The sequence below is a fragment of the Alligator mississippiensis genome, chromosome 5 (assembly GCF_030867095.1).
Source record: "Alligator mississippiensis isolate rAllMis1 chromosome 5, rAllMis1, whole genome shotgun sequence".
Lineage (NCBI taxonomy): Eukaryota > Metazoa > Chordata > Crocodylia > Alligatoridae > Alligator > Alligator mississippiensis.
Window position 1 is genome coordinate 19,807,660 of NC_081828.1, and position 1,153,433 is coordinate 20,961,092.

The 1,153,433-nt window shown below is 41.7% G+C and overlaps 3 protein-coding genes across 4 annotated transcripts; all 3 read right to left on the reverse strand.

The window, feature by feature from the left end:
- Positions 1 to 112,209: 112,209 nt before the first annotated feature.
- On the reverse strand, positions 112,210 to 131,636 carry PTGER3 (prostaglandin E receptor 3). Its single transcript, XM_006269931.4, has 2 exons — positions 130,621 to 131,636; positions 112,210 to 116,369 (listed from the first exon to the last, which is right to left on the reverse strand). The coding sequence occupies exons 1-2, from the start codon at positions 131,473 to 131,475 to the stop codon at positions 116,082 to 116,084; spliced, it is 1,143 nt and encodes a 380-aa protein (XP_006269993.3). The 5' UTR covers positions 131,476 to 131,636; the 3' UTR covers positions 112,210 to 116,081.
- Positions 131,637 to 146,068: 14,432 nt separating this feature from the next.
- Positions 146,069 to 166,286, reverse strand: ZRANB2 (zinc finger RANBP2-type containing 2). 2 transcript variants are annotated; one of them, XM_006269929.4, is made up of 10 exons: positions 166,177 to 166,285; positions 163,326 to 163,378; positions 163,110 to 163,218; positions 160,160 to 160,242; positions 157,201 to 157,277; positions 156,096 to 156,233; positions 153,551 to 153,723; positions 150,732 to 150,818; positions 148,577 to 148,741; positions 146,069 to 148,043 (listed from the first exon to the last, which is right to left on the reverse strand). In XM_006269929.4, the coding sequence occupies exons 1-10, from the start codon at positions 166,230 to 166,232 to the stop codon at positions 147,980 to 147,982; spliced, it is 1,005 nt and encodes a 334-aa protein (XP_006269991.1). In that variant the 5' UTR covers positions 166,233 to 166,285; the 3' UTR covers positions 146,069 to 147,979. The 2 variants fall into 2 exon arrangements, with proteins under 2 accessions (XP_006269991.1, XP_006269992.1); XM_006269930.4 differs by lacking the exon at positions 150,732 to 150,818 and having other exon boundaries at positions 166,177 to 166,286.
- Positions 166,287 to 300,069: 133,783 nt separating this feature from the next.
- Positions 300,070 to 954,976, reverse strand: NEGR1 (neuronal growth regulator 1). The gene is made up of 7 exons (XM_019489191.2): positions 954,592 to 954,976; positions 665,954 to 666,186; positions 537,665 to 537,790; positions 511,233 to 511,364; positions 452,450 to 452,570; positions 439,906 to 440,057; positions 300,070 to 302,929 (listed from the first exon to the last, which is right to left on the reverse strand). Exons 1-7 carry the CDS (start codon positions 954,765 to 954,767, stop codon positions 302,808 to 302,810), a joined length of 1,062 nt encoding a protein of 353 aa, XP_019344736.2. The 5' UTR covers positions 954,768 to 954,976; the 3' UTR covers positions 300,070 to 302,807.
- Between the last annotated feature and the right edge of the window lie 198,457 nt (positions 954,977 to 1,153,433).

Below are 1,153,433 nucleotides of genomic sequence, written 5' to 3' on the forward strand. Positions count from 1 at the left end.
ATGTCTTTTCAAAAACATTTTGAAAACTCAGTTTTCCTGGAAAGCAGGTTTTTTGTTTTTGTTTTATTTTTTTCCAATGACAACCTTTGGGGTTTTTTGACAGCTGTGTACATTACAGATGGTATTAACTTTGAATGTACCACTTCTTCCAGCCTGGGCTAACTTTAACAATGACCTCACGCTCCTTAAAGTTAGCAGGTGCTAAATGTAATATGTAAGGATGCCCTAAGTCTGCCTTAAAACCATTTCAATGTAATTTTTTTTTACCTGCCCTACCAATGTGTAATATAATATTAGTTCTCACTTGGATAGGCTGAACCCCAAACAGTTGCCTGTGAGCAGAAAAAACATGTGACTTGTAAGGAAAATTTGGCATCAAGACTGCAACATGTCTTGTTAAAATAAACTGAAATGAACTCAGAAAGCTTATGTGACCATGGTGTTACTTTTGACAAGTAAACACACCACATTTCTTGATGTTTAAAGACTAGATTGTCTTCTCAGCTCCAGTGCACACAATAACTCTGTCCATTTAAATGGAGGTATTTGGATTTATGCTGGTGTAACAGATCCCATTATGACCCTAAATTAATTTAGAAAATCTTTGTCCATAGAAGCTCTCAAAAAAGTAGTGTAAATTCAGAGTCATATTAGTTATATTGTAGTCATTTCAGTCTTACCCGGATAGAATGCAGATCTGTACTTGGCCCGTTGATAGCTTGTATTATGTATTTCCATAGCTGAATTATGGAATGAGGCCAACTGAAGCTCTTTTCCCACTTCGGTTAGGATTGATACAAGGATGGTTTCCGAGGTGAATGATGTTAGAAAGCACACAGAGATTAGGGGTTGTCAGCTTCAGTTATTCTTATCTATTTTGGAGTGAGGAGAAGATAACTTCTGCTTAGATTGATGTTTGGCAAAGTCTGATGTTGCATAAAGTCTAAGTCTTAATACAACTGAAGTACTATGATTGCAAGGAAATAAAGAAAAATAATTCACTATTATACTCTACAAGAAGAACCAGACAACTCACTGTCATATTCTCTGCCTCTCTTCCTCTGTGAGCAGCTCTGGTTTTTGGACCTTCCTTCCTAGGATGAATGCCGATACTGCATGCTCTACCCTTAGCTGACACTGCTTGCTCCTCCTGTCTTTTGGATCCTTCTTTTTGAAAGAATAGCTTAGAACTAGACAAAGTGGGGAAAAGTGCATAGGAGGACCAGCAGGAGAGGCATAGGAGAAATAGAGAAAGGGAAAAGAGGCATAGGAGTTGGAATTATGTCTAGCAAGAGTCCTAAGGCCCAGTAGCCAGAAAACCTCTCGCTATTCCCTAACACATCGCTTTGCCCTGGAAATTGACTTTGGAAGTGAGCCAATTATTAGGTGAGACCCATCTAGAAATTAGGAATAAAGTTTTCCAGAGGGGTCATGCAAAGCACATGCTATAGGGGAGCATAAGGTAGGTCAAGCAGTACTGGGGAGAGTGAGAATTCAGAAGCATCAGAAATTGCAGTGGAATATGGACTACCTGAAGATTTCCTCCTGCCTAGGTAAACTTACTAGATAATTAAAACAGGATGTGCAGTGTTTCACTTCAAGAACAAGAAACCAGAGAGTTAATAACTATTGCAGTGACTCTTACATGCATAGGGTCTGATTGATTATTTTTTCTTTAAAAAATGTGCTCTTTGCCTTCATCCATGACTGGTTGTTGGTATCCAAGCTTCTAGCATGTAAACAAGCCTGTGGGATACTATCTGGCTTTTTGATCCTAAGGGCTACCAGAAAGACCAATTCTTTCCTTTGCATCACACTAGGTATGTAAAGTATTTAGGCTGCAGTGGATTTGGAGACTGCAGTGTATTCCAAATTTCTGGAAGCTTAGATTATTATATACTGTATATCTTGGCAGGACACTTATGAGAACATAACCTGGCTTTCCACCAGTGTGAAAAAAACTGAGTTTTTTTAAACAGCTCTTCACTGTTTTCTATCACCAACATTATGCACAGTTCCTGTTGACCAATATTTTGTTGTTATAACTTGTTAAACCTGCTCTGTTGGTGTGTAAAGGAACCTGAATCTTATTAGAGCACTGTTCTGGGTGCTGGCATATCTTTGAAGCTATTTTGGCATCAATTGGTTTCCCGTCTTCCAGCTGAAACTAGGGAATGAGGGAAAGAAAGATCAGGTGAATTTTGAAAGAGATTCATAGATTCATAGATGCTAGGGTTGGAAGGGACCTCAGTAGGTCATGGAGTCTGACCCTCTGCCTTGGGCAGGAAAGAGCACTGGGGTCAGACAACCCCAGCTAGTTGTTTGTCCAGTCTCCTCTTGAAGACCCCCAAGAGCACCACCTCCCATGGAAGCCCATTCCAGATTCTGGCAACCCTTACTGTGAAGAAGTTCTTTTTAATGTCCAACCTACATCTGCTGTCCGTCAGTTTGTGGCCATTGTTCCTAGTTACTCCAGGGGGTGCCCTAGTAAATAAAGCATCTCTTATTCCCTGCTGCCCTACCTGATGAATTTATAGGCAGCCACAAGATCACCTCTTAGCCTTCGTTTGTGAAGACTGAGGAGATCTAGGTCCCTCAGTTTCTCCTCATAGGGCCTTGCCTGCAGGCCTCTGACCATACAAGTGGCCTCTTCTGGACCCTCTCAAGATTCCCCGCATCCCTTTTGAAGTGCGGCGCCCAAAACTGGATACAGTACTCAGATTGTGGCCCACCCAGTGCCACATAGAGGGGAAGCCTCACCTCCCTGGACATGTTCATCATGCATCTGTTAATGCACGATAAAGTGCGGTTAGCCTTGTTGATCACTTTGTCACATCGATTCATCATGTTCATCTTCGAGTCAACTATGACTCCAAGATCCCTTTCCACTGCTGTGCTGCTGAGAAGGTCCTCCCCTAGCCTGTAAGTGTGTTGGTGGTTCTTTTTGCCAGGTGCAGCACTTTGCACTTGTCTTTGTTGAACTGCATCGTATTTTGTTCTGCCCATTTTTCCAACCTGTCCAGATTCACCTAGATCCATTCCCTATCCTCTGGGGTGTTAACTTTGCCCCATAATTTGGAATAATCTGAAAACTTGGACAGAATGCTCTCCACGCTCTTGTCCAAGTCACTGATGAAGACACTGAATAGCACTGGTCCAAGGACCAAGCCTTGTGAGACTCCACTGCCCACATCTTTCCAGGTCAATATTGACTCATACTCCACCACTCTCTGGGTGCGATCCCTAAGCCAATTTGCCACCCACCTGACCGTGTAATCATGTACATCACAGCCTGTCAGTTTATTTACAAGGACAGAATGAGATACCATATCAAAAGCCTTCTTAAAGTCTAGGTAGATGACATCTACCTCGACTCCTGCGTCTAAACATTTTGTGACCTGGACATAAAAAGAAACAAGGTTAGTCAGGCAGGATCTACCTGCAATGAATCCATGCTGATTTCCTTTCAGCATTATTTCCCCTGCTGGGCTCCCACAAATGTGATCCTTAATGATTTTGTCCAGAGTTTTCCCAAGGATAGAGGTGAGACTAATTGGCCTAAAGTTTCCCAGTTCCTCCCTCCTCCCCTTCTTGAAAATAGGGATCACATTGTCCCTTTTCCAGTCTTCTGGGACCTGACTGGAGCACCATGATTGTTCAAACAGCTGTGCCAGCAGCTGTGCTATGACACTGGCCAATTCCTTCAGCACCCTTGGATGAAGTTCATCCAGGTCTGCTGATTTGAACACATCCAGCTGCTACAAGTGCCCCTTCCCCTTGCCTGTGCTAACAGTTGGTAGGCTGGTGTCCCTCATGTGTCTATCTATGATCCAAATGGGAGATTTGTCTTGGTCTGTGTCTAGGAATACAGATGCAAAGAATTCATTGAAGAGCTCAGCTTTGTGCCCCCTCTCTATCACCAATTGCCCTAGTTTGTCCTGTAGAGGTCCTATGCTACCCTGCACCTTCCTTTTTCTCCTTATGTAGCTGAAGAAGGACTTTTTGTTGTCTTTAATTTTTGTCACCGGCCTAAGTTCTAATCCTGGTTTGGCCTTCCTAACTGATTCCCTGCAAGTGCCAGCCAGGGCAGTATACTCCTCCATGGTAGCTACCCCCTGTTTCCACAGCCTGTATACCTCTTTCTTTGTCCTTAGGCTTTTCTGGACTTCCATGTTCAGCCAAGAGGGCTTCTTGGCCCCTTCATCCCCTTTTATGTACAATGGGATTGTCTCTTGCACCCGTAGGATTGCTCCCTTGAGGAACGACCACCCTTTCTGGACCCCCATTTCACCAATGCTCTTGAGCTTTAATGCCTCAATAACTATTCTCCTGAGCACACTGAAGTTAGCCTTTCTGAAGTCTAGCACTTCAGCCCTGCTGGTCAGTTTACCCACCCTTTGCCGGATAGTGAATTCAATCAATCGATGGTCACTATCCCCTAGGTTACCTTGTACCTGCAGATTCCCCACCAGGTCGTCCCCTGTAGCTAACACCAAGTCCAGCAAAGCGTTTCCCCTAGTGAGACTGTATACCTCCTGCATTAGGTGGAGGTCCTATATGCAGGTTAATAACCTATGTGAGCAGTTGGACCTGGCTGACTGCTCTTCCCAGCAGATGCCAGGGTAGTTTAGGTCACCCATGACAACCATGTCCCTTGGCTGTACGGCCTCTGAGAGCTGTCTGGAGAATTGCAGGTCTAGCTCATCCTCCTGGTGTGGCGGTCTGTAGTAGACCCCCACTACCAAGTCCCTTTCCCCCCGACCCCCTGACCCATAGTACCTTGGTTTGGCCCTCCTCTGATCCCGTCTTCATTATAGAGGATGTATATTGTTCCTTAACACAGAGAGCAACCCCCCACCTTTTTTCCCCACTCTGTCCCATCTGTACAACCTGTAACTCTCAATGCCTAGCGCCTAGTTAATTGCTGAAGACCGAGTAAATCTCTTATAGATCTGGGCTTTTAAAAGCCATTCTGGGAGCTACTTCTATTCCACGTGGCTGAAGTTCCACTATTTTCTCCTGCTCTTCCTACTGCTTTCAAATGAAGAAGGATATACACCCATCTCCCCTATTTCAGAAGTGGGTGGCTGTGCTTTGCAGTAGATGAGACTTCTTGAAGGGTAACCCTAACCTCCCAGAAGGTTAGTGCGCTCTGTAAAAGCTGTTCAAGCTACACAAGATGTACTGTATGATTTTTGCTTACTGTTTGAAATTAGGCCTGAGTACACTCATGTCAGGTTTTTGATCTCTCCAGCTTCCATGGAATCCAACCTGAAGTAAAAAAGTTATGGATAACCTAGCAAAGGTAGAGTCACCATCTCCAGTCCTTCAGCAAAAGGCAAAAGGAAACTGGAAAAATGAGCAGCTTGAAAGAGACATTGGTGCATTATTGATGCAATGTGGTTGCATCCCCATTAACTCCTATATATGTTTCCCTGACCCTCCAGCATCATTTTCATTTAGTGTTCACTGCATCTAAGATAACTTTCATCCTAGATGCTGCCTCACTCAAGCACTGGGAAGGAAAAGAAGTTGCAGATTTGAAATAGGAAAATGAATTGTACAGCTGACTGTCATCTATGTACTAATGGCAGAATATCTATTCTAAACCACTTTATGGTCTTTGATAAGAAGCCCACATATATGATAAACAAGAAAAGGTATTTCTCTGAAAACTCATGGGAAAAATTCAGGAAGAATGGACTGTTCATTGTCTAGCCTTATCAAGTTGCAGTTTAGGCTCCTGTTCTCACTTATGTCCTGGGCTTTGCTTACATCCTATAATGCAATGTATGCTTCCCTCAGACCAAGGAACATGGGAAATGTAATCTGGGAGGGAAATTGGTCCTTTGGTAGGATTTTGCAGATTTTTTGTATCTTACATTTAGAAGTTTCAGCCTTGTATTATATTCTGATTTTGACTAAGTGCAAAGGGTTTGGTTTAAAAATATGTTTTTCTAGGTGTTCTATTTTTTTACGGGAAGGCTGTTGTCTGTGGAAAAGAAAATTCTTTCATTAAAAACTCAGGTTTCTGTTGAAAGATTGTAAGTGTTTTGACTAGTCCTAGCATAATAGGTATTTCAGAACTTAACAAGAGAGTGTGTTTGCTTGCAAGTTGTCAGCATTTAGTATCCCAGCAACTGACCTTAATCTATATGTAGAGTATGGGGATAAACACATGGCCCTTCTATGTGACTTGTTTCTGCTTCAGCTGCTTTTATTATTTTTAAGTGCCTTGGTAGAAAGTGATACAGCTGTATAAAAATGAGGACAGATATTTAACATGAAAGGGAGTTGTAAATTCTAGTTAATGTGTTTATATTTCCATGTCTACATAAACCAAACAAATGAATAATTGGTTATATATTGACAGGAGTTATTGTAAAATAGTATAACCAAAACTATGTCGATTTGCAGTCAGTCTGCTTTGAATGACAACCCTGCAGAGTATTTATCATTTGGAATTGTATACATGTATGCAAAAACTTAGTGAGATTGAATGGTTTATATTAAGTCTAGAACTCTTAAATGTATAAAACAAACCAGTAGTCCAGGTCAGCAGGAAACTCCTTTTATTGTTTCCTACAAGGAGATTTTATACAATACTTGGCACAGTGTGTTCCTGATCTTAGTTGTGGCTTGTGGGCACCATGGCAATACAAATAAATAATGATAATAAAGAGAGACATTTAAAATGGTTGTGGCCATCACATAACTTTTAAGGTAGCTCATTAAAGTAATTCATGTGCAACCAAAAATATAGCAATATGTAACATGTTTTTCACTTGTAGGAAGTGCAACTCCATTTTCAAAGTGAAAAATAGGACCTGAAAAACCACTGTGGAAATGTAACTTGCCCTTATTTTTCTCAGTTTACTCTTCTTTGCATTTTTGCTGAATGAGAATGGAAATGGAAACGGGCATAATCTCACACCTTGAAAGATATTGACTCCTAGGTGAGGGCTGAAGCACGTTAATGAGAGGGAAAAGACATTTCAACTTTTCCACCCGGTCTGTGGCTGTTCTGTAGATAGAGGATTTGTCTGGGAAGTTTTAGATATGGATGTTCCTGCCTTGTGCAGTGAGGTTGGACTAGATGACCTCCTGAGGTTACTTTGTAGTTTGATTTTTTGAGTCTAAGATTGTTTTCTAGTACCATTAGTCTGGCAAATGCCAAGATAAATAATTTTCTTTTTTCTTTGGAGGGAGGGAAGCAATGAGGTTCAAAGTATGGAAAAAAGAAGGTGGTGTCAGTAGGATATGAGAAACCTGTATTCTAATTCATAGATTCATAGATGTTAGGGTCGGAAGGGACCTCAATAGATCATCGAGTCTGACCCCCTGCATAGGCAAGAAAGAGTGTGGGGTTTAGATGACCCTGGCTAGATGCCCATCTAACCTCCTCTTGAAGACCCCAGGGTAGGGGAGAGCACCACCTCCCTTGGGAGTCCGTTCCAGACCTTGGCCACTCGAACTGTGAAGAAGTTCTTTTTAATGTCTAGTCTAAATTTGCTCTCTGCTAGCTTATGGCCATTATTTCTTGTAACTCCCAGGGGTGCCTTGGTGAGTAAAGCCTCAACAATTCCCTTCTGTGCCCCCATGATGAACTTATAGGCAGCCACAAGGTCGCCTTTCAACCTTCTCTTGCAGAGGCTGAAGAAGTCCAGGTGCCCTAGTCTCTCCTCATAGGGCTTGGCCTGCAAGCCCTTAACCATATGAGTGGCCCTTCTCTGGACCCCCTCCAGGTTATCCACATCCCTCTTGAAGTGCAGCGCCCAGAATTGCACGCAGTACTCCAACTGCGGTCTGACCAGCGCCTGATAGAGGGGAAGTATCACCTCCTTTGACCTACAAGTTGTTCTTTTTTAGCCATAGTGATTTTTTGTTCTTGTTTTGTTTCTCACACTGGGGCAACCTCATTGATTAAAGCGGAGTTATTTCTGATTGATACTATCATAAGTGTAAGAATAATCTGATCACATGATTATAAAAAACTTAATATCTAAGGCAGTTTGACCTAAATTATTATTAAAAATTGAGCTCAATTTTATCTTGGAGAGACCCTAGTTAAATATTTGGACAGATACTATATTTGCTGAAAAATGGAATTTCAGGTCAGCCAAAACTAATCTGTGTAGTTTATATTAAATATGCATATTCATTGCATATCCCAGTGCATCCTTGCACAGACTCTCTCTGTATAAAACTGTTTAAATGTTTTCCCCATGGATAATGTCTTTTCAAAAATCCAAATATCTGGACATTTTCAACCAACATTTTTCACTTTTTAGATTAAAAAGACCCATTTTATTGTACAGCTAGTCTAAATTTAACAATACCCCTTGCCTATAATTAAAAAGCAATTACAATGAAACGGTACATTTTAGGGTGAAGGGATGTTTTCGTCAACCCGCAGTGGGTTTTGTTTGTATCCTTAGGTGTTTGTTTCAGCTGTGAATCAAAATTAATTATTTGCACAGCTCTTTGTCTTTCTTTTTGTTTTATCTCTATCAATGAGTAGTACTCATTCCCTCTTCTCTAATTACGGTTGATTATGGGCATACATCTGACTATTTCCCTTTATTTGGTTTTCATGCGGAGTTAATTTCCAGGGAGGATTAATTTGCATCAGTTTCTGGATAGACCTTTGTGTTAATATTCTGAGAAACATTTATAAGATATTAGACATAAGGGTACAGAAGATACAGTACATTTCAATTCAAATACTGTCTATGGCTGTTAAGGTACCTGCTGAAATGCTAGAAACATTTCTAATCTAATGTTAACTGCTTTTTGCATGGATGGGAAACCTACAGCTTTAATTCAGTTTTCATAATATCAATTAAATAAAGCATGTGATTTTTGAGGGTCCGTTGGTACAGTAGTATAATCCAGCATCTTTAGAACTGTGTGGACTTTAATTTATGTGCATGATCTGTCTTCTAATCTCAGAGTGTTAACTAAATGACTTAGCTTCCCTTGACGTTACTGGCTGACACTGAATATTGATTTATCAATTTGCTTTCTGGAGTACTTTGTTTCCTTTGTCACTTTGGACTGTCTATTACTGGCTTGGGCTAGTGAGCAGTCAGAATAGGCTTTCCTAACACAGCATGGAAAAATGGATGGTGTTAAATGCAGGTAGGGCCAAATGTCTGGGAAAGATCATAGGTTAAAGTACATACTAAGACTTCTTATGCTTTTAATATGATTACAGTGCTACAGAACTGTAATGTCTTTATTTACAAAAATACATTTGCAGTAATATCACAGTCATAAGACACAAATATGATAAATTATACGAGCATAAATATAAGAAAAGCCCAATGTAATTATTCTTGTGAATTTAATATCCAGCACTTAATTTTAATACTAGATAAAATAACCTTTGCAAAATAGTTGCTTTGCATTGAAAATATAAATAAAAATAAGATGTCAATAATTCAGTACTTTAGTATTGATAAGGTAATGTTTCATAGGGTATTTGTACATGACACAGGGGTTTAATTCTCCCTGCATTGAAGTGGTGTTTTTTTAAAAACACTGCTTCAATTTAGGTGAAGTAAACCCCTATGCTGTGTACATCCATGTACACACAGCCTGATCCTTACCTGCCTCTCCAGTGGTAGGGAGGGGAGAGCGAGCAGCTGGTGGGCAGAGCAGTCCTGGAAGTGGGGGGGCTGGTGCTTCCCTCCGTGGCAGCGGTGCCTACTGGCCCACAACTCTGGCAGTCCCACGGGGAACCACAGCTGTGGAGGGAAGCACTGGGCCCCCATGCAGCTCAGGCAGGTCGGGGTGGGGGAAAGATCAGGCTCACTGCTTTTTTTTTTCCCCTTCTGTGGAAACTACCTTCCCGGGCTGTGTTACATCTCAGCTCTGTGTTCTTGGGGAAAACTGGCACAGGACGCAGCCTGTCTGACTCACAAAGAATCCCCCCCCCTCCCCCTCCTCTACCTAAACAAAACTGATTAAGATGCAGTGGGAGATACACCGAAGACCCTCCAGATAAGGGTGACAAGAGTGAAACAACTGCCCTAGGTCTCATTTGCATCCGAGATGGAACCAGATGACCATTCATTTACATGAGAGATGGAGAACAGAAAGCCTGAAGCAGAGACTGCAGTGAATTCTGGGATCAGAGAAACAGGGGAGCACTGCATGATGGGGAATCTGTGCTCCAAATGCTAATCAACCCATATTCACACACACCCACCTCAGCATTTATCAGACCAGTTCTAATCTGGATTTACAAAGGACTTTTCCCCTCCCAGACACACACACACCTCTAAGTTTACTCAGCATCTTGGGCTGTACATTCCCCGGTCCCACTATGGGAGGCCTATTTAAACTTGATTGACTAAAACTCGGTTGCCAGATTAGAGAATGCTGAGGCAAGAGACCGAGTCAGAGGGAGTATGGGCAACATTTGAACAATGGTAAAGGGTTCATCACAGCGTCCAGCCCGTTGGAGCCCTGACCACAGGTGTTGTCATACTTTTCCCAGGATGACTGGTGGAAGTCCTCCTGCCCAAAGGTTATGAACACTCCAGTAATTGCCTTAAGTTTGTTAAAAGACTATAGTAAGACCTGGAAAAGTCATGCTAAGCTGAGGCTTGTTCACAACAAGTAAAAATCCAAAATCCTGATGCTGCAAGCTATCTATTGTTTCTGAAGAAACCATGAGATATCCCTTCAGTATATCTGCTATCCATAGGAATTTCAAGCTGGCTCCCAAGTATCTGGTTACTCCCTAACCTTATGTGTTTCCTGATTATCAATCAGTTTCTTGAGATGTTCCAAACCAGATAACCCCTTGTCAAGGGAAAAGACAATGATTTACACTATTGAGAATGCTTCGAATCAGCTGAACTGAGGGTATAAAAATCTGTAAAAAAAAGCAGCAGCGTGTGTGCTGACACCACCCACTGTTGTTCTCGGGACGCTGGAAAAACATATCATCTCCCTTCAAGGATTGTGCTAGGAACTTTACCTGTCAGCTTTAAGACCCAAGTGCCTTGGACTGGTGAGATCTCAGCGCTCTCTGTCTCTTGCTTTCTCTCTCTCTCTAGGCTTAAATTTCTGAACCTGAACTGTACTAGTTAAGGTTGAGCTAAGTTTCCCCAAATAGTTAGTGAAACCAGGGTAGTACTGTAATTGTTTGTGTCCGTTTTTCCTTTGCATGTCTATTACTATTAGTACTATTATGTATATATTTCATATACTTAGCAATAAATAACTTTTATAGTCAAACTGGTAGCAACTGGGTACATTTTTCCTTCTCTACTTCTTCTTCCTCACATGCTCTGCAGCAACACTTTTTTTACCTGAGCTAAAGATCCCTGAGAGGCCCAAAAATACTGTGGGGTCTGCTCATCAAGAGGCCAAAGACTGGGACGTGCTGAGTTTGAAACACATAAGGGGATCAGCTTGTACAGGCTGATTGACACAGTTTGACTCAGACGTGCCCTTATGAACTGAAAGCTGGCCCATGAGGGTGTCAGCTGGACACCCAGCTGGATTCAGAGAGATTCTGTTTACTGGTGTGTTTGTGTCTGACTGCAGTTTATTGTTGCTCTGATGAACTGATTCTTGGCATATGAGGGTGTCAGCCTGTCCATGCTGATCAACCCAGCCGGGTCAGGCGTGTCATGTTACTCTGTGTGTGTTTGTGTTTATGACTGATTTGGTGACTGGAGGAACCCAGCCCCATTGAAACTGAGTCCTGCAAGATAGTTCCATTGGGGGTGAGGACTTGCAGAAGAGAGATAGACAGCTCCGTATAGAAACACAAGTAACACAAGCAGCACATTGGCAGAATTACCAAGACCTCAGGAACATATCCCTAATAAATGAGCACACCCCAAAGTAATGGGCAAATCTAGTAACAGCTGCTGCCGGGCTGCTTGCACAGTCTGCCTGCAGAGCCCCTGAGCTGCACAGAGCCTAGTGCTTCCCTCCCTGGCTGCAGGGTAGGAAACTAAAACTCCTCGGAAGTGTTTTACTTTGCAGTACCCCAAAGTCATTTGCTGTGTCCTAAATTCATTTAAGGCGCATTACGCAGTTGAATGTGCTACAGTGGCTGGAATTAACATGCAATACACCACCGAATGGGTGAACAGCAATGCCATTAACGTGGTGCAAAAGGCAATTAACCTGCTTTAAACCCACTTTAAAGTGTTGTCTACAAATGCCATATATTTTAAGAAATGTGTAGAGAAAACTGAGAAGAATTAAGCAAGTAGAGTTTCAACACATGCTAATGATCATGATAATAGCTCTTCACTTATTTTTAGTTTGATTTTCACATTTTTCAGTTTCATTCTCCAACACAGCTCTATATATTAAGCTTTAAATCACTAGGTGATGTGAATCTACTTATTGTAATAGTCCAAAGCCTTTGTACAGTAAATTGTGATAAATTCACTGCTCCAAGAGAATGTAAGTAAATATGAATTTTCCAGTAGCAACCAATTTCTCAGAAATTGATAATCAGGGTAGGGATAGGACTGCCAGGGAATTGGAACAGCAGCAAATTAAAATATAGTGCTGAATTATCTCTGAGGCAGATTAACCAGGTGCTGACCTTGGAGGAGCGCGCAAAAATAGCAGCAGCTGCACTGAAGGGCCAGCCACCCCCATATCACTGGCATTGCAGCCACTGATGCTGCCCCGTGTGCAGCTGTTACCCAGAGTGTCAAGCATCCAGTTGATCCTCTGTGAAGAGCTTTGTGACTGTTATTTCATGGCTAGGAGAAACATACTTTGGAGAGGGGAGAGGGGGTTGTGGGGTTATATAAGTTTTCAAAACAAATAACCACATATGAAATAATAGGGATGTAATGATCTTGTAGCCATGATGGTCAATTTTGTGCTTGAAAGCTTGTCTAACATCTCTCCTAACTATTTGAGCGGGTCAACAAAAGGTACTGTAAAACAAACTTTGCATATAACATATAAAATTAACATATAAGCTAAAAGACCTCAGCTTTTACCTTCAAACAATTCAGGTTTCCTTCCAGAGACATAGGGAAATGATGACCTTTCATGCTTCTCCTCTGTCAGCAAAAGAGTTAAACACCGAGTCTGAGAGAAATCATAACACTGACATGGAAAAAACCTGGAAACTGCTTGGCTTATCACATCTGTATGTGTAAACTCTCTTTGAAGCTGTTGTGTTAAGTGTCTTGTATTATTACACATCAGAGTTTTATAGTGCTTTAAATAATTTTAATAGCTAACTAAGAGCTAAAAGCTGAGCCATATTCATTCTGGGGAAAGTAGAAAACAGGAAAAAATATTTGAATTGCATCCTCCGTTCTAAGGTCTCAGTCCTGGCTGTTTCATGGAGGAGCTGGAAGAGAAAAAGGCAGTCTGGCAGTGCGCTACCTTATGAGGTGGGGAAAGGATCCTGTGGCTATATTTGTTTTAAAGATGCTGCCAGTACTTTTTACTGTATAACCAATATCATTTACAAACAGTAATAAATCATGGTCTCTTTATGGTAGCTAGACCAGAATATTTTTTTCTAGGAAAAATATACTCAAAGTGGATTTTCTTTCCAGGTTCCATCAAAATGTTTTAGGCTTCCAACAAAATGTATCTGATTTTGTTGCCAAAGCTAAGCATCTTACAGTATTACGTTTTTCAATGGAAACCTACATTTTTTAAAAGATTTTTGTGAAAAGGTACTTTTGTATCAAAAAGGTTTTGACCAAAATCTCTTGTTTTCCTTCCTATATGGATAAGATGGTTCAGATAGGGATAATTCTGCCTTGAGCAGGGTTTTGGACAAGTTGACCTCTCGAGATCCCTTCCAGCCCTATTATTCAATTATGATATATGAAATTGTCCTAATCACTTCCTTCTCTCCCCACACGCATGTCTCTCATAGTTGATCCTTTTTGTGTCCATATCTGGACTTGTCCATTTCTCTCTCTCTCTCTCTCTCTAAATATAGATGTGAGGATTAGAACTGAACACGTTTTACCAGGTCAGGATGTTCCTTTGATTTTATCAAACATCATTCTGATTGTTCAGTATTGATTGCTTTACATATCTAATATCTTATTTGATTATTTATTTGCAAGATTTTCACTGCACTGTCTGCAAAGGTATCCAGGTCCCATTTCTTGTGTGCTTTTAATGAATCTAGAACCCAACAAGGCGTATGATTCATTCAAATTATTTCTTTTAATATTTATTGCTTTACATCTGTCAGCACATTGCCAGGGAAACGAGAGAAAGCACTCTGGAGTTTTCCACATTCTAGTCTAGTGTGGATTAACGTAAATGATCTTCTGTCATCTGCACATGTGATTTGTCATAAGAACACTGTAACCTTCTTTAAACCCTTGCATATCAGCCTTTCCCTTTCCTATTGTTCCTCTCCAGTTCATATATTGGGAAAACTACTGAACTATGCAGCTGAATTCTTTTTTCCTGGTGAATTCCAATGGGGAGTTGCATTAGGTTTAACTATTTTCTCCTGGTCTAGCTGATGTTCTACCCTTCCTTTGAAAAGACTTTATATCCCTACAATATTCATAATAATGTTGTGGTAGAAGCTTCTTAATTTTTGTTATTTAATGTGTTAGCTGATGACAATAAAACGTTACTTGTCATTTTATGCAGTATCAGGTCACTGATCATTATTCATAACTCAAAACAGGCATTTGGCTTCAAATCTGGGGCCACAATGCAGCCATCATTATTTAGGACATCAGTAAACACTCAAGCAAGTTGTAATAACTGATTGAACACAACAATTTTCTCATATTTTCATGGTCTGATTTTGTAGTCCCCCTTCCAGTCCCCCCCAAATGGCCTAACAAGCAAGGGGCAATATGTAAGCAAAGGGTGGTATAATGTGTTAGGGGACAACATGATCCAATTCATTTGGGAAAACTGGCTGTCTGCCTTGCCATTACAAGTACTACTGCAGTTTTTCAAAGTGCATTATGTTTATGTCATTAGGCTTATTCACATGGGAGGAAAGAAAATTAAATTATGAGATGAAAGATTATGGAATATAATTACTGTTCTGTCTAAGGATGACTCAGTAGCATACACGTATTTGATGATCATAAATGCAAGAAATTCAGAAGACAGACAAGTGTTAGTCATCTGATATTCTACTGCATACCTGAGAACTTAATTTTCATTTATACTTTATATTAGACCCACTTTAATTCCTTTCTATGCTGCCAGAATGATCTAGAAAAAGGAGAAAAAATGAAAATTATACCCCGAATATGTTCCACATATGTTTTTATGCATAATATGTTATGAAGGGGTCAACAAATTACAGCTTGTATACCATCTTTCACTAACACATAACCAAGCTTTTAATTTTGAAATAAATCCTGTAGCAATGTTTTTCTATTGAAGCTTCTTTGTAGGAACAAGTTACACTTAACAATAGTCCCAGGCTCCATCTCCCTGATTTCTCCTACAATAACAAACTCATTTCCAAATCCCTAACCATTGGTACTGGTTGGCAGAACCAAGGAAACTGTTGTTCCTAGTGCATACTACGATTGTCAAGTTTTACACTAGAAGTAAGAATTCGGTTATGTTCTGAAGATTATAGCACACCCTCTCCAGATTACAAGTACTTATTCTGAATATAGTAGAAATTTCTGAGAATGCTTGAATAAATTTCATAATTAGTTTGAGTTTCGTTTGTGAAAGGAAGAGGGTGGGCCATTTTGCATCTTAGCCCCTCTCATGAACAAATAACTTTAAAAAAAAGTACTTGCCTAGAAAACTCACCAAATAGCCTAACTGTTATCCCCTCTGGTAAACTAAAACTGATTTTTCCCAGAGACTTATTGGACTGCATTTCCTAGTATCTAAACTTTTCTCTGTTTTAACAACCTTGAATAGCTGAGAGGACAGCTTTAAGCTGGTGTTACCAGTACTTTGAATAGAGAAAAGGAGCTAAGGATTATTTTGTGTTATGTTTTTTTCTTGTTGCTTGCTTCTTGTCTTGTTTGCCATTCATGGTTGCTATGTCTGTGTTTTCTCTCCTGTAGCAAGATAGTAGAATTTGATTTTTACAGTGTGCATAGCTTTTAGCTTTAAAGTAAACACATTTTTCTTTTCCTTAAAAAGCTGCTTTTTATCACAATGTTGCTATTAGCCTGCATCATATTTAGGTATAACATATTCCTGAAGTTACTGAACTGTTGAGGTATATCTTAATATAATTACACATGCCTGCTATATATATTTTACATATATTTTAGTGTAATTAATATCTTAAAATATTTCTCTTGCAATTTAGTGGCCAAAATTATTTGATTTAAGAAAGGTGACTTTTTTTTTTTCTAAAGAAACAGTAGGTTTCAAATACCTTTTGATTGTAACTCTGGTGCCTCTCAATTCCCAAACAGGATGAAACAAATCTGAAAATACAGAAATATAATAGTAAAGCCATTAAATAGCACACAACATCTGCATCTTACCAGGATAGAGGTAGAATAAAAATCTAAATTAAAAGGTAACTAGCTACCCACATGGAAAATTACGGACCTTCTACCAATTAAATTCTTCAGGAAAAACAAACCCGGGTGTATAAACTCTAAACTTGTTACCTGTAAGCATATGGGGAAAAAAACTTTGGAGGAACGATAGCAAGTCAGATAATTCTCTTGCTGACAAAAGCCACAACTACTTAAATCTTTCCAACTTCCTTGTTATCTGGATCTTCTACAAGTGGGAAGACCTGACCCTTTCCTGTTCCCAGTAATAAGGACAGGAAAGTAGCAGGAGCTGTGACTTTTCCAGCTGTCAGAACTTCTTATGACCTTGAATGTTTGCAAAAGCAGATTTGGCACATTGATTTTAGCTGCATATTCTTGATAATTAGACCCTGTAGATAGCTGTGGTGGAATAAAGCTGGGATGAAGTCAATAAAATATCTGATGGGCTATTCAGGTTATGTCTAAGGATGTATCACAGAAATCTTTATCTGGAGCCAAGACTGCTTGAATTCCCTGATCATATATGTGGGTATCAAAAGAGATTTAAATCCCTCCTTGTCACATTACATTAATTGTGGTGGCATCTGTGCATTTAGCCCTTCTGAAATATCTGGCAACTTTTATTTGAATATATACATTTTTATTATTAAAATTCTAGTTCCAATTAATGCCTCTAACAGTAGCCTACACACAAGGGATTTATTTTCAATATACACAAAAAAGATAATAAAAAAGAAACAGGTGGAATGTGTTCTGATGTGCTGAAACTTCAAATGACATTGAATTGTAAAGCCCACTGCTTCAAACAGTGATCTTATTGCATCTGACATTGAAAAGTGACTGCTTCTTTCACCTGTATGCTGGCCAGAAAATTGAAGTTGTACATAACTTGTAAACATTGCTTTTGACTATTCATTTTGCTGTTGGAAGCCTCCTGTGTAGACATACATCTATTTTACAGGCAAGATGCCAAAACCATTGAAAAATTAATTAGTGACCAAACATAATACTGCTATTAGAAATGGTGATACTATATTATTGTTCATTTTCTTGCTAGGCGCTTTCTGGAATATAGACTTAGTATTGCCTTGCTTAGGTTTATGTAGTGATTTAATTGATTGCTGTGGCCAGTAGAAGAAAAGTTCTCCAGCACAGTAAATTTTCTGTATCCTCATTAGTGGAGATATCATCAGTCCAAAGGAAGGAAGGAAGAGTGAATTTAAACTAGGGTCTTTCCTCTGGGGAGATAAGAATGCAGATAGGCTTTGTGTGTTTGTGTGTATGCGCATTTGGTCTGAAATGTTTCCTTGCATTAACTTCAGCCATATAAGGTCAGAGAGAGTGAACTTGGTTCAGAAAAAAAGCTTGTGCTCTCTATATACCTTATTTAGTTAGTCTATAATAGTGGGTTTTAGCCTGTGGTCTGCAGACCCCTGGGGGTCCACGAACTACGTCTAAGGGGTCTGCAAATGATGTCCATCATCAATCAAAAGTATGTGTATACCCACACACAATTCAAAGGGATCTATACCTCCATTTGAATTTTTTTAGGGGTCTGTAAATGAGAAAATGTTAAAAACCCCTGGTCTATAAGGTCCGTATATATCCTTCCTTCCATATAAGACCAGGTCGTAACATTTCAGGCGGCTGTGCTGGGGGTGAGGAGCAGAAATTCTAATTCTGTTTGGGAATAAATCTTTGGAGTCAGATCTGGGGTAATACTACTTGGGGTTGTTTTGTACATCACCTTTCATGCACTGCATAGAATGTACCTAGCTGTAGAAACACATTTGGTTTTCATCTTAAAGAAAGGGATGTAAGAGCATTGTGCACAATGAGCAGTACTGTACACACAGTCATTTCGTTTCTGAACTATATTTGCTGAAGTTTGAACGTTATTGGCCTAATCACTGGGAAGAATGGTCCAGGAATGCACATCCTATCATTGTTTGAAATGATTAATTGAGCAGAATGGGCTACCTTTTAACTTTAGTCAAACATCACAATATCTTAAGAGACTTCAGTGCAAGATACTATAGAAATACATTTGATTTATTGAACTGAATGCATCGATCTCTGTCTGTCCCTAGAAAGGGACACCGGAGCCCTCCCCAATATCCCTAATGCCGGATATTTTCTACTAGCCTGCATAGTGTGTTTTTCAGGGAATTGCACAGACAAAACAAATCTGAACAGTTGAAATGTCTGCTTTATTTGACCTTTTTTTTTTTACAAAGGAGATATGTGCGCGGTTTATGAAACCTGGACTTAACGTACCAAGGAGCCACAAAACCTTCAGGCAATAAATCAACAATCTTTTTCTATATCTTTTTTCTTTATTTACTTTGTACTAACTGAAAATCTTTTCCATCAGTGCAAGACAATGGAAAAAAAAAATCCGGTCCCAGCTTATTTGAGCTGAATCCTGTAGAACTTTTCACTGAAAACACTGCCAAAGCATAAATACATTTGTAGCACCGGACCAACCAGGTGGGGGTGTTTTTGAGGGTAGAGTGTTCAGACTTATATATATATATATATATATATATATATATATATATATCAATTTTCTTGATTATCCAATTTGCTTTCAAGTCAATGCCTGCAGACACTCAGTTACACAAGTCTTGAAGGACCAGCAAATGTTCCTGGAAATGAATGCACCTTATTGATTAAGGCTGATTGTTCAGTGCTCTCATAGCACTCTTAGCTTAAAGACCTTGTTTCCTCAGCAGCCACACTGAGACTGTGACCCTGTCTGTTCTCACTAGCTTAACACAATTAGATTAGTACAGTGCTTTGTAAGGAACCCTTCAAGTGCTGGTCAAAGAGATGCATGTCAGTATTAAAACAGAACCCCAACATGGTGTTAAGGGTTACTGGACTGGCAGAGAGGATGGTCTTTCAATTAGAATTTATTTTGACAAGCATGAGAAGTTCTCATATCCAGAACTTCTGCTATTAGGGGTGACAAAGGGGCAAAAAGACTATGCATGTTGGATATTCTGGAAGTAGTGGGAGTTTGGGGGATGGGAAGCTTTCTATTAGTTTTATGATTTTTCATTTTTCTTAGATGTTGTCAGTATTTCTCTGGATATTCTTTTCCTTCTATGGGATGGACACATCTTGTCATCTCCTCTTGAAAGAGAGAAGCTGCTAGAAGGGGAGAAATCTATGGAATAGTAGAAGGGCCCTATAAAGACTGCAGACACCCTTGTATCTCTGGAATTTCCTAGAGAATCTCAGCCTAGCCGTATAATTGGACCCTCAAGGCCCCATAATGTTTCTGGAATGTCAGATTGCATCCCTTGCATCTGTGAGACTCAGCTCAGAGTTTCCTTGTAGCTTTGGCTCCCTTGTGAGTTTTTTGGCAGAAGGAGTCTCTTACTGCTAATTGATATAAAATAGCATTTGGAAAATAGCATCGCATTAGAGATATGTAATACACCTTCTCTCTTCATCTACTCTCATAAGAACAACTTACTCTCCCAAACAAAAAAAATCATGTCATTAACATGATATTTGCAAAACATGACATTATTTATTGCACTTAGAAAAATAAAACACATTACCAAGCACAGCCCTCACCCTGCAAACCCCTCCATTTTGTACTCTCTGGCAGGTATAGTTAGCCTACAATATCAACTATATCCACCTTATCAAAAGGTTCAATCCCTTTGCCTTTCTGTTAGTTTGGACAGTCCAATTTGCTGTAATCCCCAAATCTGTATATCAATCATGAATACTGGTGATAAATGAGCTTATGAGAACAATGATGATTGATGCCATTCAAAAGTCAAGAGGAATTATAAAACGTAATGAAAAAACAAACCGGATCTTGGGCCTAGGACATTGAACAACTACAAAATTTCCAGCAAATGCAAAGCAAGTTTTATGCTCAGAGTATGGTGTGTTTGGAATATCTGGAGAAAGTTGTATCAGTGATTTGGCAGTGAACTCTTCTAGATTTTGATTAACTAACGTGTTTCCAAGGATTTAGATACAAAATGGACACAATTAGTTTTTATCTGAATTTTTGATCATGGTATGTTGGTTATACTTCGCTCTGGTTTATTCTTTTAGATGTGATACAGTCACCAAATGTATCACCAAAAGAGTGTCATCAGCTAGAATTCTCTCACAAAAAAGGGAACTTTATTGGCAGGTGAATTACAGTGAGGAAGGTATAATGAGATGTCAGGGTGTGGTGAACCCTGTCAGTTATGAGCTGAAACTCTTGTCTTTCTAGTCACCTAAAGTGAATAATATAGTCTTATTTTATGGCCTTAATGGAAATTCCATAATCATAATAACATTTCAGTGTTAATGTGTTTTATTTAAATACATTTTAGACTCTGCTAGACTAGACTTTTTTTTTCATTTACTATTGAGAAAATTTTTAAAAAATCAGTTTTGTTTGAAATTAATAGAACTTAAACATATGCTTTAAATTTAAAAATTGTGCCTTGGCATTTTTCTGATTAAAGCTAGACCTGTGTAAGCATTTAAATGCTTACCTTAGCTGACTCCTTTCTTCTTTTAATGTCTTCTTCCTAAATTAATTCAAAGGATAGAAACTAGAAAAATGATTAATTTTCCCAGTGTAAAGTATATAAATTTATCATCAAAAAGGAAATGGTCTCAAGTGAAATGTTTCTTACTCGCAATATGTTAGTAATTGAGAACAGTAGAATAATAATAACACATGAGAAAAGTCAGTTTTCAGACTCTAGGAAATAATGTTACCTAAAGGGGTTATGAAGAAATGTCATCTAATGCCCACACCTAAGTGCCGTCTGGGGAGACGTGCAGTTTTTCTTTTCTTTGATATTTCTGGTGTTCTTTATGACAATATACTAGACTAGAGAGACCACGGCCTGTTCTGCTGTGGTAGCTCTAACATTTCAACAGTGAAACAATGGCCCGTGCAATGCAATTTTTGTTGTACAGTTACTAAACAGTATCAGCTAGCCCAGAATTAAAAAAAAAAAAAGAAATCTTCATAAGAGCATTGACCAAAGCTGATATAAAAAAAAAAAAAAAGACTTCACTGAACATTTTCAGAGATAACACTGATTTTGCAACCCCAACTTAGAGCCAGCACATTTAATTTGAACTCATACCTCTTAGGCTAGGGACAGATATTCAAAAAGCCTGAGTCTGAATTGTTTAAATCTTTTCACGTTAGTCTAACATGGTTAGGCTAAATCAGTTTTCTAACTGGACAGATATCCCAGAAATGCGGGCACATGCCTGCAGTGGTTCAGGCTAGAAGCCAGGGGATGCTAGAGGAGCCCTCCATTCTTTTTGACAGTGCTGAGCTGATGGGGGGGGGGAGAGGAGCATGGCCAGGCCCCAGCAGGATGCTCTGATTAGCCCAGCAGGGAATTGGTAACAGTAGGATCCAGTTAAGAAAACAGAGAGACATTGCCAGCTACTTGTTGATTCGACCTGTTGATTCAGCAGGGACTGTAGCCAGCATGTGGTCTGCTAGCTAATACACAAACACCTCCTCAGCAAGGCAGAGGGGAGTGGGGAATTCCTGCTTAGCAGGGAGTGGTGAGAGGGAGGGAGGAAGCAGCCTGCAGTCTCTGGAGCTGCAGCCAGGGAGAATGAGTAAGCTGTTGGGGCTTCCTTTTATGCTTGCTGAATGTTGGCTAGCAGAATGTTATCTCCTAATCTGCTGTCCAAATTTTTACTGTAGTTTTGGTGACATTTTTTCCACTGGGGATTAATCAGACAGACATTCAACTGCAAATGTTTAGTACTCTAGACGTAGCATTTGATTTGTTTGGCTTATTTTGATTGGTCATATAAGTTCACGTGATATTGTTTCAGTTCCTTGATTGGGTTAATGCAACTGATATAATTAGGAAAAAAAGCTGGAAGAATATGCAGTTTCTTGAAAAATAGCCACTAAGAAAGATGAAAGAATTTTTGCATAACGTTTAGCATTTTTCTTCCTTGGAGAGACGGTTCTCCCCTGAAATATCACTGCTAAGAAAATCAGGCTATTGTAAGATTGGTGGGTTTTAGAGACAAGAACAACCTTTTGCCAGTTCTTATTTTATTGCACAGTATGAGATACAAATCAAAAAATATAGGAAACTTTGGTCACTTTAAGCTGAAAAGAGCTGGAAAGGGGTGAATTCATTCTACTTTCAATTTTAAGAGGTAGGTTTAGGTTTAACATTCCATCATCATTCACAAAAGTAATTTTATGTACAAGCCCAGCCTTAGCTATGAAGCATGCTGTTAGATCATTCTCTGGCTTTGTTTTATTACCTATGTGCCAAGGTTCTGGGAAAAGTTTTGGGAAATGTATTATTTTAAGCAGAACTTAAGTTGTCATGCCATGCTAGCTGATGATGGCCATGATTTATAAAGATGCTACAGAATATGTTTTGCGATCTGTTAAGAGAATTTTTTTAAACTCTGTTTAGTTCCAAGGAACTGTGGGTTCTTCACTGCAACATGAATTGCAGTCGACAGTATGTATTTACTTAAAGATGACCATCAATGCAATAAAATAATTCAAAAACCTGAAAAATAACTGTTTAAAATGATAGTTGGTACTCTTTTTTTAACCAAATGATTTTTCTAAGAGCCTGAGATATTTGAAATCATTGTTTTCTTTTGCCAGAATAAATGTCAACCTAGCTCTGTGAATACAAAGAAAGATGGTAGGGATTTAGAATGGACTACTACTGGTACTTTTCAAGTTCAGGTAATGGTACATACTGTGTCACTGACTTTGGCAGGAAACTGGGGGTTGGTGTTTAGGTGCTAAAGTTCTTAAGTACCACAGATAGATAAGCAGCTTGCCAACATGCACCAAATTGTACTTCAAGACCTTACAGAAGTCTCTTGGGGAGCGAACTAGTATTTGCTGCACCCAGTCTGTATATAGGTGACTTATTTTTATTGACTTGACATGCTCCAGATCAACACTTGGGATCCCAATATTGTGCTGTTAGACAGGAGGGAGTGATACACAACTATATACACACACACAAACTACACAAACATCACTATGAGTTCACACACACATGTACACATACACAAACATGCACTTTTGTGGCTGTGTGTTAACACTAGAGGGTGTATCGGCTGCTGCGGGAAGATTTAAAAACCCCGGCAGAGCAGGGAGAGAGGGGGAGCCGGAGAGAAAGAGCATGGGCTGGCAGCTCGTGAGGCGAGCTCCGACACAGGAAGGAGATGACCCAGGCTGCAAGGCTCCAGCAGGCAGCCCAGGGAAGGGCTTTAAGCCTTCTGTGGGAGGCAGAGGAGGAGGCAGACAAGGAGGGCAAGAGAGGCACTCTTTCAGCCACCTGGAGGGGCTTACCCTCAGGAGGCAAGGGAGCTCCCTGCTTGTGGTAAGGGAGAGGAAACAGCTGAGAATCTGAGAGGGAGCTGGAATAAGGGGGATAACCCTGCAGCTCCTCCTGACTCAGAGGAATATTTTCTATAAAAAAAGAAATCTTCCCCAAGAAGGGAGGGAGAGTGACCAGAACCCTGGGAACCGGTCTGAGACCATCATACGAGGCCAGGAAACATCTGTAATGTATCATCCATCAGCTGGCGTGTGCACGGGGTGTAGGGGAGGGGGAGCCCCGTGGAACACCGCGTCGGATGACCGTGAGTATACCACTGTCTATCGGGAGGCCCATCTGAGCTAAGATCTCTACTGTAGACCCCTCTTAAAGTGTGTTTAACATCCAAGTCGTGGCAGGTGAGTTGAGTGGAGGGGCAACACCCTGATAGACTGGGCAGCGAAAGGGGCGCAAGCTCCACAGGTGGGATCAGGGGAGAGGCTGATGGGTTGTGGGGGGGCATTGGTGGGACCAGGAAATGTTGGTGGGTCTGGGGGATTGGGGGTCTATGGAGAAGGGGTGTGTATCCAGGCATGAGGGATCAGGGGGCTAAAATAGCCCAGTCAGGGTCAGGGGGGTGGGAATAGTGCAGCCCCTGGGCCTGGGTGAGTGACTAGGTTTTCCTAGCCCCAGGGTCACTGTGACCATGTACAGGTGTTCAGGAGATTGGGTTAACCTTTGAAATGGATAACCCGATCTCGATCTAAGTTAGTGCACTTACTGAGGTGAATTAACTTAAATCGGGCGTGCCATTTTTCTGGGTGATTTAAGCCATCTGTATGCTAGTATGATTTTAGATAGACCTAGTTAGGTCGAACTAAATGTAATGTCTGTACGTGCCCTCATATTTCAATGCTCAGTCAAATGGAATTTCACAGAAGAACTCTTGGCAGTCTTAAAGAAAATCTGTCATTCTCTTTAAGACAATTTTGGGGGGAAAAATAGATATCAATAGTTTCAAGAATAGAATTCCTAATACCACCTGAAATAAATTGCAAGTTTCTAGTCCCAAGATAATGGCATAATATGAATCATCCTCAAACAATGTTATAAACTTGAGTATTAACTGCTAACAAACATTGCTTAGTTTCCTGAGATCATTCCTTCCAGCTCTTCTGTTAAACTTCAAGTGACAAAGTTTATTAAGTTATGGTTGCCTGCTCTTTGACTTGTTTTGCAAACTGTACAATATTATGAGAATTGGCAAAACATTAATTTTATCTTTGTTTAGAATGCTGTGAAGTGTAGAGGCTGGTGACAAAAGACCTTTTACTAAAAGATGAGAGAGTTTTAGGAATAACTAGTTTGCTTAGATGAACCTACAGGATGATGCACTGATAAGATTCTAAATTCTAAATACAATAAAATAAATATAAATATAAATTCTAAATATACTGCATGTTGGCAGTTTACAAAGCAATGTGCTATGCATATGCAATTGCACTCAAGTCTCCTATTCACTCAAAGCCAGCCTTGTATATTATTAAAAATATGCAAAGAATTGCCTTCAAGTTAACACATTCAAGTGTTGAATGATATGTTGTTCAGTATCTTCAATATGTCATAGAAAATGCCCATGAAAAAGAACAATGATATCTCATTAGCCGTGTCTCTGTAAGAAAGTTAAAAATGAAGAGACTCTCCCCCTGCAATAGTATGCAGTGGTCGTGAATTAATTGTTGAAGTCAGGACAGAATTTCCACTTGTTAACATTAAAAGAGCTGACCTTTCACAATCTCTTCTTAGTGTTAATGAGATGCACTTCTATTAAACCTTGAGTTTGATTGCTCTATAAATTGCTTTGGGATGTTTCTGAAGGAAAGGTGCTGTATAACTGTAAATCATTATTACTCAAATTATTTTGTGATGGATTAATTTAAAAATGCATAAGGGGGTTCTCTCCCTGCCTAAGACAGAGGGTGGGGTGCAAATGGAAGAATTTAACTAAGGGGAGAAAACAAAAAGTTATGCAGGAACTTTCTAATTTAAAAGAGAAGTGAATTCCTAAAGAGACTGCAACAGAGAAATGGGAAGGGGAGAGAAGCTGGGTCCCTAGATTGCATGGCAGGAAAGCAAATGATGTGGGCCTGAAAAAAATGTAGAAGTGTAGTAATAAACATGCAAAACCAAAGAATACTAGTGATGGGGGTGCTCTATACTATCCAGATAAGGCAACTTGTTTGTGTGTGTTTAATGTATATATTTTTTCATCCCACAGGTTGCAAAACAGTCGGCACAAGAACATGCTCATTGCCTCCTAGAAACAACCACAGCTCTGTTTCTATAATTAGAAATGTGTGAAACTACAGGAGAGTGAACGGTCAGGTGACACTTCTAACCTCCTCCCCCCATTTCATATATCATGCTCTCCCATTTTGATCATGGGTATTTAGAAATGAGCAGGTCAGTTCACTCATCCTCTTTGCCAGAGCAGACAATTTCCAATGGGGCACGTCTACATGGCGCCGTTGTTACTGCTCCGTTATTTAGTCCTTCCTTCTGAAGGTACTAATGACGGTGTAGTAACAGCCTATACTGCACCGTGCATGGTTATTTTTAGCTGCTACGTCACCATAGTGACGCACTATACTGAGGGAGTGCATCGCAACGGCGAAGTGGCTCTGTCGTCACGGCTTTTGCCCACAAACGCTACATCACTGTACCGTGTTGCTACAGTGATGCAGCATCATCTGTAGATGCACCCACGGTATACTTTTTGCTCTTATTAAAACAGGGTTGGGACTCTTACCGTGGACCCAAGCACTGTGGGGCTCCTCCCCAGGTCAGATCTGTGGGACCAGCGGCTGCAATGGCAGCGGGTCCCGCAGCAACCACAGTGGGTCAGTGCCAGGGGTCTGGCACAACCCCCCTAGCATAGCCCCTGAACTTCTGGTAACCCAATGGGACAGATGGAGTGGCTCCATGGGCCACGGATGACCTGCTAGCTATGTTTCTGACACCCTTGCAATAAAGGAATGTAGTTACTGCTAATTTTCTCAAAAGCCTCAATGCAAGGAATCTTCCCTGACTCTCAGCTTCAGTTTTCCCTTCCTACGTTCTTCCCCTTACTCCTTAGCTGTTTACCCTTTTCACAAGCCTAATTCATATCTGCCTCTTTGAGCCCAAATGGTGGTATTTAGTCACTGCCTACAGTAAAGAGTAGGACAGACACCTATGACCGGAGACAGAACTCAGAGCAATGGGGAAAGACCTTTTTGTGGACCTCAGTGTCTGCTTCTGCTCAACCTCCATATGCTCTGCAATTAAAAATGGCACAATCCACACATGCCTTATAAAGCAGAATTTCAGTGCTAGCCAGAAGAAAGCAAACAACTGTCCATGTGTATTTAGTGTAATGGGAACTGGTCATACAGCTTTTATTATACACTTTAAAATAGCAGCAGAAACTGTGTGCCTCCCAGAGAGCCAGATGGTCTGTTTCTCACGAAATGTGGACACAGAAGTAATAAAAAACCATCAAACAAACAAACAAAACCCCAAGGAGCTTAATACTTTTTTAGCAGCTTCACTAACCAGAGGAAAAGGAAGAATGAGTGGGTGTCTTAAAATGGGGATCGATTTTCCATTAGGAACTCTGTCTCAAGTTTCATTCCCATTGATATTACTATTATACATGCTGTGGATTATGCACAACAGGTTAACTCCCGCTGTCATTAACACTGTTGTGAGGCCTGCTGATTTTGATAGGAAGCTTCAGTGTATAGTAAAAAGCAGAGTTTAGAAGCTGAAACTTCTACCCCCACAATACTCACTACAGTGATTCATCCCACAGGATGTAGGTGGGAGGATATGATAAAGGAAAACTGCAACTTCACTGCCCAGCACCATAAGCCATCTCTTACACAGTGAGGGGACAAAGCCATGGTTCTATCTTGGATGTTTAAAAGCACAAGGTGTAAGACAGAGAAGAGAATTTATAATCTCAACAGACCGAGTCCTTGAGATCAAAAGTTTTGTGTGTTTTTTTAGGGATAATTTTTTCACATTTTCTCTTTTCCACATCAGACTGTCTTCAAGGTTTCAACTTTTTGCCAGACATTATCCTTCAAAAGATCCCCTCTGGAATCCTCCTCCCACCTCCACCTTCCACTTCCTGGCCATGCCCCAGGGGACGGGGCAGCGTGGCATGGTGCCAGGGGAGTTGGTGGACCAGAGAACCCCTGCGGCATGGCACAGCTGGGGATGGGGGAGGGAACAGCTGCTGCTGGTGCCCAGTAAGACCATCGTTTATGTAGTGAAAGCTGATTTTACTCTTTTTACAATTTAGAGTAGTAGCTCAGGCTTTGTGATTTTGAATTTGATTAGTTGAAATAAAGTGTATTCTTCTTTATGGTTAGCTGCATCCACTTTCTTCATACTTTGATAATTTAGGCTTCATTCTAACATTCTTTACCTCTCAAAACAGTATTAAAATATAAGTGTTGTACTTTTTATTTTGAAGCACTTGTTAGGTTCTGCCACCCCTGTGGGGCGAATCAGACTGAATGTCCTTTTGTTTTCAAGTGGTGTTAAATGATCCACAATATATTCGCTTCAAAAAAGGATCAAGAAACTTGGGTGCTTGTCCAAGCTATGCAGTTATTTTTAAAACTCTCTTCTTTTTTCCCTACTGCCAGTCTACTAGTTCTCTCCTAGAGTGATACTAATTCCTTAGGTTTTTTATGATCAAACAAGTTAATGAACAGAGTTCAGCTGGGAATAATGATTTGCCTCTATGGTAATTAAAATTTGGACTGACATGTCACAGAGGCTCAACCTTTTAGGGGGTTTAGACAGTTTTTTACTGCCTTGTCCCATGTCACTGATGATTCCATGCTATGCCCTCTTCCTTGCTTTTGGCAGCTTGATGGAGGTTGCTGGCCCCTTCAAAGTAGTGCAGCTTACTGGTGGTAGAGCAGTTACAGCTAGCTGGATCTGGTTTGGAAGGTGGCCTGAAGCAGGAGGGAAGTTGGATTTTTCAGGGGGGAGGCAGATGCCTGGGTTCTTGTAAGAAGTCCCCTTGAGATTTACAGGATTTCCCTAGAGAAACAAGGATGGATAGGAGAGCAGCCATAGGGCTTACCTGTGACCCTGCTTGAGCCAGGAGAAGGCTGAAGCTAGAGAGTGAAACAGGAAGGATGGGTGGCCAACTTCTCCATCCTGGCAAACTGCAGTTGGAAAATTGGAGAAGGCTAGGAAGAGGAGAGAAGCAAAAGTCTTTGCTTGCCAGTTTCTCCAAGGCCAGACAGCTCCATTCAGAGAGGGCTGAAACTTAGGGTGGTCTGCTGGGGGCTGCCCCACTGACTGCTCTGAGCTGGGATCAGAAGAGCAACAAGTACAACTGCCAAGCTGAGGTTCAAAATCAGACAACTCCCAGATGGGGAGCCTGGAGAGTTCTGCCTGGCAAGAGCCGTGAACGACTCCTTCTGAAAAGACTGGGATGGCTTGCGGACAAAGGGGACTGAGGAAGAGCTTTGCCCATGGTAGATGATGCTGGAACTGGATGTGCAGTGTTTAGGACTTTAAAAGACTCTGTACACAATGCAGTTGCATCCTAGCAATGTTACAACAGCACTAAAATGGCAATATTGTGAGTTTTGTTTGAAAAAATTGTGACATTGTGTTAGGGTGGTCACTGATACATCTCCAGAATACAGGACAGCCCCTTGGGGGTGGGGGATGGGGGGCAAGTTCCCTCGGCCAATAAACGGTGTGAGGTGGGACTACCAGGTCCCTTGTCCAATCAGCAGCAAGGGGTGGGGACACCACCTCCCTTCCTCCCTCCCTAGCTGGCTCAGGACTCTGTCTGTGCACCATCCTACCTCTAGGCACAGCCAATAGAATCACAAGGACAAATGACTGCCATATATTTCTACCAATGCACTGAAAAATGGGACTTTTTTCAGTCTGTTTCTCATTCAGAAAGAGACAGGGGACAAAGGTTTTAAAAACAGGATAGTCTGGTGTAAAACAGGACCAATGGCCACCCTATACTGTGTAACATTGGCAGTAAGAGATAGGACTGGTCTGTAGGCCATCTTAAACTTAATTCAGTACATCCTGGATTTATTTAAACTATTGTAACATCAATAAACCAAAGCTGATGAGGCTTAATATGACCGTTTTGGTCATAGATCTTGATCAAGAACATGTGTGCTGGGCTGTTGTGGGCAGGGATGATTCTAGTCATAAACAGACTTGTGTAACACTCAACCACTGACACGTGTTACTGCCTAACTAACTCCTGAAGCTCTCTATATGTGGCCTCTAGTAAGTCCTCAGTTTTATATGAGAGATGAATGGAAAAAAATAACCTTAAATAATACGTTCTCTCTGTCATTAGTGAATTAAATGTTCTTGATGAATGGGAGACTGTCTCTAGCTGTCCAGCTATTTGGTTATGATTATGCACTTTGCGGTGAAATTAAAAACATACTTGTGTTTCTTTATGAGGAACAGAACATAAATTCTCTCTTTTAGCTCTTAGGAGGTTGCGTAAATGCATAATGGAAGCTTTCTCACCTACCCCCGTTTTTAGAATATGGCAATGGCAGGAAGCACTGGGCTAGAAAAATGCTTTGGAAAAGATGCAGTTCTAATCCAGGGACTGGCAACCTTTTAGTAATGCAGGCCACAGCTTGCATCCTGGCCTGTGCTGCAGCCCACCATTCCCTGTTGGCTGCTCCGGTGATGGTGAGCAGAAGCTGCAGTGAGGAAGAGCAGCCCTCTACAGAGGCCAAAGCAGTTGGTTGAAGCAGCTGGAAATGATCAGTGTGCCATTAGCAAAAGGTGGACTGGTTCAACCAGGTGGGGATCAGCATGCCCTTAGTAAAATGCAGACCATATCAGATCTCTGTGAGCTAGATCCAGTCCCTTTGTAGGCCAGATCTGGGCTGTGGACTGTAGATTGCCAACCCCTGCTCTAATCCATGAGAAAGGAGTGTACTCATCTTCTCCAGTAACCCCATTTTATTCACAGCTCTACCTGGATGAACTTTACCATAATGAATTATTTGACAGTTATCCCTTTCTTTTCTATTGGCAAATTCTCTATAAAAAGCAGTCAGCCAGAATTTTCAAATGTTCCCCGCTGCTGCTCTTGCCACCCTGTGGGCTCCCTGGGGCCATCATTCTGGTGCTCCCTGTAATTTGGCATTTATGGTTGGTGCCCTGCTTACACCACTCTGGTTATGCTGCAGGTGTTTTACTACACAAGGGAAATGTCTGAAACTACAGACCAAGTGCTACACTTACAGATCCATTATTCTTGTTAAAGTCTGTATTATAGTAGCACTTGAAGGCCCCACCTAAGATAAATGTACAGGCAGTCCTCAGACTTATGAAACAATTGGTTCCTGAAAACTACGTCTTAAGTTGAAACATCATAAATCGGAACCAATTTTCCCATAGGAACAATGTTATAAATAGGGGGGTGGTTCCTTTATGATGCTCAACAGAGCTGTGTTCAGCTGGTAAGTCTGTTGTTGTGGGGGGAGGGAAGGGGCATGGGGGTGGCAGATCAATGCCCCCACAGTGAAGGAGGGATTGGGGCTGGGGCTGGGACAGGGACTGGGGCAAGTGTTGCCCAGGTGGGGCAAGGGAGGTGTGGGGAGGGGGTGGGGTGTCTCCCACTGCTGCATACTGCGGGTCCAGGAGCTGCTTGTCTGGTGGCTGGTCCAGCAGCTTTCATCGTTGGTCCCACCACCAGTCCAGGAGAGCATTGCGGGAAGGCATGTGTCCCCAGATCTGTGTGGGGCAGGCAGGGCTGTGGCTGCATTGGTCTGTGCTCTGGGCAGGCAGTGGAAGTCACTGGGAGTGGGGCTATACTCTCCTGCTGTTTGCCCAGCCAGAGCAGGGTGGGCACTGGACAGAGCCACTGCACTGCCTCTGGACAAGCGGTGTGCAGAGGTGGGAGCCACCCCAGCCTCCCTGCACCTCCCGGATGAGCGATGGCTTCATCCCTCCCCCCCCACCCTGGCTGGGCAAGTAGTGGCAGTGGCAAGGCATGGGTGTATGTGTGCCCCTGAATCAGGGTGGGGCAGGCAGGGCCAGGGCTGCACCAGGCTGTGCTCCAGGCAGGCAGTGAGGGCTATAGGGAGCTACAGAGATTTTTAGGGTGGCTGCAGCCCCCCCCCCATAGCTCCTGCTCTGCTGCCCACTCTGCCCAAATATGGGGGGCACACCCCGACCATGCCCTGCCACTGCCATCCCTTGCCAAGTCAAGGTGGGGGTGGGGAGCACAGGACAAAGCCCTGGCTCATCCAGGACGTGTAGAGAGGCCGGGGCAGCTTATGTTAGTGCATGCTGCTTGTCAACAGGCAGCACAGCAGGTCCATCCAGCACCCACCCCACCCCAGCTGGGCAAGCAGCGGGAGGGCATAGCCCCCACTCCTAGTGCCTTCTGCTGCCTGCCCAGAGTGCAGCCCAGCACAGCCCCAGTCCTGCCTCCCCTGTGAAGATCCAGGGCCACATGTGGTCCCCCCATGCCCTCCTGGACCAGTGGCAGGAGCAGTGGCGAGAGCCACCAGATGAGCTCCTAGACAAGCACCTGTACCCATGGCACGCAGTGGTGGGAGCTGCCTCACCCCTTCCCCACAGCCACCATCGCAGATCACGGGGCCAGCAGTGAAGCAGAGGCTATGGGCGGGCTGCAGCCACCCTAAAATTTACCATAGCCCCCCCGTAACCCTCACCGCCCGGCTGGAGGCAGCTGTGCTGAGTGTCACAAAGTCAAAATCCATGTTGGAATCTCGAAACAGGGGTACATTTATAAAGGACATAAGTACCATTTATCATAAATCAAAAAGTCATAAGTCGAGGACTGTCTGTACATAGAACTAGATTTGAAGCTCACTTACTCATGTTGGGAGGTACCCTACCCTCAGATAATTCAACTGAAATGAGCATGTATCAGCTAAGCCAATAAGCCAATTTGCTACATGGTTTTAAATGGGTGGGCTCCATTCTGAAATCAGTGAAACGATTCAAGGTTTTAAGATACTGTTCTACGTGAATCAGAGTTATAGAATCATCCCTTAAGGAGCAAGGAGATTTGATAGAACCTTGTAGATACAGAATGTGTAGGAGTAAAGAGTTAATAAACTGTTGCTAAACTTGGCAGAAAGGACCCTTTTTCATTTCAGTTCCTCAACACATAACTTGATTTTTGAGGCTTTTTCAACTTTCGCAACTTCCAATTAATTGAATGAGATCATACGGTTTCCCAACCCCATAGTCTAAATAAGGGTCTGTACAACATATGTAGCCTTAGTGCCATTCACATAAGTCTCTTTTTTTGGTTACTGAGGTACTGAGGTACAGCTGTGCTCTACCCCCCATTTGTGTCCAGTGCTGTATAAAATACTGCCTGTCAGGACAGCCTAATGTTTTACAGATGCCCTTCTTTCAAGTGAGTTGCTGGTCTCCTGTCTTCTGATAGTAACCAATCCAGTATCCTACTTTGAGATGATCCCATCCTACATCTTGACTACATCCATTTTTCTCTGGGTGGAAGTGCTACATGGAATCATGGAAAAGTCATGGAAAAGACCTACTTTTGAGATATGAGCATGTGCAGTTTGACATGATTATGTAACCACAGGAGCAGAAAATTATGGTAATGAGCTGTGTGGTGATGACAGGTATGAGTGGTTCATTTGAAAGATACCATCGATGAACAGCGTAATGCAAGTGATGATTGGACCAGGCTATGGTTGACAGGTGGTGTGAGGTAGCCACAATAAAACCTGTACAAGGCATTATCTCAGTGCGCGATTGGATCTTGAGTGCATGAGTGTGACAGTCTGCACGAGTGGGGGTGTGACTGGGGGTGATTGTGCATGATTGGGTTTGTGAATGGAATCTGTTAGAAAGCATGACTGAGAGTTGGGTAGTTTGGTCTGCTTTGCCTGTGAGAGTGGACAGCGTCGATTGAGAGTTCAGGGTGCTTGAATGATCAATGGATTACTTACCTGAGGAACGTTGTTTGTCACCTATGGATTCACCTGGATATTGTACCTGTCCTATCCTCACCTGGAAGGGTAAGGTATCACCCACCCTTTCTTCTGAGGTGCCTAGTATCCCTTGTGAGAGAGAACAGCATAGAAATCCTCACCGTGACAGAGGCTGAGTAGCAGGCCTTCCTGCATACAAGGCCTTAGTGCTCTGGGTTGCTACCGAAGGGTGACATGTTGGTGTTGCTTGATTCCATGTTGTAAATAGTGTACACATTGGCTTGTTCTGATTTGGATTTGTTGTTGGTATGTTATGACACTTGTTTAAGATACACTCATTGAATTTGATCTTGTGTTGTATATTCATTGGTATATTTGTCCTTTGCATGCCTCCGGATGGGACCAATGTCCGAGTAGAATTCATTTAGGGCCCACGTATATAAAAGATATCTGAAAGGCTATAGAGGCCTAACAACTCTCTGTGTCCATTAATCTAAGTCGCCCTGCCTGCCTGTCTTCAATTTGGTCCAGCCCCGCACATAAGACAGAATCATCCTTATCTAAACCACCCCAAACAAATACTTGCCAAACCTATTACTAAAACTACCCTGTCACAAAATTACAGAGCATATCATCCTAACCTGCTGCAAGTAAAGCAGGGGGGTAATAGTGGGACAATGTCCTGCTGCTGGGTTGTTAAAATGTGCTTTAGAGATCCAAGGGAGAGGTCCATGCCCCTTGCTATAGAGGAAGGCAAAATCTCCCACAGTCTGACCATGGAGTAAAAATCCTTCCTGACCCCCAAATGTGGTAATCAGTCTAACCCTGAGTGAGAGGCAACACTCTTTAGAAGGAACTTTGGGGTTCTAGTCCCAGCAGGAGCATTTGCACAATCCAGTCAAAATTCCCAGCCTTGACTGCAGCCAACATGAAATGCTTCTGAGAAAAATGGGGGGGGGGGGGAAACAACCCCTGATACCTATTGCAATAGGAGGGGGAAAATCCTTCCCAATCCTAAACTGCAATCAGCAAAGCCCAGAAGCATGGGAAATACCCATATTATAGCATAAGCATGCTGACTCCCTTCCCTTGCACAGAATTGAGCTGAGGGGGACATGGCCAGGCTCTGGCAGGACCTCTGATTAAGGAGGTCTGCCTGGACCATTCCACGCTTTTCCCTGCTCATTGCTTAAGGGGCAGGAGTGTTGCCAGACCCCAACCCCCTGCTAGCACTCAGAGGCAAGTGGGGTGGGTGTGTGTGTGTGTGTGTGTGCAGTGCATGCATCTATTGATGATATGGAACTTTTCAATCTCTCTCCCTGCTTCTTTATACTGTCTGCAGCAAACTGAGGTGAGCAAGCCAGCAGAGGGCTGATAACAGTGGTTATCACTTGCTCAGCAAAACAATAGCCTTTCTCCATTACTTCAAACTCTTCCTAAACAGCTTACCAGCTTACCTGTTGATTAGCTCCAAACAGCCTTAAGCAGCCACTGTTCTGTCTGCCTGTTCCAGTGAATTGGAGACACACACACACGTACATTAGCTAGAATACCACATGCCTAGGGTCCATGGGGCTGGGGTCTTTTCTGTGGGAGATAGGAGGGAGGGAGCAGGGGGTTTCCTGCTTGAGCAGTGATCAGTGAGTAGTGGGGGAGAGGGGAGGGGGAAGCCAGGCAGACCCTACTGCACCTGCAAGTCTCTGCCGGAGCTGCAGCCAGGGAGCGGGGGGAGGGCTAGTCCTGCTGTGGAGCAGAGAGCCCTGTCCAGCCCAAAGAGAATGCCAGGATTCTGGGGGTTTCTGTTTTATTTTAAACTAGCAAAGGGGTCTGGGACAGACATTGCATAAACCAGCTTCACCCAAATCAGTTAAGTCTAATACTACATTCAACTAGGTTTATCACAAATCAGGTTCAGCCGTTTTCAAACTGGTTTATGTGCGCTGAACATCTGGGCTAAGGACAGACATTCAAAAAGCCTGATCCTGAATTGATTCAATCTTTGCAGGTTAGTCTAACTTGGCTAGGCTAAATCAGTTTTGTAACCAGACAGACATCCCAGAAATTCAGGCACATGCCTGCAGTGGCTCAGGCTAGAAGTTGGGGGGTGGTAGAACAGCCTCCCCTTCTCTTCCACAGAACTGAGCTGAGGGGGGTGGAGGTATGCCCAGGCTCCAGCAGGACACTCTGATTAGCCCAACAGGAAATTGATAACAGAGTTTATCACCCCTACCTCAGTGTTTGCCACCCCATTACAAAAACAACGGTGACATTACCAGCTACCTGTTGATTCTGCCTGTTGATTCTACCTGTTGATTCAGCATGGACCGTAGCCAGCATGTGGTCTACTAGCTAATACACAGACACCTCCTCAGAAAGGAAGAGGGGAGGGGGGAAATTCCTGCTTAGCATGGAGTAGTGAGGGATAGGGGGAGGAGTACCTTGCAGTCCCTGCCAGAGCTGCAGCCAGGGAGCAGAGGGGAAGGGCCAGCCCTGCTGGAGAGCAGAGGGCCCTGCCCAGCCCAGAGAGCATGCTGGGATGCTGGAGGAGTCTGATTTATCTTAAAACAGCAAGGGATCTGGGACAGACATTGCATACACCAGTTTGACCCAAATCAGTTAAGTCTAATACCACATTCAACCAGGTTTACCTCAAACTGGTTTCAGCCATTTTCAAACTGACTTACGTGCCCTGAACATCTGTTCTGTTACATGTTTAAACCAGTTTCTGATCACGTAAACTGGTTTATGTGTAATGTCTGTCCTTAGCCATGGTGACAAAGCTTTTCCTGATGTCCAGTCTAAACTTACTTTGCAACTTCAAATCATTGGTCCATGTCCTGGTGTGCTGGTAGAAAGAAAAGGTATTCTCTCTCATCTTTATGGCAGCACTTCAGATACTCAGAGACTGCTATTATGTCTCCTCATAAGCACCTTTTCCACAAGTTGAACATGCTTATTTTCTTCAACCTATCCTCGTATGGCTTGCCTTCCAAGCCCTTTGTCATTTTTATCATCTGCCTCTGGACCCTCTCTAACTTCTCCATGTCCTTTTTTTTTTAAATATGGAGCCCAAAATTGTACACAAGACTATAGATGAGACCTAATCAGTGCAGAGTAAAAAGGCACTATCACCTTTTGTGTCTCGCACCTAATGCTCTTTTCTCATGCCTATATTCAAGGCAATCATCCTGACATGTCTTTGTAATCTTTCAAAGGCACTGGCAATTAAACATTTCCAAAAGCTTTTTATCCCTCTTTTTCAGCCTCTTTCTTTCTTCTACAAGAGGGAGCTGATGACTGCCTAGTTGTATGTCATTTTTGTTCTCATTCTCATTATCAAAGCTTCAGATCCTAATAAAGTTTAATAAATCACCTTCATAGTTCTTCATGTACTTCACCCAGGCACATGCCCTCTTTACTAGCATAACCATGTAATCAATGAAATGTAAAAAGATGTGCCTTCAGATATAAGTACAATTTGATATATGACCCTGTATTTTATCTTTTTTCCATGTATCCTTCCAGCTAAGTATATTCTGCAAAGTGAATGAAATGCTGCAGAACTTTGTAAATCATAGTATTTTTAACATTACATAAGTTGCCAGTAGTATATAGGCTCACCACCCTTCAATGCAAATGTGACAGGTGGGTGGGACCAGAAGTCCCTCCCCCTTGCCCCCACCCCTTTCCCCTTGTATGGTGCATGACATCACCAGCCTCGCCCCCTGACCCCAGTCACGTGGTGCATGACATCAGCAACTCTGCCCCCGTCTCAGTCACGTGGTGCTTGACATCAGCAACTCCGCCCCCAACCCCAGTCATGTGGTATGTGACACAAACACCACATGGTCCATGACATCAGAAGGACAGCCCATGCAGACTCCCAAAGCCCAACCCCTCATGCTGCAAGAACTGCCCTAGATCACATGGTACATTTATGACCTATCAGGTCCCAGACTGCTCTTGCCCCCACCAGAGCACAGGCGTGGCTTATGGGGTGGCAGGGTGGTGGTGTGACCCCTCTAACAACCCACCCCACCACCCCCGACCAATTGGCAGGGGTTTCAGAGGCCTCAGACCTCCCAAGAATGATGCTGAACCAATTGGAATGAGTAGAGGGGGGTGGGATTTAGGCTGCAAGCCCCACCAGGTCTATCTGCTGTCCCAAATGACCCCTCTGTTTATCTGAGACCATGCTAAGGCAAGCAGGGGTGGATATGGATTCTTTCACAATGCCTGTAGGCCCACTCGCTACAACCCCAAGACGGCCTCATAGAAAGCGTTACCGTAGAAATAGTTTTGAGGAGGAGACCCGGCTCCTTGCCCAAAGACTCTTTGAGACACCTGACACTGTTCGAGAAGACCCAATGAAAAGGCAAATGGAGGAGGCCCAGGCCCTTGAAACAGATGTTGAGAATTTGGAAGATGGTATCTTTGTGCCAGAGCCTGCATGCGAAGTAGAGGTATTGCAGAGGAGAGACTGGTAAGAGACTTGGAGCATGGTTGTGGGGGCACTTGGGTTTTGAGGGTAGTGGTGTGGGTTCACTTCATGGCATGTGTGTGTTTGGAAGTAGCTAAGGACTGATTAAACAGCAGCTAAGTCCTTTATTTGAACTCCTTTGCAGTTAGATGAAGCCTTTTTAATGACTCCAGAAAGCCTACTCACCAGTACACAGGAAGGAAGTGTATGCTTCTACAGAGAACAAAGACCAGATGAGGCTGAAGAGTTCAGAAGACAACTAGGCACTGAATCAACAGAAGCTGTTACAACTCATGAACATAAAGTCTTCATGAAGTCTCTTGTTCGCGTTTCCTTTTATGGCATAATGAAATACTGCTTGAGGAAGAGACTTTTTGTCCTATGCTGGGGGTGCATATTTGACCTAGGGGTCAAGCAGCCCATGAATGTATTACTTGGTTAGATGAAGACATAAATCAAATAATTCAGGAACCTTGCCAGGAAATATGTCTTGGTAGCATTTTCAATGCTGTTATAGCCATTGGATTTGCCAGGAACATTCTCAAAATTACTGAGAAACATTTAATTGAGGTTAGAGAGCTTCTAAATACTGTATTCTACAGAAGATCCTAATGCTGCCCTTCATGTTTTGATCACTGAGGAAGATAAAACACTCACCCCATATTGAACGTTTAATTGGTACTAGAGATTGTAAAACCCTCCTTAAGAGAAGGGCTTAGCAAAAACAGGTTAAAATGGGGGGGGCTTATATCTTTGCTGATTTTGGTGGGAGGCTGGGGGATGTAAGGTTGTAAAGCACATCAGCAGTTTTCTACATCTAATGTAGATTAGCATTTGCTTTAGTGTCTTGGATCTCTAATCACATACATATAGGGTTTTTTGTAAAGATAAAACCAATGCAACGTAATGGTCACTAGAAATGATAAAAAACCCTTCTTAGGAGAAGGGGTAACAAAATAAACTAGTAAGTATTGTAAAAGTTTTTGATGGAAATAAAGACTGAATTTAAAACTATATAGTCTCACAGCTTTTGTATGATATGGGGGTGGTGGGGGTGTGTGTTATAAAGATAAACCAGACCACAAAAAAAAAAAAAAAAGAATTGACCATTGTGTTCAGAGCTCTTCCTGTTTTAAGACTAAAGGAGTTATCTTTTACCAAAAGGCCTGCTGTAAAGATAAGGCCAACAAGGCATAATGGTCACAGGAAATGATAAAAAAGCACTTCTTAGAAGAAGGTTTGACAAAATAAATCAGTAAATATTCTAAAAGTTTTTGATGGAAATAAAGACTGAATTTAAAAATATATATTCTCACAGATTGTGTATGGGAGGGGGTGGCAGGTGTGTATCATAAAGATAAACCAGATAAAAAATAAAGCTGTCTGGTGTGTCCTGATCTCCACATATTTTAAGACTAAAGGGGTGGAGTTGTCTTTTAGTGGTGACTATTTTAAAACAGTTATATTTTACTTTATACATACACTATTTTCCTTAATCTATTTTTTTTTTAATACATAGGACTTACTTATTGTATCTTTTCATTTATATTACAGACAGCTTATCAGGAGGGGAGCCCCATGCAATTTTATCACAGCAAGGTAAAAATTATTTTAAAATGGTGGGTTATTTGTGGCTGTGTTAATATAATCACACTCAGTTATAATAACTGTTTGTTTTCAAACAGAACCTCTTCTTCTAAAATAGAAAAGCAGAACAAGCACATACAATCATGTTTTTATCCAGTAGTAAAAGGTAATTTTTCTGAAATCAGCTTCTGAAACTTTATGTGTTTCTTGTGGGAGGAGAAGCTGTGTAGGGGTTTTTAAATTTTAAATTTGTAGTGTGTGAGGAAAGTGATTTCTCAATGCTGAGATGTAAATTTTATATTTTCTAAGTGATCACACGCACCACTCCCAAAGAAGAGCAGGGGCCTGAGCAGAGACCTCTAAAAGCACAAGCAAAAACCCCCAGAAATGTTCAGCCTGCATAACATAACACCCAAGGATCAGAAGACCACCGAGACAGAACAGAAGGGTATGATTCCTCAGAGGAAAACGAACCACATACCTCTGAGAAAACCATATGTAAAAAGACAAGGATTCACACCCCCAAAACAGGTGATCTGGACCTCGTGAATAAGAAACCCAGGAACATGCTTCAGTAGTTTCTCTCTATATAGAGAAATTTCACGGGGCTGTTGCTTTGAGAGCTTCTCTGGACCCAACAACTCAGAATAAAGAAGAAAATACTGGATTTTTAGACTATATTCAGAATTCTCTTGTTCTGGTTTAAACAGAGGGGTTTTTGTGGTGTTAGTACTAAAATATCAATGATCTTCAACCTTTGCTATGAACTTGAGTGCCAAAAGGGAACCAACTTCAGTCAGCTAATGGAATTTCCAAAGTGCACCCAAAATTATTGGACAGTGCTAAAAAATGCCTCAGGCCAAATCCAGTATGTCTAAAATCACAAAAGAAGTCATCCTGTTGAAGCTAGAAGATTATTTGTGTACTGAAAGAGTCTCATGGAAAAGAAAAATGGTGAAACCAGTGAAAGAAAGATGGCTTCCAAATGACACAGGCCTGAATCTCATCATAAAGCTTTTGCTTTAGTGCATGCCTATTTAGATGCTAGGGTATCATTAACAGTAATGCAAAGAGTGCATAATTCACGTTCAAGGTTTGCCTCAAAATGATACCCCAATAGGCTCAATGAAAAGGTAAAGGATTGCTTTGATCAGTGACAGATCTGATTGGGTTTGATTAGGAGGCCATGATTAGGCCACTGTTTATTTATCCAGGTTAGATTATGAACTGTTTAAGAACTTCAGGAAAGATCGCTTTGAAGACTGCAGCCAGTGTAACATTCTTCCTGACGGTCCAAGAAAAACAGAGTTGCAGACCAAAAGAAGAGGAGTTTAAAAAGATTGAGATTTCAGCAACATCCCGGAAAATGTCAATGATTTATGTCTTCTGAGGTTTTCTAATAGTGCTTTTTCTAATCTTACAGAGAATGTTTCCCAGTGGTTTGCCCATGTCAGCTAAGGTCCAAGCAAAAGAAATGGACACTATTTATTTGAAATTAAAAAAGCAATGAAGTATGCTTTTTAAAAGCTCTTGCCCAACTACTTTAAAAGGCTTTTTGGGAGTTGTCACCTTGACTTTTTCTCTTACTAACTGGGAACTGATGGGCAAAGCAGCTGCTATATACAGCAGGTGGCAGTTTACTATGGAAAGGAAAAATCTGAAATTACAAACCAGTTCTTGCAAATACAGATCGTTCATTCCTGTTAACTTCTGTATTATCATAGCACTTAAAGGCCCCAGCTAAGATAAAGGTATAGATTTGAGATTCACTTGCTTGTGTTGGGAGGTACCAAAGCATGCAAGTCATTTCATTGTAATATCTGTATGTCAACTAAAGTCATTTATTTGGTTACTGGTTTTAAAGGGGTGGGGTCAGATCTGACGTCAGTGGAACTATTCAAGGTGTTAAGATACTATACCACAGAGTTGTAGAATTAATGATGTAACTGGATTTGATAGATTCTTATAGATTTAAAAGGTACAGGAAAAGAGTTGGTAAATTGTGCTTTTTTGAAAAAAGGAACCTTTTTCATTTGTCACAGGCTCTGAACAAGCGGCCTTATGAGTGCCATGAATGAAGACATGGACTGAACAAGCTCTCTTTCTCTCCCAGCCTTATTTGACAGAAAAAGGGAATATCTTGCTCCCTATCCACATTTAAATACAGTAAAATCTCTGTTATTCAGCACCCCCAGTGTAAGAGGATTGCCACTTCTGTAAACATTCTGGTTATCTGAAACCCCCTGGCAGGGGGTTGTGTGTGTGTGTGTGTGTGTGTGTGTCGGGGGGGGGGGTGAGTGGCAGCCACCACCGCATGCGAACTTTCTCCTGTCCCCCCCTGCATTGCTGGAGAGAAAAAGCTAAAATCTTATTTTTTGTTTTGAAACCCTCTTTTTGGTCCTGTGGAATTGCCATAGAAGATAAAATGACATGCCCTTCCCCTTGGAAACCCAGCTCTTGCAGCCCCACAGTCCTCTACTGTCACAATCATAGGTGGATACAGGAGAGGAATAAGGCGGGGTACTGAAAGGGAAGGGAGAAGTCACCCTGGTCAAAGTTATTGACCGGGTCATAATTATTGCATGAGATTTCAGCCACTCTTTTAGTATGGAACCTATTATGCATTCTGTAAGGGAAGCAAGGAACACAGAATTTATTGGGTTAAATGTTCCACTCAAATAGGCCTTTATTGGTCCTTCACTACAGGAAATCTAGTTGTTGAATTTGCCAAATTCTCTTTTTTGGACTAATACATTTTTATTTTTTGCAAATTGTCTCCTTGTTGAAGAAGCTAGAAGTAGATGATGCTAAGCATTTAGTCGCTGAGTTCACCTAAAGTTAGCACATAAAAATCAGAAAATATGAGCTTGAAAAGAAAAAGGGGTATCAGTAGGCTGTAATATTTCTAGATATTTATATTGTCAGTAAAAATCAACTGATTCTCCATCGGGTCCATAATTCCCATGAAAGACTTTCAAGTCTTGGTCTCTGTTGGCTTTTTTATTATATGTTTACTGTTAGATATGCTGTTTATCAGGTCATCATGGTGAAGAAAGATTGTTTACAGCTCTTGGACTTTGTACTTTGCCCTGTCTATTGCAATGGCAAAATGATTGTAAAATGCTGCCAGTCCACTTGCACAAATATAAATGGCTATGCAAAGTGTATGACCATGCAGAGTTAGCTCCCTGAATCTTGCTGGTAAATATGAAATGTCTTGCCCACTGGATACACATATACTCTAGGCTTCAGAAAATGAGTATGTTACCAAAACTCAGGACTTAAATGCACTCCATAATGAATTGGATTCTCAGTTTTGGTCAACTGTCTTAATTCATGTTCTCTATTTCAGTGGAGTCCTGCCAATTCAGATCAATTGGAGATAGGGTCGTTGAACTGAAGCTTGACATGTCTGTGCTGGAGAGCTCTAAAAATAATCCTCAACTGCCTTGTTTTTGGGGTTGATGCCTGTGGAGTGGGAGTGGGTGGGTGGAGCTTATTGCCTCTGTGGTAAGACTGAGCTGTCTATTGACATTGCGTAGACATACTCATGAGAGCAGGAGGTGGGCAAATGAACTTACAAATATCTATTTAATTCTGTTTTTGTTTCAAGGTGGTTTTGAACTGGAACAGTGTATGAGAAATGGCTTTTTCCACCCAGTGTACAGCTTTGGATGCACACTTCACTGTAGGAGTTCTTAATGTACCAGGCTGAACTATCAGGTTTATTCAGTGGTATAAGTGATGGTACCATTCCTGTTTTTGATAATATTTTGTCATTCTCTTTCCTGAAAACTGTGTAGGATGGCATTAAATAAATATACAAGTCATACATATGAGTGAAATTAATTGTTTCAAGTGTCTTTTCTTCTAAAAAACCTTTTGCAATTTAAACTATTTTCCTCTTCATCCTATAGCAAAACATTTGCCTAACAGTGGGTGCATCTACACATGCAATTAATGACAAACAATGAACTCTGATGTATGTTGTGCTGGAGTTTATTGCTCCCAGGTGCTGAGTTTGTGTGTGCACCTGGGACTGCAGCATGTTGAGCGAGGTCGATGCAGCCCATACTGGGAGGTGGTCCAGGGAGCTGGGGGGGGAGAGAGGCGTCACCCTGCCAGCCTGGGACCACTCCAACCTGGCTCAACATGCTATGGAGGGGATGGCACTGGGGCACAAGGGGGCATAAGGGTGCTTCAGTGCAGGTTAGCTGGCAGGCAGCCACACACTGAAGCACCCTAGCCAGCCCTGTCAGTGTCTACATGTGTGTTGCTGCAAACTAAAGACCACTGCCATAGGATAGTACTTACGTTTACAAGTACTAACCTATGGAGGAGTTAGTTTACTGTGGCCTAATAGGGCTGCACGTGTAGACACTGAGACTTTACTGCGGAGCTAATTAGGCAGCTCCGCAATAAAAGTCTCATGTAGATGCACCCTCAGGCTAAGTCCAGACAGTTAAAAAGCCTGAGGCTGAATCGAATCCAACTTTGCAGGTTTTTGTAAACTGTGTAGATTGAACTGATAAGCAAGTGAACTGATGTTTACTTTACAAACTGGAAAGGGAGCCAGACCCCTGCAATGGCACATACCAGTACCTGGCGTCTGCTAGAGCAGGCCCCCCAGCCTGCTGCCCACTGCAGAGAGCTTGGAGCCCTGTGATTCCCCAAGGCACTCCTCCTCCTCAGCCCCGGACAGGCAGAGAAACAAGTGTGGGGGGAATCTGCCCCCAGCCTAGCACTGGACCCCCAGCCAGTGTCTCCCTGGTATGGGGCAGAAGGGGGGGGGGTAAGGAAGTGCCCAGCAGGTCATTTCTTCCTCTATCCCTCCACACCTGGATCCAGGAACCAAGAGCCAGGCAAGTCCCTTAGCCATGCCCTCTCCTCAACCCTGAGCAGGCATAGGGGGTGACCCTGGCTGGAGGTCTGGTGCTAAGGGGGTTCCCTCCATGCTCCCTCCTTAGCCTGCCTGGGGCTGAGGAGGGGGCATGGCTAATGGACTTGTCTGGCTCCAGGTTGGGGGGTCAAGAGAGAGAGAGAAATGCCCTGCTGGGGGCTCCCTTCTCCCTCCACACCAGGGAGCATTGGCGATGCATGGCAGGTGCACGCAGGTGCATGTGCACCCCTAAGATCAGCTGTACACCCCCTGGAAGCACCAGCCATGAAACCAGAAGTGCACTTCAGGTCTCACCGCTGGCTTGGTGATCAGCTGCTGGGAGACTGTGCCCCCCCAGCTGGTGATCAGCCGTTTCCCTGCCAGCCAGTGATGGGACAATCTGGTCCCCCCCCCAGACTCAGAAGGCACCAGTTGCCCATGCCAGGGAGATCCCAGATGGTGGTCTGGTGCCAGGCAGGGAAGGGTTTCCTCCCATGTTCCCTCTTGAGCTAGCCCAGGACTGAGGAGGGGGCATGGCTAAGGGAATTGCCTAGCTTCTGGTTCTGGGTGGGCAGGAGGAAGGAAGAAAGGCATGTCTGCAGGCTTCCCCCCACAGCCCATGAGGAAGCACCCAGCTGGGGGTCTGGTGCTGGGTAGACAAATGAGTATAAATTGTTGATGAATAAATTTAGGCTGAAAATTAGAAGATTTCTAACTATGAGTAATTGAGGCTCTTAAACAGCATTCCAGTAGGAATAATGGGGACAAAGAAACTGGCCTGCTTTTAAGATGGAGCTTGGTAGCTTCCGGAAAGGGAGTTTGTGACCTGGGGGCCTGCAGTAATAGGAGATAAGGGGTGATGACCCATGAAGTCCTTTCTACGTGTAACGTTACAAATAATCCAGTGGAGTTCCACCAACCTGAAATTTAATCCATTAAATATATCAATAATTTATTATATGCAAGTGCTTTCAGGTGTAAGCTAAATACATTTTTTCATAAAAAGAATACATGACACACATCACAAGCAAATCCCATTTAGTAATCTGTTTCCGTGGAAGTATTGTGAGCCAAATTTTTAAGAACTGGAACTCTTGACTTAAGTTCAAAAGTAGTTCTGCAATCTTGTATACACCTTAAACCCGATCTTTGTTGAAAATTTACCCCTGTAGGTTTACAGATTTTAAAGCTCCTATTCAATTGGGTAGAAAGCTAACAAGTCTTATACATGTAGTACTCATAAATACAGTAGCATAGTTGCATTTTACATGCTGATTTACAGTGAATGTAAGTGGCTGTAAATGACGGATTAATCTGTTGTTTTACGTTGTGGCTGAAAACTATGACTTTTAATCGCTGTGAATTAAAAGCAATGAAAAATGCTTTGTCTTTCTTTAGCTGTATACATTGTATGTAGCAAACAAGGGACGTGTAGCTGGTGTATTACAAAGATGGAAGGAGCAAGAAAACACTTTTTAAATTTTGTTGGTCTTACCCTTGTGATATTTTTAGCTATTTTAGAAAGGTTGTTGTATGAAATCCTAAGTGTTTTGTTTAATCCTGTTACTGACAGCTGCATCTGCTATCTGCTGGGAAAATACTGAACCCATCCACAGCATAGGATGAGACATCACTTTTGGATGAACTTTGGAGGGCGCAAGCTGTTTTGTGTTAATATTTTGAGGAGTTATAGCTTTTATTACCTCTTCTCTCAACCCATCCCAACACAGCATTGACAGTCTTACTTTGCTATGTGCAGATAATGTGAGAGTTGTTGTGAGACTTTGAAAACATTGGCCAGTCCTACTATGTTTCATATAATCCTTGGCCATTGTCTTTGGAAATGGCTTATAAATTCACTGGCCTCTTATGCAAAGTCCTTGTTTACAGCTAGCATGCTTCGTGCCTGTTTATATAAGTGAATATGGCAAAGCCATATTGGAGGAAGTACCCAAAAATTTATTTCAGGCAGACAACATGAGCAATGAAGCAAAAATGCCTTTTTCTTACAGGAAATGTTTTCAAAGGTACAAGCGGGAGTTAGAGATTGTCACTAAAGCTCTTCGTTAAAATAACATTTACCTCGTGGACAAACTGATTTCAGAGAACTCTCAGAGAACAACCCCAATCTCCATTTTAATTTTCACTAGTTACTGCATAAGAAATGTAATAGGCCAAAAGAGATTTCTGGAAGTTTGGCAGCACTCATGGAAGAAATATGTGAATACCTCAGGCAGTGATCATCTTTTTGTCTATTTCTGATGCTGGACAAACATCAAAATGAAATTAGTCTCCATTGTAATCCCAATGTCACGTAGAAGAATTTCTTCTGTGCCTCCATGCAGTTGAACTCAGCCAGAAGCAAAAGACAGAAGAGAAGAAACAGGCCCCGCATTCAACACAGAGTTTTCACTGTGACAGATACACAAGGGAAGTTCTTGGTATGAAACAGAAACTATGTCAGACTTCTCAAATCGCCATACATACATTTCCCTGAATGCTCTAATATCCGCTCCTTGTCCCCTCAGTTCTACCAGGTGCAATCATATAATGCCTCCAAAGTAATAACATGGGAATTTGTGAATGAAAAGTGGACTATTTTTTACAGATAACCACAATGCCTTAAACATTAAAGATGGAAACCCCCATATCCATTATTAAATGTTTTTCTTTCATGTGTCTCCAAAGCCCATCTATAGAAATCAAAAAGATCTTGCCTTGCCTGGAAAAAGGTCAGATTTATTTGTCATTGGAAAAAAATGTGGTTTGTAGTTATCACCAGAAATCCTTGTTGAAATTAAAAAAGTTTCATAAGAAGTTATCGGGGGCGGGGGGAGGGAGGGGGGAGGGTTTCCAGTTATTGATTTGGATGATGAAAGATCTGGCAGCTCATCTTCCAGAAATTACTGAACAACACTCATCACCATCACCACTGCTTTTATTTTAAACAAAGCTCCACATTACAGTAAAGCAGGTATATTTAGCTGTGCTAGGAGAGAGAAACATTTCAGAACTGTTTCACATCCCAGCAGGATCATTGGGAGAAGCAACTGCCAAAATGCTGGCAGATCTTCTTTTTCAATGTGCCTTCTGTATCAGAATCACATTCAGCTTGGGAGCAGAGTTGGCAGCCGTCAAAAACTGCTCATAATTTAGTAAAACTTGCCCTTTCACTTCATAATAAACCAAACTGAGGTATACAGACTTGGCACTGTCATAAAGTAGGTGCAGTAAATGGTTTGCAGAAAGATGTTTTGCTGCTCTCCTACGAATTCTGTTGATGTGACTCCCACAAGAATTAGCTTCAGATTAAGGCCTCATGTCCAATAGGAGAACATGTTCGTGAGTGATCCCTTTCATTTACATTGCAGTTGTGTCTGGAATTTTTGCCTGCATCACGATGGCAGTAAACAGGCACTGATGCCAAATTCAGTTTAAAGTCACAAAACACTGGCAAAAAACCTTCTTTTCTCATCTGGTAGAATCTCATGCTACTGGTGGAAGAAGCGCTCAGAGCCAATGGGTATATAGAAACTGCAACAGATGTATAGCAATTGCCTCTCATGCAGCTGGATGATTTTTAATTTACAATCTCCAGACCATTAAGATTCCTACTTTTATTTGATCTGTTCAGTTAAAAGACCTGTGTGAATGTACATAATAACTAATACAATAGCAATTTAGGCACCTAGGTCTACCGTTTAGGTGTCACTGGCATTCAAAAAATCTGATAGGTGCCTGAACCTAGATGCCTAACTAGATGCCTTGTGTGCTTCAGCACCCACATTTCTGCTGATGAAAGGACTAGGTGGCTAGGTGACTAGTTTTCCACTGCAGAGAACGTATTAAATTCCCTTAGTCCTGACAGACTAGAGCAGCTAGGCACCTCAGTCATACATAATCACCAAAATGAGTCTCAGAAACATGTCTTCCTGCTCCTCTCATCTGTGGGGGGCCTGATAACTTCTGGGAATGGTCAAAGTACATATCACCCCATGCAAAGGGTGGCTTGCCCATTAGCCAGCAGCTCACTGGTCACGCATATGAGACACGTGAGATCCTGGTTCAAAATCTCTTCTTTGGTTGAGGGATATTTGTGTCCATTTCTCCATCCTCTCAGGTAAATATTTACCCACGAGTGTGATATGATGGTCTCAGTGTCTCCTTTTGAAGCTGTTCTACATTGTATAAAATGAACTGGACCAGGGAATGGCACTCTTTCCTGCCCCCAACTCCCAGGGGAGGAACAGCACTATTAGGCTTGAGGACCATTTCTGTTCTCTCTGGTCCAGTGAGTAATTACTGAATGCAAAGTGAAACAGCTTCAACAGGATGGACTGAGATCTGCAGCCCAGGCTATAATTGGATGGTTAGAATATTTACATGGGAGGTGGGAGATTTGAAACAATTTGAACCTGGATCTTCCAGATCTGAAGTGAATGGTCTAACCACTAGCAAATTAGAAAAAAAGAGGTCCCATTACCGCTTCCTCCTGTACTTTAAAAGAAAGGTCTACATCCCCCCTTGGTGTTTGAAAATGTTTAGGTGTCTATCCAGCAGGAGGTTTACAGCTGTGAATCCCAAATATACATAGGCATCTCCCTCCAGTCTGAAGTTAGGTACTTAACACCTTCAGCAGTAAAGACAAATGATCGGTGTTACCATGAGTGTAATGCATCATTTACTACTTGACCCAGCCAATACAGAGTGCCTGATTGCTTTCAGTCAGAATTCCACATATCTGGCAGGGGCTTTCATGACTGGAAAAGACTAAACAGCATGGCACCTGACAAAGTAAGGCTGGGTGTTAAAAGCAAAAGTCTCTCATCAGCCATTTTAGAGGAAATTTGGACAGGAGAGGATAAAGGCATGAAATGTAGAGATCAAAGATGGAGAGAGAGGGGCTCCATGATGAGAAGGAGAAGCCATGAGTAAGAGAGAAGGGATCATAGCCACTTGAAAAGAATCTGACTTAAGCCAAGGAGTGCTCAAGTGATGAGGAAACTGAGCAAGGAAAGGGTATATAGAAGGTTATTGTTCTGTCCAGACCAGCACATTTCTTACATTAAACCCTCTAAAGTTAAGGGTACATACAGACATTTGGGGAGGTTAGGGGGAGGTTAGATCAAGTTCAAAATGACCACCCAATCTAAGGTAAATTGGGATTGTGGGGGTTAGTTGGGGGGGTGGGGCTTGAGGAGATTGGAGGGGCAAGCAAGCTCTGGCAGGAGATTGGGGGTGGGGCTACCAGGGTCTGTGGGGGGGAGTGGAGAAGCTAGAGGGGGTGGGGGGGGCAGAGCTACCTGGGTCCTACCGGCTTCCCCTGGGTCCTACTGCCCCTGGCTCCTGTCATCTTTGACTGGAAGCTAGGAGCAGATAAATATTAATTTTCTAAACTTTTAGATACCTTGTGGGCCAATAGAATATCTTGGCAGGCCGGATCTGGCCCACAGGCTATATTTTGCCCTGCCCTGCAGTATGCCCACAAAATTGGAGCCCTGGGAAATGACATGCATTGGCTTCCTAGAAAGTGAGCCTTAGTCCTGGGGACCTAGAGCTGCTGAACTCTGCAATCTTACTTTCACAAAGGCAGACAGATGGACCCTGTCTCTAGGAAAATTGCCAGCTAAAAAGACAGAGCTGGCACCTAGCCTGTCCAGGAGATGCTTAAGAGTACATGTATCTAGTATGTTAGGGCCCAGAGCTTCCTAGCAAGTGTCTGGCAGAGACCACTTTACGAGGGCCAATTAACTTAGTGCCTCAATGCTAAATTTCATCAAGTCACCAAGAAGGTCAAATTACACATGGGCCATATACAGAGGGGAACATCTGCATTACCTATCAAAGACACTTTAGCATATAACTGCAACTCTGTCAATAAAGTGGCAATAAAAAAAATATCATATTTCTAATAACACTAAGCTTTTAAAACAAGGCTTATTTTTTAATACAGCCTTCTTTTTTCTAGTGCAATAAGAAAATATATAGCATATGGATCTACATTTAGTTTGGTAATAGATATGCAGTGTCATAACATCACTTTAAATTATGACAACATGTAAGTACAAAAAATATAGAATGATCGTGGATTAGCTTTTTAAGGATTTCTACAAAGACATAAGAATAGCTCTTCTGGATTTCCAAAAAGTGATAAGAAATAGAGTCAAAATATTGAAAAAAAAGAAAGCCAAGTTTGACCTTGTAATTCACCTTGAAATGGTGTAGCAAAAAGAATTATGTAACTACCACTAGCCTTAAGTATTAAAATAAACAATAAAGAGCAACGACTGAGTAACTTGATAAAATATCAAGTGAATTATTAACTTGTATGTTATGCTGCTGTAATCCAACAAGCACATTGACATAGATGTGATACTAGTTTATTTTCTATAAGCAGGGCAGGCTACCTAAAAGAGGGTAAGGAGAGCAAGATCCAAAACCTGCTACATCTAAGTATTTGTTTAGTCTTCTTTTAGAAGTCTCTGAAACAGAGAGAAGACAGACCTAGCGCAGCACTTTGGTTATAAGTGTTTTGTTTGTTCTTCAAGAACAAATGGGCATATGCTGGCTATGAATAAATGTAATGTGGAAATCAGGAGAAGTTTCTGACCTCAAAAGGAATGAGGGTTTGGGGCTGCCTTTGAACATGAGAAATGGAGGCAAAAACCCCTAACCCGGTCTAAGATGTGTCCTGTTCAGTTTACAGGAGGAATTGCACAGCGCTATTGCCTGCGATGACAGGGGACTGGACTCGGTGACTGAGGAGGTAATATTCTGTCATGTCCTTTGTTTCCCAAAGGAAAAACAAAAACATGGGAGACCCGCACACCCTTTTTTCAGAATTGAAATTTGGACAAATATAATAAAGCTTTGACATTTCCTTAGCTGTGGTGAGTGACCATACGCTGGTTCCTTCTTTCTTTTGAATCTTACCAGCGTAGTGTCTCACAGGAACACAGAAACACTAAATGCTGAGCCCATAGGCAATGAGACAGCCCTGCATTTCCTAGAAGATTTACACAATAGCATACCTTTCCATTTTCATGTACTGTCCTAAATGCCCTACTAAACTAAACTAACAAACTACAAATAAAATAACAAGTTACTAACCCCTCAGATGCAATGCAACCTCAATTTATCTCTGTCCCTTTGTGAACCATATCTGATATATAGCAAATCCTCTTTAGCTAAGCCCTCAGCAATAATAGGCTGCTCAGTCTCATAGGGCACGTCTACATGAGATGCTTACTGCGCAGTAGCCTAGTAACACTGTGCAGTAGTGTGCCGGTCAAAAACCATGCTGATACGCTACTGTGCAGTGTTATCAGGCTGCTGCTCAGTAAGCATCGCAAAAGACCATGCTCCAGTGCTACTGCACAGTAACTGTAATTACTGCTCATTTAGTTAGTATTTCATTAAGCAAGTATTAAACTAGTTAGTTTAAACTAGTATTAAACTAGTAGTTACTGTGCATTAATGAACGTGTAGACATGTCAATAAAAGGATCACAAGTTTGTCTGACAAATGCCCATTTGGCAAATTCTCAAAAAAAATTATTTTTTGAACTGTAGCAGTAGCCTTGTTCCTTTAAAACAGTGATTCTCAATACAGTTCTGCAGCACCCTAGGGTGCTATGAGATCCTTTTAAAGGTATCCCAGGGTACAATATAATATTAGCACTGTTAGGTGTGCAAACACCTACACGTATTTCACAAGATAAACCCAGTGATTTCAAACAGGAATCCATAGTTTCAAAACCATTCTGACATGTTGTGGGTTATCTGAGTTTTTTGCAACAGAAGAATTGCTCAATTATTTTTCCACAGTCAAAAAACTAGTGAAAGCTAAACGCTGGCATTTTCTGAGAGATGCCTTGAATCTAATGAAGGGTGCCTTGAGTTCTAACCCTTGCTTTAATATGTTGTCTGCTTTTACTCTCAGTTTTTTCTTACTGTCACAGACTATTAAGTCATCATTTGTTCCTATCACATGTCTGGTAACTGGGCATTAATACACAGTAAAAGAGGAGTTCAGCAGGCAATTTTCCATGTTGCAGGAGGTGGCTCTATTGCTGTGTAGTCTAAATATGCACCTTCCTTGCACTGATTGCTTTTGAAAAAAAAAAATCCTTAATGTATCTCCTATGCATTCAGCGAATCCATTAGTTTAAGACTATCTGAGATTAGTCTCGAGATGAAAGTTGAACGTTTTAACAAAGTCCAGGAATCAACTCTTATGGAATAAGACCGTTTGCCAGTTTTCACTTTTCTCGGAATTCTGTGATGTGCAAATACAGATTAAATGTGTCTGACAACTGCAGCAGTGATACTGTCAAGTGTGAACACCAGCAGGACATTGGTGCAGTACTCCAGCGTTAATAAGATAATCATATTTTTCTAGGCTGAATGTATTTGTTCTGACCTTGTTCCCTACAATTTTGGGGCAGCTTCTTTTGTACTTCTGACATGTCTGTATTTGCTCATCACTTCTTTCATATCACTATCTTTCTGTGGCCAGAATAAGAGTTCTCTAGCTCTCCTTTGTGATTTGGTCATTCCAAAGTTTTCTTCAATGATTTTCCATGATTTATTCTTCTTCTCATCACTGTAGAAACAATCATTTATACATCCTTCAACAGTATTCCCAAGAACATGGAAAGCTCATGTTATAGTGGAAAGATGTGGATGGGAATTTGGTTTTATGAGGTGTTGGCTTCCCATCTATCCCTTAGTGACAGCTTGTATCACTTTTTGTAGCATTTCAGTTTAACACGATACAGCTCAAATTTCTAGACTTCAACTTAACTGCCACCTTTTGTGATACATCGTTCAGTCTGATTTTCCAGCTCATAGAAAACATTTTCCAGTTGCTGCTGAGTGATTTAATGAATTGCATTTGTGATCCTCACCCTATGCATAGCTTACACTATGCTAAAAAACTTAATTATGCTTTCAATTGCCATTTACAGTTTGCTTCTGTCATGTGTATATCCAAAGTTATTAAAGTTTAAATTTGCAGAAGGAGTTTATAAATACCCCGTAGATATTTCCTGCTTGTTCTAGATCATCAGGCTGCATATTGACAGAGGGAACTGGTGTTCTCAAATATGTATTTTCAGAAGCAGTCTTTGGTTTTTGGCAGTCTATTTTTTGTGTACTGCATTCTGTGGTTTGTGGTCAGTTTGAAGCAGATAAAGACAAAGTCAGGAAATCTTGCATATCCATATGCCAGACCAAATTCATCACTATTCAATAAATTTACCGTGCTTCACAATCACACCCTCAAGCAAGCTACCCTGTTCTGCACGGACTGCTTCTTAAACCAGAAGCAGAATAGCTGTGTTTGTGTGGCACCTCATCCCAGTACCACTGAGTGACAGGGCCCATTAAACCACCTTATGCTGTATATTCCTTGCATGATGCTGTATGGATGTAGCTAGACTGCATTCAATTTAATAGGCAGCTCATACAATGCAGCCTTGGCTCTAGTGTTTTCTCAAATTGAGTATAATCTTTTGGGCTTCATAGATTTCATAGATTTCATAGACATTAGGGCTGGAAGGGACCTCGGAAGATCATCGAGTCCAGCCCCCCGCCCAAAGGGCAGGACGTCAGCTGGGGTCATAGGATCAGATAGGCTTCATAGAGTCCTTGGTGCATATGATAAGAACAGTAACTAATTTCCAAGACACATGAATATTGTTGCTCCCATGCTTCCTTTCAAGGCATGTGTGGAATATCTGATGTCTTTCAATGGGTCAAGAAACTGTAGTACTGCAGCTGATGTAAGAATGTGTTTTAAATCACTGTGCTGGAACCATGCCCTGGATCCATGCCCAATTGTGACCTCCTGCAGGAGCTGTGAGAGGCTATAGTTGCCAACATAATTTAATGGGTCTGACAGCCTTTGAATTCTTTTATTTATCTTCAGGTCTTGGCATGCTTAGTATTGCCCAGATCTTTGATTCAATGGGCAAGATTCCCTTTGAGGTCAGCCTGTTTCCCCAGCGTGTCGTTTCTGTTTTTTGAAATTGACATTAATTCTTTCTTGAATTTACAGTTATTAGCTCGTGCAGCTTCCAGTAATCCCCTCAGCCATTCTCTGGACTCCACAGTGGGGCTAATTCTTCTGCCTCTCAACAGGATAAATTAGGCTATGTGAAATACCATGTTGCCATCACTATGCTGGCTGGTGCCTACGCTAGCTCTCCGTGCTACGCTGGAGTCGGCAGTGTGGCCATGTCCTCTCTAGTACCACACTGTGCCAGAGGACCTTCAGTGCCTGCCACTTCAAGGGCTGGGAGCAGGCAGCCGGCAGGTGCTTGATGAGGGTGATCATTTTAAAGCCCAGCTCTGAAGGCTGAAGCAGCAGTTTGTTGCCAGCCACTGAGGGAGCAACATCACCTAGCTCAGCTATTGCTCCTGGAACATGTTGAAAGTAAGGGCAGGAGCTATGGGGATGGCTGGAGGCTTTTGGTCCAGGGCATGACCCGAAACTGCACCCTGCTGGGGAAGGGTGGCCTGCTGGGGCTGTTCATGGTGGACCAGCCCCCAGAAATGCCAGGCCAGTGACCTCCCCAGTCAAAGGCACATACCTTAACCCCAGCCCCCACCATGTGATGGGTAGAGTAGAGAGTTGTGGTGGGGGACAGGCATGGCTGTGGCCACCTGAGCCCCCCAGGGGTGGACGACCCTGGAGGCCCCAGTGTGAAGGGGCAGTAGTGTGGCCTGCACAGAGTAGGGGGTGCCTTTGCAACCTGAAGGTCTGTGCATGATGGGATGTAGAGTAGGGCCTGCCCAGGGGGTGTACCTGAAGGGCTGTACAAAGGGGTGTGCAGAATAAGGTTTCCTGGGGGGCAATCCGAAGGACTGCATGAGGGCCAGCCCTGCAAGATCAATGAAGTGTTGAGAGTGAGCCCTAGGGTGAGGGCATGAGTGAAACTCCCTAGTAGGAGGGCATGAGTGTGAGCCCTGGTGAGAGGGTGACTATAGGAGGCCAAGGAAAGTCTCTGGATGTCTGTGGCTGAATTTGGGCCAGAGGCAGAGTGCTACAGCTCAGTAAGGGAGCCAGGGAGGAAGTTTTATGATTTCAGATGCCATCTGTGAGGCATAGGCCACTGTGTAGAGGTGGTACGGAGCCAAGGATAGCGCCCTTGGGGCATTATAATGGGCAGCCTCCCATTCAAAACACCAGTTTATTTAACCAGCAAGTCATGGAAGGCAACACTAGGCAGGATGTCTCATGTAGACAGGTGCGCAGGTCAAAGTTGTAACCCAGCCCTGAGCTTGTTCTCAGTCACACACACATTCTGGTTTCACCACTTTTCCTTATATGTAAGTGTTAGCATGTTCTGTCTCAAGAAAAGCCTCTCAGAGACATTTCAGACTCTTCCACTTCTTTTTGTTCCTTAGAATGCCGCATTTTAATTTTTGTTATTGAATTGACTTGTGTCCATGTTTCTCTTGTATGGTATGTGGGGTATTTGTGCACTTTAATGAGCCAAGCTTTTGCATTACTGTACTTTAATTTCCTTTAGGGTAGTATTGTGCTTAAGAACAGTTTTTTTTCTCTTAATTTGAGGAAACATTTTTTTTTTTTTTTGGTATTTAATGCAATTCCCTACTTTTCTGCTTGCTTCAGCATGGATTGGGTTTAGTATACATTTTTTCAAATGCTGGGTATTTCCTACTTCAAATACATATGCCAGGCATTATTTCCTGCCTTCATGCTTCTGTCCTTGATGACTTCGATTTCTGTTAAGTCTACTGACTTAGCATGGTCCTTGGTCATATGCTCTGTGCCTATCCCCAGCGCTTCTCTTTGTGTTTTGCTACCTGACAAATTTGTATTGCCTTTTCTAAAGTCAAATCCATCTCTCTAAGCATTCTCTTACTTTGTTTTAATCCCAGTATTAAATCAGCTTGTGCCCGCCTCGATTCGAATATCCGCTCCCATGCTGCTCTGGCATGTGTGCCAGATGTTGGGTGCAGTAAGGCTTCGTGTGCCTTCTGAAGGAGCCCTTGATTACCTTGGGGAGGACCCCAAAACTCTCTTGCCACGACTTTGGATGGATCTTCAGTGGTGGGGTCCCCTGTTGAGGGTCCCTTGGGAATGGTCATGCCTCCTGGCGGATATATGTGGGGCTCCACCTCCCCTACACTCCATCCATGTGCCAGCCCTTGAGACGAGACTCTTCATGTTATGCAGCTTGCCTTTCTGTTACCTCAATTCCTGATCTTTGCACTCTTTTTTTGAGTCATTGGTCTTACTTTCCTGGGTTGGACTTTGGGTGACTGGATACCCAACTCTCCGATGTACCTCTCTCTGGAGGCTGGATGGTTGCTTGGTGGCTTGGTGCACCACTGTCATCTTAGAAATACTGCCATCTCTTGCTGCTGAAGGATCATGGACAACAACAAACAAACGAAAAAAGGGAAGAACTCTATATAACAACCTGCACCAAAAGGAAATGAAGAAGTAAGCAGTAAGGAGGAGAAGAAAAGAAAGGAAAAGGCAAATAGGATAAAAAAAAAAACAAAGAAAGGGGAGGGATCATTGGGCTAACCAGCCCCTCTACCCTCCAGCCCTAGCCTGTGCCTCAGTGTGCCCTGCTGCATTACTCTGGGCTCTTGCCTCTGCTGAGGTTCTCTTTGGCTCTTCCTTGAGCCGGCTCCACTTTTATGCCCTGGTGCCATCTGCAGCCGGTGTGAGGAGACTTTGCAGCCTCCACTGCCTCCAGGACCTCCCCCTTCACAGGACCTTCCCTTGCCTGTTGGTGCTGGCTTTAACCGGTGTGGGGAATCTTTGCAGCCTCGGCTACCTCTAGCATTCCCCCCGGCTCCCTCTTGGTGCTGGCTTTTATCTCTCCCGCTGGGCGGCGTTCCCCACTGATGTCACATGCCCATGCCAGCTCCAGCTGCAGATAAGCGCAGCTGATGAACCACATGGGTCTTTCTTCCTGGCATGGCTCGTTTTGTGTTCAGCATCCTGAAACAGGTAAGTGGTTCTTCCTTTCGGGGTTTTCTCTCTGGGGTTGGGTTACCACTGTCCTGGATTCCCCCGCGGGCAGGGCTTCTCGCTCACCCGTGCTCATACCCCTGGGACACAGCTAATCTGTTTGTTTTTTTTATAATGTAGAAGAAATGGGGGCCCTAAATTAAAGTGGTGGGTTTTTAAAAATACCACTTCAATTTAGGACCAAGTAAACCCCAGTGTCATGCACACACCCTTGCACTTACCTACCTCTCTGGCAGTGGGGAGGGGTGGGTGAGCTGCTGGCGGATGAACTGCCAGCAGTCCCTGGACTGCAGGGGGGGCTGATGATTCCCTCCGCAGCAGTGGCAGCCCCCCCCCCCCATTGCTCCCACCTGCAGGCACCCAACTCAGGCAGTCCTGGGGGGCACTGCAGCAGTGGAGGGAAGCACCAGGTCCCCACACAGCTCAGGCAGGCAGGTAGGCTCCTGGGGAAAAAAAAAGATTGCCATTTTTCTGTTTTATTAGGTGGAGCCTGCCTTCCCGGGCTGCTGCCAGGCTGCCTTCATGGGCTTGCTGCAGAACCCCTGGGCTGCATGGAGCCCGGTGCTTTGCTCTACGGCTATAGGGCATCAAACTAAAACTCCTCAGAGGAGTTTTGTTTGCTGCACCCCAAGTCATTTAAGGCGCATTACGCTGCCATATTTGCTACAGCAGCTGGAATTACTTTGCAATACACCACTGACATGTGCAAACACTGACACCATTAAAGTGGTGCAAAAGCATTTACCTATTTTAAAGTGTCATGCACACATGCCCCTTGTTTCATCTACACATGACCAAAGTCTCTTATATTCTCTATTTGTGGGATTAACTTTAATTTTATGACAAACTTGTCTGTTTTCCCCTTCATTTCATTTTCTCATCCTAAACACACACATTTCCAGAGTACTTAATACTCATGTGCATGTGGGTACATCATGTATAACACAACACACATTTTTTCTAGTTAGAAACTAGAAGCTTTACTAGTAATCGAGGGACCTAGAGCTATATTATTCAATGTGATTGCAGCCAAACAAAAACAAAAAACCAAACCCACAAAATGTATTGTAACGTCCATTCATTTGCTATATCATACCAAATATATATAAAGCCACAATGAACTAGGCAAAAAATAATCAAAAATTGCTATTTCATTCCTCTAATGACTACAGGACTAAAATGTACATCTGTAGCAGATGCATAGAACAAAATCCAGCCTTCTTGAGCATTTTGGCAGTGCATCTCATACTTCACTGAAAGTTATTTCCATCTGAACTAATGTTTACCTAACTTAACATTTCCACACCTAATTTAATGTTTCCACCTAGAGTTAAAAACCAGTCAGCAGGGTTCTGAAATGGGAACTACATTATTAGTAGCAGCTAACAGACAGCAGAATCACAGAAGTAAGGATAGCATGAGTACTGGAACCACTAAAGACTATTAAAAGGAGAGAGTATTGTTAACCCCTGTGGAATTAAGAGTTTAGAAGGAATCAAGTAAATAATAATGACCCATGAAGTCAATTACTCCCTCACTGCTGTCTGAATAGAAACGGTGCTGCCCCTGCTGAGCAATTGGCTTTAAACTTTGGCTGGAGCAGCAAAGAAAGGGAGGGGGTACAACTGCACCACTGTAATCCTCCCAGACCTCCCAGATTGGCTCTGTTCTCCCACTACTAAACCTTCAGTGGGAATAAACCATTTAATAGAGCAGGGGCAGGCAATTATTTCAGCTGGAGGGCTGAAGTCCTCGTGGCCAAGTCCTCGGAGCTGCACAGGGTAGCAGGGAGCAGGGCCAGGCCAATCCGGCTCCATCATACTGTGCTGTAGGTAAGTCTGTTGGTAGCTAGATGTGTCATCTCAAAATAATGCAACATCATATCACCAGCAGCTGGGCAACAAAGATGTGGAGTTTATTACAACAATGACAGGTAGCTGTTAACAAGTGATAATGAAGCACAGGCAGCTTGAGTATAGGTGCTAGATTTAAATACAAGAATAAGACTTAAATTTGCACTATTATGCAATTATCTCTATATACACTATGCAAACGCACATAAATCAAGACAAAAATATTTCAGCTGGAGGGCTGTTTAATGAGTTTTGGTGAGTTGTCAAGGGCTGCAAGAGTAGCCCTGCCCCTTGACAGATGCCTCAACCCTGGTTGCCATCTGGGGACCAGAAGTCCTGACCCTAACTCCTGATCTTTGCTGCTTGAAGTCCCTCCCCTTGTCCCCAGAAGTACTTCTTTTGGGAGGAGGGTTTGCCATCTTGAAACTGGAAAAAAATCCAAATCATATACTAAAAATCAAACTTCTACAATAACATATTTTATTTTTAAATGTGGTGTATACGTCAGACCAGACAGAAGCTCAGGCACCTGGCAGAGCTGGTGTGCAACTCCTTGAGCATCTAAGTATCCATTTCTAATCCAAAAATTAAACAGCTTTTTTTATTCCAATAAAAAACCTAAAAATTAAAGACCATTACAAAGATGAATAATAATGAAAAGAGTTGGCTCAATGCAACAAAAGAATATACTAGCAAATCTTTAAAATATCAAAATGCTGTAAATAATAATACTGCTGTTCTTGTTAAAGTACTTTACAAGCAACAGGACATTGTCTATCCTGATAGCAACCCTGATGTATTCAAAATGGCCATTCAGTTCCAGGCTTTGAATAGTAAAAATAAAATGTGGCTCAGAGAAAAAAGGAAAAATGTAGTTCCCTAACTAGTGCCTCATGCTTTATCTGACTTGTTTATAATGTATGTTATACACTTGTCTTGTCATGGACCTGATCAAAGAAGTTGGTACTCCAGTTAGTCTCTTAAATAAGACTATTTCCCCAAGTCAGGATTTGTAGGATAAGTTCTTAACTCTCCATCGTGAGTCAAGGTAAATTGCATTCTGCCAGCATGCCAGGTGACTTAGTGGGCTCCTCTGCTCTTCCTCCCCTACCCCCATCATACAGGGGCACGCTGGAGCTCAGTATACTTGGCTTCTTGGCCACAGGCAGGGAGGTGGAGAAAGGGAGTGTCTGTATTGCTATATTTTTCTAGCATTAGATAATGTCCCTAGGCAGAGAGGGGGCACTCCACAGTTGGAAGGACTGGGCCCCTTGGTAGGTGTCAACAGCAAGGTAGGGCAGGAAGAGCAAGTGAGCGATGGTTGTGATCTGCTGTGCCCTGTGTGCACGGGGCTGGCAGGACCATAGCGTGGCACTGCTGCTGCTGCTAGTTCTCTGTGGGGAGTGAGGCTTCCTGTCACTGACAGCAGCAAGGAAAGGCAGACTGCTCCCTTGCACCAGGCAGCCAACCAGGAATGGCTCGCCCATTTGGTTGTGCATGGGACTCTCTGGCAGACCGGGCAGCCTGGAGGGCATGCTGGGATGTGTGTGAGCGCACCCCCAGGCTGCTGGCCTCAGCTAATGCAGGCAGGCTCTGAACTCCCCCTACCAAATAGTGCATGTCTGTTCTGTTTGGTCCCGACCTAATCTAAAGCACTTTGAGTAAAGCACAATACTTGGAACACTTCTGCCTTGGACTTTTTGAATGTCTGTACTTAGCGCTTGTGGCATGAAGCAAGTTATTAGAACTGGAAGAAGCATCAAGAATTGGAAATGACTCTGGGATGTTTTGCTCCTTCACATGTAGATCCAAACATGCCCTTGCAGGTTCCATGACAACTCCTACATATTGCTTTTGGTTTCCTTAATGGATACGTTGTGTTAGGGCTTGTTTTTTCTAGTGTTTCTTAAACTTAATCTCATATTTAGTTTAATAGAAGCTATGTACCTATTGTTACAGAGGGCAAGTCCTTGTACTCCTTTGATATTTATTGAACTGAGCTCTGGGTAATCCTTCTAACAGAAGCAAATGAAGGCTAACTTCAGCATCCATCAATATTGTGTAGAGGAGTGTGTGTGAAGCCTATGGATGCTGGGAGTGAAGACTGTATTAACTTAAGCTCATATTCAAAGTTAAGACTGTTGTTTGGAAAAAAGGGTCTTAGTTCTTCAGAAATAAGTCTTCAGGGAGGACTGAGTTGAATATTGTTTAGTTTGAGTAGGGAATACTAAAAAGGTGTTTATCTATGCCTTTCTGCCTACTGCTACACGGATGTGATACATTATTTAAACCAATTATTTAAAATTCTATAGACTTTTCTCATATATTGAAACAGATTATATCAGGCTTAGTTATTTATTTAACAAGAAAAAATTCTTCCTTGAAGCCATCAGTCCCATGATGGGGAATGAAAGTCTCTGAACTACTTGGGCAGTCACAGTAGGTTTGACACAGCTTCTAAGAAAATGGTGCAAAAAATTAATTGGAAACAGAGAGCATAGACAGAGAGCAGCTACACTTGCTGCTTATTATTTCCTGGTGCAAGTGCCTTGTCTTGGTTTACTTTGGTAAACTCCAGATCTATTCATCATGTCATTGTAGTGCCTATGGATGCATACTGATGGAACTGGGAGTAATTTGATCCATAGTTACTTTGTTTGACCTTGATTTGCACTGCAGAGGGTAAAGAAAGTATTTTCTCTAAGTAGTTGTATGAGTCAGTCACATGCAACATGATTAGAATGTAGAGATATTAAATTAAATGCATGTTTTAATTATGTGGTAGAAGCCAAATATGTATCTATAGCCTTGGTTCAAGCATGTGTTTGGTAAGAATATTCATAAAATGTTATCTGGTCAGCTTCTTGAGAGGGCTGCAGTGTTATCTTGATTAAACTGCTGAAAAGCTGAAGATTGCTTGGGCAAAATAAAAAAAAATTGGAGAAAGATGCATATCACTGGTGGTTGGATCATAAACAGGAAGAAGCATCTTGTCTTGCTCTTTGTCTTTGACACTTGTTTTACTGATAGACAGCATCAGGGATGTCATAGAGCTATTGATGTCAGTGGAACTATGACAAATTACACCCACTGAGAAGCTGCCCATTATGCCATCTTGTAATTTCTTTTTCCTTATACTGGGAGCATCTACACAAGACATATACTGCAGAGTAGACTAATTAGCTCTGCAGTAAATGTTGTGCATCTACATGAGCTCCCCTATTATCCTGGAGTAAACTAATTAACTCTTCAGCAAGATAATACTCATAAATAGTACTTCCAGCCAGGGATGCTCCAACCCAGCTCAAGGTGCTACAGTTCTGGGTGCACATTCAAGCGAGCCACTTTTCAGAAAAGCCTCTCTTTTGAAGCTTCCTCCAAATGTAGTAATCAAAAAGAATTTCTGTTGCTTTTGAGGCAGTTCTGAGCCTGTTGTGAGAAGGAATGGAGGGCAGGGTTATGTGCTGATAGGTGAGTATCTGCAGAATTAAAGAGTGTGGTAGTTATCAAGGGCAGATCTGGGGAGGTGCAGTGATGCATTTGCACCCCCTCTTTGAATCGTGTTCCATTCAAAGTTTAAAACCAACTGTCTGGCAGTGGCAGCAGCATTCAGGCAGCAGTGAGGGAGTCACTTGACTTCATGGCTCATTATTATCTACCTGATTCCTTCTAAACTCATCATTCCACAGGTGCTAATGACCCTCTCTCTTTTTTTTTTAATGGTCTTTATGTTCTACTAATCAAGCTAGCCTTCCTTTTGCAATTCTGCTGTCTGTTAGCTGGTACTGTAGCTCCTATTTCACAGCCCTGAAGACTGTTTTTATCTCTAACTAAACACATTCACTCAAGTGTAGAAATAACTTTCAGTGACTGTCACTTGGGCATCTTGGATGCCCTGTCAAGATGCCCAAGAAGGCTAGATTTTGTTTAAGAAATCTGAAAAAATTGATGTGCACTTAATACTAATGACTAGTGGACTAATGAAACACATCTTTTGATTACTTTTACCTAGTTTGCTTTGTTTTTTATACATAATATATGGTATAGTATAGTATAGTAATGCACATTTCAATAAGGTTATTTTTAATTCAATTTTAAACTGAATAATATAGCCCTGGGTTCCTAGGTCATTATAAAGCTTCTAGTTTCTTGTTAACTGGATAAAATTGTGTTGTATGTGATAAGGCATCACACCATGCCTCTTTTCAAAAACCTAGGTCTGCCCATGGTGGTGCCACAATTCTTGGCCCCAATTTATAGTGCTTGAACTTGACAACAGACCTGCAGAAAGACTTCTGCATAATATGGCAAAGAGAATACATGTATGCTTAATGAGGCACTTACTCCATTCAGTGTCACCTGGTTTCCATTAGGTTTGATTGACTTTCAGTCAGATCAACCAGAAGGAAAATATGACTCATTGTGTGTGTTTTAGGGAAGAAACTGTGTGCAACAGACATCTTCTAAAGGTAGAATTCAGAAGAGCCTTTACGAAGAAATGCCTCACTCATAGAACTTTGGTTTCAGTTCTGCTATTTTTTTTTAATTCCTAAAATTCTGCTCAGTTAACAACTAAGGATTTATTTCTCTTTTCTGATAATGTTAAGAGATCCTTCCCCACTACTGGTGGACTAGTGTGAAGTATTACTGTTGCCCTGAGGAAGTAACTTCTATAGAAAGAAGAGGGTCTGACCAAGACTGAATTGCCTAGAAGAATTTAATGTGCTTACCCCTGCTTTTCCTTCAGTCTTTATCCATATTGCAGGCCCACGTTTACTTTGCTGCCCATATGCATGAGGTGTGATCGTCCTCACTATTGGTCCACCCAGTACAGACGCAGCGTTCATGGCACCAAAGAGCTCCAGTTCTTGTGGCCTTGCTGTTGTGTAATATTCTCAGTCAAAGCTACTAAGGTGTTTACTGCAGTGAGATGGCAGCATGTCAGCTTAATTTTGAACAGTTCACGCAATATTTGTGCAGGACACAATATTCTTGACAGAGGACAAAAAGATAATGAAAGGATTGTACCTTGTATAATACAATTTTGGCAGTTAGACCCTCAGGGCTATTTTATCAGCCATCAGAGTATTATCACAATGTCCAATTTACATTCCTAACAATACCAATTGTTCTCAATCAGCAGTGACTCGGTACCAGAAGGACGTACTTTCACAAAGAAGCGATTTTGACTTCCTGAATAAAACTTTCTTTTTAAGGCTCTAATTCTGGTCAAGATTTGTTTCTGGTTTTAAGCAACCAGATAAATTTTCTGCCCATTCAATTAATTAATAACTTTAGGAGTATTAAAAAGATGGAAATATTCTGTTTCTTCCCTGGAAGAGTGTCTCATTTACGGCAGCTTTTGCCTATTGCCATTATCAAATAACCTTGAAAGAAGGAGACCAAGAACAATAGCTGTGAGGGGGGAAAAAAAGAGACTTGAAGTTTGTTCTAAGACTATAATCATTCTCATTGTTTAAAAAAAAGCATGCTTTATTTCTCATTTGAAACAGCCATCCTATTGATTTTTGTTATGTTAAAAAGCCCACAGATAAATGACATTTTCTTCCCTACCAAGTACTTCTACATTATGACTTACATAAAAGATTCAGTCAGAGTTAATCCAGTACTACGTTAAAAGATCTAACAGAACAAAAGGCATTTTTTATAATACTAACCTTGCTTTGGGGGAACATGGATCACAGAAGTAGGGTACCAATGACTTCTTTATTTCACAGTAGCACAGTCTCAGTGAAGTTTGGTACACAGTTGTTTGAAGTTCTGCAAACCATGTAGTCCTGCATTAAAGAGCTTCCAGACTATAAGATGTACCAAAGATAAGAAAAGAGTCAGTGATGTGATGTGACTTCCCTGTTATGATAACGCAGTAGCATGATTGAGTTCAGGGACCTGAGGACAGGAAGGATGGAGAGCAGCACAATGAGGACCTGGACTTCAGAAAAGCAGACTTCAATTCACTCGGGGAACTCCTGGGCAGGATCCCCTGGGAAGCCAGACTTAGGGGAAGAGGAGTCCAGGAGAGCTGGCTGTACTTCAAAGTTCCTGAGAGTGCAGGAACAAACCACTCTAATGCTCAGCAAGACTTGCAAGTATGGCAGAAGACCAGCTTGGCTCAGCAGGGAACTTTTCAGTAAACTAAATCACAGAAAGGAAGCTTATAAGTGGAAACTTGGACAAATAACCAGGGAAGAATCTAAAAGCATTGCTCAGGCATGCAGGGATGAAGTCAGGAAGGTCAAAGTGCAAGTGGAGTTGCAGCTAGCAAGGGATGTGAAGGGTAACAAGAAGGGTTTCTACAAGTATGTCAGTAGCAAAAAGGAGGATCAGGGAAAGTGTGGGTCCCTTATTGAATGGGGGAGGCAACTTTGTAACAGAGGATGCAGAAAAGGCTGAAGTGCTCAATGCCTTTTTTGCTTCTGTCTTCACAGGCAAGGTCAGCTCCCAGACTATTGCACCGGGCAGCACAGTTCGGGGAGGAGGGGAGCAGCCCTCAGTGCTGAAAGAACAGGTTAGGGACTACTTAGAAAAGCTGAAGTGTACAAGTCCATAGGGCTGGAAGGGATTTGCCTGAGGGTGCTGAGGGAGTTGGCTGATGTGATTGCAGAGCCATTGGCCATCATCTTTGAAAAATTATGGTGCTCAGGAGAGGCCCCAGATGATTGGAAAAGGGAAAATATAGTGCCCATATTTAAGAAAGGGAAGAAGGAGGATCCAGGTTTACTGGACCTGGTATGGGCAACGGGGGATGACATTGTTAGGAGACCTACAGATTGGTGGTCACCTGGGGGACAGTGATCACCAAATAATAGGATTCACCATAAGACGTCGAGTGGGTAAGGTAACTAGTAGGTTGAAAGTGCTAGACTTTAGGAAAGCTGATTTCAATGAACTCAGGCGTTTAGTCAAGGACGCACTGCAGAGTAAGAGTTTTGAAGAGATGGGAGCCCAGGAAGGGTGGCTGTGCCTTAAAGAAATGATCCTTTGGGCACAGAGGGAGATGATCCCAATGCGGGGAAAAAGGGGGAAGGGGGCAAGAGGCTTCCTTGGCTGACCAGACAAATCCAGAGCAGTCTAAGGGCTAAAAGGGGGGCATATAAAAAGTGGAAACAGGGAGAGATTACTAAAGAGGAGTATACCTCCTCTGCTCGTGCTTGTAGGGAGGCAGTTAGACAGGCCAAAGCTACCATGGAGCTGAGGATGGCATCCCAAGTTAAGGATAACAAAAAATTGTTCTTTAGATATATAGGGAGTAAAAGGAAGGCCCAGGGTGGAATAGGACCTCTACTAAATGGGCATAAGCAATTGGTGACGGACAGGGGGTACAAGGCTGAACTCCTCAATGAGTTCTTTGCCTCAGTCTTCCTAAGCGAGGGGCAAGACAAGGCTCTCACTGGGATTGTAGAGAGGCAGCAGCAGGCCACCAGACTACCAAGCGTAGACCCTGAGATGGTGCAGAGGCACTTGGAGGAACTGGATGCGTTTAAGTCGGCAGGCCCGGATGAGCTCCATCCGAGGGTACTGAAGGCACTGGCTGACGTCACTGCGCAGCCACTGGCGGGAATATTTGAACACTCGTGGCGCACGGGCCAGGTCCTGGAGGACTGGAAAAGGGCCCAATGTAGTCCCTATTTTCAAGAAGGGGAGGAAGGAGGACCCAGGCAACTACAGGCCAGTCAGTCTCACCTCCATCCTAGGCAAAGTCTTTGAAAAAATGATCAAGGCTCACATTTGTGAGAGCCCGGCAGGAAAAATTATGCTGAGGGGAAACCAGCACGGGTTTGTAGCAGGTAGATCATGCCTGACTAATCTAGTCTCTTTTTATGATCAGGTTACAAAACACCTGGACGCAGGAGTAGGGGTTGATGTTGTATACTTAGACTTCAGGAAGGCCTTCGATACAGTATCCCACCCCATACTGGTGAACAAGTTAAGAGGCTGTGACTTGGATAACTACACGGTCTGGTGGGTGGCGAATTGGCTAGAGGGTCACACCCAGAGAGTCGTAGTGGATGGGTCGGTATCGACCTGGAAGGATGTGGACAATGGGGTCCCACAGGGCTCGATCCTTGGACCAGTACTCTTCAATGTCTTCATCAGCGACTTGGACGAGGGAGTGAAGTGTACTCTGTCCAAGTTTGCAGATGACACAAAACTGTGGGGAGAAGTGGACACGCTGGGGGGCAGGGAACAACTACAAGCAGACCTGGACAGATTGGACATATAGGCGGAAAACAACAGAATGCAATTCAACAAGGAGAAATGCAAAGTGCTGCACCTAGGGAGGAAAAATGTCCAGCATACCTCCTGCCTAGGAAATGACCTGCTTGGTGGAACGGAAGCAGAAAGGGATCTTGGAGTCCTAGTGGACGCCAAGATGAACATGGGTCGTCAGTGTGATGAAGCCATCAGAAAAGCTAATGGCACTTTATTGTGCATCAGCAGATGCATGACCAACAGATCCAAGGAGGTGATACTTCCCCTCCATTGGGCGCTGGTCAGACCGCAGTTGGAATACTGCGTGCAATTTTGGGTGCCACACTTCAAGAGGGATGTGGATAACCTGGAGAGGGTCCAGAGAAGGGCCACACATATAGTTAAGGGCTTGCAGGCCAAGCCCTGTGAGGAGAGACTGAGGCACCTGGACCTCTTCAGCCTCCGCAAGAGAAGGTTGAGAGGCGACCTTGTGGCTGCCTATAAGTTAATCATGGGGGCACAGAAGGGAATTGTTGAGGCTTTACTCACCAAGGCACCCCTGGGGGTCACAAGAAATAATGGCCATAAGCTAGCAGAGAGCAGAATTAGACTGGACATTAGGAAGAACTTCTTCACAGTTAGAGTGGCCAAAGTCTGGAATGGGCTCCCAAGGGAGGTGGTGCTCTCCCCTACCCTGGGGGTCTTCAACAGGAGGTTAGATGGGCATCTAGCTGGGGTCAGCTAAACCCAGCACTCTTTCCCGACTATGCAGGGGGTCGGACTCAATGATCTATTGAGGTCCCTTCCGACCCTAACATCTATGAATCTATGAATCTATAGATCACTCAGCCTTATCTCAGTCCCTGGAAAAATCATGGAGCAGATCCTCAAGGAATCCATTTGTAAGCACTTGGAGGAGAAGGTGATTAGGAACAGTGAGCATGGCTTCACCAAGGACAAGTTATGCCTGACCAACCTGATTGCCTTCTCTGATGAGTTGACTGACTCTGTGAATGCAGGGACACCGATGGATGTGATATACCTTGATTTTAGCAAGGTTTTTGTTACGGTCTCCCACAGAATTCTTGCAGACAAGCTAAGAAAGTATGGGCTGGATGAATGGACTGAAAATGGATAGAAAATTGGCTGAAGCATCGGACTCAGAGAATAGTAATCAATGGCTCGATGTCTAGTTGGCTGCTGGTATCAAGTGGAGTGCCCCAGGGGTCTGTCCTGGGGTTGGTTTTGTTCAATGTCCTCAATGACCTGGTAGATGGCATAGAGTACACCCTTAGTTTACAGATGACACCAAGCTGGGGGGAGTAATAGATATGCTGAAGGTTAGGGCTAGGATTCAGAATGACCTGAAGGACATGATTTATGAGGAAAGACAGGGAACTGGGCTTATTTAGGGACAGGGAACTGGGCTTATTTACTCTAGACAAGAGAAGACTAAGTGGGATTTAATAGCAGTCTTCAACTACCTGAAGGGGGGCTTGAAAGAAGATGGAGCTGGACTGTTCTCAGTGGAGGCTTCCAGATGTGCAAGAGGTGCACATGCCTCTTGCAGCATCTCAAAGCCCTGTGCTGCCTGGGGGAGGGACTGTGCCAGGAGGCCCTAGAGCCCCCACAGCCCCTGCTCCTGCAGTGAATAGAGGCTTTTTTTTTTAAGTGCCAGAGGCTGGGGGGGCAGTCATCGTGGGGCTGGGGTGCAAGCAGAGAATGGGGTTGGGCAGAACAGCCATTGGGGGGGGTCTAAGGGAGCGAGCAGGGGGTGGGGCTGGGTTGGGCAGTCATCGGGCAGGGGGGGAGCTGCAGGAGCCAGCAGGGGATAGGGCCAGATGGGGCATCAATCCGGGGGGCTGGGGGAGCAAGCGGGGGTGGGACATATAGAGACACTGGTAGACCTCCAAATTGCTTTAACACTGTAGATAAATCAATAAAACATTGCCCAACTGATCTGTGTCTCTGTGTCTATATATAGATATATAGATATCTGTAAAATACCCCGCGACCCATGTTCCTCCACAATTAAAACAAAAGACTACTATCTATCTATCTATCTATCTATCTAGTACTCATTTACAGAGTGACTTCAGGATATTTTTTATCAGGGATTTCTCAGTTTTAAAATAGGGAACACCACAATTCCTGTTAGGGAGGCCAGTGGCAGGACCCTGCCCGCTCAGATCTGGCACCTTGGACTCAGCTAGAGGTGGCTGACCTCCTGGCTAATTCTGGCCAGGAGGACATGCTTTGACAGTTCAGGCCATCACACCCGGAACATCTTCTGGGCAATAGCTGCCCAGATGGCCGGGCAGGGGGCACACATGGCAGTAATGCCATGCAAAGGCCAAATCTGCAACCACAGCCCACTGGCAGCTGGCCAGAGGGGTAGATGCCTCATCCCGGTCTGGCAGGCGTGCAGCAGGTCGCAGCCAGGCAGCAGCCCCCACTCCCAAACTGCTCCAGTGGGTAAAGGGTGCAGGGAACTCTCAGGGCTGCTTCAGCAATCCAGCTGGCACAAGGGGGTAATGTCACCAGGTACCAATTGTCTGGGCCCCAGAAGCTCCTGAGAGTGAGTGGCCCTGAGCTACTTGCCAGGGCAGCTTCTTGTACTGATAGGGCCAGGATAGGGCAGCTTTTTATACTGCTGGGAACAGCACAGGTGCTGGCCCTGGGATCTAGCTCCCTCTGGCTGTAGATCCAGGAGGAGCCAGGCAGGGTTATTTTGCCCCAAGTGGCACAATTTGCTTCACAATGAAGTGTGTGTCTGGGCACATGTGCTGAGGCAAAAAGCCCCAGCTCAAATTTGCACCGCTTCTATTTGAGCTGCTGCAAGTGCACGTGCTTGCATGTGTGGACATGCCCAGTGGTGGCAGATGACAGAGCAAGGAGCAATGGTCTCAAGTTGCAGCACGGGAAGTTTAGGTTAGATAGTAAGAAGAATTTTCTCACTAGGAGGGTAGTAAAACACTGGAACAGGTTACCCAGAGAGGTGGTGGATTCTTCACCCTTGGATGTTTTCTAAACCTGGCTAGACAAAGCTTTGGCTGGGATGATCTAGTTGGAGATGGTCCTGATTTGAGCAGGGGGTTGGACTAGATGATCTCCTGAGGTCCTTTCCAACCCACACTTTCTATGATTCTATGACCGAGAGTTGATACAGATTTCTGGTCGAATTAAAACTAATTTTATCCATTATATTGTACAATGCTTTATAACATATTGGGGCACAGGAGTCTTTTTCCCCTTGAAGTCTAAAGGATTTCACATGCAGTTTAAGTGCTCACTTGTGCAAGTTGGGGGTCACACTATCTCATTTTAATGGCAGAATTTTAGTTACTTATGAACAATAAGGTGTTGTGTAAATTTTACTCCAGGTTTTGATTGATTTTTTTTTTTCTAATGACAAGTATATCATTTCTAACCAGCAAAGACAAGGTGTCTTTAAATTACTGGCAGAACACATTAGAAATGAGAATTCTGTGGAGACATCCAAAGCGTTTAAGAAAAAAATCTGAATGAGTCCACCCCCCTGATCATTCTCTACAGACCAGGTATACCAAAATTCTTCTCTGACATCTTGAAACTTATCCAAGGCTTTTCAAGCTCCCTACCAGTTTACCAGTCAAGAACTAGGACCCTGGAGGCCTACCCTGGATTGTAGGATCCTGGAAAGCAGAGGAATTGCAACCCTGAAAGTCCAGGCTGTTGAGTAGCTAGTGGGTGAACTGGAAGGAGTCCAGGTGAGTTTTGAACTCTGCCTGCTTTCCATCAGAATGTCATTAAAATCAATAAGATGCTTCCATAGAATTCGTTTATTGTCAGGAATTGGCATTTTCTTAGGTTTGGCCACAATGTCCAGAGCTGCAACTTTGGAATGTGCACAGATTCAGAAAGAGACTAACAATCTTGTGCACTTTCACTTTTGACCTGAGCTCAGATCTGAGGCATATTTTTCCAAATTCTTCCATGACAAAGGGAATGTCAGCTCCCAGTGCCTGCAAATGGGAGTAGCGTGCACCAATTACTCAACTTTGTTGTAAAGGGACAGGCCGTTTTTCCTAGTATGCAACAGCGATGCTCTTTGGCTAAGCAATTCAATGCTGGATGGTGCAATTCTATAAATTTAATGATCCTTTGCATGAACAGAGATCAAAGATTCAAGTAAATAAAAGTACATTAAGCAATGCATTTTGTTCTCTGCAGCTCCCATGCTTCCTAGTTTTAATAAAACTTCAATAAAAAATTAAAGGAAGCAGCCCATTAATTTGTAAACTTGTGATACTTAATGCAAATCAAATGGCCGCAGATGAATAAAGCATGTATTACGCTGTATAAGGAGCAGGGACTCAACCATTGCAATAAATGCTAAGGTATTAGTTCCAAATAACTACATCTTGAATTGTACTCTCTTGGATTAATTATGATTTGCAAGTCTTATCTGGTTAATACCTTTGCACTTCTCTAGCTTGTGGCAGTTTGAAGAAGATCACTGGACACACAATTTCTGAGGGCACCTGATGCTGGCTATGGGTTTCAATGAATTAATTCAAGGATAGGACCTAATTTGGTTATCGTTATTGGCAACTTACTGAGGGGCATTTCAGGACAGCGGGTCCAAGGGGGGAATCCCTTTATCTCTGTAGTGGGGTCTAAGCTGTTATCTTTTATGCATGGCCACTAATGGCCTTTTCCCTTTGCCCTGTCACTAGGAATTCTTGGGTGCCTATACACATGCAGGGAGGCTGCTCTGATCTGCTGCAATTACAGCGTGTTGAAGCAGATGCAATTAATTGAGGCTGCTGGAGTGTGGTAATTGCTGCACAATACACAACTATCATGTGTATTAGTGTCCCCACACTGAAAAATGGCAATGGGAGAGCTTTAACAGAAGCTCATTTGATGAGCTTTAGTTAAAGTGCCCCTGCGGCCATTTTTCAGTGTGGGGATGCTGATACACATGATGCTCTGGGTGCTTTAATTAGAGCGACTCTCAGAGCCTCTCTAATTAAAGCGCCTCCCCCCACCACACATACTCCCAGAGCGCATGTACAAACACCCCTTATGGAGCAGCTGCTTCAGCTGCTGATTTTGTAACTTTCATGTTAGTGTCATGGGAAGTCCTTGCTAGGCTTACTGGAGCTATTTCATTGCACCTTGGAGCTCATGCCTGTGATTTAACCTTTAAATTCTGGCTGAGTTTAGGGTTACTGTTTGTGTGGAACAAGCCTAATCTATTGACCACAGATAAGTGTGGGGTTGAACACAGATAATCAGATTTCTAAACATAAAGTAAATGGACATTAATAGCTATTGGTACCAGCCAGATTCAGATTGTGTGTGTTCTTGGAAATCTAGCTGCGTCAAAATAATAGAATCATAGAAAATTACAGTTGGAAAGGGACCTCCAGAGATCATCTAGTTCTAGTCCAAGCCCCTGCTCAAAGCAGGAGCACCCCCAACTATATCATCCAAGCTAAGGCTTTGTCTAGCTGGGTCTTAAAAACCTCCAAGGATGGAGATTCCACAACCTCTCTGAGTAGCCTTTACTACTACAGTGCTTTACTATCCCCCTAGTGAGAGTTTTCCTAATATCTAACCTAAATATTAGGTTAACATTTGCTGCAACTTCATTGCTCCTTGTTCTGTTATCTATCAGCATTGAGAACAGTCTAGCTCCATTCTTTTTGTAACTGCCCTTCAGGTAATTACTGCAATTATATCCCCCCTCAGTCTTCTCTTCTCCAGACTAACTAAGCCTAGTTCCCTCTGGCTTTCCTTATAAGTCATGTGCCTCAGCCCCCTAACCATTTTTGCTTCCTTCCACTGGACTCTGCATCACTCTACTCTACAGTTTATCTACATTATTTCTGTAGTGGGGTAGAAGGAGGAGGTGGGGGTTCAAAACTGGACACAGTACTCCAGATGTGGCTGCACCAGAGCTAAATACAAGGGAATAATCACTTCTCTCAATCTGCTGGCAACACTCCTACTAAAGCAGCCCAGTATGCTGTTAGCTTTCTTCACAACAAGGGCACACTGTTGGCTTGTATTCAGCTTATTGTCCACTGTAACTCTCAGGTCATTTTCTGCAGAGCTGCTACTTAGTCAGTCAGCCCCCAGGCTGTACTGGTGCATGGGATTGTTCCGTCCTAAATGCAGGACTTTGCACTTGTCCTTATTGAACTTCATGAGATTTCTTTTGGTCCAGTTTGTTTAGGTCTTTCCGAATCCTAGCCCTACCCTCTGGCATATCCGCTACTCCCCCCAGCTTGGTGTCATCTGCAAACTTGCTAAGGGTGCAGTCCATCCCATCTTCCAGGTCACTGTTGAGATGATGTAAAAAGTCTCGAGTAAAGTGTTCACAAGTGACTTAGGAGCCAAAGTCCTATTTTCAGAAGTGATTTAGGCACTTGAAAGCCTAAATCCAATTGAAAGTTAACTTAAGCTTATGCATGCCTCAGGCCAGTCTCTGGCACCCCCACTGTGCCTAGGACTTTTACCCAGAAACAAATCCTACCCATTCACTCCTGTTCTGTACATGCCCATGATCCACAATTAGGGAATACAGACTAATTAGAGGGGTTCTGAGCAGGGGCTCTCAGCTTTCTGTTTTCAAATATTGTCCCTCATGCATCGTATCTTTATTGAGTTTCTGGCTCCTCTGAATCCATCAGCTGTCACTTTTCCTACTGTTCTTTGAGAACATAGCTGACAGTCTTTGTAGTTGGGGTCTCATTTCCCCACCTTGAAAATCTCTGAATTTTGTTATTTTTTTTCAGCCAGTTCTTTAGAACTGAGGTCAAATTCTAGTTTTTCCATTTAGTTTTTAAGTTAGCCTCTTGCCAAATGTCTATCTCTTTGAATCAGTGGAACTTTTGCCCTTTATACTGGAAGGGGAGCTACGTCACTGCTGCTTATTTCAGAAAATCTCTACCCTGAGCTGCATCTGATATGTAACTTGTGCAATGGTTTAGAACAGCGCACACAACATACTTGATATAGATATCATTGCCAAAATCTTAAGTTGCAGTCACTTCTCTCTATAGTAAGTCATAAAAAACCACATTGCTAGCAGCTGCTTAAAGGAGCCTCATGGAGAAACTACATGTAGGGGTCTACTCAACTCAAGAAGACTGCTGGCCAATTTCATGGACCAATGCCTGGGCTGGCAGCCATTTTCAAAGGCTGAGCATGGTGGTGCACCCCATGCCTCTGAGGGGCCCTATTGGCTTCACCCCTCACTGTTGATTGGCTGTGAGGACTGTTTGTTATACGGCCCTGCCCCTTGCCGCTGATTGGCTGGAGGGCTGTTTGTCATGCAGCCCCACCCTCACCACTGCTTGGTGCAGAGGGACATGGCCATATGACGGACAACCCTTACAGCCAATCAGCAGTGAGGGGTGGGGGTGGCAGCCATCTTGCCATGCTGGCATCCCCTCACTCTTCCCTGTACCCCTCCAGCAGGCCAGGTGGCTGTGCTGCAGCATCCATGAGGACTGCTAGCTCCCTAGAGGGAGTCAGCATTTTATTTTTGACAGGCTCCCTGAAAAATAAACTTGCCAAAAATGTGGAGACGGTGCTTTTTTGTAGTGCATGCCCGAAATCAGTTTCCTCAAATTGCAAAAGTTTTAATTCCTGTAGATCCTAAACCAGATATAAAGAGTTCTGCCAAATTATAATCACTCTCACATTGGTGCAGACCTTGAATGTTGCTGTCCATTTTGGTCTGACTTACACTATCACAAATTCAAAGCAAGTACTAACTAAGCTGCTTCAAATTTGTGGGTGTCAGGGGGAAAGCTGTCACGCTATAGGCAAAGGAATCAAGACTGCAGCACTGTAAAGTCAGGATTTAGCCCAGCATCTTCCATTTATTCTCTCTTGCATTTACTCACTTGTTTATATTTTCACCCCAGTAAAAGAGGGTTTGATTCTGCTTCGATACTAATTTTATGTCTGCATAGCTCTATCTGTTTATGATTTTATTTCTGATTTGCTATGCTTTCAAGTCACAGTCAAGTACTTTTAGCTTTATGCTTGCAACCCTTACTAATGTTAGGTGGTACAAGCAATTCCATTGAAGCAAGCACAGCTGCCTGCCCAGTAATGGTTGTAATCTTGGAATAATATCCTGTAACAAAGATGGGCTTGTTAATCTTGTAAAAGTTTGGTCACACCTAAAGTACAGCAGGAGCAGAGGTGCAAATCTCAAAAGTTTATGGTTTGCAAAGTTATTCGGTTTCGTGTTCCTACTAGTTCCAGGAACAGATGTTCTTGGAAACCAACTTTAGCCACTTAGAGGAAATGTGGCTTTTAGAAACAGAAAAGAAGCAGACTGCTTTTAGACCATGGAAACCACTGCCCACCCAGGCTTACTAATACGAGAGTTATTGCCCTATTTTTTTGCTCTTATCTTGCACTGTCAGATTTGTGTTGTAGGCACTATCTTTTTTGTTTGTAAAATGGGGATTACTGATTTTCCAGTTCCAAAAAAGATGACACCCATCACACACTCAGAGGGGGAGAGGGGTATATGATTGTGAGGGGTAATGATATGCCAGTGCCCTGGGGGCCCATTCCATTGCCCCTCACTCCCAAGTCACAGCCCCCCCCATCCCTGCTGGTGCCCTCACTCCTGACCCACAGACCCCCCACCCTTCACTTCCAAGCCACAGCCCTCTGCTCCCTCCATCTCCCAGCTACTTTGCCCCTGCAGGCTTTTTCTCAGTGGGATAATGCTTACAACCCAGCCCCCTCCATAAGTGGCAGTCCTACACCCCCTGGTGATCAGATGCTGCTGCAAGAAGAACAGATACAAAAAGGCAAGTGGTATGAACCTGGGGGTGCCTTCTCTACTGTGGCAGAGAAACTAAACTGAATTTGGTAGATGCTAGGACACTGGGGACATCTCCTCTGTGGGGCGGTGGAGGGAGGGAGCTCCCTGATGCCCCTGAAGGCCCCCCCACCCCCTTCCTCACCTCCTTCCCTGCCTCTCCTGCCCTGCTGTAGCCCCAGGACCTGGTCAGCTTCTACCACCAGCAGGCATCCGCCCCCCTCACACAGCTGATCTGACCAAAATCCTGCACATTTGATCATATTTAAAAAATCTGTCTGGATGGAGATTGGGGGACCCCACAAGAAAACATGTTGGGGAAAACCTGGATGCATGGTAACTGTAGCAAAATATCAATGGCTTGTATGGCAGTTCTGGTCCCTGTCTAGAGCTCCTGAGCAATAGCTTAATATTACTAATAAATAATAAAATAAAAACAATAGAGTAAGCAGAGCCACTGAATACATTGGATTTCAATGTCAGTTAATATAAGTAAACTTGTACACCTCCAACCAATCCTGATATTTCAGTATGTTCTTTAAAATCTGAACCAGCTTTCTTCCCCCAGGCATCCTGCACATTAGATGTTCATAGATTCATAGATTCATAGATGTTAGGGTCGGAAGGGACCTCAATAGATCGAGTCTGACCCTTTGCATAGGCAGGAAAGAGTGCTGGGTCTAGATGACCCCAGCTAGATGGTTATCTAACCTCCACTTGAAGACCCCCAGGGTAGGGGAGAGCACCACCTCCCTTGGGAGCCCGTTCCAGACCTTGGCCACTCGAACTGTGAAGAAGTTCCTCCTAATGTCCAATCTAAATCTGCTCTCTGCTAGCTTGTGGCCATTATTTCTTGTAACCCCCGGGGGCGCCTTGGTGAATAAATCCTCACCAATTCCCTTCTGTGCCCCCGTGATGAACTTATAGGCAGCCACAAGGTCTCCTCTCAACCTTCTCTTGCGGAGGCTGAAAAGGTCCAGTTTCTCTAGTCTCTCCTCGTAGGGCTTGGTCTGCAGGCCCTTAACCATACGAGTGGCCCTTCTCTGGACCCTCTCCAGGTTATCCGCATCCCTCTTGAATTGCGGCACCCAGAATTGCACGCAGTACTCCAACTGCGGTCTGACCAGCGCCCGATAGAGGGGAAGTATCACCTCCTTGGATCTATTCGTCATGCATCTGCTGATGCACGATAAAGTGCCATTTGCTTTTTTGATGGCTTCGTCACACTGCCGACTCATGTTCATCTTGGAGTCCACTAGGACTCCAAGATCCCTTTCCACTTCCGTGCCACCCAGCAGGTCATTCCCTAGGCTGTAGGTGTGCTGGACATTTTTCCTCCCTAGGTGCAGCACTTTGCATTTCTCCTTGTTGAACTGCATCCTGTTGTTTTCTGCCCACTTGTCCAACCTGTCCAGGTCTGCCTGCAGCTGTTCCCTGCCCTCTGGTGTGTCCACTTCTCCCCACAGTTTTGTGTCATCTGCAAACTTGGACAGAGTACATTTCACTCCCTCGTCTAAGTCGCTGATGAAGATATTAAAGAGTATCAGTCCAAGGACCGAGCCCTGTGGGACCCCACTGCCCACACCCTTCCAGGTCGAAGCCGACCCATCCACCATGACTCTCTGGGTGCGACCCTCTAGCCAATTTGCCACCCACTGGACTGTGTAGTCATCCAAGTCACAGCCTCTTAACTTGTTCACCAGTATGGGGTGGGATACCGTATCGAAGGCTTTCCTGAAGTCTAAGTTTACAACATCCACCCCTCCTCCTGTGTCCAGGAGTTTCGTAACCTGGTCATAAAAAGAGACTAGATTGGTCAGGCACGATCTGCCTGCCACGAACCCGTGCTGGTTTCCCCTCAGCATAATTTTTCCTGCCGGGCTCTCATAAATGTGATCCTTGATAATTTTTTCAAAGACTTTGCCAAGGATGGAGGTGAGACTAATTGGCCTATAGTTGCCCAGGTCCTCCTTCCTCCCCTTCTTGAAAATGGGGACCACACTGGCCCTTTTCCACTCCTCTGGGACTTGGCCCGTGCGCCACGAGCGTTCAAATATTCCCACCAGTGGCTCTGCTATGATGTCGGCCAGTGCCTTCAGCACCCTCAGATGGAGCTCATCCAGGCCTGCCGACTTAAAGGCATCCAGTTCTTCCAAGTGACTCTGCACCACCTCAGGGTCTACGCATGGTAGTCTGGCGCCTTGCTGCTGCCTCTCTACAACCCCAGTGAGAGACTTGTCGTGCCCCTCGCTTAAGAACACTGAGGCAAAGAACTCATTGAGGAGTTCAGCCTTGTCCCCCCTGTCCATCACCAATTGTTTCTGCCCATTTAGCAGGGGTCCTATTCCTCCCTGGGCCTTCCTTTTACTCCCTATACATCTAAAAAACAATTTCTTGTTGTCCTTTACTTGGGATGCCATCCTCAGCTCCATGGTAGCTTTGGCCCGTCTGTTCTGTTAGGTGATAGGACAAACTCCATGTGAACAGACATCTAACATTAGTGTATGCAACAGTAAAATCATACCCCCAAGGGGGGTACATTACTCATAAGAGGCACCATTCAAGGAGGCTGATTTTGGGGGAATTGGAGGAAGGGAGAAGGGGGAAAACCTAAGTACAATGGAAAGCACCAGCAGTGCTGCAAAAGTGAAGCGAGGGTCTTCTCAGATTGCTCCACAGGCAAATCACCAAATAGCAGTTTGGTATATTTATCATTCTCAGATTAGCAGCATAGGTCTGTCCCCTGACTAGCCACTTCAAGCCTTGTCCCTTAAACAGTGCCCAGAATCTGTGTAGAATCTGTACACTTTTGATCTACTGTTTATTTAAAAGCCAAACCTTCTGCAGTCAAATTTGAAATTTCCCCCCTGGCTTACTGGACTGATATATCAGAATAATTCCAGAAGTATTGTGCATTGTGGTCAATATTTGAATGTCTTATTGAACACTAAATCAATTCTGAAAAGAAAGCTGATCAAAAACTGGCTGAACCGTTGAGCAATGCCACAGTATATGAAGTAGCGTGGTTCTTTGGGAGTTATCTGAGATTTTAAACCTTGTTTTAATCAAGTATATCCTGTAAAAATGCTTCAGTTAGCTTGTCCTGGTGCTTTTCTGTTTTTAAAATATTTAAAAACATTTAAAATATTGCTTAGCGTGGTATTCTTGTCAAATATTAAAGCTGAATTTGACCTCTCCTTGGATTAACTGCTTTAGCACACAAGTTATCTTTGGAGAATGCTATTTCTCTCTAGCTCCACCTGTGGTAGGGGTTAAATTACAGTACATGTCAGTAAATGGGCTGCTACTGCTTACCAGTGGCTTTGGGTCAAGCCCTTAAAGACAAACAGTATCACTTCCTATCTGTCAGAGAACCTGGTTTTCTCTGTTTAAAAATCCAAAATTCCAACAATCCAAAATTAAAACCCCCCCAAATCCACTTTTTTCTGGATTTGAAATGAAATGCTATTAAATATAGGTATCAATTGAATACAATGTTTTATTGATATATTCATATTTTTAAAGCAATTTGGAAGTCTACCAGTGCCTCAATCATGAAAATAAAATAAATTCTAAATACCTATATATTTTGGCATTTGATTTGGGCTTTTTATCATGGAAAATCAGAGCTCCCCCTGCCCCCTTCACTCATCAGGATACCCCTGTGGCTTTGTGGGATTGAACAACCCTGATATGCCAGTGCCCCTCACTCCCAAGCCTCCCAGCCCTGCTGGTGCCCCTCACTCCTGACCCGCAGCCTCCTGTCCTCACTGATGCCCTGCTGGTGCCCCTTATTCTCAATCTGCTGCTCCTCATCCGCAGGCTCCAGCCCCCCCAGTGTGTGATGCTGAAGGTGGGTGCATGGGGCAGAAGGGGGTGTGTGGGGCAGGGGGGTGCCTGATGTGTTGTGGGGCATGGAGAGACATGTGGCCCCCCAGATTTGTGCAGCCACAGCAGAGCACAGGGCTGCAGCCTGACTAGACCAGACCAGACTGGGCAGGAGCCACTTCTGAAGCCCAGTGGGCAGGACCTGGGTTTGGAGGGCAGAGCAGGGCAGCCATTTGTTGTTGCCACTGCAGCTGGGAACCTCTGCACCAGCCGTGCTCCTAGCAGCATGAGTAACAGATGTGGGGGGGAGGGAGAGGGGGAGGACACTGCCCTCACCTCCTCCCACCACCAGTTGCTTGCTTGTCAGGCCACAGCTCTACCCTACCACCATGGCTTGGCCATCACTGCTGCTGCTCCCCTCAGGCCACCCACACTGCTCCCTACCCTATTTCCCTTCTGGGATAGAGCCACAGCCTGAAGTGAGCCGTGGAGGTAGCAGTGGTTGGGCCATGGTGCTGGGTTAGACCCCAGTGCACGAGTGGCTGGTGGTGGTAGGAGGTGAGGGCAGTGTGGCCCACCCAGTCCATTACTCCTTGTGCTGCTGACAGCACAGCTGGTGCATGGGTCCTGGTGGCAGTGGCGGCAATGCTAAGTCTCACCCTGCTCTGCCCTCCTGCATTGGGTCCTGCGCACTGGGCCGCAGAGGTGGCTCCTGCCCAGTGCCGGTCTGGTCCCATGTTTGCTGTGCTCCCCCATGTCTCCCCTGACATATCACCTATGGCCCCCTGCCCGCCCCAAGCATCACCTATGTTCCTCCACCCCCCATGTATCATCTGTGCCCACATTGCCTATGCCCTCTGGTCTTGTCTATGCCCCCACCACCCCCCACCCCATAGACTTACCTGTAGGGAGCTGCAGGAGCTGCTCTCCATCATGTTGTCTGGCTGCTACGTGTATGTGTATGTGCACACGTGCACGTGGTACCCTCTGCCTATGATTGTCCTCCTCCCACTCTCTCCAGCCCCAAGGAGCTCCCTGCAGACTGGAACTGTGACAGCTGTGAGGGGAAACCTGTGGTTTCCCATGTTTTTCTCATTTAAAGGAGAAAACCTGAATTTTTTCACATTTTTCCGTGGCATATGGGAAACCCAGATCCCTGCTTATTAGATACCTGAAAATCTTCTTACAGTTGAGCCTTTCCTGTGCATTCCTTTGGTATTGTTTTTATTTCTACCTTTGTTCCCTTTAATGTTGTTCTAGGGATGCTTCATTTGTATTTTGATTTTTCAAAAGCTCTTTTTTGAAGATGTTCCAGGAGCCACTTCTTTACTTAGGTATGCTGATTATGTGTCTAGTAATAATGTGTCATTAATATATACATATATCTGAATTTAAATTCGACTATATATGTTTTTGTGTGTGTGTGTGTAGATGTGTATATACACACCCTTTATCTGTATATATACAGGGTGAATAGTTTCATAGTTTCATAGTTGGTTAGGTCGGAAGAGACCTGAGCAGATCATCAAGTCTGACCCCCTGCCATGGGAAGGAAAAAGTATTGGGGTCAAACAACCCCAGCAGGGTGTTCGTCTAAACTCCTCTTAAAAAAACCCAGGGTAGGAGCCAGCACCACTTCTCTCAGAAGTTGGTTCCAGATCCTAGCCACCCTGACAGTAAAGTAGCGCCTCCTGATGTCTAGTCTGAATCTACCTTCTGCCAGCTTGTGACCCTTATTTCTTGTGACTCCTGGTAGTGCTCGGGGGAACAGGGACTCCCCCAATGCCTGCTGGTCCCCTCTGACAAGTTTGTAGCAGGCCACTAGACCCCCCTCAGCCTTCTCTTGTGGAGGCTGAACAGGTTCAGGTCTCTTAGCCTCTCCTCATAGGGCCTGCCTTGCTGCCCCTTGATCATGTGGGTGGTCCTCCTCTGGACCCTCTCCATGTTGTCCACATCCCTCCTGAAGTGCAGCGCCCAGAACTGGATGCAGTACTCCAAATGCGGCCTGACCAGTGCCACATAGAGGGGGAGGATCACCTCCTTGGACCTGCTTGAGATGCATCTGTGGATGCATGACAAGATGTGGTTGGCCTTCCTGACCGCGTTCCCACACTGTCGGCCCATGTTCATTTTGGCATCAATAATGATTCCAAGACCCTTTTCTGCCTCTGCACTGATGAGAAGGGAGTTCCCCAGCCTGTAGGTATGCTGCTGGTTCTTCCTCCCCAGGTGCAGCACCTTGCACTTGTCAGTGTTGAAACCCATCTTGTTCTCATCTGCCCACCCCTGTAACCTGTCTACATCCAGTTGCAGCCTATTTCTCCCTTGTAGCGTGCCCACTTCCCCCCACATCTTAGTGTGGTCAGCAAATTTGAACAGGGTGCTTTTTACCCCCTCATCCAAGTCGCTGATGAAGATGTTGAACAGAGAGGGCCCGAGGACTGAGCCCTGGGGGACCCCACTGCCCACATCCCTCCAGGTCGAAAATGACCTGTCCACCACCACTCTCTGGGTGCAGCCCTCCAGCCAGTTAGCAACCCATTTGACTGTGTAGGTGTTGATGCCACAGGCCCCAAGTTTTTTAATGAGAATGGGGTGACAGACAGTGTCGAAGGCCTTCTTGAAGTCCAGAAAGACTACATCCACTGCTACCTCTGCGTCTAAGGATTTTGTGACCTGGTTGTAGAAGGCCACCAGGTTGGTCTGACGGTACCTGCCTCTAATGAACCCATGTTGGTTGCCACTAAGCATAACCTCCCCTGCTGGCCCCTCGCAGACATGCGCCAGGATAATTCTCTCAAAAAATGAACCATTGTAGGTTCTCATCACCTCTTTCTTTGTATCATTCATAATAGTTTTTTGTTCTTGGGTAGTGTTTTCAAGTCAAGATTTGAAAACAAGAAGTAACGGGTGGAAGGCCTGTCTCTCTACCCCAGAAGTTCTGCTGTTGTCATCCATCTCCATAGTGAAATACTATGGAAAACAGCCAGTGGAATTATTTCAACAGGAAATACCAGGATCATTTCCTTTCTGCATGCCTTTGCCATTACTACTTTATATGAATCTCAGAGAGATCTTGATTGGTGAGGAACATTTACATTTTGAGGGGTCTTTAATCCTGGTCCTGGTATACTTTCATATTTTAATGCCATTGCATTTCCCAACTTTGAATTTTCTTCCTCAGCAATCCCCATAATTCTTCCATGAACAATTGCAGTTTGCTTTTCTGTTCAGCAAAGATGTAATAAATCATGTTGAATTCTGCCAAATGCTGCAACTCAAGAGGTCTGTTCAGAATCTCTCCCTTGCATGCTTATTTTTTGGAGGAAACCCTCAGGGCACATGCATGACTAAGCAAAGAAAAGACCTAGATTAATTTCTCCTGGTCCCACTAAACTCAATGTGAAAATTCCCACTGACTTCAACTGGGGCTACATTTTCATCCTAAAGCTTAAGTGTTGTGTGGCTTATGTCTTTCCTTGGGACATTAAACTGGTGAATTGTATCATGGTATCTTTTACCACACTGACTTTCTATATATTGCTTATTGGAAAACATGTCCTGGATTAATCCTGGCTGAATGGGGAATGTGTCCTAGTATGGAAAAGGATAAGAACCACTGGATGAGTACTTTTACCATTGCTGATCTAAATCTATTTCTGTTGATCTGTGGCAAAGATCCTTTTGATTTCAAGGAAACTGTGTAAAGTCATACTCGCAGTAAAGGGTAGCATGATCAGACCTTCAGATCATAAGATTTTGGGGTTAAGTTCACCCTCCAACAGAACACTATTGAGGCATGGATTTATTAATCTAAACAGTTATACTGCCATGACGAGTAACTCGGAAACTTATAAATAAATAATGAAAAGGTAAATACTAATATTGTATAAATAATGCATGGCAATTAATATTGTTTGTTGTAGTAATATACTGTGCTATTCAAAGGTCATTACTTTTACAAAGTTTTATGACACAGTTTTCTATGAGGTATGGAAATGCAGGAATGTGAGCTTTGAGGAAGAAGCTGCTTGTCACATATTAGCCCTCTCAGTCACTGTGTACTGCCATTCCTAACATATGCCAGTGCTGTCATGGTCCACTTCATATGATGATGATGAAGATGATAATAAATTAGAAAAAACTAGGCTACAGAACTCAAGCAAATGAACCTGCAAAACCTGTAGGTTGTATTCTTATTCCTTTTCAAATTGTATCTTCATGTGCATTAATTTTGCAAATTAATCAAACGTCAATGGACCACAAGTCCTTCATGTAAGGTTTTATGGGAATAAATACATCAAGTTGTACATAAATGTTTGGTGAGAAGTGGTTGCTTCCTGAACTAAAAGTGCTACTACTGCTTTTATGCAGTGCTGTAGATGGACTTATCCCACTCAGTGACAATACCTGTTACCTTGCTCCTGTTTCATCTAGCCCACTTGAAATGGCATGTGGAATAGAAGTGTGCTTAGAGGAAAATGTGGTGAGGCCTGTGATAGTCATGCCACACTCCTGGGTAAGTGAGTGCTCCCACACAGATACATTTTAACCTTTTTGGTGTGGGGTTCTGATGTGCCTGAAGAACAAAGTTTCCCCATAAAGCCATCACCCTAGAGTTGAACTTGTTTGATATTCTGTGGGAAGTCAGTGTAGAAGGCAGAGGATAAATTTGTGGTAGCCAAACTCTTTTATTGGTTCTGTATGATGTATACATTTTACTTTTAGGCCAGCTGCGATCCAAGTAATGATTTATTTTTTATTATTTTATAATTTTTTGAGATTTGCAATTGTCTTTTATTATTTGTGACTTTGATTTAAAAAAAAACACACCCTATATACTATGCTATAGCTTCTGCATCTTCAGTGTTTGTTTCCCCTAAATCTCTTATTTTTTGATAGTATGGAGACCATATTTTGAATATGTACCACATTTAATCATTATTTTGCATGTAGAATTGCTATTCATGTTTGGAAGAACTTCCTATGACGATCAGTTCGATAAAGCCATAAGAGAATGTTGCAAAGGGTGAATCACTGCCTATTTTGCATTCTGCTGGAGCTTGCTTATTGGCAACTTTCTCAAAATGTAAAATGGGGAAATTATATTTGAGTATAACACACAGGCAGTAGTTAAGTCAGCCACTGTCTAAGGGTAAACCTCACGCTTGTGTCAAGTTTCCAGTTTTTACCACTAGTAAGCTAGAAGGACAAAAACTTGTTCAGTTAACGTGAGTACTTGGGGGAGGGGAATCACGACACTCCCAATTTCCAAGTCAAATGAACTCTGACCTCATGAACTTTGGATAGAGACCTCAAATCTCAGGATTTTTTCTTCTAGTGCACATAGAGCAGTGACATGCCAGTAAGTCTGTGGAGGGGAAGGGATGGGGGGCAGATCGAGGCCCCCATGGTGAGGGAGGGAGTGGGGCAGGGGCTGGGGTGAGTCCTGACAAATGCTACAACTACAACCATGAGGTGGATGGGCCTGGAGGCATCGCACGACTCCTGGGACAAAGGCAGCAAGGCACAGAGCTCCAACCCACAGCTTGCTTCTGCCCCACACACAAATCTAGGGGGGAACATGCCCCCCATGCTAACCCTGGGGTGTGCGCAGCACCAGGGAGCTGCCCACGGCTCTGTCACATGACCCGCCCCAGCCTGTCTGCATGTGTTTGTGTGTGTTTGCCCTTCACTCCCAAGCCACTGCCCCCCAACCCCAGCCCTGCTGCTGACCCACAGTATCCCATATCCAGCCAGGGTGTGCAGGGACCCCACCTCCCCAGGCTCCAACCCCTCCCCCCCCACACACACAACCTCCCACACACACACACACACACAGAGCCTCCCACACACAAATAACCTTCCTCACACACACACTCCAAAAATAGCATCTCATGATTTACATTCCAAATCCCATGATTTTTGACACAGGGGGTTGGCAGTATTGTAGCAATAAGCTACTAATGATTTGGGGAGTTACATACGTGCAATTTATTCTTGCCAGAAACTTTTTTTGGTGATGTCTGGTATTGGACCAACTACCAAAAAACCCCTCACTGTATATAGATGGCCCAGTATAAAATAGCACCAAAAAAGCCTTTACATTTTAATTTAAAAAAAAATTTTTTTTGGACCATTGCAGCTATAAACACTGCAGCCCTACTACAACTCATTTTTGTTAATATTATAAAATCATTACTATGTAAATTCCTGCAACAGGAAATGCCTCTGCGTATCTACCTTTGCTGATGGAGAATACTTAAACATAACAGCTGTACTTAGACCAGACTATTGATAAGCTAAATTGGCTGGGGTGGGAAGAACTTTCTTTATTTGTTTTCAGGGGTGAAATCTGGAGACTGAAAATTCCTGAGACAAGACAAAGGGATAGAGGTAATAAAGGAATTGCAGGGGGAAACCCCACAGAGTCATGTAAAAAAGCTTTGAGCAAGATAAAGGGTGCTATTATAAGAAGACGGGTTTTAGCTGCAAGAGCAACCAAGATCAAAGAAGACAAGCTTGCCTGGAAAGACCTTCTGGCTAAGGAGGCAAGCCAGGAGTTTCAGGAAGAGGATACTGGGCCACCATGGAAGGCTTGAGTAGAGCCCAAGGAATGTACCAGCATGAGGAGGACATATATGATATTTGTTTATAGCCACACACTTCTCCTGCTGCTAAGCAAAGAGCAACACTGTTTTAGAACCCCCTGCAAAGTCGGTGTAATTTGGTCACTTACACCTATTTTATGAAGCCACAAAATCAGGATGTTTGATATCTGTCTTCCTGATGTAATTATGTGCACCCAGCGTGAACCAAAAAACACTGTAGTAAAACTGATAGGGTTCATATAAGACAGAAAATTGTACTCAGACTTCCTGACAGCGAATTTTATGGCAGAGCTGATAGTTTTTTCCTCTCTGTACTGGTGATTATTGCATTTTGCAGTTGCAGTAAAACATTAATTTTTTTTTCATGCAGAAGTAGCAAATTGACCAATGTGCCAATGTTGTTACTGTCCACTTTTCAGGCTGCAATTTGAGAATGGAAATTGCTGAAACAGGAATTTGATCAAACACAAACATTATTATTACCAGAACAAAAATATTTGCCTACCAGTAAGTGCAGAACTAGATATACCCTATTTAGTTATATAAAACTGCACCCTAATAAAACTGTTACAAAAATTATGAATGATTTTGTTTGCCTGCATAATAAAATGAACTGTAGGGATGATTTTTCATTGGCTTTTAAATATTAAAGACACATAAAAACAGAACACAGAAAGATGCAAAAACTAATGGAAAACCAGATAGAAAACAAAAGGAAGAATCAATTTAAATGATCAGGTCAAACTTCTGCTCTCTTACCAGTATAAAACAGATAAGACACCATTGGTTCCAGTGATGTTGCTTCTTTATAAGGGTTGTGTAATCAAGCTCAGAAATAGTTTTATTGTGACTCTAGTCTCTAGTCCCTTTATTTTTGGTCTTAGTGGGCATGTCTACATGTATGCTTTAATGCAGTAGCCTATTTTACTGTCCATTAAAGCAGCGTGTAAAAAAACAAGATATCATGCTAATGCATAGTAAACTAGGCTGCTGCATATTTAGTGTCACCTAAAAAGTGTGTGCTTGTGCTACTGTGCATTAGGGTAGTCTGATATGAATGAATTTAGTACCTCATATTGAAGGTACTAAATTTAATGCACATTAGGAAAAGTGCATTAATACACATGTAGATGCTCCCAGGATTGTTGCTTTTCTGGTGTTCTAAGAATTTCTGAAAGGCATCTTTCTTCACCCCCTTGCTGATATATGAGTACAGGTGATATTTGGTTTTTGGAAGGAAAATTATGTTTACATCTCTCACCAGTCATATTACATACTGTGATACAGTGAAAATTCAAGGAACAACTCTTACCAGAATGACAACGTAAATAGTTGTCCTGATGTAACATTTTAATTGCATTCATACTCATGGAAGAATCTGATGTGCTAAGCCATTTGCATTAAGCAGGAGCTATTATCATATTACAAAGCAACAGAAGCTATGACTTTAGCTGTTTCAAAAATAAATCAGAGCCAGAAACTCTATTTTGTCTAAGCAGTACCACCTACTTCCCCACCTAATTACTTGGCAGGTTTCAGAACACTTGTCGCCACCATCAAATGAACAGGTGTGTGACTGTGTTAAACTATGTAAAACTTAAACTTAAAATGTAAAACATTTTATCTTAATGTGACCTCATTCATAGGCAAACAAGTTTCTGAGAAGAATCAAATTACAGAAATTTAAATTGCAAAGAGTTTTCCCGGGCTTCTTTAGACATACATTTCTGTATGACTTTAAACCAAACTTTTTAAAGATTTAGGTCAAGTGGTGCAGTCAGTCTTCTAGTGTGGACACAAGCATAGTGTAAAGGTGATACACTAGTATAGTTTTATATGGTAACATTATAGAGCAATGTAATGTTTCCAGTTAAAATCTGTGACGTGATTCCCTTTGTCATTCTCTCCCCGGGGAGAGAATTGGGTATATGTGCAGTATGGGGCTTTTGTTTGGTTTCTATTTATTTTTTCCCAATGTATATTCTTCCCATTGTTTATATTGGAGAAGAGTTAAAGAAATGTACCTGGTATTTGGAGTGAGAGGTGCTGAGATCTGTTGTAGTCATTACCTTTTATGAGAGCTAATTCCAGAGTCTGCGCAAGCTCCCAGAAAGCTGTCTTTTGCTGAGATGAGCTTCACTGACTGTAGCATCCTATTCTGTGGATCTAACGCTAACTCACTTAGGATGGTCAATCTTGCTGACATTTGGATGGACTGCTATTGAATTGTTTTTATCACCTATCACCTTACTATCGATATTGGGTAGAATTTCCAAGACAGCTTGTGCAACGTGGGAGCATAAATCTAACTGAAAATCATTTTAGCATTTTTGAAAAGCCCACCCAATTTAATGCTTGGATGACAGCAGATGAAAGCAAGAGCCTGGGAAATATTTTCTCTAGCACCTGAGTGCACTCTGTCTGACTTAGGAACTGATGTGCCCAAATCCATTATGGAAATGAAATGTTGTCTCCTAAGGCACTAAAGGCATGGGCACGTGTTTGTGGGACCTGATTTTTGAGCATGAAGCTTATTTTAAGTCTTACTTCCCATACTGGGAACCCAATCTAAGTCAGGGTGGGGGGTAGGGCAGGATTAAGGGGGAAGCAGTGAGTCTGCTGTAGGGTTTGGCAGGTCTGGGAAGGTTGGTTGAATTGAGGAGGGTTGGTAGGTAGGGGGGCGGGGGGGTTCTCCATGTGGGTTTGGGTGGGTCAGGGGGCTAAAAATAACCTTGTTAGGGAGTGAGGCGGGATGGAAAAAGAACAGGCTAAGAACAGCTGGGCTTGCTCAGCCTCTGAACATGTACATATATTGTTAGATTGGGCTAACCTGTTCCCAATCTAACTTCATGCTCCACCTCAGGTAAACTAAATTAGATTAGGCCAGCCATGTTTTTGCTTGATCTAACCTCCTCAAGATCAGCACTTAGATTGACCTAACCCCACAAAGTGTAATATCTGCACATACTGTAAGGTACTTTTCAAAATTTTTGACCAACTAAGGATGTGGTCTGTGTTAGAACTGTGGTCCACCTAGTCCTGTATCCTATTTTTGGTGGTGGCTAGAAGATGCCTCAGAGGAAGGGTGATGGAATCTCAGAATAGGCAATTATGGGATAACGTGGCCAAGTGAAATTTCCCCTCTGGGTACCAAAAATTGGAGTTACCTTATGTTCTGAAACGACGTGACGGTTAGATTCCTTCCAAGCCACTTGTTCAAATAGAGAAATGTTATGATTTTCCAAAATTATAACAATAACTAAGTGACAAGTTCTTATTTGACTCCTGACAAGCTTCTAGGGCTAGATCCTATAAAAAAAAATGGGTGCCTAGAAGCATGGTACTATAACACTGAACTTTTAGATGCTTGGCCCCCAAGGTGGAAATCAGCCCTGTGTGAGGCACATGGCAACACAGGGATAGTTAGATAATTTGGAATGGGGTCTGAAGCAGCCAGCACACAGTGAATAGCTTGTGAGAGATAGCCAATAGAAAATGCTCTAGACAGGAATACATCTTAAAACCTGCTCCAAAGGCATCTTGCTCAGGACTGCAGGGGGCTGTCTGTCCACTCTTGTTCTACAACACTGCACCCTTTCCCGAAGATAGATGCATAACCATGTCTTTCAAAGAAAGGAGGTGTCCTTTTAGCCTACTGGCTAGAGCCATGGCCAAAGAAGTAGAGGGCCCAAATTCACTTTCCCCATCTCCCTGATGGGATATAACTTTATAGATTTGTTTTGGGCCATTCATATAGGAGGGCCAAGACCTGCATTCCTGTCCTAGCTTGTCCATGTTCTCCAAAAATTCTTCCCATTGTACTATGGACAAACATTCATGCCAGGTCAAAGGTTTTTTAGAAAAACTGTATATCTGAGAGAGGACTAAGTCTAAAGTTTTAACAGTGGATTTTCTTCTATTTTATGTTATACTCGCACTGCACTATATGTCACCAAAAAGGGAGAAATTAAGCCTGAGCCATCAGTAATGCAGTCATTTGGGACATATGGAATGTGAAAAGGTACTGGAAATCTCATTTCAGTACTGTAGTAAAGTTTCAAGACGTGTATTAGGTTATCCCCCGTTTTGTTGGACCTGGATTCAATTAGCATCTAAGTGGCACTGCCCAATTAATGGCTGATCCAATAGTCTGGTTCCAAGTGGGGTGATTTTTGGCCCCCCACACTGGCTAATGAATTGACTAAGCATATCTATCACCACCTTATCAATCTAGCAAATGCCTGTACTATGACTCTGTAAGGAAACTCACATACTGGTGTGTAACTGAAACAAATTAATTGGTTTATTGATGACAGGTCAATATAAATAACTTAGACAACAGGTACAACAAGTAATAACACTAACTAGGAACCAAGGAACCATACCCAATAAAACTATTCCTATCACTCTTAAAAACCTATACCTAACTAATCTAATACCTATTTTACAATCCAATCCCTATAAAGACCCAGTAAAACACTATAACCTCAGAAGCAATATTGACTCAGGAATGGGTATGAACTTTATTATATGAGAGAAAAACTTTATTAAACACTGGATCTCTGCTTTTCTGGATCACAGTGAGTGTAGATCGCACCAAAAAATTATTGTCTGGTGGTGGCTTACCTTCTGCTTTGGGGGAAGGGAGGAGAAAGGAACAAGGGAGGAGAGGGAGAGAGTGGGTGATACACCAGAGGGTGCAGGGCTGCTATTTAAGTGCTGTGCGCACCTGGGGAGAGAGAGAGAGAATTCAGGGAACCAACCCTGACCACTGTCACTGGGCGATCACGACCAGGAGACCAGCAGCAGTGAGGACAGCTGGAGTCTCAGGAGTAGAGGTTGCTGGGGATGATGGCCAACTCTATGGTGGCTTCGCTGTCAAGGGTGTGCTCAGCGCTTTGGACTTCCACAGTTGTGGCATAGCCCAAGGCACAACACCACACAACGATCACCCACACCAATGCACCAAGAGCCGCGCAATGCCATGTGCCTGCTGCTGCCAGGTAGGCAGGGGACAGACACACGCACACAAAGAGGCAGAAAGACACAGATACACGTGGGTGCAGACACACAGATGCAGACACATGCAGATGCAGAAACACACACAGACATAGACGCCCCCCAGCAGGTAACTGTGTGTGGGGGGAAGGGGTGGGGCAGGGGAGAGGGAAGGGGCTGGGGGAGGGCAGATCAAGAATAGGGGTGGGGGAGTGTGTCTCTGTGCCTGCTCCCAGGAGCAGGGCTGGGGGTGGGCAAGGGCAGTGGTGCCCCTCTGCGGGCTGCACACACACCGCCCGCCTAGTTGGACATTGTGGGCTCATATGTGGCGGCCGCCACTGCCACCCACCGCCTTGCACTGCCATTGTGCCCCACATCACTTTCCCACAGCCGGTCACACATGCATCTTCATGGGCTGAGGATGGGCTTTGCGCTCGGCCAATCATGCACCACCCATCAGCAGCCTGTGAAACCTCACATGTGACCGGCTGTGGGAAAGCAATGTGGGGTGCGGCAGCAGTGCAAGGTGGTGGGTGGCAGTGGTGGTGGTGGCTGCTGCATGTGAGTCCCTGCATCCACCCAGCCAGGTGGTGCGTGTGCGGCCCACAGAGGGGCACCATTGCCCTCGCCTCCCCCCCCCCCCACCCTGCTCCTGAGAGCGAGCACAGAAAGCAGGCTGAGGTGGGGGCTGGAAGGCACTGTGGTGTGCCACATGGGGCCAGCAGTAACCGACATGCTCCTTCCCTTTCCCCTCCCCTGGGTAAGAAGCAAAGTATGGGAACGCGCCAAGGGAGACACCACTGCCACGGCCTGGGGCACGCTCTGTCCCCACCCTCCTGCCTGCCTGTGCGTACCCCCTACGGCCTTTCTAAGTACCCCTAGGGGTATGCATACCCCCCCGGTTGACAACCGCTGGTTTAGATAATAATGAATGTAGTTGCCAAACTATTGCTTATACCTCAATCGTGTGTTGTACCAGATAACTTTGGTTCAGAAAATATATAGAAAATACCAGTGCCCCTGTTTTGGTATATTATTTTGCTAAATATGTGTAAATAAATTAAGAAGGTATATTTGCTCCATGCAGTTATATAGTTAATCCAAACTGATCAAAAATATCCTGTTCAATTCTAAGTAGAAAACTTCCTAGTAGCAGTCAAATAACAGTCTAATGCAGTTTTGTATTGCCTATAATGCCAAAAGCAGCTCATGAAAGATCAGTTATGTAGAATTTGGGAGTTAATTGTGTTTTCTGTAGCCTGTCTAATGAGGTTATATTTTATGGGTCATTGCTGTCATAATGAAGCATCGTATGCGTAGCTTATTGCAAAGCCGTATGAGAGAGCCCTACAGAACTTAATAAAGATGAAACCAGAACTGTTTTGTAGAAATTACTCTAATAACTTATCAACCCCCTGACTTGGTCTGTGCTATATTTGCAAATTGTCCCATGCCTGGGAGTGATTCCAGACAATCTCTAGATTGGGGTCTTCATAAAATTTTACTTGTTCCTAACCCCCACCTACCTGTTGCAGGTATTTCTGTAGGAGGCTGTATAGATAAGGGGTCAGATCCTTTGTTGTTGCTCAGTAGGCAGCATAGGTGCCATTTGTTATGTTCAGGGATCCTGTTTTTTTCGGTTTAAAAACTGCAAATTCTCTGATAAAAACAGAAATTCTCTGCTGAAACTCAAAATCTGTTATTAAAATGAAATGCCACTATATATATAAAAGTATCAATTGAACACAATGTTTTATTGATACATTCACAATTTTAAAGCAATTTGGAAGCCTACCAGTGCCTCAATCACTATAATAATAAAATAAATTGTAATTACTTATAAATTTTGGTGCGTGGGTTTTGGGTGTTTTATCATGGAACATCAGAGCTCCACCTGCCCACTTAGCTCACCAGGACATGGGTCCAGGCCCCTCACTCCCAAGCCACAGCTCCCCATCCCTTCTGGTTCCCCTCACTCCCCACCCACAGCCTCCCTGCCCGCTCCAGCCCTGCCAGAGCAGGGCCCCCAGCTGCCAGGACTAAGGGGCCAGGGACCTGGGTCTGTAACCCCCTGCCCTCCAATCAGTGCCTGAGCTTCAGCTGCCACCCACAGGAGGCAGCTCCTGCTACAACGGAGCAGGGCATGGAACCTGGTTCCCCCTTCCCTGTGGGAAGCTCAGGCTTCCCACCCTGCTGCCCTCCCCAGGGGCCTCTACAGCCCAGCAGGTGGGACCCGGCATGGCAGGGCAGACTGGGACTGGGTAGAGAAACTTGTTGCCACTGCTGGAAGCTCCAAGCCACCTGCTCCATGCCACCTGGGCTCCACACCAGGCAGACAGGGGGCACTTTGCCAGCGCAGTGCAGGACTTGCAGCAGCAAGGAGCTTTCCCGCCTGGCCCTGCTCTGCCCTGCTGTGCTGGGTCCCACCTGCTGGGCTGTGGAGTCCGCAGGGGAGGGCAGCAGGGTGGGCAGCTTGCACCCAGTCTGGGGGCACACACACCCCAGGCCCCCCAATGAGTGTGTGCAGTGGCAGGGAGCTAGCCCCCACCCTACCTCCCAGACAAACCATGCAAGATATTGCACAAGATACTTACTGTAAGTCCATCTAGTTCGGTCTCCCTTCTCGCTGGGGTCCTGTGGCTGTGCATTTTGGTCCTGGGCCCCAAGCCCAATGCACCGCCCCAGCTGGGAAGCTGCCCCAGCCATCCCTCCTTCCCTCCCTATGGGGACTTCAGTCCTGCACCCCCCACCCAGACTTACCTGTGGGAGCTACTCTCCAGGCTGCCTGGTGGCCATGTGCATGTGTGACCGAGCACATGCACATGACGTCCCTGCCTGACCATCCTCCTTCCACTCCCCACAGCCCCTTGCAGGCTGGAACTCCGCCAGAAGTGGAAAATCCTCATGTTTCTCCATTAAAATGTTCTTCTCACTTAAGAGGGAAAATCCAAGTTTTTTTTCCATTTTTCTGTGGGAAATGGAAAACCCAGATCCTTGGTTATGTCTCATGATTTACTATTTGTACAGCAACCTGAAGACAGCGATGTCTATGCCACCTGCCAACAGACCCAAGCAGACATTAGAGGAGCTCCAGTGTGCCTCGACATTGTCAGCTGGCTGACAATACCATGGTATGGTGTAGGAGATACAGTAGAGATTTCCTAGCAGCATAGGGCTGCTTGTGTCACTGGCCCAGCATGAAATGAGTAGTGTCACCTGGGACCAGAACTAGCACTTGGATATTTATTATTGAATTCAAAGCCTTCTGAACTGAGATCAGTGACACTATCATTTTGTTAATAAAGCAAGTATTTAGCACCACAGCTAACCGAAAAAGGAAGCTCTTCTATTTCTCTGAAGAAATTTTCTGTCTAGTTGCTCACCTCTCTTTCATATTGCACAAGATACTTACTGTAAGTCTATCTAGTGCAGGAAAACACATTGACCATGTTTTCATGCTAATGTTTTCCACACTGTCAGCTGGCCTTTACAGGTGAATGCTATTGACATGGGTAATCCTTGTCAATTAATTTTGCTTCTTCATTTTTTCAAACATACAATGAAAAATTAAATTGATAGCATCTACATCTCATTTTGTAATTTAAAAAACCCCTGAAAAATACGATACAAACCTACAACTGTCATCTCTACTCTAGTTGGACACCACTAATGGGAAGTCTTTTGTCCAGCCCTCATGGTTGCTTCTAAGGTTTTAGGCTGAAATTTATTTCCACGCCTGTGGGAAGCACATGGCAGTTCAGAGCCCCATTTAGAACTAAAGTGGTCCATAAAAAGTCTCTCACTGAGGTTGTAGAGAGACAGCAGCAAGGCGCCAGACTTCCATGCGTAGATCCTGAGGTGGTGCAGAGTCACTTGGAGGAACTGGATGCCTTTAAGTCGGCAGGCCCAGATGAGCTCCATCCGAGGGTGCTGAAGGCACTGGCCAACATCATTGCAGAGCCACTGGAGGGAATATTCGAACGCTCATGGCGCACGGGCCAAGTCCCGGAGGACAGGAAAAGGGCTAATGTGGTCCCCATTTTCAAAAAGGGGAGGAAGGAGGACCCAGGCAACTATAGGCCAGTCAGTCTCACCTCCATCCTTGGTAAAGTCTTTGAAAAAATTATCAAGGCTCACATTTGTGAGAGCCCGGCAGGACAAATTATGCTGAGGGGAAACCAGCACGGGTTTGTGGCAGGCAGATCGTGCCTGACCAATCTAGTCTCTTTCTATGACCAGGTTACGAAACACCTGGACACAGGAGGAGGGGTGGATGTCGTATACTTAGACTTCAGGAAGGCCTTCGATACGGTATCCCACCCCATACTGGTGAACAAGTTAAAAGGCTGTGATGTGGATGACTACACAGTCCGGTGGGTGGCGAATTGGTTAGAGGGTCACACCCAGAGAGTCGTGGTGGATGGGTCGGTCTCGACCTGGAAGGGTGTGGGCAGTGGGGTCCCGCAGGGTTCGGTCCTTGGACCGATACTCTTTAATGTCTTCATCAGCAACTTGGACGTGGGAGTGAAATGTACTCTGTCCAAGTTTGCAGATGACACAAAGCTATGGGGAGATGTGGACATGCCAGAGGGCAGGGAACAGCTGCAAGCAGATCTGGATAGGTTGGACAAGTGGGCAGAAAACAACAGGATGCAGTTCAACAAGGAGAAATGCAAAGTGCTGCACCTAGGGAGGAAAAATGTCCAGCACACCTACAGCCTAGGGAATGACATGCTGGGTGGCATGGAAGTGGAAAGGGATCTTGGAGTCCTAGTGGACTCCAAGATTAACATGAGTCATCAGTGTGACGAAGCCATCAGAAAAGCCAATGGCACTTTATCGTGCATCAGCAGATGCATGACGAATAGATCCAAGGAGGTGATACTTCCCCTCTATCGGGCGCTGGTCAGACCGCAGTTGGAGTACTGCATGCAATTCTGGGCGCTGCAATTCAAGAGGGATGCGGATAACCTGGAGAGGGTCTAGAGAAAGGCCACTCATATGGTTAAGGGCCTGCAGACCAAGCCCTACGAGGAGAGACTAGAGAAACTGGATCTTTTCAGCCTCCGCAAGAGAAGGTTGAGAGGCGACCTTGTGGCTGCCTATAAGTTCATCACGGGGGCACAGAAGGGAATTGATGAGTTTTTATTCACCAAGGTGCCCCCCGGGGGTTAAAAGAAATAATGGCCACAAGCTAGCAGAGAGCAGATTTAGACTGGACATTAGGAAGAACTTCTTCACAGTTCGAGTGGCCAAGGTCTGGAACGGGCTCCCAAGGGAGGTGGTGCTCTCCCCTACCCTGGAGGTCTTCAAGAGGAGGTTAGATGAGCATCTAGCTGGGGTCATCTAGACCCAGCACTCTTTCCTGCCTATGCAGGGGGTCGGACTCGATGATCTATTGAGGTCCCTTCCGACCCTAACGTCTATGAATCTATGAATCTATAAGCTTGGGTTGGCCCTGTGCCTAGGGGTGAACTTTAATTCATATGTTTAGTCTTCAGAGCAATATTTCATTTATTTAAAGGTAGATATTTCTAAAATGGAATAACTGAGCCTTGAAGCAGCTCTGGTGCAGGGCCAGGGCTGGGACCAGCAATCAGCTGGTGCAAGCTGCAGGACCCCCTGTGGTAGCAAGCACCCAGCTTTCAACTTAAACCCTGGAGGAACCTGACAAGTGAAAGATCCAGGATCCTTCCTCCTGATCTACAATATGTGGCTTTCCTAATCCCACCTGGAGGCTTCATACAGCAGAGGAGTTCCCGGCTGATGTCACCTGTGGGCAATAAGGGCAAATTCCTTATATTATCTCTGTGGAGTAGTCTAATGATAGGTGAACACATGTTGCTTAATACAATCTGGACATGTTCCTCCTGCGAAAAGTCACAACTTCGCTAGGATATCAACACACTTAATGCATGTTTTACTTCTTGAATGCATGATCCCTTGCATTTTAAGTGTATTTAACATGCCAAGTATAATGTGTGACACGACTCTTAAGTCTAGTGCTTACAGATACCTCCTCCAGGCTTGTCAGACTGTCTGTTTTACAAACAACTCTCTTTACAATGTCTTTAAATAGAGGCCAAAGTTTGCTCAATCTCCTCTTAGTGTGGAAGTTTTTCCTTCTATTTGGGGCTGCCCGTGGCTAATTCTCCTGCAATGATAAGATTTCAAGAGAATAAACTATGTATTAAAATTGTCTCCTGGCTGTCTATGGGATTTTATGGCCCTTTTATGATCCCTTTGTTGTGCTGAAGTGAGATACAGAGGCCGGAGTAGTCTCTTTATATTTGTCCTTTGCTGCCTTGATATTTTCCGTCATCTGAAACAACAGCCAGTGAGACTGAGAAACAAAGGCTTTGATCATTGCGTCTAGCTGTAAATTTGTATCATAACTAGTTCAAGTGGCTCCTGCTCCTAATTGGTAATTAATAAGAACATTTATGAGTGTAAGGGAACAAGCAAGACCTTTAAAACGAGTGGGATTGAATTCATTATTTGTTGTTTCCTTATTTCCTTTTAACCCAAAAGTAATGTATGGTAATATTTCTCTGAATTATCAATAACGCATATTGATTCTGGTCAGACTTTGCCTTTGTTATGGCCTTACAATTGTTCACATGTTAGTGGACTTTTTTTGGCCAAATTTGTTTCTCAGAACAAATTTAAATGAATTCAGCACAAAAGGGCTACGTTAACAATACAAAATACGGCTTTATAGAAGACTTTTGAGTAAGCAAACATCGTTTTCCATATTGGTGTTCAAAGGTTCCCAGTCAACTCAAAATTAAATTTCACTGGACCTGATCCTGATCTCCTATACATTTTCTTGGCACCAATGCTTTTTTATTGACACTCATAGTTTACCCTGGTATAGGTGAGATCTGGATTAATCCCTTTAACTTTTGGTACGGTTAATACAGCCAACCTCTGATTATATATAGCATGAACTGAATTCCTGAGAGAGAGGAATTCAGTCCTAAAGCTATCAAATGTGATAAGAATTCCCAAAGATGATAAATTTGACATTCATTGTTCAAATTCTGCCTTTCTCTGATGTGCTATAAGCAAGATATCATGAGAATTTCAGAATTTATTCATCAAAAGTGTTGTGCACAACATTTCTATAATCTTTTGCAACTTTTTTTGTAATTGGTTCTGTATTCTGAAGCTCCCTATTATGTTCTCTAGCTCAAGAAGCTCCCTATTTTTAAATATTTTTTACAATCATTCTGGTAGGTCCAAATAAGAAGAAATTAGGAATATGTAGAAGTCCAGACCTTCTATCTGACCCCTGTAAATTGTTTTCATTTGCTTTTTTTTAAACTTTCCCTCTGTCATAAAGTAAGTGAGATGTTGTAATGATAGTGTCAGTGCATGCCATTTATTGCCCTTTGTTTTTATTTCTGAAATAAAAATTCTTTCAGCCTTGAGAGGCTGAAAAAAAATTAATCTGCAGTGTTCCTAAGATGAAACTATACATGTCTGTCTAGTTACTTTTTAAAAATTAGACATGAACCCAATGTTTGAGCAGTCAGAAACGGAAAATAGAAGCAGGTTCTAAATACAGTGGGCGTGTCTACATAAAACACTACATTGCCATAGCTCACCACTACAAAGACATAGTGTCAGCAGGCACAAACCGTGACATCAATGCTATGTTGCCATAGTGACGAGCTACCTCATTACAGTGTGTTGCTACAGCTGTTAAAAATAACCACGCACCACCAGGATGGCACCGTAACAGCTGTTACTTCCTAAAGCAAGTACTAAACGACGGCACAGTAACAACTGCACCATGGGGGCACGTGTAGACGTGTCCAATGATATCTAGTCCTGGAAAAGACCCTATTTACACTGTACTTCTAAATATTAAAGCATGTGTAAGATTGACTTAAACTTCCTTGCTGTGCTTTACTATGGCAGCCTGAACCATCAAACTCAACTATGCTTGTCTATCAGTCAGAGGGCCAGGTTGTTTCTTGCTTTTTCTTTTAAGGAGGCAGGGGTTAGTATAGCATTCCCTCCTTTTCCCAGACCTCTGTATTTGCAGATGAAGACAGGGAGGCAGTAGCATAACAAAGTGGAGGTGGAGGGGATGACTGGAGAGCCCTGGGCATTGACCCTGGGGAGGGATGCAAGTGCTGTTGGTCTGGCACAGATGGTGGTTCCCTATGTACCCAGGCATTCAAGTGTCCAGTTGCATCTCTGGTGTGAGGAGTTGGAAGGCGAGTGGTTGGGCACTCCTCTGTGCCTTCAAGAGATATAGTTGGAAAATGTAATACCAGGAGCAGCATTATATTTCCTACGGTTCCCCTGGCAGTAAACCTGTAATCCTCTGCTTCAGAGCTGCTGCTGATTGCACAAGGATGAGAGAGAAATTTATGAAGACATTATTTGACATCTGGATTTTTTTCCTTCCAATTTCCTCTGAGGCACCGCACATTGACCGCAGTATTCAGAAATGTCTTAGCTATGTGGCGGAAGGGTGGTGTTAATGTCAAGTCAGCTACCATATTTGGGCTCAGGAAGGAACGTTTTCCCCAGGTCAGCTTTGCAAGGACAGACAGCCGTTGTCTTCCTCTGTAGTTCGGGTTGTGCTCCTTTTCCTGGGATTACACAAACAGATGTTAGCCTAACAAATTCTCTGACATTGCACTGAGCAAATCATTGGGAGCACCCTTGCGACTCCTGCAGTTAGTTGTGGCATAATTTAAGCTTCTTGTTTCTGTTTGTTTCTTCATAGGGTGATTTGTGGCTTTGGTCTGTTGGAGGTGTTGGAACAGACAAGCTCATGGGCTTTTTGGACAAGTGATTGCTCACCAACGCAGTAGACTAGGCTCGATGGCCTGGGAGCCCCCTGGGAGACCTATGATCTTACATTTCAAATCTAATCCCACCCAGAAGGACACCTTTGCCACTGGGGACTGGGTTAGTCCTTTGAAATATAGCATCAGCGTTGATGCAGTGGCTCTGCCTGGGGGCTTGTGGGAATGTTCTGCAGCAGTGTCATGAAGAGACGGGCAGGGAGAGCCAACTGCTCCAGAGCAGAACAAATAGGGAGAAGCTGAGTTTGCCAACTCTTACAGGGGACTTCACTGCAAATAAGGGCAGCAGTTCACCAAGAGTTGCTGATTTGTTTCCAGAGCTCGGTCAGGGGTTTTGGCAGAAGTTTTTAAGCATGTTTTTCAGTGTTTTAGTTTACTATTTAAGGTGTGGATGATTTTGCATTCTCAGAGCTCAGTGGACCACAACTAAAGGAAAGTATGTCCTCTAGCATGCTCCATCTTTCTGGAGGTTGCTTGGCTCAAAACTTTTTCTCTTCTATTCCCCCTACATTTCCAAGCTTTTCATCTGCATCGGCACTTGGGACTTTCTATAGTGCTGGGCAAAATGTTCCGAAGGCTGGTAACTGCTCTATAAATCAGTCTTGGAGGAAGAGCTGGTACAAAAGGTTGCACTGTACACTGTGTGCCGAGGGGAAGTTGATGGATAAATAAATGTCAGATATGCCCTATGCTATTTTTCCCTAGCAACGGTATAAGATACTCTGGAGCTGCATCCAGGGCATTTACGGTATTTCTCTCTTGCTTTTAAATGTGTGAAATTGAGCTCTGTTCCCTAATGATCATCTATAACAAAGTTCAGAAATTAGGTAACCTATGGCTGTACAAAAGACAAGCCTAATGATTTTTAGCACTAACAGCACACAGGCTCCCCTCTAGCCACTGGCATAATCACATCCCCTGTCTGAACAGTAGGAAAAGCTCTTATTGTTTGTTAGCTTTTCATATCAGAATTGCTTGTTATTTACTTTTGCAGGCCTAATGAAAACCACAGGGAGAGCTGATAGAAATGTCACCATGCCACTATAATCTCTAACTTGATGTGTTCTGCCTGAAGTCACAGATAGACTTGTGTGACTGCTCCTTCATTTTTACCAATCATGCAGTTACACATGAGATGTCCTCAGCATCCTTAGGAGACAAAGGGGGAGGGACAGGAACCACAGCCTGCAAAAACCCTATTTTTCTTAGTTCCGTAGGCAAACAGGTGGGTGAAAGTGGCAAAAGTTTCTTTCAGAAAGTAGGCCCCTTACTGTAGTTGTATGAAAGAGTGGAAAATTTACTAAACATTTGCTGGTACAGGGAATCGAAACAAGGTCTTCCAAGAGAGTACCCAAATTAGCAGGCTACAGTGTCATTCTTATGCCATCACTCAGCTAAGAACCTAGCACTCAGCTAATGAATGGTTAAGCATTTTATGCAAAAAGCAACAGCTTTAAAAGGGGGGTTACACTCAAATATATCCTTTAGTTTAGAGGTTGGGGCAGTCATGTGAGCAGCTGGAAACTCAGATTGCTTCAAACCAGGAAGATGATGGACTTGAACCCTACCCCCAGGTGAGGGCTTTTGCCACAGATTGCCCCCCTGTCATGTCCTCTGGGAGGAGTCCTCTGGTGCTGAGAGCACCCAATGGTAGGGGCATCCACACAACTTACCTACGGGGAAGAGGCTTTACCATGCATTGTCTGCTCCATGGTAGGAGTTCATGTGAATGTACTGACCCCGTAACAAGTAGAAACAAACCCGCTCTTCTTTTATTGGGAGTTATGCTGCTGGAGTTTAGATTCCACTTACTACAAGGGAAGGGCATACATTTGAGCAGTTACTACAGAGCTGCTGGTGCGTGGTAAAGCCTCACCACCTTTTTACCTCGTGGTAAATTGTTTGTATGCTCATACTCTAATGGCCCAGGCCCTGCTCAAGGCAATATGTGGGAGGGATGCCTACCACGTGAATCTGCCAGGGCTTAGATTCAGACCGACTCAGCAGTGTTTGCAAGTTGATGGTTTCACATGTGTAACCATTCTGCCAGGCACTGGATGGCAGGAACAGGGGTTCAGTTCAAATTCAGGGGTTTAACACCAATTTGTCAAATCTGGCTCAAGCCCCCCACCCACTGACCTGGGGAGAAAATTGTAACTGGGTGTTCGAGTGAACTAGCTTCTCCACTTGCCAGCAACATTGAAGCAAAACAGGGTTTGTAACAGGGAAAAAGGGATACAATCACACAACTTTAAAGAAAACCTGAATGATTAAACAGTGGCTGAATCCTGAAACTGATAACAGTTTCAGTCACTGCAAAACAGTCCACGGGAGCTATCGCCAAATAAACTCAGTTGGGAAGGGAACTTACCCAGGGCTACCGTTCAAGGCCTCTACTGTCTACACCAGCCAATAGTGACAGGTGCTGAGTAGCATGGCCCAACTGGGAGGACCTGCTGTTCCTTGCTGCTGGGGGATGCTACTCTACTCCAGGCACCTTGCTACCTACTTCAGCAGAAGTAGCAAGCGCTGCATAGGGAGGCCCACACTGGAGTTGCTGTCACTCCACTACTGGGGGCCGCTGCTAGGGTTTGCTGCCGTGGATTGCTGCTCCTTTGCTGCTACCAGGGGTTGCTTCTGCTCCTACACCAGGGATCACTATCTGTTCCTCTGTTGGTCCTCCTGAGGTTGCCTATGCAATCCCAGGTCTTTTGGACCCTGACCTGTTTAGCAGGTGCAGGGATTATCAGCTTTTTTAGCTATACTGAATATCAGGCTTCAACATGAACCCACTACAGGGACTTGTACTCACATTTTTCCTTTGAGGAGCTTGTGAACCACAAGGCCATCCATGAAGTAACTGTTTTCCAGAATGTCTCCTGCTTCTCACATACACCATCTCTGTGCTAAAACTGAGGACCACCCTACTGCAGATCTCTGCACAGCTCTTGTGAATGCTGACTTTTCAGTGATCCTTGCATAATTTCGCATTACCAGCATTTATGAGCCTAAGAACTTCACAGTTTGGAAGAAGGCATCGGGGTCAGAGGAAATCAAATCTGATGCGCCTGCCCTTTACAATTTCACTCTTTAACCCCAAAATGTAAAACCCATGCTGAGAAACAGGAAAAATAGGTGTGAGTAACCTCAAACCTTAAAACACGTATACTAATGAGGGTATACAGAGAAAGAATACACAAAGTTACCATTATAGAACATAACAGTACCATAGAACACGCAGAATAAGCAGGATTACATGTGTATCCAGCAAGACACATTTTTGCAGGCCTCAGGGAAAGTATGAAAATCACAATGAGAATAAATGTTTTATACCACTTAATCTCTACCTTTAGTAGTAGAACCGTGGGTGTCTACAGAGTGGCAGCTACATGGGTATTTGGAAGCTGCCAGTGATGCCCTAATGCTAGACTGTATTGCTTAAAGGGGCAGTAAGGTGCCTAGTTTCTTGACTGAGGACCCAGAGCTAAATCCACAATCTCTGCCTCATTACCTGATAGCTTAAACATATTACTACTTGGTCTGCCTTCCTTAACTCATAAGAGTAATTGCTTTCTCACAGATAATGTAAATGGTCTTGTTTTTGTATACCCCAGACTCCTCACAAGTGCAGTAACATAAATACTAACCAAACATAAATATTCCCTTTAGGAATATAGTACAAACTATTATATAATATTTTCAGCCAAAGAAGACCATTCATATTATGAGGTCTTATCTAACCTCAGTCAGTATAAACTAAACACTCTTATGATTTACTCTGGTATATCTCTCCTTTTCTTCAGTTGGTGTTGCTAAAATGAGAACAGAGAGCTAATGCAGACAGGCATTATAATAACTAAAACATATATTGAATTGGCACATCTAGAACTTTGTGTACACATATAGTAGTATGTATATGCTTGCATATATTGTCAGCCATAGGTATTAGTGTTGTGTTTTTCATTTATCTATCAACATCATATTAAAAGGAAAAGTATTCTAACATGCATGTGGTATTATAATACTGTATATTATAATACTGTAAAGTAATGGCATCTCACAAGGGGCAGACCATTTATGTCGCACCCTGTAACATAACTGTGTATTATTGTGTGCCATATGATTCATACATTAACATGTATACCAAATGGGTGGTAGTGATTGTTACAGCCCTGGCTGACTCCTCTTTGTAGAAGTCAGCTACAAGTGGACCCACATTTTGATTCCACGTGTGTCCAAGCCAGCTGTGTCTGGTAGTGACCGATCATTCCTCCAGCGCTCTGGGCATCTCCAACACAATTCCACTTAGACGTTCTGTATCTGCACCCTTCTTTGGCAATGGGTCCCTTCGTCCAGCCAGATAGGCCTTGGAACAAGTGCTTCAGGCCTCCTGAGCCCTTTCATTGAACACCTCTCTTCCATATGGGCACTCTGGTGATAGTTTAACCACGCAGGGATTATGTAACAATGAGAAAAAGGAACAGGGCCTTCTTTCTTACGAACATCACGCTTTACTCCTTGACAGTACAAGAGAGTTACAGGTGTAGGTAAAACAAACTCCTGCATAGAAACCACTCTTAGTCTGGTCTTATTACCCCTTTTAAGGGTTTGTTTCAAGCCCTTCCAGGTGGCTGTGTTCCTGCTGCCTGCACTCTTCCCACTGAGTAGTCTGGTGATGAGGAGGCTGTGCTTGCCAGAGAACATGGCACTTGTAAGACAGCTTTTCTTGTTTTTCTTTTTATGCTGGGCGTTGCCATGCTCCGTCCTCTGAGTAGGATTGCTGTCAGGGAGCTATTAGAAGTCAAGGGCTTTTCTTCTTCCAAAGCCATTGTTCAGCGAGGGTAGAGTTATCAATGTTGATGACTCCTTGATGAACAAAATTTCACAAGACTGCCAGCCCATTTTCTGCTATGAAAAAGTTGTTCTAACCCAAACTGAAGGTTACAATCATAAATGCTAGTAAAGAAACCCAAAAAAACCAACCAAAAAAACCCACCTTTACTTATACGGGTTCCCCAGATACAATGATATTTACCTAGGCTTCCATGTATACATATATCCACTGTATGAATTACTACTGTGCCAAAGTACACCGCTGATTTAGGGCCTATATTTGTTAATTCCATCAAAGTCTTGTCCACCTCAGTGGAAACTCTGGTTAAGCAAAGAATACAGGACTGTGTTCTAGAACAGTGTTTGATACAAAGGGTTCCCCCCTCTTTTAAGTGGGAATACTGGTTTAGCTCCGTGCAAGAGATTTATCTAGAGCCTGATGTTGCTTTCCTTGCACATCCAAATATCCCACATAAATGAATCGGAACAGAAGGCTTGTCCAGAATCAGGATCAGCCTTGAACTGTAGCAGCACATACTGATGCAGTAACATGTATGAATAATCTTCCTGGAGCAATAAAGCAAACAGCATTACTTAGAGGGTGTAATGTTCTGTGGTCTAGATTAAAATAGAATGCAAATGTCAATATTTGCAATTTGTAAACAGTAGGCATTATTGTTAAGTGGCAGTGAGGCTGGACTTGATGATCTCATGAGGCCCCTAATGTCTATGAAGTCTATGAAATTATTCACTGGAAGACTTATATCAAAGTACTTTGCATTTTTTTAAGGTTATAACACCATACGTTATATCAGTCTTGGTTCTCTGAATACAAAAAGGGTGGTGCAGTGGTATCTGCCTTAAATCATTCAACATGGAAAAGCAAATAAAAATGTGTAGCTACCCCACTGGAATGAATAATATTCTGGCGAGCAAAAATTTAAAGTTTTTAAGTGAACATTTTAAGTCATATTGCAATTCAGTTTCTATGAGCTAGATCCAAAGAAGGATTTTGACACCTGAGGTCAAATCCTGTTTCACCCACTAGATATCTAATGTTGCTGTCAGCAAGGTCTTAATGTAGGCACCCAGAATCAGGGAGGCATTCTATTCACCTCATCAGTCCATATGCTGTCAATGGGCATAAGTATGCAAGACATGTTCCCAGAGGCACATAGCTCTCCCATTCATTTCAGTTGGTAATACTTAGGATCCCTCTCCTGAGGTGGGTCTCTTATACAAGAGAAACGTCGCTCTCCATTCATTCCAATGATGCAGGGGTGTAGGTTGTAGCCATGTTGGTCTAAAGACATAGGCAGACAAGGTTCCTTGGGTGACTCTGATATCTTGGTCTAATAAAAGATATCAGATTCACCCAAGGAACCGTGTCAGCCTTCATTCCAATGAAGAATTTTAACTTGTGCTACAATATGCATCTGGCTACTCAGAGGCTACTGCCCTCTGACTGCATAAAGCATATGCATGTAACATGGCATGTTTTTGTATTGGCAACATAAGAATGATCTTTCTCTTCTCCTTCCTAAGTATCCTAGTGGTAGAAATACTTGCCCAAGCTATGGGAGACCTGAATTCTTAGCCTCCTCTGAGACAGACATGGCTGGGAGAACTTTCAACTCTTCCCCTTCTCCCCCCTTCCCCCTTGAAACCCATTAGGCTGCAAAGAGGAAAAGCATCATGGGCCAGGAGAGCAGACAGGAGGGAGTCTGACTGTGGGTTCCAGCTCTGGCTCCCAAAACCCAATGACCCCAAATGGATACCCAACCCTGACTATGCTGCATAAGCTGGATGTGTGGTGAGAGGTGTGGCAGGAGAAGTGTGACTACAGCAGTGATGTGACCATGGAGATTCAGCCAGCATCCCACAAAATGTGGAGGGCTAGCAACAGAGGGCTATTGTATACCCATAGGCTTTCTTATTTTCTGAAAGGAACATAAGCAGCTTTGAAGCTTGCTGTTACCAGTCCACCAAATTTGCTTGTCTCCTCTCCAAACGTAGGCACATCCTTTCCTGTTAGAGATTCTGGATCTCAGCTCCCAAGAGGACTCTCCTACATGAAGAAGTACTGCTTGCTTGATTGTCTTCTATCCCCAGGGTGCCTTTTCTCCTGGCTGCCTAGAAGTGTATTTCGACCGAAAGGTGCTCTCAGTCTTGCCTATTCTGTGGCCTGGTGGTTTTTAAGGTTGCCTGTGATATGGTCAGTATTCAAATTCCCTCAAGGGAGATGATTGCAGAATCTGGGGAAGTGCTTGAACTGCTGGGCAAGACACACACAGCAGCAGCTGCAGATGGTTGCTATGTGTGATTTTTGTCCTCATCTACAGTTCTGGGGTTTGCACTGCACTCCAATGTGCCCCTGGCAGAACTGAGTTACACGGCAATGAGCATGAGATTAGGTGCTTCTGGCACAGCACTGAATCATTTCTGAACATGCACAGCAGTCACATAAAATTATAGCCGTACATGCTATTAAGCCATTATATAAGACAAAACAGTTTGATATTCAGTGACTTAGATGCTTAAGGACAGTGTACTTCTTTGAATAATAATTCAGCCTCTGACACTTAAGTGCCTGTCCCCTGGAGTGGACTTTAGATCATAGTATTAGACACCCAAGCTCCCTACACAATTCATGCAGGTGCCTCAGGCAAGGCTCTCGAATTATTGCAGGGGGAAAAAGGATGTAGTCAGGTCAGGAATTCAGATCCAAAATTATAACTGTCTTCAAACTTTAGAACTTGGATGATGTTTGGGGATTTTTTTTTCTACTGACTTCACAGCAGGACTCCATGAAGGCTTGCAGCTGACAGTGCAGGGACCAGAAATTCAAATCCACAAAAGGTTAGGACAAGGGCAGGAGTGTTTTGTCGGAACACTTCCCCAACATGCTGATAGCCTGCGCTGCCAGGATCCCAACTCAATGTTTGAGAGAGAAGCTCAGGAAAAAGCCTAATTTCTTTTAACAGGGCTTAGGATGACATATAAATCAAATATGTAAAAGCACCTTGCAAATAAAGTTCACTCCTGTTGTAGAGAACCATCCTAAAACCTGTGCTAAGCCTTTTTCCGGGCTTCTGCACATGGGTGGATTTTTCCCTGTAAGCACAGTCCTGCATTAGGTACATTATACCACAGTGACAGCTCTGGGGCCTTGTGATTGAAGACAGGAGTAGCAGAACTACTGCTTTTGCAGCCTGTAGAAAGTTATAATACTCCTCCCTCTAGCCCAGCATCTCTACTCAATCACAGCTCTGTATTGCTTACCCCTGCACTTCAACTGTACTCCATCCCTGCTTAAGAGCACAAAGTGGCAGGAAGGCTCTCTGTGATTTAAATGAAGCTGTTGCATGTAGGAAAATCTACAGGTAAGCTAAATTAAGGACGGGGGGAGCAGGGTGTTATATTATAAATTGTCACCTAGATAATGAAGCAGGGTCTTTTCTTATGCTCCTACAAGGAACTTCTACATGATACTGAAAATACAGGGAGTATTTCATGGGAGGCAGAAAGGCAACTGTTTTCTGCCTGCTAGCTCAGGAGTGGACAAAATGTGGCCTCTGGGCCACATCTGGCTCACCAAGCACTTTCATCCAGCCTGAGGGCTCCCCCCCCCCCCCCCCCCCAAAAAAAAATTGTGCCCTGTCCAGCCTTTCCGTCCCCAAGGGTGGAAGCAAGATGCCCAAGTGTACACACAGCCCTAAAAACCGTACCTTATTGCCTGGCTCCCACCCTCTTGGGCGAAAGGGCCTGGCTGGCCAGCGTGCAACTTCTATGTGGGGCTGCTGCTGCCACTGCTGCAACCCCCAGGGACCAGCTCTGCTTCCCCAGTCTCCTGCTTGCAGCAGGTAGGGAAGCAGCAGGAGCGGGGCAGCAACTGGATGGGAGCGTGGGGCTGGGGCTCGTGGCAGCGCAGAGCTGGTGCCCAGGGGGACAGGGCAGCGACAGTGTGGAGCTGGGATGGGCAGTGTGTGGGTGTGAGGGAGTGTGTGGGGGGGTGTAGGGACCCCCCAGCCTCCCCCACACACACCCCTATGGTGTGCAGCCCTGGCAGGTGGTGGCAGCAGCATCAGGCGGGGTGCTCAATGTGCAGGCACCCCATGGGACATGGCTCCAGCCAGTGCTGCACATTGCAGCAAGGGGCAGAGTCTCCACCAGGCTGCCTGTATCACCAGCACTCCTCACCACTCACACGCAGCCCCTGCACTTGCACGGCAGGGAAGGAAGCCACACGTGCCGGAGCCGGCTGCCTTCCCTGCTGGGGCTGTGCAGCACTAGAGAGAAGCCTCAGGCACTGGAGCCAGCTGCCTTCCCCGCAGGAGCTGCACTGCAGGGGAAGGAAGTCCCAGGCGCCTTCCCCTGCAGGATGAGGAAGGCAGCTGGCTCCAGCACTTGGGGCTTCTCTCCAGTGCTGCACATCTCTGGCAGGGAAGGCAGCCGGCTCTGGCACATGGGGCTTCCTTCCTGCTGTGCCAGTGCAGGGGCTTCATGTGAGTGGTGGGCAGTGCTGGCAATACAAGCGGCCCAGCAGAGGCTGTGCCCCTTGCTGCAATGTGCAGCGCTGGCCAGAGCCGTGCCCTGCTGGGCATCTACGTCCTGAGTGACCTGCCTGCTGCTGCACCATGAGCGGGTGCGGGGGGGGTCCCCATACCCCCCAACCTCCCTCACATGCACACCCTGCCCCCATAACCTCCACATATACACAACCCCCCAACCCCCTACACACAGACACACCCCCACATCTTACCACACACACACCCATCCACACCCCACCGTACACACCTACACTACCCACCTACACCACACCCACACTACATGTACACACACACTATACACACACACCCCCATACCCACCCCCCACAACATACAAGACTAAGAATTTATTTTTGAGTTATTATGCAATCACCTCTATCTACACTACGCAAACACAAGTCATGACAAAAATATTTTTTGTAATAAAATTAAAATATGTTATAGGTGTTTAACTTTTAGTGTATGATTTGGTTTTTTTTCTGGTTTAAGATGGCAAAAGTTTTTCCGGGGGGCAACGGGGGAGGGGACTTCCGGTGGCTAAGGTCAGGGGTTAGGGCTGAGACTTCTGGTCCTAAGATGGTGACAAGGGGGTGGGCCAACTGTCAAGGGGCGGGACTACCCATGCTTACCAAAGCAGCTTACCAAAACTCATTAAGTGGCCCTCCACCCAAAATAACTGCCCGCGCCTGTGCTAGCTGCTCACAAAGTCCAGACTGAATCTCTGCCTAATTGGAAGTCTGGGATTTTTTGAGTGATTTTGTGGGTGATATCTCTTGAATAATTCCTGGACCATCATGGCTACATCATTCTAATAGTACCATAACTAGAAGTCTCACATTCACTACTTATCCACTCTTTACGGTTCATTTGTTTGTGGGCTATATATGCTGCTCTGTTGCTGCTGCTGCTTTTCACTTTTAGCAAGGAAGTGCATGCAAGTGTAGAGTGGAACAGACAGTGTTACCTGCAGGATAAAAGCACTACACAAGATAAAACTTCTTTAGTTTGACTAACAAAAGTATGCATGAGCAGTTATGCCATTCAACATGCAAACATGTGTCAACCTGCCAGCCCAGGGCTGCTCCACCTGGGCTCAGTGTGCTACAGAGGGGCTGGCTGAGGCACGAGTGTGCTTTAGTGTGGACATGAACAACGCATGCCCCTGGAGGCTGGAGGGGCACAGCGGCACTGGCGGCAGCATGGCGGCGGTAAGCAGGGAGCTTCCACAGATGCCACCGGTGCTGTCAGCAGCAGGGGGAGGGGAGGTGGCGAACACCGAAGAGGTGGTGGTGGCGGCAAGCAGCAACCACCCGCAGGCACCACACTGACACTGTCAAGGTGCTTTTGTGTAGGAGGTGTTCAGGGGGTGCATGTGTACCTACATGCACCCCTACACATCGCCAATGAGTGTAGAGCTAGCCAGCAGGCAGACCCTGAACTGAAACACTCTCATGCCCCAACAGCTGAGTCAGAATCTACACGTGCGCTGGTTTGCATGAAAAAACTCTGCAGCAAGGTAGTACTTGTATTTACAACTAGTACCCTGCTGCAGAGTTTATGAGTTTCCTGCACGCTAACAGTAGTGCACGTGTAGATGCTGAGATGTTTACTGCGGAGCTAAGCATCTTTTGTAGATGCACCCTGGGAGTACTTGTGGAACATGTAACAGTACTACTCTATGCAATAAGCGTCGCATAATACGGGCCATAAAAAAGTGCCCACCATCAGTCCCTCACTTCCACTGAAGTCAGCGCAGGATTTAGCCATAAATGTTTAGTGCATGATTGTACTTGCATTGAAGTCAATTACAAAAGATTGTAAGAAATGGTTGTATTAACATATTGCAGGCAAGTTTTGGCATCAAGAAATAAAAACCAGGTGTTCTGCTGAACTTTGAATTTTTATTTTACATTGACAAATACAGTACACACATGGATTCAATACACACACATAATCTGTGTTTTGAATGCCAACAAAACCACGCCAAAAGAATTTCTCCCTACAATAGTCTTTCTGACAAGTCTCTGTAAGAAGTCCAGGATATCAAAGCTGATTTTAGAAACACAACTTTTACGGAACAGAAATACATTTTAGGCAAATAACATTGAAGGCATCTTTAAAGAGGTGCAACAAAATATATCTTCCCACTCAACCAGATCAATGGGAAACAGAACTTTTCATTTCTAATAAGGAGCTTTGAATTCATTTAAGAAAGTGCTTCTGTTTCCAGTGATGTCATGTCAGACACACCTGGCAAATAGTGCTTCAGTTTCTTTGCTGTAAACAAACAGGATGCAAATCATCTCTTACATTTTCCCATTTTATAAATAAAACTCTTCCTCTCATTACTGCCCCCAAAGAAAGACATTGCTTCTTTCCTCTAAATTTAAAAAAAAGGGTTTATTTTAACAAGAGGAATGAAAAAGAACAAGTAAGTTTTAACTGAGCTGAGTCACCAGCACCTGAGCTGAGGGGTAACAATCTTGGGAATGTGCTTTAATGCACATTAGCCTATTTTAATGTGCATTAAAGCATCACTAAAAATACTATTCAGTTAATGCACATTAAAATGGCTAATGTGCATTAAGCATCACTTAAAAGCTATGAGCTCCTATACACATGCAAGGAAGCTGCTCCTATGTGATGTAATTACAGCATGTCAGAGCAGACTCAATTAATCGATTCAGCTGGAGCGTGGTAATTACCGCGCTCCAGCAGACTCCTGGATCACCTGTATCAGTGTCTCTGCTCTGAAAAATGGCAACAGGGCATTTTAAATTAAAGCTCGTTCAATGCACCCCACCACCATTTTTCAGCGTGTGGACACTGATAAACATGAATTTCCAGGTGCTTGTAATTAGTGCGGCTCTCAGAGCTATGCTAATTTAAGTAGTCCCCCCACCCTCCACCCCTGTGCTCTTTAGTTAATGCACATTAAGATAAGCTAATGCACATTTTCCTAGTACCTCACAGTGGAGGTACTAGATTTAATGTGCATTAACTTAAACACTTTAAGGCACATGCAGATGTGCCCTTGATATTTGCTACGTCTTGCACTCTGGTCCCCTGCAAAAATCAGGTAATGTTAACTTTACAGTTATTTTAACACCATATCATATACCATTGTTATATATAAGAAAAGTGAAAGCTTTCCTAATGGTTGCTATAGTAGAAATGGTATTAAAAGAAGTGAAAATAGTGCATGCTTTCTCTCTGTCTCTCAGACTTTCTCTTCCCTTGCTACAGTGAGGATCCTAGAGAAAAAATTATTTAATTAGCTATTGTTGGTATTCAGCTACTGAGTGACAAAGAAACCCATGAGACCAGAATTCACTCCACTATTTAAGGTCACTTGGACCTACATTACGAGGGGTGGATTTTTGAATAAATGCTAACATGCTAACAAACTACACGTTGCTTCTTGAACAGAAAAGTAGGCTTTTTAAGTAAGTAAAAAATAATTGGCATGAAATCATGCCTGGAACTTTTTCAGAGTAAGAAATACTCTGATTTTGTACAGCCATTTTTTCACTCAGTGTTTCCCCAAATACTTATTACTGAATTAGACATGGGTAGTGCAGTCAGTGCATAGGCACTTGTGGTCATTGTACTCAATAATGGTTCCTAATGGGTCCATGGGACAGCAGTGGGACAGACTGAAAAAAAACTGCCAGTAGTTTGAGATTCTGATACTCTATACTGGTCTGTTATCTGGAAGGCTCTGAAGGCCAAATTCTGATCAGGTCCACTGGTGTAACTCAACTGTAGCTGAAGTGTGCATTTCATATTTTCTGCATAAAACATGTTGCTCTTTGTAGTACCAGGGCATATTAGAGCAGAATTAAGCACCATGTCTTCAATAGAAGGAAACTTAAAAATTGTTAAGTCAGGTCTATTCTGCAAGCTACCTCTAAGTGTGGATAAATTATCAGGTTCTTTTAGCTTGCACAGACCCTTGTGCTGCTGTAGTTAGATTACTTTTGGTACAAATTAATGCATTTGGCTCTAGCTTGGTGTCTCTGCTGTGTAGCACAGCATACTGAAGCTCCTGTTGACTTCAGGAAGCTCAAGTCCATTCTTGTGCGTTCAGGTAGAGATTGAACAAAGCCATTTATTTTTTGCCATCATTAAATGAAAGTAGGAGATTTAAAGAAAAAATGATCAATAACAAAATGCCAAAGTTCCTTGATGTGATATTTATGCTATTTTTTTAATTATAAAATGTCAGAATATTGATGTCACATTAGATGTAATTGCACTGGAGACTCTGACATGCAATGTGATCTGCCAATCTAACTTCAATTACTTTTCTTTCTTAGCTGTCATAATCGTGAAGATCAGTCACAAGACAGGAAAAGTGATGAGCCAAATGGTTTCAAACTGGTACATGGGATTTTCACATTTCAAGCTATTCTGTCTTGTCTCTTCATCCATGGGAAGATAAATATAACATTTAAGTTAACTAACCAAGAAGACTATTTAAAGTAGCACACATTTAATATTGCCCATTACCAAGTGACAAATTAACATGAGAAAATGTAAGTAAACTCAAGAGTCTTTATGAAAGTAGAAACTGCTGATATCTCACAAATGGATCAGAAACTAGATAATCAAATCTGAATATTACCTAAGGAAAGACTTGACTAATGAGTTGCCTCAGTCCAAACTTCCCTGCTATGATGACTTCTAATTTTAAAAGTTACAAGCTGCCATGTGTTTGACAGCTATCAATCAATAGTTTCTTAAATAACAGATTGGATTGTGACACAATCCAGACATGTGCTTGTATAATGAAGTGGTGCTGTGCAGGTGGTGTACATGCCACCTGACTGTCATGGAAAATGGACTATTTGAACATGGTGATTTGGTTTTTGCTATAATGACTAGGAAGGGGATACTTACTGTTAATACAAAAAGTAGCATCTCTTGTCTCTCCTGGTCTGTCACTGTTTCAGTCTGCCAAAGGTAGACCATTGTGTGAAAAAGCTTTGCTAAGTTATTCTTGTTAATATCTAGGTATTTCACAGGTATTACTTGCAAAAATGTTCACAGATTGTCTCTCAAAAAAGAGCAGCTTACACATTTATGTTATTCCCCAAAGCCCCCTCACCTATGTAGAAGGTGAATTTATTCTAACATTCATGAAAAATTAATAATTAACATGTATCACATGAGATTCCTGCTGCCTTTCGGCATTTCAAAGAAAATGTCATCATCAAAATACATGTCATTTTCACTTCTTGCAACAAAACATTGAACTTGGGAGAAATTAAAGGCTTCCTATTATTTTCTTCCTTAAAGCTCTTGTACTTTTCCCTCAAAAAGGAGAAAGAATTGGAGGAAGAAATAATATCTGGATGTAGTAGATAATCCTAGAGTCAAAATTTAGTAGAGTTGCAGTTGAATCGGTGTCTCCCTTACAAAACAATGGCTGATTCCTCTGTCTTGATGCAAGAAGAATCCTTAGAAATCATGATGTATTTAGCTTGACTACATTCTGGAGGTTGAATGCTCTCAGCCAAAGACACCAGAATTAGAGGTTACTGTTAAGAACAGAACACATCCCTTTGTTTATATTTAAGCATTGTTGGCACACATGATATGCAATTATCTGGCCCTCTATGTCCATTCATACCACTTACACTGCAGCTATTTATGCAGGAACACTGTCATGCCACAGATGCCCAAATTCACAGTAAAATTTAAAACTACTTGTGAAAAGTAGTTTGCATGCAAGTTGAATCAACATTTTTTCATGCTGTTGTCTGTCTCATGTCATCTGAGAAAGTGACCTGTCGCTCTTTCCATCTGGTGTTAGAGCAGCCGGAGACAGCACTTGCTGCCTGACAGAATTTTTGGAGGAGGATCTTTCTTAACAGCAGATAAACCCAGGGATCCAGAATCTGGTTTAGTGAGGCCAAACGGACAGCGGTCAGGAAGAAATTGCATTCTTCCTGCAGTTCTGAGTTTTCGTCCACGTAGCTGGTTGCGTTGCAGTGTTCAATAGATGTATGATTGAAGATCATTTTCAACATCATAATCTAAGGAGAGGTGAGAAAACTAATTTAATTTTTTTTCTAAGAAATATGCATCTTTGTTGCTTTCTGCGGAAACATCTTACAGAAAAGAGATCAACAGAACAGAAGTTTCCCTCCCCCCATTGCAGATTCCCCCAAATCAAACCATAATCATGGCAAATAGAGGGTATACTTATGAACTTCATATTCTATGTTGAGGGGGGGACACACAGCTTCAATTCACAGCAGTAAAAGGAGATGATAACATTTTAACCTATACCTATCCCTTACTTGGATCTATACATCTGGTATTTAATCAAGGGGGCATCTGCCGTTTCCCCTCCTTGGGACATGGCAGAAGTGGCATTAGGTCCATGTGATGGATGGGTGACATATTTAGAATAACAAGTTGCTGAAGCTAGGAAACAAATCAATTTACAATTACTCACTTTTAAATTCTTCCTTGGGACTTTTGTTGGGCATAGCCATTTTTTAAATTTCAGATAAAGCAATGGAGATATTATTCATTTCTAAAGAAGAGCTTGGGGTCAGGTGGCATTAACTGAACCCTATGTTACTCAGGAAAACTGTTCTTTTGGGCAGTCTTATTGTTCAAAGTGGGTGTATCTACATGTGCATTAATGTGCTTTTACAAATGCAAATTAAATGCAGTACCTCCAATATAAGGTACTAAATAAATGTGCATTAGGTACACTAATGCACAGTAGTGTAAGAGCATGGTTTTTAGGTGATGCTAATGCGCAGTAGTTTAGTCTACTGTGCATTAGTGTACTGGCATGGTTTTTGATGTGCTGCTTTAAAGCACAGTAGAAAAGGCTACTGAACATTGAAGCACAGGTGTAGACACACCCTGTATCACCTCCTGAGGTACAGCAAAAACATAACCAGGTGTTACTGCTCCCCTCTGAAAAAGTCTTCTGGATGTCAGATTAGATCTGTGCAATATTTTATATTGTTTATTAAAATAGATGGTTCAGATGAACATCTGAATGTAGCAACTCAGTTCTCCGTGTTGGTTTATGCATTGCCAGCAGGCTTGTGGCTTTTAAAGGGCTTATCAGTTTAACATAATATAGTGTAACGTAACTATTCAAGCAATTAAAACAATCTGCACTTCAACAGTACTTTTCATCTAAGAAGCTCGAAGTGCTTTACAAACATGAATGAAATGAGCCTTGTAAGAAAGCAACAGGACAGGAAAGATGTGAAGGCTGATGATAGCTTGACCCAATTCAAAAGGAGATTGGACACATTCTTGGAGGAAAAGCCCATCAGTAGGTATTAAGCATGGCAGATAGGAGTGCCACCTCAAAAACACAAGCTGCAATTGTAGAGGAGCAGGGAAGACATTCTGAACATGTCCTGTTCACCTTCCCCCTCAGCATTCACACTCTGCCAGTGTGTGACACAGGACACTGGGCCAGATGGACCAAAGGTGTCACCCAGTAAATGGCATTTCTTAAGTTCTTTGAAACTAAGGCAACCAAGTGTTTAATTGACTTTCCCAAGCTCACATGAGAAGCCTTGAAAGAGCTAGAGCTAAAACCCAAAGCTTTGCATGTTAAGCTGAGTTACAAGATCCCCATTTTTCTGTTGTCATATCTATTGCTTGTCTGGGTAATAGCAATGACAAGTAAGCTGGTAAAGTGGTTCTGCGTACTGTGATATTTTCATATCTTAATATAATGCTGGGAAATATGAGGCCCGTTTTTAAGGATGTTAAATACTTATGTATTTTTCCAAGGATTAGTTGGTATCTGCCCTCAAATTCTGACCCGGCTCACCGCCACCAAGCTTTCTGTATATAAAGTGCAGTTGTTTTTAAATTTAGTACTATTTTGGACAAACTCACGATCTCCAGTACATACAAGGTTTAGCAAGCTTCATATTACAGCCTCTTTTCTGAAGTCTATAAATACAGACTCAAAAACCTTCTCAGTGGAAATTAGGTGTAGAACTTTGTCAGGGTATTTGAATTTCAGCTACATACTGGGGCAATATCTAAGAGCAAAACTAATAGATATTTTAAAGGGGGTACAGAGAAATTACTTCTTCTGTTACCCTGGAACTCTCTCACATGAACATCTGCAAGTTTTGTTTTCAACGGGAAGAGACGATTAGTGTTTGTCACAGAATTTCCAGATGCTCCAAATGACATCAGAGGCCCCCTTTTTGGATGATGTGCTAGAGAAAATCTGTCATGAATTCTCATTCTAAATAAGAAAAACAGAGGTTAAGGTGGGCAACAGAGACGCAGATGCAATACAAGCTCTATGAGGCAGGTCCTGGGTTATGTATTTGCATAGCACCTAGTTCTGAGTGGGCGAAGGCCATTATTGGAACTTATGGACCCAAATGCTAAATCGTTAAAATTAATGTGAAATGACCTGCTAAGGCTGACCTTCTTGACAGGGCTTTTAACCGAGACTGCTGGGGGATTGGCAGTCTACTAACAGTTCTAGCCCAGGTCATGTCAGCTGCACTACCAATAACTTGGGCAATGCAAGGGAGACAAGACAGCCCAAGGAAAGGTCCTGCTAAACCTCTCAGGGAAGCATTGGGCTTTTCATGGCAGACTTACCTGCCTGTACACAAATGCCAGGAGCTTGGGAAATAAGCATGAGGAACTGGCCCTTCTCCTATGTGAAAATGATTATGACCTGGTAGGAATTACGGAGACCTGGTGGGACTCCACCTATGACTGGTCAGTGGCAATAGAGGGCTATAACCTGTATAGGAGAGACTGTGTTGGGAAGAGGGGTGGGGGTGTAGCTCTCTACATCGAGGATCAGCTCACTCCCTGCAGATCGAGTTTCCAAACCAGGAAGGGCATCTTGAGACCCTCTGGGTCAAGATACGAGGAGAACATGGGGAGGGTGACTTACTCATAGGAGTCTACTATAGACCTCCCCACCAAGAGGATGACCTAGATTAAGAATTCAATAGGGAACTGTTCAAGGCCACGCGCTCCCAACCCATGATCGTCATGGGGGACTTCAACTTCGCTTCCCTGACATCTCTTGGGACGAGCACATGGCCAAATCTGACAGGTCACGTAGCTTCCTCACATGCATCGATGACCTCTACCTAACCCAGAGGTCTATGGCCAATGGGGTGGACCTAGTGAGCAATCTGTGGATCGAGAAGAAGCTTGGTGACAGCGACCACAAACTGGTCACCTTCTTAGTTCACCAAAGAGCAGGCAAACCCAGCAGTAAAGCAAAAGTTCTTAAATTGGGAAGGCTGACTTCTGCAAACTGAGAGAATTGGTCAGTTAGGCAATTAGAGGCCATACCCCACCAGAAAAGGGAGCACACGAGGATTGGTCATTTCTTAAAAACATAATCCTTGAAGTACAGGGCAAAGCCATACCATCTCACGAGAAATGCAGTCAACAGGCAAGAAAGCCCCCATGGATGAATAAGGAGCCCCTGAGTGATCCAATGGGGCAACTAACTTCATAGAATCATAGAAGTAGGGTCGGAAGGGACCTTGTAGATCTTCAAGTCCGACCCCCTGTCTGGGCAGGAGAGAAACTGGGCTCAAGTGACCCCAGCCAGGTAGGCATCGAGCCGCTTCTTAAAGACCCCCAGGGTAGGAGCCAGCACCACTTCCCTTGGAAGTTGGTTCCAGATCCTAGCAGCCCTGACTGTGAAGTAGTTCCTACAGATGTCTAATCTGAACCTACTCTCCAACAACTTGTGGCTGTTATTTCTTGTTATCCCGGGGGGCGCTGGGGGAAACAAGGTCTCCACCAAACCCTTCTGGTTCCCCCTAGTGAGTTTATAGATGGTCACCAGGTCCCCCCTCAGCCTTCTCTTGTGAAGGCTGAACAGGTTCAGGTCCCGTAGCCTCTCGTTGTAGGGTCTGCCCTGCTGTCCCTGGATCATGCGGGTGGCCCTCCTCTGGACCCTCTTAATGTTGTCCACATCCCTCTTGAAGTGGGGCACCCAGAACTGGACACAGTATTCCAGCTGCGGCCTGACCAACTTATGATGCCCAAGAAAGGGCCAATCTCTTAAATTACTTTTTTGCATTGTTATTTCACCCTCCCAGGAGGATCACACTGTCAGGAATGGCACAAGCCAATCTGAGAGCGGGTGATGGGCCTAAAATCGATGCGGATCAGGTGAGGGAACACTTTGAGTAACTGGACATTCACAAGTCTGCAGGTCCAGACACAATGGACCCAAGGGTCTTGAAGGAGCTGACAGACATCATTGCATTCCCCTTGGCAGAAATATTTGAAAAATTGTGGCACTCAGGCAAGGTCCCAGATGACTGGAAAAGAGCCAACATGGTCCCTATCTACAAGAAAGGGAGGAGGGATGACCCGGGGAACTATGGACCAATCAGTCTTATGTCTGTCCCTGGAAAAATCCTCAAGGAAAATCCCCTCAAGGGATCCATCAATGCCAGACTGACGAAAGGCAAGTTTCTGAATGCCAGCCAGAAGCGACTGGCAGGTCATGCCTGACCAACCTCATCGCCTTCTATGTCCAGGTGACATGTGCCCTGGACAAGGGCGATGATGTGGACACCATATACCTGGACTTCAAGCTTTGACCTAGTTCCCCAAGATGTCCTCATGGTTAAGCTGGGAACTTAATGATCTCTTGGGTCCCTTCCAGACCCTAATGTCTATGAAATCTATGAAATTTTTGGATTGCTGCTATTGCTTAAAAACAGGAATTTTGCCATTATCAAATTTTTCTGCCTTCAGTTAACTCCTGCTCTTTATTTAAAGCCACCTCCATTGTAGACTATGAACTTGCTGTTGTGTTTGTATTCTATGCCCATTCTCAATGGGGTCTAGCACTATGGGGTAACACCTTGAATGGGCTGTTAGGATTTACCAAAATACAAGCATGAAATGTAAACAAGCCCACGTGCATACATTACATCAAATAAAAGCCAAGTATTATTATGATTTTCTTTTGGTTCAGCACCCAGGCATGTTTTAAGAACTCAATGATAGCTCATTCATTGCAATCTCTTGTCTTGTTTGATTGTCCCTATGTTAACGGAACTGTAACAGCAACAGACGGATAAAAGACAGTACTTTTAAAAGAGTCTGTTTTCATATACCATGTCCTGTTTATTTTGTTTCATACTATATAATGCTCCACTTTTTATAGACTATTAAATTGTTTTACTGGAAACTTCACTTTAGTTTGATAGACATGTAAAGGTATAATTGTATGAAGCTGGCACTGGCCATTTAAAATATTTTAAATTGAAGATTATAAATGTTACAGGCTAGCAGAATCAGGTAGTTTAAATCAATAAAGTCAGTAGAACTACAGTGAAATGTATAAATAGGGCGTCTGGCTTATAATTTGTAATGTAATGAATGTATGTAATGTAATGTAATGAATCGCCTTCTTCTATGAAACTGTAATACATACAGCAATGTGGCAATTAAACCAGAATTATGAATATTAGAGATACTAAAAACCTACTAAATCACTGAGTTTATCTTTCCAGTAAACAGGCTTACTCTCTATTGTACATTTGCCTGTGATCTGCCCAGACTAATTTTAAATGTATCTCAACATATTCAATGCATATATGTAAAAGCTCAGACACTCCCAGAGCTTATAAAATAAAGCATTTTGAAAGAACATCCATTATACTGAAAAATAAACACACAAATGTGTCTTAAGTCTAATGTTCCAGCTTGCAACTTCTGCAGTTTGTGAAGAGTGGCACGAGTACATTCCTGGGTTGCAGGCGTTCTCCATCTCCATTCAGTGGCCAATTCTACTATAATCTAGAATTGTAGTTTGTCATGACACTTTGTGCCAAACTATACCATTGCTCTTAGTAGCCATGTTGGGTTTGGGGAGAATAAGATGGTGATTGTATCTAAAGGATTGGCTGTTGATCAACATGAGTAACTGGTCAAGAAGATAGTGGCTGAGGAAAAGAATCTTGTTTCCCATGCTTTGATATGTCTTTCATAGAGGGACCTGCATCAACCCCTTGTATGGCTCCCTTGCCCAATGGGAAGAAAACAAGGGAGACTCCATTTAGCAGCATATTTTCCAGCTTGTTCTTTTCTTCTCTCCTCTCTACCTCACCCTCTGATGCTGAGGAGACCCTGAAGAGCTTTGTGAGGACCAGAGGATTCTCTCTCTAAATGTCCCTACAATATGTACTTTCACATCTTCTGTAGGGGAATCAGTTCTGCTACAACTTGGAAGATGTATGGTGGTGTTGCAACCTAGAAGGAGGAAAGCAAAGCCTGAATAGAATAGGGCTCACTGATTTATACCAAGGAATTTAGCAGCTTTTCTTGCAGGTCATTTACTGAATTATGACCTCCCCAAAGCAAAGGGCTTAGGACTGTATTTCACAAGTCTGAAAGTGATACATGACAGTGTTCCATAATATTTCATATTATATATGAAACTATCATGTGGATTGGGATGTAATGACTTCATTCTGATTGGGGGAAAGAGTTTCTTTTTTTTAACAAGTAAAGCAAAGGACCATGCAAGCCTTTCTGGATAATCCAAAATTATTTGAAATCGCCCAGTCTGTCATCTGGAACTGTGTTTTGGTAAAGTTGTTATGGAACTATTTGCTCATTTTACACCTGTTTCTCGGAACAAATATGACTTCCTCTCGTTTTTATCTCTAACTGGTTTGACTCAGCCTGATTTTAGACTGATGTTGATTTACCATGATTGCTATTCAATAGCTAGCCACCAAAATAAATAAAAGATTAACACAAACTGGGAACATTTATGATAAATAAAAAGTTTGATTGAGAAGTTTATTTGCAGAATTTTGTGTGCTCATGAAAGGGAGAATTAAATATAGATCCCCTCTTTCCCTCAATTAGTTTATACTGTAAGAGATTGGAAAGAGGGGAACCATATTCCTGATTGTAGGATTGCACCCTAGTTTCGTTATCATGTATGCTGTATTTAACTACCTTACTTAAGTCAATCATTTCCACCCTCATTAGACCAGCCTAAAAAATATAGTAGCTTGTGCAAGGGGTTATTACTCAGCTAATAATAAGAGTGTAATAACTCATTAGCACAGATGACTTGCACAAGAAAAAAATCAGCCACAGAATGCAATTTTCATTATTTTATATTGTAGATACTTTTGTAAAATAATAAGAATAATAAAAATCAGTGATAGGCTGAGGAGAGGGTGAATAGAAGAGTATTTATTTTTTTCTAAGCTGTAAAAATGCTTAGCAAAATGTTTGGAATAATTGTTTGAATTCAATTATAAACAGAACTGAATAGTGCAACAGGGAAGTTAATGAAAGCCTCTCCCTCTGACCTGTATTTCTGCAAAAGTGTTTTGGAGATTTGCATTAGATATTTTAAAGTACTAAGAATGGTCAGTTCTCCAACTGCACTTTTCCTATGTGCACCACTAGGTTTAAGACACCGGTATCAATGAGAAACATAAACTGCAGCTGTCTTAACATTGGGACATAGTGGACCTCATCTGCAGTAATTAATGCTAATCTTTGTAATTATTTTAGATGATATGTTAGACTGGACAAGAGAAAAGAAATAAAAACTTGTTCTTTAATGATCACTCCACATTTTAAAACTAGAAAAGCCAGGGGAGTATTTGGTTGTACAGAGACAACCCTTGGAGGGAGGTATTACAGAACTGGTTCCCTTGAAAGCACAAAATGAAACACTTTTAAGTGTTGTTATTTCATAATGAAATAATACAACTAAAGAATTCACTTTGGCTTTCAGCATAGTCCAAGAGAAGCTGAGGAAATTAACAAGATAAAAGCACAGGGTTGAAAACCACTGTTTCCAACAGGCACTGCTTTTTATTAGTAAAGGCCAGGCTTGTTGTCAGTTGTCACCTACCACTCATCTTGTAGCAAAATGCCAGAGCATCTCTCTGTCTTCTCTCTCCATCTCCCTGTATAATTTCTATTATATCAATGAAGTGTAAAAGCCTCAGCCTGTTTGTCCAACTTGTGCTGTGAGTGTTCCATGAAATCCTCTCCCCTCCTGCATGTCTGTGCCTCGCTTTCTCTCTATACAGATGCAGTAAATTAAAGAACTGGAGAACAGGGTTTCAGTAGAAGTTGGGAATTTTTTTCTTTTACTTCTTACTATGCATAAGAGTTTTTGGAAGTCAGCAGGCAGCACTGCTACATAATAATAGGGTTCTTTGTTTGTTTTTTGAGTGCGAGAGCTACAGACCCTTGAAGCTTAAACATTTATATGGTTACATGAAACCATTATGTATGGCAGATTCCTAAGTCCCTACCAAGTATTAAAGAGGTTTATGTTTTTGGAAAGGACCTAGTACAGTTTAGAAACTACACTTATTTAACTATACTAAAACAACATAGTAAAAATTATAGTTGGAACAACAGGTTATAAACAGAATAGAAATTGTTTGAAATTATGTGAGCTCTCTATTCAATGTACTACATGAGATAAGATTAAAAAGTCATTAACTGCAGTCTTTTACTTCTTTTGCCAGTTTTAAGCACCATACAGTTGCTCTGTTTCAAAGGAACAGAGCTTTAGTAACAGATGTTTGATGCATTTTTAAACACATTTTGGACACAACTCCCTCTAGTAGATACATTTCACTAGAGTAACACATTATATTCTGTGAAATATGATTTTTTACCTGTTTGGCTAGACCTGATCATCTGATATGTATTGTTTACAGATGGAGTTACAGGTGTGGGGCAGAGGGCGGTGGGATAATTTCCAAGAGTAGAAAGTACATGAAAGAATCTATTATCACACTTGTCTACCATTCAGTTTCTGTCTTTTCTGTGCAACCGGCTGTGACATACCCAATTATAAGCAGGTAATTTTATTATCTGTAGCAAAAGAGGAGCTAACTTGCTGTAAAATAATGATCCGGTAGTTTCAAACGCTTGTTTGTTTGTTATATATAATTTTACTTATGTTCTTTTTGTGGTTCATTTTCTTTTTCTGGTTTTCAGAAACACATTGCTGTCTCTAATTTATACCACAGAAGAATGGAAAAAAATGCATAAGAACAGTAGTGATAAAATCCCACTCATTCTTGATTTCAGAGGGTGAAAGGGCCACAGTGGCAGGGTCCTGGAAAATTCAAGAGGTTCTTGGGTGGACAAGGGCAGAAGCACAAGAGCTACATTCAGATTTTATGGAAGCCCTGTATGTGCAGGATGGGTCTAAGATCTAGTCAGCCATAGGCTGGGATAGAAGCAAGTCATAAGCAGTTCACAAGATTCCCTTGAGGCCAATTGGCAGAAATGGCTGATCTTTCAGGTGGTGCCTCCTCCCTCTCTGCATTCGACCTATGTCACCGACAATGCAATTATTCATGTAAACAAGGATTTTCTTGTTGCATAAAGGGTGTATCTGCCCTACAGTAAGGGACCGCTTCTTGATATCATAACCCCACCTGGCAACTGAAGTAAAAAATACATATTATCCTATTTTTGCTGGCCTATGGGCACATCCACACGTTGCCCTACGGTGACATTGTTACTGCATTGTGCTTTAGTTCTTCCTTTTGGACGCACCCTATTTTACTGAATTTATAACCATCCCAACCATTCAATAAAAAAACACAAAACAACCCAAAAACCATCTTCTGTTGAAACAACATCTGTCTCGCTCTTCATACTCTAGCCCGGATAATTGAGATTTGTTTAGTTATGTGACAATAAGGGAGCATTTCCCAGGATGTTTGACATTGTAGGACAGCTGTTCATCACAGAGGTTTGTACTCATCTGTGGATTAAAACACCCCAAAAGTATCCTGTATTTCTTTTCAATTCCCTCAGCACTTTTTTGAAAATCTGTCTTTCCGAGGAAGAATGTCACAGCCTAGATTTAGACAGCTCTTTGGTGATGTCTGACCGAATTTTTAACTTTTAAACTCAAAGGGTGCCTATACATGAGCAGGGAGGGAAGCTGCTCCGACACGCTGTAATTCCAGCGCATTGGAGCAATCGAGTCTGCTGGAGCGTGGCAATTATCGCACTCCAGCAGCCTCCCGTGTCTTGTGTATCAGCATCCCTGCACTTCAAAATGGCAGTGGGGGCACTTTATACCAGCAGACTTCCACTGATACCAGTGCCAGTGAGATCAAACTTGGCCTTAACTGTGTGATTTTTATTGTAAAACTAGTGTCTATAGTAAAGTTTGCATTCTTGCTGACAAAGGGTTGAATTTTTAAAAAGCTCAATAATGGGGATTCAACCATTTGCTTGAGTATCACATCAGGTGCTTTAGTAACTGTACATGCCACCCTGTACCGGAGGGGGGAGAAAATATCCCCACTCTCAGGATGCTGAGCCACTCTTTGAAGACTATTTGTGTCCAATGGATAGAATGGTCTCCACGAACCTTGCAGAGACTTCTCACTGGGTAAACTGAATGCTGCGTCTAGGCCTGCTAATGCTTCTACAAGAGAAGTGCATCAGTTGAGGCTGAATACTTCTTACTAAGGTAGCAGTAGCAAAACCTAGGTCCCTGGTTAAGTCTAGTTATTGTTAATCAACTCTACCGCTTTAACATGGTTTGTTATATACTAGTGATGTGGTGCAATAAATTTTGCAAAAAAAAAAAAGACATTGTAGTGCTTTGCAAATGACTCTGTTGGGACTTACACACACAGCTGAGAGTGGCTGCACAAGGTGATGTATCTTACCAAGCAGCTGATTCAATGCAATGGAAGTGGTTAACCAATATCAGCTAGACCACACAAAGTGCCATACTCTGAAATGTGACTCATCATTCTTCCTGCATGAATGGTCAAACTTGGGCTCCCTTATGGTTTTAGTAGTACTGTCAAGCAAACCATTAATATGACAGGGGGTACATCTACACCAGATGCTCATTGTGCAGGAGCTGAAAAATATCGCATAGTAGCGTGTCACAGCACAGCCAGTGCTAATATGCTACAGCACAGAATTATTAGGCTACTGCACAGTAGTGTCACCAAAAAGACGTTTGCAGGTGCTACTATGCAGTAACTCTGGTAGTATGCATTAAGTCTATGCAGTAATTGCTAAGAAAAGTACTATATAAATGAGCATAGTACCTCGTGTAAGCATGCCCAGTATTCTCCAGATTTGCACTAGTTTCAGGCTCTGTCACAAGCCACTGGTGATCTCCATACAGGTAATATGCAATAATATAAAGCTTTGGGATGGATAGATTTTTTGGAGGGTTGATAAAATTGTATTAATTCATAAAGAAAGTGATCAAGTGGGACTAATTCACTGCTAATGTTATAGATACTTTTTAAGACAGTAGCCCAGAAGCCATTCCTTCCATGAGAGCTCCATTAATCATCATTAAGGGGAAGACTACCAGGGGGCTGGGAGACCCAAGTTCTAGGCACCTTTTACCAATAAGGAATTTGAACCTGCATCGCAGTAATATACTCTAGCCACTCTACTGTGGGCTGGTCATTAGCCAAAAACACTCTCCAGCCTTGACTTTGACCCCTAGTTAGCTAGGCGGGAAAGATATGTGGGGCCAGGTGAAGCAGTACAAGCCAGATGTAGTGTAGCTCAGTGAGAGGAACTGGCATGAAACTATCCAACTATCTGTTTTATGCAAAGTACAACAAAAAAAGCCGGTGAGGTAGAGGCCAGAACCCAAGGCTCCATCTCTTCCAAGGCAGCATTCCCCTCTTTAAGTCACTTCACTTTCAGCTTACTTCAGACCTCCTGTTCCTAATCCAGGGTGTCAGGACCTAAACTGAGCCCTGGTCTGAGGGCTGCACCAGGGCTCACCTCCTACAGAGCACCCACAGTGCTGGATCCTGTATGCATGCTGCACACGCCAGTCTCTGAGATTGTCACAGGGTGTGTGCTGCCCATGGCACATGGACTGGACCAGGCAGCACAGGGGGCCAGTCCAGGATACCACATTCAGCCTGTGCCCTGGACCCCTGTGCTACATGCAACACCACGTCTAGTCCACATGTGGTGGGAAGCACACGTCCCATGCCAGCCCCAGGGGCAACATGCATACTGAGTCCTGTCCCCAGCTGGTCCAGCATGCAGCACATAGGGCTGAATGAACCAACACACACTGCACAAGACACAGGAAGACAGCATGGGGTGCGTGGTCTGTGCAACACCCTGTTGACTGGCCCTGCACATGGACTCTGGGTCTGGCAGGGTGAGTGCACTCCACATGCCAGCCCCTGTGGCACTTGTAGTGTGCAAGGGCTGCATGCAGCCCCCCCAGACCAACCCCTTGTGCTGTCTGTAGTATGCACAGCGCTGGGTCCACCTTATGCACCGGCTGGGGCTGGTTCAGCGACCCATGGGCCAGATCATACATCTCCACGGGCCAGATGTTTGATCCCCCCTGTCCTAATCAATGACCCACTGGCCTAAAAGATGGGAGGTCTTCCTCTTTCTCCCCTCATTCTCACGTAGGTGCATGGGAAAAGATTTCAAACTTTGTATGAAAGTCAGGAATTGCACTTATACAGGTACAATAAAAAAGGATTTAGCCCATTCTGGATGTGGCCCAAGGTACCATTATACCCTGCACAAGGTTACCCTCCCTTCCTTCTGAAGCACCCACATGCAGAAACATTTACTCAGTTAATCCACACATCATATCCTCCTGCACTGGTCACCACCCCGTCCTCTAGGTAGAAATACTATGCTGTGTACTGACATGCCGCCATCCCATGCAACTGAAAGTGACTCGGCACCCTGCCCCTCAGAAGGGATTTTCTCCAGGTCAATGAGCAAGAAAAAAATAAATTAAGGAGACTAAGGGGGAGTTGTGTGAATGATTCTAAGCTGATGTGTTCTCATCATCTCAGAAAACACAGCCAAAATTAGTGTACAATCTTCCAGTAAAACAATTAACAAACAGAAGACCGCTGTAAAATCCTAGGTCAGATCATTTCCCCCCATGCAAATGAGAAGCTGGAACAGCGAAAAGACCCCCTAGTATTGGGCCCTGTCACAATGAGGGTCTGGGCATACATCTTCTCTGAAATTCTCAGCACTAGCTGCCCAGCTGTTACCACTGTTAAGCCCTCTCTCTGCTCTTTGGTGAGATCCCTGTGTGTCTGGGATCGCGGCTGTGCTTGGCAGTACTGTGCACAGACCTGCTCGTTCTGCTGTCTCTCTCTCATTCAACAGAAGCTGATCTGTGCTCCAGCCCCTCGGCGCCCTTTGCTAACACCATTCTTTGGGTGATGCTTTTCACCTGCACTTCCCCACCCGTGTGTCCGTTCTCTCCCTTCACTCTGACCACCCCCGTCAAATGTTCTGCTACCTGCCTTCTCTTCTCCACAGAGCCACTGTCTTCCTTCATGCTCCCAGTTTTTCCTCTTTGCCACAATTTCTCCTGAATGCCCCAGCCCCTTGTCCCAAGCCCTTCACGCTGCCGGCCCTTTTGAAGGCTCCCAGCGACCCCCTTTTCCCCATCCCTGTACTCTGCCCAGATTCTCTCAAGATCCTCCACCGCTGCCACCCCGCCCTGCCCCTCCCCAAGCAGCCTGCCTAGCTTTCTTCCCCCTCGGGCCCCTCACTTTTCCCAACCCTCCTCCTCTTGCCCACATCTTCTCCTCATGTGCAGCTCTTCATCCTAAAGTCCTCCCATATATGGTGTGCCCCTACCCCACCTGTACTAGTGCATTGCCCTGGTGTGCCCCCACCCCACCCTGTATACCAGTGCTTGAGCCGTGTGGGGGCACACCACCCCACACCGGTGCCTGCCCCGGGTGTGCCCCTACCCTATACTGGTGCCTGTCCCTGGTTGGAGGGTTGATAAAACTGTATTAATTCATAAAGAAAGTGATCAAGTGGGACTAATTCACTGCTAACGTTGCATATACTTTCTACGCCAGTAGCCCATTCCTTCCATGAGAGCTCCACTAACCAACGCTAAGGGGAAGACCTACTCCACCCCATACTGGTGCCTGGCCCGGGTGTGCCTCTACCCTATATCGGTGCCCTATCCTGGTGCCTGTCCCCAGTGTGCCCCTACCTATACCTGTCCCCGGTGTACCCCTACCCCATACCGGTGCCCTATCCTGGTGCCTGTCCCTGGTGTGTCTCTACCCTATCCCTGGTGTGCCCCTACCTATATATGTCCCCGGTGTGCCCCTACCCTATACCGGTGCCCAATCCTGGTGCCTGTCCCTGGTGTGTCCCTACCTATACCTGTCCCCGGTGCGCCCCCACACCGCCCCGTAGAGATGCCCGCTACCTCTCCGGATGCGGGCGCCCGACGTGCCCCTCGCTGCCCGCACCTACCAGCAGCGGCGACCAGCAGGCCAGGAGCACGCACATGATGCCCAGCAGCTGGATGAGCGTCTCGGTGGTGATGCGGCCCCACTGCTTGCCGGCCCGCGACGCCGTCACCTTGGCGCGGCAGCGCGACACCAGCGCCGCGATGGTGGCCACGTTGCAGGCGGCGGTGACCAGCAGCGAGGCCAGCCCCAGGAAGGCGAAGGCGGCGGCGAAGGTGGCGCCGCTCGACGCCTCGATGAAGCACCACGTGCCGGGCCACTGCAGCGCGTAGCGGCCCACGCCTGCCAGCGGCAGCAGCGCGAAGGCCAGCCCGGCCAGCCAGATGCCCAGCAGCGCCGCCTTGGTGACGCTGGGCCGCATGTGGCTCGAGTACCAGTGCGGGGCCCGCGTGGCCAGCGCGCGCTCGGCCGCCATGGCGCTGGCGATGAAGAGCGGGCAGAGGCCGAAGGCCGTCATGCTGAGGCCGAAGAAGGCGCAGAGGCCGCCCGACGGGTCCACGCTGTCCCAGCGCCGGCCGGCCACGTACACGGCGATGACCACGGGGCTGGTGAGCAACTGCCCCGTCAGGTCGGTGAGCGCCAGCGAGCCGATGCACAGCAGGAAGGAGCGCTTGCGCCGGTTGGCCTTGGCGCGGTAGGCGCGGGACACGAGCAGCATGGCCAGCGCGTTGCCCGCCAGCCCCGTCACCATCATGCTGAGCGGGATGAGCACGGACACGGCGCCGCACTCCTCCCCCCGCGCCGCCTCAGCCGCCGCCGTGCTGTTGCAGCCCCGCCGCGGGGCTCCCGCCTCCCCGCCGGGCACCCACATGGCCGTGCTGTTCCAGCCGCCGCCGCCGCACAGCCGCGCCGGCTTCATGCCATAGCTGGGCAGCGCAGCCGGCCCCGCTCCTCCACCTGCCTGCCGGGCCTGCCGGCTGGGCTGGGCTGGGCTGGGCTGGGCGGCCGGGAGCCACCTCGGCGCGGGCTGCGCGGGGAGGAGCGACCGGCCCCTCAGCGCCACCTGCCGCTGCCGCTGCCCCGCACGTGGCCGCTCCCCGCGCCCGGCCCGGCCCGGCCCGGCCCGCGCCTCTGCCAGATGCTCCCGACAGCCGGCCTCCGGGAAGCGGCAGAGAAGAAGAAATCGATGCCGCCTGGTTTGGGCGTTTTATAGGTGCAGGCTGCGAGCCCGGCGGCAAACGAGAGCGGGACGAGCCGGAGTCCAGCGGGGAAGGCGAGGCGGTGCACCCCTGGTTCAGTTTAGCAAACGCTCCCGGCCCTGCAAGTCTCGGGAGAAAGGGGCCTGGGGGCAGCTAGTGCCCGTGTTAGGGACGTTTTCTTCTTCTGCACGATGGGAAGGGCTGCTGGGGTGCAGGGGGTGCATCAGAGGAGCATCTGAAGTGACAGAACCGCTGGATTGTGGCGGCCTTACTACCAGACGCAGTGGTTTCATCTCGGGCAAGCAGTGGGCTGTGTCGCTTAGTGATTTAGGAAAAGATTTAGAAAAAGAAATATCATTCAAATATTTTATTAATGTATTTGCTGATCACCTAAACACTAGTGGATCTGGATCTTGTTCCTTAACAGCGGCAACAGGACAAAGGAGGAGCCCTCTCCACTTCCTTTTGCCCAGTATCTTAAGAGCTACTCAGCCCCCAAGGTGTGGGCGCCGCATGCTCAAACTCCTGTGCCGAGGATCCGGGAGCACGGCCCGGGGTGTGCGGAGGTGAGGATCTCAGCCCCTCCTGTTACAGCAGCACTTGGACCAGTAACCACAGCATTTGTAGATCCACAGAGAATGACCGACTACAGCTCGGTGTAAGGTTCGCCACCTCTCGCCACTCATTTCCACTGCTGGTCCGTGACAGGGCAGCAGCGAAACCACCGAAGTCCTGCCAACTTCCAGCTGCACCTGCTGGCAGCAAATTTCATGTTGGAAACCATCGGTTGGTGCTTCCTAAAAATGAAATATGACAGGACTTTAGTTCCAAGGAAGTTTTGGAGTTTGGGCTTTTTCTCCTAATTTGGGATGAAAAGTTTCCAGAGCTCAAAAATTAGCTTGGAATAGAAATACGCTTTTGCTAGCTTGCTGGAAAAAGGTAGCAGCATGCAATGGGATATGCTAGATGGGAAAGACTGTGGGACGATTCACTTATTCGGGGGGGTGATCGAATGATCAGTCTAATCTCCTGCATAACACTGGTCACAATGACCCCAAATCTCCTTTCCCAAGCCCTCCACTCCAGCAATTTCCATTTAAATTGGGAAGCTGAAATGCTCTTTACTTTCTTTTATCCTGGTGCCGAAATTATATTTTCATGAAGCAATAGCACCACCCAGTGATCTTTTGTACAAATAACTTGTCATGTTTCACACCTATGAGTTAAATCAGAGGCAATTTAAGCCAAGTACCTTATTGAAAAGGACCAGACAGTGTTCATCCGGAAGTGATATTATCTGACTTGGAAATACACGAATTAGAAAAACACCAATTTTGATATCCGCTATATGCATTTAATACGCGTTCTGTCAGTGTGAAGCAGATGCCAGCCCTAAGCCATCAGAGCATTTACACTCCGATGTACTTCAACAGCACTGCACATCCTCACTTGCAACAGCTGAGCCGGTAGCAGGCTGGCCTTTGCTTTACTTGCAAGGCTACAATTTGTAGAATTGCCCTAGGCCTCCTGAAAGGAGCTTGTGGGCATCAATTCCACCAACAATACTTTCCCTCAGCCCCCCTTGACTAGTTTGTTTCAGAGCCTACCGCTTTTGAATGCTTTAATTCAGCTGCAGTCACCTTCCCCACGCCATCCAAGTATGGATTGTGACTGGTTCTCTACTGTGTTTGAGACACAAATCATGCACGTCTCTGCAGCTGCTGAGTGTGGGACAGTCCCCGGCATCTGCCAACCAGGAACCACCTGCTCATGGAGGTACATACAGATGAGCAGAGAGATGGTCCTGGGTGTGGGAGACATGGTAAAGCACTTATCCAAACAGGTTCTGCAATAAACAACCAACTACTACCGAGTTACAGAAGAAACCAGAATGCCCCTAACAATCTACATTTAATCTAAGGCTATCTGACTCAATTTACCTACAGCAAAATGCAAGTTAGCTTTATTTATTCAACTATGCAGTCAAGCATATGATACTGCTAGGTAGGAATCATCTACAGCTTCTTCTGGGAGTTTTTTTTTTTAATTTTTGTTAAGTGAATTTCACATTCTCAAGAAGGGCTTGGGGGCTAATTGTCCAGAGACTAAAGCCCCCTGGATCTGGAATAGATATAAGCACACAATGACCCAAGGCAGTACAGCCTTACCCCTGCTTTGGGTGGATCACAGAATCAGAAAAGTAGGGCTGGAATGGACCTCAGGAGGTCTTTTAGCCAGGCCAGCTTGCCAACATGATATCTTTGGGATATTTGTCCTTTAGCAACTGGAACGCAGCATCCAATACCAATTACTTTGATATACTCCTACCCTGCAAAATTCAAGAGTATTTTTCCTAGAAGTATAAGGGTCCGTCCCACTGCCTGGAAATAACAGCCCAATGATTAATTCAAAAACTTCCCTAGTAGGACTTGGTTACAATAGTCTTTTCTCCTAGGCTGCCTCAGTAGCATGACATAAAACTTATCTAAACACCCTTAAGCTCAGTCCCTTCATCTCCCTCATTCTTCTCCTGCCTTGGCTTCTCTGTTGTTCCCACTTCTAGCTAATCCTAGAAACCTGGAGGTACTTCCCTGAAGAAAGGCCAAGAGCACGAAGTGTAGCAGACTGTCTAAAGGAGCACATTTTGCATTTCTTCCCAATCTGATTTTTTTCTGTTACAGCAACAAGATCATGTGAAAATTCTCTAGCCACCGAGGCTTCTGCAGGATCTAGATGCAAACTTCACGATAAGATTGATCAAATTTGAAAATAAAACTGAAGAAAATTTCCTACTTTTGTCTCATGTAGGCAATGCTCAATCCACTTTTTGTTCTCCTGCCCTGCAGTAATCCAGAAGACCGGAGGTGAAGGAATGACTGCAATCTAGGCCTCAGGGGAATATGTAAAAAACAGAGAAGCTACTGGGATTTTTGCTTAAATTTGTTTGGAATCAGTCATTATTAAACGTGATTCGAAAGGAAGAGGGTGAAATAGACTTTTGTTGGAAGGCTTTTATGACAAAATGGTGATCTGAAAAAAGGATTTAAGTGTTTTACTAAAGCAGGGTTTTGTTCATCAGGAATCTCAAGTCCTATTTTACTGTAGTTTTATGGGAACAACTAGGAATGCGGCTTTGGTCTGTTAACAGGAAAAAAGTGAGACCATGTCTTTTGACTTTACAATTTAAGAGAAGTATTAAACAACCCGCAAGTCCATAATACTTTGACAAAAATACTTCCTTACACAGTTTTATTTGCTTTGTATCCATACTGCTTGGTTGCACACCTTGTTTCAGGAAATGACAGAAAGATAGGTCTTTTCAATCCTATCATACAAAAGCAAGCAGATAGTTCATGGTAGCTAGGGTCAGGAGGGACCTGAACAGATCATCTAGCCTGACCCCCTGCCACAGGCAGGAATGAATGCTGGGTTCACAAGACCCCAGACAGGTGATCGACCAACCTCTTTTTTAATTTGCCCAAGGTAGGGGCGAGGATCACTTCCCCGGGAAGTTGGTTCCAGATCCTGGCCACCTTAACTGTAAAATATTGCCTTCTGATCTCTAACTCAGACCTATTCTCCATCAGCTTATGACCATTGTTCCTTGTCACCCCAGGTGGTGCTGGGGAGAAAAGGGCTCTACCTATTTGCTATTGATCTCCCCTGATGAGTTTATAGGCAGCCACCAAGTCCCCCCTCAGCCTCCTCTTGCTGAGGCTGAACAGGTTCAGATCCTTCAGTCTCCCCTCGTAGGGCCTGTCCTGCTGCCCTCTCACCAAGCGGGTGGCCCTCCTCTGAACCCTCTCCAGGCTGGCCACATCCTTTTTAAAGTGCAGCGCCCAGTACTGGATGCAGTACTCCAACTGCAGCCTGACCAAAGTCACATAGAGGGGGAGTATCACCTCTCTGGACCGGTGAAGACAAGTTACAGACATTTTGCATTATTCCTTGTTGCTTCCATACTTTCTAGGAGACTTGAAACATCATTAACCTCCAAGGAAGTGTAGAGCACAAATCAATTCAGTTAAGCAGCAGGCTCATGTCAAGATGGCTTGTAAAGGACACTTCCAATCAACACCAGGGCCTGTTATGACCACAAACAGGAATCAAGTGTAAGGGGCTTAAAATAACACACAATGAAAATTTTAAATGGACTCTTATTTCTCTTAGTTCTGCCCCTGTCTCTGACTGGCATGCAGCTATCCTGAACAGGGGGCAGCAACCTCTTCCTGACGCAGCCTCTGCTTGCAGCCTGGCCCCTGCTGCAGGGCGCTAACCTCTACCTGCTCCTCAGCAATAGAAAGGGGTGCATTTGGGGCACCATAGGAACAAAGCTGGGGGTGGGGGGTCAGCAGATGCTGCAAGGGCAGTAGCTTGAACATGGCAAATGATAGACACTATAATTTTCCATTTATAGAATCTCATTATTGGATGGTCATCTTAAACTCATGGCCCTCTCCCCTCCACTGTTGTGGTGGGGCAGGACACCTTTCCACTTATCTCCTTGGCCCCTTCCACTTATCCCCCGCCCAACTCCCCCCCCCCACACGCTGCTTACCCACCCATAGTCCATGCACCCCCAGGCACCTGGCTGCCATCACTGGCTCCCCCTGCCACTAGCACAGCCACCATGCTTGTTCCAGCCTCTGCTTGGCTGGCAGCGCTGGTTGTGGTTGCGGCAGCTCAAGCTCTGGATGCCATAATTGCTGTGTGACTGAAGTAACCATGGGCTCCACACCCCAGGCAGTAATGCAAGCTGTCATGAAAACATTGTGAGATTTGGGATCTCTAAGTCCAAATAACTGACTCGTGATCTCCCGATCGAACCGTCAAATCTCTGGATTTTATCAGCTGGTAAGTCTGTGGAGGGGAAGGGGTGCAGGGAGAGGGAAGGGGCACTGGGGGGAGATCGAGGTCCCCATGGTGAGGGAGGGAGTGAGGCAGGAGCAGGGGCTGGAGCAGGCATGTGGGGGGGGGGGAGGGGAGCACGCCCCAGGGGTGGTACGTGTCCACTGCAGGCTTAGGGATCAGCCACGTGACACCAGTGTGCTCCCTGCTGCTGGGTGGGCATGGGACATGCTGCGTGGCCAGCACACCCCTCATCCCCTGCCCACCCAGCGGGCAGCAGTGGCATTGCACTGCTGAGCTCCCAGAACAAAAGCAGCAGGGCTCAGAGCCCCAAACCTGCAGCCCACCTCTGCCCCACAGGGGGCACATGCCCCCCATGAGTGTGCACAGCTGCAGGGAGCTGCACCCTGTGCTTCTGGACCATCTGTCCCAGCCCCAGGGCCCTATTCATGCCAGCCCTTGGCTCCTGCCCTACTACCCCCCCACCCCTTCCCTGCTAGGTGTTGTGTCCCTGTTTGCCCCTCACTCCCAAGCCACAGCCCCCCCCCCCAGCCCTATGGCTGCCCCTCACTCCTGACCCACAGTACCCCACATCCCACCAGTGTGTGGGGACCCTCTCCACCCCGGCTCCAAACAGTGCACACATGCACCCAGTCCCCTACACTTTCACTAATAACACCCCACTCCCACACACACACTTAAAAAATAGCATCTCATGATTTACATGCCAATTTCTTGATTTTTTAAGAGTTTTGTCTCATGATTTTTGACTCAGTGGGGTTAACAATACTGCCCAGGTCAGAGTAGAGGTGAAGCTGGAGCCATGGAGAGGTGGCAGGTGGAGGTGGTTGCAAACAGCTGCTGTAGCTGCAACTCTGACTTTGGGTCAGAGCCCAAGTCTGCCCCCCCTACCCTAGCTTGTACTCAAATCCAAAACTAGCCCCCCCCCCCAGTTAAATGTGTGAAAAAGAACCTCATTTTGGATTCAAGTAAATAAGTTATTACTTTTACAAAGGCACAACTGTTTTCCCAATCTCAGCTCTAGGAGGCCAGAAGTCTATGCTGCATGTAGTATCTGCTTTCTGAACACCCCCTACTTCGTAGAAAAACTTGTATCGTCTAATATTGACCTTACACTTGTGGCTCCTTAGTTTTACAATGGAAATGTTCCTAGCTAGCTTAGCTGTCATTTATTCCTGGTCAGTGTACAGTGACTGTACAAGGAAGTCTCAGAGTACAGTTTCCAATAACCAGGGGGTCTTTGAAAGCCGAGTAAACAATGTACACAGTTTTTCTATTAAGCCTGAATCTTTTAAGTTGTACAGACCCATGGGTAACGTCTTCCTATTACATACCTTCTGGTGTCAATAAGAGGCTACGCTACGTTTTCTAAAATGTATTTAATAGAATTGCACTGTTTTATTCCTACAGTATTGAAATGTGCCATTAAAAGTCTGTAAAGGAGTAAAAGGGAGAATATTCTTTCTGTAGCCTGTGACCATGGTAGACTGGCTGCACGTGTCTTTGAGCATTTTTACAGGTGTAAGCACCGCAGCGCTGTGTGCTTTGGAAAGTGCCTGGTGCTGCAATGCTTGCAGTTGTACACGTGGTGAAATGCACATCAGAGCTGAGAAAATGGCAGTGGTGCGCTTTTGAACTAAAACACACTGGAGGTGCTTTAGTTCAAAAGTGCACTGCCGCCATTTTCTGTGCACTGATACATTTCGTTACTTATACAACTGTGTGCAGCGCAGTTGAATATTAATCAAGTCTGCTCTGAAGCAGTGGATCTTCAGTGCGTCGCAGGACGAAAAAGTAGGTGTATAAAGGCCCTGTGATCCCAGAAGCCAAGCAGTTGTGTGCCTAGCCAACATTCATGTGGGAAATGATGTTCTGCTGAACATAAAAACCAAGCAGTTTTTGTTGACCACAGAAAATAGACAGATGAAAAGACTTCATTCAGTAACTTTTTTTTTTAATTAATCCATTCTGGAAAATTCTGAAGCAAGGACAGAGTTAGCTATCAAATCCTGCAGAATGGTTAAAGAAAGAGAAAAGCTTTTCATAAGGGTATTTTCAGTACCGCAAAACCATGCAAATTAAACCTAAAGTTGTAAAGAGAGAACTACTTTGACTTCTAGATCGCACACATCTCTCTCACAGTACAGATGGGATCTACACCAAGTCCATTTTCTGATCATGTGTTTCCACTCTTAATTTTTATGACTAATTTTGAAGCAACAAAACAGTTCACAGATCCTTAAGACATTTAAGTTTTCTTCTTTTGTTCTGCACTGCTATCCTGGGCAGTAACAGCATACATAGTTCAGAGATGTCACGTTAAACACCCCAGAGTCCTTAAATGGCGGAATACAGCAGACTCACTTAATTGTATTTTCTGCTTAAATTATCAACCAACCAAAAAATATCCCACAGTCCCTTCCCTCTCCCCTCCCATTAAATGTTTCGTTTTTTTAAAAATGTATCTAATAAATCTGCACATGGCCAACAGGCTATGGTGAGCTAATTCTAATGACATAAACTGCCCTTTTTAAATAAAGCTCTCAAGAAGTTATTTTATTTAAAATACAGATGGGATAAAAATACAAGTGCAGAGAATCTTATGACATGGATTGTGAAAAATGATAACACGAGGCTAATGCAAGGTTATCATCTGCTGATGACACTGAAATGGATGGCCTTGCCCAAATGATATTCTGACAAAGAATGATGCACTACATCCTGTAACCACCAGACCACAGATTTTAAAATGCTGAACATGTGACAGGATTTGTTCCTGCTTATTCTGGGGGAAAGAAAGAAGATAGTGGGACTGGAAAGAAACATTTCTGCCCATGTTAGGAGAAAATGAAAGTGTTTTTATAAAATTTCACACATACCAAACACTTTCATAGTATGTGCCACGTAGAAACAAGTATTGTTACCTGTCAGCTCTGTGTTCCTATGGGAGCCCTGGCACCCAGCTTGCTGGACTTACAAATGACTTCTTCCATCTTCCCCCCCCCCTCCCCCCCCCCATCTAACCAGAACTAAGCAGAAGAAAAGTTTAATAGGCATCTCGGGCCATACATTTCCGGTATGGCAGGCCTATTTAAAACATGATTGACTAAAACTCAGTTGCCGGGTTAGGGAATGCTGAAGCAAGAGACCGAGTCAGAGGAGGTACAGGCAACATTTGAACAATGGTTAGGGGTTCATCACAATGTCCAGCCCATTGGAGCCCTGACCACAAATGCTGTCATACTTTTCCTGGGATGACTGGTGGAAGTCCTCCCCTCAAAGTTTATGAACACTCCAAGTAATCAATCAACTTGCATTAAATGACTACAGTAAGATCTGAAAGTCATGCTGACAGTAAGATCTGAAAGTCATGCTGACAGTAAGATCTGAAAGTCATGCTGTGAAGCAAGCATAGCTAGGCCATCTGAGAAGCCCTTCCAGTATATCTTCTATCTTCATAGTAATTTCAAGATGGCTCCTAGGTGCCTGGTTACTCCTTAAAACTTGATGTTTTTCCTGGTTGTTAATCAGTTCCTTGAGATGTTCCAAACCAGATAACCCCTTGTCACTGGAAAAGGTAATTCATTCAAATTGAAACTGTTTATATAATAGGATTTTCCCTGTCAATTACAGCTTGGGACCCTCTTGATTCACACAATTTAATCCAGCCTCTTCAAAGCATTCTTTTAAGCTACAAGAAAGCTGTAAAACAGCAAACAATGTGCTTCAAGAGGGAGAAATCTCCCTGACACCATCCACTGTTGTTCTCGAGAAGCTGGGATAAACAGATAGTCTCTTCTGGTCGCCTGTTTAACCTTCAATGATTGTGCTAGGAACTTTGCCTGTCAACAAACCACCCTACTACCTTGGAATGGTGAGATCCCAGCTTTTGCTCTCTTTTTCTCCCTATGCATAGCTTTCTGAACCTGAATTTTATTAGTTAAGCTTAAGCTAGGTTTCCCTAAATACTCAACTGAACCAGGGTAACGTTGTAATTGTTTTTCTGTTTTCCCTCGCAAGTCTATTACTACTAGTACCATCATAAATTTCATAAAGTTAGCAATCAATAACTTTTACAGTCAAACTGGTGGTAACCAGGTGTATTTTTCCTTCTCTACTTCCCCTTCCCCACTTGCTCTGCAACAACACTTTTTTTATCTAAGCCAAAGATCTCTGTAAAGGCCAAAAATACTGTGGGGCCTGCTCATCAAGAGGTTACCACTAGTAGCACAGTTAGGGCAAAAGATTGGGACGTGCCGAGTTTGAGACACATAAGGGGATCAACAGCCTATATAGGCTAATTGACCCAATTTGGCTCAAACTGCCCTAATTAACTGAATGCTGGCCCATGAGGATGTCAGCTGGACACCCAGCCAGATTCAGAGGTATTCTGTTCACCTGTGTGCTTGTGTCTGACTGCATTTTATTGTTACCTTAATGAGCTGCTTCCTGACATATGAGGGTGTCAGCCTGTACGTGCTGACCAACCTGGCCGGGTCAGTTGTGTCATGTGTGCATGTGATATTCAGTGGTTGGAGGAACCCACCTCCATTGAACCCAAGTCCTGCAAGATAGCTCTAATGGGGGTGAGGACTTAGAGGGAAGAGATACAGCTCCATATAGAAACACAAGTAACACACGCAGCACATTGATCGAATTACAAAGACCCTATAAATGTACCCCTAATAAATGAGCATACCCTAAAGTGATGGGCAAATCTGGTAACAATTTGCACATTGAAAATGAGCCTACCCCTTTACCTATATTTAATCTTTGAAAACAAAGCAAATAAAATGTCAGAAGCAGGTACAGCTGTACTGAAAATTGTGCCCAACTTTTCTCCATCACAAAAATCTTCCACAGCAACTGCTGACTTTCTTTTAAAAAAAATGAAAGCCTTTTGAATAGTTCTGTATTCACATATACATTTCACACAGCTTTTGCACTAGCTTTTGAACTATGCATGAACATAGTTAAAAAATGAGAGAGCTTTGCTGAAATCAGATTTTGTGCTCAATCCACAGGGGATGGGTCTATTACTGGCCCCAACTCTTCTGCTTAAGTTATATATGCTGTAGTTTACCAGTTTGCCAGGGTCAGCAAATATAATGATCACACAATTGAGGCCTCTCATCTAGAATATGAAATCTAGTGAGTTTCCAAACTGTTGTAGAAAAAGAGGGACAGAAAGAGCACAGCCACTGTGTAAACATCAAGTTAAGGAGATGCATAAATAATGTCCTGAGTCTCTGCCATACCAAAAAGGTTACTCTAGGAATGATGGACAAACTTAGCTCCTTCTAAAAATACCACCTGTTTTACAAAAGCATTTCTAATACCCTCGAAGATCAATCACTTTTTGTCTGGGATCAAAGGGAACAATTCTGGGACGAGAGCTGTTACTGCTTTTAGTGCAAAGGCACATATCAACATGTAACATAATTACCGCTACTAGCTATTTGAGCCTCAAAGTGACAGCCCACACTATAAGCCAACTCTCATAATTAACTGGGCTCCATGTGAGGACACAATGACTATATTAGAGGTGATGCAATGGAAAGTATTAAAGATTTGTTTCTTGCATTTTACACAGGAAATACCAGTAATAGTATATGGGTCACTTTAGATGCCTGCCACTAAAATCACAAATGGTGCTTTACTTTGTCAAATTCCATTGGTTTCAATATTAAAATGCAGTTTAAGACAAATTAAACATGAACTAATTTGCATAGGAACAACCTGCTCCAGTGGCAACACGCAGGGGGTGTACATGCACCCCGATTGGCCGAACTCACCACTTAGGCGATGGGCAGGAGGGGCAGGCAAGAGCTTCAGGGAGTGGCTGCAGCGATTGGCCAGTGCTTGCTCCCATAAAAGGCTGCAGGCACTCCCCCCGCCCTCCTGGGTCTGCAGGATCGCCCACAGTCGGTGGGACTGGTCACGGGGAGGTAGAGAGGGGGGCATGTGCCCCCCTTAAGATGGCACCAGTCGCCCATGACCTGCTCTCCAAGTGCTTGGCACCTCATTAAAGCTGGTTGCTAGGGTTGTGCAAAGCTTCAGAAGCTGATTCTATTCGGAGATCTGGCCCGATTCAGGGACAAATCTCTGAATTCGAATTGACCAAGTAAAAGCTCTGAATCTATTTCATAGTAGCTAGGGTCGGAGGGACCTGAACAGATCATCTAGCCTGACCCCCTGCCACAGGCAGGAATGAATGCTGGGTTCACAAGACCCCAGACAGGTGATCATCCAACCTCTTTTTGAATTTACCCAAGGTAGGGGCAAGGACTTCACTAGAAAGTTGGTTCCAGATTCTGGCTACCTTAACTGTAAAACATTGCCTCCTGATCTCTAACCTAAACCTATTTGAAGCATCTGAATTGATTCAGAAAAGCTTTGGAAAAAGATTCAGCCACAGACTAAACAGGCAACTGACAGCTGCCTTCAGCTGTTGGGGTCCGGGAAGGGAAGGGGCATGGGGAAAGGAGGGACTGGGCTGGGACAAGCTGCCCATCTGGGGCAGGGGGTGCGTTACTTGAGGAGGAGGGCAGAGGTGTGTAGGATGGGGGCGTGGCAGTGCTGGGGGCAGGGGCTCTGCCCTGCTGTTGCTTGCCCAGCCAGGGCAGGGGGAGAGGGATGTGGGCATGGCTCACTCCAGGCAGAAGGGGGCAAGCAGCAGCAAGGCATAATCCGCATCCCACATCAACTGGCAAATGGTGGCAGGGCAGAGCCCCTGCTGCAGGATGATGCAGGTGCGGCAGCGCTGGGAGTGGGGGCTCTGGCCTGCCGCCACCCGGAATTCCTGCATTGCACACCACCTCCCCGCATCGGCTGGGCAAGCAGCAATAGGATATAGCCCCTGCGACTCCCCCCACCAGGGCAGAGGCAGGCACAGCCAGAGGAGCCATGGGAGAAGCCCCCATGGCTGCCCTGCCCAACCCCATATCCCACCTGGCCCCAGCCTCCCGGCACTTAAAAGGAACCCTGCATTCGCTGGGGAAATCAAGCCGGTTCAATTCCGCAGTTCCCTTTTTCGATTCGCCTGGGAGCTGGGGCGGCTCCATTCATCAGCTCAGCCACAGTGGCCCCAGCTCCCAGACAGCACAGTGCCCTGCCAAGCCGCACTGCACTCATGCCATGAGGCAGCTGCCACATGGGTGCCAGGCAGGAGTGGCATCCTCACGGCCCCATGCTGCATGGGGGGGCTCTGCCACCAGTGCCCAGAGGCCTTGATTGCCACTCCTGCAGCTAGTGAGTGTAGGGCGCTTTTTTTTTTTTTTTAAGTGCCCGGGGGGGGCAGGGGCTGGGGCCAGGCAGGGCAGTCATAGGGGCTTCTCCTGTGGCTCCCCCTACCCGGGGAGAGGCAGGCACAGTTGGAGGAGCTATAGAACTCGCAGCCGCCCGACTGTGCCTGCCTCTCCCCAGGTGATCCGAATCACCGAATCTCTCTGGATTGGTGCCGAATCTTCCAAAGCTGATTCGGCCGAATCGATTCAGGACAGTAATCCAAATCTCTGAATTGAATCACTGTCCTCCCAATCAGCCAAATCTGAATCAAATACTTCCCTATTTGCACAGGCCTACTGGTTACCTTGTTACTAATAGTATTTGCCTAGAATGCAGCACTGAAATAGAGGAGACAGTTTCAGAATGCTACTATCACACATTACAGGGGATAGCAGAGATATATTAGAAGCAACAACTGCTCACCTAAATTTGGATAAGTTCCTGATTACTGACCAAACACACTAGTTTGTATCTTATAATGTATACATTATTATGCACACACTATTTCAGCTTTACAAATTTTCAATTGTCAAGATTATGCAGATTTGCATCCAGAGAAACTCATATTTATTTGACAGAAAACAGTCTCGTTACTATTATGAGTATGGGAACCCCTTAATAAGTACAGATTCTTTCCAGCTAGAAAGATGAAAGAGATATTGATTAACTTAGTTGTGTCAACAGTGCTGCATGCCAAATATTACTTTATTTGGTATAAGTGGGTAAAAAAGTACCTTTAAAATATATTCTCCTCAAAATCAATTTTATTTTCATATAGAGCTGAACTTGTTGAGTGATAAATGAGCACTATACTTACTCCAGGGTATATACCACATTCTGAATTACCATTTCATTTATGAAGATCTCAAGATGCTTTGCTAATGGTAACTCTGCCTAACAATATCTCTGACAGGTATTGAAGTTGAAGAAGATTAATTAACCTCCAAAAATCACACAGAAAGTCTATGGCAAACCTAGGAAAGGAACTCTTATCTACTTCAGTAAAGAATTTCTATTTAAAGCATAGCATTATCCACTGCATGCAGAAAAACTCCAGGGAAACATTGACTTTAGCGTGCTACTCAGTTTTGCATGTAAGCACTTGACATATAAATATCTGCTTAATGATTTCCTGAAGAGGGATGGTGTGAAATTGAGGCCTTAGCCAGAAGACATAAGACAGTCAGCAGCTAAATCAGACCACTGAGAATTAGAAGATGAAGTTTCAACTCCCAGCTTTCTTATTGAATTGCCATGCAACTTGAATACATATAAAATACCGTGTCTTTGTTTTGTATACCTGTAACATCGTTTCCTTACTTATGTAAAAACATTTTAATAAACAGCTGAGATGCACAAGTATAAAGCATTCGTTACCTTTAATGTTTAGGTATTTTTCATATTATCTTGTCAAACATGTTTTGAATTTGCATAAAGACACTTCTGCTGTACTGTACTTAATTTGTTTCAAGGTATTACTTTTAAAATCAGTGAAGACAATTATTTAAAGCAAGCTGCTTTATGAAGGTAAACTGAAATACTGCATTTAAAAGTAGTCTTATTGAATTTAAGTTGTGCATCTGTTAGTCTGTAAATCATACAGCATGGCACAGTGTAACAGACCTTTGAAACATACTAAGAAACAGAAAACTATGATAATATAGTTTAAGCTTCATATAAAAAGCTGCAGTGAAAACAGATCATCCTGGTGCCATGTACTCCAAAACGTGCAAGTTTTTATGCACTTCTTTTCCTTGAAGACAAGATGCAGCTAAAATAGCAACACTTTTTCTTGGGTTTTTTTCCATCCTTACATAATTTAGATTTGGGGCAAGGCTTTATTCTACTAATGATTTCAACCCCTTCCTCCAACTGTTTGTTTCAAACAGCATGTCAGTTCATATTTTACACCATTTATACCTATTTTCCTTTCAGTCAACTTTGATTTGTTCAACATATACTGAAATTTACACTTCAAAATACTTGAAGCATTTCTGGAGTCAAAATATTTAAAATGGATAATGTTGCATATAATCAGTGACTGGAAGCAAGGCCTTCATTTTTCTGTTGCTACAGTATAGAAAAACAGTGTTTTGACTATTAGTATATGCCTTGAAGAAAGATGTTTTACGTATTTTAAACAGAAAACACTCACTGTTTACTTGACTCACAGGCTTTTATTTACATTGTCTACAGATAATTCTTTTCATGAAATGAACTGGTACATTTCATCTAAGCCAAATGAAACCATAATTTTCTTCAGCTGCCTGTTGCCTATCATTTGCTAAATTTAAAAACTTTCATCTGTTAAGTACAGCAACATTTTAATACAGAGCACGAGAATAAACCAAAAAGGTCACACATAGCATCTACTAGATGTGATTTTTACAATTCAGTAGGTGGACTTTTAAGAAGTCAGAGGCACAGATACAAGAGTAACTTGTTCTTGTGCAATTTACACTACATTTAGCAAGGAAATTAGAAAAAAAAAAGCAATAAAGTTGCAGGGTGATTTTTTCCTGCAAAAGGATTATCAAAATATTTCTACGCCAAAAACATTTCGCTCCTCCATCAGTCCCCCAAAAGCCTGTTAAAACAAACAACCCCCCCCAACAAAAGGAAAAACATGGACATTTTGCTCCGTTTGTCTTTGCGCAGTTCATTTTTACAAAAACAAATATCAAAGACTGAACGTTTCAAATAATTCAACTATTCAAATAATTGCAGATATATTGCTGTTTTGGTAAGAATGTGTTATTGTCTCTCAATATACTTACCTTGGGATGGCACCGAAGATACTGTTAACACAAACCTTTCTTAACCAAACGGAGCTCAAGAGTGACCAGGTTTTAATGCAATATTGCTAGTAAAACAAAATTTGGAAAGCACTTTAAGCCATAAAGTGTGTACAAGTTTAGAGGGAGAAGAACAATGTCTTCTTAGAAGAACACACTTATATCTCAGAATTGTATATGCAGTTTATTTACTATATGCAAAATTTAGACAGCTCAAAAATTAGCTCTTTTTGGCCCAGATTCATCTCTGATTTCTGGCTTAGAGGTATCATTCTATAATTGAAAGAAGTCTATTTGATAACCCCCTACCTTCAAAAGTAGCTTTTATCACTGTATGTCCATACAAGTCTGCCCCCTTTCTAAGAGGGGATGACAACCTTCTAACACAGGAAAGTAGTGCACCTAATACCTATTACAATAAGATAAGGCATTAGCTAAGATTCAGGAGCAGAGCTAAATATTTCCAGATTTTCTGACAGCTTTGAGACTTCAGCTGTGGAGAAAAGAGTGCATAAAAAACCTTCAAGTGGGGGGAAAGAAACCTTATTCACCCACTGTAATATCTAGCATAAGGCTGCATGTAAAGAAGCATCAAAATCCTCAGCCCTACATAGAGGTGAAAAAAAATGACACCAATTATTAACTAAACACCAAAAGAAAACCACAGCTAAGAACTCTCCTCCTACTTGCTTGGGAGGGTACTTCTAACTCTACAGCTGCACTAACTTTCCATGGTCCCAAGAGGGGTGCATCAATCAATTAGGAGCATATTGCCATGTATAATATGTTCAAATAAATAAATTAATTATCTTCCACATTCTGAAATGCTCCTTCCCATTTGTGGCAGGTAGGATTGTTTTTGGGAGAATAAACCCACACAACGAAGTAACCTGCCTCCATTACAGTTCAGGAAGCTATAAGAAATTTAACTGGACCCCCGAACACTAGAAGAAAAAAAGTCAGATAGATATTCTTAAAATAAACAAAGTATCCCCCCCCTAAACACTGCTGAATAATACTGATACATAATATCTGAAATGATAACTGGAATAATGAAACTGCATATTCACTTTGGGGGTTTATGGCTTAAAACGCTCTCCCTCTTTTGTACTGGTTTCATGAATGAACAAAGCTGCAGTTTCCCAGAAAGCAAGGACAGACATGCACCTCTACTAGCAGATTTAGCACTTCTGACCAAATAAGACACCAACTTCTTAAAAATATGCCTCATGCACTGGACTGGAATTTTGTTTTAAATGTGAACTTTAATATGCTATTTCTTTTTAGAACTTGTACGGGAACCAGAGTGGGAAGATCCAGATGATGACCTGCGGCGTCTGAAAGATACAAATGGAGAAAGCATGCAAACAAGTAAGTTTGAATTAATTTCATCATTCAGACCCACTATACTTTATTCTACAATAGTTGGAAGACAAATTTGATAGGGGCAGCATGAAAAACTGAACAAATAACCTGACACCTTTCTAGGCTCATTGAAGTTTAATACTAAAAATGTAGCAAATTTAAGGCAGAAAATATAATTCAATCCCTTAATGCAACAGTATTCACTTATAAAGTGAGCAATCAATGTATTACCCATTAAGACTTTCAAATATTGACACACTTTCAAATACCCAGTCCTTTTCTACAGGATATGCTCCTAACAGGAGGAAATTTTACCAGGAAAGATGGAAACAAAAGTTAAGAAAAAAAAAAAAGGAACATGGTAGAATGGGGAAAAAATAGGAAATCTATTTTGAAATTATGAAAAACCAACAGGTAAAATTCAACCCTTTCCCACTTCATCTCAATTCTTCAGAAATTGCATCACATTTAAATACACCCATTCTTATTCTACATAAACCCAAACCTTTCGGGTGACCGTGATCTCGATCGTCTTTTTTTGCGATCACCAGACGACGAAGATCTAGAACGACTTCGCTTCCTGCCTCTCTCAGGAGAAGACGATGAACGAGAGCTTGAGTAAGATCTTTTTCTTGGGGTTGAAGACCCCCTGTAGGACCTGGAGCTGGATCTTTATTGATTAAGAAATAAATCAGATTTAATTCTTGTATAATATACAGAGAAAAACAAACAAAACAACAAAAAAACCCAAAAAGTCTATAACAGAGATCAAATCCATGTAGTACGTGCTGTAGCAGCTAACAAATATGGGTCTATTTTGATACTTACTCCTCCTTAACTAATAATGAATAAGACCTTTTAATCTCAATGGAACTTGTCTGTAGTTTTATTAGTTGTGCTTTTCAAAATATGGGGCTGTAGACTAGTGGTTTGGGAGTCTTATTTCAGTTATTCAGAATTAAGATTTGTTAAATAAAAGATACAATGGGAGACCAACTATAAGAGGACCTTACTCTTGCTAAATACTTCAGTTTACAGAATGAAAGAGATTAGGAAAAAAACAAATCAAGTGCAAGCAATTTAGAAACCTGTTTCACTTTACCATTTTATATATTATTTTATGAATCAAGGCTATTCCAAAAATAAAGCGACTAAAACTGCAAGAGTTTGAAGACCTGAAAAATACTTGTGTCTACCCACCAAAATTTGCCTGCTTGATTGTAACTGAGCAGAAATGTTAATAAAATGGCATGCATGACACTGCTATCCAGGTATTGACAAAAACAAAAAAGTTCCTCCCCACAGACACACACACAACACGCACACTTGTGGATTTAAAAAAAGGTTGTCAGACATGATGATAAAAAGGTAATTTAGAACTTCCTGGCTGTAAGCCTAATGTTAAATCCACCACACCAACAGGACTTAGTGCATACTTTTCTGCAGAAATGTTTTCAGTGTATATAGAAGTGTTTCCCACATTTCAAGCAGTTGAATGTACCAGGAAATATTAATTCCAGTTTTTAAACAACTGCTACAAACTAAACATTACAATACTTCTGCAGTGAACATGTCAAATACTGTCAAACATTTAGTTTTCTCTGTTTCTACTTCACTTTATATTACCTGTTCAAATGATGCTATGCTGAAATTCAGAGCTCAACATTTGGGCAAATGCAGCCAATACAGATGGTAGTACAGAACTACCAAGCAGACAAACCAGAACTGAAAGGCCATTTCGCAGAGGCTTTATGCACACTTCCGCCATTTTCCATTCAAGAGAAAAGAGAGTTCCTGGTGATACTCCATGCTACAGGAGGATCGCGTTAGCAAAAGTTTGTGCCATGCAATGATTGCATGCTAGGCTGCCCACCCTGATCCAAATTTCCCTTTCTGCAATCAAACCCAACTTCTTTCAGAGCACATGGATACTCCACTTGCATGGAAAAGGGATGAATTTGCCATCTACTGCAAAATAATTCTGCCTACAAGGAAGCCTCAGTGAAGAAGGATCACAAAGAATACCAACTGATGTTGCCTCCTATGCATGGTTCAGTACTTGCCATATTTTAAAGAAAGGCTAACTCAGATTTCATTGTGCCTATATGGACAATACTGGGCCAAATCTGCTTGCCTGAAGCACATGAATTGCTTCAGTGACTTCAGTGAGGCAATTCACCTAAGAAGTTGAGCAGTAATTTCATATATCCTTCATGTTTGCAAATGCAATTTCAACAGTTTTGTCTAACAGGAGTTTAGCGATATTACCATGAAACCCTAAAATAAAAAGAGTGTGTATTACTCTTTTTTTGCATTTAGTAGCCAAAGAGGAAACAGTAAATAAAAGTACAAGAATTATTTTAAGCATAAACAGTCAGATTTAACTTGCTTTGAAGTATTGCAGAACTGTTATCAACTTGCATATCTTTAGACCAGAGGAATCCTCACAGAGGGGCAAACTTGCATACTGAAGAATAATTGTTTATTTAATAGTGGTTACTTCTTGGACTTCTGACACTGGCAATATCCGACTTCCAAGGTGAAACTGAGTTAAATGCTCTTCCAGTGTCAAAGTAATTTTCTAATGAAATAAACAAGCAGTTTCTTCTGTTGCTTTTTAATTTCTCTCTGCAAAGCAGAGAGAATGCTACCTCATTCACCTTGATTTCGACCCACGAGATCTAGAATGTTCTCTGGAACTGGAACGAGATCTTGATCTGGAACTGGAAGAGCTTCTTGAATGGGACCTGAAACAACATGGAAGATTTTTTTCCAGTACTTGAACACGCTTATAAAGCACGAAGACTGTTGTAAAATGACATTTAGAATAAAACTAGTTCTTAATGCTAGTTCATTTTTGAAGTTACATTAACTTTCTTTCATTATTTATGGAGAGCCAGCACTCTCTCTTACCTTATATTACAGCATATGGGCCAAGATGCATGAAAGAAGTTCTAGGTCCTTTGGTTTTTGCTAATGCGTTATCTGGCTATCTTTTCAAACTTATTTTTAAATGCTGACTAATTTTAAAATCTATTTAAATACTAGGTCTAGTCAGAATTTCATGGTATTATAAAGTGGTGTAAGTTAAGGCTTTTATGCAAGTTAAAGTTTTTATCAGGTTTTCTATCAGAGTACTAAAAGTTTCTTAGAACTATTAAATTGTGAAGTAGAACTTATTTGGTAAAAATCAATAAAACAATTGCACAACCATTATTTCATGAATTCAACTCCAAACCCTGTCATTTGAGCCTCACTGGGACACTGCAAGCTTGAAGTGTTGAAGTATATTAAACTAAGAGTTATAGGGCATCTCTACAGGTGACAGACCTCTGCTCCAACAATTGCTAATTCACGTACATCAGAGCAGATTCGATTAACAGAGCAGACTTTATTAATGCTCATTAGTACACTCCAGCAGCTTCTGCGTCACGTGTATTCAGGGTCCCCATGTCTCAACATGGTGGCGGGGAGCTTTGCATCGAACAAACTTTAACTAAAGTGCTCCCGCTGCCATTTTGAAGTGTGGGATGCTGAATATATGCGATGCTGTGGGTGCTTTAATTACAGCAGATCTCGGAGCAGCTCTAATTAAAGCACAGCCCCCATCGCCACCCCACCCCAGAACACGTGTATAGGAGCCCCTAGAGCCTGATATATTTTTCTCTAGGTAGATTTAAAGGATTTATTTTCAAGTGTATTTGTGTGATGGAATTATTTTGCTAAAATATTGAAATCAGATATTACCTATAACCTAAATAGGTACAATATTTTCCAAACTGGTGTCTCTTTAAAATGCAAAACACAAGAGGCACATAACAATGATATCATGCTTGAAGTAATGATTTTGAACAGAAGGCATGATGATTTTTTCAAACACCATTTGAAAAATTCATTCTGCACCTCTCAATGTTACTTTTACCTACATCCTCTTCATCATGCTACACACAAACAGGAGTCTGTAATTTTATTTCTGGCCAGAAAAATATGTACATTAAAAAAAGAATCCTTTGAAGAGCACTAAAATTCCTTCCAGACACACAATGTATGTTCATTTTTATGAAATATAAATCTAAGGTGGTGCATATGGAGTGAAGTATCTAACAAGGCTACAACCAAAGAGACTCCAGAAAATTCCAGATAAATTAAGCTTTCCCTCAGTGTTGAGGTTTGCAAATTAGCAAATGAGTTCATATTTTCATTTGATTTGAAGTTCAGGTTTTTTGTAGTATGCTAGACAAGATTTGTATTCTAGTATTGCCCACATATGCAGCGTACTGTCCAAACATAGGACAACACAGGCCTTTTGTCTGAGCTCACAATATCTTGCTTTACCTTCGAGAAAACATGTAATCAAAAAGCTATATATTTTTGAAAAAAACTGCCAAGAGTCGATTATTTTAGTTATCTTTATTTGCTTAGCTCCTTGTAGGCATTATGGCAGATGTGAATAAAAGGTATTTGAAGGAAAGGAAAGGTCTACAGCATGAAAGGAGGTCTGAAAATGATTGGGAAAGAAGCAGACAAAACAGGAGACAGCTGTTAGCATAGCTAGTAAAAATAAATTGGCCAAAAAACGTAAGGCAGCAAGCAGAGCACTTAAGGTAGACAAGGAATATTGCAAAGTGCCATGAAGAGAGGAGAAACTTGAACTTTATGCAGTAGAATGGGGAAATTCAAAACATAAATTATGACTTGCATATAAATAAGCAGCAGAATGACTAAGCTTAAAGTGATGTCTTATGTCTGAATTAATCTTGCTTTGTTACTTCCAAGGCACTTAAAATAGCTTAGCTCAGAGTAACTAAACAGTTCAATGATGTGCCCAGAGCTGGCATATTTATTTACAACATGACATATCCATATTCTTTATATGTGATAAGAGCTTTTATCTGTCCTCCTCAAAATCCATACATGCCCACATTCAAATCTCAGCCAAGATCATCACCTGGACCTGCTGCTCTGACATTACTGTCCTCTTATTCCCTCCCTCAACTTCCATTTCTCACCAAATTAAGTTCAAGTTTCTTGTCTTTATGTTAAAGGAATTTTCCAACCCTGCCCTTTCATGTTTTGAATGCTTTACCTTCAGCTTTGCTGTTTAACAGCCCGTTTACTGCAATTGTGAACCTCAGTACCCTGATAAAGCATGCATTTCCTATACTCACCAATAAGCCAACAGGCCTTCAATTACCTGAGCAAACACATCAGGTTTCATTTTTCATAAACTCTGGTGACTTAGCTGTCTCATAAAAATTAATTCACTAAAATAAAGTGACAAACTAAAGGAAGTTCCCAGATTTAGAACTGGTAAATAGAAGGCTGCTAGGACATGTTATCTACCTGTGTAAACTGAACATGTAAAACAGTTATATTATTTTACTGAAATTGTAAGTCAATCAAGAATAAAAGATGTAAAAATAAAGAAGTTAGATACTGACATTTTGCCTGGCGTTACCCTTGACCTGTACCCGTTTACCTGGACCTAGACCTTGAGCTTGAATGGGAGGATGAGCGTGATGAAGATCGTGAATGGGAAGATCGAGACTTAGAACGACTGCGCCTGTCGGATTTCTTTTTTTTATTAGCGTCTTCCTCCTCACTGGCATCAAGGTTGTATTTTGAGAGATCAGCATCATCTTCGTCTTCATCCTACAAAATACAGAACCTTAATTTTGTTTGAAGATTTAAATAGGAAGAAAATGTACAGAAAATAGTTTTTGTATTTCAACCGTTGTCTTCATTTGAAAGCACGATGTTCACTAGCTTTTATTCTATAGCAGTAACCACTACATAAGCTAGTTCTTAAAAAACTCTTGATAGCCAAATAAGCACTGACTGCGCGCTGTTGAAAAGCAAACTGTTACCGAACACGTGGCCTTAAGAAAGATCCTCAAAAACCTCCCTTATTAGTATATAACATAGCCAACCATAATGGTAGCATTTGTTACTGAGGTCCAGTAATTGTCTTAAGAGTTTTAAAAACAGAAACAAGACTTTATATTTGGTAAATGCCTAGTAGCAGTCCCAGATTGGGCTGAAGGCTACCACACTGCAGAACTAGGGCCTAAATGTGCCAAAGACCTCCTCTTATTCTAAGAATCACCTTGTGAGGTGTCAAATTCACTCTGCCCCTTGGCCAGATCTTTACTGTGGGGCTTCTTGCAGTCTACATATGTACGTGGTATAGGGGTCAGTGCAGCCTTCACTTGGCCATAAAAAAGACATGTTACCAACCAGGTTCTATTCCCCCATTTTTGTGGCATGCCCTGCCCTGCCCTGTTCTAGGCCACATTACATAGCTCTGGAAGATTTAAATTGACACCCTTATTCTAAGATGGGGCAGAGGCAGGCAAAGTCTGGCCCATGGGCCATACTGGGCCTGTGGCAGACTCCATTTCCCAGAAACCCCTGCCTGCGCTGCTGCAGCTGGTTTTCATGGGGACCTGAGGAGCAGCTGGGTAGTGACAGCCCAGAGCCAGGGATTCCATGGAGACTGGCCCTAGCAGCACTGGCAAGGTGCATGGCTGGTAGGGGAGCTGCTCTGGGGCTGGGATCCTGCGGCAGTAACAGCATGATCTGGAGCTGGGGCAAAGCTGCAATCCACTTCCACTGCCCTGCTGCTCCTGGGGTATCCACAGAAACTGGCTTCAGTGACATGGGCGGGGCTGCTGGGAAACAGTGGATCCAGCCAGCAGCCAGACTCCATGCTGCCCACCCCCATTATAAGACATTCCACTGGCTTGGATGATCACTGTATAATACTAACTCCATGCATATGTCCTTGCAGGATAATGGCCTGAAGGAACAACTATTATGGATTAAAAGGAAAATAATTGCAGTTTAGAACCATTTTTTGCAACTTTTTAGCAAAAATAAAGCTAGCATCATTTAACAATAATCTCACGCATGTAGTACTAATTGCCACATGGCCTGAAACTGCAGCTGAATTATCCTGCTTAAGCATGGGGAAGCCATCAATCCACACACTGTGTGTGGATTAACTGGTTTCCCAGGCTTAATCAGGGTAATTAAGTCACAATTTCAGGCTATCCTCAAGCAGTGGGCTAAACGATTTTGGCAGGCTTACTTAAATAAAAAAACCCCAAACAAACCCAGAAAACAAAATAACTTACCAGTAAACAGAGAAAAGGGCAGGAAACCCTGAAGTCTTGGAACATGATTGGGGGGGGGGGGGGGGGTGGTCAGGGCTGCTCACAGCAGGAGTTGCGGAGGCTGCAGGCAATACTGTGGTTCTGAGCCACTGGTGGCAGGCAGCTGGGTGGCTGCACCCTGCCCAGAGCCCTGGACCAGCTGCATGTGCACAAGCCAGGGCAGGGCAGCGCTCCACAGACTACAGTGCAGCCCCCTGACTGCCTGCCACAGCTGATCTGGGACCACAGTGCAGCTGCCTGCAGCCTTCATGTTTCCTGCTGTGAGCAGCACCCCCTCGCCCGACCCGTTCTATGCTTCAAGACTGCAAGGCTTCCTGCCCTTTTCTCAGCTTGCCAGCAAGATTTTTTTTTGGTTCTGTTTTTTGTGGTGAGGTCACCAAAATCACGGAGCCTGCCATTTTTCACAGAGCCCATCTGATTTTGTGTTTCCTGCAAAAAACATGGAACTGTGATTTGGTAGATCCCCACTAAAAGATAACTGAAGGACATTTTAGTGTACATTTTTTACATATTGTACTGGATTACAGAGATTAAAACAACTATTTTGCCACCTCAGAAAAATTCAATATGTTTTTTTTTAAACTACAAAGGAATTACAGTTTAAGTGATAAGATTCCAACAGTAGCTATTCAAAGCAAAGCAGCAGATGTCAGGCTGACTTGTCTTCAATTAATCTTTTTTTAACCCCAACTCTATCAAGATGCACATGTGTTTGGAGTGAATAATTTAGCAATTGCTTATATAATGTGCAACAATACTGAGATAAGAACAGCAAAGAATAAGGCCTTCTACTTATAAACTACATTACAGTAACTACTCAAGGCATGTTGGTAGCAAAAGGAATTTTACCTCGTCTAATTTGTATTTGGAAAGATCCTCATCCTCATCTTCATCCTCTTCTGCTTCAGATTCTTTATCTTCTACTTCCTTCAGGATAGATGCAGGACCAACTGGTTTCCCTCGGTATTTTTTCTTTTTGCGACCAAACTGATCACAAAGAAAATTTATTTAATAAGAATGTGGTTTTCCAATACTTAGTTTAAACCATCCTAACAAAAGTAACACTTGTAATAATAAGTATCCTCCTAAAAGCTGATAGTTCATAAGACATATATGCTATATTTAAGATTTTCCCAATCTTAACTTCAAATACAATCAAAATACACTGATGAAGGCAACTGGTACCATGAAACATTAGTTGAATGCACTGAATAAATGCTCAAATAATCTATCTCGGATGCAAATTGAAAAATTACATGCATATCTACGGATAGTCTTACAAAGTCACCAAAAATATGGATGCGAGAAAGCCACATTTACAGATGAGCTTTGTAACTAGCTTCACTTGATTTGCGAAGCAATACTGAATATGTCTGTTTAAGGTGTGTAGGAAATCTGAAACTTATTGTGAAAGCAGTTAAATAAATTATTTTTGGAGTTAATTTCCATCATGGTAGAAAACAAAACAGCTGCTCACTCCATCAACTTGATATTAATTCTAGGGCGCAAATCATTCAACAGAATGTGCAGCTTAGAAGACATGTACAACAAGCTTCTCTCTAACCAGAACCAGGGATGCCAAGTTAGTTTTACAAGCAGATTTCCCAGGCACATGCAAATGTCATTATCTACATTCCTCTATTATATATAACCTTACCTCAGGGTGGCCAACTTATAGTATGTGTGCCATAAGTAGCATAGGCAGCCTCTGCATAGCACATGGCAGACTGGGGAGGGGTCGGGCAACACAGAGGCAGATAGGGCAGGGAGCAGAAAACAGTAGCAAATCAGGCAGGGAACACAGGGCAGGGAGCAGAAAGCAGAGCAGCGGACTAGGCAGGGAACAGAAAGCAAAGTAGCCAATCAGGTAGCGAAAGGGGATTGGAGTGGCACTCAGAGAGTGTGTGGGCTAACTTGTAGCATGCAGGCCAAAAGGTTGGCCCCACTGTCTTACCTCATCATATTCCCCATCCGATTCTTCACGTTCTATGTACTCAACATTCTCTCGTTCATTAAAACCTCCTCCATATCCTGCAAAAAGGTAGTAAGATAAATTACAAAATAATGTCTTAGACTGTGTTAACTCAAAGTCTTTAGTAAATATTTATGCTTATGCTAAATATATTTAAGTCAACAGTAAAAGTTTCTTACTACACAAATCATAAAGAAACCTATATAAGGAACATAATGCAATTTCATTATTTCCATTCAAACTGTTTTCACTCCCCTGTGTCAAAAACAGTTCCTTACATATCAAATTGCAAAAACGAAATAACTGTTGAAAGAGACAGCCCACTGCTGTTGTTTTGATGATTATAGCCCTACAGCCACCAATTACACAAAAGGGCTATGATGAAGCTACAAATGTATAACAAATCCCCACAGTGCAGAGTAACACCGTGCTGAGCGCTGACTTCACAACTAGGCCATGCATCTCTGTTTCTCCTGGCTTAAGGCAGAAAGGAAATCTGCCCCACTATAACAATACTTCTGCCATCAAAAACTCTAATCCAGCAGGGGAATTTAATATTTTGTAGTAGCCACTTTAAGATGCAGTGGTGTTAAAAACAACCCTGAGGAAGATTGCACGCGACAGCTGCTGCTGCTCCATGTCTGGCCACTCGTTACCCACACACCCGCTCGGCAGCACGCTGCTCTGTGTCCGGTCACTGTGGCTACAATGATGCAAAATGATTGAAAATCCCTGCCCTAACCTAATTTTGCTAAGCAAAGCTTGGCATAGGGCATAATCTAGCCCTAAAATAAGCAAATGGGAAGGGAAGGCCACTGTCTTCTTAAGACTGGGCATTAGTTGAAATAATTGTGCTTAAGCAAAAATGTCATTGATTTGTCCAGGTTGCCTGGTAAAAATTCCATGTCCAATTTTTTTTTTTTAAAAAAGCAAAGCCTTATGTCAATTCATAAAATAGAGTTGGAAGGGACCTCGAGTTTATTTATTCCAGCTTCCTGCACAGAAGTAGGAGACACTATCCCTAACCATCCAAGACAGATATCCATCAAACTTTTTTCTAAAAATCTCCACTGCAGGAGATTTTACAATTTTCCCAAGAAACATGTTCTACTATTCTTTGAGTTAGGAAGTTTTCTCAAGATTTTATCTAAACCTGCTTTGCCGTCATTTAAACCTTGTTTATACCTTGTTTCATCCTTTGCATGGCAAGGAAGAAGTTGTTCTCTGTGTTTTTTATGGCACCCTTTGGAATATTTGAAAACTGTTATATTGTTCTGCCATAATTTGATGTGTTTACTTGGGATAAAAAGAGTTTTAACTCTACTTCTCATATTTTGCATTGTAACCCCTTCATCATCTTTTCTGCTCACCTTAGAGTGACCTACCATATTCCTTTATTACTGGCAATATAAAATCACAGGGTTGCAAGAGGACTGCCTTAAGAGATGCCCTGATGAAGGCAGGATTTTCTCTGCCTATACCACTGCAGCCCAGCGTCAGTCTTACCAACACTTACAAATAGCCAGTTACAGATTCTGTTCTCATTATGTTGCACAGACAATATTGCCTAACTTTTGTCGGTAAGTCTCAAAGCACTCTGCAAAGGGGACAAACTGCCACTAAATTGTATCTACCCAAATTTAGCTTCCCTATAAAAAAATAAGTCTCTTCCTTCCATATCATTAGTGCCATTTGCAAAAAAAACCCTCCTGGAATCTTATCACGGGTATTTTGATGTACCAAATGTCACTAGTGCAGCCAAATACTGGCCACAAAGAGAACAATGATTCAAGAGAAGAATTAACATAAGCAGGCAAATTTTAAACAAAGATACTCTTTATGTAAATAAGCTAAGTAAAAGTAAATGGACTGAACTTTTTGTCCTACAACTGAATGATAAGCAATTAAAACGGGTTCTAAATTATCTTTTTCCACAACTAAGGAGCCCTTGGAATACAAATCCCTCAGAAATTTTGCACATTGCTTGTTGTTCCCATTGTTTTCTGATGCACTCAGAAAGAGTGCTCTGAACTGCTCATTTTAATTTTCAACTTAAATTTCTGCTACAATTTATTGTGGTTTATAAAGTATGTATGAAGTTGCATGCATTTTCAATGCTTACTAGGAAAAAAATGTGAATCCAATTTAGTTTCCAGAACTATAAGTTTTGAAAGAAACTGAAGAGGATAAATTGTACTTTTTCTTCTAAGGAATAAATTCACCATTCTATCCTCTTCTCAATACCCTAAACTTCCTAAATAACAGTGCATATATTTTAGTCACTAAGTCACCTAGTCAGGTGCACTATACCACACATGGGTGTCTGGTGCCTTTTGAGTTGGGGGCGGGGGTCCCCCAGCGGCCAATGTTGCTTATCATAAAAGCAGCCACACCCCTGCGGCCACTTCTGGAAGCGGCATGGCCAATTTTGCTGGCCGATGCTTGCAGGGGAGGCACTGGTGTTCTCACCTGCCCCCCTGCTAAACAGGGAACGAGGCCAGACAGGGGATGCATGTTCACCCCCATGCACCCTCTTAAGTGTCACCCCTGGTACCACAATTACAACGTAGTCAGAGAATCCCTTTAGACCATGGCTGTGACCCTCACGCCATTAAAACAGGTTCCATTGCATAATGCAGTTATGAGTTTAAATGTATTAGAATGGGACCAAAGCCTTAGTCTGTTCATGAATGTTCTAGTCCAGTCCACACATCACACTAGAAATCTGTTGTAACCTATTCCTGATTGTTATAATTCTAGATTGGATGGACCCTATAGTTCACTGCTGTTCAACCTTTCTGGACTCAAGGCACCTCAGAAAATGCCAGTGCTTAGCTTTCACTTGTGCTTTGCTTACAGAAAAAGAATAGATCTATTCTTCTGTTGAACAAATTCTTTATAAAAGCTCATTCAAGTATTTTAAAACACAAATAACTCTTACCTGTCCGTTCCTCCAACTTTGCATACTTCGGGGTATTACACATATTACATTCTGATCTTCTGGCCCAATTCACATTACCACAACTTCAGAGCGGAAAAAAAAGAGAACGTAAGTATAGAATACCATATTCCTATTACAAATTTAAGGGGTTGAAAACTAAGCAACATTGCAGGATAAAAAAATAAAACAAGCAAACATGAAACTTAAAAGTGAATTAAAATAAGTTTCCCATGTTTTTAGTTCACTACATTAAATGGAGCTCCATATAAGTAATGTTTAATGTTGCAGCACTTCAGCACATAAAGATGTCTTTGGGAATTCTGCCAGCATGCGGACACAGTAGCGAATCCAAAGTGCCCCAAGGGAGGCATAGGTATAAAATGCACAAAAGTCTAAAAAGCAAGTCATTTAATAGTAGTAACATTGGTCTCATATGATTAAGTAATGTTATTTTACCTGTAACAACCTCCAGGATCCCTTATATATAAAGAAAGAGTGCTTAGATAACAAAATGGCCATCGAGGTCAAAGAGTAAACAAAGGCACAAAAAGCAGCACAACATGGAGAAGGAGAAATAGAAGAGTATGGGTGATATCTGATAGGCACAAAGGGGCAAATGTAACTTGTAAAGCTCACATTTACTTAAAACAAACTAAAATTCAACATTTTCTAGAGATGGAAAAAATGTCTACTAGTTATATGAATAAACTGAAGAAAAAACAAATGCCTACATAAACAGCCATCCCTTGAGGACAGAATGAGTGCAGAACTCAATTCGTTTCAAATGCTCTCTGGATATAGCCTTTTGTATAAGGGAGGAGTAAAAAAATCCCTTTAAAGACAGGGCAACGTAGCATTTAATATTTTTTCAAAGAAACTTGAGTAAAATTTGATAGTTACTGAATTTCCCTTTCTACTACTTTGCAAGTGGCATGTACAGAACTGAAGAGGAAGACTAATGGTCACGGAGCAAATCCACAGCTTTCAAGTTTTGGAAAATACTCTACAGTCACTACATTTCTAATATCTGGAGTAAAGTAAGAGAGCTCAAAAACATTTATGCCAGTGATTCTGACCTATGCTTGAACACATACACACAAAAATATCAGTTTGTGCTCTCACCAGCAAATAAACCTATCTGCCTCAAGGTGCAGGAGATTGAAGACAAAAAGCTAGCAAAATGAATGCTTTAAAAGGTTAAAAAAAACAAAAGGCAACTGGAGACTGTCCTATTTTCTTGAGTACATACCACACAACTCTTATCAGCTCTACTTGGAGCCCAAATTCTTAGATTAGAAACATTTTGCATATGCAATTATTCCAAGTCTACCAAATACTTGGACTGGTCTACATTTCAATTTTATGACATATGCAGGTTCCTGTAATTGCATACAGCATGTTTTTGTTTACTTATTGTAATTAACTTTCACTGGGTTAATACTTCTTTGGGTTACATACAGCAAATGGGTGGACTCAGGAAACCTAGGCTCAGGAAATGGGCGGACAAGAACCTGATGGTGTTAACGCCAAAAAATGCAAGGTTCTCTGCCTTAGGAGGAAAAACCTGCAGCATCCTTATAGGCTCGGCAGTGCTACGCTGGTTAGCACTACAGACAAAAGGGACTTTGGGGTCATGATTGACCACAAGATGAACATGAGCCTGCAATGTGATGCTGCAGCTAGTAAAGCAAGCAAAACGCTAGCTTGCATCCACGGGTGCTTCTCAAGCAAATCCCAGGACATCATTCTCCCGTTGTACTCGACCTTGGTGAAACCGCAGCTGGAGTACTGCGTCTGGTTTTGGGCTCCACAATTCAAAAAGGATGTGGAAAACCTTGAGAGAGTCCAGAGAAGAGCCATGCGCATGATCAGAGGTCAGGAAAACAGACCTTATGATAAGAGGCTGAGAGCCATGGGACTCTTCAGCCTGGAAAAGCACAGGCCCAGGGGTGATCTGGTAGCCACCTATAACTTTACTGGGGTGCTCACCAGGATCTGGGGGAACATCTGTTCACCAGAGCACCCCAAGGGATGATGAAGCTGAACAGTCACAAACTCCTCCATGACCATTTCAGGCTGGACATAAGGAAGAACTTCTTTACTGTCCGAGCCCCCAAGGTTTGGAATAGGCTGCTGCCGGAGGTGGTTCAAGCACCTACTTTGAATGCCTTTAAGAGACATTTGGATGTTTATCTTGCTGGGATCCTATGATCCCTGCTGACTTCCTGCCCCTCGGGCAGGGGGCTGGACTCAATCTTCCAAGGTCCCTCCCAGCCCTAATATCTATGAATCTATGAAATGGGAATCAAAAGTAGTAACCAGGTTTCACAGGCTGTAAAAATCATCTACACTGTAAAAACTGAACAATCAAAATTAAGTGTGGTCCAACGGACCTTTGTAAAAACACTTTCAGAAAAAATTAAATTGTTGAAATTTTAAACATGAATATTTTGGGGGAGAAATAGCTCTGAATTTATTTGTATTCAACACTTATTTTTCCACACCTTCCAAATATTTAATAATGCTTCAGAAAACTATAATAAAGTATGTTTTATTCCTATCTCTTAGTCAGAAAAAAATTCATTCACATATGGCAGACTTTAGCAGTGAACTAAGTGTCCTGCAGTTAAATGGACAGTTTAAGGCAGGCTGGCAAGAAAAACTTTGAATCTTATGCTTAACTACAAACTCATGCTGTCTTTAGAAAGAGGTATTTATTAAATATTGGTTGATCTGCAGACAAATTTAAAATGAATGCTAATCTAATGATAAACCATACAAAACACTTAAAAAAATCACTTATAATTTAGGGCTCCAATTTCTCTTTCCTAATCAGTAAAGACCACAGCTATTTGATTCCATCAGCACCATAATGCAAGATACTATTATCTTTAATCCAGTTAATCATATGCACACTACAGATTATTTTACTATTTCAAATTGGGCTTACGTTTTACACTGCCAGTCATTTGCACTGAAAAGGCCACGGCTTTTCTCAGCAAGTGTCTTCCCTATTTCAGTCCCACCAGCTTTCATCATCTTGGCTTCAGTTGTTTTTTCTGAAAGTAGATTTAAAAACAGTTTTCAATAAATCATTTTCTTATAGATGTAGTATTTCATTCATGTTAGGGGGAAGAGGAGGAGTCTATTCAGGAAAGATAGTCACCTCGACCACATCTGTTACAGCTTGTTCTTCTAGCAAAGTTAACATTTCCACACCTGAAACAAAGGAAATATATTTGCATGAAACATATCTCAACACATCTGGTTGGTTTTTTTTTTAAACAGAGGGAACAGAGGAAAAGGATGGAAGTAGTAATCAATGTTGGGAAAACATTTAAGAATATAGTATTATAGAGTTTTCTTTTTCTTGCAACCTGAGTGTGCTGTGCCTGGCTTCCTCTGATCAAAGAATGTCAGCTTGTCTGACTTTATCCCAATTACATAGGTGGTCCAATAAAAGATACCACTCTAAGAGATCCTTGCCTTCTACAATCCGAATAATTTCATTCTGTACTAGCATGCAAGTTTCCCTAACTTGATAGATTTTAATATTAACTACAAGAATTAAGTTTATTAAAGTAGAATTACTGCACAAACTATCTGAGAACACTTTTATCTTGGCAAGCTATCTTTAAGAGGCCGAATGTTATTTTCTAAAGTGCTGGAAAACTAGCTTAAATAGTGTATTTAGGGTTTTTTTGTTGCAAAAAAAAATAGAGGAAAACAGAAAAAAATCCCAAAGCATTAACACTTTCAGTTTTTGCCCACTTTCACAGTAGTAACACTGAATAACTGTAAACATCTAGCACGAGTCAGTATTTTTCTTTATTATGTTGATTTAGATACCTATATAACTCTTTAAATATAAATCTCAAACACAGAGCAACTCTCAAGTACTATAAAAAGGACTGAAGACCTTCCATGTTTCATAGTAGAAGTTTACTTCCATATAGGGGTGCACCAATATAGATTTTGGGAACCAATACCAATAGCCGATTTTTAAGAAGGCATATTGGCCGATAGAGCTGCACGCAGCTGGTAAGTCCATTGTGGTGGAAGGGGAGGGGGGAGGGAAGGGGCATTGGGGGGGGAATCAATGCCTTCTGTGGTGAGGGAGGGAGTGGGGGAGGGGCAGACGCTGCCCAGGTAGGGCAGGGCAGAGCCTTGGCTTGTCTGGGGCCTGCTGCTGCTTGCACTCTGCGGGGGCGGGGATGACACAGACTGCAGCTGGGGCACTTCTCGTCACCCCGGGCCCAGCCCCCGCAGAGAAGAGCCTGGTGGCACCCTCCACTGCAGCCTGCTCCACACAGATCCAGGGGCACCCCCCCCGTGCCCTCCTGGGGTACAAGCAGCAGAGGGAGCTGCCCCCCTTCCCCGTGCCCCCGGAACAAGCCATGCCTCTGTTCTGCCCTACTGCAGCTGGGTAGTGTCTGCCCCTGTCCCCCTTCCTCCCTCACCATGGGGGGGGGCATTGATCTGCCCTCCCATGCCCCTTCCTTCCCCCCCCCTCCCCTTTCACCACAACAGACTTACCAGCTGCATGCAGCTCTCCACGCTGCCGGGGTGTGCTCCTCACCTCTTATGTGCTGCGCTGTGGCTGCACACATGGGAATTTATCAGCCAAATTATCAGCCGCATCGGGCCAATTTCTGGTACAGACAATTTTCTTCATATTGGTGCTGATACAATGTATTGGTGCACCTCTACTTCCATACGTACTTAACTATATAATTTGTGACCTAGCTCCTGGGATTTATTTCATATGAAGTCTCACTGACGTTAACCTGAACTTCAAAAAGGCCCAGGGAGTTCACATGCAAAGAACAAGCTGTGGGATCAGGACTTACTTGCTCTTCTTACAATCTAGTTTGACACCTCAACCAACATTTTGTCACTTAGGAAAGACACAGTCAGTTGTGCTAATCTGAAGTCAGGAAGAAAGCAGAGCAAGGTAACACCTTAGGGCTCATATAGGCATATGAGGAGCCTGCTCCGATGCGCTGAAAATCTGGCGTGTCGGAGCAGATTTGATTAACCGTGCTCTGGGGTGGGGGCAACCTTCTGTGTCCCGTGTATCAGTGTCCCTGCACTGAAAAAATGGCAGTGGGGTGCTCAGAAATGAAACACGTTCAATGAGTTTCAGTCCAAAGTGCCCCGCTGCCATTTTTTCAGTGTGGGGACACTGACACATGTGATGTGCGAGAGCCTGTAATTAGCCTGGCTTGCCAATTAAAGTGTCTGGCGCCGTCCCAGAGCACATATAAAAATGCCTGTAGAGCAGCAGTTCTCAACGGTTTTAGATTCAAATCATTCTCAGGAAATGCCAACTCTTCCTGTTTTTACTCGTTTTGTTTAATTACAGAAAAACAGTAGAGCAATTCGTCTGCTGCAAAGCCCAGAGCAGGACAAAACAGTTTGGACACTATGGATTTGGATGCAAAGTCCCTGGCTTCATCTCCTGAATCGTGCCGGTGCTACCACCGGGGCTAACGTGGCGCCGCGGCACCCTGCTGGAGAGGTGAGTCAGCCTCTCGGGGACGCCGTATTAGGAGAGGGGTGATTCTTAGCAGGCGACAGCCTCCCGGCTCAGGGGCTACGTTAGCTGCTCTTCATCCAATCAGGTAGATCCTAATTTATTTATTTTTTTTGAGAGTCAAAACCTTTGCAAAAATAGATTTTCTTTTTCTCCAAGCAGGAGCTCGATTTCTGCCACGGGAAACTCTCTGGGGAAAACCCTTCTGGTAACCCAAACTTGGGGGGAAACTCAGGCCGGCCCGGGGGGAAGTAACTGATCATTTCAGCGCCCCAATTCCCCCGGGCGATGGCCCCGCTCCTCAACCCCTCCCCCGGCCCGGAGGGCAGGGAAATAACGGGGCAAGAGCAGAGCAGGCCCGGGCTGGGGGAGGTCGGCCCGGCCGGGCCGCTCCGGGCTCCCCCCGCAAACCCCAGGTTGAGGTGGCGGATCCCGCCCAGCCGTAGGAGCGGGCCCAGCCGCAACCCCGACCCCTCCTCACTTCTTGTCCGGGCAGATCCAGTCCCCGTCGCTGACTCGGAAATTCTTGGTCGACATCTTGGGCCGCCGCGTCACGAGCCAGGCCGCGGGGGCGGGGCGGGGCGGGGCCGGGGGCTTGCGTGCGCCGGGGCTGCCCCTCGGCGCCTGACTCGCGAGGGCGGACGCTCCCCTGCCGCACAGCGCGTGCGGACCTGCGCCAGGAAACGCGCCCAAGGGCAGAGCGCGGCCGCCGGGCGGGCAGGCATTGGACTAGACACCTGGCTGCGAGGGGAGGGACGGGGAAGAGCGCCCCAGCGCGGCCGGAGGACCCCGCGGGAGAGGGGCGGTCACGTGGGCGGGGGGGGTGGGGGCTCCGCTGATGTCAGTGTCTGCAGGAGCCTTGCGACCTGCGTTCGTGCGGCAGCGGCGCGAGTGCGGGGGTGGCGAGGGGCGCGGAGACGCCTCATTGCTGCAGCAAAACCCAAGTCATGCTCAGGGAGTCTTAACTGAGTTTGGGGCTTGCTGATGAGTCATAAGAAACCAGGATCTTGTTTTTCTGCGATTAAAAAAAAATCAGTTAAAAAAAGTCACCCCAAGTCCACTTTTTTCTGTAATTTAAATGAAACACCACTAATATATAAGTATAGATATAGTGGTGTCTCATTTAAATCACGGGAAAAGATGGATTTGGGGTTACTTTTTTTCAACTGAAAACTGGGGAGTCTTTTACGTCGGAGAAAACCAGGATCCCTGCTTATGACTGCTTGCCTCCAAATATATAATTTTTCACGTTCCAAGCCAAATCAATTTGAAATCTGTTGAGTCATTCAAGAACTGCATGTGGCCCTGCTACCGGCAAACATCCTGCACCCCTGCCTGGGGCTTCAGCTGTTTCCAAATCCTTTGGCAGGCATCCTACATGCCGGCCCACGCCCGGAGACTTGGGGTTTGGACGCCACCGAGTTTTGCTTGTCTTCAGCCGTACGGCCGCAGGATCGAGCTAGGGAGGAACCTCCCGTTTCCATCAAGTGGGCGTAAAACTAAGATCTTCCCACGGGAAAAGGAAGTGGAAGGTTAACTATACATTACCTCCGTGGGTACTGCCCCATGCCAGAAATAGGTTATTCCCAGCAACTAAGAAAACCACCTTAATGGTCACAGTATTTCCCTTGTGTTTCAACTTTGATGATCTGGTTCTCGCTCAGTCACAGTGAGCAAAATAAAGTAAATAAGATTAATTTACATGCTTATTTGCATATAAATGTACAATAGCTTTTCAGAAAAGATGATAATTTTGAGTTTCCAATACAATAATTTCATATTTAAGATCCGGCAATGCTGCTCTACAGTAGGGCTCTCAGCTGTCGGAGCCACAGGGGAGCAGGTGACAGCAGATGTATCTGTTTGGCGGGGCCCAACTGTGGCTCGAGGTGGGTGTATGGAGCAGCTCTTTAGCAGCTGTGAGCCATTTCCAGGGGCCTCAGAGCCTCTTTGCTTGGTGCTTCCCTGCTCTGTTGCTTTTCCAGGTGGTTCCCAGCCCTCTCCAGCCAAACAATCCCAGCTACGTAGCAGGCGACTCACCTGTCCCAACCCTGGCAGTCAGAAAGCCCTGCTTCCCAGCAGCTAGTCATCTCGGGAGAGCTCTGCTTGGGACACCCCACAGGGGCTGGCAGTCTCCTCGGTTTCTAGTTTTCTTTTTTTTGAATGCATGGATGAAAGTAAATGTGGGAAATAAACCAACCTCCGAAAAGAGCCTTGCCTGAGTATCCGGCTGCAGGCACCTCTGCCCCCTCTGGGGTGGTCAGCCTGAGACAATTCTGCTGCAGATGCGGTTGCTCTTTTTGCTCAAGGGGTAGGGGTTGATGCCTCCCACAGGGAAGTCCAAACTGCTGCACCAGGCCTGCATGGCAGAGACCCTCTGGGATGAGGAATGGAAAGGTCAACATTAGTACCAAACAAGTGCCTTGTCACAGATCCTACAGTCTGCCCACCTGGCTTCAACATGCCACACTATCAGTGGGCCTTGCTGAATAGGTGCCAGACAGGGCAAGGTCTGTGTGCAGCCAACCTCCACCGCTGCGGTCTTCGTGACAATCCAGACTAGCTGTGGCCAAACACACCGTGTCACGTATTTTTGATGATGACTGCCAGCCTCGGCATGCAGGCAGGGGCATGCAGACAGCAGATCGTGGGTCTGCCCCAGCTCCGGACCATACTGTCACCACTGCAAGATCCCAGCCCCGGAGCAGCTCCCTGCCCAGCCACGCACCCAATCTGTGCTGCTGGGGCCGATCTCCATGGAAACCCTGGCCCCACACTGTCGTGGCTCTGGCACTGCTGGGGTCTCCATGGAAACCGTCCACAGTGATGTGGGCAGGGGCTGCTGGGAACTATCTGGGGCTGGAGTGTCGTGGGGTATGGGGCATGAGAAAACCATCCCCAACAAAGGACTTCATTTAAATTAGAGACGGGCAATCAATCCTAATCAAATATGTCACAACAAAATAAATTCTAGCTGCAATGTATTATTTTAAAATGCTACTTGATTCCTACGTCTTTCATACAACCATCAAACTTCAAGCTTCAGGGTTCTGTCATTGCTTTGACAGGACTTCCACTGGGCATCAGAGCCAGCCTTAGGGGTGGGCAACATGGACAACTGCCCAGGGCACCGTGGTCAAGGGGACACCACAGCCACCCATGATCGAACATGTGTGAGCAGCCCATGCTCACAGCAGTGCTCTTTACCCGCTGCCCCTGGCTGATCCCCACCCCAGGCAGGAGGAGTGGTGCCCAGCCCAGCCTGCCCCCATCTTCTAGCCACTGCTCAGGGGGAACCAGGCCAGGCAGTGTGGGTGGCAGCAGCAGTGCCTGCCCACTGGCCTGCTTGGCACACCATGCTCCTCTGCCTCCCCCTGGACTGCACCCTGCCTGCCTGCAGCATTGACATGAGGGGGGAGGGGATGCAGGAGTGGGGTCCTAGGGACCCCCCCCCCCCCCATTCAAGTTCACCCAGGGCACCATTTTCACTAAGGCTGGCTTTGCTGAGCTTCATTTTAAAATGGAGCTCTGTCACATGACTTGGATTGTTCAGAAAGATACATTTCAAATCTGTTATGAGATGAATGAAGGTTGCTACTTGGGACAGACAATAAAATATATTTAGCATGTGTAAAATAATTCTCTTGTGCAATTTACTCATTTTAATATAGAGGAACCATAATCAGTGGGAGAGAAGAGAAGCTTTTTATTTTATCAGTGCTGAAAATGTGGAAATCCATTCTCAGCTTGGTATATTTATTTCTGACAATTTCTTTTCCTCCAGGCAAAATGAACTTCATCTTCTATGTCTCCTAGTGCTGCAATTTCATTACATTTAAAATTACTGGAACAGATCTGTTCTTGTTCTTTATAAGTAAAATAAACAAAAAATTGATTACTGATCTATATTGAAACAAATTAAATATGGCCTTATTCAGCTGTCATAAAAAGAATGTAGATAAATGGATCAGATATTTTTTTTTCTGTGTGATGGCACTAACTAAATTTCCCCTAAGAATATGGATGCTTTCAATATGAATATAACTGTGTATTACTATAAATATTCATGTTAATTAATGAAAGAAAGAGATTATTTTAAAATACATGCCAGGATGTAAGTTTTTGCACTTATTACTGCATGTGCACATGCAATCTGGTAATCAGGCATGCCTGATTAATGCCTGATTACACTATACTCCATATACCCTTGCATAGCTGAAAGTATGCACATCCACATCATTACATGTGCACAATACACAGGTAGGCCTGCATTTTGAATATCCGGCTTTCTGTAATAAAGGCTGGAACTTGGTTCCTATATCTTAATAGCCTTGTAACTTTATCGTTCAGAGTGGTATGAGACCCACTCATTCTACTATCTTTCCTCAGTTTTGCACAAACAGAAAAAAATGCAACAGAAGAATTTAGACAAATTAAAAGTTGCAGTCTCCCTAATGAAACCAAGCTAGAACATGTTTTTTAAAAGTAATATGGAATAAACTATATGGTTCAAACTCTGTACTACAGCCTAGCTCACAGATAAGAGAATTGTGTGTGTTTGTTCCCTCCCTATCAGAGGGAACAAGAACAACAGGACATCCCAAGTTTTGCTACAAAGACATGTGCAAGCGAGATATGAAGGCATTTGGAATGGATCCTGACCAATTGGAAACCTTGGCAAGCAATCAGAACAAGTGGCGTCACCGTCTCCACCAGGGCATTAAAGTCCTTGACAGGAATTGGCTCCAACAGCTTGAAGAGAAAAGAGTCTGCAAGAAGCAAGCAGCTCCCCAACTACCCAAGCATGACACACATAGTTGCAACCACTGCCACAGATCATACAAATCTCTGATTGGACTATTCAGTCACTTGAGACACTGCAAACCATCTCCACCATAGGATGCAATATCCACCATCTCTCGCAGATGAAAGGATGCCAATTAGTATTCCCTAAATCCTGAGGTCACAGCATCTCTGGTGTAATGTAGAACAGTTTCTGTATTGCTCTATTTCCTCCTGGCTCATCCCTGTACCAGCAGCAACAGAATGCAGAAAAGAGCAATGCCAAACCATCTCTTCCTGGCAAAAACTTGGTGAATCTACACAAGATGTTTACTGCAGTTGACTAATTAGCTGCACAGTAAATGTCTTGCATCTACACGAGCAATGCTATTAGGCAGGAGTAAACTAATAACTACACAGCAGGCTAGTACTTGTATTTACTAAATGAGTTTACTTGTAAATACAAGTACTCTCCAGCTGTGGAGTTTTTTACTCTGCAGCAATGTACATGTAGATGCTGGAGGGGCTCGCTGGGGCACAAAGCTGCCCCACCGGCTAGCCCCACACTGGAGCACCTTAGTACTCCAGCCAGCCCCCCTGCAACATACTGAGCTGGGTCAGAGCAGCCCTGGGCTGGCAGGCACTCGTGTAAATGTGGCACCCAGGAAGCAATAAATGCTGGAGTTATAAGCACTGGAGCTTATTACTGCAACTTAATTGCATGTGTAGATGCACCCACTGGGCACATCTACATGTGTGCTTTAATGCGCATTAGCCTGTTTTAATGCACATTAAAGCATCACAAAAAATGTGTTCTTTAGCTAATGCACATTAAAATAGGTTATTGCGCCTTTTTAAGTACTTCACAATGGAGGTACTAAATTTAATGTGCGTTACCTAAAGTGCATTAATGAATGTGTAGATGCACCCACTGGGCGCATCCAGATAAGTGTGGCCGTATGGTATGTGGCACCACAAACATGTCTGCAGCGCCACATACCACACACTGAAGTGTTCTCCACGCTGCAAGGGTATGCTGCCCATGTGTACGTTGCTTTGGTTTTTTATTTCCACAGCTTTTTTGACCCCTAAAACCCATGGAAAAAAAACTGAAGTAGTGTATGCACAGGCAGCGCACACTGCTGAAATTGAAGCTGGGCCACCCAGACCCATGCCGTGGCTGCTAGCCAGGCTCTGCCCAGCAGAAGCTCCATAGCTGCAGCCCCAGGAGGCCCCCAGGACCGCAGATAAGGCTGCTGGGGCAGCACAGTACTGGCCCCTGCCTTCCCTACCACCCCCGGGGTAACTTGCCAAAGCGTGCATGGCATGGGCGTTCCCCGGGGACAAGTAGCTGCAGCACAAGGTCTGCCACTGGTACTTGTCCCCAGGGAACCAAATTTGCATGCTCATCTGGACATGGCCCCTGTCAGAAACTGGGCCCAGAAGCAAATGGTAGGATGACAAGTACTACAAGCCACTCAAGGATTCTCCTCTGCTGGGATCATCTTTCAATAATTTTTATGGATGCTTTATCCCACCAAATAGTAAAAGCAGGATGGATTGATTTAAATGAAGCTGATTTAAATCAATTTAAATAATCAAACCAAAAGCCTGATTTAATTCATTGATTTTTATCAACTTTCCCATTGCATGGTTAAAAAAAATCATCAATCTCTATCCACTCTGAGTAAAAACAAATAATTTGCAACAGTCTGTATTTCTCAACAGAAATGGTATCAAACACAGCTTGATTCTGCAATCCTAGGCAAAAGCAGAAGTCTTACTGAAGTCAGTAGGAGTTCTGATTGCAGGATTTGGCTTGTAGTTAGCAGAACACAGGAAAAATGAGAAACGAATTCCATTCAGTATAAGCTCTTCTCGAACTTCAAAAACAGCTAGGAAGCGTTCAGAAATTGTCTTTCCCTGAGATTGCAGAAATAAACTTTCTACAGAGCAATACTCAGTCTGCCTGATATTCTAGAGAGATGAACATGGCTGTCTTTACTAGCCTTTAAGTGCTTTTCCCCCTCAGTTTGAGTAAAACTGAGCAGGACATCCTGCAAGGTGGCAATTGGGATGGGCAAATGACAAAATAAATTAGAAATATAGAATCACAACCATTTAGAAGCATGCAGAGATGTGGGTGGCTGTGATAATGATAGGAAGTTCTTTTCTAATTGAAGAGGGTGTGCCATCCTTTTTCTGCTTTTCTTTCTTTTTTGCTTTCTTGCTTTCTCTCTCTTTCTGAAGGAGTAATACTTTCCTCAAGAGACCAAGACTCTGAATTGTCCAAAGTCAATATTCCCTGTATGCATTTAATCCTTTTATTTATAGCTTACTTTACCGTCCCTGTAATTTTTATTCACTTGCACGCTATAACCAGGTTTTGTAATAAAATCACATAAGTACCAAGTGTCTGGCTGCAGGACTTATTTACCAACTTCCACTCCCCACTACACAAGACAATGTGACAGCATTATTGTTATTTATTAATAAAAACTTGAACTAGTAAGAGATTGCTCGAAAAGGTGTGTTATGAATGGCACAGCTGGACTTGTCTGCCACAGGACATGCTGTACAATTTCCCAGCTATGAAATAGTTCTGAAAATCAGAAAAGGCTGATGCTGTCTACTACTACAGCTATGGAGCATCACAGATAAAGGGTGATCAGTTCAGTTCCACTGTACTGGGGTAGATAATGGCTACAGGAGTCCACTGATCATTGCCCCAGTAAAATAGCAAAGGGTTACTGGATTGCAGACGGTGGCTGTGAAGCAGCAGGACTCCTGCATTGCGATTTGGGGTGCTTATGAATTGCTCCCCCTTGTTTCATTGGTTTAGAAGGTTGTATTGGTTTAGTCTTGATTCAGGGCGAAAAAATAAAGGAAAAGAAAACAAGTGAGAAACTATGATACTGTCTTATATACAGCCTCTTTTAATGAGCTATACTTCAGAGACAGGCAGCATAGCCGCAAAGTTTAAAACCTCGATTAACAAACTCTGGTCTCCAACTGACATGCCTCCATGGCACTGAATAATCAATCTAAGTTTAAAAGAGATGTCAGAGACTTTGATGGCACTATAATGGATAGAAACAGATCTTCTTTGGTCACTTTGTCAGCATAGATCTTTAGAGCAAGGTAAAGAAAAATAAGGGCTGGAAACATGCTAGAGAACACAGTTGCTTCCCAAATGGGCTAGAGAAATTCACTTCTGCAGTGTCATTATGCATCACTTTAGCAGTACAGTAGGTGGCACTTTAGTAACATACAATTTGCATGTATTATTCCAAGAAATTAATTGCCTGTTATCTATTAAATGCAGAGAAATATTTTAAAAATATACCTATAGTCAAATCTATTTGCAAAAAAGACAAAATTTACTGTTTCCCAGGCATGACCCAGGCTGGGGTTTGAAAACCAAAATGATCTTAAACACACACATGATATGAAACATAAGATGAGCCAGATACATTAAAGTCATGCAGTATATGCTTCCTGATATTTTTGCTTCTAAACAACATCCATTTTGATACAGGTATCATTGTTTTGATTTCTGATAAGATGGAGAGTACACCAAAATAACACAATCAGAGAAACAATAAACAATGGATGCCTCAGCAGAGTATTTAAATATAATATATTTCTTCATATCATACATGCTTTCTACAATAAAATATTTTAAAACTCCTGCGAGAGGAATTCATTCAGTTATTTTTGCTGGCAAAAGTGCTAAGAAAACTCAAATTAGACTTCTTGACATTTGTTATATTTCAAAGTATTCATAATCCTATGTGGCACTGAGCACCTGGTAGTTACTATCAAATCAATCAAAGCCTGTTAAGAGGTGATCAGGATTTCCCCCTTTTGCTCTGCACTACCTTTTGACTCTGTGTGATGGGCACTATACATGGTTCCCCACCCTTCAGCGCTGCGCATGACACTGTAACGTATAAAAGGACAAAATGATTACACTGGTAAAGCTCCTTTAAATATAGGGAGGGAGGGTAGAGAGGGGACGGGAGGAGGTTACCTCTCTAACCAAGATTTTACCTCTGAAGTTTTATTGATGTCTATTAGGGGTGTGTGAAACAGGCTGTATTTGATTTAGATTCAGATTCGGCCCGATTTGTTGATTCTGATCACTGTCCTGATTTGATTTGGTCGAATCTGAATCTGAAGATTCGATGTTGATTCAGAGAATCAGTGATTTGGCCATAGACACAGCTTTAAATGTTTTTTCTACATACCTCGAGGTACCAGGTGTGGCTCATGAATGCTGCGATGTTGGGGCAGACGGAACGTCCCCCCTGTGTGCTTGGTGGCAAATCTGGAAGTGAACTGGAAGTACTTCCAGTCTACTTCCGGGTCCACCGCCGAACGTGCAGGGGGGGCCCCCACGCGCCCCCATCTTGGTGATCAGCCACAGGGGGACCCTGGGTGCCTCCCCAGACCCAGGAGGCACCAGTCACCGAGCTGGGGGGTGCAGGGGGTCTCCCCGCATGCTCCCTGGTGGACCTGGAAGTAGACCAGAAGTACTTCTGGTCCACTTCTGGGTCTGCGACTGAAAGCACTGGGGATTCCCCTGCGCTTCTGTGGGACGCTCCATCCAACCCACCATCTTAGCATTCATGAGTTGTCTGGTACCTTGAGGTATGTAGCAAAAACATTTAAAGTTGTGTCTATGGTCAAATTGTTGAGTCTTTCCGAATCTCTCCAAATCAATTTGGAGGTTTCCGAATCGATTTGGAGAGATTAAAGGGTCTCCTGGTTCAATTCAGATTCGAATTGGGTCAAATTTCCACCAAATCAAATCAGTGACTGAAACTTTGAACAGCCCTAATGCTTGTGTACTATAAAGGAATTTTCATGTACAAATAGCAGCAGCTGTATGTTATATCACTTATTTTCAGGGGCTAGAAAAGAACCTAAAGCTGAAAATTTACTTTAAATGTGGTATTATGTCTCTTAACTCTTGCTGAAGAAGAAATTTAGCTTTTGCTGAAGAAGAAAACAGGTGTCTGTCCTTGGAACAAGCTCCCAAGCCACCAAGAAAGGCAGGGCCAAGGAATCTCTGCATACTGAAATCATTCCTGCTATGACAGAAACCCTTAGAATATAACCCCCTATTTTGCTAGGTGCTATATGAACTTAAATGAAGAGAGAGGCCCTGCCTTTTTAGGCCCTTTGGCTTTGTGCTGATGTATTAAGACCATATTTAAAGAGCCATTGGCAGAAAATCTCTCTTTGATATGGTGAAATCCAGGTCCCGTTGCTTCAGGTAAATCAGGTAGGATAAAAACTCCATGTTTTAAATAAACAAGTGAATGGATTAAAGATACGCATAATGCTTTTTAAAAAATCCATGTCTTTTATTAATTTATTTAGATTATGTACTTTATTCTACCCTAATTTGCCTGAAGGGAAATCTAGCAATTATGGGTGAAATTCTGTCCCAATTGAAGTTAGTAAGGGTTTTGCCATTGACTTGAAGAGGACCAAGGTTTAAAAATAAATTAAATCAGACTCTTTAATTTAAATAAAATACATCCTCATTTTTAAAAAAAATAGCTATTTTTTAAAAAAAGTTTGCTTTTTAAAGTTTGTTTAAAACAGGGTCTGAGTGAATGAGATTTACTAGTTCTAATACCCTGAAGGAGAGGGATACTGGGAAGAATTAGTTTAATTCACTGAATACATATATTACTTCCTATGTTAAATAAATCAGTTGGCTTTACATGCAAAACATGTCTTTTTCTTCTGTGTCCAGCATATTTAATATAACTTCATTTAATAAAAAGGAGCCTTAATCTTAAAGTGCTATTTTTGTGCATTTTTAATTCAATTTGAAATGCAGTTATTCTCAAATCACAAGTAAAAAAGAGAAAAGTACCTAGTTAATGAGAAATTCATTATCGACCATTTTCCAAAGTAATAAAAATTGTAAAAATTAAGGATCTGAAGAAATGTGAATTAAGCTAATGGTTTATATAAATATTTATTAGCGTGCATCTCCTGGGTACAAAAAAAGAAATACCAAATTATACCAACCATTGAGAATTAATCTTTGTTTAGGAAACTAATTAAACAGAACAAATGCAAAATAGGATTACACTTGTTGATTTAAATCAAAATTTCCTGTTAACCGATTCCAAAATTTTGGAACTAATAATACAGAATCATAAGACATAGGGCTGGAAGAGACCTCCAAAGGTCATCTAGTCTAACCTCCTGCCCGAGGCTGGATAATCATATAGGTATCTTGCTTCCTTTCTTTCATTTTATTTTATTGCTTTCCTTGCCTGTTATAGTATTTCCATTAAGTTCTTCTAGGCAGTTTATTTTTAACATCTCTTTAAATCACTTATCAGAGTCTAGAACTTTGAAATTAAATTATAATAGTTTTTGTGATATCAAACTATCACAAAAACTATTGACATAACTGAATATGCATTACTGTGGAAATAGTTATTTGCTCCCCCCCCCCCTTTAAAAACAATGGGGCTTAATAACGTAATGTAAGTAAATACTGGTAGATAAAGGGGTCAGGAGCTCTGGACACTAAATGGGGTACCAGAACAGAGGTAGGGAGACTCCGGAACAGGCAAAGGGGCTCAAGATATCAGCAATTATAACCCCCTGCAGCGCAGAGAAAGCAGAAGTGGCCAGGAACCGGCCAGAAGAAAGGATCAAGGCTTTGAAGTTGACGGGAAAGGAAGGGGAACTTGCAGCAAGGGGGTTAATCTGGCTGCTGAATTTGGTATATTATATCTTAGCTTTCCCTGGCACGCTCAGATCCCAATACCTGTTAAAAATACTGGTTATGTCTCTGCTTGACAGCATTCTTGCCAACACAAGGAACAGACAATTGCAGAACCAATATGAAAATGTGCAAATGTTGTAAATCATTTACAAATGCCTATTTGTATATAATTTACTAAAAATATAAGGATCGTCTGTGGCTATGGTGGAAAGCAATTTTAGAAATGTATCATAACATTTTAACCAAGTTGGTCTTGCAATGTTTGTTCCAATTTTCAAGTGTGACAGACATTCAGTAATAGAATTTCTCTAACAGATGCTTTGTGATGGGTGCTCACATATCAATCAAGCTGGTACAGTTTTGAAGAAAAGATATTTCTTCTTTAAAATGATCATTATAAAAGATTAACAATTGCATATCAGTTTTTAATTATATTAAAATAATTGTTCAAATATTCAGGGAATTCATACAAACACAGCTACAGTGGTACACTTAATAGTTTAAATATCTATATAGTTTGACAACAATAGAGTGAGGAAATAATCACAGAATCTTAGAAATTATTTACAGGACCATTTAGTCTATTTGTGCCTCTGAAACAAGATCAAATATTCCCAGACTACCCTTGCCACACATTAGTTTGTTTTTAAAACCTCTGAAAATGGAGATTCCACATCCTCATTACATAACTCCCTAGCCAACATATTTACACTCTATTTAAATCCCATATGGAATTATTTTCTGAAATATCAGAAGTGAAAGTGCCCAGTGTAAACCTGCATGCTTTCGTCTCAGGGTAGCTGTTTGCTTAATGCAGAGCTGTCTAACTTGTAAGCGGTCAGGAGATACATGCCCCCTGGTCTGCACTAGCAGGGGCAGCACACCCTGCAAGCTGCACCACTGGGGGTCATGGGCCCTTGGGCTGTAGATCATTGTACTGTGCCAGCACCCCCCTCCCCAAAGCATGCTCCTTTGTGGGTACTCTCCTCCCCGCACTGGTTTTAATGACTTGCATGGACATTTCCCCCCTCCTTCACTGGACATTGTTCCACATGGCCCTAGCCTCCCCCTGAGAGCCCTACAGCTAGACTCCTGTCCCTTACCCCCTCCCCCCAGTGCCTGTGCCAGTCCCCTGCCACCTATCCCCACTGCCACTTGCTCCACCTGGTGCCTACGCTCCCAGCCCCTTGACTCCCTGTACCTGCCCCTCACAGCTGCCTGCCCCCCGCTCCTCTACCATTTGCCCCATACCTGTGCCTGCCCCACTGCCACCTGCTGCCACCTCCCCCCACTCTCTGCCCCCCGCAAGTCAACAGACCGTTATTATGTTTCATCCTATGTTTTCCAAAGCCAGTGACATTTTTTATCCTTAAAAGGAACAGCTTCCCCACTTTCATTTCATAAATATCTTGTTGGCATGGTTTGTGTGTTACACTCTCATTCCACTACTCCCTTTGCACACACTGCTTACACATAAGATACAAAATACAGGGAGCTTCATCAGAGATCATGGGTGGCATCTGAAGATGGTCTGCATTTCATCGTTATCTTTCATTTTTCTCGAGGACAATAGCTTCATATTCTGTAACTGAGCTTTCTGCTGCTTTGACTGACAACAGCCTCTCATCCAATCAGAATGGTGATACACAGGCATCATTTTCTCCAGCAAATTTCATCTGTCAAACAGCTGTCTTAGCTGCAGTACTCCTGCTAAAAAATAAATAAGGCCTCATGATGCACTTGAGCCTAACCTTCTGCCAGGAAAATCCACACATTTATTTGCTCACAATTTAGCTGACATTTACAAAACAGATTAGGATTTTCTTTCACTACCACTGGAGACTGGTCTTGCTTTTTAAATATCTCTCCCCCGCCCCCCCTCCACCAAAAAAAAAAAAAAAAAAAAGAAAAGACTTGAGAAAAAATAACATTTTATCGTAAGAGACAAACATCACATCTTACAAAGTATTTCCAGCTATGCTGGAGAACACAGAAAAAAATGACAATCATTCAGCAAGAACTGCACTAATCAGAACCCTCCAAAACATGACGCCAGTTCTCTTTAATTGCATCAGGTTTATTTAATTAAAAAGATGTGACTAATTAGATGAACTTGCTAGTTGACAAGATTCAGGGAAACAGATTTTTTTATGCTTTAAAATAATTTCTCTGTACATTAAAATTGTTATCATTTTAAAAGGTGTTTTTTTAATATAAGGAACTCTTTTGACAAACCATCACCTCTGCCACTTAGATAAAGCATAACCCTGCATTGTATCCACTGGCTTCGGACCTACAGCAGTGAAAACCCGACTTACCGAATAAGCAATACTAGGTACAATAAAGTGTGGCTTCAGGAGCTGGGGTCAACTGGGCTCGATCCTAAGTAATACTCAGCATCTTAAAGCAGTGGACTCAGTCTGTATCTAAAAATGAATAAAAAAAGAGAACTAGCAACAAATACCCTAACAAGATTGAAACTCTGTCAGTTTGAGCAGGCCATCTAGATCTGCTAGTTCCTATCAGATTACCTGTGCAGAAGCAAATCTAACCTTATTTCCCTTTGCCCTTTGAAATGACATGACACATGGCAGCACATTTGGTACAAACATACAGTATTTGCTTTTCTTTCCTGCCCTGGAGCAAGGGGGCTAGGCCCGATGATCTCACAAGGTCCCTTCCAGCCCTAAACTTCTGTGAATCTGGGCCATTTAGCTATTCTGCCATTTTGCTTCTAATGGGCTTATTTTTCACCTCTCAGTAGCCTATCTACAAGTAAAACATTCCCAGAACCTGGCAAATATTGCAGCAACGCATTTTTGTATGTGTATACATCATATGCAAAACTTTGTGGCTTTTCAGTAACTTTGTCAACACATATCATTTGCATATATTTAGTTTAGAGCAATTAAGAAGCTTTGGTCCAGGGACCACAACATTTATGTTGCCATCCTTCCTCTCCATTTTTTAATTACACGTACTATTTAAAAGTGATTGCCTTTATTATGTGTTTCATTTACACCAGTCTCATCAAGCTTTTCTATAGCTACTTGTGACTAGCTTCCTTCTCTTCTACTTTATTTCCTTTGTCCCTCTTCTTTTTTCCTGACCCTTACACCTCACAGGGACGGACTTCTCAGGGGAAGAGAATTCTGTCAGAAAAAAACAAAGACTTGTCATTTGTTCCTTTTTTAGCAAGTTGCAGATGCGCCATGAACTCTGCAAATCATTATATGGGGATACTTAGTCCTCCTTGCTCTTGGTAGCTCAGTGTCTCCAGAAAAGACAAAAGGCCTTTCTAGTATTCAAACCTGACAGTTTAGGTGAGCAGGTGGCAGTAGTTATAACGATGACATGTCTGAGATTTCAGAGGAGCATAAGGCCTGATAGGTCGTATGGAAGTAGCTGTTCTGTGCTCTCATGTCACTGAAAGAATAATAAGGCTCCCAATAGGAAAAGCAGAAGACAGATACTTTAAATCTCTGAAAGATGATGTGCTGAAGAGCTGCAATATTTTTTTTAATGTGCCAGTATTTTTGTTTTTCAAACGGTAATTTTCAAACAGCTTCTCATGCCAGGGATCTGTGCAAAAAGAAAGGTTCTTTACCAGCTCAGTAAAATCATGAAAGAGTTACCTCAGGAATAAATTTGCCATATGAAAAGCATTTAATGTTCAAGTGTAGCCAATTTGGAAAAACAAAAGGCATTTTGTAACTGGTTTTAGAATGCCAGGTTGGAAAATAGTTACCACTTTAAATGGTTCTGGGAAATGAGAAACAATTGCTTTTTTTCATGTTAGCCTTCCAGAGCATTTGGTGTGCAAGACAGTACCATCATCAGCTAACGTGCTGTTGAAATCAATGCAATGAAATCAATGCCAGGACATGTTATGTAATGGTATATTTGTATTTTTTCCCTCTAGGTATGTTTATCACCACTGTATCTGGGTGCTGAATTTAGGTCCACAGATAGCTAGGTTTAACCTTGAGATTGCCCTATACCTCCTGACCTCTACATTCAGCCCCCCCGTGAAAACCCAACCCAAACATGGACGTTCTGTTGAACTGGGCGACATTGCCACCACTTGTCCCTTCGTTCAGCGTGCTTGGAATATAATCATATCCTGCAGGGCTGAGGCCCAGGAAATCCTCAGCAGCAATACCACAGCTCCTTGTTTCTGTATCCTGGCCCTTCTGCACTCTTCTCTGTCTACTGGTAAGAATCTGTCTTGCATTGTTAATCCTCTGTTCACAACTGAACCTTTCATTTTCCTTAAGGCCCACCCAGGGGCATTTCAGAGAGCTTATAGCAACTGTCAGAATAAACATTGCTTCCCAGCTTGCTATTAGATGGTCGGAAGGATACAGCTGCATCCTGATGAACGTCTGAAAAGAGTACATCAAGATTCATGATTTCAGCTACAGCAAAAAACTAGCAGAGTCAGATATCTGGTGGTCTGGATTCACTGTGGTGTTCATATCAATGACTTCAACATCCAAGTACAGCTTATAGCAGTGATAGTCAGCCTGGTAAAGGATACCATCTCTGAGGTGTCTGACAAAGTGACCACCAGTATGGTGTCCAAACCCACAGAGCAGATCCTTCAGGATCCCATGCCTGCTGATATCTTGGGGGAGTTCTCTGAAGACTACTTTACTAGTCTGACTGTGGACAGTTTCACAGTGCAGGATGCCCTGGCACCTCAGTTCAGTAAATATATCCTGCAATTTTTATTATTCTTTTGAGGGGAGGGAGGAAGGAAGGGCAGAAGAGATTTCTTGGAAAGAGTTGGAGAAGCTGAACCAGGAGGGTTTGAAATATGGGAATGCCAGTTCTAGGAGGTGAAGGCTACAGAAAAGGAGATGGTTTGGAACACCCCACAGCTGTTGTTTTTAGTGACATGAGCGCTTGCCTGTATAGTCTTTGGCTCACGAGTGTGGATGATTAGAGGATAGACCCAAAACTCATCCACAGACCTAAGCATTAGTCTTGGTGTCTGTGCAGGAATATAATCTTCCATGTGTCCCTCACTGCACTATAGCAGGTCACCAGTAAAACAAGTTGTATAATCCCTGTTCTCCCATTTGCATGCTATGGTGAACTACCGGAGCTGGAGGTCATGGAAATCCAGTGGGCAGAACAAGTCCTCCCCTTTCCCTCTATCTCTGTTATATACAAGCCAGGAGAAGCAAGACAGGAACCAAACCAAACCAAACCAACCAACCAAACAAGCAAGGTATGGGGAATGCAGGCAGCAGATGTAATTACAACTCATGCTGCCTATATCCTTTCCTTTTACCTTCAGATGTGGCCCGATGTTGTGTTGTACTTTGTATGTATAGTTAAATAGTTCGGGGGGAAGGGGTTGAGAGTTGTATTTTGTATATAGTTCAGTAATCTTTTATTCAGTTGTTCCTGTGCACTTTTGATCATTGCATGCTTTTATTATTCATCTGACTTTTTTTTTTGGTTTAGATATTGTATAGTTGACACAGCACTACTAAGTTTTGATGTATCATGCTGTATTTTGTCCTAGATTTGGTTTGGTCAGGTTTAGGTTTCTGTTTGCTTTTAGGTTTTATTTTAGTTAAGTAATTTCTCTTTCTGGCAATATTTATTGTTTGCAGTAGGCTGCTTCAGCTGCACCCTTTGGTTATTCATGCTTTGCATTCAATAAAGTTCTCTGCCTGTTGAACCATTAACTCTGTGTGTTTACTGCCCGATTCTAATGAGAGGGGAAACTGTGGCTTTCCAAAAAGATTTTATTGCAAGTACTATAAAAGAGAAAACAGTACACATGAATCGATGCCCCATTAGCCCAAAGTAGCTAGCAAAAATGCACAATTAAAAATTTAACTCGCCTACTAAAACCTACAAAATTCATCGAGGGCCAAGTAGGTCACAGTAAGCTGCACTCAAAGAATTTAAACTGACCACGGAAGTCCAGCAGAAGCTAAATGGCTGTGAACCTACCACACAAAGGCATACAATGAGCATGTCTATACCATAGTGGCAGTACTTTAGGCTGATACATCCCCAAGCACTCGCTCCCAAATGCATGCTCCAAACCTGCAAGAATGCTGGTGAGGCTGCCCAGAGACATCCCTTTGCAGTTGCTCTAGAGACATCAGTTTTTGACATTATTGAGATGATCGTAGAACAGCCTGACTGGTGCACTTCCAGGTTTGGAGAATACCAGTGGAAATAAGTGGACATGAGTTGTGACTGTGAGCTATCCCAGCCTGGATGTGCCTTACTGTGGTACAGACATGCCTAATGAGAAGATTCACTAATCCAATGCAATTGATAAGTCATCAGGGACCACTGGCTCAAAGACACACAACCAAAAGCTTTACCTGCTTGCCCAACTGCCCAAAAGTATTCAGGGGCCAAATGGCATGATTTAAGGGGAAAATGCTTTTAATAAACAGGTTGGCTAAGAAGAGTCTTATCCATCCAGCCACTCTAATGGGATCATTATACACATTGGCAGTGCGTGGCAAGTGGCTCACAAAATGGTTAGGAAGGTAGTTCCCAGTCTTAGAAGAATTCTGAACCCAGCAAAAATAAAATTCTGTGGGCCAGCAATACAAGCCATATGGCATTTTTTAAGTTCCTTGGCTTTCCTTAAGCAGGACCTAGATTGGGTGCTTTCCAGCTGTGTGAATCAGTTACTGTGTGCAGCTGCGCATAGGTTCCATCTACGTAAAAAGATTCACTTCTAGCTTCACAACTGTTGTGCAGGTACAGGAAGGCCTGCTCGTCTTGTGAAAGTTCTTGCAGCCAATCCTAGTTATCTGCTACAGAATTTGATGCCAGCATTTGAGGCTAGTTTTGCACAGCTGAGGCTAGGTTACCAAAGACTATTTGTATCTGGTTGGCTAATCCTGCTATTTGTGTTTCCACTTCCATAACCTCTGACTCTGTTACTTCAAGCCTTACTGGACACCTTGAAGAATGCCTTCATATGCACCAAAATTCTCGCCTTAAATCTGAGAAGACTTCCAGCATTTCTCTGCATGGCTGTCCAGAGACACAACTACTTGGCTGGAGATCATGAAAAGCTGCCACATCAAATCCTCAGTTGCTTCACTCTTACGTCTGTGCTGAACTGAGTGGCAGGCTGGGCAGCAGCAATTTGTTCTACCCCACAAGAATGCACTGCAGTGTATCACAATGACTTCCAGCCCTCAAGGCTGCTGAGGAAAGAAATCAGTCTATGGACTCTGCTTCTCATCACAAAGGGAATCTCAGATGCATCTAACTGCCATGCTCAGGATACAGGATGCTAAGTGGATGTGGCTTTAATACAGGCTACAAGTTATAATGGAGATGGGGGAGAGCAGATCACATAATGCAAGCTGACTGATTTACAGAGTCAAGATTGACTCTAAATATCAATGTAGATATAATCCTAGATCCCATGGAAGCTCACATATTTAGCTGTACGGAATGTGCATCCTACTTGGATATTTACCAGGAAGATTTGAGCAGCGTACAAGCTTTTATGGGTACTTTTGCTTCCTCACTCAAGGTCTGTGTCTTATTAAGTCACTGAAAACAATGGTATTTCATGGATGTAACACAAGGCATTAATCCCAGAGCAGGAGGGTTGTTGCAATATGCAATTTATTTATTGAGTTAGTTAACCCTTCTCTATGTGAATGATTGCTCTTTTTTTCCTATTATGTCTGCTTACATATGCATACACTTTCTGTCTAGAAAAATAAATGAGGACAACACATTCACCCCCATCTCAGCAAGACAAAACATGTACATTATACTTTAAAAAGAAATACAACAATTTCAAAGGGAACAGAGCCCTAAAACTTTCTTTATCAATCTTATATCAGTCTTATTTAGATGGCCACACATTTACAAGAAGTGTAATACCCTGAGCCTGATTCTCATCTCACTCACACCAGCATAAATCAGGAGTAATTTTATAGAAATAGTTGAGTTCTACTCGTGCACAACACTGTGAAGCCAGAAATAGGTTTTTTTACATTTCAAGGGCAGGTCCAATACTGCACACAGGAGTCATTTGCCAAAATCTTGGTGCAGATGAAAACAGATGAATGGGTTCTTTCTCCTATGTTATCAGTGCCTGGATATGTAAGCCAAGAATAATAATGGAGCTCTGAAAAAGAATGGTTGGTTTTCAACCCTCCATAGGGTCACTTGTCTTTTTGACACACCTCTTTTATTCCCACCGTGGAAAACTGCTTAGTAAATACAGCCTGCTGTTTTTACAATTAACTTACTCTCCCTCTGAGGTGCAGTATCTCACTGCACAGTCCTGCCCTCAAGGCAAGGCAGCAGAGATGACAGTCAATGAGGAGAAAGCAAGTAATGTGGGGAAGTCATGTCCACCCATGTTTTATTGCCCACTCAGGGAGTAGGGTGATTTTTCTTTAGCAGTTGGCCTGAAATAGTTTTTTCAGGGTTAGAGTCACAAAGCCAGTGGGAAAGTTATCTTTCACTTTTTTCCCCAATTTTAAAAAGATATATGCACTCACTGAGGATGTGGTAGATCCAGGGCTAAATCTTTCCTCTGTATGAAGTAACTCAATTCTCCATTTCCCTGGAGAACGTTCTCATTATCAGGTTACAGCTTACTTCAAAAAAGTCTCCTAGTCTCTCCTGTTGATGCTGTTCTACTTTGCTCAAAATAGTTAAGCACTTATTTGGCCAGAGAGAGATAGAGAGAAAGAGAGAAGGAGAGAGAGAAAGAATGACTCTACGCCTGGAGCTCAGGACAACCACTTAGGTGAGACCCTCTAGGTTGCCATCCTAGTATCAATGAGTGCTAAAGCAAGCAACACCACAAAAGACACTGAGAATAATCCACTCCAGATGCCATACAGCATGGTAGTTAAGGCACTGCCTTTGGAGATGCAGGTTAAGTCCCACAGACAAAGAATTTTAAATCCTAGTCCCTCATATCCTAGTTGCAAGCGCTAACCACTGGGGAATAAAAAGAGTATGCTAGCATTTGGGCCGTTAAGTATTCAGCTTAGGAATGGTACCCTAAATGTCACTCGTTTTCCGTTCCTACTTTGCTTTTGTTAAAAATGTCCACAATGGAAACGGAACATTTTATTTGCCCCCCAAAATGATTTTTCTTTTATTTATTTTTGGTCCGGGGAGAAAATAATAATAATAATTGATGTTCAGAAGCTAAGCTAAAAAAATCAGTTATTTGCACAGTCCTACACAGTAAGGCTTGCACTGCCATTTCTCAGAGCCCAAGGCAGGTATGCTGAGTACCAAGGAGGTTTATTATAACCTTTATGCTGCCTACCAGCCAAAATGTAAGCAAATTTGTGCTTCCCTTTTGCAGTCAACCACTGCTGTAATGTATGCATCTCAGTGAAAATGTGGTTCTTCTTTCATTACACTCAATTATTCTACCATCACACACACAGAAACTCATTTTGACAGGTGTCTTATTTATGAAGAAATGTATAGCCACAAAGGAAAAGAATTCATCTTCTTCATTTTCTCATCACTATTTTGTTGAAGAAGAAAACTCTTGAGTAAACTTTGTTGGTTTTTCATTAAATTGTAATTAAACAAAAAGCCTGAAGAGTTCAAATAAAGTAAAACCTCTGTGCAGTTTGCACTCAGTACGCACAGTGGTAACAAGAGGCAGACCCAGCACTGACTCTTGGAAGGTGATGAGTTCACCTGCCTGTCACTGATGTCAATGGGAGATCAATGAGCTCAACCCCTTGCTCTGCAGTGCCCAAGATTGCGGCTTTCCATATTCCACCCAAATGGCTTGTTTTCCCAAAAGTTCTCTGAAGCTTATTATTTTTTCTCTTGCACCTAGACCACTTTTGAATGGATCTGGGCTATAGTTCACACCAGCAGAAAATGTAGTCCAACAAGAAGCCAGGTGATATTTAGTGTTTTCCTTGGAACCCTGGTCAATCCCTGAATTCAAGGTGAAATATTGATGCTTGGGGTGATAAACCAGCCATAGGAGTGGTCTCTTGGGAAGTGAAGGTCTCTTGGGAAGTGAAGCCTCTCAGCTTCAAGGTCAGATTTAGGCAGAACATACTGTAGCTGTCAAGACTTGGAAGAAGGTTGGCATCTGAGAGAGCTGGTCACAGTCATCCAAGTCTGGAAATGAATGATGGTTTTCCTCACCAGTGCTGCTAAGTACAGACGTTCAAAAAGCCTGTGGCAGAATCGATCCAATCTACATGGGTTTCTCTAAGCTATGTAGATTGGATCAGGAGCAAATGGAACTCACATTTGCTTTTCAGTGTGGGGGGGCATGCATATGTCTGCACTGGCCGAGGACAGAAGGGGTGGGGGGCGGTCCTGCATGCCTCCCAGCATGCTGGAGATTCCCGAGGGCAGCTGATTGAAGGTGAGCAGGGATCATCCCTGATTGGCTGTCAGGCATGTGCCCCCAACTCCCTGCTGTCACCGCGGACCCTCGCCTGCCCAGCCCTAGGCTTCCAGATTGGGTTGCCATGGCACACCTGGCAGCCTGACCGGTGCCAGTGGCAGGGGGGAGCAGGGGAAGGGGTATGGCAGCAACAGACACAGCGCGATTCCTGAAATTGTGGCAGACCATTTGCTGGAGCTCTGAGGGCTGGGAAATCATAGCTACCATGGTCTCCCAGTTTCAGGGGTGCATGAAACCCCTGGGGCCAGGAGACTGTAGTAGCTGTGATCTCCCATCCCCTGGTGTTTCACGTATCCTGGGGCTAGGAAATTTCATCCATGCCTGCAGCTGCTGGGACTCAGCTGGGTCCTGGCACTGGGAGACATACTTTTGGGACCCAGTGCCCACAGCTGTGGGACTCTGGGTTCTGGCAGCTGCAGGGTGCTGCTCGGACAGAGAGCTGGCAGCTACTGGGGCTGAGAGTCCCCTTAGCTGGGAGACACAGCTTCTGCAAACTCCCAGCCTTGGGCATGCATGAAACCCCCAGGGCGGGAGATTGCAGCTACTGTAGTCTCCCAGCCCCAGGAGTTTCACACAGCCCTAAGACTGGGAGACTGTGGCAGCTGGAACCTCCCAGTCCTCAGAGATCCAGTGACTGGCCCAACATGATTGCAGGAATCATGCCAGGCACCTGCTGCTAGGGACTTACCATTCCCTGGATCTCTGAGTGAGCAGCATGCCCGTTCCCTGCCTAGGGACATTATATATAGAAAATTCCTAAGCTACACATGCTACCTCCCCTCCCCTTGTCCTCCGCCACCTGCAGCTGAAAGCTCGGATCAGCCGAGCAAGGCCAAGGCTAGTCAGCTTCCCCGTGAGGGGGTCTCAAAGGCTGCTGGGGGACTGCAACCAAATGTGAACCAGGAGGAGATCTGCTACTGAAGTTTGATAGACCAGTCTAACCTAGATCAAGCAAGTCTGATACTACATAGATCCAGGTCTATCTTAGACCAAGATTCACCATTTTTAAAGTAGTTCATGTGCCCCAAATTTCTGTTCTGTTATGGGTATAGACAAGTTATCAACCACCTAAACCAGAAACAGTGTAATGTCTGCACCTGGCCTGGAAGTCCAGGAGCTGTGGTGGTGTAATAGGATCCTGAGAAGATGAATTACTTTGATGATAGCTGAACAGACATATTCCCTTGACAGGTAAACATGAATCTATGGCCAGCTCTTTGGAGTGCTTCCCTATTCCTACCAGAATCACTTCTTTGTTAGTGTATTTCATCTATGTCTGTATTTCATCTATGTCCGTATCTCTACCATCTCTGAAAGAAAGAATGATAGAATCATAGAAAATTAGGGTTGGAAGGGACCATCTAGTCCAAGCCCCTGCTCAAACAAGGACCATCCCCACCTACGTCATCCCAGCCAAGGCTTGGTCTATCCAGATCTTAAAAACCTCCAAGGATGGAGATTCTACCACCTCTCTGGGGAACCTATTTTGGTGCTTTATCACCATCCTAGAGAATTTTTTTTTCTAATATCTAACCTAAACTTCCCTTGTTGCAATGTGGGACCATTGCTCCTTGTTCTGTCATCTGCCACCACTAAGAACAGTCCAGCTCTATCCTCTTTGTAACCCCACTTCAGGTAGTTGAAGGCTGTCATTTGTTTCATAGTTTCATATTTGGTAGGATTGGAAGGGACCTAAGCAGAGCATCTAGTCTGACCCCCTGCCATGGGCAGGATAGGATGCTGGGGTCAAATGACCCCAGCTAGGTGACTGTGTAGCCTCCTTTTGAAGACCCCCAGGGTAGGGGCAAGCACCACTTCCCTTGGAAGTTGGTTCCAGCTCCTAGCTACCCTGACAGTGAAGTAGTGCCTCCTGATGTCTAGCCTGAATCTATTCTCAGTCAACTTATGGCCATTGTTCCTTGTTACTCCCAGTAGTGCTCGGGGGAACAGGGACTCTCCCTTTACCTGCTGGTCCCCCTTGGCAAGTTTATAGGTGGCTGCCTGATCCCCTCTCAGCCTTCTCTTGTGGAGGCTGAAGAGGTTCAGGTCCCAGAGCCTCTCCTCATAGGGCCTGCCCTGCTGCCCCCTAATCATGCAAGTGGCCCTCCTCTGGACCCTCTCGATGCTGTCCAAATCACTCCTGAAGTGCGGTGCCCAGAACTGGATGCAGTACTCCAACTGTGGCCTGACCAGTGCTGCATAGAGGGGGAGGATCACCTCCTTGGGCCTGCTCGTGATGCATCTGTGGATGCATGACAAGGTGCGGTTAGCCTTCCTGACTGTGTCCCCACATTGGTGGCCCATGTTTATTTTGGAATCAATAATGACTCCAAGATCCTTTTCTGCCTCTGTGCTGATGAGAAGGGAGTTCCCCAGCCTGTAGGTATGCTGCTGGTTCTTCTTCCCCAGGTGCAACACCTTGCACTTGTCCGTATTGAAACCCATCCTATTCTCATCTGCCCACCTCTGTAACCTTTCGAGATCTAGTTGTAGCTTGTCCCTCTCTTCTAGCGTGCTCACTTCTCCCCACATCTTAGTCTCATCTGTGAATTTGAAGAAGGTGCTTTTCACCCCCTCATCCAAATCGCCGAGGAAGATGTTGAACAGTACAGGCCCGAGGACCAAGCCCTGGGGAACCCCACTGCCCACATCCCTCCAGCTCAAAAATGACCTGTCCAGCACCACTCTCTGGGTGCATCCCTCCAGCCAATTGGCTACCCATCTGACTGTGTAGGCGTTGACACCACAGACGCCTAATTTTTTAATGAGGATGGGGTGAGAGACAGTGTTGAAGGCCTTCCTAAAGTCCAGGAAGACTATGCCCACCATGACACCTGCCTCCAAGGCTTTTTGTGACCTGGTCATAGAAGGCCACCAGGTTGGTCTGACAGGACCTGCCTCTAATGAACTCGTGTTGATTGTCCTTAAGCATAATCTCCCCTGCTGGTCCCTCACAGATGTGCTCCTGGATAATTTTCTCAAAGAGCTTCCCCAGGACCAAGGTAAGACTAATGGGCCTATAGTTTCCTGGGTCCTCCTTCCTCCCTTTTTTGAAAATGGGGACCACATTGCTCCTTTTCCAGTTGTCAGGCACCTCACCAGAGCACCATGAGTGCTCGTAAAGCTGTGCCGTTAAATCTCAGTCTTTTCTTCCGAAGACTAAATAAGTCCAGTTACCTCAGCCATTCCTCATAAGTCATGTGCCCCAGCCCCCTAAACATTTTTGTTGCCCTTCGCTGGACTCTCTCCAATTTGTTCATATTCTTTGTGTAGTGGGGGGCCAGGGCTGGGGCTGGGATTGCAGGGTGCTGGCAGCGTGGGGCCAGGGGCATCAATTACTACCATTGGAGCCTGACGATCCACCCACTCTTCTATCCACCTTACAGGTCATTCATCCAATCCATACTTCCTTAACTTGCTTGCAAGAACGTTATGGGAGACTGTATCAAAAGCCTTGCTAAAGTCAAGGTATATCATGTCCACTGCTCTTCCTGCATCCATACAGCCAGTCTTCTCACTATAAAAGTCAGTCAGGTTGGTCAGGCATGACTTGCCCCTGGTGAATCTATGCTGACTGCTCCTAATCACCTTCTCCTCCAAGTACTTAGAAATGGATTCCTTGAGGACCTGCTCCATGATTGTTCCTGGGACTGAGGTGAGACTGACCAGTCTATAGCTCCCTGGATCCTCCTTTTTTCTTTCTTAAAGATGGGCACTATATTTGCCTTTATCCAATCTTCTAGAACCTCTTCCAATCACCTCGAGTTTTTAAAGTAATGGCCAATGGCTCTGCAATCACATCAGATAACTCCTTCAGCACCCTCGGGTGCATCCTGTCTGGCCCTATGGACATACCCAGCTTTTCTAAACAGCCCCTAACCTGTTCTTTCACCACTGTCAGATACTCACCTCCTCACTAAACTGTGCTGTCAGGTTCAGTAGCATGGAAGCTGATCTTGCCTGTGAAGACTGAGGTAAAAAGGCATTGAGTACTTCAGCCTTTTCTGCATTATAGATTCATAGATTCATAGATGTTAGGGTCGGAAGGGACCTCAATAGATCATCAAGTCCGACCCCCTGCATAAGCAGGAAAGAGTGCTGGGTCTAAATGACCCCAGCTAGATACTCGTCTAACCTCCTCTTGAAGACCCCCAGGGTAGGGGAGAGCACCACCTCCCTTGGGAGCCCGTTCCAGACCTTGGCCACTCGAACTGTGAAGAAGTTCTTCCTAATGTCCAGTCTAAATCTGCTCTCTGCTAGCTTGTGGCCATTGTTTCTTGTAACCCCCGGGGGCGCCTTGGTGAATAAATCCTCACCAATTCCCTTCTGTGCCCCCGTGATGAACTTATAGGCAGCCACAAGGTCGCCTCTCAACCTTCTCTTGCGGAGGCTGAAAAGGTCCAGTTTCTCTAGTCTCTCCTCGTAGGGCTTGGTCTGCAGGCCCTTGACCATACGAGTTGCCCTTCGCTGTACCCTCTCCAGGTTATCCGCATCCTTCTTGAAGTGTGGCGCCCAGAATTGCACGCAGTACTCCAACTGCGGTCTGACCAACGCCCTATAGAGGGGAAGTATCACCTCCCTGGACCTATTTGTCATGCATCTGCTGATGCACGATAAAGTGCCATTGGCTTTTCTGATGGCTTCGTCACACTGCCGGCTCATGTTCAATTTGGAGTCCACTAGGACTCCAAGATCCCTTTCCACCTCCGTGCCACCCAGCAGGTCATTCCCTAGGCTGTAGGTGTGCTGGACATTTTTCCTCCCTAGGTGCAGCACTTTGCATTTCTCCTTGTTGAACTGCATCCTGTTGTTTTCTGCCCACTTGTCCAGCCTATCCAGGTCTGCCTGCAGCTGTTCCCTGCCCTCCGGCGTGTCCACTTCTCCCCATAGCTTTGTGTCATCTGCAAACTTGGACAGAGTACATTTCACTCCCACGTCCAAGTCGCTGATGAAGACATTAAAGAGTATCGGTCCAAGGACCGAACCCTGCGGGACCCCACTGCCCACACCCTTCCAGGTCGAGACCGACCCATCTACCACGACTCTTTGGGTGCGACCCTCTAGCCAATTCGCCACCCACTGGACTGTGCAGTCATCCACATCACAGCCTCTTAATTTGTTCACCAGTATGGGGTGGGATACCGTATCGAAGGCCTTCCTGAAGTCCAGGTATACGACATCCACCCCTCCTCCTGTGTCCAGGCGTTTCGTAACCTGGTCATAGAAAGAGACTAGGTTGGTCAGGCACGATCTGCCCGCCACAAACCCATGCTGGTTTCCCCTCAGCATAATTTGTCCTGCCGGGCTCTCACAAATGTGAGCCTTGATAATTTTTTCAAATACTTTACCAAGGATGGAGGTGAGACTGACCGGCCTATAGTGGAGGTGAGACTGACCGGCCTATAGTGGAGGTGAGACTGACCGGCCTATTATCTGTCACTTGTTTGCCTCCCCCATTCAGTAAGGGACCCACACTTTCCCTGACCTTCCTTTTGTTGGTGACATACTTATAGAAACCCTTTTTTTTACCCCTCACATCCCTTTCTAGCTGCAACTCCAGTTGTGCTTTGGCCTTCCTGATTTCATCCCTGCATGCCCGAGCAATACTTTTATACTCCTTCCTAGTTGTTTGTCCACATTTCCAGTTCTTGTAAGCTTCCTTTTTGCATTTTAATTCACTGAAGATTTCCGTGCTAAGCCAAGCTGGTCTTCTGTCATACTTGCTAGTCTTTCTGCGCATGGGGATGATTCATTCCTGCACCCTCAATAAGGTTTCTTTAAAGTACAGTCAGTTCTCCTGGACTCCTTTCCCCGGCAGATTGGCTAGGGTCAGAGCTGGGGAGTGGGGCAGGTCTGCCCTGGCCCTGGCTCCACGCTGTCACTGCCCTGCAATCCTGGCCCCAGCCCTGCCCCTACCCCCACCCCCACCTCTACTGATGTCTAGTTGGAGAATGGGGCCAGGGCAGAGCCATAATCTGCTCCACAAATTGCAGGGATCACAGCTCTGCTCTGGTCCAGATCCCGTGCTGTCAGTGCTCCACAATCCTAGCCCTGACCTCAACCCATCCCACTCCTGGATGCCGCCTCCCACAGCCCCATCCCATCTGCCCAGCATCCTGTGGTGGGTGCGGCACCCCCGGTGGTGGGTGCAGAGCGGACTGGCCTGGGCCTAACGAGATCAATTCTACAACCCCACAGCCCCTGGACTGGGTCAGTACCCCCAAGTTGTGCCAGGTCAGATCAGCACCCCTATGCACTGTGCTGGGCTGAGTCAACACCCCACAACCCCGGCCTGCAAAAGCTCACCAAAATTCCTAAAGGGGCCCTCCAGCCAAAATAATTACCTACCTGATTTACAGGCTATGGAAATGGATGCCAGTTTTGTCTTTAAATGTGTATTATTTCATGATTAGGGACCTACTGAATTCATGGCACAAGTGGGGTGCACTGTAGCTCCTTTAATCTTGCAGGTTCCCGCCCCCCCCCCGCCACCGCAGCTCGCTCCTGATCAGCAGGGAGGTGAAAACTGCAGTTTTAAATATGGCATGGTTTTTGCCTCCCGCCACTGATTTGCTGATGGCCCTGCTGGTTGCTACTGACTGGCGGGGAGGCTAAAACAGTGCTATGTTTAATGCTGTGGCTTTAGCTTCCTTGCTGATCAGGAGGGAAAGGCGGGGTCCTCTGTTAATCAGCAGCGGGGTGGAGGTGAGGTGCACATTGGGGAACACGTAAGATTAAAGGAGCGGCCGCACACTCTACTTCCACCATGAATTCAGTAGGTCCCTATTCGTTATGGCAGCTTTGTCCACATTGTACAGTAACTTCACAAGGCTCTGCTTATGCTAGAGCCTCTCCTACATTTCCATTCAGGTAGCCAGAAACAAGAAAACTTCAAACAGTTGTTGTATTATTCAGTCACTTCATTGCACCAGCTTGGAGTGGTGTAGCAGTTTGAAACAAATGTAGCCTGAAATCAGTTTTCTCTGATGTCAGGGAAGTTTCAGGGGAGTACAGAAGGGAGAGTGCCTTGTATATGCAACTTTTTAAAGGGCCCTAGCAAACTGGGTTAGCATCAGTCATCTTAATCCTAAATAATTTAGAGCTGGTGCTCTTTCAACTTAAATGATTTCCTAAGATTTCAACTTAAAGTTTGCACTCATTTCTAAAAATGTATGTGTATTTAAAAACATTTTTTTCAACATTTAACTGCCCAGTTACTTTCTGAATTACCTTATTTCCTTTACTATATATTTTTAACCAGCATGCACACAGCCTTACCTAGCATTTCTCCTGCTGTGAGCGCAAAACATCCATCTGTTTCCAGGATCATCATTACCAACCAACCTTTAAACAGTTCTTCTGCACCGGGCTGCTAAGTTACTCCCTCACTACCTGAGGCTAAGTATATCATATCCACAGGGTTCCACCTCTCTCTCCATGTTCCTGTGGATAGGAGCCTGAATCCTTTGGCCAGGCACCACAGGCCACCAAAACAGATAATTGCTTGTGCAAGGTAATGGTGACTGACAATTTCATCTTTAAGCTATTTATCAGTTTGCGCTCTGCACGTCAGGTGTCACTAGAACATGACAACTCTTGTCAGTGAAACAAAAGAGTCTTGTGACAGCCTTTCAATTGGATTCCTTCGCCCAGCATTCACTGCATTAACACTATGTTAAAACAACTTCATTCATTATATAAAAAAAAAAAAATCCTAATGAAATCCTGACAAAGTATATGGCTTTTTTTATTGTGAACCCTAAAACACACACCTAATCCCACTTCGTCAGCATCTTCTGAATAACCTGTCTTGATTCATTAGAACCATTTTATTTGTTGCAGACAAATAAGCTAACCATGGGTCATTCTGTCAACATGCGTGAGTCATCCTTTAGCTATAAATGATTCATAACTCAGAAAGTTTTTAAATAAAATTCTCAACTTAATATTACACATATGCTCTGAATGAGGAAGGCAAAACTGCTTGCTACCTTTTTTATTATAATATATAATCAATAGCAGTGCACAGATGTGCTCACACACCTGTCCCTGTTCACAGGTGAGACATCTTAGCTGTCCATAGGGACTTCATTTAGCAGTCCGCCAATCCCAAAATGATTCTGTGACATTGCTTCCCTAGAATCAACAACTAAATAGCTTCAGTTAAGATTTATTTTTTATTTAAAAACACTATATTGGAAGGAACAAGTTTTGCGACTTCAGGCATAAGTGCCAAGAATAGCAGTGACATGGCTGGGTACCTGCCATTTGGGTGGATAAAGTGAAGTAGGATACTGCTCCATATTCCCTGGATTAGAAATGAGATCTTTGTCACATTCCTTTCTGTGAACCTTTTCAGGGGGCCCAATTACCTTCCAGTTCCCAAGTTCATGTGTATCTAATGTACCTACCTATGTACAACCAGGGATAGATGGTCTATGCAAATTAAATTCTTTGAAGCATTGTTTTTTGACTAGTTAAAGAGAACAGGGCACTATTTCCTCTTTTCAATAAAGGGAGTAGAAAGCTATGGGCATTTATAGATGACACATTAAAGCGGGTTAAATGTCCTTTTGCACTGCTTTAACGGTGTTGCTGTTTGCATGAGTTTGCAAATTCAGCAGTGTATTGAGCATTAATTCCAGCCGCTGTAGCAAATTCAGTGGTGTAATGTGCCTTAAATGACTTTGGGGCACAGCAAATTACTTTGGGGTGTAGCAAACTGAAACACCTCCAAGGAGTTTTAATTTGCTACCTTACAGCCATGGAGGGAATCACCGAGTTCTGTGAGGCTCAGGAGCTGTGCAGACAGCCCCAGCAGGCAGCCTGGCAGCAGCCCAGGAAGGCAGGCTGCACTGAAGGAAAAAAAAGCAGTGAGCCTGATCGTTTTTTTCTTTTCATCCCTGGAGCCTGCTTGTCTGTCTGAGCTGAGGGTCTGTTGCTTCCCTCCGCAGCTGCTGTGCCCCCCCAGGACCACCTGAGCCAGGCGCCTGGGGGCGGGTGCCGCTGGGGGCGGGGGGAGAAGGGCCGCGGCGGGAAGCACCAGCCCCCCCCATGCAGCTCAGGGACTGCTCGGCTTGCCGGCAGCTCGCTCTTCCCTCCCCGCTGCCGGAGAGGCAGGTAAGGACATGAGTGTACACGACACAGGGGTTTACTTCACCCTAAATTGAAGTGGTGTTTTTAAAAAAACACTTCAATTTAAACCCCCTACAAATGCCCTATGTTCCCTTTGACGCTAACCATTCATCAGACTATCTCAAGATCCACCTTCTTGTGTGGTGCTAAAGAGTGTCATGCTGATCTTGTGTACATCACACGAAACTGGCTTATGATAGCTGAAATTTGCAGTCTTCCTGGAAGAATGTAATATAAATTGTTAGTGCATCCCGAATGAATCTTTTATAAAACAAAGCATGCAGTGCTTGAACCTGTCCATTTAAGTCCTGATTAACAACACTGGTAACGGCTTCTCTCTTTCTCCTCACAGCTGCTGAATGAAGTCATAGAGATCACTCTGAGCTATATAATAGGAGTGTATATCAGCTACAACGGGGAGTTTAATGTCCTGCAGTTTGCCCTTTGATCTTTGCTAAGGCATAAACAGGATTTTTTTTTTCCTTTTTGCTTTTCCTTTTTAGCTGTTAAGAATGTATTTTTCTGTGGTTCATATTTTGCTTATGGAAACTTCCATTTTGTCTCTAGTAAGGTTTGATATTATTAAAGATGGTTCAATCCCCTGAACTAAAACACCCCAAAGGGAGGAAGGGGATAGACTTAATAGATTTTTAAAGCCAGAAAACACAACTATGATAATCTAGCATAAGCCCTTGAATATTATTGACCATAGAATTTCACAAGGGATTTCTGCATGATATCTAACAAATTAGAGCATTTCTGTTAGATACACATCCAGTTTGCTGGAAAATTGATAGAAAAGTTATATGAATTTTACCTTGGTAATCAGTTTCAACAGTTAATCATCCATGTGTTAAAAATGTGAGTCTTTCTTCAGGTTCTAATTTTCAATTATTGGACTTTGCTCTTTGTCTGTCTTATCAAATCAATACCATGTATCCAAACACCTGTGATCTTTGGATATCTTTGAATCTAATTTGCATCTGTGACTAACTTTTGGTTTACGTAGATACTTCTGAGAAAGAAAACCAATCTACTAAAGTAAGACTAAAGAATACTACCTAATCACTGGTGATGCGTAAGGGGTGCATGCGGGTGCACATGCGCCACCCGAGCGTGGTGTGGTGCACCCTGACAGTGGCACCAGCAGTGTCTGTGGGAGCTCCATGCTTACCGCCGCCATGCTCCTGCTCCCGTGCTCCCACCACTGCCATGCTGTCCCAGCTGCCGGGGGCATGCATCATTCATGTCCCTAATATTGGCCCTTAATACCAGACTAACTTCAACAGGGTTGCTCAGGTGGAAGTGGCAGCAGAATTTTACTACAAAAGTAATTTGCAACATATTATGGCTCTCTTGTTTAGTGGACAGAGAGCAAAGTGCACAGCAGAATACAAGCGGATGGACTCAGGGATCACTGAAGCTTTTGTACCAGGAAACATGATCTAGTGAAGTAGGAGTTTTGTGCCAGTCACTGCAGGAGAGCTGGCAACTCTACCTTTCATGGCAAGCCCACCTAAGATCACAAAGTTATTGGTACATATATTGGAGAACATTATTATTTACCTATTGCATGTGGAGCTCCAGAGTGGAGCTCCAACGTTCATCATGGGAAATGAGTTGGGAGCAGTGCAGAGAAGGTGATCAAAGAAACACTGTTTTGGGGTAAAATGGGATGGAAAACCAGAAAACTTGAATTTTTCGAAAACTGAAAGGAAAAAAATGTTACTCAGGATGCTTACTGGAGTTATCAATAAGGCTGTAACTTTAAGTGCTTTACAAGTTGCAGCATCATCGAAAATCAACAGACGTTTGGTGTTTAATGGTGGGGGCTCTGAGCCTCCATGCATTGGCTGAGGCCAGGAGGCAGAGGGTGCTGTAACCTGCCCTGGAAGCTGGCAGCCAGCCACATAGTGTCTCTGGGCTTGCTCCCCCACCCCATGCCAGCAGCTGGCCAGGCTGCCAGGGACTCCCCCATGTGGGGGGCTCTCTTGGGGGTGTGGACCCCTGAGCAGTGCCATTGGGCACTGGGGACCCTCTTCCTGGGGGTGGGGGTGCTAGCCAGAGCGCCTCTACCCCCAGTAGCTGCGCTCTCCCTGTCCTTCCTTGGCTACACAAGGAGAAGACTCTCTGCCTCTTCTCTGTGGCAGACAAGGGGCATGACAGGTAACCTTCTTAGGGAACTGTATACAAGTTCCCTAAGGCAATCTAATTTAGAGCACCTTAATTTATTACCTGATTGAATGAGGGTTACTTTTTCACATGATCAGCCATTTAAAAAACACTCTGCAGCCGTGCACATGTGTTATGACATGGCTGCAAAGTGCTTTCAGAGACCAGATAGCGTGAAAAATGTCACTTCTCTTTACACCCACAGTTCACACTAATCCCTCTTCAAATTCCTACGGCCCTTATAATCTGCTGTTTTACTCCTTTCTTATCTGCTCCATGTCATCCACTTGATCAACTCCCTCAAATCTCCAAGTGCTCTTTCTGATTTTCTTTCTTAGCTGCTTTTCTATTCCTAGCATCTGGTGCCTATTTTTCCTCCTAACTGTTTGAAATTCTGGAAAACAGGTCTTCAAATCATTCCTCACTGAAATGAAATCTCAGTGCACTGGACCTACACTGTAAGCCAGAATGCTGATTGCAGCCATGCTAATGATTTATAGCTCTAAGACACTTTTGCTACTGCATCCTGAACTACTCAGGCTTAGAAGAGGGAGACAACATGAGACACCAGAAATGACCCTCACAAACTTTCATGGAGCAGTTTTGGAGCCACAAAGGACTCTGGTATCCAAGGCACTGGTGATTCTCGCAGTCATAGGCACTACTTTGTCTTCTGAAGGTTACTCATGGATAAAAAGCTGCACAAAATGTAAGTACAGAGAAAAAAGTGACTGGAAGTCAACTATTTATTTTATTTTGGTCACAGGATCCATGGTTTATCGATCAGCTCTCACTTTGTTCACTGTCGTTCGTCATGGAAACATCTGGCAATCTGTGGTGTGATTCAGGAAATCCAGCAGGGAGAGGTTCATATCAACTACTGTCTGAGGGAATTAATTAGAAGCCTTATCAAATGACAGTTTCCAAATAGGAACTGCTGAGCTGTCCCTGTCCATAGACCACATAGGGCTGCGCTGCAGATCATTTTGTTACTATTTATCTGTACAAATACATGCTATTGACCAAGGGAAATTTTAAAAAGTTGAAATTTGCAGCAAGATCCCCGGGTGCAGACAAAGCTGATTGGTATTAGCAGCACGGAGTCACTAAACCAGCTTAACTGGATACATGAGAAGGGGAGGTTCTGGGTGACAGGCCTGGCCACCTTGAGAGCTGCAGTGGTCCAGGACTGAAGACAATGTATGCTGCTGCAGCATGAATCAGCACAGATTTTCTAGAGCCATTGCAATGAGTCTCGTGGTAGAAGCTGAATAACCTAGGGCTCTATGGAGCTCCTTGGCTATCAGAGCATGTTTCCAAGTTCCTTGGGAGGATTTTGTGCATATTTGGTACAAAATCAAAGCACCTTTTGATTGTTTAGTAAGTGAATAAAGAAAAACCTGTTAAGATGTTTATATATATCTGCAATATGCCATTTTATGCCTGCTATTCCTCACACGTGGTAAAGTGTTCTTTGTTTTGCATAATTTAGATAGTGCGAAGTGCTGAATGTTGTTAACTCTGTCCAGTAGGTGTCATCATTGTGTTATTAAAATCCATTTTTAGAGACAGTCTACATTTCATTTTGAATGGACCATAAATATTCAGTTTGAAATATACTGAAATGTAAAATAGCAGGTGCAGCAAATCTGTGGTGAGGATACATTTAATGGGTGAAGGATTCAATATTCTATCTACTGAGCAAACAACTGTATATAAAAACTCCATCTGTAGCCTTTTATGTATTGGAGGCTTTTTTATTTAAAAACACAATTTATTTAAAAATACTGGTCTCCTCATTGCAGAAGATGGCTTTATACAATTAAATGGCAAAATGGATTTAAAAAATGTAAATATTTGAGTAATTTTAGGTTCTGTCTCTATAAATTCAGAACAGGATAAACTTACTCCATGTAATTCTCCATATTCTGGTCCCTAAAGTAAAATCCCAGCTGATAATTATGGTTTTATTTTAGGATGAGCCCATTTTCACCATTTTATTTCCCTGAGTGCCTTCACATTTTTTTAAGCCAAGAGCAGAGCACATCTACTTCATATGAAATATTGCCACTCATCACTGAGCAGATCATCACCCTGCGGCTATGTGATTCTATATGTCGGCCCCAACAGTTCAATGTACCACAGTTCAACGTACCACATTCCTTCAGTGGCCTGCTTATCAATATTCCCCGGACCTGTATTGTCTTAACTATGATTTTCAGATTTATCTCATGAATTTCTAAAATGCAGATTATTAAGGAGTAGGTCCAAATCCAACTGAAGTCAAAGGACTGCTCAGCAGCTATAAAAAACTTTCATGTTGGCTTGTCCAGATTCTCCTCTCTCTACAAATACAGCTTACCTTAACCCTTCCACATATGTGATCTCAGAACTCCAAAAAGGAACATAGCTCATCAAAAAGTAGTAGTAGTAGGATGTAGTTACATTCACATACTATCATCTGAAGCAAGTGGATCTGAAACCAGTATACTGGGCCAAACATATAGCTAGCATAAGCAGGCAATGTTGTTGCAATTAATGGTTAATTCGTGCCCTTTATTGTAAAGTAACGACAATGTGATATGGAATAAGCTGTGCATGTAAGGCAGTGTAAGCATGAAGCCAAAAGACAGCTGTCTAGACGTAATGTTTGGTAAGTCCGTAGGCCATCACCTTCCCAGAGGAGTGAATGTCTGCATTGTTTGATGTGGTAATTACTCTGAAATTTGCAGCTTTTCTAAGTCTTTGTGACTTGAAAAAAGCAGATGATGGGTCATTTTTGCTGCAGAACCTTATGATGAACCTGAATTGTTCAAAACTCCTCTCAAAATGTGATATACAATAAGTTCACAAAGTTTAGAGTAACATTTTTGTTTTCTGTACAGAGGTAAAAATGTATTCTGCAGCTTAACCTGAGGATTGGTTAACATCCATGCATTGGTAAGATCTCTAGGGACTACTGTGATTAGGAGGAAGAAAAGCCTATTGTTGCTGGGTTGCAGTTCTCTCCCACTGATGGGAAACTCCATAAATTCCTTGGCTAGCTGTCTCCTTGAACCTAACCCAGTTTCACTGAAGTCCCTGAGAAATTTTCTGTTGACATCCATGAGTATTAGATTACAACAACATATCCCACTGACAGCTATCTCCCACTGCTGCCAGGTCCTGTATTTTCATTTGACCAGAAAATGATAGATGTGAGCAAAAGAGTCCTTCAGTTCAAGTAGCAAGTTGGTGTATGCTGTTCTGTAAAAAGAGTGGATCATGTTATAGAAAAGAAGGAACCTTTTGGAAGCCACAGGCAGATTATTCTAATATTGCATTTCAAAGAATGGAGAGAAGTTGAAGAAAGATTGTGAGCTGAAGGGGGAGAGTGGAAGGACTGAAATGGACAAAACAAGGAAGCTTTTGTACAACTTACTCAGATCCCATCTTTGGAGTTCTGCAGGAAACCCTAATCAGTGCTGAGATCTTCCTCTCTAGATAATAATGATCAGAAGAACGAATGAGCTTTAGATGCCACAGTTCCTTGAATGAAGCAGATCTGTGTCAGACTTTTAAACTTTGAATAATTTCTGAAAAATGATCTACTCCATGCTTTGATGGGTGACATACACTCATCCATCAAACCTCTTCATCTATCAAGTATCAACCTGGAAAGATGTTGGTATCGACCTGGAAAGATGTAGGCAGTAGAGTCCCACAAGGCTCGGTCCTTGGACTGGTGCTGTTTAATGTCTTCATCAGTGACTTGGATGAGGGTGTGGAAAGCATTCTGTCCAAATTCACAGATGATACCAAATTATGGGGTAAGTTAACACACCAGAGGGTAGGGAATTAATCCAGGTGGATCTGGACAGGTTGGAAAAATAGGCAGAAGAGAATAGGATGCAGATCAATAAGGAGAAATGCAAGGTGCTACACCTAGGAAAAAGGAATCACCAGCACACTGACAGGCTGGGAGAGGACCTTCTCAGCAGCACAATAGCAGAAAGGATCTTGGAGTCACTGTTGACTCCAAGATGAACATGAGTCATCAATGTGACAAAGTGATCAACAAGGCTAACCACACTTTATCTTGAATTAGGGGGGGACATGACAAACAGGTACAATACTTCCCCTTTACGCAGCATTGGTCAGGCTGCAGTTGGAGTACTGCATCCAGTTTTGGGCACCATATTTCAAGAGGGATGTGGACAACCTTGAGAGGGTTCAGAGAAGGTCCACTTGTATGGCTAGGGGCCTGCAGGCAAAACCCTACGAGGAGAGATTGAGGGCCCTGGATCTCTTTAGCCTCCTCAAGAGAAGGCTGAGAGGTGATCTTGTGGCTGCCTACAAATTCATCGGGGGTGGGGGACACAGCAAGGAATATAGGAGATGCTCTATTTACCTGGGCACCCCTTGGAGTAACTAGGAAAATTGGCCACAAACTGATGGAGACCAGATTTAAGTTAGATATCAGGAAGAACTTCTTTACGGTAAGGGTTGCCAGAACCTGGAATGGGCTTCCAAGGGAGGTAAAAGGAGGCTAGACATGCACCTGGCTGGGGTCGTCTGACCCCAGCACTCTTTCTTGCCCAGGGCAGGGGGTTGGACTTGATGATCTGCTAAGGTCCCTTCCGACCCAAGCAGCTATGAATCTATGAAGTCAATTTTCTATTCTACTTTATTTTTAAATGCATTTGGGAATTATTTTACTATCATAACATGTTAACTTAACATGGCTCCACTTGGATATGACTATATTTTGCTTATTTTCCTTGAGTAAAGAATTAGCTAGGTATCCTACCAGGTGGTTAGAAGTCAAAATGAGGCACATTGCAAGGAAGAGATTTATACAGATAGATGGATGCCTTACTGGGGATATATATGGATTAAGCACTGATCATATGTCTGGTGGAAGTATAGACATGATTAGCCCTCAGGGAGCTAGATATGCACATGAAAATCAAAAGGCAAAATTGAGAGGAACTTTTGCTATTATCATCATAAAATAACACCATCTGTCTTTATGTATTTACAGGTATACATTTTCAAAAGGCTAGAATTGCAGTTCAGGAGACACGAAGGCTCTTCCCACATCCCTTAGGAATCAGCTTCAACCTCAGAACACCAAAAAGAATTTTATGGAATATAAATCTAAGTTTTCTCAGTTAGAATATATGAGCTTCTGTGTAACTGGAATTCCAACTCCTTTCCCTATATAGCTACTACGATGATCACCATTTGGGCAGGGGAACTGAACCTAAGGAGGTGCCCTAAACTATTATACATTCAATAGTTACTGCAAAGTGCCAACAATAATAGTTACTGGAAATGTGAATCCTTACATTTTGCCACTCTGAGGTCTAGCTTTTTGCCTTAGCATGTGACCTGATTTCTGGACATCCAAGAAGTAAGATACTCAAATCCACTTTCACAACAGCATCTCTTTCCTGTTTAGGACTTCTGCAAAGCTGCTGGAGTCCCTCAAAATATCTTTTATATTCACTGCTAGGTATTGTGTTCTTGTTGTTTGACTTTGGTTTTATTTATCATTAAAATGAGAGTAATCTGCATACCTTTTAATCCAGGATTAGCCCTTTTTACTTTATTTTCCCTGCAGACTGACTGTCAGTGCTTCAAAAACATCAACTACTGATGGATTTCTATACAGCTGCCTAGGCATCTGTGGTAATAAAATGTGAATGTGCTTTAACAATATCTGAAGATTTCTGCTTGGGGTTTTAAGCAATAAGAACAGCTTTTTCAGAAACTGTTTGCATAGTCTTCAAATGTAGCTTCAAAATTATGAAACTTAAAATGATTTATCACTGGGAGCCTATTTTAGATATAGCTGTGCTTTTAGTTTTGGCAATGCTACAAAATCCTCCCATTAAAAACTTTATTTTTAAGCTTCATTATCACAGAAGTCAGAAGATAACAATTCTCAAAGACAGTGGAGTAATAAGGAACAAGAAGTTACCCTCACAGTAATGAGACACAGTGCTGTTACAGAGATGTGAATTGGGAGAAAAGAGAGAAGGCAAGAAAAGAGATTTCAGTGTACATTCTGTGCAAAGAAGCTTATGATTCACTTCTGACTATGTTAGAGGTAGATACCTGGAGGTGATAGAGTGTGTGTTAGTATTTCTAGAGATTAATTTCCACATCAGCCTAATATGGGCATGAGAAGCTATTTCTTTTTACCTAGAAGAGATAGAGGTTGTATATAAATCTTGTGGGAACACAGTACATAATCTTTTTCTCAAACAAATAGTGGGGAGAAAAAAATATCTTGCAATCCAAGGTGAATTAAGTGTCTAGAGGTACAAAAATGAACAGACTGACCCTGTACCAAACCAACAGGCAGCTCTGTACCTGTAGAGCTAACAGACCCTGGCCAAAAAACAAGTCAGAGACCTAAATGTCACTGCTGCAAAAGCACAACATATTCCAAAGTTGGTCATCTGGGTACCGCAGCTGCCAAGAACATTCCATCAGTGACTGTCTGTTGGCGCTCACAGCACTACAGCATAGAGAAGGGTGAAGGGAAGCAAACTCAACGCCACAGGCAACAGAAGGAGATCATTAGTATTGAAATTGTATACAAATTCAAATTGCTGTTACTGTGGAGGCCACTTCCACAAATATCCCTTAAAGAGAAAAAAACACTTAAAGATAAATTCTTCTTCACACATGAAGAAATACAGTGGAGCCATTTTAAGTTAACACATGAGAATAGTAAAATAAATTCCCAGTGCATTTAAAAGTAAAGTGCAATAGAAAACTGAGTTGGTAGACAAAGAGGTGTGATGGGTGAATTTATGTCACCCATCAAAGCATGAGGTAGATCATTACTCAGAAATTATTCAGAGTTTAAACCTAAGTACAGACAAAAAAACTGAGCCTGAATTGATTCAGTCTTTGCGGGTTAGTCTAAGCTGCAAAGATCAAGCCAATAAACAAATGAACAGACATTCACTTTTGATTCAGGAAATGCAGCCACATGCCTGCAGTGGCTCAAGCCAGAAGCCGGAGGGTGCTAGAGCAAGGCTCTCTGGCACGTAGCGAGCATAGGCTGTGTGTTCACTTCCTCTTCCTACTGCCCATGAGGTCTCTGGGATTTACAGTCCAGAATCAGAGCAGCAGGACTCACAGGTTTGTTCATCACTCCATCTTCCTGCTTCCAGGTGTCTCTGTAGTCCACAGTTGTAGTCAGCTCTAAGTAAGCAAGACAGCTCTGTACTCAGGGGAAGGGAAGTTTAACCCCCCCTCCCTGGCCCCAAACTCCAGTGGAGCAGACAGCACAGCCCAGCTCAGGGCCACCCAGCATGCTGGGATGCTGGAGGACTCTGATTTAACTTGACTGAGGAAGGAGTCTGAGACAGAAGTTTCATAAACCGGTTTGACCTAAATCAGTTAAGTCTGATACTACATTCAACCAGGTTTATCTTAAACCAGTTTCAGCCACTTTGAAACTGGTTTATGTGCATTGAACTTCTGTTACAGGTTTAAACCAGTTTATGATCACTTAAACCAGTTTATGTCTCTGAATATTGCCCAACACCAAAACTAGTTTCAACTGGCTCTTGAAATAACCCCTCCACATAATTCCTCCCACTGCAATGGTGTTGCACTTCCAGGGATCAGGGAAAGGATGAGGTATGCAGAATCAGCATGACCTCTCTGCAGTTGGTCCTGGCCTGCTGCTGATCTAAAAGAAATTGAGAAAGCCCAAGGGATTCTGAAATCTATTGGCAATCCCTGAGCCTCTGACACAGAGGAGACATACCCTCTCCCAACAAAACAATGTGGGGGACTTGCTGTTGTGGGCAATCCCTCCTTCTGAACTTGTCTTGAGGGGTTTACTATGGAAACAGTGAGGAAGCTGCAAAACATGAAGCACCCAGGGTGGGAAGAAGCGCCCAGGGTGGAGGAATGGTAGTCAGGAGGCCAGAGCTCTAGCTATTGCCAGACAATAGCTATGTGGCCTGGGATGAATTGTTTCACCACTCTGTGCCTCACTTTCCCCCTCCGTGCCTCACTTTCCCCCTCCCCTTTGTAAAGTGGTTGATTCATCTTTGTAGACAGACTGCTGTATAACTGAAAGACATAATTATTCTGCAAGATTCTTTCATTAAACAGGAGAGTCCTCTTAAATGGGGATATATTAAAAGAATACAACTGCCACACTGAAAAAGTACATCCTGTACTGTCACTTTCAACTTTGATGTCCAACAACAGCATCTAAACTAATCACGTGTCTTTTAGGTAGCTAGTGAAGAGGGTCAAAGCTATGGCTCACTGGGAGCTGATGTTTCTTAGCTGTGCACTGCAATCCCCCCCTCATGCACAATGGTTTTTTAATCTTCAACTTGTTTTTCAACAAGTGGGATTATGATGAATTATGTTGCTATTTAGTGTAACCGGACAAGATACAACAAACTGAGCTCACACAGCATTTTCATGGAAATGATAATATGAGCACTTGAACGGCATTTTCAACTGGAGAGCTACAAGGTGATTTGTGGAGTACAGTTAGTTCAAGTACCTCCATTTTACAGGTGAGAAAACGGGACAAAGAGATCACGGCACTTATTTAACACTGCTTGGGAAATTGGTGGCAGAACTAAGAGCAGAAACTAAGGGGGTGATTTTCCCTCCTGGGAGGACCCCCATAAGCTGCTATGACAGTTTATATGGCCAGTGAAATCTCCAGTCACTCAGTGGAAAATTCCCTTCACACAAACTTTAAGAGAGTTAAGATATGCAATGAGACCCTCAAAAAGTCCCACAGTGAGGAGGTGTGCTATGGTGGGAGGGGGCAGGTAATATTATTGACATTCTGAGAAGTGCTTGGTGAGCCTGCCAAACTTTGGGGCAATCTTCTGGGCTACCTACATTATTCTGCCTGTGCCTGTCCAGAAATGGGAAGGCAACAGCCACAGACATAGTTGGCATTTGTTGGCATTGTAGGCAGGACCGTGGAGGTGGTGAGCTGCTGCCTGGTCTCCTGGGAACTGTCATTCTAGCACCCTTTCTGAATTGGCACCGGGGCTTGTACCTTGCTCACCCACCCCTAGTTACACCCCTGGGATAAAGTGACTTAAAGCTACTGTTGGCCTCCTTCCTTCAAGATAGTAAATTCTGCACTGTGTAAAACATATGCTCAGGTTTCTTGTCTGTAAAGAAGTTGCTAATATCTTAAAGCTATTCCTAAGGCTCCCTCATTTGCAACGCTGGCAATCCCATTTATTTTAATAGCATTGCATGAAGTATGTTAGGATGCCCCATCACACCATGCTTTTTAACAGTGCAATGAAGGTTTGAAGGACCACAGCCTTCCAGACTGCTGACACGCAGCAGGAAGAGACCCTGACCCCAACACTTTCTAGAATTTCCTGCAGAGAGCCTCCGAGTTGGCATTGTTAGATGACACCTGCTTTGTTGCAAACCACTTCCAAATTCATCATTCATTCTACAATAAAGATATCAGCGAGCAGCTGTTTTTAATGTTGAATGAAAGATATTTATAAATTGCTATAATAACATTGTTTACTGTTTGCATTACCTCTCTCAGCCTGGTTCATTATCTGTCATTAGAAGCTTCTCACAACATGTATTCTGCATATAGAAATGTCATGTAATAATTCAAATTCACTCCCAAATGAACTCCTCCCCATCAAAGGGTCCAAAAAGTACAATGTGAACCTAAGTAAAAATGATTAAAGAGTAATTGCCCCTCTTAGTGTCCTTGACACTTAATTATGCCAATATTCTCTACCTTCCTCTATGTAAAAGACTTATTGATTTTATTAGGGCCTACAGAAAGTCCTATAAAAAATTCATATAGGACTTAAAAATGTATGGCACTTAATAGAGAATGACCTCTTCTGTCATTAAATAGCCTATAGATTTCTGTAGCAGGGATATCATTTTCTACTGAACTCAATAGCACAGTGGTTCTCCATCATATCCATACTCTGATTCCTTTTGCCACACTGGGAACAAATCAGGAACCTCCTCCACCTAGGAAACAGATGAATCCCTGCCCCATTTGGCAAGCGCAGAAGGGCAGCATGGTCATGTTATGTCCCAAGCCTGAGGAGGCCAGCTAGAAACAGACAATCAGAGCTGCTCAGGCAGTAGACAGTAGGAATGGTCTACTCAAAGTTGCTCAGGCAGTAAGGAAGAGGGGCATAAAGAACCGGATCCTTCTCTCCATTCCTCTTCTATGAGGCACGGGGAAGCCCTACTTTGCCTCCTCCAACTTGCATGCCCAAAAGCAAATGCTAGATGTTAGCCTGAGGCTGATGTGGAACAGCAGTAGGTTGGGTGGAGGGGGTGGACAGAGGAGTGTTTTCATAGTGCCTTTTCCTATCATTGCCTGATGTGGCACAGACCTACCCTAAATGCCATGCTACAAGGAATGGACAGGGGAGTTAACAAATTAAGAGACTAAATATTAACTTCACCATCTTAGAATCATAGAAAGTGAGGGCTGGAAGGGACCACAGGAGATCATCTAGTCCAACCTGCTGCTCAAAGCAGGATCAGTCCTAACTAGATCATCCCAGCCAAAGCTTTGTCTAGCTGGGTTTTGAAAACTCCCAAGGTTGGAGCTTCCACCACCTCTCTGGGTAGCCTGTTCCAGTGTTTTACTACCCTCATAGTGAGAAAATTCTTCCTAATATCTAACCTAAGCTTCCCTTGCTGCAACTTGAGACCATTGCTCCTTGTTCTGTCATCTGTCACCACTGAGAATAGCCTAGCTCCATCCTCTTTTGAACCCCCCATCAGGTAGTTGAAGATTGCTATTAAATCTCCTCTCAGTCTCATCTTCTTTAAACTAAATAAGCCCAGTTCCCTCAGTCTTTCTGCATAAGTCACATGCCCCAGCCCCCTCACCATTGTTGTCACCCTCCACTGGACTCTGTCCAATTTGTCCACATCTTTTTTGTAATGGGGGGCCCCAAACTGAACACAGTACTCCAGATGTGGCCTCACCAGTGCTGAATAGAGGGGAATAAGGACTTCCCTTGACCTACTGGCAACATACCTACCAATGCAGCCCAGTATGCCATTGCCCTTCTTGGCAATAAGGGCACATTGCTGGCACATATTCAGCTTATTGTTCACTGTGACCCCCAGGTCCTCTTCTGCAGAGATGCTGCCCAGCCAGCTAGCCAGCCAGTATCAGTGCATGGGATTGTCCTGTCCTAAGTACAGGACTTAACACGTCCTTGTTGAACCTCATGAGATTCCTTTTGGCCCAATCCTCCAATTTGTCTAGGTCACTCTGAATCCTAGCCCTACCCTCCAGTGTATCTCTTACTCCCCCCAGCTTGGTGTCATTCACAAACTTGCTGAAGGTGCACTCTGTGCCATCTTCCTGGTTACTGATGAAGACATTGAACAAAACCGTCCCCAGGACTGACCCCTGCAGCACTCTACTTGATACTGGCTGCCAACTAGACATCGAGCCATTTATTACTACTCTCTGAGCCTGATGCTCCAGCCAATTTTCTATCCACCTTACAATCCATTCATCCAGCCCATACTTCCTTAGCTCAACCTGAGAGAATGCTGTGGGAGATCATATCAAAAGCCTTGCTAAAATCAAGGCACATCACAGCCACTGGTCTCCCCACATCCACAGAGCCAGTCCCCTTGTCATAGAAGGCAATCAGGTTGGTCAGGCAGGACTTGCTCCTGGTGAATCCATGCTGACTGTTCCTAATCACCTTCTCCTCCAAGTGCTTAGAAATGGATTCCTTAAGTATCTGCTCCATGATTTCTCCATGGATTGAGGTGAGGCTGACTGGTCTGTACTTCCCTGGATCTTCCTTTTTCCCTTTCTTAAATATGGGCACTATGTTTGCCCTTTTTCAATCATCTGGGACCTCTCCTGATCACCATGAGCTTTCAAAGATGTCAGCCAATGGTTCCGCAATCACATCAGCCAACTCCCTCAGCACCCTCCGGTGCATCCCACCTGGCCCCATGGACTTGTACACATCCAGCTTTTCTAAGTAGTCCCTAACCTGTTCTTTCAGCCCTAAGGACTTCTCCCCTCCTCACCAAACTGCGCTGCCCGATGAAGCAGTCTGGGACCTGCCCTTGCCTGTGAAGACAGAAGCAAAAAAGGCATTGAACACTTCAGCCTTTTCTGGATCCTCTGTCACAAGGTTGCCCCCTCCCCCCTCCATTCAGTAAGGGACCCACAGTTTCCCTGATCCTCCTCTTGCTACCAACACACTTGTAGAAACCCTTCTTGTTACCCTTCACATCCCTTGCTAGCTGCAACTCCACTTGCACTTTGGCCTTCCTGACTTCATCCCTTCATCCCTGCATCTTCTAAAGATGCCCCCTCCCCCCCCCCAACTCATGAGATTTGGGGCCAAATTCACAATGGTTTTGGGCTTGACTCATGATTTTAGATCTTTTGAGTTGCTAACAAAGTAGGAGAGCGGTTATTGGGAAGTGACAAAGGATTCAGCTGGTAGAATCTAGTGTATGCTACAGCCTACAGTGCTTGGGTCTGTAGTCTCTGCCACAAACCTCAAGCAGTGCTATTCACACTCTGGTTCCTGAGCTACCATTAACTTTTTAGCTTATCCATCTAGCTCTTTGCAGAAAGTGTTAACAAGTGGTGAGTTTTTTCCCCACACATAGAATATGTCTTTCCTGCAGTCATGAATAACATAACACATGCAATAACACTAAGAAGCACATGCAATTATGTACTGAAATTTTTTCTTTTGAACTGGAGTAAGTTTGCAACAATTCACTGAATGGTTCATGGACTATGATGTTGTGGCTTTTTGGTTAACACCTGTAGCCCAGGTACCCCCAGGGGTGCGCCCTGTCCTCAAGTGGAAGGGATGGGGTGGTCAGGCAAGAGTGCTGTGGGAGGGATCTGCCACCTGGGAGCAGTTCCCCCTCTTCTCTATAGAGCCAGGCCAAGGCAAAGTGCTTAACTATATACACATTTATTGCTATACAAAATGAATATAGACACTAAATATTTACAGTAGAATTAGCATGTGACACCTTACACAATGACCTGCCATCAACACATTGCACCACTTCAAGGGACTGCAAAACAGAACAGGTGATTCACAGCGTAGGCAATAATTAACCCGCTTCCCACAATGGAGGAGGGTGGAAGCTGCAGACCCTCCGCTCTCAAGCTCACCTCCCCTGTGGGACTTGCTTCCTCAGCAACTCATGTTCCTGCTCTGAAGCAGGCAAGGCTTGTCCCCTGGTGGCCAGTCCCACAAGGGCCACTCTCCAGTGGTGCCTCCGGCTCGTCTCGACAACCTGGTGCCCCGCACTGGGCACGCAGGGTGCTCCTATGGGAGCTGAGATCTTGCTGGCTCTGGTTCCTCAACCTCACACCGGGAGTCCTTCCCTTTTCCTGGGCCCTGCTCTGGGCACCAGGGCTCTTTTAGTGTAATGCTGAACCACACTGTGGGACTCCGGTTACCCAACCTAGAGCCATGGCTAACTTGAGCAGCCTCGAGCTGCTTACATGGTCGATTCTCCCTGTACCAACCTGTGAACTGTGTGGGGCCTGAGCAGCCTTGAGCTGCTTCCAGGGCCAGCTTGCCACGCACTGACTTGTGCACTGTGTGGGGCCCGAGCAGCCTCAGACTGCTTCGAGGGCTGGTTCTCCATGCGCCGATCCATGCACTGCTTGGCCAGCCACTTGCTGGGTTCTCAGGCTTAGGCCGCCTCAACTGGCTCCTACAGCCTAAGTGCTGTGCACCCATCTGCACACCAACAAGGCTCAGATGGGGTCCCGAGGACGGTCTTCTCCAGAGCTCCTCTCTCCTCGCTATCCCTCACCGTGTCTGCACCCAGCCTGCCGAGCATGCTCTCCTTTTATACGCTTTGGGGGTTCTGCCCCTGAAGTCTGGCAGACCTGCCGTGCTGCAGTCCACAGTCTGGTCGGGGAGCTCCTCTCCCCCACCCTTCAGGAAAGGGGCAGTGCCCATTTCCCCCCAGCTTGTTTCTGATTGGTGGATTGGCTCCACCAATCAGAACTGAGGATTCTTGAGCCCCTGGACACGTTGGAGCTCAATTGGGTAAGTCTGTCACACACTCATGTGACTCCTGAACTAGTAGGAATGGAGTGTCACTGATCCAAAAAATTGGGAATATTACACTTAACATAGATATGTTGTCCAATGCTGAAATTTATGATGGATAATGATATGCTTCTATGTCCTATAGTTCATCAGAGGGATACCAAAGCACTTTACTGACTCTCCCCCTACAGCACAAAAGAGATGAGGCCCAGAGGAAGAAATGTTTAAGGTTAACAATGCATGACACAAAAGGCTGGGGTTTAATGCAAGGAACATGCCTAATTATAATCACTCTTCTGTGATCCCTGTATCCAGTAGGTGCAATCCTTGGCCTTTTTTGGCATGAGGAAGGGCAGCAACCAGAAGGAATTCAACACTCAGGAAGCTGCTTGATCAGGAACTGGTTTATATGTTAATCTAACACACAGTTTATTTTGAAACATATAGTGTATGTGTAAATGATGTCAAGCAAGCAAACGTTTCTTGGCAAGAACCAAAATATGCAGTTCCAAGTAACACACAGAAAGAAATATTTCAGGTTATGTGTCTCACTTCTCAAAGATGCATTAAAAACATAATCATAGCTTAGTGAGAAGCTTATTTCTCATAGCTTATTTCTCATGTCTACTCAAAATGGCCAGGGACTAACATCTCAACTTAATATCCCACCTATCAGTTTTCAAGAAAGCCAAACTTGTATCTCCCTGTTAGTCCAGCTGAGTGTGGTGCTGCTTCCTGCTCTGCTACCAGAATATTTAGCATTCAGATCAGCATTTTCATTCTCATTGCTTTGTGCTTGTTGCCAACACTGCCAACAAGAGCCTGATGTGCAGGGTTCTGAGCACACAATTTGACACTTTAGAAAAAAAACTAGAGACCATTCTCTTTACTTTCTTATTTTCTTCTCCTCTATTTCAACAGTGGTAACCATTCTAATGATATTCCTAAACCAATTATGTTATGCCCTGTTTAGCTGCCAAGGTGATAGACATTGCATAACTACCAAAACTATATAACTCTCATTATAAATGATGTAAACAGAGCCAGCACTGTGTGGATTGGTCCTTCTTCACACAGTCTTCCATCTTCCTTGTATGTACACCATTACAGTGAAAATGCATTTTTAAGAAACCAGGATAGTTCACAGTTGGTAATGCTAACTCTGGCCTACAAGTCAAAAGACCTGGAATCAGATCCCATAGTCTCGTTTAGGTTGGCCACATTCAAGGCCAAAATTTCAGTACAGTTCTAAATGCTAAAGGCATTGGGCCAGATTTGTATCTCTCTCACCAGTGCAATGGATATTGGACCAGGTTTGGCATCTTTCCTTCGAGGACACATTAAGCAGAAGTCAGACTGTCTCATGGCAACTCTAAAGTCTGACCCCATAAACTTGCTTACATAGGTAACAATGACTTGTAGAAGAACTGATCCAGGAGCAAAATCACCAGCACATGTCAAGTGATTTCTCTTTTTACTATAAAAAGGTTTAACTGTGTTGTTGTTGTTTTTATGCAAGATAGCCAACCCTGTGTGTGAGCTGTAGCTGACTGCACAGTGACTCTTAATGTTTGCCCACACAATCACAGCACTACCAGCATCTGACTTACTATACTGAAGCACTGTACTTGGGGACAACTTGAGTATGAAAGGCACTATATAAATCCAAATTCTATTAGATATTTCATGCTATACATGTTCATTGTACAGTACTTCACCAGCTCTTTATCTTGAAAAAAGAACAGAACACAAGACTTATAAAAATGGTTTGCTTACAATCACTAAAGAATTATTATTCCACTGCAGCACTAATACATTGTCATACAAATGCCGAGGCAGGCAGATAAGACTTTTGCTGTTTAAGTTGAAGAGCTCCACTCTGTCTTTAGATATTTGGGCTAAATTGTTACTCTTAAATCACTGCTATTTCTAATGTGGAGTATGCATTTACAAAGAAGGCTATTTTTTTTTGGTCTGTTCAATCCTAAGCACTCACGGACACCCCAGAATTATTTAATTAATTAATTTATTTTGAATGCTTGGCATTTTGTAGTATCCAAATCCAATGTTTCAGTGGGTTTCAGTAAATCATCCCTGAAAGCTTTTCCTTTCTTATATACTGTTCTATGCACAGCATCAATCATTCTACAGTTTCACAGGAATAAAAAAAAAATGTTTTCTAAATCTGTCTTCCTTTATCATCCACCATTACATAAACAAGATGATTTATGGAGCAAGAAAAAGAAACAGAGGAGGAGGAGGAAGAGCCGTCTGATTTTTTTCTAAAGAATTCTACCCCATCCTTTTATTGCACAGTGCTTTCTGGAGTCACTCTTGCACCAAGGTGGCATTTTTACCTTTTAAGGTGCTCTTTGCTCTTCACACCATGCCCCTAAGATGGTTAAAATGCTTGAACACTACTTTGTGCTGGGCTAGATTATGCATAGAATCTGAACAACCCTCATCAGCCTAAATGGTATTATGGCACCTCATTTGCCTGGGAACCCTAGAGTCCAGTCACTACAATGCAAGCAGAAACATGGTGTGCCACTTCCCATTTCTGTAAGATGCTGTGACTTCACCATGGAAACGAGGGTATCTAACATACACGCACACATGTACAAATCACAATGGTTTGGTTGCTATGGTGATACAAGCCTAGCGATCTTGTTTTCGCAGGTTCATTGGTGGCACAATGTCGGGTAATCAAGTGCCATGGGGCTATAACAATTCTTTGGTAGGTTCTACTTGCAGTTCCCTATAGTTATAACTGATGCAAAGATAGCAAGAAAACATCACCTCAAGCTATATCTTGGTTTTAAACTACCTCCCTCCCTCAGGAGAAAAGTGTGAGTGGATGGCACTTTGGTGGCAGCTTCTGGAGACATTGCCTTTGAGGCAGACATGTTTCCAGGTGAGCGAGTGACAACTGCTGCTACAGTTAATGGATGGCAGAGCATGATACCCTTGTTCTGTTTGGTGCAGAAATGTGTGGGAGGTGAGGTCTGGTCATGCCCTTGTGGAATGCCTCCCTCTTAGGGTTTCTGCCGTGCCAGTTATGAGATAGAGACAGGCATTTCCCTGGGTCCAACACAAGGATGAGAGGAAAGAATCTTTACACTGTCTAACTTCCATCCCATGTACGTATGCCAGGATACTACATACAAGCTATCCACAAAATCTTGGACTGGTTTTGCCCAAACATTGTAGGAAATAAAACCATTATGGGACAAATCCAGCTGTCACTTATACAAGCACATTTAGGATGTTAACCCCTTCCCCAATTACATTGTATTCACCTAGTCTGAGTTCAAGAACATGTTCATAATGTTGCCAAGTTATATAGTCTTTTAGTAAGGCTAAAAAATAATAATAGTTTGAAGAGGTTTCCTCATGAATGCAAGGAGGGAGATGTTGTGAGTGAGACAATAAGGTACTAAAACTACAAAATTCTAATTCTACACGGTTACAAAAGTGCAGCTGTAGACAGATGTTGGCCAAGTGCAACTGAGGAAGAGATTCTCTCTCCCTTTACGTTAAGGTTTTTTTTTCCCTTTCTTTGTATAGATATATTTTGCATTAACCATCAAGGTCCTTACATCTTTGCAAATTAAAATAATATCTACAGAAACATTTCAAACTACTAGCAGCATCTTCCAGGAAAACTCATTTAGAAAATAAACTTGGCTAAACAAAAGCCTTAGAAATAATGTAATCGGCCTTGGTACATCATTCTTCTGGGGCAAGCAGGGCTAGGGAAGAGCAATTTGTCAAAGATACACACTTATAATGTTCAAAGAAACAATTTTCCAGTACTGTGTTATCTCTTGCTTCTCCTTTATATATTTATTGTTTACTATAAGTTTTAGTTGAAGAGAAAAATTAGGTGTACTCTTGAAAGTCTGGATGCCTAGCTACTCCATATGTGCCAGGCTCCAATAAGTTATGATGCCCCTGTTTTTAAGGAACTGACTTCCAAACAACAGTCTCTATTGTCCTTGCTACAGTATAGTGAATCTGTTGCTGCCACACATCTCTACATACATGTTCTATAACACAAGAAATTGGAATTCAATATAGATATGCGAGAGAGGTAAGAAAGCTAAACCTCTCACCACAGAATGAAAACAGAAGCCTGATCGAGATGCAAGGAACTGCCTCTTTTGACCTTTATGTCATTGTGGTTTTGAAATAAAGTGCAGTATTAGTAGGAGGCATAGTCAAAGATGTTTTTATTCACGCTGTGTGTCATTTAGCCTGATGAGAGTCCCCGGGGCCTGAAGGTTCAACAGTCTTTTCTTGGAGTGTGGCAGTGGTATCTAAAGGCTGGATCCTGTAACCCCCAATCTGTTTGTTCACAAGGACTCAGGATTCTTCTTGTACAACCTTCTAGGGTCAAGGATTGTCTCTTACTACCTGATTGTACAAGCTAGTGGTCATTTAGGCACAAATTCAAAAGAATGGACTTGGTTTTGGCTTGTGACAGAGAATCAAGGATACACTGGTAGTTTATATTTTATATCAAGGGGAAACAATGGTCCCAAGAAATCAACGTGCTTGAGGAGATTACTTTGAAATTTGGTGCACCTTATGGCATTTCAGGACAGAGTTACTGAAAGAAGTTTGGGGTCATTTGAGCCAAGGGTCCCCTGAGATGCATCATTCACATATCCCCAAAACAACATTTCTTAAGATTATATTTCTCCCAAATTTACTTTTTTCTCCACATGGCTGGGGATTCAATCCCCAGCTCTAACCAGGCCCCAGATGGTCTCATTACCTTGATGTTGGTTTGTCATACCTTTTTCCCTTTAGAGGAAGTAAATATTGAATAGAAAATTTAAAAGGTTAAACCAAGGCTCTGGGGGTGCCTCCCCCTGCATCCAACCCCTTCTTCCTCCTCCTTCTAATCTAGTTTAGGAGGGGCTAAGGTTCATCTCTCTGCCCTCCAAGTAGGAACCTGCATTCCTTTATCTACCCCTCACATATGTGCCAGAATATATGGACTTGCCGTTCTTCATGACCCCATGTGACTCAGGATTTGGGACACACACATACATTGAAGGCTCTGAAACCTAGGTAATACAAAAATATGGTACATATGCAGTAGGGAAACTGGCCTGAGGAAGCAGGAAGGGACTGGCAAGGAGGGAAGGTCAACTGGGTGTGGCAGGAGCATGGTTGAAAAATATAGGTGGGTGAGGGGCAGGGTTAAGTGCACAACACGTACTCAAATAACTAAGGAATGTGATCCTGAAGTAAGTGGCTGGTGCTAGGGCAGCAGAGGGAGTCGGACAGTGAGAAGCATTTTTTCAAGGGCAAGTATATTTAAAATACTCAATAGGACAGGGAAGGACGTAAAGCACAAATGATGCCAGGGAGGATGGAGGAGGTAGAATTCTAGAAAGAGGAAAGACATATTTCAATTATATGCTTAACAATATTGCAATGAGTGTGTAACAAAACTGACAAGATTTCGGACATCAACATGTCTGTGTCTTGTCTTGCTGGCTGTATTGCCAACTCCAACTACACACTCAAAGCATAACCATAATCCCTATTCTACTCCACCAAAGTGTACAGAAGGGAAGGTGTTAAAAAACACATAGCATCCTTTATCTTTTTTTAGCCAGAATAGCATCAAACATACATAATAACCACACCTTCCTAAACGAGCATAACTTGTACAAATGGCATTGCCCTTTTTATTTAAAGAACTATGATATTCCGTGATAAAAACTTTGTTAACACAAAAACAAGGTTGCCTAGTGATATCTTGTGGTCTTCCCAAGGGTGCTTGTACACGTGACATCAGGCATATGTACATGTGCTGAAAATTGCCCTTTGTGTGGCTGAATGGCATCACACTTTACACACGTGCAAGTTTTTGGTGATTTAAATGAGTTTGCATTGTCATAAACTAATTCCCATCCCAATGTGGTCTAGTTTGCGATGACGCAACTTGGAACGGAGCAGCCATTAATCTGTCATGTGTACATGGTAATTCACTGAATGATGTGTGATGAGTCCCTTTGTCCATTGGGTGTTGCTACAATTTTTGAGTAGTGAGCCCCCTTTGTCCACCAAGTGTCACTACAAGTTGCAGGTATATTTGTGTAATGAATGTTTTAGGACACCGGGGGGAGCCGCTGACTGGCACCAAACCTTGCATCAGTGGCAGAGAATAGCTCTTCCATGCTCAGCAAAAATCCCTAGACTTTGTCTGGCAACAGCCAGGAGGAATTCCTGCTCCCTTCTACCCTGCACCTCTAAAACATCCCTTTGCAGCTGGCTGTGGAGTAATTGTCCCCTTAATGCCATTAATTCACTCACCGGTTTTACGTAAACCTGACAAAACGGTGTTCTATGAGCCCACATGAACAAAAACCGTGCCTGCTTTATGAATACCGGGTGAGTTCTCTCAGCTTTCATTCCCTCACCAGCTATGTCTGAACCACTCAGTAGTTCAAACCATGTCCCATTAGGCTTGACACATGGGTCACTGGTTAGCCTGCTACTGTGCCACGGCAGACACAGGGCTAAAAGACCTACTAGGGTTAAAAGATATCCAGAACAAGTATGTTCATAAGATGCAAAGTTGCCACTGGTGCAGAGCCCCACTCCCTGCCTTGACCTTGCCTGGCACCAGCATGTCCCTGGTGGATGCTGCTGATTGGTGCCAAAACTGGTGCCAAAACTTGCAACAGAGCAGAGCATAGCTCTTGCATGGGCAGCAAAAATCCCCAGACTTTGCCTGGCAACAGCTATGAAGAACCCTTGTTCCCCATCACCCTCCACCTCTAAAACATTCCCTTTTTTTTTTTAAATTAAAATATATCTAAAACAAAATTATCTAAAACAAAAATATCAAAACATATCAAAATTATTATCTAAAACAAAAAAAAATTGTCTAAAACAAAATTATCCAAATGTCTAGTTTCAGAAGATTCAGGATACATTTTCTAGATTTGGGCAGAACTGGAAAGCACAGAGGCATTCAGAAATGGAAATGAAAGAGAAAATGAAGGAAAGCTATATCGTTTTTTTCAACCCATCCCCAGTGTATTTTTCTATCTCACGATGAATCTTTTTGTGAAAGTTCTTATTTCAAAGACACAAGTTATCCAAGCTGACAATGGTACCTTGTAGTTCAATTACATTGTGAGCTTCCTTCCTCCTGAATTTCTCTCATAATTTTTATCACAAGTTCCTTTGTAGTAGCCTTCAGCAAACTATGCTCTCTTCACACATCTTCTCCTTCATGTAGCTCTGGAGGGTTTTCCAGCCTAGAAAAGGTCAGGTTGAAGTGGTTTGATTTTTTTACTTTTAGGCATCATATCCCTTCCTCCACTTAGTGCACAAGTTCTCTCTAGCCTATGTCAAAAATACCACAGGTAAAACTGTGTGAAAAAACAAAGGGTCTATTGGGGAATATAGCAATCAGTCAAAGCCAAGTCCCTCTGTATAGGAATATAGGTAAGCATATTTGAGATGCATATGCACATCTACGTTTTAGGCAAGTCAACCCCATTTAAGGACAAGGCTAGAGAGAACGTCTGTGAAGCCTGGGATATTCGCTCAGTATATGCTATACCATGAAGCAACTACACTTTATTGCGGATTGGAAATATGCCACTACACAAAAGAACAAACTTACTGGTGCACACTCAGGACCACACTATGGCAGCTGCATTATATTCACTTGGGATGTAGTACTCATAGAATACTAGGCTCAGTAACCCTAGTTAGATTGATCTAAATGCAATATCTGCACCTCTCCTCAGTGAAAAGTGGTTCATTCAGGAAGTACCTTCATATACTATCCCTTGACAATTATGCTTTGTTAGCATAGGGAAGTAAGGCTGCGAGAAATCTTAAGAGATCATTTAGTCCAACCCCAGATAAAACCTGCAACCTCGATGTTACTAACACCATGCACTAACTGAGTTAAACAGCCTTAGTACATTCTATGCAGGCTCTTAGTTCAGGAATACAAAACAAGGGTTTTTTTTATTGAAAAAGCTCCTAGGTGCTTTTGGGGTTTTGGTTTGTTTTTTACTCGAGAGCTATGGGTTCTCAGTGTCTAATGTTCATGTGAGTGGGTTCTAGGGTGACCCTGCACTGATATAAATACACTTGCTAATTGCCTGTCAAGAATGATGGATTTCAGGGGGTGTTTACGTGGGCTCCCTTGCCCCCTGCCCACCCTTCAGGGCTGGCCATGTAAAGACTCCCTCTGCTACCACCACCCCCTCCTCCAGCCTCCAGTGCGGGGGCTCCCTCCCTCTGCCCACCTCTCCTTCACAGTGGGACTTCCCCCCTGCCTTCCCTCCCCTCCCTCTCCACCGCCTCCACCTCTACCCGGTTTTCGGAACCGGGCAGCGGGGGGGGGGGGTACCACAACCATAACTCCCCTTCCCCTCCCTGCTTCCCTCCCTTCCTTCTTTCCCCGCTGCCCAGCCCTGACAAACAGCTGCCACCATGCCCCCACCTTCGCCTCCCCTTGCCCTGTGCTCATCTGAGCCCATGCAGCCTCCCTCCCCCCCTGCCACTTCCCTCTCCCTGCCGGCTGTTGTCGGGGCCCCCTTATTGCTCCACTCTCCCCTCCCTCCTAGCCCCGACAACAGCTGCCACTGTGACGCCCCCTTTTGCCTCCCCCCACCCAGCTCACCTCCTTCCCTCCCTGTCTACCACATCCCCCTCCCTGCCAGCTGTTCTGGGGGGGTGAAAGGGATGGGTGGTGTGGGGGGCACCACCACCATGACCCCCCTTTCCCTCAGACAGGGAGGTGTGGAGAAGCTCCGCTACTCATGCAGCCATAGTGTGTTTGCTGTGGCCACAAACTTCCCTGGCAGCAGCTCAAACCTGGGCCCACACAGCTTGGGCCGATGCAGACAATCACTGCCTGCCCTCTTGGCGGCACATGTGCAGTTGGCCAAAAGTGTTATGGACAGATAGACACACAGACAGACAGACTAAGCCTTTTATTATATTAGAATGTAGACATTACTTGAAAGGAACAGTTCCTTGCATTCACCTTCCTAGCCAAACTTACCATTAAACAAAATGGAAAAATAAAAATTTATCCAAAACAGAATTAAAAAAACCTTAGCAACTAAGGAACTGAACTTGCTAACATGGTTTAGTTAGCATGAGGTGCCTTGCACTTCCACCTGGAACTAAAGGTCTTGAGCACTAGAGTTGTCAGGTGGCACCATATCTATCTTATAAAATAATTCCCATTGCTCACCTGCAATACTACCTGCCTCAGACAAAATGGTAGACTTAGTGCTACTTATCTCCCTTCCTTCTGGAAGCCAGGGGTAAGATTGCCTTCCGAGTGCATAGTTATATGGGGCAACAACTTCATATAATGCTATGGATAAGCCTTGTTATACTACTGGGCAATCATTAATGTTCATCAGAGATCCACTGCAACAAGTGCTCAGAAATGTGCTTAGATGGCCCACTTGCAGTCTTTTCGTGGGTCAAGCTACTCAAATAATCTCTTACTTGGGAGCAGCTCACCCAACAGAACCATACTCTTTGTTCATTCTGCTAAGCCAGCAGCCGCTCCGGCCTTCCTCCAGAGGATTACTTAACTGCAGAGAAGCAACATTCTACCGTATCCACAAGTCCACCCTTACCTGAGCCAGGTTGTCTCCCTTTATTCTTTCTCCAATCCTGGCATTAGTTGCAGGTATAGAGGGGTAGAACTAACTTGGCCCAGAGCTTCTTTTTAACCCCTTCTTCAATAGAGGAAAACTCCTCTTCCCCATCACATACAGACTCATATCATTTTCTTGAAGTGATGGCTGTTCCCAGGATCCCAAATATATACATATTGTGACAGGCTAGCTGGCAGTGACTTAGCCCAGGGGTTTTGAAAGGGCAAAAGATGATTGGAGGACTTGGGATTCCCTTTCCTCACCAATCTGGTAATGTTTTGGCCCAGGGGTTTTGAAGGGGTAAAAGATGATTGGAGGACTTGGGATTCCCTTTCCTCACCAATCTGGTAATGATTTGGCCCAGGGGTTTTGAAGGGGTAAAAGATGATTGGAGGACTTGGGATTCTCTTTACTCACCAATTAGGCCCCAGAGATTCACTCTTCGTGTCCCCTGATTGGCCCCTTGGGTCACCTGGAAGGGGATAAAAGGGGCAGTGTAGCTGACTCAGGGGAGACCAGTGAGGGACCACAAGGAAGGAGCTTCAAAGAGCTGGCAAGACCTGGGTAATGGGGTGGAAGCAGTTGCCCCAGAAGCACCTGAAGGAGTGGGACCTGCAGGCAGCAATTGGACCCGCAGGCAGCGTGGTGTGCGGCCAGCAGGAGAGGCTCCCTGCTGGGCTCCAGGATCCCCTACAAGAGGCTGTGGCCAGCAGGAGAGGCTTCCCAGCTCCAGCAAGGATCTGAGTAGTGACCTGAGAGGTTCCCAGCCCTGCTTCCAGTTCCTCCAATAAGAGGCCAAGCAGCTCCACGTGAGGCTGGAGCTCCGGGAAGGTCAAGACCCCTTGCAACTTAGAGCAGTACCAACACTGGTGGCTGTGTGGCAGAGTTTCTTTTACACATGGGAGATCTGGGTTCAAGTTCCAGGTGGGGTGAGTGAAGTAACAGGGAGAAATCCTTGTTGCAGTGGGAAGGGGTCATTGTGTTTTCCCTCTTTCCCCACCTGCAGGTACCTAGGCCCTATATTCCTTGTTATTTTATATTTTGTATTTTGTGCCTTTTATATTTCACCAACCAGTATTGTTTGTTCTGCTCTTTGTGTTTTATATTTTGTTAACCCTGTCTTTTGTCAATGATTGCAAGTGGCTAACCTTTGTTGAATCCTGCCCCCTTGGGGCGTTGTAGTGTCCCCTATACCCCCTGGTTTATGCCTGTTATGTTCCCAGTACTGTTCTCTCATTAAAAGGTATATGGTTAAGGCCCCATTGGTGGTCTGGCTCTGCTCTATAGGGGGAGGAGAGTCCCTACACCTCCCACAGCGCTTGTGCACCTGCTCTGATCCCTTCAAATGGAGAGGGGGTACCTCTTGGAGCACTGCCCGGGTTACAATATTTTCATAGCTGAGCATTTAGCCATCCAATTTGGTTGACACTCACCTTGCAGCTGATCTCCAGTTTTAACCATATTGCAGTAAGAAGACTGTACTAATCCCTTACTTGGAGGCACCCTTGGAAAAGTGGTTAGTTTTGTACTTACTGAGAAACCACTTCAAGACTGGGCCTCTTTAATGAACTCCTTCAATTTTCTTAAGATCCTTATTAAGATTAGCATTGGACGTCTTTGTACAGCAGTGCTTAGTCTCCAGAGTTCTCAGCAGTGCTCTAGTTGTTGATTCAGGTACCTACATTTGGCGCATACATTTTTGCCATCTAAAGAATTTTGGTTTCCTTTCAGTTCGCTGCTGAAACCTAACCACACTGCGATGTACCTGCATGCCTTGTTGGTTAACTTGTCTTCCAGGTATATTGCTGCTGTTGTAGGGAATTTGTTTTTTTGTTTGTTCAGCTTCAGCATAGCAGTTGACTCTTTCAAAGCTGCCCAGAGCCTTTTCTGCTCATGCCTTTCTGCTGATTTTCTTCAGATCAAAATGTCATCTGCATAGACCATAGTACCTTCTATACCATAAAATATGTGTTCCAGTGAAACACTTTGAGTACTAAACACAATCCAAATGGCTGTCTGTATAAATAGTGTCTCCCAAAGGGACTGTTGAATACATGCAGACATGAGCTTTGTTTTTCTAAGGGCACCTGCCAGAACCTGCTGATGCATCTGGCATAGAAATATATTTGGCATCAGCCGTTGCTTGCAACATTTCTCTCTTCACAGGTAGTGGAAAATGTTTCCCTTTTTTGCTTAGTTTTTTCAAGTCTGGCTAAAATAAAAGGTTCCACAGTGTTTTTCTATACTGGCCAATGAACTTACCCACTCTACTGATTCTACTGTTTGTACTGTGATTCCCCGAGCCATAAGCCTATTTGGGTCTTCTATCATCTTCTTAAAATGAGACAGATTACTACTGTTACCCTAATTTTTACCTGTTTATTTTGACTTTCTGGCATTTCTTTCCGACTTACTCTCAGTGTTTTTGGCTACACGCTTGCAGACTCTGCATCACTGTCCATTTATTTGTTTTCAGGCTGTCAATTCCTGTTTTAATGATAAATTCATTTAAACCAGTGGTACTTCACAGGTCTATATCCATCACACCTCCTTTCTTGTATTTAGTTTCTTTTCTCTAATATCTACAGTGTGAGAACACTGTCTGCCCTCTGCAAGTTGGTCTGGACTGGGTGACTTCTAAGTATTGGCAACTCAGAATACTTTGCCAAGGTCTAATTCTAGATCTTCCAGTAGTTCCTTTCTAGATTGCAGTCATAATCCAGATTGACACCAACATTACAAGACTGGCTCCTCACTCTGAGATCAGTCACAAACACTTCTACAGTTTCATCTTCCTCTTCTGATTAAAAAGATCTCATATATTTCACTTCTGTGTGGAGTGCAGTACTCAAAATTCGATGCCACTGTTTCATAGATGGAAGTTGGTGTAGAATGAGCTAAACTAGCTCTACAAACACTAGTTTGTCTACCAGGAGCAATGTAGTCTTATCAGTATGAAGCTCAGTGAGGGCTAAGAAGTCTGCACAGAGATTTGTGGTGCCATGCCTAGATTTGTTTTTGTACCCAGCCAAGCTCATTCACAGCTGGCTTGGTATCACTGTGCTCCACTCAATAGCGGCAACATACCCATGGTTAGGCTCCTCTGCTTGAGTTAACTGAAAACTATTAAAAGCATCAAATCAATCACTGTCAAAGTGTCAAAAATATGATTAAATGGCTTTGTTTTCATTGGCTCCCTGAGCATGCAAATACAAAGTGAGGCATTATTTGGACTTCTTCTGTTGTCCTTAAACTGTTCTATTGCTTCATTCAGGGTATTTTAAAAATACACATATATCTGGTGTTTTATTTGCTATCGTGCAAAATCCAGCAATCTCCTTGGGACAAAGTGCTTCACAGAGGTCTGTTGCATTCAATGCCTCATTTCTAGCAGGTTGTAAAACCATGTCTGCATGGTAAACTTACCATGCTCAGTAGTGCCTTCCAGCATGCTGTGCCGCCCAGGGCATGCTCCCTCCTACACCAAAAATAGTGTAGCCATATCTGGTGGGTGCTTTGTCAGGTTTAATAGTACTGCTTAATGACAGGGTCAATTAGTGTGCCCCCATGCTGATTAGCTGACTGTAGTACCACATGGCCATTGCTATGCTGCTTTTGGTTTTAGAAACTACCTGTAGAGAGCAGCCTGGTTTGCTTGAGGGTGTCACTGCTGGGCTTGGTAAGTTATCTTGGTAGACACACCTAAGTTACGTAATAGTACAATTATTTTCACTCCTGCCAGGCTAGTTCCTGATCTTGGTAGAGAAAGTAAGGGTACAGTGGTAGCTGATTTCCCTTATCTTTGGCATACAGTGAGTAGATACAAGCATTACATATAGACTGACCTAACCAAGGTTAGGTCGATCAAAATGCCTGAGTGTACAGGTGCTCACAGAGCTTAAATTGCCCCCAAAATGATGGGCCTGATCTAAGTTAGTTCACCTCAGGAGGTGAACTGACTTTAGGTTGGTAAAGTGTTTACCCAATCTAAAATGGGTTAACCTGGTCTAATGCCTGCATGTGTTCACAGCACAGCCCCAGGGCTGGGAAAGCTGAACCACTCTCCGCAGCCCCAGGCTGTGCTGTTCCTACCCTTCCAACCTGGAGTGGGCTATTTTTAGTCCCTTCATCACTCCTGTCCTGGGACTGGACAATTTTCCCTATGATCCAACAGCCTCCCTGATCCTGCAAGTTCCTCCTCCCCTAAGTTACTGTCCATGCCATACCTGGCAGTGGTGAACGCCTTCATGCACCACTCCCTGTTTAGGTGGTTTAAAGTTAGCCACATAAACCTAAACTAGGTCCTACGAATGCTTGTTTGCACTTTTTGGGCATGTCCAGATGACCAAGCATATGCAGTATGTGGCACTGCAGACCCGTCTGTGGCACCGCACATGCAGGCATTCCCCGTGCTGCTAATTTGCAGCCTTGGGGGGAGGAGAGGGGGATTTGACAACAGGACACCCTGGTGTCAAAAAACCCCACAGCAGAAAAAAGCAGGGCAGTGCATATGGTGGTAGCGTATACCACCTGAAACTGCAGCCTGGACGGCTGGAGCCACACTCGAGCTGCCGGCTAGGCTCCAAGTGGATGGATTGCTGCCGCTGGAGCCCCAGGAAGCCCCCAGGACCCCAGGTAAGGCTGCTGGGGTCAGTGCCAGACTCCTCTACCCCACCTGGGGCAATGTGCTGCACACAAGAGCATGTGTGCATGGGTATTCACTGGGGATAGGCAGCAGTGGAAAATATTGTGCTGCTGCTGTTTGTCCCTAGGGAAATGCACGTGCCTGTATGTCTAGATCCAGCCTTTGGTAGCACACAGGCTTACAAGTGCTTACCTCACTGCACAAGCGCATGGTGGTTTAATGATTGCAGACTCTGACTTGACAAGCTGGGGTGCCCTTATTGATCTTAGAGAATTTTCCAGTTCCTTGTCACAGTCAGTTCCTTAAAAAAAGAGAGTGCAAAATTAGCAACATCAAGAATGTTTTTTTAAAAAAAGAGCTCTTTGGAGCAACTGCAAATTTTCAAATCAACTCTAATTAGGAAGAGGCAAATATATATTCAAGGGACAAATTTACCTGCAAGAAACAGAACACAAACTGGCCAATCTGAAGAATCCTTTAATGAATAGCCCAGCGTCGTGTATGTCTCACACTGACACAATTTTGTTAGGGAATAAGCTTTCTGCCCTCCATGCCTATCTTTTGAAAAATCCATTTCTCATCTTTGTGGGGATAAGAAAAAAATGGAAAATCCTTTATGGAGAGAAAGAAAAGCAAAATTCAAGGTAAGAGCTAAACATAATGCACAAAAAACCCAATATGCATCAAGCAACTATTCAGCCACTGCAGCCTGATCAAACAAATTATCTCTGACCCAACACTATTAACATTCTGCAGGTGCAGAGCTAACACTGTCTATGTACTTGGAGGAAGAAAGGACAAGAGTACTTCTAAGGCAATACAAAAATAGGGAAATTAAGTACATTCCTAGGATTTGCTTTATGTACCATATAGAAGCAAAGTTTAATGCAAATACCAGACATCTCACCCACTGCCCGACTGGCTACAGTATGCATTGTCAGAACTGCTGGCCACAGTGCTGCAGGTTCCAAGTCTAGATCTGAACATCAGGGCACTTTCTTTCAAAGATACTTGTTTTATAGTCGATTGACTTAAAATCAGGGAGAGAGTCTTTTCTGTTTTAGCAAACCTTTAAGGCATATCTCCACAGAGGGATGATATAAAGCATGTGTAACTATACCTGAACATGTTAATCTTGGGTACCAACAGCTGTGAAACCTCTACAGCACAGGCTTCAGCTCCCAAGCAAGGGTATTAAGGATTCTAGTGCTGCTGTAGTTTCTTTTCATTTAGTGCCCAATCTAGCTAGAGCAATGGTTCTCAACCTGTTTAGTTTTGGGGCAACCTTCCATAACTATTTAAAAATTTGACAGCACCCCAGGGGAGAACAGCTGGTGTGCTGCCTCCGCTTATCTCATGGTTCTCAACTGGGGTGCTGCAACCACAGCCAGATGAAGCTGCCCTGCATCCTCAGTGCCCAGTCAGGTAAGTCTGAGCTCTTGCAGCAGCCTTTCTTGGTCCAGCCCTCCACATGCCTCCTGAAAACACCTTCTGTTACTGGGAGACGCTGTCCAGGATTGGACTAGAAAGGGCTACAGCAAGAGTTTAGGCATCTGTAATTCAGCAGCATTTAACTTTGTATTCATGGAATACATGGAATAATTTGGCAGGCCAATTTCTTCACTGCTGCATGACTTGTACACCTGTAGGTTTGTAAGCAGATGCAATGAATGTTTTCCAACCTTTTCCTTCAAAATTAACCGTAAGCTCTTTTTCAAAATTCTGTTGATGTGTGCTGTTTGAAATAAACTTTGCAAACCATGACATATGATCTGAAAAAATGTAATGCTTTTCAAGTCTTTTGCATATAATTCTGCCTTTGTAAGTTCAATGACATGACATGGATCAAGTGACTATATGCCCAAGAAAAGATAATTCTGTCTGAAGCAACATTTAGCAAACTTCTGTTTCAGTCCCACTGAACTGATGTGCTTTAGAATGACCTGTAACTGTTTTTCATGTTCTTTTGGTGTCTTTCAAAACACAGTGAAGTCATCTAGGTAATCTGGACTACAGATTGGTTCTTAAAGACCACTGACCTCATGTACATTGCTGAGGCTTGCCTGTGTGACACCCATCTAAAATGGAAAAAACCTTTGTGTTTGATAAATACTCTGAGGGCTCTATTATCCTTGTATAACGTTGCTTGGCCAGATTCATGCTGTAGATCCTTTATAGGAGGGATTTATTCAATTACCTGGTTAGCTATTTCACTTCTTGTTTGTGCCTTTACTTTGAGAGTGAGTTTCCCCCTTTGTTTTCAAAGGTTACACCAGCTATCTTTTCTCACTGCCCTGATGAATTTAGATTTCTCTTTTCAAATTGCGTCACTAGTGAGAACAGTACTAATGATTTTTTTTATTAAAACTTTCAAGCAATTTTTCCCCTTCACTTGTTTTTAGCTGCAAAAGGGGCTCTTATTCATTACTTACCATTAAAAATGAGGCACTGCTATTAATTAACATTGTTAGTCTCAGCACTCCCCCAACTGTATAATCTTGAAAAATGCTTGAAAACTGTACACAACTGTACAATCTAGTTTTTTTATATAGAAAAAAACTGAAGTCTGGACTATGGAAATGCTTGCTGGTATTGGAGCAATTCATCACTAATCTCTGTTTAGGACATGAATTAAGCAGGTATGCAATTTGAAGCAAAGGTCACATTTACATGTAGGCAATCAAGAACAGGGATTTTGTCCATCTGGCAGTCCAAATAGCTATAATCTTTGTTCAAAGCTGGGGGAGTTCTGTAAGTATAGATTCAGGTAATATAGACACTGCTAGGTCAGTGTTCAACACTAATTTGATAACCCAGAGAAACATTAATATTACATATTGTTTTAGGTAAGTATTTGGAATTCCTTGTACCTGCACTAAGAGCTGTAACATCTGGCAAAGTAACTTCACATGCTTATTATTTAAATTGAACATTATGCCATACCTATCACAATGTCCTTTTTTCTACAATATTTGTACTGAACTTCTCTTGCTGGTTACCCAGCATAATTTGCAGCAGGTAGTGTAGAGCTGCAATGATAGTGTGGTTTTCCTTGAGGGTTTCAAGATGAAGGGAAGGAACTTGTGGTTCTTTATTTTCATTGCCCTTGGATTTTTTTTTGGTATGACTTGCTTTAACTTGTAGCCAAAGTATTTGCACTGCTTGAACTTGTACTTTGGCCTATTGTTTTTGCTTCTGCTGTTGAAAACTCAATTTGAAGCAACAGTTCTAGTCTTCTCTAATGTCAGGCTTGGTTCAAGTGGTAAGCAGTCTGTAATATGAAGTGTATATATTTTCTCTACAAACTAATCTTGAATCATTTTGTCTGTTCTGTTGACAAAACCACATGTAATAACCAGGCCCATTAAAGCAGCAGTATGCTGTTGTATTGATTCGCCCTGCTTCTGTGTCAGGTAGAGTGGCCATCAAGGTACCTCAAGAATAGAGGACAGTTGCATTAAATGTTAGTGCAACTGTTCCCATCACCATGAATGTTGTGTGCCTCCTGAGGCTGGGGGGACACGACAAGCTCCCGCATGCGGCAGTGGTGGTGTTGGCAGTGGGGGCGTGGTGACAGCGAGCGGGGAGCTCCCGCAGGCAGCCGTGGTGGTATCAGTGGTGGGCCAAGTGGGGAGCTCCTGCAGGCAGCCATGGTGGTGTCGGTGGCAGGGGGGAGGGAGGGAGGGAGTGCTGAGCGGTGAAAAATAGAGGACATAAATGCGCCCAGTGTCATATCAATAGAAGACAGAGGACCAGAACACTGGTCTGTCCTCTATAAAACCAGATGAATGGCCACCCTAGTGTAAGAGATGGGCAATTATTTTAGTTGGAGGGCCGCTTAATGCCTCTCTTCATAAGGCCTGTTCTCTTGCCCTCTGATCCTATGTGTGGCTCTCCTCTAGACTTTTTCAAGCTTCTCCACATCCTTCCTAAATTGTTCCAAATCTTCACATTCTTCACATCCTTCCCACATGCATGTGGCGCTCCTCCACATTCTTCCAAATCCTTCCCAGAATTGATTGCAGTACTCCAGCTGCAGCCTCACCAAGGCCAAGTACAATGGGAGGATGACATCCTGGGTTTTGCTCGAGATGCGTTGGTAGATGCAAGCCAAGGTTTTGTTTGCTTTGCCAGCTGTGGTATCGCGTTGGTGGCTCATGTTCCTCTTGTGGTCAATCATGACCCCTAAGTCTCTTTCGGTAATGGTTCTAGTGAGTGTAGCATTGCCGATCCTATAAGTCTGATGTGGGTTTCTTTCCCAAGGTGCAGCACCTTGCATTTCTCCATATTGAATGCCATCAGGTTTTCATCTGCCCACCTTGTAAGCCTATTGAGTTCAGCCTGGACCACCAGCCTATCCTCAAGTGTGGATACTCTACCCCAAAGTTTGGTGTTGTCAATGAACTTAGCCAGTCCGCTTCTGACACCAGTGTCCAGATCATTTATGAAGACATTAAAGAGTACAGGTCTAAGAAGAGAGCCTTGGGGGACACCACTAGTCATTGAGTGCTATGTTGATTCATTTCCGCCAACTACCACTCTCTGGGTCTGACCTGGGAGTCAGTTCCCCAACCATTGGACTGTGGAATACTCGAGGCCGCAGTTGCCCAATTTTTTCCATGAGGACATCATGGGACACCAGGTATATTTTAATATATTTAATATGTAATATATTTTAATTTTATTTAAAAACATTTTTTTGTCCTGATTTGTGTGTGTTTGTGCTGTATATATGGAAGTGATTGCATAATAGCTCAAAATGAAGACTTACTCTTGAATATTGTGAGGGGTGTGCAGGGGTATGGAAGGGTATGGCTGGGTAGATATGGGGTTTGTGGGTGTGTGTGAGGATGTGTGTGTATGTGGGGTGTTGGGGTATGTGTGGATGTGTGTGGGTGGGTACGTGGGGTTCGTGGGTGGGCGGGTATGGAGTTTGTGGGGGGGATGTTGGGTATGTGGAGGGCAAGGGTGGCAGAGGGTGTGTGTGGGTGCATGCATGGTGTGTGTATGTAGCGGTAAGTGGGGCTCTTCCTAGAGGCATGCAGGTGTGAGTGTGAGGGAAGGTGTGGGTGGGTGTGCTGTTTGTGGGGTGTGTAATTGTGTGTGGGAGGGTGTAGTGGTATGTGGGGTGTGCATGGAAGCCCCTGCATGTGCCCCCCTGAGCCAGTCAGCCCCCTGCCCCTGCCCCCACCCTGCAACAGCCCAGAGCTTGCACACCCTGTGGCACCTCCCCTACCACTGCCAACAGTACACAGCCCCAGCACAGCCCACGCCCACTCAGCACCACCTGGCCATGACATGTCCTGCCACCCCTGGGCATGCAGCATGGCTAGGACGGCTCCTTCTGGCTGCCTCCACTGCTGCCCCCAGCGTGTGCAATCCCGACCCCACATGCCCCGTGCTGGCTTTGGGCTGAGCAGCAGCAGCAGCAGCCAGGCAGAAACTATTGCTTGGTGTGGGAGGAAAGAGGTAGAGGTGATGGAGCCACAGGGCAGCCTGGCATGGCATATGCTTTGGGTGGCTGCACCAAAAACTGCCCAGTGGTGATGAGGGGGAGAAGCCACTTTCTCCCCTTGCCAAGCAATAGTTTCAACCTGGCGCTGGTGCTGGTGCTAGCGCTGCTGCTGCTCAGCTCAGAGCAGGTGCTGGGGCACAGGCTCAGCAGCAGCAGTGCAGGAGAGAAACTGCTGCTCAGCATGGGGTAAAAGTGGCCCCTTCCCCTCCCACTGTTGGCGCTTCCTGGTGCAGCCACCCAGAACCCACATGGTGCTACCCTGTGTCTGCTCTGCCAGCAGCCCAGATGCAGAAGTGACATGGCAGAAATGCAGGGCAGCCCCACGTGGGCTGTAGGTGGCTGCATCAGGAAGTGCCAGTGGTGGCAAGGGGAAAGGGCTAATTTTGCCCCACATTGACCAACAGTTTCTGTCCCATGCTGCCACTGCTCTGCTCAGACAGATGAACTCGGATCTGGTGCGGGGCACGAGGGGTGAGGGCTGCACATGCTGGTCCCCACCACAACCGTGGGGCTGAGGGCAGCAGTGGCAGCAGCTGGAAGGAGCCTCCTCAACTCCTCTGCATGCCCAGGGAGTGGCACTATGTGTAACAGCCAGGAGGCACCTCAGTCAGCCAGGACCAAGGTGCTGGCACTAGATTTAGGGCCCAGCCCTTATATCTTTGTTCTGGGCGAGCACAACCCTCAGACTGACCACAACTTTTCCATTCTATAATTGGCAAATGTATTGATACAGAGTGATAACAAAAAAGCAACAGTACAAACAATCAAGTAATTTTATATCTACCAATCCTAGGGCTGTCATCAGAGTCAAAGTACATCTGGTCACGATGTAGGCTCCACTCTGAGGCTCTATTTCTTAGGTGTCAGTGGTCTGGAGTTGGGATGCTGAGGCCCACAACCCTGCTCCAGTGGGGTGCATGAGACGGGCTGCTGGTATGCTTTCAGTCCGTGGTGACCTTGGGGACCCTTCCTGGGGAATGGGGATGGGGATGGGGACCCCTCTCAGGGAGGAGAAGGAGTAGGAATGGGGAGGAATGGAAAGGAAGAGAAGGAGGGGCAGCAAGGAGGGACAGGGAAGGACCCTTTGTTAATCTCATGCCTGCTTTTGTATTCTCCTTCCCCCTTGATGACTCCTGATGACTGTTCATCCATGGCTATCTCTGGTTGGTTGTCTCTCTGTGGTCACACATCCACATAGCCTTCTGGGCCTTCTCCTTATTTGGTCTGTTTCCCCAAAACCGGGATTCAGACCCCCCTGCTGCTCTGGGGCCTTGTAGCTGGTGTTGCTTATCTCATTTTATGGGGCAGTATGGTACATACTTCCTTGGTTCCCAGGCTATGTGTCCTTGTGTTAGACAACCTGTCTGCCTTGAAAGCTATGATCTTGTGTTATGGCATGCCCCCACTCAATTCTCAGGCTCTGTCTATCCTTTGGCCTTATCGTGCTAGACAGCCTGCCTGCTTCCAGGGCTATGAGAAGTTTTGTGTGTGTTAGATCCAAGCTTCCTAGAAATCCATTTAACCCCTGCTGCTCATCTTGAGGCCTTATAATGCACATATATATATATGTGCCAATTCCCCAAAAAACAGACCTTTAAATACAGTTTCAAAGCCAACACAAGGGACCCTCTGTGGGCCAGACAAAGCCCCTCCGCAGGCTGGATCCAGCCCATGGACCATATTTTGCCCACCCCTGTTCAATTGTTAACATTTATACTGTCATTTACTTCAGGCTCAAAATAGTTTTTAATGCCATGAGAGTAGAAACATTCTTATAATCTCCACAGGGGAGGATGTAGAATATATGCGGGCTTCCTGTTCTATGGCAATGCATGAGCACCACACCTTGCCTTAGCCAGCACTGCATCATTGAGGGCAAGGGCATAATCCTGGAAAAACAAGCCTAGAAGGGACCTCAGGAAGTCTTCTAGTCTAATCCTCTGCTCAAGGTAGGATCATCCCTGTCTAAACCATCCTAGACCAATGCTTGTCTAACTTAGAAGCTTCCAGCAACAGAGATTTCACACTTTCCAGGTCATCTTTTCCAACCTTTCCCCAACTCCACAATTAGAAAATTCTTCCTAATATCCAGCTAAATCTCCCTTGTTGTATGTAAAGCCCATTACTTCTTGTTCTGTCCCCTGTGGACATAGAACATATTTGGCCAGCACCTACTTCATAATAACCTTTCTGTATTTGAATTTGAAAACTGCTCAAATTCTCCTACAAAGAAATATTTATTTGGTAATATCTTCTACTAGACCATCTTTGTAGTTGGGAAAGATGTTAAACAAGCTTTTGAGCATAAAACATCCTTTCTCAGGTGTGTGAAAGATGCAGAGAAAGCCTATGTTAAATTAATTAACAGCATTTTTGAAAGAGCCACTAGAATGCCCTGCACCTAGCCCAATATAAAATAAACTCTCTAGTGACTGCATACCCTGGGTCGTCACATACCATCCACACTGGAATCTATAAGAAAGATTATTGAGCTGTTGCCACCTATACTGAAAGGGACTCATACCCTGTGTTGGAGTTCACCGCTACTCCTGACTACCAGAAAGCTGCAGAATGCCAATCCCTGGAACAATTTTTCACTGCAACCAGGGAACACTACTGGTGCTGCAACTCCTTGCTGCCCCTGGTGCCACATCCCCACGAGTGGGAACATGCATTTTGTGGTGCCTCAAAAGGCTTTGAGGCACCACAAAACACACATGGTCCATGTTCATCTGTTTGCCACTCTGCATATTTGCAGTGTGGAGGCAAAATTAGATACTGGGAAATCCCAGTATCTAAAAAAAAAACATGCCAGAAAAAGCGGTGGTGCACACATGGCAGCAGCATGCACCACCTAAACCAGAGCCTGGCTGGCCAGAGCCATGCTCCAGCTGCTGACCAGGCTCTGAGCACCTGGATTGCTGCTGCTGCAGTGCCAGGAAGCTCCCAGGTAAGGCTGCTGGGGCTCAGCCAGGTGCTAGCCCAGCCTCCCTTACCCAACCCATGGTAATTTGCCATGTGCCATAGTGCACATGCAGGGACATGCCTAGGGAAAAGTAGCAGTGGCACAAATATGTGCCACTGCTAATTGTCCCTGGAAAAATGCATGTGCATGCTCAGGATGTGCTCCAGGGGTCTAGTTGGGGATTGCTATTGTTGCTGGTCCTCGCTTCTGCTGGGGCCATTGCTCAGCTGCTGCCATCACTGCCACTACTATTACTGCTTCTTGCTGCCACTAGGAACAACTGCTTAGCTGGCACTACTGCTCCTCTGTGAGTTGCTTACACAACTCCAGCTCTTTTAGACCATGAGTCTCAACAGGAGGCTCAGGGGGCGCCTGTACACATGATGCCATTTCCACGTACATGTGATGAAAATGTCACTTTGTGTGGTTTAATGGCATCACACTGTAGACGTGCAAGTGTTTTGGGGGTTTTAAATGAGTTTGCATTGTTGCAAACTAAACTACATTCTGATGCAGCTGTCAGCTTGCCCCCTGGCTGTGGGAGAGGTAGGCAGGCTCTGCAGAAAAAAAGATCAGGCCCCTCACTGCTTCTGCCTTCAGTAGGCTCCTGTGGCCAGCAGGACAGCTGGGGCCACCTGGGAATGGGCTGGCTTGCCCCTGGGGCAGCACAGGAACATGGCAGGAGGGCAGCTGGGTTTGCTGGTGGTCTGATGGTACATGGGACACTGGAAGCCTGGATGGGCTGTTAGCTGACTGGGTGCTGCCCCAGCTCGGAGGCACCAAATCCAATGCTTCTCTGAGCCCACCCAGGCTTTCAGCACTCAGGCTTTCAGTACCATCTCCACTGCCTTTTTTGCTGCCAGCACACCCAGCCACCCCCCTGCTGCTTCCCTATGCTGCCCCAGGGGCAAGCTGGGTGTGATTGTGGCCAGAGGAGGTGGCAGGGACAATACATGGAGTGCTGGAAACCTGGGCAGGCTTGGGAAACATTGGATCAGGCATCTGAGCTGGGGCAGTACCCGGCCACTTATCAACACCCCATGCACCATCCGCACCGCCTTTTCCAGCCACCAGCAAACCCAGCTGCCCTCCTGCCACCTTTCCACACTGTCCCAGGGGCAAGCCAGCCTGTTCCCAGGTGGCCCCAGGTGTCCTGCCAGCTGCAGGAGCCTGCTGAAGGCAGAATGAGGGGCATGATCCTTTTTTTCCCCCAGCAGAGCCTACCCACCTCACTTGCAGCCATGCCGGGGGATGGAGGGGGAAGCTGCTGGTGGGCCAAATGGCTCCTGAGCTGCAAGGGCACCCGGTCCTTCCCTCCATGGTGGCAGCACTTCCCAGGGCCACTGGGTGGGCTGCTAGTAGGTCGGGTGCTGCCCCTGCTCAGGGTCGAGGAAGAATTGGATCAGGCTGGGTGCTGCCTCAGGTGGGGCAGCACCCAGCCCACTAGCAGCTGGCCTGAGTGGCCCTGGGGCGCATCAGTGCTGTGGAGGAAAAGACTGGGGCCCCCACAGCTCAGGGGCCACTTGGCCCACAGCAGCTCCCCCTCCCCCCCGCTGCAGGCAGGCTCTGGTTCTGACAACAAAGGAAAAAAAAGGATCAGGTTCCTTGCTGTAATGTGACGGAAAAAATGAGATGGTGGGTTTCAATTAAAAACCCACCATTTCAATTTAGGGGGCATAGAATAAAACCCTGAGGATTAAACTCCTGTCACGTGTACAAGTGCCCAGGGATTTCAGCTCTAGAGACTGGTAGGTGATAGATCTCTACCTGAACCCACACCAAGGACTTTTACCCACAGATAGTTTTCCCTTTGGGGTTTAATGGTAGTCTCTGCAATGACATTCAATGGGAAACTCCTGTCTAGAGTGTCCCTTGCCCCTCACACATACTTTACTTCAGATCTAAGGACTGCTCGACTGCAGACCTCTGCAAGAGGTGCAGTGAATGCTAACTCCTCAGTGACCTTTGTACAATTTTCTCCATCAACACTGATGCTCCACAGTTTTGGAAGGGAGGGCCTGTGGACAGGTTTGGTCCAGCTGGCCCCTTTTTACATTTATACACTTCTACTAAAAAATAATAAAGCAGGTACAACTAGCCTCCAGGGTCAAACTATAGTTGGAGGCAAAGCTCAGAGTGCTTCAGGGAAAAACCGCTACATGTATTCTTCAGATATCTCTGGTCTTGCATCATATCCAAATGCACCAGTGAGCCCTGGACCATGGAGATTCAGTACTCTGACACCACACAGTGTCCTATCAAAATTCAACAGTCTTGAATATGAATAAAATGGCTTTAACTGTCTGTGGTTCTGAATGATTTCCAGCCCTAAGAGGCAAGCAAGAACACAATGGCAAGTCCTAGGCAAGCCGAGGCTAGGGGACCAAGGTGGGTATGATGGAATTTGCTATGCCACTTGTGCACTAGCAAGAGCTGCTTGAAAAAAGTAAGTGATCTCTTTTTTTTGAGCTTTAACCTACAGGTATTTGGAATTTTTAGAATAATTGCAGATGGAATTTTCCACAGACTAGTAGCTTAAAAAACTGCCAGGCATAAATATCAAAAACATCTGGAATTTATTAATGCTGCATATTAAAATAATACATGGGAAAAAGTGCTGGTTAGAGTCTGGGCCCTTTAGATAAATGTCACATACTGCGCATTTGCATTAATTTGCTGCACAGATTGTTTTGGCATGTCACATTCTGGATAAAATGTAAGAACAGTGTCTCCTGTGGCATTTCAGAGCTAGAGACACACAGACTGAACCTGGGAATCCTTGCAGCGTTGTTTTTTTTCTAAAGAGATTTTTTTACTACAAACTGCATGAGTTTATCTTTCAACAGTACACTGTGCTGGTTCCTACAATTTACATTTCAGCCTGCCAGGGGGAGAAGGAATAAAAACACATAAGAAGACTTTCTGCTTATTTCTTGGCATGTCTTTAGTTTCATCCGTTTCAGTTAGAATCTAACTTTGTTTCATCGTAGATCTTTTTGCAATTGTCAAATGATCAGCATTGGAATATCAGATCCCTTAACTTAAAGGAAAAGCAACTGCTCTAAAAGAGAAAATTGATACAAGTTAATTGCAAATGAGAACTACTTCTTGGGCATTACAACAAAAGTGCTGCTAGGCAGGCATAAAGTTCACATTCCTAACTATGGAGATATTCCCTATACTGAGGGATAATCACATTTCTCTTTTCAGCCTAACGAACTGCCTCTCATTGCTCTCTCATTTTGGGTTCAAGTGAACTTCAAGAGCATATCTTTACTGACCGCAACATGACTACTTATGCATGTATCATCTTTGTGCCATATCCCAGTTTTCCTCTTTCCCTCCGTTCACTCTGGTTTCCGAGAACTGTCTGCGGATAAAGTTCTGCAGTAATTGAAGATCAGGCTCTTCAGTGGTGTCTTAAGTTGGGTGCCCAAAATCACTTCTCACTTAATTTCTAGGCTATTATGGCTACAACATCACTTCAACATTATTCCAACTCTTAATAATTCAGGCTTACATTTCTTTTTGTGGCAAACTGAGGATCCTGATCACACACACACTTACATATATTCTGCACTTTACAAATGTGAGTAATTGTATTAAAGAAATAGGCTACTCACAGTAAAAATATTGTTCTCCGAATCAGTTAACCTTAGCCATACAATAGAGACATTCTTCTCACATTGTCCTAGATTTGCTTTTTTTGCTTCTTTTCCTGCATCAAAGCTAAATTCTTCTCTCACTAATATTAATGTAAATTCAGAGCAACACCACTAAAATCCGGTGTAAATCTAGAATGAGGGAGGAAAAAATTGGACACTATTTGCAAAAATACACATTTAGCTAAAGATCTTTTTCCTAATTAGATTGACTAACAAGGATGAGAGCTATACTCCCCTTTTTATGCTGCCTAATTTCTACATAAAATGAATTATAGAACATAAAATTAAATTCATATTAGCAGTGAAGGAACCAAATGTCACAGTTAACTAGTTTTTCCCCATGAAACTGAAGATTTTTCTGTCCAGTCCACTTCTACATTATATGGATTATGAGGCTCTGGCTGTCTTAGACTGACATGCTTTCTTTTACTGCTGTGGTGAGGTGCATATAATCATAAACAATTAGGGTTGGAAGGGACCTCAGGAGCTCATCCAGTCCAATCCCTTGTTCAAAGTAGGACCATCCCTATTTCATCTCAGCCAAGACTTTGTCTACCCAGGTCTTAAAAACCTCTAAGGATGGAGATTCCACAACCTCTCTGGCTAGCCTTTACTACAGTGCTATACAGCAAGAATGTTTTTCCTAATACCTAACCTAAACTCCCCTTTCTGCAACTTGAGATCAAAAAAAGCATGGCCCCTAACTGGCCTCTCCAGCACTTGCACCAGGAAGTTACCCTCAACACTCTCCAAACACTTTCTGGATTGCCTTTGCACTGCTGTATTGCCCCCCAGCAGATGTCAGGATGATTGAAGTTCTCCATGGGAACCAGCTCTTTGAAGAAAGACTCATCCACCTCATTCTCCTGGTCTGGTGGTCTATAGGAGACACCAACTATGATCTCACTCTTGTTACTGTCCCCTCTGACCTTAAGCCAGAGATTTTTCAACAGGCTTATCTACAGTTTCATACTGGAGCCCTAAGCAATCATACGGCTCTTTTACATAAAGAGCAACTCCTCTTCCTCTTCTCCCCTGCCTGTTCTTCTTGAACAGTTGGTACCCACCCATGACAGTGCTCCAGTCATGCGAGCTCCCACCACATCTCTTTTCTCACTAGGTAAGCAAGCCTGTCTGAGAAGATGCTCTTACTAGCAAGCCTTCTTCTTGGAACAACATCCTGTGGTTGAAGAAGCCAAAGCCCTGCTTACAACACCATCTACGAAGCCATGCATTGATCTGCAAGATGCATCGGCTCCTGCTTGGGCCCTTCTCCTTGACTGGAAGGATTGAGAAGAATACCATTTGAACCTGTTCCCTTTATCCTTGCACCTAGAGCCCTGTATTCAGTTTTGATCTGCTCAGGGTTGCCCCTAGCAGTATTATTGGTGTCCCTAGCATAGGGTAGTAGTCAGAGGGCCACATGAGTCTCAGTAATCCTTCCATGACATCTCAGATCCAGGCTCCAAGGAAGATGCAGACCTCTTGAGAAAACAAAGGCATCTGGCAGATGGATGCTCTATCCCTTGCAGAAGGGAGTCACCAATTACCTTTGCTTCCTCTTGGGGGCAGTGATCTCAGCTGCTCCAAGCACACACCTAAACGCACAGCCAGCGCATTCAAGCGCACAGCCAGCGTGCTCAAACGCACAGCGAACCAAACACTCACAAAGCCAAACACTCAGACAGCTCTGGCTCACTTACCTCCCAGGAGCAGAATCTGGTACCTGGTGCCTGGCTCCTCTTCCTAATCCATACCAGGAACCAGTTACCTCAAGATAACAGTATAATAGTATGAGTATTCACTGTAGGATATGTACATATCCAAAGGGGGACGTCAAACTCTTTGAGAGATAAGCAGAAAGATTAGTGCACAAAGGGTTAGTTAAATTTTTAGTCAAAGGCTTGTGCATTTATTCCCTTTTTTTATAACAACCATGACACACTGATTGGACAAGTTAGAAAATCTATGCATTTGCAAAGGGTACAGATAAAAATGTAACTGGTGATAACTGAAAGTTAATTTTATCTATCTAAGCAGCTCACCTCCCAAGAAAGAGAAATCTGGGACTGCCAAAGATGACTAGCTGAGGGTGTTAGTAAGGGTTTGTTAATTTTGGCTATAATTTAAAATCTAGGTGGCATTTCCCTATGTATGTTGGGTTATATATTTTCACTTCACCAAAGAGCTTTGCCTGCTGGACAGTTCAGAAAGCCAAGCACTTGTGATTTGCTTGCAAGAAATTCTTTTGTTTTTGTTTTCCTATGGGTTTTTCTCATGATGGCTAAATGGAAATGCTGTACGTGGAGCAGCTACTGATTGAGGAACTTGGAGTGAACACAAAAGCAATGTGATTTACTGTTCCTAACTGTACATTTAATGAAAGCCGTTATTAGAAGGGCTAACGTGCACCCTTATTACTTAAACAGGAAATGTAAAACACCTCCAAAAGTGAACAGAGCACTTTGTTCTCTTGTGTTACAAATGCTAAGTGCTTCAATAAAACTGTTGTAACTGCACACATCTGCGTAAAATGGGTGGCTTTGTTTATATATCCTGCTGAACATCTACACGGTATTTGTATTCAGGCATTAAAAATAAATAATAGGAGCAGCACAACTAAAATATCAATCTCTTCCTTCTGTTCTTTGATTTCTTTAGGGCAACTCTGAGGCCAGGCTCAAGCAGTGAACTGGATGATAGGAGGGAACGTGGGGGATAAGTAGTCAGATATTATTTTTCCCTCCTCTGGCATATTTCTCTTATCTGTCATCCCACTGACTCCCCCTCCCCACTTATTTTGATGCCTAGTTCTCCCTTTTCCTTTCTTCTTAGCCTGTCACTCTCATCTTTGATGGCTTCAGTTTCTCTCTCAGTGCATCCTCCACCCTATTTGTTTCCCTCCTCTTCTCTCACCTGTGATCTTCAAAATTACCTCTACTCCCTCATTTGCCACAATGGGGACTCCTGTTTTTAGCTAAAAAGTATTCCCTTCATGTTCTCTTTGAATTCCTCCCCCCACTCCCTCTAACCACCACCTAGGTCTGCTAGCCTCCTGCCATTACCTGGCCTTCTGCAACCTCCAGTCTGTCGATATCCACAACACTCTCTGCCACCTTCAACCTCTTTTCAGCTCTCTCATCATTTGCTTCAATAGAGTCAGTTGTTTATTCTCTACTACATGCTCTCATCTGTGTCCTTGACTCTCTTGCCTTAATTAAGCTAACACAGGTAATAGTGGCAGTGAAAATGTGGTATCAAAGGCTTAAGCATGTACAAGCAATGAGGGTACAAACTCTTTCTAGCTCTGCCCAGGCTAGAGTTTTGAAAAGTGGGGTGCAGATAGTGAGGTGCATCATCACATATAAAATAACATGTATTTTTTCCAGTTAAAAATAAACTAGAAGTTTTACTAATATGCTAGGGGCCTAGGGCTGTATTATTCAGTTTAAGGTTGAAACAAAAACAAATATTACTTCACTGGAATGAGTTAAAAACAATTTGCAGGGCTGTGAAAAACAGACAGTTAAAACTATTTTATTCATCTTAGCAACTGTGAGCTGTTTAATTTTATAGGACACTGTGGTATGTGCACTAATTGCTTATGCATGTAAAGACTATGCTGCTGCACCTGCGTTGCTATTGTTAGCTGGGCAAGCCAGATTAACCGAGCGAGGGCATGCTAGCATGTGCTACAAACACACTTTCATTTTGCCACGTAGAAACAAGAATCATCTTTCTGACCATAAAAGTTTTTCACTTGCTACAAGCCTTGGTCTACTACCAAGTTGGTTTCATTCGTCCCTGTTCCATCATCCTCTGTTCTCTCCTCCTTCAACTCCATCACTGACCTGGCCAAACAGCCGTCTCGCCTACCACCCCTCTGCCCACCGTCTCTATTTATTATCTCCCTTCAGCCTCTACCTTTCCTCCTTTTGCCCCTAAAAGAGCACCATCTCTTCTTTCCATGTTACCTTGAGCTCCACTGCCTTTGACACACTTCTAAACTCTCTGTACATTGCTTCCCACTGTTTTACATCTATTTCCTGGTTCTCGTCCCTTTTCCTTGTAAAGCGTGTTGGGATTTGATGGTGAAACCACTATGTAAGAGCTAGATATTATCACTATTCTTTCCCCCTCCACCTCTACCTTGAATTCCAATCTGTTTTCTAACATTTCTATAAAAACAAAACCATCCTCACAAGATTTTCCAGTGATCTCTCCCTGGCTGCAGTTCAAGGCCTGTACCCAATTCTCTTCCTCCTTAACATTTCCTGCTTTTGATACTGTTAATCATGTTTCCATTGTGATATCTTACTTTCATTTGGTCCTTGAGATTGTGTTCCCTCTTGGTTCTCCTACTTTTCTCAGAGTTGTTCTCTTCTTCTTTTGTCCTTTTCTCAACCCACTCCCCCTCTCCTCTCCCACTCTAATTGAAACTTCTCCAGGGCTCTGTCATCTACCTTTTATTCTTCTTATCAAAATGTCATATCAGATCACCTTAAATCAGCTGTCATGTATAAGTGAGTGACTCACAAATCATAGAAATCATAGAAAATGGGAATTGGAAGGGATCTCAGGAGGTCATCTAATCCAACCCCCTGTTCAAAGCAGGACCAGCCCCAGCTAGATCATCCCAGCCAAAGCTTTGTCTATCTGGGTCTTGAAAAACTCCAAGGATGGAGCTTCCACCACCTCTCTGGGTAACATTTCCAGTGCTTTACTACCCTCCTGGTGAGCAGATTCTAATATCTAACCTAAACTTCCCTTGCTGCAACTTGAGACCATTGCTCTTTGTTCTGTCATCTGTCACCACTGAGAAGCGTTCAGCTCCATGCTCTTTGTAACCACTTTCACGTAGTTGAAGACTGCTATTAAATCTCCTCTCCGTCTTTTCTTCTGTAGGCTAAATAAGCCCAGTTCCCACACTCTCTCGTCATAAGTCATATCCCTCACCCCCTCACCATTTTTGTTGCCCTCCACTGGACTCTCTCCAATTTGCCCACATCCTTCTTGTAGTGCGGGGCCCAGAACTGCATACAGTACTCCAGATGTGGCCCTTTCTTCATCATTAGCCTGTCTCTTTTTACCACTCCTGTAGGTTACCTTCTGTTTCTGATGTCTTCTCTTGGTTGTGTTACAGATCATTTTAGCTACTAAAACTCAGATCCTAGTCTCCTGTCCCAGACCTTCCTGTTTTCCCTCCTTTTCTATCACAGTTGACAAGACTGCTGTGTTCTCTCTCATTCAGGCCTACTGTCTCTTGAGTTTTGCCTCCTCCCTTTTCCATGCTCCACACATTTCCATATCCTGTCAATTGTTCTTCCTCAAATCTTTGAGCTAAGCCCTTTTCCCTCTCTCTCCACAGTTGTATCTCATTAGGCGCTTTTTAAATCCCACTTTGATCACTGCATTATCTTGCTCTCAGACAAACACTCTCCCAGTTAGTATATCTCAGGGACACACTACCTATAAACCCTCTTTCTTACCTGTCAGTTTGACCATGTTTGACACTCTTTAAGTCTCTTATTGACTTCCCATCTGATATCATATCATACTTCAGCTTCTACAGAAAACTGCTCTCCCTCCACTGTCAGGCTGCTGGCTACCCCCTGTGGTCTACCTGCCTCATGCACGTGTTTAACCCTTTCTTTTTTCCATGCAGCTTCTTCCAAGGCCTGGTACAGCTTGCCTGAGTTTACCTACAAGGCAACTACCTTATCCACATTTAAGTCCCTCTTAAAAACCCATTTCTTTTATAAGAGGACATTGTGAATGAGATTTTTGATCAGCTGTTAGAACCAATAGGCAATACAGTTGCCGTGTAACAGTCTAGTTGGCTAGAAAGTCTAGTTAACTAAGTCCAGATTTGTAATTTCTTTTGGACCAACTAATATTAGTTGTATAATCAATTGTAGGAGATCTTTGATTACCAGAACTCTTGATTTAATTCCTATTTTGGGGCCATGCAGGAGAGTAAAAGAAGAGCTGCATATACATATATTACTGCTACTCAGTTCAACCCTCAAAGCACATATGAAAGATGCTTTCAAAGTTTTATCTAATATTCACTCCATGAATTCCTAAAACATCAGAAAATATTTTAAGAATGCCATTGTTTTTCATGGCAGGACCAATTATCAAGTTCTAGATACTGCTTGACTCTAGCACAGCTGTACAGCCGGAAAGAATGCAAGGGTGACCTGAATTCAAGAACCAGGTACAGTTGCATTTTCAGAGTTCAGGGCCAGCCCCATTTCAGTATTTTTATGCATTCAGGCCAATCAAAAAGGGAAAGACCATTCCCTTGTCACCCACTCTGGTCAGGGAAGGCAGATACTTAATGATCTTTTAAGCCGTGCAGTGCTGCGGTTGATCTGTCCTCTAGGGAACTTCAGGAATGAACCTTGTGGACTGCCTCCTGGTTCACTGATATTCAAAAGCGGGACTAAGCAGCAGGAGCATAATCCAAGCCTGGTAATTATGAATGATCAGGATAAATATTTTGGTTCTGTGGGACTGTTTTCTTCCTTCTTATTAAGCCATGGAAGATGTCCTAGTCCACGTATACCTGGGACAGAAGGTAACATAAATAAACATGTATCTGAGACCTGGTTCTCTAATTAACAGCAATGACTGTAGTTTCCACTGCAGTTGGAGTATAATTAAATCTGCTAGCCAGCACAATCACTCAGGGATTTTTATTCTTTTTATATCAGTTGAGACTTTGTTTCTCCCAATTTATGATCAAGTGATATAGAACAGGAATGGAAAAGAAAGCTGCAGATTTTGCTTTTCAAGTAATGTTGTGAATGTGGTTTAATAGGGTTTAGACAGGGAGGGTGTGGCAGCTTGCCAGTGTTAAGCCTAAGTAAACTAAATAGAAATGAAATGGTTGTCACTAGATGAACTTGTGGCCTGGGATTAAGCTGAAATCTTTCTGTCCTCATGCTGGGAATATTGAGGAGAGCTGTAATTGTGTTGGTCTGAACTAGCAACTGGCAGTTCAGGTCAGATAATAAGAGGCAAAAGGGGATCTCCCCAAAATTATTAGCAAATGAGTAGAAACTGCCTAAAACTACAATAGCAAATAAAATTAAAGTGAAATTGCTTGATACTTTGAAGAGTGAAATCCTGAAGGCTACCATTATGAAATCACTGCACTAGAATAATACCGGAACTTTTCGCATTCCCTTCACTGCTCTTGTGGATTAACTGACTTTACATTATTTCCCAATCCATACTCTAGTGTTTATTGCTGTAATCAGTAAGATTCTAGTGCTATAAATAATGTTGCTCACACTGTCGGTGACTTCACTGTATGGTCCACATTAAGATATCAAATTAGATTTCGCACAGGAGATTGTGCCAGCCCATTTAGAAAGCACACTAAAAAAATGACAGCTCTTTGGTTTTCTTTGTGTCTGAACTTTGGTCCTTCACCTACAAAAATATTTTTATATGAAAGCAGCAAAGGGACAAGAAAAGTAGCTACATAGACAATACAGATTAGTTGGCACTAAACTCAGGGGTGTTTTTTCTTTCCAAGTATTGCTTGAGTTAAGGACCTGACTGGTGAACATCTGACTTCAGCTGAACATCTTGCATGAGTGCTTAAAAAAGACACAGGTACTCATGAGCACCTTCAGGAAAGCAGCAATGGACATCTTCACGTGTGCTCTGGAGCAGGAGGGGGATGTTTTAATTAGAGCGGCTCTCAGGATTCAGCGTTCTGTGCTTCAAAATGGCGATGGGAGTGCTTTAACTGAATTGAGTTCAATAAGCTCTAGTTAAAGCACCCCTGCCACCATTTTGAAGGGTGGAAATGCTGACTACACAAGGTGCCGATGCTGCTGGAGCATGCTAATCAGGTGCAATTAATTGAGTCTGCGCCGACTGTGTGCTAATTAGCGTGTGGCAGAGCATGCATTGGGCATGTGTGTAGGTGCCCGCTGTGTGCAGAACATATAGGGCACTGTTCAGAGGAATTCACTCAGGTTTCTCTTAACATGCCATAGACCAGATTTCTGAAAGGTCTAAATTACTTTGAACCCTGGCCTACTGAAGATGCTAACCCTCAAAATGGCTTTGTTTTTCTCTCTCCTACCCACCTTGCCTCTCTCAGCAATCTTTTTTCCTCCCCCCTTCCTCCCGTCTCTAGACTTTGGATTCTAATCACTACTTTCTATTTAGCAGCTCTGCTTCCCACAGTCCCTTCACAGCATCTAATGAAACCCCCTGCTTACCAAAGTTATACAGCTCTGATTTACTTAGTCTATAAGGTGCAAATCTAGCCTCCCTTCTGCCTGACTTGAGACTAACATGACTAATTACCCCTCTATTGAGGAAGACCATAGAGCAATGTTTTCTAAATGGAAAATTAAGCAACTATATCCATACAGGTACCTAAATACAATGCTTTCATTTTTTAGAAGACTTGCAGCTCCCATTTACTTCCCCTTGCCACATTTTAGATTAAGTCTACTCATTTAGGTGTCTACATATGGCAATTGGGAAATGTCTGGTATAGAGTACTAACACTGAGATGCTAAGGATGATTTACTCAATCGTATTTACAGCTTAATGTTACAAAAAGGGGGCCCAGCCAACATGTGCATCCAAAGTACTCCTGCTATGAAACAAGTTCCCTGCTGAAGCATGGCTGATGATCACACAAGAATGATGTCAATATATCAGTGGGGCTACTTGCTGGAATGCTTGCTGTATTCATCCCTTTATTAGGTTTGTTGGAAGTTGGGGAGAGGGATATGAGAAAAAAGCAATGGTAAAAACAGACAGCCAGTAGCAGTTTTGAACTACCTATCTGTACCATCCCAAACCACAATAGTTATTAAAAGGGCAGAAAGTACTACTGAGGAAAAATAATTTCCAATATATTTTGAAGAAAGTAGTATTTATGGAAGAACATACTCTTCAGGGAAATAGTGAGTTAAACATTCTTTTTCTTACCATCTTGCTGTCAGAAAGATTTAGTTATCCCTTTTTGCCTTTCCAAGTATATTTCTTCAAATCTATCAGCAGCCTGTTTTTGCTGATAGACAGGAAGAAGGATTACCTGAAGGCTGAAGCATGGGTCTGAAGCTCTGGGCTGAATTCTGTTCCCAGGTGTACCACAGATTTTATTTCATGGCTGTGGGAATCACTCCTCTTCTCTGCCCCACTTTGAAAGTGGAAAACTAGTGTACCTCACAGAGGCCTGGTAAAGCTTAATTCATTTCATAGATTTCATAGACATTAGGGCTGGAAGGGACCTCGGAAGATCATCGAGTCCAGCCCCCTGCCCAAAGGTCATAGGATCCCAGCAAGATAAGCATCCAGTTTGCTCTTGAAGGTGTTCAATGTAGGTGCTTGAACCACCTCCGGTGGCAGGCTGTTCCAGACCTTGGGGGCTCGGACAGTAAAGAAATTCTTCCTTATGTCCAGCCTGAAACAGTCTTGTAGTAGTTTATGACCGTTCGACCTAGTCGTCATCCCTTGGGGCGCTCTGGTGAACAAATGTTCCCCCAGATACTGGTGGTCACCCCGATAAACTTATAGGTGGCCATCAGATCACCCCTGAGCCTGCGCTTTTCCAGGCTAAAGAGCCCCATGGCTCTCAGCCTGTCATCGTAGGGTCTGCTTCCCTGACCTCTGATCATGCGTGTGGCTCTTCTCTGGACTCTCTCAAGCTTCTCCACATCCTTTTTGAATTGTGGGGCCCAAAACTGGATGCAGTACTCCAGCTGTGGCCTCACCAAGGCCGAGTACAAGGGGAGAATGACGTCCCAGGATTTGCTTGAGAAGCATCTATGGATGCAAGCCAGCGTTTTGGTTGCTTTACTAGCCGCAGCATCGCATTGCAGGCTCATGTTCATCTTGTGGTCAATGATGACCCCCAAGTCTCCTTCTTCCATAGTGCTAGCCAATATAGCACTGCTGAGCCTATAAGGATGCTGCGGGTTTTTCTTCCCAAGGTGGAGAACCTTGCATTTATTGGCGTTGAACACCATCAGTCGGCATTGAACACCATTAGTGCTTGTAAAACACTTTGCTTCTTATGTGTGCAAGGAGCTATAAAACTGAAAAGTTGTGGATTATTTACCAAACAGTATTTACTTTTTTAAATGAATTTTGTAGCAGCAGAGCTTTGATAGTACTAATATACAGGGGGATGTCATACCAATCTACCAGCACTCCTCTGAGGCTGCTACCTTATTCTCCACTTTCTGCTTTTATTTTTTTTTTAATATTAAATTTCTAGTTAACATTTGGTTTTAATCCATGAATGAATTTTCATGGCCTGTAATATAGTGGTAGTCAGACTAGATGATCCTATGGTCCTATCTGGACTTTAACACTATGAATTTATTAAGAGCTTCAAAGAAAGCCCTATAAATGTGACCAAAGACAATTTCCTAGCTCTACATGTATTAACTCGGGTACCAGAAACAGGCAGATGCATTAATATAGTGTTCCACCTGGATTAATTTATACTTCACAGATATCATGCTATACTCATCACTGATGCAGAAATGGTTTGAATTGACCAACCTTTTGTACTTTGAGTGAATTTATTGTGAGTTAACTCAAGGTAGCTATTATGGCCCTTCCCCAGACTGTTTGATCCAGCCTATAAACCTTTGTGGCCTGGACAAACAAATGGAGAGTGTCAACTTTGATCTTGCAAACATATAATTCATCTTAATTTGGAACACTTTTGCACTGCACATGACAGTTGAAGTAACAGAGCTCACTGCTACTATGGATGGACTGTTTGTGGTTACCTGGTTCATTTAAAGCTTGCTCCAGTATCTCTACACTACACTGAAGGACACAGTTTGTTCAAAGAACAAAAGTCTGTTGACAATATACCAGAGCCATGGGGGAATAACTCTTGAGAGCTGTCCTATTCCATTCAGTGAGTTGTTGATTCAGGTGTCCAGGAATGATGCTTTAATTGCTTATACATTTGTTGCTTTGTTTCTTGTGTCAGATTGCAAGAAGATAGATCTGACCTGTATAATGTAATGTGCCTCATTTTGACATTAAAAGTAGATAGCATTTGGGAGATATCATCATATGTCCAATCCAAGTCAAGAAGGAGCCTAGTAGTACTCTATAGCTAGCATCTGAACTCTACCAAGGTGGAACCAAAGTCAAGGAGAATAGTGAAGTTCAGAGAAGATACACAGTCCCATCTTTAAAATACAGGTCAGGTACAGACGTTCAAAAAGCCTGAGGATGAATCAATCTAACCTACATGGGTTTCTCTAAGTGGCCTAGGTTAGCTTGGTAGTGAGCAGAAGACACATTTACCCTTTGGTGCGGGGGAGAGGGGGCACTCAGGCTGCCTGCACTGGCTGAGGCCAGCAGGTTGGGGTTGCTCCTGCATACCTCCCAGCAGGCCCTGCAGGATCCCTTATCTGCCAGAGACTGCTGAGTAGAGTTGGACAGCCAGCCCACCCAATGGGCTGCCGGGCATGAGCCCTCAACCCCCTGCCCTCCCTGCCCCCCACCCCCATGCCTCCCTCACCGTAGTACTCTGGGATCCTGTAGCTGAGGGCCAAAAAAGCCTTGCAGCAGCCCAGATGCCCATGAACCAGGTACCTGCAGGTAATGGCTAAGCCACAGAGGTCACAGGGTTGCCTCCATGCAGGCACAGTCCTGATGTTCTGCCCCCTGCCACCCTGACCCACTAAAGGGAAGCACCCGCACATGCTCCTGCTTGGAGGGCAGGGGTCCATGCTGGGGTCTGGATGCCTGGCTCTGGCCACTGAGGTGCAGTATGCAAGCATCAGGATTGGACTCTGTGGGGCTGAGCCTGAGCATGGGGGCTTGGGGTTCCCTGGCTGGGTGTGTGGCCAGGGCCAGGCTCCATGGGGGTGTGCCATTTTTAGCATCTAAACATCTGTATGGGTTATGAGTTTAGATCCATTTCCAATCACTTTGACTGGTTAATATGTAATGTCTGTACCTGGCCACACACAATCAATCATTAGCAGCTTGTTGTTGCCATTAATTACCCAGGCAGGGCTTTAGCTGTTACTCTTTCCCCCTCAATTTTATGTTTTAATGTACTTAGAAATCTTTAGCACTCAACAAAATTGTCCCCCTCCCCCCCCCCCCGCCCCACCCTCTCCTCTTTATTTTTTGGTAATTGGTCATCTGATCTGTGGTATTAAGATTTTTAAAAGACTGTTCTCAAGCTTTTTGAGAGCCTGAGGGGAAAAAGGTGCTTTCTCATTCAGTTGTGAAGCTGTATAATATTGTAGTAGGCCACCTGCCCTCTAGTATTCTCCCAGGGTGTCAGTCTATGAAAATATAGAACGCTACAGAAAAAAGAACATGTCTTGAAAAGGTGATGCCAGGCATTAGTGGGTAGATGAAAATCATCAGTAACTTCAACCCTGCAGCATCTAAAAAATATAATGATCCATGGACACTGCAAACAAGCCTTTTATCCCTAGTGTGTTGATAGCAGGGTTTTGTGGGCTACACTAGTATTACAAAAAGGCACTGCCATTGCAGCCTCTGAAAACTAGCTGTCTAATAAAGTAACATTCAGGTTCCAAAGAAAAATGAGCCCTCCTGCTAACAATGGATAGATGAGAGAAGCATAAGGCATCAGCAGATATTTCTTTTTTTGGGGAAAAAAGAAGAAGCTACTGTAGCAGCAAGATCTGTACTTATTAAAAGATAGCACCAGAGCTGTGGATAGCATTTATCACAGTCACAAAAGTCCAGTGTAGGATTTACAACTGGAGAGAAGGTAATGACGTTTGTGTTTATTCAAGCAAACCAAATATCCCCTTAAAAATCCTTTATATAAGACCTGTTCCACCTAGGCTGTGTTAGTAAAAGTCCCTAGTCAGTGTGTCCCTGTCTAACTGTGTCACCTCCAGCCTAGCCACTGATCTGGTTCAGTTACCAGCTGCTTGCTTCAAAGGGCTGCCACCTAGAACTACCTAAATCTCGATTGGAATTGAACGAAGGTCATGATCTATATGGGACATTGCTATACCTCACAACCAGTGAATCATTTTCCTGCAGATATGAGTAAAAAGGAATGGGGGTAGGGAATCCACAGCTCTTCTCAGGGTCCTAGTGAAGACCCAGAAATAGAAGACATTTAGCATTTGATCCAGCAACAGCATATCTGGGATCATGCTAACTGACCAATCCACCTCTGAAGGTCTGTAAATCATGGTTAGCTTGAAGCCTCTGGGATGAACCTTTCAACAGCTGGCCTGGTAAAGGTTGTTGCTACCACTACTTGAAGCATTCAACACCATTCATTCAACTGGGAGAAGGTCCAAAAACACCAGGAACCTGATTTCTTTATCTACCCATCTGAACTTACTTTAGGATAGAAATCTATAGCACAGGGCCTGGATCTATCCCTCAAGGTCCAACCTAGCCCAGGGGTCAGTGGCACAGAGTAGGGCTGTGTAAAGTTTTGGTCCCCATTTTGATTTGGTGGAGATTTGGCTTGATTTGGCGGCCAAATCTCTGAACTGAATCCGAGGACCTTTTAATCTCTCCTAATCGGATTAGAATCCCCCAAATTGATTCAGAGAGATTCGGAAAGATTCAGAGATTTGGACATAGATACAGCTTTAAATGTTTTTTCTACATTCCTCTAGGTAGCAGGGGCTCATGCGTGCTGCGATGGTGGGGTGCATGGAGCATCCCACAGAAGCGCAGGGGACTCCCCAGTGTGCTCGGCAGCAGACCCAGAAGTTGACCAGAAGCACTTCCGGTCAACTTCTGGGTCCACTGGGGAGCGCACGGGGGTCCCCCTGTGCTTCCCTGGCTCGGTGACTGGTGCCTCCTGGGTCAGGGGGGGCACCCAGGGTCCCTCTGAGGCCAATTGCTGAGCCAAGGGGGGAACACAGAGGCCCCCCCCCCCACGTTCCCCGGCAGACCCAATCTGCTTCAGCATCACAGCGATCACAACTCACGCCTGCTACCTCAAGGTATGTAGAAAAAAACTGTATGTAGAAAGCTGTGTCTATGCCTAAATTGCTGATTCTTCAAATCAGCATCAAATCTTCAGATTCGGATTTGGCCGAATCGAATCAGGGACAGTGATCTGAAACAAGGAATTGAATCACTGTCCCTGATTCGGGCCAAATCTGAATCGAATAGGGCCCGCTTCACACACACCTAGCACAGAGCTGTGCTGTGCCATCCCTTTCACAGTGCTCCCTCTGGTGAGGAGCCTGCTGCTTTGCCGCATTTGTGCTTACCCTTACTGCAGAGATGGGGTTAAGCAAGGAGGGTAAGGGCAAGCAGCTGGCCACTCCAGCTGCTTGGAGAGGTACAGCTCAGAGCAGGGGGCTGCATCAGAAAGGGTGGCCTGTGATGGCAAAAGGTTGCTGACCCCTGCTTTAGGATACCAGGAGAACTATTTTTAAATGCAGGACACATATTCCAACCAAAATTCCAAGTAAATGAAGAACTAGAATAAAACTCATACTGACTCCAGGTCAAATGCTCATTTGAATCACTATCTTCAAGAAGCAAAAAATAAAAAAAATAAAAAAAGCATAAATGTATCTTGTAGCAAAACTCATCATTACATTTTGGAGACATATTATCATCAATTAACTTCTAACACAGCAGGAATCAAGATATACCATAGGTATTCAAAGCATTATATTTTAGTCTCACTAAACTCCCACAGACCATCAAAATATGTATCACTATATTTTCTCCCTATGTAAATATCCCTGGAGAAAGAATGAATGATATATTTTACATGCACTAGTAAAAACCATTATCAGAGGAACCTCTAGTGAAGGAAATTATGATTTTTAAAGTGTTCTTGTACATTTCTTCCTGCCATAGAAATAAACTATAAACATATTTTTTGTCTTCTTTAAACACACACAATCCCCATGCTCAAAGTTAAGGATTCTACACTGAGCACCAACTTCTAAATTGTGTGCAGGGGGTGGGGGTGGGGAGGGTGACTGCACCAGGCAGTCTTTAATCTGATGGTAATCTCCATTTTTAAAGCAGCATTCTGTACTTCATATACATTAATTAAATAAAAAAAACTGTCTGCTGAGTGTATTTTTACAAAGTACTAACTATTAATGTTCTCCCTTTTTGTGTTTCTTTTTATTGGTCTTTCATTTAAGGCACAGAAGCACCATCTGAATCAATTAGCTACCTAAAAAGTAAGCCTTATTACCCACAGTGAAAACTGGGATTCTTGTACGTACAGTAATGAGGTACCTTAAAATGCGAGAGAGTAGGCAGATGCAATCAATCAAAATAAGTTCAACAGTGATATACTCTTTAACATTTTACTGGTAACTACAAAGTGAAGATAGACTGGCAGTGATCAGAATAGAAACCCTTTGATTAAAATTCAATTTGTTTTCTCTTGCCATTGTTGAGAAGAATCTATTCAGCAGGTAAGGGTGAATACTCTCTGGGAAAAACAAACAGAATTAAATAGAGACATCAGCTAATTTGGATCCAGAAAAATAAACCTTGTATTTCATCCTGAAATGAGAAACCTGACATTACAAATTAGCCTTGTTAAAAGAGTAAAATAAATCTAGCAATTGGAAAGATTGTATGTTTTAGGTAAGTATTTTGTTGCTGCTGTTGCCTGAGACCATATATTTTTGTTTTCAACTCATTAACTTGAAGACAGAGTGAAATTAATTCTTGGGAATTCTGTAATATTATTACTTGGGATATTTTAAGGTTCAGTACTCAGTGCAATTCATTTCCCCAACATTTAGCAGTTATGTGCAGTTTAATTGTATAAAGTACAAATATCAGCTCATATTGTACAAGCAGAATAATGTTGCATTCATGCTCTTACCCATCTTTGTTATCTTTTCACATTGCAAATCATTACAAGAAAGCCCTTTGCTTTTGAATCAAGCTAAGTTATATCATGAAAACGGCAGCCAGCAACTCCTTTACATGGAAACATGGGGTTAAAGGAATAGTAAGTACATTTTCAAATGGGATGTCTGAAGTTTTAAATGCACAGTTTCCCTAAAATGCAATTCTTTCTTTTTCCTTCCACCGCTTGCTTCTAAACATGGGTCTCTCCTACATTGCACAGGATACTGAGTGCATTTTGTGAGGTATTACAGAATGCTTTCAATGGGAATTCAGAGTGCTTGACCCCAGTCACTCAAGGTTCAGAACAATCCAGCTCCCGTAGTTACAAAACCACTTAGGCATCTGCAAGTATAAGATGCCTCCATGTTGGCCTGAAAAGTTCTTTGCAATCCAAGCTTTATGTTTCTGAGCATGCTTAGAAATGAGCCAGATCAAGCACTCAGGTCCATATGTCTTAGGTATGGTCTCTTGTAATCCAGGTCAGAGATGAGGGGTACCAAAAGTCTGCCTAAATCTCCAGTTCACTAGAGCACACCCGATTCCTTATAGACACCAACAGCATTGATCTCAGGACAAAGCCAGCACGACAGGCATTCTGAAATGTCGGAGTGGTGTTGCTGCCAGTCACATTTCACATATAAGCCCTGTGGTGAGAGTGCTCACCCCGGAAATGGTAGATCAGTAGTAGGCCTTCCTCAGCCAGAGAGAACAATAACTCCCATCTCCCACCTGTCAGAAGAGTCCTTTCACTACCTGTCTAGGGACATTCTCCATTTCTCCTTTTGAAGCTGGACCACTCGACAACCAAAAGACCAAGTCATAGGACCAGAAAAAGAATAAGCAAGAAGGAATATATATCTGTAGTCTAATGTCTGGAAAGAGTTCTGGTCCCTATTGCCAAAGTTATTTCTGCTTTTTAATTGATCACTATCCTGAGAGCAGGGATTGGAATAGCAAGGTGACCCCAGCGGCATTACAGAGTTATGATTCCTCTTGCTTGCTTTCCTTCTGATCTTGTGAATCTTCGGTTTTTGGTTGTCACGTGGTTCAGCTTCAAAGACTGTTGCCTAGGGCCTAGAATCATGGTCTCCCTGGGTTTGGCAAATGCTCTAACCATTGGGCTGTTGTGCAAATGAAGGGCACCACCACAGCTATTGAAGAGTGAAGCATTAGCATGGGCACTGCACTTTGCTGTGAACTGGATTCTGCCTGAGAGTGTAAGTGAGGTGCCTCCTTTTTATGTGCTCTTGATCCTGAGATATCAGGGAGAGACACCTAACCTATAACCCTGATTCAGTTTAGGCTCCAAAGAGAAGGTGGGAACTCAGACACACCTTTGTGGCTGGCAATTCTGGGGTGTGGACTCATGACAATTACTACAGAGTAATTTTAAATTGACTCTGCGGTAAGGAGCAGACAGTTCGATACCTTTGCCAAAGTGTCTGCATGCAGAGGCCCATATAATAGCACTCGCTTGCTAGGTGGTGAGGGAGCTGGTTTGTACTGAGCAAACAGCTACTCTGAGATTAAATGGATAGGAAGCAGATATGTAACTGGTCCAGCAATTTACCTTAGATTAGTGCATGGTTATTTTTCACTTTCTGAGGGATAACTTTACCCTGGAGTGAAGCTATTTACACTGTTGTAAGGCTGGGCATTGTGCATCTGCTCCACTTTTATTATGGAGTAAAGTTAATAGCTTGTGTTGTTTTGCCATAACCTAATTTTCTCACTCTAGCTGGCACCCCAATGCTCTGGATAGTCCTTGGCAAGGGGCTAACTCTTTCCATGGACTGCATGGAGGTCCTAGACATCTAATCCTGTTGATTTGAATAATACTCCTGGGATAAAGCCCCTAAATTTAGGTGCTGTAATGCTTAAGTGGTAGTACCTGTAAGAACAGTTTGGATCTAGCTTCTAAACCCATTGTCAAATTTTAAGCAAAAAAATAAATCCATTGCAGTAAGTTTAAGGTTCAGGCTAGACATAGGACAGGTTTTAATGTCCTTGCATATTTGGGCTTTGGGTGTCTGGCATTATGGTAAAGAAAAGAACAGCACTGCCATGAGCAATTGCCATCCAATATGCCAATACATTTATTACAGACCTGGAAGTCTGCTCTCTCCACAGTTACCCTCTCACTAATATATATCAGAATAGCACTATAAATTGTTGTCATTTTTGACAAATAGGCTGTGAAATGGAACACCAGGACTACTCCCCCTAATATACCAAGATATATGGATGACATCTTCGTCATCTGGTTGTATGGGAAGAAATCTCTACAGAAATTCCATCAGGACTTTAACATCTTCCACCCCTCCATTAAACTGGCTCTGTAATGCCCTACCCAGCAAATTAATTTCTTGTACACCACTGTGAAAGTTTGCATTAGCCATATCACCACCTCATTGTGTTGGACACCAGCAGACTGCTGCAGCTACGGCCATGCTGGCAGCTTTCATCCTAAGCACACCACTGAATCCATATTAGGATGAAAGCTGCCGGCATGGCTGTAGCTGCAGCTGTCTGTGTGTCCAACACAGTGAGGTGGTGATATGGCTAATGCAAACTTTCACAGTGGTGAACAAGAAATTAATTTGCTGGGTAGGGCATTACAGAGCCAGTTTAATGGAGGGGTGGAAGATGTTTAAGTCCTGGTGGAATATCCTATCTAGACAGAGCCTGTCTACAGCCAAGCTCTAGCTTACAACTGTATCTATCTGCTTTGATCACACTGACTGGGATACACACCTTAATGACCTGGAACTGGGATCCCTTTACTTAAAATACCAACCTTGAGATAAGGACATCAAGATATATTTGGTTGACACTTACAGACTTCAGGTTGAACACCTCGGACACGTCATGAATGATATCTAACCCCTCCAGGAAATTGATGACCATTTCAAAGTTGCCATGGGAAACAAACCTGTCAGCTTTTCAGATAGCGCCTCCAAGCCTCAAATCGCATCTCTTCAGCAACAGACGACCTGCCTCCTATTCTTACCAAGGCACCAGACCTTGCTCCAAACCCAGATGCCAGCTGTGCTCCTCATCTACAGATGGCACATTATCACTGACCCAAATAACATAGATTATAACAGTTAAGATTCGTTCATCTGCTTCTCTACCAATGTCTTATACTCATCACCTGTTCATAGTGCTCATCTTTGGTCTACATTGGACAGATGGGGCAATCTCTACGGGAAAGAATGAATGATCACCAATCTTCCATCAACTTTAGGAAGACACACAAGTCTGTGGCAGAACACTTTAACCTATCAATGACCTCAGAGTAGCTGGTCTTAGCCAATGAAACTGTAAAAACCAACTTGAAGGGATAATTGCAGAAAAGGAAATGTGCTTGTCCACAGACTGTACTCTGTTATTTATGGTCTAAACCAAAAGTATAGCTCCTTATCCCGTTATCTGGATTAGCCTTTATAACCCCTTTGTCCCTCAATGTGTTAACTGCTTTTCTCTCTCCTACCTACCTTGCCCCTCTCAGCAGTGATGTTTCCTTTCTCTTCTCCCTTCCCTACCCTTTGTGTTCTAATCACTGCTTTCTATTTAAAAGCTCTGCTTCATAAGATCATAAAGAAGGGTTGGAAGGGACCTCCAGAGTTCATCTAGTCCAGCCTCCTGCCCAGGGTAGGCTCATTCCTAACTAAACCACATCCCAGGCAAGCATCTGTCTAATTGCTCTTGAAAACCTCCAAGGAGGGAGACTCCACAATTGCGCTAGGTAGCCTGTTCCAATACCTTACTACCCTCATTATCAGAAAGTTCCTCCTAATCTCCTACCTAAATTTCCCCTGACGAAGCTTGATATCATTGCTTCTAGTCCTGTTCCCTACAGTCACAGAGAAAAGCTCATTTTCATGCTCGCTGAAATAATTCCCCTCTGATTTACTTAGTCCAGGGTTGTTCAACTGGTGGCCTGTGGACTACATGCAGCCCACAAGAGGTTAAAGTCTGGCTTCTGGGCTGCTGAGAAACAACCAAGGTGGCTGGGCTCCCTCTCCCTCTGGCCTCTCCCAACCCCAGGTGGTAGGGCGGTGCATCATGATGCAGCCCACAGTACTTGGGGAGCCCAGAGCTGAGGCAACTGAGAGGGGTGATTCAGTGGGAGAGTTGGCAGCTGGGGGGGGGGGGGGGGGGCTTAGGATGGAGTGGGGTGTTCAAACACGAGGTCAAGTGGAGAGGAAGGGGCATAAATGGTGGGGCCGGTGCCCAGATGCATAGTGCAGCAGGGGAGACAAAGCAAGGTGAATGATGTAGCTGGGGTGGCAGGCATGCAGTATACAGCCCTAGGGACCCATAGCCCCCACTAGTGCAGCCCCTGCTCATGTGACCTAGGGGTCATGAAGCTCCCAGCCACTTAGAAGTTGGCCAGCACTGAGTCTATAAGGTACAAACCCACCCTATTTTCTGCCTGATCGGACTAACTTCCTCTATCTCAGAGGGAAAAAGAAAGAGTTTTATGGGCAAGGCTGGTTCTTTTCATATAATAAAGGGCTTAGTTTAGTGTGAGGGAAAAGTAATTTTGTTGGTTAACTGCTTAAATGGCAGCTGGAACATGTGTTCTAAACTGCAGTATTCTTGGTAGTTATGTGTGATCAAACAGCCAGATGATCTAGGTATAAGAAATGCAGGAAATCTTTGAAGCTGGTAGGGCTACTTTGTTTGGGGATTGTTTTTTCAAACCCACATACTGCATATTGACCTGTCTTTGACAATATTGCCTGAATTTTCACTGATTTAATCTTTAGATGAGATGAAGATCTATCTGTCCTCTGTGTTAACAGCTAAGGGCAACTGTCATCTAGTAGGCCTGTTGCTAAGACTTCCAGGGCTTGTCTATTTTACTTCACATTAAAGTGTCATGTATAAAACATGTAATTATGCTAACATGTAGTAAAATAGGCTACTGTGTACCAAGCACCGCTTAGAAAATATGCACTTTCACTACTGCACATTAGAGCAGCCTAACGCACATTTATTTAGTACCTCACCTTGGAGATACTAAATTTAATATGCATTAGGAAAAGCAAATGTAGACACACCCACAGTGTGAGATTTTTAAAGCTGCTGCTTAGTGTAGGATCAACTCTGATTCCATTGGTTTTAATGGGATCAGTGCTATACCAGTGAGTATTTCCAGACCCCTCCCCTCATCTAGGATGAGAGTGTGGGATGCTATAAAATTAATATTAACATATTTAAGGTCTACTATATACCACTGAAATTTCTGTTTCAACTATTTCAGGTGCAAAGACCCTTGGTGTAAAAAAGAATCATAGTCACCTATTGACAGAAATCGCTGACCAGCGTCCAGGATAATGAAGAAACTGTAATCTCATCACGTTTGATACATTAATGTGAGGGTGTCAGGGTAGTACTTAGATAAGAACTATCACAAAAAGGAAACCATAAATAAAGATATGCATGAGTCTCAATTCAATTCCCATGAGAATCTTTTCATGGACTTTAATGAAGAGTGGCTCAACCCTAGGTCAGCACTCAGTCAATGCCACAATATAACATTGGGGCTATTATGCTTTGGAAAGTTCCCTCATTTGGAAGAGATGTAAATCTGAGATTTTCTTGGTATCCTGGGCAAATTCCTAATTGGGTTTTTACATTCTGCCTGTCCTAATTCCCTCTGCTGTGTCAATTTATCAACTCAGACTCATTTAGATTGCAGCTGCTTCCAGTCTCCTGGGGTCTTGTACGTCCCAGCATGCTACCTCATTCCCATATTCCCACCATAAGCTGCTGCTAAAGTAGTGTGCAATTATGTTTTTCTTCATTTCATGTCCACAACCGTTATGTAGCATAGCTGTGAGTACATAAATGGTCACTATGTTTCACTCCAACGGTAGCTTCAGTTCAGCACCAGGTGAAGTGATTCCTGCATATGCAGATTTTGGGACCTTTGGGATATGGAGATGAACAACACTATACAAGGCATGATTACTATATTATTATTCTACCAACATAAGAATATTTAAAGGGTGACAGTTTTTTTGCTTGGCAGAAAAGATTAAGAAATGTCGGTTGATTCTTTTAATTTTTTTTTTTTTACTCTTTCCGTTAGACAATTGTAATTCATTATTGGCTAGGTTACCAGAGGGTACACTTCATCAGCACACTTTCATTTCGAATGCAGCTGCTCAAGTCTCATGGGGTCTAGTCTTTCTCAGCATGCTGCCTCTCCTTCTTAAATCTCCCCACTGGCTCCCAGAACTGTCTTGATGTTATGATTTTACTGATAACCAAGCAACCTAAGTTTAAACTCTTTTTCTGAACTTTTATCAAGCTCCATTTGTCTGCTTCCTCCTTTGCCATTGATGGCAACCTGGTTTGCTCCTTTCATAACAATTCTTCCAAGTTCAAGAGATCAGTCGACATGAAACAGACCACCAGACAGCGATGGCCAGAATCAAGGAGAATACAGGCGAGTGTTCCCCTTTATGACTTGTCTCTGTACCTTGGTCCTCATCTGGATTAGTCCTGGTGCTCCATTTCACAGCCTATTTGCCAAAAGTGACAACAATTTATAGTGCTATTCTGATGCATCCAAACATCAGTCCCCAGCTTTTAAGTGGCAGAGTTTAACTTTTTTCTCCAAATCAGTTTTCTGTGCATACAAAGGATACTTCAGTGTTCAAATGCCACTTTAGACAGACAACTGATTATACATCTGTACTCACTAATATTAAGTATACATGACAAATAGTATTAGTTGTCCTATGCCAATGAAATAACGCTTTCTCCTCCTTCTCCCTTTGTCTAGTATGGGAGTTGTACATGTTTTACATGCTGCTTACTCAAGGTTTAGAGAGCACGAGTTGATTACTTTCTTTCATTAATGCAACATTTTTTCCCAAAGAAAATTATTCCTTAAGCAGGGGTCCAGGTGGATCAGATTCTGTCATCTTTACTCATGCTGTATTTTACCTTAAGTCCTGATTCTGTATGGATCCTCAGGAAGGGATGTAGTCCTCGTCCCACGTGTAATTCTAGTGAATTTAACAGGAGTTCTTGCAGAAGTAACTTCTCAGTGTAGCAGAATCACAGTCCATATCTATAAATTCCATTTGAACATCACAATTCAGTGTTGGGCTGTTACTTACCTCTCTGTATGGTGGCTGTGATGTATTACTCCTCAGAACATTTGTGACAAGTATTTTTTTCTGAATAACATTGCATTAATGGATTCTCAATGGACGTTTTCTTCCCCTCTTTTAAATAAAAACAGTTAGGAACAATACAGCCAAAATGTTTTATTTGGGCAATACAAATACAATCAAATCAAAAATATCACAGATTTTCATACATTAGTAAGAAGTTACTGTACACTTGAACAGTTGCCATTTTTACAGCTAACAAAGCTTTACCTTTATTAAAATGTATTTTCCTCTCACATAAAATATACACTTTTCACTGACATATTTTACATCATACACCTCTCTGGGATAAGAAACATTTCACAAACAATGCACAACAGAGGCCATCTTCTCTAAACCCATACAAAATATTACATAGAAGCGAGAAACACTGTTATATCCTACTAGGCTGCAGCCCTCAAATGTCATAGTCTGTTGCTACTAAAAATACTACATGCATCATAAAATGCTGTACATTGTTTTAAAGTTTGGACTTGTCAGATTTGTTCATAGTTCCACACGGTACTTTATAGTAAGTGTAATATATCACTTTGTACTAATAGCACACCGACTCTTCCTTTGTGTCCATATATGCAATTAAAACAACCCAATGGCCTAAATATTAGAGCAAATGTAATATATTTTGTCAATATAACACCAAGATTGATCATTTGCTACTTTCTGCGTCTTTCTGACAAACAATTTGCTGTATTGTGGTAACACGTTAAAGATGTGGGATGGAATCCTGTTTCCATTGAAATAAATGGCAGATTTCCCATTGACTTCAATAAGGCCAGGATTTCACCCGTGCTGTGGTGTTATATTTCCCTTACGATTAGTACAATATAAAAGGAGGAAAAAAGTTCCATGGAGGAAGATTCCAACCATGCTGCAATACAAAGATCACTAGCAGCAAGATTCTCTGTAACATAAGGTTTCTACAAGGGCTTCCCTGGGGATTATCAAGAGATCATTTTTATAGCAGTTTGATTTAATTTAGGGAGCACATGATGGAAATAAGCACAGCGATCCCTTCAGGGTGTTGCTAGAGTTTGGAAAGAATCAGAAACTCGGTCAACTTAAGGTCAAACTATTTAAATAAAGCATGACACAATCTTCTAATCCTTGGAGAAGTTCTGCTATCAACCAAAGGAATATTTCTGGCAAGTTATGAAAAATGCTTTCTTCCTATCCATTGTACAGTAGTAAGGTTACATGGAAATTACCGAGTGGCTTTGGGAATATTTTCATTACTTTTTTTTTTCAGAAGCTTTCTTTCTTTTTTTTTTTAACAAAAATTTGCAAATAAATTGCAGCTCGTCTGTCTGATTCATGAGACAGATGCAATATGTACTGTAGCATTGTTTATATACTAGCCTTTCTTTGCTTTTCTCCTTCTAGAAAGGAACCAGCTGCTTCCTAGAACAATCCTGTGCGATGCTGAGCTCCTACAGTTCCCACTGAGGTCAATAGGGACTTGGAGGGGCTAAGTAAACTGCAGGATTGGGCCCAGTGTTAGTGTGCCTGATGTTTACCAGGAGTCTAGCTAGCTGTAGGTTCCTTTAAATGTTAACCCAAGCTCGAGATTTCAAGGCTCCTTTCAGACCTCAGCTTCTCATTTTGCACAGGTTGTTACTCTCTGACTGTCAGGCTGGCTTTACACATCCTACACACCTTTAACTCATCTCCAGGGAGAAAATCCCCTGTTAAGATTTCTGCATTTACCTTTGGAATAGGGGATTGTCTCTATTCAGAAAATCCTTCGATCCTCATAAATAAGGCATCTGTTTAATTTAGTTACTGTAAACCACTTCTTTAAACTAAATTCTCCATTTCTCTGTCATCTTGAGATGATTTATTTAGAAATTAATAAAAAAGAGAAATATATATACACATATATAAATATATATATGCATGTTAGCATTATTTTCTAATTGTAACACAATGTACAGTCTATGACCTGATTCTGGAATACAATACAGTCCCTACCGAGAAGATGTACAAACATAACGTGAAGTAATTTAATCATCTCCCGTTATACAAGTGATGTGTTTATTGTGTAATGATGACTTTATCTTCTCTGTGACTAATGGTTGCTGAGACAGAAGAAATGCAGTCTACAGTGGTTTCTTCTTATGTTTAGCCTTGCACCATACTGCTGCGATAGTGCTTTGAAATGAAATCCTTAATTTGCCCTAGGATCAACATGGTGACTTTGTCAGGCTAAGAGGCGTGTATGAGATACAGAAATGAGTCATTAATGTAGGTATGGTGTCTGAAAATGCACTGACCTACTTGCTGCTTTAGCCAATAAACATGGTCTTGTTCCATTCAATCTTAGCCCTACAGGAGCTTTAGGACAGTGCTTTCTATGCTGCTGATTGATGATATTTAAGTAGGATTTGATGCAGTTGGGTTCATATTACTCATGGAAATCATTTATTTATATTATGTGCTACCAGCATATTGTGATGAATTATTTTCCCTTGGATTCACTGGCCTATACTGTTATCAGCTAATAGCAAGTGAGAAAACAAATACAATATCTGATCTTTTGGCACAGATACCGTATATTGGTCTCAAAGCAGAAATTTCATCAGCTGAAGAGAAAGAAAGATGTGATGGGCCTCATCCATAATGTGAAATCTGCTTCTGAAACTAGGTGAGAAGCTCAGTGTGCAAAAACATTGCCAAGAATAGTGCTGTTTGAATGTAAGTTAAATTTGCTACACAACTTAAATAACCAGCTCTTTGTAAGAAAGATGACACATGCATCTGAGAGCAGAATGTTTGGAATCTGTTAAATACTCACAACTTATTTATTGTGGAATAAAATGCAGTAAATTATTCTACTCATTAGTTTATATTTTTAATATCTCTAATGGATGTTTTAGAGTTCTCAAATTTATTAAAAACTAGATAGCATCACAGTTGATTTTTCTTCTTTCATTTTTAATTTAATCAGATCAAATGTATCTACATTTTATTAAGCTAAAACAAGTTTTTTTGGGTACTTTGTAAAAAGAAAAGAAACTCTTTTCATTAGTCTGGGAAAGACTAGTTTGTTGTTATCAGGATGCCACACCTCATTTTATACACCTGAGATATTTGTTATCCTATTTCTTATGCTTGTCTTGATTCAGATAATGTAGACATGAAATCTGTGTTTCCTATTTTTGTATTAATGTAATTCATTCAGTAAGTTCAGTTCTAGCAAATACAAATTTCATCCCATCTTGTGCATTTTAATCCTATAACTAAATGAAGATTTTTTCATTCAGAAGCCCCAATTTTACTGTCATGTACTATTTTAATGTAATGTTAATGCAATGGCTTTTCTTCTCTTATTTTGGAACAGCAATGGAAAGGCTAATCTATATTTATCATCATGGAAATACTTAACTATATAGGGCCTGACCTGGTTCTGCTCTCATGTAGACCACTATTAACCAGGATTTACTTCACATAAATCTGTGGAGCTACACCAGTTAAAAACTGGAATGATAGCAGAGACTCAGGCATGTCGTGTAAATCCACTGTAAATATTACCTGCCGTACACATACATTTGACTATACAGAAGCTCTGCAGAATCACCCAGCTGGGCACCGGGAACATACTGCCAGCTAAACACGCTGCTGCGCAGAGACGTATACAAAGTCTCCCAGATCAAAGATGAAGACACAGCTTCTTTGATAGTCCACATTGATACAAAAATAACAAAACCTGCTTCCGCACTGAAAGACCAGAGTCTATGTACATTATATACAGATCTACAGAATAAGACCTTTACTGTCTAAAACGGCCATGCATTCGCTATGTGGTCCATAATTTCATAATGAAAATTATTAACAATCACTCTTCTTTCCTTTCAGTCTCAGGAGAAATGATCTTAGACTTTCATTCAATTCTGTTCCTTTTAGCTATTCTATTTGCTGTAATCAAATAAAAGTTGTTTTTCATTATGGGTCATGTCATTAGTTTTTACCTCATAAGTGTCAAATCTGGAAATTTTCACAGAAAAAGGTTTCTTTTGAAAGGAACAGTCTTATACTAGCTGAATAGCACTGGGATTGGGGGGTATTTTTGTAATAAAAGGAATACTGACCTTTACAAAAAGAGAATTTTTGAAGACGTAAAGTGCTAAAATAAGTGGAAAAACACTTATCTTCAACCTACCTGTCAACATTTAAAAAGCAAACAAGTCTCAAATGTTCAAAGGTAGCTTTATATAAATACTCTTTCTACATAGCAAAGGGGTCACTCAGACCCACATTTTTCTTACACTACTTTTGATGCATTTCATGAAACCCTGGTAACAGAATTTTTATTTGACTCTTCTATAAGGGAATCTCATGACACAGGCAGCAGAAATAGGAAAGGTAAAGACTTGTTCCTTCAGTATGCCTGTGAATGTAAGCACTGGAATACACTCTTTCATGGGGTGATCACTGTATCATCCATACATCATTTAGGGAACACAATAACAGCCACTTGTTTTGCTGTCTCCCAACAGAAGCGATATTGGAATGTCACAAAAGGGAATGGAGGCTTTCCATACTGCCTCCCCTTCCATCTTTCATTATTCATAGAGGAGCCATCATATTGCAGTCCAGAAATAATTCTCTAGTATGAACTGTTATTCAAATGTTTACTTTAACTGTTAGCAGTTGACACAGAAGCTTTATGTTCTGAATTGATGAATAATGCTAGGCTTTCCCTTCATGCTCCTTAATGCTTTTTTGACCTTATTTGCTCTTAAGTAGCTTTGCCATCCAAAGCTGTAATTCTGCTGAGTGATTTCCCAAATGCGTGAGGAGTCCTACTGTGTAATACTTGCCAAATCTCACAGTGTGCAACATTACATTGCATGCAGGTTTTACTACTGAGTGATTCCATTTTGCAGTCCAGCTAGTATCATCTTATAATTAAATAGCAAACTCATGCAGTGTAAAGGTCAAATGCTTTAAATGGGCCAACACAAACACGGTATATGTTTGGGGCTCAACGGATTCAAGACCAGAGTCAGCCTATATCATAAACACATCTAGTAGGTTAAAATGAAGACTTATGTTAGCTAGTACAAAAACTTTACTTACTGGTACTCAAAAAACAAGACTGACACCCTAGGCTTAGAAATACACAAAGGTATATAGTAGATTGATCCTTACATTAGTTTTATAATCAGGAAGCAGTTATGTTGATTTTGTTTTAATTTTGAAGAGATCCTAACCAACAGCAGAAATTAACTTTCCTCGCCAGTTCCCTTTGAATTTATTTTTAGAAAAGTGTAATCAAGAGCTAGTGCTTGATAGCCTGGATATTCGGCTTTATCTGTCCAACTCCTCTAATCTTTTGAAACTGGCAGAGGAATTACCTTTTTGAATATGTACTTCATATCCTAACCCTTCAGGTAAACAGTGTTAGCACACATTACAGCTCTCTAGGCCCTAGGTAAAGAACAAAAACTACCATGTTATGAGATAATTTGATATCATTGTGTGGAAAAGACTAACATGCGCTATAATAGTCTTAGAAGCCTTGCTTTTGCCCTAGAAATGACTCTAGAAATAAATCCTTAGTCTATTATCTCTCCTGAAACTCTCCCAATCCTCTTTTTGCTATGTAAAGAAATTCAAATCTTTATTTTTATGATAATATATTTTAATTTGGAAATGTTTAGATTGATTCCTTACCATGGTTCAAGTCTAAGCTTGGCAGAATTGGATTTTTATTTTTTAACAGTTTTGATGGATGATATCAATGTTTATTTTTAAGCATTTATTTAGATTTTTATCAATTTAGATTTTCAGGATTACATGAGATTAGAGGCGTGGGGGCAGACAATTTGTTTACGACAAATGTAACTACTGTAGGACTGCCGCCAGCTGAGTGGCAGAGCAGCTCAGTGCACCCTTCTCCACTTTGTCATTTCCTCTTCTTTTGTTCCCAGGCCCCTGGGGTTTCTGGGAGTTGCAGTCCAAACTACCGTCAGCACGGTTCTGTAGGACCGCTCCCCCTGTCATCACACGTTCCATCAGCTAGCACTTTTCTTACATCCCCTTTCTATAAATTTCGATTATTAACAGTGGAAATACTTTTTGTCAGTCTGCAAATGTGAGGTGAAACCGACATTTAGCAATGTTTACCGACAAAAAATCAAATCCTGCCGAGCCTATTCATGTCAAACAGCTTAGTCTTGTCCACACAGACAAGGCCAGTCAGTCATAATGTACAAAGTTATGGTTTATATTACCATATAGTATCATATCATTGGGTGATTATTTTGCTTCAGCAGGATGTTTTTCAATGGTAGATTTTGTACTGTATAGGGGATCATGGCATTTAAATGGAGCATGCGGGGCTGCTATACTGGTTTTCTCTCTCTGGCCCTGTTCCCACAGTATGGAATTTTGCTAAAGTCATGCTCAGGTAATTCAGCCAGGGTCATCTATGAGAACTGTAGGTGTGGGTATTTTTAGCTGGGAACCATGCTCTAAAAACACTGCACTGGTCCCATCTACATTATAAAGGGAACTCTCTTAGGGGACCCAGTTATTCTGTTGTTTCCAAACATAATTATAGATCTTTAGCACAATTTGAGAAAATTCAAACATGCTTTGATCCAAACTACAGTACAGGATGGAAGTAACTAGATTCCCCAACATAGTGAATGTCGATAGGATTAGAGGCTTGTTAGGAGGCACAGCATCGTCTGGTTATCACTCAGTAACTGTCCATCACAATCACAGAAAGATACTAGAAGAGAGCACCGACGTTGTTTGAGCTGTGAAGGTAACGAAGAAATGTGAACTTGATGGCTTCTGAGACTGAATCAGTAAAAATTAGTAGACAATTTTATCTCTTGGTGATAGCAAAGGATTGTTGTGCCCATCAAGAATAAATAAAATAGAATCCACAAGAAGGCATTTTGCTGTATAGTCATGATGACCAGCTTTGTTAACACAATTTCTAATGGACATTTTAGGTTCTACTTTATGAATATTTTACTAATCAATGTTTTTGCTTTACTAAGATGGATAATACATTTAGGAAGTAGGATAACATTTTGGGAATATGGTCTTTTTGAAGACTTATAATTGTACTTAAAAAGCTAAGGTAAGCTGCTTTGTCAGAGTTAAGATGATAATTGGCAACCAGCCCATAAGAGTTCAGCTATTAACTGGACATATACTTTGAAAGAGGTTTAACTTAGAAAAAATTGAGAAAACATAAGACCACCCAAAGTTCAAATTATTCATTAGATTACACTGAGGAGCTAAGTCTATAGATCTCCATGGAGCCTGATTGCTGGTTCAAAAGTGTCTCAAAATATTTTGCAAATCTGAATCTTAAAAGCAGCTTTCTTCCTTCCTCCAATGAAGCATTAATTTTTTGGTCGAGCTTATTTGCACTTGCTTCATTTTACTGACAATTAGATACTAGACAGACAAGCAATTAGGCTTGACATACTCTGTAAGTAAAGCAAAAGTTCATAATTAAGGGTAAGCACCCTTGAAATAGTCAGAACTGTCATTATTTGGGCATTAGCCAGAAAATTAGTAATAAGAGATTGTGATTTGTGGAAATAAATCAACACCGCATTATCACTGGTTCTTTATGTGTTTTTTTTTTTTAAGTCAATGAGCCAGATCCTTTGATGGAGTAAATCAGCATAGCTCCATTGATTTCCATTGAAATTGTACATTGCTAATCTATGTTTTAGTTGTCTTATACTGTTACAAGCAGGAGCCAGCTTGAGATGAGGACCATGAATAAAGAGATTTTGTTTTGCCAATCACTGCATATGTTGCTAAAGCCCAAGATATTTCCCTGAAATTCCCCTCAATAACCATCCTTTATCTTTTAATACACTCTCCAGATCAATGCTTCTAACTCTTGCCTCTCTCAGGCTCTTGCATGAGACAGCATGGAACGCATTTTGGACTATGTCCGTGAGGATGGTAGTAGTCTGTGTTGCGGCTTCACTTCTCTCTGGGACGTTAGGATGCTTGCATATGTGACAGGGGTTTAGTCCTCAGGGTTTTATTTTGTGCCCCCTAAATTGAAACAGTGGGTTTTAATTGAAACCCACCATTTCAATTTTTCCATCACGTTATGGTGAAGGGCCTGATCCTTTTTTTTTTTTTGTCACAGCCAGAGCCTGCCCGCATCCAGGGGGCAAGCTGCCAGCAGGCTGAGTGGCCCCTGAGGGGTGTGTGTGTGTGTGTGTGTGTGTGTGGTGGGGCTGGTTCTTCCCTCTGCAGCAGTAGGGCCCCCTGGGGCCACCTTGGTGGGCTGCTAGTGGGCCAGGTGCTGTCTCAGCTTGGAGGCAGCACCCGGCCTGATCCAATTGTTCCCTGAGCCTGCCTGGAAAGCAGCTCCCAGTGGGCTTCGCTTCCAGCTGGAGGGCTTGGGGAACAGTTGGACCAGGCTGGGTGCTGCCTCCAAGCTGGAGCAGCATCCGGCCCACTAGCAGCCTGCCTGGGTACCCCTGGGGAACACAGCTGCTGAGGAGGGAAGGACCAGGGACCCCCACAGCCCAGCTGGCAGCTGAGCCCCCACCCAAGGGAAAGGCAGGCAGACTCCACCAAAAAAAAAAAGAAAAAAAAAAAAAGGATCAGACGCTTTGCTGCTTCTGCCTTCAGTAGGCACCTGATGAAAGCAGAAGCAGTGAGGGGCCCGATCCCTTTTGCTGCACAGCCTTCCTACAATGCAATGATACAAACTCATCTAAAACCCCCCAAACTGATGGATGTATAATATGTGACATCATTAAGCCACACAAATGACATTTTCATCATGTTTACATTGTGACGACCATCACGTGTATAAGCATCCAGTGTGTCTTGGGTCCTCCTGCCTCTTACTGCCAAGGACACAAGAGACTGAATTCAGCTACTGCATGAGTCTCATTTGTCAGCTGAGAGCTCAGTCCCGCAAGACTTTTCCTGAGTAAGGTGCTATTTAATAGTAGCCATTGGGCTGGATGTCAGTGCCTATTCTATTCTTTTTATGAGAAGTGAACAAACTTTTTGTTCCTGGGAATATGCTCTTGGCATAAAGCCAGAGAGGCTGGCTGTATACTCCTCGCTATTGGCCTAAGTGATGTAGGAGTCATTTTTGGAATGGAAGAGGCTGTGACTGGCACATGGAATGCTCTGGTGATCCTGGGTATTATCAAGAAGGATTCTAGAATTATATGCCATCTGACATGAATTATAACAGCCTTGATGGCACTCTTCCCCTGAAAGTGGAAGTGGAAAGGAGAGAGAGAGAGCCATCTACATGCTTGCCCTTGGGTATACTGCGCGTGGTTCAGGTGCATTTGAGGATCCGACCCACTTTATTTTCATCAGATTTTTAACACATCATTTACTTCATTATTTTTCAAAAAACCCACACTGTTTTGTCTCCCTGATGCTACAAATACATGAGAACTCTCACTGAAGTAAATAGGACTCCCCAAAGGAGAGCTTCTTGTGCAGATGTGTTTGCAGGATCAGGCTATACATCTTTGCACGGGCAAGGCTACCTTTTTTCCCTTGATACATATTGCAGATTTAAAGCATATAAAAGTACAGCCTCCATCCTGCAATTTGTCGTGCATGCAATACATATAGGGACATTTTTAGAACTGAATTACTACATCAGGACTGGTTTTATTTATTCCTGAGTTTCATTGTTCATGGCTCAAAATAAAGACAGAGTTGATTCATAGTTTCTAATACATCATCTTAAAGACCCACATATATTATTTGTCTAGAAATTGCTTTTCTTTCCTAACCTATTTTTAGCTCTAATATGTATTGTATCATTCAGATTTTATTGTCATGTTGTCATTTTAATTCTTACCTTCATGCCACAGAAATTTATTCTTTTAATATGTCTAATCATGATAATATACTAAGCTTTCTGCTCAGGATCACTAATGAAAATATATCTGTGGAATGGGGAACAGATGGTTCAGAAACAAGGCATTTTTCAGGGCAATGCTGTTTACTGCTCTTTAAAATCTCCAATATATTAATATAGTAATTAAAATATAAGCTAGCAGCATTAATGCTTGGGTCATTTCACAGGCAATTATTGCAGAATACTGTACCCCTGTTTCATGCTTCCACAGTTACTGCAGTCTTAGAAAGAAAAGGAAAGATATCCTAAAACCAGAGTTATACAAGAAGAATAATCAATTATGCATTAGGAATCAATGTCTGTCCAACACAACTTGGAATCAGTTTGAGATAAAATACACTTCTCTTCTGTACTGCAGGAGAATCTGCATCTTTGCAAGGGACTATGCAGGAGAGAAACTAGATAATCTTGGGGCTGCCATGAGTTCAATGTTATATTTCACAAGGAACAGACTCTGACTGTATGAAATAGGTATATTCCCACTTTGCTGCATTAATAGAGTTTAATTGAACATTCTGAATTTGTAATGAGAAGCAATCCATCTTACTACTGTTGATCTAATGGTACTGTATAAACATTCAAGTCAATCAGACCACAGAGTGTGTAATATGAATGTCAATCCTAAGAATCTACATTCATTTGGCTAGATAAAAAATTACTATGTTGGAAGAATGATCATTATCTTTCTTGAAGCTTTTCTTCAGGCCTGGGCAAAACAGTAGAGGCTAAATCCTGACCTGCCTGATGATATCAGGTACAATGCAGAAGCAGGGCATTGTCTCTGCACATCTAGCAGAAGGAATGTTCTTCCATGGCAAGATGGGTGAGTCTGCCCTGTGCCACTGCAGTAGGCTGCAAGGTACACATTGTAGTTCCTGTGGGCAAAAACAGTTAAGTAAGTCATGCCTGATCTGCCCTTGATCAGCGTTAGGCCAGGACCTAGCTATGCTCCTTCATCTCCAAAACTGTACCAGCAGACTATGAGGTACCGTTTTGTACTATAACACCATTCATGCCCTGCAGCGTATTGTGGTTTTGCCTTGGTACAGTGTGATAAGATGCCATTTGTCTTCTACTTTTGACACAAGGCCTGCCCTTTTTCATTTGCTACACACTGGCCTAAATTTCAACAAAGGACCTGGTATCCACAACTCAGCAAAGGACCTCAGCAGGCTTGCTGTTTTCTTAATTCTTATGAAAATTAAGTTCATGGTGTTTCTATTTATGAAATTCTTACTGACAGAAGAGAGATGGCTAGTTCGACTACTCTTCCCCCAGCCTGTATATAAGGAATTTCTCTTCAAGCTCATCAAAACCTTTCAAAACAAAAAACATTTTTAAGGCAACCACTGTATGCTACTCATAGAGACAAGAACACATGGCTATCTCATCTCTTTGGGCAACCAGGAGCAAAGACCTCCATAATAAAGACATGTGGTCCTTAATCTAGTATTTGGCAGGATGGGTTAAATAGGAGTCTGATTATGAGATACAAGATATTGCAATATCCAGTAAAAAGTAATTCTACTAATGGCAACAAATGCACAAACATTGCTTCACTAACTACAAAGCTAACTACAGATTTTTGTGTTTTTTTATCACTCATCTGCTGCTAACTGAAGATCAGATTTAGGAGGGGGATTTTTTGTTTTGTTTTGAAAAAATGCTCCCATGTTGGATACTGTTGTGGTAGACGCATGCACATTTCACTCAATATAAAATGTTGGACTCTCACTAGGATAGTCGGCTAAGGCAAGACAGAATTCATGCAAAGCTACACTTTACCTTGGAAGGACTCTAGTATATAGATGCACGGCAACTGCAGTTTAGCCATGGGGTCAGGGCATCCCCTCAGAAGGGACTCCATATGAATGTACCTCCCCTTATTTGATGAAAAGGAAGATCTGCCACCGTGCCTCCTTCCTTTAATTATGGAGGAGGCCTCTTTCTTGGGCTTTTCTGAACTTTTCAGATGACTGATGACTGGTCACTCTTGCCATCACTCTCCAGGTGTTGATCCTGAACAATTTAGCAGATTTAAAGCTTTTTGAAGCATCCATCCCTCCTGTAATACGGCCTCTGATGGAAATAATGGAATTTTGCACCGTTATGCAGCTGAAATAATTGGTAAATCAAATGGTAAGAATTGATGAGTCCTTGCAATGTAATTTAACTATTGCAGCTTCCAGGGGGATACAGTACCAGCTATGCATAGGAGACAGCTCCATAAAGCTCATGGAGTTTCTTTTTGGTTCTCCTTTGTGGTCTGTGTTGGACCTTGCAACATTATGGCTTGATGCTTCAACATGTTGGCTGCTCCTAATTCCATTGGAAGTTAGTTACAGCTTTGTTCAGTAAAGAACTCCAGTGCCTGGTGCCTCATAATTTTGGAGGCTCACAGAGATACCAATCTGAAATCTTTGTCTTTGCTATGTGTTTTACAAATCATGTGAACCATTTCATTGCAATCTTGCTATTGTCCAGTGATTTAATGCCAAAATAAATCATGCAGATTGAGAGATAGAGAGAGAACACACTATGACAGGGAATTGCATTAATTCTTACACCTAAAACTCTCTAAGACATTCTAGTTTAGTCTATCAGCCTTTTAAAGGTACGTCTTAAGACATAAGTGTTACTGAGATATGCAACTGTTTCAATTGTAAATACCTCCTGGAATTTTAATTTCAGCTGGTTTGTTCCTGGTCTAATTTTTCATCAGAAGAGTGAAAATGTAATATTTATATAATTTTTGGTAGTGGCAGACCAGCCAGCTGTAGCAAAGTTCATTTAGAAAAGAATAAATCATTTACAATTGAGATTTCATGGCATTTTTGTCCTGACTGGTGTACCACATTTAAGGTGTAAGTGATATTATCAAGAAGGTATTTTCATGCAAATCATTTTTTTGTGTGCCAAAACTAAGCAACGAAACGACACAAGAACACTGGTTCTTAAACTCATGCACATGAGATTATATTCAATATATTATTCATATCACCTTTTTATTATGCTGTGTTTTATAAATGTGTTCATGGAAAAGTGCTCATAGAATGTATTAGCATTTGACCAGAATAGGGTCTTTAATTCAGCATGCATACATTGACAATGAATGAAGCATATATTATCCCTCCTACACAGCATTTACTGTCATTATAGTCGCCTACATATATTAAGTTATTTTGTTGATGATTATGGATGAACACCAGTGACAGAGCTTTGTGCAAAATAAAGCTACAGTAGCCAACAATCTGAAAATGAAGAAACACACGAGGCATAAACAAATGGCTCAACTGATGCATGATAAACTCATTGTCTCAAGAAGATCTTAGGAAAATTAAAGATTATATCCAATCATCTAACCTGTAGAGCTGTGGCATCAAATCTTGTGCCTTCACAATTTTCCCCCTCTCTGATTTTTGTCCTTAACTCTTTTCTTTATTGTAAATCGCAGTGATTGCACTCATAAATCAAGAGGGAATTACAACCTTGTGTCTGCATATGGTATGGCTATGTATCTGCCAATCTTTGTCTCTTCTGAGTGAATCAGTGGGCCAGGGGAATGTGTAATTTTCCATTACCATTGCCTCCATCAGTAGGATGATTTATTACTATCATGAGGCAGAGTTATGTGAATGATAAATTAATTCACTGCAATTTGTAAATAACATATCCAATATTATAATACTTACCCCCATGTAGTGCTTGATGTCTTCAAAGTGCTGTACAAACTTTAACTCTTTAGTTAACATTAGTAACCTTTATGCTATACCAGTGCTGCTGAGTCTATATTTTATATGATGCTGATTGGTGGCAATAAGGAAATGCAAACTGAATCAAAGCGCTATTGGATACTCTGTCCTGTTTGAACCTTATGCTCATCTCTTGTGCAATTGCTCAATCTCTTGGTTCATTGGTTGGTGACACAAAGCCTGAACCAATTGTGGCATATGTTAAAAGTCACATGGAGAGGTTTAAGATGTTGGAAAGGTTTCCAGGTAGACTGGCATAATTGGCCAGCCTCTCTGAGCTGAGGTCCTGCATTGCGGCTATGGATAAAACAACACAGTGTTGGAAGTGTGCAAAAAGTTTATTAAAGATCACCTCTGCACAACTCCAGACTTCTCATCACTGCTGTAAGTTAGAGCAAACCCCAGGCTTCTGTAGCTCGTACCAGTGGCCGATAGCTCTGAGAAGCTGAAATGGCAGCTGAGGATTGGCACAAAGGTAGGAGCATCCTACCATTATTCTATTCACAGCTACATGCCAGCAGCAAGAGCTGGGTTATGGGGTGAAGAAACAGGTAGAAGGCTAGATGCAACCAAATTAGGCCTGGTAGAGAAGTGCAGAATATACCTGGTTTAATGCAGGGAGCTTTGTTGTAGGCTACAGCAAATGAAAAGCAAAAATAAAAAAGGTCCTATTTCCATAGTACAAAGCCTCAGGAAGCTTACTGACATTCAGGGACTTTGGACCTAAGAAGCTCTTCAGCATTAAACAGTAAGGAATTGGGAACAACAAAATAAACCGAGCCATGATATGTGGTACGCTAGTGGCATGCTGACCACTTTTAGGGGCAGCACAAAGAGTCCACATGGCCAGTTTGCAAGATCTGGACCCAAGAGGCAGGCACAGAATCCAAAAGAGACTGGCTTGCTAGAGTGCCAAGATTCACAGGCAATACAGGAGACACCTGGATCTCCTTAAAGAGGATTTCATTATAAGGGATCACTTTTAAAGCACAATGTGTTAGGAACCATACTGAAATACGTAATTGCACTAATTTCTTTATTCATCTTTCTTTTACCACCTCATTAGGAAAAACCTGCCACAGCACTGTCACATCTCCCTACAGTAAGATATAGAAGGATTCAGTAGCTGGCATTCTGAACTGTTTTCATTTTTTAATACTTCAAATTAAGAGCTGTAAGTGAAAGAAAAAGCCAAGTGCATTCTTAATCGACAAAACACAATCCCTAATTGGCTATTCCCCATGCTGGAAACAGACCAAAGAAACCCACAACATTTCAAACTTAGTTTTTCTTCCCCTATTCTATGAAAAAAATCCCAAATCATATCATGTTAATAAAAAAAAATCATGCTTTATGGGTATATAGTTATTTCAACAGACCCATCAGTTGTTCTGACTCATTGTAACAGCTGAGATTTACCAGTTTACAATTGCTCACTTTGTAATTATTGCAAGACAGCATTTTTCTATACTTTAATTTCAACATATACTGGTTTAATTAATAAGAATATCCACTTCGTGTATTTCAGGTAAAACATCAAGTTAGTATTCAGATGCAGCACTGTCTGAAACCCTATACGTTAGAAACAAAGTGAACAGAGTGAAACAAAATTATATCTAATGTTAATAAGAATGACACCAATATTTTTTCTTCAGTAACATCCTATGGGAGGTAGAAATTGATTCACACTTGACTTCCTGTATCTGTACTTATTTAATTACCGTAAAGGATGCATTTACTAACTTTAATTACTTAAGAACACTGTCTCTTGTTACTCAATGTATTTGCACAATAAACCAGTAAAATTCATGCTGCATCCAATTATAAACCTAAATAATGTATACATATACTAACCATATGGTGGCAAAAATCCATGGTACTAGTGGGAAAATAACGTGATAAACTGCATACTTTATACAGGTTGGGTCATTTCATCTGCCCACTAATAACTGCCCTGCCCACTCATAACTTTCCAAAGGGATTACTTGAAATGTTCCAAACATCTTAATAGCTCTAAGAGGTTCAATTTTGAAACAATCTGCAGCAAAAGCTTGCTAGAACCACCCACCCTTTCCCTCTTTCTCAGCAAATAAGAACTTTCACCCAAAAGATACAATGGCGAGGGTCCTGAATAGACAATACTCACTCCTGCACCAAAAAATAAGTTCCAATATCTTGCAATCCTGTGGAGCTAGAAATAGAAGAAGTTTGATACTGGCAAAAGAGATCTCAGCTCTCGGGTAACACAGCACTTCCATCCAGTTCTGAAAGTTCTTAAGAACATCAGGCCTTAAAACTGTAAATACAATTAATATCAGTAAGTACAGAACAGCTCTTTTAGGTCTTGTTTTGTGGTTTCTAACATGCTGCTAGTTCCAATACCCCTTTACTCCATGTTCTGTACTGTTGGATTCATGGAGCTGGATTCTGATCTCATTAAGATCAGTATAAATAAAAAATAGCTCAGTTGAAATCATTGGTGTTACACTGGTTTTACACTTCAGTAGAATGACTCTTGATTCACAGCAGTTTAAGACTGATTTGTATCAGCTTCTGGGGTACTAAAGGAAATTGGCTTCATAGGCTGAGATTTCTACAAGTTATACCAATTAAAAACAAAACAAAAATAAAGCTCTTTCTGTGATTGGTTTTCTATGCTGTATATGGTATAACCAGGATGTGCACTGGTACTGTATGAAGGGCTTATCACACCTTTTATGATGAGCAATATGATTCACTTATGGATGCACTACTTGGTGAATCACATTCATTCCAGTAGAGCCTGTATACAAAATCAATATATTGGGGTATATCTGATTAGGATTTTACATCATAAACTTATTGTCATTTTATGGATTCCTCCATTTTTGGGACTTTAAATAGAATTTGCCAACTTTTCCAACACATGCACCATAGAAAAGCAGATCCTGGAGCCTCTGATGCCTGTTAGAGATGATATACTTCAAGGGATAATAGATCAGGCTCCTAGTCAGTTGCCACGGTTACATATCAAGTTCAAATAGTGGAATATAAGTGAATACACTGACTTGTACATTGGATATTGTAGGTATGTCCTAGAAATTTGGAGTCGTTAGATACCCTAATTTCACTTTTGATCAGACTATATTTTCTTCATTTAGCAAATGGCTCCTTAGCTGGCAACTCAGGATTCCTAAACCTTCAATTTACTAAGTTCTCCTTTCAAAACTTATTTTGCCAGTAATGAGGAAAACAAAGTTTGTCCATCTCAGCTGGCATTTGTTTTTAATCTACAAGTAAACAGGCGTACAGAGGCATTTCTACCATTTTTTCTCTCCTGGTGTCACAATTCTTTTCATTACAGTATTGCAGTTGGCATATGAAAAAGCAAGGGCGTTCTTTAAAATCTAGTGATTTACAGCAGCATTAAGAAATGCTAAAGGTGATTTTTCATTAGCTATAGCTCTAAGGGACTTCCTCCAGAGTTCCTTTCAATTAAAAGCCTATGAAACCTAGTCTCAGTGTCCACATTCCCTCCCTCCCTCTGCTCTCATTAACTCCATGGAAGTTAGACACAGGAACTGCACAGAAGGGAGGAAACCATTAATTATGGACCAACTTTTGCCTTACGTTGGCCATGTATGTGGGCCTGCAGTGAAGCAAAGGACACCCTGTTAAGGGAATAATTTTGATGACAGCATACATGTAAGAAGTTCTCTCGTGCTTGAGAGGTTGCATGGCTCTAGAAAGGCTCCAGCTAGAGTGATATCATTTAATGGTAGAAGAAACAAGACAAGAGTTTGTTATAAAGAACAGCTTCTTACAATAGTTTGCAGTCATCTAAAAGAATGTCATTTGTGAAAGTGAAGGTTGTGTGAAATGCTTTGCTCAGATTCATTACAGAGGGAGGAATATGAGTTCACAGGGTTAAATGGCTGATAAGGAAGCTGAAGAGGATTTAATGGAAAAGAAGGGTAGGAACAGAGTATTAATGTCATAACAGTGAATGGACAGCCTGCAACTTACCAGTTATATTTCTAGGCTGTAGAACCCGATTCTTTAAAAACTGAACTTGAACAAGGAAACCTAGATATTACTTGAAGAAATTATAGAACAGTTTATAAATTTTCAAAGAAAGCCTATTTATAGAAAGTTGATGTTTCCTTTTATGGTATATGGACAATACAATATTTGGTAAAGTATGAAAGGATGACATTTATAAATACAGCTCTGACTTCCTGTGTAATGATAAGAGTATCTAAATTAATTTTCTAAAAGGGGTATCTCCCTTTTGGGGACCAATCTGCACCCATAGAATTTGTACCCTAAGTTTGTGGGGAATCAGTTTAAATATTTGCACCTTAGCAACTTAAGTTTTTAAAAATTTGCTCTGCAGTTTGTTGTTATTATTGTATACAATGCTGTAGGGTCCAGAAAACCCCAGTCTTTATGAGGGCTGCAGATTCACATACAGAAATGCTGTATTTGTTCTCAGGAGCTTACAACTTAGCTTTAATTTCTCACCTATATTTTCTATTCAGGATGTTTAGTCTACAGCTCCAGGTATTATTTTAAAAGCCCCTACACACTACCTCAGAAACTTGTATAAAAATGTAGGAGCTTATATGCCACTTCATTTCTTGTTCTGAATTCCCATTTGCCCTGCTTTGGGCCAACTCACGTTGACAGCATACTGCACCTAGTAGACAACAGTAGTGTAAAGCAGAGTGCAGTGAAAGGAGAAATTCAGAATCATTTTTATCTTGCTTACACAATAAAAACACACACATGCACACAAGGGTTGCTGGTGTGCTTGGGATGAGCAGTATTATGGTTTTTTTCCCTGTGACCTCCTCCTAGGATTCAGTGCTTATTTAATATACTCAGTCCTTGTGCTCTCTCCCCTTCTACCCTACTCCACAGATCTTTTCCATGGGGTCCCTAAAAGAGAAAACCACAGGAGTGACTGATCCCTCATACGACGGGGAAAAGAAAAAAGTTGCCTGTGTCCGTCCAATCCTTATGCACAGATATTAGGGGCATGAGTTAGAACCCTGTACTTTTCCATTTGAAGGAATTAAAGTGAAATGTACTTTAACAATAGCTTGGTGCTAACTGGAGCTGATTTCCAGAATGCTTTCTTTCAAATCAAGTAAATCTGCAAGGAAAGGCTAAATCAAGTCCAAAAAGGGTTTCACTACCTTTTGAAAAGCAAGGTCAAATGAAATAAGTATTAAGGTTTATGAACTATCTTTTATCTCCATGCAACACTTCTGTTAATATCAACACCAGTCCCAAGGAATACATGACCCTTAATCTTGATCCAAAGGACATCTATTACCCACACATGCTATTGCCCCCAAATGCACTAATTAAAGTACTATTCAGGACAAGATCTTATCACAATATGGCACATAAACTATTTATTGTTATTTTGGCGCTTAGAACATCAGCAATTTCACACATTATTTGTAGTAACAATAATGCAGACAAGTAAGCAGTAGCAGCATGCTCAGTTTCATCAAAACTTTGGGATAAGAAAGAGGTCCATACAAACAACAGATTCGCAACCTGACCAGATAAAAATATCTGGCACAACACCTCCAATTATTGTCACCTGACTGTTTTCTTTGAGTATGAGTCTTACTGACAGAAGAATGTCCCTTACACTATATTTGTACAGGATTACCATTGGCATTAGCTGCCATTCACCAGTTACAGAAGACCCACCTGATGAAACCATTGCAAATGTACAACATATAAATAGGTCTGAGTCCTTGGTACTCATCAAATGAATAATTAAGAAAATAATTTTGTGGGACAGCACACATGTAAGAAGTTCTCTTGTGCTTGAGAGTCTGCACTGCTCTAGAAAATATTCATCTAGAATAATATCAGTTAGTGGTAGGAGTCAGAAAGGAGGATCACCAAAAGCATCTACCTGCTACGCATACCACTGTTTTTATAGCTAAAACATGAATATCACACATAAAAGGGTTTTGCTCAACACTGCTTGCCATATTAAGCATATTACTTTTGTTGTACTGAATGGGGCTCAATGTTAATTATTTGCCTTTCTACCTTCACTAAATGCCTACCACAAAAGCCAGCTGTGAAATTTTCTAAGAAACATACAAATACACTCATCACATGATGTCAGCTAAGCTTTTGAGTCAAATCTTGATCCTATTGAATAGGGATACTGTTCAATTGGTCAGGGAGACAGACAGACTATCTTGAACATGTTTTTTAATATTACAGAGCTGCACTTTCACTGAAAAATGAATATGACCCCTCCTAACCAGAGGACCAAACCTTGATTAATTAGAGGTAGCAGCAGTAGACAAGACTGTGAGGGCTTCAATAGTTAAATCCCTGGGCAGTGTTTAAGTGGGAAATGCAGCTTTTCTGCCACATTAGCTTCTGGGAAGGGAAGCTGGGCAGTATTTTTATTAGGCTGCTCTTTAGAACTTATTGCATGGTCAATATTTTTAATTTCAGTTGCTGTTTAGAAGGTATGTAATAAAACTGCATCTCCATTAGCTTCCAACTAAAGGAAAAGAAGAGAATTTCATGGGTAAAATCTTGAGTCCACTGACAATGGCAAAAATCCTATGGACTTCAATAGGCCAGAATGTCATCCTCCCTAGTTGTGAAGGAGGGAATTAACTGGGCAGGCCAGAATATCTTTTTGCTGGACAGAAGGGATTTTAAAGAGTGGGGTCTGTTTTCCCACTGGTGTAAACTGGCAATTTATATAAACTGGGGATCTGGCTACAGATTAAAAAACCCAAGGAATGTACTCATGGCTTAGGTTCTTTGTTCTACAGTATATATTAATTTATAGAAACTAATAAAATCACAGAGAAGTCTGTTTTTAAACACTGACCAACTAATCATTTTGCTTGCATATGAGGCATAATGTAAAGCTAAGCAAAAATTTATACGGACAATCGTTTGATTGCCAGAAGCTCATTTTTAGAACAGATCAGCCTTTCATTTTTATTCTGATTGCAGGCCTAAATACCTAGCAGCACAGAAGCACAAGAATATTATGTATTGTATCTTTCACTGGGGCTGCCTCTTATCTTGAACAATTTTCAGAGTGCATGTTCTGTGCCAAATGATCGCATCAAAAAAGCATAAGGCTTGAGGAGTTCAGGAGCTCAGTGAAAGGAGACCTGCACTGATACAGATTCAGCACTAAGATGTGTGCACTTTAGTCATTGACTTCAACAGAATGTGCTGAAAGATTTGTTCAGAAATAAGGAAACAGATCATACTAGTGTGATTGTGTTTCCATCTATGGAATAATGCTACCTAGATACCATTCCCGACAACCCATGAATCTCTTTGTGTCTTTCTGATTACACTGTAAATCTCACTCTCTCATCTGTCATAAAGATTGATTTTTCTTTTATTGTTTTGTCAGTATATGGTTTTATCTCTTCAAGCCTCACTTTCCCCCTCCACCCATAATATGGCATTTTGCTGCAAGTAAATGTTAGCTTTACTGTGGTTATTGAGTGAAAGTCTAAAAAATGAGTTCAGCAAATTAACACACGCCGTCAAAAATAATAACTATAAACACTGTGGAACACAGTGGGAGGTCTGCTCAGTCTTTATTACACCTAACATTTTCAAGTCATTCTGTGGCACGCTTTAAACTTTGGCTTAAAATTAATACAAAGGAATCACTTTTGATTTCATGAGAATAGATACGCTGAAGAAGAATGGAGAGGGCTCTGGGAAAGGAGCCACGACAGAAGCTATACTCCTTACTGATATTAAAGTATTTTTACTGAAGTGGCAGTAAGCTAGGAACAGTATAGGGAAGAGTTTATTACTGTCTCCTCTGGAGAAGTCACATGATTCTCTCAAAGGTTTCAATAACACAAGTCTTTATTTCCCTTGGAAATGACTTGAAGCCATAGTAATTCACAGTGTTAATGTCATGTTATCTTCTGAAGAATGGTAATTACTTTGTGTCACCACTGACTATAGGTTGATGACTTTCAACTACCACATTGTTTTAGTGAGTTTATATATATGCACCAAAGGGAAATGTTAGACCAAAATTGTAAATGTTAATATAAAACGCTGAACTGTTGGGTCATGGCAATTTCTTCTGTCCATTAACAGGGCCTCATACACTGGGTATATGTCTACAGATGCGACAGACTGTACAGTTGTTACTGCGCAGACATTTAATACTTGCTTAAGTGAGGACTAAATGACTGTGCAGTAACTGGTATTACTGCGCAGTCCCAATGCTGCATGGTTTTTTTGCCATGCTACTGCGTAGTAGTGTCGGCGTCATGATTCGTGCCTGCCGATGATGTGTCACCATTGCAACAAGCTACAGTGACGTAGCTTGTTGATACAACAATGTAGCATCTCATCTATTGCCTTGCACCTGGTGAAGTCATTTACACTTGTGCAAACTTCAAAATGGTACCAAATCATTTTCATACTCTTTACACTGACCTCACACTCACTTCAAATAGTGCAGATGACTTTACAGGGTAAGGGCAGACTTCCTGGCAGTGAATTAATATCAGGGCAATATGCCCCAAGCCTGTAATATGAACAAAGAGTTAATATTTGGAGTTTAGTTTTCTTGAAAGAGGAAGTAATGTATCAAATGGTGTTGCTAATGTTAGGTTAGTTATACAATTGAAACCGTACATGCAATAGTTTGTTCTTATCAGGCTGATAGCAGTTGGGTTACAGCCAGTTTGTCAATAGGCAATTAATTGTGATACTTTGTGTAAGATTCCTGGTTATGCACAGAGAGTTTAGTAAACCTCTGGCCTTATTTGCTACTTTAATTTGATGTCATTTTTTCAGATTTCTCAGAATTTAAATCCCAATTCTTTCCCCATTTTTAACTGCATTCAGGACTAAGCAATGATAAAAATGCCTTATTCTTAGGTAGCACATTCCATCTTTATAAAGGGAGTCAGTGTCATTAGCCCCATCATTTAGATGGTGAATCTAAGGTAGGGAGAGTGGAACTGATGTCCACAGGCCATACAGGAACTTAGGATGAGGGCTAGAAATTGAACCCAGGTCTGAGGACCCCCTTTGAGCTGGAAAATCAGGTCTTGCTCTTTACAGTTGATCAACTAATTCACTACTTTAAAATAAAACTCACAATGCTTGGAAAATATTGTTGTGGTTTAATTTCCTGCATAAGCAATTTTCTCTTGATTGGAAAATGAAACTATGATGCTTGAAAGTTTTTCTTCCTTCCCTCTCAAAATCAAACTGTCTTCCACCCACACTAGTAGCTATCTTATGGAGCTGCTGGTTAATTGATAAAGTGATAAAAGGTTGCTTTACGGCCTACTAGGGTTTGGGTCAAAAATGAAATGGCTGTGAAAATTGACAAGGCTTACCAGCTGCCTTTGAATCTGAAAAGACCAGGCCCAGTGTTTCTACTCCCCAGGCACAACAGATTTGGCAGTACAGTCAATAGGGGTGTGCGAAATGGGCTATATTCAATTCAGATCCAGATTGGGCCTGAATTGGGGACAGTGATTCAATTCATTGATTCAGATCACTGTCCCCAATTTGATACGGCTGAATTTGAATCTGAAGATTGGATGCTGATTTGAAGAATCAGCTATTTGGCCATTGACACAGCTTTACATGTTTTTTCTATGTACCTTGAGGTACCAGGTGCGGCTTGTGAATGCTGACATTGTGGAACAGACGGAGCACCCCATAGGAGCACAGGGGGTGGGGACACATGCTCGGTGATGAACCTGGAAGTGGACTGGAAGTACTTCTGGCCCACTTCCAGGTCTGCCACTGAGAGCGCTGGGGCCCCCTTTGCAGCTCCTTGGCCTGGTGATTGGCTGTGGGGGAACACCGGCTGCCCCCCAAGGCCCAGGAGGCACCAGTCACTGAGCCAGAGGAATGCAGCCCACTCCACCATCACAGCATTCATGAGCTGCCTGGTACTTGGAGGTCTGTAGAAAAAACATTTAAAGCTGTGTCTATGTCTGAATCGCCAAATCTTTCCAAATTGATTTGGAGGGTTCTGATTCGATTTGGAGAGATTAAAACATCTCCTGATTTGATTCAGATTCGGAGATTTGGCTACCGAACTGGGCTGAATCTGTGCTGAACTGAATCAGGGACTGAAGTTTTGTAAGCCCTAACAGTCAAGCCTAAGATCCTGTTCTATTTTGCTTAGACCCAATGGTATATGGGTATTGTTAGACTGGCCTCTCTCTCTCCCTTCTGCCTGGTGTCTCAGATCTAAAGGTCTGCCCATCCTCATTGACTGACAGTTCAGATGTATTGCTTTCCTTCTCTATCAATCCTGAGGCAACTCCACCATCTTTACTTCATTCCTATTCATTACTAACCACTGGAAAAAATACCTAGGGACAAGGCAGATTCTCAATCACCTCAAGTTTTAAATGAAGACTGGATGTCTTTTTAAATGCTTGACAAGAAATATTGGCATACACAAAAAATATTGAATGACATTCTGCACCCCATGCCCTGCAGGGGATCAGATTAGATGATCACAATAATCCCTTATGAATCAATTATACATATATGTATAAGAATGACTGTGTGCACCATTGGTGGTGACTGGATCTTCCTACATTGACTTCTACCCTGAACAAAGTAAAAAAAAGGAAACCAATCAGAGCGTATACCATTCTCCATAGTATGGTGCATGCATATCAGTCCGAAAGATTATGATTATGACTAATATTTTTATAAATAATCTCTCTTTTTGGTTGGAGAGATTTCTGAAGCTAATTATGAAATCCTTAATATTAAATATTAAATATCCAGGAACATTTATTTTTGAATACTTTTGGCTTAATTCCTATTCTTTGAAATTTTAATATCTTGCTTTAATATTTAATGTTATCCTTGACACGCATACAGAGTTCCAAAATCTATTCTTTGAACAAAACAAATCATAAATGTAAATCTCTATAGCTTATTCCTTGATTTTAAAATTAGTAGACATATCCAAGCCTTTTTTTTCTGTTAGGTTTAAAGGTATAAATCATTTCACTATTTTCCACAAGTCCCATTCTGTCTATTTTCTAATGCATCTATGAAGTAGTTACACAAATATAATGTGCTCTCATATCCTCAGTTATGCCAAATGATTTTACCTCTAAGCTAAAAGTTTCTTCTTTTTTTTTCCCTTTTGGCTAATTAACAAAGACCATTATCTTTTAAAACCTGGCAGATTCTATTTTGGAGCCTCTGAATCATTCTCATCTATCAAGCTGTACCTGAACTGCATTGCATCCAGACTTTCTACCATTTTTCAATTAAGTCTGACACTTCAGGAGAAAGTTACGGTATATTCTTACAGCCTACACAGAATACCAAGGACATATAGATCCAGATAGTAAATTAGATAGAAGTTACATTATCCAGAGTCTTTGTGGATGAAGAGCAAACACATTATCCTTGCACCTTTTGTTTACTGATCTAATGCCAAACAGGTTACTATTGTAAAATGTAGCCTAGTTAGCAAGCTTCAGTGAAAGAGCAGAGTGAATCTATTGAGAGCAAAGTCTGCATCAGTATGCTTCTGAAAGAAAAGAAACCATTCATATCTCTTCATTTATAACACTAATTGCATACAATAATTCTAGGGTTTAGTTAAAACAAGCTTTCTTATATACTTATACCTATACATGGCACTTTAGGTTGCTCAGTTCTTGTGTCAGGCTTAATTAAAACCTCTCTTAGCATTCATTAAAACCTGGCTCACCTCTTTAACATCCTGTACAGCACAGTCCTATCCAATGAAAAGCACTACTTTTTTTCCACTTTTAGTAGCCTAATTGACAGGCACCATTAATCTGTAAGCTACATTCAGACTAAAATGAGTAGTAATACAGGCTTTGCATAATTTTCTAAGGCTCCCCATTAGAGTCAAGGTGCATAACAGCATTTTTTAGGAAAAGAATATCATAAATAGGCATGGACTTCTGTTTAAAAGGTACAGACAAATCTATAGTCACAGAAAAACCAAACGTGCCTTGGAAAACATGCTAATTTTCAGGGATACAGGATGAAACTGACATAGATCCTCTAGAGGATTTTGCAAGCTATCTTATTCAGAAAGCATGGGGAAAAATCAGCTAAAGGTGAACAAGCCAAGTTGCTAGGTGCTGAGTGTCAAAGAGCAAGAAAATATGTGTGAAAATGCAAAATAGCAGAATGGCGATTATTATAAAGACCCTCCGTGCAGGGCAACACAATATAGTGGGGCTGATTTTGAAAAATGATGTCCAGTTTCATGCCTGCAATTTTGCATGAATCATAATGTGCATCTTGATGGGTGCATTTTATGCACTTAGATGACTAGCTCCCAAGCTTCTACTGCCAATCAGTTATCTAAGGGTCAGATAATGCAGCCATTATTCACAGTGAGCAATAACATATACAAGAGGCCCTACTGAGTTCAACCTGACTTTCTGTGTAAGCAAAAGTTGGCATTTCTGTAAGGATCATATGGTTTGTTCCCAGTTATTCTAGCCAACATAGTAAAGTCTGCAGGTAGATGAGGCTAACATACAGCCATTTAAAAATTGAGAGCCACGGCTCCTCGTAACTAGCTCTTAGTACAAGCAACAGCTGCCAAAACACACTTAATGAACTACAAATATTTTTCTATGAAATTTAGGGTGGGAGGATGTTGTGGGTTGAGATCCACAGTTAATCCAAAATTTTACAATGTAATATATTCTAGGAACTTGCACCACAGTTTTGAGAAAAATGTGGTTCTATATGAATTTTGCACATTTCTACGTATCATCTTTATTTGCTGTGAGTAGGGATACAAAATCAAGGTGAGTATAAGTAACAGAATCTCACCCTATCACTGAAACTTCTCGCAATATAAAAAGAAAACATGCTCTCTGACTCATCATAAGTAAAACATAAAACATGTTAAATTATGTATATAAAGTACCTTTTAATATTTGTCATCATGTTAAATCAAGTGCGAATGCCAGACTAAAAACTGAAGCTAGAATTATTTTGATAATTTATACAATAGGATAATGATAATCACATACACATCCTTTCATCATGGGCACACACTTTGGCTTTTACATTGGTGTATTTTATACTTCTAAGAGGTTTGAGTCCCTGTTTTTATTCTAGACACACTGACCTTGCTTTAGTCTTATTATCTGTTTCAAGTACAGTAATGAGTTTACTAACTGTACAACAGAAATGGGTCAGAAACCAGTGCAAGGGCCCATTCTTGGACCTCAGTTAAAAAAAAATTGTGCAGGGAGGACACTGGTTGGTGAAGAGGTGGAAGTCTCTATTTCCTCTAGGAGTCCTAATACAACCTCTGGGTTTTAAAAGCTGCTGCTGCAGCCCTCTACAGTTGGCGATCCTATGTCTGCACCTGGTGTACTAAGCTGTGCAAGGGATAAACATTTTGCTGGCTGGCTTGCTGACTGGTGCAGTGGCTCTATGGTACTGCATTTCACTTAAGGGCCTTTGCATCTTTGGAAGGCACTATGCATTTGCTTCCAAAAAAGTACCTTTAATTAATGGGAACATTAAGAATTGTACACTAGCCCCACACAGCCTCTGTTAAAAAAAGTGAGCAGTAGGAATATCTAAGTGCCTTTAACAGTTCACTTGTCTTAACAAACTATCAATTTTGTGGCTCCAACTAACTCAACTACCTCTTTGCATTTTTTTGGCAGGGGGGAATTGGTCCGAATATTGCACATCACCTTAAAACAGTGGTATTGTTACTTGAGCGTGTGAGGGGCAGGAGGGAGATAAGGAGTTGTTTTTTTCTCTACGTACTGGGTGTGTCTACATGAGAAGCTGACTGCACAGTAGCTGGAAAATACTGTGCAGTACTGTGTCACAGCGTGGACAGTGCTAATGCGCTACTGCACAGTATTATTAGAAGACTGTGCAGTAGCATCACTTAAAAGACGTTTGCCAGTGCTACTGAGCAGTACCTGGTTACTGTGCATTTATTTAATACTTGCTAATACAAGTACTACGTAAATGTGTGGCAACAACTGCACAGTAACATCTCACGTAGACATGGCCACTGTGACTTAATTGCTAGTATTGACAACTGTTTATGATAGAGCTTATGATGTTGCACTGGGCATTAAAAATGGACAAGTGGTAAGAATAATTTCACAGCATGTTGAAAGGATTTCTTTTAACCATCTTCAGCTATAAAAGGAAACAAGGGAATGATTATGGTTTTTAATCACAATCCAACTAAAAAAAAATTAATACAGATTTAAGGATTTAAAAAGAGAGTCCTGTATCCCCCTTTTTATTAGCTTAGTAAAGTAAAGGAAGAGGATAAAGAAAATTGCAGGGAAAGCATGTCCAAAGCCTCAGACTGCTTTTATTTTACGGGAAAAAATCCAAATTAGGCAGCCTGGTGGACTGATGTGCTTCTGCCTGTCTATGGGACTAAGAGGACATTTTTTTTCAATTACAAACAAAAAATGACTTTAATCATTTCACCCTCCATAGCAGACTACTGTTCGTGCAGTTTGGTATCATTAATGGCCTTATAGGAGAGGACCAGATAAATAACAGAGGGGTGGAGGGATCAGGTTAGGACTGAAATACATTGGCAGCATTATTTAGAAAAGATACACAGTGACTACTCCATTTTTATTCTCTAGTTGGTATCATTACTCACTTCAATATTTGGCTACAAAAGAAAAAAAAGATACTGCTGATCTCCTTCCTCTGATGCTAATGTCAGGATCCACCCCCTAAAGGTTAGAAGGCAGACTAGGAACAGGTATGCTTTGCAAGAAAAGGTATCAGAACAGGTATGCTTTGCAAGATCTTTATATTTTAAAACTCTTTCTCCAAGTGTTTTTGGTCAAAATTTTCAACTCACTCACTTGGTACACTAACCTTTCCCTGAGTGCTTAATTCTGTACTCAGCTATAAGGTCAAAGCCCTTAGAACTTTTTTTTAAGAAGTACTAAGTATCTTATCTGCAAACTTCTAGAGAGAGAAATCTTGACGGCAGAAGTGCTCATCAGTGCCTCTTGACTAATGCTACTACAATCTCAGTTTAAAAGGAGCTGATGCTAAATGTGATGTGGAACACCACTGCTCTCGGAAGCTGAGTTACTAAGGATAATTAACTTCTGAAATTAATTTGTAATATGTACCATTTTCCATTACATTCACATGCAAGATGATGCTTAAGGCATTGAAACAAGAGACTCAGAAACACCACTCAAAACAGCCCTGTCAAAAATGAAAGTACTACAAAAGCTCTGGAGTTGGTCCACTAAGTACATCATTTGCAGGGAAGGCAAACTCACATTCAAACATTTCCTCGGTGTTGTACGAACATAGATTTATACACAGATGAAAGGGTAAGTTTTGAATGCCCTACATCTTGGTGAAACTGCAGTCAACACGGGGAAGAAACCTTCATTGAATCGGATAAACGATACACATTTTTAAAATTACTTTAAGTGAAAAACAAGACCCATAATCCTTTTATAGGAAGTGTCTGTATGCTTTCTTCCCTCTCCCAGGAATATATGGCTAGAAGCAGTAAAGGTTACTATTACCAAGGGTTATATTTATAATTTTTAGAAGGAGATACTGTTTATTGTATGCCTGGCTTAGGATAGCTCTCCACTAATGATTACAAAGCAGCTTTGCTTAAAGATTCTGTACTTCAATGTTCAGCACTGATTCTTGCTTCATTTTGATTCCTCCACCCTACTAATTTTTGAGACACATCTTAGTGTCAGAAAGTTACATTCATTAGATGCAATCCCCCCTTTACCACATACCCCCAAAGTGGTTTGCATTGTCTGAAAAATAAGCAGGAAGAGGGCTTAGCTAAGGCATTGTTACTAATTAAAAAAAACAAAAAACACCAAAAACCACCCACACAAAAAGATTTCCAGTAAAGATAGGTGGACTAGTATGGATGATATAAGAAATGACACAAACTGAATTAATATCAGATTTTCAAAATTAAAATCCAATTAACTGAACAGTTGGCCATTAGCTTGGCTTCCACCTGGGTCTGAGAAGACCCCCAGCGTGCCAAAACAACACGATAAAAGCAGTTTGAAAAATGTGTCTGGTAATTGTGATTTTTTTTTAGCTGTTATTTAAGTGAACCCCATTGCATTCCTGGAAGGGCAGTGTTACTGCAAAAAGGTGTATGAAGGCACAGAGAGACTAGATTATTTACTAATAGTCAATTAGACTATTACAAGCAGAGCTTCAAGTTGAACCCAAGTGAGTACTGGCTCCCAGCCTCCTGCTCTAACCAGTAGACATATTGGCTAGATACACGCTTTAAATAAGCCCGAAGTGGAAGCTATCAAACCTACACAGGTTTCTTGGAGCTCTGTTGATTGGATTGGGAGTGAATGGACCAGATGTTTGCCCTGCTTTGGGGGGTGGAAGGGAGGGGAAGGCACGCAGACGCCTGCACTCCCACATGCCTCCCAGCATGGCCTCTCTCCCCAGCACCCCCTCCAGAAGCTGGCTGTCAGCAGCAGTGGGGGGCAGCCCCTGCCCACTGTGCTTGCTCAGGTCTGGGGGTGCCAGGGATGAGGCCTCTGTTCCCCCATGCTTCCTACCACTGCCTGGCTCAGCTGACATGGGTGGGCAGGAGCCAGAGCTGAGAGCCATGTGGGGCTCTCTGCCAAGCCAGACAGCATGGAGGGAGGTTGGAGCGGAGGCCGCTCACCACAAGGGCCCCTCCCAGCTGTGCTTGCTCACGTCTGGGGGGGCTGAGGCTGGACCTGTGGGGTGGGGATCTTCACTCCCCACCCCATGCTGCCTGGCTTTGCTGACTGCCCCATGCGGCTCTCAGCCCCAAGTCCTGCTTGCCCGTGTCAGCTGAATTGGGCAGCGGGGGGGGGGGGGGGGAGGGGGGTAGCAGAGGGCTCCCCCACCCTGTGGGTCCAGTCCTGGCCCTCCCAGACTCGAGCAAGCACAGCTGATGAGAGGGCCCACAGGACAGGGTCCTCTGCTTCCTCTCCACATTGCCACTACTGTGCAGCTCCCAGTCCCAGCTTCTGCTATTTCTGTGACAGCCTGGGGAAGAGCTGGCCTGGTGCTTGGCCAGAGCAGACAAACACGAGCTAGGCTAGTGTACTGCTCTGCATGTGGGGAGCCCACAAAGGTGCCTGGAATACTAGTGGGCTGAGACCTAAGGGCATTTATACATGTGCTCCGGGAGGCGGGAGGGTAGGCGTGCTTTAAGGGAGGTTTGCTTAGCAAACCACGCTAATGAAAAGTGCTTGAACGTCATGCGTATCAGTGTCCCAATGCTGAAAAAATGGTGGCAGGGCTCTTTGAACTAAAGCTTTCAATGAACTTTAGTTCAAAGCGCCATGCCACCATTTTTCAGCGTGGGGATGCTGATACACATGATGCTGGAGGCTGCTGGAGCACGTTAATTTTTGCACTCCTGCAGACTCGATTACTCACTGGATTTACAGTGCATCGGAGCTGGCTCCCTGCATGTGTGTAAGTGCCTTAAGTCAAGAGGGGATCTGGTACAGAAGTATAATAAATCAATTTAACTTAAACCAATAAGTCTGATACTACAGACATTCAGGTCTATTCTTGGCCAGGTTCCGCCATTTTTTAATTGGTCTATGTGTGCTGAGCTTCTGTTCTCTTATTGGTTTCATTTATACTGTTTTATGTGTAACGTTTGTACCAAGCCATTGTCATGTTCATCACTAAACAACAGCGGTACCCCAGGCCTTAACAGCTTAACTTACCATCTTTGCCATCAACTTGATGTGGAAAAAACCCACGATAGGATTAGAACCCAGAGAACCACCACGGGACCATACACACAACTTGCAAATGTGCATGCCTACAGTCACGCAATTAAAACTACCTGCTGTCTTCTAAATGCATAGCCTGATGGTCAGTCACAGTCCTTAGTCCTCAGAGTCTTCCAAAAGATCAGAAAACAAGGGTGGAAATGGTGAAAAATCTTACATTTCTTTTTTTTTGCCAAAATGGTTTTAATACCTTCCAACCTGCTTCCACAGGATTAGAATGTCTGTAATAGTGTACATCTATTTTACAGCTAACCAATGGTAAAGAACCTTATGTGGGGTGCCTATGGGATGGTTTTGTAAAATCATCTTGTTTTCTGGGTTTTTTAATTTTTTTTTTTTAATCAAGCTTTTTGTTTCTCATGGTTTAAGCATGTGTCTGTTTCATTAGCTGTTTCACAGATTTATAAAAGGTTTGAAATCAAAACTGCAGAAGAATGTGTCACAACACCGTTGTAATTTTTAAAAAAATTATCCATAACTGCACATGGCTGGCTCACAAGCTTATTTTCCAGATCACTGAGAGCAACGAGAGAATTTTTGACAGACACCAGCTAAAGCAGCTTAAAAAATCAGAATCATCAGTTTCTAAAGAAGTATCTATAGAAGAGCCATTGACCAGATTTTTTCTACATCACTGCTCAAGTGTGTTTTAGGTGGATGTCAGGTCAGAGGACTAGCGTAATCCAGTTTGTTTTTCTGCTTCTATTTAGTGAATAGGTACAAAGGTGCAATGGATTTATACAATGGTTACAAGTAATTTCAGACTGTTCAATAGCAATTTACATTCACTAATTTTTGGCACATTATCTTTTTGTAACTCCATTTTATGGGCAGAATTTATTGGAAAATGAGCCCTGCCGCTTTAATGTACCAAACTTAAGAGTTTTTTCTAGTTTTAAGCACACGTCCAACTGTTGGGGGGCAGGGAGGGATTTTGCATTATCTTACTCTAAAGTTAACTTTTTTTCTAAATGTAAAAAGGTCAAAATTAATGAAGAAAATAGTGAATTCAAAGTTCCGTGGAGGAACAACCCAGTGCTTTTAGCAATTCATTTGAAATGAGAGAGGAAAACCAGTCCCTTTAACATTTTAAAGCTTTTGTAGCCTAATGAACCATGGTACCTCCTGTAGCTTCTATAGAGTTGAAATTTCTGCAAGAAACTGTCTCATTAGCATTAAGTGGAAGCAGACTGGCCAACTTACTGTGGCTTCCTGGAATGTTTTACCTCTCACATTTGTATTTAGCTGATGAAGTATCACTACCTCAAGTGATACCTCAAAAATGTTAAGCACATCTAAATGACTAGTACCTTGGAAGCAAAATTAATCTTCCTGAAGATGAGAAAAGTGTGCTCTATATGAAAAGAAAAAAAAAAAACCCTCAAACCCAAAGGGGATGCATCCTTCTTCCTGCAATTGGATACATACAGAAAAGCAAGATCAATGTTGTTATCTTAAGTCTTTAAGGTTTATTCTCACTTGTGGTTCACATTTAAGTAGCTGCCTTTAAGGTTAATGGGAGTTCTGCACTTAACTGTAATAGGTTTGATAAGTGGAAAGCTTATGCTATTGCACGTAAATTACATCATGCAATGTGTGAATTGTGTTTTGATTTTGGTTGAAAAATAATAAAGAGAAGGATGGATGTGCATTAGCAGAGGAGATTTCTTAACCCTCTGGACAGTGATGATTTCTTTTTAGATATATTAGTGGAACTTATTTTATTTAGCTGTCAGTCTTCAAAAAGGCAGCGCAAAAATAATGAATATTCATATAGATGAAAGATTATTTGAAAGATTCATGTGACTTTCTTGGCACTAACTTTACAATATTGACTTTTTTCCTGTCTATATTTTTGCAGCAAATTCAGAGTTTAATCTATTTTACTTCTGGAATCTTCAGTTTACTGTTTCACATTTGCTGTAGAAGATGAGTAAAAGAAATCTGAATAGAAGAACAATGACTGCAAGTAAAATTGCTTTTTTCTACATTACTTTTCATTTTGGTGTGTATTTAAGTTTAAAGTTCTTTAAGATCAAAGGCCAGATTCTCTGGTGTCTCAGCTGTGCTCAGGTCTGGATCAAACAAAAAGGGCATTTTACATTTCTCCAATTATTGGGATGACTGTTGTCATAAATTAATGTTTCCCCAGGTCAGTGGGGAAACCAAGAGCTGCTGTGGTGTCAGAGTGTTCCTATACCAAAGCTGAGAGTGGGTGCTATACAGCTATTAATAAACATTTCACTTTGTTCAGGGATTCCCTGAATACAGAGAATCCACACACGACTTGATCCAACAGTTCTGCGGCTACTTTGGGCCTCTGGCGAGGAGTAAAGCAGCTACTGCAAGGCTGACAATTTGGTTTAAGATTCCAAAATCTTGTTTTAAAACACAGATTTACACATAGGCTTACAAATGACAGGAGAGCTTGGCTTCTAATATATGTTGAAATATAAATTGCTGCAACCTGAGACTATCGGAAGTAGGGAAGCCTTCAATCTCTTCCATTAATCATGAAGTTAGTAGCAAGTAGAAGGGTTTGGGTAAAAAAAAAATGTGTATATAGAAGCTAGTGCTGACTGATTTACCTTCAGAAACCTGCAGGTAACGTAGGAAAATCTTACACATCCAAATAGATGATCATATTCAGAGTCAATCTGTTGGATAGATTGCATGTCTTATTCAGAATTTCTTGAGTGTTTTCTCGTAATGTTTGTGTTGACCTGGCTATTTTCAGCCATAACTTGTAGGTGCCTTCTAAAAATAGAATAAATTCTCTCCTTTCTCTAAATGTTCTATGGAGAGGAGCAAAACATGATTGAATTGCATTAGACCAACCCGGCCCAATCAGAGTGCATTTAATGTTTCCATTCAGGTATACTGAATATGCCTACGTGCAGTCGATCTGAAAATAAAGTCCTTGCTTTAGCATAAATATTTATACAGCCTTCATCCTCCAAAGCTGAAAATAATTTGTTATAAGCTTCAGCTCCACCACAGATGTTACAGTTATACTGGTTCTGGATCAGCCGACCTGAAGCAGCCCTATTCAGAAGAGAAGTTGTTCTCTGCACTTGATAAGAACTATATAGACAAAAACCTACGTGCTGTGTAGTTTATGTCCTCGGGAAGCAGGGACACTTGCACAGCTTCCCAGAAACTGGAGACCACTGATCCATTTCCAGGTGGAACATGCACCTGGTGGGAATTAGTCGAATTCTGGGGGCTAACCTCATGCAGCTTCATAAAATATATATATACAGGGACAGAAGATATCTGTGGCCTCGGAGACAGTGTTCTGACTCATTGAAAATACATTCTTGTGCAACATAGGCCTTACTTTCCTCTCATTCTCCCCAGACCCGGCTTAATCATGCCTCCCTTCCAGTCACTATTTTACTAGAGGAAAGGGAATAATCTTTGGCCAATGTGCCCACTTTTCACCTTGGAATTCAGCCATGTTGGTCCATACCATCAGATTTCACTGCCCCTCTATAAATCTTCCACAAAGGATTGAATACTAGCAATAGGATACCTAGGGCAGGGTGACCCATGGTGTTGACTGGGAAAGGTGAGGTGGGGGCAGAAAACTGGTCGCCCTGGTTACTATTACTAGGAAGAACATTCACTTGTAGAAAGGAAAGCAGCTTCTTGGAAGCATGCCAAGCTTCTTTAGGTCTGAAGCCAAGTTGGAGTTTTCTGTTGTGTAGGTTTTTAGGAAATATGGCACATGTGGTACAGTCTTTAACACCAGACACTATTCTGAGACTTACAAAGTCTACACAAACCCAGTACTACTTAAAAATGAGCTAATCTTTAGAAAACTGACCAGGTTTCAGGACAAGTTATTTTCTAAAGTTTAAATTCTGCTCTCACGTAACCATGCACTGAAATCAGGGTAAGCTGCATGGCGGCAGAATCTGGCTCTTAGGATTTTGTGGTGCAATGCTATGAATAAGTGATGGTGCGCAGTGGGGCCAACTGAGACTTTTGCTTGCATTACGTACTGTCCTGTTTTATCTCCCTTCTGCCATAAAGCTTCCTTCTTCCTGTCTGTGCATCTGATATGACCCACCTTCTGCTGTGGCTGCCAGAAACTCCTGGCAGAACACCCCAAGTTAAAGTTACTTGGCCCAAGTTTCAGGGAGGAAGTAATTAGCAAGTTGTTGATACAGAACAGGGTGTGCAGCTGAGCAAGGAGGCAGGTGTACTGCAGGAAGTAATCTCTCTCATAGGGCTTAGGAGAGGGAGTACTTCATGGAAAAACAGGGACATGGGGCCATCTGGAAGAAAACTCCTATGAGAGGGAAAGGAAGAGAAGAAGCATTTAAAATGAGTACAATGCGATTCCCATTAAAATCTCTAAGAATTCCTTTGCATCACTTTACCTTACCACCTATTTATTACATTCACCTTATTGCGCTATTTCTTATACATATTATAGGTATCTACTTAGAGATACCTATAGTATGAGAGAGAAAAGAGAAAAGAGGAGAGATTTCAATGGCAACCACCAAGTTATTTATCAGTTCCTCAGTACAGATTGCTAATGGAGGTCAGAGGATCAGGCCAGAATTTCATTCTCACCCTAAACTTCCTCACATATGTCAGTTTGTGCAAGACTTTTAAAAGGATATTAAATATCCTTAAAACAAAGGAACACATTTGTTTTTGTTTTTTTAAAGAAACAAAATCTTCCATGGCAGGTTATGAAATATGGATTATTTACCTCCAGACTGGAAGTGCACAATCCAGTCTTAGAAGTAAATGCATATGTAGGCTTTAAGGCATATTGTTTATCCACGTATATATATATTTTGGTATACACATTCTTTATAACACACAGTTATGTGGAATAAGCAGATATTTGGGTAGGCATGTTTACCATTAGTTTGTTAGAATGCCAACTCTGAAAATGTGCAAAAAAGCAGCGCTTACTGGTGATATTTTTAACACTCCTGTATCTTAAAAACAGCATAGTTTCTAAAAAAAATATATACTTTGAAAAGTTAAAAAAAGCTGTCTAGCTATGAAGTTAAGAATACTTTTTCCTGCCAATTTAATACCCCTTGAGAAACTGCATTTGTATAAGAAGTTCTGAGACATCCTTAAGTTCGATATTAGTATAGAATCATGATCAGCAACACTATGATTAGAGCACTATTGCCCATGCATAATATGTCATCAATGCAAGGGTAGTTAATGAACCTGAGTTATTGCACAAGCAGGAACTTATGGTATTACAGACTTTAGCAAATCAAATGAGGGAAAACAAACTTAGTATAAGAAATATTCAATTATATTGCTTGGAGCTAATCCATTCATTTTTCATATTTTACGGTTGAAGTAAAAATAATAATGATTGATTAAAAATATGAACAGTAAGGGGTAATAAATTAGATGAGCATAGAACATTCCAGAAAAGAACTGGTTAGAAAGCAAATATACCCCTTGTATTTTAAAGGATGAATCAATTTTGTAAAACACTGCTGTATTTAATTTGCAAGTCTGTACAGTCCACACTGAAAGAGTGTTCCAATAAGTCCCAAACTGTGCAAGTATCAGTTACCATATAGAGCATATTAAACAAATAAGCAAGTCACTTTATTACATCAGTATTGGCTTGGGCCCCAATCTTGCATAAATTTAGGCTGTAGCTTGACTTTTTGTACCATGAGTAGTCTTGCTTGGACTCCTCAGTGCACAAAACAAATTATATTGAAATTTCTTCCCAAATCATAGTGTTAAATCATCAATTTGTTTTATCAGTAGCCTTCAAGAGACTAACCCTACCGACACATACTGAAAGGCATACTGCTAATGTAAGTAGCCCCAGTTTGTGTAGGATTGGGCACGCACCTATTGACACACACAAACTACTGCTTTTGAACATGTAGATCTCACAGATGTTTAGGGACCTAGTATGCACAAGCAGAAGTCATTTGCACCCATTTTGCATGCCATAGAGTAACTGTCCTCCAAAACTGATAGTGGAAATTCAGAGGCAATGTTAAAAATCTGGCCCATGTTTTCCAATGGCTTTATTGGTAGAATGTTCCCATGATGCAAAAAAGTCAACATATCCCCTTTAAAATATATATATATATATATTTCATAAAATGTTACCATGTTTTATCCTGTTGCCAGACTTCTCATATCCCAGGTGCCAGGAATCAAGAAAACAATTCATTTACCTTGGCCCAGCTACAGTATAGAATCATGCAAGTCTAAAATTGGGTCATATATATTCTTAACCTGTTTCTTTCTTCGTAATACTGTACTAACATATGATACTTTCTGCAGCACCACTCTTTCTATTGGATGGATCCTAGAACATAGTGCTTTAAAGCTGCAATACAAGAGAGATCTGAATGTCAAGATAACGTACAGGATGGTTTTGTACTTTTTTATACACTGCTTCCTCAAAGAATGAAACTTTATCATGTTAATCACGGTTTTAAAAAATGCCATGTTTGTGAAAGTAGTAATTACTTAGCACACAAGCTGAAAAGAATACAATAGAAATATTTTAATTTATCACTGAACACAAACAGCATGATTCAGATGTTTTATTGCCATCTTTTGGAATCAGTGTATTTTTTTATTCTCCTTATCTAAGAGTCATTCAGTAGTTACAGAAGATTCACTGCCAACCTTGTCTATATTTCAGTAATGGGGTAGTATATAGCAAGGGTCAAAATAAATTCAGAATTTAGGTTTTAAATGTTAGGCTATTTGCAAACCAAATTTAGAAATGCTGGATTTTTATAGTATGCAGTGAGGATTGCTATCTCTAGAACTTAGCATAGGACCAAAAATGACTGCAGTAGAGTGCAAAGGAGTCAAATTTTTGAGAGTGATACTAAAAAAAATAAGCACACTAGCAATGCAGTGTTTAGTGACATGATATTTTTTTATACAAATTGCTCCGTCGGCTTATTTAAAATTTTTAATCATGCAACAACAGGTGTTTGTCTTAACTACTGTCACTCTCCATACTGAGCATATGACTAGACAAAAGTTTTAGACTGTAATTAGTCAATTTATTAGAAATTCATACCACCAGCAGTTCTCTCTGTATCCAATTCAATACTCACTGAAGTTAGTAGATGTCAATGTTGACTTCAGTGGTTGTTACATAGGGCCATATGCCATGTTTGTGAAAACAGTCAGCCTTCAAGAATGAAATTTGTAAAGGTTTTCGGTTCAGTATTCAATACTGCCCATTCAATTTTGTGCTCAAAGTGAATAAAAGTGCACTTTTGGGCAATGAAATGTGGGTAAAAAATGGAGTCAGCAAAGTAAATGCTCATTTCTAAAAAGCAAGCCTATTAAATCTCTAGAGATAAAATCTACTACTCTAGGATTTAATCATTTACAGAGGTAAAATTCCACTTGAACTCAGTGGAAACCTGCATTGGGTTGGGACTGCAAGACTTGGCCCTCCAGAATCATTTATAAGAAGTGAAAAAAACTATTGTGGTAAAGTATCTGAATATTGTTAGTAGATTATTAATGAATTTCTGGCTATAAAGATGCACTCCATTGGCATTTGGACCATGAACTACATACAGTTATTGGAGCCACTTCTTTCTAAATATGTATTTTTTAAATGCATGTCTGATGCTTCCTTCATTCTCAGCTTTTTAACATTTAAAGAAATTCTGAAATGAAAGCATCAGTGCTTGCTTAACCAATACAGTACAAAATCAAGTACAAAAAAGAATACCAATTCATATAGTATTGACCAATAATAAAAAAGCTTTGTGAATGAACAAGGGAAAAATGCTACATTCAAAAGATGCCTTAAAAGAATTGTGCTATATTTTGTAGTGGGAAAGCTTATTTTACAGAGAGAATTGATAGATTAACTACACCAGAGGGAAAAAATAAGGTAAATATATGTGTGCTGTACTTGACTGATCGCTAAAAAACCACCATGCAATCTAGTTGTTGTGGATAGTTTGAAACAGTCCCGTTACCCCACTGGAGATGGAAGAGTAGGTATTCCTTTTCGCCAATAGCACCTTTGCCCTCAAATCGAGATTACGTACGCTCCAACTAACGCTCAGCATTTATCAAAACACATTCCAGATTTGTTGGAGAGGAAGAGAAAAGTAGTATTCTATGAAGGCACACCCATGCTGAATTTACAGGAAAAAAAGCAGAACTGCACAATGCAGTTGTTATACAAGGCTCATTCTTGAAACCTGAATATCATGCTAGACGAAAATCTAGATATGTGTTATATTTTGAAGTATTTTGAAGGCAATATTATTTGATCTTTTTTATCAAAAAAGAAAAAAAAAGGTTGTGTGTAAATGTGGACAGAATCTTATTTAAGGAGGGAACTGAATATTTGTATTGCAGCCTTAAAGAATCACATTTTCACTGCAATATACTTTTTTTTTTTTTGTAAACTACAGTCTGCAACCCAGCAGACCATGACTGAATGCTTTTGAAAACTTGTAGATTACAAACATGAAATCACAATTAATATCCTCTAAAAGTAATTTCAGAGCTTTCACGTCTTAAAAAAGGACAATGTGTACTGCTTCACAAGGTAATGCAGCTAATCAAAAAAAAAAAGGAGTAGAATTAAAGTATTTACATAATGAGCAATTCTACAGAAGGCGATCATCCCCACGTAAGCACTGCTGATTATATCCCACGCTGCTTTTAACAAACTCTACCAGATTGGATCCAGTCATCAGCACTTTCAGAGAATCCTTAAAAGCCTTTTATGGTTCTTTACATTTATTGTAGAATGATGTTCTTCAGGTAGAATATGCTGGTGAAAGAGGACAGTGTCAACAGGTACCAGCAGGAGAACAGAACTTCAGCACCACCGGTAATCCCGTATTGGGCTGTACTCGGAGCTGCAAAGAAAAGAATAAAAGAACACCTAAATATTATGTTCCAGGACTAAGAAGGCATTGCCAGTCCTCTTGTTTTACCTAGAAATAATAAATAATTATTAATGCTATTTTTTTTTCCAAACTTGGACACTTGAAGCTAGGCAGTGACATCCCTATTAAGCAATGACATAGCTAGGGAGTGGCCAATGGGCTAGCTGCCCTGGTGCCAACTTGACAGGGGGAGGCAGAAAAAAATGGCTTCAATCACAGCTGCCCTATCATGCCAGCAGTGCCGTGGCAACTGGAAGTAATTGCTGCGCCTGTATGTAGTAGCTGCCCCAAGCACCCTGATGCATCATTATACCTCAGGTTTTAAAGCCTCTAAACTTTTTATCTGATTTTGAGGTGAGCTGAGCACTCAAGTTCCCACTGAAGTGGTCTTTGTGACTGCTGACCATGGTCAAAATCAGGTCACTTTTCATTGGGTGCCTAACTTTAAAAAGCCAAGTTTGAAGTTGGTTGGGAGAGATATAGTTATTTTCACTCTGGAAAAGAATTTGTCTTTCCTTTCCTTACTGTAACCATATACTCCAAATGCCTAGCTATAATAGCCAAGTAAATACTATAGTTATAATCAATACATACAAGCAGAATAAATAAACCGTAAATTAAAAAGGCAGCAACTAAAGAAATAAAGCACATGCTTTGATACAATAACATTCAGTTTGCCTGCTGGCTATTTTGGCTGGGACTTTAACAGATGCCTAACAGACACAATGCGGAACTATTCCATTTTGTTTTCATAAAATCAAATATATTAGAAATGAAAAAGAACTGTTAAGTCATCCTGAACATTCCCAAGTATGCAAGATTATGTCTACTCTACATTTGCATTTCTGCACAGTTCTGTGTGATACAAATAGATGGGACTTTTTACTTTTCAGCTAACACAACATCAAAATTAGACACTAGCACATTGTTATTTGTATCTGAAATACAAAATGAACACAGGCAACAAAAGATACCTAAAGCAGAGAGTAAGAGGATAATCAGTCATTGTGATAGTAAAACAGAAGGTCTGATTTTGCAAGCAATATAGCCTAACTTCTGCCTTCAAATTTGTACATATAGCTATTACTGAAATAAGTGGAAAAGCTCATATTTAGCTCAATGCAGAAACAGGCAAGTTCAGTTTCATGACTTGCAAACAGCAGATGTAGTTTCTCATGGCTGCAAAGAGCTACAGGCATTATATTTAGATCAGTCTAACCACGGTTAGGATGATCTAAATGCCTGATCGTACAGATCTGCAGAAGGTTTAAAACATCCAAAAATGGCAGGCCCAATCCAAGTTAGTTTACCTGAGTAGGTACACTAAGACAGATCAGATTAACTAGATCTCTGGAATACCTGTGTATGCTTGCAGCACAGTCCTGGGGCTGGGAAAGCCCAGACATTCACCCTAGCTCTGGGTAGTGCTATTCCCACTCCCCTGACCTGACTGGGCTATATTGCCCCTGATCACACCCACTGTACCCCTCCACCCTGAGTTACTTATACCAGTCAGCCCGCAAGGTGCTGAGAACCAGCAAACAGCTGCACACACTGTTCCCAGCAGTGGCAAACTCCTGCACATGCCCGCTCCTGGTTTAGGTGTAGGCGGCTTAAAGTAAGCTGCCTATGTCTAGACTAGGCGCAGTGAATGCTTGTTTGTATCCACAAGCTTTAAGATCTGGGCCTTTACTAGAATCTAAAACACCACTGCCTCTGGTCTTGATACTGCATTTTGAACAAAACCCCCATTCTCAGCAGAGCATGTACAAATGTTACATTTCTATCAACAGAATTGACTTTAGTTTGGTAGAAATGCTCAGTGTATTGGCATTCACAATGCTTAGTCTGATCTAAAAATGGTGGGTGCAGTGGAAAGTTAAAGGTCATCTGGTTTAATTTTAGTGCAAAGGAGCTTAGATGGGTTTAATGAATGCTTGTACAGTTCCCCTATTGACATTGTTTTACTGCTGTCCTTTGGCATCAAAGCCTGCATCACTCCGTGGCCACTTCCCTCCCACTGCAGAGAGATACTCTGTGGCTAAAGAGGCATTCAGTATTGAAAAGGAAATTATAATGCCATTTGAAGACCTGAGTTATCTTTTTTATATCTTCATATATTTTTTAGTTCAAGAAAGATTCTGTATTTTGGAACCAAGCAGTGCTAAATTCTTCTTTCTTTTCAATGGGATGGTTTTCCTTTTAAAGGAGAGAAACAATTTAAGCACGGAATTTTGCATTTCAATATATCTGTTACCAATTATTAGATAAAACTGCAGGAACTCATATTTGAACTCAATATAGAAATATATCAATAAAACTAGTGACACCAAATGATCTGACAGTTGTGCTAGTAGCACTGAAGTGAATTTTCCTCCAGATGACTGCATCCAGTATTCTGTTCTTCTCCAAAACCTAAAATCTCATCATATGACTTGATTCTTATTTGTATAGGCATGTTTTTTTCAAGCTGAAAACAATACAGTAATATAGTTATTTGGCGCGGATGGGTGTGGGTGTAAGAGCTTGTTCTTCTGTCAATAGACTGCAGATGGTTATCCGAACTTCTATGAAAAAAAAGTATGTCTTTCTGTGAGTCCCCTAACCTGAATCTGTATTTGGGCATTTACATTTTCATTACAGGGAGTGCCTTTATTTTAATTGATCCAGATTTTCTTTTTTAAATCAACTGCTCCTTAGATATAACAGAGAAAAACAATCTTTTTTACATACGGTTAATAATTATTAGTTCACTAAAACCTTTCAAGGGCTTTACTTGAGACAGATGGGAAAACATGCATTTTTGGAATTATAGTCCTAACTGCTGATTGATTCTGAGCTCCTTTGTTGCATCAGGGACTCATAAATCTTGATGTAGGATATATTCTTATCTACTCATTCTTAGCTTAGCAAAAGTATCTTGAAATCCCAATTCTAGTGTTGCTAGATACTTATGAGGAAAATAAAGAAAAGGTAATAATTTTATTTACTTTTTATTTTGTTAAAAAGCATTAATGATGAGAAAAATCTATATTTATTTTCTCCAAATTTAATAGGGAACAATAGAGGAGTTATGATAATAATGTCACAAATAATGGAACCTCTAAATAGTCATGTCTCTGAATGTTAGTTTAAAGCAGGGTGCTAAAGCCCCAGCCCATAGGCCAGATCTGGCCTGAAGAACCATGCCATCTGGTTTGCATAGCTCCCCAAAGGCCCGTAAATTTGGCATGAGGGTATCAGAATCCAGCATGAGGGTATCAGAATTAACACTACCACTGGTTCCCTGATGCCAGATTTCCAAGCCCTGCATAGAGAGATTGGGCCCTGGCCAGCTTGTTTCAATGCAGAGGGACTGGACACCAGCTGGGCCATTTCCATGTGGATAGACCAGGCCCTAGACAGGCCAACACCATGGGGAGGAATCAGGCCCCAGGTAGGCCATTCCCATGCATCTGTATAGGGACCTGGCTGGGCTGGTCTCATGCACTGGATCAGGACCATAGACTGGATCCAGCCTGTGGACTGACCTGGTATCATTCATCCAACTACTGGTCTAAAGCAATGTCTTACGTCTGACTCTTCTTTTACTTCCTATTAACAGTTCTCCTTGTGTTTCAGGCTGGGCTGGATTGTGATACCCTCACTCATGCTGGGTACCACTTAAAAATGGTCTGTTCATTTCAAAAGGACTATTTAGGATATACGATTGTATTCAACTTGAGTAAGGGAAGCAATCTAGCCTGAGGAAGTTAAAAAGTGCCCTGTGGCCAATCTGACTTTTAATTTGGTTAAGCTGAGCTAAGCTTGTGGTCTAATGCCAAGGGATTTATTGTGAGTTCCCTTGCAAAATTTACAACATTCTCTATAAGTGTAGTGATAGTTTGCTCCCTTCTAGCTTTCTGTATAGTCTTAGGGGCTAGATGCTCCTAAATGTCACCCTTTGAAGGCTTATTGTAAAATTTTATAAAAATCTTTACCTATTCCTTCCACTGAGTTGCTTTCCATTCACTTACTCAACCACCCTCCCATCATTCATCCACTCTACTCCCATCATCCATCTGTAAAACTCAGACCGTATGACACTCCAAAGTTCTATGACAAACATGTATTTACTGCTGTAATACAGAAACCTTTTATTACGACCTCCATGCATACTATTAAACTAAACTGGAAAAATCACAAATTGAAAATTCAATAATTATATCAAAACTGAAATACTCACAAATTTTCTTGTGAACCAAATAATAAAAAGTACTCATAAAACATATATTATACAAAGAAAGTGTTTCTGTCTGGACAGCTAGACAGCTTACAGGTGAAAATAAATGTGGTGGTGTCACATTTCACTTCACAGACCTTTATTTATGTAGGATCACTACATGATTCAATAGAATGGGGTTTCAACAGAAATCAGAGAGGCCTAGAATCCAACCTAGGCCTAGAAACATAGCAGGTTTCTAGCCTATGTAGAAAAGTGTTTTTTCAGCCATCTAGCACAAAATCAATCCTTGGGCAGTGACAACTGCCTAGGTGAAGCTATGGTTTAAGTACAACTTACATGGTGCATAAGAAAAGATTTGTGCTACTTCTTTAGATAGGGTTGAATTTTACCAGTGTTATTTAGGTTCCATTAAGTTCATGAGTACAAAAATCAATCAATTTAAAACCATGTATTCGGTAACAATACAACCCATAAAAAGTAACTACAGCCATACGTTTTTTTTCTTTACCTATTTCTGTTCTGATAAACATCACCTGTTGTGGTACAGGATCCCTGTCTTCATTTCTGCACCACTAACCATGCTGACTTACACATATAAGGCACTTTGTTGTATGTATTAAATATGTATGGGACTTAGGTATTTTTTTGTAATTACTGTTTGAGTGTACGATGCCTCTCTGAAGTAACACTGAAATGCTGTTGCTGCAGCACTGGTCTCTCTTCACTACTGTTATGCTATATATAGTTGTCATGACTGCCTCAACTCGTGAGTTAAATCAAGAAAGAATCTCTCCGCACAGGATACAACAGAAAGATTTCAATGATATATTCAAAGGTTATGCCATTGACATTATGGTTGCAAGAAAACATACTCACATATTCTAAAAATATATCAACCTGTAGACTTTGAATTATCTTCTCTATTATACAGTTTCTGCAAAGAATATGAACATTTATGAACTGGTAATTTTGGCTGCCTAAAAGGACCTCCTCAGCTGTCAAAATCCCAGCTCCTCAAGTGATATATTATTAATTATTATTATTGACTTTTCTATGGTGCTTAACACTGGCACAGGGAGATAGGGGAGCATTATTATATCCATTTTTCATGGAGGGAGGAAGTAGAGGCATGTATGCACAAGAACACACATGTACACACACCCACACACCCTCTCCTATTCTTCATAGCTGAAAAAAATGACTTGTCCTAGTTTACAAAAGAAGTTTGTCACCTACCTGGGATCAGAATTGACATCTCTGTGCCAATACAATGCTTTAACCACAGGACCAGCTGTTCTTTCACAATCATTTAACAATCTGTGCAGGGAGGTATAAAACAAGGCATCTAGTATTAAAGTCAAATGCTTAGAAGTCAAAGTCCTTTTGAACTTCCATGAAAATTAGTCCAGATTTTTGAAAGGTATTTAGGGATCTCACTTCCACTGATATCAGCAGAAATGTGGATGTTTACTAGGTATGATAACAGATGAGTGAGTGTTGAGAATGCCAGTGGCACCCAAATGGTGGCCTTATTTGACCAGTAGCTGAGACAGTCTGAGCCTCTGTCACGTGTGAAAAAGAGGGTTGAGTTCCTCAAGTCACTGAATGATCAGATCCTAATCAACCTATAAGGCACCTTCACTTATGTGTCACCATACCTAAGATGTGGATATCTTGCCCCAGGGGGGTGATACAGAACATCAAGTTTGGTGCCCATGTATAGTGAATAGCAAGAACTCATGTTTGCCCAGGATCATAGGAACACAGGTCTGAAAGGGACCTCATGAGGTCATCTAGTTCAGGCCCCTGGCTTGAAGCAGGATTGTCCCTGACTAAAACACGCCAGGCCAGTGTCTGTCCAATCTACTCTTGAAAACTTGCAAGGATGGAGATTCCACAGTTTCTCCAGGTCTCACAGTCTGTTCCAATTCTGGACCCTTCTCATAGTCAGAAAGTTCCCCCTAATCTCCAACCCAAATTTTCCCTGCTGAAGCTTAAAGCCATTGCGCCTAGTCCTGTCCCCGATGGCCACACCCACTTTGTCATTGCCTTTAGGTATTGGGAGTCTGTTACCAAATCCCGCTCCCCTTCCAGTCTTGTCTTCTCGGGCACTTGTTCACATGATAGGGGTTTAATTCCCTAAATTGAAATGGTGGATTTTTGTGATGATTAAAAACCCACTGTTTCAATTTAGGGGCTTCTGTCCCTTTTACAGTGAGATATTTCCCCCTCATCCCATGGAGCCTGCCTGCATCTCCCAAGGTGGGGGGGTGGGGAGGAGAGATGAGCTGTTGGCAGGCCAAGTGGCCCCTGAGCTGCAGGGGGCCTCAGTCCTTCCTTCTGTGGTGGTGGTGCCCCTCAGGGCTGTCCGGGAGGGCTGCTAGTTGGCCAGGTGTTGCCCCAGCTTGGGCGGGGTGCTAGCAGCGTGGGTGCTGCCCCAGCTCACAGGCAGCCCTTGCTGGATCCAACTCTTCCTCGAGGCCTGGGAAGAGCTGTCAAAAGGATGTAACGTTACAAATAGCTACATTGCAAACTAAACTACATGTGGATGTGATTTAGTTTGCAATGTAACAAACCAATTTAAATCATAACCCTCACCCCTGCCCCCCCTTGCATGTGTGCTGCATGATGCAATTAAACTGCAAAAACAGCCAATTTTTGTCACATGCACAAGCACCCCTTTAGACTAAATAACTATAGTTCTTTCAGCCTTTTCTTATAAGTCTTGCATCTAAGGCACCTAATCATTTTTGGATGATCCAGATCACTTAGTTGCTCTGCAGGAAGGCATCTACTGGTAGCCAATAAAAACGTGTAGGTACAAAAACGTGTCTAAATCCATGCTCCTCTTTGGAGCTTGGGTGTCTGACTCAGAATTGAAAGGAGGAATTTCTATCATGATAGGGTTCAGATTGCCTTGAAGTCTGACACTTACTAGACCTACAACAGCTACCTGAGATCTGCACTGAGTTCAGGATTAAGTACAGCATTTCCCATTTCCCCCAGTAACTTTTGAGTATACCTAGTAGCAGTATCCAACTTTTGTGTAAGTGCTTGTAGTAAAAGCTCTTGCTCAGGATGTCAAAAGCCTGTGTTCTAAGCCCTTCTCACTCTGCTGGGGTTCAAGGCCACATATCCCTCTTGCAAAGGAAGTGCCCTGGCCCTTGCCAGGAAAAATATGAAAATAGGGATATTTTTAGCCCCAAATTGAAGCTCCTAATAAATCTAAGTACCTAATAAGTTTTGTGGTCACTGAAGGGGTTGATTTGGTTCTAGGTCCTGTTTAGGTGCTTACAAGGTTGCTTTGGGTCTTGTTTTTGGAGACTTGAAACTTAACTAATTTTCTGTATGTCTGTGCTAATTTCCCATCTCATAGCTACAACACATGGCTTTATCTTAGATAAGTTCCTATGTAAATGTAAGCTTACTTGCAAGCTGAAGATACAGAAACTAGTCCAAAAGGTATGATTCAAACTTGGTAAAGAGTCCTAAGCAGTGATTTCAATCTGTTCAAATGAGGGAGGAAACTTAACTGGTATTATTCATACCTCAAAATAAAACTAAAAAAAACCTAACAGTATGAATATTCACAGAGACAAGAATACACCAGAGCATTTACAGAAAATGCAGTTATAAATGTATAATATAGGTATTTTTTCTCACCCAATGAAAAGGAAAAATAAATTAATCTGTAAATGTTAGTGAAACATTTACAAAAATGTCACATTCCTTTTAATTTTCTAGGCAGAAATCAGAGATGTCAAGAGGTAAATAGTGGTCCTGTAGAAGATGGTTATTCTTAAAAAACTAAACTGGTAACAAGTGGTAAACTGGAATTACTACCTGTAGTAAATCACTTACTTTTTAACGTACCTTATCTATTTTCTGTGGCCTTTATTTTTGCTGCTGCATAACATTTTCATTTTATGACACAGTTGATACTCATAGACTAAAGAGAAGCTCAGACAAAGCAGTATTTCATTTGTTGTAGATGTGTTTTCTTTTGCTTGCACGACAGGGAAATCAGACAAAAATGCATTACATTTCAAAGTCTCCTATATTTACATCAGTATAACCTGTAGAATTCTTCAGGAAAATTCTTGCTTTACTAAATATTTTCTAATTCAACCGATTAATAGTACTTGTCTAATAAATCTTATTATTAGTGGAGCCTTGTGAGAAGTTTGGTATTGTGTTAGAGGATTACAAAGAAAAATTAAACAGCTTTATCCAACTCTCTAAATTGTAAACAAGAAACTCTTTAAATACAAACAGAGGTTAGTTCTGAGCAATGTGTATTTTCATTCTGAAGTAACAATTTTGGGATTTCAATTCAACATTAAAAGCAAATTCCCAATTCCCCTTTCTCTTTGTTGCAGTTGGCTGCATTATGCATAAAGTCTAATGTACAATGGGAGTCTATTATAGATGCTGCTTCCTTTGTGAGACAGCTTCCATTCAGATTTATAAGGGTAAGAATTTTCAGACAATTGAAGAATAATATTACTGGATGAATAAATCCTAAATCCTTTATACAGTTTCTTGAATGAATGATTCCCTAACTAAAGATATTCAGAATGCAAGTTTTTGATACTTAGCTAAACATGTAGTATAACTTGTCCATTTATTTACACTCACCTATGGATTATCCCCAAAAACTGCCTTGAAATGTATGCCTGACCTCTGTTTAGACTACAGACCCCTGTCCTGATTATCAGGTTAAACATTTGCTAGTGATATGGCATGCTACAACTGAGGAAGTACTTAATTGGACCTACCTTTAAGGGAATGGATTTTCAGAGGGCAGGTGCTTAACACTTCGTGAAAATCAGGCCCTCCTTGAGCTGTCTCTAACTGATCTCCTAAAAGTGCTTAGTGATTCCTGAAAACATGACTTGTTTAAAAAATCAATAACAGGCATTATGGGCCAATAAAGATACAAAGGACAATTTTATCTGCATGGAAAACGAAAATATTAATTTAAATAAAAAAATCCAAAAAAGATTTCAATAAAACTTTGTATGCTGCTAATTCTTAGGTATTTTTTTTCCTTGGAAAACTGAAATCCATTAAGTGGCTAGGTAGCTTATTGTAACTTTTCTAGCTGTTTTGAAGTAAATGGGGAACAACAAGAGTGCAGAGTGTGAAACTGACTGAACTGAACTTTCTGGAGATGGACCTCAGTTAAAACTCTAGATCTGAATGCCCACAAGCTTTGGGAAAATTGGAATTTGGGTCTGCATTTATGTGTTGGGTCCATCTCTAGAATTCACTGTTTTGGGAGAACTTGCTGATAGTAGAAATGGAACAGTAGTTTACATTTCATGAGTCTTGGGCAGGGATCCAGATTTTCTGTTTCCCACGGAAAAATGGAAAAAAAAATGCAGATTTCTCTATCTCCTGAGAAAAACCTGGATTCTAAATTCTAGATTCTAAATTCTTCCTTCTCCATTTTAATGGAGAAACATGTGGATTTTGGACTTTTATCAAGAGCTCTCTGCAGGCTGGCAGAGTTTTAGCTTGCAAGGGGCTGGGGGGATTGGGAGGAGGGCAGTCAGGCAGGGGACACAAAATGCATATGCCACCAGGCAACCTGGAGAGTAGCTCCCACAGGTAAGTCTGGTGGGGGAGAGAGGAAGGGGGCACTGAGGCCCCCAAAGGGAGGGAGTGAGTGCGTTGGGCAGGGCTGGGGCTGCTGCCAAGCCAGGCAGTGCCTGGGGCTTGGGGCCTGGGGCCAGAACGTGTGGCTGCAGGGCCCTGGCAGGGAGTGGGATGGCACCATAGGTGGCTTGTCCGGGGGGTGAAAGGATGGGGCTGGCTCCTCACCACTGCACACACTCCCAGGAAAGGTAGGGGGAACCTGTGTCCCTCAGAGTTGTGTGTGGGGCAGGCTGCCTGCTGAGGGCTTGGGCTCCCCAACCTGCTGCCCTACCCTGGGGCCTCTGCAGCCCAGTAGGTGGGACCTGATGTAGCAGAGCACAGTGGGGAAACTTCTTGCCACGGCAAGCCCCACGTCCCACTGGCGAGGCATTTCCTTTCCATCTGGCAGCAACAGGGGTATCTGTGTGGGGTTGCACCCCTCACTGCTGTAGGGTGTGCATGGGGGCTTATCTCTTCCCAGCCTCACTCTGCCCTGCTGCACTGGGTCTCACCCACTGGGCTGCAGAGGCCCTTGGGAAGGCAACAGGATGGGGAGCCCAAGCCTGCAGCACGCAATCTGTATCTGCCCCCACCTCTGCCCTGTGCACAGATCTGGGGGGAATGGATCCTCCCTGCCCCCTCCCAGGAGTGTATGCAGCCCCCCTACCTGAACCCACAGCAGGCAGCCTGTACTCACCCCACCATGGGCTCTGATCTGGCTGTTCTGCCTGCAGGGGCGGGGTTGGAACCAGGCCCTGTGCTCTGCTAGCTGCAGCAGCTGGGGCTTGGGCACTGCTGCAGGGGGCAGGGAGCTGTGGAACCAGGTTCCCCACCCTGTAGCCCTGGCAGCTCAGGGGGGAGGGGGCAAGGAGCACCAGCAAGCCTGGGGTGACTGTGGGGGGAGTGAGGGGCCTGGACCTGATTTCTATGAGCTAAGGGGGCAGGGGAAGCTCTGATTTTCCATGATAAAAACTCCAAAATCAAATACCAAAATTTATAGGCATTTTGAATTTATTTTATTATAATGATTGAGGTAATAGGAGGCTCCCAAATTGCTTTAAAATTGTAAATATATCAATAACACATTGTGTTGAATTGATAGCTACATATATATTTACATACATATATATATATATATATATATATATATATATATATGAGAGAGAGAGTGGCATTTCATTTTCATCACAGATTTTGGGGTTTTAATCAGAAAATTTGTCATTTTTTTTATCAGATAATTTGTGATTTTTTTTATCAGCGAAAACCAGGATCCCTAGTCATGGGCATGATCTTCCATAGAACGCATTCCATAGAACGCATAGATCTTCCTGCATTCTTGAAACCACTCTGCATTCTGTTGAGAAATAGACTTCCACCTAACTGCTGCATGGAGATCCTGCCTTTGGCTTCACCATGAACAAAGTTAGGACTTTATTTGTTTAATATTGGTGTTTCTCTTTTACCATTATGCTCTCTTTCTGAGTGGCTGTTTTTAGTAATTATCTATCAGCTCACATTTTAGACTTGGTAGTTTCTTCTGTACTTGTTTTTAAGAGAGTGTCTTGTAAAATGCACACACAGCAGAATACACACATAACAGGAAGGAAACCCTCAGGTTCTTGAGGCTAGCAACCCACTAATGCAGGCTCCACAAAAATTATTCCTTTTATAAACTAATAATAAGAAGTTTGGTCCTCAATATTGGTACCAGCCTTATGTACTATTACCAGCTTCCTAAATAAAGCTGATAATCCTGGATCTGCTCTTGAAAGTTTTGCTGGAGTTTTTGCCACATTCCCAACAAAGGGGTTTCCTCATCCACTGTATTATACAAAAAGTATTGTATTTGCAGTACAGGGTGTTCCATAGCACTTGGTAAACTGAATGAAAAAAAATATTGCAAATAAAACATGTTAATGGGGAAATGATTACCAAAATGGAACAATCTTGTCAACAGAAAGAACATGCTAATGATCCACAACCCCAAAATGAAAATTATTATTGTTATTATTATCATCATAATTATTTATATAGTAATAAAGTATAAATAAATAATATTAATATATAATAATGTGATATGAGACTTAAATAATAATAATAGTAGCAGCTCAGATCTAACACTTTGATTAAATACCATGAAAGAATGCCAATAAATTACTTAATTTCTGCATTTCTTCCTATCTCTGTAAGATTTCCAGTTTAAGACTCTGAATTCTGATTGCTGTGCTTTATGTTGAATGATACTGGATCCTGCCAAATAAATCTTCCAAAACTGTGTGTGCATGTACCTTTAACTTACTTTTCTGTGACACCACACCACAGTGGCTTGGTCTCAATTTCTATTCCAGCACTGTTGATCAAAACATGTTTCCTCTTGGTAAGAGCAGCCAGACAATAGAACGGCTGGTCTTACATTTAAAGCTAATATAGATACAAAATATTTAAAGTTAAATGAAGTAAATTTACGGAGAGTATAGCATAGCACAGAGTAGGAATTGCATGGGGAAAAAAAAGAATGTCACGAATTTCACCTGAACTATCCTCAAATTTTGTACTTATTTTATATAAAATATTTAGTTCATTTTACCAAAGGAACAGATAAAAGACACACCTGCTTATGGGACTATGTTAATACAAAGCTGTTTTTTTCCCCTCTCTGATTACAGAACTTCTGAGATATTTAGAAATTATCTACATTGTACAAAGGTACTACTTACCTTTACAATACTTAATCCTGGCTATTTTTTTAAATCTCTTTTGGGTCTATGAATTGATGCAAAGGAAGTGAAACTGTCTCTTATGCAGAAAAAATTGTAACGGATAATTCTGTTATTCTTATAAACGGCTGCAACTTGGCTAAATGGATTCAATACAGTAAATTACAAAACTCAATACAAGACACAAATTCCCCCCCAATTATAGGTACATTAATTCCCATGATCAGCTGGACAGCATTTGCTGTATAATTGCTGAAATATTTAGTAAGTGCTCGTTCCTCTTCCATCAATTCAGTATTTAGTCAATACCAGAAGCACCCATGTTACAGTTTCATGGAAGCCCATTATTGTGATACATCTAGCTCTGGTTGGCAGACACCAGCTTCTTAAGAAGACTCTGGAAGCTCATCAAAACTTTTGAATTTATTTGGATACAGAAGAGTCTCCTTTCCCCAGGATATACAGAACAACCCCAAATTCTAAGATCTCTACTGTACAAAACACCTAGAAAATAAACTTTGAATATGAGAAAGAAGGTACCACTGTACTCCTCTCCATATTTAAAAGGTAAAACTTCCATAGTGGTTTAAGTTTCATTTCTATTGTAGAAATGATAAAAACCAGCTAAAACAAAACAGTACTAAAGGACATCTAGAACTACATTCAGTTTTGGTATATGCTAGATCCTGCTACTAGAAAACAAAGCAGAGGATATCAGCTTCAGATAGAGAAGAAAGGAGTCTCAGGTACAGGAATGGTTACAACATCTCTAGTTTGGGATGGAGCTGTTGTTTAGGTACAAGACAGCCCCAAAATATAAGAAGCACTTGTTAGAAATGGTCATAGTTTGAATAGCTAAGAAACACAATTATTCTGGGCATCCTCTCAGCAGCTTCCTCCTTCTGAGCTGCTATGAAGACTTAGTAATCAAATGAAAGTGGTATCATTGCTTGTTGTCACTGAGCACTATTTTAAAGTTCCTACATAACCTACAGTGAATCTGGTTCATGATCCTAACTGACATTCATAACACATTTCAAGATTTTTCCAAGCAGATTTGACAGCCTTCTCAGTGAACTGGTTAGCAGTCTTCAAATATAAAAAAGGCTTGTTATAAAGAGGGGGAAGATCAACTATTCTCTGCATCTACAGGGGAAGGGACAAGAAGTAATGAACCTCATTTGCAACAAAGGGGATTTAGGTTGGATATTAAATAGAATTTCTTAACTCTGCGGGTGATTAAGCACCAAAACAGATGATGTAGATAAGTTGTGGAACCTCCAACAAGATCTTAAATACAGGTTAGATGACCATTGTTGGGGCTGGCTTAAATGGAGATGATCCTACCTTGAGTAGGGGTTTGGAGCAGACGACTTCTTGAGATTCCTTTCAACCCTATTTTGCTATGATTTTATGACCCAGATAATCTTTAATTCTTTTCTGACTAATGGTACAGATTAAATAGGAGGGGTTTGTCCATTCAAGAGCTGCCTATAACTTAGTGGCTGAGACGCGAGAGATGAGGTAAGAAATGCATCAGGGATAAGGCAGATTTGAACTCTGAACCCCCAATTTTTTATTAAGTTCTCTAACTGCTAAGCTATTATCATGGCTTAGTCATTTGAGCACTCAATCCACTGCCGCATTTTAAAGTAAGAATTGAGCCATTCACAACTCTTTTGGAAGAAAGAGCATAGTAACCTTCAAGAGAGAACTCTGGAAAAAGAGATGCAATCCTGGAGGTTTTTTAGGATTTACCTCTATCTTTAACGTTTCCCAAATTGCTAGTGTTAGGCAACAGTATGGTGCATTTAGGCAGCCGCCTACTCCACGCACGGTCTGCTCTGCATTCTGTTGAGGCCTGGGTGGATCTAGGATTTTGAAATGGGGGATGCAGGTTCTGTGGGAGATCAGCACATAATACTACACATTTTATTCCAATTAAAAATTAACTAGAAACTTTAATAATATGCTACGGGCCAAATGCTATATTCAGTTTAATAGTCAAGCAAAAAAAAAAAATAATTGAATTGGGGAAGAGAGAGCTGACTGCCAGCTCCTGGGTAAGGCAGGCACTTAGTGCCAGGGGTGTATAGCTGTCCCCTACCAGCCTGGACATAGACAGAATTTCTCCCTGCACCCCGTCACATGGGTCCCTCAGAAACTCCACCTTGGCCCCAAAGTGTCCCTCATTGTCCTTTATGGCTTGCCCCTCCCATCTAAAATAAGCCATGGTTCCAATCTGTTCTCTATTATCCCACATATCCCCCATGCTCAGCGCCACCCTATCATGTCCTAAGGCCCATCAGACCCTATCACTACCATAAGAACCCACTGAGTCCTATCCTACCCCTTCCCTGTCCCCATAAACCCACTGCACCCTACACGGACTCATCCTAGGGTAAGGATCCAGGAGGACTGTGGCAGACTGGTTTTATGGGCAGAATGAAATCAGATGAGGTTTAACAGGGAGAAGTGCAGGGTTCTTCATCTGGTTAGGAAGAACCCTCACCATAACTACATGATGGGTGTTGGTACATTGCCTGGCACAGCATCTGATGGGACCTGGGGCCAACAGTGATGAAGTTGCCAGCAGGGCAAGTAGAACTCTGGTGTGCATCAGCTGATGTGTGCTTCTCCCTCTCTATTTGGTGTTGGTGAGGCCACAGCTGGAGTGCTGTGTTCAGTTCTGGGCACCACACTTCAAGAAGGATGTGGATAAGCTTGGGAGGCTACAAAGAAGGCCACCTATATGATTAGAGGCCTGAAGGATAGGCCAGATGAGGAGAGACTCCAGGAACTGGGCCTGTTCAGCCTGAGTAAGAAAAGACTGAGAGGTGTGTCACAACCCAAAGTTGTGGTTTTTGTTTGTGTGTGCTTCGGCACTGCTAAATTATTGTTCCCGCCTAAACTGTAGCTTTCTTTGCACGATAGAGTTTTCTACTGCGGGAGAGAACTCTGGTGCAACGGGGGATTTCCCGCCAAATTACAGCTTCTTTGCAGGGTGCATTTCTTTGCATACTAGTGATGCACGTTGCAAAGGAGTTCCCGCCATTTGTATTTGGATTCGCGCCACATTATTGGCCAGTTCCAAATGTAGGCACACGTGGCAGCTAGCTATTGGCTTGCTAGCCGTACAAAAAGCTTGAGTGGTTTCCACCCAAGTTGGAGAACTCCGAGGAGACCCCCCTGCAAGGGAGGACTCCACGAACACCAGGAGGAGGAGACTTCATGCTGTGTGAAGATCTCTAAGTGCTGCGGATCCTTACGGACCCAACGCTTTTCTTAAGCAGGCAACAGAGGCTTAACAATCGGACCCATGGAGCTTTGGCTACTCCAGAGGGAAAACAAAAGAACGAACCGCCTCTAGCCTCTCCCTGTCGCTGAGCGCAATCCAAGATGTATCCCTTTCCTGTAAACCCAATTTTCGAACCCACAGAGCCTAAACAACTCCGTGGGAAAGAATTGCCAAACCCGTGGAGCCTAAACAACTCCGTGAAACAGAATTTGTCGTAGTCCTCTAGCAAGGATTTAAGCGGAGCTGTGCCTGGAAACCTGTCCAGCCTACACCACTACCATCTTTGGGTGTAAGTAAATAATCATTTCAATCAACCACTACGCGTTTGTGACTAATTCTAGCTTGCCACCGGTTTTCTCCGACCCCGTGTGCCCGGGCTGCTGGCCACAGCCCGCGTGTGCAAAGGCGGGCCATGGATCGCCCTTCCTGACTCGCACTTGGCGGCGGAATCGGGGCCCGGCCCGCACAAGGTGAACTTGATAGCCACCTACAAATATGTTAGGGGTGAGCATCAAGATCTAGAGGAAAAACTCTTCAGAAGGCACCTCAAGGGAGGATGAGGACCAATGGGCACAAGTTAACAGAGGGAAAATTTAGCCTGGATATAAGAAAAAACTTTTTGTCCAAAAGGGTTACCAGAATTTGGAACATGCTACCAGCAGATGTGGTGCAGTTGCCATCCGTGGAGGTGTTCAAGATGGGGCTGGATAAGCATAAGCATGTTGCTGAACTTGTTAGAGCTCAATAACTTCCTGCCCATGGCAGGGACCAGACCTGATGATCTTGCAGGTCCCTTCCAGTCCTTCAATTCTATGATGCTAATCACATTCCAGTCTCCCTGATCCTTCCTCACGCCCCTCACACTCTGAGCCCTCACCTTCTCCTTTAAGCATTCAAATCTCACTGCAGTCTCTCAAACTTCCTGCATTTCCTTCACCCACAATCCTTCTTGCTCCCAACCTCCCTCACACCTCATTTCACCCCCACTTATCCCCACCATCCCCCTCAGCCCCAAACTCCATCTGCCTCTCACCGTCCCCTATCCCCATAATGCCCCAGCTGCTCCTCAACTTGTCCCCCCCATATCATAGCCCCTGGGAGCCCCTTCCTCACAGAACCCCTCCTAAAAACCTCTCCCTGCTCTTCACAGACCTTTTAACTGCATTCCCTCCCTCACTGACTCCCCTCCCACAACATGCCCATAGCTGGTCTCCTCTTTCCTCCACCCTCAATGTACGGAAACAAACAGGGTTGGGAAAGAACTTGCTTCAGCAGGTGGCAGTTCCCCTAACTGGGGAAACAAACCCCTTTGGATCCACCAATGCCCAACTTTATGCTACCCTGGGTATGCAGCTGGTTCAGCCTCCCACCGCCTTTGCCATATGCTGCAATGAATAACCCATTAAAAGGTTACTGCAGTAATCTAACCTTTGTAACTCCCTTCTGCCTCTGACAGCTGCATTGCTGCACAGATTGGCCTTCCTCCATCCCTGCCTCTCGCTCCTTGTTTCTGATTTGTTGTGGGCTCAAATCCCCTAGGAACAAAGCCACCCAGGTACAGGTTCTTATTTTTATCAGACAAGCTGGAGGGTGAGCAGAGAAATATTACCAAGAATATTTTATAGACAGTATAAGTGTAGAAGAGAGTTGTTAATACCCTATGGAGTGAAGAAATTAGCAGGAATCAAGGAGATAATAATGAACCATGAAGTCAATTGACTCCGTCAGCTCTGCTTGAATAGACATGTGGCTAACCTCAGCAGGCAGTTTGTTTTAAATTTTACATGGAGCAGGAATCATTTGTGGTGCAATTACATCACAACCTCTCCGCCCCCACCCCCCAAGATCTAACCCTACATTGAGACATTTAGCTTAGCATTTTTCCTGGAGGGGGCCTGGAGCTATCCTTTCATGACTAGATTTACTACAGTCATAAACTGTTTTTTCAAATGGGTAAGGCTACCCATAAGACTACCAAACCCATAAAACTACCAAGGTCTTAACCTGTTTTTTCAAAACACTCTATGGCCTGAATATAGCATAAATGACTTCCTGAAGCTCTTGCACGAAGACTGTGGTTACCGGCTCTGCTTTGCAGGTACAAGGAAGGGCAATCTCATATCTCATCAGAATAGGTGAAATAACTTTCTTGGTGGCTGTGTCTAAGGCTATGTCCAAACTTCCAGAGAATTTCAGAATCACCTCAAACCTCTCTACTGGGGAACGGGAAGTTCTTCTACCTCATCTTCACTAACATGTGGACACAGCCCAGCAAACAAAATATAATATAGATGATCACTTCAAAAAATAAATGCTCACACCATTTCCGCAGATAAAGAACCACATGCTGCCAGTCACACTGCTTAATGCACTTCTGGAAGTCACAAGTTCATGAGGACATCATGGGAACTTGTACAGAACAGAATAGACCAGAATGGGACTGTGCATGTCAGTATGCACATGCTTAGTAGTAAATGTTTTCAGGATCAGACTGCAAGCACTTTGGGGCATGAACCTGTCCTTTTATAAGTACTATGAACACCTAGGATACTTCATAAATAATATTATGATGTAGTAACATTGCCTATCTCACAAAAATCAGTACACCTGTGAGATAATGAACATCAGAGAGCAAAAGAAAAGAAATAAATTAAATTGGAGAAATAAGGAAAGAGTGAAGGGTTTGTCACATATCATTTGCTTTGTAGTATCCTAGTCCCCTGAGTTTGTAGTCTAATTGTGTTTTGAATAGCAAAACTAAAAATGTCACTATTCTCCTTATAAAGAAATGTGAGACACAGCTGTCACATCCTTGGCAATTTTCAATTTCTATTAAACTGCTTATTATGCATAGAATGTACAACTTGAACAAACCATCGCTTTTACTTTCCAAGCACAGGTTTTTGCTAATAAAATAAATACACGAAGAAGAAAATTAGTTCCTGGTACTGAACCTTTACTCATGCAGTTAGTCCCAAGTGGTGTATAAAGTGGAGTAAGAGCTGCAGGATTGGGTCCTACTTCCACTGTCTCTTGTTACAAAGGCAGTTGCTATTAAAAATCAGTATGACAAGCCAACCTTTAATTTATTACAAAAAATTAAACTAGTAAGATCAAGCATACCGTAGGTGGTATTTCATCTTATCACATTAAAACTTTCTCCCCAATGTAAAAGATAATCTGAACTGCTGTGACTTTAAAAGCAAGTGGAAAATTATGTAAATCTGATTTTCTTAGCCTGAACCAGCACTCCCTTTTTAAACTTTATTAAATCACATTCAAATTGTATAAACACAAAGGCACAGGATGCAAAATTCATTTGATTTTCAAATACCTGGAAAAAATATAGATATCTATGTGTACACACACACACACACATACACACACACACACACACACACACACACACATACACTGGGGTAACTAAAACAACATAATGCACATTCATGTAGGCTGTGTCTAGATGTACAATTAATGCTACTTGGCTTTACTGCACAGTAAGAGCCTGCACATGTAGACGGTGAGCTTTACTGTGCAGTAGTCTCATGTAGACACAGACACAGTCTCTCTAATTTCAGTACACCGCAGATTTAATGGTTCATTCAAAAAGGAGTAAAACAGAATGTGCTTTCTTATCATTCCTTTCACAGTCACGATATTCCCAAATCTTAGAAATAAATGAATTCAGAACTGGTAGTGCAGCAACTACGCAGGCAAACACAGCAGAAGCAATATACTAAAAAGTAATAGCTTACATACAGCTTTGGAAACTAAGACCCATTTTCCTAAAGGATAGAAAAATCCAGACAAGTTTAGACACTCAAAATGAATTAGGTTTGACTGGAGCTCTGAGTTCATCTCAGATAAAATCAGAAAATGAAACATAAGTGAAAGGAAAAATCAAGTCTTAAAAGGAACATATAGAGATACAGTACAGATGAATTTGACTCTTTTTAGTGATCTATATTCTATTTTTTACTAATAAAATACGGTGTGGTTAATATGACAGTTTCTTTCTATCAAGTCATTAGTTCAAAAACCTGACAATAAATATCTTAATTTGTTTAAAATACCTTTATTCACCAGCATCATCCACTGAAGTAGACTCAGTCCACAGAACTTGGGCCAATTTCAGTTTGGGAATAACTCTATTAACTTCCCTGGACTCAGAAAAAGGATGATTTTGGCTCTGTTTGTTATTTTGAACAGCTGCTATAAAGCCAACAGAAAGAGCAAAACAACATGGACCGGTGAATTGCTTCTGTTTGCATGTCTCAGATACAGGCTGTTGGCTGGGGTGCAATAGCTCAAGCTGCGTGGCAATCCCCTCTCCTTTGCCAGGGGCCTGGAGTCAGTTGGTGAAGCCCCCAGTGAGTTGGGTCAGGCCAGCCAGAAGAAACAATGGTTCATTGCCTCTCCAGAACAGTTCCTGCTGCCAGGGCTCCTAGGGAGTTGCAGCCAGATGTAAAGCTGCCCTCTTCCATGTTATTACCTTCACTAGCACTTCAGCTTCCCTTGCATGCAGAGGGGTGGGGTGAATTTAGCTCTGTATCTTTACAGTCTGTAGACTGGTAACTACTGGTTATGTTTTTACTTTGACAGACTTGAAGTGGCATTTGAAATAGGAAAACAAAATGAAAACTGAAGCTATTTGGAATCAAGTAACATAACCAGCAGTCTGATTCTTCCTGGGCAAAGCAGTTGCTTTCATAGTGGAAAAAAAACTTGACAATCTACAGTGCAATAAAAACTTGTCTATGCATTCTGTAGTAGATTGGAAATATCTTTACGCTACTTGAGAATATTAATTTCTAACACTCCTAAGACAAGGCTATAGTAAGTTGAGTAATAGAGGAGTTTGATAATAGGTACCCTGGGACACTTGCACTCTTTTGAAGAAAGCTGCAATATTTCTTCACAAATCATTTTGACTTTGAACAGGAATGGGCAATATCTTTAAAAAGGCATGTAAAGACTAAAAATATAAAGGAGATATACTTGTTATGATACTGTTCTTCAAATATTCAATAGCTTTTACAATGTGTTTATTTAGCTGAAAGAAGCCTTATTGATTTTGAGTTTGCTGAACGAAGCTCCTCATCAGGTTAAAGTATCCTCAAAAAAGTCTGGCTAGTAAAAAGGTTACTAGAACAACCAGGTGACTAGCTGTTGTATCATTTTGGAACTAGCCAGTAAGGCTGTGTGAAGCTTTGGTCGCCGGTTTGATTTGGCGGAGATTTGGTCGAACTTTGCGGCTGAATCTCTGAATCTGAATTGAATCAGGAGACCCTTCAATCTCTCTGAATCGATTTGGAGAGATTCAGAAAGATTTGATAATCTGGACATAGATGCTTTAAATGTTTTTTCTACATACCTCAAGGTACCAGGCGGCTTGTGACTGCTGAGATGGTGGGGCAGATGGAGCGTCCCACGGGAGCGCAGAGGGGGTCCCCAGTGCATTCAGCAGTGGACCCGGAAGGGAACCAGAAGCACTTTTGGTTCACTTCTGGGTTTACCACCGAGCACGCAGGCCCCATCCCCACGCTCCTGTGGGACACTCCATCCGCTCCATCATCTCAGCAGTCACGAGCCACACCTCGTACCTCAACGTATGTAGAAAAAACATTTAAAACTCTATGGCTGAATTGCCTATTCTCCAAACCAGCATCAAATCTTCAGATTCGGATTCGGATGAATCGAATTGGGCCAGTGAACTGAATCAACGAATCGAGTCACTGTCCCCAATTCAGGATGAATCTGAATCAAATACGGCCTGTTTCACACACCCCTACTAGCCAGATCTCTGAGGCATGATACATGGTGAATGGTCTACTTGAACATACTCCTATCTGGTAAATTCACCCTGAATCCTCACCTTGCCTCAACCTGTGGAAATTCCAGCTGTTCTTAGATCTTCTGTAATCTCCAAAGATCATGTATAAATAGTTGATTATCCTTTACTTTCACACCAACAGAATAGCAGCAATTACAATGTCAAAGCAGTGATAACGCATCAGGGGTGGGTAGGCAAAGTATGGCCCATGGCTGGATCTGGCCACCAAGGGATTCTATCCAGGCTGTGGCAGGTCCCTTGGCCCCAGCCAGCCCAGGTATGGGGTGGGGGGGGGGCAGCCTGAGCTGCAATTCATGTGGCTGATCCTGTTTCCCCTGGGCAAGTGGTGGGGTGGGGGCAGCAGGGCAGATGGACTTGGCTTCCTGGCAGCCACCATGGCAATAGCTCACACTGGCTAGCTGCTGCCACCACTATAGTTGCCGCCACCACTCAGAACCGGCGTCCATCACAAGGATGTGTGGGGAGTGGATTGTGGCTCTGCACTGGGCCCCCTAAACTGTTACTGTTCCAGGAACCCAGTCCTGCCTGCCTGTCCTGCCAGACACTGCTTCCTTTCTGCCTGTGGCCTCATCACATCCACCCAGCCAAGTGTGCCCTGAATATGGGGGTCCTGGCTGGTGTGTATGGAGACTCCCACCTGCCCACTTACTCTAGCTAGTGCTCCCAGTGGTGGGTGTGGGGTGATTGGGCCAGGGTACCTGGGCAGTGGGGCTAGGTCTGGCAGTGCGGTGATACCGGCAGCAGGATGGAGGGGTCCAGGGCCATAAAAGATCAATTTCACCCCTTCCACCCCTCAGGCTGGGCCAGCTCAGGACTTCTCCATGCTGGGCTGGGTCAGCACCCCCCTGCCCCTGACCCACGACAGGTGACCAAAACTCCTTAAGTGGCCTTCCAGCCCAAATAATTGTTCATTACATTGTCATAATTACTGTGAAGGCATTTTCATTCTAAGCTAATTTTTAAGTACCTACACTCTAATGAAAAAAATGTGACATTTCTTAGGCCTGTTCTCACTCCAACAATTACAGTTCTGGTAAAATGTACTTTGGTTGTTTGAATCTTTTGAGGTGTGGAATATTCCCCCTCCCCCCCATCCTATACAATAATCACAGAATCGTAGGTCTGGACAGGATCTCCATAGGTCATTTAGCTCAACCCCCTGCCTAAGGCAGGATCATCCCTATTCAAACTTTCCAATATAAATCCATTTTTTAAATCTTTTAGCAAAACTACACAGTTAATCCTGACACAACACAAGACATAACACCCTAATCTGACACAGGTAAAGTAGGGGGACCAGAGCAGCCAACATGCTGCTGCTTCAAGGGTTGTTAAAATATGCTTGAGAGATCCCAGGAAGAGGGCTATGACTCCCTGCTACAGAGGAAAGCAAAAACCTTCATAGTCCATACTAGTATGACCATGGGGTAAAATTTTCTCCTGACCCCAGATGTGGTGGTCGGTCTGATCCTGAGCAGAGGAGCAAGCCTGACTGGCTAGAGTCAGGAACCTCTGGGTTTAAGTCCCAGCAGGGGTACTGGCATACTCAATACCTGTGAGGAAGGCATAAAAATAATCAACACATACAGAAGGGGAAAAAATTGCCTCCCAGCTCCATGTGGCAACAAGCAAAGCCCAGAAGCATGAGAAATACCCATAGTAGAACACAAGTATAGCAAATATTAGATCATCCCTGACTAGTGCCTGTCTAACCTTCTCTGGAATACCTCCAGTGATGGACAGTCCACAACTTCCCTAAGCCATCTATTCTACTGCCTCACTGCTCTACTAATGAATAACTTTATTTCTGATATCCAATCTAAATGTACTTTGCTGCAACTTCAAGCCACTGGCCTGTGTCCTACTCTCCATAGCAAGACAGAAAAAGTTTTTTCCCCGTTTCTTTATGGCAGCCCTTCAGGTATTTGAAGATTAATGAAATCCTCAAGATCTTTTTTTGTCCTCTGATGATTAAAAAAATTCAAATTCTTGGTATAATATATTTGCTCATTCATCTGGAATGAATAATTGTTTTTGATGGATGAGTAAAATACCATTCATGTTTTCATTATTTTCTTCCCAGTGGGGAGCAAGGAAGATTTTTACCTGCGTTGGATAATTTTCATGACTTTTTTTTTTTTTTAAAGGCATTTATCAAATGTCTTTGACATTTGAAAAAAAAAAATCTTAGAAACAACAAAAGTTTTAAGTGTCTGAAAATAGCACGCAATTCACAACATGTAAGACTTTCTACTGCGTGTTTAACAAGTAAAAGCTGTTATACAGAGATACATCTTGAGCTCTGCAGGATAACGTAATCATGGATGCGTGTACAATTAGACATTCAGATAAAAGCATGAATTTACTTGAATTTCTGATTATGTATTATCTACCGCAGGCATATCTACATCACCCAGAACTGTAGTAACCAAACACTAAGTTCATTGCTATTTTTGCCATATGGGTGCTGTGAATTGTAAACATATAGGGATGCGAGATGAAGCATTTGGCCTTAAAAGTATTATTTCTGTATTTCTGAAGACTTAGCACTGAGTTTTGCCAAATTCAGAACACCATCTTTGTCTCCATGTGGAAAAGGAAACTCAGGGACACAGAATTAAGGTCACACAGCTGTCTTTACTTTCTAGATATGTAAATGCAACAGAAAATGGGAACTTCTTCCTAGCTGGCTCTAAAGCAGTGGTTTGTAGGAGAGAGGGAGCACCACATTGTGGAAGGGAGCACTGCACCACCAAGGCCACCAAGCTGAGGCATGGCAGTGGTGGTGGCACGGTGTTGTGCCCACGCTGCTGCTGGGTGAGCTGGGGTACAGCTTGGTGGCCACGGTGGTGTGGTGCAGCACGGTGCTCCTTCCTGCTCTGAGTCCTGCCCACTGGGCCACAGAGCCTTTGGAGGGAGGGCAGCAGGGGGGGAAGCCCCAAGCCTACAGCGGGCAGCCTGCAGCCTCTGCCCTATGGGGTCTACTCTGGCAGTGCTGCCCACAGGAGAGGGAATGGGGAGGGATAAGGAAGCCAGGCTCTGCACTCCGCTTCAGCCACAGCAGCTGCCGGCTCCCATGGATGGCAGCCAGGGCTCAGGTGCTGCTGGGGGGAAGGGGCTGTGGACCCTGGCACCGGGGCACCCGGGGATGTGGGGGGCTGTGGGTTGGGAGTGAAGAAAAGGCTCCAGAAACTGCTTTTTGTCTCCCTGCATAAAGGGACAAGCTCTGGGAACCAATACATTTGAATTTCCTGAGTTGGAGCTGCATCAGGTAAATCTTTTGTTTTGTTTTGTTTTATGATGTGACATTTTCTCTGCCTTTGTAATATATTCTGTTCAGAATCAGATATGATTTAGGAAGGAGCCAGATACATTCTTTCTGTTAGTAGAAATTACAATGCACATTTAACAATAACAGGTTTGAGCTTTGGGTGTGGCAGAGTATCTAGAAAAAAGATACTTATGAATCATGTCTGCAGCTTTTTTACTGTGACAGATTTAGTGACCAGAAAAAAAATACAAGTCAAACCAGTAAAAGAACATAATCAAACAAGCTAACAACTCCTTTACTTTAGAGAAGAGTCAGAATAAATATCCTATTCATGAAATATATGTGCAGCATTCTCAAGATTGGTTTCAATTGAAGAATGTTTTCTTTGTTGAAACTGGAGCTGTATTCTATACAATAGTATATGATTGTAAATATTTGGGGCAGGATTTTTATTATATAACTGTTCTCAGAATCAGCGCAGTCTTTGTTAGCTATTGTAAGATGAATAATAAATTATACTAATGTAGCCTAGGTAACTCGGGTATATACTCCCCTTCTCCAATTGAAGGTGATTGTTAGCTGGCAGGTGTGTTGGGGGAGGGGTGGGGACTGCAGACCGCTCAGTTTCCCTCCATCCCTATAGAACCAGGCCAGGACAGTCAGGGGACTTAACTATATACACATTTATTCACATTAACTTATCACAAGGGAAAGGAGCATGGATATAAACTCATGTACTATATATATTTTTTTTTTAAAGGTATCTAAACAAGTAACATAAACAACACCCTCTGGGTAAATGACATAAAACCTTATATCAGTGCTCCAGATACAGGTACGTCACAGGTAAGTATCTGATCTGAAACAGATAAACCCCAAAGATAAACTTAATCCCGAGGGGAAACCCCAATGCCCTTGGGCTTCTCCCAAGCCCTACAAGGAAGCTGGTAACTTAAGTGGGGCCCTCCCAGTGGGACCTCCACTTTCAGGAACCCTTATTTAACCAGGGGGGACTCCCCCTCCCCTGTGGGAATCCTCTTTTCCCTGCAACTCATGGCTCCCAGACCTGGAAGGTGGCCCTCGTCCTCTGCACCAAGCTGCTCTCTTGCCTCAGTGGGCTTTGGGGGAGTTGCTGTCCCCTGGAACAGGGCTCCTCTCTGTAGGGCTTCTGGGGTCCCTGACTCTGCCCCGTCTGCTGGCTCAGTAGCCCGATCACCATCTGGCTCCCTGGACTCAACCTTTTGCTATGGGTCAGAGGCCTGGGCTGCCTTGTGCAGCACCAGGCTCAGTCAACTCCCAGACCCTCTGTGCAGCGCCTCCTGCACCGAGCTCCCAGCTTTGTTCTGGGGGTTGAGGACCTGAGCTGGCCAAGCGCTCCAAAGGCCCTACTCTGTGCACCAGCCTGTGCACTGTATCTCTAGCCACACACCAGAGGTTGCAGACCCAAGATGTCTCATGCAGTTCCCAGGGTCTGGACGCTGTGCTCCGTGCTGCACGCCGAGAGCCCAGCTGCTGGAGCTGTCCACTGTTCCCTGTTGATGGAAGTCTTCAGGGGAGCTTCTGGGCTACTGCTTCACCCTGCTGAGCAGCTCAGCTCAGCTCTTTTAAGCCCCGCTCTTCTCTCTTCCGGATGTGTTGCCTCATGCTGGGCACGCAGCTCCTTTGATACTCTCCAGGGCTCCGCCCCTGAAGTTTTCTGGATCCGAGTGTTGCAGTCTTCAATCAGGTCGGGGGGAGAGGGGACTCCTCTCCCCCTCCCCTCAGGAAAGGGGCATGACTTCACTCCTCTTGCTGCCTCCTGATTGGTGGATGGGCTTCACCAATCAAAACAGAAAGATTTCAAGCTTGGGATTGAACCCAAGCTCCAACAGGCAAGCCTGCTACACTAACAAGAATATAGACCTATTTTTCTGAAAAGTGGTATAAAAAAATCAGAAGGATGAGTAAAACAACTTTAAGACTATAATAGCAATTGAGAGTTTTAAAATGCATTGATAATCTGATCTGACCACCATCTTTGGATTATACAGCAAAAACATAGAGATGGCATAAAAGTCCTACTGGAAAAAAGACTGCCAAGACTATTAATGACTTCAGCAGTGCAACAATTAAAAGGCTGAAGAAAATGCCATCCTTATATTTGCACTGAGGTTGTATCACCCCATATGCAATCTCTGAACTGATGTTCAGGTCAGACTCATTGCTGATTTTCAGAACTGAATTGTCAGATGCATGGAGGTAGATGTTGCTATAATAAAAAAGATAAATCTTTAGTTAACAGAAGATTAGGATAACTTTTAAACTAAAATTAAGGAATTCAATTATATAATATACTGTCAGATTTTAAAGTATCTGATGACTATAATATATTGTAATAGTATTCATCTATAGCTGATGTGCTCTTCTATTTACCATTGGATGTAACTAGGTCATATCCAGGCAAATTTGTTACTTATAGTCATTGGGGAATATCTTCTTGCTTTATTACAGGATGAATATAAACATTAGCTTTTGTGATTGCTGGCCAGTGGAGTTATTAGTGTCTAGTTACTTAATTAGTGCTGAATTGTTCTGCTCAACCATACCTGGAACACAATGCTCTATTTTTTTGTACAGGCAAATCAGCACACTTTGTTCATTGAATGGAATGATCTGCCTTATGCTCAATACTATGTTTGATGTCTACATAGCTGGGAGGGCCACAATTCACAACAAATAAACTAAGGTTAAAACAGGTTTACTGCATGCATTGTCAACTTAGCATTGCCTTGTTAAGGTTCTGAAAGCCTCAGCCTGCAGTTATGAGGACTTACTGTAGCATGATGGGCATCTTCAACAGCTGTTAACTTCAGTAGGAACTGAAGATGCTCAGCACTTCATAGTTGCTCATGTACTTGCTCATTTTTGCACAATGTATATAATTTGTATAGATGCTACAGGGACAACTTTATAGATGCTATCAAATTATCCACATAACATGCAACTAAAGTCCAGGCTTGAAAAGGAAATAGTACCCAATGTAATATCTGCAAAGTTCTAGAAGTCCTCTTCTATAACCCTTTAGTCTATAAGGACCTTGTTACATGGTAATTTTAGGCAGTTCCTGGAGCTCTCAACCCCTTGATTGGCTGCATGTTAACACCTCTAAGTGGCTTAAAGCACTCCTTATGCAGCTCAAAGTTACACCACTCCTGGGCAGGATTATCTCTGATCTGCATAACACCTTGATCCTGTTTCATTAAGGTGTGGCCACTACCCACAGCTGTGCCACTCAAATTGAAGTTCTCTAGTATTCCAGGTTGCAGTGGGCTCTCCGCCACATAGTGTTTTTGCGCACAGCTGAAAATAGCAACAGGTTGAGGCAAGTCGGGATTGGTAGGGAGTGAGGGGGGCATCAGGCATGGAAAACCAGAGCTGATGGCTCCACTGCTGCCCAGCCTGGGAGCATTGCTGAAACCACCTTGCCTGTTTCAGCATGCCATGGCTGGCGGGAGCATTTAGCAGCCCCAGCCGCGGTGGCAGTGGTGGCTTTAGAGGGAGGGGTGGTGGGGAGGGAGGGATGCCTTGTTGCAGCAAACCACACCCATGGTTGCTGCATGCTGCCCACACCCACTCTAGGCTCCAGGGAAGGCAGGTGACATTGACAGTTACATGTTCCCGACCCCGCATCCCCCCAACCCATCTCCTGCCTGTCGAGTAGGGATCAAAGCCTGTCCTGGCTCACCAGCCCTGTTTACCAGGCCTCTAGGAGTAAGTCACAGCTGTGTAGATGGGAGACAGTTAAAGAAAGTTTTTAGTCTTGAAGTGTGACTGCTCTGAACTCCAAGCTGATCAACATTTGTGTGGTTCATAGCATAAGGTATGACAAGGCCCTTAGACAAGTAGGCTGTGATAGCAAGGGACCTACCTAAATTACGGTGAGGCAGAGTCTTTCACGGCTCACTTGTGGTGTGCAGAGCCATGGGCATTTTATGGCAGCCCCACCCCTTGCACTGATTGGTGGAGAGGCCCAGGGGGAGGAGAGATGAGGGGTCAGCTGTCATCTTGATTGCTGGTTGCCCTTTATGCATCCCTGCCCCTCAGGGCAGTGTGGAGAGGCCCTGGCAGAGGGAGGAGGAAAAAAGGAGGCAGCCATCATCTTGTCTGCTACCCTTCATGCTGACCCACCAGCCAGTGCTTTCCTCTCCTGGGAGCCAGCATTTTGTTTTTATTGTTTGTTGTTGTTGTTGATTTGTGGTCCCCCTCTTTAAAAAAGGGAGGACCCGGGCAACTATAGGACCGAGCATATCTGTGATGGGCCGGCATCGGGGATGATACTCAAGGGCAACCAGCACAGTTTCATTAGGGGCAGGTCATGTCAGACCAACCTGATTGCCTTTCATGATCAGGTCACAAAAGCATTGGATGCAGGTGTCGCCGTGGATGTAGTCTTTCTGGACTTCAGCAAGGCCTTTGACACTGTCTCCCACCCCATCCTCATTAAAAAACTAGGCGACTGAGGCATCAATGCCTACAGTCAGATGGATTGCAAACTGGCTGAAGGGTTGTACTCAGAGGATGGTGGTGGGCGGGTCATATTTGACCTGGGGGGAAGTGGGCAGCGGAGTCCCCCAGGGCTCGGTCCTTGGGCCCGCACTGTTCAATTTCTTTATCAGAGATTTGGACGATAGGGTGAAAAGCAACCTGTTCAAATTTGCTGATGATACCAAAATTTGAGGTGAGGTGGGCATGTTAGTAGGGAGGGAAAGACTGCAGAAAGACCTGGATAGGTTGCAGGGGTGAGCTAACAAAAACAGGATACGTTTCAATACTGACAAGTGCAGGATGCTGTACTTGGGCAGTAGTAACCAGCAGCACCACACTTATATGATGGGAAACTCCCTTCTTGAGAGCATGGAGGCAGAAAGGGATCTTGGAGTCATCACTGACTCCAAGATGAACATGGGTCGACAATGCGAGGTCACGGTCGGCAGGGCTAACCCGACCTTATCGTGCATCCACAGGTGCATCTCAAGTAGTTCCAAGGAGGTGATCCTCCCCCTCTACACAACACTGGTCAGGCCACAGCTGGAGTACTGTGTCTAGTTCTGGGCGCCCCAATTCAAGAGGGATGTGGACAACATTGAGAGGGTCCAGAGGAGGGCCACCCGCATGATCCGGGGACAGCAGGGCAGACCCTACAATGAGAGGCTATGGGACCTGAACCTGTTCAGCCTTCACAAGAGAAGGCTGAGGGGGTATGACAGGGGGGCCTCCTTGGGGTCGATCTCCATGGCCTGCCCACCTGTCTCTGGGCAACCACCCGCCTATCTTGCCCGGCATGCCTTTGATGTTAATTGATTCAATTAAGATGTCAATTTAGCGGGACGCTACCCATTTAGTGCCCCGATGCCAGGGGGTGCTCTCTGCGGCTCCTACCTCCCCAATACTGCAGCCCAAGCCTCGCAGATGGCATCTTGGTGTTCATCTCCTCACCGGACCCCACGCTGGGCCCCAGAATCTTCCATACAGGACCCCTCTATGATCCTCTCCTATCAGGCGGCCTCTCCGCTGTCATCCGGGCTGCCTAGCCCCCCCCGAAGCTACTTTCCCCTCTCGGGCATGGTCCCCCCGGGACCTTCGGCCTCTTGCCCTGGCCCACCTCCAGGCCAGTCAGGACCCCAGGCCCCTGGCTCTTGGGCATCCCTCACGGTGGGCCCCTGGCCCTTTTGACCCTCCTGGTCCTGGCGCCAGCTTGGGCCAGTCGAGGGTACTCTCTCCTTCGGGATGGGTCTTTAGCCCCTCACTCTGTCTCCGGGCTCACCGTGCTGCTACCTGCTTTCTCCTGGGGCAACCACAGTACCATGCCCTCGTCACTCTCTCTCTCTCAGGGTCCGCCCTCTGGGCCCCTCCACAAACAGGGTTACCCACCCGGTGGTGGCAGCTAGGGGTTAAGGCGCCCCAACCCACCTTTCACCAGGGTGATAACTGGCCTGGCATTTCTTGGGGGCTCCCACGCCACTGAGAGCCCCACCAGGCCACCCACTCCCGGCAGGGTGCAGTTTCAGGTCATGCCCAGGACCAGGAGCCTCCTTACCAACCCCTTGCAGCTCCCCCTTTCCTCCGGGTCATTCTCAGCAGCCCTTCGGCCAGGCAATGTTGCTGCCTGGCCTCCTGCAGCCAAACTGCCTTGTTTATATAGGCAGCCCTTGCCTCAAAATGGCTGCCCTCATCAGGTACCTGGAGGCTGCCAGCTCCAGGCCCTTAAAGTGGCAGGCACACACAGTGCACTGTCACAGGGGGGACCTGGTGACCATCTATAAACTCACTAGGGAGGACCAGAAGGGTTTGGGGGAGACCTTGTTTCCCCTAGTGTCCCCCAGGATAACAAGGAATAACAACCACAAGTTGTTGGAGAGTAGGTTTAGATTAGACATCCGTAGGAACTACTTCACAGTAAAGGCGGCAAGGACCTGGAACCAACTTCCAAGGGAAGTGGTGCTGGCTCCTACCCTGGGGGTCTTTAAGAAGCGGCTTGATGCCTACCTGGCTGGGGTCATTTGAGCCCAGTTTTCCTTCTGCCCAGACAGGGGGTCGGACTTGAAGATCTACAAGGTCCCTTCAGACCCTACTTCTATGATTCTATGATTCCATGATTACACAGATTTTGCAATTTCAGTTTCTGTGAAATCTGTGAAACCTTGAATTAAGTAGGTCGCTAGTGATAGCTCCTTTAACAGAACTGTAGGGAAATATTCATGGTGAAAAGAAGAGGCAAACCGTACAGGGGCTTTGTTATTTATTTCACTAACAAAGATTAAATCTTTTTAATGAATTGGTGGCTATTACAAACCATCACCTCTAACAGCTTTTTTAACTGTACTAGTTCTGGAAGAAACTGGAATAGTTTATGCTATAATGGATTTCATCAGTTAATATGCACAAATCGACCAGCCCACTTTTGTTAAAAACTTGGGGCAAAGTCTTTTTCTCTAATTTCTTCCTGTACCCTTTTTCCCATTTGCTCCAAAAGGAAAGAAAATTAGATTACGTGTACCATTTTGTTAAAAGCATTGCATGTATTAAATAGGGCTGTGTGAATATTTGGGTGCTGATTCGATTTCGAGGAGATTCAGCCTGATTTGGCAGCTGAATCTCTGAATCCGAATCAAATCAAGAAACCAATAAAAAGGTCCAAACCAATTTGAAGTCTCTGAATTGGTTTGGAAAAAATTTGGAGACAGATTTGGAGATTTGGTGATTCGGGCAGTTTCTACTTGTCACTGCAGATAGCTGGACCCAGGCTCCGTGACGGTAAGTAGGGGGTGGTGGTGGGGCTGAAGGAAGGGGGATGGGAACATGGGGGGGACCCCCACCTGGTCCCATTCCTTGCCTGCTCCCCCAGTCCTCCTGAGCACCCCCAACCCCCACCTGCTCTCCCAGCCCCATCAATGGCTGCCCTGCAAAGCCTCAGTGTCCCAGCTCTTTAAAAAAAAAAAAGCCCTGCATTCACCGGCTGCGGCAGTGGCCATCAGTGCTTCTGGGGACTCATGGCAAACCCCCCCATGCAGCACAGGGCAGTGGGGGGGGGGCAGCGGGGATTGCCCCCCACCTGACAGGAGCTGTTGAGTGTGGGGCTTTTTTTTTTTTTTTTTAAGTGCCAGGACACTGGGACCAGGCGAGGCAGCCATTATCAGGGCTGGGAGAGCGGGTGGGGGATGGGGCCTGTTTGATTCAGCTGATTTGGTGGTTGCTGAATCTCTGAATCAGATTCAGCCAAATCGATTTGGGAAAGTGATTTGAATCACCGGATCGAATCGTTGTCCCCCAAATCGGTCAAATCCAAATCTGAAGTGAATACTAGCCAGTTCACACAGGCCTAGTATTAAATAATCAGTAAAAAAGAATTTCTAGAAAAAATAAAAAGACACAATATATAGAAAAACAACAACAGCTATAAAGGGAAAAGGAAAAGGAAAAGGAAAGCCCAACCAAAAGACAAAAGAGCCAGTTGTAAGGGGATTAGTTACTACCCTTTCACCAACCTGCACAGGGTTGGAAAGATCATCATTAACTAGCTAGCAGTTTCTTGACCAATGAATCTTCAAACTAGGTTTTCTTCAGTGTAGCCACAGCAGTGAGATTCTAATAATATCACAAGTTAAAGGGAACCACTGTTTTATTGCCTGTCTGAACAGATTGTCTTACTTGATTCTCTTCACACCGAATGACACTTCATATGTCAGGTGGCTCTAGAGTCCAGGTCTTTTTCATAAGCAGTAGTTCAAGACATTCCTGAAGTAGTCTTTAAAGAAACCGGTGAATGTTCTGAGTTTAATCTGTTTAATCTTATGGCTCCCATTTTTTAAAAATGTTGCAGGTAAGAATTGTGACCTTGGTACATGAATGCTATCTGGTGCTTAACTAAGAAATACTTATACGTACTAAAACACTTTTGTTAATAACTAATATGACTTGGGCTCCTAAGCCATAGTGATACAAATAATAAGTAATAGAATTTTGTTGTGATTACTTCCAACTCCATCACGGATGATATGGTAAAAAGTTGAAAATGTTTAGAATTTGTGAAGGATAAAAAGGATATCACTACAATGACCAAATGATTAACGGACACATACTTAAAACAGTAACATTCGTACATCAATATAAAATCACCTAAAAATCTTTGCAACAGCTGTCTTATTCAAGAAGGTATTTTCTCTGCCTTTGTTCCACAAAATAGAGCTAATTGTCTTTCATCTAGCATCCATGGATACTTTACATGTATAAATAGAGGTAGCTTATAGAAACATTTTTTGCATATATGCATTGCACTGTGCCCTTTGTATACATTTCTAAGTTTCCAGGCTCATAATATTGGAATATGCCAGCAGTTCCCTTTCATTACAACAGAAGCTGATACACACTGATTGAAAAACTGAAAGGACTTTGCTGCATTCAGTCTACCCACTTGGCTTTGAAATTCAGTGGGTATAGCTACTATTATTATTGGACACCACATAGAAGTATTTTCACATCTTACTTTTGCCTACAATATTTCCTCTAAGTATCTTTCCTAGGAGTCATTTATAAGATGTAATGATCTTCTTGGAAATAAATTCCCTCTGGTATCAGCACTAAACTCATCGTATACTATCTTCAAAGCATGACTCTCATTTTACTATGCTTCTGTAATCGGAGTACATCTTTCACAAGGGCCTAGTATGACCTTTTAAATATATGCATCTTTATCTTATTCTTTTTTCCTCCTCCTTTTATAGTCATTCTTCATTAACATTTTCAAAACTAAATGGTTGTGAAAATATGTAAGTACACACTCTTACCACAGATGGGATTATATTCAAACGTCTCTCCTAGTAGTGAATAAAAAGGAACAAAATCTTATTACAGCACTATCTCTAATTATTACAAGAGATTAGGAAACATATAATGCCACCTTTGCTAACCAACATTTCATAATTCCAAGCACTGCATTAGCCAAAAATAATTAAAAGCTTTAATTCTGAAAAACATGGACCTCTTCAGGGTGTCTGAATAAGCAAGAATAATTCTGTTACATGGATTATATAGGGAAGATGTATCACATTTTACTGTATTTAGGTTAATGATTTATCATAGGGAAGCCTTAAGAAATAATTTATATGCAGAAAGTAAGACAAACTAAGGGGCAAAGGGATAAAGCAACTCAAGGTCAAGACAGTAAGAGAAAGATGATGAAAAAGTCCAGCCTGTCAAACATGTTTTTATTTTTTTTAAAGAAAAGATTGTAAGATAATGGGACTCTGAAGCCTCAGTAGAGTCCTACTGATAAAATCTCTAAATATTGTTATACTTAAAGTTTGTTGAGGATTTATGGCTTTGGAGGAGCAGGTCGACAGTCTATAAAAAGACTGAATTAGAAAGCGATGACTTGAGATAGGAGAGGTAATCTGCTTGGGGGTGCCACAACAGACTTATGAGTGTTTTGACCAGAGGAAAGTTTGTCAAAAAGAGAAAGTGCAATCTCTGCTTTGAAGGCCAGAGTAGGATTATTCAGCAGACAATGACCTTGGGAGAACAAGCACTGAAAAAGAAACTTGCACAAAGCTCAAGCCACCAATTTGTATAGTCTTATGCAAATACAGCGACATTCAAGATACAAATCCTCAATACTGGAAAATTCACTGCTAAAAATTTAAAATACACCTGAACAAGGAAGTCCTTTTCAAATAGAAAGCTGGGTGGAGATTTTGATTCAACTGAGAGAAGCTACTCTGTTCATGATAATAATGTTTTACAACTTACATGAATGATATAGTTAAATTATGCCTGGAATGATTTGGACCTTGCCACTGATATTCCTGCATTCTTCTACTATGGATCACTCAAATAAAAGAAGTACAAAAAGAATTAGAGCCGCCAGTATGACACATTTACAACATCAAACACTACTTCAGAATGTGAAATGTTTCTCCTAACAAAGGTCTAATTGTGCAGTACATTATTTTATAGACAAAGTACAGTCATGTTCTTTTGTTTAATCACAGAGTACTGGAAAATTAGTGAAGAGGTATTCAATCTTGTCTTTTGGAAGAATCAAAACTTCTAAGCAGACACTAAATCAAACAATAGGGGCATAACTGATTTTCAGTCATGGCATCATTCATTGGAAGGAGGTCTCTGCCTGTATGGTGATTCCTGGAACTACTGTATTACACAGTGGGCATGTCTACACATGCTATTAATGCAGCTGAATAAACCCCAACGCAGTTCACAATAGAGTTTATTGCTCCTGGGGCCACGTTTGCATGTGTGCCTGGGACTGCAGTATGTTGAGCCAGGTTGGAGCAGCCCTGGTTGGCAGGAGGTCCGTGTGCTCTGGAGGGGCTGGCTGTGGCACAAGTGGGCTTCAGTGCAGGGCTAAGCAGCAGGCAGCCCCCGCACTGAAGCACCCTCATGCCCCAGAGAGCCCTGTCAGTGTCTACACATGTATTGCAGCAGAGTAAAATAACTTTGCCATAGGATAGTACTTGTGTCTGGCAGTACGATCCTATGGTAGAGTTAATTAGTTTTATGCTCTCCTAATAGCACCACATGGGTAAACGGTGATGTTTTAGTGCAGAGCTAATTAGTCAGCTCTGCAGTAAATGTCTTGTGTAGATGTGCCCAGTGACTGTATAATAGCCCATGGAGCTCCGTGTGGGACACTCAGAGTTAAAGTTTTCCCTACCTTTTTGTAGAATGTCACGTGAACTCTTCCTAGTCATGGCAACCCAGCTCCAAAGGGCCCACCTTTGCCCACCCATGAGGAATATAAAACCAGGTTTTGGGCTGGTCTGATGGGCTCCCAAGGGAGGTGGTGCTCTCCCCTACCCTGGGGGTCTTCAGGAGGAGGTTAGATAGGCATCTGGCTGGAGTGATCTGAAACCAGCACACTTTCCTGCCTATGCAGGGGGTCGGACTCGATGATCTATTGAGGTCCCTTCCGACCCTAACATCTATGAATCTATGTTACTTGATCAGAGGGCAAAAACCAAGATTATGCCTGGCCCAAGGCAGGAAGGAAGATTATTTACACTCCCCACTGTGAAATGCCAGGGAAAATAGACCTCCATCTTGCTTAATTTGAATCAATTGCTATGAACTGTTTGCAGTTTTTGAGCGCCCCACTCTCATATAACCACACCTAAATAATTCCCTCCAAGTCAGGGGTGGGCAAAACAGCAAATCTGGCCAGCCGGACTCCATTTCCCAGCAGTACCTGCCGGTGTCACTGGGGCTGGTTTCATGGATACCCGAGGAGTGGTGGGGCGAGGACAGCACAGGACCACGGCTTCCAAGGAGACTGGCCCAAACAGTGCTGGCAGGGCACACGACTCAGTGGGGAGCTGCTCCAGGGCTGGGGCCAGCATTTTGCAGCGGTAACAGCATGGTCTGGAGCCGTAATCTACAGCTCTGGCCTGTGCTGTCACTACAGCAACATCCCAGCTCCAGACATGGCCCTGGCCCCAGAGCAGCTCCCTGCTCAGCTGCGCATCCTGCCAGTGCTGCTTGGGATGGTCTCCATACACCCTTGGCCCCACTGCTCCTGGCGTGTCCATGGAAACTGGCTACAGTGACACGGGCAGGCGCTGCTGGGAAACAGAGTCCGCTGAGGGCCAGATCCAGCCCAAGGGCTGAACTTTGCCCTCCCTTCTCTAAGCTATAAACTGGAAGTCCTGTTTTACAGTGTAAGCCAAATTCTGCCATGCTATGGGCTAGATGGACCATTGATCTGACCCAGTATGACACTTATGTTCTTATGTTATACTCAAGTAACCATACTGAACTTAATTTAGCATGGACAGAACTTCGCCTTTTATGTTTTCTGACAGGAAGCCATTTTACAATATTGAGACAAATGCATTGGAAATCATCTGAGGCAAAAGCTGAGATACAGGAGACAGAAATAAGGCAAATTATGTCTGGCAGCTAATTCCACTTTGGTAGAATGGTATCAGTTTATTCTGATATGACAGTCTGAGAAGACAGAGTTGAAAAATGGTGATGTCTTTAAAATATTTTTGGTCACTGTCCAAAACGGATTGATTGTAGTGGAAACTGGAAGATGAACTATCAAGGAATCAATGTGATTTATAATAAAAAGCAAAAGAAAGAGTGATTTATAATAAGAAGCAAATGCAAAAGAAAGGGAAAATTGACAGGTCTTTCCTATCTATACTTCACATAAAACCACAACAATCTGAAGAAATTCAAAACTAATGTCTTTAAATTCATTAAGTTCCTATTTCCAAGTTAAATGAAAAAGTGCCTGACAGGCAGCGTTTTGAGCTTTAATCCATAAGTACATAAAATAGTATCAGGGCTGGGTTACACGTTGCACTTGAAGCTGCTCAAATGTTGATCAGTGTTAGTGCTAGCTTGAGTTTGGAGCAGTCACACCTTGGCTAAGTACAGAAATTCAAGAAGTCTGAGCCTGAATTATTAAAATCTTTGCAGGTTAGTCTAACCCGCGTAGATTGAACTGAGAAACAAGTGAAAAGACATTCACTTTTGATTCTGGAAATACAGCCATATGCTTGCAGTGGCTCATGGAAGAAGCTGGGAGTGCTAGTGGCTCAGGCTAGAAGGTGGCAGTGAAGGGGGGAGGGCAGGGGGTTTAATCCCCCCTCCCTCCCCTCTTCCACCAGCACAGGACTCCAGCCAGGGTCTGTCTGGCAGAGGCACAGCAGTCCCTGTTAGGGTCCCTCCCTTCCCCCCACCCCGCTCAATAATCAACCAGCAGGAGTGGGGGTTGTGATGGCCCTTCCTTCCCCACTTTGCCTCAGGAGGCTGGCCCGGAGCTGTCATTCAGCCCCCACACTCCCACCACTCAAGTGGCCAACGAGGGGAGGAGGGAAAGCCTGACAGGGGCTGTTGCACTCTTGCCAGGAAGACTCCACTTAGGGTACCAGGCCGATGGGAGAAGGAAGGGAGGGAGGGGGGATTAAACCTCCCTTCCCTGCTTCACCTTGCCAGCCCTGGCTGGGCCATGGCCATGCCTCCTGCTCTCTGCTTCAGCAGGGAGAAACAGAGAAAACCCTGGCAGGTGCTATTCTCTCCCCCTCTTGAGTTAGGAGTGGGGTGGGGGAGGTAGAAGTATGGCAGCACCCTGCAGACCCAGGCAGGGGTCATATGGGCCATGGAGGGGTTTAAACCCCCCTCCCTCCCCTCCACCTGAGCCTGCTGCCTACACCCCCATCCCCTCCACTCCAGTGGGGGGAAAGTCTGGCAGGGGTGCTCTGCTCCTGCCAGGAAGACTGGGCTGTGTCCCTAGCTGGGTTTCCCACCCCCAACCCCTTATCAGCCAGCCCTCATGCAACTAGTTAGAGAGCGGAGGGGTGGGGCCAGCCCTGCTCTGCAGGAGCAGATAGCACAGCCCAGCCCAGCCCAGGGATGCAAAGCATCCTGGGATGCTGGGGGACTGTGATTTAACTGGAATCAGGATGGGGTCCGGGACAGAAATTCCATGAACTGGTTTAACCTAAATCAGTTAAGTCTGATACTACATTCACCCACATTTATCTTAAACCAGTTTCAGCCATTTTGAAACTGGTTTATGTGCACTGACTTCTGTTCTGTTACAGGTTTAAATCAGCTTCTGATCACTTAAACTGGTTTATGTGTAACTTCTGTCCCTTGCCCCTAAGCCTAAAAAACTTTTTTGACTCTCCCCCACCTGTACAGCTATAACTTGTCATTAGAAAGCAGGTGAGCAGGGGCCTGACTAGGAGCCACAACTGTGAATTGCCACTACAGGACTGATGAGCCAGGACAGATTTCTATCCCTGCTATAGGGGGTGTATGACAGATGGTTGCAGGGGGTAGGGAAGAAGAAGCTGTATAAAACGATTGTGTAACAAGGCCCTCAGAATATGCAAGAACCTCGTTGCTCAGATTCTAGAATGAGAAAACAACTCTCCTTCATCATTTTCATTTAATATTTTTACAAGGTAGTGCCCAACCTTCCAGCCCCATGGGACAGATAAGCACACAGGATTAGTCTGTGGGCTGGATCCCATGTCAGGTTGGCCATGAGGTAGGTCAACTGGTGTAAGTCAGCATGCTGGCCCTACCCCAAGCACCCTGTTTTGGCTTCCTGCCAGATTGACCCCACACACCAGAGCTCATCATGCAGTCACCCAACCCATATTTCCACATTCCAGCACAATCTAACATGCAAGGGGATGTTATCTAGCCTGTGGGTCTCCTCACATGTCTAGAAATTTGGCAGTAGGGGAGCATCAATTTATGCTGCCATTGTTCCCCTGCCACCAAATTCCTGGATCCATGGGGAACCATGAGAGCCAAATGACATGGCCTGCCAGCCAAAAGTTAAGTACAACTGTCTTAGCATAATTTATAGCATAGCCATGGGTCCGACCCACTGTGCAAAACTACTCTGAAGAAATCCTCCATTTGCATGAGTACAAGTAATCAAAGAGAAATTCAGTTACTAAAACTGCCCAAAATGAGCTTGCCATTGAATGATGCACAAGAATAGAAACAACCCTTGCTCCAGAACTGACTATCAGATATCATGACAGAAGAATACTGTAGCATTAGAAATATTATGACCACAAATTTTTGCAAGGGTATTGCCAAACACTGAACTCATTATTTATTATTGCTATTCTTTAGATTGTATTCTTTAGATGAAGATGGCACCAGTAAACTTCCTAAGGCAAAACAGTTGTCTTTCTTTCATTCTTTTTTAAGAAAAACAAATAAATATTTTTTAAATGACAAATATAATTTCTAGTATACAGTACTGTCATAGCTGAGCATGATACTGACTTTAAGGTGTCCAACAATGTCTATGTGAAAAGGTTGCTAATGATTTTAGTTTGAAACCATAATAAATTACCTAAGGGACTTAGGAAATCATAAAGACAAACAAGAAAATTAAAACATGACCCCTAATATTTGCACTTTAGAGTATTATAACCTAGTATATGTGTTTGGGTCTTTTTCTCATGCAGCAGTGCATAGAGGTCTAAGAGTTCAGATGGCAATGGTAATTTTCCACACAAGTTTCAAAACATCAAATACCTTAAAAGATGGAGCTTTCAAACAGCCTGTGGAAGAGAGGGGCGATTTTCTTCCTAGGCACCAATATTCAGTAAGCATACTTGATTCTGTCTCTTCAATGCAGTCCTCCCCCTCTCTTCACTCCACAGACACTCCAAATGCCTCAACCACCAAGTTCTGTACCATTTTTATTCCCTGGACTGAAGTCAATAGACCATGACAAAGCTTAATTTTATATGTAACTCATACGCTCAAGTTTTTTTGTTCTGTTCACACTCAACATTGCAAAGGCTGTGTGGTGGCCAGATTTGGAAAGAGAAGAATCTGGACCCTCTGGGGAGACAGATGTCAAAGAGAGTCAGAAAGACTAATACTGACTGCATTAATTTGAACCCAATGGCCTGGCCGGCTTATGTTTCTTTCTGCAACAGCATATATTTATACTGCCATTTCAAACTGTCTAAAACAAATAGTGGCACAGCCTGATAAAAAGAGTAACATTTAAAAAAGAAGAAATAAATATTCCTTCCATGAGCCTCAGGCTCACTGATTTTACCCATTCTCTGGTTCTTAAAGTGCTTGATCTTCAAATAACATCAGAGATCTTATTCATTAAGCATCCCTCCACCCTCATTTACTTTCTTCCATATTGTGACTTGTGTGAAATATTAGTTTGGGCAAATTCTTTAGTTACAATACAGCTAAACCTCCTACAGGTAAGCCTGAAAGTGATATTCAAGAATCTATGGGTGAAGAATAGTCTATTGTTCTCTTACCATTTCAGGCATTTCTTATCTTCAGAATAGAAAATTTGTTAAATTTGTACAGAGTAATAAAGCCCCCACAAAATCAAATAGTGGAAAGTATATAAATAAAGAATTAAGTTACTTTCAAAAACCATTAAAAAAACACTCTATAGAGTCTCCCAGCTAGAAAAATTATGTTCAATTTAAGAAAATACATGACAGCATTTGTTTCTATTGGTAGTTTAACTGAATTACCTAAGTATTTTTATGTATGTAAGACAATCTATTTTTTATCCAGCGATGGGCATTTATTCTACTTTCTTTATATTTGAAACAAATTGCACGGTATACACATTTATATACACCCCCATTCAATCATAGTGAGTTCCTGAGGTTCATATAAATCCAATTTTACAACTCCCAAAATCAAATGGCTAATTTTCCCAAACAGTTGATACTAGTCTTTGTCAAGGTCAACAGATTATTTGTAAACGTGAATAGCAAAAATATTGAAGCAAAAATATGAAGACTATTTTGGAGAAATGGAAATGCTGAACAACTTACAAGAACTGCACACATATCTGCACACACACAGGGCGCATCTACATGAGACACTAACAAACAGTGCTAATATGCTACTGCACAGTATTATTAGGCTACTGGGCAGTAGTGTTACATAAAAGTCATTTGCCAGCGCTACTGTGCAGTAACTCTGGTTACTGTGCATTTATTTAGTACTTGATTCACAAGTACTACATTAAAAGCTCAGCAACCACTGTGCATTAATGAATATGTAGATGTGCGTGCACACACACACACATGCACACACACGCACACACACACACACACGATGTGCATATCATTGAGTATTTTTATTTTTCAAACAGATGTATTTCTTTCTATGGAGACAGCATGAGTAATATGTATTATCTAGTCACAATAGCTGACCAGAGGATGAGAAAACTTAATTTTGGATGCCTTCATTTCTAAAAAGCTAAACCAGAATCTTCATATTATTTCAATATTTTATTTAACATTTTTCTTAAATATTTTCTTAAATATACTTGATTTACCTAAGAAAACAACTGCATTCTTGAGACACTCTAGCATGCTGGGTGCATCTATATATGCAATTAGTGCAATGCAATAAACTCTGGTGCAGTTCATGCTGGAATCAGTTGCTCCTGGGACACAACAGTCTGAGCTACGGTGGAGCATCCTTGGGCTCACAGGATGTCCTGGGGGTCAGCCTCGGGATCCAGGTGGCGGTGGCAGAGAGGTGGCTGGGTGGGGCTAGCCGGCAGACTGTCTCTGCACTTTAGCACCCTCATGTTCCAGCCAGCCCCTGCCACAGCCTACATGTGTGTTTGATTGCAAATAAATACTCTGCCTTAAGACAGTACTGTCCCTAACAGTACTATCTTGCAATGGAGATAATTAATCTACTGAACCCCAATACCAGCACATAGTGTAACACTTTAAGGTAGAGCTAATTAGTCTGCTCCACAGTAAAACACAGGTGTAGATGTGGCTGAAATTTAATCTACAGGTCCACATTTAATGGAATCACTTGTGCTCTCTGATTGGGATTACAGTGAGTTATTTGGAAGCATTACAAACTTGATACCAATGTGAGTCACATAACTGAAGGTAGATGGATGAGGCTTTGAAGTGCATAAAATTGCACAGACTTTTTTCCCACACCTTGATGCATTTTCCATGCACTGTAACGTAGTAGATGAGAAGAGACAGTTAAAAAATGTCCTTGTGACCCATTGGCTACGACTTACTCATATGACAATGGAATTGCAACGGTCTTTAGTGTCTGTGCATATACTACTGGAGGATTTCCAAATCAGTAGATCATTGATACAATAGATAACTATTGAACTAAGACTGGTGTCAAAGCATGCATAAGATAACAACCAAACTATTGCACTTGAGCTCATTTCAGTATGAACACATTATATGCTACTGTCTTGACAGAAAAAAGGATTAAAAATTTTAATAAGGAGTTATTTATGTACTTTACTCACTTTTAAATCTTAGCAAACCCAAAACATTACTACATAGTGGGTGCGTCTACACATGCCATTAGTGTGCAGCAATAAACTGCGGAGCTTACTGTCTGGAATGTATTGCTCCCGGGAAGCTCACACATGTCTGGACTGCAGCACGTTTTGCTGGGTTGCAGCAGTCGGGTTGCTCCAACCTGGCTCAACGTGCTATGGAGGGGTTTTCTAGAGCGCAAGGGTGCTTCACTGCAGGGCTGGCTGGCAGGCACCCCCACACTGAAGAACCTCATGCCCCAGCCAGCCCTGCAGCTTCTAAGTTGTGCTGCTTCACATTAAAAAACTCCACAGCAGGGTAGTACTTGTATTTACACAAGTAATACCCTGCTGTGGAGTTTATTAGTTTTGTGCACTCTAATAGAGGTGCATGTGTAGATGCCGAGATATTTACTGTGCAGTTAATTAGTCAGCTGCACAGAAAATGTCTAAAGTAGATGTCGCCAGTGTCATCTAAATAAGTCTAGTTATTGTTTAGTCAAATCATAGAGTCTTACAACAGTAGCTGAGGTAGAAGAGTTGGTAAATGACTTTTTGATGGAAAACAAAATATATGGGTCTACATTGTTTAATACTCTACATATATATATTTTAAAAAATGAATCAGAAACTTCACAAACAATGTACTGTGGTGATTTGGACAAACTTTCAGCTGCAACAACCTTAGCTGACAATACTGCAATGTAGATAATCACTGTAAATAATGGATTTCCAACATGTCGCTGCCTGTTACATTTCTTACTTCAAGCAAATAACTTGGGATATCACAAAATCTTGGAAGAGCAGAGGTACTAAACCAATGAATATTTCTTCCCATATTTTAGCCACTATAGACACCTTTGTTAGAAGAACAACAAATTATATTTAAAATCCTTGTACACCATGTGTCATATGTTATACCTGTAAAACATTTTTACAAATACTATCACTGATGCACAGATACATTTGATCATATTGAATACCAAACTGTCTCTTGAATAATATAAAGAAGAACCCTGCTAATCAGATAAACAAAGCAGTACTAGATGACAGATGCTCTCAATGTCTAACCATCTAATATACAGTAATGCAGCCCTAACATACTTGAGTTTAATTTTTATTTGCAACTAATACTTCATTATTGCTAGAAGTATTTATGAGGCAAATTAATGGGAAAGAATAAAATTTGGTTTTATATAGCATTGTTCACAGGCAAGGTATCTCAAAGGTCCTTGCTCAGAGAGCAGTGCAATGATTAAGGGAAAATGCAAAAGTCACTAAGCACTTCAGATCAGCTGATATATGGCAAATGTAGATATTTGAACATGGTTTAAGGGAATATTCGCCTTAGGCCTGAAGTTAACATCTATTTACCCAAGAAGCATTATGTGATTTTTCAATTTAAATACAATAGCAGTCAAGGGACCGCACTTAAGCAATTTGTCCAAAAGAAGGGTCCCTTAACACTACAGCAGTCTTCTGGCAGAACTGCATTATCGTCATTGAAGCAGACCTCCCTCATGTTTGAATCAGACTTGCATGGGTGATCTATCACATACCCATGGAGGGTGTGCTTTCCTGACACATGCATACAGTTGTAATGAGAACTGACTGGAATGTTTCATTTCACTGAAATATGCTGGCTCCTTAGAACTGGAATGTGTCGCATTGCACAGGAAATGGACAGATGCATCATAGCTGGGTGCACAGGGAAATGGTATGCAATATAGGCAACAGAAGAGCAGGGGCTTCAGTACTGCACACTGATACCATCACCACCGCACTACAGACTATGGCACATATGCGCATGCACGCTGCCTGTATGTGGAATGTTAGAGACTGACTGATCATCATGTTGACAGAAACTAACTAAATGCCCCAAAGCATTTTCTTTTGGAAGGCAGATCATTCCAAAAACTGTTACGCTGTAGGTCATCATAACCCAAAATATCAATAATCCAAAATAAACACTTTGAATTTGGTCATGAAAAATCAACTTAAGGGTCTCTTTAAGGTCCCACTATAACTAATGGTATCAGAAACCTAGTGATTGTGACACTCCAAAATTGAGGCACCCTCAACTAAGGCAATAGACACACACAAAAATCTTGGTGTATACATATATTTAAGCTATTAGAGAATTTTTTTCGTATGCTTTTGCAGAGCTGGTAAGAATTCTCCTTTTCAGGGAATTCTGAATTCAAACACAAATATGGCAAGGTGCAGTAGCCAACCCGTTGCAGCCAACCTATGCCATATAATTATATTAGACCTTTCTTTATAATCATGGCATAATAACGCTGTGTGTCGGAACATAACTTGTCTATGCTTTAGTTGCAATTCAGGAAGTATACTGGTGCCATTTGACATTTAATGTGATACAATCATATCCATGCTTACAGGAGTGATATCCAGTGTTAAACATACTGTCATTCTAACTTAAGATCTACGAGAGGAATCCTGAGTACCTAACATGAGTAGCTCTATTCTACAAGTGAGTAAAGATAGCAGAAAATATTTTTTTCCCTTTGTATAGGTCTAACATTTTATCACACTGGGATCAGAGCCCTAGTAGATTTTATTTTTTTTACTATAGCTTGAGTACTATACATTTATGTCATTTCCTTTGGACTTTCCAGGTTTTCCTCCTCCAACTTGTAAAGTCTTTCAGTAAATTAATTGCTAAAAGGACTTCTCTGAGGTAAAAAAAATTAAATACAAAAGAAAATAAAAACCTAACAGGTTTCTGACAGGGCTTTAATGGTGAGTGGCCCAGGTTACCAATTCTCTACTCAGAGACATTTCCTTTAAGAGAGCACCAATAGGAAGCATCTGAGCCTGATTGCTCTTGAAACAGCTCTGGTGAGAAAAGGGCTGGCACAAAGAAAGCTCAGTTTTGCAGTTTGACATTTTTGGTTTTAACTAAAAAAGGGTTATTTCTCTATGAAAGGTAGAGAAATGTTACCAGTGGTGGTGCACATAGTGTAGGGTACCTTTCTGGGGGACACAAGAAGAGGTTGGGAGAATCTAGCAAGTGAAACACAAACCACAACCAAATAATCATTATATTTTGTACCTCCACAGTCTGCTTACATGCTTCTATCACTGTTTTACAGTATTGCCTGTTTAGAATATAAAGCATTTATGGCAAGGACTTCCTCTTAATTTGTGTGCATCTCAACAGTGTGCATAATGAAACTTTGATCCCTGCTTATTAGAAAAAAAACAATAAAGTTTAGCTTGTGTAGGTGACAATTAGGTAGGATATCAGTACTCAAAGGGTAAAGAAACTAAGGCTACTTTTACAACAAAGTAGAAATTAATGGTAGGAAATTAAGCAGAATTTAGAATCAATATGGAAAATGAATATCAAAGTGAAGGAACAAATCATCTTTGGGTGGAAATGGATGAATCATCACTTATGACATTTAAAATAAGACAGAAAATTAGAACATTAGAAAAGATATTCCAATATACATTGCCATGCATTCTAATTCTGAGGAATAATCCAGCACTGGGAATAGGAATTTATCATAGCCCTTGACAGTTTTCCCACCCCTAATTCCCATGGCTCTAGAATAAAATTCTGTAGAAACTGACTTCACAGTGTAGGCCCAAAACATAAATCTAGAAAGGCTCTTTGTTGAAATCAAGTAGCAGTGGAAATGCTCTATTTGACAGACCACGAAAAGAAAAAAAAAGAAAAAAAAAGAGAAAAGAATAAATAAAAATCACGATCAATACTTACTTTCACATATTTTCATAAGGAATGTACTTTTGAGTCACATAATTTTTTTGTGAAATTTGCCTAATGCAAAAGTGGCACGTTGTAACAATAGCTGCAATGATGAATTAAAGTGAGAAAAACAAGAATGTCAAGTATAATATGCCTTGTACGTGCTATCAGATCTTTATGCATATACTTGTTACAGAATTCAGCAATGCTTCTACAAAAGTGCTTCTATGACAACGATTCCTTCATCTGTTAGTGTCACATTTGAAAAAAATAAGAACATTTTAATGTGAGAGGAAATTTTAACTTGGGGACTAATTACTTTAATTTGATAGAATTTTTTTTCTCATTTGCATTCCTGATGATTATTTATCACTTAGTATTGGTAATTAGGGTTTGGCTGTTATACTAGAATATTGTAAATAGCTTTATAGACATTAGTTGAACTGCTAATTTTTCCAGGAGATGAATTTATTAGTAGTTAACATGTTAAATGTTTGTGCTTTTGACCTTTTAAAAAACATTTTTCTATACTTTAAAAGATTGGTTGTCAGAATCACTTTTCTTCAAAATGAAGTGTGACATTGTAAATAAGCTCTTGAATTAAACAGCATATTAAATCTATGTTTTCAGCAGTAACCTTTGATAGTTCTCCTCATATATCAAGAAGATGTTTTTGGTTCTGCAGTATTCAAGAAGTGTCATATAGCATATTGGAGATGGTATTTTTTATTTAACTTTACAATTCCTTGACTGTTTAAACATCACTCTTCTGATTTATCAATGGACACCAAACAAAGGACAGGTTACCACATGATTTCTTCCCTTTTTGGTGACTGAGAGCATATAAAAGAGAGTTTTTGTGCATGGAGATTACAATAAAAAATAATTCTTACCGTTTGACACTAAGCAGGTCCTTTCTGTAGATTAAAGTTTTATTTATCTTGTTCAAGTACAAAGTTAGTTGATTTTCTTTAATACTCAATTCCTCACTTTTTTATGATACTCCTACATACAACATAAATTGCTAAAATAATTTTTAGATACAGACTATTAAAATATATGTCTAAACTATGAAAATATCACGTATACTTCTACAGAGGCAGATTAATATAAATGCAACTTTGTTAGTATTCTTATAGTAAGAAAAGCAGTGGATGAAATAAATAACACCACCAGAGTGTTTACTAACAATGAATCATTTAAAATACAGTGCGGCCTTGAAATATAACTGACTAGACCTGCATACCTCACTGGTTTATCTTGTATGTCAATACTGCTTAATCATGTTCTTTGTAATGTGGTACAAAATAGAAGGACATTGGATAAGTCATATACATAAAACAGATCTACAGCTTGCTGGCATGTGAAATTCATCTAATATATATTTTTATGAAACTACCAGCACATTATGTGCTTGGCAGCATAAATAATAAAGCATATTACCCTGGCAATTTTACATTTACTATATTAGTTAGTAAATGCAATGGCCACCCTTATTCTCCTATAATAAAAACTACTGAGCCTTTTCATGAAAGATGATTGCAATTTCCACTGGCCTGTATATGCAATAGAAAACCATAACTCATCAAAATTTGAGCTATTTGCTCTTAAGATACAAGAGCATTTTTCTTGAACACTCAACGTGACATTAAGTATTCATGAAGCTGGAGAGAGTTCAAACACTGCCTAAGTAAAATTGTTACTACTTTTCAACTTGATTGAAATCTTTTCTGAACTAGACTATACTCCAGCCAGCTGAGAGGACTCTTAAAAACAGACCATAAGATATGCAGAGTATGGCCAGGTACTGTGGCTGCTAGCAATCGATTTTTCTGAAAAGCCAAGTTCCTCCTCTGAAATTGATTCATGATAACTGCCTCCATTTGGGTCAAACAGTATTTAACCGCTTGTAAATTTTAATTAAATGATTTGTCACTTTGAACATATAGTTTGTCATCTTGCAGCTAAGCGATGTGTCTTTATCAGAAAATGACTCAAGGGGAAGGCATTCATCTAGTCTGTCATTTCACCACCCATTAAGATAATTTGGTTGTTACATAGAAGCGTGGTTGAGGATTTGTAAAATAGACTGCACTACTTTATATGAGCAGGACCACAATGTAAACTGGAGAAAACATAATTTGTTCTTTAATTACATCCTAATAATTATTTTAGTCTGGTCACTTTTCATTAACAGAAGTTTAACTTTCAGAGTAGAGTAAATCTTTCTCCCGCTGTATTTAGCAGGGGAGATTTACCCTTTGTAGGCCTGCATCCCTTATTTTATTTGAAAGTAAAAATGATACATCTGATCTCAGTCACCTGGATACCTAAAGCATTTGATTTGCAGCAAAAATTACCTGTACACAATATTTTCTGACGCAAGAAAAGGAGGCCCAAAATACTGTGAACTAACTTAGGCTACTGTATTTATTTGACTAGCTATAGAAATAATGCTCTCCATTCAACATGAACAGATGTGGAATTCCTAAGTCCTTTAAATACATTTAAACTCATGATGTTAAATAATGTAAATGGCATTCTACATGCAACATCATACCGAGCTAAAAAAATACGTATCCCATATATTCCACACTATTCTTCTTAAGAGCCCATTCTGCTGAGTTGACGGGCCTGCCTGTTGGGTTGACGGGTCTTCAATTTTTTTAAGAGATTGCAATATTGGGCAGTGGCACCTCTTACTTTACTTAGATTATTTGCACATGTTGCTTACTAGTTTGTGAATAACACTGTTTGATGTCTAGCTACAAAAATCCATATAGAACTGTTCCTATAGAAGCAAAACATTGGAAGGGTACTAACAGGCAAACAGGCATTAACCTATATCTTTCATTAAAGTGGTATCTTTAAAGAGAAAAAAATACCATTGTTAACATTAATAGATTATCCTTTGCTGAAATATAGACATGTGTGCTACAAGGGCATATGGATAAAACTGAATATGATCAAGACATACTTTTGATTATTTTTTCCTAAATATCAAAAATAATTTTACAAACAAGGAAGAAATAGTTCCTGGCACATATATAAGCATGGTAGGTAAGTGAAGTGAAAAAATATTACTTGATTTACATCTCTCAAAACCCTCACATGATTAACACAGTAGAATGTAACTTGTTCATAATAATACACTAACTCCACTAACTATATTATATAGTAGATCATCACACTCGTTCTTTGGAAGATCCAGGCGTAATAGGAAAGTGAATTACCTAGGAAACTAGAGACATGCTCTATGTTAAATTCAACAGATAAATTGTGTTGGGGGTTGGATATCATAGGGACAAAAGACCAAATCCAAAACAGTACTTACATGCTTAAAGTGAAATGTACAGATGATCTACACGATGCAACATAGTTCTATAGAAAGATACCTGAACTAACTCTGAACAAGCTTGCATTAGTGGTATTGCATTAACAGTGCTCTCCAACTGGGCCAAGTAACTAATTCTCAGCTCACAGGCAAAGCGCTGTGCTAACATTGCTAGACAGCCCCTGGTATCTGAGCTAGCTCATTCAGAACTAGTTTGGGTACCTCTATACAGCACAGAAATACCCTTGACCATCTATATCTAAGAGAGAGATTAAAAAAAAATCCTGCTTCACTGCTTAGGGACCTGAAAGCCTGTGTAGGCACCTCCATTTTCACCAGTAAAGTGACTTTGGTGCCATTCTTCAACTCTGCATGTCCAGAGGCACAGTAATCTTTGCTGACCTGAGTATTCTGTCCCTGGTTGATATTCATAAAGTTTTTTGCATTAAAGGAACCATTGGGTAAAATACATAAGAAATTCTAAGAGTAGGGTCCAAAATCTTGGACTTGCCTTTCAAAGGTACCTGCAGGGTATGTTGTGTCCATGGATACAAGGTGGGCCACCCCTGTTTTCCTATCCTTTGTGGGTTAGTAATTCCCCAAAGTGCAAAGGCTACTACAGTGGACAGCTCTTGTGCAAGTGTTTCAGAGCAGAAAGCTTTCAGTGTGCCAGCCCTCCTTCACAGCCCTCACTGGAATGTCATGAAGAAGAAGGTGCAGGAGATATTGCACCTCAGTTCTAGGTACTGCAAAGAAGAAATAAAGATTTTAAAAAATCATGGAGATTATTCAAATTTATGATTGGTGGACTTAATCATAAAACTCTGATGAAGTTTAGTGGCTTGGAAAGTGCAACCAATAACTGTTCTGACATTTGACTTTGGGAGTCAACTGGCAAAAGTGCCAAATGCAAGGGTTTTTGCAAGAGTTCTCTTTTCAATGTGTTGATGGACTAGTATAAAAAATGTGGATCTTATAGCTCAAACAGTATATAACAAGGAGGGTGAAGTAAAGGATAGAGGTAACAAGCTTATTACCTGTTTGTTCATTTCTTATGCAAAGTGAATACAGTTCTTTATGGACAGCACACACAAAAAAATGGTTACCCTGAGTTTAAGCAAGAAATGTAGGCACAGAATTGCCAAGATCAAGGTGATTTAGTATAACACATATCTCATAAGCAATGGTCAAATACATATTCTTAAAAATGTTTTAAGGTTTTTTATAAGAATTCACATACACACAGGGCCAACTTCACATCTGATATGAGCAGCTGCACTCCCATAGATATATTTTTGGTTCAATTTCAATTATGATATAAATGTGCAGTCTCATTGGGTGTCCTCAAATGTGCTCGGGTGGGGGTGGGGGGTGACTCCCAAGAGTCACTCTAATTAAAGCACCTGCAATGTCTCATGTACTTACCATCCCATGCTGCAAAATGGTGGCAGGAGCGCTTTAACTAAAGCTCATTGAGCAAGCTTTAGTGAAAGTGCTCCTGCTACCATTTTGAAGTGTGGGGATGCTGAATATATGAGGTGTTGAAGCTGCTGGAGCATGCTAATTAGACTCAATTAATTGAGTCTGCTCTGACATGTTGGAATTACAGCATGTCGAAGCAGGCAACCTGAATGTCTACAGGCCCCCATATTCTTTTCTTTTTTGTTCTCTTTTAGTTCTGTATAGTTAGGGAGCCAAGATTCCAGATTGGCTGGGACAATCCCAGATTTCAGAGGCTGGTGCTGGCTGGCCAGTGAAAATTAAAATGAGATTCCCAGGCATAGGGCAAAGGGCAGAGAAGTGGAGTGGCATGAGCTGTGAAATGGGAAGCCCTAGCAGACAGCAAAAATGCTTTAATAGGTTAGTTTGATTAGTGGATTTGCCATTAAAAAGAGGATTGTTAACACCTGTGAAGAAAACAATGGGTCATTAACAGGCTATTGAATCCTTAGCTGCCTGAATAGTAATACCAGTGGTGCCCCGCTTGCTCCTCTCCATTAGCATCATGGTCCTCTTCCTCAGATTTCTCGATGTATTTTAACAAACTATGGTACTTCCTGTCATTGGGGGAGGGGAGGTGAGCAGGGCAGGGTAGCATCTTGGATTTTATATTGTCCTATATGGGTCACCCTATGTATAGTCCTTTATGGTTAAGTTTCCATTATCTAGCTAAGTTTCAGGTTATGGAATTGCAAGATCACTTTCTGAAAGTTCTTTTCATTTTGCTGATGAAATTTTCTACCTGTAAAGTTCCCCATATTTCTTTAGGATGATTAGATAGGTTTGTTCAGTGGGTTTCTTGACATGTATGTATGAAAAGCTTTTTTCACTTTTAACAACAAATGTTCAAAGTCTGAGGTCTGCTTTCTGTGACATTGTACTAATTGTCTCCCCAGTGGCAGTGAAAGCTCTGCATGTGTATTCCCTTGCCCTGTTTTTTCACCTCCAGCTCATGCTGCTTGAGTTCTAATAGTTTTGTCTCTGCCTCTAGCTGTGCTATTTGCTGCTATATGCTGCAGTTTCTGCTATACAGTCCCTTAATATTGCCTTACCTCTTCACCTTTTGCTCAGGAATATTTATTGATATTGATGGGTGGAGGTACAAGCTAGCTAGCATCTTTTATTTGTTTAGCTGCAGGGTATACTGCATGTACAGAAAGGTGAAATTCAGGGTAAGCAGTGTTACTGGAAGAGGATGGACTCCTTGACTCAAGGCATGAGCAGTATCCCTCTTTCAGTCCACTGCTGTATTCAGTTTATTACTTAAATCAGCAATGATAGATTGGCTTTTTATAAATTCAAATGTATTGGTTTATTCTTTAATCAATGGTTGTTATCAGCTTTACCATATCTATTATCTCTAATAGTAAAGATTATTTTTTCCCAAAAGATATTACTGCTGGAGGTATTAAAGGGAGATCATTCTAAAAGCAGACTTCCATACAACAATATACAAAAATAAATTCCCATGCAACCAAATATTTGTATGAGTGGGCGCTCTAACAGCATCTGTAGATGTATATTCATGCTTGTACACAGACACACACACACAAACATACATAAATACATACACACACACACATACACATATGTTCATCTGGATCTCTGGCTTATGAAGAAGAGAAGGGGCAGCTATGAAAAGAATGAACTAGTTAATAGGGCTGTGAAAAATTTCACCGAATGTTTTGTTTTGCAGCTGTTTCAACACATTTTGAGCTCGAAACAGCAAAATTGAAATGAAACCAAAAGCTTTGAAACAGCTTTGAAATGAAATGAGGACACCTGAAACATTTAGAAAGTTTTGAAATATTTTGAGTTTAGAAGCAGCCGGTCGCGGGAGGCAGGGGAGAACCAGGAATGTGCTCCAAGTGGCTCCACAGCCCCATGGAGTACAGCCTGGTGGCAGGAAGAAATGCAGTGCGGCGGCAGGAGGAAGCACAGCCCGGTGGCGGGAGGAAAGGCAGCTCTGGCTCTGCCTGCCTCCTGCTGCTGGGCTGTGCTCTGTGGGGCTGGCAGAGCCCCATGGAACTCATTCCAGTGGTGGGATGCGAAGTGCAGCCCTGGCTCTGCCCTCCCACTGCTGGGCTGTGCTCTGTGAAGCTGGTGGAGCCAATCATAGCGCAGCCTAACGGTTGAGCGCAGCCATGGCTCTGCCTGCCTCCTACCACTTGGCTATGCTCTGTGGGGCTGGTGGAGCCAATTGGAGTGCAGCCCGGGAGTGGGAAGCAGAGTGCAACCCTGGCTCTGCCTGCCTCCCGCTGCCAGGCTGCACAGGGGCGACCATACCTGCAATTTTCATCTGAATCAGGCAAGAAATGACAACATTTTAGGCATTTTCATGACTCCTCATTATGGCCTATGGGCAAAATTCGCCTATGAGCCCCCATTCGCCTATGGGCGAAATGTCGAAATGTGTCGAATCAGCGAAACAGTTTTGATGAAACAAAATGGGACAGTGCTTTGAAATGAAATGAAACGACGAAACAAAACACTATCCCTTTGAAATGGTGAAATGGACATCGAAATGAAATTATGCTGTTTCGCCCAGCCCTAGCGAACTTCAATAATTTTTTTTTAAGCAAGACATTCTCTCCCCCTACTGAATCCTGCTCATTGCTTGTCATTACACTTCCCTTTGTCAGCTGTCCTTCAAAGAAGATTCATTAAGGACCCTTTAATTAAGGGCCCAAAGTCACCAAAAAAATTGAACCAAGTCTGCTCTGATCACCACTACTCTTTCTGTCCAGCTTTTGGGCAGCACTAACTGTGGTTCTGGGTAACCATGGCTCCTGAGCATTTGAGAATTTGGCCTTTACAGTAAAAATATATGGCTCTTACAGTAGAAATACACATTAATACAGAGAACAAAGGCTTCCCAGCTTCTGGAAAGTGGCATTTGAGAAGGTTTTTGCCATTTATACCAACTCCAATCTCAGTGAATTATAGCTTAACTCTTTTTTTGTGTTGTATTGTATTTATATGTTCCAGTCAGATAAACTTTAAATCATTCATATTTTGTAGTTCATGACAAAATAGCAGACTTGAGCTGATAGAAAATGTTCTTAGCCTGCCAATACGCAATTATTTTTTGCCATTGATTTTGCCATCCATTTGGCACTAACATCATTTTCTCAGTGCCCTTGACTGTTCACTGCATTTTCCTTCATGTATATGAAGAGAAACTGTTGTGCCGATGTGTTCATAGATAGCAAGAATGTATGTAAGCATATTCCTGTGATGGATTAATGTAAATTGTGTAGAGTACCTTGCAGTTAGTCCATTGTACTGGAGAAAATAAAATCAACTAACTTATCACAACTCGGGGCCAACAGGCCCCCCATTGCTAGACTATGTTCTTCTCCAGACTTGCATTGTTTAACCTTCTTCTTTCTGACCACATTCACTCTTGTCTCTATCCGATCCTATAAACTTCAGTTTCCAATGTACCTGTCCACTACTATAAGCAAACTTATCACTGCCCTTCTCTGTCATTCTGTGCTTCGTGTTCAAATTCCATACTCTGAGTTCTCATTTTTCAGGTAGTGCACAAGTTTATTCCTATGAGCATCTTAGTCTTTGTTTCTTCTTACTCAGCAAACTGTACCTACTCTTCTTGTCTGTTCCTACCTTTTGGCCTTACTTGTGCTCAGTGCCCTGGATGCCTTCCTGGTTCATTTTATTAATTCAATCTGAGTCTGCAATAGCGTCTTGCTGTTTGTGATGGATACATCACATGTTTACAAAACCTGAAATTGGCAACTGAAATGAAATTGGGATGTCAGAAGATAAGACTGTGATAATGGGTTTAAACTGAACGTTAGCAACTTTAGAAATATACAGGGATGTCCCTAAACTACAACGAAAGTCAATTTATATATTCTTTTCTAGATCATACAAACATTTCCCCCCTACTTTCCTTTCTAATTAAAGCAACTCCAAAAGGAGTTAAGTGTTCTCAGTTTTTGGTAAAAAGAACTGTTCCTTAACACAGAAATGAATTTGAACTCCTTTAAAAATCAAGCAGCCCCTTTTTCTTTCTTTTTTACACAAGGAAAACATTGTATATTTGGCTCCGAATGCAATTTGTTTCTGCTAATTTCTATTGCACATAACCCTTGAACTGCTAAAAACCTTCATGCGTTTCTGTACAAAAGGAAGTTGCTTTCTAATTCTACAATATGTGAATGGTGATAATCTACATTTAGCAGACTGAGGCTTTCTACCTCTTTGGTAAAGTGCATCTGCTTCTTCATTTAAAATGAAACATTCTAAATGAGATTCTACAGGGGGGAAAAGCACTACGAGATTCTAGATATGGAAACCGTACAAATAGCATTGCAGGCGTTACTTATTACTGGAATGTGTCTATAACCGTAGCGCTTTGCTTTGACAATTTACTGCTAACTATTCAAATTACTTGCTGTTTTCCTATTATAAAATCCATACTCTGTTCAATCAAGTGAACCTATTCATGTTCTTTCAAAAGTGAGTTGTTCTCTGAATCACCTCGGTTTGGCAAAGAACTCATTCAGCTTGGCTCTGTGTGCTGTCTGTTGAATAAGACCTTTCTTCTTGATGATAGGTTATCATTTTTTTCACCATTAGAGATATTAGAAAGGATGAGTCCTATCATAAATTTTAAAAACTTAGTTAATTAGCAGGCTGAGTCCATGCTATAGTGGGCATTATTGAGAGATAATTGCTTGCAAACTGAGTTATGTATTCTCTAAGTTAAGAGGAAGAACACATAAAGAAAGTCAAGGTCAGTTTTCTCATTCTGATGCCTACAACGAAAAACATCCTGGCAATCGCAATATCATAGATATTGGTCATTGAAATAATAGAAATATTACTGCTTGTGTAGATAAAAAAAAAAAAAGGGAGCTGCTAGAGTTTTAAAGGAAATCAAATTTATTTCTGTGTTAAGGTACAGCTCTTTTTACAAGGAATGGGGACATTTTACTAGATGCCGAGACAACTCAACTTCTATTGAATTTAATTAGAGGGGAAGGTGGAGGAACCCAGAACCTTTAAAAATGTTTGTATTACTTAGGAAGGAATATAAATACACTTTTGTGGTATTTTAGTGACATCCCTGTATATTTCTAAAGTTGCTTACATAATAATATAAATAATAATTTAAAATAATAAATAGATATAACTGATCAAAGAATCCATAAATAAAATATTGGGACTTTTCTTGGTGGAGACTGAACGCATGCAGCCCTGACTGCCTTGAATTGCTAGATGGTAATACATTTGTAAAGGTGCTGAGATGAACCTACAAGCTGTCTTCTCTGAGGTGAGAATTCATTAATGAACAATCTATTCCACAAGTAATATCCCTATATAATCACTGCCTGGAAATGTTAGTAATATAATCTACTTAGGCTATACAATGTTTAGGTTCCGGACTGTATTAACATCTACATTTGAATAGCATTGAAAACAATGGAGCCCTGTGATATAATAATATTAAGAACTTCATTTAATTTGGATGGGCTTTGCAGGGCCTACATATTTAATTCTGAAAGCTTTTCTTTTGTTAGCTTATATTGCTATATTTGAATAATAGTAACAGTCAAAAAGTGTCTGACTAGTAGCAGTGACAAATACTTTGCACATAAAACAGAAACATTTGGTTTGAATAAAAACTATCTTTAAAACATTTGTCAACATAGTCCCACCGTCCAGTGGAGACTTAATACTCAATTGTATAAGTAGATGTAGCACGTATAGCAAAAGGAGTCATAATAACATTTTCTCTGCCTGTCTTAGTGGATCATGAGGGTGGTTTATGGCAAATTGGGTCTGAGCATTTAGGATTTTTATTATGAACAAATTTTCTAGATCAATGTTAAAATAGTTTCTTGATTTAGAGAGTATTTCTATATAATTTAAATAAAATCCCCAAACTCAAGAGTATAATCTTTTGGGGATGCATATCAGGGTGCACTATATCCCAGAATGGGTTTATAATTCACTTAAATTACTGAGATCCTATGTTTTCAGTTATTTGCTTTTATAAGTGGTTGAGGCCAGGAGGCCTCAAATTACCTATGATCTCTGCCCTGTTATTACCTTGAGCACATTTTGCTTTATCTAAGTCATTGCAAGGACATAATCAAAGTTTAGTCACACTATTTTGAATATTCACTCGAGGAAACTTGTCTGCCTAGTCTATTCCATTGCATTTGTGACACTAGTACAATTTATCACTATGATAAAAGCACATAATCAACGTCATTTACACACATGCTATGGTACTGGACAAAATAAAACCAAAGATAATGACGTGGCACTCTCGTGAGAACCAAAGAAACCCAGTAAGTAGATTAAAAAAAAAATATTTAAAGCTACCTTGAGTATAGATGACCAGGAGCTTTGAAGCACACACAGTAGATAAGCATTATGTCTGTCGATGCTAACAATATTTTATAGGCAACATGGTCTTTCTCTTACCTGTATGGTTTTACCTCCATTCACATTGATTTCCAACTGAGTTAGTTCTGATTTCTACCAGTGTGGGACTAGAATAAAGACTACTGCTTTGTTTTAATATAGAGAGAAGCAAACACATTCTTCTGTTAATCAAGATACATTTATGTATTTTCAAGCTTCTTTTAAATTGGTACAATTTCAATATAGAGAGAAGTATCATATATTCATTCTTAAATGTCCTTATGGTACATCTATTTTACATTACCCCTGATGGTATAGAGCAGGGGTGGGCAAAATACAGTTTGCGGGCTAGATTTGGCCCACCAGACAATTTCATCTGGCCCACGGGTGCCCACCAACTAATTGTACTCCACCCAGCCTGCTTACTTCTCTCCCACACTTGTGAGCAGAAGGGCTTGCCTTGGCTAGCATGCAGCTTCTGGGTGGAGCTGTTGCTGCTGCTACTGGTGTAACCTCCGGGGGACCTGCTTGGCTTCCCTGGCATCCAGTGGCTCCTCCTCATCTCTGTGCTGCTGTACTTGCTCCAGGCAGGAGGCAATGAAATAGTGGGGGTGGAGGTGGGGGGAGAAGGAGCTGAAGCTGGGCAGGAACGCGGAGCATGGGGCTGAGGCAGGACTCTAGAGCCTGTGGCCAGAGGGGTGGTAGGATTGCAGAGCTCAGGTGGACAAGGATCAGTGTGAGGGAGGTTGGAGGGATGTGGGGACACCCCCCCAGACACTCCCCTGCCGGCACACAGCCCCTGGCACTGGTGGCAGCAGCTGTAGCAGGCAGTGGGTGGTTGGGGTGCCACCCAGCACTATGTGGCTCTGGCCAGTGCTGCATGTGATGGCAAGGAGCTCAGCCAGGTTGGCCCACTATTGCAGGGGGCTCCCTATGGCACACATGCAGTTTCTGGCACTCATGTGCCACCCGGGGAAGCCCCACGTGATGGAACTGGCTGCCTTCCCTGCCCCCTGTCATGCAGGTACTGGGACTCCATCAGAAGTGGAGGGCAGCCCTGACTCTTGCTACCAGGGGGAGTCCTGGAACCTGAACAGTAAGAGGTGAGGAAGGCAGCCGGCTCCATCACATGGAGCTTTTCCTGGTGGTGTACGAGTGAATAGAGCTACATGTGCATCACAGGGAGCCCCAGGCAGAAGAAGTGGGCTGGCCTGACTGAACTCCTTGTCACCATGTGCAGTGCTGGCTGGAGCTGTGCACCAGCAGGTGGCTGTGCCTGGGTAGGCCATGAGTGCCCACCACCTGCTGCTGCTGCCAGTGGTGGGGACTGTGCACCATGGGGGGTAGTGTGTAGTGTGTGGTGGGGGTCCCCACACCTAGCCACCCTCCCTTACAGTCCACAAACACCACACACCCACACCCTGCCCCCACAACTGCCCCACATATACACCCCCAACATATCCTGTGCCCCCTCACAGCCAAATCCTCCACAACCCACCCCACACCCCATAGCCCCCCCCCACACAATATACAAGAGTAAGAATTTATTTTTGAGTTATTATGCAGTCATCTCTATATACACTATGCAAACACAAATCATGACAAAAATATTTTTTGTAATAAAATTAAAATATGTTATAGTACATCTTTGACTTTTAGTGTATGATTTGTTTTTTTTCTGGTTCCAAGATGGCAACCCTCCCCTCCAAAAAGGAGTACTTCTGGGGGCAAGAGGAGGGACTTCTGGTGGCAAAGGTCAGGGATTAGGGGTGGGACTTCCAGTCCCAAGATGGTGATCAGGGGGTGGGACTCCTGTCAAAATGGGGACTACTCTTGCGGCCCTAGACAGCTCACCAAAACTCATTAAGTGGCCCTCCAGCTGAAATAATTGCCTACCCCTGGTATAGCGGGTTTCATCTAGCCTGGGGTATTGAGTGTTGAGGCACTCTAGCACTATGTAGCCACTAGGCTGCGACAGGAAGGATCTCTTTTTGTATATCATGTGCACCTCTGACAAAGAACCAGTTCCTTGTTGTTTTCCATTTTGCCATAAGGCTACTTGGCCTTTGTTCAGAGTGCTATGGGGTACACTTGTTCTGGTTGGGGACTGTTGTAATGGTAATTAATAATGGATATTCTGAAGAAAAATGGCTATGTAAGATTCCTCCCAAAATGACATACTGTATTCCATTTATATGTTAGGTTAGGCTATTGTTTGGGGAGTTTTTACTTTACAGGTTATTTTAACAGCTAACTGCCTTGAATAAATTATTTTGTTTTTCCTGTTGTATTCTCTTGCTGCTTGCTTTATACATTATTTTGTTCTCTTCTGTAAGAGACCCTGAGCCTCTGTAAGGAAGGAAAGCATATAAATCTAATAAATGTCATCAACTTTTTCACACTGAAATGGAACATGTGGATTTCAAGAAACTATTCTTTTCTGCCAAAAAAATTCCATTGGAAAAGTTCTTACTAGGTTGAAATTGTAAGTTCTTTTACATTGTAAAAAGAACAGGAAGTTATCCATCTTTCATATCATATATTTGTATTCACCACTTAGTTATATATCTCATACCAATGCTGATATGCAAATTCATTGCTCTAGGTCTTATTTTTGCCAGGCAATTCTGGCTATATGGAATCCTGACATAAAACATATCCATATATAATTAATAATAAAAAATACTATTAGGGAAGGGTATATGTGTGTTTATCTGGGAACAGGTTGTGGTTGAGAGGAGATGAGAGACTATCCAAAATAGCATTTATTAGAAGTTCTGTCTGTCTGTCTGTCACACCCACCCACCCCTGTGAACAAATACTATTTTGAATACTTTGTCATCTTGTCTCAACAACAGCCTGTTCACAGATGCAGGCTCTTTCTAAGTAGATTCACTATCTCTTGTAGTGCCACAGTTGTAAATCTGAAGATTTATATTGAACATATTTCTTGTTATTTCAATGCTAGTTAAGGTTTGAAGATTGTGAGCGCTACAATCGTCAAACAGTACACTCTCTTTACAGTACATTAAAGTTTCAGCCAAACAGTAATGCAGGACATTGTTACATAGGAACATAGAACAGGGAAATATTTCCCAGGCTACTGAATCCAGTTGTCTGTATTCACAGGCAACTATTTGTCCAAAGGATTAACACGATTACTCCATTCTGACCCTTGTAACATATTATTACCACAAAGAACCACATGAAACAAACAAATGCACAAAACCCAATACAAGCAAATACCCTATAACATGCCAGAGGTAAAGAGGAGGGGATATTAGGGACCTGGCCACTACAAGTACAAGAAAATTTGTTATATTAATATATAGTCACATGATTCTAGGAAGCATGCATTATGTATCTCATACCAATGTTTATATAAAAATGCATTTTTTTAGGTCTTATTTTTATCAAGCGATTCTGGCCACGTAGAATCCTGGTGTCAAACATGTCCACTTATGATAAATAATACAAATACCACTAGGGAATGGTATATTATATATGTGCATATACATAGATACATGTATTTTTGCTAATAAATGCTATTTGGGTACTCTCGTGTCTTCTCTCAACCACAACCCATTCCCAGATGCAGGCTCCTTCTAAACCATTCATGCAAAAGAAAACAAAAAACTGAGTCTTGGCTAACCTGATTTGGGAGAGGTATTTCTTCCTGTGTCCATACTTAATGATCAGTTTGATCTTGAGTGGAAGAGTAAGACCCAACAGCCAGATACCTGAACATTTTCCAAGTGCCAGCAGGAGTACCACAGCCAAATAACACCGATGAGCAATGGCCAGTGCTGCATAGGAATGAACAAGGGATGACCAGTAGGGCTGTGCAAAGCTTCGGTCCCTGATTTGATTCAGCAGAGATTTGGCCCAATTCAGTGGTTGAATCTCCAAATCTTAATCAAATCAGGAGACCCTTTAATCTCTCTGAATCAAATTGGAACCCTCTGAATCAATTCAGAGAGACTTGGAAAGATTTGGTGATTCTGATATAGACACAGCTTTAAAAGTTTTTTCAACATACATTAGGGTAGCAGGGGGCTCATGAATGCTGAGATGGTGGGGCAGATGGAGCATCCCACAGAAGTGGAGGGGGCCCCCCAATGCACTTGGTAGCAGACCCAGAAGTGGAACAGAAGCACTTCCAGTCTACTTCCAGGTCTACTGGGAAGCGTGCTGGGTCCCCCCCCATGTCCTCCAGCTTCGCAACTGGTGCCTCCTGGGTGTGTGGGGGGCACTCAGGGTCCCCCCAAGGCTGATTACTGAGCTGGGTAGGTGTGGGAGCCCCCCCAGAGCACTTGACGACAGACCCAGAAGTGGGCTGGAAGTACTTCTGGTCCATTTCCGGGTTCGCTGCCAAGCACATGGGGGCGCCTCCCCCATGCTCCCATGGGATGCTCCATCCACCCCAGCATTGCAGCATTCACGAGCCAGACCTGGTACCTCAAGGTATGTAGAAATAACGTTTAAAGCTGTGTCTATGGTCAAATCACTGCCTCTCCGAATCAGCATCTAATCTTTGGATTCAGCTGAATTGAACTGGGGACAGTGATCCGATTCAACAAATCAAATCACTATCCCCAATTCAGCCAAATCCAAATCTGAATTGAATACAGCCCATTTCACACAACGTTAATAACCAGACACGTCCCTGATAGATATCAGGTTTTGTTCAGCTGTAACATGGAAATGCCAAAGTGCTTGGATTAATATACCAAGAATACCCCTATCCCTTTTGATAAATTTGTTGAGCTCCACTTTGAAATAATTCAGGTTCCTTGTCCCCACTACTTTGGAAGATTTTCCCCAAAATGTCACTATTTTGATTATAGGATCCTATTTCTAATTTCCTGTCTAAATTTGAGTAGCTTGTAGCCACTGGATCTTGTGCCAATGTTTTTTACTTAGGTCCAAGACCAGTTAGTGGAGTTAATCTAGTTTTCCTGCATAACTGAGGTACAAAACTATCTATACAAACTAAGATCTCATTTAAAAATCTGGGTCACTACGTACAGAGCATATACAGAGTAGGCATTCTTGGTCTGTGCGCCTTGGTGCTTTTCTAGAGGAATTGCTTCTCTTAAGGTGAAGAGGCTCCCAAACTAACTCTCTCTGTTCTACAGCTGGACTCTGTATTGAGACTGCCAACACACCCTAATTGAGATGTCACTAGGAAATGGACTGAGACAATCTTATATTTGGTTGGCATTAAAATTTAATGAAAAGTTGTTGGAACTATAGAGAAAAATATCTACCTATAAAGCTATCTTAAAACCTTTTACCAGAAGCTCTTTGCTTTGACTGGTTTTCATCTCTAATACTTATAAATTTAGACTTATTTTCTATATGCTTACAACTGGCAAATGCAGTCACTCTATAGGAAAACCATATATAACAGAGAGAGACTGTACATAAACTGTATATTGATTCTAGAGCAACCATGTCTGCCAGTATCAAGACATTTTAATATACGCAGTTGTTAAAATAAAACAGGGATTTAAGGGCTTCTGGGCCCACAGCTATTTAAGAACTATGTCAATATCCTTTTGGATGTTAGAGTTTTTATGTTGTATGTTTATATTTAATGTTATTCTTAATTATAGGATACTGAACTGATACAGTTACCAAGCCATCCTTAAAATCTGTTCATAAAACACATACATAAACATTTCATAAATTATATGACATTAATATCTGCTTAGTTTTCATCGCAAAAATAAAACATGCACATATATATAAAGCCTTACAATCATTACTGTAAAATGCATATGCCAGCACCTAGTAGAAAACCCTCAAAACTGGGGTTGGGTTACATGTTAATCTGAATTACCATTATCCTTCATTCTAAGCCATGTAAGATTCCCACTGGCAGCTACTGGCTCCTCTTACCTTTTGGTGAAGTTTGGGGGCCAGCTCCCTGAGGTGATGTCATTTTAATGGCCAGTCACCTCCTGTATTATCTTTAAGGTAGGAGTGGAAAAAAGACACACGTTTTTCATATTTTTAGGAAAACACTCCTATGTTGTTCTTGGAGGGTGAGGTATTCACTTTACTGAATTTAGGGTGAGGCACTCTGGGTTTGTATTTAACACTTACAAACTTTCATTTGAACAGTATCTAACTCTAACACAGCAGCACCCAGATGCTCATATTGACTTCATACAGCAACTCCTTTCAGTCTAAAACCACTCCTTGCAAAATGGAAGAGGACATAGCCCTCTCCTTGCAGCCCCACCCAGCACTGCATAACAACCTGACATGCTCTAAACAGAGATGAAATGTTTTCATCCTAACCGTAACACTTTACTCTGTCCATACAACTCTAGGGTACAGCTTTCTTTCTAATGATTTTGTCCTTTGCATGCTTAAACTTTAGAGGACACATGGGATGAAGAGCTGGTGCATAAAACAGTTTTGTCCCAATTGTCCTAGACTTGCGTAGTATTGTAAACCCCATCTCTTTCCTAATGCAGGTTAGAAAAAGGTTAGAAAATCTGAGAAACTGACAGATATTGAACAACACCCAGCAAGTCTTTACTCGCACGAGCAAAGCTGACTAAGTGACCCTTCCAACCTCATTAGAATTACTCAGACAAGTAAGAATATGCTTTGCAGAATCAGAACCCTGATTAATTTGTGAGTAATCACTGTCATCTTTTATGGAAGAAATTTGAACAAGAGAAAGGGGCAGCAGCAGCTCTCAGCTTAATAAAGGTATCCTGCTGCCTCTTGCAGCCTCTGTCCTTTTTTACAACACAAAAATGAAAGATTTTCAAAGCTGGCCCTTATACTATTCTTCTTGCCTTTTTCCAAGCACAGTTTCTTTCCATTTTTTTTGTGTGAAAACATATTTCTGGGACACAGCATTACATCAAAAGAACAAAACTTTTCAAGTAATTTTCATACACACACATGCACACACAGCTGATTCACCAATTTCTCATAATTCTAGAGTACACACAACTTTTCCTATCTCTTACTAACAACACGATAGAGCTATGCAGTTGCAAAGAAATACATAGTGGTCTGAATAAAGGCTAATATTCATTTCCAGCACCCTGTAGCTCTGGTGGCAAACCTTCAGTTAAACTATTATAGTCATACTTAAAATTCCATTGGAACCTTATTCATTATAGATAGCCACTGCTATCTTTACCAAAATCAACAAAGTCAGCAAACCAATCAATCAAAGAATGCATTAGATTTTGGAATACCTGGGCACTTGTATTTGTGCTTGAAACGCTGACTTTCATGTACTAGTTAAACAAAGAACAGGAAGAATCTCAGAACAGCTACTTGGCTCAGGCAAGCTCCTCAGATTTGTGGGAAAAACCCATTAAAACTGAAATTCCCAATGAGGCAAGTATCTAAAGTCAATATTATATCAGCAGAAATAATTCTTGCATTTTACATATTGGTTCAGAGAGTATGGATCAATGGGTGAAGATGACCCACTTTTGATCCTGCTGTTTAGTTGATAGAAAATAGCTTTTCTGATTGTGATACATTTATTCAGCAGACAATGAATACTATACTTATTATCTGCTGTGTTCAAATCGTCTTCTGAAATAATGCAGCGCGTAAATATTAGAGAATGTCACTGAGTTCACACTGGGAGTTACCTGAAATTCTTACTTCTTTTCGAAACATTTACCTGATTCCAGTTTTTATTTTCAAAATGTTCTTTCCCCAAGATGATCTGCAAACATTTTTGAAATGTAAAGTGCCCGCGTATTTTGTAAGAACAGAAATAATCATTATTTCAAAGGCAGCCGATTTCTCACCGTACAGCTGGCTTGCCATTCCTCAACGTGTCACCAGTTTAAGAATTCACATCACTAATAATTTGTGGCAGCCACAAATTAGTCCCACACCCTACCCCAGAGCCACTCTAAACTCCTTCCTTTGCCCAATCAGCTGCTCTGCGTTTTGCTCCCAGCCCTGTGCTCCCTACCTAATCGGCTACTCTGCTTCCTGTTTCTTTCCCTGTGTTTCCTGCCAAATCTGCTACAGTGCTTTGTTTTCTGTTCCTTGCCGTATCTGCTGCTGTGCTCCCTGCTCCCTACCTGATTTCCTGTGTGCCACAAACAAAGGCTTCCTGTGCCATTTGGCATGTGTGTTGGCCAGCACTGCTCTACTGCATAAGTCTACAGTTCTTGTAAGAGCAAATACACAAGAATGTGAAAACACACAGGATTAGATGAATTTATAATGTAAACTCTTCCAACCCTGGATTGCTGTACACCAATACACATCAATATATTACAATATATTACAAGAATTCACAATAACATGTAATTGTGAACTGCAGTTAAAATCATGCTGTACTAAAGCAACCCACATAGCAGCATAAACATGATACAGTAATTTAAGTTTGTTTCCTTACTGCATTTGACAGTGGTTTCTATACCAGTCTCTATTACTCTGCACAGACAGTTATATCTAACATAAGGGAGGCAAAGAGCCTGTGATGTTCTGATTTTAAAAATATCCAGGTGTTCCATATAGAAAGGATGCTATAACCAGGAAATGGTTTTTTTCCCATTTTTCAAATAAAAAAATTCCATGTAAAAAGGGCTTTTTTCCCCCCATTTAGCCAAGTAAAAAAAAAAAAAAAATCAAAATTGATGCTCTTTTAAAGGTGGGGAGGGAAGGGCTGAGATGGGCTGCAAAGATTTGATTGAAAGAAACAGAATCTAGATCCACTAAAATTTCAGAGGAGCTTTGACAGTGACAGACTTCTAAATAGAGAAGCAAACACGGGCTCTGAGACTTTCCTATTCCATTCTGGTAAAGTTTTGCTGAAGAGATCACTCAGTCATACCTTTTAGCAGAGGAGTCAAACCTGTGGGCAGCAGGCTGGTTCTGGCCCATGGACCTGTCATCCAGTCTATGGGGCGTCTCCAGGGCGAGGAGTTCAGGGGCAGGGCCCACTGCAGAGCTCTGGAGCATCGAGCCCAACTGGGGACGTTTCAGCTGGAGCGTGTAAGCAATGCCTGCATTAACTCCTGACATGGCTTCCTCATGTCATCACCCTGTTGCTGCTGCTTGCCCTGTCCCTAGAGATGGACCTGGGGGGCAGGAAACAAGTTTGACATGCTTGCCATAAATGTGTCTGCTGGAATTAGAGGCCTGATTTTTTAATCCAGTTCAGAAATTATTGGTGGTAAACCTGCCAACGGTTGAGGGCTTGCATGTCATACTGGTATAGTGCTTGTGGAAGAAATTCTATAACTGGAGAAAAGAAAAATGTTTCTGTGGTTGTTGCTTAAAACAAAAAGAACAATTGTTTCTCAAAGTAGATCAGACAGGGCAGGTTATGTTATTTCTTAGGGCTTGTCTTACTGCAGTGGTAGTATGTGGTATACCTTGTGTGTTGCCCCTAACTTGTTTCTGGTCCGTATGCACGAATCTCAAGCTCAAGTTTTCAACTTCAGTGAACTGGTTGGGAGGTATGGACTTAAGCTCGAGTCAGGGCATCTTCACTGCCTTGCTTCAGGGTTTGGCGTGTGCAGAGCAGAAAGGTGTGGGTAGGTGTACTTTACAAAGACCACTAAGAAGCTCCACAGAGGCCGTTACAGATCTGCCTTTGATATTCTGAAGAGAAATTTTGGTTTATTGTGATGCTTCTGATTACATTAAATACAATATTCCCACCAAAAAAGCAGCAACAACCAGGTTGCTTATTTTACAGTATACTGACATTGACCAAAAGGCTCAATGAGGCAGAATGATCAAAATTCAATAGTCTGTAAGGTCCAATCCTGCAATTCATCCTCTTTTTCCCCATTCAGTCTCTCAGAAGCACCTGTGGTATCAAATGAAGTCTTACTATAGTCCAATATCTGTCAAATGTTAAACCAACTTGCCTCGTATTTTCTGCACCTGGGATTGCCATCCAAGTACTAACCAGGCTGAGGACTGTCCCAGCTTCAAAGAGCAGATGAATATAAGTACATTTTGTCTATCATGGCAACTCCTACAGTACTAAGGTAAAGTGTTCACAGACTAAAAAGAGAATCTTAATACGATTTGGAAGATAGAGTTTAATATGTTTTCCCTGTGACTAATCAACACTGCTTGAAAATAGATACTTTTTTAGTATCCATGCACAGTTATGCTAGATAAGGAACAATGGTATGGCTGAGGGGAATAATTGGAGCTCAGTGAATTGCCCAAGCTGCCCACACTGTGAAAGACGCACAGAATTCACTTTTATTCCTCAGAATATAAAGAATATAAGAACCCTTATCTCCGCATGAATCTTTAATTTTTATAATAGTGCTTTGCAATCTATGAAATCATTAATTAAGAAGGGTCCTTGATTATTTCTTTGTGACCTATCATTGTTTCTTATTTAGTCAACTTCAGGAATTCAGTAGCATCTTCAAAGATGCTTCAAGACACCCTTCTTGCAATAATTATTATCTTAAGGCACTTACGAATGTAAAAAACTGTAACTCAGTGGTTCTCAACACGTTAGACTCAATGCACTCCTTGGAAAATGTCAGTCCCTAACTTTTACTGATTTACTGACTATGGGAAAATAATAGAGCAATACTCCTGTTTGCAACGAACTCAGTAACCCCACAACAGATTAGAATGCTTTTCTTTTGGATTTGTATTTGAAATCTTTGGGTTAATCTCAACAGTGACATGTAGGTGCTTGCATACCTAACTGTGCTATTGTGCAGCACATTGTTGTACCCTTAAAAGATTTTACAGCACCCCAAGATACTGCAGACCTTGGATGAGAATCACTTTTACCAGTGACCAGCAACTTATAGGTCAATTATTAGATTTAGGCCCTCGGATCATCCTATAAAATCTTAACCTTAATTTTAGTGAGTAACTGCTAATTTGACCACCAAATTGTGAAACTGGGCATCCAAAATGAAGCACAAATATCTGTAACTATGGTTTCCAGTTGTAATAAAAAAAATTACTACAATTTTTTGAAAACCTCTCTAGATGAGTGCTGTTGAAGAGATAAAAACTAATTTTGTAATAGGGTGAGAATGCAGTCAAACGAGAAGTTTTTTTTTTTTGTTCAAGTCTATTTCAAATCTATTTTGATTTAATAAAAATTAGAACTTGTTAGGAATTCTTTACAGAAATGCTTTTTCATTGGAAAATAACAATCTATAGGAAGCAAAAGTTTTTGTAGGAAGGCACTGGTTTCAATCTTTTTTTAAAACTAAAACAATATTAAAGACCATTTTGAAGTTGTTGAAATGTTTAATGTCTGGTTTCTGGTTCAAAATAAATTATTGTTTTAAAATTTAGTATGGTATAAGGTTTAAAATGTAAACTAAATGCTTTAGAACTATTGAAATTAAATTCTTGAACTGAGTCAACTGGTTTTTTTAGGACACAACGCTCTCCATTAGTAATATATTTCACTTGTTCATGTTCTTCATGATTTAAAACAAAATTCTAGTTTCAACCTCCTGAAGTCTGATTTACAAGTAAGAATGCTGTGTTAAACTTGGTCTGCATAGATTTATAGTCTATTTTCTGCTTGGAATAACAGGAGAAAACACATTTCAGATGAGCTTTTTGGAATAAAGCTATACAGAGATACCAACAAAGTATTCACATGCATCACATAAGCTGTTTTTTAACACCAGAAACTCAAATGAAATAGTTGATTATTATAGCTAGAGTGAATTTGAGAACAGAAAATTGGTGAGATGAATGTTCTTTTATCTTATGGTATTTGTCTTGCAGTTTCAATGCTGCAGTGTCTCAAAAGTGTTTACACAGTATGGGAGCATTAAAAGCCAGTGGAGCCTCATCATTTTAGTATTTCACCTGTTGAGATAGGAATTATTAATGATATTCCTCAGCTAGACAGTTCTTAAGGGAAAATGAGAAAACATAAATGCTGATAAAGAAAACAAATGACAATAATGATATGCAGTAGAGACTGAGGTTTTAGCATCTTAGCATGTATTTGACGTTTTCTAAGCCAGTATGTACATCAAGTAAAGAAAATGAAGAATAATTTCTCAAGTTCCTTGAAGAAGAATAGAGGGTAATGCACTTGACCTTATATTCAGTAGTGGACTTTGGGGCCTGCAGTTAATACTTCTCCCCCCACATGGATCCTTAGGTTTTTAGACACCTGTAAATGAAAATCTCAGCTTTCAATAAAAAAAAAACAAAAAAACTTTCAGGTTGTTTCTGAGGAAGAATCCAGAAATCTACAACAGTGATAATAAGCAATAGTGTTAAACTTGTTATTGATTATCCTTTAAAGATCCATGGTCTGCCACCTCTCCATGTGTACCTGAAGCTGGACTTGGACACCCGGGGTGCATCAAGACATGCATGGACTTTTGATTCCCTGGGGACAAGTAGCGGTGGTGCACCTTGTGCCACTGCTTCTTGTCCCTGGGGAACGCCCGTGCCATGTGCACTTTGGCATGCGGTAATTTGCCCTGAGTGGGGGTAAGGGAGACTGGGGCCAGCACTGTGCTGGCCCCAGCAGCCTTGCCTGGAGTCCTGGGGGCCTTCTGAGCTGCAGCCACAGTGACCCTGCTGAGCAGAGCCTGGCCAGCAGCGTTCCAAGCAGCCTGGCTTTACTTTTTAGCAGTGCATGCTGCCTAAGCACCTGCTGCTTTGGGGTTTTTTCCTGCAGTTTTTTTTTTAACCCCATAATACCCAGGGGTCAAGAAAAAACTGCAGGGAAAAAAAACCCAGAGCACTTAGGCAGCATGCCCTTGCAGTGCGGAGAACTCCGGGCTCTGTGGTATGTGGCACTGCAAACGTGTTTGCAGCGCCACATCCCGCACAACCATGCTTGTCTGGATGTGCCCCCAGGAGGCTGTACTTTGGTTGAATTAAATCATTTCCAGACCAAGTTTTTTTGTACTAAATTCCAATGATAGCTCCAGCAAAGCCATGATCTCCATTTTAGTTACCATTCTAGTCTCTTTAGTGACTTCTCTGCAGAACAACTAATGTGGCTGTCTGTGTTGTCTGTCCTGGGGGAGCAGGTAGGGAAGGGTTAACTGGCTGCCGCCTCCACTGCTCTCTTGGCCATCCTCAGCTGGGAGAAGAGCAGCAGCCCAGCAGTGGCAGTGGCAGAGACTGGGGAGGCAGGGTAACCCTTCCTTGCCTGCTCACCCAGGACAGACCCAGTGGGAGCCACAAGTAAGCTGGAAGGGGGGAGGGGGGGACAAGGGGGAGCTCTGGCAGTAGAGGGTAACTGGGGGAGCCCTGTGGGACAGTATAAGGTGCAATAAGGCCCAAAGCCTCAGTTACAAACTTAGACTAAGAAGAAGATCTCAGAGAAGGACTCCTGTAGTCATACCAAGATGATAGTGGTGCTGAGTAATAGAATATCTCTGAACGATGACTTGGTTGCTGAGGCACAGAAATAGAGACTCAGATATCATGGCATAGGAGGTAGGCACGGATGCTGTAGAAACTGGTCACAAACATGTTTTCATCTTTGGTATGCTATGCTCCAATACTGGTTCAGCCATTCCTCCACTTCTTTCAAGCATACTGGAAACAAAGTGGTCCAGTGCCGGTGATAGTGCTCGGATGGGACTCTCATGGACTCGTATCTGGATTTGGCACTTATAGATTGGGAGATCATCTTTGCTGCGTTCCCAGCACTGTACTCAGGAGCACTGCAGCAGCAGTGCAGATGTACCCTAGACTGATCCAAGGATGACTGATAGGAAAACACAGAGTGCTTGACAAAAGGATAAGTTCTCTTCGAGCCAGATGATCTCTTGGGTCCCAGAATGATGTCTCTCATTGTCAGGGCACTTAATGAAAATATTTTTAAAACAAAGACAGAGAGCTTCTGAGTAATCCAGGAGTCAGAGACACTCCTCACTGTTCTTTCTACCAAAACTAACTCTGAATGGGTATCTCAAGCTTTCTGGGTATTTTAAAAATGCTCTCATGTACTGGGGATATGGAAGTTCCCTAAATAAGGTAAACAGCTCAGCAATCACTGGCAAGTACAACTAACTGCTAGGAAGGGCAGATTTTAAAGCCCAGAGATCTGCTTTCCTCAAAACTCAGTTAATACTCAACGAAAGAAAATCCTGTCTGATGTTTGTTTTTACATACAGAAAATGAGGTTAATTATAATTAAAAAAATCCTACACTAAAACTACATTAACCAGCTACAAACCATTAGTTAAGAGCTAACAGGACAATAAGAAGCATAATATCAGACTCCAGCTCATTCTCACAAGCAGTGAGTGGTAATGATGGACAACAGGGCTCCAGCATCCTCAATCACTGGCTAAAATATTCACTGCTTGTGCTCAAAAATGAGTTCAGATTATGTCCATATTAATATGAGGATTTTGTTTTATATTATTGAGATGCTGAATTGTAACTTTATAAAGGCTCTGTTAGATTCTCTGTGTGTGTGTGTGTGTGTGTGTGTGTGTGTGTGTGTGTGTGTGTGTATTACCAAAACACCTGGATAATTTCATGATCAATCTTTTATCTCGAGACATACTTGAAATCTTATTCACATTCTGTAATTGCATAATAGACCTGAATAGATGTTTTAAATAAGCCCTGTGTCAAAGACCAACTTTTACTTCATTAAAACCAAATATGTTTAAAAGGTTTATCAAGAAATCCTCTTGCATAATTCTTGGATCATCACAGCTAACACTATAATGACAGCAGACAGAAAATACCAGTAAATCTGTGACCATAATCAATTAATGCATGAAAATAGTAATAAACCCTATTTAAAGATTATTGAACATGCAGAAATATGTTACACTATAAAAGTTCAATTTTCACCAGTATTATGGAGAAGGGAAAAGCTATACTGAAGTGAGGTTTCATTCCAATGGGTATTGATGACCCAGTCCTGCCAACTATGGAAAACCTGCTCTAAGGTGCAGGGTATAATGGTCGCTCAGCTTCTGGAAAGAACCAGAAATTTGTACAAGTAGGGCTATAACTTGCTTGACAAAGTGAACACGTCAGTTAGATTTTACTACTAACTTTGATCCCTGATAATTCCCAGGCTATATAATCAAAGTAACAAATAAAAGTCTCCACATTTAGGCTTTTCAAAAGTTTTTGTACAGACATATTAAGACTAGGGGTGACTTGATGTAGATTTTTTTGGCCGATACCAATGGCTGATTATTAACCAGCTATATTGGCTGATACTGATCTGATAACTGATTTACAGAAATGCAGCCGGGCAGCCAAGAGAGCAGCGTCCTGCCGGTAAGTCTAAGAAGCGGTATGGGGGAGGGCAGGGGCATGGGGGGGCGGAAATCAAGGCCCCCATGGTGAGCGAGGGAGTGGGGCGGGGGCGGGGGCAGGGGCGGGGGCAGGGGCGGGGGCAGGGGCATGTGCTGCCCAGCCAGGGTGGTGAATGTGACTTTGGGGTGAGGAGTGAGATGGAGCCACAGGCAGCTTGTCTGGGGATGCTGGGAGGTGGAGAGGGAGGGTGGCTCCCTGCCACTGTGTGCACTCCTGAGGGAGGCATGTACCCTCCCAGATTTGTGTGCAGAATGAGGGCGGGCTGCGCGCTGTGGGCTCAGGGCCAGAGGCTGCACCAGCTTCTTCCTGGTGGGGAGGCTGGGCTGGGCTTGGGCTCAGAGAAGGTGGGGGTGGATGGCAGTGGTGCGGGGAGAGGCGATGAGGAACATTGGGGCCATAGCTACTCCTTTCAGTGCTGCTGCCAGCCCTGCCCTCACCCGCTCTGAACCTAGCCCCGATCCAGCTTCCCTGCTGGGAGGAGGCTGGTGCAGCTCCTGGGCCCAAGCCTGCAGAGGGCAGACTGCCCTCACCCCACGCACAAATCTGGGGGTGTCACATGCTCCCCATGCCTCCCTCGGGGGTGTGCACATCAGCAGGGAGCCATCTTCCTCTCCCTACCTCACCCACCATGGCTCTGTCCCACTCCTTGCCCTGGGGTCGCATTCACAGCATCTGTGCCAACCCCTAGCCCTGCCCCACTCCCTCCCTCGCTGTGGGGGCCTTGATCTGCCCCCCACCTTCCTCCCCCACAGACTTATTGGCTGGACACTGCTCTCCAAGCTGCCTGGCTGCATTCCTGGCTGCATGCATCCTGCAGCTGTGTGCATGCATGCAATATTTATTGGTGACATTATTGGCTACACTAGCCAAAAAAGGCAATTGCTGATAATGTAATTTTCCTTTCATCAGTGTTGATGTGATACACAACTGATATAGCAGTGCACTTCTAATTAAGACATGCAATAGACCAACAGAATAAAAATGAATTATCTAGATATTCCAGGATAAATTGTCCCCAGTGTTTTTGTTGAATGGTCTTCCCTCCCTTACTTTCACTTTTGCTAAAAAACAGTTTGCAGAAATCACTCTGAGTATGTCTCTTATCATCATAAATAATGTCTGTCTTTGAAGGAAACATGATGTTACACTCCATGCCTACTTCCCCCCTCTAGACTCTCCTGAATGTACATCTCATTTATCTGCATCATTTCTTTGCATCTAGAATATCCTAGTGGAAATGATATAAGGGAGAAGAAGAACTGATGCCTTTCATACTTTCATAAATCTCTTTCCATCAAAGTAAAAATCTAACCATTCTTTTGAGGTTAATTTATAGGGCTCCTGATTGCCCACTCAATGCATCTACATCGTCTTTTATGTTCAGTTTCCAGATTTAAGATACTAGGTTTCCCTAAGCTGGAATTAAGTAATTTTCTTTAGCACCCACTGGCATCTTCAGGATGCTCATGTTCAAAGCTCCCTTATCAATAACAGAGTAATTTAAGTGCTCAATAAGAGAATGCTCCCCATCAAAAGATGACACAGTAGCACAGTTTGCACTGTGAGGGGGATGAGAATTATTTGAAATATAATTTCTAATTTCTCCATTTGGCTGTCACTTTCTCTAGATGGCTTTCAAGTTTTCTTTCTCCCCCTGGAACAAGGTCAAATATGGAGCTTTGAATTAGTCCTTAGATTAATTTGGTAAAAAACAAAATACCTGCTTTGAAATATCTGTTTTGTATGAGACTGAAGATGGTGCATATATCTAGTGGTACATAGGGAATTCTGACACTAATATTCATTGCTTCTCAATTTGCTACCTTTTACTAAAGAAATTAAGAACTAAAGAAAGTCAGAAACTTCTTTTACTAAAGAATTAAGAAAGTCAGAAACATGTATCTGTTCAAAATTATCTGTCAACCATCCATCAAGCAAATAGCCATCAAGCATATTTGAAACAGGATATACTTTTACCTTTTCCTTTCTCTTGATCTTCCTTTTCCTTTTTATGCCTTTTAACTATAACTGTACAATAGGATACCATCTTCAAATATTTGTCTGAAATAATGTTGAAATCTGTTTTTTCCAATGTAACATTCAACCAGTAGATTTTTCTATACCATTGTTTCTATTGCTTCTCTGGTCTTTTTTCTTTGACAGCTATGAGCTTACAGGTATAGTTGTCTACATAAGCCTCAAAATACTTCCTTTGGTACAGAAATTGCCAGCTACTCATTTTATATAATGCCTGAACCAATTTTTTATTTAATGAAATGTTTTCACTTTCATACTATGGATTCTGCCAGTTGACAAATAATTCTTTTACACAGAATTCCAGCTGAGCCTTTTCTTTAAGTTACAGACACTGCCATTTACTTTATTGTTCCAGTATCTTTGAAAAACAATGACAGCTATTTAGTTAAGCAATTCTACCTCTTAAGTTTCTACTTTAAGTTAGCCATTTTTCAAAGTATGCTCTCACTGATAAACTGTCTCTGACAGGATTGCAACAACATTTGTGTAGTGGTCTGAATGTTCAACATCACTTGGCTTTATAAATTAAAAAACTTGCAAACACTGAAATTTAAAAAGATAGAATTTCTATCACTGTCTTCACTAAGAGAAAGGCTAAGTCAAAATGATTTAGATGATACAACTAATGTCAGTGTATCATTTTTTTTATTATGATATAATACTAATATGACAGAAATGTCATTCTTAGAAAAGAAATGCCCATGGTTAACATTAAAACAGAATGTTTTGAGGGTTTTTGATTGTTCAAACAGATAAAACAGGCATTTCCCTACCATTGCTTGTATTTATTTTAACATTTAGAGGGAAATACAACAGTTTTTTAACCAAAATGACTATTAGTAGACTCTGAAATGCCACTTGTAATAGGGGAAAATGTTTTTGAATGAATTGTACCATTTAGTGATAGCAGAAATTCTTTTACCTTTCATGCACTTAGACTGCTGTGCTGATCAAAGTATAGTTTCCTTTTAATCTCATCATTTGCTACATTTCATAAGCCTTATTTTTGTGAATAATGGTGTTAATAATTCAATTTTCCAGTCCTGCTAATTGAATCAGGAACTGATGTGACGAAGAATTAAACAAAATAGGTTGACTTCATTATTGTTATTTTAAAAAGACACAGATATTTCTTATTAATTTTTATCCTCTACCTAAACATTTTTCTTTTCAAAATCATTTTCATTAATAAACAAGATCCTCTGCAACAATCTTCTTTGTCAGCCCACTATCTTCTTTCTCTGTTAGGAGTGAATCCCATTTAGGGGATCAATCTTAGTTGCCCTGGAAAACTTTTAAATTGCCTTTTCATCTCTACAACGATATTGCAATTTTAACAATTTCCCCAAAGTTTTTTAATATACTAAAATTAGTGTAAGGAATATCCCAGGATTGTGATTTAAGAGATAGGCAAACTAAAACAATTTTAATCCTCTGATTGACTTCAATAGCACTTTCATGAAGGAGGATGGCAACTGAATACTAGCGATTAAAGCAGGGTTTTTGTATCTTTTAACTCTTATTCAGAAGAACAAATACCCTTTTTATGTTTTTCATGCTGTGAATATATTTTAAACTCTTTAATTATTCAAAGTAGGAATCTTTCCTACCACTGAATATTTATTATTATTTCTTTTCTTAATTTTCTTCTGTTTGCATTTAAAGGACTTCCAATCTTAGCTTGAATATTGTAACCCAGATGAAAGCCTTTAGTTTATTTTTAAACCTTGCTTTCCATCTCTGTTTATTCACAGTTGTCTCCTGTGCCACTTTAGAGGACAAGAATTAAGAAAACTGTATTAAAATGAGACTGTCTTTTTCTCCAATATTTTTTAAGTATTTTGTAGCTGTAGATTTCCCCACATATTAAGAAATTCTTTGAAAAAAAAGCTTGTTGATTACTTACGTTATTTCAAAGTCAGCTTTTTTTCAGATTAGAAAAGTTTTTGCTTCTTGCTGCAGTACTTACCCTTATAAGTCTCTCAAAATGATTGATATTAGATGCCATCTAACTTTAACCATGTAATATTTATCATTCTTGGCTCATTTCCTTGAATTAGGTCCAAAACAGCATCAGACCACGTAGAATGTTCAACAAACTGTGTAAAAAAGCAATTTTGCCCTACATATAGAAAGAATAATTTCATCCAAAGTTTGTACACGGTTGTCATGTCATTCAATATCTGGGTAATATCAAAGTTCAGTACTCCTTACAGGGTCTGTTATCTATAAAACATTTCTCAGCCTACTTTTAACTGCCTACAGGTCTAGAGCAGTGGGGAAAAAAATCATCTGATAAGTTTGGCTTTAACTCTGGTACAAACCGTGTCTGTCCTCTGCAGATTTAGTTCATCCATCCATTTCATTCCTCTTTCTGCTTTCTTTTGCCTATCCTTTTACAAGAGCTGTATACTGGTCCTATTAAATAATTTCATGCTTCTTTGGTAGCTTAGTGGAAATATTTGATAGTGCAAACACAGGAGGTCTTAGAGTGCATTAACACAGAACTATTCCTTGGAGAGAGGTGTCTTATGTGGGACTGGAGCCCCTTTATCCAGGGGTGGATCACAATTTTGGAAAGGGGGGTATAGGAGTAGTGACCTGTGCTGCAGGGTGGCTGCACCCCAGCTCCCAGCCTCCTGCACTTACACCAGGGTGATCAGACCAAAGTCCTTCAAGCAGGGAAGAAACTTCCTTCTTCCCTCCCTTCCCCTGTGTGCTCTGGCATGTCCTCTCTCCCCACTCCTATCCTATTTCCTCGCCTCCCTTCCCATTCCCTCTTTTCCTTCATTCGCTACTGCTACTGCCTCTGTTCTAGGCTGACTTGGGGGCAAAGGGCAGGGGGGTCCAGAACCATTCTTGCCCCACTCCAACTGGGCCACATGTGAAGCCAGACTCATTTATAGACAGCAATGCCAGTGGCAGCAGTGAGTGGGTTCCCCTTCCCTGAACCTGCTTTTAGGCTGGCAAGGAACACCGGGGAGGGGGGGGGGGCAGGAAGGGAGGAGGGACCTGTCCACTGCCACTGCTGTCTTTGTTAGAGCTTGGCTGGAGTGGACAGGAGGCTCTGGAGCTCCTTCCCCTGCACCCATCCCCGGGACAGCTGGAAACAATGGCAGTGGTAGGCGGGGAGGGAGGAGAGGTGCTGCTTAGCACTGAGTGGAAGGGCAAGGAGGAGGGATTCTTACTTGTTCTGGGGACTTAAAAAGTCCCCAGATGTTGGCCCTTATGTGTGGTTGATTAAAAGGAGGGTGTGCATCTGCGTCACTGCACCCCGGGGTCCTCTCCAGCCTATATATGTGAACTTTGGAACTGCACTCTCTATAAATCTTTCACAACCTGTCTAGCCTATGTGTTATAAACTCCTCAGGATGACTACTTTGGACAACTGCACTTTTCTGCAGCAAATTCTACAGAAGGAGACTGAAAATCATAAGGGAGATCTTATGGAGTCTCCAGAGATTATCCATTAGGAAAAAGGATATTGTACACAGAAGATGCAAAAGGTTTGGTCTCCAAATCTTTGGATCTATTCAGAAGACCAGGAGAGAACCCAGAGGGGGTGCACGGGCAAAGCTGCACCTACCCTTTTCTGACCATGCAGCAGGAGCAGCATCCAGGAAATTTTACAAATCCTAAAAGGTAAAAATGTCCCCCTCCTTTTCCCTCCATGCTCAGAGACACATCTCATTCCCTCCCTTCCTGTTCCTCTTTTCCTGGCCTACAGCTTCTGCTTTCTAGGGCTGTGTGAAGCTTTGGGTGCTGATTTGATTCAGAGGAGATTTAGGCTGATTTGGCAGCTGAATCTCCAAATTGAATTGGGAGACCAATAAAAGGGTCCAAATCAATTTGAAGCTCTCCAAATTTATTTGGAAAAGATTTGGAGAGTTTTGGAGATTCAGGCAGTCCCCACTTGCCACCGCAGGGAACTGGACCCAGACTATGTGCTGATAAGTAGGGGGAAGTGGAGGGAGTTGTAGGAGAGGGGAGGGGACCATGGGTAACCCCCACCAGGACCCATTCCCTCCCTACTCCCCCAGACCCCCTGAGTGCCCCCCAACACCTGTCCACTCTCCCAGCCCCAACAATGGTTGCCCCACCTGGTCCCAGTGTCCTGGCTCTTTATAAAAAAAATAAAGCCCCCCATTCACTGGCTCCTGCTAGGTGCGGGGGGGCAGGAGGGGAGATCCTCACTGCCCCACGCTGCATTGAGGGTTCTGCCACAAGTCCCTATCCCCCACCTGCTCTCCCAGTCCTGTCAATGGCTGCTCTGCTCTGCCACAGCATCCTGGCTGTTTAAAAAAAGCCCTGCACTCACTGGCTGCTGCAGTGGCTGTCGGGGCTTCTGGGGGCTTGTGGCAGAATCCCCCCTCCCCCCCCACATGCAGCATGGGGCAAAGGGGATTGGCAGGAGCTGGTGAGTGCGGGGCTTTTTTTTTTAAAGAGCCGGGATGCTGGGGCCGAGCAGGGCAGCCATTGATGGGGTGGGAGAGCAGGCAGAGGATGCTGTTGGATTTGGAGATTCAGCAATTCAGCGGCAGCCAATTCTCCAAATCAGATTCGGACGAATTGATTTGGGACTGTGATTCAAATCACTGAAACAAATCACTGTCCCCTGAATCGGCCGAATCCAAATCCAATGTGAATACTAGGTGCTTCACACAGGCCTACTGCTTTCCCCACTATCCTGGAGACTACAAGGGCTCTTCTGTCACTCCAGCCAGGCTGCAAGGGGGAAGGGATCATCCCATGATAGTGGCAGTGGTGGGATTCCCTTCCCTGCCTGGTTCCCCCCAGCTTGAGAGCACAAAAAGGGAGGGGGAACCCACTTGCCCATTACTGCCACCCTCGGCTAAGCTCAGGCCCCTGGATAGCCTGGTGGGACAGGAGTTTCTCTCATGCCCAGGATAGTGGGGATAGCACCAGAGGCAGGTGGGGGAGGTGGGGAAGAGGACAGGAAGGGACACGCCTCTGAGCAGGGAAGGGAAGGGGTGCATTCTTGCTTGCTTTGGGGACTTAAAAAATTCCCCGATTGCTAATCCTATGGTGCAATCTGCCCTCCCTGCTGGGGGCTGGGGAGCAGAGAATAGAAGTGGGGCTTTCAGGCCCCTTTGCAGCATTAGTCACTGCTCCCATACATCCCAATTTACAAAATCCTCGATCTGCTTCTGCAGAAGATACAGGGAGAGACTTTACCATCAGAAAATTCTGGAGGTTGTCTTTACTCCTGACAGAAAGGCTCCTTGAATCTATAGTACCATTAACTAGTCTTATACACTGCATCACTGTAGAGAAGGGACAGAGTACTGATGATTTTAGCAGTATGACCTTGCATTTCTATGTGTTTAAAAAAGAAATGTAGGTCTTCAGGAACATCTGAGCAATTCAGGATAGAGGGCCATGGCACATTTGATGCATCCCCATATATCTGCTCCAGTCATTATCTTATTTTATTTGTGTTTTCTGCCACTGTGGCTGTGTCTACATGAGATGATAACTGCACACTTACTGCACAGCAGCATCACCAAATGGCTTGTAGGTAATGCTGACTGCACAGTAGGTCATTACTACTGTGCAGTAGCATCGCATCACACTTCATGCCATGTGACACTACTGCGGAGTAGTAACAAGCTACTGCACAGTCAGCATCTTGCATAGACACGGCGTGTTTTGCATCAAAGAGGAACAGAGATTCCACTTTCCTCCAACCCCAAGTTTCATGACTGTCTCTTTTTCAGAAAGCACTGACATTCCTTCAGACACTTTTGCTGAGAAACTGCATGTTTGTTAAACAAAGTTCAATATCTTTCTAATTCCTTCTCATGGAGCCACATTTCAATAATTCAGTGTTTTCAATGTCATCAGGTTGATCACCCTTTTTTGTTTAACAGATGTAGAAGAGAGTGCAATGGGATACATGCACACATATACACAGGCATGCATACACCTTGTATTTCAACATGAATTGCTTGTAATGGCTACTTTCTTTAAAAATAAATATGATAAGAGTTTTCCTGTGGCAAGAGTCTGTGCCTTTGGAATTGGTTTTTATGCCAAATCTGAATATATAGTTTTGTAATAGATTGAAAAATCCTTTGATTTAACTGCAAAAGATTCCACTCTGACCAAGATGAACCAAAATTTGTATCATTGTTGGCCCTGATCATATCTGTGCACTTGGAGGAGACCACCTCTACGTAAACTTCACTGACTGGGTGTGAAGAAAAAAAATGAGCTATGTCTAATGTCTATAGCTACATTTGGATTCTGGAGCAGGTTTAAGCTGAAAGAGTCTGGGAGGGGACAAATTACTTGCCCCTGCATTAGTAATGTGGAAATTAGTCAAAACAGTTGATACAAGCTGTATTATATTACCTTTTTCATGTGAAAAAGAAAATAGAGAACACGGTCATAGTTGAGATAGCTCTCGGTTCTGTGGCCTCAGTGGAGAGAGATATGCTATTGAAAAGTTCCATTGCATAGGCCTCTGCACACATGTCTATCAAATATAGAGGCAGGCATGATGGTTTTTGTTTTGTTTTTTTTAGGGGACCTTACTCCACTTCCCTCAGGAGGATAAGGAGAGCTTCAAAGCAATGACTTCTCTCACATTCCTCCTATGGGTTTTTACAAGTTAAGATGATCTGGACCATTAATCTTTTGCAAAAGTTGAATCCATTCTTTTACTTTGGTGTAGGTATTAACAATAACATACTTACAAAGGCCAAAGCAATCATTTTGTTGAAAGGGACATAAAAGAACAGTCAGTTTACCTCAGCTAGCACCACAAAGAGAATATATAACTAAAGTCATTTCACCACTAAGCCACTACATATGAATTTACCGCATAATATTTAGACAGAGAAAGAGTGAACAAAGATAGAAACCAGAATAGTTTTTCAGTGAGAGAAATCTAAGAGAGTAGAGTATATACTTCAAAGAAGGACAAACTAATGAATGCACAAAGACAAAAAAAATAGACAGTCTAGCAGTACTATAAACAATACTGCTCAAAATCAATTCAACTTTTTGATATGACAAATGTCAGATTTGTGATTCTTGAAGAGAGAGTACCCAAACATACTTTGTGAGTGTATGTGGATACTGACCTGGGCTTGAGACAGGACTAGAGGTAGTAGGCTCAATAATTTCTACAAAAAGGGAAAAGGAAAAAAAAAAAAAAAGAGAACATTTGGGTATTAATCACACATGGAAGACAAATACAAAATGAGACAGTAAACAGTCATGCAACAGACACGCACAAAAACTTTTATTTGAAGATTCAACTGATCACCAGCGATTCTTTGAAAAATGTGTCATGAAGCAAACTACTCCTCTTGTAAGGGACACCTCAGTGTTTTTTTTCAAAGTTGCTTCATTCATGCATCACCAATACACAGTACATAGCCTGCTATGTTCTGGTTTGCAACTTTTTTGTTTTGCCAGCTTTGTAAACCTACCCTTCAAGGTCTCAAGCCAATGTCCTCAAGGTATTCTTCTTGGGAAGTACTGACACCTGTGTATGAAAAGGCTTTCTTGCACACTTTATTTAAGGTAATTTCTTCTTGTGAACACAAGGAGTGACAATGATTTTAAAAACGAGGAATATATTTAAGAGATTTTTGCACTGGTTCAGGTGGACTTGGAGAGCCATGCATACTTTAGCATAATTACGCACAAGCTGTTTCTAGTAAGTATTTATCAAAATTACCAAAATTAGACCATATTGCAAAGACATTTACTTTACTTGGTGCAATACAAACTCTAGCATAAGAAGCTATTAGAGTACCAACATTCACTAGCAGTCAGTATACCAAATCATTAACTTTATGACATCTCACTATGATTTTACCTAAAACTCCACTTTTCCATTTCTTTTTATTGGCTTTTAATAGCATTATGCAAACCAAACATACCAATCTTAATAAATCTTGCACAGGCACAATTATCAAGAACATTTCTAAGCAACAACTTAATTTTCTTAAGCAAAAGATTTAACACTAGCATTATCAAAACCCAAAGGGCCTTGGGCCCTATCTTGAATGCATCATGCAACTCCATAGTAAACGTGAAATAACTAGTTAGGCAACAATTGGGATGCAGCTCATAGCAAAAGAGCTGAACACGGTGTCCACCACAATCCAATTTCCCACTTCTGAGCTATGGTTATCTATGTAATGCGGTGTCTGTAAGATTTATTTACAATTAAACAACACAGAAATGTAACTATAGCATTATGCATAAAATTCACCTTGGGGTATAGGATTTTCAAAGTCCTCCTCCATCACTTAATTGTGGTCAACACATCATTGGGGTGAATTTCACTCTATGGGAGTAGATCCATATTTAATCTCTGAGGCCTCTATATAAAAAGCACTTAAATCACGTGTCACTGTTTATGGGAGCAGTACATACCAAGGAGCCTTTATACTTGTGTATATACAAGAGAGCTCTTTTTGGGGGATCTCTCTGGGAATAGTGATCTGGAGGGAAGGGCAATCATTTGGAGAGTTGTATTCTTCTTGCAGCTCTCTCTTTTTTTTTTTTTTGCTCCAAGCTCAGAAAAACCCTCTGGCTCAAGGGCATCCAAAACACTCATATATACAAATAATCTAACCCTAACCTCTCTAGCAACATGGAGAGTTCTGGGAAGAATACTTGAAAATTATGTTCAAATAGAGTAATGACTCAGAATCTGCTTAAGCATTATGAGGCTGGCAAGATCAAGACTTTTTGGTTACTTTATTTTCTGGATACTTAAAGAGAACATCACTTCTTTCTGAAACTCAACATTATTCAGTAGAAATTCCCTAGAAGGATTGGAAATCTGTCATATGACATGTGATTCTAAAGATGCTCCCCTACAGTCAGCAGATGCTTCCTAATTTCAGTAAGTCTGATATAAATTCAAAGCAGAAAAAAAAAATATTTCCACTGGTTCTTCAGGCACCTGTACCATTGTTTTCTAAATGAAAATTTCTGCTTAATAGACTGTTGTACACCCCCACTCCTCGCTCACAAATATATTCTCTGGATATAGCACATACTGAAAAAATTACACCAACCTATAGTAATAATGATCTCATAGTGAAGAACCTGTTCCGTTAACTAATTTGATTGACCAGCAATTTCTGGCCCTTAAAAGCCCATGGGATTTATTATGTTAGGGAAAATCGGTAGGCTGTTCAGTAGTCTTGGTAATCTATTTGCAGACACTGAAGCAATCTGCTTAAGTCACCAATTCTGCTTTCTTTGATGAGCAACAATATAAGTCCTCACTGACAATCTCTGTCTCTCTCATTACGAGAAGAATCAGTGTGAGCCTAGCAGAGTTAATGGTCAAATATATCATGGAGCAGGATTATGTTGTTTTTAAGGAATGGCCCAAGCACAGGGGATAGCTTAATTATACATAACACAGGGGTGAAGAGAAGTTCATAAAGACAATATTTTATACTTTCTGGAAAAAAAAAATCCAAAAATGAGGCATGTTGTAGAACAAGATTATGTGTATGTATGAACACATGAATTCAGCAGGGAGAAAAGGAAATTGTATTAGAACAAGAGATTCTAAAAAGAAAAGTACAGTGGGTAGGAACTACTAACTAACAGTCTTCACTTTCTACCTGTTAATTATTGTTTTGTTATGTTTAATGTCATTTGATCTGGTGTATATCAGCACTTCCTTATCTGTACCTTTTGGGAAATAATATCTGGTTTCCCAGATGTTATTGTTATCATTTCTTCAAAAGCATTATGCCATGGTGACATGAATTATCCTCTAGCTGTCCGGAGATAACATGATCTTGTTCTTGTGACAATGTAGAAGTTAATCCTTGTCACTGCCATGATTTCTTACAGAAGCCATAAATTCCATGAAGTGCAAATTAGCAACAACATTATCTTTGAACAATCTGCAAGGTTATTCAGCTTGATACAGTACCCAACAAAACCAATATCAATAAGTCCCATAGTCATTACTCAGAGCTAGATTTTGCCCCCTTTACTGACATCAAATTCTACTACATTGCAAGTAGTAGGCACTACTGAGCACTGTTAAAGATAGCCAACTGTGACCATAAACCCTCAAATAAAACTCCCATTGATACTACACATTAATAAGATCTGAGACCAAAGTTGTTTGGGGCTGTAATATTTCATCCAGGTTTACATACCAAAATTTTTTTCAAACAAGTTTATACATGAAGTAGTTCAGGTCTACAGAGAAGAAACAAAGGCAGCTGGTTTCTTTTTCATGAACACACTAGGCTAGGTTATTTATTATAACAACAATATCAATAGTAAAATTTTGCCCTTTTTTTATATTCCACCCCCCCTTATTTCCTTTGGGCCTAGGCCCTACAATATCAGCACCTCTCTTAGATTTTCCAGGATGTCTCTGGTTCTGAAATTTCATACCGAGATAAAATATGCAAATAGAAAATATGGAAAATCAGGATATTTTCTAGTCATATATTTCAATGGCAGCTTTTACCTGAGTAAAAACTGGTGACATCTGTTTTATAACCAGGAAAACAGTTGGACTGTTCATACCATTTAGGATGTTGACATTTACAAATATAATCTAAGAGCAGCTTTTGCATCCATGATCCCTACTCCCAACTCTACAACATATAAGATACCATTTGAGGTATAGTCCTGACACCAAATCTAAAGAAAAATTATTTTTCCATGGGATCATGATCCCTACTGGTTATTGTATTCCATTATGTACTGAGTCACTTCTTGCCTTGGGGACATTACTAAGCCTTTGGTGAGCTATTATACATAACTATTTTCAACAATTACTGATTTTAGAAGGAATTCTAAAATGTTGCTTGTGATGAAGTAATGCATTTTAATTTTTAGTAAAACAGCACAGTGTATTCATGAGGAAATATTTGGTTTTTCTGTTTTAAGACCTAAAGGCATCATGACTAGATAGAACATGAAATGTTTTGCTACAGAATAAGACACAAAAGAGGATGAAAAGTTCCAAGTGAAAGAGCTCTTTCTTAAACTCTTACTGCTGTAAAAACATAATATGAAATGAAGCCCTGAGACATGATAAATCTTCCAGTGAATTCATGGGATATTACCAAAGTCCTCTTTGCTATAGAACATAAGGCCAAGGGCTGCATGGCTTTAACCACTAGAGATGCACAAAGAAGAACGAACAAACAAACAAACAGACAAACAAACACACTCCCCCCACCCCCCAACACATGCAAAAAAAGCCAAAAACAGCACCAACAATCAACCCCACCCATCAAACCAAGGCCTACAACCATAGCTTTCAGCTGTCTTGTTATTTTGATATATGTTGGGCTTGGTGATGTCAGTGGGACATTTTTAAGACAGGGAGGAAGGAGGATTCGAGCAATTATAGGCCTGTTAGTCTCACTTCCATCCTTGGAAAGGTCTTTGAAAAGATTATGAAGGATCGTATTTGTGGGAGTCCAGTGGGAAAAATAATGCAGCAAGGCAACCAGCATGGATTTGTAGCAGGTAGATCATGACTGATCAATCTGGTTTCATTTTATGACAGAGTCACAAAATGCTTAGACACAGGCGTACAGGTGGATGTCATTTTCTTGGATTTTAGCAAGGCCTTTGATATGGTATGTCATCCCATTCTCATAAATAAAGAGGCTGTGACAGATGTTTACACGGTCCGGTGGGTGGCAAATTGGCTTAGCACTCACATCCAGAGAGTGGTAGTAGACGGGTCGGTATCAACCTAGAAGGATGTGGGTAGTAGGGTCCAGCAGCATTCAGTCCTTGGACCTGTACTCTTCAATATCTTCATCAGTGACTTGGATGTGGGTGTGAAGTGTATTCTGTCCAAGTTTGCAGATGATACTAAATTGTGGGGTGAAGTGCACACTCCAGAGGGTAGGGAATGGTTTCAGGCACACCTGGACAGGTTAGAAAAGTGGACAGAGCACAATTGGATGCAGTACAACAAGGACAAGTGCAGAGTGCTGCACCTAGGGTGCAAAAATATCCAGCACACCTACTGGCTGGGAAGTGACCCTCTCAGCAGCACAGAAGCGGAAAGGGATCTTGGAGTCATAGTGGACTCCAAGATGAACATGAGTTATCAGTGTGGCAAAATCATCAGCAAAACTAACTGCACTTTATCATGCATCAGCAGATGCATAACAAATACAACCAAGGAGGTGATCCTCCCCCTCTATGCGGCATTGTCAGACCGCAGTTGGAGTACTGTGTCCAGTTTTGGGCACCGTACTTCAAGAAGGATATTGATAGACTTGAGAGGGTCCAGAGGAGGGCCACTTGTATGGTTAGGAGGTTCCAGGAAGACTATGAGGAGAGACTGAGGGACCTGGACCTCTTCAGCCTCTGCAAGAGAAGGCTGAGAGGTGATCTTGTGACCACCTACGAATTCATTAGAAGGATGCAGCAAGGGATTGGAGATGCTGTTCACCAGGGCACTGCTTGGGGTAACAAGGAACAACGGTCACAAACTGACAGAGTAGATTTAGGCTAGACATCAGGAAAAACTTCTGCACAGTAAGGGTGACCAAAATTTGGAATGGGCTTCCAAGGGAAGTGGTGCTCTCCCCTACCCTGGCGGTCTTTAAGAGAAGACTGGATAGGCATCTGGCTGGGGTCATCTGACCCCAGCACTCTTTCCTGCCTAGCAGGGGGTCAGACTCGATGATATGTTGAGGTCCCTTCCAACCCCAGCATCTATGAATCTATGAATCGATGGCAGTTAATAATTAGACACAGGAAGCAATTCATTTGTGTCTAGAGTATGACTCCTATTTTAGTATACTAATATCCACATATGTAATTGTAGGGCCATATTGCTGTTTGCCAAACTTGGAAAATGTGTGGAGAACAATGCAAAAATTTGGATAATTTTAGTTATCCAATGCACATACTATTCAATCACTGGAAAAAAATCATGTGCTGTGATACTTCTTTAACTCTATTTTTTCCAACATTGTTTTTTGCAGGGTTAATTTCTCTTTTTCTTGTCCTTGCTTTCAAAGGGAAGAAGTGGGCTTTTTACTGGTTTATACAAATACACAGATGAATTCTTGCAGAGCCTGAGTCTACAGCAATGACCAGCATGCAGAGATATTTGGAGTGGCTGAACAGTGCTGCTTAGCCCTCAACAGAGGTTCAGCAGTTTCTCTCCTGGCCCTATATCAAGCTAGATTAGCCGTCTCTTGACTTCTGACAAAAATCAACGGGAATATTGAAAGACAAAGTGAGAGTGCCCATGGGCTGTGTTGAAGCACGGTGAGAAGCATAACACTGAAGTATGATGCAGTGTATTTATTTTAGGTATGTACCAACTGTCACAATTCTGCACAAAAGCTATTAACAAGCCTCATTCTGTAGTCATTTACTGTAGGAATGTATGTAGACACAGATCAGATGCATTCTAGTAACTGAACAGTTAAAATCAGCATAGGCTTTTCTGGTGAGCTAGGTCCAGCCCAGGGCAGAAGCACAACTCTGATTTGATGCATACTGAGAAAAGTTGATACAAGACAGCGTAATTTCTTTGGAAGCTTGCAAGGGTAGCATCCAGCTTGCCCTTATATTACAATTCAGCTGGCTTTAAATATATCTTGGCAACTACAGTAGGAAAGCACAGATATCAAAAACATGCTGCTAGAGTCGCTTCACTGTGGTAAGTGGAGCTATGAAGACCAGCATTTCCAAATAAGCAAATCCTGACTTGCGTTTCTTGTCACTTCAGGGTGCTGCCATAAATTGCAGATCTACAAAATCACTCAGCAAACTGGACTATCCTTATTCCAATTTGTTGGAGCAGGTAAGAAGGATAATCAGATGCATCTGAGGGCTGTTTAGCTTGTGCTGCTTAACAGCCATTTCTGAACCTCTATGGGACTGAACACACAGGAAAGACCCCCCAGAATGAGTTAATTACAAGTAGATGTTCTTTATTTTAGTGAGAACTGCAGTCTGCATTTGTACATAGACTGTCTGAAACTTTTGTTCCAGTTCACAAGTGATGTTCCCCTATATACTTCTCTTGTTAGGCCCCTGGCATCTTTTTATTTGAAAACATTTTCTCTGCAGAACACCTTGACACAGTAGGGACATTGTTGTCTTCCTTTTTTTTTTTTTTTTTTTAAAGTAAGGCACATGAATATAGATTATATGACAAATTAGGCATTTAATGAAAGCCTCATGTGGGTGAATTCAGTCCTCCAATACATCCACATAACCCCTTTGACCACACTGGGGCAGCACAGTTGTGAACAAAACCAAAATTGGTCCTAAGATATGAGAGCACACGTCAGAAGATATTCTGATAAAGGGGTTGCGATGCCCCTTCAGGCCTGCAGCATTCTGGTAATTTAAATAGACTGAACTTGGCATCTTTAACATTGCAGAAACCTCTCCTCAGCTGTTCTTCCTTCCATAGTGTTGTTAAAAATCCTGACAGCTATCGATTACCAGCAATTCATCTATGTACCAGTCTTGCTTGTACAACTTATTTGCTTCCTCTGCACTAACATACATAATAATCAGTTACAAATGTAAAAACATAAATGAAAAAAATGAACTAGCTTCCCGTCCCCTCCATCCCTGTTTCCTCCCCACCTTCCTCCCACACCTCCAAACCTCCTTGTCCCACTACGTAAGAGGAAGTCACAATAATTAGGAGGCCAGACAGAGTCTGGCATACCCATACATAGCAAGAGTACATGTTCTCCACTTAGTCCTGATGACCTTTATTAACTAATCATTCAGTAGTCAATGGACATTAATACGTCGATGCTTTCCGCAAACTTTTATTACCGCATCAGTCAAAATGGATTTGACACACGCATCACATATGATATTTGATATGCTAAGTATAAAGGAGCTCCTATAAACAGGGATACAGACAAATGTTATTTATTTACCTGTGTTATATCTATGAAAGAAGACAGACTAACAGGTTAAAAAGTGAAAGAGTCATTTACTACTGGTCCAATGAACAAACTTACTTGTTTTTTCAACTATATCACTGACTACACTTGATTAATCACACCACACTGTTGCAGTCAAGTTTACTGAGGCACAACATATGAAAGACCATCGATCACGATGAATGACAATCAACTGAACCTTTCCACACTTCCCTAAACATTTTGAAACTCTAACCGTTTATCATTTTCAATTCCAGCTTATTGGACAAACATTTACCCTTCAAAAACATTACATGCTTTTTGAAATTACTTCATCTGATAAAAGAGCCAAAGTGAACCCACCCACAAAAATAAAAATAAAAATAAAAATTCTATATTGTTGTTTGCAGAAGAAGGATCTTTCTAGATGGGCAGACTCCATCAGAGTATCTGGAGTGTTAATTGGCTAGGATTGAAACTGGCATAGCTGATCAAAATTGCAAAAAAATAATGCGGAAGGCTGGGAGAGATTCACGTAATGTCCAAAACTGGTTTTAGTGCACACAAAAAGGAAAAATCAAGTAAACAAGGAAAAAAAAATCAAGTAAAACAGTTTTAGATCTCTGCTGTAGACCTCCAGGACCAGACACAGATAGAAATCTTCATAATGGTCTTAGAATCATAAAATCACCAGGGGCTATTAAGACTATCTGCTAATGCAGGATAGCTTAAAGTCCATAGAAAAGCTGATCACAGAAAATAATCCTGTATCAAGTAATTAGTAATTGATTTAAACAGAACTATAAACAAAAACACATCTTTAACTAATGTTTTTGATTATAAAAGGGTAAAAACTGGTGGTATCCTAGCTTGCTAGGATAAACTGAGGTAAGAGTTGTGGAAGTCAAGTGGCCTGAGGATGGTCACTTTAATGGAGAGGAGGTCTGGAACTTTTTTCATGGCAATTTGGATTCCAAACAAGGGGAAAACTTGCAGGGAAGCATTCTAGACATAAGTGGATGAATAACCTCAGAGAGGATGCTGAGAATAAGTAGAAAACCAACAAAGAATGTGAGACAGACTGATCATCCAAGAATGCTGTATTTTAGAGATTGAAAAGTATAGAGATAAAGTGGAAATTACTAAAAGTCAAGCTGAGTTAGCCTCTCAGGAAATTAAAATAAATAGTGAAAAGTTCTTCAACTGTATAAATAAAAAGAGAACAGAGAAAGCAGCAAGGACACTATGCCATGATGATGGGGTAGAGATTAAGGATAATCTAGGCATGACCCTAAAACTAAATGAATGCTTCAGCTTCATTTTTAAGGGTCATTATACTGATTACATTGAATATAAGGACAAGGCAGGATAGGTAATAAGAATGAGTATATGAAAAAGGAAATTCCAAAATTGAGGGAGGCATAAAACTCGACTAGCTCAATATATGCATGGGACTGAATCCATCCCAGAATTGTGGAAGAATGAAATCACAGGTCTATTAACAGGTGTTGTTAACAAATCAATCAAGGTGGGAGTGATGCATTATGATTTCAGAATAGCAGGTAGTGCCTATCTTTAAGTGATGGAAAACTGATCTAAGTCACTATAGGTCTGTTTTCTGTAGTTCAACAGTACACAAGATTTTAGGATAAGTTTTGAAGGAAAGAATCATTAAAGTGGAGGGCATAGAATATAGGATAGAATATGACCTTGGTTTAGCTGGGTTAACCAAAGGTAAAATATTGTGCACAGTTTGGTCACCCATCAAGATGAATTTGAAATAGAAAAGGTACAGAAAAGGGCTTTGAAGATGACTAGCGAAACACAGCCTACTCCATGAGCAGAGACTAAGGATGCAGACAGACTTAACATCTGAAACATTTCCAAATGTATCAGGTTTGGAAAAGTTTTGAAAAGGCTGTGTTTCAGCCCGGGACATTTGTATAGCCGCTGTGGCACCATGGCTGAAGGTCTTGAAAACTGCCATAGCTGCATGCATCTGTGGACTGTTAATCCTAGGGGTGCTACAGGAGACTGCCTCCTCCTGCAGCTCTTCTCCCTTCTACCCAGCAGGGCAGAGGACTGGGAGAGATTGTTAGCAATACTTTGCTCATCTCTTCCAAGGGACAGAGAGGTGGGGGAAGGGAGGATATCGCTTCCTTGCCTGCCACTCTTCCTCTGTTTTCTGTAGTGCCTTGGAACCGGGAGACTGGCTCTAACTCTCCACCCCACTCACCCTTGCTGGAACCATAACCCTGGCTCCAGCAGTAATGGGAAAGGAGATGGCAGGGGCAAACAGGGGGAATGAAAAGGCCAGAGGTGGTGGCATGATTCTGGCCCTTCAGCCCCAATACCCTGAATCTCTTCCTCTCTCACCAGAGCAGAGAGGTGGAGAAGACAGAGGTTGGGAACTGGAGAGCTTGGCTCCAGCAGTAGGAGGGGATACAGGGGTCTGCCAGTAGGAACTGATGGCCAGCAAATGGTATTTAGAGATTTGCTTTTAGGAACTGGCCTATAGGTAAAGTAGACATTGCATTATAACATTGGTCCAGGGGAATGGCAAGGGCTAATTGGTTTCTAAAAGCCTGTTTGTGACAAAGTTCTTTCAAGGCCCACTGTGTCTGAAGCCAGAAGACAAACAGGTTGGGAAATTGAAGACTTATAACACTGTTCCCTGATAACCCATACCATGAGATAAAGTGGCTAGGTTATAGTGACCAGCTGCAAAGCCCTTGGGATTGCTAGCTTTGGTGGATGGACCAAATTAGGAGGCCTGGGTATGCCCAAATTAAGACACCAGTAAATGAGCAAATTAAGATGTGTGCTTGTGATAGAAACAAAGGAATAAGCTGACAGAACACAGGCAGTATGACAACCACAGGGAAACCAATCAACGGTACCCAGAAATGAAGAGTCATCAGAGTAGAAAAACAATACAAAAGGAGGGATTTCAGAGCAGCAAAAAGTCCCCAAGGCCACCATGGACAAAGGGCATACCACCAGCCTGTCTTACCTACCCCACTGGGGAGTGGGGTGGGTCTCAGCCCTCAATCTCCAGGCTGCTGACATCTGCCATTCAAGAAAGAACCACAGGGTGAAGCTTGCATACCTTTCATTTGTGACAGCCCTAGGACAGGTAGATATAGAATCAGGGGGGTTATTTTGTTTGACTTGTCTGCATTATTCTTATCTGCTATCACTGTGTATCGATAAAATTTGTCTATGATCAAATGGAAGAAGTTGTGGTCAGTCTGATGGTTTGGGTCCAACCAGAATAAGGTATCTAGATCAAAAATCCAGTGCCAATAGGGGCAAGCATGTGGAGGAGGGAGGAGAGCACAGCACTCTGGGCTTCTGCTACAGATCCCCTGTCCCTGTGCAGAGGAAGGGAAACATGTCAGAATGATACTTCATTTCATGAGGTACTATTTTGGAGTATTAGCACCCCTCCAAACAAACAAACAAACCAAAAAAACAAAAAACAACAAACCCCAAACCCCCAAAACCTGGCAATAGCATACTGGGCTGTATTAACAGGAACATCACTTGCAAATCAAGGGAAGAGAGTCCAGCAGAGAATGAGAAACATTATCAAGGTCTGGAAAACATGACAGTTTGAAGGAACTAGGATTCTTTATTCTGTAGAAGAGAAGATTGAAGAGGGGTTTGATAACAATCTACCTGAGCAGGGGCTGAAAGAATATCAAGAGGATAAAGATTGCTATTTTTGTGGCTACAGAGCACACTCTGTAGGAATATTTAGGCTGGATATTAGGAAGAACTTTCTCACTATGAGGGAGAAGCACTAGAGCAGGCTACTGAGAAAGGTTCAGGAATTTCCACTTCTGCAAGGTTTTAAGAGCAGGTTAGACAAACCCTTGTCCAGGAGGGCTTAAACAGGGATGATCCTGGCTTGAGTGGGGGTTGGCCTACATAACCTCCTGAGGGCTCTTCCAGCCACGAATACTGCATGCCCCCAGAGGCTGGGGGGACACAGCGAGGTCCTGCAGGCAGCAGTGGGGGGAGGAAGGGATGGCGACCACCCATAGATGCTGCCGGCAGTGGCAGCAGCAATCGGGGACTGCCCACAGATGCTGCCAGCAGCGCTTTTTGCAGGGGGTGCACCACCAATCTTAGGGGGTGCACATGCACCCGTGTGCACCCCCTACGCATTGCCAATGCCTCCAACCCTACTATTATATGATTCTATGTGGGTCACTAAATATAGGATGCAAAGAAGAAGGTTCCAACCATCAGACCAATGAGAACAACATTTGAATCGGGGCAAGGGAGAGGTGGACAAGAAAAATAACTCCTATAGCAGGGAGTCTTTTCAGGTTATGAATGGGTTTATTTGATAAAGTTGCCTGCAGTAGGAAGGAACAAGGCTTGATGACCTAAAAAGTCCCTTCTAGTCCTACATACCTGGAAATATAAATCATTGCTTTTCAGAAATGAAAAAAATAAATGGAAAAGATAGCAGAAATAAAACCTGCATTTTTTCAATAATAGAGGAAAATGTTACCAAAAAACTCACTTTACAAATGTGTCAGGCATTTTTTCACATTTTTGTTAATGAAAATGTCTTGGCCATAAAGAGGTTTAGATATTGTCATGATGGTTGCAGTATAAATACTTGATAGACATTTTGATCCTCACATAATATTTTTCATATCATTATGACCCACTATCTACTTCATCATTCATGAACTAAGTCTCTTCCCTTAATCTCCACTGTGGATATAATTAAGATTTCACTGCCCATCATACAGAAGCTATATAATGGAAATATCAGGAGCAGATATCTCCTGGTTTGGTTTAACATTTGTAAATGGAAACTTTGAGCCTAGCTTGTAAGGCATTAGAAGCAGATCTATGGCAGATAGTGTGTGTGTGTGCATGTGCACACGCACGTGCACAGGCATGTGTATGTGTCAACACATATACAGTGAGGTAGAAGCAGAAGTCAACTGGGATGATGGAATGGAAGTTACTCTTCTCAGGTGAGTCATCCGTTTCAGACAATGTATGAATACTAGATTACATTTACCAAACTGCCTGTTTCAATATAAATCTTTTTGACACATCACAACATAATTGCAGTGTTCTCACAAAAGAAGAGTTTGATTAGGATACAACAATTTCTGTACTTTGTGTGTACTAACGATTTTGTTACCACATATTATCTCATTAATAAATTAGCCATTTGCAGAAGTTTGATTAAAAAAAAATATGAATCATGATAGCTTTCTAACACAATGAAAGTCCAAAGGAAACCCCCTACAAATACCTTAGCCTGTACTTTTAAATTATGGCAAATCAGCTTAGCATTCTGGGGTTCAGGTGTGATGGAACACCACCCAAAAGAAAAGATGCGGCCAAAAGAACAAAATGAAACTGTTTATATTATTTAAGGAAGAAGTAGTTACTATAACTTCTCCAGTGCTCCTAGACAGTTTATTGTTTATACAGCTGCAGAAAGATACAAATTCATACACTTATGAAACCAGAGGATGGTATTGGTGTGGTCTGCAAGTTTTATTGCCACTTATTTGAAAAGCCTGTGCACACCAGTCATATGTTGATAAAGCCCACAGATACATCATTATATATGTTCTACATAGGATTTCCCTAGTTTATTTCCATCCTCAAATGTTATAGTAAAAGAACAGAAAGAGGCAAGTCAAGATCCAAGTAAGGTGTGATCTGTGATCCACTTGGAGAAACTGGAAGTCCTTGTGACTTCCTTCTTGTCCTCGAGGAAGGCATGCCGGTTCTTTGTTTGTTCTGGCAAACAAAGCACAAGCACAAAAGAAAAAGTAAGCGCAAAAGAAAAGGGTTTTTGTTCTGCTTTACCCTATTGCGTATTGTGTAACAGTGTACTTACAGAAATGTTAATCATATGAGTAACAATTTGTCCTGATTTGCCACTCCACTTTTATTCATTTTTTCATTCCTCAGCATCACGCATACTCCTTATTCTTTGAATCTTTTCCCTGTGGCAATCTGCATTATAGACACAATGTTTAGTAGTTATAATGAACTTGAAATGATATGACAGTTTAAAAGACTGGCCTCCTTAACTCTGGCACTCTTACTGTACTTGATTTGTGTTTCCCCCTCTCTGAGGAAATAATTTCAGTGGTAAGAAAACAAAATATCTTTACTGGACTCTTTCATGAACACAAGTCACTCCACATATGTTAATAGTTTACAACTGTATAATTCCACTATCAGATTGGTAACGGTATGGAAAAAATGATGCATATAACTACTCATCTTTGTGTACAAAGAAATTAAATATATCCTCCACTAATCAGGGCCTTTAAAAACAAAACAAAAAAGAAAAATCATTAAAAAAAAATAACAGTGTTAACAAACAAAGAAATACTCTGTCCAAAAAGATCAGACAGAAAAAAAAAAAAATATATATATATATATATGTTTCTTTCTACTCACCAATTATCCTGGAGTTGCAGTTAGAAAAAAGAAAATTATCCAAAATACACAGATAAGAAAGACTTTCCATCTTAAAGAGCCATAGATGGAAACGTGGGCTTCAATTTCTATTGTCATTGAGTCTAATTAACAAAAGCCATGTCTTGTCCAAAGCAGCTGTAAATGGGGTTGATAGTGCCATTTCAACGCATTATGAAGGTACCATTAAGAAGGAATACCAATGCTGTGATGTTCTTTTCCATTTTGTGAACTCTGTTTTTAACACAGCTTAAGAAATAAACTAGCCTATTAAAAGTAGCCTTGTAAAAGAAGAGTCCTGAGTCAGTGCTATAAACAGCACTTTGGGCCATATGAGTCCCATTAGTTCGCAATGGAGTTCAAATCTGCATTATCTGCAATTTTTTTCGAACTAATTTGCTATGAACCTTTGCAATAGAACAGGCATATACTGAAGGGCCACTGACAGAAAAGATTAGCAGTGTCAGACTTTTCCTTCCAAAAGGTCCATTTTCATACAGCAGCAATGGAAAAATAATCATTAAAGGGAGATCCAACTTTTAATTAAAAGAAATACCCATATTATAATCCTTCAGTGAGTCCAAAATTGAGGTACAGTGCATTTGTGTGATTGCTTAGATACCATTTTTTATAGTAAGTGGATAACCTATTCCACATTGTGAATAAAGTGAATTATGAATTATATACTTTGGCAAACCAGCTGACCAATCTTATACCAGGCTGATGTGTAGCAACGAAAATGTATATTGGATACTCTTACCGACAGTGCAAATGTCAGAAGGTAATGTCTAAAAGCTTATATTGTATATTTTTTAGTAGATAGTGCAAATGTTACATAAAATGCAACCCACTCTTCCAAACAAATGTGATGTAGAAAAACTGATGGATTTCTTTTACATTGTTTTTATAACCTTTAATTTTCTAATAACTTAAAATATTGAAACATTTTATTCTGATCCATTTGTGAAATGAATAAAATAACAACTGCAACTGCTCTCCACATGAAAGCTTATATTTCTTGAACTACTGTTCTCAGCCTGCATTATTTGCGAAGGTGTAAAAGTATATTCTACTTAGTAGAATGTCCTCTGGAGAATCAAGGAATTGAAAAAAATACAATGAGTTACTATTGATACTAAAGATACTCATTCCATTTGACTTAAATATAGTATCAGTATATTCCTACTCTAATCTTAACAATTTGCAACATGGATATTAATCATCAATGTTCCTTGTACAACAACCTCCTCAGTTATACTCATTTTAGGTTAATATCCCATGAAATAGTTTTCCTTATGTCAAAAGTAAAGGATTTTAACAGTATGTTCAGTTTTTCATATATCTGCCATACAGTGACATTTACATTTATTATATACTGGAATGCATTGCTCCCTAACATGCATTACATTATTATAGGTTGGATTTTTATACCCTTACTCAAAATGAGTGAAGATCTTATTCTGTGTCTGTTCTATCTAGTATTCATTCTGAAGAATGGTGTCCACACTTGGCATTATAAGACTTACCATATTCCATTAGCCTAGAAAAACACCTTCTAGACTAACTAAATCAGAGATGCATAACCTTTCATATCACCTTTAGATTCATCTAAAGGAATGTCCCTTCACAGCATCTGATGAAGCAAGCTACTGTGTAGGGAAGCTTATTCAGTTAGTCTATAAGGTGCAAATCTATTCTGCTTTCTGCTTGACTTCAGACTAACATGGCTAACTACCTCTCTCTCAGAAAAACGTAACATTCATATGAACACATACTTTCTTCACTTCTGTCAATAGCATTACTTGCGGTGGGCACGGGGCACCAGCCCCAGGCACCAATTTAAGAGGGGCAACAGAATCACCCTCCACCCCCACACAGTCTGCACCCTGGCAGCAGAAGCAACCCAGGGTGCTTCTCTTGTAGCAGCAGCTGGGTGCACTGACACCACCTTGCTGCTGTAACAGCCAGGGTGGACAGACCATGGTGAGGTGGTGGCAGAAGTGGTGGTGGCAGCGGCAGTAGCAGCAGCTGGGGACTTTTTGAATCCCTAGCATAGGTAACGCTCCTCCCCTCTCCTCCTCTGCTTGCTGCCCCCCACACTTGGAACTCATACCCCTCCTGTGCTCTTTCCACCCATGCTTCCCACGCTCCACGGGGTTTGCCCAGGGTGCAAACGCTATTTGTTATGCCTCTGACCTCTGTCTCAATTACAATTTTTCATTTCTAAACAAGTGTAAGATTTTCCATATTTTACAGCAATGAAGGGTGGTCCATAATGAAACTGGAATCCAAGCATTCTTATATGAATAATTTTCAACTCATAACTTTTCATTTATTAACTTTGACACTTAATTAAGTTAATTTTATTTAATGTCTTTCAATATGGATCATGTATATTAATGGTTACTGATTTAGTTTTGAAAGGCAACTCTTTCAGACAAGGTAAGCCAAGCACTATTTGAATGCAACAGTAAATGAAAATATCTTGCTTAACTGTAAACCCTTTGAACAAGAGATTTAAATGGTTTGGCCCATTGGAAATGTCCTTAATTAATTCTGTATCCTTTATTCACCTTTAATATATTATAATAAGAAGCAGAGTGCTTATATAGATCTGAGCTATTACAACTTACCTAATAAAAAAAGCTTATTCTACTTAAGAGTTTTGTTCTTTATTACATTAAGGCTAAGAGTCATATTTCAATTTGTATAAGGTGTTTAAAGATTAATTTTATGTATATGAGTTCATACTTGAAAGAGCCAGATAGGTCATTCATTTAATGTTTCTGACAACATTTACCGTGCTCATGTTAACTATAAATTTTTAAAATAAAAAGTCAGTATATTTTAAAAGCTGCAGAAAATGCATTTCAGGTATTACCTTTTCCATATTATTTACATTAATCTAATACATAGGTCCTTTCATTGTGTGAGCATGATATACTCAGGGTGATATTCACTTCTAATCTATAGGCATACCTTCCATTGCATAAGCTTCATATATGAATGGCCAGGCTTAAAAGTGAACGCAACAAGTTCTGGTAACCCTCAAATTGACCTTTTGAAATGTTATATTTCTTTGATACATTATATTATTCCATACATACAATCTTTGAAGGAAAACTATTTTCCATAGCAATATTCAAAATAATATACAGAATAGGTATCAAGCAGAATTATTATTCTATAGCCCTGTCAGAAAAAATAAAACAGGAGAGCAGCTTAATACTTAATCATCTGTATCACATTGTGCGTGCTTAAGGCTTTGCCTTGTATAGGACTCCCCGTTATATATATTTACAGGCAGTGAACATATGAGAATATTTAAATTCTATGCACAGGGAATTTTGCACAAACGCTCCTTCAAATTACAATTTCTGTTTTCAGTGTCTTGTAAAAATATACCCCGCTAATAAGGGGTATGCCACCACTAATATTTCAGATGCCACCACTAATTTTTCTTTACAGTGTTGATGGTATAAATAGTACAAAATTCAGGTGTGAAAAAGTAACCATATTCAAGATTCAGGCAATGTAAATAAATCTGGAATGAAATCTTGTCTTTGCTGTTCTTGCTATCAAGGGAATACTAAAGATTATACCAACAATTTAAAAATACCCACTCTCCAAACCATAAGCATGGATTAAAAAGAAAGATGTATATCACACCCCAAATAAAGATAACATAGCCCTGCATCCTCTCTCCTCTAATTTTTGTATCATAGAATCCTCAGATAACCTCTTCCTGACACAATGTATGCACTGTACAAGGGGATGATTATGACCATGGATTCGTGGACGGTCTTTATGGGAATCAAAGAAAGAAGTTTTATTCGCAATCTTTCTCATGTGCCCTTTACATAACCATTCCAAAGTTCCCGGTTACAAAATCGGCATTGACAGCCACCACGCAGCTACCACACAGTGGCATGTAAGGTCTGTGCTTTGTGTAGCCCCCCCACCTCCCTCCCTCTGCCATATCCTTCGCTCTGACTCTTTTCTGCTGTTTCTGCTCCTCCTCCTGCCTCCAAGGCAACTCAGTTCTCTCTGTTGTACTCAGGCTCTGCTGACAGTTTATTTCTGCTTTTACTAGTGCTACTCGGCCTCTTTTCTGCCCTGGTTTAAACACTCCTTGTCCCAGGCCTTTTCTCAGTATGAGCAGTGTTTTCACACTTTAAGGGCACAGACAGAAATGTCATTTGTTATGTGGCTGGCCCTTTGAAAGTGCTCTTGAGCTGTGCCCAAACAGAAGATCAAGGCTGCAGAGCCCTTCAATTGTGCAACAAATTAAACCTCATTGCATGAGGGTTCAAATGAAGATGCTCCAAAGTGGAGCGCCTTCATTAATTTCTGTCTGCTCTGCTGCAGCACAGCCTGGCCCCAGCTGCTGGCTCTGGATGGGAGGGGGAGAAGGCATGGGAGGGAGGTCCCTTCTGCGGTTTTCTCAGCCCTGTTAGAGTGAGGGTGTGTGTGTGTGGGGGGAGGGGGCAGTGGGGGTGTAGTTTGGAGCCCTTCACCTTGGGGGGTGGGACTCCAATCTACCCACCTCCGACTCCAGTGGGGCTGAGAAAACCCCAGAATAGACTTCCCTCCCATTCAGAGACAACAGCAGAGCTGCGAGATGGGGGCAGGGCTAGGGGGAGAGGCTGGCTGATGCAGCCTCTCCCAGGATCAAAACTGGAGCCCTCCCAATCCAACAGGCAACATCTATTGGGTTGGGAGGATCAGTTTAACTCATGGCCCTTTTTATGAATAGCCAGGCGTTAGACCCGGGAACTACACTTGTTTGTGCCCAAAATGGCTTCTTCTCCCTGTTGTGATGGGAGACAGCCATTAGAGCTTCACAAAGTTTTCCAGTTGAATTTCTGTTGTTGTTGAAAATGCAGATTGGGATCACATGAAATTATTTGCCAAGTCAAGCAAATGTATTGTGTTTTAAAGACTGAAATAAAACAAGAACAATTTTACAAATTAAACATTAACATTTGTTAAATCAATATTTCCCATCAAAATATACCTGAATTCTTTTTTTCAGCTTTCCCATCAAAACAGTCCTTCCCCAGTTTTGTTTGGTTTGTGCAGTCAGGTTAATTTAAGGGGACTGAGGTTGATAGTCCTGGAGGTACCTGCTAGTCCTACAGTACTAGTGGTTGGGGTCCCTCCCAATTATTTTTCATTTTGGTCTGCAAACCATAAAATCAGCCATTTGCACAGTTCTCATTGTACCTCAACTCTTCCATCAGTGACTAAAATGCGGGAAATGACAAATGCAAGCTCTGTGAACCCATTGCCTCCTACAGAGAATATACAGAACTAACTCTCCCTGACACCAGGAGATAGAGTCTTGTGCTCTCTCTTCGACTTGTTTTGTCATCTGAATTACCAGCTGATTCACATCCCTGCCAAGAGTCACTGATCTGGAGCGACAGTTGCAGACTGGCCTTGTCATCACTCACCTCAGCTGAAATATACAGCAGGGCTGCAGGGAGTGAGCAAGATCTCACTGCAGTTCCTCCTCCCAGCTACAAGGGGTAACTTTTACAGATGGTGAGTAGACAGCTAATTTCATTTCATCCCTTTACCTCTCATTGCTCCTTCTCTTGACTCTCTCAGTCCCTGTTACACAGTACAGCAGACAGCGTTAAGATGAAGGCAGCAGCCTTACATTTCCTCACCTGTCTCCTGGCCTTCAACAGCAGAGTCGTATCTCACTGCCAAAACGGAGCAACAGAGGCAGAATGACAGACAGCGGGCCTGCGTGGGTGACACTGTGCACCACATTAGGAGAAGAGAATAAGAAGGAAAAAGGGCTTACCATAAAGACTAATTCAGAGGGCTCTGAATCTGAACCATTAACTCCGTACGCAAGAAAAATCAGACTGACTCTATGACCTTGTACAAGTCAGGCTGCTTTTCTGTGCCTCAGAGTCCTAACCTGCTAAATGGACATAATTATACTTTCCCACAGCAGAAGTAGATGAACGAGCCTTAGAAAACTGGGACAGAAAGGCCTGGGATCAATTTAAAAATATTATTACTACTCCAGAGCTGTTAAATTAGTGAAAGTTTGCTCACACCTGCAAAAAGCTCAACTCCTATGGCTACACAGATTTTTATCACTATGGATGCAACTGATTTGTGTATTGAGCCTTTTACGATGGGGCTCTACCCTAATTAGATTGCTAAAGTGCTCTTACAAAACAAAGAATGAAATAAAATACAACTATAAGCAGAACACAAAACAAACAACTGGTATGCACCAGGATCACATGGCTTTGCTAGAGATGAGCAATCTATTTAAAAAAAAAAAATTACATTAATTATGGGAGGGCATTTTTAAAAAAACTCAGTTCAGTGTACCACTGTAATATAAAATGAATTCGTTGCTGATCTGCAGGTGTTAGATCTTATTTGTCTGAGTCTATTTTATGCATCTATTTTTTTATGTTCAAAAGTTAACAGCTGTGATGTGAATGATCCCACAAGTCTTCCAATATGACAGTTCACTGGAAATAAGACCCTAGAATCATTCTCAGAAAAAAAATAAACCATGGCACAAAATGTATGTTACTAAAATGCATCATGTTTTCCAGAGTGAGAGACAGCAGTTTTAAAGGAGACAAAAAAAAAAAATCAATACAGAGGAAGGAGGAGTATACCTAACACACCTCAGGATATTGTTAGGATAACCCTTGATTGTCACCTGTCATTCCAAACTCAAACCTATAAAAAGGATTATCAAACAATTACAGCCTATACTCAAAAAAAGACCAGACCTTGATAGAAATATTCCCAGCCATCACTCCCAACCCAGCCTTCAGAGAGCCTCCAACGTTGCTCAACACATCAGCAGGAGAAAACATCCTGCTGATCAACAGGCACCTAATAGGACCCAGCCTTGCCTCAATAATAAATGAAAGACCTGTCAACTCATCTCTACTGTCACAACAATCAACTCTCCCCACAATAAAACCACCAGAATTCACAGACCATACACGTGTATATCCCAGAGTGTAGTATACCTCATTCAGTGCTGTAAATGCCCTCATGTAGATGGAAGAAGACAAAACATATGTACCAGAATGAATTATCACTCAAAAAAAGATAAAGGACAGAGACATTAGAACACAGGAAGAAAAACATTTTTCAGACCAAAAAAATATTTAAAAAATCACTCCATGTCTGACCTCCTAGTTCTCCTGCTCAAGAGGAATTTACAAAACACCTGCAGAAGACGATTCTGGGAACAAAAATTCATTAGCCCATTGAACACTAAGAACTAGGGATTTAACTTAGGGCATTGTTACATATTACCTCTGGCATGTGGTAAATGCATTTACAATACAAGCATCTTCATGTTAAAACAGGAAACACACGCCAGGTGTGCTCAGAGCATCACAAAGTTATGCCACTTCAAGTGACGAGCATCTCTGGCTGTTGTTAGGTAGCATATGTTGCACTAATATCAATCTACTCTATGGAGATCGAATGAGCACTTTGTGGCCCTCAGTATCCCAGTATGCACTTCTCCTAGTCCCCTCACCCCCATCATGTGAACGATATGTCCTCCTGAACTCTAATGCCCTGGTCAGACCAAGAGCTAGAGAGCCACACTGCCCCCATGCTCCATGCCTACCACTCAGGCCTGTGGGATCATGGCCATAGGGCTGTTCCCACTGCTTGCTGTGCCCAGAGCTCATACTGATGGCCCCAGGGCCCCCATTCCCATGCAGACAGGCTGGGCACAGGGTCCACACCCAGAGTTAGGTGGGTTCCTGTGCCTACACTGCAGCACTGGCCTGGGAGCTGTGATGTGCAGCTGGTTCCAGAGGCTTACCTCATTGCCTCTGAGATGATGGAGTTGGGTCTTCCTCTGGCAGGGCAGACTTTACAGCAGAGCTCTGAGGAAGCCACGATACTATGCTGGGGTCAGGCCACCAGGGTTGCTGACAGACGGAGCCTGCACATGATCCCAGGCTCCCTGCCCCAAAGGACAAGCCCAGAGATGCCAGGACAACGAGGTACCCTTCTGGGTACACTGTCTGCTGTGGCAACGGGCTGGTGTGCAGGGGACTTTTGCTTCCCATGCCCCTGTAACAATGGGTGATCCAAGGGGTTCCTATAGCCAGAGTTCACTGGCCTGGAGCCCACAGGTGCTGGCCATGCTTGTCTAGAGTCCAGCCTTGCTTGCAGCCCAGTGATGGTGCACCTGCCTCTGCAGCCAGCTGCTGATCTTGGCCATGGGTGAGACACGTGCAGCACAGAAACCTCAAGCATGCAGATGGTAATGTGGCCGGGTGGGAGCATGGGGCTGCGGGCTGCCTGCTTGGGGCTGCTGTATTGTATAGGGGAATTACCCATGGCCAGGGACAGCATTCCCAAGCAGGCAGATGGTGGCACAGCCTGTGTTGACCCCCAGGTCCCTTCCAGAGCAAGGGGAGAACCCAGGGATCCTGGCTCTTAGCCACGCCCCTGCTTGCTGGCCCACTGACAGGGCAAGTCAGAGACTGTATTAACCCTTAACATGCGATTGCTCAGAGCATATTCTAACTTCAGTACTGCATAGTATCCCAATCGATTCAGCATGTGTGAACTGGTATGTGTAACAAGGCTCATACACAGTGACTTCATGGTCCGTTATAATCTAACTGATACTCAGTAATCCGTGCACTTCACAAGTGATAATGGCCATTCAGAAAGTTCCTGCTCTCTGCTCATCAGGTTTTTACTACATCTCTCTTGTCTGATGGTTTCCTGATAATTTCTCTTGTATTCTGTTTTTATTTACATGATGAGTTTTACATTGCCCTGTCTACTTAGCTCTGCTGTGCCTGTTTCTCTCCCAGAAACTGAAGGAAAAGTATTGTGATACCCAAAAGCTTCTCTAAGTCTATCCTAATCATACAGTTTGTTCAATAAAAGATATTGCCCACAAAAACTCTTGCCTCTCGCATCTTTCCCGGATCATCATGGCAACAAAGTCACTTCAACACTAATGTAAAAACAGTAAATACTAGCACATGTGGTACCTGTAAATAGGCAAGAAAGAAGCATGTTGAGAGAATGAGGTACAATGACTGACAGCTATATACAGGAACTCTGCAAGTGTGTAGTTTTATAGTCCCTGAGAAATAAGCGGTGCTGCATACACATGATTTTTGGTCAGCATCCCAATTACTGCTGTAAAAACAATCATAATGGCAGCAATCAGATACCCAGCAATGATGAGGACAAAAAATGTAGTGGTCATAGTGGTCAGCAATGCTTATGAAGCCATGGGCCAGAGCAACCTGTCAGATGCAGGTCGGGTGGCAGTGACAGAGTGCAGAGGTGATTTCCCTGAACTTGTGCTGAGGCCAGACATTGGGAGTTGTGCCCATGCCAGAGCTACTTCTAGTCCCCGCTTGCTTCCACTCCATGGCTGCATGAAGTTTTGGCTTCCAGCCAGTGGGAGGCCGCACAAGCGCTGGGGAGATTCAAAATATGTCTGCATTGCTGCTGCTTCTCTCTGCTTCCCCCTGCCCCGACAGCTTCTTGCTGTCTGATCCTGGCATAGGCAGAGGTGCTGTTTCAGGGCCTTGCAGATTCCAGCTGTGCCCGAGCCATTGCTGCTTCTCTTGGCATCTCCCTCCCCCTAGCTGCAGCATGGATGCAGCGTCCAGCCTGTGGGAAACTGTAGCAGGGTTATGCAGTTTCCAGCTGTGCCTGTGCTGAAACTGGGAAGCAGAGGGGAGAGAGCAGGCTGAGAAAAGCAGAGGCAGTGTGGGTGAAGTTTATAGCTCTCCAACCCCAGTGCAGCCCCTCATTGACTGGAAGCTGAATCCACACACAGCCTGGGACTGTAGGGTCTGGGAGAAGCAATGGCAGTGTGTGTTCAGGAAAAGCCCTACAGATCTGTGGACCAGAGGCAGAGCTATATGTTGCCAACCCCTGATGCAGAAGACAGAATAGTAGGAAGCAACAAACAATATATTAAAGTACTGGATTTCACACAGTTCTCCTAAATATATTAGGAAGTAAAGCTACTTTGCTCTGTCTTCAGCATATTATGGGAAGATTGTACAGATCCTACATACATTTTCCTGTCTGCATTTACATTTTCCTCTGAAGCCGCTGATGGTCATTAAGATTTCAGTTTCATAAGAGAGGGGGAAAAGACATATGCATTTGTTGGATTTGTGCTAGTCTTTTAAAATATTAACCAAAACGATGGATTTGCTATAATTTAAATAACTTGCTTCATGACAGACTGGAATCTCAGGTCTATAGCCAAGAGATGGAAACTACCCCCCAAAAAGAACTGCAGTACTGACCACAATGTGAAATCTATCAAACCTGAAAACAGCGGCTATGTTGGAAACTACAGAGAGATTGCCATTACTGTCAGTGATGGGATCACCCACAATCTGGGCCCACCATCACAGTTTGAAAAGATTCAGCTGAATGGGCCAGAAGCTCACATTATGACAAAAAAGCAAAGAAGTTGTATAGCCATGGTGTGGATACATTTGTTTTCATGGAAGACCTGTGTAGAATCAAAGATATCATTGTAAATCCACCTATAAAAGAGCACTCTAGATTCAGGTCAGCAACAAAAGTCTTACATTTCTGTTAAAAAACACAAGGATAAAAGTGATGCTGTCATCCTGTAATTTTGAGGTAGACTGTTTGGTTTTATGTAGAGCCATCTCAGACCAGATTTTCAAAAGCCATAAAATTGCAAACTGATACATAATGAAAGCACCAACATGTGCCCCAGATGTACCAATACAAAGCGGTAACAGCTATAACTACAAATAAGTAACCTAAAAAAGTATGTATTCCCTTTTTTTCTACTATACAAAATTACACAAAACAAATGATGGTTGATACATAAATTAAGACTAGAGATAGTTTGTTTCTTGCAGCATGAAACTACAAGTGACTGCCAAACACTCTACAAAATAAAAGATGATAAAAACCACAAATAACTTGCAAATGTCTAGTGAGTACCCCTATTCATCAGTTTTACCTATTGGTTGCATCTTTTTCCTTTGAACTTTCATCAAAAAAGTGCAGAACTAACTTTTGAATATATTTTAAAAATTCTCTTTCCTGCATGCCTGAAACAACTCAGCTATTATTCAATGCACAGATATTCCAGATGCGAAGTGGACTATTATCCAAGTAGAAAAAAGAAAAGGAAAAAACCCTCCAGATGTTTTAAGCACATAGAAAGAAAATTTCCCTAAAGGCTCATGCATTAATCTTATCTGCCCCTGAGCAATCTGGCCATTTGTGTCAATTTTTGTGCTATGGCTTACTTATCAATTCCATAAAAGTAAGCATTTACCATGATAACTTCTGCATCAAGCTATACACGTTATTTCTTTTTGTATTTTAACTTCTAAAATAAATGCATCAGAATGTAGCAATCAGAAGGCAGAGCACTGTAGTATCTTGCAGGCTAACTCCTTCAGAGAGGCATGAGATTTCCTCGATTACAGCCTACATCTTTGGACGCTATGAATGGATTTACAGAGAGCAGGGGTATTAAAAAGAAAGGAATACGGTCATCTAAACACAAAGGATAGGGAAATGGGAAGGAGAGGAGGAGCCACTGCTGATTAAGGTGAAGGTGAATTGATGTGAACATACGGGATAAAGTCAGAGGGATCAATTAACCCATTGAGGGATATAAGGGTTATAAAAGCAACTACTTAATTCCTATTCACCAAGGCAACAGGCTTTGCAAAGAACCTAGATGGCAAGTGTGCCCCCTCATCAGCATAGACCACATCATCCCTGGACTAAAAGATAACATCCAGGTTCATTCACCTGCACCTCTACCAACATCATATATCATCACCTATTTGCAGTGCCCCCTGATGCTTACCTAGGAGACATGGATCAGTCCCTACATGAAAGAAAGAATGGACACACGTTTGATATCAGTTCTAGAAAGACAGACAAACCTGTAGTAGAACATATTAACTTCCCTGGACAGTCTATCACTGAACTCAAGAGTAGCTGTTAAAAATAAAACTTTAAAAAGTGACTTGAATATGAAATGGAAGAACAAGAAATTATCCATAAATCATTTTTTATTCATCCTATATCATCCTACATATAACAAGTGTTACCTCTCAGCTCTGTGTTCTTGGGGAACCGTGGCACACTATGCAGCCTGTTTGACTCACAAAGGACTCGCCCCCCGCCTCTGCCTGAACAGGAACAGATTAGAGGAAGGACTTACAAAAGACAATGAAGATGCAGTGGGAGATGCATCAGAAGCCCTCCAGACAAGGGTGTTAGGAGTGAAGCAACTCCCCTGGTCTCATTTACATGAGAGATAGGACAGGAATGCACCTTCATCAGCATTCAGGATGGAGAACAGAGATTCCAAGGCAAGGACCGCACTGAATTCTGGGACCAGAGAAGCAGGGGAGCACTGCATGATGGGGGATCCCTGTTCCAAATGCTAATCAACCTATGTCTACACACACCCAGCTCAGCATTTATCAGACCAATTCTAGGAATGACTGCTTTACTGGTACCCAAAATACTGAATCTGCCTGTGTGTATTGTGAGCTCCCTCAGAGTAATGCCACCCATAGCCAGGACTGATCAGTTCTTATTATCCAGTATATGAGCCATCGCTTACCCATAAACAAACCTAGTGTGCCCCCTTGAGCCATTGCTAGTGCTGTACAAAAACCCCGACCCAAGCTCAAGTTTCTGTCCTGGTTCTTGGATCCAAAAGCGCACTACTTCCACTCATTTTCTGCCTGGAATCCCTCCATTGATCGTGCTGAGGGCTCTGCCTGTCTGCAAACTCCAACAACACCTGGGAACCTCGACTGGCTCAAGCTTCACTGAGTGATGAGACCCCAACTCTCTCTCTCTCTCTCTCTCTCTCTCTGACTCCAGGAACCCGACTTTTGCTTTCTTACTCCAGGCACAGCTTTCTAAACCTGACTTTTGCTAATGAAACGTGAGCTAGACTTCCCCAAATACCTAATTGAAACCATGTAATATTGTAACTGTTTCGTCTCTCTTGTATGGCTATTAATACTAGTATCATCATAAATCCACATACCTGGCAATAAATAGCTTTTATGGTCAAGCTGGTTGCTATACTCTCTCTCTCTCTGAACCTCATTTACTCTTCCTTCCCCTTGACCTCCCCATTTGCTCTGCAGCAACACTTCTTTTACCTAAGCCAAGGATCCCTGTAAAGCCCCAAAACTATGGTGGGATCTACTCATCAAGGGAGTTACTACTAGGACTATTGTGACAAGAGATTGGGATGTGCTGTTTTGAGGCGTGTGAGGGTATCAGCTGAAAGTGTTGATCAGACCCAGCCTGCTTAGACATACTCTGCGTGTGCGTGTCTAACTGCATTTATTGTTCTGCTGAAATAAGGGATGAACTGAGTTCAAGGCACATGAGGCTGTCATCCTGTCAGTGCTGAATAATCTGGCCTGAACTGAGGCATACCCTGTTAATCTGTGTGTGTGTATGAGTGTACATATGTTTGACTGATTTGGTGGTTGGAGGAACCCAGTCCCATTGAAACTGAGTCCTGCAAGATAGCTCCATTGGGGCTGAGGACTTGCAGAAGGGAGAGATACAGCTCCATATAGAAACACAAGTAACACAAGCAGCACATTGATAGAATTACAGAGACCCCAGAAATGTACCCCTAATAAATGAGAACACCCCAAAGTGATGGTAACACAAGTTCCATCCTTCATAGAACCACAGAAAATTAGGGTTGAAAATTAGGGACCTTAGGAGGTCACCTAATCCAACCCCCTGCTCAAAGCAGGACCAGTCCCAACTATATCAACCCAGTCAAGGCTTTGTTCAGCTGGGTCTTAAAAACCTCCAAGAATGGAGATTCCACAGTCTCTCTGGGTAACCTATTCCAGTGTTTTACTACCCTCCTAGAGAGAAAGTTTTTTTCCTAATACCTAATGTAAACTTCTCTTGCTGTAATATAAGACCATTGCTCCTTGTTCTCTTATCTGCTCCTTGTTTCTATAATTATATGACAAAAGAATACCTTTGGTTCATACCTACAGCCCCCAGCTTGAACACTGTGGACACATCATTAATGACACCCCCCCCCCCCCAGCTCCTCCTGGAAAAAGGCAACCATGTCAAGGTAGCCATGGGGGACAAACCTGTTGTGGGTTAAAGACAGCTCCATGACCTCAAATGGCAACTCTTCAGCAACAGATAACCTAACTCTTATTCACACCAAGGCACCAAACTTTGCTGTAAACACAGATGCTAGCTATGCCCTTTCATCATCACTGGACCAAATAACGTGGATTATAACATCTGAGGTTCATTCACCTGCTTGTCTACCAATGTCATATATGCCATGACCTGCTTACTCTACTGTCAATATGATAGAATTCCAGATCCTGAGACAGGGAAAGCATAAGGTCAGGAAAACTATGACTCCAGATTTTAAAAAGGCAGATTTCATCTGACCCAAGTCTTCACTGGTGTCATGGGAGGATAGATTGAAGGCTAAAGGTGCCCAGGTGGGCTGGATGTTTCTAAAGAGCACAGAATTGGAAGCCCAACAAGAAAATGCCCTAACATGATGGAAGTACAAGAAGAATGGCAAGAGACCAACGTGGCTGCACAAGAAGCTTCTAAAACATGTCATATGAAAAAGGAAAGCATACAGGCAATGGAAGAATGGGCAGGTTATTAAGGAAGCCTATCAGCTAATAGCAAGAACCTGCAGGGACAAAGTCAGGAAGAGAAAGATAAAGAACAAGCTATACCTGGCAACAGAGGTTAAGGACATTAAGAAGAGATTCTATAAGTATGTTGGCCACAAAAGGACCAACGAAGCTGTGGGTCCTCTGTTAACAAGCCAGGGGAACTCCTAACAGAAGATGTAAGAAGGCAGATCTACTCAACAGCTACTGCATGCAAGCGGCCCCTCACAGGTATGAACTCTGCCAGCCTGCAAAGGAAAAGCCATGGTTTCCCTCACTTTTCTCCTTTAAAGGAGAATCCATTTCTAAAGTTTGTTCACAACCCTTTTATATATTCTTCGAACCCACTTTTGGGTCGCGACCCACAGGTTGAGAAACAATGGTCTAAATGAAAACTATGGATTCTTATCCCATTACTTGGATTAACTTTCGTAACCCATGTTCCTCAATGAGTTAACTAATTTGTTTTTCTCTTTTATGCACTTTGCCTCCCTCAGTAGTGCCTCCTCCTTTTGTTCCCCTCCCCTACCTTTGACGTTCCCATCCCCTACCTTTTGTGATTTAATCACTGCTTTCTATTTAGCTACCTTCATGGTATCTAATGAAGTAAGATATTGTTTACAAAAGCTTGCAGAACTCTGATTGACTTAGTTTATAAGGTGCGTATCTGCCTTCTACCCGACTTCAGACTTAAACGGCTAACTATCTCTTTCTACTTGCATAGCAGTCAGTAATGGAGATATTTGTACAAATAAAATAAAAAGAGGAAATAAAGAGTGTTTGTATTTAACACAGTCTTCTTTTAAATGTAATTCATAGGAGTGCAATTAACCTACGTCTAACTTATTGCTATTATGAAGCCAAACTATGGTCAAACTATGGCTGCATACAGATGTTCACTTCTAGTGCAAGAAGTGTTTTCCGGTGGAAAAACAGCCCAGAAGCTTTTCAGCCAGGAGCACTAGAGGGCTCCCCCGTGAGCACCTCCACCCTTAGAGGAACCCTTTAATTGACAGGTTTTCTCCATCCCATGCCTGGGAAAGGGGCAGCCCTGGAAGGCTTCCAGCTCCAGGAAAATGCTCCTTTATCCTGCCAATCAGCTAACTGGTTGGGGTGGGGAGGGGGCATTCTCTCATGGTGGGAGCCCTCCTGGTTCTTGCTACAGGATAATAGTTCCTGCCCTTTGCACTCCTTTGGGCAGATCCAGGGCCAAAACAATGTGCCATAACTAGTGCTGCTCTGGGCTAACCTAGAGCTGGGATCCAGCCATGCGGAGGCTTTCTCCAAAGCTGAACCCCTGGCGGCTTTGGCAATTAAATTGCAGCTCCCACCATTTAGCTGAGCAACAAGGGAAAGCAAGGATAAGCTGGTATGGTCAAGAGCTGGTTAGCTGCTGGGCATGCCATCTTTTCAATTGCTGAGCAGAGGGAGCAGTGTGGCAAATCTCCGGCCTGCTTCTCACACTGATACTTGGGTGTGAGAAGGAGGCAGAGAGCAGCTGGCAGCTGCTCCTCCTCTTCTCTTCCAGTCTGTAGGACAGACATGGGAGCACTTGTCCCCGAAGCCTCTCCAGATTAGTCTCAGGAAGGCACAGGAGCCTTTCCCCTGGCTCCATTCCTCCTGGTCCCCAGAAGAAGTTAAGCTGGGCCTGGGAGGGGGGAGGGGTATGCAGGTATCCAGTCTCCCAAGATAAACTCTCCCAGGAAAGATTTAACCTTGGTTGTTCTTGGGTTATTTTTCTCCCAGAGTGGCCATTTTTATTTGAGGGGAAAAACTTTGAACATCTGCACACTTGTTTTCTACCAGGAGAATGGCAATTCTCCCAGAAGGCAGGCAAGGTTCTTAGAGTAGATGTGATATCTTTTATTAGACCAACTGAATAGTTGGAAACAAGTTCTTAGCAAGCTTTTGAGTACAATCACCCTTCTTCAGGCATTGGGAGTCTCTGCTGTCCTAAGGCTCTGAGAGAAGCAGAGCCTCCCTATGCCTGAAGAAGAGGGATTGAACCGAAAAGCTTTCTAAGAACTTCTTTCCAACTACTCAGCTAGTCTAATAAAAGATATCACATCTACTAAAAGACTCTTGCCTGTCTATGTCCTAAGACCAATGTGGCTACAACCAAAAACTCAGCAATTCTCCCAGAAGGAAGCAGACATCTGTATGCAGCTTGTGGAAGTATCTCCTAAAAAATACTTTCCCCAAACCTGATGCATTCAATTGATGGTATATCATGCATGTTTTCTTGAGCTTGCTTTATTAATATGGCACGTGTGGGCTCTATGGATAAGCAGTGTCAAGCTGTGCTCAGCCTTATCATCCTTATGTTTGCGGGCGGGAGGGTGGGTAGTTGTATATGTAGTGTGGGAGAATCCAGGAGGTGACTTACGTGAATAACCAGATAAGCAACTGTAGTTAAGTCTGCCTCAAGAGCACGGTTTTATCTTTAGTTTTTCTGGGTACAAGAGAGGCTGGAATCCCTCAGCCAGAGGCTGAGTAAAGCAAGCTGGCAGGAAAAACTACAGGAGGCCCTGGCAAAAAGGTCAGAGGGAGAAGCTGCTTGCTATCTGTTGAGCTGGGTAAGAACTGCAGTCTTGGATTTAAATTGCAGGGTAGGAACAGATTATTGCTTTGATATCTTCTTTTGTTTGTTTATTCTTATATCTCTATCTCAACTTATAATTACTGATTTCTTCAATTTACTCTTTTCTTAATCATGATTTTTGCTATCTTTTGAACTCATTTATTGTTAGTGTTAGCTGCCATTCCAGAGCACTTGGCTATACAGACAGACCTTCTTTATAGAGGAGGAGTCTGTCTTTTCTGAGCACACGACTGGACAAAAATCATCTTCTAGTTGGCAAAATGCCATCTGCTAAAAGCTGGCAAAGCCAGGGGGAGACAGGTAAGGCTGAGGTGCCACAGGCCAAAGTCTCCCCCTCTCTCTGAGCTGGCCCCAGTACATCTCTGCTGCGCATGACAGAGAGGGGTTTGGAGCACCCTGAAGGTGCAAGAGCAGAGGTGCACCCAGGCCACATCCAGAGCCAAGGCATGTCACAACACTGTTGCACAATTACCTCAGTCTAAAAGGATTAAAAGAAAACCACACATACCCACAGGCATTGAGAACTGTGGGTAACCAAAATTTCTAAAAACCCATCAGCTAAAGTATACTTTCTACATTTTGCAGAGTGAAGCCAAGGAAACGCAAGTAGAGAAAATCTATTTTGTTACCACATTTCTACCAACATTAATTAGTTCTTCACTAAAACCCACAGAAAATAAAACCCTTTTATCTAGTTTTACACATTAAAATATTTTATTATGAAGGATAAATGTTATGTGCATATAAATCCATATTTCTAATCTTAGATTTTCTGGGGGAACAGCTGGTTTAGGTATCATTTTTACAGCTGTTCAGCCTACAACAAAAAGGAGGAAAAATGACAAAGTATTCTGACTGCTCTTTTTAGGTTGTTCCATCATTAATATGTAAAAATTGGAAGTCGTGAATAATGTAGATGAAGAAAACTTAGCATTTTTTGTTATTAAAAAACCCCCAAATGGTTAGCATAACTCCCGCTCCCAATAATTATATATCCTTGCTCTCAGAGGTCATTCTTCAGTTCTGAACAACTGTGATTATATTTCTGTAAATGAGCTATGATTTAAAAAGGCATACTCTACGTTACAGATATGAACCATCTGAAATATATGCTATAGTGTCACCTCCTTCCTGCATATATAAGAACATACCCTCAACTGATAATCAAGCTTTGCTCAATTATATATTTCCTAGCTTCTGCAAATACCACTCAACTGGCAAAAGATTTGTTAATGTTTTCCCCTTCACATATACAGATATACAGATCTGCAACCTGAAAAAAGAGCCAGGAGACAGAAAGATCTTGCAGAAAATCTTATTATCTTTTACAAAATTCGGCACTTGGATCTGATGTTTTTGCCTCTTACAATAGATACTATTATGTTGAGCATAAGTATACTGCAATGTGCATAAGGTTACAGTGTGTAGTTATGCAATGCTGAAACTTAATGTCTAACTTACTACCATTTAAACATATGTCCTACTGATTTGCTGGAGTTATAATACTTGCCAATTGATTCTTTTCATCTCTTTTCTGTCTGTGAATTCCTTTTTTTTCTGGCACACAAGACAACAAAGAAGTACATGTATAGGATGTGTATCTCTCACCAGGTATTAGGAAAAGACTCAATCTCATATAAAACAGATTACCACAATATTTAGGAACTCAGAGTAATATGCTTAGTAGTTTTATCACTATCATCAAAAATGTAATTTGCCCATTATATCCAGAAACAGCAAAAGATTTTTCTACAGTCGTATGCCATAAGGATGTCATGTCCTACAGTCAAAGTAGCTAGTTTTACCTGTGTTTTCTTCTATGTGCGATGCTTGGGCCAAAACAGACTCCTGAGAACACCTTTGGGAAGGAAAAGTCTCAAAATGTTCACTAAATTAAAACTAGCGCAAACTAATAGTTTCCAAAGGATACTATATTATTCTTATTATTCTCAAGAAAAGTGAAAGCATAATCGGTGGATCCATAGGCTTTTCACTAAGCTGAAGGAAAAAATAAGCAACAAAATGACAGGGAAGCAGCAGAAAGGACATCCAATTTACATGTTAGACTTGTTTTCAAAACAAACAAAGCAGCGTGGCAGTACTGGAAGCAGTGGTTCACCTATTAGTGCAGGAAGACAGTTTTCTGATGTCAGGGAATCACGCATGCCTTCCATCTTGGAGAAGATGGAGCAGCAACATTCAGACAAAGCTCAATGAACCCACGCTGGCAGGATGATAGTAGATGTATTAAGAATAGTGTGAAGTATGTCCTGTTCTTTGGTTTGAATGAGGTGACCAAAATGTGTTCCTAATTGGCAAAAGGAGATTCAGTATCTAAGAGAAGTCCTGAGAAAGCACAGCATTAATCTCCAACTGACTTCTCTTATTTACAGCATTTATCCATAATGGCTCTCTTTGCATCATCTCAGCTTTCCAGCATTTTTGCAGGTGAGGAAAAGGAGTGGAGCACAGAAAAGAAAAGGGTAAAGATACAGAGAGTACATAACTGCCTATTTGAATAACCACTTAAGGATGGGATTCTCCCCATCCCTATTCTGGCTTCCGAAAGGTTGTCCCCCTCTGCCTGACAGCTTGGTGCATGGACGCCTAGAGGAAGGTGACGGAGAGTCAGTGACAAAGCAGGGACAGACTCCGTGTCTCATGACTCACAGCCCCGTGCTTCATTTCCATTTCTGAGACTGAAGACTTGTTATGTGTGGATCCCACATAAACATTTAGTAGCTTCAAATCTGCAAGCCTGAGAAACTTGAGCTAGTTTGGATTTGTTCCTGCATGAGAAGAGAGTTTTTCATGGAGAATAATTCACCAACTCTATTTTCACCTTTGTATTTCTATTTTGGTGCTAAATATTGCCAAGGGCTTAATACTTGATCAGCTTCCAAATCAACACCAACAGTGAAGTCCCCAAAAGACTATGTGGAGTTTCTGCTCTTTTCCCTTTTTTAGGGGGAAAAATACCGGCAGAGGGGCTTTTGGGGTTTATACTGCCCCTAATTATTGCTTCTGAGAACATAATCAGCTAGGTGCACATTCATATTTGGAGTTGAATAAAAGACAGTGCCTTATATTACTGATGTAATTTCTTCATTTCCATTCACATTTATTACCTCAAGATTTTTTTTTTAAAGGACGGGTGAATTTTGAGAATTTACTAGCAAGGGCATTTTTCTAAAAATTAAAGATACTAAATTAGATGGCACAAAGTTATAGAAGAAAAACAAATATTTCCCACAAACTTTTATGTAGATTAATTCAGCAATCTATATGGATTTTCTTCATTGGTTACTTGCCTTTTAAGAAATGACTATTTTTATTTAACTTCTTTCTTGATTTTACACACTACGTGATTATATATATGCCTGTTGCTACCCAAATTAAATCCCTTTGTATTATTTATTTTGTTTTTGTATAATGTATATGCCAAAGAATTCAGAGGGAGATTTTTCCAAGGCACAGAAGGCAGTTAGGTCCTCAATACGCACTGAATGTCAATTCATCTACTGATCAGATGACTTCTAAAAGATAACAAAAACCAGAATGAGGCTTTGTCATCCAACAGCTATTTGTGTCTGCAAAAATCCTGCCCTTAATTTCTTTCTCTCTTATTAATTCTGAATTTCATACTGGGACTGATATCTTTAAAAGTCATCTGATCAATAGGATTATGTATGATGACAAGTAGTTCTCTTATTTCAAGTAATACAAGTAGTTAATGAAATCTATTTTCATAAGAAAAATACTGATCTGTCAAAACCAAAACTTTTTGTAAAGATATATAAGAAGTCCCGGGGGGAGGGGGAGGGAAGGAAGGGGTGGGGGAAGGAGATGGGAAAGAATTACGAGAAGAGAGAGACACTTCACTTTTTTAACATTTATTATACAAACATTAAAAATAAATGGTGAAAGCGGAAAAGTATGTGGCCCTCTCAGGAACTGAGAATGAAACACTTGTCAGTGACAAAAAACATTATGTCACTAGAGACTGAAAACCCCTCCACTATGCCCCTCATTGGGTTTCACATGTAGGACCATTGCTCCACCTTGCAGAGGGCCCCCTTGATGGTCCAGCACAACAAACTGGTCCACATTTTGTTTCAAGGTGAAGTGCCCAAATTCAAACATGACACACACCTGCACCAGGAAGTTGATGAGTTGGAAGGCATCAATGGAGCCAGTCCCTGTGGGTTGGTTTTCAGATTTGCCTTCTTGGCTTGGTCCAACTGGAAATTGGCCAGGAAGATCACATTTACCTTAGCTGCTTGGTACAGAATAGAGATGTACTGTACACAGTTTCAAAGAAGTCCACATTTGGCATGTCAAAGCGGGTGCTGAAATCAGAAAAGAGTGGCTGCAGTAAGGAGCAGTTCAGGACGCATCAAAGACAGTCTCTTTTACCTCTGCCACACAGAAAGGGCAGGCCACTGGCTCAAAGTGGTGGACAAAAGTGCCCATGGCCAGGGCCCCATGCAGCAGCCACCACTGGAGATGGCAAGTTCTCTTGGTGATGGGCAACTTGCACATGGTGCAAGGTAGGCTTTCTCTGGTGTTGCTGCCACCAGGCACCACCTCCATGTCATGTCAGGACAGATGGCAAGGACACAGACATGATGCATTTTGATCGTCCATGTGTAAAGTGCCTTCTGAGACAGGATCTCAAGGTGGATCTCACTGCTGTTCTTGTTGAACAAAGGGAGGGATAGCCGAGTGCTGGGCCTGCCATTCTCATTGCTGTCCACAGCCAGAGAAACAGGCTGTCATAGACAGTGTTTGTTTAGTGAGCCGCTGTTGGGGAAGGCCTTTCATGTGCAGTGGTGGTCTTCTAAGGTGGTAAGCACATTCACGGTTAGGGTATCTTTCACTTCAGCCAAGAGGTATGAAGCAAAACAGAGTGCAGGCCCAGCCAGTCAGCCAGGGCTTTGGCCAAGAGCCAGATAACACAATCTGAGTCAAAGAGGTAGGTCAGCTTGATGGTGTGCGACTGGACCAAGGAAGCAATGAGGCTACCAGAGGCAAGGCTCAGTACCCCCTGCTGCAAGACCAAGTTATGGACCAGGGGCTCCTGCAGCAGTTCTAGAAGTCACAGGTGCCTGTCCTGGGGTCTCAGTCAGAGGTAGGTCTGGGTGAGGCTGTGGTAGAAGGGCAGCAGGACTTCCAGCCAAGGTGATAAGGATCCAACAGGAAAAGTTTCCGATCCAGGTTGAGATCCCCTACTCCACATAAGGGCCAGGTGTTGCTAGGGGAGACATTTCCCAGAAAACACCAGGCTATGAAGGACTTACAGGCAGAAGGCAGCTATCCTCTTCACCAGTTTGATTAGGCCCTGACCTGCCTCACTTGTGTACTGGTACAGGACAACCCACTGGAGCCAGTGGTGCCTGTTCTAGAAGTAGTCCATGAAGAGCTTCTGGAGCATTTTGAGCGGGGTATTGGCAAGTGCAGGCTGACAGGTAGAGTGGCTGGGGCTGCGGCTGATGGCAAGTCACATAGCAGAAACAGGTCATCCTGCATGGGTCTGCCAGGTATGCAGTAGCTCTGGTTGAGGTGTACAGAGGCCGTTCCTGTTTTGAGCCAGTTGGCCTATACTATGTCCAAGTTCCCATTTTTTGTAGGCTTCCTTTTTGAGTTTCAGCTCACTGATGAGATTTCTGTCCATCTAGGCTTGCCTTCTGTTGTGTTTCCCCTTCTTCTGTTGCAGTGGGATAACTTCCTCCTGTGCTCTTAAGAGAGCCTCCTTATGATATAACCACCTCCCCTGGACTCCTCCTTTTCCCCTCAGTTGCCTCCTGAGGAATTCTGCCCAGCATAGGTGATGCGTAGGTGGGGCACAGAGGGGAGCATGCTCCCCGAGGTTGGCTGGCGCTGAAGCCACCGGTGACTTCTGCCGATGGCCTCTGCCCTCCCTCCCTCTCCCCGCCCGCTGCCGATGCAGCCACCGGTGGCTGCGGGGAGTCCCTGCTTGCTGCTCACTGTTGCTGACAATGTGAATGGTGGCTGCAGGCAGTCCTCACTCACTGCCCGCCACTCACCCCCCTCTCCCCCTGCCGACACCACTACGGTTGCCTGCAGGCAGTCCCCGCTTGCCACCATCATGCCCCCGCCACTGACACTGCTGCCACCACCTGCGGGTGGCCACCGTGCCCCCCCAGCCTCAGGAGGCATTTATGCTGCCCACCAAGTCTCTAAAATTTTTAAAGTTTGCTTTTCTGAAGCCCAGTGTCCTTATTTGGGCGCTCCCCTTCCTTTCTCCCCTTAAAATCTTGAACTCTATCATTTTGTGGTCACTGTCACACAACTTACCTTCAACCTTCATATACTCAACCAATTCCTCCCTGTCAAGAAGAGCTTCCCCCTTTGTTGGCCTCTCTACAATCTGAATTAAAAGTTATCGCCAACATCCTCCAAGAACTTGCTAGACTGCTTGTGCACTGTTGTGTTTCCTTCCCAGCAGATATCCCCAAAATTAAGGTCCCCCATAAGAACCGTGTCCTGTGATTTGGAATTCTATCCCTTGTTTAAATAAGCTCTTGTCCACCTCCTCTCGGTTTGAAGACCCACAGAAGATGCCCACCATGACATCTCCTCTGCTACTCTCCCCTCTGACCTTTACCCAGAGGCTTTCAACAGACCTACCTTCCGCATTTTGTACTACACTTCTGAACACATGTATGTAGTCTTTATATACAGGGCAACACTTCCTCTTTTTTCCCTCTGCCTATCCTTCCTGAACAGAAGCTATACCCATCTATAACTGTACTCCAGTCATGTGAATTATCCTGCCAAGTCTCCATAATTACACCATAATTAATAGGAATGCATAAAGAGTATCTGCCTGGGAAGATTCAAGTCTCTTTTCTTCCTGGTACAGCACAGAGGCTTAAACTTTGGTTTTCCACACAGTGGACAATTGCTCTAAACCATCTGTACATAGGTTCACTCTACAAAATACTGCGTAAATATTGTACAAAACATAACACAGCATAAATACTGCATAAAATATTTATTATTTTAAATAAAGCAGAACAGTTCCAACAAGATAAATTTAGAGACTATGACTCTAGCACCACAAATATTTGGAAGCAGCTCCCAGCAGCCAATCCCCCCAGAGTAACCAATCTAAACACAGTTGTGAAAGCCAGCCCATACAGCCATTGTCCCTGCATTGTCTTTGTGTGACCAACCAGTAGAAACCAACCCTAAGACACTGACACTCCCTTCTCATAAAATTTCAAAATATTTCAGTTTTGTCTGATGCAGAACAATTTTTCCACAAAATCAATTTCTGTTCAATCTCTAGTGTGCCATTATGCCTATGCACATACCTAAAAGCTACCTGTTATGTATAAAAGAAATGGCTTAAAGAGGTAAAAGGTACAAAACAGTGGTCTACCCTGCCTTAATATTTGATCCTACTGACATAAAAATGTATTAATAAGTTGTTTAATAATTACTGTGTAATTACAGCACTACTGATCCATGATGAATTGAAATCCAGTCAATGTCTTTTAAATGAATCATTACAAATTTGTATAAATTACATAGTGAAATGGGCTGGCTTCATGGTATAATTCATAAACCATATAAAATTCCTTAAAAAAAAAAATCATTAAGCTAGGGTTATGGCTGTAAATTTATATCAACAGTGCAAGAGGGAACTTCTATAGGATTTGTTTCAAATTTCCCAGGATAAATCTTGCAATAGCATAAGCTCATATATGAAAGAAAGGAGATGGTTAGTACAGAAGTGATATTCATATGTTTGACTCAAACCACATTTTATTTATTGAGCAAGGAGGCCAGAAGATAGACATCATTTAGCACGTAAACAATTTACAGGTGACCCTTGCCATTCACGGGGGATACGTTCTCGTACCCTGCAAATGGCGAAATTCGCGAATAAGGCACTGCATTCATGAACGCAGTGCCCCCGGCAGCTGGAGGTGGGGGGGGGGGCACAGCGATGGCGGGAGCACGGCGGTGGCAGTGGGATCCCAGTGGCAGCAAGTTCAGAGCTCCCAAGGAGCTCCTGTAAGTGTATAAAGTGTATTTAAAATGTGGGTTTGGCATTTGCAAATATTTGAAACCATGAATGCTGACCCCACAAATAGCAAAGGTTTCCTGTATACTTCAGCTAGATGCACTGATGACTTTGCCCTGGATGTAGTGAGTGGGCTCAAATTGAAGTTATTTCCCTATTTTCTCTTAAACACCTATTCTCTTATTCTCTTTTATTTTCTTATAAACACTAAGCTCTTGCAACCTTAGTGCCTTTCAACCCTTACTCTTAATTGCAACTACTGAAAGGGCATGTCAGGCTTCCTCTGCATCATAAGCTTAAATAAAGGCAAAAAACTTTGCCATTGGGATGCTGGGGAACTCTAATTGCTCCCAGTGAAGACAACAAGGGAGCTGCTGAAACTTAAGGTTATATTCAAAGCAAAAGCATAATCCATAAGAATGCAATTCTGGGTGTAAAATGAACACAAGGCTTGCCTGAAATAGCTTTAAAATAAGCACAGACGAAGCACTAGTCATATCATATAAAGAAACACATTTTGTTCTCTGGCTTTATTTGAATGGTGCAGGATGACTCCTTAAGTATATTTCTCCAGTGTTGAACACAACATGACAAGACTGTAAGGAAGAATACACAGAGCACCAATACAGCATATTTTTAAGGAGTTTGAATGTCAGCATTTGAACAGAGAGGCTCTCCTGCGAAGCAAGTGCATGATTTTTGCAGCAACCACAAAATCCCACAAGGCAGGGATTCCAAGAAGGCAGATCCAAGTGCAATACCTATTTGGGCTTTTAATTGTATTTAGGAACTTAGTCCTGGACCATGTCCAGCTCCCTGCTATTGCAGGCATACGAGCATACAATCCTTTCCACAAATGTATTGATCTCTATCTTAGAAGTATTGAAGTTGTTGTTGAACCCTATGCTCTGACTGAAAGGCTGTTCAAGAAGCTCACTGCTCCAATGGTTAGGGACCTAATTTTCAGCTTAAATTTATTCACGGCCAGTTTGTACCCATTAATTTTGATGTCAACTTTTTCCTTCAGTTTTCTCTCATCCCTCTGCTCAATGTATTTCTAGAGCACTATCATATCCCCTTTCAGCCTTTCTTTTCCACTGCTAAACAAATCAGCGTCTTCCAAGTCTCCTTTTGTAAGACACGTTTTCCTGATCAGCACCTTTTCCAGTTTAAGTTAATTTTTCTTGAACATGAGTGACCAAAACTGTGCACAGTATTTGTAAATAATGGAATTATTATTAAAACAAAAAACCTAAAACTAAAGGAATTCATATTTTCAAAATATGTAATTTCAAGGATACCATATTTGGCAAAACTCATGCAATAGCTTACTGATATTATTCCAAATGAATATTATTCTACCTTGGGGGATACTTCATTGAAATTTCAGTGTGCAGTTTGACTATGTCTACAGGTATCAGACCTGAGATTTATATGCCTTTAGAGTCTCAGTCAGGTGACCATTTTTATTTTTTGTCTGATTAATTAATAATGCTTAGATTAAGTAACAGAAAATATGATAAAGCATCTTCATACCATGGAGAATGCCGCTGACTTCAGAGACCACAGCAGATTGAAGGGCCCTCCTGCTCTACAAATATCATTTCCAGAATGAGACTCAAGACAGGTCTTTGATAATGAGAATTTACAGACACCATGCAGGATTTCCAATCGTTTTTAGGGAAAAGATACTCAGCTGCATCCTAGCCCTGGGGCTGCCAGAAGTTGATCTGTCCCACAGAATAATCATTTCAAATTATACCTTGCTTCAATGGTCCTTTACAGAGCTGGTCTAGGATGAAGAATTACCAGAACACAGTGAATTATGGCCATGCTTTTTACATCATATGATCCCTGAATAGACAGGAAAGATTTTGAAGGAATGTAAAAGAACAGTTACATAGTGCCTTACTATGCAAGTCCATCCTCTTGATTTTTAAGTGTATGCTGTTTCAAGACTCATGAGTAGATCAGCTGATTTTCTGGTTAGCTGTTTTTATATTTATGTTTGAAAAACAGGAGAAAATTCTACTACACTATTGGGAAGCTGGTTTTATGTAAATCAGATAATTTATAAGTTAATTTCTGTAAGGACCACAAGACTTAAAATACATTTTTTACTAAAATGAATCATACATCAACTGTTGCACCCTCAGGTAACAGAGGTTCATTGCGGTCTATACTAATTTTAAAACAATATTTAAATGCACAGCAGTTCAAACAGTTACCAATTGATAGCAAATGCCCAAAGACCAGGTGAACTTTCATTTGTGAACTGTCTGCCAGATATTTTAACAGATCAATGTTCTAACTTTCTATGACCACTGACATCTTTCAAGTTTAGCAGGATGAAAACTCTAGATGTGTGGGATCTTTATTTTTTATTTTAGAGCTTTAACCCTAATTTTGACTTTTAGATGGACCTCAAATGAATCTCTTAATCATAAATGTAGAAAAATTATATTCTAGACTTGGTCATTTACTTGGATACAATAAATTGGCATGAACTTCCAAGGACTAACGTTCAACTTGCTTTTTGGTAAAAAAGAAAGGTAACACATTAATTTACAAAGCAAAACTACAGATCTCCAAATTAAGGGATTTACCAAGGACTATTTATGGACAGAAATGTTGGAGGTGATGTCTCTGTGTACAGCAATATTGGAGGTGATGTCTCTATCAGCCATAGCTTTAAATCCACCAAAAAGTCCTTTCTGGGGTAGAGGTAAAATAATATAACATTCCTAATCACAAACTGAGTCCCATCACTTTGTCATTTTATTACAGGCATATGTTTAAGCTTCATGTTTAAAAAACAGCTGTTACTGACACAAGTTTTAAATTTTCTAACTCAAAGATTTTAAATCAATATGTGATTGCTATATTGTAGTTGTTTTCATTTACTGAAACGGTGCCAATAAAATTTATTTCCTTCTCTTTTCATTCCACAGGACAATTATGAAAACAAAATGAGTTAGTGGGTTTTTCTTGGTATAGTATTTCAACTGAAAACTTTAATACAGTTCAAATCTTCAGATTTTCTTTTTATCTTTAACTAAAAATGCATGAAATCAAAATATTACAAAGATTAAAAAGCGGAATATATTTTTACAGGGTGATAATTTAGTAAGACTTTAGTAGCATGATTTCTTCAGTGGACAGAAAAAGTCACTGCTGTAAAGTATTTTAAACTAAAAATGGGAGTTAGAATAAACCACCTGTAATAATAAATTTGGAAAAGAAGTACATTTCTGAAAAATAAATTATATGTCTTTATGTCACTGTTTCAAATGTAACAAGCAATGCCTAGGACTCTATTATTAACATTTTTAAGCTGTTTTTTTTTTTTTTTTTAAACACAAAACCCTAAAAAACAGTAAGCTTTTATAAATCCTTGGTTTATTGCATAAAAACTGTCAAAAGCTTTTGAGATCCCTCTGGGTCTTACATTTCTTAGTTTGACATATAACACCATAGGTAGATTTAAGAGAAATCTGCTTAAATCACCTCCTATAAAGGCTTGGTGAAATCCCTTAGCATTTGGTTTCAGAGATGATTCAACACAGAGGTTAATTAGTGTTTATATTGTGGGCTCACTGAAAAGGCTCTCTACAGTTTTAAATCTGTAATCTATTTTTAGCTTTTGTTGCATTGAAGTAAAGATGATTTTACCCTCTTAATTTTCTGTGGTTTACAAATATGTGCTGTAATATATAGGAATTCTAGGGCAAAGTTCACCAAGATTTTAAATATACATATATATTTGCCTGCAATTTCCCACCATTTCTTCTGAATCTCTTTTTATTTTTAACTTATCTTACTAGAAAATTCTTAAGGTAGAAATAAACAAATCCTTTCAGGTCATTATAGTTTGGATATAAATTTCTGTTTGCTAAATGAACCATGGCACAGCACCTCTGAATATGGCCCCAAACCTATTTGCCTTATTATACAAGTAGCCCTATTTGGTCACCAAGTATGAGGAGCAGAATTTAATTGGCATGTCCATATTTTGGAAGACAAACTATACTTACAGTTCCACTTGTAAGCAACACTGAACTATAAAATGACAAGAAATAAACCTTTTAAAGTTAAGTCTGCATCTGTATTTTTTTAAGTTAAAGCTCACCAACCTTAGCCAAATAATCAGCTAGCATACAGGGAAGCATACAAAGAAATACTAATTTGACCTGGAAGCAGAAAAGCATAGGAATTGTTGTTATAGGTCATAGTCAAGGTCTATCTAGTCCAGTGTCCCATCTGCTCCCAATCTTTAATAGTTAGAGATTGTCATAAACAACAAAGCGCAAATTTAGTCGCCCTTCCATTGTTTTAAAATCAGTACTTATAATGAACCTGGCTATTTTCACTATCCATATAAATATATAGTTCCTTTAGAATATTGCTACATTTTTGGTCTCAGCTTGCTGTCACATTGGATCCTACAGTCTTATACGTTCTGTGATAAAGCATTTTATGTAGGTGTGTCAAATTTGCCACCATTTAATTCCACTGTTGATTTACTTATGAGATGGAGAGAACAGCAGTTACTTATCTACTATTTTAAATCAGTCATTATCTTATATACTTTTACCATGTACCTCTCATTCTTCTTTTCTACAGTAAACAATCCCAAACTTTTCAATTTCTCTTCAGATGAGAATTTTTCATGCCATTAAGTCCCATCATTCTTTTCTTAACCCTCCCTCATTCTGCAATTTTATTTTTGAGACTAATAGGCTGAGCCATGTGGCCACACCACTGATTTAGAGAAGGCACTATAATAAAACAAGATCCAATCCTTTCTTTTGTATTATACAAAGAAACGATACATTTTCATCATGGACGCAAATGTTGCCCTATTTTTTATCCTTTTTTGAATTTTACACAGCTCCTTTTCTCACTAATACCTTATGGCAATGAATCCTACAGATGAAAGATTTGTTTAACAGATACAAGTACCAGTTTTATAGTTGTGCAACCTGGTAACCTGACAGTTTTATAGTTGTGCATTTCTACTACTACCATTGAGAAGAAAGTGCTGAAGATCTATGGTCTCCTTTCCCATAGGAGCCAGAACAAGTCAAGCCAGCAAAATCTCTAGGTGGAGTGTCTGTACCCCATGGGATTTTCTGTGGAAAGAACATGATGGCAGCAGTAGGTGTGCACTTCAAATGAAAGAACAAGCTACGTGACTCTGCAGGAACCTATGAATCTCACAACTTTTTGGACCTGATCCACAAAGCCTATCAAAATCAATAGATGTCTTTCCAGTGACTTCAGAGGGCTCTGGAATCAGCTCTTAATACCTACAGAAACATGGATAAAAATAATATAATTAAAAATACATTTTCATTAATATAACAACAGATTGGAAGCTCCCACACGTAGATCAGATACAGTAAAAAACAGCAGTCAGATTTCACTCTGATTTCTTTGTAGGGTTACTGCTTTGAGAATGATATAGTAAAATAAGAAGATCTGGTGCCTTTTTTGCAGGTTCTTGGCCAACAGAACTAAGCCTGTGAACATAAAGGAAATTTCCCTGGAGAGCACATTTCTTTGTAGAGATGACAAAATGGGTAGACCAGCAGTGCTATTGAGCTAAAAGTTAGTGGAAACCTGCCATACAGCCAAACACATTAAAATACAATTTATCAGTCAATAAAAAGTCCTCTTCAGAGTGTAATGATAAAACAGCCTATAAAAAGACTCACAGAACTTCTGTGCACCCCAGTGAGGCAGCGTGCATGATTTCAAACAAAATTTAAAATGACTGAAACCTGTTAATAGCAGCTACCTGTGGGATTGCTGTATTTGTGGCTGGTATAGTGGGTGGTCACATGCACAGTGATATTAATACAGAAAAACCCTTAGAGGGCGCTCAGATTTTATTGCCAGATGGGATCGGTGAACATGATTAGCAAGTGGCTTAATATGGGTTTCATTATATCAATAAAATGTTATATCAAATGATTATCCTGGTTTGGAAGATACAGCTAAAGCAGTTCCTCGATGTAATAGATCAAAAACTAATCCCCTCAAAAAATGGACTCATAATGCTTTATGCAGAAGATGAAAGAGACGTCATCTTTGAGACTGCATGCCTTTTCCTACTGCTGATGCATATGGAGCAATATCAACAGCTAAGGGACAGCAGCTTTTAGGCCATCACAGGCAGCAGTGATGAGAGTACTAGTATGAGAATATATCATGACGTGATGCTAACCCATTACTGCATTTTCCATACCAGTGGGCACTATCTTTAATCTATGTGGATGAATAATGCATAAGGAGCTAAGTGTTCAATCTGTGTATGTTTTGTGAAGCTCAAACACGTGTTCAAGTGAAGGAATCTCTCTCAGTCTGTACTCAAAATTCAATTTGCACTTTGTCATTCCATTTGCAGTATACAGGTGGGAAATGTGTTAAATGCTTCATTGTTTTGCCATGTAGTCTGCTGTTTAGATAAATTATTTAACAACGCAAAAATATTGTGACTTGATGCCCATAATAAAGGTGTATTGCATTTACTGATAGCTATAGTTACAGAGATATCTAGGTTCAGATGATCTTACATATAATGTCATGTAAGAAATTCATGGATATTAATACAATGACAGTGAAAATACATATAGTCTTTGGGTTTAAAAACAGAGTATTATCTCCATTCTCTACAACAGTAGTAGTTCTTAGAGAGCAAGTAGTCTATATACATTGGAGACCATTAAATCAATCTTGCAAACCTGTCATGAACATTTACCAGCAGCAGCAGATCTGCCCACCTACTCTTCATATTATTGATAGTGGTGGCACTACGATAGGGGCTTTCCTTGTACATCACAATACTTATTTTGGAAAACATTGTTTTTCTGATGCAGCTTAAAAAGGAAGGCTAGCTTAACAGAATTTTGTGCCATAACTAGGACTCCTACACACTTCGGAGGTGATAAATGAATACCATGGCCAAGTATTTACTATAGAAATATTCCTATAGATTATTTCCTATATTGCATGGAAGATCTTCATACAATACTTCAGGAAATATTAATTTAATGAAAGTTGCTATACATAAATCTAAGCTGTCTGGAATTTCAGAAGGGATCTGCAGTGACGCACCAGTTATATATTGTAAGGGTGACTCAGCAACACACACGTTATTACCTTTTAATTTCAAATCAGAAAGACTTCATTTAAAGCCTTTTAAAACAGTATTAATTTCTTTTTTTTTTTCTTACATTGCAGACAGAGCTCAATTTATTAAAATATTAAGATAGCAGTTTGGGTGTGAATCAGGACACAATGTAATCAACAAATATAAATTGAGGGCACGGTCTGATGCTTACTGGCATGCAGGAATGTTTGAGACAAGATCATAAGCATGTCGCACTAACCATAAGTTCACAGTTGGATGCTTATTGAATAAAGTAGTTCTGTTTTGCTGCAGTGATTAAATTAGCACAAAAAATACTGCTACATCTCACACACACCTTGTTCCTTCCTCTTCCAAATGCAACCATTGACCTTTTCTGCCGTTGTTTGTGATTATTTACATTTTGTAATCATTAGTGGTACTATGGTAAGGATTTTTATACCAGTTGTCATCCCAAAAGATCTGATACCAAGATACATGCATGAATGGCTCATTTAATCTGCCATTAAACGGAAGTAATTTCTGAATAGTTATATGGCTGCTGTTTAATAGTGTACAGCAAACAGTGAAAGAGACTTTCTCCCCTACAGTGGATGCTCTTGAAAAGGTATCAGTTTACCCATTTGCCATATATCAAAGGTCTATGACGTATTTCTCACTCTGTGTAACTACTATAAAAGCAAATAGATAATATGATGGTTACTTCTTATAATAGCATGGGTTCTTCAAGATGACTGCATGGATGGATCCAGATTATACTTCAGCAATACTTCAGCTGCACAAGCTCAGGCCTCTTTCATAGTAGCGTACGCTCTCTGCCTCTAGCTCTCACTGAATATGGTACAGTAGCTCCAACAGCTTCTCTATTCCTTGCACTAAATTGGAAATTTCTAATAAGATTCAGTAGGCAAGGATGGGAGGAGTATAGAACTGTATAGGCTATCAACTCAAAGAAAACCACAGCTACTTGTCTAAGTTACTCATATTTTCTTTCTGGAGTACTGTCTGCACAGTTCTGTTTAGAGTGGCTGACAGTCTCATACCTGAAAAGATGGGTCTTGAATAAATGTTATGTAGCTGCTCTACCAATCTGAATTCCTGCTCTAGAAGTCAAACCTAAGAACCAATGCTGTGTAAATGCACACACAGAAATATAGTCATGAAGGATGCAAATCTATCACAGAGGCAATACATATCAATAAAAGTCTTAGCTTCTTAATTGTTTTTCTCTGATATACTGGTCCAACTGTTTCTGATAAATAATTCCTTCTTAGCTAGCAAATGTCATAATTAGCTCTCCAAATCTGGAATATAACCAATACATCTGGATTCTAGCCTGGAAAAATCTACCACCACATATGCCTTTTTCTAGATGTGAAGCAGTGGACTCAGATTGTCACGTCTGGATCTGTGCAGCTAAACCTAAAAGAAGACTGCAGAAGAAAGTGAGAAATAAAGTATTCTTATCCCTTTTGAGGGACATGATATCTACAACCTATTTTTTTCAATGTAACATATATGAAGGTTGAGTTTAACCACACAGTGGGTACATCTAACATATGTGCTTTACTGTGGAGTTGACTAATTAGCTCCACAATAAAGCATCATAGTCTACACAAGCGCTGGTATTGGGGTGCAGTAAATTAATTGAGTCCTCCATAGGATAGCACTGTCAGGGACAGTACTGTCCTATGACGGAGTAATTTACTCCGCTGGAACACACTTGTAGATGGTGACAGGGGCTGGCCGGGGCATGAGGGTGCTAAAGTGTATGGGCTGTCTGCCTCTTAGCCCTACACTTCAGCACCCTCATGCCCCAGCCAGCCTTGACACCACCTGACACCGTCACCTGAAGCCTGGGGCTAACCTCCCCAGACCTCCTGCCAACCAAGGGCTGCTCTGCCTGGCTCAAACTACTGCAGTCGCAGGTACATGTGTAAATGCTATGCCCAGAAGCAGTTCTCTCTGTGCTGCAAACTGTGCTGGAGTTTATCACGTTGCCTTAACGGCATGTGTAGATGCACCGTTATTCCTACTCCAAAAATTCTTTATTGAGGAGAGAAGGCATTCTTCAGGCTGCTTCATCTAAATTATACAATACAAACAATGAAACTTTTTTTGGACCAAGAAATGAATCAGCCAGAGTTCTTGAAATGTTTTGAAGTTCCAAGTTGAAAAGGAACTCTCTGGTGAAATGAGATGCAGTAGTGGGTATCACTGGACTCGTTATCCTCCCATTCCCAGACAACTGCTGGCAAGAAACTTGCTTTGAGGTTTTCTTTTCTGAAGGAGTTTTTGGCTGTTTGTTTGGGTTTTTGGGTTTTTTTTTAGAGAAAACAGCCATTCTTTTTAAACATTAGTCCATGTACTGATTTTTATGCTTACTAAAACAGTGAAGATTAATGCCCCATAAAGAGCAGTTAGCATGTTCTTTTTTAAGGTACTTGAATCTTTTCATAATCTTTCTTCCATTACTTATTACAAATAGGAAAAATGTGCTCCACCATTTTATCCATTTCTTATTGCAAAAAAACCCTATCAACTTCGTAAGCTACAGTCACAAATGCAAAAATTTTTTGAGGATTACAGCATTTGATTTATAGAATGTAATATTGCATGAGATACAAGTTTTAGCAGTAAATTGAGACTATTTTTTTTTCTAGAGCAACAAAGTATGGAATGATGCAAATTCTGTGTTAGTGGCTAGAGTTAAGGTTTGGCCCTCTGGGCAGTTTCACAGATTTGTTTGCAAGAAAGTGCTTCCTGTTTTAAAAGAAAATTGTGTTAATTTAGAAGCAAAATTTGCATATTTCAACAAGGACTTTTCCTTTCTCTATTGACTCCTTGCCTTGTTCCTTTGTAAATGGAACCTTTTATGCTGGGTTCATACCGTAATACCACTTGTTCCCTGAAGAAGAAAGGATTTAATGAATCATAAAATTCATGTTTTACTTATAGAAAAGGTTTAGTTCTTTTTCTATTTAAGTATATCACACAGTGGAAAACCACATAAATAGTGCTAAACACTAGATGAGTTGGGCCCATAGATGGCAGAGTGGGACCATCCAATATACACACGCAGCCCCCCACCCCCCAACACACATACTGAAGTGGCACCTTGGGAAGCTTTTCCAATTTATCTGCCCATAAACAGAAAATAGATTTGGAAAATAACATATTTGAAATATACTAAGGGTTTAGACCTGAATAATTAGCAAATTGCCGTTCATTATTAATTCATTGGAACCACTGGCTTGCTCTGGGATTGGGTTTTTTTTTTGGGGGGGGGGGACAATTTTCAGTCCTTATTTTCAGGTGATAGTCTTTTTTTTTTTAGTAGCTTATACATTTTCAGACATAACCCATTATGTTCCTCAATGAGTAACATGGTAAACTGTACAACATTTACAGGAGCCATAGGTTTGGGTAAGCCCACAAAAATATCAGCTTCATATGCAAGGCTTTTTTTTATTTACTTCCCAGCTTCCTACTTCCCATGAATACAAATGATCATAACTAGCTCCTTTAGCTGCTCCTGTCCAAAGCAAGTGAAGATATTCTCCCCCTTCAGAAAACAAGTACCACAGGCAGATTTTTCTTCTATTCCTCCATCCAGCTGGTATTGCTGTCCTATAGCTGTGCAACTCTCTTAACCCACTCTCACCATCATTTCAAACCAGCTTTCTGTACCCACATGAAGAGATTCAGTACCTTATAATTCTATCATCTCCATGCCTATTTTTGCTTCCCTCTCAATTTAAGCCTGTATTTACACTTCACTGACACCCATTCTCCCCTTGCTAGCAGAGCACATAATCCTATGTTAAGTATGCTTCTATTTTTTAATAGCCTTACTTTAAATCCTTTTACAGAATAGTTTTTGACATTGATACTAGTACAAGAGAATAGTACTAGAGTCTGCCTTTAAAAGAGGGCGGTGGTGCTGAGCTACTGACATGCGATTTACTTACTAAATATGAACCTGCAGTTGAGGAAAAATTCAGCCTTCTTAACCGCTGTACAGAAGTACCTTTTTAAAAATGCAGATAGAAGTAGCCAATTAGCAATTACTCAGAGACATTGGGCAATTTGCCAATACCTAATAGCAGAGGTGTGTAGTCTTTTACATTCAGAATTTGAAGCTCTTGTACTATAAGCAAGGCTTTGTGACAGAATCCTGATAAAATCACTTTGTCTTCATACACTGATTGTGGTTTTGCATAAGAACACAGAAGGACATCCAGCAGGGGCTCCCTAATCTTCCTAATTATTGGCAGCTTGTCTAATGACACTATTCTAACCACTTTACAGCTCATTTTGCATTGTTCTAACGCGCTCATGCTTTATTTTTTATTAATATACATTTAAATAAGACATGATGGTCTAACTTTAATATATATTCAGTAACATTGTGATCAGATTATATTTAGCTGTACATTAGATGATCAAATATATCTGTTAAACATCTATTGTTAAATCTCCCCCTCTGAACAACGGCCTGTCTACTATAATAGTATATTTCTTATTTCTCTCATTCCCATCAAAAGAGACTGTAAGTATCCTTTAGAGAGAGAATTCTCTCTGATACTTAATCAGTCGTTAAGGAATTTTGCATGAGAGTGTTTCTCATGTCATGTGACTATGCAAACCATGACACAGGAACAAATGATTTTTCCCTGGAAGTCAACATTATTTACAGGTTTCCCTTGATTTATGCTGTATATGTGTTCCCAGAGATTGGCACATGAATTGAATTTGCATAAAGCGAACCCACTTTACAATGTAACAAATAGGGATATGTTCCCATGGCAGTGAGGGAGGGAGGAAGGGAGGGAGTGAGGCTGGGACTAGGGAAGGGGGTTGCACTGTGCTCCGCCTGTCCCCACTCACCTTTGCTCCTGGGCTGTGCCCTGCCCTGGTGCAAGCAGCTGGAGCCAGCTGCTCCCGGGGCTGCTGCAGTCAGGACTGGGGTGAATGGGGCCATGGCCCTTTCCCCACAGACTTACCTGCTTGGGTGGGGGGGCATCTATGCCGATCGCATAAGAGCGAATTTACCTCTCATAAAATGAATTATGGGTCTAAACATGCTCATTGCATAAGAGCAAATTCGCATATAAAGAACCTGCATAAATCGAGGGGAACCTGTACTTTTATGCACCTCATTGGCTGTTGATCAACCATAATTTGATTTATCTTCATTTATGAAACAATACATATTTTATTTGATATATGATATTTAATTTGATGTGATAGTAAGATATTTTGTTCTGTTATATGATATTTAATTTGATGTGATAGTAAGATATTTTGTTCTGTTATATGATACTCAGTCCCACATTCCTTATGCACTCTGAACTCATAGTGAAGCAAACCAACTTCACAGATGGATCACATACATTGTGTAGAGGTAAAGCAGATTCACTGTTCTTACCTGAACAAAAAATCAGGCCAAAAAAACCTGGTTTTCATGTGTACAGGGAGGAGGTATGTATCCCTTGTGCAATCTACTATACATGATCATATTGCCTAGCATTTCCACCCCTCTGCACCCACACGTGTGCATACATGCATACAGACATACACCTCTGAATCAGTGTCCATAATATCTGAGGGTGCAAATAAGCATTCACTGCACCTGGTCTAGGTGTAGGTGGCTTATTTTAAGGAGTTTGCTGCTGCTGGGAGCAGTGTGTGCAGCAGTTTGCTGCTTGCAGGGGCTGCACAGGGAGCCTGGGGTAAGTAATGAGATGGGGAGGGGTTTGGTGGAAAGTGGGGGTCATTTATCTGGGCTTTGGGGATTGTGGGGCGTGGGGGTAAAAATAACTCAGTCAGGGTTGGGGCTGGGTGGGGGATAGCACAGCCCTAGGACGCAGGTAAGTGGCTGGACTTTTCCAGCCCCAGGGCTGGGATGCAAATGCTTACAGGCATTCCAGAGATTGGGTTAACTCTTTTCTAGATTGAGTTAACCCAATCTCGAGCTAAGTTAATGCACCTACTCAGGTGAACTAACTTAGATCAGGCATGCCATTTTTTGGGTAATTCAAGCCCTCTGAATGCCTGTACAATCAGGCACTTAGATTGACCTAACTCTAGTTACATGGATCTAAATTTAACACCTGTATATACCTAAAACTGCACATAAACTGGGGATGTATATAACCATTTAATTTACTGAACTCATTCCTGTCCCCACTGAGCTAGAGGTGAATTGGGGCAGAATTTCTTTTCAAATAAAAATGTCACATTCATTTATAAATGATCATTTAACCTGATTGTATTTATCTAGTTTACACCCACCCCAAATTCTATGCACAGATACAAATTTCAAATACATCCAAATTGTAGTGACAGGCTTTAGGCCACCCTTTCCTCACCACTTACAAATTACAGAGTCCCTACAGGTCTGTAAATTGGGCAGCAGGGGATCAATGCCACAACTCCCCCACTGACAAATTTCTGAACCCACAGGCAGCCCTATGGGCCAGATGACGTGATACTGGGGGCTGGATCTGGCCCACATGCCAGAGTTGAGCACCCTGATCTAGTTATTTCCTGAGTCCTGAGGTTTACAAAGGGAAACTTTATTTGTAGACTCACAATATTTTCCAAGTAAAATATACCAATTTTGAGAAATTGTTCATGTATTTTTAATTTTTTTTAACCATAAGATCTGTTATGTTAAGAAACAATAAAAAATACTCATAATTAACATGATAGACAAAACATATTTCTAGATATTACCAAGATACCTATCAAGACTCATCAACTCCAAAAGTATTGCAACTACAAATAAACTCCTAAAATCTAAAAACAGATGATAATTCTAACTGAACATTTGAGAGCCAGTTATTCTGCTTTGTCCAACACAGTTTCTTCTACATTTACATGAAGATGAAGCTTTAAAATTCAGATATGAATTGGTCCATAGTTTTGGATACATTTTTAAAAATAAAATGGGAAGATTCCTTTATGAGAGCGAATCTCCATAAGCCTAAGTCTAGTTTATCCATGTTCAGTTATTGTCCCCTTGCTCTGACTGGAACCATTTGTTTTGCTTGGTTTTTATTAACATCTTAAGATATGGATAATTTTTGTTCTGTTGGCACAGATTTTCCTGCTTTTACCAAGAACTCTGATTTTTGTATTTTTAGTGTTCTGTGAAGCATTGACTTCCTTCAATACATTCCTCCACTTTCAAAATAAAGATCCTTCTAAAGCATAATATAAAATCTTCATAAAAGTGATAGTTAGATACAACTGCAGTAAATGAATTCATGCCTTTTGAAGAAAACCAAAACAAATCTACAGAATTCCTCTGCTTTTTCACCCGTAACTGCAAAAAAACCCACATGCAACTAGGGACATTTTGCAACATATCCATATTACTTACGGTTGAGAGGGAGGCTGGCATTGGTCAGTCCTAGCTTGTTGGCAGCGACACATGTATAGTTGCCAAAATGTTCCTCTGTCACATTGGTGACACTAAGAAGTGATCTTGTATTATAATTTTTAATAGTAATTCCTTGTTGACCATTGATCAGTCTAGAAGGCAAGAGGAAAATCTTCTGTAAATCATATGCCCTAACCACTGATGTCTCCATTTTCTTTGCTTAATTATGAACATGACTGTCAATATAAGAAATCATTCACAGGGTGGAGAAGATGCCAGTAGTACAAAGCTAACAAAGCCAGATTTGGGGAGCATTGGCAAGCAATAGTAGGATGGTTTTCCCTGGATGTGATATCCTGCCAATTTGTTCTATATTCTAAGAATGGTAATAAGATGTAATACACACTTTGCTCTTCGCTACTGTTACCCTATATAACTGAACATATGGTATTCCGATAGCCCTGTTTTCTTAATCTGGCACCATAATCAGAAAGCGAAAACCTACATTTGGATTCTAACATTGGTACTTAAGTGTTTAAAATGAATAAAGTGCATGACTGATTGTCTAAAGGAAGTATCTTGGAGCCAACTTTAATTGGCAAGTTTGAAAACTGAGCATAGATATTACAGAGGAAAGTCATCCAGTTATTATAGCCTGGTCACAACAGTATTTAGATAACTTAGCCTTGAGCCGTGCTTCCCTTCCTTCTTTCTGCAGCACAAAAACTGGAAACTAGTGGGGATTCCCCTATGTTGAAGTCATAGATTCATAGATGTTAGAGTCGAAAGGGACCTCAATAGATCATCGAGTCAGACCCCCTGCATAGGCAGGAAAGAGTGCTGAGTTCAGATGACCCTAGCCAGATGCTTATCTAACCTGCTCTTGAAGACCCCCAGGGTAGGGGAGAGCACCACCTCCCTTGGGAGCCCGTTCCAGACCTTGGCCACTCGAACTGTGAAGAAGTTCTTCCTAATGTCCAGTCTAAATCTGCTCTCTGCCAGCTTATGGCCATTATTTCTTGTAACCCCCAGGGGCACCTTGGCGAGAAGAGCCTCACCAATTCCCTTCTGCGCCCCCATGATGAATTTATAGGCAGCCACAAGGTCGCCTCTCAAGTCATCTCTGGCCTCTGAGATACAGGGTAAAATACCTTCTGTAGTGACTTGTGTGAGGCTCACAATATTTGGCCCCAACTGAGTTATATTACTCCAAATAAGACTTATTCGTTTCATATTTTTGTTTGCATTTCTATTGCAGGTGAGACTCAAACCTTCTTCTAGCAGTTTCACATGACAAGTACTAAAAGAATCATAGAAATATTCACATTTTTTCAGAAATAGCACTGAACAAGGCTCTTCATTTGTAGACTCCCTATGCTGAATCCAAAATCTCAAGACTGTACAGTCATAATACAACCAGTGCTACAAAAAAGCAGCTAGATATAGATGATAAAAATAACCACCTATGCTTGATTACTCAGAGAACTGCTTATATTTCATATTAAGAGCAGAACTTTGGCTTCTATAAACATGTTTCTTTTTAATTTTGATATATCGAAGCAGAACATCATAAATCCAGAAGAGGGATGGAATCTTTTAGTATTCTGACTCAAAATGCAAATCTATCATTATTAATGGTACGGCTGCATATTGATTATTGAATATTTTCCTGAATTACATTAATGCTTCTATTTTTCATTTAATCACCATACTTCATTGCATATAAATTAGTTTTTCCAATTCTCTGTATACGTTATATTCTCAGTGAAAATCAACACTTTAAAAGCTTTGTCCTGTTTATACCTGCCGGCAGAGTATATAGGCCATTCCACATACTGGAAAAAGAACAGCTCAAATCTGAATGGCTATATGTTGCCTCATGGGCACAGCAATTTCACAAACAAACTAAGTTGTGTTATTCTGAGAAACACGATGGAAATTTTGGTTGGTTGGTTGGGGTTTTTTTTGGGGGGGGTGGAGGGGTGGGACGAGTAAGGACCATACTGGATATTTAATTTTTTTCTCAAGACTTGTGAATTGCAAAACATTGTCGTTTCACCTTAAAATGTGTTACTCAAATAGCTATTTTCCTAGCCATTTCAAACCGTTGTTACTTTCTCTTTGTATAAAGCTATAAGAAAAATATGTAAGAATGAAAAGCTTCTGTTTTTGCAGAGCTGGGTTCACCTAAAAGTAACCAGTTATCTGTGGAAGTGTATACGTGGAAGGGGGGGAGGGGCTTGGGTTTGCAAGCGGTGCTGCTGCTTACCTGGAGGCCCATTATGGCGGTGACGGCCACTGCCTCCAAAACCTCCCGCTGTTGCCATGGAGCCATGCCTGGAGCAGTGTGGCTGGTTGCTGAACAGCAGCGACAGCGTGGTGGTGACTGGGTGGCACGCAGCCATCCCCACCACCACCGCACACTGTGCTGCTTCCGCCGGCCACACAGCACTAAGCACAGCGCCGTGGCAAACTCAAGCCCCGCCCCCCCTCCTACCCCGTTGAATATTTCCACTGCTGTAGTGATCAGCAGTGATTACTAATGAAATCTTTGTTTGGAGGACTTTGCATTTTCTATTCCCCAGCGTTCAGGTTCTACTCCTAAGCACTGGGGAATGGAACCTAAGTTGATGGTCCTAGGAGTCAGCTCTGCCAAAAGTAACTGCTTATTCAGCAGTCTTGGTTTTTCCCAGTCTTTCCAAACATCTTTCTTTATGTCTCCTCTTGGGCTTCCCAAGTTTGTGAGCAGCAGAGTTCAGCTGGAGCTTTTAGATTTCCAGGCCCCAGCTCCATATTAATGTATCCCTTCTTTCCCCATATTCAGTCCTCCATTTAATACCCAATCACCCTCATACTGTCTTGTTTTTTTCCACCCTCTCCCATCCTCACACTCTCTGCAGTCCTCCAGACCTCTTTATGACTTGTAGCTTCTGCTAGTTCCACTTAACCTCTCTTTCTTTCCCTCCTTCTTACAACAGCTTCTTAAAGTTTCCTGGCTCTACCTCCTATTTTTTTCTCAGATCTCCACAACTGATAAGCCAGCTTTTCTAGTTTCCTGTCTCTCGTTGCTCACATTCCCTCCCTCTCTGTAATTCTTCTAGCTTGGTTCATTGTCTTCTGTTACTGTTCAATCTCTAGCATCTTCATCTTCTTGGTTTTTATCAACCCCAGACTCTGCTGTTTCCCCAGTTCCTGTGCACCCAAATGTTCCTGTCCCTCATCATCTACTCATCCCTGTGACACTGTGTCCTCTAACCCTTGCCCCACCTCTGCCTGTTGCCACCTCCAAATCCTTTTCCTGTTATAGCTTAGACTGCTAGCCTTACACAACTCTGTTAATTCCAAACCCTGTCCCTCACATATTGTCACCCTGAAGTACCTATGTCCACTACCCAATGATCCTGAGTTCTGCTGTCCTTTGGTACTCCCCTCCATCTTCTCTTGCACATGGAGGGGGAAAAGGTGCTAATGCTTCTGCAAGATGGAGGCAGAGGTCAAGTATGCTTCTTTAGACCCCGAGAAGGTCTCAAGAAATGGAGGTAGATCTTTAGGCCAGGAATACTATAACCATCTAATCTTGTTTTCCACCTAACAAGGACATTCTAAACAATAATTTCTAGATTGACTGTACTTCTACTTGGCCTATATCATTTATTTCAGAAACGTATACACTTGATTTTAACACCATCCTAGGAGTCTTATCATCCTGTTGTCCTTAAATAGAATGGAGGATATTATTCCTATGAGGCTCAGGAAAGTCAAGGTTTGATTAAGTTATGTTTCATCCACTCAAGTGGCTGGAACAGACGAGCTTTTCATAACTCACTCAAACCTTATACTTTTTCCTCCATCCCTTTTCTGTGTCACTACTTCCAGTGCCTACCTCTGATGATGTTCTCTCTCAACACATATGAATAGATTTGCTGTAATTCACAGGTTTCTTAACAGCAACACAAAAACTGAACAGGGTCTTATTGATATCACCCAACCAGTACTTAAAAGCTCTGAGTACCACACAAGCTATATCCATTGTTTGTTTGCTGATCAGGAAAGCAGCATTACAGTGGTTTAAACTCAGTTATTTTCAGAAAGTTCTCTTTGCAGCTACAAGGGCTTCAAAATAAAATCTTAGATTCTACTGCTTTCACTCTTAAGACCCTCACTCTCTTGGGCGAAGTAATGCTTTCAAGAGCCATTCATTGTCATTTATGTTCAGTTTATTGACTAAAATAAGTGTTTATTCCTCATGTCATTTTTTATCAAGCTACTTCTTTAAGTGGAACTGCACATCAAGAGTTTACAGCCATCTTATCCTTTCATTTACTCTCCCACACTACATTTCAGAGCTTACAATACAATCTGATCTCACTCATAGTCTGGAAGTTATTCCTAGAGCAGACCAGGGAAAATGATGCATCAGTACTGGCCCCAAGGAGCATCTTTAATCTCATATTTGAATAAAGTAATGATATTATAATATGTTAAAATATTACAATGAATTTGGTCTTTATTTTGATACTTGAAGTGTACATCATGATTACTTTATCAGTTGTAATGGAACTAACATTTTTAAAATTGAAGGCAGCCTCCCTCATGGTTGATTAATTTACAAAGAAAACATTCTTGCTTAACCAAATAGCATACATTATACACAGACAATGAAAAAGTGTGTCATTATGATTAAGACAAGCAATGAACTTGCCAGGAAAAAATATACAAGTTTCTCCTTAACGTCTCTCTCCATTTTCTGTCCATTTTTAGAACCCAGATAGAATCATAAACTTTTATTTTGAGGTTGCAAAATGGTGTGCTAAATCCATTCCAAAACCATGCCACCTCTATTTTTATGAAATGCTATGGTTTAGGGGAAAGCCAGGATTTAAAGTACAATGCAGAAAATTCTAGAAAACTGTTCTCAAGAGTTTTTCCAGTTTGATTACATTAATTCGGGAGCTGAAGTTACTGCAGAATGCATTAGCCCATGTGTTAAATAAAGGAACTCACTGTAAGCAGGTTCATTAGTGATGTAAGTACTGCAACAGCTGCCTATTGGCTTTTGTGTGGAATATAAGGTACTGGTACTGACAAAGTACTAAAGTGTCTATAGATTGACTAGTGAAAGCCCACTCTTCTCCCTGTTCTTTGCTGTCACAATTGACACCTACAAACCCTGTGGCCTAGAATGGGATTGTTTCAAATAGGATATTTCTGTGAAGGCTTTTTGACTTTTCTAGTTGATTCAAACTAGTCTGAGTGTATTGCAAAAACATTTGAGAGAGTTCACAGGGCAAGACTTTCAGAGAACTTGATGACTGAGTAGAATTTGTTCTCCAATTTGCTTTGGGCTGTTGATCAGTTGTTTTATGTAGGTGTGTAGCAGAACCCCCAGTTTTTTCTTTTTTCTTTCGTATGCATTTTAAAATGCATTCCCTCCCCTTCCCCAACTATTTCTGACTTCTTCTCTCCCTCTCTATTCCCTATAGATAAGTATAAGTGAACTCAGACTTAGGATAAGCTTTAAAAATTTTTATTTTGGTAGCAAGCTTTTGGTTTTGGATATCCACCATTTTGTAGTGTATTATTATCATTTTTGTATTGATTTTACTGTTGTATATTGTATTATTATCATTTTCGTATTGATTTTTATTGTTTCATATGGATATTGTATGGTTTAGGCCTGTGTTTGTAAGTGAACCAAAGTCATGTCAAGTTTCCCTTTTTTTACGTCAAGCCTCCATCTTCTGTCCTCTGCCTGGGCATCCCATGTTGCAACTGTATGAGTCATGTACCCCTCCCATGTAAATTGGTTCCCCGATGAATGAGTATGATTGAAACTGATTGAAAGACAATGATAGCAGGCCTCTACTGAATGGCCTGTAATGATTGGGCCATCACCTCGCATTGATTCACCCAGGAACCATGGATCTCACCCAGGAACAAAGACAAGACCAGTATTTGAAAGACAAAGGACCTTGCAAAACCATCAACTCTCACCATTACAGACACCCGAAACTGTACATCCTTGAATGGAGCACACATGCACAGTACACCAGGGGCTGACCCTTGCCTGGGCATGCCTCCTGTCACTAGGGTCACACAAGGTCTGCCCCTATAAAAAGGGGCAGTGAAGACAGATCCAGTGGGATGCCATTTCCATCTGGACCAGCACCATGCCACACCACCTATCCACCCGGAGGCCCTGCCGGTGCCCCGCCTCTGGACAACACCTACTGGACAAGGACCCCTTCCAGGCTGGATAGGTAGATATTATCTGCACGCCTCCTCCTACAATTTGGATTCTCTCTGTCTCTCTGTCTCTCTCCTCCTGGACTTCAGTGGACTTCAGCCCCTGAACCAAGCCTCTTTAAACCGTGCTACCATTGTGTGTATGTGTGTGCGTGTGTGCATGTGCGCGCGTGGGTGCAAGGGAACCAATTTGGCATTGTGTCACCATCTCCCCTGTTCAATAAAACCACTGTCATTTGCAACCCCAAGTTGGGTCATGTTTTACTGAATCCCAGTCTCCTCCCTATCTTAAATTCCAGCCTCATTCTCTCTCTCTCTCAGGTCCAGTTCCCACCCTATCTGCTAGTTTCTCGATCTCCTCTCAATTCCATCTCCCCTTTTCTGCCACCTCTCAGCCTCTCCTTGCTTTCCTGCTGCCCTGCTGCTTGCTGCTTTTCCTGTGATTTTCTGCTGTTCATCTCTCTGTTTTCAGGCTTCCCCCACACCTTCTGTAATCCTCCCACCCTGCAGCTTCCCAGCTCCTATTAGCTGTCCTATAGGTTGCTCCAGCAGCTGGAGCCTTGCTCCAGCTTCCACCACCTACTGCCGCTCCCTGCAACTTCTCTAGCTGCCCTGGAGCCATCCTCTGGCTCCTCATACCCAGAGCCCCTCTTTTAACACCCACACTTTCCCTTGGTCCCATTTTTTCCTCTCCTTACCTACCTTTTCAGCTCTCACATAGCTCTGGCTCCAGTCCCAGACTCTGTGCCGGCATGCTTCCCTGTTCTGCAGGCTTTGGGCATTGTCTTTTAATCAATTAAGATCAATTAACCTAAAGTTACCCCCAGCCTCAGTTCTTCAGTCCAGGCCCCTCTAGTCTACCGGTTCTAATCCCGGTCCCAGTGACTTTCATTTCCAGTAACTTTAACTCCCTACACTTCTACTTTCTTACCTTAACCTTTCCCCAGGTATCCCAAGTACACCAAGCACATGCATACATACACATCACAACACCCAACTCAGGAACTCACCTGTGTGTATGTGTAGGTGGGTGGTATGTGTGTGAATTAGTGAATACACATATATATACATATATAGATATCATTGTGTGTGTGTGTGGTATATAAATTAGTAATCCACGTATGTGTATTGGATGTGCAGGTGTTGGTAACTGGTAACTGATTCTGTCTAAATGCGGTGTGTGTAGTGTGTATGGGCTTAACCTGGTGTGCATGAACCTAGACTGGTTATTTTGAATGTGTGTGTATCTGAGTTGCTAGTGTGTGCGTGTGTGCATGTATATATATATATATATATATATATATATATATGGCATTGTGTGCATGATATATGAATTAGTGATCTGTGTCTAACTTTTGGGGTGTATAGTGTATGTGCTTGAATTGGTGATAGGTATGCATGTGCTGGTTTGTATGTGCCTGAGCTGGTAGTGTGTGTGTGTGTGTGTGTGTGTGTGTGTGTGTGTGTGTGTGCACCTAACTGATTTGTGTGTGTTTTGTATATGTGTAATTGTGTCAAACCCTCCTGTCTAACAGCACAATATTGAAATCTTGAGCCTGGCCCCCCAGGGCAACAGGTGGGTTGCTGACTTTTTATTTATTTATTTATTTATTTATTTATTTATTTAATTACTGTTTCGAATGGCTAGCAGGGCTCCTTCACCTGGAAAGGTATACTTTGTTGTTGTTTAGATCAAAGTGAATAAATATAGTCAGCAGACACAGCAGGCCCCATTATTTCAGAGAGATCCAAAATCCTGAGTCCTTATTCAAACTACCTCAACATTTAAATGTTTCAAAGATTAACCCACCACTAATGTAGGTGCCAGTCTCTAATTTAGGTGCCATTGAAGAATGGGAGTCTTTCTAATAACTTTAGTAGGAAGTTATTTGGGCCCTAAACTTCTTAGCATATGACTTCAGTGATGCCTACAGTATAATCCACATAGGGAGTTTTGACTAGTTGTTGCAGGCAGGGTCAGCACCATCCCCCTTCACAAACCCAGCTGCAATAACTCAACAAATCTCCCTACGTGGGATGGGGCCATGGGTGGACAGGGAGTGAGTAGGTGGTTCAGGAGTAAGATGGGCAGGTGAGGCCAGCATCATGGGGCAGTGTTGTAGGGAGGCCCTTGGCAGGGGGTGCTGTGTAGGTAAGTTGGTGTGAGGGGTGCGTGTGTGTGTGTGTGTGTGTGTGTGAGCGCACACGTGTGTGTGTGAGGGGGAACTGCCTGAGTGCTAGGTCCCAGGAGTGGGGCCAGGGATGAGGGGAGGGAGGAGGGGCAGGAGGCATGTGCTGTAGAGCTCACCCAGGCAGCGTGGTCCACAGCTGTCCCTGCTCGCCCGGCCCCGGCCAGCATGTACAGCTTCTGGTGGGCTTGCTTCCGGTGAAACTGCAGCTGCCTGGGTGCTTCTCTGCTCCCCTTGGATCCTCCTCCTGCTCCTTCTCCTTCCTTCCTTGGCTGGCAGGAAACTTCAGCCCCAATGTGCAGGTATCTGGCTCCAGTTCCTTGCTGTCTTCTACCCACTCCACCTGCCCAGTGAAGTGGAGTGGGTGGAAGACAGCTGGGAACTTCCTCCCAGCCACGAGTGGTGCAGCAGGAGGAGTCACTGGATGTAAGGGGAGTGGAGCAGCACCCCGGAGGCTGCAGCCACACTGTTAGCCCCACTGGAAACTGTGCGTGCTGGCTGGGGCTGCACTGGCAGGTGTGAGGTGGAGCACAGCGTGGGTTGCCTGAGGCTGGGCTCAGCCCCATGCAAATAGCCATGGGGCAGCTCCAAGTCAGATGGAATCAATTGGTGCCCATCTCCCACGGGCAGGATCCAGTCAGTTGGCAGCCGGTTCCAGCCTATGGGCTGTATTTTGCCCACCCCCGTAAACTGCTCTGAATGAATGTGTCTTGAAAGGTCACTGAAAGTTGAAACTTCTCGCTTTGGCATTTCAGTAGTGAACTAGTTTTATGAGCATGGTATTGTACAATTTTTTCCTGTTTCAGAAGGGATTCTTTCAGAGGAAGTATTGGATGCAATGTCAGTAGTGTGTCTATAAATAATAGTTTTACAAAAACAGTGTATTATTAGAATTAACACAAGCATGTACCAGCAGCTACTTAAGCAATTAGTTGCAGTGGGATAGTGCATACCTAGATGAACAAAGAAAGCCTCAGGTGAATTGGAAGCAGGAGGCAGTGCCTCTACTGTCCTGAAATGCACTGCCTATTGAGTCTCACTGCTGTCATTATGCTTATATATGGAAAAGGGAATCGGTCAAATCTGTGCATTTATTGAATATCATTTACACTAAATAAGAGCAGTCCAGTTTGATCCAGAACTGTGTAACAGTCATTACAAGAAGAGCTACAACACTGTGGGTGTGTCTACACATTCACTAATGTGCCATAGTTAATGTGCATTTAGTTTAGTACTTCCTTAATGAAGTACTACCTGAATGTGCAGTACCTACATTTACTGCGCAGTAGCGCTGGTGCACAGGTGTTTTGTGACAGTTGCTGCATGGTAGCATAAGAACACTGCGCAGTAGCTTATTAGCATGGTTTTTGCCCAACAAGCTACTCTGCAGTGTTATTAGGCTGCTGCACATTAAGTATCTTGTGCAGATGTGCCCACTGTGTGTAAAACAAACGTCTCATGAGAAACTGAAGGTTTTTTCTTGGTGTAATACAGGTGAGAGAAGAAGTATAGGCCTTTTGGAGCAGAATGTTGGCAGTTAACTCCAGAAAAAAATACTGTTTTGTTATCATAAGTACTGAGCATCAGTTACATCACTTCAAGGGCAAAACTGTTATAGCCACAACTAGTATGTGAAGTTGTGCTGGAAAAGGAACAGCTAACGTGGGGAGCTGCTGGCCAGTGAGAAATGAGCTGACAAATTGTTTTGTGTGAAGAATGATTATTAATATTGTTTGTCAAATGCCAGCATTAATGGAATGCTAAGGCTGAGAAATCAAGCTTTCCAAAGTCAGGAAATTCCAAAAGCTGAGGTGGAAGTGTGCACATGCCTTAAAGGAATACCATGAACTTGCATTTATGCCAATATTTAAATCCAAAGAAAAGAGCTTGCTTTCAAAAAAATAAAGAAGCCTGTGCAGGGAAGAATGCTCAAACTACCTAGAACTAAAGGCCAGACAGTAAAAAGTGACTATAAACAAAAATGAAACACATTATTGATTTTTAGTGTCCAAACTGAGAGGAAAAAGTCCACTTTGGCCCATATTCTCAGCTGGTGTTATGTGCTATTAAAATTTATTTTAGCTGAGGATCTGTTCCTCAGGCCACAAAAAGTAGAACTTAAATTTTATAGGTACAAAGCTTTTAGGTTGAAGAGACAGCTTCCCTCCCCCAAGATAAAATTGTCAAGATAGTAAACGCTTGTCTTTTTTGTGAAAATGTTCACTATATTTTTCTACCTAAGGTACTTACTTGCATGCCCCCTGTTACTGCAATATCTTAGTACCTCAGCAGCTTTCATGTATTTGCTCTCATGACAGCTTTTGAGGAAGGGCAATGCCAACACTAGTTTAAAGTTGGGAAATTATGTTAAATGACGTATTCATATTACAAAATCTTGTAGTACAGCAGGACAATAAGATTAAACAGGGACATAAGCCCATGTCTAGCATCCTGAACACTGGGCCAATCCTCTCAATGATTTTTTAAAATTACTTATATGGCAAATAATATTATATACACAACTATAGAATTCTTTATACAACTTACAAATATTGCTCTTATGCCATACTGATGAACGCATATAGACTAAGTACAGACAGTCAAAAAGCTGGAAGTTCAGTTGATCCAATCTTTGCAGGTTGGTCGAAGCTGCTTAGATTGAATGATAATCAAGTGAACAGACATTTAGTTTTGATTCTGGAAATGCAGCCACATGGCTGCTGTGGCACAGGCCAGTAGTTGGGGGGCACTAGAGCGTGCCTTCCTGTTTGGCGGAAGCAGACAGCTTGGGCCAAGGCTAGCCTGCCCACCATGCAAGTGGAGGAGGTTTGCAAGGGAGGTGGAAAGGAACCTGGGACGCTGGGGGACTGTGAGTTAACTTGAATCTAGAGAGGATCTGGGACAGAAGTTCAATAAACCAATTTAACCTAAATCAGTTAAGTCTGATACTACATCCATCCAAGCTTATCTTAAACTGGTTACGGTCATTTTGAAAGCAGTTTACGTGCACTGAACTTTTGCTGTGTTACAGATTTGAACTGGTTTCCAATCACTTTTACTGGTTTATGTGTAATTTCTGTCCCTAGCTATAAATAGTCATTCCTGCAGCTAAACCTACTCTGATCTGGTGCATATTACATCCAACTTATATTGACTCTGATCCTACTAGGTTCAAGCCAGGAGAAACTTGCATCTAACATTTTTCCTCTTGGCTGTTATTAGAATGCTGGGAACAGAATACTCTCCCTTTCCCTTCCTGTTGCTGAAGTGAAAGCTGAGCTCTCCCCTCTCACTATTCTTGAGCAGCCCGGTGCTGGCAAAGACTTTCTTGATGGTTTTCCTGGTTGCTAGGAGAGCTGCTTTCAGTCCCTTATCCAACATGGATTTTTAACGAAGGCTAAACTTTTTGTCTTCATAGTTCTTTCACTTCAACTGTTTGAGCATGGTGGAGAAATTCTCTTGGGATCCCTATAATGATGGGATCCTTTAAGTGCCTTTTTTTTTTTTATTGATGATTTGGTTTCTCCACTGCATTTAGTAGGGAGAATCCAATAATCATGCTACGGCAACATGGCAATCACATGCGTCTACATGTGACCACTAGCTACATCACCATAACAGCGTGCTCCTTGGGTATAGCGTACCACTACGATGATATAGTGGCAAAATGTAACCGCGTGCTGCAAAAGGAAGTACTAAGACACAGTGCTCTACGGTGACATGTAGATGTGCCCTGTGTTCTAAGACAGCTGATTTGGTTGTCTGTGGGGATGGTGCCTTTGGAAAAATTCAGAAAGATTTCAGAAACTGGGTCAAAGAATCAAACTACAGGTCCCCAATCTAAAACCAGGTAGGGGGTGATAACCATAGCTGGATAAAAATGCATTTAATATCTTATCTAAACACTTCTTTATACAATAATTGAAGTGATTTGAGGTACTATTCCCATTCTGTACTTTGTTTCTTCATTGAAATTATCCTAAATCAACTGAACATTAATACTGTAAGAAACGACTGAAGCCCCTTCTACTACAATCATTATAACATTCAGAAAAACAGTAGAGATATATCAGTGTTTATACATAAATACAGACATACAGGTTACTTACTTTCTCTCTCCTTTGTACCACTCAAAGACTGGAGTAGGAACTCCCGCACCTTCACATCTTATCAATCCATTACCTCCAAGCATCACACCACTTGATTTAAGTTCCTGAATTGTGGGTGCAACTGAAACAAAAGATTGTAAAGAAAAATTTGAAGAAAATATTTCCTGTACTATTATTTTACAGCAAGTTTGAAGTTACTTTCGAAGCTGGATATGCTATATTTTCCTTCAGTCAACCACACTCACAAATTGGTCCCTGTAGAAGCTACCCTTGAGAGCAAATACAAAGTCATTATTTTGTTGTGTGTCTCAGGTATCAAAAATAAAATGATATGAACAAATATGTATCCATTCCAGGTTGAATACAGAATCATAGAAAATTAGGGTTGGAAGGGACCTCAGGTGGTCATCTAGTCCAACCCCCTGCTCAAAGCAGCACCATCCCAAATCAGATCATCCCAACCAAGGCTCTCTCTGCCTGGGTCTTAAAAACCTCCAAGGATGGAGATTCCACCATACCTCTGGGTAACCTGTTCCAGTGTTTTACTACCCTCTTAGTGAGAAAATGTCTCCTAATATCTAACCTAAGCTTCCTTTGCTGGAACTTGAGAATATTGCTCCTTGTTCTGCCAGCTGCCACCACTGAGAACAGCCCAGCTCCATTCTCTCTGGAACTCCCCTTCAGGTATTTGAAGGCTGCTACTAAGCCCCCTCTCAGTCTTTTCTTCTCCATACTAAACAAGCCCAGTTCCCCCATCCTCACCTCATGAATCATGTACCCTAATCCCCTAACCATTTTCATTGCCTTCTGCTGGACTCTCCAATTTATCCACATCCTTTCTGTAAAGGGGGGGGGGGGGAGGGCAGCTAAATGAAACATAGTACTCCAGATGTAGCCTCACTAGTGGTGAATAGAGGAGAATAATCACTTCCCTTGATCTGCTGGCAACGCTTCTACTAATTCAGCCCAGTATGCCGTTGGCATTCTTTGCAACAAGGGCACACTGCTGGCTCATGTTCAGCTTACTGTCCACTGTAACCCCCAGGTTCTTTTCTGCAGAGCTGCTGCTTAGCCAGTCAGTTCTCAGCCTGTACTGGTACATGGGATTGCTCCATCCTAAGCACAGGACTTTGCATTTGTCTTTGTTGAACTGCATTAGCTTCCTTTTGGTCCAATCCTCCAATTTGTATAGGTCACTCAGAATCCTAGCCCTACCCTTTAGCATACCTACAACTAGTAGATGACACCAAGTGGGGGTAGCACAGGGGTAGTTGTAGACTGTTCTGTAAGGGTCTGATCCAAAACCTTTTGAAACCTAGAAAATGCATGCAGTGCAAGGTCATAAATCCTATGAAGAAAGATACCCACTGACTTTCCTGAATTGTTGGTGTAATGAATGCAGGATTCCAAGTAAGGTATACTGTATACGCTAGGGGGCATGATGGCAGCATAGTTAAGGCATTTTGTGACAGCTTCAGAAGCACAACTGTGAAAATCAAGTTGAACTTGCCCAAAAGGATGCCCCCTCTTGACCAGCTGTAGTTGGGGTTCTGGTCATTTGTGCTGGGAAGTCAAAGGTGAAAAAGTCCAATACTAAGCACATCACACCCTTGTGTGCCATGGGCTTTAGAAAGCAGCATGCCTTAACCATGCTAGTTTTATGGTTCACTTAGGCTCTGGGTGGACTTTTATTGGTACTAAAGGATAAATTCCCTTTCACAACTATTTTAAACATATAAAAAGCCTGACATTCCCCAATATTTTCCACTGCTGTTATTACATCCCAATTTACTTTGCCTCTTTCACATCATTTTTTTTCCACAACAAGACATTTAAAAGAATAGTACAGTATTTTAAATTTACAGCAGCAGAAAAATAAAAGTAAGAGTCAATCCCCCATTTACAAGGGAAATCCAGTATTAAGGTAAAAAATAAAAAACTTGCTGAATTGCATAGGAAGAAGGTTAACAAAAGGAAAACCTGAACAAATAAGCAATTGCGCTCTTCTTGGAATTTGTTCTGTATCTTCTATTTTTAAAGATAAATTATGTGCATTATAAAATGCTATAAAAACAAAACCACACAACTTATAAATAAAAACCCATTAATTTTTTTGAAGCAATTTTCCAGATGTTGTTCTAAGGTGCTTATATACACAAAATGCTGACTCTCTCTCATTCTGTTTCTTTCATAATCACACTCATCCTTCTGCTTGTCATGTTAAGAGGCCATAATCTTTTACGATAGCCAACTACTGCTGAAGAAGCAACAGTTATATTAAACAGGAGATTCATAACAAAGTTCTTTACGCAGGCAGGTCAGTTTTGTTATGCTATTTATGTGCCAGTAGGGACATAGCTCAGTACAAATATGAATACATGAATTCCTTTAAAAGTACATGAGGTAAAATTATGATGTATTGTAATGGAATAACCATAAAGCAAGTGTTAACATGAAGTCTCCTAACTTATAGGCAGAAAAGATGCACAAAACCTGCACTTTATCTAGTAAGAATTATTCCCAAAGGAGGGCACAATCCAGATACCTTTGAAGCCAATGGGAGTCTTTCCAGTGACATAATAATATATGAATCAGTGCAACTATACTATCTGAAAACTTTGCATTTCAGCAGCAGTTAAACATATTGTAGTTTGAGAGCGTTATCAGATTCAAATACAGAGTAAAAGAGGAAAACTGTTAACTCAGCCACTAACTTCTGGTTCAACCTTGGACATAATCTCTCTATGCTTCTATGTATCAAGTTATCATTACAGAAACCTGTGATAGCCCATCCAATTTAATATCAAATTGGAGTCTGGGTGTCAAAGGAAGACAAGAGTCAGATTCTAGGAATATAAGCACGCAGCCCTATGTTTAGTAAAAGCATAAAGGAAAGTTTCATTTTAAGGGGAGCCTTTGTCCTCCCCTTCCCAAGGGTATAAGGAGCAGAACTTACAGCTGTTCAGTTCTTTTGCTGTGCACAATTAAATGAAAAGTTTCTGAGCTGCGGGGTGGGAGGGTGGCTGACAGATCCAGAAGTAGAGAACCTCTTGCAGAACCACAACTACCATAAGGTAGGGAATTGTTTCTCTTTCCTCATAAGTGCCATACTGAGTCAGACAATCACCAATTTCTCAGATAGTGACTCTAGCAGATGCTTTAGAGGGAGAATATATATATATATATATATATATATATATATATACAGGGAACATCTATGTAATCTATGCACTGTCATACCCTTTCTGGCATCTGTACGTGTATTCAACTAAATAATGATGATAGAACTGCTCCCTCTTAGGCCCTGCTCTTCATCCTGCCACTGGTAAAGATAAAAGGATCATGTTACTGTTCTGCAGATCTCAAGCACTGCAACCCTCCTGAGACTTGGTATCGAGGCAGTCAGAGCCCTGGTTAAATGAACGCTCACATGAGCCAAGAGTTTAAATTTAATATTACATGCTGTTCTGATACAAACCATTTTATACAATCTACAATCCACTTTGATAATCTGAGTGGAAACTGGTCTGTTTTTTGGCTCTGCTTCCAAAAGACACAATAGCCTAGGGGATCTGTGAAGCATCTTATTAAACTCAAATGGTATAAGATAGCTTTCTTAACATCCACATATGAAGGTATGCTTCACTCTGAAATGAATGAGATCTTGAGAAACAACACATGCAAGTGTGTAATTAGTGATATGAAAGTCCAGGGCCACTTCTGAAATAAATTTGGGATGAAGTTGTATTGTTACTCCACCTGAATGAAATACCATGTATATTGGATGACATGAGAGCTTTTCTTTTGCTTGCCTAGTTACTTTACTTTTTCCTTCTTCAAGTATTCACACATGGATAGCAAGTTGAATTGAAGTGATTGTCAGTAAAAAGGCTACCTTCACTGATAAATGATGGAGTAACCAAGACGGCAGTTCTAATGTTAGATACATCAACACTGAAAGAACTAAATTTAAGTTCCCTGAATGGAGGATACACATGAGGTAGTTTTTCAGAAATCTATTAACTGCTTGATGGGAGAAAATGAAGATACCTTGAATTAATAGACTGCAAACTGAGATTACTAAATGAACCTTAATTAATTAAACTTAAAGATAGACTCATATGCTTTAAAATTAACAAGTAGCAGAGAACAAATGGAATGTGGACTGCCTCAGGTCACAGTTTTTCCCAGCAGCTCAGTATGAGAAAACAAGCTCACACTCTGTTCTTTACAGTCTCAGAGCAGAGGACATCTTACACTGAAACTCCACCGAACAACTTCTCTTGAGGTATTTCATCCAGATGCTACCCTTGGGAGGTTTCAACCTGTGTCTCCCTCCAGCAGGGAGTGGGAATTCTGAAGGGGGCATATTTTGCTTCCTGCTTGGCTGGAGCAGTAGAGTTCAGTGAGCAACCATGTCTCCTGGGTGAAGGGTGGGACAAGGCACCTGGAAGGACTATACTACGACCCCACTCAGAACAGAATGTGTCCAGACATTTGCTCTCCCAGGAGTAATTTAACCCTGTTGTTCCTGGGTTCTCTCCTGGAGTGGCTGTTTTTGCTCTGGGAGAAAAATCCTGAACATCTGTATACTTGTGTTTTCTCCTGGGACAACAACAACTTTATCAAGGAGAACCTGAAGGTCTATATGTGGCCTATGTCTACTGCCTGAGTGAGGCAACTGTATTAGGTAGCTGGTGCACAAGATTTGAAAACCAGAATTTGCAAAGCCATGCCATATCATTTTGGGTTATTTGAGCCCTGTTGCATCTGATCTTCCCCATGACTCTGGGAATCATTACAAATAAGAGGAAAGACATGTATCAGCTGAGAAAACTGCTGAATTAGAAAGGCATCAATCATTTATTGATCTTGCACGTGATCCTCCCCAAACTCATAGAAAGGGCATGGTGCCATATGTTTGATAGCAAGCACATCAACATGAGGAACACCTTCTTCTCCTCCTCCTCAAGATGAATACTTGTTAAAGACTTGGATCAGAATTGACTATTATAGGCGCTGTGTGAACTGAAGGCTTCCCTGCTCAGATGTTCTGTTAAATCTTTGGTTTCTGCAGGGAGATGACAAACATAAAATGTACTTAAATTACAACGCACCACTCCCAGAACAGGAACATTTCATGACACAGAAGTCTTAATCTTGTACCCCCTGCTTCTTTATGTAACGCCTTGATCAGGATTTGAACTGTTCTTCCCTTCAGAAGTAATAGAAAAGACTTGTCCTGTAAGCTGCAAGCTCATTGCTAGGATGTTAATATGGTGCCTGCTATCTGCATGAGGCCATAATCCTTTTGTTTATAGTTGACCCAGGTGCACCTCAACCTCTTTTGTAGGCATCAGTGATTAAACTCTTGGTAGTCTTGATAAGAGAAAAAGGTATATCTAGGTTCGCCTTTCCTGGTTGGCCCAGGAGAGAATGCTTTCCAGAACTCTTCTGGAAGTAAGGTAGCCCAGGGAGCCAGCTGGCTGAGGACTCTAAATCCTCAGAGGTCTCTAGGCAGGGGTGGGGGGTGTTGCAGTGTGTGGGACTGTCTTTGAGCCAGAGACCTTGGGAAAAACCCTCAGTACTTTCAGCTACAGCAGGGAGCCTGGAAGCCTTGAGAGTTGTTGAGTCAGAACATCCAGAGCTGAAAAACTCTCTCCTGACCAGCTAGGGGCTAAGCCCTATTTGCACCTGGGGCTCCCAAGATTTTGAGGCTAGCCACTCTATGACAGAAACTTGACAGCCCTGGAAACCATCGGAGCCTTTGGGAACCTAGAAGCTCTTTCCAGCTTTCCTCTGTTCAACACTTATATTATTCACTGTACTAGTGATCTCTAACTTTGGGTTAAAAAATTAAGAATGATGGGGGCACTGCAGAACTACCTGGGACAGGATTAACAGTGTCTATTGGACGCATCTAATACCTGTTCACTTAGGTGCTCATAAGATAGGAGAATTTTTCTTATTTACTCAGTAGGATTATTTCCTTTTGTTGTTCAATGCCGTTTTGAGCTAAAGATAATTAAGGGTTCTTGATGCAAAATTTCAACATCTGCAGGTGCTAGCTATGAAGCCACTACTATTTGGCAGCTATAGAGCTTAGTCAAGACCTATCTTTTCAGAGACAACAGTCATAGAGATAGTAGTCATAATGTTTTTCTCCCAATGCCGAAGTCAGACCTGATAATATTACACATGAAAAATTGTCAGAATAATCATAGCATGCACCAATGACCTGGGTGGAGGGGGGCATTTAAAATGTCATGTATAACTCCTGCATACAGAATTTGTTGTATGAGGCACCAGTAAGTAGATGCAATCCATATCTGAGAACACTGGAGGATAATTGAGATACCAGGAGGGGACCAAATGGCAGAACTGCGTATGTATGCAAGGTCTTCATTTTGGATACCATCCTAATGTTGGTCAGTGTTTATCTGTCCATGGGGAAGGAAGGAACATCTGATTATTATGTTTACATTGGAAATAGGAGCACTAATCAATATCCCCTGTTTTTCCATCTGCTCATGATCTATAATTTGCTGGATCTGGTCCTGATCCAGGATGTTTTTCCATCTGGATGTTTTTTTCCATCCAGGATGTTTTTCCATCTGCTCATGATCTATAACTTGCTGGATCTGGTCCTGATCCACTAATCAATATCCCCTGTTTTTCCATCTGCTTTCTACATGAGCTCATTTATACCATTCAAGATCTTCCTACCTCAGTTTCTCCACTGTCATTTTAGGTACAGGATTTACTTATTACACAATGATGTTATGAGGCTTTATTTATTGGTCCATATAAGACAGATTAATGACATGGCACTCTGAACTTCCTGCATAAAAAGATGATTCCCTGAAACTCTATAGTAACAAAAGAAGCATTTTTGTCAAATAAGGAACAAGCTCTAAGTAAAATAGTCATAGCCTCTTGGGAATTTACCAGAACGGTTGCAGATCGTGTGTGGAATCAATCATTCAAATTAAGTAAGAAATCAGTCAATCAAGCAATAGGAATAACTCTAGTCAGGGCACATAACACTGAGGAAAAAGGACCTCTCTCAAAATTATGTATTAGAGATGAGATCATGACAGTCTGGTAGAGGCAAAATACATGAAAGGCAGGCAAAAGGATATGAGACAAATGAAGATTTTTCTTATTCTAGAAAAGTATCCATGTTCAGACCACAGAGAAAGAATCTCAAAACTAGCTCATTCTATGGTTCCCCATCATAGCTATCTGATAAACTTTCCTTGCCTAGGAGCAGTCCTGACAAAAGAAGCAGGTAGCTCCACATAGCTTCCCCACTAAATCAGAAGCAAGGTAAATAAGTCTGTGTGGCATTACAGGTAGATTAATTAGCATGGGGCTGGATTAACTGAAACAGTCATTCACCATTGTTAATTAGCAGGGATGTGCGAAGCAGGCCTTATTCGATTCGGATTCAGCCTGAATCGGGGACAGTGATTCAATTTGTTGATTCGGATCACTGTCCTTGATTCAATTTGGCTGAATCTGAAGATTTGATACTGATTCGGAGAATCAGAGGTTTGGACACGTACACAGCTTTAAATGTTTTTTCTACATACCTTGAGGTACCAATGCAACTTGTGAATGCTGCAATGCTGGGGTGCATGGAGCATCCCATAGGAGTGGGAGTGTGTGTGTGTGCGTGGGGGGGTCCTCCACGTGCTCAGCAGCAAATCCAGAAGTGGACTGGAAGTACTTCCGGTCCACTTCTGGGTCCACTGGGGAGTGCACAGGAACCCCCCCCCCCATTGCCCCGGCTAGGCAATCAGCCATGGGGAGAGGCCGAGGTGCCCCCCCCCAGACACAGGAGGCACCAGTCGTGAAGCTGGGAGGAGGCACAAGGGCCCCCCCCCTCCAATGTGTTCCCTGGCAGACCTGGTAGTTCACTGGAAGTGCTTCTTGTCCACTTCTGGGTCTGCTGCCGAGCACACTGGGGAGCCCCCTGTACTCCTATGGGATGCTCCATGAGCCCCAGTATCGCAGCATTCATGAGCTGCACCTGGTACCTAGAGGCATGTAGAAAAAACATTTAAAGCTGTCTCTATGTCCAAATCTCCCAATCTTTCCAAATCTCTCTGAACTGATTCTGAGGGTTCCAATTCAATTCGGAGATTAAAAGGTCCTCTGATTCAATTCAGATTTGGAGATTTGGCCAACAAATTGGACCGAATCTCCACCAAATCGAATCAGGGACCAAAGCTTCACACAGCCCTACTAATTAGCTCATCTGAATCACTACGTGGACATGGGTATTAGGGCTGTGTGCAGCTTCGGTCCCTGATTTGATTCGGTGGAGATTCGGCCTGATTCGGTGGCTGAATCTCTGAATCTGAATCTAATCAGGAGACCCTTTAGTCTCTTTGAATTGAATTGGAACCCTCTGAATCAATCTGGAAAGATTTGGAGATTCAGATATAGACACAGCTTTAAATGTTTTTCTATATACCTCAAGGTACCAGCTAGGTCGTGAATGATGAGATGCTGGAGCAGATGGAGCATCCAGAAGCACTTCTGGTCCACTTCTGGGTCCACTGGGGGGCATGTAGGGGGCCTCCCCACATTTCCCTGGTGTGGTGACTGGTGCCTCCTGGGTCTGGGGGGGGATTAGGGTCCCCCCAGGGCCACTCACTGAGCTGGAAGGGCACCAGGGGACCCCCGCCGTGTGCTCCCCAGTGGACCTGGAAGTGGATCAGAAGTACTTCTGGTCCACTTCTGGGTTTGCTGCTGAGCATGTGGGGGGCCCAGCCGTGCTCCTGTGGGATGCTCCATCCACTCCAGCACCACAGTGTTCATGAGCTGTGCCTAGTACCTTGAGGTATGTAGAAAAAAACATTTGAAGCTGTGTCTAAGGCCATATCGCTGATTTGGCATCTAATCTTCAGATTTGGATTTGGCTGAATTGAATTGGGGACAGTGATCTGAATCAACAAATCAAATCACTTTCCCTGATTCGGGCCAAATCCAAATCGAAAACGGCCTGTTTTGCACACCACTAATGGCTACACGGCTTCTGGATTCAGAGGAATAGTGGAAGATGTCTGTGTGTGCCAGGCATAGTGAGTTTACCAAGGAGACATAGTCTAATAGCTCAAAAACTACTTCCCCTGATGCAAACCATACTTTCCACATTGCTGGGTACCTTTGCTATCTCTGCAATATGAGCAGGCAGATGTGTTAGTTTTTTCTGTCCAGAGAAGAGGAATCATCTTTTTCTTATTCATTTACAGCCATTTAAGCTTAAATTATCTTTAAATTTTAATAAAAAAGCCTTAATGCTAGCACACACCAGTTGGCCAGCATTAGTCCTTATGAATCAGGCAGATGTGAAAGTGCAAAGAAAAGAAAGAATTCTGTTTTTAAAGCACTGAGATAAAATGCTTTGATTTTTCTGAATGATTTATTCCCTGGTATCTGTCTTACAGGGAATTTCAACATTTATTGTTTTAATTCAAAATTGAGATAAAAACAAAATGCGTAATATCCAAATTCTGCGCAAGATGGAATGATTGTTCTCCTCCCAGCTTTAAAATTGACACTAGATACTCCACCTATGTTATATTCAGTTTTTTGTAGTTCCTTAAGGACAGACATCTTTCCCATTCTCTAGTAGAGAAAAAAGTAAGTTTACGTGGTGCAGTTACATTTCTGGTGAATTGACTGGTAATGTACCAAGCCAAAATGTATTAGCTCCTGCTGCTTTCATTGGTGTGGAAGACAGTGAATAACTGGACAAAATTACAGCTCTAAAATACCTGCTGCCTTCTGGTTGGTGATGTTGTTTCAGCAGAGAACCGAAAGACAAAAACAAGTTAGAGATTTATTGGGTCCCCAGCTGTATCAATATGAATTAAATGGTTCACTGTTTTTCCAGCTAGTCACCAAAGACTTATTTCTTAAACAGAGATTCATGATTTTATATTTTTACTGATGTCAATCATGCTGAAATGTGTAAATGTGGATAATCTGGATTTACTGGACAGTGGCTGACATCTTCATCTCATAAGTCAGAATTTGCAAATTTTTTTAGCTTATATCAAAGCAGTTTGCTCCCTACTGAGTTGTGCATGTGCAGCTTTGTAACAAAGCAAGTCTAACAATTTGAAGGGGCTTGTGTGGGGAGGGAGGGGGGTGATTGATTCTACCTTTTCTCACTCTACTCTACTTTTGTCTTACTTCATAGATAAGGAAACTGAGATCAGGAGGACTGATTTTCTAGTAAAGATATTATAAGAGAAGTAAGAGTAACAGAGTGTATTGACCCAATTCTTCTCATGCCTGAAGCATTAGGGTTATACTGAGCTATTTAGGTAAACTCCTGCTTGGGGGTCATGTGAAGTTACAACACCCCAGAGGTTGCCCAAAGCAGCACCAATTTTAGGGCAAAACAAATGCTTTCTGGTGTTTCTAAGCAGTGCAAAGGTTATAAGTTTGTTACTGTATCCCTTTTGAGCTACAGCTTTCAACCATCTTGCCATGGCTCAGCTGGCATGCAAGTGGGACACAACCATGCTCCTGTGCTCTTCCTGCCTTCTTGCCTTATTTGTATGTAGCTCAGAAAAAAAAAGCCAGTGTGGAGGCTCTGTGGGCTCTCCCACCCTTCATACCTATATGAAAGCCAAGTAGATTCTGGCCTTTTGAAATTACTGATGGGAAATGATTTAAGTTTCACTGAATCCAAAGAGCAATTAAAACCTTTTAAAGCTCTTGGCAGATTTCCTGTGAGGCCATTAGAAATGTTCTAATTGATATTAATATTATTTCCTGCAAACAAATACAGTAAGTAATCCTACATCATGCCAAACAACATTGTATCAGACAAACAAACTGCTCAGATGTTGACATTATTATTATTATTTATTGAAACTATAGCAACACTCAATAATATTTAATGTCAAATAAAATGTTTTTATTTAGGAGTTATTAAAATGACTTCAAAACTGTTAGTGAACACCATTCTGTTAACTTAGTGTTATTGCTAAGTGATTCCTGATATAATCAGGTCATTGACAAAATACAGAGATGATATTGAAGATATGAGAATGCCCCCCTCCCTCATAAGAATGAGTCAATAAAGTCAAACTTAGAGGACTAGGTGCAGTAAAACAAGAACTAGAATACAGAAAAAGTCCAAATCAATGAGGTTTGGTGAGCTTTTGAGGGCTGCATGGGCAGCCCTAGCCCTTGACAGTCACCCCACCCCCTGGTCACCAACTTGGGACTGGAAGTCCCACCCATAACCCCTGACCTTTGCCACCAGAAGTCCCTCCCCTAGCCCCCCAAAATACTCCTTTTGGGAGGGGGAGGTTGCCATCTTAGAACCAAGGGAAAAAAAAAACAAATCATACACTAAAAGTCAAACACAAATTATAAGTTTAATTATAAAAAATATTATTGTCATGATCTGTGTTTGTGCACAGTATATAGAGGTGATTGCATAATAACTCAGAATAAGTTCTTAGTCTTTTATATTGTGTGTGTAGCAGGGGCATAGGGTATGTTAGGGGGTTGTGTATATGTGGTTGTGGGGGCAGGGTGTGGGTGTGTAGCATTTGTGGGGTGTGGGGACCTCCCCCGCCACACTCCCCATATTGTGCAGCAGCAGGCTGGGGCACTGGTGCCCAGCTCTGGACAGTGCCGCATATCGCAGTGAGAAGCGCAGCCCCTGCCAGGCAGTTTGTATCACTGGTGCTCCCTGCACTCAAGCAGCATGAAAGGGAAGCCGCAGGCACAGGAGCTGGCTGCCTTCCCTGCCCCAGCCAGCTCTAACATATGGGACTTCCCTGCTGCTGCTTGAGTGCAGGGAGCACAGGTTATACAGACTGCCCAGCAGGGGGATGTGCTCCTCTCTGTGATGTGCAGCACTGCCAGCACCCCAAACACCCCTGCCTGCTGCTGCACCTTGGGGGAAGTGTGGGAGGGGGTCCCCACACTCCTCCCACCCTTCCTCACACCCATGCTGTCCAGGCAAGCTCTGCACTGCTGCCACTCCCTTGGGCATGGGCTCCTAGTTGCCACCAGCCCCATGCTCTCACTCCTGCCCAGCTGCAGCCCCATCCCCACCCTGCTCCCACTGCTTTCCTATCTGCTGCCCACCTGCAACAAGCGAGTGGGGCATAGGGAAGCCTGAAGCAGTGGCAGTACCACCAGCAATCCCACGGGGAAGCCACTGCTGTTTGGGCATGGCCCTTCCACCCACAAGTGTGGGAGTGAGGTGCAATAAGGTATCTTGTGGGGTGTACACGTGGGTGCCTTGCTCCCACCCTCTTGGGTGGAAGGGCTGGGCAGGGCACAATTCCTTGGTGGTGCTGTGGGCCAGATGAAAGTGCTTGGCAGGCTGGATCCAGCCTATGGGCTGTACTTTGCCCACCCCTACCTTAGCATCTCTGTCTTCTTCACACAACCTCTTAGAAGTTTGAACTAAACTATAGGCAGTCCTTAGACTTACAACACAATTGGTTCCTGAAAACTGTCTCTTAAGTCGAAACGTTGGAACTTGGAACCAATTTTTTCATAAGAAACAAGGTTATAAATGGGGGATTGGTTCCTGAACCAAGGCCTGATACCCTATTTTCACCAAAAATACCCCCGAATTTTGTATTCGATCAATTATAGATGAGTAATATAGCCACATTAATGTATTTATATTGTAAATAGCAATCAAATTGATTTGGAAGGACTTCTTTGAGGTGACTTTGCTGGACTTTTTGAAAGGCTCTCAGTTGGACTTTTTGAAGGGTTCTTGGCTGGAGTCTTCTCAGGAGTCTTGGCTGCAGGTTTATTTGGAGTCTTGTCTGCTTTCTTAAAGAAAGTGTCCAAGGAAGTTTAGACAGATGTTCTTCAGGGAGATGAGCGACACAGAGAACTTGTTCGCTGGCGTGGTGTTGCATTGGATCAAGGGTTGTAAGTTGAAACTGACATCATAAAGTTGAAACAGAGTGTCCATTTATAAATGTTGTCAGTGCAAAATGTTGTAACTCAAAACATTCTAAGTTGAGGACTGCCTGTATTGGTTTGTGCAACAGGCTGAGCATTTCTTTCCACACTATGCTGTCAGGTATTTATTTGAAAGACTCTACACAGCTTAGAGGACTTCACTATAAACATAATAAAAAATACACAAGTGAGCAACAAACAAATGCATGTGCTCAGAGGTATAACATATCAGTAAAGATTAAAGCTGTTTTACTTAGTGAGCTAAACTGAAAGAGGGAGGGTGATAGCTGCAAACAATACCCAAGAGGAAATGCTAATTGAATTGTTAATATTCTCATTATGGTAAACATAATAATAAAATTTAACAATTAAATTATACAAGGCTTTTTGTTGACAATAGTTTATAATAATAAAATTAACTTAAATTGTAAAAGAATGTAGGCAATGTAGAGATTAAACAATAATACAAAATAAAAGATACTATGCTATTACTGGTATATCCATCAATTCTGGTATATGGCTTTTGTGACTCAGAGCAGCACTCCCTCTTTTTCAGGTCCTGATGAAGAGTTCATAAATTTATAGCAAGTGTTTTAATTATTAACCTTTAATTAAATGAACAGAACTTGTATGAAAGACTGAAGTTAAAGAGGAATAAACATTCTGATGACCAGGGAGGGACTCAAGCATATTCTTTACATCTTTGCTGATTTGGGGCCTTCATTATACACTTCTTAGCTGGTAATCACTAAGGCAGAGAGGGAAAGAGCAGGAAAGCTATTCAGAAATTAAGTGACTCATGATGTACATTTTCTTGTCTCCTATGTAGATTTTAGCAGTAGCTTGGAAGTACCAACATCAAGCATTCAACTAGTAAAACAAAATATTAATGAGAACTTCAGGGGCTTGACAGACTGAATTTGCATTAACTAGAGGTACTGATGAGGGTGTTGTAAAGTTATTATTGGCACAAGTTTTGTGGGACTGAAAGGTGAGCTGTGCAGGTCTTACTGAATAAAAGATGATAAAAACTTTCCAGCAGTCGACACCATCACATATTCTGGTTATGCCAGTAACTGTGAGACGGGGATTAGGAAGTGTGTTTTGATTCATCTGCCTCATCTTTCACACTTTACATACTACAGAAATAATGATAATATTGGTATGAACAGAGATTATAGCTGTCACAAATGAGCCAGAGTTTTTACAAAGAGTTTTTGAACTGCATCATATTTTGGAAAAAAATCCATTGTATATTCATTTTGTAGCCCACGGCAGTAGGGCAAAGTCTGCGGTTACCCCTGTTGCATAATCTTCAGAAGTGGGGACCTACTGAAATTGAGGAAGCAGGCAACCCATTTCACAAGCTGACGACAGAGCTGGCTGCCATTTTTGCAGGCTTATAGCGGCAGGCCCCCCTCACCTCTCTGATTTGTCAAGGGGCCCTTGTGGCCTTGCCTTCACCACTGATTGGCCGAGAGGGCTGTCCATCATGTGGTTCTGCCCTTCAGCCAATCAGCAATGAGGGATAGGGAAGGGCGGCTGCTATTTTGGCTGCTCCCCTTTGTACCAGCAGAACCCCCCTCCCCAGCAGCCTGCAAAGTTGGGCCACAGCAGCTACTGGCTACCATTGGGGAATCAATGTTTTATTTTTAGGGTTTTTTTTATTATTATTTTACAGTTTTCCTGGACATTGCCTGATTTCATGGACAAGATTTCCTAGCCATTGCCTGATTTCACAGTTTCCATAAAATCACAAATTGAGTACGTCCCTATTCATAAGAATTAGTCACTGGCACTGTTAATATATGGACCATAAGCCAAGAAATGTTTGGATAGCTCTTTTGTTTACTTTCATGTACACATGTGATCCTGTGTAGCACAACTGCAGTGTTACATGTATAAGTGTAAAAACGATAAACAAGACAGGAACCTGTTCTTGTATCAGATAATGTAGGGCTATCATGCTATTTCTGCCTTGTAAGTAAAACATAGCATGAGTTTGTATACAATTTACAGCAGAGGCTCATGGTTATATTCTTTCCATAATGGGTGTGTATAACTCCAATAAAAGGGGGCAGAATGTATTCCTTAACAGCAAATTAAACAAATCCTGTATGCTACAAACCTATCTGTTTTCACTTTAGTAAAGTGTGACAGGGCACTGGATGTGCCTGCCACTTAAAGAGGTCAGACAGCCTGCTGAGCCACTGGCAGGCTTAATTGGAGAGTCAGCTTACCCAAGGGCTGGCAGGTAAGGTTAGGCTTGAACATGAGAGTCCACCAACGAGGGCTAGGTGTAGACGAGGTATAAACCCAGACCCTGAAAGTGGGGCCGGCATGAACATCATGGGAGCTGGTAGAGGAACATCACCCAGAAGGAAAGCTGCTGCTTCTGAATGCCAGCAAGGAGAATGACATCCGGAGGTTTGGGTAGGAATCAAGGGGATGGAGGAGGTTCCTGGGGACTCAGCATGGGGTCCAGAGCCCTGGGAGAGTGGCTGACAATGCACCAATGGGGGTTCAGGGGAACTGGGGAACATGAAAGCATGTGGGCAGCCTCCCTAATTATTATTTTACCATGAAGGCATAGCAGGAGAGACAGGAAGGCACCCTACGTATGGAGAGGGGCATGGTTATGGAGCCTCCAGGGGAATGTCAAAGCCACCCCTGGGACCTGATCCTATGACACACAGCAAATAAATTAATTATTCCAATGAACATTATAATTTATTTTGTTAGAAATGTCTCTGCTTGCAGTGATGCTGCCAATTATTGCACTCTTTGGTCTTTCCCAGTTCATAAATAAAACACTAAGAGGCACAAGGCACGGAGAAAAAATGTTTTGCTTTTTATGTTGATATTTATTTGTTCCATAATTTGTTCCCACTCATAGTCAATGCATCTGGAGTATTTTCAATGAATTAGGCACTTGTGCTGGTCTATGGGATATCATTAGACATGAGATTCTGTGTGTCGTTCCAACTGGAAACTAGGCAAAGCAATACTGATTCTGGCTGCTACACCAAGGATTTTCATCCTTTTTTTAATGTTTGAAAGAACAGGTAAAACAATGCAAAAGGTACATTGGCATTCAGACAGTTACAAAAAATATGCAAAAACTCCAACTAGAACAGCTTTCATCTTTTAACATTTTAATGAGCTTTGGGACTTTTATGCATATTAGTTATGTTGCCCTAATTACTCATTATAATTCTAATGTGCATTTTATATTTAATTACAATGCTTATAAAGATTTGGTATGGACAGTAAATTATTATAACTAGCATGTGCATAATGATTATGAGCTGAATTTATTAACTTTTACACTATCATTCAATGGTGGTAACTTTCAATTTCACCTTTGTGATTAACCACATTGTCCGATTAAACAAACATTTTTGTGGAATTAATTGTAAATATCAAGAAGAAGTATCCTTTTTTATTTTCCCAATTTTCATCAAATTTTAATTTGGCTTTCTTTAGTTTTTTCTTTTGTTAAGCAAATTGCTCCTTAATGTGTTAAAATAAAGATAATTTTCTTACAAGGGAACAGGTTTTCTAAATGTCATTGAAACAGGAAGCCTAATATCAATGCTCTTTCAGATCTTCAGGGTTTCTGAGTGTGAAAAGCACAGATTTTAACAGGCACTAAGCAGAGTTATTTATATCTTCTATTTAGCCGAATACTGTAAAAATAGTTTGTTTATGAAGATTTATTAATCTCTGCAGAACAGTTCAACTTGATTAGGGAAAAATGAATGCTTAGATTAAAACGTTCATTTATATATGTTGTTCAAATTGCAGAAAGAAAATTAATTAGTTTGTTACTCTTATTTTGTTAGTTCAGAAGTATGGTCTTCTAAATATTTACTGAGGCTTCAGTGAAAGTACACAGTACCTGAGATCCTTGCTTTGGGCCAGAGGCATTACCCTATCTTATACTGAATAGCTCTTGCACTGAGTAGTCTGCCTCAATTCCCAGATGAATGGAATGACTTACATATATATACTACTCAGCAGGAGAAACTCTCCTTTAGCTATTAATCAGACAAACTCCCCATGAAATCAAAAGAGGTGCCTGAACCTAGAAGGATTTAATACTGAGTGAGGGTGTCAGAACTTGTTCCAAGAAAAATAAACTTTATCCAGGGTGTGAATATTTGAGAAAGAGGCAAATACTATAGAAGTCATGGAGTTAAACATCTAGGAGATTATTGGAAAGAAATTAAATGAATTTACAAACCCACTGAATTCAATGAGACTTGTGTACAGCTCATGTCATGATTTAATTTCCATCTGCCATATTTTAGATGTGCTTTTCTGGAAGGATGTAATCTAATTTTTTCATACTGAAGAGGGGGCAACGTTTCAAGGCTTCTCTGCATGTAGAATGTTAGTTCAATTTTACAAAACTAATTCATGTTACTATCAAACTAACTCCCCCAAACTAATTGTTGGAGCGATTTGAGCAGAATTACAAATGCTCCTTTCAGCAAGTAGAGGCACATTTTTAATTTAGCATGATGAAGGGAATTTCTGAATCTTCTAAAACATGAATCTCTCATAGGAATATCTAATATATTGTGCCAGCAGACCATATAACTGTGGCAGGCCTAGCCCTGCAGTGGGGGTCATGTGCTCTCACCAGCTGGCTAGCCTGCCTTCTCCCCCTTCTGAGCTCCTCCAGTTTCCCACCCTCTGTCTCACCTTTCCTTTGGGCCACTTGGCTTTTTTGCTTTTGGCACTTGTCCAGGGACTGACTCGCTCGGCTAGGGCCTGATTTGTTCTAGTTGCTCCCTTCAGCCCTGTGCCCACTCAGTCCAGCCTCAGCTCTCTGGTAGTAGCAGCACAGCTAGGAATTGAACTCCCCAGAATGATCTGGCCCTTTGGGTCCCCTTTTCTTCCCCTGCTCCTAAAAGGGATTAAATCCCATCTTTTCCTCTCTTTCATGACATGAGCCCTTGCCTTCAAGGTGTGACATGAAGGGTGCTTTAAGGCACCTGCACAAAAACCTCCACCTCCCCTCATAGTCGTTTCCAATTCTCCGGACATCCACTACAAAGCAGAAAGGAAAAATCCCAGCTGTAAGCTCTTCCTTTGCTTTGGGGTGATGAATACAGTCTTTACTCCTGGCTTTGCCCCAAGGGCCTGCTGCTTAAATCACCCAGAAACAAAAAGGGAGAACAGCAAAAAAACACACTCCCCTTCTGGGGCTAATCGCAATGTTCACTCAGGCCTTCTCTCCCTCCAGCAGAGACCATTGTGCCCATGATCATGACTCCATTGCCCTTCAACTGAATGGCAAACCTTTTTACCCCCAGAGGCCTGGCTTATTAGCTGGCTTGAGCACAGGGGCTGTTCCTTAGTCTCAGTCCTGCCAGCTGCCTTTCTCCAGGCCACAAAAACTCTTCTGGTGTTCAGAAACTCACCCGTTCTGCTGGCTTTGTAGCCCTCCCCGAGTAACAGAGCAAAGGTTCCCTATTACACTAAGCACTGACAAAACTTTTATATAGATTTACTATTTCCTGAACATAAAACCTCCCAGCACTAGAATAAGTTAATTAAAAAAATGGAAGTAATTACTTTATGGAAAATCAGTGATGAAAATGAAATGCTTACAAAATAACAGGATTGAAAAAACACCTTTCATAGGGAAATGCGCAATAACTCTTAAAAACTATATAACTGGAGATAATGGGTCACTTCTATAAATCATGCATTATAGATCTCCAGTCTTGTTCTTCATGCGATATTGTACTCACATTATATTCAACTCTTAACAATTTTAAACATTATATAAAGAGGAAAAAAGTCATCCTAAAAGACATATTATGAGGTAAACAAGCATTATAACTTCTATTTTTTTCCCCATGTATACCAGAAATGGTTTATTTTATGATAAAAATGCAATTGAGAGGGGAAAGGGAATAGAATACTTTATGTCATGCTACTCTTCAAGGTGCAAATAAGTCTCATTTCTATCAACTTCCTCCATTTTCTAGTATGCTGTTTTTCTAATTGCGTACACATACTTTAGTATACAGTTAAATGAGGTGCTGTAATGTACAAATAAAGCACTAAGATCTTTTCTTCCATAAAACACTTCTTTACTTTACATTACATTAACCTTAATGGCAATATAAATATATATTGATGGGAAACGATGTCCCACACTAAGCATAAGCTATTTCTCATAGCTTTCTTGCTTTTATGTAATTCCGTGTATGCATGAGTGCAAATTGCAATATTGCATTGATAAAGAGTAAATTCTTCTTAAACTGGATTGTCATAGTTAAAAAAAATTATACAATAGTGTCTTATCTTGAACATATTACTTTGTGGATGGAAAGGCAACATAAGACCAACAACAGTAGCAGAAAAATAATGTTGTCCTGTATCTTAATGCACTTCATTATCTGACACATTATATAAAGGGAGGTATTTACCTAGTTATATTGAATGCTTACTCTTTAAAGGGCACAATGAGTAGTCTCAGTAGTTAATGTGTGGCATTAGCCAGAGAGCAATGTTGAGAGCAGTACAGTTCTACTTTGTGTTAGGGAAGAGAGAAAATACCTCTATGTTGCTTAAGGGGTAATTGTGAGAGTAATCCTAGATCCTTAAGGGTTGATACAGATGGGGGATTGGGGTGGGGAATTGCTGTGGTTCACCCTACTTTCTAGTTTATCACTCCCAGGTATAGCAACTTGGTAGTAGGCTACATGCCCCATTGAGAACTACAGTTCAGGATGGTTCTTATAACATTATATGTGCTGTGTGCTGCAGAAGGGAAGGGATTCATATTTCCCAATCCCATCTCCTGTATGGTTATCTAAACCTTGCCTATACTGAAATACTATGCAACTATGGTTTACAATGGAATTAGTTTGCATTGCTCTCCTTTTATTCCTGCCTGTTAGTTCAGAGGTGATGACAGGACTAAAAGTCCTGCCATTCTTTGAATTTCTACAGTCTAGTATTTACCAATTGCTTACCACAAAGTGCTTGACTTGTATCTATCATGCTTGGGATTCCACTGTGGTCTCTTGTTCAAGAACTGCCCATGCCTAGGAGTGCTTAGCTTCCAAAATCAGAGGAGATCAGGTGCTTTCAGGTTGGCATGCCCCTCCAGCACACAATATTTCCAGCAAATAATGTGTTTTATTCTACATGACTGTTAAATCTTGAATGCATATAAAGGGAGGTGGTGCTTTCCCCATCCTTGGGGATCTTCAAGAGGAGACTGGACAGGCATCTGGCTGGGATCACATGATCCCAGGTTTGGTGGCCCTTTTCTTGCCTGCCAGGGGCAGGGGGTCGGACTAGATGGCCCACTGAGGTCCCTTCCAACCCTAGAATCTATGAATCTACGACATGGAACCACATAGAGACAAATCCGGCAATCAGACCCTCTGCAAGCACACAGATTTTAAACACTTTAGCCATGATTTTTACCCTCTGCAACCTCACTGACTCCACTTGGACCAATAGGTTTAATCTGGTTTAAAAGGTTTTCAGAAGTGCCCAACCCTTATATTTTATACCTATATTTAATGAATAAGGGCATAGGCCTCTCATAGTATCCAGGGTGAATAAACAGAAATATATAACACATTTTCTGTTTGCATAGAAGACTTGGTTGTAACTGGGAATGAACAGAAGCACAGAAAATAAAAACAAACATAAACACTATGTTTGGCTTTGTTAGATACATTGGAGTTTATGTTTTTTCTTTCATCAGCCTGTATGACCCAATTCAAAATTAACTAAAACTAAAGACTTTTCATTGACTTCAACAGGCTTTGAATGAGACCCATAGAGGTGGAGTAAAGGAGAATTTCACAAGTTTAAAATATGTTGAAAGAGAAGCAGAATAGAACAAACACCAAACAAAAAAAAAAATCACTCCAAAACCCAACACTACAGTGCTATTGTTTCATAATCTCTGTTATTATTCTATTGGATAGAAATATGCCATCACTATTTTCTTACTGACCTATAGAATAGGTAAGGATCTTCAGACTCCAAAAACTATAGACTAAATCACACAGAAGAGCAAACTAGCCTTAGTTTGTGCAACTGAATCTTTGATACACAAGAAGAATGGATTTTGGAGAGACTTCTCTTAGAAGGAAAAAATGATGATACTGTATTAATCTTCTTCTAAGAGACGCAGAAGAGCTTATTTGTAGCAGTGAGTCAGAATCTCAATAGCAAATTTGGATGACAGTTGGAAATTTAATATTCAATGAGAAAACATTTTCAGTAAAAATGTCACACAAGTAAGTTACCTTGTAACTTGATTTACATAGGGTTTCCATTCAAGCTATAATGCCCAGATCCATGAAATATAGAAAGGACAGATGCAGAGGGGTTGCAGCAGTGTAGTCACGCACCCCTTCGGTTGTGCTGCATGTGAGCCCTTGACATGGAGTCTGGCTGGATCTCTGCTTTCACACTGCTCTGCAGTCCTTCCCACTGCTGTTGAATTCAGTGGAGAGGAGGAGTGAACGGGAAGGGAGAACAGGAGGAGCGTTCACCCCCAGGGTGCCAGAGGCATAAAAGCTTTGGCCAGATCCTGCTCTGATCAGCTGGTGAACTCAGATCTTACTGATCATACAGAGCTCTGGCAGGATTCTGTGCTGACCACAGCTAACTGTGCATGTGTGGCACAGCCAAAGTTGGGTGGGGGGCACCTTCCTTGCCCCATTCCTAGACCAGAGACTAAATACAGATAGTAGCCCAAATTTGGCCAGTTGCATTTCAGAGCGGTGGAAAATGGGAGAAACAGGCATTGCAATACTTTACAAAATGTTATGGAAATTGAAATCCAGTTTATTTCCAATTGTTTGCCAATGTATCCTCCTTTCTGATCCTTTTTTCCTTTATTTCCTGGAAATTCACTACAGCAACTCAAGCAGGATAGGCTGCTCTTCCAGAACATCTGCTTTTAGCTCTGCTTATGATTTATATAAATATCTTAGTCCTATAGCATTTTCACAATTATTCTATTAAGGCTTCATCAGCAATACAGTATTTTGCTACCAAAACCATATCAGTGGTGGGCATGAAAAGATTCCACCTCCCGCCCATTATAACTAGGTCAACAAAACCCCAAGAGTGGGTACAGCTCAGTTGGCATAAAGAGTAGTTTTGTCAGTTTAGGCAATGTTTTCAGTCATAGCTCTGTTGGCAAGCAGTCTCTGAAGTCTGCTGCCAGGTCCAGACTGCCATCTCCCTCTGGAGTTAAAAGGGCATCTAAATGTTGTAGTTATGACCTCACACTAAGTTCCCCCCACTCAACACCCCTGGCTAGTGCTTCCCCTAAGAACTACAGACCAGAACTCAAGCCAGTAAGCCTCTTTGGTTGCATGATGGTAATAAGGTAGTTTTAGAATACATCTTTAAGAATACACCATTTTGTTCTCCATTAACTGCTCGTAATACTAATTAAAAAAGAGGTACGTGTTTAGCAACTGTAAAAACAGACTCAGGATAAGTGGGCCCAAATAACAAAAATAACAAGATTTTGCAAAAAAGAAATTTTGTGCGCCTTGGATTTGTTTTTGTAGATTTTACCCAAGAAAACTAAATATACTTACCAAAATGATATTTCTAAGGATACTGCTCATTACTACTGTACAGTAAATGGAAGTGCAAGTCAGCGTTAGCACCAAACAGATTGTTTGGGGTTGCAAAGACAGCAGCTGTCACAGCTTGACAGCTTTCTTGTTAGTGAATCAGCTTTACTGACAGTCTTTTTGATTGAAAACCACTGTTCACTGACAGTGTGTTATAGCTGATATACATATGTATCTTATGAAGAATGAGACAGAGGCATAAAAGGTGTAGAAGCTCTTGCTCTACATTAGAAAAAGAATGAAGTTTACATAAAGTTTTAACAGTAATCTACTGCAGATATGTGTTTACAGAAGCAGGCCAGTTTATATCATTGAGATGTGGAAGATATAGAAGTAACAGCAGCAGCACTCAAAGGTTTATTTAAACAAACACTCCACTCACAGAATGCTATTTACTTCTAAGTGGCATCAGTAGAAGTGAAAATTTAAAGCATTCCTCTCTAAACATCTGTGTACACACGTCTCAATTTTTTGTATAGATACATTTAGGGCATTCATGTTGCTGGGTTTTTGTTGGTCTAAGGACATAGGCAGGCAAGGTTCTTTGAGTAGACGTGGTATCTCTTAAGCCAACTGAGTAATTGGGAAAAAGTTCTTGGCAAGCTTTTGAGTGAAGTCACCCTTCTTCAGACCTAGGTTGTCTCACTATGCCTAAAGAAGGGTAATTGCGCCCGAAAGCTCACCAATAACTTTCTTCCAACTACTCAGTTGGTCTAATAAAAGATATCACATGTACTCAAAGAGCCTTGCCCGCCTTTAGGACATTCAGAAATTTACTGAGCTATAGAAAGGGACATAATAGTCTTTGGACCCTGTTTATATGGCTTTTTGGATAAATTAATATCTATTTTCTTTATTTTACTAACTGATAAAAACCTAACTGTTTGGATGCTAGGCTGCACAGCACTTGGGGTACTGCCTATGTTTTTAAGGCCTCTTGTCAATATAAAGATAAGGTCTTGACAAGAATCAAGGTGTGGAAGGTCAGAGTTTAGATGCAATAGTAGCACTATAGGAGGGAGAGGAAGGAGAGATGCTGGATTACCTATTATTTTGCTGACAGTCATCAGCACATGAAGCCACCAGCCATGCCAGCCCTGACCATGTGGTAAGTCCCACTCTAGTAAGAGGGTCCTACCTGACCCCGAACCCAGCCCCTGCACTGCCCTGGCCCCCTCAGCAGTCGGGATGCAGTTTCAGGGTTGCCACTGCCCACAGCCGGGGCCAGGTAGATGCGCCAGCTCCACCAGAGGACAACCATGGACAGAACCCTCCTCCTGGACTGCTTGATCATGGCATTGGAGGACTTGCTGGGGGATGCTTGGGCCTGGTGGACAGATGTGGCCCTCCAGGACAGGTAGCAGGTGAAGGACATCACCCACAAGGATGCTCAGGACTGGCACGAGGAGGCCTGGGACTGGATAGACCAGGAGTTCCAGGTGCAGTGCCTGACCTTGGAGCGCAAGCAAGTGGAGGCCCTGTGGGAACAGAACTCCATCCTGGCCCAATCAGTGCAGGCCACAGACAACCATTCCAGCCCTGACGGTTACCTTCGTGCCATCTGCTGCCCAGCCCCTGACCCTAGGCTCGCCTGCTCCCTAGCAGACACCTGCTGTCCAGTAGCAGGCCCTGCCTTGGCCTGGGAAAAGGTCCTGTAGAAGCCCCTGTCCTATTCCCTGCCTCAGATCCAGCACCACCCCACCCCCTACCTGGGCCCAGCCCTGCTGCTTGCCCTGCCTCCATGCAGGCACTGAGCCAGAGCTGCCTGCAGCAAGACCAGGACCTCATACTGGACCTACAAACTGGCTGCTGGAGGGGGAGCTGCCTGCTCTGGGGGAGCACAGGCTGCCATCACCCCTGGGTAAGCTTCCTGCCTGCTGCACTTGCTGTGGTGTTTGCACCTGTAGGGGAACAGCCAGAGACCAGAATGCTGGCTGCCTGTCCTTGGGCACTACTGCCTAGGCTGACCAGCACCTCCCGCACCCAGTGCCCTGGCCCCCACTGGTGGGTGTGCAGCTCTCCTGTGGCTTCAGCAGGAAGGGCTGCCACTGCTGCTGTGGCCGCAGGTGGTGCTGTCACTGCCATGCATCCTTCGCATGCTGCGCCTCCTCTGCCCATGCCTCACGGATGAGCTCCCCCCAGGCATTGCAGATATTAAGCAGCACACAAGCTGTGATGACTTGGGGGAGGTTGTCTTTGACAACCTTGAGGCAGGGTGTAAGGATGCAGTAGCATCCCTTGAGGCAGAAGATGTGGGCATCATGGGCACTGCCTGCCCAGCCCACAGTCATGTGCATGAAGGCACCTCAGTGGTCCACAACAAGTTGGAGCACAATAGAGTGAAAGAAAGCCCCTCCAGCTGTAGTTGGGGCAGTCTCCATAGGGTGAACAGGCAACTAGGATGTGGGTCCCATCTAGGGCCCCAGTGCATTGGGGGAATCCCAGGGTAAGGAACTTCACCACCCCTGCCAGGGGGCCATGCACGCAGATAATGGTGTCCCCCAGCATGTCCTGGAGGGTACTACACACCTCCAGGAAACCTCCCTCGTGGTAGCCTTGCCCATGCCAAACAGGTGGCTGACATACTGCGGGCTGGTGGGTGTGGCCACAGTGAGCAAGACGAGGGTGAGTTGGGTGTCAGCGGGGAGAGGCGGCCACATACCTGTGTGCTGCCACTCCAAGTAGGGCCAGAGCTGCTCCAGGAGGCCACAGAAAGTGGCCCAAGGTCATGCAGAAGGCCTATACATACTAATCATTGTCCCAGGCATGCTGGACAATGTGCAGCTACCAGTCTTGGCTTGCCCAAGGGCCCCAGAGACAGCAGGGCTGGAGGCCCAGGAGGGCAACGGTGGGCCTGGTGGTGGCATCCTGGAGCCTGTTAGCATCTTTGCTGGGGTCTGACCAGGTGGATGGGGTGGAGGCAGGAGGTGCATGGCAGCAGCCCTAGGATGGTGTATAGTGGGTGGGCATGTGGTTGCTGCACTGGGGGAGCTGGAAGAGCCCAGACAGCTGTGGACCAGGTGGCAGTTGGTGTAGCAGGCCAGCAGGACCAGTGGGGTGACTAGAAGGAGTGTGGGGTGCTGGTCATCACTGTCAGGAGCAGGGGCTGGAGCAGCCATAATGTGGGGGGCACAGGTAGTGAGGAGATCACTGCCACGTGCTGTCCCTGCACTAGGCACACTGCTCCTGGCCAGGGAAGTGGCTGGCCAGAAAGCAGTGAGCAGGGCTGCCTTTTGAAGAGGGCTGCCAGCTGCTGGCAGATGCATCCAGAGCCTGGAGTTCCCCTGGTGGGGCAGGCTCCCCTTGCAGGGCCCCAGGAAGTGGGAGCAGATTGGCAGCAAATCTGCTGCTACTTCCCTGAACATGGAGATGCCTGCCCAGCACCATTTACTCACAAGTAATGAGCAAACTTCAAGATCACCTCCTTATATCGCAACATCTCTTGAAACAACTTGGGTTTCTTGTCCTCACTACTTTGTTTAAAAGATATTCTAGAACAACACAACACTTCTCCAGTGATTGAATTCTTCTTTGGAATTCCAGTCTAAATTTATTTGTACAATAGTATTAATCTTTCCTGTCTCTACTAAAATATCTAAGCTATTTATGCATGAACTGCATTAGTCTTTTTTCATAGCCATGTCACATTGGCTGTTCATATTCACCCTACTATAAACAATACATTCATCTGCCTCTCCTCCTTTTTTGACTGTGAACCCAATAGATGGCCATTACAAGTTTCCCATAAGAGAAACTTGAATCTTGATAGTTTGTGGATTAGATAAAGGTGGGCAGTGCTGCATTGCCCTTATAACCAGACTTAACTGATTTAAGTTAAAGCAGTTTATGGAACTTCTGTTCCAGATCCCCTCACAGTGCCTCAGCATCCCAGCATGCTTTGCAGCCCTGGGCTATGCTGTCTTCAGCGAAGCAGGGCTGGCCCTGTCCCCAGCTGTTATACAGATGAGGCAGTAAAGCCTGTTGGGATGGGGGGTAGGGGAATGGACAGCTGTGCCTGTCAGCCTGGTGGTATGGGGGGCAAGCAAATAGCTCCCCAGAGCTCCCTAGCCCAGGTCTGCACAGTGGAGGGGGAGGGAAATCCCCCATGGCGGGGGCTTTTCATTCCCTGACAACCCAGAAAAACAGGCTGGGATCACCCCAGTCCCACCCCCTCTCCAGCCTCCCACCTCTTAGAGGTGAGGGGAATGCATTCCCTGGCCCAGCGCTAGGAGGGGACACTAGTGCCAGGCTGGGGGGTGCATTTCTCCTCTCCTTCCCCCACCTTTCAGAGAGGCTGATGGCTGGTGAGGAGGTGGGGCTGGGGCTTTCCCAGTTGGCTCGCTGGGCTGCAGGTAGGGACAAGCCCCCATGTGGTGCCCTCCTCTGCTGGGGGGGAAGCAGGGCAGTTGTGGGCCAGACATATGTTCCACCCATTTTTCCCCCACCTCTCATCAAGGTGTGTGGCTGGTGAGGGGGGCAAGGTTGGGTTGAGTTTGTCTGCCAGTTCTCCCTCCCATCTGTGACTGACAGTTGGGTATGGGGGCAGCATGCATCCAGCAGACAGCTAGACATGGGCTGCCGATCAACTGGGTTTGGCAGCCTTCAGCAGGGTCTGACATGATGGGATGTGCACATGAGCCTTCTTGCTTTGGCCACCGGAACACTGAATGTCAGTTCAGTTCATTATCAGTCCAATCTATGCAGCTTAGAAATACCTCCAAGGACTGAATTGATTCTGCCCTGGGCTTTTTGAACCTCTGTTCTTAGCCATAGTCTTTCACTTTCTCCAAAATGTTACTGACTTAGCAGAGCCAAGTTTAGAGCAGAGCTGAATTGGTTTGGGAAAGCATGAACATTTGTATTGGAAGCCTGCAGGCAGATCTAGGGTTTGATGCCTGCAATAGACACATCTTAGACAACAGGGCTGGAAGAAACCTCCTGGGTTAGGTAGCCCATGCTTTTCAATAAGTGTCAGCATATTGTTTTTCCTCATTATTAGAAATGCTGCCTTGGGTGTTAAGATTATTCACTGTGGTCTGAATTTGTAAAACAAAATCACTGTAATCACCAATTGATATGCACTTCCTGATGTACCATATCAACTTTCAGATGTTGAGAAATTTAATTTTATTAAGAAAGATAAGACTGGGGTCACTGAGCCTAGTCTCCTGCTATTGCAGACATCATATACGATAATTCTTTAATAAGTTTACTGAGCTCCATCTAAAGATTTGGTTTTTGCCCTCTTTACTCTGACTAAAGGGTCTTGCAGAACCTCCCTGCTCTGATGGGTAGGATCCTTCTAATTTCTAGCGTTAATTTATTCACAACCAGTTTATATCCATTATTTCTGCTGGCAAACATTGTATTTTAATTAACTAGCTCTCTCCTACCTCCTAGGTGTTCACTCCTATGCATTTAGAGGCACCATTCATGTCCCCTTTCAACTGTCATTTTGCCCGATAATCTTAGGTTTCCTTTTATGCATCCAGTCCAGTTAGAGTTCATTTTTCTTCCACAGGAATGATGATAATTGTATGTAGTATTCTTCATAAAGTCTCCACAGTGACTTGTATAATGGCATTTAAACTCTCATGCACAATGGCATTTAGGCTGGAAATACCTGGATTAACATTACATGTGCTTTTCTGTAGCTGCATCACACTGAAAACTAAAAGTCATCCTGTGATCAACTACTTTACCAGATGTTTCCCCTCCTCACTTTTTTCTTCAGTTACTTTATAGGTGAATATTTTATTAATCCACAAGTATATGTCCTTGCATTTTGTATTTTTGAATTTCATCTTATTTCCATTACTCCAATCCTCATTGTTATCTATTTCTTTTATATGGAAATTCCAACCTTTCCTGGTTTTGAGAATATCTTCTAATTTTGTGTAATCAGCAAATTTCATCAGCATGTGCTCACTTTTTGTGCAAAGGCATTAATGAAAATATTTAAAAAGACTGATCCCCAAACAGATCTTTGATTAACTCGCAAGTAGCTATCCCTTCCTGGATACTTTCCTTTTCCTTACCTGTTAGGGCTGTGGTCCCCGATTTGATTCGGCAGAGATTCAACCCGATTTAGTGGCCGACTCTGAATCCAGATCAAATCACAGGACCCTTTAATTGCCCCAAATTGAATTAAAACCCTCCAAATCGATTCGGAGACATTCAGAAAGATTTGGCAATTTGGACACAGACACACCTTTAAATGTTTTTTCTACGTACCTCTAGGTAGCAGGCAGCTCATGAATGCTGCGATGCTGGGGCGCATGGAGTGTAGCACTGGAGCATGGGGGGGTTCCCCAGCAGCTGACCCAGAAGTGGACCAGAAGCACTTCTGGCTCTCTTCCGGGCTGCCAGAGCATGTGCTGGGGGGCCCCCCATGTACCCCTGGCTTGGCAACTGGTGCCTCCTGGGTCTGGGGGGGCACCCGGGGTCCGATTGCTGAGCAGAGAGAGGCAGAGCACCCCCGGCACTCTCCCCAGTGGACCTGGAAGTGAACCAGAAGTGTTTCCAGTCCACTTTGTATTTCACTGCTGAGCATGCGGGGGGACCCCCCCCATGCTCCGGTGGGATGCTCCATCTGCCCCATAATCGCAGCATTCACGAGCTGCACCTGGTACCTTGAGGTGTGTAAAAAAAACATTTAAAGCTGTGTCTATGGCTGAATCGCTGATTCTCTGAATCAGCATCAAATCTTCAGATTCAGATTTGGCTGAATCGAATTGGGAATAGTGATCTGAATCAATAAATCAAATCACTGTCCCCGATTCAGGCCGAATCTGAATCCGAATTGAATACAGTCCATTTTGCATACCCCTATATACATATTATCATCTTCCATTTAGACATCTTCTTATGGAAGTAAAAATTCCTCTTCTAACTCCCATCTTTTCTAATAATTTCTCATGTGACAGCATATCAAAGCTTTTACTAAAGTCCAGACAAGTGAAAATTGCTGCACTTTATTTGCCTGGAAAATTAGTCATCTTATCAAGGAAAGCTCTGAGCTTTGTTTGGCACAGCTTAGAATTGAGAACTACCTACATTTTGGGGAAAACGTGATTTGGACATTCTAAAATATAGGTACTATATTTGCAGTTTTCCAACCACTATGATAAAACAGATTTAGGAAAAACAATTGCTGATGGATCTGCAGTTTCTCATTCTGGTCAAAAACATGGGACAGAAGTTGCCTTGTTCTCCTTATTTATGTGCACTAAGCTGTCTAAATTTCCTTCCACTTTAGTTGTGGTAACTCTTATTTCCATATCCATTCCTATTTTCTATTTGATCTTTGCCCCTACATTCAACATCATTAATGAAAAACAAAGCATTCATTTACTTTTTGGCCTATACACAGATTACCTTTAACTTCTACTTGAGTCTCACTTCTTCTTTCTTTGTTCTCTTTTTATATAGTTGGCCAAAATGATTTTTAAAATATCTTTTTTATAATGTCCTTTGTAGTATGATTTTTTAAACAAATTTTAAGTTAATCCTTACATAATTGACCTCCCAGACATAACTTTTATTGCTTATCAGTCCTATTTTCCATTCCTTGTAAGCTCTCTGCTTATTTCTACTAACTCTTGAAGTGCCCCTTCATCTTGTATACAAGTCTTTCCCCTATTTTGATCTATAGCTCTAAACTAAAGAGTTTTAGTAGCTTTGGCTAGAAGAAATTTCAGGCCTCACTCCTCCCCAGCTCAATCTCCCTGGCATGACACTTGCCCACCCTGAACCCTCTGTACCAACAAAGACCCTCATCCACTGCCTCTCCCCCTCCCAGCCTCCTGCTATCCCTGTACTTTTGATGCAAGCAACTATTGGAGATATGGGATGGGCACAGGAACCCAGTTGCAGCACATTGCTAGACAGACAGAGAGAGAGAGGTAGCAGGTTTACCAAAGCCCTGACAAGAGCTCTGATCTTGCAGGGTGCTGTACTCCTGATCAGACAGACATCTGTGCTCCTGCTGTCTTCCAATGTGACTTTTTCCTGGGAGGGAGCTTAAAGCTGTGGTAGCTCCATGTTTTTATGGAGGGCAAACTGTTCTTTATAGACAGGCATTTTTAGGGAGGCTTTTCCACAGCATTCATACATTTATGGACAGTTGGCAACTCTAGGCCTCATTTAGGCTCAAGCCCTGTGCTCCCCAGTCCAGCTGGCTTCCCAAACTAGTTATGTTTTGAAATTGGGAATCTTTATTATAAATGTAGTTTTGATCACCCTTCTATTTAATTTACACTGAACCAGCTTATGATCACACAGTCCAAAGTTATTTTCTATGAAGAGATTCTCTATGTATCAGTATATGCCCTAACCACATTTAAAATAGCATCCCTTCTTGTTGATTTAGTTGCCATTCAATGACATGATGGTCAGCTAAAATACCCAGGTGTGTCTGGGCCTTATCTTTAGGCATTTGTTTTCCAACTTTTATCCAGGAAGTTAAAATCTGACATAAGAATGTAACTGCCAGTTCTATCTGTCTCTCTAATATCATTATAGAGGTCTCTATCCATACGGAAATCTGATGTTTTATAGCAGACTCCAGCACTATGCAAGTAAACCCTATTTGACCAATCTTCTACAAAGTGATTTGGACCCAAACATACTCTGTTTTATTCTGTATCTCTTTTTTCTTTACAGCTTACCAAATCCCTAATGTACTGTGTTTTTCCATTTCTCACACTCTATTGGATCCATTCAGAAAATAAATCTTACTTATTTTTTAAAATTATTATTATTTTAGCTTTAGCACAGTATTAAATGCTCTGGAAGAAAACAACCAATTTCACAGGTCTTTGGACAGTTCAGAAGCCTGCCAAAGCTAATAGTAAAGAATTACTTGCTTGTAATGCCACTTGTAGATGTTTGGAGAACAGAAGAATGATAGATTATTTGGAGAAGAAAAAGAAAAACCTCTGCCCATCAAGGAAATGATAGGTAAGGTAAAAGCCTGAATATACTGATGACTCAAATATATATTTTATAAGAAAGTGAGGGAGCTTTTCACTGCCTAGATCAGGGCTTATCAATTGGTCTCCTCCCCCACCCCGGCCATATGTAGTTCCTGAAGGGTTGGCATGAGGCACCTAGACTCCCACCTGGCCACCGCTGCCTCTGTTGCTCCATGTGGGGTTTGGGGCTTCCCCTTCTTTCCTCCTGGCTTATGCTGCCTGACCCAGACCCAGGCAATGGGGTGAGGCAGTATGGTTCAGTCTGTGCTGCCAGGGGAGCTAGCAACCTGGAGCAGCTGTGCAGTGCAGTGCCATGGGGGAGCCCACAGGGGAGGTAGGGTGCTCTGCCTTGCTGCATGGTAATGGGAGTGTCCATATCCATACAAGTGATGCAATGGGATGGGAGAATGCCTGCCTGCATAAGCCCACAGTGAAACAGGGTGCAGAAGCACATACCCATGTGTGGTGCAGCACCCACCCATGTTCAGTGCAATAGAGAGGAGAAGTGCCCACCTATCTGCACACTATATGCAATGATGCAATACCTGACCACCCATGTCCAGTGTGCAGCCCTAGGGACCTGTGCCATGCCACTGGTAGGGCTCCCAAGGTGTACGGACCCCAGCTGCATAGAAGTTGGATGACCCTGGTCTGGGTCATAAGCACACTGATGTGTTGTCTCAGAAGCATCTTTTTTGGAAAGACAATCAAATACTTTTTTTAACATAATTTTAAATCTCTACTATTACTTGGTTTATGGCCCAGAACTTGGGTAGACAGTTTTTTTCTGTTACCAGAGGGAAAAGACACAGTGTGCATTTGTTGATGGCCTGATCAACTTGTCCAGTTTGCCTCTTGAACCAAGAGCTATGCTGTCTCACTAACAATGCTAGTACTATGTTGCAAATATGCCTCTCACCTTCCAACAAAGGAGGCAAGATTCTTCCTTGTTCTCCTCAGCTTGTGCAACTGATCTGCTGAGATATCTGTGGAAGCAGAAGTCAACTCATTTGACAGATTGTTGTCAAACAATTATAATTATGTAGACCGTTTTTTTTCTTATTCTTTGTTTGTTTGGGGTATATCTTGAACAGTAACAGGTTCTATCTTCTTAATCTGTGTTACCTTGCTTTACAGGCCAAAATTTTACTTCCTTTGGCAGTAAAATACTGTCTACTTAGGTAAAAGATACTATCCACTTTAGTAAGCTTTAACACAAGTAATATGTTTCATAGTAGCTAGGGTCAGCAGGGACCTGATCAGATCATCTAGCCTGACCCCCTGCCACAGGCAGGGTTCACAAGACCCCAGACAGGTGATCATCTAACCTCTTTTTAAATTTGCCAAGGTAGGGGTGAGGACCACTTCCCTAAGGTGTTGGTTCCAGATTCTGGCCACCCTAACTGTAAAATATTGCCTCCTGATCTCTAACCCAGACCTATTCATCAGCTTATTACCATTGTTCCTTGTCACTCCAGGTGGTGCTGGGGAGAAAAGGGCTCTGCCCTATTCAGCACTGCTGATGATCTCCCCTGATGAGTTTGTAGGCAGCCACCAGGTCCCCTCTCAGCCTCCTCTTGTTGAGGCTGAACAGATTCAGGTCCCTCAGTCTTTCCTCATAGGGCCCATCCTGCTGCCCTCTCACCAAATGGGTGGCCCTCCTCTGAACCCTCTCCAGGCTGGCCACATCCCTTTTGAAGTGCAGCACCCAGTACTGGACACAATACTTCAATAGCAGCCTGACCAAAGTTGCATAGAGGGGGAGTATCACCTCTCTGGACTGGCTTGAGATGCACCTTTGGATGCATGACAAGGTCTGGCTGGCCTTGCTGGCTGTGGTCTGGCATTGGCGGCTCGTGTTTCTCTTGGAGTCAATAATGACTCCAAGATTCCTTTCCACCTCTGTGCTTTCAAGAGGGGAACTCCCCAGCCTGTATGTATGGTGTGGATTCCTTCTCCCAAGGTGCAGCACCCTGCATTTGTCTACATTGAACCCCATCCTGTTCTCATCTGCCCACTTTTGTAGTCTGTCTAAATCTAGTTGCAGCCTCTCTCTCCCTTCAAGTGTGTCCACCTCACCCCACATCTTAGTGTCACCAGAAAAATTTGGACAGCATGCTTTCAACCCCCTTGTCCGAGTCACTGATGAAGATGTTAAACAGTGCAGGCCCAAGGACTGAGCCCTGGGGGACCCCACTGCTCACATCCAGCCAGGTTGATATGCTTTTGAAAGAAGCTGCAGCTATCTAGGAGCTTACAGAATTCTCCTCTACTGTGCAGAAGAAAAATCAGTGTTCATTTAATCAGAAACGTGTATCCTATTTTACCTTGAGTTCCCAAACTTTGAACACCTATCGGAGGAACATAACTCATGAGCCCTGCACTTGTGAAAAAGGCAAGTGTTCCTCATCAGAATAAATATATTTTGTCAAATCAATGCATTTGATTCATTTCTTCTCAAATTGTAACATACCACTCTGAAATTGTGGATATTGGCAGTCTATCTTAGTCTAAACCTGTCCAAAATGCTTTCTGTTTTGGATTTCACTCTTATGAGTAAGTGCCTTATGGTACTTTTCAGCTTTAAGAACACAGGGAAGTTTTAGAGTAAGTATAACAGAAGATTAGACTTTCAAAATAAATGAGCTGTCTTGAGTTAAATTGTTCTATCTAACACTATATGCCCATTCTTATAGCCTACTTCTACTAGTTAACTACTCTTATACTGACCTGGCTCTTTTTACTAATTTTAATATGTGCATAGGATTCCACCTCAGTTGCTGGTATTAGATGTTGTTTGACATGAGGTGAAAGGGGATTGAGAATAAGGCATTTGTAAAGCTTATAAAGATGGCACAGAACTGACACTGGCCTAAAGTTCTCTGGGTTAGAGCCATCCTTCCCTGGCTTTAATAGAGGTATTACATAGGCTTGTTGCCATAAACTTTATATATTCTAAGGGTTGATGAGCAATTGTTAAAAAGGCATCAGAACTATAGCTTGGTTGCAGGACCAAAGGGCACTTTTACATGTGCTCTGGGGATAGGGTGGGGGGCAGCGGTTTAATTAGAGTAGCCCTGAGAGCTGCTCTATTTAAAGCACTGCACTGTTTTGTGCATCAGTGTCCCCACTCTTAAAAATGGTGGTGGGGATGATTGAATTAAAGCTCATTCAACAAGTTTATTTCAAGCACTCCCGCCGCCATTATTAACTGTGGGGACACTGATACATGAGACACAGGAGGCTGCTGGAGCACAGTAATTCCCCTCTATATGCAGCATAATTCCCCTCTATTCAGCACTGGTGAAACCACATCTGGAATACTGTGTTCAGTTTTGGGCCACCCACTACAGAAAGGGTGTGAACAAATTAGAAAGAGTCCAGTGGAGGGCAATGAAAATGGTTCAGGGCCTAGGGTACATGACTTCTGAGGAGAAGCTGAGGGAACTGGCCTTACTTAGTCTGGAGAAGAGAAGGCAGAGGGGATTTAAAAGCAGCCTTCAACTACCTGAGGGGGGATTTGAAAGAGGATGGAACTAGACTGTTCTTAGTGGTGACAAATGACAGAACAAGGAGCAATGGACTGAAGCTGGAGCAAGGGAAGTTTAGGTTAGATATTAGGAAGAATTTTCTCACTAGGAGGGTAGTAAAACACCAGAACAGGTTACCCAGAGAGGTTGCAGACTCATCATCACTGGAGGTTTTTAAGACCTGGCTAGACAAAGCCTTGGCTCGAATGATCTATCTGGGGATGGTTCTGCTTTGAGCAAGGGGGTTGGACTAGATTTCATAGATGCTAGGGCTAGAAGGGAACTCGCAAGATCATCAAGTCCAGCTCCCCGTCCAAAGGGCAGGAAAGTCAGCTGGGGTCAGATGACCCCAGCAAGGTGAGCATCCAGGTGTTTCTTGAACGTATCCAGAGTAGATACATTCTACATCTGGGGTAAGTCTATTTCAGACTCTGGAGACTCGGACAGTGAAGAAATTTTTCCTTATGTCCAGTCTAAAATGGTCTTCCAGCAGTTTGTGACTGTTAAACCTTGTCTTCCCTTGGGGTGCCCAGGTGAACAGATGTTCTCCCAGTTCCTGATGCTTATAGGTCTCATAGACCCTTATACACTTATAGGCTGCCACCAAGTCCCCCCCTGAGACTTCTCTTCTCCAGGCTGAAGAGTCTCATGTCTCTCAGCCACTCCTCATAAGGCCTGATCTCTTGACCTCTAGCCATGCACATGGCTCTCCTCTGGACTCTCTCAAGCTTCATCACACCCTTTCTAAACTGTGGAGCCCAGACCTGGATGCGGTACTCCAGCTGCAACCTCTTATCATTATTTTTTTTGTTCCCTTCTGTGTAATATATGCTGTAGAAAAAATTCTCCTTGGGTACCCTTTCAATCCTTGCAATATAGACTGGATTTACCACACCTTTTGAATAACAAAAAGCTCTGAATCCTCATATTCTGTAAAGCATCAATTGCTTATTTTCTGGCAGGATAGTTTATCAAAATTGATAAAGGAGAATAGTACAAATATTATCCATTTGTTTGCATTATCCTGGAACCCTTATAAAGAAGTTGGTGTGGAATCTATATGAGTCTATAGAGAATAAAATAGCAACAAACCATCTATATATAGGACAGTAGAAGTCAAGGTTACTCTGGACAAAAACACAAATTTAACCTAGATGTAAATTCAGTTGTTACCATTTGCTAACGATGTTTCAGGCTGGGGCAAGAAACATGAGATGAAGTCTCTTTTCACCCTCCATCAAAAATGCAATTTTATAAAATCTGAGCACCATATTTCAGGATATTTCTCAAATCAGAAAAACATGCCCCACACCATGGCTGTGTATAAAAACATAGTCCACAGAGCCAGAGCTGGCCTTAGGGAAAATGGTGCCCTGGGTGAATTATATTTTGGTGTGTCTGCCCTCCCCCCCCATTTAAGAAATAAAGCTGGAATCTCAAAAGGTTTTTTTTTTAATATATATAATTTACTTAAAAAAAAAAATGAAGGAAGAAATGACACAAAATTCAATTCAACTGAATACAGTTTTATTCAAATAATAAGTGATATATCATAAAAATAACATTATAGCTAAGTGAAAAACTAAATATTAAATTAAATGCTAAACTAATAAATAACAGTGACAAATGAAAACTTTGTTCATCAAAGATTCCAAGACTCAGAAGATGACTCTGTATGTCTCTGCTGCCGCAAACTCTGATAGTGCTCATGACAGGCCTATATTTTGAACCACACCATTCTTGATAGACAGGATGGCCAGCAAAGATAGCCTGTCATTTCCCATGGTCAACTGCAAATATGTTTTTATGAGCTTCAACTTTGAGAAGCTCTGTTTGCTGCTCACCATCAATACAGGCATGGTTAACAGGATTCTGAGTGCTATCCATGTGTTTAGGAAGTTGTCTTGAAGTTCATTGCTGTAAATAAATTATACAACTTCTTGATGTCAATGTGCAAGGTCATTACAGTGCTTTTTCAAAGTTTCTTTGTCAGGGAGTAGCATCATGTTATATAGAAAGCCTCAAAAGTTCACAGGTTGATTCATTTGCTCAAACCATTTTTCCATGGACACTCTCACTGTTGTCTATAAACTGGTTGAAAAATTCAAGTTTTAACTTGACTTCTGGATTAACTGTTTCATCTTCACATTTGTAGCTGAATTGACGCTTTTTACGATGAATGTGTGGAGCTGGTTTAAACACTGGATCAACAACAAGATTTTCAGCTATTTCCTTAGTTGCTCTTTCATACCTGACTTTCCTTTAATTTACAGTATAATCACAACAAGCATTTTTCAAGTTTGTGGCTGCAACAATGTTGAAGTTTTTCTTGCTTTGCATGCTTTAGCTCACCACATTGACTTGAAAAAAGATATTGTTACACACCACAATGGAGACAAGAAATTTGAATTCAGTGACTTGATATGCCAAGGTGAGCACTTCATAATGGATACCAGTGTCTGCTTGCTCTGATTTAGCCAATGCAAGGGATGGCATCATGGAATTCCAAGTTTCACAGCTGATGAAAATTAAAATGAACATCCCAGCACATACGTGCAGATGCTTGTACACCCTAGCACATGTTTGCATACCCTTCCACATGCTTGTAAGGGTCACAGCTTGTGAAAATTAAAACAAGCATCCTGGCTCTGGCCCTGCTTCTGGTGCAGCCACAACCATCACCATGGCTGATGAGGAGCCACCCCCCTGGGGGGAGCTCTGGAACATATTACTATTTAAGCAGCTAAGGGAGTTAATGTCCCATTAATGAACCATGGTTCTTTACTGCATTGTTAATCATCTCCTTTATCTGTCTGAATAGTACTAGCAGACCTGCACCAAGCCGGCCTGCTCTGCCCCCACCTCTGCCTGCAGAGCTGCACCACGCCATTAGCACCCCCTGGCCAGGATGCCCTGTGAAGTCACCTACTTCCCAACCCCTAAGTATGGCTCTGTGTAGAACCATACTGTCTGGCCTGTTGGGCTCCTAGATGATTTGGCACTTTGGATGCAGGTTTAGCAGGGGTAAGGCCCACTGCTGAACTACTGGGCACAGAGCCCTAGTGGGGACACATGTGAGAGAAGGGGGTGCAAGCAATGGCTGCACTACCCCCTATCCTGCTACCACCACATCCAGATCTAGCCTACAGTGCCCTACAGTGCAGATGAGGCCTTCAAGGAGGGATAAGTTTGACAACTCTTCCATACATGGTCTTTTCAATGGTCTGGTATTTTCAAATACTTTGAATTTCATTAATTCAGTACTACGTTTCCAAAAGCAAAGGAAGGGAAAGCATGTATTTTTCATGCAGAATTATATATTTGGAAAATCTGAACCTTTAAAAGAAAGCCATTTTGACTCTTGAAAAGATGTAAAAAATGCTACAGACAAAAACCTGCTTTCTTTCATATTTAGTATTCAAGTATGACTACTAGATTTTTATTATGTTAAGAAAACCACTTCTGGACTCATAAACCAGAAAGGTTCTCAAATCCAAATAAAATTGTGAGACAGTTGTAAACAAACAACCATGGAGGTGTATGATCTACATGGAGGTGTATGATTCAGCTACAAACGCAACAGTTAACTCATGCTTGGGCAGCCCTCTGGTCTTCTACAGCTACCTTCACATACAACCCAGAGAAGTTTTCCCAAACAGTCTCTTAATTGAGCACAATTCCCTGTAGAAGTCCCATCTCTTCTTCACTTTTACTCTTGCCGGCCAACATCAAGCTTTCCATCTTCCACCAGCCAACTACCCAGTTACTGAAGCCCTTCTTCCCATGCCTGGCATTGACTGCAAGTATAACTGAATGGAGCTGGCTTGGCACAGAGGCTCTCATTAAATCCTTATTCATCGGTGGTAAGCCATTCTGCCCCATCACAATAGGTTTATTTTTTCCTGTAGCACAGACACCAGTTTGTAATGTTTGGGTTCTTTCTTCAGTCAACGCTTAACGGCTGAAATCTTTGGTGTCCTTCTAGCTGATCCACTTTAGAGAGCTCACTTTTCAATTTTCCAAAACAAGGAGTTTTCTAAAATAATTGCTTTATTTACATTTATTCATATTAAAAACACCAAAGCATGAGTATTTTTAAAAGTTAATTTAGGCTATTTAATTTGCTTGAAAGACAAAATAAATTCTTAAGAACTTCTAGTATCCTGTCCTTGGACTAAATACTATGAATATGCAACTCAGCTACCATTTCAAAATGTGTTAATACTAGAATCATAGAAAAACAGGGCTAGAAGAGACCTCTGGAGGTCATCAAGTCCAAACCACTGCCTGAAGCAGGATCATTCCTATCCAAACTATACCATACAAATTCTTGCCTTGCTTATTATTAAAAGTACACAGTCAACCTTGTCACACAAACTAACCTGCCACAGAGGAAGCAAGAGGACCACTGCAGGTGGGATTGTATTACTGGTAGGAATATCAAAATATTCTCAAGAGATCTAAGGAAGAGAGACAGACCTCCAGTTCAGAAAGGTGAAAAACCCCAGAGTCCATACCAGTTTGACTATGAGGTAAAATTGCTTTCTGAATCCAAATGTGGTAATCACTCTGGGCCTGAGCAGAGGCAAGACCCCCTAGCTGGGAATCTCCAAGTTCGTCACAGCAGGAACACTGGCACTAGCACACCCCAGTCAAAATCCTCAGCTTTGGCTGCCACCAACACCCACTGCTCCTGAGGAAGGTGAAAACAAATAAAACTAAAAAAGAAAAACCCTCCCCTGCTTGACACACTTAACAGAAGCACAAAAATATTACTTCTTGGCCCCATATGGCAACCAGCAAAGTCCAAAAGCATGGGAAGAACTCACAGAATAGCATAGGCAATGGGCTCCTCCTAGATCATCCCTGACATTAGTCCAAGCTCTTCTTGAAATTTCTAATGATGGAGCCCACAGCTTCCCAAGGCAGCCTTATCCCACTGTAAAAAAAAAAAAGCACACAATTTTTTTTCTGATATCAAATCTATGCCTCATTTGCCACAGCTTCAAGCCACTGGTCTACATCCTGTTCTCTGAAGCAAGAGAAAAGGCATTCTCCTGCTTCTTTACGGAAGCCGGTCAGATATTTGAAGACTTCTACCATGTCCCACCTAAGTGCTTCATCCACAGCACAAGCTGAATATGCCTGTTTCCTTCAATGTTCTCTCCTAAGACTTGCCTTCCAAGCCCTTTTCAATTTTTGGTGCCTGCCTCTGGACCCTCTCTAACTTCTCCAAATCCTTTTTTAAAATATGAAGCTCAAAATTGGAAACACTGCATTTGTCAGCATTGAACTCCATCCTGTTACCTCCATCCCAGCTTTCCAATCTGTCAAAATCCTTCATCTACCAACTAATTATCTTGTCAAAGGACAGCAAGTTTATTTGGCATGATTTGTTCATAGTAAATCCATGCTGGCTGTCTTTCCTTCTCCAGATGCTAGCAAACAGATCTCCTTGTGATATGCTTCACTAACTTCCCAGGTTATGAGGTGAGGCTAATTGGTGTATAGTTCCTTTTTGCCTTTTTTGAAGAGGGGCAGTATGCTGGCTCTTTTCCTGTCCTCTGGTACCTCACCTCTCTCTCACAACTTGGTAAATATCATTGCCAAAGGCTTAACATCTCCTCTGCCAGTGCCTGTAGTACTCTGGGATGAAGTTCATCAGGACCTGCTGGCTTGAATTCATTTAGACCCACCAAAAGCTCTCAGACTGTTTCTCTTGTTATTTCATCACTTAGCTTGTCCTCTTCTTTCTCCAAAAAATCTTTATTAGCTGTCTGGTTTCAGCTTAAGTTTTCTGAAGATTGAGACAAAGAAGCTGTTCAGCAGCTCTGCTTTCTTTGCATTTTTGGTTAAGAGTTTGTCCTGACTGTTTAACAGTGGTACCACCGTTTTCTTGGTTTTTCTTTTCTGGACAACCTATTTATAGAACTTCTTTTTGTTGCCATTAACTTCTCTCACCAGGTGAACCTCATTTTTTACCTATGCTTCTCTGATTTTGTTCTTGCAAGTTCTTACTATTTCCTTGGTGACCTGTCCATTTTTCCACTGCCTGTATGCTTTCCTTTTGTATTTGAGGAATCCTAGAAGCTTTTTGTGTAGCCATTTAAGTCTCTTGCCATTCCTCTTGTGCTTCTACTATGCTGGAATAGGGTTTTGTTTTGGATTTCCAATACTGTGGCCTTTAGAAGCTTCTAGCCTCCTGGGTGCCTTATCCTTCAGTCTGTCCTCCCATAGAATTGGGCCTACTCTCTCCTTGAGTCAGTTGAAATCTGCCTTTTTGAAATCCAGTGGCTTACTTCTGCTGATCTCATACTTTCCCCATTTCAGGGTGACAAATTTCATTATATCATGATAGCTCCCTCTCAAGTTTCCTATTACCTTCATATTCTCCACCAGTTCTTCCCTATTAGTCAGGGTAAAATCCAAGACAGATGATCCCTTAGTGCAGGGGCAGGCAATTATTTCGGGTGGAGGGCCGCTTACTGAGTTTTGGCAAGCCATTGAGGGCCACATGACAAGCAGCCAAGGGCAGATAAAATATTATTTTTTTTAATTTGAGGGGGCTCCATGGGCCAAATAGAATGGCCTGGTGGGCCACATTTTGCCCACCCCTGCCCTAGTGGCATCCTCAGCTTTCTGGAACAGAAAGTTGTCCTCCACGAAAGTTAGGAAATTGCTTGACATTTTGTGTCTGGCTATATTATTCTCTCAGAAGACATTCCCAAAATTGAAGTCTCTCACCAATATCATGGGATTGATTTGGATGATGAGACTGAGTGCACACTTTGCAAATTAGCATACAACGCCAAGCTTGGTGAACTTGCACACATTCTGCAGAGCAGGGCTAGGATCCAGAATGGCCCAAATAGACTAGAAAAATGGTTGACAATCAACTAGTACAGTTTTTGCTGAAACTTAAATTGGAAAAAAAGTTTTGCAGGACAAGAGCAGAATTCCTGCTCAAAATGAGAAAGAATAAGATAATATCTACATTGTACAACATAGAACAATGTAGAAACACTTTAAATTGTACAATTTAGACCTATTAGAGAGAGATATAACAAGCAATGGACAGTGATTGGACCCCCAACTGGAAAGTACTGGGTCTGCTTTAGACACTATTTGAAGCTGGATTTTCTATATCATTCTGGAATCTCTTTCAGTTACTCTTGGTGTATTCCAGGTGGTATAAATAATTCAATATTATTTGGGGGTGAGAGAGACTGATTCTACAGCTAAATGATTAGTGCACTCTCCTGGGATACGGCAGCTGCAGACTCATATCTCTGCTCCGATCAAAATTTAAAATATTTATGCAAAGTATAACTGTAACATATTGAAATACTGAGACAGGCCCATCCCAACAGTAGCAGCTGGATAATTAGGACATTTATGGAGAGCAACAGACTCAGGGTTAAGACTACTCTGCCTGATTTAGCCTAACTAGTAAGCTATTAGTTATTCTGGGGTGCATCTATCTCCTTCTCCCCCTCCCTCTTTCTTGTCAGTAATAGCGTTTCAAAGCCTTGTTTTGGGAACGAGGAAAAAAAAAAACCTTCAAAAGTTCGTGGTTCAGAAACCATCTCCTGCCCAGCTATGCTTAGGACAGTACTTTCTTCTATTTAACCCAAGAGGGTTCATCTCCCCCTCCCACCGCCACCAACCCTACTGCATAGAATTGGCATTCCCAATTGTTTACAGAGAAGCTAAGTTCTTCCCAGATCCTTAATTACAGAAAGCTACAACCTCTCTAAAGATACACAGAGAAGGTTTATTAAAAAGGGTGTTTAAATGCCTCTAATAAAAGATACCACCTTTACTAGGAGTTCTGATTCCTTTTGCCTCTAGACCAATACAGCTAGAACCTAGATACCTGAGCATTACTCTGCACTGAGCCTCTACTGCAGTTTTTCCTGTTTTTAATCACTACTAGAATTACATCAGTGGTAGCTTTTAAGTAATGGTTTTGGTATCATAATTAATGCCCTTGCATACACCATACCCCCAGAAAGGCTGTTCTGTTTCTAAATCCAAAAGCACTTAAGGAAAGCTATTCTTAATATATGACAAGTAAGAAGAGAATTGAATTCTGTCTCTGATTTGAAATTTAAGAGTAAAAGATTAAAAACTATTATATAATCTATTATAAAACCAAATATTTACTAAGGATATTCACTAGAGATAATTTTTCAAGAGCACCCAAGTGATTTGAGAGCCCAAGTTCAAACCTCAAAGTCCCCTTAGCACTTAGGAGCCACAATCTTACTAAAAATCAATGAAACTTAGGATCCAAGTTGCCTGTCAAATGTATTTTCCTCATTGCCCTTGTTCTCAAGCAACCATTTTTACTCAATGCCCTCTTCACCCCTCCACAAATCTTGTAGCAGTGGCAACCCTCAAAACTTCAGCCCCACTCAGTAAAATCTGACTAGGATAAGCAAGTGAATAAAGGTTGTTAAGACAGAACCATGCAGGTACTCTGTCATATACTACAGTTATAATAAATAGACTAAGCAGACTGACAGCAGATCCACTGAAGGAAATGCAGAGATGACTCAACATATTCTCATATTTACATGCAAATCAAAAGCATTCCAGAAAACATTTTAAGGGATACCAATTAGATGTTAAAAGATCAAAGTACAAGCTAGAGAATAAGAATAAAGTACTTTGCAGTGCCCTCAAAGAGCAGTCTATAGGTTGATTTTTTAAAGGAAAAGCATTTTGTTTAGGGATTCTAAAACTATATTGATCACTTTGCACTTAACAAAAAACCAAGTGGTAAAAAGCTTGCAATTATAAGTGTTCTTTAAAAACTTTTAGCTTGGATATCTATGCACAAATAGTTATTTTAAGATATAATTGTAAATTGCCTATGAATTAACACACAAGTGGTTTAGCCACTAAAACATGACACCTATTTGACTCAAAAGAAAAAAAAAGACAAACAAACAAACAAAAAAAAACAGACTAAAAAAAAGGGAGGGGGGGACCCCAGTTCAATATACTGATGGTACCAGCAAATCTTAGATTTCAGTAGGTATTATAGGTCTGTGGCTTTATGGCTGTAGGTGCAGGCCCCCCGAGCTTGCTGGCTCATTGAACACAACCCATATTCACTGTTGGGGTGGGGGGTGGACAGAGATGGCCAATATTGGCCAAGGCCAGGAGGCTGGGAACACTCACAGCTGACTGGAGGAGAATGCCAAGCTCAGCCAAGCACCAAGCAGCTTGCCACCCGAGTGTACAGCATAGCCCCTCTCCCCAGCCTCGTCCCCCCTCGGCCAACTGCTGGCTGGGGGGGGGGGTGGAGACTCCACTGCACAGCCTCCTCCAACTTGTTTGTTCAGGTCTGGGGGGGGGCTAAGCTCAGTCCCCACGGTGGGGAGCTCTGCTTCCCCCACCTCCTGCTCCCAGTTCCTGGCACAGCATGCAGCTGTGTGACTCGAAGCTGAGATGTGGCTCCTGTTGCAGCTGTAAGGTAATTGGGGCAGGAGGTAAAGGAACAGAGCCACTGCCACATGCCCCCCCCCCCCGCTATGCTGGTTTGGGGCTGGGTCCACGTGGTATGCAGCTCTGCTCCCCACCTCCCAGCCAAACCGCCCTGACACACTGGGGACCAGGGGCAGGGAGGTGGTCGTGGAGCACCCCCAGCCTCCCCCCAAGACCTGAACTAACAAGCTGGAGGCGGACACATAGCAGGGGGTCTTCCCGCTCCCCCCTCCCCCCCCCAGCCATCACTGACAGCAGACAGCTGGAAGAGAGGGCTGGGAAGAGGGGCTGTGCTGGCCAATCAGGGGTGGCTGGGCCTGGCTTTCTCCAGCTGCGTGCTGTGAGTGCTGCTTTGTCCCCCCCCTGCCCCGCGGAAGGGCAGACATGAATTCTGCTTGCTCCTGAAGTAATCTAGGGTGCTTAGAAAAAGCCCCAAATGTTTAGTGCAGATCTGCCTCAGACTTTTTGAACCTCTGTACCTGGTCATGAAGCCTAAAATAAAATTCAATGGTCTTCCTGTAGAAATAGGTTAGAAGCAACTAGAAACAGAAAAATAGTTGATATGTTATTATGACTAATGTTATAATGTGCACTGATGTCTGAGACCTATAGCTCAGCAACAGGCTTTTACAAGACGATTAGATTGCTTTTTATTTTTTAAATTATATTCACTACTTAAGTAGCTTTTCTTTGTTGAATGAAAATTAAGCACTTTATTAAGGAAATCCAAGGAGGTATTGTTTAATTCTTCAATATATAAAAATGAACAACAATTCTAAAGCAAAACACCTTCTAAAATAGTAAAGACAGAGTGATATGTCTAGACAGTAAGAGCCACAACAAACACTACAGTCCTATAATTTTTTCACAGTAGGTTTAAGGTTACAGATATAATTAGGTTAGAGTGACTTGTACAGTATGCCTGATTTCAAAGTAAAATCAGAGCATTATGGATAATATTATGCAAACTGCCATAGCAACAGTAAGGCAGACTTCTAAGAAATGCTAATGAGTTAAGCTGTTCTGCAAAAATCTAACCTGTCCAAGAAAAAACAAACACATTATGTTATTTAAAATGCAATTCACACAAGTATTCTAAGCACCCTATTCTGTTCCTATGAAAATCAATGCAAAACTCTCACTGGCTTCAGCAGCAACACAATCAGGTCTTTACTGAACAATTTTATAAAAAAAATAAAGCACAGAATGAAATGACTGTGACTACCTGCCTCCCTTCCTCCCCTATAATTAACTTATTAGCATCATGGAAGCAAAATACTGCATAAAATCTTCTGAAGGAAAGAATTATAGCTGGGACTGAAAAGACTCTGGTTAATGCAGTCCATCTTTTGGGTACAAAGTTGTATAGTTATTTCAGTTGCCTTTAAAAATACTGCAAGATTGGTCTTAAGCAACAGATCAAATCAGACCTGTTCAAATTAATTACCATTCACATTTACTGCTGAACAAACACTGGAAAAATACTTGTAAAATGGTTTTCCAAAGAATGTACAACTTTTCATGACCTTTGCGTTTGCCTTCTTTCTGTATTTTAGTGAAAAACCTGCCTGATACGTTTAGTGATACTTTGGAATGATGGACTGGATGGCTGGACGAACATCTGGCCGGGGTCGTTTGACCCCAGTATTCTTTCCTGCCCATGGCAGGGGGTCGGACTAGATGATCTCCTCAGGTCCCTTCTGACCCGACCAACTATGAAACTATGGAACTATGATGTAACTGAATGTTTCAGTTTTTAGCTATTTAGAGGAGTCATCCAATCAGGACAAGGAAAAAATACCACAGACCTACCACTAAGAGGGAGCACTGATTTAGTTAACTCATGCTTGTCCTGGTTCCTGCTGTCAGAAAGTGCAGTAGAGGAGAGAGATGCAAAAAGCAAAAAGTAACAGCAAACTCTTGTTTCTTGGGACCGTTCAGGGCAGTGCAGCTCCAAGCGAGGGGAGTGCTGCTGGCTGAGAATGGGCCATTGTTAGAGGCAGTATTAACTTAGCTGAAGAAACTTGTGCCAGCAGAGCTCCTTTAGATACTTGGCTGAAAACTAAAAGTATCTGTTCTCCTCCTATTCTGCTGGCAAGAGCCCCAGAAAAGGGATGGCCGGTAGTTTCACCACCTGCTTTCCCCTGAGTCAAATACCTCTTGGGAGTAAGAGGCCCAGCTGGTGCACGGAAGCATATTTTATAGCTCCCCAGCATCAGCCCCAGTGAATCTGGCCCTCTGTCTGTAACACAGTGGGGTTCAGAGGAGATAAAATTAAATGAGCCATATCATGCTTTAATGTCAGTTGAATAGCTACATTTTCTTTTACAAGGCTAGTGGACCCTTAGTTGGTGAAGTCCACATGGTCTAGTTGGAACAAAGCTATTTTATAGCTACAGCAGAACAAACCCTTAGTATACTTCACAAGGCAGCCAAAAACAGTAGTACTGCAATGCAAGTTCATTTTAGAAAGTTCATGTTTGTCATTCATTAATATAGGAATTTGACCATTTTCATGAAGTAAAACAAAAGCTGGCTTCATGCTGCATGTGCTTCATTCTTTGTCTTCTTAGTCTGATCTCAGTGCTTCTAGGGATGCCAGCATCTACCAGCAGCCTTTACTTTTTTAAATATTTCATTTATGAAACAGAAAAGGGTTAGTGAAGCTGCAGTAATGTATGTATAACTACACACCAGCTTTCAGATGACATATTAAAATCTTGTTAATGTAAGACTCTAGTTGTTCTGAAAGGGGTTCAAGATTATCATCCGTAAATCAGCATTTGCCTTATAAAATGTAATGGAAAATGCTAATAAGATTTACTGGTAAAGTGAAATTGGATTATCTCTTATCTATTTTAACTCAATTTGGAAATGTGTTCCTTGCTTGGAAACTAGCATCCTCACATTACTTGACGCTAAGATTTTATTATGCTTTCTTCGCCGTACACTACCCCCCTCCCCCCAATAAATTCTAAAAGCATCATTTCAAAAGAAAGAGTATGGAGATCCACACATATATTAGGCAGAAAAATGTAATTTATGCAATAAAATGCTTCAAAGAAAAGATGCAGAAGTTATAATACTTATGCTACAAGAGTAGACAGCAAGTTGTTTGTTTATGTCTGGATGGAAATAACCCAGCCAGGAAACTTCAAATTCAAAAAGTAATTTAAAACAAATAATTTCCTTGTATATACTTAGAAGACTGAGCAGTTACTATATACAGTGAATTTGCATATTAAAAATATTCCAAATTGCCTACATGACAATTTCTCAAGGTTCAACAATACATTACATTACAGGTCATAGTAAAAACTTGATTTATTCAACACTACCGGATCTGCAGTAAATAATGCAAACTTTTAATCAATAGGAAAATAATATTAACTGCTTCTTTTGACTAGATTTTGGACATGGGAATCGTAATATTATATAGCCAAATGTATGCTGTTCTGGAGAATGTGCACTAAATTAGTAATACAAGAGCAGATGCCAAGAGAAGACAGACTGATTGAAGATACTTGAACCCTGAGTCAATCAAGTGGTCCTTCTGCATTATTGTTAAAGGTCTCCCTTTAGCAGATCATAAGACTGCAAAAGGGAGAAAGCAAAGACAAATGCAAGTGAAGGCAAAGCTGCATTAGACATGAACTACTTCTAATAAGAGCTTGCACCTATAGGCTAAGTACAGAAAGTCAAAAAAGCTTGAGGTAAAATCAGTTCAATGCACGCAGCTTTCTTTAAAGTGCACAGACTAAACCATTAGTGAACAGAACTCACGTTCACTCATCAGTTGGCCAAGGCAGGTAGATGCCTGCACTGGCAAAGGCCAGAAGGAAGGGGGGGGGGGTCTCATGCATGCCTTTCACCTCCACCTAGCTGCAAATGCCCCATCTCTGCCCCCTCTCCAGCCCCTGGCCCCTTCTCTCAGCCACAGGTGGGATAGGCGGGGGGGGGGCAGATCTCCCACCCCAACCCTCCCCAGCTGGGGTAAGCACAGTCTGTGAGGGGGAGAAATCCCTTGAGTGCAGCTCTGCTGGGCTGCAAACACCCCAGCCCCATCCCCTTACTAACTCCTCTACCTGTCAGCCACAGGGGGCAGGTCAGGGGGAAATGGACTCCTGGTTCAGCCCTCCAGCCAGGGTCTGCACAGCAGGGGAGGGAAAGCCCCCAAGGCTGATAGGTGGGAGGTGGTGAGGGGGTGGGATTGGGACATTTACAGCCCAGTGAAGCCACGCTGTGGTGGTAAAAGACCCTGCCACAGGGGCCCCTCCCACCCACTGTACAGACCATGGCTGGGGGGGGCGGAGCAGGAATCCATTCCTTAACCCTGCAGCCGAGAGGAGGGGGGGGACTGGTGAGGGGGCAGGGCTGGGATAGCAGAGCTGCAGAGCAGGAGGGGGGGGGATCCCCCACCTCCGGGGGCTTCCCCTTAGTCCTCCCAGCTGGGGTCTGCACAGTGAGGGGGAGCTGGGGCCAGGGCAGGGCTCTGTTCACCCGTTTGCCCACCCCATGCTGCCACCAGCAGGGTGAGGGAGGGTGTCTCAGACCTGTGACAGCCCGGGGGTGGGGCCACCCAGCTGAACTAGAGCAGACAAGCTGGGCCAGAGGCTAGCCTGCCCGATCTGTATGAGAGGAGAGTTAGTGGAGGGGCTGCAATGCATTCTGGGAGGCTGGGGGATTGAGACTGTACTTGTTTCTGGAGGGGATCTGGAACAGAAGTTCGATAGACTGGTTTAACTTAAATCTGTGAAGTCTGAAACTACATTCATGCAGGTCTTTCTTAAACCAGTTTTGGCCATTTTGAAACCAGTCTGCTGTTTGTGTTACATATTTAAACTGGTTTCCAATCACTTATACCACTGTATGTGCAATGTCTATCCTTAGCCATAGTGTCCGTTGTCCCAGAAAAAGTAGGCAAGCATTTTTTTACCTCTAAGACTAAAATTGGAACAGCTGCGTCTGAAGTAACATTTGGTATTCTAGACATACACACAGTAAAGGTCTATTGAGGAATCGAATCACAAGATAAACAATGAAGCCTCATTTAAAGCACCACTAGAAGTAGAAAAGGGAAGTGGAAAATGGACAAAACAGAGCATGTCCCAAGAACACTGCCATAGGTTTAGGGTGGGTGGATGTGAAAAACAAATGGAAACAATACTAAGCCAAGGAAAGAGAAATTTTATCTATAGGGTTTATCTGAATGAGGTCAGTCTGCAATGGCAAAGTAGATAAAGGAAAATTGTTGTGATTTTATTTTTTTAATTTCAAACAGACCTTTTTCTTTGCTGTCATGTATGTGTGATCTCCAAATACTTCCCTCTACTCCATTTGGCCCTTCCACTCTAGTAATTCCACATAATGCTATTCTGGTTGTTAAAGTCTTTAAGTGCTGCTACTCCCTCATTAGCCTTTCAGTGATTTGCATGATATGGAGTTTCTTGCATGTTTTGTTAGCAACGCTCGACCTTGGTTGCACTTTCCTGACTGCAGAATCACTGCTTGCACATACACCTTTACTCATCTATCAATATTTACACCTACTTTAATTAGAGCTGTGGAATCAAGGCCTCTGGGACAGACTGCATGCTGTTATACTGCTGCAAATCTAGAGTAATTCCACTGAAGCCAAAGGAGTTAGTCCTGATTTACAATGGTGCAAGTGACATCAGAATTCTTTCCAATATGTCCAAAGGCACTGGAGTGGTAAATGATACACAATTTCCACATCAAAGAACCAAGTGACTGTGATCTTTTTGCCAGTTGGTCTCTCTCCCCTTGTTAATACAGTAGTTCACTCAAAAATTTCTTTTCATCTAGTGGAAGAGGCAAAAAAAGTTTATTCTTCAATGTCAGACAGAACTTGGGGCACAAGTGACAATGGGATTTGAGTGCCAAGACCCAGATAGACTGCTACACAAGGCTCTTGTGCCATATTGTCTGAGAAATTGTTCAATAACAAAGGATCCGAAGAAAAGTAAGACAAAGGGAGGCTTTGATCTTTATTTGTTCACTTTTCTAACAAAAGTGAATATTTTATTCAGCATATATTTTTTTTTTAACACAGAGAAAATGAGACCGACCCATATTCCATTAAGAATAATCTGACACTGGTCAGTAGATGGACAAAATGATCTAAAGGTTTTTCCTTCTTTTATCTCTTGTGAATCTATTATCAAAACTTTACAGATTTCATTAGCATATTAATTAAATACAAATTAAACATAATTAGTTTTACATAAAAAATAGAAACCAGGCCTTAACTGTAGTGGCATTTAGAGTTTAAGAGCTGAAGAGCCCATTTGCCCGTTATTAACAATTCCTAGTTAACAACTGACAGTGTATAATGCCACAGAGCACTTGCAGAATTGACGGCCTGACCCACCCGTGTTGATCACGACTCTGAAACTCCCTTTTGGAGCAGACTGTGAACCAGGGTATGTAACTACATACGAACAGGTATATAATCGATACAGCTGGGGAAAATAAACCTTTTTGTGCAAGTACGGTTTGCTCAAAGGAACTGTGCTTGCCAGTTTCCAAACATATATCATGTTCATATTTATTTGAGAAGACAGGGAGCTGTATTATATATGGAAAAATAAGCATCTTGTACAGATCCTATAGTTCTGGGAGAATGATGGACTGAGTCGAATATGAGCATTCCTCACACACACCTAGAGGAAGTAACAATAACACTGATTAACTGCTTGCTGCTGTCTGCTGCACCTATTTGCAGTTCAGATCATCACTTGACACTACTGATGGGACCAATGCTTTTATCCACCAGGAGAGGGAATAGGGTTCCTCCAAAAACGGCAAGCATGGCCTGTGTGGAATGAAGGAAAGAAGAGCTGCTGCAAAAGAGACGACTGCAGGGGAAGAATGTGTCCTCTCAACTGGCTGAGGGTAGAAAGGTCTTGGGCAAGTGTTTCCTCAGAGCTGAAGTTACTGCACTCACATACAGAACAAATTAAAGCAGCGTCTGAGAAAAGGGATTTGAAGAGGACTACAATGAGATTTCTATTTTTCTTTCCTCACTCACTTCCTGGCAAGGCTGCACACAGCTTACAGGCAGCTTTTTTCACCTTGCACGCTTGCTCTCTCTCTCCCCTGCCTGATTATGCATTTGACTCCTCTTGGTAGCAGGATTTTCCAACAGTTTCTTCCACCCAAATCCCCCATTGAGCTTGTTCAAAAATATCCAGACTGCTGGAATATGTTTGTTCTGTATCGCCTGTCCTCCTCAGGTGCCTGCTTCACAGTGGATTATTATTACCAGCTAAGGGAATTATTCTTTTATCTCAAGTTCTAGAGGCTTGGGTTTTCCAGCTGCAAAACATCTAAGGTTAAATCCTTGAGGGGATTGCCAGATAGTGATGTCCAAACATGGGGTTTTACTCTGGTGGACTTTAGCACTACAGCTGGTCAGAAATTTATGAGATGCAGTGTATGTGCACACGGCAGACTGCAGACAGCAAAGTAGAGTACAAGCTGCCTCAAGGACTTAGAGGAGCCTAGCTGCAGCAGCAGAGTTCAACAGAGCTAATTTACTCTGCCAAAAAGCCTATGCTGAGCTCTATTTTCTCATGGTGAGACTGGTTCCAGTACCCCAACTGGCTATGGGACCTTCTATATTACACAGCAATCTGCAATGTGCAGACACCATGCATTTTATCAGAAAAGTAGAAATCCTGGAGGGGCTGCCCCAGGGTTAGGGATGCTCCAAACTACAATGAAATCTGGAGCTTCTTGAACATCAGCTTCACTGAGCAGGCACAGGGTCCAGGCAGCTTTTAATTCCTTTGGAAAACTGAAAATCTGTGGTTTGTGTTCAGTTCAGATCAAACCAAATCCCAAAAGAAAAGTTCTTGCTTTTCTCAAGACGTCTCTCTATCCCAGGAGGAATATGTACCATATTTGCTTGATTCCAAGATGAGATTTCCCCCACACTTTGTTTAACATGGGGGGAAAGTCCCCACATGTTGTAATCAAGTATGAGGCGGTGGGGGGAGGGAACAGGGGGTGGGAAGGAATTGGGACAGGACACAGGTAGCTGCTGCAACTCCAGCCCCAATCCAGCATTGGGGTCAGAGCCAGGGACAGAGTAGCAGCTTCTGCCTGCCCCCCCCCCCCACTTTTGCCCCTGTTGCTTGCTCCCCCCCTGCAGCCTCAGCCTTCTGCCCCCCCACCCTCCATCTACCCAGCTGTGACCTTTTTCTTTCCATCTCTCTCTTCTGCAGTCTCTGCCTCCCCTGCCTGCCCCCCTCCACCATCCCTTACCACTTACTCTTGCTCCAGCAGCCTTTGCCTAGGGCACAGAGCAAGAGCTTGCTGTCCCCAACCTGGCTCAGAAGCCATGGCTATAGCACGGCAGCTCTGGCCAGGCCCCATAGCTGGAGCTGGAGCTGCCAGGCCACCACCGCTGCCCCCAGGTTGGGCAGGGGCTGGAGCAGGCATGTGCTTCACCCCAGGCTGGAGTGCAAAGGTAGCTTGCTGGAGCCAGCACAAGGGTAAGCAGCATGGGATGGGGGTGTGGGAGAGAGATGGGGCAAAGGGGGGGGGGCAAGAGGCTTCACAGGGGAAACAGAGGGAAGGGGTGCAATGGGCCCAAGGCAGCCAGTACTGGGGGAGCAGAGGGGGCCAAGAGACAGGGGTCAAGCAGCTTGACCCTGCCTGTCCTCATCTCCTTCCTCCAACTTATCCTCCACTGTCTGCCCCCCGCCACTTTTCCTGCTTCAGTAGTGTGTGTGCGCACGGGGGGGGCAGGAGAATGGACAGGCAACGAATTTAAGATGATCCCCCAATTATCACATTCTATACATGGAAAATTATAACAAATTTATATATTTTCCATGTATAGAAACTAATTATTACTGGGTCATCTTGGGTTTGGATCAATACAATAATATAGGTAATGTACCGGATCCCCATCTAGTGGCTAGTTCAGAAAAGTATGGTTTACACTGTGACTGTAGCGTGTCAAAGCTGGAATATTCCCAGGAACACCTCACTCCTTCAATCACACTTTCACTTCAGAAATGCATCAAGGAGGATGTTGGGGAGTGTCCCTTCGAGCTGCTGAACCTCAGTCTCTGGTGTGCTTGAGACAGGCTTCTGGGGTTGAGCCCTGAGCATATCTGTGGCCTTGGAGCATGCAAACCATTGCAGGTGGGTATGCCATTGTTGGAAACACGCTGGCCAAGGCATGCTGCTGCAATGAGGCAGAGATACCCAGAGGGGCTAACAACCCTACTACTGTTGTCAACAGTGGAGGTACTGCTTTCGTTCAAGTAGCAGAGATCTGTGTGTGACTGTAGATGAAGGACTTGGGTTGAGCTCAGTGACAACTCATGCTATGGTCATCACCATCTCTTTCATGTGTTTGTGCTCGTACTGTAGGAAACATCATTTCATGGATTTCAGGCAGAAGGCACAACACAGGTTAGACCCATAGAGCCATTGGGATTCTTCTGAAAGAGATTACAACTGTAAAGTCCTTTTGCTAACAGTAATTTAGCAGTTTAAAGCTAGAGTCTCAACCCTGGATATGGTGTGGCACAAAGAGAATTTAGAGTTACTAATAACTAGGTGTTACGGAATACCTAGAGATGTAAAGCCTGCACAACTATTCCCCTGCTCCGTATGGAGAACCATTGACAAGATATGGTCTGGGAGAGAACCGGAGATGAAGAAGAACAGGACTAGGGCATTTTGTTTTGATGGCCTTAGGCTGCTGGAAGAGTCTATTCACAATGTGGCTGGTAAGAACCCCAGCTAGCCCCAAAATTGGACTCTTATTCAGTACAGCTGAGAATTAAGCCTTTACTATGTTAACACTCTCCACTCATCTGCACTGTTACATGTAAAACCCAATGCAAATAAAATAAACAGTAGTTTGATCACTGCAGGGGGCACATGAGAGTTTTAGCTTGAAACTTCCTGCATGTAGTAAGTCATTCTTCTGTCTAGTCAGAATGAATAGGTGTTTATAGTAGGGAACAGATGTTTGGAGTATTTCTGCTTTTAGCTCAACTGGCTAGTGGACAAGTTATATACAGAGACAGACAAAAATGTACAAGCAATTAGCTGACTATTACAAATCTTTTACATGTACAAGCTGTTTCATCTTAGTTTTGCATTTCTTCAAAAATTTTTGTAATCAAAAGCAAAAACTACTCAGCCTGGCCCTAGCAAAGGCCCAGGAGCCTATAGAACTGACTTCGTGAAGGAACATCTTGAGAAGCTGGATACCTTCAAGTCAGCTGGCCCTGACAATCTTCACCCCAGGGTACTCAAGGAGCTGGCGAGCATCATAGCCCAGCCTCTAGCGCGGATCTTTGAAAACTCTTGGCGCTCTGGTGTAGTGCCCGAAGACTGGAAGAAGGCCAATGTGGTGCCTATCTTCAAGAAAGGGAGGAAAGTGGATCTGGCTAACTATAGGCCCATCAGCCTGACTTCTATCCTGGGGAAGATCTTAGAAAAGTTTATTAAGGAGGCCATCCTTAATGGACTGGCCGACGCCAACATCTTAAGGGATAGCCAGCACGGGTTTGTTGCGGGTAGGTATTGCTTGACCAAACTCATTTCCTTCTACGACCAGGTGACCTATCACCTGGACAAGGGAGATGAGATTGATGTCATATATTTTGACTTCAAAAAAGCCTTCGATCTGGTGTCCCATGATCGTCTCTTGGAGAAACTGGCCAATTGTCACCTTGGGACCTCCACGATCCACTGGCTGGAAAATTGGCTCCGGGTTCGGACCCAGAGGGTAGTAATTGATGGAAGTCACTCATCGTGGTCTCCGGTGACCAGTGGGGTCCCCCAGGGCTCTGTCCTTGGATCCATACTGTTCAACATCTTCATTAATGATGTGGACACTGGAGTCAGAAGCGGACTGGCCAAGTTCGCAGATGACACCAAACTTTGGGGCAAAGCATCCACACCAGAAGACAGGCGGATGATCCAGGCTGACCTGGACAGGCTCAGCAAGTGGGCGGACGAGAATCTGATGGTTTTCAACGCCGATAAATGCAAGGTTCTCCACCTTGGGGAAAAAAAACCCTGCAGCATCCTTATAGACTCGGCAGTGCTTTGTTGGCTAGCACTATGGAAGAAAGAGACTTGGGGGTCATCATTGACCACAAGATGAACATGAGCCTGCAATGCGATGCTACGGCTAGTAAAGCGACCAAAATGCTGGCTTGCATCCATAGATGCTTCTCAAGCAAATCCCGGGACGTCATTCTCCCCCTGTACTCGGCCCTAGTGAGGCCGCAGCTGGAGTACTGCATCCAGTTTTGGGCTCCATAATTCAAAAAGGATGTGGAGAAGCTTGAGAGAGTCCAGAGAAGAGCCACGCGCATGATCAGAGGTCAGGGAAGCAGACCCTACGATGACAGGCTGAGAGCCCTGGGGCTCTTTAGCCTGGAAAAGCGCAGGCTCAGGGGTGATCTGATGGCCACCTACAAGTTTATCAGGGGTGACCACCAGTATCTAGGGGAACGTTTGTTCACCAGAGCGCCCCAAGGGATGACGAGGTCAAATGGTCACAAACTACTACAAGATCGTTTCAGGCTGGACATAAGGAAGAATTTCTTTACTGTCCGAGCCCCCAAGGTCTGGAACAGCCTGCCACCGGAGGTCGTTCAAGCGCCTTCATTGAACACCTTCAAGATGAAACTGGATGCTTATCTTGCTGGGATCCTATGACCCCAGCTGACTTCCTGCCCTTTGGGCGGGGGGCTGGACTCGATGATCTTCCGAGGTCCCTTCCAGCCCTAATGTCTATGAAATCTATGAAATCTATGAAGCTTGTGCCGAATTCAGGCAAATAGTGAGTCTGTCTCTACTGTAGTCAAAGGTATGACAGCAGCTCACATCAAGATACTCAAGCTAGTTTTAAACCTAGCTGCTCAGGTACTGCTAGTAGTACAGCTGAAGCAGCAAAAGCCCTTACCCCGGGCTAACTACATAGTTATCTGCCCAGAAGGCATCCATAGGAGTTTTGCATTGCTACAGATAACACTGCTAAAGCACCTGGGGGCTAGCAGATTTAAAGCTAGTTTGTCTAAGCTATTTGCCTACACTTCTAATCACTGTGTAGGCATACCTAATGCTTATGGAGAGGGACACATATTGGTATGCTAACAGATTAAGCTAAATTCTATAACTGAAAGATACCTTTGTACAGCTATCTTTTTTACCACATAATTATTCTTTATGGCAAATACATTAAAAACAATGTAGGAGCTTCAGAAGGAGCCAGGTATCTCCAAAGATCATAGCCCAAGAAGGATGAAAAAGGAAGAGGCAAGGAAGGGCAGGCAAGTGGGCCCCTAGGAATGGAAGACTTGCAGAATCCTGAGCAGAGGGGGGCAAATATTGCTAGGTAATGCTGAAGGAAAGAGAGGATGGGTTATCAGATACTGAGAGGATTCTGTTTCTTATAGAGGAAACTGAAATAGGAGAGACCAACATCCCAGAATCAGGGGAGGCAGGGACCCAATATTATGGTTTTGCCAAGTTTAAAATCTTACCTGCAATATTTCTATGTATTGCCACCCTGGACCACTCTGAAGTCAAGGATGTCAGTCACGGTGAATTGTGCTATATCTGATGGTGGTACTGAGATCTGCATATATTTACTGAAGCCTAGGTGATGCCTCCTTTACATCTACAATCAATATAAGTACTAGTCCACCTGATTAAGTGTGGCAGAATCTTAGCTGAACAGATCAGACCACTATAAGGGTCACTGTAATAATCCACTTCATCTTAAAACATGATCTATAACCATGCCATCTCCTACAGTAAACAAGGCAAAATCTAATTAGTGCTCATATTGGAGATCTGCAAGAAAAAAAAATCAGGTAATGTATTCCATAATACATATAGTCCAGCAAGCTGGACTCCTCCCTCTGACTCATAACTGAACTGCCTTCATAACGGGACACTACAGGTATTGGGCTTTTGCTTCTTTTGAAGAGCAAAGTCCTGACAATTCATAATTATTTAAGATGGCATGGCAGCTTTCAAAAGAGGAATGGGTGTAAAATTTGGGGATTTAGCCACATTATAGTTGAAGGCATTGGATTTAGTCCACCTAAAATTTTCCTTGTGGTTTCAGTTTAAGTTGTTATTCTCATAACCCATTATTAAAGTTTCCATAGATTTACAAGCACAAAATTATTGTAGAATTCACAGAATTCAACTTAAAAGGAGACTACATTAAAATGAATATTTTTACACGTGCTTTGGATAAAGTACTTTGGTATTCTTCAAACTGCAAAAATGTAAAGTTACTATTTTGTTGTATTATTTGTCTTCAATATTAATGGCTATCTTTTGATATTAGGGCGGAAAAACCTTCTAATAGGTCAACAATTCCAAGAAGTGCTTCTGATGTAGTATATATGCATATCTGAAGGTATTCTATTGACATAAAAATCCCACAAAGGACAGACTTGATAGTCTATTACTGTACATTATGGTGCATCTCATGTACTTCCATTGAGAACAGCTGCTCTCTACAGACATATTAATGAAAGAATTGTATCCTAGCAGAGTTTTTCATGCTACTTATAGGAGGGTTATAGCATAACAAGTCCTGATATTTAATACAGTTTCAGTGATACTATTTTCTATATTCCACTGAGATAGACCATAGTTAAAAACGATCTGAACAGAAAAGTAGTTCACTTCAGAAAGACCTTTTTTCTTATATTACCATACAAGTAGTGAACAGCAAAATATACAATGCACTGACAGAATGGTTCCAATCCTATTCGTGTACCTAGGAATTACACATTTCAGCCCCCAGTTTGCCAAAAAAAATAGCACTACCAGAGAGTCTGCCATAAATCTACAAAAGCAAGAAACGTGCAAATACATCTATCATTCCCATCCTCCAATTGTGTGGACAGAGGGAACGTCTGACCCTTTATATCACATCATCTGCCTTTTGTGAAGTTAATTTAGCCCTTAAACATCAGAAATTGTTTTGTGTCGGAGAAGTTGTATTGCTCCTCTAAAACAGAAAAAATCTACAGTTTCATTAGTCAGCTATGCTTTGTTACTTGTCTATGGATTTTACTATATTATTTCCACAACTGTTTCTTCTTTTTCATTAAATGTAATGATTAAAAATATTACAACTTACAGTTTACTGTGACTTTTACTTTTCTCACATCTGGGACTGAAACATCGTTTTCTGCACTGCATTCATAGTCCCCAGTTTGGTCTCTTGTAATTCCATAGATGTCCAGATATTGACCACTTTCAAACGGTTTTGCTGAAATGAAAAACCAAAGAATCACAGAGAAGAAATTACAGAAAGTTTAACTGGAGTTGCCTGAAGCCTCATTCAAGTAAAAACAACAAAATCATGACTTTCTACTCAATATTGCTGACAACACTAAGCACTTATTACAGCCCTTATTCTCCCACGTACAGAAAACAATTCTAAGGCAGAGAATGAAAGCTTAACAAGTGATGTTTTAACAATTGCTTCCTCAGGAATGGATAACCACATGTACTTATAATTGATTAGAGTTCCCTATCCAGAACATACATCAAATAGATCTATGCCCATTTTACAATTGTGTTTAACTATTTCTGGCACTGTATACGCAATTCACCAATACAAATCTATACATGCTGACTTTTACAAGCGATAGGTAACATTTGCCTGAGAAACTGGTATGTTTTATATATATTTCCTGGGGAAAAAAATCACTTAGACTAAAACATCCAATTCAAAACATTTTGGTAATAACTTTGGCATCTACTCATTTTTAGTGTACCCTTATCTATGTATATACAAGATGCTTACTTTAACAAATTATGAAATAGAAGAAAAAAAAAACAGCCCTGGAATAGCCATTTTTTTCTGCTGAGGACTCCTTGAATTGTGTTAATATATTCATACAATTTTTACCTGAGACGCTCATTTTTATTTCAGTGAACAACTGACATAAAATAAAAACTCAGGAAAGACCCTAACGGTCATCATAACAGACAGTGCTTGATACGAATCTACTTGATGTAAAACCAAGTTAACAAATACTCAGTGGCTGCATCTACATGAGATGCTAACTGTGCAGTAGCCTAATAATAATACCGTGCAGTAGTGCATCACAGTAGTGCATGGACAGTGCTAATATACTACTGAGTGGTATTATTAGGCTGCTGAATAGTAGCGTCACTAAAAAGGCGTTTGCCAGTGTTACTGTACAGTAACTCTGGTTCCTATGCATTTATGTAATACTTGATTATACAAGTACTAAATGAAATGTGCAGTAACTACTGCACATTAACGGACATGAAGACATGGCCAGTTATGCATATACATTACTTCCTAGGGAAGTTACTATTCTGAAGATTAAGGATAATTTTGTGATTCAAAATAAAAGACCTCTCTCTTTAAAAAAGTTGGTGGTTCTGGCACTGAGATGCAGAGACTTTGCCAAGTCCATTTAGCTCTTTGTGCCCCGACTTCCACAACACTTCGTAGGACTATTGCCAGATTTACTGATATTTGGGATCCTTCAGTTAAAAAATACTATATATATTACTAGTATTTTCTCTTTCTTTTTTCATTATGACATAGAACAAATAGAACATTGCACAAAGAAAGCTAAACATTCACAGCATAATATAAAGTATAACAAAAATCATTAATAAAATGTTACCACAGTACTCAATAGTGGTTATAATAAACCACATATTGGAATACATGTGTTTCAGGGTGGGAAGGAATTGCTGGCAGTAGCTATCCACACAGATCCAACACAAGGAAGAACCAAAGGATGTGGTGGTACCTTGTCACACCAAGCTATATACAAGGTATACAACAGCCTAATGGCAAAAAGGAAATTAATTCTGTAGCCTAGTGGTTATGGCACTCAGTTGGAAAGGGGGAAATCCTATGTCCTGGTCAGTTGTCCCAGGATTGTTTTTTGTTGGTTTGCTAATGTAAAATAAATGAAGAGTAGGGGTGTGCAAAACAGGCCATATTCAATTCAGATCACTGTCCCTAATTTGATTTGGCCAAATCTGAATCTGAAGATTCGATGCTGATTTGGAGAATCAGCGATTCAGCCATAGACACAGCTTTAAACATTTTTTCAACAAACCTTGAGGTACCAAGCATGGCTTGTGAATGCTGCAGTGCTAGGGCAGATGGAGTATCCCACAGGAGCGTGCCCACCCCCCACCCCCTGAGTGCTTGGCAGTGAACCTGGAACTGGAACAGAAGTACTTCTGTTCCACTTGCAGGTCCACTGGGGAGCACGCTGGGCCCCCCCTCCCCCAGGTCAGTGATCGACCATGGGAGGACCCTGGGTGATGCCCATATCCAGGAGGGACCAGTCGCCAAGCTGGGGTGGCTGCGGGGGGGAGGGGGGCACATGATTCCTGGAGGACCCGGAAGTGCTTCTGGCCCACTTCCGGGCCTGCTGCCAAGCATACTGGGGAGCCCTCCATACTCCTATGGGACACTCCATCTGCCCCAGGATCACAGCATTCACAAGCCGCCTGGTGCCTTGAGATATGTAGAAAAAACATTTAAAGCTGTGTCTATATCTGAATTGCTGAATCTTTCCGAATTGATTTGCAGGGTTCTGATTCAATTCAGTGAGATTAAAGGGTCTCCTGATTCAATTTAGATTCAGAGATTTGGCCACCAAATTGGGCCGAATCTTTGCCGAATCGAATTAGGGACCGAAGCTTTGCACAGCCCTAATAAAAACAGTTCACCTACTAGGGACCAGAACCCAGGACTCTTCCCTACTAATTGAAAGAGTCAGGATCCTTCTTTCTTACATTAGGAATAACAGTCAGAACTTGTTAGAGAGACACTTTAGGCTGGACAACAGGAGACATTACTTTACACTTAGGGCTGCCAGGTTCTGGAATGGACTCCCAAGGGAGGTGGTGCACTCTCCTACCTTGAGGGTCTTCAAGAGGAGGCTGGATAGATATTTGGCTGGGGTGTTATGACCCCAGCACTTGTTCATGCCCGGGGCAGGGGGTCAGACCTGATGATCTGTTTAGGTCCCTTCTGACCCTAAGCACTATGAAACTATGCTTTTGCTCTTGTCCTTGCCCTGTGAATTTTACATTCTTTGCTATAAGTAGTCAAACTGCAATAGGAGGGCTGGAAGGTTTACACCCTGGTGATCAGGGCACCAACCTAGAAGATTGGAAACGTGGCTTGGAATCATCTCCTGCTGAAAGATACTTAAAACCCAGGACTCCTTCCTTCTGGCTAAGAACCCAATTATTAATAAAAAGCAAATGATGGAAAGACACCATGGAAAGCCACATGGAGGATATTTCTGTTATATTTTGAAATGAAATCTTCATATTTTCCCAAGGGGGAAGCAACTGTGACCATCTAAAACCTGAGATACTACTCCTGCCTTGGTTTAAGGTAATCTGCATCCTAACAGAACCTCACAGGAGAGCTGAAAGACTCTTCACCAGCTAAGAAGTGCCTGCCCAGAGGAGCTTTCCATCTACTGTCTCCTCTGTGAAATCCTATGAACTCTCATTTCTACCCAGGAGAACTTTTACAATCTTTTTTCCTATGGCTGATGAAGGGTGTTTGTGCCCAAAAGCTTGCAATTAAAGATTTTTTTTTTTTGCAAAAATCTTGTTGGTCTAATAAAAGATATCTTCTCTAACATAAGCCCTGATGGAGAATACAATGCAGCTTACCACTCACTGAGGGTGGTATAAGCTACCAAGAATTCCCTTCAGGGTAGCAAGTGCACTGTAAGTTTATGCACTAGCCTACCTCATGGTAACTTTTTCCTATAGGCATTTTGTTTTTTGTCCTCAGGTTCTCTTCCTTACTCCAAAGTAAGGGGACTACTCCATAGCTTTTGGGTCCGTTCTTAGCACCAGGTGCACAGATATTAGGCACGTCTAACTTGGAGGAATATACATCCTCTTTAGTTCTGGTTACTAGAAAACAATAGTTCCAAATGAGGTAATGATAAAATTGCAATAAAAAGTATTGTGAATTGAAATGAACAGTGATCAAATCTAAAGAAATAATTTACAGGATAAGGTAAATTGCACCAAGATGGATTTTTTTCCTCATGTTATTCAGAAGGGATAAATTATAAAAAGGAAGCTTCCACAAAAGACCAGCTGTTGCTGTTTATATGGTTGGTTGCTGTTATGTTCCACTGTGGCCAGGTTGAATCAACTTCTAGAAAAAAAATATTTACTATTTCTCTGAACAGAAACATATGTTTTCTGCCTGTACTGCATAAAATATATGCTGCATTTATTTGTATGCACTGTGGCACAGCTGAGTGTACACTACTGTGTATACTATTGTAGAATATATGAAACAGTGTATTATGAAAATTGACCTTGGGCTTTGAAAACTATTCACTGTGAAAATTAGTGAAGACTTTACACAATAATCTTGCAAAGTATATAACTTAGGCTCATAAGGTTCAGAGCAACGATTGCAAAATCTCATCATGGCTTCATTAGGGAAGATATTCATGTTACAACTCAAATCTAAAGAAATCACACTTTGTTTTGGTACATCCTGCTGTGTTTGGGTAGCAAATCCACTCTCCTATCCAGCAGACAAGTAATGAAGCTATATCACAACCTCTCAGTAGATATGATCACAGCCACAGCTCTTTTATATACTCTCTGTAGGTGTCTATATAGTTAAGAGTACAGTAGCTTTCACACAAGGGGTAGATAGGTTGTTGTTCAAGGGGTGATGCAGTGGAGGAGCATGGTCTCTGGGCTTATCAGAGTTTTAGCTTATATAAGTACAGTTGAAATAAAAGACCAATCACAACAGGTAACCTCTGACAACCATACAGAAACAGCAGGATGCTGAACACATGCTGCTGAACAAAAAAGAATAGGATACACAATCCCTTCTCTTCTCTGCATACCCCAACCTGCGAAGAATCTCTCTGTTGGCACCAATCTCAGCCTGGTGCATATAATTAGTGTGTCCGACCCTCCATGAGATGAAGGTGGACCAGGCTGGCATGCACCACATCTGCACATAAATTGTTGGAGCATCCCAGGACTTGTAACAAGAACACCTGATTCCAGCCACAAATAGGTGATAATTAGCACATGGATCCTTTGTGGGAGGGTATTTGGAGTACATACACATACTGAGCAGTGCTGAGCTGTGGGGTCACCCTGGCCTGAAATGCTGTTGACTCTGTTGGTGTCCAGCCCAATAAGCTATGTGATAAGTCATGAGTCTGGCTTTGGACTAATATCATACATAGAGGGTATGTCTACATGTACTATTAATGTGACTGAATGAACTCTGGTGCAGTTCATGTCACAATTTACTGTTCCCAGGCACTGCGTTTACATGTGCGCCCAGGACTGCAGGCCTGGCTGGCAGGAGGCCCAGGGGATCAGCCTGGGGCTGCTCAAACCCAGCTTACCACGCTGTGGAGGAACTGGTGGGGGCATGAGTGTGGTCCAGTGTGAGGTTAGTTGGAAGGCATCCCCCACACTGAAGTACACTCATGCCCTAGCCAGCCATGTCAGCGTCTGCACATGTGTTGTGACATGCCAAATAATGCTGTCACAGGATAGCACTTGTGTTTACAAGTACTAACCTACAGTAGTGTTTATTAGTTTACTGAAGCCTAATATGGCCACATGCGTAGTCACAGACTTCACTGCAGATAAAGGCAACTCTACAGTAAACGTCTCGTAGATACGTCCATTTTGTATTTCATATCATTAGGTACCAAAGTGCTGCTCAAAAGGCTGTTTATGGAGTACCTGTGCTTAAACTTGCAGCAGTTTCAGAACGGTAAAAAATGCATCAATTGTGGATGAGCTAAGTGCACAGGTTCTTTATGCAAACTGCCACAGCCATGTTCAATTTCAAAGTCATTGTTTTCAAATTTGCTCTTCACTTCCATGCACTCAGGAGGAACAGTGCCTTTCAGTAGAGAGGGGAAAGGAGCTGCCAGGGGAAAAAGTTGAGGGGAAGCAGAAAGCAAAGGGGCTACCTTACGCCGATTTGTTTTCCCTACTGTAGCAATGGGAGGGGGGAAAATTCATGGCAAACCTCCATTAGCTTCTATACCTGAAAAATGATAACAAATTTACAAATTTTCCATATATAAAAGCTAATTTCTGGGAAGTCATCTTACAATCAGGGTTGCCTTCTATCCAAGTAAATATGGTATTATAACATTCTGAAATTAAAAATTTACCACTCTAAGCTTCTCCTGGGATTGAATATACAGTGAAATCCCATAAAGAGGGTAAATGTTCTTTTTGGGGTAACTGATATCTTACTTAGTTCTTATAAACAATCTATGAATCTTGTTAGGGGCTGGAAGGGACCTTGTAGATCATTGGGTCCAGTCCTCCCGCACTAGGCAGGAAAAGACAACTGGGGTCAAGTGACCCCAGCAAGGTGATTGTCCAATCTCCTTTTGAAGATTTCCAGGGTAGCTGACTGTACTACCCCTGGAGAAGTTTATTCCACAGTCTGGACACCCTGATCAGTCTCAAAAGAAGAAAATGGCTGCTTTGGAATTAAATCACACACACACACAGATATGCACTGTTAGAGTCACTAACCACTAACAAATGCTCTTTTTTGAATGTCCAAGTTTTTAAAGCTTCTTGGCTTTTCTGCATGCATAATACATAAAGGGATACCCTAACTTTCTCTCTTCCACCTCTGGTCTTCTAAACTATTCTTCGACTGTAGCTGTGCTTTTAGCATTAGCTTTGCAGCCTGAACACGATAATATTTGACCTCGAAAAAGTCAATATTGCTGCCACTCCATATTGACAGAAATGACAGTTTTATGTATTTGGCACAACTCTGCTACCACACAACCAGCTTTAGTTCTGAGATCTAGAAAGCAGTCCTGAGCCCAGTTGAAATATAACAACAGAAACAATATCTACTGGGAAAGAGAGTATATATGTATGTATTGACAAAAGATGGCTCTTTGGTACTTTTGGAAAGAGAGGGTGCTGAATAACAAATTACTTCTACTCTAACTCATCATAATCACTATGCAGAAAACTTGGTGGGAATGCCTGAATGATTCCTATTAGAGTAGTGTATTGAAATGCTGCTATTTTTAAGGGTCTGTCAGCACTCTCTTTAAAAAACTTGTGCATGAATAAAGGGATATGATATTGATTATTGAAATGAGTTGTACTACTATGGCATGCATATTTTTATAAAGTATGTGCATTTTACAATCTTTCAACTCATTCACAGATGCAGTTTGAAAATGGGGAAATTAAATTTAATAATTCTTTTTAAAAGCTCATTATTTCCATGGAATTTTCTTTCCAAATCACATTAGAAATTATTTTGCACACAGTGTATCAAGAAATACAATTAAAGTGTTGAATTTTAATCATTTTTATACTAACAATATTGCATTTAATCTTCAAAAGCAAAAAACCTTATTTTGCATTTGGATATAACTAATAATGATCTAGTAAAAAATGGATTATATACACACTTCTATTAGTGAACAAAGGCAATGAATTAAAAAAAATACTGCTACTTCTGCATAGCCAGCTGAACAAACGGGCAGCCATAAGAAAAAAAAAGAGGAGAAACTGAATTACTAGTCTATGAAGAAGAGGTTCAGAAGACAATTTAATTTTCTCACTGTTGGGCTCTGCAGTATTTTACAGATGGACTGGGAAAGGAAAAGTGAGAATTAGAGTTCTGCGGTGAAGTCCTTACCTTATTGAAATCTTTGGCAAAACTACCATTGACTTCAACGGGCTCAGAATTTCACCCAACAGCACTTTAAATGGAGTATTAGTTACTTTCTCAGGAACAGAACCATTCATGTTAGTTTTTACCAACCAAAATTATATTTATAACTGTTATTATGGGGGTGGGGGGGTGGGAGGGAGGAATAAAGGAAAATTTTAAAGCATTTTCTACAGTGCATTTTAATACTTCCACTGTATATTATTTTCCTTCATAAATAATTATTTTAAGGTAATTTTTGCATACTCCTTGAGATAAAACATGCATAAACATGTCTGATTGTTGATATGAGGCTATGTAGCATAGTAGCATGATAATATAATGGCTATATACGATTAAAATGTATAAAGCAAGCAGAAAGCTCTTCTGAAGATATTAAACATGTATTTCTGCTAATTAATTAAATCAATGCTGTGATGACAGGAGAGCATAAGTAAGAATAAGGACACTGTAAATGTGTCACCCTTAACAAGGGTGAGTAAATCCTCAAAGAACACTTTGTTATAAAAAGGACTTTATTTCTTTGTTCTGTTCAATAGAGACAGACAAAAAATAATTTTTAGGAGTCATTTATATTTTACCACATGCACAACTTTTCCAGTTGTTCTTCTTAATAGCTACTTCTGAGTCACCAAGGTACAGATTGGTTTTAAAAGAGAGGTAGTCAGGTTTAATTTTCCTCACTCACTGAAGGTATACTAGCTTTTATCATAAGTAGAAATGCTGTCAATGCTATACTAGATGTCTGAGATCTAACAAGCTATGATATTTTGGAATAACTTTGAATTTTCTCTTTATACCCAACAAACTAGAGAACACAGAACACATGGTCAGGTCATATTCCAGAATGCATTTCTGTATTGATTTTGCTGCCTTAGAGGTAGAATCCTGATATAAAGGACAACTAATTGCATTTTAATACTTATATAGTAAAGATGCTACAAGCCAGCTGTTGCTTTTTGGAATGGAAAAAACCCCCAGTTAATTGATTTGATGGATATCTCCATGTTTGTATGGCAGTGACATATCTATTGGAGTATTTTCTCTGATTTCTGTGGACCTGTGTTTGGAAATCTTTGTATAATACAAAAGGGATTGGCATATGCATACTACAGATACAAATAACAGTATTCAATCAATTGACAGATTATCTGGGAGACCAAGTGGGTTTTCACCCCTTCATACGTGACTGTTCAGAAAATACGTCTCCCAATCTTAGCCCAAGCACCAGCCAATAACAATGAAATAATATGAAATGCAGAATTCCCTTTGACAGAGCTGAAGCACGTGAAAGATTTCCTCTCAGAACAACCCTTTCCATCTCTAGTCTGAAGGCACAAATAGACAATATTAAAATATAGACTTCTCAGTCTGTGAACGCTTAAAAAAAAAAAAAAATCCCCACATTTGTTCTTTTCCTCTCCCAAATTTCAACTGCCTAAGGAACCTGGCAGCTTTTTTTACTAGCCAAGTTAAATAATTAGGGCTAATGTGGGGTCCCTTCATTGTTCACAGCTCTTATGTGAGAATTTATGGACTTTTAGGAAGAGACTAATTAGCCCTAATTGAGCCTTTAACATTTTTTTTTATTGCAACGGAAACTCTTTTTCCTGGCTTTGTACTTCACTTTGTATAATTTTATTTCTCTCAGCGTGTTGCATTCATACATGTAGATAGTGAAGTTCCACTTTGCTACATCCAGTTATCATTCCTTCCTTTCCAGTAGCTTGACTGAATTTATCTCAGCCTTTAGTACACTAATGCAGTATCCTCCATCATCTTACCCTTCATGACTATTGTTTTACTTTATCTTTCCTCAGTAAATATATCTAACTCCAATAAACCCACTGACTCCTCCATTTTTCCAAGATTTCTGTTTAAAGCCTGTTAAGGCAAGAGCCATTACTGCATTCTTGAGTAGAGTTAATTCTTCATAACTAATTTCTGCTGATTTCACTATTTTTCCTGAGTCCATTTTTTTGGCAAACAGATTTTAAAATTGTAAAAAAAATACCTATTTGTGAACTGGTAAATAGTTCAGCTGCACAGAATCCAAATTATTTACAATCAGTCTGTTAAGTGTATTCATGATTTATGGCGTTTAGTAACAGGAGTCATATCATAGTATTTTCTAAATTCATACAACTAAAACAAAATTCTTTAAAAAAAAAAGTGCAGGTATAGTTAAAACACATTTGTTCTTTGTTGTTTAATTAGCTCTCCCCATTCATAATCCATGCAATTTTATGACAACTTCTATTGAATCTACCTGGGATAATCTATCCTTATACTAGGAGGTACTCATTCACAGTAAGTACTGAAGCACTTTAACCAATCTCACTTACTGTTTAACAGCAATAACCTATGTAATGGATTATGGGTTTTATTGTAAGATTTCTGTTTTAAGTGTGTATATTAGATATGTTGTTACAAGGTTGCATGACTTGGGTTACCCATAAAGCTAAAGAAATAGCGGGAGGAGACAAAGACAGACCAGTAGCATCAACTGAAACTTGAATAGTTTTGCTGATATATCAACAAAGGTGGAATGGCGAACACCCAGGAGGTTGCAAAAAGCCGAACGCTATGAGCATCAGAGCAGACATAGGAGGGGAGTGTAAACAAGCAAGGTATCAGCTCCTAGACTGAGTCTGAAGAAGGAAACTAGCTGGACAGCTTTGTTGCTCAGGGGCTAGAACAGGGGCGAGCAATTATTTTGGGTGAAAGGGCACTTACTGAGTTTTGGCAAGCTGTCGAGGGCCGCATGAGCAGCCTCGCCCCTTGACAGGTACCCCACCCCCTGGTCAGCATCTTGGGACTGGAAGTCCTGCCCCCTAACCCCCACCTTTGCCACCAGAAGTCCCTCCACCTGCCCTGGAAATATTCCTTTCAGCAAGGGGATTTGCCATCTCAGAACCAAAAAAGTACCAAATTGTATTCTAAAAAATTGAACATCTACAACATTCATTAATTTGATTTAGAAAACTATTGTTGTTCTGATTTACATGCATTTGTGTAGTGTACACAGAGGTGATTGCACAATAGCTTAAAATGAAGTCTTACTCTCATATACTGTGGTGGTGTAGGGGATATGGGGGGGCTGTGGGTGTGTCAATATGTGGGATGCTGGGAGGGTGTGGGTGTATATGTGGAGGTTTTGTGGAGTGTGGATAGGTGTATGGGGTGTGGGTGTGTCTGTGTGTGTGAATATGTCGGGTGTGAGTGGGCATGGGGTTTGTAGGGTGCTATGTGTGGGGGGAGGGTGGCTGGGATGTGAGAGGGGGTGTAGGTGTGGGGTCTGCATGTATGGCTGTGTGAGGGAGTGTGGGTATATGTGTATGGTGGGGTGTGCCTGTGGGACTCATCCAATGAGCACGCGTGCGTGCACACACACACACACACACACACACACACACACACACACACACACACACATTCCTGTGCCCCCACATTGCGCACAAGCAGTGTCCCTCCCTCATTGCTCTCTGTCTCTCTCTCCTCCTCCCTCATTGCGTGGACACACACACATCCTCCTGCTCATGGCCTTGGGGTACCAGTGCAGCCCCATGCTCCCACGATACAGCAATATAGCTGGGGACCATGAGGTGCTGGAGCAGTGGGCCAGCATGCAGGGAAGCAGTGGAAATGGCGCAGGCAGAGGCTGCCGGTTGTGGGGCTGGGAGTAGGAGGGGAGTGGGGTGGGGTGGGGCGGGGCTGGGCAGCCTTGGTGCTGGGTCCTACCGGCTTCCCCCTAGGTCCTACTGCTCCTGGCTCCTGTCATCTTTGACAAGCAGCCAGGAGCAGCTAAAGGCCAGAGTCTCAGAGTGGGAAGGAACCAGGGATATCCCCCCTTACTCTAGAAGGCTCCTGGGATGGCTCCAGAGGTTACTTTCAGAGGCCAGAGTGGTCCTGAACAAGCACTTCCCTGAGGTAACAGCCTCAACTTCCTTACATGTAGGGAGAAAACCAGCACTACTATCCAATAGATTCATACTGATCAGAAGTTCATATTTAAAAAGACACTCAAAGACAAGTGAAACTTGCTGAAATTTTAATTGCCTTTCATTTGGTTATGAGCTAGAAATAGACCCATTTCACTGATAAATCTTGCACAATGATAAAATGTTGCACAAACTTTTTGTTGAAAATGCACCACTTCTCAAATGAAGTTGATTCCATCACTAAGGAATCAAAACCAGGCACACATGAAAGATGGTTTTAAAATTATAATTTTAATGTGGTTTTCCAGGAAAGATCATCTTTACACCTACTATCATCTGTCCTAATACAGCAAATATTTTCATACACATTTTTCTGGAAAATTATCACCACTTTTGCACAGCTTTATTCAGAACATCTGTGTTTTACCAAAGTTAGCATTTTGCTCTTATTTCTCATTCCCTTCATATACCAGACCAAAGTATCTGAATATCTTAGTTTAAATCTTTTTCAAAATTCACAACTCCACTTTAACAAGCAAAAGTTTGGGTTTGGTTTCAAAACTTTCAAAGTTTTCCAAAAATAAATATAATTATCCCTGCAAGGATCAGATAGAAAGTACACCTCTGGTACTTGCAACATTTATTTTAAGATCCTTTTTTGTCAACCTATTCATCACAATGTGTAGCATCATTTGACTTCACATGTAAAGGACTATGGCACTGAATACCCTTTACAGTCTTGGATCCTAAGATTCCATCTGTCTAACGAAGGATTTCATCCTTTGCAGGGGTAGGCATATTGATAAGTATATGTAGGATTTTGAGGATATGCTATTATGAATACTCTTCTCTTCATGCAAAAGCTAAAAGAATATTTAAAAAGGTAACCCCTAGGAGCTCTTAATGCTTGCCTTCTGGCATTGAATTGATACATAAATTGTGCTAGGTTCATAATAGGCAGGCTATTGAGTCCTCTCACTTTCCTCTTCACTTCATGGGAAACTGCCATTTCATACGCATTGATTTGGTGACAAGCTGACTCTACAGTTTGCTAACCTTGATTTTAGAAAACAATCTTTAAATGAGTTCATATAATGTATTTAAGCCCTAAAAAGAGATCATGGCATGTCGTGTTTATCTATTAATTCAGTGTGGGGGGTGGGGGAATCCTTTCAGCAAGCATGCTACAAAGTAAGCCCCATGCTTTTCCTGAGTTCACTCCTATTCCCTTCACCTCCCCAATCTATTGCTCAGCTTTCTGTCCCTACGTTCGCTGCTTCCTCCCCGATCTGCTGAGTACCACACACAGAGGCTGCCCATGCCACTTGTGAGACACATGCAGCAGGTGGACCAACCCTGTGGCCATTTTTACTGTGTCCATCAGAGTAACACATAGGCAGTAGACATAAATTTGTCATGCATAGTTATTTGCCTCTCCACTGTAATATCTACTTTTCCAACAGGGTCATTTAGGTGGTTGGCCATACAGGATTAGCACCTTGAAGCAGATTTAAAATTCAGGGGGTGGGAAGGAAATCAGTTAAAAAGCTCATATTGCCAGCATGGTGCATTACCTTCAGGCTGTCTTGTTTATGGGGCAGGAAACTGTAGGATGAACCAATTGGCTTTTTTATGTTTATGCTGTAGGTAAAAATACTGCAGTAGTTCAGCCTGCAGACGATTAAAAAGATAGATAACTGTGGCTAGAAGATACTCAAATAATACTGTAAAGATGGCAGGAACTCAGAAAAGGCACAGCTTTCCATAAGTGGCCAAAAGGTCACAACATTGCTGCATCAAATTTAAAAAGCGGATGTCTAAAGGCAAAAACCTTTAGTTGCATCTGAATAGAAGGTGCTGCTCTGGTCTGCCTTCTATCTGAAAAGATAGTAGTGACCTCTCTAAATCACTCCCCATCCGCAATACTTTCTGTTCTCATTAAAAAACACAATTTCCTGATTTTCCAAGGTCTTGTTGAGATAAAGAGCTAGTAATCCAAAAATGCAAAAGGCCTATCCAACAGAAACACCCAAACCCTACAAGGTAGTCCACTGTGAATCCTTAAAATGTAATGCCAAAATTTAGGGAACTGCCACCAACCCAGCACAAAGTATATGACAGTGGGTGTGTTTACATGTGCAATTAAATGAATGAACTGAATGAATAAACTCCAGCGCAATTTGAGCTAGAGTAAACTAATCCTGACATCACTATCTACACATTCATTTCAGTAATTTACTCTGCCATCAGATAGTACCTATGCCTGACCGGACTATCTGACAGCTCTGTAAATTAGTCTACACAGGCCCAATTTCTGTGCGCGTGCAGATGGTGACACAGTAAATTAGTCTCCTGTGCAATCAAGCACACGTGTAGACACACCCAGTGAGTTTATCTTTAAATCAAGAAAAGGCTTATTCTCTTATCTACTAATTCAGAGCTGGGAGACCTTCATAGACTCCTGCATATGTGAACCCCAAATTAATTTAATTTCTGTCACTATAACATCCTAAAAAAAGATACCTTTTAATTCATCTCGTGTAACCTTTCAAAGAACACAGCCAAGATTAAATTCAGAGTATTATGTCATGGCTAATTACAGCTATCTAGGCACTTACACACCCCCTCCCTCCAACAAACTATTTAGAACTGATATCAGAGTGAAATGGAAGCCAGAGGGTTAAGATAAAATTGTATGATACAGGTGGAGACTATTATTCATAATAATGCCCTGTAATACTAAAGTGTCTCTTTCCCTTCATGGAATAGGGGAAACTTCCCAGCTCATGGTTAATGTTAGCATAGTCATTGCTGATCTTTCTTGGCTTCATTTATTATGAAAGGTTTCCTGGCTTGTCTCCAGACAATTGCAACTTAGTTGTATGGAACAGATGTTTCAGCTCAGTCCAGTAATGCTTCACCTGAAAGATAAATACAATACTAGTGCCCATGCTCAAGCAGTTGCCTATAAAATGAATAATGATGGCATAACAGAAGCACATCACCACCAATGCTTAGCAACTTAAATCACTCAATTGTGTTATTTTTCCTAGGGACCTAATAAATTCATCTTCCTGTAAGAGCGTCATAGTTTTTATTATCCCCACTCAGAACTTTTTAGCTTCACTGAGATAAGACTTCTAGTCCTTTTCAGAAGGGAGAGTCATCAGCTCCTTTAAAAACAGGGGAATTTCTCACAGCACTGCAGCTGAAGAATCTTGATTGCATCCTGTAGACTGTAGAGTAGTACTGCTAGATTGGAGATTAGAGTACCCGAAACCATAGGGAAACTTCCTGCAGAGCAGTTGTGTATCATTCTATAGAAAAACTGCGCTGTGGGAAGAGTTTTTCTTGAGTAGTGGCCTGGCCGCAAGAGACAGCAAGAGAAGTGTCTTGGGATTGCTTGGAGTTTGAGACAGCTGACTGGCAGCTTCTGGCTGGCAGTAGTCATTGGCATCAAGAATATAGGCTGATGAAGGAGGTAACAAATAATCACAAATTTTAAACTATCTAGGACAAAACAACTCAAGTGAAAGAGGCTTGGCAACTTAACAAGGATCCAACACAGAGGCCTTTCAAATGGGACAGTTTCCAAAGTACTTGAAGTAACTGCTAATTCAACTTTGAATTATAAAGCTGGGAAAAGGTGGATCTCTGTCTAGATATTTTACACAGTTGTGATAAGTGTTAACATTAGCTCTGCAGTGCTAATGGTAGCAGCTATATAGCAGGGTAGAAGATACCAGCTTGTTATACACTAAGAAATAATATAATTGCTATATTGAGTAGATTCTGTGGGAATGGTGATTATGTTAATTTAAGTTTAGTTATACTAATACCTATTGTGTTAGTCTGAGTGCATATGGTCTACTGACTCCTATAATCTCATACATATATGTACTACACCTGAAAAGTTTAATTAAATAAAACAGAGTTAAGGAAATTGCAACATTTAGTTTAAGCACTTCTGATTTAAAGTAAAACTGGAGAGTATCTTAAAACAAAGCATATACATTGTATAAACACACAGCCTGGAAATATGATGCTAATTGACTTAAATTAGGCATTTACATCCTTAAAGATCTGCTGCAGCTAGTATGTACTTTTATACAGGGCATTTGCTGCTTGTGCATTATAAAGAAAGATTAGTTTTTTGAAAAATTGTCATTTCATGATCATTCAATACATAAGTAGAGGCAATAACATAATCAAAGGAGAAGGGGAGCAGGGCAATAGCCCCATGTGCTCACTTGGGAAGAGGGAGAGAAGACTCAAAAACAGTAGATGCTATGGATGCCAGCCACCTGGCTACTTTATCTACTACTGCCCCATACGCTGCCACTGTTCAAAAGCACAAAACTGTTCAGTTATGCCTCGGAGGAGCAGGATATACTAATGTTACTAAAGGGTCAGTTGACCTTTCCTTATACTCTCCAATAATTAGCTGAAGCTGAAACAAAATAAGAATTCCCTCAATTAACTATTCAAACTTTTACAGTAGTCTGCTCCAGTGAAACTCTGCAGGAAACATTCTCTCTTCCCCACCCCCTCACCAGCAACTAGCAATGTCTTTTGTCCTGTAATTGAATTGAATCAACTCCGACTCATTCTTCCTAGACAGCCCCATCATTTGAGTGCTCTGAAGATGTATTACACTAATATATTGTCAGAACGACAGTGCTATGATGATACATTAGTGTAATACATCTTCAGAGTTTTAGCACTGTCCAGAAACAATAGGGCTGGTATTGGATTCAGTTCAATCATGGCGCACATGAAAACAGGACTTTGCTAATAGGGGGAGGGGAATCACCTCATGAAAGTGGGAAAGATCCTACTTCCCAAAACACTAGTTTTTTTAACCAAAATATCTACATACATATTTTGAAACAGCCTTCAACATGATCACATCCTATTTTTTCACAGGACTTCTGCTTCAACTCAGTGCAATCATGCATCCTTCATTACTAATAAGAAGTCTAGACAGATTTGTAACTAGGGTTGCCAACCCTCCCGGATTGGCCAGGAGTCTATCAGAATCAACATCGAACTCCTGGTAACCACTGAAAGCAATCTGGGAGATTTTAATAAGATATTTTAAGAAAATGAAATTAATGACATTACATCATGTTGGGGGGAAAAAAATCTCCTGGAATAGCTTCAGTCAGAGTTGGCAACTCTACTGGTGACTTGAAGGCTTACTCATCCCATCGCCACCCATAATCTTGTTTCACTTGTTTCTCTGTTCCAAGATCCCACAAGAAAGAGAAGAAAACAGATCTGAAGTCATTATACATTTGTAAAAGGAGCAAGTACAAAAGTAAGGGTAAAGAGGACCTGCAGTTCTTCTCCATCCTGGCTCACTTAATACAAGTCAAATCAAGGAACCAAGCCCTCTCAAGTGTATACAATCTCAGATGCCTGGAAGGGAGAGGGGGTTGGGGCTTTCCAGAATCACCATTTTGCTGCCACAGGAGCTGGAGAGAAAAAGGTTTTCCTACTACACGGAATTTCTTAATGTCAATATTTTCCTGTTTCACCTCTCCATGAAACCAAGACCTTTTCAAAGTACTCCTCCTCCAAGAGAGAGACAGAGAGCAAATACCTCTGAGGATGCTCAGTTAAGACATAAAAGTGAGACATGAGACCAAATCCTTGCTCTGCCCAGTTGAAAACAGGAAACTGAAGCTGATTTCCCCACATCCTGAGTGAAGGCCATTACTACTTAGCTACTTTCTATTCTAGGGTCTCTCTCACTTAACCTCACTTGTTAAGGCTGATGAACTTTGCTTAAAAAATTACATATGAATATGGCCAAAGACAGAATAACTGCCTTAGTGGTTTGGACACTCGCACAATATATGAGAAGATGTCGGAAACTTCTTTTCAGTCCTTTCTGGTCACTGACTCAGACAAAGCAGGGTTTTGGGTTACTTACAACACAGATAAGTACCCAAACCACTAATCTGTTTACTCTTATGGAAGTGGTCCCTCCCTCTTTCGCCAGAAATTCAATCCTGGAATGGAGAGACCTTCCTGATGAAAGTTATTTGAAAAGGGTAGGCTCCTGTGAAAAGTTTCACATATCCAAGAAAAAAAAAATGCCAGAAGATCTCTGACCAGGTTTAGTTACAAATCCTCTTGGTAATATCTGCAGTGTTTGCTTTCCCAAGATGGTAATAACAAGTATGCTGTGCATACAAGTGTTAAAAGCTAGCATTATGCTTCAGACAGGTCTTAATTCTTTAAAATTCTGGTTTCATTCCTAAACTATTGATGTTGCACTTTGCTCTTAAATGTCAGAACAAAATAAGTAATACCTGCAATTTATTCAGATGACATTTCAACAATACAAGATTTTCAGATTACAAACTACAGTTCTGTGTTCCTTACAGTGTTACAGTGAATGTGTAGATTTTGTGGATTTACATAATAGGTTTATATAATGAATATTTATATAATGAATACATTTGCATAATGACTCCAAGTTAAACATGCACCATAAAGATTACAGACCAATAATTTATGTACCAAGTTAAGAATCACCTTTAAGTATATTTTATTTTCAATTCTATTAAAGTTTCATTTTATCTTTCATTCAAAATATTGTATTTGACCTCATCCAAGTAGAGGCTGCAGTGATGCATACCATGATAACTTTTCAGAATTAGGCTACGTTGAATCATTTGTATTCAGAGATTTCAGTTTCTTATCTTTTAGTAGCAGCTTTGACAAACAATTCCAGAATATTCTAAATAGAATTCTTTAATATAATTTAGCCCTGCATTCTGGTTCAGATGCCTGTATGTATGCCTCATTAATGCCACTGGGAACAATTTGAGAAAACTGATGGAAAATATAAAGTACGGATGAACCTTGGGGACTAAATAAAGACAATTTGCAGAAATCAGGATGCAAACCAGGTACAGTAAAGTAACATTTGCAAGTGCTTTGTACTTTTTAAAAATAAATCCAGGTCTCTCACCATAACAGAAGTTTAATTATTGTAATACTTTGTAATAGTCTATATTCCAAACAGGTCCCTTACTATGGTTACCTCAAAAGAAAGTTTTTCAATTATTTATATTACAGACTGGCAAAGAGAACATAACATGTTGGGTTTACAGGTCTGATTGTTTCCATACACTCAGGGAATTATCTGGGCCGGGCTTTCCTCCTCTGCTCCTAACATGAATATACTGCATTTACCCAAACTTAAGACAATTTTGAATTTAAGATGATCCCCCCAACAGCTAAATTCTATACATGGAAAATGCTATTTGTTCTAATTTTCCATGCACAGAATCTAATTATTGGAGGATGATCTTACATTTGTCCCCTCAACCATTGCAGTGGAGCAGGCAGCAGTACAGGGCCAGACAGTAGGGGAATCAAGTGGCCAACTTACCCCCACTGCCACCTGTCTTCCCACCAGTGCCAGAACACCCCATCCCCATCCCCCCAACCCCTGAGGCTCCCAATCCCTGCCCCCCCAGCATCCCCACAATTAAAAAAACCTCAAACAACCTCCCCCCCAACCCGGCACTTACCGGCAGTTCTAGCTGCCCGTCTGGATCACTGGGGCTCCACCCACACAGTGGGGTGGGGTGACAGCCCCAGCAGCTCCAGCCTGGGCCCTGCTGCCCCCTGCTGCCTGGGGGGCCTCTATTTTAACTGTGGAGGAACATAGATTTTGGGGTATTTTACAGAGTCACTTTGGGATTTTTTTTTTCTTTTTTAAAATCAGGGATTTTTCAGTTTTCCATTAAGGAACACCAGAATTCCTGTTAGAATTCCTGCTCAGAGCTGGCATCTTGGGCCCAGCTGAAGGTGGCTGACTTCCTGGCCAATTGGAGCCAGGAGGATATGCTTTGACCATTCAAAACAGGTCACCAGACTGGGAAGATCTTCTGGGTGATAGCTGCCCAGATGACTGGGCAGCGGCACACATGGCAGTAGTGCTGCACAAAGGCCAACGCTGCAGCCACAGCCCACTGGCAGCTGGCCCACAGCTGTCTCTCCTGGCTATGCAGTCCCCTTCCGGGTCTGGCAGGTGCACAGCAAGTCACAGCAGCAGCCCCCGCTGTCAGACTGCTGCAGTGGGTAAAGGGTGCAGGGAACTCTTGGGGCTGCTTCAGCAGTCCAGCTGGCACAAGGGGTAATGTCACCAGGTACCAATTTGCTGGGCCCCAGAAGCTCTTGAGAGTGAGTAGCCCTGAGCTACTTGCCAGGGCAGCTTTTGGACAGCACAGGTGCTGGCCCCAGGCTAGGGCTCCCCCTGGCTGCAGATCTGGGAGGAGTCAGGCAGGGTTATTTTGCCCCAAGTGGCACAATTTGCTCCACAACAAAGTGCATGTTTGAGCACGTGCACCAAAGCAAAAAGCCCCGGCTCAAATTTGCACCGCTTCTATCTGAGCTGCTTCAAACCCACATGCTTGCATGGGTGGACGTGCCCCTTGAGTTTTAATGGAATGCACCATAATTTGTCCCAGGACAAATTGTCCAAATCTCCTGGAAACAGGAGCAAACGTTTCTGAAGGAGTTCCCCACTGGGCAAGTCTACACGAGACACTACTATGTGGTGGTTATTGTGCATTTATTTAGTAGTTGTATAATGAAGTACTAAATAAATGTGAAGTAACCCAAGTTACTGCACAGTAGCATGGGCAAATGACTTTTTAGCAATGTTAGCGTGCAGCAGCCTACTAACATTGCGTAGTATCATATTAGCACTGATAGTGCTGCGACGTGCTACTGCACAGTATTTTTTGGCTACTGTGCAATTAGCATCTTGTGTAAACGTGCCCACTGAGTCTCAAAACTGATTATCTTGACAGACTCAGAATGTGAGGCAATAAATGAGAACCTGGAAGCTTTACCTGAAAGTTTAGTTAAACCACCCCAATGCCATTTTTAAGCACAGAGATACTGATACACGAGACGCTAGAGCCTGCTGGAGTGTGGTAATTACTCTAGCACACTCCATTAATCAAACCTGCTCCAACATGCTGTAATTACAGTGCGATGCAGCAGCCTTGCTGTGTGTGCATAGGTGCCCAGGGAGACTTCTAGAAAGGCACTGTGTGCCCAAAGGTCGTTAATCCTCTCCCCCAATTATACATTTGGTCCAATAAAAGATATCACAACCCCCTGCCCTAAGCAAATAAACAAATACCTGGCCTTTTTCCTATACCAAAGTAGAAAGTTATGCCTGGCAATTCATTACTTTTACTAGGTGGCTCATTATGGAATCTATTTTTCTTCCAAAGAGGTTTGATTTATTCAATTTTTCTATTGAGGAGTAAACCTGGCCTAGCCTTATTACATTGAGTGTTCCCCTGAATTTCCTGTAGTGGATTTGTTTAAAAACAAAACAAAACTCATTAGTGACTACTCGTTTAAAAATCACCAGAACTGAGAGGGGAATGTCAGCTTGTTTTAGTAGATTCAACCAATACATCACTGATGCACATGACTGGATACCAGAGGGCAGAAAGTTGAAGGATATTTAGAAGCTTATGCAACCTCTCTTGAATGTTTCCTAAAGGAATTGCCAGTATCTTTACTATTCTTCTTCAGTCTCAAAAGACTCCCTGTAAAGATTCAAGCTTTCTGGCATATGGATTTATACTTCTAGATAAACCTGTATAGCTACGATTGATAAAGTTTGTTAGGAGGAGTTGCCTATGGAACATTGATAATACAGTAGGGCCTCGATTTACATGGTGGTTACATTCTTGAAAAAATACCATGCAAATACAAAAGGTGTAAAAAGATACCAAGGGTCTATGGGAAATAAGAGTTTAGGTTACAGATGTGGCTGATAATTTGGCCAATAAATATCTGTGTATGCGTGCAGCTGCAGCGCAGCATGTAGACAGAGAGGAGCAGAGCCCAGCAGCATGGAGAGCTGCATGCAGCTGGTAAGTCTGGTGAGGTGGAAAGGGAGGTGGGAGGGATGGGGTGTGTGTGGGGGGCGCAGATCAACGCCACCTGCGATGAGGGAGAAGTGGGACAGAGCAGATGCTGTGCCGCCAGGGTGGGGTTGGGGAGAGACGGAACTGTGGCTCATCCTAGGGCACAGGGCTTGCAGGCTGCAGCTGTGGGCTGGAGCTGTGCCAGGCTTTTCTCAGCGTGGGCCGGGCTCGGGGTGGGAGGCAGTGGAGCTGGGAGGGGGCTATGAGGGGGGCCTGCAGCCACCCCAAGTTTTACCGTAACCCCCTTCCAGCACTGCTGCCACATGCCCCGACTCCAGCCTGGCTTAGCCCCTGCTGTAAAGAGCCTCACACAGCCCCAGCTCCAGCCCACAGCTGTAGCCCACCCTGCACAGGTCCAGGGGGCATATGTCCCCCTGTGTTCTCCCAGGGTGTATGCAGTGGCAGGAGCTGCCTCCCAACCCTGCAACCCCCAGATGAGTCGTGGCTCTGTCCTGCCCCCGCCCTGGCTGGGCAATGCCTGTCCCAACCCTTGCCCCACTCCCTCCCTCATTGCAGGGGTGTTGATCTGCCCCACTATGTCCCTTCCCTCCCCCCTCCTCTTCTGCCACAACACACTTACAAGCTACACTGAGAGCAGTGTGGTGGATGGGGGACAGGAAGCGGCCAGCTGATTCTAGATGCATCTGTGCATCTTGGCGACTGCACTGCACCATGTAAAAGTGAATCCATACCATGTACAAAAATAAAGGGTCACAATTAATTGACTGTGCATAACTGAAACCATGCAAACCCACCCGTGTAAATCAAGACCTGACTGTATTGTATTCCTCAAGTATTCTTCAACCAAACCAGCTATATTTTCACTGTCCTACTCAAAGTAGCACTAAATACACTGGCTCAACATGGGGAGGAAGGTCTGCTTTGCTCCTCTTCTTATGAAACAGGTTAGAGATAGCCACCTTCCACAGTCTCACAATGAGATCACAATCTGGAAGTGGCTCAACTGAAAGTCTCTGGTTACTGTGTATGTATCAGTGATGCTAAAGAGGCCCTGAATTAGCACAGATGAGGATTTGGTTAGCACAATTTACACTGTCAGACCATATTCAAGAAAGGAGATAGATGAGATAGCAACAATTATTGTGGTATTCCACTCCTGTCCATAGCAGGGAAGATATTAATCTACATGCTCCCCAATAAATTCACTTTGCTCAATGAGGAGATTCTACCCAAGTCCCAATGTGGTTTCAGACTATTCAGAAGTACAATAGATGTGATTCATTGCTTGACAGCTGCAGAAGAACCGCCAAAGCAATGCTGAGATCATTACATGACCATGACTTTCATTGACCTGAATAATGTCTGATTGGGTAATGGACACTCTGAAGCAAGACTTCAGCTTCAGGGTTTTTAAAAGCTGAGCTTGAGGGAAAGCTTTCTGACGCCTGGTAGGAGAAGAGGATCTGTGCCTCTCTCAGCCCTTGAAGCAATACTCCTTACAGCCCCTTTCTGAAGTTCTTAGTGAGGCAACCGGTTGGTGGGATATACCATATCTGAGGGCTCAATGTCTCAGTTCGCTAGGAACTCAAATTGTGGGGCAGATACAGTACATGATTTATTAAAGGGTCTGCTGGGGTCTGAGGTTTCTCAGATTCCTGAAGAAATGGTTTTTCAGTTTTCACAGTGTTCACCGTCTTCCCGTGGCCTTTTAGCAAAAGGCTTGCAAACCGAATAGTGCTCTGGAGCATAGCCCTCTCCTGGGCTGAACAGGTTTTGAGCACAATCTTCATTCAGACTATTTTAGTAGTTCTTCCCTGCACTTATTCTAGTTTGAATGCATTTTTCTTGAACATGGGCAACCGTATGTGGAATAACAGTCCAGAGTATTCCATACAAGGTCTGACATGTGCATTAATACCTTGCCTGTTACATCCTAACATTTCACTTATGTTTTTCATGGATACATCATACTGATGACTCAAAAACACCCTGAATCAAGCTTTCTCCTCTATTTTTTCCAACAGACAAGCTCCCAAGGTTGCAACATAATTGCTTGTTATTAGTCCCCAAGTGCATGACTCTGCGCTCTGTACTATTACACTTCATCCATTTCTATTACTTCAGTCCTTAAAGTCATCCAATTCCTTACATATGGTTTTCTAATAGATCTCCATATTAATAAAGACTTCCAACTTCGAGTCATCGGCACATTTGACGGGCACTATTTTTGTGCCCAAGTCATTAATAAGAATATTATAGAAGATTGGTCCCAATACTTGTTCTTGGAGACATCTGAAGGAACCTGCCCCCGGAACAAAGATTTCTTTTTTCAAGAAAAAAACTCTTGATCTACTACTTTACCACACTGTCATGTTTGTCTAGGTTAATTATTAATTCCCATCATATACACACACCCCCCTCAAGGCACTGTATTGAATATTTTACTAAAATTGAGTTAGATTTCTTAGGGAAAAAGCATTTACCTTATCAAAAAGATATCAGGTTACTCTGACACAATCTAACTTTGGTAAATCCAGGTTTCATGTTCTCTATTTTGCCATCTATGTCTGTACAGGATTATCTTTTCCTTAAAACATGTTTAAGGTTTTATATAATATACAGGTGAGATTAATAGGTCTATCTCTGAGTGGTTCCCTTTTTCTCCCTTTAATATTCTTCAGTGATATGGCCTCACTTCTGGGTTGATTTATTAAAAATCACTGCTACCACACCTGTGATTTCACAAGCTGTTTTTTTTCAGAATTCTGGGATAGACATTGTTCAGCCAGCCCCAGCTAAGGGCATTAACCTTGCTTAATTTATGAAGAATCCTTTTTTTCCTGAGAATCTTCACCTTCTAATTCCTTGTAAGCAAGCAAGGTAACCAAATAGCAAATGATCATAAAAAGTGAACCAAACACAAAATTAATATCTGATAAGTTTAAATGCAGCAGAAAGAAAGGAATCCTGCCATCCTAAAAGATAAACAGCTGAGACAACGGGACTGCATAAGCTTAACTGAGAGAGGTGTCCAGAGCACTATGTCTAAAATTAAAGATACACTACTAAAAAACATTTACAAGACACTAAAAGAGAACAGTAGGATTCTGCTAATGCAACTCATTTGTTCATGGAAACCCTAACAACTACCTCCAATACGTCATCTCACATCTTAAACTACTATTCTACAGTCTCCCCAAGGTTTCCAATACAATTTTGTTTGACATTTAGTTTAAAACCATCTTTATTCTCCAACTGATTTTTTCTAAGCCCTTGATTGTCACTTTAAAATAGATTTTACTGTTGTTTTAAAGGTTAGTAATTGCTTTTTTCAAATCTTGCTTTGTAAAGCAAACTGTTGCTCAGCCCCACTTTAGGGTGTTATGTTCCACCCCTACGATAATTTATTGCCATTATTCCGGACATTACATGAACTCATTAATTCATCCAGTCGAACTGAACAGCATCCAAAGCATATGACTAAGTAACCAGAAAACAATACTAAGTAATATGATTTGCAATGTAAACTTCCACTTTAATTTTTAGTTTGCAAATAAGTGAAGGGAAATAAAATTTTTAATTACAGAACAAGTATGTAATCAGTTTTAAACTCAGTAATGTGATATATTCAGTGTCATTCCACAAAACCATGCTCCCATGAAAATAATCTGATTTCAGAAAAGTGAAGAGAAGGGAGTGAGTAGAAAAAGAACTTTACATTTAGATTCAATTAAAATATTAGAATCTACATTAAAAATGTTCCAGATCCAGCATCAAGGCTCTCATCTGCACTGGAGAGACATCTTTCTAGTAATAAGAGATGCTTATCAAAGACAAATCTCTAAGACACAGGCCTGAGGTTCCTTTAGCTGTTTGCAAGTATGCATTTGGAGAGTGGAATTCCTTTATATAGCTTCAGGCATTGATTGTTGATGCAGCTCCCCAATGAACACAGCTTGAAATGAGGTACTCTTGCCATCAGTGGCAATATATAGAGGCCTTCAAAGACACATTTTTTTCTACCATCTGGAAAACAACTTAACTCTGTTTCCAAGTACAAAGACTTTCTTTAAAATAGGAGAAGGAATTCTGTATCAGCGTGGAATCAAAATCACAATGAGTGTACAAGAAAAGATTAAAGTAAATGGAAATCATATTTTAGATGTCATTTCTATTTGCATTTTTCATGTATTATTTAATGTGCCTGCTAAAGCCATTTTGACAAACTATGCTGCATGATAAAATAATTGTTAGATGAAGTAGTAGTGAAAGTAAATGAAATAAACTGCATGGTATTTTCATATTTTTATCTTTCCCTATTTTGTTATAGAAAAGCCTTTTATTCTCTTTATAGGAAATGTTTCATAGATGTCTGCAGTCTGTTGGAATAAGCATAAGCTTGGGGCTCAGAAACTCTTTTTGAAATGTGTGTGTCCTGAAGCAAATCACTCAGACCTAAACCTCAAAAGTAGATTTGAAACTTGGTAAATCCATTTTTTTAAAACTTATGTTCCTGACTTTAATAAGTCCTAAGCACCCATAACTTTCAATGAGGTCAACCTTAGTTTGGGGAGCTCAAATGTTCTTAAAATCTGGTCTAAACATCAATTTTCTTTTATTTTAATGTAAGAAGAATAACTTGCTTCAAAAGCTTATCTAACTCTATCCCAAGTATGTAGTTGGTCCAATAAAAAAATATCACTCAATTAAATTCTTCCATCTTGCAAAATTATTGAGGTATTTAAAGCCAGTGGTGCCATTTTTTAATATTTTATTTTTATCTGTTTCATTTTCTTCATTTTAAAAACATAAAAAGAGGACCAACTAATGCAGTTTCCTGAGAAGGCTGTTCTGAGGATTAAGTAGTAAATATTTTTAAATGGTCAAAACTGAAGGAAGAAAATCTAGTCTGTAAAATATGTGTTGTGCTTACCAGAAGGAGAGATGTGTCTCCACGAAATGGAAGGTTCTGGTTTTCCTGTCGCCAAGCACGCAAGAGTAACATTGCTCCCTTCATTTACAACAATGTCAGTTGAAATATGATATATCTTTGGAGAAACTGAAACAAAGCAAAAAGAAAACTGTAAGAGAAAGCACTTTGTATTAGATGCTAAAAAACAATTTAAAGTCTTTTGCCCACAGATGGCTAACGTGCATCTTGCAGCCCAAACTATTTTTATTTTCAATTTATTAGCTAAGTTAATTTGCATGGCAATTTGCAAACACACACAAAAAGACACAAAGTCCTTGTCCAAAATTGCTTAAATGTGGCTACCTCTATTCCCATCACTAATATAGAAGATATTAATTATATAGAAGATATATAGACGATCAAGATGCTCCAGATAAAAAGAGTAGGACAGCTGCAATCTGCTCTCTTTTATGCAAATGTCGTATAACTATCAGCTTCCTGGTCAACTGCCAACATAGTTCCTGTTTAGGCAAAGTTTGAACATGTTCATGTTAGTTCACATTGGACATCAAATTAAAATGCTGTTATACTCTGAAAAATGTCTATGTAAATAATAGCCCTTTCCTGTTCATTGCATCTTTTCTTTGTGTATGGAAACAGGTTTTTATTTCTTTGTACTGATGCTGTTTCTGCAGTGGCTAGGGACAGATATTACGCATAAACCAGTACAAGTAATTAGAAACTGGTTCAAATCTGTAGCACAAACAGAAGATCAGGGCACAAAAACCATTTCAAAATGGTCAAAACTGTTTTAAGATAAACCTGGATGGATGTAGTATCAGACTTAACTGATTTAGGTTAAAGTGATTTATTGAATTTCTGTCCCAGATCCACCCCGCCCCCCACCCCAGATTCAAGTTAACTCTCAGTCCCCTGGGGTGCTTTGCAGAGTGGGTGCGCTAGCCTTGGCCCAAGCTGTTTCCTCTAGCTCAACAGGAAGGCATGCTCTAGTACCCCCTGGCTTCTGGCTTGGGCCACTTCAGGAGCATGGTTCCATTTCCAGAATCAAAAGTGAATGCCTGTTCCCTTGCTTATTGATTCAATCTGCACAGCTTAGACTAACCTGGGAAGATTGAATCAGTTCAGCCTCGGGCTTTTTGACTGTCTGAATTTAGCAAGTGTGATCACAGCTAAAAGAATTAATAGGATTTTCTTCATTCTTGAAGATCAACAGAAGAATTTTTAACTGAAACCATAAGTGTCTAAAGTGCAAATTAGGTAGAATTTAGGTACCCAAGTCCCAAAGTGTGATCCACAAAACTCTAACCCAATTTTTTTGTCAACAAAAAGGCTATAGGCACCTAAGATTTTGTTAGTAAAGTTTGAGGCATGGAGAGAGCTTCCTCTGTGCATGCCCAGAATTAAGATCTTTATGGCAGTGCTGAACAGCTCAGCTTTTATCATGCTTAAAGGCCATTTAGGATTCATAAATGAGGTACCCTTGCACCTATGTCCCCTAACAGTCCCAAATCCATTAGGCACATTCTGAGCATGCCTAACACACTGATAAAAGTCAGGTCAGAATGAGGATATTTTCCTTTAAAAACACTATGCAAGTGAAGGGAAAAGTGGTTGTGCACACCTTACTATATAATCAGCCACTTAGTACCTAGATCACTTATCTAGTAAATGAGAGCTGTGGGCAAGGCTCTCCAAAGCCTGATGGACTTCAAATCCACATCTCCCAGAGTAGTGTATTAACTATCAGGCTATAGGCGAGAGTTGAGAAGGATTGCTCTTTACCTCTTTCTGTTGAGGCTGGACCACCATGAAGCAAGATTCATGGAGTTAGAGAAAGAGACCAAGTAGGAGCATGACCATGTAAGGCCAGTTACAAAGGTGCCCACCTGCAGAGCCACTGCAACAAAGTTTCGCGCCTGGGGCAAAGTCGGCAGCTCGCCCTCATCCCACACACAGATCCAGAGGGCACAGTGCCCCCCTATGCTTACCCAGGAGTGCACAGTGGCAGGAGCCACCTTTCCTCTGTCCTCCATCCCCATGCCCCCCCAAACAAGCTGCTCGAGGGTCCATCCCGTGCCCTGCTCCAGCTGGGCAGCGCCTGTTGGTGCCCCTTCGCTTCGGTTGCCTCTCTTGCTACAGCACTGCCCACCTGGAAGTGCTCCTGTTCTTACTTTAGGGACTGTTTCTATAATTTTAAACCAACGGTTGTCTAATACAAAAAGCTTAAGTGTCCTAGGAACAGAGACTAGAACCCAGAAGGACTCCCTGACAGGTCATTGCCTCACTGCAGTCAGGCTCCCTTTCGTGCTATTCTCTTTCAAGAGAACAAGAACCCAAGCTGACTTTTAGATTCTAGGCAAAGGAGCTTTCACTTGTAATGTGTCTGTTTCCATGTTAGTTGAGTATGTTTGATTTGAAAATCATGAAAAGATAACACAGAACAATTTTATTTTTGCAAACACTCTTCAAAGTACAACCACATGCTAAGAGTGAAATATGGGGAAAAAGTGATAGATTCTGCATAGGGGTATGACAGCATCTTCTAGTAATGGAAGCCTTTTTATATTGGAAATGCAGTTTTCAGATAAAACTATTCCATAATGCAGGGGCATGTTGGTAACACAGGAAAAAAGCCTTTGATTATGAGCTTTCAATTTTTTAACAAAAATACATATGATGAAAACCAAAGCTTTCTTATCCCTGGGGAAATGATTTGCTGTATTTCTTGGGTACCTCCTGTGCTGACATCATACTAGGGAAAGCTTTCTAAGTGACAAAAAGATACTGAAAATCTTCAGTAGAGCATACTGAGTATTTATTGTATTAATCCTAGCTTACAATGTTCAAACACCCCAAATTACCTTAATCATACTAGTTTAAAAGGCCTATTTTTTAACCACTGCTTTTGAAGAAAAAGACAGCGAAAACATTAGATCATTCCAGAATCTGGCTAATTATTACTAACTGTATGAAATAATAGATGAATAGACAGTTTTTAAAGTGAGAACACTAAAACATAAATGTTTATGTTTTATAAATGTTGATATAACTGTAATTTATGGCTTTTTATAGTAGGGAACATAGCATTGAGAAAAGTTTGTAAAAGTCTTTAAGCCTTAGTAAAATAGTCAGTATACAGGTCAGTATTTGTTGAGAATGAAGAAGATCACAGTTTCTTGCAAGTGAACTCTTATGTCTGACACCTCAAAAAGACCAGTTACCAATGCTTTACCATAAGCTTTTATAGGTCTGGACCTCTGTGGGTACATGACACCAGGTAAAGAAGCAGCAAAGAGCCCTCTAACTGTAGTTCAGGAGTTAGCCACAATTTTAGGCCTGCATCCCCTACATTTCAACAAGTAGCAGCACTAGGTGTTCAAAAAGTGGTAGGAAGACAGTGAGCCAATAGCTCCATATGTGAGTAAGGGCTAGGCCTAGTTTCAAAGCTTATGACACAAAATAACTCCTTGCACCTGACTCTCTTGCCAAAACAGACACAAAGGTCTTGGTTTGAAGCTGCAGACTGGCCCAAGAGCACAATAGTAAAATGTCTGTCCCATTTACATTTTCTCCCAAAACAGTTGCAGTGCACTATGCTTTCATCTATATATCTATCTTATATGCCCTGGAAAGCTACTTATGAAGATTATTTATTCCAGAATTATGAGCAATCCAAGCAGAGGAGCCTGCATTTGTGCTGCAAGTCTATCAGAGAATGGAATAGTTAGGACAAAGAATTACAACCCATAATCCAAACTTTGCCTCTTGCTTTATTCTACTTTTCAAAGCATAGAAAAATCATATAAATTCTGTACAAAATAGACTTAAGAAAAGCCTCACTGTTCTTCCCTGCTTGAAACTATATGTACCACACCTACATGATCTTCCCCATAAATTATCATCTGTGAAGCCACGTACCCACTTCCATATGGAATAGTTTATGATTATGTCTTCAATGCATGCTAAAAATCACCCAGACAATGCCTACATCAGAAATAGCACATTCAGTGACAATACAACCAAGTTTGAATAGGTAGCATCTACATTTCATTGAGAGGAGGTGTCAAACCCCTCCCAGAAAAAAGCACAATTTTACCTCTCTCCATTCTAAACTGTGGCATCACAAACAGCATTGGGTAGGACTTGGAGAGTGGCTTTATAAAAGGCTGGATTTCAAGCACATTTCTTTTTTGCTGTTATTGACCTACTGATAAGTTGCTTTAATGACTCAGCATTTATCATTTATCTTGCACCATTTTTGCAGATTTTGCTGCATCAGCTACACACTATAAGTAGAAAGAAAACTCACTCTATTATCTGCTGCAGAAGCACATAATTGGCAGTTTAAGAGTTAATTATTTGCACTGCTACTGCTACTGGGGCTGTGAGAAATTTCACCGGCTGTTTTGATTTGATCCTGTTTTGACTCCCTTTGAGCTCAAAACAGTGAAATCAAATTGGAACAAAGGGCTTTGAAACAGCCTGGAAACAAAACAAGGCTAGGTAGAAGTGTTTTGAAAGTTTCAAAACGTTTTGAGTTTTGAAGCAGCCAGTAGTGAGGTGGTGGGAGACAGGGGAGAACCAGGGCTGCGCTCCCAGCAGCAGCCGGGAGCGCAGCCCTGGCTCTCCCCGTCTCCCACCGCTGGGCTGCGGGAAACCGATCACAGTGCAGGGGAGGGGAACTGAGCTCAGGGTTAGTTCACTTCCCAAGCTCAGTTCCCCTCCCCAGCCCTATGATCGGCCTGGGGACAGGAAGTCAGCCCATCCCCAGCCTGATCTAGTGCAGGGGATGGGAACTCAGCCCAGCTGGGCTGAGTTCATTTCCTCAGTGGGAGTACTTTCGGTCTACTTCTAGGTTTGCCACTGAGCATGCGGGGGGTCCCCCATGCTCCTGTGGGATGTGTCATCTACCCCAGCATCGCAGCATTCATGAGTTATGCCTGCTACCTCAAGGTATGTAGAAAAAACATTGAAAACTGTATCTGTAGCCGAATCGCTGATTCTCTGAATCACCATCGAATCTTCAGATTTGGATTCAGCCGAATTGAATCAGGACAGTGATCTACATCAACTAATTGAATCACTGTCCCCAATTCAGGCCAAATCTGAATCAGAATTGAATATGGTCCGTTTCACATACCCGTACTGCTTATCACATATACTATTTAATCCTCATAAAACTCCTGTAGGAAGAATACAGGAGCATGTCTCAGCTAAGGAATGTCCAACTCCCCTGGTACAGACTTTCTACATATGCTATTCTTTGTAAAGCCAAAAAATGCAGGCAGACTGGGGGAGGACAGCAAGTCATGAGGGGTAAGCAACAAAGGACAGGAAAATAATGCCACAATATTACTAGCAATAACTATGCAGGAAAACAAAGCTTGATAATAGTTTTTGAACATGGATGCTACTAGAATGGATATAGCTGTGTTTTAAACTAAGGCTGGAATCCTGAAAACCTTCATTTTGCTCCAACCCCCTCCCAGGAACACTTGAGAAGGAAGGAAATACAATGGATGTTGGTATATGGGACAATGCTTCTTTTAGAGATATGGTGTCCTTGGTACAGAAGTCCATTCAGAAGCTAGTGGGGACTTCATCAACCATGTGGGCCTCATTTTGTTTAAGGGTCTGATTAAGTATCAAAACTTAAAGAGTAAAATTGCTTCTTAGAATGTTGATGTTTAAATGACATAGTTCAACAGTATTTTAGTGATGTGTATCAGGTCAGTCTGGTCAAACATATCAATAAAAATTACACAGAACAAGAATCAATAAAAATAACTCTGCACGGCTTCTTTGCCACAAGAGCCTGAGCAAGGCTGCAAAAACATACACAAATCAATTCTGAAGCCTTGTGCAGCCTTCCGGGATGTAGAGAGTGGATGGAGCACTTATTGAATATGGCCCAGAGACACCATGTGCAGAATCACATCCTTGAAAAAACAGCATTTCAGCATTTCTTTAAATTGCACTGCAGACAAAAGCATCTCTACTTCTCAGTCTATAAAATTCCAGCAATAGACTTTTAACAACTATGTCTTGTTTTTTTAATACAAAAGTATTCACTTAACACAGGTGTCTAGATGACCTTAGCTGCAGAGGCTTACAATGAATGAATGGCATAATGATGGATGGCAAAAAGTTCTAATATTTCAATCCTTAGTTTTGCTGCTTAGCTCTGACCCGAGTCATGTTTAAGGAACACTGCTAGATTTAGGCACTTTCACATAGACACATGCACATAGCAACCATATCTCTGATGGTGTATTCAGTTATACACTTCCACCATGGGAGAGACCCGTAGAGTGGTGTCTTTCAACCTACAATCTATCTGCTCAACTTCCAAGCAGTCTCAGTGCTACTCAAGGTTATCCCAGATGCTCACTGCACACACACACACATACACACACACACACACACACACACAGGCTCTATGAACGTCTAATACAGCATGATGGTAAATAAAAATATAAATAAAAAGTCACAAAATGCACAATGGTGTGAATGAATACAATGAAGTTAGACAGTTGGAATGGTCATATGAGGAGAGTGGGGGGAGGAGGGAGGAATCCCTGAGGCACTGTAGATTGTAACCTCTTTTGAAATAGCCTACTTTAAAAACTGTTCTCCATATTTCTGTTTTGCTCATAGTTGCATGTAATCCAAATGTACAAAATATGTTTATTGCTGAGTAGAAAGAGGAAGAGACCCTCTATCGATTCTTACAAAAGAAAACATTATGATTAAAATATTGTTTTAAATAAATATTGTAGGAAGTTTAATTTTCAGTATGAAATAAGACAAAGTGCTGTGGATACTTGTTTACAGAAGCCCATCCAGCTTTAGGTTGTGATTTCATCAGCTCTATCAGCAAAGCAAAAACAAGTATTAGTCACAATTTGTATGGAAGAGTGTCCAGGCAAACCCAAAGCTGCTGCATGTCACCTCTGCTTTTTAGATTACGAAACAACAACTACAGTAGATATTTGTATAAACTACAGAAGTTGGGAATTGATCTGGATTTCAAATGGCCTTGAAGTCATGGATATTTGGATTTGAAATGTTGGTTCTGTTTACTATAGAAATATAAGCTCTCTAGAAAAGTAGATCCCAACCTGGATCTGGACATATATGGTCAGAACTCATTGAAGTCTATCACTAGTAACCTGCTGTAACAGGTCCATACCCCAGGGGTGGCCGTGATACCCCCTGGTGGCCATATGGTTCCTAACCCGCCCTGTCTCTAAAGTACCCGCCCTTTGCTTTTTCCTGCCATACCTCAATATTCTTAATAGAGGTAGAAAGGGAGGCTACCATGGGTCTTAGAGTGAGCCTTGATCTATCTTCCTGATAGTAGATCCCCCTGACAGGGCATTCCAGGAGTCAGCAGAGCCCTCTACTACAATTTTCCCGGGCTAGAAATCTTCAGTCTGTAGCTAGCAGAGCCAGATTGCCTGCCTGGACTTGGGCACTGGCTTTATGAGTCTCCAAAGACCAGCCCCATCCAGTCATGTGACTTTGTAGGGACTCACAGGAGTTCCCTTCTGTGCCTAATGATGACCCATCTGCTCAGACTTAGTTCAGTTGTTTGCAGTGCATTGCTTCTGGGTGGCCTTCCTGCCTGCCCTTGGTGCATTTTATTGTTCTGCCTCTATTCCCTTAATGATTTATTTTCCATGGGTTTGTTTCTACCTGTGGCTACCAGTCTGTCTGTTTGCTGGCAGCCAGTTCATTAGCAGCTAGCTTATTTCCTAGCTGCCAGTCCTCCCTGATTGAGCTTAGCCTCCTATATACTTTCCTCTTAAAGTAACAGGAGCCTTCTGGCTCCCTGTTAATACGTGCCTATTTAAATTCCCAGTGGTAAGGTGCAAATGAGTAATATTTACAGGTACCTTGTAGATCACCTCTGCAGTTATAAATCTGATTTTATTTGTAAATATATTAATAAGATAGTGATCTTAGCCTATTTCTTCCTCTTAATTTCAATAAGTACAGATAGTCAAAAAGCCTGAGGCTGAATTGATTCAATCCTTGCATTCAAGAATTGATTCAATCTTTGCATTCAAGAATGAACCTATAAGAAAGTGAACAGACATACACTTTTGATTCCAAAAACATAGCCACATGTCTTCAGTGGCCAAGGACAGAAACTGGTGGAGCATGCCTTCCTTTTGGCTGGAGCAGACAGCTTGAATCTAGAGAGGATCTGGGACAGAAGTTCAATAAACCAGTTTAACCTAAATCAGTTGAGTCAGATACTACATTCATTCAACTTTATCTTAAACCACTTTCCAAATGGCTGAAACCAGTTTATGTGCACTGAACTTCTGGGCTAAGTACAGACAGTCAAAAAGCCTGACACTGAATCAATGTAGTCTTTCCAGGTTAGTCTAAGCTGCAGAGATTAAACTGAGAAACAACTGGACACACATTCACTTTTGATTCAGGAAATGCAGCCACATGCCTGCAGTGGCTCAGCCCAGAAGTCAGGGGGCAATAAAGCATGGCTCTCTGACATGTAGTCAGCATGGGCTGTGTGTTCACTTCAACTTCCTGAGGTCTCAGGGATTTGCAGTCCAGACTCACAGCAGCAGAACTCTTCCTGCTTCCAGGTGCCTCTGGGATTTGTAGTCCACAGTCACAGCCAGCAGTAAGGTTGAGCAGGGGAAGGGGTGTTTAACCTCTGCTCCCTGGCCCCACACTCTGACCGGGGTTTGCTGGGGGCAGGCAGACCCTGCCCCCACCCCCCAATCCTTCTCTGCTGGAAGAGACAGCCCAGTCCAGCCCAGGGCTGCAAGGGCTGGGGGGACTCTGGTTTAACTTAAACAAGGAAGGGGTCTGGGACACACACTGCATAAACCAGGCTGACCCAAACCAGTTAAGTCTGATGCGGTATTCTACCAGGTTTATCTTAAACCAGTTTCATCCATTTTGTATGGAAAGTCATGCTTTGAGGAGATCACAGCCTCTCAGGACACTCTTCAGAGCAGTGATTCTAAACCAGGGTGCTGCCATAGCCTTGAAGGCTGTCTTGAGGTGTGATGAGAAGAGCAGAGAAATTAAGCAAATAAGTGCAGGTTCAGACTTGCCCCTGCCTGGATGATTTCTATCCCACACTGCCCAGCCTCTCTGCAAGGAGGTAAGCACTCAATTCACAAGAGTTATGGAGTAGTGCATCATGTCCAAAAGGCTGAGAACCACTAGACCTTTCACTGCATCTGTGGGCATAAGTACCATAATTAGGAAAATGAGGGATGCCAAAAACCTGGGCTTGGGCCAGCCCTACAGCAAAGATGCTAGAGCTAGAGTCTTTCAGTTCTTGGCATTCCTTAAACTGAGCTGAAGTGAGTGATACACATTTCACGAGTAGACCAAATTAAACATATTTGTAGAGCATTTTTAATTGGCAGAGAGAAACTTTGTCCATATGTGGAGGCAGCTGGAGGACAGGGGTCAGCTGAAAGGAAAGTCTCAGGCTTTCAGTTTCTCATAGCAGGCACATGTGATGTCATGCTCCCTTGCTGTTTGAAATGGGTTTGTGCATTTCCACTGAAATAGGAATATATTTCACAGTATGCCACAATCTAACTCTCAAAGGTAATAATCCACTCTTTTCGTAGTTCATTTAATGACCTGAAAAGCTTGCATTCATTACAGAGCATTCTCAAGATTAGAAAAAATACAGAAGAGTTATTTCTACATAAAAGGATAATTTATTAATCAGATTCCCCCATGTAAATTCCTGAAATGAATCCATTACTCTAATTCACTCTGCAAAAGTCTATTCTCTACCAAAAAAGAAACTGGACAGCTGTGACCTAAATAGCCTAAAACTGAGCAAAAATATGCCCATTTGTCATACAACCCCCACAAAAGATGTTTAAAGCTCCCCCCCAAAATTAAATACCATGAACTTTACAAAACAAAACATAAAAAGATCAAATTTTAAGGGCATGCCTTTAATTCATGATTTTCAAAAGTATGCTTCTACATACATAGTACAAAAGATATATACGATATGCAAAGGAGCAATTGCCGCAGCTCTGTAGTATAGGACCATATCATCTGGCGCTTCCAGACACATTTGACAGAAGAATATTGTGACTAATTTGGCAAGCACATTGGTTTCATTCACACTAAAATTATTTACAAATAGCTCTCTAGATTTAAAGCCCTGGCCTCTTTGTCCATAAAGAAAAAGAAAAGAAAAAGAAAAGAAAAAAAAGAAGGAAATGAATAATCACAGAAAGTTACCTGGAGGAACTGAATATATTCAAATGGCAGAATTCCTTGCTGAAGTAAATTTTTAAAATAAACTAATGTAAATGGTTACTTTAAAGTGACACATACTTGTCAGACTAGTAATATAATAACTATTTTAGGATATTTATGTACAATAGCTAATAACTTGTCTAACTTCTTTACAGCGTTGTAGCAGTTTTAAAGCAATAGCATAAAAGGGAGCTTTAGGCAGCTGCCACATGGTTCTGGAGGTTTCTTAATTGGCTTCAAGATGTAATCAATCAATGGAGAAGGGGACGGCAGAGGAGGTACCTAGAAACTACTTAGATGGCAGATAGGCAACAGCCCCAAATAGAGCTGTTACATGCCTAGTGCTGCTCTAAATTGTTCTCTGGATCAGGGAATGTGAGATTTGGCCAGAATATGCAAATATGTAGTGAAGATGCTGTGTACTCAGCCTGTTCTCTGATTTGTGTCCATGGCAGAAAGAGAAAATGGAAAATCTGGACCTCTCTGCATTCTACTGTTAATAAAAGTGCTGTAATTTAAATGTGACTGATGAACATAAAACAGTTACAAATTGCACATGCATATGCCTAATGCCGATTTCAGCGGGAGTCAGCAACTCTCAATGTCCTTTAGCATCAGTCCCAGAACATATACCTCTAATATCTGGTGATCCCCAGCTGGTATAATTTGATATTGTGCTGATGATTTCAGTGGAGCCATGGTGTTTACACCAGCAGTAAATCTGGCTTGTCAAGCATTAAGGACCCAATTTTCAAAAAACCGTTTCCAAAATTCAGTGCTAATTTCCCTCCCCTATTTAGAGAAACATTGACTTCAGCAAGCAAACCCTATTTGTATAGAAAAAAAGGCAACTACCCAATCATGTAACTAATTTTCAGAATAAAGAACAAAATCATGATTGAAAAAATTGTGCAAACTAAATTGTACATGCAATTGGAGATGCTGGGTTGAAAATGTGGCCTTTAAAGGCCTAAATTATTTCACAGTGTGCTTTCAGTTCTCTGACAGAACTACTGGAAAATACTGAAAATAATTTATATTTGGTACCATTATAAATAAATGAGGAAGAATATATGGCAGAAAAATCAGATTACCCTGTGCTACATTTAAAAAAAAGAATAAAGATTACTGCACAGAAGCAATTGCAATTCAAATTTTAATGTGCAAGGCAAAGATTCCTGTAGGTTATATCTTTTATTGAACCAAGTGCATGGTTGAGATAGACAAACTCCAGCATGCAAGGCACTCTTCTAGAGGCCTGTGAGTTCAAACTTAACTGGCAATGGTTTTCTATAACTTAGGCTGGTGATAAAAATATTGAATAGCACTATAAAAAGTACCAGCTTCTTGGACACTCCCTAGAAATGTACACCTCCACTTATTGATGTCTCTCAATTAACATTTTCACTTCAGGATCTGATAGTGAGCCAACATTTAATCCACTAAAGGTAGGTACAGGTGGGTTTTTTTTTTTCCTTTTCCCTCCAAACAGGAAGTTTGGTGGTAGCTTCACATCCCCCTTAGTTGCATTCTACCAATAGGGCAAAAATATCTCAGCTTGTAATAACACTAATGCGGTGCTCTCAAACATCTACTGCAGAATACTATCGCTCGTTTTGAACGTGGGTAAAAACGTCCATATCAGCATTGCGAGTTAGCACTGTCAGTATCTGCGAAGAACTTGTGGGGTTTTTAATTCCAATTTTATAATTAAGCTATAAGGAGGAGCAGGGGGTTCAATGTAACTGTTTTCAGCAGATTAGCTGACTCCTTTTGGACTGGAATTCATTTATCCAGCAGCTCAGCTGTGCAAATGTTTATGCACTCTTCATTGTGAATAGGCAAATAGCAGTGATCGTGAGAGCTTTAAAACGTTTGTTCACCAAAATTCAAAGCTCTGCTGCACAGCTTGCTGCAGCGTTACTTAATTGTTGTGTTCAAAAGTGAAAGATATTGTTTAAAATCAGAAGTGTAACGCCAGAAATCCCCTTAGGCAGCAACAGCAGGAAGTGCACAGCACACTAATAGCAAAGAAGCACATCACAGAAATACCATGGCTGCAGTGCGATTCAGCCTTCACTTTGCCAGAAACAAGTTTAAGGTGTGTATATCTAAAAACCAAACAAATCTGAGAAGGCACATCGCTTGCCTCCAGCAAGAGCATACCTATTTCTCTCTATGTTAGGTCCTAGCAGACTGTCTTTTTCCAGCTAGGGACAGAAACCAGTCTCGTTTCTACTCCAGTTGGAGAGCAAGCACAACCGCAGAAGCAGTGAAGTATGAAGGAGCGATGTGCTACCATTCATGTCCATTAAATAGTCCTCGTAGATTCTTGCTTTATTTTCCGAGAGCTATTCTGACCTTACATTACATATAGCCATCAGCACAGCTAGGGTGCAACTGCATTTTTGGCATTCCCAGTGCATAACTTTCTCCTCAAGTCAATCAAAATGTTATGTACTGGTTTTCTGAAAGGCTGACATTTGGGAGCCAGAAGCCTAATGTGTCGGTAAGTATTTGGCCGGTAGCATTTCCAGCCGCTTTTCCAAAGTGTGCACTACAGCCTATAAAATAATTTTCCAAATCCTACAACTTGTAATGGAATTTCTGAAGCTTGTGAAGCTGTTATTGCGAACTGTGAATATATATATTTTTGATAGGAGGCCACGCTTGGCTCGCCAGGCTTTCTGTCATGTAACACTCCACTGTTACTATACCTGTATTACATGGCATGGTGACTCACTGGAAAGGCATTTTATTTTATTACATCATAAAGATTACTAATAAAACTAGTACATTGTGTACCATAACACTGTTCTGTCAGATTCCATTATTTGAGTTTATATCTCAGTAAATGCTTCCATCCCCACTAGTCTTCTGTGATGAGGACAAAGCTATGTCTGATCCTTAACCATAACAGAAAAGAAGGCAGGAGCAGGAGCGAGAACTTCCCAAAAGGAAAACTTCGATTACACCCAGGCCTGATTTCAGTCCTGCTACTGAGTGCCATTCCTGTGTTAAAGGATGATGTTGTCCTTGCCCCAAGGGACATAAAACTCAAATTGAACAAAGGATGACATTCAGATTTATATACCAGATGGCTAAGGATTGGAAGGTCCAAACATAAAGCGCGCTCTCTGATTTTTAAATGCTTTTTTTGGAGGATTCTCATAGGCTACTTTTGCAGATGATGTGTGTTTCAAGAGGATATTTCAAACAGACTGGTAGAAGATGGAGATTCTTTCAGCATAGAAGAACCACAAAAATGAAAATGGGAGGATGCAAAGACAGTAGTTAGAAGTGATGGACAACTAAGGGGAACAAAAGGAATAGGAGGAAGAAATAAGAGCAGGAGAGCAACTATGCAGCTGTAGAAGATAAACCTGAACATAAAGGGGAGGACAGACAGGAAAGAGTTTTTGACATGATCCAAGTAGCAGAAAATGATTATGATGATTTTTGCAGATTCTTTTAGATGGAATATTGCTGCGTGAGGTGAGAAATGAGGTGGCTAAATTAGAGGGAGCTGAAGCAGGTAAAATGAATGACAAAGGCATATGTGAAGGTTTTCGTAAGAGAAATGAAAAGGATGCTTTCTTACAATATAATAAAAAAAATCAGGATGTGGTAAGACAGGTTTGAAACTCCGTCTTTGGGTGTGTGATGGAAAGGTTGTTGGAATTATCAAAAGAAGTGGCAAAGAGAGAAACAGTAGGAAGACAGAGACAAACGTGAGTTCAGATTTTATTATCTTGAGCTGGAGAAAGCTGAGGGAACCTCCATGATGAGCTATCAGAAAAGCTAGTTGGAGGCTCATGACTTAGCTAAAGAAAGATTTGTCAGTTCAAAGTGTCAGACTAGTTATCCCCTGGACAAAACATAAAGAAAAAAATTAGAGAAGCCAAACATTGAGTAGGCCAGCAGAGAACAGAAGAGAAACAGCACCACAAACAGCCACTGAATAAGCTAGAGGAGAGGGAGTACAGAAAAAAGTGACACAAACTACCCTTAGTTGGGTTAACAGGGCTTTGCCCTTAACCTCGTTGAGCACACATTCAACAAATACAGGGGCAAAAACAGAGGTCAAATGAAAATAAAATCAGGTAGAATAAAAAGATTAGTGTTGTGTCTATATATGGAATGAGAGTCAACAGATATTAGTATTTTATCCATTCATGTCTTTCTACTGCACATATTCAGGATTGTCTCTGAGCACCACTGTTATATTTTCTCTTTACTGATCCCTGTTGCATCTTTGCCAGCTTGTCTCCCAGCTAACTCAACCATTTTCCTGTTATCTAAACACCATTATAGATTCAGATGAAATGCTATTAATACTACAGAGAGAACTGCAGCATCTTTCACTAAAGATTTTTAATAAGTTTGCACAGCAGGCACTATGATACAAAAATTCTATCAACTACTTTAATTTTTTGTTAGGCTAGGGTACCAACATATCACGTTTCTTTATAATTGTATCCATATATACACACTGTGAGGTATATGACTAAATTTGACTTGATACAGCTATTCCAAAACAGCTAGAAACATGCTGAGTAAGCTGCATGACAGAATCTACAGCAGCCAGATCCATTGTAGCTATGTAGGAGGTTGAGATTATTGATTGTTTGGATCAGTGTTGCATTGAAAAATTGAAAAAAAAATAGTTCAATCCAAATCAAACTCCTCCCCTCTACCTTTCCCCACTATCTCTTGCAGAAATGAAAACGCAAAATAACATTGTTCTGGGCATTGTCAACAAAAGAAAACCCAAGTTTGAATTAATCCGTTATTGACCTAGAATAGGAATTTAAATCAACATCTCGCCACTCTCAAGAGGGTGCCTTACTCCCCATGTTATATGGTATTTTAGGATGTATTACTCTCAATTTCTCCTTTGGAAGCTCTTTCATTTTGCATAAAGCACTTAACTACTCAGCGGAGCAGAGACTAGAATAGAGGTGTCCCATCTCCCTCCTTGGGGCCCTAACCACCACCTGTAGAGGAGCAATTCTCACTTTGATTCAATTCATTTTGGGTGAAATTTATTGATTAGTTCTGAGCTGACCAAAACTGCATCTTCCAGGAAAGCAACTCTCCACCAAAATAGTTCATCCAACACATTAGTGACTACAGAGGTTTCTAAGGGAGGTATCATTGTTTCTTTATTTTCGCTTTAATACAATAAATAGGCTGAGCTTCTTCAGCTTCACTGTTATGTAGCTTTCCCGGACTAAGAATCGTTCTTGTTACTCTTGTTTAATACTGTTTACAATTTATGGATGCCCCAACTAGACGCAGTGTTCCAATGATGCATAGTGGGAAATCATTCTCCATCTGCAAGTATGGGTTAAGTTGCTCTCCGATAACAGTGACGAATTCATAATCCAGGCGAGACTTGATTGGGCCATCAGAAACAGCTATCCCCACATTCCTTTGACTAGAAATCATACTCCAGACAGAGTAAGTGCACACAGCTCCTTTCCACAAAGTTCAGCAAGCACAGAGACTATTACTGTGAGATGCCTTTGTGCATTTGGACAAGTGTGTGGGAGGCCTCCTCTGAGCCCACTGCTAGGGAATTGCACGGTCTGAAACAGAGCTATATAAAAAGAATAACTGAGGAGCTTGAGTCTGATTGCAGCCAGAGTTCATTGCCCTTTTTTTTTCTTTTTGCATTTCTTGTGAATAAATAGTGATTACAGGAAAGGTTTGCACAATTGTACTTAAGTAGAGACCTGACTGAAGAGAGGAAGTTTTGAATGGCAAGGTGCCACACCCAAGAAAGCATAAAAGGTGCTTGAGAGAAGGAAACAAAGTACATTGGCTTTTAAGTCCAGGGTGCAAAGTTGGGAGCACACAGACAGCAAAAATGAGCAAAAGCCTAGAAAAGGCTAGTTCCTGTACAAGAAACTAGCATTTGATTTGAAAGGTGAAGGGAAGATAGCAAAGATGGAAATGCTGTGATCAGGCTGGCCAGCTTGGTTGGATGCTAACAGCACTGAGCCGAAATTAAACTACAATCCTGCATCTGTAGGGTTATACCATGCATTGTAATAGTTATTTTATAACATCCTGTTTGTTTCTGATGTTACCTTTATAAAACAGATATTCAGAACATACGTAGCAATGTCTGGGGAGTCTTGGGCAGCCTGTAAACTCCCCTGGTGTCCTGGCCTGGCCTGTCTCCCTTCTATCTGGCACCTGGCACACTTTTCCAGCTTGCTTGCTGCGCCTTGATGATATGTTTGAGAGGCTGCCTTCAAACAGCCAGGCTGCCAGTCCAGAAACCCCTTTCCTGGGTAGGGGATCTCTATTTCCCTGTTGTGAGGATCTAAGACCCACCCTCCCAGGCTCTCTGGGCCTCTCCACAACCAGCACACAGTTCACCTGCAACACCCTCACTATCCCCTTCAGCCACTCCCAGGCCTCACAGCTCAATTACAAGCAAGCATGAAAACTTCTCTCTACCTGAGACTTGCTTCCCAGATGAGCTCCTTCTGCTAAATACCTCCTGGGTCAGACTTCTGCCCTCTAGCTCAGGAGCCCTAATTAAATCCCCTGTCTGGGTCCACCCCTTCTGGCTCCTGCAGTCTATTGGGGCACAGGGACTTTTCCTTGGCTAATCAGTAGGCTTATCTCCCTAATGGGCTACAGTGTGGCCAGCTGTTTTGCACTCACTACCTTATGACCTTGCTGGAGGTCTGCCCTTTACTGCCTATTGCCATGCAGCTTTCTCCCAGGTAGCCCCTATTTTCCCCAGCTGCTTACTGATCATGACCCAGCTGTCTGCATCAGGCTGCAGCCCTTTAAGGCTTCCTGGCCCTACTCTCAGGAACAGGGGTTAGGACACCTGGTACAATATACTTATAAAAATGAACAAAGAGATTTAGTTTGCCCCTAACTTTGCCTATCTTCTCTAGTCACTCCTGAACTGTACTAGCATAAAGATAGAATCTAATGAATGAAGCAAAACCATTTTTGGAGCCTTGAATGGAGGTGTTGTTGTTGCTATCAAAATATATGCAAGTATTAGCCCAATAAAATCAAAAAGGTTGCATATTATATATTCTTGTAAAATAGTCTCAAAATATAAACAGAGAAGCAGCGCACGTACACGAAGTACAAGTTGACACTGTTGCAATTACAAATTATAATCTTGAAAGTTATACTGTAGGTTTTGAAGTATAATTTCCAAAAGTTACATAAATTATATAAATATGCTACTGTTGTGGAATATGATAGACGGCATGAAAAATGGTAGGGAGGTTTTTTGGATTAATTATTTATTGGCAAAAATTTCTGCTGCTTGATAGAAACTGCTTTCCCTTCTTAAGATCTGTTGGGACTTTAATTAACCATGAAAACAATTTCTGGCAATTTTAGTCTCATAATTTTACTGTTCTCTATCCAGCCTTAGGATGATTCTATTCAGATCACTAAAGTCTGTCAAGTGTATTATGTAGAGCTGAAGACCCTACTTCTGGGTGTCCAATTATAATGGGCATTTTAATGAGAGTTGCAAAACATGCTTATTCTGCATAAATATTACCCTCAATAGACCATACCTGTGGGATATTCTGGCAGTGATGAAGATGTGACATATGAGCTTGTTCCACATACACTGACTGCTGCTTAGGGGGGACTTGTGGCTGCCTATAAGTAAAGTATATAAGGGGGGTGCATCAGGATCTGGGAGAACACTTGTTCACCAGGGCTGCCAAGGGATAACTAGATCTAACAGTCACAAACTTCTAGAAAGCCGATTCAGACTCGATATAAGGAAAACCTTCTTTACAGTCCGAGTGTCCAAGGTCTGGAACAGACCCCCGCCCAGAGGTGGAGCAAGTGCCTACTCTGGACTCATTCAAAAGGCGTTTGGATATTTATCTTTCTGGGATCAGTTGATCCCTGCAGACTTCCTGCCTCTGGTCTCTTCCAGCTCCTAATGTCTATGTTTGCATTGATCTCAGTGAAAATCCTACCTATTCAGAGGGCCAAGTGCACCGATGAGCAAAATATGGCGCACAGACCATATCTGGCCCCCCACGGGATTTTGTTTGGCCAGCATCAGGTCCCTTGGTCCTACCCAGCCGGGACACAGGTGGCTGATCCTGCCACCCCCAGGCACACAGCAGGGCCTGGGCGATGCAGTGGCAAGACTCACTTCCTAGCAGCCCCAGCAGTAGCGGCTCCTTCCAGCTGCTGCCGTCAGCCCCTGGCCCACTGCCCGGGGACCCTAGCTTATCCACCCCACACCCACTGCCAAGGGCGGGACCAATGCAGGCAGGATGTATGGCCAGGCAGATGGGATGGGGCTGTGGGTGGGTGGGCAGTGGTGTCTGGGAAAAGGATGGGTGATCATGGGGTGGTTATAGCATGGGCCAGGGCCTGGAGCAGAGCTGTGATCCACTGCCCACACATCCCTGTGAGAGGTGTTAGTTCCTCAGACAGGGGTGCATGGGGAGCAGATGGTAGCTCTATCCCGACCCCCGGCCCCACACTGTCACCACCCCAAGACCCTGGACCCAGCCCTGCCTGCCCGTCCTGCTCCCAGACATCGCTTTCAGGCCACCTGTGTCTCCATTCTGTTTGTCTGGCTGCATGTCCTGCCCATTCAGGTCCCATCCCATGCAGACCCCAGAATTGTGGGGTGGTAATAGTCTGCGGCTGGGACCTGGGGCAGAGCTGTGATTTGCTCCCTGCATGCCCCTGCCTGCAGAACTAGTGCCCATTGCAGGGGCATGCAAGGAGAGGATTGCGGCTCTGCCCTGGGCCTCAGTCCCCCGCTGTCATGGTCCCCAATGCCAGCCCCACTCCCATCCACCCATCTTGCTCCTGGTGCTGCTGACCACCCACCTGCAGCCCCATCCTAGCCTTCTGGCAGTGCATGGAGCAGAGCCACTTAGGGATTTTTGGTGAGCTGTTGCGGGGGGGGGGGGGGGGGGAGGAAGGGGTGCTGACCCAGTCCATGACAGCTCACCAAAACTTCTTAAGTGGTCCTTGGGCCCAAATAGTTGCCCACCCCGGCCCAGTGCCTAGATTATGTCTGCCTTTCTGCAATATAGGCAAACATCTTTATAGCATATTAAAGACACTTCTAGAGAGTGAACTATATCTCTGATATATTAAGAATATATTTGAAGGTATTTTATATATAACAAAGCAATTAGCAACAAATACAACTGAATTATTATTTCTAGTTAAAGGGACACTGCCAAAAAAATGACCCAACTCAAAAGTCTTCAGGAATCTAATAATCTGTTCAGTTCGTAATAATTTGGAATTGATGCTTTTTCTACAAATTTAATAAAAAGTTGGGGTGTAATATCATGTCAGAGAAACAAACAAATGAGGCCATGTCTAATATTATAAAAGATCATATTTAATTGCACAGATTTTTGATTAATTTATTTAAATTGCTTTACTATAAATGGAACCATTGCATTTCTCAGTGCAAAAATGGTCATTTTCTCACCAGTTGTAAATTAGCATAGCTCATCTGACTAGGAAGTCAATGATTTTAAACCTGCAAGGGCTAGGGGCCTAAATAGCACGTGGGTGTTCCTTACAAGTTTTAAACAGGTCAATTTGTAATCCTTATTTTTGATTATGTCCTTTTAATGTGATGATCCCTCATTTCAACAAACTCCGTGTAAGCACAAACACCCAATATACCATGGTTCTTGTCATGGCACTACAGGACTCCAAAGTTTAGCAATATGTATTCAATAGAGAGGATAGTACCAAAAGCAACCACAAGCAGCAGAAGGGTATAGAGAGCAAACTGTGAAGGAAAAAACTGGATGCTGTTATATAAAACTCTCATACATTATGACATTACTGTTTGATGGTATCCTTTATTGTTGAAAGACTGAATTGTTGGTTTTTTTCCTGCACATAACTGATTGAGCTTTGGGGTTTTCAAAGATGGCTGACCAATTTAGAAATGAAATATTCATTGAACTCTAGACCAGAACCTGCACATGCAACCTTTTCAGAAACATGCCAGCATTTTTGCTGAGATTTGGGAGTAAGCTGGAATTCTTTTGCCATACTAGACTGGCACTGTTTATTCATTTGATTTTGATTCATTTGGGTGCATTTGGATACTCTAGTGTACCATATCATTATTATACAGTGCTTTTACATTTCTAATTAGAATTAATATTCCATTAAATATAGGCAGATTTATGATATTGGAAAAAATGTTCCAACTATTCATACAGTCCCTACTTAATGACACCCTAAGTGTCCATATTTAATGAAGTCCTTATTCCCCTTACCGCAAGCTAATATTCAAATAATTATTCATAAGTGAACACTAATAATTTATATAGGGGTATATTTAAATAAGTTTAAAGCAAAGTATGTTTTCATTTAATACAAACATTGATTTTATATTAAAATATAGGTTTAGTAAACTACTCTGTCTAGCTCTTATGAGATTTTATCCTTATTCATTGTAGCATTAGTATAGCATCCAGGGTCTTTGCCTACACCAGGATGTTCTTGTGCTCGGCAACATGTGTGTGCCCCCCCCACAGAGTACCATGACAATAGGTAGGTGAGAAGGACACAAACTGAGGCACTGTTTTGGGGGAGGGGGGCAGAGGGTGGGTTTTTATCTGGCCTGCGGCAGGTCCCTTGGTCCCACCTGGCCCATGCACTGTCCAGCAATGGTGCATCCTGCCTCCCCTTGAGAACACACCGGGGTTTGTAGCTTTGTGGTTGGACTGCTTCTGGCTGCCACCACTGCTGGCTCCAGCCTCATAGTACCGGTGGGGACCCGCATCACAGCCTCAACCTGGCCTGCCCCAAGCCTGCTCCAGACTCACCTGCCAAGGCTCAGCAGCAGCAGCAGTGGTAGCTGCCTGGCAGAAACTGTTGCTCAGCACGGGAAAAGCAGCCCTTCCTCCTCACGACTGCCACACTCCACTGCTGCAGCTGCCAAAGTCTGCATCAGGCTGTCCTGTGGCTGCTCTGCGCTGCCACCACTCCCCGACTGGGCAACCCAGAAGCTGCAGTGATGGTGGCAGAGACACAGGACAGCCCAGTGTGGGCTCTGGGCAGCTACAGCCAGAAAGGCCAAGCAACCATGAGGGAGAGGGGTCGCATTCCCCCTGTGCTGAGCAACACTTTCTGCCATCGCTGCTGCCTCTGCTGAGCCTGGGCAGGTGAGTCTGCAGCAGGTACAAGATGGGCTGGGGTGGGGCTGTGAGGTGCAGGGCCCCACTAGTACCGTGGGGCTAGATCCAGTGGTGCTGACAGCTGGAAGGGGCTGCTGCCACTTGGGCTGCCTAGAAAGATGGTCCATCCATGGAGCTACCACAGCCCCACTGCATGCCTAATGGATGGCAGGACAGGCCCCGATGGGCAGTGCAGAACAGGCATGAGGCTGGCTGGGGTCAGAGCTGTGTCCATGGCTTGTAGCTGAACTGCTCCCACCAGGGTGAGTCCAGAAAGGGCATGGGGTGGGGCAGGGCCTGTGCACCGTTGGCAGTGGCAGGGAGGTGCTGCAGGATGCATGGGCTCTGGGCCATTGCAGGGCACGGGGGGAGGGGTGCTGCCTGGCAGAGGGGCTCACGCAGGGGGCTCCCACATATACTTCACCATACCCACAAACCCTTCCCTCCACAAGCCTCAGAACCACACCCTTCCCCACACACAATCCCCCCACAAACTGCACACACCTCTCCACATGCACCCCTCCACACTTACGTACCCATGCCCTCTGAGAGGAGCCCCACTCACTGCTATGTGCACACACCCCACCATACACACGCACCTCCCCATGCACACCCTCCTGCACACACACCCAGACACCCTCCCCCTCCACACATCCCAGAGTCCCCCACAAACTTCATACCCACACAAACACCCATGCATTCCCACAAACAGACCTCCACAAACACCCCATACCCATCCACCCACAACCACACATACCCACACACCCAACATCCATACATACATACCCACAACCCCCACAGACCCCATACCACCCACCCACAACCCCCACAATATACAAAAATAAGACTTAATTTTGAGCTATTATGCAATTATCTCTATATACACCACACAAACACACACCAATCAGGACAAAAATATTTGTAAACAATAAAATTAAAATGTGTTATTGTCAATGTTTGATTTTTAGTATATAATTTGGGGGGGGGGGGGCTTCTGGTTCCAAGATGGCAAACCTCCTTCCCAAAAGGAGTACTTCTGGGGCCAAGTGGAAGGACTTTCAGTGGCAAAGGTCAGGGGTTAGGTGGTGGGACTTCCAGTCCCAAGATGGCGAAGAGGGGGCCGGGCACCTGTCAAGGGGCAGGGCTACTGTTGTGGCCCTCAACTGCTCACCAAAACTCACTAAGCAGCCCTCCAGCTGAAATAATTGCCCGCCCCTGCTTTACACTCTACTTCCTCTGAAGCAGCTCTGGTTCCAGCTCTGGCAGCAGGGAGGCAGAGCAGTGGCAGCAGCAGCATACTGTATCCTGGACAATGGCATCACATGGTGCAGGAGCAGCAGGCAGAGATTTGCTGCTTCAGGGGAAACGTTGCCTATTTTTGTGCCGAAAATCAGTGTTTAGATATCCATTTGACACAGGAGTTGGAAGCAAAAAGGAGATGGTATCTCCGATCACAGCAACGAGCCTCCAGCTGCTGCTCCTGTATCATGTGCTGCCACTGCCCAGGGCACAGAGTGGGTCAGTTAGATCTCTGCGTGAATACAGACACCCCTTCTATATTTACAGTCTGTATCCCAATAAGCTTACAAGCTGAGACTGCCATACTGTAGTGAAAATGAGCCTTATCTCCTTTACATATTTTACTGCAAGGCTCACAATTAAATAGACAAGTCAAAAGATAAGAGAAAAGTTCACTTTGGTCATTTGGTCAGGAATGTAGGGTCTGTTCTCAGCTTTGTTACTGACCTGCTGTTTGACCTCTGGCCAAATCACTTTCTTTTTCTGTGCTTATGAATCATCTTGGTTGTTTCATTTTTCAGACAGATATTACATGCTTTTGCAGTGCCTGACACAATGGGTACAGTTGCAGGGGTGGATGGGGGTGGGGAGTAGTGGTACATTTACATCTTTCTTTGACTCCTGCTCCACCCAAACTCTACAACTAAACTACTTAAGAGGGACAGCCATATTTATATTCAGACAGTGCTGAGAGAGTCAAATGACTTTATGGCTCATTATCGTCTGTGATTCCTGTTAATCTCTCTCCACTCCACAGGGGTTAACAGCCTTCTATCCTTTCTAATGGTCTTAATGTTCCACTAGTCAAACTATCCTTTCTTCTGCAATTTTGCTGGTTTTTAGTGATTCCTAGTAATGCCTTTCTTTCATTTCACAGCCTTGCACACTGTTTTAACTCTAGCTAAAAAACTTAACTCATATGTTTAATATTAAATTCAGGTTTAGAAATGACTGACAGTGAAGTATTGGAAGCATTGTCAAGGTGCTCAAGAAGGCTAGATTTTGTTTTATGAATCTGAATAAGAGACATACATTTAACTATGACTACTAGACTAATTATACATATGTTTTTGACAATTTTTTACCTAGTTTGTTGTGTTTTTTTAAACTTTATATAAGCTAGCAAATAAGTGCACATTATAATAGTTATATTTGTTTTTGATTTCCTCTTAAACCGAACAACATAGTGCTGTAATATTACTATTATATGCTGTAAAGCATCTAGCTTCTTCTTAACTGGAGAAAAATGTGTGTTGTGTTAGAAGTGCTGATGTGCCACAGCATCTGCACCCACCTTTTCAAAATCCATGATCCACCTATGGCAGGGGTGGGTAAAGTCTGGCCTGAAGACTGGATCCATTTCCCAGCAGCCCCTGCCCACATGGCTGGGGCCGGTCTCCATGGAGACCTCGCTGCAGCTGCACTGTGATAGTGCAAGGCTGGGGTTGCTATTGACACCGGCCCCAGCTGTGCTGGCAGGGCTTGTGGCAGGGCAGGGCAGGGAGCTGCTCTACAGCCCTGGGATCTTGTGGCGTGGGCAGCTTGGTCCAGGGCCAGGACAGAGCTGTGATCTGTCCAGCATACCTTCTGCCTAGGAAATGACCTGCTTCGAGGCATGGAAGCGGAAAGGGATCTTGGAGTCCTAGTGGACTCCAAGATGAACATGAGTCGTCAATGTGACGAAGTCATCAGAAAAGCTAATGGCACTTTATCGTGCATCAGCAGATGCATGATGAACAGAACCAAGGAGGTGATGCTTCCCCTCTATCGGGCGCTGGTCAGACCGCAGTTGGAATACTGCGTTCAATTTTGGGCGCCGCACTTCAAGAGGGATGCGGATAACCTGGAGAGGGTCCAGAGAAGGGCCACTTGTATGGTTAAGGGCTTGCAGGCCAAGCCCTATGAGGCGAGACTAGGGCACCTGGACCTCTTCAGCCTCCGCAAGAGAAGGTTAAGAGGCGACCTTGTGGCTGCCTATAAGTTCATCATGGGGGCACAGAAGGGAATTGGTGAGGCTTTACTCACCAAGGCTCCCCTGGGGGTTACAGGAAATAATGGCCATAAGCTAGCAGAGAGCAGATTTAGACTAGACATTAGGAAGAACTTCTTCACAGTTCGAGTGGCCAGGGTCTGGAATGGGCTCCCAAGGGAGGTGGTGCTCTCCCCTACCCTGGGGGTCTTCAAGAGGAGGTTAGATAGGCATCTAGCTGGGGTCATCTAAACCCAGCACTCTTTCCTGCCTATGCAGGGGGTCGGACTCGATGATCTATTGAGGTCCCTTCTGACCCTAACATCTATGAATCTATAGCCTGCATGACAAGGCAAGGGCGTGCAGGCAGCAGATCGTGGCTCTGCCCCTGCTCTCACCACTGCAAGGAGCCAGGACAGAGCCACACTCCACTGCCTGCACACCCCTGCCCTGACCATACACGCTATAGAGCATGGCTCTGCTTTGGTCCCAGACCAAGCTGCCCCCACCACAAGATCCGAGGGCTCCAGAGCAGCACTCTGCCTTGCTCTGCCATGCACCCTGCCAGCATGGCTGGGGCCGGTCTCCATGGCAAACCCAGCCTTGAGCTATCACAGCACAGCTGTGGCTAGGGTCTCCATGGAGACTGTCCCCAGCCATGTGGGCAAGGGCTGCCAACTGGATCTGCCATTTTGCCCACCTCCGGCCTATGGTCAGGTGGTATTCCTAGACATAGTGTAGTAAAAATAATCATTCTAACTTTATAGAAAACTAAGGGACAGAGTGAAAACAGGCCCGACTGCAACCAGCTGCATGTGGAGACTCACTGATTGAATGAGCAGTGGCAGGATCATGTCCAAAGTCACTTTACCAAAGTCTTCCAGGAAATCTGCAAGGCAACTAGAATTGAGCTGCATTTCCCACAGCCTATTTTCTTTCCTAGCGTGCACCATATTTCTTGGACAAAGAAGCATTTTAAATTAATACTAAACTGAATTAGAATAGTGTTAAGAAAAACCCACAGTTCTAACAATACTCTTGGTTCATAAAATTCTACTCCTAGGCATTTAAAATCATACCATAAATACTGAAGAGGGGATAGGGTAAGTAATTATATGCAAATTCAGTTACATGACAGTGAAATGCTAATATTGACCGCTGTCACTGTTTTTCTTCTCAGACTGCATAACTGCCACATGACTATTTCAAAATTACATTACAATGTAGGGTAATGGTGCTTTAGACTAGGAATAGAAATTACACACAAACTGGTATAAGTGATCAGAAACTGGTTTAAATCTGTAACAAAAAAGAAGTTCAGTGCCCATGGACTGGTTTCAAAATGGAAGAATCTGATTTAACATAGACCTGGATGGATGTAGCATCAGATGGAATCACTTTAGTTTAGATGGGTCTATCAAACTTCTGTGCTAGATTCCCTCCCAACACAAGTTAGGTCAAAATCTTCAGCCCATCAGGTGGTGGCATGGGAGGCAGATGAGGGGAAAAATGGACACCTGCCCCAGCCAGGGCCCAGCCCCTCCCCCCCACATGGGGTCTACACAGCAGAGGGAGGAGAAGCCCCCAATGGGGGGAGGGGGTCTTCCCTCCCAGCCCAGCTCTGCTAGGCTGCCATTTCCCTAGGCCCGCCCTCTCACTAGCCCCCCACCTCTCAGCCATGGGATGGAGCAGGTGAGGGGGAATGTACTGGTGGAGCTGGGAGGTATGTGGGAGCACCCCCACTTTCTGGCCTTGGCCAGTGCAGGCATGTGTCTACCTTGGCCAACTGAAGAGTGAATACAAGTTCTGTTCATTAATGGTCCAGTCTACACAGCTTAGAGAAGCCTATGTAGATTGGATTGATTCTGCCTCAAACTTTTCAACCAGCTGTACTTAGTCTTAGGGTACATTTTTGTACAGAATCCCACTCAAGATAAACAGGAAGTCTCACAGACAAAAGGGTCTTTGAGGAACAGATTCCTAGTTTCATTGCAAGGCCTAAATTCACAACCACTTTTCTCACTGTACCCAAGTTTTTACATTTATCAATTATTTTAGTTAAACAGGTTGCATGGCCTTCTGCTGTTTAAATTGGTTTAAAAAACATAAACACAGTTGGTCATTATTTCATCTCATAATATTTGTATAAGAAAAGGCAGATCTTTCTAATTTCAGAGTTACCAAACATCCCATACGATGCTAGATGTCTAGTAGGGAGCTACTAAAATTGTGTTAATGACAGTAATATCCCATTTCTACCTGTGGTTAGACATAAAAATTAGATGGTAGAACATCTGGAAGTAATAGATGGCATGACATCAGAGTATCTTGAGAAAGAACTCTAAGATACTAGTATTATGAACCCCACTCTGTTCTGGGGTGTAATGCATATTTTGTGAATTTGTTTTACTGATATGGCATGTGTAGTCTTTATGCATAGGTAATGCCAAGCTGTATTTCACCTTATTGTCCTTATGTTTATAGATATTGTGGGTCTTCCATGTTACATTAGGGCCAGGATCATGCAATACAATAATGACTTTCAAGTCATAAACACTAAGTTTGTTTGAAACCTAGGAAAGGCTGAAAGCTTAAATAGTTGAAAGACAGTAATCACTAGAAGTATCATCTGACAAGAATAGTACTTTTCTCATGAATAGGCCGTTCCAGAAAATGCCAAATTTGCATTTGAAAAGGAGAAATCTAAAATGTGCAGCACCTGGGAACAGGAAGAATATTTCTCACTGTGGATGAAGATATGGCATCTTAGTGATATTTCATTAGTATTTTCCATGTCTGAAAGGATTCATGTATTCTTCTGATCTTAATTAGACCAAAAGAACAATTTTAGCCTGGTAAACATGTACTTTTGGAGAGGCAGAAAATGAGCCCTCTCCCCACCCCTGTCCAAGAATCCAATGGAGGAGGTATGTAAATGATCAGATAAGAATTTGTACTTAAACTTTTATGATATGCCTTGAGAGCAGGGTGTGTTCTTCATTTTTTCTTTGCCTCAGGAAACAGTGGAGTCCCTTGATTTGGGCAGGCTGGATAAAACAGGCTAGCATAGGAAATTGCAAGTAGTCCTGGCAGAGGACAGGGACCTGCTTTCTAACCTGCTGAGCTGGGTAGGAACAGCAGTCTTGGATTTAAGTTGCAGGATAAGAACAAATTCTTGTTCTGATATTTTCTTTGGCCTCTCCATTCTTATCTCTCTGTCTGCATCATAGCATACGATTATGGATTTCTTAGGCTTGTACTTGTTTTAATAATAATACTTGTTACCGTGCAGTTTATTACCCACTTATAATAAGTGATAACTATGCTTTCAGAGCATTTGGCTATATGGGCAAGCCTCTTCTAAAGAAGGGGGAATTTATCTTTTCTGAGCGCATAACTGGACAAGGGTATGATTCTTCAAGCTGGAAGAATTCCTGCTGGCAAGACCTGGGTGAAATGGGTAAGGCTGAGATATCAGAAGCCAAGGAGTTGGCCCATGGCACATCTCAGCTGGTTTTCTGTGGTCAAGCAACAGATGTCAGGGAGGGGTTTGGAACAGAAAGGCAACAGTAAAGGTGTGAGAGCACCTTGGGAGTTTGTCTCATAGGTGTATCCTGCCCTGGAAATGAAGTGTGTCAGTTTATATAATTATAAAAAAAGGAAACTTTACTGGAAAATCTGAATATTTAGATACTGCATTTACCACCCTACAGTGTTTTGGTCTTGTTAGAATCATGGGTGGATCTGGAATTTTGAAAGAGGGGTGCAGATGGTGTGATGCATCATCTTATAAATACAACACATTTTTCTCCAGTTAAAAAAACAAACTAGAATATACTAATATGCTAGGGACCTATGACTATATTATTGAATTTAATTTCAATGCATAAACAAATCTAGTTTAGTGAAATATGAATTAATTTAATATATAATAATTAAAGTAGAAAACATGCAAACTAGACTATAAATAAACAACATTGTTTCATTAGGTATTAGAATTACATTCATAAACTAAAATCTAGCCTTTCTGAGCATCTTGACACTGCATCCAACACTCCACTAACAATTATTTCTACATCTGAATTAATGATCACCTGAGCTAACATATCCACTTATGAGTCCACTGACTTCTTCAGGACTGCCTGAATAGATATGCTACTGTTGGGCAGCTGGTTTTAAACTTTGGGTTGGAGCAGGAATTAAAGAAGATTTTGACCATACCTCTGTACATCTGCAGATCTGCCCCTGGCTGGAAGCTTAGGGAATTTGTCAGGCCAAAAAAGCCCAACAGTTAAATCATCCTTACACAAAATTTTAATCTTAGAAACTTTATATGAAGGCCTGCTATCAACTGAAAAAAATAGAAACAGATTCTAAACAATGATATTTTCTTCTTACACATTAAACACTAATGCTTGTATTTTGGGATTTATCAGAGCAATATTACAAGAATGATTTTTTTTCTCCCCAGCTTTGCTGGAAAAAGAGGGTTTTGTTGAAAGAATTTTCTCTTTTTCTCACCACGTCTTACTTGCTTGTAGTGGTGATGCATGATCAACGTATACGACGAAGCAGAGTCTCAGGGCATAGATGAGTTATATTGTTGAAAAAAGGAAAATCCTGAAGACAGTATAAGTGAAGTGTGATGCTTCCACATGTGGAAGTTCAGTTTGTAAAGACATCATTAGGGCCTTACAGATTTTGGTGAGACATTAGCAAGTTCCCCTCAGACTCAATGAAATACTACTGGAGATGGTATTAGAGCCAATAAAAACAGAATTTCTGTTCCACGAGAACTAGAGCTATTAAAAAAAGTTCTAAATTGAAATGAAAACCTTCAGATGCAAAATGTCCTGTGGAATGAAAATTCCAAATTTACTAGATTCTCAAAGTATTTCATTTGATAATATCAAAGCATTGTAAGGTTATATAAAATAATTCATATGTTACTATATTTTCTCATAAACCACATGCCCCAGAATGTTATATGGGGCTTGAAAGACAGAATGAAGAAAAAAAGTTTCCCCGCCCCTCCCTACCCCCCTGTAGACTTTTGGCTGTAGAGAGTAGGACACAGTGTAATATTCATCTGAGTCACTTTCCTTTTCCTGCTTATTTAAACCTGAAATCCTAGCTGCTGCTGAAGACTGGTCTCCATGGGTGGATCTTTGATTTAGCAAAGCACTAAAGTCTGCAGGACTGTGAAATAGGAGGAACAAGACAGGAAGCAGTTAGTGGACATCAAAATTGCCATAAGAAAGTTTAGCTTGATTAGTGGAACATCAAGACCATAAAAAGGATAGAAAATTGTTAACACATCTGAAGTGACAAATAATGAGACTAAGTCAACTGAATCCCTCAGCTGCCTGCATAATAATGCCACAGCTACTGCCCTGTAGAACAGGAATCAAAGTAGGGTGTTTCTATCCCAGGCAGAAAAATCAGCATTTTCCCTTAATACAAACATCCTGATTGGGAAAGGGGGGTGGATTTTGGGCAAATTGGTAAGCGTTGTTTGCAAGAAAATATGATAAATATTTTAATATAGTATTTTATGTTGAAAAGCAACAAAATCAAAATGAAGCACTTCAGCAATGTCCACATGAAATAAAAAGTTGATTTTTAAAAAAAAATTTCTCATTGAAAATATCATTGAAATAGACACTTTTCCATGACACATTTAGATATTTGCCTGGTTCAGTGTGTACCTTCATCTACAAAGCAGAATGTTCCTTTCTCTTCAGCATTGGTAATTTAGGGGAAGAATTCAAAATTTTCCAATTTCTATTGGACTCACTGTAAGGACAGGAGTCATCATCAAGTATTCAGTTGTAGAAAGGAATTGATCAATATTTTGCAATTACCATGTTTTCATAGATGGAATTGGAACTCTGCTTTAGGAACAGTATTCTATGTTTTAACATTCGGGAAGGCTTATATGCACTGTATAAATAATTAAATAAATTAATGCATCATTTGCAGAACTTCATATCACTACAAGGTAGCACGTAGGACACAATGGCATTTTTATTTTCCCTAAGGCTGTTTAATATATGGGACTATAATTTCCTTTTGTTTCTAAAAACAGCTTAAGAAATGACACCAGAATGAAGCCCTGCAAACTTCAAATACAAACCTTAGAGTTAGCCATTTTTAAAATAAGCACATGGGAATAATAATGGTCCTAATTTTCATCTTATGCTGATGCAGACAGGAACAATTCACTGAAATCAAAGTAGTAACATTGGTATAAAGGAGATCAGAATACGACTCTCGCAATAATAATTTAGAATTCAAATCTTAAGGTTTAGAAGAGAAAAAACAAAACAAAACTGAAACCTTTACCATTTGTCATTATTCAAGTTTCCTGGCAATATTTGCAAAATCTGTGACATAATTTTTAGAGTCGCAGACAATTTCTATTTACATTCTGCCTTCCCTACTCAAATCTTCCCTTGCACAACACTATCAAAATGTAGTTTCTTCAGTCTCTCTCCCAATCTGCAGCTATAGTATATAATCTTATTTTGAGCTGTAGAATTGTTGCCAGATTTCTTCAGTTAGTGAAGTGATTATTTATGGTGCACAAACCAGTTTGTAAAGCACTTGAGTCTCCTTTGTGATGAAAGATACTATCTGAATGTAATTTGTTACCATTAGTAGGCAGGAAACACTGCCTATGAATTACATTTGCAGGCAAAAATCTTACAATAGTTTTGAAGTGAGTTGGTTTATTATCTATTTTGACTGTCTACATTAAAGTATGTTGCTTTTATGCCCTTTTTTCTGGCACTTGAGAAGAGACAATATTCAGACTACACAGTTCTTATGGCCATTGTCTTCCGCTCACACCAGAATGTCTGGAAAACTGTCAACCTTTGGTTTGAAATATTTTTCTAGCATTTTCCTTGCAACAATTTCACTAAAACTAATTTTAAAATATCCTTTTTATTAAGGATAAAAGGCCAAGAACTAGCTCCTCAGCAGGAGGGTGGGGTATTTTTTACAGGTATTTAAAAAAAAAAAATATTTAAGAGCAATCAATTAGCCAGAATCCTCTGAGATAATTTTCTCATTCTGAATACACACTGTTTGAGTTTTGGGGGTGCCTCTACACCAGGACATGGTCATTCCTCAAGACCATCTTCAAATAATTGTCATTGTCTGGGCAGGTTTGGAGGTCATTACTGGTGCGTGTAAGGCAGGCAAGGATCTTTGGGTAGATGTGATGTCTTTTATTAGATCAACTGTGTAGTTGGAAAAAAAGTTATTTGCAAGCTTTCGCGTGCAATCACCCTTTTCAGGTATAGGGAGTCTCTGCTGTTCTGAAAGCTCAAGGAATGATAGAAGCTAAAACTGTGCCAGGATATTAGTGAGAATGGAAATACGTGGAAATTAGGGAAACAAATAGTAGAGAAGGGGAGGGAGGCGGGGAAATGCCAAAGGTAGGTAAGGAAGACTCCATTGTACTTGACTTCTCTAAGGTAGAAAAGAGGCTGTCTGTTGAAAAGTAAATACCTGGAAATTAGGAAAACAAAGGGTAGAAAAAAAGTAGAGGAGAGGAAAGTGGGGAAAAAGAAAAGTGTAAAAGGTCAGATCTGGCAGGTACCTGGTAAATCAGATGTCAGGTAGGTTGTATGTGCCATAAATCCAATATCTATATTGAGTCCATGAATTTTTACATCCAGTAGATTTATGAAGTGAACTTCACAGGCTTATCTACAAAAGATGTTTTGTAAGTTCCCTTTGAGGATTAGAACTGGGAGATCAGAGAGGGATGACTGTCTTGTGAAATTGGGTATTCTTGTCTTTGTTAGATTTTTGGTGTGTGTTCATTCTGGTATGCAGTTGTTGTTTGGTTTCTCCTGCATATTTTCCATCAGGGCATTTGGTGCACTGGATGAGATATATAATATTTCTGGAGGTGCAGGTGTAAGATCCAGAAACAGTGATGGTTCTGTTGTGGGGCGTGGTTATTGTGGGAATGGTACATCCAAAGCATTCAGGGTGATGGACCACTGGTGAGTCGGGGGGGGGGGATTTGTCCCCCCCCCCCCCAGCAGCCAGTCAGTGACTGGGACAGCCAATCACGCCGACCGGGAAGCACAAGCGGTGCTCCCAGAAGTGCCAACAGGACTTCACCTACTGCCCCCACTTCCCAGCAGGTGCTGGCAGGGGGAACACCAGTGCTCCCACCTGCCCCCTCTGCCTGTAGCCTAAGCTGGGAGTGCTGCCTCTCAGGGGGTGCACCAGCATTCTTAGGTGGTGCATTGTACAGCACTGTCCAGGGCTGTACGTGACAACCTCAAACAGCATCTCTCCAGCAGATTACTTAACTCTAATACTCACCAAGCCACAAGGTCTTGCTACAGACCCAGATACCAGCTTTGCCTCCTCCTCAATAGATCATATTATCATTGGACTGAACAATGTGGATTCTGACATCCAGAGTTCATTCACCTGCTCCTTAACCAATGCCATGCACACCATTTGATTACCAATGTTATGTGACCTTCTGCTGTCTACACTTGATAAATAGGGGACACTCTAAGCATGAAAAAATGTAACAAACACTGATCTGGCATCAGTTCCAGAATAAAAGCCTGGGGCAGAACCCCTTAACCACCTTGGATATTTCATCACCAATCTTAGAGGAACTTTAGAAACCAACCTGAATGCAAATCTGCAGAACAAGCAGTCATTCACAGACTGGATAGCATTAAGTATGGTCTCAACAGAGATTATGAATTCTTATCTCATTGGCTGAACTGGCTTTTATAGCTCCTACTAGCCAACTGCCCATCAAGAATGACGGGGGGGGAGTGGGTGGGGACAGAGCCCTGTGCCCCCTCCCATCCGGGCCTGCTCCCCTCTTCCCTTCTGCTGATTGGGGTCCGGGCCTGCACCCTCCTGCCACAGCAGCAGGGGGAGGGCAGGAGTGGGCTTGAGGGTCGGGAGAAGCTGGGCCACCGTGGGGGAAGGGGAGCAGTGGGCTTGGGGCTGATGCAGGGGAGGGAGGGTTTGGGGAGACTCACTCCTCCCCTCTCCCAGCCATTGCTGTGTCGGGCTGGCTTCTCCCCACACTTGGGCTTGCTCCACCTTCCCACCCCACATCAGGCCTGGGCCCACTCCTCCCCTCCCCACTGCCGCTACCAACACAGCACACCTACTCCTCCCCTAACTGTCACCACATCAGGCCCAGATCCACTCCTTCCCTCCCCCCCACCACTGCAACTAGCACAGCATGCCCACTCCTCTCCCCACCTGTCTTGAGTCTGTTCCACCTCCCACCACCACCATGTCAGCCTGCCTTAGCCCTACATTCAGTGACAACTGAAGGGATGAGGGGCAGGCCAAGGGTCACTTTAGACAACTCTAATATAGGTGTCACAAGACACAAATATTTGGGATGTAGTCCCAGGTAGTTGATCCAACTCCCCATACAGCCAGTGGGAAAGGTTATGAGTCTTCAAATGGTGTACCTGTACCAGAAATACAGTATTTCCTTATTCTCCTTATTCTCGCTTTAAAAGTTTCCTTCAGAAAGAAGAAACAACATGTGATATCCAAGCACAGAAGTGTAAGAAGTGACTAAAGTGAATAATTTCTATAAATATCCACAGCTTGGATTTGTGAATAACTTTTTTTCAAGAGAAAAAGGGGCTACATTCACAATCACTATTATTTTTAATGGGTAGTTCCATCAGTTGAAGAGCTAACGAAAAATGATAAGGAAATGTAATAATGTTGCCAATCTTGCAAAACACCATGAATTCTGCAAGGTATATTGATTATAAGGAAGCAAAGTAACATATTTCCAAGCAATATGCTGGCTGAGATTCAATACAGTAGATAATCTGAGAATATAGTACAAAACTGAAATATTGTATTTTCAACCTATAGTGCAAATTATTATAATTCACTCAAATCAGTGGTTAATTATTCTGCATCTCACATTTATGTTTGAAGATAAAAATTACACACAATTTTAAATTAATTTCTAAGTTAGAAGTTTTTAGATGCTCTTCTAAAAGCTTAAAGCTCTTGTTATGAAATTGTATACTAACTATAAGTTTGATCCACCTTTTACGGATACAGATAAAGACTCCTAGGCTAGGGACAGAAATTACATATAAACTGGTATAAGTGATTGAAAACTGGTTCAAATCTGTAGCACAACAGAAGTTCAGTACACAAAATCCACTTTCAAAATGCCCAGAACTGGTTTAAGATAAACTTGGATAGATGTAGTATCAGACTTAACTGATTTAGGTTAAATCCATTTACTGAACTTCTGTCCCAGATCCCCTCCAGATTCAAGTTAACTCACAGTCCCCCAGCATCCCAGGATGCTTTGTAGGGTGGGAGGGCTAGCCTTGGCCCAAGCCCCCACTGGCTTCTGGCCTGAGCCACTGCAGGCACGTGGCTGCATTTCTGGATCAAAAGTGAATGTCTGCTCACTTGCTTATTGGTTCAATCTATTCACTTTCAACAAACCTGCAAAAATTGAATTGATTCAGCAATGGGCTTTTTGATTGTCTGTACTTAGCTCTACTGACCGAAGGAGGAACACATCACATCCTACTGGTGGAAGATTCGATGTAGCATGCAGTGTCACATATTGGGTAGTCCAGATTGAAAATACTAGTATTAGAAACATTTCTTTTTTTATAAGACCTGGACTTTACCTTTGTAGCCCATCAGCAAAGTCGCTGGTAAATAAAGTTGATCATTACATCATTACACACAAAATGAATAATTTATCTATAACAGTTGCTGTTGTTGTCCTTTTTGGACCCCTTATTAGACCCCTCAAAAATGCCAGCTTCTTAGCTTTTACTCATTTTTTTGACTACAGAAAAATAATAGAACAATTCTTCATTGCAAAGAACTCAGAAAGACTATAGCATGTCAAAATGGTTTTGACACTGTGGATTCCTATTGGAAAACTCTGGGTTTATCATGTCTAGGTGTTTACACAGCATGGCATCCATGAAAAGACATTATGGCAGCCTGGTTGAGAATTACTAATCTATAATGACCCAGAATGCCTCAAAGCTTCTATGAAGTCAGAAATGGTTTCAGTATTCAAAGTTTCTTTAATTTATGAAACTTAAGTAAGCATTTATATATAAAAATTATATATATATAATATATAAAATATATATATATAAATTATATTTTTATATATAAAAATTGTGTGTGGCATTTTCTTTTTTAAATTTTGAAAGGACCCTGAGGGGAGGGCAGCAGGGTGGGGAGTCCCAAGCCTACAGCAGGCAACCTGCGCACACCCTGAGCACATATCTGGGTGGCATGTGCCCTTAATTCCTTCCTTGGAGTACACACAGCAGTGGGGAACCAGGCCTTCTACCGACCCTTGAACAAGTTGCTTGTGGCCCCTTCCCACTCCCTGCTTGGGCCCTGTGGCCATGCATTCCAGCTCTGGGCTCCAAGCCCCATACACGACCTAGGCTGGGCAGCAGCCAAACTCCCTCCCTCCCTTACTATGGGGGCTTCAACCCCCCGACCCCCACCAGACTTACCTGCATTGAGCTGCTCTCCAGGCTGGCTGGTGGCTATGTGCACATGCATACACGCACACAGCGTCCCCTGCTGCTTGCCCTTCTCCCACTCACCCCAGCCCCTTGCAGGCTGGAAATCTACCAGCACGCAAGGGGAAACCCACTGTTTCCCACATTTTTCATCTTTGAAGGAAAAAAATCCAGGTTTTTCTCCTCAAAATAAGAGAACCTGGGATTTACCGCATTTTTCCATTGCAAATGGAAAACCCAGTTCCCTGTTGATTACTATTAAAAGAAAATCCCAGCAATGACAGTGAAGTTATATTCTCCCAGATTTACCTGATTTCCATCCTTTCAAATGAGGTGGCCATTCATTATTTAATTTGAAACTACCAAATTTTTCAGAATGACCCCATATGAGCAGAACATACAATTACTTTTAGGCAAGGAGATGTATTAACGTGATACTTTGGGACCATATGAATGAAGGGTTCAAACTGGTAGCTTCAGCAATCTGCTATGGCAATAAATCAAAATACTTTGCCATTTACAAGGATGTCTCCCATTCTAAATCTCTAAGGAAAGAAACACAAATCTCTGAAAAACAGTTAATATAAAAGATAGGTGGGGTCCTTCCTCAGCTCCCTTTTTTTCCTTTTTCTTTTGAACTTCATCATAAGATCAGGTGATCATGTGTTACAAAAGTAAAGGCATTCACAGACTTTTAGGAATGTGAATATGGTGGAACAGAATTGCACTTACGTACTTAAGTACACTTATACACCTAATATATAGAATAGAATCTGGCCCAGCTTCATGTGAAGCATGTACCCCATCTCAGCACATGAAGGCTTGGGGTTGTAACAGTCACCAAAAACATGGAGTGGGTAATGTAAAACAAAGATATAGGCTTTAAACAGTCTGATCTCAGTAGCTTGAAAGGACTGCAACATTTGTGTGTGAACTTCACTAGTTTGCAGTAAAACCTACGTGCATTCTTCTCGATTTCCTCATTTTCTAGTTGCACTGACATTGAAGAGACTGAATTTGACTCACAATTCCTACTGAGCCTTAAAGGCCTCTAACAAAGCGACTTCGCAACACATTTATTTTTCCTGTTTCTCATCCTGTGTAACCTTTTCCCCTTTTTATGTTAACAATATGGTTACTTTTTACTATGAATATAAATAAAAAGAAAAGTTACAAAAGAAGCAGGCAACACTTTAAACCACTTTCTTTTTTATATGTATTTCTTGACTGGAAAAATCTTATCACAATCAAAATAAAAAGCAAATTTTACATAATTACATCCTCAGCTTTCCCCATAACATTATGACAAGAAGAGAATAATACATAAAAATGAGATATTTAGCACAGTGTGGAAGACACCCAGAAAGTATACACGATTTTTTTAAAGCAAATTTATGAAGCTTTTAAAATCAGTGTGCACTAAATTAACTTAAATACTACTAAAACTACAATAGACTATGCTCTGCATTACTTTAACGCGGCTTTTTTACATATGTGGCAATCAGTCACCAACTGGGAAAACTTGGATTTTTTTTTTCTTTTTTGCATTTACATGATTAGATCCTTAACAGTAGTTTGATTGAAGAGCGTTGCTTTAAAGGTCCCCACCTATTGCTTATTAAACACACTTGGCCTTGTGTGGAAAAGAAGCATCAGCACTGGGTTTGACAAAGTAAATGATGGGTATGTTCAAAAGAAAAATGGCTATATCCAGATTCATCATTTATTTCCAATTTATTGCTGAAGCAAAAATACAGGAAATCTCATAAAAGTGGTTCTTTTTTGAGCTTTTGATTAACCTATATCATCATCCTTCTTTCATACCATCAGCATTACATAAAGATAAACTAAATTAACAAGCCTCTGTATTTTCACTATAAATCTATTACCATGTAAATTTAGTTATCCATCACCGATGGGTTTCCTTTAGACTGATTTAAACATCAGCCCTTAGAATACAGCCACAATGAACTATATTGCCAGAAAATAAATTATAATATAGGAATGGAGTAAAATCTAAATTACAGTGAGCTTAACAAGGACACTGCTTAACCATATGTTTCTATTAACTATACCTTACAGAGTCAAACTTGTATAATGCTCTACCATGAGCCAAGTCTCAGCTCCTAGTGGCTTACTGGCAATTAAAAAGCTGACATAAATGAAGCTAAATATAATAGACAGCTTCAGCATTAATTGTTTTAGGGTGGATATCTTTTTAGTCCTCACCAAAAGTCTCCTTTATTACTACTTTACCCAAGGTTTAAATATTGCTCCTAATTTAATAAACTTTAATATACTGGTAAAACTCACTATTAATTGCATGATGGATTTAAATCCTGATAGTCTATAGATAACATCAGGTATCAGTTTGAGTATCAGTAGTCCAGGTAGGCTAAGACAAATGCTTCTCCTTCTTTTCATAGGACCATAGGAAAGTAGGGCTGGAAGGGACTTCATGGGGTTGTTGGAAACGTATCCATGGGGGACCCCAGGAGCCCCCCATTTCTCTGAACTGTGCTGCCACTTGCCCCAAGGAAGAGGCGGAGATTACCCTGACATAGCAACCTATCCCAGAACCTCAGATCCTCTGGCCTCTGCTAACTCAGTGAAGGAATCTCTGCTGGCCCCAAGTGGCCTCTCACTTTTGGGTTATAGAAGAAGAAATTATAAGTTCCCCTTTCTGTGGTGAGAGTTAACCTGGAACATCACCCATCCAGAAGTCACTCCTTCTATAGGCAACCAATAAGGGAACAAACAATAAAAATCTTTATTATAAAAAGCATATGAAATCAGTAACCATATGCTCAGATGCAGACAGAAATATAAAAGAGTAAGCCAGTAAAAGAAAATACCAGAAGAGTGACCTGTTCTTATCCTACATCTACACCTTAAATCCAACACTGCAGTCCTTAGCCAGCTTCAAGAGTCGAAATGCAGGCTCTGGCTCCTCTTGTCAGGGCTTCCTGAATTCCCTTCTCAGCTTGCCAAATCCAACCAGTCTGGCTGGGGGCTTAGCCCCTCCTTTGTACCTGGAAAGACTAAGGACTCAGCTATGCCTTCTAGAAGCCTTAAGTACCTTTGCCAGTCTGGTTTCTAACATTTCTAGGGGGTACATATTTACCAGACTATGTGTTGCATACCTTTTAGACCTACCGATTTGTTAATCTGATATGCTATTTCTCCTGTATATTAGTTTGATCACCTAGGTGTTAGGCTTCTTTTAAAATGTAAGTATATAATTGTCTGTCCATACCCAAGCTTATAGAGGACCACTACACAAAGCAAGTCTAATGCTAATTTTCAGCAGTTGACTCTTCTAAGTATGAACATGGGCTATTCGAGTTAATTAATACCTTGCTAACAACCTCAGCTGAAATCTAAAGATCCATCACAATTACATTTATATCAAATACTATACCACGTACAGATAAGAGAACCATAGAACTGAATGCGGCTTTCCACTAGCTACATTTAGAGACCAAACATGCCAATAGTGGATGGACCTAATATGGGAGAACATTCATGCATGGCACATAGTGGACCTCTAAAGTAACTTTGTTTTCGGGTACCTCTATGACAGGGGTCACTTAGTCCTCCCCCTGCTCAAGGCAAGAGCACCCCTGACTAAACCATCCCAGCCAAGTATCTGTCTAACCTGCTCCTCAAAACCTCCAAGGATGGAGATTCCGCAATTTCTCTAGGCAGCCACTACGCCTTAAATCCTATGGCTTAAATCTAGGGTCTGACCACCCTCCTAGTCATAAAGTTCTTCCAATATAAATATCCCCTGCTGCAGCTTAAGGTCATTGTTCCTAGTATTGCCCCCTACGGCCACAGAGAAAAGCCCATCTTCATCTTGTCTGTAATTGCCCTGCAGGTATTTGAAGGTACTCATAAATAAAAGTAATTATCCCTTCTAGACTGATAATGCTTTCATTTCATTTTCCCTCTTATACTGGAAATTGGTCAATAGAATGCCTTCTGGGCAGGCATTCACTCCCAGAAACAGTATCACCACATCATTAGTATTTTATCTATTTATGTATGTATGCAGCCACATTCAGCATGGTATTTGAGTATCAGATCCATACTTTCTCTCGTACCAGTTCCTACTGCATATTTGTTTGCTTGTTTTACAGAAAACTGAATAGCTTTCCAGTAAAAGATCCTAATCAACACCATGGATACTGACAAAAGATTACTGATGATTCAAAAAACCTGCAGCATCTGTACTTAAAAGTGTGTTAGTAAGTTTTCACAGGTACCATAATGCATTATTTCTAGCAACAAACAGCCTTTGGTTAGGCAAAACATATGATATTTCTTTAAAATTATATTTGTGTGGAGACTGGACACCACAATATGTCAGATATAAAAAGCCTACTTTTAACTTGAAGTGGAGCTTTTAAATGCACTGGTAAATGCATTCCAAAATAGCTGAAAATATCGAGTAAGGTTTATGATAGAGGCTTCAATCAAATGTACTCTTTTTTATGCAGGGATATGTAAATAATTTGTGATTGAATGGGACAAAAAAAAAAACAAACCCAAAAAAATTTCAGGGTTTTTTTGTTTTCTGTTTTACTTGCTGGCAGGGAGAAGTGAAACGTATTCATTTCCATTCCAGACATCTTCAGCAAAAGTAAACCTGAGTTTAAGTCCATCTTCTGCTTGATGACAAGCAGGGATTTCTACTGCCAGCTCTTACTTCTACAGAGAGCATGCCACTTTGGGCTATCAGGTGTCGAAGCTAGGAGCAAGGGCTGGGTGACTCCAGGAGAGTGCTCTTACTCTCTTTCAAGCTCAGTGAATATTCAGTTACATATACAAAGTAAAACAACAGCAATAGGAGAGACAGTCACCCGACAGTATGCTGGTTAGGGTTTTCTCCTGAAAGATGGGCTCAAAGTTTCTTCAAGCAAAGGAACAATTTGAATCTGGCTATCCCATAACATGTGTTAGTGCCCTCTCTATCAGGTTGTAGTATAAAAGGCCGGTGGGGAGACATCCAGTATCACCATTTCTCCTGACTAGTTTTGTGAATAGAGCCCCATAATTTTTTTCTGACACTGAAAAATTTTACCTTAATTCACAAATATCTTTACCTTAATTCACAAAGATCTTTTGTGATATTAAGTAGCATTTTTTGGCAAATAAAAACAATTTGACCATCAAATTTGTTTGTGATGTTCATAACTCCATTGTTATGAATACTATAACATTGAATAACAGTTAAAGCACTCAAATATTCAAGTAATACCATTTAGTTTTAACCTCAACTAAAGGTTATGAAGGTATATGAGGTTGGGAAAAATTCAACAATAGTAGCATTTCCCTTACTTTTCAACTATTTTGTTCTCTTATTTGTTCTCTTAGTGAAAGTTAGAGATACCATGAATCACAACCTACCATATTTTTTAATACCTAAGGTTTTATTTCTGTTGTTACAATTGACAGTATTGCATATAACAATTTAATTTATCCATATATCTCCTGATTTGTTGAAAGTTATTTAAAATGAATAGAGTCCAAACACTGAGAAGAAAATAGGTAAGTACATTTTTTTTACAGAAAGAGCTGTGAGAGGCAGCTTCAGCAAAGTCAATCAGAATTTTTCTCTTCATTCAGCAGACCCATGATTGTACTGCATACATTAAAATAAATCCCCATATGCTTTCTTAAGATTTCTAAAACAAGCAAGAAAATAGCTATTTTAAAGGACAGGAGAGATGCAAAGCAAACAGATTAAGAGAAAAGCAAACCTCATTTTGCATAATATTGCCTTAAAATGTTGTCTATGAAATAAATGACTGCCTTCTACTTTCTAACTTAAAAAAAGTCTCTTACTGGGTGCATCTACATGAGATGTTATGTTGCCATAGTGATGGCCTATGGCAACGTAGTGTTGGCAGCCACAAACTGTGACACTGACACTATGTCCCCGTAGCTTGTCGCTACAGCGACGTAGTGTCTAAAAATAACCATGCGCCACTAGGACTGCGCAGTACCATCAGGTACATTTAGTACTTGCTAAAATAGGTACTAAATGACTGCACAGTACCAAATGCGCAGTGAGGGACATGTGTAAATGCCCCTATAGTTAAGTAAAGCCTCCAAGATCATGGCAAGTACAAGACAGAGAAAAGTACATTTTTCTTTATTAAACAAATTTTTAAGAGTGTGTATACTTTTTCACTCATCGCCCCCTTATATAAAGTCAGTTCCCTGTGCTGTTGATGGTTCCCACTTTATCCCAGGTTTCAAGGAAGTGTTTTATTAATACCAGTAGCAACAAAGTTGAAACTGCAGCTAAACAGATGGCAGGCAGCAGTACATGCTAGAATGGAAGCTGAAACGTATGAAGTGCTTGAGTAGTTTTGGTGGCTTGTGCAAAGGCTCTTCTAAGATTAAACACTAGAGCATTAAAATCCTTATAATCATTAATCATCAATTAATTTAAAATGCATAAATGCATTCAAAGCATGTTATTCAGTACAGTATGAACACAGCAGCTAAACATGGTACCAACAAAAGGCTATATATTTGTCCCTCGGTGAACAGGCAATTCTATGAAAATTGTAAGAAAATTTTTATCAACTTGCACCGAGATGAGATTTCACCTGAAACACTGAAATTGGACTAAAAAGCACCTAAAGAAAATATTTAGCAACAACAAGGAAGACCAATGACAAGTTAAAAAGCAAAAATGAATTTAACACAGGACTATGAGAAGCAGCATCTTTTCATTATTTAAAAAAAACAAAAAAAAAAATAAACTAAAGAAAGTGATGACTTTGACCAAATTTTTCAGTGCCTGTTTTTAAATAGCTCATTTAATCGAATGTTGTGAATGTTGTTCGTATGGCTGTTGTCCTTGTTGTTTTCCTTCTTTAACAAGTACTGCTGCTCCCCGTGTTAAAAATAAGCAACTGTTCTATGCTGTATCCAAGCTGTGCAATGGTTTAATATGATGGGGCCCAGTAAAGGAAGGTGAGATGGGTTTTATAAATAGGATAGGGGTAGGTCATTTCTTTGGGGGGGGGGGGGGAGATGCCTAAATGTCCACACTTTTCCCTTTATCAAACACTGTGCCCTCCTCTGTTTTTAAGTATCCAAGTCCCAACTCAGGCATTACACAAGAACAGTGACATGTTAGCTTAACACTTTTAGATAGAAAGAACAGTAATATTTTCAGCTTTATGCAACAGGTATCTATACAGAGAGTGCATCTACATGTTCATTATGCACTTTTGCTACTGCGCATTAAATTTAGTACTTCTGGTGCCTATACATGCTCCAGCAGCCTCCTGCATCTCATGTATCAGCATTCCCATGCTTGAAAATGGCAGCAGGGTTTGCTTGAACTAAAAGTTCTTGGAGTCGCTCTAATTAAAGCACTGTGTTCCCGCCCAAATCTCTGGAGCATGTTAGTGAAAGGGCATGCTTTTTTAGTGATACTCAATGCGCAATAGCCTAATTTTATTGTGCATTAGCATATTAGCACAGTTTTTGATGTGATACTCTAATGCACAGTTAAATAGGTTACTGTGCATTAAAGTGCATGTGTAGACAAGACCAGAATGAACAGTTAATGGGCAAAATATGCTATGATGTTGACACTTCTATGACTGATTACCATGACAGCTCCCCACTCTTCCCCCTCACAAGTAAATGGAAGGGTCTTCATCTCTTACCAATAGTTATTTTGTCATGCCACCCTTTCCCCATCAATGAAGAAGCAGACTCTGTATATAATCATGCTTCCATTTCTAATGCCTTAGATTTTCCCTATTTTCTGTGACTCATATTGTTCTCTTCATAAATGCAGAGAGAAGGGAGAAGAGTAGCACTTGTTCTCTCTGCAGCCCTTTCATCACTTTCCTATATTTTTTATTACTGTACTCAATTTATCACTCAGAAAATACAGAAATAGAAAAACTAGACACCGTGCCTCGAGATGTATTTGTTGCTACTGGTTTGATGCTAGAAAAAAAAAAAAAGACAGATGAAAATAAAGCTGGCATTTCTGTTAATTTGCCTACAAAATCTGGATTCAAATCAGAAAACAGTTTACTGAAAGACAGATATACATTTCTAACCAAGCATGCCTGTTTGTCAAACCTATCATTCTGTCCTAATTAGGCAATTTAAGAGACATTCATTCATTCTGGTAAGAGCATACGATTTGCCATAGTATGGCAGAACATTGTCACATCAAGCATAGAATCCAGTTTAATATAATGTAAAGATGCTTCAGAGGAAAGCAAGCACACAAAGAAAGAAACCTTCTAAAAGTCATGCTTTTGTGATGAGGGAGCAGAAATCCCTCTTGACCAGTAAAAAAATCTATCAGTTCTTGGAAGCATTAGATCTGATCACTGTTACCTTTATACTAATAAATATAAATAATATAGGTTATATGATTTTTAAAATGGTCTGGATGATTACTATTTAATTTGATTGTTATAGAAGTATCACTACTAGAGTCTGTGACATAGCAAGTGGCAGCAGCAGCACCAGGCTGTGGCAGCAGTGGTGGCAGTGGCTACCATTTTTATGACCCTGGTGCTAGTGCCCCAGTCACCGACCCCTTGCCATGCTACTGGATCGTGACTTTACTAATGAAGTCAAGGAACACTGAATACATATTTTCCTTTAACTTTAGCAAGTTTGTTTCAGGAGTGCTTTTATTTCAAATGTGTAAGTCTCTGTTTTGTGGTGTGTCCTCCTCCTCTTACTTCTGGAAGCCCATTTCATTGGTCTTCAGCTGTGGTTAAAGTAGAATATAAGAATAAAATGGGGCATTAATGAACTAATCTGTGGCTCTTCTCACAGATGCCCATGTCTTGTAATGATGTACTCTTGCATACTCTTAGAGTAAGAGGAAGGGAAAAGAGACATTAGGAGGTATGCTTCCAGAGGTGTTCACGCCCCAACCAGATAAAAGCCAGTGGATACACTCCATATAAAGCTGGATGGCATCACAAAGCGGGTACTCCTCATAGAGCTTCTAAGATGGAATAACCCTTACTTATGCATGAACAAATAAAATTATAAATGACTTGGTGAGGAAAAGTCTTAATCTGAAAATAGTGATAAGTTGCAACACTACTGCTTGCTTCCCACCATATGTTCACAAAGACCCATAATGGACTTTGGACTAATCAACTTATCATTTATTCACTTTGAGTGGGGAGCATCAGATTCTGCCTGGATCAATATAGTACACTGGTACAATACTGATACTGGCTCCAAACAAGATAAGAACTTCTATGTTAGCGAAGAACTCTTGAAATAACAAAGTAAGGAAAACAAAAGGTACTCTAAAATAATAGAACTATTTATCCAAGTTTATTAGCAAAACACATTTTTACAGTGCCTCAGACTATTCCTCCAGGCAGCAAATACAAAAGTAAAAGTGGACTTCTTACTTACAAGCAATCAGATCTACCTTGAGCTGTGTTTACCACCTTTTTAGTGTGCCAGCACACTTTGTTTTAATATATTGTCAACCTCATGTCTTGAAACAAAGAACAGAAAAGAGTGAAAGATCAACAAAACAGATCATTCTTACACTACTCTAGTTGTTGACAAGCAAATTATAAAGTTAAAAAAGAGGCAGGGATTTAATACTAAGTAGAAACTATGTTAAGTTAAAGAGTGCAACCAGAATGAAGGGAGAAAAGATCCTGTGCCTTAGAGGTTTAGAGTCTTAGGCCCTGATCCATCAAAGTTGGTCTGCAAATGCCAAACTCACAGACCCAAGTGAAGCTTTACTGATGTTAATAGGGGTCTGTGTGTGGGATAACATTATAACAAATTAAAAGGTTTAAAAAAAAAATGTATATTCGAAAATGTATTTTTCCTTGAGGTGCTGGTCTCACTGCAAATGAGGGGGGAAAGGGACAAATTTACATATTTCTTTGTTCAAAATCTTAAAAAAAAATTAAGGAAAGATAGATAAAAGCAAGGTAAGTTAAATTCAAGGTTAAAAACAAAGGATAAAAATTGTTAATGTGTTACAAAGGGAGAGCAGGAGGAAAATACAGGGATCTCCAAATAATGTTAAAATGAACAAAAATGAATTGAATTATCCTTCATGTGATTACTGAGTATAACAAACTGTAGACATCTTGGCTAGGGACAGAAGTTACATGCAAACCAGTTACGTGATCAGAAACTGGTTTAACCTGTAACAGAACAGAAGCTCAGTGTGCACAAACCAGTTTCAAAATGGCTGAAACTGGTTTAAGATAAACCTGGTTGAATGTTTAACTGATAATAATTAATTGATTTGGGTCAAAGTGGTTTGTGAAACTTCTGTCCCAGACCCCTTCCTGGTTCAAGTTAAATCACAGTCCCCCAGCAGCCCAGCATTTTACAGCCCTGGACTGAGCTGTGCTGCCTGTCCCCCCTCCAGGCAAACCCCGGCTGGGATCTGGAGCCAAGGAGGAAGGGGTTAAACACTCCTTCCCTCACTTCTGCTTACTGCTGGCTGCAACTGTAGGCTATAAATTCCAGAGACCTTGGGGGTAGCAGGAAGAGGAAGTGAACAAGCAGTCAGAGAGCTGCTCTAGTGCCCCCCCCCCTCCAGCTTCTGGCCTGAACTACTGTAGGCACATGGCTGCATTTCCTGAATCAAAGGTAAATTTCTGTTCATTTCTGTTTCAATTTAATCTGTGTAGCTTAGACTAACCTGCAAATACTAAACTGATTCAGCCTCAGGCTTTTTGACTGTCTGTACTCAGCCTTAGGGCTTCACAGATGTCATTAGGAATATCTTGGCATAGCAGCAGCAACAACAGAACTCTGTTTTTCCAGTCCCAAGTTATCCACCCTCTCATTAGAACTAAAATAGAATTTGTATAGAATAATTCTAATTTTAATAAAGTAGAATGTGTTAACAAGGTAAGACTCTTCATGACACACAATTAAGTAGTTCTGATACTATCCAGTGATTGCCCATGCAATGTAACAACATTATTTTAGGTTCCAAATAATTAAAAACATAGACATGAATGATATTGCTAGAAATAAATATGAGAAAGATTTCTACCTGGCAATCAGGGATCTTGGTTTTCTCTGATAAGAAAAAAAAACACCTAATTTTTGGATTTAAAAAAAGTAAACCGAAATCCACATTTTCTGTGATTAAAATTAAACAACATATATGGTGATTCATTTTAAATCACAGAAAAATGTGGATTTTGGGTTATTCTTTTTAATCCAAAACTTGGGATTTGTTTTAAATCAGAGAAAACCAGAATCTCTGCTGACAATAACCAAGATAGTGGTTACCTGCTTATCTCCTCCATACATGAAACTTAAATTGTAGACCAGGTCCTCAGAAGTGAGAGGCAATATAAAATGCTGAGCAAAAGCCAGCATTCATCATATGAAGGGGACAGGTCTTCCTTGTACAGCATTACTGTAATTACCTATGCAGTAATGTGCGTTTGAAAGTAAATTGCTACTGAAAACAGGCACACTGGAGATTAAGAAGATGATGACAAAAAGTAGGTGGAACATGACGGATGAAGAAGGCCATACATACAATTTGGTAAAATGACCAAAAAGAATATTGCTTACAATGACTAAGGGAGAAATAAAAGTATGTAAAAGTAATAGGAAGAAACTTTGTAATGAATATACAAACTGAAGAATAGGATTTCTTTCTCAATTAGAAGCAGTGGTGATACATAGGGGGGTGCACATGCACCCCCTGACTGGCTGGGCTTGTTGCTTAGGTGATGGGCAGGTGGGGCAAGTGGGAGTGCTGGTGCCCCCCCGCAAGCGCCGGCTGATTGCGGTGGCCGCAGCCACTCCGGGAAGCGGCTGCAGCGATTGGCTGCAGTGATCAGCTGTTGTGGGGCCAGCTGCAGTGGTCCCCCAGGCAGGGAGATTAGCTGCAGGGGACACCCCCAGGTCAGCAGGATCAGCCTCAAGAGACACCCCCCACCCCCCAGGAAGCAGGATTGGCCACAGTGGGACTGGTCGCAGGGGGGGCACGTGCCCTGCCTAAAGTGGCACCAGTTGCCCATGATTAGAAGGCCAATGAGGCTATGAAACAAAGTTTTTAAAATAAAACTTATTAAGTTAACTTTGTATTGATGCGTAGTTACTGATAAAAAAAAAAAAATTGAAAATGTAACCAAAAAGCGTGTCACTTTTCAATCTATTCTACTTATAATTCATGAGGTTTAAAATAGCTTCTATGTTTTGTCCAATTTTCAGTTTTGGTGCAGTTTATGCTGCAAGACAGAACAAGTAGTAAGTTCATATTTCTCACTTGTAACAGATTCCAGCAAATTGGCTCACTACAAATGATTCTACCCACTGACCTCATTTCAGTTGTCTGCAATTAAGGTGTGAGTTTTGATTGCTTAACATAGTAACCATGTCCAGCATGATTTTTCCACCTTAATATTCCATAGTAAATATCCAAAATTTTCCCTTTCAAGATTTTCCCTCCCAAGCTGTTAGACATAAGACCACAATTTGCTAGCTTCATATCATCTCTAGCAACTGAATGACACCCCCCAAAAGGGGTCAACAGGCTCCTAGCAGTTATACTAGGACTAGGATATACATGTATTCTCTTACTTAACCTAAGTTACATCTATATAACTAGTATACCACTGGGTCCACTTTAAAGCCAACTGGGAGAGATTCATGCACTGAAGACCAAACCAGCCTTTCCCTTGTACCAAACGTCAATAAAAGTATATCTCCTGTTCCACATAGCTGTAAGTAAAGCAAGAAAGGATATAACAGTTTTAAGTTCTGTTAATTCTTTAGCAAAAATAAGAGGCCTCTTCAGTGTGTTTAGCTGGCTAAACTTCGTTCTATGGCAAGAGTTTAGAATCTCCTAAATATGTAAAAAAGGTAATTGACAAACCTGTAAAATGTTAAAAAGTAGTATTGATAGTTTTTCAAGATAATACACAAAATGCCATTTGACTCTATCATTAAGAATAAAATTTAAAAAGAAACATTCGAAATTAATACAATCAGTTATCCCAGCAGGTAGGCAAGAAATATTACAAGGTTTTACTAGACAAAGAATACTATAGCCTGGCTATCAGTGTTACCAGCCAACACATGAATTATTGTCCCATAATGTATGTTAACAATCTTTTACTACTCAGTATTTCCTTTTCCTGGAGACTTTGTGGGTGCATGACGAACTTACACTATTTTTACAATATAGAGACTAAAATAATCTTCTTAGACCGTTACTCTGACTGCATCACTCCCTTCTGTTTGAATTCCTTCATTGGTTTCCTTTGTTTCCATGTACTTCAGACATCCTGTCCCTATCAGCAAAGGCCTTCACAATTCTCTGCTGTTCTGTGGTTGTCCACCCTCATTTCTTATTGTGTGATCAGATACTTCCACCCCTTTTCCAATAATGTTAGTTTCTTCTGTTCATTTATCCTTTTTTCACAAATACGATTGCCCTTTTTCCCTGTGTTACTTACACATGGAACAACGTCCCTGAACACCATAGAGCTATCTCTACTATAACAGCTACATAAAAGCAGACAAATAATTATATTTAATAAGAGAGTTTCCTTCTATTTAATCTTGTAATACCAAAGAACATCTGAATACATCTCTATATTACACCCAGAATACTACAGGAAATGAACATAAGCTCCTGCAAAGGTACGCACTTAAAAGTTAGCAAATATCAGAATTTCACCATTGAAATCTCAAAGCTTGTTGAAGTGGCAAACAAGAAAATGACAGTAACTCCGTTAAAGACAGATGGACAGGAAGGCTGGGGAGGGGGGCTGTGAAGTAAGGAAGGGTTGAAGTAAGAGAAAAATAGAAAGATCATAGAAATATAACACAAAGGGACATGGTGAGGTCATTTAGTCTGTTCCCCTGTTTTGAGAGAGGATCAAAAGAATCCCTGACAGATGTTTATCTAATCCGTTCTTAAAAGAGGAAAAAAATAAAACCCCTCTTCAGTGGCAGAGATTCCAAAGCCTCCCTATGTAACCTGTTTCAGTGCTTAACTGTCCTTATGATTAGATGATTTTTTTCCAAATATCTAACTTAAATCTCCCTCAAGCTGATTACTTCCCCCCCCACTCCCAGTGTCCTCTTTATAACAACATTTATATGTTTGAACCTATGTTCTCATAGGTCATGTTTTCTAAACTTACGTTTGTTCTCCCATGGACTCTCCCCAGTTTGTCTACATCTTCCTTAACTTGTGACTCTCCCACTTGCTCACAGTATTCCAGGTGGGGCCTCAACCGTGCCAAGCAAAACAAAACAAGCACCCCAATGTCTTAAATATCACATATATCTGCATATATCTCATACTGAAATTTATAACAGCATCACATCATTTATTAATATTTTGAATAAAATTTATTTAACACCATTCCCTTCATACCCTTTTTCATCTTAGTTCCCATTGATAAACTTGGTCAAAATTAGGCATTTTTAATGAGGGCGACAAAGGGTACAAGGTGACCAAGGTGGTCTCCACTCCCCCAAGATATTCTAATCCTCAGTTCCAAATCATGGAAAACTACAGCTTCTTAATATCTATAAGAAAATTTAAAATAAAAATATGAGCAACACAATGTATTTTCCCTGACTACAGTATCATAAAAAAAACAATGAGTTTTAGTTGAAACCTTTCAGGACTGTTCTGGCAGGGGCAAGCCTCTACCATAGAAAATTTCAGGTAAAGTTAAGCAAAGTTATAAGCCACAGGGCTCATATGGGAAATGTTAAGAAACATTAAATATAATCAAGTATAGGTAACTATTGATAATACACAAATATTTCTCTATTTTTATAGAATTGATGGCACCTCTCCCTCCTCCACTTTTGAGGTTGTTTATTCTTAGATCCTCTGTTATGGCCTAATGGGCTAGTTCAGGATAAATACTACACTGCAGATTTCAATACTATTTTTAAGCATATGTCCATGGAATATTTACCACTCAATATAGTCCATAAAACTTTCATTCAGAACAGAAATCACATGTGTACCATAATGTTAAACAAAGACATTCTTTGGAGCTTATGGGTTTCTATACATGTGCTCTGGGCTGGAAGTGGGGGTTCACTTCAAAATGGCAGTAGGGGTGCTTTAACTAAAGCTCATTCGACAAGCTGTAGTTAAAGTGCCTCTGTCACCATTTTGAAATGCAGGGATGCTGAATACATATGATGCAGAGGCTGCTGGAGTGTGCTAATAGCATACTCCAGCAGACTTGCAACAGACTAAATGAATTAATCAAGGTCTAATCACTCACAAAGCTTCCTCACTTACATTAAGGAGCTCTATCCAATTCAGGAAGTGTACAGGCTGACCAGGGGCAAGGCACTCCTAGACTTGGTTCAGGCCAAGGGAGATGATCTAATGAGCAACCTGAGGATCAAAGAGAAACTGGGCAACAGTGACCATGAGATGATCAATTTCTCCATCCACCATAAGTCAGGGAAATCGGACAGTAGGGTAGAAATTCTTGATTTTAGGAAAGCTGACTTCCACAAGGTTAGAGGATTGGTTGGGAAGGCCCTGCAAGACTATGGTCTGATCAGGAACGGAGTACAAGTAGATTGGTTGTTCCTCAAGGAAAGGATCCTAGGAGCACAAAGAAAGTCCATTCCCTTTCATAAGAAAGGCAGCAAAAGGGCTGGAGGATGCCGTTGGCTCAACAGGGAAGTCATGGACCTTTTGAAATTAAAAAGAGGAGCCTACAAGGGATGGAAGTCAGAAATAACCCCCAAAGAGGAACAATTCAGCAATAGCCTGCACATGTATGGAGTAGAATAGGACAGCAAAGGCACAAACCGAATAAAAATTAGCAACCAGAATCAAGGACAACAAAAAAGTCCTTCTTTAGATGTGTAGGAAGTTGGAGAAGAAATAAGGGAGGCATAGGGCCTCTGATGAATTAAACGAGATGGCTGATAAGTGACACTCAGGACAAAACCAAACTTCTGAATGAGTACTTCATGTTGGTATTCCACCAGTCTAAGGGTGTTAGCCTGCTTGACAGGATACAGTATGATCAAGGTTGGGGTGATCGCCCTCCCACAGTTGGCAAAAATCTTTTGGGGTGCACCTACAAGGGCTAAATATCTACTAGTCATCCCAGAATGCTAAAAGAACTGGCCGACATCATTGCATGACCTATGGCAAAGTTATTTGAAGACTCATGGCACTCAGCAGTGGTCCCAGGAGACTGGAAGAAGGCCAATGTGGTGCTCATCTTTAAAAAAAGGGAGAAAGGAGGACCTGGGGAATTACAGGCCAATCAGTTTGACTTCAATCCCTGGCAAACTCCTGGAGAAAATTATCAAAGATTCCATTACTGATAAGCTAACAGAAGGCGGTATTCTGAAGATTAGCCAACATGGCTTTGTTATGGGCAGGTCATGCCAGACCAACCTCATTTCCTTCTACAATCAGGTAACTCACCACCTGAATAGGGGAAATGAGGTTGATGTCATATACTTAGACTTCAAAAAGGCCTTCAACCTAGTCTCTCACAATGTCATCATGGTATAATTGGGAGAATGCAGCCTCGACTACTTTATTGTTCAGTGGCTAGGTAACTGACTCTGAGGTAGGACCCAAAGAGTATTGATTGATGGAACTGAATCAACATGGTGGAAGGTGACTAGTGGCATCCCTCAGGGTTCAGTACTCAGACCAGTGCTTTTTAAAGTGTCAATCAATGATTTGGATTCAGGTATTAAAAGCAAATTGGCTGATGACAGGAAAATATAGGGGAGAGTGGTCACACTCAAGGACAGGCTGGCAATACAGGCCAACTGGGACAGGTTTGCAAGGCGGGTGGACCTCAACCTGAAATAATCTGCAACATACTTTCAGGCTCAGCAGGGCTACACCTGCCAGCACCACAACTGAATGAGATCTGGGTGTAGTGATAGACCATTAAATAAATATGAGCCACCAATGTGATGCCATAGCTGGCAGAGCTAATCAAACACTGGCATGCATCTACTGAGACATCTCAAGCAAGGCTAAAGATGTCATCTTTCCACTCTGCTGGGCCTTGATTCCAGGTGCCGCACGTCAGGAAGGATGTGGAGAAGCTCGAGAGTCCCAAGAAGGGCCACGTGCATGACTAGAGGCCTAGAGAGCAGGTCATATGAAGACAGGCTGAGAGATTTGGGACTGTTCAGCCTGGAGAAAAGAAGACTCAGAGGGGACTTGGTGGCAGCCTATAAATATATTAGGGGCATACATCAGGGGGAGCATCTGTTCACCAAGGCTCCCCAGGGAAGGACAAGAAACAATGGGCACAAACTGACTGAGAATCACTTCAGACTGGACATAAGAAAAAACTTATTTACAAGTCAAGTGCTGAGGGCTTGGAACAGGCTCCCCCCACAGGTGGTACAGTCACTCATCCTAGTGATCTTCAAAAAGCATCTTGATGGCCATCTTGCGGGGCTCATCTGATCCTAGTAGTCTTTTCTGTCAAAGTGCAGGGGGAGGACTGAACCTGATGACCTGTAAAGTCCCTTCCAGCCCCTAACATCTATGAAACGATAGAATTGAGTCTGCTTCGATGCATTCTAATTAGCACTCATCAAAGCAGAGGTCCATCATGTGTATAGGTGCCCTACGAGCCATGTACATGGTTAGTACTACAAAATATATAGGTAGAAATTTTATAATTAAAGGCTGACTATGAATAACAGTAAATGATAATTAGAAGAGAAATGTTTTCTAATAAACAAGTTTTGTTGCCCTTATTACCAAAAATTAAGTAATTTATCTTAAATTAAGATAAAATTTAAACATGAACTCTATGCTTGAGGTGGAAAGGGGAGGATACCACCTCTTTCAACCTGAGTTATAGCATACTACTGAAATCTTTCATACAATTTTATGTGCATTTTTATTTGCAAGAACAGCAGCTTTTGTGAACCACTTGCAGATTGTGAAAGGTAAGTTGCATCCCCTGAGATTTTGCTTGGCTGCTGCTCCCTTCATTGTTACAGCTACAACAGAAGCTGGAATCTCTGGACTCCCCATCCGTCCTCCAGCTTCCTCTTCCTGTACCCATTGCAGGGACAAGGCTGTTCAGCATGACATGGAGAATTGTATTATCCAGCCTGGGGCTACACAGATGTGCTTTGCAGTGGTGGAGCACCTGCCTGATGGGCAGAAAATGATATTTAGAGATTTGCTTTTAGGAACGGGCTTGTAGGTAGAGTAGACACTGTGTTAGAACAATGTTCCAGGGGAACAGCAAGGTTTGTTTGGTTTGTAAAAGCCTGTTTGTGACAAAGTTTCACATTCTCCACCATCAAGCCCATTGTGTCTGAAGCTAGCAGACATCCTGGGAAATTGAAAACATGCACAATGTTCCCTGAAAACCCATAATAAGAGATAAGGTAGGATAAGGTCGCAGTGACCAGCTTCAAAGCCCCTGGGATTTCCAGTTTTGGTGGGATTCCCATATTAAGACACCAGTAAATGACCAAATTAAGATGCATGCATGTCATGTGTTTGTGGAAACAAAGGATATGCTGACAGAACAGAACATGGACAGCATGACGACCACAGGGAAACCAATCAATAATACCCAGAAATGAAGTGTCACCAGGAGAAAAAGAATACAAAAGGGGGGATCCTGAGGTCACCATGGGAGGAGGGCACACCACTGCCCCATCTCACACATGCCAATGGGGTTGGAGGGGTTGGGGGGGGACATTGGCTCTTGACCTCCAGGCTGCTGGCATCTGACATTGTCAAGTACGGGCCAAACACATTTGCTCTCCTTGTGAATCCCGTGGGACTGGAGAATATTTAGTATTATATTCTGCAATCATCTTGTTTGCATTACTCTTATTTCCTATCACTCTGTATCTATAACATTTGTCTGTTATCAAATGGAAGAAGTCGTGGTCAGTCTGAGGGTTTGGGTCTGCCCGGAACAAGGTATTAGGACTGGGTCATAAATCCAGGACCAACACTACTCAGTTCTGCAATGCACAGGGGGGAGGGGAAGAGACATGTGTTACAGTGATGAAGCACCTGTATGGGCATGCAGCGCAGGGGAGCAGGGTGGCCATGAGTGCACAGTGCAGTGGTGGTGTACCTGCATGGTTGAGTGGGGATGATGGGGGTTGCTACAGGTGAATATTGCAGTGGTAGGGAGGGAGCAGATGTGTTGTGTGCAGCTTGGGAGTCCTGTGGTGCACACTTGTACAGCTCACAGGCATGTGGCACCCAATGGTGTGGCTCAGGGAATGTGTGGCTCCCAACCACTTAGAAATTAGACAGCTCTGAGCCAATACATCCTTCTCTTACTGGTGATCAGAACAGTTAATGGCATGTGATTAATGGGTCAGTCATGTGCTAGAAAATGAATCAGGAATAATAACCAGGTTACAAAAACTACAAAGGTAAAATATATTTGTACAAATAGCCTGACAAAAGACAATAAAAATCCCAATTTATTCAGGGATGGTTTTCAAACACAAAAGGGCTTGGATTTCCTAAATAAGTTATTAGTTGTAAAATGCTACCCATCCTTATCATATACACTCAGTGTTCTCCCAAGAGACCAACTCTGTGGGGCATACAATAGTTTCCGTTATGTCATAGTTGGGTTAATAGAAAAGTCTTAATCCTGCTAACAAGAGGAATATCAGTAGATCTTAGATATCCAGTTACTGGCCTTGTCTGTATTATCCAGCAAGATTTATTCTGAGTGAAATACAATGCCTTTCTTCCATTATCAATATGCTCAACCTAGTGTAACCTTGAGAATATGACAGGATCATCCCCTCTCTACTCTTGTCTATTCATTAACAGTATCATCCTTTCAAGGGAGTTCTGTCCTTATAACAGTATTTATAAAGTTTTAAGGCAAAAGCAATCACTAAGCCCTACAGGACTGCCTCAAGTGTCATCTCAGGCCCAGTAAGTATTTGAGTGCTGAATGAATGCTATTAAACTCCCTATTAGAGGATTCAATTTGATTAAAGAAGGTATCCATGCCCAGCAAAGAGAAATTCAGCCACTAGTTACCTCTCTGAGAGAGAGTCTCCTGAGGGCTAAAGCCTAACAATAGTGAAACTTCTACAGTGTGGGAGAGAATAGAATTAGATATTGCAGGTGAGGACAAACAAAAGAAAAATCAATCCTACTATATTAGTAGCAGAGAAAGAGTGCACTCTAACTACCAGATACCAGTGTGGGAGCAATTGGAGAGGCTATCTAGATCTATTTCCAAAATGATTCAAGCACCGTATTCAATTTGCCAATTAAAACTGGCAAGGAATCTTATCATATCCAACATAAAGCCGCAATATCCCTGTTAGTAAATTTGTACAGGGGTATTTGAATCATGCTGAATGGTATAACTGTAAACTGCATCCAGCTAGAGGGCCTGGTGGCAACGTGTTGGAGCTAGTCGTGGCAGGCAAGCTACTATAAAATACCACAGTATTGCAACCCCCAAAGTAAGGTAAGTATAGGGTGAGTATAGGGTGCTTCAAAACCCTAGCCTCCACTGCCTGTTGGGTACTCCTTGGTTGGAGAAAGACTAAGGGACATCATGTTGACAGAAACATGACCTTGCTGAGACATTAGGCAGTTAACAACAGTTCTTATCTGTTTCTCTCTGGCAGAAGCTACAGCCATCTAGGCACTGAATGTCTGGACTCAGCTGGCCTTTGGATTCTGTCTTAATAGTCTAAAGGAGAGTTGGCAAGTCTTGGGCAGCCTCCACTCCTCCATACTCTTGCCTAGGCATACATGTAAAAGGTTTTGGTGTGATGTTCACAGGACTCTGTACAAGTGGACTGATCAAGCACCTGACTAGACCTCTTACATGTACACCATGACCCAGAGGATTGATGGTTACCAACTAGTTAAATCATAGCTATTCACATTCCAATGCCCTCAGCCAGTCCACATTAAGACAGAGTACTGCAGTCCAACATTTATGTTGCTTAACAAGTCTGTGTTAATAAGTATGGCTGTGCCAGAAACTTGGTGGCAAGATAGAGGCCAGAGAAAATACATGGGAGTGTCAGAGATAAGATTACAAGGTAGAGCAGAGGTCTCCTGCAACAAACCTCTACATAGCCAGAACAGAGTTCTTAACTGGTAAGTCACAAGGGATACAGAAGAGGGTAGATCTATGTTGACAAATGCTAAAAAAGCTAATCACAATAAAACTGTTTTATAGTCCGCTTTTCCTCATTCCAAAGTCAGGGTGACAGAAGATGTAGGTAATATACCTGTTGGTAATGGGGGCAAGAAGGAAAGAGTGTGTAGGGTTAAACAAGAAAGTGTATAGAAGTCTCACAGGCCACATCCAGGTGTGTGTAGGTGTTTGGTTCCCCAGGGACAACTAGCAGAGGTACACCTCGTGCCACCGCAAGTTGTCCCCAGGGAACACCTATGCTGCTGCACTCTGACGCACAGCAATATAACCCAGATTTCATAGTGGTTAGGGTCAGAAGGGACTTCAATAGATCATCAAGTCTGACCCCCTGCCCTGAGCAGGAAGGAGTGCTGGGGTCATATGACTCTAGCCAGGTGTTTGTTCAGTCTCCTCTTAAAGATCCCCAAGGTAGGGGAGAGCACCATCTCTATTTCAGGTTCTGGCAACCCTTACTGTAAAGAAGTTTTTCCTGATGTCCAATTTAAATCTGCTCTCTGTCAGTTTGTGACCATTGTTCCAGGTTATTCCAAGAGGTGCCCTGGTAAACAGAGCATCTCCAATTTCTTGCTGCCTCTCCCCACCCTCCAATGAATCTGTAAATGGCCACAAGATCCCCTCTCAGCCTTATCTTGCGGAGGCTGAAGAGCTCCGGGTCCCTCAGTTTCTCTTCACAGGGCCTTACTGGCAGGCCCCTAAACATATAAGTGGCCTTCCTCTGGACACTCTCAAGCTTATCCACATCCCTCTTGAAGTGCGGTGCCTAGAACTAGACGCAGTCCTCCAACTGTGGCCTCAACAATGCTGCATAAAAGGGAAGTATCGCCTCCCTGGACTTTTTTGTGATGCGCCTGCTAATGCACGATAGAGTATGGTTAGCTTTACTGATTACTTCATCACATTGACTTCTCATATTCTTCTTGGAATCAATTATGACTCTGAGATCCCTTTCTGCTGCTGTGCTGCTGAGAAAGTCATCCCCTAGCCTATAGGTGTGTTGGTGATTCCTTCTCCCTAAGTGCAACATTTTGCGCTTGTCTTTGTTGAACTGCATCCTATTCTTTTCTGCCCAGTTTTTCAACCTGTTCAGGTCCACCTGGATTCGATCCCTTCCCACTAGTGTGTTAACTTTACCCCATAATTTCGTGTCATCCGTGAGTTTGGACTGAGTGTTCTCCACACTCTCATCCAAGTTGCTGATAAAGACATTGAATAGCACAGGTCCAAGGACCGAGTCTTGGGGGACCCCACTGCCCACATCATTCCAGGTCGATACCGACCCACCCACCATCACTCTCTGGGTGTGACCCTTAAGCCAATTTGCCACCCACCTGACCGTGTAATTATCCATGTCACAACCGCTGAGTTTGTTTATGAGAATAGGATGAGATACTGTATCGAAGGCTTTCTTAAAATCCAAGTAGATGACATCTACCTCAACTCCTGCATCTAAGCATGTTGTGCCTGGTCATAAAAAGATACAAAGTTAGTCAGGCAGGAGCTACCTGCTATGAATCCATGCTGGTTGCCTTTCATCATAATTTTTCCTGCTGGGTTCCCACAAATGTGATCCTTTGAAAAAATTATAAAGGTTTTCCCAAGGATAGAGGAGAGACTAACTAACCTATAATAATTGAGATCCTCCTTCCTCCCCTTCTTGAAAATAGGGACCACATTGGCCCTTTTCCAGTCCTCTGGGACCTGACTAGAGCACCATGAGTGCTCAAACAGTTGTGCCAGCAGCTCTGCTATGACACTGGCCAATTCCTTCAGCACCCTCAGATGAAGATCATCTGGGCCTGCTGACTTAAACACATACAGCCCTTTCAAGTGTCCCTTTACTAGGTTGATGCTGACTATTGGTGAGCTGGTGTTTCTCCTGTACCTATCTATATTGCAATTGGGAGATCTGTCCCGATCCATGTTCAGGAATACAGAGGCAAAAAACTCATTGAAGAGTTCTCCTGTCATCAATTGCCCTAGCCTGTCTTGTAGGGGTCCTATGTTACCCTGCACCTTCTTTTTCCTCCCTTTATACCTGAAGAGTGACTTTTTTGTTGTCTTTAATTTTTGTTGCCAGTCTGAGTTCCATTGCTGCTTTGGCTTTCCTAACTGACTCCCTGCAATTGCAAGCCAAGGTGGTATACTCCTCCTTGGTAGCTACCCCCCCCCTCCGCTTCCACAGCCTTTATGCCTCTTTCTTTGTCCCTAGGCTTTCCTGGATTTCCCTGATCAGCCAAGATGGTTTCTGGGCCTCTTTGTCCCCTTTTTTGCACAATGGGATTGTCTTCTTTTGTGCCCAAAGGATCACTCCATTGAAGAACAACCACCCTTCCTCGACTCCCATTTTGCCAATGCTCTTGATCTTCAATGCCTCACTAACTAATCTCCTGAGCACACTGAAGTTAGCCTTTCTGAAGTCTAGCACTTCTGTCCTGCTGGTTACTTTTCCCACCTTATGCTGGATAGTGAATTCAATGAATTGATGGTTACTATCCCCTAAGTTACCTTGTACCTGCAGATGCCCCACCAGGTCATCCCCTGTACCTAGCACCAATTCCAGCAAAGTGTTTCCCCTAGTAGGACCATATACCTCCTACATTAGATGAAGACCCTTTATGCATGTTAAGAACCTATGTGAGCAGTTAGATCTGGCTGACTGCTCCTCGCACCAGATGTCAGGGTAGTTCAGGTCGCCCATGAAAACCATGTCCCTTGACTGTACAGCCTCTGAGAGCTGCTTTGAGAATTCCAGGTCTAGCTCATCCTCCTGGTGTGGTGGTCTGTAGTAGACCACCACTACCAAATCCCTTTCCCCCCAGCCCCATTGTATTCTAACCCATAGTAGCTCAATTTGCCCTATCTCTGATCCCATCTTGATTATAGAAGCTGTGTATTGCTCCTTAATATAGAGAGCAACACCCCCCCCTCTTTTTTCCCCCATTCTAACATGTCTGTACAACCTACAGCCCCCAATGCTTACTGCCCAATCTTGAGTAGGGTCCCAACTAGGTCAAAGGTATTGCTTGCAGAGGAAAGTCAGAGGAAATGCTACAAAGAAAAACTGAAGGCATTCCACAAAAAAACAGATACCAGCACCTAGACCTGGGAGGAGCTTGCTGCGACCAACTTCAATGTCTCTGTAACCTCAATCAAGTGGCAGCCTGCTTTGAGGTAAAGCACGTTGCTCTTGAAGCAGAGAAGAGGGGGAAGACAAAGGAGAGAAGTCCTGGCTTATGGCCTAATCTATCCTGTGGAAAGATGTGCAACTTATGCAAACAGATCTGTGGCACAAGGATTGGACTCTTATGTCATCTCAAGACCCACCAATGAGCTGTGGTAGAGATCAACCTCAAATCAAGAGATTTCTGATGATGATGTATTGAGAACATGAGGAACCAACCATATCCCTTTTCTTTCATTTGCTTTCTGACAGATGATCATTTGGATATTACCCTCTCAATTTTATGAGGTTGCTGTTTGTTTTATTCATTTATTTTTATAAAGCTTAATTGTGCTTTTAATCAACTAAAATCTGAGGTAGGCACCTCTTTTCCTGTCTTTTTAAAACCAAACACATGAATGTGTGCTCTCTACTTCATGACTCACCAGACTCCCTGGGATGTCCTAGCCTTCCCTATTCAGAGTTCCAGTGCAATTTATTTATTCTGGTTCATTTTACTAGTTATCCACACAGAGGAGCCCCAAGTTGATCACAAGAAGGGGAAGGTACCCTGGCAGCTCTCCTCTTCACATATCTAAAGGTACAAAGTCATTACCTATTATCTATATTTCACCCTCACAAGTAACCCCCTTAGTTGAAACTTTGTTCAATAAACTTCCTCAAGGTCTATTAAATCAACCCTACCTGCATCCTTAAGGGCCTACAAAAATTTGCCAGAAGAAGCAAGTCATCCCAATTCTACTGCCCCCCATTGGCTCTTCTGTCTAATAAGAACGAAGACAATTAAGGAGTCAAGGGTAAAGAGGAGAAGTTAAAAGTCTACAATATGAAAGATGAGGAGCTTGCAAATCTACCTCAGAGGCAGCTGCTATGTAATATCAGAAAAATAAGTCATTCAGTTTGAACCTTGCATTTCAGCTGGGTTTTTTTTGGAAGAGATGAATTCAAGTATAATGGGTCTGTATCTGGAGAGAGTGGAAGGAGAGATGTTTGGGGTTGGGGGAGGGGGAAGAAAGGGAAGGGGCTATAACTGTTGCCACAGAACCCCCACAAAAGTTACATCTAGGGAAAATATTCCCAGTAAAAATATAGGAAGTAGTTTTATTTAAAAATGATAGGAACATGGCTCTTATTTTCTGAAAAAATACTGGACCAAATAATTTAGAGATTAATCAACATATTAAGAGATTTAATGCCTAATTTAAGGCCAACTCTCAATATAACCTCACTAAGAAGTTACTATTAAGAGCTCCGATTTATACTACTTTTTATAATACCATATACACTTATATTATCATATAAATACAGTTTTCAGAATTATTCTGGATTTGTCTTTTTGTGAATTTTAATTAAAAGTTCATTTTTGAAAGGATTCTATGAAATTACCATTTTAAAATAAAATGATTATCAAAGTAAATGAGCAAGTCAAATCTGTAGCACTTTAAAAAAAGTAAAAGGATTATAAATATTTAAAATACCCAGCTTACTTCAATTAATATTGACTTCCATGGCTGAATATTCAAAGTCCTTTTTAATTAGTATTTCAATATCTAGCTAATGATTTTGTACAACATAAGAATAAATATGGAAGACCACTTTCCATATTTAGGTGAGAAATAATAGCAGGAGCCTTTGTTAGTAGAGGTAATTTCAGCATCTACTCTGCTACTGTATGATACAGGAGACTGGGCATGATGGACCTATGGTATTTCATAGACATTAGGGCTGGAAGGGACCTCGGAAGATCATCGAGTCCAGCCCCCCACCCAAAGGGCAGGAAGTCAGCTGGGCTCATAGGATCCCAGCAAGATAAGCATCCAGTTTCATCTTGAAGGTGTTCAATGAAGGCGCTTGCACGACCTCCGGTGGCAGGCTGTTGGGGGCTCGGACAGTAAAGAAATTCTTCCTTATGTCCAGCCTGAAACGATCTTGTAGTAGTTTGTGACCATTCGACCTCATCATCCCTTGGGGCGCTCTGGTGAACAAACGTTCCCCCAGATACTGGTGGTCACCCCTGATAAACTTGTAGGTGGCCATCAGATCACCCCTGAGCCTGCGCTTTTCCAGGCTAAAGAGCCCCAGGGCTCTCAGCCTGTCATCGTAGAGTCTGCTTCCCTGACCTCTGATCATGCGTGTGGCTCTTCTCTGGACTCTCTCAAGCTTCTCCACATCCTTTTTGAATTGTGGAGCCCAAAACTGGATGCAGTACTCCAGCTGCGGCCTCACTAAAGCCGAGTACAGGGGGAGAATGACGTCCCGGGATTTGCTTGAGAAGCATCTATGGATGCAAGCCAGGGTTTTGGTCACTTTACTAGCCACAGCATCGCATTGCAGGCTCATGTTCATCTTGTGGTCAATGATGACCCCCAAGTCTCTTTCTTCCATAGTGCTAGCCAACAAAGCACTGCTGAACCTATAAGGATGCTGCAGGTTTTTCTTCCCAAGGTGGAGAACCAAGCATTTATCAGCGTTGAACACCATCAGATTCTCATCCGCCCACTTGCTGAGCCTGTCCAGGTCAGCCTGGATCATCCGCCTGTCTTCTGGTGTGGATGCTTTGCCCCAAAGTTTGGTGTCATCTGCGAACTTGGCCAGTCCACTGCTGACTCCAGTGTCCACATCATTAATGAAGATGTTGAACAGTATGGGTCCAAGGACAGAGCCCTGGGGGACCCCACTGGTCACTGGACACCACGATGAGTGACTTCCATCAATTACTACCTTGTGGGTCCGACCCCGGAGCCAATTTTCCAGCCAGTGGATCGTGGAGGACCCAAGGCAACAATTGGCCAGTATGATCCAGTAAATGGCAGTTCCTATGTTCTCATAGGTTAATACATGATATTTTGGCTCCATAAATATATTACTGTGATCATGCTTGAGAAAAGAATCTAGCCTAACTTGTTTTAAAGGGCACTAAAGGCATTCATTTTAGTTTGGTCAGAAATGAGGGCACTGCTGGTCTCCATTTAGCAATGGGCACGTGTAATGGGCAAACTGAGTTATGCTCAGGCTCTTAGCATAACTTTAGGCCTTCCCAGAACTAAGCAATTAAATTGTACAGAGTCCTTGTAAGGCACTGGGAAAAGTAAGTGCTGTGATTGGTACGGTAGGCTAACCACGTACAGTAGTTTCCCTAAAAGGAAAAGAAACAAAAAACAGAATAGGATTGGAGCATCTTATCTAAAAAGATGACGTAAGAAACTTGAGGATTGGACAGTTTGAGATGAGAAAGTTACAAAAGTAGTGGATGAGCAAAGAGACAGTATGTGTTTGTCTTGCCACCCTGGGGAGACAGGAGCAGCAAGAATTTTGAATTCTTGCTTTGAGTAACAAGGAATCCAGAAACTAACATCCCACACACCCAGCAGAGGATCTGAGGCTGGTACCACCAAAGGTCACTGCTGTAATGCCCGAAGGAACCACTTGCCAGGTCATATTGCAAAGATAATTAGCTTGTAATAAGCCTAGAGGTTACTAATAAAGTTCACTTGATAGCAAATCGGGCGAAGGGCTGTGTCGATCCTTGGGGGTCTCTGGTAAAAGGAATCCTAGGGGCAAGGGCAACAACAAGGACTGCAGAAATAGCAGTAAAAATGATCACAAAGACTGTCGTTGTCAATCTAACTGGCAAGTTGTTTCCACCAAGCAAAATGAAACCAAAACGTTATTGGGCTCAAGTAGAAATTGCAGGTTACATTCCTAGAGAGTTGTATGCAAATACTGATGATCAAAAAGCAGCCTAACAAGAAGTACTTCTATGCATGATCTGGGGACTGGAGCCTAGCAAACAGTAGGATCTAGGATGGCTCTAAGAGCTAAGGCTCTTAGTCACAATTCATGGGAAGACCAAAGCTGCCCAGGTCTGGTATTATAGCACCCAAGCGAAACGACCATCTTCTGCTGTAAATGGTAATTGCACACTGCAGGGCAGCTGAGCTATCTGGAAATTTTGGCACAGATCCAATCATAAGTAGGGCTAAGTTGGTCTCATAGAGAATCCTGCGGTTCTCCATTTTTTAGAAAATAACCTCCCGAGATCTGAGTTACTGTTATTTTAAATAAGAGAAATAGAGAACTGTTTAACTACAAAAGAAAATTTTGTGAAAGATGGAAGGAAAAATATATTTAACTTTTTTAGGCTTTGTCTGGAAATGTAAATACAGACTGAAGCCAGTCTGCACCTAAAAGCCTCAATATGCTTAAACTTAAATCCACAATAATGCTGTGATCAAACTGTTCAAAGGCCCAGCATAGTAGGGAGGAGGTGGGGTAGATAGAAATTAAATTTCTGACCCATACATTACTGTCCTGTAATATTCATGATTTGTTTTTAGCTTTGGATGTGAAACCATAACATCGTTGCTTATAATTCCTTGTAAAGGAAAACTTATGATTACAACATGGAAGCTTCCTGTACCCAATTTGGGAAACCGGTGTTTCAGATAATCAGTACACATAATAACATTTAAGTTAGGAGCTCAGATCATAAATCAGATATATTCAGTTTTTTTATGTACAGCAGATCTAGGCAGGAGCTGTTCAAGATAAAAAAAGATCATAACAAGCAAACAAAGACATCCCATTGAAGCTGGAATAATTGATATTAAAGACAAATACATGGTACTTCATAATCAGAAGAATATTTGCTAATAGCATGCACAGCTTTGAAAATAGTGCAGACAAGATTTATGGCATACTTAGAATGAGACACCAAAATCTAAATATTTTCAACTAAAAAAGTGCACTTATATAAAATTAAGTCTAAGAAATTTTTAGCACTTCTGTATTGTTCAGTTAAACAAAATTCAATTTTGCTTATATGCTGAATTTGTCTCTTTCTTTAAGTTGTCATACCAAAAGAAAGTTGGAAAGGAAGGGGAGCTACTTACTCTTCACTCCCACGAATACAGGGAAACCTACAAATTTCTCCCACCTACAAATTCTCATGAAAATAACAACCGGCAGTAGAGATGTTACTGTCGTTTGATATTAAATGTCTGTTATGAGGCTTCTCTATTCCAGTACAAACTTTTAAGATGTTTTCTCCAAATTGATTTCAAAGGTGCACATTTGAGTTTATCAGCATTGCTTTCATATCTAATTAGCAAAATCCATGGTGATAAAATTCCATTTTTAAAGTAGTTTTTCAATGAGATATCAACAGCACAAAACATTAACCTGAACTGATACGTCATGATAGAACACACACTTCTGCAAGAGAAATTCTGTAGATTTATTTATTATTGTTGCTGTTAATGATTTTTTTACCGTATTCACCTGACTTGTGGTGAGGTCATTAGAGATGATTTGAAAAGCATCTGTTTTGGAGATGTAGTAACAAATGCTTTCCTAATAAAAATTAACTAAAATGTACACACAATAGTCTGCCACGTGAAGTAGTGCAAGTCTGTTTCATTGCATTTCTGGAAGAGACATGTTCAAAATTCTACAAAAACATGAACAAATTTATCAGGAACTTATATGGGGAAGCAATATTTTTAAAACAAAATATATTGAGCATTGGCTCAGGCTTAAGGAACCGTTAAGAAAACAACAGTATCTCATCTCTCTAATTCTCACTACACAAACGATTGGTTTAGGTGAGCACTTAAGCATGTGAAGGATTGAACTGATCTTAGTGGCACTTTTCATGGGTTGATTTCTGTGCCCCCCTCTCTACAACTTACATGAATTACAAAATCAGTTAATTGCACCATTAATTTAGACTGGCTACACATGCAAATTAACTATCACAACATAAAAAAGGTCCATGCAGCTATAAAGTTAGAGCTGGAAAATGTTTAATAAATTTATAGATGGTTTCTATTCAACTTTAATTTGCACATGCAGCAGGGTATCCCCCTGTGGTTGGGGAGCCCCATCAGCTGATGGGGGTCCCAGCTGGAGAGGTGCACCATGCACAGCTGAGGCAGGGGGTCCTGCTGCTGAGAGAAGTCTCCACCTGGGCAGCACCCCATAGTTGCAGAGAGGAAGTGATGCAGCTGATGGGGATGAGCAGCTGTGGCCCATGCACATCTGGGGCTGAATGTCTCACAGCTGATGGGACTCAGCCCCAGCTGCACTCCATGTGTTGCCAGGGCTAAGAGTCCCATCAGCTGCAGGACCCCAAGCCCCAGCAACTTATGGGGAGCATCTGGGCTGAGAGTCTCATCACCTGCAGGGTGCTTTTGGGGCTGAAAGTCAGCTGCACCCAAGACTCTCAGTCCCAGCAGCTGTGCGTCACTGCTGGGGCCAAGAGTCCCAATAGCTGTGGCACTCACAGCTGTGGAAGCTTGTTATTTGCCAGTGCAGGGGCAGCCTGGGATGGTGACCCTGTACCAGCAATAAGGTGGGATAGGTCTGATGCTGGATCCCACAATCACAACTCCTGCCATGCATGTGTGGCATGGCAGGACGTGCAATTGTGTGGATCACACATTGAATCCTGTTGTGTCTGTACCTGCACATGTAGAGGGGCCCTGTGAAAGATCAAGGCAAAAATCATTACAGGGGATTTAAGTTACAACAGTAGTGACTGAATTGTTAAAATATTTTTGGCTCTTGGTGTTCATTAGAAGCTGATCATTTGGGTGGATGAGATGTTAACCTCACATAAAATATTATTAGCCCTTGCACTAAGTGGTAATTTTGTTGGCAAGATGAGCAGAGAGGCCAAGGACTGAATGCTTGTGGCACACAGTTTGTACTCCTTGTCACAGAAACATGGTATGATGGGGGCAATGAGGTTCTTGTTTGCAGATGACAAAACTACTGATGCAACAAAACCAAGTACATGAAACTTCTAGAAATGTCAGATGGATCAAAGATATTTAGATAAATTATCACAATGGTGGTAGATAAAACTCAGTGTTGAAATAGTCACAGACCAAAGATGTGAATATCTCAATTAAAACTTTACTCATTTACAGACACTCCAGTAGGTTAGGGGAAGTTAGATCATATTAAAAACAGCCATCTGATTTAACTTAGTTTGCTCACATGCAGACCTTACACTTACACTGTTCTCACTTAGATCCCTAGTTAGGTTTTTCTAAGTGAGAACAGTACAGAAGTTCCAGGACAGTTAGATAGGTAAAAAAAATGGATGACCCAATCTAATTTCACAGTACCTTGGAGGTGCATGATGTTAGAGTGGACCAATCTAAATAAACTTCTGTACTCCTTCTGAGTGCAGCCCAGGAGCTGGGAAAACCCAGCTGCGGGTCCCAGCCCCAGGGCCATGCTTTTCCTAACCACTCTGCCACCAGGCAATGTGTAGCCCCCTGGTCCTTTCTCCCTCCCCAAGATGGACAACCCCCACTGCAAACTAGCCACCTCCCCAATCCCAGTTTTACTAGCCTTCACTGGTTCTGGGAACCAATCAAAGTAAGTCAGGGTGGGGGAGAGGGGCAGGCAGGATTGGGGGGGGGGTTGTTTACTGAGGCTGTTGTATGGGGAGGCAGTTGGAGGGCTTAAAGTCAGAGCTCCCCAATCCTGCCAAACTCCACTCTGAGTCCAGGAATGCCCCACAACAGAGTGTTTATGTCCAATCACACTATCCCCCCCCCCAACAAAGCCACCAACCCCTGCAATCTGCCCCCAAATCCCCCTCCCCCAACTTACTTCAGTTGGGCTCCAGCACTGGTGACCACCAGTAAAACCAGCACTGGTTTGTGGGATTGGTGTCATCAGTGGCATTGAAGGGGAGGTGGGGGGGGGTTTCTCAAATCCTACCAGCCCCACATTGGTCCCCCCAGCCTCTCTGCAGATCCTGGTAGCCCCCACCCCCAACTCCCATCCTGCATGTGCCTTCCCTTACCTGGACCTACCTTAGATGAGGCTTCCAGCACCTATCTAATCACTGAGTTAGACAGGGGTGGGGGGGGGGTGGTATCCAGTTTGAACCCAATCTAACCCCTCAAACTTTTCCTATACCTGTAACAAACCCTTAGTATCTAGGAAGAAGAGGATGTAATCCTGAAAACGTTAAGCAGCTCACATCAGTGATGAGATTGGAATGGTTTTCAAAAGATAAGATTTTCAAAATGGTTTATATGGAAACTGGAAGGCAGAAAAGTTTAGAATAGATCAAAGTTTTTTGTTTTTGTTTTTAAACTTGCAACACACAATACATGTGTAGAATGCATTGCCACATTACCTTGCGGAGGACAAAGCTCAGATGGACTCAAGAAAAGAACAGGTACATGTATAGATAAGGAAAACTCATTATAATGGATAAGAAAAATATAGAAGAAATAAATCTCTGTTTCAGGTTATAAACTGATAACTGACTTCCCTGTTAAGGAAAGGGGCATGGTGGTGGTGAGGGAGATTTTTTCTGTGTGGGCAAGTTACCACATTCTTGTTCATCGTGAGGACTCTTGTACCTTATTCTGAAACTTCTGCTAATGGCTACTGTTGAAGATAGGTTACTGATCTAGAGTATCCAGAAAGGCAGTTCTTATGGTGCTCTTGTACACTGCTGTGCCTCATGTAGTATTCTGTCTTTCTTAGAAGGATTCTACTTACATTGCTGTCAGTCTGGCAAGTTTTAAGAGCCTGTTTTACATTAAAAAGAACATAATTTCTTCTTGCAGCACAGAATGAATCATTTCCCTTATAAACTGCTTGTTTACAGAAATTAATGGAGATTTCAAACAAGAGATTAACTCATGTTCAGAACAGTCACTGTGTGTCTATTCCAAATAGTTATGAAAGAAAATTTGCTGTAGGTCACGTAGTATGACTAGAATAGGATATAAAGGAGTCTGAGAAAATTAAGCAATAAAATAAAATAAGCAGTGCATTTCTAGGGGATTGCTCCAAGAGCTTTCAATTGCAGGTGAAGTGCAGTAATCTTTTGGGCACATGCTTCCTGGAGTGGATCACTTCTATTATGAAATGGAAATTTTAAAGAGAAATAGAAGGGTAAAAATAGGTGCATTTTAGAGAGATTATTGAAAACAGTTGAACATCAATGCTAGACAATCAAAATCTCCATTTCATGTAGGAAAAAATAAACCAAATTTTAAAGACACTTACATGCACCCCCAAACTAACTTATGGCCAAATAAAGTTAAAGATTAAACATTAAAAATAAAAAGTTAAATAGTTAATCAATTTAGGACAGTCAGAATTGAAGCTAAAAATCTCTCTCTTTTGTGCTTTATTGTTGCAGTAATAAAGGATTAGTCAATTATGGTTCAGTTACTCCTACGAATACCTTATTGAGTTCATCACAGATTCCTATTTTAATCTTACATGTTTTTGCATTTGTTTATTGAAATCAGACTGCACGGTCACATTTTCAGTGGCTGCCTAATTTTTTAAGGGAAGATGAGGAGGAGAAGTTGGTCTTTATATACAAGAGCTGTATGATTGCTCAGTGACATAGTATGAAACTGGAGATAGGCCTGCTGAAAGTGTGTGGGTCAGAGAGGAGAGCAACAAAGGTGCTGTTATGGAGAGGGTTTTGCTATAGACCACTAGACCAGGAGAATGAGGTGGATGAGATTTTTTTCAAACAGCTAGTGGAAACTTCCTGATCATAGGTCCTGGTTCTCATGGGGGGGCCTCAATCACCCTGACATCTGCTGGGAGGGTAATACAGCAGTGCACAGGCAATACAGAAAGTTTTTGGAGAGTGTTGGGGACAACGTCCTGGTCCAAGCATTGTAGAGGTGTTGCCAGCCTTGTCCATTTTTAAGGGGCCTAGGCTGAGCTGCAGAAGTGTTGCTAAGCAGAAGCCCCAAAGTCTGTTTCTGAGTAACCAAAGTATAAACCTTTGCAGATGTGATAACTAACTTGGTCAGCAAGTAAAGTAAACCATCAAACACAATGAAACAAAGCACACAGCCTTAAAAGAGGTAAGGGAAGACCATACTTTAAATAATCCACATATTTTATGTCGCAACTTTATCTTAAAGTAGTAGTAGTAGTAGTAGTAGTAGTAGTGATTGATGTAACCAAATGTATTCAAAGTTATTTTACTATTATAGATATATTTTTGTTAAAATGCTTAGATGATTTGTAAAAAACACAAACAAAAAACAAAAAGTCTTGTCAGAGAAGACCAGCGTGCCACAATGGGGAAGGAAAGGAGATAAGAAATCCTCGCTCTTTCCAAAGGCTATAAATCCTAATTGACACCTTTCAAGCCAACTAGAGATCTAGTTCAGTCCAGTTCCAAAAGTTCCAGTGAAACAAAAAAATTTCAATAAAACCAATCATAGATAATTAATTAGCATATTAAAACCAGTCATCTATAAATATTGGATAAAGGCTAGAGGGAAATTTAGAGAACTCAGCAAATTCAAGAAGACCTGCTGGCAATCTGCATGCTACCCTCCTTCTACCTCTTGAGTTTCCCCAGCTGGTATAGGTTAGAATCTATGTTGTGCTCTTGTAGATGACCAGGTAGACTTTGGGATAAATGTCTCCATGTTGTAATGTACAAGCAAATAAACAGTTGCCCGTAGACCTGTTTCTGCCCATTTTATCAGTAGCATACCCACAACAATACTTATAATCTAGGTAACAGAGGCCACCTAGGGGCCATGCTCTTCTTGACCTGCTGCTCACAAGTAGGGAAGAATTGGTGGGTAATGTAGTAGTGGGTGCCAACTTGGGCAGTAGCAACCATGAGATGATTGAGTTCAGGATCCTAATGAAAGGAAGGTAGGAGAGTAGCAGAGTAAGGATCTTGGACTTCGGAAAAGCAGACTTCAACTCACTGAGGGAACTGATGAGCAGGATCCTCTGGGGAAAGGTGTCCAGGAAAGCTGGTTGTACTTTAAAGAAACCTTACTGAGAGTGCAGTAGGAAGGAGTATAAAAGTATTGCTCAGGCATACTGGGATGCAATCAGGAAGGCCAAAGTGCAATTGGGGTTGCAGCTAGCAAGGAATGTGAAGGGTAACAAGAAGGGTTTCTACAAGTATGTCGGCAGCAAGAGGAATATCAGGGAAAGTGTTGGTCCCTTACTGAATGGGGGAGGCAACCTAGTAACAGATGATGTGGAAAAGGCGAAAATACTAGATGCCTTTTTACCTCAGTCTTCACAGACAGGGTGAGTTACCAGACTACTGCATATGGCAGCACAGTTTGCAGACAAAGTGAGCAGCCAACAGTGGTAAAAGAACAGCTTAGGGACTGTTTAGAAAAGTTGGATATGTACAAGTCCATGGGACCAGGAATTATGCACCCAAGGGTGGTGAGGGAGTTGGTTACTGTGATTGGAGAGCCGCTGGCCACTGTCTTTGAAAATTCGTAGTGATCAGGAGAGGTCCTGGACAATTGGAAAAGGGCAAATATAGCATTCGACTTTAAGAAAGGGAAGAAGGAGGATCTTGGAAAGTACAAACCAGTCAACCTCACCTCAAATCATGGAGCAGGCCCTCATGGAATCCACTTCTAAGCACCCTGTTTAAACCTTCCCAACTGAATGCTTGTCCCTTCTTACACTTTCTTCTGAAGACACTATTAGAAATGAGAAATTGACTAGATGGATATTGGGTCTGATCCAGTATAGCCATTTCTATGTTTCTTTGTGTTCTTGAATAAATGACACTATGGATTAAAGTTCTGCAAAACTATATTTTAATAAATGTTAGACCTGGGAAAGACCTATTATATCATACTATCTGGCTGGTACAGGATTGTTCCCCATGGTATACTGTTTAGTACTTTTTCAATTCTCATTTTACTTGTCTTAAGTGAAGTCCCTTATACCACTTCTTTCACAGTTGAACAGACCCCATAATCAAGACATATTTCTAGATATTCAGCCTAAAAATTTCACCCACTAAGTCCAATTACCCTACTAACACCATTTGGTGCCATCTAAAATAATGTATTCCTTGATATTCCTTTTAAATACATGCATTATATAGAGCGGGGGAATTGAACAGGGAGCTGGGGAATAGAGCTGGGGGCTGGAGTAATGTTCAGGTTCCTGAACATTCCCCCAGATCCTGGTTTGATTCCCAAGCTCCCTGATTACTTCCCCCAGCTATTCTTGGGGGGCATGGGCCCCTGGATGATGCAGGATGACAGCAGGCTGCTGCTGCCAGCTGGTGATGGCAGTGGCTCTGGGCTATTTCCCCAGCCAACAGCAACAGTCTGCTGAAACCCCACATGCAGATCTGGGGGCCTGCATCCCCCAGGAAGAGCTGGAGGAATGATTAGAGAGCTGGGGATCAAACCAGGAGCTCCAGCTGACTTCTGATGCCACCCCAGTTCCCAGACAGCACAGCGCTCTGCCGAGCCGCGCTGCACTCGCGCGATGGTGCAACTGCTGCGTGGGTGCCAGGTGTGGGGGGAGGTGATCCTTGCTGCCCCACGCTGTGTGTGGGGGCTCTACTACAAGCCCTCAGAGGCCCCAATAGCTGCTGCCAGAGCCGGTGAGAGTGGGGCTTTTTTTAGGACCTCATGTGGGGGCCAGCACCAGCACCTGAGTCTGCCAGGTGCAGTCCAAGCTGAGCGCCAGGAAAAACCCAGTGCTGGCACTGGCCCCAGTGGGCAGTGGGAGCCTACTGTCATCCCGCACACAGATCCTGGGTCCTGCGTCCCCTGGGAGGGCTGCAGGGCTGTGCCAGACTCCTCCCAGGGGGAACAGGGCCCTGGATCTTCGTGTGGGGTGACAGCAGGTTGCCACTGCCGACAAGTGATATGCATTTGCTTTGAAGAGTTTGAGGTGCAGTTTCACAAAACCTCCTGCACCTATCTCCTCAAAACTTTGCAGGCTTCATGGCCTCTGCAGGGGCTACCATCCCTAAAGTTCTCAAACCTCTCTGCCTTCACACACACACATCATGAGTTTCACTCTGAACAGTTTCAGGTACAGTTTCCCAGAAACTGCTGCACCTATCTCCATGAAACTTGGCAGAATTCATAGCTTCAAAAGGGGCTACCATCCCTGCAAGTTTCACCTGAATCAGGCAAGAAATGACAAATTTATAGGCAGTTTTGTGATTCCCCATTATAGCCTACGGTTGAAACACCATCAAAATTCTGAAACAGTTTCAGCCGAAACAAAATGGGACAGTGGTTGGAAACACTGAAACAAATCACTGTCCCTCCAAAATGCTGAATCTGAAACGCAATGAAACGCAGGTGTTTTGCACAGCCCTACTGTACTATACCATGCTAGGAGCGCACAGTTATATTTAGACACTACATCACCATAGCAGTGTGCTATAACAAGAGAGTGCGCTGCTATGGCGATATAGCTGTGGCATCAAAGTTTTTACCTGCTGGCATTATGTCACCATAGTGCATTGCTATGGCAACATAGCGTCATGTGTAGGTGAGCCCACTGTGTAGACACTGTTTTAATTTGTCTAGCTTCTTAAGGAAATGCATACTATTTTTTAAATCGTTTTGTTATTCTTCTTTCTATTTTCTCCACATATACTTATATTATTCTATTATTAAGATGTCCAGAATTTAACACAGCATCTGTCACAGTAAATAAATATGTTTGAGTTATGGTGACATTCAAATAACACTTGAAGTTAGAAAATCTCTGTTTATTTTGAACATAAAATGGCCAGTTGTGATCACTGAAAGATTAGGGGTGAAATCCTGGCATCTTTGAAGTCAGTGAGAGTTATGCAATTGAATTTAGTGGAGTCAAGATGTCTCCCTATAAATAAAAAATGGTTCCTGGGATGTTAGTCTGAGGATTACTTTCCACCTCATGTCTATTATCCATTTCCATTAAATTATCAAATTTTCATTATTACTGGGAATCACAAAGGATTGTTTGAGATATAATTTATTTCCTCTTACATGAATAGAGAAAAATATGATACTTCAAAGACATCTATCTGGTAGCTGCTACATACAAAGGTTTTTAGTGGTAGTCACAGGGTGCAACTCCCACTTTTACCAATAATTATGCATTCATCAGACAGCACATTTTCTCTATATAGGTTTGCAGTAAAATTGTATGTGTAAGCCATAAGGCTTAGAGATAGATACAATGTGAACATTTAACTACAGCAGCACTTGAGGAAGAGACTAAACATGGAAGAAAAGGATTATTATAAAAATAGCAATTACAGATTTTTTTTTCTATTGTCTAAAATAAGCCTTATTAGAAAGTAGAGATTCAAACAGGCACGGTCTTATCAGAATTCTGAGAGACAGAGGAGGAGTCCTTAAGGGACATGCAATTAGTGCCACGTTATTTAATGTGATGATTAACAATTTACCAGATTACATTGATAGAAATGTAGAGGTTCCTCTGTTTCCAGAAGGCAGAATACTTTGAAAGAGAAGTTATTTAAGCAGTGATACACATTCAATATGTAAGGGTTCAATAAATGGCCAGCTGGTCAGAAGTCAATTTCAGAATAATTGTTTTTAACCAAGTAAAACAGTACTGCTAATGTGACTGGAGATGAGCAAAGGCAAATATTTCTGAGGGGACTTATGTTAAATGTCTCCATTTTTAATTAAAAATCATCCATTTATTATGGAACTTGTTGATAAGTTATTTTACTTCTAATACATGCTAACATGATCTACATATTTTTAAGATTTGAGATAAAACCCCTAATGACCGAAGCATATTAAGCCAAAGTAACTTATTTGTTTTGAAATATTTTGAACAAAAATATATTGGTAATAGTATTGTAAAGCTGAGGTCATCATTCTTTCCTTCACCCTCTGTTTGAAAATTGTCATCAGACCTTCATTCCTTCATACCCTGACCCAGACCATTGCTGGGGCCCCACAGTTTTTCCATTAGATAAAGCTAAAAGGTCTAAAGAAAGGGGGGTTTGTCCAAGATGTTCAAACCCCAGCCTTGTTACTTAAGGTCACTTTGGACTCCAGTTTATCAAAGATCCAGATGCCTTACAGAACAAATCATTATATAAGGGGAGAGGGGAACCTTAAAAGGCATCTACAAGTCCTTTCCTTTTGCTGCAGAGAGGAAGTCATCTTACCTTCAAGGTTTCAAGATATGTATTATCACAAACAGTATGTGAAGGAGAGAGACAGAATGTACAGCATGGGGGGCCGGCAGGGCTGCAGCTGCAGCCCGGAAAGGAAGGAAAATACCCACCCAATTTCTGGAGCAGCATCTCACTTAGGACTGATGGAGGGAGGCCGCTCAAAGGTATTTCCGGCCGCGGAGAGGGGCAGAGTGGGGTCAGTTCCCTGCACGCCGCAGGGAGAGAGGAGCAGCCGAGTGTCTCGGCAGGTAGAAACTGCAGAGCATGCCTGAGGAACGCTGCAGGAGTGACCCTGAGGTAGGCGAAGGCCTGCAAACAAGTGGCTAGTGAGAACCTCTGGAGCACAGCAGCAGCTGAGGATCCGGAGCAAGGGAGTTCGCAAGGCCAGAGTGAATCTCCAGACTGGAGTTTTTCCAGCAGAGGATCCAGAGAAGGATTCGAAGGGAAAAAATCTAGTCACATGTAGAGCCTTCCTGCACAGGGGCAAGAGACCCTGAAAGACTGTGAATGTTCATAGGGGTGCAGGATAGGCTCGCACAGCAGAGAATGGACTAAGGGATTTGTTTTGAGGAGACTGCCAGAGCCTGACAAGAAGGCTGAGAAGCAGCCGGGGTGTTTTTCTGTGATTTCTTTTGCTGTCTATTCTTTTTTTGATTTTGTTTGAGCACAGGTCAAGATTGGCCCCTGGAAGGGTGTACCCAAAAGAGACACTAAGACACCCTGGGGTGCAGAGAAAGTTACAACAGGTAGCACTGCAACCTGGCTGCAAAAGAACATTGTAAACCACCATCTGGAGAGGTCAGGCTGGGGTAAAGGTGAGGTTTGGAGCCCCACCAAAGACACAGGGATCAAGACCAGGCAGGATCACCCTGGGCATTGCCTCCTGGGAATATAAAGATCATCAAAGTCGTGGCAGGCAAGAAAAATGTAAAATCCACTTTCTGGCAGACCTGGTGAACCAGAGCCAAGGTCTACCCTGTCACCACCTGTAGGCAGATGAGCACAAGGCAGTACTAGCAAGCCCTATAGTACCTACAGACATCACACAGTACCATAACAATGCCAAAAAGTCAGCCTGAATACTTGGGTTGTTACTTTAAAGAATGTGAACACTGTAAGGCCCTCAGGGTTAATCTCATAAGGGCAAATATATATATATATTTTCATGTTATATCTATAATTCATCTAATAATTATTGAGGCAAAAACTGATATCACCCCAGTGATCCCTAACAAGGGCTAGTAAACTCAAGGTTACTAGAAATTAAAAGGTTAAAACACTGAGTTTGGTAGGAAGAGTAAAATATCAAATTGCCTCATATTCAACATACACTCCCTCCCCATCCCCCACAAAAAATCCCCAAACAAACCCAAAAAACCCATCTGCTGGAAATTGCAGGGCACATTATATGTGAGACATGTAGTAAGAGCAGTTTCTGCCAGTTAGGGACAAAAGCTAAAGTAAAAATTTGCGCATGACTCAAAGGGAGAAGAACAATGAACAGGCTTGGGTCCCTGGCTGATGCTGCTATTCAGTTACTTACTACAAGGAAAGATCTCTCCTTCTTTATTTGATCTTTCAAAAACAAAGTATGTATTTATTCCAGGGCATGTATTATGCAAGAAACTATAGTATGATATTCTGCAGGATGGGCCAACAACAGTTGAGGAGATTGGGATGATTCTGCTGACAATTTAGAAAATGCAGCTTTTAAACCTCATCTATTTGATGATTTTAATGGCTGTATTAGAGGAGACAGTACAATTCAGATGCAAAGTGTGGACTGTTTATATTCAAGGCTAAATAAAAGTACATCGTTTGTATCTTGCTGATAATAAAAAGAAAAATCTGACTGGGACAACGGCATAGCTGTCATTTTTTGCACTTCAACATTGAGTATTATAAAGGTCTAAAGAAAATACATAATAATTTAACTTTTTATTCTGTTGTACTGTTCTGTGTGCAATAATGTTGGCCTTGAGGTAGGTTGTCACAGGCCTATGAATGTTACTATATTATCTGTCTCCTTAAATGCCTTTTTATCCATTCAAATCTGGGCACTGAAATTCAAGTTCATATCTCTCTCATGAGATCTATTTTTTTTAATGAACATGACAACCTGAAGGGATAAATATTCAAAACAGTGTATGAAAGAGAAAAGCCAAAAATACAATAAGCAAATAGATTCTTAACATGCATGTCCTTAAGCATGGCTTGCAAAATTTACTCTTAGAGCTAGAATATATTTATTTGTAAGGATCTCAAAGCTTTTATCTGAATTATTGGACATAAAACAGGTGTGTGAAATGATAGATATTAGCATCATATTGTAGGGCTGCATTTCAGAGCACTCTTGTCATATATTTTCCTTTTTGTTATACAATTTTCCATTGGGTGTGTCAAAAATACCAAGGCTTGTACCATTTTTCAATCTTATGAGTGCCTTGCAAATTCCAGCTTACATTTAAGTCATGTAAACATCATGATTTTACTGATGTAGATTTTCATTAATTTCTTTAAGAGATGAGGTCAGGAAGTGTTCTTACAAGATGTGACAAATGCATATTATGTAGGCCTCCTCTACACATTAGATGTATTGCACAATTAACTGGCTAATTGTGCAGTCACCTTGGGACCAGTTACAAGTGCAAAGTGGCTGTCACACAATAACAATCTCCAATCAGCTATAAAGTTAGACCTTGAAAATGTGTACTAACTTTATAGTTGCTATTGAGCTTTAATTTACTGGTTGCTATTAGGCTTGAGACTGCTTAAGTTTGTGTAGTAGGGTCTCCCCCTTTGGCAAGAGCCCTCTCAGCTGACAGGGTTCTCAGTTGCAGAGGTACATCTTAGTGTGAAAAAGGCAAGCCCTGGGGATTGTAGATGCTGTGATCCCAAAGGCTGGGCAGGGAAGTGTGTGGGAGGGGGGAGGGCTTGCAGTCCTCCTCCTCACTTGCAGTGGGGACCAAGAGACCCCAGACCACACAATTGATGTGGCTCCTGGTCCAGGCTGCCACTCGCATGCAGCTACGAGTGAGCCCCACAACTGATGGGGCTCCTAGTCTCAGCTGTGCCTGATGTCTAGTCATGGGGCTCTTGGACCCAGCTACGTGTGAGGTGCAGCCAAAACCAAGAGCCCCATCAGTTGTGGGGTTCTCAGTCCCAGCTGCATGTGGTGTCCAAGGCTAGGAGCTCCCTCAGCAAAGGGGGCTCTCTCAGCTGTGGGAGCTTGCTTCTTGCCAGTGGAAGGGGAGTCCAGGATTGGCTTCCCCCTTCACCGGCAATATGGTGCGATTGGATCTAATTTCCAATCCCACAATGGTGCCTCCTGCCATGCCATGCATGTGTGACATGGCAGAAGGCACGATTGTGAGATTGCACATTAGATCCAATCATGCCTTTACCTGCATGTGTAGAGGTGGCCGTTCTCTCATAAAGAGGACAAAACACATCTCTGTAAGTCAGGAGCAAGGGAATAAGGAAACTTAATGAAATTTTTTTCCTGGGAAATCTACAATGAAGGATAAATTAGAGTAAGTTGAAAGAGAAATAGTATACAATTTCATGTTTTTCTAATGCATCCATGTAACAGAATGAGAATTCACTCATGCAGATATCAAAATGGAGACTACTGGTTCAATTATCTGTCTTAAAACGTCAGAGCTGTTTGTATAGCAAAAGACATTCTGGCTGCTTGAAACAGAAGTTAATAGACTAGGGAGGGATGACAGAGTTAGTACCAACAGTATTTACTATCACGATGCTGAAGATTGTTACACTCTACATTTTTACCCTTCTATTGAATTCTTGATTTCTTGTTTCACCCTTGCATGACATATTTTTTTTTTCCTCATCAGGGTGACTTCCACCTTCTTATGGCAAATGTTGAAATACAAAATGTATCCAAATACAACTATAAATCTGTCACCGGTGGGCACTACTTTAATAATTCTTATTTGTCTTCACTGTTATTCAAAATATGCACTTATATTTGGATGAATAGTTCACATAGACACAAATTCATCTGCGTTCTGGATATGCAGTTCTATTGGTCTTTCAACAAACTATAAGACATTTAAAAGACTTGCAAAATTATGCATTTGGAAAAATCAGTGCAAGAACGGCATTTTTCATGCCTATTTGATTGAAAGGATGCTCTGATTTTGTTAATTGCCTCAAAGAGGGTGTCGATTTGTTATTTCCCACAAACGGTATTCTAATCTAGTTTATCCTCTGAGTTTGCAGCTGTGTTCAAGTATCGTAATGTGTTTGGTGCTTGCTGAACTATTCTGAAATTAATTCACTCAGGTCTTTATATGAAGTGATTTATGTCTGTTTAGCTACAAACTGAATCCCTTCCACTATGTGAGAAGTGCAACACACTATACTAAAAATATCTCTTTGTAGAATTAACACCAGAAAGTCCAATAGCACACTCATAGATAATGTATTATGCAGTATGAAATGGCTACTATGCTGACTGAACAGACAAGTAAGAAATAATATGGAATCTTCCCTTTTGTAGAAGCTCCCAAGCCTGCCTTGATGTGACTCCCAGATGCCGTGAAGATCTTGTTAAATTTATGCTACTAAAATTGGGTGTTTTCCCTGCATCTGATAAAGTTCAAGCTACTAGTACTAAATCATGTCAATTAGATTCTTATCTGAAAGTTATGAAGAGCTTCCAGCTCAGCCTAGTCTCTACCACGCTTTACCTCAGTCCACCTTCAAATTCAGTGTCCATACACAACATAGGTACTGCATTTTCCAATCAAGTGTAGCCTATTTTAATTGTTGTTGCTAAATTGTGTTGACTCTCTCTTGGGTGGCAATTATAAGATATAGATTTCTTTGGACTCTGACCCTCCTCTTGGCAGGCACATGGACCTTGGGGAAAGGGGCTTATCAAAGAATGAAGAATGAATTTTTGTGTTCAATCACCCTTTTAAAGTAATAGCAGCAGATATGTGATGTGTTCTATGGAAAGCTAGACAGACAAGTTTTAGAGGCAGGTTAAATATACACTATTAAGGGTAGATGGAGAGACATTTGTACTTTGTAGAAAGTATAGAAAAAGGCAGAAAGCTGATGCTTCTTTGCACTTCTACCTAAGATCAGAGACAATGACAAGTCAAATCACATGCTGCTGCAAATCTGACCCACATTTAGAAGTGAACATCACAGTACACAGCTAAGGAGGCATCACATGAGCGGTGAACCACAGTATTTTAAATAACATCATTCAAACTTCTTAATATAGTTTTAAAAGTATGACATTGGGTTTTATTCACAGAACAAGGATTAAATGAATGGGAATCATGTGGATCAGTTATAAGCAAAACAAAACAAAACAAAACAACCCCCCCATTAAAACCTGATCCAAAGCCCAATAAGCTGTGGAGCCAAATCTATCATTGTTGTTAAAAAGAACAGACGTAACTAAATCTAAAAATTACACTAAATGTGAGGTTCAGATTTAAAGCCAGGTATTTTATAAACTTTTATGGGGATTATGTAAGCCTCTTCCTTCCATCTGTTTGTTCAGATACTGGGAAAACAGTACCAAATGTAATGCCAAATAAAAGCTTATCTTTATTCATTTTTATTATGGGTTAATAATGTCAGTACCTGTATTGTATTCTTCATTCATGCAATTTCCAGACAAATCTACCAGATACTATAGTTTCAAAAACAATTATGTTGTGCCCTTTTGCCAATTATTTTTTATCTACATACAAGACTCTTGATTGCCCCTATATTTAAACATTCCCAAATGCCTATCTACCAACCAGTTAGTTCCTTGTAATAACCTTATTACTCTCACTGTTTAAATGAGACAAATACTGAGCAAGCTATAGGTGATGAACCTGACACAGCTCCTATAGTCCTAGAAGATAGTCCTTAGCTACTTATCTTTTAAATGTGGAAGTCCGATTTCTGAAGACTCAAGAGCTAAAAGTGTAATATCCCTCCTCCCTCCTGCCCCCCCAGCCACACACACACACACACACACACACACTCACATACACACACACATGTTTTAAAATCTGAGTGCATAATCAGACATCAGCTGCACTTTGCTTCTCAGCACTGTTCAATGGGGTTTAGAGGCTCCAAAGTCTTTATTATGCGCCATGAAGGCACCAGTCACAGTTCCATAGATGAGGGTGAGTTCTGTTCTGCATTTATAGCAGGGACTGAAGCATTTTCTTATGCATGAAAAATGAGTGTATCCTACCAAACTTATGGCATTTATTCTTTGAATACATAATTAATTTTATAAAAAATTAACAAATCTGTTAGTTAATTTATGAGTTAAAATTAATTAAAGCTTGGATCATTTAAGAAACTTAACATCTGTCTTCAGTCTTCTCTTTGCCCTAGATAATCTTAATAATGGCATAAGAAAAATTCTTCAAACTTCCCCTATGGATATCCTATCCTGTAATTTTTTAAAAAATAAGGTTTAACTAAGCTATATTATTACCAAAATTGTTGCATCTTTTTTTTTTGTTTGTATAGTCTATAAGAGGTGATGTGCAACATCAAAGATACCTTAGACATTCATTACCATTTCTGTATTGCTAATTTGTTTGCCACAATCTTATTAGACATAAGGACAGGTGGTGTAATGGAGAATGATCACATGCACATCATTTGGTACAGGATGACCATATTTCAGTGATTCTTATCAACAGATCCAGCCCAACTATACCAAACGTTAAAGAAGTGTGCCTCCATACAAACTTGGGGATCACTGCTTGGCTTCTATCTGAGATCCACTGTGCTCAGACCAGGGGTGGGAGGGAGTTGAGAATACAGTAGGGCTTTTAAAGTGCAGATACTGGGACTTGGGACCTGAGCTCTCCAAATAGCTCATTTCACATCAGAATAGGCTCCAGAATAGAGCCCTTCATAATAAATCAACTGCAAATTAAGGGTAGAGTCACTAGTACAATGCAGCTGGTCTGTGTTGTTGTGGTATATCACTGAATCTGCCATTAAATAGGAAAAATTATTTAAGGCTCCTATGAAAACTTTTCAGATCACTAGAAATATTGTGGTTAGCACTCACATATGAATGTTTAAATACTAAAAAATCCCTAGGCAGATTCCAAAAAAAAAAAATATCTGTGTTAAAGCAGAAGTTGAAAATATGCCAGCAATTAAAGATTAAAAAGAACCCAACCCTTACAGCACTGTTGTAATTATTTCCAAAACTTTCCAAGACTGGGACATTGAAAGTTATGTTTATATTTTAAAATAATATGTTTATTTATAAAAAATGAACAGTTCAGGGTTCAAGTATCAACACAATAAGAGAAGAAAGTGTATGCCTTCAAAAAAAATTTACACAAACTATAATGTTTTGAACATAAAATGGTTGTTACATACTATCACAAGAGGGCAGAGTTAAGGCTGTATGGTGCCATAATTTGCATGTACCCATAATTTAGGGCCCCGCTACATGTTCACATAAAGACACAAGTGGATCTAATACATGATCCACACAATCACCATTAAATCCAATTGCACCTTGTTGCCAGTGTAAGGGAAGGACCAAAAGCCCCATCAGGTACTGGGATTCTCAGTCCTGGGTGTTCCCCATAGGCACCTGGGGTTTTTTGTCATCTTCAGGACTCTCAGTTCCTGCAGCCACGGGGCACTGCTGTGGTTTCATGGTTTCATAGTTGGTAGGTTTGGAAGGGACCTGAGCAGATCATCAAGTCCGACCCCCTGCCATGGGCAGGAAAGAATTCTGGGGTCAAACAACCCCGGCTAGGTGTCTATCTAGCCTCTTTTTGAAGACCCCCAGGGTAGGAGCAAGCACCACTTCCCTTGGAAGTTGGTTCCAGATCTTACCCGCCCTGACTGTGAAGTAGTGCTTCCCGATGTCTAGCCTGAATCTACTCTCAGTCAACTTGTGGTCATTATTCCTAGTTACTCCTGGTAGTGCTTGAGGGAACAGGGACTCTCTCATTCCCAACTGGTCCCCCCTGGTAAGTTTATAGACAGCCACGAGATCCCCTCTCAGCCTTTGCTTTTGGAGCCTGAACAGGTTAAGGTCCCATAGCCTCTCTTCGTAGGGCCTGCCTGCTGTCCCCTGACCATGCAAGTGGCTCTCCTTTGGACCCAGTCTCCCAGCTGTGGGGATGCATGGACTATCCCAGCAGCTGGGAGGCCAGATTGTTGCAGTCTCCCAGCCCTGGGGGTGTATTGTTCTCCATAGCACCTGGGAGATTACAGCAGCTGTGGTCACCCCACAAACTTCCAACATATGCAAATTAAATCTGGATAGAAACCAGCTATAAAGTTATTACACATTTTCAAAAAATAATTTTATAGTTGGATGGACCTTTTTAAGGTGGGATAGTTAATTCGCACATGTAGCCAGTAAATAATTATTGCACAATTAACAAGGTAATTCTAATATTATAAAAGCCTTAGTTTGTCTGTCTGTCTGTCCATAATGCTTTATTCGCACTCTGATTGGTTCTCTGAAAGAACCAGAGTGCTCCAAGAGCATTCTGGACAGGAGGCGATGGAGCACAGCTAGCTTCGGGGCCCTCCCCCTCCAGCCCTGCTCCTGCAGGTGGCGGTGATGGAGCAGCTGGAGCAGGGGGGCAAGGCCAGCGGTGCTGACTTCACTCACTCCCCCCCCAGCCCTGCTTCCTTCAGGCAGCGGTGGCATGGGATGCTGGCTGAGGGGGATGGAGCGGATGGCAGAGCAAAGTTCCCCCCACCCTGCCGCCGTTCCTGGAAGAGAGCGGCAGCGCAGGGTGGTGGTGCTCTGTCCCTGCCTGCCCCCTCCTCCCTGATCATTTCTGGCAGGCAATTGGCTAGTTGCACAATAAATATAATGTGTACAGGAAGCCTTATTGTGTTCAGATTCTTTAAAGTAACGAACCAAGTATTCAGGCTGACTTTTTGGGATTGTTCTGGTACTGTTTGTGATAATACATATCTTGAGACATTGCAGGTAAGATGACTTCCTCTTTCCAACAGAAGGAAAGGACTGGTGGATGCCTTTTAAGGTTCCCCCTCCCCTTATATAATGATTTGTTCTATAAGGCACCTGGATCTTTGAAAAACCAGAGTCCAAAGTGAACTTAAGTAACAAGGCTAGAGTTTGAACATCTTGGACAGAAGTCCTTTTAGTTTCATCTAATGGAAAAACTGTGGGGCCCCAGCAATGGTCTGGGTCAAGGTATGAAGGAATGAAGGACTAACAACAGTTTTCAAACATGGGGTAAAGGAAGGAATGATGAGCTCACCTTTACAATTTATTGCCGGGTACCTTGCAGATGAGGTAATAACATTAGAAACTAATCAAATCACATCCTTTGCATCCTGTCTTTCTCTCTGCTTGCCTGGAACAATTAAAACATCCCTGTAATATTTCAAGCATTTAAGTGAGCATTCCATACTCTCAAACTTAACTCCATGTTAATATTTTTTTTTGGTGTGAACAGTAAGAGTGGCAACAGAGGCTCATATGTATGGAGCAGATGATAGTCTTTGATTTTAATAAGTTAGCAAAAGTCCGTGATTGGGTTTTGTCAGAATATTTTCCATAATCAACTGCTTTGTATTTGACACTCCATAAATAAATATGATTTGCAGCAGACAGGTTAGTGTCTTATCTTAGTAGATGGATGTAATATTTATTCCAGTTTTTGATGCTTATAAAAAAAAACTTGATGAAATCTAAGCTACCAATGTACCAAAACCAATGTCTATCACATTGATCACTATTGTCTGAATGATTCCTTGGTATCAACTGGCATTTAAAAATTTTATTTTAATGGTTTGAATTCACAACAGCTAAGAATCATTCCCAGTATGTAGTGCTGCTTTCCATCAGCAGCCTCATCTGTTTGTATATTTTTCATTATTTATATTTCTATAAAGTCAGCATATATTAAATACATTTTACTGCATGTTTGATTTTACTACTTGGGTATTTAGGCTGTGCATACCTCAACTAAAATTTTCTATTCATATTTCAACAGCATTCCATCAATAACATAAATGTAAATGGAAAATAAATTGTACCAATTAACTTAGCAGACAGTGTGATCATGTGTGATAAGTAGATCACATGGAATACTTTGAGCCAAAACTTTTTCACCTTTTCAAAGAGAATAATAGTTTTCAAAAAGAATCACTTGAAATTTTCAGATTTTTTTAGCTGAACTATGAAACATTTTATGAAAAAACTTCTTATCACGGAAAAACTCCTTTTATTTGATGTGACTTTTCCCCAAATACATTTTTTGATCAACCTCATAAATGTAGATGTAGCAATAAAAACATGTAACAATTTATCAACATGTAAGGATTTATCAACTATACCTTTGAAAGTAATGCCATGAAAATGTGTAAAAAGTATACACTATAATTCTAAATAATATAAACTTTAAAGGATTTTATACCATTTTGTGCTGCTCCACATTGCTGGTGAAAAATGTTTTTCTAATCATTTTACAAGAATTTCATTTAGGGAAACCACTAGCAGAATCTCTTTTAGATATTAGGAACTATAGTTACAATGGAGTTAAAATGTTATTATGAAGCCCTCCCTCTGTTCTTCGATATCGCTGGGAGTCCTCAGTGTGCAAGTCATCCTAGATGTAGTTTTGAATATACTGGTAATGGAGTACTACTGCCTGGCACACTATCCCAATTTTGCTGACATTCCCATAAAGCACATGTAATTTAAAAGTTGCCTGTAATATTATCTTTTTTGTTTGCACAGGACATAATATTGCCATCATCTTAGTGGATTGTAGCTATTTTTACAATATAAGACGACCCTGGCAGTCTGCCTGTTCATATTAGGTGCCTTTTGTGTAAGTTTGTGCTAGCCATACAAAGGCTGAGATGGAGTAAAGCAAATGAATAACTGCTATTCAACAACAGTACTGTATTTGCTAAACCCAAGAGGTTTTCCAGAGGAGCAGGCAACACCTCCAGGTTTGTACAGCTGAAGTGTGAGACCTTAATGTATTTATTTGTATTAAATAAACACACATGCTAATTTCAGCCCATGGAAACTTAATTGTACTGTAAAAATATCATTTTTATAGACAAAAATCTTTATTCTTATAAAAAGTAAAAAAAAAAACCAAGAAAATTCATATACATAGTTCCCATCTTCAAGTTCCTTAACCTCCCTACATACATTTAAGCTCTACACAAAGGGAATACCAATTAAAGCTGGGGTGGTGCACCCTTGAAGATCAACAGTTTCTATCTATTCCTGCTCAATGATAAGACATGAGACAAGAGGATAAAAGAGTGTATAGTTGTAACTCCAGGAAGGGTCTTAAAAGAGGGGATGGGAAATAAGAAGCAACAAGTGAGGGATACTATTGCATAGCTGACTGTATCCCCAAAGATTGTGACAATTTGTAATGTTCTGTTCCCCGCCCATTCCACATATCTCGAGAAGGACTTATTTTTAACTTTCTTCAAACTGGTTTCTATTGTAGACCTCTGGACCTATCCAAAAGCAGTGACGGTACTCCTTTCCAAAACTTTGATCAAAAGGATATGAAAAATGTCTTCTGTGGTCCCTTCTGTGTTGACTTTCTTCTCTACTTTTTGAAAGATCACTTACAAGCATTCATTTAAAAGTCTTAGAAGTTCCAAGCTTTTCTCTTGAAATTGTCCTGATAACATTTCTAGAAGACATTTTATCTTTCCCTCTGCTCAATCATTTCCTTCCGCTATGTGCTAGATGACTTATTGTACAAATCTTCAGGAGGAAAAAAGGTGAAATCCTCCCCTACTGCAGTCAATTAGAGAGTAAAGGAGCAGAAACTTCCTTTTTTTTGAAGGCCCAATTTAGAAAGCCTAAACCTCCTAAATTAAATCTCACTATGAAAGTATTTCAAATGCTGGGATCAGAACCTGCAGTGGCTTTAATTTCAGCTGTACAGGATGTACCCTTCCTAGATTGCACAGGTTAGTTAAGCTCTTTATTTGCTGGCCTGAAATCTTTTGAAGATTATAAAGTCACTATAAATCTAAAACCTGTAAATGTTTTCCTTACAAGTAAACCACCTTTCTTTAAAAATGGAAAATGAAAAGCCAACTTTTTTTTTCAAAAGAGATATTATGACTAGCAAAGATTTAAGTCATGCCTTTTAAAGTTCCTTTATAAATGCCTTACATTCAGGTATCACAATAGAAAGCTGTGACTTTGCTTTGCAGTTATACCAAATACTTCTCAGTAGTTTGACAAAACCAGTGCTGTGGCTTTTTTATTGTTCTCGATCTCATTTGGCAATAAAACAAGTAACATGAGGATCATGTGGACGCTACTACATGTTATGAAGGATTTGTTTTTTTTCACTGAAGGTGCATTTTATGTATGTTCTCCTTCAATTCAGTAAAATTAAAATTCAGATTTTCAAATGAAAAAACCTCCTTGACCTGAAATTCACCACCATGAATAAAGCCTGCACATGATGTCATCACAACTTACACTCTGCATATTTAGCTAAATTATCCACAGGCTGGGTGGAGAAATGTGCCCTAGGCAGCAGAGCAGTAGAAAGGTGGTCCTCAGAACTGGAGTAGTCGCTGCACTGCAGGAAAATTATTTGTGCCTTCAGAAAAGGAAAAAATAATTTTCACTAAACTTTTAGACTAAGGGATAAGACTTTTATAGGGAACTATTCCTAAGCCTCAAACCAGCAGAATATTTAATTCTGTGCTATTTAATACATGTTTTAGCAGAAAGGTAATTGTTTTCAATTTAGTAATTTCAAAGGTTCAAGAACAAGGTGATAGTACCCTTTTAAGAAGTATGGGGACGAACTGAGAATTACCAGTAAGAGATATAATGAATAAATATCTTTAACAAAATTAGAAGCGAATCTAACACCAAGAGATATAAATGGATGTAACAATCAAAATGACACACCATTTTAGGAGTGAATCCAAGACTTCCAGTTAGCTTTCCATGTGCTAAAATTAAACAATATAATTACTCTATTTTATTTAAATTCAACTAATATCTTTTAAAATATTTTCCATTATATGGATTTGATAGTTGTGGAGAAGGGGTAATGGTTAAGCTTGCTGAAGGGGAGGGGGAAAGAATGTGATTTATATAATTGTTGCTTATTTACCCTGTTGCTGGATAATAGTTTTTATTGGAGCCGATTGCTGCCTGAAGTCTGTTCTAGTCCCACATTTATAGAGGTCTTTAGGACATCATTAAAATTATATATGTATATATTTGGCACACTATTATACATCTCTTTTTGTTCAGTACACAAAATGTCAAATACTACATATATTCTAAGCTATTTAACTACACCAGAGGGCTGCTGCTGTTAAAATGGTTTTGTTAATATATCAAACTGAAATATTTTAAAAGTATAATCATTTTCCTGGTAAAAGATGATTACCCTGTCTATTTCCCCACTTATTTTTAAAGATATGAATTTGTTCTATTCAGTTGGGATATTTGGTGCAATAAACAGTTGGTCTCTTAATTTCAAATATCTTGTTTATTTTCTCAAATTCATATTTTGGAAGGATCAAATTCAGCATCACATACTACTGAAGAACAAAAGAAATAATAGGGGAAAAATACCAAAGCAAGAGATGGTTTGCACATGCCTTTAATTTTGGAACATTCTCTTTAAAAATGATACTTTCCACTAGTATTCCATGGTACAGACTTTTTTCCTTGTCTGTAGGCTCACAGATGATAAAGCATGATCCAGAGATGGACCATCACTTAAAAAGAGTAGATTCAAGTGTTTGTGTTCTGGAGATGGAATTTAAATTAACTGATTTACATGTTTCTTTTTGCCATTTAATTCAATCATCTGTTCAACTAATGATAAATTTTGCTTTAGTCCCAAGAAAGGTACATCAAGTAACTTACAGCAGACCTCAAAGACAGTCTGTCTTGGCAACAGACTTTATCTTCTTTGTGAGTTTTATAGTATCTCAGGGAATTTCTTTTATTTTGCAGGCTTCATTTATAATGAGAATTATCCATGTGCATCAAGGATAGAATAGACTTCTTCCTCAGTTAGAAGATCTTACAAGGAAACAGAAAGTGAATGTGTTATTTGTTCATTTAAGGAAGGGGAAACTTCCCAGAGAACAATGAAACACTCAAGATTGATTCTTTGCCAAATGCAGTATTGGTAAAAGCCCTTGTCCTGTAAAAAAAAAATAAAAATAGTGATGTCGTCTAAGTTATTAAATATGGAAAAGGAACCTTTTAAAGCCACCTTTGTTTGCTTGTTTGTTTTTAAGTTTATGAATGGAGGTAGACTGATGGTCCAGAAGAGAAGAGTCTGGTTTATACACTGAACACCTTCAGTAAAACAGGGCACCTTTTCCACTGTTACTCTGCCATGAGGTATGATCTCTAAGGGCCACCTTGTTTAAATTCCATTCTCAATCCTTTGATAATACAGCTAGGTTTATAGGATGCGAGTTATAAACTAGCCCCAAATGTATATATTTTTCATCTGGTTTCTGTTGGAGCAGACAGTACAGCCCATGGCTGCAAACCATCCTGGGATGCTGGGGGTCTGTGAGTTAACTTGATTCAGGGGGGGATTTGGGACAGAAGTTCCATAAACCAATTTAACCTAAATCAGTTAAGTCTGATACTACACCCATTCAAATTTATCTGACATTGGTTTCAGCCATTTTGAAAAGGGCTTATGTATGCTGAACTTCTGTTCTGTTACAGGTTAAAATCAGTTTCCAATCACGTAAACCAGTTTATGTGCAACTTCCATCCCTAGGCCAGAGATTTCTCCCAACCCTAATGTTTTTTGATACTCTGATTAGGACAGCCTTGGGGCTAGGAAGAGTGGCTGGACTTTCCCAGCCCCAGGGCTGCTCTGGGAATGTGTACATATGTTCATGAGATTGGGTTACCCTGGTCTCAATCTAAGTTAGTTTATTTATTGTCCATTTTAAGTCCTCTGAATGCCTGCATGCTTGGGCATTTAGACTGACGTAACCTAGTCTGCTGTAACACCTGTATGTAACCTTTTCTTTCTCACTGGTTGCTCACCACCCTGTTTTTTACATGCATGAAATCAAATCATTTTTGGTATTTGAGAATCCCTAGTAGAACAATTTAGTTTTTCATGGCAAAATTCTGGTGTGTCCACCTTCTGTAATGTCCAATCTGTTTTCCCTCAAATTTTGACTGCCTTCTCCTTCACATGCTTCTGTTTTGGCTTCTATCAAATGCTCTTTTTCTTCATACTGTCATCAATATCATTTTTCATCCATGGGCAACATGCAGAACCAAAGGAGCTATGATGCAGTCTGGAATAAACATTTCACATGTTCACTCATGTTCCTTTTTTTGCAGAAGGGAGGCTTCTTACAATCTATACAGAGGATCCCATATTAAACAATATATTTATTCATGACACACAGTGGGGGGGCATGGAGGGCCATATGCCCCCCCAGATGTTTGTGCTGACAGTGGGGCATGGGGCACAGGGCTGCAGCCTTTTCAGGGCCAGGGCCTAGTAGCAGTGGGGGTACTGACAGTAGCACTATTTATGTGCCAATGGCAGAGCATGGAGCTACAGCCCAGCCAGACCTAATACCCGGCAGCAGTGGGGGCATTGGTAGCATGGAGTGGTACTCCCCCCCTGCCCCCACCCCTGCCTGGCAGCACTTGTGTCACCTATGAGTATATTTTCAACACATATGGAATGGAATGGGAGTCATCAAGAGAAAGAGGTAACAGAGTAACAGTTGGAAACCCATTATACAAGTCAATCTTTGCCCTTGTATTGTGAATGGTATAATATGTACAACATAGGTACTGCATATTGCTTTCTTCACTTCTGAATCTACTGTAAATTAAGGATATTCAATCTGTTATATTCATTTGGTGATTGATTAACCTCCCACTAAAAATACTGGCTCAGCTCTGGACTCAAATAGCAGTTGGTTCATCCCTCTAAAAGCCTCAATGTTACACCCCAAAACAAAATATGAGAGTCTCAAAGTCTCTCGCATGAAGCACTGGATTGATCTTATCATTGTTGTACATAACCTTGTATACCCTTCTGGCCACTTCTTCTCACTTGCTGGTCATGCTTCTACCCGTCAGGCCAATTCCTCTTGGCTCCAATTCTAAACATTTCAAATAGCTCACTTCCTTATTGGTTTGTGGGACATTCAGGAACCAACAATGACAGCAGGCAAGTCACATTAGTTATGTAGTTTAAGAAAACTTCCAGCAGGGATCAGAGGAACAAGGGAGCACAATTTGCTTCAGAAGTTCCCTTCCTGCCCCTAAACCCTTGAAAATGGGCCCAGAAACAGCAGATGTTAGCTAGTGCCCAGTATGTCTACTTATCAATGAAGCCAGGAAGACTGGTGATTTATATTGTCATTTCTACAGTAAAGCAGGCCATTCTGGGCATTACACAAACTAATCTGGGATGGTAGTGTGATCTCTGCATACAATTACCAGTCACCCTAGAGAAGTGCCATGTTGTATGATCAGTTCATTGAGGCAGGAGCCTCTTAACAGAGAGGTTTCTTTGGGGAAAGAAATATGTCCTCAAGGCCAAACTAAACAAGAAGGGACACCTGATTATGAGTATTCTAATCTTCTGATGCTTCCCAAGGTCAAGAGCAGTCAAAGAAATTCACCATTCTTCCTAACTGTACCAAGGAACTATATCCAGCAAACTACATACAACAGTTTCCATATTTTCCCTTCTAATTCATATACAAGATCTTGAGAAGAAATATGCCACCATAATCTCCACCTAAGGCAACACAGCAGCTCATACCTTTCCTCACTTTATAAGCCCAGTTTTTAGCTCAAGGATGCTGGGAGTAGGAATCTCTTTCAAGTATATACTTGACTATCTTAAACTGTCATGACCTTTTTTTCCATTTAGCTGTATGTTACATGTATTGCTATGATAAGCACTTCTTTTAATTTGGCAGTAGATTAGATGAAATACAATTCTGTACAAGTAGGCAAAATGCCAGAATGAGTAACTCCAAATTAATCTTTTTTTATATAACAGCATTTTGCAAAATTTTTTAATCATTCGTAATTTCTTATTTAGTGTTTTTCTTCTCTAATATGCAAAGTTTGCTCATTAGCCTTTCTTGACTTGTGTATTAACAACAAATGATCACTGTAAGCAGCAGTAAGAGAACTTATATGAATAAGAAATACATGAAGTTTGTTTTTTTTTTTTTAATCATATTCTTCAGTGTGTTTGAACTTCCTTGTAAATGGTACACAACTCATTAGCAGATCGGGTGTTATATTATTTTTAGTTAATTAACTATACTATATACATATATCTATATGCATATCTCTCTATATACACATATATTTATTATGTAAACAAATATCTACATATGAACATATATCGTGATATATGTATCGTATTCAGTTTGACAATACTTAGATGAGAAGGAAAGGGATATATTTTGCAAGAAATGCCAATCTGCATTAACAAGAGGCGAGGATTATTTTGGTGCTGTGACTTACTGGATCAACTGTATGACTGGGAGAGATGTTAGACACACTTTTAGTCACAAATTACACTTATTGACCTGAAGAAGTGCAATTCATGCCCAAGACCTTGTCTAAAATTTCTCCCAACTATACAGCTGGTCCAATTAAACATAGCACCAAAAATTCCTTGCATTTTTTTTATTTCCTGGATCATCACAACTAAAACATCACTCAAACCCTACTAGAATCAGTGGGTGCCTATGTACATACTGTAGTTACAGTGCATTGGAGTAGACTCGATTAACCGAGTCTTCTGGAGCGTCTTATTAGTGTGCTCCAGCAGCCTCCGCATCTCATGTATCAGCATACCTGCACTTCAGTATGGCAGTGAGGGTGCTTTAACTAAAACTCATACAACACAAGCTTTAGGTGAAGTGCCTCCACAGCCATTTTGAAGTGCAGGGACACTGATACATGAGATGCTCTGGGGGCTTTCATTACAGTGGCTCTTGGAGCCACTCTAATTAAAGCATTCCCCGCCCCCCCCAGGAACATGTGCAAAGACACCCAGTGTTAACAGAATTCTTATGCCTACATCAAAAAGAAAACACATCAAGCAGGCCACATTGCACGGGTAGAAGTTTAGGCATGTCTACATTTTCATATCATGTTAAGAAGCATTGCCACAAAAATAGCATTTCCCACTCTGCATTCCAAATGCGGGGCAGGGGGACAAACAAGCAAACCCATAACCACTGTTTAGCAAGCACTGAAAACCCTGACAGAGATATAGGTTCCAGAGTGGCTCTGGACACACAACACTATTCTAACAGTGCCTATATGACATTTTTGGTATGTAGCATGCACAGCATTGGAAAGTGTGGGCAGGACATGCTTTCATGGCAATATAATTAGTTTTAGTTATGTCTCTTTTCAACCTGTTCACAGTGAGCTCTTGAATAAATATAAAAGAGAACTGCTCTTTATTATATTAGAGAGACAGAACAACAATGCAGTCTTAGAACCTCTTTTCACTTGATAGCCCTGCAGAGCCTATCCAACAATGAATATGTAAACTGGAATATAGTCTCCCTTTCTGTATAATGAACAGAACTGATACCCAAGTTCCAACAGCAAGGCCAAATTCTATCATCTATTTCACCCATGCAACCTCACAGTAGACAGTGCAGCTGGTCTACAAATTCCTTGTGATGCTGCATGAGCATGAAATAACAGTCGGGTTTTCCAAAAGCAATTGGAAAAAACCACCAAAAGTACTGAGAAAACTTGTCCTGAAATTCTTGAAACACAAGCACAAATCCCCACAATGGCATTTCTTACAGAATAGAAGCACAATTTAAAACATGATATAGCAGATGAAAGTTCAGCTTTTAAAACACTGATGCTTTGCTAATGTAAGAGCAGAACTACTGGTTCCATGAACCAAGGCATAATATGAAGATACACAATAACTTATGCACAATTTTGCAATTACACTGAGGGGGCCAATCCCTTCTGTCCAAGGGATTTCCACCAAACTGAGGATATCCTCTACTCAAAACCCTTCTTACCCACACTTCTCAAGGAAGCCAAAACTGTTTTCCTTAGGGCTCTCCTCTGACAGAGGTTGGTATGTCTTATACAAGTGCTGTTCAACTTTTAAGAAGCTGGGGGTCAAATGCCTCCTGGACTGCATGAATGAGGCTTCAGGCTGCACCAGAATCAGCCATGGATCACTCGGGCCTTACACCATACAGCTGCTCCTCCTCCCTCCCTCCCCCAACCACTGTATCATGTCTTGAGCCCTCCCCCTCAGTGCTGCACTGCATGCCTATGGCACCCTCCCGCCCTGCTGAACTGTAACGGTGGCCCACCACTGCACTTGGCACTCCTGCTTCCAGCCCAACTGCTACAACGCACGCCTGTCTGGGGGCCTCACAAGTGCACCACATGTTTCCATAGCCTCAGGCTCACCTTCAACTCTTCACACCACGCTGTAGTGCCCCGCCTCTGTGGTGGGGACAAGAATCAGAAGCTGGAGCAATGGGGGGAGTAGCAGCTGGCCAGGAGCCCAAGGGCTGCAACTTAAGCCATCATGAGCTGCAAGTGGCCACCAGTTGGACAGCCCAGTGTTATAAAACTCTGTAAAGATCTTTAGTGCCCAATAAACAAGCCGGGCCTTGATCATGAATAACCATCAATGATGGACCTGGAATTTTAAACAGACTTGTAGGGAATCATTAGAATCTGCTTTTAACTTCACAGGACTGAGGCAGTTTGACCTCTCCTTCCCTAAGCAAGCAGATTACATTTATCTACAGAGACATAATTATACATACTTGCATTTCAGGTAAGCTTAAAGGCAAAAGAAAGCCACATACAACAAAATATGTAATAAAAGGCTATAGACAGAAGAATAAAATATAAGGCATTAGAGGCCGAGCAGGCTAATTAACTACAGAGTTATTACCAAGAGGGGACAGCTTTAAAGTTTAAATTCAGTAGAAGGAAATGCCCACAGCAATACCATCAATGGATTTTATGAAGAACCCAAACAGCAACCTATTTGAAGCCTTCACAGAAGTTACTAGCTAATTGTCCACCAAGAACTGTGCTTAAATAAGGATTTTAAAATGCTAGCCCTGTAAAGTAACTCTTTATGTTACTTATAAAATGCATTGTGCTTCTTTACAGTCTAGGATCGTAACCCAAATAATTAATATTTCTACTAGTATAGGACATAGTATAAACGAACCCAGCAATACAGTGCGACTGTTTCTTTCTACTATGAGGTAAAACATTACTAGAGTAGCAGGCTCTCTAGTACTAAAAGTTGAATGCAGCATTCTCCCTAAAGAATTTTTTTATAACCAGTGTTGTCATGTTTCACTGTTGTGAGCAACAGCCAGTCAGCCTTTTTCACAACAGTCTCGTTCAGAACCACAAGATAGAGAGAGGAAAAAAAAAGAAGGATGTGTGTATTAAAAAGGGATGTACTGTGATAAGATGACAGATGAAGTAAAATATTTCAGCCATTATGGTATAGAGATGAGCACTCGTGAGCATGCATGCCCATCCTTAACAATCTATAGGAAAGAATTCGGCACCTTTCCTCCTTTCTGACCCCGTGAAAGTATTATATTTAATTACACAAGACCTCTCTCACCTTTGTAGACTTCCCAAAGAGCACCAACAGAAAGACATCTCAGCAGGTCAAGACTCTCACACTCCCTTAGTCACTTCACCTTAACAGATAGCTTTTCTCCTGACAAACTACAGCAGCCATCTGTATGTCATTTCCTCTTGACCTACAGGCTAAACTCCTGGTTTACCCCACCTCTGTATCACTAAAACAACAATATGAAAAGGGCAGGTCAAGTCAGGAAGGCAAGCCAGGACAAATGAGGTGGATTTTCTGGAGGAAGGAAAGCTTTATAAGGGTAGGTCAGTAGCAGAATGGCTCCAAAAGAAGCCTCTCAAACTCATGCTGCCCCAGGAAATAAAAGAAGTGGGCATGTGCTACAACCACATGCCCATTTTTTTTAAAGCTCCCAAACCAGCATGAGCCTAACAACAGGAAGATACTCCCTTATCTTGAGTAGAACTTAAATGGCTCAGTGCAGCCCAGTGGCACCACTACCCCTTGAACTTCCTGGCGTTCTCCCAGCCAGCATGTTCAAGTGGTGCGCATGCAACTTCTGGATGCCTATAAATGACATGTCTAAAGCGCAATATAAACCAGCCACAAAAATGCATTGCATTGCATAACATAACATTTCCATTAAGCATGGAACATCTTTGTGGCTAGTTTTACATTTTATACATCTTAAATATCTTGCATGTGCGGCATGTCCAATGAATGCGTTAATCACCCAATAAATGGCAATAATAAATGTAATGTCTAGTAGGGGCCTTACAGTCCCAGTGCAGTCTTCATTGTTAAAAGACCACTACCTATGGTCTAATTAGTTATTAAAAATCTTGGAATTACCAATTGTCTAAAAAATAACAGTTTGTGGCAAATCTATTGAAAATTCACTGTGATGTACAATGAGCTGAAGTTTCTTCTCCCTTCATTACTAATCTCATATAGTTACTTCACATTTGCTTCCTAAATATGCCTCTTTCCCCACCTATAAATAACTCTTATTTGAGTAGATACTTGTAAGTAGCTTCATGGCTACTGAATTGCCACGTCGGGTATCACTGTCAGCTTCACCACACTCTAGGGACTTGAATGCATCTTAGCATATACAAAATGTGTTAGTCTCATATCTTGATATTTGATTACCTGTATTTTTCCCCCAAAGTTAGTAGCTATATGTATTTCATACATTTTTCTGAGCACTTGCCATTCCACTGTATAACCTCATCTTTGTTATGCCAGAGATGCAGTTGTTATCACAGTGTGCGAAAACCTTTAATTTAAAAATGTTCCATTGGTCAGTATTATCAAGAAGAGCCGAACTACTTTACAGTATTCAGTAGTGATATACAAGACACAGCAAAGTGAATGTAAATTATATCTGAATAAGTGACAAGACTCAGGAACTTGTTACCCATCTGTGGTCAGAAACAAACTAAATGAAATAACTTTCTGGGCACACTACAAAAGACATCTGTTTGACAGAGTCCCTGAAGAAGGGGAAGGGTATGCTAGGAAAGATTATAAAAGGGAGGAGGATAGGGAGGAGGCTGGCTAGTTGATTCTTATTGAATGGATTTGAATGCAACTGAGATTTATTTATATATGATAAATTTAGCTATGTGTGGGTCCCTAAAGACTTAGATAGACACCATTAAATAAAGGAATAACCCGAAAATACAGACAAGCATAATCTGATGTACTGGATGGAATTCTCCTTATTGTGGCAGTGCATTGATTTAGAAGTGATTTCATGATGTAATTAAGAACAGAATTTGGCACATACTCTGTATCATGTAATTATTGACCTTGAGTATATAAGTATCATTTATAATAATGCTGAAGAAAAGATTAAAGGCACTTTGTGGGAGATAATGGGGTAATTTAGTGGAGTTCAACTTTTTAGAGTGGCAGGTACTTGCAGCTCTAATGCACCAAAGGCCATCTCTCCCCTTCAGCAGGTTGGGAGGAGGGGAGAACTGCCAATGTCAGAGAAGGGGACAGAAGCAGGGGAAGGGAGAGTGGGAAAGAGCTTACCTCTGGGATGCACAGGGGATCAGCGACATGGTACAGGTCAGGGGAGGAAATGTCCCACCACCAATCCCCTATGCTGAAGGCTACATCACTTTGAGGGCTGGATCTGGCCTGCAGACCATAGGTTGATACCTCTGGGGTAATCCATTAAAACATGCACAGGAAACTGCTTTGGGTGCTACATATTGTAACAGGTACACTCACAGTACTTATCGAAGATCACCTGCACAGTTGTAGAGGCTAGGCGATCCTTGCCTGTGCACAAAAAGCTAACACGGTGCTAATACAAGAAACAGAATTAAACAATAGAATTCTTAAAAGGTCCATCCCTTTCATGTTAAGCAATATACAGGTTACTATATGTGTGTTATACTGTACATCCATCCTGTTCTCTTCTTCTTGGATGGTGAATTAGTTTGTCATGTGCCTATTCCCACTGCTCATTCACAAAACTGAAGGTAATGGGATTACTTATATGCGTAAGGTGAAAGGGAAATGGCCCCAAATAACTGAAAAGGTACCCTACACACCTGCAAATTGTGCAGACTAGCTTTTGACAATAAGCAAACTGACCTCACTACTTGACTTCTGTGCACAGAAAAACAGGCTCTAGTAACATTCCTGTCTGATCACATCTTCAGTACTATAAGTAGACAACTGAAATTTCTCTGAAAGCTTTAGTGTTTTTAGGAGAAAAAATGGTAAGATCTGTATCTTCAGTGCAATTTCTACCTGTTTCGCCTCTTAAAATGAACTAAACTTGACAAAAGGTTTGTATTGGATGATACTATTTTGTCTAAGATATTAAATATGTCAGATGTGATTAGTTTTAAATCAGTCTAACAAAATTCTGACTTTACCAGATTAATTCTGACATTAATCTTTCATGTAGGAAAAACTCACATGAATCATATGACCAATATGATGTTTACAACACATGAGAAAGGTGATCTACCCAAGGTATTATATATACCTTCAGCATACTTTCTCTCATGCAGATACTTGTAATAATGTTGGGTAGATTTTTATCCATGATATGCCTTCTTCATTTCAGAATGCTTTAGGTCTTGTTTCATTATTTATCTCTTTCCTTTTCATTATATTTTAATACCATACATATTTTTTGCAGATGTTCCATACATACATAGCTTTTAACAGTGCTGAAAAAAACCCCACTACTCAGAAAACTGACCAAAAAGAACACTGTTGCAGAATCATATTAATTTAATTTGGAATTCAGGAAACATCATTATTTTAAATCCCATTAGTAAGGTTTGAAGTTAAAAATCCTGCTGTAAGAAGGAAATGGAACACTGACAACACACCCTGTATCAAATGGCCAATTCCTACCACTTTTTCTCCAGGAAGAAAGGAATTAATTAGCTCAACTAAATGGCAGAATCTGGCCTCCTGGAAAATAAAACACCAGTTAACTTTATATATCTATTGTTTCTTTCCTGAGCAAACATAGTGTACAATTTAAACCAGGGAACACTTTTTTCCCCCTGATAGGCTGACACACTAAAGCAAAGAGAGAAGAAATAATTGGAGATCTAACAAAGAAATCAAAATAATATGAAGTCATCACAATGACAGACAGCAGATGATGGCAAAATATTATACTGAGTGCTTAACACTAGGGCTGTGTGAATCTTTGGGTGCTGATTTGATTCAGAAGAGATTCGGCTTGATTCGGTGGCTGAATCTCCAAATCTGAATCGAATCATATCAGGAGATCGATTAAAAGATCCAAATTGATTCAAAGCTCTCCGAATTGATTTGGAAAAGATTCAGAGAGCTTTGGAGATCAGGCAGTCCTCACTCACTGCATCACAGGGGGCATGGTGGGAATGATAGCCTTCCCACTGTGGATGCTGAGTGGGTGCAAAACCAACTAGAAAAGGTAGAAATTTGTAAGTCAGCAGGACCAGATGGACTTCACCCGAGAGTGCTGATGGAGTTGACTGAGGTCATTGCGGAACCCCTGGCAAAACTCTTTCAGAAATCATGGCACACAGGGGAGATCCCTGAGGACTGGAAGAGGGCCAACATTGTGTCCCTCTTCAAGAAGAGGAAGAGGGAGAACCTGAGCAACTATAGGCCAATCAGCCTAATCTGCTGTCCCAGGGAAAATCCTGGAAAAACTCATTAAAGAATCTATGTGTGATATGCTCGTTGAGGGTAAGATTCTGAATGACAGCCAGCATGGCTTCATCATGGGTAGGTCTTGTCTTACTAATTTCATCTCCTCCTACGAACAGGCCTCTCACCACCTGGACAGGGAAAGAAGGTCAACATTGTATACCTAGACTTCCAAAAGGCTTTTGATCTAGTATCCCATGATATCCTTGTAGAAAAAGTAGAAGATTGTGGGCTTAACTGCTCAACAGTTCAGTGGGTGGCAGACTGGTTGCATGGTAGGACCTAGAGAGTTCTCATGAATGGATCTGTGTTGTCCTGGTGAGAAGTGGCCAGTGGTGTCCCTCATGGGTCCGTACTTGGACTGGTGCTTTTCAACATCTTTAACAGTGATTTGGATGTGGGGGTGAAAAGCTTGCTGGCCAAGTTTTTGGATGACACCAAGTTATGGAGGAGTGTGGCCATGTCAGAAGATAGGTTGCAGATACAGGCAGACCTGGACAGGCTGGAGAGTTGAGTGGATTAGAACCAGATAAAGTTCAACACTCAGAAATGTAAGGTGCTCCATTTGGGGGCAAACAATCTTCAACATACTGACAGGCTTGGTGGCGACAATTTGACTTGCACTACAGCTGAAAGGGCCCTAGGGGTAGTGATCGATCATTGCATGAACATGTGCCGGCAGTGCGATGCTGTAGCCAGCAGGGCAAACAACACACTGGCATGCATTAACTGCTGCATCTCATGCAAAACTAAGGAAGTGATACTCCCACTGTACTCCGCACTGGTGAGACTGCAGCTGGAGTACTGCATCCAGTTCTGGGTGCCACACTTTAACAAGGACGTGGAAAAACTTGAGAAGGTCCAGAGAAGAGCCGCCCGTATGATCAGAGACTTGCAAGACAAGCCATACAAGGACAGGCTGAGGGACTTGGATCTCTTCAGCCTACAGAAGAGAAAGCTGAGAGGGAACTGAATAGCATCTTACTGCTACATTAGGGGAGTACATCAGGAACTCAGTAAACGGTTGTTCACCCCTGGGGAAGACCAGGAGCAATGGATTCAAACTCCTGGAAGGCCACTTCAGGCTCAATTCCAGGAAAAACTCCTTCACAGTCAGGGTGTTCAGACTATGGAATAAACTCCCTCCAGTGGCAGTGCAGTCACCTACCCTGGAAATCTTCAAAAGGAGACTGGACAGTCACCTCGCTGGGGTCACTTGACCCCAGTTGTCTTTTTCCTGCCTAGTGTAGAGGGGCTGGACCCAATGATCTACAAGGTCCCTTCCAGGCCCTAACAACCTATGAATGATAAGAACAATATTCAGGTAACAGCAGTAGTCCCTAATTATTCTTCTATACAATAGTTAAAAGCTCTTCTTTTCACTAAATGATCATCAGAAGCAATCCTTTGCAGTCAAGGATGGTTGTCTTTCATGATTGCCTTATATGCAGATCCAAAGATGGCTGACAAAGCCAATTCAGGATCGACAGACTCTACTGCAACTTGAGCACATGTTTCTGTGTGTGGTGGATAGCTCTTGGTTCAGTCTAAAATTCTTGGTTCAGCCTGTGATACACTGCTTCAGCCGCTCCTGCTTTTCTGTCCTGTTTCTGTCAAGAGGTTTCAAAGTACTGAGATCTTTGCAGCAGACTCTTTCTCCATTTGGGCTGGTCCTGAGTGACAGTCTCCCATGAGTTGGTGTTGATGTTCGATTTTTTTATGTTTGCCTTGAGAACATCCTTGAAGTGCTTTCTCTGCCCTCCTCCATGTGGATGATCTGGCTGGCCCAGCGTTATTGACATCAGATAATTATTGTCTCAATGCTCATGGTGTTTGCTTGTGAGAGTATTCTAACACTGGTGTGTCTGTCTTCCCACTGGATTCGAAGGATCTTCCATAGGTAGCATTGATGATACTTTTCCAGTGACTTGAAGTGTTTTCTGTACGCTATCCACATCTCAGCTCCATACAGTAACATAGGGATTGTGACTGTTTGATAAACCATGAGTTTGGTTTCAAATCTGATGTCACGATATTCAATATCCATTTCCTCAAGTGTCTGAAGGCTTCAATAACACATTTGAGTTAATGTTGGATTTCTTCATCAACGTCAGTCTTTTGAGAAAGATGGCTTCTGACATACAGGAAATACCCAATGTTCTCCAGAGTTGCACTGTAAATCCAAATTAGTGGAGCTGAGGACTGCTCGTTAAGATCTTATTAATGAAGAATCTTGGTCTTCTGAATGTTAAGCATCAGTCCCATTTTCTTATATGCCCTGGTAAAGATGTCAATGATTGTCTGAATATCTGCTTCCAAGTAAGCACATACTACAGCATCATCAGTGTACTGGTGCTCAATGATTGAGGTTGGGGTAATCTTGGGTTTGGCTTAGAGTTGGCTGAGATTAGACAGCTTGCTATCCATTCAGTAGTTTAGCTCCATTCTGACTGGAAGCTTGTTAGTGGTCGACTGGAAACTAGTTAGTGGTCGGGTGTAGCATCACAGTCACAAATATCGAGAAGAGTGTTGGAGAAATGATACAGCCTTGCTTAACTCCCATCTTACTCTGTGATAGATCTGTTACTGAGAACCACTGCTCACATACCATCATGGAGCAAGGGAAGAACTATGATGAATTATCCATACCTCAAAAGGATTCTCCACAACACTTCTTGGTTGACAGTTGAAAGCTTTTGTGAGGTCAAAGAAGGTGATATAGAGAAGTTGATATTGTTCTGTCCTTTTTTCTGCAGTTGGTGAGCAGAGAAGATCATGTTGGTTGTGCCTCTTCATGCTCTAAACCCACACTGAGATTCTGGGAGGAGCTCTTCAGCAAGTGGAAGGAGATGGTTCTGGAGGGTTCTTGGGATGGAATTAAGAACACTCTCATCAACAACAGTCTCAGTTGAGAAGGCCTTGAAAATGCTCCTTCCAGTAGGCATTAATGGATCTCCTTTTCTTGATCGGGGGAGGGATGGACCTGATGATCTCTGAGGTCCTTTGCAGCCCCTAACTTCTATGAATCCTTTAGTCTCAAGGGAGTTGGTCCCTGAGTGCTCAGATGATAGATTGCTTTGGTGGCACTAAAGAACCTATGCATATTGTGGATGTCAGTGAGATTTTGAATCTTCTTCACCTTGTCTTCCCACTATCTGTTCTTCATATTACAGGTTCTTCTTTGGATCTCTGCCTTGGCTTGTTGGAGATTCATTTTCTTTTGTTTGAAGCTGGTGTCATTCAGCCAAGCACAAAAGGGCTTGCACTTGTGGTCAGTCAACTTTTGAATCTCCCAGTGCTGGTGTTGGATCTTGGTGTTTCCTGGTAAATAATCCAAGTGTCTCTTCACAGGTGATGATAACAGTGGACTTGAAGACACTCCAAGTCCTGCTGACTTTCTACCACTGTTGTTGATTGGAATTCACCATTTTTGTTGTTGTTGAGGTGCTAGAGGAAGAGGCCTCGCTTGATTGGGTCCTTGAATTCTTTAATACTGACCTCCTTTTGGCATTGCTTCTGCTGCAGCTATTGTTTGGGGGCCAGTTTGAGTGAAATAACTAAGCAGATGAGTCAGTAATCTGTCCAGTAATCATCAGAGCTCCTAGCATAAATCAAGTGATGCAGACATCTTTGCGATCCTGGACACAAACAATGATGCAGTCAATCAAGTGCCAATGCTTAGGTAGTGGGTGTTGCCATGATGCCTTATACTTCTTTTTCTGGCAGAACAGGGTGTTAGTGATAGTAAATCCATGTTCTGTGCATTTGGTCAAGAGCAGGATGTTGTTGAAGTTAACATTTCCCACTCCTTCCTTGCAGATGGCTCCATTCCAGAAGTGCGAGTCCTTTCTGGCTCTGGCATTGAAATCATTAAGTACTATAAGTCTGTCTCCCTCCAGAATATCAAAAAGAACTTAGTCAAAGTTGGCATATAATTCCTTCTTGTTTTCATCAGTAGTGTTAAGAGTTGGGGTGTACATGCTGATGACAGTGGCATATCGTCTCCCCACCAATTTTTGTTGGAGAGTCATGAGATGATCATTAATTCCGATAGGTAATTCATTGAGTAGGTTAAAAAGTTCATTCTCAATGGCAAAGCCAACTCCATGAAGCCAATATTCTCCTTCCTGTTTACCCTTCAAGATGAGGGCCACTTCCTTGTTCTTTGAACTGCCTCTCTCTCACTCACTGGGTCTCGCTCACTGCAGCAATGCCAATGTTGTGTTGTCTGAGTTCCCTAGCCATGAGTGTAGTGTGGTGGTCTGGGTGGTTACTATTAGGGTTGTCTATGATGGTCCTGATGGTCCAGGTCTCAAAATTGATTGCGTCTCTTCTTTGATTTCAACCTTAGTAAAGGTAATCCCATTGGATGCAGTTATCCAGGCAGGAAAAAGGTAGTCAGACTTTGTTTAGGGAATGTTTTCTAGCCTCCTCCCTATGTGGGGTGAGCATGCAGATCCTAAAAAGGGCTGCTCAGTCACAGTTAGAGTTGCCAAATCACATTCATGCCTCATCCAAATGCTAGATGACCTTCTTATAACTGCTGCTTTTGTGCCAGTTCATGACTAGTAGCTTCCAGGCCTCACAGTCTTGTTCCCATCATCACTAGCTGGTCACTGAAGGGCTTGAAAAATGTACTAAAGCTGTTTTCAATAAGATACCTATGCATGATTTTGTTCTTCATGGAGAATCTGCTGCACAACAGGTTCCACACAATTCTTGACAAAACAGGACTTTGATCCAATGGCAAGGAGGTCAAGACAACTGGAGATTTTATTCCGCTGCAGCTTTCATCCACCTTTGCAGCCATTGAGATTCTAACACCTTATTCCACCTGCTCCACTGTTGAGAACTCAGACTCATGGTTGGGGACTGGACAGGCTTTCTTTGATTTACAACTGCAAATTCAGCGTTATTCCTGCTTATTTTAAAGCATTCCACTATCCACCACCTGTGGATGCACTGGGTAGCAGCACAGCTCTGCCACCAAAAGAACCAATTTGAATAAACTCAGAACTAGTTAGTGAGGTCATTTAGATTGGAGGAGATCGGAAGGAGATGAAGAAGAGACCTGAAACCTCTTTATATTGAAGGTATAAGACTAATCCTAGAATCTGTATCCCACATCAGGGTGGAAGGATGGCAATTTATAGACAAGAGTTCCATAGCTGCCTAAACAGCAAATAAAGGTATGCTTTACAGGTAGGGAAGTATAGGGAAGAGTGATAATTGCCTAAGTCAACTTTTAAAATGATATTAATTCAAATAGCAAAATTATTAAACTATATTAATAAAAAGAACAAGAAAAGAAGAGGCGTGGTTGCCATGCAATGAAGACAGGGAAAATGAGTTTAAGAATAATCTGTGTATAGGTCCAATGATTGAATTAAAGGAATATTTCAATTTGGTTTTCAGTAAGAATGATGCTGCTGACCAATAGGACAAAGGCAACATGACTATTGGGACTAAGGGTGAGAAATAACCCACACAATTTATTTCAAGTCTGATTTACTTAATTTATGTTGGATAGGAATTTTACCTATCTATTTTGAAGTGTGGATTCCCTTGAGGATTTTGAGACAGGTAGAAATGTAGGCTTATAATGAAAATTGTTAAATCATTATTGAATTAAATCAGTTTCATGCTAGAATACGAGCATATAATTATTGAAGTTTTACAGTACAGTAAGGGAGATTACCATGATTTACTAGGTTTTAAAATCATATTTTATAGATTAAAAACAACTCATATTATAGCTTATTTTGAATTGTAAGGGGATGAGAGGGTTTGAGAAGCATTTAATGAATCCATAAAAACCATAAAAACAAAAACACTAGGGAAATCTTGATGGTCAGTCATTACCTACAACGGCTATGGGTGTAGCCCACAATAAGAGGAATTCTAAATACACTGTGTGCTGAACTAAATTGCTTTTCTATTGTTTATTTAATTCTATATCTGAAAAAAAATGATCTTTCTCTTTTTGTTCTGAGAAGGGACAAGATGATAAGAGTCACTGACACTAGCAAGTTAATTTTGTAACTATAGCTGACATCTTAAGTATCAGCAATCTAAAAGAGTAATGTATTGTCAGTTTTAACTGGAAAGTGACTGTTATATAATTTTAGAGGTCTTTTACATATTTATTTTGTCTCACTTTACATAAATTTGGGTAAGATTTATCTTCTTAGTTCCAAATGCAAGTCCCTCTTGGCCAGATTTAGGAAATAAATTAGACTTTACAAACATTGCAAAGACTGAATCAATGCATTAATATTTAGGAGACATTAAAGAGATTTTTTTTTAACCAGGAAAGGCCTGGAATATTATATTGGTAACATTAAAAATGTTTAAATAAAAAGAAAACTGATTGCTGTTATCAACTGAATCTACAATTTTAATACTCACATAATTATTTCAGATTAATTACATGCAAAGTGGATCAACTTGTTAAGAAACCTAAATATAGACAAGATATAGAAATAAAACAGGATAGACATAAGTTAAAAGAAGAAGGGATATAGTGTCTCAGTCAGACCAGTCTAATTCTTACATATCTTATTCATAGGATGCTGTAAATATGGAGTGAAATGAAATCCAAATTGAATTCTGTGAGAAATTTGTCAATGTGAAAAAAAGTCTTTCATAGTAAATTCCCCATTGTTCAGTGTTCTATTCATTGTCTCCTAAGGAAGCATCTACTATAGTCAGGGCTGTCCCATAGCTTTTATAATGAACTGAACAGCAATGTGGGTTTAAATTTTCCAGTCTTGGTTTTTGGCCTGCTACCTGTACTGCTCATCAGGTGCATGAGATAGGCAGTTTATTAACCAAAATCTTTCCATGTTATGGGACTTTTATTCTAACATTTTTAAAAATCCTATGAATTTACATAAAAATCTGTGTCAAAAAGCATGATGGTGTCATATGGCTAAACCCTCAACATTTAGGAAATGATAAAATGCACATTCAGTCTTACCTCTGTCCTATTGTATGCATGTGAAATGATCAACATTTTGAAAACTGTTGTTCATAGAACACTTACTGGTTTTGATTCCCCTTCTTATTTCCACCTTCTAATGACATCAAAGCCAGATGAATATACCTCAGCATCCATTTAATACAGCCTACATATGAAAGACCACACACTTTTCAAAGTTTCTTAAATTTATTGAACAAGAATGAGAATCTTAGATACTACTGTTGTGGCTTCACTTCTATCTGCTCTTGTCTTTATTTCTAAGTATAACCTCCACAGTTAAATATATTCAAATACAAAATAACTTTTCCAGAGCCCCAGAGTTAGAATATGACCTGCTTTTCTTTAATACTCAGTATCCTCATTGCTATAATTCTGGCCAATACAAAAAAGAAAAGGAAAAGAAAATTAATACCCTACAGCTTGCTCCCCACCTTCAAGTGAAGCTAATTCTTAGGTTCATCATAAACATGTCCTATTGCTTCTGTAAACTTGAAAAGAAAACTAAAGTGAGAAGTTGCAAAAGATACCTGGAGGAGAGGGGAGGGGAAATTAAGTGCAAAATAAGGAAATGAGATTGCAACTTTTCTCTAACAGAATGTAAGTATATTTTATTGTCAGAAGTATATACTTTTCTGATTTTAGCATAGCCAACATGATATTTAAAATAATCTGTAGTTCATGGCTTTGCAGATAAAACATCTGCTTCTGATGCAGACTGAGTTGATTAAGAACTCCTGCCTACTAAACTTTTAATTAATTACTTGATAATTCCCACTCGTCTTTAATAAGGTCATTGAAATAATGTTAACTGGGTTTTTTTTTTCCTCTTTTATGTGATTTCTCTTTGATTGATATAAGTATGGATTGAAAAGATGTGTCATTTTTCTCTTTTTATTATTTTTCTAATTTAATTTTCATAGCACAGATACATTTAATTGCATTAACTAATTTATTGGACTGTTTAAGTTTTAAATAAGCATTTAAACTAAAAATTCTAAGGAAACAGGCAGGTCTTCTGGAGTGGTATTGAGAGAGCTGAGTTCCATTCCAAGTTTTGCCACAACTTTCTTGTGTGAATTTAGGCAAATCATTTAGGCTAGGGACAGACATTCAAAAAGTGGGAACCTGAATTGATCCAATCTTTGCACGTCAGTCTAACCTGCAAAGATTGTACGGATTTCCAAGTGTGCAGACATTCGCATTTAATTCTGGAAATGCAGGTATCTGCCTGCAGTGGCTTAAACTGTAATCCGGAGGGCATTACAGTAGCCCTCCCTTCCCTTTGCAACAGTCACAAGAGTGGAGGGAAGCAGGCCTGTGAGGTGTGTCCAGACCCTGCCAGATTGTGGATGGGTTTAAAGTCCTACCCTGGCCTGTAGGGAACCCAGCCAGGCTGTGCCTGGAGGTGTCACGGGGAAGCAGCCCTTGCCAGGCTTGTCCCTAAGGCCAGACACCAACTGGGGAAGTGCCTAAGGTAAAAGGGGTCAGGGGGTGGGGATTAAACTCCTGTTTCCTGGGGGCATAGAACCCTAGTTGGGGTCTGCCCAGGTTTCCCCCTGCTCTTGCTCATGTCAGAGCCTCTGGCATGGCTCTGCTATCCACCCAGTGCTGTGGCTGTGGTTGCAGATCAGGCTGTGGGGCTCAGCCCAGCCAGCCTGCAGGTGTTGCAGGATGGAGGCAGAGGGGCAGCCCAGGCTGGGAGAGCTGGGCTGCGTGGCCAGACTGCTCCCAGCCTCTTGCATCCAAGCTGGCTGGCAAGGGCCCTGCAGTGCTGGCCCATGGAGGCAGGGCCCTTCCCGACCCACTGGGGCTGTGACAGCCTGGCCCAGCAGCACGGGTGGGCTTCCTGAACCAGCTAGGAGGTACTGGCAAGCCCCAAGCATGGCAGCCACCACCACACCCACTGTGCTGTGCAACACCCAGGGCTGCAGACTGGCCAGGGCCGGGGGGATGCTGTTCTGACCGCCTCACCTCCAGCTGCTGGTGCTGCTGTGGCCCCACCATACTGCTCTGGGTGGGGAGATGAGGTGAGAAGCTTCAGCTTCTAAGGCGGTGGGGTGGAGACATCCAGGGCCTGAAGCCAGAGCTCAACACACTGGGCAGAAGCCTCCAGGTCTGGCAGGGCTGTTTTTCTGTAACACACAGTGTTGCTCAGGGTTGGTGGAGCACACCTCACAGGCCTGCTTCCCTCCACTCTTGTGACTGTTGCAAAGGGAAGGGAGGGCTACTGTAATGCCCTCCGGATTACAGTTTCCTTTAACCCAGTGGCTTCAAGCTGAGCTGGGCTGAAGAAAGTTCCCCCCACCCCGAGTGGTGCTGCATGGTGCAGCAGAAGCAGGAGCCACAGTTGCAGGTAAGGGGAGAAAAAACACCCATGCCAGGCCCAGTGGCTTCTGCCCAGCGTGTGGAGCTCTGGCTGCAGCCCCCAGACATCTTGGAAGATGGAAGGCATCTCAGTAGAAGGCATCCAGGGGCTCATGCCACAGCTCCATGCATGAGGCAGAAGCCAAGGGAATGAAGCTTCTTGCCCCACCCCACCCAGAGCAGTGTGGTGTGGCTGCGGCCATGACAGCTGTAGGCAAAGGGGGAAAAACAGCCCTCCAGCCCTGACCAGCCCACAATTGGCTGTGCACCTGCAGCCCTGGGTGCTGCACAGCACAGAAAGCGTGGTGGTGGCTGCTGGGCTTGGGCCTGCTGGTGGTTCCGAGCTGGCTGGGAAACATGCTTCACAGCCAGCCCCTACCTGTGCTGCCAGGCCAGGCTGTCACATAGACCAAGGGGGCTGGGAAGGATCCTGCCCCCATGGGCCATCCCCACAGGGCCCTTCCCAGCTGGCTGAGGCTCCATGACAGCCCTGTCTGGCTTGGGCACGGGGAGCTTTGCATCACCCATGGTCTCAGCCCAAGGTGCAGTCTGCTGGGAAGGGCCCATCCTCATTGGCCCAGCCCAGGCTGGCCCCTCTGCCTCCACCTCAGCAGCACTCACAGGATGGCTGGGCTCAGCCCCGCAGCCCCATCTGCTGGAGAGGCAGGCAGATGGTGGAGCCATGCCAGCCAGCTCTGGCTATGCTCCCTCCCCCGTCGCTGGAGTGGGGAGGGGGGAATGACTGACAGGGGCTGCAGTCCCCATAGGGGAAGGGGGGATTAAATTCCCTCCCTGCTCCCTCTGCATCAGGTGGCCATGTGCCTGGACACGCCCCCATCCCTGCTCGGGCTAGACAGCAGAGGGGTGAGGCCAGCCCTGCTCTACTGGAGGAAAAAGCACAGTCATGCCCTGGGCTTCAAAGCATCTGGGATGCTGGGTGACTCTGGTTTAACTTAAACCAGAAAGGGGTTTGGGACAAAAGTTGCATACACTGGTTTGACCCAAATTAGTGAAGTCTGATATTACATTCAACCAGGTTTGTCTTAAACCAGTTTCAGACATTTTTGAAACTGGCTTATACGCATTGAACTTCTGTTCTATCACAGGTTTAAATCAGCTTCTGATCACTTAAGCTGTGTACGCGTAACTTCTGTCCCTAGCCCTAATCTTTCTATGCCTCTGGCTCCCACTCAAAATGGCAGCCCTGCAATTTCCTTTCATCCTCTTTGACAAACTGGCTAACTAAAAGGTAAATTCTTCTATTTAGGGATTTAGGGCACAGAAGGGAATTGGTGAGTATTTATTCACCAAGGCGCCCCCGGGGGTTACAAGAAACAATGGCCACAAGCTAGCAGAGAGCAGATTTAGATTGGACATTAGGAAGAACTTCTTCACAGTTCGAGTGGCCAAGGTCTGGAACGGGCTCCCAAGGGAGGTGGTGCTCTCCCCTACCCTGGGAGTCTTCAAGAGGAGGTTAGACGAGTATCTAGCTGGGGTCATCTAGACCCAGCACTCTTTCCTGCTTATGCAGGGGGTCGGACTTGATGATCTATTGAGGTCCCTTCCGACCCTAACATCTATGAATCTATGAATCTTCTTAGCCACTATGGATGTTACCAGCTTCTATACCAACATCCCACACCAGGATGGCATCCAAGCCTACCTTACACACCTACAAGAGCAAGATGACAACTCAGAGTACAGACCCAATGATACAGACAGAGCCCCTGGTTCCAGGCTCCACACAGACTCCTCTGGGTCTCGGCTGCGGGGGCTGCCTGTTACTTTTTCAGGCTCTGGGGCCTGGGAGCATGGCCACCTCCCCTTATGAGGCCTGCTCCCTTTTGGGGTCTCTGGCGCGCCAGCTGGAGGAGCTCCAGGCCACAGTCCAGACACTGCGTGCCATCAGGGACTGTGAGCAGGAGATAGACTCCTACTACCAGGCCCTTCTCCCCCGGGAGACAGAGGTTAGACCACCATCTCCCTCTAGGACAAGGGAGGACTCGGGGACCTCCCCTTCTTTCCAGCCAAGGGGTTGGACCAAGGTGGTCAAGGGCCCCAAGGCCCACGACACCAAGGTCTCTGCCCCGCTGGAGCTCTGCAACAGTTATAAACCTCTTGCAACCCCAGCAGAGCCTGCTAAGCTGACAGCTCCTGCAAGGCAACACAGGCTCAACTGTAGCTACTGCCCCTGATCTCCCTAAGACAAAATGCAAAGTGTTTGTCGTGGGAGACTCCATCCTGAGGGGGACTGAGGGGACAATCTGCCGCCCTGACCCCTTATCCCGGGAAGTCTGTTGCTTCCCAGGAGCCCGAATCTGAGACATTGCGGAGAAGATCCCTAAATTCCTTCAGCCCACTGACCACTACCTATGCTCCTTATCCATGTGGGTACCAATGACATGGCTTGGAGTGCTCCCAGCCGGGTCATGAAGCACTACAGGGATTTGCGGGCAGGACTAAAGGTCCTGGGGGTGCAGGTGGTGTTTTCTTTGATCCTCCCAGTCTCAGGCTATGGGCTGAGGAGGAAGAGGAGGATCCAGGTACTAAACCAAAGACTGCGGCGCTGGTGTCATCGGGAAGGCTTTGGCTTCCATAACCACAATTCAATCTTTGGTGAGAGAGGCAGTGAGCTGCTGGGAAGGGATGGCCTCCACCTCTCTCTGCTGGGGATGAGGCTTTTCTCAGCCAGACTGGCTGACCTGCTCCACCAGGCTTTAAACTAAGCCCACCGGGGGATGGGGGGACTACCACCACTGCTGGCCTGCTGAGCAACCCTTGCAAAGTGAGCAGGTCAAGGCACTTAAGGGAGCCCACCCCTGTCCCAGCCCTGGAACAATCTGCAGGCAAGGCTGGTGCCCCCAAGGGGACACCTGCCTGCCTGTACACGAATGCCAGGAGCTTGGGGCATAAACAGGAGGAACTTGTCCTCCTGCTTAACACAAATAATTATGATGTCATAGGGATAACAGAGACCTGGTAGGACTCCACCCATGACTGGACCACGGGTATAGATGGCTATACCCTGAGATCGAGTGGACAAAAGGGGCTCTCTATATCAAGGAGAGCTACGCATCCCTGCAAGCTGATATTGGCGGCCAGTGTGGATGACTAGAGGCCCTCTTGGTTAAAATCCATGGGGAACATGGCACAGGGGACACAATGGTGTGAGTCTATTACAGACCTCCCACCCAAAGTCAGGAGCTTGACCAGGAGTTTGCCAAGGAGTTGGCTAAGGCTGCATGCTCCCAGTCCATGGTTGTCATGGGAGACTTCAACTACCCAGACATCTCGTGGGAACAGCGCTCAGCTAAATCTGAGTGGTCACAAAGCTTCCTCTCATGCATGGATGACCTCTACCTGACACAAGAAGTCTGGGCCAATGAGAGGTAAAGCGCTGCTCGACCTGGTACTGGCAACCGGGGACAACATAATCAGTGATCTAACAATCAATGGGAAGCTGGGTGACAGCGATCACGAGCTGATTGCCTTCACCATCTGCCATAAAGCTGGCAAGACAGTCAGCAATACAGAAGTCTTCGACTTCAGGAAAGCCGACTTTGACAAGCTCAGGAGACTTGGCGGTGAGGCCCTAAGGGACCATGACCCAAAGGGGAGGGGAGTTCAGGAAGAGTGGTTGCTCTTCAAGGGAGCGATCCCTGATGCACAAGCCAATGCTAGTCCGTCTTGCTTGACCAATCTTATTTCCTTATAAGACCAGGTGACCTATCACCTGAACAAGGGAGAGGAGATTGATGTTGTATATCTTGACTTTAAAAAAGCCTTTGATTTGGTATCCCGTGATCACCTCTTGACAAAACTGGCTAACTGCAGCCTCAGGTCCACCATGATCTGCTGGCTGGGGAATTGGCTCTGTGGTTGGACCCAGAGGGTGATGGTTGATGGAAGTCAATCGTCATGGTGCCCTGTGACCAGTGCGGTCCCTCAAGGCTGTGTCCTTGGGCTATATTGTTCAACATCTTTATTAATGATGTGGACATTGGAGTCAGAAGTGGACTGGCCAAGTTTACTGATGATACCAAACTTTGGGGTAAACCATCCACACCTGAGGACAGGAGGGTGCTCCAGACTGACCATGACAGGCTCAGGAAATAGGTGGATGAGAACCTGATGGTGTTTAACACTGAAAAATGGAAGCTTCTCCACCTTGGGAGGAAAAACCTGCAGCACCCGTATAGACTCGGCAGTGCTATGCTGGCTAGCACTATGAATGAAAGGGACTTGGGGGACATGATTGAACACAAGATAAACATGAGCCTTCAATGTGATGCTGCGGCTAGTAAAGTGAGCAAAACACTGGCTTGCATCCATAGATGCTTCTCAAGCAAATCTCAGAACAAAACATATTTCTCCTGTTGTACTCGGCTTTGGTGAGGCCACAGTTGGAGTACTGCATCCAGTTTTGGGCTCCACAATTCCAAAATGATGTGGAGAAGCTTGAGAGCGTGCAGAGAAGAGCCACGCGCATGATCAGAGGTCAGGAAAACAGACCTTACAATGACAGGCTGAGAGCCATGGGACTCTTCAGCCTGGAAAAGCGCAGGCTCAGGGGTGATCTAATGGCCACCTATAAGTTTATCAGGAGTGTTCACCAGGATCTGGGGGAACAATTGTTCACCACAGCCCCGCAAGGGATGATAAGGTTGAATGGTTATAAACTCCTGCAAGACCATTTCAGGCTGGACATGAGGAAGAATTTCTTTACTGTCTGAGCCCTCAAGGTCTGGAATAGCCTGCCATCGGATGTGGTTCAAGCATCTATTCTGAATGCCTTCAAGAGAAAATTGGATGTTTATCTTGCTGGGATCCTGTGACCCCAGCTGACTTCCTGCCCCTGGGGCAGGGGGCTGGACTTGATGATCTTCTGAGGTCCCTTCCAGCCCTAATGTCTATGAAATCTATATTACCGACCTTATACAATTCATCCTCACACACAACAACTTCACTTTCAATAACCAACGCTTCCTCCAGACCATAGGCATACCTGTAGGCACCAAAATGGCCCCACAATATGCCAACCTTATAATGAGCCACCTGGAAGAAGAATTCCTCAAGGATTGCACCATCAAACCCTTGCTTTACTGAAGATATATTCATAACATTATTATTTGGACTGAAAACCTGCAATCTCTGGCTGATTTCCATCAGAAATTCAACAATCACCACCCCTCCATAAAATGATGTCTTGAATCTCCATCACCAACATCTCCTTTTTAGACATGATGATCACTATCTGGAATGGTAAAATACAGATCACGATATACAAGAAACCCATGGACCAACATACATATCTGCACAGAACTAGTAATCACCTTAAACACACCAGAGAGATGGATCATGCTTTTGAAAGAGCCACCTAGAAACCACATGAAGAATTTCTGCACTACAGAAGGAACCCCCCCAAGAATCTCACACCACTGGTTATGATACATCACCCCTCCCTGGAACCTATATGGAAAATCCTCAAACAGTTGTAACCCATACTAAAAGATGACCCAATTCTTAAAGAGATCTTCCCAAAATCACACATCCTAGCCTTTAAAGAAGCACCGAGCCTTGCTAACCTCATCACCAGAAGGGCCATCATCACCTACGGGCCAAAACACACCAAAAGGATTCTGACCATGCCATGACAAGAAATGTTAAACCTGCCAATGTATCTTCATCACCCCCACAATTACTACACCCCACAACACAACCATAACCATTCCTGGATCTTATAGCTACACCTCCAGAAATGTAATATCTCTCATCCAATGCACCAAACACCCCGATGGAAAATATGTAGGAGAAACCAAACAACAACTGCACACCAGAATGGAAATATATCAAAGACAAGAATACCCAACTACCTGTGGGGGCACATTTCTCACAAGGAAACCACTCTCTCTGCAAATCTCTCAGTTCTAATCCTCAAAACACCTTTCAGAGATGAGACTAAGAACTTCACTTCATCAACCTACCAGATCCAAAAAATTGTGAACTAAATACAGACATTGGGTTTATGACACATTATAATAACCTGCCTAACACCTGACTCCCCAGGTACTTCTCCAGTATTTACCAACTACATTCATTCCTCTCTTCCCCTGCCCAACCTGTCCCTTACCCAGTGACTCCTATTTACATTGTCACTGACTTTCTTGCATGTAGACCAGCCTCTGGCTCCTTTACTATTCATTCCAACCAGGAAGAGCACAGACAAACTGCAGATGATTCCTCAGCCTGATGAAGGGTGTTTGTGCCCAAAAGCTTGCAAAGAAGAATTTTTTTCCAACTGTTTGAGTTGGTGTAATAAAAGATATCAGATTTACCCAAAGAACCTTGTCTGCCTATGTCTTTAGACCAACACAGCTACAACCTATACCCCTGAATCATCCATACACAAGTTAAAAGGAAAACTAGCACTTTAAGTGATGTTGCTTTCATTTTATATTTCCCTTTCCATTCATTTTATTATAATTTATTTTCCCCCAATAGCACAAGTTTTTAAAATCTTTCAGTACAAAGTAATGAACGATACAAAAAGGAAACATAAAAAGCTGCTTTTACATAATTCTGTTGTTGTACCATTCCTACAAGCCATATTGAGCAAAGAATATATTATCCTGTAGTAAAAATTAGCTATTTGGGGTCTTCTCAATTCTTTCAAATAGACAAATCTTCACCACTGAATGTGTACAAGTTTTGCCTCTGTTTTCTGTGCCACAGAATACAGGAAGTGAGGCAACCAGTTGATTTTCAGCATATACAGTAGAAAATCTAATACAAAAAAAAAATTCCCAAATCAAGGCAGTAGCTCCACTCAGTCCTGCCTGCTCATACTTCTTTGACAGAGTAATAAATAAGGCTAATATTAATAAATCAGTTCAACTTTTATCTCTAAGGTACTGGTTAAAACCAAACCAAAGTCAATGCTGACTGAAAGATATTGCCATCTGATGCCTGAAAAAGGGACCTGCATAAAGTGAGTGGGTGGTCTCCATTCACTTCATAACTGGCAGGTGTCAAGAGCATAATACCACCATTCAACAACTCATAACAGTCTCTATGGCAGGCACAACAGAGGTAAGAACTGAATTGGAAAACAGGTAGAACTATCCTTTAGCCCATGATAAGGTTATGTAGTTGTGGGAGAAACACTGCCCGTTTGTACTGGACCTTTCTAGGGCTATATGCAATTGTTTGCCACATCTGGTTTCAGTTTAGGTGGCTTAACTTAAGCCGCCTAAACCTAACCTGGGAGTGGGGTGTGCAGGTATTTGTTACTGCTGGAAGCAGTACAGGCAGCCCAAGGTAAGTAACTTGGGGGGGGGGGACAGGGGGAGGCAGGTGAGATTGTGGGGGCTGATGGGTCTGCGGAGTATGGGGATAGTGGGTCTGAAGGGAGGTTGGAAAGGCTAGGGGTAGGGTTGCTGGGTCTTCAGGGGGGTTGCCCAATTTGGTGGGGATTGTCAGGAGGCTAAAATTGCAGGGGAGGGGAGGCAAGAATAGCACAATAGTCTCAGGGCTGAGGCAATTGCAATTAGCTGGGGGTGTGCTGTGAATGCATGCAGATGTTCCTTAGCTTGGGTTAAGTCTTTGTAGATTGGGTTAACTCTTTTCCAATCTCAATTTAGTTCACCACCTCATCAATCTAACCTAAATTAAATTAACCTAAATGTAATACTTATACATAGCCATGGTAAATGATGGCCTTTTATTTATAAATTTAAATGTTGTTAAAAATTTGAACCCTACTTGCTACCTGAAACATAAATAAGGAATAGAAATCTTAAGATTTTAAATGGGACAGAACTTCCCAAAAGCTTAATTAGCTTTCCTCCTTAGAATAAACTAAATGTGAGGCACTGGTCTTGTGCAAGATCTAGGAAAATACACTTTCCTAAAAGACTTATATACTGTACATTATTATCTACACACAGCTTTTCCAAACTCCTCTGTATTTTCTGTTTGAATTTCCCAAACACCATGCCTCTCACCTTTCGTAGTTAAGCATTTTGCCACATTTGTAGAGCAAACAAAAGTTAAATATACAGGAGGAGGACTTGGAAGCATGGACAAAGACAAAAATGGTTCTAAAAAGGAATAGGATACTTGAAAATGTCAATAGAATAGCTTTATTTTAATCAAGAAGATGGATAATGGCTAGCTGGAATGAACACACACAGTAACTAGTATGAAAAAATGTTAACCTTGTGCACAACTTTTTGTTGTTGTTGTTGTTAAGAGCAATGTATTTTGCATGCTTAGCCTAAGGAGTCAAATATTAAAGTGTTGGTTTTAATATTATACTATGCAAAAATGCAAGGGGGTTAATCATGTAGGTAACACTATGAGTTCTATATTGCTAATGGTGGAAAAATTGGAAAAGTTAAATAGCAGCTGCTAAGTTTCAGCATCTTGATGCCCAACTCTGAAATTCTTTGTTTGGCCAAACAGAGCTTCTTGCAAGCAACTGACTGGGTAGGTTCTGATCTATCTTACCTATGCTCATTGCAATTATTTGCCTTTAGAACTACTTAAGACATTCAGTACTAGTCCTCATTCTGGTAGTTGATGCTGAATTTTCATTGAGGTTTTTTTTAGACTGACATTGAAAGTTTCCCAACATTTCTGCAATTAGTCTGTCATGGGATAAAACCAACTGCAATAAAAACTAAGTAGAAAATAATTGCTGCTGTTACTGTATGTCAGGTTTGCAGAGAGTTTGTTTAAAGTTAAAAGATTTCCAAATCCAATTTGTTCTAATGAACAAAGTGGCTGAGTGGCATGTTAATGTAGTCAGTCTTGACAGAAGGGCTTTTTTTGGCATTACAAAAATTAAAAATGGCTTGACATGCATTTCTTTTCTTCTGGGATGTCATAATGGAAAGGCAAACAAGTGAACAACTAAAGTAAAAATGAAAAACAGCAGGGAAAAATATCTATAATTAATGTTAGATATGTTACTAGTAAATCAGACATGTTTGGAGATGGATTGCTTGGCTTGATTTCAGAATATTTCACTGGAGTCTTTTAAATGCAAACATGCAAAAAAAGTTTTAAAAAAATTGCAAAAAATTATTATACACAATTCTGTGACAACCACAAAAATTAGAAGGGGTGGGGAACCAAAAAAGGGTTGCCCCAATTCATTTTTATCCCCATTGAATTAAAACTTCAAAACACTGTGTTGAAGGAAACACCTGCTTTATTTTGAAAATGTATTAAACGGGTTTTTTGACTTTTTTAAAAAGACAATCCATGCCTGGTTATTTTGCATGTTTTCCAATTTTTATTTATTTATTTATTTATTTTAATCAAACCAGTATGCATTTCTACAGGAGTTTTGCTGAAAATTTTTCATAACAAAATAAACACATTTCTACCATTTTTCTAAATGCAATGATGTTAATCCCACAACAATGGAATATAACCTAACATCTTGAATATTACTGTCAAAAAATTCCATTTCAGGAAGGTTAGCCTCATTGTACTAAGAATATTCCAGTCTTTTCTAAAGTGATATCTATAATATTTAAGGCAGTGAAGGGAACTAGGGTAATTTAAATGGGTTTTTAATCTCAAACTTCCATAGTCTTGTATGGAAGCTCTAACCAGGATGAACGTACCAATTGCCCAGGTAAATATTGTACACGCTGATTCAGCTTTCTCATGCGGTTTGGCAACAAATGGTAGGTTAGCTGCAGTGGATAAGTAACATTATACAATGGACGATATACAGTCAAGTCAAATGAAAACAACACACAGCATAAGGCTTCGAATTTCAAGAAAAAGTCTCAATTTTACATGTCTATCAAATATCGCTCCTCTCTTCAAACTAAGAAAAATAACACCACCCGGACATTTTAAAAGAAGGAATTTGATTGGCCATAGATAGTGATACTGGTAGCAGGATGAAGGCCAGGAAATATAACCGTCAACTCTGAATCAGAAGAAATTAAAATTAAACATGGAGATGACAGCTGTGCAAATGAGATGGATAAGTCAGAAATCTTTCTTCCAGAAAAACAATTGTTTAGATGCTCTTTAAGTCTATTTAATTCAATATATGTGGGACAGAGTTTAACCTGGTTGACTGCAACAACCAGTTACAGCTCTTATTTGTGAAAGTCAGGTCTTCTGTGAGCCATAGTATAGTTAAGCAAGACTTCTCTTTCTGAACTCTCTTAAATATCAGCTGCATGTATTTTATCAACTGTGTGCTATATCATGCAAATGGATCATTCTAATGACAAATGGCAAGGCAAGATGTTTTAAACAGTTCTATTATTTTATTTGTAAACAAATTCACAATTAAAGTGATGCTACTTGCATTTTTTATTGCCAACTCTATCTCTAGATACAGGAAGTATCTAGAGATTCTGGTTCCACTGGTTCTACAGTATTCATAATAGTGAGAAGAATTGGGAATGCAGGTAACTCATGAGCTAAGCAATTCATATCCCTATATTCAGTACTTGCCTTTAGCCAGAAGAGTTAGTATTTTGAGGGTGAAGTAGGACTGAGCAGCAAAGCCCAGATAGTTATGATGTGCTTTTTTGACTGAGTCAAGCTATTGCATAAATGGATAAAAAATCCATTTAAGCCAGGAACTTGGATTTCTCCCAGAGATATGAGCAATATGGATAGCTAAAGGTAGGTCCACCCCAGAAACCATGTGTGACAAGAGTAGACTCATAGCTCCATGGGGAACACGAAAAGCAACAGATAAAAAAAAAAAAGTCAACTGCTGCAAGAATAATGCAGCTCCTTTGTACGGAAGGAAAATGAGAGATGTGTTGTCCCAGCAGAACCTTTGTCATCCATTTCAATTCAATTTAGAAGTTAACCCCACATTAACTCACTAATCCAATTGTACAAATAACACTGCCTGTAGTGAATAAACTACATAAAAGTTTGTCACACACAGATAATTGTGGTTATACAGTAATTGCATGCACTAAATATTATAAAAATAACCTTAGCCACTAGTTTGGAGACACTAACTTCTTTGTGCTAACAGAATAATGTTATTCATATTATTCTCAACTTAGTTCTTTCAAACCCCTGTTGAAAGGGTTCAAAGGTTCCCTGGTTAAAAGTAATTACACTGATGAAGACTTCATATATAGCATTTGTAAAGGATTTTGATATGTTATGTTAGTATGTTCTGTGGATTACTGAAGACTGACACTTTCAATTCTACTGTTTTAAATGAGTTGCTTTGTTTCTCATTAAAGATGCAAAAGAAAATGTTGATGATGATTACACCAAACACTAATAAATTAAAGCCTTAGGTTACACTTTGCATTTTTAAAAATATAAATGCCATCACTTACTAATTATGCATATTTTACCTATTGATTCATTATTTGCCTCTTTTCTGATAGTTAGCTTAATTAATCTTAAGCCATCATTTATATGGTTTATACATGCAATTAATTTTCAACTTTATTTTTCAATTCCGTGTGAGGGCACTGTGTATTACAAAGATAATCAAAGCAAAGGATCTTTTATATTGGAAAAAATTACAACCTCTACAGACCTAACAACTCACATATCTGTCCTGCAGTTCTTACACAAGAAAAATCTTACACTTGAAATAGTAAGGTTTAATCAACAGTATTAAATGATATTTTCTGTTAGAAGAACGCAGGTTCGGGAAAAGACTTTAGGGATTTTATATTACAAAAGCAAAAGCAGCTTTGTTTTTTGCTTTCACTATTTCTTTAATCAGTGATTCATTTCTAGATTTGAAAGAACAATTTTCTTCATTCTAATTTAGTTCTTTTAAGTTGATGATTTAATTCTTGTTTGCATATAATGATGCACTCCAGAGACTGCACTTGAGGGACTGTAATGAAATACTGGAATTCTTTTAAATACTATTTGACATCCATTGAGAGCTTTATTGGCCCTGCACATTGGCCCTACACTTGCAGTTTAGCTGCCATGGAACTGGAGATGTAGGTTTGGCCCCTCTGAGGCTGCTGCCTGTGCATTTAGCACCATCAATAGGTTACTTCAGTTGTTTTAAAGTTATGAAGACAGCAGTGGAAGGTGAATAACTTCCAGGCCATGCCTACCAACTTCTAATTTACTGTGTCTATCCATGGCAGCCTGAAACATGCTTTGTGGCTCTGCATGTTCTCATGCCCATGCTGGAAGCAGTGTAGCCAAGACCATGCACACCTAGGGCAAGCCAATTGGTACTGACTTTCAGCAGTGCTAATTAACCTGCCTTTGATGCTGTACAATGCAGCTCCACTCTTCCAGGCCAAGCACTAGCGGGGAGATTTGTGCTCTAGACTTGGTCTCAACAAACCACCCGCTTCCTTATACTCACAAGCTCAGAAGCACTGATCGATTAAGCACCTTGGTTCCCTGCTGCTCCACTCACTTGGCAACTCCAATGAAACTAACTAGAATTTTTGAGAGGTTTTCGAGGAAAAGCATTGTCTTCCTGAATTTGGGGTCCTGCAGCTTTGCTCTTGTTCTCTGTGCCTGCTCTCTTCATAAGGACTCACTGAGGAACACTGCCATAGACTATCAGGTTGGTTTGGTCATTTTCATGCAGCTATATTAAAACAACGAACAAAAGTAAAGAGGCAACAGCAGTTCTATATCACAAATATAATGAAAATAAAATTGTGTATCCTTGGGTTTCATATTTTAAAAACAGTATTCATATGTGTATACAAGGTTTGCAATAAATACTGTATGGCTCTTTATTAGCAGATATTCTGTACAACACTCTGATGCCTTGTGTATTTCTGTCTGCATCTTGCTAGCATATGGGAAATGAAGATGTTGCCCTCCAGATATATTTGGTATCATTGTTAAAATGCAAAGGCCAAAACCCCTCCTGAATTCAGTATATGATCATGCATTTCAAAGGACGACAAGGCAAAATCCTGTGTATAATATCTACACTTTGAGCCCTGCACCAGACCCATGGCAAATTGGCAGATATCACTCCAGGAAACAATAGATTCTATCACCTAAATTTATGACACTTATTTTTCCTTCTCATTTCAATTCTCAATCAAGTTCTATATCAATATTTTTTCAAGTATTGTACTGACATTGCCTGAAATTAATCTCTCAGGTGCATATCATGCTAGATACCTATTTACTTCCATGGGCCTTTCATCAAAATATTTGTAATGCAAGGATTATAGTAATCAATTTAACTCATTTTTAATTATTTCTGTGCCCTCTAATATTTAGAGCTAAACTTCTGTAACAGCATAGATGAAGGAGAAGATCCAGAAAGGCACCTCAGGTGCCTAAAAGAAGACTTAGTTGGAATTTTGTTGCTCAAGTCCAAAAATTTGATCTAGAAACCTGTTTTAGCAGCTGTAATACCCATTCAGTACTTATGTTCATTCACTGCCTAAATTCTGGACCCGAAAGTTCCCTAGGCATTTAATTTAACTTATGCACATGCACAGAAGAGTTCTCACTTGGGCAGCTAAGTGCATAGCTCCATTGTGATCCAAAAAGGTGGCAGAACAGTAAATAAGACTCTTGAGGTGCCTAATCTTGTAGGTGTGCTTGGAGGTTGCCTAAAACAGCAAGTGTTGAATTCAATGCAAAGCAAAAGACATAGCAACTCTGATCAGGTCAGATCCAGGATTTGTAACCGAGGTGCGAGAGCAGTGATTGGCATTGACTGGATGATTGCATCCCCACACCTCCATTCTCAGCACTCCCCTGCATGCTCACAGGTGCCCCTCTTCCTTCCCTTCCTCACTGCTGATGCTGTCCCTAGCTGACCTAATGGTAGAGAGCTTTAGAGCCGCTCCAGCCAGGCTAAACAGGGAGCCGGGCTCAGATGGTGTCGATGGTGGCATCAGATGTCTTCTCCCTCACTGAGCCTGCTCCCAGGCTGGTAGGAACACCTGTGAGGTGTGGGTAAGGAAGGGGAACCTGCCCACTGCCATTATCTCCAGCCAAACCTGGCTTATGTGAGTAAAAACATCTCTGGAGCTCCCCCTGCCCCCATGGACATTGACAACCAAACTTTTTTACTGGCATATGCTTTCCATAATGTAAATGTATCCCTTCTGCTAGGCCCTGGGCAGCAGTAACAAGTGCTGTGCTCAAATTTAGGAGCTGAACACCAAATCTGGCTCAAGCCACCACCTAGCATGAAGTCTTACCTGATTGTAACAATGGTTTCACACTGTGCTGCCCCCACTCCAGGGATCTCTTACTCATCCTCATACTCTGGTACCCCTGACTCCACACCATACCATGCTGTCCCTATTCCAGCCCAGCCCAGCCCAGTCTTACCTCCGCTGGCCCTGCTTCCCCATCCTTGCAAGACCTTCATTGGTCACCTCTCTCCCCGCTCAGCTCCATCTCAACCACACCACACCTTCCTCCTCCCCATCTCACCCAGTGTCTCAGGGCCTTGTTACACATTACACTATGACCTACACAAATGCTGATGGGTGTTAGTGCTAGCTTAAGATTCAAGCAGGCACACATTCAGACCAGCAGGGGCCTGGAGGACTGAAAGGTATCACCGCTCCTATTTTGGGCTTCCCCCCACCCCAGCGTTCCCTCCTACCCCCAGGAGATTACATACTTGTGACTAACTGTACCATCTGTCCACGGGAGAAGGCAGGGAAGGGTTAATTTGCCTGCCCAGCTGCTGCTGTTGTAGGGCTGCTGCACCCGAAGGGTGCTGAGCTACACTCCTGCTCAGACACATTCCTGCTCTGCTCTGTTTATCAACACTTGCATTGAGGTCTCAATCAAGCTCTTAGTTCTCTAAGTTCTTAGTTTTTTAAGGCCAGCTCAATTTTTTTATACAGACTTTGCAGATGAACATGTTTAGCCTTGTTTTTATGGACTGTCCATACATTTATGAGCAGTTGACAATCCTGGTAGTTGTGTCCATGGGTGGACCTAGAACTTTGACAAGGGGGTGGGGGTTCAGACGCTGAGGTGCATCATCACAAATAAAACAACACACATTTTTCTCTCATTAAAAATAAACCAGATGTTTTACTAATATGCTAGGGCTGTATTAGTCAGTTTTGGATTGAAGCAAAAACAAATATATTTTCATTGGAATGAGTTAGAAACAAGGCACAGGGCTGTGAAATAGGAGCTTCATTGCCAGGGGCAGTTAACAGACAGCAGAATTGAAGAAAAAAGGACAGCTGGATTAGTGGAACATCACAACTATTAAGAAAAAGAAGAAAGGGTCTCTAACACCTGTGGAATTAAAAGTTTAGATGGGACTGAGTATATTTTAATGAGCCATGAAGTCAAGTGACTCCCTCAGCAATTCCTGACAAGAAATGCTACTGCCACTGCCAGGCAGTTAGTTTTAAACTTTGGGTAGACCAGGGATCCAAGTGAGGTACAAGTGCACCAGTGGCACCTCTCCTCTGCCTCCCCCCAATCCACCCCTGGTTATTCTCATATTTGATAGTTCATAAAATACAGCACTCTTCCAAAAAGAAGGATACCTAGGTTTTGAGCCACACAAGTGCATTCAAACCCACACATCCAGCATCCCAGGAAAAGCCTACTGAAGAAGCTGGAGCATCAGCCAAGAAAGGAAGTCATTGTGCCTGCAGAAAAGCAAGTGAAAGGGAGTCTGGATCTGAAGCATAACAGTTAAAGTACTTGCTGTGGAGAGAAATGTGGATTCTGGTCCATGCTCTCAAGTTTTTATGCAGTCTATGTTAGAAAATAATTGGTTAAAAAATAACTAACTGGAAGAATGTCTGTATGGTACAAGACAAGTACTGTGCAGAAATAGTCTAGAGCAGGAATTGTCAACTGGAGGTACGTGTACCCCGGGGGTACCTGAGAAGGGCCTACGGGGTAGACACGGCAGGTGGGGCAGAGCACCACCATACACCATCCCATGCTGCTGCACAGGCGCTGCCTGCCCGACCGGGCATAGGGGAAGCTTTCATGCGGTGGCTGCTGCCACTCTGCATTCAGCCACACTTCATCCCTCCCTTCCCACTGCCCACTCCACTCCACATCCAGCCACTGGGGGTACACTGATCCAAAAAGGTTGAAAACCCCTGGCTTAGAGTAGTCGTTAATGGGCTAACTCTAATGCTGGGAAGCAATATTAACCATGTGAGCCATATTCTCATCAGGGCATAACAGCCAGTAGAAAATGCTGCCCTAACCTGTCTAATTAACTGCTTCCAGTTCCAGAAGTAGCACTGAGTAGCACAGGTCAAAGAGTTCTGATGTGCTCTTTGACTCAACAGCACTCTTCAGTCAAGCTAGGGCCAGTTACTTCTGCATGGCTCTGCCTCACATCACGTAGGCACAACCCAAGTGACAACAATTGGCTGTTATATCTGGTTTTTGCATTTTGTAACTCAAGGAAACTAGCAACTCTGGATAATTAACACGTACAGTATTTCTAACATGCAAGTAACACTTTTCTGTGTTAAAACCAATGAACTATTACAGTTTTTTGTGAAAATACAGTAACGTAACATTTTTTAACTGAAGTTCCCCATCCATGGAAACAGCAGAGCACAGATGAAGATGCTACAGATTTACCAATATACTCTGCTGACAGATCTCCACTTTAACCTGAATGGAACATGTCTATGAGCATTTAATCTTTAGCCTGTCCAGCAAAACCAGCTAGAGTACAAGGTTCACATAAGGTTTTACTAGTAAAATAGGTGCCTCTCCATGGAGATCTGAACAACGGTCACTAAAGTTATTTTATGAAGGCCACTAAAAAGCAATTAAATGGATTTTGGTCACTGCCTGCTGCAGCTGGATTTAAACTCTGAACAACACCGAAAGGTACTGCCTTACATTGCTAATTTCTATTCTACCTGTCTCCAAAAAAAAATTTTAATTAAGTTTTATGGATGCTTGAAAACAGATGATTATTGGGCTGCTTATTCAAGCAAAAACAAGTGCTTTAAAACATATTTTGATACTTTCAGTCCTCAAAAAATGAAAAACTATTGACCCTCTCAATAATTGACTTAGGTTTCAAATTTCATCATGCAAAAGCAGTTTTCAAATGTGTTCGCAGGCATGCTTTGACAGGAAAGATTGTAGGAGATCTAAGGAATAAAAATGTGTGCAATGGCTTGTTTTAGCATGTAGATAATCATCTCTACTTGAGGAACGTTGTTTTCCATGACATTTATTTACTGCTTGAATTGACCCTGTTTGGCTTATTGATGTTTCTCACTCTTGAACTTTTTTAATGTAACTGGAAAACTGCATAAATGCCAGTCATTTTCAAATGAATAATTACATCTGTAAACACCATGATATGATTAAAGGCTTGCCTTATTCATTGTATGATAGACTGAGCTTTGAAAAAATAAATCATCTTCTAAATGGCAGAAAGCTCTGCAGAACAGCAACAGTCGTAGTTCTAACACTAGGGTATGCACTTTCTGCAGCTCCACATTACCTGCTTGGCTTGTTTAAGAGGCAACTACTGAATTAAAATGTGTGTATTGTTACTATTTTTAAAACAAGAAAAAAAACGTTTTCACACTGTGAAAGATCCTGACCATATTCTGCCCTGAGTGTATGAGATAATCAAGAAGTGGCAGCTGATTCCAGCAGAAATTTACTTAATCCCTCCAAGTAACCAAGAGCAACCATGATATTGCTCATTTAGATGCCACATAAGTCACAGAAATGCTCATAAAGTAACTGGACTTCCATTTGGCACTTCAGAACGTTTGTAGTATGTTAGAGGATTTGACAAGTCAGAATTAGTAGAACAAGAAAAGTGAAATAATCAAGTAATGAATGATTACAGAAATCTCTTTTGAATGTACACCTTTTGAACAATGGCTTGTTGTTCCAGTTATGTAGCAATGAAAGCTGTAGCTGACACTGGCGGCAATATGATGATGACCTATTCCAAAGAATAAGTAATATTCAAACAGTTTTAGTCTATTCTACATAAATTTATCTCACACCATAGCTTCATGCTCTAGTAAATGAAACATGCTAAAAAAAAGCCCAAACTGGTTCATTAATTTGAAAACTGTTATATCTTTTATAAAATATTCAACACAGTAATTAATCAATGCATTATTTTAAAAAGTGCATCCATGAAGACATCACAGAGGAATTTTGAGTGAGTATCTGAAAACATACTAAGATGTCTATCATCTAGGTCATGAATGGGATAGAAGTGAATAGCTTACTATCTACTATGAGGCAAAGGAGATGAGGATTTAGCTTCATTAAATATTTAACAGAGGATCTCTGCTGAAAAGCACAAAGTTAATCTAACCTTGTTATAGTGTACCAGATCCTTGAGGCAAGGGCATAACATACATACAAAAAAGTCAGACAAACCCTAGCAAGATGTATTCTGATCACAATATTGTACATTAAGATAACATATTTCTAAACATTTCTGACAAGACCCTTTCTTTAGAAAATGATTGTTCCAGCTCATTCCTAATAGTGATTCACACTTGAAAAATTACATACCTTGTACAATTAGGTGCACCTGCATTGTTCTAGGAGTGTGTTGGGTCTGCACAGAACAAGTATATGGACCATCATCTGTCACATCTACATCCTGTATCTGGAGGCTGTATTCCCTTCTATTTGCTGTTGCAATTGAAACTCGAGGATCTACTGACCATTTATCCTCTCCTGCAAAAATAATACTTGACCGGTTCAGCCAGGCACCTTTTGAAGCTCCATCTTCCAAGAAACACCTGTTGATTACCAAAAAGAGAAAAGGATGAGTCAATAGAAAAATATAAAGAGGTCTGTAAATTATAGCATCTTATAATTTGTTATTAAATTAAATTCAGTATTTTACACAACTGAAGAATATTAAATATGGACTACAAAATGTGTATTCCATTTAGAAATCCAGATATTACTGTCAAGTTGACTTTGGCTCCAAATATCAAACCATCAACATTATATGATTGAAATCAATGAATTTGCACATTCATTGATTCATTTGCAACCTGACTGCCACCTCCTTCTCCAAATCTGCCTTTTTAAGATTGTAACAGATCTGATGTTTCAGTCATCTCTAAACCAAACACCATGACCTCACGTGGTGACAGCAAGACAGAACTCGGTAATTTTTATTCCAAAACAATCACAGTCCTCCATCACTTGAGCTAAAGAGAAATCTTCCTCAGGTGTAATTGTATTAAGACAGATGAGCAGTTCCAGTTCCATCCAGCAGAGATCAGGTTAACATGCACATGATGGTTGAAAATTACTGTTTATATCCTATCCAAAATAATATACTGTGAAAGGGAGATTGAGGCAAAGTGCATTTTAAATTCTTTCCTCCTAATCAATTATACTACCACTTTAGAAGACTGAAAACATTAAATTTATTTTCAACAGTGCTATTTCATTTTTATGTTGATTTTTTATTATATCTGATGTACAACCATCTCCCTTTATGTAAACATAGCTCCAATTACCTTGAAATTCCTAGATGACAAATAAACATAAAGCATAGTCCAAGTAAAAAAAAAAAACAGTGGTATATTAATGATGAAACTAGTGTAATTGGTATGTAATACAGGACTGTGCAGTTGTACAATTATTGTTTATTAAAAATTACAAAAATAATATTCACTAGAGTATAATAACCTCCTAATTGGAACTCTGAGAGTAAATCTCCACACATTAACATGTAGATATAACTGAATTAATGTATGTGACAGATTCCTGTCTTTCTAAATTTCATTTGGAAAACGTTGCTTTATAAATTAAAGACTGGTTCTTTTAAATGAGTACCAAGCATGGCGAGAGAATGAAAATACATATATCTAAAGTGTTTGACAGCATCTCTCAACAGTACCTTGCGGGGCTGAACACGGTGCTTGAGATTGCTACAAAATTGCAAACTGAATGCAACAGTGTAAGTTACTGCCAACTCTCTGAAACTAATCATTTGAAAAATATAAGGAACAAGGTATATTGCAGAATCTAATTTGCAGTCAGTTTCAGCATCTACAGAATATAAAACCAGTAGGAGTCTTAAAGGTCAGTGTTGATTGAAATTTTTTCCTGTATATATTAAATGAAGAAAATGTATAGCCCTCTATTAAGATAATTAATACACTGTAATAAAGCCTAATGCTAATATATTCTATTACTTATTAGAAAAAATATCTGTAATTTTTCCTCTAATATAGTTTTTCATCTCAGGTAAATTACCCATTATTGCACATTGTACTATGAAAAATAAAGCTGTAAAGATACTATTAAATGCTCACTAAGATTAAAATAATAAAAACAAATCTCCAAGACCCTGAGGAAAGAGTTTTATGGGAGCCTGGAAAGATTTGAAGGATACAAAGAATCATCCAGCCGATCTTCCTTAAAATCCTAAAATGCTTAATGGATTGAGGAGAAATAGCAAGGCCTCATTTTGAAGGCCCATTCCCCAAATCCTTATGCTCTGTGGAAGATGATATGTCTCTAAAATCACTCTCCAGATGTATTTAAATATATCCAGATGTTCATGAAGGTAGCTTGTGGTTTTGGTGAATATTTAGCATCTGATTTCTCTTCAGTTCCCTCCACATGTATCACAGTAAAATACATATAGAAAAGAAAATTATTTGTAATATTGATACCTCAACCCCTCCTTAAAACAAAAGGAAAAAAAAAACCACACACACACAAAACAAGTGCTTTATGTTGTTCGTGAGAAAAAGAAGCCAGTTTTGCTCCAAAAATGAATAATGAAAATAGAAATGTAAGGGTACTAATTAATTAAAGATGAAAGTAATTTTTCCCTCAGATTCAAAGTTAAATCCTATGAAAATGATGTTCAAAAGAATAGTGTTAGCCAGCTACTTTTACAGCTGTCTTGGCAGTCTAACGGGCAGTTCTGAAGCTGTCAGCACAACCACCTTCAAAAGCCTGCAAAGAAGCCAGATGCTGTGACATGTGTTCTGAAAGTTGCAGAGTTTCCTCCCTGCTCCTCTTATAAACACAGCTCCTTTGACATGAAAGCTTTCATGCTGAGAAAAGGTGAGATAAAACAGTGCATAAAAGAGATATAAACATTAGACTTGTTTCTAGCTGTTTTATTTGGTATGTTGATAGATTCCCCCCTTTCATTTCTTTAAAAATAGCAGAAGACCAAATAATAATTCTTGCTTTGTCAACTCCCCTTGCTATCCAAAATAAATTCTACAAATAGATGTTAGAAATCTGCCAAAAGCAACCCTAATTTCAATGAACTGATGATTAACAAATGGATTATGGGTTATTGTACATTAACTATCATTTACTCACAACAACAAAGGAACAGGTTTTCAAGGTGGAATAGGAAGGGATTTTTGTCAGACATGACATTCCTTGTTGTACAACCAGGACTCAACCATTTCCCATTTATGTTAAGTTGCTGCTTAAGTAAGATTTTTTTTTTTTGGGAACAAATACACATATAAACCAAAACCAATAAAACTATTCCAAATCAAGTCCCTGTTCAGTCAGTGGCACCTTGAAAAGACAGATGTTTAGGCCTATACAGACTCTGTGCAGCAAAACAATCGTTATTTCTCCTGACACAAATCTCTCTTAAGGTCTCTATTCTCCCCCAAAGGGGCTCTACTCTGGATTGGCTCACCACTTAAACTAAAGATTTCACAAAGGATTGCCTTCAAAGTAGCAAACAGCCAGGGGTTTGCTGCATATCCCCAATGCAGCAACAAAATGATAGTGAAGATATGTTACAAACTGTAACATAAGGAAGTCACCAAGCTTGGAGTTTTCTTAGAGTTAAAACTTGGCCTAATATTTTTAAAGATACCCTCAAGCTTGCAAGCTTTTCAAGCAAACTTGAGTATAACATTGAAAAAACCCCAAAATATTTTCAAGTGAGCTTGTTCTGAATCATGAATGGATGCGTGCCGTCAGTGGCTGGGGGGCGACGGCGGTGGTGGGAGCATGGAGGTGATAAGCAGGCAGGAGGTGGCAAGCATCAACCAGGGGTTGGTGACCACCCACAGATGCCAACAAGGGCAGTAGTGGCCAGCAGGGATTGATGACTGCCTGCAGGCACTGCCTTTTCATAGGGGGTACACCACCACGCTTAGGGGGTGCATGTGCACCCACTTGCATCCCCTACACGTCGCCCCTGGTCTGAATTACAGTTTTGATGCCAACCCATTAAGAATTCAGTTTTCAACCATGTTTGTTTTTTTCAGTTTAGTTTCATCTCCAAACTAAGAGCCTGATTCTCATTCAACTTACACTAGTTTTACATGACAAAATACTATTATAGAAGACAAGGTAGATCTGCTCCTTATAAACTAACCAAAGTTAAGTATATACAAATATATTACAAGCTTTCATGCTCTGGAGCTCACTTCATATTACATAAGTGTATCGAGATAATACAAGCTTTTGTGCCACATTCACAGACACATGCACACTTGGGTTAGCCTAAGGTGCAAATCTACCCTGCCTTCTACTTGACTTCAGACTAACACAGTTAACTACGGCTCTCCAATGTCATTGACCAATGAAGAGAGACAGGCCCCAAACCAGCTTATGAATGTTTTTGTGAATTTAAACCACTGACTTCTGCACTTCATCATGAAGTCTTATGACCATGCTGCACTGAAACAATTTGTACTTCTCATGATAGCAAGCTCTATAGTAAATACATTTGCAGGATTAAGCCATTCAACTTACATGCATCCTATTTAAAGCTTTTCTATTTGATATTTCATGAATGATAAAACAAAAAATGAATTAGCCTTTGTAAAGAAGAATAATATAACTATTGTGTCACATTAATTAAGGACAAACAGTGTACTGTTAAAAAAAAGATACTGGGAGATAAGGAATACATTATGGGCCCTGCTTCGCCACCCCCCACCCCCCCCCTTTAGCTATTGCTTATCTTTTAACTTCCTGCTGGTCACCATAGGATTTTACTTCATATATTTTGTTTAAAAAAAAATTCTACATCAAGCACCAATTATGTTTTGTGAATAAAGAATGACTTATGTAGCAAAATTAATTAAAGCTAGCATTGCAATCATTAAAAAGGAGACATTAATTCTTGTTTCTCTTATGTCTCTTGGGAAAGTTTTGACTAAACCAGGCATTGAAAATCACCCCAAAACTGAACTATGTTTTAAAAGATGACTATGTGAGATGAATAGAAAATAGAAGGTTTGTACAGACATTATAGTTAGAAGTTTGTGGGGTGAGGTTGGGTTAAAAATGGTCCCATGAATCTAGCTCAGTAATTAGATAGGTACTGGGAGCCTGATCTAAGGTAAATTGGGGTAGGGGAAGGGGTGGTTAGGTTGGGGGATCAGGGAGATCAGGGTGGGGTTGGTGAGGCTCTCTGGTCCTGCCAAACCCCACTGGACCCCCTCCACCCCAGTTTCCCACCCCGTGTCATTGAACACTCCATGTCCCACAAACATGGGGACATGTTTTACCAATGTTCAGTGGTGACCAGGAGCCCAAAAGAAGTAAGTCGGGAGGGGAGGGTGAAGGTGGGTCACAGGGACTGGCAGCTCCATGGGGGTTTAGCAGGATTGGAGGGAATCTTCCCTAACTAGGCATTATTTTTAGCCCTGACCCACTCCTACCCCCAAACAAACCCATAGTGAGCCAACCATATAGTGAGCCAACCCCATGCCTTCTCCCACCCACCCCTTCCCCAACTCCAATGTGCTTTGACTGGCTTTTGGCAGCAGCAAATGCTGGTAAAACTGGTGCTAGATGCAGCTTGTGCAGTTGTGGGGTTTGATTGGCTTGGGGGCAGGGCTGACTGGTCCATGGGGAGGTTGTCCATTTGGAGGTGGATAGAAGGGATGGGCCAGTGCCAGGGGGGTTAGGAAATAGCTCAGTTAGGAAAAATGCTGAGGTGGGAAGGAGGGGGAACTGCGCTTGGAACATGTATAGAAGCTCAGTTAGATCAGTTCAGGCGTACCCAAATCTAAATTAGGGCACCTCTGAGGTACAGTTAAATTAGAGTGGGTCAGTCATTTTTTTAACCAATCTAACCATCCTGGAACTTCTGTACAGTTCACACTTAGATTGACCAAACTAGGGATTTAAGTGTAAGGTCTGCATGTGGGAGAACTAAGTTAGATCGGGTGGCCTTTTTTAACACAATCTAACCTTCCCCCTAACCTCTTCAAACATCTGTATGTACCAAAAGTCTAATTTACTTTATAAACTCATAGATATAATCAGAAACAGTTTTCACTACAAGATTAAAAAAAAGAATTACCAAGGTTATCAGTCATATCTGCACAAAGATATTTCATTATTCTTCCAACACTTATTTCTATTCTTTTTTCAAGAGACCCCTAGATTCTCTCTCCCTCTCATGTATATATATATATATATATATATATATATATATATATATATATATATATATATATATATATATATATATATATTCTTTGATAGTCATTTTACCCAGAAGTAACACACATATTTCCTAATACATATTTTGTGGAAATACAAAATAACTCTTCTTGAACATTCTGGTTAGTGACACATTCAAAAAGCCTGAGCCTGAATTGATTCAATCTTTTCAGTTTAGTCTAACCTGGCTAGGCTAAACTGGTTTATAACCACAGAAACATCCCACTGCATATGCCTACAGTGGCTCAGGCTAGATGCTGGGAGGCACTAGAGCAGCCCTCCCTTCCCTTCTACAGTGCTGAGCTGAAGGGGGCGTGGCTGGGCCCTGGCAGGATGCTTTGATTAAGGAGGGGTTCCCCCCACCCTCTCCTGAGCAGCACAGCAGGCAATTGATAACACAGTATTTATCACCTCTAACTCAGTGTTTATCAGCCCATTAAGAAAACAAAGAAAACACAAGATTTTCTCAATTAGTTTAAGCTCTTCTTAAACAACTTTTCCAATGGAAGGACATTACCAGCTGCCTGCTGATTAGCTCCAAAAAGCCCTAAGTGGACACAGTCCTGTCTGCCTTTGTCCGGTATCCCACAGCACAGACTGTAGCCAGCATGTGGTATGCTAGCTAATGCTGAGAGATGTCTGTGTAAAGCAGATGGGAGTGGGGAATCCCTGCTTATCAGGAAGTGGTGAGGAGAGTGGGGTGGGTAGCAGGGTTGAAGCCAGACAGATGCTTGCAGTCTCTGCCCAAGCTCCAGCCAGGGAGCAGAGGGGAAGGCCCAACTCTGCTGTGGAGCAGAGAGCCCTGCCCAGCCCAGAGAGCATGCCGGGATGCTGGGGGAGTCTGATTTAACTTAAATCAGGAAGGGGTCTGGGACAGACATTGCATAAACCGGTTTGACCCAAATCTGTTAAGTCTGATATGTCAAACTGGTTTCAGCCATTTTCAGAGTGAACTGTGTGCACTGAACATCTGTTCTGTTACAGGTTTATGCCACTTTCTGATCACTTAAACCAGTTTGTATGTAATGTCTGCCCCTAGCCTGTCATTAAAAATAAACTTTATTCTGAATCTACTTAATCTGTTGTCCAGTTTTGGAAGTTCTACTTCTCTTCCTTTCAAATAAGGACCGAAAACAATGAAACAAGGCATAACAAGAACATTCAAAATATTTTTATTTTTAGCCAGAACTCAAATTTTGTATTTGATTTTTGTACAGGATGAGTAGTTTGAGTACCTAATGGACTTGTTCTTTTCAAGAGGTTGAACTTCTTGTTTAGATGGCATTTCCTGTAAAGTGCTCTGGTCCCCCTTCTTACTAGGCAACTACCATGTATTATGGCGAAAGGGTTTGGATGGAAAGTGCAGGTCACTGAAGAGAATGAAGGCATACAGCATCCATTACAATTGTTCTGAAATATTACAGCATCATTTCTGACACAAATTCTTTGGGTTTCAGCCAAACACTTCAGCTTTTAAGTGTTCAATTTTTGGATGAAGAGTCAAAATTTTCTACAGAAGGCAGACACTTAGGCTGAAAAAAAAAATGTTGAAAACTTGATTTCCATCAAAAATCAGTTTTAATGTGATGTTTTCATTCATTCGTAAAATAGGTTGCTTTTCTGTCAAATTATATATGAAGGTGGGATCTCAAAGATTCAGAGGTTTATTTTGCGTAAACATCTAAAAGTTGAGAATTTTATCTGACTTCTAGCCAACCCCTAAGGGTCTGCAAATCTTGCAAGATTTATAGTATTTGGTTTGTGCCAGTGTGAGAAATCTTGCAAGCACAGCTTTTCTAGTGATACTCTAACATTTTCTCTCCCAGTTCTAGCTGAGATATATATGTTGAGATGAACAACACAAAGGATAGCAAAAATCAAAGCTCAGTGAACTTGCTTGAACCATAAAGAAGGCTCAGTTCTAGTTTTAAGTGAAACTTCACCGGGTCCTTTTGTGATATAGATTAGTGCACCCATTCTTCCTAATTAAAGGTCAAAACATTAGCCCCAGTAATCCTTACAAAGAACTGCACACCTCAGAAGCCATTAGGTATGTGGGGAGACAAAGAGCAAAAACAGTCTCCATTCCTATCAGCTTCTCACACAAATAAATGCATGTGTTTAACACTCCTGACACACTCCCACACGATGCATGCCATTTGCACAGCTTACTACTCCTTCAGGGCTATAGTTACTCCCTGAAATTCAGGATCCATTGGAAGTTTTTTGGCATTGCAAGCTTATATATGTGCATTGCAATGCAGCAATCTTCTACCCTCCACATGTAGCAACAGAGACTGACTCCTTTATCTTTCTCTGTAGGTACTCTCATATTGTCCTCCTCACCACTTGCCCAAGTGTCCGACGCAGTGCAGGAAACTCAGCACTGTAGAGAGGGGCTTGGGATTTGGCCTTACCCATTTGGGAAGCCTCCTATATAAATGGTTCTCTAAAAAAAAGAATTAGGACTCAAAGCCACATTATAATGGAAGCCAAATGTACAGAATATTAAAAAACAGGCCACAAGATAATTTAAAAAACCAGTTGAAGACAGCTTTTGGGAAGACATTTTTTCAAGAGGCAACACATTATTTAGTCAGAGGGAGACTAGGCTGCTCCATGAATGAAACAAAAATCTGCACAGCCAACTCCTGAGAAACCAGATTAAACCAAAATTTAAGACATATGAATAGTATTTTTAAAATAAAATTTCCTGCCTTAGATATAGAATTTACTCTCTCCAGCATTTTCATTCACTTGACACAGACAGTTTTCCACAACTCATTTGCCTGTAACGCATATAACAATACTTACAGTTTGTACAGTCCATAGATTGGGGAGGGATAACTAAGAGCACACACAAGTGGAAACCAGTTTTCTTTAGTAGGCATTTGGTCCATGCAATTTGTAAGCAGTTCATTTTGGTTCCATATGATTGGAACACAGTCTGAACAGGTTTAAAGAGTGTAACATACTTTATCTTGGTTGGCACCTTCATCATAACATATGCTGAACCCTGGAAACCTAATTTCAATTCCTGATGATTTTTCAGCTCATCCCAGTGCATCTGACTGACCTGCTGACTTCCTTTAAAAAATTCTTTCCTGGATAAAAAATAATACAGTAACACTCAACTGAAATATGATGGGTTATAACTTTCATGCAGCACTACCTTTCCAAAGTCAAATATGTTTACAGATACAGAATTGCCTGCCTCTCCCACCTTCATATCAAATAGAAACTACACTGTAAAATTTAAACTGTGTTCGCTCTATTTTGGGAAGAGCTCTAGGAATCACTGTTAAAGAACAAAGGTGCTTATTATCCTTATTGTGTACGTGTTTTAGCTCTGTCCACTGAACCGTGCAATTACCAGTGTACAACACATTTTTGTGGACTTTTCAATGTTTCATTTACAGAAATAGGGAACAAAGGAAGCTCCTTGAGGTTCATGTCCATTACAGTTCCTGTTATAAATGTGATAGCAACACTGCCCATTACCCTATCTCTTACGCAGCACCTACACCAACCCAGTCAACTGCTGTGAATGCCAAATACCAAGCCGTGTCTTCTGTCATAGTACCCTCTTTCAATCCTTAGAGAGACTCCTGATTTCTGTTTTTCTGTTCCCTCCTCCTCTTTCTAGCAGTAGGAGCCCTATGGCATAAACACCTTTTTAGCATGCACAGGTAAATCTCCTTTCTCCTTTGGCTTTTTCTGTTCAGAGATTCTACTGCTTGAGTCCCTTCAATTCCATTCAATAGCATACCTATTATAAAGCTAATTTTCATTTCTGGTTCAAAAGTTCCAGTCCATCTCCCTTGAATGGCATAGACACTTTCCAAAGCTTATATGCACCTGTGATGAAGAATGGAGCCAAATAGCAGATCAGCGGGTACAGACACTTCCTGTATATCCATAACATAAATCTGCCCTCACTGTCACATAGAGAAAGCAGGAAGGACTAGCAGAATGCAAAGAAGGTGTACAATCATATGTGACTATACATGGCATAACCCTCATAAAATTCACACATTATGCTTCAAAATGCACTGCGCACAGCTAAAGCTCTAAGTAGCTTATATTGAAAGAGGAAGAATGATCCAGTAGTCAGTGTGTTAGTCTGGGGCTTGGAAAATGATATTCAATACACTGTCCCATTACATACTTACTATGCAACCTTGGACAGGTCACATAGGATTTCAAGGGGAGGTGTAGATGCCTAAATGCATTTGTGGAGTTGGTCTTTTGCTTCTGCCTTAGTTTCTCATCTGAAAGGTGGGAAACGTACATCTCACGGATTTTGTGAGGACAAGTACATAGGATTATGAAGCACTTGGATACTATGATAATGGAGCCAATGTAAGTGTCTCAGACACCAGTATATACACATCCACTGTGACATACGCATGTGTTAGCTGAGAAGATAACTATCGGAAAAAAGCAGCCCTACAGTAAGGGCACGAACAGGTTGAATGGGCCATGATTTCCTAGGATCTGGTGCTGTAATTCCCAGTATCTGGAGTTTCAATCAATTTAGAAAGCCCCAAAATTTAGTAAACATTTTTAAGCAGAAACATACTGCAGCTTGGCTTCTCTGTAAAGCTTGATCTTTTTAGGTGACTCTCTTTGTTCTGAATTTTAATATGCACAAGTAGGAGAAAATGTCTAGTTTCTCTCTGCTATCACTTCCAAGGCTCTTCTCTCAATTGTCCATAAGCAAATAATAGATTATACTTTTTGACTTAAAAATATTACCATATGAGTAAATGCTCTCATTGTATAGGTTTCTCTTTTTAAGATTTGACACAGACTTACCACAGATGAAATATATGCAGTGTCTGTATTCAAACAACTCGTTTAACACAGTGTAAAACACACTTGATTCCTAAGTGTTCATTCCATTTTTGGGGTATTCTTGGTAGTATTTAACATTCCTTCATAAAGAAATAGTTTTGTACTAGAAAGTTCAGGTGTTTGGGGAGAAACTGAGGCAACTCTTCAGAGTACCTGCTGATCCAGGGTTATTTTTCAAAAGGAACAAACTGCTAATAGCATGTGCTTTTTAATTGGCACACTGCCTGAAATAAATGGATCAAGTGGGTATGTGCTACCTGAATTTTCATGAGTAATTAGCATAATTACCATCCATGTATTCCTCATAGGTCACCTCTAGTCCTTTTTTGAATCTGTGTATGGTTTATTAAATATAAGGGCTGCACAAATCATGCTATTATGGTCTGCAAATAGGCTTGACAAATTTGCCAGACACCTACCAGGCAGTTGACTATCTGAAAGATATGACAAAGGGACAGCGGAAAGGACAAATGCAAAAGTTCTGGTGCTTTCTCTGCTGCTTCATGGGCATTATTTCAAGGACCTATATGGGGACATATTCTTGACAGTTTCATCATCAGGGTTCTGAATTGCAGCAGTTAAGCTGACAAGTGTCTTAGGGCCATGGTGCGTGCTACATTTGGTACATGTTAAAAGCACTTGAATATGCTAATTGTGCTTGTATCACAGAACAGTTATGACTTTTCGCACAAGGAGTATCTTTAGATCATATTAAGTAACACATGATCAACTATCATCAGACTGCTCCATGGAGATAGCAATTTGGAGTCCTCCAGCATCCCAGAATAAACCACTCCTGGCCACCCCTGCACTCCCATTCCATAGGACAGTCTATCCACCCACCAGCCCTCTACTACCCAGGGAGGTGGTACTGGCCTCAAGGCAACACCCTTATGCTTCCCCAGGGGATGTGAACCCAAGCCACATAGCACCATCTCAAGTACCCATTGACACCCTAAAGGTTTGCTAAGGCTTGCCACTTGAGTGGCCCAATACAAACAGTGATCACCTAGCTCCAGGACCTGAATCAGACCAGAGGATGCCCATTCTCCTCTCACTTATCTCAGTAGGTGGGCTTCAAACTAGAATTGTAGCGAGGTACTGGCCCTCATCCTGACCTGGAGTGAAGAAAGAACCATTGCCACCACCACCAAGTCACAAAGAGTAGCTGATAACACCAGGCAGTCTATGAGTGCATCACAGCACAGATGGCATCTTGGGGGCACTAGCAGGACTGGCTGCAGATCCACACTAAAAATCAAGTGCCTTAAGTCACAGTACCTTTCAGGTAGGGACACCAACAAGATCTTGGGTGTCACAAGGACCCTGGTCCCCTACCACAAGAAGCTATACAGCAGCCCTGAGGACCATGCTGTCATTCCCCACCACATGGTGCAATACACACTTTTGGGCCAAGTGTGGTGCAATGACAATAACAAAAATAATGAAGGAGTCATCTCTCTGCTGCCTGTTGCTGAAATGGCCATGGAGGAACATAAAGATGACTGCTCCATGGATTTGTTCCTCAGCCAGGCTCTGATCCAGACACAGACTCAACCCCAGACCCAGGACACAGAAGATGAGACTTAGATGAGACCCCCATCACGAGGCTCATGAGGGACAGCTTAGATGATACCCTCATCATGTAGGTGCAAATAGACAATGCTGGCAAATTTCATCATCTCTGGTGGAAACAGTGACTGATGGTGCATTCAGGCATCTGGAGCTATGGAGGCTGCTTGTGACTTGGGAGTGCCCTGAGCTGTAGCTGTGGCAAATAGCTCAGGGCAGTGTCTAGGAACAGGAGTGTCTAATGGGTGCAGACTGCTGCCCAACCCTGCAAATTTACCAAAGGGGAGGGGACACAATGCAGAGGAGGTTGAAAATTGGACCACGGCCGTTGTGCATGGGTCAATATCCCACTTACGGCCTAGAGTAAGGTGCTGAATGACTGAGCCAGTTAGGGGATGCAATGGCTTAAAGGTTAATTAATTGGTGAGAAGTTCTGACTGGAAACGTGATCTACCTGCCCCACCCTCAGACTTCTCTGCCATGCAATGACAATAGCCTGCCTCCTGCTCACTCCCAGGCATCCCCATGTAGCAATAACAGCTATTAGCTTGCCCTCTGCCCCATGTCCCATCCCTATACTGCCAACAGGGAAGAGTGAAGACAGTTGATAGCTGAGATTTGGTATGTGAGACACTATTTAGCATGATGAGGTTGCACACTTGTCTCACTGGCTTAAGCAGCAGGAGAAAATATTATCTGGGGGGGCTGGGTGGTGCAGGGCATGCGCACCTGACCCCCACCACTCCCTCCCTCCCTCCTGCAGGGTCATTGCAGGGGCTGGTGCACGCTGGTGCTGTATGTGTACCAGCAGGAGAAAGTTCAGCAGAGGCACTGGTCACAGCGCTGTGGTGGTGGAGCATCATGGAGGCGCTTTCACTGGCCGCTGTGAAATTAGTTTGGGGGCTAAGCCCCGTTAGCCCTGGACTTCCACTGCCTGTGGTCATTGGACCATGAAAATGACTGGGCTGAGCAAGAGGAGCTATACTGCATGCTATCTTAAAAGTTAGCAACACTTTCAGGTCTGTCAACACTTTCATGCTGTCACTACACTGTTATCTGCACACCTATCAGTGTTTGAGTGGGCATTCAGAATTTAGGCACACATTGTCTGTCAACTTTGGAAACAAATCTGAGAGCCATTTCTGTTTTCTTCATTCCTCAGAATTTGCCCCAGCATGAGAGAACTTGGAAGGCTCCAGTGCTGATACTGCCACAAGACCACGAGGGGACACTCCTACTCAGAGAATGTCCCTTGGCTGAAAATGTGGGCAGGACCACCAAGGCCAAATGTTGTAAGACATTGCTGAGCCACCAGCACTGAGAGCAGCCTTGCTGCCTATGCACAGCAGCACGATTCATCAGAGGAGATGCTGAGAAATCATTTGGACTCGTTTGTAATGCCAGTTCCAGGAAGTCATTCAATGACTGGTGAGGGGCTCAGAGATGGTCCATAGATTAGTTCCCGAGACCCACGTGTCCTTCCAGTCCACTGTAGAGTCATAGAATCATAGGAAATTAGGGTTGGAAGGGACCTCAGGAGGTCATCTGGTCTAAACCTCTGCTCAAAGCAGGACCATCTCCAACTAGATCATCCCAACCAAAGCTTTGTCTAGCCAGGTTTTAAAAACCCCCAAGGATGGAGCTTCTACCCTCTCTGGGTAACCTGTTCCAGTGTTTTGCTACCCCACTAGTGAGAAAATTCCTCCTAATATCTAACCTAAACTTCCATTGCTGTAACTTGATACCGCTGCTCTTTGTTGTCATCTGCTACCACTGAGAACAGTCTACCTCCATCCTCCTTCAAACCTCCCTTCAGGTAATTGAAGGCTGCTTTTAAGTCTCCTTTCAGTATCCTCTTTTCTAGACTAAATAAGCTCAGCTCCCACAGTCTTCTCTCATAAGTCATGTCCCCCAGCCTCCAAACCATTTTTGTTGCCCTCTGCTGGACTCTCTCCAATTTGTTCACATCTTTTTTGTAGTGGGAGACCCAAAACTGAACACAGTACACCAGATGTGGCATCACCAGTACTGAACAGAAGGGAATAGTTATTTCCTTTGACCTACTGGCAACACACTTACCAATGCAGCCCAGTATGCCATTAGCCTTCTTGGTAATCAGGGCACACTGTTGGCTCATATTCAGCTTATTCTCCACTGTAGCCCCCAGGTCCTTTTCTGCAGAGCTGCTGCCCAGCCAGTCAGACCACAGCCTGTACCGGTGCATGGGATTGTTTCCTCTTAAGTGCAAGACTTTGCACTTGACTTTGTTGGTTGAACCTCATGAGATTTCTTTTGCCCCCTGGGTCAGCAGTGGCTACTGCTGTGTATGAGGCAGTAGGCAGCCCTAATCACCTCCCTGTACTCCCCCAGCTGACCATAGGCAATGGCAGCAGTCTCACACCAATACAGGCTACCATGGTAACTGGCCTTCTCTGCCCAGCACCTGCCACCTGATGGTCAGTGGGAGTACAGGGAGGCTGGCCAGGTATGCCCTATGCACGCTTTCCCATACTCCAGCTGCCTTGGCTCAGCAGAGCCTTGTGCTCCTAGTATGACTGAATGCCAAGCAGGGAGTGGAGGTCTGAATGGAAGATTCTATTAAATAACTTGGCAAGGGCAGTCCTTCCCTTCCCTGGGAGGTGGGAAATACCACCACCTTCCCAAGTGCCTGCAACCAGGAGCAAGGAAGCAGTGTCACAAAACAGTGGCAATGATGAGATGAGAGGATGGACCCTTATGCTATCTGCTATAAACCAGCTCCTCAGCACTGCAGAATTAGACCTGTCCATGGAGATATGGCTATGGAGCTTCTTGAGGCCATCCAACAGACTGAGGAGGCATGCTTCCATGTCACAGTACTACCAGGGACCCTCCCAGCCAGCAGGGAGACCTGTAAATAAGGGACTTGTGTGGACCCCAAACTGTCCCATAACACACTTAGTGCATGTGTACATTTAGTGGTTTGCCGTGTTAAGAGTTTTAAGCTCATCAACATTGCTTGTGAGAAGGTCTTCATTTTCAAATATTCATTTCAGGTTTATTTGAAGAAAAAAAGTTTGTAGTTATAAAATTTGTTCCTGTTCAGTCCTCCACTTGAGTCATTAACAACCTCAACTCACCCAGTGGCCCATGCATTGGTTTCTCTTTCCCAGCCAGCCCCTGCAAAAACCTGACACTGGACCCCACGTCTCAGTTCATCCCTCCCAGCCAGCCTTCACAAAATCCCCAAGTCTCAGTTTCCTCTTCCCACCCAGCTCTTGTAAACCTCAACATAGGACCCATGTCTTGGTTTCCCAACCCCAGGCCCCCCATCCCAATTGAAGACGTTTACTGAGATGTTCTGGAAAAGTGGATAACAGAACATTAAAGGTGCACCATGGAAAATGAAGGGTTCACAATCATTCAGAGGTCCCCCACACCCCTTCCTACCCAGCAAGACATTTTGCCTGAAAGTAGTCAGCCAAGGCTTCCCTGATCAGAACAGCCTGCTGATGGTTCTGTCTGGGATGCTCAGCCAGGAGTGCTACTTCAACCCAGGCACCATCCAAAGTGCAAGAGGCTTCCCTTCCTGTGGGTTCCTCCAGAACTGTCCCAGCGGCTTCACACCTCACTTCACATAATCTGGAGGATGCAGGAGGTGGCCATGAAGCTGGGAATGTTCCTCAAACTTACCACAAGGCAGATCTGCAGGGACCTCCATAGTGTGCCTCTGCTGCAGTCCACCACTACCCAGCAGCTGCTTAGCCAGTAACTGAAGAACTCTTTCCTGGGCTCCAGCTGGCCAGTATATTTCTTCATGAGCCAGAGGAGTACCCAGGTAGGCTGGGTCTTCAATGATCAAGTGGTGAGTGGTTTGCCCACCCAAATTCATGGTGAGAGTGCCAGGGGCAAACTACCCCCCCTGCCCCACTCCATTTCCAGGAAATTTGAGTTCCTGGATACATGAGCACTGTGTATCAAGCCTATCCACCCAACATTGAGATTAGTGAAATAACCCTGGTGGTTCATGACAGCTTGGAGTACAATTGATAAAAAGTCCTTATGGTTTATGTAATGCTAGTGCAGCGAGGGAGCACATAATGAATAGTTGGGGATCATCAATGGCACCCATGCAGTTTGGGAAGCCTATCTGTTTGAATCCAGTGATGACCTCCTATGGACTGAATGAACTGAGGCCCTAGCTCCTCAAGTATAGTGTTGCCCACTTCACGCACAACTGTTGTCACTGTTTTCTTACATACACCAAACTAATTGGCAACAGAACGGATGCTGTCGGTATGCACCAACATCACCAGGGCCATGCATCTTTCAACAGATAGAGGGTGCCAGAGCCTGATGTCCTGGAGCTGTAGCAGAGAGGCTAGTTCAGTGCAAAGGTCCATGAATGTGCCATGGGACATCCTAAACTTCTTCTGCCAGTGCTCATTGTGCCAGGTTTCAAGTATGAGCTGCCCCCACATATCTAAACTCACCAGGAGTGGCCAAGTGTGAGGTGTCATCCAATATTGGCCCTGCAATACCATAGGCCACATGGCATCATGTTGTGCCTCCTAAAAGTTGGCCAGCATGGTACCCATGACAGCATCGTGGTCCTCAAGTTACCACCTCACTAGCGCTACCAAAGCACAAAATGACTGTGGATAACAACAGCCAGGACAACGGATAGATTGATTCGGCCACTTACCACATCCAGGTAGCTGCTGGATATCCAATCCTAGCTGGGACTATTGGGTAAGGAAGCACTGGAGATCCAATGCCTGCCAAAGAAGTGATTGAAATTTGTGTTCTCAGCAAGATAGTCAGTCAACCAGCACCTTCCACTGCACTCATCTGTTTACAGCCACAATCAGAAGTATGTGAAAAACATGCTCCAAGAAAGCATTCCGGGATGCCTACTCATCAGCTCTTTAGCACCAAGACAGTGAGCTATACCCATTAGAAATGGCAGCAAACATTACTGTGCAACCATTCAGCATGGATTCTCACTTTAATACCGCATAACATTCTACAGATTTAATAAGTACTAAGTGCTCCATGCAGCAAGGCCCTTATTAGTTTAACTTGCTGTTGCAACAGACAAACTTGAGAGACTTCTTTCTTTAATTAAAACTTAAATTCTGCAGAAAATAATAATTTACCCTTCTTTATTCAAGAGGGAATTCTTTTTACCCAACAGTAGCAACCTGTGCTCTATGGCTAAATCCTAGGGAATTCACCTTCCTGATTATCAGAATTCTACACCCATCCAAAGATCTTCACTGAAGACTGCTGCTACATTATGGATTTGTAATGCCAGTTGCAATATTATCATAAGTGCTTTCTCTTTATTAATATCCAAGAAATATCCAAGAAAAAGTGAACAGAGTCTTTATTTCAGAAAAGCATGATCAAATGCATGATCGGTGTAAAAATGTATGTAGGTTCCTACTGCCTATCTTGTATGCATACCAGCCCAACCTCTGGCTTCTTTACTTTTCATTCCGTCCAGGAAAGACCAACTGCAGAAACTTCCTCAGCCTGCCGAAGGGTTTTTAAACCCAAAAGTTTGCTTAACATTTTTTCCCCACTATTTATGTTGGTCTAATAAAAGATATTGGATTCACCCAAAGAACCTTGTCTGTAGGTTCCTACTGGAGTTTTCATTTTAAAGTCAGATGCAACAGGCACTGACCCATTTTGAAAATCCCACTAGGACATTTTGAGGGGCCCACTAAACCTCTACAGGTACTTGTATATCTTTAAATCCTGACTGGTCAACCTCCCAGTAATTGGATTTTTCTTATTTTGTAAGAGTTTTCAGGGGAAACCTAGCTGAAAGTAAGTGAGCTTCATCATTGTCCAAGATAAACTTGGAGTGTTGTTCAAGAAAAAAAAACAGTTTCCCAAGAAAATTTGTTGGATAAAAAAACTGAGGGATACTGTAAATAACAACTGTACTTAAACAGCATTATACTAAAGGTCTTATCCACTTTTTCTGCCTAGTTTCAGAACAGTTGAGGTACTTGGCAAAAAACTGACAATAAAATGCAGCTATCAGGAAATGGCATTGTTAGACATTTGCAAGCTTACTGATCTAATTTCTTCTATATCCTGTTCTATCTGGAGTTAAAACTGCATTTTCAACCTTAATAATCTCCAAGTTATGCAAGGAAACAAAAGTTTGTTTACATTAACTAGGTTTCCTCGCCCCCAATATTCTGAACAGACAGTGAAGAGCTTGCATTAAAAGCACAGGTCTTAAAAAAATTAAGACTACAATATTTTTATCTACAATTTTCTGTGTTCTTCATTTTGTGATGTTGAATTGCTTTTTTTTTAAACCTAAAATGAGCAAAATAGGCATAACAGAAAAACAACAATCAGTACCATGGATGCACTGTAATACTTTCTATCTGACTGGTTTTATTGCTTCTCCTAATATCCTCCATTTTAGTTCTAGGGAATATCTTTCAAACTGGAAAAATCATTCTAAATCACAGAAAATGTGAGCGTAATTACAGAAGAAATCAATATCATATATTGGTTGCTTTTATTAATTTTATGGTTTTTATGATAAAATACTAAGCTAGAATTATGGAAAATACATTTATGTTCATTCCATAATTCTATTTTAGTACTTTTTATACTAGTGTGTGTACACACACTATATAGATATAGATATCCATCTCATCTATGCCTGTCCCTCCTTCCTCTCAGTTGGAAATAAGCACCAGCCCATTCTGATTATGAATACACACACACACACACACACACACTAGAAAATTTAAAATGTTAAAACAAGAAATGACTTGTTTTTAATTGTTATGGGAAAGAAATCTGTTGAAAAAACTGAAAGTTAAGTGTGTTTTTATTGTATAAATCAGCAAGTCAACCATTTTTGCAGATGATGACAGCCAATCCAGATGGTAGAAATTCTTTCCCTGATTTTCTGCCATGTGACACTGAAACAAAAATTAAAGGAATAAAAAGCAACATAAGCTCTGAGACCACAGTAAACCAGTGGATTATGCCTACAGAATGAGAAAACAACAGGCCTTTGAAAATGATTTTTGTTACATGCAAAATGTTCAATATCGTGGGTGTTGGCTGAAAAATTTTAACCAAGGGTTTTTTTGTTTTGTTTTTTAAGTTATTTCTATTTATTTAAATATATCTGGACAAAACAAAGTAAGCTACTGGTATACATCAGAGAATAATTAATTGCGTAAGTGTTCTAAAACTGAAACAGCTGACGACTTATTTTCAATGCTAAAATGAAACAAAGAGTTCTTCACTGATGTAATAAGTTCTGACAAAAACATGAGGACTGAGAACAGAAGATTATTATAGTAAGATGCACTCATGAAAAAATAATGAACATAGCATTACCATTACACTTGCAAAATTCAAATAAATGCCACCACTTGGTAATGAATGCATGATGATGGTCATGGGAGGCCCATGCTGGGCTTCAACTCTTACAGCAAAAATCAGAAGGAGAACAGTTCATTTTACTCCAGGCATAGCCTTTTGGTTAGAATAGCTAGTATTGCAGGGTTTAATCTAAAAATAATCATATGAATGTTTTATATTATCTGTAGTTTGAAAACAGGCAGAAGGCAGCATTGAGAGTCTAATCTAAAAGAAAAATGAACAGTAATGGTACTGAATGCAGACATGTATAGATTAAATAGGCGGTATATGTGGGCACGTTTATGAGGTGCACAGAAAAATACCTATCAACAAGAAGAATCACACACTCACAACAGCAGCTTGTGGGAGGACTCTCACACTATATTTTCTATCTATTTCTACACTTTCCCTAGGGGATTACAAATACACCTACTCCCTCGTGTAATGCTCCTTGGGGCTTATGGGGAAGTATAACTCTCTTTACTGGGTACAAAGCATCCTATTATCCCAGATTCAGCTTTTTCTCCAACCTAAAAGCCTCTGCCCTCCATTTCATCTTCTCATTTCTTCTCTCGTGCACTGGATAATAATACATATCTGCATCTGTCTACCTATTACCTGTTTGATTACCTTCTCCTGTATAACCAAGGCTATGTACAGACACTGGTCCCAGCCCCAGGGCTGTGCTTTTCCTACCCACCACCCTGGCACTGGGCTATTATGCCCCACTGCCTATCCCTCCCCCAGACGGACAACCACTCCCATGAACCAGTCAGCCCCCAACTTAGCTCACTAAACTCCACATCCCATGAACCATACCTGGTGCTGGAACCCAAATGAAGTAAATAGATAATCACTATTTATAGGATTTAATCTTCTACTCTAACTCATGAGAGAAGTTCATAAATAAGGATAAAAAAGTAGGGCCCAATCCAAAACCCAAAAAGAGAGGCAAGAATTTTTTGGGGGGGATATCACTTATTGGACCAACTGGTAGGGATAGATTAGTGGGGGTAGATTTAGACACGTTTTTGAAAGCAGGGCTTTCTACATGTCTAAGGAAAAAGAAGGCACCTATTTTAGAGGAGTTTTTCATAGAGCACATCATAGTTATTAATAATATATTAAAAAAATAATGGATCAACTATGGAAAAGTATCTGCTAACACATGGGTTTGAACTGCAATCAGGATATTAGTGACTCACCCAACATTTGAAAAGTAAAAGAAAAAATAGTCTTGTGTTTCTAAATAGTAGCTTTATATAATCAGAGATATGGAAAAATATACACTGGCTTCTGCACTTATATATATATTTGCCACATGCAGGTCTAGCAATGCTAGGGAAAGTGATCACTAAGTCAAATAAAGCAAAATAACTATTTAAGTAAAACCTTATCAACTCAGTCATTTTCTGTGAGTTCCTCCATTGGCTTTGCTATCAGGCAAATACCTCTCTTAAAGGTTTTTTTGCCTGTAAACGAGCACATTTTCTTAGAACATACAGATATATATACACATGCTCCTAATCAGCTTTGATGGATCTCTTTATACATATGTGCTTTTGTGTTATTTTTTCAATGCAATTTATAGTGTGTCAACAAAACTAGAGAAAAAAAGAAAAAGCTTATTTAAAATATTTTACTGAGAAACAAGATATCCTGCTTTTTCCATGATAAATTCTATTGATAATGTTCCTATACACTGCAATGCAGCTCTGTTTCTACAAATGAGTACCTGCACCACTGAAATTTAAATGTGAACTATACAGAATGGCTTACATTAAACAGAAACTATTAGCACCAAACATGCATGACAAATAAACATAGATATATACAGCTTCCTTAAGTTTAAGTTGAGTTAGAACAAGCACGCACTCACTAAAGGCCTGATCCTCTGAAGTACTGAATGCCCAATTTCTCTTTTGCTGTCAGCGGGAGATATTCATTACCACCAAGAGGGAAAAGCACACACACACACACACACACACACACACACACTGCAGTGATATCACACACAAATATTTTAATGAAGAATCCTAGAACTTACACTATCAAGCCCTAGGTCATTTACCAGCCTATGACTGGGAGTGAACTGGAGAGGCCTGTGGTATTAAACAGTCCTGAAGGTCATTGTAAGTTATGGCAGCCTTCATGGACTGTCTATCAATGGTAACACTACACCAAATCTTCAAGTGGTGTATGCATTAGCCCCATCCCTAATATATTCCTCCCACTCCGATTCTGACTCCTGGCATGCCAGGGCCCATGCCAGGGCTTGGTAAAAAGCATCCTCAAAAGGCAGTTGTCTTCTTCAGTTCTGCTGTTGAAAATCTTCCTCAAGCAAACTAGGACTTTTATCCCTTAACACCATTTTAGCCTTGCCCAATATTATGGAACATCCAATGACATAAAAGAAGTTTCACACATGAAGCAACTGTAGAACTAGAGCCTTCTGATGACAGTACTTAGCCCTTGGGAATAAGTTAGAACCTAATCCAGTTTGACAATACTTGTTCAAGCAAACTACAAAGAACTTCACTGGATTATTATCTTTCACAGACACGATTTAAAATCTCACAGGGTTGGGCCCATTACCCTACTAGCTCAAAAGGGTTTCTGCAACAGCAGAAGCAATAACCTTCATACAAAATCCCCAATAAAACCCCCAACTTTCCCCACAAACTCTCCCCCCTGCTGTTTTTTTCCCATTTATAAAACTAATATAATTATTATTATTATGCCTAGCCTGAGGCTTAAAATCTTACTGAGTATGAGGAGAAATATGAAAACTATAAGATAATAAAACTTCTCTTATTTTTACTTTATGTTTTGTGATTAGCCTTGGCTTATGCAGGCCCTCATCCTACACAGATTTTATTTGTGTACTCAAATTTAAGTGGGATCATGTTTTTACAGCTATTCTTCAAGTAGTAACTAACTAATTTTTTTAATGGAAATACTTTAGATTTCTATATGAACAAATTGCTCCAGGATCTAAAAGCTGAAGCAAAATAAAAAATAAAAAAAATAAAAAAAAATCACGAAACTCATGATAAAATTACAGTAATTGGCAACACTGGGCACCAAATACTCTGAGGCTTGATGGATAGGAGGGAAGACAGAGGCCCACTTAGTGTTTTAGACCGCTGCAGAGCTAGTTGTCCAGATGCAGCATTGTGCTAACGGAACAACACTGTTTCCATTTCCAAACTAGTACATGAGGAGCTAGTCTGGGAATCTCTTCATGATTCTGCCTTGCACCATACAGACATACCCCACATACTCCCCAATGCAAGTGCTATGTTGGACTATGTATGTTGTTGTAAAATTCTTATGTTGAAAAACATTAATTTAGTAAGATAAAGCTGATGAGTTTTACAAAGTTTTAAGTAGATGTTGAATTTGTCAAGGGGTTTGGCCCAATACTATAAATAATTGTGCTTGATTTTTTTCACTCAACTTTCTGCTAATTAGTCTGAAAATGAGGCTTGGAGAAATGCTAGATTTGCCAAATGAAATAATTAGACTTTTGAAACCTCTACAATGGGTATGGGAAGAAAACTTCTCAAAGGGTAAATCCCAAGGGAGAGCTGATATTTTGCAGGCACTCTTCGCAATCCTGCAGTTTGTTGCTTGTGGCTGCTGTATTTAAAGTACTATAGCTAGCCACAACTCAGGAAACCACCTTGAAGTAGGATTCTCTACTACAGTTTCTCTTCAAAAGACACGGGGGGGGGGGGGGGGGTAGAAATGACAGGATGGTCAGTACTACTAACAAGTATCTGGCAAAACCTGCTCAGCTTCTGCTGAAATTATGGATGGCTTCAGCCAATGCTCTTTGTCCTTTAAACACTAAGACCATACAACAATTACAAAATGGAGGAAAGAAATGGCAGGCCTGAAACACGTCTGTGTTACTCCAGTTTAATAAGGCCTAGTGAAGGAGAAAGGCGTTACATATATGGGTGTGCATATGAAAGATGCTTTATTTGAGAGACAGAGACACAGAGTGTGCATGTGTGTGTGCGCGTGTGTACTAGACATTATGCGTGTATGAAATATGTATACTGTTATATAATTTATACTATGCTGTGCCCTTTATTGGATCAATATTGACCTGGGGTTCCTATTTAAGAAGCTACTACTAACCTTGTAATATAATTCTCCCTGAGTTGGTTTTAGTAAAATAATAGAGTTAATGGAAGAAGCAAAGCTACCCAGAGAGGTATAATTCATCATGGAGTGCTGCATGCCATTATCTCAAAAACATACAGTGTAGTAATCACTTGAAGTAGTGATAACACATAATTGTATGCTTCTCATAAATTATAGGTGAATGGGAGTTTCAGCTAATGAGAGCCAAATAGCAGCTCAGGAACTGTAGTGATTACAGAAGATGTAGTTATGAATGCATTTATTATTGGGGTATTATAAATCTTTTTATAGCAGAGATGGAAGGCATATAAATAAATAAGCAACCACTGAGGTACCTGCATATAAACTAAACCAACCAAAGATTATCAGTGAACTCAGCCTGTAAAGGGCTGGACAACTTACATGGCATGTTAGCAGAGAGCTGTACAACTATAAACAGCAGATTCACCTTCTACCCAAAACTGGAAAGAAACCCTCCGAAAAAACAAAACCCCCACATTTGTTAAAATATTCACAAAACTAAGACATCAACATTTTGGATGGAATAAGGTCTTGCTTTAAACCCCCCATATTTGTTCTTAAAGAAGTGAATAGGAACTTTGTTATCAATCTTAGTAACAGCAGAACTGTAACATTTTGAAGGGGGAAGAGACAGCCCACCCTGATTTTCTGCATAACTCGCTGTAGGAGAGCCGATGAACTGCACCTGCCGGTGGACTCCAGGATGAGAGGCTCAGGCACGCTGTTTTCAGAGCAGTGTGAGCCTGCAAATCAGTGGGGAGAAAGGGTGGGACCCAGGCGAAAAGCAGGTCCATGAAAAGGTGGGTGAGAGGTTGTCCAGAGGAGCTGGGAAGAGAGAGCCAGGCAGCAAAGGAATGCTATGGGAAAGGAGAAAGGACAGGAAGCATACCGCAGGAGGAGACACACCCAAGAAGAGGCCCCAGGTGAGGGGCTGCAGAATGCCATCAAGCAAGGTGGGGAAGCGGCACAGGCCGGTGGGAGCAGGTTGCGTGGTATGGCAGAGGTAGGCCACAGAGGGACCTTGGAGGAGGGAAAGAAGGCCAGGACAGAGCCAGGTGGCAGAACAGCCAAGGGCGTGATGCCACTGGGAGGCAGCAACAGAGAAGCCACATGCAGCAGGGAGCAGAGCAGGGTTGCCAAGATGGCTGGCTGGAGGGATAGCAGGAACAACCAGGCCAGACCCAGCCTCAGGTCAGGTAGGGCTAAGGTGGGAAGGGGCAGCGATCTTCTGGAGGGTCCATAATAATGCTGTGAGAGCTGAGAGTATAGTCAGAAGCTGCTGAGCCCACAGAGCACAGCTCGTTAAAGGGGAAAGATCAGAGGCACCCAGCCAGGGGCCTGTGGAGGATGACTTGGGGGCCACAACAGTGGATGCTGATTGATTTTCACTGAAGTTTACTTCTGGGTTTCCTTTATGAGAACACTAGTATTTAAGATTGAGGCAAGTTCAGTTGTAGTGATCTCAGTTCATAGCCAAGGGACAGACAGCCTATGAGGATCCAGCTGCTGGACAGTCTCATACCCACAACTGTGAGACTTCAAGATGAGAAGTGATCATCTGTAACTGAGACCTCAGGACACTGATGTCTTTCTGGTCTTGGATGTAGTAAGGGTGGGGCAGAGGGGAGGTTGGAGCCCCCTGAAGAAATCAGGGCATGGGATCCAACAAGCCAGACGCTGGGAACTCTCCCCGAAGAAGAGAACATTAAGTCATGGCAGGAAAGCAGGAACAGTGACCAGAACACACAGGTGGTGCTAACTCAGGGTCCCACCCTGGTATCACCAGAGGGGGATGGGAAGGGGGGCTAGGGTGCTGGTCAAGAGTGGACCCAAGTCCTACAACACGTACCAATGACAAACATAAATCTTGTTTTCCATTGAATAATATTTACAACAGTGGATCCAGGTATTTCTGCCAGGATAGCTCCTTCAGTCATTTTTACAGGTCCACACATACTACCAAATCCACTATATTTCATTGCAAAAACCTGTGGTCCTATTTTCACATTCAAGATGAAAAAAAAAAGTATGATAGAGAAAGCAAAAAGAGAGAAATAAAAAAGTGGTCATTACTTGCAACATGGAGAACAAGTACAGTTAAATGAACAGACAAGACAGACTGAATGGTTAGAACTGCGGGGGGGGGGGGGCATTGTCAAACAGTTGCTGTGGAGGTTGATATTCTTATGTACCAACCAGTTTTAAGTGTAAGTTCACTTTTTTTTATTATTATTTATAATTTCACCAACTTTAAGACAGTTTGCTAAATTTCTCCTGTTCTTCAAGTACTATCAGGTATCAACCTGAAATGACAGTATCTGCATTAATTAGTGATAGAAGTGTTAACTGTTTCCTGGGGATGAACACAACGTTTCTCTTCTAATTTTTTAATCATGTTTGGTCACAAAAAGACATTTACATGGCTTAGTGGCTCCTCAGAACTTTCTGATTTAAAAAAAAAAAAGTGCAGCTTGTAGACTCCTTCTCCTCCTCTCTGAGTTGAGTTTCTGGGCTTTTGTTTTGAAATCACCGGCTCTTAAGATAGAAGCTGGAATACAGATTGCCTCGTGACTACAGCTAAGCAGAATATCTGACAAAATTTCATTCATCAAAGATGATACAATTCAGGGGGAGAGGGAGACTGTCTGGGTGGTTAGGGCAGTTGTAGACAGAATAGCCTCAAGTTCCAGGACATGATCTGGGATGAAAACATTTGTTCTGTGCCAGAAAAGGCAGGGATTTGAACTTAAACATAACAAACCCCAGGCGAGTGGCCCCAACCACTAAACTAGGAAGAGACAAAACAGAACATCACCCTTCTTTCCCAAGTGGATATTTCAGCATAAGTCCATTTTCATGAAAACAGCCAGAAAGCTATTTTCATGCCAATGCAGAATGAAAACAAATATCAGAACCTCAAAAGCTCTCATGAAACAGAATTGACATCCTCTAGATCAACAGCAAAAATCATACAGCCTGGAGGCTGTATGCAGCCTGCTCTGGCAATCCCAGTGGCCTGCCATAATTCTTTATTAAACTACTTCATTAAATGAAAAAGGATTTGAAAAGCAAAACACCAAGTCCTGAGCCCTTATTCTGTGGCGATTTGTTAGGCCATGTATGAGCCTGCACGTTCAGTTCAGTTTCTTATACATGGGCTACGGCACTTACACAGGATCACAAGGCATTTCACTAGCACTGGTTCTCCACTGGAAAGCATACCTCACAAACAACTCTCAAAAAGGTTTGAGGTGTGCACCCCTGCTCTAGACAACTCTATTAGCAAAATTTCTATTTTATACAGTTTGTGGCCACAACATATTTCTAAAACATTTGGTTATCTGTTTAGTGTTTTACAATGTCAAATGAAGAAAAAAATTATACAAAAATGTAAAGGCAAAAATCTAATTGTGCAGTAATCTCTCTCTATAATGTATCATTAAAAGAAGAAACCATTAAGCTTTTTTTAAGGAGGAAGAAAGTAGAGCTGCATAGGCACAGGTAAGTATGGGAACTTGGCACACAGGCTTCTCATGTTAAAGTTGCGAAAAATAACCAGACGTTTGGATGAAATGCACAGCTGCTTACTCCATAGTATTACTATTTGTACATAATATCAATCATCTCCCTAGAGTGGTGGTGGGCCAGAGCTCTGGTGTGGTATAGATGCTTTGTGCCAAATTAGGGTAAGAAGGGACCTCAGGAGGTCATCTAGTCCAACCACCTGCTCAAAGCAGGGCTATCCCCAACTAAATCATTCCAGCCAGGGCTTTAGTCACGCTGGGCTTTAAACACCTCCAAGGATGGATATTCCATCACCTCTCTAGGTAACTTGGTCCAGTGCTTCACCACCCTCCTAGTGAGAAAGTTTTTGCAAATATCCAACCCAAACCTCCCTTGCTGCAATTTTAGATCATTGCTCCTTGTTCTGTCATCTGTCACCACTGAGAACAGTCTAGCTCCACCCTCCAGGTAGTTAAGGGCCTATCAAATCCCCCCCCCCCCCCGTCTCCTCTTCTCCAAACTAAATAAACGCAGTTCCCTCAGCCTCTTCTCGTAAGTCATGTTCCCAGCCCCTTAACCATTTTCATTGCTCTCCACCGTACTCTCTCTTACTTGTCCACATCCTTTCTATAGTGGGAGGCCCAAAACTCTACACAGTACTCCAGATGTGGCCTCATCAGTGCAGAATACAGTGGAATAATTACTGCCCTCGATCTACCAGTAATGTTCCTACTAATGCAACCCAGTATGCTGGTTGCCTTCTTGGCAACAAGGGCACACTGCTGACTTATATCCAGCTTATTGTCCACTATATCCCCCAGGTCCTTTTCTACAGAGCTACTGCTTAGCCAATCAGACCCCAAGCTGTACTTTGGATTCTTTCATCCTTAGTGCAGGACTTTTCACTTGTCCTTTCTTTTGGCCCAATCCTCCAATTTGTCTAGGTCATCTATACCCCCCCAGCTTGGTGTCATTCACAAACCTGCTGAAGTTGCAATCCATCCCATCTTCCAGATTGTCCATGAAGATGTTGAACAAAACCAGCTCCAAGACTGACCCCTGGGGCACTCCATTTGATACCATCTACCAGCTAGAAATTGAACCATTAATTATTACACATTGAGCTTAACCATCCAGCCAGTTTTCTATCCATCTCACAGTCTATTCATCCAACCCATACTTCCTCAGCTTGCTTGCAAGAACACTGTGGAAGACAGTATCAACCACCTTGTTAAAGTCTAGGTATATTATGTCCACTGCTTCCCCTGCATTCAGTTATCATATCACAGAAGGCAATAAGGTTTGTCAGGCATGACTTATCCTTAGTGAATCCATGCTGACTGTTCCTAATCACCTTTTCCTCCAAGTGCTTAGAAATGGATTATTTGAGGACCTACTCCATGATTTTTCTGGGGACTGAGGTGAGATTGACTGGTCTGTAGTTCCCTGGATCCTCCTTCTTCCCTTTCTTAAAGGTAGACACTATATTTGCCCTTTTCCAATTGTCTGGGACCTCCTGCAATTGCCATGAGTTTTCAAAGATAATGGCCAGTGGTTCTTCAATGTCTAGGGCTCAATGTCTGAGAATCTAACTGGATTTGCACATTTTCTCACATTTCAAATTCTCATAGGTTTTCTTTTTCTAATTTTTTGAAGTCCATGACACTAAATGACAATTAAAAAGAAGTTTGCGCAATTTTCCGTTATAAAATAACAGAGAATGTTACTATCATTTGGATGCTCACAAAAACAACAATTAAACAGAATGATTTCTCCTCTTTGTTAGTATTTCATGTCATTTAATGCTCTGAATTGCTAAGTAGCTCACTCAGATTACTGTATCAAAGTTTTCTGCTATTTTCCAACAACTTCATTTATAATGCATGAAACAAGCAATGGGTATTTGGATATTTAGCGTGAGATACTGGACAGGATGCTTTTAATCACCATTGTGGCTGTCCACCTCTGTTCAGCTCTAATAGCAACTGGAGCTTCCAGAGCAGGCAGGCTCCTCTAATGTACAGATCTTCTTTCTTCCTGTAAATGTGTATGCTATGGATTGTCCCTTCTGTCCCCAGCGTAAGTCAGTCTCACCATGTGCCTCACACTGACTTGCTCCCTGCCCCAGGGCTGGAGCAGGGACTTGCACTGGATAGTCTATATGCATTTTATGTAGTGCCTATATTAGAGAATTTTTCCCCCAATTAGGTAGGAGAACATGTCTACAGGAGTAGCTTTTGGGGATGTAATAGAGGGCAGAGGGAGAAGACGATGACCTCCAGTGGTCCCTAAAAATAAATGTATTCTGAAAAATTGTACTCCATTCAAGTTCTCACTCAGTGAAAACCCTTGCACTGTATTTATGTTTCTGTCATTTTTTAAAAATAACTGCATTTAGTGAAATTCATTTTGGACACCTCCTCAAGGACTTTCTATAGCTTTGAGGAGACCCTACCTCTGCTGGAGATGGCAAGAGACACTGACACCACTGGTGGATGGAATAGAGGGGATCTTCTTAAATAGGTCTTTCACTATGAATTGTAAAGTGTTCAGGGTCAGGGAGGGAGAATGCTTCAATAAGAGGGTTCTACTCAGTTTCATATATTATTTAGTCTCAGGTCTAACCTAGCCCTTAGCGTATTGAGACAGATGCTGGATACGTTCTCTTCAATATTACTCAATACAATGATTGAACATGGAAAAACAAAAGTATTGCACAAGACTAGGAGAAAGATTCAAAAAAGACATCTTTGTTTTAAAAATGCCAGGCTGCAACAAAATGTTGTGAAGACAGTAGCAAATAAAGCAGCACTCGGTGATGTGCACTTTAGAGAATAGAGAAAAATGTCTGAAATGATGCACACTGCATTCCTTCAGCTCTGTGATGCACAGAAAAGGTGATAACAGATATTTTAAGCAACATAGGTAAGGCAACATTTGCTCTGTCTTTGGGCTGACTGAAACATGCTACAATTCACACAAAAAAATGTAACATGGGTCCTATTCCAGGCCTAAAAACAACATGGGTAGTAAAGGAAGGCTAAAAGCAATGTGTTACTTCTGATACTACTGTCACAATCATAACAAAACAATAGGAAATAGCTTCTGTCTCTCTTAAATGGTGCACAGTTTAAGATATAAATGTGGTATTATAAATCAAAGAGGATGCATTAAAGATTTTTATACAGCATCAAATGTTGGTACCTAGACTTGTGATTTCATGTGCTTGTACTGTTAATAGGATGAGCATTTTTTTGAGCACCTTAGAAGCCTATTCTCATTTTTCATGCTATATTTCCATTTGATTCATTCATTGTGAAAAGAAATTTTACCAGAGGAATTTAGCTTTTTACAGAATGCAGTCAAGGAAGTAGATTACTTAGCAAAACCGTCATCTCCACTCAACTGGCTCTCTTTATCTTCTCACAGCAGATACTCACATGGTTGCCTCAGTAATCCAGTCTAAAGAATATGGCCCATGAACATTAAACATAGTTACCGCAGGATAATCACAGCTATTGATTTTGACATGCTGATTTTCCCTGCAAAATCTTTTACCATCTTCCACTACATTAAGAAACCAGTCTTAGAATACATACCCTCAATGTATTTAGCCAAGTGTTGTGTCAGGTCCTAATTAATGTGTAGTCTTAGTGATATGATAGGAATTTTTGTTATTCTAACAATCCTGGAAAATAGCACAGATGCATTTTTATTAATACAATTCATAGCTGTGTCATCTTAAACATGCTTATGCTGTAGCTACTGCACTTGAGAGGTAACTATCCCACATCATGTTAATGACCATCTGATTATACTTACATGTTGGTTATGAAATAATGATGTAATCTCTAGGAAACAAATCTCAAAATATGAGAGTTTAATTTTAAATATTTCATTACACACCCAATCAGCTACAAACTCTTCCACCAGGAAAATGAGGACGTTAGGGCAAAGATGAGGACTTTTAGTCCTCAAATTTTAATAAAAAATCATTTTTAGACCTCAAGAAATTGACTGAACTTCTTTCATTTAGCAGGGCAGACTTCATAAACTCTGTCAAATGAATTCACATTGAGAAATGCCTCTCATTTCAGAATGTTTGTTTGAAAGAATTATATATTACAACACAGATTACAACACAGATTACCTGCTGCACTATTCCCTTCAATCATTTCCACACTAAGAAATACATTTCTTCTCATTCTGTGTGTGGAACTAGAGGTAGATTCAGGCACAATTTTTGGAAATATTGCATAAAAACTTGGGAAAATGGTGCCTAAAACAGCAACAAGCAAGGGTTTGATTCTGCTCTCTTCAAGATTCCTCCCACCCTCCACTGACTTCAATGAGTACAGGTTTTCCCCCCAAATCTAAAATAACCCTAGTAGGGGGAGTGCCAAGCATGCTTGGCTGAGCTCTAAGGTTCAGTTTAGCTGTCACATTGCCAGGCTTTAACAGAGTTTGCGGTGGAGCCATTTTTGTTTATGGTCTAGGCAATCTTACAGTGATCCCACAACACCAACAAGGTAAATGGTTCCAGAGGTGCTATTTTCAAACTTGTAATGCAAAGCAGGGAAGCTTAAGCATAGTCAAGGATCCTATGGATCCAAGGACCAATACTACAAATCCTTATATTACATAGTGCACCACACATTCCCACTGAAGCTACTCATGGTAATAAGCACAGTACCTCATAGCTTGTTGATTGTGTTACAACATGGATCTGAGCTGGTTCTCAAAAGGACCGGAGTCCAATACAGTTGCAAAAAAACCCCACAACCTAATAATGACATAATTTATTTATGCTTAGAGACACTGAGTAGTCTGAGGGATTCTGAAATTATTATTTAAAATCAGAGTCAAATGAGATACATCATATACACAAGAGGAAAACAAATGAGTAGTTCCTTTAAATTTACTGTTGTAACACCTGTGACAATGGTGAGAGTTCTATTAACTACCCCCTGTCGTCTTGGATCTGACTGGAAAGCTACAATTTATTTTTTCTCAGTAAGGGTTACATTAATTTGGTTGAGCGATCCTGGCCCAGAGTCATCATAACTAACTCAAAATAATTACCAATATTTTCCCTTCCATGATTATAAATATTCCAGAAACTCCCTTAAGAATAAACAAACAAACCAACAACAACACAATCTTGTCAATAGAAATGTTGCCTGAATAAGACAAAAGATCAAGTATAAAAGTATGCTAGGTTCCTACTTTTCTTGCTAAAAACAGTTACTTCTCAGTATATTTATTTCAGTCTCAAATAGGAGCTGATCTAAAACTCACTGAAATCAACAGAAAGACTGCCTGCCAGTATTAGCTTACTCCCAGCTAGCGATAGGACTTTTCTTTCAGTGAGCTTAAAGAAGCACATTGTATTTTATTTCAGTTGCCATCTTTTACTACAAGGGGTCCAAAACCAAACCCAACTGCATTTGCGGTTGATGAAAAGTTCATGATTCAATTAATTTGGTGCTCAATTTTCAGCAACCCTCTCCCACTGAGATACTGGACTCTAAAAGTTTCACTTTACTACAAAAGGTGGAGAGTCACTTCTAATTATGCAGGCAAGATGCTTGCACAAGCAACCTGAAGGTGAATTAAGTATCTAGATGCCTGTTCTTCATGAAACAGTTCCTGCTGTTCATCAAGGAGTGTATCTGCGATAGCTTGCAGAAGGTAAGATTCTGAATGACAGCCAGCATGGCTTCATTGCAGGCAGGTTTTGCCTTACCAACCTCATCTCCTATGATCAGGTAATTCACCACCCAGTCATGAGAACAGGTTGACATTGTATACCACGATTGCCAAAAGACCTTTGATCTAGTATCTCACAATACTCCGAGGAGAAAATTGGAGGATTATGGGCTTAACTCCAAGACAGTCATGTGCGTGAGAACCTGACTGCAGGACAGAACCTAGAGAGTGAATGGATCGGTCATCCTGGCGAGAAGTGGGCAGCGGTGTCCCACAGGGGTCAGTGATCAGTCCAGTACTTTTCAACATCTTCATCAATGATTTGGATGTGGGAGTGAAGAGTTCACTGGCCAAGTTCACAGGTGACACCAAGTTATGGTGAAGAAAGGTCACACCTGAAGATAGACTACAGTTACAGGCAAACCTAGACAGACTAGCAAGTTGGGTGGATTGGAATCTGATGAAGTTCAACATTGAGAAATGTAAACTGCTCCATTTCGGGACAAGCAATCCCCAACACACCTACAGGCTTGGTGGCACCAAACTGAGTAGCACGACAAATGAAAGGGACCTGGGGATAATAATAGACCACAGTATGAATATGAGCCAGCAGTGCAATGCTGTAGCCAGTAGGGTGAATAATACGCTGGTGTGCATCAACTGATGCATCTCCAGCAAAGCCAAGGAGGTGATTCTTCTTCCACTCTACACAGCACTGGTGAGACCACAGCTGGAGTACTGCATTCAGTTCTGGGCACCACACTTTAACAAGGACATGGACAAGCGGGAGAGAGTCCAAAGAGGAGCCACCTGTATGATCAGTCTTAAAAGGCAAGCCATTCGAGGAAAGGCTGAGGGATCTGGGACTCTTCAGCCTGAGGAAAAGAAGACTGAAAGGGGATCTGGTAGCAGTTTACCGCTACACTAGGGGAGTACATCAAGGGCTCAGCAAGCAACTATTCACAAGGGCACCCGAGAGGAAAACCAGAAGTAATGGCCAGAAACTCTTGGAAGATTGATTCAGACTCAACATTAGGAAAAAAAATATTCACAGTCACGGTGCCAAGACTGTGAAATAAGCTTCCTTCAGAGGTGGGGCAATCACCTACCCTGGAGATCTTCAAGAGAAGACTAGACAGTCACTTTTCTGGGGTCACCTGACCCTCAGTTATCTTTCCTGCTTGGTGCAAGTGGCTGGACCTGATGATCTTCTGAGGTCCCTTTCAGCCTAACAATCTATGAATCTTTACAGAGCCAAAGACTAGATTGCCAATGGTCAAGGAGCCATCCTCTCTCAGAATACTGCTGGATGGTTAACAAACCTATGGTATATGAAAAGCTTACCTTGCTCGCAGGTGATGTAACTGAACTGCAATACATGCATTATAAATTAAAAGGTTCATATCCCCTGATACTTATAAACAAGTTATTCAAGAAAAAAAGGTGATGCCTCCAGATTACAGCAATCCTTCTATACATTTGTTTAGCAGAAGTAGCATTGCTCAAGTATGGTAAAACAGTTAAAATTAGTGTACACTAATTTTTATAAATCATATCTGAGGGAATGGCAGCATTAAGAATTTAATGCGACCATTTGAAAGTGAGTGTTTCTCTGTATACCAGAGAGGCAGCATGATGCAACGGGAAGGCTACTGATCAGTTCAGGAAGAACAAGGCTTCATGCCCAGCTCAGCTGTTAGCTCACTGTAAGCCCAAGAACAAGTCTTTCAAACTTGTTGTGCCTTTAAATTGTGAATAACAATTAGTCATTCCTTGAAGAGGCATTCTAGGCACTAGTTTATTAATATATGAAAGGTGCTCAGCTAGGTGCCATAAGAAGCCTCCAAAGAAACAACTAATCTGGCTAGGTCATTCATTACCTGGTCACTTCTACCCTTTACTAAAACACAACTTATTCTGCATATCAATATATCTTATACAAGACAAGATAAAATGATTTACTATCTATATAGAGACATGCCCATAAATTATGAATATTAAAAAAAAAAAAAGATGTCATCCTAAATTTAATAAACTCAAGGAAACAAAAAGGCTTTTTAAAACAAATGATTATGCCACATATGCAAAGTAATTATCACATGATAGCAATGATAATCCAGCTATATTAAAAGGTCAACTAGCTATAAAGTTAGTGCTTAACAATATATAACAACTCTATAGCTGGTTTCTATCCAGCTTTAATTTCAACATGTAGCAGGGAGCGAAGAGAGGCGAGGATTTTTGTAATTGATATCTTTTATTGGACCAACTGTACACCTTTTCTTAGGCACAGTGGTATCTAAAATTTTGTCTACATTCCTCCCAACTATGCAATTGGTCCAGTAAAGAATATCACCTACAAAAATCCTTGCCTCTTGCATTTTTTTCCTGGACCATCACCCTAACACTACAACAATGTGAGTACTTAAAGCTTTACAGTAGTATATTACTAAGAACAATATAAAAACAAAGTAATAGAATAAATGGGCTATAGTTTAGTATCTTTCCTTCCTGCACCGTCCCTTTTAGCATGACTTATTATTCTCATGGTCCCCTTGCAAGCAGGTTGTTTAGCCTGCTGGCTTTTATACGGGAATTTGCTTTCCAAGGGCCAACTCAGTCAGCCCTCCAAAGGAAAATTTTAATAAAAAAAACCCTCTGCCCTGTCCTGGACACTAGGGCTGGGATGGGGGTGGAGTGTAAGGAGGCTTGCTCTGACCCCAGCACAGTAGCCTAGCCCCTCCTTGCAGCAAGCAGTTCTCTTCACAGCTTCCTTTCTCTTTTTGCTTAGGCCTCTAGGAGCTTTTAAAGCTCCCAATGCAGTACTCCCCGCTTACCAAAATAGCCCACAGCTGGGCTCTCTCAAGGGCTTACGGTTCCTTTTTAAGGAGCCAGACCACCATGTTATACTCCTCCGAACAGAAATACTATGTACTATTTGAAAGCCAGCCTGACTACTTATACAGCACTGATTTTGTATCTTGCATTTCTTCTGGGACTTGCCAATAACTTTAGGTCAGAGCTGCACCAAAGGAAAAAAGATTTGGTTATCAGAATGGTGGGAATATCTTCTAAACCAATTCTGATGCTTCTCATCTTTGATGGTTCAAAATGTTTTGGATTCAGATAGCTGTCTATGCAGTACTTTCCTGAAAAAATGGCAATGCAACAACAGTTTTTCCTACGTGTATACTTAGCCATATTGTCTTAAATGACAAAATATTTTTCCCTTTTTATTCCTGTTGCTCCAGCAGTCTTAACACTGCTGAAACAAATCTGTACCTGTACCTTGTGCACCCACAAAATTGTTTACTAAATTCCAATTAGCTCCACTTGTGCAAACTCTTTGACCACATTGGAGTTACACAGTGTTATTTTGCTTCCAATGACAAAGTGTAATTTGAAAAGACTCCAGCTTGACTTTAAGAGTCAGGTTGAATATACAACACTGAAAATTAAAACAAAAATCTTTTAACCTGTAAACTGAGCATGTTTGAACAGAAATCTTTAAAATAAGCAAACATGGAACACCACTATGAAGTTATTTTATAGTGTATAGTTCATAGTTGGTAGGGTCGGAAGGGACCTGAGCAGATCATCAAGTCTGACCCCTTGCCATGGGCAGGAAAGAGTACTGGGGTCAAACGACCCCAGCTAAGCGATCACCTAGCCTCCTTTTGAAGACCCCCAGGGTAGAAGTGAGCACCACTTCCCTTTGAAGTTGGTTTCAGATCCTAGCCGCCCTGACTGTGAAGTAGTGCCTCAGGATATCTAGCCTGAATCTACTCTCCATCAACTTATGGCCGTTATTCCTTGTTACTCCTAGTAGTGCTGGGGGGAACAGGGACTCTCCCATTGACTGCTGGTCCCCCCTTGGTCAGTTTATAGACTGCCACCAGATCCCCTCTGAACCTTCTCTTGTGGAGGCTGAACAGGTTCAGGTCCCGTACCCTCCCCTCATAGGGCCTGCCTTGCTGCCTCATGATCATGCAAGTGGCCCTCCTCTGGAACCTCTTGATGCTGTCCACATCCCTCCTGAAGTGCGGTGCCCAGAACTGGATGCAATACTCCAACTGTGGCCTGACCAATGTCACATAGAGGGGGAGCATCACCTCCTTGGACCTGCTTATGATGCGTCTATGGATGCATGACAAAGTGTGGTTAGCCTTCCTGACCGTGTCCCCACATTGTCAGCCCATATTCATCTTGGAGTCAATAATGACTCCCAGATCCTTTTCTGCCTCTGTGCTGATGAGAAGGGAGTTCCTCAGCCTGTAGGTATGCTGTTGGTTCTTCCTCCCCAGGTACAACACGTTGCATTTGTCAGTACTGAAACCCATCCTGTTCTCATCCACCCACTCCTATAACCTGCCCAGATCTAATTGCAGCTTGTCCCTCTCCTCTAGTCTGCCCACTTCTCCCTACATCTTAGTGTCATCCGTGTACTTGAACAAGGTGTTTTTCACCCCCTCATCCAAGATGTTGAACAGTGCGGGCCTGAGGACCAAGCCCTGGGGAACCCCACAGCTCACATCCCTCCAGGTCGAAAATGACCCATCCACCACTACTCTCTGGGTGTAGCCTTCCAGCCAATTAGCGACCCATCTGACCATGTAGGCATTGACACCAGTTGTCTAATTTTTTAATGAGAATGGAGTGAGAAAGTCCGGAAAGACTACGTCCACCATGACACCTGTGTCTAAGGATTTTGTACAACCACTTTATAATGGTTCTGGGTTCCCTCTTAAATCCAAGTACTGTATAGACCAGTGATTCTCAATTAGGGTGCCGGGGCACCCTGGAGTGCCGTAAGATCCTTTGAAGGATGGATCAGGAAGTGTGATGAGATAAGCAGATAAGGAAAGGCTCATACTCTAGGTGTGAGGAGATAGGCAGATAGGTGCAGGCTCAAGCTCTCCCTGACTGTTCCTTCACCCTCACTTCCTGGCCCCTCTAAACATAGGTAAACACTGTAATAAAATCAGTTCTATGAATTGAGTGGCACCCCATTTTAAGAAGTTATTGAAGGATGACTGTAACCTAAGGAGGGGTCTTGTGAGTCTAAGAAGGTTGAGAATCAGTGGCATAGACCATTTAACAGACAAGGTAGAACATTCCTAACTGCCCTTGACCTTGACCTATTTCTGAGTTAAGATTTGCATATATGTTTTAATACAAAACCTATTTCCAGGTGAAAGTAGAGAAACAAAAATATTTCAGGCCAAGTTATAGGTTAATTGTTCCTTTACTGGTTTGCTAAAAATAAATATGGGCCACACACCTACATTTCCCCCTCTGTTATTATGCAGTACGTACTCTGATGTAATTCTCATTGACTTGCCTGTTTTGCCTGGCAAGTGCTAAATAAAAATTGGGGTCTTCAAAATTTAGCCTACAGTTAAACAATGCTACATAAACAATTATTAGGCAAGAATGAAGGTAAAAAAAGTGCTGCTTCTAGTAAAGGCATAGCCATGAACAAAACACAAGTTTGCTCCCTTAAGTGAAAGCACAGAAAACAAAATAGTTCTTCCTATGCACAGTCAGTTGAAAAACCTTTAGCTAAAAGATGCCCTATTTCTCATCAGTATGGTTGATACAATGCAAATGATAATATTTAGCATTCAGCCCTCCTATCTGGCATAACTAGATTGACATAGCCTCTTCTGCAAAAAAAATCATCCAATAGTTTTGCTTTCATATATCTTGCTATTTTAGTTATAACAAACAGTATGAATTACAAAAAGCTTATTAATCTTCAAGAGGCTTGTACAATTGAGATTAATCAGCTTTTCAGTAGTAGGCAATATCTGTAACTGCACAACACAAAAGAAAAACTAATTCATAAACATTGCACCTAGCCATTAACCACTTCCCCAAACCAAATGTATACGAGCGGTAAACTAAAATGAAGATATTCTATTGAGATGTCTTGATAAATGTATCAATAATTCAGTATGACATAAATCAGAGGGATAATTAACTGAACTTTATTGGGACATTAAAGAAGAGTATACATACGGGAAAAAATGTAAAATCATGACTTAAGGTGTTTCTACACTGTACTTGCATAACTGACACAAACGTTGTGTAGAGACACCCAGTAGCTTTAAACTAGTTAACTTGGTGTAACAGGGCCCCTATTCTATTACTAAGAGGGAGAGGGAGCCTGGAGTAACTTGTCTTCCCCAGCCCCTGGGACAGGCTAATGCAGGCAAAGAGCCCTGGAGTAAAATGGCCATCCATTCCAGGTCCAAGCAGTGACTGACATGCCTGAAGTGGAAGTGTAAGGTCAGGTGACCCAGGAAAAGACTTATAAGCACAAGGCCTAAGCCAGTGGGGAGTCTGGCTATAGGAGCCACAGGAGCCAAATCTCCAGGAATGAGCCAGGCTGGATGGCCCGGAGGAAGACACTCGTGTTTTCTGGAGGACTGTCTGTGGCTAAAAGGGGCAGAATGGAGGCCGCAAGTGTATGGCAGGGGTCCTCAGCATACAGCCAGGCTTGGGGCTGTGAAGTGGGGAGCTACATAGGTTTGGTATCCCACACCCTGCAGAAAGACCAATACTGCCTCAAAGAGGTTGGAAATTAAATATGGCAAAGATTGGGCCACAAGCCCAGAACTCACGAGGGTAGTGAGACCAAAGGCCAAGGAGCCCAGACCCTGCGAGGGCCAGAGCAAGGGCCAGGGGGCTCAGAACCACGAGGGTGTGGCTGGAGCTGGGGCCTGGAAGCTTCTGGTTCTGGGACAGCGGACCTCAGGCTGAGGGGCTCAGCCAGTGTAAAGTGGGACAAGGCCAGGGGCCTCAGCCCAGACAAGGCCTACCCTTCAACCCCCCTCCCCCCCCCCCACACACACACTTTATCCTCTAGGGGCAGACTCTCTGACAACTTATAGTATCAATGCATGGCAGGTGAGACCACGAGAAGCCAAAGGAGGCAACAAAGTGGGACCCAGGCCGTGGCCAGGAGAAGTGGCTTCCCTGCCCAAGCACTAATTGCATTACACTTGGGTACCGAGAGAAATCTAGCCATGGCAGTACAGTACTCAGTATATGCCACTTTATCCTAGCGAGAAGATCTTTCCGTGACTGCAGCTTAGACATGTACTTAGTATAATTCACTTTTTTACTAAACACTAAAAGAAAATTAAAAGAAAATTAATTAAAAAACTCCCAAAAGATATTTTCTTATTCATTGCTACAGAAAGGTTTAGCTGCCCATGTATAAGAGAATTCTGAGTAACTGATGATCAAGATGCAGCAGCATAAAGAAGCTGTAGGACAGGAATAAAAATACAATTCTTGCAGCTAAAATAGAGCAGGAAGTTGGGGGAGGGGTGAGGTGAAGTTTGGATTGTCTTGTAAATGCTATTTTCATATGTTGCTGGTAGAAAACATATAGGCTTGGCTGTAAAATATTACACTAACTCATCATTGATTTCAAAGGGAGATAACACTTGGGTAAAATAGGAAACAATCTTTATTTATTTAGACTCAAATTTGGTTGACATGGATTGTTTTTTAATTGGTTTTGTTCTGTTTTAATTAGAGAATGAAAAATGCTTGACCAATTTAGATGTAGGTAATCACTAACCCCTAAACAATTCCTTACTTTGTTTGTTACTACTATTGTTAAGACAAAACAAAAACTACATAGTACTGCCCTCTGACATGTTCAACACTCATTAATATCCATGGGAACCAAGCTTTCATATTTACTGGAAGAATGTGACTTAATAGCTTCACTTTACCTAACACAGATGTGTGAGAGGGAAAGAAAAATTTGAGTTTGGGCATATAATTTAATTGCTTAGATTCTGCTTACACGTTTGGCTACATTAGGTATTTCCAGAGGAAGACATGCCCAGCCATTTCAATAGCCATGTTCATTCCAACATTGCATGCTCTCTAACCATGTCAACTGTAAACAGATTTAAAAACTGGACCCAGGAGATAGCATGCACCTTAGCTGGATGTTTGGTCACAAAAAGACAAGGACCCAGACAACCAACAGTGAGGGAAACTTGTGGAAACTTCCCTGCGCTTCTTTGGTGTGTGGAGGGATAGAATAATGGGTTAGTAAAGCAAAAGTATTTCACTGCCAAAACAATGAAAACAGGACAGAGATTGAAATCATTGCTGGAGTGTACTGGTGCCCAAGCGATATCAATGATTCTGTTCACTTGGCTGGAATGTCAGTAGTTAATTAGGAAAAACATGATAGACCAAATAGACATTTCCACATATACATGACCTTTCATCACAGTGATGAGGCTAAATATCACCATTATGGAGCTGGGAGACAGGACTTGTAAAGATGGTCTGAAACAGCTACTTTTCTTTCATTTTACCTAAAAGCTTATTTTTTGGACTCTTTTTGGTGTTGTTACCTCCACCCCAGTAAAAGATTTTCCATTCCTGAACTCATAAGAATATTGAAGAAAATATTTGCAGCAATTGGCCCCGTGTAGACTGTTATGCTTCCCCTGGCAATTGCTGATCCCTCAAGTTTCAGTGGTAGATGACAACCCTATAATACAGCTAGCAATGTATCTTGAAAGGGAAAAACATATTTGGATTATATTTATTTCATTTAATTAACTAAAAATGTTGTTGATCGTCCAAACCTATCCATTCCCAGGTGTTGACTCTGTGGACTCAAGTAACAATGAATTCCAAGTGTTCATCACAGTAATGCCAACTCTCACAAAATTAACACGGGAGTCACGATTTCTAAGTAAAATTAAATCTGACATGATAGAACTCTCAGATTTTGGGATTTTTTTCTTCTGGTGCATCTCACATAAGACTTGAACATCCTTCCAGGGCTGGGCCAAGTGGGGGGGCAAAGTTTGAGGTGGGCCCAAGGTGGAGGCCAACTGGGCCAGAACGAGCCGCAAAGTCCCCAGGAGCCTGGGCAGGGCCCAGTCAGGGGTGGGGGATGGTGCCAGGTCAGCACCAAGCCCAGGGCCACAACAGGTGGGGAGGCTGCTCAGGGCTCATCTGCGAGGAGCTGGGGGAGGAGAAGATTAGAGCGAGCATGTCATGGTTTATATATGATATCTTTTGATTTTTAAGAGTTTGTCACTTGGTATTTGACATGCTGGGGTTGGCAATGCTGTCATCCATGATGGTTGCGGTTGTGAAGTAATACCTAAAGATCTAAATCCATTGAAGGCACTGTGCAATGCAGCTAAAATATTACCATGCTTTATGAGTTTATAATCAAGTATTATTACATTAATGTTTATTACATTTTCCTAAGTAAAGCTTACTGTATTATATCTACACTTATTGATCACTAGCTTCATTGACTGTAACCTTGTTGACCTATTTTGGGACAGGGCGAAAAGCTGGGATTAATCTGCTTGCACTACACCCTTCATAATTAGCATTAATGGATCAAGTCCTGTTTAACAATTCATTGTTTCAAGCTAATATTATTGCATTTCTGAAATGTATTGTCATCTGTAAGCCTTACTGTAATTCTAACACAATTTTCTCTCCTTTACTGGATGAACCTTGTCAATCTCAATTATACCTTAGGGTAGGCAATCAAAATTGAATGCAGTACTCCAGATGAGGGTATAGCATTATTCAATATGTTGTTGTAATATATTCTGCACTTTTAATGCACCAAAACATTTTAGTTGCTTTATAAACTGCTGCTACATACTGTGCAGACAATCATTTGAGCTTTCAACCATATTTATTTATTCAGGTTTTAACCAATAAAACATAAAAAATACCTATCCCAAGCTCTAGGTGCCCTTGACAAATAATTAAAAAAGGCAGCCCAACAGAGGCACAGACAGCAGTAGTGAACAAGCAACTTTTCTCTACATAAGAAGTGATAGTCCTCCAATTACAAATTTCCATATCTAAGCACCCATAAAACCTTAGTTGCTATAAGTAAAACACTATTGTCCATCACCCAAACTCCCACTAAAACACCTGAGATTTGCAATGTACTCTATAAAGCAACAAATTCAAGACCAATTTAGACCAAAGGAGAGAGTAAATTCTAAATTCCAGAAAAGTATCTTTTCCTCCCTGGGCTCTCAGGAGGCCAATTTTTCCAGTGAGTTCTATCTAGATGTCCCAGAAATTGAGCTTGTTACCCATTTGGTCCAAGGTTAATTTGAAAAACATTTCTTAAGTAACTGCTCCAAATTGTTCTAAAAAAAGCAAGGGATTCTGTTCCAGGAGTGCAGATGTATGGGAATACATCAGATGAACAGAACCTAGAAGACTATTGTGCTGATATAGAAACATTTTAAGCCTTCCCCAGAGGCATTGGGTGTTGGCTGCAGCCAAAGCTGGCAATTTTGAATGGGGCGTGCCAATGCATCTGCTGGGACATAGCCAGAAGCTCATGGTTAGAGGGCCTTGCCCCTCCTCTCAGGGTCAAGCCAGTCACCATATTTGGGGTCAGGAGGGCATGGCCCTCTTCCTGGGATCTCTTAAGCATATATTAACAATCCTTACAGAAGCAGGACATTGGCTGCTGTGGTTCCCCTGTTTTAGCTATGGCAAGTTAGGGTGTTATGTCTTGTGTTGTGTCAGGGTTGATTGTATAGTTTTGTTGAAGGGGTTAGATGATGGTTTTGTACAGCATGGTTTGGGATAGGGATGATCCTGCTTCAGCCAGGGTGTTGGACTAGATGTCTTATGGAGGTCCATTCCAGCCCTACTTCTCTATGATTCTATGTGCATGTGGAAGAATGAAGCTTTTGATAATGGGAACCTCATATGGTTTCAGGTCTGTTAATATTGTCTGAATGGAACCATAAATCTGTAAATCCAAAGAATAACATCCACTAAGTGAAATATATCTACTATTTCAGTATCATTTTAAAAGATGCTTTTAAGGCTGTATTGCATGGAACATACCTGAACATCCAATCATCAACACAGCTTTAGTGATACCTTAGATTAACACATGAGAATGGATTAGTTGGCATTCTAAAATTAACGCATTCATATTTTAATTCCCATCCTCATCCAGGCCACAGACTTCTTCTGAAATATCAGTCATGATCATTTACTAAAAACATTTAATATGCTGTAGTTATGAAAAAATGCTCAGTATGTATGAAAAAACCAATTTTGATTGCATTCCAGCAAAGACTACTTGATTTAATTCTTTACATATCCAAGTAAACTAAAAACCTTTTTTCTGTGTAGATGCATACCTTACATACTCCTACCGAGTACATACTCTTACATACTCTTGCCTCACAACTGATTTACTGAGCATGCAGTGCTTTTTGCACTTGTGAGCTAAAAAAGGATGCACTATCATCACTTATTCTTGGAAGTATAGCTAAGGAGGTAATTAATCTTACTTCTAAGTACCAAACATAGACCTCCATGTCACTAATGCTGAAGATATCTAGTATACATCCCTGAGAGAGAGACAGACAGACAGAGAGAGATAAATTAATCAGACTTAAGACTTTCAAATTCCTGCAGGATTCCAAACCCCCACTTGTGTAGGTTTTATTCTCCATGAAAGACTCAATTATGGTGAATATATCTACTTCTTAAAGTGTCTACATCTTCCAGTAAATGTCTGCTACTTACAAACAAACATACCTGGGTTATTCAAGTACATTTCTGCAATGATATACTGAGCATGCTAAAAACGGATGTCCAACTTAAATGCTGAACACAATCCAAACTGTAGATCAGCGTGTGCATCAGAAAAAGAGGTAAAATGCCTACTATCACACTAACATTTCTATTACTTTAATGTCTTTATTCTTAAGGGAAGTTTTTTACACAAGTCAAAATTTCATACAATATAGATTGAAACGAAAGTGTGGGTGGAACTTGTACCTAATTTTCATAAACTGTCTAAAATGAGCAAGATGTACCTATACCTGAAATAGATTTGTAGGTACTTAGCAAATTACCAAAACTGAGATCGATTTGGCCTGCAGAATAGACAGGCTAAGTACAGACATGCAAACCCCACTAACAGAAGTGCTCTATAACACTTTAAGTAAAACGTGATAAGTTAGAGTGGGAGGAAACTCAATGATGTTCACTGTTCAGCGGGGGGAAGCTCAGAGCCTGCCTGGACTAAGGCCAGCAGGTAGGGGAAGTGCTTCCATATGCCTCCCAAAAAATTGCCAGAGTGGCCCCTCTCACAAGCCCTCCCCACTGACTGGCAACTGTCAGCAGTGACTAGAGGGGGGAGGAGCCCCCATGCCATGTAGCCTTCTTCTCTCTCCCCCCCCGCCCACAATTGCTGGGTTGGGCCTAGTTGGAGTGGGGGAGGCTGGGCTGGGTCCATGTGGCAGGGGGCTCCCTCTACCTACTCCCAGTTCCTGGTGTGGCCAATAGCTAGGCTAAGCAGTCTTGTGCGACAGCTATTAACTTGTAGCTGTGAAGAAGCTGGGGTGAGTGGTGGAAAGGGAGGGAACCCCCCACTACATGAGATTGGTGGGTCAGGTCTTAGGAGAAGGGGGGGCGGTCAGGCCAGGAATATGTGGCAAGTGGGCTCCTCTCCCCCCAGCCTTGTGACAGCTGCAGCTAGCAGCTGCAGCACAAGCCTGGCTTTTGGATGTGCCAGGAACTGGGGGTAGCGGGAGAGAGCCCCTTGCTGCATGAACCCAGCCCAGCTACCCCCAAGGCCTGACCAGCGATGTGGCATGGGGACTTCATTTCCCCACCCAGCCATGGAGAGATAGGATGCAATGCATTTTCTATATCCTCTCTGTGACAGCCCAGGGGTGGCACTGGGCTGGTCCTCACTTGGAGATAAGCATCGGTCAAGGCTAGCAAGCTGCCCAGCCAGGGACGACTGGGATGCCAGAGGAATGTGACCTACCTTGACTCAGGATGGGATGTGGTACAGGCATTCGATAAAAGGCTCTAACCTAAAGCACTTCATCCTGATACCATATCCAACCAGGGTTAACTTAGCTTAACACATGATAAATATAATATCTGTACCTAGCCATAGTTGTAATGCTCTGCTTAGAAGTCAGTTTTTAGACTCTTGTTTTACTTGGAAATTTCTGCCCCACTTGATGGTATGAATGAAAATTAATTGTGAGTGAGAGTAACTCTTCCTGTACTTGGTGGATGAAACATTCATTAGTACTTGTACAAGTAGATAAACCCAACAGAAACCCTCAGAAACCCATGATGTATCTAAAGGGCTAAATCCTTCAGCTATACGGCTAGCTATTTTGGGGTCTTTACTTCGTTTCAGAGATCCCAGCCAGAAAGAAAATACTATAAAACATTTTACATTAACATTCAGGGCCATTTCCTTGGCTCTGGCAATGAAACATTTGGCCAAAATAAATCAGGTGAAACCTTGTCACCACTGAAGTCAATAGCAAAATTCCTAGTGACTTCAATACGATCAGGATTTCCACTATGATAGCTATTGCCCAGAATCAACCATCTTATAAAGAAGTTGGACCCAAGTTTAATAATCAAATAGGAAGAGGTGAATGCTTCCCCCTCCAATGATCTTTTATTTATACAAGTTGCTTATAAATATATGTAAATATAAAGGGGAAAAATAAAAGACACATATTCAGTTAAACAAACAACTTGATCTGTAATTTTTCAACCTTGTTGTCTATCTGCTTTAAAATTCCTTAACTTGTTTTGGCCACTTGAAAGACATAAATATTGCATATTTACTATTAATTAATGGTGTTAAAATATTGTTCACACTACAGAATCCTCCTATGAAAGGCTTTTTCCAGCAGCTTGCATTTTCATGGAACTGAAGTTGGTGGAGTTACAGCTAGTGAGCACAGAACTAATGCTTAGAAAAACTGAAACTCATGAGATATTGACTGCAGTTTGCCAAATATAATCAGAATCAAGAGGTTTCCAAAAGCTTTCAAGAGGTTCATGAAGCTGTGAAATTTATAAGGCATTTGCATTAGTACCAACATCGTCATCCTTTTTTTTTTTTTTTTTTTTTCTTGGTATGTAAATACAACTTTTAGGAAACTGAGCACTTTAGGTCTTAGCAAAAATGGCTTTATAAAATATTTAGATAAACTTTCCTTTATATATACAAAAATTAATCTGTCTCTTTAGCAAGGTATTTCAGGAAATGTTTATTTAAACATGTGATGTCTCAGAGACTACTCACTTACTCAGAATTAGGCGCATACTACCATGCTGAACTGGACCATGATTTCCCATTAAGAATGGGTCTGCTTCCCCTCACAAGTATGTGCACACACACCCCTCCCCCGCCCAGGTGAATCTGAAGTCAAAGTAGACCCAGGGGTGGGGTAGGTGCTGAATGGAGAAACAAGCTTTCCATTTTATACAAGAATGTGTGATGGAGTATAACTACAGTACTACACAATGATTTTATAACACACTTTAGGCATTTTGTTAATACATATTTTAATATCTGCTGTTTAGACATTTATATCCAATGTAGCTATCTATGCTTTAGAATAAAGAAGAATCCTAAACAAATAGATAAGAGAAATTCTGAAAAGAATAAAATAAATGGTATTGTCAACTTGTGTCATATATGAACATTTCCGATCAAGTGATATGCTCATCTTAAATCAATTTTTTAATACCCAAAATAACACAGGTTTCCTGCAAAGATCTTTCCAAAAATGTTAGCTATGTTTATTTTGTAAAAATGCCTCACGGTTACATTTAATAGATATTTAAATATTATGGAATTCGCTACACACATTTATTTTTTATGCTTATATACTGTGAAGTGTTTGTATTTTCAGTGAATGCTCCTGGATGATTAACACCTCAAATTAGAATTAGCCCTCTTCAAAGCACCATGAAAGCGTTGTTCTGAGATGAACCATTTAATCTAAACCTCTTATTTTCAGCTACATGTAGGAGCCTCCTGCAGAGAAAAACCAAAGGGGTGAAGAAATCAAATCATCCTCTCTCTCTCAGGAGGATGGGGGTGGGGGAGGAGAGGGAACAAACCCACATTTCACAACTCCAGAACACATTTGCCAAAGAAAAAATGTAATACAACAAAAGGACAGATTAGCTGCTTTGCAGCTCCCATCTGGTTGTCTCACTTTGGTTGGCAACAAAACCCCCAAAACATACTGGATTATTTTCTTAAAATTTAACTAGCTGCCTTTAATTCGAGGAATCTTCTCCATACTTACAACTCAGTACAGCATTTTTAAGCATGTTGGTTATAATTTCATCTATGAGGCTCACCAGTTCTGACCTAACAGGAGGTTAAACTTGGACCCTGAAAGAATGATTTATTTTTTCCACTAACTCACTGTACTCCTTGGTCTCAGGGAGAGAAGCTGTATTTCAGAAAATTAACCCGGAATGAGTTCATTTGTTTCTTTTAAATACTTACACATTTTAGACTGCTGATTATAAATTTGATACTGAAACAGGTCATACAGACACTCAAGGAATGTTTACATCACATGCGACAGACTGCCAGTTTATTCCATGGAAGTTTTTTTCCCACTGTGGAAAAAAAGTGGTGCCGGGCAGGAAGTGGAACAAAAATCCAAGTGTTTACATTTCGTGGGTGACGCCCATAACTACTAGGCCATAGAGGCAGGTTCCTTTTCCTTGTCCTCCTGGTCAAATGGAACTTGAATTTTTCACAGTCAGTCGGCCCAGATTCAACAAGTGGAGTAGGGGTGCCCTCACCCAGATTACTTTATGGCCTGCCATTCTACTCACTTTTTGGGAGGTGAGAGATAAGGTCTCTGACTCCATCAGGCTTAGGAGGACCTAGAAACCTGGAGTGCATACACACACATACTAACTTTCTGACAGTTAAATTGACTTAAAGTTAATCCATTTTAACTGTCAGAGCATACACACATATGTAGAGCAGTCAACTTAAATGTGGTGCAAGATAATAAACCTCCAGAGGTGTATTACCTTGAGTTAGTTAAGTCAACTCTAAAGGGCTACTGCAGGGGAGGGCTCATAAGACAGCTGCTACCATGTCAAGGAGTTGTATGTGTGTATGCTCTGACATGGCTTAAGTCGACTTAGTTAAGTTACCTTATTTTAGAGTGGATTTTGATGTGTGTACGCACTCCTGGTTTCTCACTTCAAAGGAAAGTTCTCTAACCACTAGGATATTGTATAACATATGAGCAATCTCTTCCCATAGCTTTGCTATTTGTTGAAAGCGACCGTGGCTCCTATAATTTGTGCTGGACCCACCTAGTCACTCCAACTAGGGCACTTCTACACATGTATGAAAACCTAAACTTAGGGGACTAGAGAAATTTCAGGACCAAAATGTGGGCATGAAATGAAATAATCACCCAAAATATTTAATGGCTCCTGGATCACTTTTTTGGGCTCTGGTTCCTGAATTGCACCTAAATCCTCTTTTAGGGTCTTTCTTTCCCTAGGACACTATGTTCAATAGTAAGTGTTGGATAGATTTGCCCATGAGGTTTTAAAAAAAGACTAAGATAAGCAAACATTACAGCATGCACTTAATGTTTCCTGTCCCAAGTACTTTACAAGCCTTAATTAATAAAAAAATAGTGAAATTACAAATTATATTTAAAGATTTGGTTCCTATATCAAGGCAATATGAGAAGCCTACAGTTAGCTTCCAAATATTATTAAAAAGCCATAATACATAGATTATGCAGTCAACTATAAAATGATTCCAATACAGAAAACAAGAATTCAGCAACCAGATAGTTGTTTAATAAGCAAGTATTTCTGACTTCCTAAAAAGCAAAAAAAGTCTTCTGAGTACAATGCAACTGACTACTGTTTAATTTTTTTAATGCAAGGAATAGCAATGTATAAATAGTCCAAAGGCAAAATGCTTCTGTGCTCCTGATTTAACATTCTCTCTAGTAACTAATGCTGTTTTTTCTAAATAGCAAAAAAGGAAAAGTTTATTCTCTAAAACTTTCAAGCTGCCACTATCCACATTATTATTCTGTAAAATGCTTAAATGCATAATGTTATCCCCAAAAAGGACAGCATCCACAATTTCCCATTTCTTGAAGAATTCTGAAAAGATGGAAGTGGCATATCACAGTGCTGCTGTTTTAGCCAAGTTTTATTTGGAAAATTCATTGTATGTTGCTCTCTTTGCCAGTATGAAACACAATATCATTGATGCATCGATAGTGACACTTTAGGACTAAGCTATAAGTATAAATATAGTCCTCTCTCGGGGGGAAAGGGTTCCTCCTTCTCCCGATTTCTTGAAGCCCTATCTGTGTTTTGGACCAAAAGACTGTCTTGACTACACAGCTGCTGTTCTGTTCTGCCTAGTGCAATATTGATTTTTACAGCATGCTCTGCAAATATCAATATTTTTGTACTTGGAGAAGCTAGGAGCAACATAGTGAATGAAATCCAGTCTGTCAACCAAACATGCAGGGTCAGTATGGAAAGATCCAAGTCAGCCTTAATGAGAAAGTAAAATGGACAAGAGGAAACAAAATTTGGGCAATAAGAAAGAGCAGCAGAAAGGGAGACACAGGTTCAAATGCAACAGGGGACCAGGAACAAAGAGAAATTGAAAACACAGCTTTGGGGGATTCCAAACATGAACCTACAAGGAAAATAAATGAAAAAGGGGAAAGAATAAAAAAGAAAGACAATATAGTTTAGTCCCTTTTTCTTATATTTTAAAACATAGTTTGCTTTTAGTCCTACTGTGATGAGGTTTGTTAATGAACTCAACATACATAACTTTTTAGTGGAGGAATCATTACACACTTTTACTTTATGCTTTGTTTCATGCCCATTTCATGGATAACAGAATTATTTCTTTTCAGAGTCTGGATTGGGACATTTTTTTTTAAAGTTAAACAGCTAATGTTTAAGGCAGAGAAATTAGATACGATGCTGGGCACTCAGACAGCTGCCAGAGTATATTTTTCAGTGATTTCCCCCTTACAAAGGAAGGGATCTTTCCTTTTCTATTTATTGAGACTTGATAAATTCCCCCATTTTGTTGGAGTCCATGGGATCAAAGAAACTGCCCAAATCTATGTTTATCTTAAATAATTTTCCTGGTTTTATTAGTTATGAAATTTGCCCTTGTATTGTATCATTCTCATATACCCATCTATGGAGTATATGTAGATGGGTAGGCATTAACATTTTTAGCAGGAGAAAGGCATTTCTTTCACTACAAGCTGGAAGCATACAGGCATTTGTTCAGTTTCTTCTGTAAAAAGCATGCTGAAACCAAGATAAATCTCTCCTGAGGAATATTTTGTCCAGCAGGAATGAACCTCTGGACATGCTCAGGGACCAGGAGGAGTCCAGGCAGGGGGATGCTTCTTCTGCCTTCCCCCGACTGGGCTGCCACTGCTTCCTCAAAAAGTGAGAGAAGTGGAGCACCAGATGCTCTCCCATTCCTCTCCCACTTTCCCATGCACCCACTGGGTGACACTGGTCTGCAGAAAGTGGGGAGCAGAGGACAGTGGGCAGTTGCAGGCTGGAATACCTTTATGCTCCCTCTCTCAGGAAGATTTCTATGATTGCAAGTTTCCCAGAAATGTGCTGCAGTAGAAATGAATGCCTGTTCATGGCCTTTGTCTACCTTGGTGACCATGACGAAGCTACACCTGGTACAAATGCAATTGCAATGGACACATTTTTAAGAAGGGAGGAAAAATGTCCAGCACACCTACAGCCTAGGGAATGACCTGCTGGGTGGCACGGAGGTGGAAAGGGATCTTGGAGTCCTAGTGGACTCCAAGTTGAACATGAGCCGGCAGTGTGACGAAGCCATCAGAAAAGCCAATGGCACTTTATCGTGCATCAGCAGATGCATGACAAATAGGTCCAGGGAGGTGATACTTCCCCTCTATAGGGCGTTGGTCAGACCGCAGTTGGAGTACTGCGTGCAATTCTGGGCGCCGCACTTCAAGAAGGATGCGGATAACCTGGAGAGGGTACAGCGAAGGGCAACTCGTATGGTCAAGGGCCTGCAGACCAAGCCCTACGAGGAGAGACTAGAGAAACTGGACCTTTTCAGCCTCCGCAAGAGAAGGTTGAGAGGCGACCTTGTGGCTGCCTATAAGTTCATCATGGGGGCACAGAAGGGAATTGGTGAGGATTTATTCACCAAGGCGCCCCCGGGGGTTACAAGAAACAATGGCCACAAGCTAGCAGAGAGCAGATTTAGACTGGACATTAGGAAGAACTTCTTCACAGTTCGAGTGGCCAAGGTCTGGAACGGGCTCCCAAGGGAGGTGGTGCTCTCCCCTACCCTGGGGGTCTTCAAGAGGAGGTTAGACGAGTATCTAGCTGGGGTCATTTAGACCCAGCACTCTTTCCTGCTTATGCAGGGGGTCGGACTTGATGATCTATTGAGGTCCCTTCTGACCCTAACATCTATGAATCTATAAGAGCAAAATAAAGTTACATTTTGTCAGGCTATTACCTTGCTTCAGCTGAGTTATTTCTGTACAATGGCCTTATTCTTATTATCCTTTTTGAGGGAAACATATTACTAAAGGATTGGGAATATTAAGCAATACTACATAGTTGTCGGGGGGGGGAAATAAGATAACTACACAGTGCATTTTCTATATAATTTAATATTATTGCTGTTTTGATGTACCCTGCTCATTGATATTGTCATAAGCAAGCAATACAACCAAGACTGTTGTATAGTTCCAGGGTCTGAATGGTTTGAATGAAGGTTCATATGGGTGGGCACAGGTTAAACAAAATGTACTCTTTGTTGCACAGGTATCTCGTTCAAACAGAACACAAACTAGGAGAGTCTTTGGCCATATTCCTTTCATGAAATTTAGCATTATTAAACCCTCAAGCAACATCTACTGGAGCTCCTGGAACTTCAGAGGTCCAGACCCTGATTTCTAATTAGCAAACCTCTTACCATTTTCTCTCTCAAACACAGCCCCTCACTCAGGTGTAAATGATCACTTTGCCTCAAGGAGAAGCTTTCACAGGTGAGACTGAAAACCTTGCTGGGAAGTAAGTCCATCTCTCCAGAACAGCCAAGCAAAATGTATGTAATTCCTTCCTCCTGAAGTCATAACTGCTTCGAGCTCAAAGCATACCCTGAATAATCTCTGTAGGTCTGTCACTCCCTATACGTGTTGTTACAAACCAAGATAAAAAAAAAAAACATTATTAGGTTGCAAAGTTAAGCACTCCAAAGAGAGGGAAATGAACTAAGGTTATCTGTACAACCTTGATTTGTCCCCCTTGTGCATTTGCATTATAAATTAAATCTTTTTGTTTTCTTAGATCCTGCTTAGATCGAATCTTCATTTGTCATTTGTTCTTAGATGTAAGGCAGCACAGATTTTCTTGCATTTTCTAATTTTGAGTGCTTGGTTTTGCATTTTCATTTTTTTTTTAACACATATACGTACATTTTTGTGTGTATGCGTGTTTAAAAAAAAAGATATATGCATATATCGTTTAAATAAAAGTATGATGACTTTTCCCCCAGGCATGTATATATTCAACCAGGAAGCAAACTTATCTCTTTTTTTGTGCTGCGTTTACTAGAAAGCACATTTATGATAAGCAGCCATTGTTATGTCTGTCATTTAAACATGGCATTGATTTAATTTTAACCTTCTTTGTTGCTCTCTCAGATTTGAAATAAAATATGCAAATAAATCCAGTCTCTGGAGAAGGGTAAATTCAGCCATGAACAGGAATGGATTTCTACTTATCTAATGCACTTTGGCACTTGAATGTGTCCAGTTATATTAGCCAGTAAAAGTATTATTTCCAGCTTTGTCAGCCCCCAAGAACGTGTTAAAATGACATGGTGAATTTAGAGTTCTGGGCCCTCAAGAACCAAATGTGTATAATAGGAACTCTTCATGTATTTTAAGTGCTTGTCATCACAACTCTATACCCAAAAGATAATGGATGTTCTATCAGAATAATTCGATTTTATAGGTAAACATTGGACATGATACATAATGAACAATTCTCATATTCCCTGAATTGTTGTATGGCACCACATGATTTTGAGAGAGAAATCATGCAAGACATTTTAGACATTATGCATTTTGACATTAAGCAATGAGCAATTAGCCAGAGTATATAATTGCATCTTAAATGTACTGAAGAGAATGATGTCTGAAGAAACAAGCTACTAAAATGAGGTGCTGACAACTAAAAAACAAGAGTCAAACCCATATTAAAACAAATAATAGAACAGTTCAGCAATAAAAAATATGGAAGTTGAAGGCTATTGTAACCAGCTTATTCACATTGCCTATAGACTGACAAAACTTGGGGCACTTTTACACATGGTCTGATACCTTCCGAGTAGAACGCACCGGCGCAAACTCGATTGTGTCTGCTGAAGCATTCTAAAATCGGACCACTCCAGCATGCTACAGTGTCTAGTGTATTCAACCAACAGCAATATACATATATATGCACAATACCGTATTTACATGAATTTAAGATGAGACTGAATTTAAAGACAACCTCCCAACAATTAGATGTATAAATTTGTTATAATTGTCCAAGTATAGAGTCTCCTTATTGAAGGGACATCTTTAGTTCATCCCTCCCACCACTGCAGGGGAGGGCAAGAAGTGCAGAGCTAGGTAGTGTGGGGAGGTCAAGTAGCCGGTCTCCTACTTATGCCTGCCTCTCCCCAGCCTCTGCTTTATGCTTCCTCCCCTGCTCCCCACTTCTCCCAAACTACTTCCCCTCTCCCCACCACTGCCCCCAGCAGGTTCCATCCCCATTCTAGCCTGGGGCACTAAGCATAGCCCCAGTCCAGGCCCCATAGCACCCGTGAGGGCTGCATGATGCTGCTATGGGGTAGAGGTATGGCTGTGCTCCACACCCAGGCTGCAACATTCTGTCATACATTAGTAGGTGCATCACGAGCAGGTCTAGGGAGGTGATACTTCCTCTTTGCGGCACTGGTGAAGCTGCAACTGGAGTACTGCATCCAGTTTTGGGTGCTGCACTTTAAGAGGGATGTGGATAATCCGGAAAGGGTTCAGAGGAGGGCTACTCGTGTGGTTGAAGGCCTGTGGGTAAGATCCTATGAAGACAGATTGAGGGACCTGAATCTCTTTAGCCTCCACAAGAGAAGGCTGAGAGGTGATCTTATGGCTGTCTACAAACTCATCAGGGGGCGGGGGGGCGGGAGGAGGAAGGCCAGCAGGGAATAGGGGATATGCTGTTTACCAGGGTGCCCCTCAGGGTTACTAGAAACAGCAGCCATAAACTGAAGGAGACTAGATTTAAATTGTACATCAAGAAGAAATTCGTTATGGTGAGGGTTGCCAAAATATCGAATGAGCTTCCAAGGGAGGTGCCGCTTTCCCCTACCTTGGAGGTGTCAAGAGGAGATTAGATAAGCACCTGGCTGGGATTACTTGACCCCAGTGCTCTTTCCTGCCCAAAGCAAGGGGTCTGACTCAATGATCTAATAGGTCCCTTCTGACCCTAGAAATCTATGAAAATAGACAGATATAGGTTGAACATGCTTTAATATACTTTTCTATGCCCATATTAATTTATGGTCTTTACCAAGTCTTCCTAGCCCTTCTTTTGCATTTCTTTACAGCCAGATGTCCTTCATGCATCCTCTGTAACACAACCTGATGTAATATTTTGGGAACAAGAAATCTGTCATTTCTAAACAAGAGCTCATCTATTACTGACAGCTCTGCTTCAAACTGCTCTACTCTGCACCAGACAGTTCATTTTCCTTGAGCATAGGTAAATCAACCAATAAAGTATTAATAGCAGGCAAGTCTTATGAGTGTATGGTGGAATTCATATTTAACATGGTTGGAAATTTCTCCTGATACATCCTACACTTTTATCTTTTCTGTGGCTATGGTACACTGAAAGCCCAAAATGCTCCTGTGATCAACCAGTACACCAAGTTTGGTATCTTCCTTAGTCATTTCCAGTAAATGAGCTTCTACCTTATAGCTAAAGATTTTGTTATACTTCCCAAGTACCACGACCTGTGTTTTATACTATTGAAGTTTATCCCATTTTATAGTCTGGGACTTAAGGACATCCAGTTCCATCTGCATGACATCCTGATCCTCCTCTTCACTGATAATACTTCTGAACTCCCCATCATCAGCACATTTTATCAGCATACTCCTTTTTAAGCCAAACTCATTAATGAAACATATTAAGCATAAACTGTCCAAAATGGATCCTTTAGGGACCCCTATATCATCCTCCCTCCAATCTGATACTGCTTATTTAAACATTAGATATTGGTAGAGCCCCAATATTAATCTCCTATGGGGCATTAATTAAAATTTAAAATAACTTTTTTTCTGCAGCATTTATTTTATGTCTTTGCCCATTATTAAGACCAGACTAAGAGGCCTGTAGTTTCCTGGAACACTTATTTCCCCCTCATAAATAGAGGTACTATGTTAGCTGTTCTCCAAGCATATGACAAGTTCCAGGATGATCGATTTATTAAAAATACTTAGTAAAAGATGTTATAAGTCCATGTGACAGTGTTTCAGCACTTTGAGATAGTGATTATATGGTCCCCCCTGAGCTCTTAGAGTTTTGTTTCCTTTGGAGTTGTGGTAATTTCTGTTTCCATACCCCACATTAGTATCCATATTCCCTTTGCCCCATGTCCATCTATAGGATCTTTATTAAAAACTGAAACAAAATATACATTTAGTCTAGATCATAACTAGGTTACCTTTCATCTCTACCTACTTTTTACTAAATGGTTCTACTTCCTCTACGATATGTTTTATATAGATAGGGTTATTAGTTTTCATATTTTCTACAAGGTCTGATTCAGACTTTGACCTACAAGCCCAGATTATTTTGCATATTAGCATTTTTCCTAATATCTTGTATATTTCTGATTTTCTTCTTTAGTAATTATTCATCTAGTTAGGTCAGAAGCCCATTCCTATAAATGTTTTCTCATTTGCTTAGGACTTAGATTTAGCACCTTTGATTTAAGGTAATTCTAGGCATTTTCCACATGAAGTCCCTGAGCTCTTCAGTTCAGTTTACTTCAATATTTTGCTAAGTTAATCAAAGTTTGTCAAAATTTATCAATGTTTAAAATCAACCACATGGGCTTTAGACCTATTATTTTATACTTCCTGTTAATTTAAATGGAACTGATATAGCATTAGTTGTTTAGAAGTCATGTTCTACAAATTCTTCTATATCTTCATTACCGATGAAAAACCAAATCTCAAATAGCATCACCTCAGTGGCCCAGTGACTATAAATTAACACAGCTATTTGATTTCTTTTGACATTTGTTCTTTTTGCATCACTTCATACAGGGGCCTGGAAGTACATCACAGGTGGTGCATCTACACAAGATGCCGTAATGCACAGTAGCCGATTCTACTGTGTGTTAGTGCATCATGGCAAAAAGCATGCCAATGCTCCAATACACAGTAGAATTAGTCTGCTGAACCTTAAACGTCACAAAAAATTGTTCACCTTAGCTACTACGCATTAGCTAATGCGCTTTTATGTAGTACCACATATTAGAGGCACTAAACTTAGTGTGCAGTAGCAAAGGTGCATTAATGAATGTGTCGACATGCCCAGGGAGGAGAAAGGACTTGTTCTGGGGAGGGGATGGCTATGTCGTCTAAGCCTTTTTTTTGCAATGCTCAAATTCACCAAGAGACACAAGTTCAAGTTATAGCCAAGCTGACTCTCCTTGCAAAGTAGATCAAATACAGTTTACTACCTAATACTTAAATAGTCTGAGGTAAGGTATACCATAGCCTCTAAACTAGAGAGGTTCAGCAATGGTCTTGTGATAAATTTCTGGGGACAAAAATGCTGACTAGCTATGAGAGATTTCACAGCTTAATAATGGCATGGTATCCTGTGATAGCAGAAGACTAGATTCAAGGACCCACAACTTTCCTGTGTTCTTACATTGATCTTTATTGGCAATAGTCCTAGGAACATTTTCTTTCTTCAGTAATTTTGTTTTTTAAAAATCACTTACTGTGGGTCAACTGAGTTGTTTTTCCCCAGGTCTAGTAATAAAATTTAATATATATTTACTTGTAGAGACTACAATTTTTAAAGTAGTATAATTTTCACTCCTGGGGGCCTTTACAATTAATTACTGCTTCTGGAATTACCTGTAGTAGCAACTTGTCAGAACTATATTTTGCTTCTTTCTTCAGCTGGCCAAGAGACTGTGCACTTTTCTCTGACATTTTGACTAGTAAAATCATCAATAATCTTGTCATTTTGAAGATAGCAAAAATGAGATTGCAATAGTCCAATCTGAAGACCACCTAAGTAGATTATGATTTGCAGAGAGGCCAGGGAGACAAAAAGATATACCACCACCTTATTACACCAGTACTTCACAAATTACTGTTTTTCTTCGGCCAGAGATTTTTACCTCCATGAAACTTTCCCGAAACTAGTATGTGATCCAGTTATCTCAGAGATAACCTTTACCCCTTCCAGGGTGTAAAGGCCCCAGGGTGTTTTCATTAAGAAGTTTGTTTCCCAGGAATCCATTGACACTAACATTTTATCAGAGTGCAATTCTTGCAAATTTTAGTGAAGTGTACTAAAGAAATCTCTTCAATTCTGCTTTTTTTCTCATCTTGGTTCATTGCTTGGATTCTTAGGGAGATATTCTGTTTACTCTAGGTTATGAATAAAGGGCTCTAGCTAGGGTTGATTCAGTCTAATTAGTTGCTTCATATGTTGGAAAAACAATATTTTGTTCTAACTATATATAAGGCATATATATAAAACCAGAAAGCTGTTTTACATTTTTTGTACAATAATGCAGACTAAAGAGTCAAATGAAAAAGGGAAAAATAAAGGATGAAGAGACATATTTCCCTACCAATAAATTTTATTATTATTTCATAAACTCTCTTCTAGGTGATCTTGGGCATCTCAATGAATACCAATCTTAGCACAGCAGGTGCTGATGAGCACTTTGACTCCTCACAGATGAAGGGGACAAGAAATAATATAAAAAAAAATTAGTGTGCGCAGCATGTCTGCAAAGTGTATTGCTAGCGAGTCCTGCATAAGATACAAGATAGAAAGACAGAGAAAAGTCATTGGGGGTGTGCTGATATTCACTGTAAAAAGGAAGGCAACAAAGTGCTGAGATTACAGAAAAAATCTGTAGGTGTATTTTCTGGGCTTCAAATAGAAATGTGGCTCAGTGGGTAGAAGGAGTGACTGAAACTATATTTGCAGCACTTCATTGGATTTTCTAAGAAGATTAAGAAAATGCTAACAAAGATAAAACAGGAAAATGTCAGGCTTGAATGGAAAGCAGGAGTTCAACAGTGCTGTATCTTGTCTCCACTTATTAAGTATTAAACAATGATAGGATACCTGTTGTCCCTATGTCAACAGAAAAATGCTGATAAGAGCCCAAATTTCACAGATGTTGCAGCTTCACTTCTTGGTACAACCCATTTTCAGTCCAGGTAGCAGGTTGTCAAGTTGCACACAGGAAATAGATGAATAGGGATAGAACTGGATAATGAAAGTGATTAGGAAAAAATCAAGGACAGAAAATAATGGATGTTTTGCTTGTAGATTGAACACAAGAACAAAGAAAAGAATTCTGTGATCAAGCACAAGGTTCCTTGTCTGCCTATGTCCTTAGACCAACACGGCTACAACCTACACCCCTGTGATCAAGCACATACACTAATTAACCTCTGGCTGGAAGAAGTCTCCCAGACCATGGAGTTTAGTTCCATGTGTTCATAGACAATCGTTTGTCCAAAAGTGCCCAGAAAAACAATGTCCATTCTGCCCATCTTATACAGTGCACATGAGCACGCTTCCACCAATTCCTTGGCTACTACCGTGGCTGGAATTTTTTTTTTTTTTAATGTAAAACATATTCATGTGATCCTAGGAAAAGGATGATGCACCACATTATAGAGGAAAGCAAAAACTCTCAACAACTCTTGCTAATGTGACCCAGGGAAAAAATTCCAGCTTGGCCACAAATCTATTCAGTTTAACCCTCCGCACAGGAGTAACACCTACTAGTCAGACACCCGAGAGGTTTCTGAATACTGATAGATGCATTGACATATACCAAGTAATGTCTAATGTTTAGGGTGAAGATAAATATGTTACAGAAACCAAATAGCATATTCAGGAACTCCCCCGCCCCGCTTTGGCCCTTGAAGGTAACTACTAGATGTTCTGAAACATGCGATTATGCTCCCACATATTCAAATAATTCAATCAGAAATCAATATTTCTTGTCAGAGAGAGACAAAATACTTGAAGCTACATATCACTACTATGATTAGTACTCCAAGAATGTCCCTATGCTGTTATACCATCACTTCCATAAACCTAGCAAGCAATATGCCAAAGCAATTTGGGTTCATTGCTTATGCTACTTTGGTAGGAAGACCATTTCAGAGCTTCATTACTCTAATGGCTACAGACTTTTTTCTGACTTCCAGGCTAAATTTGTTTGTGACCAATTTGTACCTATTTGATCTTATGCTACTAATGTAATTTAACGTTAATAGCTCTTCTCCTTTCTTGATATCCTCCCAAGGTATTTACAGAGAGTAATCATAATCCCTTTCTACCAAGCTGAACGAGCTAAAATGTTTTAATCTTCTCTCATAAAATGGGTTTCTTCCATTCCCTCAATTATCCCAGTAGCCCTTCTTTGTAAGTGTGCCTGTCATACTATAGACAAATGATACACATAGGCCTCTTGCTAACTCAATAGCCTCCAATCTAGGAATCTCCATCAGACAGCAAAAATTCTTGTAATAGTCCCAGAGTATATAAAATATATTTTTTATAATTTATTTTTATTATTTTTGTAATTATTAATATTTTTATTAACAACATCTAGCTCTTATACCGCTTTCATAGATTCATAGATTGTAAGGTTGGAAGAGACCTTGGATGTTCATCAGGTCCAGCCCCCTGCACCTTTTACAAAAGAAGTCTGTATCATCCTTATCCTATTTTATAGATGAGCAAACTAAAAGCAGAGAAAGGCGAAGTGACTTCTCCAAGGTCACTCAGCAATCCAATGGCAAAGCCATGAAAAGGACGCTGTTCTTCTGAGTCCCAAGCAAATAGTTTATACTGTAGGAAACATTGCCTCAGAATGGCCTATCTAAGGATCTCCTCGCACAACTCCACATTCTCCAACAAAATGAGCAAGATAAAATATTCACAATACCATGGGAACGGTCATCCTCTGTAAATCATAGAGTATTTTCCAACATTTATATGATATTTTAGAAGATGAGAGACCTAAGAAAGCTATTCACAAATTGCAAAGCCACATTGCTTCTGTAATTTTAAACCCAGAACTCATAGGAATTTATTCTGTATATCATATTTACTTGAATAGATGATCCTGTTTGTAAGACAACCCTCCAATAATCAGATTTTATATGGAAAATGTATACATTTGTAAAAAATTTCCAGATACAGAATCGAATTACTGGAAGTTTGCCTTAAATGTATACCCTTCCCACTGCTACAGCAGGGAAAATAAATCGGGGGCCTGAGGGGGGGCAGAGGCAGGCAACCCTCTGCTTCCCCACAGCTTCTTCCCCTAGCAGCCTTTTGCCCGCTGTCCTTAATGTCAGACCCTGCTCTCCCTGAGCACATGGAAGTGAAGAGCAAATTTGAAAAAATGACCTTGAAATTAAACGTGGCTATAGGAATTTGCATATAGTACTTAGTACATATGTACTTAGTTCATCCAGAATTGATGCACGTTACCTTTTTTTGAAACTGCTGCAAATTTTAGCGCAGGTACTCCATAAACACACTTTTGAGCAGCACTTTGGCACCTATTTTATAGGTACTATAAATCAAGCATGATATTAGTCCAAAGCCAAAGACTCATGATTTATCATATAGTTAATTGGACCAGAACCCAGCAGAGTCAACAGGATTTCAAGCCATTGTGACCTCAGTGCTCAGTATGTATGTGTGCGTGCTTCAAGTACTCCCTACAAAATATCCATGTGCTAAGTAGCACCCAATCATGACTGGAACAGAGCGTTCTCATCATAAGTCCTGGGATCCTTCAAAAATTTATATACATATGCAGCACAGGACAACCTGGTCCTACTTCACCTCATGGAGGGCGGGGCCACACTAATCATCAGGGATCTTGGTTTTCTCCTAGTTAAAAAAATCCCCAATTTTCAGATTAAAAAAAAATTAATCAAATCCACATATTTCTGTGATTAAAATGAAACACCACTATACAGATATCTATATATTAGTGGCATTTCATTTTAATCATGGAAAAATGTGGATTTGGGGTTATTTTCTTTAAAACTGAAAATTGGGGATTAAAAAAAAAAATTACAGAAAACCAGGATCCCTGCTAATCGTATGAGGCAGCCTGAGAAAGGAAGCAACAGAGGGTTTCTGGGTGAACTGTGTGGGGTCCTGTTTGGAGATATTTGCCAGGCACTTAAGGCTGGTGAAGAAACAGGAAAGAAAGGTGCAGCACAGAGCAAGTGAAGAGGAAGTAAAAAATGTATGCAATTTAGTATCCCACCATAACTTGGAAAAAAATGAGCCTGCAGTGAGGGGGAACTGCACTTAATGGGCAAGTACCATGCATCTTATTCAGATGGACTGCACTAACCTAGCCTTGTGTGGATCTGGACATTTGGTGGCAGGGGAGCAGGGGTCATTAATACAGCCACTATCCTCTTGCCAAATTCCCAACCCCAAACCCCACATGACCAGTGGGAGCCAGACCATGCCCCCTTCCCACTGAAGGGCTAGGCTATGCCCTGTTTTCCCTTGCAGGATCAGGTCATATTCTTCCTCCCCTCCCCCCCCCCCCCCCCCCGCACAGGGCAACATTCAGGTCAGACTTCCCTTTGCCCCCACCGTTTTGGGCCAGGTGGTGGCCACCATGTGGCCCCAGATTTGAATCACCACCTGGCTGGACCAGGCACCATCTATCTGGCCTGCCAGGGTGAAAAGGTTGAACACCACTGATCTATACTAATACTAAACAAATATTTGGGGTGAAATCCATACAGTGATATAGAATCCAGTGTCCTGGCTCCCAGGGAAAAATTCACAGCTCAAAGTAGGGAACCATGTTCCTTAGATGAGTTATGATTCCCATTCCAAAGCACTTAAACTCACTGATCCAAGGAGTAACTCAGTTAGATTGTAGGAAACACTGAAGAGGCCAGCATCTGAAATCTTGACACACACTTGGGGTGAGACTGCTGACATGACATTGAGATCCATAGCCTAAAACCTTTTCTTGAATTTAGGCACTTCAATAGACCCTTTACAAAATGGAAGATTGGATTACTCTTTACTTTGCAAACACTTATATGGCTTGTGGTACCTGGGAGAAAAAACAAACAAACCTCAGGAAACTAGATCTGACAACCATTTAACATATTCCAACTATAATCTCTTTCCTCAAATCTTAATAAGTCAAATAAAGAGCAACACTGAAGACACGTAGTAGGGCAACATTGAACAAAGAACAACATTGAACGCACTTAGCATGTGGCTAATCCAATTAGGATTTTAGCCACATGCAAAAGATAATAAGTGGATGTTGTCAGATTTGTAAATGGGACTGATAGCTTAAGTGAGCTCTCACCACCAGACTTCCAGTTGTTCTCTAAATCATAACAGTGTATCTTCCCATTAGACAGACTATTATGAAATAATAGTAACAAAAATCCAAAATCTCCCAAATTGTGCCACAAGTTTCCAGATCATTTTATGTTGTAAAGCACACACTTTGGGGAAGAGACCAAAAGAATGAGCAAGAGAGCAAGCGAGCACTCATTCATTTTATTAGACATTACAAACAAAATGTTGTTTTATTTGAAAATTTGATCATTAAGGGCTCAATATTTTTCCCTTGGTTCTTCTGAATTTCACAAAAAGATGCAAAACCTTACTTCCTGTAACGTTTCCACAGACATGTTACACTCAACCAGGGTTATCACTCTATTCAGCACTGTATTTATTGTCAAATGAAATGTTTCAGCACTATTATGAAACGTGCTAATGTTGCTAATTTGCTAAAGCTGACAATTACTAATCTGTCAGCCTTCTATTTTAACATGGAACCTGACAACTTTAAGCTTGCTTCTTTAAAGGGACTATATATACTTATGTCTTGGATCAGTAAATTCAGATTTCTGAGCATAATTAGCATAATTAAATTGGTTCTGCCTTCAGGGTAGCCAATCAGATTGCATAACTGTGGCTGTTCATGGAGTTCTTGAAATAGTTTGTACTTGAGAGTTATAGTGAAACAATTTAATTTTAGTTTGGTACAAAATGAATTATAGTCTAGAAAACATGAAGACCATTAACTTCAACAAATATTCTAAAGTTTAGAAACCAGAACTTGTTACATTTTCTCTTCCAGGCATTTTGTATGTTTAGTATTCAATCGCATGGCAAATGACTTCAAAGTAATTATCAAGTTAGCAAGATCTTGCAACTCAGAGGAAGATCCTGGTGCTTTAAAAACTTACTTGCAATTCATGCAATTCCTTTAGTGAATAAAGAATGAAGTTACACAGACCATACTAAGGGCACTTCAGAACCCAAATGTCTGCATATTAAAGTCATTAACTTCTGCCAAATGCTCTCTGAGTCTCTCAGAGTTATGCCATTTTAGGGAAGGGTTAACTCTGGGTCATGCTACCCAAGTGTTAAGGTAACTTCAGTCTGCTCCACAGAAATAAAGCAAGCAAGTTGTAGTCCTCCGGCATTCCAGGATGCAGCACTCCTACCCCTCCCCCCAACACAGAGCAAGGATAGAGTCCAGGTGTCCTGACTCCTAGCCACATGCCTGCTCAGTAGCAAGTTAGAATTATGCAGGCAATAAATTGGATTAACCCTGATCATGTTACTGTTCACCACCCATTCTAACTTTAACACTGCTTAAGATCCCATAGATTTAGTATCCTCCAAGTGTAACATGCAATTTAACTCAAAGACTATTCTATAGGGCTGTGCAAAACAGCAGCATTCCACTTCGACATCCATGTCGACGTTTTGATGGAAAAGTGTTTTGTTTAGAGTTTTGTTTCATTTCAAAAACTCATTTCCATTCCATTTCGTCGAAATGCTTTTGCTGTTTCGACATTTCAATCTGGCTGGGGAAGGGAACTCAACCCAGTCGAGTTCCCTTCCCCAGCCTGATCACAGCCCTGGTTCTCCCCTATCTCCCACCACCTGGCTGGCTGCTTCAAAACATTTCGACTACCCTTGTTTTGAAGCCATTCATTTCATTTTGATTTCGCTGTTTCAAGCTCCAAATGAGTCAAAACAGTGTCGAAATGAAACAGCCGGCGAAATTTCGCACAGCCCTACTGTTCTGATAGATTTGTATTTTAACGCTTTACAAGACTGAGCCACATAGTACTAGGGACAGTTATTAATCATGATTTCAGTTGCATCTCCCTTTCAGCCCGACACTTTATAACATATAGCACTGCCAAAACAATGAATTTAGAAATGTAATGCTGGATTTTTTAAATTTATACAATTAGATGTAAATAAGCAGCTGAAAATCATAGACATTTTAAATTAGAGAAAGAGGTCTTTAGTGATTTTGAAGTTAGAAGTTATTTGGTAAGTTGTTTTCAGAATTTTGAACATTCATATTGTTATTTTCACTTTTGATTCTTAAAAAAAAATTTTTAAATCCACATAAGTATGATTTTGATAGCACATTCATGGCCTGTGTGACCTTAAGAGAGAAAATGCAAGTTTATAAAAACTAAGAACTTTGGTCTGTGACATTTGTCAAGTTAGGCAAAATAAGGCAGCTGAATAACCAAGTGAACAGGAGCTTAAGGTACAATATTAAGGAGTGAAACTGTGCAATTCATTTCACAGGTCAAACAGCACTGAGCATTATGATATTTTGATGCTTGCCTTAATGAAACTGCCTTCCTCCTCATATGCAACGTGTGTATTCATTGCAGCATGGGAACAATATTTTTCACATGCACTAATGCTGTCAATGACAACAATGCCAAAGCTGTTCAAGTACTGTATTTATCATTTTGTACTGGAGAATCTGAAACACAGAAGGTCTCGCAAGCTACATGTCTTGGCCACCAGGAAGGAAGTGTGTGTGCAGAAGATCCAACCTGAAAATAATGCTATTGGTGGGGTAAAACCCTTGAGTGGAGAAAGGTGTTAGTCTGAAGTCAGGCACAAGGCAGGGTAGGGCTTCATCAGGTACTGTAAAAGGACATGCACAGAGCAATGTATTAAATGGAGAATCATCCTGCTGTTCTAATTCTACCTTGCCACTACATCCAGTGAAAGACCAGGCATATACCTGGATTACCTCTGACCTGTGGCCATCCTGAGCTGCTGACACATTTCCTTGGGATATTAGCTGGTGATGTAGTTTAGACAACTCTACAGGTTTCTCTGAAACATAAAGGGAGGACAAAACCAGTGCAAAAATCAGTCCTGAAACCAGAGAGCTGCAAGTGATTTCTTTGTACCGCTTCCCTTCCTCTTCACTGCACCTGACACGCATTGAGTATAGCTCTTATGGGAAATAAAACACAAAGAATATTTATGGGCATATACCAAGGTAAATGGAGAAAAAGAGAGCTATTATAGAACGGAAATTTTTCCATAGAATGAAAATTGAGCAAAAAAGCAAGCTCGTACTATAGTAACATGTATTACAAAAATATTTTAAGAAAACAAGCCATCCTGTCTTTTGGGAATCTTTGTAGCACATTAAATGTCATGGTTTTGTGTTTCTAGCCTCTTCCCTATAGAGCTCCATACTGAATGAGCACAGGACTTGGGAAAAGAAAAGGAACCCTTTGAAGGATTAGGCACATAATTTGCAATTACTTTACTTATGTGTTGGAGCTACTCAGTGATGGAATGGGATATCACATCTAATTCTGTAACAACATATTTTATTGAATAGTCTTTAAGATGCCTTAATATTCAACTCAACTGAACACTGAAAGCAGTAATAAGGTAGTATTAATATTTGTACATTTTTGTACGACTGCTAGCAGACTGTGGGTAGGAAAGCTGTTTTTTTGTTTGTTTGTTTGTACAAAGTTAATTAAAGCCTGAATGAAACCTGGATTTTTCTTTCTTTCTACATGTACTAGGCTAAGAAGATGAAGATACAGTGAGCTTTTGTGTATCATATAGCTCTCACCAGAACCCAATATTACTGCAGTCCATGTACTTGGAATTGGAGGATTGGGCCAAAAGAAATCTCATTGGGTTCAACAGGGACACGTACAAAGTCCTGCACTTAAGATGGAACGATCCCATGCACCAGTACTAGCTGGGGGCTGACTGGCTGGGCAGCAGCTTGGCAGAAAAGGACCTGGAGGTTACAGTGGACAATAAGTTGAATATGAGCCAGTAGTGTGCCCTTGTAACCAAAAAGGGTAATGATATACTGAGCTGCACTGGTAGGTGTGTTGCCAGCAGGTCAAGGGAAGTGATTCTCCTCTATTCAGCACTGGTGAGGCCACATCTGGAGTACTGTGTTCAGTTTTGAGCCTCCCACTACAGAAAGAATGTGGACAAATTGGAGAGAGTCCAGTGGAGGGCAATGAAAATGGTTCAGGTACATGACTTCTGAAGAGAGGCTGAGGGAACTGTGCTAATTTAGTCTAGAGAAGAGAAGACTGAGATGGGATTTAGTAGTAGCCTTCAATTAAGTGAAGGGAGGTTCAAAAGAGGATGGAGCTAGACTGTTTTCAGTGGTGACAGATAACAGAACAAGGAGCAACAGTCTCAAGTTGCAGCAAAGGAAATTTAGGTTCGATATTAGGAAGAATTTTCTCATGAGAAAGGTAGTAAAACACTGGAACAGGCTACCTAGAAAGGTTGTGGATTCTCCAAACTTGGAGGCTTATAAGATCCAGTTAGATAAACCCTTGGCTGGAATGATCTAATTGGAGATGGTCCGGTTCTGAGCAGGGGGTTGGACTAGATAACCTCCTGAGGTCCCTTCCAACCCTCATTTTCTATTATTCTAACATTCAGGAATTCATTCTAGAATTGTTTCTGGGGTATGCAGTACTCCAAAGAGAATGGGAGGGAGTCAGGTAAAATGGGTCCACAGATGTCTTCTCTGCAACCTAGTATTTTCTGTTCATAAGCAGGAGCTTATTAGGAATTTCCCATAAAACAGTTGTCAAAAATGCAAGTTCAAAACTGAAATGATCTAATCATCCAACCAAAAACAGTCTCACAAAATGCAGAAAGATTTTCCCTACTGCAGAGTCAGGATCCTAAATTTTGAAGTCCCAGTCCCAGCAAGAGCTTCCAGGCTATGTAGTGGGCTGTCCCAGAACTGGAAACTTTAGGAAACCTAGCAACTAAGAGCGCAATGATTAAAGTATAGTATTTCACTTTGGAAACACTGTAGGGGCAAACAAGCATTTAACGTACCTGGTCTAAGTCTAGGTGGCTTACTTGAAGATGTTCACCACAGTAAGTAAGGCAGGGCAGGAGGAGTGCCTGGCAGGCCAGGGGAGGGCTGCAAGCCTAAAACATAGCCTGTTCATGGTCAGAAGGCTGGGAGTTGTGCTTTAAAAATGCATGCAGGCATTCCTGAGATCAGGTAAATTCCTTCCTAGATCAAGTTAACCCTTTCTTGATCAAAGTTAGTGCAACTCCTGAGGTGACTTACAAGCAGGCATGTGATCCTGGTTAGGTTTATGTAAACATAATGCCTTTATGTCGGCATTTTTACAATAAGTGTTTGTGATTTTCTTAAGTTTTGGTTCAAAGAAAAAGAGAAAAAGTCCATGTTGGGAATGAAATGGAAGTTTGAAGTAGTATTGCCCACAAATGAGATAGTGGGAGTTTGTGCTCATTATGCCCACAGGCCATTTCCAGACAACCTTCCATATGCAGTATGCAGCATACTGGATTTTTTTTTTTTTTTTGACACTGGGAGATCCCAGTATAAAAGAAACCTATGCCTGAGAAAAGTGGGATGGTGCACATGTCAACAGTGTGTGCCACCCAAAACTAGAGCCTAGCCTGCCGGAGCCATACTCCAGCTGCCAGCTAGGCTCTGTGCACTGAATTGCCACTGCTGGAGCCCTGGAAAGCCCCCAGAACTCAAATAAGGCTGCTCCTGTACCCCATGTAGAACAACCTGCTGTGCACCAGAGTGTGCGTGCACGAGCTTTCCCCAGGGACAAGTAGCAGCAGCAGCACAACTGTACTCCACTGCTATTTGTCCCATACAAATAGCACACGTACACACTGAATTGGATGTGTCCATAAGGCTCAGCCTTCCTGCTGCCCATAGGACAGTGCATCTGTGGGCAAATTTTACAATTTAAACCTTCTTGGTTCATTCATAAGCATCTGGTACTGTTGGCTCAAACCAAAAATATGGAACTGATGCAAAAAACAAGTCAGTGAAATTCAACTGTACATAACACTTTGGCTTTAAAGCAAACCTGTAAATAAGTGTCTAGTTTTCTGTGTTGCAGGGGTATAGGTTGTAGCCGTGTTGGTCTAAGGACATAGGCAGACAAGGTTCCTTAGGTGAATTTGATATCTTTTATTAAACCAACCCAAATAGTTGGAGAAACATTATTAAGCAAGCTTTCGGGTTCAAAAACCCTTCGTCAGGCTAAGGAAGTTTCAGCAGTTGGTGTGTGCTCTTCCTGGATGGAATGAAAAGTAAAGAAGCCAGCGGCTGGGCTGGGGAGTCAGTTGCCAGGTAGATTATAATGTATCAAAAATCCAATGTCTATGTTTAGTCCATGATCTCTAGTATCCAGGAGGTTGATGAAATGGAGCTCATAGGCTCATCTCTGGGAAGTGTTGTGCAAGTTTCCCTTGAGGATCAGGACTGAGAGATTGGAGAGAGAGTGGCCCTCCTGTGAGAAATGTGCCCCCACCAGTAATTGGGTATTTCTGTCTTGGATAGATGTCCGGTGTGCATTCATTCTGGTGCGCAGTTGTTGTTTGGTCTCTTCTACGTATTTTCCATCAGGGCATTTGGTCCATTGGATGAGGTATATCACATTTCTGGAGGTGCAGCTGTAAGATCCAGGGATGCTGATGGCTCTGTTGTGGGGTGTAGTCATAGTGGGGGTGGTGGAGATGTGGGGGCAGGTTTTGCATTTCTTGTCCTGGCACGGTCTGGATCCTTTTGGTGTGTTCTGGGCTTGAGGAAGTTTGCTTCTGGTGATGAGGTTGGTGAGGTTCGGTGCTTGTCTGAAGGCTAGGATGGGTGGCTCTGGGAAGATCTTTTGAAGAATAGGGTCTCTGTCTAGTATGGATTGCAATTTTTTGAGGATTTTCCGTACAGGTTCAAGGGAGGGGTGATGTGTCATAACCAGCGGTGTGCGATTTGTAGTGGGGTTTCTTCTGTACTGCAGCAGTTCTTCACGTGGTATCCGGGTGGCTCTTTCAAATGTGCGATCTACCTCTGGACGACTGTCCTTGTGTGAAAGCCTTTTTAAGATTGGTGAGGTGGCAATCCCGGGTGTTCTCTTCAGTACAAATGCGGTGGTATCTGAGGGCTTGACTGTATATCACAGCTTTTTTGGCGTGTTTAGGGTGATTGCTGGTTCTGTGCAGATATGTATGTTGGTCTGTGGGTTTCTTGTATACTGTGGTCTGTATTTTACCCTTCTGGATACTGATCATTGTGTCTAAAAAGGAGATGTTGGTGCTGGAGTATTCTAACGAAAGTCGGATGGAGGGATGTTGATTGTTGAATTTCTGATGGAACTCAATCAGAGATTGTAGGTTCTCAGTCCAAATGATGAAGATGTCATTGATGTATCTTAAGTATAGCAAGGGTTTGATGGTGCAGTTCTTGAGGAAGTCTTCTTCCAGGTGGCTCATAAAAAGGTTGGCATACTGTGGCCATTTTAGGTCCCATAGCTGTTCCCATCATCTGGAGGAAGTGTTGGTTATTAAAAGTGAAATTGTTGTGTGTGAGGATGAAGTGTATAAGGTCAGTAATATCTTTGGGTTTGTTTTCTGAGTTGTAATCTTGTTCCTGTAGATGTGTAAGGCAGGCTTGGATGCCATCCTGGTGTGAGATGTTGGTATATAGGCTGGTAACGTCCATGGTGGCTAGGAGGGTGTTGCTTGGAAGGTGGTCTATGTTTTTAAGTTTCCGTAGAAAGTCTGTAGCGTCTTGGACAAAACTTGCTCTGTGGGTGACAAGCGGTTTTAGGATGGATTCAACGAAACCTGATATTTCCTCAGTTAGGGTCCCATGGTTGGATATGATAGGTCTGCCAGGGTTCCCTTGTTTGTGGATTTTAGGGAGCATGTAAAAAGTCCCTGGTTTTTGGTGTTTTCTGTGTCACACCAATGTAAGAACTAAGGAATTTTTCCAGCACAGTGTTTTAAAATTATTATTTTTCCTATCCAAACAACTTGATTCATTACATTAAGTTATGACTGGTCATTCAAATGTAGTAAAGCAGTCAGGGCTAGCTTTTATGAGTACTCTTAGCTGATATCTGTAAGGGGATTAGAGTTGTTGCTCATCCTGTGGGAGACAGTACTTTGCAGTATGAAGACCCTAGTCATCCAAGCCCTCAACTTAAAATGTAACAGTCTAGGGGCTGTATTTTTCTTTCACTCTGTTTATGATTGTCCTGAGAACAAGAGACACAATTACATCTGTGAATATCATAAAATTGGTCTATAATGGTGCATCTTTTTTTTTCATATAATTTATTATATAATATTAATAAGACACTCCAGGCACTGCATTTTATGGTATTACTATATTTCTTAGAAGCAGAAAAGGACTAAAACTAAATACCACCAAAAGCATTATAAAATAATTCAAGAAATGTGTCTATCACAATGTATTGCATAATTTTTACCCTGAATAAGAGCCACAAAATGTTGCTGTTTTGTTTAAAATATGCAAAATCTATTCTTTCATTTGAGCCATCACATACATCTCAGTTAGTACTACATTTACATCCCAGATATAAAAATAAGTTTGAACAAAAATGAAGGGAATGAACCCAAATGAGTGATTTTGATGAGCAGTCATCAAAAACAATACCACAAAATAGACATCCTTGATTATTTATATCTTATATAATCCTATTTTGTATAGCACATAATATGGCTAATGTAAAATCAGCATAGTGCCACTGAAAAATACTGAAAAGCCCTCCATCCATTCAATCTGGGATGTTTTCAGTTGAACACCGAAGTACTCAAAACTGCCATCATTAACCTTTGATATGCTCATAACTTGCACTATCTTGGTACACACCAAGGAAAACCTCCAGACCACACGCGATCTTTTTGAAGAACTCAGCTGAACTTTGGGCCTCCCTCTCAACATCAAGAAGATTAAAGTGCTTTCTCAGCTCACCCCAGGCCATGAATGCAATTCCTCATCTCCTCAAATTGCTATCAAGGGAAAGACCCTGAAGGTAGTCAAGCACTTCCCCCTACCTCAGTAGCCACCTCTCTCAAGTGAACATCGATGAAAAGATCTGGCATAGAATCTGATGCGCAAGTGCTTCCTTTGAGAAATTGCCTTGGCTTGCCTTTATTCATTGCAATCTCTGGAAAGACACCAAGGTCCAGGTCCAGGTCCAGAATGCAGTCATCTCCCCACACTTCTCTCTGGATGCAAAAATGTTGGTGACCTACTGTCATCATCTCAAAAGCCTGATGAGTTATCAATAATAACAACTCCAGAAAATCTTCAACATCAAATGGGAAGATCACCACACAAATGCCAGCATCCTTGCTGAAGCCAACGTTACCAGCATGGAGTCAGTAATACTGCATCACCGACTTTTCTGGATTGGACAATGTGTTCAGATGCCCAACTTTCGATTCCGAAAACAAGTGCTCTACTCCCAGCTTAGTAATGGCTTCAGATCTCACGTTGGTCAGAGAAAATGTTACAAGGACAAATTGAAGACAAACCTCAAGAGAACAGATGCTAACATCAAGAGTTGGGAGGATCTGGCTGCTGACCAACTCCAATGGCACCACAAAATCAACCAAACAGCAGCCCACTTTGAGACAAAGCATCTTGCCCCCAAAGCAGAGAAGAAAGAAGAGAAATCCTAGCCTACAGTCTACTCACCCCTGTGGAAAGACTTGCAACTTGTGGACAGGTCTGTTGCTCTAGGATTGGACTCTTAAATCACCTCAAGACCCATCAATGGTGGTAGAGATCATCCTTGAATTGAGGGATTCTGACAGCAAGTAGTGCCACTGAAGTCAACAGATGTACACTAGTTTACTCTCTCAGGATTCATAGTATGATCCATGTACTAACATTCAACATTTCTGAAAAGTAAAATTCAACTGGGGGGGGGGGGAAGGTCAGGATTGTAACAGTTAGGTATCTTGGCCTGAAAATGATACAAATGCTTACCAACTTACCTAATTTTTGGCACAAAGACTCTTATGTTGGAAGATGCTAATTTGAATGTCCAGTTAAATCTCTGATTGAACTGAGGCTAAGGTTTGAAGTAAACAATATCTCTTTTAGGATTTTAACATTGCAACTCAGTGTTATTTGCATGTCTAACCCATAATTTTGACATTTCATTTATGAGCAAGAGGGCAATAAAAACTTAAAACAGGAAAACTTTGTAAGGGGTGTGTCCGCATGTTCATTAATGCACAGTAATTACTATGCATTTAGTTTAATACTTGCTTAATGAAGTACTAACTAACTAAATACACAGTAGCTGCATTTACTGTGCAGTAGTGCCGGTGCACAGTTTTTTCATGATGGTTACTGCACAGTAGGATAACAACACTGCACAGTAGCTTATTAGCACAGTTTCTGACCGGCACACTACTGTGAAGTGTTATTAGGCTACCACAAAATAAGCATATCTTGTAGACATGCACATATTGTGCAACTTTAAAATGGATGTTATTAATTGAATATTTTTTTTGCTCCTGTTCCCCATCACAGAAATTACTATCTGCTTTTTTCCTCAGTAAAAGAGACAATGAGCTCTTGTATTTGAACCCAACAGTTAAATGAAGTTTGGCGTGTGTTGATGTAATTCACAAAAATATATAGGATTATATTTTTAAAGCAGTACATGACATGAAGTTGCTCGATTTTAAATGTAAAGAAAGATATAACGATTAATTCCCAAATATCACAGACTTTCAACTGTGACCTACAAACAGAAACAAAATACTAAAAGTGCAAATCCTACAATGGCCGTGAAGAATGCTGGACACAAAGGTAAATAATAAATAGACACATACATAATTTTCATTATAGGAGTAAGAACAAGAGTCCCACACATAAGAATAGCCTCATGTCTGCCAGGTGGGGACAGGCAATATAGAAGCAAAATGTAGCACAAGCTGTAATGGAGTTGTCTTGTTGGTGCTTTATGACATGGGTGGGGAAAAGGAAGCGCAACCAAGAACTCTTTATATTCCCAGTCCTTCCAGAGACCCTATTCACTCAGGTGTGGTGCCTCATGGAGGTGAAATTGCTTAAGGCCACAGCTCACTTGCAGTCTGGTTTAGGAAGGCATCATTTAGCGCTGGTTAAATGAAATTTACAACATTTGTTATAGTGGTCATTTTTGCTCTTTATATTCTTTGTGGTGCAAATTCTAACTTCATGTTTTGTATGCCCAAAAGTCCAAACTGCAATGCAGGAGAGAATGCCAGGCTATAAATACTGTGGATATGATTAAAAAATAAATACAAAAATCATACTCCACAATCCCTCAACAAGACCTCTATTTTCAGATGTAGCGAGGGAAATTCAAGGTGGGATTTAGAGACGTATGTTGTAGCTCATACTTCCTTGATTTAGCAAAGGATACATTCAAGATGGAAAAGGTTGACTGAAACACGTTCCTGTCATGAGTAATCTGTGGGGGCACTGCACACTAATTACACAAGCCTCTTAGAAAAGCCAGAAGGCAAAGAGCTTTCTTGGAGCACAATTTTGGATTTAAAAAAGAGTGCCAAAAAGTCTGCTCCAAAGGGTCCTTTCTATTATGTTCTATTTTTTACAAAAGATTTATGTATGCAATGCTATGCTTGCATCTCTCTCTTCCACTTTGGTTTTAAACTTCTGTGAAGAATTTTAGTTGTCAGTTGAATTTTGGTTTTGGGGGTCCTTATTTGGCAAAAGACAACACTTAAGAGATGCTGAAATGTCATGCTGTATAATTGAATAACAACTGCTTCAAATATTCTCAGTCTGATCTTTATAACGTAACTGACAAAAAAAATAGAATAAATTAATACATGTTAGTGCATTGTTAATTGTAGAGTTAACAATTTTTCATGGAACATTATCTGGACAAGGAAATATTCAGAATAGGCAGATTTCTGAAATAATCCTCTAAATAAATTCCTTGCTCTGATAAACAAGAATGTCCCAGTTTAGTATGATTGCTGATGGCTTTAACCAATACACTTCAGCTGGAGGTAATGTGTAGAATTAGTGAAGTCAGGGATGTTGCCTTCCACTGAAAGACAGTTTTGTTCAGTCACTAACAACTATGGAAGCATGGATTAGAAAAAAAGTATTGAGATAAGGTGGGAAAAGGACTTAGAGGGATTTTTAAATGCCTTTGTAATTCTACTTGGAGATGCCTGCTGCTATTATTGAAATACAAAATATAGTAACTTCCTTAATTGTGAAAGGATAAAGACAATAAATTGCAAATGCTTGTAAATGAATAAATTAATGAGGTATATGAAATGAAATTTAATTAAATCAGTAAAGTTATAAGTCTTTAAAGGATAAAGTGAATTAACTGAAAAGGCTTTGTGTATTAATTAATTCATGTATAATCTGAAATTGGATTACATTTTAAAGGTATTTTTATATGAAGCAGCAGCAGTACATGTGATTGTGACTTTAATTGCTTCTGATCAGTGGAAGCCAAGAAAAGTACCAGTTTAATAATTTGGGGTATCTGCACAGTTATTCTCTTTGGCACCAATAATCGTTTCATGGAAGTAAAATGTGTAATCAAACAATTAGGTTAGATTAGGTAATCTAATCCATCCTTGCAAGTGTGGTTCCAATAGCATAGGAGTAATAGAGCTTCCCTGCCACCTGCATATTCTATTGCAAATCTCTCAGTCACTGGGGTTTACCAGTCCATTGTCATTGATTCTTAATAAGACTCCATCTACATTGTGTCTTACTGAATTAAACTGTTTTTATTTATCATCTCATGTAGTTATAATCCCTAGTTCTGTAAGCAGCTTAATGCAATTTTGGGTATGGCACAAACAATACCTGCTCAACTATAAACATTGATTTGCTTCTCCTTTACAACATCTGTCACTGCAAGAATCTGAATTGTGGTCCATAGACATTAGTAATCTGCACAGCTTGTTTTACTCCCCATTTCTCATTCTTAAAATATACTACGTACTATCCTAATGTTAGGTTTCCTGCTGAGTTATTACAGGGTTAACATTTGATCATCAACAGGAGCTACAAATGAGAGAAGATGGCATATCATATGGTATGTTATTCTACTATGATAAATAAAGCATGAAAGTCTGTTCTCAGTTGCAAGGAATTCTTTGAAGCAAGGTTTACAGGAAAAGGTTAAGTTAATGTGACATTATTTCAAAAAGGGTAATTCTTAGTAATCTTTTTTTTTTCTTTTTCCTCTACACAAATTTTTCACTGTTTTGTGCATTGCTGGTACCAATGTACCCAAAAACGGACATGACAAAAATGCACAAATGCTACTCAGGCTACTGAAGTTGAACTGTAATTTCATAAAAGAGTGCACATTGGATGAAGATATTAATATAAAACATTCTGTTTTAGATACTGTAGGCCAAAAAATATATATATTCCGACAATTATAATTTGGAATAGAAAACGCATTATTCCCTTTACATCCAGATATGCATTACCAATTTACCAGAACTGTCCAGTTTCACTAAATTCATCACTTATGGCCTAAGTACAGACAGTCAAAAAGCCCAAGGCTCAATCGATTCAGTCTTTGCAAGTTACTCTAAAATGCAGAGATTAAACTGAGAACCAAATGAACAGACATTCACTTTTGATTCAGGTAATGCAGCCAAATGCCTGCAGTGGCTCATGCCAGAAGTTGGGGGGAGGGGAACTAGAGCCAAGAGGCCAGCATGGGGTGTGTGTTCACTTCCTCTTCCTGTTACCACCAAGGTCTCTGGGATTTGCAGTTCAGAATCACAGCAGGGTTGCTCATCACTTCCTCTTCCTGCTTCCAGGTGCCTCTGGGATTTGTAGTCCAGTCACAGCAAGCAGTAAATTTGAGTGGGGAAAAGGGGTGTTTAAGCTCCCTCCTTGGCCCTTGTCCCCAGCCCAAGTTTGCATGACAAAGGCAGTTCCTGCCTCCTCCCCACCCTCTTCCTCTTCTCTCCTGGAGCAGACAGCCCAGCCCAGGGCTGGAAAGCATGCTGTGGGACCATGATTTACCTAGAACCAGGAAGAGGGCTGGGACAGAAGTTCCATCAACCAGTTTGACCCAAATCAGTTAAGTCCAATTGTAACAGGGGCTCGAGCAGAAGCCCTGTTATCGAGTAAAACCTGGGACAGGTAAAATGAGAGAGCCAGAGTACAATGGTGGGGGGTTAACACACTGGGGAAGGATAAGGGTAATTACAGCTACTGCTGTGTATAAAATGTGGAACTAGGGATCCCATATTCACCCTTGGGGCATTTGAGAAGAAGTGGAGAGTGGCACAGAGATGGCCAAGCAACAGGAGGCTCAGCGAACAGAGACTCAGAAGACCAAAATCAGATGGGTGAGGCTGGAGGTACTCCCATAGAGGGTGGGTGGTTGGCGAGACCCCCAAGAAGCTGGGTATGCTGCCCCAGAGAAAAGATCCAGAGACAATTTTACCTCCTGATCAGGACAGCTGGGAGACTGCCACGATTGGGAGAAGAACACAGCAAAAAGGCGATCAGATAAGTGGCAGAATAGCCGCTTCCACGCTAATGAGGCAATTAGCGTGGTTATTTATGTCGTACCAGTCTCAATAAAAGCCAGCATTTGGTGAAGATAATACCTGGGTAGTTTATTACTTATCACCCTCTCCTTCAGGGATTAACATCCTATTCCTTTTCCATCTCCTTAGTCGTGGCAGGCAAGTCCTGAAGTGAAGAGGGGTGGGTACCTGACACCCGCTTACACTGATATTACGTTCAACCATAGCCATTTTGAAAATGGTTTATGTACATTGAACTTCTATTCGGTTACAGCTTTAAACCAATTTGATGATTGAAATAGGTTTTTGTGCAACTTCTGTCCCTAGCCATGATGATTATTCATATCCTCTAAGCCTCCCTTACTAAAAGATTTTATATGCCTACAAAAATCTCAATCCATTTAGTTCATCCAAAACAACGTTAAGTAGTTACATGATCATTGCCTACAAAACCCTATCTGGGGAAAACATTTCTGGAAGAGGATGGATCTTTAAAGTAACATAAAAGGAGATGAAGTTTAGTGTTTGGAATCTTACACTAGAAAAAATGCAAATTAAAAATAAGGCATAACATTTTAAAGGATAGCGGACGGGCACTAGACTTTGAAACAACTTACTTACAAGTGTATCAAGAGTTCCATCCAATCTTATATCAAGATTGGCTCTCTTTCTGAAAGGTGTGTTGTAGCTCAAAAAGAAGTTGTGGGCCTGTAGCAAAAACTACTGATTAAGGTTCTTTGAACGGTGTTATGTAGGAAGTCAGTCAACCTAGAATATTCACTTCTAGGCTTAAGTTTGATAAACCAACTTTTTACTTTAAACAGAAAGGGTTTTTTGGGGGGGGGGGGGGGTTAATCTTTTATTGGGCAAATTGTGTAGTTAGAAGAGATGTTAGACAAGCTGGCAGGAACAAAAACACTGGCCTGAGGAAGGCCACCTTGTATCCGAAAACTTGTTTAACATCTCTCCCAACTATACAGTTAGTCCAGTAAGAGATATTACCAAAAAAAGCCCTTAACTTTTGATATATTTCCTGGACTACCACAAGAACAACACTCCAACCTTAATACAACTTGTTACTATATTTTAAAAGCAATTATTAACTCCTGGCTGCCTTTCCTATGTTTAAAGATAATGTCATGTTGAATATAGCCATAAGTATCTTTTAAATCTCTTAGTAAACAGCTGCATTCACAAAGATAATTATAAATGAGGTAGAATTACTTTATGAATACTATTATACAATACTTTCACATATACTGTTTGAGAAATGAAATCAGGGCATTCTGGATAAACAGCTTTTCAGTGTTAATGAATTGTTCTAGGTTGTTAGGTCATCTGTCAGGAAAACAAAACAAAACAAAAACATGATGATGAATCCAGGTAAGTAACACTCAAACAAACACTTGGGAGGGGAAATGAGAGCATCCTACTATTTCTTCTCTCCAACGGAGTGAAAAAGTTGTTCCATCAATGCTAGGAGCAAAAAGACTAAAAGATCACCAAAGGGTTAAAAAACCCTTCTGAGGAGAAGGTCAGCTTTAGGAAAGCACAGGAACATTGCAACACTGATTTATTGCTTTCAATATCAGTTCCCTCTCAAATGTTTTGATTCTGAGTAAATCATACTTCACTTTAAGAAGACTAGTTCCTGGACCTTTTTGTCATTGCTTGTGCAACGTACAGCCTATATCCGTGGTACCGCAACTGCTGAGATAATTCTGGGTCGTACCAGGGGGCAACAGCCAAACAATCAGGTCAGGTGGTAGAAGAAGTTCATGATTCTAATATCATGATAAGCATCAACTAGAGGTTTGAAAGCTGAGAGAGAATGCACTCAAAGAAATTAGGAGAGGACAGAGATGCAGTTTATCTGGTAGCTGTGGTAATGCTAATATAATCTCATTAGATTAAAAGAGTGCTTCAATTTGCAAGTCACTACAACTAATAATCTCAGCAATTAATCTCAGCTGTTTGGTTGATGTACTAACCAGAGTGTGACAGAAGTATCATAACAAAGACTAAAGGATATGACAACTGATCATGGGCGCATTATTCCTCTTTGACATTAACACACTTTATAAAAAACCACAGGTGACTGCAAATTTGCAAAATGTACGTATGATCAGTCTTTCTGCAATATATTTCTACACTTTCTCTACAGACTGCACTGTAGATTACAAGGTATAATAAAAATTTGGAATTACTATAACTAGTGGGGTGTTTTGTTTTTTTTCAAATAATATTCTTTTTCAGGGAATATGATTTTTTTTGTAAAAACTGCAGCATTTAAGAAATATATAGTGAAAAATATTACAGAAATTTTGCAAAGTCAGAATTTTTTTTAATGCACGTTAAAGTCAAACCACTACATTTGAAACACTTTTTTCCCCCTAGATTATACTTTACCACAAAGCTATAGACACTTTATTTAGAGATTCACAGATCAATGGGAGTTTCAGGAAAGTTATTCAAGCAGAGAATCTAGCCAAGATAAATGTTATCTTCTAGAACAAAATGAAGAGTATAACAATGCAAAGGATCCAAGGAAAGATATAGAGGATTTCTAGGAAAGTGAGGCATGGCAAGCTCCTGCAGTGGCCTGGGCAAGGCAGGGCACAGGGAAGGGGCCTGTGTTCCCTGTACTTTGGGAGTGGTAGCTCATGAGGCACCAGTTCCCTGAACGTTGGCTGCAGCAACACCACGGTGCAGGCTTCTTGGAGATACTAGTCTAGTGCCCCCTCTAAAATCTGCACTAGGGGCTGTTGTCCTGCTCCAGACCACTCCCTCTCATTACACTAGTGGCTTCTTTGCATTCAGGCAAGCCATAATTTTATTATGGGGTAAATTTATTTTTAAGTAAAAGAAGTGGACACGCGAAGCGAGGGAGAAACAGAGTATACTCAAAAGCAACAATGAAAGGAAAAGGAATGACACTTTTTTCAGAGGTTGATTCTTATTATTCTGAGAGCACAGCAGAGGAGGTTGCTATGGTTTCATATGGTCCAGAGTAAAAAGGAAAAGTGAATAAGGTATGACATATGCCAAAGTAACCTAAGATGGGTAGTCTTGCTGAGAAAAGCACCCCATCCTGACCAAAGGCATTTAAGTGTCTGAAGGGAAAATATTTTTGCCAAATAAGGAAAATCCCAACCCTGATCTGAGTTCATATGGTAATCTAAATGTATAACGGTGTGCCAATTTCAAGGAAAATGCTTTAATATTAAAAGCAAAAACCAGGAAATTACATAGGCTTTTGTATACCTCCAGTTAAGTGCCAATTCTGGAACCCCTCTCCCCACCCCCTTTACCAGCTGCTTATCCAGATGTTATCTTTTGGAAGATGCATGGCTAATTGAAAATACAAACTCTACAGGATTTAAAATCAAACATTTTCAATGCAGTGCTCAATGAGATTATAATCACTGGGGTATTCTTTTGTTTATAATGCTTGGCAATTTGCAAGTTTTAGATTAGCCACTAGAGGGAACGCACCATGTTTTGCGAAGTTCATAGAAGCCTATGTTTCTTTTTAAAGAAAGTCCTGAATTTTTTCATTCTTGAAGGACATTGGTTATGCATGTAAAAATCAATCACTTCTAAAAGCGAGTTTAGTTTGGCTGGAACGTATAGATAGGACAGATACAAATTTTATATCACAGAAATTCAGGACATAAGGACTTAGAAAAAAAGTTTAGAAGCTGTTTAGCTTACTGCATGTTTTTTCATACCAAGATCTACATGAATACCAAACTGAAATCAGACAGCTGCATTTTACTTCTTCAGAAACAGAATAGAAAAGAGTCTCTCTTGAAATTGTTTTGGAAAGTGTTACAGTGATAAAGTGTATTATTGATACACTATGCCACTCTTTGGAATATCAATATTGTTTTTGTAGCTTGACTTTGCAACTCAAAAGTAGACGTTAAGATTCAATTGGAATACATCTACATTTGAGATGCAGTGTTGTACCTAAAAAGGTAGCACTTCACATGAGTACAAGAAACAAACATTACATTTAGAGAAAATATATAGTAACTGTCATTAAAAGTGTTGACATTTAGCTCAAAACTATTTGTTTCAATGCACCTTAATTTTTAAAAGGTGTCATTAGAAAAATGACTAGAGTTTATGTGCAATTTACATGGCATGGATTTTTACCATTATGACGAAGCTATAAAGATTAGGACCATATACATATCTCACCCAAAAATAGCAGCTCCAGCAGCACAGGGTGCTAGGCTTCAGATGAACATATAGGAATGTCACCTACACAAGTATCAATCACTTTTTCCTTCAGCGTGGTATCCTTCAGAAATCTCCTGCTCTGGTGCCATGCTTAGGATTATGCTTAAGGCAAGATATATTAAGGCCCCAGCTCCAGGTTGCACAGCTAATGATTTCTTCATCACTGTACCATTTTTGTCAAACTAGAAAATATATATGGTTGGGTGATAGAGCTTTACTCTGTTAGTTAACAGAGTGAAAATAAAAAGCACGAAACATAATCATACAACCGTTTGGAACAAGCTGCAAGGCAAAGGCTTAAAGGGATTTCAAAACTTCCTGGAAGTTGGAACACCCCCTACTTGAGATCAATGGATTTAAAAGTCTGAAGTATCCAGGAACATTGCCAGGTATCCATAAAGCCTGTAGAACCACTAGTCAGCCATTGTCAAAGATGTTCCAATAGCATAAGGTAGTACCTTCTTTCAGTAAACAGATTTATTAAAACTCAGTTATAAAGAGAATGCAAATCAAATAGGCACAGCACATATTATATATAATTGTCTTTTGGAGTTTTAAATAAGATGATTAGGATCACAGACATTAGAGATTCTTTGTTTGCACATGGGTTACAAAGCAGACACGGAGCTTTAACTCATCTTTCATTTTGCTTAGCTGTGTACAGCTGTTCAGGTTCCAACCATATTCACCTAAGATTTTGCCAAAGGCACTATCTTTGTCCTTAACAAGCTTAGCTCAGCTTTTACAAGAACGTAGCAATTTTTGCTTGTTTCACATAATCTGATGGGATGAAATTCTTTTACCTGTGCTGGAAAATAATTGCTTGCCTATCTTGTGCAACATTCTTAAATCTTCTCCCATGTGGTTAAAATCGTTTCTTTAGTTTGCTGGTCTGAACTCTGCAAGTTGAGTAAGTTTTCTGTTCTCTTCCCTCCCTCTTCCTTGACAATGATGACAGAAATAGGATATTATGTCACATCAGTGCTATCCAATTTTTAAGTGCCTGGGGAACTCAACACCCCACAGCCCACATACCTGCAGGCCACAGCAATGCAAGCCCAGTCCCCCAAGTCACATGGCACACTGATACTTCACTTGTGCTGCACCATATGCCCATGTGAGCACACCCCCACCACCACTGCACTGTGCACTTCCCACTACTGCCCTAAATGCTTCCTCCTCCCATTTCTCTCCCCACTTCACTTCACTGCACACCTGCATGAGTGTTATGGCTGTTTCTTACTCTTCTCTAATAACTGCACAAAATAAAACTATTCTGAAATGACTGAAGGTCTTTTTCTAGTTGTTAAAGTGTGTATTAAATTATATGAAATGTACAGCTTCATGAACTAGCTAGAACAAGCAACACAGAAAAAGTAGGGCTGGAGGGGAATCTCATCAGTCATCTAAATCCAGTCCCCTACTGAAGGCAGGATCATCCCTGACTAAACCATCCCAGTCAAGCATCTCTAACTTGCTCTTGAAAATTCCCAGGGATCTTTCTGCCTAATCTGTTCTTGAGAATTTCCACAACTACTCTACATATCCCTGTTCCAATGTAGCACAAGCCAGCCTGAATATATGAACACCGACTTTGTAGTGCTATAAGGGTGTATATAGTGCTAAAGTAGTAATGTGTGCCCAGATTTCAAATAAAAAGACAAGCAAATGAGAACCAAGAAAGAACACAATGTGGAAGCTGTAGATTGGATAGTACTTTGTACTTCATGTATATTCCCTTCAGTGGAATTACTTGTAGATTAAGAGTCTAATCCTTAAAATGCAAATGCTAATTTCTTGCAGGATTTGGGCCCACAGCCCTCTAAGGCAGTAGCTCTCAACTTGCAGCCTGCAGGCCACATGTGGCCCAATCAGTACACGACTGTGGCCCATATGACATCCCTTTAAAAAAAAAAAAAAGTAAAGATTGCCGCCTGCGGTTTGTTAGAGTTGGGGAGAAAAATGCAGGAAATGGTGAGTCTCCCTTGCACACTGGCAGATTTCCAGCAGGCAAGGGGCTGCTTGGGGTGGGGGGGGGGGGCAGGAGGACGGCAATCAGAAGCAGAGGATGCCACATGCATGTGCATGTGCACACCTGCACGTGGCAGCCAGGCAAAATGGAGGACAGCTCCCTCCAGGTAAATCTATGCAGGGGGCACGAGGAGGGGCAGATTAAGTCCCCCACAGTGAGGTAGGGAGTAGGGCAGTGCCAGGGTTGCAGACACTGCCCAGCCTAGGTGGTGTGTGGGGCCCCGCTGGGGAGCAGGATGGAGCCACAGGCAGCTTGTCCCAGGGGCAGCATGGGGGCTGGCTCCCTACCACTGCATGCACTATCAGGGAGGGAGGCATGGGGGGGCCACGTGCCCCCCAGATTTGAGCACAGGGTGGGGATGGATGCAGGCTGCCTGCTGTGGGCTTGTGGTTCCCTGCCCTGTTGCCCTTACCCAGGGGCCTCCACAGCAGCATGGGGTGGGGAGGCTTAGTGCTGCTGCCAGAAGCCCCACACTGGCTGTACCACCATAGGGGCATAACTCCCCTGGGGGAAAAAAGCTGGGCTTTGTGCTCCTCTCCAGCTACAGCAACCACTGCCTCCTGTGGCTTGGGAGCTGCTGGGAGGGGCACAGGGCTGCAGGCCATGGCCCACATAACACATTGAGAGCTGCAAGTATGGCTCACTATGGAAAATAGGTTGAGAACCACTGCTCTAAGACAAGTCAATTTTAAAGGTGACAAAGCTCTATGCACCATTTAGGCCATATATTAAGGACTTAAGTAGAGCTGACATGCTAGGCAGGGGCCCAGTGTTGCTCGCCACACTGAGGGGAATTTCATGCTACATACTGTTCTGTACTTTAATCAGCTTTTGTTTTTGAGGGTCTGAGAACATTCCTTCTCATTTGTCAGCAATTGCAGCAATCTCAAATGAATGTCACTTTTGAAACAGCTCTCTCAATTATGCCATTTACACCATCCTATCAGTTATGGGTCAGACTGTGTTATCGAGCGACATAGCATACATCAGAATATAGGACTAGAAGGGCCTTCCAGACTTCATTCCCCTACATTCTCAGGCAACCAAAGGGGTCCACCAAACCATCCACCTGCATACCTCAGGCACACCACAGATACAAAGCATGTCATGCTGGGGACAGAGGGAATTAATTATGTTTCACTGCACAATCATCCAGATCTACATTAGATTTGATGAGACTATTCTTGAATTACAGTCATATATACAAAAACTAGTGTATTTATGTAAAAGAAGATGAACAGATATCTGTATTAAAAAAAGAAAAAAGAAAAATCAAATTCAAAATTGATTCTGACCCTATAAGAGCTGTCTCAGTTCCATTTACCTATTTTACAAAGCTGACACTTTCCTGCAAATATAGAGAGATGATGTTAGTATGTTGACACATTTAAAACTAAAACATTAAAACTCCTCCTGGAGGAAACAGGACACTTAGCCCTACAATAATGCAGTTTCCCTACATCTCCAACGATGTTATGAAGGACAGGAGTATCTCTTCCAATGCTTCTTTTTAAGCTACACTTACCCGTCCAGTACTACAATCCCTGTGAAGGTGAGAGAAGTAATGTACTATAAATAGATCCTTAACCTGGTGAGAGAGAAAACTCTAAGGACTTTGTGCATTATCCATTTCAAACATAATAATATTGCATGACAGGATACAGACAAAGGTAAAGCTAAGAATGGCCACTCCATCCCTGTTCAGTTCACACCACAAAATGCCTAAAAAGGGTGTCTGGAAAGGAGCCATATGCCTACTATCCTTGATCTGGCTCATAACACTAGGGATAAAGAAGAGGAAGGATGGGATGACATTGATTGTATTCATCAGTGCCTCTTGTATTCATCTTGAAAAATGTGCTATGTAAGCTTTAATGGGAACTGAAATAATTAATTGAGCAAAATAGACAACCAGAACCTTAACCATCTGCTCTTAAATGGAAAAAAAAAAATTAAAATGGGCATTTTAATGCTGTTGGGTGAAAGAGGTCAATACTTTGATATAAGTATACAAAGGAAAATACGGTCCAGCCACTTGTCATTTTCTATGGTATCAGGTAGCAGGATAAAGTGTTTAAAACTATTTATATTGCTATAAGTATTTGGTGACTCAATATGATCTATAAATAAGGACACAACTTCACTCAAAAGGAAGATACGGAGGCATTTCAAGTCATAGAAAACATAACAAATTAGGGTTGGAAGGGACCTCAGTAAGTCATGTAGTCCAACCCCCTGCTCAAAGTAGGACCATCCCCAACTAGATCATCCCAGCTAAGGCTTTTTCTAGCCGGGTCTTAAAAACCGTAAAAGATGGAAATTCCACAACCTCTCTGGGTAGCCTGTTCCAGTGCTTTATTACCCTCTTGGTGAGAGAGTTTTTCCCAATATCTAACCTAAGCTTCTCTTGCTACAACTTGAAACCATTGTTCTTTGTTCTATCATCTACCACCACTGAGAACCCTCTTTAGAACCACCCTTCAGGTAGTTGAATGTTGTTATTAAAACCCTTCTCATTTCTCTTCCAGACTAAATAAGCCCAGTTCCTTCAGCCTCTAATAGAAAGTCTAGAAATCAAGGGCTAGAAGAGATCGCAAAAGTTCATCAAGTCCAGCCACCCTGCTCTGGGCAGGAATACTGCTGAGATCAAATGATCCCAGCAAGGTATCTGTCTAGTCTCCTCCTGAAGACTTCCAAGGTTGGAGACTGCACCACCTCCTTGGGAAGTCTATTCCAGATTCTGGTCACCCTTACTGTAAAGAAGTTCTTCCTTACATCCAACCTGAAACCATCCTCTATCAATTTATGGCTATTACTCCTTGTCCTCCCCTGAAGCACCCTAGTGAACAGCTTCCCCAGCTCCTTATGTACTTATGTACCCTTTATGTATTTATAGATGGTCACCAAGTCCCCCCTTAGTCTTCTCCTGCCCAGGTTGAACGGTAGCAGGTCAATAGTCTTTCCTCATAAAATTTATCCTTCAGGCCCTTAATCTTTCTTGTGGCCCTTCTCTGGACCCTTTCAAGATTCTCTACATCTGTTTTGAAGTGCAGCACCCAGAACTGGACACAGTACTGTAGTTGGGGGTCTCACCATTGCTGAGTAGAGAGGAAACATCACTTCCTTAGCCCTACTCACAATACATCGGCTAATGCATCCTAGTATGCTATTAGCCCTGTTGACTACAGCATTGCACTGGCAGCTCCTGTTCATCCTGAGGTCAACCATAACCCTGAGGTCCCTTTCAGCCATCGTTCTGGTTATTCATATCACTGGTTACTTCTCCCCAGATGAAGCACTCTGCATTTATCCTTACTGAACTGCATCCAATTCCACTCTACCCACCTTTCTAGCTTGTCCAGGTCCAGCATGTCTCCTCATAAGTCACGTGTTCCAGCCCATTGTTTGTTTCTTTTTTGCCCTCTGTTGGACTCTCTCCAATTTGTATACATCCTTTCTGTAGTGGGGAACCTAAAACTGAATACTCCAGATGTGGCCTCACCAGTGCTGAATAGAGGGGAATTACATCCTTCAATCTACTGGCAGCACTCCTACTAATGCAGCCCAGCATGCTGTTTGCCTCCTTGACAACAAGGGTACACTGTTGGCTCATATTCATATTCTTGTCCACTGTAACCCCCAGGTCCTTCTCTGCAGAGCTGCTGCCTAGCCAGTCAGTCCTCAGCCTGTAACATTGTGTGGGATTGTTCCATTTTATGTGCAGAACTTTCCACTTGTCCTCATTGAACCTCACGAAATTTTTTTTGGTCCAATCCTCCAATTTGTCTAGGTCTCCCTGAATCCTAGGCCCACCCTCCCCCCAGCTTGGTGTCATCTGCAAATTTGCTGAGGGTGCACTCCATCCCATCTTCCAGGTCATTGATGAATACATTAAACAAAACTGGCCCCAGGACCAAACACCCGGGGCACTCCATTTGATACTGGCTGCCAACTAGACATTGAGCCATTGATCAATACCCTCTGAGTCTGATGATCCAGCCAGTTTTCTGTCCACCTTACAGTCCATTCATCCAACCCATATTTCCTTAGCTTGTTTGTGAGAATGTTGTGGGAGTCCATTTCAAAAGTTTTGTTAAAGTCAAGGTATATCAAGTCCACTTGTCTCCCTGCATCCACAGAGCCAGTTATCTCAATACTGAAGGTAATCAGGTTGGTCAGGCACGACTTGCCCTTGGTAAATCCATGATGACTGTTCCTAATCACCTTCTTCTCCTCCAAGTGCTTGGAAATGGATTTCTTGAGGACCTACTCTATGATTTTTCCATTAACTGAGGTGAGGCTGACCAATCTGCAGTACCCTGGATCCTCCTTTTTTCCTTTCTTGAAGATAGATACTATATTTGCCCTTTTCCAATCATTTGGGACCTCCCCTGATCACCAGGAGTTTTCAAAGATAATGGCCAGCAGCTCTGAAATCACATCAGCCAATTCCCTCAGCACCCTTGATTGCATTGAGTCTGGCCCCATGGACTTGTACACATCCATCTTTTCTAAATTAGTACTAAATGTCATACAGATTGATTTAGAATTATTTGTGGCTCTTAATCAGAAGCACTGACCATATTAAGCAACAGCAATTATGAATGCCATGTCTTTTAAAAACATTTGTTCAAAGTCAATTCACTGCAGGGATGATCTGAATCCTCATTACATCAGAGGCCACATTAGAACATGCAAATGGGCAATACCTCAGCATTTTTTTCCTCTGAGATTTTCTGGAACAATATATGGGATTTGCTTTGGTTTCAATGCACCTTTGTGTTTGTTTTCACAAAGTATTTCCCTGCAGCTCTAATAAGTCCTTCCAACATGTGGAAGATAGGAGGATAAAAGTATCCACAAAGCACAGAATTCTCCTGCTCTTCCCTGGTCTCTGACTCGGTCCTGATCTACACACCAGTGCAAAGGCAAAAACTAAGGAACTGAGCTTGCTACTGCACAAGAGGAACACACTCCTTGTTCAGTCAGAAGTCCCTTGGTGTTAGACCTAATGACTTGTACTGTTTTTATGCAGCAGGACAGAAACACTTCATTCAACTGATGATGTTCCATCCATTTCCTACTAATTGAGCATAAGACACACATTTTCCTCTTACAATAGGCATGCATGTGACTCCATTATTCCAAGGGAAGGATATCCTCAAGTACGCCCTACCCACGGTCTCACATGCGCCAAAAATGAAAATGTGGTAGTAAAGCTTCAAGATGGTCTCCCATGGCTGCTCTCAAGCAAGTCACAGAGGGAAACTTAGGTTAGGAACAGACATTTAAAGAGCCCTGGAGGAAAAGCTATCATGCCTTACTTAAAGCACTGTATGTTAGAGCACGAGCGAACCCAACAGACATTCACTATTCAGTTGGGGTGGGGGTGGGAACTCAGAGCCTGCCTGCACTAGTCAAGGCCAGCAGGCAGAGGGCACTCCCAAATGCATACTAGGAGGCCACCAGAGTGCCCCTCTCCCAAGCCCTGCCACCTCAGCAGCTGGCAACTGTTAGCTGTGGCTGGGGGTGATAAGGGAGCCCCTGTGTTGTGAAGGCCTCCCCTGACTGCAGTGTTGGGTCAGGGAAGGTTGGGCCAAGTCTGAGCATCAGGGTGGCTCCCTCCCCCCACCCCCAGTTCCTGGCGCAGCCAAAAGCCAGGCCAGGCAGTCTTGTGCTGCAGCTGCTGATTGTAGCCGTCAAAAGGCTCAGGCAGGGGACCGGGGAGAGAAGGGAGCCCCCTCCCCTCCACACAGACCTGGCCCTCCCCACCCAAAGACCTGACCCAGCAATCTGCAGAGGACTGCATGGCATGGGGGCTCTCTTCCCCCGTCACTAGTTCCTGGTGCAGCCAAAAGTGGGGCCAGGCTGGCTGCAGCTGTCAAGAAACTTGGGGAAGGGGGCACAGAGCCCTCCCCCCTAACCTGGACCCCACCCCAAATTGCTGGGTTGGGTCTTGACAGCTGCCACATGAGACTGCCTGTTCCTTTCAAATGTCTTTTATTCCGTTTGTTTAACATCAGTCCATTGCACACTTTGCATACCTCTAAAAACTCAACAGAATTCAGATATATCAGAAACAAATGAGAGACAAGTTTAGTGCAATTTCTCCCCAGAGGAAGTCATTTCGTGATTCTCTCTTTGAAGTTCATAAAAAATTCGCACATAATTTTTCACATGAATGAAAGTTACATTTTGGACTTCCTGAAATGAATCACTAGTGCTACCAGTACGAGAACATTTAGGAACCATTCTTCCACACTTAAATCATAAAGTTTCTACTTTGGCAATTGCCCATATTATGAAGGATTTAAGCAAGAAATCTCCCAACTGTAAAGGTGACAATCAGATAGTATTATAGTAGATCCAGAGTTAGATATTATGTTAAAATAGATATGTCCTGTTAATTAGATATTTATCTTCTTAACTAGCAGTGCAGTTTCTCTAAATTGGTTTTCCTAGTTTTCCAGAGCCCACAGAAATAAAATTAATCAGTTTTCACTATCTTAGCTGCGTATAGTCCCTGAAGGGTACCAACTTATTTTGTTTTGGATGCAAGATGCAATTACCCTTTAACCTAGCCATGTTAATCTTTATGAGTTAAGCTTACAAGTTATGCTTGTCTAGAAACTTAATGAAAATCTATATCTTTTACCACCAGTTTTAATAGCCTCTTCATATGCATTTCTGTCTTGTTATCATATTAACTCTTCATGTTAAACTCATGAATTACAGTGAATAATTTATTTTTGAACTGAAGCAAAATACAGTTATATCATTGTAACAAGGCGGTGCTTTTGAAAGACTGAAAAGGAAAGGGAGTATAACTGATCTCCACAATGCTGTTTCAGATCTTATTTATGCACATATATAAACAAAGGGCCAGCAGCTGTCACAGCATTTAATAGTGCATGTACAGAGCATGAAGCTTGGAAAGTACCAGCCTGGATATAACTTTGGCTCCCAAACACACAATACTGAAAGCTGAACTTGCTGCACTGCTGAGCTGTCTGCTTCTCATAATCTTGGTGATGATATCAATGCTGTTCTTAGCAGCAGAGAGACTAGATTTGAAAAGTATTTGTTCACATACCAAATACCATTTCTACTAAAAGCAATGATCATCCTTCATTCATATTTATTAATAGTTACAGTTCTCAAATTGTTTTGTAATGTTTTATTGACTAAGCAACACTGTTGGTAAAACTATATCTTGTCAGATAGCCTGTGTATATCATATATACAGGGTGTTTGGCCACTTCATCAGCTCTGGTTACCTCTTCTTTCACTTCCATTATATTACATACATACTCTAACATGTATAGGGAGAAAGTATATACTCATAGTTATTTGGAATATATGCATATTTCAAATTATATATATACACACACGCTCACCCGTATGTACGTTCCTTTCTTTCTGGAGCACCATAGCAGGACCCAACCTTCAAACCTGGCTATGGTGCCCCCTAGCACCCCCACTTCTTCTGCATCATTCTCTGGCCACCAAACCTCCTGCCGCTTACCTGCCATGCTGTGATGTTAATATGATTACCTGGGGAGCCTGCCTCTAGAGGCCAGAGTAGTTTCTTCCTTGGGGCTTTCCTTCTTGCCAAAGCACTCAAGGCTTCTCTGCCCCTGGGGCTGACCCCTCTTAACCTGTCTTTCTTGTGCTGACCCCTGGCCCTATTGGCCCTAGGCCAGACTTCCTGACCCTCACTGCACTATACAGGCTTTAATCATGACTTCCAGCCACCTAAAGCCATACCTATGCTTTGATATTACTCAGCCTTCATTCACTAGGCCCCTTAAAGATGTGTACTAGTCCCTGGGCCTTGGCCTTTACAAGGCTATTCCCTTACTCTCTCAGCCCTCTGGGTCCCTAATCTTGGCAGGACTGCTGCTCTTCTTTTGCAGCCTACATAGTCTCAGGACTCAAAGCACAAGGTGCCTCCTAGGACCACCAGGTGGCCTCCAAATCATCCTCCTGGCCACAAGCCTCTGGTAGGAATAAATAGAAAAACCCACAAACCACTCAGTTATAAAACTCTGACACAAACCCTCCTTGGGTCTCTAACTGCTGCAACACTCCTACCCCTATCCTAGGAGTGTGACTTGTTTCCCAGCCTCCAAGTTATCTCCCTTCTTCTCTGGCAGACAACTCAGCTAGCTCCTTTCTCTGCAGCCTACAGATTTAGACCCCTCACTTTTGTGAGGCTCCCAGAAGATGGACTTTTCCTTCTGAAAATCTAAACCAGTTTGAGGCCCTAATCCCAAAATCAGGGTGAAGTTCAAACCCCTTGCTCTTCCAGTCATCTGACCCAGGTTTCTGTTAACAAGGCCCAGTGCCTACTAATTCTCCATCAGCAGCACAGCACTTTGCTGCCTGCAATCTGCAGGCTGGCTCCTGCAGCCCATTTAATGCTGATATTCACATCTGCTGTCCTTTGCAGCTAGGTTCCTGCAAGCTGCCCTTGCTTGGCTGGTTCTATTCTGCTCTGCTTTCTTCCATCCAGTAACCGGGGTAGGGGTCCTCTGCTACAAGCACATATTGGGAACATATTTGCCATTATGACCATTTATTTTAGATTAAATGATAATGGCAAGTATGTCCTTTCCACACAAAACAACACTTCACAACATTTAAAAGTCAAATCCTGTCCAGAGCAGCTTGACAAATATAAAGAGAACAAATAGATAACAGCTATGATAAAAGGAAAAAAAACAGAATTGAATTTAGGCAATAAGATTTGGTGGTTGCATTGAATCCATTAGCTACTTGATAGAGTGTTTAGTCATGCTTGCAGTTGATCACAAATTAGAAATCACATGCTGCAGAAAATTCATAAATTATGGAAAAAGCAATCACTCAGAATGAAAAAGCAGAAATGTTGAAATTTCCTGTAAAAGGAAAAAATCCACAGAATTTCACTGGAAATAATCAAAGCTTTGTTTTTAAAAGTTTCAAAATGAAACAGCATGGGAATCCATGCTCCTAGCTCCCTATTAGCCCTAGAAAACTAACCAGAGAATCTTCCAAGTCATTTCATCCAAGTAAAAGAACCAACATAGGACACTACTTTTTGCTTCATATGTCTAATAAATTATGGAATTCTTTACAATATGTTCAATATTATTTGGTCTTAAATTGTACCCCTTACTGCTTAGCACTTTATTTCCAAGAGCAATATACTACCCTTGAATGCAGATTAAGAGTAGTGTATTGCATTTAAAGCATTTCGGTTGTTTTGTGATTTTAATTTCTCTCTCATCTGAACGGGTTTGCTTTTTCTGTTAAAGATTAGGTTATTCATAATTGTTAAATATAATTATAAATAATTAAAGAACATTCTGCTTTTTGTCAGCAAATAACCATTTTCATAATTCATTTCCCTGTGATCAGATGGCTTTTTCTAAACATTCAAGATTAGATATTTGAAGCAGTACATGCAAGAAAATGTTGTGGCTTAATAAGGAATTATACTGTTAATGAAGTGAAGAGGGATGCCTTTTAGAATAATCCCGTCTTTCTGTCATAAGAGTAAAATCCACCAGTGGACAATGACTGTGGCAAAGAACTAAACCAGAGCTGTACCACCAACCCCCATACAGGGAATGAATTGCAATACAAGAAGATCTAGAGGGAAGGCAACTTGTCCTTGCCTTCCAATTGTTATAGCATAGGCTAACAGACTCCCTAGCATATTGTAGGGCAGCAGAAACAAGGCTTTACACCTAGCTCCCTGCTCCCACCCATTTATGTGGGAGAAGGTTCAGTAGTCCTATGCTCTCTCCAAAGTGCAGGCAGTCAACCTGGGAGAGTAAGTAAGCATGATGATACTCAGTTCTTACAAAAAATGAGTCACCTAAAAAAGAATGAGTTGAGCTGCCATATATCAATTATGCATATTTATTTAGAAAAAATATACATATTTTATTGTAGTTACCTCTCCTCTTCTTAGCCTGCTGATACAGCAACATGTGGTTAATATAGGTAGATTTGGTAACAATGGAGTTATGGCATAGTGGCAAGGACTTCAGGATGTAGGGTCTATGGCGGATTTGTATTGCCTCTGTAGATAGTTTCTAGGGTCAGAAGGGACCTGAACAGATCATCAAGTCTCACCCCCTGCCCTGGGCAGGAATGAGTGCTGGGATCATAACACCCCAACCAGATATCTATCCAACCTCCTCTTGAAGACCCCCAAGGTAGGGGAGAGCACCACCCACCTTGGGAGCCCATTCCAGAGCCTGGCAGCCCTAACCATAAAGTAATGCCTCCTCATATCAAGCCTGAACCTGCTCTCAATCAATTTGTGGCCATTATTCCCTTTTATCTCAGGTGGTGGCCAGGACAACAGAGCCTCAGCTATTTTCCGCTGGTCCCCCCGGTGAGTTTACAGACAGCCACCAGATCCTCTCTCAGTCTTCTTTTGTGGAGGCTGAATAGATTCAGGCCCTTTAGTCTTTCTTCGTAGGGCCTGCTATCCCCTGACCATGCAAGTGGCCCTCCTCTGGACCCTCTCAAGGTTAGCCACATCCTTCTTGAAGTGCGGTGCCCAGAACTGGATGCAGTCCAATTGCAGCCTGACCAGCGCTGCATAGAGGGAAAGAATTGCCTCCCTGGACCTGCTTGTGATGCATCTGTAGATGCATGACAAGGTGTGGTTAGCCTTACTGACAGCTTCCTCACATTGGCGGCTCATGTCCATCCTGGAGTCAACAATGACTCCAAGATCCCTTCCAGCCACTGTGTTGTTGAGAAGGGTGTTCCCAATCGTATAGGTGTGTTGCTGGTTCCTTCTCCCTAGATGCAGCACCTTGCACTTGTCTGTGTTGAATTCCATCCTATTCTCATCTGCCCACCTCTGTAACCTGTCTAGATCTAGTTGGATACTGTTCCTCCCCTTCAGTGTGCCCACTTCTCCCCACATCTTTGTGTCATCAGCGAATTTGGAGAGGGTGCTTTCCATGCCCACCTCCAAGACGCTGATAGATGCCCATGCTACTACCACCATTTTTACCTGAACCATGTAGACGAAACCTACCTCATATAGATAACTACACTTCTGTGGAAATGTAGACAGAGTAAATACTTTGAAAAAGGGACTAGCTCCCCCTTGTCCCCCCCCCCCCCCCCCCAACAATGGTTAGCATATTGTGGATGCTTTGAAAATATAAATAACACAAGCATATTTTCAACTAAATAAAGCTAATGATTTTGAAAAAAAAATTCTTATATCCATCCATGCAAAAGGCACATCTTTTCTTTCCCTCTACCACACAGACAGATATATCCAGAAGTAAAATATTTCATGGACAACTAGTGAAAATGTATAAAATGATTTTTTAAATACTGATTCTGTTCCTTCCTCCAAACCCAAAATAAGGTTATATGCTGAAGTAAAAAAAAAGCTTTTGTTGAACAAAGGCTATGTAAATTAGGGGTGTGTTCAAGCTTTTGTTTCATAGTTTAATAGTAGCTAGGGCCAGGAGCGACCTGAACAGATCATCTAGCCTGACCCCCTGCCACAGGCAGGAATGAATGCTGGGTTCACGAGACCCCAGACAGGTGATTGTCTAACCTCTTTTTGAATTTACCCAAGGTAGGGGCAAGGACCACTTCCCTAGGAAGTTGGTTCCAGATTCTGGCCACCCTAACTGTAAAATATTGCCTCCTGATCTCTAACCCAGACCTATTCATCAGCTTATTACCATTGTTCCTTGTCACTCCAGGTGGTGCTGGGGAGAATAGGGCTCTTCCTATTTGTTGTTGATCTCCCCTGATGAGTTTGTAGGCAGCCACCGGTTCCCTCCTCAGCCTCCTCTTGCCAAGGCTAAACAGGTTCAGGTCCCTCAGTCTCTCCTCATAGGGTCTGTCCTGCTGCCCTCTCACCAAACAGGTGGCCCTCCTCTGGACTCTCTCCAGGCTGGCCACATCCTTTTTAAAGTGTGGCACCCAGTACTGGATGCAGTACTCCAATTACAGCTTGACCAATGTCACGTAGAGGGGGAGTATCACCTCTCCTGGATCGGCTTGAGATGCATGTTTGGATGCATGACAAGGTATGGCTGGCCTTGCTGGCTGTGGTCTGGCATTGGCGGCTCATGTTCATCTTGGAGTCAATAATGACTCCGAGATCCCTTTCTGTCTCTGTGCTTTCAAGAAGGGAACTCCCCAGCCTGTATGTATGCTGTGGATTCCTTCTCCCAAGGTGCAGCACCCTGCATTTGTCTACATTGAACCCCATCCTATTCTCGTCTGCCCACTTTTGTAGTCTGTCTAAATCTAGTTGCAGCCTCTCTCTCACTTCAAGTGTGCCCACCTCGCCCCACATCTTAGTGTCATCAGCAAACTTGGACAGCGTGATTTCCACCCCTCGTCCAAGTCGCTGATGTAGATGTTAAACAGTGTGGGCCTGAGGATTGAGCCCTGGGGAACCCCACTGCTCACATCTCACCCGGTTGAGTACAACCCGTCCACCACTACTCTCTGGGTGCGCCTCATCAGCCAGTTTTTTACCCATCCAACTGTGCAGGCATCAATGCCACAGTTGCTTAATTTATTAATGAGAATGAGGTGAGAGACAGTGTCAAAGGCCTTCTTAAAGTCTAGAAAGACTGTGTCCACAGCGACACTATCATCCAAAGATTTAGTTACCTGGTCATAAAAGGCAATCAGGTTGGTCTGGCAGGACCTGCCTTTGATGAACCCATGCTGATTGCCCCTGAGCATGATCTCCCCTGCTGGCCCCCCACAGATGTGCTCCTTGATGATTTTCTCCAAGATCTTCCTGAGGACCAAGGTGAGGCTCATGGGCCTATAGTTACTTGGGTCCTCCTTCCTCCCTTTCTTAAAATAGGGACCACATTAGCTAGTTTCCAATCCCCCAGCACCTGGCCAGATGACCACGAATGCTCATACAGCTAGGCCAAGGGCTCCGCGATGACCCCTGCCAGCTCCCTCAACACCCTTGGGTGGAGGGCATCTGAACCTGCAGATTTAAAAATGTCCAGCCCTTCCAGAAGATCTACATGTGCGCTGACCCAAGGCCTGACAGAGCTATCTCTGGGTTTGTTCCTACCTCTGGTAGGAGGGATGTCCGGGTTCCTGTTCAAGAAAACAGAGGCAAAGAAACTTAAAAATACCAGCTTTCTCGTCTGACATAGCCACAAAGTTACCATTTGCATCTTGCAGGGGCCCTACATTGCCTGGTGCCCTCTTCTTGCTCCCAATGTACTTGAAAAAGCACTTTTTGTTGTCCTTAATCCTGGACGCTAGCTGGGGTTCCATCTCTGCCTTGGCCTTCCTAATAGCCCTCTTACACTCCCGGGCCAAGGAGGAGTACTCCTCCTTGGTGATAGCCCCTCACTTGCACTGGTTGTCTGCCCCCCTTTTAGTCCTTAGACATTCCTGAATGCCCTTGCTGAGTCATGGGGGTTTCTGAGCACTTTTACCCTCCTTACTTCTCTCAGGGACTGTTACCCTTTGGGCCTGGAGGATCGCCCTGTTAAGGTATAACCATCCCTCATAGACTCCCATCTCCTCTACCTTCTGGGCCCTTAGTGCTTCCCCCACTAATCTCCAAAGCTCATTGAAGTTGGCCCTTCTGAATTCAAGGGCTTTAGTCTTGCTATAAGCCCTTGACACCCTGCGCTGCATAGTGAATTCCAGCAGGTGATGATCGCTATTGCCCAGGTGGTCAAGGACCTGCAATCCCCTCACCAGGTCATCCCCCGTGGCCAGGACCAGGTCCAGCAAGGTCTTAACCCTAGTGGGGCTGTGCACCTCCTGGATAAGGTGAAGGTCCTGTAATCCAGCCAGGAACCTACGCGAGCGGTCAGACCTGGCTGTCTGCTCCTCCCAGCAAATGTCTAGGTAGTTTAGGTCGCCCATAACAATGACATCCCTTGACCTAACCGCCTCCATAAGCTGACTGGAGAAGTCCCGGTCCAGTTCTTCCCCCTGGTTGGGTGCTCTGTAGCAGACACCCTCCGTAAGGTCCCTTCCACCACGCCCCACTTGTAGTTTGACCCACAGCGTTTCTGCCCGACCCTCCTCTAACATGAAGCTAATCCTTGATGATGTGAGTTGCTCTTTGACACACAGTGCAGCCCCCCGCACCTTTCCTCTCTGTCCTGTCTCTTCTATATAGGGTATATCCCCAAATGCCCACTGCCCAGTCGTGTGTAGGGTCCCACCAGGTTTCTGTGAGCCCTACTAAGTCTGGATTCTTACTCGCAATCAGGAGGCACAGTTCCTCCTGCTTGCTCCACATACTATGAGCATTAGTGTAGAGGCATTTGAGGCCTCCTGAGGGTGCGTGTGCCTCCCCCCCACTCCCAGCACTGTTGTGGCCCCCTGCTCCCAGGATGTTGCTCCTTACCTGGGTGTCCCTTTCTCTTGTCACCCTGCATTCTCTGTGGCGGACCCAGAAATGAACTGAATGTGCTTCTGGTCTACTTTCAGGTCTGCTGAGACATTCTGGGGAGCCCCCTGTGGAGTCCCCCGCACTCTTGTGGGATGCTCCATCTGCCCCAGCATTGCAGTATTCATGAGCCACCTGGTACCTTCAGGTATGTAGAAAAAACATTTAAAGCTGTGTCTATGTCCGAATCGCTGAATCTATCTGAATATCTCTGAATTGATTCAGAGGGTTCTGATTTAACTCAGAGAGATTAAAGGGTCTCCTGATTTGATTCAGATTCAGAGATTCGACCATGGAATAGCGCCAAATCTCCACCGAATTGAATGAGGGACCAAAGCTCCGCACAGCCCTAATGTAAACCATGCTACAAGTGCATAAGCAGGAAACAATCTTGTGGCTTGCAAATTCACAGTCAGGCACAGCTAGTAGGGAATACTTTTTTCTTTTGAAGAAATGTTCAGTCAACTTCATTGTTGACTCTAGAATTAATTACATTTCATGTTACGATTTATGCACTTGACAATAATAGCAGAAATCACTCCAAGTGATTAGAAATTTGTTCAAAATAAATATACATAACCATGTACACTAAGCTAGCCTAACAATCAATCAGCTGCTAGGGTGTTTGCATCAGTGTTGTTTCAGTCTTCAAGTTCAATACTACTTATATTTTTCAAGAAAATTATTGCAGATTAAATACCAGCTAAGCATTATAGTGTTGATTTCCCTCAACTGTCAAAACTACATTTACAACAAAATGGGTTTTGGCTTTGACAAACTTGTGATAATTTGAAATATTAAAAGATACTCATCATTCTTGTGATCTTTAGTTGACTGTTTGATGAAAACTGCTCAGATATCAAAATATTTACTTAGTAGGGAAAAATTGTGTTTGACGCCAACAATATAATCTAATTCACATTTTTAAATGATGCATCAATTTCTTTCCACTTCTACTTCTTATTTAAATGCATTTAGAAAGGGTTTAAAATTAAATAAGAGACCCTGAAAATTTTCCAAATAAAGCTTTAATTTCCAAGTTAAGAGCGCTAATGCATGTATACAAAACTGCTATCAGTCAACGGTCATGTCCTTGATTTGGGCCAATTACATTAGTGTTGCTATCCATGCAGCTATGCCAGCAAATAACAAAAGGCCTTAGTATTTGGAATCTACATAGAAAGCTATGTTAAGTGAAAATGAAATCTATTTTTGGATCTGGCATTTAGTACTTTACCTTTTTAGTGCTCTACATAAAATATTAATTAAACCCCAGTCCACTTCTAGAAATATGGTACATATCATCAGCATTTCATTGAGGAAGAAACTGAGGTCACACAGATCACAAATTTAGGAGTTTTTCCCAGGCACAACACTGTACTGTGATGTCTCTCATGAAACTTAAGTGCAAAACAGTTATAATCTATTTGTGCTTATACCATACTATATTTATCTTTAAAATATAATTTTTAGACTTCCTTGATATAAAGGCAATATAATAATATACATAATTACAAATATATAAAATATATAAAATATATAGTGTCAGAAGATTCCTTTATAGATATCTCTCTATATAGTTATATCTATTAAAGTTTCTTGGGACATTATAAACATACTGTGTGCTAAGATAAATGAAAGCAATTGAATTCCTTGTTTTCTTTTGGTTCTTTTGAGTTATCATATGCTTATGTGAAAACATATACCCTCCTTGTATTGGTAATAAAGTGAGAAATAATATTACAAAAATCAGCAAAGTGCTATAAAACAACACAGTCTGATAATCAGAAATACTATAAATGTTAACTTTAAAGATGTTCCTATTTCTGTTTTCCCCTTTAACTAATCATTAACCATAAGAAGATGGACAAAAAAAAACTATTGCCAGCCTGAGAAATTCTTCTTGCAATTGGACAACCATATAAAGGAAGGTATATCAGGAATCTGGGGCTTTGTATTTTAAGAGTGTTGCTTTGTTTGGCATAATTGGAAAAGTAGTCTGGAAGCTGTTTATTGCTATTTTTGATGCATAATGCTACATACTGTTACAATGTAAAAAACAGTATTTCTGGTATGCATTTCAGTAAAAGGGTAACATAGACTTGGCACTTTTTGGAATTTAATTAGATATAAAAATTGGAATACTGGTCCTTCAGGATAGAATACTGTAGGGAAACTCCCAAGTGAATAAAAGAAAGGCTCCTAGTTTGGTTCCTCTTCCAGTGAAGTGTGGAGCTAGGTAGCATTAGAAAGGAAATGCAAATGCCTATGCAGTGAGTGCAAGAAGGAAGTTAATATTCTATTTATCTTAGTTGACAAGGAGATATTACCTCACAATTAAAAAGGTAAAGAGTTATTTTATACCCTTTTGTGCAGGGATTAGATGATGGTGAGCCAAATGATACTGAACTTAGACAAGAGAGAGGTGGCAATAAACAGACCACCTGCCTTGTAGGGGGTGGGGATTTGGGCACCTGTCATTGATGGCGTTCAGCCTTCCCTTGTCACTTTGGTTCACAGATTTGCGGTATACCTATATCAGGGGTGGGCAAAATGGTAGATCCAGCAGGCTGCCAGACTCCATTTCCCAGCAGCCCTTGCATGCGCCACTGTGGTCAGTTTCCATGGAGACCCCAGTAGTGGCAGCACTGTGACAGTGTGGGACCAGTGTTTCCATAGAGGTCACCCAGCAGTGCTAGCAGGGCACACAGCTGTGGCTGGGTCTTGCAGTCATGACAGCATGGTCCACAGATGGTCCACAGATGGGGACAGAGCTGCAATCCGCTGTCTGCACACCCCTGCCTGGGGCACGTGGGCAGTGGATCGCGGCTCTGCCCTGGTCCCAGACCAAACTGTCACTGCTGCAAGACCTCATCCCCAATGCAGCTCCCCACCCAGCTGCATGCCCTGCCAGCACTGCTGAGGCTGGTCTTCATGGGAACCCTGGCCCCGCACTGCCACTGCCCTGACAGGGCTAATGGAGTCTCCATGGAAACCAGCCACGATGAGGCAGACAGGGGCTGCTGGGAAATAGAGTTCGTCTACACTGGCTCCCAATAGCTTTCTGGGAAAAAAAAAATTGGGCTGCAGTTTTTGACCTATAAGGCCCTAAATGATTCAGGCTCTACATACCTAAGAGACCGCCTTCTCCCTTGTGTGCCATTGTGATCCCTTTGTGCAGCCAAATGCAAACTCTTGTAAATACCATCAGTGCACCAAGTCTTTGCCTTGGCGAAAACTCATAGGAGGTCATTCTCAGTAGTTGCTCATTAGATCTGGAACTCCCTCCTTATTGAGGTCACCAGAGCCAGACCCTGGACATCTTTTAAAGCACTGTTAGACACAGAGACATAATGTGATACCTGAATATCCCAAATGGGGCAGTGGCACAGTGTGCACTTTCAGCAGCACAGCAGTGCCTGGTCCAGCAGTGCAGCTGCTTCAATTCTGCCCTCACTCCCGTCATACCTTCCACCTTCAAGGATCCACACTAAGGGCTGATAGCCCAGTTGCTTCCCCACTTTTGTTAGGCTGCTGGTAAGCTCTTCCTCCTGGGTAGGGATTTAGCAAACAAAGCTAGACTGGAATATTGTTTGAGGAATTTCTCTTTTATGCTTAGATCTTTATGCTGATCTGTGCTATAGTTTTATTTTACAGGATTTTTTTTTTTAATCTCTCCCTTGTTTTTGTTGTTTTGGGGCACTATGTCGATGGCCCCAGCATAAGAATCTCAGGGCCCTTGTACACGTACTCGGCATTTAGTCACTGAAAATGTTCCGGGTTTAATTTTTCATTCTTAGTTTAAGACGGCTAAATAAGTAATGTGGACGTGATTTACCATGCAATGGCATATTATGCTATGACTAGTAAAACACGCTAGAGGACATGTCAGAAAAATTTTACCCTCATGCCCTTTCAGTTCTACCTTACTGCCAGGTGATGCTTTAGGAAAAGAAATGCCCAGCTGCAACACTTCTGCCACTCTATTTTCCTGGATGCAAGTTGCATGGGGCACTTGGGGGGCTGAGGTACAAAATTTTTCCATGAAAAGATAACCCCCAAGCACAAGCCACTCAGGCGCTTCTTTTTGGTGCCCAAACTTTTCATGCAAAGCCCCACAGGGCTCCCCAGGTGTGCACAAGCATCTCCCAAAGCTTTGGGCAGCACACTGTTTCCATAGGGTGCTGGGTGTGGGGTACACTTCAGGCTACCCACAGTGCTCAAAGCATTGCCTCTCCCCTGGCTCCAGGGACCAAAAGGGCATCACCCCCTACCCTAGTCCAGTGCCCCTCACTTTCCCTGGATGCAAGTTGCATGGGGAGCTCGGGCACTTTTTTTGGTGTCAAACCTTTCCATGCAAAACCCTGCATGTTTTGGTGTAACAGCCAATATTAACAGTCTGAGTTATTGTGACCATATGACACATTCAGATTAGTACAGCTGAAAACATTTCCTGACAACAAAGTACTATAGAAGTATTGCATAAAACAAAATCCTAAATGATGAAGGAAAATCCTCACTTCCAAAAATATCCACATATTGTATTCTTTTATTTTGAACTGACAAGCTTTGGCTGCATACTGTGATTGAGAGATGTGTTAAGCTCAAAATTACTGATACATAGTGTATGAATTCAAAACTCTGTGTGGCATGAGCAAACCTATCACTAGCAGATGCCATCTACTCCACCTCTTTGCTAAGTTTCAATCATATTTCTAGATTCATAGTTTGCAAATGCCTATGATGAAGAAAAAAACTTGATTGGCCAAAAGTCCTCTAACTTTAAGAGCAAAACAAAATAGAACAGCACGCTACTTTATTATATTATTGACCTGGGGCAGGGGTGGGCAAAATGCGGCCCGCGGGCCAAATGTGGCCCACCAAACTATTCTATCTGGTCTACAGGGCCCCTAAAAAAGTTTAGAAAATTAATATTTATCTACCCTGGGCTGCCTGTCATGTGGCCCTCGATGGCTTGCCAAAACTCAGTACGTGGCCCTCCACCCAAACTAATTGCCCACCCCTGATCTGGGGGCATACAATTAACAACTTTTGTATTTTTCAATTTGATTTTAGATGACATAGTGTAGAACTTTACAATTTCCTGGTCAAGCTACAGTAATTGCTCATATTTACTACCTTGGTTCCCACAAGGAAAGTGGATCTGTTCATGCAGGAATTTCACTGTGTTTGCTCCACTCCTAGATCCAATGCTCACTGAGAACACTTAATAAGATCCTTAACTTCAAATGGTGTTGGATAAGACCATTTGCCAATAAGGAAGCATCATTCTAAATGTGGGAGTAAGTGTATCCATTTAATCACTGCCCTGAGTAAAATTGTTATGCTTAAATCATTGCTCCAAAACACAACTTTCAGTATGTGTATCCCATTGAACAGTTTTCTAGCTATTAAAAACATCAACACCGCTGAATTCCTTCAGTTATTAAATAAAATAATGAGGAAAAATATATGTTTTGGTTTTGTACCACAATGATCGTTTCTCCAGGATAATGATTGTAATTTTTCCATGCGGTGTTATACCATTATTTTAAAATTAGTAAGGAAATAATTCAAAATGTATTCATTTGCACTGATCAACTTAGACCATGCAATATGAAAATACCCCATTTTATAACGCAGCTTTCAAAAGCTATTATTTTTAGTATCTAAATTATTCCACATCTAGCTGAAAGCTACTTTTGTAAGGAAAACTGACCAATAACTGATACTTACTGGTAATGATGAAGCTCATCAACTGTAGTTTCTTCTTCTTGGCCTTTCCCCTCTTTTTATTAATATCTAGATCATTAAAAATTTTATAGACTCCTATTTCTCACTCAGGAACTATTGGGTATAATGATCCAAAACTTTCTTTCAGCAGCATTAGAACAGTGCAGTAATGAGTAATAACAGACCCCACAGTAAAGTTATGTTTTGCAGATTTTTTACACCCACTATAAAAAAAAATGAGTTGGATATGAGCAAATTTACAATTATATTTAGCATTCAATATAGGTAAAATTTAGACCTGTCTAACCTTTGAAATACCACTGTACTGATTACTGCTTTTCTGTTGGATAGAGGGGAGAAAAAGGTTTGACTACATTAATTAAATTGGCTCAAAGCTTTCTGGATGTCTCCAATAACTTTTTTAATTATAGCTTAATGCTTCTTTCTAGCCCCTGCAAAATTGAAATTTCTCTCGTAATGGCTATGTTTCATACACATTCTTTTCCCTTTCCCGACACTTACACAAAACTCATTTGGGTTGTAAGGTTACTATATATCAGCTGTGACTCAGACATGGAAAGGGTTTTGTGGCAGATCAACTTATTCTGTAGTAATTTTCACAACGCAGATTCTGTTGGTTGTAAAACATATTGCATTAAAAACTAGAATTTCAGCCAGAAGGATCTGAAGTCATTGTATTAAAAAGATGTATACGACCAGGTCCACACAAGCAGGGGCATGCCCACAAATAGTAGTGGCACAAATTTCTGCCATTACTTTGTGCCGCAGTACATGCCACTGTCCATATGCTTTGCAGCAGGACACATTGTGCCGCTCTCCACATGCTGCACTGGGGGCTGGCTGGGATACAGGGTGCCTCAGCAGGGGCTAGCCATCCCCTGTGCTGAGGCACTCTGTGCCCTGGCAAGCTGGGAAGTGGCATGTGGAGATGGGGGAGCAGGCAGCCTGTGGGTACCTGCTCCCCCATCTCTGCATGCTGAGAAGCCCCCGCACTGGGGCACCCTGCACACCAGCCGGCCGCTCCCCACTTGGCTGGGACACAGTGGACCCTGAGATGAGGAGGAGCTTCCTTCTCCATTTCAAGGCACACTACTCCAGCCAGTTGCTCCGTAGCTGGTTGGGGTGCCATATGCCTCAGCGTGTAGGCTCCACATGCTGCAGCATGGGAGCTCTGCAGTGAAGGCTACCTGCTCCCCTGAATCAAGGCACACTGCACCCCAGCCAGCTGTCCCTGGGCTGCCCGCTCCCCCATCTCTACAGTTGTCTCAGTGCTCGCCACTTTGGCGTGGATTAAGCCATTTTTACAGGATATTTTTGTTGCTACCATGAAATCCCAGTAGCAAATTTTGCCCCAGTGCTGCAAATTAGCAGTGCCATACACTGAATTATGTGCAATGCATGGGGTTTGTGGCACTGCAAGAAGTTTGCAGTGCCACAAACCACATGCGCCTGCACGTCTGGATCCAGTCTGTGTGTCCACATTCTTGGGAGAGTCTCTGGGAATCAACCTCAGGATTTAGTAGTTGACTTCAACATTACCAGCTTTTATTCTTGACACATACTCTTGTTACTATTTATGTGAATTTCTTTAGTGCTGAGAGGTTCTAGTCATGGCGCTGGGCTGGGACTCTATTGTGTTTGGTGCCACAAACACAGAACCAAAAGACCTTACTGTCTCAGACAAGAACTCATAGATGGATAGGAGTACACACAATACTGGTCAGTAGTGGTACAGCTTTTCTGGAGGTATCACAGCAAGCAGAGTGTTTTAAGGAGGAATTTGATGGAGAACTTTGCAGCACTTTGTGGATGTTTGCTGCCAGCTCTTCTCAAGCATGAGGGGCAGCACAGCAGAAAGCATAAAGGTGTCTAACACTGGTGCTTGGTTTTTTTATGTCATGATGGATATATAGACCACAAAGTAGCAGCATAAGGGCCACTCCACAGTAACCCTATATCAGCCATCATGTAGCAAGCTCCTTTGTTGCTCTGGGCAACATTAGGGTAAGGGTGCAGCTGAGGTTCTGGGTGGTGTCCAGGAACCAGGAGATAAAGGCACCCTTGGGTCCTGCCAGCTGTGAGGCACCAGCTGTGCAATGCAGAGAAGGAGACCTGGAAGGCTCTATGGCAGCTCTAGGGTCCTGAAAACCATGGGTATCCCCCAGCTAAAGAGTTCAACCTCTTGCCTGGCTCCCCAGTGGTGCTACCAAATGCCTTGCTGAGCAAAGAAATAAAATCCCTAATTCTACAGTGGGTGTGAGGTGCCCCACTACCTTCATCTTCTGCTTCTTTCCCCTATGACTCTTATCTGTCAGGACCTGAGAGCCTCTTTGACATCACTGTCCAATGCCCACCCTCACTGCCTGAGCCTCTAGCTGCTAGAGTAGCAGCAAAGCACCTTCAACTCCAATGCCCCCCAGAACCCACCCCCCTTGTGTCTCCCATTGTCCACTCCTAGTTCTGCTACTGCCCTGCACAGACCAGGTCAGTAGTGTCAAAGATCGAAGGAACTGCCTCATTGGCCCAGAGACCCCAATGTAAGTGCCACAGAGATTACAGTCATTATTTCAGCTCATGAAGTGGAAAAGCACAAGAGTGGAACTTCCCCTCACTTGACACAGACAAAACCTCATACAAAAGGCTCTTTTGAAGTAATGACACTGTTGCACTTGAATAAGCAATCTACAGCAGGGAGGTAACTGTAAAACTCTGCTTGGTACGACATAACTTTCAACTTTATGGAAACCTAGTGCTATATATAGTAATAATAATAATAATCAAACTGATACAATTAAAATTTATAGTTTGGTATCCAAATCCTAGCCCTTGTTAACTTGCCTACAGATTGTCTGTGTTTCACATTTATTCTGGAATTTTTTGCAGGGCTATATGGAATGGTCAATTCATTTTCACAAATGTATTTTCAAAACATGGTACATTCATGAATTCATAATTTTAATGTTCTGTACTATTACTTAGTATCCACTGTACCACACAACAAATTAATCCTGATTATGATTACTGTGAAAATCAAATGAAATATGAAAATCAGCATACACTTCTATGAGTGTTAACATTTTCACTTTCATTCCAGACTTTCATACAGGAATGTAATAAAGAATGACATTTACAGAAGACAATATATAATATTCTATGCTAAAGCTTGAGGTGCAGAAACTTTCCCAGTCTAAAGGATTTTACTAACTGCAATATATTCTCAAAATACCAGGCTTTAAGAGATAAAATGACAACATTTCATTTTTGTTCTTTGGAATGTTTCTGTCTGCATGGAATTCTTTTCTGAAGTGAGTATCAAAAAGAAAGAGTTAGAGTGACATTTCCTAGCACTGTACAGCTTTGATTTTAAATGTACAAATTCCAGTGTATCATCTTTAAAGCCTCATAGCTTTAATTGTTGGTGTCAGCAGTTGATCTAATATTCAAACTAAAGAAGAAGAGAGGGTGAATCATTCCCCCCCTTTGCAAAGTACCTTTGTATAATTTTAGTTTTTTCTTTCAAAAGATCATACTAAGAGCTCACAATTCAGTATGGAGACAGTTAGCAAATAAAGTTATTTTAAAAGACTGATAAATATCTTGAGATAATTGAAATTAAAGAAAAGTTAAAGAAAGTTGAATTATTTTGAAACACAGATCAATGCAATACACATAATGTTGAAACCTTGATTTAAGGCACACAGGAAAGCCTCTAAAACACAATTTTGAATCTTCTTAGGGTCACAATATTAGAAATTGACAATGACTTCATGAGGGAGAAGAGTTTGTTTGGGAGCTGAACTTAAGATTTATAGCCTTTTGACACTTGGAGGAAGACTGCAGAATAACGTCAAGACAGAATTAACGGTGATGATGAGGTTAGCAAGACGCAGCAATGCATTTTTGATATTCTGACAGCCCACAAGCTTCTTGACATGAGAACTCCAAGGAAATGAATACACAACTCTGGCTGAGTTTAATAATAATGATCTTTAAAATATTCTTGAAGCAATAGACTTTAAAATAGGGCTAATGCATTTCAGCTATGGGAGGCAATCTTGCATGTTGTCTCTGAAACATTTAGGTTCCTATGAAGTAGAGGGATATTACAAAGATTAATGACATCAACCCTAAGGACTATATCCTTTTCCTCAGATAACAGCTTGATGTGATTAGCCTAGTGTCATGTATTTATACATAGCACGATAAACAATGGTGAAAAATAATCATAATGATTAACAAAAATGCTGAGCTCAAAATAATAATAAATACAATGCAGCCTTTATGTTCATTGCTCTGGAATTAACAAAGCATTTTTTTGGGAGGAGGATTATTCTGAAAATCCTGTCCATTAATCAGCCTCTCCTCACTTCTGAGATCAAAGACTAATTGAATATTCCTCAATTTAACTAAAATAATTAACCCAAAATGTCACACCATAAATTTGTTGAGAATGAAGCTTATTGGCATATAAACACTAAAATATCGGGGAGTAGCAACAGAACCTCAATTTATCAGCAAGCCCATATTAATATGAGATCTAAGAAATAGTTAAGAGTCTTCTGAATACTCTGGGGATATGACTTATATTTTTTTAGCCTTTGAATTTGCTTACAACATGCTTAAATTTATCAGCAGATCATGGTCTTCACACATACTTTTGACATTGTACAGTAAGGCAAGAGAGCCAGATTAATCCTTAGATTTATAACAGGCCTAACACCATTAAATGCGAAAATGATATTTTTTACTATATAGTAATTCACTGCAGGTATGCAATTCCTCATACTGGAAATACTGTTATACAATAATGTAATATGTGGATTACTGTTATAAAAAATAAAAAGATGCTCTTTATAAAATATATTTGAACTGCATGAACCAAACAGACTCTTTCCCAGATCGGTACATTTAACACCTTAACTAGTTTTTCTTTGCAGAAAATAATGTGCTTTCAAATTGTTCACAGAATGCCAAAATATATCATTTTATAATTTCCATTAATGCTATTTTTTCAGTTAGTCCATTCCAGACTGTGTGTTATCACACTCCCCAGCAAGATGAGAATTGGAAGTTTTATAATATCATTGTGCCAAATATACAGCCTTTGTTCCAATCAAATAAGGCAGAAGTAACTATAAGCAAGATTAAAAACTAAAAAAAAAAACCCAAACAAATTTCTAACACATCAGAACAACATAGTTGGACTAGATAAATGTGGGGAAAAAATCCAGCAAACAAGCAGCGTAAGATATTACATATAGCCTGTGAACATCCCTTCTGTAAAACAGAGGGGGAGGAAATAAATTTCCTCATCACAGGAGGAGGAAAGAAATTTCCAGTTCAAGATGAAAAAAACAAGCCCTGAAAGAGAACAAGAAAAGAAATCTTGATCAGAACCATATCTATGGGGTGAAACTGCTGAAAAAGCAAGAGTGAATGGTCATGGTTCCATGCACAGGGAGAATAATCTGCAGATACAGAATCCTTGAGGGCATAGGAGGCAGCCATGAATGCTATGATGGGCCAACCTCAGGTGCAGCCACAAAAAGAATGGCAGCAAGACAAAGACATGATGGCAGCAGATGCATCAAGAGTAGAAAGTAGCAGTAATCACAAAATACATAGGAGTGGGAATTGTGGAATCAGAGAGAGACAGTCAAGTCAAGGATGAGGAGCTCAAAGACAAGAGAGTATAGATCCTGGAAGAAAGCAGACAGCCAGATCCCAGAGATAAAATATAGGCCATCCACAAGAACAAGGAGTGGCTGACTTAAAGGTTTGGGTCATGAAGTGACTATTTTTGCCTGATCTGGCCACAGAGAGCAGTTTATAGCTGTGACCAAACACAGGTGCACAACTGCAAACAGCTTAAAAATGGCTGATCAGGTGAAAAGCTGACCCCTCATTGCATGAGGTATCAGATAAAGGCGTTTTGAAATGTAGCATCTTTTGTAACGTGTGTCTGCACAGCTCCCAGCCTGTTGCTGTTTTCAGAATGGGAGGGGGGGACGGGTGTAGAGGGAGTTCAGTATGGGGGGGGGGGTCAGCTCCCCGTGGAGGGTTGGATGGGTGTATTGGAGGGGTGAGGAAACTCCAATGCACCCACCGCACCCTTCAGCACCAGCTGGGGAGCCCCAAGAATGAGCTCCCTTGAGAACAGCAGTACTGAGAGAGAGCCATGTCTGTTGCTATGGGAACCTGGCTGCAGGCTCTCAGCCCACAGCTAGATTCCCCTGCCCCCGGGAACCAAAAGTGAACTTCTGTTTGCTCTGGGGTAATGTAACTCAGAACGCTTTGCAGAAAACTTTCTATGTTACAGCTGGGAGCTGCATTTCTGTCTGTGCCCATGTGATTGGAACAGGGTGGAGCCAGGGCTCTATAAACCTAGTTTCTGTGCTAGAGAGGGCATTCAGGATTAGAGCACAAGGGGAAGGAGCTCCCTGGAAGCTGGTGCAGAGCTGCCCTTGCCAGGCTTGGTGAAGGAGTCCCTGAAAGGGAAGGAACAGCCCAATGTGGTCAGAGACTGTCAGGCTGGTACAAGCCAGCAGACAAGAACCCCAGAAAGGAAGAAGTTGCGTGGAAGTGAAGGGTGGAGCATTAGGGAAAGGCAAACCCAGGGGTAAAGACAGGTTACAGATAGAAGTGAGGAAGAGTCCTGGGAAAGGGCAACCCCAGGCTGTAGTTGAAAGTGCGGGGGGTGGAGGACGGGGACTAGGGAAGGGTAAACCCCAGGTTTCAGTTGAAGATTTAGATCAGCATTTCTCAGCCCATGCATCGTGACCCAAAAGTGGGTCACAAGAATATATGAAAGGGTCATGAACAAACTTTAAAAATGGATTCTCCTTTAAAGGAGAACAACATGAAAACCATGGCTTTTCCCTTGCAGGCTGGCAGAGTTCCAGTCTGCAAGGGGCTGTTTCAGGCCCCTCATGCCCCACAAACTGGGAAGCTGGGGTCTGGCGTTGGGGGCGCATTGGGTCAGGACTGACCATAGGTATTTACAAATGGGTCCTGGTACAAAAAAGGTTGAAAAGCCCTGATTTAAATGACAGTGTCAAGGCATGGGGTGGGTAGTAAGGGGTAAGTGGAGGCCACTAGGGGATTATAAACAATAAAAGAAAAAAAAATATGAGATAGGTGTTCTGGGAACCAATGTAGATTCAGGTAAACTGCCAATTACTCAAGAGAATAAATTTTAATATTGAAATACAAATAGATGGGTTATGAATGATAAGACAATACAATGACTTGTAAAGCATGTCAGACTAAATAATCAGATGTTCATTAATAACATTTTAAATATTTGAAATAGAAAGAAATTACATCTATGAAGTATTAAAAGCCTTTAACAAGTGGCCAGCCTTCTAGGAAAAAGGACTTCTTAAAAATAAGTTTCAAATAAGTGCTTGATTCATCTGCAAATAGGCCATTTAGCAAAGGAGCCTTATTCAAAACTGAAGATCAAAGCTTATGAGGTGAACCTGGATTTTTGTATTTGATTACCTGGCTTGACTTCAAAAGCTTGCTATAGAAGGCTACAAAACATAAAAATGAGTCTAATAAGTTATTTCATCATTAATATTAATGTGAACTCTGTCTAATATGTCTTGCTTATTGTTGTCAAGTGGAAATGCCTATTTTTAGTCACCTATCTTAAAAGCCTTAAACCAGATCTACCTAGTATGAAACCACTATATGACTGGAAGTGACCAGGAGCCAACTTCTCTTACACTGTCATTTTCCTGCTTTCTGAACTCTTCTTGGCCATGACATTTTCTTGCTTGATCATTTCCTTTGCCTCATCTTCTCTTCTTCAAACAAATGCAATCAAATGCTATAATCTATCACCATTAAGGAATTTAGGGCCTAACAGAGTCTATAAATACAAATAGCACATCAATGGTCCCATGGATCTGCCCTATAGCACTTCAAAAATATTTTGAAATACTTGAGATGCTAGAACCTCTGATAAGATTACAAGAACTTGAATTAAATTAAATGACCTAAATGGAGGGATCAGTAATGCCTCCATCTATAATGCCATAATTAAAAGACTGCATGTTAATCAGTTTACTCCTCATGTATGTGCTACTTTTTTGTCTTTGGGACATCAGTCTAAAAGCTTGCTTAATGTATTGACATGTAGAAGCACTAAACAATTTAATCCAAGGATTTTAGCGAGACTTTAGGCCCCACCCCATTTATTTCATAGCACTGACAATACAGAAAATAATCAGGATAAATCTAATATTTTCAACTATGAGCACTAGTTTTTCCCCTATTTGATAAACTGGTAATCCAGATATGTGTAAAAATTATAACAGTTTAGCTGGACTTCAATAGAGAAGTCCTAAACAGTATAATAGGCATAACCCAATAGATATTATAAATACAATAAATATTAGAAATTAAGAGATAATTTGAGGTGAAATTATTTCTTTACAAAATCCTCATCTCAAACTACATGATCTGAGACCTGTATCTCAGATATAATAGTTTATAGACTAGACTATTCTATATCCTCCATCAAATCCTGTAGAACAGAGCTGTCCAACTGGTGGTGCACGAGCCCCTGCATCCACCTCTAGCACTGCTACTGGGGGAGGTATACCCGCGTAGCATATGGCCCATGCAATGTGGTTCCTGGCTGCATTGAAGTTGGATAGCCCTGCTATTGAATATGCAGAATCATGAATTATGCTTTCTAAGATAGTTTTCAGTGACATTCAAGAGTATTCAAATCAGGGCCAACATAGATTAGAAGTCTTTCCTATCCAGGTATTGATTTTATTCAGGGAAAGCATGAAACATGAGGAGTTCTGGATTTGTACGTAGTAGGAAGTACAATATATATTTACTTAAGGGTGTTGTTGGGGGGGGGGGGGGGGGGAGGGTGATTCATTTCTGTAGGCAATCTCTCCCAAAAAGAAAAAAAAAATCTGGTGAGAGTAGGAAGTGTAGTGTAACTGTATAGGCATATGTACTAGCAGCAGTTTTACTCAAGGTACCTAAGATCAGACCCCTATAGATGAGTGACGCTACTAGTACATTTGTCTCTGCTGAAGAAGGGCGTTTGCATGCCCTTGAATGCTTAGAAATTAATTACATTCAGGTACTAGTGAAAGAAGGAAGGCTCAGAGGTAGGGAGGCATAAATGTTTACCTACTTCTCCATATGAAACAGTCACAATGAAAAGCAGAATAATAACCACTAGCTATTTGTTCTTCCTCTGTTTTTCCTTTTTTATTATAAGAGCTAGCAAAAATCTTTTTCAGTTTTGTACTAGCTCTTTCTATATTTGCAACAATATGTTATTCTTTCTGTAATTGTCACATTGAAACATGGCATGTTCCATGTTTGTACTTAGCGGAAATGGCAAATTTAATAGTAAAGAATAGAAACGGGTTTATAAACACAAATAATGTAACTGATGTTGTTAAAATAATTTGCTTATATGTGGACCATACTTAAAGGTATTTACGCACCTAATCCCCACTGAAGTCAAGCAAAAATAGTGACATTGTTACAGCATATAGAAAAGTAAATAAACAGATCTTTGAACACAATGATAGGAGTTGTATGTTTAATTCTAGACATACTACTTTGAAATCCTGGCAGAACCTTTCATTTTTGTAATAGAATGACAATGCAATACAAAGTCAAAGAAAATGACTACTGGCTAGGCACAGCCCATATATAAGCAGGTAAAAAGCAATGAGGTCAATGTAAATTCAAATTTTGTCCCCTTATGCTCATTCTCCTCAGGAAACTAACACTAGCAAATTCCAAATAGAAAATGGGTAGACTTGATATGTTCAGGATATAATAGTAACACATTGTTACAACAGAACTTCTGAATTTAATGCATACAGACACTGCAATCATAGGGAAACGATACAGATTTTTACAACGCTGAATATTACATTTTTAAAGGAATGATATAAAATGCAACCAGGATGAAGAAAAAGACAAAGGACTCTACTAATGCTTTATAGCCATCTGTCATTCATTGAATAAGACTTTGAAATTGAATACTTTGAAATTGAAATTGAAGAAAGAAAAAGAAATGAACTTCTATCAATGGTCCCTTAAGAAAATGAATCCAGTTTCTTTTGGAGAGTATGTACATCGAATATCACTATACACTTAAAAAGGTAAATATTACTAAATGCTTGATTTTACTCAATATTCCTCTTTTTTTATTTGAATCCATTTGAAATCTAACAAGAAAAAAACAAGACAAACTCCTTTCAACTAAGAAACAAATGCCAATTGCTATTTTATGAGTTTGTGCATCACAAGAAACTGTTCAAGATTTGACTGGATTGTAGTTTTAAAAAAATATTGGGAATACATGTCTATAGATCAATTACTTTTTTATAGTGATGTGTTTCTTTATAAATATTACAGTAGCTACCCTTATTTATTAATAGCTTAATGGCAAGAACCTTCTCTGTAATACACAATTCTATACATGTATTGCCTGGGCAATTAGGGAAAATTAATTTTAAATGTATAAATGCATCTCTATCTTACCACATATTTTTATGGATGATTGAAACTCCATGGTAACTAATAGATGTAAACTCACTATTTCTCAAATGTGCAGTCATCTGGAAAGCATTAGAGCCCTACCTATTGACAAAGTCCTTGACTTTTAGCACTGAATTCTGTACTCAACTGATCAACAATATTTACCAGAGACCAGCCTAGCCTGTAGGATGATTTAATTCAACAATACATGAATAAAATCAGAGTTACAAAGAGCTAAAAAAGACTGAAGCCTTGAGGCCAATTCCTGAAAAGTGCTAAGCATCAACACTCTGGTTCTGGATGGAGTGTAGTGCTACTGGAATTGTGACAGTGAGGTATACTTAAAGTAGTTATTGGTCAAGGTTCAGAATCTTTTTAAAAATGTAATTATTTTCCCATCACCATGACAACACTAAAAATAATTTATAAAGTTTCTATTACTGGTAAGGTCCAAAGGCACTACACATTGGATGCATCTACATGAGAGGCACGAATGAACATTAATCTAAATTAATGCATATTATGGGTGCACATCTCCATGTGTGCACCCTTAATGCACATTAACTTAGGCTAATCATGCCTAAATTTGATATCTGCAAAGGCACGTATCAAATTTAGGCATGATTAGTTAATGCACATTAACACACATGTAGATGGGACCTGGAACTGACTTTAGTGTCGGGTCTGCCCTGCCACAAGGGGGCCAGCCTGAACCCAGCCCCAAGAACATCCAGTAGTGGCTGGGGTGCCGGGCAACTGTCCCGGCCCCACCCCCTGCCCCACATCCCCCACTCCCAGCCTTGAGGACCCAAAATACTGTAAATAGTTTTCCCCTTGTATATAGTATTCCCCTTGCATATAGTTTATAAGCAGGTTTTTTATTGTTTGTGGGTATGGAGGATGGTGGAGCAGCTCTGTTGGTTGAGGGAGGAGAGGGTCTTGTGTGTTGAGGGGAGTGGGTTCTGTGCGGGTAATAAAAGTTTTTTTTGTTTCACCCATGTGCATATACTGAGACTGGTGCCGGGGGTGGGCAGGAGGTAGGGGGTGTGTTGGTGATAGGGTAGGCAAGCTGGACCGGGGAGTGCAAGACATGGGGGTCAGACAGGGCCTCCCACAGCCAGTGCCCTGGCCACCACTGGTGGGTGCGTGACTGTCCTGGGGCCTGGGTGAGGGGTGGGGGCTGCTGGGGCCAGCATCATGGCCAGCAGGAGCGTGTGGAGCTGGTTGTTGCTGGCAGAGGCCAGGCTGGAGCAGCAGGGCACTGGGTATTGTTGGCAGGGGCAGCCCTGGCACGGGGAGGCAGGGTGGGGAAGAAGGCAGTTGCTGCATGCTGCCCCTGTGCTGGGCACATGGCTCCTGGGCTGGGAAGGGGCTGGCCAGGGATCAGAGATTGCCAGATGGCTGCCAGGTCCTGGCAGCTAACTCTGGCTTCAACATGGCTGCCAAATGCTGGCAGCCATGTGGCTGGAGGCTGGAGCTCCTCCCCATTGGTCACAGGGGCACAAGGCAGGGCTTGGAACTAGCTTTAGTCCCAAGTTTCTGCACGTGTAGACACCTGCCAAAAATAACTTAATGCGTATTAATTTAGTCGCACTTAAATGCATGTGTAGATGCGCCCATTAAAATATGCCAAAGTTTAATGATCAGAAACTGAGCTAAATGATTTAAATGCAAACCATGAGTGTAATGTATACATCTGGACAAAGGAAAACATAGATTAAGTTGCCTTGAATAAACTCTCAAACTGGAAGGACTTAGATAATACTCAAGAATAGCTATGGGTGATACTAACATTACCCTAGAAACACATGAAGAAAGACAATATCAAGAGACATGGCTAAGTTAGGCTGCACCTTTATTAATCCATATGGGAAACATCTGGTAATACTCCTTATAGCCCAGGTTATTTTCCTTCATTCCTTAGACATTTTGCTTCCTTAGAGGTTTCCCCAGCTTTTATTTCTCCTGTTGATAGGACCCTACTGCCAGTTCATCCTGTAAGAAAAGGGGTTGGATTATCAAGATATTAGGAGCTCCAGCCCTGTTTTTCAACACCTTTGGGGGATGTTCTCCTTTAAATCATCTTCCAATTTTAGTTTATCAGGAAATTAGACCCCTAGGGAATGAACACCTTCATGGCTTTCTTGTTCCTCTAACCTGTCCCTTGGTCCATGTCAACATAACAACTGCTAACCTTTCAAGTGCAGGGAATGAACATTTAAGAGGAATTCAGGCCCTACCTGTGGGACAAATCCACAGTATTGTCCTTGTGTCACCTAGTCAGCAACTTTTGTTTGCCATTTTTATGATGTGGAAGAAAGGGCTTAACAGTGAGAGTTTAGCTCATACAACCTGCTGGATTATCTATCCAACCTTGGCATGTAAAACTGCACTTTTAATTGGTGTAACATGTCTAACCAACATGTTGGTATAACAAGTACTAACCAACATTCCCTCAACCACCACCTTTTCATCTCCCCATAACAATGGATTGGGCCTGACTCTGGCTGAGAAGGCAGCCATCTGCCAGATTCAATGCACTCAATCTGAGGTCACCAACCAAGTGTATGAAACAGAAGATGGCCAAGCTTATACTTTATGATAAGTAATTCTTCATAACCAACTTCAGCCATCCTGCCATATATTTTGTAAAACAGTGAACAGAGGCACTTGGCTCCAGTCTCTAGCCTACTGGGGAGCTTGAGGATTGTAATATATAGATCAGTGATTCTCAACCATTGTTTGTTGGCACTTTGGGGTGCCTTGAAATACTTTCAAGAGTGCCCTGGGATGCCACACAATGTTAACACTGTTGGATGTACAAACAAGATCCACAAGATAACTCCAGGGATTTCAGATAGAAACCCATAGTCTTAAAAGCATTCTGACCTGTTGTGATGTTTCTACATTCTTGGCAACAGAAAAAAACCGCTCAATATTTTTTCTGTAGTTAGAAAATGAGTGAAAACTAAGAACTAACATTTCCTCAGGGCATGAGTCTAACGAACCATGCCTCCAGTCTAAAAATGTTGAGAACCACTGACATATATGCACACATTTACCAATATGAAGGTAAATGTTTGCAAGAGAGCAGCCATTGCTTTAAATTAATATTATGGATCAGATTTCATTTTTTTTTTTAAATAGAAACTAAGGTCAGGTTCCTAAATCCTTTTTTGGGAACTCAACAAGTTGCCAGAGTCTAAAAAAAAAATAATCAAGAAATCAACAGTTCTCCTTCAGGTACTTTCTTAAAAAAATCTGCAGGTGCTTGAATATGAATAGGAGCCTAACTTCATGGTCCAATACTTGAACATTTGATGTACACCTATACATAAATCAGTACATATGTCTGTGTGTATTACACTTACAAGTTTTCTGTTGTGGATTCCCTAACTTGTCCTGAGTCTATAGACTGTAATTGCTCAGAAGTAAAAGGCACAATTTTATATTTTGTAAACCACTGGATATGCTGGCAGTGTCTAATAAATATAAAGTATTTTCAGGGGGATATTTGTTCTTACAATGTTTCTTTTCTTTTATCAAATACTCAAAGGTCTAACCATCAAAACTAAGATTTTTTGTACAGTAAATGTTGCTGGATAAATTCTATTATAAAAGCAAGAAAGCAGCAACACTATGTTTCCTGAACCATGTTTCATATTTTTACTAGAATCTGAAGCATGGAATTTTGTTTCCTTATTTTTTAATAATCAAGTTTCAATAGTCTCTTGAGACACTTTCTTTAATTTAGACAAATACCTTAGTAATATATTTCATAATAGAGGGCATGCTGCACATACTAATAGAAAATAAATTAAATTACATTATCTTCTTCCTTTTCATAGAGTTTGTTTTCCTCTAGCTTTTTCTCCTTCTTAAGAATTATTTATAAATTGAATTAAACCTGTATTTCATTAGTTCTACCTGATAGAGAGGAAATCATAGGCATCATAAAAGCCCAAATAAACTGAAATTCCTTGTGCCCTAAAAAGCTAAAATATTTAATTTCAGTTACTTTGGAGCTTTCTTATTTATTTGAAGACCATAACAACAATAATGGTCTTGTGCCATAGTTTATTCAGGTATACTAATTTTATGTGTAGATGCACCCAATGACTACAAAGCTCTGGAGGTGAGGATGATGGAGACAAGGTTATGTCCTTCTTTGTTCTTCTTGTAACAGGGGGCCATCCTGAGGCTGAGTACATAACTGGCCCACCCCCTGTCTAGGATAGTCCACCCTCGCTTTCCTGCCGCCTCTTTGATGTTACCACAAATTCATGTTTACATGCAGGAGACTGCTCATTTGTTGCCCTGATGCCTAGGGCCAAAATACACAGGTCTGAAACTTCCCTAATACCATGTTCCATGCATTGCAGATGGCACCCAAAATCACCTACAACTCCCCTGGCCCCCTTGCTGGACTGTACTTGGCCTCTGGTTGAAACATGGCCTCAGGCCCCATTCTGTGGGCCTTGGCCTTTTGGCCCCTTCTCTGGTCCACACTATTCTGCCCCTCACTGGGGCATTTGCAACTCTCTCTCTGGTCAGCCCCTACTCTAATGCAGCCCTTTGGGTCCCATGCACGCCCTACTCTGCACTGGCCTTCAGGCCCCTTTATTAAACTCCAGCCCTACTCCATGCAGCCCTTCAAGTCCCACACAGGCCCTTTTCTGCATGGCCCTTCGGGCTCAGTCTGCCCTACACTGGGTCACACTCTGGCCCCTGCTCTGGGCCCTTACTCTAGTCCTTACACCCCTCAGGCCTCAGACCTCATTCAATGGGCCTTGGTCCCCCTTAGGGGACATTGGCCCTCCTGGGCACTCCCCCCGCCTCAGTGTCCTGACAGCATTACTGCTGTAAACTTTTCTCTCAGGGTGTGCTCCCCTGGCCTTTCCCCTCCATAGGTCATCCACAGGGCAGTAGGAGCTGGGGCTTTCTGATACCGTATTCTTGCCTTTCACTGGGGAGGCACGGTTGGGGCATTTCCTGGAGACTGGGCCACCACAGGTGGCCCCAACACACCAACTACATGAGGGTCTTACCCAGGACCAAAAAGAATCTCCTCCATCCCTATAGTTTCTACCATTACTCCCAGTTGTTATTGGAGCAGCAGTCCTCAGACTGGGTGATGTTAATCCTTCAGCTCCCCAATTGCAACTGCCAGCTCAGCTCCCTGGGTTTGGGCCTTTACTCTGACTGCCCAGCCCTCCTCCAATCAGGCAGTCTCCTAGCCATCAGGTCACTGCCTAATTGGGCTGAGCCCACCTGCCGGTGATCTATGAATCTATGAATTGCTTGATCTTCTCCCCCTTCAGTTGTTTTTTGGGCCTCTGAACACATTCATAGATTCATAGATGTTAGGGTTGGAAGGGACCTCAATAGATCATCGAGTCCGACCCCCTGCATAAGCAGGAAAGAGTGCTGGGTCTTTGCATTTCTCCTTGTTGAACTGCATCCTGTTGTTTTCTGCCCACTTGTCCAACCTATCCAGGTCTGCCTGCAGCTGTTCCCTGCCCTCCGGTGTGTCCACTTCTCCCCATAGCTTTGTGTCATCTGCAAACTTGGACAGAGTACATTTGACTCCCTCGTCCAAGTCACTGATGAAGACATTAAAGAGTATCGGTCCAAGGACCAAGCCCTGCGGGACCCCACTGCCCACACCCTTCCAGGTCGAGACCGGCCCATCCACCACGACTCTCTGGGTGCAGCCCTCTAGACAATTTGCCACCCACCGGACTGTGTAGTCATCCACGTCACAGCCTCTTAACTTGTTCACCAGTATGGGGTGGGATACCGTATTGAAGGCCTTCCTGAAGTCTAAGTATACGACATCCACCCCTCCTCCTGTGTCCAGGCGTTTCGTAACCTGGTCATAGAAAGAGACTAGATTGGTCAGGCACGATCTGCCCACCACAAACCCGTGCTGGTTTCCCCTCAGCATAATTTGCCCTGCTGGGCTCTCACAAATGTGAGCCTTGATAATTTTTTCAAAGACTTTGCCAAGGATGGAGGTGAGACTGACTGGCCTATAGTTGCCCGGGTCCTCCTTCCTCCCCTTTTTGAAAATGGGGACCACGTTAGCCCTTTTCCAGTCCTCCGGGACTTGGCCCATGTGCCATGAGCGTTCGAATATTCCCGCCAGTGGCTCTGCAATGATGTCGGCCAGTGCCTTCAGCACCCTCGGATGGAGCTCATCCGGGCCTGCCAACTTAAAGGCATCCAGTTCCTCCAAGTGACTCTGCACCATCTCAGGGTCTACGCATGGCAGTCTGGCGCCTTGCTGCTGTCTCTCTACAACCCCAGTGAGAGACTTGTCATGTCCCTCACTTAGGAACACTGAGGCAAAGAACTCGTTGAGGAGTTCAGCCTTGTCCCCCCTGTCTGTCACCAATTGTTTCTGCCCATTTAGCAGGGGTCCTATTCCTCCCTGGGCCTTCCTTTTACTCCCAATATATCTAAAAAACAATTTCTTGTTGTCTTTTACTTGGGTTGCCATCCTCAGCTCCATGGTAGCGTTGGCCCGTCTAACTGCCTCCCTACAAGCACAAGCAGAGGAGGTATATTCATCTTTAGTGATCTCACCTTGTTTCCACTTTTTATGTGCTCCCCTTTTGGCCCTTAGGCTGCCCTGGATTTCTCATTACTGAGAAATAGAGTAATTTAAAAATACAATAAAGTATTCCAATGTCGGGGGGTGATGGGGTGACAAAATTAGACCTATATTTAGTATCTCTGCTTCAGTCTATCATACATATTACATAATCATTACTTCATATGACACATTGTCTCAAAACTTTCTCTTATTAATTTCAAGAAGCATTTAAAATGGTGATATCCACCATGCTCTAGAACAGTTGGAGTGTTGTTGTAGCTAAATTGGCTCAGGAACCTGTAAGAAGCAAGGGTGGTTTGGGGGATATCTTTTCTTGGTCCAACTATGTAAGTTAGAAGTGATGTTAGGTGAGCTTTCAGGCACAAAATGTCCTTTCTTGCATCTGGGAAAAAAAGCAAACACAGCCTTAGCTAAATGCCAGATAAAACAATGGTTTGTGTTTAAGTCCGTATGTAAAGGAAAATAGGTGCTATTAGCACTCAAACTTAAAAAAAATTCTATTCCTTGCTGATGATAAAATGCCTTTTTAAACTTGCTTAATTTCTGTTATAACTGTGGTTGCTCAAGTCCAGTTGATAATTCCTCGATTCTTGTCGACTCTACATAGGTTATGTCCAGAACTCTTCAAAATTTTACCAAAGAATTTCCACGTATGATGAGCATTTTTTTATTATGAAACTGTCAAATATTTAAATTGTTATTCTGTATCCTATCATTTTTCATTTCCTCTAATGTATAGTGATTACTCAGCTTGCAATACTGCTGTCATGTTCGTTTTTATTCCTATATAGCTACAACTTTATTCTAAAACAACTCCTCTTTGTAATAGAGTAATTTAAAAAAACAACTTGTACAGGAATGCAAATTTCTCATTACATATAAATAACGGACTTGCCAACAAAATTCTACACAGTTGTGCAATAGTAATCTTAACTAATGGGCTAAATATCATTGGTATTCTCTCAGCTTTTCCAGTAGTTTCAGAGCCAAGGAAAAAAATGCTATTAATTGTAGTTCAGTAAACAAATCAGAATAGAAATAATTACTAATAATTTATGCAGGTTAGCAGAAAACCTTAGAAATTACTACCATTCACATTAAATGTGTTAAGGATCACTACACTTCTGCAAGGTAGGACCATAATACTGATGTATTTCAAAGTAGCTTTTGATTTGGGGTTCCTCAGTATTTTGGGCAACCTCCATGAACTAGCTCACACTGAGAGACACTCAAACTCTTGGAAGCACATCATGGAAGCACAGGATTTTTGTGCCACAGCCTAGGGGAGAAAAAATTCATAGCAGTAGACTTTACCCCTGTTTTAACCATTACAATTAACCTCATAGTTGACTGACGCACCCCACAGGGAATATACAATAAAGGACTTGATTTTGCATGCCACTGAATGATGTTATAGGAGTTAAGTGTGCTCAAAATCCTGCAGGGCAAAATCATAGTGAGTGTCCTGATTATAAGAAGCTCAGAGAAATATTTTGTTCCTACACAGATAAAGTATTTAATGATCTAATGTTAGAAGAAAAATAGCTTATTTTCATAATGGAACAGAAATGAGGTATGAAGAAATCTAAGCACCATTCACAGGGAAAGTAATACTACAGACATATAGTTCACACATGTTCACAATTATATCTGTACTGCAGGGCAGAATTTGGTGCACTGAATGTATAAATGTCAATTGTTCAGTACAAATCTTACTGTTTTGTACAATGGATTGTGTCCAAAGAACATTTTCTATTGTCCTTCTGCCACTATCTTGAAAGTAGAATTTCTGGAAAAATATGTAAACTAAATATTTAGCTATTTAAGTATTCAACTGTATGCAGTTGCAAATGCATAATCAGACGCCTGTTTTTTTAATATTTGTTAAAGGTTTGGCATGAGATTGACACTAACATAAAAGTACAGAACTTTAATAATACCTTAATAGTAGCAAAGATGGAATTAACACAAAAACATTTCATGTTCATAGACGAGAGCGCCAAAAAGTGCTCATATTTCTAAGTTGATGGATGAAATAAGGATTCTTGCATTTTTTAAGATTAATACCCTAAAAACAGTCAACAAAACAAAAGCAGCACTGTCTGGTTTAAGAGGAAACAGATTAGTAGGCCTGGTGTTAAGACAGAAAAGCTAGAAAAAATTCCCAGAGTGAACTTTTAAGTGACCTTGGATGTAATACACCCCTTGGATAAAAGAATAAATAAAGTACTAAAGAAGCATATCAATCATTTTCTGGTATGAAACAAACAATGAAAACCTAGTCTGGGTAGACTAAAAATGACTTACAAGACTCAGTAAGGGCCTACGTACATATCAATACAATGACAGTGGCCAAAAGGACAATATGAAATTATTGTTTACAATCCTAGTGTCAAGTAATACTGCAGTGGGAGATAAATCAAAGTCTGGCGTTCATAGCAAAACAACAGTGACCTTGACATGGACAGTCTCTTTGGTGGTTTGAATTACAGAATCATAGGAATTAGAGATTTTTTACTCTGCAAATGAAATGGCACCAGCTATGACATCTGCTTTTTTTTTTTTCTCACATAAAAGTTTCCACGCCTCCTCTAGGCAGATGCTTATTCCTGAAATATTCTCCTAGTTGGTATTCAAATGCTCTTATCTCATTCAAATCCCTTCTAATAAACCCACTTCTGATGCAAAGCTTATAAGAAATGAACTGACAAATTCAAAGAATAAATAAAATAGTTTTACATAAAGTGTGAAAGTAATGGCTGCATCCTGGAAAACAAATTGTTGCTGTGAAGATGGTACTGCCTGAAATACTACCTAAATAATCTCTTCTTAGTTAATCACGATTTCTTTGTTGTCTCATTCTGTTAAGTTAGAGCTAACTCAAGAGTTTTTTGGGGGGGACCCACTCACACGTCTTTCTAACTCTCTTCCATAAATTGCCTATCTTTAGACATGATACTAAAATGTGTTAGATTGATATTTAAAAAGATGGGAAAACCCTACAGGGTCCGCCTGTTAAACCTTCTCCAATACAAGATTAATCCTTAAAGCAGCAGTACCCAGGGAACATTTGTTGGTCACTCAGTACTTGTCCTTTCTCTTTTTTTCAAGTAGCATCTAAGATTACCACAGTCTTTTCCAACACCTACAGCAAGAGACATTCTTGGCTAGGAAATAACCACTTAACATGAAGTCTAATGGGATATCGTTGGAGAATGGTTTAATCCAAGATTTAAACATTTCTTACAGAAAACAGAATTGCTAGAATGATTATTTTAAATTGCTTAAAATGGTAATTCCCTCAAGGTATTTCTTCTCCAAGTAGGTGCCACCTGAATGAAAGACACAGGAAGCAAAGATATTTTATATACATCTTATAGTGCATCATAAATAGAATGAATTTGGGTAATCACAGTCCAATTCAAAGCTTACTGAATTTAATGGAAAGACTACCATTAATGTCAATAGCTTCTGGATCAAGCCCTGGTAGATGCTGGTAGATAGGAAAAGTATCCAACAATCTCCAGATTTTCATAGAAATAGTTATATTGGAATGGGTCAGCAATTGGAATAGAGCAGCAATGTGTAGTGCAGAAAATATGCTAAAGTTAAATCTTGTGTTCATCTGACAGCTAGGAGAGACATAAAGACTGGTTAGAAACACGACTCTAACGGTGTTGAAATTCCACAGTCAGCTGTGTACAGCTCGATCTATCTTGGCTTAGAAATGCCAGTACTTGTGTACACAGTGCAGGGTACGAAGACATACTCGGTCTCCTAAATCGCAGGCAGGAAGCACAACTCCCTGACATTAGTTTTTCTCTGGCACTGGATAGTGACCTAGTGTAAGTACTTGAAATCAAACCCTGCTCATCTGAGGGAGAACATCATATACCAGTAATATAGCAAAATGAAAAATCATATGGAAGAAAGATGTCACTGTAAAACACAGCAAAGAACTGCAGAGAATAAAGACATTTTGGGGTTGATTACTTCCCTTCACAGACATGCAATATACAGAAATTCACACAAATTATTCCCATTGATGCTAATGGGAGTTACCTGTGCACATTTCTTACTCATCAGTAGAAGAAACTCTTATGAATTCTAGAATAGCACTTTTAATTGCCTAATTTTTTTCTCCATTGATTTTAATTAAAATGCTGCCCAGCTAATGTATTGGGCAATTTATAGGGTATTTCTATGTTGCAATAGAAGCAAGTCTTTATTATAATCTCTTATATAGCTCCCGCTACTATAGGATACGAGTGCTTTCCAAGTTTTCTAAATATAATTATCTTCAGAATAAACCTGAGAATATGGAAAACACTACTCTCCCCAGTTTACTGGGCCATACAGATAGGAATAAGGTACCTTGGTAGCTCTGGAAATCCTGCAGGGCACCTTTAAGTCCCAAATGTCTTTAAAAACCTGACTATACATGATTTTTGTCCAACATCATGTAGGAAATTTGGAGTAGAGTGAGGAACTCAATCTCTATCTCCACACTACCAGGATAATAATACTCTTTTCGCTGGACTGTCCTGTCCCCAAAGCTGCTCAACAAACATTCCCTAAGATACAGTATATAATGAAATGCATGTATATAATCATAACCTGATTTACAAAGCAGGTAAGCATAACACAAACTAATGCATTTAACTCAGTAATATTTGAATCAATTCCATGGCCTCTTATTGAGCTAGAGACTATGTTTTAGATCCAGCCTTGACTAAAGATCCAGGCAGGCCTACCTAAAAAAAAAAAAAAAAATGTAATCCAATAATAGAGAGTAAACTCTGTTCTCTGCTAATATATAGCAACTTTTGCAATTCCGAAACAATGTCGGTGTATAGCAATTTACATATTATCTAATTGATATATACATTTTAGTAGAGATTCCTAAAAATTCTATAGAATAGGTAAACTGGCCAAAAGAATTCTGTAACATAAATAAAAATGTAAATTTTTTGTTTCTTATATGAAGTCAGCAGTTTTTCAATGTTTTTTACCCTACAGGCTTTCATAGTAATTCATAGAATTGCATTATGTGATCTCCAATTATTTCCAATAGTATATCTAAGCCATTAGTTGCATATCAGAATTCTTCTTTGACAAGTTATTCATATTGGTTTGTACAGTAAATCTTGTCAACAATCTTTCCAAGTTTGTAAGAGGTTTCATTGGTTCCACTTAACAGGTTTAAACAGTAACATGAAGTAGAGCCCAGAATGTATTCAATATGCACTGACCTTGTTCATGTTCTTAGTTAAACTTGCAGTGGTTCCCTAATAACAACATCTTGCCCCCTCATGCCCCTTTACATTACTGCTAAAAACTCACACATGAGAGTGTGTCTACAGTGGCTACTGCAAACACTAAGGAGCATGCTTATTTCTGAAATATAGTGCACTCCTGAAAGTAGCATCATTCAAAAATACATTGATTAACCCTTTGTCTTGGGCATGTTTAATTGGGTTTTTGCCCTTATGTACTAAACTAGCCAATTGCACATCAAGAATAATGTGAGGGGGGAGGGCGGGGATGGAGTGTGGCCACCTAACGCCCCAGTCTGCTGCTGTTCTGCCTCTTGCAGGGACCGGGGTGTGGGAGCTGAGGCCAGCACTGGCTCCCCCACCCTCTATCCAGTCCTCAGCGCAGCTTTGGAACCATGGTGGCGCTTCCCCATGCTTGGAACACTCTGATTGGCTGTTTCCATCATAGTATCATCATAGTATCATAGTTTCATAGTAGCTAGGGTCAGGAGGGACCTGAACAGATCATTTAGCTTGACCCCCTGCCAAAGGCAGGAATGAATGCTGGGTTCACAAGACCCCAGACAGGTGATCCCAACCTCCTCTTGAATTTGCCCAAGGTAGGGTCGGGGACCACCTCCCTGGGAAGCTGGTTGCAGATTTTGGCCACCCTAACTGTAAAATATTGCCTTCTGATCTCCAGCCTAAACCTATTCTCCATCAGCTTATTATCATTGTTCCTCATCACCCCAGGTGGTGCTGGGGAGAAAAGATCTCTGCCTATTTGCTGTTGATCCCCCCGATGAGCTTGTAGGCAGCCACCAGATCCCCCCTCAGCCTCCTCTTGCGGAGGCTGAACAGGTTCAGGTCCTTCAGTCTCTCCTCGTAGAGCCTGTCCTGCTGCCCTCTCACCAAGCGGGTGGCCCTCCTCTGAACCCTCTCCAGGCTGGCCACATCCCTTTTGAAGTGCGATGCCCAGTACTGGACACAGTACTCCAACTGCAGCCTGACCAAAGTCACATAGAGGGGATGTATCACCTCTCTGGACCAGCTTGAGATGCACCTTTGGATGCATGACAAGGTATGGCTGGCCTTGCTGGCTGTGGTCTGGCATTGGCGGCTCGTGTTCATCTTGGAGTCAATAATGACTCCGAGATCCCTTTCCACCTCTGTGCTTTCAAGAAGGGAACTCCCCAGCCTGTATGTATGCTGTGGATTCCTTCTCCCAAGGTGCAGCACCCTGCATTTGTCTATGTTGAACCCCATCCTATTCTCATCTTCCTGCTTTTGTAGTCTGTCTAAATCTAGTTGCAGCCTCTCTCTCCCTTCAAGTGTGTCCACCTCGTCCCACATCTTAGTGTCATCAGCAAACTTGGACAGCGTGCTTTCCACCCCCTCGTCCAAGTCGCTGATGAAGATGCTAAACAGTGCGGGCCCAAGGACCGAGCCCTGGGGTACCCCACGGCTCACATCTCACCAGGTTGATTACAACCCGTCCGCCACTACTCTCTGGGTGCACCCCATCAGCCAGTGTTTTACCCATCCAACTGTGCAGGCTTCAACGCCGCAGTCACTTAATTTATTGATGAGGATGGGGTGAGAGGCAGTGTCAAAGGCCTTCTTAAAGTCTAGAAAGACTATGTCCACAGCGACACCATCATCCAAGGATTTAGTTACCTGGTCAGAAAAGGCAATCAGGTTGGTCAGGCAGGACCTGCCTTTGATGAACCCATGCTGATTGCCGCTGAGCATGATCTCCCCTGCTGGCCCCCCACAGATGTGCTCCTTGATGATCCTCTCCAAGAACTTCCCGAGCACCGAGGTGAGGCTTACGAGCCTATAATTACTTGGGTACTCCTTCCAACCCTTCTTAAAAATAAGGACCACATTAGCCAGTTTCCAGTCCCCCGGCACCTGGCCAGATGACCACGAATGCTCATACAGCTGGGCCAAAGGCTCCATGATAACCCCTGCCAGCTCCCTCAACACCCTTGGGTGGAGGGCATCTGGACCTCCAGATTTAAAAATGTCTAGCCCTTCCAGAAGATCCTTAACTACATCTGCACTGACTGAAGGCTTGATAGAGCTATCCCCAAGATTGTCCCTACCTCTGGTAGGTGGGATATCCCAGTCCCTGTTCAGGAAAAGAGAGGCAAAGAAACTGTTAAAAATATCAACTCTCTCATCTGGCGTGGCCACTAGATTACCATTTGTGTCTTGCAGGGACCCTACATTGCCTGGAGCCCTCTTCTTGCTCCCAATGTACTTGAAAAAGGACTTTTTGTTGTCCTTAATCCTGGACGCTAGCCTGAGTTCCATCTCTGCCTTGGCCTTCCTAATAGCCCTCTTACACTCCCGGGCCAAGGAGGAGTACTCCTCCTTGGTGATAGTTCCTCCCTTCCACTGGTAGTTCCTCCCTTCCATTGGTAGTCACAGTGAATCAGGCAGTCACAATGTGAATAAAGCATTACGGACAGACAGACTTAGGCTTTTATAATATTAGAATATGTTCTTAAGGGACAACACACATGGAGCAGGAATGCTGTGCTTCACTGCATCACTCCTTGACATACGCAACAGCAGTGTAGATGTGTCCTAATTTCTACAGCATCAAGGCCTAGTTTAAAAGAAAACAGACCTCCTCTCCCCACCTTTCCCAGGCATAGCTCACCCAAGTTTCCTGTGGGGCTGTAGCTCAATGAGCTACAGAAACCTTCCACACTCCTCTCTCCCCTCATAGCCCCAACCTGCCCCATTGGATTCACTAGCCCATCTGTGTTTTTTGTTTTTCTTTTTTGGTTTCCCTTTCCCTTATGTGCCAGGCAGGGAAGGCATATGTGGGTCCCACTGGTAAGATGGATGCCCCTGCCACTGGTGCCCCTCGGCCTCCTTGGCACCCCAGCCACAACATCCACCCCCCAGTGAGCTCAGGGGACCCCATCCCCCAACCAATTTTGGCGGAGTCCCAGGGGGGAAGGCAGTAGCCGACTGCCCCATTCCCTCAACCCCCACCTTCTCCCAGAGCTTGTTCACCTGAGGACCACCCCATGGCTGAGTGGGTGCAGGTCCCCTCTGGGGGAAAGCCAAGCAGAAGGCCCAGGCACAGCCGGAGCCCTCTGAAGTAGAAGAACCCTCTCTCCCAGGACTTCCCCCATGCAGGGGGAAAGAGCTGCCCAGCTTCCAGGTTCCTCCACAGCTGTGGCAACACCTCACCCCTGGGAAAGATAAAATGGGTAATCCCAGTGGAGGAGGCTTCAGGGCTGATGGACAGTGCCAAGCAGGAGCCCATGGAAGAAGTCCCTTGCTCCCTTGACCAGGGCTTACTCCCCAAGACTATGAACACCAAGGCTGAGGCTGAGACCAACCAAACAGTAGGTCCAACAGCAAAGCCCTCCCCCTCCAATGATCTGGGGGAGATATCCAAAGGTAAAAAAAAACCACAGAAAAAAAACAGAGCAGTGCATGCATGGGCAGCATACCCCTGCAGCACAGAGAACACCTGACTGTGCAGTATGTGGCACTGCAGACGTGTTTGTGGTGACATACTGCATGGCCACATTTGTCTAAACATGCCCTGAGGAGTCAAACAATAGGGAAGTATGTAGGTGTTCATTCTCCTGGGAGATACTCTCCCAGAAGTTACCTACATGGGTTTGAAGGAACTGGAGAAAATGAACACCTGTACACTTATGGTTTCTAATAGGAGGGCTGCAATTTTTCCAATACAAACATAATGTCTGTAATGTTCTCAGTAACAGCTTTTTACATTTTATGGAAACTTGGTCTGTGATAATTTTTTTAACATTCAGGTTAAAATATATACTGAACAGTACTTTTATTTTATAAGCTGAGATCAGATTTCATTCTCATGCTAATGCCACATTCAATAAATTGTACACATTCTTCAGTTTCTAGGTATCCATTTCCCTTGATTCAAGCAGTGCTTATTTTTTAATTAATACATTTTCAAATGATTATTAAATAATAGTTTCTGTCATTCTCTATTATTCCAATCCAATTCTCACATTGAGACAGTACAAGGTTGTTACAATTTTGGTTTACAAGTCATACTGCAATATGTTATCAGCATTTAAGTGCTGTCATTTGCAACACTGCATAATGCAATAAGTAGGCCTGGCAGAATTAAATTTTTATTTTTTACTAATTTTGATGGCTAAAATCAATGTTTATTTTTAAGCATTTATTTTGATTTTTACTGATTTAAATTTTCAGGATTGCACAAAATTAGGGGTTTTTTTATTTAAATTTTCAGGATTGTGCAAAATTAGGGGTGTGGGAGGGCAGACAATTTAGTAAAAGTAAATATCCATATAAATCATACCTGCTTTAAATGATCCTGTTCATTCATCAGGAAAGACCTCGGTGAGCAGGTACCAGAAGAGGAGGGCAGAGGCACTCCCAGAGCTCTGGGAACATGGGGAGAGACGGTGTCCATTCTCAGGCCCCACCACACTTTGACAGTCTGGCCTGGGTAGGACACTGCTGTCACTGGGCTAGAGCCTCGAATACTCTTCCCTCTGGACTTTGGGTATGGGTTTAAGTAGTCTGTTATCTCCCTCCAGCCCATTCCTTGCACCTGTGAATAAGCAGCTAATTGCTTAAGTTAGGAGTCATTAGGGCAGAATGAGCAGCAAATTGCTTGACAAGTCATTAGGTCACCCATTTTTTCCTCTTTTAAACCCTCCAGCCTCTGTCCCTCCATCTCTCTTTCTCCACTGTCCAGTAACAGAGGTAAGGGTTCCCTGTTACTAGCCCAGTCATATATATAAAGCCCATGGATTTTTGAGGAAGAAACTTTTTTACTTTTGAAATTCATAATTGAGGTGTTAAGGAAGAAAGTTAGCTTGGAGATCACTTTTCTAATCTTGGTGTTTGGCCACCATCTTTAAAATTGGCAGCCACATCTAAAAAGATGAATAAGTCTTGGTATGTGAGAGGCCAGTTTTGATTTTCTAATTACTTTAAATAGGTATTGCAATAACCTTCAAGTGTCCTTTGTTTTTTGATAAGTGATGGCCCATTGTTTGGCAGCTCCAAGCCTTTAAATGCAAAATAACAACACTACTGATCGCTTTTAAGGCATATAATAGTATCCATGCATAATGTTTTGGTAATCCTATCCTTTTGTTGGTACTTCTTATCTACATTAATTTCTTATTTCTTTTTATTTAGTGAATGATGAGAAGACAAATAGTTAAGAACAATGGATGATAGAACAGGTGCTGGAACTTCCCAAAAAAATAAGAGACCAGCACTTTTAGTTGCAGCACTGCCAGAATCAACCAAGAAAAAAACTAAAATATTTGAAAATGATGTGTGTGTCATATGTGAAAAAAACCTCAACATCCAAAAAGAACCCCTTATAGCAGCTTTCCCAGGAAACATGGAATACATTTGCACAAAAATCTCAAAAATGGAAGGACTTAGGCACAAGTTTTGATGTTCTTTATGAGCAAATACAGGTTGACAATAGGCCAAAGAAAGTGCATAAAAACTATAAGTTAAATGCTGTAGGTGTTAACCTGAAGCACGCAAAAGAGGCACATGATCTGTTAAGTGTTGCACATAATCTGTTAAGTGTTGCAAATGAGACTGATACTGAAGTTACTGATGAACTGACTTAATTCTGAGTAAGTAGTTGAGGATGTTCCTCATTCGTTTCTTCATGTGTAATTTTTGAGGAACCCTTGGAAGAGAAGAGCACTAGAGACTCTCTAGGCAGCAGGTTATTTGTAAAATGTCACTAAATTTACACAGACAGTGCTTGGAAAACTTTTGTAGGTGCAGTCCAATATGTTCAAGATGAGAAAAAAAGGAATTGTTTGCAAGCCTTAGTTACTGTAACAGTGATGATGGAATACTGAAAGTGGCAGTGCTGCATATACATTATCATAAAGACTACTAGAAATCATTTTGCAGGCAAATCTATAATAAGCACACAAGAGAAACTAAAGACGATCACCCACAATGTCAAAAAAGGGTTGCAGAGAAACAGAACAAGGCTTTCCAGCAGCTCTCTGCTTCTCTTGTTGAGACTCTAGAAATCTGCAAAGAAGTATATACACTTCGAGACATACTCTTCAAGTATGAGCAGCTATAAAGAGATCTGATGATCACCAATGAAGAAATCTGAAATACTAGGATCTCTGTGCAAGAAGCCTGAAGATCACTTTGGAAACAACATTGGGTTTCAGTGCAGGTATCATAGAAATGAATCATGCATTGTTTATTCCCCCAAGCACGGAGAAGCGTATGTTGAAAGTTAAGTGAATACTTGGGGTATAGATACCCCCAGAACTGATAAGGAATGTAGACAAGCTTCTTTACACCAAGCATCGGCTGGAGACTGGAATCCCATGGCCATGTGGTTTCATCAAACTGAAAGAGGGCAACACACCCAATGACATTCATAATTTTGTGGCATTATTTGATAATCTTCGATTATTCATTTGAAGAAGGATATACACTGGTTGCAGAATGACAGCAGCTAGGTATGTATTTTCTGTCTGAAGGATCATTTCACAGATTTCATAGATTTCATAGACATTAGGGCTGGAAGGGACCTCGGAAGATCATCAAGTCCAGCCCCCTGCCCAAAGGGCAGGAAGTCAGCTGGGGTCATAGGATCCCAGCAAGATAAGCATCCAGTTTCATCTTGAAGGTGTTCAATGAAGGCGCTTGAACAACCTCCGGTGGCAGGCTGTTCCAGACCTTGGGGGCTCGGACGGTAAAGAAATTCTTCCTTATGTCCAGCCTGAAATGATCTTGAAGCAGTTTGTGACCATTCGACCTCGTCATCCCTTGGGGAGCTCTGGTGAACAAACGTTCCCCCAGATACTGGTGGTCACCCCTGATAAACTTGTAGGTGGCCATCAGATCACCCCTGAGCCTGCGCTTTTCCAGGCTAAAGAGCCCCAGGGCTCTCAGCCTGTCATCGTAGGGTCTGCTTCCCTGACCTCTGATCATGCGTGTGGCTCTTCTCTGGACTCTCTCAAGCTTCTCCACATCCTTTTTGAATTGTGGAGCCCAAAACTGGACGCAGTACTCCAGCTGTGGCCTCACTAAGGCCGAGTACAGGGGGAGAATGACGTCCCGGGATTTGCTTGAGAAGCATCTATGGATGCAAGCCAGCGTTTTGGTCGCTTTACTAGCCGCAGCATCGCATTGCAGGCTCATGTTCATCTTGTGGTCAATGATGACCCCCAAGTCTCTTTCTTCCATAGTGCTAGCCAACATAGCACTGCCGAGCCTATAAGGATGCTGCAGGTTTTTTTTCCCAAGGTGGAGAACCTTGCATTTATCGGCGTTGAACACCATCAGATTCTCATCCGCCCACTTGCTGAGCCTGTCCAGGTCAGCCTGGATCACCCACCTGTCTTCTGGTGTGGATGCTTTGCCCCAAAGTTTGGTGTCATCGGCGAATTTGGCCAGTCCGCTTCTGACTCCAGTGTCCACATCATTAATGAAGATGTTGAACAGTATGGGTCCAAGGACAGAACCTTGGGGGACCCCACTGGTCACAGGATACCATGATGAGTGACTTCCATCAATTACTACCCTCTGGGTCCGACCCCGGAGCCAATTTTCCAGCCAGTGGATCGTGGAGGACCCAAGGTGACAATTGGCCAGTTTCTCTAAGAGGCGATCATGGGACACCAGATCGAAGGCTTTTTTGAAGTCAAGATATATGGCATCAATCTCATCTCCCTTGTCCAGGTGATAGGTCACCTGGTCGTAGAAGGAAATGAGATTGGTCAAGCAAGACCTACCCACAACAAACCCGTGCTGGCTATCCCTTAAGATGTTGACGTCGGCCAGTCCATTAAGGATGGCCTCCTTAATAAACTTTTCTAAGATCTTCCCCGGGATAGAAGTCAGGCTGATGGGCCTATAGTTAGCCGGATCCACTTTCCTCCCTTTCTTGAAGATAGGCACCACATTGGCCTTCTTCCAGTCTTCGGGCGCTACACCAGAGCACCAAGAGTTTTCAAAGATCCGTGCTAGAAGCTGGGCTATGATGCTCGCCAGCTCCTTGAGTACCCTGGGGTGAAGATTGTCAGGGCCGGCTGACTTGAAGGTATCCAGCTTCTCAAGATGTTCCTTCAGAAAGTCAGCATTAATGGAGGGCAGGGGATCACCCTCACCCGGACTTCCTGGCCCTGTAGCGGGCATGGGCGTCCCATGGGGCTGATGAAAGACTGACGCAAAGTACCTATTTAATAGGTTGGCTTTTTCCTGGGCGTCAGTTGTCAGTTGCCCCATCTGGTTCAGCAGGGGTCCAATGTTGCCCCTGCTTTTCCTCCGGCTCCCCACATATCTGAAAAAGGACTTTTTATTGTCCTTGATGCTCAAAGCTAGCTGGAGTTCAGTTGCAGCCTTGGCTTTCCTGGTCTGCTCCCTACAGGACTGGACCAGTGCAGAATAATCCTCCTTGGAGGTGACTCCCATCCTCCATCCTTTTTAGGCCTTTCTTTTTAGCCTCAGGAGGTCTGCTAGGTCCCTGGAGAGCCAGGGGGGCTGCTGTGCCCTCTTGCTGCCTTTCCTCCGAGATGGAATAGACTTAGTTTGGGCATTGAGGATCGCTTCCTTGAGGAGCAACCACTCTTCTTGAACTCCCCTCTCCCTGTGGTCATGGTCCCTTAGGGCCTCACTGACAAGCCTCCTGAGCTTGTCAAAGTCGGCTTTCCTGAAGTCAAGGACTTGTGTGTTGCTGACTGACTTGCCAGCTTTTCGGCAGATGGTGAAGGTGATCAGCTCGTGGTCGCTGTCACCCAGCTTCCCATCGATTACTAGGTCGCTGACTAGGTCATCCCCAGTAGCCAGCACCAGGTCGAGCAGCGCTTTGCCTCTCGTTGGCCCATAGACTTCTTGAGTCAGGTAGAGGTCATCCATGCACGAGAGGAAGCTCTGCGACCGCTCAGATTTTGCTGAGCAATCCTCCCACGAGATGTCCGGGTAATTGAAGTCACCCATGACAACCATGGTCCTGGAGCAAGCTGCCTCAGCCAGTTCCCGGGCAAACTCCTGGTCTAGCTCAGGACTTTGGGTGGGAGGTCTGTAATAGACTCCCACCATTGTGTCCCCTGTGCCATGTTCCCCATGGATTTTAACCCAGAGGGTCTCCAGTCGTCCACCCTGGTTGCCAATATCGGCTTGCAGGGACGCGTAGCTTTCCTTAACATAGAGAGCTACACCCCCGCCCCTTTTCTCTACACGATCCCTCCTGTACAGGGTATAGCCATCTATACCCGTGGTCCAGTCATGGGTGGAGTCCCACCAGGTCTCCGTTATCCCTATGACATCGTAATTGTTTGCACTGAGCAGGAGGATGAGCTCCTCCTGCTTATTCCCCAAGCTTCTGGCATTAGTGTACAGGCAGGCAAGTGCCCCCTGGGGGGCTCCTTCCTTGCCCACAGATTTTACCAGGGCTGGGGCAGGGGTGGGCTCCCTGAAGCGGCGTAATCCGCTGGCTTTGCAAGGATTGCTCAGTGGGCCAGCAGTGGCGGTAGTCCCCCTGTCCCCCAACAGGGACAGATTAGATTCGTTGCATCTAATCACAGGAAAGCGATGACCAATGAAGGTCACATTATCTGTGTATGTTCACAGCATGATGGGTAATAAGGAACTCATACAAACCCTGAAGGAAATGACACTTGGCATTTCTTATAATGATATTCTTGATGAACTTTCAGCATGGGCACTGCAGGAATGCTACAGCTCTGACCATAGTTAAATACTTTCAGTGGATACACTGCAATCAATTCAGCATTGTCAGTTATGTCCAAGTGAAATTGCTCCAGGTCGGCAGGATACTGTTGTCATGGATAATGATTATTTCAGTGAAGATGGGTTAACAGGCTCTGAAACAAACCATTATACAAGCACAGTTAATGGGACAAAAAATTTCATTTTGCTAAAAACAAACTATTTCAGATACAACAACTTTGGTTATACTAAAACCTGACATTTGGAAAAGTCTAATCTGCTCAGTTATTGCCAAAAATTATGGGAGTGCCAAATTAAGTGCTCAACAGCAACCACGGGTCTGCCAGGGAGCATGCCAGGGGGCCCTCCCGCACCCATATCTCGGTGCCTGGTGCCTCCTGGGTCTAGGGTGGGAGACCCCAGGGTCCCTATGTGGCCAATCACTGAGCCAGGGGTATGTGGGGTATATGGGGAGGTCCCCCTGCATGCTTCCTGGCAGACCCGGGAGTACTTCTGGTCCACTTCCAGGTTCACTGTTGAGCATGTGGAGGGCCCCCCCTGCACTCCTGTGGGACACTCCATGTGCCCCAGCATTTCAGAGATCACAAGCCATGCTGGTACCTAGAGCTATGTAGAAAAATCTTTTAAAGCTGTGTCTGTGTCTGAATAATCAGCATCGAATCTTCAGATTTAGATTCAGCTAAATTGAATCAGGAACAGTGATCCGAATCAACTAATTGAATCACTGGTTTGGGCCAAAACTGAATCCAAATTGAATAGGGCTCACTTTACATACCCCTTCCACCCATACACTTCTGCAAGTGATTCAACCACGTGTAAGGGTCCCAGCGTTTACTGAATAGCATTGCTCTTTTAAAATCAATGTCATGAGTGGGAAACATACAATGTTAAATGTTACATGAGCCTCCAAGCAAAGAAGTTGTTATAGTTGTGATGGATTGGTGCCAAAAAGTTTCTGACCTGAAGAAGATACCAGTGAATCAGTGGGTTGCAGATCAAGTAGTGTATAGATATATTCAAGATGCCTGTTATGAAGATGAGAAGAGAAGGCTTCATGTGAAAGGGATACTTGGCAGATTTCACATAGAAATGTCTTATCTCAGTGCTCTAGGAAAGAGATATGCAGGTAGAGGTCTTGAAGGATCAACTGTTGCTGCATGGGTTCTGGCTGCACGTAGCGCATATAGAGCATTTTCGGACAAGCATTACAACAGAGAAATGCATCTCCACAAACTAATAACAGAAGGTTTACTGAATATGTTAATCTATAGATACCTCCAGAAGACTCCTCAAGCAATTGGCAGCTTGAAACAGTTGGTAGATATCACTGCAGAAAATGGATATGATGAATTAAACAGTTTAACTGCTTTTCAGGAATTGGTAAGTTCAATGTTTGAAGAAGTGCTCTTAGATACGGCCAAATATTTTCTGTCTTAAAGCACTGATTCCAGCATTACCACTGTCTGAGGAGTGGAACGAATTTTGAAGAGCACTTATCAACTTAACATAGAATGTTTCCACTCTTAGCAGCTATGGAATTGTCAACTATCTAAGATAACCTGTCCTTGTATTACTGGCAAATGACAACCTTGAGAGAAGACAAAGAGGTGCACATGCATACAGTGTTTTCATTTTCGTGACTGGAAAGACTTACAGCAAAATGCCTCCAAATCAGGTCACTGAAATATCCATGTCCAAAGAATCCAAGAATAGAAGTGAGGGTTGGATTGGATTTACCAAGACTCTATCCTTGGTTGCAATCAACATACTCAGTAGACGAGTTATTATGTGATTAAGGGAACAACTAAAACAGATGCCTCATTTCAAACAACCTTGTATTGCCATCCAGAACTGGGTCCATCAGAAATGGAGACAGACTGCAAAGCTCTTGGTGCAGTGAAGACAGCTCTGGAAGAATGGGATGCAGACCTATGGGATCTGAGTCAACCAACCCTTTGCTCTGTAGAGCCAGCAACAGAAGAAGTAAAGAAGTATCTCCACACAGCCCATGATGAGGGTAACATGATGATGGAAAACATTCTGGAGAGACTTCCTTCCAGAACTCAGTCAAGACATGGCACTATCACTACAAGGAAAAGCAAGACCTTTGCAACAAAGACTACTGCAACCAAGAGCAAGCAAGAGTGTTAAGAAAATGACTGATGGTATGGCAATGAAACAAGTAATAGAAGTCCCCTAAAAAAATGCACGGACTTTATATAAATGACTGAACAATACAGTTCCCTTTCTTTAAATCTTGATGATTACCAATGCAAATATTTTTCCATCAGTCTGTGAAACATGTGAAGTGAAATCGCTGTTTAGTGATATTTATCAATAAAAATTGAAAACTGCTAAGTCTAACTATAAACATTATTCTGTAGTCCTTGCATACCCAAATACTCGTGAATGCACAGACCTTAAGATGCAGCCTTTATAATACATTTTGTAACTTTTTTATTTACAATTAACTTTTGGGTTGATTTTAATAAATAGAAATCCCCCAACAAACAGCAGCTGGTACTTGTGTAAAATGCCAATGAAAAAATGGCATACTTGCAAATCTCCATTCATATTTTAAAGGCCTAATCCTGTACCATGTTTGTACAAAATCTAAAATGGTACTAACTTGTGATTGTTTTTCAATTCATTTATAATGTATATGCATGCACCTGTAGTTGGGCATATACATTCAGATATATAGGAGTTTAATAGAAAACCAATAAGTGCAATTGAAGATTTCTGTGCTTCAGGGGGCTGAGAAGTACAGCCATCTTAGCTACCTTACAGTAATTAGAGACACGTTAACTGAATGAGTAGCAAGCAAAAGAAGGAAATGGTTTAATGTAGTTTCCTTGGAAAGGTCATCAAAAGGGCTTTAACACTTAACCTGATATTAGAAAGGACATAGGTAATTTCAACAACACTTGTGAAAACTAAAGTAGCTGAAAGACAAGAATAGTCACCAGGGCACTGTCATTATGGAAAGGTGATAAGTAAGTAAATCACCATTAGGAAAAAAAGTACTGCTTTTTTATATGATTGAAATAACCCTCAGAGAGGACCAGATTTTTGTAAGAACTGCCAAATCAATTAGATATTTTAAAGAGAGTGAAGTCATAGATATTTTTTTTTAAGACTCATAAGCTGAAGTTAGGTTATGCCATCAGGAAACATGGTGGAAATGACAGCTGAGTCCAAAATTCCCAAAAAGAAATTAAGATAAATCATACTAGAATGAATTACATGAGCAATTACTAGCTTGTTTGACAGAACATTATGTAATACTGAGTTAGTCAACATATAGGATCTGTCTTACTTTTGTTCATGAATTAATTTAATTTAATGGAATAGCAATTTAAGAAACATTCACTTGCTACAAATATACTAATAAACTGTTTTATATTTTAAAAGAAAACAGGACAGGTTATCCTGTGAACTATAACCTAACTGTAGGGAATAGTAGCTAGTTGTAACTGATGCCAAAATGGAGAGGATACAGAACAGATATTTTAAAAGAAATTTCTTCAAAACTGAAAGCAGTTAGTCATACCAATTACTTCAACAAAGTAAAAATAATGCATTCAAAAGTAGATGGTTTTATAAAGAAATTGCTAATATTAGGAGTCATGTGTCTTGAGGTGTCCAGTGATTTTCAGGAATTAACAACTGAAATTGGACATACATCTAATTCTTAAATCCTCATTCTACTAGAGAAAAATCCAAGAGAAATACCTAGCATCTTTGCTCTCAGAAACAGTCTAGCTGCTTTCTTTTTAATAGAAAAGGAAAAGAGGAGAAGTTTGCTTTAATTCCCAAATTAGAAAGACAACCTTAGAATTAGCATAGCTATGCAGCAAAATATACTGATTTGCATAGAAACTTCCAGTTTCCTAATAAATACAAGAAAATTCAGATATGGGTAACATGAGTGTTACTAGGTAACTAGATATAACAATCTATTTCCAACCATATGGACAAAAGGTCCTTCCTGTGCCCTGGTAATCAGCTACTTCCCTACCACCCCATTTTGGCCATCAATTCCACTAAACTGAACTGGACAAATGGACATACACCTGACCCAGAACTGGAGAAGTATAATATGTCTGTACTTCAGGCTACAATGTAGAGTAGATATATGTGAGCGAGATGTAAAATGAGCAAGTTTGAGTACCAAAAGTAATCTAACCATGGTACCATGAGGCCCATCTAGATGAGCATGGAAGTGTGGTATGCAGTGCTGCAGTCCCATCTGCAGCACCGCACATTGCACAGGCTGCACATATAGGCTTTTCCCTCTCTGTCACTAGTAAGGGGGGTTTTTTTGACCCCAGGATCTCCTGGGGTCAAAAAACCACATGCCTAATAAAAGTAGGGTGGTGCACGTGGTAGCAGCACACATTGCCCAAAACTGGAGCCTGGCCAGTTGAAACCATGCTTCAGCTGCAGGCCAGGCTCCTCGCTGCAAGATCCCCATGGCTGCTGCTCCTGGAAACCCCCAGGACCCTATGTAAGGCTTCTGGAACTAGCACAGTCTTAGTTGAAGCTGCCTTAAACTGGGCTGAGAGTGGCATGTGCAAGTGTTCACTGCTTGCTGGGAGAGGAGCAGGCAACCAGAGATAAATTGCAGGATAGAGTGAAACTGGAAAGATCAGTGGGAGAGGGAGAGAAGTAGGGAAGGGAGTCCAAGGAGGCTGGTGAATCTGTTGGGGAGGGGAGGGGAGGGGAGGGGGGCTACCTGGTCCAGGAAGGGATAGCCCAGCGAGGGTTTGGGGGAGGAGGGGGGTAAGAACAGCAGTGCTTGAGTTTTGGCTAGTGGCTGGGCTTTCCCAGCTCTGAGGCTGTGTAGTGAACACACATATGCATTCAGTAGGTCAGGTTAACCCTTGCTAGATAGGGTTAACTCTTTATCAATTTAAAGTTAGTTCTCTTGTTAGGTGAACTATCTTTAGATCTGGCATGCCATTTTGAGGGCAACCTAAGCCCTGTGAATGCTTGTATTTAGATCACATTAGCCTTGGTGAGGGCAATCTAAATGTAATGCTTGTATGTACTCATAGACACTAAGAAAGAGTAATTAGAGTTTATACTTTAAGGGGTTTTTGTGTTTTATTTCATTGTCCTTGTAAAAATGAGGGCTATCTTTTGTAATCACTTATTAACTGGCAACTACATACTAACACCTCATGAAATACTGTTTTTTTCCCCCTAATTGTCGCACATTTTTCTACACGCATAAGCTCGTGAGTGAATAATCCTATGCCATTTTTTATGAGTCAAGCCCAGGAAATATCAAATGGAGGTCAGTCTTTGGTTTTTCATATGCAGGAAATTATAATCAAATGGATCATGACTTTGCTAATGATACAAGGCTCAAGGCATTTTAAGGACAACCATCAGCTGAAACAATGTGTTCAACTAGTAACCAACAAACTATAAATTAAAGCAAACAAAAGTGGAAACGATTGGAAAGACAATGAGGAAAGAAAGGTGCTATAGAACTGGAAAAAAAAGTGAATATTTAACAGTTTAAAATAGGTTTTCACTTCAACCCTGGGGAAAGAAAAGAAAGGAATATCTTATCTTGAAGATTTTTATAGCATACTTTTTCTGCAAACACTGTTCCATATCACAGTAAAAAGCAGCAATGTGCTCAACCACTCAAATTCAATTTCAGGAAGCAGTGATCCAAGCACATACAATGTGAAAATTTCACTGTCCACTTCTCCAAAATGCTTTGTTTATATGTATGTCTCATAATGATGAAGAATGTTCAAGAGATATAGCTAGATAAGTTGGTTTAATATGCTCACACTGACTTTTAGATATATTTTCTCATGAACAAGTGTGAAATGAGTAGGTCAAAGAAAGAAAAATGATTACTCTAAATATCTAAGTTGAGGCATTTTTTAGAAGAATTGAGTGTATCTTTACGAAGAAGAAATATAAAATTATTTCCATTGGCTTGAATGAAAAGGAGAAAAATGGGACTCAGGAAGTCAGTAAAGCTGCTAGAACAAAAAGCCTATCAAGATCTTCTATGGTAAGAAAAGAGAATAGCCTGGAGCTGTACTGAACATGGGAGATGAACTTACCTCTTTATCGTCTCCATCTTGAAACATCTGCATCTCCATCGGCGTGGATAAAATTTATTCAAGATTTCTGGTTGTGACACAGTATCAAAGGCAGAAGAATCTTCAGAATGTGCAAAATGAAATCTACATCCTGACAACATGTGTTGATTTATTAACAGAAAACTAAGAAATATTCAGCTACTGACTGACATTATACCCTAAGGAAACTAGAGTGAAAAAGCTTCAAGTGTGGATTATCTACATTCTTTCAGAAAAGAGTAGGGCTTTATTTAATTTTTTTCCTGTTTACATACTTGCTTGTTTAGTTAAGAAGTTTCGCTCTCTCATTAGGTCTGCATATTTTGTTTGAGAAGAGATGAGCAGTTACACTGTGTGTCACTGAACTGTCAGCTTGCAAAAAATATATTGCCAGTGGAAACAACCTGAAAGAGGACATTTCAGCTGATAAAGTTGATAAGTGCATGGTCAGAATTCCCTCCTCTTGTAAGCTACGTTCTGATTCTAAAAACTCATGAGAGAGTCACACACAGACCTCTGGCAGAATGATATCTACTTCTGGCAGAATTATATTTCACGATATACATCTGCACTATTTCCATACTATCCCTACTACATTTTATGCATCAAATAATCAAATCCATCAATAAAATAAGACATGTAGGTCTAGAGACTCCTTGTCACAGCTACTCATCCACTCATCCCCCTCTTTCCCCTGCTGCTGAATTCAGGGCAGGGGGAGCGGAGGGGAGGAGGAGGCACAAAGAGAGAGGAACAGCTCACAGCAGCAGGCTCTGGAGCTGCTTGAAAGTAGGGACTCTGGACTGTCACCACACTGCCCAGCTGGTGAGCTCATAGAGCTCAAAGTGCATACAGAGCAGGAGCTGAGCTGACAGGCTGATGGGCTCAGAGCTCACTGGCATCTGGCATCATAGCAAGGGGATGCTGTGTGGCATTTGTGCAATTAGCTCTCTTCACTGTGCATATACCACAGAACCGAAAGGGGTGCAGCTGCATTCCCATCATCTGGATCTCCCCATGTAGAAAAGGAAACATTAAATCTTACTTCTTTTACTAAAATTCATTGCCATAGCATAATGAAGCCTCCCTCTTTCTCAACCCACCAGACTATACACAGTCCCTCAGTTAGTGTATAGTTGCAGTAGCTCTTTCCTTCATTCATTCAGCAATCCCTCACAGTATAAGATGATTGTCTTCCATGACTGTTTTATCGGTGGGTCCAAAAATGGATGATGAGACCTGTCTGGGATCGACAGACTCTCCTGCAACTTGGGCACGTTTCCATGCAGGGTGGGTGGCTCTGGGTTCTTGATTGTCTACAACACATACTGTTTCTGCCATTCCCATTTTTCCATCTCCTGTTGTCATCGCAAGCTTTTCAAGAACTGAGATCATTGCAGTAGATTCTTCCTTGATTTAGGGAAGTCCTGGGCAAAAGTCTCCCACAAATTGATATCAATGTTGCAAATTATTAAGCTGGCCTTGAGGATGTCCTTGAAGCACTTTCTCGCTCCTCCTCTTGAATGTATGCCTTGACTGAGCTCAGAGAATAAAACTTGTTGCCAGAGTCTGGAGTCAGACATCCAGATGACATGGCTGACCCAGCAAAGTTGATGTTGGATTGTCATCGCCTCGATGCTCATGGTATTTGCTTGTGAGAAGATGCTAATGTTCGTTGTCTGTCTACCCACTGGATTTGAAGGATCTTCTACAAGCAGCATTGATGGTAGTTCGCCAGTGACTTGAGATATCTCCTATATGTTGTCCACATCTCAGCTACTATGGGTGAGGTAGCACCAATATTACCTCTCATGCTTGGGGACTGAGGTAGGGAGAAACAGGCACACCCTACGCCACTGCTTCACAGTCAATGTTCCTGTTAGTCATCATTGAAAACTAGGTATAGTTTCCAAAATAGTTGCCTCAGATCAGAGGAACTTTGTTAAAGCAAAATCAGTTAGCATAGTATTGACACGTACAGTATTGCATCTGAACTCCTTTGTACTCAGACCAATATTTTTAGCTAATAAATCAATAATATATACAATAATTTAATAATCACACCATTTAAACAGATTCTTGATGTCACAGTAGAGGGTCTAGAATAGGGGCAGGCAAAATGTGGCCAGCGGGCTGGATCTGACCCACCAATTGGTTGTATCCAGCCCGTGGCTATCCCCACAACGCTTTACATGGGGCTAAGCCATGCCCACTCCCACCCAGGGCAGCCCATGCCAAGCTTCCACCCACACTGCACTTGGCGATGGCACTGCCCCAGTCCAGCCAGAGTGCTTAGCTTCTGGGTGAGGTTGTACCAGCTGCTGCTGCAAACTCCCAGGTACTGCTTGGCTCTCTCCTCCTGTCCCTGCTGTGCTGCTCTGGGCAGTAGGTAACATGGGGAAGTGGTAGCAGCCATACGGATGCATGCTGGGCACCACATGCCCAGCCAGGTAGAGGCTCCTGTCCTGGGACATGGGGTTCCAACTCCAGGCCATGTTCCACCCACTCAGCCTGTCTTAGGTGTGACGAGCAGCCACCTGCAGGCAGCCAAGTGAGTGGAAGGTGGCTGGAACAGCACAGCAGGGGCTGGAGAAAAAGAAGCCACAGGAGGCAGGAGAAGCTGAGCAGCACATGGAAGCAGCCCCACTGGGAAGCACACTGGCCAGGTCAGACCTAGGGCTAGGAATAGGGCCAGGGCCAAGGCCAGGGTGTTGCTGTTGGTGGGCATGGGGCAGGTATGGGTGGAAGTGCAGTGTGGGCTGCCCCAGGTGGGTTCTGGCCCTATGCAGAGTGCAGTGGAGGCAACTGCAGGCTGGATGGGGGTGTGGGCATGGACCACACTGGCACCGTACTGCCCAAGTGAGCTCTGCTGCATGCGCACCCTGCCCCCGCTTCATCCCTCCACCCCCAGCCAGGTCCTGAGGCCTAGTGCACAGGCAGCCTCCCACACACGTGCACATACCCCTCACACGCTCCACATCCAATCCTCTACAAACCCCACCCCACCACACGCCCCACACAAAATAGACAAGAGTAAGACTTTGTTTGGAGCCATTATGCAATTGCCTCTATATACACTACTCAAAAAAGTCATAAATCAGGACAAAAATATTTTTTGGAAATAAAATTACAATATGTTATAGTAAATGTTTGGTTTTCATTATATGATTTTTTATCTATAATTTGTTAAAAAAATACCTTCTGAAAGATTCTGTATGTGTGTGGCCCATGATAGCTCACCAAAACTTAATAAGTGGCCTATCAGCTGAAATTATTGCCTACCCCAGTCTAGAAGAACAAGCTTATATCAAAGCAGTAGTGATGTTAGATACTAAAATAAAGTTAAATCCTCTAAAGGGATAAAAAAAATAGACCAAAGGAAGAAAAGTCACAACCAGTTCTATTATTTTACTTAATTATATTTCAAAACTCTTTATAAAAAGGAAAGATCTAGGCTCCTCATGAGAAAGGAGAAGACAACTAGCAGATTATTGCAATGCTGACCCTCAAGTTTCTGTTCATTAGAAGAAATCAATGTATTAAGAATTTTAATTAGTACAATGTACTTAATCCATCCTTTTCTCTTATCATCAATAATTTGCTCACAACAAACATTTCTTTGATCCATTTTACCAAAGAAGCAGCTTATTTGAAATTTTACAGACAATGTACTTCATAAAATAGCGGGGAAAAAACTTTAGACAAAAATAATCCTTTTCCCCCCAGATTTTTAATAGGTCTGAGTAGAAGCTAAAAAACAAAAATTATATTTCATAAAGATCTTGAGAGTTCAGAATTTGGTTTCTGGCCAATGTAGAATGAAAACAGTATCTTTCAAAACTAAAAACACCGAAAAGCAAGATCTGAGAACTCCAGTTAGCTACACAGAAAGGGCCTTTCCTAGGACTGTAAGAAATTTGGACAGAACAGGAATTTGGACCCAGGTCTCCTAATACACCAGGTGAGACCCCTCACCTCTCGTCTATAGAGTCTTTTTTTTTTTTTTTTTTTTTTGCTCTGATAAATAGTTAATTATTTTATACAATAGAGCTGCTCTAGGAGAGATTCCAAGACAGACTACACTGATGGAGAAGATGCAGTTTCAAGTTCTTAGACACATTTTAATACTAACAAAATGACTTTTTTGCTGGCAAAAGTTTTGTTGGAGATTTTTCAAGCAGGTCTCAGCTGTAAACTCTAAGCTTTATAGGAATTCTGATCCTGAAAATTACACTCACAAATTTTCCACAAGCAGTGCTACAAGACATATAAAAGTATATTGTTTTATGGAAGGAATGATTATTTTGAAAGGTCAAAGCAAAGATATACTTGCAGAAATCACTTGCAATCAGTGGCAGCATTCTTCCAAGTAAGGGAGGCATTCCTTCATCTGAACCGAACATATCCAAACACATGCATATTTCACATAGGAGGGAATGAGAATCACTGGAATCACCTTAATAAGCAAGTTAAGGGCTGGGAAGCCCTTTCCAAAACAGAATTATCCAAATAGAACCATGTTGGTATTCTTGCATAGGCCTGTGTTCTGGCAGCTGGAGAAAGCTTTATTTTTACTCTGAGGTGCATCCCAGCAACTCTCAGGAAACTGACTGATCCTGTTCTTACTCAGAAGACTTGGATGTAGCATCTGCTAAATGGGGTGAATGTTATAGTCTTAGAGTCATAGAAAAGTACAGCTAAAAGGTGTGAGGATTATATGCTTAAAAGCTAGGCAGAGCTGAACAGAGTTTAGAGAGAGTCCAATGGCTGTGTGCATGTTGTTAGCAGGAACGAACAAACCTCTTTGTAAAGGTGGCTTCTGCCTCAGTGAACTGAACCCACACCACATGATAACAACAGTGGTTGAAAACAGGTGACTGGATTGCACAGAGTGAACTTTAATGAAAAAAATGGAGAAACTACAGGCTCCAGCAGAGATTAAAATCTCCAAATATGAAGCAAAGAACTAGAAAAGGGGTGAGCAACAGTTCAACCTGTACATGAGGGCAAGGGGAGCCCCAGAGAAGCCAAGTAACCAAAGGGTAGCTATTTTCTAACTCTAGGTCTAGGGACAGACATTCAAAATGCCTGAGCCTGAACTGATTTTGCAGGTTAGTCTAAAATGGCTACACTGAACCAGTTTGTAACCCACTGGACTGAAGAAATGCAGGCACATGCCTGCAGTGGCTCAGGCTAGAAGTCAGGGGACTGCCCTCCCTTCCTTTCCATAATGCTGAGCTGAGGGGGGTATGGCCAGGCCCTAGCAGGACTGTAATTAGTGAGGGAGCCAGCAGGGAGTTGTATAGCATTTAGTTACACAGCAGGAAGTTACACAGGGAGTTGATAACAGAGCATTTATGAGCCCATCAAGAAAACAAAAGCCTCTCTCATTATTTCAAGCTCTTTTTAAATAACTTTTTCCAAGGAAGGAAAGGAGGGACATTACCAGATGACCTGTTGATTATCTCCAAAAAGCCCTAAGTGGATACAGTCTTGTCTGCCTTTGTCCTTTCTGCCTTACACAGACATTAGCTAGCATACAGCATGCTAGCTACCTCTGTGCTGTGGGTGAGGGAAGGGGGGAAATCCCTGCTTGAGTGAGAAGTGGTGAGGGGGGTATGGAGCAAGGGGAAGCCAGGCAGATGCTGCTGTACCTGCAGTCTCTGCTGGAGCTCCAGCAGAGAGCCCTGCCCAGGGCTACAACGCATCTGAGATACTGGGGGACTCTGGTTTAACTTAAATCAGGAAGGGGTCTGGGACAGACACTGCATAAGCTAGTTTGACCCAAATCAGTTAAATCTGATACTACAGTCAACCAGGTTTATCTCAAATTGATTTCAGCCATTTTCAAACTGTTTTGTGTACGCTGAACGTCTGTTCTATTACAGGTTTAAACCAGTTTCTGATCACTTAAACCAGTTTATGTGTAATATCTGTCCCTAGCTTAGTAAGTGCAGAGGTAGTACATGTATGCAACATTCTGCAACTGAGCCAAGCAGAGCAGCCTGATTATGAGACAGCGCTCAAAACATTTGAGGAGTTCTGTACTCCACAAAAGAATGAGACTTTGGAAAGATATCAATTCTACATGTGGTCACAAAAAGGGGAAAACCCTTTGGGGACTCTGAAAAGGATCTCAGACTTCTGAGTAAATTCTGCAGACTCTGTTATCAGAGATCAGGTAGTAAAAGGGATCAGAGACATGTAGCTCTTAGGAAAAGACTGCTGGAGGATCCTGATCTCAAGCTAAGGAAAGCAATCAGCATGTGCAAAGCAGCAGAGATCACACAGACTAGAATAAAGTATTTGGAAAGAAAGCCAGATGCTGAAATTGTTGACAGAATAATAAACCCTCCCAAAAAAGGCGAGAGGCAAAAGAGAAATTGCAAAGGGAGGCCTAAACAATGCAATTAGGGAGAGCTTAAGCAGCATGAAGAAGTGTACATGTCATGGTAACAAACACAGACTACAGCAATGTTCTGCTTCTGGACAATACTGCAACAAATGGAAGACTGAACCATTTTGCTAGAGTGTGCAGAAGAGAGGACTGTAGACACAGAAAGGAACAGTGTGTTCAGGCACTCTACAGAGAGGTAAACTGTGATACTGAAGCAGTGATGGAAAAAAGCTGTACGTTGGAAGAGTATAAATAAAATCTCACCAGACTACTGGAATAACCTGCTGGAAACAAACAGAACTCCTGTGACTTAAAATGGACACTGGTGCACAAACCAATGTTATATCAGCCTATATGGTAAAAGGCTTGAAAAAGAAAGCAAGTATTTACAGCAGGCAGATAAGGCTCTGAGCTTACAGTGGGTAGCTGATTCCTAGTGCTGACACATATGAGTTGGAGATAAAGGTTAAAAATGGTTAAGAAAAAAACCAGGTTGTGATTGTGCCAGGAAAATGTGTACCTATATTAGGGCTAATGTCAGGCACTATAGTATACAGTCTCTGAATACAACACAGGAAAAAAAATGAAAATAAGGTTCAGGATGTATTGGAGCAGCTTGGGAAGCTGGACAAACAATATAAGGTTTAGCTGTCTGAACCCTATACTCCTATACTACATGCTCCCAGAAAAATTCCTTTAGCTCTAAGAGAAAGCCTGAGAGCAGAATTGGTTGTGAAACTGGTTGCTCAAGATGTTATTGAGAAGAACAACTAACAGAGTGGTTTCATTCTTTAGTAATAGGGCAAAAAAACAAAACAAAAAGAAAGAGCCTTTCATGAAAATAACTTAATAAATATGTAAAAAAGGGAACATTTTCCCATTCCCACCAGGGAAGTAATCTTTGGAGAAATAGCACAAGCAACATATTTCTCCACATCAGATGCATCAGTTGGGTTTTAGCAGGGTCCCTTAGGGCTTTGTTACACCTTACACTGTAAACCGCACAAATGTTAAGCAGATTACTGTTGATTGGCTTAGTGGAGCAGTCACACTGTAAGGCAAAAAACCTTCTCTGACTGTTCTTCACTTGCATGGCTGTGATGTGCCACTAGAAGCTTGGTGATGAAGGGCAGGGCTAGGATGTAGAGACAGGACTGGGAACTGTACATAGCCCCAGGCAGAGCAGTATCTCTGGGGACCAGGATGCTGGTCAGAACCATCCCCAGCAACCCCAAGAGATGCCAGGACCTGATAAATGCAGGGGTTGGGGTGTGTGTGGGGGGGGCACACACTCATGGCAGGTGGGGCTGGGAAACCCTCCCCAGCCCAGCTCCATCTCAGAACACCCCCCCACAGCTACTGCAACTGCAACTGCCCCTGGCTTGGTGGCCATCTCCCGTTGCAACGGGGCATGCCCTCCCTCTCAGCCAGCAGCCCCCCTCCATGGGATAGCAGCCCAGGAATGCCTGCCTGGGGCAAGGGCACACAGTACCTGTGCCCTTGCCTTGGGGGATGGGTTGCCTGGCATGCGGCATGGTGGAGCCCAATTACAGGGGGGTGGGAGGGAACACATGTGGGAGAGCTGGGCCCTGGATACCCACCAGACACCCCTGACACCACAAGAACTCAGAGAACAGCCCCCCCCCCAGTTCCCCTGAGACCCCCAGATATCCCTGAATCCCCCAAATACCTGGGAGATCCCCAGAGGCCCCTGGATCCTCCCCACCAGGCTTTAGCCAAGACCTACAGTGCAGGGTCATGTGGGAAGTGGGTGAAATCTGGGACCTGAGCTACAGGAGTCCCTGTGGTCAGGCTTGCTCAGCCTAGATGTGCCCCAATGAGCTTATCAGTGAGTTCCCAGGGAGGGGAGGCATGGTTTGGGGCTCTGATGTGCTCCCAGATATCCCCAGCCTACATTCAACCAGGTTTATCTCAAACCAGTTTCAGCCATTTTCAAACTGGTTTATGTGCACTGAACACCTGTTCTGTTACAGGTTCAAACCAGTTTCTGATCACTTAAACTGGTTTATGTGTATGGTTTATGTCTGTCCCCAGCCAGTAAGCATAACTTGAAAAAAAGGCTTTAGCTCTGATGTATGGATGTCAAAAAGGTTCAAGTTTTTGTGAGTGGGAGACCAGCATTAACTGAAAAAGATCTTAAGCCACTGGTGGCAGTAGTGAAAAAAGGGGCTCAGTGACACACCTCCAAGACCAGAGAGACAATTCTTTCAATTGCACTGATGTGAGTTAAGATTAGAATATACACCAGAAAAAGAGTTAGTTGTGGTGGTAGGGCTTTTGACAGAACAGAAGTAGAACCAAACCCAGAATTAGACATTGTGCATATCAGTTTGTTACAGAAAAGGTGCCCAGTTTCAAATAAAATGCGGACTGTACTTACAGATGCTATGGCACAAGATCAGACTTTACAAACAGTAATATAAGTCATTCATTCAGAGTGGCTTTCTTATCAGAGATACCCAGTCCTTATCACCAATTTGAAGCAGAGCTCTCAGTAATAGATGGGCACTTGTTTAGAAATGGCAGACTTCTTGTCCTCAAACTATTACATCAGGATATGTTACAGAGAATACATGAAGGACACCTGGGCATAGAGGAATGCAAAACAAGGGCTAGAAAAACTGTACTGGCTACAAATGAATATGGACATAGAAAAGTATATCAAAGCATGTTCAACCTGTCAAAAGTACACTGATCAGGCAAAACAGCCAACAGTAGTGACTGAGGAAGAATTAGCCCCATGGCCCAATGTAGCCATCGAGCTGTTCAGTCATGCTCACTCAATCTCTGCAACAAGACAGAAAACGTATTTTCTTTCTTCTTTATGGCAGTCCTTGTGATATTTGAAGACTATTATCAATATTTCTCGTAAGCACCTTTTCGGTAAACTGAACATGCCTATTTCCTGCATACTCTCCTTGCATGACTTGCCTTCCAAGCCCTGTATTATTTTTATCACCCACCTTTGGACCCTTTATAACTTCTCCATATCCTATTTAAAATGTGGAGCCCAAAATGGCACACAGTCCTCTCGATGAGGCCTAACCTTATGCTTTTATTGATGTATCCCAAAACTGCAGTCACCTTTTGTGGAGCTGTCACACTGCAGACTCATATTGAGTCTGTGATCTACCAAAATTCTTCGATCTTTCACCATAATGCTGCCATCCAGCCAGGTGTTGCCTATTTTGTATTCATATTTTTTATTATTCTTCCTGCATTTGTCAGCATTGAAAAGAAACAGAGAGAGGAAGCTGCCACAGTAAAGGAACAAGAAGAAATAGAAGGGTCAGTCCCTGAGGAGAAAGGATAGGGGATACAGCTATGAGAGAGGGAGAAAAGGCATGAAAAGGGACACTTGACCCTCAATATCAGGTTTAATTAGAAAATTCTCTGTGATGAAAATATTTCATTATCATAAAAAATGGAAACACATGGTGGTGGGTTTAGTTATTTTATTTATTATGTTTAATGTTTTCTTCCAAACAAGGTTTTTGTCCTTTTTCAAATGTATACTCAACCAAAACCCTTAGAAGGACATACAAACTTGTTCAAATTTACAGTTTCATTGGGTAAAATAACTTTGAAAAAGTTTAATAAAAATACACACAACAAAAGAGCAACAAGGGGGACTAACACTTCTCTCTTCCTCAGTTTGGTAACGTACATAGAATTCAAAAACAAAATAAAGACTCTGAGGTTAATTTTCAACAGTGTCGGGATATGCAAATATAACTCTTATTAAAGACAACAGGATTTGCACATTCGACACACCATGCAATATTCAGAAAATTTACCTTGTAATGTCTAAAAGAGTTTGCACACATCTTTGCTATTACCCCATAGTCAGAAGTAATCCTTTTAATTACAGATGCCTGTTCACCAAAATTGGATAAATATTTTAATTTGTCTCTGTTTGTTTGTACAAAGATAGAAAAAATACATCAGAAAGATGGTAAAAATAAAAAGTAAACAGGATCTACAGTACCTCTCAGGATAATTGTACCTTTCTTCATTTACCAGTGTAACCATGGTAAATAACTACTGTGTACTCAGAAAAGCAATTCACTAGCATTAGTCATTCTTGAGGCTGAATTACCTTTTCACAAACAACCAGTTTGTGAACAATTAAACTATGATAAAAACAGGAAGCATTTTTATAAGATTTAAAGTATGACCAGCTAGTTATATTTTCCAAGCTTAACAAGGAATCTTCTATGTGCCTATGCAGCCGATATCAGTGGTCCAAGTTAGTGGCACAAGATCTCCTAACAAAATTACTTCCACCAAGAGAAAGAAAACCAGCACTGGAAAAGTGCTCACTTGGCCATTCCACCAAAATTCCTCTTTTATCTAAGATTCAGCTTCATTAATAAAATATTACAATTTTGATGTGTTCCTTGGAGACAGACATTTGGGGGCTTACCAATAATTCATTCCTAATGTTTATTCATAATGATGATAATGTTGTAAAATGGAAGATAGCCTGTATTAGTGCCATTTACCATTTTGAAGGGCTATCAGTTTCATTTGCACTAAGGAAAAAACTGACTGCAGAAACTATCTTTTAAAAGACTCTGCATGGACAGTGGGAAACAGAGAAAATTAGAATCAGCATGCATGGCACATCTATTTATAGGTTGACTTCACGGCCATTACACACAAACACTGTTTTGGAAACTGAAAGATTCTGCTAGTAGCACTACAGGTATCCCTGTAGAACCACTAGAAATTCTTATTGAATATGGAGAAGCTTAGCAGAAAAAAATAAGAGTTGATCAGAGAATTACTATATCACCAATGACATTCTGCCATGAAAATGTGATCCTAAGATATTAGCAGGAGAGCTATTCTAATAGAGACAGAGAATTATTAAGTGTAATTGTAAAAGACACTAATGAGGCCTCCACAAATACAACCGTGTAAAGTTCTGGTCACTTGTGTTCAAGCAAAATGAAATAAATTTTCAACCACTGCTACTAGTACGGGCAAATGAGATGCATCTTCATGACAGGCAGTCTCACCCAAATTTTACCAGGAGCAAACATGTTACACATATTTTTACGTCTTCATATTAGAAGACAGCACCTATTTATTCTTGCTTCTAACAAACCAGATGGACTGTCATTCTGTAGATTATAACACTATTTTCATGGCATGAAATTCAAACGTAATATTTACTGCTTCCATGCAGGTAAAATTTATAATCCAAAATTAAGAATAAAATTTCTCCAACTTCCTCTGTTGGTTAGGGCTTGTTTATATAACTGAATTCCATTTACTTTAAAATTCATGCATCATCAGATACACTGTTTTTTCTTCCCCCAAACTAAGTTAAACTTCATATCTCCTAAAATAACTACTTGACTTTTGTTCCTAATGCAATTTCTTTTATCACCCCACACAATGACTGTCACAAATTTAGTAAAGCCTGCAATTCAAAAATGAAATCTGCCTTCTCAACAGCAAGGCATCTAGGTTTCTATAATTTGATGTGGTAATAAATAGTTTAGCATAAAATTACAAGCAATGTTTAGGTAATTTATTGAATAGTAAAACAATTATAATTATCAGTGATAGTGCTTTACATGGTTAAAGCCCTTAACAAATGATAAGTGTTTAATCCTTCCCAGAATATGCCTATAAGGTAACTAAAGATTGTATTTAACAAGTGAGGCAAATTCAGATGAAAAGATGGTCTGAGATTTCTGGAAGGTCATAACAGCAAATCAGTAACAAAGTGATGGCTTGAACCATGTCTCAGTTCCAAATTCTACGCTCTAACCACAATGGCAATCTGTCTGTCAGTTATAAGGTAAAGTCAGTTAATGTGAAAGGCTTTTATGATATAGTACAGGTCTGTATCAGTATGCAATGCACAAACACACTCATACACTGTACCCAACTTAGAGTGGATGATGACAAGCAGAATACTGAAGTGGGACACAGATTCACATTAAAGTCAGACACAATTATGGCGCCATATAAATGAGCCGTAAGACTGTTCCACACATTTTTTGGACTATCATTGTGGCTGGTTTGCCACTTTATGTACTATAAAACAACTGTACATGTATCACCATTGCTATTTATGGTGCTATGTATCTGTTAATTGTACCTTAAATATAATGTTTGCCAGAGATGAAAAATGTATATTTTTGTTTACTTTACATTATTTTATATTTTTATTAATGAATAAATTTCCAATTTAACAGTTATACATCCTCTGATGTACCGTGGAAACATTTTTTTGACTCCTTGTGTAAAAAATTAAAAAATGTGTGTTTTATAGCATGCAGTATCTTCAATTTTTTGTTTTTATTAGCCCTTCAACAGCTATTTAGATTACATTTCTGCTAAGACAAGAAGATTGGTTGTTTTCTTCTTAGATATGACTTAGGTATGATGTCATGTATTCAGGGAGGGAATAACCATGGGAGGTGACCGTTGAAGGATTCTGGTGGTCAGATGGACAAAATTATAGCACCCATGTGCAGATCAAATGAGGAGCATGTGTGCACAACACTTTAAAGCAGGTTAAATGCTTTGCACTGCTTTAAAAGTGTTGGTGTTTGCACGCATCCGCACCATGTTGCTCAGTAATTCCAACCACTGTAGCAAATTTGGCGCTGTAATGCGCCTTAAATGATTTGGGGTGCAGCAAACTAAAACTCCTTCAAGGAGTTTTAGTTTGCTGCCCTACAGCCACAGAGCAAAGCACTAGGCTCCATGCAGCTCAGGGGCTCTGCAGGAAGCCTATGCAGGCAGCCCAGGAAGGCAGGCTCTGCCCCAGATCTTTTTCTTTTCCCTGGAGCCTGCCTGCCTGCCTGAGCTGTGCGGGGAGGGGGTGGGGGAGAAGATGCTTCCCTCTGTGGATGCAGTGGCCTCCAGGACCGCCCGAACCAGGTGCTTGTGGGTGGGTGCCACCTGAGCGGGGGGGCCACCGCTGCCGCAGAGAGAAGCACCAACCCCCTACCCCCTGCAGCCCAGGGACCCCTCCACCCGCTGGCAGCTCACCCTCCCTCCCCACTGCTGGAGATGCAAGCAAGTTTGGGTGTGTGCACAGCACAGGGGTTTAAAGGGCCTGAAATTGAAGCAGTGCTTTTAAAAACTCATAGCTCCAATTTAGGGTCCCCCGGTTCATCTACACACACCCTAAGTTGTACCTTCAAAATGAGAGGTCACAAAAACAATGTAGAAAATGAAGACAAATCTTTTTCTCAATCCCTGTACTTCCATGCATTTGCGTTCTGCCAACTAAATTATGTTGCATCTTAAAAATAACACTACCTAGTCACTTTCTTTAAAACTATGCATCAGCAGGCTATTACAATGTAGTTGTCTAAGAATATCTCTTGGGCTGCATCCGAGTGAGCATGGCCTTGCAGTATGTGGCACCGCAGACATGTCTGTGGCACCACATAACACATATTCAGTTGTTCTCCATGTTGCAGGGGAGTAATGCAGAGGGTTTTTTTGACCCCTGGATATCCTGCTGAGAAAAAAAGCAGAGTGGTGCATGCACAGGCAGTGGTGCATGCACTGGGCTGCCCGGAGCCATGCTGCGGCTGCCAGCCAGGCTCTGCAGAGCAGAATTACCACTGCTGTATCCCCGGGAGGTCCCCAGGATCCTAGGTAAATCTACTTGGGCCAGCGCAGTGCTGGCCCCAACCTCCCCTACTGCTCTGGTATTAGTTGCCATATGCCAGATCACATGTGGTACAGGCATTCCCCAGGGACAATCAGTGGGAGTGCAAGGTGTGCCACTGCTAGTTGTCCCCGGGGAAGCAAATGTCCACACCAAATGTGGATGTGGCCTTGTTGGCCAGACACGGTATACACCAGGTACCACTCAGAATTGCCAATGCTAAAACAACCCTGCTGAGGTGCAGAAACACTGAAAGTCAAAATAAATACAAAGAAATAGTAGCAGAAGAATCTCCATAGTGCTGAAAAACAATCAGCCAACCACCTCCAGTGACTACATGAAAGCAAATGTAATCAGTTTAGTAAGGATAGGCTTAGACTGTGTGTTGGCTATTTATTACTAGGTAAACACTGAACATAACAGACAAACAAATTAGAGGATTTTTTGGATATGCATTTTCTCTGCAAAATTTAAGACAGTAGAACTTGCCATTCATGGACCCCATAAGAATAGAGTCTTCCATGGTTTGGAGGGAAGCTCCAATTTGTGGTGCAAGGACAGCTTATGTAGTAAAATTGTCCTTTAGAGATGGTTGAACCCCCCCCCCCCCAAAAAAAAAAAAACAACAACAAAACAAATAAGAACCCCACTGAGAGTCTTTGAAACATGGTTTTCCCTGTTACAGGTCAAATTTTCAATTTGATAGAAATTTTCACATCAGTTTTATTCTCAGCTGTGTTCTCAGAAGAGAAAGTATAGGACAAGGCAACAATTTAAATGAGGATGGATGTTCTTGTTGTGCAACACCATGTACTGATGGATCATTGGGGAGTTCCTTGCTTGCTTTTTTTTTCCTAAAAGACTTCCAGATTCATTTTGCTTGGGTTTTTTTCTTTTTTTAATCTAATAGGCTTCCAGATTCACTTTATAGCTGACAACTACAAATCAGCTTGTGATATAATTCTTGAGCCTCAAGACAAGAAGCTACACACAAAAGCACTTTACCAACATCCAGTGTCCACAAAAAAGGGTTCTGGAGAATTGATATTAAACAATTTTGTTCCCTTAGGAATCAATTGGTCAAAAGTTTAATTGATATCAATGGCATTCCACCTCTTAAATTCTGTCATCCTTAACAATGTGTTTATAGTGAGTTAAGCACATTGCAGAAATAAGACAAGGGTTTTTTTTTGTTGGTTTTTTCCCCCCTGTTCACTCCCTCTAATCTACCACAGGAAATCATTTTGTTGAGTTCCTGTGCATAGTTTTAATGAACTGTGTTTCAGGTAAATTGCTCCTCTATTCTGCATCAATCCAGAAAAGCTAGTTAGATATCATTTTCTTCCATAACCTACCCAAAGGTACAAAATTGAATGAATGTGTCTGCTTTCAGCATAAGCAATACTCACCATCTACAGTGAAGAGACTGCTATAGAAATCAGTACTGTGTTCACTTATGTATTACCCACAAAACAAAACGAAATGAGAAACAAATTAACACCAACTGCAGATGCTTCCTCAGCCTGACAATGGGTTTTTAAACCCGAAAGTTTGTTAAGAATTTTTTTTTTCAACTATTTAGTTGGTGTAGTAAAAGATATCAGATCTGGGGCCAGGGAGGGGATTTAAACCTCCTCCCTCCCTGCCTTAGCCTGCAAGCCCCTGGCTCGAGCGTAGCCATGCCCCCCACTCTCCACTCGAGCAGGGGGTTGGGCCTGGCAGGGGCTGCTCCGCTCCTCCCGAGGTAGACCCAGTCCCATGCAGCCGGGGAGGATGTCCCCACCTCAGCCAGCAAGCACCTGGCTGGGGTGTGGCCAGAACTTCCCCCTCTGCTCAAGGGGGGGCAAAAACCTGGCAGAGACTGCCCTGCCAAGCAGACTGGGGCTGGGGTCCCATGTGGGCCAGGAAGGGGGGTTTAAAGCCCCGCTCTCCCTAGCCCCAGCATGCTGGCCCCAGGCTGGAAATAGAAATATTTCTATTATACCTTTTTCTTCCCCAGTTCACTTTCTTTTCTGTCCTTCTAAATATCTGTCTGTCTTGTTAAGTCTTTCTAAGCCTGATTCTCCTGTCAAAACACTTTTACAGACTAAATAAAGTCACCTATCCATGGCAATAATATAAATTACCTATATTAATTAGGATTAATAAAATCTATATATACTATATTAAAATGTATATAACGTATATAAATTAGAATAGTATTCAATAGAGGATGAAAGTGCATCATACCAAAGGCAGCTACCCTCACGAAAAAACAGAAATATGCTCTGACACTTGAGTGGGAGCATGCTTAGGAGGCACCTCGTACTACATCTTCTTCTGAGGAAAATGCACAAGCTTTCCCTGGACAGTAGACCAATAGTCAGTGCAAGCAGTTGCATACATTTTGAGCTGACTAGCTAACTCCACTACCAGCACTGAGTTCTTGGTGCCAGCATGAGGAAAGTGTAAATGATATTATGATTTGTTTTAATGAATTTAAGAGAGGCTTTGAGTTTCATAAGAAACAGAACTTGGCTTTATTATAAAAACTTAGGTAAACTATTCCTTTAAATATTGCCTGTTTTCTAACAAGCTCGCATTTTGAATTTCTAACTAAGTCTATTAGGTACTGAAAAGACTTTCAGAAAAAAAGATAAATAAAACACACAAATGCTTTATTTCCATAAAATATAATACACTTCTTTTTTTTTTTTCTTACACATGGAGGAAACATGCTGTATAAATCAACCAAGTCTTGGATTCTGCAACAAATTTATCAGAACATGTTGTCCTCATCTATTTCCAGACAACGTTCAAATACAACTCTCAGCAAGCTGTTCTCATTTATAATACAATGCTCTTGTAGTGTTGGCAAATAGGAAATCCCAGAGCTAGTGAATAAACAGAAAAGCTTCATCAACTGTTAACAATCCTTTAGGACCCTATTTGTAAAGAAATGGCCTTTGCATGCTCATACAAAAATATGCAGCTTCAATACTTGGCAGAGAGGTTATAGATTTTAGTCCCAATCCTTTCAGAAACTTTTGCTTGCTCACAAAAAAAAAGTCTTTATACAGCTGCTTTCATAAAGGAAATATGTATGTTTTCATTGCAATGGATAACCCCTGTTCAGTTACTTCCAGTCTTCTAAAATGGCATTTCATACAAATGGGCTCAATGACAGTAGAGTAACAGTATTGTCAAGAAACACAGTATCTTCATAATTAAGGCTTAAAAGCCATTCCTGCTATGAGTCTGATTTTCTCTCCTCTCCCCAACTTAGTAAATAAACTATCACTTTGATATGTTACGTACTCCTTCTACATAACATTGTCCCATGTATTTTAAAATACAGCAGACTGGGCTAAATTATCAGAGGATGTAAATCATCAGATTACACTGAAGTTAATGGGACAATGCCAGATTCCACCAGGTAAGCAACTAGCTCATGTAGTCCACCAATATAAAGGGCCCTGTCATTTTAAAATTCCTTCCAATATTGTATTTGGCTTATTAATTTTACTTATTCATTCATCTAAAAATTAGAGCATGGTTTTATTCTCTTGGTCTGCATAAGGGGTAGTGCTTTCCACTGTAATTTTCCTTTGACTTTCTGGTTATCCGAGTAAATGTTCAGACCCTTTATTTTTACAGAATACTAACACCACCGATTCCGTAATTTTATAAACACATTTTTCTCTTTATTGAGAATATTGTCCACCCCCCTGCCCCCTCCCACACATACTTTTTTTAAAAACACTTTCAGAATATGTCAAAACAGTTAAAATGTATAATCCCAGGACACCTGAATAAATACATGCATTTATGTATTCACTTAAACAGCCATATGAACATGCACAATCCAGAAATGTAAATAGTTATATATGAATGAATATTAAAAGAGTTTAGAATCAGACCCTCAGCTGGTGTAAATAGGCATAACACTGCTGGTTTGGGCTGCAGTTAGTCCTAAAATATTACTATTTTCCAAGAGTTTGGCTTTCATGAAACTTGAACAAGAAAAGCTTGTGAAAACTGGTTGGGGTAAATCAATTATCATTGCCTGGCAGTGGGGAATAGATTGCATCTTGTAACTGCTCATTTATAGCCCCCCTAATGCTTTGGAGGTCTTTTTTGCAATACTTAAATAACTGGGAGGTTTAGAAACACTTGGCTGGGTGTTAGGTGTAGGATTAAAATTATTTCAAGATTAACCATTTTTAAAAAAATACATAACAAATATTCAGTGTTGGTTTATATAAGATTGGGGCATTTATAGACTATACCTTACTTCATATATACAATATATTGCATCTGGTGGAACATGTTAGTCACTTAGTCTAACAGAAAATGTAAGAAATTTTCATCTGACCTATTTCCCAAAATATAAATGCAGCAATTATGCACAGCTCAAAGACAAATGCCATGAAGAAAGGCAAAGTTGTCAAGTAGCAGGTTGACACAGCACTAGCCTCACAATCAGTTTTACTACCAACTCAGCAATCAGCAGTGAGGTTATGCCAGGGTGATAAGCTATGGCTACAGTGAGACAGAATACCAAATGCTACACAAACTACAAGACCCACCCCCCGACAAGCTTTCTCCTGCACCATTTAAAAGACTGTATGATCTGAAGCATAACTAATGTTGTTATGATTCCCTGTAAAACTGAAAATGAAAGAAACATTGTTTCAGAAAGTAAGTAACCAAATAATAAAAACAAATATCATTAATAGAGACATACAGTAGAAATTTGCAAAGTTTAATATTTATATATATATTTGAAAATTGACTCAAAGAATGTTTGTATATGCTTTTAGAAATTGCATCATAAAATAAAGGTGGGCAATCTCCAACTCCTTAAATATTTCAAAATTTGAATTGAGAACATGCCCCTAACTGCTTTGCCAAACATCTCTTTTGTCTGCAGAACTGTAATTGTAACTGTTACATTTGATATTGATAAGAAAGAATTATTCTAAATAAGAATAACTTAGCTAAAAAAAGATCTAGTGTAAAATGTTGTGATATTAAAGCACTATTTTTGAGACAAGCAGACCCATTTCATAAAATAAGATAGGGCAAATTATAACTAGGCAAAGCTAAACAGCTTTGAATCAAAATCATATGATATATGTCTACCCCAACGTAGTTGGTCCAATAAAACATATTACCTAAAGCAATTCTTGACTCTCACAATACATGATACCCATTTCTATGGCTTTTATGCAATTATCAAAAGCACAAACTACACAATGTTTGAGGGCTATCCATGTGCAAAGAAAATATCAAAGACTTAGGAAGATAGAACTGGAAGGGGGCCATATAGTCCAGTCCTCTGCATTTTTAGGTAATCATTTGTCCCATAGGATCTTTGAAAACATCTGCTCCTCCCCTGCATCATGGCCACAAAGCACTCAAAAAAGAAAAAATGAAAACCTGCAATGTGCCACTGTAAAAGATAAGAAAATACAAAGGTAATATCAATGCCCTCCTGGCCACTGGGTAGGGTAAAGTGAGCCCAGATAATCCATGGACATGAACCATAAACAAAGGTTTAATTCAAGAAAAACCCAGATGCTATGAATGCTATGAACATCTAGGACAATTTCACAGATCTAATTTAGATATCATATAAAGAAAATTGCCTGTGTTATTTTTTTTCTTAAAAAGGTGCCATCCATTTTATTTTACATTCATAGATTAATTGATTCATAGATGTTAGGGTTGGAAGGGACCTCAGTAGGTAAATGAGTCCAACCCTCTGCCCTGGGCAGGAAAGAGTGCTGGGGTCAGATGACCCCAGCTAGGTGCTTGTCCAGTCTCCTCTTGAAGACCCCCAAAGAACGGGAAAGCACCACCTCCCTTGGAAGCCCATTCCAGATTCTGGCAACCCTCACTGTGAAGAAGTTCTTTCTAATGAACAACCTAAATCTGCTCTCTGTCATTTTGTGGCCATTGTTCCTAGTTACTCCAGGGGATGCCCTAGTAAATAAAGCATCTCCTATTCTGCTGCCCTCCCCTGATTAATTTATACGCAGCCACAAGATCACCTCTCAGCCTCCTCTTGCGAAGGCTTAAGAGATTTCCATGACAACAGCTACAACATAGTTTCATAGTTTCATAGTTTGTAGGGTCGGAAGGGACCTGAGCAGATTAAGTCCAACCCCCTGCCATGGCAGGAAAGAGTACTGGGGTCAAACGACCCCAGCGAGGTGTTCATCTAAAAGGTGTTCTCTTAAAGACCCCCAGGGTAGGAGCCAGCACCACTTCTCTTGGAAGTTGGTTTCAGATCCTAGCTGCCCTGACAGTGAAGTAGTCTGATATCTAGTCTAAATCTACCCTCTGTCAGCTTGTGGCCATTATTTCTTGTCACTCCTGGGAGTGCTCGGGGGAACAGGGAGTCCCCCAATGCCTGCTGGTCCCCTCTGACTAGTTTGTAAATGGCCACTAGATCCCCTCTCAGCCTTCTCTTGTGAAGGTTGAAGAGGTTCAGGTCCCTTAGCCTCTCCTTGCAGGGTCTGCCCTGCTGCCCCCTGATCATGCGAGTGGCCCTCCTCTGGACCCTCTCCATGTTGTCACATCCCTCCTGAAGTGTGGTGCCCAGAACTGGACGCAGTACTCCAACTGCGGCCTGACCAGTGTCGCATAGAGGAGGAAGATCACCTCCTTGGACCTGCTTGAGATGCATCTGTGGATGCATGACAAGGTGCGGTTGGCCTTCCTGACCACGTCCCCACAGTGTCGGCCCATGTTCATTTTGGCATCAATAATGATTCCAAGATCCTTTTCTGCCTCTGCACTGACGAGAAGGGAGTTCCCCAGCCTGTAGGTATGCTGCTGGTTCTTCCTCTCCAGGTGCAGTACCTTGCATTTGTCAGTGTTGAAACCCATCCTGTTCTCATCTGCCCACCCCTGTAACCTGTCTAGGTCCAATTGCAGCCTATTCCTCCCTTCTAGAATGCCCACTTCTCCCCAGATCTTAGTGTCATCTGCGAATTTGAACAGGGTGCTTTTTACTCCCCCGTCTAAGTCACTGATGAAGATGTTGAACAGTGTGGGCCCGAGGACCGAGCCCTGGAGGACCCCACTGCCCACACCCCTCCAGGTCGAATAAGACCCATCCACCACCACTCTCTGGGTGCAGCCCTCCAGCCAACTAGTGACCCATTTGACTGTGTAGGTGTCGACACCACAGTCTCCTAGTTTTTTAATGAGAATGGGGTGAGAGACTGTGTCGAAGGCCTTCCTAAAGTCCAGAAAGACTATGTCCACTGCTACCCCTGCGTCTAAGGATTTTGTGACCTGGTCATAGAAGGCCACCAGGTTGGTCTGACAGGACCTGCCTCTAATGAACCCATGTTGGTTGCCCCTAAGCAACCACACTGCTTTGCAAAAGACAGGATAGTAGGGATTCTTTGGTTTAATATTGTTCATTTATATGCATTTTGAATGGCTTTGTTTCCTTCATAGTAGATAGTAAGGAGTTCCTATAAAAAAATTTGGAAAGCTTGAAATAATTTGTTTTAAAATGCCTCTGAACATGTAGGCAAATAAAAATGTATGCTATTTTCATGCTGTAAGTATTATAATGCTTAATTAAAGGCTCCCATGGTGCTTTCCCTTTCCTGCTGTCTTCTAGTGGTGCACTTCTGGTGGGGATGTTTTTTGTTGAGAGTTTTATATGTGCAAAGAGGATCTAAAATGCAAGCAAATGGGCCAAATTATGCTAAAGAATATCCTTGCATGATATTACCCCTTTTTCATCACTGCAGCTTATAAAACAAATTTGATGCATAGTATCTAACACAGATACCACAGACAGTAATGGAAAAAAAAATAAGTGGATGAAAATGATTTCTATCATTATACAAATATTCATCTAACTCAACTCACTAGGTGCCATATCATTAAGGTCCCCTCTACATATTATACTTAACCCAGTAATTGCACCTTAAGTTGTGACCCAGCTACACATTCAATCAATTAATGATGTGACAAAACAAGCAATAAGCTACAAAGTTATTCCACAAAAAATGTGTATAACTGTAGCTTGTTCTGATCACACCATTCACTGAATATGCAGCAGTGTTTTCCCTCAGTTGATGGTGCTCCTAGCCACAGCAGTGGACCACCTGCAGCTGACAAGGCTTGTAATGGTGGCAGTGCTGTCAGCTGCAGGGTTTGCAGGGAGACCACTCTCCCCCAGCCACAGGACTTGCAGCAAGGGCAGTGGGATGAATGCTGCAGCTGTTGTGAGCCTCATGAGGTGCAGGGCTCATAGCAGTGGCAGCACTTCCTGCACTGCCCCTGACATCACTGTGGGACTCGCAGCAGGGGTAATGGGGAGAACGCTGCCCTCACTGCAAGGCTCATGAGTTGCGGGGCTCACAGTAGCAGCAGTGTTCCCCCTGCTGTGAGTCCCACAACCCACATCAGCTGTGGGGCTTGCAGCAGGGGTAGCGTGGGGAATAATGCTTCTATGAACCCTGCGGAGCCCAGTCAGCTTCAGGGCTCGCTCATGCAGGGGGAGACTGGGCTCATGATTCCAGGATCCCCCTGTACTAGCGATAAGGCATGATCAATTCTAATACATGACCCCACAATCACGCCTTCTGCCATGTACATGTGCCAGGGCAGGACATGCAATTGTGTGGTTTGTGCATTAGATCCTATTGTGCGATTATCTGCACATATAGAGGGGCCCTAGGTGTATTTGTCTTGACTCCAAATTATCAGGATAAAATCAGAACTTACTTTGATGTTTAGACCTAAGCCATGAAATACTTTTCATTTGCTATAGGATGTAAATACTTAAAAGCTTGCTCAAGAAGAGCAAGAAGATAAGCAGCAATGATTACATTATATAATATAATCACAGTGGATTATAGCAATGCATTACATTAAAGGCTTTACAGTAGAATTAAATTCCTTTAAAACTAAGACATGTTCTCAAATAACAGCTGGGGAACAGTTGGACACTCAAGACAGAAAGTATTCAATTGGACAAAAAGTATACAAGTGAAGCAATAAATCATGAAACCTCTGTCTGACATAGTGACTTGATCAGGAAAAATTAATTGCAGTGTCCTGAGTGCAATGTACAATAATCAGAGGTGCCAAGAAATAGTCACATCTGCCAGTAATAATTTGGGGATGAAATATAATCAGACACAATCTACATGATAAATAATATGAAACAAGATCTCCAATGATACATGTAAATAACACATTTATGAGGAAGTGAACATTTGTACTGAAGCTATGGAATAAGATTAGAGAACTATTGTGAATGCTATCTATTGAAGATGCTGACTTTAATTCAAGAGATGTAAAATTTCTAAAAGATCCTCTTTTGTTTTCTAGCTCTTAAAATATTTTTACCTACATATCAATGGTTCTCAACCTTCTAACACATGAGCCATCCCTCATTAGACATGATGCAGCCCTCAGAAAATGTTCTTAGTTTTCACTCATTTTATAACTACAGAAAAAATAACACAGCAGTTTTTCTGTTACAAAGAACTCAGAATGTTTTTAACACCGTGGATTCATATTGAAATCTATGGGTTTGTGGGTTTATCTTGTGAATCCTGTTTGCAACACCAAACAATGCTAATGTTGTGTGACACCCCAGGGTACCCTTAACAGGATCTCAAAGCACCCCAGAGTACTGCAACACCCTGGTTAAGAATCACTGCTTTACACTCTTTTTGCTTTCAAAGATGTAAATAAAATTTTAGCCACTGGCTCTACCTTCCACCAAAGACTCCCACTCATAGGTTTTAAAGGGACCTACACACTTAAGAAGGAAACAGTGAGTACAACAGACTCAGAAGCTTTCAGTGTCTAAGAATGGATTGCTTCCTCTCATGATAAAACCCACAGAAAAAAAAAAAAGGAGAATATATGCATAGAAACTACTCCCTAATCAGATTTTTTCCCTTTTGTCAACACAGAAAAGGTTATGGTTCCAGCCTTGTAAACAAAGGTGTGAGTCCTAGGAATTTCATAATCATATGCTTCTGTGGATGTGGATGCACAGTAATTTAAACTAATATAATTTACATTTTTTTTATAAACCAATGTAATTTACAACAGGATCTGGATTGAATGACTCCTAGTTAATCTCATAGTAGCAGACTGCAGGGTAGTCATAAACAATGCTTCACCACTAAATTGGGAATGGCAGATAAAAACTTCAACAAATGGCTACTCCAGGATAGTCAATTAAACCAGAGTAGGGTGCATATAAACAACATATCAACTGGAGTAATTTCCACAACTTCTTCTTTCGTGTGACATTTTAGGATTACAACATGCATAGATTAATACCTAAATGTGATAATCATTTGCCTGCTTCAAGGGTAGCTACATGGAGTGATTTTAGATCTCCATTAAATGATGTAATTGGGCAATGGTTCACAACGTGTTTCACCGTCTGAAAAAACACACCCCACATTCTCTTTGATTCTACATTTATCGAGTAGATGTTCACATTTACCATGAAGAGTCCAGATGCGATTCAGGAAGGACCAAACCTTTCTTGGGAGGTCAAATCTTGGCTGGAGGATTGTAGTATTTCTGCGGCAGGTTGGTATTTGCCCAAGCTCCCCTTCTTTGTTCTTCAGGGCTCTTGTTATAATCATAGAGCTTCTTGGTGTATTTCCAGAGGAGTTTTCTAAATTTGAGCCTATCCAGTGTTGGTATGGTGATGTCCTTGTTGATTGGGAGGTTTGGGTTACCGATGGCCTCAGGGTATCCCCACATGCATGTGACATCATGGCGGAGCTGTGGGGGAACAATGCTCACTAAGAATGGAAGCCATGGCAATGGCATACTTTTTAGCGTTCCTGATATAATCCACATAGCAGCATTTAGATGCGTATCAACAATCTTTGTGTGCACACTTTTGTTCCACACTGGGGAGCAATATTTTGCTGCACACAAAAAAAAGGGCTAGGGTGGCCATTCGAAGCACGGTTGCATTTGCTCCCCATGTTGTTCTGGCCAGTTTATGCATGAGATTTTTAGCAACTTCCTGTAGATGTTCATGAAGAGTGAGGCTCTGATTGAGAGTTACGCAAAAGTGTTTTGGGAACTTCTCATGCTTAACCTCTTCTCCACAGAAAGTGATGGTGAGTTTCTGGTCAGTGTGGGTATTGTTTAAGTGAAATGACATGATGACAGTTTTCCTCAGGTTTGGGCAGAGTCTGCAACTTGCAAAATATTCAAGTAACTTGAGGTTTTTGCAAAGATCTGTCTGGACTTCAGCCTAGGTCCTTCTTTGAGTAGCAAGCACCAGGTCATCAGCATAGCCAAATTTCTGGCCACTGGTGACAGGAAGATCACTTATGTATACATTAAAAAGTGCTGGTGCAAGTATTGATCCTTGTGGGAGACGGTTATTTAGTAGAGGGGTTATGCTGACAGTGTTCCCTAGATGGACATAATATCACCAGTTTACACAACTGTATATCTTCTAGATTTTTTTCACAGGGTAATTTTATGCCAAAGTAAAGTGACTAACACTGGCATATGGCTGCATCATATGTATCAGCTCCACAATCCTACCAGTATAAAAGCTGACTGCACCAGTGTTAAGGTGTTATGCCCTTTCCCTATGATCCCATGTGTGTCTCATATTTCACTTTATTTTGTAACAAGGCTGTTTTCCTTTAAAGGAAACTGTATTACTCTTTCTACCACTTAGTATGATATATATATATATCTTTAACCCTATCCCACCATGAACTCCTTGCCCCACCCTCAAGAGCCTGGTCCCACACTAGCATGAATCTCAATCTTATGGACATACCTATGTGAAAACAGATTCCCCTCCTTCCACTTGTATGTGATGAAGACTTCATGCAGAGGATTGCCTCTAGGGAGGCAGAATCCTTCAACCCTTGGAATTCAGAATATTGTTTTTTAAATAGACAGGGCTAGATTAGAAAACATGTCTCTGTATTTTAATACCTAGAAGAGCAAGGACAACTTAAATGCAACAGCTTGTTCAAATAACAGTGTGCCTGTTTCTGCTCATGCTGAAGTCAATATTTTTCAAAATATAGTCCTTGGCAGCTTTTCCATTTAACAGTAATGGGAATGGGCCCTAACTATGATATAACCAATATAATCATGCTTTTTAAAGTTTTGTGTTTCTTTATCTGCTGCCAAAACATTGTTGCAAAGAAACAAAATATTATCCATTTAACACCTCCTGATTTTCAAATTTACATAATATAATCATTTGGGTGATTTCCTCAGATCTCACATTCTATTATTTCATTTCCTTATTACTTGTCCTTTTGTGTCATGCCACTATTAAAAATGTTCAAATATTACCGTATAATAAAATCACATAATTGTTATAATATGAAGCGGGAATGTATCTGCATTTACATCCACTGCACATCTTTAATGTTCATGTAGCTGAAATTTCATTCTAACAGTCTGTCACTTGTTGGGATAATCAAGATGTTTGTTATGGTCTTTAAAGGTCAGAATAAATTAAACATCATATGCAAAAATAAATATAAGGTACTTTATGGAGCACTGCCAGTACCAGCAAGGAATCAGTGGAATAAATAGGAGTCTCTGCAGTTGCTTTACTGGGAAAGGAACCTACTTTTTATGTTGGTTTCCCTCCTTTTCTCTGGGACATACTGTTTCCTTCTGCATCTGCTCTCATTCAAACAGCCTCTCAAGGCAATTAAAAACTAAGGCTAAATTTCACACCACAATCTCAAAATAAAACTCTTCATTATTTTATACACTGTGCCATTCTTGGAAATATATATTATTCCTTCCTTTTTAGGTGAGGACACAGCAGCAAAGAAACAATCAGCACATCACAAAATTGGGATGCTGAGAACGGTCATTATCAACAGTCCAGATCTATTAACTGTCACTAACAGAGGTGTAACAAGCCCCTTCACCACCTAGAGCTGATGCCCTGCTTGTTCCATGTTAGTTATACTACTGTTTACTATAGAGGAATTCAAGCACTACAGTCTCAATGAAAATGACATGAAGACAAGCTGTGCAATAGAATGGAACACGCTTACTTTTCACTGGCTTATATTATAGGTGCCTACACACATACTGTTGACTTAAATTAAGATGACTTAACTAAGTTGATTTAATTACATCAACCTGAATGAAACCACATCCGAGCATACACACATACAGCTCATTGACACAGTGGCAGCCATCTTGTGAGCTAAATCAACTTAACGAATGTGACTCAAGATAATACTTCTTGGAGGTGTATTAAGTCAACTTAAAAGTCAGTTAAGTCAACTTTAAAAAGTTGTCAGCTTAACTGTCAGAAAGTTAGTATATGTGTATGCACCCATAGGGACCAGTACGGTGCATGCTTGATGCTGCACAACAAATTCTAATAAATTTTAATAAAAGAGGATGATGAAAGGATGGCAGCAGACCCTAATCTCTCTACCTTCTAGGAAGCAGATTCAGTGGAAAAAAAATTACATTATATAATGCAATCCACATTTCTTTATAGTCCACATACTCAAAGTTTCTACTCTTGCATCTTAGCTTCCTAACATAGGACCCCTAGAACCTCCACAAATGCTTTCTAGATTGTTGAGAGCAAAGGATCATTTTTGCAGAAATAGCACACCTGATGCTTTCTGCTGTTTCTCTGGGCCTTTCTAGGATAGCTTCTTTTAGATACTTCTACCATAGCCTTTATGGGCACATCCAGATGAGTGTGCATGTGCCTCTTGCCCCATCTCAAACCCTTTGGGGGCAGGGCATTCCATGTGCTGTGGGGGGGGGTCTGCAACCTGTGGGGGCCAGGGGACCCACCCCTCCTGAGCAGCCCCCCCACAAGGTCCCCCACACCCACAGTCCCCTCAGCAATCACTTCACACCTACCCACACACCAACTCACATCCCTCCACACAAACACACCCGCCTTCCCCCACACCCCTTCCCACCCCTTTCCTGCAAACACCACATCCCTCCATCACATACCCATCATGTGCAAAGAAAACCAAAAGTACACATCAACACATATAGGTATGTAGAATGTATTTTATCACGATGATAGAGACACTGGTAGGCTTCCACATTGCTTTAACATTATAAATATACCAATAAAGCATTGCCCAACTGGTTGTGGTCTCTCTCTCTCTCTCTCTCTCTCTCTCTATATATATATATATTTATGTGTGTGTGTGTGTGTGTGTGTGTGTAGAGTGGTCTTTTGTTTTAAATGTGGAAGAACATGGATTTTGGGGTATTTTTAAACATGGATTTGGGATGCTGCTGCAGCAGTCCAGCTGGCACAAGGGGTAGTGTCCCCAGGTACCAAGTGGCTGGGCCCCAGAAGTCCCTGAGAGCAAGCAGTCCTGAGCTGCTTGCCAAAGCAGCTTTTTATACTGCTGGAGACAGCACAGGTGCTGGCCCTGGGCTCTAGCTCCCCCTAACTGCAGATCCAGGAGGAGCCAGGCAGGGTTATTTTGCCCCAAGTGGCACAATTTGCTCCACAACAAAGTGCATGTCCAAGCATGTGTACTGAGGCAAAAAGCCCAGCTCAAATTTGCACCGCTTCTATTTGAGCTGCTGCAAGTGCACGTGCTTGCATGTGTGGACACACCTTATTGGTCTTTCCCTCTTCCAACTACTGAGTTTTCAGCTGATGCTGAAACTTTGGCCTCAGAATTTAGTGGTGGCCTCCTTTGAAGCCTTGGCTGTTTTATTTATGAGTTACATCTGAAGGCTGAGGGAGCAACCTCTATTGTCTTCTGCCTGTGAACATTCAGAACAATTGCTTCATAGGGTTTTGTTTTGATTTTTTGTCAGTGACAGCTGGGGACATGTCTTTCCTTACTGTACCTGTTGGTATGTCAAGCCTGAGAATAGTTGGCTTGTTTAATAGATTAAATTTGTATTGCCTGCTTTGACTGTTTCCCTTTGTTCTGTTTTGTCCTATCCCTCAGGAGAGAGGTTCTACTGGTGATGTCTCATCCATGACTGAACTCTACTTTTCTTTGGCATACCACATTTCTCTTCTAATTGATGATAACAATACTGTATCCCAGCATATTTTAAGAAGTTTCTTGAGGTTTGCACTCTCTAGAAATAGCATCCTCTTCTTAGAATACAATTTACTTCTAAATCTGTATCTTTACATATATCACCATACAGGATTGTCTCTCCTCCCACAAGTTTCTTTTAGAATTAGAGGCTTCTACAGGAACTTCAGTATTTTGATATTTCAAGAGATTATACTGAGATCACAGGATCCTAGGAGATGTTCTAGAAGCGGATGAGGCAGTGATAGTTTGGGGACAAATACAGAGAACATAGTTTAAAACCCAAATGCCATGGTGTGAGAGAGCCAAAGATCGGTGAGAAAGGGGAGTTCCTAACATTTGGAATCAAAGACTCAAGACAAAACAAAATTCCCAGAAACACAGTACTTCAGTAAATACTTTCCTCATTTTGGATACACAAAAATTTAATTAGAAAACATATTTTAAATGAAATTATTAAAAATAAGGATTCATAAAATAAAATGAACCAGGAAAAGTAAGGGAACTTACAAAATACCTTCTGTAGATGAGCCTACGAACTTCACTTCATAAATCCACCAGATATAAAAAAGTCATGGTCTCAATATAGACATTGGTTTTATGACACACTACAACCTGCCTGACATCTGATTCACCAGGTACCTGCCTGACAGCCTCTTTTCTACCTTGTACTCTATTACTACACTGCCTCCTTTCAGCCTTTTTTCCCCTGCTCTCTTCCCCCCTCCGCCTCCCCACTCTGCTTCACCTCTCTGCCTCACCTTTTGTCTTTCTAATTCTACCTATTTACATTTGCACTGACACCCTGCCACACTTTTAGCTTCTTTCATTTCTTGGAGTCTCAGAACAGCAGAGACTCCCTATGCCTGATGAAGGGTGACTGTGCCTGAAAGCTTGCAAAGAACTTGTTTCCAAGTACTTAGTTGATCTAATAAAAGATATCACATCAACTCAAAGAACCTTGCCTACCAGAAAAATAAAGCATTTATTATCACTGCTCCTCGTCATCTCTATGGTCATCATGTCTAGTTATGATAATTAATTTCAACTATCTGGTTTACTTTTCTACCCTTGGATCAGCAGTGACTGCATTTACTCCTATATTAACATTGAATTGTTTCACAGAAACTTGAATAGAGGCCCTGTTTCTAATTCCTTATATCTAACTGCTAACACTAATGCTATATATTAAATCATAGTGCAAGCAAAAATAATATGCAATTTGCCTTAAGGTCTGGGTTAAGGTCAATGTATTTTGATGTTGCATATAATTATTAATGTTATATTTAGAAAGATAAATGCAACAAGAGAGATTTGCTCTCACCAAATTCCTATTTACTATGTTATTGTACCAAACAAAATGCCTCTTGAACTGCGTCTTTTTCTCATGAAAGGCAAACATAGTAGATAGTGAGATATAAAGAGATAACCCCTTTTCCCTGAATCACGACATGACTAGCTTGTGTGGTATCTATAGTCTGTCTGGGAGCCATTGCAAAAACGTTATGCATGTCTATCTCAGCTGCCCCTTCCATTATCTAAGTAATTAGTAATAATTGCTCAGTATTCCCAGACACCATACTTGGAACTGTAGACACATATATTTGACAGAATCTATAATTGCCTTTAAATGTTTTGCCATTCATTGTTTGATTTTCCTACAGAGAAACCAAAATTTAAATTTGTTCTCAAAAAGAATATGCAAAAGTAAATAATTTTGATTTGTCAGAATGCAGCAACTAGGAAAAACAATTACCACCAATATATTACAATATTAGAGCTCAAAGATCACTATGTTAGTATTTATACTTTATTATGTTTAAAGGATTTGTTATATTTAAGGGATTATCTCTCCTGCCTTTCACTTTCCAAAGCAATAAATGGTTGCCAAGTTTGATTAATGGCCAAAGCAAAGCTAAGGCATTTAATCAATCTCAAAGCTTTTTTTGCCAGTAGTCCACAATGGTGAGATTATTCTTATTACTCAACAAATCATGGCATTAAAAAGTAAATAGAAAACTATTATTTTTTTCTGTTCTGAGTACATGAAATTGTCTAACATACTCTTAGACTTTCAACAGACAGAATGTCCTGCTGTGTGAAGGCTCATACAGTTGTATACATGAAAGCAAGACATTAAAATTAATAATTGAGTGAGTGGCATGTGTGAAGAAATAGTAACATTAAACACCTGAGGCCTGATTTTCAGAATTATCCAAGTAAAAATGTGCATGCAATTGCATACCACCAGGTAATTACCCGATTTGCATGTGTAATAAAAAATAAGGCCTGTCATTTCAGTAAGGTTTTCAGTGTTGTCTTGTGTGGAATTGTGTCCACTATAGAGTAGCAGAGAATGTCTGGTTCTCAGCTGTTTAAAATTTAATATAAATTTAGTGCTCATGAGAGTTTCCAGAGTGAAAGCCCCGGAGACCAAACTCCTCTGCTTATCAAAAAGCACAGGCAGTAGCAATACAAGTTTCCAAACAGTTTTTATACCACTGGTCTTAGACTTGTTAAATAGGAAACTATGAGAATGAGAAAATAACCTCTGTTCATGCCAAAAGGCATTATAACCAACACTTGAAAAGATATTTTTTTAAAGCTAAGGGTGCATTTTTTGTTTTTTCAGGGGTTTTTTTTTGGTTTTGTGTTTTTGCAGCATGCTTTTTCCTGATGAATGCACATTATAACACACAGGTCACATTATATATTTGCAAAAAGGTAGCCTTGATACAGATATAAAATATTCAACACAAACCAAGAAAATGAAGTCAATGAAAAGCTAACATTTAGACTATATTAAGGGTGCTTAAAATATGAACATGTGCACATTAAGGTTCATTAATTTGTGCTAAGTGCCCTCTGAACATCTCAAAGTTATGCCATTTCAGGCAAGGGTTAACTCTTGATTTTGCTCATGTTAAGGTGACTTCAGTCTGCTCCATGGAGATAAAACAAGCAATTGGCAGTCCTCCAGCATCCCAAGATGCACCTCTCCTACCCCCACTCTTAACTAAGACAGACATAGAGCCCACGTGTCCCAGTGGCTAGCCACATCACTGCTCACCAGCTCTCTTCAGGCAAGAAACAGTATTAATACTTAATGTACAACTGCTCCCAGAACATTCTAACTTAGCACAGTTTAAAAGTCTACAGATTGAGTATGGTCCAAGTGTAGCATTAGATTTAGATTTTTTACTAGGTGAATATATCTATAGTAGTTTTTTTTAGAAGCTTAGGCTTGTATTTGTGCATGTGCAAGGTATCCTTTGGGAGGCTGGAGCACTTCTGTTCATAGAAAATATTTTATTTTATCCACTCCATCAATCAGAATTGTCTGCACAGCACTGAATGGAAACACAATTAAAGATTTTTTTTTTATAAAGTCTTACTATTTTTGTACAGATACACATTTTTTTTCTTAAATATTAACCAAGAATGAAAAGTGAGATTCTCCAAAGATTATTTTCAGTCAGAATCTAATTTCAAAGACACCTGTAATGAAAGGGGCCTGAGATGCCCCACTAGTTTGTGCCCCACGGGTTTGTGGCAGGCAGATCGTGCCTGACCAATCTAGTCTTTTTCTATGACCAGGTTACGAAACGCCTGGACACAGGAGGAGGGGTGGATGTCGTATACTTAGACTTCAGGAAGGCCTTCGATACGGTATCCCACCCCATACTGGTGAACAAGTTAAAAGGCTGTGATGTGGATGACTACACAGTCCGGTGGGTGGCGAATTGGCTAGAGGGTCGCACCCAAAGAGTCGTGGTGGATGGGTCGGTCTTGACCTGGAAGGGTGTGGGCAGTGGGGTCCCACAGGGCTCGGTCCTTGGACTGATACTCTTTAATGTCTTCATCAGTGACTTGGACGAGGGAGTCAAATGTACTCTGTCCAAGTTTGCAGATGACACAAAGCTATGGGGAGAAATGGACACGCCGGAGGGCAGGGAACAGCTGCAGGCAGACCTGGATAGGTTGCACAAGTGGGCAGAAAACAACAGGATGCAGTTCAACAAGGAGAAATGCAAAGTGCTGCACCTAGGGAGGAAAAATGTCCAGCACACCTACAGCCTAGGGAATGACCTGCTAGGTGGCACAGAGGTGGAAAGGGATCTTGGAGTCCTAGTGGACTCCAAGATGAACATGAGCTGGCAGTGTGACGAAGCCATCAGAAAAGCCAATGGCACTTTATCGTGCATCAGCAGATGCATGACAAATAGGTCCAGGGAAGTAATACTTCCCCTCTATAGGGCACTGGTCAGACCGCAGTTGGAGTACTGCGTGCAATTCTGGGCGCCACACTTCAAGAAGGATGCGGATAACCTGGAGAGGGTCCAGAGAAGGGCAACTCGTATGGTCAAGGGCCTGCAGACCAAGCCCTACGAGGACAGACTAGAGAAACTGGACCTTTTCAGCCTCCGCAAGAGAAGGTTGAGAGGCGACCTTGTGGCTGCCTTTAAGTTCATCACGGGGGCACAGAAGGGAATTGGTGAGTATTTATTCACCAAGGCGCCCCCGGGGGTTACAAGAAACAATGGCCACAAGCTAGCAGAGAGCAGATTTAGATTGGACATTAGGAAGAACTTTTTCACAGTTCGAGTGGCCAAGGTCTGGAACGGGCTCCCAAGGGAGGTGGTGCTCTCCCCTACCCTGGGGGTCTTCAAGAGGAGGTTAGATGAGTATCTAGCTGGGGTCATCTAGGCCCAGCACTCTTTCCTGCTTATGCAGGGGGTCGGACTCGATGATCTATTGAGGTCCCTTCCGACCCTAACATCTATGAATCTATGAATCTATGAACAGGACCCCTGTGGACCCTGTACAGGCTGAGCAAGCCCACAACAAGCAAAATAACTTACCAGGGAGGCAGGAATTGGGGCAGCTGTGGTAACATGTGGTGCTGCTGCTGTGGTTTAAAATCTCCCTGTCAATCAACCTAGGCAGCGCCAGGCTGATGATATCAGCCTTCGGTAGTACCATGGGGAATTTAAAAGGCACTTGGAGTGCCAATAGAGAGGAGGGAGGAACTTCAAGGCCAGCTGAGGCAGGGTTAGAGGCAGCTTTGGGGCACCTAGGCAGCATGGTATCAGATCTGTGAGGGCTCACTTAGCACAGAGTCAAGAGGACTCCATTGTGGGGAGACTGGAAAGCCAGGCCTCAACATTTTGCTAGATAGAACTCCCATATGGAGTAAAGAGAGTTTCTTGAAGCCTGCAGGATCATTTTGCCCAGAAAAGGGAGCCACAGAAGAGTGGAGGCTTTTCTTTGTTTTTTTTTTATTATTTTATTTTTCCAAGTTACTTGTAGGGCTGTTAGGGTCAGGACCCACCTAAAGCCCTCATCTAGGGCTCAATTTAGGGATTAGCCCATTGTATATAAGAACTAAGGAGGCTGTCTAAAAGAGGCCAAGACACCGCTGCTAGGATTGATACATACCATAGCTGGGTCTGGCTGGAAGCCTGCATTATATTCTATCATCTCAACACCAACGGCTGGTGTGTGGCTGGGGTATAGGGGAGGTGGAACCCCAGAGCCAACCTCCCCCAGAACTGTGAGTAACCCAAGTGCGGCCTCATTATTCGTAACACTGAACCCCTTCTGTTAATTTCATTACCATCAAAGCTGAGGGGTGACCTAACTACACGGGCACTCAAGAAAAATCATGCATCCAATAAGCAGGAGCATTATAACACCTGTTCATACACATTCATACAAAAATGTATGAATAAAAATCAAAACAAACAAATTGATCACCTCTTATAGGTGCTTTACATCAACTGGCACCTACTTTTAGAGTATGCTTGTACTTTATGCTCTGTTTTAAAACTATTTTAGAAAACAACCCTACTTGTGGGGATGCCTGAGGGTCCTTCATAATCCAAAAAGAGAAGGGTGCATTGACAAAGGCAGGGCAGAGAATACATACTAACAGGTTGGAAACATCATTCACTGTTCACTTCTGGAAATATCGATTAAATCTTCTGTAGACTAAATCAAGACATATAGAAAGAGTACACACAACATTAAAAAACTGATCCTGTGAGGGCTAAACAACCTTAATTCTCACTAGAAAACAACTCCTATAGGATTCAGCATTTTAAGAAACACTTCTCTTTTTGTGGTGTTTTCTTCTTGAAGTACTACAGAAAAATGTGCACACAAGAAAGTTCTGCTTTAATCAATACAAACTTAGGATGTCAATCACGTTTTTTCTCCTGAGTAATAACAGTTCAGCACCAGTAATGAGAACTGAGATAACAGATTTTAGTTAATGGGATCACCATTTAAATGATGGATATGTTATGTAAGTGTCCACCGACCTGTAAATAAACAACTTATAGCTGATATCATATATTCTCAATTCTGAGGAACAACTAAACATAAACTGTACTATGTAAAATATTCTGTATTTTATAGCAATGGAATACTGTAAGTCTCTGGCAGAGGTAAATCTCCATAACCAGTACTCAGACAATGACATTTAATAGAAGTTTTTCCTAGTGAAATTGAGGTAATAATTAACAATTTATAGCAAAAAAAGAGAGAATGGGGTAATAAAAAAGCCAGTAGGTCATAAAAAGGGATGAACTAACTCCAGAAAGACTATATAAGAGCCATCTTCATAAATATGCGTTTAGTACAGCCATTCTTTAACAAAGCATCAGTGTACAAAAGAATCAGATAACCGTTAAATCTAGGAGGAGAGCCATAGTAAGTAATTAAATACAAGTCCCTACATTCTTTCCCCAGGATATGTTTTTGTTTTAACATAATCTATTTAGTCTCACATTAAAGACGTTTACATAGACACCTGGCTATTTTTACTGTCAGTATAAAGAAAGCAGAAGGACTCATGGGATGCTGGAAATCTCTCTTGGATGTGCTTTCAGGAAATCAGAGGGTTTTTCAAAGAGCTTGGTAGGCCCCTGAAAAAGAGTCCTGCCCAAGTGAATAGTAGGAGCTCTTTTTACTCTTATGGCTCTTAATTCCCCTGGGGAAAGCTGTAAGATACTATAGACATATATTGATGTTAAACTGAAGGAACTCTTTATTTAAAAGGTGGTGCCCCATATGTAGAGTGACCCCCATATGTCCCAGATTGGCTGAGACAGTTTCAGATTTTGGAGGATGTCTCAGCATCCCAGTTGTTGGAGAAAATTGAAGCAAAAGTCCTGGATTGGTGGAAATCCACCATATGTACCTGGCTCCTGAGTCAGGAGCTAGGCACATGCAGATGGATTTAGGCCAATCCAGGACTTCTGCTTCAATTTTCTCCGGGGAGCTCAGCCAATGGGCTGCTCCCTGGTCTTAACTCTGCTGGACTGTAAGCAAAGTCATTTATGCAGTAGAATTGGGGGGGGGGGGAGGAGGGAAGAAGCCATAGGGTGGTTGCCTAGCCTACTCTTGGAAGCTATGGAGGGGATGGGAGGAGTCCTGCTTGGCCCTGTTCCTAGCAGCTGTGGGGTCGGGGGCGTGTCTTGCCTGGCCCCACTCTTGGGAGCAGTTGGGAGCTCAAATACACTGCACTGTCCTGCCTGGCCCCATCCCCTGGTGCCCCCACATCCACAATTTCCCTCAAATTATTATGGTCACTCTACATATATGGATTTGCTTGGTTGTATAAATGCTTTATGGCCCAGTTCAGCTCACACTGAAGTCAAAAGAGGCCTTTCATAGTTTTCAAGTGGAGCTGTATTTTAGGATTAGAACCAAAAAAATACGGTGCCTGAGTGCTCCCATTTGAGATGCCTAAACTTAAAATAAGAATAAAGAAAATATTTGCTCAGCTGCTGCCTAAACTGGAGGTGCCTAAAATTCCTAGGTCTCTCTTTATTCACCAGTAAATCACCCAATGTGATGTTTCTGAGCATGCCCAGAAGTCTCTGTGTCTTCACAGTGTGGAATAGGTAGATGCCTAGCAAGAAGAGCAACAGAATAAACTCCCCTCTCCTCACCTATCTTGCCTCCCAGACTGATAGGCTCTCAGAATATCCCTTAAGGAACAGGCTTTGCACAAAAATAGGATCTGACAGTAAAGGTGGCAATGCCTTTGATTGAATGGCTCAGTGAAAGTATTTTCATCATATTTTTTGCTGCTCTTTTCTGTACTCTCCAATTTTTCAACAGTGGACATTTGACTTTTTTTTTTGTAGCATACTAGTCATGGTCTCAGAAATTCTTCTATTAACTACTGTTTGTACATCCAAAGATTTCACTAGCCAGAAAAGGCTTATCTACCTCATAGGACTGTCTCAAAGAAAAATGGGCTTCTTGTGTATACAGCATGTATACAATCAACCAAACAGCAAGGAGATTGCACAGACTCTTTAATTTACTAAGTTTTGTTTCCTTAAACACATAACAAAATACCAGTACAGCTTAAATTATCCAAACCGTCTGCTATTTAATACAGGGTAATTACTACACACTGAAATTCCATCTATTATCCTTAACTTATTCCACATTTCCCATGATTTTCACCTAATTGAAAACATACTATATTAATAAATTGTCCTACAAAAATGTATGTGGTTTTTTTAGTGTAGTCCTTCAGGCTTAAAATTCTCCTTTCCTGAAGGAGGCTTCTCTGTTAGGTAGGGTGAACTCCACTGGGAGCACTCAGTTTCTGTGAAAGAAAGATATCTGTAAGGTTATTGCTTCACAACTACAATAAAATGAAGGTTGAACTAGACAGTGTGTACTATGCAGATTATGAGTGTGACAGTAAATGGCTCTTCATAGTAACTGAAAAATAACACAGAGTAAAGTGCTCATTATTGACAGTTACTGTCCACTCTGAATTGTCAAGCTTTTATTTATATTTCCCTGAAATGGTTTCCAAAAGCACATTTCTAAAGGCAGGGAGAAATGTAAAAGACCATTCACTAATTTTTATTGTGAAAATATGAATGCAGTCTTCCTTAAAAAAAACCCATCTTTCCTTTAACATGTTCTGGGGATTTCCCTTACAGAATTTGATTCTGCAAAGGGATCTAGGCAGGCAGATCCTGATTCTGGCTACTGGAGGTATGAGGAGGATTATTAAAAAAAAGGAAGAAAGAAAGAAAGAAAGAAAAAAGAAAAAAGAAACACCTGCAAGTCTCTGTATTTTTTATGGCAATGTCTATAAGTGTTGGACAGTTCAGCTTTTTGGTGTAAAAATTGATAGTACATGTAAGCAGGTAAGACTGCCATTGGCTACCAGGTCCTCAACTGCCCTTACGGTATGCTGAAGGCAATCTAGTTACAGATGACAAAGAGACAGCTGAATGCTTTCTTCACTTCAGTCCTCACAAATAATGGCAGCTACCACATGATGAGTGCATTTGAGAGCAAAGAGAGGAAAGGAGACAAACAGCCTAAAGCAGTAGACCAGGTTAGAACTTATTAGGGAAACTAGATGCTTTCAAGTCACTAAAGCTAGAATAGATACACTGTAGGGCAGGGGTTCCCAAACTGTGGTATGCGTGCCCTTGGGGCTTTCCAAGACATCTTTGGGGGATATGTCTGAGAAACCATAATGGCAGATTTAATTTTCATAATAATAATAATTGATATTTAAGGGGATAAAATATAAAATATATGCTGATAGTGGTATGTGGGTAGCTGGTAAATCTGGAAGGGAATACACAATAAGAAAAAGTTTGGGAACCTCTTCCCTAGGGTAATAAAGGAATTGGCAGAGGTAACTTCAGAGCCACTGGCTAATCTCTTTGAGAACTCATGGAAGTCAGGTGAGATCCCAGGTAACTGGAAAGGGTTAAATATGGGGCTCACATTTAAGAAAGAGAACATGGAAGATCCAGAGAACTATAGACTAGTCAGCCTGACCTCAATATCTGGAAAGATCATGGAGCACATCCTCAAAAAATCTACTGTGAAACACCTAGAGGAGAATAAGATGATCAGGAACAGCTAGAATGAATTCACCAAGAGTAAGTCATGCCTGAACAACCTGATTTTCTTCTAGACAGTAACAAGCCATGTGAATAAGAGGAAGAGTCCTGACTTTAGCAAGACTTTTGACACTGCCTCTCTCTTGACATTCTCCTTAACAAGTTAAGGAAATACAGAGAAGATGGAAGTACTATAAGGTGGATGCATAACTGGTTGAATCATGCTCCATAAGTACTCATCAGTAGCTCAATTTCTAGCAGGGGGGAGGGATGAAGTGTCTGTCCTGGGTCTGGTATTATTTAATATCTTCAATAAGGATTTCGAGGATGGGAATGAGTGCACACTTAGTAAATTTGCAGATGACCCCCTAGAGGGTAGAGTAAGAATCCAGAATGACTTAGACTGGAAAAAAATGATTCACAAGCAGATGAGATTCAACAGAGTAATTGCATGTACAAAATACAGTCTAGGGAATGTCTGGCTAGGCTGCAGTACTACAGAGAATGACCTGTTACTGTCGAACATAAGCTGAACGTGAGTTTACAGTGTGGTCTTGCTGCAGGAAAAAGAAAAAAACCAACAACATAATGGACTGTAGTAACAGGAGCGTCACTTGCAAATCAAGGGAAGTGATTCTTCTGCTTTGTTCAGCACTAGTGAGGCCTCGCATGGAGTCCAGGTTTAAGCCCCACATAAATGTTGCAACAAAAATGAATAGGGACCACTTAGGAGGTGAGATTTATAAGGAGAGGTCAAAAGAACTAGGGTTATTTAGTGTGTTGAGAAGAAAACCGAGGGTGATTTGATAACAATCAAATATTAGGCCTGTGTGAATAAGCAGCTACTCTATTCGGCTTCAGATCCGGCCACTTTGGATGCCAGCGATCTGGTCCGGAGCTCTGGATTGCTTTCCCGCTTTGGCTCTGGTCCGGATTGGTTTCCCGCTTTGATTCAGCCAAAGTGGCTCCGAAGCTTCAGAGCCACTTCAGAGATCCGGCCATAGGATATAATGGGGAATCAATGAAAGATCTATAACTTTGTTGTTTTTTGTCTGATTTGGATGAAACTTGCAGGGGTGGTAGTCTGGTAGTCTCTGCTGACAGCATGAAGCCTGCCAATTTTCAAGAATATAAGTGTAGGGGTTTGGGGGAAACCACCCCAAATTCTTGAAAGCAAACTCATGTCACGTGTACGTGTTACACCATGGGGGGGGGGGTGAAAACTGCAGGGGTGGTGGCCCCTGGTGAGGCCACTAAGCCTGCCAAGTTTCAAGGAGATACTATGAAGGTGTTCAAGCACTGGAACAGGTTACCTAGAAAAACTTCACCCTTGGAAGTTTTCAAGAGCAGGTTATTTCATAGATTTCATAGATGTTAGGGCTGGAAGGGACCTCAAAGATCATCAAGTCCAGCCCCATGCCCCAGGGGCAGGAAGTCAGCTACAGTCAAAGGATCCCAGCAAGATAAGCATCCAAACGCTTCTTGAATGAGTCCAGAGTAGGTGCCTGCACCACCTCTGGAGGGAGTCTATTCCAGGACTCGGGGGCTCAGACAGTAAAGAAATTTTTCCTTATGTCCAGCCTAAAATGGTCTTGGAGGAGTTTATGACCTTTGGTCCTTGTTTTTCCTTGGGCTGCTCTGGTGAACAGATGTTCTCCCAGGTCTTGATATACACCCCTTATATACTTATAAGCATCCACCAGGTCCCCCCTGAGCCTGCGCTTTTCTAGGCTGAAGAGTCCCATGGCTCTCAGCCTCTCTTCATAAGGCATATTCTCTTGCCCTCTGATATGTGGCTGTCCTCTGGACTTTCTTAAGCTTCTCAACATCCTTCTTGAGTTGTGGAGCCCAGAATTTGATGCAGTACTCCATCTGCAGCCTCACCAAGGCTGAGTACAGTGGGAGGATGACATCCTGAGATATGTAGACATATGGCTGGAATGGTTTAGTCAGGTATGACCCTGCCTTGAGCAGGGGGATGAAGTAGATGGCCTTGTCAGGTGCCTTCCAGCCCTATTTTCCTATGATCCTCCACAGATGTGGCATGCCTTCCTAACCCTGTAATCAGAATTGTCTGACAAAACTGAGTCCCTTATATGCCCTTCCCCTCTTAATAAAGCCCTGGGTCAGCTGGTCACAAGAGGCCTCGCTTAAACATATTCTTTCCCTTTTAAATATATTTTACAACATATTTCTAAGCATAGAACATAGTAACTCTAGCACAGTTACATGGTAATTCATGGCCATATGGCCAGCCTTCTGTTCATTCAGTAGGTGAGATCTTCTGGGGTTCAAGTTCCTCAGAAAGCCAAGCGCGTATTTTGTCTGGATGTAGGCCTTAGATTTTTCCAAGTGTTTCCAAAGCCTTTTCTTTTTTGGTATCTTTTTTAATTGATAACCACTGAATCTTTGTTATTTATTGTTGGCCCATTCCCAAAGCCCTGCTACAGACTTCAATCTGTGCCTAAAAGGATTGCCAACATAGACCTTGCAAGTATTCAAAACCTCAGTGGATGTAAACTAGCTTCACTGACTTGAATGGAGCTGACAATTTGCCTTAACGATCCCAGATTTACCAACTATTCCTCATATTACAAGGGAATAATATCATGTGATTTAGCTGGCACTTTAGCAAAACTTCTCTTGGTCTTGAGGGCAATATAAAAAAATGCTTTCTAAATGTCCTTAGCTCAATGAAGATGCCCAGCAAAAGACAGAAGGGAAATTAGCATGTACAAGTTTTAAAAAGATAGTAATATATTAACACGATAGAAAGAATACTGCAAGGCCAGATTCTCATCCAGCATTAGTTACATTTTGCCTTGTTTCAGTCCTGAATATGGTGACAGGTTCATCCTGTTAGCTTATAAACTGAGGAAGATTACTATAAAAAGTAGTACATTCAAATACCCATAACCCATACTTAAGAACATGTATTAATAAGCAATTTACCTGTGTATTTACAGGGGAAAAAATAATAAGTTCTGTTCAAATTTCTATTATATGTTCCCAGTTTCATTTACACTAGTCTCCTTAAACGATATTCTTCTATGGAACCTATTTATAGGTCCAGATGGTATCTAAAACATTTGGGTTGGCATTCTAAGAGCCTGTCAGCTGAATCTTGTTGTGCTCTTCACATATCACTGCTTGAAATCCTTCAGTAATTTGCCTAGAAGCAATTCATATTTTATAGGTATTAAAGGTCCAAAGCTGAGTGTCTTAGATTGAGAAGATTTTGCAGATTTCCTCTGCCATTCATTTATTGTCCTTTAATATTAATTTGAATCACCAGCGGTCCTGACACCTGTCATGAAGAACAAGCCTTTCAACCTAGAAAGATACCATGAATTTGTAACTGACATGCATTGACTTGGGAAGAAAAAGCAATTTATCATTTTTTTAAAGAATGTATAATGAAAAAAGAACTCTGACTGAGCTTTCGCCATTAATGGTGGGGTTTTAAGTGACTGTGATAGAAAAATCCTTGCACTCACCATGGTTAAAAATAACTGCACAGAAAGGGAACTGGATTAAAAGAACAGAATTTCCAGAGAATACATATGAAGTAAATTTGGGTTCTCATTTGACTGAACTGCTCAATCATCACAAAGCCAACTATCTGAGAGTTCTTATTTTATATTTTTTTCTAATGATGTCAAAAATAATTTAATAAAGCACAAAAGTTCATGCTTTAAATCTGATGTGAGAAATCCAATGGACTTTTGCTGCTATCTAGATTAAACACTGAATTGTTCTGAATTCATTCTGACGACAGCATGTTGCAACTGGGGCATTTCTGATTTGGAATCAGCATGCTGCTATGGTCATAAATGTCCTATGGAATGAAAGATGCCATTGAGAGAATGTGGCATTTATTATATTTGAACCATGTTTTGTAACACATCGAAAGAACAAGAAGCCTTTGCACTAAGTATTTTGGTATAAATGCAGTATTGGAATCTGATTTTCAGGATCACCTCACAAAGCACCTTGAATCATCAACAGCTGATATTACTACAAGTTGTCTAGAAAGTCTGGGTGTTTGGGATTTTTTATTTTGGTAATTCCTGTAATGTAATACTACTGCACTTTAATGTGATATATTTTAGGGATACTAAACTAAAGACAATATTAGATTTTAATTTCTTGATGCTGCATTCAAATATATACTGGGACAGATCCTTAATTGGCATTTATCAGCATAACTCTATTGGAATTAAAGATTCTTCACTGATTTATAACAGCTGAGGAACTGGTCCTGTGTAACCTTTCAGGGTACATTATTTTCTCCAGCACTGCTATTAACATGATATTATGTTATTAAAAGAAATGTTTCTACATTGGTTGGTTGCTTCATCCATCTCTATATTTCAAGCAGTACTATGATATGTATTTTACACAAAATGAAACAAGTTAGTTCATATTTTTCATGTAATATAAACTATTTTGTGATATGTTATATTTATTTATTTTATATGCTGCCCTACCCAAAAGAGGTTCATGGTAGCTTGTAATAAAATATTAAAATGAGATGGTATAAAGCAAGGCAAATCCCCAAATTTAAAATATTCCACTGCACTCCACCCCACCCATTTCTGCTCCCTTATTTATCACTTATGGGAGTGTCCTCCCCACTCAGCGCAACTTCTTTCCCTACACCCCTCTCATTTCCTCCATAAAAGATACAAATATTTTTCCCCTGTCATTCATTCAGGGGATTCCCCACATTCCTCCCTAGTTTTCCTCCCAAGCCCCTACTTCTTTTTCTCATAGGAGTCTGTGGCTGTCCCCACAATGCACATATCTAACCCTTTCCTTTAAAAACACCTTATTCATTTTAAACTAATTGTAACAAAAATACAATAATGATCATTGTGACAAGTATATAAAATATGTATTCACAATAGAAAACCCAGCGTTAAAGATGTTAAAGGAATACAATCTTAAATAGCAAGCACAGTTCATTAAAAATGCTAATATTTAAATGTTGATGAAAAATTAATCGTACTTTTCAATGATACAGCATATTTTACTGAATGTTTCCAAATCATCATTTAATTTAAAGGACATTGTTTCAAGAGCAGCCAAATCACTTGTTTCAGTGGCCCAATCAATTATCCAAAGAGAATCAGATTCCCATTTTTGAATACTTAATGTTTGGCAGGCACTGTGCCTCTTAAGAGCTATTTGCTTTTGTTCCAATCAAGATTCATCAAAAGTATAAAATAATTGAGACTATATATCCAATTTTAAAAAGAGATGGCTTTTTCCCTTTACTATTTCAAAACTTTTGTTTCACAATAGGAAAAATTAAGCAAAGTACTAATGCAAATATTTTTCTAGTTTATAAGATGCATTTTCAGAGTAGATTGTAACATTAGTTTAGCAGCTGTGAAGTAGCAATGTGTGTTGTTATATTTGGAAATTTAGAGATATCACAATCCCTGTCTGGAAGACTGGCTCAAGTAATCACTTCTGACTGCCTGGATTCCTGTTAAACCTGGCCTCAATCCTGCAGTCGGACTTTAGCGGGGTTACTCACAGGCACATTGGTCTGTCTAGGCAGGTCTGATTGCACTATCAGGACTAATTTGAGTAGAGACTGCATGAACTTGCATGCAGAATTGCGTATCATGTTGTGCCAGATAATATAAGTGAAAACTTAAAGGGAAGGTTGCTTATTCTCATACTTTAAAGTTCTACCTTCATAATTTTCTAACATTCCTGCAAAAACTTATGGATATGCATAAAATTACATACTTTGAGGAGTCCTATTGACTTCACTGGGGTATTTCATAGTGTATAAAGTTATCTATATCTATGTACCTTGGCAGGATCCATTTCAAATACCATCTATCTAATTTCAACTTGAGTGGCCAACTCTTCCATATTTTCTATTTTAAAAACAAAAAGCTACTTGAAAACAACCATTAACAGCAACTAGCTTTAGACCCCCTTTCCTTTACCCAGATCATGATGAATAATGACCAGATTTTAAACAAACCAACAAAAAACAGTTTGGCAGAAAGCATATCTTCAGGTTCCCATAGTGCTATCTGTGGTGGAGCTCTCATTAGTATAAGTGGAAGACAAGTGCACTTATTGAGAGAAATGGTGCTCTAAGTAGTTATTAAATGTTTTAGCTGTACTTATTTTTTGCAAAGATAATTTTAACTAAAACACCTTCACTGTACATAGCTGTATTAATCATTTCAGTACAGAATATATAAAATCACTCATTTTTGTAAAAGTAGAACATTTTCCTTTTGCAAAATGCAACATTTTATTTTTTTTTAATAATAGATAGGTAAGCTCTAATATATTGCTAAACCACATGTACAGTGTGGTAGTTTGTATTAAAATGAGCCATAATTATTATGCACAATAGCCTTTTCGATCTTTTTTTAATCCAGTTATTTTCTAGTTTGAGTGTTCTTTCTCTTACTCCCATACTAGATAAACAAAAGAGCAAATACACTAGTGAAAGAAAAAATCTATAAACATACAGTTGGGTTAAAACTGTTGTCTTTGGCAAGAAGCTAATATGTCACTTCCTGAGAGGAAAGCTTATATGAGCTCATTCGTGCATTGCCCTAATAGAAGTAGGAGTCAGGGGTCTCTCTTGGTTCTTACATACTCTCAATCCAATTGTTTTAATCATAACTACCTATAGCCTCTTCATCACTCTCCAAATCTTTCAACTATTTTTTAACAAAATCTATTTGTAAAACAAAACCAAATGGTTTTGCAACACTAAGTAGAGATCCTTGGTCAATAGAGCTTCCAAGCAACACTAAATAAATTTTCAGAGAAAATGCTCAAGAGACAAACAGACTAGATTAAGTACAGAAACTATATTTTAGCAGCAATGGATACAGACACCTACTTATTTCTGTGTAAGTGAAGCATTTCCTCTTTGTAACATTTATTATTAAGCAAATCTTCTTCCTGTTCTGCATAGGCACCAAGCCTTTGTTTTGATAGGATTGTTGTGCTCTCTGCTGCAAATGCAATACATACATATTATTTTCCCAATATAGTGCAAACTAACATTTTTATTGCTTCTTCAGTCACTGTTCATAGTTCTTTAGCCTGCATTTTTCAAACAATCTGCTGTTCGAGAAATTGCTCAAATTCCATTTAAAAAAAATGCAACCATCTCTTCTCTTTGAAAACTATCAAAGTTAACATGCAACACAACGGAAAGGGAAGGAAGCTTGTACTCTAATGAAGAAAAATTGTTTCAGTTATCTTTTATATTTATTCTGAAACATGCAGACAACTTGAAAAACACCTTGTTTGCTAGCTGAATGTAGAAAAGTTCCTGTGCTTTCACATTAGCTCTATAGCTACTTCAGCAAAAAGGGTAGCTAACTGTCACATGGCAGAGATTGTTAAACAGCATCAGTTTTAATATGTGGATTAGACTATTTTAAATTTGCAGAATAAGATTAGTGGTAACTAAACATTATAACTAACTAAAAAAAATAAGTACTCAGCTTGATTCAGACTCTTATCTACTACATATTGGAGGCTGACAGATGTGGGGGGGAAAGCGTTTACGGGAAGAAACAGTGCATTAGTTTGACCTGACTCCACAGCATCTGTATAGACTGGATACTTCAATGGGGATTTTTGGCACTTTTATCTAATAGCTGATTCAATCATCTATTAGATAAAAGCGCCAAAAAAGCCTCACTAAAGCACCCGATCTATACAGGTGTTGGGTGAGCTGGGTCCAACTAATGCAATGCCTCTTCTGGACATGTGCTGGGCTCACTGTGGAGGTGCATGGAGATTAAAGTAAAGCACTGTTTTGGGGGGATTTTTTTACATCTATACTATTAATATAATGAAAGATGATCAATAAAAAAGTTTGGAAACACCAAAAACTTATTTACGAAGATACTCTGCTTAATGGTATCCCCTTATGAATACTTTCCTCTGAAGAGTTCCTGGCACCTTCCTGCCTTTCTCCGAAATAATTGGCTGAATTCTTCTATTCATAATTGTACTTAAGTAATAAAAAATTGCATGGCAGTTTTAAACCTTCATCTCAAACTCTGAAACCCGTTGATAGCTTATTATACCCAAAATACAATAAGCGCCATTAACAAGGAGAGGATGACTACAGTGTGTCAACACATGGAAACCCCATGTGAATAATCTTATCAAAGGAAAGGTCATTTGGGGAAGAATAAACCATCAAATACCCTTAAAGAAAAGTTTGTTAAATAATACAGGGGCCATGAGGCTTGGTTCCTTTTACTGGCTGCATTTGCATTAAGCTTTAGTCTCTAAGAGGTGCACATGCTGGTTCATTTTTAACTATATCGCATTGGAGTGTAGACATACACCCCTGGAGTCAATTTCAAACTGAATTCTCAAGGTTCAAAATTCTAATTAAGGATTTTTGTTCTGACTCTCCTCTAACTCAGTAACAAACTCATGTCTTATCTCATGCCAAAAGTTCCTTGAAGTGGTACCAAAATATGATTACAATCTATTTTGAATGATTTACTAGTTTTCCTACTTCAATGTTCCTCCTAAACAGAGTCAGAGAGAAAGACAGTTTGTATATATGCACACTGATAATTCTTTCCTGTAATACATTATATTGATATACAATACTTTCTTTCTTTTTTTTTCCTTTTGAAATATTACCAGAACTTATTGAGTTGCAGAGCTTTAAAGTTTTCAAACTGAATTATTACTATGGGATTTTCATGTGCAACTCATCTTACATGGAGATGAAAAAAAATACTACTTTCTACATTGCATTCTTGATATGCAATTGACAGAGCATATGGAGGTCATATCTGTCCCAGATTATTTTGCAAGCAGAGATTTTCACCTCCACATGCAGTGGTTCACCTGAAGAACAGATATGCAGCCATAGAAACATATCCCTCTATGGGGCTCAGGTTGTGTTTTCATCGATCCTTCCAGTCCAGGGAAAGAGCCCCAGCAGGAGCAGATGCATCCTGCAGATCAACATCTGGCTGCATAGGTGCTGTCGCCAGCAGGGCTTTGGCTTCTTCAATCATGGGATGTTTTTCCAAGAATGATTGCTAGAAGAGATGGGATCCAGCTGATGAAGAGCAGGAAAAGTGTCTTCTCAGACAGGCTCGCAAACCTAGTAAAGAGGGCTTTAAACTAGATTCACTGGGGGGATGGAGACCAAAGCCCTGAGGTAAGTGGGGAAGTGGGGAACCTGGAGGAAGAGCAAGCAGGAGGGAGCAACAGGGGAGGTGCTATATTTCCTGAGAAATCAGGGTAATCAACTAGTTATCTCAGGTTCCTGTACACAAATGCCTGGGAAACAAGTAGGAAGAATTGGAAGCCCTTACACAATCAGGGAACTATGATATGATTGGAGTAACAAAGACTTGGTGGGATTGCTCGCATGACTGGAGAACTGTCATGGATGGGTACAAACTGTTCAGGAAGGACAGGCAGGAGAGAAGATGAGGAAGAGTTGCATTTTATGTAAAAGAGCTGAACGACTGCTCAGACCTTCAGTATGAAACTGGACCTAGGCCTGTTGAGAGTCTCTGGGTTAGGGTCAGAGGGGAGAGCAACAAGGGTGATGTAATGGTGGCGGTTTGCTATAGACCACCAGACCAGGGGGAGGTGGTGGATGAGGCTTTCTTCAAACAGCTACTGGAAGTTTCCCAATAACAGGCCCTGGTTCTCGTGGGGAAATTCAATCACTGGGAGGACAAAATGGCAAAATGGCAGTGAGCAGGCAATCCTGGAATTTTTTGGAGAGTGTTGGGGCCAACTTCCTGGTCCAAGTGCTAGAGCAGCCAACTAGGGGCCATGTTCTTCCTGACCTGCTGCTCACAAACAGGGAAGAACTGATGGGGAATATAGTAGTAGATAGAAACTTGGACAACAGTGACCATGAGATGAGTGAGTTCATGTTCCTGAGGAAAGGAAGGATGAAGAGGAGCAGAGTAAGGACACTGGACTTCAGAAAAGCAGGCTTCAACTTGCTCAGGGAACTCATGGACAGGATCCCCTGGGAAGCCAGACTGAGGTTGAGAGGAATCCAGGAGAGCTGGCTGCACTTCAAAGAAGTCTTACTGAGAGTGCAGGAACAAACAATCCCAATGCACAGGAAGACTAGCAAGTATGGCAGAAGACCAGTTTGGCATAGTAGTGAACTCTTTAGTAAACTAAACCACAAAAAGAAGCTTATTAAAAGTATAAATGTGGACAAATAACAGGGAAGAATATAAGAGCATTTTTCAGGCATGCAGGGATGAAGTCAGGAAGGCCAAAGTGCAATTGGGAGTTGCAGCTAGCATGGGATGCGAAGGGTAACAAAAAGGGTTTCTACAAGTATGTCAGTAGCAAGAGGAGGATCGGGGAAAGTGTGGGTCCATTACTGAATGGAGGAGGCAACCTTGTGACAGTGGATGCAGAAAAGGCTGAAGTGCTCAATGCCTTTGTTGCCTCAGTTTTCACAGGCAAGTTCAGCTCCCAAACTACTGTACCTGGCAGCACAGTTTGGGGAGGAGGTGAGCAGCCCCCAGTGGTGAAAGAACATGTTAGGGACTATTTAGAAAAACTGGATGTGTACAAATCCATGATGCTGGATGGAATGCACCTTAGGGTGCAGAGGGAGTTGGCCGATATGATTTCATAGCCACTGGCTATCATCTTTGAAAACTCATGGTGATCAGGAAAGGTCCTTGATGATTAGAAAAGGGCAAACATATTGCCCATATTTAAGAAAAGGAGAAGGAGGATCCAGAAAACTACTGACTAGTCAGCCTCGCCTCAGTCCCTGGAAAAATCATAAAGCAGATCCTCAAGGAATCCATTTCTAAGCAACTGGAGAAAAAGGTGATTCAGGAACTGTCAGCATGGATTCACCAGGGGCAAGTTATTCCTGACCAACCTAAGTGCCTTCTACGACAAAGCGACTGGCTCTGTGGATGCAGGGAGATCATTGGGTGTGGTGTACCTTGAGTTTAGAAAGGCTTTTGATATGGTCCCCCAACATTCTTGCAGGCGAGCTAAGGAAGCACAGGTTGGATGAATGGACTGTAAGGTGGACATAAAACTGGCTGAAGCATTGGGCTCAGAGGGTAATAATCAATGGCTCTAGTTGGCAGCCGGTTTTAAGTGGAGTGCCCAGGGGTCAATTCTGTTCAATGTCTTCATCAACAACCTGTAAAATGGCATGGAGTGTAGCCTTAGCAAGTTTACAGATGACACCAAGCTGGGGGGAATAGTAGATACGCTGGAGGCTAGGGCTAGGATTCAGAGTGACTTAGACAAATTGTAGCATTGGGCCAAAAGGAATCTCATGAGGTTCAACATGGAAAAGTGCAAAGTATTGCACTTAGGAGGGAACAATCCCATGCACCAGTACAGGCTGTGGTCTGACTGGCTGGGCAGGAGCTCTGCAGAAAAGGACCTGGAGGTTACAGCAGACAATAACCTGAATATGAGCCAGCAGTGTGACCTTGTTACCAAGAAGGCTAATGACATAATGGGCTGCATTCGTAGGTGTGTTGCCAGCAGGTCAAGGGAAGTTTTTATTCCCCTCTATTCAGCACTGGTGAGCCCACATCTGGAATACCGTGTTCATTTTGGGGCCTCCCACTGCAGACAGGATGTGGACAAATTGGAAAGAATCCAGTGGAAGGCAACAAAAATGGTGAGGGGGCTCAGGCACATGACTTCTGAGGAGAGGCTTAGGGAATTGGGCTTATTTCTCCACATCCCTCTTAAGTGTGGCACCCAAAACTGAATGCAGTACTTCAACTGCAGCTGGCCTGACCAGCGCTGCATAGAGGGGAAGCATCACCTCCCTGGACCTGTTCGTCATACATCTGCTAATGCATGATAAAGTGCGGTTAACCTTGTTGATCGCTTCATCACATTGACAACTCATGTTTGTCTTGAAGTCAACTATGACTCCAAGATCCCTTTCCACTGCTGTGCTGCTGAGAAGGTCATCTCACAGCCTGTAAGTGTACTGGTGGTTCTTTGGCAGACAAGGCTCCTTGGGTGAATCTGATATCTTTTATTAGACCAACCCAAATAGTTGCAAAATAATTATTAAGCAAGCTTTCAGGTTCAAAAACCCTTCATCAGGTTAAGGAAGTTTCAGCAGTTGGTGTGTGCTCTTCCTGGATGGAATTAAAAGTAAAGAAGCCAGCAGCTGGGCTGCTATGCATACAAGACAGGTAGTCAGTGAAAATGTAGACTGAGGAGTCAATGGGTGAGAGACAGGCGGCAGGGTGGTTCTTTGGTGATCCAAATCTGCCTGGATCCATCCCTTACCCTCTGCTGTGCTAACTTTGCCCCATAATTTGGTATCATCTGCGAACTTGGACAGGATGCTCTCCACGACCTTATCCAAGTTACTGATGAGGACACTGAATAGCATTGGTCCAAGGACCAAGCCTTGCTGGACTCCACTGCCCACATCTTTCCAGGTCGATACTGACCCACCCACCACCACTCTCTGGGTGCGACCCGTAAGCCAATTTGCTACCCACCTGACTGTGTAATCATCTACATCAGAGCCTGTCAGTTTATTTATGAGAACAGAATGTGATACCATATCGAAGGCAGCCTTAAAATCTAGTTAGATGACTTCTACCTCAACCCCTGCGTCTAAGCATTTTGTGACCTGATCATAAAAAGAAACAAGGTTAGTCAGGCAGGATCTACCTGCAATGCACCTGTGCTGATTTTCTTTCAGCACTATTTCCACTGCTGGACTCCCACAAATGTCATCCTTAATGATTTTTTCCAGAGTTTTCCCAAGGATAGAAGTGAGACTAACTGGCCTATAGTTTTCTGGTTCCTCCCTCCTCCCCTTCTTGAAAACAGGGACCACATTGGCTCTTTTCCAGTCCTCTGGGACCTGACCAGAGTGACGGTCTAGAGACGAGAAGACTGAAGGGGTATTTAATAGCAGTCTTCAACTACCTGAAGGAGGGGTCAAAAGAGGATGGAGCTAAACTGTTCTCAGTGGTGGCAGATGACAGAACAAGGAGCAATCGTCTCAAGTTGCAGCAACAGAAGTTTAGGTTAGATACTAGAAAGACTTTTCCCACTAGAAGGGTAGTAAAACACTAGAACAGGTTACCCAGAGAGATGGTGGAATCTTCATCCTGAAAGGCTTTCAAAACCCGGCCAGACACAGCTTTGGTTGAGATGATCTAGTTGGGGATGGTCCTGCTAGCTGGGGATGGGTTGGACTAGATGACCTCCTGAGGTCCCTTCAAACCCTAATTTTCTATGATTCCTATGATTTTATTATAGTTAATCTATGGGGAGCATCTTCAGTTGGTATAAACCATTATAGTCCCTCTAAAGTCAGTATGGATTTGGTCATATACATCAAGCTAAGGGTGAGATTACATATTACAATTAGACCATATTAAGAATGCTTAAAACTTGAAAAATCACATATTAAGTCATCTTAAGTGCTACAGTTAACAAGACTTTTTAAAGTTGGGCCACTTTGGATGAGGATTATCTTTGAGCTGGGCTACCTAGCTCAAGTTAAGTTAACTTCTGCATGTTCACCTGAGGTAAAACAACTAATCTGTGGACTTCCAGTATCCCAGGAGACACTGCTCCCAGGTGGACTACATATCATCCAGAGAACAGTCAGGGTTTGACAGCTGGGAACTGACAGATGGAAATAGCCAAGCAATAGGTGGATAGGGATGGGTTGAATGAGGAGGGAAAGAAAAGGAATGCAAGGGGCAAGGGGATGGGGGGATGGGGACAGTGTCAGGGGAACAGGAATGGAGAGGGGAAGAAGGGGTAGGAGGAGGGAAGGTGCAAAGTTAGTGATGAGCTGCTAGGCTGCTGCCCTCTCTGCCCCCCAACAATTTCCCCCAAACTCTAAATCACCCCTTCCATGCCTGGATTGCTCCCCTGCAATCCCAATTACCCTGCTCTGCTCCCCCATTGGTCCCTTCAGCCCCAAATAATTGTTCTGCACCCCTGATCAACCCAAGAGCAGCAGAGACACTGGTGGAGGTGTTTCCCTTCCCTGCTTGCTCCTGGGGTCACCAACCTTGAGTACTCATACCTGACCCTCACTGGGCCCCACAAATGGAGGGGCAGAGTAGAGGACGAGCTGCTGGGCAGCTGCAGGGCCTGGTGGAGGCTGGATGTTCAGGAGTGGCATGGGCTCCAGAGACCTCAAGAGCAGCAAGGGATGGGGAACCTCCCCCTGGCTGTTGCAGCTGCTCCCGGACTGTTTAGGGTGGCAGGGCAGAAATCCAGGAATGGGGGTGGGGGGATCTGGTGTGAGGGGGCTTATTGGGAGGTAGAGAGGAGATCCAGGGGACAATGAGGGGCACTAGGAGAATTTGGAGGGTGGAGGGGGTTATCCAAGAATCCCCTTCACTTTCCCTCCCCAGCCTATACTGTGTGGCTTGTGAGCCAGAGAGCAGGGCAGGCAGCATGGAGCAGATTTGCAGCCTCTAGTCATGCCCTGCTCCCCAGTTGTCTAGTGATAGATCTGAGAAGTGCACATTAGAGAGAGCATTAATCCCAAACATGTCTGATCATCACTAGCATTAGTTCATCTTAATACAGACTAAAATTAGAATTAGCACCTGCTAACTCTGAAATGTAACTCACCCTAAGGAACTGGCCTTATATGTGTATTATATTTACGTTTTAAATAATAAATATGCAACTTGGGAGGAAAGTTGAAGTTGCAAAATTGTTTTAAATGACTGTTAATTGTACTTCAGTAACGCTTAATAGAACCTATTAGTTCATAGTGCAGGGTATAATGGATTTTGAACTATATTTCTCCAAACTGACTGAGAGTTAGATGTAAACACAGAGGCAGAGGTCATTCTATGCAGAAAACATGGACAAAGTCATATTTGTTCATGCAAATTCATAAAGGAATGCATAAAATGGATAATTCTGAAAGAAATGACCAAGCTATCTTTATAAATATGTGTGCTTGCAATCTTGTGCCTGGATCTCAAACTCTGTTTTTTAAAGACTGCATCCATTGCATTGCTATTCAGGCAACATGTATAACAGTCAAGTCCTACAGGATTAATTTGAAAAGGTGATGACTATCTTCTGTGAGGTGCCGAGTTGCTACAATACTAACTGAAACAGAGAGATCATGGCATCACAAGAAGCTGCTTGCCATGTTTTCAGAAGTGGGCCAGAAGTGGAGAAGCAATTCCTTTTCCAAAAATGACTGGGAAGTAACTCAGTTATTTGAAAAGTCAAGTATTTGTTTCCTAGGAAAATGAGAATCTTCAGAAACATTACATGACTTACACGTTGGGCACATCTATATGAGATGCTACGTTGCAATAGCAGTGAGGTACATCACTGTAGCTCACTGCTATGATGATGTAGCATTGGCGGGCATGGCCTGTGACACTGACACTACTGCACAGTAGCATCAGAAAAAAACCTGTGCGGTGTCAGGACTGCGCAGTAGCAACTGCACAATCCAGTGCACATGTAGATGTGCCTATTATGTCATAGCTTTGTGTTGAATGCAATGACATTTGAAAACTACTGTACCTATCTTACTAATTTTACTGCAGTCATGGGCAGTATTGGCAATAAGATTTCAAAGAGAGAGGTATAGGGGATGCAACCAGCACTGCAGGGATGGCTGCATATACCCTCTGTCCCTCTGGGCAAACTATGCCACAGCAGCAGCTGCTGCAGACTTTTTTCTCCATCTCCCTATCCCTTTCTGTGCTTTGGGCACCCTCTCCCCTCTGATGCTTAGCGGTGCCTCCGCTCCCTTGTCATTCCCCCTTCCCCTTCCCAGTAGGCTTTGCCTCTGGGCTTGTATAGGGAGTGAGGGAACCCACCCATTGCCACTGCTGTCCCTGGCTGACTTGGGGCCAGGAGAAGTCCCAGGGCTGCTCCTGTCAATGAGCAATTACAGCGTGGCAGGAGCAGCTCTGGGACCTCCCCAGGCCCTGGGTTAGTCAAGGACAGCAGCAGCCAGCAGGCCCCACCTTTCTTGCCAGCTCCCTACTTGGTCCCTCTGGGTGTCCTCCACCAGCCCACCTGGGGCTCAGGCTCTGCAGAGGATCCAAGCATCTATGGTTACAGGTAAGTGAAGCCAGTGGCAAGCATGCTATACATGGAGCAGGTGCAGCTGCATCATCACACCACTTTGGAACTGCCCCTGTACATACAACTAATCTAAAACTACTGCATATCAATAATTGGAACGTATAGATTATAGACATTTTTTCTACATTCACTGAGACAACCATGGGCTTGCCATAAATATTTTATTTTAGTATCTCTCTCTCTCTGTCCTGATGATATTGTAGATAAATACTGGTCTCTATGTGAAATGCAAGAAAATTGGCTTTCGGTAAGAACCTTGTGTACAGGCCAGAAAAAATGACCACAGACAGGGGAGGACTAGTGTAACAACTCCACAACTACTACGTCCCCACAATTCCCCTGACATGGAGATTTGGCCAACTGTCATGTAATCATAGACCTAGAGGCTGTGCTTCTGCTTTTCTTCCCTGCAGTCTAAATTTGATCCAGATTCCCCTAGCTTTCTGCTGCAGAGCATACCAGTTCAGACAAGGTGAAGTCTACCCAAGTCTACCCAAATGTCCTCTTCATTGCTCCATGATGGCTCCACTTCTTTTCAAGGGGCATTCCTGAACACTGAAGGGGAATCACTGCTTGGCTAGCTCTCTACTAGTTTTTCCTTAATAAAATCAGCTCTTCATCTGGTGCAATGGCTTAACTTCACTGATAGCAATACAGCTATGCTGATTTACATCAACTAAGGATCTGGATCAAAATATGCAAAATAAATATTGATGTGTTCTTTTTATACAAAATAATTGTATCATAATTATCCTAATTTATTTATAGCTTTTGAACGAATATCATTGAAACAAACAGTATAGAATAGTTGCATAGAAAGTTACACCTTGAGTTTTATGCCCTGAACATCTAACACATTTTGCATTTACCATAAAGATAAGATGATCATCTCTTAGTCCAATATTTAAATGATTAACCTTGCTGTAGAATGATCTAGAGTGGAGAATTATTCTGTCTGCCAAAAACATTTTCTGTACTTTCAAACACTAATAGAGTCTGGCACTACAGTGCAAAATATAATGAGACCTGAATTGAATTGTTCATGCATTTTAGTGAAATTCTGTACTGAAACCATCATATAAAATAGCCTTTTTGTTTATGTGTTTTCAAAGCAAAAGGTACCCAAAGTGCTCACAAATATATACTAACTTCATCTTTAGAAAAAGGTATCTAGAACTAGAAGCTTCCTAGAGAAAAGTCAGATTTACAGCAGCTGTTTTAACTTAATACACAATAGTACAAAGTATGAAACTATCAAGGTTTCATTCCTTTTTTCAACTCAAACAGCTGCTACCATTGATGAAGAAGCAGGTGCTGATGCATGAACGATATTACTGCTAAAAAGAACAGACTATTTGGTGATAACTTTCCTCACAAGAATATTACATCAAAATACTTTTAAATTCCCCAAAGTGTTCAGATGGGAAAGGAAATTTAAGTTCAGAAGCCTCTTTTTTTTATAAAAAAGGAAAGAAAAAGAGATTTTACTTTTTATTATTCACCTCCAGTTCTAGCATTTTTCCTCTAAATTGTAATTCATTTGGCCCCCATTAATCAACAAAAAATATTTTCATTTAATAATAGGCTGTACAGCTACTGCTTGGACGTTCTATTGGAGTGTTTGGCTTCACAGCCAGAAAAGCCTTTTCCCAAATCAGTGGACCAAAAATAAAAGGATCTAATGACAGCTTGAATCTTCTGAGTATCATTATGCACACAATCTATCTGCCACAATTCTCATATACTGCAGTTCAACACTGGCCAATAATTCTACCAACAGTATTTAGGGAGCTACACCAGTGTTCAAAGGAGACCTTTCTGACTGTTTGTTACATCTGCTGTTTGCAATAAACTGTAGAGAGCTATCCTGTTTATAAAAGCTGCTTCTTATGTACAAGTCATTTTAATATCACTCCAGAATAATACAGCACTAACAGTACATTTTACAAGTAAAGCTTCTAGGAAGTTACCAGTTTCATTTTGAAAGGCAAAGGGGAATAGGAGTTGGAAGGCTTGTTGTACTTCCTTTTTATTTGATTTAATAACAGATCAAAAGTGTTTTTATAGATAAGGAAGACCAGAACTTCACCCATAAGGTGTTGTGGTTTAACTTTAAACCAACTGCAAGAACAAAAGCATGTCATCATGGGCAACTGGTGCATCCTGCCTCTGGCAGGGCACCCACAATAGTCAACACTGGTGGGGACGGGGCTGGCGAGCACCAGCAGAAGCCACAGGCAGCCCTGTGGTTGGGGGGGGAAGGGTACATGCCCCCCTCTCTCCCCCCCCCCCAGTCAGCTATACATGTAATAAAAGTTTCAGGAATGGCTAAGAGAAGAAATGCTGTGATTCTCTGTCACTTGCAATGGCAGTCATGCACATAAAAATGCCAAATACTTAAACATGAAAGGTTACATTTAACACTACTTCTTAGATGTGGTAGGAAGAAACAAGACATCTCAGTATGTGAGCACTACTTGACCAATTTGCTGTAACTACTGCCAATGATTACTGACAATGATGAGAAACAGATTATAAAGAATCTACTTAGGTTTCGCAGTATTGTATGTCTTACTAGATGTTTCTAGTCCTAAAATTCAGCATCTTTTTGAATAATTAATTTGAACAATTGCTCCAGTTATTTGGATAGAGATACAGGACCTTGCAGGATGTATACCAAAACCACAATGTCAATAGCATAAATGCGATATGTATATTCTGGAATTAGACCCATATGGAGAAAAAAAACTGCATGGAAAAGCTGACAGAAATAATGTGTTTAATAACTATATTTTGGTTCCTGGTCCAACTTACTTCAAATAGGAGCTGGCCTCTTTTGAATAGTATACACAAATGAAGGTAGAGGGAAGAAACTGTTTCCCCTCAGTGACCTTAACTCCTACTAATTTAACAGTAGTTATGGTGCAGAAACAGGCTCATCAGACCTAACGACTCTGGCTGCAGTTCAGTGGGGTTTCCGTGAGTGTTTTCTTTGGTGTTGACAACACTCACAACTTTCAAACTGAAATTTGAGTTTAAACGGATCACAAAGCAAAATATGTATCACAGGTAAAAATCATTGCTTCACCTGACCTTAAACTATGTTTTGATTTAAAATCTTAAATTGGCTTTTAATTCATTGGTTTCAAAGATTCAACATGTTTGATGTCTGTGGAATGATTCTGTACTTGATGTCCACAACAGGAGAACATGAATACAGTAGCATTTTATTGGGGGGAGGTAAGCATTTTTCCTCCTAAATTGGTAATATTGTTTGAGGAAAAGTCAGAGATATCCAACCTATCATCTTGGTGGGACAGCCCACTGCCTACAGGAAAAAAAATGGGGGGAAAAAGTCAGGAAAGTTTCAGGAGACTGACTTTCTCAGGTTCTTCAAATCATGTTTTTATGAGAAAAAGGCATGAGGATTCAAGGAGTCCTGGAGGATGCAAAGGAATCCCAGACGCACAGATCCTGGGGATGTGCAAGGAGCTCATTCAGAGCAGTAAAGCAATAGGAGGGGAAGGAGCTTTGTAAGCTAACTAGAGTTAATTGAATGCATCTGTCAAAAACAATTTAGAGAAAAACATGGGGTGTTTTGGCTTCATGAGTCTCCTGTGAAGCAATTCTGTTTTTTAGAATTAATTTGGCATTCAAAAATCAATTGACAAATATAACCGAGAACAACAGGAAGCCTCTGAATTACTCAAAGCATTGTGGGATAGTGTCTCAGAGCAACAGTATATCTACCTGGCACGACACAATGCTATGTACAGATACCTGTACAATCTTTGAACAAGCAAGCTAAGTTACTGGAAAAAGCCTAGCCATAAGGGTAGTGCTCCACCTAAATATATATAAATATTTACAAACAGTGTGCCCCTTTATATAGTATGCACCTTGTTTGTGAAAGTAAGCCTGAATTAAAAAAAAAGTCTTTGTGGTAAGTGCAGTGTGTTACATGGTAAGTGTGGTAAAGCGCCCTGCAGACCAGATGGGGCCTGTAGACTGACCTAGCATGCTGGGCCTGGGGCCACGCACCAAGTTCAACCTTGTGCAGTAAGGACCCATGCTGGGTCAAACCCAGGACACCACCTCTGTGACTGCACAATGGGTTTGACCTACAGCATGAGTCTGAGGACACATGCAATGTGCCGGGTCTGGCAATGGACTCACACCATTTGCTGGCCTGAGCTGGTATATGGGGCCATGCCAAATTTCCAGACCCACGTCATCCCCATGGGCCTGGAAACTTGGCAACAGGGGATCGGTGACAGTGACAATTGCCATGGCTCTCAGAGCCCTGGGCATTAACACTGCCACCACTCCACTGCTGCCAAATTTCTGGAGCTGTGGGGAGCTATTTTTCTGGCAAATAACGCAGTTCTTCATGAGCTAATTTAGATATTTTTCCACAGTCATGCATTGTGCCACAAAGACATACCTTCATATGCCCCTCCTTATTGACACGAAACTTTGTGAAGTAGTCAGACACTACTGGGAATCTCAGAAATTTTTCAATGGATTTTTCCTTTCTGTTGAAAAATAACTTGTTGAAAGCAAAATATGCTTGACGCTATCAAATATGATTTGTATCAGAACATTTTAGTTTTCTAAAAATTATGTTTTGTTGATTTTCTTCATTATATTTTTAATATAAAATGAAATTTATGCCAGAATGAAGCTGAAGTCAAAACATTTCCATTAACTTAAAAAGCAATTTTCCCCTGAATTTCTTTCCACTCCAGAAAAGAAGAAATTTTGCAATTGATAAAAACATCCTAAAACAAAAATCTGTTTGTGACCCAACTATATATTAGCTCTATATAATTATCCTAACCGGTATTATGCAAGGGACTTTCACGTGCTCAGGAAGTATGAGGACAATGTGGCTCTGATGATTAAGGGGTTTTATTTTGAAACTTATCTTTTTCTGAGCCATAAAAATTAGGAGTTGAGAGTATTTTCTTTCTTACTAGATTTTTTTTGCCTACAATTATTGTGTTTTCTAAAATTTTGTAATAGATTACCTGTGGTAGAACAGAAATAAAACCTTTTTTTTTTTCTTGAAACCCAAAATAGTAAGTCATCTTAAATAAGACTATACACATTAAACCCACAGATTATAATATACCTCATGAAAATACAAATCAGTTTACATGTAGTAGATCAAAAGGGATATTAACAGAAAATATGCACAACAGAACTGGAAATGTACTATTACAATTTATTTCTGATGGATGCGATCTTTTTTTTGTGTTTGTTTGATGCTGGTGATAAGTAAGGATATCATGCACAGCGGCAATTGCAATAAAGCTGAGGAAACAGCTTAATTTTCACAAGCCACAACAGTAAGACATGTCTATGTAGTCAAAGAAATGCAGCACCACACTCTGGTGTAGAAATTCTCTCTCTCAGACCTATCTTATAGCCTGCTCTCCCATTCCAACCATTACCTCTCCCATTCCAACCATTAGCCTGCTCTCCCATTCCAAGTAGCTTTTACCTAAGAATTATACAGAAAAAAAATCAAGCTAAACACCCATTATAAAACAGAGAGGTTAGCATACACATTAAAAACCACAAATCAACAGCTAAGTGTCTTCACAATACAAGAAGATATAGTTCCGAAAGTGCAGTTGCTGTTATGATTTGTAATCAAGTGCTATACTCTTCTTTTTTTCTCTTTTTTTCTCTGTATAGTAAAATAAATAAAGTTAGACAGTGATCTTTAGCTCCTTCATGAATCAGAGCCTTATTTAAATAGGCATATTTGCACTGCACTTCACTTTCCTTAATAAAGTTGTAACACCCCTCCTAAAAAAATTCTCTTTTCATACATCTTTTACACAAATGTTGCTGTATGCTAGAACAAGGATAGTGACATTTGAAGGAATATGGGGAAAAAGATAGTTTTCTATTTTCTTTTACAAAAAATGTGTCAATGTATTTGTTTTTTAAAGAAACAAAACAAAATCCACGATAAGGCAAACCCCAGAAAATGCCCTTTAACCCTGCATTCTAGTACATTAAAACTTCACAAAGCCAACACACCTTTATAGCCAGGAGGCAAGACAGCTTGACTAGGGACAGACATTCAAAAGACCTGAGCCTGAACTGATTCAATCTTTGCAGGTTAGTCTAAAGCAGGCTTGTTCACCATACGGCCCGCCAAGGCATTTTCTGAGGCCCGCGGTGCTGCGATTGGAAACGTTCCCACCCCTTGTCTCTCCCCCAGACCCTTAGCAGCTTCCTAATGGCTGCTGAAGGGCTGGGGAAGGGACAAGGTTCCCACACGCAACGCGCCAGCTTGACGTTGCTGATGCAGTGTGTGTGGTAAATGGAGTAGCCATGTGCCTCTTGGGACAAGATGAGCCCAGCCGGAGCAGCAGGGGCTCAGCTGCACTTTCCCTCTACATGCGCCGGTCAGTCCCGAGCAGCACATGGCTCCGCCGCTGGCTCTGCTGGCTGGTGCTGACCCGGGTGGGTCTGTCCCATCCAGAGCAGCATGCAGCTGAAGCCAGATTCCCATGTGCTGCTGGGGACGGGAGGAGGCCAGCCAGGTGTGCACCAGCCAGCAGAAGTGGTGGCGAAGCCATGTGCCGCTCGGGACTGACCGGTGCAGGCAGGAGGAAAATGCAGCTGAACCCCCGCCACTCCACCTGGGCTCATCCCGTCCTGAGTGGCACAAGGCTCTGCCACCACTTCTGCTGGCCAGTGCCGACCCAGCCAGGCTCGTCCCATCCCCAGCAGCATGTGGGAAGCTGACTTAGGCTTCATGCCGCTTCTGCTGGCTGGTGCAGACCCGGCTGGGTCCATTCTGTCTGTAGCAGCATGCAGCTGAAGTCAGCTTCCCACAAGCTGCTGGGGACAGGAGAAGCCTGGCCGGGTCTGCACCAGGCAGCAGAAGCGGAGGTGGAGCTGTGTGCCACTCGGGATGGGACAAGCCCAGCCGGAGTGGCAGGGGCTCAGCTGCATTTTCCCCTGCCTGCACAGGTCAGTCCCAAGCAGCACATGGCTCTGCCGCCACTTCTACTGGCTGGTACCAACTTGGCCAGCCTCCTCCTGTCCCCAGCAGCATGTGGGAAGCTAGCACGGAGGGGCCTCAGCAGGCGGGGTCCTGGCATGACCTCTGCGGGGCGAGGCAGTGGGAGCCAGTGTCTGCCAGACCCCGTGCTTCGGGCTTGCAGTGCTGAGGCCACCAGGGCTGTGTGTGTAGGTGGCTGGGCACCATGGCGAGTGGAGCCGTGCGGGTGGGTGGGTGAGGGGCTGCAGTGCAGGGGCCGCCTTGCTCCAGCCCCCTTCAGGCAACACCGGCTCATGGGGCTGCACTGCTCGGGGGATGGAGATGTGGAGCTATTTATTTCTCCCCTTCAGTCTCTGGTGCAGTAGCTGGCTGGATGCAGAATGGGTCCTTCCTGCCTCTGCCCACCAGCAGCTACCATGAACCTTGCAGTAACAGGCAGGTGCAGTAGGGCTACACAGGTAGGGTCTCTCTGGCCCAGGACACAGGGTGTTTGAATATGGCTTGCTGGCCCACTGGGTGATAAAAAGTTCATGATCCAGCCCCACATTCAAAAAGATTGGATACCCCTGGTCTAACCTGACTAGGCTGAATCAGTTTGTAACTGCACAGACATCCCAGAAATGCTGGCTCAGGCTAGAAGCCAGAGGGCACTAGAGCAGCCCTCCCTTCCCTTGCATGGTTCTGAGCTGAGGGGCGGGGGGCGTGACCAGGCCCGCAGGATGCTCTTATTAGGGAGAGGTCCCCCCGCCCCACTCTGACCAGCCCAGCAAAGAATTGGTAATAGTGTTTAAGGTGCCTGCAGTCTCTGCTGAGCTCCAGCCAGGGAGCAGAGGGGAGAGGCCAGCTCTGCTGTGGAGCAGAGAGTCCCACCCAGCCCAGAGAGCATGCTGGGATGCTGGGGGAGTCTGCTTAACTTAAAACAGCAAGGGGTCTGGGACAAACATTGCATAAACCAGTTTGACCCAAATCAATTAAGTCTGATACTACATTCAACCAGGTTTATCTCAAACCAGTTTCAGCCATTTTCAAACTGGTTTATGTGTACTGAACATCTATTCTGTTACAGGTTTAAACCAGTTTCTGATCACTTAAACTGGTTTATGTGTAATGTCTGTCCCTAGCCCTTCTTTCCTGGACCATTAGAGGAAACATATGTAATAGTAAGTGGAAAAAGGAGTCAAGCTAAATACTATGGGGAAGTCTGTTTGGAAGTTGTCATGGGGAAACAGATTACACAGATGTAATTACAAAAAATATTCCATATATAAAACAATTGACATTGTTGCCGAAATAAGAAACATTTCTTCAACTGTATTCGAAAATTAAACAATTGCATTACATGCATACCACACTTTCATAAATGAATATCTACAAAAAATAAAAGGACTTTGAAGAAATTTTAAGTACACAGCTTCATATCTCCTCAGCCAAGCTGACAAACAATACATGTAACCACCTTATTCTGTGTTAGAACAGCAGTGACATATGTTAATGGAGCTGTTAGCACACGATAACCAAACACCATTAATATGTCTAAGCTCTAGTTCTCAGGATCAGAAGTCACTGTTTCCCATGGAAACACTAGTTCACAGTAACAAGAGACTAGTCATGGCATCTCATAGGCAATTACAACCAGATTAACAATACGTACACTTAAAGTATATGCTGATAGGGGTTCAATTTACACACAACCTTTTCACTAAAAGGGGCAGCTGCAGTATAAAAGATATCTACGCCTGTGGAGAATAGGTAGTTCGTACTCCTGTCTTCCTCACTGGATACCACCAGCAAAGGCAGCTTTAAATTGTGGTCATGTCTGCACAGGATTCTTAACTTTTAATTGCATGTATCCCTGTCAGATGAAGTCACAGCTCTTTTGAAACCAGGTTTTCCCATTTTTTGATGGAACTAACATGGAGATCTGCACTAATGGGGGAGACACCTGAGCTACTACCTTTCACCTTATGGATTTTGATATTGACTTCTATGGAAATGTTTATAATGCCAAGTCAGTGAAGCAGTATTGGAATAAGATGACAAGATTTCAGGAAGACAAGTGCTCTCAGGTATTTAAAAAGTATTGTTGCAGAGCATGCTTATTGACCAGTGATATTACTGTAGGGGGAATTTTCTAGTTGTATCTTTGCAAGGCTACAATTCAGGTTGAAAAGCTCAAGAAACTATCTGTAATCATGGAGGAAATCTCATTTTGAAAAAAAAAAAAATCACCAGCGAAATATCAGCAAGCAAACACACCTAGATCCCATTCCCAGTATCAGTAATATTACTAATGCTTTCCTAAAAAACAAAACACATCCAAATACAGACTTATTTTATTCTCATTTTTATATAGAGTAGTTCAAAGTTAAATAGTTTAAACTGCTAGAGGAGATGCTGAAAAGCAAACTGAACACAAGGCTTTTGATCTTATCTCCTTCTAACAGTGTTGTATTAACTAGACAATGTGAAACCTGGATCAAAGTAGGGGGTATGAAACAGCAACACTGACTGAATCAGCAAGCAAAGAAGGTCTAAATTATTTTAATGATCTGTCATGCTATGAAGAACAAAATCTATTGTGACTGTACAAAGGAAAAATGCAAAAATATGCTGAAAAAAATAGTACCAAATCAGAAAATATGTCAAAAAGCCACTGTGTCTACTTTTCCAAATTTCTAGCACCTACGTCAGCCAGTATAGGCCTAGAGCACATCGGTATTATAGTGTCATAATAATTCTGATATCTAACCTGTTGCTTCAGAGTACTGTTACATTTCTTGCGTCTCTGTCCTACAAAGATTCACTCAACCATTCACTCATACCCTTTAGCAGCAGGAGCTCTATCATCCATCTCCACTCCAGAGCAAATTTTCTGCACCCAATATATCAAACACCAGTTCTTTATTTCTCAGAACCTCTAATTAACTCTTCCCTCTGTGGCATCTTCTCACAGCAGTTCCTTTGCACACACACTCTCTTACCCAATATTTCTTGGCAGCTCACAATGAACAAGGAGGCTATACCAGGATGCAAATGACTCAGACTATTTAGGACTCTTGCTGACTTTCCTCACTGTGTTGCATCTAACAACTGTTCTCTCAGTCTCACTCTCTCCCTCGTGATAGAAGACTACCTCCCTCACAGTAAATGCTCTCCATTTATTAGACTTGTTGGCTACATTCTGTTTTTGAGCTGGCATCGTTCCTCGCCTCTTCTTTCAAAGTTTCCTGGTTGGCACACTCTTCATCTTCACTCTCTGTTATTTTGCCAGCAGCATTCAATATTTCCCAGCCGGCATCCTTCTGCAACAGTGCTAACAGGATCTCACTCAGCCACTCAAAACAGGCACAGACACAAATTCAAAAGCATCAGATGGATACAAATCTTCTGAAAATACAAAAAAATATTTTAAAAATTCAGCAAGACTCCTTACATAAATAGCTCTCTGATCCAACTCCATATTCCAAGTAGCTGAAAAAGACAAAGACTGTTATTATCTAACAGTATTTTGCCATCTAAATGCCTCCTCACTGAAAACAGTGTGTGAGGGGAAAATCGTGAAGAGAAGGATAACAGTGATGAAGGAAGAGCAATATTTAATTTAATTTATATATATATATATATATATATATATATATTTATATATATATATATATATTGCCATGGCACATTCAACAAGAGGTTCCTATCTTCAAAATGCATGTCTGCACCACTTCGCGCTTCCACAAATCTACATGCACCATCTTATCCTCTTCTGAAAGTGATGACAGGCACATGGACTTGTTGAAAAAGCTTGATATTCATATCCAGAAAGGGAGAGGTTGGCTATGCACTAGCTATGGAATAAAGACAAAATAGATACCCACTTCATGCAATTTCACAGACTTGAGTACAACTGAGGGTAGAATTTATCCCATCTGTTTACTTTCCTTTTGGAGACTTGTGCACTTGCAAACTATTAAGGGTTGAAAAAAGGAAGAGAAAAAGACTTGAAAATACCTGGACGGAAATTCAGTACTGGGCAGGCTTTTTCAGACCCTTTTGTCAAGGAAAATACAAAGTTTCTTTAACTCATTGACATTCCTGCCATTAAGTAGATTCCCCTCCTATTAGCAGTTATGAGCCTCTGACTGAGAAAAAAAAGACCCAAGACTTCATAAAATGTCAAGATAAAATTACTAGCTTTAACTAAACTAATCCAGTGATTATTCATTTTCGGGAGTGTTTGCAAGACACGATATTAGGCATCTACATTAATAAGGCACTAGTAATTTTTTATTTAACTTTTTAAAATGATGTTCATTGCAACCTTTTAGTTGCAGCAATATATATATATATATATATATATATATATATATATATAGGGGCCTTTTTCAAACAACGTTCTACCGATATACCAAAGATTTTTTGTATACAGTTGTCCATTTCTATAAAACCAGTCAGCAATGAAATGGTTAAAAAGTCTTCCTCAAGCATGAACGCTCAAGCTAAAGAGAGTTGTGGGAGAAAAGGAAGATAGGTAGTATATGCATAATGTAAGTGTTTCATAGTGGAGATTTGGTAGCAGAAGTATGATTAATGCTTGGATATCTTATATATCAATTAGGGCTGTCACTTAATCACAGTTAACTTATGCAATTATTGCAAAAACAAATTAACATGTTAATTTTTTTAATTGCATTAATCGCGCACATTGTTTTGACCAGCAAAGCAGACCAGCTCCCAACTAGCACCTGTGTGCACAGACCCACCCCCTGGCCCACCACACACCTACTCCAGACTCCCCCACCCACACTGAGCAGCAGCAATGGCCAGGCAAAAGCTGCTAGTCACCAAGGGGGAAAAGTGGCCCCTCTCCCTCACCACTGCTGGGCCCGTCTTGCTGCAGCTGCCCAGAGCCCGTGCTTGGGCTGCCCTATGGCTCCTGTCTACTGCCATCACCACTGCCTCTAGCCCACCCAGTGGGGCAGTGGTTGCAAGGCAGAGGAGCCACAGGGCAGTCCAGGTGTGGGCTCCAGGCGACTGCAGGAAGAAGGGCCCAGCAGCGGTGAGGGGAAGGAGTTGCTTTTCCTCAGCACTGAACAGCAGCTTGTGTCTGGCCACTGTCGACATTCAGCATGAGCAGGTGAGTTTGGAACAGGCGTGGGGCAGCTGGGTTCAGGGCTGGGGCTGTGCACTATTGGTGATGCCTGGGGGGAGCCACAGGTCTCATGGGCTCTGAGCTGTTGGGTGGGGGGGGTTCTGAATATTGTTTAACTGTGTGATTAATATTATTATTAATTGTGACTTTTTAAATTCCAAAATGAATTACAACTTTTTTAAAAATTATTTGTTAGGCCTAATATTAACTGATGATTTAAGTGAAAACATGAGGTGTTGAAGTGTTATATAGCAAAACAAAGTTTCTACCATAGTTCCACTGATAAAGAGATCTAAACCAATAAATATATCAATAAGAATCCATGATTTATGATGTTCACAAGGTTAGTCTTTAATGCCTAAGGTACACTGATGCCCTGAAGTTAGAATTACAGACTAGCATAAGATTCAAAATAAATCCACTAAGCAGGGAGCCACCTGGAACTAGCAGCATGACTAGAGTTAGTCAACCGGAAATTATGAATTTGTAGGTATATCCTAATACCCAGCTTCCTTAGGGAGGCCCCTCTGCCACATCGGATCCAGAGTTCAAGATTTTCTATTGAAACTAGTTGCCTATATCCTATCCTTCAAGGAAGTAGGTAAAATTTCATGTAAAACACAATTAGTGGTAATGGTGGTACATTTAGATCACTTGCCCAGGATATCAGAGACCGTAAGTTATAGTCTTCTCTTTACCTGAGGCTCTACTTTATTTCACTTCCCAGAAATGCATCCAAACCATCAGTTTTATGGTTTTCTGTTTATTGGTAACAGTTCTTGGAAAAAACAATTGGGAACTAGAGGCTAACTACTATTTTACTTACTGGGCCTCTAAGTTGACTAGAGTAAGTGCAATTCTATTCCACTCTGTTCAAGTCCATAAAAATCCATTAATGCATCTACTTTTGTAACACACCATCATCTTATCATAAGATATGGTCCAAAAAAGCAGTGAGAAAGGATGGGGAGGATCCACCTAACTTGTATTAACAGGTTTTCAGGGACTTGAGCAGGGTGAAATAAGATCATACTTACATGTCTAAGTACACTTATACACATGGGACAGAAGTTACACATAAACCAGTTCAAGTGATCAGAAACTGGTTTAAACCTGTAACATAACAGAAGTTCAGTGCATATAAACCAGTTTCAAAATGGCTGAAACTGGTTTAAGATAAACCTGGTTGAATCTAGTATCAGATTTAACTGATTTATGTCAAACTGGTTTATGAAACTTCTGTCCCAGACCCCTTCCTGGTTCAAGTTAAATCACCCCCTCCCACCCCCCAACATGTCAGAAAGCTTTGCAGCCCTGGGCTGAGCTGTGCTGTCTGCTCCAGAGTAAAGGGTTGGCCCAGCCCCTCTGCTGAAAAGCCGGAGCAGTGAGGGCTGGCTAACAAGGGGAAAGAGGTGGGAAACCCGGCTGGGGACTGCAGCTGGGTCTGTATGGGGGTGGGGGGGTGCAGCACCTGCTAGACTTTTCCCAGCTGGAGCAGAGGGGGCAGGGGTATGGGCAGGCAGGCTCAGGCAGAGGGGAGGGAGGAGGATTTAAGCCCCTCTCCCATTGGCACAGGATCCCAGCTGGGGACTGCTTGGCAGGGGGCCACAGAAGACCAGCAGACTTCACCCTCTCTCACCTGTGGCAGAGACTGAGGCAAGCAGTTGATAAGGGAGGGGGAGGGGGGCATAATTCCCCTCAGCTCCACCAGGCCCTGGGGGAGGGGGAAGAGGCTGGGGAACCGGGACTGGAGGGACTGGTCCCCTGCCACCGGTGAGTACAGGGCCAAGCCCTGCAGGACCAGACTGAGAAGTGGGAGGTGTTGGCAAAGACCTGGCACAATCATCACATATGTATGATGGAGCTAACTGAGCAGGAGAGGGTCCCAGACTGCTTGGGCTAGTGTGACCAAAGAAAGCAGAGAACTACATTTACATTATAGTGCAGAACCTGTATAAGGTGAGGGACTGGAATACATAAGAAGAAACAAAAAACAATGGATGCATGAGAGTCCTGCCAAAGGTGCTATAGGTGACAAGCACACTAATGTTAAGGCATCCAAGGGGAAGAAGAGGGTGCAAGTGCTCTTGTAAAAACACAAGCAGAGGTGAGGCTTGTGAGATCTCCACTCCAACACCTAAGCCCTCCTGCTGATTGCCCAAGAAGGACTTTCTGAATACCTGGCTGTAAGGAGACACATTGCCCTCAGGCTTACACGACACGTATGCAAAACTTTCTTTTGTCTTTTTGGTTTATTACATTCCATTTTGAGTTAGACTAAGCTATGTGCACTCTCACTGTGTTTTACTAGGCTGGATCGTAGATTAAGCAAAGATTTTTGGTTGTTTTTTACTGTGTGCTTGAGGTTGCTATTTGCTGTGTTCAATATATGCTCGCTTCAGAGAAAGGACTATTCTTGTTCAAGCTTTTATGAATTCAAAGTCACTACCTTTTTTTCCATCCACCCCCTTCTCAGCCTGGCAGGGGCTACCCTCCCCCTCCTCAAGCAGGGCATGGGCAAAAGCCTGGCAGGAACTCCCCTGCCCAGGCAGACCCAGTCTAGGGTCCCATGTGAGCCAGGGAGGGAATGTAAACCACCACCTTCCATCATGATAGCCCCAAGCTGGGGCCTGGCCATGCCCCCTCCCCTCAAGCAGGGAAGGGAGAAAAGCCTTGGAATGTCAGTCCCTTTTCTTTTCCAGTGGCTAGCAGGCTGAGAGGCATGCCGTAATGCTCCTGGGTGTCTGGCCTAAGCTACTGCAGCATGTGGCTGCATTTCCTGAATCAAAAGTGAGTGTCTGTTTACTTGCTTCTTGGTTTAATCTCTGCAGCTTAGACTAACCTATAAAGACTGAATTGATTCAGCCTTGGGCTTTTTGATTGCCTGTACTTAGTCCTAATAGTGGAATAGTATATGGGTCTCGTTGTCTATCCCTCCTCCACAAGTATCCTAACCACTAAGCCACAAAGTTATACTCGCTCTCTCTGGCCCAGTGAATCTTGCATTATTTACTGCACAACATCTTCAGCATGGGTAGACAATGGCCCCATGTAGAATAGCCAAGACTGCAGTGTTTAGGATACTGTCATGACACATAGGAAAACTGTTTTTGGATTTCCTCAGACTCAGGAGGGAACTAGCCCAGGATCAGAACATTAGATAATTATATATAAGGGGAAGCATCATTAAAAAAAGTGCTAGCCAAACTACTTTTTGTGAGAGCATGTGAGGGTATATTAGATGCACTCTGAGAATGCCTACTGGATCCAGCATCTCACAGAAGTCTGGCAGAGGAACTCCTAATTTCTGGACCCCAATCAGTCTTAGGTGTCAGCTAGTTGTCAAGCTACTCAGCTTGGTCAGTACTGGGACAAGTCTTGGATGTGTTCAGCGGTGCAGCTCTCAGCACCCAGAGAACTTTAAGGTCTGGAGTTGATTTGCCTCCAGATTTAGGCAGCAGCTGAATGTGGTTTACAGAATCACACTTTTGAACTTTCGCCTTAGGTGCCTAAATTCTATCTAAGTTACACTCTAGAGGCCCAGGTCCTTTTTTAGAAAATAAGCTTTGGCGAAAAGGTGTGTTCTGAATGTATATTCAAAACAAAAATACTGGGTTTGCCTCAACATAATGGTCGCTCATCTTCACAAAATCGGAGTATTTATGTAAGACATAGTTTTGCTCAAAATTTTCAAATAGAGTAGGACAATATAACGAACTAATGAGTATGCACATTACAAGGTTTTAGTTATTCCAAGTTAATACATGCTAAATAATACAATAATAAATCATACAAGCTAAAAATAATTCTTTTGTTTAAAACTGTGGAACCATCTGGTGATAAAAATATTTCATTTGCGTCTTACATTGGGGTGCTCAACTTTTTTGCTCTGTGGGCCACATGAGGGATGTGCAGCCTGTCTGCAAGTTGAATTGGACCCTGTGCATCAGGATCAGACCCTGGGACCCCTGCCTATGAGGATCTGGCTTTATTGACTTGAAAAATAAATCTTGGTAAATTGCCAATTTGGAAGAGTGCATTTTAAAATTTGAAACTCTTTGGGATGCACATCAAAAGCAAAATTCTGTGAGACCTACAGTTTGATACACACTCATGGTACATATAAATGTGACAGGGAGTAATCCATACAATAATCCAACAATTAAATCCAGTTCTTTCTATACAAATTGCCTTCCTCTCCTTTTCTGCTCCTCAAAGAAGACTCACCTAAATACTGGAAAAACATACAAGAGAACCAGGGAGCCAGACCCAGTTCAGAGCTCCAGGGCCTCCACATAGATGGGTGCCACTGAGGCTTTAGCATAAGGCAGTTAATTACCATGTGTATATAAAAAAAACAACATAATTCATTTCTTGCCATACAGTTTAAAAGACAAAAAATGAAAGCTAGCTGTGAGTACACTGCACCAGTGCTACTTTGTAGTATTTTAGAGTGAGACTAAAAAGAATCAGTTCTGCTGAATTCAATTTGCAACAAAGGAAGAATACTCAAGAGATTAAGTGACACTGTATCCTAGCTGTAAGAGGGCATATTTAAGATAGTTAAAGTATGTGCTCCTACAAGCCAACACTGCAAAATAAATAATTCTTCACATTTTAAGTCTAAGTCAGTAAAATACAGGCTTACCCAATAACAAGAACAGCCATTAATTGTCATTTTCAACTATTAGGAAGATGAATTACAGATCCAGCATGCTTTCTTCAGCTCATTCTGGCAGATCTTAGAAAAATGGGAGCAGGAACAATACTTTACTGAGATGATTAAAGATATAGTCCAGTTTCCAAAAGTCTGCAGGCCAAATTCTGCTCTTTGGTGCCTGCAAAATTATGTCTTTTGGTGCATGCACTACTGTTTATCGATTAAAAGAGAAATATGTGGGTAAATACAGCTGCAAATTACCCCTGAAAATTTTTCCATATATTATTCAGTTGCTGTTGGATATTCAGTGCATCAATCTGTGGACTACGGATGAGCCTTTCCCCATTTACTGCCCTCTTTCTCCCCATAGATCCTGTCACCCACCTATAAATAGACCAATTACAGGTTCATACCTTCCGGAAAGAATTCAGAAATTTAAACCAGTACGGGGGCAGCATCAAAGGTCTTACACTTTTGTTTTGAGCACCTTGTTAGATTTGGTTATCACAACAGCCCTCTGCACATAATCAGTACCCCTTATTCCAAATGATAGTTTCATTCAGGCTTATAAACTAGCATATGACATGCCACTAAGAGAAGCAGAAAAGTGGTGAAGCTCCACAGTCTTTGGGTTTGTTTTCACTGCGACAGTTAACTCAAAAGTTGGCACACGGGTTCTTCCGACTGAAGCTAGCCTAGTTCAAGCATGAGTGATCACACTGCAATGCAACAACACCTGACCTATGAGATATGATTTGATTAATGTGTTTGGACTAGCAGTTTAGGAGGTAGGCTGTATCCCCAGTTCATCATTAGCCCAAGCATCAAGAGCATTCAACCCATAAGCTCAGTAGCCCAACCAGTATGAGTTAAATTGAGTTAGATTTTTTTTAATGTATTGATGAGTCAGGTTAAAGGCAAAATACAAGCATTACCTCAGTCTGACAATGCAGGGATGATAAGGCATTTGCCTCTTCAGACTTGCACGTCACCTATATGAAACTGTACTTGTCTGATATTTAAAGATCATATAAGCAAGCAATGTAGTCACCAAGCCTGATAGGAAAATAGTTTATAAATATGGAAACAGCTTATTAAAAATTGGGTCAGTCAGCTTTTAGTCATGTGTAGGGTTCTTTTCTTACATGGATTACAGAGGTACACTGCTGCAGTTGTAGTTTTAAGCCTCTTGTTCTGGTTTCTGCTCACAGTGAAAGGGATTTATAGGATCTCTCTTAGTCGCTATCTTTCTTTTCCATGGCTTGGGGACCCTAGGAAATATTTTATTAACAATATTTTCTGAACTTGTATCATTGTCCATTTCCAGTTTCATAAGATAAATGAATGATGCTAGTGGCCATATAGTGGACACCAATAAATGCAAAAATATACCATAACATTGATATTGATTTTCTTTAGTAATTCCTATATTAATATTGCACCACCCTTTTTATTTCAGTGACCTCTGCATACTCTACAAGCAGGTAAGAACCTGAAGTTCCTAGAAATTCACAAACAGGTATTTTCTCTAAATATTATTATTTCTTTCACTTTATAGCTTACTATTATAAATGGAAATACCAAAAAACATAAAATCCTGGTTCCAGTGATGTTGAATGGAATTCTACTGCAGCCTTCAGCAGAACCAGGATTTCACTCTCAAGGTAGAATCACTCTAGAAAAAATCCCTATTGGAGAATTGTTGGTCACCTAGTGAATAATTGAACACCTGCAATAAAAAATGAAAGCAATTAGTCACAGCTAAAGCTAGAAGATAGTACTCTAACAGAGACTGTAAACTCCTCTCAGTAGAAGGCATGGACCTGATTGTCCTGTCACTCATTCCACTGATTTAAAAAGAGAGACTCCTGGTTTATGCTGCTGTGGGAGGAGAATCAGAGGCTGTGTCCTTTTTAAATGCCCATAACATTTAAACACAAGACTAAAAATAAATGAATTAGAAACAAACAAACAAGGGTCTTGTGAGATTAAAGGATATCCTTTAGATTAAACACTAAATTATGCACTAATTAAAATGCACATATATATATGTGTGTGTGCATTTTAATATAAGGCACTAGTAATTTTTTATTTACCTTTTTAAAATTATATATATGCATGCTTGCAGTAGATGTGCTGTGATATGTTATGTGTTTTGGTGTGTGTATGTTCTTCTATTGGAGGTAGCTCAAAAAAAGGACACTGGAATTCCAGGGATCACTGGAAATAAGCCTTTATCCATGCCTAGGATAAAGGCAGCGTAGTTAACCTGCTGTGAAAAGGCACAGGTGAATAGGCTCCAAACCTTGTAACCAAGTCAATACACACCAAATCATCTTTTGCTATCCAATATGTAAGCATGTGCACCTTCTACTGTAGTAAAAATGAATTGCATGCAATCACTTGCAGAAACCACATTGGACCTCTGGCTATTAAATCTGCCAGGTGTGGCATGTTTTCATCATCTTCCATCATGCCTCTTTGATCAGCAGTGCATGGAGTGTTGTTCAAGCAAATATATCAGAAATATAGCCAAAATATTAAATATTGAATAAGTGATGAAAATTACCAAAAGGTTTATCTGGTCTGTATTAACCCTATATCTTTGATCGTCAGTTTACTTAGAGGAGGAAGAGAAATAACGTATGACATCTTGTATGTTTTTCTTGACTTTACATGTTGAGGAAGAGGCAAAAGAAAAACCCTTAAAAATAAAAAAGGGTAGAAGTAAGTTTTTTCTTTTAAGATGTAAGATGGCCATGGTCAACTATGTGGGAAGATCAGAGGGCAGCCCTGGTCTCATTACTAAACTTTGGGATCAACAAGGGATTCATAGTGGAATTGTCACTTTGATGGGGTCAGGATTTCACCTTCTGACCACTAAAAAATGGAAGGATTTTACAGGAAAGTCAGCTTTGTAACACTAACAGGTTATTAACTAAATTGCTGGATCCATTTATAAACGGATACATTATTTTTAAGTATGTTTGACTATATGACATACAATGCAGAAGAATAGGTAAGAAACACACAGTTGTTTCACGGTGATTAAAAGATTTTAGATCAGAAAAAAAGCATAATAATGATGCTCATCTTGCTTGTTTTGTTTGTTTTTCATATTTTGCCATTACTTCATGGGATATTATTTTAAAGTTAAGATACTTTATAAGCCAAACAAAATACAATACAAACTTTTGGCTTTGACTTCTAAAAGATTTATATAACATGGATTTTCAAACTGCTAAACCTGTTAATAACACATTACATTTCTACTGTCATTTTAATAATAAAACAGTAATTGAAATTATACCATTAATTCTATAGCTATTCCTCCTACACTACATTGAGCTTTATCAGTTGTATTTTCTGTCCGACTGATTGGAAATAGGGATTACTGTAGCTTCACTGAAGTGTTGTTCACGTTACCCATGCACATGACACACTGCGCTGTTGCCAGGTTATGTATCCATTGCGAGAAGGCATAAAATATCACATCTAGGAGGCTGAAAATACACTTTTTTATGCTGATAAGAACCCTGTGTATCAGCACTTGGATTTCTAGAATACAATCTGTGATAAAGTTTCTTTAAAAAGACAACATAGGAAGACATTTTTGAAATGACGAAAGTGCTGTAATAAAATGGATCTCTCAGCTCATAAAAAAGCCCATATAACTCTAAGAGCTTTTATGATTAAGGTTAGAAAATTTCTTTTCAGTTCACTAAAGAGAAAAATACTTCAGTATCTCACTATCCTTACACACACACACACAAACAACAACCTCAGAGAAAGCAAGAAATTTTTCCAAATACAGTAATGAAGGGAAAGGAATTATACAGGGATGCTTTGAAGATGCATTGCATTTAGTGTGGTTTATTTTAATTGCTAACACCAATCATTCCTTTTAATAAAAGGTCAGCTGCTGTATTTGTCAAGAATACTGACTTAGATCATTTTAAATGTAAGCTGCAATAATCACATTTTCTACTAATGATTTCTTGTGCACATTACTTGCCATTAGTTTTAATGAGAAGGCTTTAAATATAAGCATTTGTTAAGGTGTTCCAAAATAGACACAAGCCTTACTACAGTTGAATTAATTTTGCCCAGGTCAGGAGCTGCATGTCATGTTAGTAATTGTACATGCCAAATATTTAGAAGTAAATACAACTTTATTTGTGAAGAAGAGGGTCCTATTTGGACCCTCATTTATAACTGTGCACTCTACAGGCTTGCATATAAAAGGCAGCATTGAGCCCAGTTTGAGTTCCAATCATTTAATTAGACAATCCAGGCCTAATCCTGAAAAATTTACTAAGGCAAAATTTCCAAGCATGTCAACGGATGTCTGAGTAAGAAGCAAATATTTAGGGTCCCCTTTAATCATCCAGGAAATATTTTTTTAATTAAGATTTTCCATCCCACCCGTACATAAATGCCTCTACTGATTTCAGTGTGAGCTTGGTTTAAAGGGGCTCTTCAAGAATATGCCTTATTTAGGGCCATATTTTTGGGGTGCATTGAGTTAATTTATGTTTCCTTTCACAAGCTAGAACTGTGTGTGACTTCCTAATTCCAGCTTTCAGACCTTTTAGTCAGCATGAGCAGCATCTACTATAAATCGGCACAAAGTTATTTTTTAAGTACCAACATACAAGTTTTCCCCTTCCTTGAAGGCTACACATAGTGTGAAAAAGCTAGTGAATCTTGCTTCAGTTCATTTTCTAAACTTATTAGAGTGCACTATAATTTTTCTTCAGTGCTGTAGCTCTACAATGTGTTAGCATAAGGAACATTGAGTAATGTGAGCATGTGTAATTTAAAATTTGATTGCTGAATAAATAGGGTACCTTAACATTCTACATTTTAAACATTATTCAAAAGGAATGAATGAGAATTTTCCATTTTTTTTACTTTTACAGTTTTAATAATGTTTTATTATTAACATGCCCTGTATATTAAGAAAATGCCACAGATGCCATTAATTCTTACAAACCAATTTAGAAATCTAGAGCAAAATAATTGATTAAAGTTTTTTTTTAAAAAGACCCTGAAGACTTAGGCTTCAAGGATTAATTAAAAAGACTTGCAGAAATGTAGATTTAAGGTATAGACATATGTTAATTAATTTAGGAAAGTACCCAACCAAACTTGTATATTCTATTTCTGTTGACTGTAGTATTGAGCTATATGAGTATCTCGATATTTTGATAACAATCTGAATTAACAAAATAAAATTCCTGTAAGGGCAGACAATTCTTCATTTTATAGACATTTTTAATAAGGAAGTTGCTCTCTGACTTTCTTCCCATATACGAAGTTCAACGGCAATGTTCCTAATAGTTATAAATTGATAAACACCACTAAGTATTAATAGGCTGGCTTCTTCTCTGTCATGGAACGCCACATATCATATATGGTTCTTAGAATAAAAAGCTTGATGTAACGTGATCAGAGCCAAATTATTACTGTTCCAGTCACTGAGGTACGGGACAGGAAAAGAGTACAAGAAATTCTCCTCCGAAACTGAGTCTGTCCTGGGACTCCTTAAAAAGACTTCATCATGAACCTGTACAAAACAGTTGTTCTGTCCTGCTCATGTTACACAAGACTGATCAGTCACAATTCATGTGCTGAATGCAGCAGTCCTCTATTAGACTCCTTGGCTCTGAGTTTTCATTGATCAACACATGGTAAATGGAGTCAAATGAAACTAGAAAATACTCAAGGTAGAGAACTGAGCTGTTAAAAATTTCACCAGATGTGAAACTTTCCAAAAATACAGAAGACAGGTGCCAGCAAAAAAAAAGGGGGTGGGGCATGAAAAGAAAGCTAACTTGCTAAATTTTCTTACAGTAATTGATTTTGAAGCCTCTGGTATTTTTGGTAGGGCTGGTGGGGCTCACAGCAGGGGCAACATTTCCTGAGCTGCCCCCCGCTGTGAGCCCCAAAGCCAACATGCGCTGTGGGATTTACAGTGAGGGCATCACCAGGAAAGCTGTCCCCACTGCAAGCATAGTCAGTGGTGGGGTTCACAGCAGGAGGCTTGAAGCAGCAGCAGCAGCATTTCCCCCGTGAGCCCCACAGCCCACATTACTGTGGGTCTTGCAGCAGTGGCAGCAAGGACAAGGCTGCCACTGGGAGCTCTGTAGGCTGTGGGGCTCACAGCGGGAGCTGTGGGAGGTAATTCTGGCACCACTGCGAGCCCCACACTTCACAAGGCTCTCAGTAGGGGCAGTGTTCTTGCTGCCCCTACTGCAAGTGCAACAGTCAAAGACACTGCCCCTGCTGAGAGCACTGCAGTGGACAACACTGAAATCACTGCAAGCTTCATCAGCTGCTGGGCTGGCAGCAGGTGATACGCCCCTGTAGCTGGGAGCCCTTCGGTTGATGGCTGCTCCCAGCCACAGGGGAGCACTTGGCCGCACATTCAATTAAGGGTGTGATTAGAACAAGCTACAAAGTTATTACCCATTTTTTGTGGAATAACTTTGTAGCTTATTGGTTGCTTTATCATGCCATTAATTGGTTGAATGTATAGCCAGGTTACAATTTAAGTTGTGATTACCTGGTTAATCAGGCCTTAAGTGTAATGTGTCGAGAGAGCCACAGGAAAGTGAAGAGTACTGCACTCTGGGTAGAAAGGAAATCTATGATCTGTTTTCCATCCATGGTGCACAAGAAGTAGGTGAAAAGTTTGTGACTGATCGAAGACTGAAGATCCATACTTTCAATTCTAGGGGCAAGTCCTCAGTAAGAGACCAAATCATGACTGGGATCTGTGACAAAAACTGAGAGAGAGACCACCAAAAGACCTGGACTTAATTACTAGAATTTTCCAAGCCACAAAAGTCATCCTGCAGTTTACAAACCATATGCTAAAAGAAGAGAAAAGTACATAATTTGGGCTTAAGAATGACGTAAACACTTAGTTCTCATCAAGGGAGTGCAATCATGGAACAGACATGGAACCAATACAACCACAGAAGAGACCGAGAATGTCTTTCTAGGGAAGCTCTTAACCCCCCCCCCCCCCCAAATATACACACGCACAGGAAGCCTGTAACAGCCTATGAATCATGCCCCTAGGCTGAGAGACAAGGGCACATGCAGATGTTCTCAAGACTTGATATATGATCACATAGCTTACTTTAAGCCATATGATCATAGATTGGGGCCCACATGTGCACGTTTGCCAGTGCTGGGGGCTGTGCTGGGAACACAACCTAGGTAAGTGAGGGTGGGGGGAGAGGTGGGAAGCATTATGGGGGGGCTAGCAGATTCACAGGGGGAGAGGGTTGTCTGTCTGGGACTGGGGAGGATCAGGAAGGGAGCTAAAAATAGTCCAGTTGAGGGGGAAGAGTAGGAGGGGGAGGAAAAGCACAACCCCTCCTGCACTTTCCCAGCCCCAACCTGCACTCAAAACATGTGCACGTGTTGAGTTAAATTGGGCATAGATTCATAGATGCTAGGGTCAGAAGGGACTTCAACAGATCATTGAGTCTGACCTCCTGCTCTGGGCAGGAAAGAGTGCTGGGGTCAGAAGACCCCAGCCAGATGCCTATCCAGCCTTCTCTTAAAGACCCCCAAGGTAGGGGAGAGCACCACCTCCCTTGGAAGCCCATTCCACATCTGGGACACCCTTACCATGAAGAAGTTCTTCCTGATGTTTAGCCTGACTCTGCTCTCTGTCAGTTTGTGACCATTGTTCCCTGTTACCCCAAGAGGTGCCCTGGTGAACAGAGCATCTCTGATACCTTGTTGCATCCCCCTAATGAATTTGTAGGCAGCCACAAGATCCCCTCTCAGCCTTCTGTTGCAGAGGCTGAAGAGATCCAGGTACATTAGTTTCTCCTCATAGGGCTTGGCCTGCAAACCCTTAACCATACAAGTGGCCCTCCTCTGGACCCTCTCAAGGTTATCCTCATTCTTTTTAAAGTACGGTGCCCAAAACTGGATGCAGTACTCCAACTGCGGTCTTACCAATGCTGCATAGAGGGGAAGTATCACCTCCTTGGATCTATTTGTCATACATCTGCTGATGCATGATAAAGTGCAGTTACCTTTACTGATGATTTCATCACACTGATGTCTCAGGTTCATCTTGGAGTATGCTGTGACTCCGAGATCCCTTTCCGCTTTTGTGCTGCTGACCGGGTCATTTTCCAGCCAGTAGGTGTGCTAGATATTTTTATGCCCTAGGTGCAGCACTCTGCATTTGTCTTTGTTGAATGGCATCCTATTGTGTTCTGCCCACTTTTCCAACCTGTCCAGGTCTGCCTGCAATTGTTCTCTACCTTCCAATGTGTTTGCTTCACCCCACAATTTAGTATCATTCACAAACTTGGACAGTGTACAGTTCACACCCACGTCCAAGTCACTGATGAAGACATTGAAGAGCATAGGTCCAAGGACTGAGCCCTGCGGGACCCCCCTGCCCACATTCTTCCAGGTCGATACCTCTCCGTCATCCACCACCACTCTCTGGGTGCGACCCCTAAGCCAATTTGCCACCCACTGGACTGTCTAATCATCTAACTCAGAATCTCTAAATATATTTATGAGAATGGGATGAGATACCATATCCAAGGCCTTCCTAAAATCCAAGTAAATGACATCCACCTCTACTCCTGACCATAAATCTGCAGCTCCCCTACCAGGTCATCCCACATAGCCAATACTAAGTTCAGTAAGGCCTTCCCCCTAGTAGGACTGTATACCTCCTGCATTAGGTGAAGGTCCTGTATGCAGGTTAAGAATTTACGTGAATGGTTGGATTTGGCTGACTGGTCCTCCCAGCAGATGTCAGAGTAGGTTAGGTCCCCCATGACAACCATGCCCATAGACCATACGGCCTCTGAAGGCTGCCTCAAGAATTCGAAGTCTAGCAACTTATCAGCAGTCTTCCTCTTATTCAACTTCCTCTTACTCAACTTATCAGAAGTCTTCCTCTTGATGTGGTGGTCTGTAGCAGACCCCCCCCCCCCCCATCAATTCCCTTTCCCCCCGACCTCCATGTATTCTAACCCATAAGGCATGGATTAGCCCTATCTACTTACTGCATTTCCTCATGTAAACTAAGCTAGAGTGGGCCAGCCATTTTTTGTCCAATCTAAACTTCTTGAAGGTATGTACAGTTTGGTGTGGCAGTGACTTAGTCATGTCTCTTGACAGCAAAATTGTGTCTGCTTAAAAGAGTGCTTGCTGAGGCATCCTGTGACAGCCAAACCAGCTTTCTGAGGGTTAAACCTGATTTTCTGCTGCTTATCTATTTATTGCGGAATGCTTATAGCTAGAAGAAAGAGTGTAATTGGAAGCCGTTGTAGTTAAGCATTTCCTGTATTTTATTAATGTATTTTGCCATAGCTTAAAGCCAGTTTCAATAGTGATGGCGCAGCTAAAATTAATCATATAGAGAAAATGCAAAGGCTTGTACTGCTATTGGTTAGTCATATAAAGAAAGTTTGTAGTATAGAACTATAATTGGCTGCAAGCCAACAGCTAGCTCAAAAAAATCTATAAATTTGCTGGTGTATCCGGAAATCGACTGAAGGAAAGCGGTGTGGTAAAGGAAGCTATCATTGTGAAAGATAAGCTGCAGACCAGGAATTCAGCAGACCGGTGGTTCCTGAGAACTTCGAAGACTGATACTAGGGTTCTTCCCAGTACCCCTTTAGACAGCGTAGATTGGGGATGCCTGACTTCACTGGATTTCGAGAGGCTTGTCATATACCGGGCATAAAAGGAGACTGCTGATAAGTTGCCGACTCGGAGATTTACTGTCTGTCTTTGTTATGTTGTTAAGCTTTGTGTAATTACGTGTTTGTTAGATCAATAAACCTTTCTTACCTTTTCACCCTGACCACTCTCTGAATCCCGAACAAACCCACTGCAGGCAGCAGGGACAGTTTGGCACTTAGATGGACCTAACAAAGGTTAGGTTATGTAAGTGTAACATTTGCATGTACCCTAAACAGAAGACTTTGACTGAATCATTGCTCTGAGAATCACAGAACAAGTAGAAGACACAGAATGGGGATGTTTATTTGGTGGAAAACAGTCAAAAAGTATAACAAAAAGTTCTGAGTTTAGTAAGAACTCATTGTTGGCAATCCCTCAATTTGAGGATGATCTCTACCACAGCTCATTGATAGGTCTTGAGATGACTTAAGAGTCCAATCCTTGAGCCACAGAAGTTGAAGGTCTTTCCAAAGGGGAGAGCAGGCTGCAAGCTGGGATTTCTCTCCTTTTCCTTCCTCTGTTCTCTCTTCACTGCTTCAAAGACAAGATGCTTTACCTTGAAATGGGCTGCTACTTGGTTGCAGTTGTGGTGCCACTAGAGTTGGTGAGTAGCCAGTTTCTCCTAGCTCTTGATCTCAGCATCCATTTTTGTCGAGGTATGCCTTCAATGTGTCTTTTGTAGCATTTCCTATGGCCATCACAAGATCTCAAACTATTACTAAACTGAGAGTAAAGCATTTGTTTTGAGAGCTGAGAGTCACGCATCTGCACATAATGTCCAGTCCAGCAAAGTTGGTGCACAAGGATCATTGACTCAATGCTGGTAACACCGGATTCAGCAAGTATGCTAGCATTTCTGCAGCAATCTTCCCATTTGATGCGGAGGATTTTCTGGAGGCATCGTTCTGGAGGATATCTTTCCAGGCTCCTGAGATGATGACAGTAGGGCACCGTAGAGAAGACTGAGGATGATGACTGCTTTGTAGATCTGAATCTTGGTGTCTTTCCAGAGATTGTGATGAATAAAGAAATGCTGAAGCAATTTGCTCAAAGGAACCACTTGCACGCTGGATCCTGTGCTGGATCTCCTCTTCAATATTCACTCTGAGAGAAGTGACTTCCGAGGTAAGGGAAGTGCTTGACTACCTCCAGAGTCTTTCCTATGAGAGTAATTTGGGAAGAGGGGGGTTACATTCATGGCTGGTAGCAGACTGATAGAGCACTTTAGTCTTCTCCATGTTGAGCGAGAGGCCCAAAGTTTGTTTGAATCTCTGAAAAGATCCAGCACACTCTGGAGGTCTTTCTTTGTGTGCACAAGGATGATGCAGCCATCAGCATACTGATGGTCAAAGATGGTTGTTTTGGTCTTCGAGTGAAAATGATTGAAGAGCCCTTCATTCATTCAGTATTTAAGGTCAATTTTGGAAGGAAGGCAGTCTTTAATGAGAACCAGGATGACTGCCAGAAAAACAGAGAACAAAGTTGGGGAAGTGATGCATCCTTGCTTGCCACCAGTTCAGATGACAAATGGATCTATTTCTGATCCATTACACAGAACAATCACAGGCACATCTATTCTAGTAGCCTTGTTGTTCTTCGTTTCCTTGATAACTTGAAGAATGGAGAACAGCAGAGTAAGGACCATGGACTTCAGAAAATCAGACTTTGACGTACTGAGGGAACTCACAGGCAGGATCCCCTGGGAAGCCAGACTGAGGGGGAGGGGAGTCCAGGAGAGCTGCCTGTACTTTAAAGAAAACTTACTGAAAGTGCAGGAACAAAACACCCTGGTGTGCAGGAAGACTAGCAAGTATGGCAGAAGACCAGCTTGGCTTACCAGGGAACTCTTCAGTAAACCAAATCACAAAAAGGAAGTATATAAGAAGTGGAAACTTGGACAAATAACTAAGGAAGAATACAAGACCTTTACTCAGGCATACAGGGATGAAGTCAGGAAGGCCAAAGTGCAATTGCAATGGCAGCTAGAAAGGAACGTGAAGGGTAACAAGACGGGTATAACAAGTATATCAGTAGCAAGAGGAGGATAAGGGAATGGGTGGGTCCCTTATTGAATGGGGGAGGCAATCTTCTGACAGAGGATACAGAAAAGGCTGATGTACTCAATGCCTATTTTGCCTCAGTCTTCACAGGCAGGGTCAGTTCCCAGACTACTGCATCAGGCAGCACAGTTTGGGGAGGAGGGGAGCAGCCCTTAGCGGTAAAAAACCAGGTTAGGGACTATTTAAATAAGCTGGACATATGCAAGTCCATGGAGCTGGACAGGATGCACCTGGGGGTGATAAAGGAGTTCGCTGATGTGACTGCAGTGACTGTTAAAGAAAGGGTAGAAGGTGGATCCAGGGAACTACAAGGTAAAATGTAAAGAGTTTACCTAGAGTTATCGAATGGCAGACATACTATAGTGTAACATAAATCCAATGTCTATATTTAGTCCATGGCTTTTTGTATCCAATAGATTTATGAAGTGAAGTTTGTAGGCTCGTCTACAAAAGATGTTTTGTAAATTCCCTTTGAGAATCAGAACTGAGAGATTGGAGAGCGAGTGGTTGTCTTGTGCACCCACAGGTAATTGAGTATTTTTGTCTTTGATAGTTTTTTGGTGTACGCTCATTTTCATATGCAGTTGTTGTTTGGTTTCTCCTACATATTTTTCCTTGGTTTCCATGATGTCAAGCCAGACTTCTTCTACAACAGAGGGATTGGCAAGGGACCCCCTTTCAGAGTATTGGGGGAAGGATTTGATGATATCTGCCATAGTTGACTCACGGTTCAGGAATGCCTCAAAATGCTCTTTCCATCTAGTTTGACTAGATTGTCTTTGAGGAGTGCCAAGCCATTCTTCAATCATAGGAAATTAGGACTCTTGAAGGTGGGCCATAGATGGCTTTTGTTGCCTGGAAAAAGCTATGCTTGTCATGTTTGTCAGCACAGAGATGGTTATCTTTGGCTTTCTCTTGCCACCCCTGATTTTTTATTTCCTGGCTCCTCCTTTGAGCTTAACTTTGAGTAACTGATATATCTCTTTCTTCTGCTGAGATGAGGTGTCATATTGCCAAGCAAAATGAGCCCTTCTCTTTTGGTCAAGGAGGGCTTGGATCTTGGTGTCACTCTCATCAAGCCAGCCTTCATGTTGATGGGCGTTATAGCAAATGCATTCAGCACAGGTCATAAGGACGGTGGTTTAAAACCTTTCCAGAGTTCGTCAACATTCCATTCATTTGTGGACAGGACACAAATCTTTTCACAGAGACACTGTTGGAGACACTGATAGACCTTCGAGTTTTGAAGAGCTATGGCCCTGAGAGTCCTTCACATTGTTTTTGACTGTTTTCAGTGTTTGGAAGCAAGCCAGATCTTCATAATGTATCTGACAAGACAGTGATCTGTCTAGAAGTCATCAATTTCTTGCACGCCTGGAATGATATGGACATCCATTCGATCATGGGCTCTAACAATAAACAAGAACATAGAGCGGGTGCCAATCTTAGAGCGTGTCTCCAGGCAGTCTAGTATTTGTCACTGTCTGAAGATGGCATTGATAATGACAAGACAGCTCCCCACACATTTGCTCAGGAGGAGGATGCTGTTGGAGTTAGTTTTCCATACTCCTTCTTTCCCAATGGTGCCACTCCAAAGTTCTAGGTCATGCGTAACTGGCACTGAAGTCACCAAGGAGAATGATCTTCCCCTTGACAGTATTAGTATGCAGTCAAGGTTGTAGTAGAATTTTTCTTTGACATAATCATGAGCATTAAGTCTGGGCATATGCACTGATGACAGTGGCATACTGGTTGTTGCTGACCTTAAGACCTAGGGTCATAAGACAGTCACTGTTGGCCACAGGGAGCTCCATAAGTTGACTGACAAGCTGATTTCTGATGATGAAGCTGACACCATCAATGCATTTGTCCTGGGTTGGTTTTCCCTTCTATAAAAAGATGTAGCCTCCATCTTCTTCCCTCACTTGACCCTCATCAGGTTGTCTTGTCACACTCAGAGCTGAAAGATCAATACTGTATCTCACTAGTTTTCTGAAGATGAAAGGCAGTTCTTCATTCTGGTCGTTCATTGCCTTGGTTCCACACTGCAAAAATTATTTTCTTCTTATGATGGTTTCAACTGCAGAGAGTGATCCCACTGGACATGTTAATCCAACCAGGAGCAGATAAGACAGCCTAGGTTTAGGGCATCTTTCCTAGTCCCTTTCCCATGTGGGATGAGCAGAGGGGATTCTGAACAGGACTGCTCAGTTACAATAGCAGCTGCTGAACTGTACCCCTGTCTTATCCCAGGTGCAAGAAGACCATCAAGCTACCACTACCTGTGGAAAGATTCATGGCTAAAGACTGTCAAATTCACTAGTTCTGTCTCTATCACCACTGGTCCATCAATGCAGGGCTTACTCGGGGTTGGTACAGGAGACCATGTTGTTTCCTGTGGTAGAAGTCTGCTTGTGACTTTGCTTAACATAAGGAAACTGGTGCATGGAGATAGCAACCACATGATCTTGACAAGGTGAAGATCTGGGCCTGGTGGCAAGGGAAAACTCTAAACAGAAGGTGATCTCCATCTTGGTGCAGCCTTCTTCCATCTTTATAGCCACTGAGATCCTGACATCTTCTGACTGATCCACCACCGAGGGCTTGGGGTTGGACTGTGACATGTCTGGAACCTCTCCTCAGATCTGTTTGCCAGGAGTGTGACACTGCGCCACACAGCTCTGAAGATAATTGAGACATGTAAGCCTCTCCACTACTACAAGGTCTTGGTCCACATACAGGAGTAAGAACGAAAGCAGCCTGGTAAAGCTAAACAAAAATGCAAGTCTGTGTAGCAGAAATAATATACCATGGAGAGAAGTAAGCATAGCAAGGTTGACCCCACCACGAACATGCCTGCCAGTACAGGGTGATCTGTATGGAATGAAAATCTTTGTTTTCATTCAGTAATAGTAAGTAAAGCAATATTTTCATATAATTTTTGTGAGCATTTGATGCACTGGATGACATCTTCAAGGATATTTTTGCCTAACCTAGCAACTGGAACCAGAAAACTGAGAGGGCTTCTTTGCAAAGATACTACTCCCTATCATTCCAATATATCTGGTTGGTGAAAAACAGTATCAAAATAATACAGCATCTATGGAAAAAGGCTAAGGAATCAGATTATGATCCATATTCAGCACTATAAATTATTAAATGGTACCAGTGAATACCAGCTTTTCACTTGCTAACGTTCAATTCAACAGAAGATGAAACTAAAAATGGCCACACAGCTAGAACTGCTGTCAGTCACTGAATATTTGGAAACATATAAAGAGCTAGATACAGTAAAATAATTACAGGACTTGGACTCCTGAAGGAACAATCACTTTATTAAAATGGCTTTATATACCTATTATAGGAAACAACGGTTGAAAGTATAGCAGTGGTATCACAACAGATACACATCAAGGTCATATGACACTATCATACCAAATGGTCACATACTATGGATAAATAGGCAATACCTTCTCAAAATCCCAGAAAAGGGAGAAAATAGGGGCACTGATTCAGCTGTTTTGCCTGAAGAGGTCACAGACAAGCAACAACTACAGTAGCTAACTCAGATGAGCCCTGGATAAATGGTTGTTCCCATCTACCAGCAGTGGTTCTAATAAATTATAGAAAAGTAAGGCTTAAAGGGATGTTGGGAGGTCATTTAGTTCAACCCACTGCTCAAAGCAGGATCATCTCTGTATATACACCATCCCAGATAAGCATGTGTCTAAAATGCTCTTAAAAACTTCCATAGATGGAGATTCCATAACGCCGTTAGGTATGCTGTTGCAATGCTTAACAGCTTTCACAGTGAGAAAATTCTTCCTAATATCTAACCTAAATCTCACTTGTTTCAATTTAAGACTCTTAGTTCTTGCTTGTCCCCTGCAGCTACAAAGGATAGTCTCTGCCACCATCGTCTTTAAAACCACATTTCAAATATTTGAAGACTGTTATCAAATCCCCCCTCAGACTTTTCTCCAAACTAAACAATCCCAGTTCTTCCAACCTTTTCTCATAAGTCATGTTTCCTAGAGACCTAATATTTGTTGCTCCCTGCTGCAACCTTTCTAATTGACCACATCTTTCTCAAAGTGCCATACTCAAAACTGGATAGAGTACTCCAGGTGCGACTTGCCACCACTGCTGAACAGTGGAAGAATTACTTTTCTTGACTTGCAAGCAATGTTCTTGTTAATACAGTCCAGTATTTTTTTGTTCAGTGCCCATCACAAAGAGGTGCATTTTACTTGTTCATCACTCGGGTTTACAGAATACAAATAATAAATGATAATAGACAACTAGATGGCAATTCCTTTGTTCCTAGCTTGACCCGAGTCACACTTACAGTTCTGAAATCACTATAAAACTTGGGACTTTATTTCCTTTGGTCAGCTGAGGTGGAGAAGAACTGAAATCCAGCTGCACAGAAAAGAATACGGGGGGGGGGGGGGGGGAGTAGGAAAAGAAGGAGGAGGAAGGAGAGAAAAATATCATCAGGGAAATAAAAAATGGCAAGTATGCCCTGAAGTTACAGTCACTTAAATGGATCCAATTCTAATTGGTCATGCCAGAGACAGGGTCTATATTCAATCCTTACCTTGTTCTATATCAAATAACTGCAACTATAATATATTATATATTTTAAATAATAATATATATTACGTGTGTTATAAATATGGAAAAATATTATTATGGAAATCATAAAATGTTAACATATTTCCAGAATGTGATCAGATTGAATGTAATTTCTGGGGCTAAAGTAAGACTGGGGAATAAACATTTTATAAAAAGAAAACTGAACAAGACCATATAAAAGAATATTGCTTAAGGGATATATTTGTGATGTATTCTGATACCAGAATGTCATAGTCTGATTTTACTTTACTCTTACACAATTCCAATATGTAATTGGAAAATTTAGACTGAGACTGTATCAGGTACAGAGGTCTGATCCTGAAATATTTTAATAGAAAAACTTTTGCAAATTGCTTCTTGTAATAAATAAAGATCCCTGGCAACTTGGTGATAATACTAAAAACTTTTTTTCAAGATTTAGTGCAAGCAATAGGAATATTAATGGAAAAAGAGCAGTTCTGGACTGGAGTATTAACCTTTCATATTTATCTTCACATCAGCACATTCAGCTTCTTGAAAGAAAACAGTGAACACTTAGGATAGAAGCTGGTGCTCACAGATGCACAACATCAGGTCCATGAACCAGAACCAAACTGAACAAGAAAAAAACGACAACTGTCATGCTGACTTTCTTTAATAAGTTTTGTCACGGGCCGGTTCAGAGAAGAGATTGGAGGAAACATTATTAAACATGTTTTTATGAGATTGTAGACATTCCTACAAATTGTCTGTGGGTCACAGTATTACCTGTTATAATGGGATGCTTTGGCACTAAAAAGGACAGGTTTGAAGCCAGTAGAGGCTCTATCTCAGGGCACAGGGCAGGCTCCTCTTTCTAATGAGAACCTTATGCTCTGAACAGATTACCTGCTAGCTACATTTATTCTGTTAACAGCAATCAGAATTCTGGAACTCTTTATCACAAATGAAGACCCTGCATGCCCCTAGATTCAACTTACCTTGCTTGCCAAATTGAAGAGTTAACAGAACTCTTTTTCACAGTCTTAAACTATAATGTACTGAATACGACTTTTCTCCCCAGGAAAAGATCATTACCCTTTAATTGCCCTTTGCTCCATTACCTCCCATCTTCCTGAGCACATACACATGCTCTAGTAGAGTGAAACACATGCACTGTATTTCTGGTTGTTCCTGTGATGAGATGCAAAGTTGGGGGTGTTGGGGGGGGGGGGGACGGGGTGGGGAGAAGGTTCCCTTTGCTCTCTCCACATTTTATTTTATTCATTATTAATTAATTATGCAATTTATTTTGCCACTCTTCTCAACAAAGTCTCAGGGCACCTTGCAGCAAAATTTAAATAGGGACTCCCAAACAATATCTCAATTTAATTTTGTTTGCTAAATGCCCGCCCAAAATTTTCTCACCTGTACATGAAAACCCCCAGTCTATTTAGTGTATTCCCTCTTCCATATGCTTTTCTGAAGCTAAAAAACAATTAAAAAGTAGTGGAGGTTAAAGATGGTAACGGGCCTTAACTGCCTAATACTTGTAAAGTACTTTGAGATCTTCAGAAAGAGAGTGCTACAGAAGTGTAAAATATTATCATTATAGTTTTCTTCATTATCAGACCAGAGACAGAATATTTCTCACTCCCAAGAGCTGGTAGTGAGGAGACAGGGAGGGAAAAAGATAATGCATGGGTTTATTTTATATTTCATTGTGATAAAGATTTTCAAATAAGATGTATTGAGTTCAAATGTGAATATTATCTTTCAATCAGGAATTTAACAGAGTAGCACAAATATAATTGTATATGCAATCAAGCTATGACTGACAGAAATCAGACTATATCATGACTACCATGAATATTTCCCTTTAGAAATAGTTTTTATCATCACTTTTTTTTTTTTTATATTTAGCAATGATTTGCAAAAACTTCTTGCATTTTAAATTGCAATTATGGACTTACATTTACAATTTAGATCCTGTAACTGTATTATTATAATGAAAACTGATCTGCTTTTCTTCTTTCCACAGAAAATAAAATATAGCACTAGATCTTTGAAAAGTATGTTATTCTGGGATCCAGCATGTTGTAGAGAAATATGGGGTTGAAAGGGATCCCAAGGGTCATCTAAGTCAATTACCAGCACAAATGTAGGTGGTGCCATTGCTAGACAATCCCGGACAAATGCTTATCCTGTCTCTTTTTGATAACCTCTGATAATACTGATTTCACAACTCCCATTCACAGCTGATTCTATTGAATTACTCTTCTGAAATTGGTTCTATTGATTGACCATTCTGAACAGAAGTTGATTGTTGCTATTGTTGTTGTTGCTGTTTGTGAGGTTTTTAAAGACAATCTAATCTACATCTGCTGTGCCGCAATTTAAAGCCATTGCTTCATGTCCTCATCTTGGAGGCAAGGAAAAACTGTTGTTCCCCCTCTTCTTCCAGACAGCCTTTCAAATATTTGAAAACTGCTATCGTATCCCTCTTTAATCTATCCTAAGCATATCTAGTTCTCTCAGCCTTTCCTTATAAAATATATTTTCCAAACCCTTTATCATCCTCGTCCCTTGTCTCTAGATCTTCTCCAGTTTTTCTACATACTTGCAGAGCCCAGAACCTAATGCAGTATTCTAGCTGAAGGCTGATCAGCCCATAGTACGTTGGGACTATTGCCTCCCATGTCTTATATACAATACAGCTTTTAGTGAAACCCAATTCATGTTTTCTTGTGACTACATCACATTGCTAACTCATTTCAAGTCTGTGATCCACCAAAATCATCAGATCCCCCTCAGCAACGCAAATAACTAGCCCATAATCTTCCATGCTCTATCTGTGCATTAATTTTTTTCTTCCCCCGGTGGAGCACCTTACGTTAGACAATAGGGAAGTGGACAACACAATGAAATTCAGAGACAAATGTATCAACACCCTTTTGAATTCTAATCCTATTTTCCAAAGTGATTGCAACACCTTCCTTACTGTTTGTATCTCCATGCATTTAGCTAGTTATGTATTACACTGGAAAGTTCATGATGCCCATTTTATATAATAGGGAGCTATATAAAGTAGACTTGCAGAAGATTAAGATTAACCTGAGATTGTAACACTGAAGTATATATAGAAAGAATCACCAAATTGAAAACTATTTTAGGGATTTCAGTGTTTAAACATCCTACGTTATCTAACCTATTGCATTGTTTAAAAGCAATAACTAGACACAAAAATGATGTTTCCAGTTAAAAAATACATCAGTCTTCAAACCTTTTTTAAACTACCTATCTCTGTGTTTTACTATTAAATAACATGAAAAACAAGGTATATAAAAAAAAAAAAAAAAAGGCAAAGGTATTCTGATGTTGGCTTTCCATAAAACCCATCAGTCAGTTCGGGTGGTTTTGAATTCTGCATTTTGGTTTTCTTCTTGTTTAGATATGGTAAATCTGACAACACTGGACAATTTTAATTTGCTGGGAGATTCTTTTCATGGGGAAAAGACAATCTTAACCCCATACCCTACTATATTCACAATATTAAACAATGTTTTTATAGCATAAAATCCAGAGAAGTGGCATGGGGCATTTTCTGCCAGAGTTCGATAAACTCATACTAACATCACTCTGATCCAAAAGCCCGCGTGTACTGTATTATATGCACATGATAAAAGTGGTAGCATATAGCCCTTAAGTGCTGGAGGCTGCAAGTCAGAGAGGAATGGTGGGAACAAAAGCCGTGGTCATACCCAGTTGACTCTCCTTTTCAGCAACCACTCTCTATCACAGTCTGATACAGGATACTGGGCAAGAAGGACCTATGGTCTGACCCAGTAAATGGCAATTTGTAAGTTTTTATTCAAGAATGAGGCAAGGGCACTGTGGCCCACCCCATTCTGGCTGTGCCACATGTGCACAGTGATCCCTGTGCCCACTGCAGCAAGCTCTAAACTAACCAGCTGATCAGGGCAGTGTCTGGCCAGAGCACCTACTCCCATATGGCTCCAGAGCCCAGGGGGTGAATGCTGCAGATGTTTGCCTTCCCATCTCCCACTGACTTCAGCAGCAGGGACAGAGGGGACAAGAAGCCACAGCACTCACCCTCTGGAGCCACATGAAAGCACAGGCTCTGCCGCACCCCCTCTGGATCTGCCCCGAATAGAAGTTTGAGGTAACTCATAACAACAAATGTGTCTGAAAAGTACTGTAAATCCCTAAATTGTATGAGGTCACCCAAACAAGTCTCTCTCAAATTTACATGAGCCTGATCTGAAGTATGATATATGGTGCCCAGCAGGTAAATAAAGCTTTGGAAAATAAGTGAAGATAGAGAGGCAAGCTAACGCTCAGGAATGCAGTTGTAGTCCCCCTGAAGTTAATTTGATTTTAATAGAGATGCTGCTGCCTACATGACAGTTCAATTTAGCTCCTTAAGGGCTAGATCCTGCAACTTCTTCACGCTGAAGTACTCTGCATAAATTACAGAAACTGTAATAAAATGAATGTAGACATGGATAAAAAAATCTTAAATTAAAAGGAGGTCAGGGATCAAAGGAAATAGGACACATTATCACTCTGGAGTCTATACTCAACTTTGAGATAGATAGTAACATTTTAGGTCCTATTTACCGATATGGGCCAGTGGATCTCAAGAAAGCCCCTTCACAACGAGGTACAATCTATAATGCTTTCACAAGAACAAGTTTCACTTTGTTCCTCCTCCTCTGACATGATGAAAGCATGAAACTGTTCCAACATAAAGAGGGCCCATTTCATTTAATGAAGCAAAATGCAGGCACTGAATGAAATCCTATAAATCTAAGCTATTTCATTCAGTTGGGGATCCTTAGGATAGTGGAGGCATGGCCTGTAAGTGACAATATATTTAGCATCTCTTTTTAGTGCTTAGCGTGAATTTTGTGAAGCATTCCAGGGCTCTTAGAACCATAATTAAAGGATTATATTATGCAAGCAAATAATATCCATGTTGACTTTACTGGGACTATTTTACACAGACAGATTATAAAAACAGAAGAGAAAAGGAAAGAAATTTCAGTTCAGATAGCCTTCAAGTTGAAAATATTGATATCAGAAAAGGTCATAATAATAATTAAACAATGAGGATGAACTCAGGTGTTTGAAAGCCAAATACAGGAGTATATTTAGCAGTAAATTTAAATCCCAGAGCAGAATTAAAGGTTTGATATTGGGGTCTGGTACATGGGAAAATGTTGGTGTAGAAAGTATAGCCACAAAGTGCAATGTTCTGCAAGAAGAACAAGTTTAGGAGACTTTTAGATAAAACATGTGTCCAAAATTATCTAGAGGAACTGAAACAGGACTGGAAATAGAGTTTAGGCTTGGCTTTTAGGGCTCTGCGAAGCTTCAATATCTGATTCAATTTGGAGGAGATTCAGCCCAATTCGGGAACCAAATCTCTAAATCTGAATTCAATCAGGAGACCAAGTAAAAGCTCCGAATCTATTTGAAGCATCTGAATCGACTTGGAAACGATTTGGCCATAGACTAACAGGCAGCTGATAGCTGCCTCCAGCTGGTAGGTCTGTTGGGGTTGGGGAGAGGAAAGGGCCGTGAGGGAGGGTGGGATTGGGGCTGGGGCTGGGACAAGCTGCCCAGCCGGGGCGGGTGGTGTGTTACTCGGAAAGGAGGGCAGGGAGGCACAGGATGCGGGCACGGCAGTGCTGGCAGCAAGGGCTCTGCACTACTGCCACTTGCCCAGCAGGGGTGGGGGCACAGCTCGCTCCAGGTGGAAGGGGGCAAGTGGCAGGTGGGCATAGCCCCCACTCCCAGTGCTGACTGGCAATCAGCAGCAGGGCATAGCCCCTGTGGCTCCCCACACCGGGGCAGAGGCAGGTACAGCTGGAGGAGCCAGGGGAGAAGCCCCCATGGCTGTGCTGCCTGGCCACATCCCCCACCTGGCCCAACTTCCCAGCACTTAAAAAACAAAAAAAGTCCCACACTCACCAGCTCTTGCAGTGGCAATTGGGGGCTCAATGGCAGAGCTCTGCCGTGCAGTGTGAGGCAGTGGGGGGCAGCAGAGATTGCCCCTCCCACATCTGGCACCCATGCAGCAGCTGCCCCATGGCGCAGGTGCAGCGTGGCTTGGAAGGGTGCCGGGTGCAGCCTGGGAGCTGGGGTGGCTCCATGTGTCAGCCGGAGCTCGGCACTGCTTAGCCCTAGCGGCCCCCGCTCCCAGACAGCACACAGTGCCCTGCTGAGCTGCAGTGCACCCACGCCATGGGGCAGCTGCTGCACATGTGCCAGGCAGGGGGGCATCCCCATTCCCCCCACTGCCCCATGCTGGGGGCGGTGGGGCTCTGCCATGAGCCCTCAGAGGCCCCAATCGATGCTGCTTGAGCCAGTGTGTGTGGGGCTTTTTTTTTTCTAAAGTGCTGGGAGTCTGGGGCCTGGTATGGTATCCATTGGGGACAGGGTTAAGGGGAGATTGGGGAGCAGGGGCTGTGAGAGGGTGGATCTGCCACGTGGCCCCAGAGCCCCCAAAGCCACTGCTACTGGTGGTGAGTGCAGATTTTTTTTTTTGATTCTCAGACTGCTGGGGCTAACCAGGGGGTTCATCAGGGAGCAGATGTTCTGCCAGGAAACTCCAGATCCCCCACAGCCCCTGCTACAGTGGGTGCAGGGCTTTTTTCTTTTTTCAAGTGCCGGGAGGCTGGGGCCAGGCAGGTGATGGGGACGGGCAGGGCAGCCATGGGGGCTTCTTCCACAGCTTCCCCTGCCTGGGGAGAGGCAGGCACAGCTGAAGGAGCTGTGGGAGAACCTGTAGCCACCTGGCTGTGCCTTCCTCTCCCTGGCTGATCCAAATCACCACATCTCTCCGAATCAGCACTGAGTCCTCCAAAGCTGATTCAGCCAAATCGATTTGGGACAGTAATCCGAATCTCTGAATCGAATCACTGTCCTCTAAATCAGCTGAATTCGAATCAAATACTTCCCTATTCGCACAGGCTTACTGGCTTTGCCACTCTAACTGTCTTAGTCCCCCCCATCTGTAAATCAGAGATAGCGCTTATCACACCTACCACACAGGTGAATTAGATATCTACAAAGAAAAATTACATGATTTTTGACAGCATTATCAACAAAGCAAGCACAGCTTCACGTAACTCTCTCCAAAGGCAAATTAAAGTGAAAGTATATTTAAAAAAAAGAGGCAAGGAATTTTGGGTGATATATTTTATTGTACCAATTGCGTATTTGGGATAAGGTTAATCAAGCTTCTGAATGCAATGCACTCTTCATCAGGTCTGAGCTGTGCCTGTTTCTTCCCTCAAACCTGATGAAGAATGCCTTGCATTTAAGAGATTGTCTAACTTTCTCTCAACCATGCAGCTGGTCCAGTAAAAGATATCAACCACAAAAATATCCTTACTTCTTGCATAATTCCTGGACCATCACAGCTACTTCACTCTAACAGTACTATGAAAAAGAGCCCAGTTTGGGGCATTTTTTTTTTGGTATAAGAGATATAAACATCTTAAAGGTGTAAAGCAAGTAAAAAAGGCTTCCAGATCATAATTCCCCACTCATACTTACACTTTTTATATTTATAAATGTTTATAGTTCTTACAAGCCACTGAAAATTCTACTGTCGTATCTGCAGACCACCTGTGCTTCACAAAATAACAGGCTTTTATGCTTTTATAGGAATTACTTGTGATAGATTTAAACATTTCTAATAGTTTCTTATTTAGAAAAATAAAAATTTAATACTGATATATTTTCATCACTTACATATTTGGAACTCTGTGTCTGGCCAAATCAGACCATTAGGAAAACACCCAAACAGTTTTTCTGTAGATGAGGGCACAATTAAAAAAGACTACTGCCAAAGGGCGTGTGTACACTAAACAGAGGCCCTAAATTGAAGCAGTGGGTTTTTTTTAAATACCTCTTCAATTTAGGGCCCTTTAAAACCCTGTGTTGTGCACACACCCGCACACACTTACCTGCCTCTCTGGCGGTAGGGAGGGGAGGGCGAACTGCCGACAGGCGGAGCAGTCCCTGGGCTGGTGCTTCCCTCTGTGGCAGTGGCAGCCCCCCCGCAGGCGGCATCTGCGTGCAGGCACTCAGCTCAGGCAGTCCCTGGGAGGCACTGCAGCCCCGGGGGGAAGCATCGGGCCTCTGCGCAGCTCAGGCAGGCAGGCAGGCTCCAGGAGAAAAAAAAAAAAAGGTCAGGCTTGCCGCTTTTCTTCAGTGGAGCCTGCCTTCCCGGGCTGCTGCCAGGCTGCCTGCAGGGCTTCCTGTAGAGCCCCTGAGCTGCACGGAGCCCTGTGCTTCACTCCGTGGCTGTAGGGCAGCAAAATAACCTCCTCCTCAGAGTTTTAATTTGCTGCACCCCAAGTCACTTAAGGTGCATTACGCCGCCAAATTTGCTACAGCAGCTGTAATTAATGCGCATGCAAACACCAATACCATTAAAGCAGTGCAAAAGCATTTAAAACATTTTAAAGTGTTGTGCATCCATGCCCCTCATTTCTTCAACACATGACCAAAATGTACCAGTATGTATATTCCACTGTATGCTATCCAGAAGATTTGTGGTAATCTAAAGTATCTCCCTAAAGGAGTTAGGAATATAGGTGATCAATGAGGAAGCAATGATATTGCCAATGGGTCTCCTAGGACCAAACTAAAATTTGCTACTATTTCCCTGTTTTTGAATGGGGAATAGTAGCATGCTAGCAATTGTGTATCTGGGGTTGTAGCAAACCTGCTTAGGTAGCACGACTAGTAGTGCTTATGGAGATGTTCTTTGCCACACATTTGTATGTAAAGTAAAGCTTTGCTAAACTGACTTTGCTATTTAAGCTTCATGATTTTTTTTGGAGGAAAATAGTAAATCTGCTGAAAACACAGTTACGTTTGACTCAGAAGCGTTAGTCAATTTGCCTTACTCTCCCCACCCCGCAATTCACACACCAGATTCCAACAAAACATGGAAGGAGAAGGTAGTGGTCCTCTTAGTGGTTTGGGCAATCACCCCAAATTAGGAAGACTCGAGTTCAATTCCCTTTTCTACCTGAGGGATGTGAGCCTGCATCATCTATGATTTCCCATGACAGTCCCCTAGCCACCATGCTGGGATATTCTATAAATGCAAAAACTGCATGTGGCACAGAAAATAACTGAACCCAGGACTTCCTCATCCTGGAGAGGTAATGTAAGAACTGAGATATGTGCCTTCCACTCCTGTGGAATCGAGTTCTTCGTTGCCTTGGCTTTTAAATTCAGAAGACACTACATTTTTCACAGCAAATGGAACACTTGACACAAAACAAAAAAAAAATGTTTTTTGGCAAGATATATGAATATACAAATTAATTTGGAGTGTACTGAATATTTATTTTTTGGTTCAGTAGCTGAACCAAAAAAATCAAGTACTTGCTCAGTTTTATTTGCAATATCTCTAAGAATAAGCTTTTATTTTCACAATATGAGAATAAATTCTGTCCTAATTACCAAGCATAAAGAACTTTCAAAATGAATACTAAAATGTTGACTAAGCTCCTTTGTTTACATTATGCTTCAGCTTTAACTGCACCAAATAACCATAAGAAAATTCCAAACATGATAAACAATGCTATTAAAAATCCAAGGCTTACTATTTCAACATATCTAGATTTCTTCTAAGAATTCTGCTGTGTTCTACATAAAACAAGTTATCCATAAAAATGAAGCACCCATGGTTTCCCCACATTCAGATCTCTTTCTATGTTAGGGATATTTTCATATATTGAAACACTGCATTCTTCTGAACTTGGGCTAGGTACAGATATTCAAAAAAACCCAAGCTGGAATCAATCTAAATTATGGAGTTTTCTGTAAGCAGCATAGTTTAGATCAGTAGCAAACAGAATACACCTTTGCCCTTTGGGGGAGCGGGGGGGGAAGGTATAAACTGGTTTCTGATCACTTACACTGGTAAAAGCATAATGTCTGTACTGGCCCTAAAAACCATATCTAATATGATTCCATGTAAATTCCTTTAACAGAACATTAAATTTTCAATTCTCTGATCTTCAGAATTACAGGATTAACCCTAGAAAATGTAAGGTCTATAATAAAAAACGTTTCCATATATTTATATTCCTTAAGTCCATGAATTATTATAATTTGGAGAGTGTGTGTGTGTGCGTGTGTAAATCTACAAATAAAAAACTCCTACCTGGAAAGGTCATTTATAATATATATTATAAATGACCTTTCCTTTATAATACATATTATAAGTGACCTTTCCAGGTAGGAGTTTTTATTTGCTAGATTTACTAGACAGAGGAACTGGGAGGGGCCTTCTAGGCTATCAACACCTATCCCCAGCCACAAAGCACTTTATGAAATGAAGAACCTATACCGCACTGCAGCTAAGCAGCAGGAGGGGCAAAATTACCATAGCAGGTATGGTTACCATAGCAGGGTTCCATAGCAAGTAGATCCTGCTAAACTAACCTTATTTCTTTTTATGACCAGGTGAAAAAATGCTTAGCTGCAGGGGACGAGGTAAATGTCATCTACCTGGATTTTAAGAAAGCCTTCGATATGGTATCTCATCCTAGTCTCATAAATAAACTGAGCTGCTGTGATATAGATGATGACATGTTCAGGTGGGTGGCAAATTGCCTAGTGGGATGCACCCAGAGAGTGGTGGTGGACGGGTCAGCATTGACCTGGAACGATGTAGGCAGTGGAGTTCCCCAAGGTTCGATCTTTGGACTGGTGCTGTTCAGTGTTTTCATCAGTGACTTGGATGAGGGTGTGAAGAGCACTCTGTCCAAATTCATGGATGACACTAAATTTTGGGTTAAAGTAAACACACTAGTGGGCAGGGAATGAATCCAGAAAGATCTGGACAGGTTGGAGAAGTGGGTAGAACAGAATAGGATGCAATTCAACAAGGACAAATGTAAAGCGCTCCATCTAGGGAGAAGGAACCACCAACATGCTTACAGGCTGGGGGATCACCCTCTCAGAAGCACTGTAGCTGAAAGGGATCTCAGAGTCATAATTGACTCCAAGACAAACATGAATCGTCAGTGTGATGAACTGATCAGTAAAGCTAACCACACTTTATCATGCATTAGCAGGTGCATCACAAACAGGTCCAGGGAAGCGATACTTCCTCTCTGCGGCATTGGCCAAGCCGCAGATGGAGTACTGTGTTCACTTCTGGGCACCACACTTCAAGAGGGATGTGGATAACCTTGAGAGGGTTCAGAGGAGGACCACTCATATGGTTATGGGCCTATAGGCCCTATAAGGAGAGACTGAAGGACTTGAATCTGTTCAGCCTCCGCAAGAGAAGGCTTAGAGGTGATCTTGTGGCTATCTACAAATTCATTGGTGGAGGACAGCAATGGATAGGAGATGCTCTGTATACCAGGGCACCTCTTGGAGTAACTAGAAATAATGGCCACTAGAAAGTAATTATTCAAAGTAACTAGAAATAATGACAGAGAGCAGATTCAGGTTAGATATCAGGAAAAATCTTGATGGTTAGGATTGCCAGAATCTGGAATGGGCTTCCAAGGGAGGTGGTGCTCTCCCCTACCTTGGCCATGTCTCTCTGATACAATGTACACAGATTATTTGTTAATTCTTTTCATTAAGTATCCAAATATGAAGTGCTCATTACCCTTCCATAAAAATATGTATTTAAAATAAACTTACCTAAAATATTACACAAGTTATACTGGGCTTGGAGAAACTGTTTCATATCTTACATCCTTTTTTATGTTCCCTCGTATTTCTAAAGTATTTATTCCTACAAATTCTGCAGAGTTTCCCTATATTTCTATAATCCAACAAACAATATGACTATATCTATTTAAAATTACCTTTCCATTGTTCCAGGACTTGTCTAATATTTCATTAGTAGCTCCTCTTCATTTTGCAACTTTAATCAACAGCTCCAATCTGGGATTTGCCTGTGACTGTCACGAGTGAAAAGTGTTATCTAATTAATTATTCAAAGTAAATTAGGAGAATCAGGGAGTTCTCTACCTGTCTATGACTAATACCCACTTAATTAGTGGACACTTTCACCTGTGACAGTCACAGGTACATCATAGACTGGATTTTTATGCTCACCTGAAATGGATTCTGTCTATGTCCATGTTACTGTCAGACCCTGAGTTTTACTTCTATAGAGATTGCATTAATACTGACAGTTAGTAAATTAAAACCCTCAGCATTCTAGGATATCTTTATTAAACCTGGGTAATTCTAGCCACAGATAAGCAGCCCAATTTGTATCACGCCTCAAATATCAGAAAGTTACGTGTCAGTACTCTGTAATGCAATTCTTCTCTAATACCTACAGTTTCTTAGTATTCTAATCAATTTTTAAAAAAAGAACTTTACAGTTTTAACAAACACAAAACAAGGAAAGCTTCAGCTAATATAGGAACCCAGGGCTGTGTGTCAATCTAGTCCACATCAAATCAGCTGGGTTATCTTCAGAGCAGAGACATGAAAGCTATTGCTTAACCAACACTTGAACACGGAGGAAAATGAGACTTCATATAAAACAGTGTTTAAACATCTCAAACCTGTCTCAATAAACAGGCTTTTTATATCACAGAAGGAGTTTTTAATCATGGTGAATTTAATATGAGTGTACTTTTTGTGCAATGTAGTCCTTAGATTGCTAGGTGATAACTTCTATGCAAATAATACATTTTTCACATTGAATACCTTGCCCAACTGGAACAAGAGAGAGTAATGATGGACTATGGTAAGGCAATATCAATAATTCTACAGTTCAGATAATTCTGTAGAAAGCCAGGGGCAATTGGCACCGCACCACATCACAGCTATTCTTAATAGGAACAAAAACAGGAAAGTAAAAAACTCAGTTTTTAAGAGACAAGCTCCATCTTTTTTTAAAATCCTGGTCTCCTGCAACTCACATAATCAATGCCATATCAAAACATTAAAATGGAATTTGCTATTTGCTCTCTGTTCGGCTAGACCTCTGAATCTCTGTTCAATTAAGGACAAACAAACTTTGAGCATACTAGTCTGAATCTCCTTTTATGAAAAGCCTCCCAGCCATATTCCTTTCATGGGTAGTTGGGAAAAAGTATCCAGCTGCATGTGTTCTGTGTTCCCATGGATAGGTGCTACAGAACTCAGGAAACCTAAGCAATACATGCACCTGTCTCAGAAGCCTCTTAGAATTTGGAGCAAAAAGCTCCACTTCTGTTTCCATTGAGGTTAATGGAAGAAGGCTCAAGTCCAAAATCAGTAAGTATAGGTATCTTGAGGCACTCATCAGCTATGATATGTTGTGTTCAAGTCTACCATATCACAACATATTACTAGCACTGAACAGCCCAGAGGACTTGTGTTCCCATAGACCAGTTTGTAAAACAGGAGATTGGCTTCACTTTATAGTACTGCTTATCCTTAAAACTAAAGCAGACTTATAATCACCTTCATAGTAATTACAACACTAAACAGCAAGTGAAGCATATAATTGCTAAACATTTACAGCAGGAGAATGTTATAAAAGCATAATTATATAATTTTGAAACCATGTTAAGAGATTATCAATCAAAATTTAAGACTTGAAACATTAATACAATTTACAATGAAATATCTTTTGATACTTAATGTACAGCAGGTATAAGTTACTTAGGTACAGCAGGTATGTAAGTTAAAGCCACCAATGAATAAATTACCAGCACAAATTAGGGATACTCTAATCTTCTTACAACATGACAGCTCTGTTATGGTATAGACTCCCAAAGGACAAAGAGTCGCCTCTTGAAGTATTGATTTGCCCTGCTGCACTTTTTTCTACTTACTAATTATTACCAATGCAGGCCCTCCAATTAATCAGTTCAAGTAAACCGTAACAGTAGCCCACAGTTTTTACATTCATTATGCAGATAAGTGACAAAGTCAAGGCTTACTGCAATTATATTTAATTACAAACCTTTTTGGTCAAAAATTATACAACTGCAGGGGTAGATCCAGATGGGGTGCAGTGCTGCAGCTTTTAGATTGGTCAATGGTCTCTTTGAGATTGGACTATGCCATGGGAGCCTCTGGGGACTTTTTTAAATTCCCAAAGCAGGAAAGAATCCCCTCCTTCCCCTCCATGCTCAAAGGCATGTCTCCTCCCCTCCCCTTCCCTTCCCCTGCCTACTAGCTGCTACTTTCCTTCTGTCCCTAGGGCAGTGGAAGCTTCAAAGCTGCTCCTGCCTGCTCCAGGGCTGCATGGGAGCTGGGCTTAGCTGGGAACAGTGACAATGGCACTGGCAATAGGGGGCTCCCTGATTAATGCCAATACTTTTGGCACTGGCAATAGGGGGCTCCCCGATTAATGCCAATACTTTTGAATCTCACTGAAATGGCCCCATTTAGTAACAATTCCCAATCAACAATTCGTTTTGAAATGTGGATTAAGATCTAGTTGATTTGGTCTTGCATATTTTTATACAAAACCAATGTATATTTTTATTCATATTATTAATGACATTTCTTTAATCAGAATACAGCAGTTTTCTTACCTAAGCAAAGTCAAAGATTATTGCATCTACTTTTATAAACACAATTTATAATCCAGTCAAAGAATCAGCTTTGACAAGAACTTTTTTTCCAGAAACTAATATTGATGGGCATTAATTATACCCCTATTCTAAAAGTGAATCTTATATCAGCTTTTCCATTATTTTGTCAGACTGTAGTTAACCTGGGTGATCTTGCTTGCCTTTTTTGAATATTGGCACTATACAATACAATACTAGAACTATTTCAGTCTTCTAGAATTACCCTGCTGTTCAAAGATGTATTAAAGATAAAAATCAGTGGGCCAGAGATTCCGTCTCTTTTAGGATTATTTTAGGATTCTGATATAAAAATATTCATCCCTAGTAGATGCTGTTTAACATCCTTCTTAATTATTATAATCCAAGATATGTCATGATCCTATGTATTAAATGCATTATCCTGCTTCTTCCCAAATACACAATGGTAATATTCTTTGAACATTCTGGCCTTTCTATATCATTATTAAGATTTTTCTTCGCATCTGTCTGGTAATACGCCTATGAAGTTGCGAAGATTTCACAGAAATGGAAAAAGGAATTAGATAAATTCTCTTCATTCCATTATACACAGTAAATTATATGGTTCCTCAAATATGAGAAAAAATAAACATTTCTTCATAAGTACACATTAATAGAAGAACGTTGAAGCAATCCTGGCATTAAGGTCAAATTTGAAGCTTTGTTGAATATGTTGCAAAGACAACCTCTCTCATGACAAATGGCATGACCTTCAACTCCTAGTATTAAGCCATTCATATGTGTGTGTATATATATACATACATACATATAAATTATATTCATAATTCATATATATATTCAGATTTCATAATTTACATAAGATTGATTTGGCTTTTGTGAATGCTGAACTCGCTCTCCTTCACTTATGCCATCCATCATGAGTAAATATTTACTAGCACACCCACAGTATTTTCTTTAATAGTTATTCACTTCTTGATGAAATGTTAGGTGTTTTTCATCTATAACTACTATTGAAATTCAGAAGCGAAAGTGATTTAGAAAGTAAATTGTCTTTTTGAAATATATTTAGTGTCACATATCTCAACCCATTCATTCAAATGGTAAAATGCACTCCTTTCCATTCATCATCATTTTCCATTCTGTAATTGTGGATTATGCTATATAAATTCACTAAATGAGGAACTAAGAACTGGCATACATTCCAAAACAGGCCACTGGACTATATACTTTACTATCACAACCCATCACAACAGCCAAAGCTACAAGATTCAGAAAAGAGTATAAAAATAATATTGTAATAGTCAATGTTTAATATTCAGGGAAGTTTATGTGGGCTACCAACTATTGATTTATTTATGTCCTCTAGCATGAAGATAAAAAGCTTGTGTGCATAAATTATTAGTGGTGTCAGTATAGCACTCGGGGTCTTCACTCATTGATCAGGGCCCCAGCATGCTTGGCACTATACAAGCACAGAGCAAATAATCTGTTCAAAAGTGATTACTCTTAAAGATAAAAACAAGAGACAACAGATGGACAGACAGACATATAGAGTTTGGAGTATGAAGAAACCATAAGATACTGATCGTCGTGAGAAGCAGTGATCTCGTTAGTACCAGCAGCCCAATCACTGCTGAGTGTTTTGTAAGTATCAGAAAAAGTTTTAAGGATGTTTTTGAAGACAAATTATGTAATAGCTTTGCAGATGTTTCTGGGGAGTACTTCCAAGCAGGAGCAGCAGCACAAAAGGAAGCACAAGGGTTTGTACATCATGACCAACAGGAAGAAGGAGTAAACCTTTTTATGGCAAATGAGGGCTAATAGTGAGGGGGGTGATAGGTTACAAAGGACTTTGAAGATAAAGGCATGTTTGATGTGTTAAAAAGGGCAACAAGCAGAATGATGCAAGGAGAGTGGAATGGTTAAAATAACAGGCTGAAGAAAATTCATCTTGGCAGTAGCATTAGGATGGATACAAGCACATCGAGATTGCTTTTGGTTCGAACAGAGCGGAACCTACTATTAGGGACCAGGGCATGGGCAATCAGGAGCAATCACTTGACAGACAGGCAAAGTCCAGGAACTGGGTTCTCAGGGAGCCAGGATTTAGGATCAGAGATGGAAACCAGAGCCAAAGCCAGAATCAGGAGCCAAGGCCAGGTCAGGATATGCTGGAAGTCAGGAGTGGAATCAGGAGCCAAGAGTTAATACCAGAGAGCCAATAAGCAAGGGAGCACACAGGGTCAGGGCAAGTACCTTAATCTTTGCCCAGGCAGTTCTGCAAGCTGGGCCCAGCTTTTAAAGGTTGGAATAGATAAAGCCTGTTGCCTGCAGCCTCAGGGGACTGACTAGCTGCCCTGATTGCCTCATGAAGATCAGCTGAGCCCCAGGCACTGATTTGGGTTTGCTGTCAGTTGTGCCTGTCTTCTTCCAGCTTCAGGGAATGAGCTGCCCTGATCCTCTGATTGGGACTGTCTAGGCCTAGGGCTCAGGCCTCATTACAGGAATCCAGGCATGAGATGCCAAGTTCCCCAACAAGAATTTTATCCTCCCTGTGGCTGGGCAGAAAAAGCTTTATTTTTAAGCAAAAAATAAATAAATACATACATTTAGACCTAGCTACCACATATCTGAAGACCAAGAAAGAAGTCCAAGTCAAAAGAATTACTTAGTTAGTGTTTATTATTTGGGTTGAGAACCACAAGGGTGACATTATTTATGCCTACAGGAAAAGACAGTGGAGAGACAGCATAGGAGAGAAAAGATTGCAGACTTTGTTTTGGTCAAGATGAGCTTGGGCTCATGGTTAGACATCTAAGGAATAACAGAAGAGAGAGGCAGAACTGTGAGTCATCAGCACAGAGATGTTAACTGAAATTGTTACTATGGATAAAATTGCCTTCAGATAGGGTGTAGACAGAGTCCAGGAGGGAGCCAAGGGCAGAGCCCTGCCCAACGCCTGAAGAAACTTGAATGGGGAGGAGGAGGATCCTTGAAAGGACATGCTTAAAGAGTAGTTTAAAAAGTAGGAGCAGAACCAGGAGCGGACACCTGCTGAAACCAAGAGCAAAAAAGATCTGAAGAATAAGCATGGCCCATGGTGCTGAAGTTGGCTGGCAGGCTGAGGAAGATTACAGTGAAATAGTGGTTCTGCTCTTTAGCTAGAAAGAGACCATTTAAATTGAAATTCAGATTTTGGCATGTTCCAATACTGTCCTCAACTACTACTCATCTCCATGTCTCATCCCTTTGTCAAATTTACTTGAGAAATTTGCCTTGTTGGTCTCGAGTAGTAGGGAGTTCCTCGTGTTTACAATATGCTGCTCATGTAGAACTCGTGGTCTTTCCTAACACGTCTGTGGGGTCTGACTTGATGTTGTCAGAGCCCAATCTAACAGTTAATTTCTGGGCCTATGAAAGCAAACAACACATTAATATAAAAGATATTTTTCAAAAGCATTCTGTGAACCTACCAGAAGTTTACTTACAAGCCAAATATTTATTTCAGTTATGCCAGATGGCTCATTGAACCACATCTGTGTAACATAAGTAAAATCAAGAGCAGAATTTGACCACAGTCCTCTGTGGTCAAATTCTCTATAATACATATTGCAAGGGAAGACACCTAAATTCCTTTATTAAAGCCTACTTTACTGTGAAGCATATAAAGAACATTAATTAGCAAAATTTTTTTGTTGTTTGTTTTTGTTTTGATTTGGGGTTTTTTAGAGCTCCGTGAGCCCATCCAGTGCTTACATGATGGGATTATATTTAGCTGGAATCGTTGGTCACATCTACACATACATGGACATTTGACTCCCCAGGGGACTACCAACAGTGGCGTGCTATGTGCCACCGCTAGTTGTCCCTGGGGAACGTCTGTGCCACATACCCTCTGTCTGGCCCTAGCAGTGGGCTGGCCCTAGCAGCTTCACCTGGGGGCCTCCTAGAGCTCCAGCAATGGCAATCCTGCTGCGCAGAGCCTAGCCAGCAGTCGGAGCATAGCTCTGGGTTGTCAGGCTCCAGTTCTGAGCAGCACATGCTGCCCCGCATGCACCACTGCTCCATTTTTTTTTCCACAGATTTTTTTGACCCCTGGATACCCAGGATTCAAATAACCCCCTGCACTGCTCCCTGGCAGCACAGAGAACAACTGAACCTGTGGTATGTGGTGCTACAGACACGTCTGCACCACCACATACCACAAGGCCGCATTCATCTGGACGCAGCCATTATGTTTATTATACCATATGGCAGAAGTATTTGGAGGAGAGCAGTGACCAGTGCTTCTTGATACATTGCTAAAAAGATGTAGCAGCGTGCCAACACACTGCTTGTGACAAAAACACAACTGAAGTCACAGGAACTGACTAGCCTTATTTGGGTGCAATTCTCAGCCACTTAGGAACTTTGTTCACTTATCAATAATTCAGGACTGGATTTATTGGGCAGGAACAAATGCAAACACAGTAAGGTTTCATGTCCACAAATCTATTACACTTAGAAACAAGTATTCCAGAGCACAGCTATTACTTTAGAAAGCCAGTCATTGCTTTTCCAGACAATTCTGAAAAGGGTATGTATGTGCATTTATGCACATATACCCATTTCTGCTTGAATGAACACCTTTTTTTTTTTTTAACCGAGGTCTCTCTAGTCTTCTCAAATTCTCTCTCTCTTCTTTCTTCTTAATAGTGGGATTATTCTCCAAAACTTCCACTAGTAGTATTCTGCAAAATCATGAGCTTAACTTTGCTAGGTGCTGTGTAAAGCATACTTAAACCCAGATTCTCAGATTAAGCTGTTTACAGATATGCTTTCTGGATTGAACAGAATTTTAACAGTAGTTTGATGTGTCAGTTTTCTTTAAATATTCAACAAAAATCTTCGCTGCTTTGGACAACTGCAAAAGCCTTGCTGCTCTTTATATTACTAAAAATCTCTAGGAACAATTCTAAAAAAAACTTCCATATGAATATGCAGACACTCCCTGCATTATTTTCAGGAATTACAGAATGCAAACCTATTGCATTTATGGGCATGAGCTAAGCAACAAGCGAATAAGGCAAGGCTGTGAATTTACTAATACCGTATCTTCTTGCATACAGTATGCCCCCATACATAATACACACAAGCTGGAAGAAAAAACTCTGAGTGGCAAATGAGTAACAGCAGTTAGGAAGCTGAACTTTCTCCCAAGCCTGTTTGCCAGCCCCATGTGCCAGATGGGGCCTGCAGTGTTTGGTCTAGGGCCTGACAGGGAATGCTGGATCTGGGGCCACGTGCCAGGTCAAACCTGGCATGCCACATCCAACCCTGAACTGGGTCCAACCCTGTGTGCCATGTCTAGACCCCACGTACTGGGCCTGGGACCACGCGCTGGGTAGGGCTCTGGATCCACCACACGTACCTGCCTAATCTAGTGTGCGGAGCCATGTAATCCAGTTGTGAGGGTCTGGAAATTTAGCAGCAGGGGTGTGATGACAGGATTAATTTTTCTCATGCACCATGCAAATTCCCCTTTTCCCCGAAAACACAGCTGGGGAAAAGGTACAGGTTATATGAAAGAAACTAAAGGAAGAGAAGCTGAAAATTCCAATACAAGACATCCTACAGAAAATGACATTTTGGTTGCTCATAAAAGGAAAAGCTAAATTAGAAACCTTATTACTTGAATACAAGCAGTGAAATCTTGGCCCCATTTGAGTCAATAGCAAGATTCCCAATGACATTAGTAGTGCCTCGATTTAATCTCAAGGAGATATACAAAGTATAGCAAGAGGTCTCAAAGCACATCTAAATATGTGCTCTCTTGTGTTACTAAAAGCAATTGTGCTTTGTGATAGATGCAGGAGGAAGGAAGAGCATTTAAGAGCTAGTGGCAAATGCTATGGTCCCACTTTGGCTGTGGCACAGGTTTAAAGAACAACAGTAATGTAAGAGGCTAAGACCCATTTTAGGTCTCCAGGTCACTGTAAATTATATATCCCTAGTGGTAAGAAAATGTTGATAATATTGATCAATAATATGAGTTTGACTGGTGGTCCAATTAATGCATTTTAAATAGGTCCCATTGATATTTTGTATGAAAATTCAACTTCTACCATGCAGGCATACTTTTGGGATAGGTAGTATAAGCTGAAATCCTATTTCAATTTTCATGCTGAATGTGAAATATGGCTTTCATTTCTGCACAAATCTCACCCCAGGAACTAAACTGTATTTGACAAATCCAAAAGAGATGAAAAGAAGAAGGCATTGGTTCTACAGGAACATTTCTTACAGATTTTAGGATTAATATGATGCATTTCACCATAACATATCTGAAAAACTTTAATAATGTGTCTTGTCCTAGATTCTTCAGTGGTGATCACCATATCAAAACCTATGGGGGCAGAAATCACAACAAAGAGAAAACGTGATAACTCTCAGAAGCTGTTTCTAGTTGTTTTTCTACTTTAACTCTTGTAGTCTCTACCCATTAAGAAAATTCAGATCTGGTAGGTCGGGGTGGAGAGGAAAAGGGAACAGGTTTTAGAATAAAACATTGTGAAAGAAGTAGGGATGAAATGGAGAGCTTTGTTCTTCCCCCGAAAGTAGAAGGGACTATTTTGGATGCATTATTGTTGTTTTCTTTTTAATAATAAATAATGTCACAGTAAATACACTGAACAATATTTATCTCTTATATGTATAAATGTTTTGATTTTGTTGCAGATTGAACACGGGAAGATCCCTCCTTTACAGCGGCTGATAATTCTTTTTCCATTGTTCTAAATATTGTTTCCACTTTTTACCTGAGCAATTAGCCAGCGTGGGGAGTGTCATGGATTATTTAAAGTGACTGTTATGGATTATTTAAAGTAGAAGGAACTGATGATGCCATAGGTATGTCTTTGATACAGTGCTGTCTGCTTAAAAACAATGGATACAGTGTCCTGTTTCCATAAACAAAGAAAGAATCAAACAGCAGGAGCCAGTTTATTTGCTATTTCAAGCCTCCTTCTAGCCAGTACTTTCTTCCCAAACTGCTCTGAGGGTTACACTGGTGTTTCTCTAGCTACTTTGACCTCCTTTCTGCCTTCTCTACATGTTTCTCTGGATTTTGTCTGCCCCCCGCAACTACAAACAAGTCAATCCCTTACTCCCGCCTCCATTCGGAGATCCCTACAAACATCCTTGAACTTAACTACTGCAGAGAGTTTTCCTTTGTTTCAGCTATCACTTCACAGAGGGGCATTCGATTGTTCTTTGTTCAGTACTAAAGACAGCTGTCACACCTAACTGCTTCAACAAGGTGAAGTGACTGACCAGGCTTCAGGACAGCAACATAACTAATGTCTTGTTATTATTGGGAAATTAAAGTTTCTGGCTAAGGTCTTGATCCTACATTGTTTAGTGTTTAGATTGATTGCTTTGTCCATGTGGAACTCCACTAACTACAGTGGGTCTATACACAAGTGCATTAGCAGACCCTCACACACTACACAATGCAATTGGTAACCTAGGATAAGATATCCGATAAAATATCCACCCAGGAGAGCACACAAAGAAAGAACAAACTCTCCCTGTGCCTAAAGAAGGGTGTTTGTGCCTGAAAGCTTGCAAAGAACAAATTTCCAAACTATTTAGTTGGTCTAATAAAAGATTTACCCAAAGAACCTTAGACCAACACAGCTACAACCAACAACCCTACAGAGATCTGATAGCATTACATTACAACAGTTTGAGGAACCAGCAAATAAAATGTATCTGTACCACAGTAAAGTTTTAGAGTGTCTTTATAAAATGGTGTGAAAGTATATAACTATAAATGCTGATCAACAAGCCTATGTCGAAGATTTCAAAAACTGAGACCACCTATCTTGTTTTAAGATTTCATAAAGTTTCTAAAGAATAGTGAGATATTCTAGACCTCTAGAATTAGACTAGAAATGGCAACATTTGGGACCTCTGCTTCACTGAATTTGTAAAATCACATGGACCTTTGAGCTAAAATCTACAGTTTGTATCTACAATCCATTGACTATAAATTAAGATGAAGCGTGCAAGGCCTATCCAGACTGATGATAAGTCTCCCTTGCTTCTCCCAGCTGCAGCATTCTAAGGCCTAGAAAGTCCTAATATATAGGTTGCACCCTTACATATAATATTTAATACCAACTTATTTTTAAAATGAAATCTTCATAATTTTACAAGGAAGAAGTAAGTTAGACCACCTGAAACTAGAGAACCTGCTCTTGCCTTTGTTTGAAGTAATTTGCCTTATCACAGAGCCTCATCACAGAGCTCAGAGACACCTCACCCCATAGGAAATGTCTGCCCAGAAGAGCATTCCATCTTCTTACTCCTCTGTGAAATATGAAACACCATAACCAGAAGGAAATATGACTACATCCTGCTTACCACCAAACAACTTCAAGGGAAACAGACTATTCCAACTATTCTCTGAGCCTAATCTGCATGTAAAATCAACTGTTCCAAACAGGAGATTTTACCACACCTTCAACTCTGCTATGAAATATGATCTTTCATTTCTACCCAGGCGAACTTTTACAGTCTTTTCCCCTATGCCTGAATAAGGGTGTTTGTGCCAAAAAGCTTGCAATTAAAGATTTTTTTTTTTGCAAAAATCTAGTTGGTCTAATAAAAGATATCACCCCTACCACAAATTCTGATTCCTAATATCCATTGATTAACCTATCCTGAACCATTTTTTTCAATACCCTTTTGCACCTGGATAAATTACCAGTCTCTACCATATCTTGTGGCAATGAGTTCCATGAGTAAATTATATGCTGAATGAAAAACTTTTTTTTTTTTTACTTAAACCTGCTTCCTAATAATCTCATTTTATGTCTCCCAACTTCTAGCATCATGACAGTAAATAGTAAATCCTTATTTACTTTCTCCATGCCATTCATATTATTGCAGATCTCTACCATATCCTCCCCACAATCATCTTTTTTTCTAAACTGGAAAATTCAAGCCCATTTAGTCCTTTCTCATATGCAACCCCCTCCTTGCGGCCATCTCTGTATGTGTTGTAAGTCTACTATAATTTCTTCAATATAAGGTTAGATACTAGATTTAGATGGGGTATCAGAACCGAATACGGTATTCAAGGTATGGGCTACCATGGATTTCTACAGTGGCATAACATTGTTTCCTGTTTTGTTTTCAATTCCCTTTTAAATAATTCCTAATGTTCTATTTGCCTTTTTGACTGCTGCTGAACACTGATATAATGCTTTCAGAGAACTAACTTTATTACTTAAACTAAACTGTTCACAGCTGACTACTAATTGTTTGTTCCTTGTATTTGGGTGCCCAACTTGGTTTATTTTGGATCTGGATTTTCAGACTGTGTTGAGCAACTCCAAATACTTGAGTTGAAATTTCAATTTATTGTTAGAAGTTTGATAAATAGTCTGAATAACCAGGTCCCTGGTATCTCAAGCTGGGCACCCAAATTTTAGGAAAGATTGATAATTTTGGTCTTAATGTGTCAGTCTCCAAAAAGAAAAGATTATGAAATTAAGAATTGTGTGTAGTAGATGATGTGCAATAAAATGTCTGGGAACAAAAAATGAATTAGAAGAATTAATAATACTCCAACAGATACTCATTAAATAATTATGGGGAAGTGTTAGGGGCTACCATATATTTTTGAACAGAACACACCCCAAAATATAATACACAATTGGTTATGAAAGGCAAAATGAAAAAAAAAAGATTTTTCCAGAGTAAGACTGAATAGATCAGGGACAGAGCCAAATCTTCAGCTCACACCCTCCATTTCCTGCTTAATTATGCTAGCTAATGCTAGAGTGGTCTCTACAGGTGGATCTATGTTTTTAAAAAGTGCTAAAGAGCTGCTAAGGCTGTGAAATTTGAGGTGAGAGTCCAGGAGCAGCTAGCAACATTGCCATAAGAAAATTTACCATGATTAGTGTAACATCAAAACCATTAAAGAAGAGGTGACCATTAACACCTCTGGAGGGAAGAACAACAAGCCATTAAGTCAACTTAATTTCTTGGCTACCTGAATAGGAATGCAACAGTTGCTGTACTGTGGAGCAGGAATCAAAGTAGGGTGCTTCTTTCCTGGTCAGAAAATTGCTTTCCTGCTTAATACATGCACCTCAATTTTGGGTGGCTGATTTGGGGGGAAAAAGATCTGTGTAGTATGTATATAAAAAAATATGGTCTATTTTAATGCATACTCCCAAGGGGGCTAAATTAAGAATACATAGCCCCTTTAATTCTGACATTTTCAACTTCTGAGTATTTGACCTTGCAACTTTGACATTCTTTCAGTGTACCTTTTACATGTAATCCTATCCTATCCTATCTTACGCTATATCAAGGATACGCTCTCTTCATTCTTAAAGACAGCAAGACTGTGCACTACTAATTCCATTAAGCATACTGGGGAACAGGCGCGGCTGGTTAACTCACTGTGGTGATGTGGTGGAGCGTCCCACGGGAAGGGAGGAGTGGTTTGCAGCTGGCTACCAGCAGGGGGGAGGGGAGGTTGCAGCTGCCTGGGAGCTGGGGGGTTTGCAGCCTCCCTGCTACCAGCCGGAGTTCCCAGCAAGCTGCAAAACCCACCCCACTCCTGGCCAGCTTCCCTCCCCCCACTCCTGTGGAATGCTCCACTGCCTCACTAGTTTGAGTTCACGAGCCGCACCTGCTAGGGAAAAGTTAATAATGTTATTTGAACTGATGGTTATAAGTTAAAAAGGATAATTTGGCCCGTACAGTAAATACACATGATATTTTAAAGTAATTTCCAAAGGAGGCTGATAAGGCATGTGTATTTTGAGCAGTGACATGAATAATTCAAATAAAAACCATTTAATATGCATTGATACATAGGTGTCTTGGAGAGCTATGACATTTCTTGGTACATTCCAAAAACCTTATCAGAATAAAGTTTGAATAGTGAAAATAACTAATAATGGATTTAATTCACACTTCAAATGTTTGAATTATGTGAAGATGTCTGGTGTCTTCAGTCAGTAATTTAGTTTAGGCAGGCTATACTCCCTCCCTCTTCTTCTCTTTAAATATCTGGTAGACTTAACAGTTATTTATGATGGGTCAATTCAGTATTAATTTTTTTAATAGACTGTCTTATATGATTCATTTCTCGTGCATCCCTTAAGTATTAAATAGATTTCTAAAGATGTTTTCTTTTCAGCCACAGTTGCAAAATGCTTGTTAAAGTGGCATTTACCTGAAATACACATGCATATATCAACATTTTTGTTTTTCCTATATTGCTAAACACAAAAAACAGGCTGAGATCATTTGAACACAGTCACGCTGAAGTTTTATGGATTAAAAAAAAACCCAGATATACTGCAACTTTAATTTTAACTAGCAGCAGGCTAGAAAATAAAAATCAGAGATAAGTTGTAAGCATCAACACTTATTAAAAACAATTCTTCCTTTCACTCAGGTCTCCAGTTAGAAATTAGCCCAATGTGTTGAAATTCACAGTTTTTGTTGACTCAGAGAATTATTCTTAAACTTGAATCTTGTTAAACATTTGTAAATTCAGCTGTTAAAATTTATATGGTCAGTTCTCTTAGAAACTGCATATATCATAAATATGAAGAGAAACATAGACAAAACTTGCAGCCTATACTCAGGCTGAAGTTAGTGGGATTATTAATGGGCCTGATTCTGTTACTTTTAGACTTGACTATACCAGCAGGGCAACAATAAAGTTGGGTCTTAAAAGGGTCCAGCTTTTAGTATAAATTAGTCATTTACACCTACTTTCAGATGACTTTAGGTTACAAATTAGTATTCATACAGAACAAATAAATATCATTACCTGTATTTCTTAATCAACTGACCCCATATATTAATTTAAAATAACTTATTTCAACATTGAACATGGATATTATTTTTTTCTTGCACTACCAATACTTGATTCTTGAATTTCTTCCTACACACAACAGGTATTAATGACCCCCCTCCTTTTTTGAAGGGTCTTGGTTTCTTAGTAATCAGATGGTTGTTCTACTGTTTGTCTGCTACTCTGAAAATCTCCCTCCCTCCTCTGATTTCACAGCTAAACTCGTGGTTCTTTATCAAGAGTATAGCTTGGTTTTTTATCAAGGGGTGAAAGAACCAATACCTGACATGATTCTGGAGGATAAATATCTTGGTGTTGTTGACAGTTTTTGCTACTTGGGTTCTAAGATCAGCAAGAACCTTGATCTTCAGACTGACCTAACAGAATTGCAGCTAAGAATCTTGGGCTATTACAGAAACATGCATGGAATAATAGTAAACCATCAGCTAAAGTGAAGATATGAATCTACAAGACTTCTGTGCTGTCATTCCTGCTTTATGGTTCAGAAATGTGGACTACATATGCTAGGTGTATCAAGAGACTGAACAGCTTCCACATGAAATTTCTGCTCAAGAGCCTGAAAATAAAATGGGACGGCAGAATACCAAGCACAGAGGTACAGGAGCGTGAAGGACTGACACACTTCAAAAACACTAAAAATCAGAGGAGGCTGCAATAGATCGGCCACATCACGAGAATGGGAGGAGATCGTATCTTCAAGAATATTTTGTATAACAATATTAAAGACAGCTCTGGAAAGCTGGGTCACCCTCTATGGAGGTACCATGATGCATGCAAAAATTTTATGACATCATTCAGTATCAACATAGAATGCTGGAAGGAGCACACAGAATCCCATCTAATCTGGAGGGAACATCTGGAAACGGGTGAAGCTCAACATGAAGCAGCTTTGATCCAGAGGTTGCCTACTAACTCTTGGCTCTTTACTTTCACTGTGCTCGCTTCCCTCGTCAGACCTGATGAAGAATGTCTTGCATTCCAAAGCTTGTCAAACTTTATTCCAGCCATGTTGGTGAAATAAAAGATATCACCACAAAAAAATTCCTGTCTCCCTTTAAAATAAATGCTACATTGGATAGATTATAAATAAGTTATTTATGAAACTGGGTTACATTTAGTTGAGCTGTCATACCAATTAGTGGCTTTAATAACTGTATACCACATAAAGAACTCCTTGACAAATGAAAATGGTTCAAGCAATGACTACAAAACATCAACCTTTCATTAAAGACAGGTGAATACTGATAGGTACAACATACCTTTTTACAGATTAATCTTTAGGATAGCAACATTGAACCACATCAGTTCAATAAACTGGAAACAGTGTGCACAAAGTTCTCCAATTATGTTGACCTATTTTCCCCAAAAAAACCATGTGTGATTTAAGTCACAATGCTAGAAGAAAAATTTGAAGAGAAAACAGAAGTATATGATAAAATAGTACGGAAACGAAAATGTTCTATATAAAAAATGTGCTGTCTAAAGCAATAAGAACTTTAGTCAAGCCACAGTTACTTTGGCTTTGGTCCAGACCTGTGAAGCCAACAGGAATATTTATAGTGATTTCAGTGAATTTTAGATGACATCTTCAGTGACTTTTACACACAAGACCTGCATTTTTTTTATAAAAGTCCTTCTTAAAACTTATCAGATACCTAAAACAGAAATTGAATGATAGAATCAGGCTTTTATTACACTGTATTTACTTGTATAAAAGGATAAAATAATACTTCCTTGAATACTGATAATATTGCTAAACACTGGCTATTTGCTCATGAGTGGTTCTCTTTATTAACAACTGATTACTTTAATTAACATGCAAGAGGGAACAATTTTATAAATTAGTTGACAGCTGCAGTAATTAATGTGGGAGACTCCCATTGTTATTTTGGATGACAATTTTAATGGTGTGATGGATTCTCAACTGGTCATAAGACTGCACTTTTTGACACTTCCACCTTGTGTAAACATGTATATAAGATAGACTAGTATCATAAAACCTCTTCACTTTACTCCTACAGTATAAGCATTTGTAAAATTGGAGCCAGGAATACGTATTCGTCTTCAGTAACGAGCCAAATTATTTATTGGGAGAGAGAATTTGGCAATGGAATTATTATGATTCTTTGTAACACTTGTTTAAATATCATAAAGAACTAGATTTAACCCACAAATGGGAAAAGTTTTCAGGAAAACTTCAGACTTGCCTGAGCCAAAATATAATGTTGTATGGCACAAATCAGATAGCAATCTGCTGCCCTATGTGGGTAGGAAAGAATTTCTTCCTCTCTTTAACTAAGCAAATCATATCACCAATGCTTTCTACCACCCAAGTTTCAATAGTCTTGCATCTTTGAGACAATACATGACATATATATAATATTTTCTGCTCACATGTTCTGAGATCTCTTCCCCTTCCATAAATATTAGTGACTTTCCTAAACATAGAGAGGTTGAACTCAACTGTATATGAGTCATCAACACAGGACTTGCTCTCATTTTCACTTACAGACATGTACGTGTGTTTGCCCTAAATCAAAAATTACCCCAGGCAGAGGACATACCAAACTACTGGTATTGGTGTGTGTATACACACACACACACACACGCATATATATATATATAATTTGCTACTATAAAAACCTATAAATGCATAAAATACTACTGCTTTGTACTAATACAGTAGATAACCTTTCAAAAGAGGATTACAACATCCTTTAAAGCATCTTTAAATATCTAAATAATAAATTATTTAAGTGGTTCAGAAACAACAACATAATATATCTCTGCCACCCCCTTGCTCAAATAAATAGTCACCAGGATCCCATTGAGTGTTTTGTACATTATCAACCATCTATAGTTTTAAAAAAAATGTATTTTGTTTTGTGGCTACTTGACATTACGTGCTTATGATTAATGAGTGTGGCCTCCCCAAATTATTACACTGTGAATTAAAAACATAGTAGACTTTGGAATTCTTTTTATTAGTTATTGTTTAAGTAATTATTGCAAGCAGGTTAAAAATTCATACCTTTAATGAACATTAAAATACCACTTAGGATTTGTGAGTATCTGAATATCTATGGAGGCTTAGCTGATAATTGGTTCTTGGCTCCTACACTATTATGATTTGGCTCCTACATAAATTATGACTTCCTTAATTCACTGAAATAAATGCACTGTACCACCCTCTACCATCATGTTCCACTTTAAAAGAAAACATTATTTTGATGAATATTGTAAAGTAATATTCTCAACACTTTGTAGTTGATTATTTACTCAGAAAACACCCCAGTGGAACTACATATCTTGTGTTTACAGAAGATACATTTTCTAATCAACATAAAGTGGTGTTTACTATAGTCTGGCACAAAGAAAATGCATTCTGTCAGGTCCAGTGGATTAAAAAGGTGCTTTTCTATATAGTACGCGTAATGTAATTGTATTTAATTATAAAGAAATAAATTTCATGATATAATACCTTCTCTTGAGTGCTCATTGTACCCTGCTAATATGAAAACTGACTTCAACAAATGCATTGCAGAAACAAGATTTCTAGCACAAGTTGGATTAAACCTCTAAAATTATTTAGATATCAATGTTTTTAATGAACGTTTCCATAGCCATAGTTTGATCATGGTAACTATTAATACCAAATCTAGGGGAGGGAATCCCTTAAGCTGCTGAAGTGTAAAACAATGTTGTTACACTAAATACCTATAATTTGAAAAAAAAAATCATCCAGCAATATTAATTATTTGCTCAACTACTAAAAATCTTAATGGCACTTGTCAAGGAATCCTTCTTCATATGAAATATTTAACCAAACTATTGCATTCAATAAAATGAATTCCATGCAGTCTATCATGCAAAGTTCCCTTTACACCTCCAAAACCAAGATTCATTTTAAATCCATCATTCATTTAAGCATATTGATTTTTTAACCACCAGTGTGCTACACATAGATGACAATAAATTCCTGATCAAGTATTTAGATTTAATATTAAATAAATGCTTCTACTAAGGGTCCCAACCTGTAATTTGATTAGCATGGGTAGACCTATACACTTATTCATAATGGTCACAAATAAATGGGTTCCCCCACATGTAAAAGTGTCCTGTAACAACCCTATTACAGGATTTGTGTCTAAGGGTCCAATCCTACAGCACAAATTTAGACACACCATTTTTATCTAAAATGGCCTGTTTGAATGTTGTAGATTATGCAATTTCCTGACAAAAAGAACCGTTCACCAGCCAACCTCATTACTGTTGAGTCACAGATCCATCTCTTTATTCCAGATATGTGCTCCACCCTCCAAACCAAAATTCTGACCTGGCTCTCTGACATTTCATAGGTACATTAAAAGCTGTGTAAACCGGCATTTAAGTAACCGGAACACAATTATTAACTGGAATTTTTGGCCAGCCAGCCAGCTGCAACATGGAATGAAACTTGCTTGCAGCAGGGAAAGTTTGCCACCGCTGACACCACCCGCAACCCTGTGCTGCCGCCATTCCACATGACTGCCCCCCGCCAGCCAAAAACCACCTGCCCTCAGGTAACCAAAATTTTTATATAACCAGCACCCCCCTTACCCCACTCATGCTGGATAACAAAGCTTTTACTTTATTTAGTCCTTAGCTTATATTCAGCATGTCTAAAACAAAACTCTCCCTCCAGGCAGCTCCATTCTTTCTCAACTGTTGTAGACAATGTCAACTATTTTACCTGTTACTCATGCACATCAACTGAGCCTCTTTTTCAGTACAATATTCTCTCTAGTACTCTTTTCACAAAACATATCCAAGGTCTGGCTTTTCCATCTTCACAGCTCTTGTCCTGGCAAGTATGGTTAATGTTCTGCTTACACCTGGTTTCATATACTGAGCAAGATGCACTAGTGTTATGCTACTGTGTTTTGGAGGAATTAGTTGTAGCTGGGTGGTCTAAAGACATAGGCAGACGAGGTTCTTTAAATAAATGTGGTATTTTTTATTAGACCAACTAAATAGTTGGGAAAATTGTTCTTTGCAAGCTTTCAGGCACAAACACCGAGTCCTTGGATGCCAAAATCCAAAATACTGAGAGATTTATAGGTTTAACAATGAGCACATTGAATGGCATCTAAAAAACAAACTAGAAACCAGGACAGCCTATGGAGCATAATTATTTCTTTCTGAAAGATGGGTGCCTAGGTACATGACTCCTAAACCAGGCTAGTTCATACAGCTGCAGAGACTGCTGAGCAGTAGAATCCACCTAAAAGTTGAATATTTTCTGCAAGACCTATTCTAACTTGAGACAGAAAAGTCTTACTGGAACAGAGAAGTAATAACAGAGTTCTATCACTCTTCATTTGGACCAATGCACATATTATATGTACGCTGCAGAATTCTTTTGTCGGCATTTCTGGAAAAAGAATACATTTTGTATAAACCATCAAATTGACTTATCTATTATTTTTCTCACAACCATGTTGTGGAACTTATGGGAGGGCATGACCCTATATAAGGATAATGGGTATGTAGTAGGAAAAAAATCTGTGATATAGTCTGTTTATTTAGTAAACTACAGTCCAATATAATACCTGAAGAATTATTTATATCAATAAATTATTAAAATTTTACACAGTGACAGTTAACTCATGTTTAATACTCCTGCTCCAAGTATTTGAAAAAATGTGTTTGCAAAAATTTAAAGAGATGCTGTTCTTTGGCCTTTCAGTAAGTCCTGTTCCAGCAATGAGAGAGAAACCACTCTTGCTCTGAATGAAAGCAGTCTTTCAGTGAAAACTGTAGCATCTAATTCTGCTCTCATAACAGTACATGTGCACAACTTCATTGAGTTCAATATACTGTATCTGAAGGAAGAATTAGACCCTATGTGAATTGTGCATTCTTTATCCTGTACACAGATATTCTCAAGTAAGGGCCAAATTCTCTGGAGATGCAAAGCAATGCAATTTCATGAATTTGAATGGAGCTGAATCCATTAGAACTGCACAGAATTTAACACAGCATGTATTTAAAATGAAAAATTAAATGTAACTCATTAGGTAGCATTCATTACAAAAGATATAAAAAGTTTAGCCTAATGAATCATATTTCAAACCCTGAGGCAGCACTAAGGTGACTGTAACAAGTTATAAGTTTATGTTCTGTGAATTTAATTTGCAGACTATTTTTTACTTTTAACATCCACACCTTTGTATGACTAGAAATATAACAGAGTTTATGCAAGTGAAAAAGTCACAGAATTAAATATAATTAGCAAGATTAATTTAAATTGTGGCAAAGTGTAAGACTCCATACTACAACAACTCTAACTATGACAAATTATATATATATTTTTTTTTTCCTATCTTCTATTAAATGGTCAAAAAAATCAAATATACATTTTCTAATTCAGCAGAGAATAGTTTATTATAATTATTCTATTTTTATAATTCATTTTCTCAGAATCATATCTACTCTGATAAGTTCCTTAATGACAGGTGCCCCCTCACCCCTTCACAATTCCTTTCCTACTTCTGCATCTGACCTAGCTCTATATGTCATACATACTTGGGGTTGCAGCTTACGGTGCAAGTAAAAAAGAATATTTGGCAATGAGAGAAAAAATGCACATAATTATTTTAAAAAATGATGTCTTTGTGTTTGAATGGATTTTAACCTGGTTGAGTATTTTGTTACATGCCTATTAGATGACATTATGGTCTCTTGACTGGGAACTTCATCTTAAACTTTCATTACTTAAAAAGTCTAAGTCCATATGTAACTTTTTAATTGGCATCTGCTCAGTCTGCAAGCTTAAACTATCACTGGCATGCTTTTCCGCACAACCAAAACAGTTTTTCAGATGTCATTGCAAGTCAAATGTAATTATTAATATTAAATTATGGATTAGAAACCCTACCCAAGATTGGGGTCCCAATGCATTGGACACTGTCAAAATATAGAGTGACAAACCCTCTTCTTGAAAAACATAAATAAACCATGGAGAGAGAGAGAGTGGTGAAGTGACTTTCTGGAAAACAGGTAGAACTGGACATAAAAATTGAAGATTTACATTATGTTTTTTAGGAGGAAAATATTTTATATAACTAAATTAAACTTTATGCTTTTACCCCAATTTTGAGTATCAAAGATGATATTAAAAGTTAAGTTGCTAAATATCAAAATACAGAAGGAGAAGTTATGAGCTGAAGAATAGGGTTTTTTTACTATATGCATTGCTGAGAAAACATAAAGCTAACCTTTTCCAAGGATTCCAGTCCCAACCTTGTGTGAGATCTTTATTTTTTGTCTCTAGGTAAGTACTTTCATAAGATGATAAAACAGCACTGCTGGAGGGGACCTCACAACGCCATCCAGTCCAGCATCCTTCTCAAGGCAGGAGCATCCCTGATTAAAGCATCCCAGCCATCTGTCTGTCTAACCTGCTCTTTAAAACTTTCAAGGATGGAAAGTACAGTTTCTCTAGGTAGCCCATTCCAATGCTTCACCACTCTCATAGTCAGACAGTTCTACTCTCCAACCTCAATTTCCCCAGCTGAAGATTGAGACCATTGTTTCTAGTTCTCTCCACCCTCTCTGCAATTGCCCTTCAGGTATTTGAAGACTCTTATATAATCCCCCCTCAGTCTTCTCTTCCTATTAAATAACCTTTCGTCCTTTCCTCATAAGTCTTGCCTCCCAGGCCACTAAACATTTTTACTTCTCTGCACTGGACTCTTTCCAATACATCTAATTCCTTCTTGAAGTGTGGGGCCCAAAACCAAAGACTGTACTCGAGGTGAGGCCCCATCAGTGGTAATCTTCATTGCATGAGGTCAGGCCTCATCAGAAACAGAAGAATCACTTCCCTCCATTTGCAAGTGATGGTCCTCTTAATACAATCCACTATGCTGTTGGCTTTTTTTTTTTGCAACAAGGGAACACTGGTGGTTCATATTCAGCTTTGTCTACTACATCCCCATGTCGTTCTCTGCAATATTTCAGCCTAGCCAGTCATTTCCAAGTCTGTATTTGTGCATGCAATTATTCCATCCCAAGTGCAAGACTTTGTACTTGTGCTTGCTGAATCTCATTTCATTGATTGCAGGCCATTTCTCCAATCTACCCAGGTTATTCTCTACCCTATGTTGAGTATTCCAGAGTATCTGCAGTTCCACTCAACAAGGTATTGTCTGCAAATCTGCTAAGCCTGCACTCAATTCCATTATCCAAATCCTTAATGAAGATATTAAACACTACTGGACTCAGGGAAGACACCTGGGGGATTCCAATTGATACGTTCTCCCAAGCAGACTTTGAGCCAATGAAGGCCACTTGTTAAGTACAATGATCCAACCAGTTATGTATCCACCTTACATTACTTTTGTCTAATCCAGGGGTGGGCAATTATTTTGGCTGTCAGGCCTCTTAATGAGTTTTGGTGAGGCGTCGAGGTCTGCAAGGGTGGCCCCACCACTTGACAAGTGCCCCGCCTCTTGGTCATCATCTTGTGCAGAAGTCATGCCCCCCCTAAACTCCTGACCTTTGCCACTGGAAGTCTCTTCCTTTGCCCAGGAAGTACTCCTTTTGGAAGGGGAGTAGCTTGTATATTGTGTGTGTCGAGGGGTAGGGGGTGTTTGTGGGTGTGTGTGTGTGTGGTTGGGGAAATATATGGTTATGGGGTAGGTATGGTGCAGGTGGAATGTGTGGGAGTGTAGGAGGGGTGTTTGGATGTGTGTGTATGGGATGTGGGGGAGTGTGGGGGGGTGTGGGTGCATGGGGGTGTGGGGTATATGGAACAGTGTTGGATGTGTGTGTGGGTATGGTGGGGGGTATGGGTGTGTGACAGGGTGTGGGTGAGTGTGTAGGGGGGTATATGTTTGTGGGGGGGGTATATGTGTGGATGTGTGCAGAGACGATCCGAGCAGGGTGCAGAACCCATGGCAATTCAGCCTCTGCGGGGCCTTGTCCCTGGAGGCAAGGAAGCCGGCAGCAGATTCGGCAGCGGGGGGGAGGGGGGAAGGGCTGAGCAGCAAGACGTGAAGCTGGCAGCAGCACAGAGTTGCCACGGCCAGTCTGCCTGGCTCTATGGGGCCCCCCAAAGTATGGAGCCTGGGACAGTCACCCTGATTGTGCCCCCCAGGGACAGCCCTGGGGATGTGTGGGGGTTGTGTGTGTGGTTGAAGTGTGGGGTTTGTGTGTGGGTAGGGTGTATGGGAGGTCTGTGTGGGTTTGGGGGTGGAGGTGGTGTGGGGGGAAGGGGTGTGGGATGTGTGTGGGTATGTTGTGAAGCCAAGCTCGGCACCGCCGGCTCTCTTGGTCTCTGTCCCACGCCTGCCTGGTGGGGCCTGTAGTCAAGCCTGCTCTGGCTCCTGCTGCTTCCATCCCACATGCCTGCCTGGCAGGGCTGCACCAAGCTCATGATGGCTCCTACTGCTGCTCTCACCCCACCTGCCTATCCCATGCCTGCCCAGCAGGGCTTTGTGAACAGCCAAGCTCCTTCACAGCCCCTCCCCACCCCCATACTCTCCTGCCCAGCCATGTATGAGCAGGACCAAAGAGAGCTGCAAGCAGAGCCCACCCCACTCTCCTCAACTCTCTGCAGCTTCCCCTCCTTGCCTGTTGCCCAGAGTGCTGTAGCAGGGACAGGAGGAGGAGTCGCTGGAGGCCAGGGGAACCCATAAGTTTCCTAGGCAGCTGCAGCAGCACCAGCAGCAGCCCTGCTCAGGTGTACCTGCTGGCCAGGGATGGGGCCCTCTGCTGGGGGAGGCTGGGAGTGCAGCATGTGCTGCCCCAGGCAGGAGTGGGTGGGACTCAGACTTGTGCAGAGCACAGTGTCACAATCCAAGGGTGTGATTTTGTGTGTGCACGCTTCGGCACTGATAAATTATTTCCCGCCACGAGGAGCTTTCTTTGTAAGGTGCATTTCTCAGTTGCAAAGAGAAAACCCCGGTGCAAAGGAGTTCCCGCCACCCGCATGCAAATTTGTGTCCCACTATTGGCCAGTTCTAAATTATTCCCACGTGGCGGCTAGCGATTGGCTTGCTAGCCGTATAAGAGGCTTGAGCGGTTTCTGCCCAAGTTGGAGGACTCCACAACCATCTGGAGGAGGAGGACTTCACGTCTCGTTAAGAACTCTAAGCGCTGCGGAGCCTAACGGACCCAGCGTGTACCTTAAGAAGGCTATAGGGGACTGATCAACCTCTGGCCTCTCCCCGTCACCGAACGATCCCTCGATGAACCCCTTCCCTGTGCGCAAGTTCCACAGAGCCTAGCAAACTTCGTGTGAGTGTATCCAGAGCTCTTCTCCGAGTTGTTTTCTTCGGTTGACACGACAGGCTCGCGGTTTTAGAGCCTTCAGCCGGATTGGGCTAGAGTTTGCGAGATTAGAACTCTTGACCGCTCTTCTTTCCTGTCTGTACGGTGTAAGTAAAATAATCTTTAATCAACCGCTACGCGTCCATGCCTAATTCTAGTCCGCCGGCCTGCATTCCCCGACCCGCGTGCCAGGGCTGCTGGCCACAGCCCGCCGCACACCCTCGAGGGCCTCAGACCGCTCCCAGCCCGCACACACAGCAGAGGCAGCCACCATGAGGCTAGCTACAATTAATTGGTGGGTGCCTGCCTGTGGGCCAGATGCAATCAGTTGGCATGCTAGATCAGGCCCATGGGCCGTATTTTGCCCACCCCTGGTCTAGTCTGCATTTCCTTAGCTTATTGATGATAATGTCATGAGAAACAATACCAAAAGCCTTGCTAAAGTCAAGGTATGTCGCATCCATGGCTCTTTCCCCCATCCACAGGGTCTGTCACCTTATCATGGAAGGAAATCAGGTTTGGTTAGGCATTACTTACTTTCAGTTAATCCATGCAGTAGCATTCTTGAGCACCTGCTCCATTATCTTTCCAGATATCAAAGTCAGGCTGACTGGTATGTACTTCCCTGGATCCTCCTTCTTCCCTGTCTTAATAATGGACACTATATTTGCCCTTTTCTTATTATTTGACATCTCACTTCCCCACAATCTCTCAAAAAGGATAGCCAATGGCTCTGAAATTACCTAAGCCAATTTCTTCAATACCCAAGGCTGCATTCCATCTAGCCCTGCTGATCTGAAAGCATCTAGTATTTCCAAGTAATCCCTAACCTGTTCTGCTACTTTTGGCTGTTTGTTTCCTTCCCTATCTTTGTTGCTAAGTGCACTCATCATCTGATAACTCCCCCTATTTGTGAAGACTGAAGTAGAAAAGTCATAAAATAGTTCAATCATTTCTGCATCATTTGTAACTATACTGCCCTGTGAATACCACAATGGACCTGTGGCTTCTCTAGTCTTCCTCTTACTCTTGACATACTTGTAGAATCCCTTTTCATTGTCTTTTATATCCCTCACCAGCTGTCTCTCAAATCATGCCTTGGCCTTCCTAATTTTCTCCCTGCATGTCCATGCAATTCTATTCCCTAGTCCTATGAACAAGTTTTCATCTTTTATAGGATTCCTTTCTGAGTTTCAATTTACTGAAGAGATTCATGCAAAACATGAATTTCTGTGCAAGCATCTCAAAACTCAGTTACTCTGTATGCATTTTTGGATCCATTGGTTTTCTGAGCCTAAAATTAACAGGATACAGATATATACTCATGGCATAATGGTGATCTAATCAAAGAGCCATGGAACTCCTGAGGAAGAGCTATGCCATCTTTGTCATAAAGTGAAAGAAAAAAGAAACCATTTCTTGTTTGGCTTGCTTTATTCCAGCAGAATCTACAAAGACTTATTGAAAGTACCCTTAAGAAACTGTAGATCATATACTAATGCTTTGATTTCTTTGCTAAACAAGTAACAAGTCAGACACATTTACAACATGCAAATAAAACTAAATGCTTTAAATTGACCCAAGTGTATTGCCTTAAAAATAGTAAGAATGTTTTAATTGCAAATGAGCCTACACTATATAAAGTTTGAAGGTTTAGAAATTTCTTTTTGTACCGGAGTTCCATTTGGTCAGTCACAGTCAGCAATCTGTCAGAAGACAATCAGTCAAACTGTGAGTGAAAGGCAGCAGAAATAGCTAACAAGTTAAAGGCAAAAGTCTAAGAATTATAGGCAATCAAGATACGGTAAATTTGCAGGCAGAAGGGAAACAGTAAATTCAGCTCTCAAATTAAATAAGGGCTTTGAGCTAAGAATTAGGGACATTGTTTTATATTGACAAAGTGGAACATTAATTTTAAAACAGAGGTTAATTTGCTGGATAAATTAATTCCCCTGAAACAAGTAGGTCTTTAGAGAAAGCTTGTTAAACAATACATATAGCTCATTACTGCTGGTATTCATAAGGTGAAGGTCTGTACTCTTAGAAACATATATGATGGAAGTACTGTGAGCAGAAGCAGGTGAACACCCATATTTTAAAGATTATCTTGAGAAATCTCACTGAAGAACAGAGACTAAATTCAAGATTCATTCACTGTCATTCCCTTGAAAGAAACTCACTTCTGCAATGGCAGAGAAATATTGGATTAATACATGCTCATAGGATTCAGAAAGAGGACCATGTCCTGTGCTACAGAGGAAGGCAAAACACTTCCAGTGTCCTGCCAATCTGACCTGGGGAAAAATTTCTTCTTGATCCCAAATTTGGCAACTGGTTTTATCCACAGCAAGAGAACAAAATCCTCTAACCAGGGACCTATGAAATGCCAGTACTTCTGCAGTATCCTTGACAGAAAACAATGTTCTGTAACATGAGCACACCTTAATACTAGGAACAAAACTTAAGAAGAGGGTGTTGATATTAGTTATCTATTTCATTGTTGTAATCTTGGCTATCTTAGAATGTCTTTATAATAGTTTAATGTTTATTTTGGAATTATTTTTTATTCTCAAGAGAGTATTCAAAATTCAGAATAATTTAAAAATATTCTATGAACAATATTTATTTACATTTCTTTCTACATGTAAGAGTTCTTAATCTGCGACTGTTTTTTTTTTTCTAATTTTTCCTATGTTTTGCACCAAAGTATAGTTATGGACTTGAGTGGATTTATTTCAGATTAATAACAAGAAAAATACCCAATTTATGAGCTGCAGAGCACCTTCATGAAGATGCTTGGTACCTCACAGGATTGAGGTCTCTAATAAGAGGACAGTCAGAATTAGTGTATTTCACATTAACGTTGCTTACAAATATTTTATTAACATGTTTAACAAATCGAAGCAAAGCGATATGAAATGCCAACTCCAGAATTGCTAACATTGGTGATAAACATATAACTAATTTTTTTTATAATGACATGCAAATGTTTATAACATCAAGTTCATTGTTTCCCTAGCATTTTATGAAGCTATTAGAAAAAATAATGTAAATAATTAGCATCATTAACTACTTAACCATGGACTTTTCTGTACCTGAGAGTACAGATCATTTCTCCATGACATGAATCATTATATCAGCTGGGTTTAGGTCTTGTCAAGACATCAAATTGTACTGTTTTGTAAACTGATTTAGTTCAAATTCCTACACAAATTCTTATTTCAGTAAGAGTGGCTTGTTTTGAGATAGTCTAAACCTGTACTAACTGACAAAGGGCAGATCGAAAGAAGCTTGGTTTAACTCAAATAGGAGTTAAACAAGACTAAAGGCCACACTGAATACTAAGTCCATGTAAAATCCCACCTTAAATTTAACTGGTGCAATTTCTCTTGGGGACAAGCCCTTAGCTTCTACTGCCAAAGTGACAGAGCACTAGGTAAACACAGCAAAATCTTCATTTGTATTTATTTGTTTAATTCTGTTTCCCAAGACATTCATCCTCTTTGCCTACTTTGAAAACCTGTTACTAATTCAGCTTAGGAAATCAAATTACTTGGGGATTTTACTCATAGTAGCATTCTATTTTGTAACAAAATTAAGCAGAATATTCTAGAGGTTGGGGTGCCTTCCACTGGAACTGAAACAAAAGCAAGGTAACGATGATTCATATTTTATAGGATTGGCCCCTAATTTTTCACAAATACTTTGTTTAAAAATAAATAAATGTCTGACCATAAAACTTTTGTTCATACGGATAATCTTTTATGCACAGGACCAGGACCAGTTAAATCAAGAAACCAATTTGCAATTATGGGTTGTAGGCCAGAACACTAGATTAATCAACATAATTCCTCACTACAAAGCTTTATTTCCTAGTGACATCTCATTAATTAAATATAGCTTTTTCTCACAGTGCCAATATCAATTACGTATATCAAATCCAACATATTAAGTATGGTATTTGGTTGCTACCATACTTTAGTTTATATTGCACTAGTTGGACCCAACTTTCACAATCCAAATAGCAAATACACTGTTTCAAAGAGATCGAGAGATCCTAATCAATACTTAGGGTTAGATTCTTTGTTCTTTTGCAGAGATTTTTCTATTATGTGACAGTAACTGCAGGCATTCCTCCCCCTCCCTGTTACCTAAAGGTGTAGAGGAGATGGGTAAGGGGAGTGGCTAGAGTTTACTGCCCCAACTGATATATGCCTCTAGAGGACTGCTGGTGGCTAAAGAAACTTTAAGAAGCCTGGGCCACTCTATATTTTGATAAGGCAGAGAAACCAGGGAGCTCTAACTTGCTGGTTCTCAGCTTCCCTTTTATAGCTCCGCTGAGCTGTCTGAGGGGCTGTTTTTGGAAAAATGCCATCCTACTATTGGTGGCTGTCAGACCAAGGGACTAACAGCTGAGCAACCATTCTGTCTCCTTGGGACTACCACAGATCAGCAGGAAAGCAAGTAATGACTCAGGCAGAGCTAATTTCCTCTCTCTTCTGTGAGATGACACACATTCAAGTGGGGAACTCAACAAGGATGCAACCTTGGAGCATTCTCAGTGTGCACCATATTCAGGGATGGAGCTGCAGAAAAACTAGTGTGAAGTGCTTCAGGGGATAGCACTTCATACTTTCTCTCCTTAGTGATGGGGCCATTTCAAACACTTCAGTTAAATATTTCAGGGTAGAGCCCAGGCTCAAAGGCCTAAGATGCTCCACCACAGGCTACTGTACTGCAATATACTCTTAGTATCATCAGTGTAGGACATGTTATTGATAGAGGTAATATGAAATATTAGATTTGATTCCAACTGTGAAGGGGCTCATCTCATATGTGAAGTCTCTGACTTGATAGATGATGTAATTTAACAGTAATAGTATATATTTTACTTTGAACTGTGTCACATTCAACATGTGTTTATTTCAAGAATGTAATGTGCAATGTATCAGTAATATAAGCTTCAATAGTTAACATTTTCATTTTATTATGACAAGCATTCACAGCTATTTTTTAAAACTAAATGACACCATAATTTACCAAAGCTAAGGTTATTCTGGGAGTTCCTCTGTCAAGCTGAACATTTAAATGGGTAACAACACTGCCACGGAGGTACAAACATCAAATGTTAAGCTTCCTGTCAAACTCCTTTCATATAATTAAAAAATAGTAAATTGACATTTTTCAGTTTGAATACTAAATTCTTGAAGCCACAATCTTGCAAAGCACCACATTCAAGCTAGTTGCTCACACCTATACTCCCCAAAGTACTTCTTAGTAGCTAGCAGTTGCATTTAATAATTACACTGAGCATACACTACACATTTTAAATAGATTTTCACCTTTCAAACAGCGGAGTGCCCACCAGTTGATAATTAACAACTGCTAAGTACTCTTCAAGCTAGCATGATATCATCAAGAAATATTACAAAGTGTTGACACAACAATAATCCATCTGAATAGCTGAAATAAGACTGGTTCCCTCTCCACCCTTCATTTAAAGCCAACATGACATGATGCTAGTGGGCCAGTATGTCTTCTCTTCCATAAATACAATTTGGCTATTTTTTTATTTGCTTGATATAGAAGGAAAGGATGGGAGTTAAGAATTAAAAATAGCAGTAAAATGAATTGCTGTAACATGTAGAATAACTTTACCAGTAAACATAAATTAATGATGAATACTCAGACTCCTCATTATCCTTTTGTGCATTTAGGTCAAGGCTTAAGTGCCTAAATTCTTGACAGATTTCACAACTATGATCCTGAAAACCCCCAATCAGTTAATGCCTAACTCTGGAGGTAGCAGGGTTTTTGACTCTGAAGTTCCCCAGGCTCTGAGAACTGCATCTCTAGACATGCCTAGAACTTCTGCACTCTTAACAGGGCTGAGCAACCTAGCACTTAACTCATGCCTAAGGTCAAATGGGATTCAAAAACTGGGTGGTTCTCTGATAATGTTCCTGAGGGGCTTGATGCATCATCATCACCACCACCTTCTTCAATTGTATTTTTTAAAAGTGAGCTTGGTTCAAGCTTTTAAGTGAGCATGGGCTCTTGTCTTCAGGACAGAGTTGCAGATGTTGCAAATTAGATGGAGCTACTCTTTCATAGCCCTTGTGGTTGCCCTTAAGTGTCTTTTCTCCTATATAAATAGATAGCAGAATGTGTACTGTTTCTTCAGAACAAGAGTGTGAATCCAGACAGTTGGATGGGAAAGGATTCTCAGGTAATTTCTACAGCAAAGCAGAAAGAGGGAAGGAATTGGTTAGGTAGAAGAACATCTTTCTTATTATCTTAAAAAGGCATCTTGTTCAGAGGTAGAAGATAATGAACCTTCTGTGATGCTTTTCTGTTGTCACAAGGCATCCAATAACATCTCAACAAAGGAGTTGCTTGAACTACTACTGCCATCAGAATCACCTTTCCTCATATAGTATGCAAATATTGTTTAAAAATGAATGAAACAACTTTCCAGAACATGAATGGAACATGCAGCTGATGATGCATGTCAACTTATTCTAATTTAGCTCCTTGGATAAATTATCAATTTCTACCAAAATTAATAACTTTAACATAAAAACTCAGCACTTTCGTTCTGAAATTACTTGGAATTGCAACTTAGCGTTGCTTTTTCCCCCCTGAGCCCATACAATTTAAAGCATGAAAAAAATTAAAATATGAATAACAAAACCCTGAGTTATGAAGATTCACCATTTAGCAAATACAATATGGGAGAAAGAGGAAAGAAAAAAACAGATAAAGTTGGGGTGGGGGGAGCTTTATTCATCCACTCTTCTCCCAGTTATTTTGTCTGGAGGCAGGAAAGAGAATATCTTAACTAGCTTTTTTGTTTCAATTTTACAATGCTTATTGCAACAGTGTAGAGACATGGCTGGTGCCTGGGGAAAGTGGAAGTGGAGACATCTGGTTTGCAATCAGCAGCAGCCACCTTTTTTTTTGCACTCACCCTTCTCCCAACTTGGTTCCAGTGTGGTTGTCCCTATTACCACCCCACTCCCCCAGCCTTGTTACACCACTGACCAAATTAGATTATAAACCTGTAGGCTATGATTGCTTCTTCCTTAGTTTGTGATTTTTGTGGAAGTAGGGTTTCCTACGTTCCACAAAGACTGGACAGCACTACTGAAAGTAGTGGAATGAATTGCAGATGAATGAATGGAAAAGAATGAATGGAATGAATGGCAAAATGAATTCCTTTCATTTTGCCATTGAAAGTGATGGCAAAGCTAAATCTTCAACCATCTTCCTTGTTTCCCTTCTGTTTTGTTCTACATTGGCCATGTGTAAATGAGATGCTGACTGCACAGTAGCCCGATACTATTGCGTAGTAGCATCACATGGCAAAAATCGTGATGCAATGTTACTGCGCAGTAATATTAGGCTACTGCACAGTAGCATCACAAAAAAGACATTTGTTGGCTGTACTGCACAGTAACCCGGGTTACTGCTCAGTCATTAACACTTGCTTATACAAGTAGTAAGCGACCGTGCAGTAACAATTGTGCAGTCAGTGTCTTGTGTAGACGTGGCCATCGATTCCTGTATTCCTAGCATTCCAGCCCTTGGAAACAAATCTGAAGTTAGGAAGACAGACCCTTCAGAATTCAAAGCCTCCTCTTACTGTCCTATGAACTCCAAAAAAATTGCACAGTATATGATAAACATTACACACATTGTACTAGAATCTGGAAGTACCATAGCAATATAACATCATCACCACAAAGCTCCAAAAAAGTAGGTGGATTAAGGAGTCAGAAACACAAAGCTGCTGCTTTTGGTGTTATGGGTAATATGTAACACCTGGCACAAGAAGGTAGCAGGTTGGTTCATCAGACCATGCAAGATATTTCAGAGTAGCTGACGCCCCCACTTCCAAATAATAAACCAGAATATGCCTTCTGCAATTCATTCCAAAAGAATCTCTTCACTGAACGGCAGCTCTTATGTGACCTTATTTCTCATTTGTTTCCTGACACAGAGAGTCAGTGCCCAAATTCCCTCCAATTCCCTATGTGCTACTGCATCACATGCATAAATACTAGAGAGGTCTCAAACACTTCTCTGTCCAAGTGGGATGGTCTTATAAAACAAGCATATTTCACTAACAATCAAGTAACTGTAAAATCCATGCAGATGGTTGCCAATCTTTTCTGAGAAATTAAAGATCAGGCATCTGTTTACCTCAATGGAGTTACATTCATGTGTGAAGAAAATCAGGCCTCAATACAGCAGTCAACTAAGAGGACCTTCATTCTAAATTTCTATTATTATTGTAGGTTAACCTAAACTTTGACAAGAGTTCAAGCAATAAGACACATTATTTCCATGCACATAGTGAAATATCAGTGAAGATACAATGATAAACTAGATTACGTGCAACATGAACATTTTCTCATGGAAACACATTATTTTGCATACTGTTGATAAAACTGCTTTATGTAAATTTAAGTAATACAACATGGATGCTATACCAAATCAGACACAGTTTTCACATTTCTTTATATTTATCTAAGTAAAAATTGAAAAAATCCCCAGATACTCTCCACAACTAAATGTATATGTATATTATTGTATGAATACAAACTGTAACAAACTCTTGAAGATTTCTACAAAATATATTGTATGTTAATTCGTTTTTTTTTTCCTGCACAAAACTATTACTACTAACAGTTGGATACTCTTTTTGTTTTAATTATGCATGACTAATGATAGCTGTTTGCCTGTTTGACCACCAGATTGTCTGTGGTTGCCAAGGGAGAATCTTTTCAAATAGATTGACTGTTTTTCTCTTATCAGAATGAAGATGTTCGTTCTTGTTATCCTTTTACTTCTAAATCCAGTTTTTTCAAACATAAAATTTCTCTCAATCATTGGAAATTACCTTAGACATTGGGGAGATATGTGGATGTGTGCGCCAAAGTCCCCAAAGTAAACCTTTCCAAGCTAAAAAGTGAAAATAGAACAAGCTTCATTAACAATTACTCAGCCTAATTGCACATCTTATTTATCGTTGTGTACACACAAAACCCACCAATAGACAGAACATGCTACCGGAGAAATATCAATCTCTGTTAGGTTAGCAAGCAACATAGTGAGCCACCCAACAAAAAACACAGGTCATGTTCAGTGCTAGGAAAATGTGTACTTTTGTTCCAGGTTCTGTAAGTATAGGTTACATGTTACAGAAAGACTATTTCAGAAATGTTAAAATGTTTGGGTTTTTTAAATATTTTATTCAAACTATTTTGCATAACCCTTACATGGAAATCAGTGCTTTAACAAATTTAGCCTCCTTAAAAGACTTAGACTCTTGTAAGTTTGGAAGGAAATTCCACATTCGTCAGGAAGGAGAGGAGTGTGTCAGATCTTAAAAGAAAAAAAAAAAAAAAGAGCAGCAAACAAACAGAAAGTTACTTGAGATTCTGCAATGTTAAAGCCAGTCCCAGTGAAAAAGATTAGCAAGTATCAAACTGCTAAGAGGTTGCACCTGGTGTTCACAGGCTCAGCCTAGCAAGCCATACTCCATTTGACATCTAGGTTAGAATCTAAGGAATGGAAATTTGGCTCTTATAACAGGCTACCTCCTCTGGTTTGAGCTGGAGTTTTCCTTTCCTGCCAGGATGAAGAACCTGTTTTGATGATCTGCTCCCACACGGCCTTACAGAGCCCCAGAGTTTTGAAGAAGACTCTGAAGATACGTTTTGCCCTTTTCAAAGGCAATCAGCAGTACCTTATAAAAGAATTTTTTTTTTTTTAAATTGCCCCCTACTCTTTTGGAATAAGCCAAGGACATTCTCTTCTATTTCCCATCTTCTTTGCGTGCCGTTTTCACAGGTGAAGCAAAGGATCAAGGCGGTTGTGGTGGAAGTCTGTAAGCGAATTTTCTGTCATGTCTGTAAAGAAACCACATATGAGCTTTTTTGCCTTCACTATGAAATCAGCAAAATCTAATTCCATGGATTGCCTCAGAGAGTGGACAGCCAGATTAATAAAGCCTGTCTCCTCTTGATTGCTGATTTGAATCTCTCTGGTTCTGAGAAATGTGTTCAGTTTCAGGCAAAACTCTCACTTCCTGTCACTGTAACAAAGCACTACATTGAAGGAATAAATATAAGCCAGGCACTGTTTGAGTTGGGGCCCAGCTCACTCACTGAGCCAGTGGAAGCATGAGGATTTTGCATCATAGCGTGTCCCTCATGTGGTAAAAATAGCAAGTTTCATTATGGGCGAAGAAAGGCAATGCCCATGAAGAAAGGCAGGATGACACTCTCTCTCAAAGACTTTTGTCACGACATCAAATGAAAACTACTGCAATCTCCTCTACATATAGTTATATGCAGAATGGACTGCAAAATAGTCAGAAACACAGAATCTATCCCGGAGCACTATGTGAAGCCCAGATAAAGCTCAAAATCATTTTTAGGTCTTCTACAAAATACAGAAATAGCAATAGAGAGATTTAGCACCCTCTGCACAGCGCATTTCCTTGTGTATGGAAATTATCACTGGGGTACTGTTGTAGCCAATGCGTGCATCTATGCACAATACAAATCCTCTGGGTCGTATCTCTGGCAGAAGAGAAAGCAGCAGATCAGTCCAATAGTCCTTCTTTTGGCTTGTAATAGAAACCAGTCTGCCTGGATAAAATGCCTGTGCATCGCAAGACTGAGTCTTTCATCTCTCATTCTTCAAGATATTGGCCAAATTCAAGTCTTATGGAAGATGACAAGAGGAAAGTCACTGCAAGTGTTAAATCCCATATATATATATCCCATATATATGGGATTTAACACCTGCAGTGACTTTCCTCTTGTCTTGTAATAAATTATATTATATATATACAATATATATAATATATAATAAATAATCCCATATATATTATTTATTTTATACACACACACACACACACACACACACACACATTCCATATCTCCATATGATATATATAGATATAGAGATAGATATTAGCATGTCCTGATTGAATGGGTCACATTCTGCTACTCAGTCTTTACTGATTCTTTTATTCTGTGATAGTTACTCTGAATGCCATTTGAAACATTTATGATAGTTAAAAATGATAAGTTATTTTTCATTTGTTCTGCAATTATTTATTATAACTACTCACATAAGTGGTAAGTGCCATAATGTGCTTGATGTTGGCAGACATTTGGAATGTGAAAGCTTTGCCTAAACAATCTTAGTTTTACAGATGTACATATGGTGTGTGACACATTTTCAGAAGATTATAAAGTTTTACATAGAAGATTAATGTACAAGCCTCAAAAACATAAGAATACCAAATAGAGGCACAGGAGTCAGGGTAAGTCTTTATTAATAAATGTGAATGTGAAGCAAACAAGAAAGACAAAACAGAAAAAATGTAAATATATATAGCAGCTCTATGGGCACGCATCAAAAGGAATCTAAATTTACTATGTAATACCATTTAAAATTGAAATAAACTGTGCCTGTTACTTAGGGTAATATTCTGCTGTTATTCAATATACAACATTCGCAATCACCTCGTGCAGAATTTCGACACATCCACATTCTATCACCTGCACACATGCTGTTTCACCTTTCATAAACAAGAACAGATTTAGGAAGAAGTTTCTTTTGGACGGGGTTCTAATGACAGAAGGCAAAGTTTCCAAGTAGCTAAGGTCTTCTACGAATACATATACATTACATAATATAGTTCAATGTAGATATGTCCCAATTTCAATTTCAGTAAGAATTATGCACAAGTGCCTTTGAAGATCTGGGTATATGACCGAGGTCCCCTAAGTTTTACTGACCTCAGTGAGATTTAGGTTCCTAAACCACTTCAAATCTTCTGAAAATTTGATCTAGACTTTCCTAGTGCAACTTACTTGTAGCCTTCTATTGGATTTCTCAGCTCCTGAAGCCCCTGTCTGAGTATATAGTAGGCTATGCAATAAGAATTAAAATTACAACTGTAACCAAAACCCCCTGACCCCAGTCCCAAAAGGGGTGGAGTCTGGGGGAGAAAAGAGAACTAAAACTCCCAGCTGAGCCTAGTTAGTCAGGCTTATATAAGGAGTGATCTGAATGAACATCTGTGATTTGGTTAGTCTATAAAGTGCAAATCCACCCTGGCTTCTGCCTGAATGAACATGAACAGACCACTGGACCAATGACAAGCCATAGCTGCATATTCTCTGGCAAAGCAAGTGGGGAAGAAGCAGTTTGAAAAAATAAATCTTGTTTTGGAAGCCAGAAAGACAGACAGTACTCTACAGGGAACCCTTGCTAAAATCCCAGTCTTGCTGAAGGATTACTCCTATGCCAACTACAGGGAATGAGAGACTGCTTGGATTCAACCAGTCCAGGGAAAACAGTGAACCTGGGCCTGGGGTCCAGAAAGGATACCAATGCACACAGGAGCTGGGCTTAAAAAAATGACAATTAAAAAAATGGAAATACCATAGCACTAGAACACTTCATCTAAGCTTGTCTCTACTTCATTACTGATTTTGGAAAGAATTCATTGCCACTCAGAAAAGTAGGCCATAAAGCATAACATTCATTCTTCATTTTTTAATAAAGCAAAGAAGAAGGTATAAAGCAAGCCAAGTCTTTTTCAGTATACAAGGATCCGCAGAATCAGAATAAAGAGAATATAAACATTCTCAACAATGAACATGTTTTGGGAAGAATCACAATGGAAGGAAGGCTCACTAGTACTTTAACAAGAAACAGCAGTGCTTTAAGAGTAAAGATTAGGGCAAGGGACAGAAATTACTAATAAACTGGTATAAGTAATCAGAAACCAGTTCAAATCTCTACCACAACAGAAGTTTGGCGCATATATACCTACTGCTTTCAAAATGGCCAAAACTGGTTTAAGATAAACCTGGATGGATGTAGTATCAGACTTAACTGATTTAGTTTAAATTGATTTATTGAACTTCTGTCCCAGATCCCCTCCAGATACGAGTTAATTCACAGCCCCCCCAGCATCCCAGAATGCTTTGCACCTCCCTCACAATCCCCAACCCCCCCTAGGGTGGGCAAGATAGTCTTCACCCAAGCTGTCTGCTCCAGCCGAGCTGGGAGGTGTGCTATTTATGGAATGTGAGTGTCTATTCACTTGCTTATTGGTTCAATCTAGAGAATTTAAGACTAACCTGCAAAGACTGAACTGATTCAGCCTCAAGCTTTTTCACTGTCTGTACTTAGCCTAGATGCCAACAGAATACCAAGGGAGGCATTAAACTCTGAAGATTCAGCCTCCAGGAGGACAATACAGAAGACAGTCAAGTCATGTCTGCTGACTTTATCTCTAGATTTTAATGCCAGGCTTTCATGTTTCCTTGCACAGCAAGTAAAGAAGTTATGAGAAGTGAAATATTTGAAGTCAGATATTCCTTCTGCACCCATAACAACTAGGAGAGAAAGAGAAGTGAACTATCTCCTACATCTGACCACAGTCACCATAAGACTTGAGGGTATTTGCATTAGGATATTAAGATTGAGAGGGGCCAAGCCACACAGATGCACTGAGATAAATGTTCTGATGGAGAAAAGTAAAAATAGAAAGGGACTGAAAAGTCTAAGAGCTTCTGTATCTATTATTAAGACCCTTGGAATCAACGCCCTGATGCCAATGTACAACGTTACCTAAATATCTTAGTTCACATATAAAACTAAGAAGAATGAAAATCTGCACTGACAGTTCCAGAATAATAAACAGGAATGAGAAAAATAATGTTCCAGTTCCTGATGAGACTGGAGAAGCTATTATTGAGAGTAAATTCTAGAAAAAGTAATGCAGCCAGAGAGAGTGAATTAAATCCAAATAGCCCAAGTATTGACGGGCACTTTTTGATGACCTATTTACGTCCCAACCTACACTTAAGAGAAAGGATGGACATCCACCCACTCACCCAACACTATTAAAGGAAATCACAGAGGAAGATTGTTGGGAACCACAATGCTATAATTCAGCAAAGAACAGTGACCACCACTAATACCATGCTCTAAAAGATGTATAAAAGCAATTGTATGACTTCAAGTGGCTTTTCTGGAGGGAGCTCAATATCAGCTCCTTTATAGAAGCTTAGCATGGGAGAAGGAGGTACAACCACCCTAAAACACAAATCAAATCAAGTGGCTATACTCGGAAAGGCAGGGATACTACCTCATGCTGTTGGCTACAAAGATCTGATTGGTTACAATTGAAAGCTGAACCTAAAGCTAGAAAATATCCCAAGCACAGGGGCACAGAAAGCATGAGTCAGGAGTTCTGTGAGTTTGTAAACCAAGACAGAGAGGCCCCGTGAGGTGCCTTCACTGAATGACTACTGCAGCACTGTGAAAGGCTGAAGCGTGGACAAGGTTTAGACATTTGTAAACAGTTCACTCTGAAACCACAGTAAATAAAACACCTGACTCCACTTAGGGCCTTCTCTATTTTATAGCTTCCACCAACAAACTCTTCAGTGTTGCTATATTGTTAGGAATACTGGATCCAAAATATCCCAGTTTAAACAAGGATGCTATATTTAACTTCTACGGAATTTCCTTCCAGTTTGTATAATGCTAATCTAGTAATTCAAGGGGTAGAATTTTGATAACCATTTTTTAATAATCATATAAAGGAAAAAAAGCATTCTGATTGCTTACATTTGTCATCCCATTTATATATGTAGTCTCATTACACAGCATTACCTGAGTGGTTGAAAAGAAATCATGTAGACACTGAGGTTGGTGTCACACATTCACCTTACCACTCAGTATAGTCAATAAAATGTGAGTAAATATATATTCAAGTAGTTTAGTAAGTAAGTGACATTGGGGAGTTGTAAAGTTGCTCCCTTTTAGGTGAGGATTAGCTTACGTACTAAATTTAATACATACTGGGCGTGTCTACACATTCATTAATATGCTTCTGCTATTGCGCATTAGATCTAGTACCTCTAACGTGAGGTACTAAATAAATGTGTATTAGGTTGCCTGCCCTAATGCATAGTAGAGAAAGTGCAAGCTTTTTTAGTGACACTTAATGCGCAGTAGCCTAATTTTACTTCACAATAGCATCTTAGCATGGTTTCTGATGTAACACTCTAATGCGCAGTAAAACAGGCTACTGTGCATTAAAGTGCACATGTAGACATGCCCACTGGGCATTACATACTTGTGCCTATTAAAATATATGTGTAGTTTCGTTAGTCAAAAAGACAAACATAAATTGAACTATAGTTTAAACTTGTTTTAAAGTAAATAATTTTGTTAAGGCCAAACATTGTCCAGTTTATACTGTCGATAAAGGTAGCTCCTTTTTTCTCCACAAATTAGGATTTTGTGTTTTAGATGTCAAAGGTTATTTTTCTCAGCATAATACAGCATTATCAGGCCTTTTTGCTAATGTTATTCATGAATGATTTGAAAGATCAGGTGAGGATAGTCACACCCTGGACTCTGATCACCTTAAAATATTTAACTCATATATAGGTACTTAGATATTTTGGTGAATTTTGTGTATTTTGCCCAGACATGGTCAAGTTAGGGCTTTTTCAAAAAGTACGCTACTTTCTGGGATATTTAAAACTCAGAAGGTCCCAAACAAGCTAGCTGCATATTGGATTAACAGATGACATTCAAAAGAGGGGTATCCTCTTTCAATTATTTTAGAAGTTCTATCAGCAGGGGAGACCTTGGAGGAAGTCTACGGTAGAAGTCAAGTAGAACAGCCTTTGGCTACCACACTCAGCACACACCTTCAAGCAGTCTACCCAAGAATCAAATCAGCAAAAAGGTGCTAGAACAGTAGAAAGCTTGGTGGAGGGAGGTTTTAACAGCAACAAACTCCTAAGCAAAAGCTAATCCATACATGGAAGCAAGAAAGAAACAAACCATCCTCTTGATATTTTGCTTAACTGAATGGTGTCTCCTCCCCTAAGATGCTAATGTTATATAACTGCAGCTTCTGTTGTCAAGGTATTGCAAATTTAATTTAAACCTTTCCTGCCCCCTTTATTCTATTATTGTGCGTGTTGGCTGTATTTCTAGCTATTTAAATTTTCTTGATAATATTTTCTTTTTCCACTGAATGCAGACAGTTGCAGGGAATTTCTGCCCTCTAGTACTTTTGTGAACTGGACCGACTTCATCAGCACAATGCTGAATATGTTTTGCCCCTTCAGAATTTACTGGCGTCTTCTACACATGACATACAAAATCATTTAAGTAGCAATACAATCACTAAAAAAATGCTAATAATTTTTTATATGTTCTTTTTAAATAAAGCTTAGCTAAACACTGATCCAATAAGGCTCTGTTTCTGTGGTGTAGGGTATGTAATGAGAGTCAAGGGGAGCCACTTTTTGGAATACTTCAAACTAAATTTCTCATGTCTTACATAATACCCATTAAAGATAAAGGATTTTTTAGGCAGAAGGAAGTGTAGGACTTTGGAATCAAAAAGCTATATTATTACCCTACAACCAAAAGGCTCAATGCAAATTCTTTGCCTGCCTGACAAAGCACAGTTCATTAGATAAATGTATGTGCATATGAGAAATACATTGAGTCCAATCATGACATTTGTTTTGTTAAAGATGACAATAGGAAGTAAAAATTATAGTTATTTAATTTGTATACTATGGGAGAAGCCAATGGCTCTGATAAGGAATAGCCCTAACAATACTGTGCCAGACATCGTACAAGCAATTCCCTCAACAAGTGTAAGCTAATTTTGGCTAGAAATGGATGGAGCCTGCAGGGGAACATATACCTACCATCCTGTCAATGCAGCAAGGCCCACTAGTCAATGTCCTAGTGCTCTGTTTCATGGCAGTGTAGTATCACTACAAAAATATTTTAAAAAACCGTGTTTGTTGCAAAATTGCTTGGGCATAACTTCTTGCTTCTAAAATGAAAGTACAAAATACTTATTTCATGTAATGGCAAAACTTGGCATTTATGTGGCATTTTCTATAAACATCCATGCTGTTAACAACTTATTTTGTATTTTTCTGCAGGGGAAACTGGCCCCAAAATGCATTTCTAGCTCTGCTATCACCACAGGGTACCTTAACCACTAAAATATGCTGTGTGCTTACTTCAGTATAACATCTAACTCTTTTTAATTCTCAAAGATAGCTTGAGAAAGATAGTGTGTGTTAAGAACAGGCATACTTAAAATGAGCAGGACTTCCAATAAAGACACCTGTAAATCAAGAGAAATAGCATAAATCTTCCTTTCATCATCTTTGAAATGCTGACTCAAAAAGCTGAAGAAATGACTTCTAGTTCTAACGCCTTTAAAAGACTTTTATGCTTGACATCAGCAGTCATGTTGGTAGCTTCAAGCACATTAAATAGAAGTTTTCTGATTTTAACATTCAAAGTGTATAGATAATACAACCAGGGCAACCAGATTTGGAGTGGGAGGTCAAAACATACAAACCCTCTTCATTCTCCCTCTCTCCCCCCCTTCTCCCCCATGCATCTAATAGAGTTAGTAAAAGCCCCACTACAGCTGAAAGAAAAGTAGTACGAGCTCACACAGCTATCTCTGAGTGCCGCAATGTACATTAGTCTAGAAGATCCAAATTCAATAGACTGGTCTAGGAGAGCTTCAGGAAGTAAAATCTTTCCTCTCTTTGCACAAGTAAATGCTTTGAAGAGCTCACTGGAATAGGTTTTTAACAGCAATAATCAGCTTCCAATGCTCAGATGCTAATAAAAGAATCTGCTTACATGGTCTTACTGATTTAAACTAATAATCTCTGTGTGTGTTTAAGTTAGGAATAACCATGGACGAACACTTAAAAAAGCAGTGGAGGTTTGTATCATGGAACACATTCTCGTTAAAGAGCCCTACTGGTCTCCTTTGCACCCTTTCTAAAATGCTGTCCTTTAACAATAACATATTTTCCCCTTTCCGGTTACCTCATTACCTAGAAATAAAGTCAACTTTAATCTGAAAGAAAATGTGCTGAAGATGTAAAAGAGCCAAAAATCTGTTTCATTAATAAGCCAACTATATCATTAAAGAAAAAAAGTGCATGTTTTACATTGAGACAGAAGGAATAGGTATACCACATATATTATTTCAGTGTGAATTTGGCTTTTGACTTTAAAGTTCTAGCAGTTCCAGTAGCAATGTGTATTCTGCCTTTAATGGTAGTCTCTTTGCAAAACAGATATTCCCCCTCACTTATGAGATGAAAATGATTACTTGACCTTAAAACTCTTATTTCACTTATGTAAGCCATCCAACTGCATAGACTTTGAGTTGTAAACTCACAATTTTAGGCCTAGAAAATTGAATATACAGTAGCACTACACTCTGTTGGCAGCAGCAGATAAGCTTTACAGGAACACAGAATTATTTATATTACTTTTTATTTTGAAAATGGGATTTCTTTGTTTTACTTTTCAGAGCCACCAGTAATGCTCAGTATTGGTTTGAGTTCTTCCCTGAGCTAATATTTAAAACTCTCAAACTCTAGTTCTATTCAACATTTAAAGCTGAAATAACATAAACAAAGGTGAATTCTGTTGTTGTATTTCCTTTCTGCCTATCTGTGAAAACAGAGAACCAAAGCAAGTAAATAATATGACATTCTAAAACCAGGGAGTATATTTACAGTATATTATTTTGGATGGAAAAATATTTGTCAGATGCACTGCATAGACACTGACTGTATTCTCAACAGATGCTACATGAAAAGTAAACTGGTTTCATTTAAATCGATGCCAAATGTTTTAGTGGAAATATCTAAGCAGTTTACAGAAAATTGTGATATCTATGAAAACTGTATTTTGTTAAGTTACTTTTTAACCTGGAACCCCCACCCAGCCCCTACCTAAGAGGAAAGAAATAGTCTATAAATAGCCTATTAAAACTACTGCTGATTAAAGTCCAGGTTTATAAGAAATTAGAATATTCAATCTATTAACAAATGTCAAGAACTGAGAAAAAAACAAGTGTGATTCAAGACCGTGGCAAAGCAAAATGTATCAATAAAAAGTTAAAACTGCATAAATTCAAATTAAGACAGAGGATTAGTGAACTTGAGTCAAATGGAAGGATTCAGAAGATTAGGTATGGTGCACTACCACTGGTAAACAAATTTTGCACCAGCCAGCCGGACTGAAAAAATATTGTTACCATATGGAACGCAAGCTTCATTAAGGGAAGCAATAAGGGAGCTATGGTAAGCATGTAATCTTCTAATGGCATAAAGCTAGAGTTAGCACTTGTCATTGCAGCATGCTTCTTTTTACATTAATCATTGAGAAACAAAATTGCTAAACCCACAGCATATATGCCTATACTTCTGTGTGATCTTTTAATGCCCATTACAACTGAACAGTATACTGGCAGGGAACATTTGAATTGTAGATCCTGGAACAGAAATCAGAAGCCATCAGACCGAATTTTTATCCAGCACCACTGGTTTCCAAACTTCCATAAACAAACTTGTTATTCAAAAATAAAGCATCTTCCGCAGCAGAGGGTTTAGTGAAAGACAGCTCTTTTAGGAATTCCTCTATAATAAAGTATCTGCCGTCCATGGCTGGCTTAAAATATACATTAATTGAGCAGGGGCTCCAAATTTAATACGCAAGTGTCAGTCTGAGTTTGTAAACTGTGTTCGGCTAATATCAAAATATTTTTAAAGGAAATTATCTCCATCACAGATCAGGACACCTAATAATAGATTTTCCCATATACCACACCCATGCAACTAAACTATAGATGCATTGATTACTGGTCATTATTCAAAGACACCTGACTGGAATACTGAAAGAGCCACATCTGAAAATGTATTTTATATCACACAGCTCACACATGCAGGCTCTAACAGCAAACATTAATACGGCAAGTGTCTGAATGATGTGTTTCAAACATCTGCGGAGGGCAGTGATGAAGAACCAAACAGGTCTGAACCCGAGCACCAATTTCTGTTTTCTCCAGAAAAAGGAAATATTTGCTGAAGCTCATGCTGCAGTTGCTTTGGTTTTAGGGGCTTACTGGGTCTCTGATGAGCCATTACAGCTTTCAGAAGCTTAGGAAGGAGGGAGGAAAATATACCTGATAGGAAGAAGCAGCAAACTTGTTCCAGGGGAAAATTTTAAAAAAACAAACAAACAGAAAAATCTTCCCCCAAACTTGACAGAGTGGAAGTGTACAGGAACCAAGCAGAGGGGAACTCCTTGAGACCTGCCACTATGCTATATCGAGAAACAGGGGCATTAGAGGAGAATAATAGGGACACGCCTTGGAAATCCACTGAAGCACTGGGCTGGGGCAGCTCTGGGCAGGGACACAGAGGAAAAGGAGAAAGATGTTGCGAAAACGGAGGAAGGAAGGGGTCCTCCTAAGTAGGGCTACTTGGCAGGAATGACTGAGCACTACTTTCAAAGTGGTACCTCCTCCTCCCCTCCCAGACCTCACACTTTACTCTTCCAGAGCTGCTTGGACTTGAGGTCTTGGGCTTGGGGAGGGGGGTTTATTTTAATGACGATTTTATTTTTATTTTGCAATTCACACCATCTTTCTGCAATGCCTGTCACCGCACGTCCATCTTTCTCCTCGCCCGGGGGGCAGCCCGCGGAGCGGAGCGCGATGCTCAAGAGAAAGTGGCTCTGCCCTCGCTTGCCCCGACAAGTAAAGAAGAGGCTGGGTCTCCTACCTAAGCACAGCCGTGTCCCCTTTCCTGACCACCAGGTTGTCCACAGCTGCCCCAGGGAAGTCCATGCTCTGTCCACCCGGGAGGCAGGAGGGCAGCAAGCAGCAGAGGCTGAGGAGCACGGCGGCCAGCCACTGGTTGGAGCAACAAGCGCCCTGCACCAGCATCATCATGTCCATCCCTGCTCAGCGCTGCGCTTCCAGCTCCTCTCCGGCCCCCGGCCCCCGGTGCTCCCTGCAGCCAGGCAGCGCGGGCACTGGCGGAGCGGTGCCTCTCCTCCTCCTCCTCCTGCGGCTGCGGCTGCTCTCCCCCGGCCCGAGCGCGGAGCAGCCTGTGCTCGGGGGGCTCGCACACCATCTAGCGAGGAGGGGAGCGCGCTGGAGACTGAGCGCGGCGGCGGCGGCGGCGGCGGCGGCAGCAGACGGCCCCCAGGCTCGGAGCCGGTTGCCATGCAGCCGTTTCCGTAGCAACTCGCCCTGGTGACGGGCGGTGGAGCAAGAGGGAGGGGAACGAATCCGAATGCGGGGGGGGAGCAAATAAATAAATAAATAAATGAATGAATGAACTGATAAGGAAAGCGAGTCGGGGAGGAGGCGCGGTAAATAAATGCCCCCGCTGCAATTAAGCGCCTTGATTGCGGAGCCCGGGCATCCTCGCCGAGCGCGGCCCGCTTGCAGGGAGGGGGGCGGGCGGGGCCGGCCCCGGCTTGCACGAAACCCGGAGCCGGTGGGCAGCGAGATGGGACGGGCAGACACCCCCGCTCCCTGCTCTGGGCTTGGGGCTTGCAAGGCGAGACCCGAGAAAGCCGGTCGCATCCTCTACAGCGGCTGGCAGAGGAGAGGGGAGGAGAGGAGAGGAAAGGAGAGAGCTCCTCTTCTTCCCAGGACCCCCCTCTCACACTGCCCGCCCGGTCTCCCCCGGACAAGGATGAGCCCCTTCACCGCGTGCCACCCAAGGGCGGCTGCATGCCAGGGCTCACGGGCCCTCAACGGCACAGCCCATGCTTGCTCGGGCTCTCGTGGGCTCAGAGCAAGCGTAGACCCACGGAGGCGTCCTCCTAGTCCCACCCAGGGAAGACCGCACTGCTGGCACAGGATAGTACCTGCAAAGTGTGGTAAAACCTCCCACTTCACTACTGGGGTGGGAAGTCTTGACTTGATGCCTTCATGGAAAGGGGAGACTCTTCCCTAGCTTGCTCCTGCGGCTGGAGGGCTGAGGGCAAGCGAAACCCGGGGGCATCCGAACCCCAAGCCTCGGGGCTTAGGCCTGCAAGTAGGATGCCCGCCAAAGGTTTTGGAAACATCTGAAGCCCCAAATGGAGGTGGAGGATGTTTGCGGGTAGTAGGGCCACTTATGGTTCTGGACTGACTTGCCGATTTGGAATTTGTTTCGGTTAATTTGGCTTGGAAAACAGTCAGTTTCAATAAATAGCAATAAAACAACGTCCCTAGCTTGCTCCTGCGGCCATACGGCTGAAGGCAAGCGAAACTCAGGGGCATCCGAACCCCAAGTCTCCGGGCTTGGGCCTGCACATAGGATGCCCACCAAATGATTTGGGAACATCTGAAGCCCCAGGAAGGGGTGCAGGGTATTTGCCTGTAGTAGGGCCACCTAACGTTTTTGAATGACTCGTGGATTTGGAATTGATTTGGCTGATTTGGCTTGGTACACAAAAAAATTTCCATTGAAGCAAAGAAAAAACAAACAAACAAAAAAAAGTATGACCCTTAACAGTTCAGACAGAGCAATTTTTTGATTGGGAAAGAACAAACTGTAAACCGGTATAAAACCCAAAGCTCTGAACTGCCATGTAATGCTTTGACTCCCAGGAGAAAAATTATCGGCCCCAGTAACCTTTGTTCAAATCAAAGGTGAAGATAAATTTAGCTGTAAGTAGTTGCTTGATTGATTATCAGGGGGAAGCAATAGACTCAAGTCAAATTCTGATACGACGTAAAATTTTCAGAAATCTACAGAGAATTGTATCATTTTGTCTTCCATTAGTTCCAGCACAACCGGGCTAGTCAAAATCTAGCCGAAGCTGCACTTCCTTTCATAAAGCTGCTGTCATTTTCTTTGATGAATGATTATGTCACTAATACATCCTAGTGGAATCTTTTAATGTGATAATATGCTGCACTCAGAGGGTTCTTCCTGGTTTCATCAGGAATGACACTGCAAGCCTTCCTTGTAGATTTTATTCCAATTCTGTAAGATGAACATCCAAAAAAGAAAGTTCTTCCTTCTCTTTCTAGGGACAAGATTCCATTTCCATCCCTCCGCTGTCTTTCACAACTTTCTGTAACATCAAGATCTTCTGGGATCCCAGCCTCCATTCTTCCCACACTCAGAACATATTTTCATGCCAAATCTTACAAAGAATTGCTGCTTCATACATCACTGATGCAACTTCCCTTAAGACTTAATAAGATTTTTCATTTCAGTAAAGGCTTCCAAGTGGATTTTTCTTTCATGCAAATTCCAAACATTTCTGCTGTAACAGTTATGTACCAGATCGTCCGCTGTCCTTACACCTTCCTGAAAAGTCCTAAGGAGTAATTCTGTCATTTCTGCCAACTGATCTCATCTGGAGTGTAAAATCAGCCACTCCTCCTAATTTTTGGCTCCAGCTGTCCAGATTTTATCAGCTTATATAGCAGTCCTCACATTTGGTAATAACAAAGCTCAAAACAGGGACAGCCACAAATGGCTGATGAGGGTGCGTGATATTAAGGAACTGGCATCATTTCTATATCGGCACCAGATCAACCTGAAATCTGGAAAGTGGTCTTAAGTTAAGGATTATGTATATGTGTCTTATATATTTAAATTCCTAATGGTCAACAATGCCAGAAAATTTGCCTTCACATTCTAGCATACAGAGCATGTTTTGAAACAGTCCCATACTTGCTGTCACATAGCTGCCCCATATAATCTAGTTATTCTGACATATTATTTCATGTTTTCCACTTTTTTAAGCAATCAGCCCATGACAAACACATAGCAATTTCTCTGTGAACTTTTGAATAAGTTTTCCTTCTGACCATTTGGCACTGAGTGCCAAATCCTTGTGCAGATTGTTATTTGCTTCTTCTATTATGCCAATTAAAACAATATCAATTGTGATTTTCAGGAAAGTATTTTCAAACTAAAGTTTTCTTAAATTAATGTGTATAGTCCACAAATCTGCCACATGCAGCTTCTCTTCCAACAGCAATCTTTAATTTTCTCCTCCTCTATGTTTCATTCAAGGAATGGAATTGTTTCTTCTTTCATGCCAAGAAAGATAGTAGAGTTCCCCATAAGTTCATCCACTAGAGGAGGATGACCATCACTAGTGACACATAGGCGGTGCATGTGAATGCACATGCACCCCCTGAGATTGGCTGCTGCTGGTATTGCCAGCAGCATCTGCGGGTGGTTGCTGCTCACCATCCCCCCACTTTCTCCACCACGGATGCCACCAGTGGTGTCTGGCATCTGCGAGTGGTCGCCTATTGCTGCTGCCACAATGCTACCACTGCCACCACTGCCTGCAGACTGTGCGCCCCCAGCCTCAGGAGGCATGAGGTGACCATGGCCTTATAATAGTCACATGGAATGCTCATCACCAGTAAACCCTACACAGTATAATGGAAATTCAGAGCACAAGAAAGAGCTGAGACTGAAGATGATGTTGCAGGAGTGTATAAAACAAACCTTGAGAACTTGCAGTATTTCTGAAGAGATGCCAATGGGCAGAAGCTTATGAAGAATGAGTATTCAAAAATAGATCCCACCTAGTTAGAACATGCTTAAAAAGGAATATAATTTGGCTTTATGTCTATGAAGACAGAATTGGGAAATTCTGCTGGACACAGAAAACATTATTTTATGATATGAAAAAGAGTATGGCAGCATTTGTAACCAAAAGCTATAGGCCTTGTTGCAGCATGGATCAGTGAAGCCATTGATCAGTACTAGGGGCCTATTCAATTTATGATTTTGCAGATTTTCTGGAAACTGTGAAATCAGACATTGTCCATGAAATCTGCAGAATTAAAAAAAAAATTAAAATAAAATGTTGGCTCCTCAGTGGGAACCAGCAGTCCTCATGGCCACTGCATCCTGGCCTCACAACCTGGAGGGTGGGGAGGGAACTGTCAGCACGAAGGGGAATAGCCAAGATAGCAGTTGCCCCCTAATCCACTGCTGATTGCCCAAGAGGGCTGCATGTTACAGGGCCCCACCCCCCTGCCAATCAGTGACAAGAGGTGGAGCTGGCTGCATAATGGGCAGTCATCTTAACCAATCAGCAGCAATGGGTGGGGTCACCAGGGCCCCTCGGTTAATCAGAGGTATGGGGGGGGGAACACCACTGTGATGAGGCTGTGAAAATGGTGGCTGGCCCTGTGATTGGCTTGCAAAATCAGCCACCTGTCTCCTTGATTTCAGTAGGTCCCTTATCAGTGCCTACAGAAATCATACAGAGGCCTGCTAGCAGCATGGACCAAAGTAGGCCTCAGTAACAGCTTGAGCCATAGGCTTTGGTGACCATTAGGGATGATAATAGTCACATTAGGGATGATCACCTACCAACAGTCAATGTAGAGCTGGTGAAAGAACAGCTAGACAGGCTGGATATCTGTAAGTCAGAGGCTCTCAAGGTAAAAGTAGGGGGCTATGGGCTCAACAATTCAACGGTCAGATGGGTGGGAAACTGGCTGCAGGGTCAGACCCAGAGAGTACTAATAGACAGATCTATGTCGACTTGGCAGAAGGTAGTCAGTGGGGTCTCCCAGGGTTTGGTACTTGGACCAGTGCTTTTCAACATCTTCATCAGTGATCTGGATGAGGGTAGGCTGATGATCCAGGTGAACCTAGACAGATTCGTTAGATGGGTGGACCAGAACTAGATGCTGTTCAGCACTGAGAAGTGTAAAGTGCTCCATCTGGGGAGGAAAAATTCACATCAAACTTACGGGCTCGGTCCGAAGGGACCTAGGGGGTTCATAATTGACTATAAAATGAATATGAGCCAGCAGTGTGATGCTACAATTAGCAGAGCAAACAATATTCTGGCATGCATCAACTGATGCATCTCAAGCAAAACTAAGGAAGTTATTCTCCTTATTGGTGAGGCCACAGCTGGAATACTGCATCCATTTCTGGGCGCCACACTTTAATGAGGATGTAGGGAAGCTTAAGAGAGTTCAGAGAAGAGCCACTCATATGATTACAGGCCAGAGAAGCAAGTCATATGAAGAAAGGCTGACAGATATTGCTGTTCAGCCTAGAAAAGAGGAGATTTTGGGGGAATTTGGTGACAGCTTACAAATATATCAGGGGAGAGCATCAGGGGCTAGACAAACAGCTGTTCACCAAAGCACCCCAGTGGAAAACCAGGAGCAATGGTCATAAACTCCTAGAAGAAGGTTTTAGACTAGATATAATGAAAAACTTCTCCACAGTTTATGTGACCAGACTCTGGAATAGACTCCCAGCAGGGGTGCTGCAGGCACCTACCCTGGAGATCTTCAAAAGGAGACTGGATGCACACCTTGCTGGGGTTATTTGACCCCAGCAGTTTTTCCTGCCCAGAGTAGGGGGCCTGGACCCGATGATCTCACGAGGTCCCTTCCAGCCCTAAACTCCTGTGAATCTTCTTGAGTACCCTTCCCTTTAAGGTAATACTGCCAATATTTCCTTTCCCCTCCTTTTAAAACAGAAATATTTCCATTATCTCCTGTACCTTCAGTTCTCTTTGTTGTTCTCTCTCTCTCTCTCAGCCAAATCCTTCTCAGAGACATCCCATATGGTCAGCCATTTGCAATGTACTTGTTGTAGAGCATCAGGAAGCCCATCACATGGATGTGGTAGGATGAAAGGACATCTGGAAGGATTTTGTTTAAAACAAAATATTGACTGCACCACATGACAAAAGTAACAAGTAAACACACCAGTCCTCTGCCATAATCCATCTGAATTTACCAGCTGTTTTAAGACAAGGAGCTATTGTGCAAAGTGATCCTTTTATACCTGTTTTTTCCATCAAGGTCAGAGTCAAACAATCAGCTGCCTCTTCTTCTTCATGTCTTACCCTGGAGAAGAAAAAGTGCCTGCATTTCAAGAGCTTCTTCTGTCTTTCTTTGTTCAAAAATGTTTTTCCATTTGTCATAAAGCATGACAGTAAGCCAATCCTCCACTCTCATATTAGCAGAGTGGTTCCAGCAGCTTAATAAATAATTTAATGCTTTTTCTCTGCTGGAGAAAGTCTCCTGCCCTCCTCACCCTACCTATTTCTTGTGTCCATCTTCTCATAAGAGGTTAAATTTCTTGAGATGTGCATTTCTAGACTCCAGCCCTTTCCTAAACTGGGTAATCGCACTTTTGTCTTAAAAAAGAAAAGGGGAGCTCTGACTCATTCTCATCTCAGAAAGTTAGTCTTAACACTCAAGACAAGACTTGTAACAGAATGAAAATTGGCTGGCTATATACAACACCCTGAGTAGAGCTGATCGCAAATGATATATCTTTTAAATTGCTTAACATATGTATTTCCATATATTTGGGAACAAAATTTTCTAGAAATATTTTTTCCAACAACCACCCAGCACTAATTGCTAATTTAGACTTTTGGGGAAGTACCCTTTAGAACAGTAAACAAAGGCATTCCTTGTTTTTGCAGGTGCATGCTGTTGGAGGAGGAAGACTAGTAAGCAGATGGGAATCAAGTATTTTAATTATGGAGAGTCATGCAGTTAGGTTATGTAAGAACCCATTAAAATGCCTTGATGCAAAATAATCAGCGTTATATGTATTTGGATACTACGGTGGTGGGCATGACATAAGAGGACAAATAGATCCAATTCTAGGAAGAGATACAAAACATTTAATGAATCACCTGATAGTATTTTACTTGACCTCCAAGTAATCAAATTAATTTTTTTCTCCTTGAATTGAAAAAAAGGAGAATGAAAGACATTTCCCCAATATCATTCTACTAAGTCCACACTCTACCGTTTAAAATCCCAGTCAGTAATAGTGATCAAGCCAGGATGACATTTTATTTTATTTTATTTTATTTTATTTTATTTTTATTCATGTTCAGATTTAAATCCCCTGGCTTTATGGCCATTTGCAGATCAATGGAAAAAGCAGGTCAAGAGTCAATAACAGTTATGCCAATCAATGTTGTTCTGGAGACTAAATTCTTTCATCTCTATCTGAGACTGTGCAGTCTGTAAAGAAACAACTTGCACCAGATGTGTGCACATGAACTTCCATGGGAGAAAAAAAAAATAGGAACCTTTCCCATCAGGTGGTTTTTCATGATATTAAGTGAGTTGTTTTCTTTAACAGCGGGAGAAGAATCACAGAATCACAGTAAGTTGGTTTCTCTCAGAAACGTAGTAGTTTATAAACAGAAGTAGTTAAGCCATAATATTTATGTTGAATTTAGCTCCTATTTTTGGTTAGGAGATCCTTCAAAACTGGTATTGTTTTTCCTTATGAATTCTTGTTTAATAATCTTCGCAAATAAAAATTCATCAAATTCACAAACTCTTCACTCCTTTATTGTATTAGATGCTCAGCCATACTGTATTGTTATTCTTCACTTCTATAATGAGGAAATGAAATGACTAAAATGTACCAGAACAAGCACTTTTGATTTCCAGTATATTATAACATCCAACACAGAAAGTGATGACAAGCCATTCACATAAAATGGCAGGAAGAGTCCGGTGCTGCTGCCAGCCCCAGCCTGCAGTGGCTGCTGTCCCCACCCTGCTCTTGTGCCACTGCAGGCTATCATTCACCCTAAGTGCTGGGAAGAGCCCAGTGCTGCTGCTGTCCCCAGCCTGCAGCGGCCACCAGCCCCACCCTTCAGTGGGACGAGAGTAGGCTGCCTCCTGGCCTGAGCACCAGGAAGAGCCCGGTGCGGGCTCTGCTGCAGCTCCAGGAGCAGCCAACACCACCTGCTTGTAGCCGCTGAGCTGAGCCGTGCCCCTCTCCCTGCCCTTTCCCTAGCCCCAGCCTCACTCCCTCCCTCACTGCTGTGGGAACATATCACTATCTGAATGCCATAGTTATTGTCCTCCATTCTGAAAGTGAAGTTACATATTAAATTTAAATCATACCAAGGACACTTCAAATGCGAGTGTCAGAACAGTAAAGCTTATAAATGTATACTAAATGCCCTCTGAGCATCTCAAAGTTACACCACTTCTGGCAGGGGTTAACTCTGGGCTGTGATGCCTAGCTCATGTTAGAGTAACTTCAGTCTTCTCCAAGGATAAAATGAGCAATTTGCAGTCCTCCAGCATCCCCAAATGCACCATTCCAGTCCTCACAGAGCAGGCATTAAGTCCAGGTCTCCTGACTCCTAGCCACACCCCTGCTTACCATCCCTGTAGTAGGAAGTTGGATCTGTGCAGGCAGGAAATAGTATTAATCCTTAATGTGCAACTGCTCACAGTGCATTCTAACTTTAACGTTGCTTAACATTCCACAGATTTAGTATGGGCATGTAACTTCACCCAGAGAAAAACTTCTGGTTGGAAGGTAGGAATCAAATCTTGATTCCAAAACTCTATGCAGTTCAGTTTAAATAGTCATCTGTCGCATTCCCTGGACAGAAACATTTCCTCTTTTAGTAACTTTAAACCATGGAAGTGTCTGCATGTCTGAGCAAAAGGTTCTGTTAGAATTTGCCAGTGTAGTAACCGGAAACTGCATCGAGGTTAGTAGTCTTATCTCTCTGAAATGAAGTTATGGCATCAAGAATGGCATGAAGCTACACTTTGTATCCTTTGTATTTTAGATTATTGAACTGAAGTTCAGCTGGATTCTGGGTTCCTAGGCTTGAGTAAATCTTGGGTATGCCTCCTTTCCAAGATGAATACAAAGTACATCTCATTGCTACCCTCAATAAAAGAAGATAATCCTAGTTTCATAGTGCTTAGGGTCCTTAACAGGGACCGTAACAGATCATCAGGTCCAACCCCCCGCCCCGGGCAGGAATGAGTGTGGGGTCATAACACCACAGCTAAATATCTGTCCAGCTTCCTCTTGAAGACCTCCCAGGTAGGAGAGAGCCACCACCTCCCTTGAGAGTCCATTCCAGAGCCTGGCAACCCTAACAGTAAAGTAATGTCCCCTGATGTCCAGCCTGAACCTTCTTTCTAACAATTTGTGGCTGTTATTCCTCATAACCCCCAGTGGTGCCTGGAGGAACAGAGCCTCCCCCAGTTCCCACTGGTCCCCCCTGATGAGTTTGTAAATAGCCACCAGATCCCTTCTCAGCCTTCTCTTGTGGAGGCTGAATAGATTCAGGCCCTTCAGCCTTTCTTGAACAAATCCTTGAACAAAAACCATCCCTCACTATGTCTCTGAACTACAAGAACATTCTGATCACAAAGTGAATTCAGCAAAAGGCAAAACTATCTTCTGGGTGCCTTATCAAGTTTGGGACTTGTATATCACAATTTTTCTCTTGAAGCAGCATTACTGTTTCTATTTATCATTCCTAGGTCAAGAGAAAATAGTTGCCTTTCTTGAGAAGAAAGCCCTTGGTTTCAATTTAATTTGTCAATGAATGAGATAAAACTTGGTATCAGAATGAAAGAAATACTGGTTATGATGAAGTTATAACAAAATAATCGTGAGCCACAAGTTTTATACAACCAAAAGCCCCCAATTGAAATAGGATCCTCCATCCCTGTCAGTCCTTTCTATCACTACTGCTCAGTCTCCATGTTTATGCACTGTCTGTCCCAGACCCCTTGCTGATTTAAGACAAACCAGACTCCCCAAGCATTCCGGCATGCTCTTTGGGCTGGGCTGGGCTGGGCTGGGCTGGGCAGGACTCTCTGCTCCAGCCATAGGGCTGACCCTGCCATTCTGCTCTCTAGCAAGAGCAGGGACCGGCCCTAGCAGAGACACCAACTGGCATGGCCCAGTTAAGGAAAAGTGGGCAGAGAGGGGTTAATTCTTCCCTCCTTCCCCCACCACAGCTGTGGTCAGCCTGTCTGCCCAGGAACAAAAGGGAGGGGGCTGCGGAGGTGGCCCCTGGAGCTGGCAGACCCTGGCTGCAGGGAAGGAATTAACCATTCTCCCTTCCTCCTTCACCTTAACAGGGTGATGCTGGGTTGGTTGTCCCGCAGGGTGGGGAGGGGGTTTCTGTTCTGTGCTGGGGGGGACTGTTCCCCCTTCTCCCCTTCCCCCACCCCACTATGGCACTGGGAGGGGAGGGCGCTCCATGCAATGCTGCCCAGACCCAGAGCAGAGGTCAGGGGGCAGTGATATCATAAAGCTCAGCTGGGCAGGGTGTGGGTGTGTGGGGTGTGAGGGAGGGTGGGGGGGTAGGGACCCCCACACATTTCCCCATGGCATGCAGCCCCCGCTGCCTGGCAGCAGCAACAGGCAGGGAGGTCAGGGTGCTCGTGCCTGGTGCAGGTGCAGCTCCAGCCAATCCTGCATGGGGTGAGGGAGTGGAGCCTGCCTCATCCCTGCAGCTCTGCTCCCTGAGCCTGCAGCTCCAGCAGTCACAGCAGGGGAAGCCCCACGCTGGAGCCAGCTGCTTCCCCTGCCCGCTCCCTGCCATGCAGGTCATGCACTCTGCCAGGTCATGCACTCTGCCAGGATTGGAGGAAGTTTCCCCTCTGTGAATGCAGAACTTCAGGCATGTGGCGCAGAGCCCCGGGGATAGAAGCAGGGGGGCAGGCTGCGTGGGGCTGTGCTCCTCACCCCCAGCACAACACTGGCTGCCTCTATCATGGCTCTGTGCTCCACACTCACCATTCAGCTGGATCCAGTGTGGGGCTTCCCCCATTGCGAGTGCTGGAGCTGCAGGCTCAGGGATCAGAGCCATGGGGATAAACAGGCTCCATTCCTTCCCCCCATGTAGTGCTGGCTGAAGCTGCACCTGCACCGGGCATGAGTGCCCTGAACTCCCTGCCTGCTGCTGCTGCCAGGCAGCAAGGGCTGTATGATGGGGGGGGGGGGAGTGTGTGGGGGTCCCTACACCCTGCTCCTCCCAGCTTGGAACAGAGCCTCCCCCTGCCCTGTAGGGGTAGAAGAGAGGGGAAGAGTCCCCCCCTGGGCCTGGGCAGCATCCCATAGAGCCCCCCTCCCCACCCCACAGTGATGGGGGAGAAGCAGGGGAAAGAATCCCACTCTGGGGCCAGACAGGCTCACAGAGCCCCCCTTCCCTCCCCACCCCACCCCACTGCAGGTGGGGAGGAGGAAAGAGAAAAGCACCCCTCCCCACCAAACAGGGCCCCTCCTGGCTCCATGGCAGTGGGGGAGAGGGAGAGGAGTTCCCCTCTGGGGCCAGGCAGCCCTGTGTGCTGGGATTGCCCCCCACTGCCAGGGAGCCACTGGGGTGGGTCTGCTGGGGCCTGGCCATGCCCCTTCCTCATCTCAGCTTCCCTGTGAAAGGAAGGGCTACTCTAGTGCCTCTGGGCTTCTGGCTTTAGCCACTGCAGGCATGTGCCAAATGTCTATCCACTTGCAAACCAGGTCACTCTCTGCAGGTTAGACTAACCTGCAAAGACTAAATCAATTCAGGCTCAGGCTTTTTGAATGTCTGTCCCTAGCCTATGAGTATTCCCCTCTCTGTCTAGCCACACATACCCAAAGTGATGTATTCTTTTCCTGCCTTGTCCTTCACCTAAGGTTAGACCCTGTCAAAATTTGAACAGAATCCGATTGATGATTATTCTGAAATAATATTGCCACTTCAGGGGTTACTTGTAGCTGGTCATCTGTGTCATAGGATGTTTATTTCTGGTCCCTGAATGTATGACAAGCATTTTAAAAAAGGATAATAAGAAACCTCTACATACAACTTTTCAGATGAAGAGCTATTTGGTGCTATATTTCATGAAGTTCAGGATTTGTAAACATTTTCCCAAAGCCCATCCATAGAAGCCCACAAATAATGAATATAATAACCCCATGAATCATAGCAGGCTGAACACCCTCTTTATTTATAATTAATATAAATAATAGAATAATGTTCTTAGTTTAATAGACACAAACTTGTTTCCTAGTTGAGCTGTTCTCAAACTGCAGTTCACAGAGCACATGCTTCTCTCCAGGAGTCAAATCACATTAAAAAAAAAGAAGCCATAAATATACCAAGGCCCAAATGCTCAAAAATGTCTACCCAGTTTTCAGTGCTTTTAACAGACATCTCAATTTGAGAACCAGCTTTGCTAGATACTTGAAAATATGGTCTCTCAATACGTAAGAAATTAACACTGAATAGGTAATTAATAGCTTTAGTTCCCAAAGAGACTTATGAAAGAGTGGCTTTTTGACAGAGCCAGTCAGAAAAAAACATCAATGGAACCACTTTCCATAGAAAATGTAGCTCCATTAAAATTAAAATACTTCATGGTATTATTTTGATTTCTGCAAAATTTTATTCTGGAGAGGAAAAAGAAAAGCAGAAAAAAAGTTAATACATCCCATTTTGACACTTTCAGAACAAAAATGCTTTTATTTCTCTTTCAAAATTACTTTAATTTTGAAAATTCACATTTTTTCTTCTTTAAATAATGAAATCTCGCTATTTTTATTTTGTCAAAATAAGATGTTCCATTTAAACAAAACCCTTACTTTAGAAGTTTCTTTTACAGAATTTCAAGAAGTTATGTTTTTGTTCCTAATAAAATGGAAACAACTATTTCAATCTTGAAACATGTGGAAGTTTCCATTCTGTGCACATCTATGAAACCCATTATTAAGCTATTGTCCAAACTGTAAAAAAAAACGGAGAAGTCCTGAGTATCATTGTCTAAACTAGTCCTTAGAAGCTATGCCAAAAATTGCAGACTGGTGATACAGGAAAAGACAAATATGACACACAGTAAAAAGTGCCAAAAGGCTTTATTCACGCTATTTTAATATCTTTTTCTACAACCAAAATTGTTTAAAATTGATGTCTTGTGTCTGCTAGTTAAACCCTGTAGCCCCAACCAGGCAGAAAGACAGACAACACAGTTGCAGCTGCTGCTACGTCCTCTGCAGAGGCAGCAGGAGCAGCAGTGCTGCACAGGAGCGCATAAATCCATTATGTTAAGTCGGGAGCCATGCAGGCTGCGAGCCTGCCACCCAGCATCTAATGTAAGGTACTCTTCTGAAACCTACTCTTTGCTCCTTGACAGCTAGAAGAGTGCAGGTGACTTTAGGTTCTTGATTTTCAAGCTTGACTACCTAATTGTGGGGTAGGATTGCACAGTGTGAGGCTATCAATAAAACATTAGTCATGCGTGGGAGAATGGAAACATTTTCTTTACCATATGGTATACGAGGAAATAATTGTCAAATGACAGAAGCTTGCTAATATTGATGCCAAATAAATAGATAGTACTGTGAACAGCCTACATTTTCCTATTTTTAAGATACACAAATGAATATAGTTTGAAAACAGCCTGAACAAACCTCACATTGGAGTATTATAGTAGTAGGGAGTTCCAAATACATTTAACTTATCATATTGATTCACAACCAGAACTTCTTTACAAAGAAAGACAAAGGCCATAGGTTTATACTTAAATAAGCGCATCATTTATCTATTTAAATTTAAGCAATAAGATACAGTCCCTTTCCCTTACCAATTTAAAATGTTTCCTTTTGTGGCTGTTATTTCCTAGGAAACTGACATCTTCAGTGTTCAGGGCAGAAATAGATTTTTGGCTTTTGTGGTGCGATTTTTCTACTGTATACTAGACTTCACACTTGAAGACTACAAGTCAAACCCACTTCTCTTAAAAGCATTACCACCTCCATTTCTCATTCCTTTCTCTTTCCTTTTTTTGATATAGATTGTTTTGTTTATCTTTTTTTAATTTGAAAAATGTTTCTTCTTTAAAATTTTCCTGACGGTGGGTAAAAGGTAGCTTTATAAAGTTTTCATCTGGCATGAAGGTAGCATAAGAGGAAGTATATACAGAAAATGTTTACTAGACCATAGCAAAGTTTGAAATACAGGGGGAGCTGGGGGGGGGGGGAGGCTGAACCCCCTGTAAGAGATGAGACCCCCCCCAAAAAAAACACCATAAGAGATGAGGGCCCCCTATAAGAGACAAGAGCCCCAGCTAACTCCGCAACTTTCTAACCAGCTTAGGCAGCGGTTTCATCTCCTTCCAGCTTCTGTCTGCCACCACCGCAGACCCCCCCCAAGAGCCTGCATGCAATTTGAACCCTGGGCCATGGTATGTCAGTAACTGATTATTCTACATTTGAGATTCATATTTTGAGAAGCTAAGGATTATGCTCAAATTCACCCTGGAAGTATAACAACAGGTAATATTTATTACTTTAACATTTTTAAGAATAAGAATCAAGCACTTAGAATATGCAAGTTTAAATTCTCACCTTTTATTTGAGACATTTATAGTATGTAATTATTTGTATCTGGGCTGGGATCATCCTTCCATACTGGGCGCATTTACACATGTGCTTTAATGCACAGTAGCCTATTCTACTGTGCCTTAACGTGCACATAAAAAACTTCTAATACATTAATGTTCAGTACAATAGGTTACTGTGCATTATGCATCACCTAAAAGGCATGCGCTTGCGTTACTGCACATTAGTGCAACCTAATGCACATTTATTTAGTACTTAATATTGGAGGTACTAAATGTAATGTGTATTAGTTAAAGCATGTTAATGCACGTGTAGATGCACCCATTAAGATCATCCATGTCCAGCCAAGATGTGGTACTTTTTGGCTCCATCCCCTGCGCATCTAAGATCTACATAAGATAAATGGGTAGCAAGTCAAGGCTTGTCTATTCTACATTGCCTTTTTGTTCAACTAGAAAAAGTGCCACCAAGAAACACTCCTCATCATCTTGTTTCCTCTCTGCATGCACCAAATTCTAAAAATGAGGCAATTTTGGTAGTGCTGAGCACATACCAATAAGCACACCCCAAACAGAAAAAAAGCAAGAGAATTCATCATTTTAATACATCAGATCGGTTCTTCAGCCTTGCAGTACTTGAAGAAGTTTATTTCTCCCAACCAAATCAAATGCAATTGCAAGAACTATGAATGCTATGCTGAGAGGACCTCTGTTCTAGACACTTTTCCAGTTGTTCAGAGTGGGAAGCAAAGACTAAGTCAATAGTTGATCTACCAACATGAAATTTAAAATGATTCTCTGAATTGCAAGAAGTTGCAATCTCTTGAAAATGACCCATGTGAATGTCTTCCACATTCACACTTAGGAAACATAGTCCTCTATAATTACTACAATCACTGTGTTCTCTTTTGTTTATATACAACATTATGACATTAGCATCCTTTTTGTCTTGTGGAACACTCCTTTCCCTTGAGCAGACAAGCAATGCACTGTACAGATGTTTAAACATATCATTATTAAACATAAAACAATTTTTTCACCTAACCATCATCATAACATATAATGTCTTGGCTTAGTTTAGTGGTGCCTAACTTTTTGGTCCTGAGGCACAGGTGAATAGTGCAGTAACAGTTCACTGGCCAGATCCAGCAATGCATGGGGCTGAGGCTTGATCTGCTGCACACCAGATCATGCTCTGGTCTTGCATGACATATCGCGCACATTGCCCTGGCCTGTGTGCACCGGTTCGGGCCCACCCTGTGTGGCACAAGCCCCACACACCCTGGCTAAATCCTGGGTGCTTTCTGGCCCAGAGGCTGTGTTTTCTGGCCTGCAGGGCTTGGAAATTTAGCAGTGGGGTAGTGGAGGCAGCATTTATCGTGCAATATGTAGTAAGAGTACTGAAAAAGAGGAAAAGTACTGTGTTAGCAGAGCTACTCATCTTATCTTCAGTTGTAAGCATGAGGATAAGGGAAATAATAGTTCACATTACATAGTATGATTATTGTGGATGAAAAATATATTATTGTTTAAATGATAGCAACTACTGCATCAGCAACACATGATATCTCTCACAGAATGTTACAAGGGTGAGAGGGAAATCACCTGATGCTGCTGCTATATAAAGTCAGACAACATTTTTTTTCAGTATCAAAGCAGGGTGAAGTCTAGGCAGAAATGCTTGTGTTTTTTCTAATTTTGTAACACTGGTACTCTTTGAAGGAGCTGTAAAGAACAGGAAAGTTGGATCTCTACTTTCAAATGTCCAAAAATAATTAATTTGGGGGGTTTAAGTATCTATATCTATATACATATCTATCAGAGGTGCACCGATACATCCAAAGGCAACCTGAGCAGGGTGCGGGACCCGGGGCAAATCAGCCTGAGTGGGTCCCATCCCATCTCCCAGATGCAAGGAGGACAGAGGCTGATTTGGCAGTGGGGAGCGGGGCTGTCGAACAGCCCTAACCCAGGTCCCCATCAGGAAGAGGCCTTGGCCCCATGCCCACAGTGCACTGGTGATGCATAGGGGATGCACGTGGGTGCACGTGCACCCCTTGAGCATGGTGGTACACCCGGCACTCCCCCTGCCCCCACTGCTGACACTGCCAGTAGCATCTGCGGGAGCTTCCCACTTACCGCTGTCGCCATGGTCCCCCAGCTGCTGGGGGCACACATCATTCATGCCACAGTAGGCAGTTTGCCCTCACCTGCAGGCAGCCTGTGCACAAATATGGAGGGGCACATGCCCCCTGTGGCTCCGCTGGGGGTGCACTCAGAGGCAGGGAGCCACCCCCCTCCCTACCCCTATGCGTTCCCTAGATGAACCACCTGTGGGGTCGCATTCACTGCCTTGGCTGGGCAGTGCCTGTCTCTTCTCCTGCCCCACTCCCTCTCTCACCATGGGGGCCTCAATCTGCTCCCCACGCCCCCAAGTCCCTTCCTTCCCCCACGCCCCTTCCCCCCAAAGACTTACTGGTTGGACTGCTCTGCAAGCTGCCAGGCTGCATTCCTGTAAGTCAGCTATCTGATCTGTATTGGCTGGTTAATAATCAGCTATCAGTATCAGTCAAGAAAATCTTTATTGGTGCACCCCTAATGTCCATATACATGTATACATACACTTCCCCCACATACCTCTGTGTGTGTGTGTATGTGCGCATGTGGATCTATATATAGAGAGAGAGGTCAAAATATGGAGTCATTAAGCTAAAATAACTCATAAGAAAGATTTAGTTTTGATGATTCTCTACTTCACTTATTTATTGCAAAATGGAAAAAAGGGACATTTTAAAATTTTCAAAGTCAAAATATTTCATTTTTTCCAATTCAAGATAATTTGGTTTAAAAATTAAATTTATAGTTACACCAGTTAAAAATAAATAGTATTAATAAAAATTAATTTAATTTTATTAACCTGCTTAGTTAACATTTTTCACAATATTGACTCATGACATTTTTTTTAAGATTTCAATTTTCATTGCATTTCAGGGCAAGTTTATTAAAGGCTTTAATTTGTACAACACTCATATACAACTCTGCCACTTTATCTATAAACATCAACACTACAAAACCAAGATGTAGGTCATTTAAACCAAGAAGCAGGATATTCAGTTATGGCTCTGGTTTTGAGCAACCTGGGCAAGGATCAAGATGGTACTGTATCTGTGATGGATATTGGAGCTCTGATTTTAACCTTCTTTCCATGTAAAGGGTGAATGTATTTTAGTGTAAATTGTAGTCTAAGTAATTTTTTCTACTTCCCTTTTTAAAATTGGGTGGTTTTTTTTAACTGAGATGAGAATATGACTTAAAACTGCAGATACTTTTAAAATGATGCAACTTTTCATTGTCACACAGTACTGAAAGTAGAGGAAAACAAGGGTTGTAATAAAGCTAACTAAAACCAGTTGGAGTCTAAGATCTCAATGTAAACATCAAATAGTCTATCAGAAGTGAAGCAAATAGATTTTTATAAAAAGTTGTACTTAATCAACTTCAGCAATGAAATTTGAGAGAGAGACCATAAAAAAAACTAAAAACAGATAGGCAAAACAAAAACACAGCAAACTCAGAAAAAGGCAGGATAAGAAAAGTTGCAGCAAAAACCATTCTGAAAGAGCACAGGTCCAGGAAATTTAGAGCGTGGACCCACATGTGGAGATAGCAAAGTGCAAAAAATTGATGTTGTGATCAAAATGTTTAAGGAGTCTTGTACTTTACACAAAAATATCATGTTTGAGCACAAATTTAACATTTACAAAAGGTCATATTCAGCCTTTGATCTGAACTTTTAACTACCATAGACAAAGTGTGTTTTTCCTGAATCTCAGAGTTTACGATATGACCACAAAAGTACATAAAATATTGTTCAATTTATAAAAGATCCTTTCCCCCAAAAAACAAATATGAAAACCTTAACGGCAGCATAATTATGTCATGAGAAAGGAAAACATTATAAATAAAGCTCCCCAAAAAACAAGGTTTCCAAGTTATGGGAAATTCTATTTCCTTTCAAATTTGGATACTAGGTTAGATGGAAACCAAGAGATTTCCAAATTTTTCACAAGATTCAGAGAAAATATTTGTTTTGAAAACATATAGTAAAATAGCTCCTAGGACCTTGTAGCAGTTCAATAAAATTGACATTCACAGACTCTAACCCTTTTCCCCTGAAACCAGCATCCCAAACACTCCTGGTTCCTTGACCACGGAGGTTGGGGAAGGCAAGAGAAGGAGAGAGGTGCATGAAAAGCTGAGGTCTAAGAATTTTGAGGATTCATGGCTTGAGGCCAGACCAAAGATTAGCCTGCCCTGAAACCCTGAACTTCCAAAAGTATTTTGGAGTTCATGTCTAAGATTTTGTGTACAAAAAGAAAAAAAAATTGCCATTTTCAGTTGAGTTGTCAAACAGCAAAGTATGAAAGGGGATGTTATAAGCATCTATTGGTAAAACAGAAATGAACCCTCTCTCTTTATGGCTGAAGAAATGTCTAAGCCATGCATGCCTATGATTTCAGTTCCAACTTTTTGCTGGCCTTGCTTTTTTATTATTATTATTATTTTTGATTCAGCACTTTTTCAGGTGGTTGAGATAATGCTTATGGCCTGATACATGACCTTAGTTCTCTCAAAATACCTACAGACCTGCTGACTGAGCAGCTGAATATAATTTTGGATTTGTGAACTTTGAGCCTGAAATTACTGGAATGCAGAGTTTCCTAGTTTGCATAGAAGTGAACCCTGCAAACTGATACCAAAGGGCATTTGTACACACGACAAAGTTTGCCGTTTTTGTGGTTTAATTGTGTCATGCTGTACATGTGCAAGGTTTTATATGATTTCAATGAGTTTGCTATTTTGCAATCTAAATCACATTCATGTGTCGTTTAGTTTGCGACGTAGCTATTTGTAACGTTGACGCCTTTGAAAGCTCACCACCTCCACCCCACCACTGTGGGAAAGGTAGGCTGAAGGTAGAAGTGGCAAGGGGCCCCACCCTTTGTTGTTGTTGTTGTTGTGGAGCCTGCCCATGTCTCTTGTGGCCAGGGGGTGAGCTGCTGGCAGGCCAAGTGGCCCCTGAGCTGCAGGGGGGCCCAGTCCTTTCTTCTGCAGTGGTAGCACCCCCTTGGAGCCACCCAGGTGGGCTTCTAGTGGATGAGTGCTGCCCCAGCTTAGGGTCAGGGAACAGATTGAGCTGGCCCCACCCAGGTGGACCTGGGGGGCACTGCTGCTGTGGAGGAAAGGTTTGGGGGCCCCCACAGCTCAGGGCCCACCAGCAGCTCAACCCTTGGTCACAGGAAAGGTGGACAGGCTCTGTGAAAACAAAAACAAAAAACAGGATCAGGCCCCTCAGCCCCCCCCTTTTTTTTTTCTCTCAGAGGAGCCTGCCTGCATGACCTGCATCAAGGCCATGAAGCCCCTGACCTGCAGGGGGGACCAGTCCTTCCCTCCATGGTGGCAGCACCCCTCAGGGCCTCCTGGGTAAGGTGCTAGCTGTGTGGGTCCTGCCACAGCTCACAGGCAGCATCCACTAGATCCAACTCTTCCCCAAGCCCACGCAGTAGAAGCCCACTGGGTGTTGCTTCCCATGTGGACTTAGGAAAGAGGAGTGCTGCTGCCATGCAGAGAAGGACTGAGGCCCCCCACAGCTCAGGGGTTGCTTGGCCCACCGGAAACTTGGCCCCTCAACCATGGCAGACACGGGCAGGCTCCGCGAAAAGAGGAAAAAAAAGGATCAGGCCCCTTACTATAACAGTGATGGAACCCCCTAGATTGAAATGGTGGGTGTTTTAATTATCACAATTAAAAACACACTGCTTCAATTTAGGGGAGTAAACACCCATTATGTGAACAAGTAGCCAGATATCTCTGACTCCCAATTCTGATTCCTTAAGAAGGTCCAGAGGGGAGTTTCAAGGGGGAGAATCTAGCCAGGCTGAGGCAACTTTGTTGGCTTGTTTGCCTGTAATGGGTACTAGCCCTGTAAGGCCAACTATGACAATGAGGCCTGAGTTTTCTCTAATCACTTTGTTGTTCACTTATGATTAGGAACTCAGCAATATCTAAGACCTATCTATAAGTAAGTTGCTGCACATGAAACCACAAATTCCTCAATATTTCAAACTTCAACCAGCTTCCTAAAATAGAATGGTGCCACAAGAATCACAACAATCCTCATTTAATATCAAATTTCTGGACTTTATTTTGATTTTCCATTGTTATTATCCGAGGGATACTTCCCCTTTAGGATTCTAGTACTCGTTTTTGAATTTTGTGGCTAGGATGGTAGCCAGTCTGTAAAGCTACAATCCACAGAATTTACATGACAATGATGAATACGTAAAAGTAGTCCTACATACCTAAATGTTGCCCTAAGTTCATTCACCTTGCTATCTAAATTTTCACACATTTCAGGGGTTAGGAGTAGAATTGTTCAAAACATCTGTTCTGACCAATTCTTTTTTCTCTGTCAACAAATTTCTTTGAAATATTTCAAGTATTCTTATTTCAAGTATAGTTCTTTGAAGTATTGGGGACAACTTCCTGATACAAGTGCTGGAGCAGCCAACTAGGGGCTGTGTGCTTCTTGACCTCCTGCTCACAAACAGGGAAGAATTGGTGGGGAAGGTAGTAGTGGATGACAACTTGGAAAGCAGTGACCATGAGATCATGAGTTCAGGATCCTGAGGAAAGGAAGAATGGAGAGCAGCAGAGTAAAGACCCTGGACTTCAGAAAAGCAGACTTCAGCTCACTCAAGGAACTCATTGGCAAGATCCCCTGGGAAGCCAGAGTGAGGGGGAGAGGAGTCCAGGAGAGATGGCTATACTTTAAGGAAGCCTTAGTGAGAGTGTAGGAACAAACCATCCCAATGCACAGGAAGACTAGCAAGTATGGCAGAAGACAAGTTTGGCTCAACGGGGAACTCTTCAGTAAACTAAATTACAAAAAGGAAGTGGGAATGTGAACAAATAACTAGGGAAGAATATAAGAGCATTGCTCGGGCATGCAGGGATGAAGTCAGGAAGGCCAAAGTGCAATTGGGAGTTGCAGCTAGCAAGGGATGTGAAGGATAACAAGAAGGGTTTCTACAAGTATGTCGGTAGCAAGAGGAGGATCAGGGAAAGTGTGGTTCCTGAATGGGGAAGGGCAACCTTGTGATGCAGAAAAGGCTGAGTGACATACATAGTGCCCATCTTTAAGAAAGGGAAAAAGGAGGATCCAGGGAACTACAGACTAGGCAGCCTCACCTCAGACCCTGGAAAAATCATAGCAGATCCTCAAGGAATCCATTTATAAGCACTTGGAGGAGAAAAGGTGACTAGGAACAGTCTGATTGCCTTCTCTGAGAAAGTGACTAGCTCTGTGGATGCAGGGAGACCGGTGGATTTGGTGTACCTTAATTTAAGAAGGTTTTTGATACAGTCTCCCACAGCATTCTCTCAGGCAAGCTAAAGTATGGGATGGATGAATAGACTGTAAGATGGATAGAAAAGTGTCTGCAGCATCGGGCTCAGAGAACAGTAATCAATGGCTCAATGTCTAGTTGGCAGCCAGTATCAAGTGGAGTGCCCCAGGGGTTGGTCCTGGGTCTGGTTTTGTTCATTGTCTTCATCAATGACCTGGAAGATGGCATAGAGTGTACCCTCAGCAAGTTTGCAGATGACACCAAGTTGTGGGGAATAGTAGACACGCTGGAGGGTAGGGCTAAAATTCAAAGTGACTTAGACAGATTGGAGGATTGGGCCAAAAGGAATCTCATGACGTTCAACAAAGACAAGTGCAAAGTCCTGCACTTAGGAGGGAACAATCCCATGGACCAGTACAGGCTGGGGGCTGACTGGCTGGGCAGCAGCTCTGTAGAAAAGGACCTGGGCGTCACAGTGGACAATAAGCTGAATATGAGCCAGCTTTGTGCCCTTGTTGCCAAGAAGGCTAATAACATGCTGGGCTGTATTGGTAGGTATGTCGCCAATGAGTCAGTGGAAGTAATTATTCTGCTTTACTCAGCACTGATGAGGCCACATCTGGAGAACCCCCACTACAAAAAAGATGGGACAAATTGGAAAGAGCCCAGTGAAGGTGACAAAAATGGTGAGGGAGCTGGGGCACATGACTTATGAGGAAAGACTGAGAGAATTGGACTTATTTAGTCTAGAGAAGAGGAGACTGAGAGGAGACTTAATAGCAGTCTTCAACTACCTGAAGTGGGGTTCGAAAGACAATGGATCTAGGCTATTCTCAGTGGTGACAGATGGCAGAATAAGCAGCAACGGTCTCAAGTTGCAAGATTGGAAGTTTAGCTTAGTTATTAGGAAGAATTTTCTAACCTAGGAGGACAGTGAAACACTGGAACAGGTTACCCAGAATGGTGGTGGAAGCTGCACCCTTGGAGGTTTTCAAAACCTGGCTAGACAACACTTTGGCTGGGATGATCTAGTTGGGCTTTGAGCATGGGGCTGGACTACATTACCTCCTGGGGTCCCTTCCAATCCAAACCTTCTATGATTTTGTGGAAATCATTTCAAAGGAAACTGTTTTGAGAAGGTCTAAGAAGGAAGCAGACACCCAGTATCTTGGAGGGTAAGAATACTTCCTAAAATGTAAATGCTACAGTTTTAAGTCCTTGCTCTACCTAAAATTAACATCTAACTACCAGTAATGTGGGGTAAACTGCATTCATTGGGCTCAAAACTGTAATCCCAAAACTAGCTGCATTTGGCAGAGATTTGAGTGTCCACCCACTTGGCTAGAATTGAAATACAAATCAACTGATATTGAGATTAATGATTGCAACTTTGATTAGGAGGGTTAAAGAAGAATGCTTCTTTCCCAGTGTATTAAAAGGAACATGTATAGACATACTGGTTTGTTTATAAAAAAAAAAGATCAACCTAAGAAATGTATTATTCTGTTTTAATACTGATGTGATTTCTTTTTCCTTTTATTTGTTTGAATGTTATGCTTTCGCTTAGCTATTTTGTCCTATTGGGTTTGCTTATGTGTACACACACACACAAGAATATATAGGTGTAGATAGATAGATAGATAGATAGATAGATAGATAGATAGATAGATAGATAGATAGATAGATAGATAGATAGATAGATAGATAGATAGATAGATAGATAGATAGATTGTAAGGCCAGAAGGGACCTCAGAAGATCATCGGGTCCAGCCCCCTGCATCAAGCAGCCAAGATAACTGGGGTCAGGTAACCCCAGCCAAGTGACTGTCTAGTCTCCTCTTGAAGATCTCCAGGGTAGGTGACTGCACCAGCTCTGCAGGAGCTTATTCCATAGTCTGGACACCCCGACTGTGAAGAAATTTTTCCTAATGTTGAGCCTGAATTGATCTTCCAGGAGCTTGTGGCCACTATTCCAGGTTTTCCCCTTGGGTGCCCTGGTGAACAGTTGCTCACCGAGCCCTTGATGTACTCCCCTAGTGTAGCGGCAAGCTGGTACCAGATCCCCTCTCAGCCTTCTCGTCCTCAGGCTGAAGAGTTCCAGGTCCCTCCGCCTTTCCTCACGTGGCTTGCCGTGTAAGATTCCGATTATACAGGTGGCTCTTCTTTGGACTCTCTCAAGCTTGTCCATGTCCTTGTTCAAGTTTGGTGCCCAGAACTAGACACAGTACTTCAGCTGCGGTCTCACCAGTGCTAAGTAGAGCAGAATATATAATTGTAAGCATATGTGAATTGGATGTTTCCTCCCCAAATCTCATAATTCTAAACCTGAGGATTTTCTAGATCACAACTCTGTGATCTATTTATTGCTGCTCCATAAAATTGCCCAACTGTACCCTGAGTGTTGTCTGAGCTAGAACATTGTTGGTTGTTGAGGAAAATATAACTTATTAATTATTTCTTTTGATAAGAAACATAGGTTGAAGGTCAGGTGTGGTGAATATGAGTTAATCACCTTATAACAATTTTGTACTTCTCACAGGCTACTTGCAGGCATTAACCCCTTCCCCTCTGCTCCCCCCCCCCGGCGCGCTTTACCAGAAGCAGTGTGTTAACTTTGACTCAGCTCTGCAGAATTTGTAGCAGCCATGTGCTTCAGCAGGACTTTCTGGCACTTTTATCTAAAGCTGATTCAATCAGCTATTAGATGGAAGCACCAAAAAAGCCCCACTAAAGTGCCCAATCTATACAGACATCGGGCAAGCTGGGTCCAACTAAGGCACTGTCTTTTCTGGGCAGGCACAGGACTCAGCATGTGAATGCACTGAATTTAAAGTAAAGCACCATTTGATTCTTTTTTTTTAACATCTGCAAGCAGCCACAATGTTTGCAAATAAAAATACATGTGCTTTTTATGGATTCAATAAGTGAAATTAAGAAATCACAAGAAATGAGACAAGATGGGCCGCGTCCCCACATGCAGGCATGTGGAGTTTGTGGTGCCACAGACCACATGCATGGAATGTTAAAATGTGCCCCACATTGCAAACTTGCAGCATGTGAAAATAGCATGTGCCAGAACAAATGGAGGCTTCATCCTCCAGGGAGACCCTCTGGCTGCCAGCCAAAGTATCTCTACTGCTCTGCTTGTGCGCAAACTGCTCCAGCATGCCGGGAGCTAGGCAGAGCTAGGCAAGTGCAGTTTGCCCAAAGCAGGACAATGTGTCCTGCAACAAAGCACACATGCAGGGGTGTGCGCTGAGGCACAAATTAGCAGCACAAATTTGTGTTGCCATTATTTGTGCTGCTGCAAGCACACGCCCCTGCTTGGCTGGTTGAGGCCATGGATGGAGTCTATTGACTTTGGCTATGCCTTATGTTCATGGAAGGGCAACTGATTTAATGATTATTAAAGCACCAGAAGTGCTTGAAACAAAAAATAATATATATGATTTATCTAACCGATCTCAAGTAAACCACACAGCTCATATTTTGAATATTCACTCTTCATTCCTAGTGTAACAATTTAAAAAAAGATACTCTACCTGTCAAATAAATTCAAATAATGAATGAACAGGAGAAACTTGCAATCTGCTTGTGGATATTGGACATGCAAAATAAGCTTAATTCATCAACTAAATTATATGTTGCCAATTCACTCAGCTCTTATTTCCAGGATGTAAATTTATTATATATATCCACAACAGATTCAAAACAAGTACTGTCAGACAAATTCTGCCCTCTACTGAAGTCAATACAGTTGTATCAACCGAGGCCAGGGGCTGAAATCTGAACAAACACATTCCCACAGCCATTATATATGATCATTTTTGTGTGTTCCAAACTGTGCAGATTACCACAAATAAACCTAATCATAACTTGTCTTTATATGGAAGGAAAAGAAAGATTTGTATAACCTTCATATGACAAAAGTAAATTCAGAATCAGAACAAAGGTTAAAAAGCTATTGAGACAAATTCTGTAGTATTAATCTGTACAAATCCCTGTTGGACTCAGTGGGAATTAATAGATTAACAGATTCTGAGGTCAGAAAATTATTATGGTAATCCAATTTGACCACAGAATCTCGTTCAGTATTTTCTGCCTCAAGCATATACCTACAGTTCAAGCTAAAATGTATTTTTAGAAAGAGATCTAGTCTTGATTTAAAAACTTAAATGACTGGAAATTTAACAAGGCCCTAGGTAAGGCATTACAATGACAAATAACCTATATTGTCAAACATCTGAAATGTATTTATAAGCTGAATTTATCTACCTGCAACTTCCACCCACTGGCTTTTGTTATGCTTTTGTCTAAAATTAAATTCTTCTATCAAGAATTTTTTCCCCAGGTAGATACTTGGAAGGCCAAGATAATTTCCTCTTAACCTTCTCTTCCATCATCCTCCAATTATAAGGCATCTTTCTCAGGCTTCATATAATTCTTGCAGCACCTTTTTGAACCGTTTTCCTCAAATTCATCACCTCTGTTGAAATTCGACATAAGAAATTGGCACAGAGTTCTAGCCATAACAATCTCACTTATGCACTGAGGCAATGGTCCTCCCTTTTTCTACTTTATATTTCCCTGTTTATGCATACAAAGGTCAGCACTCTTAGCTAAAAATCTCAGTTGGTTATGTACCATGAACTTTAAATTATTTTTTTGTCAATGCAGTCTATAGTCCTCCATTCTGCTAGTCCAGCCTACCCACCCTTACACCTGCCAGGAGGAGGAGTCAGCCAAATCCAACCATTCACATAGGTTCTTAACCTGCGTGCAAGACCTTCACCTAATGCAAGAGGTATATGGTCCCGCTAGGGGGAATGCCTTACTGGACTTGGTGTTGGTTACGGGGGAGGGCCTGGTAGGGGAGCTGCAGATTTGTGGTCACCTTGGGGACAATGACCACCAAAAATTGCATTCACCATATAGCGTAGGGTGGGTAAGATAATTAGTAGGGTGGAAGTGCTTAACTTTAGGAAGGCTAATTTCAGTGTGCTTAGGAGTCTAGTCAATGATGCACTGTAGGAGTAGAGCATTGGAAAGGAGCCAAAAAACTTCCTTGACTAAACAGGAAAATCCAGGGGAGCCTAAAAGCAAAAAGAAGGCATATAGGCAGTAGAAGCAGGGGGAAGCTACCAAGGAGGAGTATACCTACTTGGCCCACGCTTGCAGGCAGGCAGTTAGAAAAGCCAAAGCAACTACAGATCTGGGGCTGGCAACACAAATTAAAGACAACAAAAAGTATTTTTTTAGGTATGTAGGGAGTACAAGGAAGGTGCAGGGCAGCATAGGACTCCTTCTGAACAAGGAGGAGCAATTAGTGATAGACAGGGGGGGACAAGGCTAAGCTATTCTGTGAGTTTTTTGCCTCAGTGTTCCTGAACAGGGCTGAAGATAAGTTTCCTAATGGGTTCTTAGATGGGCATTAGAGGGACATCAGCCTACCAACTGTCAATGATGACTTGGTGCAGAGTCACTTGGATGGACTGGATGAGTTCAAGTCAGCAGGCCCAGATGAGCTGCATCCAAGGGTAGTGAAGGAATTGGCCGGTGTCATAGCAGAACCACTGGCACAGCTGTTTGAGTGCTCAAGGTGCTTGGGTCAGGTCCTGGAGGACTGGAAAAGGGCCAATGTGGTTCCTATTTTCAAGAAGGGGAGGAAGGAGGATCCAAGTAATTAGAGGCCAGTCGGTCTCACCCCCATCCTTGAAAAGGTCTTTGAAAAGATTATGAAGGATCATATTTGTGGGAGTCCAGTGGGAAAAATAATGCAGCAGGGAAACCAGCAAGGATTTGTAGCAGGTAGATCATGCCTGACCAATCTAGTTTCGTTTTATGACAGGGTCACAAAATGCTTAGATGCAGGAGTAGAGGTAGATGTCGTTTTCTTACATTTTAGGCCTTCGATTCGATATCTTATCCCATTCTCATAAATAAATTAAGAGGCTGTGACAGATGTTTACATGGTCCGGTGGGTAGCAAATTGGCTTAGCAGTCGCACCCAGAGAGTGGTAGTAGATGGATCGGTATTGACCTGGAAGGATTTGGCTAGTGGGGTCCTGCAGGGTTTGGTCCTTGGATCTGTACTCTTCAATAGCTTCATTAGTGACTTGAATGTGAGTGTGAAGTACACTCTGTCCAAGTTTGTGGACGATACTAAATTGTGGAGTGAAGTGCACACTCCAGAGGGTAGGGAATGATTGCAGGCAGACCTGGACAGGTTAGAAGAGTGGGCAGTACACAATAGGATGCAGTACAACAAGGACAAGTGCAGAGTGCTGCACCAAGGTGCAAAAATATCCAGCACACCTACTGGCTGGGAAGTGACCCTCTCAGCAGCACAGAAGCGGAAAGGGATCTTGGAGTCATAGGGGACTCCAAGATGAACATGAATCATCAGTGTGATGAAATCATGAGCAAAGCTAACAGCACTTTATCATGAATCAGCAGATGCATGACAAATAGATCCAAGGGAGTGATACTTCCCCTCTATGAGGCATTGGTCAGACTGCAGTTGGAGTACTGCATCAAGTTTTGGGCTCTGTACTTCAAGAAGGATGTTGATAGACTCGAAAGGGTCCAGAGGAGAGTTACTTGTATGGTTAGGGGCTTATAGGACAAGCCGTATGAGGAGAGACTGAGCGACCTGGACCTTTTCAACCTCCACAAGAGAAGGCTGAGAGGTGATCTCGTGGCTGCCTACAAATTCATTAGGGGAACACAGCAAGAGATTGGAGATGCTCTGTACACCAGGGTGCCTCTTGGGGTAAAAAGGGACAATGGTCACAAACTGACAGAGAGCAGATTTAGGCTGGACATCAGGAAAAACTTCTTCACAGTGAGGGTGGCCAAAATTTGGAACGGGCTCCCAAGGGAGGTGGTGCTCTCCTCTACCTTGGGGGTCTTTAAGAGAAGGCTGGATAGGCATCTGGCTGGGGTCATCTGACCCCAGCACTCTTTCTTGCCTAGGCAGGGGGTCGGACTCGATGATCTGCTGAGGTCCCTTCCAACCCTAGCATCTATGAATCTATAAATCTTCTTTCCTTTTTCCAAGTTTTCTAAACTTGCCTTTGGCTGTCTTAAGATGTAGTTATGTTATTTAAATTTATCACCGATCTAGCCTAGAGCAATTTAGCCGTTTATTTAGGCAGAATTCAACAGTCCTAAATACTGAATTAGTGAAAACTGTGATCAACGTTTTAGAAACATGTCTGAATAGATGGCAAACTTTATGCATGAATAGCATACATACATTGGTTAATCTGAGAATAATAAACAGTGAACACAGTTTAGCCATATTTAAGTCAGACGAAATGAAAAAAAGTATTAAAAATGACATTGCAAAATGTTTATTGACACACATGCAATAAGATAATATAAGTATATATGAGCTGGAAAGCTACAAATGTTTGAGATTTAAAGAATGAAGTTATTGAATGAACTACTTTATTTTAAAATTCATGAGATAGTTAAAGGAATTAATCTAGGACACAAGGCAAAATTTAAAAAAAAATATTGAGACTGAGAAAGGATGCTATGGTCATATGTACAGAATCTGGACAGTTACAAGTAAATATATTTAAATATGATGAAATGCCAGCAGCACTGAAATCCCGAAGAAAATAGACACATGTAATTTGCAAAATGTCAGATTGCCCAGGGCACACTATGGAGACAGACGAGCTCCTTTTCATCATCTGTGAGCATTTACTCATACTAGTTTGAAATAACACCTTCTTGCCAAAAGTAATACCGTGATCATTCACATACAAAATTCCCAGAAGCCATGGTGTACCTAAAGTAATGAAATCAGTGAATGGATGGGTGAGGGGCTCTAAAGATTCTTATGAGTAGGAATTCAGATATAAAGTACTGTATTGCGAAGAAATCCATAAACAAATGGACTGGCTGAGAAAACAGCTCAAATTAATAAAAGTGTACCAGAGAAAGTAAGATCCAGAGGAGATGATGATCTCTATTCTGGTGTATTGGACTAAAAAATAATTCCTGTAGTAGTGTGCAGTTCATCATATCAGCTGCAGGTAAGTAACTTAAATCTAAGCAGCTTCCTCTGTGCGTAGGTCAGGAGACCTGACCCCTCCCCCCCCCCCTTCCCACTTAAAATCATGAATCAAATGAAAGCAAGAGATAATTCCAAATATAGAGCTGAGCACATCTGCAGATGTTAAATATAGCCAAGTTTGTCCATGAACCAAGTCATGTGGATGCTAAACAAAAATCTGTTACTCTTAAACACATAAAACATTCTGTATTTATGCATAATTGAAACACCCGAAGGTAAAATATTCAGATGCTATAGCCAGCTGATAAAAAGAGGAAAAGTAGTAAAGAAAAATACAAGACTTTGGGGACTGTGGTATATAATATGATACAGGGTGTAAAAACCAACTGTAACTATACCTAAGCTATCAAGTAATTCTAGCAAAGATTATTTAATTGAAGGGAGAAAAAAAAGAATCAAATGTGTTTTGCCAATATATGCCATATTCAGTAGCAGTTAACTGTGAGCCATTGTGATCTACAAAGTCTACAGAAAAAGAATAAATACAATAAAATAGAAGTAGGTGAAATAAATAGTCATAATAATCCTTTTGCCTGCTAAGAGAATTTAGTAATCTAACTTGAAATCTAGAGGGAAAGGCGAAAGTTTTAGTGTGTTTGTTTGTACTGTCTGACATATCCAGCTCTGGTACATTTAAATAGCCAGGGGGCTTGTGACTGGGATTTCTTTTTCATACTCCTGTTTTAATTAAAGTGTACTCCCATTTTGCATTACCAATACCTGAAGTAACAAGAAAAATTCTCTATATGCATACTTTTGTCCTTTGACAGCTTGGCAACACCAAGTTATTTTCCTCTTAAAATTGAAAGCAGTTTGAAATACACTAGATTGACAAACCCTAAAGAATAGCTTTCCCCATTTACCTACTCTGGGGTGACTACTACTTCTAGAAGGCAAGGCAATTATTCTATAATTTCATTTGCATACATTTTCCCCCTATTATATTGCCAATAAATCATCAAATAATAGAGCATTCCCTTTTAAAATGATTGGGAAACATTACATTATCGCAAACAGTTGTCTTTTAGAACATCCTTTCAAAATACACATTTGACTGCAACTGCTGTGTCAAATTTTTGCCTGGATAAATTACAATAGTATGACTTAAAAGGAGTAATATTAATTTCAATGCAACTATATTGATAAAGTTCAGTTAAAGATCTGGCCCACAATCTTTTACAGTTTTCTTATTATTGGCAAACAGGCATACACTTTTCCCCTGAAATGTATACCAACAATTCTTTTCTGCCTTGGAAAGGCTGTTCAAATTGAAATAGCTTGTAAGCAAGAAACATAAAACTACTTACCTATGGCAGCACACCGTGACCATCATGATTTTTTTTAAAGATGTAGCAGCAGGTCAAATGGAAGAGAGGAGTTTCTTTGGAAACGGATAATGATCTTTTCTTTTCCTGTTGCTCTGGGGTTGAACATTCCTTCCTGTTGACTTTAAATAAGGTCTCAATTCTAAGTGTCCTCAGTGAATCTTTGGCTGAAAAGATCAGAGTAGGTCAAAGTCAAAACTAGTAGGTGCTTGGAGATAAAGTTTTGGATGACAGTTATCAAGCAACAGATTTGAAATTATTGCACACTTGGCATAAGTTGAGAGTTTTCTACACATAGTGTAGCTCTCAATCACTTCTTTTTCTTTTCAAGTCCTCTATAATCAGTGCAGTCAAAAAAAGGTCCACTGTCCATCACCTGGCACTGGAGTAGTTCCTCAGTCTCCCTCTTGTTTGTTGCAAAATTAACAAAAGTCCCTGAAAACAGGGCAACTGAGATGGTTTTCAAGCAACTGCCCATTCTGCTCTTTAGTTACTTGCCACAATATGCATGAAGCTATAGATAAACGAGTCTATTCACTGGCTTCCTTTCCACAGACATGCATAGAAGTTATCCTCCAAATATTAAAAACCCAACTATGACTTCCCATCTATGAGACTGGATATACACGAATGTGAAACTCTACATGTCCACTGTCTGTCCATCAGTTATGTGATGATACTGGAGGTTTCTTTGTGATGGAAGGGAGAAGGACCAGCTCAGAGATGCTCCTTGTAGTCAAAAGACCTCAAGAGAATGTATCTTTTATTACCAAAATGAACAGCAAACTCTTGTACATTTTTCATCATCCCTCACTAGATGATAACTTAAAGATCCAACTGATTATTATATTGGTAAAATATGGAATCATTAATTCAGTCACCTAGGAAATATGAAAAAAAGCTATTTCTTTTTGTTATAGCATGTATTTTATTAATAATATTGGCTATATTTTGTTCAAGTACTGTAACATTAGTATGGCAGCTGATATAAGTAATAATTCATATTTTAATAAATGGCAGTTTGAGGGGGAAAAATCTGTCACAAAAGGATAATCCATTTTTTACACTTTTCATTAGAAACTGAAGGATTATTTTTAATATCATAGTTTTTTGATATATGGATTTTTATCTTTTATAGCTGGAGAAAGGATGGGTCTTTGTTGCTTAACTATATTTTCTCTTTTCTCCTCCCAGCATTTATTCTTCTTTTGCATATATTGGGCAAAGGAACATACTTTTGTTATTGTTGGCATGACACTGCTTAGTGATACAACAAATGAATATTGTATAATTCTCAAGAAGGAGAATATGCAAATATTATTGTATTTTAAAAGTCAACTAAGTCAAGTTTTATTTTGTTAAACACAAAAAGTTACTTTTCCAGTGCAGTCATCATAACAGCAGCACTGAATTAGGAACAAACTGAAAACTAAGCATTCATTTTGGTAAATGCATGTTGGTGGTGCTCAACCCTTTGGTCCCATGGGCCAAATGGGTGGTGTGGAACTGTTCCACAGGGACCTGGCACCACCCCCAAGTCCTGGGATTGGACCCCAGAGTCTTGGTGCCACCCCTTCCTACCCCCCCTAAGTGCCAGGAATGGGTCTTTGGGGCTCAGCATCATCCCCAACTACCCCCTGTGCACAAGAATTGGGTCATGGGGTACTGGCATTGCCCCTTCTATGACTTCCATGTCCCCACACAGGGATTGCACTAGGATTGGGCACTCAATCCAGAAAATAGAGCTCAGGGCTCTCCATGGGTCTGGAAATTTGATGGTAGGGGAGTTGTGCCACCACTCTCCTCCTGCCAAATTTTTGGACCTATGGAAATACCATCAGGCCGGATGACACAGGGCTCATGGGCCTGATCTGGTCTGCAGGTCAGGGGTTGGGCACCCCAATTTAGATTTTTGTACCTTAAATATTTAGGGTATGTGCAAGTGTTCAAATGAATCAGTTCAAGTTGCACAGTTTAGTTTGCGAAGTTGAAACCCACATTGATAGGGCACCATGCAAGTATTCTGTTTGGGTTTGGAGGTACGCAGGCAGCTAACAATTACCAAGGGCAGCCAAGCGTACAGGGAAGCCCTGACTGGTTGGCCACCACTGGGAAGCATGCTCCCCAGGAATGTTAATCCCTCCCTCCCTGCTCCAAGGCTCCCAGAAAGAGGTTATGAGCATAAATCCTCTCGTCATTTGCAAGGACATCAGTTTCTCTGCCCCCAACGTGCCATAGACCTCTAAGCCCTTGTACACAAGCCCGCTGACCCAGGAGCAGGAGTGCATCCTTCTCATCACCATGTATGACTCTCATTGGGGGCTGTGGGAGATTACATATGCCCTTCTGCAGGTGACCCAAGAGATAATTGTACTGGCATTCATTTTCCAGTCTAGGATCCAGGAGCCTGGCCTCCTATGCGGGATCACTTACTGTACCCTATGGCTAAAATTGGCCAACTACTTCCACCTGGACAGTTAGTTCCATCTTGGATAACACTGACTTGGGATGCTCTGGGGGTGATTAGTAGGAGAACATCATCCTGTGCACCTGGGACAATGAGCAATGGTTGCAGAACTTCTGTATATGCTGGGTCACAATCATAGACACTGTTGCCCAGCTGGCCTGCCATATTGAGCAGCAGGACATTGGCCTAACCCCACCCCTGACTCCAGATAAGCATGTTGCTGTTGCCATCTGGAAGCTTACCACTCCTGACAGCTTCTGTTCCATTGCTAACCAGTTCAACATGGGCATGTCCACAGATGGAATGGCAGTCTGAGAAGTGTGTCGAGTCACCCAAGATGTAATGACAAACTGTTTCATCTGCCTTGTCAACCCACAAGAGGTCAGCACTGGCTCCAGATGGACTTTCCCAACTGTGTGAGGGACCCACAATGGCACTCACATCTCCATCCTCTGCCTGCCCTAAGGCACTGTTGATTTTATCAAATGCAAGGGCATCTTCTTTTTCTCATGCTACAGGGTATCACTGATCACCATGTCTGCTTCATCCACATCTTCACTGGCTGGGAGAGAAGTATCTACAATTCCAGGGTTTTCAGCAACTCCACCCTTCTCCAAATGATTGAGAATAGATACTATGTCCCTGAAGTACCCAGTGTGTGCGCCGGGTCTGACCCTGGGTCGCTTTCGTCGCTCTGCACACGGGCTGTGGCCAGCAGCCCGGGCAGGCCAGATCGGAGAGGGCGGGCGCTGAGCTAGAATTAGGCACAGACACGTAATGGTTGATTTTAAGATTATTTTACTTACACCGAGATGGTCGTGGTGTAGGCTGAGAACTTGCTTGAGTTGCGGTTACAACAAAAAACACGAACACACGTGGAGGTTGCAAGGCTCCACGCAGACAGAACACGAACAATCACGTGGAGGTTGCTAGGCTCCACGCAGACAAACTCCGGATGTCCAGGACAAGCGCGCATTAAACTCGTTGTTACGTCTTATAGTAGGCTCCGTTCGAAGACGGGAAGAGGTGGGCAGTGGATCAGGCCGCCAAACTCCTCTGAGCGACACACAGGGTTTCTATTACCCTGCGGCGCACACCCAGAGTCCCCACGAGATGGATGCGGAGTCCTCTTTGGCTTGGGCGGAAACTGCTCAAGCCTCTTATACGGCTAGCAGGCCAATTGCTAGCCGCCACGTGTGAATAATTTAGCACTAGCCAATTGCAGGGCACGAATTTGCATACGATGAGCGGGAAACCTTTGCACCGTGCATTTCTGTGTTGCAAAGGAAATGCACCCTGCAAAGATTGCTACAAAGTGGCGGGAACACTTCCCTGCACGCGGGTTCTCTGCGCAGCAGAACTCCTCCGTGCAACGAAGCTGTATACCCACGGGGATAATTCTTAGTGCTGAAGCACACAAAAAATCAGACCTTTGGGTCATGACACCCAGTATCAAGGTTAGTAGAGTCATCCCAAGGAATGGGTGGGACCCTCCAAAAAAACACTAGTAGGCACTTGCTCCTCTCCCTTTATGGCCTCAAGGACATGAGGTCAGGATTCTGGGTTTTCTGAGGGTCTACTTGCAGCACATTGGTGCAGAAATCTCTCCAGTGCCAATCCCTGCACTCTCCCCTGCCCCTCTCTCTGCCCCCTGCCACCTGTCATTGCAGAAGCAATACTTTCTTCCCAGCATCTCTGTGGTGGTGGTAGTGGGAAAGGGGGTGGGGGGAATGTGGGAGGGGAAGAAAAAAAATCACTTTGCACCAAAGTCAGTACATTTATTACTGTGCTGGGGAGCTCACTCCCTCTACACCCTGCTTCTTCTGCAGGAGATGGTCTCCTAAGAGGTGTTTGAGTCCTGGAAAGGTATTGAGTGCTTTAATGGCACATCTGAAAGACTGGGGATAGCACCCAGTGTGCATGTCAAGTTCAAGTGTTATCTTTCCCTGTGTGACAGGACTAGGCTGATTGGGGGTCTGATCATGAAGATCCTCAATTGCAGCTGCATGCCACCATGGGAAGCAGAGGAGGCTCACAGGCACTTTCAGGCAACCATATTGAAGGGTGGGGGCTATGGGCTGTAAAACCCCAATGCCAATAGCACCTCACTCTCTTACGGATGGGTATGGACCATGCTTGGTCACCACCCTGGGGCAGGGGTTCCTCTGCACCTGGATCCCCAATATGTTCATGCAGCATGGTGTTGGCTCCTACCTTTCTCTGAAGCAAGTCCTACCTCAGCACCATCAGGATCAGTGTTGAGGTTGGGAGGAGAGGTGGGCACTGTTCAGCGAGGTCTCTGCCCTGGGACTGCATGCAGGACTACATGTTCTTCAGACTCCCATGCTGGGACTAAGAGTGGGAGTGGGTGTTCTTCTGCCCTTGGGCTGGAAACAGGAGGAGGGATAGTTGCTCCTTGGTTCCCGATGCTGAGGACAGGAGGAATCTTGAGGTGGTCTGCTTGTCAGTAGTAGGGTCTCTGAGGACTCAGAGGAAAGGGACCAAAACACTTTTGTCCTTGACACAGGTAATGGAGTCTCCAGGCATGTGGCTTCCCTCATATTCAAAGGGATCATGGTCTGTCAGGGACCAGGTTTTTGTCCTGGGACCACCTAGGATGTGGATTCTTGGCACGGGTGTCTATATCCTGCATTTCAATCACTGCACTGTCAGAGCTGTCCTCTGTGTCCTGTCTCTTAGTACCCTTAGCCCTATCACCCAGGAAAAGATCCAGGGAGCTAAGATCCAGCTTCAGCTACAATAGGACTCCTGGTTCCCCTGTGTCCCTGGGACGTTCCTCCTGCACATCCAATCCCCATGTCTCTAGGTGCCGTCCTGCCTTGCCTGCTGCTGGGGCCTCCTGCCACTGCCTGCAACTCTGCCCTATTGGTGGCATAGGAGTGCAGGGTAGCAACAACCCTATCCTTTGTGAGGAGGCAGGACAGCTTCTCACAGAAGGGCATAATGTGCCTCATGTCTCCAGAGGTGTGGCTGGCATTGCAATTCCACTTGGAGTTGGTCTTAGTCTATTTGGTTTTTCCTCTGAACTGCAACCCATCCTAGTTGTGGCTTCTCACTCTCATCTTTGCAGCAGTCTGTGCATACAGCTCCTTGTCACAGTGCTTGCTGCAGAGTTGCTCCTGGGTCTCTTCTTTGCTCCAGATGGCCATGGCATCCCAAATCTCATTGTCAGTCCAGTTTTCTCTGGCAGCAGAGGAAGATGGGCCATAGACTGCATAGTCTTTGGTGGTGCCCTGGGGTCTAGGTGTCCATGGGTGGGTCAAAATTTCACTGGGTGGGAGAAGATCTGGATGCAAGGGTGTAGTTCAGGGTGGATGGGTATAGGCATGAATGACTGTCTCCCTCTCACCACAACTGTGCTTGAGTTTGGTCAAGCAGGTCCCTCTCCAGACTGAACAGAGTACAGCTGCCTTCTCTTCCACACCAAACTTTCTAGGGGCATCCATTAGCCAGCCAAAGCACAGCAGGTCATGCCCCTCCATGAGCCCAGAATTTTCTTGGGGCATCTGTCTGCTGGTAACAACCATGCTGGCAGTACCTACCCATGCCCCAAGCTAACAAAAACTCAGGTATTTGAAAGTGTCTAGGCTGTCCATACTCACCTATGCTTTGAATTCAGCAGGGTTACCTCCTTGCTAAGCCATTCCCAACATCTGCCCCAGACCTGAAATGCCAGAGTTGCCTCCCACACCCTGGTGGTGGGCCTGTGCTGGGGTGTGGGACATAGAGTGCTTGGGTCTAGGTCCCTGGTTCTGAAATTTTGGGTCTGTGTCTGAATCTTGAGGTTTCAGGTCTTTGGTAAGGAAAGTAATTATTAAAAGTTCATATTTTGTTAGTATCTAGAAACGGGGCTTATGCACTTGAAAAACACTAGATAATGGATCACTTCACCCAAAGAATATATAATATAAAAAGTAGAAAAAGATGTCTATTTGTTTTTTTTGTAAAGGAAAAATGAGTTATCATTTTAGCCTAATAATAATTTCTCGACTTAAAATGTGCATAAGGCAGCATAAGCATTTTTAAGGTGGAAAATCTGGATAAGCCTTCTTATATAAAGGTGTTTCCCCTCTTCTTCTCCAAATAGATACAAAATCAAGATGGTATTTAAATAAATATGGAATTTAAATACATTCTATATCTATATATACTTCAAATATATACATTTAAAATCATCAAGCCAGGCTCATAAAGACTTAATAGATCTATTAAATTAATGTTTTTAGGATAAAACATTTAATATTCATATAATTTAACAGCATTTCTGTCATAATTGTTTTACTTTCCAAATAAATGAAGCTTCATTTTACAGTTTCACTATTAAAATCATTTAACATGTTATGGCACCTAAGGTTCTTCCATATAAACCTACAGTTAAAATTAATGTGGTATCACTGACAGTGTCATTTGATAACTATAGGAAAGCACTGACTTTTAATGATGAACCACTTGAGTATAAAGTTCTGCTACAACTAGTCATTTTTGTTTATTCCTGATCCATACAACTTAAAGACTTTGCATCTTTCTATGGGGCTTTTTGCAAGCTTCCCATAGGGAAGGCAGTGGTACTGTGAAGTAATAATTTATGACCTGCTTATAGGAGGCAATACACTTACCTTGCCCCTGACTCTCCTCTACAGGTAGGCAATACTGTACTGTCCTGCAGTCATGTAACTATGGCAAGGAGAGCAGGACAACAGTCCTGGAATGGATATAAAGGGGTGCCAGAATAGTTGCCCTCACAGAACTTGTGGAGAGGAGTAGTAGCTGGGGTGAAGCCCATGTTGCAACACCAGTAGCAGCAAGTGCTAGTTATGCCTCAGCTGCTGAGTTTGGGAAAAGGGATGAAAACATTTCTCAGATAAATGTTAATTTAAACAAACAAAAAACAGTTTGTGCATCAAGTGTGGCAAGGGAAGCAATTTTACTATTCATGCTACGAACTGATGATATTGCCAGTTCTTCTTTCATATGGCTAGAACAAACAATGGCAGAGAAGGTGCAGGTTAATTAAAGTTGTATGCTGAGGTTTGATAACCAGTTGATGACATCCAGGCCAGCTAAATGGATTGCTTCAATGCCTCCATAATATGCAAGTTCAGGGCAAGAGTTTGCAATGTGGCTCACTGACTGCACCTAACCACATATGCAGTTTGGCAAGTCCTTGATGCCCCATTTGTTCAATAAATAGCACACCTTCTGTGTCCTGTATGAATGCAATGAAGTGCAGTCCAATATTTATGTTGCAGGAGGAAACCTGGGAGTTCAATGGTCATATCTATGACCAATTTCTTGTTGCACACTGTTGCTGCAGACCAGATTTCATGCCAGCAGTTCTCAGTATCTAAACTGTTTGATGAAAGTTGGAGCACGAGTAACCAGAAAGATTGCCTTGACTTAAGCCTACATCTTGGTGGGTGGGCAATATCTTCATACAACAGGTATTCAGGCAGCAAAGAGTGAGTTGTGGTCAGAAGCATGTCTTGGAGAAAAAACAAGAACTTTGGAGATAAATGACCAAAAGGAGGAAGAGGATATTGAAAGCACATAGCAGGAGAGCAAGGACAGAAAATTAGGATAGTGTGTGACAAGTAATCATACTAGTGTATATACATCAAGGGGTTTTTGAATCTTATGATCTTTCTGTAACTGTCTCCTTTCCCCATAATGTTTGTACATTCGTATGCTTATCCTTCCTCTCATGACATAGGAATACAGATATGATGCACTCCCTCGTGGTCTCTAGAGTTCTAGTTACAGCAGATATATATATATTTTTTCCACTCCATGATGCTAGAAGAGGCATATGATGTTACTTCTTTCTGACTATAAAAGAGACAGAAGCTAACAGCCTGCCATCTGCTACACTGTGCTGTTGCTTGGCACATGACAAGGGACAAGTCCTAGAGGCATCCTGTGCAGCCACATCCACCCTGGACAAGCTCATTCAAATCTAAGACCTAGAATTGCATTCTTCAGCAATGAGAGTATGAATTGGGTGGGGAAGAACAAACTTCTTGCTCTTCTCTTAAGCAGTTCAGTGGATAGAATTAATTAGCTTACTAGGAGAAATGATGCAATTTTGTTTAAGGAGACTGAATATCATTGGAATTGGGTGGTGTTTTCTAGAGTATTTAGGTAGGGATACCCGTCTGTTAGTTTTTCTTCTGATAATCTGGTTACTCAGATACAACTGCGTTCAAGGGTTTCTCTAAATGCCAAAGCCACTTGTGGCACACAAGGAATTAACACATCAGGAATTAACATCATTTGATTTACATTATTTTGTGACACATCAGGAATTAACTACCTTTCAATATGGGAAGGAAGCTCTAAACAAACAACAGCAAAAGGATAGACTTGTTTTTTCCTTATACCTCAACTTGTTCCCACTGGGGTATTATAGATAAAGAGGTTGAGTTGCACCCCCCTCCATCTCACCCATCATTACAATTCCTGTGCTCTGGAATATGAGAGTATCAATAATTCCCTTTCTTCTGAGACATACCACAGAAGGACCTGCAGAGGTCTGGAGGCTCTACATTGAGCATAAATACTTCTGAGCAGAAATGACTTTTTTGACTCTGTTACAAGAAGGTCAGATCTTTGCTGCTGGGATTTCACTGCCAAGTGCTCTGAAATTTAAGTTTATCTTTTTTTTTTTACAAGTAGAGGCAGCACAAAAAAACTGTGCAAATACTAACAGGATGAATGTTTATAGTTTACATTCTGGTAGTGGCTCACTCAAAATAAGCATATCAATCATATATAATTAAGCTGTCAGCCCCTAATTTAGGAAGAACTGTTGCACTATTTAAAAAAAGCAAATATAAATATCAAAACAATGTGACATAGAAACAAGAAATGCAGCTATCATCTGTTTCCATGGTCAGAGAAAAACTTAGGCCTGTCTTCTCCTTATTCCAGCTTTAAAAAAAACCCTTAAATATCTAGGGTTTCTTTGCCATTTCAAATTAGCAGAAATTTAATATTTCAGCTGAAGTAATCACAGACACATTTCATACCAGACATTTATATCCCAGTTGAAAAACGATACAGACTCCACCTCTTCTTGTAAATATAAAGCTGACCATAGCATTATTAATCTTGCCTGTGTTTTTTAAAGACAAATATTATAGTGATTAGCATTCAGTGCCAGTAATGTAATCAGCCCTGTACAGAAACAGAAGACAACAAGTCCCTGCTCCAAGGAACTTACATATTAAACCTATGAGAGTGAGCTACGCAAATGAAGACAGAAAGGTATAGCATTGTATACAATCAGAGATCGTCAAACATTTTCTATTAAAAAAACAAATCAAAAGAAAGTCTTCTCTTTGATTAAAACAGATTTTTCATAGAAACTTCTGCTTTTTCTCAAAAAATACTGGGGTTTTCATTAAAAACCTCAAACAAAGTAGTCTTGATAAAAATATTCAGATGTTTTTAAAATGCCCAAAATATATGCTACATTTAACTGGATAGTATAGTTTATATGCATTGCTATGTAAGAATAGCTTTTGGACCCAAAAGGTCATATCTATTGGCATATTTTTGACAGCATATTTTATGTAATATCATCTGTGGCCTGTTTCACTTGGCATTATATTAACAGCTTTCAACAAGAGTAATGCTTTATCTATTTGCTGTTTTTAATTCAGATCCTGATGATATACTGTAGCTGTGATATAATTGCCTAAGCCACATTATTAGACCTGTGAACAGGTCTTCCATTCCCACATCCATTATAAGTTTTTTGTGGGCCAATCAACCTGCTTTCCCACCTCCCTAGAGTCCCTGTCATAGATGTCTAAACAGAAAAATGTGGAAGTGAAGAACCATGATGGTAATTATCTTCTCATTTCTATTACTTGGGTATTGCCACTGGGAAAGTGGTTTATGATGCCACAGCATACAATTTGTGCTTATTATCTGATTGCTCAGCATAATGTCTTTTATTAATTATTTGTAAATCACTTTGAACATGAAAAGCATTGTGTGTGTTAAGAAAATATGATTTGGATTTTCACAGGGGTATGAGAAAGATCCTCAACTCCCATTAGAATTCAGTGGAAGCTGCATCAAACTCCTCTCTGTACCTTTGAAAAGTCCAGCTTATATTATCATTAAAAGATAACTTGGTAGATAAAACTTGCTACCGTTGCAGAAAAATGAAATGGGAATCTTCATACTTCCACAGGGCCAAGACATTTTCGGACCCAATTTGAATGCTAATCTTTTGTTTACTTCTAATCAGTTCTAAGGAACTAAAAAGGTAGCAAAATAATCTCCTACATGAGCAAATGTTAAGAACAAAAGCTTATTTCCTCATTGAACACTGTGTGAGTGAGGCATGGCTTTCTTTTAGAGATTGGAGTCTGTACGTTGGAACCATATCCTCTAAAGATATTCTGTTTGTTTTAGATGCTAAGAAAGGCTTCATCAATCCTTTGCTTTCCCTGAAAGTAAACACCAAGAGGGATCCAAGGCTTGCAAAGTATGGCCAGAGGGTGCATTGAATAAAGCATTTTGGTATTTCCATTGCAGTGACATCCAATAAATAAGTGAAAATAGCCAGTCCAAGTAAAGGTTATGATTAGGTTTTTTTTTTCTTTTAAGGGTCTTTTCTGAGAAAAATCAGAATACCTCAAAAGACAAGAGGTATGCTCAGCTTCAATGATGAAGACATATTTGGATACATGAGACTTTGTCTGCCTCCCTGATGAAAATATCAGATCAAAATTTCTTCAACTTTTTTCCTTAAAGTGCTATTGGGCAATTGTGGGTTTGTTATATGGATAATAATCTCTAATTGCTATGCATTACCCTGGCTTGCCTATGCACAGAGAAAAAAAATTAATACAGGATCTTAGCAATGTAGTACAATATCATATCCAGAGCACCTAAATGTGTCTGTATCCCAAGGCAATGCTTCTAAGAGATACTGAGATTGCTGCAGTGGCCTTGATAGTATAAAATTACTCTCAAAGGTATTATAAAATGTATTCTAGTGTCCTGTACACTTTATATTTGTGAGACAAGGGGAATGTCTCACTAACCACATTTGCTTCTTTGAATAAATTAGCTTGCTGCATCTAGACTTTATGGAAGAGAATTATTTTCATTAACAGGAAACCCTAATAGTTGTCTCTTTGTAAAAATAAAGAAAAGAATTTGAAGCAACCATACAAAGAAAAAAAATCTATATCTGGTTAAAACCGGCATTCAGAATGAAAGAAGCAAAAACCAAAAAACTCTTCCCCAACCCCCCCCCAACAAAAATGCGCGCGCGCGCGTGCACGCACACACACACACACACACACACACACACACACACACACACACACACAGAAAGGAAAAAAAAGAAAAAGAGTAACTTCAGTTTAGTTAAAGAGAAGGTTTTGGGGCTTGAGATTTTCTCTAAAATGCTAATATTGACCGTTCAGTCAATATTAGTGCTTTAGAGATTAATTCAATCATAATTCAAATTGAGAAAAACCATCTATTTCACTGCTTTTTATTGATCAACAATTCAGTTTTAGGTGGAGTGTGGCAAAACTCACTTCTTGCCATTAGCACTATCTATTAGGCAGACAACTAGAAAACCAATATATTAAGTCATCGATACTAGATGTACTGGAAATGTAACTTTGCGATCTGCTGTCTGCACAAAAGGACCCAAATTAATACTGGCCAATTATGTCTTTAAATGGTAATGAATGATAAAACAGTCATATCTGTGACTTATGACACAAATGTAAGCCAAAATGTTTAGTGAAATAACTTTACAAATATATTTCTATCATCACTTAAATATCCAGCAAAATCCTGATTTATTCCACTGGAATTTTTGGCGGAAAGACTTGGTTCATCTCCTGATTAAATCAAAATACTATAAAACATTGCTTTAATCTGTAAATCACACATATATAGCCACTGCTATACATCAGGATTTTTAGGCATATAGAACTTTTTTTTTTTCTACTGGTTCCCTGGGAACTCAATCCAAGGACTACAGAGGACACTTGTGACCATATGCCTCTGATAGCATAAGGCATATAAAAAGTGGTCTTAAAAATATCTTAGTAGCAAAAGCAATTATTTGCTGATTCTCCCTCTCCTCCTGTCTCATGGCAGACGGGCATTTCAACAATGAGATGGCATGGCTCAGAAGCCTTTTGCGTTCTGGCCTCACCTGCCTGCCAGAACTGCCACTTGGAACCTTTGGGCTGCTCTAAATTTATAGAAGGGACAGGATGGCAATCCAGCCTATGCCAAGATCAGGGACATATAAAAGCAACATAAAACCGTCATTACCTTGCTTCCCACTGACACCACACCAAGCACAGCTTGGCAAGACCAGAGTAGCTAGATTTGCATATGACCAGATAGAAGAAACATGCATAACACTGGACCCTTAAGATGTACAAGACTTTCTTTTTCTTTAACATTAGCTAGAGTCCAGGTGCTTTCAGTTAAGGTATGTGGCAATGAGGTCATTCAACATGGTAATATATCATTTAAAACAGATTAAGCATACATCCATGTTTCTGTTTTCTTTTCTTACTATATCTAACAAAAGATTTATGAGCGCAGCATCCCAGACCCCCTAACACTTACCCCTTTGGTTGCCAAAGTTTAGGAAAGACCTTCCAAAATAGGTCTTTGTTATTCTGTAGTAAAACAAAGTGTAATACAAAGCCTATTAATAAAGCCTGTACATTTTGTCAATAAGATAAACAATATTATCTCTTATAAGCTGAGCTCATTAGTTGCTCTGACTCTGTCAGTATTTAACAGAGTACTAAAAAATGAAGCAAACAGAGCATTAGAAAATAAATAGGTTATGTGCAAGGTATTGGTGAGGAGAAGAGCAAGAAAGACTTTATATTTACAAGAAATATTAATAATTAAAGATGCCCTTAAAGTCCCCTTCAAAAACAAACCTGAAGCCATGTCAATTAAAAATGAAAAAGTTATCAGCACAGCTTCAGTTTGAAGCAATACAGTACAGCTTTATCTAATGTGCTATATCTGTTCTGAGAATGTTAATACATATTTCTTAAAATGGATTGGCACATAGACATATTTAATTTACTTTAATGCAGTTGGATTATTGAGAGTGCCAACAGTGACCTCCTTTCCTCCCTGCATCCAAATCAAATATGTAGCCAGGACACTTTTATATGAAAGCTTTAAAATACTTATACCATGGTGGATGTGATGCTCTTGTTTCCCTTATTAATTTTGGTAAGGTACAGATGTTCCACCTATCATACATTAAGCATGCAGAAAGCACCCTAAAGTAGGGTTGCCAACTCTTACTGAAGCGATTCTGGGAGATTCCCCTCCCCTCGACATGACTTGGCCCATGATTTTTTGGGCCAATACCCATGGCTGATTTTTAACGAGCTATATTGGCTGATACTGATCCGATTGCTGATATGCAATCAGCCAGCTTGGAAAGCAGCATCCCACTGAAGTCTGGTGTGGGGGAAGGGGCAAGGAGGGAGGGAAGGAGTGTGGTGGGACAGATCGATCGAGGCCTCTCAGTAAAGGAGGGAGTGGGGCTGGGGCAGGTGCTGCCCAGCTGAGGCAAAGCACAGGACAGAATGGTGAGATGTTTGTGGGGGGGGGCAGGGGCGGGGGCAGCTCCTGTCACTATGTGCACCCCAGGAGGGCATGAGAGGTATATGGCCCTGGATCTTTGTGTGGGGCAAGTGTGGGCTGCTGCTGCGTTGCTGGGCTCTTCCCAGCAGGGATCTGGGCTGGGCTGCACTTGAGGCAGGCAGTGGTGCTGCTGAGAGGGAAATGGGGGAGGCTGCAGCCACCCCAAAATTCACCATAGCCCCCCTCCTAGCACCACCACTGCTTTCCCCGAGTGCAGCCCTAGTCCAACCCCCTCTGCTGGGAAGAGCTTGATGTCACCCCCGGCCCCAGCGGCTGCCTGCCATTGCCCCATGCACAGATCCAGGGACACACGCTCCTCATGCTCCCCCCAGGGTGCATGCAGAAGTGGGACCTGCCACCCCTTCCCTGTGCCACCCAGATGAGTCGTTCACTGCTGCGTCCTGTGCCTCACCCTGTTGTAATACAGTAGCTATAGTTGCTATAATTGCTTTATATTGCTATTTTATAATGGATCTTGTTATGATTTATTTGTCATAATATTTTAATTAGTCATTTTTCTTCTGTATCAAATATTAAATAACCATGGAAGTAACCATTAGGGCTGTGTGAACCTTCGGCCCTAGATTTGATTCGTCAGAGATTCGGCCTGATTCAGTGGCTGAATCTGAATTGAATCAGGAGACCCTTTAATCTCTCCAAATTGAATCAGAACCCTCCAAACGGACTCAGAGAGATTCAATAATATGGACATAGACATGGCTTTAAATATTTTTTCTACATACCTCAATTGTATGTAGCTCACCATTGAGGAGGTGGCTCATCAATGCTGCAATGCTGGGTCAAATGGAGCATCCCACAGGCTTCTTTGTCCCAGGCTGTGGGGGCTCAGAGAAACCGGAAGTGGCATGGTGGGCACTTCTGGTTTCACTTCATCTTATAAGCTGGTATGCCAGCTTGTAAGATACTAGATAACAGAACTTTTACTGTATTTTAAATTCCTTATTGCTTAGCATAAATATATCTGACCTGTTGGTCTCATGATTTTAGAACTTAAGTTTAGTATAAGAAAAATGTTTATGAAAGGTCTGTGGTATGTCTGGCATGTTTAAAAAGAGGTAATGAAAGAATGGGTGTCACGGTGGGGTCCTACAGGAGGGCCGTGATCTCCTTAAGGCCCCCTCTCTCCGTGCCAAGTCGGCCCAAGGGCACCCTCTAATTCTTGCCCACCACATCTCTGTTCAAATATATTAGGGAGGCTGCCTTACGTCTTCTTGGACACAGTTACTTCTGGCCCCATGAACTCCCGGACTCCTCGTGGGTCCCTCTCTACAATGGGTGCTTCGAGGGCACCCTAGCCTTAGGGGCTATGCATGGCTCCAACCACCCCTTATACCACGCCTCAAGCCTCGCAGTTGGAATAGACGTTGGTCTGTCACGTATACACTCGCCGTCTCTGGGGTCCTCTCCATAGCACTGCCTTCTCTCAGGGATCCTCTGCAGTGCCGTCCTCTTTCTGTGGCCTTCACAATAACACCGCCCTTCTCTCCAGGGACTTCCCAGCACTGCTGCCCCCTTCTCGGGGACTCACCATGCCTGCATTGGGGGCTTCTCAATAGTGCCCCCTCCCTGGGGCTCGCCATGCCCACACTGGGGCTTCTCAATAGCACCCCTCCTGGGGCTGGGGTCTATGTACCCCGTACGCTGTGCCCTTACTAGCACTGGGGTCCCCACAGTACTGTGGGTCCCCTATGAGGCCTCCTCCAACCCCTAATAGCCTCACCCAAACCACCAGTGATACAACAACAAAACAAAACACAAGACCCTAGGCTACAACTTAACTTAAAGCCGCCCAGCTAAAACCATGGTGATCAAACATCTTTGAGCTGCCATCCTTTACTCTGCTGGAGCGGTTCCTACAGTTCTCAAGTCTTAGCTCCAGGAACTCCTCTCTGTCTGGCTGCTGGCAGGGAACCCTGGCCTCAGCTTCTGGGCTTTATAAGAGCCAGGCCTTGCCCCTTACAGTCAGCTGACTGCTGGCAGGTGTGGGTCGTTTGCTGACTCCCGTTGCCCTGGCAACCACCAGCTGGGCTCCTTATTCACTGCTAGGGCTTCTCCTCTAGCAGTTTCTTCTCTTTAGGAGCAGGGCACCTTGGTGCTCTGCAACAATGAGTGATGGATGTATGTGACTATGTGAAGAAAGACAGTCTTTTTGCAGCAGGTGAAAATAGCCTTCTGTGGTTTAACAGTCAAAGGTTGCAGCAATGTCGAGTCAGCAGTTAAGGATTACCAAATACTAAATCATGCCTTCACCCTAACAGCTGAAGATTACGGCAACAACCCCCCTCAAAGATTGCAGACCGCAAAGCCAGAAAATCATGTCCTACCAATCCCAGCATGCCAACAGGACAAGGAGGATGACCTTTGCGTCTGACTCAGCAAAATCCATAGGCTTGTATGGACAGCTGTCAGTATAAAGAATTAACACAAAGAAAAGGCTTTGGGTCTGTCCACCTGCAAGAAGGAGTTTTGAGCGTGTCCAACAAGACCTGACTCCATTCCTCGTGGTTGGTTTGGCTGGCCATCAGACTGACCCAAGCATCTTTCTAACTTGGTAACACCTTAAACTTTGCAGGAATGTCCAACTATGTATGTGTATACTTGTTTGTTTTGTATGAATTAAAGAGTACGTATGAGAATGAGTGAAGCAGATAACCTTATTGTTCTTTATTTCTTTTATATTTTATGTTTTAATAAATGCAGCATTGTGCCTTTTGCCCTGATGATTCCCACTTGTTTTTTAATTCACACTGTACACCCTATGTGTACAACAACCCCAGTTGTGAAGTGCCTGCCCTGCCCCAGCCCCACTCCTTCCCTCACCGCTGGGGCCTTGATCTGTCCCCCCACACCCCTTCCCTCACAACAGACTTACCAGCCAGACCCAGCTATTCTCCTTGCTGCTGGGCTGAGCTCCTGGCAGCCTGCATGCTGCACTGTGGCTGTGCATGTGCACCAGGCATTTATCCACAACATTATTGGCCACATGAGCCAACAAGAGCTGATTGCCAATATTGTCAATTTTCCTTATATCAGTGCTCATCCGATATAAGACTGACACATCAGTGCACCTCTAATCATTAATTATACTGTTCAATCTGTTCACAATATCAATCTCCCATATTGCTTTCAATAGTCACTGGGAGATTGATGCTGATTCCGGTAAATTCCTGGCCAATCCGGGAGGGTTGGCAACCCTACTTTAAAGCCATTACTGAACAGATATTCACAGCCACTGCAGAGGCTGCTGGGAAATAGAGACTGTTGCAGGTTCAGTCTGGCCTGTGGGCTGCACTTTTCCCACCCCTGCTCCATATGTATCCTCCTTGTGGACTCAAAGTAGACAGATTTAAAAAAAGGAGGATGACCACAAAAAAAAGGGGGGGGGGTGGGAAATGCAAAGAACACCCAAAAGATAAATAAATGAAATAGTACTCAGAGGGGAAAGAAAGATGAGAGATACCCATCTTTTGTCACCTGTTTTTACTTAATGATGACATTTTCCTATGGCTGTATTTAGGGCATTTTGCTAGAGGTACAAAACCCCCACTATTTTAGCATTTAAGGAAGCTTGATTTAATATTCTCAAATGGATCACATGGACAGAGATAAGTTGTGAGGGCTCAGCAACATATGGATTGGCCCTCAGGGGTAACTAGGAGGGCAGCAGGGTGGCAAGATCAGTTACTGAAGCTGAAAGGGGAGATCCAAGAGATGTAGTCCAAGACATAAACCAAAGTCAGGACCCAGGAGCAAGGTAGCAAGTTTCAGGGGAAAATCTGAGGCCAGGAAAACCAGAGAGAGCAAGGCCAATGTTGAGCTTCCGGGGAGATTCAAGATCAGGGTCAGGAAAACCAAGGCTAGATCAGAAGTCAGAATAACTAGGGAGAGTTGTGAAGGCAAGGCTTGCCAAAATAGACTAAGCTATGACAAGGGGTGCCTGAAGCCTGAAGCTGCAGGTGTGTTTAAAAGGGGTTTGTGGCACTTTCAGCAGCCAATCTGGTTGCAGAGAACTGGTCAATCATATTAGCCAGGGGCAGGAGTGGTAACTCACATGCTTGGCCTAGCCAGGCCTGCTTGATCAAAGTCCCCAACAGAAATCAAATGTCTTCTTACTTTGTGCCAAATAGCTACAGAATGTATGAATCATATGCACAAAGATAAATATGAACACCAGGTGATTCAAAATGAGTTAACCAAGACCATTTTTAGAGAAACATTTGAATCATTTCTCACTAAGAGGTTATAGGGATTGAATCTTCTAGTGTCAAATTACTAGAATCGCATTACAAGACATGCCAGATACGTTCATAGATAGGAGGAAATTCCATATGTGAGAACAGTAAACCCCTTCTCATTGTCCCCAAAGGCAGTTGGATGTACCCTCCAAACCAACTGCATAGAAAATATTTTCCAATAATGCTAGTACAGTGTTGCACAAAATACATTGCAGTAATCTTGCCAGAAATAACAGAAAGGCATAGGAGAAGTCCAGGTCTGAAACACAAGACTACATATTTTTTTTATGTCAAATACTTATGCAGATGCTCTTGGATGCAGCTACTACATGAACGTCTAAGTGAAGAGCTGCACTTAGCACTGTACTTCTAACCTGAAATTTGAACAAGAACAGAGTCTTTTTTTTAAGGTGAATAAGCAGATATGTAAATAGTCCTCCTTTCTTTACCTGTTTTCTAAGACCACAAGATCACCTTATGTTTCTTTGGACTCCTCTTCAGCATTCAGGCTAATCCAATCAGTTTAACAGAATCATAGAGAAGTAGGACTGAAATGGCCAGGGGCCATTTAATTCATTTCCCTACCTGAGGCAGGATCATCCTTATCAAGACCATCCTATACAATCCATAGTCTAAACTCTCCATAAAACTACTACCAGCCCTGACACAACATAGACCTGCAATGCAGGTGTATGTAAGCGGGGGAACCATGGCAGCCAGCATCCTGCTTCTATGAAATGCTTTCAATACATGCTCAGGAGGTCCCAAGTAGAGGGCCACAGCCCCTACTACAGCAGAAAGCAAAAACTGCACAATCTGTACTAATCTGACCATGGGGTAAAATTACCTCCTGACCCCATATGTGGTGATTGGTCTGAACCTGACTGGAGGGATAAGACTGGAAACTTCAGCTTTGGTCCCAACAGAAGCACTGGCACAAACCAGTCAAAATCCCTAGCCTTGGCTGTAGCCAACACCCAATGCCTCTGAGAGATATAGCAGAAATGTGGGCAGGGGCAAACAGTAAAGCCCAGAAACATGGGAAATACCCAGAATGGAAAATAGGCATTAGGGCTGTGTGGAAACTCACTGGCTCTTTCGATTCAACACTGGTTTGACTCATTTTGAGCTCAAAACAGTGAAATTGAATTGAAACAAAGGACATTGAAACAGCCTCAAAACAAAATGAGGCTAGTTGAAACATTTTGAAAGTTTCAAAACATTTTGAATTTCAAAGCAGCTAGCAGCGATGTGGTGGGAGACAGGGGAGAACCAGGGCTGCACTCTCAACAGTAGCCAAGAGTGCAGCCCTGGCTCCCTCATCTCCTGCCACCAGGTTGCAGGAAGCCGATCACAGCACAGGGGAAGGGAACTGAGCTTGGGCTGGGGAAAGGAACAGAGCCTAATCGCTCAGTTCCCCTCCCCAGCCCTACAATTGGGCTGGGGATAGGAAGTCAGTCCAGCTGGGCTGACTTCATTTCCCCAGCCCGATCGTGGGGCTGGGGTTGGGAAGTCAGCCCAGCTGGGTGTCACAACCAAATTAAGTACTGCCCATGCCACAAGCAAGAAATATATTAATCAAAACAGTTTTAGTCTATACAAGGTAACTAAGGGTTAACTAACAAGATGAAAATAACAGTTTTTTTTTTCTGTGCATGTCAAAAAGAAATTTATTACTGCACCACTAACAGAGATAAAAACTTTTGCCTTCTTTGCTTTATATAAATCATTGTAAGTGGTCGGAATGACAGGGGAGTGTCCGGGAGTGTTCCTATGATAACACCCTAGCGAAGACCACTATACAATTGGCGATTCTAATTAAATTTATGACGTGGCGAAAAACAATTGGCTAATATACAAATAAAACCCATCTTCACTTCCGTGAAGAAGGGGGGACCTCCGTACGAACCTTGGAGACCTCTGATCACACGTATCAGAGTAACTGACAACTTGATCACTTGCCAGTGCCCCCCTCGCGTCTCGACCCAATCTTAAGACGTAAATCACTGACCTGCCGGCCCGATTTTTTTTCCGTTTATCTGCCCGACGAAAGACTTTCATGCAGACCGACCTTCGAACTTTAAGCTGTAACTAACCAAATATCTCTGACCTCCGTCTTTCACCACCTTAACGGCGTGAGTAAATAATCTTGCTTTGCAACCGATAAGCGTCTGTGCCTAATTCCACTCCAAGCGTCATAAGTACCCGCCTGACAGCCTTCAAAGGTCTCGTACCCTTCACTGCAGTGCACGGCAGTGACATGGCGTCACGAACAGGATCTGGGGAAGACGCAATGGAGTTGGAACTAGTAAAGAACTGCCCATGGCGCAGTGGGGACCGCCTGATGTCTGATTCGGATGAATTATGGGCACACACTGCCTACCATCAGGCAAGGGGAATAGGAGTGAATGTGGTTACTGGACACTTCTCCCTAAGGGGTGAAGCGGGAGAAGGGAAAGAGTGGAGCGCTCAGCTCGATGTGAGGGCCCTAGGGTGTGTTATGAGCGCTAAAGGGGTTATGTACAGACCCAGGGACGAAGCGGGAATCATATCCCTACATCGGGTGAAGGTGATGGCAGCAGCAAAAGTGCCGGCAGGGGTGGACCCAACCCCTGCCCAAGAGATTGCCCGTTGCATCTGCACGTACGAGAGGGCGGGGAAGGAACACCCCCGACAAGTTTAATTGTCCGACCATGGTGCCCCAGTCCCCCAGTCACAAACTCTTCACCCAGCTCCGTGAAAACTTGGAGACAGAGGGTCACACCGCGACCAAATGGGCAGGCCCCAAGTGGAAAAAAGGAAAAATGATTAATGTTCTGTTCCGTGCATTTGTTAACGCAACGTGCGATATTGAAAATTTGAATAGCCAACTTCTGACCCTGGGAAAAGTCGCAGCTGAAAATGCTGCTGCGCAGCAATCGCCTACACCATCGCCCCAATATGGAGCCGGCGAAAAACTCAGCTTCTTCACAGAATCGGAGAAGAAGGGCGGAGCTTCAGAAAAGGACGCGGAGGACAGAGTTGTGGGAGGTCCACAACTACCTCATTCTCTACGGGAGTGCAACGGGGCGGACCCAACGGCTCCAACCCCGAAACATCAGCTACAGCCTCCCTATGACGAAGAAAAAAGAACCTCCAAGTTAATATATCCCTCCCTACCAACGGAGAATCCGCCCCCACCGATGAAGTCTTTGCCGACTTCCATGAAAACGGCCTTCCCTATCGTTGTTACAAAATACACAATGGATCCACAAGGCGTAACTCACGCTACTTCCACCTACCGCACCCGTAACCGAACAGAGATGCAAGATATTTTTCAGCTATCAAAATTTAAACCGGGAGAAACCCTGGCGATTTGGCTTGGCCGACTGGTAGTCGAATTTGGCTCAGAATTACTGGACATGGAAGAGGCCAGCTTCCTCATCCGTCAAGCTGCATGGAGTGGAGGACATGCCACCGACCGCGGCCCAATCATGGAAAACCAACACTGGGCCATACCACTCCCTGAGCTTCTACCCCGCCAAATCGTGAACAAGTCCCACCTGTGGCACAACGACCGCCTGGAAATAGCGTCGGCAGAACAATTTTTATTAGCAATAATAGGAACCTCGTACTGCACATGGGACAGGGGCCCACAGCCGATGGGTATTCAACACAACAGGTTCGGCTTGACAGAGCAACAGGCCGCTGGACCATGGCCACATCGATTCCTAACGCAATCCAGAATGGTTCCAATCACCCCTGAAGCCTTGGAAGCTTGCATAGACATCTATGGGGGATCTCATGCCATCACTCTTCGCCTCCTCCTTACCCCGCAAATAGACGGACAGGCCGGGAACATCCTCAGTCAATTGGGCTGTATCCAAACCCTCATGAAGCCAACAGCGATAACTCAAGGTGTCAATTGTGCTACAGAACCGGACCCATCGTCAGTGTACCCCGTAAAACAACCTGAAGTGAACAAACCACCCTACCAAGGCTCACCACCAGTCCCAGGACGGACCCCTAAAGAAAAGGCCATGTTTTGGTTCCTGATAAAAGAGTCCAGCCTTACCAAACAACAATTACACGCCCTGAGGGACGATGGGCAAAAGGCCCTAGCAGAAAAGTTGGGATTCAATTACACCCAGAAGCCAAAAAACGGGTAGTGGCCGCCGGGCGAGCCGACGGCCCTACAGAAAAGCCTGACCCTTCGGATCTGCACCCATATACCAGCCTTATTATCGTTCACCCTGATAATCCCTCGATGCAACGGAAGATTTCTTTTCTCCTTGACACGGGAGCACAAATTAACGTCGTAGCACCTGCGACACCTCATAGAAAGACTTCGAAAACCATCATGGTACAAGGGCTAAATGCTATATTAACTGCTGAAAAAGTCAAATTTTGGATACACAATCACAAAAAAACCCTTGAAGCAGTTCTAGGGGGCATGAACATCTTGGGCGTACCAGGCATTAAGACACTCCAGTTAAAAAACTTAATATTTCAAGCTCTTCCATTCTTTATTGCTGAGCCCGACCGACACCAACCTACGCTTCATAACACATCTACATGGCATTATAAACCAATCCCGACCAAACAACATCTTCGGGAAGCCCTTGTCACCCTGTTACAGAGGCTTGAACAACAGGGATGTATAACACCAATAACGGCCAGTACCCACCTATCACCAGGGTGGGGAATTGTGAAGCCCGGAAAACCCAACGAAGTCCGACTTGTAGTGGATTTCCGTGAGGCGAATAAACGGTGTCTCCCACTTACACAACCCAATGCTTTTACGCTACCCCAGTGTTTATATGAAATGGCGAGGTTTCAAGGGGGCAAGTGGTACGGGACAACTCTTGACCTCAAGGACATGTTTTTCTCCATCCCAATTATTGACAACAGTGGAATCTTGAACATGTGTGTCGAAGGTATGATGTACCAATGGACGGTATGCTCGCAAGGATATCGCAACTCTCCTGCATTGGCCACAGGCGCAATGAACGACACACTTAAAGACTTTCGTGCTTCCTATCCTTTGCCAGAGGAAAAACAACTCAAAATTTGGAGTTATGTTGACGACCTTGCCATTATGGGTCACGATCAGCAAGTTGTTGAGGTCACCCGCCGTCTAGCCGACCATCTCCATGCTAAGGGCTGGACGGTTAATTTGAAAAAATCAAACTTGCAACCCACAATGAATATTACATTCCTAGGTACCAGATTTACCGGCACAACTAGATCCGGTGTCACACACGACGAAACCCCGGAGCTCGGTACACTTCAAGAGCCATTACCAATGCACAAAAAGCAATTTCAACGGCTCTTGGGACATCTCAATTGGTATCGACATTACATCACTCCGCATTACCTTCCGCTATTGGCGAGACTCCAGCGTCAGACCCGCGACAAGTTGCGGAAAGCCACACCTTGGACGGACAAAGACAGAAAGGATCTTCGTAATCTTCCCCACGCTGTGAAACACACGCCACTTCAAACATTTAACCTCACCGAGGCATTAGTAATTACTTTGGGATATACTGCCAGTCATGTATGGGCCACTGCCCATAACCCCCAAAACGAACTGGTGTATGCCTCACACAAAGCTCTCCAGGCGGCACAACATCACTACGGAGCCTTTGGAAAAATTCTGTTGGCAGAAAGACTCGTCACATTACTATCCCAGGGACATGGAACACTTCGAGCACCAGCTGCTACTCTCTTGCCTTTGCTGGACGCCACAAAGGTTGAGTCACAGTTCCAAGGAGAACCGGCTACTTGGAATGAAATGGTATTGCATTACCACTATCATTGGTGTTGTTGGAAGTGCAAAGACCTGCCGCCCGGTCCCGATGCACAAGATAACGCAACGCTCACTCTCTATGGGACCATAGCCCCAGCCTGGATGGCCTCCGATGGCACCACTCGAAATGGAGGGGGCTACGGGTTCTACTGCAAACCGTGCCATGATGTGGGATTACACAGAGCCCTGGAAAGGGCTACAGCCCAAAGAAATGAACTCTTAGGTTTTGAAGTTGTCATCCGCCACTGTCTTCAACATCACGACGGGACACTTCCGACTCCCATCATAGCTATTGATTCCCAATATGTCTACAAAATTGTTACTGGCACAGCGACTGCGGCAGAAAACCTAGAGGATTGGGAAAGAATCTAGGACCTGTTATCCCAATTTATTATTCTACCGCTCATAAAACACACCAAGTCGCATAAACTTGAAACTGATCCAGTACATGAAATCATCGACAAGCTTCTAGAAGACCCTCTCCGGAGTGATGTTGTCTTAGTTGCTAAAGCAGACGACCCCAAACCACAGTTCGATCTGTTCCTTACGTGGCTGCATGAACACTGGGGACACCCAGGACCAAGGGCTAGTCACCTACGATGGCGATCCACCACAGAAACTCCCTCATCCTATGGCACAAGGTCCGATTGGGAACGAATATCTCAAGCCTGTGAAGCATGCGCCAAAGAAAAGTGTCATAAGACGAACCATCAGGCTGGAGCGCTAGACGCGCAGCAATTTGCACCCGGAAAGGTCTGGCAAGTAGACCTGTTGGGACCTCTACCAGGTGCGAAGCCTCCAAACAAGGGACTCGTTATCGTAGATCTTGGTACCCGGCAACTAAAAGTCATCCCCCTGCGAAAGAGCAACGCCGTCGCTATTATATCGTCTCTTACTACAGCAATTGCCAGTTGGAAGACCCCCGACACAATTCAATCAGATGGAGGTCCACCGTTTAATTCCTCAGCGCTCGACAAATACGCTCACCTCCATAACATTACCTGGCATCTGCACTTACCGTATCATCCCCAATCCAATGGAGTAGTAGAAAGACACATTGGCCTCTATAAAGAGCGATTGCGCTTAAAAGGTGGCGGAACCTTCAAAAACTGGACAAAATTAAACAACGAAGTCATCATATCACTGAATGCAGATAAGACATTGTGGGATGAATCCACTTCTTGGGCCCCGAAACCATGGGTCCCAAAATTTACACCCAATGAGTTAGTCTGGATTACCATTCCACATCCACGTCAGCCACATCCGCGTATCCACAAAGGAACCGTCGTCCGTCCAGAACAGTATCCAAACACCTATACCGTTACCTTCATCCATGTGACCGACCAACTACGCTTCTCGCCCATCATAATTGGTTGTCCCAACGCGCAAACCCACACGCAACAACCCTTTAGGTTGTAAATCAGTTACTGTCTTGTCTCTTTCTTTTCTTTCAGCTCCAGCTTTCGAGTCGTCCTGCGTCTGATGACGACATGTTTCTTTTGTGTCTATTGTTCCTCCTGTGTTGAGCAAGCCCTCTACAGGAGCGAGGTGTCAACCCACCACCAGACGATGACAGTCCACCGCTGTCCACCAACACCGTCCTATTGATGTTGTCAGCTTGGGTCGAAACCATCGGCACCTCCACCAACCACCCTGGCCTTACCGCGTGTCTTCGTTTCCCCCTCTCTGTTTCATAAATATGATGTAACTTGCTGTGCCATGGGCAAGGGGGCATATCACAACCAAATTAAGTACTGCCCATGCCACAAGCAAGAAATATATTAATCAAAACAGTTTTAGTCTATACAAGGTAACTAAGGGTTAACTAATAAGATGAAAATAACAGTTGTTTTTTTTCTGCGCATGTCAAAAAGAAATTTATTACTGCGCCACTAACAGAGATAAAAACTTTTGCCTTCTTTGCTTTATATAAATCATTGTAAGTGGTCGGAATGACAGGGGAGTGTCCGGGAGTGTTCCTATGATAACACCCTAGCGAAGACCACTATACAATTGGCGATTCTAATTAAATTTATGACGTGGCGAAAAACAATTGGCTAATATACAAATAAAACCCATCTTCACTTCCGTGAAGAAGGGGGGATCTCCATACGAACCTTGGAGACCTCTGATCACACGTATCAGAGTAACTGACAACTTGATCACTTGCCAGTGCCCCTCTCGCGTCTCGACCCAATCTTAAGACGTAAATCACTGACCTGCCGGCCCGATTTTTTTTCCGTTTATCTGCCCGATGAAAGACTTTCATGCAGACCGACCTTCGAACCTTAAGCTGTAACTAACCAAATATCTCTGACCTCTGTCTTTCACCAACTTAACGGCGTGAGTAAATAATCTTGCTTTGCAACCGATAAGCGTCTGTGCCTAATTCCACTCCAAGCGTCATAAGTACCCACCTGACGGCCTTCAAAGGTCTCGTACCCTTCACTGCAGTGCACGGCAGTGACACTGGGCTGAGTTCCTTTCCCCAGTGTGATGGTTGGGCAAAACGTTGAAACAGTGTTGAAACAGCCTCACTGTTTCAATGAAGTGAAACGGAACAGCTGTTTTGACTCAAAACAAAATTCAAACCAAACACTGATCCATCCAAACCTTGAAACTGAAGTGAACATAGAACAGTGGCATTTCATACAGCCCTAATAGGCATAGCTATGGATAGATCATCCCTGAGGAATGGCAGTCCAACCTCTTCTTGAACACCTTCCACAACTTCCATAACTTCCCTAGGAAGTCTATTCCACTGCCTTACTTTTCTGTGAAGACATTTTTCCAGACATTGGTCTTCATCTTCCTCTCTGCAGCAAGAGAAAAAAGTTGCTTTCCCTCTTTGTTATGGCAGCCGTTAAAGTATTTGAAGACTGCTATCATGTTCTCCCTTAAGTGCCTTTTCTACAAGCTGAACATGACTAGCTCCTTTAACCTTCCCTCATATGACTTGCTTTCAAAGACCTTTATCATCTTTGTTGCCCCCCTCTGGACCCTCTCTAATTTTTTCATGTCCTTTTTAAGATGTGGAATCCAGAACTGTACACAGTACTCCAGAGGAGGGCTAACCAGTACCTAGAGGCATTAATACTTCTGTTGATGCACCCTCAAACAGTGTTCACTGTTTGTTTGTTGCATCACAGTGCAGACTCATACTGAGTGCATGAAGTACCAAGACTCCCAGATCCTTTTCCTTAGTGCTACCCTCCAGCTAGGTGTCACCCATTTTATATTTGTGTTTTTGATTTTTCTTCCCAAAATGTACCACTTTGCATTCTCACATTGACCTTCATCCTATTAGCTGTAGCCCAGATTTTATATCTGTCCAGATCCTTCTGAATTACCTTTGCATCCTCCAATGTGTTTACAATCCTTCCCAGTTTTGTCATCTGCAAACTCACTCAAGAAGCTTTTTATGACATCATCCAAATCATTAGTAAACATGTTGAAGGACACTGGGCTCAGAACAGACCACTGTGGGACTCCACTCAAAGCCTCCTCTGATTCTGACATGGACCCATTAATAAATTACCCTTTACTTAAGGCTATTGAGTCAATTATCTATCCACTTTATAGTAGTTTTGTCCAGCCCACATTTCTCTAATTTGCTTAGGAGCAGGTCAATGTGGGAGTTTGTCAAAAGCCTTGATGAAGGCCAGATACACCAGGGGTAAACAATTATTTTGGCTGGAGGGCTGCTTAATGAGTTCTGGGCAGGTGCTGAGGCCCATACACACAAAATTTATCAGAAAATATCATTTTAATAAATAATAGATTAAAAAACCCTGTATACTTAAAAAAAAATAAAAAAAATCAAACAGCAGCCACTTGCAGGCAGCTGAGTGGGTGGAAGGTGCCTGGGAGCTGGAGCTAGAACCCCAAGCACTAGGGCAGGAGCTGCTCAGCTGCAGCTTCCCCCAACCTGGCTGGGCACCTGTGGTCCAGCATGCATCCCTATGGCTTCCCCACACTACCTGCTACCTAGGAGGAGCAGCTGTGTGAGGTGAGGGGAGCCAAGCAGTATTCAGACAGCTGCAGCTGCACTGGGAGCAGCCCTGCCAGGAAGCTGAGTGCACTGGCCAGGGCTGGGGTGGCTAAGAGTGTGCCACAGGCTGCCCCAGATGGAAGTGAACAGGGCTTGGTCCCATGTGGAACACCATGGGTTGGATACAATTAATTATCAGGCACCTGCCCGTGAACTGGATTCAATCCATTGGAGGACTGGATTTGACCTGTGGGCTGTATTTTGCCCACCCTTGCCCTAAACCCACACTTGAGATTGCAAGAGAAGTTCTTTAGCAAGTGGAAGAAGACAGTTCAGGAGTCTTTGAAATGATCTTTCTGTGGTGGACAGCAAGCTGATCCCTCTGTAATTTCCACAGTTGTATCCATCTTCTTTCTTGAAGATTGTCACAATTGTGGTGTCCTTGAGGACATCTAGGATTTCTTCATCATTCTCGATCCTTAAGATGAGGGGCATGGAGCTGTGATGTAAGCTTCTCTCCCCCCTGCTTGAAGATTTCAGTGGGGATTCCATCTGCTCTAGATGCCTTATCATTCTTTATGTGCTTGAAGGCTCTTCTCACCTTGTCAAGGGTTGGAGGGATTCTGAGATAGTCTCTGACTAGGTGTTGTAGGATGGAATTGAGAATACTGTCATCAACAATAGTCTCAATTAAGAACGTCTTCAAAATGATCCTTCCAAAGGTGGGGTTGATGGCTTCCCTTTCCTTGATAAGGTCTCCTCCATCCTTAGGTCTCAAGAGGGTTGTTCCCCAAATGCTCAAACCATAGATGGCTTTGGTGGCCCTAAAGAAACCACTTGGATATTGTGGTTGTCAACACTGACGTCACTGCACTGAGCAAGACCCGGTGAGTGGCATATAGGTGGGTCAAAGAACAAGAAGGCAGCTATACCGTCTTATGGAAGGATAAACATGAAGGAGAACATCAAATTCACAGAGGTGACTGCCATTGAGAATGAACTCATATCACCCGTTGAAAATCCCCTCTTCTTCCCTGCCCCCGTTCCCCCATCTAACACCCATTAACTCCTATCCCCTCTGATCTTCCTTGCCATACATTTGCACTTTCACAGACCTGGATTTTGCATACTGGCTAAAATTTCTGTTTGGACTCTAGAGAGAAGGCAAACACCAGCAGACTCTCCCTATACTTGAGGAAAGGTACCTGTGCCCAAAAGCTTGCAAAGTGTAATTTTTCCAGCTATTCAGTTGCTCTAAGAAAAGATATCAGATTTACCCAAATAACCTTGTCTGCCTAAACCAACCCAATGAATTCCCTATCAGGCTTAATAAGAGTCTCATAACTCTCCTTCTTAAATTGGTGAGGAGACAATATGCCAATGTGATCAGTGTGTATGCCCCAACTCCTGATGCTGCTGATGAAGCCAAGGATGAATTCTATTCCAACCTTGACCAAGTCCTCTCTGATGTTCTGGAGGGAGACAGAATTATTCTGCTTGGTAATTTCAACACCAAGTTTGGAAGGGACTTGAACCTCTGGAATGGAACCACTGTCAAGGAAGGAGTGGAAAAGGTCAACACCAATGACATCCTCCTTTGAACCAAATGTGTGGAACATGGACTCATCATCACCAACACCCTGTTCTGGTAGCAAAACAGGAACAAAACATCATGGCAACACCTGCAATTTAAGCATTGGTACATGATTGACCATGTCATTGTTCATGCCCAGGACTGTAAGATGTCCTCATTACTTGAACTGCGCTACGAGCTGATGATTGCTGGACTGATCACTGACTCATCTGCTCAGTTATACTCAAACTGGCTTCCAAATGACAGCTGTAGCAGAAACAATGCTGATGAAAGGTCAACACTGAAGGACACAAGGACCCAATCAAGTGACCCCTCTTCCACCAGCACTTCAACAAAAACATGGCAAATTCCAGTGAACAACAATGGGAGAATGTTAGCAGTGCTTGGGGTGCCTTCAAGTCCACCATCATCAGCACCTGCAAAGAGACACTTGGATTCCATCCAAGTAGTTACCTTGTCAGAGAGGGATATCAAGTTTGTTTGATGCGATTTGTTTTTCATAAATTCATGGTGGTTGCTGCTGATCAGCCGTTCCTCCTTCAGATGCTTGTAAATGGCCTCCTTAGGATATACTCCAATAACTTCCCAGATATGGAGGTAAGGCTATCTGGTCTGTAGTTCCTTGGGTCCACTTTTTTGCTTTTTTTTTTTTAAGTGGGGCACTATGCTGGCACCTTTCCAGTCCCCTGGTACCTTGTCTGTCTCCCATGGCTTCTTCAAGATGAATGCCATGGGCTCCAAGATCTCTTCTGCCAAGAGGATCTCTCTCCTTCACATCATAATCAAAGAAGATAGAAGATGCGTTTTCGAAGCCTGGGCTTATTTAATTGCCCTGTTAATAAGCCATGCCAGCCAATACACAATGAGGAAGTAATTAGTAACAATAGATAAAAGAATTGTGCAGCTTCCAAGGTGCACCTATCCTATTTTGAGGTTGGCAGAAGTTGCAAAATAAGACTGTGCAGTGTGACAAAGTCCCTTAAGTCCAGACATTACTTTTTGTTTTTTAAAAAAGAAATCATTAACACTTTTCATTTGAAAACCTAAGGGGTCTTTAAAAAAGGCATTTATTTTTAATTAAGCCAATACTATAGATAGGTAAATAATTAACCAAGTGTTTAATTTTACCAAGGTCAGATAAATAAATCAGTGGTCCAGCTGGAAGAAGCCTAGTTTTGTAAATGTCAGTTTATCATCCGAATGCTGGATTTCTTCATACAAAAAGGGATCTACCACAGAATTTCTTAATGACCCTGTTCTGATTTGTTGTTAACAGTCACACTGCCAATGTTTCACTTTTGCAACAGAAAGTGTTACATATAACTTTTTCATTCATCTGCAGGTATGCTTGTCAGTGATTGACAGGTGCTTTCCTTTCAACCTCACAGTGCTAGAAATATGTTATGAATACTTTATTAGTTGTAGACAGATTGGCTTGTAGACTTGTTCCTGTTTAAAACATTATGTATCCCATAAATATATTTGTTAGCCAGGGGCAATTTGACATGTGCAGATCTCATGTTGCCTGCAGTAATAAGAAATGCCAAATGTAGACAGCTAAAAATGTGTCAACTTTTAGAAATAAGAAAAATCAAATAAGCTACAATATTTGTACCTTCTATATTCAGCTAATAAATCATACCAAAAAAGACCCCAAACCCAAGCTGGATGATTTTGATCAACTCTCCAGAATAGTGGTACATTTTTTGTACTGAAGGACTGAAATGGAAAAAAATGTTATGAATTAGTGAGTAAAACAGTGTCAAATTTTGACAGTTTTTTCCAAATACATTAAAGGCTCCATTATCTGGCATCCATGGGAAATGTGGGGTGCCGGTTAATCAAATATGCCACTTATCTGAGAGTTATACTTATTTCCAACCCAGCGGGTTGGAGACGTCTTTGTGTGTTCAGGCTGCAGCCCCTCCAGCCGTGTCCGGTGCGCCAGGGCTTTCACTCCCTGGTGTCAGTGTGCCGGGGGACAGGGAGTGGGTCCCCACACAGGCTGCTTTGCCCTGGGCCGTGGTCCAGGAGGAAGAAGTGGGACTCTGCTTATGGCAGTGAAACTGGAAGTGCCACGGTGGGACAGTTGCTGGTTAATAGAGTATTCTGGATGGTAAAGTGCTGGATAACACAGCTTATACTGTATATGGCTTTGACAGTTTAAAAAATTTAACAATTTCTGTACTTTCCCTGATAAATTACCCATCACTTAATATTTTTCTGTTTTTATAAAGCCTGAGAACAAAACTAGATTTTCTTTTTTACCAATGATTCAGAACATCTGCACAATCTGTCTAAATCCATTAAACAGCTAAGGATTTGATTCTCAAATGTTGTGCCTTTTCTGAGAAAGAAGTCATCTACGCAGTCACGCCTCCTCTGTGTAAAGATTTTTAAAGGTAATTTCTTGATATTCACTTCAAAAGGGTAAATTTCAAACATATGAACTAGTAAGGACAAGTAATTTTTCTTTCTTCGCAACACATTTCTAGTTAGGACACATAAAAAAAAAACCTGTCTATACAATATTTATTATAAAAAAGGGATGATTTGGCCTTGCTAAATCATAAGTAAAATGTATAACATCACAAAATATGCCTGTATTCTTTAAAGACTACTTAGAGAAGCTGAAAACAATTTTTTTAAAGTAAAACCTCTGCCAACAAATGTAATATGATAATTAAATGTAGTAACTATTAACCTGATAGGACAAGTCCAAATTGTGGGTTGATCATTCATACAGCAATATTTTATGCTAAAAAAGTGATATAGAGGATAACCAAGCAACATTGTATCTTATTTTTCAGCTACTAAACAAGATTGTATAAAGTAGGATGTGCTGATAGACTTGAGCTGTCTGTAATACTAATATTAGGTGGAAGGGGCTGTGTCTTTTTTAATTTTAAACATTAAAAAATGGATAGATACTACTTACCTAATTAGAAGACATCCCAAGTCTCATATAGGAACAGTTCTACAGCATTTACCTGTACGTGTGTCCACCACAACAAAAGCAAATTCTCACTCAATTGTTCCTGTCTATAAGAGACATATGCTTACTATACTTACTGTGATTCACTGAAAAGAAAAGAAAGCCACTTCTCATTGGAGGATGCTTCAGACGAAAAAGATATTTTTCCACCCTTGTTATCATCAAAAAGCTACCAGTAGAACCACAGCTTGACATGAATTACAGCAACTGGATGCATCTGACTGACAGTTACTGCAGAAACAATAACTGGTTTCATTACAACTCTATACTTGAAAACAGAATTTCACTAATTACATACCCAAGTTCACTTTCAAGCAAGAATAAATGCACAGCTAGAGCATAGCAACTTTCTGCTAATGGAAAGGTCAAAAAGCAGACATCTGTAATCTTCAGTTGGACACTTCCTGTAGAGAATGTCCTCATGCACCCATAACTCAGGTTGGCAGCAAGTGACAGGCATCATCTGGCTATTTACTCCTCATAAAAAGCTACAATTAAACATGCATAGTCCTTATCTTACTAATGTGAATTGTCAATAGATTTACTTCTCTTAAAAAGGAAATATTTCTCCACAAACCTAGAGATGAAGATGCACTTGTGGGGAAAGCATCCCCAGTCAGATAACCAGCACTGAGCACATGCCCTAGCAGCAGGCACTTGATCCAATATGTAGGGATCTCTGGAATTTGTGCCAGAAGTGCATGGCACAGTGGCTTCTTTAATCTTGAAGTTTCCCCCGAGTACCCGCCCCCCCACTGATTGGCAGAGGGGCCCCACTGGTTGCCAGATTGCCCACGCCTGATGCCCAGGAGGCAAAAACCAGTTTTAAATATGCTTCAGTTTTTACTTTCCAGACATCAGGAGTGAGCTGCAACTAGTAAGTGACAGGGCCTCTCCACCAAACAGTAGCAGGAGCGTAAGGAGGTAACTCTCAGATTTCCAGTGTGAAAAGTAGAGATCCCTGGCAATGTGGTGTTGAGAAAGTCAGTCACAGACAGCTTCAGGCTGTTAAAGCTGGTTGTGAAGTTCTGATTTTTCCAGAGTAATAGTAATAAAAAGAACAGGTCTCTTAATTTTGCTGCCCTCCCTGCACCTCACCATGTGTACTCATGATACCAGGCTTGGTCTATAGTTGAAGTGATCCTTCCAGCGGTCCAGCTGCCCACCCCCATGAGCCAGAGCAGAAGAGGTTAGGTTGGGCCCCTGATGAGGACTGGAGGAGTGATAATATCACCAGTGACAAAATCAGGAACTCCAGGGGCATGGTGCCTGCTCTCCATCATCCCAAGGAATGGGGAGTTGCACAAGAAGTGGCCATAGTCATACATGTGTGTGGTGTGGGGGGCATCCAGGTGGGTGGCCATGATATCCCTGCCAGTCAATTAGGGACAGCTTAGGCATTTGGCTCCATTTGGGAGTCTCTGGCAGCTCAGGGAGCCCATGAGGCATGCTGGGAGGTGTGCAAGAGCCCCCACCCACCTTCTGTGCTCAGGCCATATATGCAGGCTCTGAGCCTTCCTCCTCCCCCCATAAGAAATAATGTGTGTTCTGCTTCTTCCTGACTTTAACAGAGATGCTTACAGTAAAGCTTGAAAGTTAGAGTGCTTCTGCTGTGGGCTTCTTGAATGCCAGTACCTATCCTAAATGTCTGGAACAAGAGTCTCTCTTTCCTCCCTCTGGGTTGAGAGTATGAGGCTCTCATTTGAAGGAAATGGAGACCTGCATTTGTACAAATACTGGTTTGGAGTCTTTTTTTTTTTTTCCCACATTCTTAGAGCGTCAGGTCCTTATTATCACGAGTCTGGGAAACAGAGCAGTAGGGGGAGAATGTACAGCTTGAAATCACTTTATTTTTCCTTGGATCTGGAGCTAGTCAGTCCCAAAGTTAGAGGCTGTTTTAAAATCCTAACTAACCTATTAGTGACTTTGAATGGTTGTTTAAAAAGCCTCTACTCATTTGTTTATCCATTTTAAGTCCCAGAAAAATCTTCCATTTAGAAAGAGGAGGATCACAGGTTTGGACCCATTAGTAAGAAATAGGTTTGGAAAACAAAAACAAAACAAACATGTAAGATGTATTAAGCAAAGTATTGCCCATAAACAAATAAACATGAATGCTACCTCTATAATATATTTGTGTGACCTCATCTGAAATACTGCGTACAAGTCTGGTGACTGGTATTCAATAGGGCTGTGCGAAGCTTCAGTCCCCCATTTGATTCAGCAGAGATTCTGCCCAATTCGGTGGTCGAATCTCCAAATCCAAATTGAATCAGGGGCCCATTTAATCTCTCCGAATTGAATTGGAACCCTCCAAATTGATTTGGAAAGATACAGCAATTTGGACAAAGGCACAGCTTTAAATGCTTCTGGGTCCCCCAGAGAGCGCACTGGGGAGCCCCCCATGAGCTCCCAGCTTGGCAACTGGTGCCTCCTGGGTCTGGGGGGGGCACACACGGTCCTCCCATGGCCAATCACTGAGCCCGGGGGTAGCCTCTCCCTTCCGTGTGCTCCCCGGTGGACCTGGAAGTGGACCAGAAATACTCCCGGTCCACTTCCGGGTTGAACGCCGAGCATGTAGCACCCCCGCATCTTCCTGTGGGATGCTCCATCCGCCCCACCATCACAGCATTGATGAGCCAAGACTGGTACCTTGAGGTATGTAGAAAAAACATTTAAAACTGTGTCTATGCCCGAATCACTGATTCTCTGAATCAGCATTGAATCTTCAGATTTGGATTCAGCCGAATCGAAATCAGGGACAGTGATCCAAATCAATTAATCGAATCACTATCCCCAATTCAGGCTGCATATGCATCCGAATTGAGTATGACCCATTTTGTACACTGCTAGTATTCAAGAAAGACGAATTTAAAAGGTGGGACAATTGCAGAGAATAACTGGGAGGGAGGGGGGAGGAAATGGAGAGCCTATGTTATGAAAGGGGACTAGAACAGGTTGGATTTAACAAGCCTGAAGAGGAGATAAAATTGCTTTTCAACCACTATAAATGCAGCACGATAATACATAAAGGGTTAAAATCCAGGGTGGGAAAGGGGAATATTTATGCTACAAGACACCATTGGCACATGTGCACACACACAATGGGTATAAACTGGCCATGAATAGGATTTAGTTGGAAATTAGAAAACTTTCTAAACAGAAGAGCAAGATTATGGAATGAACTTCCAATAGTAGGGAGCAAATCGGTGCAGAGATAGGCATAAAAGCACACAGCATTCTGCCTTTTAGAAACAAGAGTGAGCCAGCACTGCTTTCTTGCAAGGAACACATTCAGAGTATGAAATCTGTGTAATTGGCTAAGGGATAACAAAATTGAGTCATGGCTTTTCTATTCTCCCTTCAGCTAGAGACACAGCTGTTTTCCTGACAAGAGATTGTTTAGGAGCAGGTGTTGAATAGAAGTGCAGATTACTAATACTGTTAACTATTTTTAATGAATAATGCTCCTACTCTTGCCCATACCACAACTTGCTGTAACCTTGAGAGTATTATTACCACATCACAGTTGATAATGTCTTAAACAGAAACCAAGAAAAAAGTTCACCCAGAGACAGCCAGAGGATTTCTTTAATTCTGAAAAATTTTCATGTTTGGAATTGGACCACAATGTTATGTCACTGTCATAATGCATTCAGTGTTTTATAGATAGTCCAAATGGTATTCTCTTGCTCAGAACAGCTCCTCTTGGTAAAAAGGATATTTCCTCCTTTCCAGGATTTTGCATCCTTGAAGCATTGAACCATTTCTTCTTCTTTGGAGACATTGGCCGTGTCCAGATGAGTGCAGCCATGTGGTATGTGGTGCTGCAGACACGATTGCGTGTCTGCAGCACCACATACCACATTCAGCTGTTCTCCATGCTGTCAGGGAGCAATGGGGAAGGGTGAGGGAAAGGGGCAGACCCACACACTACTCAAAACTGGAGCCTGGCCAGCTGGAGCCATCTGGCTGCCAGCCAGGCTCCAAGTGGCACGATTGCCACTGGTGCAGCCCCAGGAGGCCCCCAGGACTCCAGATAAGGCTGCTGGGGCCCAAGCATCCCCTACCCCACCCAGGTAACCTGCCATGCACTAGAGGGTGTGTGGCCCAGGCTTTCCCCAGGCGCAACTAGCAGCGGCACAAGGTGTCCCACTGCTAGTTGTCCCTGGGGAAATGCATGTCCATGCTTGTGTGGACTCAGCTTATTTGACTATCTTGGCATGCCTAACATGTAGCTTTTGTCCTTGGTTTGTACAATTCCTAGCGCAATAACTGTTTATGTCCACTGTAGTAGCTTCTAGGTACTTCCTCAATACAAATAATAGATAATATATCAATCATAGGATAGCTTTGTTTCAAGAAGTATAATAGACCTGTCCACATTAACTAGGCATTTTAGGTGGATTATAGCAGCTTTCACCTCTGCAAGGGTTTGCAACTGGAATAAAGCTGCTAGGATAATTCTTTGGGCATGGTCACTGATGAGCTACTGAGGGCAAATGAATGACATCTATTTTACCAAGTTCAAAATAGATTGTGTTACCACAATTTTGCTGGATTGACTATGCTCTTGTTCTGCAAGAAGCTTCCTAGCTGATGTCTGAGGTATAAAGTGACAGAAGCCAGTCCAATCATAAAAAAAAATACAACAGATCGAGTCTGGATCCTATTTTATTAGTCTGAGGTAGTTTCAGCATTCTTCCAAAATGGAAGACAAATAATAGAAATAAACAACAATTTGAAATATTTTGCCTGAAAAGAACCTTTTATCTGAAAGGTTTGTATGCAATAATGTAAGACTAAGAGAAAATACATGTTTTCTTTATGCATGTTCTATTTGCAGCAGCTCAGACAAAAGAGTGACTTGTCAAGGTTTCTTAATTCAGTGACATAAACCTTGAGTTCTGGATTCCCAAGATCCTATTTTAACTAATAAAATGCAAATACCTTAGGAGGGTGGGGCTTAGTAGAACCAAAAGCAAGAGAAAGCACAGAGGTTTTGGATGGAGACTAGGAATTTCAAAGGAACCCAAGCAAGTCAGATGCTTACGTGATTCTAGTATCCAATTCTTCTAGAACATCCTGAAAAGTAATGGTAGTAATAGTGTTCATATTCCATTTTAGACTATTCATATTACTTTATATAATATGTTCGAAGCAAAAATTGCTTCCCTTTCATGTCACTCAGTTTGCAAGATCAACATGTATTTTCACTTCCATAATGCACAAGTAAAAGCATTAGAGCAAACAAAAAATATGCTATAACAGTTTCTGTAAAATAATCTTAGCTTCTAGAATTCCAAATCAGAAACACTTTAAAAAGCAGCATGCAATCAACAATTTTCTTTTACAAAATGACTGCTATCTGCCATTGGGCAAAAATGGCAGAGTTGCTTCTCAGAATATGATCTCTAGAAAAATACAGAAACAACACTTCTAATTGGTTCACTCTATACCATTTAATATGCTGTAAAGTACAAACTAAACCTTGCAATGCTTAAGATCAATTTTAGAGGGAAAAGATTTTTACTTTTCCCCAGCTAGAAGTAGCTCTATAGGAGAAACATACACAAATGATGAAAAACATGTGAAGAAGGAATGTCAATTACTACTCAAGGGAGCAAACAAAAATACTCTAAAAGAACACAATATAAAAATCAGAGAACTATAAGAAAATTGGGTTGGCATTGTAGAGTTAACAGTTTGAATCTTGGAACATTTACCTACATCAAGGGGGGGAAAAAAAAAGACAAGAGTTAAGTAAGCATTGCTGCGAATTATTCAGATGACGCACTAAGGGTATAATCACTTTTGGAAACATTTTTGTGCTCTATTCTATTCCTTTTGGTAAGCCATAGAAAATATTTTTACCTAAACAATATAACAAAGTAAAGGGGCCATAAAATAAGCAGATTCCACTTCAATGGTATGCATCTGCCTGTTCCATGACAGAATTTGCCACAAAAACTTCAAATAGAGACCTCAATCCCGATCTGTTTCCGTAAACAGCCATTGCTTAGATATCGTTTGAATGCCGCGTGAGATGTGGACCATACAGAATGGTCAAGATGTACATCCCCGCCTTTGAGGGACAGCACAGTTTAAGGATTTGGAGATGCTACACAAGGTCTGAAGAATCACATATTTATGTTGTGTGATAAGGGTGGTATAAAACAACCAGTTAGATTATATTAGACGGCAAGAGATAACAGAATTGAAATGTATTCTGACAAGAAAAAAAGTCTTGACTGAGAATGAAGAAGTGACAGAGACAGTTAGTTTTGGTGTCTACAAGATGCTTGAATTGAATATAGCGTTGCTTCTATTTCTGACTGTACCCCATTTCTCATTCAAACTTTGCCCATCTGCCAAGGCAGACCAAACATCTGGAGCCTTGCAATTCATCTTCCCAGTGAAGAAACTATTGGAATATATCATCACTATGTGTAACTTCATTTACACATATTCACCAGTTATAGAACAAGGTAGTCAAGCAGCATGTTGGCACACCTTCATCCAGAAAATAGACTACACATGATACTGGGTTCCCAGAAAGTAATGCCCTGCAAATTGACTGTTACATGAAAAACACAGACAAAGAAAGAAAAGAAAGGAGTCTCATGCACATTTTCATAGCTTCCATTACATAAAGGGATTTTTTTTAAACAAACAATAAAAACATTTCTGCAAAAACTAAAATCTAGCTCATACACAGAATCTGATAGTTTTTGTGAAAATATTATTTTATGACAAATATTACTTTATCACAGTACTAAGGATAAGTTAAAAAGGACAGCAGTTTGAAAGTTTTGGTTCTGAAAGAACCCAACAAGAACAATAAAAAAGTTTTGACATCTAGAAAACATGACATAAAAAGAGAAGCCAGCACTGAGATTTAGGTGAGAAGAATTTTCAAATGTTATTTCTCAAATACAGTGTTATTATAAAGATTATGGTTGTCAACTAGTGTGGGTACACAGGGGACAGAACAGATAGAAATGGGTTTAAACTATAACAAGGGAAATAAAAGTTAGATATTAGGAAGAATGTTTTATGTACAAAGGTGGTTAAGTGTTGGAACAGATTACCTATGGCTTCTAGAACCTCCACCACCCACCCATCCCTGACAAATGTTTGTCTAACACTTAGTCACAGGTAACACTTGAGCAGGAAGCTGGCCAAAGAGAAAGCCTGAAGTCTCTTCTAGCCCTACTTTTCTGCAACATTTCAAGTGCATGAACCCTAAGTGAGGTTAATACTATGCATTATGTTAAAAGCCATAATTTACTCCTCCTGCAGTATTGAATATTTGCTTGTAGACAGTCAAGGGACATTTTTATGGTTATTGGTTTTCCCACATCACTGTCTCCTTGTGGTTTCTGATGCAACTCTGAGGTCTTAGACCTCATGCCTTTACTAGTCACAGTTTCCCCATTCCAAGACCAGGCCCCACCTACAGAATCCTGTGCTTCTAGCATGCTTACCCAGAAAGTCTGGCTCAGTTTGACACCTGCAGTTCTTTCTATCAGGAGATGGTGACTAGTTGCGTGTAACAATCAGGAGGTCTTGTGAAATGTTAGTAGTAGGAACAAAACTTTCAGGAAAGAAGAATTAAAAAACAAAAACAGTTTACATGCAAATCTGTTTTACCTAAATACCTATCAGGGGATGAAACCTAGGGAGGATTAATTTCTTAATGTACAGTATACCTGCCTATAGACAGACATAATTTTAAAGTGGTTTCAAAGCGGGGCGGGGGGCGCTGCGGGCCTTGCTGACCAGAAGCAAATATCAGCTGTTCCAATTGAATGGTTATACCAGTGTAGGAGATTACAGAGTTAACTGGTGCTGCACCACAAAAGTCTTAACACTATTACATTCAGTTGTAAAGTTAAAGTGGTTTATATTAATAGATTCATATGATGCCTCCCAAAGAGGCACAGGGCAGCTTACAAAAAAAGTCTAATAAAATATTAATGTGTAATGGAACAAATTCCTCAGACAATGCTCCCAAACAACCTCACATGCTGATGGCCTGCCTAAATAAACCAGGTTTTACAATCCTTCTGGAACAAGCCTAGACTCATGGTATAGAGAATCCTAAGGGGGAAGGGCGATCCAGAGTGAAGAAATGACTAACAAGAATGACCAGCCTTGTGTTTATACTAAATGAACTTGGTGCACTTGCAAGAGGTAGCTCTTGGTTGACCTTAGGAATTGCAATGGAACCTAAAGGAAGAAGGTATCTCTTAATTAGATAGGGCCAAGACCATTTACAGTCTTATAGGTCAAAAATAGTAGCTAGTGTAGACTGAAATACTGGCATAATGTAGGGTGGGCATCATAGAGGACAGTCTGGTTGTCCTCTGTCCTCTATTGATACAAAACCAGATGCCTTTATGTTCTCTATTTTTCTCCTGAAGAGTTTTGAAGAGAAAAATAGAGGACATAAAGGTGTCAGTTTTTGTATCAATAGAGGACAGAGTAGCAGAAACCTGGAATGCCCTCTATAATGACCCTAGCATAATGTGTTCCCCGGCAACCAACCCGTATCAGAACTGTTGTAGGAGCAACCACACAAGAACGCTAAGTCAGAACAGCTTATTCATATATAATTAGATACCAGTATAAAGTAGGTCTATTTACAACTCACGTGTCTGTCTGTTCTCCCTCGAGATTAAAACAAAACAAAAAACCACAAATCTCTCCATTATTCTTTTCTGGCATTGCCTTTAACTCACAGGTTTTATGAAACATTGCTATCTTCCTTCACCCCTCTTCCTTTGGTCTGTCTTTCTAGATGCTTTCCTATTGAATTAAATTGATATATTCATACAATAAACATCTCAATAACCAAGCTAACAGAATACATATAATGCACATCTATTATAACAAGGCAGCTTCAAACCTGACAGACTCACAACTATTTGCAAAAACACATTCAAGTTATTTTTACTGGGGTCTAAATTCATTAAAATCATAAGCTTCTTTAGAACAATTTGTTAAAAAGTTAAAATTCAGTGAACATATTATTCACTATAAATTGTTTTTCTCATTTGTAATAAGAAACCCATTTGGACCTTCTGGTTGAGTAGGATAAGAGTTTGTAAAGAAAGTACTTTGTCTTTCCTGTCTAAAGAAATGAAACTTGGATGAGTCTGCCTTAAGCAAGATGTTTTTTCACAGGTCTTGGAGTCTACTCTAGATTATATATTTCATTCACTGAGCTTCCTACATGGTCTCATCATCAGAAAAATCAGGCAAGATTTCAATGCAATGACTTCATGCCTCTAAGTATTAGGAGTGATTAGCTGTATTCATGAATCTATAATCACACCTGCATACAATGAAAAAAGACTATAGAAAGAGGAAGCATTTTCCAAACTATGAATATGCATACAGTAAGTGATGCCAAAAATATCATAATGAAAATTATTTGAAAGTCTTCAGGTCCTAGTATGGCTGCATTTCACTTTCCAGATGTCAGAACATAGCCAGCTGCAAAAAGCATAGTCACCATATTGGGAACATTTAATATGTTAATAGCTTTAAGAAGGTTATGATAAGACACCATGAATGATATTTTGGCTAATACCAGTCACTTGTCTTTTCCTGTTGTATAGTACATGGTTTCCAGAGAAACTCCAAGAGTCAAATGTATTCTAATAATCTATTGAAAAATTGAAACGTAACAAGGAGCCAGAGCTCCCATTACTTTAAGGGAGAAGCAGCCATAGGGAGATCTCCAGGTGGGAGGGGTGGGGGGGAAGGAGATACTGCTCATTATGGGCTGGCTGCAAGGGAATAAGCAGTCAGGAAACCCATAATCTGCAAATGCCTATTTGCAGCAACAGGACAATAAGGCAGCCAGAGTAGCAAGGAGGAACAGCTGCGCAGAGGATTGCAATTCACCTGATCCAAGAGGTGCCCTGCTCTGGGGAGCTTGAAAGTCAGCACCTGGAGAAAGGCCGGGGGGGAGCAGGGGCAGTGGCAGTGCTCTACAAGGGATGGAGCTCTCAATAAGGAGGGTGGTCTGAGAAATGATGGCAGGCACTAAATGCCCTGAGTTAGGGACAGACATTACACATAAACCAGTTTAAGTGATCAGAAACTGGTTTAAACCTGTAACAGAACACATGTTCAGGGCATATAAAGCAGTTTGAAAATGGCTGAAACCAGTTTGAGATAAATCTTATTGAATGTAGTATCAGACTTAACTGATTTGGGTCAAACCAGTTTATGCAATGTCTGTCCCAGACCCCTTGCTAGTTTAAGATAAACCAGACTCCCCCAACATCCCAGCATGATCTCTGGGTTGGGTAGGGCTCTCTGCTCCACAGCAGGGCTGGCCCCTCTCTTCTGTTCCCTGGCTGGAGCTTGCAGGCACAGAGCATCTGCCTGGCTTCTTCCTGCTAAGCAGGGATTGTTCCCCCCTCCACTCTGCCTAATGCAGACACCTCAGCATTAGTTAGCAGACCACATGATGACTACAGTCCATGCTGTGGGAGACAACAAATGCAGACAGGCTTTTGGGAGCTAATCAACAGGTACCTGGCAATGTCCTTCCTTGGAAAAGCTGTTTACGAAGAGCTTGGAGCATAGCGTTGTTTTCTTAATGGGTTGATAAACACTGAATTAGGGGTGATAAACATTCCCTGCTGGGCAGCTGGGGGGGGGGGCAGGAACAATCAAAGCATCCTGCTGGGGCCTGGCCACACCCCCCTCAGCTCAGCTCTGTGGAAGGGAAGGGAGGGCTTGCTCTAGTGCCCCCCAGCTTGTAGCCTGAGCCACTGCAGGCATGTGCCTGCATTTCTTGAATGAAAAGGGAATGTCTGTCCACCTCCAGATCAGTTCAAGCTTTTCAGGTTAGATTAAGCTGCAAAGATTGAATCAATTCAGGCTCAGGCTTTTTGAATGTCTGTCCCTAGCTCTGGAGGCAGGGAGGATGGCTGGCTGAATATTTGTTTTCCCTGGAGGGGGAGGGGGTCTTTAAACTGATAGCATGCCTTTTTCTTCTTCATGTTTGGTTACCCAGAGCAGGGAAGTTGTGTTAAATCACTAGCTTGCCTTATGTTGTAGTTTAAATGAGTGGTCCCAGTGTGGCTACAAGGGTGAGGAGGAGATCAAAGTCAGGCAACTGAAGGACATACTGTCGTTTAACCCATAGAGGGGTGCCCAGGGCTGTTTTTGAGCCCTGTCAGGGGTCAGCACTCACAACAGGGACAGGTGGAGACCAAGAGGGTCAAAGCCTGAGCTAGGGGAGACAGAGTCAGCCTGAAACTGGGAGGGCCAGGATTCCAAAGCCCAAGAGGGGCAAGACAGGGGCTGGAGCCCATACAACATGGCCCAGTGCAGTGGGCTTAGGCTAAGAGGCCCAGCTACAAGGAAGAATGCAACAGGTCATAATGTTTTGACACTATGGACTCATATTTGAAAACTCTGGGTTTATCCTGTGAATTGTGCTTACACATCTAACATTGCATAGCACCCTGGAAAGGATTTCAAATGCTTCAGCACCCTGGCTAAGAATCAGTGCACTAGAGTAAAAAGAACCCCTGACATAAATAGGCTAAATCTTACATTTAAAGCCCTTTATTCTTTTTGAATACTACCACCCGAGGTCAGTTAATCTTTTCTTCTGTTCTTTGGAGGCCATTGACCAACTTTTAAGGCATACTATGGCTTCTGTATATTCTGCAGTTATTTTTCTTAAAATCTGGACAATATCATTCATATCCTTGTGATCATTACTGATCTGTCCCATAATTCAGTTTTTGTGCAGCTGTGCATAATTGCCATCTAATGACCTTAATGAGTCTTTTCCCAATGGCATCATCCTACATCTGTTTGCCTCTCCTCTGAATCATAAACATACTGGGAATTTAGTAAACAGTACGAAGACCACTGTAAGCAGGTTGGTGTGCCTGCTACTGTGTAAAACTGACTTTGCTCCCCTGGGAGCCCCTAACCCAGTCGTAATAAAAACAATAGCCCTTTCCCAAACAAAAACTGTAAACCTTTTCCAGACAGCACAAGAGGCACCTGTAGCGCTGGCCCCTTCCAAACAGTGAACTCTTTTGGTTTCTAGGCTTCCTCCCAGCAACAAACTGCTCCTTCCCAGCTCAAATTCCTTATTCTTTCTCCCCTTGGGCTTTAAACTCCCAGCTAATCACACACAGGTGCACTCCTACCTCCAGAGCTGTCTGTCTCACTTAAGGGGCCAGACATCCCTGTCACAATCACCCTTTTTGGTTGTACCATATTTAGAATCATAGAATCATAGCGCTGGAAGGGACCCCAAAGGATCATTGGGTCCAGCCCCCTGCATGGGCAGGAAAGACATCTGGGGTCAGATGACCCCAGCCAGGTGACTGTCCAGTCTTCTCTTGAAGACCTGTAGAGTAGATGATTGCACCACCCCTGGGGGAGCTTGTTCCATAGTCTGGACACCCTAGTTGTAAAGAAGTTTTTCCTAATGTTCAGTCTGAAACTATCTGCCAGGAGTTTGTGGCCATTGTTTCTAGTGTTCCCCCAGGGTGCCCTGGTGAACATTTGTTCATGGAGTCCCTGATGTATGCCCCTGATGTATGCCTCTGATATAGCAAAATGCCACAATCAGGTCCCCTCAGCCTTCTTTTCTTTAGGCTGAAGAGTTTGAGATCCCTCAGCCTCTCCTCATGTGGCTTGCCATGCAAGTCCCTGATTATGCAGGTGGCCCCTCCTTGGACCCTCTTGAGCTTTAGCACGTCCTTGTTGAAGTGTGGTGCCTAGAACTGGACACAATACTCCAGCTGTGGCCACACCAATGTTGAGTAAAGTGGGAGAATCACTTCTTTGGATTTACTGGAGATGCATCGATTGATGCATGCCAGAGTTTTACTGACTCTAGCAGCTACTGTATCGCATTGCTGGCTCATAGTCATGCTGGAGTCTATTGTTACCCCCAGATCCCTTTCATTTGTAGTGCTGGTCAGGTTAGCGATGCCCAGCCTGTAGGTGTGCTGTGGGGGGGGGGGGGGTCTTCCTTCCCAGATGCAGCACTTTGCATTTCTCTACGTTGAACCTCATTTGGTTCCATTCTGTCCAACATGCCAGACTGTCTAGGTCTGCTTGTATCTGCAGCCTATCTGCAGGTGTATCCACACAACCCCATATCTTAGTGTCATCCATGAACTTGGCCAATGAGCTTTTCACCCCCTCATCCAAGTCATTGGTGAAGATACTGAACAGCACTGGGCCAAGTACTGACCCCTGAGGTATGCCACTGCCCACATCTCACCAGGATGACACAGATCCATTCATTTGGAATCTTTGTGTTCTATCCTGCAACCAGTTTTGCACCCACTTGATGGTCCCACAGTTGAGCCCGATACCTTCATTTTCTGATCAGTACCTCATGGGATACAGGTCAAAGGCTTTCAGGAAGTTGAGGTATATGATGTCAACCACTTTTCTCTCATCCAGGTGATGAGTCACCTGATCATAGAAAGAAATGAAGTTGGGCAGACAAGACCTGCCCAGGATGAAGCCATGCTGGCTGTCATTCAGTATCATGCCTACTGCAAGTTTGTCACATATAACCTCTTTGATGAATGTTTCTAGCATTTTCCCTGGAATAGAAGTTAACCTAATTGGCCTGTAGTTTCCCGGGTCTTCACACTTCCCCTTTTTAAAGATGGGCACAACATTGGCCCTCTTCCAGTCCTCTGGGATTTCTCCAGAGGCCCATGATTTTTTAAAGACCTTTGCCAGGGGCTCTGTGATTACTTCAGCCAACTCTTGCAGCACTCTTGGGTGGAGTTCATCTGGTCCTGCTGATTTATATACATCTAATTTCTTTAATTGATCATACACCAGTTCTAGGGCAATAGAGGGAATGGTGTCAATCCTGCCCTGCTCATTCTGTGCCCTACCTGGCATGTTGTTCCCCTTGATCTTGTGAAAGACCGAGGCAAAGTAGTCATTTAGGAGTTCCATTTTTTCCTGAGTTGTAGTGACCAGGTATCCTGAGGCATTGAGCAGCAGCTCCACACTCCCATTAGTTTTCCTTTTACTCCCTATGTAGCTAAAGAAGCACTTCTTGTTGTCCTTGATTCTTGTAGCTAGTTATAGTTCAGTTTCTGCCTTAGCTTGCCTAATCTGTTTTCTACAAGTGCGGACCATTGTCAAGTAGTCTTCCTTAGAGGCTGTCCCAAGCTTCCATTGTTTGTACGCCTCTTTCTTTTTATGTAGGAGGGCTGCAACTTTCCTGCTTAGCCAAAAGGGTTTTTTGACCCTTCTGCTACTTTTTCTCCATAAGGGAATGGATTTTCTCTCAGCCTTAAGATCTGTATCCTTAAGGAACAACCATTCTTACTTGAATATAGGATAAGAGGTTTTCTAAACCCCCCATTCAACATGGGAGTAGAAGTAACCTCATCTTTGATTCAAGTATGGCCAGGCCAGGTGGCTGCTGTGGCCCAAGGCTGTCCCTAGGAAGATTACCCAGGGGTGCAGGGAGGAGGTGTGTATGTGTGGGGGGAATTGTGCTGTGGCAGGGGAGCTTCTGTGGCTCTGGCCCCAGCCTGTGCCTGGGGCTGGGGCTGTCACCATGGCTACTGCTTGGCTGGATCCAGACTTACAGTGTACTCTGTGCTCCAGGCTAGAGCCAGAGCCAGAGGCAGAGCCAGAAGCAGAGCTGTTGCATGAGGTAAGTGGGGAGGGGGTTGGGGCACAGGCCTGCTCCACTGTTGCTGATTTCTCCACCACACTGGTGGAATGGGGGGACAAAACTGAACATAACTATTTTATACCTTACCATATACAGAATCTAAATTACTGGGAAGTTGTCTTAAAAATCAAAGCCATCTTGGTTTTAGGTAAATACAGTAATCTCTTGTTGAGAACAGGCAAAAATGAAGTTGAGAGTGAATCTGAGTTTGGAAGTGCAACATAAAATGAATCTATGAGGTTTGTTTTCAATGACTTACTTCTCCTCTTCATACATAAGCAGAGAGCTTCATTCCAGCACTCTGGAATTAGCTAAAGAGAAGCCAATTATTTCCAAAGGCTTGAATAGTGCTCTGTATCCTGAAAGAATAGTTTATTCTGACATAAAAGGCAAGAGTGCATCTGGATTGTTGCCTTGAGAACAAATTGCACGTCTTATGGAGGAAGATCTTTGAAACTTGTGATTTGATCTAACTGAAATCCTTACTTTGTAGTTCATCAAGGAACTCTTATCTAAAATGCACACATTATTAAATAATATGATTATTTATTAACTATGATCAGCAGGGGGTTTGTGTAAGCAACCACTTTGTCTGACTAGAATTTCTGAGAAGCATAGTAAATTAGGCCAAGTGTGCTGCTGTGATTAGACCACTTCCTCTACCCAAGTTAGGTCAGGTGTCTCTACCCTGTACTATGCAGTGTACCATGTAGACAGTCCCTTAGATTTAAATAGAACACTTTATTTTCCCTAGAACAAGACCTTCACAACTTACTTTGCTTTAATGTCAGCTCTCACTTTCTTCCACTTGACTGGGAAGTGAACCTCAATCCCCATTAAAAAAAAAAAAAATCAAAACATGCATATCTCCAATTCTTTGAACTGTAGTATTGTCCTACTCACTGTAAGATGCTGAAGAGTCCTTCTCTAATGCTAGGGTCAGGATTGGATCAGATGATTAGCAGTAGACTTCCAGAAACCAATAGCTTGTTGCTTTTTTCTGAGCCTACTAAGTATTTAACTAGATGGCTAACCAAAATGAAAAATACCAGGAGATATCTTCTACATAGGAACTAGATACAAGCGATTCCATTAAGCTATTCTAGGTGTCGATTTCTCCAGGTCATGGTTTAACCAAATGTCATCCCAATATCTGCTGGAAGATACACCACTATTCAGATATCCCAGCTGTAAAGGGAAAAACAAAGCAAGCATCTTTCCAATGACACTTTAAACATACAATTAACAACTATTTTTTCTTTATGCCTTTACTACTAGAGAAACAGAAGCATCTCTAAAACATCTAACTCTCTATAAACATATACATTTTTGTTCAGTCACAAGGGAAAAGAATTAAGAGAGTATTCTAGTTAATTCCTCAGTGGTAGGCTGGAGCCCAGACTGCTCACATAGTTTGAGAAATACACTTCTTGACTATAAATATATCTGAGTCCTTCTTCTACCTGCTTGTGGACAATCAGAAGTATCAGTTTTCAGTGCCATAAACTTAGCAAAGTTTATGAAACAGATTATACCCTCTGCTTCTCTCCAAAAAAAGTAGGCATAGATAATCCCATTCCACAGAAAAAATATGGAATGCATTTCCAAGAAGGAGGAAATCTTGATAATCCCATTAAATATTTTGCTGAGTAGTGATGACAATGACCCTAAGGCAAACCTCTAAACCTAACAGATCCTGCAAGAGGCTAATAAAAAAATCTACAGCTTGCAACATTAGCTGCGTATCCAAGAAACTCCAACTCTCCAAGAACATGATATCCGTGGCATTAGAAAAAGGAATGGTTTACATCTTTTTGTCTATGCTCCTCACTGGCCATTATTTTACACAATTCATTAAGACTCCCAACTTCTGGAACAGTGACCTCAAGCATACAATATCTCAGAGTGAGTGGGAGACTGTAATGCCCCCCCCCCCGGCGCTTAACAATGGATAAAATCATAAATGGCTGGTGCCTCCTGAGACTGTTGGGGTATGATGGCAGTGAGCAGGAACCACCCACAGCCACTGGCTGGTTGTGGGGGAGGGGGGGTGTCAGGTGAGTGGCAAGTGGGGCAAGTGCCTGTAGAAGCCATTGGGGACCAATCTCGGGGGGGGGGGGCATGTGCCTCCCTGTGCCATCCCTATGTGTCACCTATGGAAATAAGGGACGCATATACACTTACATGAGACTGCTCCAAAACATTAATTGTAATGCATTGGGGCAGACTTGATTAAAAAAAAAAAAAAAAAAAAATCGAGCCTGCTAGACGGTAGTAATTACTATGCTCAAGCAGACTCCAGCATCATATGTACCAGTGTCTCCTCATGCTGAAAAATGGTGGTGGGGGCACTTTAACTAAAGCTTGTTAGAAGAGCTTTAGTTCAAGCACCCTCATCATCATTTTTCAGTGCAGGGATGCTGATGCAATTGATGCTCTGGGTGCTTTAAATAGAGCAACTCTCTGAGAGCTGCTGCACCCTCCCCCCCCCCCCCCATTGCCCCAGAGCATGTGTATGAACATCCAAGATGACCACATTCCTATTATGGTTCTACTAAAAGGAAGGTGTGACAGCAGTAAAATAAAAATGAACAACAAAATATGAAGCAAACAGAATAGATTGCAAAAATTTTTAAGAAACTGAATTTGAAATCCCATGGAAGAAATTCTAAGGGAAAAAAAATGAGTTGAGAATTGCTAAAGGAGACTATCATGGGACTAATGACAGGTTAACTGATATAGAGGAAAGTCAGGATTTAGAGTATGATACCAATAGAGTTGTTATCAGAAGTTCTTTACCAACCTGAAAAAAAGAAAAATCAGAGATTCCTACAAAAAGTTGGACAAGGATGCATTGGTAAGGAGGAGAATCAAATAAAATGAAATAAAAAAAGAATAGCAGAAACATGGGACAGTGACAAAAAAAAGTTACAAAAAGACAAGGGTGCAAGAGAAAGGGTTGAATAAGAAAAAGGTTCTAAAATAATTATAAGTATATACATTAGAAATAAGGGAAAGAAAGGCCAGTGTGCATCTCTTCCTTAATGAAAAAAAGGGGAGCAAGTGGAGCACAGGTAAGGACAAAGAGTTCAATGACATGTTTGTTCAGCCTTCCCAAAAAAGGTTAAAATTAAATTGTTATGCTGGTCACAGTTAACAAGGGCATAGTAGCACAAGTCAGAACAGGGAAAGAACAGGTTACAGAACCTGTTAAATACATTCAAGTTAGGAGGACATGATAAAATCATCACCTGCTGGATTTCACTATCCAACGTGATCATCACCTGTTGGATTTCACTATCCAACGCAGGGCATCTAGGGCTCACACCAAGGCTAAAGCCCTTGACTTCAGAAGGGCCAACTTCAATGAGCTTAGGAAACTAGTGGGAGAGGCACTAAGGGCCCAGAAGGTAGAGGAGATGGGAGCCCACGAGGGATGGTCATACCTTAAGGGGGCGATTCTCGAGGCCCAAAGGATAGCAGTCCCTGAGAGAAGCAAGGCGGGTAAGAGCACTCAAAAACCCCCTTGACTCAGCAAGGGCATTCAGGAATGCCTGATGACTAAAAGGGAGGTGAACAACCAGTGGAAGGGAGAAACTATCACCAAGGAGGAGTACTCCTCCTCAGTCCGGCAGTGTAGGAGGGCTATTAGGAAGGCCAAGGCAGAGATGAAACTCAGGCTAGCATCCAGGATTAAGGACAACAAAACGTCCTTTTTCAAGTACATTGGGAGCAAGAAGAGGGCACCAGGCAATGTAGGACCCCTGCAAGACACAAACGGTAATCTGGTGGCCACGCCAGACAAGAAAGCTGATATTTTTAACAGCTTCTTTGTCTCTGTTTTCCTGAACAGGGATCGGGATATCCCACCGAACAGAGGTAGGGACAATCTTGGGGATAGCTCTATCAAGCCTTTAGTCAGTGCAGATGTAGTTAGGGATCTTCTGGAAGGGCTAGACATTTTTAAATCTGCAGGTCCAGATGCCCTCCACCCAAGGGTGTTGAGGGAGCTGGCAGGGGTCATCATGGAGCCTTTGGCCCGGCTGTATGAGCATTCACGGTCATCTAGCCAGGTGCTGGGGGATTGGAAACTGGCTAACGTGGTCCATAATTTTAAGAAAGGGAGGAAGGAGGACCCAAGTAATTATAGGGCTGTAAGCCTCACCTCAGTGCTTGGGAAGCTCTTGGAGAGGATTATCAAGGAGCATATCTGTGGGGGGCCTTCAGGGGAGATCATGCTAAGGGACAATCAGCATGGCTTCACCAAAGGCAGGTCCTGCCAAACCAACCTGATTGTCTTTTATGATCAAGTAACTAAATCCTTGGACAATGGTGTCGCTGTGGACATAGTCTTTCTAGACTTTAAGAAGGCCATTGACACTCTCTCTCACCCCATCCTCATCAAAAAATTAAGTGACTGCGGCATGATGCCTGCACAGTCGGATGGGTAAAAAATTGGCTGATGGGGTGCAGCCAGAGAGTAGTGGTGGATGGGTTGTACTCAACCTGGTGAGATGTGAGCAGTGGAGCACCCCAGGGGTCAGTCCTCAGGCCCGCACTGTTTAACATCTTCATCAGTGACTTGGATGAGGGGGTGGAAAGCACATTGTCTAAGTTTGCTGATGACACTAAGATGTGGGGTGAGGTGGACACACTTGAAGGGAGAGAGAGGCTGCAACTAGATTTAGACAGACTGCAAAAGTGGGCAGACGAGAATAGGATGGGGTTCAATGTAGACAAATGCAGGGTTCTGCACCTTGGGAGAAGGAATCCACACCATACATATAGTCTGGGGAGTTCCTTTCTTGAAAGCACAGAGTCAGAAAGGATCTCGGAGTCATTATTGACTCCAAGATGAACCTGAGCTGCCAATGCCAGACCGCAGCCAGCAAGGCCAACCATACCTTGTCATGCATCCAAAGGTGCATCTCAAGCCGGTCAGAGAGGTGATACTCCCCCTCTGTGCGACTTTGGGCAGGCTGCAGTTGGAGTACTGCGTCCAGTACTGGGCACTGCACTTCAAAAGGGATGTGGCCAGCCTGGAGAGGGTTCAGAGGAGGGCCACCCGCTTGGTGAGAGGGCAGCAGGACAAGCCCTACGAGGAGAGACTGAAGGACCTGAATCTGTTCAGCCTCAGCAAGAGGAGGCTGAGGCTGGTGGCTGCCTAAAAGCTTATCAGGGGGATCAACAGCAGATAGGTAGAGCTCTATTCTCCCCAGCACAACCAGGGGTGATGAGGAACAATGGTCATAAGCTGATGGAGAATAGGTTTAGGTTGGAGATCAGAAGGCAATATTTTACAGTTAGGGTGGCCAAAATCTGGAACCAACTCCCCAGGGAAGTGGTCCTCACCCTTGCCTTGGGCAAATTCAAGAGGAGGTTGGACAATCACCTGTCTGGGGTCTTGTGAACCCAGCATTCATTCCTGCCTGTGGCAAGGGGTCAAGCTAGATGATCTGTTCAGGTCCCTCTTGACCCTAGCTACTATGAAAGTATGAAACTATGAAATGAATCCTATGACACTTAAGGAGCTACCTGAAGTAATAGTAGTCCTTATTTTTGAGAATTCTTGGACGATAGAGGAGATCCCAAAGGCCTGGAAAAAAACCCCATGGCATCTGTCTTAAACAAGGGGAAAAAGGAGGACCCAGGAAATTCAAAAACAATTTTGGTACCTGAAGGATTTGGTAACAAATATTTAAACAGTCAATTTGTAAGCACCTAGAAGAGAAGAAAAGAAATGGCCAATCTAGTTTCCTTCTTTGACAAGTTAACTGAAAAGCAGTAGTTGTGATATGATAAGTTACACACAGGCTGATTGGTGGAGAGGATGGCTTAAAAGCTCAAAAGGAGAGTTTTCAAGAGTTAACTACTAAGAATAGTTGCCAGTTACCACTGGAAGACTGAGAAAACTTTTCAATTAAAGGTGCAGCAGAAATGACAATTTTTGCTTGATCTGGCCACAGTTAGTCAGCTATCGCTGTGACCAAACACAAGTGTATGGCTATTTTTGAAGTGGTTTGCCAGTCAGGCAAAAATATGAACCCTCATTGTTTGAGGGTTAGATAAAGACATTTCAAAACATAGCGTCTTCTGTAACTTCTGTCTGTGCTGCCTCCCAGCCTTTCACTGTTTTCAGAATGGGAGGGGGAAAGGGAGTGAAGGGAATCTGGAGTTCTCAGCCACCTCTAGAAGGAGGGGCGGGGGGCATGTATTGGAGCCTCCCTGAGGTGGGAGGCTCCAATTCACGCACCCTAACCTCCAGCGCCAGTTGGGGAACGTCTGGAATCAGATTCCTCTTCTCCCTTTCCCCCATCCCATTTTGAAAAGGGACAGGCTGGGAAAGAGAAGGGGCTGTTGCTAAGGTAAACTGGATGCAGGCTGGCAGCCAGCAGCTAGATTCCCCTCCCCCCTAGAGCCAACAATGACTTTTTGTTTGGTCCGGGGTATCATTGTAACTCAGAACACTTCCTGCAAAGTGTTCTTAGTTACAGCAGGGAGCTGCACTTCTGTCTGCACCCTAAGGGTGCATCTAGATGACCCTGCACATGCTTTTTATACTAAATCTCAAAGCAGTTTGAGACATGGCAAGAGGCATGCTGGGAACAAAAAATATTCCCCTCACTGCAACTTTGCAGCACAGGCTCAAAATTTGATGCCTAGAAATCCAGGTGTGTGTATATATATATCTCACACACACCCAGAAAAAAAAAAAAAGCAGAGCAGGCAATCAGAGGCTGGGGTGCTCCAAAGATATGCTCTGGTAGCTGGCCAGAGTTTCTCTATGGCTGCCCCTTGCCGCAGTGCTGAAGCACATGGCCTCCATGTACAGGGCAAGGAGCAGTGCAGGCTGCATGGACCCCAGCTTCATCCCCAAGTAGGAACTGGGGGTAGGGGCAACTGGAGTGGGGGGGGTGGGGGGGTGCTGTTTAGGAGGGGTGGGTTCCCTGCCTGCCCCCCACAGTGCCCACAGACCCCCTGCAGCAGCAATGGCCATCAGGGTGCTCGGAGACCTCTTGGCATAGCTCCCCATGGAGCAGGGCCCTGGCCACCTTGCACCCAGCACTGCCTGTGCCAAATTGTACATGCTTGGCCCAGCTTGGCACAGGGCCATGCACCGTTGGGCAACTCTGGGCTGCTTGGGCTGTCACCTGAGGCCCCACATCACTCACAGGGACCACCTGTTGCACTAGTGTCCCCAGATACCAAGTGGCTGAGCCTCAGAAGCTCCTGAGGGCAAGTAGCCCTGAGCTGCTCACTGGGGCAGGTTTTTATACTTCTGTGGCCAGCACAGGTGCTGGTCCCAGGCTCTAGCTCCCCCTGGCTGCAGATCTGGGAGGAGCTGGGCAGGGTCATTTTGCCCCAAGTGGCACAACTTCCCCAAAACCAAAATGAATGTCCAGGCACATGCACTGAGGCAAAAATCCCTGGCATGAATTTGGGCTACTTCTATTTGAGCTGCTGCAAGCACACATGCCTGTATGTGTTGATGCACCCTCAGCTTCTTTAGGGTCTGGTACCCAAGGCTCTCATTAATAATTTGTATGGATGGGAGAGTGGACCCTTATAACATCTCCAGATGACATCAGGCTTGAAGTGGGTGCAAGCACTTTAGAAGGCAGGCTCAGAATTCAAATTATTTTGTAAAGTGTCTGAAATCAATAAAATGAAATTTAATAAAAACAAGTACAGCACTTGGCACTTTGGCAGGAAAAATTAGATGTGCATGTACAAAGTGTGGAATAACTTCCTACACCATCCATATTACAGAGAAGACCATGGTGATTATAGTGGATCATTCAGTCCAAAGTGTAAGGGTGTGTGCAAACACAGAAATACAAATATAGGTTTTGGGATGTACTAACAGGTAATCTATCTGTGAGAAATTGAAGGCAATTATTCTTCACTGCTCTGTGCTGGGGAGAAACCTGAAATAGTACGTTCAGTTTATGGCACCAACACTTTTAAGATGTACACAAATTGGAAAGAGTCTAGAGGACAGCAATAAGAATGATAATGTTAAGAATGATAAGTGGTTTACAATACGTGTCCTGTAAAGGGAAAAGAGTCAAGGAATTAAGTTCATCTTGTCTAGAAATGGAAGGATGAAATGCAGGTATGATGGTTGTCTTAACGTATTTAAATGGGACATAAATATGTAGAGAGGATAGTATTCATAGGCATGAAGCAAAACTGAAAGGTAAAATGAGGATTATTGTTCTGCAGCTAGGCAGATTTAAAATGAGATATTCAGAAGCTTTCTAGTTGTAAGATTAAATGAACATAGAAACATGGGAAGGTTGTGGAATTCTCATTTCTTGAGGTTTTAAGAGGCTATTAGGCAACCAGATGTAAACAGATATAGGTAGTTATTGATCCATGTCATAGAGCAGGATATGATTAACTTCATCATGTTGTAGGCAGGCTTTGATGGAGTGGACAACTTCAAGAGCCCTTTCACTACCATATTTCAGGGGCTTTATAACATGCTCTCTGAGCATCCACCTAAGAGAGGCTGGCTTACATAACTCCAATCCTTAACAATGGAGAAAGGTACTGAGTAACTGAAGGCCTGTTTGTCACCCTTTACTTAGATTTTTTTCCTAAATGTTTGTCACATTAACTCAGTCTTTAACTTATTTAAATACAATATTCATGTAACTTTAATGAAAGGTTTGATTGCAGTTTCTAAAATGAATATGATTTAACTGAAATCATGGCATTATAGGCAACCCTTGCCATTCATGGAGGATACAAGAATGTATCCCCCGTGAATGGTGAAATCCACGAATAAGGTACATAGGCAGACAAGATTCCTTGGGTGAATTTGATATCTTTTATTAGACCAACCCAAATAGTTGGAGAAACATTATTAAGCAAGCTTTTGGGTTCAAAAACCCTTTGTCAGGCTAAGGAAGTTTCAGCAGTTGGTGTGATGGAATGAAAAGTAAAGAAGCCAGCGGCTGGGCTGGGGAGTCAGTTGCCAGGCAGATTATAATGTATCAAAAATCCAATGTCTATGTTTAGTCCATGAGCTCTAGTATCCAGGAGGTTGATGAAATGGAGCTCATAGGCTCATCTCTGGGAAGTGTTGTGCAAGTTTCCCTTGAGGATCAGGACTGAGAGATTGGAGAGAGAGTGGCCCTCCTGTGAGAAATGTGCCCCCACCAGTAATTGGGTATTTCTGTCTTTGATGGATTTCCAGTGTGCATTCATTCCGGTGCGCAGTTGTTATTTGGTCTCTCCTACGTATTTTCCATCAGGGCATTTGGTGCATTGGATGAGGTATATTACATTTCTGGAGGTGCAGCTGTAAGATCCTGGGATGCTGATGGCTCTGTTGTGGGGTGTGGTAATAGTGGGAGTGGTGGAGATATGTTGGCAGGTTTTGCATTTCTTGTCATGGCACGGTCTGGATCCTTTTGGTGTGTTCTGGGCTTGAGGAAGTTTGCTTCTGGTGATGAGGTTGGCGAGGTTCAGTGTTTGTTTGAAGGCTAGGATGGGTGGCTCTGGGAAGATCTTTTTAAGAATAGGGTCTCTTTCTAGTATGGGTTGCAATTTTTTGAGGATTTTCCGTACAGGTTCAAGGGATGGGTGATACGTCATAACCGGCGGTGTGTGATTTGTGGGGGGTTTTCTTCTGTACTGCAGCAGTTCTTCACGTGGTATCCGGGTGGCTCTTTCAAACTTGTGATCTACCTCTCTGGACGAGTGTCCTTGTTGGGTGAAAGCCTTTTTAAGATTGGTGAGGTGGCAATCCCGGGTGTTCTCTTCAGTACAGATGCGGTGGTATCTGAGGGCTTGGCTGTATATCACAGCTTTTTTGGTGTGTTTAGGGTGATTGCTGGTTCTGTGCAGATATGTATGTTGGTCTGTGGGTTTCTTGTATACTGTGGTCTGTATTTTACCCTTCTGGATACTGATCATTGTGTCTAAAAAGGAGATGTTGGTGCTGGAGTCTTCTAAAGAAAGTCAGATGGAGGGATGGTGATTGTTGAATTTCTGATGGAACTCAGAGATTGCAGGTTCTCAGTCCAAATGATGAAGATGTCATCGATGTATCTTAAGTATAGCAAGGGTTTGATGGTGCAGTTCTTGAGGAAGTCTTCAGCACTGCATTCATGAACACAGCACCCTTGGAGGCGGGGGGGGGGGGGCAGGGCATGGCTCCGGAGGTGGTAGTAGGAGTGCGGCAGTGGCAGCAGGAGCATGGCGGCAGCAAGGGTGGAGCAACCAGGGAGTTCTGGAAGTGTATAAAGTGCATTTAAAATGCGGGTTCGGCATCCACAAATATTTGAAACCGCAAATGCCGAACCCACAAATAAAGAGGGTTTCCTGTATTCCTATCACTTGGTAAACAGTAATTTGGCCTTAAGTAAATAATTGAATATGACTTATTTTCTAGATATCCACTCAGCATATACAAATAGGTAAATAGTACACTGTATCCTCTCTCTCTGTCTCTGTACACCCACCCTCTCCCACACATCCCTATTATGTGTTTTACTTGTTACTTGACCCTGAATTACAGTCAACTAAACTTCATGAATTACTAGTACAGGCTTTGAATGACATGATTTCCAAGAAAATTAGTCACGTGGTAGCTGATTTTTCAAGTTCTGAATGGATGTATATATACATCTCAGTTGGTGTAGCAAATAAAGTCAGTTGACTCAGACTGCCAGATCCAAGCAGTCCTGCACTATGGATCCTGGAGCTTGAAAATTTAGATTGTTTAAGTTTAGGTCTTTGTTCTGCAGGATGCAATTAGTCATGTCAACAAAGTGTTGGAGACATCTACACCATGACACTTAGCTTCTGGAGGGAACAAGGAAATGGGGAGAGATTTATCAGTCCTCACAATAGAAGGTTAGAAGCAGAAAAAGGGGAATTAGAGGAGTTGATACATAGCACATATTCTTGCAGAAGCAGATGGAGGGATTTCCCTCAGAAAGTTAGCCTCGGCCTGGGAACTAATGTGAAGAACACTATGCAGGATTTGTCCACTCCTGCTAGTGAGCTCTCAAAACTTCTTTGTTTCCTTTCTCCTTGTACTCAGTGGATTTTTACCCAGTCTAGACTGGCAGAGAGAGGGCTGCTAGATCATTCACAATGAGTATGCAAACATAACAAGTAAAGGCTCCTAATCTTCTATTTCTTCTCTTTCTGTTATAACCTGTGGCTGAAATATTCTCTCTTACTAGAAGCACAGAACAGAAAATGTAAATCATAAATCTTTTTTAAAAGCAAAGGAATTGTGTTCCCTTGATTTAGAAAATGCAGTACACCCAATAAACTACAGGCATAATCCTCAGATAGCATAAACTGGTATATAGCTTGACTATTTTCAGCATAGTTCCATTGATTTATTCCAGCTCAGGATCTTGCTTTTTGCTCTGAAGTACCTAGACCACATAGCTCATAGCACTGGATTCCTCTCGTTCATATTGGTGGGATTTGTGGGACTAAACCCCATCTAAATCAATTGGGTTATTCCAGTGTCAGAACCAAGTAAATTAGATCCATTTTACTTAGTTTCCAGAAACTTTGAAGCATCTGACTTTATTCTCTAACGAGTAGTATAAGCTGCCAAGCTTCCAGTCACAGGGTAAGGGTTCCCTTTAAGAAACAGTAATGTGATTTATTCTCTGTGCACATCAGGCTAAAAGGTTATGTGGATTTATTTGGGGTTGAAATTCACTCTTTGCCTTGTCAGTCTGACCAGTCATGGATGGCAAACATTGTGCAGTTAAGATATTTTTGCATTTTAAGTTCTATTTTTATACTGTAAGGAATTTGGGAGCTATAGCATAGCAAACGAACACATCGTCTGCAAGAACCAAGAAATGGAACTACACTTCATGAATAATTTCCTATAATTAGAAAAAAAAAAACTTTTGTAAAAAATACCTGTCATTCACTGGAAAATAAGGAATACTAGTTGTAGTGACAACAATTCACAGACCATTACTTGGAAACATGGTGTTAAACTATGAAAAACTGCATGCATTTCTGATTAAGTAAAATCTCTCTGGATTCTTTTTGCATTTGAAACATAAAGACTTGATCCTGACCTTGGTTTTCCAGTGGTGCAAATCTATGGGTGTAGATGGAGCACCATTAAATTAAAATAGACCTCATTTACACACTGTGGCTGCCTGTAGATGTGTGGGACATCTGTTCTGATGTGCTGTAATTACAGTGTGTCAAAACAGAGCAGATTAGTCCCAGCCTTGGCATCTCATGTGTTCAGTGTCCCTGTGCTTCAAAATGGCGGCAGGGGCACCTTAAACTAAATCTCTTTGAACAAGCTTTAGTTCAAGTCCCCTACCACCATTCTGAAGTGTGAGATGCTGAATACACAAGACACTGTGGGTGCTTTAATTAGAGTGGCTCCCAAGAGCACCGCCCCCCACTCCTGAAACACATGTAAAGATGCCCTGTTATACCAGAAAGAAGTTCATGCCGTTTTTCAAAAATAAAAGTCTTTCTAACCAGCACTACATAGTCTTTAATATTTTACTTTCCACTAATACTCTACATTTTAGATTTGAAATGAATGTGAAATGGTAAAATATCTATTTTGGTTATGTATCAATTATTAGAGAAAAAATACAATTAGAAGTTATTCCAACCATATATTTATATACAATGCTAGTATATATTTTCCTAAAACTAGTAACTGTTAATGAGATACTCAGTTCAAAGCCATCACTGAAAAGACAATAATCTTTGATGAATGACAGAAATTGCTGTTTATTGTACAGTTGACTATATCAGGCATGTTGCAGACTGGTTTTGTATATAAAATGAGATGAATGTCTTCCCTGTTAAGAATGTTAGAGGACAACTAAACATTTAAACCTTTTTTTTGGTCGCTACTGAGAACATACAGACTGATATAGTAAAATTTGCTACCTATGGTAGGTAGCAAGCTATTTAAGAGATACAGTGCTTTTTTTTATTTTAATACCTGAACACAGCATCCAGTCTCTCTCTGCTGAACTCTTAGTCATCCTCAACTTCGGATGGATGACAGATTCCTGTCATAAACAATACAAACCAAGTAATACCTGAATACATATTTAAAAGGTCAGGTTTATTCTGCACAAAGACTACAAAATTGCTTTCCATTTTTTTTAAAGTGATAGTGATTGTTCTGCTTCTCAGAATAATTAACGTTAGGACTATTGTAAATTTAGGATATTGCATAATAAATAAATTAAGTGGGGGCCCAGAGCTACCCAAAGGTGCATGGCCCTATGCAATGGCTACTAGAGCATCTCTTTGAAGGACCCATGCCTCCGCTTGCCTCAAGGCACGGTGGGAACCTCCCTGCTCCCCCCCCCCCACCATGTAGGGGGGTGGTGGTGTTGATACCTGGATTTCCAGGTATCATATTTTGAGCCCATGCTGCAAATATGCAGTGTGGGGAACATTTTTTCATTCTCAGTGTGGTAAAACTAGTGTGGCATCCTGGTGACATTTTTTACATTACTTCTAAAAAATACACCTTTTAATGATATTGAAGATGAGAGAGAGTTGTGTGGTAATTTATATCTGGATACCTGTGTGAAACTCTCCTTTCTGAATCTTTGAGGTAAAGCAAAGAAAAAAAAAAATAATCAAAGGATCTACTCAGGAATGGTGGACAAGGACAGAGATAAAGAGTTCTTGAGACAACAATATGGCAGATGTTTAATGGTGAGTATGCTACCTGGCTCCATCCATACTAAAAATAGTTTCCTATTCCTAATGCTAACACTTGGAAAACTAAGGTGGATGCTAGACCATGTTATGACACCTAAGCCTTAGAAAGGAAAGGGGATTGCTAAGAAACAGAGGGCCTGCTGTGACAAGTCTCTCTCTAGACTGCTTTGCTAAATTGAACAAAATGTATTAATTCAATATGCCACCCTTCCCAACAAAAAGATGGCTTACAGTAAGAGAACAGAATAACTTATAAAACAGCAGTGCAGTAAGAGGACAAACCAACTTAAAAAAGGGAACTTGAATATCCATGTAAAACAGGGACTCTTTAAAGAAAAGTGTAAGGAAAAATACTAAGAGTTAGGTAAGAGTAAAGTATGCATGCAGATCTTTCTTTCTTTCTTTCATTCTGCATGCTACATACCATTTGGTTAAATGAGTAACTATCAATCACTGTCCCAGGCTCCTGGAGGAAAGGAGCTTATAGGAGCCAAACTAATATGAGCCAACCAAATTGACAAAGTTGGAGAAATAGGGAGACTGAAGTTCAGGGATTCAGTCTATGATTGGTTGGACTGCGTGTTTATATTTAGGGAGAGGTATAACCCATTTAATTTTCATACAACTCTCCACATTCTGCATTGGAATCTTCTAAGTCTCATTTATTAAAGTCTGTGTACATAGATTCTGCCTTATATAGCTTAATTTCACAACTATCATGATAACCATGCCTGTGCACACAGCCAGATATTCTTGCCCTGATCAATTTGGAAGTCAATGTTGGACATTTGCAAACCATCCTCCTCTTATGGGATGCCCTACATCATCTCCAGGAAGAGAGGGGTTGCCTAGCCTGTTGTACCAGAGGCAAGCCAGTCAAGCTAGTCTGCCCTACAGAAGCATTAAATCTTATAGGTTTCTAGAATTCCTGCAGAGGGAAGATAAAGAACCATGTGTTCCACTGACTCTCTGGCCTTCAACTGTTGCTCCACCAACACAACACATGTCACAACAGCAATTAAAATGACAAAAATGACAACACTTGGGAATTTTGCTTGCACTTGTACACACTACCCCATTGCATTGAGTGCTCTACCATCTTTAAGCCTCTGCCACAAGATAATTTAGACCACCACTTCACATTTTCTGGTTTCAAACTTTTTATTCTTTGAAGATGCCTTTAAAAAATTCTTCAGAGAGTTGGCTGAATAAAATCACTCATACTCTGGACTTCATCCAAGGGTAGAATATGTCATTTTCACTGAGGCCTCGTCTATGTTGGCAGGCTTCTTTTCCTGGGAGAAGTTCTCTGTGGTGGCTGTTATATTCTGGCAGCTTCTGCCAGGAGACATGTACACCTGAGTAGTTTCTGTTAACTCCACATAACTCAACTGCATCAGCTCAGCTGCCAGAGTATGAAATACACCCTGTATATATAATTGCTATTAAAAGGGCTGTGATAGAAGTCTGTTTGCCAAAGGTGGAGTAATTCTGGTACCAGAGGAAGGAGTTCTGACACTGTAGGGGAGCTCTGGGTGAAGATGTATTCAGTTTTGCCAGAAAACAAACAAACAAACAAATAAACAAACAAACAAACAAACAAACCCCCAGAATTCTTCAAGCAAAACATTAGTAGTGGGGACAAGGTCTGTGAGAGGCCACTCTTAGAAGGATTTGTACTAAAACCACTACAGGATGCTAGTGCTGCCCTATGTAGCTTAGTTTTTTATCTTGAGGTTCAGGGAGGGTAAGGGGAGGTTAGATCATGTTAAAAACTGGCCACCAGATGTAACTTAGTTTGCCCAGGTATGGACCATACAGTTAGATCCCTAGTTAGATTGACTTAAGTGCAAACTGTACAGAAGTTCAGGGAAGTTAGGTTGGTCTAAAACTGGACAACATGAGCTAAATTAATCCTAACTCCAAGGTATTCTAACTTAACTAGGTCCAGTGAGACCTAATGGAGCTTCTGTATAGTTCCCAATGCAGCCCAAAAGCTGGGAAAGCCCAGCCTCTGGCCCCAGCCCTGGGGCTGCATTTTTCCTGCCCCACCAGCACTGGGCTATTTTTAGCCCCCCTGGCCCTTTGCTCCCCCCCCCAGATGGACAACCCCCCAGTGGCCCAGCCAGTGCCCCTCCCCCTTGAGCCCACCAAAACCCCACATTCCACAAGCTGCTCCTGGTGTTGGTTTAACTGGTGCTTACTGGTGCTGGAACCCTGCTTGCACACCCCTGATTCCCCTCCAAGCCCTCCCATGGACATTGCTTCCTGCCCCAAACCCCCTGATACCCAAGCCCCCACATCCTGACATACAGGGTGGACATTTTTAATCCAATCCATCTTCCCCGTAACCTCCCTATATAGCTGGACATATCCTTAATGTTTACGATTGCCTCCAAAAAGGAACTTGCACACCAAGAAACACCACTTATACTGACACCGCTATATATCACCTTGTTCAAAATGTCTTTCATCTTTAGGCCTGAGTTTGGTTTAGAGTCAGCACTTGGAGGAATGAATCTCCTTGGGTTGAGACCAGGTACACATCCTGGTAGAACCTGTCTGCAAACTCTACCATTAGTGACTGCAAGGCAAAACAAGTTTGAGTGAGGCTGTGGTATATAGCCTTCAAGCCAGGTGCCATGTCATTCTCAGTTAAAGATTTTCAGCTATGAATATTACTACTGTGGGAGATCAGGAAGAATCCCAGCCTTACAAGTTTTAAATCACGATGTGTGATGACTCACTTCTTATCAGGCATTCATTATGAGTGGAAATATTGTCTGCTTCCAGCAACCTGCTTTTGGGATCTAACTGTTCATAAGATAACTTTCAACCTTTGGAGGGAGAAGTGAAAAATATAAGTCAAGGATGTAAATTAAAAAAAAAAATTCTTTACTGATACCTATATATTATGGTCATTTCAAACTAGGAAACAATCCCAGAATAACTATTAAACAGCACCTTCCACTCATGGACCACAATGCTCTTTTTGAACATTTAATTAAAGTCACCTAAATTCCTATGGCTTGGGAAAAAGATTGTAAAATCCAGTGCATTCATATAATAAAATTCAGGATGAGAACTAAGATTCAGAAGTTAAATCACTTTCTCATGGTCAGAGAGAAAATTAGGTATTGATATATATATATAACCAAGAAGTTTGCCTTCCTGATCTCCTATCACTGCACTCTCTTCAGTGCATACTCTTCTGGTCCATACTATTTTTCTCAGTGTCCTGTTTTCAACACTGTCATCATACTCAGCAAAATTATTCAGAGAAACTAATTAGTGTTACCAGTAGTCATTTATAGTTTTTTGCAATGAAATTAGAATTAATATACCTTTTTAACAAAACTATGATGTGTTTTACCTTTTCTGTAAGAGCTTCTTCAATAAAATAAATGGGGCCTATATTCTTTTTAGTAATGCTGCTTCATTATGAAAGGTGAAGAGCTCAGATACATAGATGTTTCACCTTTTCCGCCATCTCTGATGGTTGTCGCAGGCTGTTAAACAGCTTTAATAGACGATGAACCTGGCCTCCTGCTCTAAGGGCATGAAAACTTTTTTTTTTTTTTTTATTGGCCTTACTATCTTCATGGTTCATTAAATGCAATGTATGAACATTTTACAGCAGTTATCAGACCTGAGAAGTACCTGACAGTTAAGTAAAAGTTGTCAGTCTTCCTCATGCTCCAGCTAGATTGGATAATAAAAGAGAAAAACCCAGAAGCAAAGCCCCAAACTTAGATCAATGGTCCAAACAAAATGTAACAAGTTCTTTCAAAATGCAGAAGTGAAGTGTTGTTAGTTCCCCCTCCACCCTCGTTGTGAGAATAATAGTGCCCAGTACTAATAAATCTATAATGAAAAAAACTGCTTAAAATTACCACCGTGCCTAACAGAGTAACTAAACAGGAAACTTGTACTCTGATATTTATTGAAAAGGATCTAACAAGCAACAACAGAAACACATTTAGATCACAGATGCTGCAAAATGTTTTTACAATTACAGTTGATCTAATGTAAGATAAATAAGGCTTTAGAGAAACTTTCACATCTATTTATTCATATAAAAATAGAGTACAAAAATCTATTTAATTGCCTTTGCATTTTAAAAGTGTAGGGTACAGCAATTAATCACTCTTCTGAGTATAGATATGAAAATATTTCCCAGTGACTCAAAGTGCTGCATCTTGCTATTCAACATCGTGGCAGAAATTAAGTAATCTCTAGAGTAAGCTTATTGTGGGACCTCAAATATATGTTTAAGTAGTTGGAAAGGAGGTGAAGGACAGATTATAGGATCAGAACAGTTTGAAAGATGTAGAAAACACCAGGAATACAGAACACAGAATTTGGGGGAGATGGTGGGTCGGGGGGAGGGGGGAGGGAGGGAGAAGGGAAGCGTTCACCTTTAGACAGACAGGATATCAATGCCTCAGAAATCTGCCAACCTTTATGCTTTACACTTCCCTGAAAAACCTGCCAACGCAAACATCAAACCGGCCATCTCCAAAGATTCTTTAGCCTCCTGCTGTTTAAATCTTTAAGATGGAGAAAGAAAGGTCTAGCATTAAAAAGCCTTCATTATTTTTACAAATAATACCACAAGCTGACAATTATAGTTTGTTTATTTTTCTTTACAATACATTGACTACTACATTATGAAAATGAACATAACTGCAACTTCCTTGTATTTGTACTAATCATTAAGCATTGTGACATTTTAGAGAAGTTATTCCTGCTTTTCAAATGTTTCCTCCCCAATTTACTTAAAAAAAAAAAAAAAAATCAGCTGTAGTATTTTCAAAACTGAAAATAAGATTATGTAAATGAACTACAATTAAGATATCAAAATTAGCTGTGGGCCAGTACAGTGATTGTGAATTAAAGTAAGAGTTGGATTTCCTCCCTTATGGCAGAGGGAGTAAAAACAGAAAACTCCCTCACTGCCAGATATGTAAACTGGTTGTTTAAAAAAAAAAGGGAGGGGGGGGGGAGGGGGCTTATTTCCAAGCATTTTTCTCCCACAATGGCATAAGGAAATTGCTGAGCTCCCAAACTCAGCTTTAACATTAGTAAATTTGCTGGGTATTTCTAGAGCACAACGGAAAATTTTAATTTCTCTATCCCCTTGGCCTCATTCCACCTCAGATAAAGATCCACCTAATGGTTTCACTATGGTATCAAAGGTAGCCTAGTGCATATTCTTGTGGGAAGCTGGAAATCCAGATGTGGGGGGTATGTGCGCATGTGTGTGTGTAATAATCAGAAGTGATCAACAGCAGTTTAATGAAAAACTGCAATGTCAACTCCCATAGTGAAATAGTCTTCAGTAACAACGTTCAGTAATAATATTGTTACTTTTCAGATACTACCAACCTTACAATAGCATTTGCCAATGCGTATCTGTTCACTTTTGAGTAGGGATGAGAACAGTTCCTGTTAGCGTTATACATTGTGGGAAATGGATTCCATGAGGAATCTTCAACAGAGTTTTCTCCAAGGTTTCCAGCAGCATTTCCACTTTCTCTTTCTATATCTCTTTGTTATCCCTCATCATTTGGGTTTCAAGGAGTTTTAAATCCCTGATCTTTCTCCCTGTCCCACCCAAAACTAATGTGAGTTTAGGATTAATTCACCATCCTAAGAGCCAACACCATGGCTTTGTGGCTTAAACACTAATTATACATAGACTTTTTTTTGACCCTCTCTCTATACAGGTACATTTCAGCCTTCTCACTTTTGTTATTAGAAATTACATTAGCCAAAACATAACAGCAGGAAGCCCGAGATGAGGACACGTTCGTATTAAAAAACAAATCCTGCACTGTTTAATGTGTTCTGCAATACGTTATTCTGTGTCGTTTTCGTATTTTGCTTTGATTTGTTGCAAACTGCATCTCAGACTCAGAGTGAAAAAACAATGCTCATCCTTAAACCCTGACAGTTTTAAATTCTCCCCTTCCTCCTTTCTGCCATCAGACATATGAAAGATAAGAGCCTTTCAAAACAGCCTTCTGGGTGAGGAGGATTGAACAATGCTGGAACTGGTTATGTTGAGAGATCATCCCTAAGGTTCTGGGCATAGAAACATTATTCTTTATATGTACTGTGCATACACACACATTAAGTCTTACCAGAATATAACTTCTGGTACAACTCTTCAGCCATCTTTGTATTTCTCTTAGATACTTCTACATGTCACTACATTGCAGAAAGTAAGGAGGCCTTTGGAATCCATTTTCTCTAATGCCATTGCAACTATAAGGCTGGTAGAGTCATTTCCCAAGCAAAGTTGTTGACCCGTGGTCTGCAGACTCTACAAAAGCATATTGCCTCTCCAAATCACACGCACACACCACTTATCTAGCTAGTGAATGAAACAAGGTTTTACTTAGCTCTACCTTCCTCAATGTCAGGGTGAATTTCTGCTGTGTCACTTTCGTATTGGCTGCTACTGTTAAATGTAATAGTAGAAGAATTTTTTTCCAGTAAATGTTATAGCTCTAAAGGTAAAGTAGAAGGCAAAACAAGGGACATTTTTAGTATCGTATCAGATGCTATCCAACAACAGAATATATTTTATTCTGGCGAGTCCAAGAGCCTGCTTGCTATTATATTTATGTATCTGGAAAGTATAAAAATTTCAGATTTGAAATGAGGAGCTCCACTTATTTAAATAAACGTGACATTTTAGGACACATTCAAATCATATATATAAGAAGATTATAGTTCATATCTATTTAGAGATGCGTAGCTGAAATCCAGATTTTAAGGAAAAGATTATTTGTATATTAAAAATTTAGATTAAAGGCAAAACCTGTTGTTACCAATGGCAAACTTATTTGGAGGGCTAGACCTGACCCAAGAAAGGCGACCACAGAATGCCTGTCACAGTTACTGCACCAAGAAAATAAATGAGTGTATGGCAGGAGTTAAAACCACACAAAGCCATGCATGTTAAGGATTCCTGGGTTTCAGACAGTCATTTTAAACTCAAGTCAGAGAATATAGGTCACTTAGTTACATTCAGCAGAGATCTTATTTGCTAACATCTGGCTTTCATTTTACCACAATACAAATAAGAAAATAGAAGATGAAGAGCCAGTGGTTGTTTTGCTGAACAGGACTGATGTAGAAGGAGTTCAAGTACACAGTCCAAAGTATCCTGGGTTCACATACACGCACATACGGGCAGGCACATATCCAAAGCTGAGCTTCTTTATTCTACAAATAGGAAAACGTATTTTAATAACTGCTAACTCATTAAAAGACGTGCAAAACATTGCTACATCAATTAAATGATAATGATAAGCAGCTGGAGAATATCAAGGTTTATTAATCCAAGTTATGCATATTTACCTTATGGGACAATAGCTCTATTTAAGTGAATATTAAATACAAATTGAGATATACATTGTGTACCAGATTTTTAGAAGCATCCATACACATCTATGTGCCTAATTCTTAAATAATTATTATAATTGTGCTAGACAGTAAGTACATATGGCAAATGTCTAGTTAACTGTACTGCTACAAGGACTGAAAACATTCAGTTGTGATTCTTAAATGAAAAGTTGGACATGCCTCATTTTGTATGCATACAGCTCTAAGAATGATACTCCCCATTTACAATTCTTTAAATAGCTGTTTAAATGTAAGAATTCAGTTTAATTGTGTAAGCCTGCTTTCAGTCAAATGATATGCTATAGAAACAAAAATCCTAGAAATAACTGAAAGGTTTACATGGAACTCAGTGGCCATTTGAATTAAATATTTTAAATGAGGATTTAACACTGTTCTACCCCTTGTTTTTATTGACCTATGAGTAGATATGTACTTACCTTTCTTGAATTCTGGTCCAGGTTAAATGATATCTAAGTGAGAGATTTAAGAATATGGGTTTCTATGGCACTTTTGACAAATTTAGCTTTACTTTAAGTTTGAAGATAAATTGGACACAGATCTTTATATTAGATGTGAATGCTGCCCCCTTTTTGTTCATCTCGTTACACTGGGCCTGATACTGATCTCACAAGAATTTAACCTGGAAATAATTTTTACTGATGTCAATGATTGAAGATAGAGGCTTTCCCCACTGAATAAAAGCCATGCTATAAAACAAATCACCATGAAAACTTGCATTCAGATTAGAATTATTTGCTAATAAAAAGCCACAATAGTTCCTTTTCATTGCATTTTGCATTAGAACAGCAACACTGTCAACTCCTTCAACATGTGGTTTAATTCAGGCAACCTGAACATTTCCTTGATGATACAGAACACAGTAGTGACTTGCATTTCTTCCCACTTACACTGTTTAAGTGACAGGAAACTATTCCCTTCCCCTCCACTCCCCCCCCCTCCTCCCCCAACTGGTCCCCCTCTGCTTTGCCTTCTCCTCCATCCTTCGCTTTTATTTTATGTTCTTCTGCTGCATTTTCTTCCAATTTTTGCCTACTCTTTTTCTTCATAAAAAAAAAAAAATCTTAAAAGGAAGTGATAATGGGAAGAACATATACGTATACATATACAATGATGTATGAGGACTTCTGGCTAAGATAAACCTTACCCACCAAGTAAAAACTTTGATGTGGAAAATAGGACACTAGTTAAAATAATGTTTTACATATGTGCGAGTATTATACACAATAAAAAAACCCTGTTCTCCTATGGAAATCTTTTAAAATAATGCATCTAGCTGATACAATATGAATGCTTTTATCACACAAGCCTTATAATCACATATATTCTTTGTATCCTTTTCCATTTCGTTTCTATCTATGCAAAAAACATGAACAAAATGCAAAACCCCATATAATTTTAACATTCGTATTAGCAACAGAACAATGTCTAGCAGCTTTGAACTGCTTTTCCATCTGGCACTTCAAGTACTGTTTAGATTAATACCAGCAGGTACAATAGTAGCTGAAATTTTTCTAGGCCAGAGTTTAATGGTGTTCAGTATTTCTCTTCACAAAAAAGGATCCATCCACCTGTGGACAAAGCTGCCTGTCTGTTACCATGGCCCTGAATAACATGACTGATGAGCATGTGAATCTGTTTCAAGTAGTAAGAAGGAACACTTATATTCCAGTTAACTACACTGTCTTGTCTTGGTACGAATTATACAAACTGAGATAATCAATAAGGTATTAGACTGCTGAGAACCTATTAGCATGTGGTTAACATGCTAGTGTTCACAGCAGCATTCTGCTGGGTAGAAAGTGGCCTTTGGTATATCACACTTCAATGGTTTAAGTTCAATAATAATAACTCTTGTTTAACAAGATATGAGATTGACTCTTATAAATTAGAAAATTGTTTTCATGATCCATCTAATCTGCTCTATTAATAAAAATACACCAAAGCCTTTTGGCACAAATTCATTTCTCACTTCCAATTTCAAGTGGGCTCTAAATATAAGAAATCATGCCTGCCCAATTAATCACAGCACTGAACATCTTGAATACCTGTGGAGAATAGCAAAACCATTGCTATTAGAAAGTTTAATTTAAACACTTGAGTTAAATTAAGGAGTATTTTAAATACAGTGACTGTTGTCCAGTAACAGGTAAAAATTAATCTCTTTGGCTCACTCCCATTTATTACAGAATGGGAAGGGGTGGGGGGTGGGGAGAGAGAAAAAGTAGTTTGCTAGTTTCTTTAGGGCTTTTGTAACTGGCTAATGTTACTCTTAAACAAATAGCAAGAGAAACAGAGCTCAACAATAAACACTAAGATCCAGACTATTTTAAAATTTTCGTCCTAGTGGCAAAAGCAAAGTTTCGCATATGGTGTCAATGTGTAAACTGAATTTCTCCACCTTTTTACTATTTAAGTCCAATGCAGACTCAGCAGTCTTTAGAGGAAACAGCTGAATGCAACGCATCATGTACATACTGCTCTTTGGGACTGTCATATTGCATCTCTGGAACTGAATGTTTTAAGGACTTGTCAGGTTTAATTGGAGAGTTTGCACAATTCTGGCTTACTGTATACATCACACCACCAAAATGTTTTTCCATTATCACTTTATGCTAGCTTGTACATCTAAATAAAACCATCTGTGAACAAAGCCTGAAGAATTAAACAAACAACTTTAGTAAGTCGACTTAATGTTTCGTTTGTATTTTTATCATTATTCCAGATGTTTGTTTGCATTTTGTTTTAATTCTCTGTAAGATTGGTGCTTGTGTGACACTGATACCAGTAGCTTTATTCAGGTGTAGCAAGGGCAACTCTGTAGCAGCTGTCTTTCTGATAACTGCTCAGAGACAACGCATTTGTTGTGGGATAAATCATTTTATCCTGAAACAAAGTACTTATCATACAGATGTCTGCATCCACTAAGAGAAGTTCCCTGGATTCTTATCCTAAAATACTGCGAAGTACATCTGCATTTATCCCAGGATTGCCTCATTGAATCAATGGCAGAAAAGCAGCCACTCACTAAACCCCAATTAGAAGGGTGATGAGCATACACACCAGTCATCACGTGTTTTTGTGCCCAGACAAAACACAGATGCAATTTATCTAGGAACAAATGCAACATCTGTTATTAGCCCATGCGTCTTACCCCTGGGCTTCCCCAGCCCTCATCTCAGGGGCTTCCCAGGATTTCTGCATGCCCAGAAGGGCTCATAATTCTGGGGGCCATCAGAACATATTCTTTCTTTAGAGGAAATGTCTCCTCAGCCCCAGATGTTCGTTTTGAAAGACATTTGAGCAACGTTCTGGAACAGGGAAGGCCTTTTGGGGAGTGGAAGATACATCTTTCCTCTCTTCCTTGCTAATGGCAGTGTCCCACCTTTTACTCATGGGAAATGGGCAAGTTTGACTTTTGAACTATTCATCTATTTCTAAAACACTTCACTGCTTAAAACATTTCCTATGAGTTCTAAGTCAAATTTGACTGTAGATATTTCTATCAGGCTGGAAACATCCTTAGAAATCCCAGACTCCTGGGTCAAGAAAAATGGTCACCAATTTTAATTAAAATTGAAATGTTCTGTAGGAGAATGGAACAAAAATGTATTCAGGACATGGGCAGGACTTTGCATTGTGTTTTAAAGTAATGCCAAAATACCACATTAGGTAGGATTTTTTTTTTTTAATTGCATAATTGTAAGGAAACTAACCAAAAGCAATAATCATTTGACAACCTTAAGGGACCATAGCAAAATGTAGGCAATACAGTAGATATATAAAAAGCAGTTGTTATTCAGGTGACTCATTACAGTAACTCCATCACACAATACAACCCCTTTCTTTTTCTTTTGGAGCCTAACCTTTGGTGTTCGGAAGCCTGACTTGACAGAAGTTTCAGCACAGGTGATAGATGATTTCTGACCTTTCTGTGATACATGACTTTTTTCAACACACACACACTGCTGGGGATAATCCATCATGTAACAAATCTTTTGAATTGACCCTGGCCTTTCAGAACAAACAAATATTTCTGAGATAATTTTAGGTCTGATGCAGCATAGTAGTCTGTGTAAATTCAGTACAGTAAAAGGTACTTCTTCCACATTAAGCAATGGGGAAAGTGATATCCTGCAGAAATACTACAAAAATCTTTTCTTTTTTTTTAATGTCCTTTATTCCAAACAGAGGGGTTTTAAACATTTCTTTTGCAATAAGATCTGCAATTTGCAAAGGAAAGGATCAGATAAATTTCATGGTCTTCTACATAGAGCTCTCACCTCCCCCCAAATTGAAGATGTTTTTCTCTGGGTCATTTCAGCTATATGCTGAAACATGCAATTAATGTGTAGCAATAAATTCCAGAGCAGTTTGAGCCAGAGTAAACTACTCCCAGGTGCAACATCTACATGTGTGCCCCAGAAAGCAGCAATTTGAGATAGGGCACAGTAGACCTTGGCTAGCAGGTGGATGGGGCGGGGTCAGTCCCAGGCTCCAGTTTCGGATGGCAGAGGGGCTGGCTGGTGCATAAGCGTGCTGAAAGTGTGGAGCTGTGTGGCTAGGCGGCAGGCAGGAGTTTGGCCCCTGGCTAGCTGGGCTGACTGGTCAGTATCTACATGTGGGTTTAATTGCAGTAAATTACCTTGGTGTAAGATAGTATGCCCTCTTTCACCCTACTGCCTGGACTAACTGGGATCCAGGGGAGGTATCAAAAGAAAGGAGAAAGGTATTCACATTGTGATTTAAGAATTAGCTGGTACCTACGAGAATTAATCACAACCACCACTAAATCAGATGCCAAATCAGAAAAAAATCCTGTCCAGATAGAGGCAACAGGTGGGTTGGAAGGAAGCCTTTCATACTAAGCTCAGATGGAAAACTTACCAAATGAATCTTTGATAATTTTTTAAAACCTTTGAGTGGAGATTGCAAGTTTTATATATAATTGAGTGCATCTCATCCGCCTCCGTAACCATCAACAGGAATAATCCTTATTCGTTGCTAGGTGGCAACACACTGCCTTACAAAATAAGTAATTTAACTATAGTTACCTTCAACTATTTCTTCAGCTGACTTATATAAATTATTACTATTAGATCTGTTAAGATGATGAGGACCTTCTTTAAACTACAACTATCAAAAAATATTTTATTTCCCCACTCAGAAATAAAAATGAAACTTCTACCAATTTATCAGCATGTGGACTTCTGTAACTTGAGGTATAGAATTTTGTTCATTCCAGAGCCAAAATTTGAGGCAAATTGGAGACAATTTGAAAGCAGTTTTTGCTCAATAGCTTGTCAGCAGATGTTTCAACTCAAGCCTATCACCAGCAGTTTTTAATACAGTCCTATTCATTGCGTCTCTGGCATTTACTTAATGCCTACAAGTGGTAAACTAATATTTAAATGTGTGCTGAGTTTACCAAGTGATAAACAGAGTTAAAGAAGCCTTTTATACCACTTACTGTAACCATAGTAGGCTTAGCACAACTCACTTAGGAAAAACATTTCCTTTTCAGGTTGCATTCATGCTTTCCAGTGCATTAATTTTTATATAAAAAAAAAAAAAAAAAAAAAAAAAAAAATAGTATAGATCTCTATCTCTTATAGGCAGGCAAAAAGATTAACAGATGTACATCCACTTTTGTTGAACTCCTTTCATTCATTTAAATGCATAAAAATACAACTTTTCTGCAAAATCTCAGGCAGATCTTTCAGCTGTCGAGAGATCTCATTCATGAATATTTATTCCAGTAAGAGCCACTTCTAAAAGTATTTACTCAAAAATAAAGTCTCACACTTGCTGGTAAGTAGGTAAACGTGAATAGGCACTATGCATCTTGCAACTGTGAGGAAAATGGTTACATGATAAACACGAATAGCTTGTTTGTGGTGTTCATAGGTAGCCCCAGAAGTTGTATGCAAGTTATTTTGTTGTTGGAAAAATAATATTTTTAGTAAATTAATGGGCTGAAAATTTACACAAAACTGAGAAAATTACCAATTAAGCCTATGGTAAATATACAGTCCCTTCACATGCAAGCATGAGAGTTGCAAGTAATTTTCTTGTTACTTGCAGAAACCAGGCAGAATAAGGAGGATAAAGCCCATTATATTCATGTGAGTTACAGCCTTAATTTATATCAAGAAAATGTATATTACTTCCTCCAAAAATGTAGAGTATCTAATTAACTCAGTCTAAATCCTAATCCATCCTAACACAAATACCTCTAACACTTACGGGAATTCTGATACATACCTACACCTCCCATTCAGTCCACTTCAGTTGCTATTTTTATTATTTGCATCATAGTGCTCCGGTCAGGGATCAGAGCCCCATTGTGCAAGGTGTTGGGGGGAAAAATGGAGTCTCTATCTTAAGGGGCTTTACTGGCCAGTTACAAATTTATTCAGAAAAATATCTCCTGTGAGCAGTAAGTTTTAAGCAGGTTGGCTTACAACATTCACAGTTTGTGAATATAAGGAAATAGTTTTCCCCATTAAAAATGTTTGATATATACAATATGCCACCTTGCTGTGTTATTACAGCACAGAAAGCTGTGTCTAAACTGATAACAACTTTCTAAGTTAAGAGTATTTATACAGTACTGCTCATTTTTACAGCAAGCTATTTTTTCCCTCTTAAATGTGTCATTATTGAAAATGTTTCCAGCACAGGAAAGCATCATTGGTTTATATGGTGATTCTTTTTTTTTTTTTTACTAAAATTGTGATATTAAATGAAAGAAATTGCTTACTATGTTCTGGATGAGTGGGTAAATCAAGTTTACTTTTCTTTAACTTATCAGTAACTCAGTGTATTTATAATTTTTTAGTCGTGCTACTCAAAATTATTAGGAGACTGCTTTATATATGTAAATACATGCCTGCATTGTGGCATTGTAAAATATAGTCAGCCTTACAGCTTTATTGAATCTTTTGCTTAACAGCAGCAACAACAAAAACCTTAGCAAAACTATGATAGAGCATCAATACCCCTTGAAAAAAAAAACAAAAAAAACTACACCAATTCAAAATAAAATACTAAGTAAATCAGAATATAGGCAATGCTGAGGTGTAAAACCCAACAAAGGAAACCATGTCACTTTGAACAAATGGTGGAACAACACAAATACACACAAGCAAAGAGAACTTAGACAGAGATCAGGAAATGGACCTTTTAGACTACGGACAGAAATTGCACATAAACCAGTATAAGTGATTGGAAACTGGTCTAAAACTGTAACAGAACACAAGTCAGTGCACACAGACTGATTTAAAAGTGGCAGAATCTGGTTTAAAATAGACCTGGGTGGATGTATTATCATATTGAATCACTTTTGGTTAGACTGGTCTATTGCACTTCTCTTCCAGATTCTGCCTCCCCCCTCCACCTTCCTGACAAGTCAGGTTGCAGCCCCCCCAACATGCTTTGTGCCCCCCTGCTAACCCTCCCTCTTAGGACAGACAGGCTTGCCTCTACCCTAGCTTATATGCTCTGGGCTATCAGAGATGATGCAGCAAAGCCTTTGCTTCCCAGCCTGGCCAGTGGCAACAGATGGTGGGAGAGGGAGAGAAATGAACCCTTGTCCTGGCTTGTCTCCCCCCACAACCAAGGTCTGCACAGCAGGTGGGGAATCCCCCAAGGAAGGGGCTTTCCCCCTAAAACCTGGTGCCGATCACCCCACCCCACCCCCTTGCCAGCCCCCTGCCTCTCAGTCACTGGGAGATGGAGAAGGGAGGGGGGGAGGGGAAGAAATAGACCAACCAAAGAGTGAACATGAGTTCTGTTCACTAACAGTCCAATCTATGCTGCTTAGAGAAAGCTGCATAAATTGGATCAATTCTGCCTTGGGCTATTTCACTGTCTGTATTTAGCCTTACTATACAAGCTAGTGTTATATTGTTTATTTACACTTCAGTTATGTAATAACCCCCCCCCAACAAACAAAAAAACCCCAAACCAAACAAAAACAAAAAACCAAAAACATTTAAATTGTAGTTTGGCCACTATGTGGAAAGCTTAGATCAATATGGAAAACATAGTAAAATAAATAAATGATAAGAATGATAGGGATACATTCTGCTGTCCTCATTCAGGGAATGATACCTTGAATATGTCATTTCAGATGGAGTTTTGCCATTGTAGAGTGGGTCTGGATTATTCATCATCCTCAATACCATTTCCCATTTAGACTATGGGTTTACATAACTTAGGTACATAGAAATAATTCAAATTTTCTACAGTTCTCAACAAATGGTGCTGCTGAAACCTTAGACATTTAATATATCAATAGGTATACACTGAATAACCTGCCTAGTTGGGAGAGTTCCATCAAGCAACTGACTTTGTAAAAACAAGAATGCTAGACTCTTAATCTTGGGGTGACAAAGTCAGAGATGACCGTGTAAAGGTCTGCAATTTAAAGAAAACAATGCAATTTGACTGTCTGGCAGCTGCTAAAGCATATTACAGTATGAACAAAAGTCATATGTTCTCAATAGGAGGAGTAGATGTAAGCCCTGTTACATCTTCCATTGGCTTCCTCAGTCTATTGTCATGTCAGGTTTATATAGATTGAGCAGTCTGCCACTTTGACCCCATGTCATTTGAGGAACTCAATCCACCTACAACTCTGGAATACAGGGAGAGACAAAACCCCCCCAAAAAACAAAACAAAGAACTGAGTGAGCTACCCTTAATGTTAGGGTGCCTATAGACATTCAGCATCCCACTCTAAATTATGCCACTTGACATAAAGCACCATGAGTTAGAGGCCCACCCTACCCCCTGGGACCCAACAGCTCAGAGGGACAGAGGGAGGCCGATGGGGAGCACCATGGAGCTGCCGGCTGCTTTTGTATGGCCAGAGCTGGGGGGGGGGGGGGAGGGGAGGCAGGGTTGAACAGAGCCCCCTTGCCTCATAGCCCTCCCCCCAGTTACCCCAGCTGGGGTATTGGGGGAGCCAGGCTGGACCCTGGAGGCAAGGGGTCCCTGTTCCATCTCCCTCTCCTGCCAGCTCTGGCCCCCTCTGACAGCCCTGGGGGTGGTTCTTTTTGCAGGTGTGCCACCAGAGTGAGCACCAGCCCAGCCCCTACCCCACACATAAAATTAACCCTTGAGGGAATAGAAGTTCCCTGGGGCATCCTGCTTTAGAGTGCCATAATTTTATCCTTACTTCATTTGACCAGGTTTAATTTTTCACATGATCAGCAATTTTAAAAGCACTTTGCAGCCATGCTCTTGTGTTAAGTCACAGCTTAATCATGGGAAAAATATCATGTATGTAAGTACCCTTATTTTATCAGCTATGTTTATAGTTTAGCAGTTTCCTTTCTCTCTCTCTCTTTTGACTTCCACCTCAGGGTTTTTGCTTCTTCAGTCCTAGAAAGCTGAAGGACAGAACTATGCTAAATTTCTAACTTTCTTCTAGCTTTTTTTTTATTTTATTTTTTTATTACCCCTTTCAGCTATGAACTACAGGTGAAAAGCATAGCTAGGAAAACAACAGGGGAAAAAAGCAGCTAATGAACCCCAGTTTAGTCAGTTTATTAGCGGTCCAAAAGAGAATCTTACTGAATCCCCAAGTTCGTTAATCATACAAAACAGTGAAAGTGGGAATCTCTGTCTTAGTAATTAGACGTATGTGATAAGACCACCACCCGTTCCCCAATTTGGGGTATAGTTTATTAGCTTGAAAGCATATGTTAAAATTTAACCAATCATAAGAAATATGCTGCTTTCCATCCTCTGATACCAATATTGGGCTAAAACTTTATTTAACAACGAAACCTGACAAGATAGCAACCAACCCTATATTCAATGTTTCAATCCTTTAAATTGACAGATGTTCATCAACATAAGAATGTAGCAACATTTCAGAGCTGATTTCAGCTTGTATGAAGCATTGTGGTATATGGTGCTTATGTGCCTAGGCCAAGAGAAAAACTGTAGCAGGGAGGGAAAGGAGAAAGAGTCTCTCATGCAAGCTAAGATCAAGTGCTTTCACTCAAGAACAGATTCAGGGTTTCATTTTAAAGAAATTATATGAACATATGTGTACCCACACATACATAGGTCATACTGGTTGGTTGATCAGAGCCTATTAAAACAGCTCTAACATATTTAAATGTTACACTAAACCATTTAAATTTATCAGACCAATATGTTTTTATTGGAGAGAGTTAAATAGGTCAAGTGACAGCCAGTACCACAGGAGGAATTTCATTTTGTAAAAATACCACTTTTTGTCTTAGTGGCCAATATCTTTTTCTTGACTCCAGCCATAATTCTTTAAATCTTCCTCCTGGAGAATAAAAATAAGTTGGCCAAAATAATGACATATAGGAAGCAGATTTAAATTCATTTGTACTAGGAAGGGTTATAACCCTATGATACTTGCCTTATTTATTAGAATAATTTTGACAGTCTTATTTCTGTTTGCTGAGTGCTCTGAAAATGTAAGTACTAAGCATATTATAATTAGCTCAACATTGTTTGCACTTGATTTCTTGTCCCAAAATAATTCTAAGAAATACAGATCAAACAACTGAACTGATAAAAGAAAGGTGCAGATAATTTCAAAATATCTCAGAGGGCTACGGGCTACACAGTAAATCTCTCTCACTACTTCACAGAACAGGGATTCAGAAAGTCAGTCTGAATTAACACTGTGACAGTGATGTGTCATCTGTGTCATATCTGAGTATGCTTTGGAATGCTCAGTTTTAAACCTGTCATACTAGCATAACTTCAGAATCCTAAAATGAAGAAATCTGTATTGTTTCAAGCCAGATGACCTGATAGCTGTAGGAAATGGAATAATATCACAGCTCCAAGGGATCCCATCAAGACTAAAAAGTACAAGGGGGATTAAACATCCAATTCAACAAGTATTTAGGAGTATGCTGACATCCATCCTTCTTCTACAGAGCACTTAAACATGCTTAACAAGTCCTGTTGAAGTCCATGGGACTTAACCAAATGTCTAGACTTTGAGCATAACTTGAATTTTCTGCTATTGCTATATTTTCATTTCAGTGAGCTAAATTTCCTTCATTTCCCCTCCCCCTCTAGCAAATTAGAGCATAAAGCTGTCCCCTTTGAAAAGAAATGTGAAGAATTTGCTTACTATAACAGGAATTTCAATATATAATCATATGAATATACCAACTTGATTGGCCTACTTGAATATGAACGTGTCTCAAGAACAGTGGCTTGCGATATGTATTGTTTTTTGAATACTTGTAGTTATATTCAGGTTTACCCAAAGAACCTTGTCTGCCCATGTCCTTAGACCAACATGGCTACAACCTACACCCCTGTATTTATAAAAAAAAGTTTGTCATTCATTATAATGAACATTTTTTAGATTATGTTATTCAAATAACTAATAGGGCTGTGCAAAGCTTTGGGTGCTGATTCAATTTGGAGGAGATTGGGCCCAATTTGGCAGCCGAGTCTCCAAATCCGAATCGAAATCAGGAGACCAATAAAAAGGTCTGAATCAATTTGAAGCTCTCTGAATCAATTCAGAAAAGATCCAGAAAGCTATAGAGATTCAGGCAGTCCCTGCTTGCTGGTGCAGGCAGCTGGATCCAGACTCCATGCCGGTAAGTAGAGGGTGCAGGGGGATGGAAGGAGGGAGGAAGAGACCATGGGGGGACCCCTGCCAGGGCCCATCCCCTGCCTACTCCCCCAGCCCCAGCTTTCGGTTCTTAAAAAACAAAAACAAAAAAACAACAAAAAAAAAGCCCCCACTCATCAGCTGGGGTCGGACACGGGAGCCATGGGGTGGGCCTGGAGGTTCATGTCAGAGCCCCACACCCAGCATGGTGCAGTGGGGATCACCCCCTCCCCCCTCCCTGGCAGGAGCTGGTGAATGCAGGGCTTTAAAAAAGAGCCAGAAGGCTGGGGCAAGGTGGGGCAGCCATAGGTGGGGCTGGGAGAGTGGGTGGGGGCTGGGGCCTGTTTGATTCAGCAATTCGGCAAATCTGAGTGCTGTGACTTGGCCAAATCCAAAGCGAATAAATACTACCCACTTTGCACAAGCCGAATAACTAATCAGAGCCACAGATCATTGAAGAGTTTTGGAAAACTACATTTTACATTTCAGTGCTGAACTCCGCATGATCTAATGTAGCTCAGATTGTCAGTTTTGGGAATTATTTCAAACCCTATAGGCAATTCAGACATTTAGTTTTCAAAATGTTCACCCTGCTATATGATGGACTATTTAAATCCCTAGGCTTTTGACTCAAACTAGTTGTTTACATCTAAAATTGCTTTCTTCATTAAGTTAAAACTTTAATTTTCAATATATTAAATTTATCTGTTGTTCAAAGCAATAAAAGGTTCTCTTTATTGGCTTTGTTCCTGCTATTATAAAATTAAGGACATCATTAAAAAGTAGTTTATCAAGACTTCTTGAAGATATAATTTGACTTTTTGCAGTTAGGAAAGTAAATAAATGGTATACTTATTTCAAAAGAGAATAACAATATGAGTTAAATAAACCCAACATGCCTTGGCTGCATCTTTTTAGGAATTTTATTTTTTAATTATGGGTTTAACTCACCCCTGAAGAGATCCCAGACAAGGGTTATAATCTTCCAATTAAGATACAGATAAGTCTTCACATAAGACTGAATGGGACTTGATTGATGAATAAGCCTCCTCTTTAACTTTTTGTATGGTGCTCAATCTTGCATCATGAGAAAGAAACCTGCTCATATCAGTCATTCTTATGGTAAATAATATGTGAGTGAACCTTGAAACTATCTATTATGATAGAAGCCTAGAAAGATTGCCAATGTTCATCCCAGCCATGCAGTTGGTCCAATAAGAGATCATACACAAGCATTCTTGCATATTACGAAATCAGTAATTCCACTTCTCTTCGAAAACTTACTATTTTCCTTTTCCTTTCAATAACTAAATGACCTCCTTAAATATATGACTAGGTAGTTGTTATTTAATTGGGTTTTAGATAGTTTGTGAAGAGCACAGAGAGGCATCCTGTCTTATTCTCACAGAATATTTCTACAACCGAAATGAAGCAACTTCCAGCCAGGCTTCATCCTTTGACAACATTGAGGAAAAGATTAACCCCCCAAAATATCAGATTGGACACCCCACAGTGGACAAAATTCAAACCTTGACTGCTATATTGACTGTTTCAGGGGAAAAAAAAAAAAATGAACAATGAAATAATCAACAAACAAACAGAGCCATTTTGGTAAAAGGGCCAATCTAGAAGGGCCATAGAACCGCTCAGATCCAACCACCAAAAATAGTAATAACAATCAGCATATAAAAGGAGGAGCTATTGTTATTCTTAACCATGAAGACTATATAAAAAGAATATGCTCCCTAAAATCCAGAAACAAGGGAACCCTGGCAGACCTATCATATCCAACCATGGAAACCTAACTGAGGAAATATCAAGTTTCATTGAACCCTTCCTAAAACCTCTTGTTGACCAAAGTTCAAGTTTTGTCCAAGAAACAACAGACCTTCTACAAAAACTTAAAAACATAGACTACCTTCCCAGCAATACCCTCCTAGCCAACATGGATATTACCAGGTTATATACCAATATCCCACACCAAGATGTAAACCTGCCTTACATAGCTACAAGAACAAGATTGCAACTCAGAGTACAGACCTAAAGATATTACTGAACTTATACAATTTCATCCTCACAGGTTTCAAATTACACTTTGACTCTTGGGAGGTCTGCAAAAACAAAACAAAAAATGTAAATGGGTTCATTGATTAACAAGTCCACCTAAGTGAAGGAGCAATCTGATCAGAGGGTTCTTCGTTATGATTTTCAAATCTTACAGAGGGGCTCAGCCCCGTTCCTCCCTTCCCCTCCCCCCCCCAAGCTCCCGCTTAATTTGCACCCTTCATCCTCACACACAAGAACTTCAGTTTCAATAACCAACACTTCCTCCAGACCATGGGCACAGCTATGGATACCAAAATGGCACCACAATATGCCAAACTTTTTATGACCCACTTGGAAGAAGAATTCCTTAAGGACTGCACCATCAAGCCCATGCTACACTTAAGATATATCGGTGTCATCTTCATCATTTAGATTGAAAACCTGCAATATGATTGATTTTCATCAGAAATTCAATAATCATCACCCCACCACCAAATATCTCTTGAATACTCCAGCAGCAACATTTGCTTTTTAGACACTATGATCAATATCTAGAATGGTAAAATACAAACCACCATATACAAGAAACCCACAAACTAACACACATATCTACACAGAACCAGCAATCACTCTAAACACACCAAGAAAACACACTAAGACAAGCACTCTGATATCACTGAATTTGCACTGAGGAGAACACCTGTTATCATCATCTCACAAGTTTCAAAAAGGCTTTTAATTAACAAGGACACTCCTCCAGAGAGATAGATCACACTTCTGAAAGAGCCATCTGGATACCATGTGAAGAACTGCTGCAGTACAAAAAGAAAATTCCCAGGAATTGCACACCACTAGTTATGACATATCATCCCTCCCTGGAACCCATACTGAAAATCCTCAAACAATTGCAACCCATACTGGAAGAAGACCCAATTCATAGAGATCTTCCCAGAACCACCCATCCTAGCCTTCAAACAAGCACCAAACCTCACCGGTCTCATCACCAGAAGAAAACTTCCAATGGACCAGACCAAATGGATCCAGACCGTGCTGGGACAAGAAATGTAAAACCTGCCAACCTATCTCTACCACTCCCACAATAATTACACCCCAAACAGAACTATCACCACTCCTGGATCTTACACTTGCACCTTCAAAAGTGCACTGGATGAGCTATAACATTAGGTGCCCTGATGGAAAAGGAGAAACCAAATGACAACTGTGTACCAGAATGAACGCATACTGAAAGTCTACCACAGACAAAAATACCCAATTACCTGTGCGTGCACACTTGACTCCAACCCTTCTCTCTCTTTCTAATCTCTCAGTTCCAATCCTCAAAAGGGAATTTACAAAACACCTTTCATAGAATTATTTTTTCCAGCCATTTAGTTGGTCTAGTAAAAGATATCACATTTACCCAAAAAAACCTTGTCCATGTTCTTAGACCAATATGGCTACAACCAACACCCCAGTAAGCCTGGAAGTGTTAGTTTTAGTTAAGAGCTAACCTTGACTGAGCTAAAGATATTTTTGTCTACTTCAATAAATAAAAGTTAAAAATTTCAAATCTATCCATACTAAAAATATTTCATATACAGAAACAAAATATCAGCTAACCTTAATCAGCTGATTAGCTGAGAAGCAGTCTGCGTTTCCCCAAAGTGCGAGTTTCTAAATGCAATACCAGGATTGTTATAGAGGTGTAGGTTGTAGCCATGTTGGTCTAAGGACATAGGCAGACAAGGTTCCTTGGGTGAATTTGATATCTTTTATTAGACCAACCCAAATAGTTGGAAAATAATTATTAAGCAAGCTTTCGGGTTCAAAAACCCTTCATCAGGCTAAGGAAGTTTCAGCAGTTGGTGTGTGCTCTTCCTGGATGGAATGAAAAGTAAAGAGGCCAAAGGCTGGGCTGGGATGCATACAAGACAGGTAGTCAGTGAAAATGTAGATTGAGGAGTCAATGGGTGAGAGACAGGCTGGGGTGGGGGGAGAGAGAAGGGGGATGAATAGTGGAGAGAGAGAGACCTGGAGTCAGAGGTCAGGCAGGTTATAATGTGTCATAAATCCAATGTCTATATTTAGTCCATGATTTTTAGTATCCAGGAGGTTGAAGTGGAGTTCATAGGCTTATCTCTGGGAAGTGTTTTGTAAATTTCCTTTGAGGATCAGGACAGAGATTGGAGAGAGAGAGTGGTTTTCTTGTGAGAAATGAGCCCCCACCGGTAATTGGGTATTCCTGTCTTTGATAGATTTCTGGTGTGCGTTCATTCTGGTGCGCAGTTGTTGTTTGGTCTCTCCTACGTATTTTCCATTAGGGCATTTGGTGCACTGGATGAGATATATTACATTTCTGGACGTGCAGCTATAAGTGAATTAGCACTGAAGAGAACACCCAGGATTGCCACCTTTCCAATCTTAAAAAGGCTTTCACCCAACAAGGACACTCGTCCAGAGAGATAGATCACACGTTTGAAAGAGCCACCCAGATACCACGTGAAGAATTGCTGCAGTACAGAAGAACCACCCCCCACAAATCACACACCACTGATTATGACATATGAGCCCTTCCTCAAACCCGTACGGAAAATCCTCAAACAGTTGCAACCCATACTAGAAAGAGACCCTATTCTTAAACGGATCTTCCCAGAGCCACCCATCCTAGCTTTCAAACAAGCACTGAACCTCGCCAACCTCATCACCAGAAGCAAACTTACTCAGACCCAGAACACACCAAAAGGATCCAGACCGTGCCAGGACAAGAAATGCAAAATCTGCCAACACATCTCCACCACCCCCACAATCACTACACCCCACAACAGAGCCATCAGCATTCCCAGATCTTACAGCTGCACCTCCAGAAGTGTAATACATCTCATCCAATGCACCAAATGCTCTGATGGAAAATACGTAGGAGAGACCAAACAACAACTGCGCACCAGAATGAACGCACACCGGAAATCTATCAAAAACAGGAATACCCAATTACCGGTGGGGGCACATTATTCACAAGAAAACCACTCTCTCAGTCCTGATCCTCAAAGAAAACTTACAAAACACTTCCCAGAGACGAGCCTATGAACTCCACTTCAACCTCCTGGATACTAAAAATCATGGACTAAATATAGACATTGGATTTGACACATTATAACCTGCCTGACAGCTGACTCCAGGTCTCTCTCCACTATTCATCCCCTTTCTCTCTCCCCCCTACCCCAGCCTCTCTCTCACCCATTGACTCCTCAATCTACATTTTCACTGACTACCTGTCTTGTATGCATACCAGACCAGCCTCTGTCTTCTTTACTTTTCATTCCATCCAGGAAGAGCACACACCAATTGCTGAAACTTCCTTAGCCTGATGAAGGGTTTTTGAACCCCAAAACTTGCCTAATAATTGTTTTCCAACTATTTAAGTTGGTCTAATAAGAGATATCAGATTCACCCAAATAGCTTTATATGCCAGGATTGCGAAACTCTTACAGCATATCCAATATTGCAGTATTATTTATACAATTTGAGGAATCAAAAATTCAGCAGTACTTAGGATTTGTGTATGGGGGCCTGACAGAAGGCAACCATAGTTTCAGCACCAGTAGTTGTAAACATGAGATGCAGCAAGTTGTTAAGAGGTCACCCAATACAAGTTGGGGATACAAAGGGTGTGGGGCTCATTGCCTCTATTGGTTATTGTTACACTAATACTTATTTATGTTGTATGAGCAGTGTCATATTAAATTGTAAGTGAAGCAGTAGCACTGTCAGTGGTAAATTGGCCTAAAACTTCATTTTAACACTTAAACGGAGCTCAGCAATGACTGAATTCCAGTCATAGAATCAAATTGTACCCTGAGGAAAATAGTTTCTTTGCATCCCTGCCTGACAGTACTAAAAATATCAGTGATGTGGTGATAGAAAAAAAACTCAGAAGTGAGAAAGTCTTTCCAAGACTGGATACAGAGATGGGCAGTAGGGCATTGCAACATTATCTATTGGTAAAGGCCTGTTTTTCTAAAATTAGTATTATTCCCCCCCCCCCACTTTCTCCCAATATGCTTTTATAAAAATATATTTACCTCAAAATGATCATAAATAAGAGAATACAGAAACTCTTCTTTCTTGGATTGCTTTATTTCTGGGTTAGAAAAGTAGATTCAAGTTAAAGTTAAATGACTATAAATGTAGGATAACAGGCCTACAAAGTTTATGATATACTTGCTATAAATGCCGATATTTCCTTAATTCCTTGACTTTTCTGCATATAAAATATTAACTATACCAGTGTATTAGTGCCTGTGGGGAAGGAGCTGTGTGTACATGTGAATGCAGTTGGGAGTTGGAAGTCATAGCTTTATTTCATCTATGAATGGTGGGATACTTCACTATGCATTTATGCTATAAAATGCGAAATAACATAAAAATCTGCATGGCCACAGTTTCACCCAGAATGTTTAAATAGTGATAGGAATTTTAAAATTCTGATAAAATGTTAAAAATTATTTACATAAATAATCAAATATACTTGAGTTGACTGACAAGGTAATCTGAGCTAGCTAGGATCTTTATTTTCCTCTGAAATAATTTAACTAAAAAACTGACTGTAATGTAAAAGATGAATAGCTGGCATGCATTTATGAATAAATGTAATGGATTTGAAAAAGATTATCTTTACAAGAATGACAAGTTTTTTGTTTTGTTTTGTTGTTTTTTTTTTAAACACAGTAGTTACAATGCTTGAATTAATAAAAATAAGAATCGAATGCATGAAGCAACAGTGAATGGAGCAATAAATACAAAGGGCAGGGGAAGAGTGCTGGCAAGTCCACGGTACTGGTTTTGAAAAAGAGAAGTCATGCAGCTCAGTTCGGGGCATGGTATAGATCACACTATGCAAGTTAAACAGTTATGAGACAGGCCACAGCTCCTAGATGGTAAACCCTGGTGGTGTACAAGCACGTTGACAGCTAACAACTAATATTTTAAGTAGATGGAGATTCTGCCACTATCCCAGGAGAGATGTGGAAGTGGGGCTGTTTACCAGAGTGCTCAGGCAGTGAGAGATTCCTTTTGCTTTCAAAGAGTGGAGTTACTGTTTAACCCCCCTTCCCTCTCCCCAGTTTATGAAGTAGGATTTTAGCAGACCATTCCCTACATCCAAAGAATGCTTTGGCCATGGTGTGCATGGCCATGCGCTGCCAAAACAAGGGGTGTGTGTGCATGGTACTTTAAAGCGGGTTAAATGCTTTTGCTTTAATGGAATTGGTGTTTGCATGCATTGGCAGTGTATTGCGCATTAATTCCAGCCGCTGTAGGAAATTTGGTGGCATAATGCATCTTAAATGACTTGGGGTGCAGCAAACTAAAACTCCTTGGAGGCAGCTCCGCAGCTCTGCAGAAAGCCCTGCAGGCAGCCTGGCAGCAGCCCGGGAAGGCAGGCTCTGCCCAAGACAAGTGGCAAGCCTGATCTCCCCACTTCCCTCCAACCCTGGAGCTTATCTGCCTTAGCTGCGTGGAGGCCTGGTGCTTCCCTCCACAGCTGCGGTGCCCCCCGGGACCACATGAACTGGGTGCCTACAGGGGGTGCTGTGGGAAGCACCAACCCCCCGCCCCTTAGACCTATGGGACTGCTCCACCCACTGGCAGCTCACCCTTCCCTCCCCACTGCCGGAGAGACAGTTAAGTCGGTTGTGTGTGTGACATGGGGGTTTAAATTGGCCCTAAATTGAAACAGTGTTTTTAAAAACCCACCACTTCAATTTAGGGCCCCTTTTCATCTACACACACTCCATCATGCCTTCCACACAGCATATATATATACAGCAAATGCAGATTGTAGCCCCCATCACATAACAAAGCAAAGGCTACACATTCATGTTTAAGTGTGGCAGGCCTACACGTTTTAGATTGCCATCTATCACCCTTGTGTCCAAGTACATTCCAGGTAAAACATGTTGGCAATAATAAACTCCTAGAGCAGATCTCAGTTACTTATCTCCCTAAAAAAACTCCATTTTGTACTGGCAGACCTATATTCTGACTTATTTCCTTAAAAGCAAGCATAAAATGTATTGAAACAAGAGTATTGAATCTGAATATTTATCTAGTTCACTTGCAAACTGCCCACCACTTTTGAGGCTTAATCCAAATCCCTTTGAAGTCAATGGAAATACTCTCATTGACTGCAGCTGCTTTTGGACAAATCTCTAGACATGTCAGGATATATCCGATCTTCCATACACTACCACAGCTTATCACTTGGAGAACACTTTCAGATGGGTAAGGGGTCACAAAAAGTCACCATTAAAAGAACGGCTCTTAGGTTTTTTTGTTCCTGGTTTTATACTACTAAAGGAAAAAAAAAAGATGGATACAAGTGCTGAAAGAGCAAAACACTTATCTTCTATTTTTATGCAATGAAAGAAAATCAACAACATTTTCATAGTATGCTATGCTTGAACCTCACCATGACAAAATTTTCTTTTAAGGTAAGAAGCATATACATTGTTCTAAGCCTTATTCATTTAGACTTGCTGATTAAGAATGAAGTCTGAATGATATGCAAATCTAAATGTCAGTCTTAAAATGAGAGTAGAATGAAGGAAAATCATCAGCGTTTTACACTCAATTAAATTCCAAGTGTCCAGAGATGAGAGAACAGAGCCACATATTCAAGGAGGTACTTTAAGGGATGAAATTTATTTCATACATACTTTCTTTTTAAAAATACTTTAAAAATCTAAATGACAGACTGACTTGCAATACTGCCACTCATGATGGTAGATAATATTTTAATGTCTTTTAGAAGTGATTTGTTAGAACATATTTTAAAACGTATCATTAACTCATAAAGCTTCATGACTACAATAGATATAGGAAACACCAGGAATAAGCACTAATTAGAAATAAACTGTTCACTAGTGTATTCCCAATCCAAATATGGAAAAAAAAATAATTTTTAGGACTACTAAAACGTCTGTACATTCAGTGATGGCTTCTGAATATGTTCTGCTAATCACTTTCATTCCAAATGCTTCCTACTATTTAATAAGGTACATAGTATGAAAGGCAGTGTTGCCTGAGACTGGGAGTTAGGATTTCCAAAATTCTAACCCAGTTCATAGATTTGAAGTGCAAACAAGATCTCTGTAATCACCAAGTTTGACATCCCTCTAGTACAGACCACAGCTTTCCTTCCAGCAATTCCTGCATCAAGCCGAATAATAACTTGTTATATTCCCTTGAGAAAGTCCCTTAAAAATAACTCAATTTTTCTATCTGTAAAATGTGGATACAACTTATCGGCTTCACTGTTATTAAGAGGATTTATCAAAGTGCATCTCTCCCACCCCAAATGAGAGAAATCATGTTAGTGGAAAAAAAAAATGGAATCAATTCTATGTGCAGAATTGTAACATTGTAAATGTTGTACAGATGCAGGTAAACCTCTTAGATGGAATAAAGGTGATGGGAAGGCCTGTTTGACAAGCTAACCTGTTTAAATGCAAACTTTTGCAATACAAAAAGAGTAGAACCATGGTTTCTGATGTATAGTACAATCTACAAGCCCTTGTGCTGGTTCAGTAGGATGACTTGCATACCATTTTGGGGGTTATTGATTCTCATCATGAGTTTATTTGGAGGCAATGCAAATACTCACTTTTCAGCTTTTATAAAAGCATCACACGAGTATAGCCAATTAGCATTGACCTGTGCTGGGAAAGTTAGAAAATGCATTTCTGACCAGGCTTATGTGCAACAGCCTCTTGTTATTTGATAAAGCACAGTTGTTAAGAGGCACTTGCTATACCTTTAGCTTCTTTGTCTTCAATCACCAAGATGTGTGGCATTTCAAAAAGTCAAATGGGAAGGACTGGACTCAGCTGTGGGGAAAAAAAAAATCTCTCTCTGCAGAGTGGATAATAAATACCAATTTGAATGAAAAGCACGTTTACAAGGGGGAGGACAAAATAGAAACCACTATTTCCTTTCAGTAACAGAACGGACAGGACAAATCACATGCATGCTATTTGGTCCTGCTCCAAAAAAAGAAAGGACCATCCAGTAATCTGGTATCACAATCGTAGTCACACCATCACATTTTAATAGAAAGCATAACAGTAAGTGGTATGCTGATTTGAATGTTACACACCCTATAGTTTCATAAGAACTATAGCGCAGCTCATGTGATATCAAGGATATCAAGTTAAGATCTGTATAGGTAAAACAGTGCATTGCACTCTCAGTCCTAAAGTAAAATGGACCAGAAGAGGTAGGAAAGCAACACATTGCTAAGTCTCACAGGACCTCAGTGCACTCCCCCCTCCCCCCCAAAAAACCCAACAAAAAACAACAAACAACTCTCAAAAACAGAGCAGGCCATTTCACCATAAGTAAAATATATGCTAAGGTTTTTCCTAAAATACAGACTAGAACTCACCATCGGTTGTGTCAGGTTCTGTCCTTCTGGTCTTGACACTGGAAGATTTGTGTGGCAGTGAATGCTGCTTTCAAGAATCATTTTATAGGGGTCTTCAGCCAGCAGCATAGTTGTAATAATCAGGAACATAATTAAATGAATATAATGGGGGAACAGCCTCATATCGCATTTTACATAGGCAGTGTTCCAGTGGCGAGGCCCAAGGAAGAAGAACAGAATGCATACCACCTCCCATCTCCCAGGTGGGAGCTTATGGGCTGTTCAGGGCAGGGGCCTGAATCGAGTCCACCTGGGGTAATCTGATTAGTGGACAAGATGATGATTTGCAGTTGTGTGTCTTGCAGCTCAAGTACAATCCCAGCACTCCTCTTATGAACCACTTTCCTTTTCTTAAGTCATGTAAGCAACACAAAGGGATAAAGAGTCAATGCCTCACTTTTATTAGCAGATAGTAGACTACTCAAGCCATAATCAGCTCCCAGCAGGACTATTTCAACTAAAGGCCTTTCTTACACAGATAAAGAAACCCAGAATGAAAACATGTCCTGTGTTAGAAACTAACATTTAAATAGTTGCTTGCCTAGTCAAAAGCTCATCTGCTTCAGCTGTGGGTCTAGGGGTTATCCATTATTCCTAGTCTCTTAGCAACAGACCATACACACCTATAGCTCTGCTGACCTGCTGCTAAAACAGAACAGAATTTAAAGAAACAGTCATGTTAACCAGAGAACATCCTCTTATAGCGCTTCATAATTCTCAGCATAACAATATTTAGTGAAAGGCATCTATATTTTATACAGACTTATAAAGTCAATAATTAATAATCATTTAAATTAATGAAAGCAGTAGAAACAGAAACACAGAGACCTGCCCATTTCCATTTTAGGTTTTAAACTCAGCGTAGAGATATCATCCTATTCTACACTGATATTTAACAGGGGCTATGAATAAAAGGCCTATGAGACTTTTTATTTGTTTCACATACTCCCAGATCCATTATCTTGACATCAGTTATTCTTTATCCCTTATGACATCTGCACCATAATTAATGTAGGGATTACAGCACAATGGCTCAGAATGTTTCACACAGAACTGAGTGTACATATGAGCCAGATCCAAATTGGTGTAGCCCCATATACTTCCATGGAGGCAATTTAAATCAGCCAAGAGGCTGACCCTTATTTCATAGTTCAGTTCATAATGAAATTAAAAAAAAATAAATAATGATTTTTGACTGCTGTGTAGGTTATCTCATATTATCTAAGTAATGCATCTATATTTTAAATCATACCCTAGACCCTGCAAAAAGAGGAAACAAATAACATTTTTCATTTTATTTATGTTTCGTTCAAACATACTGGGCATCTTTGCATGTGCCCCAGGGGTGGGGGTGCACTTTAATTGAAGCGGCTCTGAGAGCTGCTGTAATTAGAACACCTGCAGCGTCGCACGTATCAACATCCTTGCCTGTCAGAAGGGTGGAGGGGGCACTTTAGCTAAAGCTTGTTTGATGAGCCTTAGTTAAAGTGCTGCCACCATTTTGAAGAGCAGGGATGACGATACTCGAGACACAGAGGTCGCTGGAGTGCCCTAGTTAGCACACTCTGGCAGACTCGATTAATTGAGTCTGTTTCAACAAGCTGTAATTACAGCATATCAGAGTGGTGACCCCACAGATACCCATTATGGCAAGTTTCTTTATTACAAATTTTCAATAAAGAAGTATTATGGGTGTAACATTATTTAGAACTAGACGGAGCTTTTATGTTCAGCTCATGTGTAAAGTGCAGCTGTGCAGGTCCAGAAAGAGCCCTGTATGATGGACTATCAGGTTTATTGTAATAGTTATGTATTAACTGTGTTCATGTTTTAATAATGTAGCATGCCTCGGTTTTCCCATTGGCTAGCTTATATGGGTGGTGAGCAGGGAAGAACGGGTTAGAGAGGCACTGAACTAGAGTTGCCTAGATGTGGGAAAGGACAATATGGAGTTCCAGCATCAACGAGATTTGAATAGCTTTGTTATCACATCAGCAAAGATGGAATAGCTGGGGACACCCAGGATGCTCCAGAGAAGTTCATGAAGTCTGAGAATGGACAGGGGAGGGTTAACAAGCAGGGTGGAGAGTCTGAAAAGGGAGACCAGTGGAGCAGCTTGGGGGCTGTGGAGCTGGGCAGATTGCAAAAGGAACAGTTGAATAATGTTGTGTTACTCAGGCCTGTGCAGTCGGATTGGAGACAGAGGAACTACTTAACCCTTTGGAGAGAGCAGAGAACAACTGGCAAGGTGGCCTTTGTCACAGTAAATATCTTCATTCAGAAGGAATAGTTTGCTTTGTTGCTTGCAACTTCAGGTTGTTTTCCCCCAACAAGAGATAGTCAGTCTTCCAGATGTTGAAATGAAAGCTAGCCCCTCCAGTCAGGGCCATGGAACGACCAGGGAGGGCCAGGGACCAAAAGGCCAAAATCTCAGAGCAGGAAGGGGATAGGCCTACCCTCCTGCTCCAGAAACCATACCTGGTCTGGGTTTAGGTGGGATCCACAGAAACATTCACCAATGGTTATGGTGGTCCTGAGCAAGCACCCTCTGGGTGGACCCCAGGACAGCATAGGAATTCAGCCTTGCTGGCAATTTTATTGCAGCAGGAAGAATGGAGCAGAGGCTATAACCACCATTCACTCCTTACAATCTTTACCAGCCTCACTGCCTTATTCTACTTCTTTATACACAGCACTGTAGATTCCCAGGGACAAGTCAGAGCAACTTCAGAAGCTACACTAATTTGCACTTAGATCTGTCCAGTTTCACAAGCATTACAGCAGACAGCAAAAGGTAGGGCAAGGAATTCATCCCAGCATAAAGGTGCCTTTGTACATCAGTGAGATAAAAGGAAAATAATGGGGATAGAAATGTTAAAAAGTCACCATGGATTGCAGATCAGTTTCTTCAAGACTAAAAGTACAAAACACAACACAACCAGCCAGCTTTATTCCCTTGGCTCTGAAAATGTTTTGGTTGTACTACTCTGATTTTTCTTTGCTTAAATTGAAGAAGATACAGTTTGCATCACTTCTGTGCCTATAATATTTGTGCTTCCTTTCAACAATAATTTTTCATTCCAAGTTAAAAAAAAAAAAATCAGGATGACTTTGTCGCAAAGTTTATATATTTTACATCTAAGAAATGACTGGATTTTAATGCAACCTCTTCACTTTTTCCTTTCTAGGAATGACCTTATGTCCCAGGAAACAAACACTGAATATGGGTGCTTAACTTTCTGAAAAGTGATGCATGCCTTGTGAAGTCTTGTCACTTTGATTTGCAGCAATTTGCACTCTATAAGCCTCACTTAAGATTGTCCAGTTGTTGTTCCTGCGTATAAAATAGTTGTGTTTGACAAACAAAATTAGAGGTGTTGTATTGCAAGTTAACATGTGTAGCAACAAATGTATTTACCTAGGATTTGGGGGGGGGGGAGTTTATTTTTGTAATATAGTGGTGCTGTGAGCTGAGCTCACATAGAAATGGGCTGACAAGCAGTTGGTCAAGTAAGTAATCAACTGAAATAGGGATGCTTGACCTCTTGGTGAAACAGGCCAGATGAGTGGCATGGGGTCCATCTATGGCTTGGATTGGATCCCACACACCAAGGTCAGGCCCTGCACTGCTTCCATTTGGCCTGCTGCTGGATAGGGCCCCATGCTACATTCGTTGGCCCCTCACCACAGAATCAGAGTGGGACCCCATGCCTCCCCCCCTGGGGCACATGCCACTGAATCAGGGTCCCATGCTGCCTTCCTCTGCAAATCTGGGGCCCACACTGCCAGATCCAGTCCCACATCACCTCCAGCCCACCCCTATATACCGGGATTGGGCCCCAGGCAGATCCAGCATGCTACCCACTGCCAGGACTCCCCATGGATCCAGAAATTTGGCATCAGGGGAGAAGCAGTTGATGCCACTGCAGCTTCACTGCCAAATGTTGAGACCCATGGGGCATTCTGTGGGTCAACTGGCAGAGGCGATGCATAGGGGGGCCATGTGCACCCTGAGAGCTCTTGTGAACCCCCTTTCAGGCTGCACTCCCTGTTTACTCGGTGGGCAGGGGGCAGGAAGGAGCACCAGTGCCCCCCCTGCAAGTACTGGCTGGGGAGCAGGGCCACCAACAAAAGTGGCTGGCGCTTGCACGTGTCCCCCCTCCCCGACCAAGACACATCAGATACCCATGTCAATTGGCATGGCTTCATGGCCAGATATTGAGCACCCCTGAACTAAAGCATAAAATGTTTATTGTTTTTGATCCTTAACACAGTGTTTTAGACAAGACTACAATACCAAACTGGATAGATGGAAAAAAAGTGGGCATCATTGTCACAGGATAGGGTCCTGCAGAATGGCTGTGATCTCCCCAAGGCCCCCTTACCTTACCAAGTTGGCCCGATGGGCACCCTCCATTCTCGCCCACCACGTCTTTGGTTGAATGATTGATAGGGAAACTACCTTTCAGTCCTCTTGGACACAGTCTTGATCGACTCTCTGGACCCCATTGGTTTCCAGACCCCTGGTGGGTCCTACTCCAAGATAAATGTCACAGCGGGTGTTTCAGGGCATCCTAGCCTTATGGGTTATGCGTGGTTCCAACTACCCCTTTATCATACCCCAAGCCTCACAGATGGTACTGATGTTGTTTGGTCTGGGCCTTGTTATAATTTGGCCCCCTTGTCCTCCCTGGGCTCCCCTGTCTCGTTCGGCGCCTCCCTGGTGCTTGGGCTCCCTGCAGCCCTGCAAAGTGCTGCACTCTCTCTGGCATCGGGGTCTGTGCACCCCAAATGAGGCTTCCTCTATCCCCTAATAGCCTGACCCAAACCACTGGTGTTATAGAACAAGAAACAAAACACAAGCCCCTGGGCTGTAACATAAATTCTAGTCACCCAGCTATAATGTCATTCAAACCCTACTGAGGAATACTCCATCCCACAACAGTATCAGGAGCTACTTGTGCAGTCAGGCCTTTCCCCTTTGCTTGCTCTGGGAGAGCTCCTTCCCCCTTGGCTGCCAGCAGGGAACAGCCTTCCTAGCCTCAGCCCTGGGGTTTATATATGAGCTAGGCCCTGCCCTTTCGGGTCAGCTGACTGCTGGCAAGTGTGTGCCACTAGCTCATTCTGGCTCTCCTAGTAACCAGCAGCTGGGGCTTCCAACTCACCGCTAGGGCGCTTCCCCTAGCAGTTTCAGCTCTGTAAAGGAGCAGGGTACCCTAGTGCCCTGCAACAATCATAAATGGACAAAATAGTGGCAAACATGAACAAAAGTAGACGGGATTAAAAAAAAAAAGAGCTATCAGTTTGTGAAGTATGTTCTGCTCTGGATAGCTCCAATACATTTTTAAAGCTCTCTTCTTGTTGTGATATGCCAACTATATTTTAGGAGAGATTTGAGTCAGAGGGAGTTGGGTTGAAAGATATCATAGATAATCTATTCGTGATAGGTAACATAAAGAATAGCATAAAAGATAGCATTTAGACAGGAGCAGAAAGAATGTGAAACACCTGAAAGGGTTATTTGGAAGATATAATCACCATAGATTATAAAGTCTTTTTTTGGTGGGGGAGGAGGAATAAGTGTAACTAATGAGAATATGTGCTTATGACAACACTTCATTCTTGTCTTTCATTAGCTGGTGGGGAAATTACAGAGATGTGTTTCTGGAATTAATTAGAATGAGCCTATTCTCTCAGTTTGTTTGTGTAGTTAAAAAAAGCTTCCTAATAATGCAGTTGTTGTTTTATTAATCCATCTCCAGACTTTTAAATACTGTCATTCCAAACACAAAAATGACTTTAGTCTGAATAACTCTGCTCCCTTGGCACATTACCACATTGTTAATGTGATTTAAATCCTGATGTGTAGAGGCTGCACCTCCAATATCTTATTTTGCCAGTGATTTGCAATTTGAAAGGCTATTCCTTAAAGGGCTCAGGTTGTTGGAAAAATAATTTAGTCAATAGATGAAGAGCATTCTTTTCCAATAGTGGAACACTGTAACAGACCAGCTAAATTCAGTTCAGGAATCAATGGCTCTGATCCACTCAACGAGATGCTGTTGATGTCTCTAGGCTCCCCATTTATGAGGAAGGGATTTTTTTTCTTTCCTTTTTGTCTTCCTATTTTTTTTTCATCATAGGCACTACTGAGTCAGCTCTGGAAAACTTTCAAAGTGGGAAACTCTACTGGTTTCAAGCATTGAAAGGATTACATAAAGATAGTGATGACAGGGAAGGAAAAATACTGAATCTATGCAATCCTATTGATTACCACCAGAAATATCTTATTGAACTTCTTTATGTAACCAAATGAAAAAATGACAACTTGTATCAAGACACTTTTAAAGTGTAAATGTATCTATATAAATTAAATCTCTTATTCTGGAGGCCAGATCATGGGGGTTAATAGCTCACCCATGTCAGAAGTATCAATTACAGTCTGAAAGAGAAGGAAGCAGATGGAAAAGATGGTCTGAAAGCTTTTGAAGTTGGAATAAGCAATGATGCATAAACTATGAAGTGAAGATGATGATGATTATGATAAAAGGTTATAAAAAATATTTTTAAAAAATCAAATGAACCTTCCACCGTGAAGCCCAGGTTCAACTAGTAATAATACATTTTCTGTAAAAAAAAAAAAAGTCTTGGTATTGTATATAATAGTCATTCAGAAGATGCTCAGTATCATAGTCTTGATGGGACATTTATAACATTAATATGAAAAGCTTAATCTTTCCTTAGCACATTTTATGTGGCTTTGTATTCTGGTTACATAAGAGACTTATTCGGTGATATTCTCATAGAGCATATGTTAGGAAGTGCTGGACTTACAACTCAAACTTTAGGAAGTAATGCTAATGATTCAGAAGGCAACCCACTTCCTCCTGAAACAAGAATGAACCCATTGCATGCATAGTCTTATGAAATATCATTCCTTAGATTAAATATAAAAATTGAGGTCTTTTACCCTTTAGTACACTCTTACTGATATTTTTTTATCCAAGCCAAGTGAAAATGTGGGAGGAGGACAACTCTGGCATTAGGAACGGGATTAGCACTGAAGTTTGCTTCAACAAACAGTGTACTGATGACTTTTCATTACTCATCGAGTCCCGATTTGAAGAGGCAGCTTGTATTTGAAAGGTTATTTTCTGCATGTACCATCCATAAAGCTATCCTGCTTACCACAAAGTACCAATCCCTCTCATCCTTTTGGATCCATTGTTCATTATTTGTTAAATGCAACTAATCTAGCAAAATTTCTCCTCATTTAGGTAATGATATTCTACCCAGTTTCTGTCTCAGTCTGCTATATGAAGTTACACTGCACAGATAAAACAAATTATCATACTGCACTGACATTTTAAAAATTTTTCAACTGGGACATTTTATTTTCCAGATGGTTCTCTTTATTCAAATGCTACTGGGTTTTTTTGGAATTTGGCGGGGGGGGGGGGGGGCAGGGGGGGTGGGTTTTTTGGGTTTTTTTTGTACTTTCAGATTTAGGAAGCATAAAATAGACCAGCATACTTTACAAGGTCATCTTGTAAACTGGAGAACCCATTGACTTTGCAATGCATCATACTGTAATTTATAATTGACAGTTTTCTTACCTATAGAGCTTCCCAGCCAAATCAAGAGATTATTCTCCAAAGACAGTCAGCTGGGTAAATGTCAGGGGCTCAAAAAATAAATTATAGTGCAAACATCTTTGATATTTCTATGAAATGAAAGTAAAGCATATTTATTTTTAAAATACAGGATTTTATTTAAAACAAGTGAAAACTTTCTATTGTGACCTTTATGAGATTCCAAACAGTGACGAATTTGGTCATTACAAATAACCTTTTCCCTGCAAGAGCTTTACCAACTGGGACTTCCTTTCAGTAATATATGTGAATTAATTTCCTTTTTACAAAACAGTGTACAATATAAAATCCTTTAAGATATTTAATCTACGGTGAAAGATGAAAATGAAAAAAAGGCAGAACCACTAAATACATCATTTAAACAGATTTTTTTCTTAAAATCACATATGTATACATCTCATACAATACAAACTAAATAAACACCACATTTTTAGGAGTAGACCCTGATTCAACATAGTATTCGAGCTTATGTATAACTTCAAATATGCATAATTCCACTGAGATAAATCATACGTTTAAATTTAGGTCCATGCCTAAGCGCCCCTATGAACTAAAACCTTAATTTGTATGTCTCATTTGTCTTCTGAGACTAACAAATATGGAATGGGTTTCACTGTAAACACAATTAAAGAATTCAGTACATATCACTGAAACATACCTCATGTCATAATGATCATGCTAGTGTTAAACATTATTATCCAAATCTTACTCTTTTGACACTTGACACTGACAACTTCCTTTTTTCAAAACATTGGACAGTGAACATACAATTAGATAGTATAAAAATCTAAATATTTATTACAAATATTTATAAATAAAAATATGTATAAATAAATACATTATAATTCAATAAATAGCATTATACTATATTTAAGTAGGAATGTAACAGTGGCAGAACCCCCAAAACTAGAGGAGGTTGTTGAATTGGCAAAATGTTGGAGTGAAGTACTCTGTAAATGTTTTCAGAGTTTCAAATGTATGGAGAGCTTGGAACTAGTAAGAGTAACTCAGGCACCACAGAAATAAACTAGGTCTAATTGTATAGGAAAGTACAGTGTGGTACGTTTCAACTATATTGATCATATGACTGGTGATCATGTGACATGTGGTCAGGCATGTAGAAGAAGTGATTCTGCTTTGATCAGATTTCACTTTTTATTATGTAAGAGCTGATTAAAAAGTTGTAGGCATATATATTTCGAGACCTATGTCCAAAACAGATAAATTATATAGACAGATGAACTATACTCAGTTAAAGGAGAGGATTTGCCATGCATCAGCTTCTCTGTGGTAACTATTTTGTGCATCAGCCGGGGAAAGTGGAAGCTAAATTAGGGCAGCCTACCCCTGAATGAAACACTTGCTAAGTGAACTCAGTTCAACCTCCACTTCCCCTAGGATAGGACTGACACATGAAACAGTTTTGTGGAGCAGACAATGTGCAGTAATTTTTCTCCCACTTTTAACTTGGTATAATTAGTTCATCCACACTCCAAATGAAAAAAAAAACCTAATTAGGCTCCTAAATTTCAGCTTTCACACATGCTGGAAACTGGTACACTCCTGGCTGAGCTGAGTATTTGGGTACCTAAACCACTTTTAAGATTCTTCAAGATTCATAAACTAGTCAGGGTGACACAAGTTTCAGGGTGACAAAAGCTTTAATCCAATAGTTATGCTCTGGGTATGTGAAATATAAGTCTGTACTGCAGCAATGAGGCAGTACACCTACACCTTAGGAGACAGTTCTGGATTCCAGGCCTTGTCTCTAAGTGTGCATGCATATTTTGCATTAACTACTAATTGTATAAAAATCCATAAACAGCAATGGGAGCAGAGACTGAAATCCAGGAATCCTTCTCCCAAAGGCATTCATTCATCACTGGAATATATGGATTCATGGTTCCTTTTGCTGATTTTTTTTCTTTAATTCTATTATTTTTGCTTTTGTTTTTGCAAAGTGGTCTAATTATAACAAAGAAGGTACTCAGAGACTGACCCATAATCTGCTGGAGGGTAGAAAATGTGTATTTGAAGCCCTATGTCCCTAAGAAGAGACTAGGGCTCAGGTCTCCTACATCCAGGACGGTACTTTAACCATTAAAGTATTCTTCAAAAGACAATTACCTCCTACTCTTTGTTGACCCTGAGAATAGATTTGGAGATTTGAGGGTTTTTTTGACAGCCCCTGTTCTCATGCAAAATGAGCCCTGCAATGAAGTGAATGTACAAGCAAATATTATTAGAATTACCAATTATGAATACTGCAAGCAAATAAAGGATAAACACAATAGATATCTAGATATACCTTTATACTGCATGCAGAAATAAGCAGTTTTACCACTTAGAAGATTTACATCTGAATTCTTAAGAATTGCTAACAGGTGGCCAGCCTGTTAAGGGACATCTTAACAAAATTTTGAGATTTAAGTCCTAAGAGATGTTAGTTCTTCATTACATCTGCACATGGGAACCTCAGCAAAGGATGCCAGAGAAACACATCTCAGAGAACTGATCCTCTTTATATCCCCTTCTTTAAACAAAGGGGTATATCTTTATAAAATAAAATTGGAAAAATATGATTAAAAGAAAATGCTATTATGTAATTCTATTATATTAGTCAAGATGGTATACACTGACCTAATCTCTTTATCCAGGTTAGATGTAGTAAGACTGGCTAGTCTTCCAAGGTGTTTCTCTTGCCTGTGCTAAAAAGCCTACTGAAAATACAGAATGGATGAGCCTACATGTTGCCCTATGGTGACATTGTTACTGCACCATGCTTTAGTACTTCCTCTTGGAAGTACTTCGTCTTGGAAGTACTAAAGTACGGTGCAGTAACTGCTCATACTGCACTGTGCATGCGGCACACAGTTAGTTTTAGCCTCTACTTCACCATAGCAATGCACTAAAAAGGGGGAGCACACATTATGGTGAAGTAGCTGCCAGTCACGTGATCCCTACATTGCTGTAGTGCATAGTATGGCAATGTAGCTCATTGCTATGGTGATGTAGGGTGATATGTAGACACGCCCAATGTAAGCTCAAAGGATTCTAGCTCAGCATAGAGTCTACATCCTCGTCCTTTAAAGGGAAGAGTCAGCTATTTACCCATACACCAAAAGGACAATTTGGCTGCTTGCAGACATTTAACCCCCCCCCCCCACCAGCATTTTACTTTAAACTCAGCACGCTCCCAGGCTGAGCCCAGTGTACGCCCAGAAGAGGTATCGCATTAGTTGGACCCGGGTTGCCCAATGTGTGTATAGATTGGGAGCTTTAGTGGGGTTTTTATGACACTTTTTATCTAAGAGCTGATAGAAGCACCAAAAAGTCCCAGAGCCTGATATATACAGATGCTGCAGAGCTGGGTCCAACTAACATGCTGCTTCTTCCAGTAAAGCATGTTTCTTTCTTTCTTTCTTTCTTTCTTTCTTTCTTTCTTTCTTTCTTTCTTTCTTTAACATCTGTAAGCAGCCTATAAGTGCATAAATCTAAGCAGGGGTTTTAGACTAGGAATCCTCATCTCATGTAAGTGTTTTATTCATACATCAGGAAGACTTCCACATCTGAAAGAAAGGTGGGATTTCAAATACACCTTCTTCTTTGGGATTCTACTGGCTAGCTTATATATCTACATTTATATAAATAAAATGCACTGTGTGTGGTGAATACAATTTCTAGTCACCTAAATCTTCAGATTTAAAACACACAGTTGGCTTAGTCTGGGTTGTGAAATTCTATTTGCACAGCCAATGGCTGCTCCAAGAGAAAAATAACCTGAGAACAACCAGGGTTAAATCATTCTCAGGAGAGTTTCTCCTGGGAGAGTGAATGTTTATATATGCTGCAGCTTCTCTCAGAAGAAAACAGAGCTGTCCAGCACCACACTCTCCCTCCAAGAAGACAGTGTATCACTGGGTGGACACTGCTATCTCCCCCATCCCCTTCCCCCCACTGCATAATGTTAGCACTGCAAGCTTTCACTCTTCAGGGCCTCAGGAGTTTAATGTCTGTAAATGGAGATCTGGATAAGTTCCTCTATCAGGAGAACAAACCTGAGAGAATTTTCTCACATAATTTGAATTGTGTATGCAGCCAGTATGACCATGTACAAATTGGATCTGACTGCAAGTGCCTACCTTTTAAAATGGATGTCAAGGGCTTCAAGAAGCCTGGATGGGTGCCCTGAATAAAACTGATATTTAAATAAATAAATAAATAGAATGGTAAAAAAAGTTTGGGATCTAAGATTCTTGATGAGAACTGGCTATATAAATCATGTGGATTTCAGCAGAAGTACTTTGGCTGAATCTCTTAATTCCCATTAAAACATTACGACCTAATTGTATATATAGATTAAATTAGCCTGTGTGAGGTGACAATAATTACCAGTGGCAAAACCAATACTTTTCATTTCAAGTGCATCTTGGGACAAAACATTCCTGAAAAACTAGCCCTTGCAGGCCTTTGACAGAAAAGTCAATCAATTTACTGTCACCTTCTAAAGCTAAGTTTAGTTTAAATTAAAAGGGTGGCCTGAGCTTAATAGACCTGCCTTTTTCTGTGTTGAAATGTCATCTTTTCATGCTATAGTAATCCAAAAAATCTCTCTTTTTGTGTCAAATTCATGAAAACGAAAATCCATCACTTTTACTCATTGTTATTTGTCAGGTACAATTTTGGTTTTAATCGTTACATTCAAAATGATTTAGAACTTGACTCTGTCATTCATTTAAATGTCATATATCCACTAAAAATGGAAAAGAATAAATATAAATTAAGAATACGGATTTAGGGGTGTAAACTTTGTCCTTCTCTTCCATCTTGGAAGCTTTAGAACAACCATTCTGCCTAACAATTTTGTTTAATGGTTAAAGACAATCATTGGAAGACTACAGCAATGCACAAATCTATCTGGGAATCTCAAACTGGTTTCTAAACACTTCATCCTGGTAGCTCAAGGTTTATTTTTACCCCATGCATAACTGATTTTCCCTCTGTCCTCCTCCAGCCTCATTCCTTCTGACATCCCATCCACCCCCTCTGCCTCTGATGCATTGTACCTCTCCCAGATTTCCTTCATGATTCCTCATAATACCTCTCCTTTCACCCTACATAGCTCTATTCCCCTGTGCTCTTTCTACACAGCAACTCAAACTGCAGGAAACCACTGGGCTGAGAGGGCATGTTAGAGGAGTTAGAGGATGAATGAACATTTAAGGGAAAGACTGATGGAAGAGGATTTTGGTTGGACAGACATAGGTGAATGTAACCATGTCTATATGGACAACCTGGAATGTGAATAAACTTAGTTCATCAGCTGTGAGGCAATGGCATTTGTAGAGATTTTATGAGCCTGTCAGCTATCACATTTTATAGTATTCTATTGTTCACTCAGGGAATGAACACTGCTTAGCAGCCACTTATCTAGGTTTGTTAGCCCCACATTTCACTATTTCACAAAATGGCAGTAGTTTTATGAATACCACATGTGTATTTGAAATGGATAAATTCTATACAAAATAAATTACAACTTGCTGTACATTAACAGAGGGGCTGCGTACAGACATTCAGAGAGGTTAGGGGGAGATTAGATTGCATTAAAAATGGCTACCTGATCTAATTTAGTTCACCTGGGTGCAGATCTTACATTAATTACATGCAAATTGTACAGAAGTTCAGGAGTTAGATTGATCTAAAAACTGCCAAGCTGATCTAAGTTAAGTGCACCTCCAGGGTAGTCTAACTTAGCTCAGGTTTGGAAGGACCGATTTAACTGAACTTCTGTAGAATTCCCAGCACAGCCCCAGAGCTGGGAAAGCCCAGGTGCTGGTGTAGAGCTTCTCCTACCTCATCCGTGTCACCAGGTTATTTTTAGCCCCCCAGTCCCTCCTGGCCACCTCTAGATGGAAACTCTCCCATAGACCAGCCAGCCCCTGCCTCCCCCACCCACAAAGTGCCCCATCCCACAAGCCGCTTCCAGTGCTGGTTTTATCACCATTCACTGATGCCAGAAGCTGAGGAAGTAAGTCAGAGTGGGAGGAGAGGTGGGAGGGATGGGAATAGGTTCACTGGGGTGAGCTGTTTGTCTGGGGGGCACTTAGTAAGATGGAGCCCCCCTTCCCCCAAAATAATAGTAAGGATATGGGTAGAATATAGTAAGCATTCATAATCATCCTCAGGATCATAAGTCCCTGTATGTTTTATTTAAATACACCTCTGATTGTCCCATAACAGTGTTTTTTCAGTACTTCCTAATCATGTTAGAATTTAGGTCCTTTCTAATATATTTTCATCAATTTCATTCTAAATTAACATCTCATTTACTTTAGTGACCCTCCTTATACTAGAAACACTAAGAAATGTTACCAGATAAACACAATGCAGCTTTGTTGGGGCTGTTTTAAGGGATTGGGAGAAAGTCTCCAAATACTGGTACTCTTTGCTTTTGCTTTTACAAATAAAGATTTTTTTTTATAGGTTTAGCCAGGTTATTTTATAAAGAAAGGCAATGGAATGTTCTAAAGTAAATTGAAAATACTCTTAATCATCACTAATATATTGATAATGTTAATTAGCACTTATAACATCTTCACTGTTTTGCTAGTCTTTCTAAAATGCTGGGAATCTTGCTATGTGTTCCATTAACTCTCCTTATTTAATTCACTCTGTTTTGCAAGGTACACAAACAGAACCAGTGGAACATAGAATAAAACTGTACTAATCCAGCATGGAGTGGAAGGATGGGATTTTTGCCCTAGATGTTATTAGAAAGCTCTAGGTTTCAGGGGCACCCAATGGAGTTGGTTAAGGGCATTCCAGGTGTTAACCCATCCATCTTAGACAATCTTCCTGATCTTTGCTAACAGCAAACCCCTTTCCACATGACCCCTGTGGTACAGGTTGCTCCCAGCAACACAGCAATACTTTTTTGCTTAAAGAGCAACTCATTCACCTCCTCTTCCTGATTAGGTGGCCTATAATAAATCTCCACCATGATATAAGTGCAGCATCTTTCAACTTGACCCAAATGTATTCTGCTTTGCCATCTTCCTCCTGAATCAGTGAACAAGTGTATGTGTTTTTAACGTACAAGGCAACACCATTTTTTCTCGCAACCGTGTCCTTCCAAAACAGTGTAACTGTAAATGTTCACATTCTAGTCATAAGAGCTGGCCCACCAGGTCACAGTGACCACATCTACACATGCCTTAATGTGCCATTGCTACTGTGCATTAAGTTTAGTAACTCTAATATGAGGTGCTACATAAATGTGCAGTAGCCAGTGCTAATGCAGGGTAGTAATGGCACATGGTCTTTGTGATAATTTATGTGCAGTAGACTAGTTCTACTGCACATTAAACATCTTGTGTAGATGCATCTAGTGATCGCAACAAGTCCATAGTCCTTTTCACAGGTTGTAGCTTCCAACTCCTCTTCTTTACGCCCCATACTTCTCACATTTGTATACATGCATCAGATATATTTTGCATTTGGACCTCCTTGCTTCTTTTCTTGTGCCACTTGTTGCAGTCCAGTACCTCTCTGGCTCTTTCCCAAAGTTGAGTTGTTTCTTTGAGTCCTTTCCCTTCTAAGCTGCATGCTCTTGAACAAACAAACAAACAAACAAACAAACAAACAAACAAACAAACATACAAACCCCCCCCCCGAAAACCCCACTCTTTTGCAGTCTCAGCTTTTTAAAAATTGCTTTTTAAGATAGCATTGGTTAAGTTAAGGCTATGGCTTACAGACAGGTCCCTAAAAGTCATAGAATCTGGTTTAACAAAATAGCACTTAACTATCTCAGTCAAAGATCTTGGTATCTAACTGAATTTATATGAAATTGGCTTTGTTTGTTGAAGAATGGCAGAGTTTTAGAGTCTACTAGAAGGAAAAGACATGAAAGACCACAGATCACTTTATGGGCTCTCCTGCTTTCACCTCCACAAAATTCCTGAGACTCATTAAATTGACTGGTAACATCCTATCTATTATTTTTTATACTGAGTAGAACTCACCATTGCCCAGGGCAGGCAATGAAGAGGGATATCATACCAAACCAAAGCTAGTTTAGTAGAAGTGCTATAGACTGAAAGTTGTTAAAATCTCCCATCTACCTATTGACTAGGAACAATCCAGCTCATCTAGTGAATCTAACTAGAAGTAATTTCAGGATAATATCACAATAGGCTGCTGTTTTATTTTAGGTATTTTCCTGAGTTTTTTGTTTGAATGCCTTATTTAGTTTTTAATCTGGATTCTGTATAAGTTTAGCACTCCTGTGACTGACTACTAAAGCCCTGATCCTGCAAATGGATCCACAAATGAAAACTGTTATATGCCCATGAAGTCCTAATAAACTCCTGCATAATATATTTAGAAAAGGCTATTTTTTCATCAAAAGTATTTTACTGTATGGGGATAAATACAGTTCCTGTATTCCATTGATATAAATTCTACAAGTATTATGAAACTTTCCACTCATTTCTGAATAATGTATTATGCAATTCAATTTTATTACCAAAACAATATATATATATATATCAAGAAATACCATGCTCAAATACCATCCCATAAATACACTATCTTATTTTTAAATGAATAAAGCTACAAGCTGCTCTAACTTTTATGTGAGCCTAATTTGCACAAAATGAACTTTTCCAGCCAGGAGATCTTACAGTACCTTCAGCTCTCCTGTGAAATATGAATTTGCATGAATTTGCATTCTCCTATGCCTGAAGAAGGGTGAGTATGTCTAAAAGCTTGCAGATATATATATATATATATATATATATATATTGGCAAATATCTAGTTGATATAATAAAAGGAGGGCTCTACCATAAGTTCTGATTCCCTTTGCCTGTAGACCAATATGGCTACAACCTATATCCCTGGTATTAAACTAAAATGTTGAATCAAATCCTGCTGTTTTAATGTATGCTAAATTCCATTGTGAAGGCTACAGGGTTTGGCTTTTTAACATTAAATAGTTCTGTGAACCAACAGTAAATTATAATTCCAAGTATGGGAAACAACACAGCTAAAACTCTGAGGTGACTCCCTTAAAATGTTTATGCCAATAAACTGGAATAACTAAGAAAACAGTACCTTTGAACAGGAGGCATTTCTTGGAATACAACTAGGAAAAGGCATTATCTATCCACAAATCCAACACTGTGGCATTATTCCCATGTTAGAATTATGTTGTATTTTAGACACAGCATTGCATTAACTCATAACAAGACAATATTAACAGCAAATGCAATTATTAACGATCATTCTGAAAGACATAAAAACATTGCAGAAATAAACCATACTATACTCCTCAAATGTGCTTCTCACATTAGGGACCTATTTAATTACCATGAAGTCAATAGAAAGGGTCCATTGACTTCAGTGTCTGTCAGATCAGACCTTATTGAGACTCCATCAGTGGAAATATTTTCATAATAAAGGTCAGCCATGTAAGTTTGAAGAATCCACCCCAAATAGCAATTCAAATAAAATACAAATTTGGGTACCAGCATAAATAACTTAAAAGCTAAGGGAGCATACATGAACTGTGATGATGATAAAAAAACTCTGGAGCATTTGGCACAGTTTGTAATTCATACAACTCTGTTAGGAGGGCTGTAAAGTGAAATATTGTCATAATAAACAAGAGGAAGTAATTGAGCATAAATCTTCTCACATCAAGACATTAGAGACCAAATATTTATTAACTAGTAATACAGTTTTCTAACTAAAGATGATGCATATTTTACAAAAAAACATAACTGGAATGAACACTGCAGCAACATCTGCAAAAGCAATGTGATCACCATCAATCTGTATTTCAGAAGAATGAGTAATGCCTCTGGAGCCAGGTGCTCCAGTTAATAAGAATTTCTTCTATGAAGCACTGCGTTTAAAAATAAATGTTGGGACATTTATGTCTGAGCTTCTGTCAAACAGGATAAGCAGAATAAAAAAAAAAAAGCTGAGTAGAGCTGGGTATTATCAGCAAAGCAATGAAAATTGAGCCCATACTGTTGGAAAACTGAAGCCATTGGGGTCATATAAATACTAAAAAGCACTGAGCACAGAACAAAGCTCTGGGGAACTGCATTAACTTGAGCTGAATACTTCAATGCATAAGATACAAATTGAGACCAGTTAAGTAAATAAGAAAAAACCTAGGTAAACACCGAACTAGGCAAACCTACAAGATGTTTCAATTGATCTGGAAGGACCTCATGATCTGTAGTATTAAACACAGATGACAAGTCTGGGAGCTGCATTCTGATCTCATATATGCAGGCATGCATCACTATATGTGCACAGATGTGGATTTGTAAGGTATCAGATTCGACCTGTATATGTATAAGTATCAAGAATTCCCTAGAATCAGCCCATAACAAGAGTACTCCAGACTAGCAATGGCCACATTTGGTTCACTGACCTTACGAAAATCCAACCAAAATTTGCTATAGCCTGTAAATTATATTGGAGATTATAAGACTGCAGCTGCAGCAAAAATGACTCTCAGAACTTCCCTGTGTTTTATTCAGTTTTCAAAAAGTGTTTATGAAAGGTGCTCGATTAACAGCCCTAAAGAGTGACAACCTATATTTATTTACAACTAGTGCAGTATGGAATATAAAGTGGAACACATGGAGCATGGGGGTCATTATTATTAATAAATAATAATTACATTTCGATTGCTATAACTGTACATGGCATTTTATAACAAGGAAGCAAGCACGAAAATAAAAACAAATTATGATCCATGCCTTCAAGTACTTGTGCCTTAAGATAGATAAATAGAGAACAAAAAGGGATACAAAGAGGCAGAAGCCTTAGAAGAAATATAAACTAGAGACAAATGTAGGTATTTCATGAAGGTATAAAATGACAAACTCATAGTTTCATAGTTGTTAGGGTTGGAGGAGACCTAAGTAGATCATCAAATCCAACCCCCTGCCATGGGCAGGAAAGAATGCTGGGGTCAAAAGACCCTGGCTAGGTGATTATCCTGCCTCCTTTTGAAGACCCCCAGGGTAGGAGCAAGCACCACTTCCCTTGGAAGTTGGTTCCACATCCTAGCTACCCTGAATGTGAAGTACTGCCTCCTGATATCTAGCCTGAATCTACTCTCAGTCAACTTATGGCCGTTATTTCTTGTTACTCCTGGTAGCGCTCGGGGGAACAGGGATTCTCCTATAGACTGCTGGTTCCCCTTGGCCAGTTTGTAAACAGCCACCAGATCCCCCCTCAGCCTTCTCTTGTGACAGGTTCAGGTCCCTTAGCATCTGTTTGTAGGGCCTGGCTTGCTGCCCTCCAATCATGTGAGTGGCCCTCCACTGGATCCTCTTGTTACTGTCCACATCCCTCCTGAAGTGCGGTGCCCAGAACTGGATGCAGCACTCCAGCTGCGGCCTGACCAGTGTCACATACAGGGGGAGGATCACCGCCTTGGACCTGCTCATGATGCATCTGTGGATGCAGGACAAGGTGCAGTTAGCCTTCCTGACTGCGTCCCCACATTGACGAACCCATGTTCATCTTGGAATCAGTAATGACTCCAAGATCCTTTTCTGCCTCTGCACTGACGAAAAGGGAGTTCCATGAGCCATGGTAGGAGGGGGTAAGCTGGGCTACCAATAATCAGTGGGGGGATTGTCACTCCATTGATTTCAATGCTGGAAGCACCCATGGCAAAATCTCCCCTCCTCAGCCTGTAGGTATGCTTCTGGTTCTTTCTCCCCAGGTGCAATATCCCTGCACTTTTCCATATTGAAACCCATCCTGTTCTCATCCACTCACCCCTGTAACCTGTCCAGATCTAGTTGTAGCCTGTCCCTCTCCTCCAGTGTGCCCATTTCTCCCCACATCTTAGTGTCATCCATGAACTTGAACAAGGTGTTTTTCACCCCCTCATCCAAGTCACTGATGAAGATGTTGAGCAGTGCAGGCCCGAGGACCAAGACCTGGGAGACTCCACTACCCACATCCTTCCAGGTCGAAAAAGACCTGTACACCACCACTATCTGGGTGTGGCCCTCCAGCCAATTTACGACCCATCTGACTGTGTAGGTATCAATGCCACAGTCGCCTAATTTCTTAATGAGAATGGAGTGAGAGACAGTGTTGAAGGCCTTCCTAAAGTCCAGAAAGACTACATCCACTGTAACACGTGCATCCAAGGATTTTGTGACCTGGTTGTAGAAGGCCACCAGGTTGGTCTGACAGGACCTGCCTCGAATGAACTCACGTTGGTTGCCTCTAAGCATGATCCCCGCTGCTGGTCCCTCGCAGATGTGCTCCTGGATAATTTTCTCAAAGAGCTTCCCCAGGACCGAGGTAAGACTAACGGGCCTATAGTTTCCTGGGTCCTCCTTCCTCCCTTCTTTGAAAATGGGGACCACACTGACCCTTTACCAGTCCTCTGGCACCTTGCCAGAGCACCATGAGTGCTTGTAAAACTGTGCCAGGGGTCCCGCAATGACCTCTGCTAATTCCCTCAGCACTCTGGGGTGGAGATCATCAGGACCTGCTGATTTGAACACGTCTAGTCCCACCAGAAGTTCTCTGACTAGGTCCTCACTGACCCTGGGCCTGGCAGTGCCTTCCCTGGGTCCATTGGGGATGTCGGTGGGGGGGAATGCCCCAGTCCCTGCTCAAAAAAATGGAGGCAAACAAATTGTTAAAGAGGTTAGCTTTGTCATATGGTGTAACCACCAGATTTCCTAGCATGTCCTGCAGAGGCCCTATGTTACCCAGTACCTTCTTTTATCCCCTATGTATTTAAAAAGGGACTTGTTATCCTTCATCCAGGTTGCTAGTCCCATTTCCATTTCTGCCTTAGCCTTCCTAACAGACCCCCTACAGTCTTCAGCAATGGAGGTATAGTTCTCCTTGGTGATGGCCCCTCCCTTCCATTGGGTATAGGCCTCCTTTTTAGCTTTGAGACATTCCTGGATGCTCAGAACATTATCTTTCTTTTAAATTTAAAACCACCTTTTCTTCATTAATGCATACTTTGAGGGGTTTCAACTTGGGTTACTGTGCAGTCATTTCGTGTTTATATAAGTACTAATTGACTGGGCAGTAATGACTGCTCAGTCAGTGTCTCATGCAGATGTGGCCCCTAAACACTGTTCAATGGACTGCAAGGGCCTCAAGCCAGCTGTCAGTACCAGTCCATAGAGGAGACAACCAGCTCCCACATTCCTGCCTCCTTTCAAGAAATACTTAGACATGAGGTTTTCTTGTTTATCTCATTTAACTCCAAAAAGCCCTAAGTGAATTTCTTGGGAAGTACAAGAAGGCTCAATCCAACCTTTTCACAAGCTGCCATAGCTCGATAGCTCTGAGCATAATTCAGATCTGCTTCAGAGTCCTGACAGAAAATGGCAAAGAAGCCAGAGTGTCATCTTCCCACTGCCTACAGCTAGAGCTGGATACATTATTTATCAGCAAATAACTGAAAAATGAAGTTTTGGGATAAGACTGAGACTAGCCACCAGTTCAGGCCAAACTGAGTTAATATATATATCCCCACACATGAAGTTAAAGAATCTCAAATTGAAACATTTCATTTGGTCTTGGCGTAAAGTAATTTTTCTTTCCTTTCTTTTTGCTTTTGCTATACACATTGGGTGAGCATGATAACCAAAAAACCCAATATTTGCCCCATCCAACTTTCAACAGATATCCTATATGTGTTACTGCATATTCTTTAGATCATCAAATTATTTTTCATGCAAATGATATGTTAATCTGAAATAGGATTTTAGAAAGTGTTATATTTATTGCTAATGGCTAGTATGCAAAGCTGAATCCATTGCAAGAAGCATGGATGTAGCCAAACAATCATAGGTGTTGCAGGATTCATTAACTATTATTTTGATACCTAGCCACTGGCTGAAATAAGGTCTAAAGCAGAGAAACCTCAGAGCAGAGAGTAATTGAAGCCATAACGTATTAAAAAAAAAAAGTATTTTTATGGAGCATAATTCTTGCCTCTCAGGGGTAGAAAAATTGATCTCCAATCGGCAATGCTTCTCTTAGATTGCTGCTTTGATCATTATAGCCCACTGCTGGGCACTTTCAACCTGCAGGGCTGTCTGACTCGAGCTGAGGTTGATAGAGGTTTAAATAAAATGATCAGCATTTAGATACAGTATCCTATTTGTTGAATGCCAGCAAAGTCCTTAGTGCAGTTCACAATGCAAAAAAAATCTTTGCCCTGATCTCTGCCTCTCTATAAATAGAGGAAGATGAGACAAAAATGTACTGGAACAGCTGAAGGATTAAAAAAAATTGTTTTAATTTAGTTGGAAAAGGCCTTATTAATTACTTTTATTTTATTTTATTTACTTTAGGTTTAGCAAAGGGTAGGGATAACAAGCATAGATAAACATGCAACACAGAACAAGGGATCTGAATGAAGACAGACTCATCCCCAGATCATCCAGTCCTGGTTACTCACAGCCTCATTCCTAGGTGCAGTCATTTTAGTTCACTGAAAGTTTCAGCCCCATAGTTAGATAAGATTATTTGGGTAAGTCTGATATCTTTTATTAGACCAACTAAAATAGTTGGAAAAATTCTTCTTTGCAAGCTTTTGGATACAAACATCATTCTTTAGGCTGAGAAAGCATCTGCAGTTGTTTTGTGCTCATCCTGGATGGGATAGAACAGAAGCCAGAAGCCAGTATGCAAGAACGCCAGTCAGTGAAAATGCAAATTGAGGCACTCAGTGAGTAAGAAACAGGTGAGGGGTGGGGAGGGAAAGGGGAATGTAGACCAGGTGATAAGACGTAGCTGGTAAAAAGTAGAGAGGTTACCTGGGGTATCAGATGTCAGGCAGGTTATAACATGCCATAAATCCAATGTCTATATTTAGTCCATGATTTTTTGTATCCACTAGGTTGATGAAGTGAAGCTCGTAGGCTCGTCTGCAAAAGGTATTTTTTAAATTCCTTTGGAGGATTAGAACTGAGAGATTGGAGAGAGAGTGGTTATCTTGTGAGAAACGTGCTCCCACAGGTAATTGGGTATTCTTGTCTTTGATAGATTTTTCAGTGTGTGTTTATTCTGGTACACGGTTGTTGTTTGGTTCCTCCTACATATTTTCCATCAGGGCATTTAGTGCAGTAGATGAGATATATTACATTTCTGTTGGTGCAGGTGCAAGATTCAGGAACGTTGATGGCTCTGTTGTGGGGTGTAGTTATTGAGGGGGTACTGGAGATATGTTGGCAAGTTTTACATTTCTTGTCATGGCATGGTCTGGATCCATTTGGTGTGTTCTCGGTCAGAGGAAGTTTGCTTCTGGTGATGAGGATGGCAAGGTTTGGTGCTTGTTTAAAGGCTAGGATGGGTGGTTCTGGGAAGATCTCTTTAAGAATAGGGTTGCAATTGTTTGATGATTTTCCATATAGGTTCCAGGGGGAGGATGATCTATCATAAGTAGTGGTGTGTAATTCATGGGGATTTTCTTTCTGTACTGCAGTAATTCTTCATGGTGGCTCTTTCAAAAGTATGATCTATTTCTCTGGAGGAGTGTCTTTGTTGAGTTAAAGCCCTTTTGAGATTTGTGAGGTGTCGCTTATGGGCATTCTCAGTGCAAATTTGGTAATATCGGAGGGCTTGCTTCTATATTGCAGCTTTCTTGGTGTATTTAGGGTGATTGCTGGTTCTGTGCAGATATGTATGTTGGTCCATGGATTTCTTATATATGGTGGTTTGTATTTTACCATTTTGGATAGCGATCATCATGTGTAAAAAGGAAGTGTTGGTGCTGGAGTATTCAAGAGAGAGTCTGATGGAGAGGTGATGATTATTGATTTCCATCAGAAATCCAGTCAGAGATTGCAGGTTTTCAGTCCAAATGATGAAGATGTCATTGATATATCTTAAGTATAGCAAGAGTTTGGTGGTGCAGTCCTCGAGGAATTATTCCAGGTGGCTCACAAAAAGGTTGGCATCTTGTGGGGCCATTTTGGTCTGGAGGAAGTGTTGGTTGTTGTCTTCCCTGATTACTGTCTGAGATGTTTCTACAACCCTCTCTCCTCTTAAAAGTGATAGGGGTGCTAAGCACCCTGTCACAAGGGTCTAGGTAGGTAACTAGAACAGTTATTACAGACTGCATTAGCTTTGCCTGTCAGAATATCTTTTCTGAAGAGTAACCAAGATGTTTCTTTCAAGAACTGCACTAGGATACACACACAAATTCTGTGGCAAGGAAGACATAAATATCCAAATAGCTATTTACTTGTCATAGGGATCTATAACTATGACAATTCATATTTTGTGCGCTTTGTCTATGTACCTTTTCCACAACTGTGGACGAACTTAAACTAATAGAACAAGTAGGAGGAATTTGGGAGTGAAGCTGGGTGGGAAATGATTTTCCCACCCTTTGAGCATTTTTTGAGATTTCAACCATTTTTTTTCCATATTAGCTCAAAACAGAAACATTTCAGGCCAAAACAGTGACTGGAACTCCTCTTTTACATCTATATGACTTCCAGTTAGGCTAAGCAATAGTGTGCTAAGCTAAGGCACCAAAAAGAGCTAGGGAAGAACAAACTTCTCTGATCTATGGATAACTTGAGAGTAAATATAAAAAGTAAAACCCATTAATGATCGGAGAAGCTGGTGTGAGGAGGGAATAGTAGGAGCAAAGTAAAATTACTGAGGGCAGGTGCTGAGATAATAGAAGAACTGAAGAAGCCAGGCATGAACTTGGCAAAGAGACAAGTAGAAATGAATATCTGGACAGCAAGATAAGTACTGGCATGAAAACTTGGGTATTTGGGGTATAAATAGATGTCCTGCATTATTTGTTTCTTTGTAGCAACATAGGGGAGTATAATTAATGCAAGAAGTTCCTACCTTGCTCTGGTAGTTTTACTGAGTTGGGCTGATTGCTAACCAGACCAGCCAGTGTACTGTATGAATGACAGTAAATCTCTGTGAGCTTTCACCACCGAACACAAATTTGACTCATTCTTTCAGTACTGAACCTAGGTTCCAGGGCTGCATCCAGATGAACATGGCCATGCGGTATGTGGCCCTGCAAACACATCTGTGGAGCCACATAATGCACATTGAGATGTTCTCCATGCTGCAAGAGTGCACTCTCCATGCATGTGCTGCTCCACTTTTTTTCCTGTGGGTTTTTTTGACCCTTGGATATCCAGGGGTCAAAAAAATCTGGGGGAAAAAGAAGTGGAGCAGTGCATGCATGACCAGTGTGCACTGCTCAGAAGTGGAGCTGGCCCACCCAGAGCCATGCTATGGCTGCTGTCCAGACTTTGCGTGGCAGAATCATGACTGCTGCAGCCCCGGGAGGCCCCCAAGACCCCAGGTAAGCAGTCCAGTGCTGGCCCCAGCCTCCCCTATCCCACGTGGGGTAACTTGCTGTGCGCCAAAGCATGCGTGACACAGGTGTTTCCCAGGGACAAGTAGTGACAGCACAAGGTGTGCCACCACTGCTTATTCCCAGGGAACCAAACGTCCACGCTCATCTAAAAGCAGCCCAGAAGGCTACTTGCTAGCACTGGCCTTCCAAAGTCCCTGGATCTAGTAGCCTGAACAGCAAAAGCAACAGGAAGCAAGAGGCCACCCAAACACACTATGCCTCAGAGAATCCTAAATGCATGTCCTAATCATCGGGCTAAAGAAGCAATCTCTCACTTCTCCTCCCTTGCCACTTGGATATTTAATTCTTTAATACAAAAGTGGAACATCTCGAATTAAAGCAGCTCACTTCACCTTGGAATAGGTAATATCCTAGTGAATAGGACACTGATTTGGGATGCAGCAGACTGAAATTTTATTTGGTGGTCTGAATCAAATAGATCAAGAACTTGAAGAAGGGTGACTGCCCTACCTATTGGGCAATTAGCTATTCTGACCTATACATTATTTTTATAAACATTCAAAATAGAATTTAATCAGGCAATGTTGATTAAACAAAACATTTTCCTTCACTGTAAACTATATTTTTGTTTTCAGTTTCAGTTCACCAAAACATTTTTCTTTTTAATTTTCTGGCATTTGTAGTTAACTAAGAAACCACTCATGTGTACAGTTGCATTGGAGACCTCCGCACAGCACTCCTCCACAGGAGATCTCATGGGGCAATGGGCTTTGAGGAGAAGAATAAATACATAATAAAATACATTGCAGTTAAAGCCTAATGAAACATGAAACTTCCATCCTTCAGGAAAGTATGGCATTCATTAATATTTTCATTCCAATTAATATGACATGGTCTGAAATTAAACATCTTGTTTGGTTTTTATTTTGCTTTACTTTGGAATATGTGTCTCCATTTTTTTTCAAAAGTACATGGAACATTCAAATACCCTAAGGCCAGGTAAGTTCCCAGCCAGCCCCATTGTAGAGGACTCCCTGAGCTGCTCTGAATTGTTCTGGGGAGAAGCATTTGGTTGGAAAATTCCCAACCAGCTCTAATTGCAGCATGGCTGTGCTAGCTATTTCCTCCCATGTGTAGAGCAGATGGGTCACAGAGCCTACTGCTGCTGTCTGTGGGGAATGTTCCTTCACAGTGAATGTGTCTACGTATTCATTAATGCGCAGTGATTACTGCACATTTAATTTAGTACCTGGAGAATCAAGTGCTAAATGAATGCATAGTAACTGCACAGTAGCTCTGGTGAATGCCTTTTTAGTAATGCTACTGTGCAGTAGCCTAATAATACTGTGCAGTAGCATATTAACACTGTCCATGCTGTGACATGCTATTGTGCAGTGCCATTAGTCTACTGTGTAGTTAGTGTCTCATATAGACATGCCCACTGACTTTTCCAGTGTAACAAAGGGAATTATATGCTTAACTTCCACTGAATTTCAATGCAATATGGGTGCCTTATTTCCCCAAGTCCCTTTGAAAATCCTAGCCTTCCTTCATATCCCTTTATAGTTCCTCAGAGTATAGTCTAGCCATAGGTTGTATATAGGGTTGAGGACTTGACTCCTCATATTGCTCCTCACGTGGAATATCTTCTCTGAGGACATGCTTTCAGCACTGGTTTTATCAGTGCATTTCTACATCCATGTACCATAAAACGATATAAATGTACCTTTGCAGAAATGGTTGGTGTTCATATATCTTTATTGCTCATAAAGATTGATATCTCTGTCTCAGTGATGGAAGATAAAACAGTATTGCTGACCTTGTTATAAGTGGTTTAACGTAGAATACCAGGAAGCAGGTGTTTATATTAGATGGAAAATTGTCATTAGAGTTGATAGCATTCTTCTATTGTTTGACCAAATAGGTTCCTGAGGGCTTACATGTCAGCAGCAAAATCTTGTTCTGTAGACAGAGTTAGATAAGGTGTAGGTAAGTAGTGAATTATAAACAATTCCATAAAAAAGATACCATGGTGGAAAATGAATTAAAATTACACCCAGCAGTTTTCAGGAAATGGAGAATGCTATGTACAGTATGTCTCCGCTTTTGAAAGTGAAAGTGCATTTGCTATTATTATCCTAGTAAGCTGTATAGCATAACATAAGATACAGTAATGGCAATGCTTTTGACAGGAGCTAAAATAGCCTGCAGCAGCTATCAATACTTTACCTGTTAATATTATGTAAAATTAAAAGACTGGCTTGAGAAAATCAACTGCAACATTTCTTGGAAATTGTTACAATCAAATAGGAATGAAACAGAAAATTCTGCCTACCTTTCTTTTCCTGCCCATAAGAAACCAGCATCGTGTCAAATCTAAAGGATGTTAATATGCCATTTCTAAGCTATGCGTTATCTCTGTTCTCTAAAAAAATGGTGATGTTCAGATAAAATATGTATAATTTATATATTATACTTTAACATAGTAATTCACATTTTTTGGATGTCAATATTTCTCTGTGCCATTATGTAGTCTTGGAAAGAGCATTAGTAGCAAAAAAATATAATGTTTTTAATAATCAGATTTAGATCAATAGAAAGGTTTCCCTCAGGAAATAAAAGGAAAAGTGGTTAATGATCTCAAGTGCAATATTTCTATGGCATTCTAAGCCAGGCAATGCTAACGCAGATCACATGACATCCTACTAACTCTACCATGGTTCTGGGAAGCCCAAATCCTCTATGTCTTCAGTATGAGCATGCATGAAGATGAACCAATGCATAGTGAGATAAATGCATATATGTTTATTTCAGTGATTATATGTTCACAGCAAATTAAACTCAAATTCACTTGTGTCCCAGGGAACACACGAAATAAGGCCAACAACAGAACAGTATGTATCTTCATACCCACTGTGTATCACAGGGGGATCTTTTCTTTGGCCTTGTGTAGGATAATGAAGAATCTGTTTAATATCACCTTTCTGAGTGGGATACAAGTTTTTTCAGTTATTCCAGGCTGTAGGCTAGAGTAGGGGTTGTGTAGACGTTGTTCTGAAGAGGGTTGCGCTATACCTTTTATATTTTTCCTCATTTGTATAATAGGAATCTGACACACAAGACTACAGCTCCACACCCCATTCATTGTATTACTGTTGCCCACAGACTGAGCACTGAACAAGGCAAGTATCTTTCTTATTTACTAGGTATAAAAGAAAGGAATCAAACTCTCTGTAAGGCATGTTACATTTTCATCTGTAGGAAAGAGTAAATGCCTAGGAGCTTAGTGGTGCAGCTCCTACTCTTTGCAGAACTATTTATATAACCAAAGACTATAGGACTGGGCCCTTTGGGGACTTGTATCTGTAAGAGTATCGCACAAGATCCAGTTGAAACGAGTTGTTATGGCACAAAAAGGCTTATGTTGCACAATGCTCAACCGTGGGTGCATCTACCCGTGTAATTAATATGAAGCAATACACTTCAGCCAGCCCAGAGCTGTTCTGCCCCAGCTTAACACAGCTGTTCCACGCGGCACTAGCTGACAGGCTGCCCCTGCACTGAAGCACCCTCATGCCCTAGCCAGCACTATCAGTGTCTACACGTGTTGCTGCACAGTAAATAATGTCCCCACAGGATAGTACTTATATTTAGAAGTACTAATCTACATCAGTGTTTATTAGTTTACTGTGACCTAATAGGGCCGCACGTGTAGATGTGTAGACTTTACTGTGGAGTTAAGTAGGCAGCTCTGCAGTAAACGTCTTGTGTAGATGTGCCCAGTGAGAACTAAATGGAGAAGACCTCACAAACTCCTTGGCTGAGTGATTGCTGAAGAACACGTGGTACCACAAGTAAAACAGAGGAAATAAGGAAAATAAGTAAGTAAAAGAAACTTAGAAAATACACTAAAAAAAGGAAAAGCAGTTAAAACTTACAATAAAGCTGGAAATCTCTTTAGATGTGGAGGATACGTGGAAAAAGGTTTAAGCAGCAATTCATTTTGTTTTTGCAAGCAACAGGTGCCACTGGGTGTGAATAAGCATGCAAATGACCTGACTCAGATTATGTAGCTTACTTTGAGCTGCCTAAACCTGAGTCAGGCTCTTCTGCTTGCAGGCACTGCATAGGCAGCCGGAGATAAGTAAGTTAGGTGGGAGGGGATGGGAGAGGGAAGGGGCTGCCGTGATTGAAGGAAGGTTGGCTTAGGGGGAATCCTGGAAGAATGGAGCGGTGGCAGGTCTGCAGGGGTTGCCTGGTTTGTGGATGTGGTTTTCTGAGAGGCAGAGGACTCCAGGAGAGCTGGATGCACTTTAAACAAGCTTTACTGAGAGTGCAAGAATACAGTATGGCAAAAGACCACCTTGGCTTAGCGGGGAACTTTTCAGTAAACTAAATCACAAAAAGGAAGCTTATAAGAAGTGGGAACTTGGACAAACAACTGGGGAGGAGTTTAAGAGCATTGCTCAGGCATGCAGAGATGAAGTCAGGAAGGCCAAAGTGCAATTGGAGTTGCAGCTAGCAAGGGATGTGAAGCGTAATAAGAAGGGTTTTACAAGTATATTGCTAGCAAGAAGAGGATCAAAGAAAGTGTAGGTCCCTTACTGAATGGGGGAAGCAACCTTGTTACAGAGGATGCTGAAAAGGCTGAAGCGCGTAATGCCTATTTTGCCTCAGTTTTCACAGGCAAGGTCAGCTCTCAGACGACTGCACTGGGCAGCACAGTTTGGGGAGGAGGTGAGCAGGCCTCAGCGGTGATAGAACAGGTTAGGGACTATTTAGAAAACCTGGCTTGGAGGCAGCCACCACCATGCCCCTTGTCTTGTGCAGCATGCAGTGGCTGCAGCTGCACCACAAACTGTGTGCTGGCCAGGGTTGGGGGTGGGCAGGGGGTGCCGTTCTGCTTCCCTTGCCTCCAGCTGTTACTGCTGTCCCTGCTCTTGCTGCACCAGCCTGGGTGGGTGGGCAGGAAGCTTAATCCCCATGGCTTCTGCCCAGCACAAGGGGCTCTGGCTCCAGTTCCCGGATGCCTTCCATCTGCTCCACCCACAAGGGCTGCTCATCGCACCGGGCGGGTGGGGCAGGTGGAAGGTGCCTAAAAGCTGGAGCCAGAGCTCCATGCACTGGGCAGAAGCCATTGGGCTGAAGCTCCCCTCACCCCCACCACTGCCCAGAGTGGCACAGCAGGGGCAGGAGTGGGAGGGAGAGGAGCCACTGGAGGTGAAGGGAAGCTGACTTGGCCCAGCAGGACTGTTGTACTCCCCTCACATCCAGCTGCGGCTCCTGCTGCACCATGCAGTACCACTTGGAGCAGGTGGAAGTTTCAACTCTGTGGTTTCAGCCTAGTGCATGATGCTCTGGCTCTAGCCCTACCTGCCTTCCCCCCGCTCTGCCCACCCAATGTTATGAGCAAACCTGTGGGTGGAGCGGATGGAAGGTGTCCGAGAGCTGAAGCCAGAGCCCCAGCAGAGCTGTGGGGCTGAAGCTTCCCACCCACCCACCCAGTGGTACAGCAGCGGCAGTGGCATCTGGAGGTGAGGAAGGCAGAACAGCTCCCTCCTCCTGCCGCCCCAGCCCTAGCCCCTGCCAGCCCGCAGCTTGTGGTGCAGCTGCAGCTGCTGGGTGCTGCACAGGACAAGGGGTGCAGCAGCAGCTGTGATGGGTGGCTGCTGGGTTTGCCCAGTGCCTCCAAGCCTGGGCAGTCCGTTGCCTGGCCAGCCCTCACCTATGCTGCTAGGCCTGGCTATCATGGAGTGATAACAGGAAGGGCCCTGTCCCCACAACCCAGCCTGGACCAGCCCCACGAGGCCCGTCCCATGTGGCAGCTGCTCCACAACAGCCCTCCCTGGCTTGGGCATGGGGAGCTGGGAGCAATCTGGCTTCACAGCCCCCATGACCCCAGCCTGAGCTGCAGCCCACTGGGAAAGGCCTAGCCCCCACAACCCAGCCTGGGCTGCTCCTCTGTGTCCACCCTCAGCAGCACCCACAGGCTGGCTCAGTTCTGCCCCCAGCCCCACAGCCCCAGCTGCAGCTGCAACCCCAGCCCTGGGTGAATAGCAGGAGCAGGGGGGAAAGCTGGGCAGACCCCAGCTGGGGTCCCATGCCTGCCTGGAGACAGGGGAGTTTAATCCCCTGCACTGCTCACCTTTGCCTGAGGTGCTGCCCCAGCCAGTAACTGGCTTTGGGGACAAGCCTGGCAAGGGCTGCTTTCCCCTTCCCCCTCCAGGCACACCCTGGATGGGGTCCCTACAGGCCAGGGTGTGGGTACAAATCCCTCTACAACCATACTTCGCTCCTGCTCAGGCCTGGCCATGCCCCCTCATGTCAGCTTCCCTCCTGCCTTGTGACTGCTGAGGAAGGGAAGGGAGAGCTGCTCTAGCACCCCGTGGCTTCCAGCTTGAGGCAGTGCAGGCATGTCTCTGCATTTCTGGAATCAAAAGTGAATGTCTATTTACTTGCAAATCAGTTCAATTTTTGCAGGTTACACTAGCCTGCAAAGATTGAATCAATTCAGGCTCTGGCTTTTTGAATGTCTGTCCCTAGCCTAAAGAATGAATTATCACATCCTCCTGACTGTTAGCTATGCTGGCTAGTTTAAATTTATATACTCACATGTAGAATGAGACTTTGGCTTTTGTCCATGAATGAAAAAAAAATCATGTCTTTATTTATAGGAGGCCAATTTTAGGTGAAACTGCATATGCCTACTTATTGCCATTACCAAAAGAGGCATAGAAAATCCTCTATCCCAAATCCCCAAAATAGAACAATTATGATTTCTAATCGAGTACACAAGGGGGAGAGATTTGGTAGTTGCAGGTATACTTTCTGGAGTATTTGACAAAATGCAGTTGAAAGTAAGCTAGATCTAGATTATACAATTGTACTGTTGAAAAGATGGTTTTAAGTAGCAGTGATGTCACAAGAAGTATGCATCCCATCTTGTTCCCCCTCCTCCTCTTTTGGATATAGATTACAGAGAAATACTCAACATATTCTCCAGATATCAAGAAGGAAGAGAGAGATAGGGAGCTGTGGATTGACTGTGCTGCCCAAGGTCTCAGACAGACAACCACATCAGGTTGAGACGGTTGAGCACAAGACATGATACACCCAACACCAATGGACCCAGCACTGCCTGACAAGATTGGTGAGGACATCCCAGAGAGACAAGTCTCCAGTGACTCTGTCATGAGGTTCTAACAGTGAAGTTTTCTCTTCCCAGTTGAACAAAATTTTAGGAAGTGATAACCCATTCTTCATTTGTCCACCAAACAGCACAGTGCACCCAAGAGACTAATTTAACACTGTTAGTTAGGTTGCTTATAAGCATCTGAAATTCTATATTACATGAATACAAATGATTAATTGTTGTTATAATTAGCTTTGTCTGGGAAAAGAAGAGGGGGATTACTGCACTTTTAAGAAGCCTTTCACAAGAGTGGTATGAAACTGATGGTTCTGTTGTGCAGAAACTACCTTAGACAATACCTACATTTAGTATTCAGACACTGAGTAGCAAACCTCTGTCATTCCTTGACCCTGAGTTCCTGAAAAACATAGTCCCCCAAATTGTGTTGCAAAGGAAATGTATCTTTAAGTGGAATGTGTGTAGGAAGTTATGGTTATTTATAAAGGCATAAACATCAGTAATGTTTAGAGTGAAATAAAATATTGCACAGCAGACACACAAGAGAGTGAAATAAAATATTGCTCTTTCATTCCATCCAGGAAGAGCACACACCAACTGCAGATGCTTCCTCAGCCTGACAAAGGGTATTTAAATCCAAAAGCTTTCTAAGAAGATTTTGTCCAACTATCTGAGTTGGTCTAATAAAAGATACCAGATTGCATAGTTTCATAGTTATTAGGGTTGGAAGGGACCTATTAGATCATCGAGTCTGACCCCCTGCCCTGGGCAGGAAAGAGTGCTGGGGTCAGATGACCCCAGCCAGGTGTCTGTTCCATCTCCTTTTGTATATTTCCAAGGAAGGGGACAACACTACCTCCCTTGGAAGCCTATTCCATATTTTGGTGACCCTCAGTGTTAAGAACTTTGTCCTAATGTCCAGCCTGAATTTTCTCTCTTTTAACTTGTGTCCATTGTTTCTAGTTACCCCGACTGTCGCTCTGGTAAACATTGTATCCCCCACTTCCTGCTGACCCCCCCCCGGATGAGTTTGTAGGTGGCCACAAGATCACCTCTCAGCTTCCTCTTGTGGAGGCTAAAGAGGTTCAGGTCTCCCAGTCAGTCCACATCGGGTTTTTTCTGTAAGCCTTTAACCAGACGGGTGGCCCTCCTCTGAACCCTTTCCAGGTTATCCACATTGCTACTGAAGTGCGGCAACCAAAACTGGATGCAGTACTCCAGTTGTAGCCTGACCAATGCTGCATAGAGAGGAAGTATCACCTCCCTAGACCTGTTTGTGATGCACCTATTTATGCAAGAAAGAGAGTGGTTCGCTTTACTTATTACCGCATCACATTGGTGACTCATGTTTATTTGGGAGTGTATTATGACTCCAAGGTCCCTTTCCACAGCTGTGCTGCTTAGAATGGTCCCTCCCAGACTGTAGGAGCATTGATGATTCTTCCTCCCCAGGTGCAACACATGAGACTTATCCTTGTTAAACTGCATCCTATTCTGTTCTGCCCACCTCCCCAGCCTGGCCAAATCAACTTGGACTTGCTCCCTGCCCTCTAGTGTGTTTACTTCCCCCCATAGTTTTGTGTTGTCAGCAAACTTGGACAGGGTGCTTACTACTCCCTCATCCAAGTCACTAATGAAAATATTAAATAGTACTGGTTCCAGGACAGAGCCTTGGGGGACTCCACAGCCTACATTTCTTCAGGTAGAAACTGACCCATCTACTACCACTCTCTGGGTGCATCCCATAAGCCAATTTTCCACCCACCGGACTGTGTAATAATTTACACTGCAGTTTTTTTACTTTATTTATAAGAATTGGGTGTAACACTGTGTCAAAGGCCTTTTTCAAGTCTAGGTAAACAACATCTACCTCTGTTTCCTCATCCAAGCATTTTGTGACCCAATTGTAAAATGAAACTAGGTTGGTCAGGCAGGATCTGCCTGCTATAAACCCATGCTGATTGCCCCTTAGCATTATTTTACCGGCTGATCTTTAACTATTTTCTCAAAGGTCTTGCCAAGAATAGAGGTGAGGCTAAGCAGCTTATAGTTACCTGGTTCCTCCTTTCTCCCCTTCTTGAAAATAGGGACCACATTGGCCCTTTTCCAATCCCCTGGGACTTGTCCTGAGCACCATGAGTGCTCAAACAATTGTGCCTGCTGGTCGTCTATGACTCCAGCTAATTCCTTAAGTACCCTAGGGTGAAGATCATCAGGGCCTGTTGACTTAAATACATTCAGCCCCTCCAAATGCCCCCTTACTAGGTCTGCATGCACCGCTGGTGGGTTGGTATCTATCCTGGGCTTGTCTAAAGTCCTAATGGGATACGTATTTGTATTCATGTCCAGGAACACTGATGCAACGAATTCATTTAGAATCTCTGCTTTAGCCATCCTATCTGTTACCAGTTGTCCGTGTTCATCCTGAAGTGGTCCTAAGTTATCCTGCACTTTCTTTCTGCTGCCTATGTACTTAAAAATGACTTTTTGTTATCCTTGACTTTTGTCGCCAGCCTAACCTCTATCTCCGCTTTGGGTCTTCTCACTGCTTCCCTGCAGGCTCGAGCCAAGCAGGTGAACTCCTCCTTGGTGACTGCCCCCTGCTTCCACAGCCTATAGGCCTCTTATTTCCTCACCAGGCTCTCCTGGATTTCCCTGCTCAGCCAAGAGGGTGTCTTTGCTTTTTTGGTCCCCTTTATGTGGACTGTGTTACCAGATTTGCCCATTACTTTGGGGTGTGCTCATTTATTATGGATACGTTTCTAGGGTCTTGGTAATTATGTCAATGTGCTGCTTGTGTTACTTGTGTTTCTATATGGAGCTGTATTTCTCCCTTCTGCAAGTCCTCACCCCCAATGGAGCTATCTTGCAGGACTCAGTCTCAATGGGGCTGGGTTCCTCCAGCCACCAAATCAGTCATACACACAAACACACACAGATTAATGTGACACGCCTGACCCAGCCAGATTGATCAGCATGGACAGGCTGATACCCTCATATGCCAAGAATCAGTTCATCAGAGCAACAATAAACTGCAGTCAGACACAAGCACACCAGTAAACAGAATCCCTCTGAATCCAGCTGGGTGTCCAGCTGACACCCTCATGGGCCAGTGTTCAGTTCATAAGGGCACGTCTGAGTCAAACTGGGTCAGTCAGCCTGTACAAGCTGATCCCCTTATGTGCCTCAAACTCAGCACATCCCAATCTTTAGCCTCTTGATGAGCAGACCCCACAGTATTTTTGGGCTTCACAGGGATCTTTAGCTTAGGTAAAAGAAGCATTCCTGCAGAGCATGTGAGGAAGGAGAAGTAGAGAAGGAAAAATGTACCCAGTTACTACCAGTTTGACTATAAAAGTTATTTATTGCTAAGCATATGACATATATAATGATACTAGTAGTAATAGACATGCAAAAGAAAAACAAACACAAGCAATTACAGTATTACCCTGGTTTCACTAAGCATTTGGGGAAACTTAGCTCAAGCTTAACTAATACAGTTCAAGTTCCGAAATTTATGCCTAGAGAGACAAGAGAGAGAGAGCACTGGGATCTCACCAGTCCAAGGTACTCAAGTCTCAAAGCTGACAGGTAAAATTCCTAACACAATCCTTGAAGGGAGACAATCTGTTCTTCCAGCGTCCCAAGAACAACAGGAGATGGTGTCAACACATGATTTTTCTTCTTGAAGCGCACACACTGCTGCTTTTTACAGATTTTTATACCCTCAGTTCAGCAGCTTCGAAGCATTCTCAATAGTGTAAATCACTGTCTTTTCTATTGACAAGGGGTTATCTGGTTTCGAACATCTCAAGAAATTGATTCATAATCAGGAATCACATAAGGTTAGGGAGTACCCAGACACTTGGGAGCCAGCTTGAAATTCCTATGGATAGCAGATATACTGATGGGATAGTTTATGGTTTCTTCAGAAACAATAGATAGCTTGCAGCATCAGGATTTTGGATTTTCACCTGTTGTGAACAAGCCTCAGCTTAGCGTGACTTTTCCAGATCTTACTATAGTCTTTTAACAGGCTTAAGGCAATTATTGGGGCGTTCATAACCTTTTGTGGTAAGGACTTCCATCAGTCATCTCGGGAAAAGTATGGCAACACCTGTGGTCAGGGTTCCAATGGGCTGGACGCTGTGATGAACCCCTTTACCATTGTTCAAATGTTGCCCATACCCCCTCTGACTCGGTCTCTTGCCTCAGCATTCCCTAACCCGGCAACCAAGTTTTAATGAATCAAGTTTAATAGGCCTCCCATAGTGGGACTGGGGAATGTACAGCCCGAGATGCCTATTAAACTTAGAGCCGTGTGTGTGTGTGTGTCGGGGGGGGGGGGGAGTTTTTGTAAATCCAGATTAGAACTGGTCTGATAAATGCTGAGCTGGGTGTGTGTGAACATGGGTTGATAAACATTTGGAGCACAGATTCCCCATCATGCAGTGCTCCCCTGCTTCTCTGGTCCCAGAATTCACTGCAGTTTCTGCTTCAGGCTTTCTGTTAGCCATCTCTCATGTAAATGAATGGTCATCTGGTTCCATCTCAGATGCAAATGAGACCTAGGGCAGTTGTTTCACTCTTGTCACCCTTATCTGGAGGGTCTTAGGTGTGTCTCTCACTGCATCTTAATCAGTTTCATTTATGTAGAGAAGGGGAGGGAGGGGGAATTTTTTGTGAGTCAGACAGACTGCATCCTGTGCCAGGGTTCCCAAGAACACACAGGTGAGATGTAACAACTGGGATAGTCTTTTTTTGTGCCTGCACGATTAGTCCCTTGAGAAACACCCACATGAACTTATGTGAACAGGCAGACCTGGCTGCCTGCTTCTCCCAGCAGATGTCTGGGAAGTTTAAGTCCCCCATGACAACCAGGTCCTTTGAGCCTCTGAGAGCCGCCTCGAGAATTCTAGGTCTAACTCGTCCCCCAGGTGTGGGGGTCTGTAATAGACCCCTACACTACTAGGTTTCTTTCTCTCCGACCCCCCGTAATCTGACCCATAATACCTCAATTTGCCCTTCTTGTCCCAGTTTGACTATGGAAGATGTATATTGTTCCTTAACATAGAGAGCAACTCCCCCCCCCCACTTTTTTTCCCCATTCTGTCCTGTCTGTACAGCCTGTAGCCCTCAATGCTCACTACCCAGTCATGGGTAGGGTCCCACCAGGTTTCTGTTAGCCCAACCAGGTCGAATTCTTTATTTGCAAGCAGGAGCACAAGTTCCTCCTGTTTGTTCCCCATGCTCCTAGCATTGGTATAGAGGCATCTAAGTCCCCCCGATACATACCCTTGCTAATCTCCCATTCTGTTGCCTAGCGGCGCACTTGTTATTTACCTGGACTGCTCCAGCACATGGCTCATCATACCTGGCCTCTCTTTGTCATCATCATCCCCATCTCCCGACAAACCTAGTTTAAAGCCCTGCGAAGGAAATCAGCCAACCCATAAGAGAAGAGACTCTTACCTCTTGGAGAGAGATGTAGTCCATCTCGCCTGAACAAGGCTGTATCCTGGAAGTGCAGGTTGTGATCAAGGAACCCAAATCCCGTGTGGTGACACCAGCTCCGAAGCTGTGAGGTGACTTCTCTAGTGCATTTGCTGTGGTGCTGTCCTCGACCTCTGACTGGTAGCATGGATGAAAAGACCAACTGTGCTCCTGAACCTCTGAACTTGATTCCAGGCTCCATGTAGTCACTCACGACCCTGCCCGGACTACTCCAGGCTGCGTCATTTGTTTCCACATAGATAAGGACCCATGGGGTAGTAGTCAGAGGGCCTGATCAGGTCTAGAATCCTCATTGTGATGTCACGAATCCGGCTCTGGGCAGGCTGCATACCTCCCATTCCATGGAATCCGGGCGGCAGATGGCTCCCTCCGTTACCCAAAGAAAGTTGGTATGAGGCTTTTCTTGCCATGGGAGAAATTTTAAAATGCATTTAAAGATAAAGTATCCAAAGTCTGCTCTGAGAAACATGAATTGACTTAAATGAGACTAGCAGTTTTGGTTGAGAGAGCAAAAGGCCTGATTCAACAAACTTGCTTTTAATCACAGAAGTGACACTAATAATATCAACAAGAATGGTTAATTTAATAAAAGACAGCAATTAATATGAACAAGGATATACAAGGCTTTGCTCAGAATTTAGCCCAACCTGCTAATTGCAGCTGGTATTTCTGAGCCTTCAACTCAGGGGCTATTACCATGCTAAGAGTGATATTTTTTTTGTGACACAGCAATATATGGGCCTGGACACTGATGACCAACCTACTCTAAAATTGATTTATCAAACATTGACATAACTTTAATGATGCACAAGTAAAGATTTTGTTTATATATTAAATATTAAGGGGAGGATCCTTAAGAATGAGATATATTAGCATACATGGGGGTGACATGTATAGATGAAAATCTCTAATTTATATTTTAACACAGTTGTCAGTTTATTTTTATCTGGATCAACAATTTGGTATAAATGGAATTGTTGCAGAGGAAAAAATATGCTATTTTCACCAATCTCATTTTGTTATTGTAGTCTACCATTTCTGGTTATACAGGATTACAATTGACTATAATGATCCCTTCTAGGTTTGCATTCTATGAATCTAGAAGGCCATATTGTAATCTGGTTGATTTAAATCAGCACAGCTCCACTGGCTTCCATGTCACAGTTGATGCTCTACTGGCTTCAACATGGAGGTTTCTTGCAGAGAAAGATAAAAATGCAAATGTGAACAAAAAAGGGACTTTTGTAGTCATTCAGATCCTTCAAATGCTGCTGTTTGATAAACCAGGGGTTTATCAACTATCCCTGTTTTCAGAAAGCAAATAACTGACTAGAGGTTTTTTTAAGAAAACCAAACCACATCTTTTTGCCCTTCAGTGAAAAAACTCAGTTGTGGCCAGATGTTTGCCATCTAGTATGGAAGAATCATAGTGCCTAAGCCATTAGATCTGATTCTCATTTACATTAAGGCAACTTTAAACTTTACTGGGTTTAAAGATGACATAATTTATCTTCCCACTCACATTAAAGCCTTCTTAGATTGCTAGTGCTGTGCAAAGTAGCCGTAGTTTAAAGCAGATTTAGACCCATCAAGTCTATCCACTGATCAGACAATATTATACTCCCTATTGTATATTTTCTAGTGCCTGCATAGAATAAACATACCAGAGGCTCTTCAAGATGTACATTTTCTGGCCTCTTTTGAGCCAATTACAGTATCTTTACCAGCTGTTCCAAAGGTCACACATTCAGGTTTTCCCAACTTCTGCTGAATAAGCAGCCCTAATGATGGCATTGTGGTATGCCAGGGAAATCTGTTTACTGCAGGCAATATGAGGGAACTTTTACCTCTGCAATAAATTTGGAGTAATGGTCAAAATGTCAAGCTGTCCCATTAACCTATATTGTTCCAAATGTTTTTTTTTCCATTTCTTTTTCCTCAGAATAGGAACACTTCTAATGCAACTGCTGAAGACATTTCCAGTCTTTACCTAGAGCTCCTTTGAAGATACTCTACATCTAATTTGTCATAAAAATTTTATCCAGAATGGTTTTGCTATTTCCTATGTTTTTTCTTAATTTACATTTAAAGAATAACATACTGGACAAAGATCACATTAAGTTAGCTCTGTTCAACTAATGGCGTTTTATCTTCTTCCCCCAAATTCAATAAATTGCTCTACAGTTGAGTGTCCATGCAAATGGATGTGTCATTATACAAAAATAAACACTGTAAACTTCCTGTAAAGATATAAAATGAACAAATAACTCTGTAGACCCCAAAGGGCCAGCCTGATACCTGCATTCACTTTGGCTTATACCTTATACCACTGATATAATGGTATTAAATGTCATTCAGAGAAACTACCTGCACTCTGTGCAATTTCAAATGTCTTGCTTGGTATTAAAAAACAACCCTATTAATTCTGCTTTGGAAAACTGTGACCCACTTAGAATGACTGACAACATCAGAGCCAGCTGACACCAGCCATGTTGTTATTTTAATTTTTACTGTCTCCGTTGTTTATGATGATTTAATAATATGCATTGTCAAATTCCTTCTTTAAAATTTTAATTGCTAAATTTTATCTTTGAAGAATATTTTTCAGTATCAAGAATGTTAATAGAAATAGGGCTGAATAGGAATAACATAAATAATTTAGTTTTATTGTATATAATTTTTACACATAGAAATGACAAATTCACGGTAACCACATATTCAGTCATCACAAAATACAGACATTAAATTCTGATAAAATATGTGAATAAGCCATAATTATTAAATTGCATTCCAACATTATAATTTTTTTAGATTGTGCTTTAATTATAATGTACCTTACAGGATAAATTTTATGTTTCCAATTTATGAAAGAACTTACTTTAAAAAATAAAAAGTTGTCTAGTGTCAACCAGTTATGACTCTGATATGTTTTGTCAATCATTTTTAAATGGGTTGCCATTTTTTCAGAGTAATACATGTAGATTTTTTTGTTGCCACGCAGGGAATTTGACATGGCATATAATGCAGATGTCTATTGAGATATACATTACTGTTTGATCTATTCAATCCTGTATAAGGAACATACAAACAGGATGTATGAACCCCTTTGATATCCTTCCAGTGACTTTAAAAAAAATAAATTACAGCTTGGGCACATGGCAGGTAGGGAAAAGTATAGGCAGAGCAGCACTGTGGCAGGAAACAGAAAACATAGCAGCAGATTGGACAGGAATATAATACAGAAAGCAGAAAAGAAAGCAGCAGGGGATGGGGATTACAGTGGCATTCAGGGAGGAGGGTAAGGCTAATTTCTGGCATGCCTGCCAAAAAATGTTGCCCCCCCGCCCACTACTATAGTATATGCCATATTTACTCAAATATAATATGACCCTGATTATAAGAAAACCCCTCTACTACTTAGTTTCTAGATATGGAAAATGTATAAATTTGTTATCATTTTCTAGACATAGGATGTAATTATTAGAGATTTGCCTTGAAGTTGTGACCATTCCACTGCTAGAGTAAAGAAAATAAATTTAGGGAGTCAGGTAATCCTCTTGTCCTCTGCTTTCCCCTGAGGCCTTTTCCCTCCCCCATTACTGTCAGACCTTGCTCTCCCTGAGCTCATGGAAGAGAGGAACAAATTTGAAAACATTGACCTTGAAATTAAACATAGCTGTAGTAATTTACATAAAGCATCCATAGATTTAATTCAGCCAGACTTGTTGCCTGTTATCTTTTTTTGAAATTGCTGCAAATTTTAGCACAGGTATTCCTTAAATGCAATTTTAAGCAGAACATTGGCACCTACACATACTTAATACAAACTATGCATGATATTAGTTCAAAGCCAAAAGGCTCATGATTTACCATGTAATTGAGCTGGGCCCCACCAGAGTCAACAGGATTTTATGCCACGGTGACCCCATAACTCAGCACTGCTTAGTATGTATGTGCACTTCTGCTACCCCTGCCAAAGGATCCATGTGCTAAGTATCCCCCCACTCATGACTGGAACTGGGTGTTCTTTTAACAAGTCCTGGGAAGCTCCAAAAATGTATATGCAGATGAGGATCGGGGAAACTGAGTTTCATAGTTTCATAGTTGGTACGGTCGGAAGGGACCTGAGCAGATCATCAAGTCTGACTCCCTGCCAGGGCAGGAAAGAGTACTGGGGTCAAATGACCTCAACAAGGTGTTCATCCAGCCTCCTCTTAAAGACCCCCAGGGTAGGAGCCAGCACCACTTCTCTTGGAAGTTGGTTCCAGATCCTAGCCGCTCTGACTGTGAAATAGCGCTTCCTGATATCTAGCCTGAATCTACCCTCTGCCAGCTTGTGACTGTTATTTCTTATGACTCCTGGTGGTGCTCGGGGGAACAGGGACTCTCTCAGTGCCTGCTAGTCCCCCCCTGACTAGTTTGTAAATGGCCACTAGATCCCTCCTCAGCCTTCTTTTGTGGAGGCTGAACAGGTTCAGGTCCCTTAGCCTCTCCTCGTAGGGCCTGCCCTGCTGACTCCTGATCATGTGGGTGGCCCTCCTCCGGACCCTCTCCATGTTGTCCACATCCCTCCTGAAGTGCGGCACCCAGAACTGGACGCAGTACTCCAACTGTGGCCTGACGAGTGTTGCATAGAGGGGGACGATTACCTCCTTGGACCTGCTTGAGATGCATCTGTGGATGCACAACAAGGTATGGTTGGCCTTCCTGACCGTGTCCCCACACTGTCGGCCCATGTTCATTTTGGCATCAATAATGATTCCAAGGTCCCTTTCTGCCTCCGCACTGACGAGAAGGGAGTTCCCCAGCCTGTAGGTATGCTGCTGGTTCTTCCTCCCCAGGTGCAGTATGTTGCACTTGTCAGTGTTGAAACCCATCCTGTTCTCACCTGCCCATCCCTGTAACCTGTCTAGGTCCGATTGCAGCCTATTCCTCCCTTCTAGCATGCCCACTTCTCCCCACATCTTAGTGTCATCTGCAAATTTGAACTGGGTGCTTTTTTCTCCCCCGTCTAAGTTGCTGATGAAGATGTTGAACAGTGCAGACCCAAGGACTGAGCCCGGGGGACCCCACTGCCCACATCCCTCCAGGTCGAATAAGATCCATCCACCACCACTCTCTGGGTGTGGCCCTCCAGCCAACTAGTGACCCATTTATCTGTGTAGGTGTCAACGCCAAAGTCTCCTACGTTTTTAATGAGAATGGGGTGAGAGACAGGGTCGAAGGCTTTCCTAAAGTCCAGAAAGACTACGTCCACTGCTACACCTGTGTCTGGCTTTACCTCATGGTGGGTGGGGCAGCACAAATCATTTGCAACAGGCTGAGAGAGAGGGCAATAGAAAGATTCTGGATGAACTGTTTGGGGCCTAGTTTGGTAATGTTTGACAGACATTTAAAGCTGGTGAAGAAACAAGATTCATTGGAAGTGGGACAGAAAGGCACTGCTCAGCTGTGGGAGTGAAGAGGAAGTTGAAATGTATGCAATGGAGTGGCTCACCATGACTTGTAAAAGAGTCAGTGCTGAGAAGGACTGCGCTTAATGGATACGTCTACATGAGACAGTTACTGCAGAGCTGCCTAATTAGCTCCGCAGTAAATGTCTCAGTATCTAGGAGATTAGCAAGGAGTAAACTAATTAACTCTGCTGTAAGTTAGTATTTGTAAGCAGAAGTACTATCCTACAGCAGAGTTTTTTACTCTATAGCAATGCACATGCAGACACTGATGGGGCTGGCTGGGGTACAAGGGTGCTTCAGTGTGGGGGCTGTATCTAACCCATTTATACAGGTGAAATTTTAGGAAAATCAGGTCTGTTAATGGGAAGTAAACTCCATGGATCTGAAATTTTGCCCAGACCAAATAAAGAAGAATCACTCTTAGATACAGTGCCATTGTGCCTGGATCTTATCTCTTGTCTAATTACAAGCAGCCTGTTTGGATGTCTCACTCACTCTGACAAAAGTAAGAACAGGACTCCACCTATTTAGAGAGTCAGATTCATACTGAATTACCATAACTTTGTGACTTAGCTTTACTTGAGACAAAACATTTGCTTCAAAGAACAGTAGGATTTCACCCACAGAGACTAATTCTGGTTATAAAGTCAAAACATGCACACACACACTTACTGTATTACTATATAAGAGAATTTTTAGACTAGAAAAAACTTTTGCCACATGTGGAGCTTATGCTTATACCTCCACCCCAATGCAATGGCATCCATGAAGTATATGTAGTCATAAAAAATGTCAACATCATGATATTAGCCCCAGAAGAGTGACTCAAGAGCTAACTAAAAGATACTAGTGCATTTAACTTCTTAGGAAGACATTTTCTCTTCTGCATCGGACCTGTTCTATTGCCCAATTATTTCTTAAAAAGAAGCTGGGTAGTGCTTTACCATCCATTCTTGCACACTACCAAAAAATAACTTATGTCTGTAATATCTACTGCTCCCAGACTTCCTACTGTTTTTTATAACTTCCCAAGTAGAAGAGCCTTTCCAGGTCATGACCACAACCTGAAAAAGGAAGAGGGGATTGTTCAAAAGATGTTATTAAAAATATGGTTTGTAATTGAAAAGGGTAACATGATATAGCTGGATGATCAGTACCTCTGAAAAAAAATCAGAAAAATATTTGGCTCTTAGTACGGTAAGAAAGTACCAACCAGAACAACTACCCATATTTGGGAGACAATTAAGGCAACTGACTATATATCATAACAACTATGGAACTTAAAGTACATATGGCAGGATAGTCTGTAGGATGTAAGGATGCAGCTGTCCTCCAACCAGATTCCCCCAAATGAGCACAGTTTCATGGGACTAAGAGAATACATTCTTGTCGCACCATTAAAGGTAATTCTGGCCCCAAGCCAGTGCTGGTGAATGAAAGAAAAGCATCAGTGCAGATCTAGGTATGCCCAAAGGATTTTGCCTTTTTTGAATAGAGAAATAATACATTGTACTTGACACTACACCTGCAATTTTACACCTCAGTGGTTTTAATATTATGAATAACAGATATATAATATCAACTTTCAACTTGCAGAGAAGGAGGGCTTGCAATGCTGCAGTTTTGCTCAAGATTTAGATTCTTGAGCAGCAATTTATCCTTTGCAGTGTTTGGATTACAGGCATGTTCCTGTCTGAATATTTGAATTTTTATCCTATGATATATTGTATCTCTTTATATATGTATGCATGATAGGAAAACATTGGTTGAAATCTAAATCAGAGTAAACAGATCAATATGGTTCACCCTGCTTGTTTTGGAAACAGTCAGTACATGAAGAGGGAAAATTTTAGATACCATTTGTAGTTTTAACATCAAGAAATATTTATGCAAGGGAAGCTTTGTATACCTGTAAGTAGGATTATGAATTGGTTGAACTAGCAAAAGCTATATTGTCATTGGAAGCCCTTAGCTGGCATCAACAGTCCTACTTGCCTCCTAGATAGAATTTTTATGAGCTGAGGAGCTTAATAAACTATATGAACATTAACTTACTAAGCATCGCAATGTACATGCAAATTATCTCAGTTTTACAAATAAATAATCTAAAGGGTCCACAGCTGAAATGACACCTTCAAGACGTTGCCTAGTAGCAGACAGAACCTTAGAACCCAGACACCAGTTTCTCTGTCTATAAGTGGTACAACCTCCTATATTTCTGAAATATGCTCCATGGCATACTGTTTCCTTCCAGATGGTTTAAGCTTCTTTGTGTTACTAACTGAAACCAAACAACCTAGGACACTCAATAGCACCAGTTGGTATCATTGCTGAGTACTGCCAGTTCCACTAGCCTTCTGAAAATTGAAGTTAACAGGGGCAGTATGTAGATTACTAAGCATATCCTCCTATATTTATTTAATTAACAGCAGTTTTATGCTATTTTTGATTGGATAATGAAAAAGACCGGATTTTTTTTTCTTTATAATTCCTCCTCAGTCCAATTGACTAGTAAAATGATTTTAAGAAAACTCTCTTCATTCCCTTTTAACCATTGGATTTTAACTCAAAGGTCTCCAGTACAGTGGTTCCCTTGACATCAGTTACTGCACCACATTGTAATATGAAAATATCAATGGGGGAAGGAAGCCAACAGCTGAAACAAAACCATGTTTAAGTGCAACTTTGTCAGAGTGTAAAGCTAACTAGCTAACACATGCACTGAATAGCTAGTGGGTTTTTTTAACACTTTCTTGGGGTGATATCACTAAATGCTTTATTGCTGTTAGAAACTTGCCATATCTGATTTCCTTAACAAAAAAAAAGGGGGGGGGGAGGGCAGAAGGGTGGTCACTTGTTCACATTTAAATCATTTGATCCCATAATCTCTGTCAAATATTTCAGATCTTCTGTGTAAAACCCCTCGATTCAACTCCTGTATCTCTTATCAAAATAGACTGTCCATTGTGCTATATTTTACAGCTCATCCTAGTGAATTGATAATTTTATGACAGTTAAAATGATTTTAAAAAATTATAATTTTCTCTAATTCCATTGCCAGTGAGTTATACTTCATATAATTTAATACCACAAGCAAGAGCACTATGTGGAAAGCCCTTATGTATGATGCATTTAGGTACCCATCTTTCTAATCTTTCTTAGCCAAGCCTATATCCAGTTTATAGACTGGAAGGATTACTAACAAGTAATATAACTCATTACTCTGGTATATGGAGCAACAGACCTCAGAAAGACACCACAGTGAATAATGAGCTGTATAAAATGTTTGCCAATTAGAATAGGTTTGAAAAGCATGTGGAGACAGACTTTAACAATTTTAACTGGACCCTTGTGTAGAATAAATACACTGCAGAGAAAATGAGTAAGGAAACATTTATTTCTACTGTACACTTACCATAAATCAATAGGAGAAAATTAAACTTTTTTTTTTCTTTTAAGAAACAAACCGATATCCAAAATATGAGAGTTCTAAGACTTCCTGACAGAACTGTGTGGCTATAACCTGTAATGTTGCAGAAAAGGGTCTCATCAATAACAAATGGTGAATCTATTATTAAATAGCATCATAATTTATGGAATATAACAACAAAATGTTAGTTGTTGCTTTATGTGAAAGTGAGAAGAAAAGTGCATATATTTTACAAGCAATCAAGAGATGTGAAGAATATAAAGAAGAAAGACAAAATTACAGTCTCTCGTGTATAAACACTGACTGGGATTTCTAATGAAGAAAATGCATTTATGGTGTACGTAGGTCTTGATCAGGTGAGGGCTGTTATTTCGAGTGGAGGGCTGCTTATCAACTTTTGGCAAGCTGTTGAGGGCTGCATGGGTAGCCCTGTCGCTTGACAAGTGCCCCGGCCCCTAGTCACCATCTTGTGACTGGAAGTTCCACTTCCTAACCTCAGGACTTTGCATACCAGAAGTCTTTCCCCTAGCCCCCAGAAGTACTCCTTTCAGCAAGGAGGTTTGCCATCTTGGAACCAGAAAAATACCAAATTATACTGTAAAAAGTAAACAACTAAAAAAGTCATTAATTTGATTTTAAAAAATATTTTTGTCCTGGTTTACATGTGTTTGCATAGTGTACATACAGATGATTGTATAATAGCTTAAAATAAAGTCTTACTCTTATACATTGTGTGTGTGTGGGGGGGTATAGGTTTGTGGGGGACTATGTGGGTGTAGGGGAGAGTGTAGGTGTGTCTGTGGGGGTGGATAGGTTTGGGAGGTGTGGGTGTGGGGTGAGGGAGCATGTGGGTATGTGTGTGGATATGGGGTTTGTGGGGGGTTGTATGTGGGGGCATGGCTGGGGTGTGTGAGGGAGTGTGGGGGTCTGCATGTATGGCAGTGCAAGGGGGGGTTGTGGGTAAATGTGTATGGTGGGGTGTGCATGTGGGATTCACCCTACAAACACATACACACACACACCCCTTGAGGTACTGGTGCCACATGGAGCCACGTGGTGCTAGAGCAGTGCAAGGGAAGAAAGGCAGGGAAATTTCATAGATTTCATAGATGTTAGGGCTGGAAGGGACCTCTAAGATCATCAAGTCCACCTCCCTGGCCCAGGGGCAGGAAGTCAGCTAGGGTCAAAGGATCCCAGCAAGATAAACATGAATGAGTCCAGAGTAGGTGCCTGCACCACTTCTGGAGGGAGTCTATTCCATGTCTTGGGGGCTCGGACCATAAAGAAATTCTTTCTTATGTCCATCCTAAAATGGTCTTGTAGGAATTTATGAGCATTGGTCCTTGTTTTTCCTTGGGATGCTCTGGTGAACAGATGTTCTCCCAGATCCTGATGTACACCCTTATGTACTTATAACCAGCTACCAGATCCCCCCTGAGCCTGCACTTTTCCAGACTGAAGAGTCCCATGGCTCTCAGACTCTCCTCATAATTCCTATTCTCTTGCCATCTGATCATGTGCATGGCTCTCCTCTGGACTCTCTCAAGCTTCTCGACATCCTTCTTGAATTAGAGCCCAGAATTGGATGCAGTACTCCAGCTGTGGCCTCACGAAGGCCGAGTACAGAGGGAGGATGACATCCTGAGATTTACTTGAGAAGCATTTATGGATGCAAGCTAGAGTTTGGTTTGCTTTGCCATCTGTGACATCACATTGGTGGCTCATGTTCATCTTGTGGTCAATAATGACCCCCAAGTCTCTTTCAGCAGTGGTGCTAGCAAGTGTAGCAATGCCAAGCCTGTAAGTATGCTGCAGGTTTTTTTCCTGAGGTGTAATGCCTTACATTTAGCTGTATCGAACATCATCAGGTTAGTATCTGCCCACTTACTAAGTTTATCCAAGTCAGCCAGGATCGCTAGCCTGTCCGCAGGCATGGACGTTGTGCCCCAAAGTTTAGTATCATCGGCAAACTTAGCCAGTGCACTTCTGACACCAATGTCCACATTTTTTATTAAGATGCTAAAGAGAACAGGTCCAAGGACAGAGCCTTGGGGGATGTCATTGGTCACGACGTGCCATAACGGTTCACTACCATCGACCACTACTCTCTGGGTCCAACCTTGGTGGTACTTCCATCCTTCCATCCTTTATAATTCTCTCTTTTGAGGTGTAGGAGGTCCTCAAGTTCCCTACTGAGCCAAGGGGGCAGATGTGCCCTTTTGCTACCCTTCCTCCAAGATGGGATGGCCATTCCTTGTGCTGCCAGGATCGCTCCCTTAAGGAGCAACCACTCCTCTTGGACCCCTCTTCCTGTTCAGTCATGGTCCCTCAGGGCCTCAACAATGAGCCTCCTGAGCTTCTCAGAGTCAGCTTTCCTGAAGTCAAGGACTTATGTATTGCTGACTGACTTGCCAGCTTTGCAATGGAAAGTAAAGGTGGTCAGTTCATGGTCACTATCACCCAGCTTCCCATCAATTATTATGTCACTGACTAGGTCTTCCCCTTTGACCAGTACCAGGTCCAGCAACACTTTACCTCTCGTCAGCCCATAGACTTTTTGAGTCAGGTAGAGCTCATCCACACATGTGAGGAAGCTTTGGGACCATTCGGATTTGGCCAAGTGCTCTTCCCATGAGATGTCTGGGTAGTTAAAGTCTCTCATGACAACCATGCATCAAGAGCATGCAGCCTCATCCAGTTCCCTGTTGAATTCCTGGTCCTGCTCTTGTTTCTAGTTAGGAGATCTGTAGTAGACTCCTACCATGATGTCCCCTGTGCCACGTTCCCCCTGTATTTAACTGGGATTCCAGTTGTCATTCTTGAGTGCCAATGTCAATTTGCAGGGACATGTAGCTGTCCTTGATGTAGAGAGCTATGCCCCCACCCATTTTGTCTACATGATCTCACCTGTACAGGGTATAGCCCTCTATACCTGTGGCCCTGTCATAGGTGGAGTCCCACCAGGTTTCTATTATCCCTATGAGGTCATAGTCATTCTTGCTTAGCAGGAGGACCAGTTCCTCCTGTTTGTTCCCCAAGCTCCTGGCATTGGTGCTTGACTTGGGGGTGGAGCAGGGTTGGGATGGGCTGCTGCATCCTGCCGGCTCTTCCTGGGTTCTACTGACCCTGGCTCCTGTCATCTTTGACAGGAAGCCAGGAGTAGATAAGTATTAATTTTCTAAATTTTTTAGGGGCCCCGCAGACTGGATAGAATGGCCTGGTGGGTCGCATTTGGCCCATGGGCCATATTTTGCCTGCCACCAGTCTTGATGTTCACATTCATCTGACATTCATGTGCATTTGCCATTCCATGTCATACTGATACTTAGAAACAATGGGATTTTAAAATGAAATATAATCCATGAAAATAAGAAAAATAGGCTGTGACCATGTCTACACAAGACACTGATTGTGTAGTAGCCCAATACTACTGTGCATTGGCATTGTATGGCAAAAACTGTGTCTCAATGGTACGGCACAGTAGTGTCACAAAAAAGGCATTTGTTGGCACTACTGAGCAAGTAACTTGGGTTTTTGTGCATTCATTTAGTACTTGTTTATACAAGTATTAAATGAATGTGCAGTAGCGCCTCATGTAGACATGGCCACTGATGACTTAAATAATGGTAAACTAATCCCAAAATGAAAGTTTTATTTTCTTTCAGCTACTTCATGAGCATAGCAATCTGCAAGTGTAAGGTTTTAGTACATAGTTTTGGGCATGTTGAATATTGTTGTAGACCAACTTGTAGAAGACAATGTTCCTTCTGCAGTTTTGTTCTTTTTACTTTTCTGTCTCTTCTTCCCAGATTACCAAATTGCTGTAAAACTAAGTTCTGGAGTTCTCTCTCACTCAGTTTTTATGTGGTCAGCTCTTCTACTGCACTGACTGACAAAAATTGGGTGAAAAGCCAGAATTTTTTCACATATTATTTATAAAGCCTACTTAGGTACATTCCTAATTCTTATACTCTAGTACTGCTGTGGGATGCATACACCACTCCATACCAATCTCTTAAATGTTAGACAAATTAAATCTCATCCTTTTTCCCTTAATTCATGATGTCCATACCTTTCTGTCCTTCGTCTTCTTTCTCATGTTGTGCAAAGGCTATTCATGTTGCTTGCATACTGCTAGTTCCCTTTTTCTTAATGCTCCTCAGCAAAGAATGGGCAGATCAGAATTAAGCATTCTGGAGCAGATTAGACTTGTATCCCCACAAAACAATGCAGGTTGAATAATTGAATATTTCTGTCTTTCCATGGGCATCACCTTCATCTACTGAACAACAGGTTTAGCTTCAGCTAAATAATTGTAAATACAGTCATTGATCCAAATGATGCCCAGATAAAGCTATAAAATTGTGCAGCTAACATTTGAAATAAAGAAGGTGTGTGTGTTAGGTATTGACCACATGGAAATGTTGGCCCTGATGCCCTGTCATTTCTGTTAATAGTTTTTAATATATCTGAAAGGAAGACAGAAGAATCTGGGGTCTTATGCGAATATTCAAGTGAGAATTCAGGAGACAAAAATACAATTATCCATCACCAGTTTTGGCAACAAGTTTGAGAAAGGGACCTGAACCACTTTACAATATTTTCTTTGGCAAGTCAATAAGAAGCAACAACATTTTTTATAATTGGCTCTGCTAAGACAATGGACATTTTCCCTTACCTGTAGCTAAGGGGAAATCTTCCTTTAGTGCTAGCAGCACTAAGTCACACTGCATTTGAAAATAAGAATTTGAAAATATGCTTGAAAGTCTTCCTGAAAACTTCAGAAGTTAGACCCTGGAGAACGTCCTTGAGGGCTGTGCGAAATTTTGCTGGGTATTTTGTTTTGATGCTGTTTTATCTCATTTCAAGCTTGAAACAGTGAAATTGAAATGAAATTAAAAGCTTCAAAACAGCCTCAAAATTAAATGAGGGCAGTTGAAACATTTTGGAAGCTTTAAAACATTTCAAATTTCAAAGCTGGGCTTGCTTGCAGGGAAACAGAAACTAAGGAGAGGGCAGGGAAGAGGAGGAAGGACTGCTTTGATATTGACATGTGTATCTGGCCAGTGATTGTGAGCCTTCCCTGAGGTCCCTTCCAATCCCAGTGCTCTGGGGGAGGAACGGAAAAACAGTTGCGCCTTAGCAGCCACAATCACAAGTTTTGCTTGTCAGCAGCTTGACTTGAAGTGTAGTTTCCTGGAAACCCCTGCACCTATCTCTTTGAAACCTGGCAGGCTTCATGGCCTCAGAAGGGCCTATGATGCCTGCTGTTTTCACCCCACTGTGCCTTAACACACGCAGTCACACATGTCATGAGTTTTGCTTGTCAGCAGCTTGAGGTGTAGTTTCCCAGAAAACCTTGCACCTATCTCCTTGAAACTTGGCAGGCTTCATGAAGGGGCTACCATCCCTGCTGTTTTCATCCAAATATGCCAAGGAATGACAAAGTTATAGGCAGTTTCATGCTTCCTCATTATAGTGAATGGGTGAAATGTTGAAACAATGTCAAAACAGTGAAACAGTTTTGACAAAACGAAATGGAACAATGCTTCAAAATGAAATGAAACTCAAAATGAAACACTGTCCTGTCAAAACATCAAAACAGAAGTTGAAATAAAATAGTACCATTTCACACAGCCCTAATGTCCTCAAGAACCGTTAAGAGGTAGGCCAACAATATTGAGACCTACACAGCAAACACTGAGATGGGCATTAGCTATCAAATCCTCAGTAATAATCCTATGGCATGTGTAAATTATACTGAGCTTGGTCTAGCCATTTAATATCAAATGTGGAACTGGAGATGTCACAGGTTTGAAGGAATCTAGGTCATCAGCAATATGCATAACCATAGTAGGAGTATGGTAAATAATGACAATGAAAATCTACAAGCTTCCTAACACTGAATAATTCTATTGAGCACAACCATCATTCCCCCTCTGAACTGTTTATATTGGTAGCTTTAACAGACATCAGGTAGACTGGGGATATTTTGAGAATGACACAGCTGGAGAGTAACTCACCAATTTGGGCCTCTGTCAGGGGTGTTCACCTCCTGTTTCATACAAAACTACTACACACTTTTTACTCAGCAAGACAGAAGGTTGACTATAACCCCAATTTATACCATTCTGTCACATTTCACATGTAGTCAGCATTGACCTGTTATGCTGAAAAATGGTCTCAGAATCTTCCCCAATAAATTCTATACCAAAATCATGCTGGAAATTCTGGGCAGTGTACTGAACATTATATGCTACAGAAGTTGCTGACCATATACTATATCTATATACCTATATCTATATATATCTGACCTGTGATCTGTGTATGTATGTATGCCACAGAAGTTGATGACCATATACTATATCTATATATCTAGAGTATATAGTCATCAACTTCTGTGGCATATATACATACATACACACCTAACACCAGGAAAGTATACATTCTTCACTCTCATTCTCCTTACCAGTACCTCTAAAAACTATCCCTCAGGCTATCCTAATAAATACATACGGACGGTAATCAGAGATAAAAAGAACTTCTGAAAGAGTACAAGAGTAGAAATATAGACGTAGAAACAGCATTGGATGTCTCATTGAATGCACTCTGCTTACAAGATGGAGAAATGCTGTGAGTTTCTTGATTTCACCCATTCCAGATGCAAAAGGAAGATCTTCCTATGCTTGTTTGAAACCATTGACCCTGTGGTGTATAAACAGCTATATATGAAAGCAAATATGCTTGTTACTCTTCTTCTTCAGTGTTCCAAGAATTTAATCAACAAGACCATCAAACAGACTGTGAAGAAAGAATACTTCAGAATCTGCTAGATGTGTCTGGGTACACTTTCACTATCTTGTCCATCTACATCAGAACACAACAATGAGGCTCTAAAGGCAATAATGATAATCATCATCATCATCAACAACTGATGGCAAGGATGGCAATTACTCTGAATTCCTTAAAAGTGAGGGCCCTTGTATGCCTATTTGCCATCATACAGTGAATGTATAAGATGTGAAAAGCAGCATCACACAGTTGTCATTGTCATTCTCAAACATGGCAAAATATCTGAGGAAGCTGCCATCTACTAACCTATAATCACATTTCAGTAAAGAAGCTCATGGAGAAGATTCTTCTGGGCTGGCTGATACCCTTTATTGAGAGTACTTGAAAAACAAACTTCAGATGTGGCTGCAGTAGTTGCAATCAAGTTCTCACCCTTACAAGATATACTGAAGAAGGCTTCCAAAATAATAATAATAAAGTGTCTGGAACAATGCTGGTTGTGACCTGTTGTTCCACAGTGACCTACTTTATAGCTTGTTTCCTCCCTTCTAAGGAGGAAGGCAACTCCTGGATGAATTTTAATTGGCTTCTGGAGCTTTTAACCCCTGGATTGTCCACACTAGTTTTTAGCACTATTTAGGTGGCTTAAAGTATGCTGCTGTAGGGCAGATTTATCTCTGATCCTTGTTGCCCATTTTGCATTACACTAACATATAGCCTACTCTAGGCTACTCATTAGCATAAACATCCCACCTGCTCCCCTTTGCCAGCTGGCCCCAATCAGGCCCTCTGCCCCCTGCCTTCCCCTAGCACCCCAGATTCCCACTCATTGCCTGTCTGAGCTGCCTGTCCCAGGGGAGCAGGTAGGGAAGGGTTAACATGCTTGCCTGGCCACTGCTGCTGCTCTCTGGGCCTAGCTGAGCCTGGGCAAGAGCAGCGGCTAAGCAGCAGCAGTGGCAGGGCCAGGGCAAGCAGAGTAACCCTTCCTTGCCTGCTCCCCTGGAACAAACAGCACGGGCAGCCACAAGTAAAAAGGAGCGGGGACAGCATGGCAGCCCGGTGGTGGGGGATGCAGGGAGGAACTGTTAGAGGTGGGGAAGGGATGTCTTGTGAGGGTGGGAGGAAATTTGGGAAGCCCCAGGGATTCAGATGCAGGGTGGGGAGCCCTGATTGGAGAGGGTGGGGATTCTTACCATTCAGGATGATGCCGAATGTTCTTAATTTTGACCTTGTCCTGAAGTTAACCAGTGAGAACATCATGAGGTGCCAATGCTCTTATGCTCTGAACAGGTGCAATAATGCTGGTACATTTGGTTGTAGAGTACAGCACTTGTATTTGTTCCACAAGAGTCAGGAAAGGCTTGTATAGCTTAGCCAAGTGGCTAAAGACCAAGTGCTTGTTGAATGGTCAGTTGATGTGGAGGTCACAGACTGGAGGTTAGTCAGAGATGTCAAATCAATGGACAAAAGCAAGAGGTAAATTCAACACACTAAGCCAAAGACAGGTGTCTAAGGTCTACGGTCAGGGGTCAGATATCAAGCCAGCAGGTTAGAAGTCAGAACTCAAAAGCCAGAAGTCAATCCCTGTTCAGAAGCTTGAGTCAGGATCCTAGACCTAGGAACCAAGTGGCAAACACAAGAAACCAGGGTATCAGGAAGCAGAGGCAGAGAAAAATAGCATCAGGACAGGTGCAGGAGGCATGCACAGGTCAGGAACTCCTTCTGTATAGAAAGCCCAATGTATTATGCAGCAAAGGTCAGGTGATAGTGCATTCCCTTTACATGAGGAGATGGAGCCAATCAGTGGCTAAGCAAGAGCTGTCTTAGAATCTATCTGGGACAGCTAGTTGTTAAGATAAGAACCAAAAATTAATTTTACATAAAGTAGCACCCATGAACAAAGTGCTTGGATGTGCAGTTCAGTGTTGCAATGTGCACTGTAAGTGGAATTACTGAATCAACACCAACTAACCGGCTACTTTGAGCCATCTTGTACTGCTTAAAATGTTGAAGTGGTTTGCAAATGCATTGCATTTACACTACCATTATTGCAGGACCTCCAGAACCCACCAAAATCGCAGCTGAAGTTCTTAAAAAGCATTCTGGGATTGAGTGCATGCTCTCAAAAATATGATCCTGAAGGATGGTGGAGGGCATCATGGGATAACACTAGTGTACCCAGTAGGCAACTCATTACCCTCACAAAAACGTCTTGGATTTGAACTACCCTGCAAATTTTAGCCATGGGCAGACTTTATCAGATCATTGAAGATCAGCCTTCTTCTCTAAATGGTATAAAAAAGAATGCAAGGTGCATTATGGTCATGATTTCCAGACTATGGAATATGTTATATGCCACTGCAGGCTTTGATTGGTTGACAGAAGTACCTTTGAGATCCACAAGGTTACTACAGAAGTCGTCCATTTGCTCACTAGCTTTGACATTGCCATATATGATGATGAAACCGTACCCCATGAAAGAACATCACTAGTTTCCCATTCATCTTGCACAGAAATGGGGGCTAGTTTCTTATTATTGGATAATAATGTTATTTGAAAGTCATTATTTTGTGTAGGAGCTAGGTTTTAAGGGAGGATAACATTACTTTCTCCAAAGTAGCTATTAGTAGCAGGTGAAATGACCATTGTCTTTTAGTAGCCAGACTGGGTCTGGTTGATAGTTACATACTTGGAATTCGATTAGCACTTCAAGCACTTCCTGTTTACTTGATAGGCTTAATCCTTAGTTCAAAAGATGTTCAGCACAGAAAGAGCAGGACAATTTCAAACCAAGTCTGAGGTGGGTTAGCTGAACTAGAGGAAGGGGCAAAGTTCACACAATGCCTGGCAGCACTGTACTGAGCATTAGCTAGTTCTTTCTCTGGATCACAGTAATTGAAGTCTTTTTCAATTCCTACCAAACAGAAAAATAAAACACTACCATCTAGCTTTTGATTGTATAATTAACCTCCATGTGGGACAAGAGCATTCCCTATAACCAAATGTCTGTAAGCAGGTTTGTCTGCACTAACATTTATTCAGCTAAAATCCACCCACTATCAGTTCATACTCCCATAAAACTGACATTTACTTGTTGAATTGCTCAGACATACTCATTTTAAAAAGACACTAATAGACAGAATCCACTGGGATAATTTCTTTGTGCAAACCTGACCCTCAAGGGAACTCAAAGGCATAGACACTATAAGGACATACATTTTCTTGTCTCGCATTGTGTCTCCTACCCCCACTTACTTACGAGACACTTGCATTGTGTCTCCTACCCCCACTTACTTTTTATTAGAGGTAAAGAAAAATTGTATCATCCTGTGACTTTTTTGTATAATGAGTTTTATTAGATATGCTTGATACTATTGGATTCACTCAGCGAAAAAAATTATGGTAAAATCTAATCAAAAGAATATAAGAAATAAATCATTACCTTCTTTTCTATATGACATAAAAATAATTGCTTCTGTGACTCCCACAGTGTTTTACTGTATATATAAGTGAACAGGAACCCTGATAGGCAGATGTCTGATGGCAAGTTACGATAAATATTCATATACATAGTTAATACTAAACCACTTTCTTTTCTACTACTTATTCCACTTTACTTATTTCTAGTTGCTGGAAAGGTAGACATATTAAAATATTAATTTTCCGCTTTACTGGAATGATTTCAGAGTCAAGTGCCATTAAAATTCTGAATGTAAATATGAGAAAAGAGGATATGACTAGCACTAATCTTCTTCATTCTTTTTTTTAAACTGTTTACTTGCACAATTTTTCAGATTAAAAAAAAATACTTTGGGGAAGAGGTAAGATAAACCAGTAGCAAAACTAGTAGTGCAAGACAAGGTCACCAACCCTATATATAAACTTTGAGGGGTTAACCCCATGGTCCCCTCTGCTTGCAGCTATGATTCTTGGAATGCAGAAAGAAAAAAGTTTATCCACCAGAAGGCCCCCCTTCTCCATCTGGTGCTGCTGCCCTCCCTGCCTGCTCTTCTCTCAGTTGAATTTGCTCCCTGTGGCAGCCAGTGGCAACAGGAATTGGCAGTGCATCCCCTTTCTCTGCATTCTCCGGCCCCCCAGGCTGCTGCTCTCCTACCCTACCCTATCTTTCTTGCCCACTTACTGCAACCACCACTTCTCTTGCCACCAAATTCACTCCTTGTGGCAGTAGGTGGTGACAAGAATTCACCACAAGGGTAAAGGGCAGCAGCAGTAGTAAGGTGGTTGCAGTAGTGGGGTGAAAAAGTAGCCTGCAGCCCGGAGCAGGGAGGGGCCAGGGCGACAGCAAGGAGCATGAGTGGTAGGAAGAATGCAAAGAGCAGGGTAGAGAAGGGGATTATGGCTTGGAGTGGAAACATTACTAGTTATGCCTCTGAGCCAGATGTCTATCAAGGGTACATCAGGCTTCATAGTTATGTGAAACACTATTTTCTCTCTTAGAAGAAATGCTAACAGGATCTGCACTTGTGAGTCAAAAGAAAAATATGTTGCTGGTTCGAAAACTCAAGCATGTGCCTGGACTTTCTATCAATACGCTGTTTAAATCACATTACTTATCCATATACCTTGCAATTGAGAAAATACTTTGAGACTCTGTTGTCCTTTAGCATTTTCTCTATTATACCTTTGACATGAAAAAGTAAGCACTCAAGGCCAAAGTGATAAAAATAGAAAAGGAGCAGATACTTAAATTTCATGACAAATGGTCATTTTATTTATCTGTGAAATCTATTTATCCAGTATGTATTTGATTTTTAATAACTACCATTTTTAGCTAAAAGATCAGGAAATGGTTGTTCTCAATTGCTAATCAGAGTTCAGTGATGTCAATTCCAAAACGAGAAAACAGGTCCCCTATCTGTTTTGGATCTGATGCAGGAACAAACAAAAGCCAGAAAAGTATATTTGAAAAGGAGAATTTGTATCCAAACCTCCACATCCAAATTCAAAGAACTGGGGATTTAAAGCTTTGATATTGTCTCATCTTTTTTTTTATAGTGACCTGGTTAGTAAAATCAAAATTATAATATTTTCTTTTCTTTTTCTTGGATATTATTCCTTAGCAGGCAGTACCTATTTTGTCTTTGAGCTAGAAAAAAGTATTTTAAGTAATGAGCTAAGTCTAACTAAATGGGTATTTGGCTGAGGGGTTTTTCCGATATTTTTTTTTTTAATGAATTCATTGTCATTGTTTAGTTTGTTAACCCTTTTTGGATAATCTATTGTCTTATCACTAGGTGTTGGGAGCAGGAAGAAAAAGGTTTCAAGTACTGGGAAAATAAAGACTGGTTGGTTTCCTTTGATCAATCTGCTCCAGTTGTTATTAAATCTTTTTGTAAGTATATAGTAGAAATCAGGTCTCTTGGTATTTGCGTTCATGGGTCAGAAAAAGAAAAATGGAGTCAGATAGCTTTCAGGTAAATAAATAACTAAAGTTTATAATGCCATATAATAGATGGGACGCCACCAAGCAAAAAAATAAAGGAGCACAAATAGAACCCAGCTATATACACACTATTTATAGGTACCACAGCAAGTGAGAAATGTTTCATACAGCCCTTGAGATCTACATAAGCTAGCAGAAATGCCTTATGTGCAGTGTGAAAACAGAGATTTACCAATTTATTATAACTTTCAGGCAAACACTTTGCCCAATTCTCTAATGAAGCTCAAGAACACAAAGGCTGCAGCTACACAAAGATGATGACTGCACAGTCACAGTAGCCCATGACTACTGTGCAGTAGTGTTGCACGGCAGGAAGCGTGATGCATGCTGTAATCACGAACTACTGCGCAGTTAGTCACAAAAAAGCTGTTCCTTGGTGTGACTGCATAGTAACTCTAGCTACTGAGCAGTCATTTAGTACTTGTTTATGCAAGTAGTCTTGTGTAGATGCAGCCAAAGTGCTGATGAGAAGGGAGAAACAGCCATGCTTTTTAGAAACCTTTGCAGCTGTCTAATTCAAGGAGTGCTGTGCCTCACACTGGTCCCCAGCACAGCACAGATGAGATAACTTTGAGGTCTCTTTTAATTTGAAAAAGACAATTATGGATTCTTATATAATAAGAATACAGAGATTGCTGCTAAATAGGGATGTCCCAACTCTGCTTCTTGTCACACAGTCATGTCCTTTGCATCAAGAAAAGGGCAAATGGAAGACCTGATATGTTGATTCTTGCTAAGTGGCTGGTTTTCATGTTACAGAAGTGTAGGTTGTAGCTGTATTGGTCTAAGGACATAGGCAGACAAGTTTCTTTGGGTGAATCTGGTATTTTTTATTAGACCTACTTAAATCGTTGGAAAAAAATTTTTAGCAAGGTTTTGGGTTTAAAAACCCTTCCTCAGGCTGAGTAAGTCTGCACACACCAACTGCAGAGACTTTCGTAGCCTGACAAAGGGTTTTTAAACCTATAAACGCGCTAAAAAATTGTTTCCAACTGTTTAAGTTGGTCCAATAAAAGATATCAGATTCACCCAAAGAACCTTGTCTGGTTTTCTTGTTGATCCTTAAATGATAGCATTGTTCAGTGACCAGCCAGCATTTATAAAGGGGAGGAAAAATGCCTAGATTAGAGGAGCTTGATGTTAGTAAAGCACTAGCAGCATGACAAATGTTATTTGGTATATGGAGGATATAAGCCCTTGGAATTGAACAGTAACTCCTCACCTGAACTTCGGCAAAAAGTTTTCACATACCTGCAGCTCGGTTTCAAAGGGTTTGAATATTTCTTAGGGTTCATTCCCCTCTCCCCTCAGCCTCATCCACTCAGACACCCCAATGACACACACTCCTTGAATCTGAGATGGAGTATGTGACGGTGGGCTGCCTGAGGAGGTAAAGCAGAGGTTTTTTGTGTAGTCAAAGTATGTGTCCTCTAGTTCGGAATGAGGAACATGAAGGCACTTTCCTTTTAGTGTTCCTGTGCTCTTGCAGTTGAGGTTGGAGGTATCATACAAACTCAGTAATCAGATAAATTTTGATTGCACAAAGACCTTGAGACTGAAGCCTCAAGCTAAGCTCCACAGATCCTGATGTTTGGAAACAATCAAGGAGTTATTTGAAAAGTATAATCCCACGTATGTCTCTGTGGCTGAGTGGTCTGTAACTGTATTTCAGTTAAGTCGTGTTTATCTGCATGTCATCTAAAGTACAGCAGATTATTCAGCTGAGAACACCTCCTTTTGCAGAAGATGTCATGGGAGGGACAGCAGAGAAAGGAAAAGAAGTCCCAAGGGTTCCCCTCACTGAGATGTTCTTTTGCAGTTCACTGAGATAACCTAACCATAGCTGGTCCAATTTCTGATAAGCGTCAGCAATTTTGTTCTCTCAGTAGACATTACTGTTTTATTCAGTAACCAGCTCTTCAAAGAACAAAACCCCCTATTAATTCAGTGAAAAATTATTTAAGAGAAAACGTATCTTAAAAGTAATAAATAGCTTAGATATATACTTAGATTAAAAGGTGACCATCTATCCTCTACATGGATATTTTGATATTTGAAGCACTTTACAAGTCCTTTCACCAGCCTTCATTGTTTTGATGTCTCCTGACTCTCAGGTCTGGGATCAAGTGCAGGTGTTTGTCTCCTAGGTAAGGGCTGCCATTTTTATATGGTTTCACGTCCTTTGAACCTGCTCTACTCTGTCTGTTTTCTCCCTTATGTGTACTTGTATAGGTGTGATTCAAAAGGTTTCACTATTGAGGAATATGAATTACTCACTGGTGTTTATTCTTTATTGAGCCATGAATACAACCAATAGCAAGCCCATAAAGATATATATAACATTTCTAAAAATAATATGGTAATCTCAGGATGTTCAGTAATTTGACACCACAGATAATGTTAGGAAAATCTGAAGCTATTATAAGCTTATTCTTAAAATTTTGAGCTCTACTACACACGGACAAACTTTGCAGGTTTACAACAATAAGTGGCCCTTTTGTATTCCATTCCATTCTTGTCCATTTTTCATGCTTTAGCAAGGTGAAGCTTTCTAATCAGGGAGAAGTAGTATGGTGCAAGTGTAGATAATATATTCTGATGGAGGTTTGTAATGAATCTAGTATTTATTAAGACACAAGTTATTTAAAGAAGGCTTGCATGGTTGTCTCACATTATTTTATTGATTTTTTATGCATGAATCAAAGCAAGGATTATACATTACAAGAAACACTTTTATTTCTAATCTTTAATTCGATAACACATCACTATATTTGTTGATTTGTGCCATTTAGATTTTTTTTTTTGGGATACACACATGCACTGCATTTGAAATTGTATGCCAGCTTTGAAAGTGGAGGACTCAAGATGAAGAAAAGAATGACAAAAGTTTGGAAAATACTCTTTTCTTTTCATTTTCTTATTTTTCCCTGTTAATTTTTTGTTTGTGAACAAAAGGTCTGATTCTACTCCCACTGAAATAAAAAATAAAACATCGACTCATTCTTCAGTGCTGCAAAAAGTAGTACTGAGACCAAATGAAAGATGCTAGATTGACAGTCCTGAAAAGAGAAGTTATTCCTTTATCAGCAAAGCAAGTATAACACTGGCATCTGCATTGTAAATTTTCACATTCTCTTCCAACGTATATCAACCATGATTTAGAGGCACCAGCACTAGGGTTCGGAGAATAGTTCCTTCCCTCTCCAGATTCAGCCTACTGTGTTTCAGTGTCACTTTTTTGAATGCGTAGCGATTGTAAATCAATTTTTTTTGGTAACGTGGCCATGTGAAAAGTAGTGTTAGCTTGCCAAGCTGCCATAGCATGGTGAAAAATAAACTCACAAATTCAGGGTAGACTTGAACTGGTGACTTGGAAGTAAAGGACTCCTCTTCTCATTAGCAATCTCTAATGCAGCTTATTAATGTTTGGCACTCCATAGGTACCAAAAAAGGACTTAGAACTTAGATAAATAGTAAATTTTGCACTCTGTACATTTAAGGAGAGTATAAAAAGGTCATTAATTTTGATATTGGGTGGATATAAAAGAGAAGCCAAAATTAAAGGCTGGGGGATGCTAGTACAGGGGCAGACCCAGGTGGGTGCACTTGCAACCCCCATTGATTCCTGCTCCATTCAAAGTTTAAAACTGACTGCCTGGCAGTGGCAGCAGCATTTCTAGTCAGGCAGCACTGCGGGAGTCAACTGACTTCATGGCTCATTATAATCTGCCTGACCCCTTCTAAACTGTTCATTCAACAGTGGTTAAAGATCCTCTCTTCTTTTTGATGGTTGCGAAGTTCCACCAATCATGCTGTTCTTTGTTCTGCAATCCTGCTATTGTTAACTGCTTCTGGTAATGAAGCTATTTCACAGCACGGCAGACTGTTTTTAATTCAATCCAATGAATTTATATTTGTTCCTGCTACAATACGGCCCTAGGTTTCTACCATATCAGTAAAGCTTCTATTTTATTTTTAACTGGAGAAAAATCTGTGTGGTGCTATATGTTACAATGCACCTCACATCTGCAAAGCCCTTTACAAAAGTCTGGATACACTCCTGTGCTGATGCGTTCCTTTTGCACCCAGTTAAGTTCAGCTAAATTCCTGGGAGCCTGTAACCAGGGAGGGATCCCAGGCAGGAGGAACAGGGTCAAAGAGACAAACATAATTTTGGGTAGCAGACTGAACCCACCTCCCAGGTGTTGGGATTCCTGGGAAAAGAAATACCTAAATTTATGATGGATAAAATGTATAGAATCCTAATTGTGTTAGAAGTCCAATGCTGTTCATTACTGTTGAGATTAAAAGATTCTTTGTTTTGCAAAGGTTGTTTGGGTCCTGTATTAGGCCCTGTCATAGCTGGTACCTGGCCTAATTCGCCCTGAGATCCAGTTTAAAAAGGAGAATAAAGTGGGATTCCAAGCAACAGGAGTTCTGCCGCTTGAAGGAGAATACTCTGGGATATCATAAGGAAGTCAAAGTTTCAGCTACCTGTGTGACTAGTGCAAGAAAAGTGTCATGTGTACCTCATTAAAATAGGGAAGATTTGGGAGGTTGGCTCCTCATGTCACGATTATGGGAGTATTCAACAAGTGCCAGTATCCTGTATTTCATTCATTTGTGCAACATATTAAAGAGACAGGTGACATTATCCATAACTAGGAAATTAACAAGCTGCTGACACCAGAATATTCTTTGCAAGTATTGATATGCCAGAGACTGGCCATGAAACTGCTTACACTGAAAGGCAATCTTTCTTTGTTATCTGATGCATAACCCTTCAGTTATAGGATCCAGTCTTTCAAAATATAGACACAGATAACAGTGCTGCATTCTGGCACTGAAAATGAAAGCAAATACTTGTCAGGGAGTGATGAGAATGGAGAACATGTGGTCATCAGCAGAAGTGGCAGTCCCTCAATATAATGATGACAGTATATGTAGTGTTAAGCACGAACCAAGCAGAAACCCTGCCACCCCTCCTTGGAAGGTTTAAAGAATGGAAGAACTTTATGGAAAGGAACAAGTTCAAAGAATCATTCAGGATGACAACAGGGTGCATTGTACAGCACAGGAACACATGGGAACTCACCAGCCCCATGTAGAGAAGCCTTTGCAAAAATAACTGTGGATTGTTTGATCAAGATTGAATATCCCATTCCTTTTGTTTTACTATGCTGGGTTATGCTGCTGCAGGTTCAGTTGTTGGTCTGCAGAATTAGTGGAGAAGACTATTTTTTTTTTGTCTATGATATACCAGAGACTTTCCAGATATTCCAGTTTGCTTTCTCTAAGACAGATAAAGATACGGGGATCAAGTAAAGGGAAAACATAGGGGTTGCTCTTTTTTTTTTTTTTTAAACAAGATGGCTGGATAGTATACCCTAAGCATCTCAGCAGAAGCAGGTATTTTAGAGAGATATTCCACCCAAGCTGCTACAGAATTGTTCACAATGTTCAAGCCAGTTCCTCAGTCCATGTATACATTTGTCTTCCTATGCACAATACAGAAATGCTGGAGGTCCATAAAACTATGCAGTAGAAACATATCATTTGAAAAAGTGAGGGAATCAGATATACAAGCAATGGAAGATGATCCGTTGGTGGGTACAAGCAAGAAAAGCCTCCCAATCAACAATAGAGATCTAAAGAAAAGGATCTAACATCATACTAATCAGTGAGAATAAGTGAAAGGAATCTTAACTGCCATTCACTCCTTTAAACATGCAATTAATAGTTGTATTTCTTTTCAAGCAAGAACAAAGTTAAACATTATGTGGAATGGGTTTGTAGCCAAATTCAAGATTAGACGAATCAGTACCAAATAGATTGTTTTCTATGTCTGATTAATGTGATTTGATACATAAAGAAAATCTTTGCGGAAAAACTGCAAAGAAACAAAAAGATCTTTCATTCCTTATTCCTTATTTTATTTTTAACTAAATTCTTGCTTGACCAATGAGATATTGCACTTCATATGCATGCACTTTATACCCCTTTTGAAATGAATAAGATACTTTTCACCTTCCCCAAGCAGCAGGACTCAGAAAGGCTTGGGATAAAGAAGATTGCAAGTGATTCGGAAATACTTTGACCTCAACTACACTTACACCTGATGTGCAAGTAGGTAGAGATATTCTTTTCTTTCTTGTGAGAGATGTAACGGTTGTAAGTGGTTGTCTGTACTGTTCTGTGGGGTATAAATGAAGCTGGAATTTGAAGTTTGACTTCCAGAGTGACAGTCTAGCTAAAGAATGATTACAGAGGCATCTGTCACAGCAGATATGTGTGGAAAGCAGAACAGAAAAGTACATTCATAAGCATTTCCCTTTTTTAAACTAATAAAGAGAAGGCAGGGAAGGCAATGTTCTCCAGACCTTAGAGCTTGTGGATAAATTCACATCAATCTCTCTATTTTCTGATGATGTTATTTCAAAATAACAAGATATGAGAAATAGTCTTATTTTTCTCCCACCAGGCACATAGGCATAATACCTCTGGGACTGTAGCCCTAGACTATAAAAAGATGACCACCAAACTTTCCAGAGTATTGTAGGAAAAGTAACTCACTACCTGCTCCTATTTGGACCACCACCCAAATAGTTCCTAAAAGAGTCTTTCTTTATGGCTGTGGGCTTTTCATAAGCAGTGTGAAGTGTGGGCATGAGTCTGCTTCTCTCTCTATTGCCCCTCAGGGCTCACCTGCCACGACTTTTGAGATGGGACAAAAGGGTTAGATGTTAATCCCTGATTGGGACAAGGCACAACAGACCAGCCAGAAGTTGGTTACCAAGGTGCTAATCTTTATTGTGGGTTGGTTACAGTATCTTATCACTGTCCTAATTGCTGTGTTAGTGAGGTGACAGCAACACTGCTGCTCTGTTGAGTGACAGCTTCCTTGCACTCTCCCTTGATCACAGTCCTCTTACTGCTGTCTCGATCCCTGGGATTACTCATCTCTGGGAAAAGAAAGTGAATTGAAGAGTTTGAGGGCCATATGATCTGGTGGTACATGATAGAGAAGCAATCCATGCTGTGTTATAATTAAAGATTTCTCATAAGCAAAAAATCCAAAATAGTGGGGAGGAAACTTGAGGTGTCCAAAGAGGGGGAAGTTACAGGAAACGTCCCAGAACATTTCAGGTGGGCTCTGAAAAAAGGATATCACCAAGGAAAGTAACAATGAGCAAAAAGCAGAATAAAAAACTAAGGGTATCCAGGAGAGATTAAAAACACAATTCTAAAACAGGCAGATAATTGATTCTGGGCTTTCATTTGGATTTTTATGAGGAACAACAGGAGGAACCCTGACAAACAGCTGCTCTAAAGAAGAGTGAAGTGCAACAAAGGCAGAAGAGCCATGGAGACAGGCAGAAGCCTGAATAGGACAAACTTTTAAACCCTGAAGGCCAGAAGCTCAGAATGAATGATTTGGGAATGGTTATGTTGCTGGAACAGGAAGATCATTATTGTCCTGGAAGAGATGAAACATCAAGGGTATGTATCTGGAAGGGCAAGTCCTGAACACAGAGAATGACAACAAGGTCACCTGGGGTGCCTTGGGATAGTGGGCTTCATTAGGATTTGATACTGAGAATGTCATGCTGACCCAGTTATAAGTTGATAAAGTAAGTTTTGATTGCTATATAATAGATTCCACCTGCTACTAATGATTTCAAGAGGGGGAATGGATCCAGCAGCAAGTCATCATTTACAACTTGACCATTGTTTACAAGGATTTTCTTACTCTCTCACTCTCAAATGAGCTCCTTCTTATAAAGCTGCATTTATCTGTCTAAGAGTAACTCAAGCCATACTTAGTATATGCATCATTCAACATTTTACTAAAAAGATTTTAGTAAGCACCAGGAGCTGCTATAAAATCTGAATACTACAAAGTTATGTGCAGGGGTTTAGGTTGTAGCCGTGTTGGTCTAAGGACATAGGCAGACAAGGTTCCTTGGGTGAATTTGATAACAGAGTTATGTGTGAGCATGAGGCCAACTTCTTCTACATCCTGCACCAAAGAAAAGAAGCCCTTGAGGATCAGATGCATCATAGAAAGAAAACAATTCCAAAGCTCCACCCACCTGTGCCTGTTATTGAGTTTTAACCATAGAAGAAAACACCCCTGGGGAATCTGTAAACACTCTTTGATCTCTGCATTGAGGCAAGGGAGAAAAACTATTAAGGAAGCATTTAGAAACTGGTCCCGTTATGGTGTGCTACATGTCACCCTAAACCCAGAATGAATTGAATGAAATTTGTGGTCAACTAGTGAGAAATTATATTGCTGAAGTAGCAAATGCATCAGTCAGATTTTCAATTTTACTTGATGAAATTGCATACATTGCTGAGAGAGAACAAGTATCTCTGGGAGTGATGTTTGTTGAATTGAAGCATAGAAGTGCTTGCATTCAAGGGAAATTCTTGGGTTTTGTCCTGGTATTTGCACTGAGTGTAGAAGCCATAGCCAATAAAAACTTAATGAGTGTTTCTGAGTTCGGGCTTGACCTTTCCAAATTAGTTAGCCATATGACTGTTACTGCAGTCATAAAGGGCAGCAGCAGAAGTAGGTGTTAAAAGAAGAAATACCCAAAAGCAAAGAATGAGCACTGCTCTTTGCATAGGTTAAAACAGATTGTTAATTGTTTGAGCAGTGAGTGAATTCTGCCACACCACAGGAATCATTAAGACAATTATCTAGTATTACTTTTAAGAGAAAGTACTGTAAGGGGATGCCTCATGCCTACCATACCAATGCTGTGGGATAAACATTGGGCAGACAGACACAGAAACATCCACTTATATCCACTGTAATGCACCTGGGACAACTTAACAGTTTAGAAAGTGGGAAGACATTGTTTCTTTTCCTTTATCATTAGCTTAAACGTAATTTTGCAGATCCCTTTAAAATGTTAGCAAAACCTAAAGGCTCTGGAAATGGGGGCTTTTACCAAGAAACTGCTAGGACTGCTTGAGCAACAGCAATGAACTGCAGGAGTTCTGCCTCATCAAAATAATGGAAGATGCCCAGAAATTTGGCATAGAAGTAGGGGTGGCAGTCAAGAGTCCCGTAGTCATCATCATTACATAGCCTCATTGGATATATCATACCAATCATACCAGAGAATCCATAGTAGATTTCTACTGCCTCTGCCTACATTTGTCTTACTTGGACTCTATGCTTTTAGCTTTACCATAACATTTCTCCAAAAGGTTCAGACCATTATAGTTCTACTATTGCCAAATGCTCAGAGTTCAAACTAAGCTATTAGTAGACCATGTATGCATTCAAATCCTTTTGTAAGGGAGCAGTATGGGCCAGTGGTCAGTGGAAGGAAATAACATCGGTGCTGGGTGTGTCTACACATGCATTTATGCCAGCTTAAAGTTACTGTGCAGTAAATTACTGTTCAGTAAGCAGGACTAGGTTGGCATATACATGTGCAGGCATTAAGGCACATTAGCACTGTGTGTGGACTGACTTAGGACTAAAGTTAGACTTCTATATCTACACGTGCATTACTGTGCAGTAAGTAATTGGGTATCAATTTGATACCTGCATGACGCAGGTATCACATTTACAATCAAGTTGGTATAAGTTGCCATATTTACTGCACAGTATGGGTGTGCACATGTAGATACATGCCTGTACTGCTCAGTAGTTTTGGTTACTGCATAGTAATGTGCATTGGTTGATACATTTTGGAACCAAGCAGTGTAAATGTGCAGTCCTTGCCTTTCATTGTGGGCATGTCCACATGAGCATGGATATTTGGTTCCCCAGGGACAACTAGCTGCAGGGACAACTAGTAAGCACTGCCCCCACGTGTGCTTCTCTGCATTTTTTGTATGGGTATTTTTTTACCTCTGGATTTCCAGGGGTCAAAAAGCCCATCTGTGATGTTCCTTTGCAGCATGGAGAACAGACGATTGTGTAGTATGTGGCACGGCAGATGTGCCTGCGGTGCCACATATTGCATGGCCACAGCCTGTGAGTTTGAACAGGAATCTTTCCTTTAACATTCTGTGAAGTCAAGACATACATATGGTTGATGAGTCATGAGATACATTGTGTTTATATGTCTTTTTGGAGAGGGTTAATCTAAAAATGTTGATTTAAAAATGTTTTTTTAATTTTTAAATTTTTTTTTACAAAAAGCAAAACTTGAAATATTTAAATTTAGAAATGCTGCCCTACTGCCTCAAGAGTTTTTCTTATAGTCCCTCAGACTTGAGATATGGGATTCTGCCTACAGAAGAGACAGAGGACCTGATAAAAATTGAATTACAACTCCCATGAATCTTTATAGAGACATTTTAAGGTTGAAATATTTATGTTATTGAATAATTGTCTTTCTATTAACATATATAACAGCAGAATGTTTTTGCCATCCATTTTGTTTCACTGAAAAGCTAATTTTTGGTCAAAAAAATATTTGGAAGAAAATTTCTGACCAGCCAAACCAACCCAAAAGATACATTTGTAGAGAGAATGTTGAACTGATTTATATTTAAAGCACAGCAACTCCAGTTGCTCTGTAAGGAATAAACTTGTACATAAGTTAACAACTGTGGTACCGTTTCATACGTCATTAGGCTAATGTTCTGTTTAACTATAGCTATCAATCATTACTTGATTAAAACCTTTCGTGCCTGCCAACAAATAAATGTACGTGAAGCAGAAGACTTACTGTGGTGTTTGGGAAGGAGGAAAAGGTATTACTTTATTAAAAAATGAGAAATACAATTGAATTGATTGGGTAAATTTATAGCTAAGTCTCTACCTAAACAGCATTTCATTAGCAAGGAATTCTGAAACAGACATAAAGAAACTCCCATGATGAATCATTGTAGCTTCACTGGCTACACCATTTCTAGATTTAACATATTCTTGCAATATTTAACCATAAAGGACCTGATTTCCATTCTCACACCAATTTTATGTTCATGTGACTACAGTGAAACTAATATAAAACTGGTGGAACCAAGTGGTTCTCATTTATCTACATTGCACAATTTTATCCCTTTGCCGTATTTCTTTTCAGTAGATGCCCTTGAAATGAGCTTCACCATAGCAACACTCTTCATTACAGCACACTGTAAGTCAAATTCACCTAGCAAAACTGCATATATAATTCTAGGCTTCAAACCTGAAATCAGATCCACTCAAGCCCAAACCCTCAGAAACTCATTGAAACCAATGGGATTCAACAGAGGAACAAGAGGCTACCTGGATCCAGCTGTAAGACTACTGATGGAGGAACTCTTAGAGGTGCATGGCTTGGATCCTTATTCAATCTATGTAACGTATAGAGAACTCTTATGACATCTGGAGAATCCATATGGTCCTATGTCTTCACACAATCCCTTATACAACAGGCTTTGCAACTGACCTTCCTACAATAGCTGCCTCTTCTCCCTACAAGGTATTTCCTTTTGGCTAGGAAGTTTTAGATATCTATTATTATGCTCCAATGCCTGATAAACAGACTTCTATCCATTGTGGTGTCTTTAAAGGGAGCTGCTGAGAAGGATCAATGCCCTCTTTCAGATCTGGATTATCCTCAATGAAAACATTTTTCATTTTTCCTTCCACAATTGCAGCATTTCCCCCTTATCTCTTTATCCCCATACCCCTCACTGGGGAAGCTATCCCATTCTATGCTGTTTTGGGGACTGGCTATATAACTCTTCCTTTGGGTGAGAACTTAATAGTTTCTGGCTCCCATTCCCATGACGAGATCAGCTATTATCATACTTCTTTTTCATTAGTAATTTTTAACATTAATAATATAGATGGTGTGGGGCTATATGTATTTATATAAATGTAAATACTAGAAGACCTTTCCACCCTCTAATTCTTACCCACTTTGCTAGTGTAAGGTTTACCTGCAAGCAACAGCATATTTTACCGCATTTGAATTTGACATCTTTACCCATTTATTGTGAAATTGTCAAGAAAACACCAGTAGATAGAAGAGTAAAAGGTTTTTAAAAAAGAGTCTTAAAAACCATCTATTAGAATGAAAAGGGCAATATTTTTCTAAGTAAAATGTTTAAGAATAATAGAGAGAACATAAGAGGTCAAATGACAATCATTTGCAGTATCTAGACATCTAGTCAAAGAAACAGCAATTTCAATCCTAAAACATTCTTTGATAAACAGAAAAATGTTTCTTTGTAACAATCCTATCCTGCAAATGTTTAAGTCAATAGCAATATTCCTACTGACTTCAGTGGGTGCAGAATTGGGCCCAAAGGCACTTAGTTTCAAAACTGAGAAATGTTCTTCAGTTGTGATGGTTTGCAAAAAAAATCTAAATTTCCATATCAAAAGCCAGTTTCCAATACATATTATTGGCTGTGTATATAATAGCCCCTCCCAGTAGGTTTTAAAAATAGATTTGCTTGATTGCATCTTGCAACTTCCATTTAGTATATTCTTCTAGTATTTAACAGATCATTTTATAGACTTTTTCACAATCCATTATCCTGCAGATTTTCCCCCCTTTAGTCTTTCTGTTCTTTGAGGAACAAAACAAAACAATTTGGAGTTAATTCACATGGATCTAAGTTCCTGATCCAAATGCAAAAGCAAGAAGAACACATTGCTTGACATTTATCTGTCTCTCTCTCTTGTTTTTTTGCTCATGTGCCCAGTAACACAACATATGACAGAATACCACAAGGGTCCAAATGCAAGTAAATTAAGGAGACCTTTGTTACCTGGTGGTAAAATCCTGCAGAACAGATAACAGAACTACTTTACTAACCCAAAAAAATACAAACAATTGTATCATCCCTCCTTAGAATTATTCATAAAGTTTGATTTGTAGAATAAGACATGATGAGAAGAAGTCTCAGGTGAGGAATATATACTTAGATTACCTCTAATTTTCTGGAGATTTCCAGGGACTGAGATATGTAGAAGTAGTGTAAAAGTGTTACCATTCCCTGCTGTTGTTATTAGCAATTTATATTTCTATACAGTAAGAGAAAAGGGTACCCAGGTCTGTGCTCAGTTATGAGTTATATGATTGAAGACTTAATTCAGCTTTTGGTTATGTAGACTGAATTAGGATTTAAATATTTAAACATGAATCTTTCCTCTAACTGCTTCTGTAGCTCCAACTGACAAACCTTTTTTTTTGCTTAGTATGCTGGACTTTGTTTCATTTTTAGTAGACGCAATCCACTTTTGATTCACATTCCATTGTGCTGAATTCCATTATACCACGTGGTCTTACATCATGTCAGATGTTATTGGCTAATTTTGTTTTCATCTAGAGACTATTTTCAAACACTGGCATTAAAATCTCAAAGCCTCAAAGACAGCATATGCAGCCTAACAAGAGATAAGCAGGCAGAACATTACAGATTAACTATGGTGGATCACCACTGTTTTTTGAAAAGAATTCCATCTGGGTATAAAATTGGATAGGATGTTGCCTTATTCAGTATATCTTAAAAAAAATCTTGAATATAAACAGTATGCTGAATTCTGAACAACATTTATTCATCACCTTTCTAGACCTGAATGCAGCTCTTTAACATGTACCATGTGATTATCTATTTTAGCTGTAGTCTTTTCTGCAAAACTCAACATGTTTTCTAGTTTTGTTTCAGTCACAGTGACATCCTTCTTTCATATGGTATGTATCTTGGGCCCACTTTTGTTATCCACCTTCCCATGAGTGACAGGAACACATTGCCAGAAACAAATGTACTTGAAAACTGACTGGTAGACTAAACGGGTACATCTACATATGCACTTTACTGTGGAGTTGAATAATTAGCTCCACAGTAAAGTGTCATCATCTACATGTGTGCTGCTATCAGGGTGGAGTAAATGAATTAATTCTGCTGTAGGATAATATTGCCTAGGATAACTACTATCGTATCACAGAGCTTAGTGCACCAAAATGCATCTGGAGCTGGCTGGGGTGAAAGGGTACCATAATGCGGGATTGGAAGCCATGAAGACTTTACTTTCACTTTTTCTCAGGAGAAGCTTAAGCAGCAGAAACTGTTACCATATTTCTTCACTTATAATATACACTTCAGTTTCCATGGTGTGTTATGTGACAGAAAATGCAGTATGCTGCAATGGTATATCAAATAATGCTAATAATATTATACCTATGAATGACTTTCACTTGGAGCTTTCAGAACAGTGGGCAAATATAAGTTCATATTTCTTGCACCGACATATTGACATGTTTTATCCACATTTCAAAGATAGGTAAACTAAAATATAAGGAAATTAAATAACTTGCCAATCCTTACTCAGCAAGTCAGTGTCACATCTGTAATTACAGCCCTGGGGTTCAAATTATGCCTTGTGAAAGGATGCTTCATTACTAATATTATCAAGGTCAAGATTTAAGCCTTGGAGTTTTAGCAACCAGGTCTTTGGGCTAGTCATGGGGCCTTGCTGGCTTCCAGGTTATGAGTGAATGTATAGTTTACTGGAGAAACTCTCTATCTTATATGATGGCTAAACATTTAAAAAAGGTTACTAAATTTTCATGACTGCAAAACTGATCAACCCAGAACAACCTAATGGCTTTATTCTGTGATTTTGGATTTGGGAATAAGCCTTATTATGAAGGAAGTTTGTCACTATGTTCTACCTATAGGTAAGATACTATGTGATATTTCAGGATATCATAAATTGACTTATAATGTCAAATTTATCTGGAGAAACAACAAGATACAGACAAAAATGGGAAGCCCCTTAGCTGGTATAAATTAATTGCATTGAATTTAGTGGAGCTCCAGCTAGATGAAACAGCTTTTTTTTTGCACAGAAATAGTTATAATAATCTTAGTAAGGGTCAGGGCACTTAGAGCTTATCTATATAGGGACACTCAATAGTACTTTTGTTTATTTTGGAATCTAGAATATTTTTAAATAAAAGTATCCAGTTAATATGACTAAACAAATGCACTTTAAGAGTTAATGCAGATTAATTTTCCTGAGTATTTCTGTTCAGAGAAGGCCTTTACTAGTTTATGGTATCACTCACAGAAAGAAGTACTTGAGTATTTTCTGTAAAATGGGTTGCAATTTTGCTTCCCCCCAAAAAAATTCTGAGAAAAATAATTTTTGTCTAAATTTTCTGTGCATAAAATATTAAATTCCTGTTAAAAAAAACAACAAACAGTCAAAACTGGAAAAGTTTACACCTAAATACTTGTTTGGCTCTCAGTGAAAAGTCTAATTACTGTGAAAGGCAGGTCCATGAAATCTTTCTTTCTTTCTTTCAAAATGGCCACTGACAGGAGTGTTAGCTCAGAGCTCTTGAAGCTTCTCCCTGTTTTGTGAGTGTTTCTCCTGCTCTTGTTTTTTTTCCCCTGCCCTAGACAGTCTGACTCCTTTCCCACTGCAGTCCTGCACTTTTCATTCCCTTTTCTGCCTTTTTGCCCCTTTTCTCAGCCCTTTCTCCTGCAGTCACCTTTTCCCCCTCCCCTCTCCTCAGTTGTTTTTTTGTTTTCCCTCCCTCTCCCTGCAGCTTTCTGCTGCTTATTGTTTATCCTTCCCTTCCCTGCTACATTGCTTACCTTTCTCTTCTCCCCTGGGGTTAGTTAGTTTGTTTCCAGCTTCTTTGTTCCCTGCTGGCAAAGGGCTGCCCGTCTCCCACCCCTCAGGTTCTTTGCAGGGTTAACCCTGTCCTTGCTGGAATGGCTGAAGGCAGCTCCCAGCAGTTCGTTGCTGGGGCTTCAGCCCCTTTGGACTGGAGCTTTGGTCTCCAGCTTCATGTCCCTCCCTCCATTGGAGTGGAGGAGTGTGCTGCTGCTGTGGGGGTGCTCATAGGCTGCAAACATGTCTTCTGTGCTGCCTGGGTGAGTTCAGTCCCCATCATCTTCCTCAGCTCCCCTGCTTTAGTGAATGAGGTTGTGGTAGTCAGGTGTGTCAGTCAGGGATGTTTTTTGCCTCGCAACACCTCTAGACACATGGGCTGTTCATGTGGTAGCCATGAATGTGCCTCCATTTTTCTCAGATGATGACTTCACTAACTGCCTGTGCCCTTATGGCATGATTACAGGGCCAGTTCGTAGACTGCTGCTTGGCAGCAAGGTCCCTGAGCTCCAGCATGCCATGTCTTAGTTGTTCATGCTGCTTAACAGGAAGAGGTAGGGTTTGCTTCAGTCCATGTCCTTCATGACTGATGGTCAGTGGTATGAGGTATACCTCACAATTGAGGACACTTCATGATTTTGCTGTGGTAGCAGGTCCAACCTGGTTACCCAGTGCCCAGAGAAGAAGCCAGCCACAGCAGAGCCTCCTGTGTCTGTGCCCAATGGTGGCTCATTCTCCTTTGGTGAGGTAGCTCCATTGGGTGGTGGGGAAGTCTTCCTCCCAGTCGCTCCCCATTTCATCAGAGTCAGCTAGCTCTGTGGCAGTGAACCTGGCTCTCCCTTTCCCTGTCCCCTCCTGTTGGGAAGGGCAAATCCCAGAAAAAATAGGGGCCTTCTAAAAAGGCCCCATTATTCCCTCAGGACCTCCCCACCACTTCAAGGGAAGCTGAGGTTAGTGAGCAGGGTGTCCCCTCTCTGCCTGCCTCCTCAGCATCCCCCCCCAGATCCTGTGGTACTCAGGGGTAACCTGAGGGTAGGGGAAGTGGTGGTGGAGTCTGGAGGCCTTCCCCCCACCTCTCAGATCCTTGAGGATGATGAGGTTTATATGGAGGCTGGATCCTCTGAGAGCTGCAAGCAGCTCTAGGAGCAGGGGTGCCTGACCCATGAGAGTGGACCACCCAAGAGATCAGGGACTGATGCCTTCCTCCCCCCCCCGACCCCTTGGAGGATGCTGATCCCACAGGGCCTGATACTGAGGATCTAGGTGAGTGGATAAGTGCTCCTCCCAGGACTCAGTGGGTCTCAGGGCCTGATGTGTACAGCTCGTCCTCCTTGGAGTCAGATTTTGACTCTGCCTCTGAGGACCAGTTAACAGAAGTCCTGCCTCAGGAGGTGGCATCCTCTGATTCAGTTAAGGTGCCCCCTTCAGTAGGGAGCATACACACCCCGGAGGTGGAGCCTGTTCCTGCTTCTGAGGAACCTCCCTGTGTTGGTTACTTGGTTGAAAGCCTTATTAAGTTTCTTGACCAAACAAAGCACCACCAGAGGGTTGCACAACATATACAGAAAAGGTTCCCAGAACTGGAAACATTTGTAGTGTCTTCTAAGGCCACCACAGCAGCAGTGTTGCACTCCACTGCAGAGATGCAGTGATACAGTTATCATCTGAACAAGCTTGCGGGTGATGTTGGATGCTTGTTGTGAGCAGTGCTGGCTGGCAAGCTGTAGGCCTGGTTTTATTTCTGTCCTGCATCCTTGCTCCTTTCTTCTCTGTTCTTCCCTGTTCCCTTGGCTTTGCCTGTCCCTCTTTTCTACACCTTTCATGCATGGCTGCTACAACCTTTGGCTCACTCAACACCAATGACTGCAGAGACCCTGTGAAGTGGACATCACTCTTTGATTTCACATGCCAAAAAACGGTGGATGTCACCTTTCTGCAAGAATTTCATAGTGATGCAGCTAGTCAAGCTGACTTAAATGCCACTTGGAAGGGCCATAAATTCCTGAGGTTCCTGTCACCTCTCTCAGCACAGGAGTCACAATGCTCTTATTGCTGCAGCTGATGCCTGATTCAGTGGTACCCCAAGAGGTTGCCCCTGACCACCTCCTAACTGCTTGTATCACATTAGCACAACATTGCCTCCTCCTAATTAACATCTATGTGCCCATTGCCAGGTGAGAACAAATAGTGTTCTTTGAGACCCTGGCTGACTTCTTGAGGAGTGCAGCTGATGATGATGATCTTCTCCTCCTGGGCGGGGGCTTTAATTGCACAGTTGATGAATGGCATTACTGGAATGGGCCAGAACCCAATCTATCCTCAGTCCAGCAGCTGCCAACAGCCTTGGAGGCAGGGGCCCTTGTGGACATCTGGTGCCTTTTCCACACTGATGCAAGGGAGTACACTTGGATAAAGGCAACCGCTGGTGGGATTGC

Coding starts and splice junctions, on each gene's coding strand:
- PTGER3 (XM_006269931.4), bottom strand. CDS start 131,475: ATGAAGCCGGCGCGGCTGTGCGGCGGCGGCGGCTGGAACAGCACGGCC. Junction 116,370..130,620: donor CCTGCTGGTCGCCGCTGCTG/GTAGGTGCGGGC, acceptor ACCTCTCCTTAG/ATTATGATGTTGAAAATGAT.
- ZRANB2 (XM_006269929.4), bottom strand. CDS start 166,232: ATGTCGACCAAGAATTTCCGAGTCAGCGACGGGGACTGGATCTGCCCG. Junction 160,243..163,109: donor AATGACTGGCAGTGTAAAAC/GTAAGCCCAATT, acceptor TCCGCTCTGAAG/TTGTGGTAATGTGAATTGGG. Junction 153,724..156,095: donor CCAAATACAAATTAGACGAG/GTAAAATTCCTT, acceptor TGTATTTTGTAG/GATGAAGACGAAGATGATGC.
- NEGR1 (XM_019489191.2), bottom strand. CDS start 954,767: ATGGACATGATGATGCTGGTGCAGGGCGCTTGTTGCTCCAACCAGTGG. Junction 537,791..665,953: donor GGTGCACCTAATTGTACAAG/GTATGTAATTTT, acceptor GCTTTGTTTCAG/TTTCTCCAAAGATATATCAT. Junction 440,058..452,449: donor TGGTACAAAGGAGAGAGAAA/GTAAGTAACCTG, acceptor CTTGCCTTCTAG/ACTGATCAATGGTCAACAAG.